General features: G+C 36.8%; 2 protein-coding genes, 3 long non-coding RNA genes and 1 other non-coding gene across 6 annotated transcripts; 4 read left to right on the top strand and 2 right to left on the bottom strand.

Moving 5' to 3' along the window:
- Window positions 1-66,742: 66,742 nt before the first annotated feature.
- Window positions 66,743-70,839, bottom strand: LOC131483660 (uncharacterized; the record flags this gene model as incomplete). The annotated part of the gene is given in 3 exon segments (XM_058682019.1): window positions 66,743-68,383; window positions 68,450-70,381; window positions 70,384-70,839. Coding segments are annotated over 3 exon segments (3,519 nt in total), but the record flags the coding sequence as incomplete, so codon positions are not given.
- A 34,243-nt stretch (window positions 70,840-105,082) lies between these two features.
- On the top strand, window positions 105,083-110,962 carry LOC131483669 (uncharacterized). The gene is made up of 3 exons (XR_009247853.1): window positions 105,083-105,136; window positions 106,947-107,096; window positions 110,867-110,962. It is a non-coding gene; the product is annotated as an uncharacterized LOC131483669 (long non-coding RNA).
- Window positions 110,963-260,791: 149,829 nt separating this feature from the next.
- LOC131495898 (uncharacterized) lies at window positions 260,792-270,517 on the top strand. Its single transcript, XR_009254181.1, has 3 exons — window positions 260,792-260,870; window positions 265,125-265,211; window positions 270,378-270,517. It is a non-coding gene; the product is annotated as an uncharacterized LOC131495898 (long non-coding RNA).
- A 17,311-nt stretch (window positions 270,518-287,828) lies between these two features.
- On the top strand, window positions 287,829-322,977 carry LOC131483652 (uncharacterized). Its single transcript, XR_009247837.1, has 3 exons — window positions 287,829-288,654; window positions 313,231-316,020; window positions 320,019-322,977. It is a non-coding gene; the product is annotated as an uncharacterized LOC131483652 (long non-coding RNA).
- A 14,230-nt stretch (window positions 322,978-337,207) lies between these two features.
- Window positions 337,208-1,015,545, top strand: GPC5 (glypican 5). Its single transcript, XM_058682009.1, has 7 exons — window positions 337,208-337,734; window positions 379,396-379,557; window positions 608,947-609,641; window positions 650,161-650,294; window positions 672,542-672,667; window positions 802,614-802,734; window positions 1,015,351-1,015,545. The coding sequence occupies exons 1-7, from the start codon at window positions 337,269-337,271 to the stop codon at window positions 1,015,543-1,015,545; spliced, it is 1,899 nt and encodes a 632-aa protein (XP_058537992.1). The 5' UTR covers window positions 337,208-337,268.
- LOC131489661 (U6 spliceosomal RNA) lies at window positions 925,153-925,261 on the bottom strand. Its single transcript, XR_009250672.1, has one exon. It is a non-coding gene; the product is annotated as a U6 spliceosomal RNA (small nuclear RNA).
- Window positions 1,015,546-1,153,433: the final 137,888 nt, after the last annotated feature.

The raw sequence follows: 1,153,433 nt of genomic DNA, 5'->3' as shown, positions 1-1,153,433 counted from the left end.
CACAGCCACTATTTATCTGATAACATTGGAGAGAAATGCAGTTCCCAAATGATGTGAGGTTAAATCTACAAAGATGAGGTGAATTGTGAAGGGAAGCACTTAACTGGTGAAACCAATCAGCATAGACAAGCAATCAAGACGGCATTGTCACTTTTTCTTCCTTGAGAAAAAGGTTTATCCTGCTGTGCTTTGGGGACAAAGTATCTTAATTATTACATCAAATGCTTACTTCACTTTGCCTGTCTACAAATCATTAAGTCACCATGTGCCATGAATCCGATTGTTGGTGATTCTAAGCAATGTCAGCTCAAATATCCCTGTGTGTTTACTACCCTGTATTATTTTTTTAAAGAGTTCAGGACACATCAGTTTTCTTTAGCATTTTTAAAAAATGTTTATTTTTGTATTTATTTGGAGAGAAAGAGATAGCCAGCAGGGGAGGAGCAGAGAGAGAAGGAGACAGAGAATCCCAAGCAGGCTCTACAGCTGTCAGTGCAGAGTACAACATAGAGCTCGAACTCATGAACCCTGAAACCATGACCTGAGAATTGGATGCTTAACTGACTGAGCCACTCAGGCCCCCCTACCTGTATTTTTAGTATCTGCTCACTTACCAGCCTCCCTCACCTGTAACTGTGAACTCTTTGAGGACAAGGATAAATCTAACACAGTAGCGTTCAAAGTGTGGTTCCAGGACCAGCAGCATCAGCACCAGCATTACCTAGGAAATGGTTTGAAATGCAAATTCTCGGGCCTGAGTCCAGACCCTGAACCCAAGACTCTGCTTTAAGGAGTCCTCCTGGTGATTCAGATACCTACTAATGGTTTTGAGAACCACTAATGATGAATCACATTCAGGCACCAAGCACAATACCTGGTAGAGTGTAGAATCCAGAAGGGAAAATGAGGTCTATGGGGAAACCTATCCTGTGCTGCTTTCAGCACATTTGTAGCATACAGTGTCCCATTGCCCTAAATCCCATACAAAAAAGTAGGTGACAACCTGTCTACACTATGGAACCATATTACTCCTTTCTAGGATCTTTTCAATATTAAAAAAAAAATACTAGAGGGGTATCTGGGTGGCTTAGTCGGTTAAGCTTCTGACTCTTGACTTTGGCTTAGGTCGTTCAAGCCCCGTTCAAGTTGGGCTGTGCACTGACAGCAGAGCCTGCTTGAGATCCTCCCTCTCTCTGCCCCTCCCCTGCTCGCACTCTCTCTGTCTCTGTCTCTAAATAAATAAACAAACAAGCAAACTAGAAATAGTAATGCCTATTATCTTATGTAGAATTCATTTCAACTTGCTTTTAGAACAGGGGTATCAGGGAAAGCCTCTGATTTAGGTAACAATTCTTTTACTCTGTAACATCCTAAACTGCATTAGGGCGTTTTCTAGATTTTCTCCTTTCTTTCACTATGTGCTCCTTAATGGCAACTACTATGCTCATTTCTTAGACCTCAAGAGCCCAGAACTGTAAGTAGCATGTGGTGGATATCTACTATATATTAAATAAAGGAATGAGTAAATGAACCTTGTAGAAAATCAACTTTCCATTTATAATTACCTAGTCCTGAAATTTATAGATAAATACTTTGGGAATAAGTTCCATCTTCAGAATCCCCTACTCTAATGCAAGCTGAAAAAGTTTTAATCCCATTCACATTGGATAATGCTTATTATCAAACTGTTCAGTCACTCTTTGCTGAGAAAATACAACATGCTGTAGTTCTAGGGATTAAAAGCATTTACGAGCAGGGTTATTCATATTTATGCCCATTCTCTTCAAAACAATAAGCTACTTGAAAGTATTAAGCCAAGAGTTATAAAGCAACACCTATTAACAGAAGTATAACTTTATGAGTGATGTTTTTAAGTCACTGAGAAATAAGACAGGTAAGCTAGAGACACCTAGATGGCCGTGTATTTATTTTAGGTTTAAGTGAAAATGTTCACACCAGGTCCACCAGCTCGTTGTTTAAATGTGGCCAAGGACAACAACCACTATAGTTACTAAAAAGACGCAAAGCTCTAACTCTTCCTATCTTCCCAACAATCCATACTCCAAGGAATGAAAAGGGGCTTCAAAGGCCTGGATACACTCTTTTCAAAACCACACTTCTATATTGCAGAATATAGAAAATATTCACTAGCATAGAAAATTCTTTGATCTACAGAATTTCATTGAGCATCATTTCAGAATACAGTCTCACAAATTTGTAGAACTAATTCTGATTGTTCACTCTCACTCTAAACACCAATTTTACTTTTTTTACTCTCTGGATAGCTTCTTTCTTATTTCACAACACATAAACTAAAACCTATGTAAAACAATGCCTTTTTTTCCCAATTATAAATATTATTCAAATATTCAATATGTTCAAATATTTTCCAGCCTCATATCTATGGCTTTTTCATGTACTATAGAAAATGGTCCCTGCAGGGGCACCTGGGCGGCTCTTTTGGTTAAGCGTCTGACTTTGGCTCGGGTCATGATCTCATGGTTCGTGGGTTCGAGCCCCACATCAGGCTTTGTGCTGACAGCTCAGAGTGTGAAGCCTGCTTTGGATTCTCTCTCTCTCTCTCTCTCTCTCTCTCTCTCTCTCTCTCTCTGTATCTCTGTCCCACCCCTGCTTGTTCTCTCTGTCTCTCTCAAGAATAAATAAATGTTTAAAAAAAGAAGAAAGAAAATGACCCCTGCAAAGGGATCTTTTGCAGCTAAACTATTTCCAAAATCCTACCTCTTCTACTTCTAATTATATTTCAGTCGATCCTGTAATTAAATGACCCTGTAAATAAAATGTAAGAAAAGCCAAATTCCTTTTCTCAAGCCTGATGAAATTCTGCTTATTCTTTAAGTAGCCGAATTGTGAAACTGCCAACCATTTTATTGATACCCTCTTCTGATTAAATCCATAGCTGTAGGTACGTACCACCTAGATGCTGGTGATTCACAAATGTATGCTTCATCTCTCCTGAGCTCCAGGCCCATGAAATCCATTTACCATTGGATATCTCAATGTAGCTTTCAAAATACTTCTATATGCCTACAACTTTACTTATAATCTTCCCTGTCAAAGCCCATTCCTGTTATTCAAGACTTTCCATATATGGTTTGCAATCCAAAATCTGGTCACCTTCTTACCCTTTATAGCCAAACCATTTTCCAAATCTTTCTCATCCCAGCTAAATATATTTCAAATCTATCTACTTGACAGTATCTCTACCACCACCACCCTAGTCCAGGCCACTTTTATCTCTGACCTGGATCACTGCAATCATCACTTAAATGGCCCCACACCCACACTTGAATCTTGCAAGCCAGCAACTTGACTAGATACCTATAACCACAAATCCAATCATGTCACTCCAAAATTGTAACCTGCCCATGGCATCCTATTGCCTTTACAACGAGGTTTGTATATTTTTACCATGATCCATAAGACCTTGCTGAAAGTCTCAACTCTTTACCAAGGTCTAGAAGGCCTTCCCTCTCTGGTTTTACCTCCTGCCTGTCAGCTCTGCACTCTCTGTGACCTAGCCAAACTGGTCCTCATTTTGTCAGTTAAGCCAAATGGGTGCCCCAACTTAGCATCTTAACTCAGACTGCTTCCTCTGACTATAATGCCTTTTCATATCCATTCCCTTTCAATCAGCTTCAAGTTAAATATCACTTTCTCAAAGATATTGTGTCAGGTTATATTTTCTTCCCCAAATGAATAGCAATATTCATAGAATAGCAATACTGTCATCTTATATGTCTTCCCAGAAGCTTGTTTCTTGTCCATCAAGAGTTGAAGTCTATTTCTCCTCCTCTTCAAACTTGGCTGCTTTGTGACTTCTCCAACCAGTGTGGCAACAGTGATGTTATGCGACTTCTGAGGGTAAGCCATTAAAGAGATGCAGCTTCTGCCTAGTACTTTCTTGGGACAGTTACCTTTGGAACTCATTAATACTGTGAGGAAGCCCAAGCATACGTAGAGGCTTTATTTAGGTGTTCTGGCCAGCTGGACCAACTAAGATCTTAGCTAACAGCACTGAGCGCCACACAGGCAAATGAATGTTCTTCAGATAATTCCAGCCTCTATGCTCTGAGTTCTCCAACTGAATCCCCAGATATCAAAGAGGAGAGACTAGTCATCACACTGTACCCTTTTGAATGCTTGACTCACTGAATCTGTAGGCATAATAGTGCTTGTTTGATGCACTAAATGTGAAGTTAGTTTGTTATGCTTCCCTAGTAATTGGAAGCTATAACTCCCCTGGTCCTTCCTTGAAACTAGGTCCTGCTATCATAGACATCTCAGCTTACTTTTCACTGTGTCTTTAATGTCTGTCTTCTCTTTTACCTTAGAAGTTTGATGAGGATATGGGTTTTATCAGCTCTGTTTACTGCTATTTTCACAGTGTAGATATTCAGTAAATATTTGTAAAATTATTGAATAAAATTCTATTAAAATATATAAAGAATGAGGAGTTTAGCATTTGGAAATTGAAAAAGAAGCTACAAGGAGTAGCAGAGAAATTATTTTCAATAAATTCTTTAGAAACAAATGAAGGTAAAAGACTATAATGCCGTATTTTGGAATTACATGTTGGTGGTATTTGTATCTCTGAGATAGGAGGAAGCTAAGTAAACATAAGATGGGTTACAGCATATATTTTGGCATAGAGCCGAGCCAAGACCATAAAGCCCTGGGAATTGGGGAAAAAATGGAAAATATGTTAGTAAGTTAAAAAAAAAAAAAAAAAAAAAAGGCCACCCGAAGCTTTTTAAAAGTCAAATGTCCAAGCGATTGCATTACTAGAAAAATTGGGGAAAAAAGGGACAAAAGGGCATGGAGGAAAAACCAGTATCAGAACCCTGTTGTCAGCAGCTCTAAAAAACAAGATCAAAAAGTATTCACAGTTAGATTGAGGCCAAGACACAGAAACAAGCATCAAAGAGCTTCTCTGCCTGAATGCTGTCTTCAACAAAGGAAACAAATTATAAATATTTCATTGAAATTGACATGGATAGAGACCTTAACACTTTCTTCTATATCAAATTTGGTAAATCAATGATAGAGGTCTCTTTTCTAATAATGTCAGATGTGAAAGTTATACAGGTAAGTTCTCTAATACCATTTTCACTACCAGGTCATCAGGGCTTCAAACCTGATTTTTTCTTTTGTTGAATTTTTCAGGATTCTAATTCTCAAGATAATATTAGATCCATTTGTGTTATGGTATACAATTATGCGTTTATGAAATTGACTTAAGAGAGTGTTTAAAATAAAAGCAAATATGCATATAAAAAAGAAATGGATGGATATTCATACTTTATGTTATTAAGAAAACCTTGATAAAATTATTTTCAAGGATACTTTAAAATCTCAGTGTAATTAAAACCTGGATAAATAAAAAATTATAGTTTAAAATCTATAAAGGGAAATCAGCATTTCTTCTGAAGAAAGAAAGGGGAACAATGAGGTACTACAAGGACTAGTGCTAAAATAGATTTGTTTTAACTGATGTAGAAGAGCAGACAATAAATTCTCTAACATTATTTCAAAACCAAGCACTTTAAGATAATGAAATGCCCAGTGAAATGGGTTGTCCTGAAAGATGTCTACAGTGGATAGAAAAAGCCAGCAAAACTTTACTATAAGCATATGTAAGATAATGTATTAAATAAAAAGTAATCCAAATCCATTTACCATCTAATTGGGTCTCAGTTATCAGCAAAATTCAAGAAACAGTCATAGAGGACTTTGTAGATTGACAATCCCTAAAGGCATCAATGTAATGCTCTTTTAGTTAGCACCTTTAAACAGAAAGTCTTCTAAAACACCACACTGAAAAAGTAGCCAGGCATACAGCCTCTATTCAAAAACTAATTCCTGAACTGCCCAAATCAATCTCTCAGCTCATCCAGTCTTGCTCTAATTTTCCAGCAATGAACCCCAGTATTCATTTCCCCTTATGGGAGTCAGCTCTCAGATTTGACAACCTGAGCTAGCTCCAACTAAAATCCTGCCCATCTGCCCACTGCAAAGCCTCACTAGCAAGCTTCGTCATATCTATTCTGGCTAGATGTGGCTTTTCCCTAAGCACAGCCCCCTACCAAGTGGAGGGGGCCTCACAGGAAGAGCTGGACATAGTGTCCTGCTGAGGCCACAAGGACAAATAAAGCAATGGAGCAATGGGCATTATTTCAACATGTATTATAGGAAATTTTTTTTAGTGGAAATACATTTAACTTTATATAATGAAAACAAAAAGAAAATTAAGTTTTACCTCACTGAAATTTGGTTGTGTATATCCTTTCTAGATAGCATCAATGCCAGGAAAAAAAAGCTGAATTTTGCCTAATTTATGTTGATGTTGCATGAATATAAATGTCACCATCCTTATTTCTGAGCAGTTACAATCACATCACTGCAGAATATTCTTGGTTTAAATTACAGTATTGTCAAATTAGCAAGAACATAAATAGGCAAGAATAGCAACGAAATCGTTAAGCATATATGCTTTCTAAATTACAATATGTGCAATAATATGTACATTCTTTGGGAAATGCTGTTATCGTATAACTGAAAAATGGCAATTGAATATAAATGTCTTATGTCTTTCTGTGTCTTTCAACTCCCATTGCAGAACACCACTATCTAAACAACTGATCTTCATGGTTTATAATTACAAAGTGCCATATGCCTTTCTTTTAATTAAAATAATTTCCATATTATATCCACTCTGTTTTATTAAAATAAAACCAAAAAGAAAAAAGAAAAAAAAAAGCCTGACTGAGTTGACTACGAGATTAACACACAGGCATAACTTAATTCTGCATGAGATCACTCATTTCTATGAACTATATATATATTTTTTAATTCTGTAGAATATCAGCAAAACCTGTCTGAATCAGAGATGTCAATGATGGAATGCTACAATTCCCTTTACATTCATGGTGTCCCAAACACAACAAAGGCAGATTTTTAAAACAGGCTGAGACCATTTGTTCATGCCTTCAATATGCATGTTTTCAAACTTACTTCAGTCTGGTGTATAGTATGCTTTTGCCATCTACTGGAACAATGATATACTGCAGTTGCAATAATTTTTGCAGCGGTAAGAATGGAAACAATGGTGATTAAACCAGGTTAAGCAGACATTTTAAAGATAACTTCTCAGGGCTCTGAGAAGAGTAAACATTCACTTTCAAGAATTCTAGGAAAGAGATCTTCCAAAATTAGAGACAGACCTTCATGGATGCCTAAGACCTTTCCTTTATCAAAAGATTCCTTTCTCTTTCTGAAGGCTCTTTTAAAATGCAAGAATGTCTGTTTTAAAAGTGCAACGCTATAATGAGACAAGAGAAGAAAGTATTGACTCCCAAAAGCTGGATGCTTAGATAATAGAGGGGAAAATCAGACTGAATCATTTTCAGTTAACAGTAATTTTTGCTGAAGATTAATTTTGAACTTTTCCATAAATATGATCGATCTGAAAATTTCATCTTAATTTGACAGGTTTCCCGTGGTCTCCTTACATTTAGAGACCACTGTTAACATTCCACTGTATTTTTAATTTATAATAGCATTTTAATCTTGTAATTCTCTGAAGTTGGTAGATTCAACATTATTACCATCATCTGAATGGTTTGAAAACTGAAGTTGAGAGAATTGTAGCAGGCTGACTCCAGATGGCCTCCAATGATATTCATGCCCTTGGGTAATTTTCTCCTTTTGAGTATAGGCTAGAGCTAGAGAAGTGCCTCTAAAAATAGCATACAATAGAAGAATGGAATGTCACCTGTGAGATTGGGTTATAAAAGACTTGACTTCTTTCTTTCTCTCTCACTCTCTTTCTTCCTCTGGCTCTTCTTATTGGCTCACTCTAATGAAGCAGCCACCATATTGTGAGCTGACCTATGGAGAAGCTACAGGGAATGAAAGAATGCCACTGACCAACAGCCAGTGAGAAACTGAGGCCCCAGGCCAACAACCCATGGGAACCTGAATCCTGCCAAAAGAATGTGAGTAAACTTTATAGGGGATCTTTCCCCATAAAGAATTTTGAGGTAACTCAGCTCTAGAATCATCTTGATTAAAGTACTGTGAGGGACTGTGAGCCAAAGAACCCAGCTAAGTTACACAGATGTTTCATGCATGGAAACCATTTAAATCAAAAATGTGCTTTTACTTCTAAGGTAAAAAGTTTTAGGGAAATTTGGTATGCAGCAATTGATAACTAAAACAAGAATGGTAAGTGATTTCCCATAGATATCAGACTGGCTAATGGTATAAAGGAAATAAACACTGTTAAGTTATTTCAGTAAGTCAACAAAAAGTCTCATCCCAGCAAATTAAAAATTAGTCAAGAACAAAAGAAACAAGTGATGGAATGCAGCAAGAGTTTATTGAGCACCTGATCTTTGAAAGGCCTAGATTAGGTAAATAAGAAAAAAATTTAATATTGAATGGGAACTATTATAGACTGAATGTTTGTATACCTCTAAAATGTATATGTTGAAATCTAATCCCCAGTATGATAGTATTTGGAGGTAGTCCTTTGGGAGGTGGTGAGGTCATAATGGTAGAGCCCTCATAATGCAATTGGTACCCTTATAAAAAAAGACCACAGAGAGCTCCTTTGCCCCTTCCACTATGTGACATTTTAATGAAAAATCAGCTGTCTGTGAACCAGGAAGTGGGACCTTACCAGACACCAAACCTGCCTGGTGCCTTGATCGTGGGCTGTTCATCCTTCAGAACTGTAAGAAAAAACATTGTGTTATTTATAAGCCACCTATTCCACAGTAGTTTTGTTATAGAAGCACAGATAGAGACAGGATATAATATAGGTAAAAATGAATCAATATTAGGATGATTAATGTGAAAGATATAAATAACGATGCTAATGTTAGGAAGGCTCAAAGAAAAATACTCTCCCTGGATAAAGGTTGAAGAGGACATTATTGAGCAGAGAGCTTTTGAAATAGGCCTTGTAAGGAAGGCTAGGATTTCAAAAGGGGAAGAATTGTGTGTAATAGTTCAAACATTAGAAAATACACAGAAGTGAGAAAATGGGGCATATTTAAGTAAGAATGAGTGGTTCATACATGGAAAGATCTGAGGCAATAATCTGCAGCAGTCAAATGTGTGATTGGAGTCCTGAAACCAGGCCTGGGAAGTTTGCACTTAATTAATTCTTCAAGGACCTATTGAAATTGTTTGAGAAGGAGGAGCTTCTAATTTAAGACCAAATTCATATTAGGGTGCCTAGGTGACTCAGGCAGTTAAGCTTCTGAGTCAGTTTCCACTCAGGTCATGAACCCATGTTTCATGAGATCAAGCCCTGAATCAGGCTTTATGCTGGCAGTGCAGAGCCTGCTGGGGATTCTTCTTCTCCCTCTTTCTCTGCCCTTCCCCTCACACTCTGTCTCTCAAAATAAATAAATAAACTTAAAAAAAAGACCAAATTAGTATCTTAAAAGAATTATTTTGCAATAAAATGAAGGATGGGTCCAGCTGCTATCAGAAAAAAAATTGTGAAAGACTTTGGGTTATGAACATTTTTATATTTGTGAAGGGTTATAACATGAAACAAAAAGCAAAACTGGGATGAATAAGTGACAAAGAGTGTGTGTGGCCCATAAAGTCTAATATCTGGTCCTTCACAGAAAAATTTGCCAACCTCTGGTCTAAAGAACATTCATCCTTCCAGCTTCTAAAGCTAAGAGATTGGCATTTTTCATGGTATGTCGAAGTATTTTACAAGTTAGAGATAATTGATAGTACTGCAAATAACTCTTGCCTGTTAGCATGTAAATAAATTCTATCTGATGGAGGGAAATTTTATTTCTCCTCCCTAACCCCATTTCCCCTATCCCTGTAGAAGAGAGTCAATTTTACTATAATGTATAAAATCATCATAATGCCTAAATGTCTATGCTCTCTGAATCATCTTTTGAGCTGGTTGTAACATCTGAGTACATCCTAAATTCATGACTTAAATCTTTTTTTTTTTTTTTTAATTTTTTTTTTAACGTTTATTTATTTTTGAGACAGAGAGAGACAGAGCATGAACGGGGGAGGGTCAGAGAGAGAGGGAGACACAGAATCTGAAACAGGTTCCAGGCTCTGAGCTGTCAGCACAGAGCCCGACACGGGGCTTGAACTCACAAACCGCGGGATCATGACCTGAGCCGAAGTCGGAGGCTCAACCGACTGAGCCACCCAGGCGCCCCCATGACTTAAATCTTTGACATGTGTTCACTCTATGTTTTTTATGAAAGTCAAGATTTGACATTTGTTTTAAGTTTTTATTTATTTATCTTGAGAGAGAGAGAACATGCGAGCAGGAAGGAGGCAAAGAGAGAGTGAGAGAGACAATCCCAATCAGGTTCCATGCTCTCGGCACAGAGCAGGTCTCAAACTCACAAACCATGAGATTATGACCTAAACCAAACCAAGAGTTGGACCCTTAACTGACCAAGTTACCCAGGTGGCCCCAAGATTTGGTTTTTTAAATAAATTTATCCTTTAAACAATCGGAAAAGAAAGAGATAACAAATCAGAGATGAACAAAGCTATCTCTAAGAACCACAAATACCTCAATGTATCATTAAACACTGTTGAGCTCTGAGTGTCTCTGGAGTTGATTAATTTCAGTTACTCCCCACACATATATGGAAATTAGACACTGGGCAGGAAACTCAGCCCTTTCTTGTGTTCTGGGTGTTATGAGATGAAGACCAAACAAAATCCAGTAACGCAGAGTAGCACTACTCCTACTATATAGTTACCCAGTGGCTAGATGAAGGGAGAACCCTATCCAGTAAAAAATACTAGCATAAAACCTGGATAAGGTAAAGAAAGGCTCAGTGGGTGAGGCCAGATCTTTTACCTGGACAGGTCAGCAGTGCCCCTCACAGTCGTCCTCTTCCAAGTCTACTCAACAGGGAAATATGGGTCCTTTCCTTTCTTGAAAATCCTGAGTCTTTTCTTTCTCTTCCCTCATCCTCTAATCTCCTTTTTAGGCCATGACATGACTTCTTCACTCAAATATTTTTCCTTCCTTCTTGCTTCTTCAGACACTTTTTTTCTCCCTTCTAAGTGCTATGCAAAATTCTTTTCCACGAATTATTTCTCAACGGACTCTGATAGTCCATTGAAACCAATATAGTAAATAACTATTTTTGCTCTACAGAAGGAAAAGTTTAATTCTTTTTTTTAAGTTTATTTATTTATTTTGAAAGAGAGAGTGTATGTGCAAGCGGGGAGAGAGAGAGTGAGAGAGAGAGAATCCTAAGCAGGTTCCACGCTGTAGCACAGAGCCTGACTCAGGGTTTGATCTCATGTGAGATCAAGACCTGAGCCAAAATCAAGAGTTAGATGCTTAACTGACTGAGCCACCCATGCACCCCAGTAAAGGTCTAATTCTTAAACTCTGACTGAGTTGATACTTAGGTGTCTGGCATGGTGAAAGTGAGATATTTAAATTTTCAAAGTAAATATTAGTAAAATATGAATTAGTAAAATATGAATTAACTTACCTGCTTCTTAGGGGCAATGGCAATGGTACTAGGGAAAAACAAGGTGGATTAAGAAGGAATTATGAATGTGTAATATTTATAAATTGTCATTTTATGGAAAAGAGAGATAAAACAAAAGAATTGCTATAAGAGATATTCTAGTATATGAAGCCTGGTTCATCTGTTAATAATATTTATAGATATGGGGAATTCAGGTCAAGACACTAGTTTGGGAGGTGTTTGGAGAGATTATGACAGGGATTTTTCTCATTGTAAAGACTAATTCGAGTTATAATCATTCAACAGAAAAATTTTAAATAGTGATTAGGCCTTAGAAAATGAATGGTGTGAAGTTAATTCTCCTCTATACCACAGATAGATCATGTTTTGGGGTACTTATTTTGTCTTTTTCACCTAATTATAGAGTGGGAACTTTTTCCTGCTCTCATAGAACTTTTCTGTTTTATCCCTGTATTTGAAAAACAAAAACTACAATAAAAATTTTATGTTTGGAATATAATTATATATAAATAATATAATTTTATGTTGGAATATAATTATGGGTTATTCCCTATTTTAAAAAAGCTTCTCCATGCTCTGGTTTCTCTTCAAATCGCATAAATCTTTCGCCTTTTACTAAAAAAGCTTCTCCATATAGCAAAATATGATTATGAACTTTTATTAATCTCTGAAAATTTTAATATCATCATTAATCTTTATTAACTGAGTCCATGGATAATGCATCTCTACAAGATCAGTCAGCAACTTAAGACAATTTTTATCAGTAGAAACTAACATTGGGGGCTGAAGAGGTAAGTCATATATCATTTATTTTATCAGACTAAGTTTATATTTTACTGTTGTTATGCAGATATTGAAAAAAGGGAAGACCTCAGGTTTTCTAATTTAGTTTTCTCTGTATGTGTTTTTTTTTAATCTGTGGCAAAAAAAGAAGTTCAGACTCCTAAATTTTCCTATACCTTTTAAAATAAATAAGTTTTAAAAATTAGAAGTATTTAAAAGTCTGATTTTACTTAGTTTAACATAAAAAAAATTGTTTTAAACATCCCCCAATTCTTTTCTCCCCTCATTATTTTATACAAAATACAATTTCATTTATACAAGAAAGGTGTTAAGTTTTTTAAGAAAATGGATTGTATTCTCACCCATGGCAAATCTATGGAAATCAGCACTCAGTCAAATGAATAATATAAATCCTAGTTTCAGGACTTGCTTTAGGCAAAATATGTCAAATAGGCAATCTCTTCTTGCCTCCCTGGAGACCAGGGTGAGAATCTGACAGGGTAGAAACCAGAAAACACATTACCCTCAAACTGAAATATTGTTTAGGCCCCAGCCATTTCCTATTCACTTTAAGAAAACTAAGACCCACACACTGCATGACAGTTAATTCCTTTCAAATAAATTTATTTTGTACAAATCCAGTGGTGAACAAAGATTAATCTTCAAGTAAAATACCAAGAAGAAGCATAAACATGTTTTTTTCTACCTGTTCTAATGAATTAAACATTCTTTTTTGAGGTAAAACAAAGGCTTAGCTGCCTTTGAATGGCCTAGAGCTAATATAGTGACGTACACACAAATTTTTTTTTCATGGAACTGATTTATTACAGTCCTTCAGCATGACCAAGAGCCCACTCCAAACTAAATCATTTCACTGCTGTCAAACATAGAATTTGCCAAACAGTATTTAAAATGCAAAAACAGTAATCAAAATGAATCCTTAATGAGTTATTACATATATACTTTTTTAACAGAAACTTTGCTAAAGCAAAGTACTGAGGATCTCTTAGGGGTGTTGCATGCAATTAATCATAAAGATTTTTTTTTTTGGGAAAATAAATCTATGTAGTTTTTAAAAATATAGTATTAAGGAGCCTTTTTATCATGAGTTGTGGTAATTAAAGTTTAACTTTGTAAGTAGGACACACAAATCTTTTGAATAGTAAATCTATTTCACATGTAGTCACACAGGTCAGTGCTTTCTAAAGTTTTATGCTGGCAAATTTTCACTAACCATGCTAAGCTTCCTCTTCTGTACAAAATAATTTTTTATACTGCAGGGACAACTACTGCAGCATATCAGAGGCATGCCTTACCTCCAAATCAAACTTATATTAAGCATGGGGTTTAAATTATGTATAATAATTTAATATAGTCCAATATTATAAAAAACAGTTTAATGAAAATATTTTTTATCCAAATGTAATTAATATACAGTGTTATATTAGCTTCAGGTGTACAGTATAATGATTCAACAACTCTATACATGCCTCAGTTGTCATCAAGATAATTGCACTCTAGGGGTACCAGGGTGGCTCAGTCAGTTAAGCACCTGATTCTTGATTTCGGCCCAGGTCATGATCTCACAGTTCGAGAGGTGGACCCCCATGTCAGGCCCTATGCTGACAGCATGGAGCCCGCTTGGGATTTTCTCTCACTCTCTCTCTCTCTCTCCCTCCCTCTCTCCCCCACTTCTCAAAATAAATTAATAAAAGCTTAAAAATAACTTTAAAACAAGGTAAATGCACTCTTAATCTCCTTTATCTATTTCACCCTTCCCCCCACCAGCCTCCCCTCTGGCAAGCACCAGTTCTCTGTATTTAAGAGTTTGGTTTTTTGTCGCTCTTTTTCTTTGTTCATTTATTTTATTTCTTCAGTTCCACATATGAGTGAAATCATACGGTATTTGTCTTTCTCTGACTGACTTATTTCACTTAGTCCTGGCCATTGTTGCAAATGGCAAGATCTCATTCTTTTTTATGGCTGAATAATATTTCAGTGTGTGTGTGTGTGTGTGTGTGTAATCTCACATCTTCTTTATCCATTCATCTGTTGGATACTTGGGCTCCTTCCATATCTTAGCTATTGTAAAAATAATGCTGCAATAAACATGGGAATGCATATATCTTTTGGAATTAGTATTTTTGTTTTCTTTGGGTAAATAGTAGTGGAATTACTGGATCATGTGGTAATTCTATTTTTAATTTTTTGAAGAACCTCCATACTATTTTCCACAGTGGCTGTACCAGTTTGCATTCCCATCAATAGTACATGAGGGTTCCTTTTGTCTACATCCTCACCAACACTTCTTGTTTCTTAAAATGTTTCTGATTTGAGCCATTTTGGTAGGTATAAAGTGATATCTTGTGGTTTTGATTTGCATTTCTCTAATGACTAGTGATATTGAGCACCTTTTTCATGTGTCTGTTGGCCATGTGTATGTCTTCTTTGGAAAATATCTATACAAGTCCTCTGCCCATTTTTAAATTGGATTATTTGTGTTTTGGTGTTGAGTTGTATAAATTCTTTATATACTTTAGAAATTAACCTGTATATCATTGCAAATATTTTCTCCCATTCAGTAGGTTGCATTTTTTATTTTGTTAATGATGTCCTTCACTATGCAAAAGCTTTTTATTTTAGTATAGTCTCAACATTTAATTTACTGAACATATTTTAATTCTACAGTCTGTCTCCCTATTTTCTTAAACTCTTTAGGTTACTCAGGCAAATAAAAATATTGCCTTATTTATGTAAGAATTGACTATCTGTTTAGAATAAAATTTGTACAAATACAAATATTTTGAGATTACAAAAATTGTAGACCTTTGTTTTTTGAGAGAGGATTAGTGGGAGAGTAGAAAAAGTATGAACTTTTGTTTGGGAGTACTTTCTTCAAATTTGAGTTCTATCATTATTGGCAGTTGGCAATTAGTCTCTGGGAGCCTCAATTTTCTCATCTGTAAAATCGGGCAATAATATAGATTTTGTAGATTTGACAGGCTTGAAAAAGCTGGTCATGTAAATGAACATGCACATGCAGTTGTTCATTGAATTGTAATTCCTTTTTTTGCTGATTACCTGTACCACAAAAGTTTGACAAGAAATGACTTAGATCAACATACTTTTATTTGAAAGAAATATTTCTTCTAGATTCTGCCTTAGATTCTTGGGACTAGAATACTTTATCAATAAGGCAGGGAACAGGGGCACCTGGGTGGCTCAGTTAGGTATCCAACTCTGGATATTGGTGTAAGTCATGATCTCACAGTTTGTGAGATGAAGCCCTGCTTTGGGCTCTGCTCTAACACCTTGGAGCCTGCTTGGGATTCATTCTCTCTCTCTCTCTCTCTCTCTCTCTCTCTCTCTCCCACTGCCTCTTCCCTGCTTGCACTCTGTCTCTCAAAAATAAATAAACATTAAAAAGTATTCATAAAATAGAGCAGGGAATATTTCAATTTTGTTTCCTTCAGTTTTTGTCTGTTTATTTGTTTAGAACAGATTCCAATTACAGAATCCTGATGCATTCATATCTAGTCATCTTGCATACTGCCTGGCACTGGTCACCATGGACAAGGACGAATCCACTCATCAGATAAATAATTCTAAGCAGAGTACCTGACTATAAGTTAGTAGTTATCAATCAACAACTATGTGATAGCAAAAGGTAGAATTATAAGCTCACTTCTCACACAATTCACTAAAATTGTTGGTAGAAAAAGCAAACAGTATTATGATTTGACATGTCAGAATTATACAAATTACCACATATTCCAAACTTATCTGCCATAATCAGTTATATTATGTTTATTTGAGAGAGGCATGGTGGGTTAGCAGAATACCAAGATTGGATTTTCAGTCCACCCTCCAACTACTAGATTCTGGATATATCATTTAGAATCTTTGATATGCTATTTCTTTATCCATACAATAGCAACAGGGCTACTTACCTTGTCTGTCTTGCACAGTTATTAAGGAGATAAAACACATAAGCTGTTTTGAAATTCCAGAGTATTAAACAGAAATGTAAAGCAGTTGATTTCATTGAACTCAGTATGAAAATTTGCTGTAGAGCATATGTGCCTCTATTTCCATTTTAGAAGAAAGAACAATGCCATATTTGGCCTACATGGCCAAAATAACAAAGTTATATTTTGCCAAAAAACATGTTTATATAGGAAAGAAATTAATATCTCTTTGTATGCATTGCCTTGTTGATTTATAGTTTAGAATTAACATGTTTACCTCACAATGAAAGTTAAGAATAAAGCAAAATGAAACTGGTAGAAAAAAACAGGAGGATTTGATACCAAAAATAAATAAAGTGCAAAAATAACCATGAATAAACTAACTGAGACAGTTTTTGCCTTTTTGCCAAAGACTGACCTTGGTAATTAGCATATCTAACCTGGAAAATATGATTCTTGAGAAGTATTCACCACTGTTTGCATTGCCAGCAGTTGCTAGGTTATAACTATACATCTTCAGGTACAATAACATAGCCCATTTTGCTAGTAGCAAAAAAGAGAGACTTGACACTGATGACAACCACAAAAAAGCCTAAATTCTATAATTTGAGAAGCATTATATCTGAGTGAATTTATAACAATTTGTTCATTCCATAAATGTAGAAATCCTGTAAGTATTTCTCATATTGAAAAATAACACTAATAGTTTTTTGAGAATAAATTTGACTTACAGTAAGGGAATTTTAAAAATACATTTATTTCTACCCATATTTACTTCAAGAAAATTACTTCTTAGTTTCTCATATAGGCTAAACATAATAAAAATAATTTTCCATAATTGAGACTTTATATATAAAGGAACCTAATAATACGGGAAGCATGTCAGTAAAGAGTAATCTTTATAAATAAAACTCAGATCTCAGAGTAAATGTAGGAAATTGAGGGAAGGGAAGAAGCTAACATCTCTTGAGCATTTGCTATGGAGCTAGCTCAGTGCTTTCGATTTTATAAACATTTCATTTCACCCCACAAAAAAGTTTATACCGTATTGTAACTTTTTTTAAAGATGAAGAATCTGAGGTATAGAAAGTTTATTTAATGCTATACAGATAATAATTTATGGTGTACGAATTTACACACTAAAAAGACCATTCATTGTCTTTATTTACTGCATTATCTTGACTAGCTATCCATCTCAATGCTTCATTACTAAATGTGTCTAACTGCTTGACATATCTACTACAGATTCAATCTTCTTTCTTCAGGTTTTTCAGGGGCTATTTATAGTATTAACAAAAACAAAGCAATCAATATAAAATATTTACACAAATATACAATAAATTTAAAATTTTTTAACAAATTAGCAAAGTAACAATTATTCTGACAATTGTCAAACAGTCACACAACTTAAAAGGTTTGAAATATTCAACAAAATTACAAAATCAGTTTGCTCTTCTCAATCCTGTTGAGTCTCTTTTGATTACATAAAACACTCAGCAGCAGTCCTCAGCAGGTCAGATAGCTTACACCACCAACTGCCATAATTGCATAGGAGCAACCTCCAGGCAAAAACAAGCTAAATACCAGGAATCTTCCCTCAGGGACAGTACTTAGAAGAGATCTGATTTCCCTTTATCTAAAATGTCTGTCTGAATTGAACAAGTGAAGGTAGTGCCAAATTCCTAAAACCAAAAGTTTAAGCATTCTCACTACTTCATTCATCATTTCTGTCCCAGTCCTCAGACTTCATATAATTAAGATATGGACTTCTGTCTATCTCTGCATCGGAAGCTTAGATGCTTTAAAACCAATATTGAACACCTTAAGAAACTGGAAAAATATGAGCAAATTAAATTCAAACTAAGTGAAGAGAAAAAACAATAATTAGAGCAGAAATCAATAAAATTGAAAACAGGAAATCAGTAGAAAAAAAATCAATGAAATTAAAAGGTAGTTCTTTGAAAATATCAATAAAATTGACAAAACATTATCCAGGCTAGCTAGAAAAAAAGAACCACAGATTACTAATATGAGATGAAAGAACTGACATCAGTACAGATCCTATGGACACTAAAAAAATAATAAAATAGTATGAGTAACTCTGTGCCCACAAATTTGGTTACTTAGATGAAATGTACCAACTCCTTGAAAAGCACAATCTTCCAAAACTTACACAAAAAATAGACAGTCTGATAGGTCTATATCTATTAAAGAAATTTAATCAATAATTAATAATCTCCCTAAACAGAAAACACCAGGTCCAGAAGGTTCAATAGTGAATTTTATTAAACTTTTAAAAAAGAAAGTATACCAATTTTCTATAATCTCCTTCAAAGGATAGAAGCAGAGGTTATACTCCCTAACTCATTCTATAAGGCCAGCATTACTGTACTACCAAAACCAGATAATGACTCTATGAGAAAAGTAAAGTACAGATCAGTATCTCTCATAAAATCCTCAACAAAATATTAGTGTATCTAATTCAACAATGTGTAAAAAGAATTATACACCAGAGCCACATGGAATTTATCTCAGGTATGCAAGGCTCATTTAACATTCAGTAATCCATTAAGGTAATCCAGTACATTAATAGGCTAAAAAAACAAAACAAAACAAAACAAAACACCTCACATGATTATAGCAATAGGTGAAGAAAAAGCATTTGGCAAAATCCAACACTCATTCATGATTAAAGATTCTCAGAAAACCAGGAATAGAGGGGGAAATTCCTAAGTTTAATAAAGAATATCTATAAAAAACATACAATTAACAAACTTACCAATAAGAAACTCAAAACTTTCCCACTAAGATCAGATACAAAGCAAAGATTTCCCCTTTTATGACTCCTTCTTTACATTGTACTGGAAGTTCTAGCTACTGCAATAAGATAAGAAAAATAAATAAAAGTGGGAAAGGGGAAATAAAACTGGCTTTATTCACAGGTGACATGATTGTCTATGTAGAAAGTCTGAAATAATTAACAGAAACATTCCTGGAACTAATAAGCAATTATAGCAAGTTTGTAGAATACAGGATTAATATACAAAAGTCAATCACTTCCCCAGGTACCAGAAAGGAACAAGTGGAATTTGAAATTGAAAACACAATCACACTGACAGATGGTAATTACACTTATCATTGTGAGCATTTTGTACTGTATGTAATATCAAATCACTATGTCATATACCTGAAACTAATATAATATTGTATGTCTACTACATGCCAATTAATTTTTTAAATACCATTTATATAAAAACCAAAAAAGTGAAATACTTAGATATAAATCTAACAAAATGTGTATAAGGTCTATATGAGTAAAAGTACAAAATGAATGAAATCAATGAAGGACTAAATAAATGAAGAGATATCCCATGTTCATGGATAGGAAGACTCTTCCCAACTTGATCTATAGATTCAATGTAATCCCAATCAGAATTCCAGTAAGTTACTTTGTGAACATCAACAAACTCATTCTAAGTTTATATGTGAGCTATCAAGTCATGAAAAGACATGAAGGAGGCTTAAATGAATACTACTAAGTGAAAAAGCCAATCTGAAAAGGCTACATACTTTACAATTCCAACTATATGACATTCTGGGAAAGGCAAAACTAGGAGACAGTAAAAATATATATATATATATATATATATATATATATATATATATACACACATATATATACTATATAAGAGATATATATACGTATATGTATATGTATATATGTATATATATATGGTTTCCAGGGCTTGGGGTTGGGGAGAGGATGAATAGGCAGAGCACGGAGGATTTTTAGGGCAATGAAAACACCATGTATGATACTATAATGATAGACATATCATTTGTCTCAACTCACAAAATACACAGTAGCAAGGGTGAACCCTAAGGTAAATTATGGAATTTAGGTGATTACATTTATCACTATAGGTTCACCAGGTGTCACAAATATACCAATTCAGTGGTAAATGTTGATAATGAAGGATGCTATGTAAGAGTGGGGGCAAGGGGTATATGGGAAATTTCTGCATCTTCCTCTCAATCTTTTTCTTTTTTTTTGATGTTTATTTATTTTTGAGAGAGAGAGTGAGAGAGAGAGAGAGAGAGAGCATGCACACAAGAAGGAGAGGGGCAGAGAGAGGGGAACAAAGGATCCAAAGAGGGCTCTGTGATGGCAGCAGCAAGCCCGGTGTGGGACTTGAACTCATGAACCATGAGATTGTGACCTGAACCAAAGTCGGGTTCTCAACTGACTGAGCCACACAGGTGCCCCCCTGAATCATTTTCTGAACCAAAAATGCCCTAAAAATAAATCTTTACCCAAAAAAATCGTGCTAAAGATAAATTTAATATTTTAAAAACAATTTTGAGCATCATATTTTAATTAATGGTATCAAATCACTTAGGTTCAGCACTGGCTCAGCAATTTTCTGATGCTTTTGTTGGAAATTAATAGACACAGGGTAGGATTCAAGCTAGCCAGCGATGCAGATCTAAAACTTTTTAGTTGGAGCTGCCATAATAAAATCTAAAATATGTAGTATGTGAGATGAAGTTGGCGACAGAGGCTAGGAAAAGGATGAAGAAACTGTTAGAGGAAGCTGAAACTGTTCTAGATGGCAACCCGTATTCTGTACTGGCAAAACAATTGGTAAAACTGACTCTTGTGGTACCATGGTAACTCTTGTGTACCTAATGAAACTATTGTACTTGGCAAAGTGATCACCAGGTAAAATATTAAGTATTACATTTAGCTAGTTAAATGCTGGTTGCATTTAGCTCTATAGTCTACAGTAGTATAAGAAGAGATTAACTCAGGCGTGGGGTAGAGAGGATGCCAATTACCAATTTGAAAGTGAATTTGGAGTAAATAGAGTGGCATAACTTGAGATGAAGAGAAGTATACTTTGCAGGTGTGAGGAATGTGAATAAATGGCTCTTAGGGCAGATCTTCTGAAATTGATTACACTTATTGGCCTAGTTCTTCAGTCCTCTCTGTGTTCATATTCTTTACCATGTGATGTTGATTATTGTCTCACTAAAAAGAAACTATTTTCACACTCCTTAAATCTGGACTAGCCTATACTTTACTTTGTCCAATAGAATATAGCAGAAGTAACAGCACATTAACTCCAAATCTAAACTGAAAGAAGTCTTGTGCATTTCTTCTTGCTCTCTTTGGTTCCTCTACTAGCAGCATAAAAATATGTTTGGGCTAGCTTGCTGAAAAATGAAACATGTGAAAGAAACATAGCTGAGTTTCCCTAGTCATCCCAACTAAGACTATCCTAGGCTAGCTGAACTGTGAACAGTTGTTCAAATGAATAAGTCCAGACAAAACCAAAATAACTGTTAAGTTAAACTCTCCCCTAGATCACTGACATATTTAATGTTTTAAAACAGTGAATTTTGGGGCTGCCCGAGTGGCTCAGTTGGTTAGCCTCCAACTTTGACTCAGGTCATGATCTCATGGTTTGTGAGTTCAAGCCCTGTGTCAGGTTCTGTGCTGACAGCTCAGAGCCTGGAGCCTACTTCAGATTTTGTATCTCCCTCTCTCTCTCTCTCTCTCTCTCTCTCTCTCTACCCCTCCCCCACTTGTGCTTGGTCTCTCTATCAAAAATAAATAAACATTTAAAAAATTTAAAAAAAAACAATTTTAAAGTGGTTTGTTATGCAGCATTATCATGGCAATGGATGACTAATATAGTACAGAAGTGTTCTAATTTCTACTGTTTTAGGAAGCAATAAATTATTAAAAAAACAGATATATCAATAAAGAAGGGTCTAAAGATAAAATTAAAAGTCATGAAGTTAACTACAAGAAGAACAAAGACCATAAACCTTATATATTGTCAGCATAAAAAGACACATAGGTACACACACACACACACACACATGCACACAGATCTCACGCAAAAAAAAAACTTGAAAAAACCCAGAAGTACATATTAGATTCCAAAGGTACAAGAAAATGCTGTATACAAAGTATACATCTAAAGCAAAGTGATTCAAAAAAGTTAAATGAAAAAGCTAAGATGAGCCAAGAAATACAATGCAATTACAAAGAAACAAAGAATAAAGAAATATTTTTAAAAGACTAATCAACTTCAGGAGTCCCTATTAATATTGAGAAAATTTAATCAAGGTCAAAACGTTACATAAAACAGAAAAAGGCTTTATAGTAATAAAAAAATACAAAATACAATAAAAATCTTCAGTCAACTTCTGTGTACCAAATAATATGTCAATATTCGTAATGCACAACTCCAGTAACTACAATGAGAAGTAATAGAAACACAATATTAAATAGGAGACCATGTCTCAGCTCTCAAAGGCCATAATAAATCAAGTAAATAAAAAAATTACTAAGGATTTAAGGGCACTGATGGCAAAATTAATAAACTTTATCTGATAAATATAAAATGATTTCAACATCAGGAAATTAGAAACCGTATCTTATTTTCATGTGTCTATGAACATTTCATAAAAGCAAACTAAATATTAATTTTCAAAGAAAAGCCTAATAATTTCTAGAAGCAGATATGGTACCAAACAAGCTCATTTAAAATATGATATAGTTACAATAATTTTAAAGTAATAATAAAAAAACCTGAAAATTAAAAGAGAAATATTAACTCTTGGACCAAAGAAGAAATTAAAATCCAAACTAAAGAATTTGAAAAGATATTAAGTATGAAACATATCAACTTATAAGATTCACCAAAACCAATGTTCTTCTCTGAGAAAATTCATAGTCTTAACGAATTGTATTACTAAAACTGAGAAATACTAAATAGATAGTGGAAGTTCAATTTTAATGAAGCTGTGTTTGAAGTTTCACCATTTAAAACATGATGCTGTCTCCTGATTTGGGATACATTTGTTCTGTTTCATTTCCAACTGGATATATTGCAATACAATTCTGACGTTAAACCACCTGTAGTTAACATCACACTCCAAGGCTTAGGGCTTAATCTGCCTCAAGACTGCCCGGGGCGCCTGGGTGGCGCAGTCGGTTAAGCGGCCGACTTCAGCCAGGTCACGATCTCGCGGTCCGTGAGTTTGAGCCCCGCGTCGGGCTCTGGGCTGATGGCTCGGAGCCTGGAGCCTGTTTCCGATTCTGTGTCTCCCTCTCTCTCTGCCCCTCCCCCGTTCATGCTCTGTCTCTCTCTGTCCCAAAAATAAATAAAAAACGTTGAAAAAAAAAAAAAAGACTGCCCTTCTTTCAGATGCCAGCTGTGTTTTGGGGGGACATCAGACAATCTGAACTTCCAACAAACTGACTACAAATTTGAGGGCTCCCATAATCCTTTCACAGAACTCGAGAAAATGCTATAATTAATTATTGCAGTTTTACTATATATATTTTTTTTTAATTTTTTTTCAACGTTTTTTATTTATTTTTGGGACAGAGAGAGACAGAGCATGAATGGGGGAGGGGCAGAGAGAGAGGGAGACACAGAATCGGAAACAGGCTCCAGGCTCCGAGCCATCAGCCCAGAGCCCGACGCGGGGCTCGAACTCACGGACCGCGAGATCGTGACCTGGCTGAAGTCGGACGCTTAACCGACTGTGCCACCCAGGCGCCCCTGCAGTTTTACTATATAAAAGATACACATAGAATGAGTTCTGGAAGGGAACGATGCAGAGCTCCCATGCCATCTTCACATGGAGGAAGGACATGTCACCTTCTAAGCACATCAGTATTTCCCACTAAGCTTCTAATTATGGTTTTATAATTTAGTCACGATTGACTAAATCATTGGCCATGTGCTTAAACTCAATCTCCAGGTCCTCTTTGCTCCCTGGTGGTCAGGTTGACTCAAAGTCCCCAATTCTCTAAACATGTGCTTGATCTTTTGGGGACCAGACCCCATCCTGAAGTTATGTAGGGGCCTACCAAGAGTCTACCTATTAGCATAACAAAGAAAAATTCTAAGTGTTTTTATAGTTCTGTGCCGGGAATCTTGGACAAAAACCAGATAATTCTATTTATATAATTTACTAATGTAACACAATATTTGGACATGCTAAGAAAGCTCCCCATCTGAACCCATAACAGAAGGAAAACAGATGGCTCACTGAAATTAAGATAACTTGGTTTTAACAAGGAGACTATTAAGGTAAGGCTGGAGTATTGAGGAACCTCACAGGGAATTTCCTTAAACCTGGGATGACCCTAAAGATAGAAGGGAGGAGATTGAAGCATTTACCAGAATTCAGAGGGAGAGAATTATGTACAAAGCCACCTTGAGGGAAGCAGTAACTTTTTTTTAAGGGATAGCTAGAAGCAATGCTTCAGAGAGGAAACAGGAACTAAATATTCTGACCTCATTCTCCTCTCTGTGATCTGCTTCTGGAAGGCAGGCATTTTCATTGACTGAGCCCAGCTAGACCCCAGGGGTTATAACAGTCTTTTTATGGAGTCCATACAGAAGAGCTTCCTGGGGGCATAGAGTAGGGTAAAGAATGATCTAGAGGGGCAAATGCAATATATTCAGCACACCATGAGAAATGAGTGTTGAGTTCTATATAAAGCTATCTCAGCATCCATGGGCAATGATCTTTTGAGTTCACATTTGGTCTATAATGGTAAAAGCTGCCTAAAATTGAGCCATTTTTAGATTTCCCCCCAAAAAGTTTACTTGGTAATGATGCATTAATTTTTCATGGGCTGCTGGATGCTAGTGGTTAACTTTGAGGATTTTTACATTGATATGCATAAGAAAGATGGCTCTACATTTTTCTTATTGTTCCTAATATCTTCTATTTGTATAAACAACGACTCATTTAAATTGTTTCCAAAACATGAATACAAAAAAATACCAAACTAAAAAAGTGAAAACCCTAGTGTCCACCTTTAGGAATACAAAGAACCAAATCTTGGAAGCTTTTCAAACCTAGGCTTTCCTTATCTACCAACCTTTGCTTTAAAGGAAATGGTAAGGGGAGAGAGAGATTCTACAGGGGCCACAGCTTTGTTTGTTTTTTGTTTGTTTTTTTGTTTGTTTTTAAGTCCTTCTCCTTACACTTGTATTGTAGGCTTGTTAGAGTAGGTAGTTCTTTGGCCCATGTTAGGGCCAATAAACATTGCCCTTTCTTTTACTCGGTTGTTTTCTCAAAGCATCAACATTAGAAGGACTTATTATCTTAGTAAATAGGAAGCTCAACATTATAATTTAGGAGTTGCTCAGGATTAAATTAGTTGATGTGTAAAAAGCTATCATCACAGCCTCTGGTGCAACCTAAATATCTCCCTTTTTCTTTTATAGAAAAAATTCAGTGGTTAATTCTACAAAGAGAAATTCAGGTAGTTTGTAGCATTGGTCATTCTGGCCTTTCTGTGTATTTATATATACTTGACTAATTCTAGTAACTAAGATCTTAAAGAATAAAAGTGTGTATGAACACACACACACACACACACACACACACACACACACACACCACCCCATCTGCCTAGTAATGATACTATTTTACCATCTCATTTATTTTTTTTTCTTTTTTTCTCTTCAAGAAATGTGCTTAATAAACAATTAGTAGAGATAATAATTGGCCAGTTTCTCTCCTTGTGCAGATGACATTTGAGTCCATAGTAGTGGTGAGACAAATTCAAGGGTGTATTTTACTAGCAAATAGGAAAGATTCTGTGTTCCTCTCCCCAATCCAAAATTTTAATTGGATGGGTCAGATGCCTCCAACGTGAGTAATTTAACATCTGAAGAGCATATTCTTACAAATCAGAAGAGGTTTCTCAGATATTTCAACATAGCAATGCATATTTCAAAATATTTTTTATATTTTTTCAGGGACATTAAATCTTTCTGAAAAATGAAGTAGGTTAGAAATATTCAGGACCATTCAATGAGTAAATGAACAATGACATGTTTGATATAAAACCAAACAGTTAAAATATTACAACCTATTTGTCACTTAAAACCACTGCCATGTACATTTCTTCATCCTCTTTAAATGTATTTGCCCACCCTTTACTTTAGTATATTGGCAGAAATGTTAAAAAATATAACTAGCATATAGATCAATGTCAACTCTCCTGAATGTTCTGAGAGTCTTCTTCAAAAAGATGTGCACACGTTCCAAAAGGCCTGTGTGCTTATAAGTTACTATAGCTCAAATGCCAACTATATATTCTTGGTGCTAGTCAAACACTATGGAAATATTTAATGGTAAAGATAAACCAAGCATTTCTAGCCAGTCACTTTCAACTGAGATCAATACAGTGTAATGATGATTTAGGATGCTTCTTAGTTTAACTTAAGTAATTTTCCCTTCTCTCCTTTGAGACTGTAAATCTGACTAATTGCTTTACGCTCTCTAAAAATGCTTCTTCTTGCTAAGTATAATTGCTACGTCTGGATTCTTCTATGCCCCAAGTAATTTTATGGAGGGCTTACCTACTGATCTCATTATACTTCCAACTCTGATGTATCAGGCTCCATGCTGATATTTACCTACTTCAGTATACTTGATAAATTAAAACCAGACCTTGTTAAATTTACCCATTTGAAGCACAAGTATCACAATCTAATATGGATTAAATTAAACTAATAGACATTTTGGTTCTTCCACCATGGAATATATATTACTTGAATTCAATTTGACTACTGAAATACTAGTACTGAAGGAAAAAAATAATAAGGCTGTTTGTGAAATAGATGTGTTTGGGGAAAGAGTATTCTAGGATAATTTTTGAAGTAGAAAGGTGAAAATACTCTATCATGGCTTATTCAGCTCTGAACTATAAAAGTGGATTTCATGGAAGATAAAAAGGAAAACGAGAATGATAAGAGTAGTAAAAAAGTAAAGAATAATTGATACATGGTGCTAACATCCCATTGTAAAGCTATTATTTTGATAACCACAAAGAACTGCCCTTTTAACTTCAGCTGAACAAAGTTTATTTTTTTCACTTAGACCAGATTATTTCAGTCCCATTAAGAAAACCAATCCAATTTGTTGAACTTTTCTATTGCTTTGCTCCTAGGCTCACAGCTAGGGGGGAGGGACAGTCCACAGGTTGTCAATTGGAGCCCCACTTCTTTGAAGTTTGTTAGGGTTATAGTTCCCTATGAAGATTTAATCTTTTGACTGTTTTCTCTGAGTAAAACCTTTGAGCAAATACATTTGCATCCACAGTGAGGTTTCACTTACCTGAAACAGTCTAAGAACAAGTGCTCTCACCTTTCTTAGTTTATCTTTGGAACATTTCTCTGCAGAAAATGTGTAGTGTATACCATTTAGAATATGGAGTAGATGTTCAAGTCAGCTCTGAGATTTAAATGTTAAGGAAAACACAGCCTTTCCAAGGGAAATTATTCCTCTAATCAAAGCTTTAGGACTTGGCATGGACATGTTTTTCCTTCAGAGAATTCTTAGATGCAAACAAAAATGGACATTTCTAACTTGGATTGGTGCCACTTTAAGGGGAAAAATAAAATAAAAATTTTAAATGATTTTCAAAAATATAAAACACAATCTATTATAAACAGAGTTTCCTGTAACCTACAATAGGGATTTCTTTGATGAATGGGAAGTTCTTTGATGAATGTTAAACCAGACAATAAAGCACTTTGTGTCTATATTATTTATCTATTATTGGGTAACAAATTACCCTCAAACTTAGTAACTTAAAGTGATAAAAATTCATAAATCTTACAGTTTTAGTGGGTCAAGAATTAACGAGTGGCTTAGCTGAGTGATCTGACTCAGCTTTTCTCATGAGGTGATACTGGATGGGGCTGTGGGAAGCTAGTGGTTTGACTGGAATTCAAGAATCCTCCTCTAAATATGCTGACTTATGCAACTATTAGCAGAAGGTCAACACTCACACAGTTGTTGGCAGAAACCCTTGCTGACTTTTGACAGGAGCCCTCAGTTCTTTGCCACAGAGTGCTTTAATGTCCTCCTGACAAGGCAAATGGTTTCCCCCAGAGTGAGTAATCCAGGAAAGAGCAAAAAGATCACAATGCCTTTTGTCTCAGAAGTCATACACCATTACTTCCACCATATTCTATTTGTTAGAAATGAATCACTAAGTCAAGTTTAGTTTCAAGGGGGAGTGGAGATGAAGGGGAAGAATGTAAAAAATTTTATAGACATATTTAAAAACCACTGCAGTGTCCTTCTCACCTACTGATATTTTGACAGGTAACACAATATTGTACTCATGGGGACAGATTTTAAGATGGCCTCCATGAGTTCACTGTCAGGTCTTTATGCCTTTGTTTAATCCTCTTCCCTGAGTGTTGGCAGAAACTGGAATGTGGGAAAGGTGATGGGATATACACAATTAATGTAAGAGTACAACACCTGTCCTGCTAGGGTCTCTGTCTATCTCTGGCTTTGAAGAAGCAAGCTGACTTGAATCCTACTGCCATTAGGAAATGAATTTTGCCATAACCTGAGCGAGCCTGAAAGCAGACTTTTCTCCAGTTGAGCCTCCAGTGGAGAATGCAGCCTTGCAGAGGACCAGCAAAGCCATTCCTGGACTTCTTCCCCCAGACACTTTGAGTTAATGGGTATTGCTTTACACCACCAAGTCTGTGGCAATTTGTTATGCAGCAAAACTAATACAGTATTGAAGCCAGGAAACTCAAGTCTGGTTTATATATATTTTTTTAATTTTTTTTTTTCAACGTTTTTTATTTTATTTTTGGGACAGAGAGAGACAGAGCATGAACGGGGGAGGGGCAGAGAGAGAGGGAGACACAGAATCGGAAACAGGCTCCAGGCTCCGAGCCATCAGCCCAGAGCCTGACGCGGGGCTCGAACTCACGGACCGCGAGATCGTGACCTGGCTGAAGTCGGACGCTTAACCGACTGCGCCACCCAGGCGCCCCTATATATATTTTTTTAAATGTTTTAAGCCATAATACTTTGTAGAAATAAGTCTCTTCACATCTCAGAGCCTCAGTTTCCTCATCTGTTAAAAAAAGGGGGGGAGGGTGATTTTAGTCAGATCAATGATATGCCAACTGTTTTAGGTAATGAAACATTACATGAGAGGTCAAGAGATAAAACAGCTAAAATAAATCTGTTTATTATGTAGGGAGAAGGTTGCTCAAATATCTGTCCCCCTACATTATAATCCAAGAGTTATAAATAGCATAGATTGAATATCTTTGAATTGGATTGTTTTTAAAGAATCTAGATTCTTATAGCTTAAACATTTTGACAGATTCAAAAGAGAAAGAAAAATGAGGAAGTATAATACACACTCATTAATCAAGTAGAAAAGAGAAATTTCAGGATATAGTATAAAATTTCATTTACTACTGGATAGCATAGCTTCTACCTCTGCTCACACTTTCCTGATTTTGCCTGTCTCTATGAGGTATGCAGCAAACAAAAAATAGTAGAGGCGTTCAATGCCATTATCCTTTATGATTTTGATTTAAAAATAAAATATGGGGTGTCTGGCTGGCTTAATTGATAGAGCATATGACTCTTGATCCTGCGGTCATGACTTCAGGCCCCACGTTGGACTTAGAGTTTATCTAAAAAATGTATCTAGGGGCACCTGCGTGGCTCAGTTGGTTGGGCGTCCAACTTCGGCTCAGGTCATGATCTCACAGTCCGTGAGTTCGAGCCCCACGTCGGACTCTGTGCTGACAGCTTGGAGCCTGGAGCCTGCTTCGGATTCTGTGTCTCCCTCTCTCTCTGCCCCTCCCCTGATCTTGCTCTGTTTCTCTCTGTCTCAAAAATAAATAAAAACATTAAAAAAATGTATCTAGATCTAGATCTAAATATATATCTGTTTCAAGGTCATGTGAAGTAACATAAACTTTTAAAAACAAACCAGAAATCCACCCAATCTCAGTGGGAAGACATCAGTCAGCTCTGTGTGTGTGTGTGTGTGTGTGTGTGTGTGTGTGTGTGTGTGTCTGTCTGTCTGTGTGTCTGTGTTTGCACATGCATGCATATTGTTTGGGGAGGAGGATTAATAGTACTGGTAACAGTCTTATGATTGGTCCCAGTTCTTAACTCTTCCCTTTGTTTACACCCTTTGATTAGAGAATTTCCAGTTCCTCTAAAAGTAGATTATATTTACCTACCCCTCACATTGGGGCTTGGCCGTGTGACTTGTTTTGCCTGGTGGCATATGAGCTGACGGGGCAATGTGCCAGTTCCAAGACTAGACCTTAAGATACCTCCCATCTTTTCTTATGTTGTCTTGTGCCTCTGTCATTTCCATGTGGAGGACATGCACTATCAAGCCAGTTGGTCCAAGGAGGATGACAGACACATGACCAGAGCCACCCTAGACAATCTATAGATCTGTGATTAGAAGCAAAATTGCTCAAGCTGGCCCAGCCTGAAGAAGAACTGGTCACCTGAGCCAGTCTAAATCAGTCAGGTCTACTGAACCACAGATCTTTGCAAATAACTGATAGCTGTTTTAAGTCATCAAGCGTTGGGGTAATTTGTTACATGGTGTTATTGGTATATAGCTAATGTATACACTGAGCAAAGGTGTTAGAAAGAAAAATTGTTCTCTCTTGCATTTAGCTTCTCAAAATACACTATATACCTTCCTTCCCTTATGTGTGCTAATAATTTAAAGCTCCTAACAGTTTTATTACTGATAGTTTTTACCTGCCCAACTAGTGACTCTGTCCCAGAGAAGCATTGGTAAAATTGTTCCGTAATGGAAAAATGTCAATATTGAAAACATTAAAAGGCCAAAGAACACATAAAATTGATATAGAGAATTAATGATCATTAGGATATTGTAAATAGCTGTTCTCTTCAATTGTACAAAAAGCATTGCTATCAAACAAGTTTTTAGAGTATGAAGCTTATTGTTTGGTGCGTACACACGTATCATTGCTACACCTTCTTGGTAAATTGATCCTTTTATCCTTATGTAAAGTTCCTTTCTGTCTGGTCATCTTCTTTGCTCTGAAGTCTATTTTATCTGCTATTATCATAACCACTCTTGCTTTCTTTTGATTAATGTTTGCATGATACATATATGTTGAGTCTACCTGTATCATTGTATTTGAAGTGGATTTCTTATCAACAGAATATAGGTTAATAATTTTTATTCATTCTGTCAAACTTTTTTGATTAGTGTATTATACCATTTGTAGTTAGTGAAATTATTGATTTATTAGGGTTAAGCCTACAGTTTTGTTTTCTGTTTATTTACTCTGCTTTCTTTTTCCTGCCTTCTTAAGGCTTCTTTGAACATAGTTTAGAATTCCACTTTATCTGTAGTGTTTTTTAATGTCCCTGCCACATTCTTTTTAACAGCTTCATAGAATTCCATTGTATGGATATACCATAACTTATTTAATCAGCTCCTAGTCCATTCTTTGTTCACAAACATAGCCTCTTTGAATTGATCTAACATCTGCAACTCCATACCTTTTTCAACTGTGATATTTACTATGTTAAGGAATTTTTTTCTAACATAGTATTTACAGTTTATTTTCCCTAGTAAAAGTGGTAATATTATTGAAAAAGTTACAACCTCCTTGGGCCTCATTTGTCATATGCAATATAATGTGTACAAATACACTTGTATTTTCTCAGACCATACTAGTTGTAAAATAAAAAAATCATATTAATAGGAATAAAGATTGTTTTGCCTCTAACAGTAGCCTCTATTATGAAACTCCTGAAATAATCCCTACATATATTTTTCTCAATGGCTCTGCACATGCCTCTTGTATCTAATAATACAGCCCTCTTGTCAGTAATGTGGCGGGGACTATTTTTCTCTCCTTTTCTAGCTTTAGTTTCCTGAAGTGATGTGACAGAATATCTGATGTCCATTGAGTCATTCAAAAGATTCTCAATACCACTAGTGCAATTTCTCCTAAAGAGGATTTTTGTGTGTATCCAATGTTATCACACTGTGTTGGAGATTTTTTTGGTATTAGAAGTAGAATTACTATTTTCTGGTTGGGGAATTGATTTTATGTTTTTAAGGATGTGTCTATGAAGTACCAAATTCAGTGTACAACTTTTTGTTAGCCAGCTAATTTTTAAACTATAGATCTGAAATGGTTTATGCTTAACCAACTAATCAACTTAACTATCATAATTCCTATATCTTAAACTATGTGTTGCATGCTTATAATTAAAATTTCCATACCACTGTTTTTACTGAATATAGCATGACCATGAGTTGTTCATAATCAGATACATAATTTCTCAAATCAATCAATCAGTAATCCTCAAAAAAATATTTCTTGAATATTGGCTCATTCACGTGGCAGTAGTTTCAATGATCCTGCATTACAGCCTTTGACTATATCATGAAAAAGCAGCAGATGCATTATTACATTTCCTTTAAATTGGTGAGAAGTCAGTAGTCAAACTATTAAATAAGGTGTTAACACTCTAATTCAAAGTTCTTCAGCTTTAGGGCATTGAATTGAATCTTCTAACAGTGTAAAAGATTTTTTTCAAGGTAATTTTATATTCCATTACCATATGTGATGCACAAGAGTATAGCTACACGTCATCTTGGTTTTGGGCTGATAGGTTTTTTACTGAGTATTATAGAGCATATTATCCCATGTTGTAAGGCTTAGTGCATCATGCAGGTCTTTTCAAATTTATTATTATGACTTCCTGCAAGAGCCATATCCATTACAAAGATGGAAAAAAACCTGAAAAAACTTTGACCTTTTGATCCAGAGAATTAGCACACAAATGCAGACTTCTTAACCAGGAAGTCCAATTTGACATGCATTTCCCCATAAAGCCTCATCAGGTTGTCCTCACTGCACTAGTCTGAAAGAACAGTAAGTCTCCTGCAAACTTACATTTCATGGGCTACTTGCATTAATATAATGTCTGGCAGGAAGAAATGGGAGCTTTGCAGTAACATGTATAAGTTTTAATAAAAACAGTCATACAATTTGCATGTGACATTTTTGTATAGACATCATTCAAACGAATAGGCTGAAGTCTGGAGTCAGACAGCCTCGATTAAAATCCTGGCTTGGCCACTTAGGAATCTGAATTTAGACAAGTTCCTTATTTATTAGGCCTTATTTTCTTCATCTGTAGAATGGGGCTAGTTTTAATACCAACCCTCATGTATTTGTGAAATCACTAAATAAGATTATTCACATAAAGAACTTAGCAGAATTCCTAACTCTTATGCAAAAAATGTTAAAAATCACAATTATTGTTATATTTATAACAATATATACTGTAAGACTTGATATATACTGTCTGATATTATTGTCTGATATATACTGTAAGACTTACTAGTGCACTATCATAATAATTGTACCAGAAAATGTAGTCAAAGATTATTTGAGGAACAAGAAGAAGAGAAAAATCAAAGTTCTAAATGCCAAAAGTCATGTGAGATCTGTTGTTTTATTTGCTAGGGTATCGATGTTATAAAAATATAATACTCAAGAGCCCACATCATCTATAAAGGAACACAAAACAGGCATTGCATCTTTATAAATAGGTAATTCTGGGGAGTAAACCCATACAATAAACACTAAAGTAAGCTTCAGAGACAAACACTTAAATCATCATTCTCAAGTTAACATTTTCCAAAAGCTCATCTCATGTTAGTCTTTAAATCAGAATGTACCTTACTAAATATGCCTTATTTCTGCCTCTCAAGATGCCATTACATTTGCTTACTGAGCTGCTTCTTGAATGTAAGAAATAAAACGTACCCATTGCCTTCCAGAGTTCAAAATCATATCGGCTCTTTAAATTAACAACCATCTCTCCAGCAGAGGGAGCAAATAAGTTTCTGCATTTTCATTTTCACTGCTACTGAAAAGAACTTCCCTGAATTCCAATGGGCCATTGAATAAACCATTTTGAATAAGAGGCTATATTAAAGAATATATTTGTAATAAAAATGTATTCAAGTAAACTCAATAGCAGATATTAAATGCTGATGAAATATTCATATGTGTAGGTCCTAAGCTTTTTATTTTTCTAGAGGCAATATATTTGTGAAAATTAAATTCAAAATATTAGCCAAAGAAAAAATATTTTTAAGCTCTTGAATACTAAAGTACATATATTTCATTTTCAGCAATAATCTGTTCTGGAATTTTTTAACTTTGTTGTATTTTTACTTGCCTCTTAGACAACAATTAGGATAGAAGCATGTCAGATAAACGGCATCTTCTAAATTATTACATCTTCTGGAATAAGCCATTTATTATATAATATTTAATCTACCTTAAGACATTATAATTTATTTAGGCTTCAAAATCACAATATTTAGGTTTGATTAATATCAAATCATTTAATAATTTTAAAGTGGCTTTAAATTTTGATTTAGTAAAATATAAATAGTTTAGTGAGTTTTTTATATCCTATTTTAGTTTTTCTTTCATAGTCTTAGTAATAATGAATTAATAGTCTTAAGAATTAATGACTGTTTATTCTGAGAGATCCTAATAAGGCTTGAAAATTTATTATAGACTGTAAGTATAAATTTCCATTATTATAGAAAAGATTTTTTATATATACTAATGAATTTAGGTATATAAATTTAGGTATACATAAATTTTTAAATTTTCAGTATGTATCCTGGAACTAGGTCTGATTTGTTGGATTTCTTGAGTCAGCTGATCTATATCTAGCTATATATGTAACATATAAATTTTATATAAATATACACACACACACACACACACACACACACATATTTATAAATATATAGCCAGGTGCAAGCAGCTTCAAACACTGGTAGTACTTCTTCTATTTTAATTACAAATATGGGAGAAAAGAACATATAACTCTAGTTAAATATCCCAGTCTGATGTTATCTTCAACATGACAATGTACTTACTGTAAGAGAAAATTATCACCTTCCCTAAAAAGGCTTACCAGGGCTTATTCACTAGGATTCTAGTTCAAGTCTGTTCTTCAGAGATGACTTCCATTTTCTTGTTCCACTAAATGAGAAAAAGAATGACTCTCTCCAATTCCAAATACCTAAAGGAATTTGGTGATGATTTCAATGATTTTATTAAGTTCCTTGGCTCATAATTGGTATCTCCTCTCTGCTGAAGATAATATACAAGGAAAAATAGTGACCCTTTTCTCAGTGAGTGCCACCTCTCTGCCTGTGGTCGAAGCCAGAAAGCCCCAAACCCTCTCTCTCTTAAACATATCAAACACTTTGCTCCTCCCTCCAAAAGTCTGAATCTGTCTTCTGTTTTCTCTTTTCCTACTGCATTACCCTTTCCCAGGACAGTCTCTCATTTGTAAGCTAACTAGACTCCAGACTAGCCCATTCCAGTTCACTCTACACACTGAAGCCAAACTTATTTCATTAAAATCCAAATCCTATCATGTTCATTTCTTATTTTAATCCTGATTTCTAATTGCCCTAGTATAAAATCTAAACTTCTTCACATGGCTTACATGATCCTGAGCAATTTAGACTTGCTTGACTTTCCAGTTTCCTTTCTGCCATTGCTCTGTGCTCTAGACAAAGTGATCCTTTATGTCAGTCTTTGAACCTCTTAACTTTGTCAAGCCTTTCCCTAAGTCAGGTTCTCTCAAACTCAGCACTGTTGGCATTTTGGGTGTGTTCATTCTTAGCTGTGGGGGCTCTCCTGTGCTTCTACCCACCTGATGACAGTAGCATCCAGTCCCTAGACAAACAAAAATGTCTCCAGATCTTGCCAGATATTCCCAGGGGGTCTACATCATCTCATATTAATAATCATTGACCTAAGTGAACTAACCCAATCCGTGATTTTATATGCCAACTATGACAAGAGTTTTAAAAGATACATTTCTTCTGTTCCTCCTTCCCTCACCCTTCTTTCTCCCTGTCCCTAACCCTTTAGTCTCCCTCTCTAATAACAGTCCAGGGGTGAAATCTTTCAATGTTGACATGTTAAGTCCAAGACCGTTGGGAACCAAGTTTTCTTCTTTGGCTTCATCAAAATAAGAGTCTTTCCTTCATCCACATAGCCTAAGATGTTTACCACCACTGTTTACATTCTAGCCAACAGGAAAATATAAACCCAGAGAAATGAGTGTGTCCTTTCCTCTTAAGAGCACAACCTCAATGCACATGTCACTTCTACTAGCTTTAAAGGAAGCTGGGAAATATAAAAACCAAGTTTCCATTACAAAAATAGTGTTAATAAAAATAAATGAATGAATAAAAAATTGAAGTGGAGAGAATGCATATCCGGGAACAGTTATTACTTTTTGCCACAACTTATTTCTTGATCACCGAAATGCCTTATATGCACCTTACTTAAAAGAAATATATTCACCTCTTGCCCAAAGAAAACAACTACAAAATTCCAACCAGTTACTACACCTAGATCAAAGTCCAGGATCTCTGAGAAATAGTCTTCACTATAAGCTTCAATATGGTTTCTCCTGATCAAGTAACTATGAAGTAAAAGGGATATAATATATACCCCATCACTATTTACACACACATGCTCACAAACTCAACACCAATGATGTCATACGAGCAAAATAACAGTAGTTTTAAAATAAAATAAATAAATAAGAACTTTCCTCCAAAAGAGGTAAGAATAGAAAATGCACAGTTATCTCTGGTCCATAGGAATTATCAACTCCTGCTGGGCAGCAGCTGGGAAGATGTCTAGCCTAACAAGAGTGTAGTGCCTGACCTGGGAAAGCCTATCTGGCAGCCCAATTCCTACACCCTTAATTTTGCTACTAGGATTTTTTTGTTCTTATTCTCTGTGGTCACATCAATAGTGGGAAAGAAAGGGAATTATGCCCTTTCTAGGGGGCTACACTTTTGCAGCATGTTCCCTGCTAGTTGTGGTTTGGATCCCTGAGGAGCTGAAATAATTACAGGTTTTTCTAGGTCAGGATTATGGGATTGTTTTGTTTTGTTTTGATTTGATTTTTGTTTTGCTTATGGTAAATTTCTTTTCTAGTATCCATTAGCAAGATTTCAGTAAGTTTTGAACCTGAAGATTTTTACTTGCTAGACTCTTGCCCTTCTAGTCTCCCTCTTTTCTCAACTTAATTGTTGCTTCCTTTGGAAGTTGAAAGAATGGGTTTACAGAAGAAGGCAGAAATCTGCTCTTTGCTAATTACTGACAGAAATATATAACAGGACAAAATATTGGAGCCTCAGTCTTACCTCCCACTAAAGCGGTCTCCTCAGAGCTGCCCTTTACAACTGCTTTAATTAATTTAGGGTAAGATGTAGTTGGTTTATTCAACTATGTGGAGCCCCGATGACTAGCCTCATTCAACATAGATCATAATATTCTTGTAGATATTTTTTCTATGTTCACCAGCATCTAACACCAACTGTGACTTTTAGCAAGTGTTTAATAACTGGCTTCCAGTGAACTTCAAAAGTAACTATATAGGGCCTGTGAAAAGCACCAAATTGGTGGAAGGCTTGGTGTAAGATGTCTAAAGGAGAGATCACTATGGCTGTGATTGCTACAGAATCCTATGGAATGGTAGGATTTATGGAGAATTTTCCATGTCGTGGACTTTTTTATTTTCTTTTAACTTCGTTATGTCATTAAACCTTCAGATCAATCCCATGAGATAAATGATACATTACCAGTTTACAAATGACAAAACCGAACTTCAAAGCTTCCTTCTTTTTAAAAAATAAAATTCAGGGGCTCCTTGGTGGCTCAGTCGGTTAAGAATAAGACTTCAGCTCAGGTCATGATCTCACAGGTCATGACCTTGTGGGTTTGAGCCCCACGTCGGACTCTGCACTGACAACCCAGAGCCTGTAGCCTGCTTCAAATTCTGTGTCTCCCTCTCTCTCTCTGCCCCTCTCCCACTTGCACACTCTCTCTCAAGAATAAATAAATAAACTTAAAAAGAATAAACTTAAAAAGAATAAACTTAAAAAATAAAATAAATAAAAAATAAAATTCAACTGAGTAAGCTTTAAAGATCTTATTGGCCTTATACAATGATTTATTAATTGGGTAGTATCCAGTCTAACAGATAGAAAGTAGTTCCAAGGAACTATATAAAATTAAAAACTTTTATAGGCAGGCAGGAGCAGAAACAAGGAAGTTATACCTGACAAAAAAAAATGATTTGGTTATTATTGCAAGGTTACTTTCCTTTAGCAGATGGCAGGAATCTCTTAGACAGATGACCTAACTAGTGTGGATCAGGTGATTCCTGAATGACTGACTTAAGACTCCATTTCTGAAATAGTTTAAACTGTAATTTAGTCTCAGTTTGGTGACATGGGGCTTAGTTTACATAAGCAACTCCATTTGGGGTCTGCTGTTTTGTTTTTAATGTTTCTCACTGTTGCACCACTAGTAAGAGGCAGAGGTTGTATTCAAACCCTCTTCTCCCAGATTTCAAAATCTTTGCTCTTCTTATTCGCTAGAACTGTCTCTTGTGATTTAGATAGGCCAATGAGAAGTTGGGGAGACTATTCTAAACAGAGGGTAGAGGGGCGCCTGGGTGGCTCAGTCGGTTAAAGCGTCCGACTTCAGCTCAGGTCACGATCTCGCGGTCCGTGAGTTCGAGCCTCGCATCGGGCTCTGGGCTGATGGCTCAGAGCCTGGAGCCTGCTTCCGATTCTGTGTCTCTCTCTCTCTCTGCCCCTGCCCCGTTCATGCTCTGTCTCTCTCTGTTCCAAAAATAAATAAAAAAAACGTTAAAAAAAATTAAAAAAAATAAAAAATAAAAATAAAAAATAAAAAAAATAAACAGAGGGTAGAGTCATAAGCAAATATTATCAAAGAGAAAACAATGTTTGGAAGATAATTTATGTATATAGATCAGCCTGGATTGGGGGGGAAAGCATGGTTTTGTGTAGAAAAGAAGAAATTAATTAGAGATTAAATGGAGAATAGGGGCACCTGGGTGGCTCAGTCAGTTAAGGGTACGACTTCGGCTCAGGTCATGATCTTGTGGTCCGTGAGTTCGAGCCCCGCATCGGGCTCTGTGCCGATAGCTCAGAGTCTGGAGCCTGCTTCAGATTCTGTCTCTGTCTCTCTCTGCCCCTCCCCCATTCATTCTCTCTTTCTCTTTCTCTCTCTCTCTCTCTCTCTCTCTCTCTCTCTCAAAATAAATAGACATTTAAAAAAATTTAAATGGAGAGTACCCTGACATCAAAAAGTATTTCAAGTAGTTTGTTAACTAATGTTCCTTGAATGGGCCTCCATTTTGCTGAATTCCAATACAGAACAAGTTGTACAATAGCAATCTTTTATTTTATGAACCAATTTTTTAATGTTAATTTATTTATTTTTGAGAGAGAGAGAGAAAGATGGATTGGTCATGAGCAGGGGAGGGGGCAGAGAGAAAGGGAGACAGAGAATCTCAAGCAGGCTCCCCACTGTCAGCTCAGGGCCTAATGTGGGGCTCGAACGCATTAACCATGAGATCATGACCTGAGCCAAAAATCAAGAGTCGGATGCTTAACCAAGTGAGCCACCCAGGTGCCCCTGATAGACTTTTTAATGATTGCCCTCTTACTTTTATGAGGTAATTATTGTTTGATTATCTGGAATAATGGTATATTGTTTTTGCTACATTGAGGAAAAATTGAATTTTTTTTCCTTTACAAATATAATTCATGGGGCACCTGGGTGGCTCAGTGGGTTAAGCAGCCGACTTCGGCTCAGGTCATGATCTCGCAGTCTGTGAGTTCAAGCCCTGTGTCAGGCTCTGTGCTGACAGCTCGGAGCCTGGAGCCTGCTTCTGTTTCTGTGTCTCCCTCTCTCTCTCTGTCCCTCCCCCATTCATGCTCTGTCTCTCTCTGCCTTTCAAAAATAAGTAAATGCTAAAAACAAATGACAAATATAATTCATGTTTAATATTTATTTTCTTCATTTATTGCTACTGCTACAAATAACAATGAAGTAAATTATGTTTTTCATTTTCCTTGAAAAATTTTTAGAAAAAGTTATTTAGTATTGGAACATGGAATTATGGCTCTTTTCTCTGAATGCTTTTATCTAACATAAGAAATACAAAGATGCACAAATGAGTTGATTATCTTGCTACCCATTTTGGCAAGCTGGTTTCATTATTAGTGAATTCATTATCATAGAGGAGTTTCGAAAGAAAAATTAAGGTATTTGAGGGTCACTTAATTAGATAAATGGATCTTGGTAATTAGACTTTTTGGGAAAGATAATGTATTTGTCAGATGTATTTAGGCAACTTTATTTAATAAATATCCCCAGGATATTAGTTCCTCTTGTATTTAATTGTAATGGGTTTCTATACATATCCTGAGGATATTAGGGAATTTCCTGTTCTGTTAATGGGCTGCTCCAAATTTTCTCTTAGTTTCAGACATGACAGAGATCTCATCCCAGTGTTAATGACTATTTAAAGAATATTGACTGGAGTAGGTGATTAGCAACAGGAAATAGGGTTTATGTAATTGAAATTTATCTTGAACCAAAGGAGACAGAGAAGTCGGGGAGAGAGGAAGGGCTGCAAGGTCTAACAGTTTCTTACTTGCCATTGGATATTGAAGACTGGAAAAGAATACCTTTCTCTTTTTTTTTTTTTTTTAAATTAATTAATTAATTTATTTATTTTTTAATATATGAAATTTACTGTCAAATTGGTTTCCATACAACACCCAGTGCTCATCCCAAAAGGTGCCCTCCTCAATACCCATCACCCACCCTGCCCTCCCTCCCACCCCCCATCAACCCTCAGTTTGTTCTCAGTTTTTAACAGTCTCTTATGCTTTGGCTCTCTCCCACTCTAACCTCTTTTTTTTTTTTTTTCCCTTCCCCTCCCCCATGGGTTTCTGTTACGTTTCTCAGGATCCACATAAGAGTGAAACCATATGGTATCTGTCTTTCTCTGTATGGCTTATTTCACTTAGCATCAAACTCTCCAGTTCCATCCACGTTGCTACAAAAGGCCATATTTCATTCTTTCTCATTGCCACGTAGTATTCCATTGTGTATATAAACCACAATTTCTTTATCCATTCATCAGTTGATGGACATTTAGGCTCTTTCCATAATTTGGCGATTGTTGAGAGTGCTGCTATAAACATTGGGGTACAAGTGCCCCTATGCATCAGTACTCCTGTATCCCTTGGATAAATTCCTAGCAGTGCTGTTGCTGGGTCATAGGGTAGGTCTATTTTTAATTTTCTGAGGAACCTCCACACTGCTTTCCAGAGCGGCTGCACCAATTTGCATTCCCACCAACAGTGCAAGTGGGATTCATTCCTGGGATGCAGGGCTGGTTCAACATTCGCAAATCGATCAACGTGATACATCACATTAACAAAAAAAAAAGAGAAGAACCATATGATCCTGTCAATCGATGCAGAAAAGGCCTTTGACAAAATCCAGCACCCTTTCTTAATAAAAACCCTTGAGAAAGTCGGGATAGAAGGAACATACTTAAAGATCATAAAAGCCATTTATGAAAAACCCACAGCTAACATCATCCTCAATGGGGAAAAACTGAGAGCTTTTTCCCTGAGATCAGGAACACGACAGGGATGCCCACTCTCACCGCTGTTGTTTAATATAGTGCTGGAAGTTCTAGCATCAGCAATCAGACAACAAAAGGAAATCAAAGGCATCCAAATTGGCAAAGATGAAGTCAAGCTTTCGCTTTTTGCAGATGACATGATATTATACATGGAAAATCCGATAGACTCCACCAAAAGTCTGCTAGAACTGATACATGAATTCAGCAAAGTTGCCGGATACAAAATCAATGTACAGAAATCAGTTGCATTCTTATACACGAACAATGAAGCAACAGAAAGACAAATAAAGAAACTGATCCCATTCACAATTGCACCAAGAAGCATAAAATACCTAGGAATAAATCTAACCAAATACCTTTCTCTTAAATCAGTGTTACTATCTGGCTCATTTGAATCTCCCTTTTAATCTGCAGAAGGGCTATATCTATGTATATATACACATACACACATATAGTAACTCATGTAGGCAAGACAATTTCACTTTGTATTCAAATGAGCCATTCGCCATAAACCAATAAAAGTCCCGAAATTTATAAAATGGAAAGAAAGAATGTGTTAGTGTTGTCACCAAGCAATCAGTAACACATAATCACGTGTGGCACTTTTTAGAGGAACATCAGTTGTCTAAAAACATGCAAAACAAACATGTTTTGTTTGGTGTTTAAATACACATATTTATAAAGTCAAATTGCAGAACTAAACTTTGACCCATGTAGTGACAATAAAGAATTTACATGATCTAAAAAGGGAAAAGAAGAAAGATGCTAATAAGGTTTATTATTGTAAGTGTGGATGGTTACATGTTGAGAATAAATTTCCACTAGAAGAATCAAGTCAAATCAAATTCAGGATAATACAGTGTATGAAAAATTACCTGGTATACTTTCAAGTCTTCACAAATGTGAATTAAATGTCTCAAATCTTGTTGAGGTTCAAGCTGGCACATATAAACAGGCGAAATAATATATGAGGAACCATCATTACTTTTATTTCTCAAATTTAATCAGACTGATTCTTTAATGATCAATTTGATAAGGCGAGGGTGGGATACAAAATTTCTACAGCAATTGAAGTAATAAAAAGAGCAATTCAAGCGTTTTTCTTATGTGCTGCCATTGATATAATTTGCAGGAATAGTGCAGGCTAAAAGACCTGTAGCAGAATTCTCCCAGCAAAATGCAGCAGTGGGGGTGGCAGATGGCAGGTAACCTGGAGTAACGGGAAAAGTAGAAGCTCAGGCATAGGTCAGACCTGTTTGCATCCACTTCCCCCATTTATAGGGTATGACTCCGGGTAAATCATTTAATTTAGTATAACCTCAGTTTCTTAATCTCTGTAATCTCTGAAGTGATGATGATAATGCACGTCACAGGAAGGATAATGAGACAAAGACCTGAGCATTTGTACAAAAATGATTACACAATTCCTGACACATAATAGACATTTTTTTTTAGAATATGATATTCCTTTTCCAACTAAATGAAACATGAAGGGCTTATTCTTATAATACAATTGGAAAACTACAAAACCAAAGTGACATTGTGGCAAGCAGAGAATATAAATTAGCATTTATTCTTTTGTTAATAATAAAAGTTGAAACATTTTAAACTCCAAGTTTAAACATTTTAAACTCTATATAATGGAGGCATGGTATATTTCTATATAATCATCCACTGATGATAAGGTTAATATTATATATTATCATTCAATTTGGTTAATAAACTAGCCAGAATCCTTGTCCAGGCTCTGTCTCCTGTTTTGATTTAAATGTCAGAATATGAGTTATGTTTTTCAATAATGTGCATTTAAGCCATCTTAAATCACCAAAAATGCAGTTGCTGGAAATTATGCCTTGAAAGACCTGTACTTTCTCACCTTTAATTTATCATATAGTAGCACTCTTTTTCCCCCCATATTTCTGTATGTCTACATGTCTTACCAAGGCTCTGGAAAATGTATTAGGCACAGGCAATATGCTTCCATGTAGATCATGAATTTTTAATATAGGTATCTACAGCTCTAAATTTCCTTCTAAACACTGCTTTACCTATAGCTGCATGCACACATTTTGTATGTGTATCTTCATTTCTACTTATTTCAAAGTATTTTCTAATTTCTCTTTTGATTTCTTCTTTGACCCAAAGGTTATTTAGGAGTGTGTTGTTTAATTTTTACATATTTGTGAACTTTCCTAATCTTCTTATTGGTTTATATCTAACTTCATTTTAATGTAGTCAGAGAACATACACTGTATGATTTAAATCCTTTTAAATTTATTGACATTTATTACATGGCCTACCATGTGTCCTATCCTGGACAATGTTCTACATGTACTCAAGAAGAATGTGGATTCTACCATTGTTGGGTAGAGCATTCTATACACATCTCTGAGATCTAGTTGGTTCATAGTGATGTTCAAGTCCTCTGTTTCCTTGTTGATCTTCTGCCTGGTTGTTCTATTACTTAAAGTTGGGTATTGCAGTCTACAGTCATTACTTTTGACTTTTGGCTTGGCTGCCCATCCATCCATCTTTGACTTTGAACCATCTGTCATACTCCTACACTCCACATGATTATAGCAGTGGGGCTTCAAGTGGCCATGTTTGTACAATGTTCCTAGGTCCCACTCATAACCCACAGATTGAGAGAGGTCAGGAGTGAGCATCCAAACCCAAACTGATTCTATCAATTATTCCCATTTCCTAAGGAAATTAGGAAGTGGACCAGGAACTTGCCTACATTATTTTCCATGGAACAAATAATGGCTTATACAAGGAATGGGAAGCTGACGAAGACTGACTTAAAGCAGATTTTCAAACAGACAAAGGAAAGAAGAAACACATGTACCCAAAAGATTTCCCCAGTCATCTTTTGGCCCTCTATTCACCTCTATCTGTTGTTCTTAAGGCCTGACCATAACTCTGACCTTGAGTCATTGAAACACCTCAGCAACATCAAAATGCGTGTCCCATTTTTTCTTACTCTAGCCTCAAGAAGTTTCTATTTATTTCTACCAGAAAATATCAATAAATATACATTGGAAATATTCCTATTGTAGTAATGAACAGTTTAGTTGATAAAATAAAATTTAGGCTGAATTGAAGATATCACCTAGAACTGGCATTCCCAAAAGAATGCCAGTTGTAGAAAATGGAAGAAATTCCTTTAATAAAACATTTCTAGCAAGAGATTTAAATCTAGAAAGTTAGCATAAGAAAATCAGGGATAAATACAAAAACATATATGTACAAGTAGACCATGGTCACATTATTTTTAGTAGCAAAAAATGTCAAAAAATTAGAAATTACATGTTCAAAATTGTGGAACTCATTAAGTATTATAAATTACTTCACATTCATATAAAAGTATCTATACTATAATAAATTTGTGCAGATCTATCTACCAAAATATGGGAGAGTTTCTGTAAGTTATTAAAGAAAGAATCCAAATAATTTTGTAAATAATCTCACTTTTACAAATAAGTCTATAGTCATGTATGTGCATGTATGTGTGTGTGTGAACTAAAAAATATTGCATGGATGTATGGCAGTGTATTAACAGTTATTAATCCCTGGTTTGTGGGATAAAGGTAAATTTTGCTATATTTTAATTGGTAGTTTACATTACTTATAATAAGCATATATTATGTAATTATAAGAAATAAGGCTATTTTCAATTTAAGGAGAAAAAAGAATGAAATGTACATTACCAGAGAAAATTTTTATGTTGAAGAAAAGGCCAGAGAAACTCAAGCATTAAAAGATAAATATAAAGTAGAGTCAGAGACCAAATCTTGGGACACAGAGAAAAGGCTTAATTTCCAGGTAGTGTGAAAGAACTCCTGAGGATTAGGTTTTGTTTCTCTTTTAATAACTCTAGAAAGGTAAGTAGGTCATTCCAGCAAGGAGTAGAAAGAGAAAATCAAGTTCGATGAATAGATTTTTATCCTAAATATCTTGAAGAAAAGCTTTAGATCATCTTACTGGAATAAAAATTGATAGGAATGCTGGTAATATGGGCTTAGGCAATTTGAGTTTAAATTGCTTTAAATTAATGTAACAACTCATCTTTTACTGTACAGATCTTCCATTTGCCCCTTTGTGTTTCCTCTGCCCCATCTCAACTCTGCTCAGCTCTGTGAGTTCCAGCTGGAACCAAAGCAAGAGCATCTGCTCTGTCTCCTTGTTTGGCTGATGGGAGCCAAGGAAAGGAGCATGGGCAGCAGTGAGACAGAGCACCAGTTCTGTGGGCAGGCCTTCCTGCCCACGAAGGCAGAAGAACAGAGCTTCTCTTTCCACCGCATTTCTGTGTTCTTTCACTTCATGCCTCCAAGCCAAGGGATGGAAATAAACCCTCTGCCAATACTGCCCTCATCTTCAGGGAGTCTATGCTCACTTCCCCCACTTCCATAAATAGTCCCTTTATTAAACTCCTCAAATTACTGGATGTGGTGTGTTGTTTGTTTCCTGCAGGACCCACACTAATACAAACACTTCTCTGTAAAACAGATTAGCAAGCTCTACCCCTTTATTCTTCATAGGAAACTACTTCATTAGATAATGTTTCATCAGCTTTATGGTTGCTTGTGGAATGTAAATGGTCTTACAACAGACCTTCTCAGCTCTCTGTCCCTATCTCCTACATCTTTTTGCTGGCTTCCTTCATTTTCAGTCCCTACACTTGTACCTGTTCCCTCCAGTGGCCAGATGGAAGTGCCTAGAAATTTACATACCTCTACTTCTACCCAGCAGCTACTAACTAATGACTTGTGATGTGCTTGTATAAATACTTCGGCTCCCTCTTTGCAGATAGGGGACAAATCTGTAGTGTGACCTATCCTGTCTCCAGATATACCTTGCTGGATTGAGCCATGGGAATTATCTTGATATTGCAAATTTGCTTGAATTCCTCCCCACCCCTCCCCATTCTCCCCTTCCTTGTTCCCACTCATCTATGTGTTTTTCCTGGATACATTTCCTAATAAACCACTTTCACCTAAATCCTCATCTCAGGGTCTGCTTCAGGGCAATCTAAGTCAGAAAATAAATGTTTAAAAATATAAAATGATAGGGACACCTGGGTGACTCTGTTGGTTGAGCATCCGACTCCTGATTTCGGCTCAGGTCATGATCCCAGGGTGGTGGGATTGAGCCCTGTGTCAGGCTCCACTCTGGGCATGGAGTCTGCCTGAGATTCTCTTTGTCTCTCTCCCTCTGCTCCTGTCCCCTGCTTGTTCAGGGGATTCTCTCTCTAAAATTTAAAAATAAAAGAGAAAGAGAGACAGAGACAGAGAGAGAGAGAGAGAGAGAAAGAGAGAGAGAGAGAGAGAGAGAGAGAGAGAGAGAGAGAAAGAGAAAAAGAGAGGGAAAGAAAGAAAGAAAGAAAGAAAGAAAGAAAGAAAGAAAGAAAGAAAGAAAAAGAAAGAAAGAGAAATCCTTTATAACCATTGAAGGCCAATGGATATGTGTTTGAAAGACATCCATAATCAGGGATGTTTGTTTTTTAATCGGTAGTGATACAAAATAATTATTAGCATTGACAGAATTTTCTAAAAAGCAATACACAGAGAATTGATTCACTTTCTCTGACATCTTTTTAATGTTGAGACATTAAATCCTAAAAGCAGGAGCTTTGATGAGATCATGTTATCCCTTACCTGTGGATGTGTCACTATAAAGAGTAAAGATAAAGCATTTGCTGTCTTTTCATAATTCCACAGGGCTGGGAAGAAAGTCATAGATGCTCAGTGAACTAGTTACTGTTGGAAAGGTCTCCTGGTCCCTTTTTCCCATACCAGGGCCTCCTGACTCATCTTTATCCTCTCCAGGGGAGAATAGGCATCTTTGTAAAACCAGAGTAACAGAGGGAGAAGAGACCAACAAGACACAGTTCATGATTCTCCTATTTCAGCCTTTACTTTGATAAGTAAGGGCATCAAATCCCAAGAGTGAAAGTGGTTTACATGGAACTATTCAGCTGGTTCATGGAAGGGTGGGGACTTAGCCCCATGTCTCCAAAGTTCTAGTTAAGTGCATGTCCATTGCTGATACCATCTATCCACTTTTAAAATTATGTAAAGTATTCTCCAAGATTCTGAGAGAGATACAGATTTTATCTTTCACCACCTTTTGATTTTTTTAATGGATTTTTTTTGTAATTTTATCATAAAGTTAAGTGGTTTGCTTAGTTTAATTACCAAAGTTGATTGAGGTTAATTATTGATAAGTTCACTAGAAAATTTTACCTTTTCATTATCAGCCTGACTTAAAAGTGAGGGATGAAGGAGTGTGGGCCACCCTGTCTTTCCTCCCAGAAGGTTGGTGGTATCATCACCTCCTTCCAGAAAAAGAGCCATGTGTCACCAGCAAACAAACTACTTTGGAGAGACTGTTTGATGTAAAAAGTCATGTTTTATAACCAAAATGTAAAACGTACATTCAAGTCAGTAAAAGTATTAAAATAGTCTTCCCTAATCTTTTTTTATTCGTTGATAGAATCAAAAAGATGATTTTCCCTGCTTTAATTTCTAAGCAGTTTATCAATTGAGAATGAATTAACTGAATGAATAATTGCATTCTTAATACACCTACAGAAGATAGTACTGATGTAAGTAACTTTTTCAAAAAAGGTAGTTTCATAAATCCAGGCACCTAAATTAGTTCTCATTGGTAGATCATTGCTATATTTTTCAAATCTAATAAGCAAACATAAGATCTACAAATGAGTTATCCCTGTGCACTGGCATTGATTACAGTGAATATTGTGTTTGGCTCTAGTTTGTGTTTTGGATTAGGCATGGCTAGTTTTGACATACTTGTAAAAGCCATTCTAAGTTTATATGTACTTCAGTGACTGTAAGTTAAAAGTAAGAATTCATGGTATGTGGTGGTCTCTTTACAAACAAATCTTAATGATAAAGTTTAAAAATACCTTACAAATATGCTTTAAAGGTATTAAATTTTGTTTGTGATTTTAATCAGTTTGAATAGCATACATATTCTAAATACAGGTTTTTAATTATTTTGTAAGTCTTCCTTTCCAAGATATGAAGCCATTGTTAGTAGATTTTTAATCGTTGGCAAATTAAAATGCAGCAATGTTATACTGTCCTATGATAAACCTACACATTCTATTTCTGTAAAACTTGCTTCTACCTACATGCAAACCTAACATTATTTGTCAGAGGAAAATAGGGAGGCATAATTAACATCGCAAAAATAAGAAAACAAACAAAAAAAACCTATACATGTGAGCAAAATAACACCACTTTGAGAGTAACCACCTTGTAAAATTAGAGCCATTTTGCAGAAATTTAGTTCATATGTTTGTTTTTGTTTTATATAGACTCAAAATCATCTTTGAGGTGTAACCTTTATTAATCTCCTCCAACATTAACCCTGACAAGAGAGCCTTGAGCCGAATGTGAGAATTCAAACCCACATTCACTGCTCACCAGAAGTGTGACCTCAGGAAGAATAATTAACATCTCTGAGCCTCAGTTTTCCCATCTATATAATGGGGATGTTAATAATAGTAATTACTTCCCAGCAATGCTATTGATTAAATCAATATATATAAATACTTAGAAGAATGCCTGGCAGTGTTACACTATATATGTTTTTATTATTGTTATTCCCAGTGCATCATATGTGCTTAATAAAAATTTGTTGAATAAATACCCCTTCAAAATAAAATAATACATAGCAGCTCTAAGCAAGTAATATCACACAAAATATTCTTGTATTTGATAAATATTCAAGTTCTAAGACTATAAGAAGTTCAGAAACTGTTCCAGAGTCTGGTATTCACAAAGCAAGATATTATTTATGCAATGTTATCTGAGGGGCTCTGAGAACCCCACATCATTCCTACAAAATCAGCTCTAGTGCCTAAAGCCCACCCAATAAGACTGGATACACCTAGAAAAGTCCTTTTTAGGAGACAGATGTTAAAGAGCAGAAAGAGGTCATGTTACATATTAAAACATGGTTAACCACTTAGAACAAAATGAGGATTAAAATACTATGTACTACAAACTATAGTTTATTAGATTAGGCAACTACTTAGAAACATTCTGGGGGATTATAGCAAAGAACAAGGATGCTAACAGGAGAGTGCTAGAAGGGCTTTGTGATAAGGTGAGAGGAATAAATTGCCTACTTATTGTTTTTCTCAGAGGCTAGTACTCCTCTATCATCTCAGAATGCTATCAATACTATTTTAAAACAAGAATTTTCAACCTCAGGATGTATGTGATAGTGTGTCTAGCTTTTGAAACGACTGACAAAAAGATCTGATAATGCTCCATGTTATGACACTTCCATTATCCCACAAACTAAAGACTTTCTTGCTCTTGAAAAAAAAAAGTGTTTCCATGCTTCAAAGGAAAAGCTTGTCTCCACCTAACACTGACGGTTTCATTTGTACTATGTGCAGAGTACAGATTGTAGTGCAGGAGCTAGTGTGGATCAGTCGGTGACACAGAGAGCCTGACAGTGGGTTACAAGGGCAGACACTGCTGCAATGTAACCCTGACCTGTTACTTTCAAAGGTGGGGAAAGAACTGAGAAACAACTAGTATGCTACGTATGAGAAGCAAATGGCACTAGTTTTTCATAGACACCTACTGTACTAATTCCAGAAAGTTCACAGTGCTATAGTATTACTTTGAGTTTTAGGGTCTGGGTTAATATGCTCAGAGTGTGTCATAACAGAAACTAAAGGTTGGAAGATTTATCGTAACCAATTGATACTTCTATTAATTAACAATTATATAAATTGGGGCAGCTTATCGGTATAAAATACTCCTCTCTTTCCTTACCAAGTCTGATAAGATAGACACAGGAGTCAGACTGATGGAAACTGAAGTGTCAGCTCTCTTCTAAAAGATAACTTGGAGGGCACGAGGCATGTGTGCCCACAGATGCTTGCTAACATGTGTGAATTTGCCTTTCACACTTAACAACCCTGAGATGTGGCCAGAAGCAAAGTCAACTCTGCTATTCATGGAATAGAGCAGACTAGAATATACTTTCGCTACAGATAGGCAGTCCACCCCCAGAAAAGAGAAAAGGTAAGCAAAACACTCAGTGAGTTAAAGAATGCACTTCTCTTCATATGGAGTTTAGGGAAATGTCCAGCATGTGGCTTTCAGCTAGAAATATCCCCTAGGGGACTTTGGGAAAGGCATATGGCTGCTCCCGGCATTTGGCGAGTGAGTGCCAGAGTTGCTGAACATCCTGTAAAGCACACTACAGTCCGAGGCAATGAACAATTATCCTGCCTAAAATCCAACAGCACTCCTGTTGAGAAGCTCTGCTGGGAACCCTTCCACAGGTAAAGGGGAGCAAGGAATGAGTCACCACAGTTTTGTGAGTGGGTGTATGTGTGTGCACAGGCACATCTGTCCCTATGGGAACACAGCTAAATTTATGTGAACTATTTTTTTTAATGAAGGTATAATTTACATTCAGCAATCATCATCTGTTTTTGTGGACTTGACCATCATCAGGATATAGAAGAATGCTATCGCCTCCAAAAATGCCCCCTTGCTTCTTACTGTCAGCCCCTCCCATCTCAGGCTTCTAGCAACTGCGATCTGTTCTCCGTTCCCATTATTTGCCTTTTCCAGAATATCATATAAATGGAAGCACACTTTCAAATCTATCTTCTTGCACTTAGCATACCGCATTTACGATTGATTCATTCATGTTTCTGGGTCATTGGTCCATTCTATTTGTTCTCTATTAATATTCCTTTGTGTGGATGAACCACAATTTGTTTACCTACTCCACAGTTGAAGGGCATTTCATGGGAAACTTGAACCTTTAGAAATTTATGTTGCAAGTAAAATAAATGTCCTTAAAAAGTTGGGTCCAAACATGAACTTGCTGCATCCCTTCTCATATTCTCCACCAACTCCCCCAGAAAGTCATTCTGATTCATTGAACCCAGATTTCTCATATATGCTACTGCCATGTTATTTACTACATTGTAATAGTTTCTCCTATAAACTTCAAGCTCATTGAGGTAGGAATGGTGTCCCATTTAATATTTCTATACAAAGCACAAGTATAATCAGAGCATATAGGGTATTAATGTTTGTTGAATAACAATGTTTGAACAAATGAATGGCAAACTAACATAAGGGTTTTTATATGTGATATGTCATCAAAAAATAACATATCAGTGGGGCACCTGGGTGGCTCAGTCAGTTAAGCATCTGACTTCAGCTCAGGTCACGATCTCATGGTTGGTAGGTTGGAGGCCCACGTCATGCTCTGTGCTGACAGCTCACAGCCTGGAGCCTGCTTGGGATTCTGTGTCTCTCTCCCTCTCTTTCCCTCCCCCTGCTTACACTCTGTCTCTCTCAAAAATAAACCTAAAAAAAATAAATAAATAAAAATAACATTAGCTAACAACTCAAATATTTTGTTGTCTAATTACATTGAAAGCAGAAAGTTTGAAACCACATGATCTTCAAAAGTATTTGTTGCTTAGTGGCTTCTGGGTAATTCAGTCGGTTGAGTGTCCAACTCTTGATTTCAGCTCAGGTCATGATCCCAGGGTCATGGGACAGAGCCCCGCTATAGGCTTCGTGCTGAGCATAGAACCTGCTTTAGGTTCTCTCTCTCCCTCTCTCTCTCTCTCTCCCTCCTCCACTTGTACATGCTTGCATGTGCTTTTCTCTCTCTCAAGATAAACTTTTAAAAAATTCTTAAAAAGTATTTATTGTTTAGACATTAGAATTTAATGTCTTAGTGTCTATACCAGAAAAAGTTTACAGAAACTTAACAAGGGACTATTAATTATGACTGTAATTGTTTTACTTGGGTCCACCTTTTTATCTTTTATCTTTATTTGGAATCCTGTGAGGCTTCCTACTAAATCATCAAACCTAGAAGTGGTCTTGGGGAGCCTCAACACACCTGACATACTCAGAAAGAGTTGGAAAAAATAAAAATATAGTTCATTTCAATATACTTTTCCTAATATAATATTTTTGATAACTTTCATCACATCAATTAAGTATATCTCTATACAAACCTTGAACTGGCATATTGTGATTAGTCTATTTATGGAAAACATCCACAGTATAATCTAATTGGCCAAATGTGACTTGCCTTTATGAGAAATAAGTCACTTTGTAATATTGATTACTAAAGTTTGTCTCATCAAAATTAAGCTAATAGAGATCAAAATATATTCTACCCACATTATAATTTTACAAAATGAAGAGAAAATACAGTTTCTTTTTACTTTGTAATAAGAGTGATATAAATGAATATACTCTATAAGAAGCTAAAATTGGGGCGCCTGGGTGGCGCAGTCGGTTAAGCGTCCGACTTCAGCCAGGTCACGATCTCGCGGTCCGTGAGTTCGAGCCCCGCGTCAGGCTCTGGGCTGATGGCTCGGAGCCTGGAGCCTGTTTCCGATTCTGTGTCTCCCTCTCTCTGCCCCTCCCCCGTTCATGCTCTGTCTCTCTCTGTCCCAAAAATAAATATAAGAAGCTAAAATTAAAAAAAGTTATTTATAGGATAGAGAAGATAAGTTATGGTATTCTTTAAAAAAATGTTCATGTGCAGGTATTGAAGTCCTACATTTAACTTTATAGAATAATTAGATAACAATCAAGTATCAAAATCAGAAATCACTAAATTAACTGTATATTTCATGATCAAACTTTTTTTAAGTAATGAATGAACTAGAAAGACATATACCATCAAAGTAAATCCATCCTTGCGCTAGTATATAATTTTAGATTGTCTATATATGGCAGAAAACAGTCACTATTGTATAAGGTGAAATACGATAAGGGTTAGCTATAACTGTAATAAGTATTTCACAATATGACTTATTTTTAATCTCAAAAAATCATAACAAAATCATAGCCTTAGACTTCTAACCAATTACAAATTAAAATTTTGGTAGCCCTTGAAAATATTTCAGTTAGAGTTCAAAAGTCAGTGTCAATAATCTATTTTGTTTGGTCTTTCCAAGGATGAATATTAAGAATAGTTAAAAAGGAATGGCTTATCTTTATATACATGGCAAAATTTTTATTGCTCATTACTTCTTACCAATATTTACTTAGGGATGCTTTCATGAGAATATCCTTCAAAAGTAGTGCATTTTTCATTACAGGACAGAGGATGAAAAAAAACAAACAAACAAACAAACAAACACATTTTAAATAAAGGTGGCCATTAATCCCTGAGTAGAACTCTACCAAATACTTGAACTCGGAAGATCCCACAAAGATCCCATACAGACCCAAATACCTGCTTTCTAATGCTGTGCTATATGCTAAAGAGAATGTGTACAAGGAGGGAAAGATGGAAAGCCCTAAGGGTTTTTTGTGCTTTGCCAGTCGTTAAAGCTTCCACAGGGATCCAAGGGGGTCTAAAGTTCCATTTAGATTTGGGACATGAAGGGATGCTTTATTTTAATAAAATGGAAGAATTATTATGAAAGCATCACAGACTAATTTTAGGAAAGAGTTTATATGTAGAAGATCTGAAACATGCCCCTGAAAAACACCTGAGCTCTCTTACCCTTTGGAAAATTTTGTCATATTTGCTGATTATATGTGTATCAGTTTGAAGACCACTGGTGACAGGTGCTTCCCTAAATATTCCAAGGACTCTTTATAACCTAACTCTCATATCCAGTTGCAAGTAGGAATATATTGCTGATCCTACCTGTTATGGACAGTACAGGATAAACTTAGAAATTGAGGATTATGCTTACCTTGGTTCCTGGACCTACTTTCTAATGATTTCTGTCATTCTCCATAGGATTCCACACCACTCTACCCCTAATTTGCTGGCCATTTTTAACTGTGTCTTGTCAGCCTAGAGAGCAGCTCTATTAACCTCCTGATGACAGTAATATGATTTACACTGTCTAAGAGAATAGTGTTATCAGATATAAAATCTCTAATGGCAAAAATATATACCCCCCAACATTAATGCAGTGATTTGTTTTTAAATCTTACTGTGAATGGCATTATAACACATGCAAATACATAAATTTCCAATTTTGAATAAAATGAGATTTTTGTTTGAAATTTGGGTTCTTTTATGGAAGAATTCATAGTACTTAAAAGGTTATAAACTGAGAACAACTGGTTTAGGAAATAGAAAATCAATTTGGTGATTACCAGCCCCTGGTTGGTTCCCTTTCATATAATCTCTGGTCAGTGATTGCAGAATTTTGAACCATGACTTCCTATAATTTAGTCAATAGTTTTGACTCTCAAACTAAGTGAAGTGTATTATCTTTAATATATTTCTAATCAATCTTTTTATGTATGTGTAATGTTAAGGTTATCCAGTCATCTGGCATCCAGAATTAGTATCATCACTCTCTGTAAAGTGCTTAAAGTAGTAAAGTGAATAGGAAACTGTGATTACACAAAGATATATATGTAGAAATAAAATCCAAGACAACTTTTGATTCAGTAATCTATTACCCTACCACAGTACATTTTTTTGTAGTTAATAATTATGACTTTCCTCAATTACATTTTGATGCTCTTTGAACCATCAGTCCTTCAAGGGGATAATCTGTAATATATTTCAAAAAGTGGTCTTTACTTTGTTTCATATATGTGATATTTTCAGCACACCCAACACTGGAAGAAGAAAGAAAGAGAAAGAGAGAGAGGAAGGTGAGAGGAAAATAAAAAAGGATGACTGCGAAAATCTGGACACAGAAGAATATCATGTTAAATAAATCATTATATATAAAGTAACCATTCTACCTGTTAAGAGAAAGAAAAATGGAATCATTTCTTTAAACAACCTAATATTAGGTCATCGTTTTTCTGGTATAGAAGGTTTGATATACTAACAAACATATCCACATAAAACAATAGTTAGCACCAACTGACCTAGAATTGAGAGTAAATGAATCTCTGATAGATTCCTTAAAAAGCCTAGAAAAACAACTTTCTATTTAATTTATATTTATAATTTGTTAGTGACTGAATTCACTCTATCCAAAAGAAACATTTCTAATGCATATCTGTATTTCAAATATAAAGCAAAAGAAACAGGTATAAACTATGCAATCTGTTGCCATTTTATTTAATTTCTTTTGCTTTATTAAGCACATCCTTTTCTAGCTCTTTAGAAACCAGTTCTTTATCCAGGATGACAGTTCAGGAATTATGTATAAAGTTTCTGCGTATTTCTTGCTTAAAATTTCAACTGGACCATTTTACAGTTTCTAAAGGATAATTCAGACCAATCTCATACACAATAATGTGCATTTTTTTCAGAAGAACTGATATTTATGTGCTTAGCCAGTTTTTCAGAAACCACAGCTATCCCAGTCTCGATAAATACATAGTAAGAAGTTATATAAACCATCTATATTCTACATATAAGGTCAAATGAAAATATTAGGGAAACCTTGGAGTATATGAAAAAGTTGGGAAATCCACGTGAAGAAAAGTTGGTCAATTTACTTGAACTTCTTCTTCCAAATATACAATACAGTCAACACATTGTGGTTATGCAGACATTAAATAAGCTGAGAAAACCTCCAAACATTTGAAATTCACATTTTTCCTCAGTCTTAAATTCCTCTGAGAATTGTACTCAACTCGGAAATGCTTGGGAATGCAGCTCCTAATTCCCCCAAAGAGAAGTTCTTTCCATTTTGATTTTCTCAGCCACAAGCTAATCAGTCTTAATTGCTCCCAGCTGTGATTTCTTCTCTCAGGGGTTGCTTCCTGCTGGTACCCAAGTAGTACAGAATCATGCAGTTTTGTTAAACTCCAATAAATACATGGGAGCTTTGTAAAATCTAATTTACTATACAACAGTTTAAGCACTGTAACTATCAAGTAAACTTTCACCCAACTTTGAAAGCTGATCCCATAATGAAGAGGACCCTTTTTCAAAGAGGTTACAAGGTATTGAGCAATTGGAAGTTATATTTTTACCATTAGGGATTACAATGAAATATTATTTGTACTTGTATTTGTAATGGGTGTGTGTTTGTAGTGTATATCTATATCTATATCTATATATCTATATATCTATCTATAGATATATCTATATATCTATATATCTATCTATAGATATATAGATATGTTTGTATATATGTACTTGTGTACATAATACATTCATATTAAATTCTTTGTTATATGCAAAACATTTTTCTTGTATATTAGGAATTCTTATTATAGCAAAAAGAGATTTAAAGAATCAAAACTGCATGCTGTCTGGAAACAAAACACTGTGGTAACACCAAGGAAGTAAATTAAAATAGGAAATATTGCCACATTTAAGTCTTCATAAAATTAAATAATTGGGTCTCCCTGACATTTTTTACTATGTCATCTGAAAAACTGGGGGAGAAAGATTATAAAATCTTTTTCAAAAATTATAATCCTTGTTATAAGAAGAGCATTTAAAAATGATATTACCTAAAAAGAATAATGAGATTTTATGTTTTTTAGTTTACTTATGGTATAAACACAACCATCATTTTTAATGAATCATTTTCTATTATTTTCATAAAGAAAAAAAGGAAGAAAAAAGAAAAAGATTAAAGGAAATTAACTACATCTGAAAGTGATTTAAGAAGTGACTGTGGGCTTTTTTATTAAAACCAGTGAATCTGAAGTTTCAATTAATGAACCACAATTCATGGCTATTAGCTTGACTAATAAACTTCGTTATTAGACAAAAAACCGAGGGTAATGAAGACAGAGTATCGAAGCTTGAGAACAGGTTGCCATTGGCAGAAATTGAGCAAGTTTAAAATGCCTAAATGAGAAAGTTTGCAAAACAACCTTAAGGAAACCACAAAAATAATTGTTCTTTTGCATCCATGTTCTTAACTCACTTCATATTAAAATATAGCAAGGTTTGTGCTCGCTTCGGCAGCACATATACTAAAATATAGCAAGGTTTATTTGTGCTCAAAATAGTACATACATGGGATCAACATGCTGTAATACACACACAAAGGTCTATAAGGCACTATAGAATTGTATAATAATGAGAAAAAATTCATACGTTTTCAGAGTTAAACAGAATTTCTTAGTGTTATTTTTACTTCTGAAAGTAATTATATGTAATAATTTATAATTCATGGCTAGACATGTGCCATATTTATACTAACCTCCATGTCAGAAAACCCACTGTTTAGACAGAAATCAAATCTAGAAAGTCTAAACTAAGAGAAGGATTAATTCATGCCATACTAATACTTCCACAAAGAACAACTAAAAAAGGCAGATAAATACAAAAATCCTTTACTTAACGCATCATATTACGTTAAGCAATAAAAACAAGAAACTAAGACGTTGGATATGGGAAGACCATAGAAAAGTGAGCTTATGATAGGCAACCATTCTTTTGGGAGCAGTTTGTCTTCCTGGGGTGCCAGGAAGGGGGAGAATCTGGCTAGTGTAGGCAGGGAGCCGCTATGGGAGACCAAAACCTGTGGAGTGTTCAGTAGTTGTACAGCTCTGGGAAAACACTATTGTAGAGTTGAGTAGCCTCAGACATAAAGCCTGTTTTCTCCAAAGACATGTGGAATAATTCTAAGACTTACAGGAAAGAAACAAAATAGCTAAGCCAATAACTTCTAAATAGTAAAGCAAACTATTCTATAGTACTGTGATGCCAAAGGGAAAAGACCCTACAGATGAAGTGGTTCCAGTGAACACAATTATTTTCAGTTGGCAGTCTTGGAAGGAGTGGTGCATTGTTGATCCACAGCTGTATTTTCAATTTTTTTTTTCTTCTAATGGGGAAAGTAAGGGATTGAGAATTCATTCTTTTTCCTGGCAAAAGAGTGAGGTTCAGAAAAATCAGCAGAAACATTTGTGGTCCCATAGGGTAACTATGACAAAATTGAAGACTGGAGGGTTTCTCCTTTAAGACATTTGCTGAATTCTTAAGAAGGCTGAAGAAGAAAGCTAATGAGTAATATCAAGGAATTTTCCTCATTTACTTATTGCAAAAGAGATAAACATCCTCCAAGGATGATGATCCCAATGAACACTTTTGAAAACCTGTTCCGAATTGGGATGTCTAGAGTCAAAAACAAAGAACAAACCAGGAGTACAGAGAATTTGTACATCAACTCAGCTTAGAAAATGGAAGATTTAGGTGCCAAACCCCCTTTTCTATTCACTAAATAGAGACAGTAGAGATGCTTCTCTCATGGAAGATAACTTCATCTGAGACCCCCTATGGTTTTTCCTTTATAATGTGTGCCATTCAATCAAAACCATTATGTACCAATTAACTAAAACATACCTACTGATGGAATTGTAAATTGGTACAACCATTTTGGAAAACTGTTCAGTACAATGTATATGAACTGTATGTATGCATGTCTTATGACCCTGCAATTTCATTCCTAGTTACACAAAGAACAGAAATTTGTATAAATGCTTATCAAAACACATATGCTAGAATGTTCACAGCAGCAATAGTCCTAGCTGACCCAAGATGGAGAAAAAAAAATCCGTCATCACTAGAATAGATAAATTATGGTGTATTTATGCTATAGATGACCATAGGCCAATAAGAAATTAATAAACTACAACTACATGCAACAGGAATAAGTCTCACATATAAAATGTTGAGTTAAAAAGCCAGATACAAAAAAACTGTCTAGTGTATGATTGCATGCTTATAAAGTTCAAAATCAGGCAAAACTAAGCTTGTCAGTCTTGAGGGTATATGGACTGGAGAGGGAACAAGGCCGCTTCCAGGATACTGGTAATGCTCTCTCTCTTGATCTGGGTTCTTGTGTCACAGATATGTACACTTTGTGGAAATTTTTTGAGTTCTACATTTATAATTAGTCTTCTTCAGTATGTATGTAGGTTTTACTAAAATGTTTACATAAAAGTGAAAAAAAAGAAAGAAAAATTCTTATTCTGTGCTTACTATACCTATCTCTATATATTTAAGTCTGCATAGTCTGAAACTATCTCTGGAAGTTGTTTAAATTGATGGCCTTTGGAAAACATCTTATGCTGATCACTAGATATGGCCCAAAAAAAGAAAATAAAAGCAAGGGAGAAAAAGAGTAGCTTAAAAATACCAGGCAAAGGGGACATCCAGAGTAAGTTTTCTTCTGCTGCTGCCCCACCTGACTGAGCTGAGGTTTTGAATATGGCAGTATTGAATGGAAACATATTTTTTAAAGGTTTTATTTATTTATTTTTGAGAGAGTAAGAGCATGAGCAAGAGAGGGAGAGAGAGAATCCCAAGCCGGCTCTACACTGTCAGTACAGAGCCCAGTGTGGGGATCGAACCCATTAACTGTGAGATCATGACCTGAGCTGAAATAAAAAGTTGGATATTTTAACAACTAAGCCACCCAGTGCCCCAAGAAAGTATTTTAAAGCAATTGTCTATTCAACTTTTGTTTCATGTCAGGCAAATATTGGACTGAAATTTAAGATGAATATTTTATATCAAATTAAGATATATATTTCAGATTTAAGCATCATCCAAAGATAGTTTCAGATATATTCTATGTACCCCAAACTTACCATTTTTACAGCTGCTAGGTATATAGTCTTTCTCCCATTTGAAGTCCTGACATGAGGGATATATCTCACATATGATTATAGTTTCTACCAGTTGTTCTGAAGCCACTTTGTTTTAGAGTCCTCAATCCTTGCTGTCCATAAACTGGTGTAGTTCCTTGTTCTGTATCTATGCTCCTGCTCATCTCCACATTTTTGGTGATTTTTTTTTTTTTGGTCTATCTTGGGAGATAAAGAAGGAATTTCCACATCTTGCTTTCAAGCCTCTAGGGGGTGGAGGCAGTGATTAGTTAAGGAGAACTGTCCCCTCAGTTACATAGTCTTTTATTTTTATCTTGACCATTTTCTTCTTAAAGCCCACAGTATTGCTGACCTTCTGGGTTTGGGAGTATTAAAGCACAGCTTCATTATATACTTGTAGAATGCAGAACCTTTACCACACCTGACATTCATCCCTACTTATTCAGTCTGGCCTCACTTGTCGGACCCCTTTTTCATTCATGGTAACTCTCTGTCAGGAACCCTTCATGTCTATCCTTACCTTCAGATATAGCAGTCTATCAATCTCTTTATATATATGATATATATATGATATATATATATGATATATATGTATATATCATATATATATGAATCCCAATTATATATAGTGTTCAAGTTCTTTCTCAAGGAACTGGTGGATCCTCTATGAATCAAGGACTGTTACTGAATATGTCATGAATTAGGAGACTTCTTTGCCAGATGCCCAAAAAGTTGCTGTCTCTACCCATAAGTATATCAAAGTCTAACTGTGTACTTTCCAAGATACCAAAATGTCAAAAAATCAATTTTGCAGGACAGGCAAAGGGATAAATCAATGCGGAATTGTTGAAAGAACAGCATCTTAAATTTCAATCCAAGACTAGCCTGACTTAAAACAAAAACTGAATGACAACTTTTCCAAAGATTCCTTCCTAATTAATACCTCTGTATTCAAACTTCAGCTCAGTCATGTATGAGTGACAGCAGAATAGGAAAACTTGCTAAGGATTGCCCCTTTGCCTGGCATTTTTATGCCATTCCTTTTCTCTGCTTTTATTTTCTCCTGTTTTGCCATTTACAGTGAACAGCATGAGAGCTCTTCCAAAGGGTATCAATTTTAATTGCAACCAGTAATAAAAGAAAGAACTAAGAAATATTGAAAATCACTTAATTTGCCTACTTCAATCTTTATTTCCTCCATCTATAAGACTACATTGTTTTTGTTCATATAAGATATTAAATTGGCTCTAGTGAATTGCATTCATTATTTAACTTCAGCTTCAGTTTGGGGAAAACACTGTTCATGATAGGTCAAGTTCTGGGGTAACAGAAAATCTCCAAATCTCAGAGGCTTAAAAAAGTTTTATTCCTTATAAGCAAGTAGGCAGTGGGTCTGGCCGATGTTTAAGAGGATCTGTCTCCTATGCAATGGTTCAGTATCACACCTCCATGTCAGTATTTGCTCCTATGACAACTGGCAAAGGGTGAAAGAACTGATGAATCTCAGAATGAAAGGATTCATCCTGGAAAATACGGGTCATTTTGTTCATATTTCATTCAGAACATAGGTCAAAGGCCACTCATAACCTTAAGAGAACAGAAAAGTGTCATCTTTGCAATCCTGTCTTAATAGAAGGCAAATATTAACTATTAGTTAAGTAATTTTTTCTTAAAGTTCAATACTTTATACCAGTCATACAGTTTAGACCAAGTATTAATTTTGAAATAATACAAAGGAGAAAGAAATGATTAAACATGAAGAAAGTGAACGCCAGATAAGGAAAACGGCATTCTGCTTATTACTGCAATTTACCATAGCTTCATAAAACACTGACTTGAGAAGAATTCTGAGGCCAATCTTAGCTCAGTAGGAATGAGTGATTTAACAGGTCAATGATATCTGCTCTGAGCACAAGAATGAGGAGTATTGCTATGTCATAGATTGACTTATTGATCTCAATTCCAACCCTCTTTTTGCATCCATACATTTGTGTGGCCTGAAGGAAGGCAGAGTGGACTTCTCCATCACTTGACTTGGGGTTGGCTTGTAACCCATTTTGGTCAATGGCATGTAAGTAGAAGTATGAAGTTTCTGAGACAAGACTTTAATATCCTCCTGTGTTTCCACTTGCTCTCTCAGATCCCTGCCATTCTCATGAGAACATACCACAGGTAGTGCTCTGGTCCCAGGAGAAAGATAACAGATACAAGAAAGGGAACCATCCTGGTCCCCACAGCCTGTAGCAGAGCTACCCCAGGCATCCCATAGTCCTGCACAGAGTGAGAAGTAAAGCTACAAACTGAACTTCCGCCAACTTTCAGAGAGGCAAAAACAGTTACAAATGATTATTGTTTCAAGCCACGGAATTTTTGGGCAATTTGTTATGCAGGAAGAATTAATCAATCTATGCTACATGTGCCAGCCACTGGCCACTCATAAAGTATAGTGAATGAAAGAAACAAAACAGAATCTGGAAAACAAAAAGGGTGGGATTTGTCACACCAAGGAAAAAATTCTTGAGGATTAGAAAAAAATAAGAATGAATGTATTTAATGTGACTATTTAAACAATTAAGATACATGAACTAAGAATGTATTCTGATTTGTGACTATATTTACATGAACAAAATTTAAAATTACAAAACTTAGCATTTTTATGTAAGAATTTATTTTATTTTAAAATCAGAAAAAAATAAACTGGAATAGTACCCAACAATATATATTAATGACCATTAATAATCAGTCTCTAAAATTATTTTTTTATTAAAAATTTTTTTTCAACGTTTTTTTATTTATTTTTGGGACAGAGAGAGACAGAGCATGAACGGGGGAGGGGCAGAGAGAGAGGGACACACAGAATCGGAAACAGGCTCCAGGCTCCGAGCCATCAGCCCAGAGCCTGACGCGGGGCTCGAACTCACAGACCGCGAGATCGTGACCTGGCTGAAGTCGGACGCTTAACCGACTGCGCCACCCAGGCGCCCCGTCAGTCTCTAAAATTATAAACTGAGCATGATTCCAAAATCCTGTTGTATTAGAATTAAAGGGATGTCTGAGTTTGAAGGAGATGATTGTTGGGAAAACAAACCTAAGCATTATTTCAAACAGTAAAAGTGTATAATTTAGTGACAATAAAATACATACAAATGTAAATAGGTTTTTCATAGTAAATTTCAGAATGGCAGTTTTTCAGATGAGATAAAATATTTAAGAAGGGTAATTTGAAATACCTACTAAAATATCAAGAGAGTAGCTAAGCCCCAGATAATGTATGGGAGCAAATATTGATTTGGTCAGATTATTCATCCAACCCAAACTTTTAATATTTTCATAAATATGCAAGTGCAAAAGCAAATAAAAAGAATAGAGGCTTAGGAGTAAATAGGGATCAATAGTTGAAGTACTCAAAGTGGCCCCACGCTGATTTTCTTTCATTAATGTTACTAAAACTCAAGCTCAAGGATTCCCACATTCACTTTGCATCAGAACCACTTGTGAAGCTTTTTAAAATACAGGTTCCCAGGCCCCACCTCAGATTCCATTGGGCTGATATTGTTTTTTTTTTTTTTTTTTTAAAGATCTCAGTGCCATTTTAAAGTGTAACCAGGGTAAGTAATCATAACTACTTTGACCTATTCCAAGTATACATAAGTCAATTAATGATAAATTACAGTTAACAACTCTCCAATTCCAGGCTGTTCCCAGTCTCATTGCATTCAACCCAGTTTGGTCATATGTTCTATCAAAACCTGGAGAAACTATAATACTATTAAATATCTACAGAGTAATACAGTAATATTTTTAAGCTGTATTTTTAATACAGTAATACAGTAATAATGTTCACAGTAAAGTGAGTTATGTAACAAAGGCAAAAGATTACCAGGTAACCCCCAAAAGTATCTGCTATCTCTATAGAAATGAATTTTGCAAAAAGTACTAGTTTCCAATTATATGAAGCAGAGTACCTGTTTAGTTTCAGCATTATGCTATATAAGGTACTGAACAACAGGAAAGATCTTGAATGTATAGGTTCAACTTATTGAATATTAAATTTACAGGTGATTTATAAAAGTCACAGAAAAAATGTTAACTGAATATTGACTAAAGTCTAGCATTAGGACCTAGGTACATGAAATACAAAAGGGCACAAAACTGACCCTTTTACCAAAAAGAAAGGAAGGAAGGAAGGAAGGAAGGAAGGAAGGAAGGAAGGAAGGAAGGAAGGAAGGAAGGAAGGAAGGGAGAAACAAAGGAAAGAGGTAGAGAGGGAGGAAGAATAAAAAGGAAAATAACTTTTTCCTTTCGATTTTGGAGAAAAGCAAATTAAAAAAATGAAACTGAAACTATTTGCCAACCTTCCTACTTGATTGAAGCAATTACATTAGAAAACTCATTTTGGAGTTTTCTGTAAGTAAATAGATGTGTTTGCAACTATAGAACATTTCTAATACTCTTACAGTTTCATGTAGCCTAAAAACAGAGAGTATAACATAAGTAGTAGACCCTGAGCAGCTTTAGCAAGAAAAAAAAAAAAGTTGAACAGTAAGGACTGTGCTATCCATGTTTCTCTTCCAAAGAGCAAGCTTGATTATAACTCTTCAGATTTGCAAGTTACTCATCTGAGTAAAGGGGGGAGATGTATCAGCCTTCTCTGGCCACAGCTGAGCAGGTGACAGAGCAAACTGGCTGCAGGAAACATTAACAGAAGGAGCCAGAGAGTTTCCTGCCCAGGCCAACAGAGAGAAGAGGGAAGAAGAGGAAAGAGAATGGTAACAGAAATGTTTCTAATGCCAGAAATGTAAGAGTGCCTTTGTTACAAAACACAGGCATCGATTTCCTGTTTCCATAACTTGTGATTGGTGAGTTATTTTTACATTTGTCTTAATGAGGTTACACCCTGCTCTGAGATTTCATAAGCCATTTTCCTGCCTCTGAAACAAACAAAATATTCTTCACTCCAATTCCATTTCTTTGTTGACCTTGGGAAAACTGAACAAGAGAATAGTGTAGGTTACACATTAACCTATGTGTCCAAGATTGTGGGGGGAGAAGGAGCAATCAGGCTTTGTGAAAGCTGAGAAATTATTTGCCTGCAAGACTTGGTTCAGTGTTTTTTTTACAAACTTTTAATTGTACCTTGAAAAGTTACATTTCTTAAATTCTGGAGGAAAAGTTCTCAAAAAAGAGTGTAAATATGTATTTGGCCTTGCACAATGCATTCCAAATCAATTCTGACAAAAATCTTGTGTGGGTGAATAAAAATTAATGGAACATGATTCATTGTGGGCATCAAATATACAAATTAATAAAGAGCATAGCCAAGTAGACACAATTATTTTATTCTTTGGTTATTACCTGCATGCTGCAGTGGACAGAGGAATTTGGAATGTGTCCTTTATTGCTGCTATGCTGCTTCGGGCCCTGGCTTGAGAATTAAGGATTCATGCTTCTACATAATGATATATGATTAGCACTGTGAAAGTAATTGAACTCTTCATTCTAGACAATCCCTTGCAGTGTCAGCAAGAAGCTGGAACAAACTGTGTCATTTAACAGAGTTATGCTGTAAGTGAGAAAAACCTCTGATCCCTGCACAATTAACTTCCTAATAATTTTAGGTTTTCAAGATTAAATGAGGGAATTAATATAATAGACCATGTAAATGTGCATCAGAGAAATAAAGCAAGGCAAAGACACTAAAAGGGATGGAAAATTTAAGGAAATTAACAATTGCTCTCAAATATAATAAGAGACAGGTGTCAGGCTGTTAAAAGGATGATTGTTGTAACTGGAGCAGCTGAGGATGGTAAATGTGCAGCTGTTACAAAGATTAGTTGTGTTGTAACAGAATACTTGTTTTGCTGGTGCACTCTACTAAACTAAATTATATTACAACGAGCTCATAATGTATCCTGGAAAGTGAAGTAATAACGATATTGACACCTATTTTCCATAATAAAATACTATACCTCCAATCATTTATCATAACTATGCATTAAAATCTCAGAAAAATGGCTTTATTATTTATGAAATTTCTCAATTTTCTTCATTAAGTGTATGAAATATCTCAATAACATTTTAAGACAACAATAATACAATTGCATTATGTTCCATTAACTTCAAAATGGTCAAATTTGGTGTTCACTAGTTCTAAACACCCTTTTATTCTGGGAATTTAGTTTTCTCAAAATGTTAAATCAGTGAACAGTGATGAGCTGTATTTCAGGTAATTCTGTAAAATGTGATGAGTGTTCCTCCAGCATAAGGACTAGGTTATATTTGGTTCAGTCTGTTATGCCCAGAATTCGTGATTCCCAAAGACCACTAGGGAGCCGAGTCCAATGCAAAAGCAAAAGAACCTTTATTCGAGCTAGCTCAAGCTCAATCCCCTACCTGCACCGATGCAGCGGTGAGATACCAGGGAGAGAGAGCGAGTTTCAAAAGCACAAAGGTTTTATAGGGCTCTAGGGGCAGTTGGTGAGGTAATGGCTGTGGCCTCAGCCGATTGGCTGGGGAAGGGTCGGAGTCCTGTTATGCAGGTCGCTGGGCGTGTTTTGATCAGGAAGTTTGAACGGGTGAGCGGGAGGTTACTCAAGGGGAGGAGGCGCGGTCTGAGGTTTCTGTGATTTTCCCAGAAAAGGGGTCATGTCGGGGACATAGGCACTCAAGGTGGAGAACACAGAACAAGATGGAGTCGGCCGGCCTAGGCCCGCCCTTTCATTCCCCCCTTGTCATGTAACTTACGGACCCAATCATGGGACCGGGGGCATTTATGGTGACAAGGGGAACAGAGTTTGAAGGTTTATGCTAAGTTCTGGGAAGCATGTGTCCCTGGGGTGGCTCTGGGAGGTCTAATTAAGTATTGTCCCTGAGCTGGTATCTATGATCTGCCAGGTGATGTTTTGGGGGGCGTGGGGACTCCCGGCAGCATGAGCAATGACAAGCAGAGTTAACAGAGTTACCAATATTAGGTGGGTCGAATGCGCTGTAGCTTGAGCTTGAGCGGGTTGTGTTGGTCCCGACTGATGGCCCATCGCGTGACGAAGTCCTTCCGGATCGAGGAGGGGTCCGCTGGCCGAACGTGGGTGTGATGGACCCAGGTCGCGATGCCGTCTACTTTGAGAGCGGTGGGGGTTGTCAGCACTACAATGTAGGGTCCCTTCCAGTGCGGCTCGAGAGTCTCTCGGTGGTGCCTCTTGACATAGACCCAGTCTCCCGGCTTGTACTGATGAGGTGTCGGGGTCGGGCCAGCCTCGTAGATGGCACGGAGGCGCGGCCAAATGTCCTCATGCGCCCTCTGGAGCCCTCTCAAGGAAAGAGAAAGTTCTTGATCTTTAAACTCTGCAAGAAGTTCAGCTCGAAGGCTGGGAATAACAGGGGGTGGCCTGCCAAACATGATCTCGTAGGGAGTAAAACCCAGAGTGTAAGGAGTGTTTCTAACCCGGTAAAGGGTGTACGGTAGGAGAGTCACCCAGTCCCCGCCAGTCTCCATGGTTAATTTGGTAAGGGTCTCTTTTAGGGTTCTATTCATTCTTTCTACCTGTCCTGAACTCTGGGGCCTATAAGCACAATGTAATTTCCAGTTTGCCCCCACCGCCTTGGCTACTGCATGTGTTACCTGCGAGATAAAAGCTGGTCCATTGTCTGATCCTACCATGGCAGGAAAACCATACCTGGGTAAGATGTCTTCTAGTAGCTTCTTTGCCACCATCTGAGCCGTTTCATGCTTGGTTGGGTATGCCTCCACCCAGCCAGAGAAGGTGTCTGTAAATACTAAAAGATATTTATAACCATACTTTCCTGGTTTGACTTCAGTGAAGTCGACTTCCCATTGGGCTCCCGGTCTGGTGCCTCTGAGCCTGGTTCCTTTTTTATTTGATGTGGCTCTCACGTTGGTGAGTTGGCAGGTCTTGCAGGCAGATACAACTTGCTCTATTTTGGTGTCCTGTTGGTGAATCTTGATTCCGGCATGTCGGATTAAGTCTTTTAATTTTCAGGCCCCCATGTGAGTAGACCGATGCATGTGCTCTAATATTGAGACTCCGAGCCGGTCTGGCAGCACGAGCTCCTTGTTAGGTGTATACCACCATCCCTTTATCTCCATGGAGAGTTTCTTGATCCGCTGTAACTCCTCCTGGGAGTATTTGGGCTGGTCTGGTAAAACTGGGTCTCCCGGGTCCGGTAGTTGTATGGTCATGGTGGGGATTGGAGTAAGGGCTACTGCCTTGGCTGCCTGGTCAGCCTTTCAATTACCTCTAGCTACTGGGTTATCAGCTTTTTGGTGCCCTTGGCAGTGGATAATGACTAGCTTGGCAGGAAGCCATAAGGCCGTAAGCAGGTTAAGTATCTCCTGCTTATTTTTTATAGTCCGTCCTTCTGCCGTCAGTAACCCCCTCTCCTGATAAATTGCCCCATGAATATGAGCTGTGGCAAATGCATAACGGCTGTCTGTGTAGATGTTAAGCCGTTTTCCAGCTCCCAGCATCATCGCCTTGGTGAGGGCTATGAGCTCTGCTCGCTGGGCTGACGTTCCGGAGGGTAGAGCCTCCGCCCATACGGTGTCCGTTTCGGTGACCACCGCTGCACCCGCATACCTGTGTCCATCTCGCACAAAGCTGCTGCCATCAGTGAACCAAGTAGCCTCGGCATCGGGGAGGGGCTGGTCGGTCAGGTCCATCCGGAATCCATGTACTTGTTCCAGAATTCCCGCACAGTCATGTAGTGGAGCACCTAGGTCAGGGTCGGGCAGCAGGGTTGCAGGATTGAGGGCTGCACTGGGGTGGAACCACACTCGTGGAGGGTTGAGTAGGAGGCTCTGGTAATGAGTCATACGTGTATTGCTCATCCATCTATCCGGAGGCTGTTTCAGGACCCCTTCAATGGCGTGTGGGGTCGTGATCCAGATCTCCTGTCCTAGGGTCAGTTTGTCTGCATCCTTGACTAGGAGTGCTGTCGCCGCAATAATTCTTAGGCATGGCGGCCAGCCAGCAGCCACTGGGTCTAGTTTCTTAGACAGGTAAGCCACTGGGCGGTTCCAGGGGCCTAAGGCTTGAGTTAGAACCCCTTTTGCTATTCCCTTATGTTCGTCTACAAAGAGGTGGAAGGGTTTCGTAATGTCTGGTAGGCCCAGGGCTGGGGCACTTAGGAGGGCCTTTTTTAACCGATTAAAGGCAATTTCTTCTTTTTCAGTCCATTTAAATGTTTTCCCCTCTTCGGTAGCTTCATATAGGGGCCTGGCGATCTCAGCAAAACCTGGAACCCAGAGGCGGCAGTAGCCGGCTGATCCTAGGAATTCCCTCACTTCTCTTCGGGAGGTGGGAGTAGGGATCTTTAGGACAGTTTCTTTTCTGGCATCTGATAACCACCGCTGTCCACCCTCCAGGATATATCCCAGGTAACTTACCCTCTCCCTGCATATCTGAGCCTTCTTCGCGGATGCCCGGTACCCTAAAGCCCCCAGGGTAGCCAGCAGGTACTGGGTCCCTCGCTCACAGTCTTTGGCCGTGTCGGCAGCAATCAGGATGTCATCTACGTACTGTAGGAGGGTGAGGCCATGGTGCTCCCTTCTGTACTCACCCAGGTCCTCGTGTAGTGCCTCGTCGAAGATGGTGGGTGAATTTTTGAATCCCTGAGGTAGCCGTGTCCAGGTGAGTTGCCCGCTGTAGCCCTCCTCCGGATCATGCCACTCGAAGGCGAACAGGGGTTGGCCTTGGGGTGCCAGCGGCAGACTGAAGAAGGCGTCCTTTAAATCTAGTACAGTATACCAGACCCTGGAGGGCGCCAAGGAGCTCAAGAGAATATATGGGTTGTGAACAGTTGGGTGTATGTCCGCGACCCTCTTATTTACTTCCCGGAGGTCTTGTACCGGTTGATAGTCATTTGTGTGAGGCTTTTTGACCGGCAGTAAGGGGGTGTTCCAGGCAGACTGGCAAGGAACTAGTACCCCTAGGCTTCGTAGTCTCCGGATGTGTGGCTGGATCCCCTTCCGGGCCTCCTGAGACATGGGGTATTGTTTGATCCTTACCGGACTCTCTCCTGGCTTGAGCTCTACCAGGACTGGGGTCCTATGAGCGGCTAGTCCCATTCCCCCCCCCCCCCAGTCTCTGCCCAAACCGAGGGGAATTCTTGTAGCCATCTGTCTATATTATCCTCTCTCGGGAGTGCCTCCTGGTGGAGGAGGTATTCATCCTCCAGTTTCATGGTTAGTACCTGGATGGGGTGGCCCTTGCCATCGGTGACCTGAGGCCCCCCTTGTCTGAAAGTTATCTGAGCTCCAATCTTGGTCAGTAAGTCCCGTCCTAACAGCGGGTAGGGGCATTCTGGTATTACCATAAAGGAGTGGGATACCCGGCCCATTCCCAAATCTACTGTTCTTCGGGTAGTCCATGAATACTGGCTCATACCAGTTGCCCCTTGTACCCAGGACTTCTTGCTGGCTAGTTTTCCTTGTGGGGTGCGGAGGACCGAATGTTGTGCTCCGGTGTCGACAAGGAAGACAACAGGGGTCCCCTCCACTTTAAGAGTTACCCTGGGTTCGGGGAGAGGGTCCGAACCCCGACTCCCCTAATCACTTAGTTCATCTAGCTCTAGGACTTTTACTCGATCAGTCTTGCTTCCTTTCCCACTGGCCCTTTTCAGACAATCTCGGGCCCAATGCCCTATCTCCTTGCAGTATGTGCGCTGATCCTTCTGCAGCCTCTGCTTCCCCCCCTTGGTGGTTCTTTTACCTTTTCTTGTGTCATCTGCCAGCTGCCAGAGACGGCGGTCTCGTTCCTCAGGGGAGTCAGCAGTGGTAGCTAGTAGTATTCTGGCCAGGTCTTGAGTCTGCTTACTGCTGGCAGCCGCCATGGCGCAAGCCTGCTTGTCCTCAGGAGGCTCCCGGTTATTATATACCTTTTCAGCTACCACCAGTAAGTCCTGCAGACTTTTTTCTCCTAGTCTATCTATTTTCTGTAATTTTCTCCTAATGTCTAAGCCGATTGGTTTACAAAGGCCATGATAACAGCTGCCTTGCTTTCCGGAGCCTCTGGATCCATGGGGGTATAGGTACGGAATGCCTCCATGATCCGTTCTAAAAAGGCAGCCGGAGATTCATCTTTTCCCTGTTGTACATTTCCTACCTTGGCCAAATTGGTTGGCTTTCTAGCAGCCATTCAGAGACCCCCCATTAGAGTCTGGCGGTAGACCCTGGAGCCTCCCCTTACCTTCTGCCGTGTTGAAATCCCACTGGGGCCGAGTTAAGGGGAAGGAGGCATCTATCTGAGCCTGGTTGGTGGTGGGACTCCCGTCTGCACCCGGAACTAGTTTTCGGGCCCCATTGAGGAGTCTTTCTCTTTCTTCAGTCGTGAACAGGACCTGCAAAAGCTGCTGGCAATCGTCCCACGTGGGCTGATGGGTAAAAAGAACAGAGTCTAATAAATCAATAAGCCCTGCCGGTTTCTCGGAAAACTTAGGATTCTGAGCTTTCCAATTGTAGAGGTCACTAGTGGCGAAAGGCCAATAGTGATGGGGCTGATTCCCCTCCGCATCTGGGGGTCCGGTGGCTCGCAGGGGCAGAATAGTGGAGTCGGCGGCGGAGGCGGATTGCTCCCTCTGAGCCCTTTGTCTGGTGAAGGGCAGGCTTCCCACTGGAGCCTTTCCGCCTCCCGCTCTCAGAACAGCGTCTGCCTACCCCGGAGGGGGAGGATGGTGTTCTTCCAGCATCCTAGAGGGGTTATACGAGGGAGGAAAAATTAATTCTTCTTCAGTAGCCCCCTGTAAGACAGGGTAGAGGGGTGCTGAAGGCTGGATAAGACTTTTCTTCTTCTTTGTCCCCTGCAAAGCAAGAATGGGTTTTGGCTCTGGAGGGAGCGGGGCTAGGAAGGGCTTAAGCCAAGAGGGTGGGTCTTCTACAAGGTCCTGCCAAGTGATAATGTAAGGGAGCTGATCAAGATGGCCCGTCTTAGGCCGAGAGATGATACTCCTGACTCGGTGGATGGTAGGGAGGTCGAAGGTCCCCTCTGGTGGCCATCCGACATTGAAAGTTGGCCACTTGCTAGAACAAAAAAACTGCCACCAACCCTTTCGGACTTCCACACTGAGGTTGTTAGCTCTTCCCCTCACATCCTTAAAGTGATCAATCATAATACTTAGAGGAGTAGTCTGAGTCTGTCCCATAACATCCGTCCAGTAAGTCCACAGAACAAAACAGAGAAACACAAAAACAGACAAACAGAGGGCCCCTAGAAAATCTTCCAACTCCATGGAAGCAAAACTGAAAGCTAGCTTAGACATTTGAGGGGATTCCACGTCCCTCCAAAACCGATGAGGGGATTCCACGTCCCTCCAAAGACGACGGCCTCACGCCGACCAGCGGGAGCGACCCGCCTTGTCTCAGACCTTTGAGGGGATTCCACGTCCCTCCAGAAGGGAGAATCGGAACGTCTTCTGAAACTCCCGGCCCGTGGTCCTCCAGTGCGTCCACTTAGACCGTGTCGGGCACTACCAGAATTCCAGAAGTGAACTCACACAGAAAAGACAGAACAAACAGACAGACACTAACCGTGGCCAGTCAGGCTCTCCGGGTCGGGGGTCCCTCGGGGGTCTTGGGGATCCCGGACGAGCCCCTAAATGTTATGCCCAGAATTTGTGATCCCCAAAGACCTCTAGGGAGCCGAGTCCGATGCAAAAGCAAAAGAACCTTTATTCGAGCTAGCTCGAGCTCAATCCCCTACCTGCACCGATGCAGCGGTGAGATACCAGGGAGAGAGAGTGAGTTTCAAAAGCACAAAGGTTTTATAGGGCTCTAGGGGCAGTTGGTGAGGTAATGGCTGTGGCCTCAGCCGATTGGCTGGGGAAGGGTCGTGGCCTCGGCCGATTGGCTGGGGAAGGGTCGGAGTCCTGTTATGCAGGTCGCTGGGCGTGTTTTGATCAGGAAGTTTGAACGGGTGAGCGGGAGGTTACTCAAGGGGAGGAGGCGCGGTCTGAGGTTTCTGTGATTTTCCCGGAAAAGGGGGTCATGTCAGGGACATAGTCACTCAAGGTGGAGAACACAGAACAAGATGGAGTCGGCCAGCGTAGGCCCGCCCTTTCAAGTCTAGGACTCACACTGTCCTTTAGGAAAAAAAGGAAAGAAAAGAGATTTATTCTCAATCTCAATCTCAGTTATTCTCAAATGAATTTGTTGCAACGCCATCTGACTAATTAATGTTCTCATGTACAACACAGAACATTGGGCAGAAAGAAAAAAATGTATCAAAATAGAGGTGACTGTATTGATGGCAGTCTATGGTGTTGGTTTTTTAAGAGTCTGAATTTTAGTCAACTCATTCACAACCTTCTGAAAAGAGTGTTATGTTCCTTAGTGGCAGGAAACTGGGTTTATTCAGGGAAGTTTTGTTCATAATATTTTGTTTTGATAAAGTATACAATTTCTCCTTCATGCCTTAGTCAATACCATCCCATATGAGTTCCATTCACATTAGCAAGTGAGTGCTAGTTCTACCAAACACATGAATTGAAAATTAAAATATCAATATATTTAAGCTGATAAATTACTCTGAGAATTGATCACCATTCTTATGCAACTTTGGAAACTCTTCTGTGTGTTTTATGCATACTTGATGGCTGGCTAAATAAACTTGACTCACCTTACCAATGTTAAATTGACCAGACACCAGACACAAAATACTAGCCATTAATTTGTTAGTGATTAGAAAAACTTTCTATCTACCTGAATAGATTTAAACAAAGCATTCATCTTTTACTATTAAAGTGAATCTGATACGGCAAAATTCAAATGCTTACGATTTTATTCTTTCAGCTTTTTCTGCCTTGTTTTTATTTGTGTTTTTAGTTTTTGCTGAAGTGAGGTTGCTATGCAGATAAGCTTCCGTGAGTTTTTAATAACCACTGGCTCATTGAATTTGGATACAAGGTTTGATGGACATGAACACTCTAGCTGGTTTCCTTGCAGATTCGTTTGAATAATCAAAAAGACCAATGTGAAGTGATGATGGATTTTTATATTGCTGAACTACTATCCTTATAAAGAATGAAAAAAAATTATATTGGCTATGATAGTTTTGGTTTAACCTTTTCTAAACATTTCTATAAGTTTGAATAAACTTTTCTATACATTCAAGTGAGCAGTTACCTCACTTGTGAATTCTAAAACCTTAATGAAATTTTACTTATAAGAAAGTGGGTAGGGGGCACCTGGGTGGCTCAGTCAGTTAAGCACCCGAGTTTGGCTTAGGTCATGGTCTCGTGGTTTGCAAGTTCAAGCCCCGCATACAGCTCTGTTCCTAGAGCTTGTAGCCAGTAGCCTGCTTCAGATTCTATGTCTCCCTCTCTCTCGACCCCTCCCCCACTTGTGCCCTGTTTCTCTCTCAAATATAAACATTAAAAAAAAAGAAGAAAGTGAGTAGAATACTTCAATGAAAAGTTACATTGTTGCTGCTGATATGCATGAGTGTCAAAGGTATATCTTCTGGGTAACATCAGCATTTCGAGGTGGTGAATCTGGTTGTGCCATATTTAATAGTATGCTGTAATCAGTTGACTTTTCTGTTATTATAATTATAACACAAGCTACTCTAAACCTTTTGTTTTCATCAAAGTAATTGTGGGTTGAACAAATGCACAGAAATATATAAGTTTATAAATGTATAAAAATGTATGCAAGTAACAAAAAAGTCTATTATATTCAGTTCTAATATCATGACAAATTCCAGAGCATATAAAAAGCATGCTGTTGGGTCTGAAAAGTCAGCAGATTAAGGCTTTGGGCTAAGTAGTACATCAGCAATAAGAAATAATAGTGAGGCATTTTGAAATCCGTGTAATTCTCTATACATGCTTGTGTCTCTTACTTTATTCAAATGTATTTGTCATTTGTTTACTTATCTTTCCTCCCTTTCTCTCTACCTCATACCTATTTCCAAAGATGTGTCAATGGCATAAGAATAGGCTTTTGTTTTCCTTATAGTTCTGTGTCCTGCCATGTCCAACAGATTGCCTTTCATTTAAAGAGCTCACAAATAAGTTTAAATGAATTGATCAGATGGACACCCATGGATTCAAAGCTGGAGAACAAACTCAAGATAATGTACAGAAACCAAAGGGGCAGAAAGTGTTCAGAAAGCAATAGGGAAAATAAGTGAAAACAGCAGAAGCTCTAAAAAAAATACAGAGAGGCAAGCATACTGCCTTCAAGAAGGCTGGGTCAGTTGAAGAAACTGGGCATTCATTCCATTCAATACCCAAATACTAGTCATGATGAACACTGAGTGAGAGCAGTGAAAAGAAAAGCCTCTTCCCTGACCTCCTGCAATTTGTTGCCTAGTAGAAAGATGAAGGAAATAAACGTTATGGTTGGGTAGATAATAATGGATGGACAAAGTGTGCAGTGGTCAGCCAGGACTCCTCTGAATAGACGATATTTATTCTGAGACCTAAAAGGTGAGGGGGGGGGGGGGAAGAACGGCTATTCAAAAGTGGGATGAATTATAGTCTAAACAGAGTGAATGTGTACCAAATTCCTGAGATGAGAGAAAACTTGGAATGTCCAAGGAACTGCAAATAAAAGCCAGGGAGGCTGGAGGAGTGAGTGAGAGATGAGGTTTGGTAGAAGATGAAGATGGAGAAAGAGGCAGTAGCAAAATAATGTAGAATCTTAGAAAACAAGGTAAAGGTTTGATTCTAGGTACAGTGGGAGATGCCATACTGATTCCATGTGCAGCAGAAATCATGACATAATTTAACTTAAAAGGAAAATGAATAAAAATACCCCTCTGGTTGCCATATGAAGAATAGATTTTTAAGTATAGTTGACGTATAATGTTATATTAGTTTCAGGTGTACAACATAGAGATTTGACAAGTTTATACATTATGCTATACTCACCACAAGTATTGCTACCATGTCACCATATACTATTATAGTACCATTGACTATATTCCCTATGCTGTACCTTTTGTTCCCCTTACTTATTCATTCCATAACTGGAAACCTGGGGGGCACTTGGCTGGCTCAGTCAGTAGAAAATGCAACTCTTGATCTCAGGGTCATGAGTTCAGTCCCCACGTTGTGGGTAGAGCTTACTTTAAAAAAAAAAAAAAAAACCTGTATTTCCCACTCTCTTTCACCCATTTTGCCCATCCCCACCATCGCCCTCCACTCGTGGCAGCCATCAGTTTATTCTGTGTATTTATGGATCTGTTTCTGCTCTTTATTTATTCTTTTTTTTTGATTCCACATTTAAGTGAAATCATATAGTTTTTGTCTTTCTCTCTATGCCTTATTTCACAGCATTATACCCTCTGGATCCATCCATGTTGTTATAAATGGCAAGATCTCATCCCTTTTTTGTGGCTGCATGATATTTCTGTATATGTGTGTGTGTGTGTGTGTGTGTGTACACACACACACACCACATCTTCCATATGCATTATTCTATCAGTGGACACTTAAGTTGTTTCTGTATCTTGGCTGTTCTAAATAATGCTTCAGTGAACATAAGGGTGCATTGATTTTTTCAAATCAGTGTTTGGTTTTATTGGGGGGGTGGATACCCAGTAGTACAATTTCTGGATCATATATATTTCTGTTTTTAATTTGTGAGGAACCTCCATACTATTTTATAGAGTGGCTGTACCAATTTACATTCCCACTAACAGTGTTCCACATCTTCACCAACACTTGTTATTTCTTACCATGTGAAAATTAGATTTTAAGGGAAACCAGAGTAGAAGTGGGAAAGCCAGTTGGAAGGCTGTAGAAGCATCTCTGATGTGAAACTATGGCAGCCTCAATTTGGGCAATCACAATGAAACAGTGAAAAGTAGAGCTGTTTGATTAACTAGCACCTGCTGAAGGATTATATAGGAGAGATAGGAATGGAGAAAGTGAATGAACCACCACTGACTTACAGGTGCCAAGTTTGAGATCAATTAGAAACTGTTGAAAATTACTGCATTTACTCAGATGGGGAACCCAACAAAAGGGAGAGAAAACAAAGGTTGGATAGAAGTATGAATCAGTAGTCCACTTTTAGATATATTCATGTGGAGATACTTATTAGAGGACCAAATGGACATGTCTGCCCATGTGAATTTGGAGATCAGATGAGGATGTCTTGGCTGAGACTTTAACTTGGAAATCATCAGCACAATATAGTATTTAAAGGAATGGCCAGGCACCCAGGTGGCTCAGTTGGTTAAGCATCCTACTCTTGGCTTCAGCGCAGGTCATGATCTCACGGTTCATGAGTTTGAGCCCCACATCAGGCTCTGTGCTGACAGTGTGGAGCCTGCTTGGGATTCTCTTTCCCTCCCTCCCCCTCTGCCCCTCCCATGCTTCTCTCTCTCTCAAAATTTATAAACTTATAAAAAAAAACTCATTTATTTAAATAAATGAACACATGGAAATATATGAAATCATCCAGAGTCAAAAGTAGAGAAAAGATCCAAGTACCACCAGCAATTAGAAATGTCATGGAGGGTGGGTGGGTGATGGGTATTGAGGAGGGCATCTTTTGGGATGAGCACTGGGTGTTGTGTGGAAACCAGTTTGACAATAAATTTCATAATTAATCAATAAGAAAGAAAGAAAGAAAGAAAGAAAGAAAGAAAGAAAGAAAGAAAGAAAGAAAGAAAGAAAGAAAAGAAAGAAAGAAATGCCATGACATGACTATTCCTGTAAGTTGTGTTTCTACCATAGGCACACCTCCTTAGACCTTTCCAGCTAGGATCAGCTGCATGGAACAGGACATAGTTTTCATAGGTTCTCCCAGTGGAAATAGGAGATTCATTGCTAACTGAGTAGGGCATATTCATGGCTAGAAAAAAATACCAGGTGTTAATTTTTTAATTTATTTTGTTTAAGTTTATTTGTTTATTTTAAGAGAGAGGGAGAGAGAATTCCAAGCAAGCTCTGCACTGTCAGTGTGAGGAGTCCAATGCAGGGCTCAAACTCACAAACCCCTGAGATCATGACCTGAACTGAAATCAAGAGTTGGATGCTTCACCAGCTGAGCCACCAGGCACCCCAGTATTAATAATCTGAAGTTTCTGTTGTAGTACAACATAGCTTTTGATTGAGAAACATGCTATCTGACACTAAATATGAAGCCTAGTCTACAACCTGGGCAAGGGGAAACCTTTCCTCTGTGTAAACATTCAATCTTCTAAAAGCCTTAAGTTTCCTGGATGCAACTGATTAAATTTACTAATGGAATGTTGGTCTTTTTCATCCCGAGTCACCTACTCTCTTACCCACTCCCCACTGGGCATGGTTTTCTTTTGTTGATCAACATCAATCTTAGAAATGGATCCAAAGTTAATTCTGACATAAGTGAAAATGGTAACTTTTAAAATATTACTTTTCCCTGAAGAATTTCTTTTCAACAAAAATTTGGAAAATTACAGTGACATTGAAAACATTAAAGGTTTTGTAATTAAAGTCTTTACTTGTGGAATTTCAGATATTTGCATTCAGGAGAAATTAACTGGGGTAAAGGAGGGAGAAGAATTTTTATGCTACTATTGGTAGCGTTAACATATTCAATGAAAAACACATTTTGGAAGCAGAGAATACAGATTTTGCTACAATGCATATCTAAGATATTTTATTCCCTTCATTTATTGTAACACATTATACTCAACTGAATTCTGTGTAAAAGTACAAATGAAGTATCAAGATTTTTCTAAAAAATTATTTTTTCTTAAAGAACTGAAAACTATGTTTCTCATAAGGTAAAAATAATAATGATGGTGCCTAAGGTTTGTTTTATATTTATGCATTTTTATTTTTCTTCCTTGTAAAAAACGATTTTGAGATTACTTTAAAAATTGCCTTCAGCACCCTTCCTCTTAGGAGAAACAGAAGCAACACACGCTTGAAAGTACTAGATTTAAAAATAGAGCAGAGGCCCTATTATTTGAAACACAGTTCAAGGCAACACAGACAATAAAGCCATTGGCTGGGGTAAAATTTAACTGACCCTTTCAAGGTTGAAATAGGTCTTCAATCAAAATGTTTCTTTCTCAGTAAAGGAAGAGCTCTGCATTGAACTGATTTAATAGTAAAACCTACTGAAAAAGCTCTCACTGGGGAAAACATAAGCTAAAACAAAAACAACAACAATAAAAACCCACTACAATTGTGGTAACTAGACTTGTTGAGCTGTATTTCTCTACTCCAAAGGATACAACAGAGGAGAGGATTTTTTTTTAAAGTAAAACAAGTCAGATGGACAATGTGTTTGTTTGTTTGTTTGTTTGTTTGTTTGTTTGTTTTTTGGAATTATGTTATTCCTTACTCCTGCTGTGTTTATTCAGTTGTTGTATACTTCTCACGAGATTTTAGACTTCTCATAAGTAATATTTAAATAAAAACGCTCTAGTTTTTTTTTGTTTTTTTTTCAACGTTTTTAATTTATTTTTGGGACAGAGAGAGACAGAGCATGAACGGGGGAGGGGCAGAGAGAGAGGGAGACACAGAACCGGAAACAGGCTCCAGGCTCCGAGCCATCAGCCCAGAGCCTGACGCGGGGCTCGAACTCACGGACCGCGAGATCGTGACCTGGCTGAAGTCGGACGCTTAACCGACTGCGCCACCCAGGCGCCCCAAAACGCTCTAGTTTTTAACACAAAAGGATATATATGGTTTGCTCTAATGCTTTTTTCTATCAATGTACCGACCTGCCTTCAGGTTGAATCTGGTTGTAAGTTTTCACTACAGTAAATGAGTCATAGTAAAGACATTAGCTTGTGCTTCGTGGGAAATGTAAAAAAATTTTCCTTGGAAGTTGAAGATATAAATTTCATCCTAGTGAAGTATCTTTCAGTGGCTCTATTTTGTTTTCCAAGCTCTTGACCACTGTAGTAATAATCACATCAGATGCACAGGCCATCAAGCTGGACATATTAAAATCAATGGGAGGTTTGAAATGATTCAACAAGGTGAGACCAGTGTATCTTCTTGGTTTCAAAATCAAGAACAGCAAAAATTATTTTTTCACTTCTATTGATTCAGGTTGGGGGCAAATCTGATTGGTGCATAAATCCCTGACAAAGAAATGTTAATAGAAGCCATAATTCTGAAACCTCCTCAAGTTGTGGAAAGTGAGTCAGACCACACAACAAACCCAGCTCCATTATTAATTTCATACTTGAGTAAAACCACACAGTTAAGCATTCACCACCTGAATTCAAACTACAGCAAACAGGATTCGGTGACAACCATAAAGAAAAGTTGAGTTTAAAAAAAAAAAAAACTAGAATATAAGGCTTTCTGTCAAAAAAAAGTCATTTTACTAAGATATGTATTTATTGAATTTAATCATAATATATATGTATATAATATGAACCAGCAATAAGGCCAAAGCTTATACCATCCGAATGAATTAAAGCACAAAAGTAATTTTCCAGATAATTCTATAAATGACTATTTCTCTTGCCTGGAATCTGAATTAGGCAGAATTCTGTTAATTAGAATTAACAGCATTCTATTCTCTTTCTTTTCCTATCCCTAATTGTTATAATTATTTTTACATTTTGCCCAGTTCTTCACTTTGACAATGCAGATTTCTTTCAATTATCAAATTGTCTCAAATAATTTTGTGAACCTTAGAAACCCCATGTAAAGTATTGAATATATAGATCAGGAGAGCACCATAAAAACAGTGGTCTGTGTTACAAATAAGTATCACTACAACCACTGATTGCACTGTTAAATACATGGCCGGTAGCAGTTTAGAGTGGTACTGGCTTAGGAAAATGTGTCAAGAAAGGAAGAAAAGGAGAAATTACCAAACACAAATTTGCTTGCCTATTGATGGAAACTGATATACTTTTTGAAGTAATGTCTTATTGAAATGTAAGAGTTTCACCTGACTTTTAGCTCTTTTCAACATAAAACATAATTTGCATGCGCGCGCGCACACACACACACACACACACAAACACAGAGCTTCATGCATTTGTCTTAAGACCTGCATCTGTTTCAGGCCCATAAATGAGATCTTTGGGTAGTGTGAATTTCTAGTCATCAGACATGAGTAATGGACTCATGTTCACTTAGCATTTTACTTTCTTTGTATAAGGAAACATGTATTCTAGTCTAAATCAATGTCCTGTTTCCTAAGCTAATACCTGCAGCTGCACCCTATCATCAGATGATTGGATGCTGTTAACACAGGTATTAATGACAAAAAACAACTACAAAGTGAAAATACTGGTTTTAAAAAAAGGTAGCATACTGGGGTGCCTGGGTGGCTCAGTCGGTTAGGTGTCCGACTTTGGCTCAGGTCATGGTCTCACGGCTCATAAGTTTGAGCCCTACATCAGGCTCTGTGCTGACAGCTCAGAGCCTGGAGCCTGTTTCAGACTCTGTGTCTCTGTCTCTCTCCACCCCCACTCAAGTAAATTAACATAAAAAAAGTCATTAAAAACAAAGAAGCATATCCCTCAAAACTAATTGTTACTGACTTGAGTATTCTGGAAGCCTGTTCCAAGCAAAACCATTTACCAAAATATAATTGGAACCATGATAATTCAAACCCAAACAATGATTTACTGAAAGCAAAGGTGGAAAGCATATGAATTGAGAAAAGCTCAATTTTCTATTTTAAGTTATGTGTATAAATGTGGTCTAGGGTATATAAGTTTTCCCCATTAGAAAATCACCACTTTATTTTTTTATTTACAAAAAAAATTATTTAATATTTATTTATTTTTGAGAGACAGAGAGCATGAGTGGGGGAGTGTCAGAGAGAGAGACAGAGACACAGAATGCAAAGCAGGCTCCCAGGCTCTGAGCTATCAGTACAGCTCGGTATTTATATATATAATATATATATAATAATTATATATAATAATATATATGTGTTTGTATATTATATATAATTATTATATGTATTACATATATTATCATTGTATATAATATTTATATATTATATATATAAACTTATTTGAGATCTAGATAAAGCAAAAGTAAAAAAAAAGTAAAAATTTAAAAAATTAGTAAAACAAATTTGGTAGTGTTTTTTTTTAATTTTTTTTAATGTTTATTTTTGAGACAGAGACAGACAGAGCATGAACGGGGGAGGGTCAGAGAGAGGGAGACACAGAATCTGAAACAGGCTCCAGGCTCCGAGCTGTCAGCACAGAGCCTGACGCGGGGCTCAAACTCACGGACCGCGAGATCATGACCTGAGCTGAAGTCGGCCGCTTAACCAACTGAGCCACCCAGGCGCCCCTGTTAGTGTTTTTGAAATGGCTTTTTGGAAGAGATTTACTAGTAGTGACCCCTTGCCTCTTTGCCTTAAACTGTGAAAAGTTGACTAGCTCATACTAAGTCTCACCTCAGAAAGATATTTTTAAGATTTAGGAATGCATTTGAGCTGTTTTTGCCATTTGATTTATCATTTGTGTAATGAATTTTCTAGTAATATGAAGGGTGGAATCACTCAAAAACAAAGAACATACTATTTTTAAATCTGTTTTCATTAGAATATATAAAGATATGAGGGTGGGGTTGAAATAAGGCTACACTGTTTACCATTTCCTGACCTGTCCCTCCTCCCTTCACTTCCCATATCTCCTCCTGCCGTTTGTCCTGTGTCATAGCCCATTCTATAGGCAGTGTGGTTTTACTACAGCCTGCTGCTGCAAAACCTCTGATCTGTGTCCCCGTTGTGCTTATGTTCCATATATTGTCATGAGAAATCAATGATACTACTTTTTCTAAGGGGATCTAGGAGGCTGGGGCTTAAGGGAAGTTATGGTCCAATATGACAGTATTTACAACTAGAGAAGTTAAAAAATTTACAAGGACTCTTTATATTCTCACTTCTTAAACATAGTTCTAAGTTTATAGAGAAGGCACTTTATTTAATAATTTATATATTCAAAAAAAGGATTGAACAAATAGCACTGATTAATTCCATTCAACATGCATGTACTCGATTATTTTGGCAGTTAAGTCATAGAACCACCACTCTGATATTGTTTAAACAAATAGAAAGTCTCAAATTCTTTTTTGACAGTAGAAGGATCTTTGAAGATTTGGCCAAATAGATAAAACTATGACAGATATTCAAAATTTAATCAGATATTACTATTATATTTGCAAAAGTTATATGGCCCCAAAGAGATACAAAGAATATGAAACAAATCCGGGATCCCCCCAGTTTTGAATATCTTCATAATTGGCAAAGAAGGCCGTTTAAATATTAAGAGCCAAAGAAATGGTAGAGCCTAATCAAATAATGTAGCATCATCGGTGGGAATTTCAGATTTCCATGATTAAAACTGAAAAATAGACTGCTGAGGCTACTAGGGCTATGCCTATAAACAGGACTCAGGGTATCTCATCAGTGTCATGAAAAAGAGTCCAGAGAATATTCTCTCAAATGTCCCTGGTCATTATGCAGTCATAACCAATTGAGAAGCTATCCTCCAAATTGCTTGGGATAATATCATTGTTTATTTAACAAATAAGATTCATTAAAATGAGGAAGGGTATAAAATTAAGCACAGAAAGGCCTAAGAGAATCAAACATATTGTGTTAATATTTTTGTATTAAGATATGTGGGCATTTAGTTTCTATGATGTGTAATGTTCATGGGAATTTGTGCTATTAGAACAGCCTTGTGATTCTAATTTAATATGTGTCACTGAATAATTGATTTCAACTTGTGATTTAAAGCTGAAAAGTGTAAATGAAATGCTAATGAAAAATACTGGTCATTTAATAGAACTTACAAATAGTCATTTCAATAAGTTTAATAAGTAGAAGTATTACTTGAGTACTTGAAAGCTGGTTAGTCAGAAAATCAAATTACTTTAAAAGTATATTTGAATACATGAAATGAGAATTTAATTTAAAATATTTACTAATCTTTAAGTTTTAAATATCATCAACTATTAATTAAAGATCTCTTTAAAGTGGTATTAAATTCTTCTAGTATCACAACTATATAAATTGATTTATAAGCCTAACAAAGAACTAAATTTTAATATGAGTAACTTTAATAAATGTCTTTTTATGTACTCTTTTTTCTAAGTTTTTATTTAAATTCCAGTTAGCATAGTATAATATTAGTTTCAGGCATACAATATAGTAATTCAACACTTCTATATATCACCTGGTGCTCATCCCAACAAGTGCACTCCTTAATTCCCATCACCAGTTTAATCCATTCCCCACCCACCTCCCTACTATTAACCATCAGCTTGTTCTCTATAGTTAAAAGTCTGTTTCTTGGTTTGCCTCTCTTTTTTCTTCCTATTTGCATATTCAGTATGTTTCTTCAGCTACACATATGTGTGAAATCATATGGTATTTGTCTTTCTCTGACTTCTTTCACTTAGCATAATACTCTGTAGCTCCATGCATGTTGTTGCAAACAGCAAGATTTCATCTTTTTTATGTCTGAACAATATTCCTGTGTGTATGTGTGTGTGTGTGTGTGTGTGTGTGTGTATACACACACACACACACACATACACACATCTATCGATGGACACTTGAGCTGTTTCCATAATTTGGTTATTGTAAATAATGCTGCTATAAACATCAAAGTACCGGTATCATGTTGAATTAGTATTTTTGTATTCTTTGGGTAAATACCTAGCAGTGCAATTGCTGGAGCATAGGGTAGTTCTATTTTTTTTTTAAATATTCAATGACATTTTTTAAGTTTATTTTTGAAACAGAGCATGAGAAGAGCAGGGCAGAGAGAGAAGAGACAAAGAATCACAAGCAGGCTCCAGGTTGTTAGCACAGAGCTCTTGCTTGTTGTTGTTGCTTGAGATTTTCTTTTTCTTTTTTTTTATATATAATTTATTGTCAAATTGGTTTCCATATAACAAGCAGTGCTCATCCCAATAGGTGGCCTCCTCAATGCCCATCACCCACTTTGCACTCCCTCCCACCCCCAATCAACTCTCAGTTTATTTTCAGTTTTTTAAGAGTCTCATATGGTTTGCCTCCTTCCCTCTCTGTAACTTTTTTTCCCCTTCCTCTTCCCCATGGTCTTCTGTTAACTTTCTCAGGATCCACATAAGAGTGAAAATATATGGTATCTGTCTTTCTCTGCCTGACCTATTTCACTTAGCATAACACACTCCAGTTCCATCCACATTGTTACAAAAGGCCATATTTCATTCTTTCTCATTGCCAAGTAATATTCCATTGTATATATAAACCACAACTTCTTTATCCATTTGTCAGTTGAGGGACATTTAGGCTCTTCCCATAATTCGGCTATTGTTGAAAGTGCTGCTATAAACATTGGGGTACAAGTGCCCCTATGCATCAGTACTCCTGGGGTACAAGTGCCCCTATGCATCAGTACTCCTGTATCCCTTGGGTACATTCCTAGCAGTGCTATTGCTGGGTCATAGGCTAGATCTATTTTTAATTTTTTGAGGAACCTCCACACTGCTTTCCAGAGTGGCTGTACCAGTTTGCCTTCCCACCAACAGTGCAAGAGGGTTCCCGTTTCTCCACATCCTCTCCAGCATCTATAGTCTCCTGATTTGTTCATTTTAGCCACTCTGACTGGCGTGAGGTGGTATCTCAGTGTGGTTTTGATTTGTATTTCCCTGATGAGGAGTGACATTGAGCATCTTTTCATGTGCCTGTTGGCCATCTGGATGTCTTCTTTAGAGAAGTGTCTATTCATGTTTTCTGCCCATTTCTTCACTGGATTATTTGTTTTTTGGGTGTGGAGTTTGGTGAGCTCTTTATAGATTTTGGATACTAGCCCTTTGTCCAATATGTCATTTCAAATATCTTTTCCCATTCCTTCAGTTGCCTTTTAGTTTTGTTGATTGTTTCCTTTGCAGTGCAGAAGCTTTATATCTTGATGAGACCCCAATAGTTCATTTTTGCTTTTAATTCCCTTGCCTTTGGGGATGTGTCAAGTAAGAAATTGCTGTGGCTGAGTTCAGAGAGGTTTTTTCCTTCTTTCTTCTCTAGGGTTTGGATGGTTTCCTGTCTCATATTCAGGTCCTTCGTTCATTTTCAATTTATTTTTGTGAATGGTGTAAGAAAGTGGTCTAGTTTCATTCTTCTGCATGTTGCTGTCCAGTTGTCCTAGCACCATTTGTTAAAGAGACTGTCTCGGGGCGCCTGGGTGGCTCAGGTCACGATCTCACGGTCTGTGAGTTCGAGCCCCCCGTCTGGCTCTGTGCTGACCGCTCAGAGCCTGGAGCCTGTTTCAGATTCTGTGTCTCCCTCTCTCTCTGACCCTCCCCCATTCATGCTCTGTCTCTCTCTGTCTCACAAATGAATAAACGTTAAAAAAATTTTTTTTTAAAAAGAGACTGTCTTTATTCCATTGGATATTCTTTCCTGCTTTGTCAAAGATTAGTTGGCCATACTTTGTGGGTCCAATTCCAGAGTCTCTATTCTATTCCATTGGTCTATGTGTCTGTTTTTGTGCCAATACATGCTGTCTTGATGATTACAGTTTTGTAGTAGAGGCTAAAGTCTGGGATTGTGATGCCTCCTGCTTTGGTCTTCTTCAATATTACTTTGGCTATTTGGGGTCTTTTGTGGTTCTATACAAATTTTAGGATTGCTTGTTCTAGCTTGGAGAAGAATGCTGGTGCAATTGTGATTGGGATTGCATTGAATGTGTAGATTGCTTTGGGTGGTATTGACATTTTAACAATATTTATTCTTCCAATCCATGAACATGGAATGTTTTTCCATTTATTTGTATCTTCTTCAATTTCCTTCATAAGCTTACTATAGTTTTCAGGATACAGACCTTTTACATCTTTGGTTAGGTTTATTTCTAGGTATTTTATGATTCTTGGTGTGATTGTGAATGGGATCAGTTTCTTTATTTGTCTTTCTGTTGCTTCATCTGTGCCAATTTTGATGCCTTTGTTGTCTGATTGCTGATGCTAGAATTTCTAATATGTTAAACAACAGCAGTGAGAGTGGACATCCCTGTCGTGTTCCTGATCTCAGGGGGAAAGCTCTCAGTTTTTCCCCATGGAGGATGATATTATCTGCGGGCTTTTCATAAATGGCTTTTATAATGTTTAAGTATGTTCTTTCTATCCCAACTTTCTTGAGGGTCTTTATTAAGAAAGGATGCTGAATTTTGTCAAATGATTCTTCTGCATTGATTGACAGGATCATATGGTTCTTATCTTTTCTTTTATTAATGTGATGTATCACATTGATTTGTGAATATTGAACCAGCCCTGCAGCCCAGGAATGAATCCCACTTGATCATAGTGAATAATTCTTTTTATATGCTGTGGAATTCGATTTGCTAGTATCTTGTTGAGAATTTTTGCATCCATATTCATCAGGGATATTGGCCTGTAGTTCTCTTTTTTGCTGGGTCTCTGTCTGGTTTGGGAATCAAAGTAATGCTGGCTTCATAGAATGAGTATGGAAGTTTTCCTTCCCTTTCTATTTTTTGGAACAGCTTGAGCAGGATAGGTGTGATCTCTGCTTTAAATGTCTGGTAGAATTCCCCAGGGAAGCTATCTGGTCCTGGACTCTTATTTGTTGGGAGACTTTTGATAACTGATTCAATTTCTTCACCAGCTATGGGTCTGTTCAAATTTTCTATTTCTTCCCGTTTGAGTTTGGGAAGTGTGTGGGTGTTTAGGAATTTGTCCCTTCTTCCAGGTTGTCCAGTTTGTTGGTATATAATTTTTCATAGTATTCCCTGATAATTGCTTGTATTTCTGAGGGATTGGTTGTAATAATTCCATTTTCATTCCTGATTTTATCTATTTGGGTCCTCTCCCTTTTCTTTTTGAGAAGCCTGGCTAGAGGTTTATCAATTTTATTTTTTCAAAAAACCAACTCTTGGTTTCATTGATCTGCTCTACAGTTTTTTTAGATTTGATATTGTTTATTTCTGCTCTGATCTTTATTATTTCTCTTCTTCTGCTGGGTTTGGGGTGTCTTTGCTGTTCTGCTTCTATTTCCTTTAGGTGTGCTGTTAGATTTTGTATTTGGGATTTTTCTTGTTTCTTGAGATAGGCCTGGATTGCAATATATTTTCCTCTTAGGACTGAGTTCGTTGCATTCCAAGCGTTTGGATTGTTGTATTTTCATTTTTTTCCATATTATTTTTTTAATTTCTTCTCTAATTGCCTGGTTGACCCATTCATTCTTTAGTAGGATGTTCTTTAACCTCCATGCCTCTGGAGGTTTTCCAGACTTTCTCCTGTGGTTAATTTCATGGTGCATGGTATGATCTCCATTCTTTTACATTTATGAAGGGCTGTTTTGTGACCCAGTATGCGATCTATCTTGGAGAATGTTCCATGTGCACTCAAGAAGAAAGTATATGTCATTGCTTTGGGATGCAGAGTTCTAAATATATCTCTCAAGTCCATCTGATCCAATGTATCATTCAGGGCCCTTGTTTCTTTATTGACCATGTGTCTAGATGATCTATCCATTGTTGTAAGTGGAGTATTAAAGTCCCCTGAAATTACCACATTCTTATCAATAAGATTGCTTATGTTTGTGATTATTTTATATATTTGGGTGCTTTCGAATTCAGTGCATAGACATTTATAATTGTTGGCTCTTCCTGATGGATAGACTCTGCAATTATTATATAATGCCCTTCTTCATCTTGTTACAGCCTTTAATTTAAAGTCTAGTTTGTCTGGGGCTTCTGGGTGACTCGGTTGAGTGGCCGACTTCAGTTCAGGTCATGATCTCACAGCTCGTGAGTTTGAGCCCCTCATCGGGCTCTGTGCTGACAGCTCAGAGCCTGGAGACTGCTTCGGATTCTGTGTCTCCCTCTCTCTCTGCCCCTAATCCACTTGCATTCTGTCTCTGTCTCTCTCAAAAATGAAATAAAAAAAAAAAACATTAAAGTAGTTTGTCTGATATAAGTATGGCTACTCCACCTTTCTTTTGACTTCCAGTAGCATGATAGATAGTTCTCCATCCCCTCACTTTCAATGTGAAGGTGTCCTCAGGTGTAAAATGAGTCTCTTGTAGACAGCAAATAAATGGGTCTTGTTTTTTTATCCATTCTTTTTTTTTTTTAACATTTTTTACTTTATTTTTGAGAGAGACAGAGACAGAGTATGAGCTGGGGAGGGGCAGAGAGAGAGGGTGACACAGAATCTGAAGGAGGCTCCAGGCTTTCAGCTCTCAGCAGAGCCCGATGCGGGGCTCGAACCCACAAACCATGAGACTGTGACCTGAGCTGAAGTCGGCCACTTAACCGACTGAGCCACCCAGGCACCTTCCATTCTGATACCCTATGTCTTTTGGTTAGAGCATTTAGTCCATTTACATTCAGTGTTATTACTGAAAGATATGGGTTTAGAGTCATTGTAATATCTGTAGATTTCATGCTTGTAGTGGTGTCTCTGGTACTTTGTGGTCCTTGCAACATTTCACTCAGAGTCCACCTTAGAATCTTGTAGGGCTGTTTAGTGGTGAAGAATTCCTTCAGTTTTTGTTTGTTTGGGAAAACCTTTTTCTCTTCTTCTATTCTGAATGACAGACTTGCTGGGTTAAAGATTCTTGACTGCATATTTTTTTTCTGTTCATCACATTGAAGATTTCCTGCCATTCCTTTCTGGCCTGCCAAGTTGCAGTAGATAGGTCTGCTACTACCCTTATGTATCTACCTTTGTATGTTAGGGCCTATTTATACCTAACTGCTTTCAGAATTCTCTCGTTATCCTTGTATTTTGCCAGTTTCACTATGATATGTTGTGCAGAAGAGCAATTCAAGTTACGTCTGAAGGGAGTTCTCTGTACCTCTTAGATTTCAATGCCTTTTTCCTTTCCTAGATCCAGGAAGTTCTCAGCTATGATTTGTTCAAGTACACCTTCAGCCCCTTTCTCTCTCTTCTTCTGGACTTCCTATGATTCAGATATTGTTCCGTTTGATTTCGTCAGTTAGTTCTCTAATTCTCCCCTCATACTCCTGGATTTTTATTATTTTTCTTTTTCTCAGCTTCCCCTTTTTCCATAATTTTATCCTTTAATTCACCTGTTCTCTCCTCTGCATCTTCAATCCGTGCTATGGCCACCTCCATTTGATTTTACACCTCATTTATAGCATCTTTTAATTCCTCATGACTATTTTTTAGTCCCTTGATCTCTGTAGCAATAGATTCTCTGCTGTCCTCTATGCTTTTTTCAAGCCCAGCAATTAATTTTATGACTATTATTCTAAATTCTTGTTCTGTTGTATTGCTTAAATCAGTTTTGATCAATTTGTTAGCTGTCGCTACTTCCTGGAGTTTCTTTTGAGGAGAATTCTTCCGTTTCGTCATTTTGGGTAGGGTCTGCAGTAGCTCCAAACTACAGGGCACTTCCCCTGTGCTGTCCAAAGAAACTTGTGTTGGTGGGTAGGGCTGCAGTCAGACCCGATGTCTGCCTCCATCCCACTGCTGGGGCCACAGTCAGACTGGTGTGTACCTTATCTTCCCCTCTCCCAGGGGCAGGACTCACTGTGGAGTGGTGTGGCCCCTGTCTGGGCTGCTTGCACACAGCCAGGCTTGTGGTGCTGCTTCGATGGGACCTGGCCAAGGGCATATTAGCTGGGGTGGATCGGTGCACGGGGGCGGGAGGGGCAGGGTTAGCTAGCTTTGCTGTAGGTGGTCCCCTGTGGGAGGGGCCCTACAGCATCTGGAGGGAGGCAGGCCCGTCCGAGGGATGGATCCACAGGAGCACAGGGTTGGGCATTTGTGAGGTACAAGCAAGTTCAGTGATAGGAACTGGTTCCCTTTGGAATTTTGGCTGGGGGATGGGAGAGGGAAATGGCGCTTGCCTTTGTTCCCCCATCGAGCTCTGTCCTTCTGGGGCTCAACAACTCTCCCTCCAGGTGTCCTCTCGCCCTCCCCTTTCTCCGAGAGCAGAGCTGTTGACTTTTAACTTTCCAGATGTTAAGTCCCGCTGGCTGTCAGAAATCATAGAGTCCGGCCCCTCCACTTTTGCAAGCCAGGCTTTGGGGGCTCTGCCTTGCCTGGAGGGCTGCCCCTCCACTGCCCTGGCTCCCTCCTGCCAATCCGTGTAGTGTGCACCTCTCTGCCCTTCCTACCCTCTTCTTTGGGCCTCTTGTCTGTGCTTGGCTTCAGAGAGTCCATTCTGCTAGTCTTCCGGCAGTTTTGGGGTTATTTAGTCTGATGTGTGTGGAATCTAAGCAATCAGCAGGACGAAGTGAGCCCAGAGTCCTCCTACGCTGCCATCTTTTTTCCTCTCTCCAGGTATGTAACTTTTACAAATAGAATTGAGAAAATTCCCACAGGAACATACTGAAATGGACACAAAATTAAATATTGGAAATAACAGTCTCTCTCTTCCTAACTTCAGTAGTCCTGTACCAATCATGGGTGTTTCTCACAAACATACTTTGTTTATCTGCTCAAGACTTTTACTGGACTCTAGACTTTTACTGGGATGAGATAATGGTGGAGAATGGTGCCTACAAAATCTAAATTAGTTTCTTCAAGAAAGAACAGAGCTCCATTTGGTAAAAAGGTAAGAAAAGAAGTGATCTGGAAGAACATGTGGAATGTAGCAGGCTAGAGTTTTGAGAGATAACAGGGAAATAAATTTGAGAAATAACTACCAATATGATTGGGACTTCAGGGAGAGAGAGAGATAAAAGAGATTTTAAAAATTAACAGCAATAATAAACATCTATTATTAATTCTGTAATAGGTGCTGTTCTAAGTGACTTACATGTATGAATTGAACTTGATTGCCCAACAATTGTATAAGATAGTTATACAATTTTAGCGTCCTCTACTTTATAAATGAGAAAACTCTGGAACATTGAAAATAAGTAACTTGCCTAAGGTTAATCAACTAAACGCAGAGTTGTAATTCACACCCAAGCAGTTTGTCCCTTAACTTATTCATTTAACAGTTAGACTATAGATGCTTTACTTACAAAATATGCCTTACAGCCATTTCAAAAATATTTACAGAAAACATCCACAAAGATATTTACTTTCCAGTGCTTTTTGAGTTAAGATCTGTGTTTCTTTTAATCTTGTTAGCACATTTTAACTGACATTAATGGAGTACAGCTTTAGTCAAATTATACAAGTAAAATTAAAAGAATCTCAAAACTAATGTCCTATTTACTATGACATTCAAATAAAATTAAATATAAAATGGATTGTGCTACTTAATGTTCTGTGGCTAAAAGACGAAAGTTCAAAAAAATTCCTTTGGCAGTGTGCAGTTATTGTAACTTATAGGTGTACAATTTTACACATCAAAAACCTTTACAAATGGTCTCATACTCTTAACACAGAGTGACAAAGGAAAAACCTTATAGGCTACATAAGACTCAAGGAATATAAATCCAAAGTTTGTCTTGCATTAGGCAAGACTTAAAGAAATAAAGCCTAACGTTTCTATGCAGATGCTATCACTGGAAAACATCCACTTAATTTGGTTGTGGCCAAAGTCCAGTCTTTGACCTGTATTTGAAGGTTTATTTGCTAGAAATGCTATAAATTAATGAAGTGGATGCTCCATTTAAGCATTAGTAGCAGAGTACCAGAAAAAGGCCAGAGGGAAAGTAAGAGATGAACCTGGGCTCAGAAAAAGAAAAAAAGCCAACTTGAAGAATAATAACCTGAGATTGGAATCTTCACTTTTACATAGTCACCATCCCCACCGCCATGTCCTTTGAGCCTCTGTCTATAAAGGGGAATGGTATTTCATCAAATATAAGACATTAAATAAGATGCACCATTGGTTTATGTAGAGTTAATTTTTAAAAATCAACCAATTAAAATGACACAGTGTTTTCTCATAATTTAGAATTATTTCATATTTGTTGAAAAATGGATTTATATTTGCATATAATAAAAGGAAAATAAAAATTGGTGGAAGAATTACAAATCTTCATAAGATTTTATTTTTTGGGAAAACTTCAAACAAAGTTTTGATACCTCTGTTTTCCCATAAAATATCACCATCTATGCCATAGAGAGCACTGGTGATGCTACTAAAATCTGCCTCAATATTGTCTTTGGGGTCTTATTCCAAGCTTCTGACATTTTGTAAGTTTTGATGCTGCTGCTTTCTTGATATTAACTGATGCTGACAATGGAGGACTTCAGGTAACACTCAAAACCTTCTACTATAGTCTAAATGTTTACATATCTTCAGAATTCATATGTCAAAACCTAATCCCTACTGTGATGGTATTTAGAAGTGGGGCCTTAGGGAGACTATAAGGTTATGAGGATGGAGCCCTTTTGAAAAGAACTGGTGCCCCTATGAAAATACCCCCTAGAGAGCTCCTTTGCCTCTTCCATCATGTGAAGACACAGCTACAAGATAGCCATTCTGTGAACCAGACACTAAATCTACCTATGCCTTGATCTTAGATTTCCCAACCTCCAGAAAGAACTGTGATAAATAAATTTCTGTTATATATAAGTCACCCAGTATATGGTATTTTTGTTTTAGCAGCCTAAATCAACAAAGACATGATCCTATTAAGGTCCTTAGATAGTTTATGATTGAGACACAGAAAGTTTTACCTTTCCCACCATGCAGGCAAAAATAACAGCCAAGGTTGGATATGCTCAAGCAATAACACATCATCATTTCCACCCGGTCAGAGTTCATTTTAAGATTCCATTAATTGTAAGACATATCCCAATTTCAGAAAAGTTAGCAGGTAGAAATTGTGCAGCTTAGAATCAATGAAATTAAGTGTGTGAGCTGCTCCATGTTATGTTAACTCCTGAATAATTAGGAGTTTTGACACCATTTTTTTTTTTTTTTTTTTGGTCATTAGAGTGAAATATCTGTTGTTAACCTGCCTGTGTGACTTTTCCTTGCATAAAAATGCCAGCCTTCCTGCCCTCAAATTCATTATGTTGGAGGCCCCTACATTGCCCTCCATGCTTGAATCTAAGAAATTGTAATGTCAATAGGTTGCTTTCTCAGAGTCTACTTTGTAAACCCTTCTTCTCTCAGAAAAGGATCTAACATTTTTTTAACCAAGTAGTAAAACACATAATAAAGTACTGTCTAGTTTATAGTTTAAGAGTACAAGCTCTATAATCCCTTCTCTAAGACCTTGAGACAGAAATGTTTCAGAATTCTTAATTTTCTTTTAATTTTATATAGTATCACACATGTACCATATCCTATATAACACCAATAGATTCTAGAGTGGGATACTGTAATCAAAGTTGTTAATACTTTTGCAATAAGATGGATGAATTGTAATAGGGATAAGGACTATAAATGGCCTCATGTAAATTCAGGCTGGATTTGGCCACCAAATGAGACAGGGGCAGGTAAATTTTGCCACCAAGAGAATTATACAAATCTTTCAGTTTTCCAAGCTAATGGAACTCAGAATTGCAAATAAGGGTTTGTGGGCATAGGTTAAGCATAAATATTCTAGTTTTTGCATAGAGCTTTAGGCATGGGCTAGAAAGTGAATGTTATTTTAGAAGGATGAGGGAAGTGCCAAGTTTTCTCAGTTTCCAAGTAATCACATCTTATTTGGAGAAAAAGAACACATCCACAGTTGAGGTTGGCCATGTGGCTTTGAAAACTGGCCTCATTGCATAAAATTCTTCCTCCTTATATTTCCTCATCTCAGTAAATGGTATCACAAACTACCCAATTTCTGAAGCCAAAAACCTTACAGTTTTCCTATATTCTGTTCTCATCTCTCATCATATCAAAAAGTCTTACCAATCTACTTTTATATATGCCCTTTTGGAACATACACATTATAGGACATCCAGTCTTTCTATCTCCAGGGCTACCACCTCAATCCAAGCCACATCATGTCTTCTGAATTAAGATAACTTCCTATTCCATGTACTCTTTTGGCTCTCATCTCCCAGCAGCCATTGCTCACACAGCAGCTACAGTGATCTTTAAATCACAAGTCAGATGTCTCCTTTGCCTGCTTAAGAACTCCAAAACTCTTACAATGACCAATGCTTTGCATGACCTGGACCTCTTCTCCCACTTTCCTTTCACTTACTGTACTTTATTAACCCCTGTCAGCTTTCTTTCTGTTCTGCAAATAAGCAAGCTTCTTCCTCCTTTACAGCCTTTGCATTTGCTGCTCGCTTGGGGATGCAGCTAGGGACACTGAGACCTAAGACCTTTGCCTCTCTGGCTTCTTCTTGTACTCTAGTTGTCAGCTCAGATGTCAGTTCCTCATTCTGGATTTTCTTGGCTCCCAATCCAAGCTAGATCTGACCCCTAATCACTCAATGGTTGACCTTTGTTGATTTTCTTTTGGGTATTACCATTTTGAAGTTATCTTGGTGAATTGTTTCTTTACATATTCACTCCAGTGTCTCTGCCTTCTAGACTGTAAGCTTCATACAGGCAAGGACTGTTTACCATTGTTTATCCACTGTCCAGACCATTGGCTGGTATATAGAAGAGGTTTATTAAATATATTTCAAATAAATGTATAAAATCCAAATAATTGATAGTCTAAAATGTTAATTCTATTATTACCATCAATCAGATTATTGGTGTTCTTAGTTCATACAAATTGGAGTAGACTATGGACATTTTAGAGAATGGTGATATGTCCAGAATACCAGAGTATGGGATGTTTTTAGTTAATTTGATATTTTGGCCACTTAAATCATTACTATAGATCTGTAACTTGGGTTACATTTAATGAATGCTTTCTATGGGACATAATGCTGTAGGACTTAAATATATAACATCATTTTATCTTTCTATCAACTGAAAAATCTAAGTGACTTGCCCAATGTCTCATATCTAGAATGCAGCTGCTCTAGGATTAAATCCAGATTCCTCAGAGCACAAACCTGACAAAATGAATGTAATCAATTTATATTGAAAACAATTTAACTTTCTTTTAATGATTCAAATGCAATTATGAAAATATTGCTATTCTATATAGCACAATGAAAACATAGTTATCTGAGTTCTATGAGTTTTAAAGAATGTGAAGATAGAATTTCATGTCTTTATACTGGAACGATGATCTTTTCTTTGGAAAAATCCTGAGTTGGAGCCTCCAGGTTTATTTCCTCTTATGGTTACAGAAGATATAAATAAATTAAAAAATCACTTTTATGAAACTCACCTGGTTTGCAAGGCTATCATTTTAATAAGGAAACCAAAATTCTTTCTTCTACTGTTTTTTTTATTTTAATTTCAGTATAGTTAACATACAGTGTCAAATTAGTTTCGGGTGTACAATATCGTGATTCACTGACTCTATACACTGCCCATTATTCATAATGGTAAGAGTATTCTTTAATTCCCATGACATATTTAACCCATCCCCCTCACCCACCTCTCTTCTGATAACCATCATTATTTTCTCATTAGTTAAGTGTCTGTTTCTTGATTTGTCTCTCTTTTAAGCTTTGTTCATTTTTGTGTTTCTTAAATTATACATATACATGAAATCCTATGGATTGTCTTTCTCTGACTTATTTCACTTAGTCTTATACTATTTACATCCATCCATGTTGTTGCAAATGGGAAGATTTCATTCTTTTTTATGGTTGAATAATATTCCATTCGCATGCACACACACAAACACACACGCACACACCACTTCTTTACCCATTCATCTATGGATGGACACGTGGGCTGTTTCCATAATTTGGCTATTGTAAATAATGCTGCAATAAACATAGCAGTGCATATATCCTTTTGAATTAGTGTTTTCATATTTTGGGGGTAAATACAAAGTAGTGCCATTACTGCATCATATGGAAGTTCTATTTTTAAATTTTAAGGAACCTCTGTCCCATTTTCCAGAGTGTCTGCCCCAGTTTGCATTTCCACCAACAGTGCATAAGGGTTCCTTTTTCTCCACATTCTTGCCAACACCTGTTGTTTCTTGTGTTTTTTATTTTAACCATTCTGAGAGGTTTCAGGTAATAGCTCATTGTAGTTTAGATTTGCATTTCCCTGATGATGAGTGATGTTGAGCATCTTTTCATGTGTCTGTTGGCCATCTGTATGTCTTTTTTGGAAAAATGTCTATTACATTTTTAAATTGGATTACTGGGAGAGGGTTGGTGTTGAATTGTAGCAATTCTTTAGAGGTTTTGTATACTAACCCTTTATCAGATATATCCTTTGCAAATACTTCTCCAATTCAGTAGGATTTCTTTTAGTTTTGTTGATAGTTTCATTCACTGTGCAGAAGCATTTTTTTTATTTAGTCCTAAAAGTTTATTTTTGCTTTTGTTCCCTTTGCCTCAGCAGACATATCTAAAAAAATGCTGTTATGGCCAATGTTGGAGAAATTACTGCCTGTGCTCTCTTCTAGAATTTTTATGGTTTCAGGTCTCACATTTAGGTCCTTAATCCATTTTGAGTTTATTTTTCTGTGTACTGTTAGAAAGTGATCCAGTTTCATTCTTTTGCATGTAGCTGTCTAGTTTTGTCAACATCATTTGTTGAAGAGACTGTCTTTTCCCCACTGCATATCCTTTCTTTCTTTGTCAAAAATTAATTTACCATATAACCATGGGTTTATTTCTGGGCTCTCTATTCTGTTCTCTTGGTTTATGTGTGTGTTTTTGTGCCAATACAATACTGTTTTGTTTTGTTTTAATGTTTATTTGTTTATTTTGAGAGGGAGGAGGGGCAGAGAGAGAGGGAGAAAGAGAATCCTGAGCAGGCTCCATGCTACCAGCACAGAGACCAATGTGGGGCTTGCTCTCATGAGCCATGACATCATGACCTGATCCTAAATCAAGAGTCAGACAACTAATGGACTGAGCCACCCAGGCACCCCATCGTACTGTTTTGATTATTACAGCTATGTAGTATAACTTGAAATCTGGAATTATGCTACCTCCAGGTTTGTTTCTCTTTTTCAAGATTGCTTTGACTGTTCAGGGTCTTTTGTGGTTCCATACAAATTTTAGGATTGTTTGTTCTAGTTCTGTGAAAAATGCTGTTGGTATTTTGATAAAGATTGCATTAAATCTGTAGATTGTTTCGGGTACTATAGACATTTTAACAATATTTGTTCTTCCCCATGAGCATGGAATGTCTTTCCATTTTTTGTGTTTTTTTTTCAATTTTTTTCATAAGTGTTTTATATCACCTTCTTAGTTAAATTTATAAGTAGGTATTATTTTGTTGCAATTATAAAAATGATTGATTTCTTAATTTCTCTTTATGCTGCTTCATTATTGGCATATAGAGATGCAGTATTTTTTTGTATGTTGATTCTGTATCCTGTGACCTTACTGAATTTGTTTATCAATTCTAGTAGTTTTTTGGCAGAATCTTCCAGTTTTCTATATAGAGTATCATCTCATCTGCAAATAATGAAAGTTTTACTTATTCCTTTCTGAATTGGATGTCTTTTGTTTCTTTTTGTTATCTGATTGCTGTGGCTAGGAGTTCCAGTGCTATGGTGAATAAAAGTGGTGAGAGTGGACATCCCTGTCTTTTTCTTGACTGTGTGGAGGAAAAGCTGTCAGTTTTTCCCCATTGAGGATGATGTTAGCTGTGAGTTTTTTGTATATGGCCTTTATTATATGGAGGGGTGTTCCCTCTAAACCTGCTTTGTTGAGGGTTTCTATCATGAATGGATTCTGTACTTTTCAGATACTTTTTCATTTTGTCTATTGAAATGATCTTACAGTTTTTATCCTTTCTCTCATTGATGTGAAGTATCATGTCGGTTGATTTGCAAATACTGAACCACCCTTGCAGCTGAGGAGTAAATCCCACTTGATTGTGGTGAATGATTTTTTTTTCATGCATTGTTGGATTTGGTGTGCTAGTATTTTTATTAAGGCTTTTTGCATCCATGTTCATCAGAGATTTTGGCCTGTAGTTCTCTTGTTTTGTGGTGTCATTATCTGCTTTTGGTATCAGGGTAATGCTGGCCTCATAGAATGAATTTGGAAGCTTTCCTTCCTCTTATTTTTTGGAATATTTTGAGAAAAATAGGTATTAACTTATCTTTAAATGTTTGGTGGGATTCATCTGTGAAGCTGTATGGTCCTGGACTTTTGTTTATTTGGAATTTTTTTGATTACTAATTCAATTTGATTGTTGGTAATCTGTCTTTTCAAATTTTCTATTTCTTATTCACTTTTGGGAGGTTCTGTGTTTCTAGGAATTTGTCCATTTCTTCTAGGTTGTCCAATTTGGTGGCATATAGTTTTCCATAACATTCTCTTTGAATCCTTTGTATTCTGTAGTGTCAGTTTCCCCGCTTTCATTTCTGATTTTGTTTGAGTCCTCTCTCTCTCTCTCATCTCATCTCACTTTCTCTTTTTATGAATCTGGCTAAAGGTTCATCAATTCTGTTGGTCTTCGCAAAGAATCATCTCCTACCCAGTTTAATTAATTTGTTTTATTGGTTTTTTTTTTTAGTTTCTATTTTATTTCTGCTCTATTCTATGATTTTCCTCCATCTATTTGTTTTGAGTTTTCATGGTTCTTCTTTTTTAGCTCCTTTATGTGTCAGGTTAGGTTGTTTATTTGAGATTTTTTTGCTTCTTTAAGTAGGCCAATTTTTAGCTATATACCTTTTCTTAGAACAGCTTTTGTTATATCCCAAATTTTGGACCATTGTGTTTTCATTTTTACTTGTCTCCATGTATTTTTTGAGTTCCTCTTTGATTTTTTGGTTGACTCATGCATTATTTAGTAGCATGTCATTTAACCCCCCTGTATTTTTTCTCTTTCCAGAATTTTTCTTGTGGTTAATTTTTAGTTTCATAGTGTTGTGGGCAGAAAAGATGCATGGTATGACTTCAATCTTTCTGCATTTGTTAAGGCTTGTTTTGTAGCCTAATATGTGATCTATTCTGGAGAATGTTTCATGTACACTTGAAAGGAATGTGTATTATGCTGTTTTAGGATGGAATGTTCTAAATATATCTGTGAAATCCATCTGGTCCAATATGTCATTCAAAGCCACTGTTTCCTTGTTGATTTTCTGTTTGTATGATCTATCCATTGATGTCAGTGGGGGTTAAAATCCCCTACTATTATTGTATTACTATCAATTATTTCCTTTATGCTTATTATTAACTGCTTTGTGTATTTGGGTGCTCCCATGTTGGGTGAATAAATATTCACAGTTGTTATATCGTCTTGTTGAATTGTTCCCTTTATGATTATATAATGTGCTTTGTCTCTTGTTACAGTCTTTGTTTTAAAGTCCTTTTTGTCTGATATAAGTATTGCTACCCTGGCTTTCTTTTCGCATCCATTCATATGACAAATACTTCTCCATCCCTTCAATTTCACTCTGCTTGTGTCTTTGTTTTTTTAATGTCTATTTATTTATTTTGAGAGAATGTGTGTGTGGGTCGGGCAGGGTCAGAGAGAGAGGGAGAGACAGAATCCCATCCAGGCTCTGCACTGTCAATGTGGAATCCGGATGTGGGGCTCAAACTCACAAACTGTGAGATCATAACCTGAGCCAAAATCAAGAGTCAGACGTTTAACGACTGAGCCACCCAGGCGCCCCACTCTGCAGGTGTCTTTAGGTCTGAAATGAATCTCTTGTAGACAGCATATAGATGGATTTTCTTCTTTTATTCTTTCCATCACCCTGTGCCTTTTGGTTGGAGCAATTAGTGCATTTACATTCAAAGTAATTATTGATACATATGCATTTATTGCCTTTTTGTTACTCATTTTATGGTTGTTATAATTCCTCTGTTCCTTTCTCCCTTTGCTCTCTTTTCACAATTAGTTGTCTTTCTTTAGTGATTTACTTGGATTTCTTTCCCTTTATTTTTTTGCATATATATTGCCAGTTTTTGATTTGTGGTTACCATTTCTTTTGTATATAACATCTTCTGAATGTAAAGGTCTATATTAAGTTGGTGGTCACTAAGTCAGAACCCATTCTGTCCCCTACATTTTAGGTATATGGTGTCATTCTTTTTTTTAACGTTTATTCATTTTTGAGAGATGGAGAGAGACAGAATATGAGTGGGGAGGGGCAGAGAGAGGGAGACACAGAATCTGAAGCATGCTCCAGGCTCTGAGCTGTCAGCACAGAGCCTGATGTGGGGCTCAAACCCATGAGCTGTGCGTTCTTGAGCTGAGCTGAAGTCCGGATGCTTAACCAACTGAGCCACCCAGGCGCCCCCATATGGTGTCATTTTGTGAGTCCCTTGACTGATATTTACAGATATACTTATTTTTACTGCTTTTCTGCTTCCTACTTTCTTACCCTTACTTATGGTCTTTTCTTTCCCCTGAAAGAATCCCTTTTAATATTTCTTGTAGGACTGGTTTACAGTATGAATTCCTTTAACTTTTGTTTTTCTGGGAAACTCTTTATCTCTCCTTTTATTCTGAATGATAGCCTTGCTAGATAGAATATTCTTGACTGTAGAATTTTTCGTTTCAGAACTTTCAATATATCATGCCACTGCTTTCTGGCCTGCAAAGATTTGACTGAAAAATCTGCTGATAGCATTATGGGGTTTCCCTTGTATGTAATTCTCTTTTGCCTGCTGCCTTCAAAATTCTCCCTTTATCACTACTTTTTGACATTTCAATTACTATGTGTCTTAGTGTGGCGCTCCTTGGATTGATTTTTTTAGAGGCTCCTTGTGTCTCCTATGTCTGAATGTCTGTTTCCTTCCCCAGATTCCAGAAATGTTCAGCTATTATTTCTTCAAATAAGTTTTCTGCCCCCTTTTCTCCTTCTGGGATCCCTATAATGTGAATGTTATTATGCTTGATGGTGTCACTGAGTTTCCTGTGTCTATTCTCCTTTTGCATAATTTTTTTTTTCTCTCTTACCTGCTCAGCTTGATTACTTTCCATTACTCTGTCCTCCAGGTTGCTGATTTGTTCCTCTGCTTCCCCTAGTGTGCTATTTATTTCATATAGTTTTATTTTCTTAATTTCATTTATCATTTTCTTCATTTTGATTGATTCTTTTTTATCTCTTTGTTGAAGATCTCACTGATGTCCTCCACTTTTTTCTCCAGTCCAGTGAGTATCTTTATGATCACTATTTTAAATTCTCTATCAGGCATATTACTTACTCCATTTTACTTAGATCTCTTGCTGTGATTTTTCCTGTTCTTTCATTTGGGGTATGTTCCTCTGTCTCCTCATTTTGTCTCTTTGTGTCTGCTTCTGTGTTTTAGGAAAGTCAACTATATGCCCTGCTCTTGAAAGTAGTGGCTTTTTGAAGCAGAGGTTCTGTAGTTACTTGCAGTGCAATATCCCCTGTTCAGTAGAACCTGGCGCTTCAGGGTTGTCTCCTATGTGTGTTGATTGCACCTTGCTGTTGTGGCTGAGTCACTTTTTCATTCAGTCCAATTGTCTGGCTCTCTTTGCCTGTTGTGCCAGTGTATGGTCCCTGTGGTATTAGTGGGCCAGTCTGGACCCGCCTGGGCTTAAGTTGAGTCATACCATGCATTTGCAAGATGTAGTAGCACCAAACTTCAGGGCAGTTTCCCTGCGTTGTCCCCTGAGCTTTCATTGGTAGGTGGGTCCTGCAGTACAACCAGATGCCTGCCCCCAGCTCACTGCTGGGACCACAGTCTGACTGGTGTGTGTGCTTATCTTTCCCTCTCCCTGGCACAGAAGTCTCATTGGAGTGGTGCTGGCCCCTCTCTGGGCTGCTTTCACACTGCCAGGCTTATAATACAACTTTGGATGGGCTCTGGCCATGAGCATATTGGGGGGAGTGGATCCACAATGTGCACAGTGTGGGGCACGGTGTTTTTGGCAAGGGTTGTGCCAGTCCTCTAGGAGAGGGGAACTGCAGTAGTGGACTGAGGTTGGCCTGGCTAGAAGGGGTGGATACTCTGAAGCACAAGTAGGAGGGCTGGTGTTGTCAGTAAGTTAGGTAGTGAGTGTGGTGGTGTGCTGATTTGTGCAGGTGACGGTGAGTTTATGTTGGGAGCAGGGTAGGGAAATGGCACCGGCCAGCTCCCCTGCTCCTGAAGAAGTCTCCCAAGTATCTCTTTCCCTTCATGATGTGCTCTGAGATGAGTAAACAAGTCTCCCTCCAGTAAGTACCAGGTGTTTTTCAAACTGCTGCTTCTCTGCTGTATCTCAGAGGGGCTGTTTGTTGTTCTGTCTCTTTTAGGGTGGGGATTCAATTTCCTCTCACCCTCCCACTCTTCCAGAGCATAGCCCACTGGTTTTTAAAATTCCAGGTTTTAAGTCTTGCTGGTTGTAAGCACTCATGAAATCCAGTCCCTTTAGTTTTCAAAGCCAAATGTTATTTGAAACATTTGATTTGTGATTTGAACACATGGATTTGTGTTCTCCATGTGGGCTCCCAGGTATAATAGTCTGCCTCTCTCTCTGTCTACATGTGCAAGCCCCTCCCACATCAGATAGTGCTGTGGGTATTTAGTTCACTACTGGTCTCTGTTCTTCATACTCTCTTTGGGGTTGCTTCTTCTCTACCTTTAGCTTCGGTGTTTGTTCTGCCAGTCTTTGAGTCATTTTCTGGGTTATTTACAATGATGTGAGTGTTACAATGATGTTAGTTGTATCTGTGTAATGAAGTAGCCTAGGGTCCTCCTACTTCACCATCTTTCCAGCCTTTCTCTTCTCTATTTTTGACCTGAAGGTGGACATGTTTCCTGTAAGAAATTAAAATGTTATGGTATAATATTTAGAAGAATATTGACCCTGTTACAGTGAAGAAAATCCAGACTACTTATCAGGACAAAGCAATTTTTATGTAGTTTAATTAAAACTATAGGAAGAAAATGTATTGCAACCAAATTGGTGTCGGACAAGTCTCCTGAATAGACCAACAAGGTAAATAAGATGAAAGCCTTAAACTGTCTCATGCACTATTTATGTGCCTGTTGAAAGACACACTGTCTACTTCTTTGGGCTACCCACCATTTTAAAAATTATTTTCTCATTTCTTTATTATGTGTATTATTATTTCTTTATTATGTTGCAAGAAAGTGTGAGGTTTCCTTCAAATGACATTAACACACACAAAAAAGTAGAATTTTAAATAAAAAGTTGTCTTGAGGTTTTATTTTCAACTCTTCCCATCAACACTTCTGATGCTGACTATATTTAGTGAAACTTCCTTTATAAGTGTGTAACGACCCTTTCCGCTATAACTATCCCTGTTATTATTAACAACTAAAATTTGAGGTGTGACTTTTCACATGCCAAAAGTATTTCATTTTTTTTGAGGTGTCAAATCCTTTTTTTAATTGTTGGCTTTACCCAATGGCTAAAATCATTCCAGAAAGTAATATAAAATGTATTTCAAAAACATTACCAAAGTAATTTTAAAATGTAGATTTTTTAAAATTATAAATACACCAATACATGTTAGATACAGAAAATTTATGTCTGCAGAATAGTTATTTGAAACATTTGAATCTCTTTTCAGATTTCTTGAAGCAATATTATAATGCCAAAAAAAATGGTTAAGTTTCTGAAGGATACAAAAGAAAGAAATCTAAACAATCCATATGTAAGTCCCATGACTACATAAAAATTACTGCATCCATAATAACCATAACTACAGAGAAAAATGTATGCATTTGAAAGTTTTTCTAATGTATGTAGTAATATTATTATACAATGATGTCATCACATACCTTCCAGTGTATATTACTTCAGTTATTTTAAGTAACTTAATTTTACTAGATCTTTGTTTCTGTATTTCTCAACTGCAAAGCCACCACACACTGAAGGGAAAGCTGTCTTTGCATGAGGACATTTTGTGGCTGATATAGAACATGCAGACTAGACTGAATGGGGTTTATGCTGAGTCCTAGCTTATGGACTGAAACAAGGAAGGCTGAAATCTAACCAGCACAGCCTAATCTAGGCTATATCTTTTACCAGCACATCAAGAAACAAGTTTGGAGGCTCAAGTCCTAAAGCTCCTCCAGAGGGAAGGTACTACTGACATTCCTTATTCCATTTAATCCTCCTAATAGCCCTTTCTGTTGGGTTCTGCTATGGTTCTCATGTTACAAATAGAAGATACCGAGGCACAAATAGCCAGTCATAAGCAAGGGTTTGAATTAAAGATTTCTTTGGTTGTAGATGCAGGTTCATTCTACTGATCATACTTTCTTGCCAAACAAAGAACTGAGAGATTTACAGAGGGGTAAAGAGGGTCAAGGCAATGATTCTCAGTCATTTTATAAATAAATAATGGTATGTGTGTGTGTGTATGAATATATATTCATACATACATTGAGAAGGAGAATGTACATATATGTAACGATGTACCCCTGTGGTTTGGTAGAAAATAGAAAGTTTTAAGAGCAAATATGAAAAATGTAAAATATAAAGATTAAAAAACAGGAGGATTAATGCTAAATTGCTTATTTAGTAAGGAAGATTTTTTTTCCTGTACATTTCCATACTTGAAATCACTTCTCCACAAGTATTTAGGTCATCCTTCATTCGCATTAAGAGAAATTAATTGCTTTCCATTTCAATTTATTTTTTCTTCAAGCTAGCTAGTTTTTTTTTCCTTGCTTTTAGAGACTCATGCTTCACAGACATCATGAACTTAAAAAAAAAAAGTTAATGACAAGGAAGGAATGAAAGGATTAGAATTTGAACTTTATCTTCACATTGCCTGGATTCAAATCAACTGTACCTCAGTTTTCTCTCCCGTAAGATGAAAGTTGTGAGGATTAAATCAGAAGATACAAAAAAAGCACTTAAGGCATCTGATAAACATTAAATCATAGCTCTCACATCAAAGTAATGCACAGAAGTGATCATTTGAATGTCTTAGATACTAAAACCACCTCAGTGGTCAATAATTCGTATTAGATCTTCATTGGATTATTGAATCAATTTTCTAACAAATAAAATATTGATTATCATTTGCTCTAAATCTTTAATAATAAGGTTTTCTTTTGAAAATTTTTTTACATTTTTTATTTTAGAGAGAGAGTGGGAGAGAGGTAGAGAGAAAGAATCTTAAGCAGGCTCAGTGCTCAACACAGAACCCCACGTGGGGCTCAATCCCACAACTGTGCAAATTCATCACCAGAACTGAAATCAAAAGTCAGATGCTTAACCAACTAAGCTACCTTAGACACCCCAAAATAAGTAAGGTTTTCTTATAATTGAAAGATACTCTATAGGTACAAATTTCCCATGTCTCTTGATCTTAAAACCACACTCTAAGCCATTCATGAATCACTTCATTTAGGCACTTGGAAGTGTTAAACTAGAAAAATACAGATGAACAATATCCCTAATGTTACACTGTAAAAGATTTACTCATAAGTAAACAAGAGAATCATGATTAGCATCTTCCTGAAGTATGACTATTTTGAAAGTCTGAAAAGAATAATAAGCTCTGTAGGTTAAGCATTTTACCTCTGAAATTCCTGATTTCCTGAGGGTTAGATTAGGAAAGGTATGGTTGAATAATTAATGCCCAGGATTCCAAGAGTAAGACTGTATTGCCCCCAAGTAGCAATAAGTAAACTTTCATTTATAACTAACATATTGTAACATGTGCATGTGCTCATTGCTTTGTGTGATTAAGTCAAACCTGGAGATAATTGGGTTTGTTCTTTGTTCTTGCATTTGTTATTTGTCAGCAATAGAGGAATTACTCTAGGTGCCTACATGAATTTCAGATATCATAGGTATGATGGGATAATATCTATGGTGATAATATAATATCTCTAATATCTATCTAATGCTAAACCATTTTTTGTTTACCAATGCCTAGAATATGGCACAGACAAGTGCTCAGTAAGTTATCTGTTGACTAAGTGAAGAAATGAATAAGGCAAAGCTTTGAAGTTACTGACTTACGAAGGAAAATGGAAAGAAGACTCAAGATAGAGGTGGCAGGAAAAAGAAAGTAGCAATCTATTAGGTGAGAGTAATAACATGGTGCCAAAAGACACAGAAAATTAAATATCCAACAAATTCAACACACATTTTTTTAGTCACATTTTTGTGTTCATTATTTTCCACATTTCAGTCTTTTTTTTTAAGGTCTTTCACCGTTTGCCATATTAGGTAACCCCTATGGGGTATTTTTCTTTAAATGAAGCTTAAATGGACTCACTTTTTAAAAATGTTCCCCATTCTACACAGTATTACCTGTCAGATCATGGGTTTGATTCTTCATCCCTATTTCTCAAAATTTGTTATGTGCACAAGTTACCTGGAGACAAAACTAAGATTAAACATCTGACTCTTGATTTTGGCTCAGGTCATGACCTCACAGTTGTGAGATCAAGCCCCAAGTTTGGCTGAGACCTAAGCATGGAGCCTACTTAAAATTCTCTCTCCCTTTTCCTCTGCCCTTCCCCCATGTGAACACTGTCTGTCTGCATGTCTGTCTGTCTCTCTCTCAAAAAAAAAAAAAAAAAAAAAGATTCTGGTGCACTAAGTCTGGGTGGGGCACACTTCTGCATTTCTCATGAGCTCCCAGTGAGGCTGAGGACACACTTTGAATATCAGGAAGCTACACACACACACACACACACAAACACATAAATATAGACTCAAATCCTAAACTAGCAATGTTTTAAAATTTATCTTAATATCCTGTGAAATCATCTCAGGTACCCCACCAATGGTAAATCTAATGATATAAATAGACATTCTGCTGGGATTGAAAAAAAGTATTTTAAATGTCCTTTGTATTCAGACAACTCACTGTGTCAAGAAGAAAGGTATTTATGTAAGAAACCAAGATAACATATGCTATGGGCTATCCTAGAGCTTGGTACAAAACCCTTCGAGAAAACCCTACAAAATTTGGGGAAGGCCATGGAAGAAGCATGTCTCAGCGGCTGAGGAGAAGCTTTCACAGGATGACCCAGAATACAGGCTGTCTGCTGCCTGCCACTGGGCCCCTGTTGTCAGGCTGTGCCCCATGCAAAAGAAGCCAGCTGAGGCTATATGGGCTCTCTGCTTATCTCTCTCCAAGGTCTTTCACAGGACCGCATCAGCCTGAGTAGGGGTTCTTTTTGAAACCATCTTCCCTTAGATGGGGGTGGGGTAAGCTTTTGGGACTTTATCTGCTTAGAAAAGGCCCCCTTTTCTCTTTCTTTAAGAGGCCCCTTTTCTAATCCTTCTTCCTGAAGAAGCATCTGTATTCTAATTTGTATGGACACCATAGAGCCACACACTGTATATTATGAGCATAATTTCTTGCCAGATGGGGTTCAATTTCCTTCCCCTTTCTTAACTTTCTCTCCCATTATTATGAAGAGGATGGATAGTCTGAGGGGAGCAGGGGTGCAAAGAAGCTCCAGTCCTTGCTGAGTCATAGTGGCCTCTCTTCAGTATTCTTCCTATTTACTCTCTGCTATAGGCAAAATAATGGCTCCCCCAAGGTGTCCGTGTTCTAATTTCCTGAATCTGTGAATTTGTTGTGATACATGACAGAGGGAAATTATGGTTGCAGATGGAATTAATGTTGCTAATTGGCTGACTTTAAAATAAAGTATCCTGGCATATCCAGATGAGTTCCATGTAATCACAAGGTTGTTTTTTTTTTTAAGTGGAAGAAGGAGGGGTGCCTGGGTGGCTCAGGCAGTTGAGGGTTGACTCTTGATTTTGGCTCAGGTCATGATCCTGGGGTCATGGGCTCAAACCCTTTGCTGGGCTCCATGCTGGGTGTGGAGCCTGCTTGGGATTTTCTCTCTCTCTCTCTCTCTCTCTCTCTCACACACACACACACATACACACACACACACACACACACACACACACACAAATAATAAATAAAAAGTTAAAGAGTTTTTTTTAAGTGGAAAAGGGAAGCAGGAGAAGAGGTTAGACTAATGTGAAATAAAAAGGACTGGACACAACATGTCTTTGCTGGAGAAGGGGGCCAAACCAAAGCCAAGGACTGTAAGCAGCTTCTAGAAACTGGAAAGGGTAGGCAGCTGATTCTCACCTAGAGCCTCCAAAAGTGGAACAGCTCTGCCAACAGCTTGATTTTAGCCCACTGAGATCCCCATCAAACTCTGACCCACAGAATTGTAAAATAATAGTTTTGTGTTAAGCCAATAGGCAGTAGCATTTTGTAACAGCAGCAATGGAAATGAATACACCCTCTCTCTGGTTCCAGAGACCCCTCTGTTTTGCCTCTTTTTGTTTCCAGTATGCTACCCTTTCCTGATTTGATATCTTTTACCTCTCCTTCACAATCTCTTTTGTTAAGTTCTCCTTATTATCTCTAAAAATACATTCTTCCCCAGGTTACACAGTTAGTTCCCTTTAGCCACGCTGCAGGAATCACAGATTGGCTGAACATGGCCCAGGGTCAGCTTGCAGATATGTTTTCTTAGGCCTCAGTGTTTTTCACAAGCCAAACTGAACTGCATTTAGGTGAGATATGTATCCTCTTATTTTCCATAATTCTTATTATCCCATACTGCATTTAACCTGACCTACTTCCCCGGTTTGCATGATTTGCTTTGTCCTTAAAGGTTTTGAGTTGAAGATCCCTCTTTTAAGCCATAAATGTGTATTAAGATGTTAAGATGTTACATTAAAAAGGATTATTGGGTCAAATAGGTTTAGGAAATGCCAACTTAGGCAAAGTAAGGTAAGTTGTTAATATGTTGGGAATTGACAGCCTTGATTATGTTAATTATCACATATCTATGTATATGTATCTATGTACAGCTATATATATGGCTGTATAGTTGTATATAGCAGATAGCTGCCTATAGCATGCAGCATCTTCCAAATTTATATCTTCAGGAACTAGTGGAGCACCTTATAGGTAAAATAGTCCAAGTATACACATTGAGGTTTATCATTAAGTATACTCTTTTCATCTCTTCCCATTAACTGCAACCATTGCTTATATCTTGATGAATCCCCCAAGTTATACATATAATAAATCAAACACTTTTAAAGCATGTACCGTGAAAGCAGGTAAGTGCTTTCACACCTACAAGCTGATTCACAATGCTGATACGATAATAGGCATTATTCTCATTTTATTTTATTGTGAAAAAACTGAGATCTAGAGAGCTTGTCATATTCCCAGTGTCACACAACTAGAAAGCTGCAAAGTTGAAATGTGAACTCAACTTGCTCTGGAGTCTGCACTGAACTCACACCTCCATGTGAGGTGCTCTTGAGCTGAACCTGTAGGTCCAATGTAAGAAAACACTTCCTACCCAGAGGTGATTGAAAATCTAGCAAGCTATCTCAGATCAGGTTGAATTCATTGCCTCCAGAGATGTTCAAGAAGAGACTGAGGAAAATTCTTAGAAGGGGATTTTATGGGAAGCATAATGACTGGAGACAACTAATTCATCCATAAGGTCTTTCCAAAGAAGAGATTCTAAAAAGATGAGAGAGTCTGTTCTGTCTGGGAAGGTACCATGAGCAAAGATGAGGACTGTGGTTTGGAAGTAGACCAACCTGGCTATTATGAAAAACTTATGGAGAGAAATAGTTGCAAGTAATGCTACAAAGGTATGTCAGAGAAATAGGGGTTTGATAATCCTTTAACTGATGGGGAGCCAAAAATATCTCATCAGGAAAGTGACAGATAATTTTTATATACTAAGTGATTTGAAGGAAATTAGTCAAATGATAGTCATGATCTACTGAGCGGTGTCTCATCAGGCCTCTATTGCATCTTCTCTTCCTCCTCCTTTCCACTAGGTGGCACCAGAACTCAAAGTCAAGCATCTGGAAAAGGCTATCTGTTCTAAGCCTTTATTGTTGAATGGATGACTTGTATAAAGATATTTGAAGTGATGTGAACATATCAAAAAATACTTTTATTGCCAATTCCTAATATGCCTCTTCATTCACCCTGGGGTATTTTTCCAGTAGGTAACAATTTTCGCCTTAACTGACTGTAACGTTCTGAGGAAGAGCTTCTGGGGACCGTGCCAGTTTAGAGTACTGTTGTAGACCAACATATTAACACTGTCCTGCAGAAATTGCTAACAGCCAGCTGGAAGTTGATACAGTGGAATTTATTCAACTCTTGATGGCTTCAATAAGGGTGGAACTGTTCTAATTCTTAAGACAGGGCAGATTTTCAGGTGGCCGGTTGAATTACCTCCTAGACACTTAACTCTACTTAGAGTTGGAAAGGGTGAAAACCTGAGCTAACTTACTGCCTAATTCTTCAGGAAAGAAATATGAGAGCCCAGCACATTGTCCCCTCTTTGCTTTAGGAACGCCTTTCTCAATATAAACTAGTTTACACGGAAGAAGTTTCCTCCTTTACACATTACTTAATTGAAACTTCTTTCTTAATGGTACAGTTCTGTTTTTGTTTAGTCTTTTGAAAGGATGGTGGGAAAGTAAGCTTTCAATTTGTTGACAAGTTTGTGTTCTCACAAATCTGTATAAAAAAGCAGTCATTTCTGGTCACTTGTAAATATGTGTATAGGGACAAAAGTACCCTAAATTGGGATTCCTATTTTAAATATCTAAGACTAGTTCACATGATTCAAAGAATCAGAAAGCAAATGGCATATCTCCCAAATCACAGGTAAGTGGGCACATGGCATTTTTCCCTAATCCTTCAAACTGAAATTTGAGGAAGAAACACAAAGTTAGTGAACATGTCACAAAGGAGGTATTGTTTAAAGATCAATAGGCTTTTGTCTAAATACCATAGTCTCCATTTTTCCCTGATTCTAAAGAAAAGGAAAAAAAGATATATGTACTCTGCTTAATTTTGTTTATTTGAAATGTTTATGCTTTAGTTTTCCCAGACCTGCTTCTTCCAAAATGGGAAATAAAAGAGGGAGGCTAAAATAGATGATAGAATTATGGACTTAGATAAATAATTAATGGCCTGGAGTAATTAGCTGGAAGATATTTAATCATTAATCTGTCTGAGTCATCACAGGCATTTGAGTCTACCCACAAAATATTGTACTAATTATGAGTGTATATATTTTGTCAAAATGGAAATTAATATATGATGAGAATTAGCACCTTGAAAAATTAAAATATGGAACAAGTCTGTTTAGTCTACTCTTTGTTAAAGATAAACAGAATTTCGCTTTTCTTTATTTTACCTAATAAGAAAAAAACTTATATAAACTCCATCTGTATGTATTATCAAGAATTGACTTCTTGGTTAGGGAGGCAAAGTAGTTGGATAGTTTTGTCTCTCTTGAAGGACTTCTCCCAGGGAAAAAAAATAAAAATAAAGCAAAAAATAATAATAATAAAACAAAAACAAAAACATTTCATTATTAAAGTATCTGGTAAACAATTAGGGTTCTTTCAGAGGACTTGAGGGAAAAAAATGTCCTTTAACATAATGCTACGTTTTGCAATTTATGGCTATGTTCTTCAATGTGGTGTTTTCCAATACAATTTTATTACAGGCTCTAAATTATACTTTCACAGGAAAGGTCTGTCTTTAAACTTTTAGGTCAGAATTGTTCAGATCTTTTCACACTGAATCAATCAGGTTTAAAGCTGGCAAAATCCTTGGCAGCCTTGTAAATCTTTCAAAAGATGTTATCCAATTACCCTTCATGGGCCACAGGATTCTACAGCGTGACTATTTCCTTCTCTATGTGGAATTAAGTGCTCATGAGAGGTTAGAAACCAATGGAGTTGAAAAGTAAGGTTCTGCATTTTTCCTCCAGTTCACATGGTATAGATATAGCTGCAGCCACTAATATATTATGAGATCTGCCAGACACTCTGACCTAAACAGAGGCCCTGACATCATTGATGTTTTGTATTTGTTTTAAATAAAAATGTATATATAATAATGCCAGAATGGTTCCTGTTACAAAACCTTATTTTGGACCTGTATTAAGAACTTAACTCTAAAGATATATCCCCAATAGAAAGCATAAGAGACCACTATTGCTCTTACTTAAGTCTTTCAAGGAAAACAAAATTTTAGGTACATTCAATAAATACACATGGGATTGAAAAAGAAAATAACAAAAAGATAAATATACCTCTTTGGGTTTTGAACTTTTAAAAAATGTGCTTATTTTCCATTTAAAAAAACACATATTAATCTCTGTTAGTTCCTCCTCCTCTAGGTTGCCAGTATAGAATACTAATAAAAAGCTAAGGAGACATTCAATTTATATAAAAGCCTATTTCATGCCACTTGGTTTCAAGGGGAAAAATCATGGGCAGAATCATTTTGAAATAATTTTTCAAGGAAAACTGGGAAGATAGATTCCTTCACAGAAGTTAGGAAAGCATTGCTCTCCTTTGTAATGTAAAAAGCCAGAGTGGAGGTTATGGGATTCCAGTTGCACCTCTGACCTCAAAGCCTCTGGAGTCAGTCACTTGTCATGACCCTTGACCTTTGGCAAATCACGACCCTGACTCTCTGTTTCACTTGATTTTTACTACCTATAACAAAAGGTCTTCCCCCTTCTGGAATACATAAACAGAAGTCATATAAATGTTTGAAAATAATTTATCGGCCAACAATCTGGCAAAGAGAGGATAAGTATCAAAAACAAAAAAACAAGGAAAGCACAAAGCATGAAGGCAAATGCTCTCACATTTAAAATGTCCTCCAGTGGAGTAGATTGATTTCAGGGGCTACAGTTGGCCACATGTTTCCTCTTTTAGGATCTTTGTTTTCTTTGATTTAAAATGTGATGTAGCAAGAGGTAGGAAGGTCAGTGTTTTTATAAATGGTGATTCTGATTCTTTGCAGGACAGTCATTAAATATTGTAGACATCACCCCTGCAGCTGCTTGTTCATCCACACTTTTAGCCACTATCTAGATTGCTTCCATCTCCAAAGAAATGTGGTTCCGCTTATCAGGAGTGTGAGTGAAAGGTGAATATGTGTATACATGGGGAGAACAGTGTAGTATTGGGGCCAATTCAAGTACAAATGAGGAAGCCAGGCAGTTATAGTTTTAAAAATGTATATAGAAGCCCTCTGGATTGAATATTCAGTTACTTAATATGTATAATTCTGAGTCCTAAATGGTAATTAATCTTTATGATATCAACTGTTAAGAATCTATTTAATACACACTGCTAATTGGTAAGAATCAAATTCTTCCAGTTTTCATAAGTTTTCCTTTCTAATACTCTAGCCTGTTTGTTTGCTCACTGATTTGTTTTAAGCAAATAATAGTGGGGTGGGGAAGACTTGAAGGTATAAATTAATAAAAGCATCAAGTGGGCTCAACAGTGCAAAAAGTAATGTATACTTTTTCACCCAGATAAAAACATATAGAATCTCTGGAATTATAATATTCTAGGATTTTCCTACTTAAGAAATACTTTTCATGGTTATTTATTTCCCAGCCAACATCAAGATTCTTATTTTTCCTTTTTGCATGAAGACAGAAGTTTTTTTTTAATATTTCTTTGGATGACAGTTTTATTTTTAGCTACTTTCACTGGCTTTTAGCATTCAATCACAGCCCATCTTTTTTTTTTTTTTTCCTGACAGTTTCTCTTTGTCTAAGGATCAAAGGAAGTGTCTGATAACTTGAAAATACAGTGAGAATTAGTACTTTGATGAAGTTGGGTCTAGGTGGGCCAACATGCCTGGTTCAATCAGAATTTGAAAGGAAAATTAAGTTTGCCAAAAAGAAAAGAGTTTGCCAAATACTCAAGTCTGGTTACAACCTTTGCAATGGTTTTCAGTATTCATAATTTATTTAAAGAGAGTTGAAAACAAAATCTCTTCTAAAAATCTTACCACAAAGCTGGTTATAGAAGTATATCTACAATCTATACTTTTCATGATCTCTGGACAGAAAGGAATGGGGGTTAAAAGGTGTCCGAATGTTAAGATATTATCCTTTCTGAGTTAAAGATAGGGTAAATTGAATGGGCTACAAACTGTACGTTGATATGCTGTGCTGTCTGAATGTCTTGTGACATACTGGGCTGTCTGAATACACTTTTTCCTAATTTTCACATCTATCACTGCAATACCAAAAACTTCCTACAGCAATCAGGATCCTTTCCCCTCAGAGCTCAGCTAAGGGTCCTATGGCTGCAAATTAGAAATCTCAGAATTTAGTCTTCATTACCTTTCCACCATAATATTTATGACTTCCTGTACAGCTAGTCTTTTTTTTTTTTTTTTTTTTTTTCAACGTTTTTTATTCATTTTTTGGGACAGAGAGAGACAGAGCATGAACGGGGGAGGGGCAGAGAGAGAGGGAGACACAGAATCGGAAACAGGCTCCAGGCTCCGAGCCATCAGCCCAGAGCCTGACGCGGGGCTCGAACTCACGGACCGCGAGATCGTGACCTGGCTGAAGTCGGATGCTTAACCGACTGCGCCACCCAGGCGCCCCCCTGTACAGCTAGTCTTAAGTAACACTTAACCATATGGAAATTTGGGGAAATTTGTTGCATACTTACCTGGAAAATTTAAGTCTGAAAGTTGAGTTGATAGAAAACAAATCAATTCCTTAATTTCACAGAAATCAGTCACACATGTCATTTGAATGAGATAACTGAGGGATGAACATTATCCATCTTTTAATTGTTTCCCCCTATGTTAAACCATTTGAATAATGCTATCACTCACTTTCTCCTTCTTCCTGAGGAATGGGGTCCAGAATTTTTTATGGCTATAATTTAAAAATAATAATAATACTATGAAAAATTGTAAACAAATGAATTTCACTTAAGGTTTTACAAGGCTAACAATGACAGCAGTATTTCTTAAGACCCCTTTGATCACAATGTGTGTCTACTATGGACTTTCTCCAGACCAAGATATTTTTGAAATGCAAAAGATCAGTCTCACTGATCTTTCCTCCTACCACCCACCCCAACCCCTGACCCTGGTCCTGCTTAAAATACTTCAATGGCTATCCATTCAGACAGAGCAGGATTTTTCAACCTTGCTACTATTGACAATATAGAAGGGATAATTCTTTGTTGTCGGGGGGCTATGTTTATTCAATTTAGAAGGTTTAGCCTGGTCTCTACTCCCTGGATGCCAATATCAGCTTCCCCAAGTAATGGCAACCAAAAACGTCTCCAGACATTGCTAAGCGTCCCCCAAACTGCCCCCATTTGAGAACCATTGACACAGTGTATTAAATCCTTAAGAAGTAGCCACATGGTGTTTTCCTACCTACCAAAATCTGTATTAGTCAGAATTCTCCAGAGGAATAGAACCATTAGGATATGTGATGTATATATAGAAAGATTTTATTATAAGGAATTGGCTCACTTGATTATGGAGGCTAGTAAGTCCAAATCTGCTGTATGGACCAGTAGGCTGGAGACCCAGAAGAGCCTTTGGCACAGATGAAGTCAAAGGCAGTTAGCTGGAGAATTCATCTCTCTCAGCGATCCCTTCCCATGATCCCTAGGCTTCAGGCACACAGATCTTTCAGTTCCTTGAATATATCTTCTTTCCCATCATAGGGTCTTTGCACAGGATATGCCTGGCACTGCTTTTTGCCCACCACACCCTACCCTTAGGCAACTAACTCCTCCTCTCAGCTAACCCTCAACTGCACTTCTGAGAATTCTGCACAATCTTCCTGAGTAGGTGAAGTCTCCCTATAATTCTCATTCATAGCACTTATGCATCTTCTTCACAGCACTTATCACTGTAAATTCTTTGGGGCTTTTTAATTTTTATCTTGCTCCATATCCCTAGCATCTAGTGTATAATAGATATTTACCAAATATCTGTTGGCTGACTGAATAAATGAATTAACATTTACCCAAAATATGGTCTCCTTTTTCAGATGATTATTGGCTTACTAAGTTGTTGTGATGCTCTAAATCACAAACTTGTATACCATGAATATTAAAAAGTCATTATAGCAATACAGTATGCTTATTTGGCAAACTTCCATTGTCAACTGTCCATGGGAGTGCTGGAGAAATTGCTAGTACCCTAGATCCCACTGCCACTGTTTCTTATCCCAACACTGTAACATGCATCACTTTATGTACTGTAACATAAAATGCATAATGAACATTTGTATATGCATATTACACATTGAAGAATGTAATGACTTAGGGGAAGGTGGGTATGCCAGTTGTCCATTTTTTTGCCTCCAATCTTCAAATTCACCCTTTATTGTCCTGCTTTGTGATACTGGAATTGGAATCAGTGCAGACTTCTTTTCCAGCTGCACCATGTTAAGCTTTGTCAGTGGAAGGTGTCAGAGGAGAGGTAGTACCAGAGGAAGAGACTTCTCTTGACTTGATTGCTTTCTGTCTTCTTGTTCCTAGAGCTCAGCTGCTAGAGGTTATGGGGAGCAGAGGGGTGGGGGTGGGGGAGGGACACACCCTCCACCAAGTTTTGCTGGGACTCCAGTGGAAGGTTTTCTGAATGCCAGTCCCTGCTTGAGTTCCCTGCACACCAGCCCCTGCCAACTGGCTGTGACAAAAGTTGGCCTGGGTGATACAGTGAACTTTTCTGCCAACCAGTATGGCTAGAAATGCAGCTAGATACACCCTCTCCAATGAAGTCTAAATCTAAGCATTGCAGAAAATGCCCCACTCCAAGTGCATTCCTTCACTGGGTACTGTTTCTCAGCCCTCATGTATTCTTTGAGTTCTCTTTTATCCCCTCTTAGTGCTGGCTACCCACTTGCTACCAGTTAATAATTCCTTTTTTTAAAATATTCTCTTTTTAAATTACTGGTGTGGATTCTGTTTCCTTCCTGGACCTTGCCTAGTACAGTAGATCAATGGGCAAAAAGTTTGAATATGTACACACAAACACGCACACATACATATAGTCTTATTTCAAGACTATTCAACCTTTCTAAGATGAAAAATGTTAGTAAGCAGAACTTTTTAAGGACCTACTGTAATGATCAAAATGCAAGAAACAGAATTTAACTTCTGGACAGAGCCCAAGAGGTCACTCAGGCCCTCGTTTTCCAATTGAAGCATCTTGGTCACTAAGAGGTTAAGTGACTTCATTTACTGAGTACTGAGAGGATGCCAGACCCCAGAGGCCTGATAGGAGGCAGCTCCTCCATGAAATGTTCCCACCCGCTATGAGGATACTCTCCAGGAGCTTCACCAGATATAAGTCATTGGCTTTTTTATGAGGATCCAAGGGAGGGAGAAAATTCTCTCAAGTCTAAGTACTGGGAGTAATTATGCTTTTTCTGAATAACTGCACTAGATTTAGCTCATGGGCAATGTGAATTATGTAACCATTTGTTCCCCATTTAGGATGGTGGCCAGAAAGCTTGGGGGCAAGTCCGCAGCCCTCTCCTGGCAAAGGGGCAGCACCTCATAACACTCATACCTTTTGCATTCCCATCCTTGCTCAGGCTTTAATCTCAAGTTATTTTCTCCTCTGCTTTTCCATTTGCCTTGACTGACTCACATATTTATTATTGTTAACCTGTTGTATATCAGATACTTTAATGTATAGGCTTAAGAAGAGGTTGGCTACAAATGAAATACTGGAGTACAAGTCTTCAATTTTCCTTATGCTGACCTCAGCATTCTTTTCTAACAGTTTGCCTGCAATGGAAAAAAAATGTAAATACTTACCTTCTTCCAAGAATAGGCACACACTGGATGCCTATAGGAAATTCATTCAGATATTTCAAAATTTTTCCTGCCACTTGCTTACCTACTAAATACATTTAATAAATTTCCAATGTCATATCCAAATAATAAAAAATGTTGGACTTATCAACTTTCTTAGCAAATCTTTCAATGCAAAGGTATCCAAATTGATAAAACTTGACTATAACAAAGCTGACCATAGGCTCAGAAGAGATAGAATTTTATTTTTTCTTATCTGTTCATTGAATTATAGTGTCCAAATTCAGTTTGTTTCAAGGATGGTCATTTAGCAGTATTCCACAAAATGTAGGAAAAGAAAATCTCTGTCCTTTTTCTTTACCTTTGTGTTCTTCTAATATTTTTTGTGCTGAGTAAACACCTTTCTTTTTGCATGCCTCCCAAGGATGGTGAAAGGTAGATAGTCAAAACCTTACTTACACCTGGATCCCCGTATGTTTTTGTACTTCTACATCCTGACTTCTTCACATTTTATTTATCGGGCAATGACTCAGACTTCATAGGGGCAAAATAAATATTTGCTGAATAATTGGTAGAGCTGCTACCAAAAATGGGAAATGTTGGAAACAAAACAAAAATGGAAATTAAAGTAACTGCAGCTGTAGAAATAGAGGAATTGCATGATAGTCCTGCTCTTCTGCTCATAATTCTTCCAAAGAGAGAAAGATTTTGATTCTCTGTACTGACGCTAAAAAACAATATACTTTTGGCTTTGTGTGGTTTCAAGGAAATAATCTAAACAGTGTTTTTCTTATTTTCCTTTACTTCAGAGAAACCCAGACACTTAATGTCATTGTTAAATATTCATTCTTTTAAGTATCTATGTGAGTATTTGCCAAAGCTTTTGTGCAAATATACCAGGTAATCTTTTGACTCATGTCCCAGAAAACCTTTGGTGAAACAAGGTCAGGCATATTGACCTGCAGGCCAGCCTAATGGGGGGAATTCTGGGAAACAGACCACAGAAACAAACGGGCTGAATAAGAAGTTAGAATGGAGCGATAAGGAACCGATGTCTCTGCTCTCCTCTTGATGTAACCAGTAATTTACTGAGCCTTCCTGCAGTCTCCTATTTAACTGAGTGTGGCTAACAGATAAACAAGCCCTTTTAACTATCAGATTTTCCATTTATTCCAGAAAATATAAGATCACTTTTCCATGTCATTCAGTTGACTTATTGGGTTAATGCCCTTCATGCCCTTAAACATATTCTTGTGCCTTTTTGTGTTACCCACGTATTGATCTTCAAAACTGAAGTCTTTGTTTCTCTTGAGGCTCTTCTGGGATGAAGGAGAACTGATTTAAACCAATGAGGCATGGACCTTTTATTTTGTACACCCTACTTTTGTCACCCTGAACTAACAGAAATCAAAATAGACAAAGGAATCAGAAAAGCACATTTCAGACACCATATGCTTTTGGTTGATATTTATCAGAAGAGGCTATTATATTTTCAAGTATATACTGGTCTTGAAAATTAGTTGTATTTGAAATTATTCATATGATAATGTTTATTTTTTTAGTGTCATCAATCATTTAAAAACTTCCGATGAGTACTTTTAAGACATTTTAACAAAACAGTCTTTGCCGGAAGTTTGTAATCCTTTGCTTCAGGAAAGCATATACATTGTGTGAGTTCTCCTGGCATGGTGATGTAGGATCAGGCAGTGATGTGAAAGGCAGTGCCACAGCAAAAATAGAGCTTTCTGGATTCTGTGCACAAAGAGGAGCCAAGGAAAGCTTAGCTTATGTTGAAATTTGCTGCAGTTATATTTGCTCCTGCTCTGCATGGTCAGCTTACTTCTGATAAGATGTAGAATCCTTAAGTAATTAAATCAGAACCCTAAACTTCTCACCAGAGAGCCTGTCCAAGTTTACAGTGGCACTGGCCATGTAGGCTGGATTACCTGAGCTTCCCCTTGTCAAACACAGAAGTTCCTCAAAGGCTATTTGTAGGATAATGTGAGCAAGTAAACATGAAGAGAAGCCTGGCTTGCACAATACTTAGCAATATAAATATGACAATTCCTGTTGCTATTTTTGATTCTTACAGAATTACAATAGGAATAAGGAAGCATGGAAATTCTGTGGCTTAAGTGTGCTTAGTTTTGGGGGTGAAGGTAGAGATAAGAGTTGGTGTGGTTAAAAATAAATGATTCTGTTGCCATGGTTTCCTTTTTTATAAATTCTTTTCAACATGAATGGCTTTTGTTGTGTTTAATTTTAGATTCATGCAGATTTTTGACAAATAAGAATTCCTATACATCTGAGAAATGGTTTTTCAAAAGCTGTAGGAAAAGGTTTTTGGCAGTCTGGCTTAAACATTTCTGAGCAAAATAACCCGCAGGGTTCTGGCTTTAGACAACTACCAAAGGAAAATGAATAAAGAGAATTAGAAGTTAGAGAACCCTTAAGACTATGTTTAACCTTCTGATTAAAACATGAGTTCATATTATTGCAACATTTAAGGGCACGTTGAGTATTGATGACTGCCTGTCAGAACCATAGGAAGACAGGTATCCCTCCAGTGGGATAGCTCTCTTGACAACCAACTCATAAAGGATTATAGGTACAAAATGTTAATTCAGATAAATATGCATTTATTAATATCAAAGTCTCTAATTGTGTTTTCAGAATCTGTGATATACCTCAAATATGATTCCATTTTCTTGAATAGGGTGCCGAGATTACTTATAATTTATACCTACTTTAAAATAGCTGTGTCTCACTCTTCAAAATTAATAATAGATATTTCAAATACAGAAAACATAAATGAAAATGAAGAGTTGCCTTTACCAAAGGAATTTTTTTCTTTTTTCTTTTAAGTTTATTTATTTTTGACAGAGACAGAGTGCAAGCATGAGCTGGGGAGGTGCAGAGAGAGAGAGGGAGACACAGAATCCGAAGTAGGCTCCAGGCTCCAAGCTGTCAGCACAGAACCTGACATGGGGCTCAAACTCACGAACTGTGGGATCATGACCTGGGCCAAAGTTGGACGCTTAACTGACTGAGCCACCCAGGTGCCCCCAAAGGAATTTTTTTCTTATGCATTTATTACAGGGTTGTTTCAATAATGAAATTCCCTGCAACAATTAGAATAAAATCTTATTTTTAAATTATAATGTATAATACAATTTCTGTGTAAACAGTGAACACTGGAATGTTTTCGAATGTTTGTTTCAAAACATTTGGGTGGCTCAGTCGGTTAAGGATAAGGGACCAACTCTCGATTTCGGCTCAGATCATGATCCCACAGTTCTGAGATCAAGCCCTACATCAGGCTGCATGCTGATAGCATGGAGCCTGCTTAGGATTCTCTCTCTCCCTCTCTTTCTGCCCCTCCCCTGCTCATGTTCTCTCTTTCTCTCTCTCTCAAAATAAATAAACTTTAAAAAAGGATATACTTAATAAATGGTTCACAGTATTTTAAATTTCATTTTTACTGTTTATTGTCTTTTTCTAAGGATTTTGAAGTTAATCCTAAGAATCTAATAAAATTAAAAATTTAGAAGTAATAACACATTAAGATACTAAGGGATAGAATTCATTATAACCAAAAGGAAATGAAGAAACCATATTTGTCGTTAAAAACTTATTTTTTAATTCTGTTACTCTGATTTCTATAGTGACTAACTATTTTGTTAATTGTATAGTTAGTGGTTTAGTCTTACTAATTCCATTCTTGCTTATTTAAAAAAAAACTTTGAAAACTCAGAAAATAAAAAAGTGATTATTGTAGTATTCTATTCCAATTAAAGATGAAACAGTACTTCAGGGTATTTCTCTTGATTTACTCTAAATTTGAATTTCCACATACAGATATTGGAGAGTTTTGGGGAGTAGCAGGGAATTTGTGAAGATATTTCTTTTGTGTGTGTGTGTGTGTGTGTGTGTGTGTGTGTGTGTGTGTGTGAGACAGAGAGAGAGAGAGAGAGAGAGAGAGAGAGAGAGACCTTGCATGGGTGAACGTGGGAGGGGCAGAGGGAGAATCTTAAGCAGACTCTACCCCCAGCACAGAGTCCAATACAGGGCTTGATCTTGCAACCATGAGATCATGACCTGAGCTGAAATCAAGAGTCAGACACTTAACCAAGCCACCCAGGCACCCCCAAGATACTTCATTAATAGCCCAAACAGTGTCCAAGCTGATAAAATAATTATATCATTCTCCACTTCTCTCTGTAGGTATGAAGGAGCTTCTTCATGTTTTGTAATATTTCTATTATATAACAATTGGACAAAAGAATATTATAAAAATTCAGAGGTTTTGACATTTTCATGGATAGTATACAGCTGCTCCTTTCTAGAATTTATCAAGCATCTGCTCTTTCTAGGGAGATGGAATGGTCAAGGACATACTTCTTTGATTTGCTCTGAGCTTTGTTTATTGCTGACTTGGAAAAATAGCTGACCAGGTTTTTCTTGATCTCAGCTTGCCTCTGCCCCAAAGCTAAAAGTCACATGAGCTAAAAGTCATATTGCCCAACCCAGGGGGTTCTGTGGGTACTAAGTTATTTGGCTTTGCCATAAAAATTCAAGGTAAATACCTCTGGCTATGGCAGACTAAGATAGACTGGTTTTCCCACCAAGCTTTTGACAAGCTTGACAAAATGCTTTTTAAGAATCTGCTTAAAGGAGTGCCTGGGTGACTTGGTTGAGCATCCAACTCTTGATTGCGGCTCAGGTCACAATCCCAGGGTCATTGGATTGAGTCCCACATTGGCTCCACAATGAGTGTGGAGCCTACTTGAGATTATTTCTCTTTCTCTCCCTCTGCCTGTTTCTCTTAAAAAAAAAAAAAGTCTGCTTAAAGATTTTATAGAGCTCTCAAGGAAGCCAAATTTAAGAAGCCAAGATCCCAAAGGGAAGAGAAATTCGTTGGAATGAGCCTCACATTTTATGCCACTTTCCCCTTGAGCTATCTGCCTTCCTAATCAACACAGACATAAAGGCTGAGAAATTTAGCAGAATGGGTATATGAAGAGGCAGAGAAGCTGAGAGAGTTTTCTACAGTCTCAAAGGACTGACAACCCAAAACTTGGGAGTCCAGAAACTGAGTTCTGGAGAGAAGGTAAGCACAAAGAAGTGAACCCAGCAATCTGATCAGACCTAAAGAGAAAATAGATGATAAATGCAGATACAATACAAATAATAAAGTTATAAGGCACAGATTTTACAATAACTTGAAAAAATATTAGGCAAAATGAAGATTTTTTTATTAGTGTTATATACCAAATGTGTGTGTCCTCCCAAAACTCCTATGTTGAAACATAACTCCCAATGTGATGGTATTATAAAATAGAGCTTTTGAGAGGTGATTAGGTCATGAGGGTGGAGTGCTCATGAATGGAATTAGTGCCCTTATAAAGGAGCCTCCACAGAGCTGCCTTGCCCCTTCTACCATGTGAAAACACAATGAGAAGATGGCCATTATGAACCAGAAAGTGGCTCTTATACAAAATCTGCCAGCACTTTGATCTTGGACTCCACAGCTTACAAAACTGTAAGATATAAATCAGTGTTGTTTATATATAAGCCTCTTGTCATAGCTGCATAAATAAACTAGAACAATTAAAATATTGAAATCTATTCAAAGAAGGAAGCAAATGACTGACCTCTCTAGAACTAAACATTGTGATAAAATGAAATGGGGAATGCAATAGATATGTGTGATGATAGGTTAGACACAATGGAAGGAAGAAAATGACCTGAAAATTAAGTTCATGGAAAATAATATCCAAATTATAGAGAGAACAAAGTAGAAAAGAGATTAAGAATATGGGACAGATGTAAAAATCGAATATATGTGTAATTAGAGTCCGAAAGGGAAAAATAAGAACAAAAGATAAAGAACCAATATTTAAAGATTTTATAGCCAAGAAGTCTTCAAAACTAATAAAAAATATCAAACTATAGATTCAAAAAGCAATAAGAACCTCAAGTATGATAAATACAACAACAACACACCTAGGTAAATTACCAAATTTTGCTGAAAAAAAAATAGAAAAGATATGACCTTCAAACCAGCTAGAGAAAAATTATAAGCTTTTACTTACAAGGACCAAAATAGCAAATTTCTCAAAGAAAATGAAAATAAAGGAAGGCAAAAAACAATAAAATTACATCTCTTAAGATAAAAAAGAAAAACCTTCCAATCTAGAAATCTATAACCAGTGAAAATATTCTTATAAAATGAAGATAAATAAAAATATTTTTAGACAAACTAAAATTACAACAAATTGTTGCCAACACACATGCACAAAATAAATATTAAAAATAACTTTTTTCAAGCAAAAGTAAAATTGTAATATATGGAAACACAGAAACTCAGGAAAGAGTAAAAGCAATGAAATCTTAAATATGTGGGTAACCTAAATGAATATTGACTACAAATAATGATAATAATTTCACCTTATGTGGCTAAAAAGGTTTCATACAATTTATTTATTTGTTTGTTTATTTATTTTAGAAAATTAACACTATGCCAATATTTTTTATTGTGATAAAACAGTATTATAAAATTTTCCATCTTAACCATTTAGTTTTTATAGAATTTAAATGCATGACAACAATAACTCAAAAGACAAGAGGTGACAGTAAATGGTATTAAAGAATTTTAAGATCTTTATATAGCCTAAAAAGTGATAAAGATTTGATCTATATGTTTTTGTATATATATTTTGATCTATATATATTTGTATATATATTTTGATTTCTCATATAATTAGTTAACTCTATGTAACCAAAATTTAAAGGAATAAGCTGGGATGATTAAAAACATTTTATGAAATCCAAAGGATGCCAAAAACAAAAAACAAAAATGAACAAGACATAGAACAGTCAGAACAAATAGAAAACAAAGAGTAAGATGATAGAGTCAATGTCAAGTGTATCCATGATTTACATCACATGTAAGTGGCTTAGTACAAGTGTAAAGCAGTTCAATGGCTTTGGAAAACTGTTTGATAATTTCTTATAAAGGTAAGTGTACCTTTATCCTATGACCCAGAAATTTCACCCAGTTGTATTTCTCCCAAAAGAAATAGGAATACATGTACATACGAATGTATATAATAACCTTATTCATAATATACAAAAACTGGAAATAACTCAATTGTACCTCAACAGGAAAATAGTCATACGGTGTAAATTTACTCAGCAATAAAAAAAGGATATGCTATTTGTATCATATATGTCATGTGGAGCAAAGGAGACTATATACAAAAGCTCACAGGCTGTAGAATTAATTTATATGAAATACATATCTAATCTATGGCACCAGAGCTTAGAACAATGTCTATGCAAGTGGAGATTGCCTGTAATGTGACCAATAGAACTTTTTGGGATGATGTAAATGCTGTTTATATGGGTGTTTACATTTGTAAAAACTCATCATATTTTATATTTAAGATACAGCTCTGTAAATTTCACTTCAATAAAAAAATTAATAGCAAGCAAACAACAAAACCACACACATAAAGATAAGTGGACTAAATAAACAAAAACAAAAGCCTGTCAGACTGGATATAAAAAATCCCAGATTATTACTGTTTACAAGACACATTATAAAGACACATAAAAGGACAAAGAAAGAATGAAATTAAAAGCATGAAAAAATATATTCTATGCAAATACTAATTCAAAAAAAAACTAGTACATATAAATTAATAACAAAGTAGAATTTAAGGGAAGAAGTATTGCTAAACATAAAAAAAAGATGTTCTTTTACATTCCTCCATGAAGAAGATAAAATTCTAAATTTATATGTGCCTAGTAATATATACCTTCAAAATATGTACTGCAAAAAATTGCCAGAGTATAGAGAAGTAGAATGTCATAGTGAGAAATTTTAAATATATAACCCAGTAATGGGAAAAAAAAGAGACCAAAACTATCATTAAGGTTATAAAAACTTTGAACAATACTTTTAACACACTTGACCTAACTTACCTAATTTGCAGCAAAGCAACAGCTACTGAAGAATGAACATTCTTTTTCAAGTAAACATTGTGTATTTATCAAAACTGGCCATATGCATGTCTATAATCCAAGCTGCAAGAAATTCAAAGGATTTTAATCAGACAATATCTTTTTTGACTATAAAAGAAAGGTAGAAATCAATTTGCATTCCCCCCAACAGTGCAAGAGGGGTTCTTTTTCTCCACATCCTCACCAACACTTGTTGTTTCTTATGTTTTCTATTTTAGCCATTCTGACAAATGTGAGGTGATGTATTGCATTGTAGTTTTGATTTGTATTTCCCTGACGATTAGTAATGTTGAGCATCTTTTCATGTGTCTGTTGGCCATCTGTATATCTTCTTTGGAGAAATGTCTGTTCATGTCTTCTGCCCATTTTTAATTAGATTATTAGATTTCTTGGTGTTGAGTTGTATTAGTTCTTTATATATTTTGGATATTAACCCTTCATCAGATATGTAATTTGCAACTATCTTCTCCCATTCAGTAGGTTGCCTTTTAGTTTTGTTGATTGTTTCCTTCACTGTGCAGAAGTTTTTATTTTGATGTAGTCCCAATAGTTTATTTTTGCTTTTATTTCCCTTGCCTCAGGAATCATATCTAGAAAAATGTTGCTATGGCCAGTGTCAGAGAGATTACTGCCTGTGTTTTCTTCAAGGATTTTTATGGTTTGAGGTCTCACATTTAAGTCTTTAATCCATTTGAATTTATTTTTATTGTATGGTATTAGAAAGTGGTTCATTTCCATTCTTTTGCATGTAGCTGTCCAGGTTTCCTTCCTGTTCTCTTCCTGTTGAAGAGACTGTCTTTTTCCCATTGTATATTCTTTCTTACTGGTGCAACCACTATGGAAAACAGCATGGAGTTTCCTTAAAAACTTAAAAATAGAACTACCCTATTATCCAGTTATCACACTACTAGGTATTTACCACCTGCCCCCTTGAATACAGAAACACTAATTCAAAGGGATATAAACCTCTAGGTTTATAGCAGCATTAATTATAATATCCAGATTATGGAAACAGCCCAAATGTCCATAGGTTGATGAATAGATAAAGAAGATGTAATACACACACACACACACACAAACACACACACACACACACACACACACGCACACACACACGAATGTTATTCAGTCATAAAAAAGCATGAAATCTTGCCATTTGTAATGACATGAATGGAGCTAAGAGTATAATGCTAAGTGAAATAAGTCTGTCAGAGAAAGACAAATACCATATGATTACACTCATATGTGGAATTTAAGAAACAAGACAAGCAAAGGTAAAAGAGAGAGGCAAAGCCAAGAAACAGACTCTTAACTATAGAGAACAGACCGATTGTTACCAGAGAGGAGGTGGGTGGGGGGATGGGTGAAATAGGTGATGGTGTTTAAGGAGGGCACTTGGCATGATGAGCACTGGTGATGTAAGGAAGTGTTGAATCACTATACACCTGAAACCAATATAAAAATGTTAACTATACTGGAATTAAAATTAAAAGTTAATTAAAAATTAAAAAAAATAAAAATGTTGAGAAAAAAGATAAAAATCAGTAACAGTCAGGGGCGCCTGGGTGGCTCAGTTGGTTAAGCGTCCGACTTCAGCTCAGGTCATAATCTCACAGTCTGTGAGTTGGAGCCCCGCATCAGGCTCTGTGCTGACAGCTCAGAGCCTGGAGCCTGTTTCGGATTCTGTGTCTCCCTCTCTCTCTGACCCTCCCCCGTTCATGCTCTGTCTCTCTCTGTCTCAAAAATAAATAAATAAATGTTAAAAAAAAAATTAAAAAAATCAGTAACAGTCAAATCATTATAAAACCACCATATGTTTGGAAATTAAGTAATACAGCATCAAAAAAGAAACTAGAGCTTTTACATATTAATTGTCCAAATTGGTTCCACTGTGTTTGAAAACTGATAGTGTCTAATGAAACTAAAAATATACATGTTCATTGATGCAGCAGTTCTACCCCTAAGAATATACTCAAGAGAAATGCATACATATGTTCATCAAAACACATGTACAAAAATGTTTATTGCAACACTATTTGAAATAGCCCGACACTAGTTAATATTCCTCTCAAATGATCATCAAACCATTATAATGGGTAATAGTGGCATATTCATAATATCCATCCAATATATTGTCATAGGAAATGAGTGAGCTACTGATATCTATAACAACTTGGATAATTATCAGTTTTGAGTAAATAATACAAAAGTATACATTCCTTGCCATCTTGTCTATATCAAGTTCTTCTATATGATTTATATTAATATATCAGGATAGTAGTTACCTTTGGGGAAGAGGGAAATTGTTAATGACTATTAGGAGGGCAGAAAGGGAGCTTTGGGATATCAATAATGTTCTGCTTCCTGCTCTAGATTGTGATAATCAATGTGTTCATTTTGTGAAAATTCATCAAGCTCGACACAGAATTTACACCGCTTTCTGTATATATATGCAGTTGGCTTAAAAGAATGAAGCAAATTCTTTTAAGTAGCCTCAGTAATGGCCAATGTTCCCTTCTTTGAGGTTTTGACTGAATTTTTTTACAAAAACAAAGGTAATTTTGAAGCTGTTTAATGAATAAAGTGGGTGATTAAACCAAGGAAGGATGGTCAGACCAAAAAGGAAATGCAGTAACATAATGAAATTGATTCCTTCATGAGACACAGTAAATGATCATAACATCATTTCAAAACACAATTTCCAAAAGTATTAATGAATGGAAAACTGATAGGAATAAGTGTAACTGTATGAAATCATGCTATGTGTTCACATAGGTATGAATGTGTGTATTTTACCAACTTTTCATATACACCTTCTCATTTTGACCACCCCAACAATCTGGTGATCTAAGGGCAACTATTTTGTGAAGGCAGGTATTTTATTATCCATCATTTTAAGCTTCTTTCCTTCTTTCTTTCTTTCTTTTTCTTTCTTTCCTTTTCTTTCTTTCTTTCTTTCTTTCTTTCTTTCTTTCTTTCTTTCTTTCTTTCTTTCTTTCTTTCTTTCTTTCTTTCTTGTCTTTTTTCTTCCTTCCTTCCTTCCTTTCTTTTTTTTCTTTTTTTGAAGAGAGATGGAAGCAGAGGCAGAATACCCAGGCAGTGAATTAGCCAAGGTTACACACAGTTGGAAAGTGCTAGAGGCTGAATTTGTCTGGGTCTTCTGATTTCTGCCCACTTCCTAGTCTTGTGCATTCTGGAGAGTAATAAAGATATCTGTATCTCTTTTTAGCTTTGAGCTGTTTCCTTGTCTACACTACTCCTTTGTACAATGGTAGCATGTTAAGCCTCTGATCTTATACTTAATTAATACATATTTTTTAGTATTGCAGGGCAGCAGTTTTAATGTTATAAGATCTAGCAATTTTGTACTTAAGTTTGTGTCATCCATGCACAATAAAGTTAATAAAAGCATTACAAAAATCAGTATTTTTCTTGCACCATCACCTCCAATACCTTGTAAAATCCAGCTTTTGTTTTTGTGGGTATTGATCTAATTCAATTATTTTGTCATGGAGTATTGTGTAGCTATTTGAATTCAAGTGCAGAGTTCCTCTTTTAAAGTTTGCTGATACAGTTGCTAGTGTTTGGGGGATATCCCAAGCTACTTCTGATGAATTACTCTGTCCTCAGAGAGTTAACTTAGGGCATAGACATATAACTAGCTTCCTTTCCAATTCATTTTACATATACATGATCAATATTTGTAGGAATGAATGATTGAATGAATGAATGAATGAATGACACTTTGATTAGAGGAGAGGCTCAGAGCATCCCACTCCTTCAGGATCAATTGGACCTTTGATAGGAGGTATTTTCTCTGTCCTTTCTAACAATTTATGCAACTGTGCTGGACAATATCAGATGTGCTCCTGATGCCACACATTCAGATATATGTAGGTGATTCCCATTTTTACTGTTCAAGTTTTATAGTTTTTTGATGCTTTTATTTTATTTTTTATTGTGTAGAATCCACACAACCTATGGAAGACAATAGCCAATACGTATTGTGAGAGCCAAAATAAGCTTTAGCAGATGTATTTCCAAAAATAATGTTATCTTGGATTTCTTATGATAGGTTGGGAAAGATAATTATTATTCTTTATCTTTCTTGCCCTGTGTTTACAGTTGTGGAGTTTAAAGGAAAAATGATAGCATATATTTTTATATGCAAAGAGCTATGGCTAAACAATTTTTACAGAACTTAGACAGTTCTTTTTCCAGCACTTTGTTTTTCTCCAGATTCATTGTATCAGTCTCCAGATTCATTGTATTCATTGTTTTCCTCCAGATTCATTGTGAAGAGAATATTTACAGAGCTATGGGCAAGGTTAACATGGAATGGTCCTACAAAATGAAACATGCACTTAACATAAAACCCAGCAGTTGTATTCTTGGGCATTTTCCCCAGAGAAATAAAAACTTACCGCCACACAGACACCTGTACATGATTGTTCATAGAAGCTGTATTCCTAGAGGGCACAGCAAAGCAGAGAAAGGCAGAGAACTGACCTGGGACCAAGGAGCCAGGGGGCAAATAGAGAAACCTGTGCATCTCCACCATATGTGCAGAATTTCTTCTAGTATTTCCCAGACCTAGACTTTTCTTTTAAAAGCTGTATTTATTTTTCTGAAATTTTCACTATATTTTTCAGCTGTCTGTGTATACTTCCGCCTGACTAGCTCTATTGGTAAATATTTTTCTATTTGATATAAACATCTGTTTATAGTTTGTGTTCAGTAAACAAACACCATGTAAACTGTATACATTTCATGTCTTGAGTTTTAATTACAAGTGCTTATTAATCCCTCATGATGAGCAAAGTATTGTGGTTAAGTCTTGCCAGAGATATAATTAACTGTGGAGCGGGGCAGGGTTCCCTGACCTCAGAGTTATTCATAACCCTGTGCAGAAGATAGAAGTACTTACCAAAAACACCAGCATGTGGAACAGACTTGCAAGGGAGGGGGTGTTGTGTCTTCAATCAGATTAAGATTCTAAATTGCAGTATTGATATCAGGATCCATATAGCTTTAAAATTCCATCACAGTTGTGCAAATGTCTGCATTGGGAGTGCAGTGAGAGATGTGATACTTGCAAATCTCATCCCAGGAATATAGTGAATAGAGCCCTGCCATGGCTTTGCATTTCTGAGGGAAATTAGTTTTGTTCCACTTCCTACCCTCTTCCTACAGAAATGTAAGGTAGCTCTTGCTGTGCTGTCGCTTCACACCCTTCACACACTGCAGCCACAGCTGGACCACATCAGTCCTTTGGCCTTCATCCCTTCTGCTGTTTTCTGCACATCACAACATTTCTAAAGAAACACACTTACTATTTGATTATTGTTTCCAACAAAACAGAAAAGATTATGTATTTTATCTATCAGTTTTGAAATGGAGGCCACATAGCACATCAATGTGACATGAGAGCATACCCTTTCATGTAAATTACAATTTGTTGTATAGAAGGAAAAATTCAACTGGGGTTGTTCTGAAGGCAGTAAATGTACTATAACTAACTTTGCAGTATTTCCATCTGTGAAAATGAAAATAGATCTGCATATCTTCTAAAATATTTATTTAGATTTTTTCTTAAAAACTATGTTTTCTTGAGTTTGATTGTCACTAGCAAATATAAAAAGTGATAGCTTTTTTAAAGGCTGGAACTAAACAAGAATTCCTATTAAATAGCAAAAATCCAATAGTCATTGTTCTTTGTACTCTTTTGCCCTGAACAATGACTTTTAAGATGCCTGTTACTTTTGAAAAGTAAAAGGAAGAATCTGACTTATAATCAACACGATTTGCTCAGTTTAAAAAAAAAGTTTGGCTTAAATAATTTATGCAACACAAAGATGTCAAAAATAGTTCAAATTTTACTTTAAAGTAGATTTGCTTTGCAGTCCAACCTAAACAATACCTATCTTTTGAGCCTATTAGTTTTTAAGAAAATATATTGGATATTTTTATCACAGTGTCTCCACAGAATAATACCACTACTCTCTGCATTTTAAAAACATCTTTATCTTGAAAAAGTTTGCATATCTTTTATCTCATTTTATCCTAGTTCAGAAGCCATAGAAATCTATCCTGCAGATGAAGAATTGTGACAGAGATAAATGATTTGTTGTCCAAAGTGACATCTGCACAAGGGGCTGGCTACGTGTGAACTTAAGACCCTAACATCTAGGACAGCTCACTCAGGGTGGCCACACCACTAAAGTAGCCAACACATCATGAGTAATAGAAATTTAAAAGCTCACGTCTCTCTGTCTCTCTCTGCAATTTTGGCAGCTGGTGGTCATTGCCTTCTGAAGACGGCTGTGACAGGCATGCTTAAAATTAGAAATTCAGGAAGTAGCTAGAAAGGGCTTGGGCTTATTTTCTGGGGTAGGCGGAAGTAGGGAGAATTCTTCCTAGCAGTATGCTACATTTTTCGTTCCAAAATGACAGCCTTCTAAAGGCAATAAATAACCCCTCCACCTGCATGTTGCCAGAGAACCCTGTCCGCAGCCCAGAGGAGTATACCACAGATAGGAAATGCTAGGTAGGACAAGGGATGGAAAGAAGAGAAGGGGCAGTGAGAGACAGCCAGATGGCAGGTGATGAGGAACAGGCTGGATAAGAAAATAGTGCCATTTAAGAAAGATAGGGAACTTACAAAGATTGCTAGGAAGGCTAGAAAAAAGCCCTCACGTTGATACTCCTTGAAGAAAATATTGCAGCAAAAGCCTGTGAGCCTTCTGAAATAAAAAGGGGAAAGATCAAGAAGGGTAGGGTTGAGACAAGACCCGTTTGTTATTAACTCACAGATAAGAATAGAAGATTTACGTTCACTACCTAACAGCATATCTGTAAACACTTCATCTAAAATTTTTAATCAATTCTTCAGTCAATGTCCATTGTACTCCATTGTTCCCTTTTTGTTACAAATCCCAAAGAAGTAACTTCAATCTGTTACCCTTTGCCAAACTGCTGATTCTGGGTGGCCTCTGAACAAAGCAGCAGCAAGCACATTTTCAAGGAAGGAAAGTAAAAAGTAACATCAAGTCCACTGTTTTTTGGCCCTGGACAACTTTGGAGATGACTTGGTTGCCAGCTCCAGCCTCCTTTATCTCTTTAGTTTCAAATTAGGAAGAAAAACCTGTTCTCCCTGACTGCATTCCTTTTCAAAAAATTTTCTTTCTCATACCCAGATGGTGCCCTTTGAACTTAAAAGCTAAAGAACTTTGTTCCCCACTGTAAATCGTCCCCACGGCCATGTTGCTTTTCCATTTAGCTGCCAAGCTGGGGAGAATTGGCGGTTATACCGGACAATTAGCACTTTGAAATATTATACCACCACATATGTAACAGGTTAGCACAGTGCCTGGACATGAGAGCACTCCACAAATGTCAGTGCCTTCCTTCCCTCTGGGCACTCAACCAGGCAAGGTCTATTTGTGCTTCTGCCACTGGGATGCAGGGAAAGGAGAATGGGGAAGTTGGTGTTTGGTGTCCTAATGGGGAATAGATGCATGGAAAAAAAAGAAAGAAAGAGAAGAAAAGAAAAAAATATCAAAGAATGCTGTTGGACCCTTATTTTAAACCTCAGTTTTCATTTATGGGTCACTCAGCAAAGCCTGAAAAAAATCAAAGGGAGAAAAAGGACAATAGGAAATGGAGATATTAATATTGAAACCCCTGAAAGCAATCAATCACCTTTACCTCTGGTTGTAAAACAATCCACGCTCTAAAATCTCACAGCCCCAAGTAACATAGACACTAACCAAAGACCTGTTAGTGAACTGTTTTTATTAATAGTTAGGGATGGTTGGAATTTTTCCCCAGCATTTTATTTGGTATAATCCAAAATGTTTTCACCTAGGAGAAATAAGCAAGACTGTTATTTATATAATCTGTGAAAATAAGCACTAACCCACTCCTCTAGTCCCTGAATAAAACCAGACATATGGTGGGTATTAAAAAACAAATGTAGTCTATCGCAACTTCATAAATTTTCTTTTTTTTTTTCATGGAAACTCTCACTTTAAAAGAATTTCTCTGCTTCAGGCTTCCTTTAAGAGATGAGTTCTCTAAAACACTGCCCGTCCTTTCAAAAATCCTTAATCTAGAGTAAAATGACTTCTAAAGGTATTCAGATTAATTTGGGAGTAAAATGGCAGTTTACTAAGAAGCTATTAGTGGGCCTTGCTAACTATTCCCCATAATGGTTTCCTGACCAAAGGAGACCATAACCTCTAGCCTTGCCCTGAGCTAGTAAGTCAAGAGAAATTTGAGCCAGTGTTTACATAGGACATACATAATCCAGATTGTTATACAGAAAAAAAAAGTTGCATTGGATTTGGTTGAGCTTTCAGTTTAATGAAAAGAAGGCTAGACCAGGAGTTAAAAGTTATATTAGTTCTCTATATTGGACAGTAAGTACCTCTCTGATTCTTACTTTCCTCATGTATGAAATAGGTAAGAGAATCTATCATTATATGAGAAAACTTCACAACTATAACCAGATATGCATTATTATTCACAGTCACGTGGTAGTCATTTAACAAATATACTTTGAGAGTTCCTCCTTCCAAAAAGATGTTATTCCATGTGAATATTTATTATCATTAGGGATAATCAAAATCTCTGATGTTTCTGGAAAGAATAAGAAGGGTTAAATCTCAGGTATTACAAAGCTCTCTTTATTCCTCTGACCTCTAAACCCTTAGCTCTGGAAGTCCTGCCTATCCTCTCCATGCAGACTGCTTGATCTCACTTGGGGTAGGGAGAAAGATGCTTCTAAATTTAGTCTAAGTGGATTTAACATATGGCATTATACCTTCCCAGGTCAAGAGGTCCCAGTGTTTCTGGAAAACTAGAAAACAGGTTTTGCTGGGTGGTAGAAATTGGAGAAGGCAGACCATTCAGCTACAAAACAGTGACTTGGAGATTTGTTTTTTTTAAGCTAAATTTCTAAAAGAAAGCTATGCCTTAATGCTAAAAGGCATCTTGATTTAGGTCTTTGAGATATTTCCCTGATGGCATCTAAGACCTATTAAGTTATTTGGCATCTGGTACATGTGCCAAATGGACTGTACTCCAAGCAAGTTAATCAGGCTTGGACCTGGGAAAGTATCCTTATTGGATTTGAGGATAAAAATAAATAGAAGCACAAGGAGGGTTAGAATAAGGGTTTTATTATCAAAAGCCAAAGGGTCAAAGTCAGTAAAAACACAAAAGAGAAAAGAATAAGGAAGAAAACAGTGAAATTGAATAAGACTTTTAAATTAGGAATAATTTTTAATAAAGCGTGCAAGCCTTATACATTTCTTAATAACAAAGACATGCCTTTACTTTTAAGTGAGCACGGTGGGTTTTGTAGTAGCAAATGACAACAGTGTGTATTTCTGTGAATCTTAAATACCCATGAGTAAGAGACAGGTATGATCTGCCATATTTTCTTATTGCTTAAGTAGACATAAGGATTCAAAAAGACATAGAACATGCTTTTATATCTGTCATGGGATGTCCACAATTACTAACATTCTGGTAAATGTTTTTCTCCTAGTAGAACCAAAGGTATAAAGGGAGTCCAGGAAAAGAGCAGCTTTAGAGACTGGAGTAGTATAAAATCCAAAATGAAGGTGTGTTTTGGGTCTGTGCAATAAAATGATTGCAGTAAGTGCCATTGGAAACTACGTGAACACTGCCATCTAATGCATTGCTTAAAATCAGCAAGTGAGTGAGACCTTGTGCTAGGAAGCAGGAGAAACTGAAAATATCCGCCTAATTAGGAATGCTGCTATCAGGATTTTACTTTAAATTAAATTGAATGTAGTATTTAAATAAATCCTAGCTCTTGTGCCTTATTTTTCAGCATGCTAAGAGTACTGATTTTCTGAATACCTGCCACCCCTAGCTCTTCTCATTTTCCAAAAAAAAAAAAAAAATAGATTTTTTTATTTTACCAGTACTGTATAGCAAGGAGTATTTAAGAAATTTCCTATCTGAGGACTATTTTGTAGCTTGGAGAAAATAGGTAATCAAAACCTATCAATTCAAAACATTCAAAAACCTAGAAAAGAGCAAACAACGTGTCTTTATTCAATGTGGGATGTGATTAAAATGTCGGATGTTATATTGGAAGCTATCAATCCCATATTTGCATTGTTTCAGGACTACTTAGAAAAAAATTGTTGAAAAACCATTTACCATGAAAAAGGTAAAAGAACCATATGAACACCCCCCCCCCACACACACACACAATAACAAAACTATCCTACCCCTTCTAATCTTTACATAGGGATATGTGGGAAATACTTAAAGGTGTATGAACCACTTCTTATATTGGCATTTTGTTCTACTGACTTTACTAAAATTTCAAATGACTCTGGCAAAATCATTTCTATAAAATCTATAGGCAAGTAAGTTGAAGTAATCCTGCATTCTTTGGTTTTGCTGCCAGGAAACAGCTGATGGTTATCTTGCTGCAACAATTTCTACCCTGGAGAAATTGAAAATCACATTTACAAAGAAAGGATGAATAGGAGGCCATGGGCCAAAGGAGAGACAGTGTAGTAAATTTGGTAAGTTTGGGGAAAGTGCACTGCTATAAACTTGACCAGCCTCAGATGAGATCAGTCCTTCAGGTCAGTGGAAGATCTTCGAGGGCCAAGGATTTAAAGGCAGTTGTTTACATTGACAGTGGTAGATTGTTAAGAAAATAATTTCACTTGTACATTTGTTAATTCACACAATTTGCTGAGCTGAGACCAGTGAGGGGTGGAGACATCAAGTGAGATGATGTTCCTATGTATTCAGAAGTAACACCAGTAGGGCAAAGAAGACATCTTCACAAATACATAATGTATGACTGGCTTTGAAAAGGATTTAGTACTTCACAGAACAGGTGCTCAGTAATTTTTTTAATGTTTGCATGTGCAGATAATTATTTAGATAAATAAATAAGTGAATTATGAATTAGTACCATAGAAACGTTATGGAAGTTCAGAGAAAAGACAATTTATTTCTATTAACTTGTCTAAGCTAAGAAGTGGAGGAGAGATACAAGAGTTTAAGAAAGACTAGCATCATCCTGGGTGGCTCAGTCAGTTAAGTGTCCAACTTTGGCTCAGGTCACAATTTCACAACCCGTGAGTTCAAGCCCTGCGTCAGGCTCTGTGCTGATACCTCAGAGCCTGGAGCCTGCTTTGGATTCTGTGTCTCCTTCTCTCTCTGTTACTCCCCCCCTCACACTCTGTCTCTCTCCCTCTCAAAAATAAAGATTAAAAAATTAAATTAAAAAAGAAAGACTAACATCATTATGCATAACTCCCAAAAGAATCCAAATGTCCATCACCAGGTAAATGGATAAACAAGACATAGCATACCCATGCAATGAAACATTAATTGGACGTGAAAAGAAATGAAGTACTGATACATGCTATAACACTGATGAAGCCCATAACCACTGTGCTAAGTGAAAGAAGCTAGACACAAAAGGCCATTTATTAATTTTTTCCAGATATATGTTTACAAGAATTAAACCCATAGAGACAGAAAGTAGACTGATGGTTGCCAAGGGCTAGAAGAAATCAGGGATATGAAGTAACTGCTTAATTGGTATGGAGTGTCCTTTTGGAGTAAAAAAATGTTTTGTTTGGAACTAGAAGAGAAGTGGTTGCACACCATTTTGAGTGTACTAAATGCCACTGAACATTCAGTTTAAAATGGTTAATGCTATGTCATGTGAATTTCACCTCAATAAAAAGTTGATTAAAAAGAAGGAAGGATAAAAAATGTAAAGTAGGTTGGATAATTTTATTTGCTGTCAATGGGATGGGCATGCAGCAAAGAGTCACTTCACTGTAGGTTCTTAGAAGAGCGACATGATCACCTCTATGCCGGGAAGTTTAAAGTAGCTGCAATGTGTGCTGGAGATTGGACCAAGTAACAAGAAGGGATGTTGCCTGTTCAGAAACTATTTCTGTAGGAGTCTGTAAAGTTCCAGACTATGCTGGTAGCCACAACATGTATAAAAATGCCAGATTAGATGTCAGATATTGAGAAATTAGTATGATCTCTTCAAAACCAATTTGTCTAACCCATGTACACTGAGGTATAATTTGCAAAGAATAGTTCCAGTTATTTCTCCTTGCAATTGAGTGCTATTGCCTAAACTGACTAAAGAATACAAGTGCAATAACTCTCACTGAGAGCAGCATAAAAGGCTATTCCATTCATTCATGTGAACAAGGTATTTGAAACAGCAATCACAACTGTAGGCATATTTTAGTATACGTCCCTGAAAGTTTTAATTATTTATACTCAAATTCTTCTCTCAGAGAGAAGAACAAAAGTATTCCCTTAGCAAATATTACTGAGCATATCCAGTGTATCAGGCAGCACAATAGACACTGAGTTCATGAAGGTGAACCAGTTGATCTCACAGTCTAGTTGAAGAGAAGTAAACAGGAAATAGTAATGTAATCAAAGTATGAGAGTAAGTCCAGTCCAAACCCCATATGGGAAAAGTCACCTGAAATGGTATGGGATAATGGGCAGTGGGGTGGGGGTGGGAGTTGGACTTTGGAAATGCATCCTCAGAAGAAGTCACAGCTGCAACCCAGAGGGACAAGACCTTTTAGACTGAGAAGGGCAGGCTTGTGAGCAGAAAAACCACCTAGGTTTCTTGTTCAAGAAACCTGAGAGAGAATCAGTGAGCCTGCCACCAGTGAGGAAGCAAACAACTGCTTTTACCTAAAAACCAACAAACAGGTTTTGTCTTACACATGACAGAAGTTATATTAATGTCAGCTAGAAGTATGGTCCTCCATTTTCAGGCCTTACAGTTGCCTACCTTTCGGTAGCAGGGATGCTAAACTGGGCACCAACTTTGGAAGCCCTCACCTGTAGCTATCCCATTAAAAGGCCTCCTCACAAGACAGTATTATTCAGTGATTAAAAGGGGGGAGGGGTGCCTGGATGGCTCAGGTCATGATCTCTTATTTCGTGAGTTCAAGCCCCACATTGGGCTCTCTGCTGTCAGCACAGAGCCCACTTCAGATCCTCTATCTCCCTCTCTCTCTCTCTACGCCTCCCCTGCTTGTGCTTTCTCTCAAAAATAAATAAACATTAAAAGTGGGGGGGAGGGATCCTTTGCCATTTGCAACAACCTGGATGGACCTGGAGGATATTACACTAAGTGAAATAAGCCAGATGCAGAAAGACAAATACCATATGATCTCACTTATACATGGAATGTAAAAATGTCAAACTCAGAGAGTAGAATGGTGGTTACCAGAGACTTGGGGCTGGAGGAAATGGAAATGCTGGTCAAAGGGTTAGTTATAAGTTACATAACGTACAGGTTGTAAGTTTTAGTTATAAGGTGAATAAGTTCTAGGGATCTAACGTACAACATAGTGACTATAGTTGATGCCATGTTTTACAATTGAAATTGTTGAGAGAGTAGATCTTAAGTGTTCTCCCCCCCACACACACACACAAATGGTAGCTGTGGGAGATGATAGATGTGTTAATTTTATTATAATCATTTCATAGTGTATATGTATATTAAATCATTACACAAATATATACAACATTTGTTTGTCAAGTATACTTCAATAAAGCTGGGTTTGTTTTTTTTAACTCCTAATCCATTCTAGATTCACACTCGCTTCCCATATTGTTCAGTGATGTTAAATTTACAAAAGGATTTTTATCTGGTCCCTTTTGGTGGTTCTATCCAGTTTTATTTCTTTTCATTATATTGACTTACTTTTAATGTTTTAATTAATGAGAAATGTTTGTGTGTATTTTTTGTATTTTTTTTAAACAAGGAACAGGGAGCAAAATGACATGTTGAATGTGATGAACAGTTTTCAGTTCATGCAAATTAATGATTTCATGCCTAAAGTTTATTTTTTTCTTTCACCAAGCTCCCAGTTAGCATGGCAATCTATATTAGGGATAAAATGTTATGTTGATAATATCTAAATGCCCTGTTTTAGAAAGATACACAAGTAACTCTGGGGGAGAGTTTATCAGGCCTCTGCCAACTTTTTCATTCAATATCTAACTCCCCACTTCACTGTTGGCCATGGACATGGCATTTATGGTATTAACTATGTTTTTATTTACTTCCTTACTTACGTACAATTGAAGCTGGTAATAGCACAGTCTCCTACTTATGCTCTCCATGTAGATTGTGGATGGTTTATTTGCTATCATCTTTGATATGTATGGTTTCTCAGAGAAGATGCAGGGGAGACTCAGATTTAAATAGCCACCATTATCCTACAGAAAACTACATTTTCTTATGATGAAAGTCTGTAATCTAAGTTTTAATCCTGAACTAAGTGAGGAATGCTTTATTCTGAATTGCATTATAAACTTCCAATATTCAAATATAGAAACATTCAACCAAAATATTTATTTCAAAACTACAATGAGCTACCTGTTGTTCACCTTCTCTGATGGTGGCAATACATTGTTACTATAGCATAGATTTTTATAATTATTGATAAGCTACTATATAATATAGTGAGTAAGCTTAGAATAAGGTAGCCATTCTTAGTTTCCAAATAGAAATTTTATTTCTTGCACCTCCTAAAGGTGAGAATTCATCTCAACCAAAATAGAAGTTGCAAATAATGTATTATTTCAAACGCTGTAAAAAGTAATTCTTAATTTTTTTCAATAACCTTTTCCTTCTCCCTTACCCCCACCTTACTCTTTACTTTCCTTTATCCTAAATAGCTGTCCTAATTCTCCAAGAGACCCTTACCTCTTCTGTCCCAACCATTATATCTCTCTAGTCTAGATATTAGAAATCCTAGTTGGGGAATTGTTCATTTCCATGGGGTTTAATCACATTTTTTTTAATTTGGAAGTTGTTCTCACTCATAAAGAGATATTCCTAATATATTAGGAATTTATGGCTACAATCATATGAGCCATGTATTTGGAAGCATAAACATGAATGTAAAATAGCAGATTACAGCCTCTTCACCTATCCTTCCATCTATAAGGAAATAATTTCTGTTACACAAACATTCCCGCTAAGAAATTTACATTCTGAAAATATTTAGTTACATTTCTGTTAGATGTTTGAATATTCTTTTATATTTTCTGCTTTTGACTAATGCTCTTAGAGAAAAATACCTTGAACCTGCTCACTCATTTTAGTTGGTGCTAAACAGAGTTCATGCCACTTGGTTACACACTTAAGAGCTATACTTACTGAGTGGTAATAGATGCTGCCACATTTCAGCATTAGGGAAGACGGAGGGAAATAGGAGAAGCTTTAGTTCTTCTTTCTGCTTTTGTTCATCAGGCTGAGCCTATCTCCCCTATAGCTGTTCTAGTGTCTCCTTTTCTGCTTCCTTGGTTCCTCACTTTCTTTCTCCAAAATGTTGGCTGTGTGGCAACAATTACAACCCAAATACTTCCAACCTCTATCCTCCTTCGGAGGGGAAAATGAAGCTTTTCCATGTCACTTACTGATTTATTTCCAGTTGGCACCTATTTCCTCTCTGAGACCTCAAGTCTCTTGGTTGGCAATCACCCATTCATGCTCAGAAAGCCATTAAATCAAGGAAACATGTGGCATCCTTTACTGGAGGTTTGGAACAAAGCACATAAAATTAAATATCCCACCCTTCAAGTCCCTCAACCATCTCTAGAGAGAGTTTACCCTTCTACTTGGGCAACCTTCTACCATATTGCAAAGCTTCATCTGTTGCTTACTTCTTCTGGCAGCTCCCACCATTCAATTTCTCTTCATTTTATTTGCAGACAATCTTCTGTTTTGCTGTCTCCTTCCAAATCATATAAACATTAGCTCCCAAGGTCAGACCATTAAAATATTTTTTTAAACAAAAGTCTCCAGAGAAAAATTATGCCACTTCCTCAGAGGCAAAAGCAGCTAAGTTATTTGTAATTTTAACTAGCATATTTTTTCCTCTCTGTTACTTTGTTTTATTCAAAAACAGCTAATGTAGTCCTTTATATCAGGGTCATAATAACCAAAGACAGTCCATGAATACCCACAAGCTCTAGAAGTGCTGTTGCAGGAGAAAAGATTTATAAAAACCTAACGCGAGGTCATAGAAAAGATACAACAGTGATGAAAGAATTAAAATATTCATTTTCTGTTCTGATAGAAGCCGGGTCAAAGATTAAAAAAAGGCAACACTTCTCCTTTTCTGTTTCCAGGTTGGAACAGTGCAGAAACTTTACGCTGACTGTGACTGTCATTAATTGAACAGTACGCTGAATAAATTAAATAAGCGAGCGCCTTGTAAAAGTACGAGGCAATCATGGTTATGATTAGGGAAGCTGAGGTGTGGAACACCCAGAGAGAAAACTGACGGAAGTATTAAAGACTCCATATGTGGCCCACCTGGCTGGGCAAGAAATCTGGAGAAGCAGTCAAGTGAGTAAATCTGAAAAGTAGATCAAAAAGAAAATTTGAGAGTGAGATCAATGTAAGTGAATTAGAAGGGAGGAAAAACCCTTTTCTATAATGTGACCAAAATTATGAAGGAGCTAAAATATAAGATAATAACAGCTAAGGAAAAATAGCTGTATGTACCAAGAATCTGAATATTTCCTGGGTAAAATTAGTCTGTTTATAAGTCGTTCTGAAGTGTGGCAGTCAACATCAGCATGGGTCCTTGGTAGCAAGCAAAATCTACTCAAATTTAAGCTAACAACAACAACAAAAATACAAGAAAGAAAGAAATTACTAAAGGAGATCCAGCATTTCAAAGACTTAATTTGAGGGAGGTGGTCAGAGGGAGGAAAGAAAGAGAAAGAGTCTCAGAAATGGACAGCACCTAGAAAGGGGAGGTAGCCCAAGTCCCACCACTGAACAGCCTGATTAGGATACTGTCTGGTTAACAGTAATCCGAATAGGCACCCAAGACTCCACTCTTACAATGCTTTCATTGCTACTGTGGAAAATTTCTCACCAGTTGTTTGGCCTCTTAAGATTCAACAGTTCAAAGTCCCAGGCATAAGCATTTCCTTACTGAGCTGTGTCACATGATCACTTCTAGGAAGAGAGAGAGAGAGAGAGAGAGAGAGAGAGAGTAAATTACCAGGTCTGTAACCACAGCTCAGGGAGTGGGGGAGGGGGATTTCCTCAAAGACAGAAGCCTTTTCTCCACCCTTCCACCAAATAAGACACATCAAATGGCCTCCATAAATACTGAATGTTTGACACTGCTATCAATTTAATTTAGTTGGATTAATAAATGAAAATAGCTAGAATTCAGTTTTCTTGATTGATCTGCTCCTCATGATAAAAGAAAGGAGTGGGGAGACAGGAGCCCCAAGGGCAGTGGAGGAGGGGGCAATAATGTGTAGAGGCAAAACATGAAGGCTCTTAAGTCCGGGATTTAAATCCCATTGTAATGTTTACTATCTCTGAACATGGGTAAATTCGTTATATACAGCTTCATATTGGTGGTAGTTAAAGTGGAAATGAGAATGCTATTCATCTCATAAAGTTATTCTGAGGATGGAATTTTAAAATGCATGCTACTTGCTTACTGTGCTGCCTGGAACATGAGCAAGTGCTCATAAAATGCAAACAACCCCCTCCCACTTAGACTTGTGGGGCTGTGCGTGCACTGAAAGCCCAACCACTCTGAACAAATTCTTGATATTTTGATTTCTCTTCCTCCCCAATTCTGAGGAGAACCCTGATAAAAGCCTTTTACATCCAGTGATTTTGACTGCTTTTCTGAGTTGTCTCATCATCTCCCTTTATCCCGATCCTCAATCTCAGGCTGTTACCCTGTAAATATAAGGGTATTCTTGAGTTCCATGTTGGGTTTAAAAAAAGTATCCCTTTGGGGCGCCTGGGTAACTCAGTCAGTTGAGCACCCAACTCTTGATTTCAGCTCAGGTCATGATCCCAGGGTCTTGGCATCAAGCGCTGAGTGTGGAACCTGCTTGGGATTCATTCATTTTCTCTCTCTCTCTCTCTCTCTCTCTCTCTCTCTCTCTCTCTCTCCCTCCCTCCTTCCCTCCCTCTCTCTCTCTCCCCACCTCTCTTCCCTGCTTGCACACTCTCTCTCTAAAATAAAATTAAAAAACAAAAAAACAAAAAAGAAAAGTATTCCCAGAGCCCTTTCTAGGACTAGAGCCCTACTTTTATCTTGCTAGCCACCTTGCCACCAGTATTTAGTTCCCGCTTGGCTGGATGCCACTACCATGAACATGAGCTTGAAAGGCAGGTGATCTTAACTTTGAAACAAGCATTGTCACTCAAAAGGTGTGTGACTTTAGACAAGTTAACTTCTCTGGGCTTCATTGGCATTACCTGTATAACGAGGGTGGTAATGAATATGGCACATAAAAAAATGCCTTTGATTATTATCTCAGTAACTGTTCTCAACTATGAGTAAAGAGAATCTTCTGGCAGGATACTATAATAGAAAAAACTCTACACCTGGCCTTGATTTTCTCAGGAGAGATTGCAGTAAGAAATTAAAGGAAGATGTAACAGAGACTCTGTAAGAAACTAAGATTAAGATCACTCCATTTAAGAACTTTATAAAATCATTGTAAGACTGATGGGGAGAGAATTTCCCTCCAGTCACATCAGCCAGGACTCTGCAGGTCATAATGGAAGGTGCAACCACAAGGTGGCAGTAAACAGGACATTAGTGTATTGAACCCCATCACAGGAGTGTGATTTTATCACAAAATTGCAAGATTGCAGTCTCTGGGATTTGTTCTGTCCAAGGAGTTGTCCCAACCCTGGCTGCACAATGGAATCATTTGCAAAATTTTTCAAAAACACTAATCTCCAGACCCATCTCCAAAAGACTAATGTGTAACTGGATGAAAGGGGGAAAGAAATATAATTTAAAATATACTTTTGCTTTAGCAAGAAAGGGAGAGGCTCAGTGGGTTTAGCATCCAACTTTTGATTTCAGCTCAGGTCATGATCTCGTGGTCATGAGATCAAGCCCCATGTCAGGCTTTGTGTTGACAGCACAGGGGCTGCTTGGGATTCTTTTTCTCTCTCTCTCTGCCCCTCCCCCAAGTGAGTGTGCACTCTCTCTCTCAAAATAAATAAATATTTTTAAAAAGAAGAGAGAGAGAGAGGAAGGAATTACTGTCCTGGGGAGTTACTGTTTGAGGTCATCCACGTCATTTCTCTTCTTCTTAGAAGTGCCCTGAAAATCTGTGCAGGAAAGTTAAAACTCCTAGATACGTTCTTGATAATTTTGATGTTTATGTGCTCTAACAGCTCAAAACCTTTACAATCAAAGAAACGATTCCTAGAGTTTAATCCAAATCCCTCCTGTTGAAAGCTAAACTTCATTCTAGTGTTTAGCTCAGAGGAAACAAGAAGGGCTCACAAGACTCGGATTTTACCCTTCACTATCCTTGAAGTGTCATACCTCAGTTTACATAAGTGAGTTTCTTTTGTGCTTAATGCAATTGATTTGCTGCTTTCTACTGATGTGTAGTGTGACTCAGCTTACAAGCAATTTGGGGCAGTACCTTCTTGTTTCCTAAGCCAAATTTTGTTGTGAGAGCAAGCTTTTCTGACCCGAGGGCTATTATGGGGATGGGATGGCAGGTCCTAGCATTTGACCTCCACTCAGAGCAACCATTACACTGGCCTTGGGCCATAGGCACCTGGTAGTAGCCTGACTTCATCAAACCTTTCTGCCAATCCTGGGAAATGAAAAACGAGTCTTTGGCAATCTTCAGTCTGACTCAATGTACATTTAAGCCAAGGTATAAAATATAATAGTCACTGTTACTGAGAATCTAGTATATGCCAAAGATGTTGTAACAATTAAAGGAGAAATTTATGGACAGAGCACACTGCCAGGAACATAGTAATGTCAATAAATGGTGATGAGTATAGGCATTATTGCTGATCCCAAAAGTGGCCTTGAAAGGATGACATGATTTTTCTCCTTTTACAAGGATGAAATTAAGGTTCAAAAAGGTTCCATAACTTGCCCAGGATTATGCTGTTCATATATGGCTGAGCAGCCATTTGAACAGAGGGAAATGTTTGAACAACACAGCCTTGCCCGGGATTGAGAGAGCAGAATATTTGCAACTGTCTGTGGTAGTCTCCCATGATTAGAAGGGGGCTGAGTGGAGATTACAATGAATTACTTCCTTTTATTTTGCGTAGGATCTCAAACCACTTAAAATTAATCCTCCAGTAGACTACTGGTTCTGTGTTGCACATGTATGTGTGCAAACATATACATGGGTGTGTGTATGTGGATGAATATGATTTACTGGTTTGGTGGTAATAGTAGAGAGAGGCAGGTGATTAATTAAATTATAGCAATAGCACAAACTGATCACATTCAAAGAGATTAATATCATTCATTTCAGTTCTCTAAGTAGTTATTATCAAGGGCATATTATGTGCTTGAAAGTAAGTGGTTAAGTTCCTTAGAGAATATAAAAGAAGAACATGGCAGAATCCCAGCACTCAAAAATCTTTAGTTTAGTTAAAACTCACTGTGAAATAGAGAATCAAAGAATATAAGAATTTGTTCGTTAAAGTGCTAAATTAAACATAAAAGTAAGTCCCAAAATGTCTAATAGGTTTCTTCAGGATGAATTGAGGGCAAGGAAAAATTTTTCAGGAAACACGATGGGGGAAAATCCTGGATGCCCTGAGAGACAGAAATGGGATGGCCCATTGGGAACTGCTCTAAACTCTTAAAGAGGAGAAAGGAAGGTACAACGAAAATGGCATTAGAGAAAAATTCACCAGGGAGCCATGCTCAGTTTCCTTGGTGCCAAGCCAGTAGACATACATATGCACCTGCACCCATGCATTCATATATATTCAGAGAGACACAGAGATAGAGACAGAGATCATTTGCTTACTTACAAAACTCCTATGGCCATGCTAAGTCTTCAAGAATAATTATTGAATATGACAATGGATACTTTCAAAGGCAGGAACAGAGCAACAACCTTCAACTCTGGTTTTCAGTTAGGGTAGACCATGTAACCCTGGCCTAGCCCCTTCTGGGGAATGTACTCTAATCCCATCATTCATAACATAGGTATGATTTTCCATTACCAGCAGAGAATATCAGGAAGTTTTTTGTCCGCACACAGAGATCCATGTGGTTAATTAAAGAGGAGATTTTACCCCCAGAAGCATAAGGCAATGGGGTGAGAAAGCTAAATCTTTTTGATGAAACAAAGAAGTTCAGACAGCTTTGGGGTACCTGGGTGGCTCAGTTGGTTGAGCGCCCAACTTCAGCTTAGGTCATGATCTCACTGTTCATGAGTTCAAGCCCTGCATCGGGCTCGCTGCTGTCAGTGCAGAGCCCACTTCAGATCCTCTGTCCCCCACTCTCTGTCTGCCCCTCCCCCACTCACACTCTGTCTCTCAAAAATAAGTAAAAAAAAAAAAAAAAAAAAAAAAAGTTCAAACAGCTTCATGTGCTCCATAGCTACCAAAAAGGAAGGAGGTCAATCTTCTTTTCCTACTGTCAGACCTAAAGACCTAAAGTCTTCTTTAAGGAATCCATGACACCCTACTTAATTAGAATAAATCTTCCCTAAATTGCAATTGGCTTCATTAAATGAGGAAAAAAAAACCATATTAGAATGACTCTCTGGGGGAGGGGAGGATGTGAAAATTGCCAAAGAATGGTTTTAATTTTAGAATACCAGGAAGAATTTCACACAGCAGCAAACATAATTTCACTAAAGCTGCATGAAAATATTACATACCTAAACAGCTATAAATCTTTGTTTATAAAAATAATAGTAAATGCAGGACTCCTAATGAATAAAAATGAATTTTAAATCTATATTCAGTATTGGCTTGTCTGCTAACAGCTTTGGTCTAAATCTTAATGACCTTCTTGTTCAGCTCCAAACCATGTGGGTTTGCTCTTACCATTTTTGGTTTACCAAATATGAAAGCAACCATCTCAACTGCCATAAACAAAAGGAGATGTGTCACTCTGAACCTCAACATACCTCATGGCAAACTAGAAGCTTTGGCAGACAGTAGTGGTCTGAGACTTCACAATGTAGTTGATGCCCCTGAGATCACTCTACCCTTTGCTACTGCTGCCACAGATCAGTAGGGTCAGCGGTGGACAGGGGATTTCGGCCAAGAAATGGAGTTTAGAAATGCTAGACAGACAAATCCCCTAGAGTCAATCCATTGCCTCCAATGATTTCACTACTTCGGTTTGACAGTTTCTAGAGAAAGAGAAGCTGTCACTTCAAATGACCACTGGCCAATTTTTACTGGTCATCTTGAGCTTCTTTTAAAGTTGCTCTTCTAATTGTTCATATAAGAAGGGAGCAGAAAACTATAGGTTGCAAAACTAAGGGATTGGCTTTGCTCCTTGTAACATGGATAAGAATCATGGGAAGCAGGAAGCTTGGATAATTGGACAGTAGAATGCTATAGAGCAATATTATACCCATATGCTTGTTCTAGTGTAGACATGTTGGCTAGTATTGATTCATTCTGAAATACACAGCCATCCCTCTCCTTGCAGGGGCAGAAAGGATATGCCAACCTAGCCATGTGGAATGAGGATGCCCAGTTTGTCTGCTTATTTGCTTTGGTGTATTAACATATTAGACCTAATCAAACTGAACAAATTACTACTAAATCTACAAAGGAGAAGATATATATCAATTGTCACATCAAATCATTTTACCTAGATCACACTAAGTACCATTTAGTAAGTTTTACATTCCATTGTCCTCAATTAAAGGATGGGGGGGGGGGGTGGGTTGGGCTAACAGTGAGACTATCAGTTCTCTATGCTCAGAAGACAGATGAACAAGAAATAATATGAGGGCATATAATTCACAGCACTAAACTGGGCCTTATCAGGAATAATAAGGAAAAACATAACCTAAGTGTTTGGCTTTTTTTTCCTAACTGAAGAAAACAGAACACAAACCAAATGCAACAGCAAGATCACCAACAGACTCCACTTCCCTCTATTCAGGTTATGTTGCATTTACAAACTATGGTTTGTGCTACAAGGCAATATATACACTCCTAAAAAATAAAACTCACTTCCTGTAAACCATATATGAAAAATAACCAAAGATTATGCCAAAAAATGGGGTTATGGGCAGACCACTCACAATCTATACAATTCATAACAAGAATGCTAACAAAAAAAAACAATATTAATAAAAATGCTAGCTCTGCTAAAAAGACATTGATATTGCTAATAAAGAAATACTAAGTGAAAGTACATTGATAGAGGGAACGTAAGAAGGAGTTAAGGCTGCTGAGTTGTAGAAACAAGATCAAAATGTACAAACATTGGGGGGAATTGCAAGATAGGAACTCCTAGGACAAAGCATGTGGCCACACTTAGTCAAGAGGAAGAATATAGGATGATAAACATCATGTACAGGACTCTATCCTCTACAGCCACTATGTTCATGTATTTTGCATTCAGCTACTATCCTTTCATGTGTGAAACACACTTGACATGTGTCAGTTTTGGTGTAAAACATTAATATGCTGGGGCAAATCATACATGGACCAACCTAGGTGATTGATGCATTATAAAGACATCCTTCCTCCATCTACCCACCATGTATAAGCTAGTTTTCAATACAGAAACAAAAGTTTTAGTAGAACAGACCAAACATTATGATTTATTATATTTTCTTACCCAAACCCTCATTTAACTTCATATCAGTTTCTCCCATTATTACTAAGGGTGTTACCAATATCTGAATGTCCCAAGCTTGAACTGCATTTTTTTACTCCATCTTACTTTTAAATAGCAATTTTCAGGGGTGCCTGGGTCACTTAAGCACCTGACTTTTGATTTCAGTTCAGCTCATGATCTCACAGTTCATGGATTTAAGCCCCATGTCAACTGCTCTGACAGCATAGAGCCTGCTTGGAATTCTCTCTCCCTCTCTCTCTGCCCCTTCCCTGCTCATGCACTCTTTCACTCTCTCAAAAATAAATATACTTTAAATATATATGTACATAGCAATTTGCAGAATATTTCATTTATTATAAATTAATACATCGGCATTCAGGCACCTCTCTCCTGTCGAGGTATGGTTGGAGAAAGAAGAACTAGCCAGAGGGGGACCAAGATGTAGGAGTGGGGTAATTCTTGTCTGCTCTCATAAAAGTGAAACCAGTTAGATCTGGAAGTCATGATGAGTTGGGTGGAGAGGGAGCAGACACAGAGCTCTTTAAGAATAACAAGCGCATGGGACACCTGGTGGCTCAGTCGGTTGAGCATATGATTTCGGCTTGGGCCGTGATCTCTTGGTTTGTGAGTTTGAGCCCCACCTCAGACTCGCTGCTGTCAGCCTGTCAGTACAGAGCCTCTTTTGGACCCTCTGTCCCCCTCTCTCCACCTCTCCCCCACTTGGGCTCCTCCATAATAAATATTAAAAAAAAAAAAGAATAACAAGTGCAAATCTTGCCAGATTATCTAAGGGCTACGTGGAGAGTGGTGACCACCATATAAGAACAATACAAGGCAAAGGCAAAGTACCAGGAAAACAAAGATGAGAATAACAGTAGGCAAAGGGGAAACAGTCTGGTCAGGACTCCTCCATGATTTACATGAAATCCAAGAACAAGTTTGTGTGGGAAGGTGGGTTTTAGAAAGCTCAAAAAGGATGAACAAAAGGCTGTACCTGCCTCTTTCCTTCCTGAATTGACTGCAAGCTGACCATCAAAATCTGATCACTCTCTTCACAGTGTAGAGTTATCCTGAGCGTGTCCCCTCCTAATTACAGACTATATAACCTAGGTTTACTTACAGTTAGGTGTGGATTATGACTACACTGTGGCAAAGAAATACATAGAAGTCATGGATGCTGTTTCAGTCTCACAGTGAAATAAAGCTGTGCCTTAAGACCATGAATGTATTTGTTCCACGCTCCCTCTCCCATTCTTTTTTGCTGCAACCCAGACATGGCAGCAGTCCAGCCTCTTGATTGCTCTGTGGGATCCTGGAACATGAAATTAGCAGAAACCTGGGTAGCAAATAACTTCAAGGAGTAGAATTGCCCTACTGACCTACAAATATTACCTGAGAAAGAAATTATCTGCTGTGTTCTTTAAACCTCCATCCCTTGGAGTTTAGCTTTCTCTCAAATAATACCCCTTCTATCACATTCAAAAGTCTGTTTAGTCATAACTGTCAGTTAATGTTCAACAAATGTATTATTTAAAAGGTAGCTTTAAATATTCAATATCTTCTCATTTCTGACCAAAAGGAAGCAAATCTCTGTGTACCTGTTGTAAACAAGCTTCCATGAGCTGTGCTTTCCAAGTGATATGTTTTGTTCAGAGGTTCTTGAACATCTTCAGCTATTCTAAATTATTGTAATTATAATTTTTGAGGAGGAGGATATGACAAAGCAAGTTCCTATTTCATTTGGAAGACTAAATCAGCTAGAATACTTAGAATTTTTTTTAATAACGAAGTCTTAGAAATATCAAAATGTTCTTTATAAACTACAGTAGTTTTTAAAAGGGAGGTACTGGGGCACCTGGGTGGCTCAGTCAGTGGAGCATCCAATTTCAGCTTAGGTCATGATCTCACTGGTTCGTGAGTTCGAGCCCTGCATTGGGCTCTGTTCTGACAGCTTGGAGCCTGGAGCCTGCTTTGGATTCTGTGTCTCCCTCTCTCTCTCTCTCTCTCTGCCCCTCCCCCACTCATGCTCTGTCTCTCCCAAAAATAAACATTAAAATAATTAAAAATTTTTAAAAAATAAAAGGGAGGTACTGGTCAGGGAAGAGATAGAGACATGAGACATGTGAGACATGTCTCACATGAGACAGAATGTATACACACTTAGGTATAATTATAGGTAAAGATGGCACCTCTAATCAAGAAAAAGAGAAATTATTATACAAATTGCATTGGGGCTAGCTCTCTGGATAAAAAGCAACTAAGTTCATCCTTATCTCTTAGAGCAAAATTATTTCCACACCAACTAGAGGCTTAAATGAAAAATAAATATATAAACTTCATAGTGAGTATTTACCTAAGAGAATATTTATAAGTGAATATTTATCTCAAAAGAATTTTTGAGAATGACAAACAAAATCTCCAGAAGAAAAAATAACAATACATTTGACTGCATACAAATTTTAAAGTTCCCTACCAACATTTTTTCAGTTCAAAGAAAAATGACAAAACTAGGAAAATGTATACAAAAGATATCAAAGTCCTTAAAACACATAAAGTTCTTACAGGTTATAAAGAAAAACATACCAATAGAAAAATGAATAAGGGATTTGAATAATCAAGTCATAGAATAACATCTTACAATTGACTGTGAGCATTATTAGTGGGTTTAGGTTCCCTTAGCAATTCGAACTTTCAAATCAAAACACAAATAAAGAGGCTCTATTTAAACTATCAGAGTGGTAAAGAAGCACATCCCACTAACAGAACTCCCAAACTAGGAGCTGCATGCAAATTAAGGTTTATGAAGCACTCCCCACCCACTTGGACCACCTGTGCCAGGAGCATCTTTTCCACAGACTTACAGGCTTTCTGACTGTCCCGTGTGCTCTGATCCTCAGGGAGTTCATAGATGTGCCTTTATTCACATGTACAGTTACCAGTGACTTTTTCTGTTCATGTCTGAGATTCCAGATCTTTTTGGTGCTCGTATCTTTAAATATGATCATGCACATAAAAATATCACCCATCAAATAATGAGTTCCTTTTTTGTTAGAACTAAAAGACAACTCTGTAAAGGTTTCTTGCTTATTAGGGAAAACAAGGCTGGAGAGGTGGGGGGTGCAGGCAGGATGAATTTCATGTCCACAGGAGAACACTGTTAATGAGGTCACCTCTTCTTGAATGTCCTTCCCCTTGCTTTATCTTCTCTCTGGATCATCTGCCTACAAGACAGACTCTCCTTCTTTCCAGATTATCTCCCCATATGACACTGCATCTAAGCCATTTCCTATTTTCTCAGGATAAGCAAATCAGACATTCCTACTAATGAAGCAGTGGGTGCATTTTCTAACTTTTAGGGGAAAAAATGTCTTAATGTAAACAGATAGCTCTAGTGGAGTTATTTGTCAGCACTGTGACAGGTTTCAGCCCTGGCAGCAAATGGGAATCACCTGAGAATGGCACCAAACATTTTAAAACATCAAAATGGCCAGGTCTCATACAAACCCATGAACTCAGAATATATGGCAGTGGGGCTGGGACATGCATTTGTTGTTGTTGTTTTGTTGCTTTGTGTGTCTTTTAAAGCTCCAGAGGTGATTCTGGTGCTACTGTTCAGTGAGCTCTGAGTATCAGTCCTAGAACAGTGGTTCTCAAAACATGGTCCCCAGAGCAGCATCAAGATCACCTGGGAACCTGTTAGAAAATGCAGATTTGCAGGCTCCACCCCAAACCTACACAATCGGAAATATCAAGGGTGGGACCCAAGGCTGTTAATAATACCCCCAGGTGATTCTGACATGCACATCAAACTTGAGAACCACTGCATTAGGACGTTCGGCGACCTGTGTCCAGACCACTAGGTATATAAAAATGAAATGAAGGTTAAAAAAATATAATTTGGTGTGATAAGAATCATTAAGGAAGATTAACAACGTACAATGAAAGACCAGATGAAGAAACTGTGAAGCCTTATTGTGAGCTTCTCACACAACCTTTTAAGCAGCCTTTAAAATCATAACGTGGTCCTAAGATCCGACCTTGACCATGGATAAGGCCATGTCAGATGAGCCATCAGACCACAGACTGGCAATTTTAAACCCAAATATCTTGTTTACTTTCCATCTTTTGATGAGAGATCAACCACCGCAGTCAAGCACAGTGCTCTCGAGATCAAGAGGAACAGTGGCAAGTTGCATTTTCTTCTGCAGCCACTGTTCTCATCAGCTCTACCCTAACTCCATTCCCAGCATCTTGCCCAGGAGTTGACCATTCAAGTTTTGGCAAATTTAAAAGCTCTGGTTCAGCACTGAGTAAGTGATCAGTGTCTAACCGAAGCCAGATTCCGACAGAACACACACACACACACCCCACACACACTCGACACCCCCCTCCTCCACCCCGTCCCGGGTGTGCGCCGCAGGGACTCTGCGCAGCCCAGCTCCTCCCGCGCAAACCAGAAGCAAGAAAAGGAACAAGCGAGAAACAAGAAGCAAAGGGGCTATCTGCTGCTGCTTTCCTGGAAGAAGCTTCCAGAGGGCCGCGCCACTTCCCCGGTCGCTTGCCGAGGCTCCCTCCGCGACTAGGCGTAAGTCTGTCGCCGCTGCCGCGCGTGTCCTCAGCGAGGGTGCAAGTGCCCAGCCCCAAGCCATGGGGGCCAGGAAACGCGGGGACCTGCCCTCGCACGGGAACAGACGGTCAGCGTTCGGAACTGAGCCCGGGGTGGGGTACGCCCAGTCCCCTGGGGGAGCAGCAGCCGCGCGCTGGCGGCCCCCGCTGGCGAAAACCCGCCTGCTCCAGTTCCACTCGCCGCCGCCCGGACGCACTGCGCAGAGCGCCAGGAAGCAGGGCGGAGGCGCAGCACTGTGGGCACCCCTCCTCCCTGGCTTGCCCCACCCCCTACCCCATTCGTCCGCGTTCTCCACTTCGCTCGTCCCTCCTTTTCTGGACCCTTCTGCAGCTCTCCTCACAGACACTGATTTTTAATAGTGGGAGGGAGGCGCTGCCCTGCTGGACTTTTGACCTTAGGCATTCCAGAAAGCACCTTCTAAGTAGGGTTTTAAAAGAAAAAGCAAAGGCTCATGTTGCTGGAAAGAATCAACGGAAGTTACTTTAGCAGTCTACCACCCCCCCACACGCACATACACACCCCTACAGTCGCACCTGAAAACAGTCCAAGAGCATCACCAGCGCTGAGCAAAATTATCAAGTAGGTAAAATAAATATCCTTTTTCTGAGAACACACAGGCACATCCTCTCACACCCCTAACAGGCACGGGCACGAGGACCTGTATGTTCTGACATTCTTGTGCCACTCGGTGCCCTCAGTAGTGGCATCAAATGCACTGTAGCTTCCTCCGTTTGCCCAGGTTCTGCTAGATTATATAGTCTGGAGTATATAAGACTGTCTTTACTTGGACTAAGCCAGTCCCTGAGGCCTTACTGTGTGTTGGAGGGATAAGGATGAACTCGGGTAGTAAAAGGGAAAATGTATACCTGTGCCTTGAAAGCATGTCTTAGTTCATCAGGTATTACCTGGCTCACAGCATTGGTTTGCTGGGGAAAGGATATTTGGTGTATCTATTGGATAAGGGAGGGGTCCAGCAGGGCCAGAACAATGGCATTTAGGCCTGACTGCATGTAATAATTATCTAGGAGACAAGGAAGTGTGATGCAGGTGTGTGTGTGTGTGTGTGTGTGTGTGTGTGTGTGTGTGTACAAAGTACCAGGATTCGGGCTTGGATATATATCAACCATTTTAAAATGTAAAAACCGTTTTTATACTCTGGAACAGGACTGGACATAATTTGGGTTTTGTTTGTTTTGATGTTTTGTAATTTCTTAGCTGATTCTAAGATGTTGTCGTGATTCAGAACCACTACATTAAAGCAGTTCTCAACGTGTGGCTTCAGGACCAGCAATATCACCATCACATGGGAGCTTGTTGAAAACGCCAGTTCTCTTAAAAAAAAAAAAAAAAGGCAGAGCGGGACTGCGCCTGGGTGGCTTAGTCCACTGAGTGCCAACTTTGGCTCAGGTCATGATCTCATGGTTCCTGAGTTCAAGCCCCACGTAGGGCTTGCTGCTGTCATCACATAGCCCAATTCAGATCCTCTGTTCCCCTGTCTCTCTGCCCCTCCCCCACTCACACTCTCTCTCTCAAAAATAAACATTTTTTTAAAGTGCCAGTTCTCGGGGCACTGGGTGGTTCAGTCAGTTAAGCATCCCACTCCCGATTTCGGCTCAGATCATTATCTCAGGTTCATGAGTTCAGGCCCTACGTCAGGCTCTGCGCTTATAGCACAGAGTCAGCTTGGAATTCTCTCTCTCCCTCTCTCCCTACCTCTCTCTTGCTCTCTCTCTCTCAAAATACGTAAACATAAAAAACAAAAAAAAGACATTAAAAAAATGCCAGTTCTTAGGTCCCACCCCAGATCCACTGAATCTGAAACTCTGGGGCTGTTTCAACAAGCCTCAGTATTCATCCAATATTTGGATGCATGCTAAAGGCTGTGAACCATTAGGGGGATTGGCTGGTCTGTACTGCCCTGAAAGCTAAGAATGATTTGAATATTTTGAAAGGGCTATAAACAAAAAAACAAAGAAGACTATACAACAGACCTAGATGGACCACCAAACTAAAAATATTTACTATAGCACCCCTTCCAGAAAAACACCCCAATCTAGACTAGACATTCACATGGTGAGGGACTCTATACCCACCAGACACTGGTGGTATAAGGGCACTGAGAAATTTTGTGGAAGAGTGAGGTATTGGCCATTGCAGGGAAAAGACAGGATAGGAAGCTATCAAGAGTAGAGGGAGGGAAATCATTTTATTCTAACTCCTATGAAAGACTGGGCTTTGCTTACGGGATGTACCAAGAGGTCAAAGTAGGATTTCCCTCTTTTTGCAGATATGTGTTATTAATTGGCATTAAGCAAAAAGACATGTAGGGTAGCTCTTATATATGGCCAATCTGAGCCACAGCAGCCTTCCAAGTGGAATATTAAGTCAGCCCATTCTAGATTCAGCCCCCACCCAGTTTCCCTGGGTCTATATGAGGGTGTCTGTTTGTGAGTTTGTTTTCCTAAGCTCCTTGGGGACAGAAAATAAATGCTGTATTTATCTTCGTATTTATCACCTGAGCACCATGATAGGCACACAAAATGTACTTAAATGTGTACTTATTTGAGGTGCCTGGGCAGCTCAGCCAGTTAAGTCCAACTCTTGATTTCAGCTCAAGTCATCACCTCATGGTTCATGAGATCAAACCCCATACCGGGCTCCAAGCTGACTGCATGGAGCCTGCTTGCGGTTTTCTCTCCCTTTCTCTCCTCCCCTCCCGCCCCCCCCCCCAAATAAATCATCATTTAAAAAAAAATGTGTACATACTTAATAAATGATTGTTTGTTTAATTCCTACTTGTGGTTTTTCCAAGTTGTAACACCAATTTTCCACAAATGTGCTAGGTTAGGTATTTGGAGAGACTATACCAACTGTTTTAAAGCGAAGAGTCTGAATGACATGAAGGCTCCAGGACATCCAAAATAGTAAGCATTAAATATACATTTTTGGGGGGCGCCTGTGTGGCTTAGTTGGTTGGGCATCTGACTTTGGCTCAGGTCATGATCTGACTGCTTGTGAGTTCAAGCCCCGCATCAGGCTCTGTGCTAACAGCTCAGAGCCTGGAGCCTGCTTCACATTCTGTTTTCCTCTCTCTCTCTCTCTCTCTTCCTCCCCGTCTTGTGCTCTCTCTGTCTCTCAAATATAAAAAATAAATAAATAAAACATAAAAACATATATTGTGTATTTTCTTATATTACATACAATGTGCTATTATATATAATAATATATATAAATTATATAAAATATATATATAATATATAAATAATATATATAAATAAAAATTGTATATTTTATTATATATAATAATATATATTTTATTATATATAATACATTGTGTATGTTATATATTATATATATATTATTTTTAAAGGAAATAATGTCTGTGTTTTGTATAATCATGCATCCCTACATGAAATGGTGTATGTCTTTAACCACTCAAAATAAATATTTCATTGGAGAGGTTTATTGTTGGTTAATGTTGTCAGTGCTATTTTTTTCACCTAATAAGGATCACCTCCCTGTTCACCCTTCTTCATTACATTAGCAAACTAAATGTGTATGCTTAGATTTCAGTTTTAAAGATCCGAATTATAGCACCCATTTCTATTGAATGATGCTATATCTAGGTCCTGGCTGACAGCCATTACTAATACTACTTGGCTGTGGTGAGGCTAAAATGAATTCTATTAAAAGAAAAAATCCTAAATAACAGATATGTTCACAAGTTGTTCTCCACTTAGCATTCAATCTGTTCTGAAATATGTGATTCTTTTAATCCGGAATTAATGTAAAATGATTTCATTTCAGCATGGTATTATGTATTTTTAATTAATTTATTTACTTTTAATTGATCTATATAGTTGACATACAATATTATATGAGATTCAGATGTATAACATAGTGATTTGACACTTATATACGCTACAAAATGCTCACCATGATAAGTGGCATTACCATCTGTCACCATACAATGTTATTACAATATTGTATTCCCTATATCCCTATATTCCCTGTGCTGTATGCCTTGTGATTTATTTATAGCTGGAAGTTTGTACCTCTTAATAAGCTTTTTTTTTTTTTTTTTTTTTTTTTTGGCCAAAATGCCATATTGAAATTTGGGAGAAAAGCAGTCATTTTGAGAGTGGGTAGCTGTTTTGAAGAAGAAAAAAAAATGCCATTGATTCACCGTCAAATGTTTGTTTCCTCAAACTTAATCCTATTGGAATTAATGGTCATGTTTCAAGGTCACTTCCTGCCATCCAGACATCTTGCCCTTAAATTAAGAACAGGTGTAGCAACACCAGCATAATCTACTACAGTGAAACCTTGGTGTTTTAAGATCTACACATTCAGCACTGTCAAGTGTAGAGTACCTAGGTAAATCCAGTTGGGGGCAGCTATCATATAAAGTCTCATTTATGCCTGCAGTAAAAACACAACTCTAACCTGTATTTTCAGCAGAAGTGATTTTTAAAATCTACTGAATGACAATATCCCTTCATGAAAATAATATGTATGATGAAAGTGTAGGTTGAAGGTGCCTAGGAGGTTGATGCTGAAAAACATATTTTGAGCATTGGTAAACAGCAAAAGTCACCAATAAAAGACTTTGAAGACTGTAATTTTATTAAAGGTATGCAAATACCATATCAAATTTTTGCTTCAAACTTTGATTCAGTACTTTTACGTATGAAAACCATGTTGTCTTCCTGCATGATTAGCACCACATTTTTCCAAGCAAGAGGTGAGTTCTAAAAATATATTGCAAAAATAAAATAAAAACAAAAATATATGATAGGAGGAAAGACATACATAAGGAAAAAACAAACAAACAAAAAAACAGAATACGCCTGTGGCCAATTCTCTGTGAGGTATTTCAAGATCCATATATGGGAAATATAGACATTCACAGACAAACAGAAAAATACAAATTATATGCATATTTTATGAGTGGAGTCACTCAGCTTTTATCTATAGTATCTTTGTATAGCAAAGGGCCTTGAAAGGCAGAGGTGATATCTCCCCTTAGGACAGAGGGTTTAGGGTTTTTTGCTGTTTGTTGTTGTTATTGAGGGGTTTTTTTGTTTTTTGTTTTTGTTTTTTTGTGGGGTTTTTTTGCTGTTTGTTATTTTTGTTTACTGCTCAGTATAATAAAGATAAAATTTTACTCTGGGACAAAAGTCGGGTAGCTTTGCATAAAGTCCACCATAAAAGTTCTGGATTCTTTAAGCTTGGGATTCCTGAGCTGTGTTGCAAACCCACTTTGTACACAGCATCCACCTGGGCTGCTTATATCACCAAGCAGACTTGGGTGGCAAGAGGGGCTGACAAGGAATGTGAAACACGCTTCCTCATATGCCATAAGTGATAAAGTCCTTAGTCTTTGACGTAGGAGTCTTGTGTCTCCTACCAGCATCCTTGAAGCTATAGCAGGCTAACTTGTTAGCTTGCAAGTAGGAGAAATCTCAGACCCTTCCCAGTTCTTGACACTAGAGATGGAATGAGGGTAAGAGAGATGCTCTGGGCCTGAACTTTAAGGAGGCTTTCATTCCGGATATTGCTTGGGCCTTATCTGCAGACACCTTTCTTACCTCTAGTCCTGGCCTTGCTTGACATCTTGGGTAATAAGTATCTAAATAAGTATTTTACTCATCTTATAGATAAATTTTATAGATGTTTTTAGCCCCAGTTTTGTCTCCATCCAAATCACATTTTCCAATATGTATTCATGCATGAAGTGTTTGCAGGTATGGGGAGTCTGAAGTGTCAGTGGTACCAAGTGCTATTAAAGAGAAACAGAATTGTATGATAGAAAATATAAAACAAGCTTTCTAACTGTTTGGCAGAGAGCAGACATTGTCATCTGTGATACCATTTTGACTTCGGAGATCAGGATGCACAGCTCCCCTTGTACCACAAACAAATCACAGTCTACTGACCTCTGCTGCCCAGCCATACATAGAAGACACCAGAACTCCCTTTGGAGTTTTCTAAGTTAAAGAGATATCCACACTATAGAAAATTGGTTGCTATGAAAGAATAACTCAGTCTGAGCTAAAATGCTTTGCAGACCATGAAGGAAAGTGGCAGAGCTGTAAACACTAATGGACCTTGTAAACAGTGGTTTCAGACATTATATCTAACCACTGTGGCAGATGAGTCACATTTTTTTTTTGCCTTTAGTGTCAGATGCAACCACTAGGAAAAAACATCCCTGGCAGCTTCATTGAATGCTAATGATAAATTTTATGGAATATGATAGGAAAGGGGATGTTGGGGAGACTTAAAATGATACTTTCATTCAGACTACTGAAAATTTAAAAATCTCTCCTAAATGAGGTGCTTAACTCTCTATTAGAAAGGTTAATTTGGGATGTTTACGTGAAAAACCTGATATCCATTAATAGATACTAACATTAGAATTGGATGTGGTTCCATTTGATAACATAGAAGGATGGGAATAAGGAGGGCAGACAAGGTCAAATTTAAATATTGAAGTAAATGGTTTATCCTAGAAAATTAAAAGATATACTAAGTCATGTCTACGGGTCCTGAAATCCCAGCCTTGGAATGATGAAAATTATCCTATATTTAATTTTAATTAGATGATATAGCAAGCATTAAGAAGGCAAGATCCATATACACGAATGTTGATGTTTACATACATATAAATATAAATTATATATGTGTGTGTGTGTGTGCATGTGTGCACACACACGTGCGTGTGTGTGTCTACAGACACATATACAAGTAGCACAGCCACACCATTGTAAGTCCTATTAAGGCAACATTCTATAAAGAAGGCTACATACTTTGTTTGTTGGTCTTGGAGCCCAGCACCTTTACTGAGATCATTAGGTAAAATCCATTCACTCCCAACTTTGTCTATATCAATCCAAAAGTATTTAAAAAATTACCTAGACCTGAGTGGCTTAGTCTGTTAAGTGTAGGACTCTTGATTTCTGCTCAGGTCATGATCTCTCTGTGAGTTCCAGTCCCACGTCAGGCTCAGCACTGACAGTGTGGAACCTCCTTGGGATTCTCTCTCCCTCTCTCTCTACCCCTCCCCTGCTCATGTTCTCACCTCTCTAAATAAATAAATAAAACTTAAAAAAAATTACCTAGAAGGGTTTTTTAACTTAGAACTTTAGAAAACAATAGAAGACTTCATGAAGAATGATTGATATAGTAAAAGACTTATTTATATTCAATTTTGCTGATCAGTTAACTTTTGCACTGACACTGAATTACCTTAGGCAAGTTACTTAACATCTCTTAGCTTCAGTATTCTCCTGAGGACCATAATAGGAAAGAACACTTTACATTATTGTGGATTAGATGTAGACAAATAAAGTGCTTGGCATGTACCTAGCATTTAAAAATGTTAGCTATTGGGGCTCTTGGGTGGCTTAGTTGATTAAGAGTCCAACTCCTGCTCAGGTCATGATCTCACGGTCTGTGAGTTGGAGCCCCGCATCCGGCTCTGTGCTGACAGCTCAGAGCCTGGAGCCTGCTGCAGATTCTTTGTATCCCTCCCTCTCTGCCCCTCCCTGGCTTGTGGTGTGTGTGTGTGTGTGTGTGTGTGTGTGTGTCTGTCAAAAATAAACAAAAAAATTTTTTTATGTTAGTTATTATTTTTTTATCATGCATATCATGGAAAATACACTTTTTCCTCACTGAGAATTGGTAGAAACCATTAGCTGTGTATGATGCTAAGCATCCGATCTACAATTCTCTTCTGATCCCTGGGCTCTGCTTAGCATCCTCAGAGTCTCTCACAATATTCCTACTCTGCCCTTCATGGGGGTCAGATGCCTCCCAGGACCGGGGACGAGAATTCTCAGATGTTATCCGCAATATCTCAAAAGTTCACATTTCAATATCCAAGTCTTTGTCTAGCCTGGTAAATGATCTTCAAACTCTCCTCCAAAGTGCCCCTCTGAATGCCTGCCAAGGATTACTCATGTCCCCGAAAATGGCTTCTCTCTGGATATGTGCATCCTGCAGCTAGCTGCCTGTTCCTCTCTGAGGACTGCATGCCCAACACCTCTCTCTGCTGCCAAATCTGCGTCCTGTGCTCTGCTCTGCTGCAGGGGTTGGGGGGAACCTAATTCCATGGCTTTTCCAGTAGGAAGAATCACCTCTGCGTTTAGTCTTGTTAAAAAGAATACCCCATTGTGTTGCGTGTAAACCTTGATGACTCCTGTTTGGCTCCATTGAACATCAACCTGCCTGGCAACAGCAGCCTAGAGAGCTTGCTTTTTATGAATTTCATCCCTGATATTTTGTGTACTGTAAAATACTTGAGACAGAAAAAAAAAAGACTGATTTTATAGAAACACACTTTAGGCGGGGGGGGGGGGGGGGGGGGAGGGGTTATGGTTACAGATACAGTGGTATCTCCCAAGTCCTCACAGCAAACACATAGTGCTTCCTATATGCCATGAATTGTCCTAAGTATTTTACATATAAGCATCTACTTAGTCCTCAATGGCAAGACTATGAGATAGAAACTAGCATTATCACCATCTTACAGGTGAGGAATTTTAGGCCCAGAAGGGTTAATAGGTACCCATGGACACAGGTAGTGGAGAGCTGAGAGGGATTCTGCTCAGAAGTGGTGCTCTGCTCCCTTTCAAATGGTACTGTTTAAAGGAGAGATTACACATGACCATTACAAATTGGTCGTTCTCTAACTTTGAAATTTTAATCATTGACATTTATGCAGTTTTATCCACAAGAAGAGAAAAAAACTATTTAAAATTGGCAAAAGAAACATTTTGGGCACTTAACTTCAGAAATAACCAACCAGAAATAAAGTCGATTGTCTTTTAGCAGCTTCCTGAAAACAAAAGTAAATATAAGAGGCAAAAGATTACAAAACCAGACCGGCAGTACATTTTATAGATTCCCTTTGCAGAAGAAAAAAAAATGCAGAATAAATAGCTAGTTCATGAAACGTTCTTGGAGAATTATGAGTATCTTTAGAAGTAGCTGCAACATAAGTCAACTGTGAATGTCTTGATTAATACTGCCATCTAATGCCCGATGGAGAAATCCAAATTTAGTTTGGACTGAATACATCCTACTGCTGTCCTCCAAAATTACTAACAGAAACAGCAGCACAAATTGTATTATCAACCAGGACCTATTAATTTTATCAATCATTTTGAGATAAATTCTAGAAAGCAAGGAGGGCTCAGTCTCTTTAAAATTACAGCCTAGGAGCACCTGGGTGGCTCAGTCAGTTAAGCATCAGACTTCAGCTCAGCTCATGATCTCATGGTTCGTGAGTTTGAGCCCCGCATCAGGCTCCGTGCTGACAGCTCAGAGCCTGGAGCCTGCTTCAGATTCTGTGTCTCCCTTGCTCTCTGCCCCTCCCCCGCTCATACTCGGGAGTTCTCGCGCGCTCTCTCTCTCTCTCAAACACAAATAAAACATCAAAAAATAAAAAATAAAAAAAAAATACAGTCCAGCTTCAGGCACCTTTCATATTCAGGCTCATTGTAAAACTGATTTCATTGTGGCCTCCCATAGTGGATAAGACAAAAGATCACAAAGTAGCAACAGTAAAATCATGTTGATATAATCAGTATCTGTTCTAGTTTTAATTTAAATCTGTTTAGTTTTTCAGATTTTTTCCGCCTCTTCTTTTTGAAAAGTGTATCAATAAAACATTTCTTCCCTTGGATACAACATTTCTTTAGAAATATACCAAAAGAAAATGCAGAAGTTAAGCCAAAAGTATGAAGGTAAAACAAAGTAGTGAATGCATAAAGAGAGGTGCGTGCAGTCTGTGTGCACATTCACAGATATGTATTAACATAAATGTATTTTTTTCCCATTTTTAACTCCCCTGGATGATTTCCCAATACTTGATTGAAAATTATTTCTGGATACAAGTATTGGGTGATCTTGGATTAACAAATGTTAGCTAGGATATTAGAGATAAAAAGGAAAAATTACTCATTGTAATTTATATATTTGTAGTTTAAAGAATCTTGACTCATCCTTAAAAGCTCCTCTAGTTTTTTTACATGTTTATTTCATCTTTACTTAAATTTCAAATATTCTATGTATTACTGCATTTTTATCATCAAAATCTTGGTTCATGATGTTCTCTTAATGAGACTGATGGGTTGATCAGTTTCACATGGACCAGCTCCCACTGAGTAGCCTGAAACATGGCTCCACCAAGAACCCATGGGGCATATGGAAGGATGGCTTGAGTATTTCACTGGGCAGAACTTCAGGGAGAGAAGAAATGGTGCCTCGGTGGGCTGTAAGCATGCCGTGGTTTACCCACCTACCATCTCCCTCCCCTTGCCTTCAGCTCTTCTCCCTTGCTGCCCTGCTAAGGCTAACAAGAAAATTATGGTCACTGCTTGCAAAGGACAGAAAATCTTCCAGGGCTAGAACATTATCTGGATATAGACTAATTCCACCTTACAACATTTACACAAGTATCTGGGGAAAAGAGGAAAATATGGTACCTATGCAGTTCCAAACCAGTTGTTTTGTTTTTTTGTTTTAAAAAGAGGTGGCTTACTGTTAAAAGTGATTCTAAAAAGTAATAAAATATTGTCAAATCTATAACTAAGTAGCTATTTTCAGAATAGCAAGTGGTTTGAGTACAGTCAACCTGTACTGTTCAAATCAGTTTGTGGTTGGCTTGGCTGAAATCGCTTATTGGGGTACTTGGAATTGAGCACAAAGGAAAGGAAATAGCTTGACCTGACATTAATTAATATAATGTTGCTGGGAGCAATTTAGCTTACTAGATGCAAGACCAAAATTCTTTGAGATTTAACCTTCTGGTATGAAGTACTTCTAAGCAATTTTTAGCAGCTCCATGTGGAATTCTCCAAATGCAGAACTAACATTATTAGAATAATGCCTAGGACCAAGAACAGGAGAGAGGCAGACATTCATCCTGACAGAGATAAATAACAGGCAAAGTAAATTATTAGTTGGATACTTGGTATACATGAACTAAACCATCTCTTATATTTGTACACAAAGCATAGTGCAAAAGGAAAAACAACTGCACTGGAATCCACTCAAATGAGGACAATAGTAGTTACTAGGGAAAAATTATTTTGATTGTATCATTAAATTTAAAGCATTCACTTTAGGCACTGAACACAGCCCTCCAGTGGGCCTTTTATCACAGGCTTAATGTGAAGGGTGAAAACAAAACAAAAAACAAAAAAAAACTTGCAAACTTGCAAGCTAATGTTTTTAGCATTTAAGGTTCTCCTCACTTTGTGGTTATAGACCACAAAGAGTGTGAAAATAGACACTCAGGAAAAAAAATCATCATTGCATTCCTCAAAACAGCTTCAAAAATAATATGGAAATGTGAGAAAGAATAAAGGGAGGGGAAACCCACTTGTGCTGATTTTCTGCCTGTTCAGGTTAGTGAATTGTATTGGCATTAGGGACTGTGAAGTCCCATTCTCTCTCTAGACTTCATGAAAAACAAAAAACAAAATAGAGGTCACTTGAAAAGTGTAGGTCATTTACCACAAACTGAAGTGAACATTAAAGTTTTACCAAAGTAATGATTGTCCATGTTTGGGAAAGTTACCTCTTGTTGCCTTGATTTTTCACCCTCAAAAGACAGAGATATCCATCCAGTGATTAAAGTTAACCATTTGTGTAGTGGTCGCTAATCTTCTTAATTCTTGTCGTTACATATACCTTTGATAATCTGAGGTACACCCTGGAAAAATCTACAAATTCGTCCCTTTAGTTCTGTATGTTTCAGTGATAACCAGAGGCTTTCTTCAGTTTAATAATATGATAAAATATAACATAATGACTAAGAGCAATTCTGGAACAAAGTTTGGATGGTTTGGGGCCACTGTACACAGCCCCATATAGATTACAAGATAAATGGCATCCTGGCCCTAAGGGTGTTCAAATCCTGGCACCACGTTTCATAAGCTCCATGACTTTGATCAAGTTCTTGGTCTCAGTTTGCTCATCTTAAACCCAATATCACTGTTTTGAGCATTATCAAGATTAACGCATATAAAATGATTTTTATAAAAAGGAGCCTGATACATAGTAAGCACATAGTAAATTTAAGCTGTAATCATTATGTTCAAATAGAAACTAGTAAAATCTTATAGAATTGACATGTAGAGCTGTTTCTCTAGTCTTTCACTGCCAACCTCTTGGACATTTGTTTCTACCTGGTTGTACAGTGCACATATTATTTCCTGTTCCCTCTCCCTTCGAATATTCTATTTTCCCATAGGTCTTTTCATCCTCATAAGCTCCTACTCAGTGTTTAATACCCAACTCAAATATCTTCTACTGAAATGAATTCTCCAATTCCATTAGAGTTAGCTGTTCCTTTTCTGCATTTATAGCATATATTAATCTTTATGAAGTAGTTCATCACATTATACTGAAATTTTAAATCTACCTTTTTACTTTTTTAGATTGTGACTTATTTATATTTCTGTTCCCAAGAAAAGATTGGCAATAATCAAATGTTTGACAACAGATGGATGGATAGATGGAAATAAGAAAGGGAAGGAGGGAGTAAAGGGGAGAGAAAGAAAAGATGGCAGTCTGATTGCATAGGCTACTTCAAATCAAAACTAGATCAAAGTAAACCCAATATCTTCCCCTCACCTCAGAATCTCCCTTGTAGTTCTCTGAATTTTTTCAATGTTGTCACTATCTCCTACTTCCGGGCTCAAAACGTTAGTCTTCTTTTACTCTTTCCTCCTTAATCCCTTTATAAAGTTAACCAGTTAGAAACCCATCCCATCTTTCTCCACAGAAAGTCTAAATCTGTCCATCTCTTGTTATTCCTTTTGCACTAGTGTTTAGAATTTGCACTGAAACTATTTTCAGACCTTCCTAATTAGTCTCCAATATTCAGTCTCATCTATTCTCTCCCTACTGAAAAATTAATTTTCCTAGAGAAAAACTAATCATATCATTTTCTTGCTAGAAAACCTCCGAGGGCTCCCCAATGCCTGACATTCATCATGGTCCAAAGTGTGACCCCAGATGATTTTTGATCCTATACTCTTGTCACATTTCTTTTACTCCATACCTTTGTCTTCTCACTGCACACCACATCTTTGTTCATGGTCATCCTATTCTTCTCCAATGCTTCTCCTTTTATTAACTCATATAAGTCTTTTGATTAATACCATTTGATTTATCTAAGTTCTAAGACCAATGATTCTTAGTCTGTTGAGTACCAGAAATCATTTCAATGTTTTAAAAACTAAATGTTGAAGATCTCCAGCTCTGTCAGGAATGGTGAAGGGTCTAAGATTTTCACCTACTTACAAGCTAATTCGTTAGCCTGTTACTGCCGCATGGATGCTGTTGGAAGACCAGAGAGTCCTAGACCAGAGACAAAGGACGTTTTCATTTTGGTAGCACAAGAAACAGCATGAGCATCAGCATGTATGTGTTCTTAGCCTTTGTCCCCAGTCTCACCAGGGCAATGTTCCAGGTCCAGATAGATGTTACCTATGCAGTGGGTTTGCTTCACAAGTGAGAATCCCAGGGACAAGGCCCAGCATTATTTTCAAGTAAGCAGCAAACATTGCAGCAAGTAACAAACAGCTAGTCCTCCTTCCTCCAGGGAGCGTGGAGTTATAAGGAAGTCAGGGTGTGATTCTCTTGACCAACTAGTTGCCTGTATAATTAACTACAGAAATAGCTCAGGACTAGAAAATGGTTAAGTCTTGCAGTCTGACACACTCAGCCCTGTGCAGGAATATATTCAGGATCCGTGATGGACTGCCCTTCTTAATGATTCTGAGTAACAAACTTCATGACAAAAAAACAAGTATACATTCATGAATTTTTATTTTGTTAGTCATAAGAGTTATCTCACTACATTTAAAAAATAACTATCCATTGGGGCACCTGGGTGGCTTAGTCAGTTAAGCATCCCACTCTTGATTTCAGCTCAGGTCATGATATACAGGTTCATGAGGTCAGGCCTCATGTCAGACTCTGCTCTAACAGCATGGATTCTTGGGATTCTCTCTCTCAAAATAAATAAATAAACATAAAAAAATAATTATACATTTAATTTCTAAAGTGTGTTACTCAATCTACAAATAATGCAACTTGCATTTCTGTGGTTGTTGGAGGTCTATAATATAAATAACTTGGAAACCATTAATTTTTATTATAAAGCTATTTGAGGGCTCAGACCACATTTTGCTGTCTTTTTGTTTCCCATGGCCTACCACAATGTTTTGTTTATATTAGCTATTTAATAAATATTTTTAAAGGAGAAAATGAAGTAGAATTTGCCAGTAAATTAGAGTTGAAAACTGTAGAGATGAGTTGCTCTAAACAATATCTGTGAAGACTGTTGATTTTGAAAATAATATGGGACCAAGACTAGCTGTGTGCAGATCCAGGATTTGGGGAGGTGGATTCATGTATGAGTTTCTAAGCTAGCAAGAAAAATCCAAAAAGAGGAGAGGAAGGGTTTAAAGCTGCATGCCCACTGACTTCATAGAAATTAGTACAATAGTTAATATTCCACCCCCTGGTTACTGAATTCCAGAGAAGTGTCAAATTTATGATACTGAATTGTATTTACCTCTAATCAAGGTCGATTGTAAGGTCTTGGAAGAGGGTAGGAACATGCCTTATTTGCCTTTGTATTCCCTACATACTCAAGCTTAGGGCATTCACATACTTTCCCTCACTGGTTTGTCCCAACAGCTCCTACCAGCGGGTATCATTATTGCCATTATTCAATCATGGAACTGAGGCCCAGTGAATTACGTGACTTAACCAAAGTCTCAGAACTGGTAAGCGATGTTGTTGGGACCAGACTTTTACTCACTACAGGTAATGGGTTTCAGCTGCCCAGATTCAAATCCTATTACTGTCTGTGTGACTCTTCTAAGTGTCCCAGTTTCATCATCTATAAAATGGAAATAATAATAGTACTTCTGGTGTTTTTTTGAGTTCCTAAAACAACTTCAGACTTTGAACACTGACTAGATATAGTTAAATGTTTAATAAACCTATGAATTATTGTGATGTCTATAAATGCCATGCTCCAGACCTTATATAGTAGCAGTTTCAATCACAAAATGTTTTAAAGATAATGTTTGAGAATTATCCAGGATATCACATACTTTTATTTTTATACCTTTGTCCTGATGACATATCCTAGTAAGATTGATAGTAAATAGCTGGTCTGACAATAAAGTACTTCCGTGTTTAATTTTTCATTTTTATGTTCTTAGTTTGTCTACCAAGTCTTTGGTCAGAGTGTGTGTTTTGTTTTGTTTTGATTTTATTTGTTTTGTTTTGTTTTTGTCATAGCCCTAGATACAACATATAAGTAATAAAGCTCCCAATTTGTTATTTTTACATTATGAATGGTTTAAAATGGAAAAATCAAAATTTGAGTGGATGTTTAAGACTTGACTGTATTTTTCTTTGGTATGTAATAGAATTCATGCCAAACATGTTAAAAGTCCTAAGGAATAACATTCAATAGCCAATGAAAGTTACTTCCAGTGGGTAACTATCTAGTAAAAGCACCATGGCAGAGCTCAAATGGTAGTAGAATATTATTCAAAAGGGACACCTGGCTGGCTCAGTTGATTAAACATCCAACTTCAGCTCAGGTCATGATCTCGCAGCTCTTGATTTCACAAGTCCCACGTCAGGCTCCATGCTGACAGCCCAAAGCCTGGATCCTGCCACAGATTCTGTGTCTCCCTCTCTCTCTGCCCCTCCCTCACTCATGCTCTGCCTCTCTCTCTCTCAAAAGTAAATAAACATAAAAAAATTTTTTTAAAGAGTATTATTCAGAAGACCTAAATTCTAGTTTAAGTCGTTCTCCTAACACATTGTGTGTTATTTAACACACGCTACCTCTCAGCCTCCTCATTTGCAAAAATAAGGGCAGGGCTAACCTCTGTGGTGGATGTCACTGGGGCTTCACTGTGGTAGACAGCAAAAAATGGCCACACGCTCTTTATTTTTTAGTTCCTTCCATCAAGAGGTTGAGTCTATTTCCTAAATTCCTTGAATCTGGACTGGCCCTATGACTTCCTTTGACTAACAGAATTTGTCAGAATGTCTTTGTGCATTTCCCAAGCCTAGGTCTCAAGAGGCTGTGCATCTTCCACTCTTGAACTGAGACCTTTTCCTCCACCATGCAAGCCAGTCTAAGCTATCTTGTTACATCAGGGTTGGCAGACTATTTCTGTAAAGAGCCAAATGGTAAATTTTTTAGACTTTGAGATGATATAGTCTCTGTCAAGACTACTCAGGTCTGCCATTTTAGTAGTAAAGGAGACATAGACAATACATAAACCAATGAGTGTATCTTTACTCCAATAAAGCTTTATTCACAAAAACAAGCAGCAAACTAGATTTGCAGTTGGCAGGTCCATGGGGTAGATAATAAGAAATTATATGAAGAGAGGCCACAGCCACCCCAGCAGTCCCAGCCATACAGGCTGAGGCCCCAGATGTGAGTGAGCCCAACTGAGAACATCTGGGACCTCCTAATACCTAAAAGATTGTCCAGTTGAGCCCCTATCAAATGATCAGCCTAAAGAAATGTGAAACATCACAAATCTCTGCAGTGTCGGGGTGCCTGGGTGGCTCTGTTGGTTAAGTGGCCGACTTCGGCACAGGTCATGATCTACATTTCATGGGTTCAAGCCCCCAATCGGGCTCTGTGCTGACAGCTGAGAGCCTAGAGCCTGCTTCGGATTCTCTATCTCCCTCTCTCTCTGCCCCTCCCCCACTCCTGCTTTGTCTCTCTCTCTCTCTCTCTCTCTCTCTCTCTCAAAATTAAATAAACATTTTAAAAATTTTTTACAAATCTCTGCCGTGTTAAGCCAGTAAGTGCTTTGTTACACCACAAAAACAAAATGATGCACACGTTTTAATTTTCTTTATCAGTCCTGAGTGCCCATTCTCCAGCTGCTTTGAGCTTGCTGACGGCTCAGAGCTGCCCCTACTCTGAAGAATTGCCTTGCTAGGGAGATTCCACCTGCCCCTGGGGCAGCGCACAATAAATTACCGATGGCGAGTACAGCCAACTTCCTGCCTCATGGTGGGGCCAACTCTGTGTTCCAATTCCAGCTTCCACAAGGCTCCCTCTGAGAACAGGCTGAAGCTGGTTTCCATCTGAAATCTTGCTTAGCTTGCTTAAAAGCTCTATCTTCCGTCCCTTACTCCCCTTCTCCTGCAAGAATCCCTGCAATAAACCACTTACAAAAATCACCATCTGACTATGTGCTCTTAGGAAACCTGACTAAGATAACTTCCAGGAATCCCTTTGTTAGCAGTCATAATCAAAATGCAGTCCAGGATAAAAGACTTAAATGCAAATGGTTAGGCCTTTAAGAAATAGCAAAAAGACCCCTTCCTCTTCTTTTCAAGCCAGGCTGAGCCATCTTGATAGATCAGGGTCAGCAACCATTTTCTATAGAGAACCAGAGGGTAAATATTTTAGGCTTTGGAGATCATATTGTCTTTATCACAACTTTGTCAACTCTGCCAAGCTAGTAATAAAGCAGACATAGACAATAGATAAATGATCCAATCACTGGGAGTGTGATCTACTAGCCCTCAGATGCCTTGTCTAAATCTAGAAGTGCAAGTAAGGGAATGGGAACTGAAAGTAGAATTTCTTGAAATAAAATCAATTCTGGTCTTTCTACTCTACTTAATATCATCTTCTTAAAATTAGTGAAGTCAACTAAATTTTAACATAGATATATTGCTCTCCCCAAACCTGTCCTATTGAACATTGTCCCCAACTCCTAGATAACAGTAGTCCCAAATCCTGTTTTCTGTAGTCACTTCCCTTTCACTCACAGAGAAGAAAAACAAACTGATCCACCACATCATGGGAAAATGGAGACTATTAATGAATTTATGCACATAAATTACATTGAGATTACCAGATGAAAGGTAATTTATAAATACAATATACCTATCATCATTATTATGCAGACAGCATTCTGAGTATTTTGAGCCAAAAAAAAAAAAAAAAGAGAGAGAGAAGGAAAGAAAAATGTCCATCAGCAGGTTCCCTGCAAACTGGGAATTGGGTAGCTGGCAAAAGGAGAGATCTGAAGGAAATCTAAAGAAAAAGTAATGACAGCAGCAGGGTTTCCCTTTAAAAGAAGAGAAATAAGGAATTGTCAAAGAGGAAATGTTAATAACTAGCAGAGTGAAGTATGTGGAAAGAATGTGTAAGAGATGTGAGATAGAAACAGAAAGAAAGACTAAATCTAGAGGCTAGAAAAAATAATATATAAGAGAAGGAAACTGCATTTATCGGAACAGATGAAGATGATTCTCCCATGTTTTTATGTCTCCTAGAGATTGAAATACTCAGAGTGTAGTGAAGAATAAAATCGGGGACACCCTGAGAAGCATAGAGTGGAATTTATATGTTCTTGGACATTGCACAATTAAAAAAATAAAAATTTAAAGTAGTATCTTCATTTTAAAATGCCATCATTTCAATTGCTTTTTTTCTTCATCATAATTACCATCCAAACCAAAACAATTCTGTCACACTTGCTTTCCGAAAGGAAAGAAGAAAGAAGGAACAGAGTGTACCTCAAAATACAGACTTCTTTTTGAGACATTGAGTATGTCATCCAAATTTTCTTTTTTTTAAATTTTTTAAATGTTTATTTATTTTGAGAAAGTGTGTGTGTGTGTGTGTGTGTGTGTGTGTGTGTGTGCGCGTGTGTGTGTGTGTGTGTGAACAGGGGAGGGGCAGAGAGAGAGGGAAAGAAAGAATCGCAAGCAGGATCCACGCCATCAGTGCAGAGCCCAACTCAGGGCTTGAAAACATGAACTATGAGATCATGTCCAGAGCCAAAATCAGGAGTTGGATGCTCAACCACTGAGCCACCCAGGCACCCTTATCTCTTGTCATCCAAACTTTCTACATTTCAGTTTCCTCATCTGTAAATGAGAAGATCAGGAAATGTTTTGAAATTCAATACTCTTAGGGAAAAAAATGCAGTTTCTATTACATGAATACTAACTGGAGGAAACATTCTAAATGGCATTTTAAAGTCAAATTGCTATTTGTAACCTTAGAATACAACTTAGAAAAGCAATACTTTCTGCATTCCCTGAAATCATAAACTAAAAGTACTCAAGTAAGCTAATTTAGTACAGCTGGAAAGAGATCTAAGGATGTATGTTAATTTAATGACTGTTTAGTATAAGAAATTATAGCTTAAATAATTTATATGAATTTAGATATTCATTAAGGTTTTACAGCATTTCAAAATGAGTTATTTTAAGATCAAGAACTAGGGGGCGCCTGGGTGGCGCAGTCGGTTAAGCGTCCGACTTCAGCCAGGTCACGATCTCGCGGTCCGTGAGTTCGAGCCCCGCGTCAGGCTCTGGGCTGATGGCTCGGAGCCTGGAGCCTGTTTCCGATTCTGTGTCTCCCTCTCTCTCTGCCCCTCCCCCGTTCATGCTCTGTCTCTCTCTGTCCCAAAATAAATAAAAAAAACGTTGAAAAAAAAAAAATTTAAGATCAAGAACTAAAAATACTGCCATTTTCCTTCACAGAAACCAGAGATAAATATATGGCAAAGCATAAATAATCTAAAGATTACTTCATTTTAGGGCTTATGCAAACCAAGAGTTACAAAAAATAATAAAGCATTTTGAGTTAAGTGTGTGTGAATATTTACAGAGAATGAAAAAATATGCAAGATGGAAAAAAGAAACAACTAGATTCCCTGTGAAATTAGCAGGAAGGCTTAGGGAAGAGTTGCTATGGATAGGCTTGACTTAGTCATAATCAAGAGGAAGGACATAAAAAGGAGAATGGGGGTAAAGATGGCCAAAGAGAAGACGCAGTTAGAAAGCAGTGTCCCAGAAGAGATGGAAGCAGTGAGAATCCTGTACTCACATGGAGAGGGATCATACTGGAAATGCAGAGAAACCGTGTTCCTCAGAGACGGGAGGGAAGAGAGAAGAGGAGGGCAAACGTAATTATTTGCCAAGGCGTTCACTTTTTCATGAACTCCAATTCTGGTCTCTTTGTCTGATTCTAAACCACTCCGTTTTAGCCACCAGCATGTGCTTCTGTTCAACTGCCTTTCTCTGTGCTGCACATTCTATGTTCATTTTGATAACCACCCTCTGGGTACTGGTACTTCACAGATCTAATTGGGTTCCATATTGGATTTCTGACCTGAGTTCCTCAGATTACCCTGAATATTCCCATCTGAGATGTCCTCTATTTTTCATTCTCCCGAAACTATCCATCTACATTCCCACTGTTATGACTATATAGTCGTCACAAAATGTTTAAATTGTCTAATCAAGATATTTGATATATGCTACCATCTAGATTGCTGTGATAAAGAACATACATATATAATCCCCTTCACTTTCAATGTGAACTATTTTCACTTAAATTGCTCACTACTTAGGCATCAATACATTATTTTATATATATTTAATTATGCATAATTATGTATGATTATATAATATACATATATGTGTATAATTGTATTAATAACAATGTTGAAAATTTATAATAAATTAGCATGTTATTAATACCAAAACTAAGCATGTTTAAAATTACTTTAGTGCCTGATTGAGTATCTTGCTCCTAGCTACTCAGAATTTTTCTATTAAATGCAAGATAGCATTCTCAATTTCCTATGATTATTTTGTTGCCAAATATTAACCTTTGTCATTTTAATCAAAGAATGAGAAGTACTTTTCTCATTAATAAAATGAATCACTATCATTTGGGAATCTGTTGAAACCTGTGTAAAAGATTTGGAAGCAAATGGACAGTAAAACATTATTTGGGTTATATGAAGAGTTTGCTTCTTGTTTAATCATCTTCTGAACCAATTTAGTTGTAACTGATGTCCTTATGAAATTAAAGTTTTAGTGGCATCTACATTCTTCCTTAGGGCATCTAGTAATCACTTAAAATTGGAATAATACGGAATGAAGCTTAACTAATGAATAAAGTTGCACTATTTTTCATATGTTTGCATTTAAATACTAGCGGACACTTCAGATGAAAAGTGCCTGGTTTAATTGGACTCTGTCATCTTTCTAATTTTACTGGCAATTTTTAAAAGAAAATGAAACACCTTAAAAGAAAAACAAAAGTCATTTAGTTTCCTTTGCATTGTTCAGTAATCTTTTTTTAATATTTTAATGAGAACATTTATGTCAAAATTTATATCTCCTGCATTTTAATCTCTTTACCTTATTAAATATACTCTCATTACTGATGTTAAACATAAAAATAAACCACAAATGACCTACAAATCAAATTTTAAAATAATATATAACTTCAAATGTTACAAATGCAGAAGAAATCTGTTAAAATCCTTGATTTCTGTGGCAAAAAGTAACATCTCTATGCTATTTTTACAAAGAAATAATGTTGATTCCTATATGTATATGTGCCCAGTGTATTGGGGTATATATGTGAATGCATCAAATGTAATATTATATGCCTATATCCCACTATTTTAATTAAACAATTATAATCATTCACTTATTTAATTACCATATATTAAATGCCTAGGATATACCAGGTACTATGCTGAAGAAAATAATCTGACATTTAAGATAACTAAATTTCTGGCATGACAAAGTCTGTTTTTATATGAAATTCATTGCCTTTGAATGCCTTCTGATGAAGAAAATTAATCTTAACATTTTAAGTTAACATATGCATGGTATAGTAGACCCAGTATAAGTTTTGACTACAGATTGACCTGGTTTCAAATAGTTGCGTCACTTACTGGGTATGTGATTTATGTCAGCTACTGAAACTTTCCAAAGCCTCTGTTTTCTTATGTGCAAAATAAGAAAAATAGCATGTTGGGTTTTTGGGGGGTCATTGTTGCATGATTACACACACACACACACACACACACACACACAAACTCACACACCTTAGCATGATACCTAATACCTCCTAAATCCTACTCAATAGGCAGTTCTTATTAAATATCAATGCTGTGATTTAGGAAAGATCATGTACAGTGACACTGTATTAGTGTCTTGTTGCTGTACTAACAAATTACCATAAACTTAGCAATGTCAACAATACAAATTTATGACTTTACAGTTTTGTAGATAATAAGTCCAACAGGTCTTACCAAGGCTAATATCAAAGGGACTGCATTCCTTTCTGGAGACTCTAGGAAAACATCTGTTTGCTTGCTTTTTCCAGCCCCGAGAGGCCAACTGCATTCCTTGGCTTGTGACCTCTTTAAAACAGGAAGTAACCGTGATTTGAGTCCTCCCTCACATTCAACTCTCTATGCACAGTCAGAAAAGTTTCCCCACTTTCAATACTCATGTGATTGGATTGGACCCACACCAATAACCCAGGATAATCTTCCCCATCTCAAGGTCTGTAATCTTAATTACATTTGCAAAGTCCCTTTTGCCCCATAAGGTAGCATGTTCACGGGTTCTGGGGATTAGAGCATCAACATCTTTAGAGAGTCATTAGTCTGCTGACTACAGGCACAATGGGACCAACTGGAAGGTGCCTGTATTGTGGCACAAATGGCAGGAACTCAAATGTAATTGCTGCTTATCTTGAACATTGCTGGCAATATGTCAGACAGTCCAAAGAAGTTTTCCATTCTTCCCTTACCTAATTGAAAGCATGCTTAGAGAAAAGTCTTTTTTTTTTTTTAACGTTTTATTTATTTTTGAGACAGAGAGAGACAGAGCATGAATGGAGGAGGGGCAGAGAGAGAGGGAGACACAGAATCGGAAGCAGGCTCCAGGCTCTGAGCCATCAGCCCAGAGCCCGACGCGGGGCTCGAACTCACAGACCGCGAGATCGTGACCTGAGCCGAAGTCGGACGTTTAACCGACTGAGCCACCCAGGCGCCCCGAGAAAAGTCTTTTAATTTAGAAGCAGTCATAACACTGACTACCTATAAGGGAATGGTATGCAAGAATGGTATGCAAATTTAAAAATTTAAAATAAGTCCACTTATGCTGAAATCCTTGGGCTCTCTACCTACATATCATAATCATTATATCCTATGGCTGCCAACTGTCTGGACCTTTACTGTTTAACCATTTCATGCTTTCTGGAACTATCGTACTGTATGTTCTTCTGAACAGTCTTAGCAAGGTGACATGATGAGTTTGGCTAGCTTTATCTGTGTGAAGCAAACAGATGATTCCAAGTGGAACTACCTAAGTACTTTAGTAGTGCTGCTATCTCACGTTTTCTGTCTCATGAACAAAGATATAATAAGCAATTCAAGTAAATCATTTGTTCACTACATTTAATTATATAAAGGAAATAATATACTCACCATTTTAATAAGCATCGAAATCAAGTGGAAAATCCATCCGGCCTAGTCTTAAAATCAAAGAATTTAACACGACTTCATTAAAAGTTTACAGATATTTTTGGTGTAAACTACAAACCTCCAAACACTAAGTTAGGCACCAGAGCCTTGGTGGATAAAATCGTTATCTTCACTGCTCTCAGAGGGGGCGGAGCTATAATGAAAGTGGAAAATCTAGAGGCTCTACCATCCCAACCCCTCATTTAGGCATTAAGAGACTGAATTCCAAAAAGATTGATACTTGACTGGTTTCACCTTTGATGCATAATCCACCTTCATATCCACTAAAATAGAATTCATTAGCAAGATTGGATTTTTGAGATTAGAGGGGTCAGGGCTTTCAGCAGAACACGGACTCCAATTATCCTCTAATCCAATAAAGAAAGGTGGTAGGAAAGATACCAAGCATGTTAATATTATTAGAGAAACAGTAATAGAAACATCTAGGGCTCCCTCATCAAATATGCCAGGTTTTTATTCCAGTCCAGCATGTTAGCTTGTGATCTTCAGTGAAATGCTTGACCTTTCTAAACTGCACATACCTCATTTGCAAAGCATGGAGGCAATGTGGCATAGAGGGTAAGAACCCAGCCTTCTGGCTTCAGAATCACATGGGCTTGAATCTTGATTCCACCACCTTCAAACTGGGAGATCCTGGGCATATCACATCCTATAACATTAATCCCATTAATATGGGAATAATAATAATACCTGCTTCAAAGTTTTGTTATAAGAAGTAAATGGAGGATATAGAGCACCCGGGACAGGGTCTGAATAACAGCAGGCAGTCAACAGATGCTAACCAGTGTTATTACACTTAAGAGTTTACAAATATGAAGATGAATGTTTCATGCGAATCACTTTCCCCATGAATGGCAGTGTTATGAATTTCTGCAATTTAATGATAATTCCAAATTTTAAAAGTTTCTATAACCATGAACCCTGGCATCATCTCCCAACAACTATATGGTTAATTTTTTGCCATTTTGCAAAGTGGGAATTTGACTGGAAAGATCCAAATGGTTCAGGATCATATATTAAAGTGGGAATGGAGAAGGAATTCAAACTCAGTGACCCTTAGCTCTCTATTCACTGCTTTACCTGTTAAATTATATCACCTTGGCAGGTTAACAGTACACCAGAAACATTTTCAAGGAAGAATATTTATATACACAACTCTTGGCACCATAAATATTTGTCTGAATTTATCCTGCTCCAGGCCAATCAACACCTTACGAAACTCGTGATTTAAAAGGCTAGGATTTTTATTCATGCAATATTACTGTAACGGAAAACAATTCAGTATCTCTAGCAGGAATGATTTTACAGGCATTAAGCAGGTGGCAGACTACATAAACTTTACCTTTCTTGGCATTTAAAGCAACTAATATAGTTTTAAAGCATGTACATTTTTGTGTCATTTAAATAGTGAAACTATTAATGATAAACAGGGTTTGGAAGAAATGCGAATTTGAGGCATTTGTTTACATCAAGTTAGGTACATATAAACTTTGATAAATGCTAATGGGAGCTACCAACATGCATTCCTGTCATAGCAATGGAAGAACATTCTGTACAATTCCAAATAACCCCTTTAACCTTGTGAAAAATGAATGAAGAACTGGGGTGTGTAAAGCACTAAAGCATAATAAGACCAGAAATAAGTGAGCTTATTCCAGTTCATCTTCAAGCTAAATAGTAAGAAATAATTCCAAACAAGTACATTTCATGAGGTTTATACTTTCATGGCACTTTCCTTCTGAACTAGTCCATAAAGAACACCCTTATTTTTTACTACGTATTTCTCTATAACAACTGTCTGGCTTCCTTCCTTATCTTATGTACTTTCATAATACCATATTGAATTAGAAATATAATTAGGAAGTATCTACTAATCTATTCTCCTAGTATGTATTTAATAGCAGGTGCCATTTGTAATAATAAACAAGACAGCTGTCCCTGCTCTCTAGAAATGTATAGTCCAGCAGAGAAGAGCAGAAAATTAAGTAAGATATGTCAACATACAGTGTGATCAAAGCAAAGGTATACAATGTGATGGCTAAGTCATAGGGGTGTTCTGGAAATACACAGAGGTAAAATATAAATAATTCCAAGGAGTCTAATGCTAAGAAGAGAGCACCTGTCGAACAATACACTGAATTAGGACATTATAAAATATATTTTCAGTCGTTAGTGCCCAGGAACTTCACTATGACTTAGAGGATATTCTCTCTCCTTTTCTCTAGAACAAAACTGCCTCCTAGACTTCTCCACTTGGATTCCCACCATTGCTAACACCTACTATGTGCAATACTGAATTTGCTTTTTCTTTCTGTCCCCAGTTCCGGTCCTCACCTCATGCCTTCTCTATCTCAGCAACTGGCCCTAACCCATTCAATTACTAAATTAAAATCAGGGAAGGGATGCTTAGGGTCTCTTCTTGACTCTCCTCTCACTCTAAAAGCATGGAGCAATGTTTGGGAAGGTGAGTGTTAAGGGGGTGGGACTAGTTCACAAAAGCTTTAAGTGATAGACTCAAAATCATGGACATTATCCTGCAGACAATTGTAAATCATTAAATCATGGTCAGTATTGCCTTGTCATAAGAGTAAATGAAAAACATATTTCTAATATGTGTAATAATTATCATTAAAATTAAATATGCATTGATTTTAATATCTGCTTAGAAAATATTATTATGGAGAACATTTTTTAAATCAGAAAGTGCATTCTAAAGACAAACATTAATGGGAAGAGAGCATCATTTAAATAACCAAATATATGCACATGTGCATACATATACACATATAGCATATTCTAAGGCCAAACATAAAAGGCTATACATTTTTTTAAAAATAATCTTAGCAGATAATACATATCAAATAGTGTTGTCTCTTGAAAGCAGTTATTTCAGTGGGCAATATACATAGGTGTTTAGAAGCAAGGACTCTTGCATCAAATAGGCCTTCATGGACATCCTGCCTGTGTCATTTGCCTACTGTGTGACCTTACGAAATTTACCCTCATGAGTCTCCACTTCCTCAACCCCAAGAATTGTATATAAACCCCTGTCAGTTTTTTTGTGAGCGTTACATGAAATGATGTAATTGGAGCACTGAGTGTATGGTAAGAATTCAACAAATTGTTACTACAACTATACTTGCTTCCAGAGAGAAGCCAAGGAGGAAAATGGCATTTTTACCTAAGAAGAGGTAATTCTGTGATGTTGAGGTATTACCAACAATAGCCAAACTATAGAGAGCCCAAATGTCCATTCAACTGACAAATGGATAAAGGAGATGTGGTGTGTGTGTGTATACACACACACAGTGCAATATTACTCAACCATCAAAAAGAATGAAATCTTGTCATTTACAATGACGTGGGTGGAGCTAGAAAGTATTTCACTAAACAAAATAAGTCAATCAGAGAAAGACAAATATCATATGATTTCATTCATGTGGAATTTAAGAAACAAAACAGAGGAACGTATGGGAAGGGGGTAAAAAAGAGGAGAGAGAGAAACAAAGCACAAGAGACTCTTAACGATAAAGAACAAATGGAGGGTTGATGGAGGGAGGTTGATGAGATATGGGCTAGATGGGTGATGGTCATTAAGGAGGGCATTTGTTGCGCTGTTTCGCAGGGACACATGCACCCTCATGTTTATAGCAGCACTATCAACAATAGCCAAAGTATGGAAAGAGCCCAATGTCCATCGATGGATGAATGGATAAAGAAAATGTGGTATATATATACAATGGAGTATTACTTGGCAATCAAAAAGAATGAAATCTTGCCATCTGCAACTACGTGGATGGAACTGGAGGATATTATGCTAAGTGAAATTAGTCACTCAGAAAAAGACAAAAATCATATGACTTCACTCATATGAGGACTTTAAGAGACAAAACACATGAACATAAGGAAAGAGAAACAAAAATAATATAAAAACAGGGAAGGGGAGAAAACAGGAGAGACTCGTAAGTGTGGAGAACAAACTGAGGGTTACTGGAGGGGTTGTGGGATGGGGGATGGGGTAAATGGGTAAGGGGCGCTAAGGAATCTTCTGAAATCATTGTTGCACTATATGCTAACTAATTTGGATGTAAATTTTAAAAACTAAAAAGTAAAATTAAAAAAAAAAAAAAAAAGGAGGGCACTTGTGATGAGCACCGGGTGTTGTATTTAAGTGATGAATCACAGAATTCTGCTCCTGAAACCAATATTGCACTGTATGTTAACCAACTAAAATTTAAATAAAAATTTAAAAAATAATTCTAAACTTAATTTTGCTTTTGGAGCATTTAAGGAAACCACCATTAATGACTGTATGACATAAGATGACAAGCTAAAAATCATCCAGATGCAAACACCGAGAAACGCTAAATAAAATTCATCTGAATGCATGGTTAAAAGTCCGAGAAAGGGAAATATACAGGAATCAGAAGCAAAAGAGAATTGAAAACAATGCAGTAAATGAAGGGGACAGGCAGCTCTTCTTGATCACAGCTGGTTGATGTGGATGGTCTTTATTAATTTACGACTTGGATTTAAGTATCTGTGAGGGGCAACAAATAAGGTATTGGGCCCATGCAAAGTAAAATTAAAACAAAAACTCCTTAGGGGTGCCTGGGTGGCTCAGTCAGTTAAGCATCCAACTTCAGCTCGGGTCATGATCTCACTGTCGATGAGTTCGAGCCCCGCATCGGGCTCTGTGCTGACAGTTCGGAGCCTGCTTCAGATTCTGTGTCTCCCTCTCTCTGACCCTCCCCCGTTCATGCTCTGTCTCTCTCTGTCTCAAAAATAAATAAACATTTTAAAAAATTTTTAATAAAAATAAAAAAATGAAAATAAAACTCCTGTTTTAATAAATCTGGGACCTCAGAATGTTTCCTTCTCAGTGAAAAGCAGACTAGGAAAAAAATGCACTCACAAATTCAATGTGCTAACAAGAAAACTCTGTCTGTGCCATGGGTTTTGGTGAGGGACAAATCTGAAAACCATGGGCCAGCAGCCTGGATGGGTTTTAGTCTCTTGAATCTAATGTGGACCTCCTCTAAAGTCTGTGTTCTTTTGATGTGGATTAGTCTCATTTTTTTTCACCCATAAACCAAGGAATTGGGGAAATTCATATCCTCCTCTCCACCTTTAAAATAACATGGCTATCATAAATGTCTTAAATGTTAATTCTTCAAACTCAGAATTTAAAAGTGACAGACATAACATATTGTGCAAACATATACCTGAAATATTAACGTTACCTACTGTATAGGACCCTTGTATTTGTAAGATTCTGAAAGTAACAAGTGAAGTAACTACTGAAAACGGGATTTGTTTTTACACCATAACCATCTTTAGGTAAAATGGTTATGATTTCCAAGTCACAGTAAAATAAAACAAGAAAAGTATATCAATTGTAATAACATTCAGGTTTGTGCTACAAAGACCCTCTGCAATTGTGATACATTCATTAACTGCATCACTGAAAAATGTTATTTTATAGTTTTATTAAACTACAATGGGGAAAATAGAAATTCATGTCCAGAATTTTAGGATCATAGATTTAGACCTCAGCAACCACCTTATCCAACACTTATTTTAGAGATGGAGAAAACAGACTTAGGAAAATTAATTGACTTTTCCATGGTTCTTCTATGTTGAAAATACTAGATGTCCTCAGTAGGGTGGTGGGGGTGTCATCCAGACTCTATAGGTCTGAAAACAAACAACAAACAAAAACTGTAACAAATAGCATGAAATCTCTTCTAGGGATGAATATCGTACTTAATTTGTCCTTAAAATAGTATATGAGTAAGACCAGCAGTATGTGCTAGACATCATCAGATCTTTTAGGGCATACTTTTAATTGGTTTAAAAATCAGTAGCAACTAGATTTTGCTCTATTTATTACATTAAAAGGCTGGATTTCATGTATTTCTTACATTCGAGCACCAAAAGTTATGCCAGCTCTGAGTTGTTAGGAAGTGTTGCCCTATTTTAAAAAATGAAAGCTGAAGAACCAATTAAAAACATCTTACTATTAAAATTTTTGAAGTTTTTGATACAAATGGATATTTTTATCTTGCAGCTTGCTGAAATATTCCTACAGGAACTTAACATGAGGTGGATGGCTAGCTGGGAAAAAGGGACTATTTGAAGTGTGTGTGTCTTTGTGGGGGTCTTTCACGTCAAGGAGGAAATGTCTTTGTTTATGGCCTTGTATGACAAGTCTTTTTTCTGTCGATGGGTTCTGACCTGATCAGTTAAATTACTTTCTGTCTTCACTGTAATTTTCACTTTGAAAATGTGATTATCGGGGTGAATGGGTGGCTCAGTTGGTTAAGCATCCAACTCTTGATTTGGGTTTAGGTTATGGTCTTACAGTACATGAGATGAAGTCCCACATGGAGTTCCCCACTGGCAGCATAGAGCCTGCTTGGGATTGGGGTTGTCTTTCTCCCTCTCTCTCTGCCCCACTCCCTGTTTGCAAACATTCTCTCTCTCAAAATAAATAGACAAACATTTTCAAAAAAAGAAAATGTGACCAAAGAAAATTAAAAACATCTTTTCCAAACAAAACAGTTGGGTAAATTTCATGAACACTATAAAATATTTTGAGTTTACATTGCATAAGTGTTTAAACATTTTGTGTACCATTAAAAGATCCCTGAAGGGATGCCTGGGTGGCTCAGTCGGTTAAGCATCCGACTTTGGCTCAGGTCATAATCTCTGTTTTGTGAGCTCTTGAGCCCCGCCTTGGGTGAGCCCACGCCCTACACCAAGTCCTGTTTTAGGTGAGCTTGAGTCCCTCTTTGAGCTCCAGACTTTCTCTCCCTCTCTCTCTCTCTCCCTCTCTCTCTGCCCCTAGTGGGATTCTCTCTCTCTGCCCCTTGCTCACTCACACTCTCTCTCTTTCTCAAAAATAAATAAAAATTATAAAAATAAAAATATTTTTTAAAAAAAGATACTTGAACTGCCTGATAAATATTTGTGTTAACAGTTTCAATAACTGCATTCAGATCATCTTTTAAAAAGTGAACAGAGAGATAACATTAATTTATTTATACTGAGTAAATCTTTATAGATTACCTAACTGTATTGAAGGTATATGCTATATGACCTGTAAGATGCACAAATTAAGAAGCCAGATACATTTATATTATATAATGTCCCATTATTTTTCTTCATAAACTACAGCAGTATCCTGAATTCCATTTGTTCTTAACTCTTACCACAACAAAGAAAGAAAATGAAGTCTTTTTGAAAGAACACAAACAGACTGGGCATTACAATCCAGGAAAAATCTACTCCTCTGTTTGGAACTATAAACAAATACATAAAGCAACCAAAAATTGTCATCCTCATCAGCACCTTCAAGCTGTTACAAGAAGTAAAATGCTGCCAAAGATGTGTTGTTTTGTGAAAAGTGCTATACTAACATGAAACAGTGTGACAGTTACCCTACCAGTTTGAAGACTTTCATTTCAAAAACCACCTTAAATACTAAATTATTAAATGACTAAAACTTGGTTTTTCAACGATGGCATTAAATAAAGTCACAGAAGCTAAGTAAGAAAATACATGGAGAAAAATAATAGTTGTCAAGTGACATGTTCATATCTCTGTGGCAGAGAAATAGAAATTAAGACTGAATTGGGTAAATCATTGGGTGGATAGCCAAGATTTCAGGGAAGAAACACAGACAAAGAAGAGGTACAAAAACTGAGAAAGGAACAAACAAAAGCACCAAAAATCACCAAAAAATGTATCACCAAAAATCCTTCATAATGGAAAATCTAAAGGATGTATTTTAGGCAGCATGAAAATAATCCCAGAGGGAAAAGCTGAGTGCAAGAAGGGAGAACTATAAGTAAAGATAGTATTAAATTTGTGATTAAGTCTAAGCAAGTATTGAATGTATAAATAATAATAATAACATTTAACTTCTGACATTAAAAATGTAGTAGAAATAAAATATCAGTGCTATGTAAATTGGAAAAGAGATACGATCAGAGTTAAAGCATTCTAAGATATTTTTGAATTTTTTTATTTTTCAGGGTGAAAGTAAATATTTTGATAATTCTAAATTTTGTTAAATATACTGGTTAAAATAAATAGAATAACTTCTGGAAGAATAGACACAAAAGCATAACCACTAAACAAGTTGAGAAGTAAAAAGTAAGAAGACAAACAAGAAGACATAACCTCATTCTAAAAGACAGGAAAGATGGAAGTAATACACACACCTACAAAAACAAAGCAAAAGCAAAAAAATGGTTGATACAGTTATAGTGGAATTTAGAGCTTAAAATATACCATGAAATATTTACATTAGAAAAGTAAAAACACCAACATTAGTGAGTTTATCTCAAACATTTTGAAAAAGAATAGAAAAACAAACACAAATGAAGGAGAAGGAAAACAATATCAAAGATGAAATTATAACTTAATGAAAAATTTAAAATACAATGAAAAGAATCAACAGAGCCAAAGTTGAGAAGATTTGAGAAAACTAGTAATACAGAAAAACCCTTGGCTTGATTAATCAAAAGACACAATATAAAATAGATATTTGTAATGGAAAGGGGACATAACTATAAATGCTGCAGAAATTAAATACATACCAATGAATTATTAGGAGCAAAATTCGTGTCAAATGTTTTGAAAATGTAGACAAAATAAATAAATTCCTAAAAAATGAAAATGTCGAAATTGATGCAAAAAGTAAAAAATTGAATAGCCTATAACCATTAAAGAAATTAAATCAATAGTTAAACATCTTTCCCAAAAGAGAACATCAGGCCCAAATGGCTTTATAGCAGATAATTCCCATTATGTACAAGCTTTCAGAGAATAAAAAAAAAAGGGTGTCCTCCTTAATACCTTTTATGGAGCTCTTAACCTGTGATACCAAAGAAAACCAGGAAAAAATGACTCACCAATCTCACTTATGAGCATAAATTCAGAAAATTGAGCACAGCATGCTTTAAAAGAAATAATACATCATGACCCAGCTGGAATGACTCCAAAAACATAGGATCAAATTAATAATAGAAAAATTCTTAATATTATTCACTACTCTAATAGAATAAAAAGAGGAAAATCAAGTTACCACCTCAATGAATACAAAAAGGGGGTTTGATAAAATTCAGTATTTTCATGAGAAAGGCAATAAACAAGAAAACATTAAGAAATAAGAACTTGCTTAACCTAAAAAAAGACATCCACAAAAAGGAAATTAGAACAAATATATATATATTTTTTTATATATGAAATTTATTGTCAAATTGGTTTCCATACAACACCCAGTGCTCATCCCAAAAGGTGCCCTCCTCAATACCCATCACCCACCCTCCCCTCCCTCCCACCCCCCATCAACCCTCAGTTTGTTCTCAGTTTTTAACAGTCTCTTATGCTTTGGCTCTCTCCCACTCTAACCTCTTTTTTTTTTTTTCTTCCCCTCCCCCATGGGTTTCTGTTAAGTCTCTCAGGATCCACATAAGAGTGAAACCATATGGTATCTGTCTTTCTCTGTATGGCTTATTTCACTTAGCATCACACTCTCCAGTTCCATCCACGTTGCTACAAAAGGCAAGATTTCATTCTTTCTCATTGCCACGTAGTATTCCATTGTGTATATAAACCACAATTTCTTTATCCATTCATCAGTTGATGGACATTTAGGCTCTTTCCACAATTTGGCTATTGTTGAGAGTGCTGCTATAAACATTGGGGTACAAGTGCCCCTATGCATCAGTACTCCTGTATCCCTTGGGTAAATTCCTCGCAGTGCTACTGCTGGTTCATAGGGTAGGTCTATTTTTAATTTTCTGAGGAACCTCCACACTGCTTTCCAGAGCGGCTGCACCAATTTGCATTCCCACCAGCAGTGCAAGAGGGTTCCCGTTTCTCCACATCCTCTCCAGCATCTATAGTCTCCTGATTTGCTCATTTTGGCCACTCTGACTGGCGTGAGGTGATATCTGAGTGTGGTTTTGATTTGTATTTCCCTGATAAGGAGCGACGTTGAACATCTTTTCATGTGCCTGTTGGCCATCCGGATGTCTTCTTTAAAGAAGTGTCTATTCATGTTTTCTGCCCATTTCTTCACTGGGTTATTTGTTTTTCAGGTGTGGAGTTTGGTGAGCTCTTTATAGATTTTGGATACCAGCCCTTTGTCTGATATGTCATTTGCAAATATCTTTTCCCATTTCGTTGGTTGCCTTTTAGTTTTGTTGATTGTTTCCTTTGCTGTGCAGAAGCTTTTTATCTTCATAAGGTCCCGGTAATTCACTTTTGCTTTTAATTCACTTGCCTTTGGGGATGTGTCGAGTAAGAGATTGCTACGGCTGAGGTCAGAGAGGTCTTTTCCTGCTTTCTCCTCTAAGGTTTTGATGGTTTCCTGTCTCACATTCAGGTCCTTTATCCATTTTGAGTTTATTTTTGTGAATGGTGTGAGAAAGTGGTCTAGTTTCAACCTTCTGCATGTTGCTGTCCAGTTCTCCCAGCACCATTTGTTAAAGAGACTGTCTTTTTTCCATTGGATGTTCTTTCCTGCTTAGAACAAATATATTTAATGGCAAAATATTGAAAGTATTCTCTTTAAGGTAGAGCAATTTCATGGCAAAAATAACCATTTCCATCACCTCTATTACCAAAAAAGCAATGAAATAAAATAAAATTTCACCTATACCTTACATCAGACACAGAAATAAATTTTAGATGGATTAAAGACTAAAATTTATTCATTTTTGCAGCTGTATGGGATTATATTTTTATGACCAGAGTGGAGAAGAAGTTAACACCTTAAAGCTCAAACTCTAAAAAAAATCTGATAAACTCAACTTCATGATAATTTCAAACTTCTGTTCATTAAAATATATTATAAAATCAATAAAGTAAGAGCCAAAAAGTAGGAAATCATTTGCTGCATATAAAACTGATTCAGGATTTATGTCCATCATATGTAAAGAACTTCTACATATTAATATGGAAAAGAAAATCCTACCAAACCATAGACAAAAAGTCCCCTTCTAAAGTTTCACACTCAATTATTGAAGAGATCACACTTTATTGCGTAACCACAATGTCATCTGGTCTCCTAGCTCCTTAATATCTAAATAAAATGGATTCAAACTCTCATTCTATGGATTGTGGAAATTCGAAACCTTCCCTAAATCTATCCAAATTCCTGAGCATGGAGAACGTGGGGGTATGCCTTAAATTCTCAGCATCCCTTCTTTTTTTTTTTAAATTTTTTTTTCAATGCTTTTTTATTTATTTTTGGGACAGAGAGAGACAGAGCATGAACGGGGGAGGGGCAGAGAGAGAGGGAGACACAGAATCGGAAACAGGCTCCAGGCTCCGAGCCATCAGCCCAGAGCCTGACGCGGGGCTCGAACTCACGGACCGCGAGATCGTGACCTGGCTGAAGTCGGACACTCAACCGACTGCGCCACCCAGGCGCCCCCTCAGCATCCCTTCTGATAGGATTTTCTGGCTCCAGTTAAGTTTTTTCTATGCTTTCAGTCTCATTGCTCTTTTTATTTATTAGTCCTGGTTTATCCCAAATGTAGAACAAAGGTGCCTCTTCTAATCCCTCCCTCAAAAACCACAAGGTTGGGGCGCCTGGGTGGCTTAGTGGGTTAAACGTCCGACTTCAGCTCAGGTCATGATCTCACAGTCTGTGAGTTCGAGCCCCGCGTGGGGCTCTGTGCTGACAGCTCAGAGCCTGGAGCCTGCTTCGGATTCTGTGTCTTGCTCTCTCTCTGCCCCTCCCCTGCTCATGCTCTGTCCCTCTCTGTCTCAAAAGTATATAAAAACACTTAAAAAAATTTAAAAAGCAACAACAAGGTCAAACCTGTTAGCTATAGCAAAACTCTTACCGGAGATCTCAGAGGCTCAAGGAGCCATTTTTAGCCACTTCCCCAACTGACTTTAACTGCCAGATTCACCCCTTGTAGGCCTCCAGCCTCAAGCCAGTCCGGCTTCTCTGAGTCCCCGTTTGACTACCACGTTTTTGCTCCCTCCTGCTCTGCACCACTGGATCACTTAGTGTTAGTCCTGCCAATCCCCTTATCCTCAGGGACACACCTGCCCCAAAGCATATTGCAGAATTCCCTAAAAGGAACTCTGGAGCCAACTGTTAAGATAACATATTTTCACTCTGTTGTATTTAAAAGAAAGAAACAGGATATGTGCCAGGATCTGCAGCAAGTAATGATCCTTACAAAAATATCCCATACTTTGAGGTTTTTGAGAACACTCACAATCTGTTAGAAATTGATTTGTAAAGTGAGCCATATTAGACTATACTCCACATGTTTCTAACCTTTTGACTATATTCTGACAAATTATTATTTGTCCAGACATTTCTTTTTTGTGTGTTTAGTGTTTTATCTATTCCTTCAGTACATTTCATCTTTAGAATAGAAATCTATGTTCCTTTTAAGAATAGCTTAACGTTATTTATTTTTATGTGAACTTCATAAAATATATTTTTCCTGTTGAAGAACATCTGCATTTTAGGGTCAGCTGATCACTATATTTTGCAAGTATTTTTTAAAGTTGGTTTTTTTAATTAAAACACTAGATAGAACACCTATCTTGGATCCATCTCTGTCATCTCCAACCCCAAGCAGTTCTCATTAGTGTGGTATCTAGCTTGGGTGCCACCATCTGCCCTTCCCCAGATAACGGCTAGTAAAGATCGGAAATGGTGACCAAAGTGGTTCCTTAGTCACCACTGTGATTGACAAGTTTCCTAAACGACTTCCTCATCAGGTAATAATGTGCCTCAGTTTTGAGTTCCTCATTTCTCACAGCACTTAAAGTTATTCTCAAAACCAAATGACATTCCACTGATTAAAAAAAAATGACAAATTTTTAACCAAAATTTAAAAGTATTAGCATTACAAATACTGGAAACAAAATTAAAGGCACTTTATTGCAGTGGAACTGAATTTGGTGTGAACGATGATGTTAAAATTAACGTTTCTGTTCCTTTATTTACCCCACCTCTCTTTTCAGTGTTTTCACTGTCTTGCCTTAGGCGTCCACACATAACACTTGGGAATTGACAGCTAGCACGACTCGCACATATAACTGTTTCTTTCCACACTTCCTTAGGACTTCTTCTAAGCAGTTTGTCACTATAATGATGTTTACAAATTGTGACAGGGAAACTTGATTAGCTGCTCAAAAGAACATGGATTTCTTATTATGACATTTTAAGACTTCACATTCTGGGACTTTAACACCATCTGTGTAGTGTAGGAGAGGAGAAACGACCACAACCTAACAAGGTCTATAATAGTTACTCCTGACCAAAAACAAAAACAAAAACAAAAAAACAAGACCTCCCTGTCACCTTATTTCATAGCAGCCAGAGTAATCATGACCAGAAATCACTCAAGGTTTAGTTTGGAAGAACAGGAAGGCTTACCCAAAATAACTAATTAAAAATTCAGCCTGAAGGAACCTGTCGTGAAAATTTCAAGTCTTCTAAATCCCAGTAAGGCAGGAAATCTGTTAAGGGGCTAGGCCCCTGGTAAAATTCAGGATTTCCTTTCTTGACAGAAAAGTAGATGAGAATAGAAAAATGAATCTTAAGATTTTTCAAATATTTCAGCTTTACTTACCTCTTTTCTCAGCAGGTATCTCCTCCAGGAATATAGAAATAGAAAGCAGGGAAACTATGTATACAGAGTCAAGGCAATAAAATGCCTCTCTCAGGACCTAAAAGTGGCCCCTGAAATTGGATGCAACTACCAGGTAAAGAACACAATCTCTATAAAACTTGAAAAACACATAGAGTTCTGTTTTGTATTTTGAATATAAAATTTACCATTGTCACTAATTTTAATATCAAAAATCGTCATCAAATTAGAAATTAATCTCATGATTCACAAATAAATATTTTCTGTTTTAAGAAAGTATAGTTGCTCTGAAAAGGCATGATTCTAACTATATGTCATTTTGGATAAGGCAAAACTATAGAAGCAGTGGAAAGATCAGTGGCTATCAGGGGCTGGGGGAAAGCAGGAATGAATAGGTGGAGCACAGAGGATTTTTAGGGCAGTAATATATGATATTTTAATGTAAATTTATGTCATTATACATTTGTCAAAACCCATTGAATTTACAACAGCTGGTGTGTTTACCTAATGTGAATTATGGACTTAGGGTGATAATGATGTGTCAGTGGAGACTCATCGGTTGTAACAAATATTCCACTCTGGTGTGGGATGTTGATAGTGAGGGAGGCTGTGCATGTGTGGGCACCAAGTATATATGGGGAATCTTTGCACTTTCACCTCAATTTTGCTGTGAACCTAAATCCACTCTAAAACATAATGTTAAAACTTAAAGAAGGATAGTTGGAAGCTGAGTAAATACCAAAATAAAAGATGGCAGGTATTTCTCTACAAAACCTCACATTAAGGAATCATAAGTAATTGCAATAAATATTTTAAGAGGAACTGTATGACACCAGGAAAAAGGTTAGCTTCAAACAGAAATTCTTGTACAAAAACCCATAACCATCTGATTGCATGCAAAACAGAAGCATTATAATGGATCACATGTGATTGTATACACATGTTCTCTCCTAAGAACAAGAGGTTACAAAAAGTAGCCAGCTTGCAAACGGAAACATGCTTTAGCAATAAGACTTCCTCAACTGAAAATAGAACTTCTGAGTTCAAGTTTGATCTATACCTTCTTTCGATGATGTGGAGTCAGTTCCTCTCTTTAATCTTGTTCTGAGAAGCCAGAATTTTGCTGGAATATCGGGTTGTTCAAGCATTTCAGAATGTTCACACTGATGTAACACTCATCCGTGGGAAGGAATAGCCTTGTTTGATTCATTTTCATGGGATAAACTCATAATCTGTGTTCTTTTTTTATTTATTTTATTTTTTTACTCTCCCATCTTTAAATTTATTTTAACAAGGCTCCCTTAATATAGCCATGTTAGGAATTACCTTCTCTACTGTAAGGACCAGAAACGGGAGGTTTAGCAACAAGATTACACCAGCCATCTAATGCCGAAGGAATATGTTGTAGAATAAAAATTCATGGTAAAAGTAACTTTTGATTCCGTATATATAAAACATAGAAGCTCTTTCTTATGTGGTCAACTAAAATTTGGTGTATTCTTTATATGGTAAGTTCCTTCAAAGAAGCTGCCTGCTCCATGAGAATTGTTCGCTCCTGATCATGCTCTCTTCCTTAGTGTTTAACCCACCCCCATAAGCTCTCCAAACAAGTTACTCTAATAAAATTTTTCTAAAACACTCAGGCTACAGATTTTGTATTATGGCTATATCTCTAACTTTTCTTATGTATATAAAGTCAGTGTGGAATGAAAGTAACTTTAGAGAACTTTTGATTTCCAATGAGATAATTTAAAGAGAGAATGAGATAAACATCCCCTAACTTTCTCTTAGATGCAAAGGTATTTGGTGTATAACTATGAATATTTTAAGAGATGTTTAACTGAAGTCAAGTTCTGGAAAACTTGAATGGCTAAAATGGCAAGATTAGGAAAATGCCGTAAGGCTAATGAAGAATGTGATTGAATACAGAAAGAAACTGTATACTGTATGAGGGTAAATCTGAAAACTATTTACAAATGAGAAATAAAAAACAATGCCAGGTTCAAGTTCAATTAAAATTCCCTCCAAAATGTCTAGCTGTATTATGCATAGGCAGAAAAATGCTGAGGATGAAACCTTACTCAATGAAAAAAAAAAAAAAAAAAACCTGTATTCTTAATAGAGGGAGCACTTTAGAAATTATATAATTTTCACAAAAGCTTCATAGTCTCACCATGTGACTTATAAAAGTACAAAAAGATACAATATCCCCTAGTACAGTAGAAAGCAAACAGACCTAAAGGTTATTATACAATATGATATATGTATATATAAAATTTATTCTCTCCAGGCAGCTGGGTGTCTCAGTCAGTTAAGTGACCAACTCTTGATTTTAACACAGGTCATGATCTCATGGTTCTTGGGTTCAAGCCCCACATTGGGCTCTGTGCTGACAGCTCAGAGCCTGGAGCCTGCTTCGGATTCTGTGACTCCCTCTCTCTCTGCCCCTCCCCTGCTCGTGCTCTGTCTCTCTCTGTCTTCAAATATAAATAAACATCAAAAAAAAAATAGAAAAAAAAAAGAATATAAGCATAAAATAAAAGCTTCTATTTTTCAGTTTATTCAAACCTTTTCAGAAAAATAAATAATAGAAACAGATTATGTTTATCTGAGGACACAAGCACTGACAAGAGCAGGAGAACAGATTGATGATCAAAAGTCCCTTTCTCTCTCCAAACATCATGATGGATGGCAAAGCTAAACCACAAATCAAAGAGATATAATGCAATTTACAATGCTTTTAAAGGTTTTTTTTATCCCATTCTTTAAATTCTGAAAATGACAGAACATTTACTATGTCATGAAATTATGTTCATAATGAAAAATTTCGAAGAAAAATAAGAAAGAAATGTTACAGACACAAGTTGGTTTTCCCACGTCCCATTTATGTGCCACCCAGATCCTTCCCTGCCCCAAGCTCTCCTTCTTAGCAAAGCCTACGGCAAACATCGAATGTATTATATCCCATTGTCTCATTGTGTTATAAAAAATAAAACTGAATGATTCGACCCCCTTCAAATCCTAGTTGGCTAGACCCCTTCCAAAGAGGGATGTCAAGGTTGCCACAAGGATGTGAGGACCTCAGGAGATGGCAATTTGCTCTCCTGCCACCATTTCCATGACACCGGCTCTGCTTTTATTTTACGTATTGGGCTTCCAAGCGTCTTTAGACGCTTGTTTAAAGAATGAGTTCATCTGTATCATAGATTTAAAAACCACTCTCCTCAAGAGTTTGATCTCTGTGTTTAAACTCATTTGGTCAGATGCCTTATTTCTGTATCTGTCAATATACTGAGGAAAAGATAGATCAGCAATAGAAAGCAAAAGACAAAGTGAAAGAGTCTGATCAATCTATGTCACCTAACTTCAAGTATTTCATAAAGAAAGTGCAAAAATAGCAGGTGTTAGGGTGCCTGAGTGGCTCAGTCGGTTGAACATCCGAATTAGCTCAGGTCATGATCTCACGGTTCAAGTTCAGGCCCGCATCAGGCTCTGTGCTGTCAGCATGGAGCCTGCTTCAGATTTTCCATTCCCCTCATGCGCTCTCTCTCTCTCTCTCTCTCTCTCTCTCCCTCTCAAAAATAAATAAACATTAAAAAAAAAAAAATAACAACAGGTGTAGATTGGGGAAACTCCAGGCATAATTATTAAAGAAATGTCCTTATTCCCACCTCTGTAGGCCTATTACCCTTCTACTCACATGCTTTTTGAGGCCCAATATCTAATATTTTTCCCTTTTTGTATCCACTTTTGCATCCTTATCCCAATAGCTTACTTTATTTCAATTTAAGTTAGTAAATTGTTATTTGCATTGGTAAAGCCTTATTTGTAATTTCATCATCCTGTTAATTAAAGACATAGGAACATGATTTTGAGATCTGGAAGAGATAAAATACTTCTGAATCGAACTTCTAAGGAAGATTGATTCTGATAAACTTTGCAAAGACTCCCCAAGTACAAAATATATCTGTTTATTTTCCAACAAGTATTTATTGTGTTTTTACTGACCTCCACATAGGCCTTTTAAAAAACGCTCCAAGAAGACTCAAAATCTCAAGGTGGACGAGTAACTGGTGCAGGTGTGGCTTTCAGCCTGAGACACTCAGAATCTCAGTGTTATCCATTTACTCAGAAGCAGGGGGCTCTGTAAACGTTGAGCAAAGATCACAGGATTTGCAATCAAAGATGCAGGTTTGAGTTCTGCCTGCACCTCTTTTTAGCTGTTTGTATTCTTAAGCAAGTGACTTAATCCCCTAAAAAAAAAGAGAGAGAGAGAGAGAGAGAGAGAGAGAGAGAGAAAGAAAGAAAGAAAGATCAAGAAATAATACCTGCCTCACAGGGTTGTTGTGAAGATCAGATGAGCTCGTGCATGTAAAAGAGTTTTATATACTGTCGTGGGCTAAACACGTGTTGGTTTGATTGGCTTATGGCAAGAGAGAGACTCCCTAAAGATAAAGAGGACTCCTACGTGCTGGTAGGCACCCAGCAGGGATTCCCTTCTGGCAGCCTTTGAAGGCTGATAAGTATCTCCAACAGCTGCTTAAGAGAATACAGGGACCCAGAGAGAGGGCAAGGGTCATGATCTTTGCCCTTTTGCTCTCAGCTCAAAGGACATCTGCTAAAGATCCCCTGCAGGGAAATCTAACTCTAAGGAGGGAGGCCCAGGGAATGTTTCAAGGGATCCTGGCTCCAATAGCCTCAAGATCCCTGAGGATGTTAGCTTTGGAATTAAGCTTATTTTACTTCTCTTATTCTATCTATCACTTCTAATTTTTGCCCTCTACTCTGTTAGAATTGAAGAGGTTATATTTAGCATGTATATATGAATGCCTATTAATTTATGCTGCTTGTTCATATTTATATACATATATATTTTTTACAATATATATTTATTATAAATGTGCATATAGGCTATAGACCTGTGTGGTATACATCTTCTATAACATGTGGGTGGTATATACAGAGGGGGGGGAAAAAAACTGGAAGAATATTTACCAAAATGTTAGTGATGCTGAAGATGAAATTATTTGTTTTATCTTCTTATTTTTCTTGTTTTCTCTTTGTTTATCTCAGTTTTTCAAGTGGATTTTTTTTGGTTTTGGTTTTGGTTTTGTTTTCAGCACTGGAGTTTCTTCCTCTTTATTTTGTTTTTTTTTTTTTAATTGTTATTATTTAAATTCAAGTTAGTTAACATAAGTAGAATCCAGTGATTCAAGTGGCTTTTTTCTTTCTTTTTTAATGAATTTCTTTTAGGATGGGAAATTCACAATGCACTTCCCTGGTTAAAATATGTGGCTTGCATTAGTTCAGCCTATTTTAATTTATTCCTTTACATCTATTAAGTGATTTAATGAATCTTAATTGTTTTTGTTTCTTTTTTATTCTGTTTTTGTTATTTCGTTTGTATTTTCTTAAGTTGTTTCTTTTACTTACTTTTCTTACTACTTTCTATGTGGATTTTCTTTTGTTTCCTCTTTTTTATTTTTCCTTGTCATTTAGTTCCCTGTCACCATTTGTTGTATTTTTCATTTTTTATCTTTTACTGAATATGGCAAACACAAAGCCGAGGATTGTATCCTTAAGAATTGCTCATAACTTGACCAAAGAGACTGGACCTTTTCCCTTCCAATTAGCTCTCTGGTCACCTCCTTTCATCCCTAATGTCTTAAAGCAGAACTACTTAGTTTTTCAAATACTAAGCTGGAAAACTAGAGAGGTTAACTAACTAGAATTATCCAGCAAGTAATATTAAACCCATTTTTAGCATCAGTAAAGATGATCTCAAAGCATAAGTATACAGTCAACTAATGTCTGTGCCTCTGGGGCACGTGTCTCTCCAAAGCCCAGAGCCATCAACCTACCTATCTACACCTGCACTCAGAGTCAACATGCCAAAATGGAACCTATCATGCCTTCACCCCTCCAAAAAAACTATTCCTCCTTGTCCTCCTTTCTCCTAAAGAAAGGGAACTCCTGAGGTACCTGAGTAGCTCACTCAGACTGTTAAGTGTCCAACTAATGAAATCGTCTCACGTCATGATCTCAAGGTTTGTGGGACTGAGCCCTGGGTCAGCTCTGCGCTGACAACCTGGGATTCTCTCTCTCCTTCTCTCTCTGCCACTTCCTCTCTCTCCCTCCAAATAAGAAAATAAACATTAAAAATTAAAAAAAAAAAAAAAAAAAAAAAAGAAAGGGAACCCCTCCCATGCCTCTGAGACCCCACAGGGATTACTGACATTGCCATTCAACCAGGTGCCCGAGTCAGAAACTTAGGAATCATCCTACACTCTCCATCCTCCCTAGCTCCCACACCAAATTATGTAATTCTGCCTCTTCAATGCCTGTCCAGTTCTGTGCTTTTCAAACTTGAATATGAGAACATCCATGGACAGTAATGTCATAAGAGGTAATATATATAAAGTACAGAATGAACACAATGAATCTTCCTGGAATGCCCTCCTTCCCCTTGTCATCTTCATAGTAATAAGTAATTTCAAACATCGCATTTCATAAAAATAAGTGAGTATATTATGAGGAATTCAAAGTGAACATGTATTTTAAATATGGTGTGTAACAAAAGAAATGTGGAGCTATAAAGTGGGATGCTTAGGGCTCATGTGCTATAGCCCTAAAGTTTACACAATTATTTCCCTATGTCACTGGGATGCTTTGGCAGAAATATTTTAGAAGAATTATTTATAGTAATTCTTCTGTCCTTAGGATTGGTCCTGTCTTCACCAAGACCTTCCCTCCTCTTTCTGTGCTGCCACAGTGCTTCTTCATTTCCCACTGGGCCACCGGGACGACCTCTACCCTGGTCTGGCTGGAGCCTCACTCAGCTCCAAATCACCCCCATATGCACACTGACCTCAACAGTATGTGCAAAACACTAACCTGATCGTGTCATTTTCATGTATGAGGTCATTTGGTGGCACCTACTTGATGTAGAATAAGGTAAAAACCCCTTCCTATGACATATGGTGCTCTTTAGATCTGGCCCCTGCCCTCTCAATGTTCTCAGCTCTACATCCTTCCTCCCATCCTCAGTTACTTGCAGTCTGCCAAGCACATGCTTTCTCAAAGACCTATGCTTTTGCACACAGTGTACCTCTGCTACATGTTCCACTCACCTACTTCATCTAACATACTATCATACTCAGCTCAAGCATCACTTCTGAAGGTCCAGCTGGATTCTCCAGAATTATTTGGGTTCCTCTCTTTGGTGCCTGCATAGCACCCATTTTTGGTAACCCCCAACCACAATCCCTGCCCCCTTACACATGGTTCCTTAAAACAGGATCGCCTGTTGTTCATCTTAGGTCTCTATTCTACTCTGTAGTTTCTCTGAGGATAATTGCTAAGGACACCCTCCCTTGCATCAGGAAGTCTCAAATGCAGTGCATAACCAAACTGCATGAGGATCAGCTGGAATGTTTTCAATGTAAAGATTCCTTGGTCTCTGCAATTTTGACCCAATAGTTCTAGATGAAAGCCCTAGGGATTATACCAAAATTTCTTTAAAAATGATAACTTTAAAACTCTCCAGGTCATTCTAACACAGCTTATCTGTAGACTGGCACTTGGGCCCACTGCATTCAACAGTTGGGATTATCTTGATAGGATTTAAATATTAAAACAGCAACAACATACTTTTTTATTAAAGCAGTTACAACTACCTTCTTAAAAAGGGGTAACTTAATTATATTCTTTTTTTACTACAAGGTGGTATTTCTGCAGTTGGATAACACAGTATATATTAACTATTAGTATCAATTTCACTAAGGGGGTCTCCTTCTGATTTTGTTTTCAAATTTTTTTTCCTTTTTTCTTTTCAAATTCTTGAGAGCTTCTTACTATAGATTCCAAATCCTTAACTACTGCAGTAATGAGAGTTGTACACCATCCACTTACAAAAATAACCTAGAAATTCAGTTTCAAAATTGCTGCATAGAAGTTAGAGGAAGAGGGGTGGCTTGGTGTCTCAGTTAAGCGTCAGACTTCAGCTCAGGTCATGATCTCAGGATTCGTGAGTTCGAGCCCCACATCAGGCTCTGTGCTAATAGCTCAGAGCCTGAAGACTGCTTCAAATTATGTGTGTGTCTGTCCCTCTCTCTGCCCCTTCCCTGCTCATGCTCTGTTCTCTCTCTTAAAAGTGAATGAACATAAAAAAAATAAATTAATTAAATAAAATAAAAAAGAGGAAGAATATGGGTCTATTTCTCTCAGGAAAGAATCTCATAACAATCACTGACAGCTTTCCTGCCAAGCTTCTGGCACTAGCATCTTCAAAGAAGAGGGAAATGGTTGAACACAAGTGAAAATCTCACAACGATAAACAAGAACACAAACAAAAACTCAGGGAGTTCTTCCAACATCTAAGTTAATTCCCACCAATCACACTGGTTTTGAAAACAGATAGATATATGGGGTGTGACATTTCGTAAAATGATGTTTTAAAAACAAACCGGCCCCATATCATAAAGCCAAATAAGTGTTGTCCCTTTATAACACTTGTTTTTATTAGTCTTTAGACAGTTTCCATTGCTGCCACTATGATGTAAGATCCTAGATCTCTTTTGAAATTAAAAGAAAATGACTTTAAAAATGTAAAGGTGCTAAATTATGTTGAAACAGATTTGAATTTTGAAAACAGCCAGAGGATACATGGTTCCAGCTCCGACAAAAACATTGAAAAATAGGCAAGAAAATGTAATTATATAGTGAAAATAATTTTGGGTCTAGTTTTAATTTAGGTCTAAAGCAAACTGCAAGAGTATGTATCTAAAATGTTTTAGGAAATGATACTATCATTTGAATAATAATAAAAATTCCTATTGTGTATTCTAATATATTTATTTAGATATTTATGTGCTACAAGGTGAATGAAGTGAATCATGTTACTTTATAGTCATACTTCATAAACTTTGGAATAGAAATTATTAATTTAACATTGGGCTTTTAAACTACTTTAATTTCAAAATTAAATCTTTAAAAAAGAAAAAAAAAAAAGCTTTTCCAATTTGCATAAGGATAGCCAAAGCAACAGATGGCTTCTGTCTCTGTTCTTCTCCCAGCTCTGTCCTCTATGTAGATTTTCTGTAATGCTCAAAACAATTCTTCATTGAGAACTAGAATTTAGAAAAAGAAATATTCAAGGTGCTAAGTAAAAGAACTACTTTCATAGAAAGAGGAAAGCACTTGGCTTGATAAAAATAAGTTCTGTAGGAGGCTTGAGAAATACAGCATTGTGTCTGAGGTATATCACTGCTGGATGCAAAAAGTGTACGTAAGATGTGAATAATGGAGAAGTGGAGATGGGAAGGAACCAAGACCCTTTCCATCTTTGGATTTGATCCAAACTTGGGCAAAACAGAGAAGGAGACCATGTTTGCTCTGAAGTTCTTCTCTTCCCCCTTTAATTATTACATCCCTCCTCCTAGTGGTCCTTTTTATTAGCCAATAATTACTTAAGGAATACAAATTAATCAACCCCAGCAAATAAGGCCGTAAGTGAGCTGAAAACAAATGTTTCCCTCATCATGGGGATAATTTCCTATTGCCCTTTAATGGCTGTGGAGCCTCAAGATTGTTATTTCATTACTCACACTGAGTAGTACCCTAAAGGTGTCCTTATACCTTCATACCTTATACCTTATGCTTTCTTTGTAAAGAGAAAACAAAGTCCAAAATTCATGGAGAGAAAGCTCAGTGTCAAATCAGAAGAGATGCCATTGTACAGACAACCTCTGACCTCATTTTTCTGACTCACACCAGGCTGGTGGCCAGCAGTTCTACCTCCTCGTGGTGCTTATTCACCCCACTCCAGACACCCAAGCTGATTTCACTGCACTGCCCTGTGAGAGGCATGGTGGGATTGCTCACCAATTAGGTCAGTGATATCTAAATTTAAAAAAAGAATTCTTTGACGTTGATACTGGATGACTGAGTCAGTTTTCCAGTTTTCTCTGCTCATTTGTAGGAGTAATCAAAACTGACTCTCTCTGCTGAATGGGTACCTTTGTGTCTTGGCATTATTACTATATTGCTGTTATTCCTTCCTCAAGGAAGGAAAGGAAGTCACTCTTGCAATGACTGAGGTGCATTTCATTTGCAAGCTTAAAAGGATGATACCTCATCTGGAAATCAATTTATCACATTTAAGATGTATCCTTGTCAGATGCACAAGGTACACAGAAGGTGTGAATCATGGAACAATAGATGTGAGAAGGACCCATGGCCCATTTAGGCCCTCATTCTGATAGCAGCATTCCTGAACCCTACTATTCTCTAATCAACTTTCAGTTTGAGTTGATTCAGTACTTGTTATACTTCCATAAATAATCTGTGTTCTCCCCCCTACCTCCAAAATAAGAGGAATAGTAGATAAAGCTTGCAATCCAAAGTAAGTGTAGTTATAAAATTGAAGATTTGAGTTGAGAATACCACTGTGACTGTTACCCACATTTTATCTTCCTATGCTCACCCTAGGTTGGTGTTACTTAGTAAATCAGAAGTTAGAGCCATGTTTTAAACACACTCCATATTTAATAATGCAAATGTATATTGTAGACTTAATATATGTTTAGTCAAAGATACACTTCCAAAGTTATCTTTTCTCTCATTTTTTGATAGAAAATTACCAAAAATAATATTGCCTCTGAAGGAAAGCATCCGAATTTATTCTTCAGAGCAAAATAGAAATAAAATGAATTTATGTGACTTTCAACTCAATAAAGTAATAGAATAAGAACATTTCATTCTCTGCTTCCAAGACATATTTTAGTATGACACAATCATAAATATTCATGTAATAAGAATGGTAACAATAATAGCCATAAGGTCTATCCTTTGGATGTAGAGATGAGTCTCCAGCTACATGGAATGGAAACTCTAGGGAAAAAATTATAAAGTCAAATTAAGTATGCTGATGGCAACTATCTTTGTTCCTTTTTAGGTAATCTTGCCTGTTTCTAAGCACAGTCTTCCATTTCCCACCCCTTGGCACCCACATGTATACCTCCCACCCCTCGACTCCTAGGTGTGTATTGTTCTCACAGACAGTAATCTCCAGGAGGGCCTGCCTCCTCTCTGGTCCTGTGACTTTTGCAGCAATTTCCCAGACCCACTGATTGCAGAACACATACTGCCTCCTCCTGGCTCTAAGTCATCAAACCTTCAGATTCAGCCAAATACCAATTCCCTCTAGCAAGAGATAGACAAGATACGTTTAAGCCATCTAGCTACTACAGAGGTAGGTTTCAGTTTTTTTGTCACTGTCTCTATTATGTATCATGAAGTGTTGTCTTTTCTCTGACCCAAATCTCCCTGTTTATAAGCTGAATCACCTTTTTAACCACCCTGATATACAGGTAGCTGATGTAAAGAACCAACTAGAATACCCAAGTGAGGCATATACTGTCTCCAATGCCCAAAGAGTCCATTGAGTTACTTAGCCTCTTTGGTAGAGAAGAGTGAAGAGTCCATAGTGTTTCCTTTACTGCTGGAGAGATTAAATGTTCTGTGAATTCATCCACAAAGTCTCTAAACACTTTACCTAAGTACACCCCTAGCACTCTGCATGTAGGAAGTATTCAATAAACATTTGCTGAGTTTCGAGATCACTATGGAGAGTAAGCCCCAAGTAGTAGCTCTCAGCAACTGAATTAATTATGAATTATATCATCCTATTGGTCTTCACGTTCATCCATCGATAACTACAGATGACATTTCTAACATGTTGGAAGTCCAATATAAGCAGAATGTTCACAAAAAGGCAAAACACGGATAAAAGTTAAACCATCAGTATCTGACAGCAGGGTACATAATGGTAAGTATTGGGATGCGCATACCAAATTTGAAAAGGAGGGAAATTATGACAAGGTTTACCAAAATAAGAATCACATCAGCATTCTAGACAACAAAATATTTGTTTCCCAGATGGTACTCATCATCAAGATCAGCCACACAATCCAGAACAGACAATGCATAGAGACAGAAAGCATATTAGTGGTTGCTAGCATCTGGGGGAAGGAGAGAAGGAATAGGGCATAACTGCCAGGGGGTATGGGCTTTCCTTTTGAGGTGATGGACAAGCTCTGGAACTTATACATTGAATTATACACTTTAAAATTTCTAAAATGATTACTTTTATATTACATGTTTTTACCACAATAATTTACATGTTTTTTACCACATGATTTTTACCGGAATAATTTTAAAAAATGGACACCAAGCCCATTTCAGGTATGGTGTAGGAAAGAGTAATAAATGACAAGGCAAGAAGGAATGATATGTCTAAGAGTATCTAGAAGAGAGGGGGACCACTCCCCCTAAATTAGATGAAATCAAATTTCCTTTAGACCTTTATGTGTTACTGTGTGACCACAATTTCACTATTTTGAAAAATATCCAAACGTATATAGTTCAGTAGAAGTGGTCCACAGGTCTTGCAGCACAGAATTATGTTAGCCATCAGATCAAGACACTGAATAGCACATTTCTCTATCTTTTACATTTTAGTTTACCATGGTAAAGAATAGCAATCTTCTCTTTGAAATCTAGAATTTACATAAGTGCATTTATTGCCTTGAATTCTAAAGCCAAGTTGTGGCATTTAGGAGTTCCTTCTTAGCATTGCCTTCTATACAATAAGATTATAGCCCAGGGGCATAGTAAGTAATGAATTCAAATGATTTCTTCTGATATATAGTTCCACCAATAAATATTTATCCCTGTTGGGTGCTCCAACATGGCTTTTTAAGAACTAAACTCAATGAAATTACATAACTGGTGACTGTGCTAGGAACCCTGTGGCTGTCTGATAAATATTAATAGAATCAAAATGCAAACATCGGGACCAAGAATGCCTAGAAGTAAGAAGTCCTTACTGAATTAGGATAGTCTCCTTCAGTGCTACAATATAAGAAACACTGAAGTCTAAAGAAGCCCCATTTTTATTCAGTTCTATGGAGATATGTGAGAGAAGCAGTCTTGGGATATTTTAGTCTTTGAGACCATCTGTCTCTTTGAATGAGGTTTATTCAAATGAATGAATTTAAGCCAAAGCTATAAAAATTGGTCAGCAGCAACTGATTATTTGGTCAACTAGTTTCTTCCTCCTCTCAGTTTCTAGAGCAATTTTTATGCTTAAATGACTAAATGGAGTCATGATATCATTGGGGCTTTCTCCCTCATTAGACTCATGAGATTGCCTATATCAGGGATGATGTCTTACTTATACTTGTCATCCCAGGATCTAACTTCAGAGTTAGTTGGCATTAATAATTATTTCTTAGGAAAAGACAGGCTGCAAATAAGCAAAACTTTAATCAGCAAGTCTACCATGTACACAGTGGTCAGTTATAGTTTCTAAACCTGATGATAAGAAAAATGAGTATATTCTCTACAGACATATCAGAAAAACAGACCCTACCTAAGCTCCTAAATGGTCCCATGATAATAAAGAGAAGACAGTTTAGGGGAATTTGGCATATTTTATAGACTTTGTGATGGCCTTTCCAGACTACACAGGTGCCGGTTTGCTTGGTTTGCTTGGTATTCTTTAACCAAAATTACAACCAGATCTCCTACCCACAATCTGCTCTGGAGACAGAAAACTATCTGTTGTATAGATAAACTGGTTGAAATATCTTCTCCAACATCTACTCTGTTCCATCATGCTCCTTTACCATAACAGGTCACTCATAATGAACAGTAGACAGAAGGTTTCAGTTAAGTGACCCTCTAGATCCTGTCTTTTTATGACCTCCTCTAATGGGGGAACCAGAAATCAAACCACTCATATCCCAGAGGTTTCTGACCACTTCAGATCTTGCCCCTACCACCATAAGTTAAGTCCAATATTGTGCTTTGAAGATCCCAAATTGCCTAACGTGTATGTGTTAGTTGGGTTAAACAAGAGTGGTTTCTGATCAAGATGGCTATAAAACTCGATTGATAAGAGAAAAATGCAAGCTGGCTTAGAGAGTATTCTGTAGCAATTAGTTGAAAAACAAGAAAATCAAGAAAAGTCTTCACACAGAACACATATGCTCAGTACCTTTTTGTTTGTTCAGATTCCTTGTCAGAACAAAATGATGATGATGATGATGATGATGATGATGATTGATGATGATTGATGATGATAGTGATAAGCTTTGTTGAGGGCCTACTCTGTGCCAGTCCGTATGATAAATATTCTGTGTCTATAAATTTTAATTTTCACTTCAACCTTACTAGGTAGCTAATATTATTATCCCCATTTATGGCTGAGGAAAGCAAGGCAGAGAGAACGGGTTAAATACCTTGTGGAAAGTTTATCCAGGCAGCAAATGGTGGAGGCAAAATGAAACTGAGGAAGCCCACATTCTTAACACCAGACAGCTTCTCCCGGAGCTGTGTAAACCCTGCTCCTCTTCAGCATATTTCATTCCTATTCTGTGTGAATATTATGCATTCACGTGGCTTCATATTAATCAAATATATAAAGTTTCAACTTTGTGAAAAGCAGAAAAAACGTCTACAAAACTGGAACTAAGAGATACTCCAATCTCTATCTCTTCCCTTTTTTATTCCCCCTGAAAAAGGCTGGGCAACCTAGTAGCTGAAAAATACTGATGTCACTTGAAAGAAATTGCATCTTGTCCTGCTCTCTTCTCCTCCAATTTTGGGCCTCAACCAGTTGGAAACTGGTATGAATGTGTGTAGTGATGGCTTCTGAATGATCATCGTGAAATGACTTTCCCCAGTAATGTTAGATTTATCTGATGATTTTAATACCCTTCATTCTAAAATGCTATTATCCCGAGTGCATGCAGGGGACAGTACACTTAGTCATAAGTGATGGATGAATTCATTATCCTCAGCCAATTTTAATGGGTCATCTAGAAAGGAAATCACCAGTCGGTTTTGGCTATTGAGCATTGCTACCTCACGTACCTTATTAAGCCAAATATAAAAATGGGTGGTTTTTCATTTTCCTGTCAGACAACAAAGGTCACCGATCACAAGCTTGAGAGACACTGAGGTTTATTTCTCTTTGGCCTGAAAAAATGGATAAGCGTTGAAGTTTTTATCTTTTTCCATTGTGAACTGAATATTTCAGAACTATGCACCCTGAAGAAGAAAGTGCTTCATGGGAATTTGGAATGAGGAGGTTTCTTTGCAGAGAAATAGAGGTTGACATTAATGTATTCTCCGGGTGACATTGTTAATCTAACGGCACTGTTGAGTTCTAGGACTTCAGCCCCATAATTAAGAGCTGGAAGTAAACACATCAGTGTGGAATATAAGTAGGTATGCCCATGAGTATTACAGGTTCTCTTCTACCCACAGCTACTAGAAACTGAAAATATTTAACACACACAAAAGAACTGCTTTTCATGTTTCAACCTATCTTTTCTGTTCTTGGCTGGGAAATCCTGACTTCTTATCTTTTAAACTGTCATCTTTCATTTGACTCATCAACTTGAACTTTTCCTCTCAGAAACATTTCTGAACATCAGACAATCAACAGCTATTGATTATAGTAATGGAAAAACAGGTATATATTTCAGGATCTGCATTTGCTGTGAGCTAAGCCTTTCCTGCTCTTAATCCCTGGTCATGTACAACTGACTTGGCGCTATTTTAATACATTTGCATATTGAATAATTATTTTGCTCTGTCCTGGAAATGCCATGACTAACAAATTCTGTGTTAGCAAATTGTTGAATTCTACAATGAGAATTTTTAAAGGTAAGAATTAAGGGGAGAAACATGTTATAAATTTTCTAATGCCAATGTGTTATACCAAAATAACCTAGAAAAAATATTGAAACTATACTGCAATTCCTGGGTAGAATTAAAATGGAAATAATGGCCTAAATACTCGGAAAATAATGGCAAAATTATTTGATTATTATTAGGTTACTGTTTTACTTGATTAAAAGTGTTCATTTTATATTATGGCTATTAATTATATTCAGCAGAAAAAATATTATTTCAAAAATAAAACAATCTTGGTAAACCCTCAAATTAAATAGGTAAGGGCCGAGTTGAGCTGTAAAAGAGGGAAGATCAGGGAAGAAGTTTTAGCCCAGGTGTTCCCATCTCCTTCCTTCCTCTGTGGAGGTTCTCATGAGCCTCTCTGGAACACCAGGACTCTACAAGTCTGTTTGAAATCCATGAACTAGCCCAATAATCTCAGGAGATAGACATAATGCAGGGAGCTGTTTTCACTCAATATTCCTTCTTAAAGATTGTCTGTTAGGGACACTTGCCTGAAAATTAAATGTAAACCTCACTAACATTGTTCTGTATGTAACTGTCTCACCTGGAGCTTCTTAGAGGCTTACAGGTTCTAGCTTTTAAATCTAGCTTAAAAAATAATAAATCATGAAATTTATTCTAAAATAATAAAGTAGTAAGCAAATAATCAGAATTTAAAAGTTATGATTATTTCAGAAAGCATACTTCTTCCTGCTGTTTGGTTATACAACCAAAAAAAACTACTAAATGCATAATGACAATAGTTTTCTATAAAAATTAACTGGACTAGTGAATTTCATTAGGTTGGGATTTTTTCTCCGATAATCAGAACCATAACTATACAAATATTAGCCTGTACTTTAATTTAAACTTAATTATTTAAGAATTCCTTGAGACCCTGTGTGCTATTTTCTGCCAGTTTATAGGTGTGGGAATAATATTCAAGGTGTTTCCCTGTGGTCACTTGAAAATTAAATCAGGCAAACTCTTACCAAGTAAGGAGTGGACATGGTTACATTCTTTTCTCAGACAGAATTAACAAAGTTAATGGAGACAGGGTGGCTTGCTTTTTGTTCAGGAGAAAAACATGCTACTTACCAAAACAAGGCGGCCTAAGTAAAGAGTGAAATTAATAGTCCTAAAATGCTTTGGAATTTATAAAAAGCTACAGAAATTATTAACTAGAACAAGAATTTTTCCATGTCTGTCTCCATTTCTTTCATGAATTGAAAATATCATCTACAATCATTTTCTCAGGAATACTCACTAATATGAAAGCTCAAAGGCACATTTTGCCTTTCAAACTTATAGTTATCTAAAAGTATTGAAATATACCTCAGACCTTATTTCTAAAGTTGATAGAATACTGCCCATAATTTAAAAAGCATTGCCATATTATAACTTACTAAAATAAATTCTAACAGAAGTTACCAAGGATTTTAAACAGATGTAAGTTAGTTCTACCATATCCTATGTTTATGAATATGGCCAAAAAAATGCTTAGAGAAGATTTGAAGCAGTAGCAGATAACACAAGTCCATCTGCTTATGTCATCTGCTACTCTTTTTGTGACATGGTAAAGATTATAAAAGGAAAATCAAATTCACATAGCATTTATCTAAGAGGCTTCTATAACTGAATCCCTAATAAGGAGTTTTTTAATTTTTCTTTTTTTTTTGTTTTAACTCTAGCAACTAATTAAAATAGTAAACTGATATTTTTAATATGTTCTTTGCTCAAAACAATATTTTTGTTATTCAGTAACCCAATTTGATATGTTCAAATTAGTGTGTTTTTTTTTCAACTAATTTTTCAGCCTATCACTCTGTGGAAACACATAAGAACACATTTGTTTGAATTAGCCTTCTATGTTTGGTTATTTTTAAGTTGTATGTTAGTGTTCAGCAGTATACACATGATCTAACAATAGAAAGTCAGAGTTCTCACCATGCTAATTTAAATTCTTACTGCCTTGTTCATCCATTGCAACACCTTCCTAACTGCTATCCCAGACTACAGGCCTCGAACTCTAATCTCTCCAGTACAAGCCCACTCCACCCAAAACCTCATTGTAACGGGTATATTTTGACCACTAGGAGGAGCACAACATTCTCTCCCATTCCCCTCAAATCCTCTCTCAAGGAAACCTGAGTCAACTCAGACTCCTTGGGCAACAACAATAGCAGGAGATGGAATCTGAGACATAATCAGGCTGGAAGAGATCAGCAGTTTGGAGACATCATGGAGCCATGCTATCTTTGATGAGTTTTATCTGAGTGCTTCTTACCCATATAGATAATGCATTGAGTGAGTCTGGAGCACCTTCCTGATGGAAAGGAGCCTCCCATCTATTGGGAGCCATGGGGCAACTTTAGTGAAAGAGGAATGAAATAAATACTTTAGCCAAATCAGCTTCAGGCTTTAGGTTGTGCTTTTCTTTGGGATGTCCTTCTTCCTTTCTTCTTCCTCCCTCCTCCCAGTCTGCCCCTTCTTCTCTTCCTCTTCATCTTCCTCCTTCTTCTTCTGTTCATTCATTTATTCATTCATCCATTCACTCATTCATTCGTTTAACAAATATCCATTAGTGAATGCCAGTGCTTTGGCAAGCAGTGTATTAGGTACAAAAATAAAGTGGTTCACAAGATATCTGTGGTCACTTCCCTCACGGAGCTTTTGGTGGATCAAGGAATGTAGACATTAAACAAATAATTTAAACTAGGATTGTATAAGGAAGGAGGGAGATCAGAATGTGATGGAAGCAATAACAGAGGCCCTAACTATAGTCCATAGAAAGAAAAGGTCACTTTGAAGAACTAACATTTAAGCTGAAATTTGAAGGAAAAAAAAAAAAAAACACAAATTAACCGGATGATTTGGCATGAGTGAGAGCAAGGAGGAGAAGGAATGTTGCAGAGAGAGGAAAATGCTGAAAATTCCAAAAGAGGGAGAAGAAAAGGATGAGAGAGAGAAAGAAAAGTTTGATGGATGTTGAGAACTGAAAGAAATTCAACAATTCAAGCATAATAAGTGAGGGAAAGCCAGTAAGGAGAGAGAAGTGTCAAGTACAGAGTAGAAAATAACTAACAGTGCAATATCCTGTTAAGAAACAAGGAGTAGTCTCCAAAACAACAATAGATGGCATGGGCTTATCTAGGAGAGGAACACCTCTGCCAGTGTGACAGGAGGGAAGGAAGAAAGGAAGGTCTGTGGCTTTGGTGGTCGAAAGTTGAGGGAGCACCTCTCTGACGACTTATTATTTTCTATGAAACAGGGGGTGAGCTCATTTGCTGGGAGTGAGGGGGTGGAGATTTGAAATTTGATTAAGAAATATATTAAGATTGCCAGGCAGTGTTGAGGGCCCAGGTGAGGTGATGACTGTAAGTTTATAATGGTATCAATCTTCTCAGTTATGTAATTTTCTCCAGCAAGTCTTATCAAGCAGAATAATGGCAGAGAGAGGGTAAAAGTTGATTCATTCAGGAGTGATGACTGCCAGGATAGTATGATGAAAAAAGGCCAGAGCTATTGACAGGAGACTTATTGAAATGGTAGTCAACACAATTTACCATCAAAACCAAGGAGAGGAAACGAGAAGAGTCTCATGGATGGGAAGTATGCAAAACAATCAATTGACTGAAAAACTAAGGTAATTGAATAAGCAAACAACTCTTATTCCCTGGAAGCTTACACTCTGCCAGAGGAGCTGTAAAGCAAACAAACAAACAGACAGCCATGATAATAAATGTAAATGTTATAAAATGATACAGAGTGACAGGGTGGCTATTTTATTTTGGATAGTCAGCGTGTCTGAGGAGACACTATTTAAATTGAAATCTGGACAAAAAACATCCAGTGTTGATACATGAAGGGAAAGAGCAATCCAGATAGATGAGAGCAAGTGCAGATGAACTTAGGTGGGAATGAGCTTGGAATGGTAAGAAGGCCCACAACACTATGATGAGTGAAATCCAAGTGATACAAACCACACTGTGTACAGCTTAACAGAAAAAGATAAGGAATTTGCTCTTAATTTTCATTCATAAGATTAAAGGACAGGAGTGACCTGCCTTATGCTTTAAAGGTTGATTATTGTTGCTCCATACAGACTATGAACAGAGTCGAGGAGATGACGTTGTTGTCATGTCCACTGACCCAGAGAGAATACTACCATTCCAGGATGTGGAATAGACTAAAGGCTAATAATGAAAATGTTAGAATTAGAATATGTTTTGATGGCTTGGATGTGGGAAACAAGAAAAAGAGAATACAAGCATGGGATTGAAGTAACAGGGTGAAGTGGGGTTATTTTCTGAGGATGGAAGACAAAGAAAGGACAGGTTTAAGGACAGAAATAAATTCAGTTTTGGCAATACACTAAAACCTGGGTTTGTGAGCATAATCCATTCAGGAAACATGCTTGTAATCTAAAGCATTTGTATATCAAAAAGAATTTCCCCATAAGAAATAATGGAAGCTTAGATGATTCATCCCACAACCCAAAAAAATTCATATAAAAATGATTACAATACGGTAATATAATACAAAATAATAAAGAAAATACAGGAGCACCTGGCTGGCTTAGTTGGTTGAGCATCTGACTTCGGCTCAGGTCATGAACTCATAGTTTGTGAGTTCAAGCCCTGCGTCAGGCTCTGGTGCCTGCTGCAGATTATGTCTCTCTCCTCTCTCTCTCTCTCTCTCTCTCTCTCTCTCTGCCCCTCCCCTGCTTGCTCGTGTGTGTGTGTGTGTGTGTGTGTGTGTGTGTGTATGTGTGCGCGCATGCGCACGCGTGCTCTCTCTCATAAATAAATAAACATTTTTTTAATATAAAGAAAAATAAATTAACCTGCACCTGCCTTTGAAAAATTTCATGGCTGGTGTGAGGGAGACAAGAGAGAGGAGGGTTATTGTGTGGTATGGCTTTCACTATCACTAACAGAAGTACTGCTGTCTATTGGCTCAATGGAATCTTTCTTTTCGTGCAACTTTAAACAAGGAACCTATCCAATGACACTTGGTTTTGCCTCCTTTTGAGAATTTTGCAGAAATGTGACATTGCGTTGATAATCACACACAATCCCACAGAGAGAGAGAAAGAGAGAGAGAGAGAGAGAAGAACCATTGGCTTAGTTGCGATCATGTGACATTTGGCATCACGTACTACTTGTATTGTAAGACATCACTCTTGTATTAAGCTAAAATTTATTAGACATGTTTACTCATTTTGAGGAACACTTGCAGAACACGTTACTCGTAATCCAAGGTTTTACTCTGTTAAGTTTGAGTTGTTTGTTAGGTCTCTCAATGGCTGTCAGTTTGCAGTAGGACAAACAGGTGTCAATTCTTGTCAGGGCCGCAGATACAAATTTGGAAATAATGGGCATAGATATGTTAGAGGAGGCAGTAAGGAATAGCAAGAGGGGTGAGTTAACTGAAGTGAAGTTGGATTCTTTGGTCATGGAAAATTCAGTGAGCATGTTCTGTCCATTTGCATAGGCTATTGAGGTAGGCAGGCTCAGGAAAACCAGGCTTTTGTTAAGACCAAAAACCTATGGAGACTCAAGAAGGACAATATTGGTGGAGAGTTTGGTGAGTGAGCTGGGGGGGAAAATGCATAGTTTTCTGGGAACCTGACTGTAGAAATATGGAGAAGCTTCCATTTTAACCACAAGGAAGGAAATCTGGAACATGAAGAATGGTAGTTGGAGTTCTGACACTTCCCTGAATCCCTGGAAAATTTAGCTGTGGCTTGGAGAGTTGTGATAAGCATATCCTTTTCCTTCTGCCCTGTGGCAGGGTCAGCAAACTACACTTGCTGGCCAAATCCTACTCATCACTTATTTTCATAAATAATGTTTTATTGTCACACAGTCACTCCCCTTTGTTTAAATAATGCCAATGGTTGCTTTCACATCCAACTACCAAAGCCAAATTGAATAGTTGTGACAAAGTACTCAAAAATATATATTATTATATATTATATATTAACAGAAAAAGTTTATTGATTCCCACTCTATTATTACTGGAGCTGTACAGTAGGAACAATGACCAAGGAAATCACCTGTGTAACCCTTATCACCTGGGACACAGACAGTGGTTCCTATGGACTTTCAATAAATGCTTTTGGACCTTCAGAGAAAGATTATGCAAGTAATCACATAACCTAACAAAAGCTCATGTAACATGATGATATATTGTAGAGAACTTTCCATTACACATGTCCTCAAATAAGCCCTGATCTTCCTCATCCCCTGTGGAGGAAAACAGGATTTGGGTTAATCTTTCTCATCCCCTGTGGAGGACTTGGGTTATTCCTCGAAGCAAGACTGTGTAACCATTAGTGTCAATGCTAATTGCACAGAAGCTCAGTTGCCGCTGTTGATAATTTAATCCTCTTGGTGCTTGCTAGAAAATGGTACCCTTTGTATGTCTTGATCAGACAAGAAGAATCTCACCAAAAAGTCCCCTGGGATCCAACTCACTTCAGCTGTTTTAATTTATAAACACAGAGCTATTGCCCAAAAGCAAAAACATGCTGCCCATGTGGCTGGGCTGGTATGAGTTTTCAACACCAGTGCAGCAAAGGAAGTTAGGTGTAAATGTAGATGAGGTCACACATTCAAAAGGTTCCAAACACTAGTCAGGACTGTAGATGAACAACATGGACCCAATATGAGGCTGGAGGGTGGAGACGGGATTGTGGCACACTGAAGAACCCTGGCCCTATCTACCCGAAGTCATTGCTACCCAACCTCCAGCTTTGTAGTCATACAGGAATAATAATCTAGCCAAATAAACTAATTATTCAAAAGCAGTCATACATTTGGATTTTGGCATTACATTTCTGGTTTCTTTTCATCGCCATCACTGCCAAACATGCCTCCACTCTGGCCCAAACACTGCTAGTCATAACCCAGTTTCTAGAAGAAAGAAAAGAAGCCAATTAGCTTGTTGTTGGTACAGAACTAAGACCTAAGTCTCAAAAGCAGTCTTTGTTGCATGTGTGTGTGGAATACTTTAGCTCACTAGGAAACTACCAAGGTGTTAGAATCTTAAATCTCAGTCCAGTCCCAGTTCTCTTCAAAGCTTTCCTCTTGGGCTGGCACTGCTGAACTCCACCAGATATTAGTCATGCCTTTTCACTAAGAGCCTGAAAGAGAAAGCACAAGCTAGGGCTCAGCATTTCCAAATCTGTGAATCCCCTCTGCTGTCACATTTTCAGGGGAAGGACTTTGGATGAAAAAGACAAGCCAAATTCTTCAGCATAATATTCAAGGTCTTCTATATTTTGGTTTTAGTAAACCTTTCAAACTTATCTTCAATTCTTCTATACTCCACACAGCTGGAATGCCCACTGTACTCAAACTTACACAGCCTAATTTCCGTAATAGCCTCCCTTTACCTATCTGAGTCAAGTACTTTATGTCTTTGTGTGTGTGTGTGTGACCTCTTCAACTGTATCGTTTGTTGCCTCTTATTTTGTATTTCCTGGTTATGTTGTTTTTAATTTTCCCTGAGTATATTTGATTTCATCATCAGTGTGTTAGGCTAGTCCTCCAAGGGTAAGATGTCAAGATGAGATTAAATATGCATAGATTTTTATTGGGGGAAATGCCTGTGAAAGAAAATAGGGAGCAAGCTGGAGAAGGCAAGTCTGAAGCAGAACAGGAAGAAGGGTTGGGTGGGAGTGTCCTAGATTACCATGCTGTCAGAGGAAGGTCCTGTGACTCTCAGAGGAGAATGGGCCATAAGAGTCCCATGTCTCTCAGGATAGGGCTACCGCTGTGTCTCAGCCATACTCAGCCATTGGCTAGGAACAGCCTCTAGGAAGCATGGACTCAGTGCAGATATGGTGGTGATGAACTTCAGAGCCCAGCGGCAGGGGTCCTTGGTCAGTTATGCTCCCCGTATTTGGAAGATTGAGATGCACATTTTCATGGCTGCCGTTAGAGGGATAATAACTCTTTAAAGGAAGAAATCATTTTTAATATACTTTTTTCTCCTACAGCAGTTAACAAAGTGCCCTGTTCACTGAAAACATACATACATTGCCATAAATACACACACATACACATGCATACATGCATGCATACATACATGCATACATCACTAGATAATAATAAGCATTTAGGTTTAGGTTCAACTTAATTGTGTGCTCATTTCTTAAAATGGAGGAATACTATCAGTATGGCTATTTTCCTTCTATTAATAAAGCTACTTCACTAATCTAATATTATTTCACTTTGTTTCTCTATATTTCTCCATATTTCTTTATGTGTGTTGGAGAAATCCATAAACAAAACAATCAGTAACAAGCACTACTTCTCTACTGGCCAGAAAGCTGCCTCAGTGACTTAAAGGAATTATTCCATATCTCTAACACCCAACATACCATTACATACCCCTAAGGAGCAATGGAACCCAAGAGGAGACTAGCACTAGCACTTATTTGAAGTATTTCAGTAAAACACTCATACATAATATTTTAAGTGCTCCTGCTTTTTAATTTTTTTGTGTGTTCCTTTTTTTGTACTTAATCTCCATGTAGAAGTCATGGCAATATCACTTAGATTCTTACTGCATACTTCCCACACTTTCATTAAACTAATTATCTTGAAATATAATTAGCTAATTACTGAGAAAGGTAGATAATGATAGTGAATGGAATGTAAGATAAGCGTTAATGAACAACAACAGGATCCAAATATTCCAGTCAGGGAGAAGACATTCAGAGTTGGCAGAAAGACAAGGAATATTCAATAACCTTTTGATCAGTTGCACTTGAATCAGAACTAACAATGCTACACTGTGCTATTGCAACTGGGTAGGAATCCAAGTCCTCAATTTTTAAATCCTAACAAAGCTCCTTTACATTTCAGTGATACTGAATGATGTACTGAAGTACCCTAGTGCAGACCAATTGCAATTTGTCAACTGGACTTTTCAATCTTTCTCTTTTTTGCCTTTTTAGAAAGCATTATGTGGAGAAGATTTGTTTTCATTTGTAGCTATTGTCAAGAAGCAGAATTTATTATAATTAAGTTACAACATGTCTTGGAAGGGCCAATATTCTAAACTTTAAAATGCTCACAATAAGGTAAGGGCGTATTTGTTTGAAATGAAAAAAAAAAAAAAGGTTGAAAATAGATTTTTAATTAACTGGCTCTGGATCAGAGCACTTTTCAAATGAAAATACAATAAGGCACCTAATCAGATAAGTTATTTACCCAGAATAATTGGATCCATGCTATAGCAAAGTCCTTTAAAATGTGGCTTGGCTGCAGTGTTTTTCAGTTATTTCAGTGTGTTCAACTGGCTACAGCAGGGAAATGATGTAACATGTATCATAATAAAATCCCTGTATGAACCAACAGCCTCGTAGGAGAAAAACCCTGCCAAGATCAAAACCAACAAAGAGACCTCATCTCCTCTAATCATTGGATTGGTAGTAGGAGAAATATGACACCCAAATTTGCTGCACAATGTATTTATCATATTACCTCAGAGTAGTTTACTTGCCAGTCAGAATGCAAGCTCATTTTAGGACAGTTATATATCACCTTTCATCCCCCCATCTAATACCTAATAAACCCTCGATAAGCGTTAGTCGATTTAAAATGTAAACAGTGCAGAAGAACACCAAGACTAATGTAATTCAATACACTATTTGCACTGAACACGGAGCTGGCTACAGATGGAAGAGAAACCAGAAGTATTTTCTGGGAATGTATAATCTCCTTGGAAAGATAGAACAGCCACCCATGAAACACCTACATCCAAATAAAGTGGTTTGTAAGGTGTAGGTGTTAATGACTGATAAGCACAGTAGATGCTGACAGAGATCAGAGGAAGGAGGCATCTGTGTGAGGTAGAGTGACCAGCAAGCACAAACACCATAATTATGAAAGGCAAAGGGGGAAAGGGAGAGCATCCTCTAGGTGGAATAAGGTGAGTCATACATTCACAGGACAGTTGGGAAATGGGTCTGTCTGGGGTGGATGATTCATGATGAGGAGTAAAGAGGGTAAGGGTAGAGAGGTAAGGTTGGAAATACAAATGAAAAGCCCTGAAGCCATTCTGAGAAGTCTGAAAAGTGTCATGGGAAAAGCACTAAAACTAAATCAGGAGATCTTATTCTACACCTCACTTTGCCCCTTGCTCACTCTGACATTGGGTAAGTCAGCATACCTCTCCAGTGTCAGTTTCCTCGTGCATAAAGTTGAGAGACACCAAAAGACCACTGCAGCTCAAAAAGGTCTTGGCAAGACAGAATCCTGTGAAAAGAAGCTATAGAGCAAGGGAGCAGCATGAAGGAAGAAAGCTTTGGGCAAGATGAGTTTGGAACTAATTCATAGAAGCAGGCTTGGGGATGGCAAAGTAAATGTTTGCAATATCCACCAGGTACTGGAGGATGTAGTGCTGGAATAAGGGACTAGCAAAGGAAATGGAAAGGTAGGGGAAATTTAGAAGGCATTATCTACCAGACTTTGTGACTTGCAAAAGTACTAACTCAAATGTAATGCCATTATTTTGAACCTAGGTGATTTGATATCAATGTCGAATTAGAATAAAACTACATTAAGGGTAAAGCCAATGTGAGACGAAATCAAATAAAAATCTACTTTGGACTCTGTCCATCCTAAATACCTTCCATCCACTGCAAGGACTGCCCTTTAGTTTCATCCTTAGGGTCTACACCAAGGACCCCTCAAGTCTGAACTTGCTAAGGACCCTTAATATTTTTCCCTTTATAACCAACGAAGCATACTGGGTACTTGATCATCACAACAACTTTTGAGGTATTCGTTTTCTCTTGCTGTGTGACAAACTACCACAAACAGAAAAAATAATACCCATGTGTTAGCTCACAGTTCTGTAGGTCAAAAGTCTGGGCAAGGCATGGCTGAGTTCTCTGCTCAGGGTCTCACAGGACTCCCATCAAGGCTTTGACCCCTTGAATTCTTATCTGGAAACTTTGAGGGAAATATCCACTTCCAAGCTCATTCATGATTCTTGGAGAATTTAAGTCCTTGTGATTATAGGAGTGAGGTCCACATTTCCATGCTGGCTGTCAGCAAGGATTGCTCTCAGCTCCTGAAGGCCACCTACGGCTAGTCTCTGTTCCCAGGGACCACACACATTTCAAGCCATGTGGCTTCTTTTGTCTTGATAGCCAGACATGGAGAAACCTCCCTTATATCCACTCGCCCTCCCACTCTGTTCTGACTTTGCCTCTGACCCCTAGACCCAGATTCACATGGCTCATGTGATTAGCTTCTCAAATGAAATCTGAAGTCCTTGTTGGGTTTTACAAGGTCCTTTATTATCTGACACCAGGTTTCCTTTCCAGCCTCATTTCCAATCACATTCTGCTTCTCTCATTCACTCACTCCACTTGTGTTCCTGGAACATGCCAAGCAAATTTCTGATTCATGCTCTTTGCATTAACTGTCCTCTGAAGGAAATGTTCTGCCTCAAAAAGAACACGGAAGTTTCTCCCACTTCACCTCAGTTGTATCACCCCCGAAAGGCCTTCCTGGAACCATCTGAAACATCCTTTATCACTTTTTCCTGCTTCATTTTTATCAATTGTATACTTCTTAACATCTTTGGCTTTTATTTTGTATTCACTTGTTTACTTATGTATTTATTTGTTGACTTGCCTGTCTTCACCTCACTAAAATGGAAACTCCATGAAGGCAGCAGATTTGTTTGTTATGTTCCCTTTCTTGTCTTTAGCATAGTTTTTGATATGTAATAAGTATCTCAATATGTTTGCAAAGTAAATGATGTAAATGTTTCCCTTTCATCCATAAATCATTTATTCAGCTCTTATTCACACAGTTAATACCATGTGGCCATGATGCAACAATCACTGTGCCAGGTGCTAGGTGTGTAAGGTAAATCAGATACACGTGATTCTTGCCCTTTTGAAATTATTTAAAGAATGATATAGACAAAGAAATAAGCAACGAAGATCTAATATGTGTGCCATAATATGGGAAGGGCAGTGTGCTTTAACAGCACAAAAGGATAAAATCTCTCCAAAGATCAAGGAATTGTACCTGTAAGAATTGGCAGATAAGGTGAGATCTGAGGAAAGAGTAAAAGTTAAGCGTTGGAATTAGTTTGGGTGATGATAAAGACTTCTTGTTCATTTGCATGAAGAAAACAGAAAAATTCAAACAAACTGGTTTTTAACGTCCTCAAATTTTACTTAATAACTAATTTAATTCCCAAATTATTGCTCTGATCAAGAAAATTATATCTGTTTTTACTTAGTAATCTCACTTTATTTAAGATCAAAGAAATTTGGATTTCTTTTAAAGAAAAAGGCCAAAAGAGAAACAACCCCCAAATAAGCTACTTTTTTCTTTGAAATCATCGAATCGTGCACTACCCAATCCATTTAATGTAACAGATAGTTACCAAGGATATATCATTTGCATAAAGATAAATAAGTCAGTATACCATCCCCCCAGGATTGTATAATTTTGTACAGAAGGTAAGTTCGTATGCAAATAATTAAAATACAAAACAAGAATAGAGAAAACAGTACCTTGGGAGTGGTTCAAAATGCTTTGAAAGTGGAAAAGACAAGGACTAACAGAGTATTTGGCTGGGTAAATGAGTTTATCACAAATGCAGATAGAGAGAAATATATATATATATTCCAAAGTAAAGTCAAGAATGTAAAAAAGAGAATTAAGGAAAAGATAGTACAAATACCTTTGTCTCATCTCATCTGAGATCAAAAGTAATATTTCAATAATAAGGATAAAACATAAATATGTCATCTTGTGTATATTTTAAGCTAAAATGAAGAGTAGATTATTAATCTTCACCTGTAACTATCAAAGATAAAGTCCCAGGTTATGTGGACATTCTCACATGAGAAACCGTACATGTACCATTTGTTGTTTATACATCCCCCAACAAAACGTATGCAGAACAATCAGAAAACTTAAAATAAATTTCTCTGATGTATCCCTTAATGTTGGCAGGTATGTTTTAGAACTCAATTCCTCTATTATCTTTCCTTATCACACAGTAATATGAAAATTAGAAGCCTATCCATATTTAATAAAATAGAACTTTCATAGTGCTGCATATAATTTCTTGGAAGATTTTAGCAGGAAAATATTTTTTATTTCCAGAAACAATTATATTAAAATTGTAGTAGCAGATCTTAGGTTGATTCCTTATAACATAGTGCCATCTAGAGATTAAAGTTGATGTTGCTACAAACTACATTTACAACTTAGCTTCTAAATTCTAACATCAACATCACATTTTATAGCTAAAAGTCCAGTAGGAGAAACTACAGTATGATACATCTATAGGAGTACATTTGAAATAAAATAATGAGTACATACATGAGAGAACTTACATGTAATATTATCGACATCTAATCATCACATTGTATGGCCTCTCCCTTGGGCAGTATTCTATTCATTCGTGTGCTAAAATGTCTAGTAGTTTCGTGACACACCATAGTATTGAGAGAAGTTAGATGGAGGTACAAGAATATGTATCTGATTAGATTTTGTAAGGAGACTTAACCAAATTTCTACAAAGAAGCAAGGCAGTTCTCATCATAAATATGATGTATTAAGCAGCTGCAATGGGTAAGGCATAGTACTTACCATGTGTATGTTTCCTGAGGTTGCTATAATGAATATGAATATAACTCAAGGGCTTAAAATAGCCGAAGTTTATTCTATCATAGTTGTAAAGACTAGAAGCCTGAAATCTAGGTGTAGGTAGGCTGTACCCTCCTGGAGGCTCTAGGGGAGAATCCTTCCTTGCCTCTAAGCTTCTGGTGGCTGTCGGCATTCCTTGGATTCCTTGGCTTGTGGCCACATCACTCTAAATTCTGCCCTCAACTTCCCATTACCTCCTGTATGCATCTAGCTGTGGCCTCATCACTTCAATCTCTCATTTCCTCCCTTTATTCTGTCTGTGTATGTCTCCTCTATGTATTTCTTCTCTGTGTGTCTAGTATAAGGATATTTCTCACTGGGTTTAGAGCACACCTAGATAATCCAGGGTGATCTCCTCACCTCAAGACTTTTATTACATCTGCAAAAACCCTTTTTCCAAGAAAGGCAACATTCACACATTCCTGAGATTTGATGTGTCTTTTGGGGGCCACTATTCAATCCACTACACCATGTTTTTTTTTTAAGTCAGGGAAATAGGAGTTACCTGGGTGGCTCAGTCAGTTAAGTGTACGACTCTTGGTTTCAACTTAGATCATGATCTCATGGTTCATGAGTTTGAGCCCCACATCGGGCTCTGAGCTGACAATGCAGAGCCTGCTTGGGATTCTCTCTCACTCCCTCTCTCTCTCTGCCTCTCTCTTTGCCTCTCTCTCTCTCTCTCTCCCTCTTCCTCTCTCCCTCCCTCAAAGTAAATAAACTTAGAAAAAAAGTGAGGAAAATAAATGGAAAAGTAAATGGCTTAAGTTTCAATAAGCTTACAGCATAATCGTGGAAAAGGGTTATATGCTTAAATAAGAAATTACCCAGAACAGAGTCTCTCAACCTAGGCAATATTGACATTTGGGCCAGAAAATTCTTTGTTGTGAGGACTGGCCAAAGAATTTTAGATTGTTTAGCATCCCTGATCTCTACCCATTAGATGTCAGTAGCACCCACCTCTTAGTGGCAACGTAGAGCCTGCTAAATTCAGACTGTAGATTCTGAAAGGGCTTGTAACTGGCTCTAGCCTGTCACAGCCATAATCTGTGACCAGTCCTGCTAGCATAGGGACCATGTAGGAGAAACTCCCATGTCCTTGGTCCCAGCTACAGACCTGAAACAAGTCTGTACCACTGAGGACTGAGTCATAGCCCCATTTGGCTTGATCCTGTCACCAGCATCATACACCAAGCAATCTGGGAGCAGTCATGCCCACCCATGCATTAGGTAATAGGCATTCAGAACTTGGTCCCAGCTGTGGACCCCGAAGTGGCCCCGTGAACTAGGCCTAGCCCCTCTCAGCAATGGTCTGAGAGCCCCTGGAGGCAAACCTACCAAACTTGGTGAGACTGTAGATCTGAAAGGGCTCTGTAACTGGGCTCTTATCCCAGCCACGGTATGTGAATGGTTTTGCTGGCACAGGGGCCTTGCAGGTGACATTCTTTGCCCCTAGAGAAACTGAAAGGGCCCTATACATGGCTCAACCCACCTCACAGCCATGATCTGCCAGTAATCCTGAGCATCCATAGTCCCAATGGGAGACATTACCATCTGCACCCTCAGAGATCCTGAAGGACCATCCAACCCCGTCATAACCACACAGTCTACTAACAGACCTGCAAGCCTAGAAACCCAATAGAAGACATTCTTGTTGCATTCCCAGAAATCTTAAAAGGGCCCTGTACTCAGATGTACCCTCTCCAGCTACAATCTAGTCCAACCTACCCAGGGACCTGGCAAAAGACATGAATGGAAATTCATGTCACCAGAGCCAGATCTGCAGATGTCAGTTTTGTTTACTGATTTTTTTAAATTCTTTTTGCAGAAGTAGACAATGTATCACAATGTCACATTTAATTTTTTGAATATGACACCAAAAACACAAGCAACAAGAGCAAAAATAAACAAGTGAGTCTACAGCAAACAAAAAAGCTTCTGTACAACAAAAGAAAAAGTCAACAGAATGGAGCAGCAACCTGCAGAATGGAGGAGATACCTGCAAAGTATATATCAGAAAGGGGCAAATATCCAAAATATATAAGGAATTCATACAATTCTATAGCAAATAATAATAATAATAATTCAATTAAAAATAGGCAGAGGACATGAATAGACATTTTTTCCAGAGAAGTTATACAGCTGGGCAAGTTTGGGTATATACCCGAAGGAAATGAAATTACTATCTGGAAGAGATATCTTCACCCCCATATTCATTAAAGCATTATTCACCATAGTGAAGATATAGAAACAATTTTGGTGTCCATCAGTAGATGAATAAATAAAGAAAATATGGTGTATATATGGAATGGAATATTGTTCAGCCATGAAAAAAATGAAATCCTGCCATTTGCAACAACACGGACAGACCCTGAAGGAATTATGCAGTGAATTAAGTCAGACAGAGAAAGGTAAATCTGTATAATCTCACTTGCATTTGAAATCTTGGGGGGAAAAAATTAGTCAAATTCACAGAAACAGAAAGTAGAATAACAGTTGCCAGGGGAAGGGGTGGGGGAAATGGAGAAATGTTGGTCAAAGAATACAAAGGGTACCCCCATTCATTCATAAGATGAGTAAGTTCTGAGGATCTAATATTCAGCAAGATGACTACAGTTAACAGTAATGTATTATTTACTCGAAAGTTGCAAAGAGAATAGATCTTAAATATTCTCCCACACACATACAAAAAATTGTCATCACATAAGGAGATGTATGTCTTAATTAACTAGCCTTATTGTTATCAACATTATTGAATCATTTTGCATAATATATATATATATATATATATATATATATATATATATATCATATCATCACGTTGTACACCTTAAACCTACATAATGGTATATGTCAGTTAACTCTCAATACAGCTAGGAGAAGGGAAGAACAAGTTGTCCAGATTATTATTCCAAACACTATGAGCTAGAAGTTTAGGGAAGGAAGAAACCAAAATGGACTAGATTATTAAAGAAGGTTTCATGGAAGAAATGAGAAGGGAACTATTCATTGGATAAAGAACGCATGAGTGGCTCAGTTTGTTAAGTGTCCCACTCTTGATTTTGGCTCAGATCATGATCTCACAGTTTGTGGGATCAAGGCCTGTGTTGGACTCTGGGCTGACAGTGTGGAATATGTTTGGGATTCTTTCTCTCTCTCTCTCTCTCTCTCTCTCTCTCTCTCTCTCTCTCTCTCTGCCCCCCCTCAAAATAAATAAACTTTAAAAAAAAAATAGTCCCTGGAATTGTGAAGGGGGTCTGGAAAGCATTACTGGCTAAGGTCCTCCTACCGAGAAGCACTGTGAGCTTGTCAAGACCAAGGGCCTTACCTTACTCATCTTTAAGTGCAGTTCCCAGCACAGTCTCTGGCATAAAGTAACTCTCAAAAATGTCTGTTAAGTCAATGAGGTTAAATTAATAGATCAGGATCAGAAGTGAAGCGTCTTTGATGATACACTAGGGAATTATACATTTATTTTGTTGGTTATGGGGAAATCTTAAAAGATTTCAAGTTAGAAAGATAAACTGAATAAAGAAAGCAGTGGTATATAAAAAAATATTAGAGAGACTAGAAACAAGATCAAGCTAAGAAATTATTAAAATAGTCTTGCTATGAAGTAATGGGTCTGGGGACCAAGATGATGATGGGGGGGGGGGGATTAAAATGAGGTGTCAATAACAAGAAAAAATAATTGTCATTGTTTTATTCCTGGGTTTGGAGAAGATGGAGAAAAAAAGCAAAAAAGAAAATTTCCAAGTCAGGGTGACGAAGAGAATAGATTCTGTTCATCTGAGAAAAGTCGGAAAGTCCAGAGAGGGAGAGAGATGAGGAACCTGAGATGAGAGTGCATATCCAAGAACAGCAGTTCACTGAAATGCAGGAGAGATTATTTTTAATTTTAGGGTAATCTTCAAAAAAGTAATTATACTGGAGAATGGAGCTAAATAAATATGAGGTGAGTTGTGATTAATTTTAAGAATTGCTTGTTAGATATTATTTCCTTAGAAAGTCATTAGATCTTTTGGGCCTCAAAAAAAAAAAAGCATTTTGCAAAGATTTCTGGAGAAGTTAGTCTGAATTCAAAAGCATGAGTTCGGTTTTTCCTCAATGACTCTCCGTTGAGGGTAGGGGATTCCAGATTCCTGTATTATTCACACTCTAACATGCTGGCCACTCTTTCCTCTGGATGCATTGATGTTCAGGACACAGAAAAGTTCAAATCACCAGTTATTTTAGCATGACAGGCAAGCTTGAGAAAAAGTTTCTGTAGAAGAAAAAAATTGAAAAACCATTAAACAATTGGATTTCTTTCATTGTTGCCCATAGTTCACACAAACTGGTTATTAATGACTTGTGAAGATACCTGTATACTTATTTTTTTTTCATTTTCTATTTGTAATGTTTAGCATTTATAAGCATTTTATAAGCATTTTAATGTTTTAAGTTACCATATGTATTTTTGCGAGTGTGGAGCATCCTACTTAATTCAGTGTGTATGTACCCACATATTGACTAGAAGAAGACTTCTAGTCAATATGTGGGTACATACACACTGAATTCTGGTGTTCTGGTTTGGAGAATAACTTTTTTAAAAGTATCAACTAGGGGCGCCTGGGTGGCTCAGTCGGTTGGGTGTTTGACTTCGGTTCAGGTCATGATCTCGCATTTCGTGAGTTTGAGCCGCACATCGGGCTCTGTGCTGACAGCTTAGAGCCTGGAGCCCACTTCAGATTCTGTGTCTCCCTCTGTCTGCCCCTCCCCTGCTCACACTCTGTCTCTCGCATTGTCTCAAAAATAAATAAACATTTAAAAATAAATAAATAAATATTAAAAATAAAAACCAATCAACTCTCAAAATCAGAGCTAAAGCTATTCACTCTGCTGGCTTTTTTGGTTAAAATTATTGTGTTTATTTATGAAAGAAGAAAAATGTATTGTTAAAATCATACCCAAGTAGCATTATGAAATGAGATGAGAATTAAGATTGACTGAAAATAATTTTACATTTAGATGCCCCCCAAGATAACCCTGAATAAATAAAAAGCTTTTTAAAAAAGAGTTCAGTGATTCTTATAAATGCTCTTTAGTTGCATACTCAAGACAATTTCCCTCAGGAGCCATGCATTTGTCCAATAAATGTAATTAGTTAACAAAAAGAAGTGCAATAAAAATTGTCATTATTCTCACCAGCCCTTTCCAGAATTTATCTGAATTTCAGTCATCACAGGTGGACCCCATTTCTAATGCCAGCCTTCACTGGGATCCCAAATATGTACAAAACTGAAAAGGTAGGTGATTCGTGAGGTCTTGCAGTGCTTTGGTTAATCGTTACAGGAGGCTTGCATTTCGTTTGAAGCCCTCTGGGTTTTATGCTTCAGAGCATCACTCCACAGTTAGATTTGGGATGGGAGAAAGCATCCCTTTCTTTTTATATAGTGGAAGAAGGGTAATTGTGAACTCAGGCACATTCTCAGGCAGACTAGTGTTATGGACAGATAACCAAACTTAAAAATGTAGAAAGTGATTCCCTAAAAACCATTCAGCTGAGTACTCCCTGCATGCATCCCCAGGCTCAGAGAAACTGGCATAAATGATAAATTGGGCCATTGATGAGTGCAGATGCAAGGACTGCATGTGGGTGGGAACTCAACTGGAAAGAATCACCAAAGGCCAGATCTAAGGATCACTGAGACTACTGTTGCCTTTGGGATTGGAGGCAGTGTTGACTTATCTTCAAATTTAAGAAAATCCAGCAATCCTAATGTCAGATAACCTGACTTTAAAATATTAACTCAAAAACCTTAAAAAAAAAAAAACATATTGTGAACACCAAACAGAACAGTGTTGCTACTGATTTGGCCCAATTCGTGCTTTCTGTTTTTGATTGCTTTATTTTTGTGGTTACTTTCTGCTTTAAATAAATTCTTTTATTTCAAGGTATGAGAGACAATGATTATAACTCCATATAACAGAAGTTTATGTCACCTCTTGATATAAACAGTACAGTTTTCTACTAATTACTACTAATTTCTACTAATTACAAATGGAATTAATGACAATTGAGAATAAATCTTGGTAGGTGTCTTTTAGAAACTCATTCACTCATTCAGCCAACATTTACTGAATGTTCATTATTTGCAAGTACATCCTAGGTATCCTCAAGATACAAATAAGAAAAATACATGGAATTCTAATTTAATATGAAAAAAGTTTGCAAATAAGTAACAAGGATATAAATTCATATGCCTATGAATTAGGAATTTTTTTTTAATTTTTTTAATGTTCATTTATTTTTGAGAGACAGAGACAGAGCACGAGTGGGGCAGGGGCAGAGAGAGAGAGGGAGAGACAGAATCTGAAGCAGGCTCCAGGCTCCGAACTGTCAGCACAGAGCCTGACACGGGGCTCAAACCCACGGACTGTGAGATAGTGACCTGAGCCGAAGTCGGATGCTCAACCAACTGAGCCACCCAGGGGCCCCTGAATTAGGAAATTTTTAAAGCAGGAATATAGACTCAGAGAGAAGCATATGATTATCCATTAAAAATTTCTTTGTAAAAAGTAATTTCTTCTCTAAATATGGATGTATTTGGTTCTCCAACAATGTTAGATTATGAGCACTAAATTTCTGCACCATGTTTAGACAAAGAACACTAAAACCAAGAAAGAGCAATAGCCACTAGTCTTGAAAACATTTTAAAATATTCTGACATATATTTTATAAGTTATGGGAACAAACGTTTTATATCCAATAGAAAATCTGACATTTCCTACACACTAAAATATGAATACTGTTTTATAAGCATACCCTTTCATAAAAACCATGCTAATAAAGACAATGGCAAGATATGGAAAACTTCCATTGCCTTTCAAGTTGCATGCACTCAAAAATGTTAAGTAACAGCAAATTGAGAAAAAAAGGAAATAATGTCAAACTCCTAATTCTGCAGGGAGAGTGAAAAAAAGTTGACAGAGTTTATCCTTTTATTTTGTGAAGCTATACATAATAATGCTAAAGAGAGAGGAGTTTATAATCAAACAGACTTTTATAACCAGACCGTAGATTAATCTACGCTCTAATTCTCAGGAGTAGAGTCATCTTATGAAAGCCTTAGGTTTTAAAGTCACTGAGTAAGATGAAAACAAGGGACACAAAAATTACCTTTGAAATCCCTTTGAAAATTGAGCCACATTGGAACACAACACACCATCTCTTAATAAGTCATAATCGCCACTTTTCTTTCTGTCTTGTTTCTTTTGTTAAGTACCAGATAAATTAGTGTGTGTTTAAAAATCGCATTGTACAAAATAAATAAACTCTAAATTCCCGTAAGTATTGAGAGTGGAATAACAGGATCATCACAATTTAAAGTGTTATTTTGCTTCCTATCTTCCTCCCTACAAGTTATTAGTGAATTCACAAGACTATGCACGTATAATGTGATACCATTGTAAAGATAGATAAGCTCCTTTATTCATAAATTAACGAAAATAACATCTCTTTCTGAGAGCTATTTGAAAAGATTAAATGATGAATATATATAATTTATATATATAAAGTACTTAAGACAGTGCCTGTCACATGGTAGGCATGTAATACATCATAGCTATCATTCCTTTACTTCAGCAAATAATTTTTCTTATGAATAAATGTTAGCGATGTGAACAAAGTATTACCTTCCAATTTTAAAAATGTTTTTAAGTTTACTTATTTATTTGGAGAGAGAGAGAGAGAGAGAGAGAGAGAGAGGCAGGGAGGGGCAGAGATAGAGGGAAAGAGAGAATCCCAAGCAGGCTCTGCGCTGCCAGCAAGGAGCCCAACACAGGGCTCAAACTCAAGAACTGTGAGATCATGACCTGAGCTGAAATCAAGAGCTGGCAGCTTAACTGACTGAGCCACCCAGGTGCCCCTACCTTCCAATTTTGAAGATAGGGGCAAAGGTCTTCCCCAGCCCCCAACACGCACACAAAGCTATATTCTTAAGATAATAATATGATCAATTTTATGTTTTACAAGGATGTGTGAATATATTTTCTATTTGCCTCTCCAGATCCACCCATTTTCCCCCCCCACTCTTCTCTGTGCTCTAAAAGGCCCACCATTATGGACCACATCCCCTGGGCTCCCTGGCTTTCCGATGGGTTCAACCAATAAAAGTCATGGCAGGAGATTTGAACGGGAAGAGAAATAAAGGTCAGTGTCTATTTCCCCGTTTTCCTCCAGGCCACAGATCAGCAATGCTGGATTCCTCTACCAAGGTCCATAGCTTTGTCATGTGGCTTCCTACAGTTGGCCTACATGTGGCCTCTCTCTCCTGTTTTAGAAAGGTGCTTCTTTCCCTGGCCACTACAGGTAACTGCTCTCCTTTGTTGCATGGAGGATAGATTGGAAAGGAACAAGACTCGACACAGAGAGATGCTTAGAATTACTTGCAGACAGGAAAATAATAAAGATATGACCAAAACAGTGATGATGAGTCAGAGAGAACAGAAATAAGATACATTTAGAATATATCTAGTACAAGAGACAAAATAAATTGTAACTAATAGAATAAAAGACCAAGTGAGAGAAGAAGTCTAGGATCCAGGAAGATGTTAAAGCAAGTATTTTGCTTTAACAAATGAATGAAGTTTGAAGTTTGATGCTACGCACAGACAGAGAGGTGTAACCAATTTGATTTGTGGATTTTTTCCTGGCTTCTATTATCATTCATTTGGAAATTGATCATTTGCTTCTTTGAGGTGGCTCTTGTATTTTATTCATCATTTACCAGGACCTTGTCTAGTCTCCTTTGTGAGACTGTGAAAACTATTTGGATAAAGACTTTATTTTTGAGTAGTCAAAAATTTTAGAGCACAATTAAAAAAAACTTTTTTAAGTTTTATACAGCTCTATTGAAGTAAAATTGCATAAAATAGATTACTTTTATTTGAATTGTACAATGTGACAAGTTTTGGCTTATGTTTCTCTGTGAAACTATCACCACAAGTAAGACCATTAACATCATCATGCAAGACCATTAGCATATGCATGACCATCCAGACTTTCCTGTTGGCCTTTTGTGGTCAGTCCCTTCTTCCTACATGGACAGTGGGGTTGTTTCCAGGAATTTTTTGTCTAGATACATTAGTTTAATGACAGTGATTACATTTCTGCATAAACTCCTACTCCTGCCGTAAAAATTAGCAAATGCTTACACTCTAAAACTCTCCAAAAGATAAGATTAATGGGGTGCCTGGGTGGCTCAGTTGGTTAAACATCCAACTTTGGTTCAGGTCATGATTTCACAGTTTGTGTTCGAGCCCTGTGTAGGACTCTGTGCTGACAGCTCAAAGCCTGGAGCCTGCTTCAGATTCTGTGTCTCCCTCTCTCTCTGCTCCTCCCCCACTTGTGTTCTCTCTCTCTCTCTCTGACTCTCAAAAATAAATAAACGTTAAAAAAGAATTTTTAAAAAAAGATAAGATTAAGTAAAATTGGGCTTCCAATAAAGCTTTCATTACTTACTGTTTTTATGACTGTTTCTGTTTTTAGGTAAACTAAATTTGTGTGCACCCAGAACTAAGGTTCATTTTAAAATAAACCTGAAAAAAAAATCACCCACTTGCTTTAAGGACACAATGAACTAAATAGAAAATATCTTGATGGTGGCCTAACTATTTCAGTTTTATCCCTACATCTAGCATTACATACACACAGAGTACTCTGTTTGATAGAAAAATCATCATATACTTTCAATCCAGTGGAGTGAAAAGAGTAAACAAAAACATAAGGGTATCATGAAAATAGAAAATAACAAAGAAAAATGTGTTGAATCAAATTTAGAGGTTTCTAGGAATGCTTGTGGGCCTGAAAAATTCAACTAATATTGAATTTCAGTGTAATTTTATACTATATTGGACCCCAACATCTGGACTGCTCTTGATTTTTCTGAAGTTTTGCTTAGGTTTCGAACTCCTGTTGTAATAGTTATATGGAAATCATTCTGTAAAGAAGCATACATGTGTAAAAAGTCATATTTGTTTCAAATAAGTATTTTCTTCTGTATGGTTTTTAGAATGATTTTTTTCTGTGCCTGGAGGAGAATGAAAAGCACTTATTCCTCCAACAGGAAGCCTGGAGAAATACCCAGCTCAGCCATGTGGTCACGTGCAGCTTCCTGTTACATTCCAGGAATTGCTCTTGGGTGTAAACAATCATCTTCCAGGGGACAAGCCATGGCCGCATCTGCCTTGGGCATCTCTCTAAACTTGCAGAGCATGTGAAATATCTGGCTATTGCTGTTAAATTAATTCTGAAATAGCAGAAAGTCTCCATTTGTGGAATGTGTCACACTTGTGTCAAGCTCATTCCGGTAAGCACAACTTTTAGGCGAGCAAAATGCATTATTGATTGGCTTCTGTGCATCTTTTACCCCAAATAAAGCATTCTTTGATTGATTGTTTTACCATATTGAAAAGTATGTTTGAAAAGGAAATTTCCACAAATCTCTTTTTAAGCTTTCCAGCATCTGCCAACCGTAAACGTAATTAACAAAAACCTGCTTATAAAAATACCCACAGCATAATAAGAATATAAGAATATTTAATTTGAGGTATTCAAAAATTGAGCCCAACCTTCAAAATAATGTATATTATGCTTGTTAGTCATGCTTTAGGACTCTACTGCACAAAGACATAGAAATCTACATTCAATGACTAGATGAAGATATACATGAGATATGAGGAGTTAATTCCAAAGTTGATTAAGAGTGTAAACTATATTGTCCAATGTGGGAGCTACTAGCCATGTGTGGCTATGTCAGTGTGCATGCAAATTAATTAAAATGAAATAAAATTAATACTTCAGTTCCTCAGTCTCACCAGCCACATTTCAGGTGCTCAATAGCCATGGATGGAGAGTGGCTATCACAGCACACAGCATAGATATAAAACATTTGTATCACAGAAAAGTTCTATTGGACCAAGAGGGTATATAATATATAATACATAAAGAAAAATTAAAGAACTAGGATTATTGCTCTTAGAAAAAAAGGAATGAGTGATTTGACAACATATGAAGAAGCTTCTATACATTTGAAAAAAAATGAGTGACATCTGATTTTTTTAACTAAATTGATTAGAAGTTTTAATTATCGTCATATAGTATAAAGGAGCAAAAGTAGATTTTATGGGGCATGAAGTTTATATAATTTGGAGGACACTTTTGAGGGAAAGGATAATAAAATCAGTCATTTAAGAGAACATTTTTACAAAATGATTTTAAAAATCACGACAAATTACAAATTTAAAAAACTGACAAGTATCACAAACAAAAAATTCAAAAAGCAGCATTTTTATTGACTTTTAACATTCTTTTATATTCCCTACATCTTGTCTCTTCACACAACAATCTTCTGATTGTCTTATAAATTGTTGCTCATTTTTAGAAAGACAGAATAGAGAGGCTTCATTGTGTCTTCTAGTATGGTCAATTAATATATGTGATGCATTCATAATTTTACATGTTACATTTTCAAATATTCCTCATAGAAGACAACTTCTTTTTGACCAACTGGTTTTTTTTCAAGTTTATTTGTTTATTTTGAGAGAGAGAGAGCATGAGCAGGGTAGGGGCAGAAAGAGAGGGAAAATGAGAATCCCAAGCAGGCCCCACACTGACAGCACAGAGCTGGATGTAGGGCTGAATCCCAGGAACTGTGAGATCATAACCTGAACAGAAACCAAGAGCTGTATGCTTAACCAACTGAGCCACCCAGGCACCTCTTGACCAGGTTTTGATGAGAACCATTCCTTGTTTATAATTCACAAATCTGAAAAATTAAAGAATTTGCCAAAGATTAGCTTCAAGCTCCACACACTTTGTCTCCGCTCCCCACATAGGTCCAACAGCAAGTGCCATAGGACAAACTCATATAATTTTATAATGCATAGTCCAAATCTTCATTTCATGACACCAGTTAAGTCACCAGTGGGCAGTACATAGAAATATTCCTGGAAACAATCCCTACCATGGGCTAACTACCAACAACTGAACTACATACAGAAGTGATTATGGGGGTGCCTGGGTGGCTCAGTCAGTTGAGCATCCACCTTGGGCTCAGGTCATGATCTCGCAGTTGGTGGGTTCAAGCCCCACTTCTGGCTCTGTGCTGACAGCTCAGAGCCTGGAGACTGCTTCGGATTCTGTGTCTTCGTCTCTCTTTGCCCCTACCCCCTTGCACTCTGTCTCTCGATCTCTCTTTCAAAAATAAATAAACATTAAATTTTTTTTAAAAAGAAGTGGTTATGAACCACAGAAAAGCATGTTCTACTACACTCAAACTAAGTGCATCCAACACTCAACGTCCCTTCAGCTGGATCCCAAAAATGCTCATGGTGAGTCTACTGCCATCACCAAGGGAATGCATGGCAGAATGTACACACATATAGAAAATCATAGCAGTTTAACTGAGTACAATTAAAATAACTTACTTTTGTAAATTTTACAATATATGACATTGTGACACAATGCTAGGATCCCTCCCAGGGCCTAGGAAGGGATCTATGCAAGTGAGGAGCTATGAGGCTAAACTCCATTACCTTCCTGGTAAATCCATCTCTGATAAAGGATGCATTCTTCACTGACATGCTGAATAATAAAGGTTGAAATATAAGGATTCTGATTAAATATAAGATAGATTCCTTGACACAGTTATTGAACGTTGACATTGTGGCATAATAGTTATAGACTCGCAAGTTCAATATTCAAGAAGCTGTTCATTCCTTTTTAACTCTTTTGCCTGTGTTTAAAATGTACTGCCACAAGGTAAGTGGTAGCTTCTAAAATCATCATGATCTAATATCCACATTTCTGTAACATAAGGTAACTGAGAGAGGGTCAAAGTGATACATGTCTATGTTAAATAATTCTTTATAATATCAGAGACCTACAGCCATTACTGAGTGAAGTCTACTTTAAAGAAGTAATGTTAAAAGAAACTGAAAGTAACACTAGCCATCCATTTCACTTATCTTCAATTATTAGTGATGTTTTACTGAATCCTTGTTTAAGCCGTTGCTAAGAACAGAACAGTTTTTTATATTCTCTGATGTCAGGTTACATACAGAACTCTGGTGCTATGTGGCTACAAAAGCATTTGGTTTTTTTCCTTTCTAAAAAGAGATAACCAATGTTTTCTTACTCCCCCCCCCCAAATCTCATATAATACAAACAAAACCAGCTAGTCTTGGAGAATGCTGGGTGGGTATCAAAGACAAGAGTCTCATCAGCACACCCCTTTCCAACCTTCCCACACTGGGCAATAAAGAGAGACCATAGATCACAAACCCTCAGCAACCATGGACCCTCACATCAAGTTTTCTCTCTTGCAGTTGCTGTTCTATACTTTCATTACATAGACTGTATCACTCTAAATGTCTTCCTTCCACCACTTTAAAATCACCAAGTCAGTAAGTTAACCCCATTCGTTTGTTTCTGGGACAAACATCACATAGTGGAACAGAGACATCTGCTTATTGACAAACTCACCTTGTGAATGAACATACACCATAGCGGCCTCCCTTATTTGTGGGGGATACATTTCAAGACCCTCAGTGGATACCTGAAACTGTGGATAATACCTAATGCTTTATATGGTATGTTTTTCCTATACATACATACCTATGATAAAGTTTAATTTATAAATTAAGCACAATAAGAGATGAATAACCATAATAACAAAATAAGACAATTATAATAATATACTGTAAGAAAAGTTACATGAATGTGATCTCTCTCCTTCTCAAAATATCTTATTGCACTGTACTCACCCTTCTTGTGATGAGGTGAGATAATAAAATGGCCACATGATGAGATGAAGTGAAGCGAGTGAGTAGGCACTGTGATGTAGTGTTAGGCTACTATTTACCTCTGATACTGTATCAAGTGTAAACTGTAGCTTAAAATTCTAGGCTTATATTAGAACAGAACTTTAAACAGATGCATTTGATCAGAGCACAAGTTTCCTAAAAAGTGACATGAAGTACTTTCTCCATAATTAGAAAAAGATTACTAGCCAAGACTAAATTTCTACAAGGTATAATTTATAGAGATGGTTTTAAAATCAACAAATATTTCTTCTGTAACCATAACTATTACACATCAAGTCTGCAAAAGTAACTAGACCCTTCTCCTATAGAAGACTGTAGCCTAGTTGAGGAAAAGGATGTTAAAGTTCCTTTAGGTAATTAAATAACAGCAACTGAAAACAACAACAAAAGTCAGGAAAATTATATGACTGTACACAGATTTAGAAAGATGATCCAAAGGAAAGAGTTTGAGTTACAGTTTTGGGGGTGGATGGTATGAAATGAACAAATGTAAATAGGCAGAAAAGCGTAAGATGTTTGGGGCAGGGATGGGGGGAAGAGTGATCTACATTATTTCTGATCCAAAGCTAACATGGGAAATATCAGAAGAAAAAACTTAAAATAAATATTAAGGGTGAGAATATAATGTGGGGCTCAAATTCAAGTTAAATTTTTTATTCTATAGATAATGCAATTCCAATTGCAAAAAATCTTTACAGATTACGAAGCAATGGGTAATGATATTTTAGCAGAAGTAATCTGGCGATGCTATCAACATCATACCAAATATAGAGGGAGGATCAGAAGCAAAGAAATTTATTCTATTATTAGAATCCCATGCTTAAGCATTTCTAAGTTCTGAGAAAAATCTATTTGGTCATGAGGAAATATTTTTCACTTATTCAATTATATTAAATTAGCATTTTTTGTAAGAATTTTATGTCTCTATACACAGATGAGGTTGATGTAAGGTTTGCTTGATAGTGAAATTCTAATCATTTTACTTATTATATAATTCCATGAGTGATTCTTACATGTACAGAACTATGTCAGTTGTTTTCCATCCATCTGTATGTCATTCCATGCATATAGTAACCCCTTTTTATTTTACAGAAGATGAAGTTTAAGCCTGTAGGTGACTACTTTTGCCCAAAGCTACACAAGTCGTAAGTGGGAGAGCAAGAATTTGAACTCGGTCTGGCTCATTTAGAAGCTGGAACTCTCATCACTGTGTTATGCTGTCTTATATAGTAAGATTTATTATAGAATAAGTGAAGAATTTTATGATATTTCTATTTATTCTAGAACTAAAGCCATATAATGAAAAGTATCAGTTTCTTTAAATGGTACAGAAATCCCCTGGAGAACCCACTGTGTCTAGCTGTGTTCGCATGGTACACAATATTTGGCTATGAACCTTCTTCACATTAATTAATTCAAATGTATCCACAGAGTACCTGTTATATTCTAGAAATCAAATGCCAGAGCTAAAGAAAGGATATGACCACATTCCTCCTTTACAGCTCACATTCTGATGGGAAAATAAGATGGTAAACAAGTATATTAAAATATCTGGAATGAAAAATGTACTAGAGGGGCTCAACAGCCAAACAGGCAGAAAAGAGAATCAGCAAACTTAAATAGAGGCCCATTGAGATTATACAGTCTGAGAAACAGAAAGTAAAAAGAATGTTAAAAATGAACACAGCCTGAGATAACTGATGGACACCATCGAGCATATCAGCATATACATAGTGGAAGCCCCAGAAGGAGAGAGAAATAAATGGGCAGAAAGAATATTTGAAGAAATGGTGGCTGAAAATATTCCAAATTTGAAAAACACTAACTTATAAATACAAGAACCTCAACAAACTCAAAATAGGATAAACTCAGAGATCCACACTTAGACACACCATAATCAAACTGTCAAAAGGCAAAGAGGGGATCTTAAAAGCAGCAACAGAGAAGCAACTCATCTTGTACAAGAATGATTTATCAAGATTAACAGCTGATTTCTCCTCAGAGATCATGAAGCCACAAGGTAATGAGATGATTTATTCAATGTGTTGAATGAAAAGACTATCAAATGAGGATTTTATATCTAGAAAAACAAACCTTCAAAAAGCAAGAGAGAAATTAAGGCTTGTCCACATAAGCAAAACCTAAAGTAATCTGTTGCTAGCAGACTATCCGTGCAAGAAAAATTAGAGCCCTTTAGGCAAAAAAAAAAAAAAAAAAGACATTAGACTAACTCTGATCCACATGAAAAAAGAAAGAGCACTGATAAAACTAATTACATAGGCTAATATAAAAGACAGTATAAATTCATTTGGGTTTTTTTCTCTTACCCTATTGGAAAACAACTACATAAAGTAACAATGATGAAACTGTGTTGATGGATTTATAATGTATATAGATGTAATTGTCATGACAATAATAACACAAAGGAGGGAGAGTGAAATGGAGCTATACTAGAGGAAAGATTTTACATAACATTGAAATTAAATTAGTATTAATATGAACTAAATTGTAAATTAAAATGATAATTACAATCTGCAGGGCTTCATATGTATGAAAGAAATAACAGGAATCAAAATGGTATGTTAGAAAATATCTATTTAACACAAAAGAAGGCAGTAATGGTAGAAGCAAGAAATAAAAAAGGACTTAAGATATATAGAATTGAAGAGATAAATACACAATTCAACTATAATATATGCAGACTTCAATGCCCCACTTTCCATAACAGATGGAACACGTAGAGACAAGAGTTATTCACAATTCATTTTACCAGCCGTTTAAATAATAATTAATGACAATCTGTTACAAACTCATGCAAAAGAATAGAAGGAAACATTTCACAACTCGTTCTGTGAGGCCAAAACCAGATGAATATTTGATGAAAGAATGGTTGAAACATCCAAAATTTGAAAAATATTAATTTACAAATACAAGAATCTCAACAAACTCAAAGTAGGATAAACTCAAAAACCCCGATACCAAAACCTGATGAAGACATCAAAAAAATTTATAGATTGATATCCCTTATGAATGGACACACAAAAATCCTCCACAAAATACAAGCAAACCTAATCCAGCAATATATTAAAAGGATTTTACACCATTACCTGGTGGGATATAACACAGGAATGTGAAGTTTTCAGCATATGAAAATAAATCATCATATTTATAGGATTAAGGACAAATGTCATATAATTATCTGAATAAACACAGTAAAAACATTTGACAAAATTTAATAACATTTCATGGTAAAAACACTAACAAAGTTGAAGTGGAAAAGAATGTCCTTAATCTGGCATATGGTATCTACAAGAAACCCACAGTTAACATCATACTTTATGGTGAAAGACTGAAAGCTTTATCACTAAAATCAGGACAAGCATGTCTGCATTTACCACTTCTATTCAGTGTTACACAGAAGTTCCTAGTCAGGACAATTAGACAATAAAAAGAGGAATCCAGATAGGAAAGGAAAAAATAAAGCTATCCATTCACAGTGATATGATCATGTATATGGAAAACTCGAAGAAATCCACTATAAGTTATTAGTAATAATAAGCAAGTTCAGCAAGGGTTAGGTACAGGATCAATATACAAATATCAATTTTGTTTCTATAAACTAGCAATGAACAATCCTAAAATGAAAATAAGAAAAAAATCCATTTACAGTATAATGAAAAGAATTAAATACTTAGAAATAAATTTAAGAAAATAAATGTGAAACTTATGCAGTGAAAACAACTGACATCATGAGAAAAAAGAAAAGAAGACCTGAATAAATGGGTGAATATACCATATTCATGGATTGGAAAACTTAGTATTATTAGCATTGCAATGCTCCCCCAAATTGCTCTAAAAATTCAATGCAATCCTTATAAAAATCCCAACTAGCTTTTTTGCAGAAATTAAGAAGCGGATTCTAAAATTCATGGAAGTGCAAAGGACCCAGAATAGCCAAAACAGTCTTGAAAAGGAAGGACAAAGTTAAAGGGTGCAGAATAACCAATTTCAAAACTTACTAGAAAGATGCAGTAATCAAGACAACATGGTACTGGCAAAATGATAGACATATATCAATTTTAATGGAATTGAGAGTCCTATAAATAAGTCCTCACACTTATGGTCAATTGATTGCCAGCTAGGGTGGCAAAATAATTCAATAGGGAAAGAATAGTGTTTTCAACGAATGGTGCTGGATATACACATCCAAAGAATGAAGTTGGACCCCTACCTCACAACATGTACAAACATTAACTCAAAATGGATTGAAGATCTAAATGTAGAGCTAAAAGTATAAAAATCGATGACAAAAACCACACTTTGCCAACTGCAGTGGACAATGTCTTAGTCTTCTTGAACTGCCACAACAAAATACCATAGCCAGGGTGGCTTAAAAAATAGAAATTTATTTTCTAATAATTCTAGAGGCTATGAGAAAGGCTATAACTCTGAGACCAATGTGCCAGCAGATACAGTTCCTGGTGAGAGCTCTTTTCCTGGTGTATAGACGGCTGTCTTCTTGCTGAGTCTTCACACAATGGCAGGGAAAGAAAGGAAACGCAAGCTGTCTGGTGTCTCCCTTTTGTGTTTGTTTGGTTTTTTGTTCTGTTTTGTTTTCGAGTATACTTGACACACAGTGTTACGTTAGTTCATTAGTGATTAGACAAGTTTATACTTTGTGCTGTGCTCACCACAAGTGTAGCTGCTACCATGTGTCACCATACAGCACCATTACAATATCACAGACATATTCCTTATGCTGTGGTGTCTCTTCTTAATAAGGACACTAACTCTACTGGATCAGGATCCACTCTTTTGAGCTTATTCAACCTTCATTCCTTCCTTACAGGCCCCATCTCCAAATACAGCCACTCTGGAGATTAGGTTTCAACACATGGATCTGGGAATGACACAAACATTTTTCCATTAGGCAACATCCTCTATTGGATTCCTCTCTTTCTGTTTCACATGCCTCGTTCCTTACTCTTGCTTGTCCTAAGATCGCTTCCCAAATAAACTATCTGTATACAAGTATATCAAGTTCTGCTCTTAGGGGAACCCAAGCTAAGACAGACATTGCTTCCAGGAATTTCCATAGCAACATTGTTCACTATGGAAAAGAAAATACAAATAACAGAAATGTAAATTGACACAAGAATGGAAAAATAAATTGTGGTATATACATAACGGAATTAATCCTGGAGTTAAAATGACATAAGAAGTAAGTTACAAAAGATATACAGTATAATTCTATTCATAGAGAGTTCAAAAACAGACAAAACAGTAATGTGTTATTTTTGTTTAGGGGATATGTTCACATGTGGTAAGACTGTAAAGAAAATCAAAGAAATGATAAACACAGCATTCAGTGGTAACCACCCTGGGGATGAAAAAGGCTTCAAAGTTATTGGAAATGCATTTCATAAGTTGGGTTGTGGGTACATTGGCATTGGTTTTACTACTTTTCTATATCAGACATATATCTTTACATCATACATGTATCACATTTATAATTTTATATAAATGTATGATATATTTTTTAGACATTTTAATAAAAGTAGCCAATTTTTAAAAACAAAAATATTGGCTTGAAGCATGAAGAATGGGTTTTTTTAAATACAAGCTTTATTAAATGATACATTCATTTAATTTAAAATTAGGCAGCATACATTTTGAAATCTACCAATAGAAAAACATCTGCCAAGAATGAATTTCAGGAGGGAATAAATTTCATAATTTACCATCTAGACTGCTGCCAAACTTTAGTGACGGAGGCTCTACACCAAGAAGCAGCAGATTTAAGGTGCTTTTTTTCTTCCCCTTCACGTTCCAGTTTGCTAACTGGATACAAGCCAAGACCTTTAGATGACTCAATTTTTCACTCTATAAGATGAAGACAATACTTGCCATCTCCCAAGTAGAGGTTATGAGGATTAATCTGTCCATAAAGCATTTGAAGGTCCTTGCAATAAAGATTAAAACCATATATAAAATTTGTTGTATTTTATAGGTGTGAGTTTGCAAGACCAGTTACCTTGAAACTGTTTATTCCATAAGAATTAGGCCTGTAGTTTAAGATTCTATGACACCAAATGTGTGGTTCAATCTTAGTTAGAGATTCATGGTCCTGAATAAGTAGGCTTCCCATTGACACGGTTAATTAAGAGAGATGATAGCAATTTTCCACTTACCATTTGTGCATGCATTTATCCTTCCTGAAATATGAATGAAATTATAAACATGGAAGCCAGTTACTACTCACTCCTAGACACCATCCTAGAAGTAGGTTGGGTAGTATAGGTGGTTTAAAATATAGAAATCTGAATGTTACATGAAAGGTAGGCATAAATATTTACCTCAAAAAATGGTCCTCACCTAGCCAAGGATGCTTTTTTTCTTAACTAAAAATCATGTTATTAACATTACAGTTCACCAATTAAATACTGGTTAACATTAATATTTGCATATTATATTAATGTGAGGAAGAAAATACCTCTTAACAATTCACTTCTGCCTCTTCCCTAAATTTGCTGTGATTCTATTCAGCATATTGTTAAGGTATTTTTAGTTTCAAGACATTAGACACTGAAAAATCGCCCCATGCCTGAAGTCACTGCAGCTTCAGGATTGGGAGGTGTCAGTTTAGCTTTTTTTTTTTTTTTAGGTAAAGAATGGTCTTTATTTTTTTTTTCCAATATATGAAATTTATTGTCAAATTGGTTTCCATACAACACCCAGTGCTCATCCCAGTTTAGCTTTTAAAGACATTGAGGTATCATGGTCTTTTCCATTCTGCTTACACTTTCACAACATCTCTGAATACATTTAACAAGCTTACTTTCCCTCCCATAATACTTTCCCTATTTGTCTTCTCATTCATTTATTCTTTCACTCAACAGACATTTATTAAATGCCTACCTACATGTGCAGAAGCTTTGCTAAGACAAAACATCTTCCCTGCTTTCAAAGAAATTCATAATCTAGTAGGTAAGACAGAGAAAGAAATATGATTAGAATTCAGAATTTTTTTTAAATCAAGAGTTCAGAAGAAAAATGCATTTTTGTGGCATCCATGTGTAAACGCTCATGTCACACCTGTACTTAAAACCTCTCCATGGCTTCTGTGGGTTCGAAATAAACTTAAACTTGGTACGCAGGACCATCATGAGCGCCCTTTGCTCAGCACCGCCAGCTCAGCCCTTTCCTGCAGCCACACTGATTTCTCACAGCTCCAGCTATGCCATCTGGCTCTCTCTTCTGGGGCCTGTGCTTGTGCCCTCTGCTTGGTGTGCCTGACTGTAGTTCCTCTTTGTCTAGATAATTCTTATTCTTCAGGTCTCAACTTAGGAATCTCCTTAGAAAGCCATCTCTGACTCCTTCAGTTTTAGTTAGATACCTCTCCTCTTTGCTCCCATGGATTTCTATGCCTATCTTATAGCATTTTTATTTCCCTTTATTTCCCCTGGTGGACTATTCGGTCTTTGAAGGCAGCATTGTTGGGGCACCTGGGTAACTCAGTCAGTTATGTGTCCAACTCTTGCTTTCAGCTCAGGTCATGATCTCATGGTTCATGAGTTCAAGCCCTGCATTGGGCTCTCTGCTGTTGGCTCAGAGCCTGCTTGGATTCTCTCTCTCTCTCTCTCTCTCTCTCTTTCTGTCTCTCTCTGCCCTTCCCCTGCTTGCTTGCTCTCTCTCTCTCTCTCTCTCTCTCAAAATAAACTTTAAAAATATATTAAAAATAAAAGAAAGCAACACTATCTTATTCATCTTTGACCTTGTTAACTATCACAGTGCATTCTTTCATAGTACCTACTCAATACATTTTGCTGACTTAATGCTTTGCAAAGTAAATACATAACTATACCTGTTTATAAAGATACATCTGGGGCACCTGGGTGGCTCAGTCGGTTGAGCATCCGACTTCGGCTCAGGTCATGATCTAGCAGTCTGTGAGTTTGAGCCCCGCCTCAGGCTCTTTGCTGACAGCTCAGAGCCTGGAGCCTGTTTCAGATTCTGTGTCTCCCTCTCTCTATGCCCCTCCCCCACTCATGTCCTGTCTGTCTCTCTCTCTCTCTGTCAAAAATAAATAAACATTCAAAAAAATTAAAAAAAAAGATACATCTAATAGAAGGAAACATAGAAAGCATAAGAGCACAGAGGAAAAGCACATAACTCAAAACATGCATCAATTTGGGAGGTGGGCGAAGGGTTGAGCCCCCTCCCCGTTGGCCCCAGAGAGGTGGTATTCCCTGTGCCAAGCTTGGAAGGTATAAGGCAGGCATGGTGAGGAGGGAGGAGAGCTTTGACATGAACTAGTGTCTTCTTGTGGAGAAGTAACATCGTGTAACATGGTACAGAAGTGGACATGAGTATATCCAAGTCTCCTGGGGGATTTGACCTTTGCTGCTGCTTTACAAATAAGAAAGAACTAAGGGCCCACCCACAGCCAAAAGTGGAGCATCAGGTAGTCACATTTTCCCTTTAGTCCTACCTCCTATGAGGTTATAACTGTCTGACTCAGCCAGATGTTCTGCCCCTCCCTCTCCCCCTCATCTCTTTCCCTCCCTCCCTGGTTCTCCTCGCCTGCCCCTCCTCCTCCTCTTCCTTTTCTTATATTCCTCCTTTCTCTTAAAACAATGGCCAATTACAACCATTTTTTGCCTCACAGGTAAAAACATTTGGGGACTTTAAAGATCACCCCGCCCAGCTCCATTTTACATCAGAGAAACATGGGGATCGAAACAGATACAATTTTCCAACTTCTTAGAGCAGTCATTCTCAGTGTTACAACAACAACAACAACAAAAAGAATTGAGTCTCCCAACTTTTAATGTAGTAGCTTTCAGAATCTGTACTATCAAACTGACACAACCCCACTGAATTTTTAAAAATCTGTGAAAACCCAGGAGAATAGTTTTAAAGCACTGGTTCCTCAGAGCAGGACAATAGTATTTCTCAATATGGACTATGATATTGGCTTCCTGGAGATTGCAATGCTGTGACTGTGGGAAATATTATTTTTATATCGAAGATCATGTATGTGGCAGAGTGGGAAGTTACTCTATTAATGGCTGGTATCGGCCTTCATCTTAGGAATGCTGCATTAAATAGGCTGGCCCAGCTCATGAGAAACGAGGAGTAACAGAGTAGCAAGTGGAGGGAGCTATACCCGAAGAAATCTCAGCTCTTCAGTAAAATTATTAAACATTTGAAATGTTTGGTGTGGAGTGACCTTTGGTGGAAACTGATGAGTGACAAAGCCGTGTGCTCAAATTGGTTTAAATTAGAAGTGGGAAGGCACTCACCGTGGCAGCCATTGCTAACAACTGTTCGATAACCATACCCCCTTCTTTTTGTCTCTATTCTTTATTTATTTTAATTCTAGTATAATTAACATAGTGTTATATTAGTTTCAGGTGTACAATATCCTGAGTCAACAATTCTATACATTACTCAGTGCTCATCATGATAAGTGTCCTCTTAATCCTCTCCTTCTTGATTAACAGAATTTCTTTCTTTTCTTTTTTTTTTAGGGTGAAATGTGTCCAAGTACACAATTCATATTGCTGAAATGTAACTGGAGGACTGCTTGGGATATGGGTTTCTTCATATAGGTGATTCTTCCACAATCCCTTCTTTTTCCTACTGGAAGTGTCATCAGGAGACTGAAGGTGAAGCAGACATCTTGCAACCAAGAGGGTAAAAGCCATGCCCTGGAGGTGCAGGAGCAGAAGGAAGAAAAGGGCCAAAGCAATAATGGTATCATAGACTTAGACTGAAAATAATCCTCTATTTGAGCCATTGCTATTTCATTTCTGCTACACAATGCTAAAAGTAGGTGCAATGGATACATACACAAATGTGGGAGAGGGAGACACAGGATGATGAAGAAGTGGAAAGGGAATTTGTGGAAATCATTGGGAGGGCTTTGAATCCCACAGACCGTGAACTGGGGAGTCCAAACAAATTATACCCCAAATGTGAGGAAAATGGAGGATCCAGTGTACATCTTTGCAGCATGGCATGGCAAGGATTTCAGTTTAAACTGGATATATATCTATCCTAAGAGTTGGCATATCTGGGCAAATCTATAGGTCTTAGTAGGTAGGAATAGCAGGAGTCTATTTACATGGGAGTCCAAGGAACCTTCTGGAGAAGAACTCATTCTTAGGGGAGAAAACATAGACATGTAGGAGATTGTTTCAAGGATAAAGGATTGTCATCACAGGGAAAACATTATGCGCAGTATTTTTATATTAGATTGCTCTCTGGCCAAATGCCCAAGGACTTCTGCCTGAGTCCTAGGACAAGGAGGCTGCAAAAGGAAAGAGTAAAGCTAAAATGAGCTCTCTTCAAATACCCTCCTGTGACAGGCATAATGGTACTGACGATAATCACTGCAGTAGTGGTGAAAATATTGGTGTAAGGGACAGGCATTGCTCTCAAGTGCAGCCATTAGACATCCTGGTACATTTGAGTGTACCATACACATAATACTAGGACAGACAGTATCTGCAGTGAGCAGAATTCTAAAGGTGTCTGCCCCCCAAGATACACATCACCAGATTATCCAACACTAACCTAGTTTCTGTTGTACAGAGATTCTGCAGATGGAATTAAGATTATTAATCAGCTGATTTAAAGATAAGGTTGGCCCAACATGAAATCTTTTAAAGTTTATGTATTTATTTTGAGGGACAGAGAGAGAGAGGGAGAGAGGGAGAGAGAGTACGCAGCAGGGAAGGGGCAGAGAGAAAGAGAGAGAGAGAGAGAGAGAGAGAGAGAGAGAGAGAGAATCCCAACCAGGCTCCACAATGTCATTGCAGAGCCCGACATCGGGCTCAAACTCCCAAACGGTGATATTATGACCTGAGCCGAAATCAAGAGTCAGATGCTTAACCAACTAAGCCACCCAGGTGCCCCTCAACATAAAATCTTAAAAACCAAAGAGAATGGTAGAAAAGTAGACCAGGAGAGATGAAACAAAGAGAAATCTGAAAGATTTAAGGTGTGAGAAGGACCTGGTCTGTCTTTGCTGACTTTAATGATTAATAAAGGAAATGTAGATGGTCTCTAGAAGCTAAGAATCACCTGCACTGCCAGCCAGCAGGGAAAAAGAATCACAGCCCTCTCACCACCTTGAACTGAATATTCCCAAAAAACTGAATCAACATGGAAACAAATTCTTCCCCAGAGCCTCCAGGAAGAAAAGCAGTTTCCCAACACCTTGGTGTTAGCCCAGTGAGTTACACATTAGGCTTCTGACCTATCTATTGTGAAATGATACATTTTGTCTTAAGCTAAGTTGGTGGTAACTTGTTACAGCAACAACAGAATGCAAATTCAGTATCTTCTTGTATTGAAATTATTTCTCTATATCTCTGTCTCCTCTACTGAATCGCTGTCATGAGGGCAAGGACAATGTCTTTGTCATGCTATTATTTTCTTTATTTCTTTACTCCTCCTAACTAAACCTTCTTGTCAATACTTTTTTTTTCTATTTTAATACAGACATTCTAGTGCCTTTCCTTTAAAATATTCACAATCTGTTTTCAAAAACATTTGCAAGAACAATGGTTCAAATACATTTGTAGGAACAAGGGTATTTGATTATTGCTAAAGTCTTTTTGCAGAAGAGACAGTATTAGTCTGCTCAGTCTGCCATAACAAAATGCCAGAGACTGGGTGGTTTAAGCAACAGATGCTTGTTTTCTTACAGTTCTGAAGACTACAAGTCCAAGATCACAGTGCAGTTCGTTTGCAGTGAGACCTCTCTTCCTGGCTTTCAGACGACCACCTTCTTGCTGTGTCCTTAATGTCCTTTTCTGTGCCTCACATGGCACAGAAGCAGAGAGAGATCATTGGGGTCCCTTCCTCTACTTAGAAGAACGTTAGTTCTATCAGATTAGGGCCCCATCCTTATGATCTCTTTTAACCTTAATTATCTCTTTAAAGGCCCTATCTCCAACTGTAGTCACATTTGTAGTTCAGGCTTCAGTGTATGAATTTTGAAGGGACACAATTCAGTCTATAACAAAACAATAAGGTCTAACCTTATTTGCATCTCAGATAATAAAACATGCCAAAATAGACATGTGTATGTTGTGCTCACTTTTTGCTCCGATAGTGTTTGCTATGGATACCTTGGTTGCTCCTCACTATCAAGTTCACTCGGGAGACCTGCAGAGGCAGTGTTATGCCTCTTTCAATCCTCAGTGATTTAAAAACCGGGTGTTTTTTATTATCTGTTGTAATTTTATTGCGTTCACATTTATATTTAATTCATATTCCAGTAGAAAATATATTGAGGGGCGCCTGGGTGGCGCAGTCGGTTAAGCGTCCGACTTCAGCCAGGTCACGATCTCGCAGTCCGTGAGTTCGAGCCCCGCGTCAGGCTCTGGGCTGATGGCTCGGAGCCTGGAGCCTGTTTCCGATTCTGTGTCTCCCTCTCTCTCTGCCCCTCCCCCGTTCATGCTCTGTCTCTCTCTGTCCCAAAAATAAATAAAAAACGTTGAAAAAAAAAATTTAAAAAAAAAAAAAAGAAAGAAAGAAAATATATTGAAAAATCCCTTTATTTCGAAAAATAAGCAAAAAAAAAAAAACCCATGATCTTTAGAAAATCACAAAATTGAACTGTCATTTCTATTTTAAAGGATAATCCACTCCCCTCCCTGCCCCCCAATTTAAAACGTCAGTAGAGTTGAGGTTGAGAAAACTCTGCTCTAGATTAAGTTTCTAGACCTAACTTTTAGTCCCTACTCTACCCCTGTTCCAGTTGGGAAGACCAGTCAGTTGCAGAATCAGAAACATCACCATCTCTTCCAGGATCTGCACCAACCCTACCTGGAGCTCCCTCCCGGCCTCCCTGCCTAAATGATGCAGTTCTAAATCGAAGTCTCACAGAGAACATCCGGTTAGTGCAACCTAAATCACATCAAGCATCCTAACTGGAGGATAGACTGGTGAAGATAGTGTTAATTTTTTGTTCTCTGTATGCTTGAGGAGGGTTGGAAAGGACAACCCTTTCCTTTTAGTTGGAAAGCTAAACCAAACTATCTGGCACAGATGTTTATTAGAGGGACGTCAAAAGGATTAAAAATATTAACGCACATTTTCTGTAAGTTATTTGTAAACTGCATGTTGAATTACGTTACTTCTGAAGTCTTTGATTAACTAAAATGAACAAATTTCAGCCTTTATACTATCTCAATAGTCGCTAAAACCCTATTTTAAGAGAAGTGAAACTTAACCATTTTATTTCAGAAAGAAAATGCTGTGAAAATCTCCATTCTCTCTATGTTCTTGCCAGTTGATACCAGCTAATATTAAACATCTAGATTTCTTAAGTTCATGTGTCTAATAACACAAGTCTGGTCATCAAACTCATTCACCCTTCAAACTGCATTATTTATTCTTTTTTTTTACTGGCATAGTCACACTCTGGAGGTGCGAAAAAGAATTTCTATTTACTTTCCAGTAACACTTTCAGGAACCAGTTTGTTAAATCTTTGAAAGCTGCATATTAAGTAACCCCAGCGCTTTAAGTAAGTAATTCTTATTTTGTATCAAGATTATGTTGAATTAAAAATCACAAAAATAGTTTCAAATGAGAATTTCAGATAGGAACACAGTGATCATTTAAAACAAATGTCAGGGATTGTGTGTGTGTGTGTGTGTGTGTGTGTAAGACAGAGAGAAAGGTCAGATAGTAAATATTTTAGTCTTTGTGGGTCATAAAACCTCTTGTGTCACAACTATGTAATTTTGTCACAGTAGCACAAAAGCAGCCATGGACAATAGTAGTGGGTGTGGCTGTGTTCCAGTAAAGCTTCATTTACAAAAATAAATCCAGGTGGTGGCTGGATCTAGCCCATGGCTTTAGTTTGTGGAGCCCTGATTTAAGTCCATGTTTCTGGTACCAGCATCATCATTATCTTCTGGGAGCTTGTTGGAATCACAAATTCTTAGATCCCACTCAGATTCACTGACTCAGAAACTCTGGGGGAGGTCGAAATATGTGTTGTAATAAGTCCTCCATGTAATTCTGAAGTTTGAGCAATGGTGAGTTAAGCTATTCATAATGTATGTTAATGTAGATTTTCATTAACCGGTGACAGCTTTGCTTATATAATATTAATTATAAACTTTTTTTTTAATTTTTTAACGTTAATTTATTATTGACAGACAGAGAGAGACAGAGCATGAGCAGGGGAGGGGCAGAGGGAGAGGGAGACACAGACTCTGAAGCAGGTTCCAGGCACTGAGCTGGCAGCACAGAGCCCGACGCGGGGCTCGAATTCACAAACTGCGAGATCATGACCTGAGTGGAAGTCAGACACTTAACTTACTGAGCCACCAAGGTGCCCCTTGATTGTAAACTAATAAGGCAGTGATGATTTTCCATTTTGTAAGAACCATATAGAGTTTCTATAGTGTGATTGCACAAATTAAGTCAGGCTGCAGTATTCAGAAATAATGAGCTCTTACATACACAGACTTTAACTTACTCTTCTTTCTTGCTTCTACTGTAAGCAGCACATAGTAGGTGCTCAAGAAAAACTTGTGAAAGAAACAAAACCAAAAATAAGAACAGATGAAAAATAATGTAGCTACTTATTTGCTTCAGAAGTATAGACTGACAAGGAAGCTAATTAACCATGCTTATTGGAGTTCTTTTGCTTTCTAAATATTGAATGAATAAATAAATGAGTGACTTAAACAGGGAGTAGGGAAAACAATCTGATTTTTTGTGAACCTTACAATAATATTTTCCATGCCTAAATAATTGATAAGTGACAAAAATAGGATATGCATAACTGTAGCACCGAAAGAAGCTTATAGAATAAGTCAAGAGTTCACATTCTTCCTTCCAGTTTGGAATCTCTCCTGATTCTAAAATGTGAAAACAAAGTACTCCGAAGTAAGAAAGATTTCCAAAATGTAAGTGCAGTTCTGGGATAAAGTTACTAGGGGAAAGAGTGAATGGTTCCTCAAAAAAGCTGTTGCTTTCTTCATATCCACCCTCACTTCCCACCCCTAAACTGTGTTCTTCCTAAACCTAATCTAGACCTTTACACATGTCCCATGGAAACAGGCTGGACTTGACCCAGACGTGATAAACCAACATCCTCCAGTAGAGGGCATTTTTTAGCTTATTTGGGGCCAGTCTCAATCTGGCAGATGTCAATTGCAGTATGTTTCCAAAAATCATGGTCTCTAGAAATCCGCCATAGAGAAGCTCCTTTCAGCGTTCCAGAATTTACCTGTTGGCTTTCCCTCCTATTTTCCTTACAGTTGAGATATTAGTTTTTAACACTTTAATGTCACATAGTAGGTGTTTGTTTAATCAGTATTCACTGAATGAATGTGTAAAGCCACTACATAGCTATAGATATAGATATGCATAGTGTGTATCAGTGTTTTTCATATACACAATAATTATAATAAACTAGACACTGTAATAAAAATATTTATCTATCTATCTTTGAAACTTTTAGCATGTATCCAGTCGTTATAGCATTACCAAGAGTGACATTAGTAAGATGATGTAGTGGTATATACTAGCCTTCATCCTCCTACCTAAAAACAAAAATTAGACAGCTATCCATGAACAAAAATAGTCCTGAGAGAGCTCAAAAGTCTAATGAAGGACCTACTGCAACACAAAGGAGCCAAAAAAATTGGAGAATAACTGTACAGAGAGGATCACTGGGAAGATCAATCCAAATAGCCAAAGCAATTCTGAGAAAGAACACAACTGTGGGCATCACACTTCCTGATTTCAAACTATACTACAAAGTTATAGTAATCAAAACAGTGTGGTACTGTAAAAAAAAAAAAAAAAAACCAGACACATAGCTCAAAGGGACAGAATAAAAAGCCCAAAAATAAACCCACACATACATAGTCAACTAATATTAAGAAGGATGTGAGAACACACAATGGGGAAAGGATAGTCTCTTCAATAAATGGTGCTGGGAAAACTGGATATGCACATGCAAAGAATGAAATTGGACCCCTATCTTACACCATTCACAAAAATTAACTTAAAGTAAGCTAGAGACTACATTTAAGACTGGAAACCATAAAACTCCTAGAAGGAAATGTAGGGTAAAAGCTCATTGACATTATTCTTGCAACGATTTTTTTAGATAGGACACCAAACGCACAAGCAACAAATTAAAAAATCAGCAACTGGGACTACATCAACTAGAAAGCTGTTGGGGAGCAAAAGAAACAATAAACAAAATGAAAAGACAACCCACAGAATAGAAAAAAAATGTATTTGCAAAACATTAGGGGTCTTTATCTAAAATTTATAAGGAATTCATACAATTCAGTATCAAAAAAACCCCAATCTGATTAAAAAATGAACAGAGGACCTGAATAGACATTTTTCCAAAGAAGGCATACAAATGGCCAAGAGGTGCATGAAAAGATGCTAAAGGTTACTAATCATCAGGGAGCTGTGAATCAAAATCGCAATGAGATATCACCTCATCTATTAGGATGACTGTTACCGAAGTGTCAACAGAACAAATAATGAAGAGGTGAAGAAAAGGAAACCCAAACTTGGTACAGCCACTATGGAAAACAGTATGGAGATGCCTCAAAAATTAAAAATAGAACTTCCATATGCTCTAGCAATCCCACTTCTGGATATACCCCTGAAGGAAACGAAATCAGTATCTCAAGATAGCTGCACTGCCATGGTCATTGCAGAGTTATTCACAAGAGCAATGATAAGGAAACAACCTAAGTCTGTTGACAGATGAATGGATAAAGAAGATTTGAGATAGATAGATAGATAATGGAATACTATTCAGCCATAAAAAAGTAAGAAATCCTGCCATTTGTGATGACATAGATAAAACTAAAAGGTATTAGGTTAAGTGAAAAAATCCAGGCAGAAAAAGACAAATAGTGTCACTTATACATGGAATCTTAAAGGAAAAAAAAGCCGAACTCCTGGAAACAGAGAGTAGCATGGTGGTTCCCTGGGGCTGGAGGGAAAGGAAAATAGGTAGTTGTTGGTCAAAGGGTGCAAACTTTCAGTTATAAGATGTAGAAGTTCTGGAAAGCTAATGTACAGAATGAAATTAAAAATGGTAATTTTAATGGTTATCTGGATATTTATAAATACAGAATCTGGTTGTTTAGAACCAAGCAGATGATAATTTATATACTTGAAGGTTTTTTAAAAATCTGGATTGCATAAAAATAGCCTTAAATTGTAGCTATACAAGGGAGATTTGGTTTCAAGATATATTCAAGGAACTGGTTATTAAACAACTTCAACCATTACTGATTTTTGTATAACCTAACTAAATTCAATCAGTTAGCACTTTTCTACAAAGTTTTATTATGTGTGTGCATAGTGTTAGAGACTTTTCATAAAATAATTTTATAAATTAAAAATGGTTTTGGTTTTATTAACAGACTTGATAGTGATGACAACTGTACATAAATAATACAGCCTTATGAATCCATTATTTTGCCCACCAATTATGCTGGCTGCTGGCTGCCCCTTCAAACGTTAATGTTAGGGATGTGGGCTAACTTCAAATTTAAAGAACTTATCCACTATTGATATAGGTTTTAAAATTTTCACCACCGACAATACTTCAGCTGTCTTGTTGAAAATTAAATGGGAATAGTTCAGAAATGCACATCATTTTTTATATTCTCCAAGGAAGAATAACATCAAGGCTTTCATCTCTGGGTCAGCACAATGTGTCATTTAGCTAAGGCAACTGAAATTTTTTTATGTAAATTATGGAACAGAAACATTTACTTATTAACTGAATATCAATGAACAGAAGAGGTATTTATTGCAACTGATAAGGGAATCTTGTGTCTATGGGAGAAAAAGGTGGTGTTTCAGTATCTTTGCAAACATCAGCCCTGTGTTTGGTTAAAATAAGAGCTGTTAGATTAACTACATTCATCAGAGGCAATAGTAAATAATTTGAAAAAAGTGAAATAAATAGTGAAAAACTGAAATACAAGTGAGGTAAATAAATACAAGTGAGGTAAAAAAAGAAACTTAAGTTTTTATTGATGTTAAGAAATTGTCATTAAAAAATCATTTTATTACTAGTCCTCCAAAGGAAATTATAATTAAATAAAAATCTTTCTATGAATTTCCTGAAAGTTTTAAATTACAATTAATCTATTTGTCCTTAAATCACTGTATTTCATACAATACATAAAAACATTAACAACACATAATCCTCTAAAAATAACATTTTTTAGTGTTTATTTGTTTTTGAGAGAGAGAGAGAGAGAGACCCAGCATGAGTAGGGGAGGGGCAGAGAGAGAGGGAGACACAGAATCGGAAGCAGGCTCCAGGCTCTGAGCCCAACTTGGGCTGGAACTCAAGAACCATGAGATCATGACCCTAGCCAAAGTCAGACACTCAACCAACTGAGCTACCGAGGCACCCCTAAAAATAACATTTTAAGAGAAATAAAATGTAATGTTTCATAAGTAGAATGTTTCATGCTGATTTTTTTAAATTTTGAATTATAAGCTTCATTTTTTTGGAATTTTTTATTGAAGTATAATTAACATACAGTATTATATTAGGCTCATAGTAAGCTTCTTTTTTTAAAGTTTTTATTTAAGTTCTACTTAGTTAATATACAGTGTAATATTATTTTCCGTTGTACAATTTAGGGATTCAACGCTTACATACAATACCTAGTGCTCATCACAAGTGCCCTTCTTAATACCCATCACCTGTTTCACCCTTGCTTCATTTTGTCTCAACTTTTATTTCATTAAAATAATTTTAGCATAGCTACATTTTTTAAATAGTTTTAAGATACACATTTTTATATTTTTTAAATTTTTTATTTGGAAATAACTTCAAACTTACAAAAAAGTTGCAAAATTATAACGTGTAACAGTAAAAACAATTCACCCTTTCACATATTGTTAAAATTTTATCCCATTTACTTCATAATAGATCTGTGTGTGTGTGTGTGTGTGCTGGAACATTTTAGGGTAAGTAATATACTTGATGACACTTTCCCCTAAATATCTCAGTATTTATTTTCTATATTGAATAGGGAATTGTCTTACAAGTACAGTGCAGTTATTAACTTCAATTATTAAAATAGCTAATTTACTTGTATTCAGCCCACCATCATTCTTCCAATTTTGCCAGTTGAGGTTTAACAACTAAGTGGCATATCTGACTCTTGTTTGGCTATGTTTAGTTAAGCCTCATTAGACTTCCTTTAAGAAGACTAGAAATGGAGCATTTCCTTAGCTTTTCTTTGTCTCTCATGACTATGGCACTTTGAAGACCAGAACCCTCCTTTTTTTTCAATAGACCATTTTTCATTTTAGGTTTGTCTGATGTTTCCTCATGATTAGACTCAGTAAGAATACTGCATTGGTTTTGCTGTGTCCTCTCAGAGTGGCATACAATGGCCATCTTCCTCTCATCAGTGATACTTTTGTGGTCACTAGTCAACATGTCTTCTGATTTCTCCACTGTGTAATTCCTTTTTTTTTTTCCAGGTAACTAATGAAGAGTTTGTGAAGAGACTTTAGGACCATACAAATATCCTGATCTTTTAGATTCAGTATCTACTGATGATTCTTTCTTCATCAGATCTCTCCTGTGATGGTTGCAAAGGCTGATCTTCCAATGTCAGCATTCCCTCCACATTTACAAGTCAATCCTTAGCATTCTACCACGAATAAGAGCCTCCCTTCTCCAGCATTTATTCACCCATTCATCTGTCTGTCGCTGATTATCAGGATGCGCTCATGACTTCTACCGTTCTTTCATTGCTTTATCATTACTGAAGCTACTTATTTTTGTGCTCAAGTTCTGCTTTATGATACTCACTGTATTTGTAATTTCTTGAATGATGACTATCATCCCTGTTAGAATGGAAGCTCCTGAGTGCAGAGGTCACCATGTCCCCAGGGCTTATTACACAGCCATACTCAATGAAAGAAGTCAAGGAAAGATTTGTTAACTGGTCAAAAGAACCATGATCCAACACAAAACATGTAAACAGCATTGTTACGAATCTTCTGAGTTGTATATCTCAACTACAAAATGAAGAGCACACTGCTATTTCTTAATTTTTTTAAATATTCATTTTTGAGAGAGAGAGAGAGAGAGAGTGAGAGCAGGAGAGGGGAAGAGACAGAGGGAGACACAGAATCTGAAACAGGCTCCAGGTTCTGAGCTGTCAGCACAGAGTCCAACACGGGGCTCAAACTCAAGAATCGCTAGGTCATGACCTAAGCCGAAGTGGGATGCTCAACCTACTGAGCCACCCAGCGCTATTTCATTGGAGGACTTAGGGGGAAAGAAAATTTTGAGAGGTAAATGAGAAGTTACTTCAGTTTAATCCTTTATAACTTCATGGATTTCCACCATTTTGGCTGGTAAAGCTTTTGGTTTACTCAAATATTCATCCTTATCCCAGAGTCCTTTCTGCTCACAATTAATAGACAATGACTAATCCACATGAAGCACAGGCCTCATCAAACCCACAAACACTTATGGAATGAAGGTAATAACTGGAGATGAGGGTAGATCAAAAATAGATTTAAGTTTTTTGAAATCTAAACTAATAGTGCATTTTTAAAAATTATTAGACAATGACATAGTGTCTAGATGTCAAGATGTTTTGCCCTTCTTGGTGGAATTAGTATGGCCCTGCTAGAAATGCAATGTCAAATTCAGATCACAAATAGCTCTTTCACAGATTTTAGGAGACACTGTATAGACTGATTCTGAATTTTTGGTTTTAAGCAGCATGTTATATTTTCTAATTATTGTTTAAAAGGAGAATTGAACCAGGAGCCAAGGTGGAGAATTAGGACTAATGAATAGAAGTTAAAGAAAAATCAACAATAGAATGTTGTAAAGAAAAACGTTCCGATAATCAACATTATTGCTTTAAAAAAATAATGAGGACTTATCTTTTCCTTTCTTTTCAGAAACTAGGTAAGATAGAAACCAAGAATATGAGATTATATATATACATAGATATAGATGATATAGATATAGATATAGATATAGATAGATATAGATATAGATATAGATAGATATAGATATGGTATATGATATATTTAAAAGGCCAGTTGACCAGAAAGAACAGGTATAGAGAATCCATGATGCATGGTGTAGTTGGATATCAATGTTAAAAATGACTTTATAGGGGTGCCTGGGTGGCTCAGTTGGTTAAACATTGGACTTCAGCTCAGGTCATGATCTCACAGTTTGTGAGTTCGAGCCCTGCGTCAGCTCTCTGCTGACAGCTCAGAGCCTGGAGCCTACCTGAGATTCTGTCTCCCTCTCTCTCTGTCCCTCCCTCCCCCACTCTCTGTCTTTCTCTCCCCTTAAAAATTAAATAAACATTTAAAAATGTTTTAATGACTATATAAAACTAGCTATAATATCTTAGCACGTCACATGCACAATGGTATATATACATCCACACAGTCTTATTTAAATAAAACTTTCAAAATATATTTTCATAATGATCTACAAAAGTAGATATAACTGTTCCCAAGTTATGTAGGAAGGTACTAAGGCGAAGTAAAATTACGAAAGGCAGTATGGAAGGAATCAAATTTAAACTTGTTACTCCAAAAGCAATGAAACTTCTCAATCAATAATGTAGATTCTAAATACATAAGAAATATACAACTTATATTTATAAAATCAAGATTTCCTCCCAGGTTATGCTCTGCATCAAATGCTGGGTATTCTTTTCAAATCAATTCTTTATTGAATATTTACTCAAGCAAGTGAGTGACATCTTCAAAATAATAATAATAATAATAATAATAGTAATAATGGTGAAGAGTTAAATGGTGTTTACAATGTATCAAGCACTGCTCTAATATGTACCCTTAGCCAAATTTCACCATTATCCATAATAAATATAGATTTCAATATTAAAAATATATGTACAAATATCAGGTATCAGTGTAGATTCAGAAATGTTTTTATGTCATTAACTCCATTTCATTAATTAAATAACCTAAGCTAAAAATAAGAAATGACATAAACAAATTTCTTAGAGTCCTATACGATTCACTATTCCCTGCTTATAATAATTTTCCATAGAGAAATTAAGTGGATTTTCTGTTGTGATTTCGTAAGTATTGGGGAAATGTCCTGTTTGCAAACTACTGAATGAGTATTTCTGTTTAGAACTCTTTATACTAATACCCTCTCTATTGAAAAGCATTGCCCTTCTAATATCATGCCCTAACATACATTCCGCATTAAAATATTAGCTGATTATTAGCCAAAAATTGGAGAAAGTTGGGATTCTATTTCTTGTTTTATAGTATATAAACTTTCTAGGGAAAGGAAAGACCACCAGTTTCTTTTAGTCTTTATTTCTTATCATCACAGTGCTGCATCATGTATTTTTCCTTCATAGGATTGTAGAACAAGCATCCAGTAAGCTCCTTAGAACATTCATTCATTCACTCATCCATACATTCCTTTATTTGGTACCTACTATGTGCCATGTGCTATTTCAGAAAGAAGGAATGCACTTAACAAGCAAAAGAGACAAAGTCCCTGCCCTCATAAAACTTAACATTCTGTTGTAGTTGTAAAGACAGTGCACCCATAAAAATATGGAATTTAATGCCACATCTTTAAAAAGTGCATTAATTAAAAAAATAAAGCAGTATAATCATTTTCCTCATAATTCTAATGTAAAGCATAATTGTAACAGTAAAGACAACAGGAAAGCTATGCCATTACTCTACCTGCAAAGTAAAGGTGGTATATGAATATGAATTTCTGGGGACTTCTCTGCAGTGTAACTCTATCATTTGCTGAGAGAAAGGAAATGCTTTGTATGTTTTATGGTTTCATTTGAATTTCAGGAGACCTGCAATATCATTTTTGGGAAAATTCTTATTAATCAAAATATTTTGTAAAGTGGAAGATTAACCTATTCAGCCTGTTATTTCCTATAAATGCCTGGCTTCCAAGGATTCTCCCTTCATACTCAGAGACAGCTTGCCAGAACTTACCTGTATTTCCATGAATACAGGTACATATCTTTTCTTTTAAGTCAGTAGCAAGTATGTTTTCACTGTCAAAGAGTATTATCTTCAGAGAGGCAAAAATGCTGCCATCAGATAGGGCTTGTGCTGCTCCTTTGGGGTTTTGTCAACAGAGGTTTTGTTCATTGAAGAGCTGCCCTCAGTTTTTTCTTCTATGAGACTTCACCAAAGTATTTTAGATTTGCTGTCACAATTAGTCTATTTGACTTTACATTCACTTGACTCTTGTAAATAATCGTACACTATACTTAATCCCAGATTTGAGATTTATTATAGTTCCAGTGCCCTGAAAATCAGCCAAACTCCTCAGCCTAGGCGCTCACACAAGGAGAATACTAAGGACAGTACTAAAGTTGGATGGTCTGAATTTTCATGAAGAAGGACCTTTTGTTCTCCTCCCAGGAACTAAACAAAACGAGTCGCTAGGCCAACTCCCGGAGCCAAAGTTACAGAGTCAAGCAGAGGCCATTTAACTGAGAAATAGGCAGATTTTTAAAGGGAAGAAAATTTTAAAAGAAAAACAACCTGTCCCTCTTACCTATACTCTTGGATCATGCTCACTTTAATGCTATCTGTGTTTTCTATAATAATTTCATTTTTTCTCCTTTAATAATTTATTTTGTGGAAATGTGGTAATGGCACACTACTTCAAGTGTACTATTTATCCAATTCACACATTTCCCAACTTATACACCTTTTGTCCCATAATTGAATTCATTTTATGTCTACCTCTAGGTTATACCCCAGCCCAAGATTCTGAGGATCTGTAGACATCTGTGACAGTGGATATTTATTTGGCCCCAGCCACACTTTCTGAAACTCATCATTATAGGCACTAGTCCAGTGCTAAACAGTGCCCTAGGTCTGATAGAGTAGGACCTGCCTTTGCCTCTGTTTCTGAGTTCTTGTTCAGCCTAATATTCAGTCCACTCTAGAACCGAAGCCTTTCCGAGCTCTTACTAATTCCTATCCCAGCGTCTGGAACTCTTTCCTAAATTTTTTACCAGTGTCCACATCATTACTGCTTACAGAGTAGAATAGTAATACATTAAGGTGGGCATTCAGAGGGCTCAGAAAATTCTAGAAAATTGTATGATTATAACATTATACTTCTAAAATTAGCTTCATTACCAATGTTTGCCTTCTAGAAATCTTGCATTATTTGACTTACAGCAGTACATTATAAAATCAAAACATCTCATAAATTTTTTACTTTCATCATCAAATTCCTAATGACATTTGTTTCTTTAATACCAAAGTGTTTGTTCTTTAAAGAACATAATCAGAAGGGAAAATTGTAATGATAGTCTGAAAAATAAATGCAAACTTTCAACTTTGTTTATATTTATTGAGATAATGCTTTCACTAGCTCAATGCAAAAGCGTTCGAAACCAACTGTTTTGAAATGTAAGCATCTTAAAAACAGTAAAGTAGAAACATTGCCTAATAAAGGATGTTAAGAAACATTCAGATATCTTTAAGAAATATTCCTATTTCTGGGAAATAATGTACTACATAAAAGTGAAAGTATGTCTTCTCATTTGACATGATGGATAGCCAAGATTTTATGCAATGGAAAACATAAAGATATTTCACCATGGCAAGGAACTAGTACCTTATCCCTTCATGTTCTAATATTTCATTGCAAGGTTTATATTATCAACATCAAGCAGAAGAGTCTCACAAGTAGACAAGGAAAAGAATAAATGAAGAAAGAATATTGATGAGTGGTAATATGTAAGCAGGCAAATTTATAGAAGTATTATTTAATGCCATAATATTAAAATAATTCTGACTTTAATTTACCTTTAAGAGTTGAGTACCAGCCATGTATTTTATGTAATTATTTACACCCGGAAAATTCTATTTGTTTCAGTATTGTTTAAATAATAATGAAGACATTTGACAATTCCTAATAATGAGACATGAGAGACATTTTTCCTATGGATACTTGTGAAGAGGACACAATATTATAGCAAGCATCCCTAAAGAATATCCTTAGCATACGTACAGCTATTTCTTTTAACATCCCTCAATGTAAAGCAATAGTTATACCATAAAAACCAAAAAATGCTCCATGAAAGAGGCTCTATGGAGATAGATGGATTTGTAAAACAATGTAGTGCAGGTATACATTTCTGTTGGTCCAGTTTAACCTAGATATAATCTACATTTGGAGCACTTTTCCAAACTTTTTTTTTTTTTTTTGGAAATCAGATACGGATGAGAATTGGGGAGGGGCGCTTGAATAGAACATCTCCAAAGAGAAATTCTCACAAGTACAATCTTTTGCATATAGATACAGCATTTTAACAAATTCCATGATACACAAAATGGACTTGTTAGACTCTTGCTTTTCAAATTGCAGATCTGTACCCATTAGCTGTCCATGGATTAATTTATTGGGCTGGAAATGGCAGTTTAAAACCCTGAAGGATTCAGGTAAGTTTCTCACAGTAGTGATGTAGTTTTGGAATCTTCCTTCATTCCTCTATAAAAACAGACCAGACAGGCAAACAAGAATAGCAAAACCAAAACTGCTGACAGCATCTACAACAAAACTTAATGAATCTCACAATGTGAGCACACAGAGAACCTACAACCACAAAGATCTACAATACCCCGATGGAATCAGCATCTGATTGGCAGCAAGTGGATGAAAGGGAATAGGCTTGATGGCCCTACAACTAGTAAACAGCCGATCGCCATAGGGTACTCACTGGAAATTGTGGCAGGTCAATGTGAGAATGGAAGCCAAAACCATGCAGTGTTTCTGCAATCATGGATAAAGTCAGGGTATTCAAATGTGATATGGTCTGATGATGCCTGAACTGTATACACTATTAAACTGTCGTACAAAACAATCTTCTAATTTTAGAAGTACAATATATATTATAATCATACAAAGCAAATTGCTTTTCTTTTAACTGAAATATTGCTAATTATGGCAGGGCAGCAATATCAAGGCTAGTCAGCCCTGAGAATTACCTAGAGTTGTACTCTACTTCATTGATTCTAGAGGCATTTTTTTTTTCACATTTTAACATCTCTCAATCATCGTGGTCCTTACATTTGACAGTGTCTTAGAATTTTAGCACTTTTCCTCAGATCATAATACATTAAGTAAATAAATTATTTTTCATACAATTGATGGCACCTTAGATATGAAGACATACAGTATTTTCCTATTATCTGCGCAATGGCCATCATAGGCTTTACCCATGTAGGGCCATTATTTTCTGGTCAAAATCAAGAAGTTTGGTACAACAGAACTCAATGCTACTTCAGTACGGAGATGGTAAAAATGATAAGCAATTACTATTGGAGATCAAGAAAAGCTACTTCCTAGTTATGTAACGTTATATAGGAAAATTGAATTGTACTTTTTCATGTTTCCTAAATTTTAAAAGTTCACTAGCTGAGACAGTAACGTTTATAATTATGATTTATTGGTCGTTTTATAATGTTGGTCTTATGGAAGTTATAGCAGAGTAGAAATCTGGACAAAATTGAAAGCAATATCCACAGCACTACAGCTATTTACATCACAAGTGCCCATTGCCATTATATGAATTATTTCTCTGATGCTAGTAAACAGAAGAAAACATAATGACTTAAGTTAATATGTTAAAAATAGTATAAGGGTGCCTGAGTGACTCAGTCAGTTAAGCTTCCAACATCAGCTCAGGTCTGTGAGCTTGAGCCCTGCATCGGGCTCTGTGCTGACTGACAACTTAGAGCCTGGAGCCTGCTTCAGATTCTGTGTCTCCCTCTCTCTCTGCCCCTCTCCCCCACTCGCACTCTGTCTCTCATTCTCTGTCTCTCAAAAATAAATGTTTTTTAAAAAATTTTAATAGTATAAATAGTAATTATAACCTAGGTTACTGTTGTGACTATCATAGATTTTTGACATGATTATTTGATATGTTAGCAGCTAATGGGTTAGTCTGGGTCCAATCAAGAGACAAAAATCACACAGTAATTTCAACAGGGGATGTTTAATATAAAGAATTATTAAGTTATAGTAGGAGAGTAGTTATGAAAAGGATGTAAAGAGAATACTAAAGGATACCCTAAGGTTGAGGAAGTCCTTAAGGAAAGACAAATTTGGGGGGCACCTGGGTGTGTGAGTTAAGCATCCAACTCTTGGTTTCAGCTCAGGTCATGATCTCACCATTCAGGTTCAAACCCTGTGATGGGTTCCACAACTGGCAGCATGGAGCCTGCTTGTGATTCTCCATCTCCCTCTTCAGCCCCTCCCCCACCAATGCAGTCTCTGTCTCTCTGAAAATAAATAAATAAACTTAACAAAAAAAAAAAAAAAAAAGGAAAGACAAACTTGGAAGAAGTTCTCCCTTCCAAGGCTGAGGTTCAGACCTAACGGGAAAAGGCATGATTGTAGCCCACTGGTTGGCAGGGACGTTTGCTGCACTGCTGGGCCAGAAGAGGTCCACATTGCTAGGAAAATAAGAAATTACCCTTCTGGGTGAGGAGAGCCACAGCTATCAGAGATTGTGCAAAGGGGGTAAGAACGCGGCTATAGGAGAGAAGCATGGAGCATGCAGTACCCACACTTGGCGGGCTGCAGAAAGATGGTCACCATGGCCAGCAATGCAAGATTCCCAGGGAACTATGCCCACTGGGTCCAGGCTCTGGCCGAGTGCCACCGCATGTCTTCACACATACAACCACTGACTAACCCTGCAGCAGAAGCAAGAAAAAAGCCACACACACAGGAGCCATGAAAAGCTACTTCCTTCCTGCTGCAATGTTTCTCCCACTCTGCTGGCTAAATTTACATCATGCTCCTTAGAAAGAAAAAACATATTGTTCAGTATGGGCACTCAGAAGTAAAGGGTGAATTTGGAGTTGAGAGGCGATAAATTGATAACTGGCACTGCAAGCGATTAAAGACATCTTTGAAGTGTCTGCTGTAAGTGTAAGCCCTGAGTGAGATACTAGGAAGAACACCATCACTAGGAAGCTGTGTGGCGTAGCAGGAGTGGAATGAGAAGGAGAGGAACGGATGGACAGAAATTATGCTTATGAAGAATATGCCTAGAAACCCAGAGTCCCAGGTAGTTAGGGAAAACACCTTTCATTTGATAGTATTTTAGAATTTTAGGAATGCTACATATCATCTCATTTTTGATGTTCACAAGTATCCTGTGAAATTAGTTGAGTCATTACTATCACTGCGAATTTATAAATGAGGAAACGGTGGCCCAGGGGCATTAATGCACTTAACCAGAGTCTCAAAGCTAGTGAATATCAGAGGATTTGATGTTAAAGTTTTAGAAATGCATGTTTAGGACTGTGGAACTTACTGTGGCTTTGACAATGAAATTAGACTAGAGTTGTCTCAGGGTCCCATTACCCAGAAACATGTTGCATATTACAAAAGAGTCTATCAGCAAACATTTAAAAGTGTGCTCTACAAATCTAGCCATATCTGTAATCGGCTGGGACAGCTGCTACTTTTCTCTCTTCTGCAGTTCTGGATAATCCCCATTTTCTTCCAGAATTCACAATACACACACAAACACACACACCACGAACTGCCTGGGCACAAAGGTGGTGCCTGTCATGGAAACTTTCAAAAGTCTAGCTGTGAATATATTTAAACTTTATAAAAATGATCCCTGGCTGTTTTTTTCTTTAATGCCTAATGTGCATCTATCATAGGAAGAATTAATGAAGCACACAAAAGTAAAATATGACAACTCACAAACACTAATTAGAGTTGCTAGGTATTAACACACCTGCTATATTCCCTGACTCATTGGGTTTTTTCCTTGTTTAAATAATTTTTAATGTCATGTCCTTAAATCCAGACTCAATGCGTATAGCCTTCAAACTTACCTAAATCTTTAGGTCTGCTGAGTACACCCTCTCCATTCTAAGTATTTAAATTGTGCCCGAGGCCAAAAAAACACAAAATTTATTCCAGCCTAAAATATCCAGGTAATAAAAAGGAATACTCTTTTGTTTGAATAACGGATAACCTCCTCTATTTTCCAAGTCATTTTAGGTATTTTCTAAACAATAAATATCAACTGTGGGATTTTTTTTTATATCCTTCTTTGGGTATTAGTGGTACAATTAAATTTCCATTGTTATGGCACTCACTGTCCAGTTTGGGGGTTTTGTACATCCTGTGCCTTCCCTCTCTTCGGCTCCCTACATAAGCATCTCATGATCAATAACGACCACTACCAGAGAGCGTCACGGTAAGTGTGTGTCAGTAAAACTAAAAATCGCCACTGGAGAGGCTGTGGCAAAAATTTTAGAAAGAAGCTGAGACCACTGAATAATTTATAATTATCCTTTGTCTAGTAAACAACATCAGAAATAATTGTAAAATGTGTAGTCTTCAGACTCTTCCTTTGTATGAACAAATGTAATTATATAAGGAAGAGGAAAGAAGAGCATATTTTCTGTCGGTCCCCTTTCTTTCCTTCAGTGTAACTTCCTTTACATCTGGATAAATCTCCTATTTGCAGCAATTTACAATTATAGCAACACTTGATGTAAGACTTGAGTTTTCTAAATTATTTGAAATAAAATATCTTAAAAAATTCTGGGAATCTAAATGTGTGAAGCATTTAATACGAGATTTTCTTAACAGGAATTTTTCTAAATAACGTTTTGTTCCTTTTTTTTTTTTTTTTAAATCATGCTGTTTTAACCTTGAAGGACAATTTCCTGTGGTGTCTCTGTAAAGCTGCAAATGCCATGTCAGGAACAACAGGGAGCCCCAGACTGTGTGACGTGGAGTGAGAGGTACGTGGTATAAACGACGGAACTGAAGTCCTCTGCCAGAGAATAGTAAATATTTTTTAGAACATACATTTAATAGAACAAAGGTTATTACTACTGAGCGGAAGAAAAAAACTCCACGTGTTCATGCTAAAAACAAAGACATTTAGACATTTGAAAATAAAGACTTAGCAAGAGTAATCTGAGGATGCAGGTGGATTTGGTAAAGAGAGCTACCTGTTCAACCATCCTCTGGTCCATGTTCTACAGACGCTTCTCATCCTAGTCTGACAAATGGGGGACTGTGTCCAGCTCCTACCTATAGATTGACAGGTAAAGAAAACGTTAATGCGTTTGTTCATGTTGGATGATACCGCCTTTTTTTCTTTTACCAGTTTTAAATGTTGCAGATTTTCACCATGGCACATTTTGATTTTGTTTAAACAGTTAAGAAAATATTTTCAAATCTTAAATAAATAGATATGTAGGATCTTACTTAATGTTTTTTTCTGTTTGTAGGTAAATACCAATATTTGCAATTGACAAAAAATGACAACAAATACTCAGTATAGTCCCTCAGCTATTTGTATTGTATACAATTTTTTAAGGCATTTAGAATTTTAAAGCTAATGTATTTAGTGTCAGAACCTATGTCTGATGAAAACCACATCTTGAAACAAACATTTTTTCAGTCTTTTAAGCTATCTAGACTTCAGAATTATTATTAATTCTGAATAGGTCAGTTCTGATCGTTCTGGGCAAACAAACTTTCCAACTATCATCTGTTTTTCTTAATATTACTTGAGGAATTTTGGCAGAATTTTTAATGAGAAATCATTGGATTTAATTCCCATACATAGGTATGTAATGATTAAAAAAAAAAATTAGCTTGCTTTCCTGGTGGATAATCTAATTCTCACCTTCTTTTGTATGTGCCTACTACTAATTATTTTAAAGTCAGAAAATTTTAAATAATTATTCAAAGTATATATAGGGGTCATTGTGAAAGATATGAATTAGGAAGCACATGGCAATTAAGATATGAATAGTTATGTTACTACAGATCATGAAGATAAATGCAATTTTTAAAGGCTTTTTCTTGTGCAAATCTATTCAGAAAAAAACACTTAGGTTCGGTTTATATGCACAACGTGCTTCACCCTTTCCTTGACTATTAAAACCACTAATTAGCAGCTGTTTGATTACTTAAAATAGTCAAGTTGTTCATGCTGTAGCTAAGGACAGAATGCACAAGTAAAAGAAAACTCATAGTAAATCCGTTATTTCCCTTGGAAGGACAAGTGTTAAATAGGATCTTATGTCTTGATTCATTGTCACAATGTGAGCCTGGATTCTACTAAGAAACTGTCATTTCACAAGTATTTGTCAAACCAAACATATTTTCTTTATACCATTAGAAATATTAGTAAAGAACAAAACTGACTAACTAAAATAACATTTATTGGCTGATTATATATAAATTTTAAATATTAAAGTATGGTAACAATTTCCCTTTCATTGTTAGCAATGTTCCCCAGGAAAAATATTCTGCATTCTTTACAAAATTCTGCAGCAAAAACATAAATTCATGCTGAATTTCAGATTTATATATACATGAAATATTTGGGTGAAGTGGTTGAATTGGTTAAGTACTCTCTTCATAACTAATAACTAATGAAATATTTGCTTAATATTTTAATTGTAACTTATTGCAGTATTTTTATTGTAGAAACAGCATCATTTAACAATATGTGGTAAAAATGAACAATTATGATATGTTTACAACAGAATACATTTTGTTGATTTCGACTTGGTCATATAAAATATTTTCTTTGTCATTTTCTCATAGGTTCTGTATTTCTTGGAATCATTCATTTTTGCTAGTTGGGAAATTTAGATCAAAAAGTTATAAACCTAAAATGTAGCAGAAATTTGAAATTAGAAGCATTTGATAGGGCAATTAAATCCAGACTCTTCCAAATGAAGTGTCTTTTTCACATTTGGCAAATAAGTAACTTTGCCCCAAAAACTTTAAAAAATATTTAATTAACACAGTTTGGAATAATGAGGAAATAAAACTTGTTTGTGCCTTAAAAATGTAGAACTTGCATATAGTTTCATTTTGCAAAGCACAAAATATCAAAAGCAATTCACAGAATCGAAGGAATGTTATTTCAAGAAACTTTTAAATTAGAAAATGTTTGGCAGTCTTCTGACAGCAAAGAAAAATAGTAATATTTTCTCCAAAACTCTGTAGTCAAATATCACTTTTAAGCTCTTACAGTGCTTATAAAATAGGGACAAAGTAACCTTGAGGTACGTTATCATACATATGGTATACCATATATTCAACAATTCGGCGATTCAACACTCAACCATTAAGTTCAAAGATTTAATTAAGAAGATCGAAAAATGTATTCTTTTCCTTTTTCTCTTTTTCTACTACTTTAATTTCTTTTTATTTAATCACCATGTTAGATTAGCATAAACACAATTTTATGTATTCTCTGGCTCTCCCCTTCCTATGGAGAATATAAGATTTAAAGAAAAAGAACATCAGGCTGCTTTTTTCTTCCAATTGCAGCGATTCCACAGCAATTCAAGATACAGATAAATCTATACATGACTGTCTTGTTTTGAAAAGCTGAATTTAAACATCCACACACAGCTGGCAGGAGTGTAAACTGCTAAATCCAATGGAGAAAAATAATTTTACTTTACTTGGTAAAGTTGAATATATGCATACCGTATGGCCATTCCTGTGTATAATACTCTGGCAAAATTCCTCCTCCTGTGCACTGGGATGCATGCCCAAGTTCATAGCTATATTGTCCACAGTAGCAAAAACAAACAAACAAACAAAACTGTAAATAATTCGAAAACTCCAATGACAATGGATAAAATAAATAAATTGTGGCATACTTAGACACTGGAACATTTTATGGAGTGGAAAATCAATGAACTACAGTTACGGGCATCAACAAGAAAAATTATTTAAAAAAAACAAATATTAAATGAAAATTTAAGTAATGGAAGAATACAATGTGATTCCATTGACTTTAATTTCAAAAACAGGCAACCCACATACACATTGTTTGGGAACACATTCAAATGTGGTAAAATTACAAAGAAAAGCAAGGCAATGATTAGCACCAAATTCAGAGTATAGACCACCTCTAGGAATGAGGGAAAGGAATGCAAGGTTAAGATCATTTGCATTCAGGTGATTTCTAAGATGCCTACCATGTTTTGTTTTTCATTGTGGGTGGTGGATACACAAGTGCTCAGTTTTTTGTCTTTATGTATTTTGTTTGTTTGTTTGTTTTGTTTTTTGTTTGGGGTTTTTTTTTGTTTCGCTTTGGTTTTGGTTTTTGGTTTTTGGTTTGGGTTTTCATAACCGCACTCGGGTTTTGAGATTTACATATGTCACGTATTTCACGATGAAACAAGGGAAAGAAGGGGAAAAGAAATTAAATTTAGTCACATACCTGGTTGGCAAATTGCTACTGACTTTCTGATTGATTTCAAATAGCTTTTTAACTAACTTTTTGTCTTCCCCAAACCAATAAACAAGCAAACATGCAAAAAAGTGTGTATGTTAGGGTGCAGAGTGAACCAAGACAAGTATTAATCTTAATGGACAAGGAATTATATCTGAATTTGTCAGAACTAAATTACAATACAGATGAGAGTTTAGGGCAGTTGTTCTCAACAAAATTACAAGGGATCTCAGCCAAGAAAAGGACAGAAGAAGCTGAGAGCGATGATACTCCCTGAGGACAAGTGTCTGAATGGTTGGGGCGGGGAGAATATGAAAAAGTCACTCCCCTAATTATGTCATCTACTTTAAAGAATAACATTCTCTTCGTGCTCCTTTCCTTCATCCCCGCCAATCTCCCACTGCACCCTCTATAACGGCGTTAATATGTACACATGAACATTTTTTCTTTCAAATTGAAGAGCCCATCATCACATTTATTCACACCTTGAGCAGTTATTTACTGAGCACCTACAGTGTGCCAGGCACCAACTTTCCAAATAAAGCCGTGAACAAAACAAACAGAAAACCAAAATTCAAAAGCATCTAAATAAAGCAGAAGCCATGTATCTGATAGGATTAACACCACTGTTTGGTCTGTTAATGGAAAAACACATTTATTTGTTTTAAATTAAAATATTTAAGGTTTAGACACCCACATAGACACCCACAAATCTTTTGCTATACAGTCTAGTCCTTTGAGTATTTACATAATGAAGTAGGGATAAGAATGAGCTATCAATTATAAACAATAGGAAGGATGCAGCAATACACTCATTACCTGCATGTGATATGATCATGTATCTGGATTGGAAGTACACACGAGCCTTAGGAAACAGGCTCTCTTATCCCAGCCATATTGCAAGAATTGGGTTCCACATCCTTCTCTGACTGAGACCATGGATAGTTACAGGCCAGAGGAAGAGGCACTATTGGGTATACAGGCAAATGTGTGGGTCCACAGATTTTAAAAGTGAGCTGAGTTAAACTACAGTAGTTCCTGGTTTCTCATTATGTTTTGGGAGGAAAAATAAGGAAGAAAGGCTCCTAGTTGTCCCTTTTAGCCAGAATAATCATTTCAAGGGTGTGGCCAAATGCATACATCCACGAAATATTACATTCCTCTTCTGATTCCTCTGGCTTCCCCGGACCTATCATCTAAATGGAGCCAAGATGGCAGCAAGAAAGTGTGGGTCTCAACAGCAGCCATGACAATCATATCCTTTACTAGAGAGGCAGCACCACATAGAGGCTTGGAGCACCGACTCCATACCCACACTGCTCGAATGTGAGTCCTGGCTCCACAGCTTACTGTGTGACTTCAGAAAAGATAGTTAACCTTCCTGTGCCTCAGTTTCCTCATCTGTAAAATGGAAACCATAACAATACTAGAAACTACCTCAGAGAATTTTAATGAGGATTAGATGACTTGATATTTGTGAAGCACCTATAGAAACGTAAGTGGTATGTGAATATTTGATAGTAATTCTTAAAAAGTTATACTTCACGAAAGTCTGTGTAATGATAGTGAACAAAATGTTTAAGCATCCTTCACCTAATTGCCAAGGTTGTTCCTGTTTTGTTTTTTGTTTTCTCTTGTTTTGGTATTAGCATTAGGGTTAGTTCTTTTTTTTTTTTTTTTTCATTCCCAGGAGAACTATAAACAATCTTAAATACTGATTGAACCGGGAGAAAGCCTCAATTATTAATCTAGCCTTATTCAGTCTGATTTTTCCACTGATTTCTAACAAGATCCTTATCTCAGAATGGAAATCACTGGTAAGTGTTATGATGGAGTATAGTTATTTTACATGTGAATGGTGCACATACTCTTTATTAGTAGTGTCCACAACCAACTGTGTGTGGTTCCAGAGAAAGTCTCCTCACCCCCAAAGCTGACTGATGCACATACCGAACATGTAATCACAGTTTGATTCTCTCCCTCCTCCTTACTGTAAGTAGGCCAACAGAGCTTGGGATGAATTGAAAACATACATCTACTGATGGTAACTATACTCAGCCTTTTCTTAAAACAAGCCTGATCATTTCCCTTCCTCCAGGAGCATCCAAAGCTGTTCAAATTCCCCTTCGTGTTTCTATTTTTGTAGACTGTAGAACAATGGCTAATCAAACTTTATCAAGATAAACATGAAAAAGCCCACCTGCTTGAATCACTCCCATGAGCCCATATCCATATTTTTAATAGAAGCCAGTATAAATAAGATAGGTAAAACAGGTCATATATAATTCCAATCCCATTCATGAGGGCCCCCTCATGACCCAATCACCTCCCAAAGGCCCTGCCTCCTAATACCATCTCACTCTCACTGGGGGTTAGAATTTTAAGATATGGGGGCGCCTGGTCGGTTAAGCGTCCGACTTCAGCCAGGTCACGATCTTGCGGTCTGTGAGTTCGAGCCCCGCGTCAGGCTCTGGGCTGATGGCTCAGAGCCTGGAGCCTGTTTCTGATACTGTGTCTCCCTCTCTCTCTGCCCCTCCCCCGTTCATGCTCTGTCTCTCTCTGTCCCAAAAATAAATTTAAAAAGTTGAAAAAAAATTTTTTAAAGAATTTTAAGATATGAATTTGGAGAGACACATTTAGTCCATAACAACTGTTTAAGCACAGGCCCCTTACCATCTGAGCACTCCATTTCATCCCTTCAACCTGACATGTACCAGGTCTCATAAACTGACCTCAATTTTAGGAAATATTGTAAAGAATTGGTCACTGTGTTATAAGCCTAATTCAATCTAACTCCCTTTAAAACATCGCATATTACAAACAAACTTGCTAACTGCTACAGTAATCAGTGTTTCACAGTTGCACCCTTGGAATTAGGCTTCACAAAAATTGTGGCATGTCAATTAGCAACATGATACCAATAGTGTGCATTAATAGAAAAGCAAATGCAAAATGGTTAACTTGCAGTCTAACTGTTTTAACATTACATACTTAGAACAGATTAGCACAGAACACCTAAGAGTGTATTTTACTTTGAAATCTCCAGGCAGTGTTAAGGCATTTTCTTCAAATACAGTTTCACTGATCACAATTTTATTGATTAGATCATGTTCTTCCCATATGAACCATATCCCAATGCATCTTCTGAGATTTCTAATATTGGTTTCTGTAGAAAAGGGGAAAAATCATAAAACATTAGCAAAATAACATGAGAATCTTTATTAGATTTTTGGGTTATTTTCTTCATAATCTTTTATAGTTTTTCACCCACATCTGAGTTAGCAGCGTTTAAAAAAAAAAAAATCATATTGTCTGCAGGGAGTCTTTCTAAAGCATTCAACTTAGTTTTCCTAGAAACAACCATTTTCCCTTCCAATTCTTATTTCATTAGTTTATGTAACATTTAATGCCATTACATAATTACAATAACAACTAGCATAAATTGGTTTGGAAACAAACACAACTGATTTTTGGCAAGCCCCCAACACTGACTGGTGGGAGCAGATATGTAGAACTTAAACTGGAAGGAAGCCTGTTAGCTCTAGTGAATACTCTGTGGCTTTGGGTCAGTGTGTTTTACAGAGGGAAGAGAGAGTTGGGTTAATGCACTGAAATGAGAAAACATGTTCAAGGTAACTGTTCTGTCAACCTCATTAACTACTAGAAAAGTTCATCTCAAATAGAATATTAACATTTTAGCATTGTTACCTTATTAAGTGACACAGAGAAAGTTGTAATAATGGTATTCTTTACAAACATAATTTTTAAAACAAAATTGTATTAGAATGTCTTGGCTTAAAACAAAGAGGTTCAATGGGACGCCTAGATGGCTCCATCAGTTGTGTCCAGCTTCAGCTCAGGTCATGATCTCACGGTGCATGGGTTGGAGCCCAGCATCGGGCTCTGTGCTGACAGCCCAGAGCCTGGAGCCTGATTCTGTGTCTCCCTCTCTCTCTGCACCTCCCCCACTCACGCTCTGTCTCTCTCTCTTTCAAAAGTAAATAACCATCAAAATAACAAACAAACAAACAAACAAAAACAAAGAGGCTCTAGGTCTGGGGCAGCAATATTAGATCTATCCTGTCCCCAACTCAAATTTGCAAGCTGACCATAGGCAAACCATGATACAGACAAATTTTGTTTCATCTGTTTTGCCCTCCAACTGTTCTCTTTCAAAAACCATTATTTTTATCACCCTTATCATTTATTACTTCTTTCAATCCCCTGATCAATATTTTAATATGCTTCCTGGCTGGTCAAATGCCCTTAACTTTTACATCCAAAATTCTCCTCCTCAAAGTTCTCCCACATCAAAGCTTAGCTATTCCGTTTTAGCTCCTCAGATTCTGTCTTTGCCAGGTTAATAGGTTAATGGTTAACAAAGTATATCAGCATGAATACATTAATGTCAATAACATGAAGATGTAGCATGTGCTTGTGAGTCAGTGTACACCCTATGATGATAGCATATGGATTTTAATAGAAATATTATGGAGATAATCTCTCACCCGAAAAGGTGTGATTAATGGTAGGGATCTCTTATCTTTAGAGCTGACTTAGTTCCTTGTGCCCAGGATATATGTAAAATTATCCCTACCAAAGAAGAAGGGTGACTTCACAAGCTGCATCTAAAACTCAAAAGCACCTTTATTTTATTTTGATCTAGAAAGTCAGTCTGTGTATGTGTGTATGTATGTGTGTGTAGGTGTGTGTATTTTTAGCATACTTGTTAAAGTATAAGTTTTCAATGGAAAAGGAGCATGCTATATATAACTTCTAGAGGAGTACTGATCTCATTTTAGGTCCAGCCAAAGAGGTTATTCTTAATAGAATAGTTGGAGACACACCCTTATGAACAGGCACCTAGTCAACTATAACCCACAAGCCACTGACACCATGTTTCCCCCCAAAATTAGAAGCAAATATTGAAGCAAACAAACCCCCCAAAATGAAAAGCTCTCCTGTTCCTGAAATCATTATTATACTATATGTTAACCAACTTGGATTTAAATTAAAAACAAAAATGTAAAGCTCTCTACTCCTACATAGTTTGACTGAAACTCTTCCCCATAAATCAGGGGTAGGAAGACTTTAGCCTCAGGCCATTCCAGTTCATGGCAAGTACAGTTAAATGTTCATCATCCCATTTATTCAGTAATTCTTAAGCATTTCTCAAGCTTCCTATTTTCTTCCTTTTGCTTTTAAGTTACACTAACTGCATTTTTAATCTAAGAAAAAAATAATTCCACAAATTTTGACTGAGGCAATGTCACTTTTACAGGTTTATCATTACCTCCTTAAAGTAGAATTATTTTTTAAAGTTCTTTTCGATCATTCAATTATTTTTAATAAAATTTATTACAGATTTTTATACCATCAATTTTGTTTTTAAAATATTTGTCATTTAACCTTTTCTGTCAGAAAGTTCTAATTTAACTAACATACCAAAAATATGCACATGCCTATTTATATGGGCTTTCTAAATCAAAATAAAATAAAAGTGTTTTTTCCTAGCTTTAAATGTAATTCCTGAATTTTCCCTGGTTCTTTAGTGAGATGGTTTTGTGGTATACCTTCTATGCTAGGAATTAGGAGTCAGCCCTAATGATTGGGTGCCTTCCAAAGTATGCTTCTGAACTTAGTTTCTACAGTTTTGGACTCTTAAAGAAAGATTATATGTTTCTGTCAGTGTAAGCTACTAAAGAGAATTGTAGAGTTGACATTTTCTAAAGCCTCTTTCAAAATGTATTGACACTGTGGTTGATGGCCTGTGTTACCAATGGTTTGTAAGCAAGATTTACAAAGATCACCGATTATATACACAGTTCATTTTAGAAGACTATTTAAAGGTTTTTGAATGGTAAAAGAGGTAGATTTCTAAAAATATTTAATTAGAGGCTCTTCCAATACAAAGAGGCAAGTTAAAGAGTTCCATTGATCCAGATTTCTGCATTCTATCAGGGTCAGCCTTTCTCTGATTGTTTCATTGCGTAAATAAATTAATCCTTGGAAAATCAGAGAATGACAGCTAAAGGGACAATTACGTATAATTACGCCAATTAACTAAGGTGTTGCCATTTTTTTTGCGCCTACCATGAATAACAATACATTCATGTCTCTCAAGATGAGGCTAGAATCTTAGAAATAGTAGTCTTTTTCTTTCATGCACACACCTACACTGTTAAAGTGAATTGGATTTAAGAAGATTTAACTGTAAATAACATTTGGAATTTTTGTTTTCTGTTGTTGTTTTTCTCCAGTGTGCCTCTATGTTTCCATTTTGGCAGAGCAATGGGTGCAAAAGGTGTTGGGGAGACTAGAGTGAAAATGACTTTGAGTAAAACAAAATTGGAATTAAGAAAAAGATCAAAGAACCATAATCTTTGGGTTATGAAGAAACTAAGAAAATATGGCTCCCCTTAGAGATCTTATATTCAAGTAGGGAGACCCAGAAATAAACAATGGACATAATAAGAAAATAAATTAAATTGGGTGTTGTAAGATGATGAGTGCTTAAAAAAAAAGTAGAGCCAGGAAAAGATTAGGGGAATTTGCAGCTTTAAATGCATTCTGCAAAGAACAAGGAAAAACAATACTTAACTTTAATTCTTGGGGTGGAGATAGAAGGGTTCAGAGGTCCTGGCAAAAGAGCCTTAAGAGAATTTTGGGTAAGCCCTTGCTCTTAACTAAATAAGGAGAGAAATAACCATTCATGCCCTCCTCTTGCTTTCCCTTTACCCATCCAGCAAATACTGGCAACTCTCTTAACCTCAGTCCTCTGTACAAACAATACTGAAATGGTACAGGCATATCAGTGAAGATCCACTTTTTGTATATTTATTTTGAAAACGTATAGACACATACAAAGAAACCCTGTATCCAGGATCTTCTCACTGCGAGGCATTGTGCTGGCTATTTTCCCACACAATACTTGTACACATGTCCACTCTAAGGGTAGTTCTTGAAAACAAGCTCTCTGTGTTATACATTTCTGTATCTTACTCAAGAATTATTTGTTGACTGAATAAATGAACTCATTCATTCATTCATTCATTCTTGAACATTGGATTTGGCCCATCAAATATCATGCTCCAAAGGAGACAACATCAAGTTCAATTCAGAGCAAATGTAACAATTTAGAGGCAACTGGCAGTTATTTTCCATTCCCATGAATCTTAAACCAAGGAGAAAAGACTTCGGAAGAAAGTAAGTTTCTCCTCTCCTTTGCACTCTCTTTGCATGGCAAGCAAGGATCATATGTATTCTTGATCTTGCTTTATGAACACACAACCTACCTGGTTTTATATATATATCCTGCACATATAAGGATGTGTGTGGTATGTAGAAGATTCTATGCAGAGAGAATTTCAGATACTTTGATAGTAAAATGGCCACTTTTATGGTTCAAAAATTATCACAGTTTCTTCAATTATAATTTACTCTTATAAAATAGAACATGTTGAGAAGCTAGCTCAATAGATATAATAATATAATTTAGTATCTTTGTGACAATAAGAACTTAGATGTTGGCAAATAATCTTATCATAAATATATTTCAACGTTATTATATTGTTAATAATAACAATAACTAATATTTATTGAGTCCTTGTATGTCATTTATGACCTTCAACCATTTACATATATTATCTCATTTAATTCTTAAAAACAACCTGGTAAGGTCACCTGAGTGGTTCAGTTGATTGCGCTCAGGTCATGATCCTAGAGTCATGGGATCAAGCCCCAATGTGGGCTTTGTGCTGAGCATGGAGCTTGCTTGGGATTCTCTCTCTCTCTCTCTCTCTCTCTCTGTCTCTCTCTCCCCTCTCCTCAACTCATGCTCTCTCTTTTCTCTCTCTGAAATAAAAAATATATATATTTAAAATTTTTTTAAGAACAACCTGGTAAAATAGATATTATTAATATTTTTCTTTTAAAGATGAAGAAATTGGTAGGTAGAAGGGTGTCCATGATTTCAGGCTAGTATACAGGACAGTTGGGACCCCTGAGATGGATTTTTATTGCTCTAAATTCCATTCTTCTTTTTTTTAATTAATTAATTTATGTATTTAGAGGAGGAGAGAGAGAGAGTGTGTGTGTACACATGAGCAGGGGAGGAGCAGAGAGAGAAAGAGAGTGAGAATCCCAATTAGGCTCTGTGCTGTGCCCAACATGGGACTCAATCCCACAAATAGTGAGATCATGACCTGAGCTGAAATCAAGAGTCAGATGCTCAATTGACTGAGCCACTCAGGTACCCCTGTAAATTCCATTCTTTAAACATCAGTATATGTTGTTTGTACTTTAATAAATAGCTATGCAAATGCAAGCTATTTTATAGAGCAGCTGAGAAAGTCGTGATATGCCTTTGAGACTTCAGGAGAACTCGAAAGGGATTACTTAATCTATATTATACTCTCAATTTTCTATTGTCTCGAGCTGGCAATATGAGAATAATTCTTGTCTTTTGTTTCTTCTCCTAGCAATCAGAACAATAGCAACTTTGCATTCATTGAATCTGATGCAACCGAAGAAAGTAAGATTTTTTTAAGTACATTTTTATAATTTATGGGGTGCCTGGCTGGCTCTGTCAGTAGAGTGTGCAACTCTTGATCTTGGAGTTGTGAGTTCTAGTCCCATGTTGGGGGTAGAGATTACTTAAAAAAACTAAAATCTTTAAAGTACCTTTTATTTATTATTTATTACTTTTTACTTATTAATTTATTATTATTTCTTTTAAAGATTTTCCAAAGGAGGATTTGGTGCCTTGGAAATGTTCGGATTTAAATTATTTAATTTTCTTTAATACATTCATGTTGACAAATTCCAAATGACTAGTAATCCCTTATAAAATCAGCAATACTGTTCGACCTAGCTTGGCAGTTTTTAGGTAACAAAGACACAGGATATTCCTAACAAGTCAAAATGAAAATGAAAAATATATGAAGTGTTTTAAAATTCTAAAACTCTGAATCTAGTTTAGCTGATACTGTTTGTACCCTAAAATACATCAAATATGATAGTACACCCATGAAGTTCTGCTGAAATGCAATAGTTCATCTTACTCAAGAAGATTAAAAGACACTGGAGAGGGTTTCTGCCTCCAGGATCAGAGCTGCAGTGCCCACCCAGGGGAGCTCCGTAAAAGCTGGCCCTCAGGGGGGTTTGTCTTAGAATCTACCCACCTTCTGTTTCTTAGGGCACTGTCAGTCTAACCTTTATCTACCAGCTGTCTCCTGTTGATTCAGCACTGCCAGATTACTATACTCCCTGAGAAGGAAATATTGAAGAAACTCTCATTTGGGACAGAATTCTGTCCCTGTATGAGTTTTACCAGGCAGTGTGGTGATTACTGGTGCTTTGCACTGATTTTTTTCTAGCTGTAGTCCTCATTTGCTTTCCAAAGTTCCACAGGGAACCACAGCCTTTTGGGGGGAAAGGGGACCTCTTCTAATCCTAATATCTTATTTGCATATGCCATGACCCCAGTTTGATGAGGTAGAGCGCATATTCACAGATAATGATTGGTGGTCACTTGAATGTTCTTTAAAATTTTTTTTTTTTTAATTTTTTTATTTTTGGGACAGAGAGAGGCAGAGCATGAACGGGAGAGGGGCAGAGAGAGAGGGAGACACAGAATCGGAAACAGGCTCTAGGCTCCGAGCCATCAGCCCAGAGCCTGACGCGGGGCTCGAACTCACGGACCGCGAGATCGTGACCTGGCTGAAGTCGGACGCTTAACCGACTGCGCCACCCAGGCGCCCCTTGAATGTTCTTAAGCAGACAAATCCAAATGTGATTCACCACCACCAATTGCCTCAGCTTCTAGGTTAAAGAAAGGGATCATAAACCCTCACTGGCCCATCCACGTGAATGAATCATCATATTAATGGTCTCTTCAGCTGGTTAATAGTCAAATACCAGATACTATAACCTGTTGAAGCTCTTTCAGAATTCCAGTCAAAACTTGGTCTGCTAGAAACTTATTTCTATTCCACCTCTACTTTGGTTTTATGTCCAGGGTATGTGATACAGCATGGAGTTCCCAGGAAATTGGATCAACCTATCCAGCCCACTGCTGAATTCCCTTACTTGCCCACTTGTAGAGAATTAATTCTGTTATCAGAGAATGATATCAAATAATATCTAAGGATTCCTTGATGGCAGAAGGAAGCAATATCTCATGCTCTAATGCTCTTTAAGACAGAGAACTTTCACCTGGGGGCCACAGGTTCTGTGGGAATCACTGGGCCATCCCAGATAAAATGTGTCTTCCCAAAATCCATTCATGATATCAGTGGCTGATTCAGCACCTCACCTTTGTTTCTCTGATCCTGAGTTAGCTGGTTAATCCTGATCAGCCTCTCCTGTTTATATCTTGCTGCCTGCCCACCGTTTCGACTACAGTCCCTTCACACCCTCCATTATCAATGTTTAATCCCCTGGTCCCAACTCGCATCTGATTTCATAACTTAAAACCCTGATAATCTTGACAGACTCTAGTATCTAGTATCAATGTCTCCATCGTTTCTTAATGCTAGTCCCCTCCCATCTCTAGTATCTCACTGGTTCCTACTAAGGCTTCAACTAAGTCCCTGTTTATAATACTATGTAAGTGTAAATAAAACCAAAATAAGTCTGTCTCCCTTTTCAGATAGAATTACAAGACTTATTTATTAAGTATGTCTCTAAGGATACATTCATAAAACGGAAATTGCATTCATGATTCTGCAGAAAGGACTTTCACATTCATTGATTAATTCAACAAACAATTTTTGAGCACATACTCTATGGCAATTATTTTAGATGAACATACATTAGACTTCAAAATATCTCATTCTTTTTGCCAATATTAGGCATTAATCTTTCTTGAACACTGGGTATTGGAATAACCAGCTGCTACAGCTAATATTAGATGTGGGTCTAAACAATGCCCATTAAAATAGTCAGCTCGGCCAGATAATGTAAGACATTAGTCATCTCTTAAACATTTAATATTGAAAAAGGGAATTCTCTTAGCTAATGCTAGAGGTTAGTATTTTCTTGAATATTTGATATTATAAAAGCCAACTCCTCTGGCTAATGTTAAGCATTAATAGTTTTTTAAATATAACCTATGAGTGATTTATCCATTCTGTCCATTACTCTTTAATTGCAACTGGCACATCCATGTGTAATAATTTAGAGAACACACAAAAGCCAGCAACAGACAATACGCAGGTATTTAACCACACCATCTTTCTATGGGTCTCGTTAATCCCTGCTCTTCTGTTTGCCCTGGGTTCTTAACACTGATTCCTTCCTCCTTGTTGTCATTGCTGTCTGTATTGTTTTTTGATATTGGGAGAAAATCTACATAGAATGAAGAGCATAAAATTCACTAATCTAAGTGTGCAAACAATGACTTTTTTTACACCCAAATAACCACCACCTCTTAGATGAAAAAATAGAATATTTTCAGCGTCAACATTTCTAGGTTATTTTCTATCCCCCATTCTTATCCTTTGAGCCGTCTTCCTCCTTATTTTGATGTCCTGCATGGACTTTTATGGCTCGTAAACTTCAGCTTCCGTCATCCCATCCTATCTTGACTTGCTTTAAATTCTCTCTTGGATTAATTTAACTTGCAGCTCCCCATAACAGCTACCTCCCAGCCAGGAACAATTTGCTCTAAGTATTTTGCAAGCAAATTTCAGCACTGGGAACATCTAAGTATGTATAGCTAATCTAATATCATTTGCTTTTAAGTTTATACCTACATAATTTGGGGAAATTTTTATAAACAAATGTGTCAGTCATAGCTGGTCTTCCTACCACCAACAATGCCATCATGCACATATTCTCAGAAAACAAAGAAAATCATTCACATTCTCAAGGAGGATTTCTAAGCCTCGGGTGGGTACTGATTTCTCTTTGGACGATTGTAATTTACAGCCTATACTCACTCTCTGTAATGTTTTTAATCAGCCCTTACACTTTTATCATTTCAGACAGAAATGTCATCTTTTGTTCCAATTCAGTTTTGGTTTTACCTGGTCAAACTTTGTAATATACCCCCTTGTTTTGAACATTGTTATATGAAAAATAAACTAACACATTGAAATTTACGGAGTGCATATGGAAATAGCTTAGTTAACTGTCATTTAGGAGAACAAAAGTGCATTGGTTTGCAAGATTTTCCAAAAATGTATCCCCGTTAGTGGAAGTCTTACTTAAATAATACTTCTGTGTTTTTGTAACGGTATCAATTTCTCTATTTGTTAGACACTTACAGAAATACAGCAATACAGAAATACAAACCTTCACTCTAAACAGATTCTCATCTATTCACATTAAAGTAACTTCAGAAAGGCAAATTATGTATATATGATTATAATTCACATAACCAATTACAGTTTCCATAACATTAAAATAATTCTTCATAACCTTTATATACATAGAAAGTATTAGGCCTGAATGTTAAGTACTCAAGTGTAATTATGTAAAATAACATGACAATTGTGAAATCTGTGTTATTTTAACCAATCTTAAAGAGATAATTGTATAATCAATATCTTAAGTTGATTATGGAACTATGATGACAATTGTGAAATCTGTGTTATTTTAACCAATCTTAAAGAGGTAATTGTATAATCAATATCTTAAGTTGATTATGGAACTATGAGCTACCCGAACAGACTTAGATGATTGGCTGAATCAACTTGTTTCCTCTGATATAAATTGAAGTTAAAACCTATGTTTGAAAGCAAGAAATATAAAGAAAACCTAAGAAGCTTTTAGGAAATTAAATAAAAATTCATTGAAAGCATTAGCATTCAGTAATTACTCCTACCAGAGATCTGTTTGTTGTCTGTCTTTTATTATTTTTAAGATATTATAGATGACTGAGGGGTTGTGGGAGGGAGGATGGGCTAAATGGGTAAGGGGCAATAAGGAATCTACTCCTGAAATCATTGTTGCACTATATGCTAACTAACGTGGATGTAAATTAAAAAAATAAATTAAATTTTAAAAAAAGATCTTACAGATGACCCAGATGATCTTTGTATATATCCTTTTCTCACTGCTAAATGATTGAGAAAAAAATTCAACTTACATCTGAATGTGTCCACTACAGACAATTTTTCAAACACAATCCATATTTGGAATGATTTTCCATTGTTAAATAGATTTCTTAAATTACATTGCAACCCCAAATAGCAAAAATATAACAGGATGCTAGCTTCCAATGTGCCTTATAAACCAAGGTTGCTACAGTTAAAGTTCATAGGTTTTTCAACATTATTTCTGAAGTTTTTGCTTATTATTGTTTTTTTAACTTTTATGCCCATGACTCTTGGGTGAAGGATTTAAAATACCCTGGGTCAGTTTTGCATAGTTCTCTGTGTGTGTTAATAATGCAAATATGTAATATGGATGGATACCTGCACAAGCACCTATCAAGATTAACCAGCTAAAGGTACTGATTAATCAAACACTTTTATCTAATGCAAACACTAAGTACCAGAGCTTGTCAGTTCTGACTTAGCGTAGGCATGACCTGGAAATTTATTAAAAAATGATGTTCCAGTCCCAGTTCTGACCAATTAAATTAGAATATTTTCAAGTAAGGGCCAGGCATTTGCATGTTTTAAAGACTCTATGGGTAATTGTAAAGTACAGCCAGGTAAAGAACTACTGAATTAAGTTAAAAACAAGAAATTAAACATAAGGCACTTCTAATTTTGATGTTGCATAAATTAAGTGAAAAATGAGTAAAATACTTTACTATAATTATGATACATCACCTTTAACTGTTTAATTAAAAATATATTATCTGTAGGGGTGCCTGGGTGGCTCATTCGGTTAAGCGTCCAACTTCGGCTCAGGTCACTATCTCACAGCTTGTGAGTTGGAGCCCTGCGTCGGGCTCTGTGCTGACAGATCGGAGCCTGGAGCCTGCTTCAGTTCTGTGTCTCCCTCTCTCTCTGCCCCCACCCTGCTTGTGCTCTCTGTCTCTCATAAATGAATAAATGTTTAAAAAAATTTTTTTAATATATATCATCTGTTTCTGAAAGCCATACAATTTACATATATTGATAACCATAAGTGCACACCAAATCTCTTTAAGAGTTGAGACTGTCTCTTTATTGTGACAAATAGTACCTAGTATATTTAGGTTTTTTTTTTAAATTTTTGTAATGTTTTATTTACTTTTTGAGACAGAGACAGAGCATGAGCAGGGGAGGGGCAGAGAGAGAGCAAGACACAGAATCCGAAACAGTCTCCAGGCTCTGAGCTGTCAGCACAGAGCCCGATACAGGGCTCCAACTCACAAACCGCAAGATCATGACCTGAGACAAAGTCGAACGCTTAACCGACTGAGCCACGCAGACGCCCCTAGTTTTCTTAATTAAATAATAATCAATTACTCCCATCTGATTCTACAGAGTACCACAGTGACACTTTCAAGGATACCAATAAATAAATAAATAAATAAATAAAAGGACTTTCTTCAAATTGCTTCTTTATTCAAAACCACACACATTGATCTTTCCCTCTATAATTTGTATTTTCTTAATTTCAAAACCATAAATGGAACTATCAGGTTAAATGATCATGATCTTTGTGTTCACTATAAATCTATTGTCATCAACAGCACCTTGGAATGCCATTTGTAGCAAATAATCCATATATTCATGTTATGTGTGATTATCAAATAACATATATGGAGTACAGATATTCTAAATTCTCAACTAAGGAAATAACCTGACATCAGTGGGATTACTTTATTAGACATTGGAAGGAACAAATAAAAGCCTGAAGACCTAAATCTTTTGGTTTATTTGTGAAATATTAATGATAATCTGTAATATACTATAATTCTTAAACTTTTCATAAGCATAGGCTCTGTCTTATTCCTTATTAAAATGTTGACCAGTACCCAGAGAATAGCAGATACTTAATAGATGATTGTTAACTTGGATTGAATATCTTTAAAATCCTAAATATAAAACATGATTAATGTGGTTAAGACTAGACTATGCATTTTCAAACATTTACAGATACATATTGTAAAAATCCAAAATGTCATCAATAAATTTGTATCATTTATCCCTTTTTGCTACCTTATAAAAGAGTTCAAAATGTTCTTGATTTATAAAACCTGTTAATTTTCCAAAGTCAAAGTGATGTTTAAATATATCTCCTTTTCCCTTAAAATTCGAATACTATAAGAAAATATAAATTACTATAGGAATCTATATTAAAAATGCCAAATTGCCAAAATATGAAATATACTTAATTGCAAGAGCCAAGTTACAGGCAATCTCCAAATTACTATTCAAATTATACAGAGATACAGGTTTAAAATAACAGATAATTGTATTTGTCTTGTATTCCTGCACCATTCTTGAGTTTTCACATCTCTAATGTGAATGGGATTATTGCTTCATTAGTTTCTTAAAATCCTGTAATCGTGCTACAAAACAATATTTAAACTGAATTTCTCTTTCAAAAATTCAATACAATTAAGTCAATTGATACTGATGTAGCCAAATAGCAAAAAATAGGGAATAAAATTCTGAATGTTACAAGATCAGAACTTTTCACATGTTTTCAACTCATAACACCTATAAGACTGAAACATCTGGATGAAAAGTAAAAAATACAAATATTTCTCTACTACTTGTTATATATAATGTACAAAGTTAATGCAAATGTTCTCATGTTGAATTGAGCTTTTCAAATCATCTAAAAAGTTCTGGATTGTGTAAAACAGTATCGTCTGTTTTAGTTAACTTGAGAAGACTGTGTGTCTACGTTGGCATTTCAGATAGCTTTGTTTTTACATTTCTTGGTTGCAGAAGGCATTTGTTAGCAGTTCAGAAATTTTTTCTGATCTTCAAAATCATAACCACAAAATCTTTACTTTAGTGATAAAGTATACCTAGCTGTGGCCCTAGGTGTGGCCCCTAAAATTGAGAAGGATGAGTTTTTAGTTAGTAATGACTTAAAACAATACAAAGTTGGTAATCTTTAAATTCATTGGGATTGAAAAGTTTTCAATTATTCTAATTATACTCATAATTTGTTTCTTAATTTTGAAAGGAAGTGTAAGTGAACCCCTTAAAAATAAAATGCAATCTACTAATTGTGAAACTTTCTGGGATTTCCAAGTAAGTTGGTTTAAATGAATTTACATCTTCCAAAATTCTGATTACCGTAAAAATGTATATACATCAAGAATTAAATCTCGCAAACTGTAATCACAGAAAATAGTTACTTGTATGTTAGATTTCCACAGAAATATTGTTAGATGTCTAAAAAAGAGCTTTTTAAACACAGGAGTATTGCAGTGTTGACTTTAATTGGAAAAAAAATTGAGATAAATAACTCTCTCCTGCTAAGAAACCTGTGTACAGGTGGGATTTCCCATGATTCAGAGAGTGTTATGAACACTCACAGCACTCCTCCTCCCAGCCATTCTAACTTAAAGCAGAAGAAGAAGTTTTAAAGAAAAAGAAATTGATATATCTGTCAATCCTGGCCAAAAGTAATGTAAATACAGACTTTAAATAAAATTAGCAATAAGTTTTCCCCCTTTGAAAGTCTCATAAATGACCATTATAGAAAGACTAAATATTGTAAAATTTCAGATTTGGCCATTTATTTGGATTTGTAAAGCAAAAATATATAGAAAAAAATGTCCTTCGTATAAAAGACTAGCAAAGAGTTAATCCTTTACTTTTTATATCATCTCTAGTCTGACAATTTAAGCAAAGCATGACAACATGAGTCATAAAGATAGTAAATATTAGCAATATCATCAAATTTGAATGCCGAATATTTTAACATTTGGACATTATAGACATCTTCTGGTAATATGGTGTTTCCAGTTGGCTTGTAAAATCACGAAATAGTGGTTATGTGCTTTCCACCAAATACTTACTGGATTATTTAAAACCAATTTAAAATTACTGTATTTGTAGTAAATGTTATGAAACCTCACTTCTTTTGACAATTGTTTCCGAGAATTCTGGAATTTCCTAAACCACAATGTGTAGAAGGACGTGCTCCTGAGTGGGCTCCTTTTCTCAGCTTTATGGTTGTTGATGAGGTTCTTTCCGAGCTCTACTATTTGCACAGGGGAGCCAAGTGTTCTTACTAAGTGCAGCGGGGTATGAGAGGAGGATCAGGTACTGCAGCTGCGAAACCTCTGCTCGGGCATGCGTTTTGGTTTACACACGGCCGGGTTAAGGAAACACTTCAACGATGTGTGCATTCATGAGTCCCGGGTGTAATGCATTTATCTCTGTTCTAAAACGATCTGTGCACGCAGTAATCCGGTTTCAATGTGAGAGTAAGTCACTGGGTTTTATTTATCTTTGGTTCATGTTGGCATGAAGCAGGCCCCTAATTACCACCGAGACCCATCGTGGGCAAGGAAAGTAATAAACAGTAATCACATCGCGTACACGTCGAGTCCCAGGGAGAGCAGAGCTCTCAGGAAGCCGCAGCAAGCGTGCGCTTCCAGGAGGGTGTGCGGCTCGCGGGGGTCTGCACGCGCGCAGAGCTTGTTAACGGAGGGCGTGCCGGAGGCGTGGCGCTAGGTGTCCGGGCGAGGCGCTCCGCGAGGCGGGCGGCGGTGGGCGGGCGGCGGGGAAGCGCGGCCGGGGAGAGGCAGCGCTGCGCCGCGAGCGGCTCCCAGCTCCCGCTCTCCCGGCCGCCGAGCCGAGCCGCCGTGGGCGGGGCCTGCGGTGATTGGCGGGCGGGCGGGGAGGTCGGAAGTACTTTGTTTTTTATGCTAATGAGGGAGTGGGGCTTGTCCGTATTTACGTTGAGGCGGGAGCCGCCGCCCTTCATTCACCCACATGGCCCTTCGAGGTGCTGCCGTCGCCGCCCGACCTGCGCCTTCGCGCCACTTCGCGCCCTCGGGCGAGGCCGAGGGGGTGGGGACGACCCCCGCCGCGTAGTCGCGGCTCGCGCCCCTCGCGAAGCTCCTTGGCGGGGCCGGCCGATCGGCCGGCCGCACCCCCGGCCTGGGGCCTCCGGTCGTAGTAAAGCGGAGGCGGGTGGGGAGGCGGGAGCGAGAGCCCGCGGCGGGCGAGGCGAAGATGGTGGCGGCTACTCCTCCTGGTGAGTCTGCCCGCCCCTCCGCCGAGTGAGTGAAACCTGTTGTGTGCGGCCCCAGTCCGGAGGGAGGGCGGGCGGGCGGGTGGGGCGGAATGGCCCGGGGCAGCGTGGCGGCGGCGGCGTGGCCGGGGGCCGGGGCGGGTCTCGGGCCGTTGGCCACCCCTGCGTGTGGCAGCGGCGACTCGCTGCCCCCTCGCTTGCTTGCGGGCTGGCGGAGGGGCAGGGCAGGGCCGGGGAAGGGAGGGTGGGAGGGGGCGGCGTGCGCGAGGCGGCCGCGCCCGGGACCCGCGCGGACCCTGCCTGGGCCGGCCCCGGCGGGCGGGTGGGCGCGCGGCGCACACAATGGCCCCTCAGGGAGGGTACGCGCGAGGCCCGCGCCCCTTCCAGGGCTCGGGGTGCACGCGGGGCGCGGGGTCCCCGGGAAGGGAAAGTTTCTCCTGGGGGCGAGAGTTAAAGCGCCTCCAGAACAAAGCGGCGGCGGCAGCGGCACATGGGGCAGGCCGCGGGCCGGGAGGGGGCGCGCCCACGAGGTACCTGCGCGCTGGCGGGCGGCGTGGCGTGGGCGGGAGCCCGCGGGCCCCCAAACTTTGTACGCGCGAGGGTGGGCGGAGGGCGCGGGAGCTCGGGGCGGCGCGGCCTGGACGCCACCCCCACTCCGCGTGGGCTTTGTTAACCCGCGTGGGCAGTCCCGGGTGGGGCTCGCAACTTCCCGGGCCGTGGCCCGCGGAGCAGGCCCTGGCCGGCCTCGGTGACGGCGTGGAGCCGCCTTTGCCCGTCCGCTGGCGGGGAGCGCGGCGCGGGAGGGCTGGCCCGGCTCGGCGGGAGCGGCGGCCGCGCCGCCATATTCCTGCGGGGCGGGCTGCGCGGGGGTGAGGGCGGGGGACATGGCGGCGACTGCGCGCCGCCGCCGATTGTTCCCGGCTTAGGCCTCGGGCCGCGTGCGACGGGCACCGCAGTCGCGGAGCCCCCGCCCCTCTGGGCCGGGCTGGGGGGGGGGGGGCGGGGGACACAAAGGAGGGGCGGCGCGCCCGCGTCCCCGCCGCGCTCGGGCCTCGGCGCCGCCGGTCGCCGCGCGGCTGCCGCCGGGAAACGGGGTGGGGGGTTGCCGCGTCCGGCAGGGCCCGACTCTGACCCACCGCCCCCTGGCGGCCGCTCGCGAAACCGCAGGGCCATGCACCCCCTTGTGCGACATGTGCTGCCGGCCCGGGCTCCATGAGCGAGGCGGGCACTTTGCAGTCTCGAGCGTTCCTGCTCCCTTTTCTACTCCTTAGCCGGAGCAAAGGGGACGGGAACTGGAGAAGGCAGACTCGTTCCTGCAGTATCGCCAAAAGAAAAAATTACCAACATGCCATCCGACCACATCACTTGAGGAAACAACTCTTTATCCCGGCTTGCAGCCACGAGGTCTTGGATGGGGGAGGGGTGGTAAAGAATAGTCCCTTTGCTGCTGCTGCTTTTCCCTCTCATTAGAACTGTACAGTAAAGGATTGCTGTGGATCATACTGGAGTATTTCAGGATCTTTTTAAATAAGACATGAATTTAATACCTGTGGGTTTTTCAACTTTATTCTCTTACACGTTTACACTTCTATACATTGTTGGTCTTTTAAACATTGCCAGTGTTGCTTGGCTATGTTATCCTCATTTTGGCAAATGAATGTAACTAATTGATACAAGAGCGTTAGAAATAAGCAAATTTAAATTTAAGTATGGGTTTGGAGGTGATAATAATTTTCAGCAAATATGTTTGTCTTTTATCCCTGTCTCCCCACCCCCCAACCCAGTCATACACGTGGACCTAACTGCACCAAAAGCTTTTCTAAGGATACTTGCAAGAAGAAAGTTTTCCCTAGTGGGTAAGTGTATTCTAATTCTTTTTGGTTAACTTTTTCTTTAAAACAATTTTTTTTAATTTTAATCATTTGAGTAAAATGGGATTGGGTTTTCAAATAGTGAAATAGGTATCTTGTATTTTGTTCACTTACCTTTTCTAAAATATTAACTCTGTGGCCAGCTAATTTTTAAGTTAAAGTACAATGCAAATACCATAAAAATCTTTGGAAACTGGTATGCAGTTTATAAAATGTAATTTTAGAACTGCTTTAAGTTGGGTGATAAAGTAGATCTAATTTGGAGTAAGTTTTCAAGGTTCAAAACAATTTAAACAGGATATTTAAGTTCTATAACAAGCTAATAACACTTGAAATGTAGTCTGAAAGGTAATTTTGTTAATTGATTTGCCAAGTATTTGCTAATTGGAAGCCAGAAGAAAAAAATGTTTTGCCACGTGGATATGAAGATTTCCTCTAAAAAGGTACATGTATGAATCAAATTGCCCTGTTAATTCTCATTCATATGCAGTCTAATCTTGATTTTTTTTTTTTTTTGAGTATGTCTTTGGGAACCTCCAGGTAAAGGAAGAGCCACCAATTTCTTTGACAGTATTAGATGGTTAAGATTGTCTTGTGAAAAAGATTTTTTTTCTACTTTTAAGGTGTAAATGTGCTTGTGAATGAAATTCGCAGGTTTGAGATAAACTCATTTTCTCTTCCCCATTAGGAATTATGCTGAATTTTGTATGTTTTCTAGCCCTTAAAAGTTTGAGGTGTTCTTCTAATTATTTATTTCAAATTTAGCAGGAATAAAGAGAACATCACCTTGTGAGACTGAAGATTGTGACCAGTCAGAATAATGTCAAAGTGCTTACAGTGCAGGTAGTGATATGTGCATCTACTGCAGTGAAGGCACTTGTAGCATTATGGTGACAGCTGCCTCGGGAAGCCAAGGTGGGCTTTAAAGTGCAGGGCCTGCTGGTGTTGAGTGCTTTTTGTTCTAAGGTGCATCTAGTGCAGATAGTGAAGTAGATTAGCATCTACTGCCCTAAGTGCTCCTTCTGGCATAAGAAGTTATGTTTTCATCCAATAATCCAAGCCAAGCAAGTATATAGGTGTTTTAATACTTTTTGTTTGCAGTCCTCTGTTAGTTTTGCATAGTTGCACTACAAGAAGAATGTAGTTGTGCAAATCTATGCAAAACTGATGGTGGCCTGCTATTTCCTTCAAGTGATTTTTACTAATTTTGTGTACTTTTATTGTGTCGATGTAGAATCTGCCTGGTGTATCTGATGTGACAGCTTCTGTAGCACTAAAGTGCTTATAGTGCAGGTAGTGTTTAGTTATCTACTGCATTATGAGCACTTAAAGTACTGCTAGCTGTAGAACTCCAGCCTCGGCCTGTCGCCCAGTCAAACTGTCCAGTTACTGAACACTCTTCTATGGTTAGTTTTGCAGGTTTGCATCCAGCTGTGTGATATTCTGCTGTGCAAATCCATGCAAAACTGACTGTGGTAGTGAAAAGTCTGTAGAAAAGTAAGGGAAAATCAAACCCCTTTCTACACAGGTTGGGATCGGTTGCAATGCTGTGTTTCTGTATGGTATTGCACTTGTCCCGGCCTGTTGAGTTTGGTGGGGATTGTGACCAGAAGATTTTGAAAATTAAATATTACTGAAGATGCGACTTCCACTTTAAACGTTCCAGAAATGTAAAGTATTTTTAAAAACTTTGTAATTTTAATTTTGAAATTCATCTATACAACTTTCTGTTTCTTAAACTGAAGTTTTGTCATAATTTTGTGCTAAAACATTCTGAGGTTGCATGTCAGGATTATAAGTTTTTACTATATTGGAATAGATTTATTAAGTATTTGATTTTAATTGTGTCTGAAGGAAATTTATTTTAATAAACGTATGATAATTTGTGAAGTTGGGAGATGCCTTTTTGCTTTTTTAGAGTTGGTATTTGCGCTGTCTTCATCCAAAAATTAATAATTGCATTGCTTGTGCATTGTTTATTTAAATTTGGTGAAAATACTCTGTTTAAAGCAATGTATTAAGAAAGTTGTGGGGTTTGGTTGCTTTTTAAGCATGTTAATTGACATTTGGGGAGGGGAGGTTGTCTTGTTTCTAGTAATCAAATACTGTTTTACCAGTACTGGTGTTCTTAATGTATAACTGTTAACTGGTTACGTACTAGTTTTCTTAGTAATTATCTATGCTGTATAAACAGTTAGTGGTCCTTAGACTGTTGTTAACTTTCTGGAACTTAAAAAACAGTTAAAAAGAAGACACGCCAATGCTAAGCAGAGTGACAAGTGTGTGTGTGTGGACATGTCTCATGCCAAGAGTGTAGGCTGGGAGTCTGAAGTTAGGTTTTCTCTAATGCTGTAATACTATTAGTACTTCTCCCTTCATAAACCGGACTTTTGCAGCATTGATAGTTGGTCTAGGCATATGTAACTTCAAGTCCACTGGAGTGGAACCTAAGAAGTGGCAGTAACAGTATTTTATTCAACATTTCTGCTTTTTCTTTCATGTGTTTGTGTCTAGCCTGTGTTTTCACCTTGTAGAAGAATGTGGGTTAACTTGAGAATAATCATATTTTAAAGGATCCGTTGTTAAAATTGGATCCAAGCTAAATTTTGAAGGAAAGCTGTAATATGGAGTAAATTTGCCATAACTTACTTATTACACCGTGTTATAAAATAGATTATGTAAAATCTGAACATGGAAAGCTTAACTGCTAATGTATCCCTTTTTAAAGAAACTTAGAGTTTAATCATGGATCCCTGAATAGAAAGGTAAGAGTTTCATAGTTGTGGAGTGATTATTAAAAGGTAACTTTTCAGAGAGAAAATACAAAGAATTGTGCCACGATTAATAAAATGAGGATCTAATTGTCCTTTAGTTTGAGTTCTTAAACCTTTTGAATTGAAAACCTTAAAGTGGTTTTGTTTCGATCATTTAATGACAAATACTGCTTTAAATGTTTTTAAAGCCCCATAAGGTTAGCATGGGTTATAGTAGTCTCCAGAAAGGTGTGCCATGGTGATTAGTGAAAAAAGTGATATTTACTCTACCAAACCATATAATTTCATTTTAAAGCTTTTAGCATTACTATTTAATATAGAATAGTGATAAGACATTTAGAGGATTTCTTTACATGCTAAAATGGAAGTCAGATTTTAAATAAAATATTAAATGGTTAACTTTTCTCCCTAGATGCTGAACCTTTGTAGTATTTGTGTTCAGAACTCAATTGGACTGTAACTAGACTTAACACACACATTTATTAACTTGTTTGGTGGGTGTTTTCTTGTGAGGTTGGCAGTAGGGCTGAGGTTGTCTAGAGTTCACTAGGAATTGCATTTTATTTGTTTCTGGTTTTAAAATGCGTGGCAAAGTTTATGTTCATGATTCTGTTAAGATTTTCTTAAACAATACAACATAGTTTTCAAGTAGCACTAACAAAAAGCCATCTAAATATAATTAGCCATTTTGAGATACAAATAATTTGAACACCTTGATTATAGCTCATAATTGCCTGCCTTCTTTCTAATTGACCGGGGAGGGGGGAAGCTCTAACCTTTTTTTGTATTTTGACCTTGAAATTGTTAAGAATTGAGTATTAGGGTACTATTGCTTGAGTTTTGATAGCTTTAAGATTATTTTCAGGAAAAATAAGTTTTTCTATTTTTTTGCATGTTATACATGTATGATTCTTAGCCTGTGTTTAAAAGGAAAGCACTTACAGCTTTATGAATTTTCAAAACTGCAAAGTAGTGGTGATTTTACTAAAAACTTTGAGATCTTCATTTTACAGGCAGACCTGTCTAAACAGAACAAGCCAGAGTTGGGTTTTTCCCTGTAGTTTGAAGAGCCCTACAGAATGATTCCTGACAAAATGCAACCTGCAATTGCCTGGAGAACAATTCAGTATTATGTTAAAGTTTATTATGTATTTAGTGAAATATTGTTCTGTTAGAAGTTGACAACTATGGTGTAGTTGTCTAGCATTAGAAAACTAGCCTTTGGGCTGAGTAGTAAAGGTAAGGAGAGCACAAGTATACAAAGGCCAGTATTTGGTGTCCAACTAAAAATAAGATCATCATGTCTACTTTAGTCTGCAGATTATCCTTTGCCTTAGAGGTTGTTTAGCCTACATTGTTTTTAAAGTCTGAATTAATATAGTTTTCTGTTTTTGTAAGTTCAGTTCCAGATGTAATATTCCTCAAGAGTTTTAAAGGATAACTCAAATGGATGTATCCCATGAATTTTAAGACAGTAGGAAAACTGTTAAGGCTTAATTCTCTTTCCAGTAATTTCAGCAGGCATAGCATTCAGAGGCCTACTTCTGTATTTGCAATTTAGTCATGCTGTTTGAGTTGTTTGGTGCGTTTAATGTAAACATAAAATTCCATATTTTAAGACTGTTTGTTAAGAAATTGTCCAGAATGAGCATATTAAAATAAAAATTTTAAGGTCATTCTTAGTTGTGGCAGTTTCTCTGGTGTTATTTGTTATTATAAATTGATCCAAACATCTTTGCTTATCAATTTAAGGTAGTTGGGAAGTGGAGACAGGTCCTGAGGTGATTTACTGCCTCTATTAGTTTACTTTACTAAAGCATTTGTAGTATCTATGGCAGCATTTGTGTCTTAGTTTTACAGATGAGGAAGTGAGATCAGCAGTATTTATTTGCAAAGATCTAAGACCAGTGGAGTCTGGATTAAAACCCAGGTCAATTAGTCGATTAAAAAAAAAAAGGTTATCCTCTACTATTTTGAATCTGACAATGCTTAAATCACATTTGAATTTGCTTGATTTGGAGATTTGGGTTCCTAGTATATTAAATTCTGCTTGGGGCTCCCAAGTACAATTTTTTTTTTTTCCAATCACAGATCATAGGCACTTAAAATCCAGCTAGTTAACTTGTTAATTTAAGTAGGAAGCATCTTTATTTTGTACTTAATGGGATCTTGTCCACATGTTAATAGTTTTGTTTTTGTTTTTGTCCTGTTGATACATTGAAATTTAAGAGAGGAAGCCAAAGTGTGTAGTCTTAAACTGCTTTTTAGTAAATATCTAAATATTTGCTGACAGGGTTGAATGTTTTTTAATGGGTTTGTATTATACTTAAACCAAATTAAGATCTTCAGCAGTTTGTCCAAATTGTAGTGTTTTTATAATAAGATGAAATTTAAGATTTTTAAGATATTTTGCTTGTGGCCAGTAAAGCAATTCTAAAAGCAGAAATTCCATCCCTGTGCAGTTTTGAGTACTTGAAAAAGTAACTAAATTGGCAATGTAAATACAGGTTTAGTCATTAATGGGGCAAGTATTTATGGCATAGAGGTAAAAACAAAAAATCCTGGGGTTGATGGCAAGTGGTGCCAAATATATTCAGTGCAATGTTTCCATTATTAATAACTGCATGCCTAAGCTTAAGAGTATGTACGCTTAGTAAAAGAAGATGAGTACATACCTGTTTACATGCCTGTTTATAAGATGTATGTATTCTATGAAATTGTTTCGGGAACTATAATGTTCACCTGAACTTAGACTAAAAGACCTAAAGACATTAAAAGGTTCTTAAGTTCCACTGATAAAACTTTAAAGGAATCATTTTCCTTTACTTGGTTGAGGTGTTATCTGTATGGGAATATAGACATACAGGAAGCTGGGACTGGCAAGAGTAGATGACAATTACTTATAGAACTATTAGGTACCTTAAAAGTCCAGTTAAATTCCTCAACAGATTCAATGCAAGGGCCATGTTCAGTGAACACTACTCGAATCTAGAGTGGTTACATGTTGAGATCAGGTTCTTCACCCCAGGTGGGTTTTCAAAACAAAAACATGAATTCAGGTGTATAACAATCTAGAAAGCAAGTAGGGCTGGATGCTAGGAAGACCAGCATTTTGAGAAACTGGTTGGTTTTGGTCTATGTATTGTAAGAACATAATGAGCCATATGAATGCAGCACATCAAAGCAGTACCTCAGAATTTGGAGGTGAGACTAAATAGGAATAGAGAATGTACATTTTGTGTTTCATACAGGTTTTATGGCTACTTTGCTTGGCATAAACCTTTTAGCTGGTGCCAATCTTACATTTGCTTCTGAATCCATAGGATTTTCCTTCCAACTCTATGTAGTAAATAGTAACCCCTTTCTGCCCCAGTGATAAGCCAACTATGCAGTTGTTTTTGGATCTCCTTGGGGGTTGAAGTTTGTATTCACACTGGTCTACAGATCATTCTTGACAAATGATTTCCTAGCCCTCCAAAGAATTGTCTAATTTGTGCCATCTCATGTTCTTTGATCTATAAAATTCTAGGTTTACATGGAAAAGATGTAGTTTCTGCCATTCATTTTCTGAACATTTCTGAATGAATTATTTTCTTTACTGTTAATGATAACATTGTAGAGGCTACTTTTAAAATATGGAACTTAAGCCCCCAGCTCATTCATTAATCATCTTTGTGCAAAGACCTTAAAGTGCTCTGCCTCCCTTCATCCTTACTCAACTCTCCGAGCATCCTGATGGCTGACTTTCTTCATGGACTTTGCGCTTGCTCTTCCCTTAGCTTGGAAAAACCCTTTCATAGGGCTACATGGTAACTGTTTCCAGTCTGCACAAATAGATGAAACTAGTTCTCAACTACATTTTTTTATGTTTATTTTTGAGAGGGGAGGGGCGGAGAGAGAGGGAGACAGAATCTGAAGCAGGCCCTAGGCTCTCAGCTGTCTGCACAGCCTGATGTGGGGCTCGAGCTTGTGAACCATGGAATCATGACCTGAGCTGAAGTCCTCAAACTGAGCCACCCAGGCACCCCCTTGTAACTACATTGTTGATTTTCACTCGCTGGGTCACTTTTCCTGATAGGGGACTAGTGGCTTCACTTGAGATTTTGTTAGAAATGCAGGATCTGGGGCCCTTTCCCAAACTTGAATTCGTGTCTTCTCTTGAAAATCATTTGCCCACCCACTCCCTTCTAGGATGCTCTGTGAAGGCAGGGATTTGTAAGTGTATTGATGCATAGTCAATGCCTGGAACAGTACTCAGCACATAGAACACCTAATATGTCTTGCATAAGTGAGTGGAAGTGCCCACAGGTGAATATGACTGCTTAAATGAGAGGCTCTGTAGAAGTTCACAGGAAAAACAAGACATTTGTCTGTTAGTCCATAATGAATTTAAAGGTAATCATTGTAAACTACATTAATGATAATCTATCAAATGTCTGTTGGAAAGGATTAGAGTAGTATGAGGTGGGAAATGAAAGCACGAGATTACAGTATCTAGTAATCATCCAGGAACAATGAAGATCTTAAAGTGTCTGAAGCTTTAAGAAAATAGAAAATCTTCCCTTCTGTGTTCCCTTTGTGTGGCAGTGTTTTGGTGATGGAAGTAAATGTTGAACTTCACAATCTCACAAAATGAGCAACTAACTGATGTTCAGGCTACCAGGTTAAAGGAGTGCACTCGCCAAACGTGCCAAGGAAGGTAACCTTGATGAGAGGCTTTTAGTGACAGGTTAGTTCTCAGGATTTTGTTGCCTGAATGAAATAAGGCTCTGTCTTGTAATGGTTTTTTAGTCCCTGTTCTCTGTTCTCCAATTTTAAATCCCCCCCCCCCTTTTTGTTTATCAAACAATTTAGCATTCAGAAAATGTCACCATGCTTACCAAGATACCATATGGTGTTCTAAGTTTCTAAGTCTTAAGTTTCACCACCAGCAGAAGGTGTCAGGAATACAAAGAAGTCTTTATGCTGGTTTACTGGGCTTTGATGAAATTCTGAGTCGTCTTTTTGACACCCTGGGACATAGCATCAGTAAAACCAAAATCTCAGGGATATTTGTGGTGTAAGAAGGGTCATGGTAGAGTTGCTGAAGGAAAACCAGGTACCTTCTCGGGTTAGTTTTAGGAAACAACATACAGAAATTGGTAATGGCAATCGATTTTCTCACACGTCTGTAAGTTCATCTAGTTTGTGCGCCCCAGAAATATGCTGTAGACTCTGGAAGACTTCTAAAGTCACAGGTGGTACTGGCTAACTGGTTGAGAAATTAAGTACCTACTTAAGGAGCCCCAGGGTATATTTAAGAGGGAGACTTCCTGGTTCAAGTACTAGTTTCTCCCATTAGCAATATAGGCAAATTGTCTTTAATTTTCCCACCTTGGTCAGCAAGATAAATACCTGTTCTAATGGTACCAGTCCACGTGAAGCCTGGACCAACTCCGCATCTGCCCCACCCTCAAAGCGGGTTTTTTGTTTAAGCTTTGCTCAGTTTGAACAAATTTTGGTGTGAGACCCACTTTAGGTTGTCTGAGGGATAAAATCATGTTTAGACCTGATCCTTTTGTACCCGATTGGGAACAGGAGTGACAGCTTTCCATCCCAGAAGCACACAGGATACCTAGCAGAAGGGAAAAATAATTGTGAGTACATCCTTGCTGCCTCCAAACAGTGGGATTTCAGTAACGGGAGGGGTGGGAGAAGAAAGGGTGGGAGAATTATCAGGTAGATGACACCTTGAGCACGTGTGCAAGAGGCAGACCTTTAGCAGGCCTACGACGTCCTTCATCTGCATGTGGCTTGGCTGATTGAGTTGCTTCTAGGTCTCAGTTTACATGTTAGTCATTACCCTACTCAGGTCTCCATCTCTACCACTTGTTTCATTTCAAGCACAACACAGATTTATTATAGTTATGTAGGTCAGGGGTCTCAAAGTGGATCTCAGTTAAAATTAAGGTGTTAGCAGGACTGTGTTTTTGGAGGCTGTAGGACAGGATCCATTGCCTTTTCCATCCTCTAGAGCTCAGCTCTCCTTGGTTCTTAGACCCTTTTCCACCTCAGATCCAGCAGTTGTGGGCCAAGTCCACACGTTGCATTATACTGACCTCTGTCATCAGGTCTCCATCTGACCTTCTGCCTCCCTCTTCCACTTTTAAAGACCCTTGTGATTTAAGGACATGGGGCCCACCCAGATATTCCCAAGTAATCTTATTCTAAGGTCAACTGATGAGCAGCCCTAATTCTTTACCATGTATACTATTGGTAGGTTCCAGGAATTAGAGTGGGGATATTTGAGGAGGACCACTCTGCCTACCATGAATCGCCCATGTCACTTTTGGGCATTGTAATAGTCCCAGGCCTGTGTAACTACTTTGGATTTTATTCAGACTGAGCTTAAGTTAATGAATTAAGGAAAATACTTTTAAATTTTTGGTGAGAAAAAATAGACCTCAGACTATCTTAAGAATTTTCCTCTGCAGTATTTAAATGTCAGTTTATAGAGGTTCAAAGAGAACATGATTATTCAGAAATACAATAACTACCCCATTGTCACTCTTGTCTGAGTAAAACAAAGATTTTATCAGATGAAAAGAGTTCATAGTATATTTCTCACAAACCCATTCTGGAAAATGTAGAACTGCGTCAGTCTACTAACCGATTATTTAAAGAAAGACTTCCAGGATGATAAAACCATGAAATAAATATTTATTAGCCAATAAAATATGTACACATTAAAGAACTACTGTAAGAGAAGAGACAGAATATGAAGAGAGCATTGGGCTGTAAAACCTCAAAATTGGCAAAAACTAGGAAATCAGCCACTGGAGACAGGTAGAAGGTAAATAAACAATTTATCCTTCGGTTTAATTAGAGTACAGAAAATGTTTGATTGTTACTTTTATTTCAAAGCATCAACCAGCAGAATAAAAACACTAAACTTTGAAATTACTAGGAAACGTGCTTAAGAAAACAACCCACAAAGCTAAAGACATGAAAGAAGGAAACAGAAGCAAGACGATTTTAACAGAAATTCTCAGAAAACACTTTTAAGTAGTTTGCGTTTTAACTCAAACAGTTAAGTTTTATAAACCTATAAGCTTTGGTTATTTGTAGCCATAGGAAGTGAGGCAGGTGATGGTTTGATCATGCTCAGAGGTAAGTCCTGGCCCTTACCTTACTGCTCCCTGGCCTGGCAATAACATCTGCTAGTATACGTGTGCTCCTTGAAAACAACAAGCAGATCTTATTTTGTATTCCCCAAGATGAGTGCAAAATAGACATTCAGTAAATATCTGTTGAATGAATCAAAGATCACTCCCAAATATAATTTGACAATTAGTGTATTTTCTGATTTACGGCAGTAGATTTCCACACTATCCTAATGTTCTTCATCTAATGCCAAATTTTGTCCAGAGTCAAGATTGTGCTTGCTTTGACATAGAGGATAGAAAAAAGACAGTCTGTAAATGGCAGGGCTAAGGGCCAGGACTTCATATGTGATGTGTCGTGACCTGGTGGCTTCTGAGGGCTTTACTGATGTGTCATAATGTGATAAAAAGGGTTCAGAAGAGATTTCAGACAGAAGTTAACTCACAGTTTTCCTGCTTTGTAATTTAGGAAATGGGTCCATGACGTCAGAACCACGTTTTTGTTTTTTTTGTTTTTTTTTTTTTACTTTCAGTACTGTTCTCCCAGATCACTGGAGTCCTTGGGCAGTAAACTGCTCAATGAACTGACAAGTCTTTATGAAAGTATACATTGATAACTGGTGTGTCTTCAAGAAGACATCAGTGATTCTGGGATAAACTTAACATGTGTAAATTAGAATTAGTCAAATGAAGAAGTAACTGGTACTAAATAAAACCCTGAGCAAGTAAGTGCTCCCTGAGCTTAGGGACAGTGACTGATACCGTGTGTGCATTTGGCACATAGGTATTTATAGCAGTTAGGTAATTAACTCTGTCTAGTTTAGCATGCATAAATACAGTAATCAAGTGTTTCACTGATTTGGTCTTGGTATGTTTCTCCTTGTTTAATATGAAGAATCTAGTATTTTCCAGATTTCTCCAGCCAAAGCTGTGGAATGTGCAGTTTAGTGCCCAGTGAAACCATTTGGTCATGATTGATGCTACTGACAGAGAATAAGTTTCTGATTTTGAATTTGAGACTTTTCACCACTATAGAAGTGGGTTACCCTCTTAAAATGGTGAATTTAGTGAGGTTACATTGCAGAAATTAAATAAGCATGTTATATAAATACTATTGTATTTTAAGTAACTGAGAATAACTTAGTCTTGACCTTTGTCCACTTTTTAAAAATACAATGCTAAAGACAGTATGTGCTACTAAGACTCTGAAGAAAAGCTTGAGACCACTGGTTGATTTTTACACTTTAACCATGATTTAATAATCTATGTCCTCCTGACACAGTTAACTCATTGAATAATTGGGCCAAATTCGAGGTGATCAATTTCTACTAAATAGTTAACCATAAGGTATATTTGTGTTAGCAAACAAAATGCTTTCAAAATGTACCACTTTTGAAACTGTTTGAATTTTTTATGTTGACCCAGTAACTTTGTTTGCAAAGGTAAACTGAAGTGGAGTTAAGCAATTGCCTGGCAAATTTTATCACTGAGATGACCATACAGGATAAAATGAAAAAGCTGAATTTTAGAAAATATACTTGATGACAGCAGACCTTTACTCTTCCTAGATCTTTAGTAGGAGTTTTTGTTCCAGGAATTGTTGGAGCTCTAGTCCTGCATTCTTTTTTCTCCCTCTCTTTCTTCCCTCCCCCTCTCTCTTACTAACTCCCTTTCTCTTTCTCTCTTCCCCTTTCTTTTTTTCTCTTTCCCTCTTTTCCTTTTTTTTCCTCTTTCCCTCCCTTTTCATCTATCATTTTTCCATCATCAATGATACACACATGGTTAAAGGTTTTGTCTAATAATCATTAACCCATCCTTACAAAATTTTAAGTATTTGAGGAACTATCAACGTAAAATACATTTCTAGTTTCAATTGGATGCTTGTCATTCATATGGAAAACTCAGAGACAAAAGTATTATTTTAAAAAATAGTATATTTTGAAACAGATGACTAAGATCAAGATTATTTTCTACCAGATTCATTAACTTACTTCAGAATTAACTGCCTATTTGTTGAACCATCTCCTATTTCCTAGTCATTTCAGCTTCAAAGTTCCTGGACTTAACATGGTGTCTAATATGTCCTGCTGCCATCTTAATCTGAGATTAAATAAAGGCCTTTTAAGTATTTTTTAATCTCATGAACCCATCCCCAAGTAACTGTGTTTAAAAGATTGCATAATGATTTAAAAAATATATATTGCATAATGATGTCAAAGAAAAGCTTCTTGTATTTCAAGACCAGGAAAGATTCCTTGGAATGTGGATAGCTGGGGTTGAAGGGAGCAGAGAATGCAGAAACACCATGGCTTACCCCTGGTTTCATGGGGGCGGGGCCGAGGTAGGAGGTAAACAGAAAGTCCAGACACACTGGGAATGTGACAGCCAGGTTTGCCACCTCACTCAGGTGACAGGCCTGAGAATTCTCACCAGATTTCTCACGACTAACTGTGGCATGAGAGAGCAGCAGAATGATTCCTGTGCATGTAAGGAGGCCTGGAAGTGTCAGAAGGATCCTGCTTGCCTGAGAGTGTCCTGCTTGAAAAGGCCTTCAGTCATGAATAAGAGACAGCCCAGCAGTGGCAAATATGGTCTAATATCCAAAACTCAATGTGGAAAAAGCCCCTCCCTATCCTGGAATTTGTGGCTGAAATTCATTATTGCTACATGTGTCCATGGGATTAGAGGCCGAAGATATTAAGAAAGCATTATTGGAAAAGTTTGGTCTAGAATCATGTAAGAGAGCAAGTAGATTAGAAAAATGTAGGTGGTAGTTACGGAAGTGAGGTGGGAGTTGTGACCACCACAGACACTAACCTGTGAGCCCACAGTACAGAACTGGTGGGATAAAGTGGACACTGCTGAAAAAAGCAAAAGGACCTGCTATGCCTCCTTATTCTCTGAACTTTGGCCTCCACAGCAAGGAAGGGGAGTTATAGCCACTCCATCCCTACTCATTTATTTAGTCTCTTTGCTGAAACGATGTAGTAACGAACAAGCCAAGCTGTTATGCTGCAGAAGTGCATAGGGCAGGATGATGTGCTGCATTGCCTTGTGCAGAACCTTGAGACATTATTTCTTAATAACCTTAAGATTTATGTTGAGTGGCTTGAGTAATTTTGCTTTAGACAATTTATTCAGTTCTTCATCCTTCATAGAGGACTTGTGAATGTCTTTATGTTTAGTTACAGATAGTGGCAACTAACAATTCTCGAGTGTCCAGTCCAGGCACTGGGTATCTATTTAATCCTGACAGTAACACTATGAGATAACTGCTGTAATTACTGTTCCCATTTCATAGATGAAGGAACTGAGGCAGGGAAGATATGCAGTTGACCCCATTCACAAAGCTGATAAAATGGAGGAGCCAGAATTTTAATCGAAAAAGTCTAGTTCTAGAGCCAGTTCCCTTAACTGCTGCACTGCCTTTCAGACCTGTGTATACATTATGATAATTATGCTAACAGGATGTAAGGGAATAGCAGCAAAGTATTAACATTACCTACTGCCAAACAGACAAATCTAGGGCAATTTTAATATCTGAGTTTATACCTTCCCCAAATTTTGTAGAATGACCACATTTTTATTATAATCACAAAAAAAGATAAGTATAATTTCTATGAAAATTATGCAAAGAGTAGTATAAAGGACTCTCACTGGAAAGACTGAGAAATACATGGAAAATGTCCATCACAATGTTATCCAAGTGGTGAGATTTTTTTCAGTGATTTTTCATTTTCCTGCACTTTTATTTTTTTGGTTTGGATTTTAAGCCCCTAGTTTAAGAGAAAAAAATAAAAATTACATGTGGATTTTATGCTAAAAATTGATAACCCTGGTACAATCAATGATTTTCCAAAAAAAAAAAAAAATACTACCAAAAACAATACCAAAAGCACATAAATTGTTAATGGATCAATAACCAAGAAATATTTTAAAATGTAACTGAACTACACCCCTCAAAGACTTTGAGCCTAGAGAATTTGGGGTATTGAGTTATTTTAAATTTCTGAGGCTGAGCCAATTCCAATGCTATTATAAACTCTGAAACAACAGAGGAAAGGTAAAAGTCTTCCTAATGCATTTCTTCAAGTTAGCACTAACATCTGAGAAAAATACTAAATCTAATAGACGGTAATCTCACTTATGACAGATGCAAGATAACTACATAAATATAATGCAAATAACATAACAAATGTAATAGTATATTAAAATGGTTGCTGTCACCACTGTGACTTAGCTCTGTTTTGGTAGTGTTTAATGAACTCAATGAAAAAAATAGAACACAGAAGTAATTGGCCTAACTATTGGAAAAGTGGAAGCAAAATTATCATTATCAGCCTTCAAAATGATTGTCTTCCTGGGAAACCCCAAGAAAATCAGTGGAAAAATTACTAGAACTAAAAAAAAGAAAAATTGGACTAATGAGAGATTTCAATGAGGTTATTTAACACAAAAGTAAGATATAAAAACCAATGGTTTTCCTAGATACTAGCACATTTATGCTACAAAGCAATTTTTAAGGCTAAAAAACAGTACAAACAGTAGAAAACATTTAGAAAAAAATCCTCAGATATGGAGAGTGAAAGGTAGAAAATTTAAACTTCACTGAGATTCATAAAAGAAAAGTTGTATAAACAATGCGAGCCAGGTTTCTATATGAGAAAAACAGCAATAGATCAGTCTTCCCATACTGCATTATTGAGCTAACACTGCTCCAATAAAAACTCAGTGGAATTTACTTTTGGATCTGGCAAATATAATTCCAGTATCCATCTGGAAGAACAAACAGGTGTGAAAATGGAAAAAGGTGAAAAACACGGGAAACATAGGAGGCACTGAATGTTTTATGAAGTTAGACTAATAAAGTGAGACACACTGGCAATAATCAAGACAAATCAGTGGAGCAAAATAAATAGGCCTCCGACAGCCATTATATACAACAACTCAAAAATAGGTAAAAATACAAACCTACACTAAAGAAAATGTCTGAAATAAAAAAAGGAAATAAATAATAACAAAAGAAATAGAAGTACTGTTCTTAATATAAAAAGCAATCATAGGGTTGCCTGGGTAGCTCAGTCGGTTGAGCGTCCGACTTCAGCTCCATGGTCTTGCAGTTCATGGGTTCGAGCCCTGTGTTGGGCTCTGTGCTGACAGCTTGGGGCCTCGGAGCCTGCTTCAGATTCTGTCTTCCTTGCTCTCTGCCCCTCCCTTGCTCTCTGCCCTTCCCCCATTCATGCTCTGTCTCTCTTTCAAAAATAAACGTTAAAGGAATTTTTTTTTAATAAAAAAAAAAAGTCATAACAAAAGACATCACAAAGTTCTCAAAGAAATGAACAGGCAAAAGGTGGATGTTGATAATTTAGGGAAAATGAAAAACAAGTGGCAAATAAATATAGTGTGTGCTGGTTGGGAGAAATGGCAGAACTAGTGCCAGGCATGGGCAGTATTGGTGCTTATTTCTATGCCACAATAATCCCAGAGATTTCTACTTGGTGGTGAAGGGAATATTTTCAGAAGATTCTTAACATACATCACTACATTTTCTATTTTTGTGGCAGACTGTTCATTCCACCTCCAAATCTGTTGTCTCAACCCCCACATCTAGAAACAGGATCAGCAAAGTTTTACCTGGCTGTGGCCCCCAGGAGTTAACCACCCCACTCTTCTGGGTAGTGCATATATACAGGTACTGGCACACAACAGACACATAGATCAATGGAACAGAATAGAAAACCCACCAATGGACCCAGCTAGAGACTATTGGCTCCTTTGCAGTAGGAGTGGCTGAGTAAGTTCTTGCTAATGATAAGTAAACACAGGTGATAGGTGCAGCTTCCAGGTCACTTCCTTTAAAGCAATGTGCTTATCTTCCTCTATCTCTTTTCCCATCCTTGAGAGGAAATACGGACCTGGTGCTGGTGAGTCAACTTTGGCTATGCAGAGAAGTAGAATGGAACTCTAGGGTTGAAAGCAACAGAGTGAAGGAGCTTGGATTTCTAGACATCCTTTTGGAATGGAGCCTTCGACATTAAATGGGGCTGTGCTGAAACAAAGGCTGACAGACAAGTAGTTTATGTTAAAAGTGACTCCCAGAGCGGGGATGAGGGAGAGGGGAGTGAAAACAGGAAAAGAGTTAAGTTGGTCACTACTAAAATTGCCAGGTGTTCCATCCCATGAAACGCTCAGAATACCCTCACAAAATGCATTCCAAAACTGTCTGCCTTGGGAGGAAAAAGGAGGACTCGTTTTTCTTATTGGTTTTCATTTCCTGCTGAAATTGCTTCTGGGTGTTAACCATCCCACTCTTCTGGGTAGCAGATATATATGGGTACAAAAACAGACACATAGATCAATGGAACAGAATAGAAAACCCAGCAATGGACCCACAACTATATGGTCAGCTAATTTTTGACAAAGCAGGGAAGAATGTCCAATGGAAAAAAGATGGGCTCTTCAACAAATGCTGTTGGGAGAACTGGACCACTCTCTTAACACCATACATAAATTCAAAATGGATGAAAGACCCAAATGTGAGACAGGAAACCATCAAAATCCTAGAGGAGAACACAGGCAGTGCTGTAGCAACTTCATACTGGAAGCTGGAGCATGAGGTGTCTTCAAGGAGATTAAAATGGTGCACACGAGATGTCCAACAGCACACACACCCTTTGCCCCACTCAGATCTGCTGGTGTCCTGCATTAATTGCAATCCATTATAGAGTTCCTGTAAAATGATGCCTGGTCATGATCTCAGCACACTTAACATGACAGCATTACTGAAATAAGTGTAGTCCTATTACTGCAGCTAGTCCTGCCTCTGTTTTGATATTCATCATTTCCTTCTTCCACCACGTTTTCTGGATTTCTTGATCTCCTTGTCTCTCAGCTTGCATCTCAGCTGATGTTGGTCACTTGCTTGGTGTGATTATCCAGGCCTTCACCCCTAAAGACTTTGACCCCTTACTTGCCATATCATATTTGGGTTGCAATTGCTGTAATTACCATTCATCATGATCAACAGGCATAGAGGCACAAAGAGACACCCTAGTGAATTCCCTGGGCTCAATATATACTCTTCACTCACCTCATTTTGTACTAGCAACTCTAGCTCATGGTGATCAGGATGAATTACATTCACCATTACAATAACTCCTTTATCTGCCTCCCCCCCTCGCAAACTTGTCACCTGCACTAAGAAGCCCAAAGTTACCAAGGCTAGTTTTTGTAACATTCCAGAGGGGAATATTCCCAACAACTCACTTCAGATATGTCCAATGATCAACTTAATGTCCTTCACCTCCAAATTTACCCATCATTGACTGTTCTACAAAAATGGAGCTCACCTTTTTAAGTATTTTTCCCTGATAACTGGTGTAGTACTAAGCTTTGTCGATAGAAGGTGCTGAGGACAGACTGCAGGAGAAAGAGGTGTTCTTTTCTCATCCTGGTGCTCACTTGGCAGGCTCTTCTCCATTGCCCATCTCCTCCAACTTATAACTGTCTGCACCTCCCAGAAACAACAGTTCCATTGAGCAATTTCACAGTGGAATACCTAGGACAAGACCTAGCCCCATGAATAGCTATCCCTAGCACACCAGGGGGTGGATTTCTGGCAAATTCCACTGAGTCAATCCCACAGTGACTTCTCTACCATTCAGTGAGCCGTGCTGACAATTTTAACAAGGTCTGGATCTCAGTCCTTGGGGGGCTTCTTCCTTGAGGCCCTTATCTAAGCCTATTCCTATATTCTTTGGAGTTCTTGCTCCTAACTAGCCAAATCCTCATTCTTCCAAACCCCTGTTTAGTTAGTGATTCTTGATATATTTTTAAAAGATTTTATTTGTTTATGTTTCAAGTAAACTCTACACCAACATGGGGCTCGAACTCAGGCCCCTGAGATCAAGTGTTGAATGTTCTACCAACTGAGCCAGCCAGGAGCCTCAGTGATTCTTGATATTAAACACTTCTTGTTCAAATTACTGCATGTTTTCTCTCTCCTGATTGGACCCAGGCTTACATAAGCAGACACCACAATAGATAATGAGAAGAATGAATCTTTCAGGAGTGAGGCCAGGGACCATGGGGAGCAAGTGGACAAATGAGTTCATTTCAGAAGTCAGAACCAGAGCCTAACCAAGGAATTTACTTTATTGTCTAGTAAGGAAATCTTTTCAATTCCTGCCAGATAGAATACATCATAGTGATTGCAGTGTCGCCATTCTTTGCTTTTAGAATGGTAATTTTTATTGCAGCTCTTCATCTTCATCATTTTGTATTGAGATGTATGGGAGTGCGAGTAACTTGTCTGTAGATAGTAAATTGTTAGTCCTTGAAGGTCCGCCTCCAAATCAGATGGACAGAAATGAACACCACTAGGAGATCCGAGATTTTGAAATGAGAACAATAACTAGATGAACTTTGAGCTGAATTCCCTGGGGAGGGCCTGTGCTTTCTGTTTGGGAAGGTTGGTGCATGTGGACACTTGGGCACTGGAGGCCAAAGGCAAGACTTCTGTTTTCCGATATTCTTTCTCCATTTTTCCTTTTAATAGTAAAACTCCTCGAGTTTTTGATGAGTATTTGCCCAGCCAGAGACTGTATTTTTCCAATCTCCTTTGTAGATAAGTAAGGTTGGGTTCTTGACAGTGGGATGCAAAGGGAAGAAATACATGTGACTTCCCAGTCTTGCTCTTGACATAATTAGGTGTGTGCTCCTCTCTCTTTTATCCCTTGGTCTTGAGTGAAGACTCAGTCTGGTGAGCCAGTTTTGAATAGGTGGTCCAGGGGAGTCCTCTGCTTGCCTTGCATCGCCTGCTTGCCTCTGGACTAATACTTGAGAGAAAGCTAAAATTATCTTTCTTGTTTTGTTTTTGTGAGCTAATGTATTCTCGGTCTCTTTGTTACATCAGCTTAGCCTGTTCCCTAACACAATCTTCTTTCTCACATTCCTTTCAAATTAAATGTTATTTTTCTTCTATCTGACATGGAAATTTTACAGTATTTCTTTCCCTTGAGTCTACCCTCCCCCCATTTTTTTGCAGAGAGAAGAGTTTGCAGAAATCTTTGGCTTCATCTCATTATTCTTTACTGTCACTGCCTGCAGGCAGAGTCTATAATGTAAATGTAAAATTGTGTTCAGCATAAGTTCCCTTGAGTATGTAATTATAACGCCTTCCAGGGTGCACCTAAATAAGAAGAATCTGTTTCTCCAACCCAAGATTGCTTTTGGTGTCAATCACACAGTGAGATATAGACAGAGGCAATAACTGTAGTAACTAACACCAAATGAGGCAGACCACAATATAAAACATTATGCATTTTCATTGCTGATAATCTTGGGAGGATTCAGAAAATATGGAGGGCCCTAAGCATGGAATGGGAGAATTCTAATTTATTTTGTAGGTGTGCAAAATATCTCATAACCAAATAGTAGTTTTGCTCATCACCAAAAGCACTAAGTGACTTAGTTCTGTTTTATACTAAACACAAGTGATGATTAAAACATATCAGTATTTTCTATTATCAAAACACTGATCAAATACTGATCAAAGTGTAGATATTAATTTCAGTTACTGTGTAATCTATAACAACTAAATACATACACACATGAAAATCCTTTAGTATATAGATATACTAAAATATGTTTTTAAAATATATAAATATATACAAAACCTTTAAAACATACAATATAAGCAATATAAGTAAGCAATGATTGTTGATGGTCACTTATACTAACTAAATAAAAATATACTCATTTCAAAAATTAAACTCTTTTTAAAATGTTTATTTAGAGAGAGAGGGAGAGAGAGAATGAGCGAGGGAGGGGCAGAGAGAGAGGGAGAGAGAGAATTCCTACCAGGCTCCACACTGTTGGCACTGAGGCCAACACAGGGCTCGATTTCATGAACTGTGAGATCACGATCTGAGCTGAAATCAAGAATTTCATGCTTAACCGATTGAGCCACCCAGGTGCCCCCCTAAATGAAACTCCTATATGAAGCAGAGTTTCATGCATACATAAATAAATAATTATGCGATTTATTTACTTCATAAAAAAATAATAGATTTTTCTGATTGGATTTTAAATACATCATAACACTCAGAGAAGTTTGGATCTAGAACCTTTGTGTAGGAGAATGTAGTTTTTGAATCATTTAGTAAAATATTCAAGTAATTAAAAATAAATGCTTTTGGGGCACCTGGGTGACTCAGTCGATTAAACATCCAACTTCAGCTCAGGTCATGATTTCATGGTCAGTGAGTTCAAGCCCCACATCTGGCACTGTGCTGACAGCTCAGAGCCTGGAGCCTGCTTCGAATTCTGTGTGTGTGTGTCTCTCTCTCTGCCTCTCCCCAGCCTATGCTCTGTCTCTCTCTGTCTCTCAAAAAAATGAATAAATGTTAAAAAAAAATTTTAATAAATAAGTGCTTTCAATTTCTTCAAAAAAGTTTAATTGCTGACATTAACTTGATGCCTTTGAAAATATACTTTGAAAGAGTAAAGGAATACAATTAATTTTAGAACTAAAAATCAAAAGAGGTAAAAAGTTTAGAGGCAATGCAGTGTTTCCCAAATTTTAATCATTTTTCAATCCCTCTCAATTTCTGGCATATCTATATAATACTTAAAAAATATTTACCTAATCATTTTATTTTATTCCATTCCATTCCTACTTAAATATGTTTATTTTTTAAAATCAGCATTATGGTTTTACTTGCCGTAAATATTATGCTTAACACATAATATTATTTTCTAACTATCTACTTAAGTAAAAAAATATTCTTAGGTTGCAATCTAAAGTCATCTCACATGACCCACATACCATACTTTGGTTAATAATTGATACAGCATTGCACTATATAAAATTCTTCTAGTATCTGGAGCCTAAGTAAAATAAAGTCTGTTATACTTTAAAATCACATTGTGGCAAAAGTGTGTTCATGACCTGACTGCCCAGTATAGTGGTAATGCTAACTATGTCTCTTTTTTTTTTTTAGGTATTGAGCAAACCGATAAAACTTAGAACCCATTTTATACTGAAGTATGACTTGGAACAATCTGTGGCATATACTGTTATTAATAAGGTTAACTTCACTAACTTCACTATCTAAACAGGCTTCTGTGACCTCACATTTACCATAGTTAAAGAGACAGAGGCAAAAGGCAAGGGCTGGCAACGAATTGCATCTCTAAAATTTACTCTGTTCAATAACAAACATGTTATTTAAAAAAAACATTTTTTGTGTAACTTATCAAGAATGTTTCAGTTTGCTAAAAAAATTAATAATATGCTTTACTATTATCTTTGAAGTAAGAAAGTCATCGTCAGCATAACATTGAGCAATGTTTCAGGTTTGGGGGATTATGTTTTTGCATATCTGTAAACTGCCAATTTGCAAGCAAGAACTCCCAAAAATCCAGATTCTATTTATTGGGTAATAAAGCAATAAGAAAGCTATATCATTCTACAAAATACAATTCACCCTTTTCAATGACTGTGATACATCTTACTATAGAGCAGTGGATTTACATTTGGAGACCAAGTATTTATGACACGATTTTTCTAACATCTAATGTCTGTATTGTTATGAACCAAAATGCTTGCTGGAGTCAAGCTTCGACCTCATCCAAGCCTTGGATCAAAATGTTCTTGATAACTAGGACACTATACATGCTTTTGGACTAAAGCTGAGTAATGAAACCCCCATAGTGCCTAAGCCCACTCCAGTTGTTCAGAGTAGAGTGGAGAGTCCTAGCATGACCATGTGGAGGAAGTGTATGTGCAGAAGTCCCTCCATGTTCCATCCACCCCATGCTTTCCCAGTGTGCTGAAAAGGATCTGTTCGCACCACCTTTGGAGATGTATTCCTTTTCTATTGCTGTGTAACAGATCACCACAAATTTAGCAGTTTATAACAACATCTGTTTATTAGCTCATGCTCCTATAGGTCAGAAGTCCAGGCACAGCGTGGTGGGGTTCTTCTGCTCAGGCTAAAATTCGGGTGTCAGCTGGCCATGTCCTCATGTGGAGTTAAGGTCCTTTTCCTGGCTCATTCTTGTTATTGACAGAATTCATCATTGCTGTAGTAGGACTAATATCCTTGTTTCCTTGCTGGCTGTCCGATGGGACTCAGCTCTAAAGTCTTAGAGGCTGTTCCCAGTTTCTAAGCATGATGTCCTCCCCATTTTAGCAATGTAGAACTGCCCTTCCAATCTCCACTTCCTCTTCTGCTAGCAACCATAGAAAATTCTCTGCTTTTAAAGGGCTCATAAGATTGGGTCAAGCTTTCCAGGATGATCCTCCCCATCTCAAGGTTAATGGTGTCATATGTCATAACCTAATCACAGGAGTAAAACACATTAAATTTGCAGACTTGGGGATTATGTAGGGTGTGTACACCAGAGACAGAATACTGGGGAACATCTTAGAATCCTGCCTGCCACAGAAGCTTTTGTCACTTTCAGCTTGACACATTTCTTTGGCTTATATCCTCACACTCAAGACTTTTTCTTTCTTTCTCTCCCCAAAGAAACTCAGAAAAACTAAAGTTGTCACTAAATTAGTCTACATGAAATAAAATATACATGAAAGATATGTATTCCTGGGCTTTCAAACATGTTTCAAGGTGACACCAAATAAGCTTAGACGCTGTTCATCATTTTCAATGCAAATGTAGCTTCAACTAAACCATCACTTTATGGGGGACCCCTTTTGTGACACTATAGTAACTGATAATATAGTTTATATTAATGAGAACATAATATTAATTCAATATGATTTCTTTCTAACTAATGTCAGACCTACTGTGTAAGCAATTAACCTGTTTATTTCAATACTAATACTAATTTATTCATGATGTTTTTTTCTACAAATTAAATGTATTTTTTAGGCTCTATGAGATTAGTATGAAAATAGTGAAAATTTCAAGTAATTATTGGTGATTTGGTTTTGTCCATTCATCCTGAAATGCCTTAATTCTCCCTCCATGTTTGTTTATTAATTGGATTCCTAGAGTAATTCTCAACCAAAAGCTTTGATTTATCAAAGTATAGATGAAAAGGTACTTATGAAGAATACAAATAGCTCTGATTTGGAGGTACTTACTAAAACATTAAAATTTATTATTAAATAACAAATGGCAATTTTCTTTTTTTTTAAACTTTTTTAATGTTTATTTTTGAGAGAGAAATAAGGAGTATGAATAGGGGAGGGACAGAGAGAGAGAGAGAGAGAGAGAGAGAGAGAATCCGAAGCAGGCTCCAGGCCCCAAGCTGCCAGCACAGAGCCCAACGCAGGGCTCAAACCCATGGACCAGACCGTGAGATCATGACCTGAGCCAAAGTCGGACCCCCAACCGACTGAGCCACCCAATGGCAATTTTCAAAGCATGATTGAGACCAGTGATAAAAAATAAAATAGGCAATGTGTAGTATGGTATAGTGGAAAGAATAATAAAGAATCAGACACTGGGTAAGTTACTTAATTAACTTATCTTTCAGTTTTTTCACTATAAAAGCAGGGTGATCCTCCAATTTTTTTGAATTGTGGGGATTGAATGCTTTATAAAAGCTATAATCTGCAATAAATGTTCAATAAATACTTCCTTTCTCTGAAAGTGAATAAGCTAATTTAATCAGTTTATTTTAATAAACTTCAAAATGGGTTAAGTCACAACTTAGAGAACACTCTACAGACTTATTTTAATTTGCAAAAATTTATAGATTCAGTTGCTATGCCTGAAATAGAGTAACAGTAGCCTAAATAATATTAAGTACTTTTAAGAATTTGAAACAAAGGACATTGAATAGTGGAGTTAGTTAGATGATGGAATCACTGAGAGGAGTCAAATAGATGATATGTCAACCCAGAGATGAGCAAAAAGTAGGGCATTCCATCTGCCTGAATCCAGAGAGCAAAAGAAGGATGAAGTGTTCTTGAAACCCAGAGCACGGAATGATGAAAAATGCAGCCAGAGATGCCACTCAAGGCACCGGGAGAAATTCCTGGTTTCTTCTTTCTAGCAAAACACAGATCACATGGGAATATGGAAAACAGTCCACGAAGTTTGAGAATAGCACGAAGGCAGTGCTGTATCTGAGGGCAAGCAGGCCCCTGGACTAGAATTCTAACTGGTGAAAGTAAGAGACATGTAATTGACCAGCAACTCAGATTTTAGGTAACTCCAGAGAAGCCTGGATCCTGAAAATACTGTGGTGATTAACTCTCTTGTGTTTTCTCAGAGCTTCAGAACACCACTAACAAAAAGAGAGCTGTCAAAGATAGAGACTTATTCCCTAAACCCTTTCAGGTTAAGACTGTGGTGGGCACACAACTGGTGGCCGCCAGACTGGCAGCCTGAAGAACAATCATCAGGAGAGAAGGCCTTGTCTTCCTGGCCACGAGGCCTGGTGTCAGACACGGGACCACTATTTGTTGCTTTACTTTTGCTCTTTTTCCAAATGTGGGAATTCTGTCTGTCTTCATTGTTGTGATTAAGATTTGGGGTATGGAAGAGTGTGTTTTCCGAAGGCGATCACAATGATATATAGCCCATCCTTCAAGCTTTTGATACAGTGTGATGTTGACACATGTTCATTGAGATGTGTAAGGAGTCTGTATTTTCTCTCTTTGAATCTAGGAAATCCTGTGACCATGGAAAAAGTGACACTGCGACTTTTGAGGCTGCACATAAAAAGCATACAACTTCCACCTCATCCACCTGACACTCACCATTGGAACCAAATCACCATTTACTTGGGGCAGCTAAGTGCCCTTAAGAAGAATCTATGTGTCTGTATCCCTGCCACCATCTCAGTTAAGGGTGACTGAGTCTCCAGATGATGCCAGCCATCATCCTTCAAGCCTTTTCAGCTGACTCCAAAGGGCACCGAGATGGCATGCCCCCACCAGACCCTTCCAGAATTATGGACTTATGAACAAAATGTCATTGTTTTCAACCACAAAGTTTTGGAGTGGTTTGATAACTCAACAATAGATAACCAGAACATAGGGTGATTAAACCTACACTTGGGTCAAATGAAATGTTGCCAAACATGACAAATCACATTGGACTAAAAAGAGTGTGCTTCTTAAGAGATCCTGGACATGCCACTTTCCATAGTAGCTGGATTTGATTTTGTGTTCTCTGCCTCTGGGGAAGTATAAGTGCATTTTCAATGTGAGTGGGATAATTGTATTTACTATATTAGGCAGAGGCAATGTGGGAATTTTTGTGCATGTCTAATATGATGTTATAACTGGATCTTTCCTGTCTCCATTTTGACAGAGGCACCAGTGATCAACATCAGATCACTTAAATGACAGTCTCCAATTTCATATTGATTTATTCACCACGCAATGCCTAGCATACATCACTTGTTACTCTGGGTGCTGGGAATGAAGCAGTGAACAAAGCAGTTAAAATTTTCTTCCCACATGAAGCTTACATATGTGGAATTAGAAAGTAACCATCTCTAAAAACCTGTTCCTTAAGGACTATAAAAAGGAGTCAGGATGTAGTAAAGGGGAATTTGGTCAGGACACTTTATTGGAGAGAGTTGTTTGTGTGTGTGTGAGTTAATCAGGAGCGGCTGGGTTATGTTATGATAACAAATACACACGGATGAGCCAGAGATTGGACATGTGTAGGACGTCATGAATATTGTCCAATAAGGGCCAGAAAATCTCAGCAGAAAAAGAATGAAGGTGAACATACATAGTATGAGTGTGGAACAAAATGATAGAAGATCATTAGGGAGTCATCTGCCTGATCAAGGGCAGTGTAGCAGAGAGATCGTGTATTAAGGAGTCTCTGAAGAGAGGAAGGGCAAGAGCAGAGTCCAGAGAGATTCACACTTTGTTCCCTCTGCCTCCCTCCTCCCTTCCCATGGCATGCCTCTAGAGAGAGCAGATCCAAGCTGGGGTAAAAGAACGTTCGATGGTGAATCAAGTTAAAGATTTTGCTTACGAGTTTGTACTGGATGTCCAATTTTTAAATTGAAACTGTGTTTACTACTGATAGTAACTGAACAACTTTTATTTTTTGCAAGGGAGTGATCACAAAAATTATGGACCTGTCCAAATATTCTTTCAAGGTAAGGGGATATTACCAGAACTGAGTAAATCTTGAAGCCAAGGTAAGAGACATAACTTAATTGTCACCGCGATCACAATCCTTATGTCACGCTTGTTCAACACAACCAGGTTACATCTATGGGGTAAAGGGTTTGTTTCTCCTGGGTAAACAATGCATAGATCTCCACTTTTGCTACTGTTTACTGGTAAGAGAATTCCATTTCCTTAGGGGAATAAGTTAACTGGAGATCATTCCACCTATCTGTAATCATAAAGTGGACACCTGAGAATCTCAGGTGAGAATGATGGGTAGGTAGCAGGATCAGCATTTGACCCAAGAGTCCATGTGACTCTTGTTTTCATAACTTCAGGGTAAGAGCTGCAGCTTTCTGTTGGGATTACTGATCTGTGGGTGGCCATTTATTTCCACAATGTGGAAAGAGAGAGAGCACAAGCCTGCTTCAGTATATCACTTTAAACCCAGATCCAGCTTTACCATGAAAAAACCTCACTCATTAAAGCGACTAAACTTCAGTTTTTACTTAAGTAATTTGAGGTGTCTCTTTCAACACAATTTTGACCAACACCTGTAGTATATTTGAAGAGGAACCAATATATGCCTCATCATCTGTAGTATGCCTATCAAACAATACTTCTTAGTCTTTATGGGTCTTGGATCCTTCGAAATATAATGAAATCCAAGGACTTTCCATTAGTTACATATTAGCACAATTAACTCTATATTGGAATTTGGTTTTCTTCACATAGATGACAAAGCAACATTTATAAAGAGCTATATCTTCCTCACATTTCTTCAAATATTGAATATGGATTAAAAAATTATCAAATAAGGTAAAAAGTAAATTCAAGGAGAAGGATGCTCCGCTTGGCCGGGAGGCAAACTTGACACGGTGGAGTGGTTTTTGATTCATTCTGCTATGGCAAGCAATCCTTGCTGCTCTCTACCTCTGACCACACAGAAGACCCCTTCAGTGTGGCTTGCAGTGCTTATAGGTGTTTGTAAGTTTCTGTTTATAGTGAAGTTTTCAGGACTCTGTCATTTTAATCCATAGCCTGAAGAATTTTCTCAGCTCTGGACTATCTCCAGGGTTAACTGCTTTCAGTATCCCTTTCCAGAGTGGCAACTTGTACCTAACAATAAGTTTTTGTTTTTTTTTTTTTTTTCATCAGTATCTTCAATGCCACATCAAGGCCTCCAGTCAAAGGATTTACCTTATTCATGTGGCTGAAAATATCTGTCAAATGACCCTATTCATGAGTCAACTCTTCCCTGTCAAATGGAGCTGGAATTTGGGTTGATTATATCCTCCTAATAGTGAAACTTCTACATAAGGTTCATTTAAGTATATGAAGACTTGTCTTTTGGAAAATCAACGATTACATACTACCTTCCTTGTTATGACAAAATCTCTCGAAAGGTAGCAATTCAAGGCCCCGTTTCAGTTGTCGACTGATCTTAAACGTGCCAGTGTAGAACGTTGTGATCTTGCATCCCAGTGATGTTTGGCTCTTCTTCACTCACCCACAAAGCTAGATGAATTTCAACTACTCACGTGCTTATCTCTGCTTAGAGTAGCAGGAAGTTTCTTCTAATTGAGTTTTCTTTGGCAAAACCATAATCTTGAAGATAATGATGCCAAATTGGTAATTCTTTTTTGGGGATATCTGTGAACGCCTTGAACATAAACCAGGAGCTGCCTGGTTTTATCCTATCTTAAGTTGAAGGAAAAAATAACAACAACTAACATTAATTAAATTTAAATTTATCCAAATAAATACTGGTATTGGAACTTGTTTTGATCATGGTTAAGTACATACATACAAAGTGACTTGACTGAATTCGACAAACCATTTTTTTTTTTTTTAATTTTTTTTTGTCAACATTTTTTATTTATTTTTGGGACAGAGAGAGACAGAGCATGAACGGGGGAGGGGCAGAGAGAGAGGGAGACACAGAATCGGAAACAGGCTCCAGGCTCCGAGCCATCAGCCCAGAGCCTGACGCGGGGCTCGAACTCACGGACCGCGAGCTCGTGACCTGGCTGAAGTCGGACGCTTAACCGACTGCGCCACCCAGGCGCCCCCCTCGACAAACCATTTTGATAACATCTAATAACTGGTCTTAAGAGGACAGTGTTTTTTGTTTTGTTTTATTTATTTTTTTTGTTTTTATAATTTATTGTCAAGTTAGCTAACCTCCAGTGTAAACAGTGTATTCTTGGCTTCAGGAATAGATTCCCATGGTTCATCACTTACGTGTAACACCCAGTGCTCATCCCAACAAGTGCCCTCCTCAAAGACCCTCACCCATTTTCCCTACCCCCCCCAGCCCCTCACCCCCATCAACCTTCAGTTTTTTCTCTGTATTTAAGAGTCTCTTATGGTTTCCCTCCCTCTCTGTTTGTAACTTATTTTTCCTTCCCTTCCCCTATGGTCTTTTGTTAAGTTTCTCAAATTCTACATATAAGTGAAACCATATGATATCTATCTTTCTCTGACTGACTTATTTCACTTAGCATAATACCCTCCAGTTCTATCCACGTTGTCACAAATGGCAAGATTTCATTCTTTTTCATAGCCAAGTAGTATTCCGTTGTATATATAAACCACATTTTCTTTCTCCATTTATCAGTTGATGGACATTTGGGCTCTTTCCATAGTTTGGCTATTGTTGATAGTGCTGCTCTAAACATTAGGGTACATGTGCCCCTATGAATCAGCACTCCTGTATCCTTTGGATAAATTCCTAGTAGTGCTATTGCTGGATTGTAGGGTAGTTCCATTTTTAATTTTTTGAGGAAACTCCACGCTGTTTTCCAGAGTGGCTGTACCAGTTTGCATCCAGGGAATGCAAGAGGGTTCCCTTTCCTCCACATCCTCACCAACATCTGTTGTTGCCTGAGTTGTTACTTTTAACCACTCTGACCAGTGTGAGGTGGTATCTCAATGTGGTTTTGATTTGTATTTCCCTAATGATGAGTGATGTTGAGCATCTTTTCATGTGTCTGTTAGCTATCTGGATGTCTTCTTTGGAAAAGTGTCTATTTATGTCTTCTGCCCATTTCTTAACTGGATTAATTGTTTTTTGGGTGTTGCGTTTGGTTAGCTCCTTATAGGTTTTTGATACTAACCCTTTATCTGATATGTCATTTGCAAATATTTTCTCCCATTCTGTTGGTTGTCTTTTAGTTTTGTTGATTGTTTCCTTTGCTGTGCAGAAGCTTTTCATCTTGATGAAGTCCCAATAGTCCATTTTTGCTTTTATCTCCCTTGCCTTTGGAGACATGGCAAGTAAGAAGTTGTTGCATCTGAGGTCAAAGAGGTTGTTGCCTGTGTTCTCCTCTACGATTTTGATGGTTTCCTGCCTCACATTTAGGTGTTTCATCCATTTTGAACTTATTTTTGTATATGGTGTAAGAAAGTGGTCCAGTTTCATTCTTCTGCATGTTGCTGTCCAGTTCTCCCAGTACCATTTGCTAAAGAGAAAGAGACTATCTTTTTTCCATTGGATATTCTTTCCTGCTTTGTTGAAAATTAGTTGGCCATAGATTTATGGGTCCATTTCTGGGTTCTCTATTCTGTCTCATTGATCTACGTGTCCATTTTTGTGCCAATACCTTATTGTCTTGATGATTACAGCTTTGTAGTACAGGCTAAAGTAAGAGGACAATGGCTTTAAATCAGGTACTTCGGAAGATAAAAACAAAAATGTGTGTGTATGTGTGTGTGTGTGTGTGTGTGTGTGTGTGTGTGTGTTTCTTTTAACCTCTTGTCCTCATTATTTCACAGGAAAATCAAATTACTATTTTTCTATCTTCTTTCATTTTGTTCCCATTTCCTGGAACATCTTTCTCTTTCTCTTGTATTTGTCCAAGCTATATTTATTCTTTAAAGCTCTCACAGGTCCCTTCTCTTCAATGATAACTTTCCTGCTGCATCAAGACTTCTTGGAACCCATTGGCATTCATTACAAAGTTTAACACTCACTCCTACTCTGTAATTTTCATTCCCATGTCACATGTCAGTCCTGCCTCCACAATTAGTGTATAATTTCCATCAGGGTGGAAATCATATCTCTACCACTTCTGTGTAACATGAAACAGAGTGTTTTCTACCTTACCTGCCACATCTACTTTAATACTTTTTTGTTTTTCTGTTTGAAATTGTATCAGTGGTAAATGTTATATGTTACAAAGCTTCACACATGTTGGCTACCCATAAACATCTAGAGTTATTTTTTTCTAAGAATAATTCTTAATGTAAAATCACACCATAAATAAAACATGTTCAAATGAGACAGTTTCAAATAGATGCATTTAAGAGATAATAAATCAGAACAAAGCTTTGAGATGGTGTCTAGTTTCAAACATACTAAATGCATTTGAATATAGATCTTTACCAACAAATTGATAGTTCTAAGAAACTTTCTGAGGGAAGATTTTAGTTATCATATATTTCAGGCCAGTATTAGAATACCTAAAAAACTAAGTTTCTAAAAAGGTTGACTGAGTCCACAAAGGAAAAGAGAAGAGTGTACACTATTCTTAAAATCACAGAAAATTCCTTTAAACATCAGAACTCCTCATGTTGCCTGAAGATATGTGTGCCTCAAAATAAGAAGAGCTTAAGTTTCCAAACACAGTTTTCATGTTTCTTTACTTAAATGATCTATGAAGCCAGGCTCCATCTTCTTTCAATGCATCCTCCTCTAAAGCCATCACCACTATAAACACGCCAGTGTTCATTTTAATGTTCTCCAAGCACAGCAACTAGGAATTCTTTTCTCAGATGTCACCAAATTTCTAAGGTTCATTTTGCTAGTAAAAAATAAGATTGGGGGATGCCTGAGTGGCTCAGTCTGTTGGGCATCCAACTTTGGCTCAGGTCATGATCTTGCGGTTTGCAAGCTCGAGTCCCCTGACAGCTCTGAGCTGTCAACACAGAGCCTGGAGCCTGCTTCAGATTCTGTGTCTCCCTCTCTCTCTGCTCCTCCCCTGCTTATATACTCTGAAAAATAAACAAACATTAAAAAAAAACTAAAAAAAAATAATAATAAGGTTAGTGGTTGGAAGTATTATATTTATATGTGGATGACACCAGAGAGTTTCAGGGTTGTCTTTCGCCACAGGCATCACAGGTAAGAGCCATGGCCTGCCTGTCTTTCCTGGTAGAAGTTTCCCCAGAGCTGTGGTAATATCCTTGTTGGGATTGTTAAACACCCAAGAAAGACTAACTGGATGGATTAACATTCCATGGTTGGACCCGTGCCCTAAGGTTGGGCATCTGAAAGTTTAAGTCTGCTAAATTGACTGTTTTGCCTCTGTTGTTTAGCTTCAGGCACAAGACACGGACCTCCTCATTCATCAGGCCAAGGAAGCCCGGAAATTTTCCCACAAGACCAGCCAGGAGACTCCGAACACTGGTGGGAGCCAAGAGGATACATCAGGGTCCCTGGTCCTGAATGAAGCACCACCAGCACTTGGGAAAGTGCTACCAGCCACAACAGTCATTAGAACACTCCCACATGCAAGAGGGCCCTGTAGAGCCATATTCCAGAGTGACAACTACTTTTTAAAATCACTAAAATCTTCTTAAACTTATAAGCATGTCTTTAAAAATAGGTATAATCTGCTTCACTTATGAAAGATGTATTGTTGTTATTTTCTGATTTCTTCCAATTAAGATTTTCAAACAGCAACATTCTATGTGACCCATTAGTGTTTATTAGAAATCTTTCAGTCAGCATACGGTTTTCCAGATACTTATCAATATTTTTTTTCTCGAACGATTTCCATCTATTTTCCAAATAGAATTTCCTAAAATGTGAGCCACTATATTTTTGTTGGATGAACAAACCACATTAGTTTAAAACAGAAATCATACATATTGTCTACATATTATTTTAAATGTTTTTTTCCTTCATAGACTTGAAGTTTCTCTCAGCTGTTTATTTTTTGTTCTGTGAGGGTTGGAATTAGTCGGGTATTGCCACTTTTGAACAGTTGGTGGCTCCAACGCTTTGCAACTGTCTTACAAGTATGGCACCAAAATAAGATCGCTCTCTTTCACTGTTCCATGCAGAATTTGAAAACAAAAGTGCATTTGAGTAAATGTGGTGCATTTAATCAGAAGCTAAAAGTTATATCAGATACGAATTCAGAAGAAAAGTTTTAATCTTAGCATATGATTCAAACTATGTAATAATGCAAGTAAATACATAGTAGTATATTCACTAAGTGCACTTAAAGCATCACAAGTGTTCCACTAGAAATATAATGTAAGCCATATAGGTAATTTAAAAATTTCTAGCAGCCGCATTTTTAAAAAGAATAAAAATAAATGGGTGAAATTAATATGACTAATTTATTTTATTTAATCTGACATATCCAGGTCATTATTTCAACATGTAATTAATATAAAAGTTACTAATGAGATATTTTACGTGCTTTTTTCCCCTTCCACACCCGATGTATATTTTATACTTACAGCATATCTGAATTTCGACTACCATATTTTAAGAGCTCAGTAGCTGCATATGGCTAGTGGCTACTGTATTGGTGAGTTGAGGTCTAAAGTACCTAAGGGTAGCTCTTCTATTCAGATTAGATGCAATCTATGAATATCAGGTGGCAATTAATTTTTGTAAATGAAATTCTGTAAAGAAATTCTTATTTTTGCATTAATTTGGTCCTAAGATTGGAGGTTTTTTCCTACAGAAAATCATTCAGGAGACTTACCTTACAATTTTGATGAGATAGGAATGAAGCATATGACTTAGCTAGCAGCATATTAGTTTGTGTTACTGACAGTTTTAGAGACTGCATTAGCAAGGATTTTGAGATTTCTCTAGAGCCATTATTGGTCCCTTAATATTTTAGGTAGATTCTAACATTTACCCAATGCTTGACTTTGATTTCTGATTCTCCCCTTCCGTTATTTCTAGAATTTAGCTTGTCGCATTCTTTTATTTGGCCTTTGCAGTCTACTCAGACTACATTGTGTTTCCTTTCTCAGGCTGCTGTTAACATTCAGATTGTATAAGAGCATGGCCTCTGGAGTCAAACCCGCTGATTTGAGTCCAGGCTTCACCACTAACTGGTCATGTGACCTCGGACCAACCAGATACTCCTTGTGCTTCAGTTGACATCTAAAAACTGCAGAAAATTATAATGCCTGGCTCCTGAATTGTGGTGAAGATTAAATAAGACATGTCGGTCCTTGGCATCTACCACACAGTAAACATCAACTTGCACGTGTCTTAGCTCAATCCTTTGGTCCCGTGAAATGTATTGGTGTTGTCTCTTATCAACTCTATCATATTTAACAAAATAAAATAACTTGATGGTAGACCTTTATTTTTTATTGTTGAATGAGGAATTTCATTGGAGATGCTTCCTATTGACACAGATAACTTAATAAAATAAAGTTGTCTGGTCTTCCTCAGATCACCAGATAGGATCTTCTGAATATTTCACAAGGAAAGTGCTGAGGAAGCACAGTGACTGAAGGTCATGGCTCTAGACGTATTCTGGAAAATATGGCTTCAAACAAAATACAAATTTTCTTATTTCTCCCCTGTGCTGTTTATTCTTTATTAAATAGGATCTATTCTGTTGCTAAGGAAGGCAAAAATTCAACTTTTCAAGTGTAATTGTTCTGTACATCTACGCAACATATCTACTGTGTAATTATGGTGTGCTAGGTGTTATGGTTGTTACATTGGTTTTGCTTAGAGAAAATGAAGCATTTAAAAAGTTTGAGAACAGTAAATTGGTTCTGGGTCTTGGTGAATAAACTTGACATACTACTTAAACACACAGAAATTAAACACGCTTTTCAAGGTAGTCAAGAATGTTTATTACTTCCTCAACTGTAAACTGAGGTTTAAAAAAATGTAGAACATTTGAAAAAAAAGTCATCTCTGCCATCTGTTGTAGTCCAATCCGGGAATAATGATCTATGGAGGAAAAGGAAACAAAAGCCAGTAAGTTGGTAACAATTCCAAAAACACCTACTAGAAAAGTATTTGTGTACTGATTAGTATCTTGGATTTTTCAATTGATTAAGTTTTTACCATCTGTGGCCACAGCTGTCAGATCTATTTCTGGACAGTAAGAATGTGGAATAAGTCAGGAACTAGAAATACATTATAAAACATATCATGTGGCATAACTTAAGATGAAATTGTACATTAAGAATATGCTGTATTTGTGTTTTAATCCTCTATCCATTAAAATATTCATGAATAGATTATATCCCTACATTCAATAAATATTTATTTTGTGCCTGATGTGTAGATCTTATAACTAACTTTGTTTTCTTGTACGTTCAGATCTCTTTTGTAGTTAACATGTTCTTTGAAGGGACTGACTTTCACGTTGTAGCTCACAGAAGTCTGTGCAGGATGCATGGGCTATGGAAGCCGCAGCTTGGATTAGGCTGAAGGTGGTAAGAATTATGAAGAGAAAAATCCCAGAAAATTTCCGAATGGAGAATTGATGATGTAATGATTATATGGATGCATATGGATGCTAAAAGAGAAAGGAATCTCAGTGACATAATCCAGTAAGATGATAGTGATTTAGTCTGAAGTGTTGTGATGAAAGGTAGTGAACCTGGGGCCCTTGGATAAAATGGCTTTCTTTTTCTTAATGACAGATTATTATTTGGAGGAGTGGAAAGGTGATGGATTCAGTTCCTGTAGAGGTTTCTAGGGAAGTGAAACAGGCAGGCAGTTAAGGATGAACAGACATACTGTAAGCAGAAAACAGGGCCAAGACATTGTTTGATGGCAAACATTTTGTTAGGAGCCATAAATAGTTGGCCATAGAGCTTTTCACAACAGAACTCTATAGCCTGGGAGGGCAAATTATGTGTGCACATTGAAAGTTTATTTGATCCATGTTTCCTGCTTCTAATTAAAATCTCATAAGAAAAAACCTTTTTTTTTAAGAAAAAACTTTTAATATTAACTGTAAAGGTACAGATGTTTTTACTGTGCAGACACTGCTACAGCTTTTATTTTGACTTTTACAGATTAACCAGAGAGGTAAATAAGAGTGAAAATATTAAAGTGATTTTTCTTTGATGAAATTTTAAAAATTACCAGATTTCATTCTGGGCATCACCAGTCGTGAGAATCGGAAATGTAAAGGAAGGCCTAGAGTTCTATGGCCCAAGTTGATTCTGTTTCTTTATGCTTCAGTGACAATTAGCCAAAACCAACAAATAATCTCAGCTTTCCATATTTCTACTTCTATTTTACTTAATTTCTTTAAGAGTGTGTGTGTGTTGTTGTGTAAATATGTGTGCCCTCTTAAATGTTTCCTTCTTAAGACTAGAGCAGCTCAGGTTTCCAACGCATGTTACCCGGACTTAAAATAAAATATTCATTTTTAAACTTTCTAACTAATATTCTAATCCAATCCCATTCCCTTTGTGCTAAATGCCTTGAAGATACAAAAGTATACTCTTCCTTGATTCTGTGCATAAGAACTCCACTCTAGTGGAGGTGATAAATCCAAACATATGAATTATAATACCCAATAATGAGGTGATAAATGCCATACAAGAGGAGCAAATGATGAGAATTGAGGGCAGGACTCATAGCTTCTCTACAAGGCAAACTGGTTTCACAGTCAATGAGTATAATAGTCTGAGATACGTTTAGGAATTCAGGTTCTTTGACCAAATAGCTTGGTCAAAGACACAAAGGTGGGAAAAAGAAGTGATTCCATTTTGCTTGAATGAAGTACGTACTAAAGGGAAAAGTGGGAAATAATTCTAAAGAGGTAGGCTGGGGGTCAGCTCAAGAAGGACCTCGTATGGTAGGTCAGGTAACGGACAGTGGTGTGTCACTGAGGCATTTGATGAGCAAAGTGAGTGTTAGGGCAATGATAAGAGCACGGGCAGATCAGACAGACCTGTGTCCAGATCTGGTGCTGCTGCTCGCTGGCTTTGTCATCTCATCAGGTTACTCGACCTCTCTGAGCCTTGATTATTTTTCCTGGGATTATAACTGTACCTACAAGCTATAATGTGGACTAAATTAACAATGAGGTTAAACATCACAGACCCTGACAAATGGTGGTAAAAAACTGTTATGCTAATAGAAATGCTAATAACTATAATAATAAGATAGGCTTGGTTTTTGCATTATGTGAAATTATTTTAATTTCTTTTTTAAGAAATTTTTTTTTAATGTTTATTTATTTTTGAGAGAGACAGAGACAGAGCATGAGCAGGGGAGGGGCAGAGAGAGAGGGAAACACAGAATCCGAAGCAGGCTCCAGGCTCTGAGCTGTCAGCACAGAGCCCGACGCGGGGCCCGAACTCACGGACCGCGAGATCATGACCTGAGCCGAAGTCGGACGCTCAACCGAGCCCACCCAGGCACCCCAGAAATTATTTTAATTTCTGAAGTACCCAACTCATGAGGTAAAACCACCCACTGCCATTCTATTGTAGAACTAGACCATATTTTCTGTTTTATTACGAAGATTGCCAATTTTGTTTTGAGTTCTATATATTTTGGTGCTGCTTTTATACAGTTGTAAAATATGAAGGCTAAAAAACTATGTGTATAATTTTTTTTAAATCTACATAAATAGTGGGAATAAGTGTCTTAATTTATTTGAGCAACTAAAATGTTTTCCAGTTTAAATTTTTTTTTGCTTATTGTTTTTCAAGAGGCCTTGTTTAAACCTACTAACACTTAAAAAAATTTTTTTTTAAGTTTATTTATTTATTTAGAGAGAGAGCGAGAGAGAGCACAAGTGGGTGACAGGCAGAAAGAAGGAGAGACAGAATCTTGAGCAGGCTCCACACCATCAATGCAGAACCTGATGTGCGGCTCGAACTCACAAACTGTGAGATCCCGACCTGAGCTGAGATCGGGAGTCAGATGCTTAATGGACTGAGTCACCCAGGAGCCTCTAAACCCAGTAATATTTTTTTTTTAATATGAAATTTATTGTCAAATTGGTTTCCACACAACACCCAGTGCTCATCCCAACAATATTTTTAAAAGTATGTATATACAATTTCATAGCTGACAGAGATATAACAGGCCAATTTAGCTCAGCACCCCCACCACCCCTCTGGAGAAACTGGGACGTTTTAGAGGCTTGGCGACTGTTCCAAGGCAACAATATCAAAGATGAAGGGAAATTTTGATCAGATATAGTAGCTGATTATTCTCCCTCCTAATTATCTTGCTTTGTTTTTAGTAATGTGATTAAAAGTGATTTTCAAAGTTAAGTTTATCACAAAATACTGCAAAGAAACACAAAATACTGCAAAGAAATCTTTCTGAGCATTTTCTGGCCACATAATTAGGGAACGTGGAGACATTTTTTGTACTGAAAGCATTATCCAAATTAGCATACGAACAGCACAAAAAGGTCAGTTACACATTCTTTGGTCCCTTTGGCCCTTTAAAAATAGTTATTGAAATTCACTTCTTGGACTTCCACCATTCGCTGTTGAGATTGACTTGGTTTTGCCTCTGCTCCGCCACCTTTCTGACAAGCTGCTGGAGGGGAGGGGGTGCTGAGGCCACGCATAAGGGGAGGGGGGGTGCAGGGGCGTGGCCGTAGGGGAAGCCACAGGGGGAAGAGCAAACAGAAGGGCTGAGCACATTTTTAATAATATGAAGGGCCTGGTGTGCTTACTTAACTGCTGCCCCAATACTTAGGGGCAGTAAGTTACTGCACATCATTGGGGAGTGCAGTAAGGCACACTAATTAATTTGGATATAAAGATTTACATTTTGTAAAAATTTACTGAGCTGCAAAATGAGCAGTCCTTATAAGCTCCCATGAAATATCTGAGAATCTCTTGTGATGAGGATGTTAGGCAAGTGGTAGCTTTCCTTTCAATGCCTTTTCTTCCACCAACCTTTCTGTGTACTTACTTCTTTTTCTTCCTCAGACGTTGGGGAGTGTAGTTTTCCTTTTTAGGACAGTGTGGAGTTCTATTTATATAAAATATTTATTTTAAGATTACAACAGTAAATTTAGAAAATACTTGATACTCTAAAAAGGAAGTAATAAATTGGAAATAACTAGTTAGTATATTTGTATCATCCCTTTTTGTAGGCAATTTTTAGTACAGCTGCAAACATATTCTTGATGCATTTTCAATCTTAATTTTTTCGTACAACATTCCTCAAGTTATTTGAAACTTTAAGAGTATAATTTTTATTGACTACATGATATACCATCATATTGATGATGTGATATATGGATTGTTTTTGTTAGTGCTGTGAGTTAATGAGAGTAACTGCATGAGTCTATGTTGTCTATGCCCTATGATTCCCAATGTCATTCCCCTAGATACAACAGCTTCTCATGAAAAGATATTTGTACTTTGAAAAGTAAATTGCACTTTGAAATATTCAGAAGGACATTTGTTAAGTAATTACACAATGAAATCAACTTGCTTCTTGAGCCTTGTGCTCTGTGAAGTCATGGAAGCCATTGTGCGCTTTGATCAGGGCGTCCACACCTCTTTATGGTCTTTTTTATGTGCATGTCTATGCTTCGGATTTGTGAATTGTTGGAGGGTAGGGGCTGCATGTGATTCAGCTCTTCCTCCCTAGTTTTATACTTGGAACAGAGCCTGGTGTATAGTTGCTCTGATGTTTGAATGAATCAATGAGATGCTTCGGGCCACACTGAGTGTTGATGAAGAAGTCAGTGGGATTTGGTCTGAGTGAGTGGTTTAGGTAATGCTGTTTGGATTTTGAAGGAACAATCACTGTGTCAAATGTGTGGACAGGGGAAGTACTGGAGATATAGTATGATTGTTTGTCCAGTTTCTCTCTATGTAACATCTGAGAAGTGAGAATAAGGAATGGAGAATGCAGGGAATGTATTTTGAATTCTGAAATTTGTAATGTGAACTCTTCTTCTGGGAAAGGCAAAAGCTAATTAGTGAAAGCCAAGACAGGATTTAAAAACATATGTTATTTTATGATTGTGAACAAATCTTAAAATATTATTGGTGATTATTTATATTTATTTGGATCAAAAGCAGGCTCATTGAACCTCTATATTATTGGTATTTCTCTGCAGAATATTTGTGTTTTCCTCTTCATAAAGACTGACAGAGATCATTCTATGTTCAATTTCCATGGTTAGTGTGCCATGGACCAAGTAATCAGTATTTTGATTGGCATAGTACATGTTATGCTCAATAGATATTTGTCAGCATGAATGGAATGATTTACATTTGAAAGTGAGTAATAAATACTGGTTTAGTTTTAACATTATACTTTTATAAGCATAATTATTTTCCTAGATTCCTAACCAAGTTTTGTAGTCTTAAGACTAATCCAATGGCTATTAGACCAGTAGACAATGTTACTTAAAGTTGGTGGTTTCATTCTAGTGATCTACTCTCAAATTTACAAAGAGCAAATATCAAGCACATTATCATTATTAAATTATCACCAGTCAGGTTTCATAATTGTACTCAAGTGGAAAGAATGGGAATATAAACATCTACTTCCATTAATTTTTCTAATGAGGCAGTATACATCTAAGTCTCCTATTATAACTGGTTAGATTTTTAAGATGCGACACCTAACCTTGCAAACGTTGATTCAGCACACACTTAGATCCTCTGAACAGTGTGGAGAAGCTTAAGATTTTCTTAGGGAAACAAAGCTTAACCACAGGATAGCTTAGATAATGACATGTAACTGATCAGCAAGTAATCATTGGCACAATAATATGCTATAGGAATCCAGAGGTGGCAAAGAATAATTTGAGTGGTGTGGCTGGAAAAGTCTTCACAAAAAATAAGAAATGAGCTTTTAAAGAAAGAGAAAGAGAGGAGGTTAAAAGTGATATTCAGTTTAATGCTTTTGAGTAGAAATAAGCAAGGCATATTTTGGGTGGAGGGAGTGATGGATTTCTTTCCCTCTGGCAGAAACAGAGTAAAGTGTATTCACACTATTGAACTTGCATAAGCATTTTGTGGGAATTACTCTGCATCCCAAACGAAGAGTTCATTTTTGGAAAATGTCCAGAAATCTGCCTTCTAATAGTCCACGTTAACATGATGCAGGTATTCCCTGAATTAGACTTGAAGAAACACAGGGGTACTAATTGCTTTGCCATCAATTAGTAATTTTCCTGAATAGAGTATAGACCTGCTGCAAAGTGATTGATCTGGGCCCAGGATGGAAGATGATTTAGATCAGGAACAGGGTGTAGGTGATGAGTCTTCTCTGGGAAATAATGCAATCAACTGGTAATTTAATGAGAAAAGGTGGGGCAGTTGGAATGAAAAACATGAATATGAGAGATAGGTGGATATATTCGCAAGTCTTGTAATTTATATTACATGGAGGCATTAGAAGAGAAAGAGGATACGAAACACTCTGAGCCAGCAAGATGATCTTTATTAATAAAAAGAACAGACTTCAGAGTCTCGTGTTTGTAAATTTAGTAGGAAAAAATCAGTGCATGAAGAAGAGTGTGAACTGGGGGAGAAGACAAAGTCCTTTTGATAAAATAGAACTTGAGATACTGGTAGGGTATCCAGATGAAAAAGCAGAGAGAGGAGGGGGTAGATGAGAGAACAAGGGCTACACTTAGCTCGCATGCCCGGATCACTTCCCATTGGTGTGAGAACCACCAGATCGTCGGTATTCATTTTCCAAGCACTGCTTTAACCAATTGCCACACTAGCCACAAACTCTGTGGCTTAACACAGCAGGTTTCTTTTTCTTTCTTTTTCTTTTTCTCTCACAGTACAAGAGGCCAGAAGTCTGAAATATGATGTCGGCAGGCTTGGTTTCTTCTAGAGGCTCTGAGGCAGAAACCATCCCATGCCTCTCTGCTAGCTTCAGGGGCTTGTCAGATCCTTGGCGTTCCTTGGGTTGCAAGTGGGTCACTCTAGTCTCTGCCCCCATGTTCACGCTGCCCTTTTCTCTCTGGGTCGTTGTCTCTTATAAGGATGGCACTCACTGGATATAGGGCTCACCCTAACTCCAAGACAAGTTCATCTCAAGAGCCTTCGTTAAGGCTTTTTACATCTGCAAAGACCCTATTTTCAAATAAAGTCACATTCTGAGGTTCTATATAGAATTTTCGAGGACACTTCAACCCAGCGCATCCTCCTAGTGATATGTAGGGAATAAAGAGGGAGCATAAAGGTGGAAGCTTTGGGAGAAACTACGCATTAGGAAGTAGGAGAAAGGGGAGAAACAGGCAAAACAATAGAGAAACAGATACTGGAGAGCCAGGAGGAGGAGGAGGAGGACAGTGCGTTGTCAGGAAAGCTGAAGAAGTTAGAGTCTTCAGAGAGACCGTGTTTGGCAATGTCAGGTTCAGCAGATATATGCATAAAATTGGCCACTAGGTGTTGGATGAGGGTGATTTATGAACATCAGGAGAGCAGTTACAAGATGATTTGAGAATATGGACAGAAAAAGGAGAGTGAGGAAAAACTAGAATGATATATAGGAAACAGCTCAGATGGAGTTTTTCCCCCCCAAGATAGAGAGGATCAGAATACAATTTCTCCTTCAGGAGAGGCTGGCAATTATGTAAAGTGTCCCCAGACACATCCAGAGAGAGAATTGTTCTCTCTCCTCACAAAATCTGGATCAAGTGAATTCAAAAGTGGTCAGAGCAAGGGATTTCTCCTCTCTGCCTGAGAGCATGAACTGCTTGTACCTTTTCATATGCAAATATAAAGAATTAGGCTGAATGCTAATTAAATTGCAAAGACATTTGTAAAGTACTATCACATCTAGGGATAGTTAATAATAGTTAATAGTTAATGCATGGACCTTAGTTATAGATAGCAAAGATCAAACATAAGATAAGAGGAATCTGTAGATGGAAGAATTAAAGATCAGTTACAACAATGGTACACAGCATTGAAAGCTGCTGGAAGAACTTCCTACACGTTAATCAAAGATAATTATCAATTATGAGGCTTTATCATTAGTAGAGTGTCTACACTTTGCATCTTAAAAAGCTGATGATAATTAGTCTCTAGTTCTTGCTCTAAGTGCTCATTATGTTCAGAGAGGATTGACTCTTTCCTTTAAAAATGACTTTTAGCTCCTGACCTTGGACAACTTAGATTCTTCTGTCCCTACACAAGTTGAGATAATGCTCATTTTTTCCATTGTTCAAAAAAAATTGATATTTGCATAAACGCTAAATAATATGAAGAAACCATACAATGAATACAGAGAGGGCAAAAGATTTTAGCTTTGAATCGTTGTTTAATTCAGAGGAGCAGATTTATTATGCTAATTACATCTAAGATGTAACTAATAGATCAGGAATTAATGATGAGTATTTTTCCAATGGAGAATAATAATAATGTCTATTTACTGAGTGATGATATGAACTAAGAATTGTACATAACACTTCACATGTGTTATCTTAGTTAACCCTCTCAATAACATCATAACATAGTTATTATACTTTCCCCGCATTTTACATAATAAGGAAAGAAAGTGTCAGAGTGATTTAACAACTTGCCCAAGATGATACAAATGATGAATAATCATTCTGGAGAATATTTGATACATAGTATTAAAATTCATCTGATCAGGGGGCGCTTGGATGGCTTAATTGGTTGAGCGTCCAACCTCAGCTCAGGGCATCATCTCACCGTTGGTGAGTTTGAGCCCCACATCAGGCTCTGAGCTGGTGGTGCAGAGTCTGCCTGAGATTCTTTCTCTCTCTCTCTCTGCCCCTTTCCCAATTGCGTTCTCTCTCTCTCAAAATAAATAAACTTAAAAACTAATTAAAAAGAAAAGAATTTAAAAAATTCATCTGATCTAAAGATATTAATATTTAAGATATTGTAATATCAAAAGTTGTAGGAAAACAACTAAGAAAATAATTCTTTAACTCTTGATTAAATAATTAATTTGGTGGCAACATTAAAATTTAAAGCTATCCACCTCACATTTTTGTCATAGAAAAGTAAATGATAAGAAGTGAAACAGACGTCAGAGAGTTATTGAAAGTCAAATGCTTGATGATACAATGATCTATACATAATTTTAGTTGGGAAGTTATAACCTGGTTTTCAAAATGTTTGTTGATGCTATTCCATCCTATGGTGATATTTGCCACCTTGAAAATAATATAAAAAATTAGCAATTAAGTTGAAGTTAAAAGGTTGACTGCTGCTTAAAAAATAATCAAAGAATTCTGATCAAATTAATGCAGGACACAGGAGAATGTCACACTTACAGAGGGCAGGTTCATTCACTAAAGGTGCAGGAAACTCAAATGTGTACTCACTCGGTGCCTAGAGGGTGGAGGCAAGCGTGCAGGCTCTGTGACCTCACAAGGCTGCTAACCAGGCAGATAAACACTTGTGGCCACTTCTCACATTAAGCAACCAGCAATAGACGGGTTTAAAGTTGGGGTTTTTGTTTTGCAATTCCCGAAAACATTAAGCAGGAATGTTATATATTCCATACAGGTAACAACTGAATTTAGTTGTTCACGCGATTGCCTTTCCTTAAGTATTGGTTTAATTAATGGTGGGATTGAACTTTGAATGTGAGTTTTGCTCTATTTGGAAACCACAAGTAGTTGGGGCTGTTTTGAATGGTGCAAAATATAAATCTGAAGATGAGAGAAATGTGTACTGTACCTATTTTCATTATAATGTCTTATAATTTACAGATTTACTATATATCACAACTCTGAAGGGCACTGTTTTCATATTCTTGAATATAGACTAGAAGAAAGTTATTTAAAGGAATTTGGTTTAATAAACTCATCGAGTGTTCCTGGCTTCTTAGTGTCTTTGCTAATACTTTCATTCTTGTTTAGAAAGCAACTAATATTTTTATTTCTCACTAAATTCTCTAAAATAAAGAAATAAAATGTCATTCATCAGAAATTGAGACAAAACCTATAACATTAAATACAGTTTAAAATACTTTAGAATTTCCATACAGGAACAATTTATTTGTATAATGCCTTTTGTGAAAGAGGTATGTTGTTTTTGCCTTAAAGCATAATTACTAGGAGATAATGCTGTAAGTGCATCTAATGTATTTCAAAATCATGAACAAATGTGATTAGAAGATGAGAATTTTCAAATTGGAAATATACATTAGCAGTAAATACATATTTTAGAAAGACTTTGCTGGAAAATGTGTTTCTGATTTCCATGTAAATCTCAATGTAGTGTCTGGTTTTGGGTATTTTATGGAATTTCATACTCTGTTATGAGAATCTCTTGCAGGCAGCTTTTTCTCAATCATTGCTCTGAAACGGGGAAGGCATCGGGGAGAATCCTTTAATTTCCTTCTGGTTACTTGGCAGCAGAAATTCCTTACTGACCTCCAATTTGGCTTCCTTTAGCGGGACAGCTAGGGGAATAGGGCCTTCATTTGGGAGAGGTAGAAGGTAGGGCAAGAAAAAAAGTCAGGATTGTTTTGGCAATACCTAAGTGAAAGCACATGTATTGGGGATTTTCATGTTTTTTTTTTTTTAATTTTTTTTTAATGTTTATTCATTTTTGAGACAGAGAGAGACAGAGCATGAATGGGGGAGGGGCAGAGAGAGAGGGAGACACAGAATCGGAAGCAGGCTCCAGGCTCTGAGCCATCATCAGCCCAGAGCCTGATGCGGGGCTCGAACTCACGAACCGCGAGATCGTGACCTGAGGTGAAGTCGACCTGAGGTGAAGTCGGACGCTCAGCCCACTGAGCCACCCAGGCGCCCCATGGGATTTTCTTGTTCTAACCACCTCCTATTGAGCCCGTACTTTGAGATGGTCCAACACGTGACAATGGACAGGTAAGATTCACAGCAGCTTATTAGTCACGTATACTCATAGTCCAGGGGAAGAGAACACCACATACCACTCAGGGCCCCAGAAGTTGTACCTGAGAGCAGAGTGAACCTGTGGGAGGCAGGCTTGACAGACAGGAGGGTGAGGTGACCTTTGGTTCTCCAGGAAGGACAAAGGGAGATCTGTTAGGTTGAAGATAAGGTGGGATGGAGCTGGTCTGGCTGACGGGGGAGTTAGCCAGGGTCAGAGCCTTTCTCGCTGGTGGTGGGTGGGGAGATCATATCTGGCAACAGCAGAACTCATATCTAAGCCTTTGGGACCCTACAAGGCTCAAAGATGTCGAGGCAACACATGGAATTTTAGTCCTGACAATACCATTCTCACGACTGAAAGTTTCATGGAGGAACAAAGGAGGACCAAGTAGTACCTCAGCCATCTACTGAGGAAGACGCTTTTGGGGTCAGTGTCAGAGCCACTTTTGGGTCTCTGGACCTCTATAAAGATGAGATCAAGCTGGCTGTACACAAGGAACAGCATTAAGTACCAGTGCCTTATATGGTAGTTTGAGTCAAGGAGCCAGAAACAGGTACCTGTTTTGTCAGAGGCAATAGAGTGTAATGGCTAAGGGAGTGCAGAACTTGGCATACCTGCCTTACATTTGGGCTCTTATCAGATCTGTGGCTTCTGGAAGGTTATTTAATCTCTTTGTACTTCTGTTTCCCTATTAGTAACATAACGTTACTATCTCATGGGGTGGTTGAAATGTTAAATGAAATAATACCTGTAAGCGCTTAATAAATATTAGCTATTATTATTGATTGGGTATATAAGTCACCCCAACCAGCTTCTGGAGGTGAGCTAACCAGTGGCCAGTCTTAGCCTAAAGCAGTAGTCAGGGCTGAGGGTATTGTGATATTATCACCTAAATCACATCAGAGGTTCTTTATTTCTCTTGACAAGGTCTTGACTTGACACATTTTAAATGGCTACTTAGAAGCTTTGCATTTAGAAGATACAAAGGTGTGTTTTCCATAATGACCATTTAAAGATTCTCCTGTCTAATGGTATTTATTGGTCTTTCAAAAGCAAAACATATGCCTATTAGATAAGAGGCATTCGATAAATGTTTATTGAATAACCTTTGAAAAACGAGACATTATCACTATCAAAATATGGAAATTCCTCCCTAGGTTCATCCGTAATATTTAGAGGTAAATTGAACAAAAGATTAGTTTTAGTACGGTATGTAGAGGTTGTTCTAGAATGTTCATAGAAAAGGCACTTTGGCATTGCATTTTTTTTTTTTTTTTTTTGGCATTGCATTCTAGTCAGAAGAAGGAAACTCATCCTGAAAGCTTCACAGCAGAGCCAGCACATACTGTTTGAGTGCCTGGCATAAGGATACTGCTAGGAAAACCCTTTGAAGCCACTTGGCTTAGCCACTGTGGTGGCAATAGGGAGTAAGAAGTAGAAACAAATATTTATTTTTTTGTAATTGGGCACATTTAATATGGATTAAATATATTTATTTGCTCATTAGCTCCTACTCCATTTCTCTATATCACTTCCCACCTACTTGTTTTGTTGAAATAAATGGTAAAAACACAGAGAACTTGCTTGCATGTCTCTATAATCCCTATTATGCACAGTGGTTTATTTTTTTACATTTAATATGTGTTCAATATTTGTTAGTTGATTAGTTTTCACTGAACCATCAATAATTCTCAGTTGTGTTTGCGATTTTACCCTTGCAAGACAAATTGTTTTAGAAATTCCAAGTGAGTGAATTGGACCAGGTAATCGCTAAGAATTCTTTTAATGCTAATGCTCTATGATGATCAAATCTATCAAGGAGAGACCTTGGTAGGGAAAAAAGAAGTTTTGGAAAAACCTGGGGATTTATTACCCTTATATTGACACAGAAGGAATTCTAGTAGAATAAAACTCCATAGATGAAAATTATATATAATTATTACTGAAAAATCTGATAAATTAGGAAAGTGTCTTTGGTGTTACTGAATGTAACCCAATAAGTTCTTTGGCACTGAGTAGCTGAGAGTCTGAGGTTAATAGCACCTGTTCTGTATTCCCTGTTTGATTCCTGGCTCCACTCCTTAACAGCCATGTTGGCCTAGGACAAGCCACTTCACCTCTCTGTTTCCTCACCTGTAAAACAACAAAAATAGTAACTACTTTACAGGGTTGTCCTAAAGAGTCAATGAATGAATTGGTATCCATAAAAAGCCCTGAGAATATTGTCTGTCACCCACTATACACGTCCTCATGGTCATTCTTCTTGTTCTTCTCGTAGATACATATATAGCTGACTTCCAAGCTTTCCATGCTTGATGTCTAGAGATGAAGGAATTCATGGGGAAGTTCCCCCCCTGCCCCACTCAGGATACATATATAAAGCTTTGCTTGAAGTCCTTGAATTTAAAAGCAGCTATTTTTTTTTTTTCAATTCTCATCTATTTAGAGAGCTTCTCCAAAAAACACAAAAAACTAGTATTCATGCAATTGATGTCAAAAGCCAAGTGAGCACTATTTTACTGAAGAAGTATTTCAGCCATTTCCCTGGAATGGTTTTAAAGCAAGCAATCTACTGCTTGAAAGTGCTGCCTTTGATATCAAATGGTCATTAAAAGTCCCATGACATTTAACTATGGCTTAAAATTATTCATCTCTATCTCTTGGCAAGGGTTCAAATTTGAGATTAAATTCCCTTTAAGTGGCAGAGGCATTCATAGTCCCCCCTGCCTGATGCTTTTAAGTAGTTTTGTTTTACTGGAGGAGTACCACCTTCAGGTGCTTGTAGATGAAGAGACACTTGTCACTCACAGGCTTAGCACTGAGTCAATCACATTCAGAAAATGCACATGACCCATTGGTTTCTGCTTTCTAATGCATTCTTTCTGTAAGTTGTAAATTGACAAAATTCCTTTGTCATTTTTAAATCACTTAAAGTCTTCATTTTTCTATCTTTCTTTTTAGAATCTCCCCTAAGCACTCTTATCTTAGAAGTTCTTTGAAAAATGTTTTAAAACAATTCCAGAAGTGATAAAGCGCAGAGGGCCCATATGGATACAAAGTAATGAAGTAAAATACGATGCTAAAGGTTGATGAGAGAATAAACTGGACTTTACTGTGATGATAAGAACCTGATAAGGTCTGAATGTAATTCTTACGACTTCTAAATTCTTCCAGAGAATCATAGCTAATGTTACAGAAAAATGTTCTAAAGTAGTAACATAAACCAATTCTTATGTACACTCTTAAAACCCTATAAATGGTATCAAGTCTTCAATTGGGATCTCAACTGTAAAGTTTTTGCCTTTTGTATTGTACCTAGATCCCATTTTGAGCAATTTCGATACAAATTCCCATGTACTGAAGACCTTGACTTATAGTCAAATATTTCATCGTACTTCCAGTTGGTGTTCCTTATTTCTTATCTTCTCTGAGCCTCTTCCCACATTCGCTCTTTTTTTCATCAGATCGTTGTTCCATGGAAAGGCCTGGGAGAACGCGGCCCGGGTTTCGTTTTATTTGCTTCCTCGCTCCCGGCAGCGCCGCTCTGAGGTCGGCCCCGCGTGGGCCGGCATTGATAGAGGAAAGGCGGGTGCGGCCTGCGGCCGCGCGCAGGGGGCGGGGCGTGGGGCGGAACCTGGGGCGGGGCGGAACGTGCAGGGGCGGGGCTTGCCCGCAGAGCGCGGCAGGCGAGCGCGTCTCAGGTTGGCTGTTCCTGGCTGAGCCCGCGGCAACCCCGGCGGCGGCCGGAGCCAGATGCTCGCGGGCTCTGTGGGCTTCAGGCGTTTTCCTCAGTGGTGCAGCGCCAACTCTCTCCCGCCGGATAGGGAGACCTGGCGGCGCTCTGCTCGAGAACTCGTATCTCAGCCTCCGAGCTCCTCCGGAGAAAGCCAAGTGCCACCAGGTGAAGCCGGTGTCCCAGAACAGCCCCGGAACCTCTGCCGCCAGATTGCACCTTTTGAGAACCGTGACCGCCGAGCGTTTTCCAGCGCCTGCAACGCAGGGCGCGCGGGGACAGTTGGGTCCACTACGTGGGAAGGGGCGACTAGGACACTGATGATGGATGCACAGACCTGGCGCGCGGGATGTTGCTGTCTCCTCCTTCTGGCTCTGGTTGGGTCTACTCGGAGCGAGGGCGTGCAGAGCTGCGAAGAAGTTCGGAAACTTTTCCAGTGGCGCCTGGTGGGAGCTGTCAAGGGGCTGCCGGATTCGCCGCGGGCAGGTAAGGCGCGGCGGGCAGGCTCTGGGCGGCGCGCCAGCGCTGGGCGGCGCGCCGGGGCGAGGGCCGGGGGCGTCCTGAGCGCAGAGCCCGCGCTCCTCAGCCTCTGGGGGTGGCCCTTCGTGGGAAGACGACCTTTCAGGCACTCCGGCCGGGCAAGGTGAATCCGGGGGAGGCCTCGGGGAGGGGGGAGGGGGTGGTAAGCTCGGCGTGAACATCCCGAGCGCAGCGCAGCGCAGCGCAGCTCCGGGGACACCCAGACTACGCCTGCGGCTAAGCTGGGCTCTGGGCGTTTGCCGCCCGCGCTGGTTCCCGTAGTCTCTGCTGGTGCGTTACGAGAGGTTAGCAAAGCTGGGGCAGCGTGGCCTGCGTTTCTGTTCCGAGTGGGAATTTCACCACTGCCCCGCCGGGGGCCTCGGTTTGCTGCTGTCTCCGGTGGACCAAGTTGGCTTGGTCGCTCCAAGTTTGCTACTAAAAATACAAACCGGTGTTCTTCTCCTTTGCTGGAGTATGGGACATTGAGAAGGGCAACCGTCTCCTCTTTAATTGGGACTCGGACCCTGTACACCTGCACTGGCGTGACCCTTAGCTGCCTCTGTGCCCTGGCGCCGAGCCCTCCTTGGGGGAACCTGCACTAAGTACCCAGTGTGTCTCTCAGACGACTGGGTAGTTTCGACGCCTGAAAGATGTGACGGCAACAGGCGATCAAAACTGAATGTATCGGGAAGTCACTAAACATGGATGAGACACATACCAGAGATTGAAGAGGAAAGAATACCTTGAGTGTAGCCAGTGTAGAGTCTGCTTCTTGTAAGGCTGTTTGCCTGCACCTTTACCCCCTGCTCCCCACCCGTACCGCGCAGATTTCCTTCTGCTGCTGGGATTTCCAGTTTACCTTTGGTTTGGAAGATCAGGTCTTAGCTGTCAAATGCAATAGTAGGTGTCTGAAGCTACGATTTTACTGGAGCAATGCACCCTGCCTATGAAGGCAAGACGCAGACGAGTGCCATGAGTTTATGGGTTGAATAAAGAATTTATGGAGGATGCTTGGTTCTAAAATACGTCCCCTGGCTATGTTTTCAGGGTGAAGCGACTTGCTCTTAGCGCTATGGATGGAACTGTAACTATTTTGCTTTATTGCTTTGCTGTTTGTGAACTCAGTTCTCCCCTCATCCTGCAAGGAAAATCTGGGCATTGAGGAACCCTAAGTCCATTTTAGTTTACATGACCAGTCTTTTATATTTGAAATATTTCAAGTATTTTTTGAATGCCTGTTCAGTACAAGGTGCTTTTTCTATACTACTTGAAACAAAATAGTTGATATTCTCAGCTTAGGGCAGTTCTTTCCTCAAACAATAGTACCCCCTTATAAGCCCATTCTTGTATTTCAGTGCATTCTTTTTATTAAAAAAAAAAAAAAAGCTAAACCTCAGGTATCAGTAGCTAATACTGCTGAAGTGGGTCTTTGTGTTGGTGGAGGGGGATAGGGCGAAGGCATTGAGCTTATGAAACCGTCACCTGCATTATTAGATTTTGCTTCCCAAATGCCTTAATTTTGGCTGATATGTTCAGGAAACGTTGACAGCTCCCCAGTAAAGGCCTTGATTTCACCGCCCTTCTTAATGTCTCAGTATTCCTGGTACCTGCTGAATGCAACACATTGATTAGCTGTTACATTCCTAGAACTTTGTGTATTTCATGTCTTTTGAAGAGGAAGTTTCTAGAGTATCAATCACTGGCATACCTTTTAAAAGGGATGTGAGGGGAAACTGAAGCTGTGCCTTATAGAGAAGGAAATGGTGTCCTTATTTGCATTTGATGCATATGACCCCCCCCCCCCGCCCCCCACACAAAAAAGAGCAGGATGGCAAGCACCTTCTTTTCTGAGCCATTCTGGATTGTTTCCCCATTGCTAGTACATTTCTTCATCTGTGGCTTAATGTGATGGAGGAATCCTAGCAGTACAGATGCCGGGGACTATTCAGGGTTACACTCTTGGGGACATCAGTGTTGCTGGCAGGAAGAAGGGCTAAATTCCTTTCATAATTGCATTAAGAAAAAGTCACATGAAAGTATTATTTTGAATTAGAATCATCTTGATTAAAACCATTCTTTTCTCCAAATTGTTAGCCATTGTTTTATTTGAATAGGTAAATGAAATATTAAACTATTTCTTTTGACATTGCTACTTCTTCCCCGCTATAACAAACTCATTCCCAAACTGAGTAAAGCACACATACTACTTGCTTCATAACTGCTTTTCCTTATTTTTGTATTTATGTATGATCTGTAACATTTAGCGTGATTGAGTATAACAGCTGGGTACCCGATTTTCTAACAGCGTCCTCAAGCTCAAGAGAAAACAATAGTTAATGTAAGTAGTCATTTCCATGTAAGAATACAAATGTCAATATTCCTTGTAATAAATGTATTTATTTGGCACATGGGCTTTCACTAACTAAAGCTGGTACATTTCAATTTGATACTCGTTTTTTTTTGAAAGTTAATCTTTTTTTAGTGCTTTCTTCATTTACTGTCCACAAGTGGTTAATTCCTGAGATGTCTAGCCCAAATGCCATTTTTATAATAATAGCAGGTAGAACAACTTTTTAGTTTCTTCCTATATTTGCGACTTTTACATCTTCTGAAAACTATGTTACCCAATTTGAAATTATTAAAATGGTGAGAACAGCCATTCGAGTTGTTTCTCAGATTCTCCTCACCTTTGTTCTTTACTCTGCTCCAATTCTTTTAAGCCTATTGAGCTCCTAAGGATGTTGGATGAGAAATGTAAAAAAGGAGAGAAGATGTAAATGTGATTAGAATTACAGATTTCCCTGTGTTCTGATTTTATTTCCTAAGTAGTAGTCAAGGTGCCCTTTGCTCTTGTTTATTTTATTCAGGAAAAAACAAAAACAAACCAAACTTAGTGAAAGTGTCTTTTAAAGGTCCTTTGATTTTTATTTTATTTACTGGGGAGGAGGGATAATGCTTTTACATTGAAATTCTCTTCCCACATGCATTGTTCACACTTGCATTATTTCCTTGTTTTAAGAAGGTATTTCAGAAAGGAGAAGCTTATAAAAAAATCCAAGACTACCTTCAGGTAATTTATATACCAACTGGTTTTTGAACAGTGGATGTTCATTGGTACAAGGAGTAGTTTGTGAAAGAACTTTTTCTTGGTAACTTTTGGTTATAAATGGGATAATAAAAATAAACTTGATGTGGCAAAATGAAAATTTAATACTACAGGACACTTTAGTGCTGTGTACTTTTATTTTTTAAACTGCTTTCATCATGATTTAGTCTTATAATTGTTTCAGGCACAGTGTTGATTCCTTTTCACATGCAAGAGAAACAATCTACCTGGTAACCTCAGAGTTTGGAATTATAGACATTGGGTTTCAAAACTTGGATCTCCCACGTATAGTGGTGGGGCCTAGGTTAATTGCTTATCCTTGAACCTCTGTTTTGTCATCTATAAGATGGGAATCTTAGTTTTTTTTTTTTTTTTTTTTAATGTTTATTTATTTTGAGAGAGAGTGAGCGTGAGTAGGGGAGGGGCAGAGAGAGTCCCAAGCAAGCTCAGCACTGTCAGTGCAGAGCCCGACTTGGGGCTTAATCCCATGAACGGTGAGATCATGACCTGAGCCGAAATTATGAGTCTGACGCTTAGCTGACTGAGCCACCCAGGTGCCCTGGGAATCTTAGTTCTTGAAGAGTTGTTGCATACACGGAATGAAATAATGTGTGTGTGTGTAAAATAGCACAACTCCAGGCACATAGGAAGTGCTCACAAAATGTGTTGTTGTCACTACAGTTTTTTAATTTAGTGTCATGATTTTAACTAGACTTGGGCTTTAAGGGTGAAATTTTAGTTTTAGATCTCTATGTAACAGAAGATGTTTTTTATATTAACTAGGTTTTTTTTTTGGCCACAAATGAGTATTTCTAAAATTGGGAAATACCTTTGTTTTTTAAATAAGATTATTCAGCTATTTTATATCTATGCTTATTTTTTTTAAGTTTACTTATTTATTTTGAGAGAGAGAGAGAGAGAGAGAGAGAGAGAGAAAGAGAACACACTAGCACACACGTGGCTGGGGGAGGGGCAGAGAGAGAGAGGGAGAGAGAATCCCAAGCAGCAGGGCTCCATTGGTGAGATCAGGACCAGAGCTGAACTCAAGAGCCAGACACCTAATGGACTGAGCCACCCGGGCACCCTAGGAAATATATTTCTATTCAAAATGGTATTTATTAGATTATAGTGACTCTCTTGTTTCTTCTCATGAGCTAATGGAAGCTCTAAGAAAGAAACCTATCTGAAATGATTTTTATTATGTTATGGAAAACATATCTATATCTATGTATCTATATATCTGTATTTGTATCTATATATTTCCATGAACTAATGGAAAGTCTAGGAAACAAAACCCCACAGCCACGGCCTCCACTACCACGGCCACGGCTCTGCTGTCTGTATTCAGGGAGGTGAAGTAGTGCACACAGGATGGTTTAAGGATTTATATACTAGATGGCTGGTGGCCATAGTCATTCATGGACAGTAATCTGAAATTAAGACTTGTTTCTCATGAATTTAACCTTTTTTGCTGCTTGAACAACATAGTTGTGTTGATAAGATTTCCAAAGCCATAGAAGGAACCCAGGCTCTGATGTTGGGGCAGACTATTAATATCAGGATCGCCCCGTGTTGAAGCCCATTCACCAAAACCCACCAGAAACCACCCTGTACTCAAACAAATTTGGCTCATTTTGCTTGCTGCAGCAAGGACTATCACTCATTGTAGGAATCGTGGGTGTCATGGGTAAAGGGCAGCCAGGAAGGGGCTTTTTCTAAGATTTGAGCTTGTGCTGGGTGATCTCATGGATGGTTTAATGGAGTGGGGCAGTTCAGGAATTGGGTGTCTTGATAACTTGCTTAGGCATTGGGAAGATGAAGGTGGGGGTAGTCGCCATGATTGAAGAAGCAGCAGTCAGTCTTGTTGATCAAAAGAGGGGGATGTTCAGTCATTTGTGAGGCTGCAGAGTGTCCCTGTGTCTCTGCTTCTCCACCACAGGTCTCAGGTGGCCCTGTCTCATCACTGCGGGGTGATTCTGTTCATGTTGTCTGTGTTGGCTTGTAAATATGAACTTAGTTAAAGTGTTAGGGCGGCTTGTCACTTTCTCCTCTGCAAAATCTAGTGTATACTTTGATGGTCATGAGAATCACGTGTTTCATGTTTATCTGGGCCTTTAGTGAAGCATAATGGTAGGACAGTGAGTTTGAGTTTCTACTTTAAGGCCACAGAGAATGACTGTGCATTAGGGGCTTGAATTGTGCTAATCACACCGTTGTTCGTCATAGTCCTCTTACCAGAAAATATAAGTGTTGTGTGTCCCCATCCTTCCTGCCACATTGTAAGTTCCTTTCTGCCAAGTGTCCAACATCCTGTATTTGTATAATTGGCTTTAGGAGGGGCTCAGTTTGGAGAACTTAAGAATAACATTTTATAATTTTTCTCTCCTCCCCCATCCACTTTCCGGCTTGTCAAGACTTTCTGGAATATGGATTTTTATCGTGTGTGTGTGTGTGTGTGTGTGTGTAATTTACTTTCTATGTTTGATAAGAGCACCTTCTAAGTCTATAACATTTTTTTTTTGTTATTAACTGGTATAACACCAAAAGGAAAATTCCAGCAGATGCCTCTCCTAAGCAGAAATGATGCATAAATCAGTGGCCTCTCAGTATAACTGTTGAAGAAACCATAAACCTGTTTTGATAAAAATGGGGTCATGAGAGACTTTGGTCATATCCTTCATTGCAACAGATTGTCTGTGGGTGTGAATTCTGACCTACTTGGTTAAGTAACAATAGCTTTACTTTTAGTAGAGAATAGTCATTTTCCATATCTACCTTTCTCTTGTAAAAACCTGACCTTCAGCTAGAAGAAAAGACAATAGCAATTGTGTCCTCAGTTCTTCTTCTTTTCAGCTTTACAAATTTCAAATTTCACTAATGTCTCTGTTAAAACCATCCTAAATTGATTAGTCATTCTTCTATGAATCACAATAAATAGGACGGCTTTTTTTTTTTTAAAGTTTGTTTGTTTGTTTATTTATTTATTTATCAGAGAGAGTGAGCATGCAAGCAGGGGGAGGGGCAGAGAGAGAGAATCCCAAGCGGACTCTGAAGATAGTGGTTTGAACTCATGAAGTGCAAGATCATGACCTGAGCTAAAATCAAGAGTTGACCACTTTAAAAAAAAAAAAAATTTTTTTTTAACGTTTATTTATTTTTGAGACAGAGAGACACAGAGCATGAACGGAGGAGGGTCAGAGAGAGAGGGAGACACAGAATCTGAAACAGGCTCTAGGTTCTGAGCGGTCAGCACAGAGCCCGATGCGGGGCTTGAACTCACGGACTGTGAGATCATGACCTGAGCCGAAGTCGGATGCCCAACCGACTGAGCCACCCAGGCGCCCCAAGAGTTGAACACTTAACCGACTGAGCCACCCAGGTGCCTGGATAGGACAGCTTTTTAAAAAAGTTATTATATTCTATTCTTTTAAAATTATTTATTTTATTTTAACTCCAATGTAGTTAACATACAGTGTTGTATTAGTTTCAGATGTGCAATGTAGCAATTCAACAATTCCATGTATTACTCAGCGCTCACCAAGATAGTGTTCTCTTAGTCCCCACCTCCCCTTTGGTAACCATCAGTTTGTTCTTTATAGTTAAGAGTCTGGATCTCATGGGTGGCTCAGTTGCTTGAGCATCTGACTCTTGATTTTGGCTCAGGTCATGATCCCAGGGTTGTGGGATCAAGCCCCATGTTCGGCTCTGTGCTGAGTATGGAGCTTGTTGGGATTCTCTCTCTCTCCCTTTGCTCCCTCTCCTGTACCCTGTCTCTCTAAAAAAAAAAAAAAAAACAGTTTGTTTCTTGGTTTCTCTTTTTTTTTCCTTTGCTCCTTTGTTGTTTCTTAAATTTCACATAAGAGGGAAATCATATGGTATTTGTCTTTCTCTGACTTGCTTATTTCACTTAGCATAATACCCTGTAGCTCCATCCATGTTGTTGCAAATGGTAAGATTTCATTCATTTTTTTGGCTGAATAATATTCCATTGTGTGTGTGTGTGTGTGTGTGTGTGTGTGTGTGTAATACACACACACACACACACACACACACGCATTCCCTATATATATATACCACTTCTTATCCATTCATCTGTTGATGAACACTTAGGCTTCCATAGTTTGGCTCTTATAAATAATGCTGTAATAAACATAGGGATAACATATCCCTTTGAATAGTATTTTTGTATTCTTTGGGTAAATACCCAGTAGTGCAATTACTGGATCATAGATAGTTCTATTTTTTATTTTTTGGGGAACCTCCACACTGTTTTCCATTGAGGCTGCACCAGTTTGCATTCCCACCAATAGTGTAGGAGGGCTCCTTTTTCTCCACATCCTTGCCAACACTTATTGTTTCTTTTAAAAATTAATTTAAATATTTACATTTTTTAATTTTAATTTTTTAAAATGTTTATTCATTTTTGAGAGAGAGAGAGAGAAAGACAGAGTGTGAATAGGGGAGGGGCAGAGAGAGAGGGAGACACAGAATCTGAAGCAGGCTCCAGCCTGTCAACACAGAGCCCAACGGGGGGGCTCGTACTCACAAACTGTGAGATCATGACCTGAGCTGAAGTCAGATGCTCAACTGACTGAGCCACCCAGGCACCCCACTTTTTTATTGAACTATAATTGACACACAATATCCTGTTAGTTTCAGGTGTACATCATAGTGATTTGGTATTTTTATATATTATGAAATGATCCCCACAATAAGTCTAGTTACCATCTGTGACCATACAAAATTAATACAGTAGTATTGACTGTATTCCCTATGTTGTACATTACATCCCCATGACTTATTTATTTTATAGCTGAAGAATCTGAATCCCCTTTATCTCTTTCATCCATCCCCCAACTCCTCCCCACTCTTGTAACCAACAGTTTGTTTCCTATATGCATGAGTCTGCATTCTGTTTGTTTTGTCTGTTTGTTTTGTTTTTTAAATTTCACATATATTTGAAATCATGTAGTGTTTGTCTTTCTCTGACTTATTTCACTTAGCATAATCCCCTCTAGGTCTTTGATTAGCCATATCAAGTTCACATATGGCCATTAAGTAAGTTGAATGTATAATGCACTTTTATAGAGAGAGAATGAGATTTTGCACTTTCATGTTTTTATGAAAGAATACACATTCTCTTGAAAATTCAAAATACTGAAAAATACATAGAGAGCAAAATTTGCCTTCCAGAAATAACCACTGATAACCTTTTGTATTACCCTTTTAAACACCCTCATCAGCCATCTGCTCTGGATATAAATATTTTTAAGAGATTTTTGTAAATGTTTATTTATTTGTTTATTTTTGAGAGGGTGCAAGGTGGGGGGAGCAGAGAGGGAAGGGGACAGAGGATCTGAAGCAGGCTCCATGATGACAGCAGTGAGCTCTATGTGGGGCTCAAACTCACAAACCTCGAGATCATGACCTGTACTCCACACTCATCCGAGGTGCCCCATTGTATAAATATTTTTTGAAAGAATGTAGAATCACTTTATTTTTCTTAGTTACCATTGTAAGCATACCAGTATTTCCCATGCCCTTAAACATCTTTCTAAATATGTACTTTTTTTAGTGACAGTATAGTATTGCACTGTACCATAAATCGAATTCTCCCTTGTTGTAAATATAGGTTTCCAATATTCACCACCATAAAGTCACATGGCTAAAGACATGAAAAGTAAATGTGACAAACTCTTACCCCCTTTATGGCTTTGTATATCATCTACATTCATTCTAATTAAGGTTGTTCATTGTCAGCACCACTAACATTTGGGGCTGGATAATTCTTTGTTGTGTGGGGAGTTGGGGACAGTCCTGTATGTTGTGGGTTGTTTAGAAGCTTCCCTGACCTTCACCCTCTAGATGCCAGTAGCAACGTCCTCCCCCTCTCCCCACAAGTTGTGACACTCCAGAATGTTTCTAGACATTGCCAAATGTCCCACGGAAGGCAAAATCATCCTAGTTGAGAACCATTGGAATAAACTGTCCAACCTATGGCTTCTTCACGCACATATGTTATATAGCTGGCCAGTTCAGGTCTCTGCTGAAAAGTCAACTCTTTGGAGAGGTTTTTCTCAAGGTTCACTGAACTGTGTTCCCCCAGTTATTATTGTAGAAATCCTTTTGTTTCTTTCATGGCGCCATATATTTTTTTCTTTATTCTGTACTGTTGCTCTGTCACCGCTAGGTTGAGTGTGTGATGAGAATAGAGAACATGTCTACCAAGGCCAGTTTCATGGGCTTCTGACCTTTGCAGTCACAAGGGGTCCCGCTCTCAGAAGGGCCCCCTGCTTGGTTCAATGTTCTGCTCTTGCCATCTTGAAGTTTGAACAAAGGTTCCTGTATTCTGATTTTGCGGGGGCCCCGTAAATGATGTAGCCATATATAGCCAGTACTGTTGGGTGTCTTATTCAGTGAAGAATATCTGGTGCCTAGAACAGTGCCTGACATGGAACAAGAATTGAAATAGTTGTTGAATAAATCGCTACATCCTTTGAACCTCTCTTATTCTTTTTTCTTCTTTACATTTATTTATTTATTTTGGGGGCGGGAGAGAGAAAAAGAGAGAGAGAGAGAGAGGGAGAATCCCAAGCAGGCTCCATGCTGTGAGCACAGAGTTGGACTTGGGGCTCGATCCCACAACCTGTGAGATCATGACCTGAGCCGAAATCAAGAGTCACACGCTTACTTAACTGAGCCACCCAGGTACCTCAAACCTGTCTGATTCTTGTTAAACTCTAGAAGTCGGTCCACAGATGGATGGTCAGTCCATCCAAGATTCTGCTATCTCTATATAATGATATTTATGAAGTTTTCTGGTGTTGTGTAAATGGGTTAAAGATTGACCCCTGTGTTTTTTACTTCATCACATCAGATTGGAATCATCAGCCCAAGGCCCTCCAGTGCCAAACTCAAAATTTTACATATCCATTTGCTTTAAATAGAGCTCAGATAAGCATATTTTTAGTCCATTAGACTTGCTTGTTTTGCATACTCCACAAAACTGCACCCAACATCTGCTAGCCACAGCTAAAATAAACTCGGGGGCTGTAACAGACCCCAAGCCACTGCTGCCCTTTGAAGCTCTCTGACTCAGAGACTTCCCATTTGCTGCTGTGTAGTATCACAGAGCTATGTGAGCCCCTTCTCCTGTTCCCCTCTCTCCTGGCAGTTCCCTTGCCCCCTTCTGCTTCTGGGTGGTAGCCCTGCTTTGCTGTCTCTGGAAGCCTTGTACTGTGAGGGACATCCCTTCACATGCAGAGATTCAAAGTGCCACTCAGTGTCTACTACTATCATCTGGAGGTCCTGCCTTTGAGTCAATCAGCCCTGAAATCCTCAAACACACCATGTACAGATCAATACTTAGTTATTTCTAATGTAAGAGAGGGATTCAAAGCAGTAATACCAATTTTAAGTATATTCCTCTGCTAGACTAAAATAAGTATATTTTAAGTATATTCCTCTGCTAGACTATAGGCTATTTGAGAGTGAGATCTGTGATTGATGTATCTTAATGTTCTGTGATTAGCCTAAAATTCATAAATAAATTTTGACTTGTAGAATTAATCTCATATGTGTATTTACATACCAGACTCAATGCATTGTGTTTACTTACGTGTTCTATGCTGAATGTTAATAGAATGAGAAATGTAGAAGGTGAAGTTTTTAAAAAATATACTGACCTGGGCTCAGTTGGGTTGTTGATTAAGTTATTTTCGAGGAGTTAATATTTTCTTATGTACTTCTGCCATAACTTTCTATAAAGTGACCCAGCCCTTTTAAATTTAAATTTAAAGGAGTTTTTATTTGCATTATCCAACATTTTTGAAAACAGAGTAAATGATTGCCAAACAAATGTCCAGAAGAAGGTTTCCTCAAATGTCCTGCAAAGAAAGGAAAATTATTTAATATTTAAGGGATTAATTTACGCAGTTTTTATATCATGTAGACAGTGACTGATCTGACTTAGAGCGTTAACTCATCTATTTTTGGGAGAATGGAGAAAAATAAATGTGCCTAAATATAATTTATATTTGACTCTGGATTGGTTGGTTTGTGTTTCTTTTAATTTCTTTTTCTTTCTTTTTTCCGTTTTTTTGTTTGTTTGTTTTCCTTTCTGTGAGGAATTAATAGTAAGGAACTAGAAAATGATTTCAGTTTTTCTATCTCCCACCCTCCCACCCTTGTTAATTCCATGTTGGCAGTAAAGCACATCTCACTTGTCTGTGGAATTATTCCTGAGCTGGGAAGATTGTTTATTAAAAGATCCCAGCTTGGGGTCCAGACTCCATGCAGACCAAGTAGAGAGACCATAGCCTTTCAGAACAAGCAAACGAATAATTGCTGCTAAACCACAAAACCATATATGGTAGCAGGTATAATCTGTCTCCAAAGTATTTCCAACAATTCCTGTTTTAGAAATACCTAGTCGTTAGATCTCTTTTACTATCTTAGAAAAAAAATTTTTTTCTGTATCAAGTGTAGTTCGTTATTTATTTAGGATATGTCACAAGAGGTATTAGGAAATTGTACCTAAATAGAAGGATTATTTAAGCCATTGCTAATGAGACATGCACATTTTGGTATGGTTCAGCTGTGAACTTAAATATGTTTCAAATGCAGTCATATTTAGAACCTAGTAAACATTTCTTGTTTTATAATTTGTTTATTACTCTTATTAGGGTAATGGGTTTGAATTACTAATTTTCTTCTCCTTCTGTGCTGTGATAACCACATTTATTTTAGCTTTTATAAATCTTTATAGGCAATATAATTAATCTTTGCAGCTATCTTTTTAGAGCTCATAGGCTTTTCTTTTCTTTGTCTTACAGTTTCAAGGGACGTTAGTTCACGATTTCTTCAATATTCTTTTTGGGAGAGGGTAAGAACTGAGAAGGAGTCCGATAACACGCACAGACTTTGCCTTCAGTTGATCAAAGGAATGTAAACATTATTTCTGGATGTCCTTGTTCATTACACATATATTCTTTAAATGGAATATTGTCAATATTAAATTACCTGTTCAGATTTATTTACTTTTTGAACAACTCTCTTATTTAGTAAGGTTGTAGCAAGTTACAGTTGGCTCATTTTCTTTTGATCATTGAAAATGTCTGTGTTTAATGAGCTGAAACTGAAGTAGGTCAATAAAATGAAGAGATTAACGGTCTGTTCTCACCAGGCTTAGAATACATTCCACTCTGGGGGGAAAAGTCATTTTTAACAAAGTTGTTTTTTTTTTTTTTTTTTTTTTTTTTTATCAACTTAAAAGGTAAAGGAAATAGGAATAACATTGAAAGAGTGAGGAATTCATGAGCTATTTGTCAGGTAAAAGGTATGAGGATATGTTTTGTATAGTTAAGAGCTTTAGTTACAAAACAAAACTACATTTTACTTAAAAAAGGTGTTTATTTATTTTAGAGAGAGAGAATGTGAGTTTGGGGGAGGGGTGGAGAGAGAGGGAGAGAGAGAATCCCAAGCAGGCTCTGCACCATCAGCACAGATTGTGGGCTCAATCTCCTGAACAGTGAGATCATGACCTGAGCCGAAATTAAAAATTGAACGCTTAACCAACTGAACCACCCAGGCACCTCTTCTTTTTACTTTTATAAGTTTAGGGGCACAAATAAGCTTCAGGTTATTAACTATTTAATATTCTACTCATCTTTGGAGATGTCTTAATGCAAAACAAGGAAAAATAGTTGGTATGACAAAGCATTGAAATGTTGGCATGGGAAAAACAAACAGGAAAAAACAGACGTTTTAACTTATAATTTATCCCATATTACTGTCACATATTTTAGTGAATAACAATGAACTTTCAGTTTTGAAATAAGTTAGTCTTGACTCTATCACTTATTAGCTATGGGACCTTTAGCAAACAACTCAACTTCTCAGAAAATGTTTTTGCTTCCCTTTCAGTGGGTTTTGAGGGCCACATGGTATGGGGAAAAAACTAAACAGTACTATTCTGTACAAAATGCTACATAGTTAATTTTATTACAGATATTCTTTTTTGAGACATTTAAGTAATTCTTTATGCTGGATCAGGGAACAGGCAAAGAAATCATAATAGAAATCCCTTTCTCTTCATGCTAATAAAATGCCAAACTGTCAAATATTTTTCATGCTCATAGTATTAATCCTGTATTCTTGGAGACATAGTTTATGTTTTCCTTCCTTATTTTCGCTAATAAATTAATTTATTATTTATACTTTAATCCTACAGTGAAATCGGGTTATTCCTGTTATGTAGTTTAAGAGCAAAAGACTAGTCTTTTACAAACCATTGTCATTTAAATTAATTGAATTAAGATTAAGAGGAAAGTACTTTTCTTGGATGTATGCTGAGTGAATGTGAACAGGGGTAGTTTCTACCATATATAATTGACTTCAACAAGTAAGTAGGAGTTCATTCTTTGCTGCGTTTTACCACGTTTTTGCTTGTCATAGTTCCAGTGGGTCTTTGTGTGTCCCTGTGTTGGGCGTAAATTTTCTGCCATGTGAAAGACACAAAGGTACAGTGTGCTGGCATGTGTCTGCCCCTTCAGGTAGACACCCCACTCTGCTTTGTGTCTGGACGAATTCTTGCCTCTGGCAGTCCGTGGGAAGGAGTGCCTGGGGAGACACCAGCAGGTGGGCTGTGGCCGTCTCACCTTGCGGAGTCACTGCAGACTGCCTGCATCCCTTTATCTAAGCACACAGCTCATAACTCTCTTGGGATTCTGGTAAATAACGTTATTGTCCTGCCCCCTAAGAGGCAGTACCAGCTTCTCCGCAGTTACTAGCTAGGGAGAACTGCAGCATCTCTTACAGTCTTCCTATACCCTCCCCTTTACAAATATTTTCTTAAATAATCCTATTTGACATTACCAATCTATCTCCTTACAGGATCCTATATGACAAAACTTTATATACTTTAAATATTTAAGCCTAGAGCTTTCAGAGGATATTTGATTTGTAATTAAAAGATGTAGAAACATAAATCTGTTCTGGAGTTAATTTATAAATGTTTTTGGAAGTTCCAATCAGTGATGATTTCTCCGCTCACATTCAGTTGCCTTGTGATCAGGCTTTTACTAATTGTTTCTTTCCCTCCCTTCACCTCTTTTATGAGGAATGTTGGTGGTGCTGAACTCTTTAGGGTTCAGTTAGAAATGTGACTGAATTGATAACACCCCATATTAACACTTAATATTTTAAATTCCAGCCCAGTCCACCAACTCAACCAGTTGCCAGATTCTCTAGATTCTCCTTCACAAACGCCCCTATAATTTCTCTACCCACCCTTGTGGCCACTACCGTGCTTTTATCTAGTGCCTTTTCATGTCTGGATCACCCAGTTGGCTGACATTGGCTCCTGGTTCATAGCAGTCCACTTCCCAATTGCTTTCCAACTGATTTCCCAGTAAAACTCAAATCTGATCTTTAGGGTTTTGTTTGTTTGTTTGCTTTTTTACTTTATTTATTTTGAGAGAGAAAGAGAAAGTGTGTGAGTGAGTGGGGGAGAGGCGGAGAGACAGAAAGAGACAGAGGGAGAGAGAGAATCCCAAGCAGGCTCTGGGCAGAGCCTAATGCAGGGCTCAATCTCACAAACCATGAGATCATGACCAGAGCCAAAATCAAGAATCAGATGCTTAATTGACTGAGTCACCCAGGTGCCCCTCATCTTTATTTCTTGTGTTAAATCCTTCAGTGATTTCCCTTTGCCTTTCTTAAAAAAAAAAAGAAAGAAAGAAAGAAAGAAACATTACATTTGAATATATAACCTGTGTGTGTAATCAAAAAAATAAACATCATAGGGAAATAAATGGGGTAAAAAAAACCCTATGGCATTTCATTTCTAATGCACAGCTACAGAAAGGTTAGCATCCTTAATCACAAATGAGCTCTTATAAATTGGTAACAAAGACACTAATATTTCCAGGGAAATGAAAAAAGAACATAAAGAGGAAATTCAAATGATATAAATGACTAATAAGGATATGGGCGATGCTTGAGCTCAACATTAACAAAGGAAAACTAATTTCTTATGAATATCACATTGTCAAAATTAAAAATAGTGACATCTAATGCTCCTGTGATTGGAGGAAATAGAGTACTCTCATCTACAAATACTGAGCAGGAAGACTGATGAAGACTGGCTGTACATTCAGGGCGAATTCTGCAGTTATCACTCAAAATTTGAATTTTGGTTGCCCTTTGCCTAGCGATTCCAATTTATAGGAAAGTATTCCTACAAACTAATTGGATATATTTAAACATATGTATATATATATATATATATATATATATATATAAAATATATTATATATGTATATTTTCATTGCACAGAAAAAACTTGCAGGTAATGTAAATGTCTGTTAATATCTATTGAATGATAAATTATGGATAACCGTGTGGACACTTAAACCAGGAGAGGAAGGCTATCCAACCAACATTAGGACAAATGACTTACAGCATTTATGAAAGGAAAAAGCAAACTATAGCCTGATGTGCCTGCAGCCTCCAAAATACGTATATTTGAGTATCACTTTATGTATGAATGTACCCCAAAACAAAGTACACGAAGTGCCAGCAATAGTAGATAACCTTGAGTAAAATTAGGGGGAAAACAGAAGTATGGAGGTATGGCTGAGAGGGAACACCAGGTCTGTGCTCAGCTGGGGGCTGGGCAGGTTACCAGGGGGTAAGCGGTCTGAGAGGATTCCCTGCTTGCCAGCTGGCCTGTGACTGTTTCATGGGTGCTGACAGAAGCCAAGAGACTCACAGAGCAGCAAGTAAGCAGCATGAGCGTGACGACGGTCACCCTGCTCCTCCGGGGGTTCGACATGGACGCCCGCACATGTTGCACCACAGGGGAGGACTGTGGGTCATGGAGGGCAAGTGGCTTTCCCACTTCTAGAGCAAGCTGAACCGATCCTGCTCTTTGCCCTGGGAGAAGACTGTCCCTTGAGGCTGTTAGTTGCAAACACAACCCTGAGAAATGGCCCAGGTAAAGGGTAGTCAGGGCCTTGCATTTTTGGCATACTCAGTAAAAACACACAGGACGTCAGGGAAGGTGGATTACCTCTCCCAACAGGGAGGCAAGTCAGGAGAGAGTGGAGATCAAGAGACTGAAACTAGAAAAGCAGGCAGGAATTCTATCACTGAGAAATTTAAATGCAATATGTGGGAGTTTGAGCTTTTGCCGTAAGCATTGGGAAGATGTTCTAAGATGTGTATCAAACACTGCTGGGATTGTGTGTATAAATTGTTTTTTTTTTTTTTTTTTTTTTAAATTTTTTTTTTTCAACGTTTTTTATTTTTGGGACAGAGAGAGACAGAGCATGAACGGGGGAGGGGCAGAGAGAGAGGGAGACACAGAATCGGAAACAGGCTCCAGGCTCTCAGCCATCAGCCCAGAGCCTGGCGCGGGGCTCGAACTCACGGAGCGTGAGATCGTGACCTGGCTGAAGTCGGACGCTTAACCGACTGCGCCACCCAGGCGCCCCATGTGTGTATAAATTGAACAGCTTTCCTAGGACCTTCTTCTTTTCCTTCGCCCATCTAGCTCATCCTTATAATTAGTACAAACACTGCCAATTCTATCAGGTGATCCTCTTCCTGGAGTTTTTTAATTTGGAACCAAGAGAGTTGGGTCAGTTTCTCCCTTTGGAGGGAAGATATATGGCAGTCATATTTTCTGCTATCTGAAGAAGGCTGCTTTGCAGCAGGAAAAAACTAAAGCCACAGAGTAAGAGATTTCTAAACATTCTAGTCTTGATTTTCCTTTCTTTAGCCCATCTTGTTCCCTGCCCTTCCTTTGTCTTCAGTGTCCTTTGGGATGTCTCAATATGCTTCCAATGCATTCCTGTTTCAGTTTAGGACAGTTTTAGTTAGGCTTCTTGAATCTTGAATCTGAACGTGTGAACTAGTTTAGAAGGGTAGTGTTCTCAGATTTCTCTCTAGGAACACTACCTTCCTTGGAAGCAGTATGCAACATGGCTTCCAACAAAGAGAAAACTGGAAACAAGACCAATAGACTGTCACAATAGTTAAGAGAGAAATGATGTTCCATTTGTCCTTACAGACATGGCCGTGATTAGGTCCTCTGATTCAGGGATACCTTTAGAAATAATTCTTGGCTCCGAAGTTAGTTTAGAGCACCTTAGTAGTTCCAGGGATGATCTGTGAGGAACCATTTTACATATGGTAGCTCAGGATCAAAAACTGACCTTTCCAAATGGGGAGAAAGCCTATGACACCAAAGAAGAAGGGGCCAGATTATGAAGTGTTTGATGGGCTACAGGAAAGTCAGGATCATTAGGATAAAGGACAGTGGGATTGCCTGTTTTTATTGCTGCCCTTGGACTCAAGCCCAGGAGCCCTGAAACATTATTACATGGAGAAGGTCACGATAGAAGAGTTGCAAGGGCTTCACCCCAGTGTTCCTGTGTAAATCACATACATAATCACATACTTACCACAGGGTAATTAAAAATTCTAATTCATTAAAAAGTCATCTTTGTCAAGAATTCAAAAGACATAGAAATTTGTGAAGTGTATTTCTCTTATATCTTCCCCCTGTTGGGAGAGGTAATCCACCTTCCCTGACGTCCTGTGTGTTTTTACTGAGTATGCCAAAAATGCAAGGCCCTGACTACCCTTTACCTGGGCCATTTCTCAGGGTTGTGTTTGCAACTAACAGCCTCAAGGGACAGTCTTCTCCCAGGGCAAAGAGCAGGATCGGTTCAGCTTGCTCTAGAAGTGGGAAAGCCACTTGCCCTCCATGACCCACAGTCCTCCCCTGTGGTGCAACATGTGCGGGCGTCCATGTCGAACCCCCGGAGGAGCAGGGTGACCGTCGTCACGCTCATGCTGCTTACTTGCTGCTCTGTGAGTCTCTTGGCTTCTGTCAGCACCCATGAAACAGTCACAGGCCAGCTGGCAAGCAGGGAATCCTCTCAGACCGCTTACCCCCTGGTAACCTGCCCAGCCCCCAGCTGAGCACAGACCTGGTGTTCCCTCTCAGCCATACCTCCATGCTTCTGTTTTCCCCAATGAAACACACCTTTTCATCTTTTCATACTTCTTACCTTCTCTTCCTTCAGTCTTGTCTGACCAGTCTTAGTTCAAGTTTGTTTTGCTACTCATCAGCTTTGTGAACTTAGATAAATTTAACCATAATAAACTCAATTTCTTATTTATAAACTAGTAATATGTTGTATCTTATGTTTTTTTGTTTATTGGTAAAGAGACTATAAACCACCTACTTAAAAGTCTCCTCTGACTCCCTCTCTTATCTCTCCAAGAAAAGGAAATCATTTCTTCTTCCCCTGTGCTCTCACAGAAATTAATACATACTTCTTTCATAGCACTTTGTCACATTAATTAAAGTTTTTACAAATGTGCTTCCCCCTAGACTGAGCCCTGAAGGGACAAAACTACGTTCAGCCCTTCTTGGTATCCTTAATAACTACCATAGTGTCTTGTATGGAACAGGTGTTTAATCAATATTTGATGAATTCATTTGATTTATTAATCAAAATAAAGAGCAGGAAATTACTGTGTAATTTAGCACAGGTGGAAGGAAGACTCAGCGTCTCCTAAATAGTCCTCTGAGAAGGGATGCTCCGAGCCCATTCGCGTGACTGGGCTGCCTACCCTGCCCACAGCATAGAAACTTATACATTTATCGGTCCTTGAGACACTGTTTTTATGAGTTCTACTTAAGTTGACCTCAAATTTAGTAACTGGCAAACCCAAACTGTGTTTTGCTGTGTACTATTTCTAGTAGCTGTCTAATTAGTGTTCTTAGCAAAAGTGCCTGACTAGCTTGGGAGAAATGCTGCATCCCAAGCACGGATCTTGAAGAGGCATAATACGTATTAGCAGATTAAAGCTCTGAGAAACACTACCCTTGAGAGAATCTATTTATTTGATTTTTAAGAAAAAAAATTATTATATTTTCATAGGGAAGAGGGTTTTTTGACTTAGCTCACTTTTTATCATTCCCCTAGGACATTTTTTAACTTAATACCATTTAGAGAAGCCCTTCTTGAAAAAGTGGATGGAGTGGATGGAGAAGACAGATTTGTTGGGGTGCCTGGATGGCTCAGTCGGTTTGGAGCCCGACTTTGGCTCAGGTCATGATCTCACAGTTCATGAGTTTGTGCCCTGTATCGGGCTTTCTGCTGTCAGCTTGGAGCCTGCTTTGGATCCTCTGCCCCCCTCTGTTTGCCCTTCCTCTGCTGGTTCTCTCTCTCTCTCTCTCTCTCTCAATAAATAAATAAATAAATAAATAAATAAATAAACTTAAAAAAAAAGAAGACAGATTTGTTAGATACCCAGTTTTTAAAGTAGCTTTCAGAGTAGACGACACTCTGAAGGAAGGAAGGTGTAACAGTGGGCATGTCAACACGGAGGTGGCTGTGGTTGATCACGGTGGTAACCACCGCACAATAGATGGTCGGCAGCATGGACCCAAATATCACTTGAAAGAGTGGCGCAGATGAAGATTTGGAGATTGTTAGGCGCATAGGTGAATCTCCAGGAGTAGAAGATCACTCAGGGTCAGAACTGAGAGGCAAAACCTGGGGCGACACAAGTAATTAAAAACAAAGAGAAAGAAGCTAATCCAGTGGTGTTCTGAAAGGCAAGGAAAGGGGAGTGTTTTGAGAATTGGGGAGTAAATCATGTCAGATCCCATAAAGAGGTCAAGAGTGATTAGAAATGGATGGCTATCTCTTGGATTTGACAACTTGGACTTCACCAGTTATCCAGATGTTTTCATTTACCAAGAAGGGCTGAGGTCAGAATTGAGACTACAGGATTGATGGGTGGATGAAGTGGAAATAATCAAAGCAGACCACTCTTTCCAGAGGGTTACTTCTGCAGAGAGAAAAAGCTTGAGTATAATTGGTCATTGTTGTGTATATGTTTGTTTTATAGGGTACACGCTTCACGAACATGTCTACCCTTAAGAAAGGGATGGATGAGCCTAGAAGAGGTGACCGATTAAGGCAGGCATTAGTCACATGGACCTTTTTGGCTGTTAAGGACTTTGAACTTCATCCCAAGATCAATAGAAAGCCATGGGAAATTTTACAGCCTAAGTGCTACGATTTGCGTTTTTAAAAGACCCTTCTTGTCTATAGGGTATCCACTTAAAACTTCTATTCTAGGTGCAAGTGGTCGTAGTACAGATGGCAAGAAGTAAATTTAAAATTATTTAAGAGGTAGAATCAATATGATTTTGATTTCTTTGTTTTATTTCTTTTGCAACAAGAATCAATTAAGGTGCTTCCCTTGTATATTTTTAAGTTGTACATCCTGCTGAAATCAGTCCCGAAAGACAAGAAGACCATATTGACCTTGAATTCATGGCTGTTTGAATAACCTTAATTATACTGCGTGTTGTGTGTGGCTATTCATATGACATATGCTTCTTACTGCATCGTTAATGTATTCTTATGCTGTAGGGCCCTTCTAACTGAGTGAGTTATACAACTCCTGGAGGAGCTAATAATTTGAACCAGAAGAGGTCAAGCCATTCAGTGTCTTAATTGTTTTCTGTTACCTATAGGTTTCTATTTTATGTATTTATATCATCACTCTTCCAATACTAGTTTAAATCAATGCACACAGGCCCATATGGTCTGAACATAAGAGTCGGAAAAACCGTATGAATCCAGTATGAAAAATAAGATTATGAAAAATAACATGAAATCAGATACAAGGTTAAGATGTGAAATACATACATTTTAACAAAATGAGGCATCAACACCTGTGAGCTGGGCTGAACAATTTGGCTCTGAGTTTCCTATTAGCCATGATAAAGAATTATGCAATTAGTTGCATGGCTTAGAGCAGTTATTAGAGAGAAAGAACAAGTAATGGGTAAGATGTTTTCCACAGGTCCTCCTAGAATAGATTATGCAATCATATAAATAATTTAGGCCAGTAGGCAAGATGTCTTTAACTGAAGAGAAGACCTATGTGGAATATTTGAACTGTGGTCTTCCTGGGCGGGAAGAGACCATATAGAGGAGACTCTTGCCTTTAATAAGGAATAAAATAGTATCTGACAATAAAGTGTTAGATTGCAATTAAGATAGTGTTAGAATACAAGAAATGATCAGGTCAAATTTTAAAGATGCAAATGGATTTTCCTGGCGATCATTACCTATGGAATGATTTTTTTTTCTTTAGAGAGAGAGAGTGCAAATGGAAAGAGGCAGAGGGGGAGAGAGAAGGAAAGAGAGAGAATCTTAAGCAGGCTCCACACTCAGTCTGGAGCCCGATGTGTGGCTCGATGCCATGACCCTGGGATCATGACCTGAACTGAAATCAAGAGTCAGATGCTCAACTGACAGAGCCACCCAGGGGCCCCACCTATGGAATGATTTTAACAAGATATAGCAAGTCAGTCTAGCATGCTTATGTAAACAAACCTGGAATTTATGAATTTAAGGAGCATGACCCCCAAGAAAATGCCACTGTCAGTTGTGTAATTACAAGACCTTCTTGGGACAAGAAGGACTTCTTTCAGTGGGGTTTATGGCAGGAATAGATCATAAAACACAGTGGGCGAAGACTAGCAGAATACAGTTTTTTCTAGAGACATGAACCAGGTGTTTAGTTACCCCTGCTGGCCATGACTGACACCCCAAGGTTTAGGAGATGCTGGACTTATTGTGGGGGCTGCAGTCTGATAAGCACTGGGGAGAAGAAATTTGTTGAAAGTGGAATAAACACTAGGAATATGCCTTAGTTACTAGAATTTAAGTATGAGAGTAAATCAGGACAAGGAAAGATCTCAAAAGTGTTGAACTGATACAGAATAAATTTTATGGACTTAATTGAACCCTTGACTATGATTCAGTTGATACTAGAATCTGGAGCAAGATGGAGCCTGTGGGTGGAAATAGGGTGTCTCAGTTGAATCAAGAGCAGGCATCTAAATAGATTGCCAATTTTAAAATGCAGTGTTTATTTTTCATTTGAATGGGATGTTCCATTATCATGACTGTGTGAGAAGAGAAAAGCAAATATCATTTATTCATGGCCTGCTGTACGCCAGGTACTTGCTAGGATTTTTAATCCATTATTTGATTAATTTTAATGTATCTGGATACAGTAGAACTTTTCTCTGAGAAATGTAACCAATTTTCAAAATACCATTTATCTATTTAATTTCTCTGGATTTCAATGTTTGGGTTAATACTATTTTAGATATAGAATCTGCTACTCCATAACTTACCCATTTCCTGGGTGAAATTAGTGTGTTTATTTGCTACATTATTTAATCTCTAGGAAGAACTTCCTGTTCCTCACTTTTATTCTCTCTATATTAAAAAAATTCAGAAGCTTTTTCTTTTGTTGTTAATACTAAATTTTAAGTAGTTCTGAAGAAACAAAAGCTTATTTGTATATAAAGCTTTTTAGGCACATTTTTTTCATGTGCTTGACTGATTTTGAGTTTGTTTTAGAAAAAATTCTTATCTATAGTATGTTCAGTAATCACCTAGTTTACGCACATGTATTTTACTCAAAACAATTTTACTCTTCAAGTAGTAGACTACTACAGAATGATGAGTGGTTTTCTTTTCATTCTTTCTTTTCCTGTTTGTCTTAGACAAACACTAATTAGTAGCTGGAGGTACTTGTCCTCAAGTAGCTGACAGTTTAGAAGGAAGATGACATGGAATAAAATTATGATGAAATATTTTACATCCTATAGTAGTGAATTGAACAGGGTTGAATAGAGGTCAAAGCAGGGATTGGCTCATCCTAATAGGGACCCTCAGAGAAACATGAGCTGAATACTGGAAGATGAGAAAGAAGGTTTTTAGTAGAAAGAATAGAGAAAGAGAGGGGTCAAGGGCATTGTAGCCTGATGTAAAGGTGTAAAGGCATGGAAATGATGGAAGAAGAACATTATGTGTTCAGAGGATTCCAAGTAATTTAGTATGACTGGAGTTGATGGTGGGATGATGAAGCAAAGTGGGAGATGAGGCCAAGGTCACTGGCTCTCCCATTGTAGCATGTAGATCAGAACTTGGAATGTCCCTTAGCAATTTGCCTCCTTCCCATTGATGATCTGAATGCAGAGATCTATAGCTCTTTTGTTTTTTGTTTTGTTTTGTTTTGTTTTTTGAGAAATACTGTTTTGAAGAGTAGGGACACATGGAGGAATTTTAGACTGGGATGGGACAATTGTACTTTGTTAGACTGATCATCCTGGCAACACTATGAAAGGTGATATGAAACAATGCAAGATTAGAGGACTACCTTCTTTAGGGATCAGGCTTAAATGCTACAATGGGGATCACAGTATATATAAAAGTAAAGACTTTTATTATTATTATTAATTATTATTATTATTATTATTATTATTATTTATTATTTATGTAACTTTCTGTAGTTGAACAGTCCAGGGCTGCAGGGTGTCTCTGACATGTTAGACAGTGGCTGCTAAGATTCTTCTGGGAATTGTCAGTGGAAAGGAGGAGGACAATGGCGACGAGAGAAGTCTAGCATACATATTTTTAAAGAGATTCTTTGAGAATGTGTTTTTTAAAATAAATTTTTAGTATATGTGCTGCCGAAACGAGCACTAAAATAAATTTTTAATGTTTATTTATTTTTAAGAGAGAGAGAGAGAGAGAGAGACAGACAGAGCATGAGAGGGGGAGGGACAGAGAGAAAGTGAGACCCAGAATCTGAAGCAGGCTCCAAACTCTGAGCTGTCAGCATGGAGCCCGACCTGGGGCTCAACCTCATAAACCGTGAGATCATGACCTGAGCTGAAGTTAGACGCTTAACTGACTGAGTCACCCAGGTGCCCCTGAGATTGTATTTATATACCTTTGGCCTGAATGTAGTCACATGGCCACACCTCAGGCCCAGGCGTAGCCACGCTGATGATCAAGTGTGCCCTTGGGAAGACAGATCAGGCTCCAGGCCTTAATAGTTTACATAGTGCTGTCTGAATGGTGAATTTCAAGGCCATATCTGTTGGGCACATGATCTGGTCTACAGCACATACAGATGGACGCTGGTGACATCTCACTGCATTAGGAGGGGCCCAGCTGGAGGTTCAGGACAGGGACACTGTTGCCTGAATTGAAGAGTAGTACTGTCCCTAAGGAAGTAGCTGGGAGAAAGCCAGAATATGAAACAAAAAGGAATAAAAGGAAATAATGAAATGAGTGGGGAACCTAAAGCTAGGGAAAGTGTGATGGTTGATTTTATTTATTAATTGGACTGGACCACAGGATGTCCAGATAGCTGATTAAACATCATTTGTGGGTGTCTCTGTGATGATGTTTCCAGAAGAGACTAGCATCTAAATTGATGTTCCAGAGCAAAGCAGATGCCTGTCCCTCCTCACCCCCTAGCAAGTGTGGGTGGGCATCATCCAACCCATTGAGGATCCTAATGTAACAAAAATACCTGGAGGGAGTTTGGATTCTCTCTGCCTGACTGCACGAGGGTTCTTGGGCTGGGACTTAACACCACTGATACTCTTGGTTGCCAGGCCTTTGGACTCTGACTGCAATTTATTCCACCAGCTTTCCTGACTCTCCAGCTTGCAGCCAGCAGACTCTGTAACTGCTCAGCCTCCGTATCACATGCTTCAGCTTACACTGCTGTGTCACAGACCGCCCCAAAAGTCAGTGGTATACAACAACCATTGTGCTCACATATTCTATGGGTCAAGGATCTGAGCAGAGAATGGCATGTTTCTGCATGTTATCTGGGACCTTAGCTGGGGACATTTGAAAGAAGGCTGGGGGTGACTCAATGGCTGGGGACTGGAATCATCTGCTGGTGACCTTACATGTCTGGTGGTTAGGCTAGTTGAATGATGGGACCTCAGCTGGGCATTGCCCGGAAATATCTACACATGGGCATTCCATGTGATCCCTACAAGTGGGGTGGTTTGAGGGTCCTCACAGCATGCTGACTGGGTTCTAAGAGTAAGTGTTTTGGGAGTTAGGACATGGAAACTGCCAGTTTCATAAATTCTGGGTCTAGAAACCAGCACAGATTCACTTCATACATATAATCTGGATTCTGTGACTGCTTGACAAACATATATATATGTCAAGCAGATATATATATGTATATGTTTGTTAAGCAAATATATCTATCTATTCATATACATATTCAAATATATTCAGTTATATATTCAAATATATCTATGTATATATACATATATATATATACATACACACACACACATATATATATATATATACGTATATACATATATATATACACATATATATATACGTATATATATTTATTTGTCAAGCAATCACAGAATTCAGACTCAAGCAGTGGGGACATAGATCTTACCTCTTAATGGGAAGAGTGTTAGAGAATTTTGGAGCCATGTTTTAAAACTGCCAGAGAGATACATGGAAACACCTAGAACTCAATTTCCCTGCATAATAAAAATGGAGGAAATATTTTGGTTTGTTGAAAGATAATAAAGAAGGAAGACTAAGTAGGCGGAACCGCATGGCAGGATGGCTGAGGGATAGAGAGATAAGAATGTTTAATATTATATATTTGGTGGTGGTACCTCTGCTCTGAAAACTTCTTAAGTCTTTAGTACATTGTATTACACAGATACGACTGCTTTCTCTGTCTCTGTGTATGTGTGTATTGATGTGATGAAGAGCTAGGGAAATGAAGGAGAGGAATTGATGGGATTGGGTTATTATGGTTTGGTGCAGGAGGGGGAGAGAGAAAGGGCCAGCTTTAGGAGGTAAAATGCAGGCCAGGGGATGTTTTGTGTGTCCACTAATTAGTTTGGACTTCAACAGTGCTGTAGCAATTGGCACTCCCATGCGAAACGAGAAGTCAATTGCTCCTATAGTCATTTGCCATTTTTTGGGTCACTGTTGTCCAGAACTGTACCCTGGTGCGTGTGTGTGTGTGTGTGTGTGTGTGTGTGTGTGTGTGTGTAACTGGGATTGACCCAGTATTGAACTTCTGATTATCTTAAACTAATCAATATAATTCATGTTTGGTCACAGTAATTATTCAGATATGGATACAGCACAGCCAAAGGCAATAAAATATGAATGAAGGTTGCTTGGACTTCTGAGAGAGAGAGAGGCTTATTCTTCTATAAGGACTACCTGAATTTACATTTTCTCTTCTCCTGAGTGATGGAGACTGAATCACAGCAGCCATTCTTTTACTTGAGGCTAAAGTGTCTGGGGGTGTTCCTTATGGGGAAAACTGAGGATGAAGCAAAACCTATGGAGGATAGAGTGGAGAGACAGAGAGGAAGCAAGTCTTCTGTGAAATTGTTTAAGCAGACCTGTTAAAGTTCCCTAAAATTATATTTAATTTATACTTTTAGTCTTTTGTAACAATTGAACCCCTTATGAGTTTTTGCCAATTTGAGTTGGATTTATTTATTTTTATTCACAAATATCTGTGTGACACAGTTCACTTTTTATTTTATTTAAACAATTTTTTTAATGTTTATTTATTTTTGAGAGAGACAGAGTGTGAGCAGAGGAGGGGCAGAGAGAAAGGGAGACACAGAATCCGAAGCAGGCTCCAGGCTCTGAGCTGTCAGCACAGAGCCTGATGTGGGCTGAACCCACAAACTACAAGATCATGACTGAGCCACAGATGCCTCTAAAGTTTATTTATTTTTGGGAGAGAGAGAGAGAACATGTAAGCATGCACTCACATGCGTGTGAGTAGGAGAGGGGCAGAGAGAATGGGAGAGAGAATCCCAAGCAGGCTCTGTGCTGTCAGCACAGGCTCGAACCCACGAACTGCGAGATCATGACCTGAGCTGAAATCAGGAGTCCAACGCTTAACCAGTGAGCCACGCACGCACCCCTAGAGTTTATTTTTAATGCATTGTTTATTTCTAGGCATACAAAAAAGCCCTGGTTAGTGGGTTGCGAGGGTTTTGAGTGTCAGTTACCATTCTGTACCCAAATCCACTCTGCCTGCTCACCCACAATATCTAAGTCTGGCTTATGTCACTAGGGACTTTTCCATGGTAATGTAGTCAGTATTCCTGAGATCTTTCTATTTAACTTATTGATCAAACCATCCGTTCTTACTATCCCCTTTATTAGAGTATTAGTGTGGGCACTTTGGCTGCAAGAAGCACAGACTAATTTGTTCTGTTTCAAAAAATAATTTATTAGCCTTTAGATGTATCTCATGAAATCTCAAATTTATAGGGGATATGATATGATATGATATGATATGATATGATATTATAGGAAGGATTTGGGCCCCAGAAAAGGGCTAAAGCAGGAACTATAGAGAGCTGACAGTTTTCTTTCATTTCTCTACACTGCACGTTCTGCCCTTTTGCCTCCATGGTGAGATAGAATGGGCCCTTCACTCCGAAATTATATATAAACCAGCTCTGTTCGTGAACAGACTAGACTTTTTCTGTGTTCCAATTCTACATTCTCAGATGAAACAATCTAGTTGCTTCTGTTTGAGTCACATACTCACATTCAGTTCAACAGACTCTAATCAGATGTGATGTCCTATGACACACACGTGTTCTCAGGGGCCTCCCTCATGGAGGTATTGATGGAGCAGTTCTCAGAGGAAAGAGATTATTTTGAGGTGGGCTGATCCCACGGGAATCGTATGCTGAGAAGTGATTTTGGCCTGAGCTACATTTATGAATGAGAATTTCTTCTTCCCTGTTCCTAACCCCACCACTGGCAAGGTCTTGAGCCCATATCCATCAGTGGTTGCAAATAGAGAAGTAATGCTTAATTTTTTGGGCCGGGTGATTCTTAATCTCTGCTTCAGCCTGGCCTGGAGGGGCTCTAATGCATGGGGCTGGTTTCCTTGAGAGAAATAGTGCAGATAGTCTTTTTAGGTGAGCTGGTGAAAGAGCAGTAGAAAAAATTGGGGGCTCTTTTAAAACTGAGGGGGTGAGGCTGCAACTCATTTTGTTTCACACTCAAGTAGCAGGCTGTGTATACATGCTAACAATATATAGGCCTTCTGTCTCCTGAGCTGGTTAATGTGTTGCAGAACGTTGACTTCTAATTCATGACTCAAGTGGGAGACAGCATTCTGTTTAGCATACCTTTCTCTGCTTTATAGACATAGAATATATATATCCATATTAGAAATGCTTGTTTTTGGTTACAAAAGTAAAGATTTAAGTGTGTGATTTTGTGTAAATATTGATAAACTATGGCTAGAAACACAGCTCTGAGTGTATCATCTGTTGAAGGATCAACGATGCCATTTATATATATGGGAGACAGCATTACTGTTCTACCTGTGAATATTGTGTTGACCCTATTTGTCTAAATTTGTAGATTGCCAAATGTTACTTATTTTATATTGAATCTAGAACCAAAAAAAAAAAACCCTCATAATAGCCAAAATAATACTCTTGTGATAGCCAAAATACTTAATACTCTTCTGAAAAAATTTTGTTTTTATATTTAAATGAATAATATCAATATATACTTTTATAGGACAGTGCCTGTATTCCATCAAATGGATGAATCTATAAGTTCCAGCGATACATTATTATGAGGAATATTTGTAAAAAGGTACAATAATAACAAATGCCATTTTAAAAGGTTTATTGAACCAGTTTTTAATGTCCTCAGTGATATACTTATCCTGAATCTATATTTAAAACTATCTCATTAATTTTAAGCCGTGAAAGTGCCTTCTTAGGTTTCTTAGAAAATATTTATGTGCAGGTAAGGGGAAAAGGGAGGAGACTAATGCTTTATTGAAGATCTTTTGTTCCAGACACTGTGCTAGTTGTGTACAACACCCTGGGATACGAGGCAAAGGTGGTTGTTATCCCGTTGGGACTTGAAGTCTCTGGAGAAAGAGAGAAATAAAATATAATCAATTAAATGCACAAAAGCGAATGTTTCGGTAAGCACCAGGGTGCAGGCCAATACAAGGGACTGTTAGTGCTTCAGTCATCAACAGGAAATGGACAGGAATGGACAGCAAAACTGTTAAACAAGTCTTAGCACAACAGCTTTCAGTGAGTTTAAATGACCTTGTAACTATTTATCACGAATAGGACCCCAAATGCAATGTGATTGTTCCTGTAGTCACTGTCTAATTAGAGTCAAGAAAACAACCAAAATGGTAGCCCAGATGATTACAGATCTTAGGAAAATACAGACTTTCTGGAATGTGGCCACTTTCCCCAACAGAACTGATCTGTCCCTTCCTGAAAGCAGGATGTGGTGCCATCATCTTTTCCTTTTGCCCCTCCCCCACCTCTTGTCTTTCTACCTCATTGACAGCTCCTTCTCTGTGAAGGTTCTTTTGAAACGCTTCTTTCGGATTTTCCATGTATAATATCATATCATCTGCAAAAAGTGAAAGCTTAATTTCATCTTTGCCAATTTTGATGCCTTTGATTTCCTTTTGTTGTCTGATTGCTGATGCTAGAACTTCCAACACTATGTTAAACAACAGCGGTGAAAGTGGACATCCCTGTCGTGTTCCTGATCTCAGGGAAAAAGTTCTCAGTTTTTCCCCATTGAGGATGATGTTACCTGTGGGCTTTTCATAAATGGCTTTTATGATGTTTAAGTATGTTCCTTCTATCCCGACTTTCTTGAGGTTTTTATTAAGAAACGTTGATGAATTTTGTCAAATGCCTTTTCTGCATCGATTGACAGGATCATATGGTTCTTATCTTTTCTTTTATTAATGAGATGCTAGAACTGATACATGAATTTAGCAAAGTTGCAGGATACAAAATCAATGTACAGAAATCAGTTGCATTCTTATACACTAATAATGGAGCAACAGAAAGACAAATAAAGAAACTGATCCCATTCACAGTTGCACCAAGAGGCATAAAATACCTAGGAATAAATCTAACCAAAGATGTAAAAGATCTGTATGCTGAAAACTATAGAAAGCTTATGGAGGAAATTGAAGAAGATATAAAGAAATGGAAAAACATTCCGTGCTCATGGATTGGAAGAATAAATATTGTCAAAATGTCAATACTACCCAAAGCTATCTACACATTCAATGCAATCCCAATCAAAATTGCAGCAGCATTCTTCTCGAAGCTAGAACAAGCAATCCTAAAATTCATATGGAACCACAAAAGGCCCCAAATAGCCAAAGTAATTTTGAAGAAGACCAAAGCAGGAGGCATCACAATCCCAGACTTTAGCCTCTACTACAAAGCTGTAATCATCAAGACAGCATGGTATTGGCACAAAAACAAACACATAGACCAATGGAATAGAATAGAAACCACAGAACTAGACCCACAAACGTATGGCCAACTAATCTTTGACAAAGCAGGAAAGAACATCCAATGGAAAAAAGACAGTCTCTTTAACACATGGTGCTGGGAGAACTGGACAGCAACATAGAGAAGATTGAAACTAGACCACTTTCTCACACCATTCACAAAAATAAACTCAAAATGGATAAAGGACCTGAAGGTGAGACAGGAAACCATCAAAACCCTAGAGGAGAAATCAGGAAAAGACCTCTCTGATCTCAGTTGTAGCAATTTCTTACTTGACACATCCCCAAAGGCAAGGGAATTAAAAGCAAAAATGAACTACTGGGACCTCATGAAGATAAAAAGCTTCTGCACAGCAAAGGAAACGATCAACAAAACTAAAAGGCAACCAACGGAATGGGAAAAGATATTTGCAAATGACATATCGGACAAAGGGCTGGTATCCAAAATCTATAAAGAGCTCACCAAACTCCACACCCGAAAAACAAATAATCCAGTGAAGAAATGGGCAGAAAACATGAATAGACACTTCTCTAAAGAAGACATCCGGATGGCACATGAAAAGATGCTCAACGTCGCTCCTCATCAGGGAAATACAGATCAAAACCACACTTATTTATTTATTTATTTATTTATTTATTTTTTAATATATGAAATTTACTGTCAAATTGGTTTCCTTACAACACCCAGTGCTCATCCCAAAAGGTGCCCTCCTCAATACCCATCACCCACCCTGCCCTCCCTCCCACCCCCCATCAACCCTCAGTTTGTTCTCAGTTTTTAACAGTCTCTTATGCTTTGGCTCTCTCCCACTCTAACCTCTTTTTTTTTTTTTTTCCCTTCCCCTCCCCCATGGGTTTCTGTTACGTTTCTCAGGATCCACATAAGAGTGAAACCATATGGTATCTGTCTTTCTCTGTATGGCTTATTTCACTTAGCATCACACTCTCCAGTTCCATCCACGTTGCTACAAAAGGCCATATTTCATTCTTTCTCATTGCCACGTAGTATTCCATCAAAACCACACTTAGATATCACCTCACGCCAGTCAGAGTGGCCAAAATGAACAAATCAGGAGACTATAGATGCTGGAGAGGATGTGGAGAAACGGGAACCCTCTTGCACTGTTGGTGGGAATGCAAATTGGTGCAGCCGTTCTGGAAAACAGTGTGGACGTTCCTCAAAAAATTAAAAATAGACCTACCCTATGAACCAGCAGTAGCACTGTGAGGAATTTACCCAAGGGATACAGGAGTACTGATGCATAGGGGCACTTGTACCCCAATGTTTATAGCAGCACTCTCAACAATAACCAAATTGTGGAAAGAGCCTAAATGTCCATCAACTGATGAATGGATAAAGAAATTGTGGTTTATATACACAATGGAGTACTACGTGGCAATGAGAAAGAATGAAATATGGCCCTTTGTAGCAACGTGGATGGAACTGGAGAGTGTGATGCTAAGTGAAATAAGCCATACAGAGAAAGACAGATACCATATGTTTTCACTCTTATGTGGATCCTGAGAAACTTAACAGGAACCCATGAGGGAGGGGAAGGAAAAAAAAAAGAGGTTAGAGTGGGAGAGAGCCAAAGCATAAGAGACTCTTAAAAACAGAACAAACTGAGGGTTGATAGGGGGTGGGAGGGAGGGGAGGGTGGGTGATGGGCATTGAGGAGGGCACCTTTTGGGATGAGCACTGGGTGTTGTATGGAAACCAATTTGACAATATATTTCATATATAGGAAAAAATATGCTTCTTTATCGCCAACATTTGTCTTCGGCCAGTGCTTCTCACCCAGAGACCATTGATTATGCCCAAGGGGTATATTTAGCAATGTCTGGGGTCACAACTGGGGAGGGTGCCTCTGACATCCAGTGGGTGGAATTCAGAAATGCTCCTATCCTACCACACACAGGGCAGCTCTCTCACAAAGAAAACAAAGCAAAACAGAAGAACCCCCCAAAGCAAAAAAACTCCCCAACAACCCCAATGTTCTGGCCTAAGGTTGAGAAACGTTCTAAATTTAATAAACAAAACTCTTCCCTTAGTTGGTCTTATTGAAACCCTCATTATTTAGTACCATTTGTGTGTCAAACTCCCAAACTTACAGTTTCAGTGTGGATCTCTTGCCAAGGCTCCTTGCAAACCTGCACACCCTGTGCGTTCTCCGTTTCTATGACCAGTACCACGGATGCATCCAGGCCCAAATACTAAGGCTTATCTGTAATTCCTGTTTCTTTCTCACCTGTCAGATCCCACCGAAGACATCCAAGTTATCTTCCGCCTTCAATGTATGTCTGATCTAACCACTTCTCATTACTTCTACCCAGTCTTAACTCTCATCTGCAATACAGAAATACTGATGGTCAAAATAGCAATTAGGTGCACTTGTAAGAACAAAATCAAATCATGTTTCCCCCCTACTTCCTTTCTTCATTGTGAAAATCCCTCCTAAGTGTGATCTAGAAGGCATTGTGTGAACCTACCTCATCTCCTATCTTTCTCCCCTTTGTTCACATACAGGGCTTCTTTCCTTTTCTTTTTATATTTGACTTTCAGTAGTTTGACTATAATGTGCTTAGGCATGATTTTCTTTGTATTTATTTTGCTTGGGGTTCAGTGAGCTTTTAAAATCTCTTAATTTGTGGTTCTTACCAATTTGGGAAATTTAAAGTTATTATTTCATGGAGCATTTTATCTTTTTGCCTTCTGGGACTCTAATCTTATATGTTACATTTTCTGATACTCTCCCACAGCTCTCTGAGGCACTATTTATGTCTGTTTGTCTCTCTGTATTTTCAAGTTTTAGCTCTTCTTCACATTGGATACTTTCTATTGGTCTCTTAATGTCCTCTGACTCTCCTCTGTCATCTCTATTTAGCTATCAAGCCCACCCAGTGAAATTTTTATTTCATATGTTGTATTTTTCAGTTACAGAATTTGCATTTTGTTTTTCTTTGCAGTTTCTTTTTCTCTCATAAGATTTCTTATTCTATAATTTTCAGAGCACATGTTCCTTTTACTTCATTGAACAGAGTTATAATAGCTCTTTAGAGCCCTTCCCTGTTTATTCTAACATCTGGATCATCTCATGTTGGTCTGAATTATTGCCTTATCTCTTGACAATGGGTCACCGTAATACAGATTCTTCATATGTCCAGTTATTTTAGATTGTCCCCTGGACACTGTGAATGTTATGCTATTGGTATCTCTGGATTCTATGATACTCCTCCAAAGGATGTTAATGTCTTTGTCTTCAGAGAAGATTACTCTGGTTGGGCTCAAACTGTCAGTTGTATCTCTTGAGAAGCTATTGCAATTTTAGTTTAGTTCCTTTTCTTTATTTTGCCAGTAGCTGGACTACTTACAGTCTGCCTTGGCCACGTGAGGTGTAGTGTCGGGATTAGCCAGAGATTTGGGCAGAGTGTGCATGGAGCAATTGGGGTTCCTTCTCTCTGGCCCCCTCCTTCCTGGTGTTTCTCCCTTCCTCGCTGTTTCTACCAGCAGTGATTTCCTCGATATCTATCATCTTGTGCTTAATTCCTAAAAAGACTGAGTTTTTTTTTAAATTGGTAGTCACTTTATAGATGGGATGCCTTCAGACTAAAAGCCACAGAGATAGGAAACTAACCCTATGGCATTTCCCTTCTTCTAAATATTGACTCCCTTCCAGAATCTTTCTTCTTTTGTTCACTCTCCAGAGCTTTCAGGTCATTGGTTGTTGTATTTTGTCCAGAGTTAATGGCCGTTCTCCATTGGCAGCACTGCCACACTGCAGTGGAATCTTTCTTATTGTTTCTTGTACATAAAAGTTATTACCACAGAGCAGGAAACTGGAACAGGCACTAAACAGGTGTTATTTGACCCTCCATTTAATAGCAAGTCCTTTTGAAGTTCTGGAATAAAGCATAAAAGAGAGTGGCATGTTTAGCCTGCTGTAACCCTGCGCACTATTACTGCTGTTGTATTGGCCGGATCTCGTTATATGGCAGGTGACAGAAGAGGCTGTGGTAGATCCAGGCTTGACTCCGAGCCGGGAAGTGACTGTGGCATCTGCAAGCCCTTCGTCCCTGCGCCATTAAATTCAGTTCCAGCCAAAGCAAGAAAGCTTTGCTTTCCTAGATGCCTCGGCAAATATCTTTTTGCATTTCTTTCTTGTGACTGGCTGTCTATTTCTGAATCAATCACTGTGCTGACAGGATAGGATGCTATGTTTTAACCAGTCTAGACTCATCATTATATATGTGTAGATATGTGTCTATGTGTATCAGTCTCATTTGGATAGCATGTATGTGAGTGAGCAAGAGGTTGAACTGAGAAGAAATTTCCAGGAGAGGGAACAGATGCTGGCCAGTGTTCAGCAGATCCAATGCCATTGTCATGATTCTTGCTGGATTCATGGACCTAAGTATTTTTTATTCTAGCTGGGTGAAGGAATACATTTGACTCAGTCAGAAACCCTCTCACCATATAACATTTTACAAACTCCTATAACTTTCTGAATTTACGGCAAGAAGACAATCTCAGAAAAGATAGGAGGAGCAAGTTTACCAGTGTACTCCTCCTACTCTCAATTCCAAGGTCCTGTTTTCGTGTGGTGAGCATTTGGTATTTTATGACATGTAATATCCACTCTGGTGATCCTGAAATATATCTTGATCTCAGGGTCTTGGTACCAAGGGCTCTTTTCTATGTAAGCCATCAATAAAGCTGGTTTGTGCTACAAGTATAAAAATCCTGTAAGTTGACTGGGGGAGAGTAAATGATTGAAACAAAAAGAGAACGTATGTAATCAACAAGCAGTTCTATCCTAAAACTATTTTTTTTAATTACAAAATAAAGCACAGATAGAGAAAACCCTTGGGTTTAAGCATATTTGATTAATTGTAGCTCATTACAATTATTATTTTTTTATTAAAATAATTTTTTAATCTTTATTTTTGAGAGAGAAAGAGAGAGAGACAGAGTGTGAGCAGGGAGGAACAGAGAGAGAGGGAGACACAGAATCCAAATCAGGCTCCAGGCTCCGAGCTGTCAGCACAGAGCCCGATGCAGGGCTCAAACTCATGAACCGTGAGATCATGACCTGAGCCGAAGTCAGACGCCCAACAGACTGAGCGACCCAGGCACCCTTCATTACAATTATTATTATTATTGAGGCTTAGGTTGTTCCAGGTTTAACCAGTAGAAACCTTTTGAAATTGGCTGCTGTGTTAGACTAAATTATTTCCTACCAGCCCCCCACTTCAAATTTATAAGTTGAAGCCCTAGCACCCAATATGGCTCTATTTAGAGATACGGCAAAGGAAGGAAGGAAGGTTAAATGAGGTCATGAGGATGGGTCCTATCCGATATGAATTGTGTCCTTATAAGAAGAGAGAAAGGTACTGGGGGTACAAATGCACAAAGAGAAGGTCATGCAAGGACATAGGGAGAAGGTGGCTATATGCAAGACAAGGAGATCTCAGGAGATACCTAGCTTGTCAGCACCTTGATCTTGGACTTCCAGTCTTCAGAACTGTGAGCAAATAAATTTCTGTTGTTTAACTGACCCGTCTGTTGTATTTTATGACAGCCCTAGTGCCCTAACCTAGCTCCTGAATCCTTTTGATGAGACCCCGCTAATTATTTGGTAGCTTCTTCACTATGTGGTGGACAGGGTGCTTTGGCTAGTTTGTCATCTTGTTTTTGCCTGCTCTTGACTTAGGATGAGGCATTTCTTTAAGAAGCACTGATTTCTTCTTGTGAAAAGTAGTATTTCAAGATGATAATCTGGGCACAAGGGATGCCCTTTGCCACTCAGTTGGTCATTGTTTCTAGGCCTTTTCAGGGAAGCTAGGAAATATGTACTTTCAGAGGTAAAGTTTTTCATGATTTCATGTTGATACTTCAATTCAAATTCAAGATTACAGACTTACTTTACTTCTTCTTTATGCCTCCACACTAAAAAAAAATTCTCAATTTTGAAAATACAGGGTAGAATTAGACAGTAGAATTTGAATATTCCCTAATTATTTGTTTTATCTGTGCCCTTCACAGTTGTAGCGTAACATGAAATGTAGTTTTTAGCATTTTTCCTGTTTTTTTCTTTGGGAACTGATATTACGAGAGTGTTTGTTATTGCTGTCTTTCAAATCTATCCATTCATTTTGATTTTTGAAAATTTCTTATTTTTCATTTTCTTTCCCGTAGGGCATTACCTTTGTGTGACTGGCTCCCGTGTTCCTTCTGGTTTAGTCTTCATTTCAGAACTTGTTCTTTCATCTTTTGTTCTGTACCGAGTATGGGCACTGCATCTGTCAGGTTTTCTGATACTGCTTTGTGTTATTCTTCCATGTTTTATTTCATTATCTTTTATCTTTTGTTTTTCTTTTTAGGGGCATATCTTTCTAGCATGCTTTCTTTGTCTGTGGGTGATTTTTCTGTTCCTTACTCTCTTTTTTATCATAACAACTCTGTGTGAGATTTGATTGCAGTATTTTTTGTTGCTCATTCTATAGGAAGGGAGTATTGTTTTCCTGGACATTTAGGTTAAGGCTGGCTTCAGAAAAGCTTTTCTAGCTTTACAGAACTTCTTCCGTTTCTGTGTAGCATTTAAAATTATGGGTGCTGCTTTTCTGAAATTCCTTGGCTTTAGTTCCATTCTCACATTGGTCTAGACCTTCTTTATCTGTGCTTCTTGGATCCCTATTCTGTTAAATTTTGATTCCACTTCCAGAACTTTTTCTGTGTGGAGTTCTATCCTGGAAAAGAGGCTGCTTGATCTGTTTTAAGAGTTCACAGGTTCGGATAGCTCCTGATCATTCACTCCCTTCTATCGTAGGTCGTTTGCACACACCTGGTAATCGAGAGGGCAAAAGCGTCCCTGTTTCTGCTGCTGTTCTCAAATTGGCCCACTGTACTTTCTGGCAAATTCTGTTGGCTGTTTGGGGGTTGTCCTGTCCTCAGTGCTTCTCCCCACTGCCCAGACTCTGATAATGGGAAAATCTGTGGCTGTTGCTGATTTCCACCCCCTAACCCCCTGTTTATATTTTGAAATTGTGGGAATTCTCTATCATCTACTTTTGTTATATTTCTTGGATTTATTTTCTAGTTGTTCCATCTGGTTTATGTGGGGATTTGGAGATAGTGAAAACTATGCCTTCACGGCTGCCATCTTTCCAGGATGACTCCCAATGCTCCTATTTTAACACATTTGAAAAAACCATCCAGAAGCAGGGAGATGGCTCTAACAGTTTCTCATTCAGGAAAACAGAAAGGAAGTCATAGTCACCAATCCTGCTGCTTCTGGGTGAGAGATCAGGAAAAGCCCCTGAAATTCTGGTTGAATATCCTTCAGCAAGGAGCCTGCTGTTTTATTTTTAATTTCATTTGCTTTTAGTAATTTAATTCTTGCAGAGCTTGATTTTGCCATTCGGAAACATGACTGCTGCCTCTGAGCCTTGACTGTGCTCTCTTGCTGTTTCATAGCATCCTCAGTTATGCCATGTTCTTTGAAACCAGGCTTTGAAATATGCTAAAAATGAGTCTTGGTACCTACATGGTATCTGCTTGGGTTCCGTCTGGCTTTGCTTTCTTATAATGTTTGTTCTGTTTACAGTGGGAGAACCGCAGCCTCCCATGTTGGGCGTTTTATCAACATACAGCTTATTATGACCTCTGGGCTTATACTGTGAGCAAAATGTAAGGTGTGGTCCTTCCCCTGAGGGTGTTTGGTTCATCTCCTCTGTCTTTTGGGCTGATACAGGAAGCATGGGAACTAGTTTCTTGTGGACTCTTTCCCCCTCCACCGCCACCCCAACTCTGGATACTGAGGAAAATGTTGTGCTGGTTAAACATAACTAGATCTTTGAATTATAGTCCTGCTTTGCATTGGAGTTTAGTGTTATGTTGTTGTCATTATCATCCACCAAGATTCTGAATGAAAGTCTGGATTAATCAGTGCAGATGCTCATCAGCGTGAAGAATGTATTTGCTCTTAAGTGTTCTAAATTGCTGTCCATGCTTATTCAGAGCTGTGAGATAGGAGATAGTCTCTCTCCCTTGTTATGTTTAGGACAACAGTCAAGGCCATTTGCAGTACCTTTCTAACTGTAATTTCCACCATTTAAAATTGGGCGAAAATGCAAATGGCATCTTTATAACTTCATATTTTAGATGACTTTTTTAATGCTCATTTATTTTGAGAGAGAGAGAGAGAGAGAGAGAGAGAATATGTGAGAATGCGAGCAGGGGATGGGCAGAGAGAAAAAAAGAGAGAGAGAGAATCCAAAGATGTGGGGCTGGATGTGGTGCTCAATCCCACAACCCTGAGATCATGACCTGAGCTGAAATCCAGAGTTGCACACCTAATTGACTGAGCCACCTAGGCTCCCCAAGCCTATTTTGTTTTTTGAATAAAATTCCTTGGATGGTTCCTGACCTAAAATTTGGTAACTTACCAAACAGATGACTTCTTTCAAGAAGAAGAATCAAAAATGGCCAGTCATATCTGTTGACAAACCATTTATAGATTTAAGGCTACAGCTTTCCTCTCAGTAGAGTGATGGTGAAGAAGATACTTTGGGAATCACTTTGCCTGTTTTCGATCACCAGCTCCACCGTTTTGTAGTGTGTGACATAGGTATGTGATATCGGGCAGTTTTCAAATCCTCTTCATGTCTCCATTTCCTCATATGTAAAATGTGGTAGTAATGGTCTCTACATCATATGGTTAATGTGAGGATTCAATAAGATGATGTTTATTCACATTAGATCCTCAACTATAGGTTTGGTGAATAAAAATGGAGTCTCTATGCTTTTTTAGGCGCTGTACTGGTCAACTGGGATATAACAATGAGCAAAAATTCCCTCATGTGGAGCTTTACAGTCAGATGAAGGAATTAATTAGTCATCACATGAAGGAATATAACATTGCACCATGATAAGTGCAATGGAGAGGAATGGTACACTTCAAGAGCATATAATAAAGACAAGAGCTGTCTGGGAGGCTAAGGGAGGTTCTTGCGGGAAGGCTGAGTTCACGTGTAAAGAAAAATAGATGGCAATGAATTAGGAGGAGGTGTGTGTTTTCCATATGTGTGGGTGAGCACATGTAGGATGAGAGCATCCCTTCCAGAGAGCTGAGCATGGAGAAAGTGGCCCTGAGGCAAGAGGGCACTTGGTGAACATGAAGGGCTGAAATAGGCCCATGTGTGAAGGGAAGGGTACAGTGGGCAGCGTTACTTGAGATGAGGCTGGAGTGAGAGGGAGGTTGGAGTGGTCACAACTTGGTGCCTTCATAAGCTATGTTTAAGAAGGTGGTCTAGCAAAGGACCTTGGTGTTTGAATTCTGGAGAGACATTTGCAAAGATCTATTATTGTTGTTGTTATTGTTGTTACTATTGTTATTCCCTAGCAGTCCTTACCATACTAAATATGTTTATATACTTTCATGTTTATTTATTTGTTCTTTCCTCCAATCTCTATTCTTCTCTGAACTCTTAATTCCCCAGTCCTTCCATTTAGGAATGAAGCTGGGAAGACAGCTTTTTCTTTCAATTAGTCTTTAAGTAGAATTTGCTTTTGTATACTTTTAGCCAAGAAAAATGAAAAACAGTTGCCAAAATATTACCTACTGTGACACACATCAATATTTTATGCTTTTTTGCCTTTGAGAAATGCTCAAATGTTGTCATTTTTTATTTGTCTAATGTAAACAAACTAAAGCCAAAATTATTACAAATTTTGGTGTCCTGTATTGGCCGATTTCACATGTTTTGATCTTACCCAGAACCAACTTTTGGAGATGTGAGGCCTGAGGTCTACTCTGTGTGAAAAAGGAGGGGTTTGACAGTGTCTGTATGGCGCGCGTATGTGCACACATGGGTATTTTATATTTGCTGATGTAGAGTTGGTCACTGAAGAGCTGACATGTGTGCTGTGAAACTTCCCCGTCACCAATAAGGCCACAACTGTTTTTCCTACCCTAAGATAAGGAAATAATGTATTCTATGAGGCCATGAAAAGAAAATTCTGCTGAGCTTTACATAAAACCTGGCTAGCCTTGGGATGCTCTAGGGCCCAAACCATGATGTCCCATCACTGTTCTCCTCGATAGGCACTATCCATGCCCCTTTACCTCTTTGTTCTCTAGCACGTCTGCTGTGTATAAAGGTGCCTCCCCTGTCTTGTTACATGTTTTGCCTGTTATCATTGTACTGGTAAACTTGGCTATAAAAATACTTTTTTTTTGTATTTGCATATTATTCTGGTATAGAATGAGGTTTTAGCTCACCTGGGATAAGAGTTGTTAATTCTATTGGCATTTTTCTAACTACAACTATTACATCTGTGTAATAACTTCACATTCCATGTAATCTGCATCTTCCTGGAAGTTTTCTGAATATGGTTGTAAAACTAAATGTACTTTTAATGGTAGGAATTGTCTCTAGTAAACTTAGGGAATGAGTAGAAATTTGGATGGTGGGTTTGGGCCATGGAGAATCTCAGTCCCCCATTATACTGTTATTGCTGATAACCACTTCTTCCATAAGAATCGCAAGTGTAATGCTGAGTTGAGAAATCAGGTGAAGGTTTTTCACCTTTATTTGATGTACAAACTTTGATTTTATTTCCTCAGGAAAAAAATAATTGTTTTAGCCCACATCCTTTTTTTTTTTAATGTTTATTTTTATTGTTTATTTTTGAGAGAGAGAGAGAGCAAGCCGGGTTGGGGCAAAGAGAGAGAGACAGAGAATCCAAACCTGTGAACTGTGAGTTCAGACCCACAAACCATGAGATCGTGACCTGAGCCAAAATCAGACGCTTAACCAATTGAGCTACCTAGGCGCCTCTAGCCCATACACTTCTGATTAACGTATTTAGATCAAATACTTTTGGCTGAATTAACAAAATAAGCAAAAATAAAAGTTTCCTGATGTAGCTCTGTACTTACATGTAACAGTTAATTTGTTTCCTGTTATATAATGTATTTGTCAGGTAATAGTAATTAGTTAATTGAATAGACATATTTAATATTTGATCAAAATGTTAATAAAATATTTGAGCCAAGAGTTAATAGTTTACAACATTTTGTTTCATGGTTGGCTTCATGGACAATACATACATTTTTTTTTTTAACAGCAACTGCTCTAGTAAATCAATTTCTCACATAGTACATGAGCCCCTTCTGATCATTAATGCCTGACATGTGACATGTAATGGTAATCAAATAAACAGGTGATTATTCTGAAAAATATTACATCTGTTCCAGGACCTGATCTACAGGTTTGCATATCCAAAAAACCTACCTGTTGCACCAGGAAGATGGAGGAGAGATACCAGACTGCAGCTCGCCAAGATATGCAGGAAGTTCTTCAATCATCCAGCTCCACATTAAAGTTTCTAATATCGCGAAATGCTGCTGCTTTTCAAGGTAAATGTATCTTGATTTCTGAAACTAAGGAGAAGTCTTGTTATGCAATCTTCCTATTACCATTATCCTGGTAAACTTGGGCTAGGTTTTCTTACCTTTGCATACCATCATTCTGGAACAAAATGAAGTTTTAACTTCTTTTAACCCTCAGAAAAAGGTCATTATTTCTGAGGTCAATCAGGACATAAATACTGAGTTGGACTGGGAAAACTGTTATATTAGTGAAATATGTGCCCTTTGTGGGTCCTTCCAGGTCCCTCAGTATTCTGACCTATGGTTTTACTGCAGTATGAATGGACATAATTATTAGATTTTAGTATTCTGTAACATAAAATCTCATTGCTTTTAACTGGGAAATTATAGATTTATTTTTAAAAATATGATTTGAAGAAATATTTGTCTAAGTTTTTCCCCTGGCTACCTCATGTGGTTTTCATAAGAACACCAGTGTGATATGTCAAAGTGCAGACAAGTCTGATAAACAGTAAAATAGGAAATATTAATTGGATATTTAAGGATCAGCTAAGACCAGAACTCAACCTTAATTCAAACAGTATGTTCAGAAATAAAATTAATGGGTTATAAAATTACAAGGCACATTGGAAAATAGATGATCTTTCCCTTATTTTAGTCATCATCTCCATAAAACCCCTTATTACTACAATAAAATAGCTTAATTTATTTTTCCTTTTATAAAACATTAGCTTAACTGTATATGATTAGAATGAAAATATCTAGATTATACTACTTTTCAAACAAATTTATTGCTTTTGTTCAAAGCAAAATAGACTTTTGTTAGTATTCCTTTTCCTTTATGTATATTATTGTCAATTTAAATAATTTGTGCTTTGTTTACATGCATAACTAAATCACAAAGCTGATTAATTTTTAAAACTATGTTCATTAAATAACATAAATACAATGAATCAGGATAAAATTTAAGTGGAGTTAAAATGTAGTTCATGATGAATTAGTGATTTTCTTAGGGAAACTGTGATATGTCAAATTTTAAGATGTTATTCAAGCCCTATGTGTTCAAGCCCTATGTTGGGTGTGGAGATTACTTGAAAAAAAAAAAAAAAAGAGACAGAATATATTAGGTTCAAATGATTGGGAAAAATACAACACCTGAATTGTTTACTTTTAAAATGGGTTCAGGCTGTTGAAAAATTGTGGTGATAATGCTAAAAGTTTGGTGACAAATAAGAAGTAGAAATACATGGGATCGTCTCTATCTACCATAGTGTCAGGTAATTTATCTACATTGAAAAATTTTTCTGTTTAATAAATTTTGTTATATTCAATAGGTTGAGTTTTGCTGGGGAGGGGGAGAGATGGCTACACAGAATCCGAAGGAGGCTCCAGGCTCTGGGCTATCAGCACCAAGCCTGATGTGGGGCTCAAACTCACGAACTGTGAGATCATGACCTGAGCCAAAGTTGGATGCTTAACTGACTGAGCCACCCAGGTGCCCTTGAGTTTTGCTGCTTACTTAAATATTAATTGTAAAAATGAAAATGGTAGGCGCTTTCTTAAATATAACTTGTTATAAGTGGTTGTTTTCGCCCTTTGTGGAATGTCAAGTTTTATTTAAGAATCATGAGAAGGCAAAACAAATTTAGAATAAATTTGCCTAAAGGCTAACTTTACTGGAATACATTCTTTTATAAGAAGAATAACTGCTTTTAATTTAATAAATAGAGTAAGTAGCTTTAGGATTATGTCCATAAAAACAAGCTTAAACATACATACTAAAAGCAGTTTGAGAAATCACATCTACTGTACCATAATCGAGCAGGTGACTTTATCAGTAAGTAAAATGCCTACTATCTAGTTTCTGTGCCATCAGAATATCTGAAAACAATTCAAAGTCTTTATTTTTCTAAGAAGAAAGAAGCCAACACACTTTATTGGGAAAACTGGCTGCTTGAGAGGAATTTAATGGGGAAATCAATTCACTTCTCAAATAATGTAAGTAGATTTGCTGTTTTTGATATTTTGATTTTCAAATATTTCATTTATGTCTCCTACTCCAACAATGTTAACCTGCTTTTTAAGGGGTATTCTGGGTTATAAAAGACTGTAGTATGGTCCCTTCTCTCATAGCTTTTATAGAATCCCATGGAAGCCTGGTATTGAAGCAACCCTTTGGGTGTGACCGATGGGAATGATTGCTTGCGTGTATGGATGTAGTGGGCACCCACATTATTGTGAGATGAAGGAAAATTTTTTTTTTATTTTTATAATTTTTTTTTTAATGTTTATTTATTTTTGAGACAGAGAGAGACAGAACATGAACAGGGGAGGGTCAGAGAGAGAGGGAGACACAGAATCTGAAGCAGGCTCCAGGCTCTGAGCTGTCAGCACAGAGCCTGACGCGGGGCTCAAACTCACAGACCGTGAGATCATGACCTGAGCCGAAGTCGGACGCTTAACCGACTGAGCCACAGAGGCACCCTGAGATGAAGGAACTTTTAAAGGAAGGGAGAAAACAGTGCTGGCAACTGGTGCTGGAAGACAAGTTTATCCTGTACACAGTCTGCATTCAGATCTGGAATTGTGCACAGGACGCTACCTACCAGTGCAGTTGGAATCCGCCTCAGGGATGATTCTTCTATTTTCTTTTATGTAATTTATTTGTGTTGGTTCCAGTCACATTGCCTTAAATTAAACAAACAACGAAATGATAATCTGTTTTTGGAAGGATCCATAATTATGACCAGGGGCTTCACTGTATCCTCAAGTATAGTCTTTCATATGGAATGGAGCATTTCATAAGCTGAAAGGAACAAGCTGTTATCTCTGTGTCTGTTGTTATTTGTAAATAAGTGGTGCTGTTTGCAGAGAGGAACACTGGCTATGTCACGGTGCAGACAGTAACTCTTCTTTATTTTCAAGGGCTTAATAATGATCTTGAATGAAGCAGAACAGCCACAGATAATGCGAAAGAGTTGTTTTTCCTTCCACTCTTTTAAAGTGAGTGTGGGATTGCTGGCTTTAAAAATATTTTGGAAATACTCTTTATAATGTTTTATTTGTTTATACAATAAAGTATGGTGTGACTCATGAAGAAACAGAGGAAGTTGACAGAGAATATGTCATCTACAGTAAAAGAGCAACACTTATGCAGCTTTCAAATTTGGCAGTTTTTAAATCTCCATTCAAATAAGATAATGTAGTTTAGCTTTTTAAATTTAAAACTGAACAAATTTTTCAGCCTCACTTTCAAAAATTAAAAGGAAGGGAAAAAATAAAAGGAAGGAATATTTGGGAGAATGCCATTGGAAACTTGTCAAAATGTTGGGAAGATAAGGTTAAAAAGCTACACCTTTTCTTCGCGTTGTACCTTTCCCTACTTCTCTTATCTTCCAGTTGCTCGTGTATTTCAAAAATACATGGTAGATACCAAGTCTATATTCTGGAGGTTTCCAGTTTTATATACGGCATTTAAAAAGTGTACATTATTACAAAAGACTGAGTGATAAATGATAGTTAGAACAGGAAAGTTTTAGCATTTTTATTTATGTTTGCATTTTCTTGGCTGAGTAAATTTTCATTTCTTGATTGTAAGTACTTGAAAGATTGGCAGGCTTGTCCTCGTGCATTGAAATGTTAGAATTAGGGATTTAATAAAAAAATACATTCTTATTTTTAATGAAATATAGGAATATGTTCAAAATTAAGCATCTTATTTTAAAAAGTAGGTGAATTAAGAGTGAGGACGTAATTAATGGATTTTTCTCCTTTACACTAACTACTGTAAAATGTATAGCTGGTGTATAGCTACTGTAAAACTAATGTAAAGTCAAAGGCACAGACACACACACACATATATATATATATATATGTATATATATATATATATATATAGTCAAAGGCACAAAGATATAGTGAATATTTGAATATATTAATATATGGGAGAGTAAATAGATTTATATAAATATTATTAAGCATGAGGTACATTAATCTTATTTTATTCACTTCAGCTACGCTTCACAAAGGTGGATAATAATTAAAATTATTCCTTGGAAGAGCATTGTGTCGAAGGATAAAGGAATAATACCGTTTTTAACACGGAGAGTTACCTGATCAAAAGTTCAAGTGTAAGAGAACGGGTAGCCTTAGGCTGGCAGTTGTGGGGGGTTGTTTCTCTCAACCTCTAGTAGCTAGTAAATATAATTAACTGAACTACATGAATAAATGAATGAATGAACACTACTTTCAAGAAGATGGCTCTGAAGTAAAATGCTTGAACCCCTCCCTTGCTCCTTTCTTTCTTTTATGTATTCCTCTCTTGATGATTTGCTGTGGCATTGGAGCACCTACTAGGTACCAGCACTGTTGGGTGCTGGGGTTACGGTGTCCAAACCTTTTATTGATTCCTTTAGACTTCTAATATGCCAACATCTGTCTTTTTCATTTATGAACTAGAAAGGGGCACATTATAGTGTCTCCTTCAATGGCATCCTGAATATGATTGCACTGTTTTTCCTTTTCAGTGTGAGGCAGTATGTGGGTTCATGTGTTATCTCATACAGCAGCTATCAACGCAATTGGTCTTTATCCAATTGTCCTTTATCTCAGAAATGTTAAAAAATAGTTTCTGTTGAATCTGTGTCAGCAGGCTTCTGTTAATTCTGCAAATGGGTAATTTTCCTGTATTCTAGATAAAAGTTGCAAGAGCTTAAATTACTTTTCAGCTGGAAGTAAAGCTTGCTTTGCATGAAGCATTGTCGATGGTGGAAATACTATTAACTATTGACCTAAGATCAGGTTTACTTTGCCAGATTTATTTTTTAAACTTGAAAAAGTAAACTTTTTGTTGTTTTAAGTTTGACTGACAGCAGGTTATGATAATATCACCTGGTGCCATGGTAATCTCACCTAGAAAGCAGTCACCTGCTTATAGTCGGCAAAACAATTCTTTCTTGATTTTTATATTAAACACTTTTTCAGTTAAATCTTTTCAGTGTGAGAACTGCACATTTATTTTCTTGAGGATAAGTTAACATTTCATCAGATTCTTTATCGTTTTGTTATCTTCGTATTAGTTTAATCTTACTTTTGCATATGGATCTCAAGGGATGATTCTTGAATGTTTAGTTTTGAAGGAGAGAGAGAGACAGAGTGTGAGCAGGGGAGGAGCAGAGAGAAAGGGAGACACAGAATCCAAAGTGGGCTCCAGGCTCTGAGCTGTCAGCACAGAGCCCGACCCAGGGCTCAAACTCACAAACTGTAAGATGATGACCTGAGTAGAAGTCGGACGCTTAACTGACTGAACCACCCAGGTGCCCCAAGGGATGATTCTTAAAAACTACCTATGTGTGAAGTAAAGAACGGGACATGTGGGAAGTTATAACTAGCTATGTTTTTGAGATTTATCTGTCCCTCTATCTCTTATTCATCCATGTAAAGCGATTTATAACATTACTTTTTCTTTCTTTTTTTTTTAAAGTAGACTTCATGCCCAACGCTGGGCTTCAATTCACGCCTCTGAGATCAAGACCTAAGCTGAGATCAAGAGTCAGATGCTTAACCGACTGAGCCACCCAGGCGCCCCTGTAGAATTTCTTTTTATAGATACGTGACATTTGTTCATCCTCCTTTTGATGGACATCTCAGTAATTTCCAACTGAGTTTTGTACTTCTCCTGCTCTAGTGACCATTCTTGTTCAAGTCCCCACAGGCACCTGGTTTCCTGGGGTTGATACACAGTGAGACTGGGGCTTCTTGACCGGGTGCCTTGTCAGCTTCACTACATGTTGCTTAGTTGCTCTTCTAAGGAGCTGCACCCATTGAAACACCACAGTTTTTGTGCTTTGTGCACTGTTCTACTTCCTTCCCAACAATGAGTATTGTCAGAATTTTGAGAGATTTGTTGAACTGATAGGTATGAAATGGCACCTTGTTTCCAAAATGCACGGTTCCCTGAGTAGGGGCTCTGAATGTCTTTTCACAAACAGTTCTTGATGTGTGTGTTTTTTTTTATTTTCCCTTAGGAATATGTCCTAAGAACCTGTGTACACACTTTGAGGATATATACATTGTTGTTGGTGTTTTGTATGTACTTAAAATTTTTTTTTAGATACCAAAAACAAGATTTTTTTTTAAGGTACTGATATCCATTTGGATCTTAAAGTTTTAGCTAAAATAATTCAGATGTCTTTCCATATTCTGTAGAAGTCCAAGCTCTTCACAAGCTTCCTGCACATTCTCATGGCTTACAGTCACATCCTTGCCCCTGCCTCTGCTCCCCTGCTCTCTTCATTTGCTTTTGCCTCTTTCCTATCATATTAATTCAAAAAAAGTTTTTAAATTACTACTTCCATACTTACACACATGCATGCATACACATTAATACGGTATATATACAAGATCAATTTTATGAGATGGTGATGAAAAAAGATAAAATCTAAAAATTATAAATAATCATAAATTGAATATTAATTTCTATATTTCCAAGTATTTTTTTTTTTTTTAGCTCTGCCTCTACTCTCAATCCACGAAGCTACCAACCTCACATCTTTCTCTCTGGCCTCTCTATCTCCCATTCCTCGTGTGACATTCTCTTCTCTTCTTCAAGTGGTGACATAATGTATCTTCCAGTTCCTTTTATTTATAAGCATGGTAATATTAAATAACCAACACATGGCTCTGAGTGTGAATTTTAACTGAGGACTTTATTTCATTTTATTATATATATTATATTTATTTCATTTATTTATTTAATATATAGATAGATAGAGAGAGAGAAAGAGAGAGCGCATGTGAGCTGGGGAGGGGGGCAGAGAGAGAGAGAAATCTTAAGCAGCCTCCACGCCGATGCAGGGCTCTATCCTACCACCCTGTGATCATGACCTGAGCCAAAATCAAGAGTTGGACCTCAACTGACTGAGCAACCCAGGAGCCCCAAGGATCTATTTTTTAATTAAAAAAAAATTTCATTAATTTTTTTCCCTAGCTTTATTGAGATATAATTGTTGCCCCTCTGCCTTGTTGTTAGTAAGAGCCCCAGTTTTGCAGGGTGATCACCCTCTACTGTGGCGAGCTTAGGGACAGTGAGCGCTGCTGCAGCTCTAGGGCATGGTGCGAAACGGACTAGGAAGTGTGTGTGTATGGTGGTGATGTTCTGAAGTAGCTGCTGTGGGAAACGGGAAAGGAAGTGAACTAAAGTCCAGTTAGAGGGCTGACATTGGAGACAGCTAATTAATAATGAAGCCGGTTTGCATGATGGTACCACTGTTTTCGTTTTTAGCCCTGCCTAATTTTTGCCTCCAGAGAAGGCGTGAGTAGTGGGGATCTGTGGTTGAGGACAGGTAATAGGAGAATCATTCATCCATCCAGCAAACATTCATGGGGCAGCCTCTATGTGCCCGCATTGTTTTAAGTGCTTGGTGTACTTCAGTGAATGAAACAAAAATTCCTGTTCTCACACTGTGTGTTTCAGCCAGAGGAAAGTAGAAAGTAAATGTATACAGGTGTAAATACATTAGGATGGATTAAATGCTTTGGGAAACTGTAGCATAGAACAGAGGGAGGGAGAGTAGTAGTCCTGGAGGATTGCAGTTTTAAACTGGATGATCAGGGAAGAGTTGGCATTGGAGCAAAGGTTTCATCAAAGTGAAGGGGTTGGATATATGGATGTCTGGGAGAAAAGCATTCTAGCAAGAGGGAGTGATCCTAACGTAGGAATGGGCCTCACATGTTAGAGGAATAGCCCCAGTATGGCTAAGGCACCGTGCCATAAACATATTGGAGGAGGCTGATCTGTGACACAGGGTGAAAACAGTAGTGGTCTGGAAGAGCCCGGGGATTTCCAACTGCTTCCTCTGATTTGGTTCTGTAAAGTGGTAGAGATGGTGTTTCTCTAATAATACCATATGTGTAATTATGAAAATAACATTAATTTTGATAAAATACTCATGATTCTACTCAATGAATCTTATTATGAATATTTAGCGTAATTTAAAAGTTGAAGGGCATTATAAAGAAGTAACACAGATAAATAAAATTGCATTGCTTGAAATTTGTCAATAAACTTTGAGCATTGATGGGAGAAAGCTTGTAATAAGACCATGTTGAATAAAGGCACGTAATAGTAATTATGGTCAAAATCATGGGTTTGTACCTGAGAAATTTGTTTTAAACTTATTTTCATTGTACGAGATACAACTTGGTTACATAAAATTGAAAATAAAATTCCTTATTACTCAATAACCCATTTAGCAAATAAGGCTCAGTGATGAATTTAAGGCTTTTGGGACCCAATTTTGAAGTCTTGGTGGTAATTCTCATAATTTAATAGCCCATTGCCATTTACCATTTTTATACGATTCAAAAATAAGTTCGGTTAGCCAACACTATCAATAGTTGTCAATCATTTTGATAATATCTTATTATATCATCTCTTAATTAGAAATATTTGCAGTTCATGTAACTGGCATTATTACCAAATTTAGAATTTTTAAATAGTATAATAATTCATTATAAATTATGAAACATAGTTTATTAGAAATAGGAAAGCATTTTTAATAGTTTTTGTTTCTATGGCCTTGGGGGAAAAGAAGATTAAGATGAAAATATTAAACCATCATCTATAATATTTAATTGGTAAAGTGGTAAAATATAATGGAAAATAAGATACCTCTCTTTCCTCAGACAAATAGAGGACTTAAATTTTATAGCCATTTTTCAATGTAGCTGTTCATGATGGGAAATTATCCATGTATATCTCCATGCTTTTAGCATAAAATATATCTAGCAATAAATGTAATATACATGCTCTATAGCTTTTATGCAGAAGTCCAAGGGCTTCAAATGACATCTCAAGATCCAGAGAGTCATAATAGTAAATAAAGGGTAATTGTTGGATAGCTATGCTGTGCTCCTTTTATTCCAGGGTGATTCTGCCTGGGGGCTAACTTTTGTATAAACAAAGATCATTGAACTTTTGCACCTTAAAGTATACTGTTATCTTGTACCATTTGTTTGACTCCTTCTCCTCTGCGTATAAAGTTGACTTGAATGTTAATTTATGAAACCTATTCATGTTTTTTTTTTTTTCTTTTCTGTAAGTAGGAATAAACTGAAGATACTACATAATAGAACAAACATTGGTCTTTGTTGTGGGAAAACATTTGTTGTGATTGGACAGGGAATATGTTTAAGAGTTCCTGGACAAGGGTTTTAAATTTGGACAGTCTAGGTTTGATTCCTATCTCAAGATTTGCTGGTGGGGCCTCAATTCCTTTGCTTGTAGAATGGTATAATAATAGTACCTTCTTCTAGGCTGCAGTTAATGAAGATTGATTGAGGTAATCCCTATAAAGTAACTAGCACGGTGGCTGGTACATAAGCACTCAGTATATGTTAGCTATTCTTCTTCCTTTATTCATGGTATATATTTTTCCCAATATTTGATAAGCAGCAAAAAATTTCAGGGCAGAAATTGTCTAGTGGTGTTCCTGCACATGTTTTATGGGGAATCGTCTAAAGTTGGTTGTCACATTATCAGAAGTGCTGTAGTGGCCAAGCAGCAGAAGGGCCTTGTGATCCAAACTCCTAGATCACTCCTTGGATTCCCACACCGGATGGGGTTGCCAAGAGTCATGTTGCAAGTGCTTGGGGTTATGGCCAGTCATGCTCTCTACATTGGTAGAGACAAGCAATGAGAACAATTATTTGGTGAATAATAATAATAGTACATTTCAAAGCAGGGTTTTTTTCTGCTGCTCAGCTGGTAGTCCAAGGAATTTTCAAATTTCATTAAATGGTATTAAGTTGTAATGTTTGGACTCTCACTGTAGTAGAATCTAGCGTGAACACAGAAACCTAAGGTTTGACTAACAGAATAAAGCAACGAGACAGAATCTGTGGCACATTATTCAATGACTTAACAAAAGCCTTAATTGTAGTGTCCTTCTCCAAAATGAGACTATCTTCACATACAAAAGGCTTTCGAGTTTTGATATTACTGATTCATTCTGATCATCTTCAGGGATGTTTGCAGTTTATGTTGGCATATCTTTATTTTTTTTTTAAGATTTTATTTTTTTTTAAGTAACCTCTATGCCCAGTGTGGGGCTTGAATTTACAACTCCGAGGTCAAGAGTCACATGCTCTGCTGACTGAGCCAGCCAGGCGCCCCTATGTTGGCATATCTTAACACAACCAAGCCTTTAGATTATGCATTTGTGAGATATTAGATAGAATCACTAACTTCAAATTGGTCCTTTCTCAACAGCATGGAGAAATAAATAAATACATAGCCTTCAGAGCAATGTGAAAGTTTTTGTGGTTGGTCGAATATGATAAAAATTTAATCTAAGATTTAATTGAACTACTTTAAAAGCCTATGTTCATTAAGATAATTTTTATTTTGGTCTAAATGTTGCTAATCATTGTTCCATAAAATCATGTAACTATCTGATAGTTGCATTTCCTCTGCTGAAAATGTGAAATATTATTTTTTGTCTACAAGGCATCTTAGAGGGTTTCCTCTCTACATGAGGAAAGACAGTCTGGAGAACGATGGGCACTTACAGTCTCTGGAAAGTATGATTTGAGAAAAGGGTCAGAGGTGTGGGGCAAAAACATCCACTCCACTGGTTCAAGAAGGAACAATACATGCTGTGTTGATGTTTCGATTTTTAAAATCTGAGTTTAACATACTTACTTTCTAGTGGTAGTCCCAGGGCAATACTTTAGGATGATCGAGGCCAGCTGCTTAATTTGTTTTTATTGCATATCTTCAAAGTAGGTTTAAATTAAATTATCTATGTATTTGGCAACTCTTACTCAATATATTTTGTGTATTTGCTATTTTAATGAGAACATATTTTTGAATGCAAATTAAGAATATATTTAACAATTGCTAGTCTACACTGGTATAGCTATTCTGGAAAGCAATTTGACAATAGTTATTTAAGATATATGTTCTTTCTCTTGTCTTTCTGATCCTTCTAATGGTTGTATATATTGGAAAAGTTTTTTTTTTTTTTTTTTTTTTTATTTATTTTTGGGACAGAGAGAGACAGAGCATGAACGGGGGAGGGGCAGAGAGAGAGGGAGACACAGAATCGGAAACAGGCTCCAGGCTCCGAGCCATCAGCCCAGAGCCTGACGCGGGGCTCGAACTCACGGACCGCGAGATCATGACCTGGCTGAAGTCGGACGCTTAACCGACTGCGCCACCCAGGCGCCCCTGGAAAAGTTTTTAAAGAGACTGTTTAGGCACATGTAGAAGCATGGTAGTGAAAGCATTTATAGTAATAGCTGGGAATTGAGACAGTCTGGGTGTCTGATTGTCGGAAAGCTAAGGACAATGTATAGATAATACATTCTGCATCATTAGGAATGATCAACTGGATACATACATAGTGACATGGATAGACTTTAAAAACATAAGGTAGAGTGAAGGTATATGAGGTATATAGCACAATACCATATATGTATCTTAAAAATACATGTACCAAAGAATTCTATACATTTTGCTAGAACTCATACAAATCAAAGAGTTTAAAGCACATTAGAATGGTTTTTTTTTAAATTTTTTAAAATGTTTATTTAGTTTTGAGAGAGATACAGAACACAAGGAGGGGAGGGCCAGAGAGACAGGGAGACACAGAATCCAAAGCAGGCTCCAGGCTCTGAGCTCTCAGTACAGAACCCATCGTGGGGCTCGAACCCATGAACCACGAGATCATGACCTGAGCCGAAGTAGGATGCTCAACCGACAGAGCCACCCAGGCACTCCCAGAATGATTTTTTAAGGATAATAATTACGTAATTTGCCATCCAACCTCATAAATAGTAGGAGGCATTGGGGGCGACTCCTGGGTTGCTCAGTCAGTTAAGTGTCCAACTCTTGATTTTGACTCAGGTCATGATTTCAGAATTGTGAGATCCAGTCCCATGTTGGGCTTTGCACTGAGTACAGGGCCTGTTTAAGATTCTCTCTCTCCCTGTCTCTATTCTCCCCTCCCCCTCAAAAAAGAGGTGTGGCAGATGTGAAGAATGGCTAGGAAAAAAGAAAGTGAAGTGAAATACTTAGGTATAAATCTACTAAAAAATGTACAAGATTTTTATGCTGAAATGCTGATGAAAGAAGTCAAAGAACCTAAATAAATAGAAAGATATACCATGTTCATGAATTGAGAGACTCAATGTAGTACAGATGACAGTTTTACCTAAATTACTCTATAGTGTTAACCTAATTTATCAAAATACTAGCAAGTTTTATGTAGATTTAGTCAAGCTTTTTCTAAAATTTATACAGAAAGGCACAGAACTAAAATAGCTAAAACAATTTTGAAAAAAGAAGAATAAAGTGAGAGGAGTCCATCTACCTGATAATGAAGCTTACTCTGTAGCTACAGTAATTGAGAGTGTGGTATAGGTGGAAGGATAGACACATAGACTAGATTAGAAAACCCTAAAATAGAACTACACAATTATGCACAACTGATTTTTGATGTGTGCAAATGCCATTCATTGGAGGAAGGATATCCATTCAACAGCTTGTGCTGAGCTATTGGACATCCATAAGTAAAATGTTATTCTGATATTATTATGTTGAAATGCATAAATATTTCAGCCCCTGAATCTTCACAAGTTCTGGGTTTTTCTGCCTTCATTTAGAGAAACTTCCTTTACTTTTTTTTTCATAAGGCAAAATTTATTAAATAAGTCATCCCTGATTTTTTGCCTATTTCATCAAATCCAAATACTGCAAATCATTGACCTCAATTTCAGTGCATTCTAGTGGAGCACATATATTTATTTAAATAAAAATAGTAGCTTTATCAAGAGATTCTTCATACAAGTTGAGTTAATTCAAATAAATTTTAAATCATGAACATTGAGATCCCACTGTTCCATTTATTCAGTTCCTATTGTGGTTTTGTGTGTGTGAGTGTGTGTGTGTGTGTGTGTGTGTGGGTGTGTGTGGGTGTTGTTGTTGTTTTTAGTAGGGACAAATTTCAATGTGTTTTTATTTCAAATATTCTCAGGAATTGAAATATGTTAAAGGTTTTAAAAACTGGGGTGCCTGGGTGGCTCAGTCAGTTAAATGTATGATTTTGGCTCAGGTCATGATCTTATGGTTCATGAGTTTGAGCCCAGCATTGGGCTCTGCGCTGACCGTGTAGAGACTGCGTGGGATTCTCTCTCCCTCTTTCTTTGCCCCTCCCTGATTTGTGCTTTCTCTCTCTTTCTCTCAAAAATAAATAGGTAAACTTAAAAGAATGTTTTAAAAACTGAGGGTTTTTTGTGTGTACATTTGTTAAATATTTTGATTTAAGATTCCAGGTGATATCTTCTGGCTGGATGAGTGAGAGAAAAGACAGAAGAGTGAATTTTGGTAGGAATGATAAAGAGTCAGGGAGGAAGAGATTTTAAGTATATGTAGGAGAAAAATTTAGCAGGACTGGGTAAGTGAATGACTATGGTGTGAGCTTAGGAACAAGAAAGAACCTAAAATCAATGTTGAGTCTTGCAAGACAGTATTCTAGGGACTGATTTACACTGTCACCTTTTTTTTTTTTTTTTTTTTTTTTTTACTTCTTAATTTTTAATGAAATTCTTTTGAAAATTCTCTTCAACTCCAAGTTGGTGGGTAAGCTACTATAGAGAATTAATTCATTTCTTTGTCAATATTTATTTAGTATATATCAGTATATACAGTGGGCACTGTACTATATTCAAGCAGTCCTTGATTTGCAGAATTTTGTGTTAACTGAAAATCAGGCATATGGGGACTGACTGAGTCATTGCTTTACACGGCTCCACTGATCTTAGTTACCAGAAAACTATATAAAATGAAGACTGCTCTTGTTCCTCCAGAGATAGGACTGAAACTTGTGGCTGCTTTCCCCAAAGCTTAAAATGTATTGTGGAAAATAGGCAAATGACCTTTCTGTGTGCAATGCTGGAGTTAGGGTAAGACCTTGTAGAGAAGACATCTGATTGGATTGCTGGGGAAGGAGGTTGGGAAAATAGTTCTGAAAACAGAGGCTTCAGGTGAAGAAAAAAAGGTCAGGTGATTCCTATACTGGGAGAGGAAGCAAGAGTCTGAGCTATAGGGTCCACGAGTCTTCCTTACAGTTACAGCCAAGTGTGGGAGGTGGAAAGTGATGGGAAGTAAACCTGAAGATGTATAATCCCTTCTGATTGTTTTAATTTCCAATCCATCTATGTTATGTTTTCTCTCATTCTAATCTTCTCTTCTCCTACTCTCCTTTCTTACACTTTCTTTTCTCTCAGGTTCTCATTTCTCTCCCATTTTCTCTTTTCTCTGGTTTCTTCTCTTTGTCTCATCATCTCTGTCATAATCAGGGTTTTGTCCATGCTTATGCTATTTTTTAAGAACATTCTTTCATATTTAGTTATCCTTTTTCTTTTTGTTTTTAATAAGGCCTGTTGTGATCTTTTTAAATTCTCTCTTGCTACTTTTTAAAAATTTCATGTTTCTGATTTCTTAAGATAGCTTTTTTTGAATTTTTATGTTTTCTTTTTTGGTAACAAATGTGTTTTAGGGAATAAATTTTCCTTTGGTTATTGCTTTGCTTTATTGCATGATTTTACTATGAAGAGTTCTTTTCATTTTATTTTAGGTAGTCTTTTTTTTTTTTTTTTTGAGGTTATCCAGACAGTTTTTGCTTTGGATTGGCTATGTTTATTATGGTTTCACTGACCCCCAGATGTCAGTGGCTCAAAGAGACTACATGTCCTTTATGTATTGGTGATGGCTCTTCTGGCCCAGATGAAGGAATAGTCCTATCTGAGGTGATACTGCTCAAGGAGCAGAGGCAAAGATGGTTTTGGCTCCAATGTATCTGCTTGGAAGGGGTACATGTTGCTTCCATTCACATTTCATCTTCCAAAGTAAGTCTTAAACAGCCAAGCCTGATATCAAGACCTAATACTCACTAATATTCCCACAGGGAAGGTAGACCATAGTTTGTATGAAAATTTAATCTACCCTAAAGTATGTTGATATGAGTTGAATTGTGTTCTCTCAAAAAAGATGTTGGAACCCTAAGCTCAAATGTGACTTTGTTTGTGACATTTGTAAACAATCTTTACAGAGATAACCAAGTTCAAGCGAGGTCATTAATGTGGGCCCTGATCCTATATGACTGATTTCCTTATAAAAAAGGCCAATTTGGCTAAAGAGACACATACATGGGAGAATACCATCTAAACACCAGGGCATGCTGGAGCCTACCAGAAGCTAGAGGAGATAAATGCATGAAAGATTTTCCCTGTCAGCCCGAAGAAGGAGCCAAACTTGCTAACATTTTAGTCTCAAACTTCTGGTTTTCAGACAATGGGACAGTGAATTTCACCCATTTTGTGGTGCTTTGTTATTATGGCACCAGGAAACCAACACAAATATGTTTCAAAATTTTCAAGATATGCTTGGTCAGATTCTTATTATTTCTAATTTTATTACCTTTTTATTAGAAAATGTAGCCAGTGAAATCTCTGCCTTTCTTTTTTTTTTTTTTTAATTTTTTTTTAACCTTTATTTATTTTTGAGACAGAGAGAGACAGAGCATGAATGGGGGAGGGGCAGAGAGAGAGGGAGACACAGAATCGGAAGCAGGCTCCAGGCTCTGAGCCATCAGCCCAGAGCCCGACGCGGGGCTCGAACTCACGGACCGTGAGATCGTGACCTGAGCTGAAGTTGGCCGCTTAACTGACTGAGCCACCCAGGCACCCTGAAATCTCTGCCTTTCAACACTGAAGTGTTTCCATGGTTAGAATCATGATCAACTTTACAGATTTGTTTCAAGTGGCAAATTCTCTACTCGAAAATTTTCCTCAGGTTTCAAAAATTGTCATATGGATATGCTTTTCTGTTCAGAAGCTTAAATAACAATTTTACCGTCTTCTAATTTACTTCATTCAGGGTTTTGTAAACCTTAATTATAAAAAAATTCAAATTCATCTTTCTAAAAAAATGAATAAATACTCTTGATTTTGAAGTGTACCTTTATGTTGATCTTTTCATTTGTTTTATTACTAAGTTGCAGTGGTAAGAATGATGAAAAGTAGACTAGGCTGATCATGTCTTTGTAAATGTTTTCTTTTAGTGACCCCTGATCATGCCTTCCTTTTTCTATCGTTCCTTCTTTCCTTTTTTTTTTTTATTTTCTTTTTTACTGAAGCAGCACAGTAATTTCCTTCAGAGAGCTATCTGCAAGGCCTATCTATGAGATCCCTCCATTCCTGTCAAACAGTCCTTTAGAAGTTATAAAGAAAATGCTCATTATTACTGAAATCTTCCTTTCCGTTCAGATGGGGCTGAACCTGATAGCAATATTGCAGCTCAGCTGGGAAAGGAAATGGGGAAAAAAGAATTGGACAGGAGAAAGAAGATAGAAGGTAATAGATTACATGCTGTATTGTTCTCAGGAAAAAATTAGATGCCGTTAGATGGCATATTGGATTTAAGTACATGATTTATGATCTGCTGAAATCATCTGTGTTCTTCTGAATTATGCAAATATTATTTTATGACCTGATCTTGAATCAGGTAAGAGAATGGTTCTAACTTATGTGTATTTTGCCCTTTTTTTTTTTAAAAAAAATCCCAAACACTATGATCTTAATGCTATTTTAACTTACACGTTTATACACGTAAAAGTGTCTAAAATAATTAACATAACCAATTTTGTGTCTTCAAGATTAACCGTTTGCAAACAACAAACAAGCTCTGGTGAGAAACTGGAGCAAGTCTTTCCAGTTGGACTATATTAGAATTCCATCTACATTTTAATTTGGTTCCTGCTGTGTGGATATATTAGACTGAATCTATTACCTGGCTCAATGGTCCTCTTAGACAATTTCCCTTTCTCATTCTGATTTTATTGTAAGTGATTGTCAACATACTGTAGAAGTCTGCACATCCAATTTTGATCACTCCCGTGAGGCATTGATATCTATGACCTTACGTTAAAAAACAAAAAAACAAGAACTGAAGGAGTGTAGCGATATTTATAGATTATCTTTTGATGAAAGGCGCTAGTTATGGAGTGTAGGGTGAGGCTTTATATTTGGACTTTGTTTGGATGTTGTGCACGAGAAAATTCTGTAGCACTCATCCCCTTGGGGGCAGGGCCTGGTTTTACATTTAACATTCCTGCTTTATGTTTACTGTTATTTTGGGTTGCCTCTGTTCTAGTGCTCATGAACCACCTGCTGTTTTTTCGTTTGGAGACAGTGTTTCTCTGAGTATTGATTATAATTTCAGCTTTAAATATAGTCCTTTCATGCATTTAATACACTTAATCCTTACTGTGAAACAGATTAATGGACCTTTGGTGTAAAGCTGAGGAACATTAATTTAGTTCACTCTGGTTTATTTAACTGTGTTGCAGTCTTAACTGGGGTTTACTTTTTTAGGACATGTCTAGAAGTTAAGAGAGATGATGTCAGATGGTAATGCAAGGCACTTCATTTTCTCATGCTGCCCACAGTTTGATGAAGGGCCCTCTTAGGGAAAAATAAATAGTAGTTATTCATTCCATATGCAGCTCGATTTTCTCCTCTTCATCTTCAAAACTGTCCTGGCATCACCTTGTGTTTGGTACCTTGTTTTGACCCCTCATCCTGGCTCTCAGATCATTTCTTTCTAACTCTCTTATCTTTCCTCTTCCTGTTTTTGTTTCTTTGAATAGTTCATTCTTAATGTAGCCCCTGTCTCTCAGATGCCTGATGTATAGATTTCTACCTGGATATCCTGCTAACACATTAAATGTTATGTTTGAATATACATTTCTCATCCTTTTCTCAAAAACAACTTTTCATCCTAACTTATCTGTCTTTATGCATGGTATCACCATTTTTTTTCCTGAGTCTTAGGTTCAACTTCAGTGCCATCAGTTACTTAAATCTCTTGTGTATCTTCTGCATGTCAATTAAAGATGAACTTTTCTTCTTATTTACTATTTTTTTCTCTTTCTCTTGACACTTTTATTACTGTGACAGCTTCTTGACTGGACTAACAACTAGTTTTTATCCTCTGCTGATCCCAAGAAACCTAACAGATTAAGATTTTAAATTATAATATTCATATATCATTTTCCAATTTAAAATTCTTCAGTGCTTTGCAGTTTTTTGCTGCTTAAAATGCTATCTAATATTCACAGGTTTAAATGTCTGCTATAATCTCTGTTATATCATTCAAAATTAGTTCTTATTCATTTCACAACATCTTCTTTCCATCAGCAGGTCCTGCTTCCAGAATCCTCTGTTCATTCAATACTACTACTTTCTTGAGAACAGGAGGTATGTCTTATGTGTTGCTATAGACTGAATGTTTGTTTCTCCCTGAAGTTCCAAATTTGTATGTTGAAGCCTAATCTCCAGTGTAATGGGATTAAGAAGTGGGCCTTTGGGAAGTGATTAGATCCTAAGGATGGAGCCCTGATGAATGGAATTAGTGTCCTTATAAAAAAGCCTCCCAAGAACTCCGTCACCCCTCCACCATGTGGGGATGCAGCATGAAGATGGCCTCCTATGAACCAGGAAGCGGGTCCTCACCCAATACCTAATCTGTCCATACCTTGATCCTGGACCTCTTCTTCTCTTCTAGAGCTGTGAAAAATAAATTTCTGCTGTTTATGAGCCACCTAGTCATGGTATCTGTTAGTGTAGTCTGAGGGAACAGGTACATGTGTATATCACTTTTCTCAGCACGGTGTCTAATCTATGGTAGATGTTCAAGTAACATGATTTTGTTATTGTTGTTGATTTTCGCTGTCAGTCAAGGTGATCTTTAGATGGGTAGGATGGTGATATATCTTTTATTTTGCCTTTTAAACTTTAAGGGCAAGATATCTGGGGTCCTATCATGGGTTTAGATGTAACTCTTGTTTTGTGACTTTAAACAATTTACCTATAAACAATATATCTTAGTTTCCTCATCTGTAGAATGGAGATAACAACTATACTAATCTTGTTATGAGTTGTTATGAGGACTAAATAAGAAAAAATACAGATACAGGGTTTTAAAAGAGTGACTGATACACAGTAAGTTCTCAGGTATCAGTAAGATTTTGCCGATGTAATGTATCTTTCTAGGTTGATGTTACTGAGAACATTTCCAGTTACTTGGCAAATTATGTAGAGAGAAAAGTCTTACTGGGAAACTCATTTTTAAAGATTTTATTTCTTGTCATTGTCAATACATGCATTATTTTTATAGTAAGGCTATTTATATGTACATCATTATTTTTGTCTTGTTGAATCAAACTGGTATCTGAAAGTATTGATGAAACATTGATGAAAGTGCTGAGAACTGTAGGAATACTGAATTTACTGAATGTTTGTAGGATGACTAATAGTCTATATTAATGCTGTTTGACTACTCCTACAACCATCATCACTACCATCATTTATTGAACAGTGATCATTTGTCATTTGAATTTTTTTAGTACACTGCAGTTGTTCCGCTAAATACTAGGTAGCATTTTGTCATTAGATATGTATACATAAATTATTACTACAAAAACACTTACGCATCAGTAATCCCCTTTAAATACCCTAAAATTACCCTTTAAAAATTATCTGGTGGGGAAGTTCCCCAGTTTGCATATTATCCATACTCCTTAAGTTTTCTCTGTCTCCCTCTGCACTATTATCTCAATTATTTTTGTCTATTAAATGTAGAATTTGTTTGGAGTCATTCTTTACAACTCTGGAATTTATTCTTCCTTAAACATATGAAAGAGAATATTCACAATAATTAAAATTTTAAGTGGCTTTTTCTAGAACCTGATAATATCTTTTAAAATAGTTGGAGATGTGTTGCAAAAAAGTCACCCCTTCATGATGAGAAGAATTTGACTTTTGCTACTTTTAAAAAAGTAGAGAAAATTTTGGGTAGGTTGACTCTGTGCCTTGGTGATTGATCTCATTAAAGAGTTGATCATGAAGAGTTGGCAGAATAAAGGATATAATATCGCTGTTGAATTCAATTGAAACATATATTTAATATTTTTTCTGGATCTGAGATTCTGTGAGGTGCTGAAAGGCCAGGGAGCATTGAGACTTAGGTCCTTCTTCTGTGACTCTCATATTCTAACAGGGAAGATGGTGAATAATCCCAATAGAGAGGGGTCAACACAATAAGAAAAGTGTGGATCAGACAGGGGAAAGATTAACTGTATTAGAAGGAGAAACATAAACAGGGCTGGTTGGGAATGCTTCCCAGTAGGGTTACAGTACAGTGTTCACCTTTTTTAAAAAAAAATTAATTGCAATTTGGTTGGTTGGCAATTTTTATTTCCATATGTTTGATATTAAGCAAGAATACTTTTTTATTTCTGGCTGCTGTAAAATTATTGTACCAAATCTTCTTAGCCATGACACAGTCATATACCTCACTGTAAACTTGAGTTTTATCTCCTTCACAGGTGATATTTAGAGTTTGGCATCCATCAACAATGCTTCAAAACAGAATATTACTAGCAAAGAAAAGGATCTTAAACAGACAGTTCAAAATTTTATTTATGCTCCTGGAGTAGTAAGGAACCTGTTTATGACAGCTATTTCTCTCCTTTTAGGCTAAGATGCTTCATCTTTTAGCAGTGTTAGTTGAGCAAGAATACCATGGAGAAATAGGTTTTGTTTTTTTTTTCCTAGAGCACTCTAGGCTATCAATTTTATAGACTCTGCATAATTCTCGACAAGAATGTAGTTTGAAGCAAGCTGTTATGATTAATTATTGCTCGTTAACTGGATCTTCACTCTGCATGAAAGAATATTGCAGCTTTTTTTCTCATTCCAGAAATCATGTTGTTTGTATTAAAATGAAATGCATTTGGGGAAGTTGGAAGCTGAGATGCCCATATTGGGCTGGTTTGGGAGGGGGAGGGGGATAGCAGGCATGTGAAAACCTTGCTTAGGTAGTACTGTACCAATGCCTTTGTGATTTTTCAGTAAAACTGAATTAGAGTGCTCAACAGAAAACTTATATAATAAGTTATTTGTGATGGAGACAGTTTGCATATCTTGTACTTTATAAATCTGCCTTCTTCTTAGCAAGAGTCCTTGGTCAATGTGTATATTTGGAAGAACTTAGAAGAATAAAGTACCAAAATTATTCATGTCCTTGAACTCAGAGCAATTTCTTATCTTTAGAGGATATCTCTTTTAAGTTTCTTTATTTATTTTGAGAGACAGAGAGAGGCGGGGAGGGGCAGAGAGAGAGGGAGAGAGAATCCAGGGCAGTCTCTGTGCGATCAGGACAGAGCCTGACTTGGTGGGGCTCGAACCCACAAACTGTGAGATCATGGCCTGAGCTGAGATCAATAGTCAGACACTTAACTGACTGAGCCACCCAGGCACCCCATCTTATCTTTATAGGATATTAACTAAACTACTAACCTGGTTTATCAGTAGCTCTCTGAAGAAAAAAATAGAATTGTAACATGCAATTTTTTCACTCTCTTTATCCTACTTATATGAAGATAGGAAATAAAGATTTCTGCATGTGTTTATATGAATAAATCTTCCTTAATAGTTGAGCTGAAATCTGTCAGTTTCTCAGTCTGTCTCCACATATACCTTTGAGAGTCTGACACATATGATTATGCTCATGTAAACAATGGAAATAGCATAAGAAAGAAAATGCCCTAGTTTCCAACTTACCGGCAAAATTTGTCTATAGCCAATTAGGATGGCCGTTTCTAATAATTCTGATATTTTGTAGGTCCTAAAGAAAAGGACAAAAAAAAAAAAAGAATGACTGCTAACCATTGTTATATTCGTGGGGGCCACAGTTTTCAGAAGCTCCCACACATATAGTTGTTTTTTTTTTTTTTTTTTTAATTAGGAAATTTTTGCAAGGCTAGCAGTAGGAACTAAAGACAGTATAAACTGATTGACAAGGTGTTTTTCACTATTAAAACACTATGGGGGATGACACTACAAAAAACCATAGGAAGGATAAATACCGATCCTCTGGTTAATGTTCTTAATTCCTAACATACAAAAAACAAGACACCAAAAGCCAGAGCAGCAGGACTTAGAGCAAACGGATGTTAAATATAACGATCATTTACCATAACTTAAAATATTCTGATTTGAGTTACTTTATTTTTCCCTGTAAGGAGAAGTTGATCTTAATATACATCTTCTTTCATTGTTTCTTATTCTATCACTCTTTTGTGCTGTTTCTGAATATTTTCTTAGTGCATAGCCAAATTCTGGTCACCTTTTGGATGCTTTTCCAGTGGAAAGAAATCCTTTTATATATAAGCATATAAGCTAGAACATAAACTGAAAAAAAAGCATTCAGTAGGTGATGCTAATGCTATTATTGTGTGTTCCTCTATGAGAGATTCCATTTTGGTGATAAAGATGTCTTGCTGTGAAGTTTTCTTCCTTGTTCCTTAGTGTGGGAAAAAATTGTGTAAAAATGAGGATAAAAAAGCATATGGCTTATCAGTCAATTATTGCTGTTGAACAAGCAACCACAAAATCTCAGAGGGACGCAACCATCGTGTTTATTACTTGCTCATGTGTCTGCAGATCAGTTAGGGTTTGGCTGACCTAGGCTTGGTTTACCTTGGCTTGGCTCCAAACTCCCCGGTTGGGTCCAAGCAGGTCTGTTCCAGGCTTTGGTTTGTGGGGATGTGCTTAGATCTGTTTCCTGTGTGCTCATTTTTGGGGCTCAGATGAAGGAAAAATAACCACTCAGGAGAAATCTGTTCCCTCGATTGTTGGCAGGAGTGTAAGAAAGCAAGTGGAAACATGCAATTCCTCTTAAAGATGAGGCTCAGAGGCCCTCTGTCATCTCTGTCTGTATTCCATTGGTCAAAGCCAGTCAGTGGATGAGGGAGTATGTTTCTTCCTTGAATTTGGAGGATGCAAAGAAAGAATGCTTGCTAAACAATAAGCTAACTTTCCACTGGGAAATGTAATTAATGAAGTAGCACAAATTCAAAGTCTTTAAGAGGTTGGAAATAAATGAATCTCTTGATATTAGCAATCACTACCATTTCCCAGTGCTAAGATGAGCATGTGTGGTGCTGAAAGCCTCCTTCATGCCTCATGTCCTTCTCAGCCATGGCACTACTGACATTTAGAGTCGTGTGTCCCCTTTATTGTGGGGAGACTTCTCGTGAAGTGTAGGATGTTTAGCAGTATCCTTGGCCTCTACCCACTAGATGTCTGTAGGATCTTTGCTGACCTTCCAGTCATAACAGCCAGAAATGTCTCCAGAATTGCCATATGTCACCTGGGAAGCAAAATCACCCTCTGTTGAGAAATGGTGACTTACCTTATACTGGTAATCTTTGATATAGGGATCACTTCATTTCACAGATGGTGAAGGTGAGGTGCAGAAAAGCTACTTTCTCAGGGTTGCATTGGGGTAAATAACAGATTTGGGATTGAAATCCAGATCTCTCTAATTCCAAAACACATGAGTTTAAGCCCTATTGTAAAAGACTAATGCAGAAGGTGCCTTTGCACTGAGTTTTAATAGTGCGAGTAGAAAAGGCAATCATGATATGCAGAAAGTAAGGTCTATAAAAGGCGTGCTCAGGGAATTAGGAGAGGAGGGTGAGAACAGAACAGGATCCTCTGCTCACACTAATTGAAGCAAACAGCTGCAGGATTAGATGAACTACTAACAGAGCAAATGGTAATTAACCAGATGAAGGAAGACAGGATGGGTTGCACCAAGTAGAGACCACAGTATATAGAGAGTCTTATGTACAAAGAAAGCAAGGAAATGGAGATGGTGGAAGCGAAGGATGTAGGGGAGAAAATGGCTGGAAATGAAGGCAGAGGCAAAGCCAACAGTGATTTATGCTGTGCGAGGGATTCAGAACTTTAATCCTGAAGGCAATGTTGGACACACACGGGAATTGTAAATAGGAAAATTACAGAATCATATTTGAATTTTATAACATTGCTGTGTCCATCAGTGAAGGATGGATTAGAAGGGGGATTATAGATGGTAGGAAAATGTGCTATAGAAGCAAGAAAATTATGTGGAAGGATATATATATATATATATATATATATATATATATTATTTTTTTAATGTTTATTAATTTTTGAGAGAGAGAGAGACAGAGCATGAGCAGGGAAGGCAAAGAGAGAGGGAGACACAGAATCTGAAACAGGCTCCAGGCTCTGAGCTGTCAGCCCAGAGCCCGATGCGGGGCTCGAACTCGCAAGCTATGAGCTAATGACCTGAGCTAAAGTCTGCCGCCCAACCAACTGAGCCACCCAGGTGCCCCATGAAGGATATATATTGAAGTACTAAGAGTATCTTTGGATGAAGATTATGGTCTTATTTTCCATTTTTAGTTATTTTGAATTTTTCTGCAGTGAAAAAATATTGCTTTTGTCAAAAGTAATGTGTTTCATTAGAAAAATAGAACATTGTAGCAACTCAGGCAAGAAGGTGGCAGAAGTGATGGAGAAGGAGTGATTTATCTGAAGATGGGGTAGGAGGTGAACTTGTCAGGGCTTAGAGATGCGTGTTTGAGAGCTTTGCTGAGGGTAAGGAAAGGGAAGGGTCCAGGAAGATCCTTGAGTTTTGGGCTTGAGCAGTTCATAGAAAAAGGGGTGGAGAAAGATGGGGTGACAGTTTGGGGGAAAGGATAGATTCTTCTTTGAATGGTGTTTCTGGAGCTTCTATGTGGAGGACATACCAAACTGTCCATAAGAAAGAGGAGTCTAGGAGAGGTTTTGATATCACTACAGATTTTGAAACAACTAAAATATAGAGTTATCTTTTTGGGTACATTTATCCAGGAAGAATGTACAGATGGGGAAAAGAAAGGGCTTATAGATAGATTTGCGATGGTAAAAATCATGTGTAGCCAGGGCAGTGTCAAAGGAAGGAAGAGTGAATTCTCAGAGGATGGTATAGGAAACTCTGAAAGATGGAGAGGCCAAATATGATACCACACATTCTTTTATATTGAGCATTAGGTTTTTAGTATGAGGGCAAAAGCCATTTCAGAGGGATTGGTGGTTACAGTTAGAGGTTAAATAGCTGTGGGTTGTGGTAACAAAATAGAGGCCATGAGACGAAACCATTCGTTTGAGACATCTGCTTTTAAAAGGAAATGAGAAAATAGATGATCTTTTGATGCACAAAAAGACTCTCCATGTTATTCATGTTTCTTTCACATAGAAAAATTTCCTGAGAGGGCTTGGAAGAAAGAGATGATTCATATTTAGTTGACATTATTCAATGCTAACGGAATTTTAATATGAACATTGTCTGTTTTGTGAGTTTTTTTTCATTTTGCTTTAATTTTAATTTTATCTATGTTTTTAAAAATCACTAAACCTCGAGGAAAAAAGTTAATCGTTATACCTGAAACTTAGCATTACTCTTTATTAAAGAAAGGAATCAATCCACTAAAATGAGAAAGGTACCCTTTGAAGGGTTTGTCTTTTGAATTGTGTGTGAATTTATAAATTTATTTTATATCTCCAATCACTTAATATGTTATTAAAATGAAAGATTTTCTATCTATTTCATTTTTATCTTTTTTCTGAGTCATTTTTTCCTTCTGTTTAAAAATTTTTTTAATGCTAAAAAAAGGAGAAATAAATGTAATTATTATTTAAGATATAAATTAGGGCATTTTATATGCCAGTTAGTAAGGGTTTTTGTTATAGTTTTATCATCTATTTCTTTTAAACTATAAGTGTTATTTTTTGATTGTTTGCCACACTATATTTCAAAACCTTTATTTTAAAAGTTTCCTATTCAAAACACTACTTGGATTTTGAATGCTCATAGAAATATCAGTTTATTAAACTATGTCCTTTTTTTTTTTTTTTAGAGAGAGAGAGTCAAGCTAGGGAGCAGGGCAGAGGGGGAGAGAGAGAGAGAGAGAGAGAGAGAGAGAGAGAGAGAGAGAGAGAATCTTAAGCAGGCTTCATGCTCAGCACAGATCCCAACATGGGGCTTGATCCCACAACCCTGGGATCATGACAGGAGGTGAAACTGAGAGTCAGAAGCTCAACTGACTGAGCCACCCAGGCGCCACCCCCTCCTTTTTCCTTTCTTAATGTAATTGATACATATATGATGACAGAATCGTAATAATATAATAGATATCTGCTCTGAATTGTGAGTATTAGGTGTGAGTCATTGGGTTTGCTCATTAACAATGTGATTTCAGTCAAGGCATTTCCACTTCACTTGAATTAATAAGTTTCATTTGTTAGAAAGAAATTCTTGAGACTTTGGCATTATTAGCTATTTACATCTGAAAATGAAATACATCTTATGTCATGAGAGCATCTAAACTTTTATCGAAGAGTAAGTTTTAAAATAGGAAAAGAGGTACATGGCTATAGAAAATGAAATAACATAGGGGAGTAGAGACCTAATCATACACTGTGCTTCTGGGGCTGAGGTGCATTCAGTATCCTTTGACAGTGATTATGAAGGTACTTGGGCTTCTTGGGGTAAAAAGTAAAGAGAAATAGGATCTGGTAACAGATGATCGAAAAAGAGATGGAAGCTTATTAAAGTTTAGAAATTCAATAATATAATTGACTCTAAAGATTTGGTATGGGTAACTTCATATTTAACATTTCAGCCATGCAGTTCAAATAAAATTGCATTGTTAGTTTTGAAGTAGGAAATTAACAGATTCACAGTACAAATTCTTAGGCATAATAGGAAATCAGCAAAGTTGTTGAATTAAACTGAATGTGGCTTCATTTTCTAAATTCAACATACTTACCAAGACTAATTCATGATGTGTTAACCATACTCAAATAAAAACATTTTAAAAAGTAAAAAAAGTAGATTTATAATATATTCTATTGTATTATAACGATGTAGAATAGACTTAAATTGTATAATGACAGAGAGTGGAAGAGAATTTGTTTTTCTGTGGCTCTTATATTCTCACCGGAGGGTAAAATTTAAGGGTAAGAACCCGCTGAAATTATGTGTGACAAAAAAAGAAGTCAATTCACTGTATTGTATACATTTGCAGAATCAGAAATGAGTATAGGATTTATGCTTTAACTATGGTTAACATGGAAATTGTAGCCCTCATATATTCTTCTATGGAACCGGACTTTGTCTTTATGCGTTGGGTGTGTATATCAATGCTTAAGATGTTCTGAATAGGAAGAATAATTAGAAACTTTTTAACAAAGGATGGGGTTTTATTTACTTCAGTTTGGCAGACTTTATACATTTGACATATTTCAGGCCCCAGCTGTGAGATGTATATTGTGTAAACTATAAACATATCTTCATTTATGGAACCACAGATAGCTGTACTATGGGCAGGATATGTCTTCTAAAATAGATGATCACTTTTACAGTATGGAGAGGGAAATAGAACACTAATCAATTAATTTGCTAAATTTCCCCTGCTGCGGGTTTCACTTCAGTGTTAAATCCTTCACCACACGTACATGTCTTTCTATAAAGAGCAATGTGTGGTAAGAGATAGTTGAGCTGCCATTACTTGGATGCGTAGGAAAACCACTTTCTGTAATCCATTACAAATTCAGCATGACTATCCATTACTTACTCCTAAAAGGTTCTTTTGTAAAACTTTCTAAATAATTCACAAGAACTTTAGTAAATAGTGCAGTTAGATTTCTATCAGGACATACTGAACAGGAATTCTCTCAGGCTCTTTCTTGAAAAGACAGACTGAGGATGGAAAACAGTATTTCAGAATTGAAGAATAGCTTGTAAAGAAGCTTTATACATATATCACATAGCCTTTAGTATTGCTACCTGTTAAGTTTTTGGAATTTCTGCTTAGTGTTTTTAGTGTATTATAGGCTACTATTATCATAATAGTTTTCAGAACTATAGTTTCTGTTAGTTGCAGACAACTGTATTTGATTCTGTCATGCTTAAACTAAAAAGGAGATTAGTTGGAAAAAACTTAAAGTGCTCTCAGTTTAGAAGGAAATGTTGAACTGAGCTTAAGAAAGAAAAGAACAAGGCAACAAGAATGTTTAGCTAGTTTGTGGACATTTTCTCTAGAACCTTGTCCTAAACATGACAGCAGCAATCACTTCCAGGTTCTTTGTTTTTCTGTTGAAATTTCAAATTCTGGGAGAGATAATCATATTGACTTAGTTTGAGTCAGGTATCTATTCCACTGGATCAATCAGCTGTAGCCAGTGGCCCAGATCACATTGTATACACTTCACCACTCGGGGAGTTGGATGGCTGCACATTTCGTGCCCAGTGTCCTCTAACTGTTGGCTACCCAAACCTTGTGTATTTACCATACCTTCCCCCTTGGTAACAGTTGAATACGGAACTTCTACCCTGACTCCCAGCTTACAGACTCAGAGCCTTTTGCATCAAGGAGACCAGATATTATTGGGGAAGGACTCAGTTTTACCTTCACTGGATCGTATTATGAATTCTCCTGTAAGACTTACCAAATAAGACTTTGAACTAGAAGGCTGTACCTTGCAAAAAGTGGAGTGCCCAAACTTTGGGGTTACATTGGTTAATAGATCTGTGTTAAAACGAATTCCTGTGGCCCTTGAATCACCGTGCTCCAATTCAGTGATTAAGCTATGGTAAAATATTAACAGTGTTTTTATCTAAACAAAAATTACTACTATGATTATAATAAACACAATTGGATGGTGACCTCAGTTCAGCTACAGTCAATCCTAGATGTGGTCTTGAAGCAAATTCATAGAGCTCCCAATATTTTATATGACAAAATTTGTCTTTATTCTTATACACAGGAATCATGAAAAGCAACTGTCAGTTATCTAAAAGGGGCAGTATTTCTTTGACTTTCTCACAGAGCACCTCCAGATCCACTACATAAATAATGCCATGATGATGAGATCTAAAGAGCAGGAAAGAACACGATAGGGGGTAGAGAGAAGTCCCTGGGAAACAAGGAGGCTCCCACGTCAATGCAGTCCCTGTGGTCAAGTCATCTAGGACAGTGCTTCTCCGATTTCAGTGTGCATACAAATCACCTGAGTATATTATCAAAATACAAATTCTGATTCAGTAAATCTGAGGATCTGCATTTCTAACAAGTTCCTAAGTGATATGTTGCTAGTTCCTAAATTACACTTGAAGACATATAGCTGATCTGTTGGGATATTTCCTCCAAAACGAATTATTCTTGCCGGGAAGTCATAGTGACAGATAAGATTTTGGATCTTGGATAGTCTGATTTTAGCCATTTACTATGTCCTTTAATAGACTGTTACATTTGAGTTGGGTACAAAGCCAAAGAAGGGTCTCTAGCTGGCCCAGGTTCCAGTACCAGTGGTTCTGCCATTCAGGCCTGTATGATGTATGAAGTTTATGGCAAGCTTTCATGGAAAAATCTAGAAGAGACACTTGGGGTATAGGATTAAGGCCAAACATCCTTTAGAAGATGTCATTTTTTTGTTTTTGGCTCCAGTGTTTATGTGAAATTAGGTGACCATTTAATCCAGTCTGCCATCATACGCTAAGGTGCTACAGATAATTTAGCTGTAAAGTCAGGGCTACTCAGCAGCTTCCCATAATAAGTAGAATTGGTTTGTGTGATCAAACCCCAGAGGGCCCCCAAGGACATGAGCAGTTGAGTATTGCTTTGTGGGAAGATCAGAGAAATACTGCTCTTCTTCAGGTAAATGACTATTGCTTTTTGTGATTCCTATGTATAAGAATGAAGACAATTTTTGCCATATAAAATACTGGAAGATCTATAAATTTGCTTCAGTTAGAAGACCACATCTAGGATTGATTGTAGCTGAATTGAAGGAACCCTCCGATTGTGTTTGTTGTAATCATGGTAATACTTTTTATTTAGATAAAAGTATGGTTAATGTTATCGTAGCCTAATTACTGAATTGGAGTTCAGTGATCCAGGATCCACAGGAATTCGTTTTAACACAGATCTATTAACCAATATAACCCCAAAGTTTGGGCATTCCTCTTTTTGCAAGGTATAGCCTTCTAGTTCAAGGTCCGTTTTGGTAAGGCTTAAAGTTAAAGGAGAGTTCATAGTACAGACTAGTGAAGGTAAAACTGAGTCCTTCCTCAATAACATCTGGCTTCCTCTTGATGCAAAAGAGTCTGGGTCTGTGACCTGGGAGTTAGGCTAGAAGCTTTGTCCTCTAGGCTCATCATTCAAGTAAGGCCTTTGTAAGTTAACAATGAAATTGTTTTGTTTTACAATAATTAATTACGACCCTAGGGATGTTAAATTATTTTATTTCTGAAGATCTCTTGATGAATTAATTGTATTCGGGAATCTTTGTGTGTCAAACTCTTCGGTGTACCCTCGGGAATCTTTGTGTGTCAAACTATTCAGTGTACCCTCATGACTACTCCAGCCCTATTGCTTGTTATGATGCGCATGCCCACTTGGCTTCTGGTAATTAAATGCCTCCTCCTGAGCTTGGGCATCCTGGGCTCCTGTGTGATTTCCAGCAGGTTTGGCGTTCACATTAAATTTACCCAGTAACATTTTTGCCCTAGAAGTAATAGTTGGTCAGTCACTATTGAAAATTTGGATTGTCTTAACTTGTCTTAACACTATCCCTTTTAACGAGGGAGTGGAGAACATTGTAGATTGATATTCAATTATATATGTCATACCTTCCCTGAATTTATTGTTCATCATTAATATTATTTTCATATGTATTTTTAGAGACAGCATTGTCAAATTAAAGCTAAGTTTTAGTTTAAAAAGTGGCAGTTCATTTGCTTTTGTAGTACATTTTGTAGAATGCATTTTTTTGTTAAATGAGCTCTCTTCTCTATAATGTTTTGACATTCTTTTTTTTTTTTTTTTTTGGTATTCACCCAGTGATATCTCATTTGCTTCTTAGGTTAATTGCTGATGTATTGAAGAGAGCACTGTGACATATTGGGAAGTGATGTGATAGAAGGGAACACACAGCATCAGAAACAAAGCAGCAGGTCCTGACTCTGTCTCTCACCAGCTCAGTGAGCTTGGAAGGGGTCTCAACTTCTTTGGACCTTAATTTCTTGACACACACACACACACACACACACACACACACACAAGGAGAAGAAAATATTATCTCTATCTGATAGGATTTTTTGCTTTACTTAGGATAATTTAAATCTTACATATGTCAGGAAGTCTTTATAAGCCCACTCTGCAAGCCAAGCTCTGTTCTAGTCGCTCAAAATCCACAAGAAGCAATTAATAATAAGCTGTGTGTTAGGGCTCTAAATTCTGAGAAAACTTAATAACATTTGGCAAAAATCAAAGAAACAAAATTATTTTGAACACAGTTACATATGTGTATACCTGGTTGTGTGCATATATGTGTTCATGTAGACATGTACATTCCTGTTTTGAGAGAGGTTGGAGAAGGTGTAGCAAAGAAGAGGCATATTTTTCTGCTTGTTTTTGCATATTTTATCGGGAAATTAATGATTTTTCGTTTAAAATAGTGGAGCTATCTCTCAGGATAGAGAAGAAGTCCAAGAATGGAAAACAGGGTGCTTTAATTGAGAGACCATTGATTAAATAAACAGGTACTGAAGGCTTGCTGTATTCCTTGATATTTTACAGGTACAGTGACAGTATTTGTACTTTTCTGGCCTCTCAAGTGTAATACTTCCTAGAACAAACAAGGACAATTAAGGGTAATTTGTATGATCTGATGATAAAAGTAGAATTTCTGATTTTTTAAGGCAGAATTAAGTAATATTCTAGTTGTAAAAGGAAATCTCCTTTTTCACCCTCAACTCTCTGCCCACTACAGACCATGCCAACTCAGTGGGAAAATTAATCCCTTAAAAAATGCTTCTCTAAAGTCAGTGAACACTACTGTATTCTATGCTTGCTACTCAAAGTATGGTTTACAGACCGGCAATGTGGGCTCTCCTGAGAGCTTCTAAGAAAAGCAGACTCTCAGGCCCTACCCCAGGACTACTGAATCATTATCCTCATTTTAGCAAGATGACCTGATGCTTATGCACATTAAAGTTTGAGAAGCACCGCTCTGGATCACATAATACAATCTGGGGTTCAGATTTGAAAATTTTCCAAGTAATTTGGCATGTTTGTTCCTCTACCTGTAGTAACTACCCCCCCTCCATCTCTTATATGTTGCTTTTTCAACCTTTCCCATCTCAAAACAGAAAAGATTAAAAACAAGTAAACTAGTAACAGTAATACCAACATACTGTGGTCTTTCTTTTTTTCTTCTTCCAACTAAGATCCTAAAATGTTCAGTTTCCTATCTGTCTATAGTTACCTCGGTAACTAAGATTCTAACGTTAGTAATTTCTCTTTTCTCTTTCTTATTAGACTAACCACTGGGTTCATTCCAATTCCCACCCCTACTCTGCTCCTTCGTGATTAATTGGTCTTTACCAATGAATCACTTTCTTTAACAGAACCCTGCAATTTACAATTTCCCTCTCTATTCAAGCCAAACTGCTTCTCAAATAGACACCGACCTCCTTTTCCCCCTCACTGAACCTTTTAAATATATTTGAATAAAACTTAATGTAGCAAAATAGTTTTAGTTATGTTAAACCCATTGGGTTCTTTTAAATGTCTTTTCAGAAACCCTCAAATAATACTAAATAGTCAGCTTCACGGTTGGTTATTTGTTAGACTAACTTTGATACCAGCTTGCCAGGGCTAGGGAGGGGAAAAAGTAAGAAATAATTAGAAAATTTCTAAGACTAGCTATCTCCTACTCTTGGTGTCTTTGGAGCCAACACAAAACAAAGCCAGATGAACTCTGCTTAGTTAAGGCTATTTTTTGAAAAGTGAAAACAAACAAACCCTGCTCCCCTAATATGGTGTCTTTAAGATAAACCTTAACAGGAAGGATAAGAATGCCTACCATTTAGTTATGAATATGAGAAAGAGGGTGAGCAAACTGGAATGTGACATCAAGTTCTGGACCCAGAGGCTTTATACTGGATGGGTAAAACAAAGGTTATTCTGTTGACTGTAGTGAACAGAGAAGCAATAGAGGGTTGGGTTGGGTTGAAGAATGGTTCATGGGTTCTCTTAACATGCTGCATGGAGTGATTCTCTGTGTTAAGGTTGTATTCCTACAGAACAAAATCTGTGACTGATTTGGGGGCTTAAGAATTGAAAATTGTGTAAGGTGTGTCTGAAAAATAAAAATAAACAAACTGAACTTTGATTCAGGCTTGATATCTTTATAGCACTGTTTCATGGAATAGTTTGTTTTCGAAGAGGTTTAACCTTTAACCATGTCATTGGTAAATCTTACCTCTATTTCTCCTTTGTACATCAGACAATATCCATCAGATAAAGCTCGTCTTTTGTATACCTTCACGGGTCTATTTCTTATCCTTAATTTTTTCCTCATTGCAAGAACCCAGTATGTTAATATTTTCCAATCAAATAATGTCATCAGAAAGTATTTGCCCAGCAACTGCCGTGAGTAACATTTTAACATGGAGCATTTGAAGAGATTTCTCCGGTGATATTTACACTATAGCTAAGGAGATAGTTCTATAGAATAATGTACAAGATAGTGTGTTCAGAGGAATTGCATTATATACATATTTAATTCCACTATAAGTTTTGAGTAGAAGGAGAGAGATTGAGAAAGAAATACATATAACAAATTAAATTGTTCCATTCATAGAAAGAGTATGACCCGGTGAATATATAAGGTGGGATAAATGGACCTGGTATTCTAAGTTTCCATATTCCTATTATGGTATCTCTGGTCTTGATGGTTTTCTTGGTATGAAGCATCTCCTTGATTTGAGTTTGATGTAGAACTGAGATTTTTTTCTTTTATGACTGACTTAAGATGTTTACTTTTTTAAATGTTTGTTTATTTTTGAGAGAGAAACACAGAGTGTGAGTGGGGGAGGGGCAGAGAGAGGGGGAGACCCAGAATCCAAAGCAGGCTCAGAGCTCCCAGCTGTCAGCACAGAGACAGATGCAGGGCTTGAACCCACGAACCATGAGATCAAGAGATCACGACCTGAGCCAAAGTCAGATGCTTAACTGACTGAGCCACTTAACTGACTGATTTAAGATGTTTTAAAGGATTGTTAAGATAATACTATACTTGATTTTCATGATTTTCACTTTATACTCAAACAATATTATAAGATACTCTTTTCTAATGCCAAAATGTGTCATTTGCTAGAGGAGAATAGAAGAATGAAGTATTTTCTCAGGGAAGTTGGAGCAATTTGAGTTGGGTCTTAAAGGAAAGATAGACATAAATGGTACAAGATAAAGTCTGAGCCTGTTGATGAGTAGTGTGCATGAATAAGTGAGTTAATACAAGTGGCTAAGTTAGACTCAACCAAATTCTTTTTTTAAGTTTCTTTATTTATTTTGAGGCAGAGAGAGAAAGAGACAGAGAGACAGAGAGAGGGAGTAAGCAGGGGAAGGGCAGAGAGAGGTCCCAAATAGGTTTTGCACTGTCAGTGCAGAGCCTGATGTGTGGCTCGAACCCACGAACCATGAGATCATGGCCTGCGTCAAAATCAAGAGTCAGATGCTTAACCCACTGAGCTACCCACACATCCCTAGACTCAACTAAGTTCTTTCTGCTTTTAAAAGTTGTTTCAGTTTAAATAAAGAATGCTCACAAAAACCATTGAAATAATTTTCCATGCTACTTCAACTTTTTTGTTTATTCCAAATGAGTACATTTTAAAGTTGTTGTAGTTGCCATCATATATGGCATCCTATAGTCTGGGAAGCTAAGCCCCCCAACCTTCACTTTTTAAATAAGATAAGTGTTTGCGTTAGGAACATTTTAGCAAAATCTAATTGTTCTGGATCAACAGAAATGTGGTTATGGATACAAAAATACTTGCTATTACTGTTAACCAATTTAATTATCTCTGAGTACAGACATAGGAAAATTAAGAGCAGGGATTGTACATTCTTAAGTATTTCTGGAAGTTTGTACCACATGCACATGTAAATTATTTAAAAAGGGGGTTGTCACCAGGGTGCTTGGATGGCTTGGTCAGTTAAGCTTCCGACTTCGGCTCAGATCATGATCTCATGGTTGGTGATTTCAAGCCCCGCATTGAGCTCTGTGCTGACAGCTTGGTACCTGGAGCCTGCTTCAGTTTCTGTGTCTCCCTCCCTCTCTTCCCCTCCCTGGCTAGTGCTCTGTCTCTGTATCTCAAAAATGAATAGAAATGTTTAAACATTTTTTAAAAAATGAAGGGGATTGTCACCGAAGTTGGTTATAATATTGTTTATATACCCATGTACTTTGTATGTTTAGTTAAATGCCAAACGAATAAGATCGACTGCTTCTTTGGTAAAGAGTTATTATTGTGGTGGTAAAGGATGGCACATGTACATCATTTCTGCACAGTTTGCAGAGTTGGCGGAGAGGCACATCGGAGTAAGGAGTTGAGAGGATGCTATGTTGCGATGATGGATGGAAAGAGAGTAAGATGTGTGAATTGGAGAGATATGTGCCAGGATGAGTCACTGGGTACTTTGCCTGGTAGTGGAGAGAAGAAGCTTCAAGCTTTCAGGCCTGGTCACTGGGAAAACGGAGAGTGCAACTGAGAAATAGGACATTTCAGATTTAGTTCCCTGGGAAAGGTCCCGATTTGGGGTTTTAAATAAAATAGGCAGCTGGTGAACTAGGACTTTTAGGTAGCACTCCTTCAGGGTTTTATTTGTTGTTTTTTATTCAATTTCCATCCTTATCAGGACTTTTTAGCTCTTAGATTCAATTATGTAACCTAGGTAGGTACTAGTTAAGCAGTAGGGTAAACTGGTTATGAATAAATATTTGTTGACTGTTGGTATTGTTACTCAACTTGTATTTGAATCAGGTCTTCACTTTTTTAGCACAATAGGAGGGAAATATATATGTTTGAAGAAAAGATAGATAGGTATTAAATGTATGTAACTTATTTTACAGTCTACCTAGGTCCAGTCCAGAGAGAAATCACTAAATGTGCAATCTGTTTTATTTAAGAAAAACAGTCGGAACTTTCTTCTTTGCCTCGTGTCTAGCTGGCCTGAACTTGTCACTTTTCCCAAAACAAGCCGTGTCCCTTCATTACTCCCTCCTTTGCACCTCATGTCTGGAATAATATTTCGCTGCTCACATTAACTTTTTGCCATTTCAAACTTCTATTCTTCTTTCACAATTCAGTTCAAATGTCCCTGTGAGACTTCTCCACACTGTATTTGTTTCAGTGTATTTTATTTCTGTAACAAGTGACCACAAACCCAGTGACTTAAAATGACAAAAATTGATTTTCTCATCACTGTGGAGGCCAGGGGTCCAAAATCAAAGTGCCATGGGGCCGTGCTCCCTGCAGTGGCTCCAGAGAGAGTCCGTTCCTTGCCTCCTCCAGCTCCTGGTGGCTCCAGCTATTTCTCGGCTTGTGACTGACCAACTCCAACCTCTGCCTTCATCTTCACATCTCCTCTGTGTTGGTGTCTTCACTTATTCTGTCTCCTATATGTCATTGCGTTTAGGGCCCATCAAAGTATTTTAAGATGTTCTCGTCTCAAGATCCTTAATTTCATCTTCAAAGATCCCTTTTTTCAAATAACTTCATGGTCAAAGGTTCTAGGGGGACATATTGTTTGCGGGACCACTGTTCAACCCACTGCACTCATCATTTGATGTCTGTTGAGCAGCTGACAGTTCCTCTTGTATCATTTCATGGGGCTTCATTCATATCTCTATTTTAGCACTCTGTATATTACATTTATGTACTTCTTCCTTGCTAGGTTAGAAAGTTCCTTGATGGATGGTTTTTGACTTCTTTTTTCTCATTGCTTGAAAAAGGAAACCTCTGGCACATTGTCATTCTCTCCAAACACTATTGGTGATCATAATTTTTGGTGATTTAAATAACAGCAAAGGGGATCCTTGTAATACTCTTGACATTTTGGCTACTTAATGTCCTTTCTTCCAATGATCTCATCCTCTGTGTTCTCTTAAGCATTCATTCCAGGGACATAACCTGGTTCTTATCATTCAAAATAACTAACTCCTCCAAAATGTCAGTTCGATGCAGAGTACTGTCTTGTGATCACCACCTACTGTTTTTCCCAGATGCTTCTCTTTCTTTTTTTCTTAATTTGAAATTTATTGTCAAATTGGTTTCCATACAACACCCAGTGCTCCTCCCAACAGGTGCCCTCCTCAATACCAATCACCCACCCTCCTCTCACTCCCACCCTCCCATCAACCCTCAGGTTTTTCTCAGTTTTTTTTTTTTTAATTTTTTTTTAACGTTTATTTTATTTTTGAGACAGAGAGAGACAGAGCATGAACAGGGGAGGGTCAGAGAGAGGGAGACACAGAATCTGAAACAGGCTCCAGGCTCTGAGCTGTCAGCACAGAGCCCGACGTGGGGCTCGAACTCACAGACTGCGAGATCATGACCTGAGCTGAAGTTGGCCGCTTAACCGACTGAGCCACCCAGGCGCCCCTGTTCTCAGTTTTTAAGAGTCTCTTATGGTTTGGCTCCCTCCCTCTCTAACTTTTTTTTCCCCCCAGATGCTTCTCTTGAGAACTACTTCTTAATGATTCCTTGACCTCATTGACCTCACCCCCTTTCCACTCTTGTTCTCAGCCCTCATATACTCACGTTTCTCCCTGTCTAAGCGGATTTACTGGCAATCATCATAATTATTCTCTGGCATCCTCCTTTGCTTTGTCATTCTCCCTTTCTTTTTTGCCCCATTTTTGTCTTCTATCAATATAGAAGTTCTGTCAACATACTAATAAGCTCTTATTTCTCCCTTCAGTACAAAATATCTTTTGAGGAGATTTTCTTCCCCTTCTGTGCTCCACTCCCCCCCCCCCCCCCCGCCAACCCATGTAACAGAATGTTTTTAAAACAGTTGTCTACATTTGCTGTCTACAATTTCTCTCATCCCATTCTTTTTTGAATCCATTGTGACAGACTTTCACCTATGCCACTTCAAAGAAACACTTCTGTCAACATCCCCATTGGTCTCCACACTGTGAAATCCATTGTTAAATCCAGGTTTCTGTCTTCATCTTAATTGACTTGTCAGCAGCACATGACAGTGTGACTGCTCCCTTGTCTTTTATTTATTTATTTATTTATTTTTGCTTGCTTTCCAGAATCTCATTTTCTTGGTTTTTCTCCTTTCTTGCTAACTGAATGCCTTTCCTTAGTCTCTTTCACTGATTTTTAAATCTCCTCCAGTGTTATCTTATAATTGCACCAATGTTCCATTCTTAATTCTCTTGTTTTTATCTGTACTTAATTTTTTTTTTAACGTTTTTATTTATTTTTGAGACAGAGAGAGACAGAGCATGAATGGGGGAGGGGCAGAGAGAGAGGGAGACACAGAATCGGACGCAGGCTCCAGGCTCTGAGCCATCAGCCCAGAGCCCGACGTGGGGCTCGAACTCACAGACTGTGACATCGTGACCTGAGCCGAAGTCGGACGCTTAACCGACTGAGCCACCCAGGCGCCCCTGTACTCACTTTTTAAAAATGATCTCACCAAATTTTATGGCTTTAAATATCAAAATTGCTATTTTCATCCTGGACCCCTGTACTGAACTGTTGACTAATACATCCAACCGAATATTTGACATCTCCACTTGAATTTCTAATGGATTTCTCACATTCCAAACTGAGCTCCTAATCTTAATCCCCAAAACTTGCTTAACTGAAAACCTGCCCTTTCTTAATTAATAGATGTTCTGTTCTGGGGTCATCCTTGATTCTGGCCTTTCTCTCATTCCTCCATCCAATCTAAACTTATATTATTGGCTCTAGTCCAAAAAGATTCATAATTTGACTATATCTTTCCCTTTCCCTGGCTACCAGACTGGTCCAAGCCACTGTTATTTTTTAATCTAGATTTTTACACTGTGCTAACTGCTCTTCCTGTTTCTGTCCTTGACCCCTACCTTCTGTTCTTGATACACCAGCCAGAGTAGGGATGGAGTAGGAATGGAGGAGCCTCTTAGCCTGTAATGCTCAAATGCTCACATCCCTTCACTGACTTCCATTTCATTCAGGGTAGTAATAGAGCCCTGTTACAAGGCTCCACTCTAATGTCACCTGCAGCCTCTCTCCCATGTTCTCACCGTTCCAGCAACAGTGGTCTCCTTGCTTTTCCATTAGCAGTTAACTGCTTCAGGGCTTTGCCATTTGCTCCTTCTGCCTGGAATACATTCCCCAGACAAGATTGTAAAATTTGGCATTTGCTTGTTGTGTCTTCTCTGACTACTCTATTTAAAAATCACGTCCCCAATACTCCCTTCCAAAATAAACAAGGAGACACTGGTAAGGAATGAATCTTGTGATCTTTTGTAGCTAAATCTAAGTAAAAAACAAAACAATAATATGGTTGGGAAATGCAGTGTGAAGAAAAAAATTCTTAAAGCAACATTACATTCTGCAAAGGAATAAAACACTTGAAACTAAAATTACAAACTGTATCAGCATATGTGTTCTAGGGATAATTGGTAAATACTTGGCATGGTCTTGATGTGAAGTTGGGTCTTCTGACTCTAAATGTCCTTAACAACCAATTTCCCCCCTTCCCTTACTCTCTCTTTTCTCACATACTTACTGCTGTTTTGCTTATTTTTTCCATATATATATATATACATATATATATATGTATATATATATATACACACACGCATATACACACACACACACACATATATATATATACATATATATGTTAATAAATAATATAATTCTTTCTGTCCTCTAATGGCCCTTTGTGGAACAAACTTGCTATAACTACTTGAAGTATGGCCATTTGTAATTATACTTTATAGTTTTATACGTAGATCTAGCTTTGAGTCATTTTAGTCATCTATCTGTCCAAACAAGCTATTTAACATCTTTCTGTATGTTATTATGTGTCAAATATTTTACTGAAGTCAGCTATAGTTTATGCTTCTGATTTTTTTTTTCAACGAGTGAATTCTCTACCGTAAAGAAAAAAATGTCATCAGATTAGTCTGGCCTGGCAACTGTGTGAGTTTCTGTAATGTTCTATGCCTACTGGCTCATTATTTCTTTGCTTGTTCAAATTTCTTTAGGAGGGATGATACAGTATTTTTTAGCTGTTTTAAATATCCTTTTCTCCCATTCATGCTCTAAATTCATATATTTATTGCATTCAACTTGATTTTTGTAATTGCAGAATATACTCCTTTTCCTAACCATGTATAAACTAATCTGCACAAATTAGTCCATGCAAATCAATGGCCATTCTTGATTAAGTCACATATACTGAGGCACAGTGTTAAGAGTTGAAGGTAACAAACTGGAGCTGTTGCTCTGTGAGGAAAGCAGGGCAACAGTTTTGGGATCATATCTGATGGCCTCAGTGTCAACATTCATAAAGAGATGAATTTCGGGGCGCCTGGGTGGCGCAGTCGGTTAAGCGTCCGACTTCAGCCAGGTCACGATCTCGCGGTCCGTGAGTTCGAGCCCCGCGTCAGGCTCTGGGCTGATGGCTCGGAGCCTGGAGCCTGTTTCCGATTCTGTGTCTCCCTCTCTCTCTGCCCCTCCCCCGTTCATGCTCTGTCTCTCTCTGTCCCAAAAATAAATAAAAAACATTGAAAAAAAAATTAAAAAAAAAAAAAAGAGATGAATTTCATCTGTTTAAAGTAAAAGTGGGAATATATTATTTCTGTTATTTCCCCCAATTTTCATTTTAATATGAAGGTTTATTCCCCTGCCTGATATTCTCCAATGATTTCTAATTGCATATAAACTAATATTCAAACTCCTCACTCTGCCTCTAGGCTCCTTTTCATCTCTAGGCTATTTCCTCTGCCTGATACACGTTCACTCTAGCTGCCCCTCCCCTCCCCGCTTCACTTCTATCTTGGCTACTTCCTTTCATTGTTGAGGTCTTGGCTTTCATAGATTCCCACTGAAAGCCCTCCTTTTTTGTTTATGTTTATCACATTAAAAAATATTGTTTTATCTACTGATCTACCCTTTTTTCCTGTTGCCCCCAGGATTGTAAATTGCATGTCTTATTGATTAACTTACTGACTGAACAAATAAAGAAAAAAGAGCAACCTACCTGCAGGCAGGGGGAAGTGGATGCATGGAGGTTAAGGGGTGTTTTGAGCCATGGTTTGATAGTTTGTATAGAAGCAGAAGTGGGAACTCCACCAAGACTCCAGTGTGAACTGAGGGTAGGGCAGCCTAGTGCATGGGGAGATGAAGGGGCAGAAATGTAGGTTGAGGAATCTGGAGGAACATGTTTTTCCACATAATAGTAAAAGAATCATATTTGTGTTTAAAAAGATAACTCCTAGAAGGGTGGGAGGATGTGTGACTGGTGAACAGTGTAGTAGTAGGGGAGCCAAGTAAGAAGCTCCTTCAGTAACTCAGGCAATTGATGTTAATGGGTGGAACTCAGGGTGTTTTAGAGGAAATGAAGAGAAATGGGACCAAAGATGATTTCTGAGATGTAGAATTGGTGGACATGTTAATCTATGGACTAGAAGGCGGGGTGGTGAGAAAGACAAACGTGGCTCTGGGGTTCTACCTCAGGTAACTGGATGCTTGTTATTATCCAAGGATGAGAAGAGAGGGTTGGCTATGATGAGTTCCAGTTGTATCTGGTCAGATTTGATGGATCAGTGTATTATTGCAAGGAGAGATGTTCAACTGATAATATATGTTTGGGTCTTTGGAGACAAAAATCTGAATCCTGAGCAAGGAAGTGAACACTTGTAATGAGAGGGAAAGAATGTGAAAGGAGGAGAAAGTCAAGGATGAAACTTAGGTAAGAAAAAGAAAAACACCATGGTTTTTCCTAACTCTCTCTCCCAATACTCTTCTTAGTCTCTTTTGCTGTAATTTCCTCATCCAGTGTGTTTTGAAGATTCAGCTATCCTTACCATTTTAGATTCCACGATTAGAGGATTGCCTCATCACTTCTTTTTGCATATGGCTCATGTTTGTTTTCATTTTTTTTTTAATAACTCCTTCCTCATTTCTACTGAACCCTGTAAATTGCAATGGCATGGACATGAGCTTGCTTTCCATTTAGCCCTTTTTGTTTGGTTACCTCTTTCTGCTGTCAGGCTTGTCTTTGTGTCTCTGTGTCAGGCTTAACGTTGTCAGTTACTCTTTCCCCACCTCTCAGAGGCAGCTCTGTTATGGGCAGGCATTTCTGACAGTCTAATCTCAGCTCTTTAGACTGGTCCTCCCTAGTACCATAATCTAAAAGAGACACACTGGGTCACTTTCCATTGCAGTAGGTTGCATTCATTTTCTCTGTAAAAATTACCCTGTCCAACAACCCATGTTGTTTGTATTCATTGTCTGTCTCTATCTCTGGGTAGTGAGCTCTGTGACAGCAGTCAGTTACTCGTATTGTATTATGAGCTCCTTTTTGTGTTTCACTTGTGCCTTAATGTTTTCTCTTAGGAAACTTTCCCCTTATATATCCTCTTGGATCATGCCCTCATTTCAATTATTATTGTTGTTGTTGTTGTTGTTATTATTATTATTATTATTAAACTTCTTCAGTTATTTGCTCACACCAGCTTACCAGATAAGTGTTTTCTCTCTATATCAAATAGACCACACTGCCAATCTGATCACCATTTATAATCCTTTTTTACTTAATAGCATTGACCTATTTTTTAATGTGTTTATTTTCTCTCTCTCTCTCGACATCAGAATGCAAATCCCTAAAGATGGACACATTATTTTCTTTGATATTGTGTCCTTAGAAATTAGAATAGTTCTTGACACATAGAATTTACTCAATTAATATTTGATGACTAAATGACAGAATGTACAGAAATAGAGATGTCTCTTATGCCAGGCAGTAGAATAAGACCATTGGTCAGCCAATCTGGCCATCTGATTCTTCCTGATATCAAATCCTTATTTTTACTTGTGATCTATTTTTGATAACATTGGACACACACGAGATGGGTACTGGGGAGGATTCCCACCAAGGAACAATACCTAAGAATATATAGAAACAGACCTAAGAACATATAGTATAATAATTGGATGACTATTCTTGTCACTGGGATATTTGAATGCAATTGACTTGAACCCAGTTTTACCATTCATGGAAGTTCACAGGCCCTACCCAAATTTCTCTAAACACATAGGATGGTGGGGGCCTCATGTTCCCATGTCCTCTTCTACCTTCTGGACCTTTAACCCCCTGTGTTCTAGCTCTGGACTATAGCACATTAATCCAGATATGAAACTCAACTGTTCAAGTTTCACAAAATAAAAATGAAAATAAACTAGCCCTATTCTAAGTCAGTTACCATTCTTCCTTTCTGTTTCCCTCTCCCAACATTTGGTTAACCATTATTTTATTAAAAACATTTTTTTGAGTGTTTATTTATTTTTGAGAGAAAGAGAGAGGCAGACTGCAATCAGGGGGAGGGGCAAAGAGAGAGAGAGACACACACACACACACAGAATTGGCAGCAGGCTCCAGGCTCTGAGCTGTCAGCACAGAGCCTGATGCGGAGCTCAAACTCATGAGCTGTGAGATCATGACCTGAGCTGAAGTCAGACACTTAACCTATGGAGCCACCCAGGTGCCCCTGGTTAACCATTCTTATCTGCTGTTGTTTCTTTTCTTATTCTTTGTCCCTTGCTCTTTTTTGTTTCCCTCACTGTCATTTTAGTGAGACATTGGGAGGGGAAATCCATAAATGTATGCATTTAGGATGCCATTTTATGTATTTATTTATTTGTTCATTTATTTATTTTTAATATAATTTATTGTTAAGTTGGCTAACATACAGTGTACAGAGTTTGCTTTTGGCTTTGGGGGTAGATATCCATGATTCATTGCTTACATACAACACCAAGTGCTTATCCCAACAAGTGCCCTCCTCAATGCCTATCACCCATTTTCCCCTCTTCCCTGCACCCCCATCAACCCTCAGTTTGTTTTTTGTCTTTAAGCGTCTCTTATGGTTTGCCTCCCTCTCTGTAGGATGCCGTTTTAGTTGGAAACTTCTTTCACCTTTAAGTCATTTTTAAAAGAGATAGTTATTTTTCAGATACTCTTATCTTCTCAAATATGGTCTTTTAATTAACTCAGATAATACAAGGTTTCAAGCAGTGTAAAAGTGCTGATATTTTATTTAGCTTTCTCTTTGTAGAATAGGATTTATTGTGAAAGAAGGAAGAACGCTAACATTTTTGTTACTATTATGTGATACGGGCTTTGCATAGTTTCCCTCATTTAACAGTTCAAAGCGACTCTATTAGGCGTATGTCCTATTACTCTTATTTTATAGAACAGAAAATGAGGATCAGAGAAGCGAATTTCTTTGCCTGAGATTGGAGTAAATAAGTAAATAAGTAGCATATTTAAGCCAAGATCTTCTGATTCCCAAGTCCACACTCCTTCACTACATTCCATTTTTTCTTAGAAATAAACTTGTTACTCTTTAAAGGTGAGTAATTATTTTATCAATTTAAATAGAGACTCATAAAAGTAATTCTAGGCAAAACAGATGTATTTAAGAATGAAAAGAAAATGAAAAATTGTTATCCTTTGTGTTTTACCCTCTTTATTTAATGTGTAAGACCATTAATCTTACTCTCTTGTTTCTATGGGCTTTAGTAATGAGTTTCTCTGTTCTATTGCAGTGTAGTCTGGTTTCCCAATATTTTATTTTGATTGTCTCTTGCTCATCCTATTAACAGAATACTGCAAGATATCACAAAATTGCATAAAGTTCTGAAAGCATGAAAGAGCTATGTGCCAATAAGCTCTTTGAGTTTATGGATAATATAGAAGCAAAGTAGTTAACAAAGAATAAGTCAAATTTACTTCCATATGACAAAGTGAAAAACACTCTGAAACCAGAGTGCTTGAGAAAGGCAAAAGATTTAAATTGAGTGATAGAAAAATTGACTTTGAATAAAATATTTTAAAGCATATTTAAAGTAAAAGCACATTAATGTCAATATAAATTTAAAAATATAATAGATCATCCCTGGGTGACTTTTGTTAGTAACTTAGATTATGAAACATGATGTTCTGAGTTTTTCCTGCTTATTAAATTGACTGATATTTGCTTATTGTAGCTGTTATTCAAGTAAGAGTTTAAATACTATTATATAAGCAAAACTTTCCCACTATAAGAAAAAAATGAGCAGAAGAAATGACAAGACCCTTGTTTCTTAATTCCCACTTCATAGCCCCAAGCTACACGGAGTATTTTGCTCTGTACATTATATATATATAGAATATAGAATATAGCAATATATATGTATGTATATGCAGAATATAGAATATAGCAACTGTGTGTATACTGGTTTTTCATATACATGTATGCTCGTTGAAAGGCACCCATATGTCAAAATGAAATTTTACTGTATATCATTTTCTGAAACTTTTCTCTTGTAGCATATGAAAAAATGTTTAAATCGAGATGCATATTGAAAACATTGAGAATGTACTTTATTAAAAAAGACTATAACTTTCTTTAAAATAATTTTTAGTCTTAAAACTTACTCTGTAAGTCTAGAACAATGTGTATTTAAAGGAAGTAAATTTTGAAAAGATAAATGCACACCTATGTTTATTGCAGCATTACTTACAACATCTAAGATATGGAAGTAAGCTAAGTGCCCACCAATAAGTGAATGTATAAAGAGGATATGATACACACACACACACACACAGGGGTATCACACAGCCATAAGAAAGATGAGATCTTGCTATTTGCAACAGCGTGGATGGAGCTAAAGGGTATTATGCTAAGTGAAATAAGTCAGCTTGAGAAAGACGAATACCATACGATTTCACTCATATGCTCATATGTGGAATCTAAAAAAAAAATGAATAAACAAAAAACAGATTTAGAATGAATACAGAGAAGGAACTGATGGTTATCAGAGGGAAAGGAGATGGGGGCATGGGCAAAATGGGTGGAGGAGAGTGAGAGATAAAGCCTTCTAATTATGGAATGAATAAGTCATGTGAATGAAAGGTCTAGTATAGGGAATTTACTCAATGATATAATAGCATTGTGTGGTGACAGATGGTAGTAACACTTGTGGAGAATATAGCATAACATACAGAGATGCTGAATCACTATGTTTTATACCTGAAACTAATGTAATGTGCAACTATACTCAAAAAGATTAAAAAAATTTTAGACAGTGTCTTGAATTTGAGTGAAAGAGACAGTAAAAATATAAGATATGTGATATGTGACCTTTCTCATTTTTAGATTTTTGGCATTTAAAAAATTATTATCAGATGATCAAAATACCTTGTATTTTCAAAATGGAGAAGATTGGGCTTAAACACAGTCCACACAAGAAAAGAATCATGGCTTTTGCTCATGACAAAACTTATTAGTTCAACATAGTGTGAATTGAATGTGAAAAAATGCTAACACAAAATTAGATTGCATTTCTAGAAGTGAAATGTTGGGATCAAGGGAGGATGCTATTTCCTGATCATCAGCAATTGAGAAAACATGTTTGATAGAAAATGGTCTGTCCAAGAAGCCACCCTGTTAGATGAACACTGGCAATTAAGGCTTATAAAAAGGAGGGAAGCCATGATGGCTTTATAGTGCAAAATTGTGCCTTGTGAAGAATGACTGAAGGAATTGAAGGCATTTTGTTTTGTTAAATAAGTTTTGTTATTTTGGCTGCAGGCAAAATAGGAACAATGGAATTGATACCAAAGCAAGGTTAAGCTCAGTTTAGAAGGAGGGCTAGTAGATGCCTTTGTTAAGTGCCTATCCTTTGTCAGGCAACATAAGAGATGTGGTGTGCATATTTGGTCAAGGTGGAATTTTGAATGAGTTTTGAAAAAGATGGATTAATCGCCAGATGTGCTTCAGATAACTGATTGGAAAAAAATATTTAACTCATTATTTCACATCTCAGTGTAAAAGAAATGTAAAAAAATAAATGTAAAAGATGTCAAAGCAATGACTGTCCTGGTATGTTTCACCAGGTTGCTTCAGTTAGATCTTTAAATGTGCTCAAAAAGAAATCTTAAACATTCATATTTTAAGAGATGGAATAGTGAGATATTCGTATTTTCATAGGCATTTTTATGAAAAATTTCACTGTTTTACAAAATTATGCTATAATATATATTCATAAAAAGTAGATATGATTAATAACCTCATTTTAGAGTCCTAGGCAAGCAATATTTCATTTTGAGACTTTGTTTTTCATGTTACATGAGAATAACATTAATATAACACTAAATGCTCAATATAAAAAAAAAAGCTTTATGTTATGTTTCCAGCTTGGCTTTCTTTTCTTTCCTAAACTAACATTTTCTTCAAAGCGTATGTAATTACTTGGGAATGGTTTAAACCTAGTCATGATCTGTTTTACTATTATATTTGTGTGCTTGCCTTATATCGGGCATATAGCCAAGTAATATTTAATAATTAATGTATAATTTATAAGAATTTCTAGTTCTTATAGTTCAGCTATATCCAAAGAATTTCTAGTTCAACTATATCCAAAGAAGCTTGAGTACACAGTATTAAATCTTTGGAAGTGAAATAAATTAATAATTTGGTCACATGGTTTCTGATCCCAGTTGGTGATAGATGCCTAAGTAAGACAAGATTATGTTTATTATTATCATTTGTAACAACACCATTCCTACATAACTCCTAATGATTTGAAGCATTTATCTCTTATCATTTTCCTCTATTTACATACTCCTTTATGTGGAAAGCCTACTATATATAAGTTGTTTTTTATTTTACTTCTCCATATTATTAAATATTTTTTGGAAAAATTAGAAAAATTGATAATTGGCAAAATTTGGAAAAATTGATAGCTATAGAAGATTATATACATATATTGTTTTATTTCTGTGCTAAAATTCTCTATTTGTTCATGACTCTTACCTACTTTTTTCCTCTGGATCCCTTGACATACTCGTCATAGTTCTTTTAAAATTCCTGGTCTGATAGTTCCAACATCGCTACAGCCATCTCTAGTTACGGTTTTATTGTCTACTTTATGTTTTGACAGTGGGTCATTTTTTTCCTTGTCCCTAGTTTTTCTCATGAATACCAGGTGGAAGTCTCTGGAAAAGAACTGGTGAATGATACAGATTTCTTTTATGTGGAGGACTACCAGAAATTAACGAACAACGTGAGATACATGCACACATATACATGTATATACACATACGTGCACACACACACCCACAAAATGGAATGTCATTAAGCCTTAGAAATGAAGGAAAGCCTGCCATTTGTGACAACAAGGATAAACGTGGAGGACGTTATGCTAAGTGAAATAATTTAGATACAGAAAGGCAAGTATTGTATGATTTCATTTATATGTGGAATCTAAAATAATCGAATACTTAGAAACAGAGAGTGAAATAATGGTCACCAAGGGCGGATGGGGCGGGGGGAGGAGAAATGGGGAGATGTTGGTCAAAGCATATAAACTATCAGATATGCAAAAAAGTTTTGGACATCTGTGCAACAAAGGGTCTATGATTAAGAATTGTATATTTAAAAATTTGCTGAGAGAATATTTCATATGTTAAGTGCTCTTATCGCAAAAGGAACAAGCACAGGTGTTAGAAAGGGACTTTTGAAGGTGATGGGTAAGCTTACAGAATTGATAATGATGATGCTTTCATGGATATAAACCCATCACCAAACACCTCAAATTTTATACATTAAATATCTATAACATTTTGTATGCAAATAATACCTCATTGAAGAAAGTTAAAAAAATAAAAACATGCATTTAAATGTAACTTTTTAAAGTTTATTTATTTATTTTGCGAGAGAGAGTAGGCAGAGAGGGAGGGATAGAGAGACAATCCTAAGTGGGTTCTGCACCATCAGCTCAGAGCCCAATGTGGGGCTTGAACTCATAAGCTGTGAGATCATGATCTGAACTAAAATCAAGAGTCAGATGCTTAACCAACTGAGCCACCCAGGCACCCTATTTAAATGTAACTTTTTAAGAAAAATATATGTTTTAAAATAGAAAACTAAAACAATGGACACTTAAGAGTTACACATTGATTCAGGCAAAATATTATAGTATTTCATTTTAATAAATGGAGAGTTTTGGATTCCTAAGGGACAGGGGCATCTTAGGCCACACAAGAAGCAGATTATAAATCTGTAAATGGTGCTCACACTATCTGAGTTTAGTCCTGGTGCTCTTCACACTGCCATGCTCTCACAACACTTTTATAACTCTCTCACAATCTGGAGATTTAGTTTTTAAGGAGTTTACTAACTTTCATAACTTTTTCAGTAAAGTTGTTACAATGGATTGTTTTATTTTATTTCTTCTGGAAGAGAGTGATTTGTTGAAAATACCTTAGTGACTTCTGATCTGATATCCTGTGTAATAGTGTCTTGTGGAGGATAAGTTATGTTCAGTCATTGTACCTTGTATTTCCAGATGCTCCTTATCCCAGCACCATGGGGAAGTAAAGAAAAGCTGACTCATTCATTTACACATTTTTATCTTAACCACTTATGTTTTTATGATATGGCAATTACAATACCCATCAAAGATAGGGTGATAATAAGGATTCACAGGTGGGGCAAGTTGGTGTTTACCTGTGTAGCTAAAGCCTGAATGATTTTCATAGGAAGGTAATTATTTGAAATTGCAAACTGGTTTTGGATAAAGCTCTAGAATACATTAGGTTGAATAGAGAAAACTTAGTTCCAAGAAAAAGAGAACTTAGAAAAGAGTCACATAAAAATATAAAAATTTAATGAAAAAAGGTTAGGAAAATTTGGGGGTCTGGAAGAACAAGAATAGAAATTGCTAGTGAAGGACAGACAATGTGCATTGACTGGCTGGGGTTGGGTGGGAGATTTTGATCATGAAATCCAGACTTCTTGGAGAGTGGAGTCAGTGAAAAGAACAGCAGCTTATATAATGGGCACTCAACTTACAAAAATCCCTATGTTTACAACTTGTTATAGTATGAAATATAAACTGATTTTAAAAATGTAAAATAAGTTAATGAAACATGAGAAGTCTCACAGTGGTGTGATTACTATATACAGTAGATAGATTGCCTGTATCCATAAATTATTTAATAAGAAAATGTGTGTGTGATGGGTAATTTTATGTGTCAACTTGGCAAGTCTCTGGTGTCCAGATGTTTGGTTCAAAACCAGTATGGTTGTTGCTATGAAAGTATTTTTTAGATGCAATTAACATTTATATCAGCAGACTTTGAATAAATCAGGTTACCTCCGCAATGTGAGTACACCTCACCCAATCAGCTGAAGGCCTCAAGAGAAACACTAAAGTTTCCTGAGGAAGAGGGAATTCTGCCTCCAGAATACCTTAGGATGCATGCCTGTGGCATCAGCTGTTTTCTGGATATCTAGCCTGCAGGCCTGCCCTGAAGATTTTGGAATTGTCAGCCTCCACAATGGCATAAGCTAATTCCTTAAAATAAATCTCTCTCTCTTTATATATACAGTCTATTGGTTGTTTCCTGGAGAACTCTAAGTAATATAATGTGGATAACTTATTTTGAAACATTAATAAGGTAATCCTATCATTGCTTACTACACTAAGGTAGTTTTACAGATATGCAAAAAAATTAGTGATTTCCTATAGAAATAATTTGGGATTTTTGGTAACTATTCAAGTTATAACCAAAAATCATTAAAATTTAATGAGTAGGGATTTGGGAATTTAAGTTAGTTTTCATAATTTAATTTTAAATTCTAATAATTCTATTTATATGTAATAAATTATAATGCTTTCATTGATATTCTTGTGGAGAGTTAAAATAAGCCCCCATACTGAATTATAACAGCGATTAGATTATCTTTTGTCACTTGGAACAAGGCCAAACTGCTTATTTACCTTTGTCATGTGCAGAAGACTTTCCGTTTCTAGAATTGTGAGGCTGGCAGTGTTCCATAAGATGTGAAACGAATTCAGAAAAATTAATGTAAAACAGAGTCTTCACACAATGCAGATCTAGTGGGGTTCCTCTGCTTTTCGTTTAAGTTCCACAGTGTTCATGGTTGTCCTAGGAATTGGAGCTGAAAGCAACTTCTGGAATGTTTGAGAAAGAAATATAAATTCATGCCAAAGAATACTGCCAGTGCCTTTTTATAGGATAGCCTAGTTAAACATGAGAGACATCATAGGGATGGACAGAAATATTGTTTATTTTCCTCTCTTCCTTCTTTGTTAAATTTCATTTCTTGTCAGTGTGTAATGTCTCTTACATACTTTTGTCTGTAACAGTGATGTTTAATATTGATTGATTTAAATTACTGTGTTCATTAGTTTCAGATGTACAATATAATGATTCAGCAATTCTGTACATTACCCAGTGCTCATTACAAGAGCACTCCTTAATCCCCGTCACCTATTTAACACATTCCCTTATTGCCCTCTCCTCTGGTAACCATTAGTTTTTTTTCTCTATAATTAAGAATCTGTTTCTTAATTTATCTCTATTTTTCCCCCCATTGCTCCTTTATTTTGTTTTTTAAATTCTAAATATGAGTGAAATTATATGGTATTTTTCTTTGACTGACTTACTGCACTTAGCGTTATACACTCTAGCTCTATTCATGTCCTTGCAAATGGCAAGATTTCATTCTTTTTGTGACTGAATAATATTCCATGGTGTGTGTGTGTGTCTGTGTGTATAATATACCACCTCTTTTTCCGTGGATAGTTGGGCTGCTTCCACAATTTGGCTATCACAAATAACGCTGCTATAAACATAGGGATGCATCTATCTCTTTGAATTCGTATTTTTGTATACTTTGGTAAATACCTAGTAATGCAATTACTGGATTGTAGGGTAGTTCTATTTTTAACTTTTTGAGGAACCTCCATACTGTTTTCCGGAGTGGCTGCACCAGTTTGCATTCTCACCAACAGTGCACGAGGGTTCTCCGCATCCTCGCCAACACTTGTTTCTTGTGTTGTTGATGTCAGCTATTCTGACAGGTGTGAGGTGATATATCATTGTAGTTTTGATCTGTATTTCCCTAATGATGAGTGATGTTGAGCATCTTTTCATGTGTCCGTTGGCCATCTGTATGTCTTTTTTGGAGAAATGTCTATTCATGTTTTCTGCCCATTTTTTTAATTGGGTGATTTGTTTTTTGAATATTGAGTTGTATAAGTTATTTATTTTGGATAATAACCCTTTACCAGAGATGTCATTGGCAAATATCTCCTCCCATTCCACAGGTGGCCTTTTAGTTTTGTTGATTGTTTTCTTTGCTGTACAGAAGCTTTTTATTTTGATGTAGTCCCAATCGTTTATTTATGCTTGTTTCCCTTGCTTCAGGAGACCTATCTAGAAAGAAGATTTCTTTCTCTTTATTCTTTGCACATATATTTTTGATATATGGTTACTATTAGTTTGTATATATCCTCTTCTGCATATAGCAGTCTGTATTAAATGGATGGTCATCTAAGTTTAACCCATTCTTTACTCCTTCTCCCCACATTTTAGGTATATGTTGTCATATTTTACATCCTTTTATTTTGTGAGTTCCTTGAATGACTTTTACAGAGATATTTGTATTTACTGCATTTGTGTTTCCCACCATCATACTGTCACTTTTCATCTCTGCTTTCCACTCAGAGTCCCTTTTAATATTTTTTGCAGGGTTGGTTTAGTGGTCCTAAACTTCTTTAGTTTTTGTTTGTCTGAGAAACTCTTTGCCTCTCCTTCTATTCTGAAGGACAACCTGCTGTATAGAATATTCTTAGCTACAGATTTTTCTCATTCAGCAATCTGAGTAGATCATGCCACTCCTTTCTGGTTTGGAGAGTTTCTGCTGAAAAATCCCTTGCTAGACTTATGGGTTTTCCCTTGTATGTTAGTGTCTTCTTTTGTCTTGCTGCTTTTAAATTTTTTTCTTCATCACTATATTTTGCCAATTTAATACAGTATGTCCTGGTGTGGATATGCTTTTGATTTTATTTATTTATTTATTTATTTATTTATTTATTTATGAGAAAGGGAGAGAGAGAGAGGAGGGGAGAGAGGGTGTGGAGTCTGAAGTGGGGATTGAACTCATTCGAAGCAGGGCTCAAGCTCACCCAAAGTGGGGTTGAAGCTCACCCAATGTAGGTAGAACTCGAGATCACAAACTGTGAGATCATGACCTGAGCTGAAGTTGGATGTTTAACTGACTGAGCTACTCAGGCATTCCTGCTTTTGTTGATTTTATTTTGCTGGGGGTTCTCTGTGATTCCTAGCTCTGAAAATCTATTTCCTTCCCCAGATTAAGGAGTTTTTCAGCTATTAGTTCTTCAAATAAATTTTCTGTCCCCTTTTCTCTCTCTTCTTCTTCTGGGACTCCTCTAATATGAATGTTATTACATTTGATGGAGTCACTGAGTTCCCTAAGTCTATTCTCGTTTTGCATAATTCTTTTTTCTCTTTTGTTCAGTTTGATTACTTCATTACTATCTCTTCTAGGTAATTAATTCCTTCCTCTGCTTCTTTCAGCCTGCTCTTCATTCCATCAAGTGTGTTTCTCATCTTGTTTATTGAATCATTTATCTCTGCTTAGTTATCTCTGTGTTAAGGTTCTCACTGATGTCTTACATTCTTTTCTCAAGTCCAGTGAATACCCTTATGATCATTGCTTCAAATACTCCATCAGGCATGTTAGTTATATCTGTTTCACTTATATCTCTGGCTGTGGCTTTGTCAGTTTCTTTCATTTGGGATAAATTTCTCTGTTCTCATTTTGTTTAAGTCTCTCTGCCTATTTCTCTGTGTTAGGGAAGTCAGCTGCATCTCCTGTTCTTTAGAAGAAAGGCAAAGAAAAGAGTCCTGTAGTGCCATGAAGTGTGGTGTCCCCTGTTACCTAGGGCCTGGTGCTTTCAGGAGTGTCCCTAGTGTGTGCTGTATGTACTCTGATGTTTTGTCCTGTCTGCTTTATCCTTCAGGCTACTCCTTTGCAAAGTATCTCTTTGCCTGTTGTGGGCATTGTTTGGTCCTTTGCCTGAATATGGTGCATTTTTACTAGGTGTGCTCTGGTATATTTGTGAAATGAGACCTGTAACTACCACTGCAGGAACAAAGCCTCTGCAAAGCTCCCATGTTGGGGCTCACAGTGTTGGCATGGGTTTGGGCTGGTCTTTTGGGAGAGGAGACCTGCTGTGCTGGGTCTGAGGCAAGTGTGACTGGAAAAGGTGGTTTCAGCAGAGTGTGGGGTCAGGGCTTGGTGTAAGCAAGTTAGGTAGTGAATGTCCCTGCTCTGCTGGTTCCTGAGGGTGGTCCTGTGCTCATCCTGAGGGATGGGGGGTGGAGATGATGCAGGCCAGTTCCTTTTTCCCTGAGAGGTCTCTCTGTGAACACTCTCTCTGAGATAAGCTTTAAGATGAGCAAATAACATCGCAACTCTGTCCCAGGCAGTCTTCAGATCACTGTTTCCATGTTGTATGTCTGCAGGCTCTTTGCCTGCCTTTTCTCATAGAATAGTGAAATGCCCTGTGGGCCCTATCCCAAGTTTGCCTCCTGAACCTTTCACTGCTGCTGGTTGCCAGAGTCATGAAATTCAGCCCCTCTTGTTTTCCAAGCCAATTGCTGTGGGGAGTCACTTTTGCTGTGTGTTCCTCCGTGTGTTAGTCTGTCTCTCACTTTTCTCCATGACTGTGGCTCCCTCCTCACAGCAGTGGCCATAATCCACTTCTCTCTCAAACTGTGTCTTAACATTTCTTGTCTTTTTCCATGAGGTTTCTTCTCTACCTTTAGGTATGGAGTTTGTTCTTGTAGTGTTCAGTCAGTTTCTAGGGTATTTAGGATGATTTGATAGTTATCTTGTAGTCATGGGACTAGCTGAGCCTGGGTTCCTCCTCCTCCACCACCATCTTCCAACCTCTGATGTTTAACTTTTTTTTAATGTTTTTATTTAAATTCCAGTTAGTTAACATACAGTGTAATACTAGTTTCAGGTGTACAATTTAGTGATTCAACACTTCCATGACATACCTGGTGCTCATCACAAGTGCACTCCTTAATCTGCATCACCTCTTTCACTCATCCCTCCCCCACCTCCCCTATAGTAACTATCAATTTGTTCTCTATAGTTAAGAGTCTGTTTCTTGGTTTGTCTCTGTGTGATGTTTAACTTTTATATATAGGTTTCCTCTATAGCTGTGCATCCTTTTGCTAATGAGATACCATCTTTTTAATGTAGAATAAAAGAAATGTAAAATAGGGATCACATAATTTAAAAATTCAAGGGAAAATTAAAAATAGGGGCAGTCTTTGAACATTACAAAACCTGTAAAATGAAGAGTAAAAGGAATGAATGATTTCTCAGCTTCTTTGAAATTTACATCCCCTGTCTGATGTCCACCATCTTTCCAGTGAGCAAACTGAGGCCCAAATGTTTTATACCATGTTAGTCATAGAGCTAATTAGTCCACATCTTTGGACTCTTCATTAAATACCTTGTCTCTGATGCCCCAAAGATGAAATTTACCCTAGAAACGTATTGTGGCAGGGTGTGTTTCCTTATGTTACCATTCAGTTTAGTACAATGCCATTTTATGATTGATGTATTGTGGTCACAATTAATACAAAACATTAAACTTTCATTTCAACAAATGAAGATACTTAAAAATGAAATAAAAATAATTCAGATCACTTCAGGCAGATTTTTTAACACAAAATAAATTTCTACTGCCCGCCCCCCCCAAACTGGAATTTTAGAAAGTGCAGACTAATCTATTCTTCAAAGAGAAATGGCATTAATTATCTTCTGCTCAAACACTAACCAAGGGCTTATTTTCTTTAGGTCATTTTTCCTGCTTTCTGCTTTACTTTAACCTGGGCTAGACCAGGTAGGAGTTGGTTCTTTGGGTGTCTACACATCTGGGAATCAACTGCTGTCTTGCCTAGTAAGGCTGAGGGTTACTTTCAGGTTTTCAAGGTGAGAACATGTATTCATCCTTTCTTGCAGGCATTTTCTTACCATGGTATGTTACACTTAGTAAGAGTGAGATACATACATGAATATTTGTTTCATCAAATACTTGTTCCCATTTACTTAAAAAAATGTCAAAGCAATGGAAATTACATACAAGTCCACTGCATTATTTACTTATTAAAAAAATCACTCTTGTATTACTGATGAAAAAATGTTATTCTACCATTGCTGTCAAATTCAGGTATACAAATGTAGATATTGAAGTTTCTGTGGCATGGTACATTGAGTGTCAGAAACATGTTTACTAATTTTTATGTACATAATTAATGTCCTCTTGATTTTGCAGCCTACTTTTCCTCTCCTTGTATGTGTATGGCTTGTTTCTGTATCTGGAGGAACTGGATGTCATCTACTTAACAATAAAACAGTCCATAGATTTAGAGAGTTTTATTTTTTTCCCTCAGAAATATTAATATTCCATCAGTGAAAATTTGTTCTAGAGCAACTTGAAGGGTTTAGTAAAGATAATTGAGCAATCAATAAAAACACTTAAAAATGTTCATACGTTAATATTTTACATCTCTTAATGAATTTTAAATGTTATTTGGTACTGAATATTGAAATCCAGTGATGGTGTATACCATTCTTTAGGTTATATATAGCTTTGGGAACTTATTAAATAATAATTGGCCATATTAAATGCTAGCACCAGCTAAACCCATAATTCTGAAACCAGTTTAATTTCTGCCTTATTTCTTGAAATGTGGTTATTACAGAACTGCAAACTTGAGAAATAACATTATTATTTACCTTTTCTACATTACCCCTTTCTAAAAATCATCTGTGGCATCTTTACTGAGATATAGGATCAAGTGAGTAAGGGGATTGGACCACTGGGGAAAGGACCAATGGGATGCTTGTGCTCAGAAATTCAGTTTTTCAGTTGATACTGTCTCAATTTCTTTTAAATGTATGAACTACTTTGGATTTAATACAAATAAAGCTCTGGGTCCATTTTTCACTTTGTTGCAATTACTGTAGTATTTCTCTAACAAGAGTGTTGCACTTAGAAGTTAACAAAATTGGGCCTTTAATCAGCAATTTAGGTCAGGGAAAGTAAACAATATCAGTATATGGTTTACAGTATTTATTACATAAAAGAGACCTGAATTATTCTGCAGATCAGAAGAGCAACACCAAACATTTGGCCTTTATCCCTCAAGGTGCAAAAAGTGAATTTTATCCAGCCAGAAGTAGGGTCTTCTGCAGGGGAGGTAATTAGCTGAGCAGAGAGATGGGGATGGTGAGATGGGAGGGCGAGGTAGTTTGAAGAAGTATCGTCCTTCCCAAGTTTTTGTTTAAAGCTTCAAAATGCTATCCAGACTCGTTTGGAGGAGGTTCTGGTGTGGGGCCAGAGGAAGAGAAGATTTTTATACGTACGTGAGCTAAAAAATTGTACCTAAAATAGTCATTAGTTATCCCAACACCTGTAACACTCTTACAGGACTCACTCTGCTAGCCATTGGGAAGAGAAAGATGAATTTGATCTGCCCGATTTGAAGACCTTGCTGCTGGCTGAGAAGAACGGTGGCTAGACAAGGGGTGATCCCAGTCTGGCATGATTGTGCTGTAGCATGAATGCTGACTGGTCTGTTGAAACAGAGAAGGCAACATGCTTTTCTTCCAAGATAGGGAAAAAAATGGGAATTGGAAGTGCAATATTGTCTCTGAACCTGGTTAGAGGAAGCTAGATTGAAAGAATTAGAGCCCAGAAAGCCAGATTTAATTTTTGCTTTTAACTTAGCTTTGTGTGATTGACAAGGAGTTTTGCCTTCTAAAGGAGTGTGTCACATGAAGACAAGTCTCTGTCAGGGGCTATGGCTCGCCATTTCCGTAGCTGCTTTCTTTTGCTTGATTCAAGAGTTTTGGGAATAATGAATCCAAGCTGATTTTATTATTACATTTGGGTATGAAATGTCGATGTAATTAGCATACATGGAGTGAAGGTTACTTTTTGGCTTACAGAATGAGACACTTTGTTTTGCTTATCAATACTGAGCTGGCCAGACAGCTTAGACATTAGTATATTTATTTTATTTATACTTCTCCTGCTTTCTTAAACATTGGGTTTCATGTTAGTTAAAATTACTTTTAAGGTTACTTACATTACTTTAAAAAATAACAAAAAATTGTATATATTTGATTTTTCTTAGTTTTATTAAATTTATCTCAAAGGGGGTTATAGAGAAGAGGAAGTAAAATCATGAAAAGCCCAAGTGTTGGAGTGATACCCAGATTTAAGCTGCAGCTGTCTTTTTTTTAAATGTTTATTTATTTTTGAGAGAGAAAGAGAGAGAGAGAGAACGAGAGAGAGAATGAGAGAGAATGAGCAGGGGGAGGGGCAGAGAGAGAAAGAGGGAGAAGCAGAATCCAAAGAAGGCTCTGGGCTATGAGCTGTCAGCACAGAGCCCTATGTGAGGCTTGAACTCATGAACTGAGAGACCATGACCTCACCTGAAGTCGGGCACTTAACTGACTGAGTCACCCAGGTGCCCCACAGCTGCAGCTGTCTTAATTTATACTTTGTGCTTTGAGAAAAATCATATCTCTGTTTCAGGTTTTTGTTTTGTGTGTGTGTGTGTGTGTGTGTGTGTGTGTGTGTGTGTGTGTGTGTTTTTAACACAGAATATTTAAAAGTCTATATCTCATGAGAGAATTAAGGCAAAGTTTGCCATTGTGCCTATCAAAAATAATCATGTAGTAAGTGCTAATTAAATTTTTTTTTTTTTTAACATTTATTTACTTGTGAGAGATGGAGATAGAGCACGAGTGGGGAGGGGCAGAGAGAGAGGGAGACACAGCATCTGAAGCAGGCTCCAGGCTCTGAGCTGTCAGCACAGAACCCAGCACGGGCCTCAAACTCACGAGCCACGAGATCATGACCGGAGCCGAAGTTGGACGCTTAACTGACTGAGCCACCCTGGTGCCCCATAATTTTTAATAACAAAATAATACCAGCATTGTTAGCTTGATAGAGAGAGAGATGAAGTGTTTGAAGATCTGGGAGATGTAGAGGGTAGTTTTCCCTTGTGATAAAAAAATACATACTTTATTCTGATTCCCCCCATTGTAGTTAGTTAATTGAGCTTACAAGTGTCCTGGCGATTTTCCCTCAGGGACTTAGGCTGTGGAATAAGATCCTGGTTGTTTCAGTGCCTTCTCTTATGACCTCATGTATCTGGGTCGCTTCAGCTCCTGGCTCTCCAGTCTTGACCTGGGTCCTCTTCTAAATGCTAAACTTGTTTCCCGTTTTTTCCTAGCTCCAGATAGAGGCACTGATAGGGACCATCAGAGGGTGCTGAGTCCTCAATCCCCAGTAGTCTGAGCTTCACAATAGCATTTCACTGAAAATAGTCTTTGCTTTCTTTTATGACAAGCAAATATTTTAGGGATCACTGTATAGTTGCTGTCATTTTTTGCCAAATTTTTTGCATTATCTTTTCTAATTTTAACATACATGCAGAAGTTTGGCCCCCCTCCCCTTCTTTGGCCTTCTGTGAAAAATCTAATATTCAAACCATTGCTTCTGTCCACTTAAAGAAACAGGGATTATAGTGTACACTCACCTTTAGATTCTGGCTTGCTGGAGGTGATCAAGAATTTTGTAGCAGATTGGTATCACTTGGTGATGTGAAATTGGCCAGAGTAGAAGTACCTACACCAGAATCAACAAATACTACAATCAGCTCTTTTCTTCTCCATCTAGAACTGATTAGTCTAGAGCCTCTGACACTGGTATTCTAACATTTTGGGCTGGGGTAGTAGTAGATGCATGCCTTCTTCATTTGAAAGAAAAGAAAAATCCTATACAAATCCTATACGTTTTCTTTCTGTTGATTTCACCTGTAGCCTTTTCAGCCACTTCCATGGCAAAGAGCTGCTGTCTTCTTTTATATATCAAGGGATAATAGACTGCATGTATGTTGGCATTTGTGAAATCCAATGCATTTAATTCCCTACAATCCAAAGCAGACCACGATTTTCCTTGTTACTACAGGATGTGAGGCACCAAGGGAGGAAGGTATTGGCATATTGGCACTTTTCTTAAGTAAAAGTAAACTTTGCAGCAAAGATTTCATTTAATTTATATGAAATTCCTTAAAGTTAATTAATATAACCCTAAAATAGATCAGGTGCTTATTTCTATTAATTTATTATGTTAGCATAAAATCTTATTTTGAGCATAATGTTAAATAAAACCTCTCTGGTACAGTGCTATGGATAGGTCTCTCAGAGATTCTAGTTTGGTGGATTCTCTCTTTAAAAATTTTTTTTTAACGTTTGTCTATTTTTGAGAGAGGGAAAGCACAAGCAGGGGAGGGGCAGAGAGAGAGGGAGACACAGAATCTGAAGTAGCCTTGGGCTCTGAGCTGTCAGCACAGAGCCCAACATGGGGCTTGAACTCGTAGAGCTGTGAGATCATGACCTGAGCCGAAGTCAGATGCCTAACCAACTGAGCCACGAGGCACCTCGTGGTGGAGTCTCTTCTTGATAGTTGCTCTCGCTTACTGTTGATGGTGAAGTCCTCACATGGTCTACATTTAGGGAGATATTTTAGAACATTTGTCTTCTGTTCCTCCATGAGTATTGGCTCCAGCTGTGGAGAATGCCCCTGGAAGAAGAATGGTCTCACTGAGGTAGGCTACACTATCTATATCTTTGAGTCATGATGATTTAATTTAGAGCTTAAATGTAATTGCAGCACATTGTATTCTAAGTCTCATTTTGTGGTATTGAAGTTTGCACAAAAATGATTTACAAATAATGGTTCCTTGTTTTACTCTAAGACAGCTTGATACCTATTGAATAGCTACAGTCATTCGAGTGATTCTAAAACCTTGAAATGACTTTATAGAAGTCACCTTGAATAAAGCAAAGAACATAGAGGGGTTTTTTTTCCCCTAGAAAAATTCTGTGCTAACCTGGTGGCTTTCTCTGATCTAGTGGGGGCGGGGTGGTGGGAGACTGGCTATTAGAAAAAAATCCTAGCTCTCTCCTTTTAAAATGCACAAAGGCAAGGTACTTGTTAACACAAAATGTTGAAAGCTGTTACCCTAGGCTCCTTTAGGAACTCATCCTTGACTCTTGTGGAAAAAACAGAGGGAGGTGTGTCATTATTAGGCACAATTGCAAAATGTTAGACGACAGATGTCTTTATATTCAGTCCTTATTCAAAGCATCGCTGTGTTTATGTACTTCTCTTTCTCCTTACTCGTTATACAAAAGGAGCGGCTTGAATGGAAACTGCAGAGCATACTTGAAACAGGAGCAGGTTCATGTAATTCAACTTTAGAGGGTAAATACTTTGGATCAGACTTTTCCTTTTTATTCAGTCTCACTATACTTTGTCATTCAACTTGATGCCTTCTGGTACTTTCAGATTGGGGATGATCGCTGAAACACTTTGTTTCATTCTTTCTATGAGTGTCTTAGAAAGACTTTTGCACTAAGACTGAATGTGTTACTTGCAGCAACAGGATTTTGTCACAAAAACACTTTTGTGGGGATCCAGCAAAGGGTGGTTTTCTAATCTATTCAAGCAATTATTGAGCCTTTAATGATTTGGCATGGGAATTAGGCATGAGATTGTGAGAAACTCAACTCCTCACTGGAAAAAGTAGAGAGGGGCAGATTAAGGAAAATGACACTTGAGTGAAGAGTTTACTATGCTTTGGACAAAAATCCTGCATATTTATTTTATATACGCTGTTATTAAAGCTCTGTCTGAGAACAATTAAATTGCAAATGGTCCTGAAAGGGTAATAATTCAGCATTTGTATAATCCAAATGCAGGAAGATGCTCCTAGATCAACCAACCAAATGATTCTAAATGGATTCAAGTACCAAACAGACTTAAGGTCCAAAATAAATGAACTGTGTGGCTAATTGCAGTCTCCATCTAATTTATTCAAGTACATATCTATATTTTTTTTCTCAGAAAAATTTCTAATGACCAGAAACTTTTGAAAGTCTTTATTTTCCATGGAGCTTGGTATACTCATTTACAGTAGTTTTTTGGCCATATGTTTTGATTGCCTTGTGAACCATTTTAGGCTTTGGTGAAGTTAGCAGGTAAGAAAAAAGAAATTATAAAATGGTTCCCATTATTAAAAGATGTATAGTCTAATATAGAACATAACATTACATATATATGTGTTTGTGTGTGTTTACATATATACAATCAAGAAATTACCATATATACATGTGTACACAATTAAGAAATTACTAATGGAGAAAGGAAATTAAAGGCTGTGGATGGTCAGAATAACTCACATATTCTAGAAGACGAGAAATTTGGAGAATCCAGGGTTAGGTGGTTAGTGTAGATGGTGAGAATTTTGGAATTATGATTTGAGGCTTGGGAGATGAGTAGAGAGCCATGCAGGCAGATTCAAAACCTACACAAGGAGGAGCTATACATGAGCTTATTTCAGCCAAATGAGAGTAGCCAGGTGACTTTCCAAAGACACCATCTCCCATGGCCTTCCTGTTCTTTTCCAATTTATTTCTGGTAATTTTCAAAGAAGTGTTTTAATCATTAGCTGGAGAAAACTAGTTGAAGGGCTGGAGTTGTCATCAATAGCTCCATTTTTATTTTCTCATTCGTCAGCTTTTATTTTTGAATAAAATCCTGCATAGTAATGTGTAATTAAAAGCGCCCTTAGTTCCCATCTGTGAGCTAAGATTCAGGGCTGTGCATGGAAACAAAACAGTCTCAGCCTTTGACCTTGTGGAACAGACAGTCGTGGGAAAGACAGATATCGAATGGTTGTGAAGTATGCTCCATGAGACGGCTTGCAGAGGGAATTGGAGTGCCATGAAAGGGTAGCTACCATGGTCAGTAGAGACCTCCCTGAGGAAGCAAAACCTAAATAGGTCTATGAATGCAATTGAGTCACCTCCATAAATCGTTTTCCAAGCACCTGCTCAGTAGAGTAGATATGAATTTAGAGGTAATTAGGGACTTGAATCATGTATGTAATTCTGAAATCAAAGATTTAGAGCCCTCTAAAATGTACCCTTTCCAATTCTGAATCAGAGAGTTGACATCTAGAATAGTGCAGTTAATGAAAATGGGGTTGGGGGGTATTTCAGATGAAATATTCTCTGAGCTTTATTATTTTTAATGAAATAAGAAGGAGCATTTCTTTTCAGCTACTCCCCTCTGAGAATTTGCATTGAAGCACAACAATAAAATTAATTTTTTTTTGTGAAAAAGAATAGTCTGCCCTGCTGAGAAGACATAGCAGCTCTTGTCCTGAAAGACCATTATATATATTATATATCTTGTTCACCTAACGTTGGGATACTTCATGATTATATATTATGATTTAAGTATAAATTAACTTTGGAAGAACAAAAAATAATTTTCTGTTACTGAAGTTGAAAACCCAAAAGTGGACATGTTCCTTCTCTCTCCCATTTTCTCTCTATCCCTCATTATTCATGGAATGCCTCTGTGTGTACACTTTCATACATGTAATATTAAGCTTACAAATTAATTGGACATTTATTTTTTTTATGCATTTTTATCTCTGCGCCTCATTGCCTATGCAAATGTTGACATGTTTAATTAATTTAATAATTTATTCCTCAGTTTTCACATCTCTGAAATGGAGATTAAATTATTTAATTTGAGCAGTGCTGGCACACATCTAGAATTCAGCACATATTAGCTATTGCTATTATGGCAGGCCATGATGAGAGAGAGACAGAGAGTTGATTTTGTTGAAAATCAAATTGCTAAAATCAAGGACTCTTTTTATTGGAATTAACTTTTGTTAGAGGAATAATGGGTCAGTAGAGAATTATTGAGGGGATTTGCAAATGATGTAACTCATTGCAGATTATGGTAACATTGGGAATCTGAAGGATTGTGTCATCCTTAATTCCTTTAACCACCCTCCTTACCCCTATCTAATAAATTACTGAATCCTGAGATTTGAACTTCCTTAATTTCTCAGCAGTCCTGTTTTTCTCCATGCCCTAGTCCAAGCCAGCATCACTACTTGGCTTGACCATTGCTGTATCCTGTAGACTCTTATAGCTGTATCTGGCCCCATTATTCTTTGCAGTGTAGCCAGGATGCTTTGTACAAATGCAATTCTAAGTATGTTAAATGCATGTTTAAAAAAATATTTATTTATTTATTTGGAGAGAGAGAGAGAGAGAGAGAGAGAGAGAATGCAAAAGTTGGGGGGAGGGGCAGAGAGAGAGGAGAGAGAGAATCCCAATTTGGGGCTCGACCTCACAAACTGTGAGATCATGACCTGAGCTGAAACCAAGAGTTGGATGCTCAACTGACTGAGCCACCCAGGCACCCCTGTTAAATCCACTTTTAAACTACTCTATTTATATGCATTCACTGACCTTCCATTACCTTTAAGAACAAATCCAACATTTTTTAAATGGCCTATAAAGATTCTGTGAGATCTTAACAAACCATTTCTTACTTCTTAAACTTCATTTTTTATCTCTAACTTCTGCCGTCCACTCTCAGTATCTCAAGTTTAGCATTTCTCATATCCCAAGAACATTGCCTGTGCTTGCTATCTTCTGTCTGCAACTTTTTCTCATGCTCCTCAGGCATTGGTTATGATCTAGGGCTCAGTTTAAGCATTACCCTTTCATCAGAGAGCCCATTTCTGACATCCTAAACATGATTTATTCACTCTGCATTTTTTACCCTAAAACTTAATTTTTATAAGACATATATGGATCCCTCAAGCAGTCTCTGTTGTTAAGGCTTTAGCCAGAGCACGCCCTGCTATCCTGTGTTGCATTAGGAAGACCAAGAAATATGTCATGCAGATGCCATATGATGCATTATAGATGCATCATAGATGCAACTAATGGTTAGTTGCCATTGCCTTTTCCTTTTGTCTACCAGCAGAATGGGTGTTCATTTAATACAGATCGGGTTATGTTTTCAAACTATAAGAATAATGAGAATATTATATATCCACTAAATCATTTATTTGTTCATATATTTTATATTGCTCATTTAAAATTATTATATTCTGGGGCGCCTGGGTGGCTCAGTCAGTTAAGCATCCGACTTCAACTCAGGTCACGATCTCATAGTCCGTGAGTTCGAGCCCCGCGTCGGGCTCTGGGCTGATGGCTCAGAGCCTGGAGCCTGCTTCCGATTCTGTGTCTCCCTCTCTCTCTGCCCCTCCCCCATTCATGCTCTGTCTCTCTCTGTCTCAAAAATAAATAAACGTAAAAAAATAAATAAATAAAATTATTATATTCTGATTGAGGGCCCAGTCCTTTGGGATGCAGTAATGATCAAGATAGAGACACAGCTTCTCTCTTCAGGAAGCTCATATTTTAATGAGAAGTAAGACAGTAAAACAAATAGTGATGACAAATGGACATACCTGAAATATTAGGAAAATGGAAGGGGGCTCTGGGGCTGCATGGCAAGGTAGTAGGGAGATCCCATCAAGAGGTTTGTGAGTAAGCTGTTCACAGTGAGGCTATTAGAGTCAGAATGTAAGTACTTACTTTCATACTAGTTTCCTTTGTGACTGTCGCAAAACTACTTGTGACTGTCTCTGAGGTTTAGTATCCACGTCTATAAAATGGAGAGGTTGGTATTTTCCTCAAGGCATTGGTGTGGAAATAAAATGAGATAATTCATGTAAATCATCTATCATAGATGAAGCATGTAGAAAGTTCAATAAATGTTAGCTGCTGATACTGTTTTCTTGAATCTTGAATCATGATTCAAATATCATGACTATTTCTATATATGATTAATTACTTTTAAAACATTTTAATGGCTTCATAATGTCATTATATAAGTTGGCTACCATTTATTTTTAAACCTCCCTCTGTTTAAATGTTTCCTCTTTTTTGTACAATTACAAAACATGCTTTGCTAAAATTTTTTGTATAGGATGTCAGTAAAATGTTGCAGTAAGGACATTCAAAAATTTACCCCTCCATCAGAGCAAGAAACTGTTTAGCAAAAGTGTCAGAATCCAAATGTTCACAATTCTGGAAGCTATGCAAAAGGTTGCAGCAACCCGGGGAGTATTTACTCAAGAAAATTTACTTGGTATTGATAACAGTGAGCTCTGAGGCATTTAGCTTTCCTTAGTCTCATCTCTTCCCCTCTAGCTCACTGGTACCCTTGACAAATAACAGCCCGTATTCCTGGTAATGAAGTTCACCAAACCAAGCTAGCGCTCTTTCACAGTCTCATGCCCAAAGAATTGTCATCATGTGGCTTTTTGGTGATTCCCTGGAAGACATTTGAAATGTATGTCTTTGACCTGAAATTTACTGTCACGGTTCTGGAGGTTACAACTCCAAAATCAAGGTATCAACAGAGTTGGTTCCTTTTAAGGGCTGTGAGGGAAGGATCTATTCCAGGCCCCTGTGCTTGGTTTGTATATGACTGTCTTCTCCCTTGAGTTTTCTTTGCATCATTTTCCCTCTATGTGAGTCTGTACCCAAATTTTGCTTCTTGTAAGTACACCAAATAGGATCAGGATTCTCCCGCCAAAGGACCTCATTTTAACTTGACTACCTCTAGCACTAGAAAGAAGGGACCTTATTTGCCATTGAATCTCCAATGTCTTGCTCACCATTCTGGCTTTGGGCTACTTTTTCCTCCCTGAAGCCTCCACTGACAGATTGACCACCCTGGGGTCATGTGTGAGGTCAGCTGACCTAAATGTGTCAACAGAGAGTTGGGAGGGTGTTCCCAGAGGTTAAATGCAGGACAGCAACAACAGACAACAAATAACCAAAAATCTAAGAAATGAAGAGGTATATTCTATAATCATAAAAGATGCAAACCTCAATTAATATCTATTTGTACAGTGTGTCAAATAGTAGCAACATACATGTAGTAATAAATTAAGATGAAAACATAATAGAAATAAAGGTTAAAAAATAAAGAAACAATAGAAATAAAAACCTTCCAAGGTGTAGAACTATTGTGTAATACCAAGAGCATAATGGCATTTCTGGAAGCATTTGCTTTAAAATCAGAAATGTGGCATTCCTGTCATGTATTACATGCTCCAAGTTAATGTTTACATGAAGACACTAAATCATACACTAAGACAACAAAAATTTAAGCATGTATTGTATTTTTTTTCCTGGAAAACAATGTTATATGAAGCTGAATAACTGAAACCAAGATAATTCTCTGTCCCTTGTTAAATACTTAGTCTAAGCAAAAGTAGCTTTGCTGTATGTTCCAGAAATACCTGCTCCTGGAAGAAAGGCCGAAAGAGTTTAACTTATCAAAACTAATAGCCTACCCTAGAAGACCTGCTTCAAGATTTTTTCCTCTGAGGATCACCAACCTGCATAAACGTAGCCCACTCCCAACCCACTTCCCCACCTTGTAAGACCTTATGATCACCCAGACCAGGCCCTAGGATCTTATAAATATCTGTTCTCTAAAGGCCACATATTGTGTGATTCCATTTATATGAATTTTAGAGAAGAGGTGAGTTTATGGTGATAGAAAGTACTTTAATCTTTGAATAGGCCTAGTAAGGTTGGAAGGAAATGGGGTGTGATTGCCAATGGATGCACGCTGAGTTTCTTTTTGGGACAATAAAAATGTTCTAAAATTGTTTGTGGTGTTGGTTATACAATTCCGTGAATATACTAAAAACCATTGAATTATAAATGGATGAATTGCATGGCATTCAGTGAAGCTGTTGTTATACATTAAACATGTAAATAGATGGACTTGGGAGGTTGGGCAAAAATATGATACTTTGGGAAATTAATTTTTATTATTCCTTTCTTTAAGAACTATTTATGGATGCCTGCTCATTTCGTGAACTGTTGTAGATTCTGGGGGTGTAGGGATGAACAGCACAGTGAAATTCCCTGTAGTCATGTGGTACATATGGCAGCAGATTGCATGTGCCTGATATTCATCCTCCAGAGTCTGTGTTAGATGCACAGAAAATAAACAACCCGCTGAAACAATAACCATAATATTACACATTATAGGTTAAGAATCGTAAGCTGATTGAATCCGAATTTATAACTGTATTTCTGATCTGTGCATATATTCTTGGATAGATGGATAAAGATTCAGATTATTGTATAATTTGATATGGTGAATTTTACTGCATGTGAAATCTGTCTCAATTTAAAAAATGTTATAAAATCACAGACACTCACAACACACACAAGCATACATACATGCATAAATCTTGGCCCACATTTTCTCAAGGGTTTTTCATATATAATGGGAAATTTATTTAATTTTTGTATGTGAATACCTATAATCAAATCAGTGTTATTACTGTTAAAGCACATTGCTATTAAAGCTAATTCAAATGATGGAAATTTTATATACCTATTAATGAAACTTATGAATTGTCTATTAATAAACATGAATATTTATGGATTGTTTTTTTTTTGCTATGTATTTTCATCCTTAACCTTTCTATTTATACAGCTTACCCGTTTTATTTCTAACGTATGCCACTGATTTTCTTATTCACCTACTGTTTAGACTGTAAGAAAACTAAATTTGGGAGCTAGAAGTTTCTCTTGGTTATATTCTCTCTGATATTCTTAAATAATTCCTCCCTTTTGCTTGGACTTTCAATTCTTCATTTATTACAAATTTCATTCACAGAACATTTTGTTCTGTGTCAAATCAGTGTATTATAGTCCTAATCAATTATAGTCTACATTCTTTTAATTTATATTGTGTTTTAATGTCTGGTGGGTAAGTATTGCTACATTTCTTCCCCACCTTTTAAAGATGTGTTTTCACCTATTTATTCTTTAACATAAATGTTAGAATTGTATCATCAAGTTCCAAAGGTAAAATAAAAACAATCCTCACAGGTAGTTTGATACACTGATATATAGAGGAATTGAGCTTTGTAGATTTAATAAAATCCCACATCAAAATTAATGGCAAATAATTATATTTGCACATCACTTAAAAATGGCAATTATTCTATTGTTTGTGTTAATATACTGAGTAGAACATTTAAATTAATAATAAAGAATAATGGAAATAAACACCTCTTATTTCTGATTTTAGCAGACAAGAAAGATTCCAGTGTTTTACTCTTTTTTTAGTAAATACTATCAGTTTGAGATAGATTTTCATTATTCTTTATTACCTTAGTTTAGTATGAGATTTTATTAGGAATAGGTGGTGAATATTATCAAATATTTGGATTTTTTTCTTTGAGTTCTAACGGAATGCATTAATATTATTAAATAATATTAAACCCTTCTTCATTTTCCAGGATTGGACTTTATTTCATGTGGGGTATATTTTTTGTAATTTGCTGAAACATTTTCCATCTATATTCTTCCATGAGATTGGGTTTTATTCTCCTTTTTAATGCTATCTCTGTCCACTTTACATATCAGAGTTTCAAATGCTTTGGGCTATAGTGACAATTTCACTCACAGTACTGAAATAAAATAATCCAAGCCTCTCCTATCCCACACAGAACAAAAATGTGAAATCACAAAAAAAGGCTCCCTTTAAGGAAGGAATTAGCTATTTACTAAAAGAAACTGTGAGGCAAATCTTCATCTCTTAGAGTCTCACTGTGAGGCAAATCTTCATCTTTTAGAGTCTCGTCTACTACAATGCCTATTTCTGAAGTGATAATTAGCTATTGTGTCAGTATAATGTCGAAGTCACATTGTTAGATTCACATTTTCTAGTATGTTACTGTTTTTGCACCACAGCTAGTGCATGCACAGGACAGGAACACAATCTGTGGAAGGGTGACAAAGCAACACAGGACCGAAACCGTATCTGTAGTCCTCACATCCTTGCTCGTGGCGTCTGTCTTGGAAGTATTGACTGCACAGTCATCCCTGATTCTGTACACATTTCCTTTGTCTCCATTCTTTACACAACCTTACACCCAGCTCCTTTCACGTCTGATACATTCTCATGTTAAATGAAACATTTAGTTGTTAAGAATGTAACATGCCATTTTAGCTGTGTTTGTATATTGTGTGGTTTATAAATTTTATTTTTGGTCTGTTTACCAGTTGCATATTTTTCTTACAATCTTTCCTAATCTCAGTACATGATTTTGCAGAGTGTCAGGTTTATTGTTATGTGATAATAAAAAATGCCTGTGCTTTGGATACTTACATATGATATGATAAATCTCCTCTGTGTATTGATAAAGGTGTTGAATTTATAACCATAGAGACTAAAGTGGCCTTGGTTAATTATTCAGATTGAAGTGGAGGTCTGAAAAAGTTTAAATTTAGTCATTTAATCTGCAGTAAGTGAAGACTATCTCCTTTGTTGTTGTTTAATTAATCGTAAAGAGATAAAGACTCTTTTCAAGTTATTTTGCTACAGGGTCTGTACTTGCTCTCGAATGCAAACTTCTGTGTTGCTATAGATATCAAAGTTTTTGAAATGGGAGTTAAGTGATTGTGGTAAGTCATAAAACAGCTAACATGGCAGAAAGCCAGAGTCCATAATTTGTATTGTTCTTCACTGAAAATGAATTTGCTGGATATTTGTTTTCAAACATTACTGTAGCCTCAGTATAATTCCTGGTATCTAAAATATCAGTCTTATGTGTTACCTCTTCTTTATGGCAGTTAAAAAGTTTCTGGTAAATTTTTTTTAATTATTAATTTTATTTTAGAGAGAGAGAGAACACGAGTTGGATGGAGGGACAGAGAGAGAGAGAATCTTAAGCAGACCACAAGCTCAGTGCAAAGTGTGACAGAGGGTTCGATTCCATGACCCTGGGATCACGACCTGAGCTGAAATCAAGATTTGGACACTCAACTGATTGAGCCACCCAGACACCCTTCTGGCAAAGTTGAAATAGATTGGTATAATAGGGATAATAGGTTTACGTGTTCTATGCACATTTGAAAATTTTACTTATAAAATCATTGATTCTTTTAGGAATTCTGTCTTTTGTTAATGTTGGTAATTTTATATGTTTAGTATTCTTTTTAATTAAAAGTTTATTTTTATTTATTTTGAGAGAGAGAGAGAGAGAGCAAATGAGTGAGGGAGGGGCAGAGAGAAGGAGGGAGAGAGAGAATCCCACGCAGGCTTCCCACTCAGTGCAGAGCACAATGTGGGGCTCAGTCCCACGACTGCGAGATCAAGACCTGAGCCGATATCAAGAGTCAGACTCTTAACCAACAGAACCACCCAGGTGGCCCTACATTTAATACTCTGAAATTGAAGTTTTTATTTCTTCTTAGACTCAAATTTTTTTCAGTTTTTTTTTTTTTTGTTTCCATCTCCAACTACTTTGATTTTCTTCATGACATTATGGTTATGTTCTAGTTATCTTGTATCACGGTCTGATTTCAGTATTCTTCTTATGTCAGCTGTTGTATCTAGAGAGTTACATCTTTCATTTTCTCCCTGCATTTTGGTTGTTTTTGTTTTAGATGTTTGGATGGTTTCTTTTTCAACACCATACTAGTAATCTATTACTGCCAAACTAGTTACCCTGAAACTTAGAAGCAAAAAACAAAAACCAAAAGTTTATTATCTCACACAATTTCTGAAATGGCTTTTCTAGGTATTTCTGGTGCAGGGTATCTCATGACGTTGCAGTCCAGACATGGGCCTGGGTTACAGTCTTGGTTGGGGCTGGAGAGTCTGCTTCTAAGAAGGCTCACTCATGAGGTTGTTGGCAGCAGGCCCCAGTGTCTGCTTGGCTCAGCAGTCAACACAGGTGGCCTCCGTGCTTCTCCTGGGCCTCACAGTAGGGCTAATGACAACATGATGCTAACTTACCCCAGAGTGAGCCAGGAGGAAACATTAGTGTCTTTTATGACCTAGTCTCCCAAATTGGACACCATCACTGCTGCTTTATTCTGTTCATGAGAAGTGAGTCACAAAGTTCAAAACACACTCAAAGGAGAATTCATTGGGTTCTACCTTTTGAAGGGAGGATATTTCAAAATTTATGGACATACTTTAAAATATGCCACAAGCAACTAAAGTTTCATGTCTATACATCTCTTTATTGTAGACTTAACTTTTATCACTCTAAAATTTATGATTGCAAAATGAACTTCTAGATCCAATGTAATGCTTTTGGAGTTGGACTCTAAACCTACTGCTGATAATTGCTGTGTTTCATTTGATTGGTACGTATTTACAAATCTATTCATTTTTTGTAAGTTAATACATTGAAGATAGCATTACAATTAATTTCAATCTGTGAATCTATGTCTAAATTTGAGTAGGAATAATTTATTTATATTTATTTTCATAAATGCATATCAATAATTACCTTAAGTTGAAAGCAATATAAAGTAAGTGTTTTAATATATGAATATATATGAATGCATAGAATTGATTTATAGATAATTTTTTTTCCTTTTTTGCTTTAAAATGATATGGATCATTTTCTTGGATGTGTTTATTCTGTGTGTTCAGTTATTATTTGGATAATATTTGGGGTTCATACACTCAAAAGGTTTTTTATTTAGCATACTTTGATATTAGCTTGACTGCTAGTATTTGGATAATATTACTCTAGATTATTATACCCTGAAACCCTTTGACTTAGCATACATCTCTATCATCTAGGAGGACGTATTAAAATGGCCATGGCAATGAAACAATCAATTTTTCAATGAATAATGTAAACATTTTTCTCGCAGATCATTTAGGATAATGTCATGATCTCAGTAAGCTGAAAACTAATATATCTATTACATCTTTCTAGCTACAAATCTATAGTGGAAGAAAATAGCTGTTCTGTATTTACTTTTGAAAGCACTATGTAAATAAATGGTCCAACAGAAATGATATATCATAGAAAGCAATATAGAAGCTGAAATTTTGATGCCCTCAAATGGTTCTAAGTCAAATTTATGTCTAATTGAGTGTCAGAAACCAATATAATTGTGCATTATTGAGTAAACAGAAAGCTAGATTAAAATTAACATTAGATATGATGTTTGCAAAAAGGACTGTTGCAAATAATAAGGCAGGCTCTAACTCAATTTCTATTAAGAAACTTAATAATTTTATAATTAGCAATTTTGATAAGACTGAGAAATTCCAAAAAATATATGCTGACTTTAGTCATGTGTTATTTATTTTTTTTTTGTAAAAGTTTTCTTTTCAATGCCAGACTATTGTTTTGCAAATGTTTCGGAGACATTTAAAGAGGCTATTCTTTGATATGTATGCCAAGATGTTTGTGTTTTAGAAATATTTTTGCTTCCTTTCAGTTAAACAAATCAGAGTCAGGCAGTTTGTCTGGATCAGTTGGAAAAAATGTCCAGCAAAGAGACTGAACTAAGAGGACAAATGCTAAGTCAAGAAGGACCTTGTAACCCAGATTAAGTACTTTAGACTTTGACATACAGGTGGTTGAAAAGCACTGGAAGATTTTAATTAAGTGATCCATTTTACATTTAAAAAGATTACCCTGTTTAGAATTAAGAAAGAATTGGAGCGGATAGAGTGGATTCAGGTAGAGAAAGTTTGTAGGCTACTTTAACGATCATGGCAGCCAACGATCTTGGCGAGGACTAAAGTGAGGACAGTAAGAATGGAAAGAAAGTGAAAAATTCCAGTGATAATAGGAAGGTAGGTGGATAAGTTTTGGATGTGTGAAAAGGAGATGAAAGAATAAAATCCCAGGTTTCTACCTTGTGAAACTGGATGAGTTTTTCTAAGAGAGAAAACTCTAGAGAAGTTTGGGAGAGGAGTACAGAGGATGCATTCAACAGTAGAAAAAAAATAGATACATCATGCAACATCCAACTAGAGGTATTTAGGGGTCATTCATGTTGGTCTGAAATTCAGGATGGTATCCTGGAATTGAAATAGGAGAAAATGTTTTGATGATTTATGTATTAAAGGGTTTTCATTATTTCATATGAAGAGAAAATGTGCTTTTTTTTTTTTTTTAATTTAGAAGAAATGGAAGAGGAACAAAGGGAAAGAAAGGAAGAAATAGCAAAAATAGTGACACAGGGTTTAGCATTTAAGCATTTAAGCATTCATTGTGGATGTTCTTGTTGATAGGGAGTATAGTGAAATGGCACACAGCATCGTAGCCATAGTTCTGCCATTAGGGGATAGGGTGGCTTTGGACCAATTTCTTCATTTCTCTGAGATCTGGTTTTCTCATCTGTAAAATGGGGCTAATAATTACATAATGGGTCATGTGAGAAATGAACGAAATACCTGAAACTGAGCATTTTCTATGGTGCTTGGTAAATGCTAAACATCAGGAAATGGTAATTTTTGATGGAAGAGAATGATCTCTAAAATAAGTGGGTTGATATTTAAGTGCCTTTGGGCTCTAAAGTGCTGTGATTCCATGAAGACAGTAAAATCTTTAGTGTAGGAAATCAGTGTAAAATGGAAAATTGCTCGGAGTTGAAAAATTACTATTGTTGTATTTATTATCTAACCACCCATTATATTTTTACAGGAACTATAAAAAGAACAGGGAAAACACCATCCCAATCTCTAACAGCTTCCAGAGTAAGGTACACAAGACAAGGAAAAGTTTCACAGAGCATCCATAAAATAGACTGAGGGAAGTTAAATAGCATATGTCATTAAAGAGACAATAATTATGAAAATACTTGGAATAGTTTAGTTCCATGGTGTTTTAGGAACTGATGTGATAAATGAATCACAGACATACTAATTTTGGTAGGGAGATTAAAAAAATGGGTAATAAAATGGGAATAGCAAACAGTAGCCCCAAGAATTCTAGGTTTATGTATGGTAGAGTGAGAGAGAACTTGATTTATTTTGCTCATTCTGCAAAGACATGAAAAAGTAAAAGTTTTGAATTTTGAATTTGAATTGAATGATTTGGTGAAAATGTATTTGGTTCTTTTTAATGGTATAATGAGAAATGTTGTTCATGAAAAATACATGGTCAAGGTGTGGTGTTTCTTTTAGGTGATATATATATGTTGATATGAAAGCTTTTAACATTGAGACATGTTAGACATAAAATAGTTTATTTTATTTTTTTGGTATCTGTTTTTTAGAATTCTTTTTTCTTTAATTTATATACAAGTTAGTTAACATATAGTGTAATAATGATTTCAGGAATAGGATTTAGTGATTCATCACTTATACAACACCCAGTGCTCATCCCAACAAGTGCCCTCCTTAATGTCCATCGCCTATTTAGCCCATCCCCCCACCGAATACCCCACCAGGATCCCTCAGTTCTCTGTATTTAAGAGTCTCTTATGGTTTGTCTCCCTTTCTGTTTTTATCTTATTTTTGCTTCGTAGGTTCATCTGTTTTGATTCTTAAATTCCACATATGAGTGAAATCATATGATATTTCTCGGACTGATTTATTTTGTTGAGCATAATACGCTCTAGTTCCATCCACATTGCTGCAAATGGTAAGATTTCATTCTTTTTGATTGCCAAGTAATATTCAATTGTGTGTGTGTGTGTGTGTGTGTGTGTGTGTGTACACATTTTCATTATCCATTCAGCAGTCAATGGACATTGGGCTCTTTCCATACTTTGGCTACTGTCAGTAGTGCTGCTATAAACATTAGGGTGCATGTGCCTCTCTGAATCAGCATTTTTGTACCCTTTGGGTAAATACCTAGTAGTGGAATTGCTGGGTTGTAGGCTAGTTCTATTTTCAATTTTTTGAGGAACCTCCATACTGTTTCCCAGAGTGGTTGTACCAGGTTGCCTTCCCACCAGTGGTGCCAAAGGGTTCCTCTTTCTCTGTATCCTCACCAACATCTCTTGTTGCCTGAGTTGTTAATTTTAGCCACTCTGACAGGTGTGAAGTGGTATCTCATTGTGGTTTTGATTTGTATTTCCCTGAGGATGAGCAATGTTGAGCATTTTTTCATATGTCTGTTAGCCGTCTGGATGTCTTCTTTGGAAAAGTATCTATTTGTGTCTTTTGCCAATTTATTCATTGGATTATTTGGTTTTTTTTGGGGGGGTGTTGAGTTTCATAAGTTGTTTATAGATTTTGGATACCAACCTTTTATCTGACATGTCATTTCCAATATCTTCTCCCATTCCATTGGTTGCCTTTTAGTTTTGCTGATTGTTTCCTTTGCTGTGCAGAAGCTTCTTATCCTGATGAGATCCCAACAGTTCAGTTTTGCTTTTGTTTCCCTTGTCTCCGGAGATATGTCTAGTAAGAAATTTCTTGGCTGAGGTCAAAGAGGTTGTTGGCTATATGTTTGTGGGTCCATTTCTGGGTTGTTTTCTCCCCGAAGATTTTGATGGCTTCCTGTCTTATGTTTTGGTCTTTCATTCATTTTGAGTTTATTTTTGTGTATGGTGTAAGAAAGTGGTCCGGGTTTCTTCTGCATCTCTGTCCAGTTTTCCCAGCACCATTTGCTGAGGAGACCGTCTTTTTTCTATTGGATATTCTTTCCCACTTTGTCAAAGGTTAGTTGGCTATATGTTTGTGGATCCATTTCTGGGTTCTCTATTCTCTTCCATTGATCTACGTTTGCTTTTCTTTTTCAACATTATTTTGGCTATTTGGGGTCTTTTCTGGTTCTATACAAATTTTAGGAGTGTTTGTTCTAGTTCTGTGAAGAATGCGGGTGTTATTTTGATAGGGATTGCATTGAATATGTAGCTTGTTTTGGATAGTATTGACACTTGAACAACATTTGTTCTTCCAAGCCATGAGCATGGCGTGTTTTTTCCATTTGTTTGTATTTTCTTCAATTTCTTTCATAAGCTTTGTATAGTTTTCAGTGTATAGATTTTTTACCTGTTTGGTTAGGTTTATTCCTAGGTATTTTATAGTTTTTGGTGCAATTGTAATTGGGATTGATTCCTCGATTTCTCCTTCTCCTGCTTTATTATTGATGTATAGAAATGCAACTGATTTCTGTACATTGATTTTATATCTTGTGACTTTGCTGAATTCACGTATCAGTTCTAGCATTTTTTTTGGTGGAGTCTATGGGTTTTCCACACAGAGTATGATGTCATCTGTGAAAAGTGAAAGCTTGACTTCCTCCCTGCCAGTTTGGGTGTTTTTAATTTCTTTTTGTTGTCTGATTGCTGAGCCTAGGACTTCTAATACTACATTAAATAACAGTGGTGAGAGTGGACATCCTTGTCATGTTCCTGTCTTTAGGGGGAAAGCCCTCAGTTTTTCCTCAGTGGGATGATATTAGCTGTGGGTCTTTTGTATATGGCCTTTATCATCTTGAGGTATGTTCCTTCTATCCCTACTTTCTTGAGGGTTTTTATCAAGAAAGGATGCTATATTTTATCAAATGCTTTTTGTACGTCTATTGAGAGGATCATGTGGTTCTTATGCTTTCTTTTGTTAATGTCATGTATTACATTGATTGATTTGTGGATATTGAACCAGCCCTGCATCCCAGGAATAAATCCCACTTGATCATGGTGAATAATCCCTTTCTTTTATTGTTCGATTCAGTTTGCTAGTATCTTGTTGAGAATTTTTGCACCCATGTTTATCAGGAAAATTGGTCTGTAGTTCTTTTCAGTGGGGTCTTTGGCTGGTTTTGGAATCAAGGTAATGCTGGCCTTGTAGAATGAGCTCAGAAATTTTCCTTCCATTTCTATTTTTTGGAACAGCTTCAAAAGAATAGGTGTTAAATCTTCTTTAAATGTTTGGTAGAATTCCCCTGGAAAGCCACCTGGCCCAGGACTCTTGTTTGTTGGGAGATTTTTGATTACTGATATGATTTCTTGACTGGTTATGGGCCTGTTCAAATTTTCTATTTCTTCCTGTTTAAGTTTTGGTAGTTTATATGTTTCTAGGAATTTGTCCATTTCTTCCAGCTTGCCCAATTTGTTGGCATATAATTGGTCATAATATTCTCTTATTATTGTTTGTATTTCTGGAGTGTTGGTTGTGATCTCTCCTCTTTCATTCGTAATTTTATTTACTTGGGTCCTTTCCTTTTTATTTTTGATAAATCTGGCTAGGGGTTTATCAATTTTGTTAATTATTTCAAGGAACCAGCTCCTGGTTTCTCTGATCAGACATAAAGTAGTTTACATTTGAACACTCATTAATAAATATTAAGTATCTGTTTATATGCTGATAAATGTTTTAGGCTAAGAAACTAAGCATAAAAGATCAAGAAAATATTAACAGACAATAATGCTGGGAACTCAAGTGAATTTAAGAATCTAATTTATTTTGGGGCACCTGGGTGGCTCAGTCAGGTAAGCATCTGACTTTGGTTCAGGTCATGATCTCTTGGTTTGTGAATTTGAGCCCCGCATCGGGCTCTGTGCTGACAGCTCAGAGCCTGGAGCCTCCTTTGGATTCTGTGTCTCCCTCTCTCTTTGCCCCTCCCCAGCTCATGCTGTCTCTCTCTGTCTCTCAAAAATGAATAAAAACGTTAAAAAAATTAAAAAATAATCTAATATATTTTTGCACAAAGTGACTATTATTGCTCTGTTATAATCATTATGAGCATGATTAATTATATTATATTATCTTGCTATTATTTTAATGATCACTATTCCCATCTTAGAGATGAGAAAGGTCTCCAGGAAGGTTGTTAAGTGCCTCAATCTTTTAGGTGAGATTTTACCCATGTCTTTGATTCCATGTTTTTTCCTAAATTGAACAGCATTTAAAGCTTAGTTTGTGGCACAGTTGTGTGGGTGATAAACAGCTTTGTGGGTAAACAGCTCTTTACAGTTCTAAATTGTAAGGACTATTTCATCACTTCTAATACACACATTCCTTAAAATATTTCGCTATCTTACAAATCAGAATACATCTTAAAACTGATGTATTAGATGGTACATCATAGTTTAATTGGCAGAATTTTCCCTTTCTAAATAGAAGACAAAATATGTGAATACTGTAGTTCTAGATTTATGAAATATGGCATCTCATTTGCATATTTAAGAGTAGGTATATTGATTTGGGGAATACACATGAAGGAAATGTGATAGTCTGGGTCAGTCTGGTTAAGTGACTTTGAGATAGATAACATTTTTTCCTGGCATATTTCCTTTTACTCTTCCACAATTATGTTGAAAATTAGTTTACTTCAGTACTGCCATCATTATCTATCTGTTTCGTTTCTATAAAGTATAAGAAGACAGGTGTACACTTTGGTCCTTTGGAAGACAGAAATAGAATACAACCTAGTTAGTTTTACCACAGTTTAACTAACATGTAAAACCCTTTCAGGCAGAAACAATGTATAACATTTATCAACCCATCCCCACTCCTTTAAAAAAATAATGCTTAGTAAGTGCTTCTGGAACTAAACCTAATTCAGCATGCACTGAGGGACACAAATGAGTCTTCAATCATCTAGTTCAAGCTGTGTGTGAGGTAATTGCTGTCAAAACCTCCAGAAAGTTTTCTGATATTTTATGTTTGTCTATGAACTTGAATGATGAATATTTGCATTCTTTACTCTATTTTATATGGCATTATTTTATATAAGACTTTAATACCATTTTAGAAGATTCAGAGTGAAATAAATATTTTGACATTTTCTTTCATTAAGTGAAAGTTATGAATTTGTAATGATGCAGTTTAGCAGTAATTATGTATTCTCATTAAAATAAAACTCTTAGGCAAACTGTAAGAGGAATTAAAAAACTCTCTTAATAGCTGCAGCTGGGACCAGTTTGGTTTTTAAGAATAGTGAAATTAAGGAGTATTTATTTAATATAGGAAAAGAAATTAGGAATGAATGAAATAGTAAATTATGGTGATGTTATCATTTATTATAATAGAGATTTTATTGTTTTGAAACTTCAGATTTAATTGGGGTTTGGAATTTGGGATTTCTTAAATATTCATTAAATTTCCCTCTGAATTCAAATTTAATACAACCTATTTCTTACTCCTGATGATTGGTCTTTTTACCACTACCTTTTGTCTAGTAAATAAATATTTAACTTTAACACTGGGCCTACTGCTTGCACCTAAAACTTAACAAAGAATAAAAAAAGAGAAGAACTTTTTAATTTTTTTGAAGCTGAATTTATTTATTTGCCAGGCAAGGAAACAGTCACATGAGAGTGTGCACGCATGCGCACACACACACATGCACACACACACACACACACACACACACACACACACACCCTCAGTGAAGAAATTCACTAAATAATTTGCTAAAGGGGCAAAGTTAGGGGATTTTATATGGTAAAATGTAGCATTTATGGTGACTATGCTAATTAAAGATTGAGAGTTTATTCTCCAAATAGGATAAATGCATGCGTAAGTCTGAATATAGTTGGTTAAAACACATCCTGTTGTTCAAATTAAATCCATTTATTTTATGGCCAAGAGCAAGTCTTAATTTAGGTCCAGTGAGAGTCTGGTACATTTGGGTCACCCCAAGGTCAGAGTCCATTTACAGCTTCAGCTTTTTGGGACCTGCCATTGTGAAGCACGGCATTCAGTTTTCACATCTAATCTGCACAGTGCTGAATTTACAACAAGCACACATCCATCCTTCTATGTCTAGAAACAAGAAACAAATCAACAACAAAGCTTTAACCCACATAGGCTTCTTTAAATTTGAGGGAATGATGACCAGGGAATGGACTCTATCTTCCTTTCTTCTAGTACTTCCCTGTCTTTTATTATTATTGTTATTATTATTAATGTTTATTTATCTTTGAGAGAGAGAGAGAGAGAGCGAGCATGAGCAGGGGAGGGGCAGAGAGAGAGAGAGAGAGAGGGACAGAGGATCTGAAGCAGGTTCTATGGTGACAGCAGAGAGCCCGATGCGGGGCTTAAACTCATGAGCTGTGAGGTTATGACCTGAGCTGAAGTCAGATGACCTGTCTTTAGTTATTGTTTCTAGTCAAACTTTAAATTTTGAGGTAATTTTAGATTCACACACAGTTGTAAGAAATCATGCAGCCAGATCCCATGACCCTTTACCCACTTTCCCACAGTGGTGATGTTTTACAAAACTGTAGTATAATATCACAACCAGGATTCTGACGTTGATAAAGTCAGGATACAGAATGATTTATTAGCCAATGATTCCTCATGTTGCCATTTTATAACTATACCCACCTGCCTCCCAGTATCCTTGACCTCTGCCCACCCCTACTCTGTTCTCCATTTTTATAATTTTGTCATTCCAAAAATGCCATATAAATGGAATCCTACAGTATATGACTTTTAGGGATTGGCTGTGTTTTTACTTGGCATAATTTCCTTCTGCCAACTAAATGCCAAGATTTATCCAGGTTGTTGTATCATTAGTTTATCTGTCACTATTGCTGAGGAACATTCTATGCTATGCATGTACCTTAGTTTGTTTTGCAGTCATTGAAGAACATCTGGGTTGTTTCTAGTTTTTTCCATTAGGAATAAAGCTGCCATGAACATGTGTACAGATTTTTGGATAAACACAGTTTTCATTACTCTGAGATAAATACCTAGGAGTGCAATTGCTGGATCTTACAGTAATTGCCTGTTTAGTTGTATAAGAAACTACAAAATTGTTTTTCAGAGTGGCTGTACCATTTTACGTTCCCACCAGCAATGTGTGAGTGATTCACTTTCTCTGTGTCCTTGCCAGCATTTGTGTTATTACTACCTTTACTTTAGCTGTTCTGATAGGTGTGTACTGATAACTCATTGTGGTTTCAATTTGCATTTCTTTTATGGCTAATGATGTTGAACATCTTTTTCATGTGCTCATTTCTCTGCCTCTTTAATATACACTAATTTACCTTTTCTGCTTACTCTCCCTTTCATCTATTACCCTGATCAGCAAATTTATAATTCAGCCCCCATCTATTTTGTGTCTACCTCTGCTTCTTGAGAAGCATAAAAGGGCTCACTGTTGCCTCCGGGGATGATGAATTCCCACCCTGAGAGGCTGATGTCTAGCCCAGAGCTCCGTCTGCTATGGGTGTCAGAGCTGTCGGTTGTTGACGCAGTGCAGAGTTTTCCTGAATCCAAAACTCTGCTGAATGCTGCATTTAGGTTATGAAAAAGGGCTGTCTGTACCCAGTATTGCACAGAGTCTTCGCATTGAAACATTCTCCATTTGGTCTCCACAACTGCTTGGACAGGAGTGTGAGAGCAAGTAATCAGCTCAGGAAGAAGCACACCACCACAAGAAAAAGATGTCCTTAGAAGGAAAGCGTAATATTCAAGGAGGCATTTCTGCCTTCAGCTAAACAGCCTGTTACATTACCCCCAAGCAAGTTCTCAGCTCCTTCATTAGATTACGGAACCTTTAGTTGACGCTCAGCTCCTCACCGCAAAACCTAGGATTGGGGCAGGCTGAGTTAATTAGGTTCACTGCAATAGGGGAGAACTATTCTGAAATCTCAGAAGATGACAGTCAGAGGAGCATATTTTTAGGGTTAAAACCTTAAGGATTTTAGGATTAAAGCCTAAAGGCCCTGGACTAATGAGCCATAAGGTGGGCCTTGCAGCATAGGAAAGTGGTTGGAATTGACAGAGTTTTTACTTAGCCATAACTTTCGAATTGGTACGTATCAACAGGTAAGGCTACCCAAATAAGTCCTAATGAGCAAGCTTGTTACTCCTGGTAAGTAACATGTTTGGTTGCTCATAGTCTATCACCCGGGAGTTGGGAATTCCTGGAGCATACAACTAGGTTATGTTGCTTTGTCTCAGTTAACTTACAGATGGGAAACTAAGCTGGTCCCAGCACTGCCATTATAGAGTAAGGGAATCATATTGTTTTAGTTCCCACTACTTTAAATATGCATAAGTAAATTGTACCTGTGCCAGTTAGACATTTTCTTTTTTGTCTTTTTATTGTTGTTGTTATTGCCTCTCAGTCCTATCATTACCTGGCTTGTGACCCTGGAGTTAGATCATGTGAACATTTCTCCTTTGCCTGTAGGCATGATATTGAGCATTGTTAGTTGAAGGTGCTAGAAGGACACTGGAGGAGTTTTTGTTGCTGGTTCTAGTGTGATTGCTCCTGTTAGCATGCAGAATCTCCAGTGACCCTCATCTCCAGCAAGTTCCAGTGACAACAGCATTGCAAAAAGCTTTGTGGAGTGTTTCTCTGGAAACCTGGAGGACAGCTTCCCACTCACACCCCATTCTGCTGGCCCCCTGAAAGGGAGTTTTCTTCTTGCCAGCCCCAGCTTCTAGCACGTCAGCAGACTTTGTCATCATCCAGAAGGCTATCACTGTTCCCTCTCCAGTGGTGTCTGGATCTCAGTCCTGGGAGGAGCATGGGGCTTTTCCCAGATCTGTTCCTTTCTTGAGTGCTCTGCGTCACTTCCGTATGAGCTATCTCTATATCTTTGAGAGCTCTCTTTACCTATTTATAGTCAATCTTTGTCCATACTTTATGTTGAGCTTTTTCTAGTGAAGTTGCTATGTGGTTTTTGCTTTCTGACTGAACCCTGGCTGATATGGAAATGCTACTGTATTGGTCTCAGGAGATACACCCACAAAGATTGGAATTTGGGATTGGTTTGGTCATGGTCTAGGATTTGAACACAATGCTGAGCCTTTTGCTAATGGAAAATGGGATTCCAGGACTGTTGTATGCAGTGGAATCATATTAACCAAGTTATCACCTGTGGGTGATTGCGATGAAGTGCCACATAAAGCAAGTGCCTTGGAAGCTCACACAGCTGCCACATTTGAACATTATGGTAGTAATGATGGCCATGAGGACAGGGATATGGAATGAATTCTATTGAGCACACTAGGGTGCTCACAGAAAGAAAATGATGAGCTCACGGGCCTTGAACTCCCAGTTAAAGTCATGGTCTAAGAACCAGAGAACTGTATGACAGCCTTAATAATCTCTTGTTTATTATAGGAACAGGGCTGATATTTCTAAAATTAAATATAAAATTGCCTCGCATGGGTTGTTAAATTTTAATGCTAATTAATTCACAGTCCTACCATGTTTCTCATTTCAAAGTGAGGGCATTAATTGGTAGAGAGTAGAGTCCTTTGCTTGGAATGGGGACATCTGATGTGACCCACATAAATGGACAGTCTTGAACCCCCACATCACTGTGAGCCTCCCTTACCAGTGACGTAGCTTGTCTGCCTATGTCCGAGGAGACTACCTTATCTTTGCTTGAAAATTTTGTGATAACCTCACCTGGGGCAGATGCTTTAAAAGTGGATGCTCATTTTCTTTAAGACTCACTACCACTGATGCTGGTTTTCTGGACTTATCACAAGGGGGATACGGCAACATGCTCCATGGGGATAGGTACACACTGTGACCCAGGGGTAAATAGTTTACAGACAAAAAATGTGCAAGAATTTGCTCTTACATATCTGCAGAACTCTGGGGAACATGCATAAGAGTGAATCTGAAAGGTGTCAGGCCAAAGAGGATAGAATATAAAAGTAAGGCTGAGTTGTTTGATATAAATGTACTTACTAATGTGTCCAGCTTTAATGTGTTAGCTTGTAAAACCACCAGTGATATATATATACCACTTTAATGCTTAATGCTATCTACTGTGTACCCATTACAAAGCCTTCAAAACAGTCTTGCGGGTAGTAATTAAATACGTATTTACTGAATTGACCCCAAAATCTTAGTTTCTGATTCCTAGAACCAAATATGTTATCAAAAGAGAAAAGGAATAGTAGTAAATAAATAATAGCAAATTTACACTGCAAGCAATAAGGGTAAAAGAGAACAAAGCCAGCCCAAAATATCTGATGTTGGTTTATGGATCACTAAAAATGTAAAAAAGAATAACTATACCATAAAAAGTCATACAACAATGTATACATACTCACCTTCATGATTACATAGGGAAAGTCTTTATCAAACATTTAGAAAAAGAAAACGAGATCATAAGCAGAAATGTATTATCTAGCTAGCATATGTGCTATGTTTGACTATTGCTTCTTACATTTCTTACTAGTTCCTAAGTGAATAAGATGACTAGAAAAGTAAGCAGTTATGCTCCTAGAAATAACCCAGAAACTTAAAAAGCTCCTGTGGATAGGATCATATGTGTAAGATCTCTCTTCCTGGACTCAAACTTGTGTCTTAAACTTCTTATTTTAAAATGAAGGACACAGGGGTGCCTGGGTGGCTCAGTTGGTTGAGCATCCGACTTCGGTTCAGGTCAGATCTCACGGCTCATGAGTTCAAGTACCGCATTGGACTCTGTGCTCATAGCTCGGGGCCTGGAGTCTGCTTCAGATTCTGTGTCTCCCTCTTTCTCTGTTCCTCCCCTGCTTGCGCCCTCTCTCTCTCTCTCTCTCTCTCGCTCTCTCTCTCAAAAATAAATAAACATTAAAAAAATAAAATGAAGGACACAGACTAGAAAAATTTTCTAGGACACATATATTATTCTTCATCATAGAGGAAAAGATGTTTCTCCATTAAAGTAATATCCTATGTTACCCTTTTATCTTAAAATATTATTTATTATAATGAATTATGTTTAGATTTAATGTTTATTGCCACAAGATAGTAATAGCTAACAATAATTTAGTTATCAAGTTTTATCAAATCTTTGTTTCTAATTTTACTCCTGGCTAAAAATTACAACTATTTTGAGTAACTTGCAAGTTTATGGGATTTCTGTTTTTAGGAAACTGTAAATCAACCTGTTAGTCACGGGATGTACAGACTAACATACACAAACAGATGAACATGCACAGATAGAGATTGCCTGCTAACTAATGTCTAAACAAGGAAAAAATAATGTCATGAATTATGCTTTGCTGTTCTTTGAAATAGCATGTTAGCAAAAACACTAATGAAATGATTTTAGATTTCCTTAAGTTTTTTTGATGCTGGCGGATATTCCATACCACAGAGATCTTTCAGTGTTGATAATGTGTAAATCAAGATTGTGTATTTAATTAAATGAAACTGATAACACCTTCACAGAAGTTGAAATAGTACTGTAACTTACAAATGGGACAACTTAATTCCCATACATTTTGTGGGGCACACTTAAATACTTCTAAGAAATTGACATAATAAGGAGTATATGTATAGACACACCCTTTCTGACACATGTCAACAGAGGAGCACCGAACCTTGTAATCCCTATTTCTGTTGGCAATACCAGCAACCATCTTTGCCTCTTTGCCTTCAGCAGGTTGTCTATTCCCTTCCCTCTGACCAATTCCCTCCTCAGCATTGCTGCTTGCCTACTCTGGCCCTCATTAGAGTTTCAGCTGGATTCTCTCATCACGACTAATGCTTAACGCCTTTGCAACTAGAGTTGGAAATGAGTGTTTTGCCTCTGGTTCTCCACAGCCTCCCGACCCCCAACCTCAGCCAACTACTCTTTGGGGTTTCCACAAAATTGCCTTATTATTGGCACCATGCCATCAAGGAATCTGGAAAGAGTTCCAAAAGGGTGGATTTAAAAAGCATGTAGATGACCATACCCAATGGCTCGCTTGAACGTATTTGTTGACAATTAAGACTGTTCTTATATCAAGGGTCTTGCTGTGGTGATTTCTACCTTTGAGTGAATTCTCTGCTCCCCTCCCCCCGGCCTCCCACTCCTATCTACCATTATCTTAGCAGTCAATTTTATTCTTAGGAGAAGTTTCCATCGTTAAGCCACAATATATTGTATTAATTAAATGTCAGGTATGACCTATACCAGACTCCTTAACTGGTGGATCTTGACCCACTGGTATGTCATGTAGAGGTAACAAATGTGTTAACATAATGATGAGTTCAGCCTTTGGGACAACACCGGCAGGGTCTGGTTACATCGGGGCACAAACAGCCTGATCACCTTAATTCTGTATAGAAGGTTAGTACTATATTCCTTAGGAGGCTGATACTTTCTACAATTTCAAGTAGTATCCCTGGGATATAGATAGATATGAATAATGTAGATAAAGATTTAGTGGTCTAAGAAAATAATTGGAAGACATGAATGAGTTTCAGTGTATTTGCGGAGCAATCTCAGGAGCTCGTAACTCAGAATAGCATGTGGCAGAATAAATCATGTGCTGACTGTTTCTTAATCTCTGCCATCTTAATGGAATAGCAAGTTTGCTTATAGGTATCCCTGAGATATAGGTGTAAATGGAGATTAATTATACATTTAAATTTCTTTCCAGGTATCAGATACAGGATTTTGCATTCTAAAATGATCAGGCATAATACTACTTTTTGTTTAGTATTTAAGTGATTTATTGGTCTTCCCAATACGTTGCCTTCAAATTATACTATAATGTAAATAAATTAAAATATTCACTTTTTTAATTAAATGAAATACTGAAAGGGAGTAAACTAAGTGCTGATTTTTTTCTAGGTCATGGTTTTGATTTTTAAGTATTTATATTTTAACGAAAAATTGGAGTTTATTATTCTTAAATAATATGCAGTTGTTAGAGAAAGTTTGAATTGTTGCTTTTATGACAGAACGTGCTTTGGGGTTCAGGTGGTAACAGAGCTGTTAACCAACTAATTGTTAGTGGCCTAAACAGTAGAGATACCTTATTCCATTATTACAGGAGTGTAGTTAAATGGTGCCAGAGTTATCAGAGTATCAGAGAAGTCACTGCTTTTCTCCTTGTTTTTTTTTTTTTTTTTTTTTTTTTTTTTTGTAGTGAGAGAGAGAAAAAGTGTGTGTGGTGGGGGAAGGGACAGAGATCCCAGGACCCTGGGATTATGACCTGAGCTGAAATCCAGGGTCAGAAAGAAGCTCAACTGACAAGAGTCACTCAGGTGCCCGTCTCCCTGTCTTCTGAGCACATGGGCTTTCTGCTTCTGGCCCCCACAGTGGGGCTGTTGCAACATTCTCTTACTGCTTCATTCTCTTACTCCCTCCCACACATAAGGCAGGACGGACAGTTTCTTCCTAAGCACTTCTTTATGAGGGAGGAAAACCTTTCCAAAAAGCCCCTCTCGCAGACATTTCACAATGTTAATTTTCTGAAAACTAATGGTATTTACCCTGTAAGGGCTGAAATCATTAGGGAACGATGATATTAAAATTGCTCTTGGAACCCTTTTTTAGAGTGTGAACAACTAATTTGGCTAATAGGTCAGAGATAGATTTTTATAAATGTAAACCACAATTAACCACCTGACTTTAATCTGGTAACAGTAAAGAAAGGAAGCATAGTGTACTGCTTAAAACTGGAAGCTTTGAATTCAGATCAACTCGAGTTTTAATTTTGTAATTAACTACTAACTGGCTGTGTGTCCTTGGGAAATTTACTGAGCCTTTCTGGTTCTTAATTTTCTCAACTGTAAAAATGCAAATTCTATAAAACCTCACTCATAGAGATGATATGAAGACTAATTTAATTAATTGAAATAACATTATGTTTAAAACAGTACATGCTCAATTAATGGCAGCTATTCCTATACTTTTATTAATGAGTAAGAGAAATTGAATAAAATGTCAATGTTCTCATGCCTAGAAAGTGATACATTTGGATTCATTCTAAATTTAGAGTCCATGCTCCCTGGATTTACTGTGTCTTATTCCTTGTAGTAACTTCACTAACATTTTGGAGATGCAGACATTTAAATATTACAGTTTCATCAATTGGTTATTTAATTAGACAAGAATATGATTCTTAGATTTTATATATATTTTACTTTCTCGTTTAAATTGTGATGTTAATCCTGCTATGGGTGTGTACTTAAAGCATATGTGTGTCATTGAATTTTTTGAAAGGCAACTTTCCAGATGATAATACAAATTTTCTAAAACTACAATGGAAAGTTCCAGGAATATATAATTCGGGAATAAAAACGTTATTCTATATGATATTGAAGAGACTTCTTACAACAGTGTTTTGTATTTCTGAGAATAGAATACAGCTTTGCAAAGGACTTCTAAACTCTATGCCTATGTGTGAAAGTTGGCTGGCTCACTTCTGCTTTAGATACTTGGGCTGGGAAGATAAAGTTCTTAAGCAGAATCGGATAACATTTGTTCAACTTATTACATTAGAGAAAGAGGCACTAAAGAAGTAGGGAAGTGGTTCAGGGAGCCAGTAGTATTGACAAGAATCCTTTGCAAGATCCAGGAGATGTTAAGGTGGAAGAGACTGTGTTAAGATTAATTTAACATCTCCTTACAGGTTTTATTATTTGTCCTAGTCATCAGGCCTGGCATAGAAATAAACAAATATCACGATTATTACTTATATTAGTGGTGAATATCTACATATTTTGAAAGACTGCTCTAACAAATCGCCACACTTTGGGTAGCTTAAAACAACAGAGCTTTATTCTCTCACAGTTCTAGAAGCCAGAAGTCCAAATCAAGGTGTGGGTAGGGGTGGTTCCTTCTGGCAGTTCTAAGGGTGAACCTCTTCCATGCTTCTCTCCTTGCTACGGAGAGCTGTTGGCAGTTCTTGGTGTTCATTGGCTGGCAGATCCATCACACCTTTCTCTGCTTCTTTCTCCATACTGTTTTCTCCTTTGTGTTTGTCTTCTCATTTTATTGTAAGGACATTTGTTATTGAATATAAGGTCCACCCAGTAATCCAAGATGGGCCCACATCAAGATCTTTAGCTTAATTACATCTACAAAGACTGTTTCCCAAAATAGTGTTTCATTCACAGGTTCTATGTGGACATATCTTTGGGAGAGTATCCGACTCAAAAAAAAAAAATGTGTAATGTCAAGTTTTGAATTTCTTAGCAAACTGGGCCTAAACTTTGTATGTGAATAAGAATGACTTGGAACACTTATTGAAAATGCAAATTTCTGTGACTGTAGGGTCACATATCTGTCTGCTCAGGAAGCACCAAGAATGTGTATGATGTAAGTAAGCTTTAGATACATTTTGAGAAACATAGTTAAAGGCAGACTAATTCTAGGAGAGACAAAATAAAATATTTACCTAAAACCTTGCTTTGTTAAAAGGGAAAGCGTATCATAAATACCTATGGCATTATTATATTTTAAACTTCTTTTAAATTATTTTATTTTATTTTTGAGAGAGAGAGAGAGAGAGAGAGAGAGCGAGAGAGCTAGTAGGGGGAGGGCAGAGAGAGAAGGAGACACAGAATCTGAAGCAGGCTCCAGGCTCCGAGCTGTCAGCAGAGAGCCCGATGCGGGGCTCTAACTCACGGATGGTGAGATCATGACCTGAGCCAAAGTTGGACACTCAACCGACTGAGCCACTCAGGCGCCCCTGACGTTATTATATTTTAATATAAATTTGTTAGGGACTTAAGAGGTTTTTAATTTTGCAACCTAATTAGTCAACTAGAACATTAAGTAAATATTCATCAAGATAAACATTTTGGGGAGAATATATTACAAAATCAGTTGAAATATTTTTCTTCCAATTCTTAGCTAGCAAAATAAATGTTCAAAACACGTAGCTGTAATTGGGAAGTGAGAAGCAGATGTATGAGAGCCCAGATTTGAGACTGTCCTTTTAAACTGTCTCCACTAACCTCCTTCTTCACTGTTCTGTTTTAAATTTTTTTTTTAACGTTTATTCATTTTTGAGACAGAGAGAGACAGAGCATGAACAGGGGAGGGGCAGAGAGAGAGGGAGACACAGAATCAGAAGCAGGCTCCAGGCCCTGAGCCATCAGCCCAGAGCCCAATGCGGGGCTCGAACTCATGGACCGCGAGATCGTGACCTGAGCTGAAGTCGGACGCTTAACCGACTGAGCCACCCAGTCACCCCCACTGTTCTGTTTTAGATGCTGTGTTAGGATCTTTCTCAGGGCCAGCCCTATACCATAAGCACACTATGCCACCCTCACAGACTTAAAGTTCAAATTATCATAATTTAAGTCATTTAAAGGAAACTTGGGAATTTCTTTATTTAGTCAGAATAGTTCAAGCTGGTATGTGTAAGGGAGGCTGTGTGTGTGTGTGTGTGTGGTCCTGTGTTTTAAAAGTAAATATTTTTATCTTTTGTTTAAATGCTCTTTACCCTCAGTGAATTTCTGGGTCTCCCATTTAAAATGGGGTGATAGTTTCCAACTAACTTCTTGCTTCTCAATATGTGATCTGTGACCAACAGCCCTGCCATGCCCTGGGAGCTTTTTACAAATTCAGAATCTCGGGCCTCATCCAAAAATGCTGAATCAGAATCTGTATTTTTAAAAATTTATTGAGATATAAATTGACATATAATATTATAATAGTTTCAGGTATACAACATAGTGATTTAGGTAAATATATACATTGTGACTTGGTCACCAAAATAAGTCTAGTTACCATCTGTCACTTTACAAGTTAACATGATGTTATTGAGTATATGCCCTGCGCTGTACATTATATCCACATGACTTGTTTATTTTGTTTTAATTTAAAAAAATTTTAATGTTTATTTCTTTTTGAGAGAGACAGAACGTGAGTGGGGGAGGGGCAGAGAAAGAGGGAGACACAGAATCCGAAGCAGACTCCAGCCTCCCAGCTGTTAGCACAGAGCCTGACATGGGCTCGAACCCACAGACCGCGAGATCATGATCTGAGCCGAGGTTGAATGCTCAACTGACTGAGCCACCCAGGCACCCCTATTTCATAACTAGAAACTTATGCCTCTTAATTCCCTTTATCCATTTTTCACTACCCCAATTCTTCTTTCCTTTTGCAACCACAGGTCTGTTCTCTTTATGAGTCTGGGTTTTGTTTTATTTTGTTTGTTTGTTGATTCCACAAGTCAGTATAATCATGAGTTAGTTGTCTTTTTCTGTCTGCCGTATTTCACTTAACATAATACCCTCAATGTCCATCCGTGTTGTTGAAAGTGGCAAGATTTTATTCTTTTTTATTCTCTCTCTCTCTCTCTCTCTCTCTCTCTCACACACACACACACACACACACACACACACCCCATGTCTTTATCCATTCATTTATGGATGGACACTTAAGTTGTTGCTATATCTTGACTATAGTATATAATAATACTCCAGTGAACAGAGGGTTGCATATATCTCTTTGAATTAGTATTTTTGTTTTCTTCAGATAGATAACAGAAGTGGAATTGCTGGATCAAATGATAGCTCTGTTTTTAACTTGCGGGGGAGAGCCCCTATACTCTTTCCCATAGTGGCTATACCAATTTACATTCCTAGCAACAGTGCACAAGGGTTCCTTTTTTTCCATGTCTTCACCAACACTTGTCTTTTTGATAATAGCCATTCTGATAGGTATATGGTGATATCCCATTGTGGTTTTGATTTTTATTTCCCTGATAATTAGTGTTGTTGAACAATTTTTCATGTGCCTGTTGGCCATCTTTATGTCTCTAGTGCAAAAATGTCTATCTCTATCCTCTTTTTAATCACTTTATTTTGTTTTTGTTATTGATTTGTATAGTTCCTGTACATATTTTGGATATTAATCTTCTATTGGATGAATTGTTTGCAAGTATCTTCCTCCATTTAGTAGGTTGGTTTTTTGTTTTGTTGATGGCTTCCGTCACTGTGCAGAAGTTTTTAGTTTGATGTATTCCCATTTATTTTTGCTTTTGTTTCCCTTGTGTTTGGAGTTGGATCCAAAAACCATTAAGACCAATGTCAAAGAGCTTACTGCCTGTGTTTTCTTCTAGGGTTTAATGGTTTCAGATCTAGCATTCAAGTGTTTAACCAATTTTGAGTTGATTTTTTAAGATCATGGTCCAGTTTCATTCTTTTGCAAGTTACTGTCCAGTCTTTCCAACACCATTTATTGAGATTATCCTTTCCCCATTGTATATTCTTGCCTCCTTTGTCATGAATTAATTGACTATGTATGTACGTAGGTTCATTTTAGGGCTCTTTGTTCTATTCCATCTTTGTGATCCATCTATTCTGATCTTTGTGTCTTTTTTATGCTAGTATCATACAGTTTAGTATAGTTTGAAATCAGGGAGAATGTTACCTCCAGCTTTATTTTTCTTTCTCAGGGTCGTTTTGACTATTGGGGTCTTATGTGGTTCCAAACAAATTTTAGAAGTATTTGTTCTAATTCTATGAAAAATGCCATTGGAATGTTGATAGAGATTGTATTAAATCTGTAGATTGCTTTGGGTAGTATGGTCCTTTTAACAATATTAATTTTTCTAATTCAAATGGAATATTTTTCCATTTGTGTCATCTTCAATCCCTCTCTCAATGTCTATAATTTTCATTGTACAGGTGTTTTAACTACTTGGTTAAATTTATTCTTAGGTATTTTATTCTTTTTGATGTGGTTATAAATTGGATTATTTTCTTGATTTCTCTTTCTGATAGTTTGTTATTAGTGTAGAGAAGAAACAACAAATTTTTGTATATTAATTTTATATCCTGCAACTTTCCTAAATTAATTTATTAGTTCTCACTTTTTTTTTGGTGGAGTCTTAAGGGCTTTTTCTATATAGCATCATGTCATCTGCAAATAGTAACAATGTTACTTCTTCCTTTCCAATTTGGATGCCTTTTATTTATTTTTTTTCCTAATTGCTCTGGCTAGGACTTCCAGTAAAATTTTGTTGTTGTTGTTGTTTTAGTATTTTTATTTTTTTTAATTTTTTTTAAATTTATTGTCAAATTCCTTTCTATACAACACCCAGTGCTCATCCCAAAAGGTGCCCTCCTCGATACCCATCACCCACCCTCCCCTCCCTCCCACCCCCCATCAGCCCTCAGTTTGTTCTCAGTTTTTAAGAGTCTCTTATGCTTTGGCTCTCTCCCACTCTAACCTCTTTTTTTTTTTCCTTCCCCTCCCCCATGGGTTTCTGTTAAGTTTCTCAGGATCCACATAAGAGTGAAAACATAAGGTATCTGTCTTTCTCTGTATGGCTTATTTCACTTAACATCACACTCTCCAGTTCCATCCACGTTGCTATAAAGGGCCATATTTCATTCTTTCTCATTGCCACGTAGTACTCCATTGTGTGTATAAACCACAATTTCTTTATCCATTCATCAGTTGATGGACATTTAGGCTCTTTCCACAATTTGGCTATTGTTGAGAGTGCTGCTGTAAACATTGGGGTACAAGTGCCCCTATGCATCAGTACTCCTGTATCCCATGGGTAAATTCCTAGCAGTGCTACTGCTGGGTCATAGGGTAGGTCTGGGTCATAGGGTAGGTCTGCTCTGATCTTTATTATTTCTCTTCTTCTGCTGGGTTTGGGGTGTCTTTGCTGTTCTGCTTCTATTTCCTTTAGGTGTGCTGTTAGATTTTGTATTTGGGATTTTTCTTGTTTCTTGAGATAGGCCTGGATTGCAATGTATTTTCCTCTCAGGACTGCCTTCGCTGCATCCCAAAGTGTTTGGATTGTTGTATTTTCATTTTTGTTTGTTTCCATATATTTTTTAATTTCTTCTCTAATTGCCTGGTTGACCCATTCATTCTTTAGTAGGGTGTTCTTTAACCTCCATGCTTTTGGAGGTTTTCCAGACTTTTTCCTGTGGTTGATTTCAAGCTTCCTAGCATTGTGGTCTGAAAGTATGCATGGTATGATTTCAATTCTTGTGTACTTATGAAGGGCTGTTTTGTGACCCAGTATGTGATCTATCTTGGAGAGTGTTCCATGTGCACTCGAGAAGAAAGTATATTCTGTTGCTTTGGGATGCAGAGTTCTAAATATATCTGTCAAGTCCATTTGATCCAATGTATCATTCAGGGCCCTTGTTTCTTTATTGACCGTGTGTCTAGATGATCTATCCATTTCTGTAAGTGGAATGTTAAAGTCCCCTGCAATTACCACATTCTTATCAATAAGGTTGCTTATGTTTGTGAGTAATTGCTTTATATATTTGGGGCCTTCCGTATTCGGTACATAGACATTTATAATTGTTAGCTCTTCCTGATGGATAGACCCTATAATTATTATACAATGCCCTTCTTCATCTCTTGTTACAGCCTTTAATTTAAAGTCTAGTTTGTCTGATATAAGTATGGCTACTGCAGCTCTCTTTTGACTTCCAGTGGCATGATAAATAGTTTCCATCCCCTCACTTTCAATCTGAAGGTGTCCTCAGGTCTAAAATGAGTCTCTTGTAGACAGCAAATAGATGGGTCTTGTTTTTGTATTCATTCTGATACCCTGTGTCTTTTGGTTGGCACATTTAGTCCATTTACGTTCAGTGTTATTATAGAAAGATACGGGTTTAGAATCATTGTGATGTCTGTAGGTTTTATGCTTGTAGCGATGTCTCTGGTACTTTGTCTCACAGGATCCCCCTTAGGACCTCTTGTAGGGCTGGTTTAGTGGTGACGAATTCCTTCAGTTTTTGTTTGTTTGGGAAGACCTTTATCTCTCCTTCTATTCTAAATGACAGACTTGCTGGATAAAGGATTCTCGGCTGCATATTTTTTCTGTTCATCACATGGAAGATTTCCTGCCATTCCTTTCTGGCCTGCCAAGTTTCAGTAGAGAGATGGGTCACGAGTCTTATAGGTCTCCCTTTATATGTTAGAGCACGTTTATCCCTAGCTGCTTTCAGAATTTTCTCTTTATCCTTGTATTTTGCCAGTTTCACTATGATATGTCGTGCAGAAGATCGATTCAAGTTACGTCTGAAGGGAGTTCTCTGTGCCTCTTGGATTTTAATGCCTTTTTCCTTTCCTAGATCCGGGAAGTTCTCAGCTATGATTTCTTCAAGTACACCTTCAGCACCTTTCCCTCTCTCTTCCTCCTCTGGAATACCAATTATGCGTAGATTATTTCTCTTTAGTGCATCACTTAGTTCTCTAATTTTCCCCTCATACTCCTGGATTTTTGTATCTCTCTTTTTCTCAGCTTCCTCTTTTTCCATAATTTTATCTTCTAGTTCACCTAGTCTCTCCTCTGCCTCTTCAATCTGAGCCGTGGTCATCTCCATTTTATTTTGCAGTTCATTTGTAGCATTTTTTAGCTCCTTCTGACTGTTCCTTAGTCCCTTGATCTCTGTAGCAATAGATTCTCTGTTTCGTCTATACTGTTTTCAAGTCCAGCGATTAATTTTATGACTATTATTCTAAATTCACTTTCTGTTATATTGTTTAAATCCTTTTTGATCAGTAGCTGTCATTATTTCCTGGAGATTCTTTTGAGGGGAATTCTTCCGTTTGGTCATTTTGGATAGTCCCTGGAGTGGTGCGGAACTGCGGGGCACTTCCCCTGTGCTGTCTTGAATAACTTTGAGTTGGTGGACAGGCCGCAGTCAGACCTGATGTCTGCCCCAGCCCACCGCTGGGGCCACAGTCAGACTGGTGTGTGCCTTCTCTTCCCCTCTCCTAGGGGCGGGATTCACTGTGGGGTGGTGTGGCCTGTCTGGGCTACTTGCACACTTCCAGGCTTGTGGTACTGGGGATTTGGCCTATTAGCTGGGGTGGATCGGGTGAGAGGGGTAGGCTCAGCTCACTTATCCTTCGGTGTTCAGCTTTGGGAGGGGCCCTGCGGCACCAGGAGGGAGTCAGACCTGCCACAGGAGGGATGGATCCGCAGAAGCACAGTGTTGGGTGTTTGCGTGGTGCAAGCAAGTTCCCTGGCAGGAACTGGTTCCCTTTGGGATTTTGGCTGGGGGATGGGCGAGGGAGATGGTGCTGGCGAGTGCCTTTGTTCCCCGCCAAGCTGAGCTCTGTCCTCCGGGGCTCAACAACTCCCTCCCGTTGTCCTCCAGCCCTCCCGCTCTCCGAGCAGAGCTGTTAATTTATAACCTTCCAGATGTTAAGTCCCGCTTGCTGTCAGAACATACTCCGTCCAGCCCCTCCGCTTTTGCAAGCCGGACTCGGGGGCTCTGCTTGGCTGGCGGGCCGCCCCTCCGCCCTGGCTCCCTCCTGCCAGTCCATGGAGCGCACACCGCCTCTCTGCCCTTCCTACTCTCTTCCATGGGCCTCTCGTCTATGCTTGGCTCCAGAGAATCCATTCTGCTAGTCTTCTGGCAGTTTTCTGGGTTATTTAGGCAGGTGTAGGTGGAATCTAAGTGATCAGCAGGATGCGGTGAGCCCAGCGTTCTCCTACGCCCTTCCAGTACTATTTTGAATAAAAATGGGGATTGTGGGCATTGTTACCTTGTTCCTGATCTTAGAGGAAAAGCTTTCAGATTTCACTACTGAATATGATGTTATCTGTGGGTTTGTCATATATAATCTTAATATATTGAGGTATGTTCTCTCTGTACCCCCTTTGTTGAGAGTTCTTGTCATAAATGGATATTGAACTTTGTTAGATGCTTTTTCTGCATTTTTGATATGATCACATGATTTTTAGCTTTTATTTTGTTAATATGGTCATCACACTGATTGATTTGTGGATGTTGCATCATCCTTGCATCCCTGGAATAAATTCCACTTGATTGATCATGGTGTATGACCATGACCTCTAAATGTATTGTTGAATTCAGTTTGCTAATATCTTGTTGAGGATTTTTGCATCTGTCTTCACCAGGAATATTGGCCTATAATTATATTTTTTGTAGTGTCTTTGTCTGGTTTTTGTATCAGGGTAATATTAGTCTCATAAAATGTGTTTGGAAGCTTTTCTTCTTCATTTTTTTTTTTTTTTTATGAAGAGTTTGAGAAAGATAGGTATTAAATCTTTGGATGTTTGGTAGAATTCACCAGTGAAGCCCTTTGGTCCTGGACCAAAGTTTTTGATTACTGACTCAGTCTCCTTACTGGTGATTGGTCTATTCAGATTCTCTATTTCTTCATGATTCAGCCTTAGATGGTAAATTTCTAGGAATTTATCCATTTCTTCTAGGTTGTCTGATTTGTTGGCAAATTATTCATAGTAGTCTTTCAATGATTTATTTGTATTTCTGTGCTGTTATGTCTTCTCTTTAATATGCTTTTATTTATTTGAGCCCTCTCTTTGCTGCCTTGATGAGTCCAGCTAAAAGTCTGTCAATTTTATTTATCTTTACAAAAAATCATCTCTCAGTTTCATTGATCTTTTCTATTGTCTTTTTAGTCTCTATTTCATTTATTTCCACTGTGTTCTTTATTTCCTTCCTTCTACTATCTTTGGGCTTTGTATATTCTTCTCTTTCTAGTTCATTTAGGTGTAAAGTTAAGTTTTTTTATTTGAGATAGGCCTGTAGTGCTTTGAATTTTTCTCTTAAAACTATTTTTGCTGCATTGCATAGATTTTGGTATGTTATTTGTCTGTAGGTTTTTAAAAAAATGTTTTTTCTTAACACTTATTCATTTTTTGAGAGACAGAGACAGCATAGGGGAGGGACAGAGAGAGAGGGAAACATTGAATCTGAAGCAGGCTCTAGGCTCTGAGCTATCAGCACAGAGCCCAATGCAGGGCTAAAACCCACAAACTGCGAGATCATGACCTGAGCCAAATTTGAATGCTTAACCAACTGAGCCACCAGGTGCCCCTGTAGGGTTTTTTTTTTTTTTTTTTTTTAATTTATCCTTTGATTTCTTCTATGACCCAGTAGTTGTTCAGTAACATGTTGTTTAATGTCCACATATTTGTTTTTCCAGTTTTCTTCTTGTACCTGATTTCATGCCGTAATGGTTGGAAAAAGTGCTTGATATGACTTTGATCTTGGATTTGTTGAGACTTGTTTTATAGTGCAAAATGTGACCTCTCCTGGAGAATGTTCTATGGCACTTGAGAAGAATGTGTATTCTGCTGCTTTTGGATGGAATGTTTGTATATATACGGTCCATCTGATCTGATGTGTCATTTAAAGCCAGTGTTTCCATATTGGTTTTCCGTCTGGATGATGTAGTAAGTGGGATGTTAAAATTCCCTACTATATTGTATTGCTGTCAGTTTTTCCCTTTTTTTATGTTAATACTTGCTTTATATATTTTGGTGATTTTATGTTTAGTCCATATATATTTATAAATGTTATATCTTTATTGGATTGACTCTTTTATCATTATGTAGTATCCCTCTTCATCTTTTATTACAGCTTTTGTTTTAAAGTTAATTTTGTATGATACAAGTTTAGCTACGTCAGCTTTCTTTTTGTCTCCATTTGCATGGTATATATTTTTCCATACCTTCACTTTCAGTCTGTGTGTTTCCTTATACCTGAAGCAAGTCTTGGGTAGAAAGTATATAGATTTATGTTGTTTTTTTAATCCATTTAGTCATTCTGTGTCTTTTGATTGGAGAATTTAGTCCATTTATCTTTAAAGTCAACATTGATTAGGTATGTATTTATTGCTATTTTGTCAATTATTTTCTGGCTGTTTCTCTAGTTCCTTTCTGTCCCTTACTTCTTTTCCTGTGGTTTGATGATTTCCTTTAGTGTTATGTTTAGATTCCTTTCTTGTTTTGTGTGTGTGTATTCACTGTAAGTTTTTGCTTTGTGGTTACCATTAGGTTCACACATATCATCCTATGTATATAATAATCTATTTTAAGTTGTTGGAACTTAGATTTGAACACATATAATCTGCATTTTATTTTATTTTAATTAAAATTTTTTTAAAGTTTATTTATTTTGAGAGAGAGAGAGAACATGAGTGGGGGAGGAGCAGAGCGAGTGGGGGAGAGAGAATTCCAAGGAGGCTCTGTGCTGACAGTATCCCAAAACCGTGAGATCATAACCTGAGCCAAAATCAGGAGTGGGGTACTTAACTGACTGAGCCACCCAGGCACCCCAGAATCTGTATTTTAACAAATTTTCCCACAGGATTCCTCTGCTCATTGAAGTTTGAGAAGCTGAACAAACTTAAGCAATGCATCAACAGATCAGCAGTTGCTTTGAATGTAGGAGACATTCCTTGTAGCTGTCTTATGTAACATTTCCCATGAGATCTCCAGAACTCAAACTATTGAAGTAATGTTGAGTTATTCGTCTCTTCAGAGGCTCCTATACTAATCTTGGCTTAAGAAATCTATAAAAACTGAGATAAAATTATATTTCACGGAGGACAAAAACATACATTACAATTTTGGAACTACTTGAAATATCAAGATCTGATCCTTGGTGGTGTGTAGCTAGTCGCCTAGCAAGATTGATATATATATATATATATATATATATATATATATATATATATATATATACACACACATATATATGAAGTCCTGAGTCATATGTCATATTGCTAGGAATAAATTAGAGGTATTATTGAGTGATGGAATGCAGCTGTGGTATTTTACTGCAGTACAAAGATGCATTATTTCTCAGAATTTTCCAAATATTTTCTCTTGAACATTGTGTAGGTTTGTTAAAGATTAGCATAAACCAGAAATGTCACCAGTGCTTATGTTAAAATCAATTTTACCTAGCAAGTCATATACAATATTTTATTTCTTCTTTAATGTAAGGTATATCCATGAATTTTTATAACATAAAATATACACTGTAAAGTCTGTTAAAAATTAATACAAGTGAAACTGAGGCAGAATACAAAGAAAGTTGAGCAACAGACCAAAACATAGTTAAACATTGGGACATAAAAGAGTCATTTTAAATTTGTAGGGGAAGATATTTTGTATAGTAATTGGAATTAGGCCAGTAGGCTAAACATTTATGAAAAACTAGAATTTTTACATCTCATATTATACCCTAAAATGATTTGTCAATCAATATTTCCAAACATTATTTTTATTAGCACCTATAAAGAGCCTTTTAATATATATATATATATTTTTCACCCCTCCTTTCTGAAATTTTGATAACAAAGGCACAATCTGTATATCTCCTGATTAGAATTCATGTTCAAGAATCTAGAAGGAGTAAAGGTTTAAATGTAACAAAATAATGAAAGAATAAAGTAAGACCTTAAGTGAATGTATGTAAGTAGGGTGATTAAGTCCCTTCAGAGGAAAATAATAAAAGACAAAATGCACAAAGCATATATTGATATATTAAACTATGTATTTGAAAACCTTCTGAAGTATAAAAATCATCATAAATAAAATTAAAATTAGGTCTCTCTGTATCCATCTTGACAAATGGAAAGTTAACAGTGGTTACTTACTGAGTTTATTTATGCATTTAAAAATTTTCATCTATACATTTTGTATAGTGAGCATTACTATCATAATCAGAAAACATTTAAAATGTATAGCTTTTAATGGAAAACTCAGGATCATGTTATTTAATCCACTCACCTATGTCATAAGGATCTTACTATAATTTCCACTTGATATTTGAGAATATATGGTTTGAAGCAGTTCCCCAGGCTCCAGCATTTAGTCAGTAAATGTTAGAGCTTGAATTTGAGCCCAGTAATCTCCAACTTTAAAGTGTTTGAAATTCCTATAATGGATAAGTTTTCTCTAAGTTACTTTTTAAAGCTTAGAGACATCATCTGTGATTTCCAAACTCACCAGTCACAGTTCTGAAATTGTTTTGCTTTCATTGTGGGTGTGGTTTGATTGACCATTAGGAGGGATACATGCACTGATAAGCTTGGCATTCAGAATTCTTGATCCCTCTGGAATTGACATTTAGAGAGAATTAAGTCTCTTAGCCATATAACGTGTTAATTAGAAAAGTATATAACTCTCTAATTAGTTTCTATTATACATAAAGCCAATAACCTAATAAAAAAACACACTAATTGCCTTAGTAGTTACTTTTGTTTTTCTAATTGATTCTTCTCTATCTTATCTCACTTGTCTAATCTTTAAGTCTGTATAAAATATCTCAATTTCTCATTGTACTTAGCTTTATTTCTAATGCTTCTGTTCTTTGCACTGCTCACAAGCAACTATTTTATAAAATAGTGGTGATTTTAAGTCAGAGTTTATTTCATATACAGAGTTAATGTCAACTTTTAATTAATGATTAATATACAAACATAACTAATTCCTTTTTTCTATACTTGGATAGAAACATTTCAATTTTAACTCTCTGTAAATTCCTTGAATTGTCTCAAATACAGAAAAAAATTTAGAGGCTTTTTTGTTAAGTCTACTGGCAGAGAAATGGGGAGAAGAAAGGGATCTCACCACTAATAGAGAATGTCCAGCATTCTTTTTGGTTTTCTTTTATTGTACACTTTTTGTCTTGCCAACTAACAAAATAATTATGAAAATTTTATGTGTAAAAATGTATGCTTTACACTATAAAGTAGAATATAATAATCTTGAATTAAAGGACAATTCCCCCAAGAAGTTATGTCTGTGAGAAATTCTTCATAACCTTACACCAACAGAACAGAAATTTTACTTCTCAATATTGTACAACACCAGGTTTAAAGATTCAACTTATTTCAATTCTTATGGTATGCTTGTTTTTCTGATCCATTTGTCAGTCTGAGGACCCACAGTCACTCCCAATTCTTTGTTTTACTACCGTTGTTAAAAATCTGGAGTCACAAAGGTATATTGGTGAAAATTGAAGGACGTCTGTGAAACTTCACTTAATCGAGACATTCTGGCTGGCAGTCATGAGAGAAGTTGAGGAACAATGGACTCCGTTATTTCTTAAATTCTGCTATAATTTCTCTGATGTTCTGGGAAGAAAGTGGGTGCCTGTAAACCAGGTTAACTATCAAGAGGTGGGCCAAACTTTATTCAAGTAAGGTCCAAGGATACACACCTTCGTCCCTGGTTTGCAAGGTAGAGCTATCAGGAGTTCGTCTAATGATGAGGCAAATTCAGAGACAGATTCTTGTTTGTTGGCTCAGTTAGAAAACAGTGGTACAAACACATTTACCTGGGCGAGGTTTAAGATAGCTACTCTTAAAGTGCTTTATTATTACACATTGTATTCATGCAGCTTACTAAGTGTAGATTACTTCTTGTCTCATCATTAGAACAATTCAGGGAAGATGGCTGCCATCATGAGAATTTTTCTAGGTTATTTCCTGGAATCATATATGCTAAGAAGTAATGAAGTGAGTATCTTTAGAGCCATTCACTATTTTCATTCAAAAACACATTTAATGACTCACCACTATATAAAATGCCTTTTAAGAACTCCGAAGATAGCTGAAAGATAGCTGTATATTCAATAAAGACTTGATATTCTTTCCTCTCAAATATTTGGACATGTAAAATTGTATATTGATAATGTTTTCTAGTAACCGCATCAGAATAGTTGCCTAATTATATATTAGAAAAACACATTAAAATAAATCACTTTATATTTTGAACAGTAGTCAAGATGGAAGTTAGACTTGGTTACAGATAACCTCCTCCATAGATAAATGTGGCAAGATTAAGTTGAAATGGACTCAAATGAGAAAGTAAGTATTCTAGTAAGGATGGAAATTTGTCTTTCCTCAAAATTTTAGTGTGTGTGTGTGTGCGCACACACGCGTGCATGTATGTACCTCTGCCTCTACTTATATCTTTCTCCACTTTGTCACTACTTCCTGCTACCTAGTTTGTCATCCTTATAAAGTAGATAAAAGCAGGAAACTGATGAAAGTTGTTTCAAAAACTGCTGCAACAATATGCTATATTCATGTCTAAATATTTATCCTATTCTTTTTTAAGTGCAGAAATTTAAAATTGGTAAATATGATGTAAGAAACATTCAAAATATGTATGCATTTTGAATACAGTCAAAGCTAAATTCTAATTTGTGATTTTGTTTTCTGGGACTCATTGGGAGCTAAGTAGCTCAAGAATGCAAATAGAAAATATGGAGGTTTGACTTCTAGTCTCTAATGAGCTATGTGACATCACAGGAATCGCTTAAACTGTCTGGGCTTTAGTTTCCAAGGTATAAAAATAAGATATTATTTAGTTCTAACATACTTTGTAATTCTGACAGTCTAGGAGGTGGAAGTAAACCAGAGTGATGGCTCAGGCAATGGCAAGTGTCATAATCAGGTGACACATTAATGGAAATACAGGAGACAAAGATAGTTTCCTGGAGTTTGATTCTGTGGGTCAACAATATGGCCAGCAAGGAATCAATTATTCAAACATTGATATTAAAAGTCTCTTTAATCAAGAAGTTAAGAATGGATATGCCATCAGAAAACAGTTTATCAGAAATCAGAGCAAAAATACTAGAAAGCCATAGAGAAGCTGTATCAAGAGGAAGAATGTCATATGTACATGCCTACTACTATGCAGTAAGCATTAATTTTATTTTTGCCTCTGATTTGCCAGGAATGTAAAAGAGTTTCCCCCAATACACACATAAATTATCTGAATTGTGAAGTTTAGGTAATTTGCCCAGTATCACATTAAATCATAACTTGGGCACTGGCCACATTCTAATCCTAATACCGACTACAGCAGTTATCGCCAAGCCTAATTGGACCTTGGACTTACCTAGGTGCAGTTTAAAAATACAGATTTCTAGGCACATCATCGTGGACTACTGGCACCAAAACTCTGGCATGAAGCTGTGGAATTTGTTTTGCTAGAGTTCTCCAAAAAACTTTGCCGCCAGCCTACTTTGAGAAAGATGGTGGTCCAAAGTCCATGCAGAAAAGAAAGAGGACTGAGGAATAGTAGCTACATGTACTGCAGGCTATAATATTAGATGATTTAGGCAGTTTTTGACCACAATTTCTGAAGTTTTACTTTCTATGAATATTCTGGTTCTGTCTCAAACCCTATAGCCCTTCATCCTCTAACTATTTTACTGCATTGAAATTGTTGGTGACTATTCACATCCAAAAATTAAAAAAAAACAAAAACACCCATTTTATTTTCTTCCTTTCTTGGAAAAAATTACCTTAAATTATAGTATGAAATATATGTTTCTAACTGTAATCACATTCATTGAAATACATGAAATATAAACCCCACATGAGTCAGATTCTGTTTGTTCCATGAATTTGAAGCTTACTGCTAATTGACACTTTCAGAAGTCTTAACACCGCCCATTTAAAGATAGAGCACATTGAAAACGCACTTTTAAAAGAGCTATTTGCAACTGGATAATAGGGATGTGGAGAATAACAGACCTATATAAGAAAATACACTTTAGCTAGCTTAGAATTTTTTTCCCTAGGAGAGCACATTTTATATACATGTTAAAACTATACTCACTGGCAGAAAAGTTCTGTTGACTAGCTGTATGATGGTTAATTCAATAGCCTGCAGCTTTTTTGTTCCTCTCTATATGTTAATTGGTCATTCCTTAAAACGTTTTTTTTTTAGTTTTGATGAAATAGAAAATGTGTGATGCCAATTTGGTGGCTACAAAATGAGAATGTAGTGACTTTTTCCATTACTAATATTTTGAGTAATGGGGCTATTTTCTTTAAGAGTATGCTTATAAGTGGCAATACATTTGAAAACCTATTTTTATACTATATCCATTATGGTTCTCATGTTTTCTAGTTGCCACATCACTTTCAGTGCCTAAAACAGTTCTAAGAGAATAGAACTGAATGTAACTGAAGCGGTATTAAATAAGGTTATTTAAATGCCAATAATTCAATAATTGAGGCCACCTTTATTTAGAAGAAAAACTGATAATGTAAAAATATCAATGAAGAAGTAAGGAGATATGTTCTGAATTTTCTCATTCAATAATAATGTAGGCAAAGCCAGAAGCTAAAAATAGGGAAATGTAAAAGAAACAGAAAGAACCAAAACTACTTAAAATAAGCGAATTGGGAGAAAGTACTTTCTGTATCGGTCAGGTTCCCAGCAGGTAACAGCACTAAGTGTCAGGATTTTTGAGGGGAATTCTCAGTTTCCAAAGGTGTGTGCCAAATTCAAGGTACGCTACGGGTTGCTAAGTCACTCGGGGCTTAGCAGCATGAGGAAGACATTACACTGGGTGCCCATGTCGGGGGATGGGGAGTGTTGGAGGGGGACGGGAAGAGATGTCTTACTGGAGCCTGCTGAGAGCGGGCTCGGTGGAAAGGGGCCCCTTCTATCACAAACCACTGCCATAAAGATACATAGCCAGGCTGGAGTCTCGCAGAAACACAGCAGGAAGCAGAATTCTCCTGTCCTTGCCTTCTATGGGCAAGCTCAACTGGAAGCCACCAACTCAAAGTTCTAAATGTCTTGAATTTGCATATAACTTTCCATGTCACCCTTTGCAGATGCACAGTTGATTGCTTACAGCTTTCAGCCTGTGGTCCTCTGTCTGCACTTTTTTTTCATTTGCATATGAAAAAAAATACTTTGTTTTCCTCCTTTATTTGTGTCAGAATCTTTGCATAGATTTTATATTCCACGTCCTCTCCTTGCCCACTCCCCCCTGCGGGGGGTTCTACTACCCAGGCTTCTGTTTCCCAGAAAATAATGTGATCCTTGGTTCTTATCTCCTTTGGCACTATCTGGATTCTACTGTTACTGTTTGCTGTTTCTCTTCCTCTCTTCCTCCATGTGCTGTCCAGAAGCCTTCAGACTGATTGTCCTCTTAGACTCCTTACTGTGACAGGCTTCTGTTATTATTATGAAACTATGTCCGAAAGAAAATGGCATTGGTAGGGTTATGAGATTCCTCTTCCAAATGCTTGTTACCTTGAGCTCCTAACCAACTGTTGATTTCATAGTAGCTCTAACATGAGCACTTTCTGTCTTTTCCATGAACTCCAGACACCCTGAACTCTTATATCAACATAGCGGAGGCTACATGTGATGATTTAAAATATGTCCACAAATTCGTTGATACTTCTTTTGAAAGTTGGAGCCTAATTCTGCTCCCTTTGAGAATGAGCTGGATTTAGTGACTTGTTTCTGATAAATAGAATGAGGCAGAAATGATAGTGTGTGATTTCTGTGTTTAGGTCACTAAAGACATGGTGGCTTCTGTCTTTCTCTCTCTCATCTTGGGTCACTTACTCAGGGATAAGCCAGCTGCCATGTTAGGATATTTAAGCAGGCTTCGGAGAGGTCCTCGTAGCAAGTGACAAGCCTCCTGTCCTAGCAGCGAGGAACTGAGGCCGTCTGCCTACAACCATGTGAGAGAGCCTTCTGGGAAGGACATCTTCCAGTGTGGTCAGGCCTTCAAATGCAGCAGCCTCAGCTGACGTCTTCACTGCAGTCTCTTGAGAGACACAAGCCAGAACCACTTAGCTAAACTACTCACAAATTCTTGATCCACCAAAGTTGTGAGATTATAAATGTCCATTGTTTTCAAACTAGGAAAACTGGGACAGTTCCTTATACAGCACCAGATTAGTAATACACTGCATTTGTTTTTATTTGTTTTGTTTTGTTTTGTTTTCCCAGAATTTACTGTTACCTTTGTCATTTCACTACCCTCTCTCAGCAGAATTTTTGCTCATGTCCCACGACGTTCTTCCTGGAAGGGAAGCTTGGTTCAAATTTCACTATATTCCTCAAAGTGATTTGTGTGAATTTCACAGTTACTATATTTTAGGATGAGGAAAGAATTCCCTTTCTTTTCTTCATTTGTTTCTAGAAGGAAAAATGTACAGTCTCTGATTTTGAGTCTTCTGCCTCTTTATGTCCTATGCAAATGCTTGAGATCTATTTCTAAAATGTTTCCTAAATTAAGTAATGAATTAATTTGCATTTTAAAGTCTTACTCTTGTAAACAAACAAAACAAAAAGTTTCTGTCTCCTTTTACAGTTCTTTTAAGGTCTCAGGTCTGTGACATTTGCCACTCACTCTCATACCTGTGGTTTAACCACGGACACCCACTTGTTTCCCTCAGAGATTGTGGCATTATACGTCCACTCCAGATAGCTCTTTAGCCTGGAAGCTCTTAGCCTTTAGCTCTTAACTTAACCTTAACACTTGATCTTTCAGACCTCAGCTCCAATGTCATCTTCTTTATCTACTCATCTTGTCATTTCCCATCCCCTTACCCTTTTCGACCTCAGCTTTATGCATGCGTGCTTTATGGGAGTGATCTTAGTGTGCTTGTTTGCCCACATGTCTTTCCCTTCTAGTCAGTGCCGTCAGGGGAGTGGATCAGGTGTGATCCACATTTCTGTCCTCAGCTCTGTCATGTATCACATGATCCATGTTAAGTACTTCCTGGCTCTTCACGCATTTTCCTTGTGCATCTTAGTGTTCTTCCTTCTGAGGCCCTTACAGAGTTTGCATCATGCTATCGGTCTGTACTTTTCTTTGCTAACCTGTAAGAGCTTCCTAATTAGAGCCTTACAATGCTTTCAGGGTAATTCTTGGGTGATACGTTTGTATCAAAGAAGCGACATAATATTTCAATTTAGCATAATTAATCTCAATTCTTAAGGTTCACACTATAAAACTTTTTACTGCTCTTAGTTTCAGTTCAGGTCATGATCTTGCAGTTCATGAGTTTGAGCCCTGTGTCAGGCTCTGCACTCATAGTGCAGAGCCTGCTTGGGACTCTCTCTCTCTCCCTCTCTGCCCCTCTCCCACTGTGCATGTGTTCTCTCTCTCTTTCTCTCTCTCAAAATAAATATATTTATATAAGTTTATTAACTTATAAAAAACACTTAAACTTTTCAGTGGAAACTGTATATAACCGAACAGATTAAAGAGTATTTTCTTCCATAACATATTATATGAGTAAAAATAATTACTTTTTCTTGAAGGAAATTTTTAGCAGCCTTTCCTAGACTTTGGGAATTTTTCTTTAGCTTTTTTCCATGAGATCTAGCCACAGGTATCCTGGCTTTTTTCTTATCTCAGATTCCCCCCTTCTATTCTAAGCTCCCAACCTCCCCTCTTTCTGTTCCCTGCCAAGGACTATTCTTACAGTTAGAAGCCTGTGGAGTTCTTTATTATGCTGCCTGTATTCATTAATTATACACGTGAGATGTGTGTGTTCAATTTTTACCGTGTAGTATGTGCAATATTCTATGTACTCTAAAAAAAAGCTTAAGAGATTTTTAGAGAAAATAAGATGTAGATATGTAGAGTGAAACGAATATAACATCATCTTGGTCCCCTCATTGTTGGCTCTGGGAACTTCGATTGTTACTATGGATTCTACATTTTGTTTTCTACTCTGATTTCTGACTTTCTGCCAGGACTGACTCATCTCCCATCCATCTTAGATCTTGATTCATCTCAGATTTTACTGCAGTCTCTCTGACTTAACTTATAATGACAGGACTGGTGTGCTGGTCCCCTTTCTAGCTTTAGCTATTGCTTGTGTCAAAACTCATTTCTGAGAAGGATATATATTCACTCACATATTTTATAATTGCGTATTCATTTGTAGCATTAATCCGCTTCTATTTAAAATATTTATAATTACCATTCTGCACAGTTTCTGAGGCCATTATGCTCTAAAATGATTAAATTATCAGTGTAGAATATTGACAATTGAAACTAAACCTCTCAATAACTAGCTTAATATGAAGAAAAATTTAAAATTTCACACATGTGCTGTGTGCACACACCCCCCCCCCCCCCCCACACACACACATTTCCCAACAAACATACATGAGGGACTGGATAAATTAGAGTAATCTTTTACTGAGAAGAATTAGCAAATCCAAAAACCCTACACAAACATTTGCTTGAAGGCATCAGAGAGCTAGCATGTAAATAATTATAGGGCCAAACTCCAAGAGAAAAATGAAACCCATAATGATAAGCTTGGCTTAGAGAGGCTTTTCCCCTTGTGTGTCCAGATTCTGGAAGAGGCAATTGAGAGGCTAAGATTACTTGCAAAGATTTTGACAGATTCACTGTGCTAGGAGAACAAAAGTTGGAAGTTAGAACTTGCCAAGGCAGGCTTTTGGACTCCAAAGTCTATACTCTAGGAATAAGCTTATAGTAGAAAAAGAACTGTTTCTCCTAAGTGTGTAAACCAAGCATGGTATAACCATAATTTCTGATTATATCAAGGTTATATAGGCTTCCTAATATTCCCAGCAAACTCCAAAAATCAAAAGAAAGTATTCTCGGCAGAGGGATAATGTTATCTTAGGTTGCAAATTATGTCTTTAATTTTCCACATAAAATATCTGGCACTCAAAGAAACAAACAAAAACAGACATATGAGAATACAGGAGAACAGGATAGAAAACCAAAGAAACAGACTTATAGAACTTTCAGATAATGAAAATATCAAGCATAAACTTAGGAAAAAATGTTGTATGATAATTTTTAGGGAAAGCAAAGACAAGATTCAGATTCTAGGTAGAGGCATGGGAAATGTAAAAAAGAAACAAATGGGAAATTTTATTTTATTTTATTATTTTATTTTATTTTATTTTTTATTTTATTTTATTTTATTACAAATGGGAAATTTAGACTGAAAAATAACCACATGAAGACTATGATGGATGAGTTTAACAGCAGACTAGATGAAGCTGAAGGATTGATTAGTAAATTATAATATCCATCAAAACAAAATATTCATAGAGATAAAAGGATGGGAAATATATAAAAGAGTGGTGAGAAAAATTAACATTTCTATTACGAATCTCAAAAGGAGAGAGCAAGAGAAGGGGCAGAAACAGTATGCAGAAGAACAGAGTTGAGGAATTTTGACAAAGGGTGAGAGACATCAGACTATAAATGAACCCTAAATGGACTCAATAAAAAGAAAATCATACCTAACCTATCATAGTAAAACTGGTGAAAACCAAAGACAAAGAAAAGAATTCTTAACATGTAAGGGGCAGTGATAAGATTAGCAGTTAGTCAACAGTCAAAAGAAAAAAATAGAAACCAGTAGACAATGAAATGTTAATGGAATAAGTGAAAATAACTATAAACCTAGAATTCTATACACATCAAAAATATCCTTCAAGATGAAACAAGCCATATTTTTTTTAGACAAATAAGGGACACATTTAAAAATAGGTCTGTTATTTAGGCTGAAAGAAAAATGATCACCTATAGAAACTAAGAAATGTAGGAAGGACTGAGGAGCCGTAAAAAACTAAATATATGGATACATTTAAAATAATACTCTGCAGGAAAATGTTATCATAGCAGGCCTGTTACTACTATCCTTAGAGAAGTCTGCTTGCAAGACTGGCCTTTGGCTGGCCTCTGGGAACTTGGCTGGTAAACAGTTCCTTACACTTACAGAAAACTTTCTGAAGTTGTAACAGTTCACTATTCCTGGGATGTTTATACAAATAACACAATTTATGGTGAATATCTCACTTCCTCATGAGAGATTGGAATTTTGGCACAAGCTTGGCAGAAAATGCCTATGAGACCAGCCTCTAATAAACCAGTCAAACAACCCTGTTATGGGCCTTGGTCACTGAGTCTCTAGTGAGTTTCCGTGAATAGAAACAATGTGCACATGTTGCTGCATTTTCATTGTTGAGGAAAAAGTACACTCTATGCAACCTCTTTGGGAGGGAGAAGAGCACCAGGAGATCTAAGTGTGAATTCCTTCAAACCCTGCCCACTTCTTTACATTACAATCCTGCTCCATGTACTTGCTACAGAGACTTAAGAAATCTTTGCTGTGAGCACAGCTATATGCTGAGTCCCATGAGTACTTTTAGTGAATCCCCATATGTAGGGATGATCCTGGAGACTCTGGACACAAATACCACCTGGTAAAATGATAGTAAAAATACCCTGTAAAACATATATAGTATTAAAATACATCAAGTCATGAGTCAAATGACATATAAGCATTCTGAAGTCCTTTTTCTCTCCAAAAAAATGTAAGGTTATAATTCAGATTAGACTCCTCCAGGTCAAGGATGCCTATTTGAAACCTCTGAAAGAAGAGTAAAAGAATGAATAACTACCAAGAAAATACATGGAAAATGGTATAATAAAAAATTAAAAAAAAAGTCAAGTATGAAAGGAAACAGAACATAAGAAAAGTAGGCACAGTAGCAAATAATAAGTCGACTAAATTAACATATCTCAGTAAGTGAAATATGTTAATATGGTAAGTGCTCAAAGTCAAGGATGTGAGACTGGGAAAAAATAACCTAATCATGTGCTGCTTATAAAAGACAACCTAAAATGAAAGAATTTAGAAAAATTGACAAATAAAAAAGATAGAAAAAAATATATAATACAAACACCTAAAAATAAACAAGTAAACCTAATGAAAATAAAAAGCACATCAAGCCATCATAGTTATGGCAATATTGATACTTGAAAAATTTGTCTCTAAGGCATAAAGCATTATTAAAACCAAAAAGAAACATTTTAGAGTGATTAAAATTTCAATTTATTACGCAGAAGTAACAGTGTTGGATTTGTAGACATCCATTAGCATGTTTTAAAAAATATAAAACAAAAATAACTTATTGAAGAGGAAGATAAAAATAAACTAGTAAGAATACAGTAAACTTAAATTGTGTGATTAAAAATTTGGAAAGACCTACCTAAGACACTGCCCACACTATATAATATGGCACCCATTTAAAGTGCACAAAGGCATTTACAAATGCGACCACATTCTGGGCTATAACAGGAGGATGAACAAAGTTAAAAAGATTGTTTCTGTTCACTAGAGAATTAAATTAGAATAAATAATACAATGATTACATAAAAGTCCCTTATGTCTGGAAATTTAAATATACTTTTAGGTTAGGGAGACACTGGTAAGTATTAGAAAAAAGTTTGAATGGAATAATGAAGGAAAAGAAGAAATGTGAAATATTTGGATGCAGAGGGAAATTTAGAGTGGTAAGTGAATTTCTTACAAGTAAAGAAAAATGGAAAATCAATGATCTTGGTATCCATCTCAAAGAAAGTAGAAGAAAGGAAATAATAATAAGAACAGAAAAAATAAAAAGCAAAATGAAGCTATCAAAATGAAGAGTTATTTGAAAAGTCTAATAAGATAACACCCTACCTTCCCCCAACTAGACTGAGCAGAGAGATGAGAAATTAAACTATTCAGGAGAGAAATAATACACAAAAACTAGGTAGGGTTGTTTTCAGGAATATAAGTTTGATTTACCACCAGAAAATCATGTAATTTAATTTCTCAAGAGACCCAAGAGGGGAAAAAGATCACAGGATCATCTCAATATGGGCAGAAGTGCATTGTATACTATTTGACATCCATTGATGGTAAAAATAGTGTCTACAAATAGAAATGAATTTGATAAAGGTAGCTAGAGAAAACCGATTATGGCAAACATCATACTTAATAAAATCTTGATAATGTTTTTCTTCTCTTTTTTTTAATGTTTTTATTTTTTATTTTTGAGAGAGACAGAGCATGAGTGGGGGAGAGGCAGAAAGAAAGGAAGACACAGAATCTGAAATAGGCTCCAGGCTCTGAGCTGTCAGCACAGAGCCCAACGCGGGGCTCCAACCCACAAACCATGAGATCATGACCTGAGCCGCAGTCGGATGCTTAGCCAACTGAGCCACCCAGGAGCTTCGATAATGTTTTTCTTAACATTGGCAAGGCTACAGCGAAGCCCACAATCATCACCTCTTCTCGGTATTACTGGATAGATTACTACAATAATGCAAACAAAAGAAGTAAAAGTATTGGAAAGGAAAAACCAAAACTGTTATTTACTCACTGATACGGTTTTTTAAATTCCACAATAATTTACATATTTGAACTACAAATTGAATTTTGCCAAAGCTGGGACATAAAGTCAATATTCAAACATCATTTCAATATGCCAACAATAAACTAAGGTTTACCAACAATATAAACTCAAATTGAAGTATACTAACAATAAAATGAAATTGTGAAGAGAGATGCAATTCATAATAGCATCAACAATGTCAAATACCTAAGATGGCTTAAACTGCTACACAAGTTAGTGAGCTATTATAGAGAAAAAAGAGATTTATAAATGCAAATTAATCCTAATCAGAATTTTGTCAGGTTCTCTTTTTTTTTTTTTTTTAGTAGAAATTGAAATGCTGATTTCAAAATTAACATGTAAATGAAAAGGGGTGAGAATAGGGAATACTTTTGAAGAAGGATTTGGGAGGACTTTCTAATATTGAGATTTTTTACAAAGATACAGTCCCTACTATAGGGTACTGTTGGTGTCAAATGGGACAGAAAACGGTGTGCAGAAACATCCATAAACACGTGAAAACTTGATTTAAGATTTTTTTGGTTTGTTTTAGTAATAGTTGCTGATTCATTTGGACAATCCAGAGGGGAAAATGAAACTTGACCCTTATACCATCCACATGAAAAAAAAAAATCAATTTTATGTGAAATACTGATCTGATTTATATGTAAAAGGTAAAATATTCGTGAATATTTTCATAACTTTGGAATAGGGATAATTTCATAACCAAGACAAACCATTAACCATGCAAGAGAAGACTGAAAACTTGGACTACATTAAAACTAAGAACTTGTTAATAAAAACTTCAGTAGAGAATGAAATGTAAGTCACAGATGGAAGAAGATATTTGCAAAACACATATTTAAAAAAGGGCAAGAAAAAAAAAGGGCAAAAAACTTGAGCAGCCAGTCTACAAAGAGGAATATCCAAATGGCCACTAAACATATACAAATTGTTCAACTTCAAAAGACTGACAATAGTAAATGTTGGCAAAGATGGTGAATTCTCATATACTACTGGTGGGAATATAAATTCGCATAATCATTTTGGAAACAAGTTTACTAATATTGAGCATATGTGTACTCTAACCCTGCACTTTAGCCTCTGAGTGTGTGTCCAACAGAAATGCATATACATGAAGCCAAGAGCAATGTGGAAGAATGTTCATAACAACATGTTTGTAATAGTCAAAGTGGAGACAGCTCAGATGCCCATCAATACTAAAATGAATGGATTGTAGTCGAATCATACAATGAAACGTGATGTAGCAATGGATATGAATGAATGCAGTCACTCTTGAAAACATGGATAATCTTACAATTATGTTGAGTGGAAGGAACTTATGAATATAGTATAATTCGATCAATATGAAGCTAAAATATGCAATAATATTAATATATGGTGTTTGAGTCAGAATAATAGTTATATTTGGGGGGAAAATGGGGTTGTAGTAAAAGGGCCACAAATAGCTTCTGGGAGGCAGGTAACACTCTGTGAGTGCTTTTTCTGAGCTGTGCATTATTTGTGTATGTGTTATATTTTTAAAAGCTAAAGAAACTACATACAGAATTTAGAGTTGAGCTCTTTCTATTAATTTCTATCTACATTTTGAGGTTATTTTTTCTTTTAAATATGATTTTTAATATTTTTATTTCAAGATTACTTTGTCATATTAATATGTTAGAACATGGAAATCTGAGGTAAATTTTTAATTTTTTTAAATTTATTTATTTACGTTTATTTATTATTAGGAGACAGAGAGAGAGAGACAGAGCATGAGCGGGGGAGGGGCAGACAGAGGGGGAGACAGAGTCTGAAGCAGGCTCCAGGCTCTGAGCTGTTAGCACACAGCCAGACACAAGGCTCGAACTCACGAACTGCGAGACCATGACCTGAGCCAAAGTCAGGTACTTAACCAACTGAGCCACCCAGGCGCTCTTGAGGTAAATTTTTAGGAAAAACAAAAACAAAAACAAAACAAAACAAAACAAGTTATATTCTTCTTGAAAAATCTTATCTAAGATTGTCTACTTCTATTATCTTTCCTTCGAGCTTAAATTAATTGCATGGTCCTGTTTTAAATATGTTAGACACACTGTTTCCTGGCTTACAATAGAGCGCAGTTTTATTTAGACAGCATTACTTTTGATTAGTTTGATGCTTTTAAATGGAAGTATTTGGTAGATATGTAACGTTACAAATAAAAATGGAAATGAGTTTAGGGAAACAGGCTAGGTATATTAGATATGTAGGAAGAAACTCTGATAGCAACAACCAAAATTAGTGTCTCTAATAGTGACATGCTGAAGTCAGAGAGAGGTCCCAGAAATCTCTAATATGTTTCAATGAATTTGCACAAGAAAATTTATTTCCAAGCTGCTACAATAATATTGAGTACTGTTAACTCATTGTTTTACTAAACAACTCACTTAAATTTCTGGTCTTCCTTGATATTTTAGGATTATCAGTTGATGTGTCAGTAACTAAAAAGTTTGCCAATTAACATGTTAGGGCACGTATAGTGTTATTTGAAAGTGAAATGAGTTACTTACAGATAGACCTTGCTTCAGAGTCATTTCATACACAGAGTATAAATATGTAACTGAAGTGAGGATTATTTTTTTTAATGTCTTCTTATAAGCAGTAAAGTTTCTTAAGCATCTGCTCAAAATGTCTAATTGTGGGTTCTTTCAAGTGCATATTTATGCATAAAATAATACTAGTAAAATAAAACAGTAATAGTAAGGCACATTCGTATTGATATCACTGTATAAAACATCTCCTTATTTAAGAAAAGAAGCAGTGCATTGGAATAGTTTGGCCAAGGAACTATCCTTTTCATTAAACCTTCATACCAACTTCCCTTGCTTCTTACTTCTTTCTTCCTACATTTAGACAATCATTCAGCAGATAGTTTTTGTGTGGCTTCTTCCTGATCTTTCTCTTTTACGCAACATTTTACAGACTCTTACAGCACCCACTGATATTTCTTGGCTTTAGTCATGAATGATATCAGTTTCTTTTTGAAATATCATCATTTTATTATTATTTGCTTTTTAAATGAAGGCTCTTTTCCTAATGAAATTCCCAGTTTCTGAAAACAGGAATGGCCTTTTCTTGTTTTTGCACATATCAATGAACACAGAATGTGCTCGAGACATCCTCATCAAATAGAGTTGTGTGGTTAAAGATTTAAGCTTGTATGAATGAAGTCCAACACTTTTGGGAGATTACTGTTTAAACAATTTCTCCTGCATTGTGTATTATCCTTGCCATATTGCTATTAAAGTAATGAGATTTCTGGTTCAGTACTCATAATGTGGAACCTCACAATAGGAAATTATAAAGAACAGGTTCAAATCAGCTTCAATACTGGTTGCACATTAAAACCATTACCGGTCAACCCTGGTGCCTTCCACAGAGTGTATTCGCAATGCTGAATTACTGGTGGATACTAACAACACGGGTGTAATCCTCCTTTTACTGAGAGTTGGAGAAACATCATCTCATCTAGCGGTGCCTTGCATTTCCCTAGTGGTTAATACTAATCATGCTTCAAAAATCCACTCCTACAGCCATGATAAATATCCTTAAGCTTCAAATATGCATGCGATCTTTAGGATTAACTTTCTCCCTTTCTGGGCATGTCTGCCCAGCTACGTGTAGGAATATAAGATTGTTCTGAAGGACTACTAGTTAAGAACAAGTCTCTGTAGTCACATTGCCCAGTATTGATGGTGCAGCCTTGGGAAAGTTTCTTAACTTCTCTGAGCCTCATTTTCCATACGTAAGTGGAGATCATGATGGTGCCTTTTTTAGTGGGAGAGTTGAGACAAACTGAGGAGATAACCTTAAACAATTCCCTTCTCGGTCCACAGGTGATATGTACTCCCATACCACACAGAAAAAAAAAAGATAGGTGAGAGCATTCCCACTTTTAAAAATTTTATCTCAAAAATTTAAATTTATGATGTGAATCTTCACCTGTTCTTTCTTCCTGCCTTTCATCTCTAAACGTGAGACTGTCTCTTCCTTCACAAGGCAAAAGCTAGACCTGTACTCATAACCTCTTCTCTCTTTGCATTCATCACCTTCCTGTATCCTCTGTCCCTTATTTTGCTGTTTTAATTTCTCTCATTCCAGTTTTTCTTTCTTTTCAGCCTATGCTTTAGGTTGTGTTTGATTCTGACAGCCATTTGAACTGCTGCTTCATGGTTTCCTCCCTTTTCCAGCAAACTTAGAAAAATTTTACACTCTGTTTGGGTTTTATCAGCTTTTCCATTAGTTGATATGTTAATATTAATAACCCAAACTTGTTACAAATAGAATGAATAGACATTTTTCTCATTATCTCTTCAGCTCACCAGTGTGCCTTCTATGCCCTTGTTCCTGAAATGGCTCTATCAAAGATCACTGGTGACTGCTGGGGGATCCCACTTTCCAACTGGCTGACTTCTGTGCAATATGTGGTCCTTGACCATTTCTCCCTACCGTTGATAGCTCCTCTGTGACTTCTTTTTCAAATTTAGTTATAGCACTTTTCTAATCCTCTTGCCTTTTTAAAAATGACTTCTTTTTACTCTTATTTCCCCTCCTTAATTGCGACACATATTTTCAGTTTCATTTACCTTTCCTTTTCCTTTATCTTTATATTCTCTCTCTCCCTGTCTCTCTCAATAGTCTCATTTAATTATAATCTTTTACCACTTACCAGTGTTCCAGTGACTTGACAGTGTATATTTCTAGGTCACGTCATCTATTTGCAACTCCAAATGCAACATGAAAACAGGCCACTGGATGTCCCATAAGTGCCTCAAAGTGAGCATCCCCAAGATGGTAGATCTGTCTTTTTCCCCCCATTCTACTGCTCTAGACCACGCCTTCATCCCCTCTCATTTGGACCACTGCAGTCACCTCTAAGTTAATCTCACCACTTCACGTCATGAGAAGGGTTAGGAAGGAAAGGTCTATAAGTGCATGGCTGAGAATTTCTTTATAATTTCTCCAATGTGCAGAAAGTTGCTGGTTAGTACAAATTGTCAAAGGGACCAGAGTGGAAATTTTAGTCCCTTTCTCTTTGAGTCAGCTTCATTATCTTGGATTTATTCAGGTGTGTGAGCTGCTTCACCCAGATCCATGCATATAGAGGCCGTGTGGCTAGGAACACTGTATTACATACTTTATGTAATTTGAATTTATGTCAGTATTTCATGATTAGATTCCAAGATGTGAAGATCCAAATTATTTACTCAGTGAATATTAGAAATATTTTTATATTTTGCCTTGCTAAGTTTTATGGCAATTAATGGGTGTTGTCTATGGAGAGATTATATTAAATATTCTTCTGTCCTTTAGTGTGTTAGCTTGGGGTCTAATAATTTTGTTATTTTATAATATAAATTACATAAAAATTTAAAAACCTTACTTTTGAGAGTATTATATAATATGCTTTTGAAAATATGTCATTTATTTATATATATTTTACTAATTTCAGTATTTTCCTTAATAAACATGTATATTAAGGGTCAAACGCATATTTGACCCTTAATATCTGAAACCACTATTTATTTATGTGAGTCATGGGTGTACTTGAGAAGGAGAAGGAAAGTACTGATCTGAAGCTTCAATTATCAAATTATCTTGATATCAAATAAATATAAAATATCAAGTAATATTTCCAAAATATTTGAGAATATGTCATTTACCTTTTTTCCTATTACAAAGACGGATTTCTAAAAATATTTATTGATTAAAAAGGCTTTGAACTGTTCCTATCTTAGTCCATGTGGGCTGCAATAACAAAATATGGACTGGGCAACTTAGAAACAACAGGAATTTATTTCTCACAGTTCTTGAGGCTGTGAAGTCCAAGGTTGAGGCATTGGCAGACTCTGTCTCATGTGAGACTGCTTTCTGGCTGTGGATAGTGGCTTATGTCCTCACATGCTGGAAATGACTAGAAATTTCTCTGGGACTTCTTATGTAAGGACACTAATCCTATTCATGAAGGTTCTGCCCTCATGCCCTAATCACCTCCCAAAAGCTCCGCCTCCAGTATCTTTACATTGGAGATTAAGTTTCAACTCTGAATTTTAGGGAGACCCAAATATTCAGACCATAGTAATTTTTCTTAATAACATTTGATTTCTTCACGTGTTTATTAGCTGTTTATAAATCTAACTTGAAAAATGACCCTAGATAGTTACGTTTTTGTATATTTTATCTTAAGGAAATTAATGCTCATAGCTGTACAGTTATATCTGCTTAGTTATGTCACAGCAATAAAAATGTAACATGCTTATTTGGGTTCTTTTTTTTTTTTTTTTTTTTTTTTTTAAATTTTTTTTTCAACGTTTTTTATTTATTTTTGGGACAGAGAGAGACAGAGCATGAACGGGGGAGGGGCAGAGAGAGAGGGAGACACAGAATCGGAAACAGGCTCCAGGCTCCGAGCCATCAGCCCGGAGCCCGACGCAGGGCTCGAACTCACGGACCGCGAGATCGTGACCTGGCTGAAGTCGGACGCTTAACCGACTGCGCCACCCAGGCGCCCCTGGGTTCTATTCACCTACCATTTGTAAGCATAAGAGTTTATTGTACTAAATTAACCTGTCCTATCTATACTATATTCATAAACTTAATAGCAGTCCTCCATAGTAAAATAACTACAAAAATATTTTATTTCTGTGTTATGTGTAACAAGACATACATTTGTCTATAAAATAATTATAATCATTTTACTAGGACCATAAGCATTATTATAATGAATGCAATAATTAATCTCCTTTATTTCAAAAACATCTCCAAGTTCTATTTTAAAGGAATTTAAATAGATACGTTGCTGGATTTGTACTCTAAACCTTTCATTTCTATCTACAAAATGATGTAATTTGATCACATTAGAAACAATAAACTGTAAGTATTTATGCATTTTTGTCCTATGCTAGTTATGAAATCTTCAGAACATTGAAAATAAGTACAGTTATATAGTTTTTCTTCCTTTCGACATGATAATTTAAAAAGGTGTGACATAAAATGTTAATATTTCCTTTCTGTGGGTTCTTTTTAACGATATTTTATTTGATTTTTTGGTATTTTGCAGCATAACCTTTTATAATTCAATGGGAACCAAAATTCTACCTCACAGTGAGCTGCTTTTTGTACTTTTTCTCTCAGTGGTGCCTTTTAAAATATATATCATCTTTTGTTTACCTCTTTTCAGATTCTGAACTGTAATTATAATAAATTTCTGTCTATGCTTTTTAAGGTTCTTGAATTCTGCACTTGCATATGAGTAATACAAAATAGTTGGTAGAACAAACTGATTCTAATGTTTATGTGGAAAGTCAAAAGACACAGAATAGCTAGTACAATATAATTGAAGAACTGATCTAGGACCTGACCTCAACACTTACTATAAAGCTGTAGTAACCAAGACAGTGTGGTTTTGGTGAAATAATAGACAAATAGATCAGTGGAGCCAAATAGAGAGTCCTAGATATAAATTCACAAAAATACAGTCAACTGATTTTCGACAAAGGAGCAAAGACAATCAATGGAGCAAAAATAGGCTTTTCAACAAATCATGCTGCGACAGCTGGATATCTGGGTGCAAAAAAGTGAATGTAGACATAGACATTCTACCTCTCATAAAAATTAACTCAAAATAGATTGTAGACTTAAATGTAAAATGCAAAACTAAAACTCCTAGAAGGTAACATAGGAGAAAACCTACATGATCTGGATATGGGGATGACTTACTAGATACAACACCGAAGGTATGGTCCATGAAGGAAATAATTGATAAGCTGGACTTCATAAAAATGGAAAATTTCTGCTCTGCAGACAATGTCAAGAGAATGAGAAAACAAGCCACAAACTGGGAGAACATATTTGCAAAAGACACATCTGATAAAGGACTGTTATCCAAATTATACAAAGAACTCTTAAAACTCAACAATGAGAAAACAATTTGATTAAAAAATGGACCAATGACCTTAACAGACACCTCAGCAAAGAAGATATACAGATGGCAAATAAGTGTATGAAAAGATTCTCCACATCATACATCATCAGAGAAATGTAAATTAAAAAACCAATAAGATAATATTATACATCTTTTGGAATGGCCAAAATCTGGAACACTGGCAACACCAAATGTTCATGAAGATGTGGAACAGCGGGAGCCCTCATACATCCTCTAGTGGGGATGCAAGCTCATAGCAGCTTAATTTTATTTATGTATTAAAATTTTTTTTCAATGTTTATTTTTGAGAGTGAGACAGAGAGACACAGAGAGACAGAGGCAGAGCGTGAGTGGGGGAGGAACAGAGACAGAGGGAGACACAGAATCAGAGGCAGGCTCCAGGCTCTGAGTTGTCAGCACAGAGCCCGACGCGGGGCTTGAACTCACAAACCGTGAGATCATTGACCTGAGCTGAAGTTGGATGCTTAACCAACTGAGCCACCCAGGTGCCCCTAGCTGACTTTTAATTTTTTAATGTTTATTTATTTTTGAGAGAGAGAGAGAGACAGAGTGTGAGCAGGGGAGGGGCAGAGAGAGAGGGAGACACAGAATCTGAAGCAGGCTCCAGGCTCTGAGCTGTCAGCACAGAGCCCGATGTGGGGCTCGAACTCACAGACCGTGAGATCATGACCTGAGCCAAAGTCGGACTGTCAACAGACTAAGCCACCCAGGCATCCCCCCTAGCTTAATTTTAATTGGCAAAACTTGAAAGCAACCAAAGTGCCCTTCAGTAGGTAAATGGATAAATAAACTGGTACATCCAGACAGTGGGAATATTATTCAGCACTAAAAAAAAATGTGTGCTCAAGCCATGACGAGACATGGAGATATTTTTTTTAAGATTATTTATTTATTTTGAGAGAGAGAGAGAGACAGGGAGAGAGAGAAAGAGTATCCCAAGTAGGCTTTGCACTGTCAGCACAGAGCCTGATGCGGGGCTTAAACTCATGAACCACAAGATCATGACCTGAGTTGAAACCAAGAGTTGGACGCTTAACCGACTGAGCTACTTAGGTGCCCCAAGACATGGAGAGATCTTAAATGCATATTATTAAGTGAATGAAGTCAAACTGAAAAGACTCTATTATTCTAATAATATGATATTCCAGAAAGGGCAAAACTATGGAGATTAAGTAAAGATTACTGGTTACCAGGGATGAGGGCAGGAGAGAGACAAATAGGTGGAGCACAGAGAATATTTTAGGGCAGTGAAAATATGATGAGACTATATGTATGTATGAAAATATGTATGATACTGTAATGATGGATACATGTCAGTATCCCTTTGTCCAAGTGTGTAGAATATATAACACCGAGAGGTAACCTTCAGATGAATTATGTATGTTGGGTGATTATGATGTGTCAATGTGGGTTCATCATTTTAAATAATGTACTAGTCTGGTAAGGGTGTTAATAAGGGGAGGCTTTGTGTGTGGGAGGGGCAGCAGGTCAATGGGAATTCTCTGTACTTTCCTTTTCATTTTGCTGTGAACCTAAAACTGCCCTGAAACAAAAAGTCTTTAAAAGGCAGTTGGGACAGAAAGGGACAAGATTCTAGCAATAACTGAATAAACTTAAAAACATAATCTGGATTCCTAATACTTAAACTACTCCTTTTCCCAAGCATTTAATTTTATATGTTCTTTTTCTCCTCTTGGAAATGTTCACTTCTTTCCCTTTCTACTCATTGTTTCCTTTGCTTCTCCTTCCAACTCTGTATTAATCCCTGGTATGTAATTCTTCATTGTTTTAGAACCTGTTTAAAATGTTTCAGTTAATTTTTACAATTTAATCTCCCTGAAAGTGAGAGGCAGAACTTCCTTGTGGTTTTAAGCAGGAACTCTGGAGTCAGAATGCTCAGAGTCAAATCCTACCTAGTTACTGACTTGTGCAGCTTACCAAACCTCCCTCTGTGTCTTTGTCTTCTCACCTGTAGGGATGTGGTGAGCCTTACCTGTTAATATGGGCAGGGTTCTGAGATCAGGTTCTTCTTGTTTGCCTTCTCTTTGTCCATCCCTTCTAAGTGGAAGGGCTGCTTCTTTTCCTCTCTGGGGTTAAATCTTCAAATTGAACTTGGATTATCAATGCCCCTCACCTTATCAGGGACCTTCCTGGTTTCATGAAATGCCTCTTCAAATTCCTGAACTAGGCTGGACACCATAGTTCAGTGATATGGAATATTTGTAAGATGACATCCATGGGCTTTTATAAATGATTAGCCTTTTGCGTAGAACTGTTTTCCCACCACCTTGTGAGCTTGGCCTCATTTGACACATTGCTCAAATTTGTTCTGATTCTCATATCTTTAACCTTCTCTGCTTCAGAGTCCCAAGTGCACATCACCCTCTTAGACTTCACCTTCCTGACTTATAAGTGTTGCTTTACTTGTCTAGGTCCCAGGCAGAATGCACATTCTTTGAGAGAGATAGAGTGTTCTTCTATCCCAACAGTATCCCAACAGTATGATTGGCCCAAGTTATCTTTTTTTTTTTTAATGAGTGAATAAGTGAGCATTTGAATTTGATAAGAACCTTATTTCTAGTTTATTACCATAGGAATCCAGTTCAATAAAATAACGTGTGACCTTTTAAATAGTAGAGATTCTCTTTCTACCCACATGATTAACCAAGAAATGTGCTCTCACCAAGAAGTTTTAAAAAATCAAAGACTGTTACTTGACAGGCCAAATGACAAGAATAACAGCTTTATTTTTGAACAAGTTCTTATTTAAGAGAGTTTCATGTCCCATTTATCATACAACTAACTATCCTACGTTTTGGAATGACCAGCAATTTACTATATCTCATGCTATTCTCTTCCTTCATATCTTTTTCCTAGGAAGTAATTTTCTCTTAAAGTCAATGCAGCTTATATTTTATAGCCAGATGCAGAAGATTAAAGAATAAACATGTCATCTTATTATAGAAAAAGAGTTTTTAAGGGCTATGATTAATTTCTGCAACTCAGTGCCTGGATATATGTCAATAGTTTGTGGCTAAAGAAGATGTCTTCAAAAGCTTTCGGTAGTTGAGTGTATGTATTTTTGAAGTATGATAGTATGGTTTGGTGATTTCTGTACAAGGAATTTATTGTTCCATTGATCTTGTCTATTTCTCTTTGTCTTTGGTTGAAAACAGAACTGATAGAATTACCAATAGAAGTAAAAACGTAGTTAGATAGTATGTGCCTTCTTGAACTTTGCAGATTTGGATTTTAAGCATTGATCTGTTATTGGATCGGATTGATAAGACTGAATGTCAAGTCCATTCAGTAATGTAGCTTTAGAAGGTCTTACATTTTAAGTTGCCTACATAGTCCCGATACCAAACCTACAGAGGAGTTATTTTCCTTTTCTTTTTTAAAAGATTTTTTTTAAGTTTATTTATTTTTGAGAGAGAGAGAGAGAAAGAGTGCAAGTTGGGGAAGGGCAGAGACAGAGAGAGGAGGACGGAGGATCTGAAGCAGGCTCCGCACTGACAGCAGCAAGCCTGATGTGGGGCTTGAACTCACGAACTGTAAGATCATGACCTGAGGCAAAGTCAGACACTCAACTGACTGAGCCCCCTGGTGCCTCTTTCTTTTTCTGAAATCCTAAGTGGAATCTTTATTCATTACAGTTAGCCTTGTATTCTTTTTAATTAAAAGATAGCCTTTAGGGGCGCCTGGGTGGCGCAGTCGGTTAAGCGTCCAACTTCAGCCAGGTCACGATCTCGCGGTCCGTGAGTTCGAGCCCCGCGTCAGGCTCTGGGCTGATGGCTCGGAGCCTGGAGCCTGTTTCCGATTCTGTGTCTCCCTCTCTCTCTGCCCCTCCCCCGTTCATGCTCTGTCTCTCTCTGTCCCAAAAATAAATAAAAAATGTTGAAAAAAAAAATTAAAAAAAAAAAAAAAAGATAGCCTTTAAATTTTTTTAATATAAAATTTAAATGTCTTAAATATCCCTTTAATACCACTTGAGCTACCTCATCACAAATTTTTATCTCTAGTATTGCTTTGATTTTTATTCAGTTTGAAGTATTTTCTAATTTTTATTATGATTTACTACTTGTGAGTGATTTAGAAGTATGTTTTTAAGGTTCAAGCACATGAAGTCTTTTATGTTTTCTTCTTGTTACTAGCTTCTCTTCCCTCTTCCTTTTCAAAGTAGTCTCCTATAATTATTCCTGTTCTTTTAAGTACAGTACATAATTTTCTGCTGTACCCTCTGGACTTCTCTTTCAGCATATACATTTGTTGGAATTTGTTTTCTATTTCAAAAAAAAAAGACAACTTTGACCCCACGTTACCCTTTGTAAACTCATTTCTTAGCTTCCCTTTACAGCAACATTTTTTTCTTTTTAAGTTTTTTTTTTAATGTTTATTTTTGAGAGAGAGAGAGAGAGAAAGAGAGAGAGAAAGAGCAAGCGAGCACAAGAGGGGGAGGGACAGAAAGAGAAGGAGACAGGCTACAAAACATGCTCTGCAACAGCAGAGAGCCTGATGCTGGACTTGAACTCATGAACCATGAGATCATGACCTGAGCCAAAGTCAAGATGCTTAACCGACTGAGCCACCCAGGTAGATGCCCCTATAGCAACAGTTTTGAAGGAGCCCTTAGAGTTGGTGTTTCACTGTCACCTCCCATTTTCTTAACCCATTTTAGCCACCTTGCTATTGTTACCATCTTTGGGCAATTGCTTTCATGACCTCCATGTTACCAAATCCATCAGTGATGTTTTAGACTGATTTTCTGTCAATTGGCTCTGTCATTTAGTGAGAGCAAGGTGTCTCACTAACTCTCTGACCTCTGACTCTCACTGAAATCTCTGACCTCGCTTGTAGATTTTTCTCCTTTCTCTTTGCAGCTCTTTCATTTTTTTGCTTCAGTATTTTTAATTCTGTTATTGAGTGTATACACATTTGTGATTATTACATTCTCCTGATGAATTGTCACTTCTTTATACTTGATACTACTCTTTCCTTTGAAATCTACTCTGATATTCATATAGCCATTCTAGTTTTCTTTTAATTAGTGTTACTGTGATACATCTTTTCCCATGCTCATGCTTTCAACCTATTGTTGCCTTTGTATTTAAAATGTGTTTCTGGGGCGCCTGGGTGGCTCAGTCAGTTAAGCGTCTGACTTCGGCTCAGGTCATGATCTTGCGATTTGTGAGTTCGAGCCCTGCGTGGGGCTCTGTGCTGACAACTCAGAGCCTGGAGCCTGCTTCTGATTCTGTGTCTCCCCCTCTCTCTGCTCCTCCCCCACTCACACTCTGTCTCTCTCCTTCAAAAATAAATAAACATTAAACAAAAAATAAAAAAAATAGTGTGTTTCTTATAGGCAGCATATAATTGGGTCTTAACTTTTTTATCCAATTTGATAATCTCTGCCTTTAAATTAGTTTATTTAGGTCATTTGGATTTTATGGAATTAGGCATGTGGTTAAGTTTAAATCTATTGTCAGTTTTAATGTCTTTCCTGTTAATTGTATTATATTTGTCAGTTCTGCATTGGTATCAATGTATTGAATTTTCTGATCATGGGTTATATGTTCCTGGTTTTTTATGTGACTGGTAATTTTTGGTTGGATATCAGACATTGTGAAATCAATTTTCTTGGGTACTGAATGTTTTTATATTCCTGTAAATGTTCTTGAGATTTGTTCTAGGATAAAGTTAAGTTGATTTTTCTGAGTCTTCCTTTTCAAATTAAAAAACAATTTTTTAAACCTTAATTTACTTTTTATTTTTGAGAAAGAGAGAGAGAATGTGTGAGTAGAGAAGGAACAGAGACACACACACACACACACACACACACACACACAGAATCCAAAGCAGGCTCCAGGTTCTGAGCTGTCAGCACAGAGACCTATGCAGGGCTCGAACTCATGAATCACAAGTTCATGACCTGAACTGAAGTCGACGCTTAACCAACTGAGCCACCCAGGCACCCCTGAGTCTTTCTTTTGAGATTTGTGGGTAGAACACAAGGGATTTTTAGTTTAGGGTTAATTATTCCCTACCAGGAGGCAAGACCCTTCTGTGTACTCTACCCAGCACCTCATGAATTATGAGGCTTTCCAGTGTGCTGATAGGGACAGACACCATCTGCTGTGTCAGTGTTGTTTATTCCCTCTATTCTTTGGGTGGCTATTTCCCTTGCTTTTGTTAGTGACCTTTTATGCATGGATCAATATTCTGATGAATACTCCAGGGAGACCTGCTGCAGATCTCTGGAGTTCTCTGTGCATCTCTCTCCTTTTTGTTAGTCTGTTTTGCAAATTCTAGATGCTTTGATTTCTCCAAATTCTCAGAGCAGTGTCTCTTTAATTCAACAAATCTTCCTGGCTGTACATATGATCCCCTTCCCAGCACAAAGTCTGGAAAATCTCAAAGCAGTAAACTGGGGCAATTGTAGGACTTTTTTCCACCCCCCGACCCATCCCCAGATTTCAGGGATCACTTTACTTCATTGCCTGGCATCCAGCATCTTGAAAATCATTGGTTCACATATTTTCTCTATTTTTTATATTGTTATTTACTTCTGGTAGGATTGCAATTCCAGTTCCTGTTAATCAATCTTGGCCAGAAACAAAACTCTTTTGTTCTGTTTTTTTAGTTCTCTTTTTTAGTTTTTTAGTTCTCTTTAGTATGACTACTTTCTCAGAATTGATCCTCTGATTGTGGTTGACGGCCTTTCCAGAATCAACCTAACTCATACTTTGCAAATCTTGTTTTGAGCTCATTATCTGAGGGAGATATTCCCTCATATACCCTTACAGTGAGCCAGTTTTGAGTCTACATTGCTCGGTGCACAAACTCGGTTTGTATCAATGCTTTACTCATGGGTTTTGTCCCATGAGACACCTGTCAAACTCCCAAGAAATATAAGCCTATTTCAAGTGTATCCCTCTAAGGTTGTAACTAAATCCTGGCCACATTGGACAGTTTATTTTCATTACATGGGTGAGCAGTGGGCACTTTTTATGCTTCATTCACTGTTCCTGCCCTGAGGTTCAAAATAGCGTATATGTGTAATGGCCTTACCCTTGATGCCCCCGTCCTGTCTTCCCTGTGAGGTGCTGATTTCAGCTCCTGTCTACTCCCCTGAGTTCCCTATTCATTTCTACTTCATGGAGATTTTCTTTCTCTTTTTAATCTTTCAAATATGAAATGTTTTCTATTAACTTTGTGTTTTGGGAACAGGAAGGAGGGAATTCCATTTATGTTAAATCTGTTTCATCTGGAATGAGGAAAAAAAAGTTTTTGAAGAGTTAGCAAAAAGTGGAGACTGTGGGGGGAGGTAGCCTAGTCATTTTAGTAACCCCTGATTGAAATTCTCATCAGTTTATATTTCTTTAATTTTTCAAAAAGATTATATATACATTGCCTTTGTATTTATGTAGGCAAAGATTCCACTTGAGCACTTTAGAAAATGCCAACCCTAATTCAGAGAGATAGTAAAGATTTTGCTGAAACTGTTGCTGTTCTAGAGTTATTCAAAATTCTGGTAATGATTATAAAAAGATAAAAACTTTTTATATTGTATGGCACTTTTTAATGTTGTATGGTATGAGAGAAAACCATCTAGTAAAAATTAAAAAAAACCTTTATATAGATATTTATAAATATGTTGTAGGGAGAACTATTTCACTAATGGAATTTAAGAAATGAGTATCTGATTGGAATATCTGAAAATATGGGGTACCTGGCTGGCTCAGTTGATTGAGTGTCTGACTTGATTTCGGCTCAGGTCATGATCCCAGGGTGGTGGGATGAAACCCCATGTTGGGCTTTGTGCTGAGTGTGGAGCCTGATTAAGATTCTCATTCTCTTCCTCTGCTCCTCTCCCCCACTTGCATGCTTTCTCTCTCTCTCTCAAATAAATAAATAGTATCTGAAAATAATAAAAAAGATTCTGATTGTAGTCAACCTATGTCTGACTTTGTTTTTCAACATTCTTTCTTTCCTAGTCAGACTGGCACTACAGAATGTCCAAAGTCCTGTATCCCTTGGTCTATTTCTACCTTGATGTGTATTGTAGTCCATTGTGTTAAAGAAAGGCAATAACTTCCTATTAAAGATATTTTCCTAAATTTGATGTACTAGTTGAAGAGTTCAGTAATTAAAAAAAGTTTCCTGATTGCTAAGAGTCATTCATAATGCCATGTTTTACCCATTTTTTAATGGCTAATAATGAAAAACTTTCCTATAGAATCCTTGCAGGGGTATTTGTCAGAATTTGAACTTGTTTTCTCATTCTGTTAACTATCAATCTTACATCTTATTATACTTTTAACCTTTTTATATAGTTACTTAAATTTAGCTGCTGTTAACATTTGCATGTTCAGTACACTCAAGTCCCTACCTTTATAAATTAGGTTTCTGTACATTTCCATTTTTATCATAAACCAAGCTTGATAATTGGTTATCATAATTATTTTCATTGAGCATTTGGATACAGGGTCGCCTTAAGTAAGCATCGTCATTAAATACATATATATATATTTACATAATATATATATTATTTAATAAATAAATAATATATAAGTAAATATATATAATATAAATAAATATACATATAAAAATATATTTATAAATATGTAAATATATAAATATAGATATTATAAATATTATAAAATATATAAATATAAATAAATATATAAATAAATACATATTTATATGATATATATATAAATAATTGATTCCTTTAAGAGTCATCACAGACATTAGACAAAAATAATGTATGTATTGAACACTCAATATTTTAATTATAAGGAAAAACAAATAACTAAAAATATTAAATTCAGTCATTGTAGGAACCATTCACTTTAATAAAGTAATGAAATTCATTTACATAAGGTACAAAAGAAAATTCATCTCATTAATTCACAATTACATAGTCTTCCATTTTGAAGTGGAATGTGGATGAGTGGTAATTATGTTTTCATTTATGAAAACACTTTATAAATTAAGCCATATTTAAATATATTGAAGCTGGGATGCCTGGGTGGTTCAGTCTGTTGAGTGTCTGACTCTTGATTTCAGCTCAGTTCATGGTCTCATGGTCCTGAAATCGAGCCCAGCATCATGCTGGGTGTGATGCCTGATTAAGATTCTCTCTCCCCCTGCCCCTCATCTGCTCATGCTTTCTCTCTCTCAAAAAAATAAAAAACAAAAACAAAAATTATTAAATATATTTAGGCTGTCCAGAACCTAAAAGTAAAAGGGTGATGTGCTTTGTTAAAACTAAAAATGTGTTGGGATTCACTTAATTAGTGGAAATGTTCCAAAAATCTACATGGAAAAAAATAAGCAAGATACATAGTGAGACTCAAGGATTTTTTTTTTTTTTTACTTTGCCTTCTTACAACTAATTGACCTATAGACTTATATCTAATTGACCTAGCTAAAGTATAGGAAATTATTTAACTATCAGTTATGTTAGGTTTTTGCCAACAATTTCTATAGCTAACGTATTAAACCAATGTATATATTGCAATAGATTGGAACATAAATTTAAATTTTGGTGTCTGTTTTCAGTATTATAGCATTGATTTGATCTTTAACTTTGATCTCATCATAGGAAGATGTATATACTTTTGGCAGGCCCTAAATTAACTCCAGTCAACTCATTAGGAAATATATTCAAAACATAGGAGAGCCTGGGTGCCTCAGTTGGTTAAGTGTCCAACTCTTGATATCAGCTTAGGTTGTGATCTTGTGGTTTTGAAATTGAGCCCCACATCGGGCTCTGCACTGAAAGTGGGCCCTGCTTGGGATTCTCTCTCTCCTTCTCTCGCTGCCTCTCCCCTGCTTGAGCTCTCTCTCTCTCAAAATAAATAAGTAAATTTTTAAGAAAACATAAAAGAAGGTCTACTTATCTTTATCTTTACCTATACTAATTAAGATATTCATTTATTAATATGCTGATTTAAGCTACATCTGGATGTTCTGGACATCGTGTTAGGTCTTCAAGAAATAACAAATAGAAGTGAGCATGGCCAAGAGGACCATGGGGTTCCATTCTTAACACATCAGCAAGATTTATTAAAGTTCTTTGAACCAAAAATGAGTATCCAGTAGGTAGTTTGACAGTCAATATTTTAAAATAACCAATCAACAACTATAGAAATTTTTGCCTAACTCTGTCTTTGTTACTATAGGGTACCAAAAATAATGACTTTTTGATGCACTGATTGTATGAAGAACCCTGTATCCATGTTTTTCCTGCAAAGTATAGAAATGGATGTTTAAAATACCTTGTATCGGTAGACATGAGGTTGGGGATAGAAGAATAGAAAAAGATGAAAGCTGAAGGTCATCAGTGAGTTAAAGTAAATGGGAAACAGATCTCAACCAATCTCTTTTCATTGGCCAGGCAACAAGCTATATGTTAGTAGTTAAGAGGGAGAAACACTATAGAATTTTGACACTTGTCCCTAGTGTCTCCTTTATCTTTTTCTTCAAGATTTATCTGTGGGAGGATGAAGTACATGTCTTCACAATACTTGTGGTTATGGGGATATTTTATTTATTTAGGACATATTTGTGTGTCCAGCACTGTTATAGGTTATGAAAGCACCTGACTTAGATATTTGCAAGAGTCTATTTGCAAGAGGGTGGTGTATTTGGCTAATTTATTACAGGAATTGTTTCGGATAGAATAAATTATTACCCATACCAAAATCAAATGTAACAATCTAAGTGATTTGACTTGCACTTATCCATCTTTGTGAGATAATAAGCAATTAACCAATGATCGGAATGCAGGATATAATTTGTGATGATGGCTCTAATAATGGAGTTTAATTAACTTCAAATAAATATTTTAGTGAGCATTCATTTGCACACCCAGATGTTTATTTATAATATAATAGCTTGTCTATTTTTGTCATTACCCACTGCACCAGAAATCATGCAGCAAAGTTAAGATCCATTTAAAATGCCATGATCTAAAAAGTCATAGCTTTTTTGTGTGTATAGCATTGGTATCATGATTAGTAAGCAGATCACAAAATGGCTGACAATCTGGTGTGATTGATGATATTGTTTTCCAGTTCCTGAACATATTGTTCTGATTCTGTCAGATAGATTTGTGAGATTGGCTATTTTGTATGATGTTGGATATTTCTTAATTGAGTGAGTATCATCATTTATAAAGCATTGTTCAAGAAGTCATTCTTTTTAATTATGAAAAGAAATAATCTTATTTCTTCAATTGTTATTTGAATTATAACGGTCAAGAGGCTATTGATGGATAGGTTATTATGCTTGTAGCAGGGAACTGCCATACATTTAGAATATGGAGTTCAGTGTGCTTCTTCAACCGCCTTGACCCGTTTTTTTTTTTTTTTTAATTTTAGAGAAAGAGAACATGCATGAATAGGGGTGAGTGGCAGATGGAAAGAGAGAGAGAGAGAATCTTAAGCAGGCTCCACACTGAGTGTGGAGCCCAACACGGGACTTGATCCCTGGGATCATGACCTGAGCTGAAATCAAGAGTTGGACGTTTAATTGACTGAGCCATCCAGATGCCCGGACATCCCATAGTTCTTTCAGTCTACCAATTACATGGGAAATAATGATTCACTCTGAAAAGTAATTTATGTAATATGTGTGTAGAAATATTTAGGCACAACTGCAGTAGTGGGTGGGTAGTACAAAAGAAAGCTTCTGAGAATTTATTATAAGGAGAAAAAAAAGTATGACAGAGGAGCTTGACTTGGCCACATGTGCTGAGAACCAGAGCGCAGTCCTAGTTCAGGGCAGAGTGAAGTTACTCTTGTTTCAAGCAGTTTTTACCCATACCACCTCACAGGGAAGAGACTATGTGTGAAATTTTAGAGTTCTCTCCCATAAATGTTGTAATGCCTCTGATTCAAGCAACTTGGCTATGAAGTTTCCCTAAGAAAGGAGAGCTGTTTCAGTCACGTGTGACAACAGCCTAACCAGCTTGCTTAGTGGAAGTGGGGCGTGAACAGTGGCTCTGAAGTACTTACCTGTGACTGGAAAATCAAGATGCAGTCCGCAGCTGGTGGCAGAAGTGATCATGCCCCATCCTGAATACTTACACAATTCCCAGTGGAACTTTCAGTAGTACTCTGGCTGAGGGTGTACCTTTCAAAGGTTGCTATGGCCAGAATGATGCTAAGTGTTCTTACTGAGCTTGCTAAAATTTGTATGTAAAAGTTAATGTGGGATGCCTGGGTGGCTCAGTCGGTTAACTGTCTGACTTGGGCTCAGGTCATGATCTTATGGTTCGTGGGTTCAAAGTCCACATTAGGCTTTGCTCTGATAACGCAGAGCCTGCTTCAGATTCTCTGTTTCCCTCTCTCTGTGTCCCTCTCCCGCTAGCACTCTCTCTCAAAAATAAACGTGAAAAAGTTTTAAAAACTTTTTCATGTTTATTCATTTTTTGAGAGAGAGAGATAGAGTGCAAGTGGGGGAGGGGCAGAGAGTGAGGGAGACACACAAAACTGAGCTGTCAGCACAGAGCCCAACTTGGGGCTTGAACTCATGAACTGTGGGATCATGACCTGAGTCCAAGTCAGTCACTTAGCCAACTGAGCCACCCAGGTGCCCCAAAATTAATTTTTTTTTTTAAAAATGTAGTGTGACCTAACTAGTAAAGAGGCTGGTTGCATAAATAATTTTTTATTTTGATGTGAAGCTTTGAAGGACATATTTTGTGCAGGCAAAATTGAGACTGAGTATTAGATCATTTTACTTTATAAGTGTCTCTTTAATGAACAAAAATAATCCAGTTATTATAAAGATGAATGAATATACATGTATAGATATCTATTTTGTATTTTTATCATATAGTAAAAGAACAATTAGACTACTAGGCTAAGATTAATTTGAAGCATCTTTTGGCAAAGCATCTTATGTTTTTTTGTACCATTTTCAGATGTAAAAAGATACTGGTACTAAAAATGTTAATCTTACTGATCGCAGCTAAACTTTATATGCATCGTATTTTTTTCACATGCGATATTTGAGGACAGAATTATAGATAACACTGAATATTGCCCCAAACTCTAGACATTTTAATATTTCTGTATTAGTGCTTTTTCTGTGCAACAAATTACCAAAACCTTAACAGCTTAAAAAGCACATTTATCATCTCAAAAATTTTGTGGGTCAGGAATGTAGACATGACCTAAATGGGTCCTCAGCTCAGGGTCTCTAAAGGCTACAGTCTAGATAGAGACTGGGCTATAGTCTCATCTGGAGACTCAAGTGGGGAAGAATCTGCTTCTAACCTCACTCAAGTTGTTGACAGAATTCAGCTCCTGTGGTTGTCAGACTGAGGGCTACAACTTCTTGTTGGCTTTCAGCTAGAAGCCCCTCTCAGATCTCAGAGGCTGCCCTCTGTTCCTGGAGGACACCTTCTCTTTATAAAGAGTGCCCATATTTTCTTGCCTCATGTACTTCCTGAACCTGGCCACTTACTTCATCAAGACAGCAAAGAGACTTTTTAGAGTGAGTCTACCAGGAAGACAGTCTCGTATAATTTAACATAACCATGTAAGTGAGATCCTATTACCTTTACTATATTCTTTTGGTTAGAAGCAAGTCTCAGCTCCTTTCCATACTCAAGGGAAGAAGCTTATATGAGGGTGTGCATCTTAGGGGTTGACAATTGTGAGGGCCATAATTTTTTATGGCTTATATAGAACATATTTATTTTAACAAGCACACTGTTTTCTGAGACATAGCAAATGTGAGTTACTATATCACTAATGCTGCCAAATGTATAGGACTGAAAACTGGAGGCATACCTTGAAGTTTTGGTAGGTGTTGGCTCTGAGAACCATATTGATTTGTGCTTGGGAGGACATTTGCTGAAGCCACCATTTTAGAAGTCCTACCATTCTTATCAGATTTTGGAGTGTGATATCATTATTTTTACCTCAAGTAAACTGAATATTTTACACTTGCCATATATGATTTTACACATGCTGGGAAAAGATCTTCTACCTGCCCAATGTGTTTTGTCTGTCAAAGAAGGAAAGATGGCAGTATAAACGAGACAACCCTCCCTTCTCTCAGATCCAGCAGGACTCCCATGCAGTACAAGGGTGATAACAGCTCACAGAACAGTCTTTTGGGTTAAGGGACAAATGGAATAAACACCTTTTATTTATGTTGTATATCTAAATTTAAGCAAAGGTTCTTAGTAGAAGGCAGAATAATTGCATAAACAAAGTTTCATTTCCTGGCTTATTCCAAGATAGAGTCCTTCACTAATATAAGAGTTGTTTAGTATTCATGGCCACTCTTGTAGACAGTGAAAGGTTTTCCCCCAAAGACAACTACACAGAGAAAATCTGCATTTCATGCTTCCTATCATCTATATCCTAAAACTATGTAATCAACTAAGGGATGAGTCTTTCATTGAATCCCAGGGGAAGAAGCAGAGAGGGACAAGAAAGTAGAGTTGGAAATAATATTTACTATTGCTTTAGAGGGTTTTTTTCCCCCTGACTTTAATGATGATCCTTTGAGGTTCTTTTGAAGAAAGCCATTTTTAGGTCAACAGGCATTATACCCAAATCATATATTTATTTTAGCGATGCTATGTGGGAAAATTTTATATTGTTAACACTATTAAACAAATGGAAGTGTTTTCTATGACTTCTTAAATGATTTTTTTTCACAGAAGTTATGTGTCATTGTAAAACAGCACTTCTCAAGTGACTTGTGCGGGATGGGTGGGAATAAAGTGGTGATGATTTCCAGGAAATTAATTGAGTATTCAACAATTACTTATATAGCATTATGTTCTTACAAGCGCTATGACTGGAATATAACAGGGAACAAGAGGCTACTGCCATTATAGAACACGAAAAAGGAGAGTTTTCTGAGGCCAAAATGCTTTATAGTATCTTAAATCTTTATAAAATTTAATATACCTTTAGGCTATTATGTGATTCTTTGCTTCTTGAATGTATTATATATAGATTGTTGCAGGTAGAGCCATGGTGTACATTCACATGCTTACTTGTTGCTAGTGGATGCTTCCTGACTTCAGCTGCTGAACATGTTACATAGGGGCTTAGACCTAATTTCAGGGGAGGACACAAACACACAATGTAGCTCCTAGCATCTTCAATGCATGCAGTTACTCGGGGCTTCTCAAGGGGATTGGAGGGGTGAACCAAGAAAATGTCATCGAACTGATGTGGGTGAAAGAAAACCAATATTTGTTCATTTGAATCATACTTACTTTTGCTGAATAAGATTTTGAAAGTTCCAAATTGGGACGGGCAGAACTGGTTTCACTGGCATTTGGTATTAATGACTGAACATCAGTCCTGTGTATTTGCTTTCCTCTTTGATCAGAGATATGGATGCAGGAAGTCAAAGGTGTTTATTTAGGATTTATGTCCAAGAAAAGATCTTGTTTGGAATGATCTAATCAGGCTATCAATAAAACATTCAAGTCAGTGTGAAAACTCTGCAGGTGTGTGTCATCCAGATATAAAATTTAGGTTTGACCCACCATCTCTAAGCACAAATGTGTCCTCATCAAGGAAAGATCAATCTTTCAGGCATATTAAGTGCAGTAAATATTTTGTTGAAGAGATTTCTACCACTATGATACCAGCTAATGGAGCCGGGTTTCAGGAATTAGTGGGCCATGTAATTCTGTATCTGATGAGATCCAAACTACTGCATCATCTGAGGCTGCAGAACTCTGAGAGCCGGGAGTGCTAGAGGATGTTAACATGATCAATTAGCTTCTTTCTAACAGCACCTTGGAATAAATCGAAGCCAAAAGCAAACAGGATAGAACTGCGGGATAGGCAAACACACAAGAGGCAGAGATCAGAACAGCTCATTTGGCAACACTGTTAGTTCATCTGCAGGATTTGGGGTTTTATTTATCCCAAACTCTTATAACATCATTTTGTAAATTTTTTTCTTAATTGGAAACTAACCCAACAGAGAATAACATTTTATATATGTATATTGTATGTATATGTAGGAAGAGCATTAGAACAGTCCGATGCTGGTGTTTTCCATGTGACAACGTCTTCAACAGCAGTAGCAGCTGCTCTGTGCGGATCATTTATCATGAGTCTGGCAGTTTTCATACATCATGGCACATGCATTATTCAAACCTGCTTATGATTATGTTGTTATTTAACCCTTTGTCCAGAAGAGGAATCAGACCCATGGAGGTGTGGCAGATTGGAGGAAGTCAGCCTTCTGACCAGAAGAATTAGCTCAATTTCAGCCTTACTCAATGTCAGCTTTTCTTCTCTACCGGACTGTGCCACTTAGGGCTGTAGTGTAGATTGTGGCCCCGTCAGCATGATCTTTCGTCAAAGATTTTTGCCTGTTATTTTGGGCCTTCTTTAGGCCAAAGTCATCTTAGGTTCAAGATGAAAGTGCCATCAGTCAGCACACATTAGTTTTGTTGTTTTAAAATGATCTCCACTTCTGAACCTTATTTCCTCACTCTTCCTGAGGAATGTCACCCAACTCCAACTCTCTGGCTTTGTTTACCATCTGTATGCTGATGATTCTGAAGTGTACGTTCCCAAGACCTCTTTCCCAAGGTGCAGTTTCAGAGACTGTATCAGTTGGGGTCCAGCCAGGAGAATAGAAACTGTGCGAAGTATTTCAAAGAGAGGAAATTTGATACAGAAAATTGGTTCCTCGGGTGTTGAAGGCTAGAAGGGCAGAAATGGGAAGATGTGGCAAACCAGAGATTCAGAAATGCCAGAGCAGTGGCATTTGTCTGGATTCCCCCCGCCCCGCCCCTGGGCACCCCCAGTTGCAAGTGAAAGAAACTCAAATATGCTTAGGCACAGAAGGACTGCACTGAGTCATAGACCTGAGAGGGAATTAATTTGGTTTAAGTCATTGGCATCGAAGGCAGGGGAGCAGGTAGCTAAGGCTTAGGAAGTAGAACTCGGACTTGATTTCTTCAGGATATATTTGTTTATTCTCATTCTCTTTCTCTCCTTCTGCTTCTCCCTCCACCACTTTCTTCCTGCCTTCCTTTCTTCCTTTATTCTTCTCTCCTGCCCCTATGTTTATGTGGCTTTCTGCCACAGACTCAACATCTCTTTACCTGTCAGGAAAGATGGCAGCCACATTGTTGACTTCTTCAAGTTAAACTATCATAGAAATAGCCATTATATTTAGTAACTGTTTTATTAACGTGTGTCAGTATCTTCTTCTACTGTGAAGTCCTTGTTGACAATTGGTACAATTTCTATTGCCAAAGGAATGGTATTCTGTGGCCCAGCCAACCCTGGGTCAATACCCCTTCTTGTGGTGAGGGGATAAGGTGATGGAACTGAGGAAGCCAGATCCCTGGATGAAGGATGGTTGTTTGGTAAAAACGTCACATACACACACAAAGTTGTTGTTGTTGATATTGTCTGCGGAAAAATAAGAAGCTGTCCAATATTATAAATAAGTATCTCAATTCCTGTTATGTGTTGATTAATAACAATAGCTATTGAGCTAAACTAAATATGTCTTTGTTTAAGTATGTGTTTCATGTCTTCCGGAGTCGCCCTTTCTCATCTTCACATCAAATTCAGGAGCTCTGTGTATCCCTCACTTGCAACTCGCCACACTTCAGAAACCACAACCTTGAACTGAGCTGAAATATGTTTCCCAGAACTCCTAATTATACCTTTTCATATAAAACAATCTGTTACTCCATTTTCCTTATCAAAAATAACGCATCAAATAAAAATCATTTATTGAATACAGACTATATGCTGGTTTCTCGATTCTAATTTCAACATGAACTTTTTTGTAATTTTATTAGGAGAGCTTTACTTTTTTTCAAAACTTCTTCAAAGCTGCCTATTTGTAGGCATTCCTTCTGTGGAATTCAATCAGTTAGTCAGTTGGTAACTGTTTATTGAGTACTTTCCATGTAGATCTATGGTCTGCTGATGGGATTATTATGAAATGAACAGATATTTATTACACAGGCATTATTGGCATAATTACCAAGGTATTTACTTTTTATTTAGTACCTAAGGACAGTGTGTATGTTTTGTTTGTGTTAGAATAGTAGGAAGGCAGATTACAAATTGATTATAAAATCTTTACACAAGTAATTGCTGAATCCAAAATTTATTATTATATCCCACAAATATGAACTTTATTAACTTTCTGTCATTCAGGAAAACAATAAGCATAGGGATTTTTCCTTTGCTTGCTTGTTTTTTTATTTTATTAATATTTTTGTCCCTGAATATACTTCGCTTTATTTCTGTACACTTTTCATCCATAATTCATTTTAATCACATTCCTTAAATGTCAGGTTTATTTTAGCCTTATAACTTTCATTTGGAGTAGTGACAAACAAAGGGAGAGTCCCTTAAGAAAAAGGCTTTATCTTTAAAAGCATCACCGCTTCTATAGCCATCTCAGCATCCCATTCATGAGGGGGTATGGTTCTGAGTCTGAAATTCTCATCTCCTGCTTGTTTTCATTTCCCAGATCGTCTTGTGGCAGTGATAGCTTTATCATGTTGATTTCATTTAATTCTTTAGGAAAGTTATTCATCGGTGAATTAAAAACAAAATCTGTTATTACTAGGAGCATCCCAAAGCTGAAGTAAGCATGGCTAATGGTAGGTTTCTCAATTAAAAGAATAAAGGCGCTTTCGTTATTTCTACCCTTTGTGTCCAGTGGTCCAAAACATGGGTAGAGGTTGTTATGTTACATGTGTTCTTGCCAGTGGAGTTTTACATTGGGAGGTAGGGAGAAATGTGGAGTCATCTAAGGTTTTTCCTCAAGTTGGAGAGAGGATTTTGTAAAGGGATGGGAGTCTTAATTCCAGTTTCCAGCGAATAAGATTTCTGAAATGACAGTGTTGATAAGATTTGTTGTTGTTTTTTTCCCCCTCTATCAGCATGTCTGTTAGAAATTACCAGGGAGTCTAGATCCCACTGGGTGGTTATGAAAAATTTGTCAGATTAGTTAGAATGTTCAGTAATATAATGACATTAGTTAGCTAAATTGCTTCCTTAATGAGGGCATATGACATTGGGTTTTTAAATGATAGCCTAAAGATTTTTAGAGATATGTAGATTAGAAGATTCAACAAATGAAAACTAGTAAAAGAATATAAAAATTCCATGCTAAGCAATTTTGGAGCATCTTTGTTATATGAATTTCTTACAAGAACTCTCTGAGCGGTCAAGGCTATTAGGCTTGTATGACAATAAATGTTCTTTGCCCAAGGTTGTGATTCAAAATGATAAAGACAAAATGTGTAGCCTGCTTTTCTCCTAGTCTTCAAAGTCCCTTTTATTGCCATCGCTGGGTTCAGTTCCTTCAGTTCTGTTCCAGAAGTACAACCTTCAGACTCTGCCCACCTTCAGATTTTGGATCTAGTCTTACCTCCAGTTAGAGAAATTTTAGTCATTAGTTCATCAGGAGGTTAGTACTTCTGGCTCTTCTTTAATCTTAAACTCTTGTTAGGATTTTTCACCATTTTTTAGGACTAAGCTCCTGGTTTATATTTCTACTTCAGTTTATGGCCACCCGTATTATTCTCAAGTGCCTACATCTATTGGTCTGGTTCCTTATTGGTTCCTTGAGAACTGTGATCCTGTCACATGAGTCCATACTCTGTGAGACTATAATCCTGATTCATATTTCTTGACCATCCTGTCACCTGTCACCTTGGCCAGGTTATGCACTTACTGTTTTCTGCTCTCCCCTGATGCTCTGGGCTTCCTACCTGATGATGCTACTGGGCTTCTGGGCTGCTGCTGGCTCGCCTGCCCGGACCTCCTTGCCCTTTCTGCAGCAGGAACCATCTCTGCTCACCTCTTACACATTAAAAGTCTCTATGCCATAGCCATATCGAAAAATGCCTGTTTAAATGGCGACAGTTGTATTGACAATAGCCTACCAGTTATTTAGTCATTTTGCCTTTCGCTTTTGCTCTTAGTTGTATTTTTTTTTCAAACTTTGGAAACTTGTTTTATACAAAGGTGGGGAATACTAAAGAAGGGGTAAATGATAGTCTTAATTGACTGGCACAGCCCCATCTCTTAAGAGGTGACAACTTCCCCAGGTGACCGTGATAATAGGAATATAGATTACACTTATGTAGCCCTCACTATGCGCCCAACTCTTTCTAAGTACTTTTCAGGTATTAATGCGCATAGTAAATTATAAAACCCGCCTTCAGCAGAGGCTAGGCAGTGTCACATTTTAAGTGCAGTAGGGCAGTCAAATTCCTTAGCTTTTACTAAGCTGTGCATCAGTTAAGGCTCTTGTCACGTCTCAACATACCAACATTCAGCATCGGGAGAAAAGGCAAATGCCACAATTGTAGATTCTGCAGAGCAAATATGAAGAAGGGGTTGTACATACAGCTCTCCCTAACTATATGGGAAGTACACAAGTGAAAACAAAATGTCCAAATATAAAACGGACTCAAGGGGGTTAATAGGTGGTAATACCCATGGATTAAACAAACCAAGGATACTAGAGAGTTGTAAACACAACCATCTTTCCTGTCACAGTAGAAGGGGAGACATATGTAGCCCTCTATAATGAAACCCTCTATAATGAAACATTTGTAATATCCTAACATGGTCACATTGCATTCTAATTTCTTCATTATTTTCAAAAGCATTTTGAATGAATGTGTACTAGTGGTTTTCCCTAAAATTGATAATGAATATAACAAAGATAATGGAGACATATACAGCAGCCCCACCCTCGTGGAACCTAGAGTCTGTTGGGTGATCTGGACAAAGAGACAAGCAATTGCCATGCAGGGTGGCAAGTGCAGTAGCAGAAATCGGGCTTTGGATTCAGACAATTCTGGACTCAAATTACAGCTCCACCACATACTAACTGGGTTGCTTTGGACAAATTATTTACTCTTTGTCAACCTCAGTTTCTTCATCTATAAAATGGGAATAATAATTGTACCTGCCATAGAGTTGTATGGATTGCATAAGTTCCAGGTGAACTTGACAGTGAAGTTTTATATAAGGTGAGAGCTGAAACAGATATGCTAGAGAGTATGTTAGTATGAGAGTTTCTCATTTCTATGTGAAATAAACATTAAGGTCCACTGCTGAGGGCCAGGGGAAAGGAGAAGAGAAGGTTGACTTGTGCAGGGTAGAGGGACTGGTAAATGTGGTTGGTCATGAAGCCTGGACCAATGTTGATAGTGATATATTATGAATATTTAAGACATTCCCATATTTAAATCTTTTCAACTTGAGCCCAGTATTACTGAAAGACTGAACACAGGGTAGGTCTGAGTCACATTTTTAAAACTGAAACTTATCTCCTTTTCTCCTCAGTGTCCACTTCTTTTTTACATCCCTCCTTCCATCTATTATCCCCTCATTGATCCATTGATCCATCCATCTATTCATCTATCTATCTATCTATCTATCTATCTATCTATCTATCTATATTTCCATCTTAACTTTGTCTAGACATTCTTCCACTAATCAAATATTTATTGATTGGTCCAACAGGAGGCACTGGGAATATGAAAAACAGCAGAGTGATGGTTTCTGTTCCCATAAGATATTTTAACTAAGATACAAGTTCAGCTCCGCCAAGATAGAAGTGTGTTTCTCTCCCTCTTAAGATTATGAGTAAATAGTTCCAGAACTCCATTCTATTTCCATCCCTTTACCAGTGCATATCTCTGGGGGTACTGGCCTTGTGCATTTGGCACAAGAAAGCTGACTTCATGTCCACACGTCCACACACTGACCGGGGTCGGGGGGGTGGGGGCGGTGCTGAGGAAGGTAGGGAAAGGTGTGCTTCTTCTCTTTAAGTCAAAATATGACTTGGAAACTGAACACATCACTTCCACTCATATCCCAATAGCCAGAAACAAAAAATCACATTTTGCCACATCTCGTTTCAAGGGAGATTCAAAATAAAGCCTTTATTTTCTGTGACCATATGACCAACTGAGGAATTGGGATTAAAATGAACAAAATCCAGGATATATTTTGGAAAAGACAGATATTGAAGAAATAACACAGTTTGTCACAAACAGAGTGTCTATTCTAGTTGAAGTTACAGGCAGGTGAGTTGACAATTGCCATAAATTTCAGAGATGCCCCAATGATAGGATGTGGTGGAAGTAATAGGGCTTCTTTGTCTTCAAGATTTCCACTGCTCAGTCCTTTCTGAAGGCTTCTGTCTCCAAATTTAGCACGGAGGAGTTTCCTGTATCTCAATGTTCTTTCTCCTCTACTAAGTATGTTTTTTATTTCCTCAGAATAAATAAGTTTTAGAAGGAAAATCAATGATTAATTCATCGTAACACATTCATTGCTAGTCCCTTCTTTATCTCTAACATCCCTCCTTCTTTATAATTCTAAGATATTTTCCAATGTATTTAATAGGTGGACTTTTAGACTGACCTGGAAAGATATTTTCATACAAAACTGGTTAATCTGATAATTAGGTTTATTATTAAGATTTAAAGCAAAGAGAGTCCAAGAAAGAATTTATTGAAATATTACTAAAAACAATCCAGTAATCACATTGACATGTACTGGTGAAAACAAAAGAGTTTTTAAAAAAAGAATTTGTACTAATTTCTTGGTAGTTAAAAGAATCTTACAGCAAGCGGTCTTAGGTTGCCTAAGAAGAGAGTGGATATAGTCTTTGGGCAAACAACTTACTTCCTCTGACTGTTAATTGCTTATTCCTGATTTATTATAGAGCTAGGCATTTTAACAGTAAATATTTCCTTTAGATTCATTTAATTTTAAAGAACTAGAACTTTTATGAATTACCTAAGATACCTTTCTTCAAACTAAACTGATCAAGCCTTGCTAAAATGACTCTAGAAACAGAATCTATTAGGCCTAGAAACATAGGGGACCCCTTAGTGTTCTCACAGAGGTGTCGCCACCCTTGATGAGCTAAGGGGAAGTCTCAAAGTCTGGGATTAACAGTAACACTGCTAAATGTGGATTATCTCATTAAGAAAGATAATTCAATTTCGGTTTCACTGTTATCTACCTGGATATTTTGTCATCTTATGGATTCATTAAGGTGATTCATTCATTCATTCATCTTATAAATTCATTAAGGATTTTTATGACTTGCAACTTTCCCTGCTGAATTAAATTGTTTACCTCTGCCCATTTTTCTGATTTCAGAGTCATTTCTTAATCATTTATTTATTTATTTATTTTTTTATTTTTATTTTTATTTATTTTTTTTATTTTTGGGACAGAGAGAGACAGAGCATGAACGGGGGAGGGGCAGAGAGAGAGGGAGACACAGAATCGGAAACAGGCTCCAGGCTCCGAGCCATCAGCCCAGAGCCTGACGCGGGGCTCGAACTCACGGACCGCGAGATCGTGACCTGGCTGAAGTCGGAGGCTTAACCGACTGCGCCACCCAGGCGCCCCTCTTAATCATTTAAACTCAGTAATTTTGTCGATCTGTAGGAGTAGGACTATTCTTATCACACTGAAAATAACATCATATATTTAATTGCTAGTAGATAAATTTTTCCCTTTAAATGATATTTTAAAAAATTTTATATAAATTTAGAACATTAGTATTATGATTGGTTTAATTTTGTTAACTTTAGGTAATGTCTCTATATATGATATGGATATCATATCATTGGATCTAATAATCACATCCACACTTTTTCAAGAGGTGAGTAATCTCTTCGCAGTGGTTACCTTGGGAACCTTTTATCCTGATGCTGATGCTATCATTGCACAAAACATTTTTGGAGGGAGAGGTTCCAATTCCCATTCAAAATAATAATGCAATTTAATTTCACCAGATATTTTATTAAAATAGAAAACTATAGTCAAGTCTTATCAACTGGTTGGATCCTTTCAGGGTTAACCCCCCTGGAGTATTGGCTGGTTATTGATTTGTTTACCAAGGAATTATTGAATGCTTGTCATATATCAGAGTTGGGTACACTGATGAATTAAATATCATTATCTTTTGCTTTTGAGGTGCTTATGATTTTGCTAAGAAGCAAAATAGTTAAGCCTAATTATGATATGTTGCAAATATTGACTAAGTGTGGTCATGGATGAGTAAAGAGGAGGAAGCAATTTATTCTGGATAGGCTGGGGAAGACCACGTAGAGAAGATGCTGTTGAATTTGGACTTCAAAGGATAAATAGCATTTCACTAGGCAGAGGCAAAAGTTAGTATCTAGAGGGAGAAAGGATGTGGTTAGGCAATGGGTGGTTGTTAGGTACTACTGGAGTCTATAGATGTTGGGAAGAGGGAGAGGTAAAGAAGTAGTAAAGTCGGTTGCAGAATGGCTTCAAAAGGTTGCTAAGGTATTGTATAAAGAGCTCTTGACAAAGGACCTTAGGTTTAATTTTCATTTGCAGGGTTGGTTTGTTGACAAGTTCTCTCCTCCTTCCCCCCCTTCCTACCTCCTTTCCTTCCTTAGTACATTTATTTGAAGGTCCCTTTCTAGGTGCTAGGGATAAGGAAGTGACAAAAGTAAAAAAGAAAAAGTCTTATCAGCATGGAGCTTATATTCTAGAAGTAGAGCTCATATTATAGACCCTGTAAATGAGAAGATAGTATTTTAGGCTTTCAAAGCTAGTTTCTATTACAGTTATTAAATTCTGCCCTTGTAGTGAGAAAGCAGCCATAGACAATACCTTGAACAAATGTGAATGCCTCATTTCCGGTAAAATTTTATTTACACATTGAAATTTGAAATTCTATAAATTTCATGTGTTGTAAAGTGTTTTCATTTTCTTTTGTTTCTTTCTTCAACTGTTGAAAAATACAAAGGTCGTTCTTAGCTCACAGGCTGTACAAAAACAGATCGCCTAGATTTGGTCCACAGTCTGTAGTTGGTCTAACCCTGTTCTAGAAAGAAGTTCAGGTTAATGGAGACATTAGATACAGCCATTAGCTGGGTGCATCAAATTTGCATTGTTTAAAAGATTTAGAAAATAGTATAACCAGCTTATAAAGCAGAGAGATTCATTAGTTCTGCAGGAGAGGCAGGGAGGTGCAAGTTATTGGGCCATGGGCAGTCTTGGACATTAACGTCTAAGTGAGTGAAGGTTACATCTGATCTTTTCACAATTCAATTGCTTCCTTCCATGTTCAAGCTTGTATTCACGTGACATTTCTGTAAATAAGCTACCCTGGCTATATCCTGAGATCACCTCCTCTGAGCCAGGTCCCTGTTGTGAATCTTGGTAGTCAATGTCCACTCCAGCATGATCGCCATTCATGTTTCAGCCTACCCATGTGAACACAGCCCGGTTCAAGTGTTTTTCTCAAATGAGAATGCAGAATTAGAATGAGTTCTAGTTATCCAGGTGTTTCTGAGAATAAGATATCAGTCTATCAGATGAGCTGCAAGACCTCGCCTACACATTTTAATAACATTTTTCATCTGCTCACAATAGTATTGGGTTTCATTGTTGAAGTTCTGAAGTCATGTTGCTTGAGATCCAAGCCAGCTCCAGCTGGTCTGCTGTGTGACACTAGACAAGTTATTGAGGCTTCTTCAGCTTCATTTTCCACATCTGTAAAATGGGAATAGTACTCATATGTAACTTACAAGTCTCTTGCACTATATGAAGTAGTCCTCATGATCTATATCAAGCACATAGTGAAGTATCTTGTATGTAGTAAAACAAACAAATAAAAATGGACTATTATTATCGTTGTGATTAGAGAAAACAGGATATTTAGTACTTTTTTTTCTTTCCTCATGGGGTTTTAGCTACTTAAGGATCGGATGAATATTAGAAAGAGGAGAGAATTAACTTAGAAAAAAACCTGCTTAACTTAAAATCCTAAAAAATTGGGGTGCCTCGGTGGTTCAGTCGGTTAAGCATGGTCATGCTCAGGTCATGATCTCAGGTTTGTGAGTTCGAGCACTATGTTGGGCTCTGTGACAGCTCAGAGCCTGGAGGCAGCTCTGTGTCTCCCTGTCTCTCTGCCTCTCCCCTGCTCACACTCTGTCTCTCTCTCCTTCAAAAATAAATAAACATGGCTCAGTAGTTAAGCGTCCAACTTCAACTTGGGTCATGATATCATGGTTCATGGTTCATGAGTTCGAGCCCCACATCGGGCTCTGTGCTGACAGTTCAGAGCCTGGAGCCTGCTTAGGATTCTGTGTCCCCCCTCTCTGCTCCTACCCCACTCATGCTGTGTTTCTCTCCCTTTCAAAAATAAATAAACATTAAAAATATATATATTAAAAAATAAATAAATAAACATTTTTAAAAGCCCTAAAAAATCATTTAGATCATTAAAGATAACTTAATAGAAGGGGAAATTAAATATGAGCTGTATCATTTTGAAAGAATGCAATCAACTGTTAACCATTTCAAAAATTTAGCTTAAGAAAGATTAGTTACCTTTCCTATGAGAACTGTATATTTAAACAAAGAGTTTCTAATTCTTTTGAAAGCATGCCCAGAACATATTCATTTTTTAATTTAATGCAGTGTATAGTGGCCCCCCAAACTTCTGTCCAATGAGTACTAGCCACTATAATACATCTTGCCATGAAGTCTCACCACAGCCACTGTTGACTTCAGCTGCTAAAATTAGAGTATGCTCTTTTCAACTTTCTCTCTATTGTATTAGAATTTGCCTTGGTCTGACACCAGTAAGAGGCTTTTTATTTACTTTCTGTTGCTGGGAAGGATTTTAATTGGTTCCATGGCTCTTAGTCAAGTATCACTTTATTTCTCAACGAATGATTCAGACCTGCAGGAGTCATGCCATAATTTAGCTGTAGAATAATGTAGGACCTGGGAATGTCACACACACACAAAAATGTACAATGGGGAGAAGGTTGTGCTGATCTTTATAAGAATGAGTGAAATTCTCATTCATTCTTGTAGGTTTTGTGCCTTGGAGTTTTTCTCCAGCTGAGAGAGAAGTCTAAGCTGATCGCTGTACATGTTCTTGTATAGTCTACTTTATGCCCAGTGGCATGCATTTACATATTTATATAATGTATGCATGCATACATTAACATAAATGTATGCATGTATGTGTACAATTTGGACTTTTTGCCCATGAAATTTCTTTCTTTATTTTTTTTAATTTTTTTTAATGTTTACTTATTCTTGAGAGAGAGACAGACAGAGACAGAGTGTTAGTGGAGGAGGGTCAGAGAGAGAGAGGGAGACAAAGAATCTGAAGCAGGCTCCAGGCTCTGAGCTTTCAGTACAGAGCCTGACGGGGGGCTCAAACTTACAAACTGTGAGATCATGACCTGAGCTGAAGTCAGATGCTTAGCCAACTGAGCCATCCGGGTGCCCCCATGAAATTTATTTCTGTGTTCAACTTGTACTAATTCATTCATGGCCATGATATCTACAACCAACACTTGAGTGAGTTATTTCTCTTGTCTTTACTTCCTCATGGGTGAGATAAAGCTTATATCTTGAAAAGGATTATCAGAAGAGGTAACTGAGATAATAAGTATAAAATGGCTAGTTCAGTGCCTGAATCAGCAGGTGCTTAATAACTGCTTGATTTCTTCCCCTCCCTTCTTTCCTATGGCTTTGCTTCTACCTTCTGGTCCAAATCAGGCTTTAACCACTGTCAGGGTCTGTTCTTTCATTTCTAAAGTCACTATGTAATTTATTCCAACTTTTAATCAAAAGCAGACAAATAAACTAAATATGATAATATTGTTTCAGAGATTTTCCAGTTGTAAATATGATGAGATACCCTAAAGATATGTATTAACATGAACAGAATAATCTAATTATGAAATTACATGGGTCTCCAGGCTTATATTGTGTTTATGATTGAAACTGATAGGTGTAGATTTCATGTCTATTAATGCATGAGAGTTTTGATAAAATGACAAACAACCTCAGATTGTTTTCTCCTTGGGCACCCATGAAGATGGGCTATACAATTTTTATTTACCACCATTATGTAGAGATGCTTCTGTTCTGCTTCCCTCTCTGTAAACTGTCAAATTCACTTATCCCCATTGACATCACACACACACTAAATTTGTCTTAGTTACTCACTGTTCCTGTCTTCTAAAAATATGCTCCTTTATTGCTATGATGTCTCTGACTATGTTGAATGCCTGGCCCTGTAGATTTATCCTTGTCTTCCAAGCCTTTTTGCCAGTGATCCTGTTTTATTACAATGTTTAAAATTATTTGTAGCTAATGCTGATAATGTTGGTCTAGGGGATGAAATCGTTCGCATAGGCTTGGCTACTGGGCATTGCTATCGCTCTGCATAACTAGTTTGCTTTGAGGCTTTTGAAATATTGGATCCCACAGTTGGTCTGCTGAGTTGCCAGAGGACAAGTCATATATGCTTAAAGATTTGTAATAAGAAAATTTTATAGTTGGACATTTCTGGAGAATCTCTAGGCCTATATGAGGTCTGGGACTAAAAGTTTAACATAGCAGAGATGGCCACAGTCAGATTGATCTGTGTCCAACATTGTCATAATTGCTGTAAGTAAATATATATATATATATATATATATATATATATCTCCCTCCCCCATCTCTGGAAAGCATCATTCTGCTCTCTGCTTCTATGAATTTGAATATTTTAGATACTTAATATAAGTAGAATCTTTGTTAAATTACTTAACATTTCACAAGTCTATCAGCTTGTTCAAGCCTTTGTCAGCTTTTGCAACTAAAGAGACCAGCAGGAAAGAAGTTTCTTCCAGATACCTAGTCAGGATATTGATTTTTTAAATGGCAAAGGATGACCCAAGTGGTCAGGGAGCCCTGTGCTCCCACCATTCCAGCTATTGCTGCTGTTTACTTGCCCCAAGGCTCATGACCATGCAAGGAAAAAAAAAAAGAAAACAGGGATCAGTGCAAAAGGGATTCCAGAGTACAGAGAAGAACAAATAGAAGAGCCCAAAGTGACAGCACCTGACAAAACAAATGCTGGAATCAATTCACCTTGTCTGTTTTGTTTCTCTGTATTTCTATCTCTTTCCCTCTGCGTAAGTACTTTAAGTAAAATCAGATCGGCAAAAAACAAAAAGTCTTCCTGAAATTAAAAAAAAAAGTATTTAGTTGATGAAATGAAGAAGATGGCTGGGTTGAATTCATATTTAATGCTTAGGAAGACATAGTAGAAGAAATAATCTATAACAGTGAACAAAAATCTAAGGCTTTGAAAATTATGAAGGTAAAAGAAAGAAACAGGGTGAGTAGATTCAGGAGACCTAGTATGTAAATATTAGGAATCAGAAGAATAAGTTTTAGATGTAAGTGAAGCACTGATTTAAATATATGTAGATAGAAGAGAACTTCCGTGAGCTGAGTTCTTGAGTGTGTAGATTAAAATCCCACCTCTGGGCATATATCCGAAGAAAATGAAATCACTATCCCAAAGAGATACCTGTACTCCCATGTTCATTGCATTTTTCAAAATAGCCAAGATATGGCCATTTTTATATGGGCATACACACAGACAGTAGAATGGTATTCAGCCTTAAAAAAGAAGGAAATCCTGCCATTTGTGACAACAAGTGAACCTGGAGGACATTATACTAAGTGAAATAAGCCAGAGACAAGTGCCATATGAAATAAGTCAGAGAGACAAATGCTGTGTGATCTCACTTGTGTGTGGAATCTAGAACAGTCAACCTCCTAGAAACAGAGAACAGAAGTGTGGTTATCAGAGGACCAGGGGATGGGGGTGGGGTGGAAAAAATGGAGAGATTATGGTTAAAGGCTCCAACGTTTCAGTTATAAGATGCATAAATTCTAGAAACCTAGTGTACAATATGGTGACTATAGTTAATGAAACTGTGTTGTATACTTGAAATTGGCTAGGAGAGCAGATCTTAAGTGTGCTCACCACACACAAGGTAACTGCGTGAGCTGGTGGGCATGTTAGTTTGCTTGGTTGTGGTATTCATTTCACAAGGTGTATGTATATCAAAACATCATGTTACACACCTTAAATATATTCATCAATTATATACCTCAATGAAAGTGGAAAAGAAATGATTGAGGATAAAAGACACATACCTCAGTAAATCCTGGTAAAATTCCTGAACTGTAAAGATTAAGAGAAATTATACAAGCTTGTAGGTTGGAATGATATACTTTCAAAATAAAAAAGGATCCAGAGAGACTGCGATTCTCTTCTAGAACAATGAAGTTTGAAAGACAGTTTGAGTTTACAGAGACACAAGCAACTGTAACACAAGAGTCCAATACTCAGCGAAGACGTAATTCACCTGTTAGGTTAATGGTGATAGGATAAAGTATTGTGTATATTCAGTGATTCAGAGAGTATATCATTTATGTACCTCATGAGAGAGAATTGTTTGAGAATGTACTCTAACAGAATAATGTATCACATAAAAGAATTTGAGAGAAAGGAGATGAGAGGATTCAGTGGCGAGTAATGAATCGACATAACTTTCTTTCTTTCCTTCTTTCTTTCTTTCTCTCTCTCTCGCTACCTACCTACCTACCTACCTACCTATCTATCAATCATCTATCTAAATAGATAATAATAGGAAAAAGGAATGTGTATAATTGAAATGCCAAAAATTGATTAATAAAAAAGAATAGGTATAAAGGAAAGCTATTAATAAGCTAGATTTACTATGTTACTTAAACAAATGTGGGAGCTGTGTAGTGAGTTGCGGCATGATCAAGGAAAATGATATGACCATGAGGTGGCGGTAGCACTCAGCAAGCTTGAGGTGGGTGGCAATTTAACAGATTTACAAGCTAGGGATGTCCCTTCACAGCATGAGACCTTCCCAGAGACCAGGATGCAGGGCACCACCCAGAAGGGGGAAAAGGGCAGGGAAGAGAGGATATGTCCTCTCTGTTATATGTGCGAATGATGTCACTCAGGAAGATGGCAGAGAGTCTCTGAGAGCTCAAGGGTCAAAGAATTCTAAAGTGAAAACAGGCTTGGGCTCTTTTACAGCCCCTGAGGCTCACCTATGGCTAGTTAATGTTGGGTGCAGCTTCCTAGGGTAAACGGCTAAAAATCTCCATGTTTGGGTTACATGTGAAAAATTGGGTGCGTCAAATTTGGGTTCAGTGTTGACAGCCTTTGGAGCTAACAGTACCAGCCTGCTGGAGTCAGATCTGGTAGACAAAATAATTGAGGACATAGAGGATTTGAATGATATCAATAAACATCATATAAAATATGTGTATAGAAATTTACACTTTCAAATATAATTGTGTTATATGTCTATGAAATACTCATAACTGACCATATATTTGACAATGAGGTAAACTTGCAAAAAGAGCAGGACTTCTACAAGCTACATATTATAGTTCATGTTGGGTTAAAATAAAATTAGTAATAAGTAAGGAAACCCCAACCTCCTCAACTACTGGAAATTAAGAACCATACTCTTAAGTTAGTTATAGATCAAACAGAAATTAAAATGAAAATTGTAAGTTAGATTAGAAGCTATTTTGAAAACATTGTAAAGGAGAATATACATAAAACCAGATCTGCTCAGCAAACGCTCTATGTAAGGAAGAGCTCCAGCCAGTGAGCCCAAAAAGGGACTTTATGCGTTCTTTTCTAAAATCACAAGAAAAACAGCAACAAAAAATAGATAAAGGGAAATACTAACTTTAAGTCTTGTAATAAAAATGAAATAGAAAGGATAAATAAAATAAAACTATTATTTTGAGTATTCAAGAAAATCAATAAAACCCTGCTGAACCGGAGAAAAAAGAACAACAGTATATATGCTTAGGAATAAGAAAGGTCACAAATCTACACAGATTGAAGAGATCAAAGGCATAAAGAAACACTATTTCAACATAAAAATAATCAATTAAAATCCTTAAAAAAATGTAGGCTACTATGGATGTATAGGCTCAGAGTTGGAAAGACATGGTGAACTACGACAGGACACTTGGAATATAATAAAGGAAAGAGAAACACAGTTTTCTATAAAAACAATTAGAATTTATGTGGTGAAATATTAGAAATGAAGTCAAAATAAAAATTGAAGTTTGTATAACTTTTCTTTCTTTTTTTTGGTTGGAAGAGTGTGGATAGATAGATGTCCTGGGCCATTACTACACATAGTTTGGGTGGTGGGGATGGAAAAGTTGACAGACAGGGTAAAAGGAAGTGAAGAGACTTAATACATACAGACTGTAGGTATCATTTAAAACCTAAAAACCCAGAATAATAAAGTCCTTGAATCAAGCAAGTACCTTATCCTAACAAAACTGGGGAGAACAAGTGTGAACATGACTTCTAAAGTACCTAAAACTTAACCCAAACTACTCCATTAGCTACACTGTTTAGGGAAGATGAGTTGGAAACCCTTATCACAACCCATTGTATATCCTCATAAAATATATATGACATATAAGTTGTCATTGAAAATAGTAGTGCATTGATCAGCCCCCCAAAAAGTGCCTTGTGGAGCATGAGCACTTAATAAATATTAGTTGTCCTTTCCTTCAAACCCCAGCTTTCCTTTCCGTTGGGTTATTCTCTTATCCAATCTTAAGCAGGTCTTTCTATTCACTCAGGGTGTGTTTCTGAAGTTCTAATGACCTCAGTAACTGCTGAAGAGCCCTACTGATATTAAAGTGAATATATTTTTCTGTGAAATAATAACTGGCTTCCTAAGAAAAGATTGTAGGATTATGGCTATTTTCTTTTCTCATCCAAACTCTTGGGACAGAAGGAACCTTGACTTGTCTTTGTGGGAAGGGATCCCTTCAAATTTTGTATTTCAAGGTTACCAGTACAGAGTGACATTTATTAAAATGAACACAAATCAACACTGTATATCAGTTTGATGTATATAGTCAATAGCACATCTCTAAAACAGAGGCACTATGTCTTAGCAGAAGCACAGGAAACTTGATTTGGAACAGGTTCAGGGATTTACTGATCATGGAGTCTTGGACATGTTACCGAATTTCTCTGAGTCTCCGTTTACACAACAGGATCATCCTCATGTACCTACCTAGAGGGTTTGTTGTGAAGATCAAATAACTACTTTATGGATGAGGGTTTTGTAAGCAAGAACTCTTCCATGCATACATGAAATATCATAGTCAGTACTCCAATACTTATGTGCCTTCAGGCTGATCTTCCTGAGGGGCCCCTATGTACTTCTGGAGGCCTGCCTTCCACTCTGTCCAGTCATTTTGGTGGTCAGCTCTGCCTGAAATTACATTGTAAATTAATGTCTTTAAACAATGTGATTGAATAGATTTTGTTTTTGTTTCTTTTTTGAAGGATTTTCTTTTATTTTTTTCTGTTAGAACTTAGATTTAAGTTGTCATTCTCCAGAAACATCTAGGAAGGAATTTATCTATAGTACAAAATTGGAATCTCTAGAGATGATGTTTGAATAACAATAAATAAGATTATTTTATTCTTATCCTTGGCATGAAAGAAGTACCATATTAGAGAGATCTACAATTGGGTTAAATCTCGAAACAGGTACTTAAAATGCAAAATCAAGTTGGTCTACTTGGAATCATTTAAATTCTGTAAAGTGTGACTTCATAAAATGACTAAGGACATTTTCATGTAGCAATAGATGCCATACAACCTTCTGGAGGAGATGATGTAAAGGTGTAATAAAATATTATGTTCCTCCTCACAGTATTCTTCAACATCAATATATTATGTAATTCTAAGTAATTACTATAAGTCGATGTTTACCAGTCCTATAGAAATTCTGTTTCTGTTGTAAAGCAAACTACCTGCACTCAGCACTCCAACATTGCCTTTTAAGTCTATGGAAGTCACAACTTACAGAGTTTTAATAAATCCAAATAAGATAACTAATTTTTTATATTTTTTCTGTCATCTATGAGAGACTATATTGAAAGGATAATTTTTTCTTTCTTTCTTTCTTTCTTTCTTTCTTTCTTTCTTTCTTTCTTTCTTTCTTTCTTTCTTTCTTTCTTTCTTTCTTTCTTTCTTTCCCCTTCCTTCCTTCCTTCCTTCCTTCCTTCCTTCCTTCCTTCCTTCCTTCCTTCCTTCCTTCCTTCTTTTTTTGTGAGAGAGAGACAGCACCAGCAGAGGAGAGGGGCAGAGGGAGAGAGAGAAAGAGAGAATACCTGAGGCTTGGCTTCTTGCTCAGCTAGGGACTTGATCCCATAACCCTCGGATGGTGACCTGAGCTGAGATGGAGTCAGACTTTTAACCGACTGAGCCACCCAGGTGCCCAAAGGATAATGTCTCTTGATGAAAGAAGATAACTTTATTTTGATGGTTTCTACATATTAATAATATCTCAGCTCTTACAGTGCTGTATTTCCAGCATTCTAAACTTTGCCATAATGTGATCTCATTATAATGTAAATTATTAAAATGTTTTTTAGCCTATTTAATTGCTTGGTCCTAGTTGTGGATTTAATTTTTTCTGTTAGGTCATCACAATAGTTTTCAATAATTATCACTGCTTTATTAACATGAATAAGTGAAAGAATGACACTAATTGTAGCTTTAATTAGTCTCAGATGAAAGGCAGTGTAGACTAGAGTGTCATAATTCACATTTTTTTTACAATTAGCTTGTACATATCATATAGCTGTATCTACCATTTACATCTGTCTATCAGTTGAAGTAAAGTAGGATACATTATAACAATTGGAAAATAACACCGTGTGGGAAGAGCATGGACTTTGAAATCAGACAAGATTAGCTGTCAGCTCTATCACTGATCAGTTTTATAATACCTTTTAAGTTGCTAAATTCCTCTGTCTTGGTTGCTTTATCAATAAGTACCACAGATGGTGGCTAAGTCCATCTCTTTTCATTTCAGAGTGTAGCACTGTCTTCCCTGTGGTTGTCAAACGTTAGCATTGCAGATCCATAGGGATCTTGTTCAGATGTCAATTCTGATTCAGTAGGTGTGAGTTGAGGCCTAAGATTCTGCATTTGTCATGAGCAGATGGTCCATCTGGCACTGTTTGAGTAGCATGGTTGTAATGGACATTGGGATGCACCCAGGTTTGATTATGTGCTCAAATGCTCTTCTAACATCTGAAGTGGAGATAAGAACATAGCCATTGAAGAGGTATTATGGCAATCAGAGGTGATAGATTGTAAAACGTCTACACCGGCTTCTGCTACGTGGTAGGAATTCAGAAAGCATCATCAGTGTGGCCATTTTCTTACTATTATCTATGTGTAAAGAAATCATTTATGTTTGGCTCTAAAGCAGGTCCCAGCTGGGAGTCCTATAGGAATCCTTTTGTCCAGACCCCCTTTTGTTTATAGAGGAGGAAATGAAGACTTCTAGAAGGCAAATTTCCAGAAGACAGAACCCCAGACCTCATAATTGTGAGCCTAACACTCTTCCCATCCTGTCATAATCCCTTGCTTGTCATAAAAGCTTAGTAAGTTTGAGGTCTAAATGATACAATAAGGGATGATCTAAATATAATATCTCAGAGAGGACTAGGATGAGAAGCCATTTAACATACACTAAAGGAAATTCCAACAGAGTTGAAAAGATATCAGTGAGAACCTGGACTTCCTTGTGCGATAGTTGCTTACTGTTTTGAATCACTGTTTTTGGTTCTTCCGGTGGAAAATGGCACATCCGTGCAAAATGACTTTGAAATTTGTCGTGTAATAAGGAAAATCTTAAGCAGCGAACCAGATAAGCTAGGACTGTCCAGTGAATCAAATTGTAAAGTTTGGGATAGACATTTCCAGCACTTCATTTTTACCTTTCTGTGACTTTTCCCGGTGACCACCTATATCGCCAGAAACAGAATTTTCTCTTGCCTACTAGATTTTCCCTCTGTAGGGAGACACTAATCTGATATAATCATTCTAGCTTTAGGGATCAGGTAATGACTCCTTGTGACTGTATTTGCATTAAAAGCAAAAGCGAAACATTACCACACTTCAAAGATTACGAATTATGTTTATGTTAATTTTTTAGGGCCTTCTTGGTTTCTTTCAAATAATAATATAGAAACTCCACCTGTTTCGCTCCTTGGACGACTAGCTTCTATTAAGATTTTATAAGAACAGTGGAGGCAGTCTCTGAAAGATTCTTTTTCAGATAAGATTTCACAGGTTGCTTAGACCTTCCATAGTTGATATAGGTTTGCTTGTTATTTGTAGGTTACTGGAGAACAGAATCGGGGCTGAGGTGCTCAGTAAATAATACTACCTGGTCTTTCTTTACCCATTCTATATGTGTTTAGAAGCATTTTAGAGATAGAAAGCCAGGTGGATAGAGATGGAGATAAATATGTAGACAGATATAAACTCTGTCCTGTTACTGATACAGATGAGTTTAGGAAATCTGGGTCTTCTAGCCAAGTGGGTTTGCTCATACTTTGTCCTTCTGTTGGAGAGAATCAGCACATTTAGAGACCCAGTTACAGTCCAGTCAATGGCTGCTCTGAACAACAATACCAGGTACTACCACCAGAGGGAGCCCCTCTATAAGTTATAGAATGGAAGGGCAGGCTCGCTGTGGGCAGGCTGAGCTGACAAACCAGAGGGAAGAACTGAATTGCCCATGACCAGTCCCTGCTCTGAAACTCCCAGTCTTCAAATTCACATTTCCTCCTCTGAGAGGGATTTGAGAGGAGGGAAGAAAAAGGTCAAGAAGTTGCACAACAAGGAATAGATATGTCCTTCCCTACCGTTTTCACCCCTTTTTTCTCTTAAACCAGTGGCTTAACCAGGGGTCTAATAGCTGTGCTCGAAAGGTTACATATTTTGGCCGCTGCTTACCCGATTCCTCCGTCGGAATTGCTTCTGACCTGGGCAGGGAACAGGGAATCTGTTTATTGGAATAGCTAGAACTCATTACCTTGTGCTTCCAGCTGGAAAATTTGAGAAAGACACAGAGAATGGAGTTTAGGAATAAAAATTGATGCTACGTACATGATGGGTGAGTTAAGGCTTTAGGTGTTAGCAAGGAAGTTCACTTGAGGTTTTGGCTTATATTAGGCACTTTTAAAAAATGGTGTGGTTGATTTTTAACTGGTGGAGCCTGGTCAGGTAGCTTCATGCCTTAGGCTTAATAAACATGAGCTGCTGCATGTCACCTCGATGCTGTACTTTATGGTCTTTGTCCAGATATATGTGACTTTTTATAGCAGCAAGTAAGCAGGATGTGTCTTTAAAAAACACTAGCCATTTAGGAAGCCAGAGAATTTGGTGTCAATGAAATACACTGGCACAGTTAGACCTTGGTGTTGCAGCCAACAAGCAGACAGGCACTAAAACACCACAAAATAAGTGTTTTAGTCTCAAGACAAATAGTGCTTCAGTAAAAAACAAAAACAGAAACAAAAACTACCCTGAAGGTAGCTGAAAACTACATGTGTCCAAAACACACTGTGAGATGCTCGAGGTTGTAACGGCTTGTGGGTAGGAGACACTAAAAGGGAGACCTCAGTTCCTTTCACTAAAATTAGGACAAAACGGATGAACTGGTAATTAGAAACCCTTGAATGCCTGTTTCTAGATATAAGAATTGTTGAGGGACTCAAGGAGGAGCCAGAGAAGTTGAAAAATACTCTTCAGTTTTATGATCAGGACAGAATAGCAAAATAATGAAATGAAAGGGAGGATCAAGCTGTAAGAAGAGAGATTAATTAAGGAAAACTTCAAGAACCAACCCGAGAGACAGGAAGAGGGATTGGGCTGCTGGAGAAGGCAAAGGGAGCAGCAATATCTGACATGCTCATACAGTGGTTCTCCGAAAATAAACATCTGCCAGGTTTTACAAGATCAGAAACACTATACAGACAAAATAAAGCCTGAGAGAGGTAAAATGTCAGAGAGCTAACGGGAACAATCAACCTAAAGGGGTAAAGGAAACTGCTGAGGGTAGCCTTTTAAAGCTGAACCCTGGGGGCGCCTGGGTGGCTCAGTCGGTTGAAGGGCCAACTTCGGCTCAGGTCGTGATCTCGTGGTTCGTGGGTTGGCGGGTTCGCGCCCCACATCCAGCTCTGTGCTGTCAGTGCAGAGCCTGCTTTGATCTTCTGTCCCCCTCTCTCTCTGCTCCTTCCCCGATTGAGCTCTCTCTCTAAAAAATAAACAAATCTTAAAAAAAAAATGCTGGGGGCGCCTGGGTGGCTCAGTCAGTTGAGCATCCAACTTCGGCTCAGGTCATGATCTCACAGTTTGTGGGTTCAAGCATCGCATCAGGCTCTGTGCTAACAGCTCAGAGACTGGAGCCTGCTTCGGATTCTGTCTCCTTCTCTCTCTGCCCCTCCCCCGCTCACGCTTTGTCTCACTCTGTTTCTCAAAAATAAATAAATCTAAAAAAATTAAAAAAAAATTAAAAAAAAGAAGCTGAACGCTGGAAGAGGGTAGAATGTGGTTGTTGGGGCTCGGGGAGAGAGAAGTGGGCAGATATTGGTCGAAGAGTGCAGAGTTTCAGTTTTGCAGGATGAACACATTCTGGACATCTAATGTACAGCAGTGTGACTGTAGTTCATTCTGTATTGTATACTTTCTTTTAAAAAAATTTAATGTTTATTTATTTTTGAGAGAGAGAGAGAGAGAGACAGACTGTAAGTGGGGGAGGGGCAGAGAGAGAGGGAGACACAGAATCTCAAGCAGGCTCCAGGCTCAGAGCTGTCAGCACAGAGCCTGACATGGAGCTTGAACTCACAAAACCATGACATCATGACCTGAACTGAAGTAGGATGCTTAACCGACTGAGCCATGCAGGCACCGCTGTATGCTTTCATAAGAGAAAGTTTTAACTGTTCTCATCACACACACACACACACACACACACACACACACAAAGAGCAAGTGTTAATTATGTAACATGACGGATATGTTAACAAGTTGATTGTGATTATTTCACAGTTATACATCTTAAATATATACATGTTTTATTTGTCAATTATGCTTCAGTAGACCTGGGGAAAAACACATATGTCCTTGGAAGCACAATTCAGATTGTTTATGAAAAAAAGCTATGTGTGATTAATCCCACCCCACCCCCCCTAACTCTAGACTCTGTAACAACAGATTTCTTTTCTTAACAACTTTTCAATTTAACTATAGTGTTTTGGGATTTTAAAGACTTAACCACCAAAGAATTAAGCGCTCAAATATAAAATTAAAAATCTTCACAATATATATAAAAAGAAAGAATGAAAAGCTGAAGCTTGAAAGGTCATAGCTGGGTTCCAGATTGGGTTGGCTATACCAAGTAAGTATGAAAAATCTAGGCATGTTTGAGAACAGAGCATAGTATCATTGTGAAGTGATCAGAGAATTGTTAGCTGATTGGTGTGCAAGGAGACACATTTATTGTTAAATCCTTGCACAGGAAGTGCTTGTGTCTTTAGGGCACACCCCCAAGAGATCTATGGAATAAGGATTCTAAGGAGAGTGGGAAGAATGAAAATCACAGACTTATTAGAGGGACTCCAGGTAAGATAGTGGTAGTTTGAGTCCAAGTTTGGTTTAACTGTTCAAACAATGCTTCTCAGAGTCTCAGTACTTTTTAACTGAATCTTATTATAGGAGATGAAAGCAAGAGAGTTATGTTAGAAAATAACATATCTGGGCCAGGAGACAAAAGGAAATATCATGGAAAGAATGCTCTTGAACACAGCAAGCAGTGCTGTCTTACCTGAGAGAGCAGGGAAGGGGCCAACCTCAAAGCAAAGCAAGTCATTGAAAACATAGCTGAGCCTTCTTGAAGGAAGAAGACAGCAGAGAGAAAGTAAATATTGGAAGTACAGTCCAGACTGCAGAAAAATATGTAGCCAAGGGAAAAAAAAAAGATACTACTTAATGCCTGGAATAATGGAAAGCTATGGGAGTAAAGATTATCCAGGAGTCATGATATGCAGCCTTGACCTCACATAGCCCCAGGGCAACTGATTTTAGAAAGACCATCGGCATCTTCTGCGCATCAATCCTCCAGTTGCTACATGTGTAGGAATAGTCTAAGGGGCAGATTACTTAGGGTTTAGCTGTTTCCTGGGAAAAGGAGGTGATCACAGCCACCCAGGCTTGGGATGGAGCTCCCACTCAGCTAAACCCGAATGTGCTAGAAATATGAAGCTGAAATTAAAAAGAAGTTTCAGAAGTTTCGATTAAGCAGATAGAAAAAGAAAGCCTCTACAAATAAGACCCAGTGACTGGGTTTGCCACCAATGTGTGTTTCTAAACGTTTTAAGAGAAGAATATTGATCTCTGAGAGAAGATAGTGTGCGTAAATCAGTTCTCCCCTCCAGTTACGGTGAATGTGAGAGGTCCATTTTAACCTCTTGGTGCAAATTTACTCTTGATTGGGTTTCAGTTCTGTGTGTGTGTGTGTGTGTGTGTGTGTGTGTGTGTATCCATCTGTGGACATCTGGCATAGACGGATGGCATTCTGCTGAAGCTCACAATCTACTCCTCTTCCCTCAGATGTCAGTGGGTGTTGCTCTAGTCTTGGAAAAATACTGGCTTCTATGAATAGAATATCATTTTTCTTGAAACAGCTGCTCTAATGGCTGGGGATTACCGTGCGCTCCAAGTTTGGTGTGTGGAGCCACTGTCCTGATAGTCTTGTGTGGTCTATTAACTCTTGAGACTCTTTGGTAGTGAGACACGTAGGTGCTTTTGGTATTGAGCTGATTTAACTTTGGGGATGTTTCTAGTGGAAGACAGCTCCAGTTAGTGCCCCTGAAGGAAATTCATTTTAACCCAGGCATCAAGAGCTTCTCTGGTTGAGACTGAGCAGAAGAAATTGCAGGACTTTAACTCGTGTTTGTACTTCCAACTTATCTTAAGTTGAGGATTTCAACGGCAACTCAAAAGAACAAGAGAATGTGACTTTGAACTGTAAATATTTTGGACAATTTCTTTTTCCTGAAGATTTGATAATGGATACTGTTTCCAAATTTGGGGTGTTTATGTTAATTTTGTTATGAAGCCTTTGAGAAGCATTAAATAATATGGCTGGACATCATTTGAGATAGGAATTAGAGTAGGAGGTGAGTTTTCAGCATGATATTGAATGGCGTTATATTTAATTATTTGTGTATATGTGTGTGGCGGTGGGGAGGCAGAATTCATACCCTTTCAGAGCTGAAACTTCACTTGACCACAAGCAGTCTGAAGATCAAACAAACTGCAGTTATTGGCTTGGGGGCAGCATGGCCATGGATTCAGGACCATGACAGCCCTGATGCTGGAATAAATGAAGAAACCTGGGGACTTTCAGGGTGAAGGGAATTCCTTTTTCTTCGATTCATGTGCCCATCTGGAGGGAGATTTCCTGGAGAAACAATCTGAGTCTCTCTGTCTCTCTCCATTCTCTGCCTTATTCCTACCACTCAGGGGAGAGAAGTGACCTCATTGATAGTTTTGGAGACAGAGATGAGCATTCTTAGCTCAGGCTCTTCCTCTTTGCTTGTCTGTGTGGTCTGATGGCCTGCAGAGAACACACATTCTGCTCTTCTCCTACATAGACAAAGATTTCCTGAGGCAGCTCCCCATGGAGAGGCCACTGACTGCACAGCTGTGCCCATGCCCGGCAGGGTATACCACCATGAAATAGGCATATACTTAGTAAGTCCATTTAGCTGAACACCTAAGGTGTATGTGTCAGTATTGCTTTTATCAGTAATAAAACAGGCATTGGTTCTTCATTTGACTCCCATGACCGTATCTCAGTTAGTGTCAAATTGAATAGAGAATGAAAACATCATGTATTGGGTTCCTCAAACCTGAACTTTGAGAATGCTATTTCCTAATGGTATGGATTGTGTGTGTGTGTGTGTGTGTGTGTGTGTGTGTGTGTGTGTGTTGTATAGGTGTACTTTTTTAATATTTATTTTGAGAGAGAGAGAGAGAGTGAGTGGGGGAGGTACAGAGAGAGGGGGGCAAGAGAGAATCCGAAGCAGATTCCACACTCATTCAGCATGGAGCCTGATGTAGGACTGGATCTCACAACCATAAGATCATGACTTGAGCTGAGATCAAGAGTCGGACGCTTAACCGACTGAGCCATCTAGGCAGACACCTGATATTTTGTTTATATTTTTAAAGCAAAATTCTTCTTATTATTCCATTATAACTACTTCTAAAATCCCTAAGGTCGATTAGGCATATGTAAGTATAAAAGAATTTTTGGTGTAGAATGAAAAAAGACAGAAACAGAATCAGGATTTTGAATGCAAGTGATCTTGAAGTTGTCTATGCCAACCCACTGTGTTTTTTCTTTTTTTCTTTTTAATGGTTGCAGAAACTGAAATGAGAGAGGCTGAGTACTAACTTAGGTCACATAGCTGATTTGTGGCAGAACAATTTCCTCTTTTCTTCTGTAACCTTGACGTGAGACAAGTTTATACTTGTAGTTGAATTAGAACAAAAATAAACGGATACCAAAGTCCTATAAATCTAGGAACTGCTTTTAAAACAAATCACCTAATTTAGCTCACTCTTCCAATCAAGTACACTCTGTTGTTTATGGCGCCTTCTTTACACTTTTGAGAGTCATAATTTTTCTCTACCTTTTTTACTTCACTTGATAAATCCTGATGTTTTTCTGTGTTTCTGCTGGAGCTTGAAATTAATATAGTTTTCTATACCAGTATTACCAATTATGGGAGCATAATGACGACTATAGGGCTTTAACTGATGTTGAAGAGTAGCAGAGAAGTAGAGTACATTGTTAAGAGCTCACCATTTACTCCATGCGTGTGATTAGGCTGGAGAGACAGAGAATGATTTAGTTATACTAGCAGTCTTGCCACTTTCCCATTCTGGGGTCACCCACATTTCCCCCACACCTTTACGAGTTTAGTCTTTTTAACTACTGGTCCTCCCTCTTTTGATTATGAGTTGTTGTTGCAGAATGTATAGTTAGTTTTTTGATCCCCCAGTATGCGTATAATGCTGCTTCCTGAAGTGAGAATTTTAGAGTAGCCTAAGACTTTGGGGTAGAATGAAAGATGAAACCCAGGGAAGTGGCTTGCCCAGAGTCGCTTACTCATTAATGTGAGAACCCAGCTGAGGGTCCTGAAATCTTAATTTATATTTTAATATTCTCTTCAACATTTTTATATATGTATTTTCAGAAATAAAGTCCTTTACCTTTGTATATAAGTTTAATATAAACCCATATAGAAATGAATATACAGATTGTATACAGTTTCACAGTTCAGAGGTAACCTGCAGTGGCCTTTGAGGTGTATCTCTCCAGGTGTCTCCCACTGCCTGTTTACACCCATCATGCTAGAAATTTGTCCATGTTCATGTAACTACTCATGCATCAATATTTAACTATCAATATGATAGCACATTTTACAGATACACCATATTGTATTTAAACATCCACTTGTTGCTAGACATCTTTTCACTGCCGATATTTTCCCTTATATTATCTGTTTTTTTTTCTTCTGGAGAATAAAATATTACTAAATATTTCCTTAGCATTTTTATTATTTAACTCTGTTATATTTATATATTTTATTTATCTGGAATGTATTATAGTGAATGCTGTGGGATAGAGTTTCAGCTTGATATTTTCCAGGAGGATGACTAGTTTCCCCACACGAGTTACTGAATTGCCTATCTTTGTCTCCCTACACTGATGCACTGATGCCACGTATTCAGAGGTTTATACTGGCAGGTAAACTTTAGAATTATCGTGTCAATTTCGTATTTTCCACCCCCTTGCGATTGCATTGAATTTATAGATTTCATTTAGGGAGGAAACTGACATCTTTACAATGCACAGTTTTCCTATTCAAGAAGATGATATCTCTACGTTTATGTGAGTCTTCTTTATCTCCCTTAGTAGTTTTATAGTTTTCTCCATTATAGTTTCAGCACATTCTTATTGCTTCTTTCCTTTTTTGGTAGTTACTGTTGAATCTATACAATTCACTTATATTTATATTTAACTGTGTTAGAGATTCTGTACTTTTTTTTTTTTTGGTTAGTGTTTTTGTGTTTTCAAACTATATACTAATATATCTAAAAATAATCATTTTTTCCATCTTACAAATGGTTATCCTTCTTTTTTCTTCTCTTTTTAAAACTGCATTGTTAGTACTTATATTACAAAGTGAGTTATAGTACTAGTTACAAGTATCCTTACCCTCTTTCTGATTTTAATTGAAATGGTACTATTGTTTTATCATTTAGCATGATGACTATGTGAAGCATATGTTCAATCAGGTGAATAACTTGTAACCCTTATAACGTGGAAGTTCTACTTTCATTAAAAGCATAAATGATATATGTTATGTATGTGTACATATGTATTTATGTGTGTATATACTAAATATACTATATACTTATGCACATATGCATACACATATATACCCTTTAAAAATTCAGGTTTCAAGGAAATAATTCTTTCTATTCTGTGATTATAGTAAACACATAGTGGCATTATAATCATGGATGTGACTTGGAGAAATAGGAATGATTTGTGGGTTGTGGTAAGATGATCTTGCCCACTTGACCAGGTGTATCTCCCAATGTTATGTTTTGCTGCTAAAATTATACTGAAAAGATTTCTTCTTTTCATTAATGAAAGTGCCTTTTATCAATGACTCATTCATTAATTTAAATTAATGGAGTGTATTATTCAATTAGGTTTAACACCTTAGTTTACATTAGAAAATCACGTATTGAATTTGTTGTGGACAGATGGCAGATTAAGGGGAGAGTTGTCACATAGGAAATTCTTTTATGTCTTTTTGGGAACTGGGGCATGAAGGAGAATGTTGGAGGTTAAGAAAAGTTTGCTGAAATTGGATTTCGGAATAAGAAAGTTGCACTTTTCATGAAGTGTATTTACATTTTAATCCAGGTACATGTTCAAATCTCTCTTCCCCTAAACGAGTGAGGGATAAATCCATGTTAGAGCTTAGAGACTTACATACTAAGTGTGAATGGGTGGCCTTAAAATATTGAATGTTTTATGAAGAAGAACTCAAGGAAAAGTGGAACTTTCCTTTTATTATGCCTATTCACTGTAGACACGGCATAAATAGTCATGCAGGATGGAAAGATACAGAAACCAAATGAGTTTATGATTCTGGCAAAAGTAAGACTCAGTAGTGGAGTTTAAGAAAAGCTGCCACAAAGGACAGAGGCTAGAAAAAAGCCAGGCAACACACCTGATGCAGATTGGAAGGACAATGGAACACCGTGACCTAAGGCCTCACTGCTAAGATGAACAGAGCATGGAGGTGGTGAGAAACAGTATTTGCCCCAAAAGAAGACCTTTGCTACCTTAGTGGGGGAAACCATTCTGACCCAAAAAGTCCAGTTTAATATGGTCCCTAAGTTGGATTTTTTTACCCCCAAAGACCAAGAAGAAGTGACATACATTGGGACAAGGGCTCAACATATTCTTCAAGAGCTCCTCTGTGAGGAGAACTGGTCACTCACTCCTTCCTCTGTGCTCCTCTGTGCCTGTGATGAGTGGAACCAGTGATGGCTGATAGAATGCAATCACCTCACACCTTAGGAGAGCATAGTCCTCTAACAAATTCAACAGCAGAGAGAGAAGGGAATACCTCATGACAAGGAGAGACTGTAGGAAATACCAGTGCCCAGAAGCACTCTCTCATTTGCCCTTAGACACTGAAGTAACAAGCAATGCGGAGATGGTACAAGCATGGGGAGGGGACTCAGGTAGGGTGCCATGCTGATAGTGGTGTAACCTTAACTAATGGAGTTTTGCCTGTCAAGCCTCAGGGCTGGCCTATCATGTACATGCAGATTGTGAAGCCTCTTCTCAGTTTTAAACCTTTATGTTTTTCCTCACAAATCTATTTCCAACACCTTTTCCTCTTTTTATTGGATTTATGTTGGACAGTTCTAAGTCTGTTAGCTGTTGCTTATATATAGAACTCTAAATTGAGTGGGTTTAAAACATTTTAAAACAAATCTACACTGTTATTTTGAAAGTAAGGAATGTCCTAAGAGTGCAAAAAAAAAAGTCAGTTTCTTATATCTAAGTGTCCTATTTCCATCTTCATTTTTCTGAAAGGTGAGGTATTAACTTTTGGGATTAATTAGCCTACATAAAGACTGAGATTCAGAAAAAAAAAGTCCTGAAAAGTGGGCTTTATTATCATCATTTTACAAATAAGGGAATTGAGTGTAAGAGAGATTAACACCAAAGAAATTTCAAGGTAAGAAATTAAACCTAGGCTTGTCAGATTCCACAGCTTATGCTTTATTCACTATGCCAGGACACTCATGTAGTGATGTATTTTGGTTCATATAATTTTTTCCCCACTGTATTTTGTTAAGAAAAATATAAACAATAGCCATAAAAGTTAACTTTATGTCATTTAAAGCAGGTCCAATAGGTGGCTAGGTTTTTTTCTAAGTATTGATGGTGTATTAGATTTATATTAAAAATTGATAGAGATTACCTTCTGAAATTTTATAGTTAATAGCACATTTTATTTTATTATAGAACACCAATACTTTCTATCTAGTACATGGTATAATATTTAATTTGCTAACAATTACATACGAGTTAGAGAGGTAAGAGGGAAAATTCTGTATCAGGAAGAACATTGAGTGCTTTTCTAAGGAGTCATCTTGGAAGTGATGGGGAACATTTGAAGGATTTTCATTTGGACTTGTTAAACGAAGGGCATCAATCCCATTAACGGGGAGCTACGTAAGAAATGATGAGAGTTTAATTAGGGCTGATACTAAAGATAGATTTTGGAGAGTGAATATAGACAGTAAAGTTTTGGAAACAAGCAACAGATAGATGCAAAGGGACCAATTATACATTTATGGTTTAACTGGGTTGGTAGTATGGCCATTCGAAAATATAGGCAGTTTAATTAGAGGACCAAGTTATGTTTGGAGGGCATCTAGGACTCATCTAGGAGGCAATCTTTGGTGGAAGTTTGAACTGGTGATCTCAAGGGTGGCATAGGTCCAGTGATTTTGAAAGTCATCACTGTAGAGGTTAGACCTTCCTAAAATTCAGGGGATGTAAATTCTTGGGTGTTTATGTATGCATACTCCTTTTTTTTTTTTTTACAAGGGTGCCTACATTTTCATTTGAGTCTCAGAATCAGTGACCTCAAAGTTTAAGAAACATTGAGGGGGTTATTGATTGAAGCTATGGTTCTGATAGTCATTGGGGGAAGGAGGAAAGGAGGCTGTAAATGCAGGGAGGAAACCATTGGCTTGAGGAGGGAAAACTCAACACACATCAGGTTTAGGAATCCAGTGGGAGAAGAGTGACACAGGAAAAGCCAAGAAAGAATAGCTGGAGAGATGAGGAAAGCTGGAGAGGACTGAGGCCACAAAGCCCAGGAAATGAGGTTTCCAAGAAAGATAAAGATAAACACAAAAAGCATCCATGGAAATTGGTGATATGAAGGTGGTTGGTGTTATCAGAGAGAGGACAAATGGAAGTGAAGACAAGTTGGTGGTATGAATGAGAAAGTGGAAAGGGAAGAGGAATAAGAGGGGACATCAGGTTAAAGAAAGAACTTTGCTTTTGTGTTTTTCTTTGTTTTTAGTGACTGAGCCTTGAGCACGTTTTCTACAGATATGGAAGCACTGGAAAGGAAACCATCGATGGGAGATAAAAGCCTGCAGAGGTGATTGCTGAACATGGGTCATGAGAACGTAGGAGGAGATGGGACGTAAACACATGAATGCGTTATTGAATCTGGGCAAAATGAGCAACTCCCAATTCTCTAGAGACAGGAAGGGTATTGGAATGATGGTTGTAGATGAAGATAAGCTCTGGGTTGACCCACAAATAACTGGTGGCCTTGCTATTGAAGGCTGCGTTGAGGTAAAAGATAGACTATTTAGCATTCCAGTTCTTGTGGTGTGTAATTTTTTCCCTGGCAGTGTACTCTGACCTGAGCATGGAGGAGAGCAATGATTGGATGGACTCAGTGACAGAGTTTTTAAGGACAGTATGACAGAAAAGCAAGGGGGCAAGAGAGTTGTGCATGATAGGCTGGAAAGAGAAAAAGGTAAGGACAGATTGGATGAACAGACTGGAGATTTGTAATCAGGAAAATGGTAATTCCAACATCAACTAGAATTTTTATTGCTAGTATAACAGCGTAAGTCCTGTAATGATAAAAGTTATGGGCAAAGATTGGAATTTAAGTTCTCACCTCAGGGCATAGTTGAAGACATTACTGTCCAACCTGCGAGCCATTGGTCATAATTTGTCACTACCACTTGAAATGTGACTAGGGATTGAGATGTGCTTTTGTGTAAAATACACACCAGATCTTGAAGACTTGATATGACAGAAATGTTGTAAATATTTCATTTATAATACTTCATATTGAAGACATGCTAAAATGGTGAGTTTCGTTATATCGGGCTCTCTTAGTTTTCTAGGGCTCTTCTAACAAAATACCACAACCCAGTGGCTTAAACAGAAATATATTGTCTGGGAGGCTAGAAGTCTGGGTTCAAGGTGTCTACTGGGTTGTTTCCTTCAGAGGGCTGTGAGGAGGGATCGGTCCACGTCTCTCCCTAGCTTCTGGTGGCTTGATGGCAGTCTTTAGCATTCCTTGCTTTGTAGAGGCATCACCCCATCTCTTCCTTCATTTCTGCATGACATTCTTCCTGTTTTCATGTCTGTGTCCAAATTCCCCTTTTATAAAGGCACTGGTCATATTGGATTAATGACCCACTGTACTCCTGTATAACTTTATCCTAACTTAACCAATTAGATCTTCAATGACCCTGCTTCCAAGTAAAGTCACATTCTAAACTTTGAGAGTTTAGTAATTAGACATATGATGAGTTAGACATATGATTAATTAGACATATAATGAAAATTTCAGTTTCACCCATAATTTCAACCCGTAAGTTGGGCTATATAGAACATATTAGTAAAATTAATCCCACTTATTTATTTTTGCTTTCTTTATTGCAACTACTAGAAACATGAAGTTATGAATTTGGTCTACATTATATTTCTATTGTACAGTGCTTCTTTATGATACTAGCTAATACTAACGGATATAGGCAGGCACTGTTCTAAGACCTTTATGCATATTAAATCACTTAGCACTTAAAATAGCCCTATTTAGTATGTGTTATTGTTTGCCTTTGTTATTTTTTTGTAGACAATACAGTTAGACTTTTATTTTTTTAATTTTATTATATTAATTAATTAATTAATTTATTTATTTAAACATTTTATTTAAATCCAAGTTAGTTAACATATAGTGTAATAATGATTTCAGGAGTAGAATTTAGTGATTCATCACTTACATCCAGTGCTCATCCCAACAAGTGTCCTTCTTAATGCCCATCACCTGTTCAGCGCATCCCCTTGCCCAACACTCCTCCAGCAACCCTTACTTTGTTCTCTGTGTTTCAGAGTCTCTTGTGGTTTGCCTCCCTCTGTTCTTATTTTTCTTTCCTTTCCTCTGTGTTCATCTGTTTTGTTTCTTAAATTTCACATGTGAGTGAAATCATGTGATCGTTATCTTTCTCTGACTGACTTATTAAGCTTAGCATGATACACTTTAGTTACATTCACGTTGTTGCAAATGGCAAGATTTCGTTCCTTTTCCCTTGTTATTGAGGGGTGAAGGTGTCTGCCCAGGGACACGCAGATGGAGAATAGCAGAGTCAGAAAGTGGACACCCTAGCACCAAAATCAGCACACTGACCCTCTCCAGAATAACACATCTTTATAGAGCAATGGTATGTCTGGTCAGTCTGAAATGTTAACAATATCAGTTCCTCATGTACTAGGCACTGGGTACATCTCCATTTATTTCCCCTTTTCATTTCTACTTTTCGTTGGCCTGAGCGTCAGTTTTTCTTGATAGCTTTTTACCTCTAGCATCCCTTACTAATCAATACCTATGTTTTTTTTCTGTTACTCAATGTATATTTTATTATGTGCGTTATATACTTATGTATTTTTTATAGCAGAGCTATGTATTTTTTCGCTGTTTTAACTTGTCTTTTGATTGAAAACCTTTAGCTATTATTAGGAGACCAATCTTCTGTATTTGTGGAATTCTCTTAAGAAAAAATAATACACCATATACTTTAAAATAGCTTTTATATTGTGGCTATAAAAAGACATCCTTTGAAAAGGTCATGGCAAAGAACAATGGAATGAATTGTGACAAAATTCAAAATAACTGTTTATTAAGGAAATCAGAACATAAAGTCTTTTCACCCAAAGTGAGAGAGACATTTTAAAACAAATTTGGTGGGCATTGGTGGATTTAAGTGATTTAAATTTTATGAAATATCAGGTTGCATTCTCATAAAGCTATGCATGTATATGTTAAAAGATGGGTGAATGGAAGGATTTGATGTTTGCTTTCTTTTTTGGCTTTATCACTTGTTACATGACCTTAGAAAGAAGGAATCAAGGTAGAAAGAAGGAATCAAGACAAATTGAGTAGAAGGCTAGAGAAAGCTCTTTCACCTGGTACTTTAGGGACTTAAGTTCTCTAACATTAGTGCAATATCCTTTTTTTTTTCTTTCTCTAGAGCGTCATCTTTGACCTCAGTATTCTTTGCCTTGACTTTGAAACTTGTACTGTATTTCATCTTTACTTCCTCTAATTTTGCCCTCTGAATTTGACCTCTGCATTTCCCTCTTGAGCATAGTAGTTTGGTCTTGCCTTTCATCATGTTTTTCTTGGTATTTTGTACCCTGACTCCATGATCTGGTCCCTTAAATATAGCTAGAAATCTTTTTAAAAATATACTTATTTATTTTGAGAGAGAGAGAGAGAGAGAGAGAGAGAGAGAGAGAAAGAGAGAAAGGGGTAGAGAGACGGGGAGAGAGAGAATCCCAAGCAGTTTCTGCACCATCAGCACAGAGTCCGATGCAGGGCTCAAATTCAGGAACCTGAGCTGAAATCAATAGTCAGACACTGAACTGACTGAGCCATGCAGTCATCCCTGTAGCTAGAATTCTAATTAACCCTACCAGAGCATCTCAGTAAGAAGACCCAGATGCTTCTCCTCTTCCTGAGAGTGGTACTCCTTAATCACTTTGTTCGTGGCTACATCATGAGAATTTATGACAAAATTGATTTTAGGAATTTTGTAAAATAGTGTGAATCCTTGATGATAAAGGATTTCCTTATTCTATAATAGTATTTCCAATATTACTAAAGTTTTTACATGAGAAATGAAGTCTAGTCAATCATCCAAATTTATGTTTCTGTATCTGTGAAACACCCAGCTGTCATGTGGGACTGTATTTCTCAAACTTTAGCAAAAAAATCACTCATAGAGCTTGTTATAATATAGGCCTTTGGGCTATACCCCCAGAAGTTTTGACTCTGTTGATCTGTGGGGGACCCACAGATTTGCACTTTCATCAAGAGCCCTGGTGATAGTGATGATGTCCTTCTGAGGACCACACTTGGGATAACATTGATGTAGACCAGACTTCCTAATGATCATTTGTCCTAAGTTACCTGGTAACAAACATGTCAGTAGTAGGTAATGTCAACCCTGTTCATTTAAAGAGAATAAAAACAAATCAGAATATTGGTAATTTTTTGGTTTTTAAATGTTGTATTAATACATATATAAAACGAAAGAGGAGTGGTTTTGGTAAAAGGTTTTCAAAGATATAGCCCAGAAATATTATATTAGGGAAAAAGATAGCTTAAGATATTTGAAGCAAAGTACTATAGAAAATTGTCTTTCCCCAAATTATGCAACTAGTTATCTTTGCCAAAGATTCACTATAATACCAATTAAAAATTATTTTTAAAGATTCCTGATATGGAAAATGAGTCCTCATTATGATTGGATGAAAACATTTTTTTAACATTTAGGGAACTGTGCTTTTTACATTTGTTGTTATTTGTAACATTTACACTGAGATAAATTCTATAATTTAACTATTGATGTAATTTCCACTGTCAGAAAACTAAGTAAATATAATGATATTTATATATGGTTATCTACCTTTGGATTATGGTTATTTAAAACCATTATTTGAGCCTGGGTGGCTCAGTTGGTTGAGCATCTGACTCTTGATTTCGGTTCAGGTCTTGATCCCAGGGTCGTGGGATCAAGCCCTGTGTCAGGCTCTGTGGGCTCTGCTTAAGATTCTCTCCCTTAGGAAAATACAAATCAAAACCATGATAAGACATAAGCTCACACCTGTCAAATGACTAAAATTAACAACATAAGAAACAACAGGTGTTGGCAACGATGTGGAGAAAGGGGAACCCTCTTGCACTGTTGGTGGGAAGACAAACTGGTGCAGCCACTCTTATGAACAGTGTGGAAGTTTCTCACAAAACTAAAAATAGAGCTACCCTATGATCCAGCAATTACACTATTAGGTATTTATCCAAAGGTTATGAAAATGCAGATTCAAAGCTGTACATGCACCCCAATGTTTATACCAGCATTGTCAACAATAGCCAAACTATGGAGAGAGCCTAAATATCTATCAACTGATGAATGGTGAAAGAAGTTGGCACACACACACACACACGCACACACACACACACATGACTATTATTCAGCCATTGAAAGCAATGAAATCTTGCATTTGCAACAATCTGGATGGAACTAGAGTGTATTACGCTAAGTGAAATAAGTCAATCAGAGAAAGACAAAAACCATATGATTTCACTCATATGTGGAATTTAAGAAACAAAACAGATGAACACATGGGAAGGGTGGAAGAAGAGAAGAGAGGGAAACTACAAGAGACTCTTAAAGGTAGAGAACAAACTGAGGGTTGATGGAAGGAGATGGATGGGAGATGGGCTAGACGGGTGATGGGTATTACAGAGGGCACTTGTGGTGATGAGCACCGGGTGTTGTATGTAAGTGATGAGTCACTGAATTCTACTTCTGAGACCAATATTGCACTATGTGTTAAGAAAATAAAATTAATGTTCTTAAAAAGATTCTTTCTCTCTTCCCCTCTCCCCTGCTTGCACATGTTCTCTCTCTCTCTCTGTCAAATAAAAAATAAAATAAACAAAATCATTATTTAAATAATATAATGTATTGGGGCACCTGTGTGGCTCAGTTGGTTAAGCATCCAACTCTTGATTTCAGCTCAGGTCATGAGCTCATGGTTGGTTATGCTATTGAGCCCTGTGTCAGCCTCCATGCTGAGTGTGAAAGCTGGTTAAGATTCTCTCTCTCCCTCCCCCTCTACCCCTCCCCCACTGTTGCATGCACATGTGCTCTCTCTCTCAAAAAGAATAAATAAAGGGTTTAAAAAAGATTTAAATAACATAAAGTACAAATCCCATTTTTTAATGATAAAGCAGATAAAGAACTCAAAATTCTCAATCTAACATCTCATAAATAACTGTTTATTTTTCACAATCAATAAAATATTGATTACATACAAAGCACTAGTCTAGCAATCTGTTAGGCAATCTGAGATAAAAATTATAAAAGACATCAATTCTGCCTTCCATCCATGCTCATGGTATAGCATATGCAGGTTCCCAAATCCACTCTATAAGGCAATATGCTTTAGTTGTTTGGAAAAGGAGAGAAATGTCATTTGAAACTAGACTAAAAAGAGGTATAGAATTCATAAAAATATGTGTATGTGTCTGTCAGTGTTGAGTGGGTGAGTGTGAGTAAAAGTGGAGAGGAATTAGGGACATTTGCAATTCAAACTAGTGATCACATCATATATTCTGAAAATACTGTTTATTTTAAATCTTCATAACTTACCCATAAAATTATTATTTGTTAAAATTAAGAGGTTATTAAAACAAAATAAAGAAAAAATATTTATAAGAGAATAGCAAACTAAGGAACAAGGTATAATATATGTGTGGTGTGTACATGTGTGCATGTATGAGTGTGTATCTCAAATTTACTTATGAAATTCATTTATCTGAGTGTTTACTCTGTTCCTGTGCAGGATATACATTCGGCAGACATATCAAGAATAAATATAATATAAACCTCCATATTAATCATCCATGGAAGGTGCTTGTTTCTTTATGGAGAACGTACACCTCTGTAGGTTAACCCTGTCACTGATAGCAGAGTATAACATTCTGCATTTGACCCTTGGATTAAAATTTATGTTTTGTGTCATTATTTAAGGTGAAAGGTTATTTTTAAAGGTATTGTTTGATAGGAACTTTCAGGTTTGCATGAGAATTGGCCTCACAGATCTCCACCTGCAGGGAGCTGAACTGCCTGAGGGCCAAGGCGGTGAACTCTGACATTTATTACTCCATTCCTAAAGAGGCCATGCCTCCATGGGCTGTTCCCCATCAGTCATGAGTGAGTGTGGCAGGGTGATTAAGTCAGGCTTGTTTCTAGGAGACACCAGAGGGACTCCTGTGACTCTTGACTTTGGCTCCTGGCTGCCATGACATCTTCCTTAGACGACAACAGACTGCAACACTTCTCTCCGATCTTCTCTCCTTCACTGGGGGCTGACTCGCATCACAGTTTGAAAGCTCTCCCAGCGTTTCCTGGCTCCCTCCCAATTTTCTCTTACTGGTATATCCCTAGTAAGATCCTTGCAAGTAATTCTGTGTTGGCATCTGCTTTTTAGAGGGCCCTGCCTAACTGTATTGTCAGAGTTCTGCCAGGGAAACAGAACCAGTAGGATATGTGTCTAAAATGAGGAATTGGTTCATGTGATTATGGAAACTAAGTCCCATGATCTGTTCTCTGTACACTAGAGACCCAGAAGAGCTGATGATACAGTTCTGTCCCAGTCCAAAGGTCTGAAAAGCTGAAGGCTGATGGTCTAAGTTCCAGTCCAAAGACAAGAGAAGACTAATGTCCCAGCAGAGCACACAAAGAGAACATTCTCTATTCTTCTGCATTTTTGTTCTGTTCAGGCCCTCAGCAGAGGGGATGATGCCCCCCCACATTGGGGAGAGACATAGTTATTACCCAGTGCATTGATTTAAGTGCTGACCTCTTCCATAGACACCCAAACAGACATACCTAGAAATCATATCCAACCAGATATTTGGGTACCCCTTTACCCAATCAAGTTGACACATAAAACTTACCATCACACCAATACACTGTATCAGGGGACGGTATAACCACGGACCAAAGAGACATACACTGAAACAAATGTGAGACCACTAATGAAGGCTGTAATATCTTCTCTGATCTCAGTGTCAGTTGTCCAATCTGAAAGGTGCTCACCCTCCAGCTCAGTGAGCCATCTCTGTGAACCTTTCCTTCCATTTTTATTCACTTAGTGCTGATCTTCTTCCATTGGAACTTTTGGGTAAGATTTTACACTAGTATGGAAAATTTCCTTAGTGTACACAGTGCTATTTCAATTCCAGGATGCTTCCTTTTAGCCTTTTCATTCATTTATCCAACATTTATTGCAAATCGATTTTATGTCAGGTATGATCCTAGACCCTGGAGCTATGTGTTGGACATAAAGATTTATTACGTGAGTGGCACAATTTTTCTTCCCATTAAAAGCAAAATAATACTGTCTTCAATTGCATTAAGATTGTTTCTGTTTTTTGTTTTTGTTTTTTTTTGTAATGAAACAGGTTAAGTACCATTAAAAAACAAAAGCAAATGTGAAATTGCCATTCTGTTATACATTAAACAATGGGAAAGTCAGTTCTATTACTTGATACATATAATTGGTTTTTCTGGACACAGGTAGTGATTGAGAATGCCTCTTAAGATTCAGGTCACTTTTACTATTTTATTTTATAAGTATAGTATGTTTATTATGAAAAGTAGAAAATACAGACAAGGTAACAGAACAAAAGCATAAGTAAGTTCTCTATAATTCTAGCATCTAGAAATACTCACTGTTAACTTTGTCCTGGGTAGCCTTCTAGATTTTTTTTTTTACCATAAAACATATACACTCACTCATACACACACATGCATGCTCAGATATATTACCATCATTCATTTTCCTGTACATTTACTGAACATCTGTTCTGTGCCAGGCACTGTGTAAGACCTGTGGGGGCAGAGCAGAAGGAAAACATCACTCCCACCATCCTGGAACATGAGTTGCAATAGTGTAGTATCTCTGCAGTGGTCTCTTGGGTCTGTTGAGTGACATCCCTCTCTGTCCTTGAGTGATATCTTTCCACTGTCTATCACTGGACACCCCACAATACATAGCTGAGACTGCTTCCATGTCTTCAAAATGGGGTAATAGCAGTAACAGCCACACAGCTCCTAGTGCATATACAATGAGCTCATATGCAGCACAGTGTGCAGTCCATGGAAAGTGCTGAGCCATCGTTGTTATTATTACATCACTGGTTGTGCCTTCCTGGTATTACTTAGAGATCATTAGCTACCATAACACTGACCAATCCTTAGTTCTACTCACTCTGGATTATGCTCCAAACTGCCCTGTGACTGTGATCAAGACTTATTACTTAGAACCACGGTGAGTTGTTCTGTCCACAGCATGTGTTGTGCAGAACACATCTGTGTTTCTCAATGGCTACAGAGACCTTTTTGTTTACCTGAGTTGTGGCATCTTGAAGCATGGCTGCAGAACTCCCCTATGTGCCCTACTCCGACCCCAGTACTCTCTCAAATGAATTTTAGTGTATTCCACGTGGATTTTGTTTTTCAGAAGTTTTCAGAAGTATCCCAAACATATCATGTACGTTGGGTGGAGTTTTCCAAGCAGTAACAAATCACCAAAAACTTAATTTTATTGCTAATGATGACTATCATCAACTTTATGAGAAGTTCCAAAAATAGTATGGAGAGTGCCTTCAACCCTCTGCCCAGTGGCCTCCAAAGGGGACACCCACCTCCTGTAATGCAACAGCAAAACAAGAAAACAGCATTGGAACAATGCTGATGCTGTTAACTGGGCCTCTATGCAGTGTGGTTCTATGCAGTGTGATCGCATGTTTAGGTTGTATAACCACAACGGTCAAGGTACAGAACTCCATCACCCCAGAGGAACTCCCTATGCCACTCCTTATGGTTCTCTCACCACCACCCCGCCCCTGCCTGAATTCCAGTCCCCAACAACCAGCCTGTTCTCCATCTTCACAGTCCTGTCCTTTTAATAATGTTACATGCAGTCATGTAGTATTGCAATATAGTAGTATTCCAAGTAACCTTGGAAATTGACTTTTTCACAAAATATGCTCTTTTAAAACATACTCTTTTTTTCTTGACTATACGCCACAAACATCTTTCCATTAAACTTCCTTTACCATCTATTTCCATTTGTTCTTTTATGTAGGAAAACAAAACAAAACAAAATTTAGCAAATAAAACACTGCAAGACAAGATGACAGAACTTTGAAAGAAAAATAATATTGCCTGGAGCTTGTCAAAGATAATGAAGGTACATGGTTTTCAACATACCCTTAATTAACACCAGTAAAACCATTTTTTCTTAACCTGAAAGTGAAAGCAGATATTTGGTCCTAGTTGTCTCTATTTCACATTAGACTCCAAGGAAAGCAAATAGAAAACAAAAATGCCAGTTGCAAATAATTCTCATAAGCTTTTTAACATAGAAGGCTGAAAGCCATTTGCTCTACATGGGGGAAAAATCTTAATTTTAGTAAAATAAAATTTCATGATTAAATTGAAAAAAAAATTTATTTAAATGGTTTTCATTTCAGGGGCGCCTGGGTGGCGCAGTCGGTTAAGCGTCCGACTTCAGCCAGGTCACGATCTCGCGGTCTGTGAGTTCGAGCCCCGCGTCAGGCTCTGGGCCGATGGCTCGGAGCCTGGAGCCTGTTTCCGATTCTGTGTCTCCCTCTCTCTCTCTGCCCCTCCCCCGTTCATGCTCTGTCTCTCTCTGTCCCAAAAATAAATAAAAAACGTTGAAAAAAAAAATTAAAAAAAAAAATGGTTTTCATTTCAAAAACTATCCAACAGATTTCAGCAAAGACTTTCTCTTCAAAGTCATTATTAATATTGAGTATATTTCTAACATTGCTGAATATTCAGCAAGTCATTGATATAAATTCAAGTAATTCAAATGTCAGGCTGAGTTCTCAGTAGTGATTTACATTGGCAAGAGTTTTATGAGAGTGCATTATTAGTTTGCTGACTGCCTTAATATATAAAGGTTATAAAAGAATTTTATCCAACAGTTATGAATTTTAGCATACCACCAGGTAAATATAAATAACCGAAAGAATGCATGTGGCTTTCAAACTTCGGCAGAAATGGGCAGAGTGATTCAGGCTCTCAAATTATGGACACCCTTTTTTTCTCATTAAATGGTGTATATAGTCTTCTCACATTCTGAATGAAAATGTCTCTGATAATTTTTTTGGCAGAATTACAGAATCCTGAAATTCACTTTGGTTTATCAGCATTACCTTTCCTTACTGTATCTCTAATATCTCCACCAATACCCTGAGTTTAACTAACTATATGTGTACTCTGGGCACTTCAACTTATAAAACCATTTGTATGTTTTTAAACTATCAAACTAAAAAAGTTGTCCATGTAGGTATTATTGTAATTCAGATGGTGCCCGCAAGAGTCTCACAGGATGATTAAATTTGGGTGTTTCACTGCCTCAGATTTGGTTTTTTAATTTGCATGCTTAAGCACACAACTTTATTAGTTTCCCCAGAATCAATCAGTTGGGTGTCGGATTTAAAAGAAACTGATTTATAAAATGAATGTATTATGTTAATTATGGAATTCTAAACATGTGTTTCTATTTGGCACACTCTTCTGGTGTCTTCAAAGTTGTCTTCTTAGGAGATGAAGTTATGGAGAAGAAGCTTGCTTGTTGGACAATGAATTAAAGTAAAGTGATTTGGCTGTTTCTTGACACTGGTTCTCAAAGTTTTATTTGAGAACTTGGGAATGAGAAAGATAACAGATTCTTTGCTCCTATATCCAGGATTCTGATTTAGGAAGTCTGGCCTCTTGTATCTATTAATGAGCATATTGAGAGTATTCCTATGCCATTAAGCAGAGAAGCATTTCTGTAAGTGTTGTACCCATCCATCTGTGTAGTCCGCTGGTCAACTCAAAGGGTGTTTCTACACAGTACAATTCACGTTAACCAAAGTATCCTTTTCCCGGGAAGTGTTGAAAACACTTTTCTTCTCTCCCCTTCCCTTCCTTCTCCCATTATTTTTATAAAAATTCTCATTAGTTTCCGAAGTTAAAACATCATAGGTAGTTCACAACTAATTAAATTACATCTTCTATTAGTTTTTACTTAAAATTTTTTTTTCTTTTGATTTAACTTTATTTTTTATTTTTTAAAATTTACATCCAAATTAGCTGGTATATAGGGAAGCAATGATTTCAGTAGATTCCTTAATGCCCCTTACGCATTTAGCCCATCCCCTCTCCCACAACGCCTCCAGCAACCCTCAGTTTGTTCTCCATATTTATGAGTGTCTTCTGTTTTGTCCCCCTCCCTGTTTTTATATTATTTTTGTTTCCCTTCCCTTATGTTCATATGTTTGTCTCTTAAAGTCCTCATATAAGCGAAGTCATATGATTTTTGTATTTCTCTGACTAATTTCACTTAGCATAATACCTTCCAGTTCCATCCACGTAGTTGCATATGGCAAGATTTCATTCTCTTTGATTGCCGAGTAATACTCCATTGTGTGTGTGTGTGTGTGTGTGTGTGTGTGTGTATATATATATATATATATATATATATATATATATATATACATACCACATTTTCTTTATCCATTCATCCATCGACGGACATTTGGGCTCTTTCCATACTTTGGCTATTGTTGATAGTGCTGGTATAAATATGGGGGTGCATGTGTCCCTTCGAAACAGCATACCTGTATCCCTTGGATAAATGCCTAGTAGTGCAATTGCTGGGTCAGACGGTAGTACTATTTTTAGTTTTTTGAAGAACCTCCATACTGTTTTCCAGAGTGGCTGCTCCAGGTTGCATTCCCACCAACAATGCAAAAGAGCTCCTCTTTCTCCGCATCCTTGCCAGCATCTGTTGTTGCCTGAGTTGTTAATGTTAGCCATTCTGACAGGTGTAAGGTGGTATCTCATTGTGGTTTTGATTGTATTTCCCTGGTGATGAGTGATGTGGAGCATTTTTTCATGTGTCGGTTGGCCATCTGGATGTCTTCTTTGGAGAAGGGTCTATTCATGTCTTTTGCCCATTTCTTCACTGGATTGTTTTTTGGGTGTTGAGTTTGATAAATTCTTTGTAGATTTTGGATACTAACCCTTTATCTGATATGTCATTTGCAAATATCTTCTCCCATTCTGTCGGTTGCCTTTTAGTTTTGCTGATTGTTTCCTTCGCTGTGCAGAAGCTTTTTATTTTGATGAGGTCCCAGTAGTTCATTTTTGCTTTTGTTTTCCTTGCCTCTGGAGATGTGTTGAGTAAGAAATTGCTGCGGGCAAGATCAAAGAGGTTTTTGCCTATTTCTCCTCAAGGATTTTGATGGCTTCCTGTCTTACATTGAGGTCTTTCATCCACTTTGAGTTTATTTTTGTGTGTGGTGTAAGAAAGTGGTCCAGGTTCATTCTTCTCCAGTTTCCCCAGCACCACTTGCTGAAGAGACTGTCTTTATTCCATGGGATATTCTTTCCTGCTTTGTCAAAGATTAGTTGGCCATACGTTTGTGGGTCCATTTCTGGGTTCTCTATTCTGTTCCATTGATCTGAGTGTCTGTTCTTGTGCCAGTACCATACTGTCTTGATGGTTACAGCTTTGTAGTATAGCTTGAAGTCTGGGATGTGATGCCTCCTGCTTTGGTTTTCTTTTTCAAGATAGCTTTGATCTTTTTCAAGATCAGGGTCTTTTCTGGTTCCATACAAATTTTAGGATTATTTGTTCTAGCTCTGTGAAGAATGCTGGTGTTATTTTCATAGGTATTGCATTGAATATGTAGATTGCTTTGGGTAATATCGACATTTTAACAATATTTGTTCTTCCTATCCAGGAGCATGGAATCTTTTTCCATTTTTTGTGTCTTCTTCAATTTCTTTCATAAGCTTTCTATAGTTTTCAGTGTATAGATTTTTCACCTCCTTGGTTAGATTTATTCCTAGGTATTTTATGTTTTTTGTGCAACTATAAATGGGATCGATTCCTTGATTTCTCTTTCTGTGGCTTCATTGTTGGTGTATAGGAATGCAGCCAATTTCTGTGTGTTGATTTTATATCCTGCAACTTCTGCTGAATCAATTCTAGCAGAATCTTGGTGGAATCTTTTGGGTTTTCCATATAGAGTATCTTGTCATCTGTGAAGAGTGAAAGTTTGACCTCCTCCTGGCTGATTTGGATGCCTTTTATTTCTTTGTGTTGTTTGATTGCAGAGGCTAAGACTTCCAATACTATGTTGAATAACAGTGGTGAGAGTGGACATCCCTGTCTTGTTCCTGACCTTAGGGGGAAAGCTGTCAGTTTTTCCCCAATGAGAATGATATTAGCGTTGGGTTGTTCATATATGACTTATATGATCTCGAGGTGTGCTCCTTAAATCCCTGCTTTTTTGAGGGTTTTTATCAAGAAAGGATGCTGTATTTTGTGAAATGTTTTCTCTGCATCTATTGAGAGGATCATATGGTTCTTGTCATTTCTTTTATTGATGTGACGAATCACGTTAATTGTTTTGCAGATATTAAACCTGCATCCCAGGTATAAATCCCACTTAGTCGTGTTGAATACTTTTTTTAATGTATTGTTGGATCCAGTTGGCTACTATCTTGTGGAGGATTTTTACATCCATGTTCATCAGGAAAATTGGCCTATAGTTCTCTTTTTTAGTGGGGTCTTTGTCTGGTTTTAGAATCAAGGTAATGCTGGCTTCATTGAAAGAGTTTGGAAGCTTTCCTTCCATTTCTATTTTTTGGAACAGCTTCAAGAGAATAGGTGTTAACTCTTCCTTAAATGTTTGGTAGAATTCCCCTGGAAAGCCATCTGGTCCTGGACTCTTGTTTTTTGGAAGATTTTTGATTACTAATTCGATTTCCTTACTGGTTATGGGTCTGTTCAAATTTTCTATTTCTTCCTGTTTCAGCTTTGGTAGTTTATATGTTTCTAGGAATTTGTCCATTTCTTCCAGATTGCCCATTTTGTTGGCATATAATTGCTCATAATATTCTCTTATTATTGTTTTTATTTCTGTTGTGTTGGTTGTGATCTCTCCTCTTTCATTCTTGATTTTACTTATTTGGGGCTTTCCTTTTTCTTTTTTTTTATCAAACTGGCTAGTCGTTTATCAATTTTGTTAATTCTTTCAAAGAACCAGCTTCTGGTTTCATTGATCTGTTCTACTGTTTTTTTGGTTTTGATAGCATTGATTTCTGCTCTAATCTTTATTATTTCCTGTCTTCTGCTGGTTTTGGGTTTTATTTGCTGTTCTTTTTCCAGCTTATTAAGGCATAAGGTTAGGTTGTGTATCTGAGATCGTCCTTCTTTAGGAAGGCCTGGATTGCTATATACTTTCCTCTTATGACTGCCTTTGCTGCATCCCAGAGGTTTTGGGTTGTGGTGTTATCATTTTCATTGACTTCCATATACTTTTTAATTTCCTCTTTAACTGCTTGGTTAGCCCATTCAGTCTTTAGTAGGATGTTCTTCAGTCTCCAAGTATTTTTTACCTTTCCAAATTTTTTCTTGTGGTTTATTTCAAGTTTCATTGCGTTGTGGTCTGAAAATATGCACGGTATGATCTTGATATTTTTGTACTTACTTAGGGCTGATTTGTGTCCCAGTATATGGTCTATTCTGGAGAACGTTCCATGTGCAGTGGAGAAGAATGTATATTCTGCTGCTTTAGGATGAAATGTTCTGAATATATCTGTGAAGTCCATCTGGTCCAGTGTGTCATTCAAAGCCATTGTTTCCTTGTTTATTTTTTGATTAGAGGAATTGTCCATTGCTGTGAGTGGGGTGTTGAAGTCTCCTACTATTATGGTATTACTATTGATGAGTTTCTTTATGTTTGTGATTAATTAATGTATATATTTGGGCGCTACAGCATTTGGCTCATGAATGTTTACAATTGTTAGGTCTTCTTGGTGGATAGACCCTTTGATTATGATATAATGTCCTTCTGCATCTCTTGATACAGTCTTTTAAGTCTAGATTGTCTGATATGAGTATGGCTACTCTGGCTTTATTTTGTTGACCATTAACATGATAGATGGTTCTCCATCCCCTTACTTTCAATCTGAAGGTGTCTTTAGGTCTAAAGTGGGTCTCTTGTAAACAGCATGTAGATGGATCTTGTTTTCTTATCCATTCTGTTACCCTGTGTCTTTTGATTGGAGCATTGAGTCCATTGACATTTAGAATGAGTACTGAAAGATATGAATTCATTGCTATTATGATGCTTGTAGAGTTGGAGTTTCTGGTGGTGTTATCTGGTATTTTCTAATCTTTGTTGCTTTTGGTATTTATTTATTTATTTATTTATTCATTTATTTATTTCTATATATTTTCATCTTTTCTCCCCTCAGAGAGTCCCCCTTAAAATTTATTGCAGGGCTGGTTTAGTGGTCACAAACTCCTTAATTTTTGTTTGTCTGGGAAATTTTTTATCTCTCCTTCTATTTTGAATGACAGCCTTGCTGGATAAAGAATTATTGGCTACATATTTTTCTGATTCAGCACACTGAATATATCCTGGCACTCCTTTCTGGACTGCCAAGTTTTTGTGGATATGTCTGTCTTCCTTTGTTGGTTAGGGACTTTTTTTCCCTTGCTGCTTTCATGATTCTCTCCTTGGCTGAGTATTTTGTGAATTTGACTATGATATGCCTTGTTGATGGTTGGTTCTTGTTGAAACTAATGGGTGTCCTCTGTGCTTCCTGGATTTTGATGTCTTGGTCTTTCCCCAGGTTAGGCCGCTATGATATGCTCACATAACCCTTCTAGCCCTATTTCTCTCTTTTCCTCTTCTGGGACCCCTATGATTCTGATGTTGTTCCTTTTTAATGAGTTAATGATTTCTCTGATTCTTAAATCATGCTCTTCTGCCTTAATCTCCCTCTTTTTTTTCTGCTTCATTATTCTCTACATTTGCTCCCTATATCGCTGTTTCTCTGTTCTGCCTCATTCATTCTTGCTGCCGCTGCATCCATCCATGATTGCAGCTCAGTTATAGCATTTTTAATTTCATTCTGGTTATTTTTTACTTCTTTTATCTCCGCAGGAAGGGGTTCTAAACTATTTTCGACTCCAGCTAGTATTCTTATTATTGTGATTCTAAATTCTGGTTCAGACATCTTGCTTATATCTGTGTTGGTTAAATCCCTGGCTGTCGTTTCTTCATGCTCTTTCTTTTGGGGTGAATTCCTTTGTTTTGTCATTTTGAAGGGAGAAAAGGAATTAATGAGGTAGAAAAATTAAAGTTAAAAAATTAAAATAAAAAATATTAAAATTAAAAAACTACACACACACACACACACACACACACACAAATCAAATAAGTGATGCTAGATCCTAGGTGTATGTTGGTCTGGGTGTTGAAAGTGGTTTCATAGATTAGAGAAAGAAGGGGGGGGGAAGAAAAAAAGAAGCAAATAGTTTGAGAATGTGAAAAAATCAATACACTGAAGTAGACTAAAATGAGACGATGGGAGTAAAATAGAATTTGAAAAAAATATACACAAAGTAAAGAATATAGTAGAAAAAAATTAAAGAAAAATATTTTTAATAAAAATTAAAAATAAATATGTATTTTTTCTTTTTCTACATTCAAGAAAAAGAAAAGAAATGAAAAAGAGAAAAAAGATAAAAAAAGAAAAAAAGGAAATCGTTTGAAAATTTGAAAAGGTGAATACACTGAAGTAGACTAAAATAAAATGATGGAAGTAAAATAGAATTTGAAAAAAATTACACAAAAGAAAAAATATAGTAATAAAAATTAATATTTTTAATAAAAATTGAAAATAAAAGTGATTTTTTTCTTTCTGTATTCAAGAAAAAGAAAAGTGTAAAAGAGAAAAAAAAGAAAGAAAGAAAATTGAATAGATGGACCTGCTAACAGATTGAAGTAGGACTGAAATTACTTTGTTTTCCCCAAGAAGTCAGACTATGTAGTGCTTTATAGTCCATAAACTAAGTAGGCAGTGAGACTTGTGTTCTTGCAGAGTGAAGTTGGCCCAGTTGGGAGGGGCTCAGTGTAAGGGCTCCACTCTCCATTAGATGGCACTGCTAGCCTACTGGGGTGGAGTGTTGTGGCGCTGGTAGGTGTGTATGCGCATGCGCAGGAGCGGTGAAAATGGCACCACCCAGCTACCCCCCAGGATTCACTTAAAAAATTTTTTTTAATGTTTATTTTATTTTTGAGAGAGAGAGAGGAGAGAGAGAGAGAGAGAGCAGGGGAGGAGCAGACAGAGAGACAGAGAGACAGAGAGACAGAGACAGAATCCAAAGCAGGCCCTGGGCTCTGAGCTCTCAACACAGAGCCTGATGTGGGGATTGAACCCATGAACCATAATATCATGACCTGAGCTGAAGTCGGATGCTTAACCGACTGAACCATGTAGGCACCCCCCAGGATTCACTTTTTAAGTTGAATGTTGGTGGATTCCTGGCACGCACAGTGAAAATTACCATCACCTTTTTGTAGGGCAATGTGATATGTGTCTATAATTTTTAAAATTTCCATGTACTTTGTTCCCAAAATTTTACCTTGAAGAACATAGACATTTGCTTAAAGATACTTGTATGAACATGCTCATTAAAGTGATTTTTGCAAGTAAAAATATATTGGAAAATTTACAAATATTTTTAAATAGGGATTGGTTAAGTAAATAATGCAATACCTATAGTAGTGGAATAACACTTAGGTATTAAAATTATTTTGTGAATTATTGTTTATTATTGTAAAAAGATATTTATAATATATCACCCATGAGACTCGATCTTGGGCAGAGTATATTTATATAATATGAACTCTTAAAATATACATATCAGGAAAAATATATTTTAGATTAACAATGTGTCTCTGGTTAAACTGTGAGTTTTTTAACATACTCATTTGTTTATATTTTTCTGATTTTTACATCATGGAATAATGTTTGGAAAGTACTGGTGCAAATTATATTTCATGTAATGAACCTAGTGCAGTTTCCTGGCTGTTCACATTTTTAGATTGATTTTTATTTTCTTTATTCTTTATTGCTTATTGTCTGCTTTTATCCTAATATTAAGGCTTAAGTCCAGTTGCAGCCGAGCCTGTTTTTGACATTCCTTCTCCTCAAATCTGCTCATACAGAGGGAATCAATAGCTTCCCTTCTTGATGGTCTCAAAGTAGGTGCTTATAGGCCTGTCATTGTATCTGGCACACAGTATTGCAGTGATTTCCTTACATATTTCTCTCCTACTATGGAATTGAAATCCAGATGATGGCACTAAATATGTCTTGTTGAATTTTGTTTTCTTCAAGGTACTTAATATATACTTAAGAGCCTGACAGACTGAATGAATGGCCTTCTCCATGTATCAGGTGCAGATGAGAATGTGAGATGAGAATTACCTAATTTCAGACTCAGTTGTATTGAAGGTTACAGCCATTCTTTTTGTTATTTTAAAATCACCATAAAATTAATTAACTTAAAAATAATTCTGAGAATTTTAAACAAGATAGCATATACAGTAACTGATAATTCCTAGACAGAGTCTTAGAAAACATATATAAGCATGTTCTAAAATTTATGAACAATTTTGTTCCTTCAATTTAGAGCACTCTGGAAATATATGGACCTACATGCAAGTAGTGATTAGTGAAATGGTATGTATAATGTCATTAATATACATTTGAAAGGGATTTTCAATTTAATGTATCCCTTTTATAAGAAAAATGAGCTGAACAACTATATAATAAAAGGCACAGATCCCAAAGGACATTTAAAGTTTTGAGAAACATCAAAAACAGTAAATATTTTGTACTAGGTAGATTTCCTATATGTACTTTGCTAAGAAGAGTACAGAATATTTATTGGTTTTCATCTCCATTGCTAAATAGAATACAAAATATTGATGAGAATATCATTAGAGTCCCAAAACAACAATAAATAAATATTCCAGTATGTTTGACTTTAGAAAAAAAAACCTTTTAAAATTCCTGTCAGCTCAAGATAAAATTTTAAAAATATATAGAGTTAATTGCCTGATTGAGAAAACTGCTATTTTGTCTAGAGAGGATATTGTCTGGCATTCAACTCCCAGAGGAGTCTCTATTTTGAGTTAAAAGAAATTATGAAGCCTCTTACCTGCACAGCACAGTAGCATATTATTTAGTAGTTCCCCTAATACATACAAATCATAGCAGAGGTGATCTCTATATACCAGAACGTCCTTTTAGATAGTTATGTCAGTTGACAAATGCCTTCCATAGAATCAGCCTCCATGCATTGTTCTGCCCCTTCAAAATTCACTGTGCTTTGTTTCATCTCACTGTGCTTACTAACTAGTTTGAAAGTCAGTGCAGTCTTTTGTATTCTTTTTCCAAAAATAGCAATAATAGGAACAATGTGCAGTAATTAGGACACTTAAATTGATGGCCAAATTTAAATGTTCTATTATCTTCCTAGCTGCGGATGCTGTCTGTAGATGTGCATGTGATTTTTTGGAATAGCCCTATTGGCATCATGTGTGAGTATCACGTAAAGTTAAATGGCAAACAACAATGCACCAAAATATATTATTGAAGAATATAATCAACCACGGGATGGAAACAGATTACTGAGGTATAGATTTGCTAGTAAGGGTAGGTGTATAATATAGACCATAGCCTGATTTTGCTTCACTGTCATAAAATATATTAGGAAAACTATGTGTTCGATGGGAATGAGATTTTATTCAAAGACATTATTTAAAGACAGATGTTTAGAAAATACATTTAAAAACAAAAATATATATAGCAGAGAAATTCTGTATTATAAAATCATGTCAGTTGTTTGGTAAAGATCTTGACGAAATCTCAAAACCTCATTGCAACATCCATGACTCCTTCACTTATGATCGATCTCTGCTTGGTCCAAAGCAAATTGGACCTTTCCCTTTGTGGTAAGTATTAATTTCTGGATGATCTCCAAAAGTCACAGTCTTTGTCTTTCCTGCCATACCTATGTACTGTGCTTATATATTCAACAAATATTATTGAGTACCTGTTATATTCTAGGAATAGATCTAGGTACTGGGAATACAAAGCTAAATAAGGAGGGCTGGGAAATGTGGTTCAGCATGAAAGGACTTAAGGTTTGTAGTGGAGACCTGGCAACAAATCCAGACTCTACTTCTTACAGAATGTGGGTCATGGGAAAGTGGCTTAATCTCTTTGCCTTGCAGTTTCTTCCCTAGAAAATGGGGAGAAAAGCGTTAGATTCCACACAAGGTTAGAATGAAGAATAAGTGTAAGAATTTATATGTATGTATATACACATTATGTATAAAATGTGTACGTATATGTATGCATGTATATATAAACACATTACATGTATGTATATATATGTAGATACCAAATATTTATATAATATTCTATACGTAATACTCCTATACTCTTTACCACAGATGTTGGGAAACCACTGAATATTTTAAGCAAGGCTGTATTAGTTTTAGATTTGCATTTTTGAAAGATCACATTGGCAGGAGAAAGAAGGTAAATTAAAGAGGTGAGATTGGCTGATGTAATTGATAAGAGATAATAAAGGCTTATACTAGGAGTGTAGCTAGGATGAAAGATCAACTCCTCTAAATGAAGACAGAAGAAGACTACAGAAAAGGTGGGAGGAGTCCAGAATGATATTCAAAACTTTTTGGGGAACTGAATGGATGCTGGTAGTGTTAACCTGAAAGAAAAGGGTTAGCCCAGTGGATCCCAACTGGGGGTGATTTTGCCTTTCAGGGGACATTTGGCAATGCCTGGAAATATTTTTGGTTGTTCTCTGGAGATATTTTGATTGTCACAAGTTGGAATGGGTGGGGAATTCTATTGGCATATATTTAGTCAAGCTTAGTCTTCAATAATGCCTACATCCTTAACAACAAAGAATATCCCGCTCCTATCACTGAGGTTGAGAAACCTGACATTAAGGAAAAGAAGCAGGATTTAGACACTTTGGTAGAGAAGGGAAATGTTAAACTCAGGTTTGGATATTTTGAATTTGAAGTGCCTTTAAACATGGTGCTCATTGTGCTTAAGTTACATGACCAAAAATCAAGTAGTGGGGTGATGGGATAAAGTTGAAAAATTAGTTGCAGCCACAAACCACAGAGAACAGAGTATATATAAACAGTGTAGAAAGATTCAGTTAGGCATATCTGCAGACATTATGGTTATTTCTGAACACAATATATTTATGTATGTGTGTGTGTGTGTGTGTGTGTGTACACACACACACACACACACATAATGCATACATATATATTATACACACACACACACACACACATATATAATGTTTATATAAAAGAGAATAACAATGTGGGCTCTTTCTTCTTTGGGTGTTTTCAAATAAGTTATTTAGCTATTTTATGGAATTGAGTAATGCACCATGTTTTTATGTCCTAAGAAACAACATAGGATACATACTGTCTTCAAGAACTTTCTCTCTTTATAAAATATTTCAGAGGTTTAAATAGTCACTATACATTTAAATTCATGATGGGCTGGACCAGAGAATGCAAACTGAAAGAGGTGGGAAAAGATCAGATTTGAAAGCAAAGCTTGTTTTGCTCCTCACTCATCACAAGGTTGTACCACCTCATATTTTACTTAACTTCTTCCTAAAGGGTGGACATCATGTAGATGATGTAATATTGATGAATTTCAGCTGAATTCTAATAGTAAACAGGAACATAATATTGGTGTGATGATTTTATCTATAGCATATTTCTTGTTTTCACATTGCTTTGTTTTATATTTTAGGAACACTTTTTGGTGGTGGGGGAAGCTCCATGTATTCTTCTCATGGATCTGTTAGTTCCCAAGATTTAATTAATAAGGCCAACTAATTCAGATAATTGATTCCATGGTTGAAAATTTTGAGCCAATTATCCACCCAAATTGACCTTTCTGATGTAATACTATTTAAATTACTATCCTCAGCTTATGTTTAATTATTGTATCTGAATAATGTTTAATGAGTTCCCATGTTTAATTACTGTTTCTGACTAATGTAAATGCTCTTAAGTAATCTCTGTCATCAGCTAAGCAACTTAAGCTCTGTGGGGTCTGTCCTCAGCTGATTTCCAGGTTCATCTTGCACTATGGGCCCCTCTTGTATATTATGTGCTAGCCCCTGGCATTCTCTTAGTTCCCATAATGCACAGAGGTGTTTCATATCTTCGGGCATCACAGCTGCAATTTCCCCTTACTTCTGCTCTGGTCTTTAGATATCAGCCTATGACAGTAACTGAAGAACACTTTCTTTTCTGGTTTTCCAGAATACTTTTTTCATGGACTGACTTCATTTTAGCATTACATGTCATTGTGCAATTTACCTTTATATCAGGTACTACAATCGTTGTTGTTTTTGTTTTGTGATCTGTGTTTATTGGATTTTGTGTCACAAGCTGTAAAGTACTTGTAACTCACCATTGAATACTCTACAGTATTTGTTAGTTAAAAGTAACTGAATGAATAAGAATCAATGAATGACTCAGTCAACCACAAAAATTGATAGGCTTTTAATTGCCAATATTATACATATATGGGTTTCTAAAGCTGTGGCATTAGCACAGTGACTGAAAAATACAAATGTAAACAAAAATCAGAAAGTAAAAAATAAAGACATGAGTGAAATGACAGCCACAAGCCAGTAGGGAGCTTGGAGAAGACTTCAGGACAATTGTGAAGTGGATAACCCATGCCGTTGGCATTCAGATGCAGTATTTTTAACACTATGGATGCCAATGAATAATAAGTTAAGCTTGTGCATCTAGCATGTTAGTTCTCAATTGCTGGGGGCAGTGGGAGCTTGGGAACACTAATGTCAGGCAGATGGTTGGTTTATGGTCACACAGCAGAGTTCTGCTTAGATACACCAAGCCAAAGACCCAAATGTACCTTTGCATATTTTCAAGAATATACATTCAATTAGGCTCTTTCTAACATGCGCCATTCATTCAAAGTGTTACATTAAAATATTTATGAATATAGAACAAGTCTAGGAGTAGTCTTATTCAAAGAATCTCAATAGAAATTTGTTTTTAAGATCCAAAATAAACTTTCATTCACAAACTAAGAAATATTTGTCAAAAGTTAGGTGGGACTATGTGTAGGCAGCATCTAATATGGCCACCAATGGTCCCTGCCTCCTGGATTCACAGCCTTGTGTAAGGTTTTCTACTTGAGTGTAGGCTGGACTTTTTTTAAAATTTTACTTTAAGTAGGCTTCATACCCCATGTGGAGCCTGTGTTCATGACCCTGAGATCAAGACCTGAGTTGAGATCAAGAATCAGACACTTAACTGACTGACCCACCCAGGCACGCCAAGTGTAGGCTAGACTTATTGACTCAGTTATAATAAAAAGAATATGATAGAAAAGATGAGCCGACACTTTAGAGATTTGGTTATAAAAAGACTGTGTCTTCAGTCACGGGTACTCTTCCTTGTTGTCTCTCACATCACTTCCTCTCTGGAAAGCCAGCTACCATGTTACAAGTGTGGCAATAGATGAAGACTACCCAGTGAGTACAAGCAAAGATTATTTATTCAGAGCTGGTCATATAGCAAGAGAGTCTGTCACTGTCACTTAAATGTGGCAGAGACTCAAAGGCAGGCAGAAGTGTGGGCAAGCTTGACAGAGGGCAAAAAAGGGAGGGCTTCAGGTATGCACTTATTGGGGGCTGTTATAGGAGAGCTGAAGGTGGACTAGAGAACATTCTACTGGTTAGGGGAGCAATTTTGCTTTCTCTGGTTGGTCTTCAGTTGAATCCAGGGGGCAGAATGTAGGGAAGCTGACAGTCTTGACCATTTGTGCCCAGTTGCTACGGAGGTCATGGTTTTACCTCCTAAGCAGGTTGCTGCAGAGGTTACAATCTGGTTTTCTGGACTGGTTGCTGCAGGTTGTGGGTCAGAGTTGTGTTTCTATAGATGGTCTCATCATTGTCCTTTTGTGTATTCTGCCTCTTGAGAGGCAGTCTTGTGGAGAGGCTTACATAAATGAGACTGGATGCAGATTTTCAGAGCCCACCATGACCTATGTGACTGACCTTGGAAGCAGATGTTCGTGCAATGGAGCTTTGAGATGACCGCATTTCTGGAAGACCCCTACATTGCAGCCTATGGGAGCCCTCAGCTGAGATAACCTAGCTTAGATGCTGATTTATGACCAAAAAATATTTTGCAATAATAAATGTTTATGGAGTCAGGCACTAAATTATGGCCATTTTGTTATGCAGCAATAACTAACTAATACAGATGGGAAGGATATAGTGTTTGGTCAGTCAGATTGCCAAGAAATTTAGCTCAGAAAGTTCAAGTGGTTTTGTCTGGGATGCACAGGCAATTGTAATATTTCTCAGAAGGCACCATTTCTCTCTAAGAATATAAAAACTAAGAAAGAGTTAAGTCATTCTTTACACCTTCTCTTCCTCTTCTACATTCTATTTTGTTTAATGACAGCATCATCTACCTTGCCCAGTAGCCAAGAATATCTTGAGTTATCCTTGATTCTTGAAACAAATATTTATGGAGTCTCTACTGTGTACAAGATAGTGTTCTGTCAATTAGAATACAATAGGGAGCTCACATTCCAATGAGAAAAAGAGGGTAATTCTTGTGTGGGGAGTCAGGGCAAATTTTGTATCATCACACAGTATGTGATAAAGAATATGCTTTGTTGAGACAACCTATAATCCAAACATGGGTCCCTTACTTCTTCTGTAATCCAATGGGGACTACTTCTGAACATGAAATTGGTCTGTGGTCCAAGGAAGAACCATCACTCTGTTTCCTTTCCTTCTTACTGTGAGAGCATGTGAACAACTGTTTGCTATTGGAGGGACTACTTGAGTACCCAGGTCATCTGGGCGGTAGTTTAGAGTTGTTGTCTAGGAAATGCAGCTGCTCAACCCATGGAAACCTGAGAAAAGCTTAGGCTGACATTGTTACCTCATTCCATCCATGTACCAATATATGGTCATCTACGTTATGAATATATCTATATTCTTTTTCTACAAACATATGTGTATATTATGCTCCCATTTCTCACATTTGTTTTCTTTCTCCTGATTTTGCAACTGATTTTATTTTGTTTTAAATAATATAAAATCATCAAATTTGTTGACACCAGGATATTGCTGTTGCAATAACAACGTTAACTATTACTGATGCCAGGTAGATTTGTGTGCATTCACTGTGAACCAGAAACTGATTGTACAGTTGGATGAAAAATATATTTTATTTTTTGTAGGGAATCTAATGCCTTATGATCAGAGGTGACTTAATGCACTAATATTGCACCTTATTAAACAGTGTTCCGCAATATAGCATAACTATGGATTTTTATAAAATTTGGTGACATTTTAAAACATTGTAACATACCTTGGTCAGGTTAATCATTCTAGGAAAGATCAGATGTCTGTAGTCATATGCTGATTGCTCAGCTCCTGTTTTAGCCAGAGGGAAATTACTCAGAAGCTTCCTGTAAAATCATGCCATTGACCTCTGTGAAGGGTCTGTGTGGTTATTCTATTTATTATTCTTTTGTTAAATCCATATACAGTAAAACCTTGGTTTGTGAGCATAATCTGCTCCAGAAATATGCTTTTAATCCAAAACACTTGCATATCAAAGTAAATTTCAAGAACCATTGTCTCAGTTGTGATCCTGTGACATTCGGCATCACGTACTACTTGTATTGCAAGATATCCTCATTTATCAAGTAAAAATTTATTAGAAATGTTTGCTCATCTTGCAGAACACTTAACAGAACAATTTCCTCACAATCCAAGGTCTTATTGTATTTATTTATTGTGAATATTTAAAAATTATTTAGTACTAACCTTAGTATTATACCATAATTACATTTTCTTTCTCATACAACTTTTTATTTTATCTGGAGTTAATATTTGCTTTCCTTTTCAACTTGCTTAATTTTCCTAGAACTAATGATTAAGCGTTCTCATGTCTGCAACAGGAATGTGAAAGCATTTATCCTTTAATGATGGATTTTCCCTTGTGTTTCATGCTACACATATTACCTCCATGACTACCTATTTAAAATGTTTTATTTTTGTTTTGAGTTTCCTTGCCACTCTCAGAGGTAAAGTTATTGTCCAGTTTTCCTTTTCCAAATTGTAAGTGGCAGTGTGTTTCTCAATTTATACCTCCTCTCTAAACAGATTCACTTATTTTATGTATACATGGTTGGCATCAGTAAACATTTCATTTAAGTTTTTGCAAAAATGAGGGCCTTACTCACCATGTTCTACATTGAGGTTAGTATCTGTATTTTGCTTAGATTTTATGATGACTGAGACATATACTCTTGGTGTTTTTCATTTTTCCAACTGTTCCAACTATCCAGAGATGATACTAAACCAGCACAGTAACCACAGGCTTTGCTTATCATCCTTCACCTGTGGATCCTTTAAGATACCAATCACATGCTTTCTGCAATTGATGCACATTTTCTGAAACTGAGCTGCAAGGTCCTCAGTTCGTTCTCATATTATGCCTGTAGTTAATTGGTATTTTGATTGAACCAGCAGAAGTATAAAAATGCCTATGAATCAAAGGAAATTATTCTCATTAGATATGAAACAAAGAAAGCAGTGGTTTCAAGAACAAATATTATTCAAAAATATTCTCATTAAAAGAAATTGCTCTCTCTGGTATAATAAAATTCTTCTAAAGAGAAGCATCTGGCAGAATCATATAACTTGCTGTAGCATAACATTTGGGATGAATTAAGTTGCTTCATGTCACAAAATGCTTTTCAAGGCTTCTCAGTATTTTGTCTTCATTTCAACTTATCTATGTCTCACAGTTCTCCAATTAGATCATTTTTTACTTTGTATTTCTTTAAAGGCATCACATTATGAATATTGTAGGGAAGTTACAGTCCCTTGAAGGTTAGAAATATTGCCAAGTGGCATTAGTTCAGGCCTGTGTGGGGAATGTGCAAGTTTTTCTGTGCTGGATTCACCTGTACCTGTTTTCTATATGAATGGGTGGGAAGGGTGAACTATAAATACTTAGACAAATGAGCTGTAGAAATGGACACTGGGAAAAGACAGTGATTTCAGCCCATGGGTTCACTTGCCACCTGTGTTTCACCCAACATTTGAGCACCATTGAGTTAATTCCTAGAAGAAACATTAGAATTATGCTTGTCAATGGGTCTTAAAGTTGGAAGGAATTTTAGAGGTCATTTCATCCTCTAGACTCTTCACCCTCCAGATAAATTGTTTAAGTGACTCCTCTCATAGGGCACTGGCTACTTTTCAAGGAAACCTGTTCCATTGTCCCAAAGCTTTTATTAAAGATAGGCTTTTTGTTTCCATTATTTTCTTTCTGGGTCTAGCAAATTCTTTGAACCCAACTTCAATAAGGGCCTTTAAATTTCTGAAGGCAATTTCTACATATCCCCTAAATATTTTTCCAGTGATACGTGCATAGCACCATAAAAGAACTTGGGCGGGGTGGTGGTGAAAGGATAACATTATTGCCTCTCAGGAGAATGTGTTGGAATGAATGGATATAGTATGAGGGTTTTTTTTTTTAATTTTAATTTTTTTTCAAAATTTTATTTAAATTCAGTTAGTTAACATATAGTGTAATATTGGTTTCAGGAGTAGAATTTAGTGACTCATCACTTACATACAACACCCAGTGCTCATCACAACAAATACCCTCCTTAATACCCATCACCCATCTAGCCTATCCCCCACCCACCTTGCTCTATCAACCCTCAGTTTGTTCTCAATATTTAAGAGTTTATCTTTTCTCTTTCCCTTTCCCATATGTTCATCTGTTTTGCTTCTTAAATTCTACATGTAAGTGAAATCATGGTATTTGTCTTTCTCTGACTGACTTATTTCACCTAACACAGTACACTCTAGTTCCATTCATGTCATCGCAAATGTCAAGATTTCATTATTTTTGATGGCTGACTAATATTCCATTGTATCAAATGCCTTTTTTGCATCTATTGGTGTGATCATGTGACTTTCTTCAATGTTGACATCATTGATTATGATTTTAAATTTCTTTTTTTTAAGTTTATTTATTTATGTTTGAGAGAGACAGAGATAGCATGGGTGGGGGAGGGGCAGAGAGAGAGGAGACTGAGAATTCCAACCAGGCTCCCTGCTGTCAGTGTGGAGCCCGATGGGGGGGGGGGGGGCTCGAACTCATGAAACCATGATATCATGACCTGAGCGGAAAACCAAGAGTTGGGTACTTAATCGACTGAGCCACCCAGGCACCCCTGAATTTATTTTCATTTAACCATCCTTGCTCCCCCTGGAATAAATATTTGCTCTTACGTATTTTGTATTATGCTTATTCTAGTTATGAAATAACTACATGAACTACAAGTACCTGCTTACTAATGTAAGTATATTTGTCTGCTCTTTCATTCTGTCTCATATTTTCCCCCATGTTAATGATTCCTTTTAATTAAATAACTTTTTTAAGTTTATTTATTTTGAGAGAGCCAGAGAGCACAGGCAGGGGAGGGGCAGAGAGAAAGGGAGAGAGAGAATCTCAAACAGGCTCCAGTGGTGTCAGTGCAGAGCCCCGGCATGGGGATCCATCCTATGAATGGTGAATTCATGACCTGAGCCCAAATCAAGAGTCAGATGCTTAACGAACTGAGCCACCAAGGCGCCCCTCCTCTTAATTTAAAGTAAAACTGAAGTAGGTTTGTGCAATGGGGCTATCGCAGATGAGTGGAAGCAGCTTGGTCTTGACCAGTGACCAGAGATGTGGCTTGGAGCTGCAGTTGCCAGATGCATAGGTGGGACTTGAAGTGGTACAGGTGGTGGATGATGTGGGGTGATTCTCCAGGTCCACCTGGGGTCCACAGACAAAGTCTCATTCTTCATACTTTTCTAACATTGAATCAATGCTGCTACTGTGGAGGGTTAAGTGTATAAGGACCCCGGAACACAACATCTCAGCCCACTGCTGGGTCAACTCCTCCACATCTAGGCCGGCTCCAGTAGGGACGGCATGTCTGGGATTGCAGACAGTGCAGCGCATGTGCAGTGACCGTGGTGACGTACGCTTCTTGGGGGGCTGGGGGCAGTAGTCTGAATCTGATCCACAGAAGCTGCTTTATTTACTGCAGCAAGCCTAGAGAATTTAGGAGATCCCAGCACACCTCCCCTAAGCTCCTCATCTTTCTCTGTGGGATGAGGACCTGGGGTTGAGGGGAGGGTCTGAAGACTGCTGCAGCTACAACAAGCACCAAGTACTCAGAAAATTTCTTTTTTTTTCTTTGTTCTTTTGTTTTCTCTTTTATGACACTGTCTCTATCGGGCTTTGTTGTTACTATTTGATGGCTTTATTAAGTGAACTGTGAAGGCTTCCAACTGCAGTGGAGAAAGAAATATCTGCTATTTCGATAGTAAATGGAACTCGTGTGGTCAACTGATTCTGGATTTTCTGGCTTCCTTTTTCTTTTCCACATGAACCCATGTCTGAATGCAGACTCTGCGGTTATGAACTCATGTAGTTCACTGCGTATGGCCGTGCAGCCTGAGCATTGCACAAAGGTGTCTGGCCTGGGGGCCAGTGGATGCTGCATTCAGCAGGGCTTAGCTCTGTAAGATTAAGGCTCTGTTATAGATCAGAATGGACTTTTTTCTGTTTCACACAAAGCTACAGTACCAGCCAGCAGCACAGAGCAGGAGCTAAATGCAATTATGCAAGCTGTTTCATCTCCCTGAGCCTGTTTCCTTATCTGTTAAATGAATTGTTTTGTGCCCCTTACTTCTCTCTCCAGATTCTTAAATACATGTGTAACGATTATGGAAACATTTAACATTATTTTAATTTATTTGTCACTTAATGATTTTTTTTTGTTATTCACATCTTAGAAGAATTTTAGAATATATCCAAATATTTCTTGTTACTTCTATCTCTTTTGATTTTTTTTTTTAAAGTAAAAGACATTGGAATGTCAGGGGAATGGATTACCCTTGTCAAAAATATAAATGATTCCTGCTCATAATAACAATTTAAAAGTCCACTTGCATCTTGTTAATCATTAACTTATTTATGGAAAAACCTTTGGCATCCAGATAACTTTTTATGTAAGCGACAAGATAGGAAATGTTTAAGAAATATAACTTAATCATTGTTCTCTATCTTTGTAAATGAATGCAGTAATTGCAGTGGCATTTTCTAACAAGGAGAATTCAACCAATTCATTTTTATAAAGGGAAAATAGGCTTCAGGGTAAATAGCGCACATTGATTAACTACTTAATACACCATTGGCTTAACAGAGGAGTACTTTCAAATGATAGTTTCTCAATTAAAAAAAAAAAAAAAGTACCACATAATCCCGTGTAGTAATTACAAATGCATCAGGAAACTTGACAGTTGTGCTTGGAATATGGACCAGTAGAGATTGTGATGTGTGGCCCAGTATTGCCATTAGAATGTATGTGAATTGGCAGGGGGGAGGGGGCCTGACTTGTTTAACTGTGGCCCCCAGTGGCCACTCACAGTCTTGTTTTAATGGTATAAAAAATGTGTGTTGCGACCACATTGCAAGCACCAGCCAGACTAAATATGGTTCTTTCAGAGGACTATGATACAATCTGAATGATAACAGCGATTGCAGGGAATGATGTTAAGTGAGTCAGAATGTGATTTCAATTCCTAGACAAATGAGATGATAGAGTTGTGAACGAATGTTTAAGGTGCGGTGCGATCTGGTGACAGTGAACAGAGACACTAATTTAAAATAGGAACTTTGTCCAGAATAAGGATTTCAACAGCCCTGCTTGCTAATTAACATGCATTCTACTGACGGTCTAAGAAAAACCTCACTGTACACACTACAGAAAGAGGTAGAGAAGGAATTAGTAGTACTTTACTGAGTAGTACTTTCAGATGTTTATTCTGCCAATGAAATGGCAGAATAAAACTAGGATAGAGGTTCATCAAAACTGAAAAGAAGGTGAGGTGCCTGGGTGGCTCTTTCTGTTAAGCTTTCTACTGGCTCAAGTCATGATCTCTTTTTGTGAGTTCGAGCCCCACATCGGGTTCTGCACTGATAGCACGGAGTCTGCTTGGGATTCTCTCTCCCCTCCTTTCTTTCTGCCCCGCCCCCACACTCCCTCAAAATAAATAAACTTTAATAAAACAAAACTGAAAAGAAAATGATTTTTCTAGGGATATGGTAAGTCAAAGAAGGGGATTATTCATTACATATGGAATCTCTAGTAAGTGTCTATAAAAGTAACATTTCCATCAAAACTACAACTAAAGTTTTCTTTTAAGGCCAGCCAATGTAACTGAAGGATCAACAATCCACTGAAACCCTGAGCCTATTTGATAGGAAGAAATGTATCTGCTTGTATATATATTTGAAGGTGAGAGTCTCTTATGGGACTTGATGACTAATACATACTTTAAAAATCTGAATTCAGTTTTCATCAGTAATTTGTATTAAGCCCACCTTGCTAAGATCTTCAAAATATCACTTATGCCCATGGTTTTATTAGGCACTGAATTAATCCAGAGTAAAGGAAGTACCACTACAGGGGAGATACACTAGAATGAGTTTCTTGCAAGAATTGGGACATGAGCTAGTTTTTTAAGGACTGCAAAGAAAGATCCATCCGGGGATGTAGAATCACCTGGTGACACTTTGATGTATGGGAAATCAAATAGCTATGTCCTGGTTAAGGTGACTATAGGGAAGCATTACACTGCTTTCTGGCCCTGCTGAAAAAGCTGACCAATAGCTAGTTAATGTGTATTTAGGGGTTGGGTACTGCCTGTGCTCATGCATTCTTTAGACCATGTTATCTATGGAATATCTTGTTCTCCACCCTTCTTTCAGCATTGGCTGGTTTGTAGTCTTGAGAATGCCTTGTTTTTTTGCACACTTTCTACACATTCTTACTGGCACTTAGCCACTGACATTGCACAATGTTTTCCCTATAATGTATGCCTAATAAATGCAGGAGCTTGAGAGCAGCTTGGGGGTGGGGGTGGGGGGGCTTCCCTTAGTCTCCCTCTCGTGTCTCTTGACTTGCATGGAGTCTTGAGTAATCCTTTCTGCCGTCCTCGTCTTCACTGAACAAAGCCAAAAGCTAAACACGCAACTGGTGACTTGATGCGATAAGCCAAAGTCGCATTGATGAAGCATACAGTGGGGATCCTAGATACAAAGCTTTCAGTGGCAGATCACTTTGATCTGACAATAGACATCCTGTATTTTGAGGAGTGAATGTGCATCACAGTGTTTGGTGATTATTAATCTATTAGTATTCTGAGTAGATTGAAATTAGGTGTGAGTTCAGTGTTGAGTCTATTGTCAAGATTGAGGAGTTGGATATGTAGACACGGATGGTGGTCATAATACAAGATTTTAAAAATTGACAAAATGGTATTAACCAGGAGAAAGACTGTGCTGATGTCAATGTGGGATAGTCAGGAGTAGGGGGTAAGAATCAGAGAGCTCATTTCCCAAGATTAAAGCAAAACAAAATCTTGCTGAAAAAAGAGCACAATATATTCTATCTAATAAAAAATATATGAGTGATTATCAACTAGAAACATGGGTGGCTGCAACACTGCCAGCTACCTCCTGTCAATCTCTGTGTCTTCTCCTGTGACCAGCTTCAGTCAATAATTTTAAATGCTCAGAACCTCATTTTTTGTTGATTTCTGAGGTGATGCTCACTTGAGGGTGTGTGTTCAACTGTGGAATATGATATAATTTCTGGGACTATTCTTCAGTCCCAAGAGAAGCTTCAGTGTGATTATCTCTCCCAGACTGCAGGCAGTTCTGAAAAATGAACTAGCTTGACATGAAATTGCCAAAATAACTCCTTCTGTGATAAAACTGATAGAATTAAAAAACAACTATAGCCCTCCTTTTCTCTCCTACAGCAAAAGCATACAAAGACTCACTGCTTGTGACAGCTAGTGTTCATATCATTTGGAATTACTTATTTAAATTTGACATTGGTAAACAATTAAGCAAATCCCAAGAGGTGATCACAAAGGAGAGTTAGATTTAATTTAGGTATCTTAATGAGCTTTGCTTTTGATATGTAGGCATAATTAGTGCATTGAGCACAAGTTAACCCTAATTAAATTGATTAACTTGGGCAATATTTGCTCTGTTTGATATAATGAAAATAAGCCTAAAGATTTTTTTAAATTAGCTTATTTTTAGTGTCTACTAGTTTCATATCTATATGTTTACAGTCAGTTTAAGTAATATGTTATGATAGATGATGGAAATTATCTTAAGACTTGTATGGTCAGTCCTATGTTTAGAGATTTATAATATTTGAACAAAAGGGAGTCTATATATTCCACCACACACACACACACACAAAGGATATTTATAACATTTTGTAAAATAGTTTTGGTGAATCAAGTGAATAAATATTATTTGTAACTGATTATATGTTCTTAACTTCTACTCTAGCCAACTGATCAAATAACTAGTCGTTTACTTTGTACACTCTAGCCTATTCCTCGTAAGAAAGATCTATGAAAAACCTCTCAGAGGAAGTAGAATAACTCACCCATTTTTATGAAAAGATGGAGAAAGTAGCTGCCTGTGGGCATGATCTGTGAGCTTAGGTGATGATGGGAGAAGACACGTCTCTACTCCCATTCTAGCTCAAAAATACCACCAGAGAGAAGAGTTGCCATTACTGGGTTTTGATTTTTGTTCTTATTGCGTTAGTTTTTTTTTTATTATTATTATTACCATGTGTCTCTACGAGACTTCTTTTTTTTAATTAATTCATTTTAATAGTTTATTGAGGTCTAGTTGACATATGATGAACTGCACATATTTGAAAAGTACAATTTGATAAAATTTGATATATAGTACACCAATAAGACCAGCGCAATCAAGATGATGAATACATGCTTTACCCTTAAAAGTTTCCTCATATACCTTTGTAATCTCCTGCTGGCAGACATTGCCTCTCAGAGTCCCTGTCCGCAGGCAACCCTTGACCTACTCTTATTTACTGTTAAGTTTATATAAGTGGAGTCATACTCTCTTTTGCCTGGCTTCTTTCATTTTGTATAATTATATTGATATTTATTCATATTATTATGTGCAGCAATGTATTTTAATTACTGACCGGTATTTCATCTCATATGTATGCCACAATTTTGTATTTGTTTTCATTTTGGCAGTTAGACACTTAGGGCATTTGAATTGTTCCCACTTTTGAATATTTAAAAGTAATGATACTATGAACATTCATGTACAAGTGTTTTTATGGACATATGTGTGTTTTTTAAAGTTTTTTTAATGTTTATTTATTCTTTGAGAGAGAGAGAGAGACAGAGCATGAGTGGGAGACAGGCAGAGAGAAAGGGAGACACAGAATCTGAAGGCTCCAGGCTTGGAGCTGTCAGCACAGAGCCCAACACAATGCTTGAACTCACAGACCGTGAGATCATTACCTGAGCCGAAGTCAGTCACTCAACCAACTGAGCCACCCAGGCGCCCTGACATACATATGTTTTAATTTGACTTGGGTATATAGCAGGAATGGAATGACTAGGTCATTTCCCAAAGTAGTTGTAGCATTTAACATTCCCACATGCAGTATATGAGCATTTCAGTTGTTTTATTTTGATAAGGTCACGTGATTTAAATTTTAACCACTTAGATGTGTGTAGTTTTTTTTTAGATTAATTTATTTTAATAGACTTCTTGATTAAGAGGATTTAGCACCTCCTCATAGTAGGTACTCAGTTATTATTTGTTATTTGAGTAAAGACAGAAGTGGGTGTTGATATTCTCATGATAAAAAAAAGTCTAAAATGTCTCGAAAGAAGCCCTGAGCTCATCCTTGTAATAACATTTATTTGCATTGTTGTCTTTCCCATTCTTGCGTTAACTTAGAAACAACAAAATAAAATCCATTCATCTACTAGACAGGTGTCCCAGACTAATATTTCTTTGCTTACAGCACAAGCCAGAGAATGACATTTTAAATTAGTTATAGCAGACATTGTACTTTTAACTTTGTGACTGAACCATTATAAATATCACTGAACTTTATCTGTATGGAAAGCAGATCTTAATATCATGCATGGTTTCAGATCATGAAGTTATATGCAGAAGTAAAAACAAGTGGAAGAGTTAAACTCAGGAATTTTGTTTTTGCTCATTTGATCTGGATATTTTAGTATTGTCAGTCTTTACAAACTGATCAAGTGAGTTGACATTTTTCAACATTTGACTGAAACAAAGTAATAAATTAGTAAGGCAAGTGTTAGAGGTTCTTGGGTATTTACTCTTGGTTTATACTTTGGTGGCAATTTTAATTGTGTATTCACATATATATGAATGCCTTGCACTTTCAAGTTATGGAAAATAATAAACAAATTTACATTGAAGAACTGAAGATTTATACATCATTCTTCCTACTTGCTCATTTTTAAAATTTTTCCTTTCCCTGTCTGCTGCCTTTAGATCCTTCCTTTTGTCCTTCTATATGATTTTTAGTATAACATGATGGTCACAATAGAATGATCCTATAGTATGTAAGAGTCAGTAATCCTCTAAAATGTGCCCCAATTTTTCCCTACAGTTACCAAAAATATATAAATGCTCATTTAAATAAGTAATATGGTAAGCCAGCTTCTTGAAAAAGTTGTAGGGTAGATAGCAAAATAAGTGATTGCATTTTCCTTAAAGAACAACAACAACAAAATCTTTACTTGGTTTAAGTTGTTAAAAAATCTTTTTCCTGAGAATATTCTTGAATCAAACTGTTGGATGTTTCAGATGAATAAGACCCAGTACTTGCTTTCTGAGTGCTCTTAATTTGGGGTTGGAGGAAGGGAAGAAGGAGAGAGAGGGATAAATAAAATGAGGAATACTGAAATCAGTGCTAGGAAATATCAAGGTAGCACAGAGGTGAAGTATCGACTCAAGAGGGCTTTTGGAAGACTCAAAGGACTAGAGGAGAGAGGATAGATGAAGATCAGGGGTGTACCAAAAGGGAAGATAACATAAGAGCAAAGTTGTGTTTGTCCACCAGAGACAGAGGGAGAGCATCAAGAAGGATTTCGAGTTTTAGACACTCTAATCAAGGAAATGATTACCTTCCCATAGACAATAAAAAAACAATAATGTGCCAAACTGAAATAAGTCTAAGGAGGTTAAATAATTTTCTTATTTTCTTTCCTTTGTTATTTTGATCATCTTTTGGGGGGGAATAACATAAAATATCAAAAGCTCTCTTTTTTAAAATATATTTTTAAAGTTTTTATTTATTTGAGAGAGAGAGAATGTGAACGATGGAGGAGCAGAGAGGGAGGGAGAGAGAGAATCCCAAGCAGGCTCCATGCCTTCAGTACAGGACTTGAACGCAGGACTTGAACTCATGAACCGTGAGATCATGACCTGAGCCAAAACCAAGAGTCAGACGCTTGAACTATTGAGCCACCATGTGCCCCCCAAAACTTTCTACAATCATCATTCTCATTGTGGTTCCTTTCCTTAGCAGGATATACTGAATCAGTCCCTGTGCTTCCAATGGGCTAAGTTAGCACTGGCATTAGTAGGAACGGAGATCTAGGACAGAGGAGATCCGCTTATCAAATCCACATAGTGCTATGTGCTAGCACTATGGTACTTGCTGGGGACACCATCATTCCTGCCCCCAGGAAGCTCACAGCTGGGTGGGGAAGACTGAGAAATGAACAAAGGCTAATGATGCAATTGGAAAGGTGCTCCACGTATTGCCTCAAGTGTGCACAATTTCAAGTGGGGAAGGCTTTCTAGGTGAAGTGACAGTTCTACCCGTCTTCACCTCCCTTTTCAGGTCCCAAAGAGACAAGTTTGACTTTTTCCTGTACTGGAGTTTATGATCTGATTTTTACATTTTTCTTCCTTCCAACCATGAGATTGAGTATTAGGACTATTTTATGAAGAAATAAAAGCACTTCATATTAAGTAATACAATCATAACATTTTATTCCACATATTTTATATGTAAATCTCTAAAGAATAACTTCATTAGCCTGTGATCACTTTATTATACAAGTGTAAATATGATTTATGTACATGATACAGGGAAGAAAATCTAATAGCAGATGAGAGCTTTATTCTCTTTATATTTCTTCTTTTATTTATGAAGAGAAATTAGTATACTATCTGATAGGTACTGTTGAAGGTCTTTTAATAAGATTAACTGATATCCTAATGTTGACTCTGTGAAGTAGGCACTGTTACTATTTCTGTTTTATAAAAAGGGAAATAGGGACACATACAAGTTAAATAACTTGCCCAGAGTCTGGGTGGCAGGCAGCAGAGCCAGAATTGGAAACAAGGTAATGGCTGTAGAGTGTAGAATGGTGGTTTTATGCAACTACACCAATAGGTAATTTTGATATTACTGGTTCTTCAGTCTTCTGGGCTTACACTTGCTTTTAATATCCAAATAGAATGTATCAAATTACTATACAATTTCCTATAATAAACTCAGGACCCAACCCACTATTTTTAAGGGTTCCCCTAGAGTATGCTTTTGTATTACCCCTGCTGGCCCCAGGTCCTGGGTCCTTCTGTCATCCTGGCACTTGCCTGCTTTCTCCTTTCCTGCAGATGCTGGCCACTCTTCACTCCCATATGCCACTGGGGCCGAGAAGTCAAGACTGTCTCCTTCCAATCTCCCAGCACGTCATTAGCCCACAATTGCCCAAACCAGTCTATGGCAGGTTTACTGAAAGTGTGAGGGTGGTGTGGTAAATAGTAGCCCGAGGCAGAAACTTCTGTGTCTGGACATTTAAAAATCATCCCTGTTAGTGGAAATTTTGTACCAGGTCCTTTTATAAAAACCCTTTCAACTTCCTGCTGTTTTGCCAGAGCCACTTCTATTCTACAAACTCTTTCAAACCATAGCAGGCACAGACTACCCAAAACTCCTATCCCCCTCTTTATGTAGAAAATTTTCTAATCTTTATTTCACTTTTTTTACCATCTAGACTAGTCCAGGGAAACTTGCCCTTCACAATGAGAAAGAGCATAAGGGTATTTTCATTAACAAAGACCTCTGAACATGAGTGGTGAATCAAAGCAGTCATTCACTATCACCTTTTTTCCCCAAGGCCTATTTTTATTACATTAAAAATAATTGTAGGTAGAAGAAAAAAACTATTAGGCATGTGGGAGTATTGGTCTGTAAACCCCTCCCCCCCCCACCTTACAGGGAGGATAAAGAGAGATTAAAGAAAGAAGCAGCCATTCCAGATTGGTAGGCGGCAGGTATGAGCAGCCACGGAACTTACGAGGCTTGTCTTGTGCAGCTGAAAGATGAGTATATCTCCACACCCACTCACCAGAATCCTCACAGTTTATATAGAAACCTTGTCTGGGTTCAGTCATATATACAGTCCAGATGGCCTCAGACACACCTTACTCTGTCAAGGGTGTGTTCTTGGGGCAGCTTCTAGCATCAGGAAGGCAAGTGGAATGAACACTCCAAGGGCAGAGGAGAGGGTAAGGAGCCTCCAGTGGTAGCCTGGGTCCAGCTCAGGGTCCAGCCAACAGTCACATCCTGCTGATTACCTTCTCCAACAGGGAGAGCAAAATGGAGTAAAACATAAGGTGTCTCTTTAAACAAGTTAAAAGCAATTAAATTTGCAGTAAGTACAATTATTAAAAAAAATTTTTTATACATTTATGTTTTGAGAGACATAGAGAGAGCACAAATTGGGGAGGGGCAGAGAGAGAAAGAGACACAGAATCCGAAGCAGGCTCCAGGCTCTGAGCTGTCAGCACTGAGCCTGACGCGGGGTTCGAACTCACAAACTGTGAGATCATGACCTGAGCCCCTGCAGTAAGTATAATTATTTAACAAAGAAGCCATTATATACATATATATGCATATATATGTGTGTGTGTGTGTGTGTGTATATATATATATATATATATAGTATATGTATATATATATGGGAGAGGATAAAATATATATATATACACACATCTTTGACAGATTGAATTCACAATGCTCCATGATTCTGACTTATGATATATGATTTTAAATATGTATTGATAGGAATTAAGAGTTTAGAGTGTTTGGATTGGTTGGAAGAAAGACTGCCATAGTAATGTTTTATCTTTTGCTTAATAAACAATTATTATATATCTATTATGTTTCAGTCCTAGTGCTTAGAAGGAAAACTACATGATGAGTAAATTATGGTCCTTGACCTCACGAACTGTAGGCATGGTGGGTCATAGAGAGACTTTAGCACGTAACTAGAAAATAGTGCAGTATGAACAAAGTGACCTGGATAATGGCATAGAATAGTAGAATATCCAATTAGCAACCTGATTGGGTCAGGGAAGTTTGTGTATAAGATGCCATTTGCATTAAGGATGAGTATAAGGAGTCCAGGTAGACAAGGAGAGAAGGAGGAAGGAGATGTGTGAAGGCTTGGGAGACCAAAACAGCATCACGTTTCTGTGTTGAGCATCAGCTGTCTTTGTGTTGGAAGCAGAAGAGAGGGTGAGTGTAGGAGTAGGAGAAAAAGAAATGGAGGAGTGGCCAAAATGAGCGCAGAAAATAGATTAGATTCCGCACAAGAAAGAGCATGTTATATCTCACTTCGGGGTGTTTAGACTTTTAGAAACACCAGGGACAGGTTTGAAATACCTCAACCCGTTCTAGTGAATCTGAATGTCTTAATTAAATCAGAAACCTGAAGTAACGTTTATTCATATTAGGGTTTAGGAAATGCTGTTATAGGCAATGGGAGCATTTGGCTTTTTTAATATTTCATAATGCGAGGTCATATCATTGGCACTACAGACCAATGTACTGTTGTGTATATTATATGTATATTTAGAACAATAATGAACAAGATTAGTCTTTATACAGCTTGAATGCTGTATGGTACCCTGGGTAGCAACTTAGCATAGTTTAAGTAGATGAAATTATATAAAGTGTCTACTAAAATACCATTGGTGAAACTTTACCAAGTGTTATTAGTTTTTTTTTTTTTTCTTTTATCCCCTTCCTCATGCACAGTAAATCCTGTCTGAATAATTTACTCATTCTGGAACATTAAAACAGTCTTGGGCTTTAAGGATAACTAAAGAGTTTCTGAACTATAATGAGGCTCTTGAAAATGCTGTGCCACAAATTATATGTGGGGGAGAATGTGGCTTTATTTAAACTTCCAAGCTCGCTTTCATTTTCATCCAGAGAATGGTTTTGATAAGACGCTGTTATTTGGTATGACTGGAGTAGCAAGTGAGTTCCCCTTAGCCTCATGAGGGTAGGAGGGAGGCAGAGGGAGCACTAATCTTTAGGTCTATGGATGGAATTAAGTTTGTCTAAAGCCCTTCACTGTGTTTGGACAGGGAATGGCTTGCATATGTGGAAATGGAATCTGAATTAAAATTGAAAATAGTCATATAAAATGAAGTGTAGTAATGACCAGTGTGGACCACAACGCCAAGTGGGGGAACCTACTGAAATAAAAATGCTGATTATTGTATTGGAATTCATTGTAGAAAATATGAAGAAACATCTTGGATAATAGTTTCAAAATGAAAGAAAACAGACTGGGATTCATCAGTACAAGTGCAAGACAGTGGAAATGACTCAGCCATTCCAAGACTGAACTTTGATTAGTATCTTCCTAAATGATGGGTTCTACTTTTTAATTATTTTCAAATGTATAGCCACAAGTCCACATAGAAGGCAAGATCAATTTCCTATAAAACAATTTAAAAAATAGATTTTTAACTCTAGCTTTATGGCATTTGGTGCATCAGCTCAAAGGCTACTATGTTTTAACTGAATTGGCAGTAGGACATGAGAAATGTCCTAGAACTTCTCTATCTAAAGGACTTATTTGTATTTGCTTATTTTTAATAGAACATAGTCTATAGTCCCTGATCTGCGGTTGGAGCATTTGGGAGATTATGGTACACTTATCTTTTTTTTTTTTTTTTTTTTTTTACATTTTCAATACACTGATATTCCAAATGCTTTGATCTTGCTCTGCAAAATTGTAGTAATGAGTTTTTCCACTTTTATTTAACAACCATTTTGAAAAAGGGCAGCAGATATTTGAATAGGGGATATGTGGATTTGGTCAATTTTTATAAGGAAAATCTACATTATTTCTAAAGTCATATCTTTGAAATTATAATATATAATTATAATGTATAACTTAAAACTTGGATTTTAAAAAGATATCTTTGGAAGCACAGTTTTTACAAAAGTTTAGATTTCCAACAAATTTATAGAGGGCTTCTAGCATACCATAGCTGAATCACATAATTGTTATACCCTGTGCTTTCTGCTTTTGACTATGTTACTGTTGCAATATTTTCTGATAACGTCTGTGAAAGCAGGAATGGATGTTGTAGTAAAACAGAGCCTTCTTGGTCTGATTGATTTTGTGCTTTACAACCCATTTCAGTTATCAGAAAGTATTTACATTTTTCCTCTTGCTATTTGGAAAGAATGTAATGATCTAAAAAAATTGCCTATTGTCTGAGGGGGTTTCTCTCTTGTCAAGGCAGAAACAGTATATTTACTAAACTGCCTGTAACTTTGGAGTGAATACTGCAATTCATTTCTTTTTCTGTTTGCTGGCCTGTAACTATAGGAAGCACCCAAACATGACACGTGGCAGTATAATCTAGCAGATCTGTAGACCATGGTGAGGATGTTCTAAAATAGGAGATTCCGGAATGAAATTAAAACCATTTTTAAGTGGTTATATCTCACCAGTATTTTAATTTAGTATGAATTTGTGTAATGATTATTCTTGTATTGCCCAATATCTTAGCCATTACTATAAAGCTAACAGAACAAACAAAAGTATTTTTAAAACTATCCTGTAGGCAAATATCCCAGGAACCATGAGATGGGGGAGAGATGTAAGATGCTGAGACACATATTTGTATTCACTATTTGGGGAAAGATGCTAAGACACATATTTGTATTCACTATTTGGGGAAAAATGCCCACCAAAATTTTCTAGAAGAGGGTGTAAATTAAACACATTTCTTAGACCAATAAATATGGTCAATGGCTTATCGTGATTTGACATAATGAGAGAAATAAATATAATTAACTATGATGACAAAGTCAGTTGAACCACTATAGCTATTTAGAGATACTTGCCATTTTAGCTGGAGGTCATTTGCTTTTTTGTACACTAATGAATTATACAGAGCTAGCTTTAAAAGGAAAGATGTATAATTTGTATAATTATAATTTGTGTAATTGTGTAGTTAGAGGGACTGTAGGTCCAATTAACTCATTTTAATTTAGAATGCCATGTGCTACTTGATAAAATGGCTTTTCTAGCACCTGGATATCCTTTTAGGCATGCCTTGGAGACCCTGTATGTAAAGAAAATTGTGTTGATTTTCTCAGATCTATGGGATTTGGACTTGGTCCTGGAGTGAATATTGTATTTAAATACATAGGTAAAAGACAGGGAGAAAGCATTTAGAATGCTCACAGTTGGGTGAGGAAAGAAAAGTCCAAGGAACCCTTGGGAACTTTTTTTAGTAATCCAGGTTGGATAAGATAGTTTTTTGGGCAATATATGGTAACAAGGAAGTTTTTTGTTTGTTTGTTTGTTTTCCAAAAGAAAGGAAAAATAGTTATTGATGACTAACTAGACATAGGAAATAAAAGTCTCAGCACCTTGAATCTGGATGCTTACAAGGCTGATTCTAATATATGAAATACGGAAGTCAGAAAGCTGCTGAGCAAAGCAGAAGAGAATAGTAGACCAAAAGAGTCGAGGTTGATGTTAGGCATTGAAAAATAATTAGATCTCCAGGTAAGACAATTTTGCTTCCTCAACAGTTCTCATAGTGTAATCTGGGGTCCTTAAGATCTTTTCAGAATGTGTGGGAGATCAAAACAATATTCATAATACTATTAAGACATGATTTTTCTTTTTCTCTGCATTGGCATTTCTGTCGGTAGTGCAAATGCAGTGGTGAGCAAAACTGTTGGAATTTTAGCAATAAGTTAGTGGCACCAACTTGTACTCACAGTCATTGTATTGTTCACATCTACAAACTTGCAGGGGAAAAACTCCAGTTTCATTTAAAAATGTCCTGATGGAGTAGTAAAAAATTATTAATTTTTGCTAAACATCAGCCCTGAATTATATATATTTTTCACATACTGTGTGATGACATAATATGTAAAGAACATCTTCTGCATACTAAATTATAATGGCTCTCTTGACAAAAGGCACTTGTGTGATTGTTTTAATTGCAACCTCAACTAGCCACTCTTTTTCTTGAACATGCTTTATTTTAATGTGAAAAAATGATTGACAAATTATGATGACTCAGACTTGGGTATTAGGTAGATATTTTCTTAAAGTGAACCAAAATGAGCCTGCTGTTTCAAGAAACACAACTTCCAATGTTTGTTGCCAGGGATAACATTTCAGATTTCAAGAGAAAATTGGAATTTTAGGAAACTTAGATCACCATAAACTTGAAAAGTTCCTAATACATACAGAAAAGATTTACTGTGTCAGCATTGAGGAAATGTGCATAATGTGTCCATCAACATTTTTCAAATATTAATGTAGTGACAAAATCATGCATGGGTAATAGAGCCATTCCTAGTGAAACATAAACCAATGGGGCTTTGCAACTGACAATGAAGAAAAATTACTTGTCAAGTTTTGGTGTAATAGCAAAGAAGAATATTAACAATTATGGGAAAAGATGTTTAAATATACCTTCTTTTGCCAACTGCATATCTTTGGGAGGCTGGATTTTTTTTTCCTGTGTGCGTTGACAGAGACAACATATTGTAGTAAATTAAATCCAGAAACAGATATGAAAATCTAGCTGTCTTTGATTAAGCCAGATATTAATGAAATTTATAATAATGTAAAATCATGCCAATTTTCACACTATTTATTTTAGAAAATAGTTGTTTTTCACAAAGTGTGTAATCTATTCTAACGTAATAAATTTGTTGTGGTTATGTTTTAACTGGACTGAATAAAATTTTTAAATAGTTACTAGTTTTTATTTTAAAATAATATATATCTATAAATGTAACCCTCCAAGACAAAAGCTCTACAGGTTAGTCAATAACTTTTCAGAATGTAAAGGATCCTGAGACCAAAAACTTTGGGAATCAGTGAGTAATATATGTAAATTTGGGGGTCATTGGCTTGGAGGTTTCATTTGATATTGTAGAAGTGGTATTGTATTTTGAGTAAGATAATATGGAACAAAAACTGGGGCTTCAAAAAAGAAAAGTGGCCTAGGATTTACAGGAATGAGTGAAAGAAGAAAAAAGTCATCCATAGAGGATGTAAGGGAATCAATGCCATCAGTTTTAGGGGCTGAAGTATGCAGGAGAGTGTGAGCCTTGGAAGGAAGCCACTGCATTTGGTTAGGGTAGAGGTCTATAAAGACCTTGAGCCATTTCAGTGGACCAGTACAACCTTTAATTTGAACCATTCAGTTATCTCTCTCTGCCCACCTGAATCTTCCTCTATTCCCTGATGGAATTTGCAGACCATCACCAGCACAAATCCCTCTATCCTCACCCTTTATCTCTGAGTGGAACTTGACATTCTTGTTCTAAGTAAACCTTAGTACATCTTCCCTTCGATCTCTTCAAATACAGATTGTGGTTTTGGTAAGTTGGAGGTGAAGGGCAAGAGTGTTTATTTTCTTCTCCACGTGTACTTGATAATAAAGATCTTACATGGTACGCTTTTTCCCGCAGAGATTAGGATGAATTTTCCAGTTAATAATTATAAATATTGGAAAATCCTCAGCTGTTTGGACTCCAACAAACCATGTGTAGAGATTTCTCTTCATTTTTTTGTGCTATGGTAATAATATTTATTAATTTCCCAAAAAAGAATAATTATAATGGTTAATTTGGATTATACCACATGTAATGGCCCAATGTACTAAATTAACAGTGAAATGTCCGCATTTAATTGGATATGTAAAGTTTTGTTTTATTTTTGGATGAAATATATACAAAACGGCCCCTTTTCAACTTATTTAAACAGACTTTCAGCCTTTTTAAAGAGACCACCTATTCTAATAGTTTAGAACCTAGACTCTGGAGCCAGATAACTTGCATTTAGATTTAGGCTTTGCCACTTTGTATGTTAATACAGAAAATCACTTACTTGAGCAAACTTTAGGAAATCACTTACATTTTCAGTGCTTAAGCTTGATTACATTTAAGATGAGAATGTTAATAAGAATTTTTAAATTATTTTAAATAATACTATTATTATATTCAGTATATAATAATATGTACCAGACTCAGTACCTGCTAGTATTCCATACTGTCATTTATCAGCCTCCTGACATTTATTATAACCTTAGATGTTTATCATTATTTGTTATTACAGTGAGATTACCCACACCATGAATGTGAATTAATTTACCAGCAGAATTTAATAAAGTATCTAGCTTATGGCAAGTACATGGCAGAAGTAAGAGATTATTAGTATTAGTATTCTTTGATGTATTTTGAGCACTTTCCACCTGCAGGTGCAGGGACAGTGTGTGTATGTACAAATTCATTTAATTATCACAGCCACTACAGAAGATAGAAAGTATTCTACCTGTTTTCTGATGAGAATAAACATGGTATGGGGAAGTTAGAAAATTTATAGTCACATAAATAACATTTCACTGGAGTGGATTTAAACCTAATCGTATCAGGATATATTGAGGCTTCCAATGAGCCAAGGGTTGAGAGATATAAAGATGAACAGGACATGATCCGTGTCTCAGACGACCTCTGATTCCTCAGGAAAGGGAGTAAGTTACAAGCATTCTTAAAATATCTTTCTAGTGCAGGATGTAAATGTAGGGGGAAAGATCACTGGGCATCATCCTGTACTTTATTTCATGTGATTTCACAGATATTCTGTCCCACTGTCCGAACAGACACTATGATATCTATTTTATTAAAGATAAAATTGTGTTTGGGGAAGTTAAATGGCTCATATGATTTGTTTATGGAAGAGACTACACTAGAACCTTTGTCTCCTGAGTTTCCAAGTCAAAGAGTAGATATTTTTTGTGTTCTGTGATCAGTATTGCAGTAGGATGAATATTGGCCTCTGGAGGTATCAGGGACTGATCCCTGCATCTGTAAATGTTACTTATATGGAAGTAGAGGTCTTTGCAGATGTGATTAAATTAATGATCCTGAGGTTGGGAGATTATCCTAGATTATCTGGCTGAACCTTAAAACTCCCATATGTATCCTTTTTTTTTAATATGAAATTTATTGTCAAATTGGTTTCCATACAACACCCAGTGCTCATCCCAAAAGGTGCCCTCCTCAATACCCATCACCCACCCTCCCCTCCTTCCCACCCCCCATCAACCCTCAGTTTGTTCTCAGTTTTTAAGAGTCTCTTATGCTTTGGCTCTCTTCCACTCTAACCTCGTTTTTTTTTCTTCCCCTCCCCCATAGACTTCTGTTAAGTTTCTCAGGATCCACATAAGAGTGAAAACATATATCATCTGTCTTTCTCTGTATGGCTTATTTCACTTAACATAACACTTTCCAGTTCCATCCACGTTTCTACAAAGGGCCATATTTCATTCTTTCTCATTGCCACATAGTATTCCACTGTGTATATAAACCACAATTTCTTTATTCATTCATCAGTTGATGGACATTTAGGCTCTTTCCATAATTTGGCTATTGTTGAAAGTGCTGCTGTAAACATTGGGTTGCGAGTGCCCCTATGCATCAGCACTCCTGTATCCCTTGGGTAAATTCCTAGCAGTGCTATTGCTGGGTCATAGGGTAGGTCTATTTTTAATTTTTTGAGGAACCTCCACACTGTTTTCCAGAGCAGCTGCACCAGTTTGCATTCCCACCAACAGTGCAAGAGGGTTCCCGTTTCTCCACATCCTCTCCAGCATCTATAGTCTCCTGATTTGTTCATTTTGGCCACTCTGACTGGCGTGAAGTGATGTCCGAGTGTGGTTTTGATTTGTATTTCCCTGATGAGGAGCGACGTTGAGCATCTTTTCATGTGCCTGTTGGCCATCCGGATGTCTTCTTTAGAGAAGTGTCTATTCATGTTTTCTGCCCATTTCTTCACTGGGTTATTTGTTTTTCGGGTGTGGAGTTTGGTGAGCTCTTTATAGATTTTGGATACTGGCCCTTTGTCTGTTATTTCATTTGCAAATATCTTTTCCCATTCCGTTGGTTGCCTTTTAGTTTTGTTGATTGTTTCCTTTGCTGTGCAGAGCATTTTTTTATTCATGAGGTCCCAGTAGTTCATTTTTGCTTTTAATTCCCTTGCCCTTGGGGATGTGTCAAGTAAGAAATTGCTGCGACTGAAGTCAAAGAGGTCTTTTCCTGCTTTCTCCTCTAGTGTTTTGATGGTTTCATGTCTAACATTCAGGTCCTTTATCCATTTTGAGTTTGTTTTTGTGAATAGTGTAAGAAAGTGGTCTAGTTTCATTCTTCTGCACGTTGCTATCCAGTTGTCCCAGCACCATTTGTTAAAGAGACTGTCTTTTTTCCATTGGATATTCTTTCCTGCTTCGTCAAAGATTAGTTGGCCATACGTTTGTGGGTCTAGTTCTGGGGTTTCTATTCTATTCCATTGGTCTATGTGTCTGTTTTTGTGCCAATACCATGCTGTCTTGATGATTACAGCTTTGTAGTAGAGGCTAAAGTCTGAGATTGTGATGCCTCCTGCTTTGGTCTTCTTCAAAATTACTTTGGCCATTTGGGGCCTTTTGTGGTTCCATGTGAATTTTAGGATTGCTTGTTCTAGTTTCGAGAAGAATGCTGGTGCAATTGTGATTGGGATTGCATTGAATGTGTAGATAGCTTTGGGTAGTATTGACATTTTGACAATACTTATTCTTCCAACCCATGAGCATGGAATGTTTTTCCATTTCTTTATATCTTCTTCAATTTCCTTCATAAGCTTTCTATAGTTTTCAGTATACAGATCTTTTACATCTTTGGTTAGGTTTATTCCTAGGTATTTTATGCCTCTTGGTGCAATTGCGAATGGGATCAGTTTCTTTATTTGTCTTTCTGTTGCTTCATTATTAGTGCATAAGAATGCAACTGATTTCTGTACATTAATTTTGTATCCTGCGACTTTGCTGAATTCATGTATCAGTTCTAGCAGACTTTTGGTGGAGTCTATCGGATTTTCCATGTATAATATCATGTCATCTGCAAAAAGTGACAGCTTAACTTCATCTTTGCCAATTTTGATGCCTTTGATTTCCTTTTGTTGTCTGATTGCTGATGCTAGAACTTCCAACACTATGTTAAACAACAACGATGAGAGTGGACATCCCTGTCATGTTCCTGATCTCAGGGGGAAAGCTCTCAGTTTTTCCCCATTGAGGATGATGTTAGCTGTGGGCTTTTCATAAATGGCTTTTATGATCTTTAAGTATGTTCCTTCTTTCCCGAGTTTCTCGAGGGCTTTTATTAAGAAAGGATGGTGAATTTTGTCAAATGCTTTTTCTGCATCGATTGACAGAATCATATGGTTCTTATCTTTTCTTTTATTAATGTGATGTATCACATTGATTGATTTGCAAATGTTGAACCAGCCCTGCATCCTAGGAATAAATCCCACTTGATCATGGTGAATAATTCTTTTTATATGCTGTTGAATTCAATTTGCTAGTATCTTGTTGAGAATTTTTGCATCCATATTCATCAGGGATATTGGCCTGTAGTTCTCTTTTTTTACTGGGTCTCTGTCTGGTTTAGGAATCAAAGTAATGCTGGCTTCATAGAATGAGACTGGAAGTTTTCCTTCCCTTTCTATTTTTTGGAATAGCTTGAGAAAGATAGGTATTATTTCTGCTTTAAATGTCTGGTAGAATTCCCCTGGGAAGCCATCTGGTCCTGGACTCTTATTTGTTGGGAGATTTTTGATAACTGTTTCAATTTCTTCGCTGGTTATGGGTCTGTTCAAGCTTTCTATTTCTTCCTGTTTGAGTTTTGGGAGCGTGTGGGTGTTTTGGAATTTGTCCATTGCTTCCAGGTTGTCCAGTTTGTTGGCATATAATTTTTCATAGTATTCCCTGGTAATTGCTTGTATTTCTGAGGGATTGGTTGTAATAATTCCATTTTCATTCATGATTTTATCTATTTGGGTCTTCTCCCTTTTCTTTTTGAGAAGCCTGGCAAGAGGTTTATCAATTTTGTTTATTTTTTCAAAAAATCAACTCTTGGTTTCACTGACCTGCTCTACAGTGTTTTTAGATTCTATTTTGTTTATTTCTGCTCTAATCTATATTATTTCTCTTCTTCTTCTGGGGTGTCTTTGCTGTTCTGCTTCTATTTCCTTTGGGTGTGCTGTTAGATTTTGTATTTAGGATTTTTCTTGTTTCTTGAGATAGGCCTGGACTGCAATGTATTTTCTTCTCAGGACTGCCTTTGCTGCATCCCAAAGCATTTGGATTGTTGTATTTTCATTTTCATTTGTTTCCATATATTTTTTAATATCTTCTCTAATTGCCTGGTTCACCCATTCATTCTTTAGTAGGATATTCTTTAACCTCCATGCTTTTGGAGGTTTTCCAGACTTTTTCCTGTGGTTGGTTTCAAGCTTCCTAGCATTGTGGTCTGAAAGTATGCATGGTATGATCTCATTTCTTGTATACTTATGGAGGGCTGTTTTGTGACCCAGTATGTGATCTATCTTGGAGAATGTTCCATGTGCACTCGAGAAGAAAGTATATTCTGTTGCTTTGGGATGCAGAGTTCTAAATATATCTGTCAAGTCCATCTGATCCAATGTATCATTCAGGGCCCTTGTTTCTTTATTGGTCTTGTGTCTAGATGATCTATCCATTGTTGTCAGTGGCGTATTAAAGTCCCCTGCAATTACCACATTCTTATCAATAAGGTTGCTTATGTTTGTGATTAATTGTTTTATCTATTTGGGGGCTTCCGTATTCGGCGCATAGACATTTATAATTGTTAGCTCTTCCTGATGGATAGACCCTATAATTATTATATAATGCCCTTCTTCATCTCTTGTTACAGCCTTTAATTTAAAGTCTAGTTTGTCTGATGTAAGTATGGCTACTCCAGCTTTCTTTTGACTTCCAGTAGCATGATAGATAGTTCTCCATCCCCTCACTTTCAATCTGAAGGTGTCCTCAGGTGTAAAATGAGTCTCTTGTAGACAGCAAATAGATGGTTCTTATTTTTTTATCCATTCTGATACCCTATGTCTTTTGGTTGGACCATTTAGTCCATTTACATTTGGTGTTATTATAGAAAGATATGGGTTTAGAGTCATTGTGATGTCTGTAGGTTTCATGCTTGTAGTGATGTCTCACAGATTCCCCTTAGGATATCTTGTAGGGCTAGTTTAGTGGTGATGAATTCCTTCAGTTTTTGTTTGTTTTGGAAGACCTTTATCTCTTCTTCTATTCTAAATGACAGACTTGCTGGATAAAGGATTCTTGGCTGCATATTTTTTCTGTTCATCACATAGAAGATTTCCTGCCATTCCTTTCTGGCCTGACAAGTTTCAGTTTATAAATCTGTCACTAGTCTTATTGGTCTCCCTTTATATGTTAGAGCATCTTTATCCCTAGCTGCTTTCAGAATTTTCTCTTTATCCTTGTATTTTGCCAGTTTGACTATGATAATGTCATGCAGAAGATTGATTCAAGTTACATCTAAAGGATTGGATTTCAATGCCTGTTCCCTTCCCCAGATCAGGGAAGTTCTCAGCTATGATTTCTTCAAGTATGCCTTCAGCACCTTTCCCTCTCTCTTCCTCCTCTGGAATCCCAATTATGCATATGTTATTATGTTTAATTGTGTCACTTAGTTCTCTAATTCTCCCCTCATACTCCTGGATTTTTTTATCTCTCTTTTTCTCAGCTTCCTCTTTTTCCATAATTTTATCTTCTAATTCACCTATTCTCTCCTCCGCCTCTTCAGTCCGAGCTGTGGTCACCTCCATTTTATTTTGCAGCTCATATATAGCATTTTTTAGCTCCTCCTGACTGTTTCTTAGTCCCTTGATCTCTGTAGTAATAGATTCTCTGCTATCCTCTATGCTTTTTTCAAGCCCAGCGATTAATTTTATGACTATTATATTAAATTCATTTTCTGTTACATTGCTTAAATTGTTTTTGATCAGTTCATTAGTTGTTGCTACTTCCTGGAGTTTCTTTTGAGGGGAATTCTTCCGTTTGGTGTTTTGGATAGTCCCTGGAGTGGTGCGGAACTGCAGGGCTCTTCCTCTGTGCTGTCTGGAGTAACTTGCATTGGTGGCTGGGGCCACAGTCAGACCTGAAGTCTGCCCCAGCCCACCGCTGGGGCCACAGTCAGACTGGTGTGTACCTTATCTTCCCCTCTCCCAGGGGCAGGACTCACTGTGGAGTGGTGTGGCCTCTGTCTGGGCTACTTGCACACTGCCAGGCTTGTGGTGTTGCTCTGAAGGGATCTGGTGTATTAGCTGGGGTGGATCCACAAGGTGCACAGGGGTAGGAGGGGCAGGCTCAGCTTGCTTTGCCTTCGGTGGTCTGGTTGGGGGGGGTGTGGCACTGAGAGGGAGGCAGACCCGTCGGTGGGATGGACCCACAGAAGCACAGCGTTGGGTGTTTGCGATGTGCAAGCAAGTTCCGTGAGGGGAACTGGTTCCCTTTGGGACTTTGGCTGGGGGATGGGCGAGGGAGATGGCGCTGGCGAGCACCTTTGTTCCCCGCCAAGCTGAGCTCTGTCCTCTGGGACTCAACAACTCTCCCTCTTGTTGTTCTCTCGCCCTCCCACTCTCGGAGCAGAGCTGTTGACTTATAGCATTCCAGATGTTAAGTCCTGCTGGCTGTCAGAACACACTCTGTCCAGCCCCTCAGCTTTGCAAGCCAGACTCAGGGGCTCTGCCTTGCCGGGTGGGCTGGCTGCCCCTCCACCGCCCCGGCTCCCTCCCGCCAGTCCGTGTAGTGCGCACCACCTCTCCGCCCTTCCTACCCTCTTCCGTAGGCCTCTCGTCTACGCTTGGCTCCTGAGAGTCCGTTCTGCTAGTCTTCTGGCAGTTTTCTGGGTTATTTAGGCAGATGTGGGGAGAGTCTAAGTGGTCAGCAGGACGCGGTGAGCCCAGTGTCCTCCTACACAGCCATCTTGCTCTAAGCAATCTCCCATATGTATCCTTAAAAGAGGGAGACAGAGAGAGATTTGCCACACACATACAAAAGACAGTGTGACTACGAGGCAGAGATTGATTGGATTTACACACCCACAAGCCAAAAAATTATAGGAGCCATAAGAAGCTGGAAGAGGGAAGGAATAGATTCTCTCCTAGAGCTTTTGGAGGGAGCTCAGCCTGCCCTGTCATCGTTTCAGCCTGATGGTTCTGATTTTGGCATCTGTCACAGTGAGAGAATAGATTTCAACTGTTTCAAGCCACTAACTTTGTGGTGATTTGCTTCAACAGTAATAGGAAACTACTAAAAGCATCTTCTGTGGTTGGGGGAAGTGTGCTCCTTGATCCACATTGTTGCTCCCTTCTCCTCAAGAAAAGCCCCTTGGACATGCCTGCCAGAAGACTCACTACACACTAGTATTCCAGACTGTCATTCATCAAAGTTTTGGTTATCCTCCCTTATCAACTCAAGATTTTATTGCCTGGCACACTCACTTTCTCTTCACTTCTCTTGTTATCATCCTTGGCAGGTTTAACATCCACTGTCTAGCCAGTGTTCTTGTATCCACATGTGCCCTACATTAGATTCTTTTGCTTATTCAAAGAATTACCTCCAACAATTCCTATCCCCCTGCTCAGTCATTGAAATATTTATTTGTTGATCAAATGGCTCCTGTCAGCATATGAACATCCAGTAAATTCTCCCTCCTCATAAAACAAATAGCTTTGACCTCTTGTTTCTGTCCTGTGCCTGCCTTGGTTCTCTACTTCCATTATAGCAAGCATTTTCAAGACAGTTATCTATATATTGCCTCAATTCCTTTTCTCCTTTTTGCTCTTCTTCTGCTGAGGCAGCTCTTGTCAAGGTCAGTAAGAGCCTCTCTCTTGTTAGTTCCCATGGTCAGTTGTTATTCATCATCTCTGTTGATCTCTTAATAGCATTTGACATGATAGATTAATTCCTTCTACTTGAATCATTTTCTTCTCTTGGTTTCTGGCACACTCCACTTTTCTGATTTTCCTTTTATTTCACTGGTTTTTTTATTCTCATTCTTCTTGCTGGCTCCTCTTACTTTCCTGCATCTCTGCACTCTTTTCCTATCTTTTTGCTTTAGGTTATTTCATCCAGTACCATGGTTTTATTCCCCATGCCCATCAATCTCCAGTCTATATCACCAAGCTCAACTTTACTCCTGAGACAGAAATTAGTTTATCTAACTCTATACTGATAAAAGTTTATTTGGACTTCTAATTGGCATTTGAATCTTAACGTGTCCAAAATGCAACTTTTAATTTCCAGCTCCCACCACACACAAATATGGTGCCTCCATAGACTTGCCTATCTCAGTAAATGGCACCTGTGTGGATTCAGCAGCTGAGGCTGAGGCATCAGAGGTATGTATCAGCGATCCTACATTTACCCATTTTCTCTGCACCTCCCTCCATACAACAGCAAGACCCTTTGGATATAATTTAATACATGTGGCCAGTGTGATCACTTTTTGTAAATTATTTCACTACCATCACAGCCCAGTCCACCAATGTCTACCATAGCTTATTAACTGGACTCCCTGTTTTCTCTCTTTTCCTTGTCCCAATAGTCCATTCTCCACACAGCAGCCACTGTGATCCTTTAATATACAAACCACATCATGCTCTTCATGTTTTATATTCCCCAGTAGTTTCTCATTCCACAATAAAATCCAAATCCTTTACCATGGTCTGTGAGGCTGTTCTGATTTCTCTGACCTTTCATCCCTTCTCTCACTCACTGGTCTACAATCACATTGACTTTCCTCCTTTTTGCCAGTCAACAAGCTTCTTCACACCTCAGGTCGTTGCATTCTAGTTCCTGTGAACCCGCTAACCACACCCCATCTGCTCATGGCTGGTTTATTTACATCACTGAGGCGTCTACTCAAATGTTCCTCATTGGAGGCTTTCCTACTCACCTTATCTCAAATGGTCAATCCAGAGAAAATGAATTTGCCCAAACCAATTAACTAAAACATTTTTTTTAATGTGCCAAATAACCGAGTATTACAGTTTTATACAACAATCCTGTATTTGTAGACTATGTTTCTGGGTTTGTTTTAAAGATTATTAGATTTGACTTAAAGTCTTCATCCTATAACAACTTATGAAACAATCTACAGTGAGTTGTTTGACATTGATTTTAACTGTTACGTAAAGTGTTTAATTGAGCTTAAATTCTTGCTAAAATCATAAATTGATTTTCAAACATAAATGATTTTAAAATGATACTAGTAATAAATGTGAAGCACCATGATAACCAAATTAGTGGGGAGGGAAATGAGGGAGAAAAGTTGAGAAAGCATTTTTCCATGCAGTGCTTGTCTGAGGAAACCAGATTAATTACTGATATGTTAATTTTTGGTGATACAGATCAATATTCTATTTACTATTTATTTGTATAGCTGACTAATTTCTGAAGAATGATATTATAAATCATACCGCATAACATTTAAAAATGTCATTAAATTAATATTGTAGAAAGCTTTTATTACACATTTTATTTTATGGAAAAGTGGAGGAAATATGCAAATATCAAAGGGATGAATTCAGTATAAACAATTCCAGACTGGAGAAATTGGTAAGACCATATTAAAATTATTGGAAGGCATTTTGTTAAAAAAAAAAAGGCAGAAGGAGTTACAGTTCAGTGTAATGTGTATGTGATAAAAACTGGTTGAGAAATTGCTCTTAAAATGATCACTACCTATCTACTCATATACCTACAATTCATTCCAGAGGAAAAGATAGTTTTTGGCACAGACTACCTCTGAAGTTTCAGGGTAGTAAGGAATTATCTATGATAGTAACAAAATTTGTGACTTGAGAACTGTAATGCACAAATATGTAAATTTGCTCTGAGAATTTCTCTTTGACCCAGGTACATATTGTAAAATCGTCTGATTATCCACAGTTGATATGATTTAATCTTTCTTCATCTATTTCATTGCTATGTTTGAGAATATCTGGGGTCTTAAATTATAATAGACACTTCAGACTTTGTATCTTAAAATGTTCATGTATCAAAAATAAAATAATAAAAATATGAAAAGGGTCATAAAATGTCTGTTCCTGTCATGCAGGGGAGGTTAGTATAACAGTAATTTCGCGATCATTACATTTTGAAATCCTCTTTATCATTAAAGCAATAAAAGCCCTATAAATATTGTTTCTTCCATTGTAAAAATCTACCTACATATAAGTCTTCACTGATTTTGCAATTTGTCAAGTTTAATTTTAAATCGATATCACCTTGTTTTATCTCCACTAGTTGTATTTAAGTTTAAACCCTTGGTTTAAGTGTCAGTAATCATTTGTATGTACTATAAAATGTCTCTAAAGGGTATGTGGGCTGAAGAAAGTTGATGTAAGTTTCTTCTCATAGGTGTTTTGTTATTAAATTTTCACAGAATGTTAATGTTGAAAATTGAAGTGGATTCACATAAACTTCATGTATTCCAACATCGCTTTCTACTTAATGAGATGATGCATAAATTAATTCTCTCATAAAGCCGGGAGAAATTACATTTTTTATTCAATCACTAATTAGATTGCATTTTCTTATTGAACCTACCACACTTAGGCATGGAAAGGAAAGCTGGAAGTTTTATGCCTTGGTAGACTTGATGTGATACCACTGAGAGGAAGAGCTTATTGAAATTCTCAATGAAAAACAACAAAAAGATTTTTTTTTTCTAGTCTGTTTCCTAAATTCCTTAAGGAAGGCCTAGCAAATGTTTAATTATTTTCAACATGTGTTATAATTTTTGGCATATCAAAAGAAAACTGTTATTTGTATAGCTTAGGTGAGGGCTATGTTTTACTTATTAAAACTTTGTAATGAAAGGAACTGTATAGTTTCCCTTTAATAATGAAGTAGAGATGATGAATTATTTAGCACCTAACCTCCCTTGGATTTGTAAACACCGATTTTATATGTGGATTATTATTTTGCAGAACCACAAAATATTTGGGTTATTTGACAATTCTTTTGACAAGTTTAAATTCTTGTTAAAATCATAATACCGATTCCATAAAATGGAAACACTCAACTCTGTGATAAACACAGTAAGACAACAAAGTGATGGGTTTGTAAATTCAGAGTTAATACAAACAACTAATTTTCATAAATTCAACTTCTGATTTTACCAACTTTTTAAAAAAAAGATTAACACAGTCATCCAGTGGATTGGCTTCTAGATTATTCAGTTTCTGATATAATTGTTTAAATATTAACATTTTATATTAGGATAAAAAACTCACAAAAGTATGTTTATCTCTAATTCAAATGTATACAGAACAATTGTTTACATTTTCATCATTGATTGGATTTAAAAAATATTTAGGATCACAAATGTATACATTGAAAAATACTAACATATGGGGACACCTGGGTGGCTCAGTCAGTTAAGCATCAAACTCTTGATCTTGGCTCGGATCACGGTCTCATGGTTCTTCGGATAGAGCCGTGCTTTGGGCTCTGCACTGCCAGTGCAGGGTCTCTGGGGTTTTCTCTTTCTCGGTCTCTCTGCCCACCCCCCCCACCCCCCGCTGGCTCTCTCTTTCTCAAAATAAATAAATAAACTTAAAAAAAATACTAACACATGTTTAGGGTTCAGCTAACTGGAATGTGTCAATATGAGATTTAACACAGAGTGAAAGTAAAATCTTTAATCGTGATGAGTTAGTAGCATACCAAAAAAATATTACAGGGGCGCCTGGGTGGCTCAGTCAGTTGAGCGTCCGACTTTGGCTCAGGTCATGATCTCACAGTCCATGAGTTTGAGCCCTGCATCGGGCTCTGTGTTGACAGCTCAGAGCCTGGAGCCTGCCTCAGATTCTGTGTCTCCCTCTCTCTCTGCCCCTTCCCTGCTCATGCTCTCTCTCTGTCTCAAAAATAAATAAAACATTTAAAAAATATTACAGAATAAGTTCATTTAAAAAAGCTATTTTGTGTTTAGATATTCAGGAAATAATCAGAATGTTGATATTTGAGCACATGTCTTCTCTTATTCAAAGATCAGCAAAAACAATACGTAGTTATGAAAACTAAAATTTTAATTTTTACAACATAAAGTTTTAAAATGTTATCATGATAGGATTCCTAACATTTTAATACATTCCATTATATTTTGTTTTAAAAATCTAGATCAGGGGTGCCTGGTTGGCTCAGTCAATTAAACCTCTGACTTTGGCTCAGGTCATGATCTCATGATTCATGAGCTCGAGCCCCACATTGGGCTCTGTGCTGTCAGGTCAGAGTCTGGAGCCTGCTTTGGATTTTGTGTCTCCCTCTCTCTCTACCTGTCCCCCACTCGCAGTCTGTCTGTCTCTCTCTCAAGAATAAATAAACATTAAAAAAATTACAAAAAATAAAAAAATAAAAATCTAGATCAGAGAAAAACTATTCTGAAATAAAATAAAAAAAGAAACTATAAATATTAAATATATTATTTTTAATATTGTTTTCACAGAATAAATTAATTTGCAAAACCTATTTGTTATAGCAGCTGCAAAGACAAATTTCATATACCCCTGAATCATAGTAAGTTATAGATTACTGGGGCTCAAATTTTTAAAGAAACCTTTTATTTTTTACTTTAAAAAATTGTGTGTTTGTACACCACTTAGAGTTGGCAGAAATCAGATGGAACATTTGTATTTCCTGGGGTAGCTTTCAACCTTTATTGCACTGAGAATTGTGTGGCAAGTATCAGCTGCACAAACAGGTCTATAGCATGCACCTGAGAAAAACTGGTGGAAAGTATGTAATCGTGCCTGTGGTTTTGGTCTCTTTAAATTTACACTTATCTTTAAAAAATGGCAAACATTGCTATTTAACCATTATTGGCAAATAAACTCATTTTCAATCTACCTCATAATTTTTGGCCACACATAATTTGCTGAGAGATGTGAGCCTATATTATTGAGAAAAATATAAACTTAGCAGTTTTATTTTATTTCAGCCACAGGTTTAACTCACTTTCCACACGCACTCTTGAGGGTCTGTGAAAGCAGAGTGCAGTGGCTGACATCGCAGCTGTGGGGTGAGACTGTTTCGATGGAATGCTTGCTGAACCACTCTATCAAAGCAGAGCAAACATTTTATAGATTATCTGTGAGGGCAGTTTTTCCAAAACTGGTTAGGTTGACAGAATCATGGGGGCTGATTGTTAAAGGGAGATTCCCAAACCCAAACGGACCTACTGGGTTGTAAACCCTAGTGCAGAGACTTGGCAATCTGTATTTTCCTCACCCAGCCTAGGTGATCAGGCGATCTCACTTGGTAAAGCAGCTAATCTCACTTGAAGCCTTCAATTACTCACATTTTTGTTGAATACATAGTATGCAGCCTACATTCTAGAGAGCACCGGGGATGCCATGGTAACACAGGAGACCTTCTCCTTTACAGACTAACGTCTGTAATCCTCTATGTTGCAACAGAGTGACAGCCACCTTTAAAAACTGCTGCCTTTCATGGTAGGGCACATGCTGTTTTATTTTAGTTCAGGCTGCTGTCACAGAATACCATAGACTGGGTGCCTTATAAACCACATTTATTTCTCGTAGTTTTGGAGACTAGGAAGTCCCAGATCATAGTGCTGGCAGATTCATTGTCTGGTGAGAACCTACTTCCTGGTTCGTGGATGGTCATCTTCTGTGTCCTCACATAGCAGAAGGAGCAAAGGAGCTCTCTGGAGTCTCTTTTATAGAGGCACCAATCCCATTCATGAGGGCTTCACGATTCATGAACCTAATCACCTCCTGAAAGCCTCACTTCCAAATGTCATCCACGTTGGAGATTAGATTTCAACATATTAATTTGGGGGAGGGGTGAACAAACATTCAGTCCATAGCAGGCATCTTGATATATCCCACTAAAGTTTGAGACCCAACATTAATTGGTCTCAGAACAGAATCAGAAAACATGGGGCTGTATTTTACCTCTCGGTGCTTTTCGTAAAGGTGTTTGGTTTGGTTTGTTGTTGTTTATTTGTTTTTAGGAAATGATGGCATATTCATGACACAGTTCCACTTCATTAGTGGCTCTCACTGCACTTCTGCTTTTTATTATTTCATTTTCATTCTACTGTCGTTCCATCTCCTTTTATAATATATTCAATGGTCTGATTACTGAATCATTGTGTGGTCTTTTACAACCTAATTAAAAATAACGATGAGATTGGGGTTATGGGAGGTAATTTTATTGATGTATTTTACAATTAATTATGTATTGATAACAGTCCAGCATCATTATTTATTATAATTAGGCTAATTATAAAATGTAATTACTAGAATAGCCAAGGTGTTCAACTGCTGCCTAAAGCTATCATTTTGAAATATAACTCTTGCTTACCGATTACTACAACCTTCCTTAATTTGTAGATAAATTATTCTCTATTTCTGTGGAGAAATTGATTTGGGAGCATCAGTTACTTAAGTGAGAAAATAAAATGTCCCACAGTTAAGTCTTTGGAGATCAGATGATGAGAACAACAAAACAGTGTTCAGAAGATGGTCACACGATTATTTTCGTCAACTAATAGAACTCAAGACTCGCCTACTACTTAACAAGGTTTGCCAGTTAGGGCATTGTTTAATCATGAAATATTTTGCTTTCTTTTTCATTTGAACCTGGTAGGAATTCTAATGCAGTAACTAGTGTATAATCTACTAGCTTTCATTCTGGAAAAAAAAAAAAATTGAAAAAGCGTAGAAGTACAGTAGGTGGTGAATCAAGCATCTACCGTCAGTCTTTTATAAACAATGAACCCATGGTTGGAAATAATCTCTCATCGACGCTTTTCTTCTGCCATTGGTGGGTGGTGGATGACCATGAAATAAAGTAAGTGGGAAACCACCATATCGTAACTTCTTTTTCATTTCAACACTTTTTGATTTCTATACATTTGACTTTAGGAAATACATCTCATAAAACTTGCAGGGTGTGTGTGATGCCCACTGCTGACCAACCTTTATCCTTGGAGCACTAAATTGGGTTCAGTAGGCTGAGCATTTTCCCATTTGGGTCCTTAAGTTGGTTAGGATGCCACTGTCTGGAGCAGACGGATGGACAGTTTCAGCATGGATACTAAGCCTTTCCATGTTTTACCTCTGCTCTTGTTACAGAAACCCTCGAAAATCTCATCAGACAAGCAGAGAATTACACCAGTATCTTCTTCTGCAACAGCTACAGAAATATGGCCTTAGAGGCTACAGCTTCAGTTCAGGAGTTCTTCACTGATGTGGGGCTCTATTTGTTTGGCGCAGATGTTCATCCTGAAGAATTTGTAAACAGATTCTTTGACGGTCTTTTCCCTCTGGTCTACAATCACCTCATTAGCCCTGGTGTGACGGACAGTTCCCTGGAATACTCAGAATGCATCCGGATGGCTCGCCGGGATGTTAGTCCCTTTGGTAATATTCCCCAAAGAGTGATGGGGCAGATGGGGAGATCGCTGCTGCCTAGCCGCACATTTCTGCAGGCACTGAATCTGGGCATTGAAGTCATCAATACCACAGACCATTTACACTTCTCCAGAGAGTGCAGCAGAGCCGTCCTGAGGATGCAGTACTGCCCTCACTGCCAGGGCCTGACTCTCAGCAAGCCTTGCATGGGGTACTGCCTCAACGTCATGAGAGGCTGCTTGGCACACATGGCAGAGCTGAATCCACACTGGCATGCCTACATCCGGTCATTGGGAGAGCTGTCGGATGCCATGCATGGAACATACGACATTGAACATGTGCTCCTGAACTTCCACTTGCTTGTTAATGATGCCGTGATGCAGGCTCACCTCGATGCACAAAAGTTATCGGAGCAGGTAAGCAACCACTCCACACTCCCTGACTGATTTCTTAGAACTCGAGGGTTGACCATATACATAAAATTAAGTGACTATAAGCACATTATTATGTACTTTAAAATTATGGCAACTTGGGCGCCTGGGTGGCTCAGTCAGTGAGCGTCTGACTTTGGCTCAGGTCATGATCTCACAGCTTGTGAGTTCGAGCCCCATGTCAGGCTCTGTGCTGACAGCTCGGAGCCTAGAGCCTGCTTTGGATTCTGTGCCTCCCTCTCTCTCTGCCCCAACCCATTCACATTCTGTCTCTGTCTCTCTCAAAAATAAACATTAATTTTTTTTTAATTATGGCAACTTAATGAGTTAATACATTAGGAAATAGTAGGAAATTGTGTGGGTTTCCATATTTGATTCAAGATTCATTTTGTATTGGGGCACCTGGGTGGCTCAGTTGATTGTTAAACTCTTCATTTCAGCTCAGGTCATGATCTCCAGTTCATGGTTTCAAGCCTTGCACTGGGCTCTGTGCTGACAGTACAGAGCCTGCTTGGGATTCTCTCTCTCCCTCTCTCTCTCTGCCCCTCCTCTTTTGTTCTTTCTTTCTCTCTCTCTTTCTCAAAATATATATATTTTTTATATCTTACAGTAAAATATTGGTTAGCTACTTTCCCCTTTCTCTCTAAGTAGAAGCCTTCTCATAGGATTAGTTCAGTGAGGTAGAGAGGACTCAGGTTTAAAATGGGGACCCACATGGATTTGAATCTGAATTCTGCCAGTAATTCTCAGATGCCTTAGACTCTTTGAGCCTGTTTCCTCATTGATAAAAAGAGAATAGTAACACATAACTTTTAGAGCATTCTTTTTTGGGAAGATAGGCAATATGTATGCAAACTACCTAGAATGGTGCCTTTTACTAAAAAAAAAAATGGGTAGTTACTGTTAGCATTTCAAAGGTTTTCAACACTAAAATAGACATGCCAATTATATTTTCATTAAATGAAAACTTGACAGCTTAACGTTCAGAAGTGTTTCTTCATAGACTCTTCAGAATCTGTCACAGTGATGGTGTAATGATTTTTGAAAATGTGGTATATGCAACATCATGGTGTTTTATTCCAAGAAGATTTTAGGAAGTTTTTGAAATAAAATCATCAAGTAAAAAGGACACAAGAGTTTTCTATTTTTCCCACCTTCTGTAGAGCCATTTTCTTACATATTCACAGGCTCTTTAGTAACATTCTCATATCCCATACAGTGAAGTAGGACATGTTGCTGATGTTTATCCTAAATCATTTCTCCTGAAACAAAATTATACTCCTCGGTGCTGAAAGAAGACCTCTCCCCATTGTGGCACTAATTTATCAAGTTAATAAACATCCCAATCATTAGCCTTGGAAGTTGGTTTTCTTAATCAATTTCTGATAGACATTGGATCTGAAAATCTTTGTGCCCAATCACCTCCTCCCCCTTTCTTCTTAACTTTGTGCCCAATCACGTAACTCCCCCTTTCTTTGCAGGGCCTGTGTGAGCCTGTAAGGTCCCCTTTTGCAGATTAGACATGGTGCCCTCTTTAGGTGGATGCCACACCATTGTATGGCTTGGCGGGTAGAAAGTGAGCTGGACTTCAACTCCTGCTTCCTGATTTATTCAGCTGGATGTTTTTATATAGTGAACAAGGTTCCCAACCATATGCACTGGTCCAGATCTTTCTTCAATCTGTCCCTTTCTGGAGATCAGATAAGTACTAGAACTTTTGGAAGGGATATAATAAACCAACTCAAAGTGAGACTTCTAAGGTTTCAAGTATTTCATAATTATGGGAAATAAACCTTCAGATCCAGGAAACAAATATTAGTATTATGATATTGAGTATCTCCAGAAGGGAAAACATGCACAAGAGCTCTGAAATCAAGTCCAGATTTGATATTAATTTGAGGGCATGCCATGTAATCTCAAAGGGCCAGAGTTTTCTAATATACATAAGTAATTAGGTTTCTAAGATTCCTTTTACTATCTGTTTTGAAAACTGGAGGGCCTTTCTGTATCCTTAAAATCTATCACATAGAAAATTATCTATTTTTCCTATTTCAAACACTAAACTAACACAGGCTCATACTTGGATAAACCTGTTTTTAAGTCCTGACTTTGCTATTCACTGGTCATGTGGCCTGGGACAGCTACTAAAACCCTTTGATTCTGTTTTGTCCTGTGTGGAGAAGGTAGAAATGGTTCAAGTGGGAAAATGTCGGTAAGGCTCTGACATTGGTAGACACCAGTACCCGAGATGCTTGCTTTTTTTCTTTGCTTATTCTAAGTCCAGCCTTGAGCCAACCTCGGGGAAGCAGGTTACTTTAGAATCTCAAAGAGTGAGAATCATCATTGTACTTGTGTTTTATAAAGAAGTTTTAAACAAAACTTTTGTCATATGAAACTCTGTGGTGAATTTCTAAAGAACATTCTTTTCTTTTAGGCAAATCGTTTGATTTGATATAATCAGTAGTCCTAGGACTATCTTGAGAAACATCAATCATTACTAATAAGTTGTTAGATCCTTTTCTAAATAAAACAACTGAGATTCTCTTTTTTAACTTATGGCAACAGAAAAAGGAGATACTACTGACTTTAAATTCCTTGAAAATTGACTCATTAATATTTATTTCTGCCAACTTCAAAGTGATTTATAAGCTGTTTATCAAGCTTCGATAACCAGTTCACACATCAATGAATTTAACAAATTCAAAATAAATTACTGGAGAGCCAGCAAATAATGACTTTCTCACATTCCCAAAGCAATCTCTGAGATCTAGGACTTCCAAGTCTAGTCCTCAATAAATACATATTTTCACTTTAAGAAATCCATAGAGGTATCAGCTGTATCATATTTCTGTTGGATGAATTTCAACTGGAAAAAAAATGTTACCAGTTTCCTGAGGAAAATCATGAGTCTCTCCTGTTTAATAAGCCGTTAGGGAAACAAAATTTAATTTACAATAGGGTATTTTCATTTTATAATTATTCTGGGGATTAAGACAATACTTAATTTAATAAAGCATTAACAGAGAGCCAGCAAAGTGTAGATATTAAAAGCGCTGGCTCTACTGTCAGACTGGATTTCACAGGTGCTCTGCCACTTACTGGCTATGAGTTTGGGCATTTGATTATTTAATCTCTCCTTTCCTTAGTCTCCTCTGTGGTGAAATGGGGCAATAATACCTACATCGTAGAGTTCTCACCATAAAATGAGCTTTCACACTTCGATTAGTGTCTTATACATGTTAAATGTTTAAATCCTACTAATTATTACCACTACTATAATCACTACTAATTATTTATCACAATAAATAATTATTATTTATGAATGCTTTGTTGATTTCTGTGGTGTTTTAAATGCTCCTAAAGCAAACATACCTTTCCTAATGGGGAATAGAGTTGAAAAAAATATTATAAATTGTCATTTAATGTAAGCAAATAATTGTAAAGATTTTCCTTGAATGAGGAGAAAACCTGGAATTTTCATAAAACTTTATACAACACTATAATGTGCTTTTAATATTAGTTAATTGATATTAATTAATAATATATAAAAATCATTTCATAATCATTCCTAATGTTCAGAAATCATTTAATGATCAAATGATTTCTTGTGAGGAAATCATTTGTTTATTTTATAAAATAACACTTTATTTTTTGCTATTAATTACACACAGCATATTATTTATTAATATAACTTAATATTTTAACTTATTAAAAGAACCCAGAACCTGTGTTAATTTCAGTGGTTCAACATATTCTAAATGGAGCAAATATTACTAAGAAACTCCACTGCACATTGATTCTATACAATTTTAGAAACGAAATGGTTTTTTTTTAACTTTATTGACATATAAATGACAAAATCTCATTTTTATTTAAATATTTGATAGAATTCATCAGTGAAAAAATTTAGTCCTGGGCTTTTTGTTTTTCTTTCTTAATTTTTAAATTACCGATTCAGTCTCCTTACTTAATACTGGTCTGTTCAGATTTTCTATTTTTTTCATAATTTAGTTTTGATAGGTTCTATGTTTCTAGGAATTTACCTGTTTATTTTAGGTTATCCTGTTTGTTTGCATATAATTGTTCATAGCCGTCTCTATGACCCTTAGTATTTCTATGGTGTCAGTTGTAATGTCTCCTCTTTGACTTATAATTTTATTTATTTGAGTCTATATTTTTTTCTTAGTCTAGCTAAAGATTTGTACATTTTTTTATCTTTTCAAAAGTCAGCTCTTAACATCATTGATATTTTCTATTGTTTGTTTGGTTTCCATTTCATTTATTTCTGCTTTGATCTCTGTTATTTCTTCTGGTAACTTTGGGCTTAGTTTATTCTCTTTTCCCTCTAGTTTCTTGAGGTGTAAAATGAGGTTGTTTATTTATGACTCCCCCTCCCACCCCACTGCCCTTAATATAGGTACTTATCACTATAAACTTACTAGCTAGCACTGCTTTTGCTGGATCTCATAAATTTTGGTATGCTTTGTTTTCACAGCTGGGAGTTGGGGTTTCTCTCTGGATTGTATGGCGCTTTGCTGAAGGTGGGATTTATGATAAGTGTGTGTCTCAGCCTTTCCTGTTTCAGTGTAGGTATTTTCTCATTCACCCAATGTGCTCAGCTAGTTTCTGGATTTCTTTCAGAGGAAATTTCTCTATGGGTAGTTGTACATTTGGTGCATCTGCGGGAGAAGGGAAATTTAAGAGCCTCCTACGTTGCCATCTTAGGAATTACTACCACAAAAAGCTTTTTTTTTTTTTTTTTAAGTCTGTAAGGGTTTAGAAACATAATTTCCAACAGTGAAAGTCCTAATTTGTATTTTTAAATAGATAATCAGTTTTTCACATCTCTTACCTATGCACTATTAGTAGAGATTCAGCTGGTTGCATTCAAATTACTTTAGAATAGCTATTCAATTCAATTTTAATACCTATCAAAATTGAGTTTAAGGTGAATTGTACACACTAGTGCACTCTAATTAAAGTATGTTATTGAGATAACTAATACCTCATCACTTCCTCTATACACATTCACATTTATCTGCATCTGTAGAATTAAAGCATAATAAATTAATCATATGTTTTTAGGTATCTCAATGATATTCTTTCACATGAATTGAAAGGCAAATTAAAATAGTAGCCTGCATTATTTCTGGTAAGGCACTAATTTTGTTCTTTTTTATACAGTTTCCTAAAAATCACTGTTATATGATTTTGTATAATAGAGATTGTAAGGCAAGTAGGGTTGAGGCAACACATTACTCTCTCAAGGCTGCATCCTTGATATGGTTCCTAGTGTGGGGATAATGGAGAAAATGTACATTCCAAGGACAGGGGAGAGCGTTAGGATGCTCCAAATGTCTGGGTCCAGCTCACATGTCAGCCTACAGTCATGTCCTCTCAATGACCACCTCCAACGTTCCCCAAGATGGTGTTATCTCTGAGGCAAACTTTTTTTTTATGAGCTTTCATTCATGTGTATTTTTGCATTTGACTGCCACAGAATAAAAGACTGTGACTCAAGGTTATAAATCAACCACCTATGGACACATTTTATGGGTAGTCATTGAAAGTACATCCATAATATATTTAAAGATACCATTTTAACCTTTGCCTAATTTTTATTTAACTTATGTAGAGAGATAGTGTTTAACTTGGGATTAGTATGTTATTCAAATGGACTCATTCTTCTGAGAAGTAAAACCGAAGTTCCACATGAGAAAATGGAAAGGCGTAAGAATTAAATTAGTAATAATTGAAGGGGAAAGATACAAGTTTCTAGGGTAAAAGACATCTCAGAAAAATATCCAATCATAGTGGGCCAACCGGAAGTAGAAAAACCTATAAGCTAATAAAGAAGGAAAGAAAGATTTCATGAGATCACGAGAGGCCATCCAATCCAAGTCATCATCGTATGCAAAGATCACTTCAGAACATTTTACCTGCTTAATTCTGCATGCTAGGTAGTGATAGGGAAGTTGCTGTGACAGAATGGTGGCAGTAGTATGTAGCCGTAATTAGTGGGTTCTCCTCCCAGTACTAGGCCCATTGAGTTCTTTTCAGATGTGGAAAGAGGCAAACGTTTTTTGGCCAGAGAGGTAAGCCAAAGGTTCTATTGTCCAGTGATTTTCTACTCAAATACATGCTATAGTATATAGAGATAGTTCTATAACATGGTTGGCCTCTGCTGGTAAGAATTTTCTTCACATGCTTGATTAGATCTGAATCCTTTATCTTTTGGAGATTTGCCCCCTGCACTTGTGGATCATGGGGGGAGGGGAGGTCCAGTTTGGCCCTTTGATAATGTTTCTGGAGCTTGAAATGATTTCCAGTGGTGAGGGTCAGTCATGACCCAGGTACCTCATATGAGGTAAGCCTAAATATTTTTAAGAAACACATTAGACAACAAGCTTGTATAATTTAAAGATAAATATTTCCTAAGGCTTTGGTATTGCATCCAGTGTTGCATGATTAATTTGTGCTTTTATCTTTGTGAGAAAGATTATAGTCTGATTTTCTTGTGAATAAGTACTGTTAACCATGATGGTTTACTTCTACCTAATTTCCTAAGAGAGGAATAATTATTAAATGTCTTGTGAAGATCTGAAGGCCTATAAAGGGAAATCTGGACAAAGATCTCCTGGAACAGTGGTGCATCATGCTTGTGGATAGTTCTAGGTGTTTGAAAATTCATGGTACCATAGATTGTAATGTTCTGAAGATAGGGACTAAGTCTTGGCCATCTTAAATTTCAGATATTTGAAGGCTATTATTATTATTTTTTGCCTGTTTTCCTGACATCTTCTTTCCAGACTATTCATTCCTGTTTTATTCAGTTCTTTATAGGCTTTCCTGTTAGGATCACTATTTTAATTACACAACTCTGTCTGGCTCTTCTGGAGAACTTGCTGCCTCAAGATGGAGTTAGCCAGATGGGAGGAAGCTTGGGGGTATTGGTGGTGGATACTGGGCATGGATCTTTTCATTTTCTCACCGTCTCAGTCACATGCTCCTCCTTCTTCAGGGATCTGGCATCTGGAAGATTCCTGCCTGTGGCCTCAGGCCTCTGCCAAATGCACTTTTTCTGGAAAACAAGTAATGGAAGGGCAGGTTTCCAAACCTTTAATTTCTTCCTCATTCAGTTCTTGTGTCATGTGTGCATTTGCTTTGTTAAGTTATTGATGTTTCTCTGAGCGAACAGAGCTTTTCTATCAATAACATGAGCTTTTGTCTCCTGGGAATACGAGGGTTTTAATAATACCCAGTGATTTTTAAAAAAATGTTCTGAAGCATTTTTGATTGAATTTTGAAGTATGTAACTGTTCATATGCATCACTGATGTTTTTGGGTGGTTTGGAATAATTCTCCTCCACCTGAAATGGAATAAATTCTCTCTAAATTGGACACTGTATAAAACTTTACTTCCTTTTATTGATTAAGTTCAAGAAGTATATGATATATTTTTTTAATTTTTTAATGTTTTTATTTATTCTAGAGAGAGAGAGAGAGAGAGAGAGAGAGAGAGAGAGAGCACAAGCAGGGGAGGGGCAGAGAGAGAGGGAGACACAGAATTCCAAGCAGGCTCCAGGCTCTGAGCGGTCAGCGGAGCTCGAACTCACGAGCCATGAGATCGTGATCTGAGCTGACTCAGACGCTCAACCAACTGAGCCACCCAGGTGCCCCAATATTTCTGCAGGAATTTTTGCCTCTCCCTTTCTGAGTGTTTTCTGACTATAGCAAAGCTTTCTTGGTTGGAAATTTTTCAAATGGTTTTTAAGTGCATGGATTATCTTAGCCTCTGCAGTTAATTTTGTGTACACTTATGTTCCTCAAGAGTTTGTAAACCGGTACTAAACTCAGTCCCCGTAAATCAACAATCCTTTGGCCTCACCAATTAAAAAGTCTCCATTTTCTGATGTGTCCATTATATCCAATTTCATGATTGCACAATCCATGCTGTCTTCCTCAAGAACAGCAGCCCAATTGCTCATCTCTAGCCAACTGTTCACCTAGAGGCTTGATCTGACTCTCTTTATTATTAAGGACTCACTCCATGGGCAGACTTTTATATTATTTTTTCTCTTTAGTAAATTTCCCCACTCTCTGCTTCTGTTTTTGAGATTCACATGAAAGCAATTTTACGCTTTTCCGAAGACTAGAATTTACCTCCAAAGGTTTCGTTAGTGCTGTCTGAAGCTTTTCTCCATTCTTTGGCTGGATTTTGAAGGCTGTTTTGGTTGCTACTTTGCTGAGTTAGCTTTGATGCTCCTTCGAAGGAGTTAGTCTTGCTTATAATGTCAACCATCATCCGAACTTGTAACCATTTATATTTTTCTCTTTCCCAATGCTTCCTAGAAGTACCTGGTTTAAGTTCAAGTAAAGAATGGTAGCTTCCTAGCTCTTTATTCGTGGTCTTCATGTTTACTATGTCCTATAGAAAGTTTTAAAGTTTGCTTCCAAAATAGTTGATTTAAGGTCTTCAAACTCTTTTACAAAGTGACAAATATTCTCAACTTGATATTTTTACTCCAGAGGGACAGACATTCCAGTGGCCAGTACTTTGTTTCACCTTGCATAAAAACAAAAGTTTTTTTTTTTTAAGTTTATTTATTTTTGAGACAGAGAGCACAAGCAGGGGAGGGGCAGAGAGAGAGGAGGGCAGAGGATCTGAAGTGGGCTCCACGCTGACAGCAGCGAGTCCGATGCGGGGCTTGAACTCACAAATCATGAGATAATGACCTGAGCCGAAGTCAGTCGCTTAACCAACTGAGCCATGCAGGCACCCCATAACAAAAAGTTTTAACCACGAAAACCCCCATCCTGACTGTAACAACCACCACGTGTCACAGTGTTCCGTGGGCTGCTGCACCTGGCACAACCCCCACTGCTGGGCCTGGAGCCTCCAGGATCAACATTGCACCAAGCACTGTGGCCATCAGTGGAACTTCTGTGGACCCAAAGGCCACTAATGGCACACCTCAGGTTGCCATGACTCTGTGGCCACAACATAGCACACAGCCCTGAATTGAGAGTTCTGCCCAGAATGTCTTGAGTGCCTAAAACCCAGGGCAGAGCTCAATGGAGGTGGTGGAAGGGACAAACAAGTGTCTACCACACTTTGCCACATCTTAACCCACAAAGACAATGGTCATATCACATGGCCCTGGTGGTATAGACTAGGGTCTGTAGGCTGGGGCAATTGCTTAGCAGCTCTGGGCATCTGAGACCTTCCCTGGCTGCCCTAAGAACTAAACAGGGAAATGTCTCTCCATACCTGTAATTATTCTTATTTGGGAGGCTGCACAGTGGAGGGTTGCATGTCCCCATGGCCACTTCTATAAACTTTTCATTTTGTGTCTTTGAATACCTAATCCAGCTGATGATCAGAAAAGAGTCTCTCAGGGCTCCCCTTGGAATGTTTCTAGGTAGCCTTGAATGTGTGTGGGGAAGCATGTGAGATGTATTAGGAGAGGTTCTGGGTAGGGTCTCTACTCACTTTTCCGTTTTCACATTTAACAACTAAGGAAAAAATAAGAGGACTTTTCAAAGTCTTCCATCTCAGGAATGTTCAGTCTAACCATGGGATGTTTTGCTCCTCTCCCATTTTTCTCCTGGGACTGTGCCCTTAGGGCCTGCATGGACCAGGATGGCTGGAGGCTGATGTCTGACTCTTCAACAGCTGTCATTTGAGAAAGGTAGAACCTCCCACTTTAAAAACTGAAGCTTCTGGCTTCTTTCTCCTATTTTCAGGCATGCTTTGTGTTCATTTGGAGACTAGAATAAGCAGATGAGACACTGTTGCAATTACTATTGCAACTGTTGTAAAACCACTAAGGCAAATGAAAACAGGGATAGAAATAGAAAGCCTGATCAGGTGCATGGTGGGTATAAGAGGGTCAGTGTTAGGCTGTGTCCTAAATTCTTCAATGACCTTTGAGCTGTCTCTGTCTGTACTATATGGACAGTCTGATTTGAAGAAGATCTCACCTTACTCCATCAATCAGCAGTCGACGTGATACTGGGTACCACACCGGGCAAGGCCCTGTGATTGTCAAGGTGACCTCCAGGTTTGATCTAGGGGTAGGAAACCTTTACCATCCAAGTGGATAGAGAAGGATTGTAACTGGATTCTCCCATATTGCCAAACGCTATGTAGTTATAATTCCCCTCAATAAAGTAGTATGTCTAAAAAATATATCCAAAAAATTAAAAGAAGGCAAAACATTACCCTGTACTGTTTTGATAGTTTAATAGGACAAACCACCTGAGTCATCACTAGGTATAAGTAAGTTTCTCTTTTTTACTTACTGTTTTTCTCACTATAAAGGCCATACTGTTCTCTGTAAAGTTAGATATCAATTTGTAGAAGATTAATACATTGTAAATAATTTTTGCCCTATTGAATTACAAGTTATTTTTTTTTCTGATTGAGAAAAACCCCAAAAAGCCATTATTTTATTTACCTGAAAAGTATTAACCTTATCTTTTATTATTATAACATTAGAATAATATTCTACTGTTCTTTTTTTCAGTGACCATAATGCTAATCTCTTTCCAGCAGCTTTATTGCTGTGTTTATTCCCTCATTAAGGAATTGAACAAGCCTTTCACAATAGCTCTTTATATATTAGTTTTAGAGGCATATTTTTTATCTTTTTGAAAATTATACTTTAATGCATCGAGAAAAAAAGACACTGAAAACATTATTGCTTATAATGGGCAATTTTTTTTTTTTTTTTTTTTTTGGTGGGAAGTGACAGAACCTCAAATTCATTTAAAACTTCCTAAGGGAAGGAGTGGATGTTAGACCATATAACTAAATGGTCAAATGGTACAGATAACTGAAGTTCTGATTTGATCTAGTTCCTCGTGAGTGTTATCAGGTTCTTGCCCACTTGCCAATGAAGCTTTCGTCTACCTTAGTTTGGTCCTCAGTCAGGCTGTCCCCAGGTGGTAACAACGTAGGCCACAAAATGTCTAGGGTCATCACCTTCTAGTTTAACTAGCAAGAAAAAATAGTACTTATTTCTCATTGATCAAAATCCCTATCCTCCTGCTCATCACTATGATTTTGGGCCTTTTCTTCTTCTGGAGGCATCTGTTGGCCCCCTGACTAGCCACCTTTGGGTCATTTTCCCACCCTGGAGCCATAAATGGGATGAGCTCACCTAAACATGTCAAGGAAGAGTTGGAGAGAGTATTTCCAGAGGATGAGTATAGGACAGCAATAAAAGCAGGAAGAAAAAAAAGAAATGAAACGAAGAGGTATACCTTATATTAATAAAAGTTGTCATATATGTTAGGAATGTGCTAAGGAGCATCAACATACATGTAAATAAATTAAGATCTGAGCAAAATAGAAAAAATATACAAATTAAAGATAAAACAGAGATAGAGAAAATGTTAGAACTATTACATAATTCCAAAATTACGATGGAGTTACTAGAAGGATTTGCTTTAAATTCACAAATAGACATCTCTATCATGTGTTACACCTTCCGAGGTAATGTTTACATAAAGGCACTAATTAATACAATTAGGCAACACATCAATAAAAAATAACCGAATAAAAATAGGCAAAGAGTTCAGGCATTCTCCAAAGAAGGCATGGCTAATAGAACATATCACAAGATGTTCTACATACTTAGTAATTAGGGACATGTAAATCAAACCACAGTGAGACAATGAGATAGCACTTCACACACCTCTACGATGGTTATAGTATAAACAGTCAACAGTAACAGTGTGGTGAGGCCATGGAGAAATTTGGACACTCATGCATTGCTAGAGGGACTGTCAAATGGTGCAGCCACTTGAGACAAGTTAGGCAATTCTGTATAGAGTTAAACATAGATTACTGCATGACCTAGCCATTCCAGGCTAAGGTATATACCCAAAAGCACTCAAAACATATATTTATAAAAAACATACATAGATATTCATGGCAGCTTTATTTATAGTAGCCAAAAAGTGAAAATGACCTGAATGTTCATCAGTTGCTGAATGGATAAATAAAATGTCATATAGCCATACAATGGGATATTTTTTATAACAAAATAGGAATGAAGTATTGTTACATGCTACAGTATGATTGAACTTTGAAAACATTATGCTATGTGAAAGAAGTCACAAAAGACCACATTTCATAAGACTCTGATCATGTTAAATGTCCAGAATAGCAAATCCATTGACCCAGAAAGTAAATTAGTGGTTATCAGGGGTTGGGGGCGGGGAGCAGAGGGAATGAAGAATTACTGCTAATGTGTACAGGATTGTTCTTGGAAGGGAAAGTGATAAAAATATTGTAAAATTACATAATGATGATGGCTGCGCATCTCTGTCAACATGGTGAAATTCACCGAACTGCACATTTCAAAAGGGTGAATTTTATGGAACATCAATTGTATAACAATAAAGCTGTTATAAAAAAGTTATAATGTATCATTTTGAAAATTGACTCCTACAAAAGGAAACCCAGCATATTCCAGGGAATAATTTTCATTTATAGATTTGTCCTTTTTGTTGGCATATGCTTCTTGAGGCTTTGGGAACTTGTAGGGACAATGTGTCTTTTCATTTGTCATGTACATGACCCGCTAAAAGTTTTTTGGAGATATTTTATCATTAATGCTTCAAGGTCCTTCACAAAAAAAAAAAAAAATCCCCACATTAAAGGTGCTGTTTGCTCCACAGATAGTAATCTTTATGACTTTGAAAGACTGCCTTTCTCATTGGAGAAATTTTGAGGTCAGATAAAAATGAAAAGTTAGCTAATCTCATTCATTTATCCAAACCTCCACCAAAAACACTTTGTGAGAGTTTTCAGTGCACGAGGGCACTGCTAGACATTGGGTGTAGACATCCAGCTACACGGTTGGAACTGACAGTAGACTGACTTTTCCAAACCATCATAGTGTCTATTCTCCAAACAGAAGTCAGAATAATCTTAACAAAGCATAAAATAGATTATGCTTGAAATCCTTCATTGGCTTCCTGTTGACCTTAGAATAAAATCTAAAGCCTTTATACTGATCTTTAGTGCTTTGCACATCTGCCCTTTGGTGTCACTATACTCTCATCTCACACCACTCTTAAAAATTCTTTGCTCTAGGGGCACCTGGGTGCTCAGTCGGTTGAGCATCTGACTCTTGATTTCAGCTCAGGTCATGATCCCAGGGTCTTGAGATCAAGCCCTGTATTAGGCTCCACACTGGGTATGTAAGCCTGCTTAAGGTTCTCTCTCTCTGTCTCTGTCTCTCTCTCTCTATCTCTATCTCTATCTCCTCTGCCTCTTCCCTCCTTGTGCTCTCTATCTCAGATTCTTTGCTCTAGTCATTCTAGAGTTCTCTTGTTTCCTTTAGCATACAATCCTCTTTCTTGACTCTTGTCAGTTAGATTTTTCTGAAAGTAGGCTCTTTTCTAACCATGCCTCCCAACACCTGCATCTAGTGAACGCTGATGCTGCTTCTCATTTGGTCTTATATTGGATGCTACTAAACCTGGGAAGCTTCCCCTAGCCTCTGTAGAAAAGGTTGGGTAACTTTGTAGTATATACTAGTACACCAAAATTTTTCCTTTATAGCATTTTGTGGATATTCTGTTATTTGATTATTCATTTATATTTTATATCGATTGTATGTGCCAAGAGGACAGAGACTGTCGGTTGTGTTCATCACAGTATCTCTAGAGTCTAAGTCTCGATGGGCATGTGTTCCCTGATGAATACCTGTTAATCAACAGTGAGTCTTTCTCCTGCATTGCCTGGACTATTAGAATTGTTTCCATATCGATCTCTCTGCTCCACCTTTGCTTTCCCTGTGTCTCTCTGAAAAAAAAAAAAGCAAGCTTCTCAGCATGGTGTAGAAGGCCCTCTGTGTAGTGATACCACCCCCTCCCACTCACCAGTCTTGTTTCCCTTCTCCTCACCTGCCCTCCCTTGCATTAACGTTCCAGATTGAAAAATGGCACCCATTCCCCTCAACCCTATGGGGCCTTGAATATTCTACTATTTGCATGTAATCAACAAACCCGGAAGCTTAACCAGAGAATTCCCTGGGTCTTTTTCATCTCTTTATCCCTTATGCCTTTTAAACCGTCTGGCAATATTTGTTGAACTGAAATGACCTCCGCGCTCCACAGTAGAAACTTCTTGATTAATGCACTGAATTACATTTAATTTCAGGCATTTACAATTTTTCATTGAATCTTAAATTACTAGCATTTCATATCTCCCATGAGAGCACAGCAAGACAATTGTAATAATCTATGATTCTTTTAATGAATGCACAAAACGCTTCCATTTAAATTTTTATGTAGATAAATACACTGGCATTATTAATATTATATCTGCATTTATCTTAAGCCCAGTCAAAAATCCCATTTATCAAATTAGATTACTGGAAATAAGGACAAAGCAAAAATGATAAACATTCAAGACAAATCTTTATAGAAGTGTATATAATCTACTCGACGTAATTCTGGGAGTGGCCCTATGCCATGCTGTCCACCTTCCAGTTCTCATTCAGGAAGGCAAACCTCAGGTGTTTGGGCTTCCTGTTTTGCATACTATTTGGTACCAGGGCAGCCTGAACTGCTTGGGGGTTGGGGTAGGACTGAGGCCGACCGCCCACCCAGATGCCCTGTAGATTCCACACACCAATCTCTAGTTTACAAAATCCTCATGATTCATCTAAGAAGTTTTAAAAACTGCTTTCTGCTCTTCACTAGTATTCTTTTTAGATGTTAGCAGTAGGCGTTTTTTTTTTGTTTTTTGTTTTGTTTTTTTTTTTTTTATAAAATGTTGCATGATCCTAAGTTTGGGGAAAAACTACACATAATATTCATCTCCTAGAGAGTATTGCAGGTTATTTCTATGCAGATTAGTGTGTCAAAGGCTCTGATAAATCCTGCTACTTAAAAATATCTGTCAACTACTTTAAGAAAAGCATTTTCAATATATATTTAACCAAGACCCCATATTTGCCTGAATATGTTTACGGATTTCTGCTAAAAACACTTTGGAAAATGCTGCTCAGAGGTATGTTTCATGATTTATTGGTGGCTTCAGCCACAAGGAAATTACTTTTGGGGAAAGTTGAAGGCAACGTAGGCTGGTATCTGGCCAGGCAGCTTCAAGTTTAGAGCTGGACTTTTGGCAGCCACGATCCTCAGATGGATCACCTCACATCAGGAAAGGGTCAGTCACCCTAAAATTTACCATGGGCTCTGAGAACACAACCCAGGAACTGAATTCCTTTGAAACTCCATGTGAGCTTGATTGAATTGTATTTTCCCAGGTTTAGCAATGTGGAAAAAGAAGACTAAACATTCTGTTGACCTTCTGAAAGTGGTCTCTGTCCATAGAGAGATCAGAGTAAGCATATCTAAGATAAATATCTTTTCCTTATGTTATTCTTCTAACTTCACACTAACCATTTTTATTCAATTTCTTAGCGATATAAACTGGGAATTATAATATTCACAAGGACCGGACCATTAGGATGAAATCTCTAGATTGGATCACACAGCAAAAGCAATGTAAAACTACCAGTTTAACACTATGTATTGTTTGGACAGGTTGTGTTCCCCCACTAACTTGGATGAAGATATAAATGCTTCGTAAATGTATTACAAATTCATAATATGTAATACTGATTAGAATGTGATATTTTCATCACTTCTTGATCAAAACATAATATAATTTATTAAAATGCACATCACAATCATCAGTGCCCTTGACAGAGGGTCCCTATTTCCACACTGGAATATTAGAAAGTCCAGCTATGGTGTCCCAGCCCAGAAGATAATACATAGAATCTTTTCACCCTACTTTCCTGTTGGTTTTTCCTCACACTGTCCATCAGCCAATGGGTTTTAGAAAAAAAGAATAGCAGGTATTTCCTAATGTACTTTATACAGAACAAGTCTTTCCCTGTTCAGAGATAGCAAGGGACATACCTACTTTCAATTTTACTAAACTGCCATGTTGGGAATATTAAGATTGGTGAAAAGAAGAGACTGAATTAAGATTCAGAGCTAGAAAAATGCAAGTAAATGAAACACATGCACTTAGTTTAATCTACAAGCAAAAGGGATATTTTGAAATAAAACAACTACAAGTAGTTTTACATCTATGAAACTTGAAATAAGGAAGGAAACATTCCGTCCTTTAATGTCTTGGTAACCAGAAGTGGTATGATGATGGTAATACCTGTAACTTCTTCTCAGCTTTCCCTCTTTTCATATTTCTCACAGTTCCTAGCATAAAAATGAGTGGGGGTAACATCAATGTCTTTTCTCCTTTCCTTTAATCACACCTTCTACCAATGAATTCAGATTTCTGGAAAAATAAAAAGTGCTTTCCTAGAGTTACTTTCGGGACACTTGTCACATCAGCATGCTAGAAATTGATTTTTTAGATTAAATTACCGCCTTATTTATATATATCCAAGACAATGTCTGAGCACCAGACCTATATATACAGTTTACTACTTTCACGTTTTCTCAGAATGTCTCAAAGTCTCTTCAAAACCCACAAATCCAGAACTGATCTTAACCATCTTGTCTCCCAAACCCAATTACTCTCTGGTTTCTTCTGGCTCAGTACATCCACCTAGAGACCTAGAAACTACCCTTGACATCTTTGCCTTCACAAATTTTTCAGTCCTGATTCCTATTGATTGCACATCCTAATTGTATTTCAAATATGTCCTAGTGTCTTGTTTATAGCACCAGCCATTATCTGGCTTGAATGATTACATGCAGGTGTGTCCTTGTTAAACTGATTTTACTCAGTTTCCCCCCACTGTCCATCCCATCTTTCGGCTCACTGGAATAGCATTTGAAAAACTCAGTTGTAACCTCATTTTTTTCAGGATTTAAAGCCCTTCATTGGTAGACTTGGTGGATCTCTTTAATACGACGATCAAGGACTCTGTATCTCTGACTGCCAAACATCTCCTAATTCTATTCCTCCACCAGCAATTTCCTTCCATTCTCAGCAGTCCTGGAGTTCTTTTACAGATGTTGATAGACAGTCCAGTTTCTTGAGATTCTATTGTACTGAAATAAAACCAGTAGTAGTGTTAAAAGACACTGTACCAATACGTTTGCATGTGTAGCACTGTTGTAACCATAGCACTGTAAACAAATATCCAACAGCAGGGGGAATGCTGAACAAATTAGAACGCAAATGCACCAAGGACGAGTGTACAAGCATCGTAGATCATGAATTTAAGCTACATCAGTTGATGTGAAAGGATTTTCATGTGATATTATGGAATTGAGAAGGTGAAATGACTAGAAGCTTATAAAATATGATCCTACTTTTATAAAGCATGTGGTTTTTATGGGGGCTCTTTTTATTTTTTAGAATTTTTACTTTTTAATTTTTTTTAATATTTATTTTTGAGAGAGAGTGTGTGTGTGTTGGGGGGGAAGGGTCAGAGAGAGGGAGACACAGAATCTGAAGCAGGCTCCAGGCTCCAAGCACTGTCAGCACAAAGCCTGACGCGGGGCTCAAACTGACGAACCATGAAATCATGACCTGAGCTGAAATCTGACACTTAACCAACCAAGTACCACAGGAGCCCCTATTATATTTTTAAATTTTATTCTAGCTTTTAAAAAAAATATTCATTTTGGGAGAGAGCAAATGCACACACACGAATGGGGGAGGGGCAGGGGGAGAGAGAGAGAGAGAGAGAGAGAGAGAGAGAGAGACTGAGTCTGAGTCCCAAGCAGGCTCCACGCTGTCAGCAGAGTCCGATGTTGGGCTGGAACTCAAGAACCACGATTTCATGATCTGAGCCAAGATCAAGAGTCAGATGCTTAACCAACTCAGCCACCCAGGAGACCCTGGGGGCTTTCTTTATTTTTATAAATACATATGTATATGTGTATATATGTGTATGAGTTTATGTGCAAAGAGCATGAGCACATAAACATGGGGAAACAATAGAAATGGATGCATAATGATTTGCTGCACTTAATTATCTAGGAAGGAAAAGATGCGAGTGGCCATGGTAGGGAGAGTTGGACTTAGAGAAACAAGAAAAATAATAGAAAAATATCTATGGCCTTAAAAAAATAGAATCCAGCATTATGATATGATTGCATTTGTGGCATATTATGTAAATGTGTGTGTGTGTGTGTGTGTGTATCTCTATGTACACATACATAAATTAGAAACATAAAACTGACATTTGTATATATCTAGTGACTTCTGGCTATGTTCCTGAAATAGGTGACATTTTAGTGACAAAACGTTTTGCAGAGTTGTATAGAATATAATTACAACTTAATATAATCAGATGATATATTTAGTAAAATCAGACGTATATCTGCTTATACAGGTTAGTAAACCTGAGAAGAATGCTATAGAAGGTTAGGCCTCAGCCAATTTGCCTGTGGGAGGTACCCACAGTTAGGAATTGGTATGTGTTCTTCCAGACCTTTAAAACTCATTTATATGCATAAATAAATGTGATAATAGAAATATGTGATATTTTAATTTGAATACCATAAATGATATTTTACTCTCATTTTTCAATTTTTTATGTCTAGATATTTTCCTCATAACTCTTACATAGTATTTCAAATTATAATATACTATGACTATGCAGTCGTTAAAAAATTATGGACTTTCGTTTCTAATTTTTCATTATTCAAAATAAATGATTTATTGAGCATCTTTGTACATGCCTCCTTGTTCTGCACTGTAGTTGTGTCTTTAGCTAAGATACTGTTAAGTAGAATTGCTGGCTGGTAGAGAGAATATACTTTAAAAATTGATTAAAAAAACCCAGCCAGACCGCCCCCTGCCAAGAGCAGATATACCCATTTAGACTTAGGCTAACAATGGAAGAGGTCATGTCCTTTTCAGCACCTTTGCCAATATTTGATACTGTCAGCCTTTGAAATGTCTTCTAGTTGGGTGGATGAAAATTGTTTATAATTTCACAGGTACATATTGATTGGTTTTCATATGTTTTTTTCTTTCTTTTTGTTGTTGTTAATTCTCAAGTTAGCTAACATACAGTGTAGTCTTGGCTTCAGGAGTAAATTCCCATGACTCATCATTTACATACAACACCCAGTGCTCCTCCCATCAAGTACCCTCCTCAATGTCCATCACCCATTCCCCTCCCCTGACCCCACCCTCATCAACCCTCAGTTTGTTCTCTGTAGTTAAGAGTCTCTTATGGTTTCCTTCCCTCTCTGTTTTCATATTATTTTTCCTTCCCTTCCCCTATGGTCATCTGTTAAGTTTCTCAAATTCCACATATGAATGAAATCATATGATATCTGTCTTTATCTGGCTGACTTATTTCGCTTAGCATAATGCCCTCCAGTTCCATGCACATTGTTGCAAATGGCAAGATTTCATTCTTTTTCATTGCTGAGTAGTATTCCATCACACACACACACACACACACACACACACACACACACGATCTTCTTTATCCATTCATCAGCTGATGGACATTTGGACTCTTTTCCATAATTTGGCTATTGTCAATAGTGCTACTATAAACACTGGTGTACTTGTGCCCCTTTGTATCAGCGCTCCTGTGTCCTTTGGATAAATTCCTAGTAGTGCAACTGGTGAGTGGTGGGGTATTTTTAAATTTTTATTAAATTCTATTTTTACTTTTTGAGGGAACTCCACACTCGTTTCCAGATTGGCTGCACCAGTTTGCATTCCCACCAAAGGTGCAAGAGGGTTCCCCTTTCTCCACACCCTCGCCAACATCTGTTGTTGCCTGGGTTAATTTTAACCACTCTGATCGGTGTGACGGTATCTCAATGTGGATTTGATTTCTATTTCCCTGATGTTGAGCAATGTTGGATATCTTTTCATGTGTCTGTTGGCCATCTGGATGTCTTTGTTGGAAAAGTGTCTATGTATGTCTTCTGCCCATTTCATCACTGGATTATTTATTTTTTGGCTGTTGAATTTGATAAGTTCGTTATAGATTTTGAAACTAACCCTTTACCTGATATGTCATTTGTAAATATCTTCTCCCATTCCATTGGTTTCCTTTTAGTTTTGTTGATCGCTTCCTTTGTTCTGCGTAAGCTTTTTATCTTGATGAGTTCCCAATAATTCATCCTTGCTTTTATTTCCCTTGCCTTCAGAGACATGTCAAGTAAGAAGTTGCGTTGGCTGAGGTCAAAGAGGTTTCTGCCTCTTTCTCTTGTAGGATTTTGACGGTTTCCTGTCTCAAATTTAGGTTTTTCATCATTTTGAATTTATTTTTGTGTATGGTATAAGGAAGTGGTCCAGTTTTATTCTTCTGCATGTTGCTGTCCAGTTCTCCCAGCAACCATTTGCTAAAGAGACTGTCTTTTTTTCCATTGGATACTCTTTCCTGCATTGTCGAAGATTGGTTGGCCATATATTTGTGAGTCCGTGAGTCCATTTCTGGGTTCTCTATTCTGTCCCATTGATCTATGTGTCTGTTTTTGTGCCAATACCACACTGTCTTAATGACTATAGCTTTGTAATACAGGCTAAAGTCTGGGACTGTGATGCCTCCTGCTTTGGTTTTCTTTCTCAACATTATTTTGGTTGCTCGGGGTCTTGGGTGGATCCATACAAATTTTAGGATTGTTTGTTCTAGATCTGTGAAGAATGCTGGTGCTATTTTGATTGATTTTCCACTGAATGTGTACATCGCTTTGGGTAGTATCAACATTTTAACAATATTTGTTCTCCCAATCCATGAGCATGGAATGTTTTTCCATTTCTTTGTGTCTTCTTCAATTTCTTTCATAAGCTTTCTATAGTTCTTTTACCACTTTGGTTAGATTTATTCCTAGGTATTTTATGGAGTTTGATGCAGTTGTAAATGGGATCAATTCCTTGATATCTCCTTCTGTTGCTTCATTATTGGTATATACAAATGCAACCAATTTCTGTACATTGATTTTATATCCTGCGACTTTGTGGAATTCATGTATCAGCTCTAGCAGTTTTTTGGTGGAGTCTTTGAGTTTTCGATGTAGATGATCATGTCATCTGTGAAAAGTGAAAGTTTGACTTCTTCTTTGCCTTTTATTTTGTTTTGTTGTTGATTGCTGAGGCTAGGACTTCCAACACTGTTAAACAACAGTGGTGAGAGTGGATATCCGTGTTGTGTTCCTGATTTCAGGGAGGAAGCTCTCAGTTTTTTTCCATTGAGGATGATATTAGCTGTGGGCCTTTAATATATGGCTTTTATGATATTAAGGTATGTACCTTCTATCCTGACTTTCTTGAGGGTTATGCTGTATATTGTCAAATGATTGTTCTGCATCTGTTGACAGGACCATGTGGTACTTATCCTTTCTTCTTTTAATGTGATCTATCATGTTGATTGATTTGCAAATACTGAACCAGCCATGCAGCCCAGGAATGAATCCCACTTGATCATGGTGAATAATTCTTTTAATATACTGTTGAATTTAATTTGCTGGTATCTTGTTGAGAATTTTTATATCTGTGTTCATCAGGGATATTGGCCTGTAATTCTCCTTTTCAGTGGGGTCTTTGGTTTTGGAATCAAGATAACACTGGCTTCATAGAATGAGTTTGGAAGTTTTCCTTCCATTTCTATTTTTTGGAACAGCTTGAGAAGAATAGGTATTAACTCTGCTTTATTTTTTTTTTATTTATTTATTTTTTAATATATGAAATTTACTGTCAAATTGGTTTCCATACAACACCCAGTGCTCATCCCAAAAGGTGCCCTCCTCTCTGCTTTAAATGTCTGGTAGAATTGCCTTGGGAAGCCATCTGGCCCAAGACTCTTATTTGTTGTGAGATTTTTGATAACTGATTCAATTTCTTCACTGGTTATGGGTCTAATCAAATTTTCTATTTCTTCCCCTTTGAGTTTTGGTAGTGTGTGAGTATCTATGAATTTGTCCATTTTTTCCAGACTGTCCAATTTGTTGGCATATAATTTTTCATAGTGTTCTTTGATAACTGTATTTCTGTGGTGTTGGTTGTGATCTCTCCTCTTTCATTTGTGATTTTATCTATTTGGGTCCTCTTTCAAAAAATCAGTTCTTATATTCATTGAGCTGTTGTAGTGTTTTGTTTTGTTTTGTTTTTGGATTATATATTGTTTATTTCTGCTCTAATCATTTTTATTATTTTTCTTCTTCTGCTGGCTTTGGGCTTTCTTTGCTGCTGCCTTTCTAGTTTCTTTAGGTGTGAGGTTAGGTTATATATTTGAGGGCTTTCTTGCTTTTTGAAATGAGCCTAGCTTGCAATGTATTTTCCTCTTAGGACTGCCTTTGCTGCATCTTAATGGGTTTGGACTGTTGTGTTTTCATTTCATTTGCTTCCATATATTTTTTAATTTCTTCTTTAATTTCCTGGTTGACTCATTCATTCTTTAGTGGGACATTCTTTAACCTCCATGTATTTGGGGGCTTTTCAAATATTTTCTTGTGGTTGATTTCAAGTTTCATGGAGTTGTGATCTGAAAATATGCATGGTATGATCTCAATCTTTTTATGATTATTAAGGGCTGTTTTGTGACCTAGTATGTGATCTATTTTGGAGAATGTTCCATATGAACTCAAGAAGAATGTTTATGTATTTTTCTGCTTTTGGTTGAAAAGTCTGAATATATCTGTTAAGTCCATCTGGTCTAATGTGTCATTCAGAGCCCTTATCTCCTTATTGATTTTCTGCCTAGATGACCTGTCCATTGTTGTAAGTGGAATATTAAACTTCCCTACAATCACAGTATATTATCTATACATTTCTTTATGTTTGTAATTAATTTATTTATACATTTGGGTATCTTCACATTGGGTACATAAACATTTATAATTGTTAGCTCTTCTTGACGGATAGACCCCTTAATTATGATATAATGCCCTTCTTCATCTCTTATTACAGTCTGTTTTCAAATCTAGTTTGTGCTATAAGTATGGCTACTCTGGCTTTCTTTTGACATCCAGTAGCATGATAGGTGGTTCTCCATCCCCTCACTTTCAATCTCCAAGTGTCCTCAGGTCTAAAATGAGTTTCTTGTAGGCAGCATATAGATGGATCTTGTTTTATATCCATTCTGATACCCTATATCTTTTTATTGGGGCAGTCAGTCCATTTATATTCAGAGTAATTATTGAAAGATATGATTTAGTGTCATTGTTTTATCTGTTGATTTCATGTCTGTGGTGATGTCTGTGGTCCTTTGTAGTCTTTGCTGCTTTCCACTCACAGAGTTCCCCTTAGGATCTCCTGCAGGGCTGGTTTAGTGGTCATGAATGCCTTTAGTTTTTCTTTGTCTGGGAAAGCTTTTATCTCTCCTATTCTGAATGACAGCCTTGCTGGATAAAGGATTCTTGGCTGCATATTTTCCTATTCAGCACATTGAATATTTCCTGCCACTCCTTTCTGGCCTGCCAAGTTTCAGTAGATAGGTCTGCTACTACCCTTATGTGTCTGCCCTTGTAGGTTAAGGCCCGTTTGTCCCTAGCTGCTTTCAGAATTCTCTCTTTATCTTTGTATTTTGCCAGTTTCACTATGATCGGCCATGGTGTTAACCTGTTTTTGTTAATTTTGAAGGGAGTTCTCTGTGCCTCTTGGACTTGGATGCCTGTTTCCTTCTCCAGATTAGGGAAGCTATAATGTGTTCAAATAAACCTTCTGCCCCTTTCTCTCTCTTCTTCCTCTTCTTCTGGAACTCCTATGATATGGATATTATTTTGTTTCATTGAATCACTTAGGTCTCTAATTCTCCCTTGTGGTCTACTAATTTCCTTTCACTCTTTTATTCAGCTTCATCAGTTAACATAATTTTATCTTCTATTACCTATTCTCTCCTCTGCTTCTTCCATCTTTGCTGTCACTGTATCTAGTTTATTTTGCATCTCCTTTATAGCATTTCTTTCTTCTTTTGTGTTTATTTATTTTTAAGAGAGAGACAGAGCACAAGCAGGGGATTGGAAGAGAAAGAGGGAGACACAGAATCTGAAGCAGGCTCCAGGCTCTGAGCCCTCAGCACAGAGCCCAATGCGGGCCTTGAACTCACCACGAGATCATGACCTGAGCCGAAGTCAGATGCTTAACCGACTGAGCCACCCAGGTGCCCCTCATTATAGCATTTCTTCATTCATTGTGACTATTTCTTAGGTCTTTTATCTCTATAGCAATAGATTCTCTACTGTCTTTTATGCTTTTTTTCAAGCCTAGCTATTAGTCTTACGATTTTTATTCTAGATTCTTGTTCAGATATACTGTTTATATCTCTTTTGAGCAATTCTCTGGCTGTAATTTCTTCTAGATTTTCTTTTGAGGAGATTTCATCCATTTCATCATTTTGGCTAGGTTTCTGTCTTTTGCGTGATTTAATAGCTTGTGTTATGTCCTATACCTGTGGGTACTACTATATTAAAAAGAGGTCGTACACTGTCCAAGGCCTGGCACTTCAGGAAGTGTTTTTGGAATGTGTTATGTACACTCTGTTGTTGCATATTTGGCTGCTCTATCCCACTGGTCAATTCTCTACAAAGCTTCTTCTTGCTCCTAATGGAGGATTGTTTGGACCTTCCACCAGATGTGCTTTGATTTGTTTGTTGAAATAACCCTGGAAAAAAGGAAAGGGCAGGGAGCATGATCCTATACAAAGAGAAAAATGAAAGGGGTGAAAAAAAAAAAAGACCAAGTAGAGAATGAAAGAAACTATAAGGCTTAACTCAGAGAGAGAATAAGTAAAATAAAGAAAAAGGAGATATAGAAAAGGTATAAAAAGAATAGAGTAAAAATGGGGCAAGCAGTAAACAAACAAAACAGAGAAAGGACAAATATATATATATATATATATATATATATATATATATATATATATGAATTGACCCAAAATCAAATCAGAAGCTATGAGCCTGTTTCCAAAGGAAAAAAAAAATGAGAAGAAGGTAGAAAGAAAAAGAAGAGAAAATAGAGGAGAAGAAAAGAAAAGAGAGAAACAGACTAACATACCAAACCACAGGACAGTTGTCTGTTGGTACCCAGGACCGGTGGCTGTGCCAGAGGAGAGGCCTCTGGTTTGGTCAATGTCAATCTCACTGGGGTAGATAAGCAGTTACCAGGCATGGAGGCACAGGGTTAGGTATAAGCAGGTCCTGCCTCCACTGGGGGCCACTGTGCTCCTCCCTGAAGCCCCACCCTGTTGGTGATGGGGAGAAAAATGGCAACACCCCAGTCTGTCCTCCGTGGACCAGATGTCTCAAACCAGGCTGCTCAGGCGGCCTCACAGAGCAGTGCTGGGGTGGTCTGCTTGCCCTGCTCCACAGTCTCAGGAGGCTTCTAGCTGCTGGGCTGGGATTCAAAACCCGATGTCTTAAAGGGGCCTGCACTGCACAGATTCTGTTCCAGTGTAGTGCCACTCAGCCCTGTGGACAAAGGGCCTCTGGCTAGCACCTGCAGGGTCTTTTGTCCTTGGGGAGGCAATAAATCCTTTTCCTTCAGCAGTCAAGGGAGGGGACAGTTGTCTCCCAGTGCACCTCCGAGGTTTCTACTGCACCCTGGGGCGAGCTCCCTCTCCACCTGGCACGTGCACATGGTCTTCTCTTTCTGGAGAAAGACTCGAATTTTTGAAAACTCCGATCTTCAGGTCTGAAGCTGTTTGCAAAGTAGAAACTGGTACTTTCCGAATTTTTTATTCCTCAGACCATGGTCCAGAGAGGTTTTTCTCTTGTGCTAACACAACACTGCAATTCTACAGCCTCTCTGTCTTTCTCTCCCTTTGGTCTGTCCACATAAGTGGTGCCCTCCCCTCTGTGCCTACACTGTTTTATCTCCCCCAATTTCCATACATGTACCCCTGTCCCACCAAGATGTCTCCCTCCACCTGTGGAGATCTGTCCCTCCACAGATCGGTTTCCTGGGTGTTCCAAGTGTTCTGACCTTAATACAGCTGTGTTTGAGGGATGAGAAAAATCCTGGTCCCCCTACTCTCCTCCATCTTAACTCCTCCCTGTGTTTGTTTGTTTGCTTGTTTGTTTGTTTTTTTGCCATTTGTGTCTGTGTGGGTGCGTGTGTGTATGACTTATGTGACCTTAGCCTTTGTCCATCCACTTTTTTTCATTTGGGTTGTTTATGGTTTTCAACTATTCTGAATAATACGAATTTGTCTATTAAATGTGTTTAAATTATTTTCCCAGGTAACAGTGCCTCTTTTTAAGTACTTTTCTAACAATTTCCTGACAATGGAATTTTCTGATGCATGAATGTTACATGGAATGTTCATTATAGGTCAGTGGTTATGAAAAATAAGAAAGGCAAAAATCTTCACAACTTCTCAGTAAACAGGAAGGCACAATGGTAGACTTTGAGTACTCTATGGAAGGGAGTAAATTGTCCCCGGGATTGTCATTTGACTATATCCAACAAATCAGAGAGTTGAGAAGAAATATATGAATTCATTTGAATAAATGGATTTTAGCTTTACCCTGGGGGGCAGAAGGAGGCATTGACAGCTATTAGGAACAAAAACAACAACAACAACAACAACAACAAAAAACAAACAAGAAATCAAAATACTTCCTCTGCCGTACTCTAAACTGCTTCAGGACAAATCTTATTGAGATGTACAAACCAAATGTTTGCTAGGTTGGCAAATAACCTCAAATTGAGAGATCAAGGGTGATTAAATTTCACAGGTGATATTTTCAGTGACCCTTGAAAGATGGTAACATTTAGAAAGCTGAAATAAGGAAAGTACAGATTGAAAAGTACAGGGTAACTGGGGACAGTGAGTAATACTGTTCAGCTGAAGCACATAGTGTTTAAAGAGAGGTGCTCAGAAATTTTGAGGTTCGCACTGTAAATTCACATGATATACTTTAGTTTCTACTCAGTAGGAAATGGGAGGAAGCACAGAAGGTTTGGGATCAGAGAAGGAGTCTGACTGGAACCGTGCTTTAGGAAGATTAATCTGGAAGCATGGAGGGTAGGATCAAATCAGGGAGGATGCTCAAAAGAAAGGCAGCAAGGATGTCCTGCATCTATCCAAGGAAAAGTTAATGAAAGCCCATTGTGGGGTGATGGAAATCCCAGTGCCAAGGGAGAAGCAAAACGTAGGAGACCTGATGAAAGCAGAATAGCCTTTGTTTGAACATTTTAAGCCTCTAGCTGATGCCATTTCTAAAGCAGCTTCAAACATTTTCAGCTTTGGAAAAGTGGAAGAATATATGGTCATACTGCTTTATTCTTCTTTCTTATTTTTATCTAATTATTACATCTAGAATATGCATTTGGATGGCTTAGGATTCTTATTACTCCCTTTGATAAAGGAAATGGTTAAGTTTTGATTTTATGGCTCTGAGATATTTCCATGCCTTAAACTTGATGTCAAGGTGTTTTTCTGTCCTTCCCTGTGGTTTCTTACTGCCCCAATATGGAGGTTGCACTGGCTGTCTGGCACTCTTCTCTTTGTTGGGAGAGCTTAGTAGTTGGTATGCTATCAGACTGTCTAACTCAAAAGGTTTAAAATGTCATACAGCCCAGTGCTCATAGAAGGCAAAAAAAAAAAAAAAAAAAAAATCCCCCTTAGATTGTATTGCAAAAGGTAATTGAATCAAGCTTTACTTAGGATAACCAAGTTAGTATCCCATGTAGAATTCTGTCCCATTCTTATCCTCTCAGGGTAGGATTGCTCTCATTTTTTTTCTCTCCACCAATGCTTCAAGGTCTGTGTACCAGGTTCCCTGCTGCCCCTGCTTCCTGGTGATTTTCTCTGGGCTCCTGTACAACTTACTGCTTATCGTATTCTTTTGAAACATTACTTATACTCTATTGAGACATTGTTTGTATTGTATTGAAGTTAACTTCATATATTTATCAATTTGTTTCATCATTGGAAATTCTACCTCCCTAACTAGATTATAAACTCCTAAAAGGCAAGACTTTAGAGGATTGGCAAACTATGTTCTAGTTCTAGTTTTTATTGCCCTTAATGATCCTTCAGACTTAAAAGAGAAAGATAGCCCACATTTGGAGACCTTTACAAAATCCCCTTAGTTGAATTAAGTGTGTCCATTTGGCCGATGTCACAATATGGACAGAGCTTAAAGTGATTTGCTTAAAGTCAGATTATACATTTTCTCCTAAAACTTGAAACTGGCAATTGCTTTAGTAAATCAGCATTCTTCTAACTGCCACCAGTGATGTGGCCAGCCTCTGCAGATGCTCTCAGATTCCACAACACTCCACACACTCCTATGTTATTAAATATGTGTTCTGATTGCCTGGATCAATCCCGTTATGCTTTGTTCCCCCATTGGCATCAGTGACCATCAGGAATCCCAAACTCCAGTTATCCAAGATCATTATACCAACCTGTATATCTGATAATATGATTCTAATTTTTTAAGTTTGTTTATTTATTTTGAGAGAGAGAGAGAGAAAGAGAGAGAGAGAACATGTGCAAGTGGGGGAGGGAGGGAGAGAATTCCAAGCAGGCTGCACACCGTCAGCACAGAGCCCAATGCAGGGCTTGAACTCACAAATCATGAAATCATGACCTGAGAGGAAATCAGGAGTCAGATGCTTAACCAACTGAGCCACCCAGGAGCCCCTGATTCTACTTCTAATCATTCTGTCCTCCCATACTCATCACCAATGTTTGTACCATCTCTGAAATCTGCAATTCACTTACATCACATGGTCTTCATTTTCTGCCATTCCAGCTCCCTTACTCTTGTATTTCTAATCCAAAAAATTATTTTATGTTATGGAAATATTCATAATATTTACTCTCCCCATCCATTTCTTTTGCCCTTATTTCTCTCCTTACCCAATCCATAGTCTATGATCCAGCATCTCCAATGCATCAGCCGTGGATTTGTGCAGAAGTAAAGGCACTCTGACTTCAGATTGTAGGTTTAAACTACGTGTCTCCCTGGTAGTCAGACACTTTGAGAAACGTCTCACTTGTTTTGCAATTGAAGTATTTTGGGATCAAATGATCTGAAACAGAGTCTGTACTATTAAACATGCAATCAAATTGTAATAGCTACTGTCCTAAAACAGAACAGAGCAGAACAAAACAAAACAAAACAGAAACTGACTTGACTCTGTGTCCTTTTGAGGCTCTGTCCCATAAATCTGTGCTCCTTGACTATAAAACTCCATGAAAGGTTTGTGTATTTTCACAGTCAACGTTTATTTTTTTTTTATTGAGGTATAACTGACATATAACACGGTATTAGTTTCAGGTGTACAATGTAATAATTTGATATATATATTGTGAATATATAATTCTAATTAACATCCATCACTGCACATAATTACAAATTTTTTTTCTTGGGATAAGAACCTTTTAAGATCTACTCTCTCGGTAACTTTCAAATATGCAATATGGTATTTTAACTGTAGTCCCAGGCTGTACATTATATCTCCATGACTTACTTATAACTGGAAATTTGTACCTTTTGACAGTCTTGCTTTCTGATTTCCTTTTATCTCTTGTACCCGAGTTACTGTGCTTTCTGCCACACTTCTCCACAAAAACTACACTTTTCACAAGTGACCAGTGGTCTTTTTCTCATAAGATATATGGTCCATTTTCATCCTCATTTTATGTGAGCTGTCAGTCACTTTGCACACATTTGATCATTTCCTCTTAAAAAGGAAAAAAAAAAAACCCACAAACCTTCATTTGTATTTTGCGATGGCCCAGTCTCTACTCTCAATGGATTCCTTTTACTTCTCTGAAAATTTCTTTCCAGAATCTTTTTTAACTTTTCTTTGTCTCCACCTGTGAATGTTGGAATGCCCCAGGTATTGGTCTTCTGTGCTCTCCTCCATCTGTACTCATCCCAAGGACAATGCAGTCAACAACCACATTCATATACTTTGCCTGGCCTTACCCTTGAACTTTCATTTCAGCTCATATAACTAACAGCTTATTGGATAGTTCCTCTTGGATGAATAATAGTCACAGAAACAAGAATAGTCACAGAAACACACAAATCTGTCCAAAAGAGAATTTTATTTTTCTCCCCAAATTCATCCTTCTCTAGCTCATGTGACACTTCCATTTGCCTAGTTACTTTGGCCAAAAAACATCAGAAGTCATTCTTGAATCTGCTGGTTCCTTCACTTGTAGTATTTAATCCACCCTCAAGCCCTCCTATTCCCACCTTCAAAATATATGTGTCCTCAAGCGAGATCTCAGTCCTTGAAGACCATCCTTGGCAAAGCCATCATGCCCTTTTCCTTGAATCGCCAGACTGCTTCGTATCTGGATTCGTGGTTTCCATCTTGTCTATCACTCTGTTGTGACTTGCCCAGACTTCTCTCCAAACAATAGACAGATAGACAGTGTGATATTTTTAAAACATAAAACAGATAATGTTATTGCTCTGTTCAGAATTCTGCAGTGACTTCAGACAAACTCATTCTTTGGCAGAACATACATGAAGTCACGTAATCCGGCCAATTTACCTCTGATCCCCAGCCCCCACCCCATACTCTGTGGTGTTTTTCCATTGCAGCAGCCTTTTTTTTCTCCTTCCCAGGACTATTTTAATTCCTGTTCTCTCTGTATATAAGCACCCTGTGATCTTCCCATGGCTGCTTCTGTATTCATTCAGAATGTAACTCAAATACCACTTTGAAGAAGTTTTTCTTGGCCAACTAGTTGAAGCAGTCCATTGTCCCCCAACTCATCAGTCTATGACTTACTCATTTAATTTTTTTTTTTTTTTGCTTTTTAGTTTAAATTCCAACTAGTTAACATACAGTATAATATTAGTTTCAGGTGCACAACATAGTGATTCAATAGTTCCATAAAACACCCGATCCTTATCACAGCAAGTACCCACCTCCCCTCTGGTAACCATCAGTTTGTTCTCTATAATTGAGTTTGTTTCCTGGTTTACCTCTCTCTGTCTCTCTCTTTTTTTTCCCTTTTGCATGTGTTTGGTTTCTTAAATTCCATTATGAATGAAATCATATGGTATTTGTCTTTGACTGACTTATTTGGCTTAGCGTAATACTCTCTAGCTCCATCTGTGTCATTACAAATGGCAAGATTTCATTTTTTTGATGGCTGACCAATATTCCATTGCATATTTATACCACTTCTACTTTCTCCATTCAGGAGTCCGTCCTCTGTCCAACCCATTAGTCTATCTCTTACCCATTTTTGACTGAATGGCATTCACTAAGGCATAAAGGTAATATATTTAATGTTCTATTTTCAGTTTCCTCTGCTAGAATATAAGCATTTTTAAAAAGTTTCATCATCTCTCAGAATGTATTCCCATCTTTTAGAATAACACCCTACAAATAATAGGTGCTCCACATATTGAGCGATGCTGCTATCTGTAGCTAAACAAGGACTAAAATGCATAAATTTGACTTCCAGTCCTGGGAACTTGCAAAAATAATGTGCTCATATAATTGTAAGGGAGGAAGAAAGATAGGTATGAATGAAAAGGAAAGAGAGATTGGAATGAAGGAAGGAAAGTAAAAGGGAAGAAGGGAAGGAACGAGGAAAAGAAGGAAAGACAGAAGAAAGGGAAGGAGGAAAGAAAGGCAAGAGGGTTCAAGAGGGGAAAATAATTGGTTGTCTTAGTTTTCAGTCTCTCCCCATTTCTGACAACAACATAGCTCAGTTTGGAGGAATTAGTCCTCAATTCTGGGTTGGTTTTCCTTTTCTCATTTGATTACATTGGCACTCAGCCCCATTCTTCCATTTTACATGGAAGACTGGCTTTTTATGCAGATTTCATGTATCTAAATATTTGTCAGTTTGGCCTACAAGTTGCATTTTTTTTCTAAGAGTCCTGAGTTAAATGATTTTTTTTTAACATTTTATTTATTTTTGGTGGACAGAGAGAGAGAGAGAAGGAGAGCAGGGGAGGGGCAGAGAGAGAAGGAGACACAGAATCTGAAGCAGGCTCCTGGCTCTGAGCTATCAGCACAGAGCCCAATGCGGGCCTCAAACTCACGAACCTCAAGGTAATGATCGGAGACGAAGTCAGATACTGAGCCACCCAGGCGCCCCGTGAGTTAAATGATTTTAAATGGCCACATGCAGTAAATTTAATTAGTGATTAGGCATCAGATTGAAATGCAGAAGCTCCCTCTGCTGGTTTAATTTGCAGGTGCTCAAAACTAGCAATGCAGAATTAGGATCCCACTTAGAATATCTAGAAATGTTATTCTGCTTCACAGTGTCCTGCCCCTCCTCCCCTTCCTCTTCTTTCTTCTCTTTTAATTTGAACTATAAAATGAGTTCAGTGTGGCAACCTTTATGATGATAGCTACTGAAATCTATGCAGGGAGGCAACTTCTGGAAAACTAAAAGGAAAGACAAGGAAAAGCCAGCCATCCAAGGACAAACATTCTTTGGTTCCAAGTAGACACTTGTAAAAGGGCCTTATTTACTCTTTGCAGGCTCTAGAGTTAACATATCTCTACCCTTGCGAACTGGAGACAGGTGTTTTCTTCCTTATTCAGCGTTAACACTGTTTTATTTGCTTTTTCCCAGGAACTGGGCACCTTGTACAAACTTAGAATTCTCCTTATGGATAACTTATATTTAAAAGTACTGCTTTTTAGAGTCTTAATAATTTATAACTTACTATAAATATTCCTTGTTGCAATACCAGAATGTACTAGTGTTTTAAAAGTGGTATTATAGCTATAACTTTATATTTTTTCCACAGCTGACTTCTGGAATTATTTATACCTTGAACTTCAAAGTAGCATGCATATTATATAGATGGTGATTGCTCCATAGTTATAGGTATGATATTCTGTAATCACTTATTTTTTCACTTCCATTAATACAAACTTAGCGAAATCTTTTGTAATAATGTATTATCACCATACCATAATACTAGTCCTCATGAAGTTAATATTTCTCACCAAAAGTAACTTTGGCTGGGAAGACATCTAGCATACTAATGGAAATTGTCAGAAAAATAGACTATATTTTACAAATGGCTCCATTAAGTTCAATTTTGCTGAAATTCATCTCTGATCATATGATTTTACTATGTTATCATTCTTGCATAATTAATATTGTTTACTTATTGTTTGCTTAATTAAATTCATCTAAAAGTTTATCAATATTCGGGCACCTAGATGGCTCAGTCCGTTAAGTATCTGACTTCAGCTTAGGTCATGATCTAACATCTGTGAGTTCAAGCCCCACACCAGGCTCTGTGGTGACAGCTCAGAGCCTAGAGCCTCCTTTGGATTCTCTTTGGATTCTATCTTTGCCCCTCCCCCAACTCGTGCTCTCTGTCTCTCTCTCTCTCTCTCTCTCTCTCCAAAAATAAATAAACATTAAAAAATTTTTAAATAAACATAAATTTGAAGTTTAAAAAAAGTTTATCATCACTAATTCAGTGTATTTTTATGCTTTCATTGAAGTATATGTTGCATTATATTGAAAAATAAACTAGGAAGATATTTTGGAATCTACCTGATTCAAAGATTGAGTTAATAAACTATATTTTGATGTATGGGGACACTATCGTATGTATCAATGTGATGAAATGATATATACTTCTTTTTAAGTTTTTCATGTTTATTTATTTTTGATAGAAAGAGATAGAGCACAAGCGGGGGAGGGACAGAGAGAGAGGGAGACACAAAATCTGAAACAGGCTCCAGGCTCTGAGCTGTCAGCGCAGAGCTTAGAGCGGGGCTTGAACTCACAAACCTCGAGATCGTGACCTGAGCCGAAGTCAGACGCTTAACCGACTGAGCTACCCAGGCGCCCCTCTGACTACTTCTGTCAAAATATGACACATGAAGGAAATGAACTGATAATTTAAGGAAAATTAAGCAAGATTTTTGTGTTTTAAGAGTTTTATGTATCCACATGCTCCTTTTATTAATTGCATGTAATTATCATCATTTCATTATGTGTTCAAAGCAGATGTAAGCTACAATAAAGACTAGTTCAAAACAATTTATTTGTGTGGTTGTAAAAAGATATGTTACTTCATCAAGCCTGATTTTGGCATTATATTATTTACAGTTCTCCAGAGAAATATATATGTGGAGAGATTTATTTTGAGGAATTAGCACATGTGATTATGGACGCGGAGAAATTCCATGACTTGCTGTTTGCAGGTGGAGACCCAGGAAAGCCAGTGGCATATGATTTAGTTTGAGTCTAAAGGCCGGAGAGCCGGGGAAGCTGATGGTGTGAATCCCAGTCTGAAGGCAGGAGAAGATGAGATGACAGTTCACTCTATGAGGCAGGGAAAAAGAGAGAAATTCCTTCTTCATCTGTTTTTTGTTCTCTGCGGGCCCTCAGTAAATTGTGTGATGCCCACTCACATTGGGGAAGGCAATCTTCTTTACAGAGTCCGCTGACTCAAATGCTAATTTCATCTGGAAATAGTGTCACAGACATGCCCAGAAATAATGTGTAACCTTGTCACCCTATGGCCAGTCAAGGTGACACACACAATTTACCATCATAGGCATTCAATGCGCAGTAATATCATGATTAAAACCAATATTAGTCAGTTGCATCCAACATGGAAAACACAGGTGATATCAACATTTTGATAACTTTTAAAAGTTATTTGCAATACCAAAATAACACTTATTTACTAAAATATTTTAATGTGCAATTAAAAAATAAATGTGGATTAGAGAGTTTTTTATTTCCACCATGATTTTAAGAGCAACTACAGATCACTAGCAATATGAAAATCCTTTTTATATTGAAAAAAATTGATTTTTTAGAGAAAATGTTGAGTATTCATAAATCCAAGAACATTTAATATATGTCAATTGTGACATCTTTAATGAAATCTGACAGAACTTTGCTTTTCCAATTCTGTTAATCAGGTATTTGATCAAACCAAAACTATTTTGCTGTGGTAGTTTGTAGATCAGGAAGTTACTGACTATTCTTTGCAATGTTATCTGAACTTTCGTGGAAGAGAGGAAAATCTTATGTTACTATCTCACTAAGTTGGAACTTGGGGAGTGTATCAAGAGAGAGTGCCTTCTTTGGGGCACTTGGATGACTCAGTTGGTTGAGCATCTGACTTCGGCTCAGGTCATGATCTTACAGTTTGTGGCTTTGAGCCCCGTGTCGGGCTCTGTGCTGACAGCTCAGAGCCAGGAGCCTGCTTCAGATTCTGGGTCTCCCTCTCTCTCTGCCCCTTCCCTGCTCATGCTCTGTCTCTCTCTCTCTCAGAAATGAATAAACATTAAGAAAAAGAAAAAGAGGACTTCTTTTTCATAAATTCAGTTATTCTAGTTTGCCTCCTAAAATCCATCAGAAATCAAATTGTCTAACATCCTTACATTTCTCCCCACCTCCATTAGTTTGTGGGAATCTTAAAGGAAATAACTGCCATGTTTCCCTTCATCTATTTCCACATACAAAGGAAAAATGGCCTTCTCTGGTTTATTCTTATATCTAGATCATTTTCAACCCAAATTATTTCATTCATGTAGGACACTTAGGACCCAGGTCTTATATGATGCTGGGAGTCCCTCCCAATGGATAAGAATATGTGACTAACAAGACCACTAATAAGTATAAAGAAAAGACTGTTGATTGGATAGTAGTAGATAGACTCATCCAATAGCTAGATACAGACTTAGCAAAGTTATATTCCTGCCTTGGGCTTCTGTCTCCTCACCTATAGATTAAGGTTGGATACCTTCTGTTTTTCTTTTTTAAGTTTATTTATTTTGAGAGACAGAGAGCATGAGTAGGGTAGGGTAGGGTAGTGGCAGAGGGAGAGGAGAGAGAGAATCCCAAGCAGGCTCCACCCTGTCCCCGCAGAGCCCAATGCGGGGCTTGAACTCATAAACTGCAAGATCATGGCCTGAGCCGACACCAAGTGTTGGATGCTTAACTGACTGAACCACCCAGGAGCCTCAAGGTTGGAGACTGTCTAAAAGACTGCTAGCTCTGTTAGTCTGGAGTCCTCCCTCCCGCCCACCCTCTCCTCCTCTCTTCTTTCCTTCCCTCCTTCCTCTTAATCCTTTTATCTCTTTCTCTTTTCCAGTCCCTCTTCCTTCTCCTCTTCCCCTCCCCACCCAACACCTTATTTTCAGAGTTGTTTTTCTCCTGCCAGAAGATTTTCTCTCCGACCTTCTTGGCATTCTATATACATTTTGTCACTTCATCCATTTTCATGGTTTTAACTATTGACTCTATGTAGGTGATTCTATTCATTAACTTTCCTTTTATCTCCAATGCATCATTTAGAGCTACCTTTTAGAATTACTCCAAATCAGTTTTAAATGAGAATTTATCTCCTGCTCTAAGGAACAGAGAAGCCAAAACAATACACTTGTTCTACCTTCTAACTTGTACACGTGGGTTATTGGATCTTTGTTCACCATGATTAACAGATTCAAAACTGCTAACAGCTTTGATTTTCCTTCCATCTTTTTGCCTCTGATAGTGGTGGAGCATCCATCCACCTCTGTTTCATCCTATGAACAGATCGCTTAGTAAATACAGTACCTCCACATTCATTGCTTTTCAACTAGTGATGATCTATACAGTTTTCTCTTCAATTATTATAATTATTATTAAACATTTTAAAAGACCATTGCAAAAGAAATAGAGGCTCCGCTTATGGGTGTCAACTGAAAATGAACAATGTAAATTGTTCTTTAAAAAGATTTCTGAGGAGCGCCTGGGTGGCTCAGTCGCTTGATCATCTGACTCTTGATTTTGGATCAGGTCATGATCCCAGGGTTATGGGATCGAGCCCCACATAAGGCTTTGCACTGAGCATGGAGCCTGCTTAAGATCCTCTCTCTCTTTCCCCACCCTACCCCTCTTCCTCACTCACACACTCACTCTCTCTAAAATAAATAAATAGATAGATAGAAAAATAAATAAACAAATAGCTTTTCTAGACTATTAACTAAAAGTTTTGGCAATTTGATGACTTGAGTAAGACTGAAAACAAAAAGGGAGGCTCTAGGAGAAGTTGTCCTTCTGCAAGAACATAGTGAGAATGGGAAGGTTTGCATGGTGATAAGTACTAAAACAAGTACTCGCTCAGGATGGGAGAAGTGACCTGGGTTAGGGGCAACTAAAAGGGGCCCTTCAAGGTGAGATGGGAACTTGAAGATCAGTGGGAAGCCAGAGAATGAACTTAAAGCAAGAGTAGGTAAGCCTTAAGAAGGGAAACAATTCTTTCAGAGACACTTCAGACTGATTGCAGGGGAGGACAGTACAGAGCAAGGAGGGGGATAAGGAGGAAATGGCAGTGTAAGTCAAAGATGAAAAATAGTCCAAGTAAGTGTGAAGGACTTTTCTATAGCAAGAAGGTATTGAAATGGGCCACCCAAATCGGCTCACCCCAGCAGGGCCAAGGTGACAGGCTAATGTGCTAGTAACAGATGGCTTTCCATTCCCTTTCAATAAGGTGTGAAGTAGAGCTCCCCGGGTAGCAGGTAGCAAGTCAACAAGTAGAAGGCTTTGAAATTTATTTGTATTTGTTGGAATCTGGTATATATGCCTGGACCTTTGGATACAATCAAAGATAACATAAGTCTATGGCTTGTACATTTTCTTTTGTATTTGTAGCAAAATACAAAAAAGAATTGTAAAGATGATGAGAATAAAGATCTTGTGAGGCTAGTGTTTTCAGCTTTCTATCTACCTGTCTAGGAAATATGTTCAGTAGCCAATATGGTTTTAAGTCCAACATGGGAAGGGCAGGGTGAAATAAGATTTCCCTTAACTTATAACTACAAAGTGTTTTTATTTTCTCAAGTTTTAAGGACAGGATGAGAGCCGAGATTCCTAGACGTTTCCTAGAGCTCTATCGCTAGTCACATTGGATCATGATAGCAGTCTATTTCTTTTTTACTATGTTCCTTTATTTCAAATATTCTGCAGTTTCATTAAACAATCTCACTCAATATTTCCGCCATCAACTTACATTGTCTTCCCTTGGTTCTTGTGACTAAGAATTGTTGACAATGAAGATACTTTTTTTTTCCATTAAGAAAATATTTTCACACTTAAATATATTTACACTGCACTATCACTATTTTTCAGCTTCTTGGAAATTCACTTTGAGCCTTTTAACACCTTGGTCTTACACTTCCCTAACTTCTCACTTTTGGTCATTTGCCAAGCCCTGTTGATTTTTTAAAAAATAGGTTGCATTTTTTAGAGCAGTTTTAAGTTCACATCAAAACTGAGCAAGAAGGTACAGATTCCCCATATATCTACCCTCTGTCCCCACTCACGCATAGCCTACCCCATTGTCAACATCCTTGTCAGAGTCAGACATTTTTTGGAATTGATGAACCTCAACTGACACATCATTATCACCCAGTCTATAGGTTATATTAGGATTCACTCTTGGTGTTGTATATTCATTCCATTTGTTTGGACAAATTTATAATGACATGTATCCACCCTAGCATCATACACAGTAGTTGTACCATCCCAAACATCCTCTGTTCTCAACCTGCTTATCCCTATATTCTCTTTGATCTCTGACAACCACTAAGAATTTTAGTGCTAACAGTTTTGCCTTTTCTAGAATATCATATAGTTGGAATCATACAGTTTATAGCCTTGTCAGATGGCTTATTTTACTTCGTAGTATGCATTTGAATTTCTTCCATGTCTTTTCTAATAGCTCATTTGTTTTTAGTGTTGAGTAATATTGCGCTATCTGGATGCACCACAGTTTTACCCAGTCACCTACTGAAGGACATCTCAGCTGCATCCAAGTTTTGGCAATTATGAATAAAGCTTCTGTAAACATCCATGTGCAGGTCTTTGTATGGACATCAGTTTTCAATTCCCATGGATAATTTTCATTTTGTAAGAAACCACGAAACTGTCTTTCAAACTGTCTATACCATTCTTCGTTCCCACCAACAATGGATAACAGTTCTTCCTGCTCTCCGTCTTCCATAACTTTTGGTGTTGTCTGTGTTCTGGATTTGGCCTCGTTGATTTTACTTCTCTCTATAATTCATGAATCTTTCTCTTCATGAACATAGCCACTACTACAGTTCAAAATAACTTTTTTCCCCCTCAGGACTACTTTAGGAGTCTGTTCACAATTTACCTGCTCTGAGGCACTTGGGTGACTCAGTCAGTTGAGCGTTTGACTCTTGGCTTCAGCTCAGGTCATGATCTTATGGTTCGTGGGTTTGAGCCCTGTGCTGGGCTCTGTGGTGACAATGAGGAGCCTGCATGGGATGCTGCCGAGAGCTCAGAGCCTGCTCAGTTTTCTCTTTTAGGAGAAAATTCAGTGTTTTGCCTTTTTTCTCTTCTAACCTCTAATACATTTTCTTTGCAAATATAAGAAACAAGATAAATATGGGTTAAATAAACAAATTAGTGCATAATTCCTTTAATGCTCATTGCATGGAAAATTAAAGAAATTGATAAATTTAATGGAACTTGGGAATAACTTACTCTAATTTCTTCATCTTACATATAAGAGAATCAAATTCAAAGAAGTTCTGCTACTGTTTTCAAGACTTCAGTGCTTAAGATGGAAAAATTAGGACAAGAACCAAAGTCTCCTGATTCCTAGGCAATGTTTTTATGTATTTGCAATTATACCACTCTACTTCTTTAAGTACTCCACCTCTTTAAGGTATTGTGTGAGTCTTTTTTATGCTCTACATGGTAATATGTCCAATTAATTAGTTACTTTCTCAATGATAATTATGTAAATTATATAAAGATCTTGACTAGATTAGTTTTTTACTCTTTCATTTGATTTTAGAAAAACGATTTTAGATTTTAGAAAAACAGCTATACTAACACTCTCAAAATACAGGAAGAAGATATAGAACAATTACCAAATGAAATGTCTATACAAATGTATTCATTATTATTTTAAGAGAGGATCTTAAGGGGTACCTGGGTGGCTCAGTTGATTGAATGATTGACTCTTGATTTTGGCTCACATCATGATCCCAGGGTCATGGGATTGAGCCCCACATTGGGCTCTGCACTGAGAATACAGCCTGCTTAGGATTCTCAATCTCTCTCTCCCTCTCCCCCTCTCTACCACTTGCACTCTCTCTCTCTCTCTAATATAAAAAAAAAGACCTTAAGAAGAAAACTACCTTTAGAACTCATTTAGAAAACAGACTGCATATTTAATAGCAAATTATTTCATTTAAAATTTCAGTACAATTATGTAATTGTAATAAATTGAATATAAACCAGAAAATACCTATTTTGGTTAAGTAGTCTTATTTATACAAGCAGGCAAGTTTATTAATATACTTCTCTTATTCTGCATATGTTTGCTTCATGTACTTTGCATATATATACATGCAAAACATATATATGTACATAGCATCAATTAATCATGGTTGCCATTTTATGCAGGTAATTTGATTCCCCCTTTGGAAAATTAACAAACATTTTATGTCTTAAAAGTTAATATTGAAGTGTAAGTAAGAACATTACATTGTTTTGGACTCTAGCAAATATTACATTCTCAGGTAGGATGGAGGAAGGTTTCTAACTGCCTTTTAATATTTTCTCTTTGAAAGATCAATAAGATTTGTGGCCGTCCAATCAGAACACCTACACAAAGCCCCCGTTGTTCTTTTGATGGAAGCAAAGAGAAGCATGGGATGAAGATCTCTCCAAGAAATGGTGAAGAGACACTTGCCAACAGAAGAAAGTAAGACATTTGTTTTACAACCAGAAAGAGAAAAGAAAGTAAGCCATTAATTTTCAACAGAATAGAATGTATTCAATTAAGTAGAACCAAATACACTATTGAAGAAAAAAAGATCACCATTAATTACTTTTAAAACTCAGCAGTTGCTCCTATTCAGTTAATTAGGAAGATAAGTACAACCTGTGAGACCAATAAAACTTTCTGTGATAAGGGACATTTGCTATAATACACTATGGCGGGCAATAGGCACGTATGGTCATTGTGCTCTTAAAATGTGGCTAGCGTACAGTATTGTACAGCAGACATCTAGGACTTACTCATCTAGCTCAACTGAAACTTTATGCCATTAGTTAATACTTCCCCAATTCCCTCTCCCTGTAGTCAACAATACTATATTGTACCCTTCAAATTTTGTTACGAAAGTAGATCTTACCATAAAAAAAAAGTTTAAAATATGGCTAGTGTGACTGATGATTCCATTTTTAATTTTAATTGATTTTAGCCTAAATTCCACATATAGTTAGTGTCTACTGTATTGGGTGATGCAAGAGAGAAAAAGCATTCACATAAATGATGAAATCTGTGTTACTATTAAGCAAGTATTTAACAAATGCTTAGATAAGAAGTTTCTATACCTTTAATCTGGAATGCTGAAAATGGCTATACATTGATTCAAAATGATAAGCATTGAGTGGCTTGCTTCTATAACTCACATTTCTACCACTGCCCCTGTCACTGTTTCACATGTTAAATTAAAGCCTTCATCTATATCTCTTTGCTTGATAATTGGCAGTCAAACTGAAAAACTCTTAAAATTAAAGGAAACTGTTATTTTATTTATTTTTGCATTCTGTTGCCCACTGTATGCCCTGACAAATACTAGCTTGTTGGTGGGTGTTTTTGAAATGAATTGAAACTGAGAATTCTATATTCATTTATTAATCCAAATAGTTATTTCTTTTTTTTTAATGTTTATTTATTTTTGAGGGAGAGAGAGACAGAGGGAGACACAGAATCTGAAGCAGGCTCCAGGCTCTGAGCTGTCAGCACAGAGTCTGACAAGGGGCTCGAACCCACAGACCATGAGATCATGACCTGAGCTGAAGTCGGATGCTCAAGCCACCCAGGTGCCCCCTCAAATAGTTATTTCTAATAATATCTTATGGCAGCCTGAGTATTTTACATCGCTTTACTCTTTAGAATGTAAACTCTGTTTCTTTCCTTTTGGGATAGTGCTCTTAATTGCCTCATTCTCTTCTCAGATGGACTATAATTTGGAATAAAGATTTGGGCTATTGCTCGCTATTTGCTGCAGCTCAAAAGAAGTAGCACTTTGTTTGCATGTAAACTAGCTGTTCTTTTTTCTTCTAAACATCTATAGTGATCAGCAGTCTTTTCTTGTATTTGAGAAATTAATGTGCTTTAGCTAGTGTATATAGCATGTAGTGGCTAGGTATAGTGTAGAGTGATTCTTCTAATAAAACCTAGCTAAGGAAGATCTTAAGGTTTTAAAGGTCATGTCTGTTTCACCATCAAAACAATTCAGTTGTTGGAAAGACAAAACAAAACCCAATACAAGTGAAATATCTCAGGAGTAATGAGGGGCACATGTGAATAGAAAGTTCTATAAGTATCTATCCAGGCCATTGAATAGACTTCTTGTCACCAACCTTGCAGACTCTTGTATTTCTGTATCCCTAAACAACCAGCCACCTTTAGCTATTACCCATGAACCAGAGTAGGTCCATCATAGACAAGTATCATGCCACACAAAGTAAACAACCAGAGGTATTGTACATGATCTCACTTAAGCAATTCATTTTTCAAAAAAATGTTCCTTTATTTTTTAAAGAGAGAGCACGCACATGTGCAGAGGAGGGGCAGAGAGAGAGAGGGAGAGAGAATCCCAAGCAGCTCCACGCTGTGAGGACAGACTCCCAACACGGGGCTCTATCTCACGAACCATGAGATCATAACTTCCCAGGGTTTCTGTAGAGCATCTTCATTTGCTACTTGTACTCTAAGGCACCTTTGAATGGATGAGCTGGGTCATCTGGACTGAACATCAGAACAGTTTGCAAAATTCCAAGCTACAGACTTTTCTTTCTCATACAAAAGCTCCTTGGGGCTACTCTATATTTGGGTTAGAGCAACACTCAAGTGTATATTATGTTTTGTCTAATATTCAAAGGGACCCAAAAAGCATCGTGCCTCTTCCTGAGTGCTAGGTTATCATAAGGCAGAAATTTGCCTTTTATGTTAGAATAACCCATTAAGATCCAGACAACTAGACATTTAGAACCCCTGCTGAATTGTCAAGCACTTGAAATGTCAGTATTTTTCCCCACCAGAGGCATGAACATGTCTACTAAGGCAACTAGGATGATGTGATCAATATTTTATTATCAGCATGGCGTCCTGTAGGATATCCAAATGATCAGGGCTCCTGTCTGTCATGGAGTGGGAGAATTGCCCTGAGGTCTAACAGTGAAGATATTCTTACCAGCTGAAAGTGAAATATTTCTAATTGTCCTTACTAATTGATAAAGGACAATCAATTGTTAGCTAGATAGCAGGTAGCAGTACATGTTTGGATTTGCTCTGGCAGATACCACATACAAAGCTGGATGTAATTGGAGTCACCCTCTGACTCAGGTTATGATAATCCAAGCATTCTCCAAGCCCATCTCAGTGTGCATAGAATAGCCAAACAAGTGACGTGAATATCGAATAGACTGATTTGGACAAAGATGTGTTTAAAATGCTATATATGGGTACTTTTCTGAACTCCATTCTAATGGTTGACCAGTTGATAGGATTCGATTTTCTATGTGAGTGATCACATGGTACACCGGTACAGCCATTCTAGCAAGAAGCTTGCTGTACCTTATAAAACTCGTATACTCTATGTACTTGTCTACCTTACCTTAGCCTGTATCCCAAGAAACTCTTGCTTATATTCACAAGGAGAATTCTTGCATATCTGTGGTAGCTGAGAGTTAGAGGCAAGTTATATATCCATAACAAGAAAAATAAAATATATTAGTTTGGAATATTATGAGTCAGAAGGATAGAATGCATTTTCATGCATCAAAAAATATCATTGTGATTAAAGAGAAAAATATATTAAATAGAATGAGAATAACAGTGCAATACCATTTTTATAAATTAGTAGCAAATATATAAAAAATTAGTATATATTTTTCAAGGAGAGGATATGGCAAAGTACTTATATTAAATATATTAGAATGGATATTTATAGAAAAACAGGAAAGAGGCTGAAGGATGAAAAAATAAATAAATATTCTATTTCAAGTATAAGTTATGACAGTATGCCAGGGACAGAGGAGTATTCTTTAACTCTCTGTATCTGAGAAAATATGTGTGTGTTTGTGTGTATATACATATAAATATACATATATACATTATTTTAAAGTTTAGGTGAAAAGTGTTTTTTTAATTATATTTTCCTAATAAAAACATAGTTAATACTCTTTCAGTCAAAATTTTCGTGAGAACTAATGATACTCAATTTTTAAATAACTTTTTTTTGCTATTTCATATGCTAAGCATAGATGATTTTTCATTATGGTGTATTGTAGATATAGTGATTATCCAGATAGAGATAAAATATAATTTGCTGAAAAGACTTATTGACTTGGGACTTTCTGCTATAACTTAGTTATTAATTAGAACAAAATGAAAGTTTATTGTAAAAAAAAAAGTAGATAAGGGAAAAATGAGTTCTCAGTCAGCCCATCCAGATCATTAACAAACACTGTTTTGTGCGATTCATAAAAAAGTAAAGTTAAAAAAATATTTTCTGAGTTAGTTTTTATAAGTTACCATTGTATCCATGACAGTATTTTTTAGGTTTTCTTAGTTACCTTGGGTAATTCCCATGAGAATATCTATAACAGTAACTACTATCTATAAATTTAAAGCAATTTAAAACTAAAACAAACAAAAAACACACACAAGAGTTTCTGTAAGTTAATATAATTGCTCTGGTAGCTGAAAAATAGAAAATTGTAAAATGCATCTGTTGTTTTGTCAATGTAAATGAAGATAAACACTATTCTATGGTTAACAATTTAAAATACATTTTTACTTATAAAGAAGTCATAGTCTTTAAATTATATTGTTATAGTTTACTTTAGACTTAGTATCTTTAGTGGTACATCTTGTAAAATATTGTTGTCCAAAGCTTGCTATTTATTTATTTATTTATTTATTTATTTATTTATTTATTTTAGTATTCTCTATACCCAGTGTGGGACTCGATTTGAACTCACAACACCGAGATCAAGAGTCTCATGCTTTTCCAACTGAGCCAGCCAGGTGCCCCAAAATTTGTTGTTTAAAATTATGTTAGATTTATGGCATCCTAACAAAAATATTTCCAGGCTTTAAAACAGAGTTTAATTTACATAGTTTTCCATTATCCAATCAATTCTTTTCAGGTTGTGTTAATATAACTATTGTTGACTTATATATAATTTGACCGGTTAGCTTTTTTTTTAACTACCCAACAGTATTTATTAAGTGATCATTAATTACTTTTTTGTTTTTCAGTTGGGATGTGTAGTCAATTTTTTGCAGGGGTATATAGTATCCTGAAGTGGTTTAAGGCTGCCATCTTGTTCTTTGTTTTCTCTTTACCCCATGTTCTTTATTCTTTATTCCTCCTCTCTTGCCTTCTTTTGACTTTAACAGGTTTTTAATATTTTTTGAGATCTTCATGGCTTTTTTTACTTGCATTTTTTATTATTCTTCTAATGGTTACCATAGAGATAACAATATGCATTTTTAATTTTTACTATCTGCCTTAAAGTAGAACTTTTACTACTTCATTGAACGATATAAGAACTTTAAAATAGTTTCACTCCATTACCCTCTTCCTATCTTCCATTACCCTATTCCTAACAAATAACTTTTAACAATGTTTTAACATCTTCCAAGATATTATTGTTATCATTTTTAAATAGTCAATATTGTAATAACTCATATTTTATTCTTTGTGGTGCTTTTTTTTTATTCCATGTGTCCATCTAGAATCATTTTGCCTTAGCCTTTTGTATATTTTTCATTGCTTATTACTGGTGATGAATTCTCTCAACTTTTGTTTGAAAATATCTTCATTTTGTTTTTTTTTTGTTTTTTGTTTTTAATTTTTTTAATCTTTATTTATTCTTGAGAGAGAGACAGCATGTGAGCAGGGGAAGAGCAGAGAGAGGGAGACAGAACCCGAAGCAGGCTCCAGACTCTGAGTGGTCAGCACAGAGCCTGATGTGGGGCTCAAACTCACAAACTATGAGATCAAGACCTGAGCCAAAGTCGGACACACAACCAACTGAGCCACCCAGGTGCCCTATGAACACATCTTCATTTTTGAAGAATATTTTACTAGGTCTAGAATTATAGGTTGTTGCCAGCTACCATTTTTAAAAATATAAATGTCCATAATTGAGTTCATGACATGACACCGTAAGTCGTATGGGAGGCTTAATGGAAACGTTTCATAGGAGAGGTAATTACGGTAGTGGATGCTGCTGATGCCCTACTCACATCCCTTTACCTGGCCATTTTATCTGCTTTCTGGCTGCTCTCTCCTGGTTGCTGATAATGCACAGCTGCCTTATTCTCTGGGGAATTGCACTTAACAAATTGGAGCCATCTATATTCATTATCTCTTGCTACTTAACAAGTCATTCCAAAACAAAGTGGCTTAAAGCAACAACAACTATTTATTAACCAATTTTCTGTAGGTCAGGAATTTGGGAGCAGCTCATCTATGGGGTTTTGGCTCAGGGTTTCTTTTGGCTATGGTCTCTTAGGGTGATTGCTACCAAGGCCAGGTGAGGCTGCAATCCTATGAAGCCTTGAGTGGAACTGGCTATTATCTTCCAAGATGGCGACTCACAGGGCTGTTGGCAGGAGGCCTCACTTTCTCGTCACAATGACTTCGTGAGTTTTCTCACTCTGTAGCTGGCTTTCCTCAGGGGCAAATAATCCAAGAGAGAGAAAGGCAGAAGCTGCAGTGTTTTTATGATCTAGCCTTGGAGTCCCACACTGTCATTTCTGTAGTATCCTACAGGTTACATAGGTCAGTTCTAGTCTGTGTGGAGGAGGACTACACACCATCTCATCCATCTGAAAGAGGGGGCTAACTTCCCACCTGCCTCACCCCCTTGGCGGAGGCTCGTAAGCAGGGCATGACACAGGGGGATAAAAGGCTTGCCCTTACTCAACGTGACGTGGCCAGATAAGTGATGCAATCCATGCTTCCACACTCCCTGTACAATCTGGTTGAAGCTGGGACTGCATCCTGACTTACCTTCTTCCTGCCCACTCTATCCTATTTCTCTCACTACCTTTCTCTTAAGAGTGCTACCTTGATGAATCCTCTGCATCCAAATTCCTCCCTCTGGTATTGCTTCTAAGGAATCTGACCTGAAAAATTACCTAAAACAGATGCAGAATAGGTGTAAACTTAGGCAAAATTATAGTATCTTATCCTAAATACAGGTATTTCTCTCTGAATTCCCAAATCTGTAACCCTTTTGTCTGTTTTCTTTCTCCCCCTTCCTCCTCTGTATTCATTTTAAAAGAGAACCCTTCCATTTAATACCCTTTTCCTTGCTCGATTTCTAACATTTGATGAAGGACATTCATGTCTGTCCTTGGCTCTACCAGCTGTGCTAAGCTTGAAGTATAGAGTATGTCAGTCTTTTGGCTTGGAAGGAAGGAAGCTAAACCATAGCTTTGGATTCCTTTGATTATATTTGGGTGATGTGATTGTACTTGTTCAACCTGCCCTGTTTTGTTTTGTTTTGTTTTGTTTTCTGTTTATGTAGAATCCTAATAATGAGCTCATTGGAGACTTGGAGTTATTGATACACACCAGTTACAAAGGTCTCTGAAAGTTGAGAAAGTCAAGGAAGAGCTACCATTCCTTTAAATGTCTAGAAAAACATTACTATTTAGTCTTGTGGGGCAGAAACCAAATCAGCACAGCTGTAAAGGACACTGCACTTATGTAACTGTCTAAACCAGCCCAGGCAGAGTGATTTCCCTGTGGCAGTTCCTGCTCTCTGCTTGATTTCTTGAAGTTAGCTGGTAAGAATAAGCTATTAGCAAGCTTAAATCGGTGATAATTAGCGGTACATTATTATTTCAAAGTGGTGTGGCTGTGCCAATTAAGCGGGTAATTAGGAAAACCCCAGGACAATAAATTAAGAGAGAGTCTCAACACCAGTGCCCCATCTGTTCTACAGCAAGCATTCCAATTAGCCAAACCTCTCATTTAAGAATGCGCCAATTAAGGGGATTGGCTATATGCATGGCTGTGCATTGGGGTAATAACGACTGTCCTAGATGCTTAGTAAAAATAAAATATTTTTGATGTAAGAGATTTTGATGTGAAGGTGGGGAAAGGAGAATTTTTGGAAATACTGGATGTTTAATGTTTAAGACAAATATAATTTGAATTGTTTTATGAGCTTTTGTTTTTCTCAATTTTCTCTTCAGAACTTAATGGAATCTTGTTTTATCAGGCAGCTCCATTTTATTCTAATGTGTTTATGAAATCTTGACTTGCATAGGAATTTTACCACTTGAACATTAACAATTTTTTGTTTTTTGTTTTTAAATGGAGAATAGGAACTCAAAAGGATGCTTGAAATTGCTTAGTTGAAAGAGGGGAATGAGTCAGGGAACATTCTGTTTCAGGATGTGTCTATCCATGAAAGCCAATTAATTGTTACCCTGTACATTGCAAAAGAACACAGTGAAGTGACTGAAATAGTTAATTATGCATAGGAAAAACTTTTAAACATAATCTGAATGGAGAACACTTAATATTACTTAGGATTAATGCCAAGATAGGATCAGTACATATCACATAGGATCAGTTAGCTTAAAACACATGAATTTATAGCTACATGGTCAAACCTTACTTAGCACAATATTTTATTAGTGAAACCAAAATTAATTAATGTTTAAAATTCTTGATGTGTGTGTCTGGGTGTATTTGTTTATATGGTTAAATCAGTATTGACATACTGGGCTTGATGATGAATTGTATATATATAAACTCGGTGGATGAAAATATCCATAGGTCAGGAAAAAGTCAACTCTGAGAAAAAAGTTAATATCGTTTATAGGACCGGGGAAAGCAATTTCCAACCTATTTCCTAAAAGGAAGTTAGTGCTTCTTTGAGGTGCCATTATTATTTATTACCTGTAAGTTTAATTTACTAAAATAAAAGTCATGTTCCCTTCAATGAGAGCATTTCTGGCTAATTTAAAACAGTGCTTAGTGAGTGGTGGGTGTGAAGGTACCCAGGGCAGGCCAGGCCAAGGCAGGGCTTTGGGGAGGGAGCAAGAGGCCAGGCCAGAGCAGTACTGAGGAAATGTGAGCTCTGAGGCAGGCAGGCCACCATCAAGATCTACATGAATAATGAAAAGCAGGACCCTAGGGGGTCAAAAACCAGGCACACAGGAAGAAGGAATGCCAGAAGGCAGAACAAACATGTGGCAAAAGTTTAGGCTAGTGGTGCTTAACCTTTGCGGGTCACGTATCCCACTGAGAATCTGATAAAAACTTCCCAGAAAAGGAAAGTTCATAAACAAATACATGCAAAATTTTGTGTATTGAAAAGCCATTTTCTCCAGTTAAGACTAATATTAAAAATAAAGCCTTTAAAAATGAGGTTTGCTCTTACCTTTTTAGATGTTCATGGAAAAATGAGTGACCATTTCCTGATGTATCTGAAACCAAATTCAAACAACTAAACTAACATTAAGCAGTATTTGTACTGAAAGGTATGGACTAGAAGTTGAAATGGTGGTTTGTCTTAGATGTGGCTATGCGGGCATGGTATCCAACAGATACTCTTTTTGTTTTGATGGCAGAATTTATTGAAAATTCTAGAAAGCAGATTTGTATAGTTATCACTGACTGCAATTAGAATTCTTATAACTTGCTTGCTTAGATGAAGGTAGGTTTATATCAGGGAGAGTGAGATTTATTCTAAACTCTTCAAAGTTACATCAATGGTCCATAATGCTTTGATCCTCAAGTTAATTTGTGACATCTGTCATATTGAGGCTCTCAACTTTAAGTTAATGTGAGTAGAAATAAATCTCCTCAAATTTCTCATTACACAAAGAATAAAAAAAAATACACGTTTTTTCCTTAGCCATAGGAAGAAGGATCTTTAAATCGGACAGTTTTCAAACTGATTCTCCAAAAATCTTCTATTTCCCAGTAGCAGCTTTGTTAAATGAGCTAGGAGCTTCTCAGTAGTGTTTATAATTGAGACTGTAGGGTTATCCCATTTATATGGCTCAAAATATCCCTCAACCAAGAAAATCAAACTGTGGATGAAATTCTCCCTAATATACCCGAGAATGTTTTCTGTCTTTTCTTTCCCCTTACAAAAAGTGAATCTTCTATCCTCTGGAAGGCCAGTAAACGTATGCAGAGTTGAAAAGAATTGCAAATTCAGCTCCCACTTTTTTCCACTCAATTTTTGAAGAGGTGAAGAAGATTGAAAGTCATGTCATACTGAAATTGATCATTTTTATAGGAGTGTATAAAAACTATCTCAGAATTTTTAGCAGAATCTATGGGGTCTAAATCAGGATGACGAGTGAGGCTCATTTCTTTTATTAAACTAGCAAAATTAATTGTATGTAGAAGCATCATGGGTGCTCAGTATATAGCAAGAGTACTAAGCACTTTCTTCCACTTGGTTTTGTGTAGATAGCAAAAAACATTTCCATCAGTTTAAACCTTTCAGTGCATTGGAAGTGTCTTAATTAGATGCATATAGCTAATAGGGGAAAATGAGGAACAGGATATTTACATTTTTATCCCTTTGCATATTTAAGGAAATGACAAAGCTGCCAATTCCTCCACAATTATCCTCAAAATAGGAGAAATGTGTTTCTAGGGTAGATTATATCCTTTGATGGGCATACTGTTTTTTTGTACTTTTTTGTTTTTGTTTTCCATCTTTACTATAAGACACACCATTTCCAGGGCCCATCATGGTCTCTAGAATCATATTTGGAACCTCTTCCTTGGAAGTACAACTGAAGAAAGTTCAGGGGTAGTTTCAGGATGATTCTTTTTATTTAGGCCCATATTTTAGAGTTAAAGACTTTCACATCAAGGTTTCTTCTCAAAAATATGCTTCATTCTGTTTAATGACTTTGAAGATCATCAGGTTTAAGGTTCTCCTTTTGCTGGGTCGGTTTCAGCCTCCTTCAGCAAGAATCTTGTTAGACATGGGCACTGCGACTTTGGGGTCCCACAAATTGAGTAAACTCCAAGGATTTCTAATCTTCATTGTATTTGGTTTATCTACATTGTCCAATGTAAGCTAAGCTTTATATAAACAAACCGATGTATGAATAATCATGATGGAAGGATGTATTATTATAATTCTCATCACATGGATAATATTTTAGATGTTATACTTAAGCAAAGGTAATTATACATTACTCAGCTCTGATCAGTAATATTCTGTGCCACCCAAAATAATACCTGGGTTACATGTAACCTTCAAGAGCCATTTTTTTCTAAAATGAGAATTACTAGAATAATAATAAAATCAAAGATGAAAATATCTCATTTTCTCTGAACCCTTTTATTTTTATTTATTTATTTTTTTAAATTTTTTTTTTCCAACGTTTTTTATTTATTTTTGGGACAGAGAGAGACAGAGCATGAACGGGGGAGGAGCAGAGAGAGAGGGAGACACAGAATCGGAAACAGGCTCCAGGCTCCGAGCCATCAGCCCAGAGCCCGACGCGGGGCTCGAACTCACGGACCGTGAGATCGTGACCTGGCTGAAGTCGGACGCTTAACCGACTGCGCCACCCAGGCGCCCCTCTCTGAACCCTTTTAATTATAGATTTTCTGAACCTAAAGCACATACTTATACCAGAGTTCAGGAACACAAGTACTCGCAGTAAGAGTTATACAGTAACCGAAGATGCCAGCAAGAACAGTTTATACCAGAAATATATTGTCCATCGGGTAAGTTGGTGGGTGGCAATGACAAAGAATAGATGATAGAAATCACAAATGAAAAAAAAAGACAAAAAGGAATGAGGAAGAAATCCATTTATTGGCAGACTATTAAAGGGAAAGTTTTTTTTTTTAATTAGTTTTCTGCTAATGCTGAGAGAGGAAAATATTATACAAAATATGTTCATATCCTCTCAGTCATGGAATTTATAGTTAAAATGTCAGTAACCACAGAAAATACTTTACTGCAAAAGACAGTAATATTCAAGGTTTGACCTAAAATGCTGAATCTCAAAATATAGTTACTCAAATAATGAATCTTAGTATTAATGAAGTTTGCTAGAATCATTAGATTTGCAAATATTTGACTGAATATTCTTGTTGATCTTGACCCAGTCATGTCCTAGACATTTTTTTCCTGTTGAAAAACTAATAACATGCTTTCTGAAACCAGCATAACTGAATAAATAATTGCATATTTAATTAAAAACTATGAGGCAGGACAAAACTATGAGGCAGGAAAAGTTATGTCTCTTCTCTTTTGGGCTGGATGGTCAATTTCCTCAATACTGTCTGATTTGTTTAAATATTGGACATGTGGTCCTGTGTTTACTTTCATAAATGAGTTAAGATCTTTGTTTAAAGTGCTTTTTAATGGAGAACAGCCAGTGCTTTCTGAGGTACATTTTTACAACATGGGAAATTGAGATGAGAGTTAGTTTTGAAAACTGAGTTTTGACATCAGGTTTAAATCACTCTTTTTAAAGGAGGATGCTTTCAGAAAGGGTGCTTTTTACTGGGACATTAAATGGCAATGTGTTGGGTTTGGAGAGTTACTGAGAAGTGAGGAATAGAGGTGTCTGTCCTAATTGTATAGATGGCTATGAATGTTCAGCTCAGCGCTAGTATAAAATCACCACCATGGAGTGTGAAACATACAGCACAGGTCAAAAAGAATCCTCTGCAGAGGATATCTGAGGATATTAGCATGTCTCCAAGGTCCTTTACTGTTTCTCCTTCCCATCCCTCTCCCCTCACTGACCTCGTGCTCTGCAGCCTGCTGCCCATCTTAACCCCTTCAGCTTTATTGAGAAAGCATAATAAATCTTCTAAGGAAGGGAAATCGTGTCGCGTGAACAAGACTTCCTATGAGGGGGAAGGAACCTGGAATCATTTAGTCAGAAAAAAACAAAAAAATTCTTCTCTTTTGAGAATGGTGGGGATTGTTTGGTCCCAGCTTCCATAACGACCAGTAGGTTCAAGTGGGGTTCAGAGAATACACTTTATGAGTTACTCTTTTAGGAAAAATACTTTTTATCTTTTTAATCAAATATGAGTGCAATGTGGTTGTAACACATTTACATTTATGATGATTGGTGCCTCATACTGCATAGCTTTTTAAGGTCTTTTGATCCTCTCCACAATCTCTACATGCATTGCAAAGTCTAAGGAAAGGGACCAGGTAACTAGATTTCAATTCTCCCTCTAGCTAATTTGACTGTATACATTTAATGACTTTCAAGCATTTGCACAAGAACTGTTACTGCCATAGAATAGAAATTTAAATATTTTTTTTATTTTGAAGATTTTAAAAATATTTTGTCAAATGGAATGACTTTGTTGAGAATAAGATAAATTTATTAAATATAGATTCAGAATATGTAAGAAAAAATAGTTCTTATCTGGAAACATGTAATTATATACTTCCTCTGCTGAGCTGGAGACTGACATTTTAAATGTCTACTGTTTGACAACTGTGGTCAGACATCTCTACAGGGTTGAGCCTGCTCATTAGTGCCACATTAACCTTAACTTTGCCTCAGGCCATTAACCAGCAAACTGCACATTTGACCTTTGTTCTACAGATATTTTCAAACAGTATGGGAGGCACTGCTTTTAATTTGGGTTCTGTATTATTTGTGGACTGACTTTAGGGGTAAAAAAAATCAATACATGTCATTAAATAAAGAAGCGTGTAGTCTGAAACATTCCACAGAGAGAAGTTCCATTTGAAAACAAGATTCTTCTCCAATACCTTTCCAGATAATTAGTTTTGGTCAAAATTAGAAATAGTCCCTTTTATATTGTGTTCAATGGCAAAAAAGGAGAGGAAGTACAATATGTGACAGTTTATAAATGTTCTATAATTGCAACAAATTCTTGCTATATGAAGCCATAAGATTGAGAGGTAATGCCTTTTGAATATAGCTCTGTGTTCAGCAACATCTAACGAAATGAAATACAAAATTGAATGTAAAATCAGAGCCATATGCTTAAGTGAAAAAGGCTCCTGAGAGGAAATCAGCAAAGTCTGAAACACATGGTTGCCACTCTTTAAGCCATACATATGAGGACGATATCAGCCTTATTATTAAAATGTAAATTAGTTTAGTGGAATATTTTCGTAGATTGTGGTAGAGTTGCTACATTCAGATTATGGAATATTATACAGCTATCGAAAAATAAGCAAGATCTAGACTTATTAATCTCATATGGGTTCATTATATGTTGTCAAGTGAGAAAAGCCTATTGCATGCACATGTATATAGCTTGGTCCCAGTTTTGTAAAACCAGACCATCACTATGTCTCTCTTTCTCTCTGTCTGTCTGTTTTGGGTTGCTAGATATGGTGCACATAGAGGAGCTGAAGAAAGCATACCAGGCTGCAAACACTGGCTACCTCAGGAGGGAGGGATAGACACACTATGGAGAGACATACTAACTTGTTCTTCGTGTGCCTTTTGATCACTGTACCATTTATGCAAAGATATGTTACTTTTATCGTTAAAAATGACTCAAGTCAACACTGATGACACAGCCAATCAGAAGTGTTGCTCAATTTTATAGTAGGAACTGGGCATTCCTGTGTCACCCAAAGTATAAATGACACTTCAGGGTGAGTTGCATTTCCTTTCATAGTTTTTTTCTTTACCACGTGACACATCAGGAGACCTTTCTGGCACTGCTGGCCTCAAGGGCATGGGAAGCAATGAAGCAATAACTATGCTGGTCCATGTTTCTCCCTCGCCTTTAGTAAGCTTAGGGCAAACAAGGCTGCAAGCTATGAATGATCAATTGTGCTGCGGCCCTTTCCGTCTTTTCTGTGCTAGCACAGTGGACAGAGCCGCTCATTAGCCAGGAAGCAGAATTTGCCCCGCTCACTGCGTTCTGCATCAGACCTTTCACACTGGTAGAAATATACAGATAAATCCTGCTTAAACAAATTGCCTTCTAAGTGCAGATTTTGGCTGAAATAAGTGTTGTATCTGTGTCTTCTATTCCAACAATCGACTAATTGTGTTCTATTAACAGCATGAGAATTTCTGTAAAATTTTTGAAACAGGTGGAAATATTCTTCTGTATAAAGGTTCATTCAAGTCTGATTTATCAGATATTCAGTATCAGCCCAACATTGCTAAGCAATGGCATTTTAATTAATTAATTATTTAATTAATGAAACCAAGATAGTGAGGCCTGCTATAATCAAATTCCTGAGTAAGTAAGTTAGTCATTTTCACTTGTTTTTCTTTCTTCTCTGATTTTCACTTTCCTTAGTTTCCAAATGAAAGAATAGGTCTAAATCACAAGTGCTCAACTCCAGCCATACATTTGGATCCTATAGGAACATTTCGGAAACACTCATGTGCCCAGGTCCAACTCCAGACCAACACATCTGAGTGAGGGAGAAATGTAGGTGTGCAGTTGACACATTTTCTTGACGATGACAGTGTACAATTAGGACAAAGAGCCATGGGAACAGATGATCTATGGCTCTTTCTGGTTTTGTAACACGGTATATCTGTGAGGTGATAATTATGATAGCTATCTTACAGAGCTATATGACTAAATATTATTGTGTCCCTACATATTAATTTCAGCAGCACATATATATATACAATCTGTCTTGAGCCTGTGTAGTCTGGCACAGTTTGCAGTCTTCCTCTGTAGATTTCTTCCATTTTCTTTTTTTTTTTTCTAAGTTTATTTTTTATTTTGAGAGGGAGAGAGAATACAAGTGGGGGAGGAACAGAGAGAGAGAGGGAGAGAGAGAATCCCAAGCAGGCTCTGCCCTGTCAGTGCAGAGCCCGATGCGGGGCTTGAACTCATGAACCATGAGATCATGACCTGAGCCAGAATCAAGAGTTGGACGTGTAACTGACTGAGCCACTCAGGCGCCCCAGATTTCTTCCATTTTCTAATGCAACACACGAGGAAGGCCTCTCTGATATTTCTCCACAGTCTGGGAATGGGCCCCCTAACTTAGTTTCCAGGTCAACTGTATCCTTTAAAGACTTTCAATTATTGTTATCATTTTAAAAATGTATTTTTTTTAGAAATTTCTAATTCTGAAAGCTCTTAAAAACTGCATCTGGGACCAAACCAGCAAGAATTTGCTGAGGGCCTGTTAGATACCAAACTGTGATCCAAAATGTAGGGATGTGAAGAAGACATTACTCTTGCCTTTATCAAATGTCTCCTCTAATCAGGGAGGCAGATGTGCAAACAAAGGGGTTATAATATCAGATAGCCAGGCCTGAAAAACAGATGCCTGGTGCTGTGCAAGAAACAAGGATGAACAAATAAAACTGCACAGGCTGGTCAGGCAAGGAGGTGGAGGGGAGATGAGTTTTAAGCTGAATCTTGAAGGACAGGCAGAAGGTTGGGAGAATGATGGAGGAGAAGGTGATCCAGGGTAGAGGAAACTGCATGTGCTAACCTGGAATCTTATCCCGTAAATATTGAAATATCTTATGCCTTGTGAGTATATGTGTGCGGTGTTGGCTGGTATGTGTGAGTGGAGGGAAGGGGGGGCTGTCATGGGAAGTTAAGGGGTGGAGAGTGGGTAGATTATGTGCCATGGGAAGACATTTTATCTGAATAGTTAGGGTTTTAATATTTATTTATTTTTGACAGAATGAGAGAGCGCAAGCAGGGGAGAGGCAGAGAGAGAGGGAGACACAGAATTGGAAGCAGGCTCCAGGCTCTGAGCTGTCAGCACAGAGCTCGACATGGGGCTCAAACCCAGGAGATGTGAGATCATGACCTCAACTGAAAGTGGAAGCTTAAATGACTGAGCCACCCAGGTGCCAATGAATCCTTAGGGTTTTAAAGCAGTAAAGTGTTGGACTGATTTCTAAAGCCAATTCTGGTTACAACATGGGACATGCATCGAAAGGAAGACGGGAGAGCAAAGCTAGATGGGGATATCATTTGTTAAATGGTCACAGGCCCAAATGAGAAATTATTAATTTGTGTATGGCCTTGACATACAGGCTTTGACTAAATATTCTGACAAGCAATGTTTTCCTATTTTTAAAAAAATATTTAAATATTTAAAAAATATTTTCTGTTACTCTTAAGACTAAGTAAGATGTCTGAAGACTAAGGCAAGCAACCGACATATATAACATAACCCCTCAATGATAATTAGCTGGAACTTTTACCATCTCCCTGCATTTATTATGCTCCTGGTTCTAACTGGAAATACTCTCATAACTGTAGAAAAATAATTGTGTGGATATAGTCACCCTTCCAGCAAGTTAATTTTGAATCATCCAAAGAACAGAATATTTTATTTATTGAGACATTTCATATAAAACTTGAAAAGGAGGCATGATGGTGTAGAGTAGGCCAAGCATTGACCTGGGAACTGAAATATGGATTCTTGTAATAGGACCAACATTAATTGGCTCTGTGGCAGTAGATAAATCTTTTTGTTTTCTTTTTTTTTAACCTCATTATAGCTACTGGTGCTTTATCGCCTGCACTTCCCAATTCAATTTTTTCTGTATCCGATGTAGCACCCCCTCTCGCCCCCCACCGGCCCTTCTTGCAATCACTTTTTTGCCACACCACTCTTACTCTCTGTGACCTAAGAATCTCCAAACACAGAATATAAAGTTCTGAAGTAGGATCTCTCCTCACATTTCTATCCTTATAAACGAAAACTCATCTCAGCATTCAGTCTTTCTTCCGTTATTTCAGTCTCAGAGATTTGCTCCAAAGCGAATCACTCAATTTTTGATAATTTTTACTCTCTCTTCTTTTTAGAATGTGAGATCTATCAATTTTTAATTTTCTTTTTCTATTTTTTATGCGTTAAGAAAGACTGAATTATGATATGGTAGCAAACAACCCCAACCTATCATTGGTTTAGGACAAAAAAAAGTGCTTTTTTTCACAACCTATGCACATCTTATTTTTTTTTATGCTTATTTTTGAGAGAGGGAGGGAGAGAGAGAGAAAGAGAAAGAGATGGAGGGAGCAGGGCAGTGGCAGAGAGAGAAAGAGAGAAAGAATCTCAAGCATGCTCCACACTGTCAGTGCAGAGCCTGATATGGGACTCAAACTCACAAACTGTGAGATCATAACCTGAGCTGAAATCAAAAGTCAGAGTCTTAACCCACTGAGCCATGCAGGTGACCCCACAACCTATGAATATCTTAGACCAGCAGAGACACTGCTCAAGTTTACCGGCTTTATGCCTCAGAATGACGAAGCAGTCTCTCTGTGAAACATTGCCAGTCTTTGGGAAGAGGGAAACAGAAGCTGGCCAAACCACATTGGTTCTTAAAGCTTAAGCTTAGAAGGAACATACATCACTTCTGCCTACATTTACTAGAACCCAGAGCTAGTCACATACTAAAGTCACATACTAAAGCTTCAGAGTGACTTTAAGCCTGGAATGTTGAGAATTGGGATATTTGGGAACAAGCTAATGACTACAAACCCTTGTTATCTCCTTCCCTTTCATACACAAATATTTTCAACTCTCCTGCATATTCAAACAGACAAACATATGCTCAACCAAAACTCTCTTCATGTTCGTCTTTGGGACTTTTAGTTTCTCACTCTCTCTTTAATACTCCTCATACTGCAAATCTGAAGTCCATTACTCTGTTTCAGATGCTTTAATTACTGTATTAGCTTGCTAGGGCTGCCATAACAAAATGCCACAGACCAGGTGGCTCAAACAACGGACATCAGTTCTGGAAGCTAGAAGTCCAAGGGCAAGACATTGGCAGGTTTAGGTTCTCCTGAGGGTTTTCTCTCTTGCAGATGGCCACCTTCTCCCTGTGTCCTCACATGGCCTCTCCTCTGCTCATATGCGCCCCTAGCATCTCTTCTTGTTATTAGGACACTGGTCATATTGGATTAGAACCTATGTGTATGACCCATTTGAGCCTTTTTGCCTTTTAAAGGCCTTGTCTCAACGTATGAATTTTTGAGTGACCACATAGAGAGGACATTTTCATTATTTTAAGTAACCTCTCATAATAGCATTTGACCCTGTGGAGAATCTCTCTAGGTTCAAATTTGCTTATTCTTTAATGTTCAAAGCTCTTATCATTGACGCTTTTCTTCCTTTGCTCTTTCTACTTCTGAGTCCATTTGACTTTTTCTTACTATGTGCTATTCACCTGAGAGATTTCATCCACATTCATGACTTTGGTCACCACCTCTGTAGATAATGACTCTCATGTCACATGTCCAATCCCCTGGTTCCAAGGTTACATATCCAACAGCAAACATCCATGGTACTCATGGCTCTTGTACCAGTAGCCTTAGCATCATCTGAGTGCTTCTTTGAAATGTAGAATCTTGGGCTGCACCTCAGAACTACTTAACTGAACCTGCATTTTGGCAAGATCCCCAGATGATGTTACACATAGTAAGTCTGAAAGTAGCATTCTACTTGATTTCTCTTTCCATATGTTCCAAAGAAATTGCAAACCGAACATGTTGGGAATAGAATTATTAATTAATTAGTTTTAACCTGTTCATTAATTTAATTACTCATTGTTGACCTTACTATATGCCTTCACAATTGTTTTAAGATCTATACTGGTAAACAAAACAAACCAAAAAAAAAATCCTTGCCTGCCTGAATCTTTTATTCTGGAGTGGGAGACAGATGAGAAACAATAAAGCATAGTAAATAAGTACATGACATGCTAGAATAGAAAGTGATATGCACCATAGAGAGATAAAAATATTGAGCAGGAAAATAGCAATCTTAAGTATAGTGTGGGACATTGAAAAGAGTTGTATCACTCTTCCTTTACTTCTTATTGCAGTGAATAACACTGAGATAATAATCATCCACTCAGTCACTTGGGGGGAGGTGTTGAAAAAGACAATTAGGAATTATAACTTTTACATTAACTGTCAATTCTAGATTCCTAATGTCTTTCAACTCTATCACTTCCCATGATGCTCACTGACAGATGTTTTTTCCACACCCTCATATTTTCTCCCCCTGAGTCTTCGTTATAGCCCCCTGAGTGACCTCACTGACTTTCTACCTATTTCCATGATCCTGTCATGATGCCATCACTTGCTTGCTGGAAAACTTTTAATGGCTCCCTCTGCCTTCTGAACAAGATGGAAACACTTTTTGATGATAAATAAGGCTGATTACAAACTGGCCTCTTCCTACCTTTTTACATAATTCCCATAAGCCCGTTTCCCACGAGCTAAACTGCATATGAGTGTCAGTATTCTCTTTCCTCTTTACCTTTCTTATTGTTTTTGTTGTTGTTGTTGTTGTTTCCTTTTTTTTCCTGTTTTTCCTTTTTTTTTTTTTGCATGAAACACTGAGATGAAAGTATTATCTTCTTTGTACATTTTTCCCGATTCCTTCTCTGTCTTCACATGTGCACTATAAACATTGTGTTATTATTGTGCATTTTCACCAGAAAGTGCATTCTTAGCAGGTAGGGACTGTCTTGTTTAGCTATGGTGCCAACACAGAGCTTGGTACTCAATAGTGTTCAGTAGTTTGTGACAAATAACTGATAGCTGCTGGTTTATAGAATGAGTGGAAATCTATGATATGTTGCTTTCAGAGGGAACACATGCAAAGGCATGAAGGTGTGTTTGGGGAACAGCAGGTATCTCACTTTTGTGGAATCCTAAAGTATGGTTTGACTTGCTGCCGAAATAGAGGTGAGAGAGTGCCTATTGTGCCTTTCCAAGATGCTATAGAGAATAGAGAACCATTGATGGCTTTAAGCAAGTGAGTGACATAGTCTGGGGGTTATCAGATTTGAATTTGAAGAGGTAGCTCTTAGAGGATGAGACGTGATTGTTGAGGAGATTAGAGGTATGCCATTCTAGTGCAGTCATTCCAGAGAGATTATAGGGGCTTCAGCTAAGGCTGTGAGAGTAGCATTGGGAAAGAGGACTAGAAAAGAAAGATGAAAGCTTTTCCCAGGATGATCTATTGGTTGTGAAGGCACCATTCACTGAGATTAGGACTAGGTTTGGGGCTGATAAGAAATATCTATTCAGTTTTATACCGTCAGTTTGGAGATCTCAACATTCTAGCTGTTTTGACAGGCCTCTTCATTTCTAGAAGACTCTTTGATTCCAAACAGGTGGTTATTTATAGTGAACAGAATTCAGGACAGGAGTCACACACCTTTCTATTTATTAAACCCCATCACTCTAGGAAAGAATCAGTTGGCTTCATCAATTATGTTTTAGTAGCAACATGAGACTTGGTATTTGTTCATGCATTCCAGTTAATAGGAATATGGCCCTCATGGGGGAACTTATTTTCTAGGAGAGGAAACCAACTTAAAGCATCAGTAAGTATAAATAAGTGGTTACTGTGCTAGTTTGAAAATACAGCATACTTTTTTTTTTCTTTGGATTGAGCATAAGTTGGAAGTGAGTCAGATTTATGCATCCTACGGTCATTTTGTTATCACTTTCCTGATGAAGCTTTGCTAAAAATTTGGTTAAATACTCACCAAACACTTGCTGTGGAAACTTCTGATCTCTGTGATAATCAGAATGTTACATATTTGAAAATGACATTTATCCTACCTATGGATAAGTAGTTACTTAAAACTCCAGCCACTTCCACAAATAGTTCTTTGAAAACAAGGAAGAAAGAGAATTATAAAATTAATACAGTTGAGCATCAAGGGCGCTTGGGTGGCTCAGTCAGTTAACCGTCCAACTCTTGATTTCGCCTCAGGTTATCTCACAGTTCCTGAGTTCTCTAGCCCTGTGTTGTGCAGAGCCTGTTTGGGATTCTTCCTCTACTTCTCCCTTTGCCCGTCCCCAGCTCACACGTTCACTCTCTCGTGCACATACTGTCTCTCAAAATAAATACATAAGCATTAAAGAAATATAGCTGAGCATCAGTGCTGTCAAAATCAGATTTGATTTTTAAAAACCTGGTCATTTCAGCTGTAATTTAGAGCAACCCCTCCTCTTTGATCTCATTTTTAAAGAAATTATTTTACAAATATCAGTGGGGGGTGCAATTTCATAATCACTACGTTTTAATTATTCAACCTATAGATTTCTGTTTGCTTTTCTTCTGCCCCTGTCTTCTAGCCCAGGGGACATCTCCTCTTTATTAAACTAGTGGCTTTTCATTTCGTTGTCACCAAAGCAATGGTTTATGTAAAAAAGTTCAAAAAGGTAGTTTTTAGGACTTAGTTTTTGAAATGCTAAAACTGAGGTTCCTGGGACATCAAAGCTTTGATTTTAAAAGTTGGAAATTTTTAAGTTAAAAAGCAAGCTACTTTTTTGTTGAATTTTCCCTTCCCATAATTGATGGGGGAAAGAGATGTACTTCCTGTGAGAGAAAAAAAACTTAATGTATTAAATACTATATCTTCCAACAACTTTTATTTTCATGCTTTTGCAATATATTAAATATCTGTTTTTTCATCTTAGTAAAGATATATTATTTTATGTTTTTATACACCAAAGAGAAGACCCAGATAGGAAAATCACCCAAGTTTAATAAACTTTTAATTAATAAGCAATCAAGTAACTTGTTAAGAGCCTCTGACATTTCTATATGGGTAAGAAAGTAGTTAGTGTCACTGTGGTTCAGATGCCACAGCGAGTAAGAGCTTTTAGGGATACTATATAAAGTGGGACATGTGTGTGTGTGTGTGTGTGTGTGTGTGTACTCCTCACAACTCTTGGACTAGAGTTATATAACACTCATCCCCTGTGAAAACTTTGATTCAAAAGAGGAAATTTTAATACATCCTTTTTTAAAAAAGTATAGTATTTATCTTGATTGTTAGAAAAGTATTGCGAATATATAACAAATAAGCAGTGAAGATTTAAAAAAAGTTACATTCTAAATTTCACACACAACAAATTATGCCATTTATACTGGCATTTGTTATGGGTTTTTGGTTTTGATTGTTTTTGTTATTTTCCCATTCAGGGAATTTATCAACAGCCTTAGACTGTACAGGACGTTCTATGGAGGCCTGGCTGATGAGCTCTGCGTTAATGAATTAGCTGCTGCCGATGGACTACCATGCTGGGACGGGGAGCATATAGTAAAAAGGTATTTGATACGCAATGGTTGTGAAAGCATAATGGCCTCTTTCATCCTTGCTTTCTTTTCCCAGGTCTTGAATGGACTACTTCAGTTTTAACGTTGCCACAGAGGTTAGAGTATACGACAGTTTTATCTCTTTAGTTTGTTAGAAATAAATTTGATCCTTTTTGATGTTTTAGAAATGTGATAGCATTCTCTGGTGTTTGACCATTCTTTATTCCTTTCTGCTTTACTTGGGCTTACCAACAATTAAGTGTTATTTACCTTCTATCCAATATGTCTTGTTTGTCAAGTATCCTATTTTTTTTCATTTAATTTTATTAGTTTTACAAAGTGAAGAAATTCAGTAAAATGTGAATGCCTACACAAAGATTCATTGAAACATGAATTTAATGTATTAAATACTATACCTCAGCAACGTTAATATGTCCACCCTTCAAGTGTCTCATGTGTGTGTGTGTGTGTGTGTGTGTGTGTGTGTGTGTATGTAAGAATGGGGTACTTCCATATGTGTCTGTTGGAGGCACTGTTTATTTGTGTGTTGTCAGGGTGGGGGAAATTCAGGGGGAAAATTTTTTTTGCCTTTTTTTTCACATTGTCTAGAATTTCTTTGACATTTTCTTTTCCTTTGCTTCCTATAAATGACTGTACTCTGAAGTAATCTCCCAGGCTTAAAAAAGAAAAAGAAAAATCTCCCTTCGTAGTATATAACAGTAGTCAGTATAACTGGCTGGGAATTGGTCCTTTGATTTTCCAGCGCTGGTGATTGTTTTAGAAACTAGGCTTGGGTTGCATTTGGAATTGAATGTTTTAGTGTATTTTATTTTCAACAATCTGCAAAAAGAAAGATAGGGTGTTACGCTTTGTGATTTACAAATATGCCTACTCCACATGAAAATAGGTGGTTTAGTTACCACAAGAGTGATAAGTTCATTTAAAATATTATTAGCGGGGCACCTGGGTGGCTCAGCCAGTTAAGTATCTGACTTTGGCTCAGGTCATGATCTCACGATTTGTGAGTTTGAGCCCTGTCGGTCTCTGTACTGACCCTGCGGAGACTGCTTGGGATTCTGTCTCTCCCCCTCTTTCTCTGCCCCTCCCCAACTTGCACTGTTTTTCCCTCTCAAAATAAATAAATAACCTTAAAAATTTTTTTAATTTAAAATATTATTAGCAAATTAAGCTTAACCATAACACGTACATACTGTAATTAAATAAATTTAAATAATGGAAACTGTTTTCATATTTCTGTGTGATCATATTTATTATAACGCTTGTATTCCTTATACATTAAATGATTATTTTGTAGTTTATATCTGAATATCTCATAGAGATTCTTAGATTGCACAGAAAAAAATTTATTGAAGGGAGGAATGTAATTTAGTCAATTGTTTTTGGGGGTATAATTAAATTTGAATAAAGTATTTGACATGGATAGTGTTCTTTTTTTAATTATGTTCTTTGGATGTTAGAATGTATTTTTTAAAAAAAAATTTTTTTTTTCAACTTTTTTTATTTATTTTTGGGACAGAGAGAGACAGAGCATGAACAGGGAAGGGGCAGAGAGAGAGGGAGACACAGAATCGGAAACAGGCTCCAGGCTCCGAGCCATCAGCCCAGAGCCTGACGCGGGGCTCGAACTCACGGACCGCGAGATCGTGACCTGGCTGAAGTCGGACGCTTAACCGACTGCGCCACCCAGGTGCCCCAAGAATGTATTTTTTTTTAATTTTATATTTTATTTTTTAAAATTTACATCCAAATTAGCATATAGTGAAACAATGATTTCAGCAGTAGATGTCTTAATTCCCCTTACCCATTTAGCCCATTACCCCCTCCCACAACCCCTCTAGCAACCCTCAGTTTGTTCTCCATGTTTATGAGTCTCTTCTGTTTTGTCTCCCTCCCTGTTTTTATATGATTTTTATTTCCCTTCCCTTATGTTCATCTGTTTTGTCTCTTAAAGTCCTCATATGAGGAAGTCATATGATTTTTGTATTTCTCTGACTAATTTCACTTAGCATAATACCCTCCAGTTCCATCTACGTAGTTGCAAATGACAAGATTTCATTCTTTTTGACTGCCGAGTAATATTCCATTGTGTATATATATATATATATATATATATATGTGTGTGTGTGTGTGTGTATACATATATATATATATATATGTGTGTGTATACACATATATATATATACATATGTATATGTATGTATACATGTATGTATATGTATGTATGTATACATACATATATATATACACCACATCCTCTTTATCCATTCATCCATCGATGGACATTTGGGCTCTTTCCATACTTTGGCTATTGTTGATAGTGCTGCTATAAACATGGGGGGTGCATGTGTCCTTTTGAAACAGCACACCTGTATCCCTTGGATAAATGCCTAGTAGTGCAATTGCTGGGTCGTAGGGTAGTTCTATTTTTAGTTTTTTGAGGAACCTCCATAATGTTTTCTAGAGTGGCTGCACTAGCTTGCATTGCCACCAACAATGCAAAAGAGCTCCTCTTTCTCTGCATCCTCGCCAACATCTGTTTTTGCCTGAGTTGTAAATGTTAGCCATTCTGACAGGTGTAAGGTGGTATCTCATTGTGGTTTTGATTTGTATTTCCCTGATGATAAGTGACGTGGAACATTTTTTCTTGAGAATGTATTTTTTAAAATTTGTATTTCTTGCCTTTACTGAGAGCACTTACAGTATGTAGAACTTTGAGTTCTTACAGTCTTCATGCCAGTGAAAGTTCTGTCACTTAGGTCTAGTAATTAAATTATACTTTGACTTGTGCTATCTCTTTTTACCTTGTGCAAACTGGAAGGGAGGTTTTTTGTGTGTATTAACACTTTTTCTACAAAGAGTAATGAGAATCCCATGGGGATTAATGAAAGATTTAGTATATTATGTAAGTGCATATAATATATTACATTACATTATATCATCTCATTCCAGAGCCACAAGAACCTTAGTTTCAGTTTGTTCCACTCTTCTCCACTATTTGGGCTGGGATTTGTATAATAAGAAATACTGTTGGGGAAATCAGTGATTTTGGAAAAACTTTTTAGAGGGATAGTATTTTCAACTCAAAGAATGTATTTTCTTCTATGTCGTATATTTCTTAAGACTTCATTCATGGCTTACGAATTTTTAAAAAAGCTCATATTTGGCAAGAATTCTCTATAGAAAGTGTCCGCATTTCTGATAAAGGAAGTGATTCTCATTACTCTCATTTGTTTCCAGCTCATTCTCCCCTTCCCTGCATCACCCAGCCTCTTGTCTGTCAGCTACTTCCAAGTGCACTGTTCCGCTTCACTCTCCTGAGAACAGCTTGCACTTTGCTTTAATCTTTTCTCAAACACCCCTTCTACCTCATGACCGTAACTGCCATTTTCCTCTCCTTGAGAATATTTCCTCTGGTCCATCCCAATCTCATAGGTCCCCAATCTACTTCCACTCCTCTTGGCTCCCTGGCATCAGGCAAGCCTCCCACAGTGGCTCTCTACCACCATCTCCAGGCTGCTTCCAAATATTCTTAAGCCCTGATTATTTTCTAGCAGACAAGGTTTTATAAGCATTATCTCATTTAATTCTCCTAAAACTTTACTCCATAGTGCTCCAAAATAAGCTGACTGGGTGGCATCTCTTTTCTGTTTGGTTTTGAGAAAACTCTCATGCGTACTTGAATTTTTTTTTTTTAAATATATCATTTAAATTGTATTTTTATTTGTGGCTCAGCCAATTCTTGATATAAATATTCAACAGGATTATTTTGTCTTCAATACAAAGTCAATGCTAAAATCTAGTATCTTTGTATCTAGTTGACTAATTATGATATCTTCACCATGGAATACTATGTGTTAGTCAAGAAATATGCATATTTATATCTGCTAATGTGGAACGATTTCAAAAAATTATTAAATTAAGGTAGTTAAAACTAGGATATTACATATTTTAGCAGCAGATATGAATAAATAAAAAATAGCAATATTGGTTCTGCATTGAATATTTCTGGACAGTTACATGAAATACACTTAAAAAGTACTCGGGAGCTTTTCTTTTTTATTTGCCTTGTATTTATTTATGTTTAATGAGAAAAGAGGTTATAGTGATGTTAGAATTATAGGCTGTTATTGTTTTCTCTTTTTATAATTATTTTTTAAAGTGAAAGTGCTATTTTTACATTCAATTTCTAACTAATTTGGCTTTTCGTAGTAATTTTGTGATACAGTTTTGTCAAAGCATTAATGGATATAGCTAAATACTGAACTAGTGAATTTATCTAAAAAGTCTTCAGTATAAAGTTAAATCCTGATGAATGTTGCAATCTTGAATTATTAGGTACTTTCTCCTTAAGACAAAAGGAAGTATAATAGTGATCACCGTGTGAAAACACTAAGATCCTCAAATAAAATACTCATTTTGGAGATGTGCACTTGATGGAGATAAATAATGCCGTTGAATTTTGAAGAAATGAATTATCAAGTAAATGTATACCGCATTTAGGGATGATAGCGGTTTTTCCTTTTTTATGGTGGATTATAAAATTTATCAGATTCATTCTAGAGAAATTATGCCAAACACATCAATAGGATAAATTGGTGGCCAAGACTGAGTCTATCATTCATTATAAGAGCAAAGTGACTATTTTGGCAAGACTTCTTCTCCTGAAGGCATTTTTTAGGAGATGATTGATAAGATTATTTATGTGCACAGATGTGCTGTCTCAAAAAATAGGAGAGCCATACTGATTGTTTCAATATTATGACAGTCCTATAAAATGGAGCAAAATCAGGTTTGCACTCATCAAAAGAAGTGGAATCCTTTGTGACTGTAGATGGCAATATCGCAACTATCTGTAGGATACGAGGAGTGTTTAATTTGTGAAGCAAAATCTATTTTAATTCAAATGATTTTAAGGACTGCATGGACACCATACACTACACTGCAATAGTGAGGTCAACAGCTCACAGAATTTCTGGTTTAAGATGAAAATATGTTGCTGAATTCCATTCAGTCTTTTTCTCTTGAAATCCCTCTTATCTCCCCCTCCTGTCTCTTTATCATGAAACAAAATTGTTCTCTGAAAGGCGTGTCAGTCCTTCTGTTCTCAGAGCTCTGTTCTCAGTTCTGTGTGATTACAAATTGATTGTTTGATGGTTTGCACTACTCTTTCGGGGTATTGAAGTGCATGTGACAGCTACTTAATTACCAGGGCTCCCTTTTCCCTTCTGATTAATAGATGGATAATTCAGTTATTCTCCCTCAGTCTCTAGGAATTTATGACCTGTACAACAACTCTCAAACTAGCCAGGAGCTGTGAGGTATCCTAGAAAAATGAATAATGCACATGATTTCTACTTCATCTTGAATTATTGTTTCTTAATGCTTCTTTCCTAATTCAGTGTTTTCCTTTCAAACTCTCATTATAAGGTGGCCCTTCTGAACATAATATAATTGAATTTTTAAAAATCAGATAAAAATATAAAACCTTGGAAGTCTCTGAGACTTTATACTTATCCATTATCAGATTCCCAGACAATAATATATTTCCTTATATTTATTTATTTTATTTATGTATATAGATGTATATATATATATACACATATATATATCCAAATGTATCTGTGTATTTATTTTATGATACAAAGCTGCTAGCTGATCCCTGTATGCACCTCTTTGATTCATACATTCCTTTAAAAAAGTAAAAAATTTTTTAATTGCGTGTGAATATAATATTTTTTAACTTCATTTTTTCCCTTACATTATCTATCTGAAAAGCTACTTTATATTTGATCTTCCTTCTTCTTCCTGACCTTGCTGCATTCAACTATATTTTATTTATTTATTTATTTATTTATTTATCTATTTATTTATTTAAACACCTGGCCTAATTCCCAAATGTTATGGACAACAAAGCAGTCAGGTCTCTGGATTGTTCTGATTTTCATTAATGTAACAACTAGTTGCTTTTCCTGGGTGGCTTATGCAAAGGCAGTATGTTCTTCCTGACTTAAACAATCTGTTTAGTAGTTCTTTTTTTCCCCTTGCAATTTCTGTCTATTCAGTAAGGTTTCTAGTATTGTTGAAGTATACCTTCATGATGATCATCATTGTTATCATACCTATGGCCCATCTAATTTGCTTCAGAGTTTGAAGTGGCATAAGAGATGTGATTAGAAGATGTCCCCACTCCTACCCCACCATGGCAATCTGCTGTGGGCCCTGAATTTCCCACTGTTAATGGAATGATCTTCAACTAAATCATTTTCTCCATGCAACTGTACATACAGCTTTGCCAAACTCCCACTTTTATCTTGAGTCCTCATGGAATGAATCCCCTCACTTATGTTTTGTCGTAACCTCTAACTCCCCCATGACACCTATATTTTTTGCATTTACATGTCATATATCTTCTTTCTTCTTATCTACTGCAGTGTCTTTTATTATAGAACTCTGTGTTACCTGACAGGTTAAGAATGTTTAATATCATTGAACACCTATCAGTAATATTTTTAAAGATAAGAGGACTCTGAGGAATAAGAAGTTTTGTAAGTGTTACCGAGAACTAAGCAATTTGGAGATTTGGGAGGTGGCTTGGTGATAACCCTTTGGTGGGTAATACGTGGGTAGAAAATGAAACTGAGTGCTGAAAGATGAGAATAAAGATGAATCATAAGAGTTTCTTCCTGTGGCTGACTCTGCATGCTGGTTTGTTTTCTGACTTACTCTTAAAATCATGCATGTCTCATGGTGTGCACTTCCATAGATATTTTTGGGAACTCAGACTCTAAAGAACTCTAAGAAGCTCAAGTGTTCTGGGTTAGAGACATGTGATTGTCTTTATCACAGATGAGGCATCTGGGTATGAAGTGGATAAAAGTGCCTGAGGTCAAAAGCCTGAGTTTACAATCCTCAGTGAGGGATGAACTGAAACACTTCTGCTCTTTTGTGAGAGAAATAAAAATAAAGTATGGGCGTAGATACCTTTTAAGGGACTGTCAAATCAATCGCATAATGTATGTCCAGGAGGACGAATACAGGTGTGTGTATTGGATTCAGAATAAACAGGTATGTGTTGGGTTCAGATTAAACCTAGACTTTGCAGAGTTCTTGGTGGTGTACTGTCTTTTTCTGCCTTACTCTAGTCTGTCTGCTTGGCAAATAAATTGTATGTAAATGGTGCCTGAAGTAGTTTGGAAAATGACATAGAGAGTGGCAAGGGGATACACTTTTTATCTACTTTGTTACAAATCTTCACATTCCTAACTAGTGTTAAAACCTAGGAAGATACCCATTTGTCGCAGGCCAGTATACACATTTTGGTCTTTTCTAAAAATGCTACAACAGTTGGGTAATAGTTGCACATTATCCCATCTTCTGAACTGAGATGTTTCTTCTGAATCCCTCTTCACTGGCTTACTACCTTAGCAGTCAGTTGTCTCCTGTTAAGTGTGTAATCATTACATTCAGGTAGTTGTAATGTAATCAACTACATTCAGGTAGTTGGATTCAGGTGAGAGTGGGAACTACTTCTTTAAACCTACTCACAAGGCTACTTTCTATCTTGGCAATAGGATGACACCCTGGCCAATTGTCAGAACCCTTTGGTCACTCTCAGTGTGTAAAGGACGTTATATTGTCATTAGTCCCATAACTAGTGTAAATTTAGTAATTAAATTCAGTCCCATAAAAAGTCTAAATTCTGCAAGGAAAAGGTCTAGTCCAACTTCATAGTCAAAACTCAGGTGGTCATTTCTCCCCATTCCCCGGTTGCATACCAAATCAGTCTAGGGGGGGCCCCAAGCGAGGAGTGAACAACCTCAGGTCCATGTGCCAACCGTGTGTTCTCATCCTCCAGCCACTGTTTCGACTCTGGCTTAGCAGATATTAGGAATTGATATTCTAGGGCTTTGTGTGCTCAAGGCTCATTTCTCCCTCTGATGGTAAACCTCTGGTTTCTTTCTGTTGAGATCTACTGGGGTCTTTTTCTACAACATGGACTGCTGTAGACCATAGAAACTTTGCTTCTCTCTCTGGCCTGTACCCAGTGTAACTGCCTCTCTTTCCACTGCTGCTATGCCAGGAACTTCCTCCACAAGCACAGGCTGCCATTCATAGACATAGGGATCTACTACCAGTTGTTTCAATCTTGCAAACTTAAGGGTCTCTAAAGCCTTTCTAACTTAGGGTGAATGAATGGGGGAATGCCACAGCCATCCCACAAGTTTCTTCAAAGAAATTCTCTCCTTCTGCCTCTTCAACATCATTTTTTATGCAATTAAGGTGAATATGACCGTGAAGAACTGAAAACGGTTTTTAGTCATGTGCTTTTTGTATCTGGCACCTGAGTTTCGAATCCCATCTATTGTTTGTTCTTAGCTGAAATGGAAACATCAAGAGGGCTGTTTTAGCATTCCTTTACATGCTTTTGGAAGTGGTATGTAGGAGAGAGAAAACTAGATTCCATGTTCAAGATACTGCAATAGCCCTTGAATGGTATGCAAAAGTAAGGCATTGTCCTCACCTCTGCGGGACTTAGAAACTGAAAACAAGTAGAGAGGGACGCCTGGGTGGCATCCGACTTCAGCTCAGGTCATGATCTCACAATCTGTGGGTTCAAGCTCTGTGCTGACAGCTCGGAGCCTGGGGCCTGCTGCGGATTCTGTCTCTCTCTCTCTCTCTCTCTTTCTGCCCCTTCTCTGTTTATAGTCTGTCTCTTTCTCTCTCAAAAAAAATTAAAATAAAAAAATTAAAAATAAAAACAAGTAAAGAAATGTTCACGATATGTACACGGGCTTTTAACTTCAGGCACTTATCCACTTCCAACCAAAACAGGTGCTGTGAAGTAAGAGAGACGAAAAAATCCCACAGACTTTCAAATAAATGGTTGAATATCAAATAAGGGGTTCAAAAAGTATTTAATAAAAGAGGTAATATGTGATATGTGTCTCCATTCATTCATTTTCCCCAGTTGATTCACTTAAAATAATTTCTCTTGGGGCACCTGGGTGGCTTAGTTGGTTGGGTGTCTGACTTCGGCTTAGGTCATGATCTCATTGTTCATGGCAGTGATCCCAATGTGCTGACGACAGCTCAGAGCCTGGAGCCTGCTTGAGTCTGTGTCTCCCTCTTGTCTTTGCCACTCTCCAGGTCTCTCTCTCTCTCAAAAATAAATAAACATTAAAAAATTTTTAAATAACTTCTCTAAAATATTTATGGATGAGATTAGATGGTGTCTGGGATTTGCTTATGACATAATTCAGTGAATAGAGGGAAGAGGGTCATACTGTATGTAAAACAAGTGTTTCTGTGTGTGGATAATCATTGAAGCTGTTTTTTGGGTACAGGGCTGCTTATTCTCTGTATTTGTGTATGTTCAAAAGTTCTATAATAAACCATAGAAGTACAAAAATGATAAGGCATAAAAAATTACACTTAAGCAGCTACTCTGTCACATTGTTCTAGATACTGGGGATACAGTGACATGAGCCATCTCTCATTAGATTAGGATATAGAGGAGATGAACACAGAACAAATAATTACATGTGTGAAGAGTCTGCAAAATCTTTAAGGTTGGATGGAATTTTAATCAGCAGACTTGGAAGCAAGAAAGACTGGGAACAAATGTAGTCTTGAAAGAAATGCTTCAAGTTTGGTGGCCTATTAATTGCATTATTTCTGTTTGTGTATAACCTTTCAGATTATCTTTTCTCCTTCTCAACATTCTCTTTCATTTGAACTTCATGGCTGTGTCCTATTTAGTATTAACCCTTCCTTTGTTCATTATACCAGCCATTCATTCAGAAAGTTCTTAAAGCCCAGAGGTTACAAATGTTAGGCTCAAGAACCAGGCTACCAAGGTTCCTAATAAAGATTAGGCACTTATTAGTAATGTGAATTCAGGAACCTTCATTAACCACTAAGTGTATCAGTTATCTTTAAAACATGGCTGCCAATAATATCTGTCTCATATTTGGTAATTAAATGTTATTCACAGAAATAATTTAGAGTAGTAGCAATCATATAATTAACATCACACAACTGTTAAATCTTCTTGTTATTAAACAGTGTACACTTATTGACTTCAGTAGGAATGAAATTCTACTGAACTTCTCCTTTGGATGAGTTTTATCATGGAACAGAAGACTTTCATTTGGAAAATAAAGATATGTGTGGAGGTTAGTGTATGAGTCAATAAAAATTAATATTAGGGATTTTGGTCTTGGAATAGGAGATAGTCCCTTATTAATTTTTTAATCATATTCTTTGATATTTTAGATAATAATTTCATTAAGGTTGTAAGGAAAATAGACCTTAATAGGCAGTTTATCGACTACCCTAACTGTAGAGAATTTTTGTCTGACTTGTACCCATGCAACGTTTCAGTTTTCTTAAGGGATCACTAAAAGTTAAGATACAAAGAAAAAGCACTATGAAGATAAAATAAAAATATTTTACTCTTAAGCTGTAGTTTGGGAATATTCAGTCACTGGCTGTGGCATCTTAGGGTTGCTCGTAACGAACTACCAGTTGACTGGAAACAAAGCTCTGAAGCCACACTAAATTTCAGTACATCACACACCAGATTGTCTTGGTGACGTGACAATTTTAAGGCTGCTACACTTACAGTCATCACTCTCCATCCGCTGAGTTCCCAAAGGAAATACATATTGTGAACAGAATCCCTCGAACAAAATGAGATTGAACATCAGCCATCACCATGTCTCTAAGTACTCAGGTTCTTGCCAGACCTCCACAGTACACATAAACTGTTTTTAACTTGCTACTTGTTTCCATCAGGGATTGTGTGTAGAGGAAGATTTAAAAAAAATAAAATAAAAAAGATAGCAAGATAAAAGTTTACTGAAGTGGAAACCTAAAAGACCTTTCCCCATCTGTTTGGCACAGAAGTTGTTATCTCTTTGGGGTTATGGATTTCATCACAGTTCCATAGACTTGTGACTTCCAGATTGTGTTATTGCAAAACAGTGGCAATCTGAAAGGCCTCCAGGATGCCTATCCCTATGTTAGCCAGAACAGTTCCTTAGTTATCCTTCATTTTCATATTGAGCTTACAGGTGAAAAACTATTCCCTCTTCAGTAAAATAGGCATAAGTTTGCTAAACTACAAAGAGGGAACATAGTTTTTCTTAGTCTAGTCCTATTTCCACAACATAGTATATAAATTCATCAGTGAATGATTTATTATATTTTAAAATAAAACGCCAGAGGAGAGATGAAAGAGACCAGTCACTTATTCTTAATACTTTCTTTTCCAAATAGACTCCAGGATAGTCTCATAAATTTTATTAGGGCATCTCATCAGTTATCAGAACATTTTATTGCCCAGCCAACAAAATCCTTATTTTCTGATGCATTCTTCAAGACAAATATATAAGTTTTGTTAGATATTATTGAAATGGGTTTCCAAAATCTAATTTGAACTTACTTACACCTTAATGAATGTAACATTTGAAGAATATTGACCTTTATATTTTGACTTGCCTGAATATTTATTTCATTGTTCTGAAGATTTCTTTTTCTCATAACTATACTGAAATGAGCAAATGTTTTAATATTTTTGTTGTTGTTTAGTTCTCCTAGGGAAATAGATGAATGCAAATTTTTTGAGTGTTTGTATAACCTAGGCAAAGTTTATTTTTAATCAGTTTTATATACAGGGGCAGCCACAACGAGGTCAAGTTATAAATCTTTTAGATATTGAATAGACACCGAAGACTCTCACAATAATGAAGGAAATGAATCTCAAGTTTAGAAAGTAGCATCAAAATCAGTCCATCCTATATAGAACAAAACTCTAAAAAATGATTGGGCGAAGGGGAAATACAAATAAGAAAATTTTGTTTTCTATACACTTCAAGGTAGTGCTTAAATTTTTTATGATGCCGATATTATTATAATATGAAAAATGATATTGACGTGTTAAGAAATACAATATATTTCTTGAGTTTCCTCTGTTAGTATCAGCCAAACTTTAACCTGAACTGGTGAGTTACTACACGTTTCTTTTCCCCATTCTATGCAGTTCTGACAGCAAGAAAGCCTTCCTTTTCTGTAAATTGAAGACTGTTCATTAGTTGGTAAGGTTTTAATACATGATGTGTGATGATATAAATACATTTTCCTATAAATTTTGTACAGATTAAATATGAAATGCCAATTATGTCCATAGATGTAATATGAGTTCCTTTATGGATTATTATAGACAAAATCTAGGCATTTTTAGGTATATTGGATCATTAAATCAACAGCATTTCAGGTGATATATTTAAATTATTTTGCATCAAGCAAAATTAATATCTTTTAGTTAGCATGGACTATTTAAATATAATGCAAAGTAGTAAAAACATGTATGCTGCTATTGGTTCGGAATTGAGTCACTGCCATCTAATTTGAAGTCACACTTCTCATTTGGGATACATATTTGTTTAGAGGTAAAATGTGATACTCTGTGGGATAGAAGGAGCCACAGAATAAACATGAAACCTGCAGTGATTGGGCTTTTTATGTGATGGGCATATGGTAACTTATTGGATGTAATAGGGTTCTCCAGAGAAATAGAACGAATGGTATCAGTAGTTTCTTTCTTTCTTTTCTTTTCTTTCTTTCTTTCTTTCTTTCTTTCTTTCTTTCTTTCTTTCTTTCTTTCTTTCTTTCTTTCTTTCTTTCTTTCTTTCTTTCTTTCTCTCTCTCTCTCTCTCTCTCTCTTTCTTTCTTTCTTTCTTTCTTTCTACCTATCATTTGTCTATTGTCTATCATCTACATAAAGGGATTTTAAGGAATTGGCTCATGCAATTGTGGAGACTAGTGACTCTTATATCTGTAAGGCAGGCCGGTGGGCTGGCAATTCTGGCAGAAGTTGATATCTTGGTCTTGAGTCCAGAAGCTATCTGGAAGTAGAATTCCTTCCTCTTCTGGAAACCTCAGTTTTTCTCTTAAGCCTTTCAGCTGATTGGACAGGCCCACCCACACCATGGAGTTGATTTGCTTTACTTAAAATCTAGAACACCTGTAGAACAGGTGGCTGTGAAGGACACTGTGTTCCATTAAATTTCTAGAGAAAACTTCTCTGGAGAACATATTTGAGCTGAGAATGTAGGAAGATCTTGTGTTTCCAAGTAGAGAGAATATTATGTCCATGTGTCTGAGGAACAGAAGGAAAATCAGCATGTGTGGAACAAAGAGACAGGAAAGATATGTAAGGATTTTCTGTAAGGAGACTGTAGATGGGGCAGGTGTTTGATCACATAGGCCAGGGGAGAAGCTTGAGTCTTATTCTAGGTGTTCTGAGAAGTCATTGCAGATAATCAAGCCAAGGCAGCTACAATTTGGATGCTTCATAGAGAGTAATTTTGTATATAAAGCTGAGAGAAAACCAACACAATCCTACTGGTTTATATTGGCCAATCTGTGCATGGTTATATGTGAGAGAAGAAAAATGAAAAAGAGGAATAACACATGCACCTCTAAGGAATAAGAAGTTATCCACAGTGAATGAAAATCTTTCACATTTGTGTTATCGGGGAAACGTAAGTCTTGTTTGCAGAGCAATATTATACTACAAGGAAACTACAAGTATATAATCACACTGGGGATACAACGTACACAACATATATCACAGAGAGACTCCCCCTGCCCCCTGAAATGAAGTGCTTCCTCAAATGAATTAAAACAGCACAAAAAAATCTAATAGAAGAGTGGACAAAGTACATGAACAGATAGATCATAGAAACTCATCAGGGACTCTTAAACATATGAAAAAAAACCACCCTCAACCTACAAATTAAATTAAAGAATTTCCAACACTAAATAAAAGCAAATTAAATTAAAAAATTTGTTTTTTCATTTATGATAATAAAGATAACTAAATTTGATAATTCACTGCAATGACCAAAGTGTGGAGAAACGGGTATGTCAGTCCCCCAATAGGAGGGGCGATTATTTCTACATCTTTGAAGGGCAATTGGACAACATCTGTCAATATTTCAAATGCACATGACCTTTGAATCACCTGTTTAACATTTAGGAATTTATCCTGAGATTTACTAATATATGTAAACAAAAGAGCATGCATTGCACATAGTTTATGGTAGCATAAGGTATGGATAACCAACATGTCTGTTGATAGGGAAATAATTAATGGTATATACAAAAATGGAATATAACTTAGATTTTTTTTAAAAGAAAGAGGTAGCCATACAGTGATATGGAAATAGAGAAGAAGATGAATGAAGGATATGTATAGGAAAAAAAAATGATTGCTCATAATTCCATGTGTTTTTATAATTTATTTACCTTGTACTTTCAGTCCTGTTCCAAAAATAAACCAATTAAAAAGTAAAATTATCCATGTAAATATTAAAGGAAAATTATCTGTCTTTCTGAAATACAGAAAGATGTCTTAAGACAATATCTTGAAAAGCCCATGCATCAAATAAAATAAAAGTAAATTGGCAAATAAAATAAAAGCAAATAAAATTTTCTAAATGTTTTTTCAATGTAAGGCTTAGAATTATTTGAGAAACAAATTGCATGAAACAGGGAGAAACTGGTAACTACTTCACTAAAGGTCAAACCAGTGGTTTGGAGATTAAAAAGAGTTGGGGGCAGATTAGGATTGCCTGAACACTGCTCTCCCGACTAACTGAATAGAACCCAAACTCAACCTAGTTCTCACATCTCACACCCTGGATAGGAAGGTGTGTTATGGACTGAATGTGTCCCTCCCAAATTCATATGTTGAAACCTAACCTCCAGTGCCATGGTATTAGGAAGTAAGGATTTGGGGAGGATTAGTCCCGGGGCTCCTGGGTGGCTCAGTCTGTGAAGCCTCTGACTCTTGATTTTGGCTCAGGTCATGATCTCATGGTTCTTGGAATCGAGCCCTGTGTCTGTCAGTGCAAAGCCTGCTTGGGATTCTCTGTTCCACTCTTCCCCTCCCTGCTCACTCTCTATCAAAATAAATAAATAAACTTAAAAAAAATATTTATAAAAAATAATGGGATTAACGCTTTGATCAGAGACCCCAGAGAGATCCCTCACTCCTTCCCCTGTGAGGACACCGTGAAAAGATGACTGTGAATCAGGACTTGGCCTCTCAGCAGACACTGCATTTGTTGGCACCTTGATCTTGGACTTCCCAGCCAACAGAACTGTGAGAAATAAATGTGTGTTGTTTATAAGCCCCCCAGTCAATACTACTTCTGTTGAGCAGCCCTGTTGGAGTAAGATCGGTTGCATAGAGATAAGGAGAGAACATTGTGATTGGTAGTGAGGGCTTATCTTGCCTGTTTGGTTATTTTATTACAGTTCCTGCAATTTCAAACCGGAGCAAATAAATTTATCAAGTGTATGGTTTATGATAGTTTAAAGTAAAATGGAAGAGAGATGTGGCATAATCTTCACACTGGAAATTGATATATGGGGAGCATGTAAGTGAAATGATAAAAAAATTAAGTTAATCCCAGATATGGAAAAGGCATGTGATGACATTTGGCAATTGGAAAGAATTATACATTTTTATCTAAGTTTCTTTATACAAAACTATATATTCAGCAATGCTATTTTACAATACATAATTGATTATACATTTGCTTTTATTTTCTGAAATTTATATATTGGCTTGCCTTATTATTTTTATCTAAGCACTTTCCTTTTCCCTAAAGAAATTGTTTTTTTTAAAAATTTCATCTAATTAATTTCTCAAGAAGAAAGTGTTCTTTTCCTTCCTGTTACCCAATGCATTAGTAAGGAAGAGAGATGTTTATTTAAGAGAGACACTAATTATATTATAAGACCTCACCTTGAAGAAGATGTAGGAGATATATATACACACATATATATGTGTGTGTGTATACATATATATGTGTATACATATATATATATGTATATACGTATATATATATACATATATATGTATATATATATATGCATATATATATATTTAAATTTTTTAACGTTTATTCACTTTTGGGAGATGGAGAGAGACAGAGTGTGAGTGGGGGAGGGACAGAAAGAGAGGGAGACACAGAATCCGAAGCAGGCTCCAGGCTCTGAGCTGTCAGCACAGAGCCCCTCAAACTCATGAACCGTGAGATCATGACCTGAGCCAAAGTCATACGCCTAACCAAATGAGCCACCCAGGAACCCCAGATATATATATTTTTTAATGTCCTGAGTATTTAGTGCATTTAACTCTCCAATTTTTTGGCCCCCGCCCCAGACCTTATTAAATCAGAAACACTGGGTTGGGGCCCAGGAATCTGAGCTTTCCAGATGATTCTGATGACCAATCAAGTGTGAGAACTGTTGTGTTAGGGCATCATAAATTTTTTTTTTAATAATTATCTTTTTGTCCTATGATTTTAGACTTGTAACATAGGAAAGAACCTATTTACCTCCTAAGGAAGTTTAGATATCAGGAAGTGATAAATCTTACTGTAGAAATGATGTCATTCTTGTTTGGATAAAGATTTTAGAGCAGACTTGGTATCTGATAGAATTCAATTTTGATATACAGTCCGCCTTCTGCATAATGAATTTTGCATATCAGATGGCTGAAGACTTTACACAGCCAGAATTTTAAGTATTGCATATTCTGGAAGAAAAGCATTGATCGAATCCTTCTTAGATATTTAGTATCACCGATGGAAATTAATTATTTAAGCCACATTTGGATCTGTAGCAGTGCTCAGGAGGAAAGGCTTTGAAAATCACTGCTCTTTCATGCAAATATACAAAATACAATATATAGAGTTTTGCATTATAATGGGTATTTTGGGGTTTCTCAATACTGACCATAATAGACTGCTGAGTAACTGCAAAAAAATATAAGGTTGATATCAATCACACTTGTTCTTAGTATTATATGTCCAGAAACAAAATGTCTGGAAGGGAAACTCATGATTTATTAATGATGGTATTATTTAATTTAAAAGAAATGTTAGGAATGAAACAGATCATCTCTACACAAGGTTGAATATTTATATATAATTTTTAAAAATTTTTTAAACGTTTATTTATTTTTGAGACATAGAGAGACAGAGCATGAACAGGGGAGGGTCAGAGAGAGGGAGACACAGAATCTGAAACAGGCTCCAGGCTCTGAGCTGTCAGCACAGAACCCGACGCGGGGCTTGAACTCACGGACCGCGAAATCATGACCTGAGCCGAAGTTGGCCGCTTAAATGACTGAGCCACCCAGGTGCCCTGATATATATAATTTTTAATGTATGTATTTTGGATGAAGATTTCTGTCTGGAACATGATGTTTTCAATATCAACTGGTTCTACAATTTTTAAATATTCTCTGGCCACAATTTCTATCCCTCGCCCAGACCCTCAGATTAAACTATCTCTAGATTGTAAAAGCTTCAGGACTGGGCAGCTAATTAGAAATTTATTCATGCAAGATGTAAGTCAGCTTCTCTTTGGGACTCAATCCAAATCCATATAGCCCGCCTCAAGAGGCACGCACAAACCTGATCCATTAGTGCGTATATCGACATAATTTATCATGCTTTTTAATGCGTGTCTTTTGGGAACTATTCACCAACAAACTTTATTACTATTTTTATTATTTACTTATCTTTAAAAAATTTTTAATGCCGTTCCTGGGAAAACACATGGTTGTTTTGGGATGCCTAATTAGCAGTTTCCTGTTCATTTTACTTGCAAATGTATTGCTTTCCTCTCTAGAAGTTTTGTAACAGCCCAGATGACAAATTGTTTCAGCTTCATAAAGATTTCACCAACTAAACAAACTGTTTAGTTTTAATTCAAAAGAAATTAAAGAGCAGCTTATGGGTGGTACAGTATGGAGAGAAATCCCACCTGTCCAGAGCGTTCTCAGAGGATGTGGAAGTCAAGAATCTGTCTCTTGTCTATTTTGATGAGGCAGGTGATTTCTAACTGCATACAAATGAGTATAAGTAACTTGACTTGGTGACCAGTGTAAGCTGCTTCGAAAGAAGTTCCCTATTTAAAAATTTCTGTTAGGGGATTTTAGCTTTCTCTCTACTGAATCGTATCTGACAAATACTTATACAGTGCCTACTGTGTGTGAGGCTCTGCTGAAGGTTGTTTGACAAATATTTATGTGGTATCTACTGTGTGTCCATTAAAAATGCACAGAAGTGATCCCTGCTTTCTTGAGAGTGGCGGCACTTGTGGAAGCCTTAGTGAGTGTTGGGAGAGTGACCCTCAGGGTGCTGGGGGAGTACGCTGACAAGGCACCCACAAGTCAGGCAGAAAGGGATCTAGATGTTTCTGCCGGTTCCTCTATACCCCACCCTCTTCTTGACCTGCCTCACGCTCATTTTTCTAGTTCTGGAAGTGTTTGTCAACAACCCCAGCTGGCACCTTCTCCACAGGATTGCCACCTGGCTCAGAGTGCATGTGCTGCTCTCAGACCCCCTCCCCAGGCCCCAGTCATGAGGTCCAAGGAGCAGCATCATTGCCTCCAGGTGGAATCAACTTCCTGCTGCAATCTGTGCCCCACTGCTTCCTGGTGGGTTCAGAGGAAGTTAACCCCACATGGAGACCCCATTCTTGCATAACATTTATCTTGGCTCCGTCCTGGATCCCTCACTCCCCTCTACCTGACGGCACCTTCTCCAGTAGATCTCTTCAACAAGAATCTCCTCCTGAGGAGCCTGATTGATTTTCACGGAGACCTGCAGGGTAAGTAGGAGCCAGCTAGATGAAAAGGTAAGAGAAGAGAATTTTATGCAGAGAAACCCCTAGCTCTGAAGGCACAGGGGGGAAAGGGCTTCTGGATAAAGAGCAGCGTGATGAGTGTGGGAGTGAGTTAGAAGGTGGGAAGGAGATGGCAGAAAGGGGGTGGTAATGAGAGACGAAGCTGAAGAGTTAAACATCTTTGTAAGCCAAATTACATCTACCTCAAATTAATGCCAAAAACTGTGAAAAATTCAGATTATCACCTCTATTTTAGTCTACATAAAATATGTGATATTTGAAATAATTTATTTATTTGAGATATTTTGAAATAGCATTCTAAGATTAATTCCTTTGCATATACCGCCGGGAAAAAGGCCTGCTATTGTGGTACTACTCGTAAACTGCCCTCTGTGTTCAACCCTGGATCACAGCCCACAATTATAAGGAAGTAGCAAGCAGACAGTAGGCGGTGTTGCCAACCTGCAGAACTTCTCATTCTCATTCTGCTTTCCAAAGGAAGTTCTTTAAAATGCAGTATAAACAACATGCTATAAATCTATAAAGCATAATTTTTGTAATTGCCAGGTTTTTTTTTAATATTGAATATAGATGACACCAGTGTTACATTAGTTTCAGGTGTCCAACTTAGGAATTTGACAAGTTTATACAGTTTGCTATGTTCATCACAAGTATGGCTACTGTCTGTCCCATTACATCACTATTACAGTATCATTGACTATTCCTTATGCGCTACTTTTTATTCCCGTGACTTACTCGTTCCATAACTGGAGGCCTGTATCTCCCTCCTTATGTAAACATAAGGGTGCCTATATCTTTTTGACTTAGTGTTTTTGTTTTCCCTAGGTAAATACCCAATAGTGAAATTATTGGATCATAAAGTATTTTTGTTTTTTCTTAACTTTTGACGACCCTGTATACTGTTTTCCACAGTGACTGTACCAATTTATATTCCCACCAACAGTGCACAAGGGTTCCTGTCTCTTCACATCCTCACCAACACTTGTTTCTTGTCTTCATTTTAGCCATTCTGACAGGTGTGAGATGATATCTCCTTGTGGTTTTGATTTGTATTTTCCTGATGATTAATGATGTTGAGCGTCTTTTCATGTGTCTTTGGCCATCTGTATGTCTTCTTTGGAAAAATGTTTATTCAGGTCCTCTGCCCATTTTAAAATCAGATTATTTGTTTTTTTTTTTTGATGTTGAGTTGTATGAGTTCTTTATATATTTTGGATATTAACCTCTTAACAGATATATCATTTGTAGATATCTTCTCCTGTTCAGTTCGTTGACTTTTTGTTTCGTTGACAGTTTCCTTTGCTGTGCAAAAGCTTTTTATGTTGATGTAGTCCCAATAGTTTATCAGGTGGAAAACAGGTATTTAGTATATCATTTTCTATCATAGATCTTATTGTAACCCAAGTTTTAAACATGTCTATTCTGATACATTCCATAACCTGGCAGTAACCTATGAAGGTGATTCTTGAAAAGCTTTGGGTTTCATTACTGTGTATATCACTAAGCATGGGTGTATATTATAGTTCCAGTGAAACAAATTTTAAAAATCTATTTAAAATATGGAAAAATTACTTCTGCCTTACATCTTACTGCCAGACGTGGGACTAAATTAAGGGTTATTTTCTTAAGCTGAATACTTCTCTAGCATTTGAGTTGTAAGTAATGTTACATTTCTCTTTGTTTGGACTTTAAATTGTCATAATGTGTGACTTTCCACAAATACACTGATCAGGAAATATATACAGAAATATAGTACTGAGTGGGAGTTTAACATGCAGTTGTATTCCTCCTATAATTCTTGGATTGGTATCTCCATTCTACCAGCATTCCCGTTGCACTCAGACCCCCCATCCCCCAACCAGATTTAGGTAATAGACTCCTAGTCCATCCACCCGCTACTTCTTCATGAATCCATAAATCAACAATGCAATTCCTTGCCTATAAACCCTTTCACAGTGTGAATTTTCTCTCTGCCTGTAGACTTATCTCTTTCTACTCTGTCCACCACTTCTCCAATCCAGGCATATCAAATCAACTCTTTCACATCAATGTGGTTTGGGGCAAGCCTTTCATTCTTGGAATTTCCCCAACCCTTCAAAATAAAGAGGTAATTTTATGTTTTTATAAGGCCTGATCAATCAGTCATTTTATTTTCTAGGGCTCCTTATGCTTCCTATATGTCGCTGTGATAGCGTTTGCCTGAGACGTACATTAATCACTTGCTTAGATGTCTACTTCATTCATTAGACTGTTCCATGAGCAAGAGCCCCAGGTTTCATCTAAGTGAGATTCAGGTATATCTGGCAAAGTGAAACTGGGAGCATGGGTGGCTGGGACTCTATTTATAGGAAGAATCATCTAGATCTAAGAAGGAACATGCACAACGAGCCCTGTAGAAAGAGAAGTGGTTCAAGTTCAGGGGCACCCTGGTGTCTGCCCCTCAAATTTATTTCCCAGCTTATTCACCATTGTGTATGGAAATATGGGAGTGAGGGACACTTCCACAAAACACCTCAGACCACCTGACAGTTTTCGGGCTGCTGAGCATTCATATATCCATGATAACACTTAAAAAACACCTAAAAGATCAGTGGTGGACCTGAGGAAGCTGAGATTATGTTTCCCGGTGGGGACCATGATGCTGGGACCATGATGCAGCAGTATTGCTGGTATAGTGGCTTTGTTGCCTGTGTGACCAGGGGCAGTCTTCTGGGACACCTTTTGGGGATTCTCAGAAACATCTGATTTCAAGAGCTCTTTAGGAAGTTCAGATCCACCTTTCTTCAGGCAGTGGTCATTAGGGTGGAGATTAAGTTTATGTGACCTTGTTTGTTTGTACAACCTTGTAATATCTGAGGAGACAGTTTCCACATCAATATTAAAGAGCAATGCTCCTTACTCGAAGCCAGGGTATAACTAAGGATTTTGTATTATCTCCTATTAATACCTATTAAGGAGATGTTATGATGATCTCTGGTTTTCATTGAGAGCAAGTAAGAATTGGAGACATTAAGTCACAGATGCAAGATGCTGTCTGCAGTAAGTAGGAGAGCTAAAACTGGAAGTGATGCCAGATCTCATGCTATTTCCACTGTTATGCTGTGGGGCCAGTTCCTAATAAAGTGCATGCGTCAGTGATGAGCAACTGAATGAATAGATATGAGGCTAACTGGTGTATTTTTTCATTCAAGAAACAGCACAGTAGATGTCTGCACTGAAAGTCTGAATATTTTTCAAGTGCTTGTGAGTAATAAGTGAGTAATAAGGTGGTGTTGAAGTCTAGGTTACTGGTCAAATCTCAGTGCAGTGTTAAAAATACGCCTCATGCAACCATCAGAAAATAATTAAACCTCTCTCCATAATCCTTCAAAGCTCTTTTTAGTTCCTGCCAACACACACCTACTTTGACATTATAATGTGTAACTGCCCAATAAAATTGCTTTTAAAGGCCTTCCTGGTAACCTTTAACCATGAGGACTATGGATAATTTATTATCCTATAAACAAATCTTTTACTTTCTCATTTTTGGGGCATTTCCTTTCTTCCTCCTTCACCAGCCCTGTGTCTTTACTGGATAATACTGAATTAAGACACTTTTATTATTTGTCATTTTCATTTAAGAGGCATGTTCCCTGTTCTTAATTATCATTTAATGAGAGTATGTTATCTACAGCAAAATTGTTGTTTATATATTTTTTTCTTCTTGTACCCTTTGTTGATTTCTCTTCCTTGAACTAGTATCCACTGTTAGAAAAAGAAGTTTGCTGCTTCTGTTCTTAGTTATACTATTACGTTCGGGGAATGTTATGATCTGAAGCAAACTACAGTGAACCCTTTCATCTTGTTGTATGGGTAGAGTAGAGCCATTTAATGTGAAGTCACATAGAAACGTGAATCCACATTATGTGGAAATGACAGAAGATCATGAAATATCAACGGCCAAGCCCAGAATTAATTTTTTAACTCATTACTTAAATGTGTAGGTACAATTCTGTTCTGTGATGGCTTTGTAAAGTTGTTGGCATATTTCTTAAATTTCAGGCTTTATACAAACTTTATTTTATATGTAATAAGAAATTACCTTGATGCATCTGGATCTTGAGCCCATTCAGGTCTTAGGCAGAAACCTGAAAATTCTATTTGCTTGCTATTCTATCCGTGGAACTGCACTTATGCTTCTTGCCTTTTGTTTTCCTCAGCATCCTCATTCTGCATCACTTATCTAAAAGAACTTACTGAAATTCCCTTCCCTCAAGACAGTTTCAAGGTTTGGTCAGGTGACTTCCTCTTCACAGTAACATCTTGCAGTGGTACATGTTTAACTCTTAGGAGTTCAGGGACTCCACCTGTGTCCACCCCACAGTAGACTGTCTTTGTGGAGCTCCCCAGAAAGTCTGGTAAATAGCCCTGCCCCCAGCGGAGTTTCAGGAACCTCCCCTCCTAGAGATGCCCCAAGTGCTCTTCAAATTGTAAGGACAGCTAAAAGCATCATCTCAGATACCCACCTCTCTCCGTCATAGTCCCCAACAAGATTTTCTTGGAAGATTTCAAGGATTATTAGTAAACAAAATGTGCCTTGGCTATGAAACACCTCACTAGGTGACCAAATTAGTATTTCCTTTCTTTTCACAATGTCTTACAGGACAAAACAGAGCAAAATCTCCAGGAATACAGATAGTGTTAATATTACTAAAATGTGGCTGAGTGGCCAATTTAATAAAGTATGTAAACCAAAAGGCCCTCCAAGATCTAGTGTCTACTTATATTTGTCTCAAACCTCACGCCATGCTCTTTTCATCTGCCACACGAACTTTATACTCAATCACTGCATAACTAATTATAATTTCCCACATACACCATTTGGTTTCGTGCCCCATGACTTTGAGTGTGCTCCTCCTCTGTCAGACATGTCCTTTCCCCCCTTGCCTTTCTTAAAAAATCCTATTTCTCCTTCAGCACCTGCGTTACAAGATGATTCCTCAGAGAATCTTTTCTAGATCTTTCTTCCTTCTTGTACTAATTCTGTACCTTATATGTTCTTCTACTTTTGCACTTTTCATTATATTTTGAAATTTGTTACTTTTTATGTTTTTCTTACCTCTGTTCTTTCTTAAGCTTCTTGTTTCAGAAACTCTGTAGTATACATCATTGTTTACCCAATACTAGTCTGGGGACTTGAAGTCAGTACATGTTGTCGAGATTTGTTAAAATATCAAAGTTACTATTTAGGGGTGTTTGTAGTAAAATTTAGCTCTGGAGTTGAGCAAGAGTAAATAGATCAAATTACATATATTACATTTTTTCTAGCAAAATTTTTACTTGATTAGTTACATACAATTTCATTGTTTAATTTCATCTTAAATTTTAGTAAGTTTATAATGAAACATTGCTTTTGTTCCCAGGTCAATGCCACAAATAGAATAAATGTTAGAAAAATCGAATCCTTGGGGCACCTGGGTGGCTCAGTCAGTTAAGCGTCCGACTTCGGCTCGGGTCATGATCTCACGGTCCGTGAGTTCGAGCCCCGCGTCGGGCTCTGTGCAGACAGCTCAGAGCCTGGAGCCTGCTTCAGATTCTGTGTCTCCCTCTCTCTCTGACCCTCCCCGTTCATGCTCTCTCTCTCTCTGTCTCAAATAAACATTAAAAAAAAAAAAAAAAAAGAAAAATCGAATCCTTTTTGTTTGTTTGTTTTGAATGAGAGAAACATACAAGTCTTCTTATTCTTGGTCAACATATAGCTCTTTCCCCACCCCATGCCCCTAATCTTCTGTCAGTCCCAGTTGAAGAGCAAGAATCGTTAAAAAAAAAAAAAACAAACAAAAAAAAAACAAAAAAAAACTGGAAGCGAAGAGTATAGAAAGAAAGTAAAGTATGGCATTACTTTAAGGGGGAGAGGAATTTCCCTAATATTTGAAGGTATAAAACTTTTTAATTTTGTTCTTCTAGTTGTGCTATAGCCTGTAATTGTGGTGCCTGTGCATGATTTAATGACGGCAGCATGGTGACTCTATTTCCATAGTCATTTGTTGGCATGACCCTGGTTGTCATTCAGGCTGATCTGCCACTGGTTCTTATGGGAAAGCATGCTTGTCACAACAGGCTGGCTAATTGTCACTTTGAAGCTGGATTTGCTTGTCCAACACTACCTCAAGTTTAAAGGAACTATACCTAAAGAGGTCAGCAAAGCAACATGCTGTACCCAAGACCATGCATATGCTATATGGAGGATGTTTTGGTGCAGTCACCATTCTATAGGAAAGACACAGAACTGATTTAGTTTAATACTCACTACACAAGTCTAACTTAAAAAAATTTTTTTAATGTTTATTTATTTATTTATTTATTTATTTATTTTTCAACGTTTTTAATTTATTTTTGGGACAGAGAGAGACAGAGCATGAACGGGGGAGGGGCAGAGAGAGAGGGAGACACAGAATCAGAAACAGGCTCCAGGCTCCGAGCCGAGCCGAGCCATCAGCCCAGAGCCTGACGCGGGGCTCGAACTCACGGACCGCGAGATCGTGACCTGGCTGAAGTCGGACGCTTAACCGACTGCGCCACCCAGGCGCCCCTAATGTTTATTTATTTTTGAGAGAGAAAGAGAGAGAGAGAGAGAGAGAGAGAGAGAGAGAGAGAGAGAGAGAGAGGAAGACACAGAATCCAAAGAAGCAGGCTCCAGGCTCCGAGCTGTCAGCACAGAACCCAATGCAGGCTCAAACCACCAAACCATAAGATCATGACCTGAGTCGAAGTCGGATGCTTAACCGACTGAGCCACACAGGCATCCCAAGTCTAACATTTTATTTTAAGGAATTCTTTAGGATAGCATAACACAGGTAGAATAAATGAAAAGTATTATGTGGATCAATTTGCTTGTGATGGAGTTAAATATAAACAAAACTCATCCATTTGTATCATAGAATAAGTAATTGCTATCATTCGTTTTGTGTCTGCTGTATGCCAGACACAATAATAGACACCTTTGCCTAAATTAGTTTATTTTTTCCCCTTTTACCAACCTTATGAAGTAGGTATATTTTCCTCATTTTATATATGAGGAAGCACAGATAGGAAGAAGAATCCACTCCAGTTCACGTAATCATTACGTTTCAGGACTATGGGTCAAAACCAATTCTGCCCATTTCCAAAGCTTGTGATTTCTCAGCTTGACAACCTCACATTCAATAATCTGCTGTAAACAATACCTCCTTATTGCTCTTCATTTCTCTTTCCCTTAAATGAAGGTGCCATCAAAGGAGCACCTTGGAAGCCAAACTTTTAAAAGTTTATTAGACTCTGAGATAGTCCAGATAAATAAGAATGAGATCACTAACTTCAAAAATTTTTCAAACTATATTAAAATATGATTTATTGGAAGAATATATTTTAGATTATACAGTCATAAAATCTGTTATATGTGTTTATTTTCTTGCTAATATATTTTATTTAGTAAGATCTTCTTATATTCCATCCAAAATGCTAAGGCTCCTTATGATGTGTTTGTGGAGCATTCCTAGTGTTTCTGTATCTTTGGTTGCCATCCAGTGGTGGCAGTCATATACTTCTATTTTGTAACAGAGAAAGAAGAAAAACCCTCTACTTTCTAATCATACTGACCTTATCATTCAAAAGCAAATGGCGTATGTTAATTTTACGTACCTAATTCATCAGTGTTAGCCATGGCTACCACTGAGTCCCCCAAAGATAAAAATCTATCGAGATGTTTAGATATTGTCAAAAACAACTAGTTTTCAATAAGAAAAGAAATAATTTTTAAAAAAATTTTTCCCTGGAAATTTATAACCAACATTTCTTGCTTCAGAAAATAACTAGAAATAAAGTATCTGTGTTAAAATTCCTGTCAAAGTCAGTAAGTAGCAAATCCATACTTAGTGATTAATGCAGTCAAATAAAAGACTAGATTTCTTATATTTTCCTTAAATCTGATGTCTCACCAATGGGAAAAAGCACTAGTATATTACTCTGAATAAAGAATTTAGGATAATATATCTCAATCATTTCTTCACAGATGGACAAGTTGTAGTCCGTGGCGCGGATATAATTTATAGGAAGTACTTTAAATAGCTTCCAGAGACATCATAGAAACTCTGTGAACAGAGGTGAAGAACATTTCCTGCCATGAAATCAAATGGGATTTATTTAAGTCACTCAATATGAGGGAATAAAAAGGCCACTCCTGGTAGCTGGAAAGTAGAGCATTCGTCCGTTCAAACTGTGGGGAAATTTTATTTGAGATTGTCTTGTTTTTGTTTGTTTGAAGATTGAAAGTTGGATGTCAAAATAATTATTAGACAAAAAATCTTCATCTGAGTGAAAAGTTGTGTGTTTGGGTAGATAATTTTATTCTCTTTTAACAAGTGTTGTTTGGAAAATGGGATGGATTAGGCAGAAAAAAGTCATCCCATTTAAAATTAGTTATTTAATCTCTAAAAATATATCAATCTAAGTAGCAATGATATAATTGTTTTCCTATAATTCTTTTGTTTAAAAATTTCAAACTTAAAAGGGTACCTGGGTGGCTCAGTCGGTTAAGCATCCCACTTCAGCTCAGGTCATGGTCTCACAGTTGGTGGGTTCGATCCCCATGTTGGGCTCTGTGCTGACAGCTCCGAGCCTGGAGCCTGCTTTGGATTCTGTGCTTCCCTCTCTCTCTGCCCCTCCCCTGCTCACACTCTGTCTGTCTTTCTCTCTCTCTCTCAAAAATAAACAGTAAAAAAATTTAAAAATTTCAAACTTACAGAAGTACAATGGCTATTAAATCTCCTTTGTCTGGATTAACCAACTGCTGTCATTTTTGCTACATTTGTATTTTCCCTCTCTTTCTCTCTGTACACTATATATATATAATATATATATATATATAATATATATATATATATATATTATATATATTATAAATATAATACACATATATTTTCTCTTCCTCATATCCGTGTGTGTATATAATCCATGTATATACTTATTTATACACTCATATACTTATATACATAAAGCATATACATACACGTATATATGAATTGTATACACACACACACATCCTCTTAGTCTTCAGAAACATTTGAAAGTAAATTGCTAACTTTTAATAGTTTACTCTGAACATTTTATTACCTAAAAACTTTGATATCTGTATCACGTAAGAACAAGAAGACAAATGTAACAACCAGATGATTATATACTAAATACAATGTTTATAATAATATTTGCTCTACAGTTCATATTCCAGTTTTTCCCATCTATCACAAAGGTCCTATATAGATTTTTCAAAAAATATCTAGGATCTGGTCATTATTAATGCATTCCATTTGGATATAATTTATCCTCTGTCTCCATTTATATAGAACATTCTCTCATATGTCAAATTTTTTAGTTAATGTAGATATTTTTATTGTGTGTAGTTGTCCTTCTAGTATATACTCCAACATAGATTGCATAACCATTTCCTCGTGATTAGATTCAGGTCGAACATACCTGACAAGCATCCTGCCTAGATGATCTGTGTTACTCACTGTATCACACCAGCACCGTTATGCCAATTTGTTATATTACTGACAGCGTGCTATTCATGATACACACAAACAGGTTTGGTATCTTTGAGGTCTTTACATTTTAATGGTACTTTCTTCTTCATTAGTAAACTGTAATCTATGGAATAATACTTTCAAATTATGAATATCTCATTTTAAGACAATGTTCCACCCAATTATTTTTAACTATAATATAATGTTTTTCAGTAGACAGAGGATATTTTGGTGATGCTGAAACTCAGAGAAATATATACCATGAAAAAAAATGTGCAGGAGCACCTGGGTGGCCCAGTTGGTTGAACGCCTGACTTCGGCTCAGGTCATGATCTCACAGCTCGTGAGTTCAAGCCCCCTGTCAGGCTCTGTGCTGACAGCTCGGAGCCTGGAGACTACTTCGGATTCTGTGTCTTTCTCCCTCTCTCTGCCCCTCCCCACTCACACTTTGATTCTGTCTAAAAAATAAATGTTAAAAGAATTTTTTTTAATGTGTAGGAGTCTCAAATGAGGAGTCTCAAATGCCACAGGTACTTCGACTTTGTACAGTAAAAGGCATCTGAATATTATAATGGAGTCATCTGGATTGTCTATATTGTATAGACATATGGGAGAGCTGACCTTTTGCCTTTAAATTTTATTTTTTTATTTTTTAAAATTGAGATATAGTAGACACACAATGTTTCATTAGTTTCAAGAGTATATATAGTGATTCAACAACTCTATAAGTTATGCTATATTCAAAACAAGTGTAACTACCATTTGTTACCATACACTATTATAATACCATATTCCCGAGGTGCCTTTTATCACTGTGACTTACTCATACTTTAACTGGAAGTCTGAATCACCCACTCTGTACCCATTTTGCCCATCTCCCCACTCTTCTCCCCCCTCTGGTAATCACCAGTGCTCTGTATTTATGTGTTGGTTTCTATTTTTTTAATTAAATTTTTTTTTTTAATGTTTATTTATCTTTGAGAGAGAGAGACAGTGAGAGCAGGGGAGGGGCAGAGAGAGAGAAGGAGACACAGAATACAAAGCAGGCTCCAGGATCACAGCTGTCAGCACAGAGCCTGAGGCACAGCTCAAAGTCATGGACCACGAGATCACGACCTGACCCTAAGTCGGATACTCACCTGACTGAGCCACCCAGGCTCCCCATTTCTATTTTTTCTTAATAGATTCCACATATAAGTAAAATCATGTAGTATTTTTCCTTTTCAATGTGAGTTTATCCATTTTTCTGTTGGTGGACTCTTCAGTTGCTTCCATATTTTGGCTATTTTAAAGAATTTTAAAGAATGTTTAAAAATGTTTATTTTTCAGAGACAGAGAGAGATCACGAGTTGAGGAGGGGCAGAGAGAGAGGGAGATACAGAATCCAAAGCAGGCTCCAGGCTCTGAGCTGTCAGCACAGAGCCGATGCAAGGCTTGAACTCACAGACCGTAAGTTCATGACCTGAACTGAAGTTGGACACTTAACCAACCCAGGAGCCCCCATATCTTAACTATTTTAAGTAATGCTGCAATAAACATGGGTTGCATATATCTTTTTTGCATTGATGTTTTTCTATTCCTTGTGTAACTGCCCAGTAGAATTACTGCATTTTATGGTATTTTGATTTTTAATTTTTTGAGGAACCTCATACTGTTTTCCATGGTGGTTTCCCAAATTTACATTCCCAGAACAGTGCATAAGACTTCCCTCTTCTCCACATCCCCACTTGTTATTTCTTGTCTTTTTTATATTACTTATTCTAACCAGTGTGAGGTGATATCTCATTGTGGTTTTGACTTTCATTCCCCTGATGATTAGTGATGTTGACCATCTTTTCAGGTGTCTGTTGCCCATCTGTATGTTCTTTGGAAAAATATCTATGGGCAGGAGATGCTTTTAATTGTAATTTTTAAAATGTATTTTTACCTGTCTAACTTACCTGTCACTATTTATTAGTAGAACGCGGTTATGCCAAGATTAATTAAGCAGCAATGTCATTAAAACAGTGAGGAATATTGACATACCAAGAATATTAATCAGCATCTTGGTTATGTGTCTAGTAAATTATTAGTTGGAGCAAAGCACTGAAATTTATTTAGCAACCATTGTAATTAGTTTAGCACAATTTTCACCACAGGACCAAAACTAAAGGCAGATTTTAATGTATCTGGATTTACTGAATTGTTGTTTCTAAGAAGTTTTCCAATAATTTTATAATTATTCTCCTATAGGATAATGGTAAGCATTATAGTGAGGAGATTTTACTTAAAAGAGCATGGGTCAAATTTAGAAAAATTGGAAAAAAAAAAACCTATATTGCTTTACAAACCCTGGGTTGAAATGCATTGTGTGTTTATCCCTAAAAAAGAAATGAGTACATAATCATTAAACAGTTAATAGACAGATGTTAGCTTTAGCTGGTATGGTTCAGTATGCTGTATTTTACAGTGGAAAGCAGATAGGCAATAGAGCAAAGGAATTTAAGAAAAGGGGAAATATATCCAACAAACATTTTTTTCAGTGTCATCATTTCCTTCACAGATGCAACAGTCATTTTTGGCAAGTACCTTTTCAAAACAAAAGACAGAGCTTAATGCAATGCTGGAAAGCCAACATATCTAGAATTTATGGCACTTGGAATAAATGTAGTTATGTATTTATTTAAAAATTTTTAAGTTTATTTATTTTGAGAGAGAGAGAGGAGAGAGCATGATCACGAGTGGGGTAGGGGCAGAGAGAAGGGGAGAGAGAATTCGAAGCAGGCTCTGGGCTGTCAGCTCAGGGCCCAATGCTGGGGTGTGAACTCTCCAACTGTGATATCATGACCTGAGAGAAGATTAAGAGTTGGGCACTCCACCAACTAAACCACCCAGGTGCCCCTAGATGTAGTCATTTAGAAGGGTGAATTAATTACATCAGAAATATGTCAGAAGTTATGTCAGTTGTGTAAACCAGAAACTCACTGAAAAATTGCAGAGAGGATAACTCAGCTTTGTGAAGATTACCTATTACCATAGAACGGAGAGAGTAAACCATGGGCTGGATAGAGTGTAATCCGGTGTAGAACAGAGGAGGAAGAATTCAGATTCCAAAGTAAAACAGATATAAAATGTCGGAGCCAGCTCTTGGAAAGAGCTGGTTGGTAAATTTTCCCAAGTTTTGAGAGCTAGTTTACTTTATATTTTTAGCTAAAAGTTGCCACGAAGAGAGTTGTTACACCACCATGATTAGTACTTGTTGCAATTTGAGGCTCCTCTCCATAGTCTTAGCTGATTGCTAAACGTTTACCAGCTTATCTGGATAATAAGTTAGTTTTATTACGCAAAATAAGCTGGTTTACCAAATGACATATAATTCATATATATATTCTATATAATATGATATTTATAAATAATAATATTTGGATAATAACAGTAGTAACATAATAGCTTATTTGGCAAAGGAGGTCAGAGGACAGTCAGTCAATTAACCATAGTGGGGTTATAACCATATATGAGTTTTTGTTTAAGTTTATATTGACTGATCAGCAATAAGTAGATTAGAAAATGAGTCAAATTTTGCTGATCATTGAGAAGCAGTTTCTGCCTTCCACCACTACCAACCAAACTGCTTTCTTTCATGTCACCAGTGACCTCCATATAGCCAAATTCAACAGTCATTCCTCAGGCATCGTCCTGACTGACCTATCAGCATTTAGCACTTTTCATTTCTCTCTGCTTCTTGGTACCCTTCTTCATGTGGCTCTACAGCTACGACCTACTCCTCACTGTCATCCTGCCTTGCTTGTTGCCTGGTCACCATCTCCTTTGTTGTTTCTCTCTGCCCTCTTCATATTGAAGCACCAGAGGGCTCAGGCCTCGGTTCTTTTCTCTTCCCTGTTTGCACCAGGGTTTGTCAGCCATGATGCTACTGACAATTGAGTTCAGATCATTTTTTTTTATTTTGTGGGGTTGTCCTGTGCATTTTATGATGTTTAGCAGTGTCCCTGGCTTCTATCTATTAGATGCTACCAGCACCTTATGCCTCAACTTTGACATTTACCATGTCTCCAGACACTGTCCAGTGTCCTCTGGGGGGCTAATTGGCCTTTGGCTGAAAACCAGTGACTCACACTCTTTGCAGTCTTGGTGATTTCATTCAGCCTTACACCTTCAAGTATGTCAATATGCTGTTGAACATAATTGCTTTGTTATCTGTCTTTTTTTTTTTTTTTTTACAAATCCCACACTTGTGTATTCAGCCGCCTACTTGATGTGTTCAGTTTGGTGTCTGTACATATTGAAACCTAAGACATTCAAAACTGAACTGATCTTCCCTTCTAAACTTTCAACCTTCTAAACCTCAGCCTTCTCCCTCTTTTCATATTAATTCCAACCTTCAGCACACCACAGACTAGTGCTAATGGTGGCTTAAACAACAAGCATTTATTTTTCAAAGTTCTGGAGGCTGAGAAGCCCAAGATTAAAGTGCCATAAGATTCAATAGCTGGTGAAGGTTCTCTTCCTGGGTTGCAGGGGACCACCTTGTCACTGTGTCCTCATATGGCTAAACAAGAGAGAGAGAGAGAACTCTTGTTTCTTCTTCTTTTTAAGGGGGATTAATCCTATCAGAAGTGTCCAACCTTTAGGACCTAATCTAATTTAATTCCCTCCCGAATGTGTCAAGAAGAAGAAGAAAATGAGAATAGTTTTTCCAGATAAATTGGACTAAAAGTACACAGTAACATAATTCCTTCCATTGTGAAAATTTTGGAAGGACAGAAAATCTTTGTCTCAGAGCAGTATTTTAAATATAAGTTAGTGATACTCCTTTGGTATATTCAACTTATTCATTCGTTTACTTTCTCTTAACTTTTGCTTAGAGACATTCATTCACATAAATATATTTATGTTCCTAGTATGTGTCAGGTCCTCTTCTGGTTGCTGAGGGTGCAGATTTGAACCAAACAAACAAAGCTCCTACCTACCCTCATGAGCTACATTCTAGCTCATGTTAATGATATGAGGTAATTTCTCTGTTGTAAAATCAGGACTATAAAAGGGAAAGAGTGATGTGCAAGTGGCATATTATTTTAGATAGGCTTTTTTACAGATTATTTAAAAGGGAGAATCAACTTTTCTCAACATGTTCAGAACACTTAGTATTTCCTCAAATATTCAAGTGAAAAGCATCTGATACAGCATGATACAACTTGTAATTACCTCTCCTCATTCTAAATATTTGATATATATTATTAACACAGTATATTATTGATGCTTCTTTTTGGTGCAAACTAGTTTTTGGATGCTTGATATACAAATATATGTTAATGTATTCTAAGTGGCTATTCATTTCTTCTTAACACATTTCCTGTAATGAATGGTTGTACTAATGATGAAATTTGAGACAACTTTATCTGAAATTCTGTGTTCTACATACAGGTGTTTATCCCCATTATTTTGGTACTTAGGTGACCTCATGTAAACTTTGTGTGAAGTGTCTTTGACAAATTCTAGAAAAGGGTGATGATCTCTTAACCAGACTTTATTTCTTTTTAATGCTTATTTATTTATTTTGAGAGAGAGAGAGAGAGAAAGAGGGCGTGCGTGCATGTACTCACAAGTGGGGGAAGGGTAAAGAGAGAGGGAGAGAGAGAATACCAAGCAGGATCAGCACTGTCAGCACAGAGCCCGAGGTGGGGCTTAATCTCACCAACCATGAACTCTTGACCTGAGCGGAAATCAAGAGGCAGATGCTTAACTGACTGAGCCACCCAGGCGCCCCTCTAACTGGAAGTTTTCAAACTTTTTCTAATCAGACATCTCAGTCCATGAACATAATACATACATACATAATACATACATACATACATACATAATACAGTTTAACAAATTTGTTGTAATTATTAGTTTGAGAGGCGTGATTTTGCCATTATCCAGGGAGATAGCTGCAGGCAATGGTTTGCATTTTACACATCTTTGTGTTCTAGAATCCAATATAGAGGGCAGCTACTGAATACAGAGTTAATGAATCACTGAATACAGGCAAGCCTGATGGAAGGAAGGACGGAAGGACAAAGGAAAACTGGTTTAGTTTTCTGAAGAAATTTGGCAAGATCGAAAATCACTCTCTTTGTGGATGAACCACAGATGGGTGCTTGGAATAAGTAGGGTATGAATGATTTTATGGACCATTCTGCCACCATATATCTATATTTTTTTACTCTCATACCACTGTGAACACTTATTGATTGGCAATTTGGCTCAGGCATTAACTGTTGATAAACCTGGACATTTATAGAACTGATTTTATTTCTTTTTAAAACATATATGGGTCGATAATTTTTATTATCTTGTTATTCTCAGTAACCCATACACTTAATAGTGAAAGTATCTTTTTCTCATGAAGGGCAATGGTTTCCCCGCTCTAACTCAGTCTAATCCCAACAACAAACTGTAGCTTTCTGTTTGGGGATCCTTTTGTTATATCATCATATCACTAATGCTTTTCTTAGATACTTCTATTTCTACTTCTTGGGATGGCTATTCTAGGCATGATTTGTTGATGACTCTTTTGATAGACGCCTCTGAAGAACACTTCCCCTCACTTCCCCTTCCTGTTGCTCAACTTCTAGCTATATTGATATGCTCAGTTCTTCCAGGTCATCTTAGTCACTTTTCCCCAAATGCTCACACCTTTCATTTCTGGCTTGCCACATCTCGTGTGTATACCTGGTAAATGAGGTCCTTACCCTGGCATCCCACCCCTCCCGTCTGCATCCTGTGTGTTCACCCTCTCCTTGACTACAGCCCCTTCTGTGCTCAGCCCAGCCTTTCTCTGGACTTCCTCGGGCGCTACTTTTGCACATGCTGTCTTTCAGAAATGTGGCAAAATCCTCTTTGCTATTGGCACATTCCTGATCTCTGTATTTGTGGGTTTAAATCACTGCTTCTTTATGTCCATTCTAATAAGGCATCAGAAGGAGAAGGAATAAATGTCTTCATGTGACTATGTTAAGTCAGAGCAGCTTCTCTCTCTCTCTCTCTCTTTTGATTCAATATTTGATTGGTTTGGTTTAGGTTTTAGTCTTGAGTCTGCACTTCTTCTCTCTGTGTTTTTTTTCAGTGGCACATCTTGACTTGATTTTTATCTTCTTCCAAGGATAAGAAACTTAACTCTTAATGTTTTTCCCATGGCATATCAAGCTTTAAAATTAGCATTTAAAATTAAAATTACCTGTGCTTAATAAACTTCAGTTTTACCTCCTGTACCATGGAATCACTCGACTTTAATAAGTTGAGCTGTACTCTTAGCAATAACTATCATTTCTCCACTTTATATAATAGATTAGTATAAAAACACAGCACAGGCTCACATAAATGATCTCACTTTTAAAAAGACAGTTTTGATGTTTGCCTAAAGAAAAAATCCATATGCATCTTTCTCTTGCAAAATTCAGTTTTGATGTAGAAATATAATTAACTTCCTGAATCCTCACTTCTAGACTACTTTCTTCTTCCTGGTGTTTTCTCATTTATTATGTCATTTAGAGAGCACTTTGAGTCCAGTGTTGTGTCTAATACTGTGTTAAAGTTAAAATGGACATTATCGTTATTAAAAATGGTGGCATTATTTTTTTAAGTTTATTTATTTATTTTGAGAGAGAGTGAGCAGTGGAGGGGCAGAGAGAGAGGAAGAATGAGAGAATCCCAAGCAGGCTGCACACTGTCAGTGCAGAGACCTATGCAGGGCTCAAACGCACGAACCATGAAATCATGACCTGAGCTGAAGTTAGACGCTTAACCGACTGAGCCACCTAGGCACCCTAAAACAGTGGCATTTTTAGAGGTAGGACTCTAATCTGGGAGTTTTGACTCAGTGACCAGTGGACCTTTCTGATTTCCTCTAGGATATTTCTGAGTATATGGGGGGCAAAGTCAGCCTCGCTGGGAGCCACCACTTTACTCAAAAATAACTACGGCCAAGGGGCAACTGGGTGGCTCAGTAGGTTTAGTGCCCGACTCTTGATTTTGACTCAGGTCATGATCTCATGGTTCATGAGTTCAAGCCCTGCATCAGTCTCTGTGCTGACAGTGTGGAGCCTGCTTGGAATTCTCTCTCTCTCTCCCTTTCTCTACCCTCCCGTGCTCGTGTCTTCCTGTCTCTTTCAAAAAAAGTAACTACTGCCCAAACTGTATTCAATATTAGCAAGTAACACATAAAGAACTGAGGAATATTTCAGCTATGTCCACACCATGGAGTTTAGTCTACTATAAAAGTACTTTGCTCACCAAATACAATAAATTCTGTCTAGTTAAAAAAAAATGGTGGCATTCTTATTGATATCAAATGATTTGTTTTTATCAGTTGAAAGAAGAAGAAAAATAGAGAAGCATTAATATTGAGAATACATTCTCTCCTCCATATTCTTTATTAGTAAACAAATAAAAGCAGCATTCCCCATTTTTTATTTTTCCTCATGTGAATCATCTCAGATCATGTCAACAGAGTTTTGCCGTTTAGGAATTCCTAACTAAGGCAGATGACCATGCTCAGTCAAGATGTTTAGAAGAAAGGTACTTAGCATCCAACTTAGACATCAGAAAACAAATTCTTGAAAGGCAAAATTAAGAGCTCTACATCAGCCCCTAAAATGAGAGCCAACAATTGGAATGTGTTCTGTTGGCAGCTGATGTTGACAGAGTGCTTTTTCTGCTAGGTGAACCGCACAAGACACCAGGAAAACAAAGTCACAACCCTGTGGAAAGCAGGTGGTGTGCTGACAGCTGAGCTGCTCGTGATACCTCAGCGGGCCCTGTGGTCCTGTTGTGTGGTTGTGTTCCCATCAAAAGAGCACCCGTGAGAGCCACCGGATTGACAGCTTGGCTGACACATAGCTGGGGCTTCTGCAAATATTTACATTAGGCGTCAGAGAGAAGGATAAGCACGGATAATGGGGCGCAGTGTAAATAGGAAAGTATGTGTTAGGGGGATGATCTTTCCCTTCTGAATAACCAGGGGAGGATTTTTGTAAAAAGTGATTTCAAAAGTGTAGGATAATTTGAAAAGCAAAACGAGCAAATCTTCCCAGGAATGGAAAGATGTCCTTTTGATCGCTTAAAATGTCATTTACCTATGTTTTTCTTTGAAAATTTTCCAAATTTATTTACCTCTTGATGCATATAGTTATTGTGTGCTCATTCCCGCCCTTCCCCCCAGGTTATAAAATGTATTATGGCAGAATCTATAATAATCAAGGCCTGGGTATATCCTAGATCTATCTTGATTACAGTACATTCTGTATTCAGTATATGTACAACATAGGATTTGCTATAGTTCTTTGAATATTGTAGGTCCCCCAAAAGTATTTGTTGATAGATTTCCTGAAGATATTAGTTATTTTGCAAGAATGGCAACATAATTGCCATGTAAGAACAAATTTAATTATTTCATGTTTCTGATAGTGTTTTATTGAATATCAAGTTAAAAAACGAACACACTGTTAGCAAAAAGCTTGGTATCTTTTACTGATATTTAAGGGCTTATTTTAAAGACTTCAAAGAAAAGAAATAGAAGAAAATGTTAATATTGGGAATACAACTCCCCCACCCATATTCTATTAATGATAAAATGAAAGCAGCAGCCCTAACTTTTTATTTCTTCAACATCTTAATAGTCAAAGTCCTTTTATACTTTTCTGAACTTTATCCATTATATAACAAAATCACATGTCTTTGAAACAAAAAGAAATTGACATTTTCATTTATAATTTATAAATGCCTCAGAGGTGATACTAGTAACCTGATTATTTTTATATTGATAAAAAAATCATGGACTTAAATTTTTTAAAAAAATCACCAAAAAACAAAACAAAATGTTTCAATGAAAAAATCATTCATACATATGCAACTCAACATTATTTGCAGAAAAATAAAGATACAACATTTGTAAATTTATGCACCTAAAAGAGAATGATACGTGTTTGGGGTTTACAAGAGATGGAATTAGCACATGTAAGTAGCTATTTAAGCGTCTCACTTATCTTGCTTTCCCATTGTGTATTCCTTCCACGTAAGGAAGCCGGCACTGAAATGTTAAGGATCAGAAGTTTAAAATAGTAAACATATGTCACTCAAATTCATGATACACTAGTGAGACTACGAGCAAGGAATTCAGAGAAGCCATATAGATCATCCCCTTTCAACCTTCTTTATTATCTCATAGCAGTCAGATTTCCTCTCACAGTATCTTTCTTGATTTTATTTCCTATCATTTAATCGCTAATGTGGCTATTTTTGTGCCGAGTTCAGGTTACGCTCAATGTCTTTTGTTCATAAAGATAAAAATTAAACCACTGTGTCTCACACTTAGGGGTAAGAATCTAAGTCAGTCAAATGGCAAGCATTCTAAGAGAATTTTTAGAGATAGGATGGATTTTTAAAAGGAGATTATGAAATTTCTTTTCCCTACATGTTTTGAAATACAATCTTGTTTGTTTCTAATGGTCTGGATGCAATGGAGCAGATTTTTAGATCTGCAAGTCTAGAGCTCTATTTTTATTCAGTCTTTTTATCTTTATGTGTAATATATACAATTAATACATTTCAAAGTTATTACCTCATTTGTTTCCACAGTATCTTTACAAGATAAAGCAGACTGGAATATCTTGAGTTCTTAGCTATAATGTTAAAATTTTCTCCTTTAAATTTTTAAAAGATCACATTAGCTTTTTATATTATTATATATTTATTATTTGAGTCTGGGACAGTCTATATGCCTGTTAGGTTTTAGAGGCCAATCTTAATGCTGTTTTCTCTTATCTTTGAAATTCTCTTAAGTTGGAATAATGTGGGAAGATTTTGATAGCCAAGGCATTGAATACAAATGTCAGGACCATTACTAGTAAGACAGCAATTTTTTATGGTTTTATCTAAATCCAAACCAGATGTTGAGTGGAGATAATTGCCTATGACATCTAGGCCTGTGTTTTTGTTTTGTTTTGTTTTGTTTTGTTTTGTTTTGTTTCCTCAGAAATAGAGTATTGGGATTGTTTCTTTGATTTTGCTTTGGATACCTCAGCCATCTGATATTGTGCACACATTTTCGAGTTTAAAATGGTTTGTTGGCTTGAATTAGCTTAAATTTTACACAGCTTTCACAATGTTCCCTGACACAATTCTTTCTTGAGTTCCTTATGTTGTTCCGCACCCAACCAACAACTTCTCTGGCATCCCAAGAGAGCACGTCTCTGAGAGTATGGATTGTACCATGTAGCTGATGACCTCAAATCAAACTGATAGTTCACAAACTATAGAAGCAGAAGTAAAGTGAGTCGGTTGTCTATTTTTATGTCATAATTTGGTAATGCCACAAGACTACATGTCAGCAGAGGAACTGCTTCTACTAACACTTATCAACCGCCTGCTACGTAGTGGGCAGCATGTAACATTTTGTTGTGAGGACGATTATTACTGTCACCGTTTGCACACTGCAGAGCCGACTTGTACAAAGCCACACGCCCAGTCATTTGTTGCACCAGGATTTGAATCCAAGCAGCTTCATTCACTCCAGTGTCCACATTCCAAATCACTGCAGACCTCTGTGCCACCAACAGGGAGGCCGTGGTTCTCTGTGGTTGGGCATGTCCACATACCACATTCCTCAGTAAGTTTTCCTCCTTGGAGGCATTTTCTGCTTGACTCTGTGGGCATGGATTAAGCAGATGACTTTATGAACTAAGAGTATAAATATTCAAACACAGTCCTATTTGTGTATTCACATGTCAGATCTGATAGAGCAATTTGTAAATTATTGGAACCATAGCAGGTAGCACTTAGTATTAGCATGATTTAAGAAAAGAGCCCTGGACTTAGAATCAGATAAGCTGGATTCGTATTCTGTCTTCTACTTGATAAATAAATGATTTGGGCAGATTAGGTGAGCTTGGTGAGTCTAGTCACTCATGTATAAGAGGAGGCAGTAAGGCTTTTTCCATGACCAGATTGTTGTGGAGATTAAGCAAACTAATGCAAAGTAAGAGTAAACAAAATGAGGGGTGCCTAGGTGGCTCAGTTGGTTAAGCTTCAGTCAGTCTTGTGTTCGGCTTAGGTCATGGTTTCATGGCTTCCTGGTTTCGAACCCCATGTCGGGCTCTGTGTTGTTGGCGTGGAGCCTGCTTGGGATTTTCACTCTCCCTCACTCTCTACACCTCCCCTGCTCGCTCATGTGCTCTCTCTCTCTCACACACACAAACAATAACGAATAAATAAACAAAATATAAATAAATAAAACAATAAATTAAAAAGTCATTTAAAAAAAGTACACAAATTGAAATATAGCAAGAAATAAATATATATGATCATGTCCTTTGCTTTCTTCCAAGGTTGATGGTTTAAAAATAGTTAAATTGGGGCACCTGGGTGGCTCAGTCGGTCAAGTGTCCGACTTGATTTTGGCTCAGGTCGTGATCCCAGCATCAGGAGACTGAGCTCTGCATCGGTCTCTTCTCTGAGCACGGAACCTGCTTGGGATTCTCTGTCTCTTCCTCTCTGTCCCTTGCCCCTGCTTGCACACACACCCTCCCTCTCCCCCTCTCCCTCAAATAAAATACATTTTAAAAAATAGTTAAAATTATCTGTTAAAAGTATTCAGAGACTCAGGGTATATAGCAATGGGTTATTTCATTTTTGACAACTGTAATTGAAACCGGAAATAATTACCAATTCTTTAAACCTTTGTTATAAGAATTATTGTTGACAAATAGTTTTTTTTTTAGATTTTTTTAAATGTTTATTTTTCAGAGAGAGAATGGCAGAGTGCAAGCAGGGGAGGGGCAGGGAGAGACGGAGACACAGAATCTGAAGCAGGCTCCAGGCTCTGAGCTGTCAGCACACAGCCCGAAGTGGGGCTCGAACTCACCAACTGCAAAATCATGATCTGAGCCTAAGTCAGATGCTTAACTGACTGAGCCACACAGGCACCACATTAATAAATCATCTTAATTTAAGTATTAAGAGGTTAGGTTGAATGATTCATTATTTAATACAGTCAATAAATAAAGATAGTTTTTAAAATATTTTTGGAATCTGAGGTATCTGGGTGGCTCCATTAAGCATCCCACTTCAGCTCAGGTCATGATCTCATGGTTATTGAGTTTGAGCCCCATGTTGGGCTCTGTGCTGACAGCTCAGAGCCTGGAGCTTGCTTCAGATTCTTTTCTCTCTCTCTCTCTTCTCTCTCTCTCTCTCTCTCTCTCTCCCCCTGCCCCTCCCCCACTCACGCTCTGTCTTTCTCAAAAATAAACATTTAAAAAATTCTTAAAAAAATTAAAAAAATATTTTTGGAATCTGACCCCCCATGGAGACTTTATAAAATCAATTTAAAATTTATCTGTAGGGGCACTTGAGAGGCTCAGTCAGTTAAATGTCCAACTCGGTTTCAGCTCGGGTCATGATCTCATGACTCATGAGTTGGAGCCCTGCATCAGGCTCTGCACAGACAGGCGTGGAGCCTGCTTTGGACTCTGTCTCCCTCTCTCTGTGTCTCAAACATAAATAAATAAACATTAGAAAAATAAAATAAAATTAATCTTTATTTTTAAAATTAATGAAAAAAAGAACAGAATAAAGCAGAGTATACCACTCCTAGTAAACCTAAGTATTTTTTTGTGTGAAACTTTTCATTTGGTTTTACACACATGCGTGTGCACACATGCAAAGACACACATACAGACTCACTTGCCTGGTCATATATATGTATATACTGGTTTGTGATATAAATATTGAGGGGTGCCTGGGTGGCTCAGTCGGCTAAGCATCCAACTTCTGCCCAGATCATGATCTCACGGTTCGTGGGTTCGAGCCCCGCATCAGGCTCTGTGCTGACAGCTTAGAGCCTGGAGCCTGCTTCAGATTCTGTGTCTCCCCCTCTCTCTGCCCATCCCATGCTCATGCTCTGTATCTCTCAATAATATTTATAAAAAATTTAAATATTGCTGCTTACCATGGATTTCAGCATCTAAAGTGTCACTGTTTCATGGCGCAATTAGTCTCCAAATAGTATGTTTGTTGCTTGTGTTCATTAGAAGGGTGACCGTGTATTGCTGCTGGTATTGTTTGTACTCAATCATGATTTTTCTCTCTTGTCCCATTACCACACCCTTGTGCCAACACATCCTTTACAGGTATGACGTTGAGTTTTACCTCAGTGCTCACCAACCATCGTGCCAAGTAATTTAGAAGAATCTCCTGACGTCTCTTGCTTAAGGCTAATGATTTATTTAACTGATACATGCTCTTTGCTAGCAGTTGTTAGCCATCAAAAGGCAGCTTGGTGAATTGAAAAAAAAAGATGAATTCTTCTTTTTCTTGTTTGCACTTTGTCCGATTATTCTTGCTAATTCTAATGGTTTTTGGTGTGCTAAAATTATCTCAGGAGAACAGTTCAGTAACTGCATAGCACATTTGGATCACAAGTCATTGTGCCATCTTGAATTCCTAAGACAGGGAGTTTTAGCAGAGCAAAAGTACAAGAAAGACCTGCCTGTTAGGTTGAAATTTTGCTGGAGAGGTTTGCATGTGAACCTTCACTCGGGCTGAGGCAGCTGGAGGAAAGGAGATGAAATCTCCGTACCAGACCTGGCAGGCCAGGTTGAAGTGCAGGCCACACAGATCCTCTCACAGATGTCAGGAAGTGGAGTGAGCAGAGAGTGAAAGCACCCTGATGAGTCCTGTTTCATTGTGGACTGCTTCAGAGCTGGGGGGAAGCATCCCTTCTCTGAACCACATGGCGAGGCATAGCCTTTATCCGTCCCTCCTTCCCTGTCTCTGTCCCTCCGCACCCCCCTTAGAAAAGTGGTCAAAAAATAACTGGCTCAAAAAATGTTAGGGCTAAGAGAGAGAGTATGGCATAGTTGACATTGTACTTTTCAAAATATTTTAATAATCCAGCTTTCTATACTCCTTCACCGCCAACCTCTGAGTTTTACCCGCACCTCCATGCAAAACTGAGCTGAAAATATTTAAAGCTTAAAATGAGAAGTGGGGGGTACTGTGCATATAAAAATATGGTTAAAGAGTCTTTGCAATTTTTTAATCCCTTGATACTTATTTCATGCATATGCTTAAGAGCTATTGGAAAGGAAATTTTAATATTTTATTTTCCCAATTAAAGAGTTGTATTTTGCTCCCATTAAGATACTGTAGGCTTTGCTTTATTGGATCATTAATTAGCACTTTGAAAGGTTGAAGGGACTTATTCAGTGCGCATGTATCTTGCAGCACACAAGAGGTGTATATTAATGAAAGACTAAAACATACCCAGGAGTCCCTTATTGCCGTATTAAAACATTTATAAATGGGACTTTAATTTAAAGTGCTGCTAAAATGAAATGAAATGCTATATTGATTCTCAGGCCAGATGCTTTTTAGAAAATGCAGTGTTTTATTCCCACTCCAAATTATAACTTCATAGCTGACCTGGACACATGCAAAGATAACTCTGATGGCTGAATGCAAACATGTGAGCATCCCTGGAATGCTTTTTGTACACTAGGTGGCAGAGGGTTTCCGGGAATATCTCTCTGTATCAAGTATCATCAATTTGTTTAGCTTTGCAACTGAAGAGAAAAATTATTAAAGTTTTGGTTTTTTTGGTAGTGGGCTAAGTTTCTCCCTACTCTTAAATGGGGAAGTAGTTAATGAAATTTAAACTTCATGTTTTCTTTTGTCGAATCATTAACAAATGCAATAGATTTTCTCCGTAGTGAATTAATTTTTTTCCGTGCACAATAGCAGAAATAGGGTTTTATTGCTTTTAGCTTTTATTTAATTTTATTTTACTTAGCTTAATTTCACTTTATCTTTATTTTAAATGTTACTCTAAAACAACCACATATTTGGGTGTCTGGGTGGCCCAGTTGGTTAAGTGTTGGACTTTGGCTCAGATCATGATATTGCAGCAGCTTGTGAGTTCGAGCCTGCATCTGACAGTGCGGAGCCTGCTTGGGATTCTCTTTCTCTCCCTCTCTCTCTGCCCCTCCCCCGTGTGTGTGTGTGTGTGTGTGTGTGTGCGTGTGTGTGCGTGTGTGTGCGCGCGCGCGCGCGCGCTCTCAAAATGAATGAGCTTTAAAAATAAATAAATAAATGAAACAACCTAATATCCGTTCTTCAATAGCATGATTATAATGAGTGTATGACAGGGGATAATGCTTCTCATTCTTACTACACTTCTTTATTTTTTAAGGACCTTTCACACAAATTATCCTCTTGGATCCTTACAATAACCCTGAGATATATTATCCTTTTACAAAACAGGAAATAAAGTTTAGACAAGTTCTCTGAGATTTAGTAGTAAATTGGAAAAGTAGACCTAAAATACTGGTGTATTTTTTCCCATTCTTAGTTTCGACTTGGGCACAAGGAAATTCAATTAGAAAATTTGACTAAAAATGAGCTAGAAGCTGTAAGTATATTAGTAGAAATGGGAAATGGAAATATACTTTTTTTTTAAGGCTGGCATATATACACTATTTAGCGAAGAAAGGAGAGAGAAAGAAACCAAATCAACTGACTTATTTAAAAATATTACCGGGGGCGCCTGGGTGGCGCAGTCGGTTAAGCGTCCGACTTCAGCCAGGTCACGATCTCGCGGTCCGTGAGTTCGAGCCCCGCGTCAGGCTCTGGGCTGATGGCTCGGAGCCTGGAGCCTGTTTCCGATTCTGTGTCTCCCTCTCTCTCTGCCCCTCCCCCGTTCATGCTCTGTCTCTCTCTGTCCCAAAAATAAATAAAAAAAAAAAAAAAAAAAAAAAAAAAAATATTACCAGCAATACCCCAGATTATCAGCATTTCATATTATATCACAATGTTTATTTGCACTATTATTTTGGGTGTATTTGTAATAGAGTTTCAATGCATTCGATGCATGTTCCTTTTTTGGGTATTGGAAGAGAATAGTTCTTTTTGTAACAGATCAGTGCTTCCTCAAGCCTGCTTCTCAGACCAACTAATATCAGATTCACCCAGAATTTATTAAAGATGCAGACTTCTAGGTCCTACTCTAATCCTAATTAATCATACTCATTGGGAATTAACGCAAATATTTCCATTTTCAACAAGCATCTGAAATTTGGTCACCAGCTTTTAAGAAACAATAGATTTTACTTTTTTATATATAATATAGATACAAGAAGAGGTTATCTAAATAGGGTTATGATTATTCCAAATATCCTTTTCAGATATCAGAAATTATCACATAAATTTTATTCCATGTGAAAAAAAGATTGTGTAATAAATTAGTAAGTTAATTAGACCTATAAATAAAGGAAATTGGCACACACACTCATACACAGTCATATACGTAGAGAAGGCACACTACAATGGAAGGTTTTCTTTTCTAGGTAAACGGTCATAAATGTCCTCAGTCAAAATTAGTTAATGAGGCAACATTATCCTTTGGAAAATAATTTGAGAAGTACCAACAGTTTTGTTTGTGCTACTGATTTTTATTTCTGATTCCTAAGTGATCTAAGAACTTTTTTACTTCCCTTTACTTGTGTTTTTACTTAGCCATACTTGTTTTAGTATAAATTTGGCAGATTTAAGTACTGGTGATAATAATATTTTTGAGGGGTAACAATTTGTTATGCATGTCAGTGAATAATTGTAAATGCACACGTGTCAAATGAATTGAGCAGCTAAACAGTATAATAACACATGTAAGAGAAAGCAATATAATGGAAGATCAGTCGTACAATGAAGTATTTTCCAGCATTTGATTTGGGAGATATTCAGAGGAGCAACAAGGAAAATTAAAATTTCAACTAATTTTGGAGATATATTGTTAACAATATTAAGTACATTTTGTTTGTTTTTTTACTGTAAGATTTTTTCAAAACATTAGGCCAATGTACAATAAATTTCTTGGAGGCAATTGTATACTTTACAGTTTCCTGAAAATTTTGGAATATTTTGGCAACAAAATATTTTTCACTTAAGTATCTTGTAGGATTAGTATAGTATGGAAAAAGTTTAGAAAATCTGAATTCAAGGGGTACCTGCGTGGTCAGGTAAGCATCCAACTCTTGATTTCAGCTTCGGGTCATGATCTTAAGGTTTGTGAGTTTGGGCCCTGCATGGGACTCCACACTGATAGCACGAAGCCTGTTTGGGATTCTCTGTCTCCCTCTCTGTTCCTCCCTGTCCTCCCTTTCTCTCTCTCTGTCTCTCTTTCTCTCTCTCCATCTCTCCCTCTCCCTCTCCCATAAATAAATATTCTTTTAAAAAGAAAATTTGAATTTAAGATTACAAAAGCAGTGATGAAGCACATAAACTACCCTTCTTAGTCTACTTAAGATAGTTTTTTTTTTTCTTTTTTTTTCTGGCAGAAAACGATTGTGGATGATTTCAGTATGTCTTATTGTAAAAGTTTTAACAGCTCCTCCTATCTTCCTTCATCCAAAAGGCATAACTATCTCTTTTCCTAGTGATGAATTCTGCTTTTTCATGACTTCACACATGACAAAATAGCCTAGGAGGACCCAAATACAATAGGAAAGAAAGAAGAGTGTACCAAATTCATGGGTTATTGATTATAGGTCTGCTGGCTCTGATTTTGTGCCTTCCTATCCTTGTCATTATTATGGATTCTGATACATCCCATCTATTAGGAATTCACCTCTCTGTCTTCACCTTTGAACTGGCACTGATCACATGGAATTAAATTCAAGTCCAACTACAAAGACTGTTATTTTTATAAACTTTACAATTTTATAGTTACAATAATCATTCAGTTGCATCTGTTTTAATTTTCTAACCACTGTTAAGCATACAGCAACTGTATATTTACAGCATTTTTGAGAGATTACTTCTTTTAAAAAATTGGATAGGAGGTCATCTATTTCTGTGTTACAAATTGCCTTGAATATAATGCTGCTATAGGCAAAACAAAATCATTGCTAGTATCCACTGCAGTATGGATTTGTTATACAATAATACTCCAGATAGGAAACTCCAGAATGTTGGTCTCTGCATATGAATCTGTGTGAAAGTCACATATGGAAAACGTCTTTCCTCAACGATACAATAACATCGCAGCAAATGTCTAAGTACACGTTGCCATACTTCGGCTCTCAGGACGTTTTCTCGGTGTAACCACAATGGGGCGCTGCAGTGTCAGTGAGCCCCTCCGATGTTCCAGGACGGTGCGGAGTCCAGTGATCAGAAACCTATCAGACAGTGTGCGAACGAAGGGAAAGTGCAGCACCTGAAAGCTTGCTTTATGGGCTGAGCTGGAAAGATCTGCACCTGCAATAAAGACAATATTTATAAATGCATTACCTCAGGGGGAGTTAACTAGCATGGACTCAGAGTAATGCTTGTATTAGTCCAGGTTATAAATATAAGAATGTCTTTTTAGAGTCTATTAAATCTTCCTGCGCTATTTCCTAGAACCGTGAGATCTTGTCTGTCCCTCTATATTGAAATGCTTGTCTAATGCATGCATTCCTGTTGTTGTGCAACTACGGAATAAAGGAACACTGCCACGATTATGAAAAAATAGGAGAACCCTAAATACAGCTTATGAGAAAAATATTGTTGAAGCACTTTAACGCTAGCTAATCTGTACCCTATAGCAAACTTGTGAAACAGTTGGAACCTGTATTGTGACTCATGTTCTCCAAGCGGGGAAGCAAAATCCCAGAAAGCTTTAAAACATTGCCCAAATTTAAATCTAGTTGTAGAATCAACATTAGGGTCTGCTTCGTCCTCTTCTATTCCATAATTTCTTGCATTTTTGTTTGGTATATTGTCCATTATTCCTGGACTTGCTGTATCGTTTGTTTGTCTCTGTACTTACCCATCCCTCCCCACCGCCCCAGCACTCCTGTTCTCACTCACCAGCAGACAGAGGGGGTCACTTCCTCAGTTTCTGTTTCTCCTGTGTGCCCACTTACTTGTTGGAATAAGGAAACATAGTCAATAGCAGAAATGAAGGTGGGGATTGAAAGAAGGAGAGCTCTTGTTTGATTCTTTCTGTCCCAGTTCTCAAGAGTATATTGGTAGAAATATCCTGACCTCTGAATTACCATCAAGAAGTACAGAGCTCAAATGAAATCTGTATTCATCATCTCCCACATATGTTTTGCTTGTTAAAAAAATAATTTTGTGCAGTGTAAGACCAAAGTGTGATATAGCCACCACCTTTCTGTGGTTTGAAGCAGAAATTCCAAAGTGGGGCACTTCAATCTGCAGATACCTATGTTTGTTCTTTAAAGCTGGAAAAATTCTGATACTTATGAGCCCTTATAGTTTGTGCTGGTCTGTTTGGATCCTCTTGCAGTTATATGCTGAATATCAAGAGGAGCTCTTTGACGCATAAAACAGGGTTTATAATGTGCGTGTTTATCTTTCTAATTTTATTTTTTTTCTAGACCCAAGAAGACTTTTGGTTTTTTCTTTTGGATTACTTTGATGCACCTGTTACGATCCTGCTGAAAGCTCTATTGCTTCTCTGGAGCTCTGAGAAGAGCTTTGTACCTTTGAAATTTTCATTAGCTTTTGACTAACTGCCAAGACTGGGGCTGCTGTGGTGTGGTACAGAAGGACCCATGCACTGGGTTGCCAAATCCCAAACTCTTGTTTAGCGTGACTGCAAGAACCTCTCCAGCCCTCAGTACAGTAAAGAGCATTTGTGGAACAGAATCCTATTCCTTGCTAGGTGGTTGGTGCAAAGGCAGAGTTAGTGCCGGGCAATCCAGAAGCCAATAGGGACAGCACCAGAACACGTTTTTCAGGTGAGGGGTGGAAAGGTTCAAGGAAGCGGCAGATGAGGTTTGCCAAATATTGAATATAAAGGAAGATATTTTTTTTAAACGTTTATTTATTATTTTTGAGAAAGAGAGAGACAGAGCATGAACGGGGAGGGTCAGAGAGAGAAGGAGACACAGAATCTGAAACAGGCTCCAGGCTCTGAGCAGTCAGCACAGAGCCCGACGCGGGGCTCGAACTCACATACCGTGAGATCGTGACCTGAGCCAAAGTCGGACGCCCAACCGACTGAGCCACCCAGGCGCCCCAAGGAAGATATTTTTAAAAGGTGCCAAGCACTGACCTTATTCAAATTTCTTCCACCTTGTGTAGACACAAGATGCAAGACGTTTTGGATTAGAAATAATAGAGTTAATTTAGAATATCAAGTTAATTTTTAGAAAGTAGAGTGTTACCATTTTTTTTTTTGAGATTTAACTGAATGATACTAGCACTTAAAACACCTCCTCCCCCAAGAGTTAAATCCTATCAGTGTATATACTGATTTTGATAAGAATATCAATATTTAGGCTAAGATTTTTAGATTATTTTAAATGAAAGGTTTAATGTAACATTCAGGAATACCTAAAAGTACTCTTCAAATTCTGTCACATAAACATGTGTATTTATATCTATGTCTCTTTATGTCTCTCTCTGTGTATATAGATCCACATCCATTATATCTGTCTCCTGTTGGCAGGCTTCGTAAATTCAGTTTTAGCACGGTATGTGAGGGAAAGGCTCCTGCCCCATAATATTCTGTATTTTTACAGATGTAACATTGAAATTCATTCTCAACTTCTTGGTGGAATGCAGTAGCTTTTGATTGCTGATGTTCTACCATCACTTTGTTTGTGGACTGAATGCTATTTTACGTGAGGACGGCAGACACCTGAGGTCTGCTTTTTATGTACACATGCATTTGGAAGATTTCAAGGACGTTACAGACATCACTGCATTCCAGTTGTCTTCAGTGCTAACTTGAGAGGGCTGGCACCAGTGACTGGAGAGGCTGCTGTCTTCACTAAAGAGCAAGCCCAGAGCAGCCCAGAGCACGCGATGCTCTTGGTGTAGAGTGAGGGAAAGCAGTGTAACTCTGTTTACACCCCTGCTTTCCTTGAATCTTTTAAAAAATCTTTTTCTAAGTTTACTTATTTATTTCGAGAGAGAGAGAGAGAGAGAGAGAGAGAGAGAGAGAGAGCTAGCTAGCAGAGGAGGGACACAGAGCGAACAAGAGAGAGAGGATCCCAAGCAGGCTCCGCACTGTCAGCGCAGAACCCAACGTGGGGCTCAAACCCTCCAACCATTAGATTATGACCTGAGCCGACAACTCTGCCACCCAGGTGTCCATTTCCTTGAATTCTTCTAATACTTGATTTTTTATAATATTGTTTCCTCAGAAAAGTTGATGGAGGTGGTGTATTAGGCAATGTGCTGGCCCCACGGACACAGATCATCTGACTTAAGGTGATGAAAATCTGGACCTGATTCTACCCCATCACATATGTCACAACGTAACCTATATTCCTGCTCCTATTGACCTTCAGGTTCTGGCCCCAGCAGTGCCTCCCCACCCTACATGGGACCCGATTTCTCACCCAAGACAAATAGAGTTCTGCCTCTGCCTCGGTTTGTGTTTTCCTATTTAGTTTCCACTTAAAAAAATAGATTTATTCACAAGTAAGAAATATTTTATTTTTCCTAAAGCAAAAAATAATTTCAGTGAAATTCCCCCCTTTCTTCCCCTTCTTTTCTTCCTTCTTCTCCTCCACTTCTTCCTCCTCTTATCCCACTCCTTCCCACGTCTACTACACAAGCACATCGTGAGGTACTTGAAGAGCACTTACCTGGATTATGTCTGGATGGCAAAGGAATATCACTCGTTGCCCCATTATTCCAGAAGCTTACCTAGCTAAATAATGTTACACAATCTAAGTACTTGGTCCTCAGAGGGATCAATAAGGGCTAAGTTAGCCCAAAAGGGCTTCATTTAATAAATATTTAACTATGACTTACTGTGTGTAATTTATTTGTGTTTGACTGTACTGCCTCCCACATTCACCCTTCTGCCATTGTAAGCTCTTCATGGGCAGGGATTGTGTTTGTCTTGTGCAAATTTGTGTGTCCTCTGCCTGTGACACACAAGGCAGGCATTGGAGAGTATTTGTTGAATGCATGCATGCGTATGCAGTGAATGTGTAAATGAATGTCTATGGAAGAATTGTAGGAGGTACTTTTTTTTTTTCCTTTTCAAGGAGATTCTTTTTTTCTTCCCTTGATAGAGAAGCTATTCCCAGACAAATAGCATGGGTTAGAGGACTATGAAGGGCAAGATGGATTTAGTTTCAGAGAGGGAAAAGATGCTGTCAGTGGGGTTACTCATTGCTCGTTCCTATTCAGTGTAGTTTAAGGAAGGGTGAATTCATGCAGCATTGAAATCAAGGGGAAGATAATTAACTGCTTACTCATTTATATGCCTTCATCCTAGGAACCAGCTGTTTCCTGGATCATATTTTATTACAATTTTTATTTATAGTAGGTCTTTGTAAGAAAAACATCCGGTGCAGCAGAGCTCAGCAGTTGGTGTATAGTAATGCATATTTTAAAGCCCATAGAAAACACTCTGTGAGCTACCCTGGAAAAGCAAGGGTGCCAGTTCCTCTCACCCTTTTTAAAGCTGTGAAGGATTTCTCCTGGGGTTTTGGCAAGTGGTAGAATGGAAAGATGAGTAGGCTGGCGGTTAGCCATGATGGATCTGAATCCTGACCCTTCCGCTTGGCAGCTGTGTGGCCAAGGTGAATTAACCTGGGTGTGGCTCAGTGAAAACTTGCCTCCCAGGGCAAAGAGGTGTGAGGAGAGAAAGATGTCAAGTATGTGAACTCAGAACTCCTCTTTTCCTGTTTCCCCGTATGCATTTTTTCTTGTTCTGAAAGCCTACGCACACAATTTAGGAATTAATCCCATTGGAATTATTTTACTTGTGCTTGTTGTGAATTTTAACTTATTCTTAAGCACTTTGTGGGAAAGCCCATATCATATACCTGTTCCATTTTACTTTGTAATATACCTCAAAATACCAAAATACAATGTCATCTCTAGATATATTTTTTCTATTCTTAGGAATAGGGATCGAACTCCCTTGGATTATGAATGCACGGATTTCATATTGCATTTTCACCGTGTTTAACTGAAATGAATTGCTTTTATAATACAGTCTAAAAAAACAGATGTTATACAACTTAAAGAATCAGGGTGAGAACAGCAGCTGACCCTTGAAAAGCATGGGGGTTATGGGAACTGACTCCCCCAACACACACACAATTGAAAATCAGTGCATACCTTCAACTCCCCAAAAACACAACTACCAATAGCCTACTGTTGACTGAAGCCTCATTGATGACATAAACACCCAATTAACATATTTTGTATGTTATGTATATTATATACAACATTCTTATAGCAAAGAAAATGCTATTAAGAAAATCATAAGGAAAAGATCATACACTGATAGTACTGTATTGTATTCATCAAAACCAAAATCCACGTATAAATGGGCCTGTGCAGATCAAACCCGTGTTGTTAAAAGGTCAGTTGTACATCTTTTGGAGCCCTTCATTGTAGCAATTGTTATGAATCGTTTCAGAGAAGCTTGTGGAAATATGCAGTCATGTCTGTAGATGGCACCATTGCACCAGATGGAATGAAACCATAATTAGGTATGTGAGTTCTTTCCCAGAACAGTCCACCTGTTTAGTGTCAAGTGTATGCTTAAGAATCCCCGACACCAGTTTTTGGAATTGGGAAATGATGTCTGGGAAGAAGATACGCATTTTTGGGGAGGGGGGGGGAATGTGAAAAATCAAGGACAACCTGATGAGTTCTGTAATAATTGTTTCCATTTTTTAAAAGTATTTTAGAGGAGAAAAGACAGTTGATGAAACATCCAGATGGGAGGCTTCACTTTTTTTCAAGTGTTTATTTAAATTCCAGTTAGTTAACGGGAGTGTAATATTAGTTTCAGGTGTATAATTTAGTGATTCAACACTTCCATAAAACACCTGGTGCTCATCACAAGTGCACTCCTTAATACCAACACCTATTTAACCCATTCTCCCACCCACCTCCCCTCTGGAAACCATCAGTTGGTTCCCTGTAGTTAAGAGCCTCTGGGGTGCCTGGATGGCTCAGTTGGTTGAGTATCTGACTTTGGTTCAGGTTTGTGATCTCACCATTCGTAAGTTCTAGCCCCGAATTGGGCTCTGTGCTGACAGCTCATAATAAGTAAATAACCATCAAAAATTTTTTTTAAAAAAGTCTACTTCTTGGATTGGGGAGGATTCACTTTTATTTTCTGGAAACATTTAATTAAACTACAGAGGACCACAAGTAACTGGACTTATACACTGATTAATGTCAGTCCTAGAACACCCAAAATAAAATTTTGCAATCTTCCCTATTCCTCCAACATACTTTATGTGATAAAGAAATTTTTATTCATTTTTTTCATTTTCTTATGACTAGTTTTCTTATGACTAGTTTTCTGTCTCATTTATGTAAGCTGTTCACTTTTTTTTTTTTTAACATTTATTTACTTTTGAGATTAAGAGACAGAGTGTGAGGGGGAGAAGGACAGCAAGAGAGTGAGACACAGAATCAGAAGCAGGCTCCAGGCTCTGCGCTGTCAGCACAGAGCCCAAAGCGGGGCTCAAACTCCCGAGCCGTGAGATCATGACCTGAGCTGAAGTCGGACACTTAACCGACTGAGCCACCCAGGTGCCCCGTCTTTTTTCTTTATTAAAAAGATCTGTGATTAGATTTATGTCTTTATTTATTGTATTAGATTTATGTGTTTATGTGGTCAGGGTAATAACATTTCATTCTTTACATACACTTTTGTGGTTTATGAATCATTAAGGGAAATTTCACCTAAAAGGGTGTTTTTGTAAACTCATTATTAGGATACATTATTGAAATAAATTGTGCAGTCTTGTAATAGAAATTAGCATCTGAGGAATGCTGTTACCAAATGCAATTGATATATAACATGGGGAAGTTGTTTATATTCTATTCTAGATTGCAGTTGATTGAGAGAAATGATAAGCACCATATTGTTTGCTGCTGATATATGTAAATTCTTTATTTTTTAATTATTGTGTATCAGATTGTCCAGTGGCCTGCATACAGCAACTACTGGGCCTCTCTACTTTCAACAAATTGCACTGGGACAAATATTGCATCAGACCTCATTGATACAAATAGCAAACAACACTCAACTTTTCATGTTTCTTTTTATTATAAATAGTGGGACTTCTATGTAATTGATATTGTTAAAATGATCCTAATAAATTAAGTTTTACATAAATGATCATAGCTATGATTATGTAAATATTATAGTTCTAAGATTATTTATATTTATCCTTAAATATGACACATAGCATAAAACATAAATGTGCAATTTAATGAATGCATATAAAGTGAACCTCACATAAACACCATCAAATCAGAAGATATAATTTTGCCAGCATAGGGTCTCTTGCCAGATTGTAAACTGTTTCCCCAGATGTAACCGATATTCCTGACTTTACTGAGAATCATTCCCTTGCACTTTATTTTATTTTATATTTATTACTTTTTAGAATATTTATTTACTTTGGGGAGAACACAAATGGGGGAAGGGCAGAGAGAAAGGAGGACAGAGGATCCAAAAGTGGCTCTGTGCTGACAAGCTGACAGCAGTGAGCCTGATGTGGGGCTCCAACTCATGAACCATGAGATCATGACCTGAGCCAAAGTTAGACGCTCAACCCACTGAGCCACCCAGTTGCCCCTCCCTTGCATTTTAATATATATCATCTATATATACATTCTCAAGTAACAGTTTTGCTTTTTTTTAACATGTGTCTTACTGTATATATTATTTTGTGGCTGACCTCTAATGCTTAGTATTTGTGAGATCCATCTATTTTAATATGTGCACCTGTAATTTATTCATTTTAATTGCTGAATATTTTATGACTATCACACAATTTATTGATCTGTTTGCCTGGTGGTGGACACTGGGCGTTTCCATGTTGGGGCTCTGAAGAACAATGCTGTCAGTGGCTGTCTTATATATATATACTGTTGTACGTGTGCATGTTTCTCTACAGTATATACTGAGAAGTGAAATTGCTGGTCGTAAGTTCTTTTGCACTCTGAAATTTGCAAGGTAATTCTATATGGTGTTACAATATTGTTGTACCAACTTCTGCTCCAACCAGCAGAAAATGAGACTCCTGTTGCCACACCTTTACCAATACATAGTGTTGTCAGACTTTAAAATTTTCTGCTCTCTCAGTGAGTTAGTGATATCTTGTTTTAATTTACATTTCCCTCATTTCTAATGGTCATTGACTATTTGAGTGTCCTCTTTGTAAGTGCCCATTTATTAAGATTTTGTCTTTTTATTAATGCTTGTAGGAGTTTTGTTGTTTTTGTTTTTCTAGCCTCTCTTTAATTATACTTTAAAAAATATTTTCTTCTATACTTTGGTTTGTATTTACCATTGTCTTCATGGTGAACTTTGATGCACAGAAGTTCTTGATTTTCGTATCATAGAATTTACTCCTGGAAATAAAGATCGGCTCTTATGAAATTTTCTCAAAGTATAGTGGATATGTATTTCCCATATAAATGCACCTAGACCCAAGTTTTATACAGAGGGCGGTATAAGTCCTGTTTGTTTTATTTTCTACTTAAATGTATGCCACCACTCGACTCCAAACTATTTTCTGTTTAGCTTGCTTTCCTCCATTACTCTACAGTGTTAAAGATCTCATTTATCAAACATCCATAAAAAATGGGTCTGTTTCTGAGGTGTTTTATTCCATTCCATTGGTCCAAGTGCCTATCCTTGTGTGAATATCGTAGTTTGTTAATTATTAGATCATTATAATAAGTTCTGTATGTCTGGTTGAAACTAGTTCTTTTTCAACAGTGTTTCAGAGCTTATAATTTTGTATATATTTTAGAAGTAGCTTGTCAAATACTGCCAAATTTAATGGGATTGTGAGTGGGTTTACACTGCATTAAATTCTCTACAATATTTCAACTTCCAAGCAGTGAACATGGTGTATGTCTTGATTAGTTAACCCCTTTTAATTTCTTTAATGTTGCACAATAAATTTTCATAATTTTCTTGGATGATGTCTTTCACATTTGTTTACAGTTATTCCTAGAATATCTAAATTAATACTGATAGATGCTATTGTAATTTATTAAAAATTTGTTTTCCTACTGTTGCTAGTGAATAGGAATGTAATATATCTTGTATGCCAATTTTCTATCCAGTAACTTTGTAGTACTACTTAATTAATTCTAGAAATTGTCTAAAGTTCTTTTGTATATAATACTATTAGTTGGGAAAAGATAGGGTGTTTTTTTTTCACTTCCTTTCCATCCTTATACATTCTATTTATTGTTCTTGTCTTGTCACATTGTCTAAAATGTCCCCCAATGTTGAAAAAATTAGAGATAATGGTTTTTCTTGTCTTGATTCCAAAATTACAGTGATAGTTTGGTTATTCACCAATGAACTTTTTTGTAACTTTTGTAAATCTTAAGTCAGATAAGGAAAGTTACCTTCAATTCTTATTTTGCTAAGAATTTTTATAAAGAATGGGTATTAAATTTGATTAAATGGATTTTCCTTTTCAAATAGAAGTACAGTTGACATGCAATGTTATATTCATTTCAAAAGTACAACTTAATGCTTTGACAATTCCATACAATGAGCTCTACTCACCAGAATAATAGTTACCATGTATCACCTTACAATACTATTAGAGTATTATTGACTATGTTTCCCGTGCTGTGCTTGTCATCCTGTGACTTATTTATTTTATAATTGGAAGTTTATACCTCTTAATCACCTTCACCTATTTTGCCCATCCCTTCAACCTTGTCCCCTCCAGCAACCACCAGTTTATTCTCTGTGTAAATGGATTTTCTTTTTAAACTATTTTTAATTTTTAACATTTTCATTGCAGTCAACATACAGTGTTATATTAGTTTTAGATGTACAACGGATGTAGTGATTCAACACTTCCATACATCACCAGGTGCTCATCACAACAAGTGCCCTCCTTAATTCTCCTTACCTATTCAACCCATCCCTCCCACACATCCCCTCTGGTAACCATCAGTTTGTTCTCTGTAGTTAAGAGTCTGTTTCTTGGTTTGTGTCTCTCTCCCTTTTTTTTTTTTCTCTTTGCTCATTGGTTTTGTTTCTTAAATTCCACATATGAGGGAAATCATATGGTATTTGTCTTTCTCTTACTTATTTTGCATAGCATTATACTCTCTAGCCCCATCCATGTGGTTGCAAATGGCAAGGTTTTGTTCTTTTTTTATGGCTGAGTAATATTCCTGGGTGCACCCACACACAATCTCTTCTTTTTATTTTTTTTATTTTTTTTAATTTAATTTAATTTAATTTAATTTTTTTCAATATATGAAATTTATTGTCAAAATGGTTTCCATACAACACCCAGTGCTCATCCCAAAAGGTGCCCTCCTCAATACCCATCACCCACCCTCCCCTCCCTCCCACCCCCCATCAACCCTCAGTTTGTTCTCAGTTTTTAAGAGTCTCTTATGCTTTGGCTCTCTCCCACTCTAACCTCTTTTTTTTTTTTTTTCCTTCCCCTCCCCCATGGTCTTCTGTTAAGTTTTTCAGGATCCACATAAGAGTGAAAACATACGGTATCTGTCTTTCTCTGTATGGCTTATTTCACTTAGCATCACACTCTCCAGTTCCATCCACGTTGCTACAAAGGGCCATATTTCATTCTTTCTCATTGCCCTGTAGTACTCCATTGCACACACAATCTCTTCTTTATCCATTCATCAATCAGTGGATACTTGGGCTGCTTCCATATTTCGGATATTGTAAATAATGCTGCTCTAAACATAGGGTGCATGTATCCCCTTGAATTAGTGTTTTTGTATTCTTTGGGTAAATACTCAGTAGTGTGGTTGCTGGGTCATAGGGTACTTCTATTTTTAACTTTTTGAAGAACCTGCATACTGTTTTCCACAGTGGCTGCACCAGTTTGTGTTCCTACCAACAGTGCCTGAGGGTTCTTTTTTCTTCACATCCTTTCCAACACCTGTTGTTTCTTGTGTTATTGATATTTGCCATTCTGACAGATGTGGGGTGTTGTCACATTTGTAGTTTTGATTTGCATTTCCTTGATGATAAGTGATGATGAGCATCTTTTCATTTGTCTGTTGGCCATTTGGAGAAATATCTGTCCATGTTTTCTGCACATTTTTTAAATACAATTATTTGTTTTTTGAGTATAAAGTTGTAGAAAAATAGTTTATTTTTGGTTTGGTGTACCTTGCCTCAGGTGGCAAACATATCTAGAAAGAAGTTGCTATGGCCAATGTCGGGGAAGTCTCCACCTGTGCTCTCTTCTAAGATTCTTACAGTTTCATGTCTCACATTTAGGTCATTAATCCATTTTGAATTTATTTTTGTGTATGGTATAAGAAAGTGGTCCAGTTTCATTCTTTTGTATGTTGCTGTCCAGTTTTCCCAATATCCTTTGTAGAAGAGACTGTCCTTTTCCCTTTGGTTACTCTTGCCTACTTTGTCAAAGATTTGTTAATGGTATAGTTGTGGGTTCATTTCTGGGTTTTCTATTCTGTTCTATCAATCTATGTGTCTTTTTTTGTGCCATGCAATACTGTTTTATTACTGCAGCTTTGTAATATAACTTGAAGTCTGGAATTGTGATGCCTCCAGCTTTGCTTTTCTTTTTCAAGATTGCTTTAGCTATTTAGGGTGTATTGTGGTTCCATACAAATTTTAGGACTCTGTGAAATATACTGTTAATATTTTGATAGGGATTGTATTGAATGTGTGGATTGTTTTGGGTAGTAATGACATTTTAACAATATTTGTTCTTCCAATCCATGAGCATGGAATGTTTTTCCATTCTTTGTGTCTTCAGTTTCTTTTATCCGTGTTTATAGTTTTTAGAGTACAGGTCTCTCACCTCTTTGGTTAGGGTTATTCCTAGCTATTTTACTATTTTTGGTGTAATTGTGTATGGGATTGTTTTCTTAGTTACTCTTTTTGCTGCTTCATTATTAGTGTGGAAGTGCAATAGATTTCTGTGCATTGATTTTGTATCCTGTGAATTACTATAAAAGGATTTTCTTCATGTATTATGATCATGTGATTTCTTCTAATCCGTCAATATAATTAATTATACTAATTGGTTAATGCTAGCTACTTTTTATTCCTAGAATAAACCTAACTTAGGCATTACATATAATCCCTTTTGAACATTGCTGAAATCAATTTGTTAATATGTTTATGGAACTTTTGCATTTGTGGCTATGAATGGGACTGCCTTGAGGTTTTTAAATATGCCAAAAATTGGAATTAAAGTAGAAACAAGTTGCAATGTGTTATATACATGCAAAATAGAAAATGTTTCTTTAATTGTGAAATTCTCTATTTTTCCTAGTAAAAAAAAATTGTTTTATGTGAAATTTTAATACTACCTTGTAATTCTAAAGATTTATTGCACCTGCCTCACTAACAGTGGTCACAAAGTATGGTAAAGCTTAATACTTTCTTTCTTAACTCATACAGAACTTACCTGTTTTCTATATGTAGGGCTTCAGAGGACAGTGAAGCCGATTAAATTCCATTCTCCTCTACGTTTCCAAAAACAAAGATTCAGTTAAAATTCATTGGCATCTAAATTTATTGTCTTTCCATCTTCTCCTGACAAATGAATCAGGGACTCCAGTGTTACAAAATGGCTCAAGTTGATGACTGACGGCTTGCAGTTGACTTTGGCATGAGTGACTTCTAATGCTGGGATGTCTGAGACTACACACTTGGTCTTCACTCTTGGTCTGAGAAAGACATGTTTGAAATCCCACTCTGTTCTACCAATTCAGTTACACTTGTACTCGGCAGTGTGGACATAGCTCTGACAGAGAACTGATTTTTCCCAAGAAAGTCTAAAAGCACAAAAGCAATGTAAGATAAAACCTTTCCTCTTAAGAATACTGAAGATGTACTGGAGATAAATGATACCTATGTGAAACATTTTTAACGTGATGTAAAATAGTATGTGATCTCTTTCCAAAACAGATGAGATAGCAAACAAATATTTTAGAGTTCAGAAAAATGAAAGATTAGGTATAAGTGGTGGGATGTGAACTAGGATTTGTTGGATTTGTCTGAGAAGATAGATAAAAGAAGACAGTAGAGGTTGGATGGTTTGCTATAAATAACATTCCCTGTTATCCTCTCATTGTAAATTTTCTGAATCTTCAAAGGCAGACTATATTCAATAACTGATATGTTAAATGATTGCTATTATCTCAGCCCTGTTCCAGCCTTTACATGTGTTATCTCATTTAATCTTTGGAGAAACCCTGCAAAATAGCACTTACAGATGAAGAAGCTGAGGAACAGAGATCTCAAGGAAACTTGACAAAGGTCAGGCAAGTGCTGAGGGATAACAGAGAGTTGACCCAGGCATTTACTGAAATTCTGATGCTTTAAACTGTCATTATATTCCTGCTATGTGGTGATTATGAAAAAGAGAAGTGTGTTGTTGAAGGAGAATGAAAATGATAATCACAGATACCTCAAACCTAGAATGTTTCCACACTCACTCTATCAAAATCACCTGATAATGACCTTAAGACTTATATATATATATATATATATATATATATATATATATATATATGTGTGTGTGTGTGTGCGTGTGTATTAATTGAAGTATATTTTTCAACTTAATATTTTTCTGTGCCCATGAAGTTTGCTTAGAGTCCTTAACAGTTATCTAAATGTTTAGATTCTGATATCTGCTTAACCTATGTAGAGATTGGAGTCTGTTTGTAAGGAGATAAATGGGATAAAGCTAAGAAGGAAAAGGATAAAATGGCAAACTATGTGTTAATGGAAGTAGCACTTAATCCAGGTTTTGAACTGCTGAAGGATGAAGAAGTGAGAACTAAAGGAATGCATCCTATCACTCAGTCCTTCCCATGTGTGTTGTGAGAAGTTTAACATATTATGCCACTAACCCTCAAACTACCATTACATGAGAAAGAGCTACCACGTAGACCCCAGCAATCTAGATGTTCACTCACCATAGCCCTTACGTGTGTGTAAAAATCATATCATTAACAAAATGTGTCCTTTTTGCTTAATGTTCCATAGATACAAATTACAACTCAGTAGACCTTCATGGCCAATCCTAAATTAGAGTACAGTAACCAAAAGGAATTAAGAAATTACATGGATACCCCCATTTAAACTTAGTCAAATAATTAAGTTTTATCCTCAGATGTTAGATGCAGAGCTGAGACCAGAACTAGCTTCTTCTCACTCCAGATCCATGATGTATCTTTTTTCATATCTGTTTTTTTCTACTTTCTGCAAGTTGAGATGGATGGTTCATTTTGATCCGTAATCTTTTATTAAATTCTTAGGAATTACGACCAAAACTGTACAAAGTATCATAAGTTGCATAAAACCAATCTGCAGTGTAAGAGTCCTCCTGAGTAGAATCCAGTGTCCTAACACTCTTTGCCCATTATCAATATTTATAACTGTCAGTATCCCCCTTATTTGATTGCTGTTTCATTTCCATTTGATCAATCTTTCAATATTTCCAGAACCAATGTTTACAATCTTACATATAATATCTGGCATTCAACCTTCTATTTCTAAGACCATTTTTCCTAGTGGCTGAACCACTTTGAAAGAATCAATACGATGTAGTATGTTCTAGTGTTCTAACTGAGACTATTCTTTGGGACCACCTGGAATCATGGGCTAGGACAGAGTGCATTGGCTAGGTAAAACAGTAAGTGTTCAGCTATTATTTAATAAAATCAATGCAGTTAAAATCTTCAGGGAAGGGGTAAGACCGTATAAGTCTAATTCACTCTTCTCCATGCCTAAAACAGTATAATGCATGGTTATGTGCCATGAGAAAGGTTTCTGAAGAACATAAAATTAGGTTTGGAACCAATCCAATACAAATGAAATAAATGGATACAAAGAAAGAAAGATCAAGTTTTAATTGAATTGTGTTGTCGTGAAATATTGAAGGAAGGAAATTAGGACATTACGTTGAAGGAGGGACAAGGAGAAAGGACTGACAGGAACTTTCAGAAAGCATTTAAACACCAGACAGCATTTTAATTATAAGAGTATTATGAGACTCAGTACTTGTCATAGATTCATAGCAGTCTAATTTTGTCATGTGGGAAAGAGAAATGTGTTAGACTAAGTTTCTAATAGTATCTGAGGTACTTAGTAGTTTGTGTTGTTACATAAGTTACTTCAAGTCTTCTAAATTTTAGTTTCATTATCTCTAAAAATAGAGGACCTATTTACTGTACAGAGTGCTGTGAAAATAAAATACAGAAACACATTTTATTTTAAAAATTTTTTTTTAATGTTTATTTATTTTTGAGACAGAGAGAGACAGAGCATGAATGGGGGAAGGACAGAGAGAGAGGGAGACACAGAATCGGAAGCAGGCTCCAGGCTCTGAGCCATCAGCCCAGAGCCCGACGCGGGGCTCCAACTCACGGACTGCGAGATCGTGACCTGAGCTGAAGTCGGACGCTTAACCGACTGAGCCACCCAGGCGCCCCCAGAAACACATTTTAAAATGCCTTGCTCAGTGTTAAAGATATAGTCCATCTCCAATAAATGTTCATTTCTTTTCTCCTTCCCATTGTGTATTATTGAGATTATTTATCCAGCTGTGGCAGATCAAGTCTGGTATAAATATACCATGACCATACGTTTTTAAAATTCTTTTGCAAAAGAGGGGCACCTGGGTAGTTCAGTCAGTTAAGTGTCCAACTCTTGATTTTGACTCAGGTCATGATCTCATGGTTCATGAGTTTTAGCCCTGCACCGGACTCTGTGCTGACAGTGCGGAGCCTGCTTGGGATTCTCTCCCTCTGTCTGTGCCCCTTCCCCACTTGCTCACTCTCAGAATAAATAAATACACTTAAAATTATTTTAAATTATTTTGCAAGAAGGTTAGCTCCTTAGTATCTGGTAATAAAACTATATTTAATAGTTATTTTAAAATCTAATATCTATTAAGCTCTTTCTGTGTATATCAGATAGTCTGCACAACACATGTAATTCTCACAATGTTACTTTATGTTACCTGCTTTTGTAGATTTGATCATTACGTATAGGGAATTGGTGAAGAGGAGGGACTAAAAATAAAGTTTGTCTGATTCTGAAGCCCATGACCTTAACCACTGAATCATACTGCTCAATTGGTACTCGTCAATGGTGTTACATTTTCAAATTGTAGTTGTCAGATGTATTTGTTTGAAGGGACTGGGGGGCGGGGAGAATGAGTAGCAAGAGAGTGTGACATAGCTGGTGATTTATTTCACTCTGTTTCTAACTGTTTGAACTTGCCTAAACAATATTTTCAGTCTTATTTTCTGCAATATAAAATGGGATAAATATGCTTATTTCCAATGTTATTTTAGGACTAAATGAAATTAGATGTTTGTGCATTGTGTCAAAACACTTGTGCATGTATAGTGTATAGCATAACACTACTCCTGACAGAGTAAGAAAGAGAGAAAAAGAGTTGCTAGTTTTTATAGAGTGAAAATATTTGAATCATGATGCCTTATGATGACTGAAATAAAAACTGAAGCACTTGGTTTCAATTCCAGTAATAGCAAAGCTGAGGCTAAAACTTATGAACTCTGGGGAAAATATAAAAATAGCTATTTGAAGGCACAGGAAAATGATCAAAAGAAAGCAGAGACTAGAAGGGATTTTCCCCTTAAAGGAAGAGAATTGTGTGGGGGTGAGATTCATATATATAAGGCTTTTGTCAGAAAGCACTACCAGTTCACAGGGCATCAGGAGGCTAGAACTCAAACCAAAAGCCAGACTTAGTGGCTTGAAGAGTCAGATGACAGAGTTTTATTCTGGACATGCCTGGAACTGAGAGGGGAGTCAAACAAGGGAGGGAACCACAGAGGGAGCAAACCTCAAATCTGCATATAAACTCTTCTCAAATCTTTGGCTCTCTCTTGAACTGTGCTTACATGAGGGAGGCTACAAGCATCCCAGTGCAACAACAGCTGAAGGTTTGAAGAACTGAGTAGTGAGCTTAGCTGCTGTCCACCACAAGGGACACGGAGCTTAAAATCAGTCCAGCCAAGCTGACCGCTTGCCATAACGAAAAACAATGTTCTTCAGGGGAATATAACAGAATCCAGAGTTTATAATATATTTATAAAGTTTAGTTAAAATAACAAATACTTATTTATGTGCAAAGAAATATGAAAAATAATACCTAGAGTCAAGAGAAAAGACAGGTCATATTAAGCAAACCATAAAGTCTAGATGTCCACATGTGGCATGTGGCAGATAAGGACTTTAAGGTAGCTATAGTACATATGTTCAAGCACTTAGAGGAAAATATGTTTATATTGAGAGAGCTGATGTGAAACTGATATATGTGTGTGTGTATATATATGTACATATATATCTATAGATACATGTATGTATAGATATATATGTACACATATGCATATATGTAAATACATATACATACATATATCTATAGATATAGATATACATATATATATGTACATATATATATACACATATACATCACTAACTTGTTTTATAAAAATGAGAAATTGCTTCAAATCAAAAATTTAAATGGAAATATGAATGACATAGAATAACAAAAACAGTATTAAGAGTGATGCCTATGATTGAAGGACTTATACAGCCTGATATCAAAATTGAAATTAAAGCTAAAATATTCATGAAACAATGGAATTGGCATGAAAATGGATAAATAGGTTGCTGAAACAGAAGAGTAAGATCAAATAATTTTTAACAAAGTTGCCAAAGCAGCTCAGTTGGTAAAGGAAAGCATGGTCAACAAAGAGTTTTAAAACACTGTTCAACTGAATGTATTATTTGTGTGTGCATGTGTCTGTGTCACACAATACACAAAAATCAATTCATGATGGATCACACTTAAACATAAAGACCTACAATTCATGGCTTTTAAAAATATGCATATGTATAGATGAGGACGGATAGACACATACACATATTTTCTAGCTCTGTTGAGAATACCTAAGGACAATATCATATCAATAGCAATTGCTGTATCTGTTGCCCAGATTCTAGTTTTTAAATTATCATTCTCCAATAAAAGTAACCAGGATTCCTTGGAGAAATGGACACTTCCAGAATTGGGGCAGAAAAATTACAAAATGAGTCTAGAATGTCTTGTACTAGACACTCGATCTTAGCCAAAAGGCCAAGAAGGAATTGTCTTGTACTAGAAAGTAAAGAATTGCTGAAGAATGACAGAAACAGACATGGTAAAAGTACTTGAGATCCAGATGGAAGAACCTCCAAATAGTCAAATCTAGGGGCGCCTGGGTGGCGCAGTCGGTTAAGCGTCCGACTTCAGCCAGGTCACGATCTCGCGGTCCGTGAGTTCGAGCCCCGCGTCAGGCTCTGGGCTGATGGCTCGGAGCCTGGAGCCTGTTTCCGGTTCTGTGTCTCCCTCTCTCTCTGCCCCTCCCCCGTTCATGCTATGTCTCTCTCTGTCCCAAAAATAAATAAAAAACGTTGAAAAAAAAAATTAAAAAAAAAAAAAACAAATAGTCAAATCTAGTGCAGTCTGAGTATCAGAAACAAATAGGAATGGTAAAAGATCAAATCCATTTGAGGAGTGCGTGGGTGGCTCAGTTGGTTAAGCGGCTGACTTTGGCTCCGGTCATGATCTCACAGTTGTTGAGTTTGAGCCCTGTGTTGGGCTCAGTGCTGACAGCTGAGGGTCTGGAGTCTGCTTCAGATTCTGTGTCTCCCTCTCTGTCTGCTCTTCCTCTGCTCATGCTTTGTCTCTCTTTCTCAAAATTGAATAAACGTTAAAAAAAATGTTAAAACATCCATTTGATAAAATGGAAATCCATGAGTCCAAACTGATATAAATGAATAAATGAATGAATAAATTTATGAATAAATGGAAGAGAAGGAATAGTTCTTATTTTGCAATAGAATATCAACAAATAAATGTAGAGGAAATGAAGAGATTAAAACATCACTGTATTGTAGTTATCACACTAATAATTGATTCAGCCAAGAATTATCAATTTGTGCTACAACTAGCAGGTTAAATTTGATGAGGAGCATCATATCGGCATAGTATTAAAGCATTTATTAATAACAAAAAGAACAAAATAATCTTACAGTGGATAAATCCAGTGCAGCATCTCAGTCCAATCATAAATATTATCATCAGTCTTGTAATAAACTGATTTTATGTGCTTGCTGATTTGATACCTAGAAGAACACATATTACTTCTCTGGTGTTCTTACCAAAAGGATGTAAATTTACTCTACTCATGAAAAACAATAGTTGATCTCAACCTGAGGGGGCTTCTACCAAAGAAGTGGGAGGTATGCCTTTCCATTTTTTTTTCTTTTTCATTTGAGTATAGTTGGCACACAATATTACATGAGCTTCAGCTGTACAACATATGGTGATTCAACAATTCTATATGTGATGCTATGCTCACCCCAACTGTATCTGTCATCATGCAATGGTATTACAATACCATTGACTATATTCCCTATGCTGTACCTCTCTTTAAAAATTTTCAGGGGGAAAAAGACAAAGAAAATCTTGAGAAACTCTTAGTTTCCAGATTAAAGTAGACAATAGAGATACATCAAATAACACAGGATCCTGGATGAGGGAAAAAGAAAAGATATGGAAAAAGAAGGACATTATTGGGATATAATTATATTAATATTAAATTGTCTGATTTTGATCATTGTTGTATGGTTAACTAAGAGAATTCCTTTGTTCTTAGGAAATACACACAACAGGGTGTATGAGTGAGAGGGAAAGAATGAGAATGAGAAATCAAATGGAGAAAAATGGAAAGAATTCGTGAATCTTAAAATTATCTTAAAAGTCTTCAGATCATTTTTTTTGCAAATTTTCCATAAATTTGACATAACAATAGTTTGAAAATACAACTGCACCTCTAACTTTTTCTGTTACTGTTTACATCTTACTGGTTCGTTTGCGCTGAAGAATCCTATTAATCCCCATATTTAAAAATATATAAACTTACCTATTTAGAAAATCAAAGTTATTTTATATCCATTAAATAGAGGAAATTAGCTAAACTGCATTATGTCAGAAGGAATAAAAAGACTTTGATCATAAATGTTTTAGATCTACGACTTCCCAGTGCCTCAAGCACATCATGTACTAATGTCTTAACCTACTGTGATTATACAGCTTTGTAGTTTCTTTAAAGATTAAAACACATGCATTTGAACTGGTGGTGGAGTGATGGGGGAGGAAGCCAAATGGGAGAAAATACTAATTACTAAGAATGTACTTAAATATTGAATGTTACTATGTGCTCATGAGAAAAATATTGATAGCAAACATTATTTTAATGTAGTTAGAAAATATTGAATAGTGAGCAATATCATTATATAGGAAGTTCACGTTATTATTGACATTGGTATATTGTGTAGGAAATTGATACTATTATACCACCATCCAAGTAGTTGTTTCCCAGGAAATCACAACATTTTATACAGTTGACCTCCATCCCTTTTCCTTTAAACTTCCCAGTTTAAAACTACTGCTTTACATTAAATTTATGAACACTTTCTTCATCAGTAGTATAGCATATTTTCTTGCTTTCTGAAACAGGGACATATATTTAGTTTTGGTGCCACTACGGATTTACTTCAGGCCATATATATAAAAATACCTATTCTCCCCCAAATAAAGCCTTTCATGTTACTATTAACTGGTTTCAATTATAAATAAATACTGAGCAATTGACAGCCTATTTCCTTTTTTTACAGCAAATACATTTATAAAAACATGGCTCATCTTTAATCCTTAATTTATTTTGTAACACAAATGCTAATTTAATCTTAAGATAAATTTTAATGCTCTTTTAAATAGCATCCAAGATGTATCTTGAGGTTTGTTTTATGTTTTAAACAAAGAATCTTTTTTGTTGGTAGTTGCCACAATATTTACATTCACATTCTTTAGAATCCTTAGTTTGATGCAAGTGACAGATTTTTACTGACTGGGAAAAATACTCATATTCAGACCATGTTATTTACCCAAATATTTTCATTATGCTCAAAATAAAGAAATTTGCCAGTTAGATTGCTTGGTTTTCTGGAATAATTTGGCAAATATTTTGCCAAATTGAATAGTTTGCAGGTTTTAAACAATTGAAGGTTTTAAAAATTCTTATATCAGAAATTAAAACAGTACAATTTGACATTTGAAATAAAATGCACGTATTTCTCTTACTCCTGGGGTAAACGGAAACTTTTGTAAATTGTTTGCACCTGCCACAAATTTCTGAGAAATAGAATGAATGTCTAACTTACTATTTACTGGGAATCCCTATTTTAAGAGAACCTTGTCAAGATCCCATTCTATGGAAAGCAAAATTAACCAAAAACTTTTGATCTGATTGCCTTTCATGTGCAAGGCTCAATTATGGTTCTGTTATTGGGAATTAGGAAAGTTATTCCCTGAATGACAATAAGGGTCAAGATCACCTTTATGCTTGTTAGAGAAGATGCTCATCCAGAGACCTTTAGCTTAATGACCCAGCTTCTTTCTGTGTAAGTTACAGTCTGGGACCACGGCAGGAACTTTTGAAGCTTCATTAGCCTTTTAGGCCACAGGGGAAACATTAAATTGACAAAAAAAGGAAAGAAAGAAACAAAATTCTAAGTCAGTGGTCCCAAAGAGACCTGAATCAACAAACTCTTTTGGCTTTCCAGCATACCTCAGCCGTGGAATTCTACACTGAGGTGTGTTTGGTACATTCTGTGCAACTTCTGCTGTCATTTAATTTTTGCACCTGTCTAAAATCTGCTAAACAGTATTCCATGTTAATAACTTTTGTGTTGTTAGACGATTATTATGCCACACTCATTGCACTCTGAAGTAGAATCACCTTTGCTGCAAAGTGGAAGCTGGCTCTAAATAAGATGAGCAGGCAGTCAGGGATTATGAGTCTGAATCTCAAGAGAGAAATGAGAGACAAAACTATGAATTTGGATGTCATGATGGTAAGTGAAAAAATGACATGGATGAGGTCACCCTGGGAGAGTGTTTAGAGTCAGAAATCTAGAGAGCTGAAGATGTGACCTCTGAATCACCAAAGCAGAGCAGCAGGAGATGTGGTAGATGAACCTGGGTGAATAATGTGTGGAAACTAATACAGGACACATTCAACAGTGAAGTGACAATGGAGCAGAGCGGCCAATTATCAGACATATTTAAGAGTGTAGTTTAGTCTTGGCAAATTAGAAGATCAGTGGAGGCTCCAGAAGAGAAGCATCTCAGTGAACTGTGGATTAAACTGGATAGTCATGAAATGATGGATAGATATGCTTTCTCTTTTTTTAGGACATTTCATTAAAGAGCAATTTTAGGTTCACAACAAAATTAAGAGCAAGGTAGAGAGATTTCCCATGTAATCCCCCACTGTACACATACAGAACCTCCCCCATCATCAATATCCCCCCCACCAAAGTGGTGCATTTATATATTGATGAACCTACACTGACACATAATCACTTAAAGTCTGCAGGTTACCATAGGCTCATTCTTGGTGTTGTACATTCTCTGAATTCAGACAAGTGTATAATGACATCAATCTGCCACAATAGGATCATATGCAAGAGTTTCACTGCCCTAAAAATTCTGTGCTTTGCCTACTCATCCCTTCAACTCCCAAGCCCCAATCTCTGGCAACCACTGATCTTTTCACTGTGTCCATGCTTTTTGTTTTTTAACCTTTTCTGAAATATCCTGTAGCTATAATCATACAGTATGTAGTCTTCAGATTCTTTCACTTAGTAGTGTGCATTTAAGTTTGCTCCATGTCTTTTCATGGCTAGATAGTTCATTTTTCTTCAGCACTGAATGATATTCCATTGTTGGTATGCACCACAGTTTATTTTCTAGTTATCCATTCACCTACTGAATGATATCTTGATTACTTCCAAGTTTTGGCAGTTATGAATGAAGCTGGTATCCACATTCTCATACAGGTTTTTGTGTGGACATGTTTCCAACTTCTTGAGGTAAATACCAAGGAGTACAATTGCTAGATCATATGATGAGTCTGTTTAGTCTTGTCAGAAACTGCCAAACTGTCTACCAATGTGGTTGTACCATTTTGCATTCCCACCAGCAATGTGAGTGTTTCTGTTGTTGCCCATCCTACCCAGCATTTATCAGTGTTCTATACTTGGGCCATTCTCTCGGTATGTAGTGGTGATAAATAGGAGTTTAACAAATAGTTGTAATTATAGTCTGGTGGACTTTTATTTTAAGGATTTTTCTCTGAGAGAAAAGAGAAGGAAAGGTAAAGAGGGTTGGATTCATCTAGTATCCAATGGAATACCTGTCCTTGTCAAAACTTTGAAATTTTAACTTTCAAATTTGAGGATTAATAACAATTGAAAATGTGGTAGATAGCCACTACCCATATTTCCTGATGTCCCCTGCCATCCCACCTAGCCTGGACACTCCACAAGAATTCAGTGACTGACCCAGGATCCAATAACAAAAAGGAACTCTTAGTTCAGTGGGGACCTCAGGACCTGATGTAGGCTCTTGTATGATTGATGGCATACTATTGGCTTGCAGCCTCCTTGGGGAGCTTCCTGGGCTTAATTTGAAGCTAGCCTCTGTACACAGAGGTTAGAGACCAAAGAGGCAGACCACTCCAGAGTGGTCGGTGGCTGCTTAATAAGCAGCAAACTTATTTATGAAGCTTGTCTTGAGCACTCGCAGGGAGATTTCCTCATCCACCCACCAGAATCTTACATGTTGTATAGAGGCCTTAACTGGGTTTAGTCATGTACTGAATTCACATAGTCTCACCAACACATTTATATATCATGGCTGTGTCTGTGGAGCAGCTTTTGGGAGTAGGGAAGTCAAGCAGAACATACACTGCAAGAATGAGGAGGGGGTTGAGAGTCTCCAATATCCTAGGTCCATCTGGATGACCTCTTCCAGATAAATAATTTTAATAACATGCCACAGGAGTAAATTAGGTCAAAGGAGGCTGTGGGAGGGGCGCCTGGGTGGCTCAGTCGGTTAAGCGTCTGACTTCGGCTCAGGTCATGATCTCACGGTCCGAACCCCGCGTCGGGCTCTGTGCTGACAGCTCAGAGCCTGGAGCCCGTTTCAGATTCTGTCTCCCTTTCTCTCTGCCCCTCTCCCGTTCATGCTCTGTCTCTCTCTGTCTCAAAAATAAATAAACGTTAAAAAAAAAAAAAGGAGGCTGTGGGTTTTTGTTTCTTTGACTTATTTTTAAGGAAACAGAGGTTTATTTTTGTTTATAGATAGAAGAGAAGGATTGGGTAGAGATGTAAATGTTGAAATCAGGAAGAAATGGAGTGGGAGAAGAATCCAGGGTACATAGACGTAGATATTAGCGTAGGGTGGGGAGAAGACAGTCCTCTGGAACGGAAGAAAAGCCTGGGAATGAATATGGACAGTTGTTACATTGGTAGGTAGGAAGATGAAGAATTTCCTAGTCGAGACAGCAATTTTTCTATAAATGAGGAGACATTATCATCACTGTGAGTCAAGAAGCTTGAGGAGAATGGTAAATATTTTCTGTCCGTAATATGGGCTACTTGCTCTTTCCACAGGCCTCTTATTGAATAGAATTCAAGCTAGGGAGAGAGTGCTGGTATGTGTTTTATTCACTTAATTTTTAAAAAGGTATTTCAAGAGCAACCATGCTAATAGCAAGACATATAATACTTCACCATTTTTTCCATGCCTCTGTATATATATATACTCATAAAGTTATGAGTATATATGTATATTAAAGTATATAAAATATATAAAGTATATAAATATATATATTTATATATATAATATATAAAGTATATAAAATATATAAAGTATATTATTATGAAATATGCAAAACATCTCAACTTGTAATTTTAGTTATTGCATAATATTCAATAATATGCTTTTGCCAAATTGATTCAGTCATTCCCCTCTAAATGGATATAAACTTAAGTTAATTTTTTCCCCTACAAACAATATGCAATAAATAACAGTATACATCATTGTATACATATACTGGAATTTTTATAGAAATTGCTCAGATTTTATATTTACATTTATATTGCTTAGACTTTTGATATTTTAATACATGATTTTCCAAAAGATTCTAGCAATTTTCTCCCCCACTGACAATCCATGAAAACCCATTTTTTTTACGTCCAGATCAGCACCAAACATTATTACTTTCTGGCTCTTAGGGGTCGAGGGGACAGAAATGCTGGGAGATTGCTCCCTTTTTGTTTACATATGATTGAAAGTTAATAGACATTTCTTAAATATTATCAAGTGACTTTTTTTTGGAAAGGGTTTCCTGACTAAAGAGGAAATAGGCTGGTTCAAGCAACCCTTCAGCCTTCATGTACTGCTTTGGGAGGATAGTCTGGTTTTTCTGTTTAGAAAATAAGGCATATAAATTAGTCTAGGGCTGAAATTAGAGCTTTAGAAATGTGTGGCTACACAGTTATTTCCACCCATAGTTTGGGAATCTGTACCAAAATTGTGTATGTTTTGTTCCCTAGAGACTTAAAAATTCTGCCAGTTTATTAACCCTGCCTGTTATGATGGGTTAGGAGAGAGGAGGAGAAGCATAAGTCATCAGAAAAGGGTTGGCAATGATTTCTTTTGAAATGGTATGCGTTTAGTTTCATCAGGAGGAGAATTTACTGAAACAAGTTAAACACAATTCAGTGATAGTGAATAAAGTCTAATTTAGAGGTGATGGTAACTAAGTCCCTCTCTCATGGTCTGGAACTTGTTTTCCAATGTCTCTCCTTCTACATATTTCTTTCCCTATGAGCTAGCAATAGTGAATTATTCATGATTCCTGAAATCTGCCATACACATACGTGTCTTTCTGCAGTAGTTCAAGCCATTGAATTAGGAATGCCACAGGAAATCATATTCAACTGACAGGACTCTGCTCAATGGCAACTCTTTCCTGAAGTGTCTCTCAAGTTTTTGTAATTTATTCTCACTTTTATCAATTAGATACTGTATTTTGTATTATCACTATAGTTACACATCGCTGTCTCTCTTAGTAGATTTTAGGAGTGTTGAGATCAGAGTATTCGTCTTACTCATCTTTGTATTTGGCAGCCATTTGTATTATCTGACATCTAACTCAATGCATTGCACACAGAAGATTCTCAGTAACAGTTGAATGAGTGAAAGTGCGTGTGGATGATGGAGCAGGCTAGCTAAACCAGGTTAGGAAAGGTGGTGCTGTCAATGTCCACTGCTGGTTATAAATCCTGGGAACACTGTATTAAGGTCTTCAGGATATAATGAAGCTTGCAGTGGGGCAGAACACCCTTTCCAAAAACCTTCTGAGAATAAAATAGATAAGTAGATGATACAAACAAACTGTGAGACAAAATTGGGAAACCAACCTCATTTGTTTTCCTCCCCTGAAGTTCCTCACATTAGACCATGTGATTTCATATTTAAAGTATGTTTTCAATTCACAACATCCCATATATGCAGGTGGAAGAAGTTTACTTAATTTTTGTAATTTCTAATGCTAGTCACATAATGATTTATAGGTTCTTATTTTCATGCCTTTTAAAAGCATATTTAGATGCATTTTTAAATTTCGACCAATATCAACTATCAATTTAATTGTTAATTAACTGTAAAGTATTAATTTTAAACAACTGGTGCATATTTCTGAATTAAGAGTAAATACCATATTGGTTGGAAAAATTTCCACTGGAAACAGCATAATGTGAGTCCAGAGAAATGTGCCTCATTTTTAATGCTCTGGTAGTACACTCTCTTTTATAAATTCTTTCATGTCATAACTATAGATAAATCCCTGAGAACCAGAAAAAATGTGATCATAATATTTTGAATTGATTATTATCTACTACTTCTGGAATTGTAAAATATATGTATTTTTTATTTTTAAAGAAGTGTGAAAGCTAGTCTCTCCACAGATGTTAATACATACAGAACAATCCATATATGAATTCTGAAGGAGCCTGGAGGGAAGAGCTTTTTCACATAGACAGATGAATTAGGATACTTAGCTGACAGGGTCATCACTACATTTCTTATCGGAAAAATGGATTTCTACTGCAGGGCTGGAAAATATTAAAAAATCCTCAAGTAGGCTGTAGCATTCAATGAATCATGTCATAAATTGAATGGGAAGAGAATCTGAGCATGTCTTGCAGAATATGGAGTGAGAAGGTAGCCCACAACATCAGGCATGCTAGATAAAGAAAAATACCTTATGCCAGCAAAGAGAGCTTTTGGGCTTGAGGTAGAAAATTGAATGGTTACATTTAAGTGAGTACTTCAGTAGCATTTTACATAAAAAAATTCATCTGTTTTTTCAAAGTAATATACTATGCTAAATGCTGTGTATATCATCTAAATTATTTTGCCCCACTTAAAGGTTATGGATAGAAATTCTATCACTGTAGAAGGAGTCAGCTTTAACCAGGTAGCCAATGCATAATACTAATGATATTTACTCTTGGCAGAAATAACCAAAAAAAGCATTGAATTTATACTAGTAATTTAGAGTAGCTTAGAAAACCAAATGGAGGATGGAAGGAAGGAAGGAAGGAAGGAAGGAAGGAAGGAAGGAAGGACAGACAGTGGATTGTCTCAAGTAGAGCAAACATAAATACAATGGACAATTGATTTCAATGACTTTTTGAACACACGGGCAGACTGAGGTTCTATTCAGTTTGTCAAGATCTACTCTCTTTTGGGGATATTCTGGTGCCCATTGGATTTAGTGATTCATTGTCTTTAAGGCACAAAGAAGTTTCAGTTTGCTAGGGAAGATGAACCATTTTGAAGGAACAGTTTGAACTTTGATTCCATCCTTTCATTCTGTGTGAACATTCTCTTAGATATAGTGCAAGAATTTTCCCACACTCTGATTTTTGTGCATGCTGTATATCTTCAAGCCTTTAAGAATCAGATCACATTCCAATATTCTAAAAGGGTTTCTTCTCTAGTTTAGAAATATTTGAGTTTAGAGCAAAGGAATGTGAATATATTTAGAAATAAGGAATTCATTTTACATTTGTCTGGTTGGTGGTATAAAGGAAATAAAGAGGAAGTAAAGATTGTAAACATAGAAACATTTTATTTCAAAATGCTCTTATTTAAACATTTTATTTTTGACTGAACTGTTTAAAAATTCCATGATTTACATTATATCACTGCCAATAGCGAATGCTGTTTTGTTTAAAGGAAACTCATGAGGCAACTATGATTCATAAGAATGATATTTATTTTATATTCTCAGTGACAACCTTTATTTTAATTTTATTCATATTGCTCAAAATTTTCAAAGTATCTGAGCTGAGGTTGATATGAAAGTTGATGACATATTGATGAACTTTAAAATTCTACTTATCTTTCAGGATGCATTTTGATTCATTTTATTATCTGGATAAATGGACTCCATCAATGACTTTTACATGAAAGTAGATTAACATAATGTGAATTGTATCATCTTGTGTCAATTAATACTTTTGTATTAGTAGCCATGTTATTTTGTTTGGCAGTATTTCTTTTTTTAAAAAAAATTTTTAAATAATTTTTTAATAAAAAATTTTTTTTTAATGTTCATTTATTTCTGAGACAGAGACAGAGCATGAATGGGGGAAGGACAGAGAGAGAGGGAGACACAGAATCAGAAGCAGGCTTCAGGCTCTGAGCTGTCAGCACAGAGCCCGATGCGGGGCCTGAACCCACAAACCGCGAGATCATGATCTGAGCCGAAGTCAGCTGCTCAACCAACTGAGCCACCCAGACACCCCTTTTTAAAACATTTTTTAAAACGTTTTTATTACTTAATTGAGAGAGAGAGAGAGTAAGTGGGGGAGGGACAGAGAGAGAGGAAGATACAGAATCCAAAGCAGGCTTCAGGCTCTGAGCTGTCAGCACAGAGCCCAACACGGGACTCAGACTCACAAACCACGAGATCATGACCTGAGCCAAAGCTGGACACTTGACCAACTGAGCCACCCGGGCGCCCCTGTTTGGCAGTATTTCAATGACTGTTTTACTTTGTGATCTATTTCTTTTGATATTTTTAAGGTTTTATTTGAATAGGAAACATAAATCTACTGTAGTCATTATTGTTGATTGGCTGTGTAGTTCATAATTTTAGTATTAAATTCCAATATGTATTGAACAACTGTTTTGTGTAAAGCTCTATGCTCTACACCAGAAGAAACATAAAAAGTGATTATTAGTCATCTTGATCCTTCTGGGTATTTATAGTCAACATGTTGGAAGGACAAATATATACACAAAACTGTAAATATGCCAAAATATCCAAGTGTGATAATATATAAGAATTTATGATAGGTTCATGAGGAAGGGAGAATGCATTGGCTGAAATGATACGTAAAAGATGAGTCATTGCAAGTTGGCCATGGAAGGAGTCACACAGGACATTATGTGAAGGGGAAAGTCACATAGGACATCTGCTTTAGAATTACAGGAAGAGAGAGGAATATGAAAACCTGCCCTGGAATGTGCAGGTACGTCATGTGTTTTGGGAATGGCAAACAGACTGATATTAGAGGACCATAGGTTTTCTGATGAAAGTTAGCGGAGAATGGGACAAACTGATTTTTTTCCTTAACTTGTAATGGTCTTTGGATATTGTTTTAAAGCAAATGGGGAAATTACTTCTAAAAACAAACTGTGGAGCTCTGCAAAGTTCTTACACAGAGAAATGATGATCATAACACATTTTTAGATAAACAGCTGTAGTGCCTCTGTGGAGCATAGTGTTGTGGCTAAGTGGCTGGCCCGGAGAGATACATCTGATGTTATCAGGAAATCGTGACTGGGGAGGTGTGGGGGGGGGGAACACACTCAGGTGGAGTCTAGCTTCAGCCTGATGCCAGAAGGAACTGTAGAATATGAATGGTGTCAGACTCTTGAGGCAAATGGCCTGGGCTGTTTTAGCCCTACATCAGTCAGTCACTGGCTATGGGTAAACCCTGAAGTAGCCAGTCACTGTAAACATAAACCTCCAGGAAGGAAGTTTCCTTCAACCAGGGGCATTCACCCAGTAAAGGGCATCCATGGGAACCCTCAGCAGCCAACAACCTTGCAGCTGGCAGAGTACTTTGGCTCACTGGCCTGATCGATGGCATTTGGTGTCGTGTATACAGTGTCTTTATGATCTTTAAGAGAGCTATCTCATTTGAATTGTGGATACAGACGCTAGACCGTAGTGGTCTGAGGAGTGAAATCAAGGGGACACATAGCCGAAGAGGAAATTTTGGAGATTTAAGATTTGGTAACTTCTGCGAGACACGGAGTAAAATAGGGAGAAAAGGAACATGGTTTTTATAAGAGCAAAAATGAATTGTAACCAAAGTTGGCATGAAGTGTTTAGTCTTGGAAAGTCAAGGTTCCTTTAATAGGTAGTTAACTTTTTATCAGTAGAGGGTACTGGTAACATCAAAATGTTGTGGTGGTTGTTGTTATTTGTATCATGTTTTCTTAATAGAAAAGGTGGGTTTAAAACTGTGGTGTGCTGGTAAATTTTTAATAACTCTCTGGGGAAAAAATTTAAAAGCCCTGATGTGTAGTATTTTCCAGTTTCTGTAATAAATGGTGTAAATACTCTTACTATGGCTGATTTCAAGCTACCGATGTGACCTCAACTGGCTTGCAAAAGTCCTGAAAATGTAACAATCGCTTCTGCTTTGGGATAACCTTTGATTGCTGTGTGGATTTTCAAATTAACTTTAGTGAGAAAAAAAAATCAATGATACTTTTCTGGAAGCCTCTGCCTCTGATATTGGAAAAAGGTTGTAATCATCTTCGGGGAGAAGATCTGAAGAACACAGGACTTACTCATAAAGTCAAACGTGTTATAATGTTATTATTTCAGGGTGGCTCTGACAATATACAGTGATCATCTACACAAAAGAATGTTAGTAATAAATTCATGGACACAATTTTTATGATACACTAATTAATATCTCTCATGTTTGGCTGTTGAGATTTTTTCATGTTTGTTGGCTTTTTTTTTTTTAATTTATCCCCTCGCTTCTGAACACCGTACTCTGTGGCCTTACTTCACACGAGGGCCAAGCCCTCAGGGCCTCTGTGTTGTAGCTCCTAACACCTCAGGCACTGCCGAGGGCTTGAGTTGACCAGATCCTCCTAGACGTCCAGAACCAGCCTCACTGCATACCCTCGGAGAGGGCCTGTGTGCTGGCTGGCTGTGAGTGCCTGCGTCATCACCAGGAAGTGATGTTTACTGGTGCAGCATCAGGGTGTTTCCGTCTTCATCCTATGGGACTCCCCCGCCCCCGCCCCCGCCCCCACCCCCCACACACAAACGCAGGCAAAGCCGCAGTGTGCCTTCCTCATACCATCCCCAGAACCTGGCCACAGCAGGGCTCCACCAGATATCGTTGATGAATGGATGGCCAGTGTGCCTAAGGGTCGGAGCCTGGGCTCCTGGAGATACTTGCTCTGCGACCCACGCTTATCTTAAAATTCCAACACCCAGGTTGTCTCCACGGACTTTATAAGTGATACCCGTTGTCCACCTTCAACACTAACACCGGCGTCACGCTCAGTGACAACTTCGTGAAGCTCATTTCAGCTGCGCCTCTGTCCCTGGGCCAGTCACAACCTATGTTTGTTAATTTGTTTTATTTATTTTTTTAATTTTATTTTTTATTTTTTAAAATTTACGTCCAAATTAGTTAGCATAAAGTGAAACAATGATTTCAGGATTATATTCCTTTATGCCCCTTACCCATTAGCCCATACCCCTCCCTCACTCCCTCCAGCAACCCTCAGTTTGTTCTCCATATTTATGAGTCTCTTCTGTTTTGTCCCCCTCCCTGTTTTTATATTATTTTTGTTTCCCTCCCCTTATGTTCATCTGTTTTTTCTCTTAAAGTCCTCATATCAGTGAGGTCATATGATAGATATTTGTCTTTCCCTGACTAATTTCACCTATCATAATACACTCCAGTTTCATCCACGTAGTTGCAAATGGCAAGATTTCATTCTTTTTGATTGCCGAGTAATACTCCACTGTGTGTGTGTGTGTGTGTGTGTGTATATATATATATACACACACACACACACATATATGTGTATATACACACATATGTATATATACATATATATATACACACACACATATATGTGTATATACACACATATGTGTATATGTATATATATATATATATATATATATATATATATATACACCACATCTTCTTTATCCATTCATCCATAGATGGACATTTGGGCTCTTTCCATACTTTGGCTATTGTTGATAGTGCTGCTGTAAACATGGGGCTGCATGTGTCCCTTCAAATAAGCACACTTATATGCCATGGATAAATGCCTAGTAGTGCAATTGCTAGGTCATGGGGTAGTTCTATTTTTAGTTTTTTGAGGAACCTCCATACTGTTTTTCCAGAGTGGCTGCACCAGCTTGCATTCCCACCAACAATGCAAAAGAAGTCCTCTTTCTCCACATCCTTGACAAGATCTGTCGTTGCCTGAGTTGTTAATGTTAGCCATTCTGACAGGTGTAAGGTGGTATCTCATTGTAGTTTTGATTTGGATTTCCCTGATGATGAGTGATGTTGAGCATTTTTTCATGTGTCAGTTGGCCGTCTGGATATCTTCCTTGGAAAAGTGTCTATAAGAACTTATCAAACTCAACAAACAAATAATCTAGTGAAGAAATGTTTGTTTTAAATAGAGTGAAGTTTAAATAGAGGGGTGCCTGGGTGGCTCAGTCGGTTGAGCATTGGTCTTCCGCTCAGGTCATGATCTCCAGTTCCTTGGTTCCTGAGTTCTATCCTTGTGTGGGGCTCTGTGCTGACAGCTCAGAGCCTGAAGCCTGATTTGGATTCTGTTCTCCCTCTCTCTCTGTCCTTCCCCTGCTCTGTCTATCCCTCTTTCTCTCTCTCTCTCAAAAATGAATAAACATTAAAAAAATTTTTAAGTAGAGTGAAGTTCATTTATTTTTGACTTCTATCTCAATGTAGAATTTATCTATTGAGTTCACATCTCAACATAGAATTTGTAGATATTTTTAAACTATAAAAATTGGTGAGAGTTTGATTTTTTTAGTCATTAATCTTAATGAGCAAATACAATTTTCCCTTAATGAAAGGAGGGTTTCTTATTCTTTTCCTGTAATCCTGTTCTACCTGTAAGACTTTATTGAAGAATCACTCCCTCAACAGACTACAAAGTATTAGTATAAAATAATATTATTAACATGTTTGAGTGCTTTTCCTGAATTTTCTAACTTAATTTTATAACAACCCTTTATGAGTGTATTGTTATTATTCTCCCTTAAGAGATAAAACTTGGTTAAAATTCAAGATTTTCCACTTAGTAGATGCATGATTTAAAAAGAGCTATTTAAATTCTCTAAGCTTCTGTTTTTTGACAATAAAATGGAAATAATACTTACTTCATAGGGATTTATTGGATGGTGGTTAAAATCAGATCATGGTAAATAAGACCCAAAGTGGAGTTTTAATCTTCACCTTTTTTACCAATTCCCATTATGGTTTCTCTATTGGCTTAAAGAGGCATAATGAAGTGGAAAATCCATGCAAAATAAATGGGCATGTGGGAAACTGTTTCTTCCTTCCACACAGAAGGACATGTAGGGTTCCCCATCCATTACATGAAAATACACATATGGCTGCAAGAAACATTTCACATCCTCTTGCCTCGCCTCTGACATGCACATGTAATTTACTAAATCATATAAGTAAATCAGATTCTAGTCTTCATCAGATTCATTTCACAACCTCTCAAATTAACTTATAATCCTAAATTTCATGTTTTATGTTGTAAAATGAAAGACTATTATACCACCCTTGTAATGTACTAAAGGCCAGTTTCACCTCAGTCTCCCAGTGCAACAATTTTGAGTTATATCTAAAAGTTTTATGGAAAGTTTCACTCTTTCATAAGGCATAGGTTTAGTAAATTAGTATCTCCTTGGGATAGATGCAAACATGTAAACTGAATGTGGTGCTCAAATAACTTTGGAGTAAGTGAAGCAGCTTGAGGACTGTAGAACTTTTGTGAAATATAAATTCACAGAGAGAAGTGAGGATTTGTACGCTTAGTTTTCCCCAACCATTGACTTTTGAATGGCTCTTTACCAAAGACAAAATAGAGGAGGGCCATAAGCGTACTTTCTAAACACGTGTGTACCATTGCAAATGTAGTCAACTCTTCTTTGTCCTGCAAGCCCTCTCCCATTTTGTTTCATCAGATTGGCTAATCTAATCTCAACTGCTCTAAAGAAAGTTTCAGAAGTAGTCTAGATAAAGGTTCTCCATGTTCATGGGAATTAAGGAGGCTTTTGAAAATTGGGTGCTATTAATGGGAAAATGTATATATCCTGAAATTAGAAAAATTGTTGGAAGACTAAGTTCAAAGAAGAGGGTATATTCTTCATTATAATTTTGTACAGTTGAAATAAATATGAAAGTATGGTTCACAATTAGAAATGCAATCATTGTAGGTAGTGGCTCTAAAAACAGACTCCAGGGACACCTGGGTGGCTCAGTAGGTTAAGCGTCTGACTCTTGGTTGTGGCTCAGGTCATGATCTCATGGTTCATGGGTTTGAGCCCTGCGTTGGGTTCCACATTAGCAGTACAGAGCCTTCTTGGGATTTTCTGTCTCCCATTCTCTCTGCCCTTCTGCTGCTTGATCTCTCTCTCTCTCTCTCTCTCTCTCTCTTTTAAAATAGGTAAATAGGTTAGAAGTCCCATACTTCTCTTTGGGCCTGTATGGGACTTTTAACCTATAGAACTGTAAGATCATAAGTCTTTGTGATTTTTTTAGCCACCAAGCCACAAGTGACTATTTGTGATACAATTCTTGAGTGTGATTTTATTTTGTCTAGGAAAACAAAGTTTATGATGCTTCAGATTATACATTCAAAATTAGTGAACATAAAGTTCCCTTAAATAAAGACACTTTAAAAAAAATAGATAAATAAACATTTTTAAAATTGAAAAATAAATAATAAACAAAAACAGACTGCATTTCTGGTGCCAGTTAAACAGGGTCTGATGTGCATTTATTATGTGTATATGCTTAGATTAGAACAGATTATTGACTTTACTGCAAGTGTATCATAGCTCAACTGAAAAAATAAAAACTCTATTCAAAGAGAAACTGCATACCAATAGACAGGATCTCCCTTCAGGTGTTGAGAATTATTAGCTTATTATTTAGAGGGAAAAAATAATCATTTTCATAATATTTGAAGTACCTGTGCTTTGGTTCCAAATTTCAAAGTGAAGACAAAATTAGTAGTATCAAAATGTAATGAAAAAAAAAATCCCTGGTTAAATATATATTTTATTAAATATAATAGGAAGAAGATAAGGGAGTATTTAGCAATAGTTTCATAATTTAAAAAACTTTCTGTTAATCTTGTTGGTAGTATAATTGGAAGTTAGATCTCCTGGTTCAGCCATCTTTGAGATTATTTTTTTAAAGAAAAATATGTGTTGGCAAAAAAGTTTCACTTATTTTATTTTCAAAATAAATGTCTTTTAGTGGCCATAAATCTGATTTTTTTAAATAAAACAGTTATTCTTTATAGAATAAGCATAGTAATAGACAATGGAGTCCTTGGTGCTATATTCTTTGCATGACTTTGGAGATGACATCCTAGTTGAACAAGATACTTTTCATACTCAGGTATTGAAGTCGTCTTCTACAGTAGGGGCAGTAACAACAGTAGTCCTGTAGCATAGTAGTAGTAACAGTTGCTGTTGCTTCATGTAATTGTTGTCAAGTATTTGAGTTCCAGTTCTTACTTGAATGTCAGTTTTATCTCGCATTTACTATCACCTTGAAAATGTAATGAATTTTATCTCATTAAGGAGGAAGCACAAGACTTGCATGTGGCCCCTCTGTTTGTTGGATGAACCCAGTGCAAAGACATTTAATGTTTTAGTTGAAAGAATATTTATTGGATGTTCTTCTGTGTCACGAACAATGGTAGACACTAGGAATGAAAGCCATGGGTGGCCTCTTATTCCTGTTTTCAGGAGCCTATAAAAAGGGGGAAGGGTTGAAGTAGATGCAGTGAGAAAGAAGTGCACTTAGGAATATGCTGCAGGTGCCTTGCCTACAAGGAAGGCTTCCTGGAGGAGGCTGTGCCTAAAAAGAGTGGGATAAGAAGTGGAAATGAAGGAGAAAGAGAATGTAGAAGGGGAAGGAAGAGGATAGAGGAGAGGGTGTGTTGGAGTAGTCCTACTTGGGTCATACATGAAGTATATCTGCTGATGACCAGTTTGGAAAATACAGTATTTAAACTAATCTCTTAAACCATAGTAGTAGAGATTTCCAATACATATCTTCTACAGAGATTTCCAAAGACTGATCCGTTAAGAATTATTTAAGTTTGTTTGTTTGTTTGTTTAGAGAGCACAAGCAGGGGAGGGGCAGAGAGAGAGGGAGAGAGAGAGAATCCCAAGCAGGCTCCACACTGTTCTCACAGAGTCTGGTGCAGGACTCGAACCCACAAACTGTGAGATCAGGATCTGAGCTGAAATCAAGAGTCAGATCCTTAACTGACTGAGCCACCCAGGCACCCCTAAGAATTCTTATACTTGAGTCATGTACTTGGAAGTAAATTGTTATGCAAATAATTTATAAGATATTGTAACAGTAGCTTAAAAAAATCATTCTAGATATTCCTAAAAATATATTTTTATGCAGTATGACTATTTTCAAAGCTTAATCATATTCGTTATAGATATTTATTATCTTAAATCCAGTAATGTTTAAATGTGACGCTGTTTTTTTAGAGATGGTTTGTAAAAAATGAGCTTTTGGTTTATTAAAAGAAAGAGGTCACCTCCTCTTAGTTTTTCCTACTCACTGTGAAACTCTTACATCTCTCCCTTCCACCCATGTGCTGCAGGCCAATAGATCTTTTCTTGGTGTGATAATGCACACATTTGCTCCTGTTGGGTTTCCACATACATGCCTGTTTCAGAAACACACAACTTTCAACACAGCGCCTGCCACCTGCCCTTTCAGTAGGATGACATGGCATATATTCCTGCACTCAGTGTTTTTGTATCTGACTTTGCAAATCACTTCCCCCAAACACTGCTGTATGGGGGCACTGTCTCCCTGATGAGACTGTTTTAAAAAGGGGACTGAATGAATTTATAATCCATTGTCCATGAACAACAGCACATGGTTTAATAGCTCTAGAGACACTTGCAAGTGTGTGTGTGTGTGTATATATATATATATATATATATACACACACACATATATATGTATATATATATATATATATATATATATATACACACACACATACACACACACACCCCTATATATACCTATATATAGGTGTGTGTGTATATATATATATGTTTGTATTTATGTATATATATACACAGATATAAACTATATGTGAATGCTATACATAGGTATATATACATAAAAGGATAAATGGCATATGATAGGTATTCTTTCCAGTGTTTTCACATCTATACCAAATTCTGTGTGCAAACGATTTTTTTGTTGAGCCTTAATGAATAAAATGATGAAAGCTTCTGTATTCTGTTTGAATCATTGGAGGGGGATCTAAAGTATTACCTGCTTACCTGCTTAGCTGCGCTCTAACATATACTTCTGAGTACCTATAGCACAGTTTGAAAATTATTGCCTTAAGTCAAAGAAACAAAATACCATTTCCTAATAGAATTTCAGGCATCTTCAACAGGCTTTTGAAACTAATACCTTTTGACGAAAAGCAAACTCCAAAAATCACACAATGCTGTATAAATCTTTTGTGTTCACTATCAGCTGTGGTACATTATGATGCATGTATCAAGAAGAGAGGGGTTGTTTTTATTTGTTTCTGAAATATACATGAAATGGTGTCATATATTCATGGTATATTAGAGCTAAAAGGAACTGAGAAATCAAATAATCATACCTTCGATTTAAAGATGAAGAAAGTAAGGGACACGATTTAAAATGTCCGAGTTAAGGGTAAAGGAGAGTCAGGCATTTAGATCTCTTGATTCTCTCTTCCATCTATTCCATCTGTACCAAGATGGATGCTTAATCATATATTGTTATTGCTGGAACTTGTATCTTACAACAGAGTTTGTTCAGATCAATATTTGTTTGAAAGTTACAACACTTATATTTAGTTTGGATATCATATTTAAAGGTTAAAATATCATCTGAATATCATTAGTGTCTTTAAACTGCCAAACCATGACTAAATCTCTTAACTTCTATGCTCTTAGCTGAATCTGCTGTAACACTACAGAACAACCAGGGACAACTTTACCTCTCAGGTGACAATCTTCAATGTCTGGAGCCATCTTTGGTTGTCAAAGCAAAAATTAGTCCGAAATGTCAATAGTATCAAGGTGAATAAGCCCCCTCTAGAGGATTTAATGTTATCCTCTGTAAGACATAAATGTAATGAATGACAGGTTTCCTGTACTAGTTGAAATGAAGCCTGATCTTCCCTCTCATATTGGATTTAAACCTTTAGGGTTATCCCTAGATTGCAGTATTTCATATTTTGGTGGAGAGTTCCAAATGTTTTCATCTTTATTTTATAGAATTTGATCCTCTTTCCTTTTGTTCTAAGGTTTTTGGTATTTTTTTTTTTTTTACCTAACCTCATAAGAATAGCATATCGTTCCTTTTTGACTTTTCAAGTTCTATTTGTCAGCTGTATCTCTAGATATATAGAATATCTGGCTGATGCAGTTTAGATGGGTTTCCATCATAGATTTACACTAGAAGAAAGTTTTATTGTCTGTTTTTTGTATCTTCTGGTATTTATTTGCTGATTCTTATTAATGATTTATAATCTCATGTAATGATTAATAATTATGTTTTATACATTGAATATTTTTTACTGAGTCCAGGGAATATCAGCTAGATACCTACCTACCCTTTTGGAACTTAGTCTTGTAGGGGATAAACATAAATAAGCTTATAAACAAAATATAATGATAATGAATGTGGAAGATGCTTTAAATGTACATAATACATTTAATCCAGGCATCAGTGGTCAGGGAAATTATATTTGTTCTGAGACCTGATGAATGAAGTGGGAGGAAACTATTGCCTTTACAAAAAGAATAATGTGTTTAAACACGTAAGACATGGGACACAATAAGTGCCCCACAGGATTTAAAGACATAATGTAAAGCTTGAAAGAGCTTCATTTCATATATATTCATTCATTAACAAACATTTACTGAAAGACAACTCTTGGACTGACACTGAACAAAACAACTGAAGCCTCTGGCCTCAGGTAGCTTACATTCTAGTGTGCTGGTTTACTTATATATTAAATATATAAATGAAATATAAATATATCATATAAATATTTATTTTTATTTATATATTATTTATTTACATAGGTTGCTTTTCATTAACACGTTTTCCTCTTGTGTGTAGTCAAAGAGGCGAGGCGAAAGAATTGTTAGACTGAGCAATGTATTGAATGGCAAGTTAATTTAATATATTTATAAAATCATAAAGATGATGTTAATTTGAGAAACATTACACATTTATCCAAGATATTTTGATATCCAGTTCCTAATTCCTCAAGCTATCCTTTGGGGCTGCTTGTTATAGATGAGACCTTTCCTCTTAGAGAGGTTTTCTTCCTTTTTTCAGTTAAAGTGTCATAGTTGATTGGGCAGATATGTCTATCAGCAGCACATGCAGAAGAATCATTTTCTGAAGCAGCATAGAAATGAAGGCACTTCTTAGAAAAGTGATTCCCTGACCCGACACTAAGACCCATTAATCCTGCAAGTGCCCGTGCAGCAATGGAGAGATTTACAGTAGCTTCCGTTGGGCTGGATGTGGAAAAAAAATAAACAAAGGATTAGTTAGTAGTGCCCTGAAAACTGCATTCATAGGAAATTTGAGGAAATTTCTAGAAATACAATCAAGCAATTGTCTGCATTATTTTTTTACAACACTTCTAAATGGTGAATGCTTTCCAACAACAACATTCGTGAAGTCAACTTTGAAATATTTAACTTAAAAAGAGTTTATAATTCTTTGAAATTTCAAATGTTTTGATTTCAGCTTAGTCATGTTAGAATAAAAAATAAAGTCATTCAAGAAACTAATACTAGAGATAGCTGTTTCGAGGTCATAACATTTTATTGGATACAATCAGAAAATGTGGTGTGGTTGGCCAACCCTACATTGAGTTTTGAAATTACTCTGCTACCAGTATGTTCCAATCAATGAGAACCTTTCAGCCATGAACTTTTATTGATTTGTATTCCTCAGAGTAACATAAATAGCTTTCCTTAAGTCTTCCAATTTCACTATCATTACTTTATTTCTGAAATCTCTGCTGTTAGAAAGTTTATTTATGCACTTACTCTTTTGCTTTCCAACTTCTTCATGGTTTGAGCTGAGAGTGGGTACCAGGGTTCTGTATCAAGTATTGTGTGTGTGGGGGGATGCTACAGTGTGATGAATTATTCTATGAACAGCTAAGTTATACTATGAATAGTTTAATCAGAATGATACACTTAGATTTTGAAGAAATTACTGAAAATTTCTAACAAAAAAAGCAAAAAATATCAATTGATACTAAGAATTAAATTTAGTCTAATAAAGAACTGGAATGTTTGAACTGTTTCTTTTCACTTTTAAAAATATATGTGAAATCTAACCCTTAAACCTATACTGTTAATAGATGTACTTTTAAATTTTGTTGAAAAAAATAGGAGTTCAGTTTCTAGACTTACCATTTAATAGAGCAAGAATTCAGTACCTGTGGGGGTGCCTGGGTGGCTCAGTTGGTTAAACATCTGACTCTAGATTTTGGTTCAGGTTATGATCTCACTGTTCATGAGATTGAGCCCCACATTGGGCTCTGTACTGACAGTGCAGAGACTGCTTGGGATTATCTCTGTCTTTGTCTCTTAAAAGTAAATAAATAAACATTAGAAATAAAAAGAATTCAGTACTTGCCAAGGCACACTTGATTCTTCTCTACGCTAATATGTTAACTATTTTACGTTGCCTAGAAGTATGAATAGATATATTAAATACTAGATTCACATTGTACATTGAAAGAATATATTGAAATAATTATGTTGTTATTCTTAAAAATCCATTTAATTTTATTATCTTGTTTTCAAACTTGAAAGTCTAAATTTCAGAAAATATGACAGTTTGATAAGGAAGACATAATAGATGTGTGACAGTCTTTATCTTCTGTAAGGTGAAGTTTAACATGCATTTCTAACTGGCTTCTAGTAACCATGGAAGAAAGCCAAAAAAAAAAAAATGCAGTGTCAAACTTCATTAACTTTTCAGTTCTTAGCATTATAGTCTTGTATCTAAGCAATGAAATCTTGCTTAATCTTCCTTAAAAATATCTGTAAAATGTGTACTTTTCCACTAGCCATTACAACCATGGCAATCTATAGCCAAACATGCATATAAAATCAGTCACTCTTTCCTGATATAATACAGTTAAGGAAAATTGCTCCTAATGGAAGGACAGCTTACTTTGTACTAATCACAGTATTTTCTACTGTGAAATAATAGCAGCATCCTAAATTAGACATATGAATAAGAATCAAAGTTGATAATTATTCCTAATGATTTAAAATTAACGTATAGAGGGGTGCCTGGGTGGCTCAGTCGGTTGAGCGTCCGACTTCGGCTCAGGTCATGATCTCACAGTCTGTGGGTTCGAGCCCTGCATCGGGTTCTGTGCTGACAGCTCAGAGCCTGGAGCCTGTTTCAGATTCTGTGTCTCCCTCTTTCTCTGACCCTCCCCTGTTCATGCTCTCTCTCTCTGTCTCAAAAATAAATAAATGTTAAAAAAAAATTAAAAGAAAAATTAACGTATAGAATCAAATCCTTCATTAGTACCACCAAAGCAGCTTGCTTCTAAATCTTGCTTCTCTTGCTTCTAAATCTCTGACACATGTGCGAACTACTCTTTAGATGTGCTTTCCTTGATGATTAGTTTAGCTACTGCATTTTCAATCTTAATTTTTCATCCTTATTTGAACATTTAAAAAATATTTTGAGGGAAAATTTACATATATTGAAATGTATAGATGTTAAATATACAATTAAAGGAGTTTTAAGAAATATGTACCTCCACATAACTAAAACTTAATCAAAATACAGAATGTTTCTATACCCTAGAAAGTTCCCTATGTCCCATTTTTGAAATTTATCTCCATGTATCAGCTTGGTCTTTGCTTGGACTGACATTTTGTGTCCAGCTGTTTTTGTTCCTTATGTATTATTGATGTCCATTTATGGTGGTGTATGTATATTGCTGAATATTATTCCATTACATGAATATTCTGCTCTATTGACCTACTTATCCTCACTTATATCAATACCACACTGTCTCAACTAGGGTAGCTTTTGATAAGTCTTGAGCTAGGAATAATCAGTTGTCTAACTCTGCTTTTTTATCATTATTTTTATTTTTCTATTCTAGGTCCTGTTCATTTCCATACAAATTTTAAAATCAACTTGTCAATTTCTTTAAAATCCCATCAGGTATTTTGACTGGGATTAAACTGAATAACCAAATTAGGTAGAATGGCACCTTAATATTACTTTTAATTTACAAACATGGATTTGGGTCTTATTTAACTTCTCACAGAAATGGTTAGTAATTTTCTGGGCAGAATTTTTTTTTTTTTTAATTTTTTTTTTCAACGTTTTTTATTTATTTTTGGGACAGAGAGAGACAGAGCATGAACGGGGGAGGGGCACAGAGAGAGGGAGACACAGAATCGGAAACAGGCTCCAGGCTCCGAGCCATCAGCCCAGAGCCTGACGCGGGGCTCGAACTCACGGACCGCAAGATCGTGACCTGGCTGAAGTCGGACGCTTAACCGACTGCGCCACCCAGGCGCCCCTGGGCAGAATTTTTTATATATCATTTGTTAAATTATTTTTTGGTTTCTAGTACATAAAATTGCATATGGGTCTTGTGTTCTGTTTTACACATTTTGTATGATTTTCTACATAAATTATTGTGTTGTTTGTAAATAAAGACAGTTTTTTGGCTTCCTTTGCAAATTTTGTATTTCATTCATTTTTCTTGTTTTATTGTACTGGCTCAGATTTCCTGTACAGTTGTAAGTAGAAGTTGCAAAGACATACATACCTGCCTTGTTTCCAATCTTAGAGAAAACTCATTCACTATGTAATTAAGTATTATATTTGCTGTACAATTATGTAGATGATGCCCCTCTATAAGACTGAGGCACTTTGCTTCTATTATCAATCTGAAGTGATATTTTATTTTATTTTTTTTTAATTTTTTTTTTCAATGTTTTTTATTTATTTTTTGGGGACAGAGAGAGACAGAGCATGAACGGGGGAGGGGCAGAGAGAGAGGGAGACACAGAATCGGAAACAGGCTCCAGGCTCCGAGCCATCGGCCCAGAGCCTGACGCGGGGCTCGAACTCACGGACCGCGAGATCGTGACCTGGCTGAAGTCGGACGCTTAACCGACTGCGCCACCCAGGCGCCCCTGAAGTGATATTTTATCATAAATACTTACTCAATTTTGTCAAAAGTATTTTCTTCATTGAGATTATCATATGGGTGTGGTTTTTTTGTTCTGTTATTAAATTTAAAAATATTGATTAATTTTTTGGATGCTAAAATAACCTTTTATTACTATAGTAAGTCTCACTTATTTTTGATATTCATTATTTTTTTATATTTTGCTGAATTTGATTTTCTAATATTTTTATAGAACATTTGCATCTATGTTCATGAGTGACAGATTCTTGTAATTGTTTGTGGTAATGTCTGTACCATATTTTAGTATTAGAGTACTGCTGAAATCATGAAAGAAGTTGGTATGGTTATCCCTTTGTCTACTTTCTGAAGGAGTTCATATACAGTTGACGTTATTTATTCTTTACATATTTGAGAGAATTCATCAATCTATGATTGAAATTCACACTATGTTTTATTTTATTTAATAGATACAGAAAATTTCAGATTATCTGTTTCTTCTTCACTAAGCTTTGGTAATTTGTTGTTTTGAAGAATTTTAATCTGTTAAATTTGTGACTGTCAAGTTATTTGTATAGTTAGTTATCATTTGAATATCTGCAGGATCTGTAATGATATTACCCTTTCATCCTTTTTTTTCTTAATTAGTCTTGCTAAGTTTTAACAATTGTATGAATCTTTTCAAAAGAACAGCTTTTCATTTTGTGAGTATTTTCTAGTATTTGTTTTCAATTTCATTTATTTCTTCCATTATCTTTATTACTTGATTTTTTCACTTTTTACTTAATTTTCTTACAATTCTCTTGTTCTTTAGTTGCATGTTTTTTTTTCAGTGTAAGCACTTAAAATGATCAAGCTATCTCTCAACCCAAATTTAACTCCACCCCACAAATGATAATATTTTATGACATTTTCATCATTTTGTATTATCTTTTAAATTTTCTTTTATGAACTAGGAGACTTCTGAAAAAGTGTTTTTGTCGAATTTACAAGTATTGGGGGGAGGGTTAGGTATCTTTTATGACATTGATTTCAAATTGCTTTCTATGCTGGTCAAAGAATATACTATATAAGTTCTAAAACTTGAGATTTATTGAAACTTACTATTTGGCCCAGCGAGTGGCCTGTCATGGTTAATGTTTTTAAGATTGTGGTAAAATACACATAACATGAGACTTACTACCTCAACCATTTTTAAGTGTGTGTTTCAATGGTATTTAGTACATTCGCAGTGTTATGCAAACATCACCACCATCTATCCCCAGACTCTTCATCTTGCAAAACTGAAGCCTTCTAACCATTAAACAATAACTTTTCATTACCCCCTCCACTCAGTCAATGGCAACCACCAATTTTTTTTTCTAATTTCCCTTTTTCTCCCCGTGTCCTGATATGCCCCGATTCGAGAGACCCCCCAAAAACAAACCACCAGAGTCCAGAGTCAAAGCCAAGCGGCAAGGGTCGTTTATTGCAGGTTCAAACCGGGTCCTCCGCGCACTCGTTGCCGGTGACGCTAAGAGGCCCCGAGCAAGGATCTTACAGCTTCTTTTATAGACAGGCACAAACAAGTTAGGGATTTTTTTTAGAGGTTACAGAGCTGTTGTTGGTTGACATTTAAATTTGAACGCTCAGCAGAATTTGATTGGCTCCCACCTTTATTTCAAACCACTCAGCAGAACTTGATTGGTTCCCACCTTTATGTCAGACTACAACCGGGCACGCCCTGGCTGTTTCGGGAATGGCGGGGGGGGGGGGGGGGGTCTTTTCTTTGCAGTTGTGAGTACACCTGGTAATTTTTCTCTTAGTCTCTCAGTCCCAGCCTTTGGTAACCATTCTACACTGTTACTATGAGTTCAGTTTGTGTGTGTGTGTGTGTGTGTGTGTGTGTGTATGTGTGTGTATGTGTGTGATGTAAGTGACATCATGCAATGTTTGTCTTTCTGTGTCTGGCTTATTTCACTTGTGTTGTGTTGTCACAAATTTCAGGATTTCTTCATTGTGTGTATATATCACATTTCTTTAACCATTTATCCATCGGCAGACATTTAGGTGTTTTCATATTGGCTAATGTGAATAATGAATGCTTCAATGTACATGGGTGTGTAGATATCTTTTCAAGATCCTGATTTCAATTCCTTTGATTATGTATTCAGAAATGGGATTGTTGGATCACATTATAGTTCTGTTTTAAATTTTTTGTTTGTTTATTTTGAGAGAGATCATGTGCAAGAGAGAGCTTGAGTGGGACAGGGGCAGAGAGAGAGGGAGAGAGAGAATCCACACTGTCAGTGCTGTCAGTGCAGAACCCAACATGGGCTCAGACTCATGAACTGTGAGATCATGACCTGAACTGAAATCAAGAGTTGAATGCTAACCAACCTAGCCACCTAGGGACCCCCTGTTTTAAATTTTTTGAGGAAAATCCATTCTGTTTTTTATAATGGCTGTAACGATTTACATTCTCAGCAATAGCATATAAGTTCCATTTCCTCCACATCCTTGCCAATACTTTTTTTCTTCTTGCTTCCTCCCTCCTCTTTTTTCTCTTCTCTTCTCTTCTCTTCTCTTCTCTTCTCTTCTCTTCTCTTCTCTTCCTTGCTTCCTTCCTTCCTTCCTTCCTTTTCCTTTTTTTAAAAAACAATAGCCATTCTAACAGGTGTGAAGTGATATCTCAATGTGGTTTTGATTTGCACTTCTCTGATGATTAGTAAGTTTGGGCACTTTTTCATAAATCCATTGGCCATTTTTATATGCCTTCTTTGGAAAAAAATCAGTTGAGTCTTTTGCCCAATTTTTAATTGTGTTATTTGGGTTTTTTTTTTTTTGTGTGTGTGTGTGTGTGTGTGTGTGTTTTGCTATTGAGTTGTAAGTTTTCCTTATATATATATTGGATATAACTTTTTTTAAGTTTATTTATTTATTTTGAGAGAGAGGGAGAGACAGAGACAGAGGGAGTGGGAGAGAATCCCAAGAAGCCTTCACACTGTCGGTGCAGAGCCTGATGTGGGCCTTGAACTCATGGAACTATGAGATCATGACCTGAGTTGAAATCAAGAGTTGGACGCGTAACTGACTGAGCCACCGAGGTGCCCCTTGGATATAACTTCTTATGAGATATATGGCTTTGGATGTATTTTCTCCCATTTAGTAGACTAGTTTTTAATTTTGTTGATGGTTTCCTTTGCTGTACAGAAACCTTTTAGTTTAGTATAGTTCCACTTGTTTTTGCAATGATTTTTTCTTTTGTTGTCTATGCTTTTGGTGTCATGTCAACAAGTCATTGCCAAGACCTATGCAAAGCTTTTTATGATTTTTCTTCTAGGAGTTTTATGATTCCCAGTCTTATGTTTAAATATTTAACCCATTTTGAACTGGTTGTTGTGTATGATGTGAGAGAAGCATCCAATTTCATTCTTTTGCATGTGCAGGTCCAGTTTTCCCAGTAACATTTATTGAAGAAACTATCTTTTTCCCATTGTGAATATTTTAATTGCACAAGAAAACACTGTGAATTTTGCCCTTATTTGATGTAGTTTATGAATGCCAATAAGGTTAAGGTGACTTATAATGTGGTTTCACGTGTTTAAGGAGACTCACAGGATCCTGGGTGTCAGGATTATGTTAAGCCAAATTTCCCTTTTGCCCCTAGCAAAGTGTCATCATCAAGACAGCTGAGCTCCTAGAGGAAAGCCTGTTTCAAGGACTTGTCAATGGGCTGTAGGCAGTAAGGGAATTTAATTTTTCATTTGCCTTTTTTTCCCACATCACCATGGCAAGTACTTAAAACCCCTTTACATCTTTTTTTTTTTAATTTTTTTTTTAATATTTATTTATTTTTGAGACACAGAGAGACAGAGCATGAACAGGGGAGGGTCAGAGAGAGGGAGACACAGAATCTGAAACAGGCTCCAGGCTCTGAGCTGTCAGCACAGAGCCCGACGCGGGGCTCGAACTCACAGCCCTCACAGACCGCGAGATCATGACCTGAGCTGAAGTCGGCCGCTTAACCAACTGAGCCACCCAGGCGCCCCAAACCCCTTACATCTTGATGAGGGTGATATTAGGGCTCCAGGAAATGGAATCTATAGGTTGCTATGGATAAGACTGCCTTTTTCTTGCAGTTTACTAAGTTATCCATAAACTGAAGGAGACTCCTGTCCTGCAAGTCTGTGAGCTCTATCAGTCAACCATTTGTTTCCTTTCCTTTCCTTTGCTCTTGGGCAGACAGGAGTGTCTGAGGTATATCACACATATCCGACCTGGGGGCAGGGGGTTGCTGTTAGCCTGTACTTTGCCCTCAGCTTGTCTTATGCTCCCTCATCATTTTCCCCTCTCTTTTCTTTCCTTCCTTCCTTTTTTTTTTTCCTTTTAGAGAATACCTCAATTTAGATTTTCTGATATTTCCTTGTGATTAGATTCAAGTACTACATTTTGACAAGAATATTACAGAACTAATGCTGCATTTTTTCATTGCATTCTGTCAGGTCAGACATGATTTCAGTTTATCTCATTAGTAATGATGCATATTTTGACAGGTTGATCAAGGTGGTATCTGCTTGGTTTCCACTCTGTTAGTCTCTATCACCAGACTGTCTTCTTTTATCTTATGTCAATTCTCTTAAAAGACAATAGAATTTTATCTGTTTCTTTACCTATTTTTATCTATCATCTCAAGCAGATGGTTTCATTCCTTGCTGTACTTATAGTTATGGTACCTAGTGCAAAACTCAAACATGTTTGTTGTTCACAACTGAATCTGTGTTTCTGATACAAAGTTGTCTTCCATTACTGTTTTTCTCTGTAGTGATACCACCAACTACCAATTTGTTCATGCTGAGGCTTCCCAGTGGGACTGACTAAAGCCCTTTCATTCCCTCCTATTGTATAGCCTATCATATTGGTGAACTAGAGATATAACAAGAGGTTAACAAGCTTTTCTGGTTAGGATATGAGAAAGAATCACCATGAGGGATCAAAGCAGGAATCTTTTTTGGCATAAACTCAGCCTGGATCCATCTCTCTCTTTTTTTTAAATAAGTGAATAGAAAAATTCCATCATTGGAGAGAGTTAGTTTCTATTACATAAAAAATGAAAATGCCTATAGCTCACAATCATAGAAGAGAAAGCATCACGCTTTGTAAAAATAATTACAGGAAGCAGAAATAAAGTATAGAGAGCATTGACTTTGTGGTATCTTTTTTTTTTTTTTTTTTTTTTTTTGGCTAAGGAAAAATAAGCGAAGAAGGGATGAGAAGAGAACAGCATGGGGTGTTGTATGGAATCCAGTTTGACAATAAATTATATTAAAAAAGAAAAGAAAAGACAACAGTATAAGATGTTTAGAATAGAACATTGTAAGCAAGGAACATTAAGAAGACAAATGAATGACAGAATTTTCAAATATGCAAAGCCTAGGATACTAAACCGCTTTTGTTACTGTTCCTGAAAGATTCATGTAAAGTCATTTTTTAGGCAATTAAACACATGAATCAAAAACTAAACTTGTGGGAAATAGAAATGTAAATGTCAACAAAACACAGGAATAATTGTAAATCAAGACTTAATTCTAATTATTTCTCTAATCATATACTATAAATATGAATCAGAATGTGATTGCCATAGGAAAAGATGTATGATCTAAAAGTAATAATTTAACTCCACAATCCAGCAGTTGACACGAGGAACCATGGGTGAAATTAAAATTTTTAAAATTCTTACAAAAAGTATGTGATATATTTGTTTATTCATCATGCTGACAGGCAATTTGCATTTAAGTATATCTAAAGCTTTAAGGTATTTTAAGTGAGGACAGGTATGCTCTAGATTGTAATGAGAAATGACGTAGACTTTATTCAGCAAAATATGGCAAAGATATAAAAGCAAAAATATTAAAATGACAAAAGTGAAGCTAAATATATCATTTAGGAGAGTAATTTTAATGGATACTTAATCTCAATTGGGTAAAAAAAATTAAAAATCAAATATATACTGTTATGTGAAAAACCTAAAATAAAGAGATTTAGAGAAGTTTTAAAAAGGAAATGGGAAAAAAAAAGATGCACCAGGTAAGTGGAAGCAAAATGAGACCAGTGATCAGATTATTAAAATTAATATAACGTATTCTTAGAAGCATTAAAAAACAATGTGTCACTCTTTATTGATGTAGCATGCAACTAGTAATAAAAGCATACCCGCACTCAAGCCCTTATATGTGCCAAATAATATGTGATTTAATGTCATATACCATTAAAACAAAACAAAACAAAACAAAACAAATCTAACAATGTAAAGGGGGACAACATTTATTTTTTTTTGTTAAAAATTCTTTTAATGCTTATTTATTTTTGAGAGAGAGAGTGTGAATGGGGAGGGCAGAGAGAGGGGGAGACACAGAATTTAAAGCAGGCTCTAGGCTCTGAGCTGTCAGCACAGAATCCCACAGGGAGCTTGAACTCACAAATAGCAAGATCATGACCTGAGCTGAAGTCAGAAGCTTAGCTTAACTGACTGAGCCACCCAGGTGCTCCATGGGACAACATTTAATAGTAATGAGAGTTGTAAACTCACCACTCAGGTTTTCCTATGCCAAGAAGATAAAATATATAATTGGATGCAAAGAAACTAAATGAGATAATAGTACTGATTGAAAACAGTAAACTTAGTACCCTCCAAACATTTATTCTAACCTGGAGTGCCCCTGATATATATAAAATATGATTGCCTATTAAACCTTTGCCCTAACATTAGTAGGAAATATAGAAGTCATGTGTCTAATCACACCCCAATATAAAATAAAATAAATTTATAAAAAAATGAACAATTTAACGTTCTAAAGAAAGAAACAGAGATGAGAACAAAGATTTTGATATATGAATATCAATCACTGTCTTATTTATAATACCAAAAGTAAATAACCAAAATGATTGATTAAAAAACAGTCAGATGTTACTGCTATTACAATTTGTCATCTAGAAGTTATTGAGTATTATTTATGCAAGCACTGTTGTAGCTGTCTAAAGGTTATGTCTTAACACACACACTTAAATCAAGGATTATACTAATTTTATTTTTATTGAGTTTGATTCTAATTCTTAATAAAGTTGGTGGTTGTTAGAATGAATGAAAAAAGGGAATTTTGTCTCTTACTGAAGTGTTTGTGTGCTCATGTAGTTATGTCTGTATGCCAAAGTTTTGAAAATGAAGAGAAGGGTTGAATTTAAATAATTTTATTTGCAATCTTAACACTTGCTCTTTGTTTTTGTTGTCGTTTGTTTGTTTTTTAAGTAGGCTTCACACCCAGTGTGGGTCTTGGACTCAAGACCCTGAGACCAAGAGTTGCAGGCTTTATTGACTGAGCCAGCCAGGCATACCCCTGCAGTCTTAACACTTGGGTTTAAGATGTTACCTTTCTTTGTAAAATCTGGAGAATTTCATAATGACTTCTACTTTTATTAGTCGTTGATATTTCATATATAATATATATATATATATTTCATATATTTTCATTTACTTATTTACAGATGGAATAGAAATTTGTGAGGTATTTAATGCAGGTGGCTCATGTTGTATACTGTATAGACTGAACCCATGGCAAGCAACTCTTGCCATACTGTTTATAAATAACAGTAATATAGGTTATCTTTAGTAAAGTAAATGTAGGAACTATATGCTATGACTAAAAATGAGTAAAAATTTGTTTAAATTTTACTCAAGTAATTTTAAGTAACATTAAAATGTTAGTTCATTTAAATTAACCACTTGCAAAATTTGGATTAAAGAATAAAACATATCTAGAGTTTTCAAGTTAAACAGTTAGTATATTCTGGAAAGTATATTTAGAACCACTAATTTGAACATTTGATTCTGGCATTCTGAAATTGAAGCTGTCAACACAAATTATAACACACATATCTCTATAGTTAATTTTTGTTTTAATTTTTGAGTAAAATGTCAATGGATTATTTGGGTATTACTTTGTTTGACAAACATGGAAGGTACCCAAACAAATTTTTAAGTTTTCTTCTGTTCATCTTTTCTATATTCTCTTAAGTAATCATGTAATCCTCTTACAAACACTATGAATTTAAACAAACAAATAAAGACTTTCTTTGGTGAAGATCAACTGACATAGACTTTGCTTTATCTAATGAACCAACATTTTGGTACAAAAATCTGTAACAAGAAAGAAGTGGAGAAAAAAATTGAAAAAAGAAAAAGAAAAGTAAAAAAAAAGAAGAAGGCAGCACCTTTAAGAAGGTTCTCTTAGAAAGATACCTCTTGTTCCTCTTAGAAGTTGTAATCTCACTCTGCTAAAATCACATTTTCTTTAAATTTCTGAATCTTCTAAAATTTCAAATGCTTTAAGATCTCATGGCAAAAAAAACCATCAGATAACATTTGCTGCTTATTCAGATATTTGTTGCTTTCCTCTCTTTGTTTTTCTTATCTCATTTTGATGCTGATAGGCTGGGTCCAGTTGGGGGGGAGGGGATTTCCACAGGACTAACCAAGAGGGTCCCTGACTACAAGCAGAATAGAAATCAAATGCAAGCCAGTAGGAGATGAAAGCCAAGTTTATTGGTCGTATAGAGAGAGTGCAGGTACAGACAGAGTATCCCAGAAAAAAAAAGGAGGGAGTCTCCTCTTTGGGGTGAGTTTTTATGTTTTAATTTTTTTAATGTTTATTTTTGAGAGAGAGAGAGAGAGAGACCGAGACTGAGACAGAACATGAGGGGGGAGGGGCAGAGAGAGAGGGAGACACAGCATCTGAAGAGGGCTCCAGGCTCTGAGCTGTCAGCACAGAGCCTGGCTGGAACTACCTCAGGAACAGTGAGATCATGACCCGAGCCAAAGTCTGACGCTCAGCTGACTGAGCCACCCAGACGCCCCGGGGTGAGTTTTATTGAGGATCATGGTCTGATGCATGTGTCTGCTCAGGCGTCCAGGAAGCAGTTCGAAGAAAGATAAGTGCGCAGCTGTTATTCCTTGTGGCCAGAGGGTCTGGGTGCCAAGATACGTAGCTCTGGTGGACTGGAATAGCATGTGATGGCTTCTTCTGGTCATCCTCATGTGGTCCTTCCTTAGATGTTATCTATTGTAAGCAAATCATTAATTCCCTGTCCCCTACAAGGAAGACATACACTATTTGCATTTTGAGGCATGTGGAAAGTGGGGGTGCAGGTACTAGCAAGAATAGAAGCAGGCAAAGGAGCAAAAAGCAAAGGAGCAAAAATCTATTTTTGGAGTCCTTCAGTTTCCTTACCTCAATTTCTTCCCTTCCCCTTCTCCTTCCCCTTTTCGCTTGCTCCTTCTTTCTCTGTCTCCTGAGATTTTCTAGCTCATTCCTATACCTCCATACCACATAATTTTAACCAACCTCATATTTATGCTGATACTCTTAAACTCACCTATAACAATCATTTAAAGAATTAAGATACTTAAGTATCACAAATAATAACTTTGTTGAAGAATAAAATGGATGCTCTTTTCAAAAAGAACAAGAAACTAAATTTAAATAAATTTCTGCTCATTTTGACAGTATACATCTTTCAAATCAAAATGTAATTTCTAAATTCCCCTATTTTGAGGGGTTTACCTTCTACATTTCCCCTGACTAATAATGAATTCTAAACCTGGCTTTAAATGTGCTTTAAAATTTTATCTTAGCTATATTTCTAGGAACTGCCAGCTTCCATTGTTGACGTAAATGTGTCATCCAGGAAACTTTCCTGCTGGGGTAGCTGTTCTCTGATTCTCTTTCAAATCTACCACTGCCCCAGGGGAAATAGGGGATTCTCACCTTGCAATACATATTTGTTTGAGCTTTGATTTCCCAGGCTTACTATAGAAAAGAGGAAAGAAGTAGCTGTCCGGGGTAGGTTACTAATTGTAGAAATGATGTCAGTTCAGCATTTCCCACTATATCGCAACACTAAATAAATAGGTAAAAAAATAAGAGTGAAGTTTAAAAAGAGATATTAAACATAATATTTTAATTCAAATAAAGATTTGAGGACATGTGTCTCCTCAAATGTTATCTAAAGTATCATTTTATGGGGCGCCTGGGTGGCTCAGTGGGTTAAGTGTTTGACTTCGGCTCAGGTCATGATCTCGCGGTCCGTGAGTTCGAACCCCGCGTCAGGCTCTGTGCTGACTGCTCAGGGCCTGGAGCCTGTTTCAGATTCTGTGTCTCCCTCTCTCTCTGACCCTCCCTCTGTCTCTCTCTGTCTCAAAAATAAATAAACGTTAAATAAATAAATAAATAAATAAATAAAATAAAGTATCATTTTCTGTGTTCTTATTCATATCACAAAAGGCAATTATTTCAGTTTTATTGTGACGTCAGGGATCAAGAATTCTTGTCCTCTTCAAGGTCCTTTTATCTGGACTAAGAATCAAATTGACATGAGACAGATTATCAGGAAAAAATAAAATTTAATAGTCACATGTGTTCGAGGAATCCATGCATACCTGGAAATCCAAAGACAGGCAAAATAAAGTATATGTGTCTTTCTGAATTAAGGAGAAGGGAAGAATGAAAAAGAGTGAATGTTTGGTACACAAGGGCCATTCAGAAACTCTGGGACAAAGAGAGAGCTTTGATCCAATAGGGCTTGCTAAATTGCTCCCTATCTATTGATGTGGGAAACAAAGGCAGAAGGAAATGATACAATTAAATTTCCTTTTAATCTACAGCCCATTGACAAATACTTGAGGCAGGCAAAGTACCACATTCCTCCTGGAACTCCCAATTGTCTTAATGTTATGCTTTGCTAGAATGAAAAACAACCTTAGCTTGACACTAGCTAGGCCTCTGGGATCCTGTCTTCTTGAGCTTCTTTAGCATTTGAAAATCCTTTTGGAAAATTACTCTTGCCCTTATTTCCCCCAACTCCCAAGTATGTAATCAGTCACTCCTCATGATTCCAGGGCAGCTCTTTCTGCCCATGGGTCCTGTGGAAACATTTAGGAAGATATCCACAGTGAACAAGAAATGATAAATAAGTATTTTTTTTCTTTTTTTAATGAGCACAAAAAATATATAGAAAAACCTTGGATTACAAGTAACTTGTTCTGCAAGTGTTCAGCAAGATGAGCAAACATTTCTAATAAATTTTAACTTGATAAACAAGTGATGTCTTGCAGGGAGTATTACGTGATGCCGAATATCACATGATCACAACTGAGCCAATGGTTCTTGAAATTCACTTTGATATAAAAGTGCTTTGGATTACAAGCATGTTTCTGGAATGAATTATGCTTGCAAATCAAGTTTTTACTGTATTTATGTTTTCTTAACATAAGTAAACATGTTTACTTATCAGAAATATGGGTATAGAACTTGTAAAATTCTCCTCAGAATATCATGACCAAGAGAATGAGAAAGTTAATGTGTGTGTATATCTATCAGCAGATATGTATGCATACATATATTGTATGCATACACATTACCTTATTAAAGTTGACTTATTTCTCACAATAACCATATAGCATATGTAGTGTAGCTTCCTTAGTGTCCATCCAGATTAAAAGTTATAGAAAAATAAAACATAGATATTGATCACCTGTTCTATAGTCTATTTTTTATTATGATGATTTGTTGATATGGTTAACATATATTCAATACAGAAAAATAAGTCAATAATAAGCCTGGTAAATAGTATTTGATGATATTTAGTGGTATTTAATAAAAAAGTCCCATGTAATTAGGAAGTGTAATGCCTTCAGCTAAAGATTCATACTTTCTGATTCCATAGTATGGTATAATTCTGTAATAATCAAAGCAGTATGGTAGTGGCATAAAAGCAGACAGAGCAATGAGTGTATTAGAGAGCCCAGAAATAAACTCATACATGTATGATCAACTGATCTTTGACAAGAATACAAAATGGAGAAAGGATAGGCTCCAAAAAATGATACTGGAAAAATTGGTTATACACATGTGAAAGAATGAAATTGGACCCATACCTTACCACATATGAAAATCAATTCAAAATGGACGAAAGATTTATTTTTTTTTTATTTTTATTTTCTAACGTTTATTTATTTTTGAGACAGAGAGAGACACAGCATGAACGGGGGAGGGGCAGAGAGAGAGGGAGACACAAAATCGGAAGCAAGCTCCAGGCTCTGAGCCATCAGCCCAGAGCCTGACGCGGGGCTCGAACTCGCGGAACGCTAGATCGTGACCTGAGCTGAAGTCGGACGCTTAACCGACTGAGCCACCCAGGTGCCCCTCAAAATGGATGAAAGATTTAAATGTAGGCCTGAAACCTTAAAATTCCTAAGAAAGATATAAGGAAAGACTCCTTGATGTGAGTCTTGGCAATGATGTTTTTGGATATGACACCAAAAGTGCAGACAACAAAAGCAAGAATAAACACGTGAGACTGCATCAAACTAAAAAGCTTCCGCACAGCAAAGGAAACTGTCAACCAAAAGAAAAGGCAACTTACAGAATGGGGGGAACATATCGCAAATCATGTATCTGTTAAAGAGTTAATATCCAAAATATGTAAGAAACGCCTAAAACTCAATAGCAGAAAACAAATGACCTGATTAAATACTGGGCAAAGCACCTGAATAGACATTTTTCTAAAGAAGACATACAAATGGCTAGGAGGTACATGAAAGTTGCTCAACATCACTAATAATCAGGGAAATGCAGATTAAAACCAAAATGAGATACTACCTCATACCAATTAAGATGGCTATTATTTAAAGGTAGAAAAAAAAGAAAAGAAAAGAGCTGAGGTTGTGGAGGAATAGGAATACTGATATGCTCTTGGTGGGAATGTAAATTTGTTCAGCCATTATGGAAAACAGCACAGAGTTTCCTCAAAAAATTAAAAATAGAGGGGCGCCTGGGTGGCGCAGTCGGTTAAGCGTCCCACTTCAGCCAGGTCATGATCTCGCGGTCTGTGAGTTCGAGCCCCGCGTCAGGCTCTGGGCTGATGGCTGGGAGCCTGGAGCCTGTTTCCGATTCTGTGTCTCCCTCTCTCTCTGCCCCTCCCCCGTTCATGCTCTGTCTCTCTCTGTCCCAAAAATAAATAAAAAACGTTGAAAAAAAAATTAAAAATAGAACTACCATATGGTTCAGCAATCACACTTGTGGGTATTTATCCAAAGAAATTGAATTCAGGATTTCAGAGTTCTCTGTACTCCCATGTTCATCACAGCATTACTCACATTAGGCAAAATATGGAAACAACCTAAATGTCCACGAGTGGATGAATATATAAAGAAAATATGTTATATACATACAATGAAATATTATTCAGCCTTAAAAAAAAGAAAATCCTGCCATTTGCAACAATATGGATGAACCTGCAGTACATTATGCTAAGTGAAATAGCCAATCACACAAAGATAAATACTGTATGACATCATTTACATGTGGAATCTAAAGTGATCAAACTCATAGAAGCAGAGAGTAGAATGGTGGTTTTCAGGGGTTGGGCAGAGGGGAAAATGGGACAGTCATGGTCAAAAGATGCAATGTTTTAGTTATACAAGATAAATAAGTTCTGGAGATCTATGATTCATGATAGTGCCTATGACTAACAATATTGTATTGTATACGTAAAAGTTTCTAAGTAGGTAGGTCTTATGTTAGTGTTCTTACTACATACACACTAATAATAATAATGGGAAGAGGAGGAAACTTTTCAAGGTCATGGTGTATCTATGGCCTTGATGGTGCTGATGGTTTCATGGGTGTCTGTTTATCCTCAAACTCATCAAGTTGTAAACATTAAATATGCACTTTGTTTATATGTCATTAATACTTTAATAAAGTGGTTGGGAAAAAAAAATGACTGAACCCTTGCTTCCCTCCCCTGCCCCCGGCCCCCAGCTAAAAAAGGCCCATGGAAGAAAGATGTTTGGAAATTCATTTTTGTTTTATGGTTTGTGTGTGTGTGTGTGTGTGTGTGTGTGTGGGTGAAAACATGCCTAGCTAGATATTATTAATTCTAGAGTATCCATTCACTGGTAAAGTGAGACATGAAAGAAAACTCATGTTCACTGTACTTATAAAACCAGGAAATAATTAAGAAAGTAACATGACAATATTGATTTATTAATTTAAAATTACTGTTATTTTATAGTTTATTTTATACCAAAAGTAGAAAAAATAGATGCAGTATTTTTCTTTTATATCTCTGATGTATTTACAATATTGTTCCTCTTGAAAATGATATTCAGTTAGCATGGACATGAAAATTTTGAATCATTTAAAAAAGCATAAAAATTTATCCCAAACTAGTCTCCACTCTGTAGTAGTTTGATGTGTTTCCTTCCAGTGTTTCCAGTAAGCATTTTGTATAGTGGTTAAGAGCATGAACTCTAGCCAGACTCTCTCCCCTTAAATTCAAACTCACCAAATTAGGGCAAGTTACTGGCTATTTGTGTACCTCAGTTTCTTCATCTGTAAAATGCATATCCCAGTGTTGTCCATATTCCAGTGTGCTGACGTGGATTAAATGAGTTTAAATATACAAACTACTCAAAGACCTTCCTGTCTTAAACATAGTACGCACAACCCAAGTAGCGGGACACGTGTTCTGTGTCTCCAGGAGATTCCCAACTTAGACCTCTTGTCCTAAAGTATTTTATTATTACTCCCTCCTTTACTGTCAGTTATGGCCTGGTATGGAGAAATAACTTTATGGTCACCATATATTTGAAAATGTGTTATTATTGGTTTTCTGAGCATGTACATAATTTTCATACGTTAGAGGTAATACTATGTAAGCAGTTTTAACATTGCTTTTGTCACCTAACATAGTATAGCCAGCATTTCCCTATATGATATATAATTCCCTAGAAGGAATATACCGTAATTCACTTATGTATATTTCCATTGTTTTTAATTTTGCCCACCAAAATGATAACTGTGATCAATTTCTTTGCATTCATTAATTTCACTACTCTTCTATTATTTTGCTTGTTATAATAAAATTTACATTGTTGAGTTAAAGGTAATGAATATATGTTAGGATTTTGATAATGGCATATATCTTCAGCGATTGAGAATTTCAAAGTATAGCTCAGGCAAGAAAAAAAGGCAACCAAACTATCTTTGCCCAGACTTTTGCTGAAACTGCATTTCAGAGTTGACATTATGAGAAACTTAGGCTGATTCTTTCATTTGACCTTTATTTGCTGACTGCCCTTCTTATCTTGTGTTGGTAATAATATTCAACTTTCTCATCTGCTTGGTATTCGTACACCATATCGTAGCTGTCATTTTGTGCTAATTTTCCATAAATTACCTAGCAAAAAACAAACCACTCAATAACAAAGAATGAATTGAGTGTATGCTCTTTGACTTATGATTTCTGGAGCTGGAGATCTCCTGTGGCTAAAGAAAAATATTCAACATGTCAGTGTTATGTCAAACATCAGTTCTGAAATTATCAGGTAATCTCAAATCTCCAAGGGTGGTGCTGTGGGTTCCAAGAGATTTTCAGTGTTGTTTTAAAGGAAATAAGAAATGTCAGACTTGTGTCTCCAAGGTTTGGTCTCCTGAGTAATAGATTGTATGTGTCCTTTATTGGATGCCCTTTTGTCTGCATAAAGTGGAAATACTCAGTCTCTTTTTGGAATCTTTACTCTTCTATTTGATTCTAATTAGCCTTGGCAATATCATGTCATCCCTTGGTTTGCATTTTTCCAAGAATAGCAACCTTTGTTTTTCTAGATGCCTGAGTACACAATAAGGTACTTTGTAATGTTAATACTTCACAGTACCACTAATTGGGTATGTTAAAGAGGATACCTTATTTTTAAAAAGAGCTGAGATTTCAAGAAACTACAGATGCAGTGGATTGCTGCTGCTCAATTTGTCCTCAGGCAAAATTTTATCTTTTATTTAATCATGTTTAATTTGGTTTTCCTCACATAAGGTTTCCCTTTGTCCTCCATTTTTACATTTTGAAGGATTAAATTCACGATTTCGAACACAGTCCCGTCTTTATTTGTCTTGCAATTTTTGTCTTTCTCCTTGAATCATGTTCAGTTTGCATTATATCTTTAACTTCTTATTTCGAAATAATTATAGAGTCACAAGAAGTTGCAAACAAAATGTAGAGAGACCTTATGTATCCATAACTCACTTTCCCCAATGATGACATTTTATATAACTGTGATGCATTATCAAAACCAAGGAATTGATATTGGCATAATATAATTAACTAAACTAGTGAAATACTTGGGGTTTTGGATTATTTAAACATTTTTTAATGTTTATTTATTATTGAGAGAGCGAGACAGAGCATGAGCATGGGAGGGGCAGAGAGAGGAGGAGACAGAATTTGAAGCAGGCTTCAGGCTCTGAGCTATCAGCACAGAGCGACTGGAAACCACCAATTGCGAGATCATGACCTAAGCCAAAGTCAGATGCCCAACCAACCGAGCCACCCAGGCGCCCCGGTTTTGGATTATTTTAAAACAATGTATGTAGTAATATGAGCTCTTTGCCGATAGTGTCCTTATAAGGAGTAACTAATTTTACTTCAAAAGTATTATCCTTAATAGTTTTTAGTTTTGTTTATCTCCTTTATAGCTATGACCGGAGAAAAATAAAGTATAGCAAAATCAATATTTTGTATTTCTTCTTTAGATTAAAGTAATGGTAACTAATATTTGTTAAAATGCCTTGTTATTGGCAACACACATGGATGATTTCACTTACATTGACTGAAAAAAAAAAGCCAGCCTCAAAGTAAATTAGTAAATGCTTTCTTGCTTGTCTTACTGAGGACTGTAGCATGTAGTACTGGAGACAGTACTTGGATTGTGAGTAACTTGTTCTGCAAGTTTTTCACAGGAGGAGCAAACATTACGAATAAATTTTAACTTGATAAACAAATGATATCTTGCAACCAAGTAGTATGTGATGCCAAATGTCCCGTGATCACAACTAAGCCAGTGGTTCTCTCTCTCTCTCTCTTGCTGTGGGATTGTGGGTGATTGTCTCCCATGCTCAGATGCTTGGTTTCAGGCCATGGTGTTTGGCAGAAATCAGTGGTTTTTCAACATTGGAAAGTGCCCACAACTGGCACAAGGGTATTTTTTGTCAATTCAAAGCACCTGTGGAAAGTCCTTTGCTTTTCCATACGAGAGTAAGCTTAGAAAGGCTTTGCTTCATTCTAGGTCAGGCTGCCTGCAGGTAGAGACCCTTTCCTTTGGTGGTTTCTTGCCGGAAATCCTCAAAAAAAGGCAAAAGAAAGTGTCATTGGATAGGTTCCTTGTTAACGTTGCACAAAAAGAAAAAGATTCCATTGAACCAATAGATAGCAGTGATTCCATTAGCAATAATGAAAGTGGTCCTAGACAATAACCCACTTCTCTCTTCCTCACACCAGCTACGAAGATTTTCAAAGGTAAGTGCAGGTTAATTTGTTTATTTTTCTTTTTTTTTCTTTATTACTTTGTATTATATTACAGTATTGTAATCATTTTGATGTGAATATTTTGGAGTTGTGGAATGAATTATCTACGTTTCCATGATTTCTTATGGGGAAATTCGCTTTGATATACAAGTGCTTTGGGTTATAAGCATGTTTCTGGAACGAATTATGCTCACAAACCAAGGCTTTACTGTATTTCAGATTGTTCTGAAAAAACTGCTCTGAAGCTTGTTAGTTTACAGAGGATTGCATGCAGAAAGGGGGATGGGTATATATAAGTGTTGTAAGCAGTGCACAAAGCTGCAGTTGTGTGTCACCAGGTATAACTTGTTTGGTTTTAAGAATTAAGGTTTAATGATTTCCACATAAACACATGAAAGACCGACCCTAGGTCATCTCTATACATTATGTTTCTATCATATCTGATTGTTCAAAAACATTGCCTGAATGCCTTTGCTTAACTGGCCTTCTGGTTCTTCTTGTTTTGGGTTTCTCCTTGAAGTTACTTGAGAAGGTCACAGAAGGCTGGCATCAGTCACCTGTTTTAATGCAGCACCGTTTCAGTGCACACTTAATATCACAGCCGCCCTGAATATTAGAACGCAGCACTGATATTCTAAACATAAGGTAATTGAAGCTCAGGGAGAGTTAATGAGTGACCAAATCCACATTGTGAATGTTGGCAGGAAAAATGTTCCTCTCCCCTTTAAGTTCTTTTGTCTGGTTACAGAATTAAACAGAGACAGATTGATAGAAGAGAATCAAACAAAAGTTTAACAATATGTATACCTTCTTTATATATGGGAGAGACCCAGGAAAATTGAGTAACTCCCCCAAATGGCAGAAGCCATCACCTTAAATACTATCTTCAGCTAAACATAAAAGATGTTGGAGGTGGGAAGTCAGGTGGGAGGTTACCAAGAAACACACAGTAAAGGTTGTTACACAGATTTAAGTCTGTGCTTTCTTCATTGCTAAAAGTTTTACAGATTGAATCACCTGCCTCTTCTTAATACAAAGGAGATTACACTTAGAATTTTCCCTTATACATGTAAATGTCTCTTACAAAAGGGTAACTTCTACTTGATTTTCAATTTTTCTCTTGTGTTTGCAGTTTCTTAAGAATGAACGGCTTAAGGGGTGCCTGGGTGGCTCAGTCAGTTGAGTGTCCAACTCTTGATATCGGCTCAGGTCACGATCCCAGGATTGTGGGATCAAGCCCCAAGTCGGGCTCTGCCAGGAGCATGGAACCTGCTTAATATTCTCTCTCTCTCCCTCCACCCTTCTCCCCCATTCCTGTGCTCTCATTCTCTCTCTCTCTCTCTAATTAAAAAAAAAAAAAAGAATAACCAGCTTAAAATTATCAATATGCCAAAGAGGCGTATTTTGGGGTGGCAAAATTTGCTCCTGTGTATGAGAGAAAGGCCAACATAGGACTTAGGTTCAATGTTTGTAATGAAGTCTAAAATTTTCCTATACAATTATATTGTTTCATGTGAAGATAGAGATTTATCTTTTGGGTTGATTGCACAAACTTACTTTGTGTTTTTCTTGTGGCATATGTGATCACACAGAACTCATCATGATTAAATGATTATTTATTAAACCTATTACTGATCATTTATTCTCTCCTTTCTAATATACATACTTATTTGTTTTTTTCATGTTATGGTGTTGGATAGACCTAAATAATAATAAAAGTGCCTGTTAGTTTAAGATAGTTATTTTAATCAGGGTAAGGAAATATCCTTTAACTATTTTTAATTAAATTGGTCATGTGTATTATATTATTAAGTAAATGTGCAATATAAAGTAAATGAAGAGGTTTATTGTTATGTTGTGTTACATGAATAGGCATTTCTTAGTATTAAACCATGTTTGTATCCTGAGTTTGAATCCCAAATTATTGGCATGGGTGATTTCTTAGTAGGGTACAGTTCAGTTTGTTGTCATTTTAGTTAGGAATATTTTTTAAAAAAAATTTTAATGTTTATTTATTTTTGAGAGACAGAGACACTGAGTGTGAGTGGGGGAGGTGGAGAGAGAGAGGGAGACACAGAATCTGAAGCAGGCTCCAGGCTCTGAGTTATCAGCACATAGCCCGATGTGGGGCTCGAACTCACGAACCACAAAATCATGACCTGAGCCAAAGTCAAAGGCTTAACCGACTGAGCCACCCAGGTTCCCCTAGTTAGGGATATTTTAACTGTGTTCATGGGAGATACTGTTTAAATATTTCATTCTAACTTTTTCAAGAATTAGTATCAGAGTTATATTTGCTTTGTATAATTACTGGAATAGAAGCTACTTGTTTTTCTATGCTTTTATATATATTTTATTGCTTCAACTCAGATTTTAATTTTAATTTAACTTTATTTTTAAAATGTATTTATTTTGAGAGAGACAGAGACAGCTCAAGTGAGGGAGGGAAGCAGAGAGAGGGAGACAGAGAATCTCAAGCAGGCTCCACACTGTCAGCAAGGAGTCCAGTGTGGGACTTGAACTCACCAAACAGTGAGATCATAACCTGAGCCGAAACCAAGAGTCAGACACTTAACCAACTGAGCCACCCAGGTGCCTCCAACTCAGATTTTTAAAAAAGATACTAATAAAACTGTTTGGTTATTGAAGCTTTAATAGAAATTTCATTTTCAATAATACTTTTGAGTTTCTTGCAAAGAAATTGGTATGTTTACCAGATTTACCATTTTTAAGTTAATACAAGATTCATTTACCCAGTTCATCTAAATGAAACATGTAATCCATTTTCTAGAGTCATATTCTCTGTATTTAAAATGATTTCTTCATTTCTTATATTTATTGTTCCACTTCAAATTTTTAATTTTTAATTTTTTTATTATAATCTTGTATTTTTTTGTATATTTTGTCATATTTTTGTGTATTATGGGATTCTTGTTAAAGGATGAATTCATATCTTTATCAGTTCTACTTGTTAAATTTATAATTCATTGCATTTTAATATTTAATTTAATATACCCTAAATTGACTTATATATGTTTTGTTTTACCATTAAAAATTTTTGAGTTAAATACTAAATTATTTAAAATTTTTAAACATAAATGAGAATATTTATAGCTATGCATTTTGAATTAAATGTGGGATTATCTCTGTAGTAATTGGCTGGGTTTCTTTCTGTTAAAAAAGGACTAATCTCGAGGTGTCTATTTTTAAATATTATAAGAACAGGATTGGTGGTTGTTGTCTTGTTTCAGCTTTCCCTTAATTTTTAGTTTTTTTGAGTTCCATGCAGATAATGTAAATCACATAATTTGCACTTTAAAAAATTTTTTTAACATTTATTTATTTTTGAGAGAGACAGAGCATGAGTGGGGGAGGGGCAGAGAGAGGGAGACACAGAATCTGAAGCAGGCTCCAGCCTCTGAGCTGTCAGCACAGAGCCTGACGCTGGGCTCAAACTTACAAATCGTGAGATCATGACCTGAGCTGAAATAGGATGCTTAACCAACTGAGCCACCCAGGTGCCCGACATAATTTTTACTTTTAAAAACATATTGTAACTTTTTTGGTAGTCCTAGATAGAATCCATTTTTCATTTTCAAAGGAGACATGAAAGAAAAATACTTTTGTGGTCCACAGATTATAATATGCATGTGTTAAAAATGTACATTATAGTGACAAAAATATATCCTTTAAACTTTTTATGTAATCAATCATAACTGAGAGCCATACTAATTCTAGCATCATTAAATCTCTTCTAAATATAGTTTTATCTTTAATTATGTATTCATTGTTGTGAATATATTTTGCTTTGTAAAGGTTTGCTATGTAACTTGTTGAATAAAGATTACTGTTGCTATATATTCATTGACTATTTTGCCTTTTACCATTAAGTTGCTTTCTTATTTTCCATGTAAAATCTTTCCCCTTAAATTCCACTTTGTCTGAAGTCAATGTTGCTACTCAAAAACTTTTGATTTTTATATTCCATAGTAATCTCTATATTAATCTAGGTATTCTAGATTGTTAAACTTCCAGGAATGATTTTTACATTTCCTGGAAATCGAATAGAGTTTTATTCATTCATTTATTTTTATAAATTCAACCTGAGAATCTGTTTTCAATAGTAAGTGATATAATTTATCTCAGTTTACCATACCTGATTATTTGGATTTACTTCAGTGAACTCATTTATCCTTTGTAAACAGCATTCTGTGTTTATTTCCTCCTGCATGGAATGTGTTTTTTTTACTTTGTATTTTTTTAATGTTAAAAACTTACATATGTAAACTTTATTACCATTTCATATTAGTCATTCAGCATTCAACATATATTTATAGAATAATAACTATTTATAGGTAGGTTTTTATGTATCTGTGAATAAAACATACAGAAATCTCTCTGTAACAGAGGTTATCACAAAATAGGATAATTCCTTGATTTGTTTTAAAATGTTACATACCAACCAAAAAATAAATCAAGAAAAGAGGATAGAGGGGCGCCTGGGTGGCTCAGTCTGTTGAGCATATGACTTTGGCTCAGGTCTTGATCTCATGGTTTATGAATTCAGGCCCCACATCAGGCTCTCTGCTGACAGCTTGGAGCCTGGAGCATGCTTTGGATTCTCTCTCTGCCCCTCTCCTGCTCATGATCTGTTTCTCTCTATCTCAAAAGTAAATAAATGTTAAAAAAATTTTAAAAACAAATGAAAAAGAAAAGAGGGTAACTGATGCCTGTAGAGATAGGGTGGTGTTATAGTTACTATTGCTGCTTAAGAAACTATCCCCACGATTTAATAACTTAAAACAACAAACATTTTATTATATTTCGTGGATACATAGGTCAGGAATATTCCAGCAGGGTTCACCTGTATGATTCTTCTGCTTTTGTGTGATTAAAGTGACTCAGTACTACTCTACTGTCAAATAAGTCGGTCTGGAGTGTCCAAGGGGCTTTTTCCTATGTCTTATAAATCAGTGAGGGTGGCTAGAAGGATGGGGTCAGTTGGGAGGCACTCTTCATTGGAGAGCCTACACATGACTTTGCCACCCTGGAGGTATCAGGGTAGTTGAACTTCTTATATGGTAACTGGGTTCCCATGGATTGAGAATTCTGAGGGAACCAGGGAGAAGTTTTGTGGGTTTTTACTGTCTAGCCTTAGAAGTCACACAAAATTATTTGCCATAATCTATTGGTTGTAGCAGTCACAAGCATGCTCCGGTTCAAGGTAAGGGGACATAGACCCATCACTTGGTGTCAACCTATTTTGAGGCCATTTTTAAAACTGCCAGACATAGCGATTGTATATCAGGTGCAAGGCATTTAAGGAGAGACTTGAAAGAGATGGGGAGGGATCATGCTCTTCTGAGGAAAGAGCATTCTGGGGAGAAGGTAGCTTGTACCAAGACCCTGAATCAGAAGCATGTGGACTTGGCTGAGAGTACCATCTTTGAAACCAGTGTGGTTGGAGCCTAATGAGGGAAGAGTATCAATAGCTGATAGAAAAATAAAGGAGACGAGGCAGATTATGGAGAAAGGGTCTCGTAGACCATTGTAAAGACTGTCTTTTCTTATAACTGAGATGGCCTCCATTGAAAGGTTTTAAGCAGAGGAGTAACATGATATGAATTATGTTTAATAATATCTTTCTGGCCTTGTGTTAGGAATAGCTGAAGGGGGTTAATGGCAGAAGCTGGGAGACTGGTTAAGAGTTTTTTGTAATCATCAGATGAGGGAATAGGCATGGACCAGACTACAGTGATCAGGTTGGAAGAGGTTATCTGTGGTGTGAGTCTGGACACTGATTAGAGCCTAAAAGAATTTTTAGTGGTCTCTCTTGAGCTCACAGTGTTAGGTGAGGGGTATAGAAAGCTTTTCCTTCTCTTTGACCCTAAAATTCTTAATATCTACTATTGGAATGTGAAATATAATTGCATTTATAAAATATTTTATGTTCTCTTCCAGTTTTACTTTAAGAATATTAAGGTGGCAAACAATTATAAGATATGTAAAATTAACTTTAAATATATATTTTAAGTTTATTTTATTTATTTTGAGAGAGAGAGGGTGAACAGGGGAGGAGCAGAGAGAGATGAAGAGAGAGAATCCCAAGCAGGCTACACACTGACTTTGCAGAGCCTGATTCAGCGCTTGATCCCATGTACCATGAGATCATGACCTGAGCCAACATCAATAGTCAGATGCTTAATGGACTGAGCCACCAACACACCCTAGATTTATAATTAATTGAGTCAATTGTCTCAGGATTTTGGATTTACAATTTCCTGGCTCTTAAAACTTTAATTTTTATTGTTTTTCCCCAGTATATACCCATATGCCCTTGAGTAATTATTAGAAAGATAAATCAGTAGAATATGTATAGAATATCTCTCAGTCAGCCTGGAGAAAGACAACCTAATAGGTATATTCTTGGTAGTCTTATCCTCTTAAAAGTGCCATGTGTTTGAATATGTTAATGCAGCAAAAGAAAGGTCCAAAGCAAGCCTGACATAATTATTTTTAAAGGACTCTTTGTTGCTGTTGTTGTTGCTGTGGCTAATGTTGTTGTTTTCTGTCTATATATAAGATGGACATTTTTTAAATTTTTATGTATTTTTTAAATTTTTTTTAATGTTTATTTATTTTTGAGAGCCAGAGAGAGGCAGAGAGAGAGAGAAAGACAGAATCTGAAGAGGCTCCAGGCTCTGAGCTGTCAGCACAGAGCCCGATGTGGGGCTCGAACTCACAAACTGTGAGATCATGACCTGAGCCAAAGTCAGATGCTTAACTGACTGAGCCACCCAGACGCCCCTGGACATTTTTTTTTTTTTTAATTTCTGGAGTTTGGCTAGTTTCTATCTAAATATGGGTCACAATTCATTGTTTTCCTACCACTGCCTCTACTAACTGATTAGTCATTTTAGTCTTCATGTTTCAGTTATAGTTTTGATTATTGTTTCAGAATGAGTTGGTCTTGTTTCTCAGGTACACAAATTGTTTTTGAGTTCAAACTCCAGTCTCTGGCATTCCCATCTACCATTTCTCTGTCATTGTTTTATCTTTCTCTTTTTCCCCCAGGGCTGTGATTCATTACCACTTGAACTTTTCACTGTATCAGTTTTCTTGCCCATGTATTTCTTTGTGGTTGGAAATTCTGCTACTGCATGTTAGTTTTCCTATAAACCTCCTAATCTCAGGCATCTCCCATTTTGCCATTTTGTCATTTTAACTTTGTTCTATTTCATAAATGACTTGCCTTTCTACACATTCTTCATAGTTAAGTACTTCAAAGCAATTTTCTAAATATTCCTTCTGGTTCCACAGTTAAATCTTTTTAAGGGATATTCCTTCTCCCTGAGTCTTTATTATGAGAACATGATGTTCCCTTTCCCTTTTCTACAGCATGATTTTCAATTGTGTGTGTGTGTGTGTGTGTGTGTGTGTGCTTTCTGTTTTATTTTCCCCACTCTCTTTATCTAGAAGGTAGTGATGTTTATCCAAAATCAGGGTCTAACATCAAAAAATAATAACCATTTTTCCATTAATTTGTTTACCTTTGAGATGAGCTACTTTTTGATGTAAACTGGAGAGCAAGTTGATAGACATAACTCCTCCCAGTGGCCAGCAAGCATTTATTGGAACAGCTCAACTAGGCTAAGTTGAAACCTGTTTAATCTGTCTGCTTCAAGGTACCAAACATGTTATCGTACTCAGCATGGACATATAGTGGGGACTGGGGTACTCATATAAAAATGAGTACTTATTACAGGTTATACATGTTACTGCTTTCTGATGAGGAATTCTAAAGGAGGGCTGTATTTATTTGGATATTAATTTTTTTATTTCAGTTTTTTATATAAATCCTAGTTAGTTAACATTCAGTGCAATATTGGCTTCAGGAGTAGAATTCAGTGACTCATCACTTATATTCAACAGCCAGAACTCATTACAACAAGTGCCCATCACCCATCCAGCCCATTCCCTATCCACCTCCCTCCATCAACTCTCAGTTTGTTCTCTCTCATTAAGAGTCTCTTAGGTTTGCTTCCCTCTCTTTTTTTTTCCCCTTCTCCTATGTTCATCTGTTTAGTTTCTTAAATTCCACATATGAGTGAAATCATATGCTATTTGTCTTTCTCTGGCTTATTTCACTTAGCATAATACACTCAAGTTCCATACATGTTGTTGCAAATGGCACAATTTCATTCTTTTTGATGGCTGAGTAATATTCCATTATATATTATATATATTTACATATATCACATTTTATATGTATATACACATTATATATGTACATACACATTATATATGTATATATACCATCTGTGTATATATATCATATATCCATACATATACACATATATAACATATTTATATATTCCGTTATATATTATATGTATACACCACACTATATATATACGTGTGTGTGTATATATATGTGTGTGTATGTGTATATATACATATATATACACATACACACACAAATTATATATACACCATCTCTTTTTATCCATTCATCAGTTGATGTACATTTGGCTCTCTCCTAATTTACATATTGTTGATAATGCTGCTACAACAGTCAGGGTGCATGTACCCCTTTGAATCTGTATTTTTGTATCCTTTGGGTAAATACCTAGTAGTACAATTGCTAGATCATAGGGTCGTTCTATTTTTAACCTTGTGAGGAACTTTCATAATGTTCTCCAGGATAGCTGCACCAGTTTGCATTCCCATCAATAGTGTAAGAGGGTTCCCCTTTCTCCATACACTAGTCAACACCTGTTGTTTCTTGTGTTAATGTTAGCCATTCTGACAGGTGTGGGGTGGTATTTCATCATGGTTTTGATTTGTATTTCCCTGATGATGATTGATTGATATTGAGCATTTTTCATGTGTCTATTAGCCATCTGGATGTCTTCTTCGGAAAACTGTTTATCCATGTCTTTTGCCCATTTCTTAGCTGGATTATTTGGTTTTGGGGTGTTGGGTTTGATAAGTTCTTTATAGATTTTGGATACTAACCCTTTATCAGAATGGGCATTAATTTTAAATAGCCTATTGGTATAGTGCAGGCCACTTGTTTATCAGTAGTTCCCTGTTTTGCTTTATAATCTCTCTCCATTTTTCCCTAAACTTCATTCAAATTCCATTGTACTAATAAATAGCAATTTGTAACATGTGGAAGAGAAGGGAAAAGAAAAAGAGGCTGATTTCATGCTAGGGTAGTGGGGGGAAGCAGCAGAGGGAGAGAAGGATTCTGGGAAACTTATGTGATTAAGCTCTCATCACTCAGGTAATGATTTGCTTCTAGCACCTGTGTCATACTGCCTCCCCCCCCAGCAAGGCTTTCTTGAGGGAACAAGGCCCAGCAGGCCCCTAATGCATCATGTTCTTTTATTATAGCTACTGTCTCCTAAGGAGGCTTCACATTATGAATTATGTGGGAGTGGCTAGTCTCTGGCCCCTCAAGAAACAGGACTGGGACAATAGAGGAACATTCTCTGGGATGCTGCAAGAGTGACTCAGAGAATAGGCTATGGAGAGCCAACTACCATCTTATATGGTTTTTATAAGGAGGAAATTCTTCTGTCTTATGAAATAAAATATGGATAGGATGACTTAATTGTTCTTATAATCCATATATTGAGTATCAGTTTTAACGTTTGGTGTTGTTCATGTTGTTTGTTCTGTTTTCCTAATTTCTTTCTTTCTCTTTACTAATAGGGTCTTGGGTCAGACTCCATTATAGACTATCAGAAGCTATTTAAAGCTTGATCAAATCAGCATTAAAATGAACTTCATATTCCTAGAATTTGTTACCAAATTCAGGAATGTTTAGAAATGACTCATCACTTTTATAAGGAACAATTCTGGGAAAGATAAACTACTGCCTGAAAATGATTTTTTAGTTTACTTTTGTATCTGTCCTATGTTCACTCTGATACAGATATGAGCTCTCATATTACAAACATGTTGCCAAGCCCTGGAACTAGAGGATGATTAAGACAGACATGCTAGTTGACCTTAAGAATTTACAGTCTAGAAGGGAGTTACAGACATTAAACACATCCTTGTGAATTAATTACTTAATTACAGTGATGATACATGCATCCCAGAAAATGAGGTATTAGCAAGCAATAGCTGAAGTGAGAGCAAATAACACAGGAGATACCCAAGCTGGTGGTTGTATTAGTTTCCTGTGGCTGCTGTAACAGATTACCACTGAGAAACTTAAAACCACAAAAACGTATTCTCTAATAGTTCAGAAGTCTGAAATTCATATCACTGGGCCAAAATCAAATTATTGGCCAGACCAAACTCCCTCTAATGGCTCTAGGGAGAATCCATCCCTTGCCTCTTCCAACTTCTGGAGTTTCTAGGCTTGTGGCTGTGTCACTGTGACCCCTGACTTGTGATCCCACTGTCATCTTCTCTTCCTTCCTTTAGAAAGAAATCTCCCTCTGTCTGCCATTTAAGGAGATATAGGTGATTGCATCTGGGGCTCACCCAGATAATTCAGGGTAATCTCAAAATCCTTAAATGAATCATTACTGCAAAAATCTTTTTGATGTTTAGTGCAGCTGACTGAGGAAAGGGTCTAAAGGTACAGAACTTTCCAGGCAGGGAGGATGGAGTGTGTAAACCCTGAGAGATGTGGCAGAAATCATTTAAGTGACTGAGAAAAGATAGGAGGAAGGGAAGTAAAGAGAGTGAGGGAGAGATTGGCCACATTTTCCCAAAGGTGTGGAATCTCTAAGTCATCTGGGCCAGACATACCCCTTCTATTTGGACTCTGGAGGCTATCAGAAATGTCCTGTATTCTGTGTATGCATATTTTTCATATAGTGAGTCAGCCAAATGTGTTTCTGGGGTATATGCAGTTGTTGGGGATCTAAAAGTCCCTGGGCATGTATAGTTCTGTCTGTGGAACTAAGTCCAGCTGTTTTCTGCACAGCACAACTGAGTTTGCCAAAAAATAGCTGGAGGAGAAATTTTCTCATATATGCAAGTGGACACATTAAATTCTGTTATGCAAGTGGACTGTTTTCTCAGGACTGTGTGATAACAGAAAGTTGGCTATGGTCTAGTTAAGATGAAGTATGGACAAAAAGCTTAGTTATTTCCCCACCTTCACCTCCTCCTTGCTCTTCATAATAACTATGATTTGAAACCTATCGATTTGTATTTTGAGATTCAACAGACCACAAAATAGAATTGTTGGACAGAACTTCAAGTTGGCATCAGTGACAAGATTGAAACTGGAGATTAAAACTGACGTGTTAGGCTCCAATTCTAATTGCTTTCTAAATACTAATTATTGCTGGGTTATTTTTGTTAAGAATGGCTATTTACAAATCTTCAAAACTTGAAATCTCTTCCATGGGCCCAGAACTCCAAGTGCTTGCTATTGAAAATACAAATAAAGTATATATAAACATTTTTATCCATTTAGTTCTTGTGATTATGCCTGGCTTTTATTAATTCCTAACTAATTTGTGCGATTATGCCTAAGATAAGAGCAGACGAGAAGTGTTCATAATAAGAGCTACAAAATGCAGACTTTTTGACCTCCTTGACAGGCTCCCATCCCTATCCAAAAATATATGAACAGTCCAATACATTCAAGACCATCAAAACATCAAGACCATCCAATTCATAGAACATTGATGATGGGCCTGTTTTAAACTTTGGAAATTGAATCTACCAAATAATTTCCTCTACAAAGCAACAAGCTACCTGTTTTGAAAAGTGATGGAAGGGAAAAGAAAATGATCCCATTAAATATAGGATGTATAAATCTATTAGAAAACATTTAACTGTCAGTTAAAATGTGTCGTGCCATTACACCCACTCTTCCCCTCTCATTGGTGTTTATTTATTGGTAAATTGCTTGTCGTGTTCCTATTTGCCGTGTAGTACAGTAGAGACCATGCATGCAGCTCTTCAGACCAGACCTCTGCTTTCTGATCTATCTCAAGTCCCTTTGACCTTGACAGTCTTTGTTTATGGTGCTTCAATACATTATCCAGAGAATATATTCCTTGTGAGTGGTGAAATGAAATATCAATTAAAAACAAAAGTAAATTCGGGGAAATATTAACCATCTGCTCTTCTAAGTTCTCCAAGGCTACATTTTTCACCAAGTCAGATAACCAAGTCCCAGGAGAAATGCTTGTTCAGAACTAAAATCTAATATCACACAGACAGCTCTTAACAAAGATTCATTTAAAAAAGGATCTTGTGTACCTATCTCTTTGGAAACTTTGAAATTGCTATTGAAGATAATTTTGGTTGTATTGTTCATTGTCTGTTACTTAAGGACTCAAGTGCTGTGCTTGAGAGTTTAGGGATACCAAAAGCAAAGCAAAACAAAACAAAACAAAACAAAACAAAAGTGGCTGTTGACATTTGCAAATACCACTTTCATTAACTAATAAGAGCTATTTGAATTCTGGGTTTCCTTTTAGCCTTTACCATCAAGAGGCTTAGGGCTAAGTTTTAGGCTGAAGTGTAGTGTCTCTTTACTAGGTCTTCTTTTATAATTGTCATCTGCCTCTCTTCATTATTCTGTCATTGTGCCCTTGTTTTATAGTGTCTATGCCTTTTATTTTAAGCTGTCTCAAAGGCTTTTCTGGAAATATACAGTACATAGGTGCAAAATGATGAAATAAACATACCTCTTCATTTGTTTTAAAACATGGTTCAGTTGGACTAGATGACCTCTAAGGTCCTCTCCAGCTTTAAATTTATGTGACTGTCACTAAAGACAGACAACAGATCTATTAGGCTATAGGCCAAGAGCTGAATGCCAAGTACTATATTCCTGGAATAGGTGTATTTCTTTTTGAAAGCAGAGTGCTGTCTTCAGCAACCTGCTAAGTACCCACACAGTCTTTGGTGATAAAACAGGAGAACTGATTGCTAAATAAAAACAAAAACCAAGCAGACAAAAGATCTCGGTTAAAATCTTTTCACTCTTAAGCATCAACAAAAAAATAAATAGAAAGGAGATGAGCTTAATTATTTCTTTTGAGGCATTTATGTAGATTTAAGCAATGAAGTTTAGCTTACTGGGTACAGCTAATTCAATGAAATTAGTCACATTTGAATATTGTCACAGCCTTGCTACCACATTAGCATTAAGTATGATTAAAATTTATTCTGTGTGCTTATATGGGTCCCCAAAGAATCAACCGTCAACACCTTCATGATAAACTAGCCCTTCATAGCTTTCAGGGAAAGTTTACATTCAGGACAGGTGGTTGGGCTGCTGCTTAAGAGGAGAACAAATCATATTTTAAGATTCTATTTCCTGTTTGTATGAATTTGGAACACAGGAAATTATCAATAGCATTGTTTACTTTTGCTAGTAAGATGAAAATCATTTAGATTACAGGAAATGCTAGATACTAGGTACTAAAAATTTCCAAAGGTGATTATTTTCCTTAAGGATGACTGACTTGTAATGAAAAAACCCAAGCTATAATTTGAGAAATATAAATATTATTTTGTAGCAAATAAAATTTCCCTAGAATAAAATAGATTATGACTGCAAGGATAGAGGTTTAAATGTAAAGTCTATTGATTAATTAAAGTTCAAGGGGAAATTTGTTTTCATGCAGGTAGCTTCCAGTTTCTTTCGAATACTCTGTGTAGTGGGGTGAATACAGTGGCCCTAGGAGCCTAGTGGTGGTACTAGTAACCTAGTATAGTCTGAGATTCAGAGGTTCTTTCTCTCTGATTTTATTATGGTATCTATTAGTAAGAAGTACCTAAGTGTTTCATTTGGATGATACGTTGGTAGTCTTAGATTATTGTATCTTGCGCCTAATTTTAAAGTATTTATGATGCAGTTGATAGTTTTATATCTGAAATTTAATTAATGTTGGAGTCAATTACATTTAAAAAATACCAAAACAGGCTGTATAAGATTCTGGGAACTTTTAGGATTTAGTGATGTCTAATACAAGTTTGGTTAAATGAAATTTATACCCTAAACAATTTCACGTCATTTTTTTTTGGCTCTAATAGTATTTAATTTATTAGTACTCAGATAATAACATTTTACTTTCATATATTGATAGCAAACAGCGAAGGGAGACAGAAAATCAGTACAAAATGATGATTATCAGCTATCATAAATCCATGAAAGATAGCTTGTCTCTTACTAAGAAGAATTTAATTTTGAAATGTGTGCCTGGGAAACAGAAGTTAGTATAACATTTCATAATTCATATAACAGTATGTGCAATTGATGGTAGTTAGAAGTGATCATTTTAAATTTGACAGTTACCTTGAAGAAAATGAGGATAATTAATTAAACAAACCAAAGGTTTATTAATACTTGCTTTGAATTTTTAAGTCAAAAATTTTAAACCATAAAAACAGAGCTTTTGCTATAATTAAGATATTGATCTTTTCTTGGTAAGATTAGGGAGAGGTTAGGAGAAAAGAAATCATGTAAGGAATGTACTATTTTTTTTACATGGGGGGAAGTTTACTTTTAATACAATTTTTATCAGGTAGTCAACATTTGTCGAAGTGATAGCCTTCAGAACACCACTGGTTTTGCATGTATAGTCACTGGTTTCTCATGTGCAAATATTTTGCAAGTTCACACAGCTGCTTATCTTATAAAATATCTTGAAACCTGTGATTACCTGGCTAAACTGACAAGCACAAATACATGCCTTGCCGACTGAAGTTAGGCAGAAGATTGATTGATATCCATTCTTTAATGAGTTCTTGCTTTCTTGCTTTTTCTAAACACGTTCGTATTTTATTTATGGCAGGGATCTGATAAACATTCTTCGTTGGCTACCATACAAAGCATGACGTTGCCTTATTAAAATAATGTTAACGATTGTTATCCATAAGGTATCAGAAATACAATATCTGCATCAGGAAATTAATTACCTATAAGTAATGATAACACAATAAGGTCTCTAAGATATATATTTATTTTGACTTCATTATTTAGGTTCAGAAACATAGATCTCAAATTTAGACATTATCTATAATTATAAAGCCAAATAAATGGTAGAGATTAATTTATAAATAGTTTGTGGCTCAGCAATTGAAATGAGATAGTGCAATCACAAAAGGTTTAATCATTTTGAATTGATTCTACAGATGTCTCTATTTTCTAAATCCCCTGTAAGCCTCTTACCTACCATGAAAGGTTAGCCCCATAAACCTGGCACATAAAATCAATCATATGACTTCTTTTCGTTCTAAGATTTCAAAGATTAAGACCTTCACTGTAGAAGAAAAATGCTATACAGAAGCTGCCTGTACATAAAGCAGCAGTCAGCAGTGGTATTCAGTGTCACCCAAATATTTGACGAAAATTTACACACAAAAATACCAGTGCTACTTACTTTCACATTTGCTGCCAGAATCAGGAAGGGAGGCCCAGAAATGATTTGAAAGGACAATTTGTTGTCAAAGAAGAGGTTCATTGATGAATACATGTAATGTTCTTCCCAGACTTTTTTACCCAGGATGGCAACATAGTTACCAGAGCCAAAGACACACAGTGCTTTGCCTCCTAGATTTTAGGAGACTCAAAACTCTGGAAATTGAAGGAATTTTAATATACAATCACCTAACCAGGTCATACAAAAAAAGTAGCAAAGCAAACAAACAAAACACCTATTACTACTGTTATTGCTAAACCACCACCACCAACATGGTCCCCATTCTCAGTCTTAAAACTCTAACAAAGATGGTGACATGTTAAAAAGAGAAAGTCCCTGATCAAGTGTTTTTCTCATTTCGTATAAATTTTGAAGTTCTTATGTCCTGACCCAGTGAAGTTATCAAAGACTTCTCAGACCACTTGAAGTGATTTGTAATGCATTCCAGGGTCAGATTCCAAATATTTGTCCCCCAGAAATTATGTGAGCACACATCAAAATACCATACTTTTGATGTGCATCTGAAACAAATTCTGTGTTCTAAATAAAGTAAAATTAATACCAACTAGTAGGGCATGACATGAATTTCAAATAAGAAATGTTGGTAGAGTCTGGAGAAATGATTTCTTAATGACATACTGTGTGTAGATTTAATAACACTTCTTTTTAATATTTCATATGTTGAACACATAGAGAATTGGAATCTTGTTAATCATCATTTTAAAACATCTTTATAGAATGTAAATAACGTCAGTGCTTGCCTTTTTTCCATTTTAATGAAAAGCAAGTTTTACTTGGGGAGTGAGTATCCCTATTAAGTTGCTGTCATCCATTACCAGACCTGCTTAGAAGAAATCAGCACAGATGGTGGGTCTGCTACTTCTCTAACAAAAAATTGGCCTTTTTGGTGGGTGTGTGTTTTACTCCCTTTTTCTAGTTGAAATGCAAGCAATTTTTCAAGTTGAGAAACCTCTATAGGGATCCTTGAAATGTTTTATCCATTACTTGTACATTAGAAGGAAAATGTGATTAATGATTTATTAAAATTTCATAATAAAAAACTCAAACTCTTTTAGAAAAATATTTATTTATTTAGAAACCATATTTTTGCATACAAAGGCAAGGCTGCAGGGAGTAAGTTTTTATATCAATCTAGGCTCCTAAATTACTAATTTAGTGATGACACCACCATTTAGACCATGTTAAAAATACCTGCGTGGATCTTTTATTTATACATGGTTCAGAGACAATTTGTCTATTGTATACATATTAAGGAAAAAAGAGCAAGGAGGTTTTTGATGTGTTTTATTTAGGTTGAAAATACACGCATTTAGTAAAATATTCAAACCTTAACTCTACAATTTGGTGTTTTTTGTTTTTGTTTTTTTTATTTATACAAAATGAGCATTGTTATGTAACCAGGTCCCAAATCAAGAAACATATTACTAGAACTCCAGGGAGCCCCTTCAGCTTTCTAGACCGTATCTTCTAGAGTAGCAGTTACGGTGGTTTAGAACATTATTGACTCATTTTTAAACTTTTATAGATGGGGTAATAGAATATGTTCCATATCTTGCTTTTTTCATTCCACATTTAGCTTATATAAGATTTTGAGTATAGTTGTCACTCATTCATTCTCATTGCTGTATCATATATCATTATATAAATATATATATTTATATATTTATATTTATATATATTTATAAATATATATAAATATATATAAATATATAAATATATGACCATTTATTTTCCCATGTTAATGTTTATGAACATTGAGATTGTGTCCAGTTTGGGGCTATTTTGAGTAGTACTTCCCTGAGTGTTCTTATACCTGTCTTTTGGTAAACATTGTTGAGTATATCCCCTGGGCCACGGGATATGTTAGCTTTAAAATACATGTCAAGTAGTGGTTTACATTGGTTTATACTCTCACCCACCAGAAGAGGCTCCAGTTCCCCCTGGTATCATCTGTCTTTTTCATTTAAACCATTCTGGTATGTATGAACAGCTATTGCATTGTGGTTCTCCTTAACCTTACAAAAACAGAAAAGAAGAACTTATTTTTAAAACTTATATTTCACTTGAAGTATCTTAAATGGCCTGCTGCAGACTTTTTCTTTATTTAAATAATAAATAAGAATAGTGATCCTGAACTATTCTATAAGACACTAGTTTGGAATGAGATTCTTGATCGATTGTATTTGTGATAACATTTATCTCTGTTATCAACAGTGACGGTTAAGAATAAAAAATGAGATATTCTTCAGATTAAAGTAACATGACATTCCTACATCTTTTTTTAAATGTTTATTTTTGAGAGAGAGACAGAGCATAAGTGGGAGAGGGGCAGAGAGAGAGGGAGACACAGAATGTAAAACAAGCTCCAGGCTCCAAGCCATCAGTCCAGAGCCTGATGCAGGGCTCGAACCCACGAACCATAAACCAAGTAACAGTTTACAGTTGATCATTGAAGAATGTGGGGGTTATGAGCATAATCAAAAATCAACATATGACTTTTGACTTCCCCCAAACTACAAATAGCCTACTGTCGACCAGAAGCCTTACCAATAACGTAAGCAGTCAATTAACACATATTTTGTATATTATATGTATTACATACTAACTATACTTACAGTAAAGTAAGCTAGAGAAAAGAAAATAAAAATGTTATTAAGAAAATAATTAGGAAGCAAAAATATATTTATAATATTGTATTTATTGAAAAACAAAATTTATGTATTAGTGGACTGAGGGAAGTCCAAACGTGTGTTGTTCAAGAATTTACTGTATTTAAAATTAAGATACAAGACTAACTTTCCATTACTCACTTTGTGTTTCTAGAGAAATAGGAAAATATTAAAAAAAAATTTTTTTTTTAAATTTTTGAGAGAGAGAGAGACAGATACAGCATGAGCAGAGGAAAGGTAAAGAGAGAGAGGAGACAGAGATCCTGAAGCAGGCTCCAGGCTCCAAGCTGTTAACACAGAGCCCGATGCAGGGCTCGAACTCACAAACTGTGAGATCATGACCTGAGCCGAAGTCAGATGCTTAACTGTCTGAGCCAGCCAGGTGCCCCCAAACAGGAAAATCTTAGAGCACACTTGAAGTCTATTAGTTTCTTTTCACCCCACCAGCTGGTAATATACAACTGTTCTTTGGGATCTTTGAGGAAAATAGTACATTCTTTCCTAATTATAAATAGTAAAACTTTTGAAAATGCTGTAGTTACAGAAAAAAAAAAGAAAGGATTAAAACAAACAAACAAGCACTTTGCACCAAGCTAATTGTATCCCAATTTATCTTAGTTGATTTCAGGAGTTTTCATTAATAATTTTTGAGTGATTGTATTTTGGACCTCATGTTCCCTGGATTCAAACCCTTGCTGCGCACTTAAAATGTTGCCTTTGGGAAAGTTACTTAACCTATTCAGATCCTAGATCCTCAACCTATAGAGTAGGAATACTTACAGTATAAAAATTATATGATGTATTAATCTGGGTTCTCCAAGAAGCAGATGCCAAAAAGGGATTAAACACAAGAGGATTTATTAAGGGAAATACCTATCGGAGTAAATGGGGTGGACACTGAGTAAAGCTGGAAAAGCTGTTAGTCATGAAGCACGTATGACCCAGAGTGAAGGGGATGGTAAAAAGGTTGAGTGAAAGCATTCTACCATGTAATGCAGCCTAAGCAAGGTTAACAAGGGTTTCAGGGAATCCTGAGACAAGCTTGGTCACCAGAGGAGCCCTGTGTCTTCTAGTGATGGCCCTGCTTATTAGCTCTGCTGCACTCAGTCACTGGTTGGGGGCAGATGCAGAAATAGATTTCAGAGCAAAGCCCATGTACCTTTAAGCAATTAAACTTCCAGTACTTTGAGGTCTATAGGCACATTCTCATGACCACAACAAATGATTATCATGTGAATAAAGTGACAGACTACAAAGGAAGTATTTAAAAACAATGCCTGAATGATAAACATGAATTTGTCTATTTATGTGTTCATGTTACTCATTATTGTTAATAGTACATTAATAAAGGAGCCACATGTGCAATCTGCTTGAAATATTTTGAAGAAAAATATAATAGTGCTATAGAGGAGTTAAGAAAAGCTTAATAGTTATATTTTACTCAATTCCTCCTAAGTAAAAAATATTATTACACATTAATAGACTTGTGGGCTTGGTTTCCTTCTACCACTGGTTATTGGCACATATTGACAGTGTCTAATATATACTGGAATGCATAACTCTGTACCTTCTATTTCTGCCTGAAGAAGTGGGTTCAAGGTTGTTTTAAAATAAAAAACATTTATTAATATCATTATTTTTGTCATGTCCAATTGATATTATCAATATGAAAAAGTTCCATCATTTCTGTTTACATTTTTTTTTAAATTTTTTTTTAACGTTTATTTATTTTTGAGACAGAGAGGGACACAGAATGAACGGGGGAGGGGCAGAGAGAGAGGGAAACACAGAATCAGAAGCAGGCTCCAGGCTCTGAGCCATCAGCCCAGAGCCCGACGCGGGGCTCGAACCCGCGGACCGCAAGATTATGACCTGAACCGAAGTCGGACGCTTAACCGACTGAGCCACCCAGGCGCCCCTGTTTACATTTTTTTTAAAGTTTATTTATTTATTTTGAAAGAGAGAGCAAGAGCGAGCATGTGTACAGCAGGGTAGGGGCAGACAGGAAGAGAGACAGAATCCCAAGCAGGTTCTGCACCATCAATGCACACCATCTCCTGAGCAGAGATCAAGAGTCGGACACTCAACTGACTGTACCACCCAGGTGCCCCCCACAATTCCATCATTTAATTGGAAGGATCTAGTTAAGAACTGTTTGATCCACTTTTATGAACTGGTCATTGTGTATGCAAAATTTGGGGTGAAGCTGGATATTCCTTGAAAATTCTTTTGTGTCGCCATATTGTCAACAGTGGAATCTCCTTTCATCTTTTCAAAGAGATTCCATTGCTGTAGAAAATTACAGACGGTTCATATGGATAGTTGTGATAGTCTGCTCAAATAGAGGGAAGAAAAATTATATTAAACATATGAAAATGTTTGTTGAAAAGTCTCTGAGACCACTTTATTATGACTTTTATTTAAACAAACAAATTGCTCAGAGGAAAGTCTTAAGTGGAGAGAGTATGGAATGTTCAGGGTGTGACCTCCTATCTCCTACTTTTCCCCATTTGTGCTCTTTGCAAATAGAAACCTAGTTATTCTTCCCTGTGTGTGTCATTCATATGCCTTTGCCATTTCTCCTGCTGGGATGTCATCCTTTGCTCTGGAGTTTGCGTTAACTACGTCATCTAGGACCTATTCTTTCCGTAATACTTCAAGGGCTAACACAAGCTCTAACTTCTTTAGTGTTTCCCCAAGTGTCTTAGTCAAGATGGACTTCTCTGAATGCTCAGTGTTTACTACCTGTGTTATTCCTACCTCTCACTTGACATACACAGTTCCTTCTAGCTATCCCCATAGCATGCTAAACCTCTCCTTCATTCCTAGGATCGTGACTGATGAATCTAAACAAGTGTATGCTTACTAAGTTGATACTGTGTGATTATCATTTTGGGAAGATAGTAATTTGCAATGACTTTAACCACCTATACAATCACCCCATTACATACAACACAATTTACTAGACCCTTGTTTAGGTATACGTTGGTGAAAGCTGATTGTGTTTTGTCTACTTGCAAAATATTTTGTCAGTTTAGTTGTTTATAATGTTTGTAATTTTGACTTGTGTGGTTAAAATATATGTATATGTGTTTTATATAAATATATTTGTATATGAATACATATTTAATGTAAATACATATTTATATATACATATATATGTTTTATGTAAATACATATTTAATTACATTTAATTATATATATAATTTCCTGATCCAATATGTAAAAGATACTGTTGGGACTCATTTGCATATTATATAAAATGAAGTAAGTTGACTCAGATAATATGGATGCAGACATATGTGTCATTCAGCAAGACTTGGTAACAAAGTGAAATGTGTATTAGCTTTCTTTAGTATATTGATAAGTGATGTTAAAACACAATCTTTGGTTGGGTCTCTTGAAAGAAAAAACATTAGAGTAGTCTATATTTACATGCTAAGCATTTACCAAAAAAAATACTGTAGCTGTGCCAGGGTATATTGTCATGTACCCTTAAAGGAACAATATTCTGAACTCAAACATGGTCAAATAGTTATGGCAGATCATATTGTGACCAGGTTACTAACTCATATATCTTCCACTTTTCATTTTGTTAGCTATACTCAGCGTGTGGTTGGAAATGGAATCAAAGCCCAATCTGGAAATCCCGAAGTCAAAGTCAGAGGAACTGATCCTGTGATAAATCAAATTATTGATAAACTAAAGCACGTTATTCAGGTAAGTGACCGAAACTCTATTTATTGGTATAATCAATAGTAAATAATAAGTGGTCACTTTCCATTACATGTGATAAATCTGTTAATCCTAATAGTCTTATCTATGAGTGAGTATTGGAATAAATTATTTGTATCTAGAGTTTTAGAAATATTCGAGCAATTTTCATACAGAATCAATGTACAGTAGTATTTCAATGGAGGGCAGTCTGTATCTGTGAAAAGGAGACATAGCCTCAGCATTTTAATATGTGATGAAAATCTCAGGACAAGCTTCATCCCAGTGAATAAGCTTTAGACATGGAGTCTACTGTGATAATTAGAGGAAACAAAGAACAAGTAAGTCATTTGCAGGCAACTCTCTGAGACTTGCTGTGAAGATTTTTGTTCCATTTTCTATAAAAGTTATCATAAATGAATAATATGCATTTTTTGTATTTATTTTCTGTATCACGTTTTACATGTTACCTTATAATCTACTTTATAATCTGGTTGTTTATGAAATACTTCTGTTTTATCTTTAACAATATGTCATCAAGTGAGTATATACTGCTGTTTTTAACATATAGCATATGAAGCATGAGAATTTCTATCAAAAGAACACTTCACTGAACTAATCTTTTAGTTAGAATCAAATATTATGTTACATGCTGTGAAGGCCACCCTCCATTCTTCATTTGTTGGAGTTTGGGGTAAGAAGGACTATTTTCTAGTTATTAGTCTTTTTATAACAATCTGTACATATATTTTCATTTTTCCTAAGTAGAACCTTGGATGGATAGTTGATTCTTATTTCTAATAACTAACATAACAAACTTAAAGTACTGACTCTATTAATATTCAAATATTCTAGAGTCACTGGTATGCTTTTCATAGTTGCTCTGCAAAACCCAAGTTTATGTAGGGTCTGTTCTTAGGATTCCATTTTTATCAAAGTCTGTATCTTCATCAAAGGAAATTCAAGGAGGATATCAGGGTCTGTGTCCAACATTTATCCCGTCCAGGAGGCAATAATGGTATTTTGCTTATTCTATGACTGGTGCGTTGGGGAAACAGAGCTCTCAGCCTGGATGGCAGAACTGAAAGTTAAGTTCCATTGAGAAAAGTGTAAGAGAAAAGTGGTGTCACATCTACTAGTGAGTTAAACCTCACAGCCTTCCCTCAGAGAGACACTTTCCAGATAAAGTAAGTCCTTTATGCTGTTATTATGCCAAGTGTTCAGACATTTCTTGGACCTCAGTGGTCGTGGGATTGTGTCAGGAGCTAAAGTGACACTGAAGGAGGTATTGTAGTGAGCAGTATGAACTAGACCATAGCCTGAGGCAGAATGGCTGAGATCAAGATGGACAAACCCTGTTGTCCTCAGAAGCAGTGATATTAAGCCCAATAGTAAATGTCCTCAGGCATTCAAAAGGAGGAATTTTTGGAAGCTTGATTTTTCATAAAAAAAAACAAAGAAGACCTCCAGGTGAAATTAGTCCTGACTCAGTGAGAACCAAATGGGGATTCAGGAAAATTTAGGGTATTATTTTAATTCTTGAATTTCCAGTGGCTCCGTAAACAATTTATTGGGAACTCGACACATAATTGTTGAGGTTTCCCAGGAAAGAGACGCTGGGACAGAGATATCTGTGCAGGAGATTTCTGGCAGCGTGACGTTATAATCAGTAAAAAGACCGGAAGAAGTGGTGCCTTAAAGAGAGAGCAGTTGAACTTTATTGTGGTTGTAATGGAAGCCTCATTTGAATCCAGTAGGAATTCTGGAGGCTTTCAGCCTTTCAGTTTGGCCTGCGTTGGATGAGGAATTGGATCATTGGACCAGTAATTGGATGAAGGCTGCGAGGGTGGAGGTGGGTGGTATGTTAACTCAGCTCTGGATCACGAGCAGCCAACAATATAACCTGTGGCTGAAGGAACGAATGCCTTGGTCTAGCCAGCACTTCCTAGCATCATGAACCGTAATAAGGTGTGCAGATCTAGATTATTCAGAAATTCGAGTGTTCACTGGTCATAAAATCAAAAGAGCTTTAAGATGAGTTGGTTTCTCTCCTTGGGATATGGCAAAATTTTAGCGGGGTAAGCAAAGTGGGGTAAGCAGTCTCCAGAGAGTGTACAGGCTACGCCACTGGGGGGCAGGAAGGAAAAATAAAACTTCAGTGTATATTTATTCTGTCTCATTATGTTAATTTATTTGGTTGTAGGAAGGTGGGTAACATATGTAAGAGGGCAATGGCACATGGCTATAGTGTAGAAGTATGTAGATATATATGTCAAGTAGGTGTGCATTCAATACATACATGATGAAAACCTGTTATAAGTAAAAGGGATGGAGCGGCTATATAGGAAAGAGTATACAGATATAAGTAACCATATTCTCGAGGAAATAAGTAGATATTCAAAATATAAAGGTTTATAAAACCTCTTAGGAAACCAGTTCACGGATATGTTGTCCATTCAGCCTAACATCACCATCTTCTTGTTTCATAGGTTTAAAGCCATATCCTTTTCAAGATGGCAGAGGGAAATAATCCCACTTTTTTTTTTATCTCCTGTGTTAAATTGAGTCCCATTCTTTCCATCTTTACATTTGTGAAGATCTCCAGTTATTCGTACTTAAGTTTTGTTCTAGAACTACAAGAGAATATCATATAAAATGCTATTTTTGAGGTCTGTCTTTTTAAAGTCTACTAGGATGATGATTGAAATTTAGATTTTTATTGAAGATAGCAGAAAGTCATATTTTGTACAGGTGGCATGAAAATATTCACACTTAATGTCTTAGAACACATTCTTTCCTAAGGCAGCTCTCCTGGAGATGAAGGAACATTTTTGTTTTCGCTAGACTTATGACTATTGATAATATGTGTGTGCCCTGGCAAGTATCAAGGGACAGTTATAAAGACCTGACAAAGTGTCAGGTCTGAAGAGTTTCAGAACATTGTCTTCTATAAGTGATAACGTCTTAATTTTGGAATAGTGTGAGACAAAGGGAGGAAGTAGAAGTAGGAATATATTTCAAAATCTAATCTATGGATTTAGATCATCATTTATTTCTGTTTGGCTAGAACTCAATCTATTTGTTATTGCGATGGATATTAAGTGCATTTAACAGTTAAAATGACATCTCTCATCATATGGATAAGTAAATGTTCCTCTTGCCCTTGTCCTTCTATGCAGATATGTGGAAATAAACCAACCATATTTATTAGTAAATTGGCTCCATACAATTAGCCTCCAAATACCTTTCTTTTGGCCTGTCATTGAACTGTACCGCCTTTCCTACCCTGTAACCTCTATAATTAGAGTCACTAACTAGACAAGTGGGTAGGAATTTTACTTTAAGAAATGGTACTTTTTAAACGTCTTAATAGCAAGTACAATAACTATAGCTGACAAATGTTATAAAGAAAACAAAACAGGATGAGTTAGGAAAAGGTACTTAAGAAGCATGTGTTTTTGGAGGCCATTAAATGGAGGATATTTGGGTTGGTGTTAAGGAAAAGAAAAGAATCAGGAAAATCTGAGGAACTGTGTTTGGTGCAAAAGGAATAGCACATACAAAGGACCTGTGGCAGAAATAGGTTTATTGTATTCAAAGAACAAACAGAAGCCCATGTGGCCAGAACAGAGTGAGTGAACGGGTAAGAGAGAGAGATTCTGAATTAAGATTTGATAGTTCCAGCAGGGAGTTCAGATTTTATCCTAAGTGGGATGGGAAGCCAAAGACTGTAGGCAGAGGATGATATAATATAATTAATGTTTTATAAGGGTAGTTTTGGCTTCACTTTGGAAATGGACCAAAAGTAGAAGAAGAACAAACATAGAGGAAGAAAGTAACAAAACAAAAGATTGTGGTGATTGGGACTAGAATAGGAAGAATGGCTAATATGAGAAGCAGGGAGATTTAGATACATAGGAGAAGGAGAGTTACTCAGGATTTGTTGATGGATTGGAAATGGGATTGAGAGGGAGAGAGCAAGGATGAAAACTATGTTGGGTGGGATGATAGTGTCATTAAGTGAAACAAGGAATTCTGGAAGTGGAACAATCTGGGGTTTAGTTGTTGGAGTTAATTGGAAGTTATGGCTCTGTTACATTTGAAATACATCAGACTCTCAAGGGGAACATCCAGGATTCAGTGGCAACCACACAGCAAGAGGTGCCCGTTGGGACATCAGCGTTAGATAATATGTAAGTCGTGGGACCGCGAGGTGGCCACCTTCTTGTTAGAGAATAAATTCTCAACAAAAACTGTTAGAGGATAGTATAAAATAGCAGAATCATATGAGAGATGTATATTCTGAAAGTCTAGGAAAGGAGAAAGCATTTATTAAATGTATGTGATACCACGTAGATAGAGAGTTGATCTAGGACAGACAAGGTATTTAGTAACATTAACTTTTCTTTCACTGAAGGATAATTAATGTCCATTATAAGAAATTGAAATGGGTTATTTTAGAAAATTTTCAAAACGAGTGGAAAATAAACAACTTATAACATACTTGTAAAACAATAAGCAGGATCAGGAAATAAGCAAGCCTTCTAGGCTCTTGCTAGACTTAATTATACATACAATTAGATCAATACTTTTACATTTTTAGTATAACCGAATGAGATTCAAGAGTACATTTATTTGGTTTTGTATCACAAAGTACTCACCTAATAACACGTAACGTATTTGTTTCCATAAAATAAAATGCTCTGCAATGTGGTTGCTGGTGCCTGTATAATATTCTATCATATGGAAGGACTATAATTTTATTTAATCTAAAACTGAAGTTGGATATTTAGGTTGTTACCAATTTTTCACCGTAATAAATACTGCTAATAGGAATGTTCCAGATGTAAATTGTTTTATAACTGTTTCCCCTTGTGATATATTTCTAGATGCTATAACCAAGAATCTATTCATTCATAATTTTAAGTATTTTAATAAATATTGCTAAATTTTTATTCAGGAAAATTGTAAGAATTTATACATGAAGTGAAGCACAGGATATATGTCAACTTTCTCAGCATGTTGAAGGTATAATTGGGAATTTGGCAGTGATTACACATGGGTGGTAGGAAAATCACATGGAGTTCTAGAGACCAAAGTAGCAATCCTTTAGAAATGTTGGCTTGAACTGGTGTCACCTGTGGGTACTCCAAGTATGGCCAAAATAAATATTTTAACTAGAAAATAGTTTAGAGGCACCTGGATAGCTCAGTTAAGCATCCAGTTTGGCTCAGGTCATGATCTCACGGTTTGTGGGTTTGAGCCCATGTCCTGCTCTGTGCTGACAGCTCAGAGCCTGGAGCCTGTCTCACATTCTGTGTCTCCCTCTCTCTCTGCTCCTCCCCCATTCATGCCCTGTCTCTTTCTCTCTCTCTCAAAAATAAATAACATTAAAAATTTTTTAGAAAATAGTTTATAAAAAGTTTCAAGGCTTCCTAGAGAAAGATCCTAGCAGACACAACTTTAATTTTATTTTGTTTAGGACAAGCCCTCTATTTTTAAAACCTAGAAGACAAAAAATAAGTTGCTCACAAGATCTGATATACATGGAGACTTACAGATTGTAGGTTGGACCTCAGGGATCTCAGACACTTCAAAGTCCCCTCCTCCTCTGTAAATCCTTCTGAATTGGGAACAAGAACCTTGGAGAAAAGAGGACAATCATGCCTGGCCTTCTGCCAACTGTGATTCTGACCCCTTCCTTTCTCTGGAGAAGCCATTGTGCTAACATGCTTCCCAGGGGTTTCCTACATTTTAAAGCCTGTGCTGCTTGAGGTAGACAAGCTTATACCTTTGAAAATTACCTGTGATGAGTATGGTGAGGAATTTTATAAAAGGAGAAGTTCTAAAGGGTTAACATGAACTTTCTTAGATGCTTGCATCAGACGAAATTGCCCTTTGATAATAGATTGTAAACAATACTTGATTCCTCTTATCGTGGCTGAGGAAATGTATGAAAAATTTATTTCAGATTTCTTCTCTTAACAAATTTATTTTAAAACTTCTTGTTGTTCATATTGACTAAGCTTGTTTAGGGCAGAGTTGTCAGCCAAAAAATCACAGTTTTGCAGCAATTTATCTTTAAATATTAAATAATATCTATCATTTTTCCAAAAAAGAAAAAAAAGTGATGTCAGCAGTTAAAAACCTAACTGTTGAGCATGGTTAGTTATAAACGATAATGACCCATAGCTTAGAAATTACTTTACCTACTTTCAATGTGAAACATAAAAAGTAATATAACAATAATTTTCTATAATTCTTTTATTGCAAAACCAATAAATGCTATAGTGTTGTTAAAAGTAGTGGATTTAAGTAACATTTTACTTCTTCAAACCTCCTAATTCCAATACATAAGAGAATATTATCAGTTTCTATTAAATATTCATTTTTATAGAGAGACTAAAACTTCCTTGGAAATATGTCTTCATGTGTAAAATAAATTTGATTTTTAAATGTGAGAAAAAGCAATAATCATAACCATTTGCTTAAAACTACAAAATATATAGACATTTTATAATATGTTTTTCAATACTCATAGCATACTGGGTTCAAGCAGAGATGAAGTCTTTTTTATTTCATGTAGGAAAAGACTGTGCTAAATTGCCTTTTTTTCTTTTTTCCCATTCTGTTCCTAGAATACCAATATGATAAATGGTAACTTTAGAGCTGTAATAGAGTGAGAAATTCTAACTTAAAACTTAGTGGAAGTTATGAGGTTAGTGTTTATATATACAAAAAATATATACGAGATTTTTAAAAACATTAATATGTCGAAGTTTCTGAATTCTGAAAACTGCCTAAGGTTTTTTCATTAAAACACTCACTCTAATACACATTTTAGAAACTTATTCTTACTGATAATAGCTTATAATAGTGATGCAGAACCAGTTAATCACCACTGACTGGTCAGTGGTATCAGGTGATTCTGTGAATTTCTTTCACTTCTACAAACTTCTTTCCTTGCTCTGAGAATTCACCACAGCACTTTGACTTATCTGTATTACACACCAGTGTCAGGCTTAATCATACTGATATTCCAGAAAGATAGACACCTTTTTATTTTACTTAGCTGTGCAGTAGTAACCAAAACACATTTAGTTATCTTTTGGTTCAGATGAAAGTATTTGAAATGTACTCAATAACTTGGAATGGTCATCTAATTTAGCAATTAGCTGGTCTGAATAAATTCAATGGAAGGTTGCTTTTCTAGAGTGTGTGGTATAATGCGCTAACTTTACTATTCGCCATTTCATTAAAAAAAATCAACTGTCAGCATAAAACCAACCATTTCAATTAGTGTACAATCAACTGGAAATGAAAGGATTTGGGTTGGCCATTGATTTTTTTTTTTTTTTTACTTAAAGTGTATGTAATAGTTTTATGTTGGATAAAATTTTACTTTATATTTGCTTGGATGCTGCTGATTCAATACATAAGAGAATATGTATTGGATATTATTATTACCTATTAAAATTTGAGCCATTTATCTACCAGGTTTTCCATTTCTCAAACATATTGCGAGAATTTTGAACACTAGAACTTTTGTACTTTATATTTTGGTGATTAGCTAAAACTAGAACCATTTATAGGCTAAGATCTTTAATCTTTCTGTTTGAAATATAACATGAAATATAATTTCACAAAATGAGATTCCAAATTTAACCATCTCCCATAAAAATTTATATTTATTGCAAAAATTGAAATTACCAGAATTTGAATTTTTTCAGGAACTACAAAATGTCAAAGAACCAAAATAATAATAATAATAATAATAATAATAATAATAAAAATAATAATAAATAAATAAATAAATAGCAAAGTCCCTTTTATTTCAATAAAATTCACTGGCCACAATATTACAGTATGCTAAAGAGCATGACTTTTGAGTTGCCACAAGGCATATGACTAGATTCCAGCTCTTGTAGATACTAGCTGTATGTCTATAGTCACCTTAATTAACATATTTTGTTATATAATCAAAAAAATAAAAAAAATCACAAGTGTGGTAGGATGTAGAGAAAGTGAAACTCAAACACCACTGGTCAAATGTAAAATCATGCAACTACTTTGAGAATTAGATAGTTCTATTAAAGGTTAAACATAGAGTTACCATATGAGCCAGAAATATTACTCTTAGCTGTATACCTAAGAGGAAAGAAAACATGTGTTTACACAAAAACCTGTACATGAATGTTGATAGCAGTGTACATAATATACATAATATATCATAATATACAGAATATATGATATATATGATATATATGATATATGATATATATATACATATATACATAATATACAGAATATATGATATATATGATATTAATAGATGATATATATGATATATATATGATATATGATATATCTGTATATATATATATACAGATATATGTATATCATAATATACAGAAAGTGGAAACAATTCAAATGTTCATCAACTGATGAATGGATAAATAGAATATTATATATCTATAAAATGAAACTTTGTTCCGCAGTTAAAAGGGATTACTATGAATAAATGCTACAACATAGAAGAACCTTGAAAACATGATAAGTAAAAGAAGACAGTCACAAAAGATCACATATTGTATGAATCCATTTACATAATAAATATTAATAAGTATATTCAATATTTTGACATCAATTTTCATTTCTATATAGAACATTATTTTATACTGGCAATAATTGTATAGTATACTGAAGGCTTATCCTACGTAATCCTAACAGTTTTGCAAATACTGTGCTAAATAAAATACGTAATTCCTTTTTAATTTTAATATCTGAATGTCTGTAAAGTTTTATCAATTTTCCTCTTTTACTTCCTGATCCACTCAGTCTGATTGCTGCCTCCATCACTCCACTGAAATTCTCTTGCTAAGGTCACTGATTATCTTTTGTTGTTGTTGTTCAGAATCTAATAGCCTTTTATAGGTTGTTATCTCTCTTGAACATTTAATATCACTTATCTGTGCTATTGACTATATTTTCTTTGTTCTCACTCCTTTGATTTCCTTTCAAGCTTTCTGATCACTCTATCCCAGAATCTTTGTGCCTTTCTTTAATTTCTTTAAATTGAATTCAATGGAAGGGTTTTATAGATAAAGTTAAGGAAATATAAAAAAAAAAATAACACACAAAAGAGAAGGAAATAGAAAAATGATGAGAATGACATTAGAATTTCACTCCAGAAGATCCAAGTAATAAGAATTTCAGAGAAAATAACCAAACTAATAGAAGAAATTTATCAAATACCATTTTTTTTTCAAAAGTAAGGAATCATGACTCCAAATGGAACCCACCAAGGATCCATCACAATCAATGAAACATACACCACACACAAATAATTGTGAAACTTCTGAATATTGAAGAGAAGATATCAAAATCTTCCAGTAAAAGAAATAAATATATGTGTGTGTGTGTGTGTGTGTGTATACATATATGTATATATATATTTATATATGTGTGTGTAATGCATACAAAGATAGGGTTAGATTTATAGTTGCTTCTCAACAGGAATCCTAGACAAAAATGAAAAAGCAATACTTTCTAATTAAAAAGCAACTGATTTCGGACCTGAAATTCTATACCCAGCTAAACTAGCAGTCAACCATGAAGATAAAAAGATTTTCAGATAGGTAAGGATGCACATTTACATATTTTATTATGCTTTTTGTAGAAAGCTCTAGGCAATGGGAGTAATTAAAAAAAAAAGAATATATGGGGTTTAGGAAACTAAACATCAGATTGAAAACATCAGAACAGGGGAAAAGGTGGCTATGGAAGGGAATTTTATAAGCTAAAAAGGAAAAAAATAGTAACTTTTAAAGTGATATGTTGGGGTCACCTGGGTGGCTCAGTCGGTTGTGTCCAACTTTGGCTCAGGTCATGATCTCGTGGTTTGTGAGTTCGAGCTGCATGTCGGGCTCTGTGCTGACAGCTCAGAGCCTGGAGTCTGCTTCAGATTCTGTGTCTCCTTCTCTCTCTGCCCCTCCCCAACTTGTGCTCTGTCTCTCTCTGTCTACCAAAAATAAATAAATGTAAAAAGGTGAGATGTTGGAATGTATGGAAAAGATATTACTAAGTGTTTGACAGATCTGCTAAAGCATTTGAGAAAAAAACAGGGTAGATACATAGAAAGATGTGATAGATTCAAGGCAATTGATAGATACCATGACAATTATAGATTATAGGGGAAAAATTTTACAGAAAAAATATAATCATAATAAGATATTGCTCCGAAGTAAATAGTAGATTTGTAGATACAACTATTACATTAATAAAAACCTTGCTAAAACTATATTAGTTGGATGGGAAAAAGAAGTGGGGAGTTGGTGGTATAACATAGAAAATCGATAAATATTGCCAAGAATTGACATTCAAGAAACAGAAAAACTGCCTATTTACTACAAGTTATGTAGATATGTAAGGTTAATACCAGAAAAATCCATCAGGTTGATTACTACTGCTTACAGGAGCAGGAAACATGGCATATAAAGTGCTTGGGCTTAGGAATGCTATTTTTTCTTAACATAGACCTTTTGGTACTACTCAGTCTTCTATTAGATATGTTTATTACTCTGATAAATATAAACATGATTTTTCAAATGAAAGAGAAACCCTACATCAGAATTTATATGGACCTGCTTGATCTCATCTTCCATGTCTCAAGCCTCATTAGCTAGTTACTCCCCTTTTCTACACAAACCTGACATCTAATCTCCCCACAGATGTACTCCTTAATGTTTCAGTTTTTTTCAACTGTTACTTCTAGGTGTTTCATCCTCTCTTAAAAACAAGAGAAAACAAAACAAATTGTTGTAGTTTTTAATTGCAACAAAACAGTTGTACCTATTTTTTTCTTTGTAACTCCTGGTTATCCATCATGTGTCAGTTTTTTTCTGACAAAGAACCTGTGTGCTCCTGTGTTCTCCTTGGCACTCTCTGACTTACGAGAATACTTGCTTAGAAAAGAAAAATCAAGGAATTAAAAAACTGGGGTATTGGATGGTATTGACTGTGGCCTCTTTCTCTGTATCCAAATATCTTGGTTAGTTTGCTATTTTTTATTATTTCTGACCCTAACCTTTGTCTTCCTATTCTGACTCTAGTGTTTTGGGCTTATCACACAAACATTGCTAATTTTTTAGCTTAAACTAGGCTGATCTTCGTGCTGGTAAAATGAGAAACCTTTCCTCTACCTTTTCTGCATGTTAATTCAAGTACATAGTTCAAACACCCTCACTGAACTCTGAATTCCTAGGGTCATAATAGTTTATAAGGCTTCCCAAACAGCCCAGATTTTCTCCTCTTATTATTCACAGTTTTCTGGGCCATGTACAGTCCTCTCCTGGCAATGGCCAGAAATTGACTCCAAATACCCCAAAGTTTAGCATGCAGAAAATAATTCACCTGATTTTCTGAAGCACTCTTTGGCCATGCATAAATTTTAACTGGCTTATGTGTACTCTCAGCTTTCTGCAGGTATGTTAAGAGTCTGTAGTGGCAGACTCCATAACTGTACTCTGTAATTACTTAACTATCATTTTATGAATGTGGTTTGAAGATGTAATCCGTCAGTGCAGAGGAGTTTCAGGATATATTTCTTGTAGTTCAGAAGCACTTAACCAGATGGCCCCCTATAGTTTTGGAGCAGTTAATGCACCTTGAAAGTAGGCTGACAGTAGCAGAATATGGTCATGGGGGATTGACGGGAAAGTCTCTTAGGCACAGGATATTGCAGTAGTGAAATAAATACTCCAAAGAGATTTATTAACAACCAAACTAAGTAAAAGTCCTATTTGTAAAATTAAAATATGAATTATAATAACCTTAAGAACTATGATAACTCTTATGAATATAAGTTCTGCATTTATTATGTATTTCACATTGCTATAATGGAAGCTTAATCAGTTTCATTAGAAATAAAACAAATCATGAGTTTTATAGGAATGAGTGTGAATAGGCATTTATATACCTTTTACAAGTCAGGTCAGTTACTCTTTCTGAAAATGATCATTTTGAAATTTTATATTTGGAAATATATTATCAAACAAGGCCTGAAACTCATTAAACAGATGGTGAAATCTAATTTAAGTTCCTTTAACATTGCTTTTCTTTCTATCTTATAAAAGCAAATGAGCTTGTCGTCTGTTAATTATAAAAGTCAAATCTGAATCTATTAGATATATATGTAACAAAACAAGATAGTTGCTAAATTTACTCGATCCTAGTGGCTTTCTATTGTACACATTCATTTTTAAGTTAATGATAAGAAGATCTTTTCAAGGTTTTTGTAAAAGAATCACATTATCAGAAAAGTTTACATTTCTAGAAAATAAATATGTTCTTAAGGCCCTTAATAAAGCTTGAAGACCTAATTTTTAGAAATTTTTAAATATTTGATTTGCACCTATTAAAATGTATAGAGTTTAAATTTCATAATTCTGCATCTTAGAAAATGTGGAAACATGCCTCAAGCCTATCAAAGTGAGTTATTTATATACCTAAATTCTGATGTAAGCAACAATATTGTGTTTTTTATTTTAATTGATAAATATTGAGTAGCAAAATTATCATATTTCATCCAAGGACACAGTAGTCTTATTACAAAACTCATTTTCCATGTCTGTTTCACAAATATACTCATAACTAGAGTATTTGTCATGTTTCTATGCTAATTAATTCAAGTGTCATGTTTCACCCATTCTTAAAATACCTTTTTATCTGACACTTTAAAATGTATTGCAAACCTATAAATGCATTTCTTGGGTTTGTAATAACAAAAATATTGAGAATATTATCCATTTAAAACAACCCTTTATGTAGATCATCATTTATGATGCCTTTGACTATAATCTCCATCATGTCATGGGATATACCTGTTATTTTCTCATTGTGACTAGCAGAGTGCAGGGAAAGATAAGAAACGTTTAATATATATCTACTGAATAAATAAATGAAATTTATAATTAAGTCGATCACTATGTGTAAAATTTAAATGGAACAGGAAAATGCATCTTCCTAATTATCAAGTTTTAATAGAGACTATTTAAAATCAATCTAATTACAAATACTATGCTTTCAATCTTAAATTATAACTTTAAAATTCTTCTTCTATTTTATTCATCCATATATTCATTCATTCACTGAACAAACACCAATTTCCTCACTAGGTTCCAGGTATGTTAATAATACAGGGAGTAAAAAATATGATTAAATGAGGGCATTGATGAGAGTGAATATATTATAGAAACAATACCTATAACAATTATGATGTGGTATGCTTCTGAGTAAGTAGGTGAGAGAAAGCTGACAGAAGACTGATACTATCTCTTTACTTTATTCAACTAATGTTATTGAAGTTTTATTATGGATCAGGAAATTTCCGAAATAGTAGGTTCACAAAATTGAGTAAGACCACATTTGCTTATAGTAAAACATTTATTTCCATAATAAAAAAGATAAAGGGATTCACTGTAGATTTTATACTAAGATTTCTGATCTAGCTTCGCAGAATTAGTCACAATTTTAAGAACCTAGAAGGCATTTAATTGAGAGTGAATATAAAGCAAATTACCAGAGGACATTTAATGAAATACTGTGGTACAACTTTCTTCAATTAGAACATAGTTCTAGTTTATTTTAAAGATATTATAACTTGCACATAGTGGATGTAATGACTGAATAACAGAAATGCTCAACAACACCTTCGTAGCAGTTAGGCTATTGTCACAATAATTTTGTGTTATGAAACCATGCAAAATTTACTGAGATATACCAATAAGCATTTTTTTTTTCTTGTTCATGCACCTGTGGTCAGCTACAAGTCACCTGATACAGGCCATGCTTGGTTGGGATTTGCTTAAAGTCCAGATCTGATGTACATGTTGGTCATCCTGCTGAGATCACAGAACCGAAAGCATGTTGTTATGGTAGAAGTCAAAAGCACAAGCCCATCTGTGCAAAAACATGCCACCTTTTTCTGTGTTTGTTCCTCTAAGATATCCGTTTGGCCAAAGCAAAGTCAGACAGGAAATACTAAAGCCAAGCAATGGAAACGTATATCCTCCTCCAGGGATACAGATGGGGAGAGAGTAAACAATTGCTCAAAAATGATCTTATCTACCAAAATCTTCTTGAAGAGTTAAAAATAATAATATCATGACATTGTTTTCATTTGTGTGAATAAGGCTTTGCATAAGCACAGTGCAATATAAAAATACTATTTAAACTCTTCCTCTATATTCATAACATTGCTACATATTTTCCACTTTGAGTATATTTTTATAAGCCTTCTTTGCACCAATCTGAAAACTTTGTATTTCAATTTGATCAGGAAAGGCACATCAACTTAAATCATCATATAAAATATTTCTCCGTATTTTGAATGTTTTGTGCTATTGTTAATGTTTTGTAGAGAAAACTTGAACTGATAGAATTTATTGCTAAGTTAGATACTGATTTATTTTGATGAACTACAAAAATCAGAATAAATTTCTAACAGAGAAATTACACTTGAAATACTAGTCTTAGCTCCAAAGGAGATTGGATTTTTATGTTAAACATTTGGATTGTAATTGTTTTGTTGGGATTGGTTTATTAAAGTATAATTAGTAACATTATCAGCAGAAAAACATGCTGTGCTATAATTAAATCATTTAACTAATCATTTCTTGATGACTTAATATTCTAGATTTCTCAATTCATTCAAGTAGATAAGAGTTCTCTGTAAATGCAATTTATTATCGATAGTTTGCTTTTCTAGAAATGCTTGAAAACTTAGAATTCTGCCTTAACATTGTTAACAAGATGCCATTCTGATATTGATGCATTGTTTATCTATAAAATGTGAAACAGGACAGAAATATAGAATGATCAGAACATTTGCAACCTGTTTGCCTTTGCAATTATCAGTAGTAGAATTCCTTTTCTGTCTTTTGTAAAATAGAGAGGATTTTGGAAATGTAAAAGTTCCAGGTTCAATCTAGGAAGAACTACTTTTATACTGCTGTTATATTACAGGATACCAGTGCTTTCAAACATAATTTTTGTTTCTTGCATTCCATGCTTAGAATTTGTTCAACCAAGCCAGCTATTAAAACTAATAATATAGGGCACTGAGTAATGCATAGAATTGTGGAATCATTATATTGTACACTTGAAACTAGTATAACACTGTATGTTAGTTATAGTACAATTAAAAAGCCTTAAAAATAAATACATACATAAACTAGTAGTATAGAGAAGCAGTTGGGATCTCCTCGTTCCTCCCAACCCATGAAATCTGTCACTGGAATGAGGAGATGGAAATATAGCCAGTTGGACTATGGATTCTTTGCTAATGATTATATATCTTCTTTTAAGAAGATTACTCAATGGGCAAGAATATGAAAGCATACAGAGAAATACTTGAGTTATCTTGAGTTATCTAAAGCATATCTACAACATATCCCTAGCAAACTCAATAGGTAGATCCATTTAAGTGAGACAAGCTCAAACTGATTTTGCACATAAGTGCGTATATAAGTTATGTGTACACACACACATATCTGTATACTCTCAATCAGCTTTCAGTTACTAAACTGTTAAGCTGAACTGAATGATCATTCTAATGTTTTTTAAGAAACATGTTAACCTGGCACACAGACTGTCTTAATAAGAAGAATAACAAATGACTTGCTTGTTTTTAATACTTCCTTACATAGCGTGTCACCTACTTTCTTCCCCATGATGTCCCCCACTAAACTGGTCTCTAAACATCTGTCCCACTCAGAGACACTAGTTGATATTATTGTTGTAAAGGACTTCAATAAGCATTTATTTTACCTATTTTTATCCTAATGTAATTTTCATATCATAGTCCCATTGGATCAAGCAGTAGGAGTTACATGGAATATCTCTATATGACATCATAGAGTAAAGAAAGGAAAGTTGTATTTGGAAAGTGATCAAGTTGATAGTGTCCCTCAACTGACCAAGGGCCATGAATTATGTTTCAGTATAGGAGGGCTGGAGTGAGGAGTTCTAAAAGTTTGTTTGCTTGTTTGTTCGTTTTGGCAGCCAACAAATGGTCACATCGCATGTTTCAGGGTTCCAAAGGATCCTCAGTGTGGTGCAAATGCAGGACAAGAGGAGACACTTAATTGTGCTCTAGGCCTTAAAAGGAGGCCAGAGCAGGAGTTCCAGAAGTTAAGGATATCAGGAAGGCAACCTGTGGAAGTAGGCACCCAGGGAATCCAGAAATCTCTCCTCAGTCCCCATATCCCTGAACTTCCAGGAATCTACATCCTATTCCCCTTTAGTAAAATATCACTCATGGTCACAGCAATATAAAAAAAGAATTTGGAAAGACAGTCAACATTGGCTAAATGGAAGGACTCATAGTCATAGCATGCTTGAAATCTGAGGAGCAAGGAGGGAGAGATACAAAGAGGAAACATAGTGAAAGCTAGAATGAAGGACAAGGGGCATAATGCTAACTAATTTCTTAAATTTTACTACAAAGAAATAGTAATATTTCACAGATTGTCTTCTCAACACCAATTTCACAAATGTAAATACTTGAAATTTTTCTTCTCAGTCCTTTTCCACTACAGCTAAATCCAGAGAAGGGCAGCTGGAATTCAGTTTCCACTATCATGCTCATTCAGTCCTTTTCTTTTCCAAAGGGTCCAGAAATCCTTCTTGAGTTCAGTAGGCTTCAGAGTTTTTCTTATGGCTCTGGCAATCTCAACTTAGATCTGATTCCCTCCAACCTTACTTTTCCATACTCACCTTGACTTTTTTGGTGTTAGTGGACTGCATGTGCTATTATTTTAGTAACAATGATATAGTGAGTAATTTCAACTTTTAGTGTTAAATAATTATGAGTTTTATTTCCTTATCTAAAATATTTATAAGAATATAAGAATTTCAAGTCAAATGGTCTCTAAAGTAGGGGAAAAAACCCGTATTATGCATATGTCTTTCAAAGAACAGAACTGTACTATTTGTTTTTAAAAATGAATTTACTTTGTGTCCTTCTAGAGTTTCAGCTGGATTGTCTGCTATAGTAGAAAGAGTCTATCAGCAATAATCTTAATTTTCTTTCTTTTTTTTTGAGGATTTCAAAATTAAAATTGGCACTAATCCACCAATTCATTCTTTTCTCGTTATTGGATGAGTGCACATAGATTGCTTTATCTATATCTTAATTTTCGACATAAACTTTCATCAGAATCTTTCATGCTTCATCGCTGTGTAAGCAGATGTGATTTTTATTTTTTTTCCTTTTCATTGAACAGTTACTTCATTTGAAATTTATCGCTTGATTTAATTTAACTTTTTTCAATGGTGGATACATCTGTTGCTACCTCTGTTTGGTTGTCATTTTAATGGGTTGCTAGAAGCTGTGACCAAAATAGTTATGCATTTCCCTGCCTTCCTGCTATCCCTTTATTCTTTGTTTCATGTCTATTTATTTTCAGGAAGTGGAATTGGCATATTGTCATAGATTTGCTTTTTGCCTCTCCAAAAGTCTTATCCATAATTATTTTTATTTATACCTTTGGAAACATTTTATGATTTAATTTTACATAAAACACCAAAATTCCATTAGAACTTCTTCAGTTTCCAAAGCATGCTGGCATACGTTATTTAATAGTTATTACAAAATGATCTTTTGGGGCAATAAATTTTGATATGTAAGGACAATTCCCAAATGTAATTTAAAGGTGATAAACTAGTCTTTAATGACCTAGAATTAATGTGCATTTATCATTTTAATCTGCATAAAAGTTTAAGAAGACTATGTATTCAGGATTAGTTACATAATATTCAAGCCTCAGTGTGAAATGAAAATGTAGGAAATTGAAATCTCTTATTTCAAAAGTTACTAAGGATTCCGAAGAGATCCTACAATAGCAGGTGCACAGGCTTTAATAAGCAGGTCACATGCCCATGAAGCCAGCCCTGAGTGTGTTTTTTTAGGCTCAACATTTGGTTTGCAAGCAAATCTTTAAATTGAGAAAACCAACACTGAAGAACATTTTTACAAGAATGTTTTAAAAGTTATGTAATAATATTAGAACTGTAGAAATGAAAGACATCAAGATCACATATCCAACCTAAATTCAAAGCATGGAATTCTTACATGAATTCTCTGATATTACTTGCCTTTTGGACCTAATATTCCATTCATGGGTCCACTTTGGAATGATTCTAGATAAAATTTCTATCTTATTTTAGCCTAAAATCTAACTTTTGTAAAGTCTAAATACTGTCCCCAGTTCTTCCCTAATAAACAATTCAGATAACTATATTTTCTATTCCATTAGGTAGAACCATATGAAATTGTCAATATTGAGCCTTTTTTGGCCTCTAAAAAAGGTAGTTTTATGTGTTTTCACCTAAGACATAGCAGCTCACTAAATATATGAAAGCAAGGACAGTACGGCCACCATCCCCCGTTACCAAACCCATATACATACCCTTTTCAAAAACCCTAGCAAGTCCTCTCTGCCTCAGACTAATCACTCTTTGACTCTTCACTATTATTCATATGAGAAAATTTCTAGACCCTTTAACATGTTGGTTGAGTGACTCTAACAATTAGGTTTATTAATTTTCCTCTTACAGTTTGACATTCTTTATTGAAAGGAATGCATCAAATGTGACTAAGGAATCCTTCTGATAATGTCCTATCTTCCATTTTCTAACGTGTTCTCTCCCATTAATTTTTGAATTAAAAATATAGAAGTTTCTGTGGAGAATTCTAGTTCTTCCCACTTCTGAGATCTGAGAGACATTCTTTAAATGGGCTCTCATAAACCTATTTGACATGGTGGGCAATAAACTCAATATTATCAGTATAATGATTACAGTGTTGAGTTCTATTGAGTTCTCTTAACTTCTGTTAAGTTCGTGTATACCATCAAAAAGCAAATCAGTAAAAAAAATTCTATTACAGACCGTGGTCTAAATATGTAATTTTCTGATGATTTCAACTGAGACAAAAATAACATTGATGTGATGTAGAGCATTAGATCTGCTAAAGATTTCTACCAGTAAGTTTTATTTGGAAGTCCAACACGAAAAAACTCTAGCTGACATGGAGCTGTTCTCTTCATTTGAGCTCTGTATTAATCCCACTGTGTTGCCCCCAATACCCCTTCCCACATCTCCCCCCCCCAAAAAAAACCCCAAAACTAAAAAAACAAAACAAAATGCATTAAATCTGAATTCTCAGTGGCTTAAATGAATCATTGTTTATTTGTTGCTCATATAAAGTTCAACATTGGTCAGGATACCCTCTTCCATCTGTAAACTCTAGCACTCATGACACAAAACTTTGAGGCAGAAGAAGAGAGAGTATAGAAATGAGGTAGGGATTTTTTCCAGCCTCAGTCCCAATGGGGTACATGTCACTTTAATGCATAGTCTGTTTGTCAGATATTTTCACATGATCCCAACGTAACTGGAAGTCCTTGAAATATGTGGAAGTGCACGAATATTTGGTGAGCATGAAATGCCTGTCATGGACTCTCTTGTGCTTTCTCAGATGCCCCCTGACTCTTCTCCACAGGAACTCTGAATGCTGTACACAGCTTGATATAAAAACACTGATCTCAAGGGATGGTGTCCCTATGCTGCAAGCAGTTCTCAAGGAAATATTATTCCCTAATACCAAACTTTCCTTAAGATATTGGCTGTAAAGAATCCAGTGTTTTATTTTTTTGAAAGAGAGTGTAATGCAAAAATTTTGTGTAACAACAAAATGAGAGAGTTGTGTGCTTTGACACATTGCCTAGTGTGAGGGAGGGATGATGTTCTCTTTTTGAAAGTTGGGTCTTTCAAGGATATGAATGAATGGATGGCAGACTCAGGAGAAGCATGAGCATGTCCAAGATTTCCTCTGAAAGATTTCTGGGTCTTCTCTAATGAAGGAGTGTGTCCAGAAAAGTTGAGACCTCAAGAGCAGAGATAGTGCCCTATTCAGCTTTGACTCTTTCACATGTTGTCCTGAATCTGACACCTCCTGTGTTTTAAACTAAGTTTGGTTCACTTGAAACAAAATCTTCAGCTGCCTGGTTGAAAGTTTCAGAGAAGGCCCCAAAACTCAACACTTCCAGAATTTGTCCCTTTTCTCTGAACCTCGTTCTTCCTTCGGCATTTCCGGTTTTTATTACAGATGACACAATCATTTGGGCTTAACATTTTGGAGTCTCTGTTGGGTTGTGCATATTCTTTTGTCTTTCAGTAATCATATGGCAAGGATTGTTGCTTCTGATTTATGCCTTTCTCTCAATTTTATATCTGCAAACTAAGCCATTCACATACTAACTCACAACTCACCTTTTATAATGGTCTCCTAGCCTCCAAACTCTTCTCTTCCAACTGATAGGTCGGCTAGAACTGTGTCTTCTTAAAGCAGACTTTAGACCACATTTCTCTAAGTAAGTTCCTGTAATACCCAAAATAAAAGTTTTTAGTAGATGCTGCCCATGGGGAAACAGAGATGGAAATTTGGTTAGTAAATAACTTTTTAAAATTTAGGTTAAATACAGTTGGATAGAGTTTGCTTTTTTGCATTGCTATGTTAATATATACTAGAAATCTCTAAAAATGCTTTGCATATGCAGAACTTCTATAATATATTTAACAAAAGAATCCATTTTCTTAGAAGTATTCTTTCAGGGTTACATTGACCAAACTTTCAGAGATTCCTCATTATCAATAGAATCACATCCAGGCTTAGAGGCCTTTTCTATTCTGTTCTCTCATCATTTCTTCACAGGTCCTTTTTGCTCAGACCTGTTTGCTGCATTCAACTTGTGTATCTTCTATTCTATGTTTTGGTTCTTACTGTTGGTTTTATGTGGAATCCCCTGCAACCCACTTCACAGTTTGTCTTTTGAAAATCTGAAACTTGGGGCTCCTGGGTGGCTCAGTTGGTTAAGTGTCCAACTTTTGGTTTCTGCTCACATCATGATCTCACAGTTTGGGAGTTCAAGCCCCACATTGGGCTTTGCACTGATAGCTAGGAACCTGCTTGAGATTCTTTCTCTCTTCCTCTCCCTCTGCCTCTCCCCTGCTTGCTCTCTCTCTCTCTTTCAAAATAAATAAACAAAAAATCCAAAATTCATTTATCATGAATAAATCATCCCCTTCTCTGCTGAGATTTATTGAAACTTCCCTGTCCTTACATATCCTAGTCAGAAGTAATATCTACAAAGAGTGTTTCCATGTAAGAGTTCTACTTTAATGGAATATTTACCATGTATGCAATAAATTACTAGGTATTTACATGTGCCATTTTAATCATCTCATTCATTTATATAAGAAATATGAATCAACCCATTGTATGGATTGAAAAATACTGAGACATACACAGTTAATGCCATGTATGCAGGTTTTCTCAGCTATTAGCTAGGGAAGCTGCAATTTAAAGGATATAGAAATACCGCCTAAACTTCCTTGAGTTGTTTACACTATATTCCATATCACTTTGTGTTTATTTCTTTTGTAGCTCCTAATGTGTTCTACCATGTATCACAGGAATTTATAGCTAGAGGCCATTCCCATTAGAATGCAAGCTATATGAAGACAGATACTATGTCTCATTAGATGTATAACTATAATTGTTGTTACATAGCTGAATACATAGTAATTTGAATTTGGTTAATTCTGTTATATTAACTGCCATTGTGATGTTTTATTTGCTTCTGTATGATGTACCACTTTTTTCATGTTAAAATATCTCTGGGAACAAGGTTATATTATGTCACTAGTTGTATCTATGGCCTCCCAAATGCCTGTATTGGGCTTCCCATGGACTCTCTTCTTGACACTCTTGCTCTAGGGATAAGCTTTAGGATTTCAAGTTTATGAAGGAATTTATTTTAAAAACTAACACAAATCACCTCCCAGCCTATGTCAGTTTACCAACAAGTAGGAGATTTTCTAGGTCTGTACCAAAGTGAACAAAATCAGACAGAGGTTATAGGAGACGTCAGCAGTAATCCAGAGGCAGAACTTTAAAAATAGTTAATTGAAGGCATTTTTACATGTGCCTTGCTCTGGGAGCAGAAGTTAGTACTATAAAGAATGGGTTAGGTATCAAGAAAGGCTCAAAAGTACTTTTCTTTTGTAGGCTCAGGCATGACCCTGAGCTGTTATGCATTGCAGATTGCTCTCTCAATTATCATCTTGAGAGTAATATTTGCTTTTAAATACATATTTTAATGTAACTGTATTCTGTGACTGATGTTCACTGTCTGAGAGTCACTGAAAATAGGAGTGCTTCATTTTTATCTTAAAAACTGGGTGTCTTCCAAGGTCAAACTTGGGATTTAAGTTTTATTTCAAAACAGACTAGATGGCAGCTGAGGAATTTACACAGACTCCTGGGCAAGCACTATCCCCTTTTTGGTCCATAAACACTAGGGGTGTCCAAGAAATGATTTAGGTTCTTAAATGATGTGCTTGATCCTCCTCACTCACTAGGAACAATAAGGATCGAATGTTGAGAGGCCCCATATTCTTTGTAGAAGAATACACTATCCCTCAACTCCTTAAAGTTTCAGGGATCACACGTCACTTCAAGCTGCCATCAGGGGCACTATTCCAGAAGCCACCACTGTTGACCAGAGGTCTATAAGGTTCTTGTCTCCAGACAATTTATGGAAATTCTTGAGAAATGTATCAGTGGATTAAATTCTGTTCTTCTTACTGCTTTTAACTCATCACAGTGATCTTGGCAATAGAAGAGTACTTCATTCTGTAGGGCAACTTTTGTCATCTCCGATCAGACTTTTCTAGAATAATGTCACTCTGTGTTTGTGCCTTTGTCCCAAGTAAAAACACAGGCTTTTCTCTTAGTTCCTCAAAGCAGATTTAATGCCATGCTCTAATATTGGTATTATATTCTCCAGGGTTTAACTACACCCATGGGAATACTTTAGATGATGTCTTCCAATTCCCATTCCAAAGAATAAAGGTATTAAGGTCATCCTCTTCTATAGTTACAATAACCTGTACAAAAGCAACTTTAAGCACTAAAATAATAGTTACCTTTTCTGTTATTAGCCAGAGAGGATTATCACCTCCCTGTCTCAAATCTTTTCATTTTAGGATGAGATGGTCATTTACCCTTCTTCATTCAAAAGTCTCACTGATGTGTGTTTTTCCCAAAGAAACAAATTGTCACCTCTTACCATCAGATTAATTCATTTTATCAAGAACACAATATATTTTACTCTTCTTTGACAAGGATTGTTGAAAATTCAGTGTCGGAGGAGTGATGGATAGGAATCAAGTGATAACACATATGATTACAACTAGGTTGTGTATTATGATGAAAGGGGACATGGTATTATAAGGTGCTAGCACTCACTGAGGAAGTCATCTGGCCTGAAAAATAAGTAGTGGTTTATTAGGCAAAAAATAAAGTGGCACAGAATGAAAGCACCAAGAAAAAAAGGGAGAGAAGGAGAGGGAGAAGGAGAGAGAGAGACAGTAAGTGCATGTAGTGTGTGGTAAATGTGGGGCAATGATGACTGAGGGCAAAGCAGTGTGAAATGAGCTCAGAGCACATGGCGAGGAATGGGCAGGGTGGGAGTGGAAGCAGGCGGGAGTGGAGCCACACAGGGCCTGGTAGTAGATGACAAATGGCTTATGTTTATCAAAGAATAAAAGCCATACGAGGGTTTTTGTTTGTTTGTTTTTTCAATATCTGAAGTTTATTGTCTCATACGAGGTTTTCAGTTGAGGCGTATGTTAACTAGATTTGAATTGGAAAAAAAAAACCCAGCAGGCAGTAGGTAGAGTAGATTACATGGAAGCTAAGGAAACCTGAGAATTTAGTGGATTCTGGCAGCCATTTGTAACAGTATGATGGACTGGCAGCCATTCATAACAGCATTGTGGAGTAGGATAGTGGGGGGGGGGTTGCGGACAGAGATAGGTGGTCATGAAAGCCATGTCAGAGATAAACTTGTCTAAATTGATCATTTGGTCCTGAGAAGGGTGGGATGGTGTGACAGGTGCAGCTCCTAGGTATTTGGCCTACACAACGAGAATGATGGTGGTAGAGTTTTCCAAAATACAAATCAATGGAACAAAACTAATACATGAAAAGGAACATTCGTTTACTTAAAAAAAAATTTTTTTTAACGTTTCTTTATTTTTGAGAGACAGAGCGTGAGTGCGTGAGGGGCAGAGAGAGAGGGAGACACAGAATCCAAAGCAGGCTCCAGGCTCTGAGCTGTCAGCAAAGAGCCTGACACGGGGCTCAAATCCATGAACTGTGAGATTGTGACCTGAGCCGAAGTCAGATGCTTAACCGACTGAGCCACCCATGTGCCCCATGTTTACTGTTGACTATGTGAAGTTTGGAAAGGTTTTTAGAGTTGCCGTCAAGTAGAAAATTGATTTTGCTTGTTTAAGTTTCAAAGGATACATCTGAGTTAGAGATACAGACTATGTCATTATCAACCTATGCAGATACTAGATTTCATAGTTGTGGATAAAATTTCCAAAGAAATAACATGAAGTGATAAGATAATTGGGTGTAGGACTGAGTGCTGAGGAAGAAACCCAACGTGTAACATGGCTAACTAGAGAAGGATGAGCCTCCTCAGAGAAGCAGAAACATCAACCAAAGATTCAAGGTGAATTTAGAATTTCTCTGCCAGAAAAAAAGAAAGAACAAAAAACGGTCTGACTCATCTATCTGTCTACTTATCAATCTATCTAAACAAATATTCATGTCATGACCACAGTGTTCCATGTACTGTTCTAAATACTTGGCAAACATTATGTTACTTCATTTGAAGTAACATTCTCCCTATTTCCTACCCCTGTCTCTCCCTCCCTATGCCAACAGATTTTAGTCATCTAGGTATAAAAGTTTTAAATGTAATGGAAATTATATTAACTAAGATTTTCAGACCAGTATAATAAACAATATTCACATCTCTGTGGCTTATCATTATGTTTATGTCTCACTATAATATTCATTAAAGGTAGCTCATAGGGGTTTGCACTGAAGAGCCATGCAGGATGTAGGCTTCTTCTCTCCATGGCACATGGCTCCCTCTTCTCTATGTTGATGGAATTCTTTCCATTCAGATATTGGGTAGGGAATGGGCAAGCTTTTTTAAAAAATTTTTTCATGTTTATTTATTTTTGAGAGAAACAGAGAGACAGAGCACGAGTAGGGGAGGGGCAGAGAGAGAAGGTGACATAGAATCTGAAGCAGGCTCTAGGCTCTGAGCTATCAGCACAGAGCCCAATGTGGGGCTCAAACCCATGAACCACAAGATGATGGCCTGAGCCAAAGTCACACGCTAAACCAATTGAGACACCCAAGTGCCCCTGGAATAGGCAAGCTTACTCACACAGAAGGTTTTAGTGGGATCAGTTTGGAAGTTACCTTCAGCAATTCTCCCCATTTCCCATTAACTAAAAATCAACAACATGGTTACTTAACTTCAAAGGAGGCTGGGAAAAGTGGTCTGACTATGTGTCTAGGAGGGAAAAATAGGTTTTAAAGTCCACAAAACATTATTTTTTTGCCACAGAAATCTAGCCAAAGTTGAAAAACCCTGTAACAAAAGTATGTTTACTTATTTTTATTTTTCTTAAACCATGCAGTCTTATTACAGAAATCAGTTCATCACATAAGGGGATGCACCCAGCATGTTCCATTGTCTATAGAAAATAGAAAACAAATATTCATCTCATTACTCTAGGACTTTCTTGGATCCAGGATCTCAAATAATACCATAGATGTCTCTCCTCTAATTGGCCCAGGTTTCTTAGAAATGAGACAGAAGGAAGAGAAACACATTTAAGTCATGGAAGTCAATTTATTTGGAAATCTGCATGCTGTCCTTATGGGGCCTTGGGAGCCATCTACTCAGCAGCCTGGGGATGAATCCATTGCACCTCTGACATTTTCCAAGCCAATAGTCCATTCTACCCTGCCTACCACCAGGACTCTCAAAATTATGCAAATTCAACCACTAGAAGCAAGAGCATCTTCTCTACTGCTGATAACTTATGTGCTAAGCACAGTAGTAGAAAACCGCACCACACAGTGTTTCATTAAGCAGATGTGAATGCATTCTGGCTTATCCGTTGCTCATGTATCCACAACAAAACCAACACAATACATCTTATCTTCCCTTAACTAAATTACAAACTTTGGTTATCACTGCTTCTCCATGATTATGACCCTTACCAAACTTGGACAGTTGGGTCAACAATCATGTGACAACCCCATCAACTAAAGGTGATCCATTGGTTTGGGAGTCCCTCTTTCTCCTAAATTATTTTCATTCAAATATCTTTACTTTGATTTAACATCATACATTTTGTTTGATGAGAGTGAAAAAGCAGTGCAAGTAAATTTTTTCAAAATGTTAAAATATTTTGAAAAATAAAGATCTATCTTTATGTGAAGTTTATTATTAGATTTAGCTCTGTTTCTACAGAAGATCAAGTTCAGAAAGGGGCAAGCAAGTCAAAATCTATGGCACAATGTTGAAATCCTCACAGGTAAATGCCTTAATATTGATTTTTTGTTTGGGTTTGAAGATCTGTCATGAAGATCTATTGACTTCTGTGGCTTGTGATGAAGATTACAGATACTTTTTCTAGATTGTATTTCTCCACACAAGGTTTTACAAAAATATTGCTGGCCTTGTTTTGAAAGATACATTAGGAGACAGAAAGTATATTTTCTAAGACTTGATATACAGAAACAGGTTCAGTTACTGACTTTGTTTTTAAATTGTATGTAGGTTTATTTAGACTCAACAAGAGAAACAAATGTAAGTGGAAGTTAGAAAGATAAATCTGGGGGCAAGGGTGGGTAGCTGTTACTCGGAAGACCTAGGGCATTGTGTTGTCCAGGCAACCCCAGAGTCTAAGCACCTTCCTCTCTTATACAGTATGAGTGGATGAAGACACATCAGTACTTAGCCATAATCCAACTCCATTACATTAGCTATATATATGACACTTATTTGGGGTTATTTTATGAACTGAGAATCCTTGAGACCACTTTGAAATACAGTGAGAATCTTTGGAAACATCTGGAGCAAGTTCAGTCTGGATTTCGCAGCAGCCCAGGGCTTAGGATCTATACTAAGTGCCTTCCAGCTAAGGGTTCTAGTGATATGGTGCCAGTTTACAGAATAGGGGTCATGGCCATTGCCTTCTGGTCAATGTTAAAGGAGTATCATGTACATAGAAGGTTCAGGTTTGGAAAGAAAATACATAAGCATTTCAGTTCTTTTTTTTTTTTTTTAAAGAAGGCACTTAATCTTTCCAGAGTATATTTTGTCTGTTTATGTAATACTTGCCTCTTAATCCTTCAGTTTGCTATAAAAAAATTGACTATTGTAAACATGTAAAATGTTCGAATAACATTTAAATAATTTAATATTGCTATGCATTGCATTGACCAAAAAATGAAAGATGCTTAAAAATTACACAAGGTACCTTTGCAATGCAAGTTTCCAGTGTTCCGATCAATGATTAAAAAGAATATTACTCTACTCAGTTTTCAATTTGTTATAAACACACAAAAATGTAGTGCCTGTAGTAATTGAACTCTGAATTTTATGTAAATGTTTACTTATTTATTTCAAGAGAGAGAAAGAAGCGAGCAGGGAGGGGCATAGAGAGAAACGCTCCATGCTCACTGTGGAGCCTGACAGGGAGCTTGATCTCACAACCATGAGATCGTAACCTGAGCCAAAATCAAGAGTTGGACGCTTAACTGACTGAGCCACACAGGTGCCCCTGAACTCTGAACTTTTTAAATGACTGTCGCCATTAGATGTTACATTTTAGGAATTAAGTAAAAGTGTAACTAGGTTACATTTTAAAAAGACATTGACTGTAATCTAGTTACATTTTTACTTAGGTTAGAAAAACCCCTTATTTTTGTCCTTGCCCTGCTGGTAATGTTTACCAATAAATATCTCTATGATTATTCATGATAGAAACTTAGAAAGTTGCTTCAAACAATAAAAATGTAAAAATAGTATCTTAGTGAAGAAACCTGGTAGACACCACTGTAATTAAGTGATCAATGTTAGTATCATTAGTGTAAGTCATGTTGATACCCTGTACCTTTTGATATGATGCAATGATATTGTTATTATGTGTTATTCTTACCCTGAACCCATAATTCTAGTCTAATCATGCAATCAATTACACAAACTCAAATTGCAGAAAATTCTACAAAATCTGGATCATTTCCATTACTCACCAAAACTGTCAAAATCATAAAACAAAAAAGATATAAGGACTAAATGCAATGCATTATCCTGACTTTGCATTAAATCCTAGATAAATAAAGGACTGTAGTGGAAAAAATGGTGAAATTTGAGTGAAGTCTGTAGGTTGGTCAATAGTATGACACTAATATTAAATTCTCAGTTTGGTCAAATATACTGTAGTTATATAAAATGTTAATATTGACATATGGGATGTATGGGATCTTGTACATCTTTGCAATTTTTAAATTAAGTTTTTTATTTTAATTCCAAATACAGTTAACATACAGTGTTATGTTTCAGGTGTACAATACAGTGATTTACTAATTCTGTATATCATTATTATTCCAATACAAAAAAAAAAAAGAAATTCTATTAAGGAATGCTTCTATCTCATAGAGAAGAAATTTGCCCATGTTCATCTTTTATGCAGACTACCTTGCTAGGGGATTTTTTCTACATATATCTGGCTATGATTCTAACAGTGAATTAAGAAACCACAGTGTTTATGGACTAGAGACTACTTGAGAGGTAACTTATTTTAACTCTCTACATACAAAGAAGCCAAGACTCAGAAAAGATGTTTCACTTATTCTGAGTGTATTGGTCAGTTCACGAGATGGTCAAAGCCAGAGGTCAGACCTCTGGGTTGAATTCTCTTTCTGTCGTATATAATACCAATGAGTGAATCTGTGTGCCAGAGACCACTGCATAACTTACCAATATTAATTCTTTTCATTCCCTAAACAAACCTTTGAGTTAGTTATTTTTCATTGTTCCTGGCATAGGGTCATTCATATTCATTTTTTAAATTTTTTTAATGTTGATTTATTTTTGAGAGAGACAGAGACAGAATGTGAGTGGGTTAGGGGCAGAGAGAGAGGGAGACACAGAATCTGAAGCAGGTTCCAGGCTTTGAGCAGTCAGCACAGAGCCCAACATGGGGCTCGGGCTCATGAGCTGTGAGATCATGACCTGAGCTGAAGTCGGATGCTCAACTGACTGAGCCACTCAGGTGACCCCATGTTTGTTATTTTTAACATGAGTTTAGGCAAGCAAATGACCTTATTGGATTTCCACTTAAAAATTTTTTCTCTGAGATTTTAAAGGGTCCATTGGTTTGAGGGGGAAGTGAGATTAGAGACAGAGGCTCTTTCAAAGACTCCAGCCAAAGAAACCCATGGTGTGTGAGGGCATTAAGCAGGGCTTTGTCACTGGAGCTGAAAAGGGGGTTGATGGATATACAGATGACAGAAATTAGTGATTTATGGGACACATAAGGTAAGGAAGCCAGAAATGCTCCACCTATGAAATCAGAAATTCTCAACCTCTCTTTTCTCATTATAGCCTTTCACCCTACTTGTTCTGCTACATCTGATTTTTGGTCCTATTTATACCTCCCATTGCTGAATGCTCATACGGCCTCATATTGTTTCTTTATCCATTCAGTCTAGATGCCATTGTCTGTCACTCATCAATTGTTGGCAACATTTTCAGTTCCACTATCCTGTTGGTTCCCACCTGACAAACCCTTCTGGATTAATACAACCATCTATACCTGGGCTGCTGAGAAGTCCTGGAGATAATCATGAAGCGATGCAAATTGGAGCTGATATAAATGTTTGCATCCCATGTCTTTTTCTCTCTTCTTCGTGTAAGAACACTAAATGGGCCCCTCTTCTCTGGGGCCAATTCATCCATGTCCACATGGACTCACCTTATGCATTAACTGTTACTTGCCGTCAACATTTTTCTATACTGGACTTTTGTTTTATTTTTTTCTTTTTGGACTCATTACAGTCTCTCATGCCCTAATGCAGTCTTCCCTCAGCTCTTTATTTCCCTTCAGTTACAAGCCTGCCTCCGTCTTCCCCCTCCAGCCAAGCTGTTGAATCACCTTGGTTATGATATTTTCTTTCAAGATTATGTCCTAGGTCCTCTCTCTTCTCAGTCTATTTGGCATTTCTGGATAACATTCTCCTCCCTGTGGCCTCCCAGATGGATTGAGAACTTTACATGTCTACACTGGTGCCTCAGAAGGATGAGTGTAGCCACTATAGAATTCTCACATTCCCTTCAATATCAGTGTGTGGGGAGGGTTTATGTTTATCCAGGTTTCTGTCTAGTGTCCAGTGCCTGGCTCAGAGTGGGAACTTGATATATGTTTCCTGAATCACTTGAGTAAAGAAAATAAATAAATTTCAGTGCTAAAGCCCAAGAGTCGTATTCATTTGCAATTTGATTGACAACAGACGTAATTTGCATGCATATATTCTAGAACATCTACTTGGTAAAGCAAGGCAAAGTTATATTCTTAATCTCATTTAGGTGTGTTTTCAACTTCCTCTTTCCTATGAAGATTGATTTCATTATGTACCTGACTTTTCAAAACACCCTTCTACTCAGAATACTGTCACTATTCTAAAATTTGGTCTCTACCTTTAATTTCAAAACAGACTTAATTCTTATATATCTTTACTTGCTCCCTCTCTTGCCATAGTCATTTTATCATTTAACTTGGTGCAAACAGTCCATCAGGTTTCTAACAAGAGAACAATGACACAAAAAAATGGAAATCTATACCAAGAACGGGTCCTATATCAACCCTTTCTGATTAATTCTCCCTTTCTTCTCAACGTCTAACTCATCCTGACTGAATCAATCAAAAAGCTATTACTTTCATACTTGGAAGTGTTGCTTTCAAAATCAATAAAAACACAGTTCATTTTTAATATGCAATATATTACAAAAGTGAAAATTCCCATTTACTTGAGGTGGAAATTTATGAAAAAAATGTATGGTTGTTGGAAATCTTGTTGGCTGTATGTATATGTGTATATATTTTTCTTCATCACAGGCTGTGTATTTCATTTCACTTAAGATTTTCATCACTATTAACTTTTTGTATGTATGTATGTGTGTACATGACATGATTTAAAAGAAACTGTGGTTTGCTTTATGGTGAATTGTTGCTCACAACTTATGCATCTGAATCATAGGCACAGAATGAATCAGCATCTTTAAAGCTGTGGCCACAATAGATAATTCTATATTTAAAACTTACATGACCCATCCACAGAGACCTCTGCCAGAAAGTGTGTGAAATTCTTCATGGGGACATTGAAAACAGCTGCATAATTGATAAATAATCATATCATTCACTAATAAGGAACAAGAATCTTTGGCTTCTATTTGAGAACAATTGGATTGCACATCTGTATTTAGGAATATTTATTTTCTTTTTTAAGTATCTATTTTGAGAGAGACTGAGAGCAGGGGAGGGAGGGAGGGGGAGAGAGAGAGAGAGAGAGAGAGAGAGAGAGAGAGAATCCCAAACAGCCTCCACGCTGTCAATGCAGAGCCCAATGTGGGCCTTGATCCCACTAACCATGAGCTTGCAATCAAGAGTAGGATGCTTAACAGACTGAGCCACCCAAGCACCCCTAGGAATATCTATTTTCTGATATGCATCACTAACCATTCATCTGTACTTCATTAGTAATTATGTATGTTTATAATAAAGACCATGATTGAAGTCAATTTACATGTAAGATTCTTTTATCCCTTGTTATTTATTTCACTTGAAAATGTGTAATCTGGCATGAGATTATACAATCATTTTTATAACAGATTACTTGCTTAACAGAAAACCTTAATATCAGATAATGTCAGTATCATGAGCGTTATATTATGTGATATAATTTATTAATTTGATATATAGTATATTTATTATTGTATTACTGTAACTTTTTTTTATTGGCTATCCATGAGCTTTCTGTATTCTTTCTGTGAATATGATCACATAGTCATGGAAGAAAACTTTTTAGATCATAAGCTGACAGTTTTCAATGTAGTATGTGTGCTCAGTATAAGATAGAATTGGATTTGGTATAAGGGTGATGGATGAAGTTTTACTGAGTGATGGATAAGTGCTCATTCTGTTAATGGCATTCCATCTATCAGCTACTTTTAATATGGTTGATCACAAGATGTTGCTGACTCAATTTTTGTGGATTAACTGAGGTGAAAGTGATACCTGTTTGAAGTTTCACTAACACAAAATTTCTCCTCTTGGGAGTAGGATGGATTATATTATCTGTCGAGATGCTTGTCCATGTGAGTTCTTTACTGTCAACTTTCTTGTTCTCTCAACCATATCTCTTCTGTATTAGCTGAAATAGAGCTTTATGTTGTGAAATGATTTTTCCCATGTCATGGAAAATTTATGTCTCCAAATCTGCATTTCTTCCCACAAGTTACAAGTGGGAAATAACTTAAAAAAAAAAAAGGTGTTTTCTGGCTCTCTATGTAGAGTAAGCTCCCTATAGCCCGTCCTTCACATTGATTTCAACTACAACACACAACTAACTGAGGTCTCTGAAAAGTAAACAAAAGTGGGAGAATTATGAAATGTAGTCAGAAATTGGAGAGGCAGCCTTTACTGGTGTTTCTTGTTGTTTTTTTCTCAATCAAAAGACAGAACAGAACAAAACAGCAAAGAAACACTCAAGGAAAATAGATGTTATGAGGGAAAGAGCAAAATAACAAGAAACAGATTAGAATTAGCAGGAAAAGAATAACAAACAATTAAATTTAAATAACCAAATTTTATTTTATTTTATTTTATTTATTTATTTTTTTTTTATTTTTGGGACAGAGAGAGACAGAGCATGAACGGGGGAGGGGCAGAGAGAGAGGGAGACACAGCATCGGAAACAGGCTCCAGGCTCCGAGCCATCGGCCCAGAGCCTGACGCGGGGCTCGAACTCACGGACCGCGAGATCGTGACCTGGCTGAAGTCGGACGCTTAACCGACTGCGCCACCCAGGCGCCCCTAAATAACCAAATTTTAAAAAGGAATAAAAACACAAGCAAGGAACAGAATATAAACAGACTATAAAAATAGTCTGATAATTCATTTGTTTGCATTTGCTGTGTTTATATCTATTGACTCTTCCTCAAAATTTTTTGATCTCTTTTTTGGCATATTTTTTGGCATACTATTAAATTGAGTATTGTTTTATAATATTATTAGAAAGTATTTTTAAAAATAAATGATCATTTATTTTTGTTGATAGTGCAGATACATTTTTCTAGTCATTACTTTTACAATTTTACTGTTATCTAAAATTTCCACCATTTCTTTTTTTAGAATTTATTTGTTTAATTATTTTGAGAGGGAGAGAGAGCAAGCATGAGCGAGAGAGGGGCAGAGGGAGAGCGAGAGAGAGAATCCTAAGCAGGCTCTGCTCGGTCACCGCAGAATCTGACACAGGGCTGGAACTCATGAACCCTGAGATCGTGACCTGAGATGAAATCAAGAGTTGGATGCTTAGCAGACTGGGCCAGCCAGGCGTCCTTCCCCATTTCTTTAGACAATATCTAACGGCTCCTCACTATGAGTGGCAAAAAAATTAGGCTAGGTACTATTTCTTAATTTCTCTATGACTCTTGCTGTGTTCAGTTTTTGTAATTGAACATTTATTAATACTTTCTTTTGTACAGTTTAATATGTTTATATCATTAGGGGTGAATCGTGTGTTTTAAAAATACTCTATTACTCTCAGCTATAATATATGAGACAACCAGGGAGCTCATTTCACTTCCTACATTCTTGTGTGAGTATGTGCTCTCTCTCTTTCTCTTTCCTTCCCTCCCTCCCCCTTTCTCTCTCTCTCCCTAATGCTTAAAGTTGGATCATTTGTACATTGTCTGAACTGTCAATAAGTGGTTTTATGTTTTCCACACCGTTTCCCCCCCCCCCTTTTTTTAACGTTTGTTCATTTTTGAGAGACAGAGACAGAGAGAGACAGAGCATGAGTGGGGAAGGGGCAGAGAGAGAGGGAGACACAGAATCGGAAGCAGGGTCCAGGCTCTGAGCCGTCAGCATAGAGCCCAACGCGGGACTCGAACTCATGAACTGTGAGATGATGACCTGAGCCTAAGTCGGACGCTCAACTGACTGAGCCACCCAGGCGCCCCTCCATTTCCCCCTTAAATCTACAGATGAATGCATTCCACACTCACTTCTATTCTTCAAGACAGTATTTCTCCTAATCAGCATTAAGTTGGCTGAGTGTCTTCTCCAGAAGATTCCTCAAGAAGATTGTTGGGGAGTGGAAATTTTTAATTTATCCTTCAGCATTCTTCTGGCTTGTCTAAAAATTAACTTGACACGAGACAGATTAACAGGAGAAAATCACATTTAATTAGATATGTATGGGGAATCTGCATAAACCTAAGAGATTTCCAAGACAGGCAAAATGAGGTATATATGTCATCCTCAACTAAGGAGCAGGGGATAGAGGTCTGCATCTTTAAAGGGAAGAAAGGCAGTTCACAAGAAGAATGGAAGGAATAAATGCTTGGCAAACAAGTATTTGCTGGGCAATGCAGAAATGTTGGGGCATAGAAAGGACTTTGATCGAATAGGGCTTGCTAATAAATTCCTTCCTGTCAACCACACCTAATTCACTGTAGTTATGTATGGTGATCATTCCCTCTCCAGAAAAGGTCCTGTATCTAAATGCTTTTTGATAATTAGCAGAGAGAACAAAAAGAAAAACTGGAGTCTTATGTGTCTTAAAAAGAATCAGATGGAAATAATCAACATGCCAAAGAGATACATTTGGGGTGGCATATTTTATTCCTCTATAAGGTCTTACTATAAACAATATACCCTGAATTTATGGGTGATCATAACTGTAAGCTTTATTTGTTGGTGGATATCTTGGGAGGATAAAGAAAAAGACATCAACTTTCTTCTCTTATTAATTTGGAGATAGTTCCTCCTATATTCTGGTATCATCTTTTGCTGTGGAAAATTCTAATATTCCACTGATTTTCTTTTCTTGTAAGTGTCTTGATCTTTGTATTGAACCTCCCAAACAATGCTTTCTTAATCATGAAAGTCCAATTATCATACAAGGATTTATCTTGGAGTTGAATATTCTCATAAAATGTGTAATATATAATATTTAACACAATATTTTAATATATTTAACATTTAATATAATATGATATATATTAAATATAATGTATTTAATACCATACATAAAATTTATTATATACTTTGGCCCAACATACACGGTTTTTTTCCTAATTCTAATTTCCATGTTTCTGCTTCTTCAGAGGGATAAAGAAGATTCATTTTATTTTCTTCTTTCACTATTTATTTATGACTTTTACTCTCTTTGGGGTCCAATCTTTCTTGTTTTCTTTGTAATTTAGTTTTTTCTAAAATGATTTCATCTTTAATCCCATTTCTTCCATGAGTCCTCCTAGTTTCAGTTTCACTCACTGGCTATCTCTTCCCCAAGGTCTTGTATTTTACTTCATAGTCTCTTTGTATGTTTTACACTGTTAAAATTTATGTTGGCACGTATGACTGTTCATTAGATTTTTTCATCTGTCTTATAGCAACATGTTTCTGATGATTAAGGGAGTTGACATGTTCCTTTCTTGGTTCTCAGAGTATTTTTCATGGATGCTAAGCAAATTCCTTTATTGTTCCTCATATAGGAATGTTGAATTTCCTTGACTAGCTAATAGCAAAAGTTTCTTGTAGAAAGGGGGAAACAAGTTACAGAATTTGTGCAAGCATTGTAGCTCAAGGGTTCTCTCATTGTTAGCTACAATGATAAACTATTGCCTCATGTTTGGGGATATGATAGAGCCACTGCTGTTCTAATTCCTGGAACTCAAACTGGTTTGGAACAGTTTCCATTTCCAGCTTTATTCTCTTCTGTTACCTGCTTCCCTGCCACAGGCGATACAGACTTTGTTCCTCCCCCCCCCCCCCCCCCGCCCCAAGAATGACTCACTCCATGTTAGAAGTTACATTTTTATTTGTTTTCTGAGATTTACCATTGAGCGTTTTGTTCGTTATTCTGTCTCCACTTCCCGGAGGACTCCTATCCTGTTAGCTCTTAACTCCGCTCAGCATTTTTGACACTGATTGGGACCTTCTCCTCTGGGTTCACAGATTTGCTTGTGGATTTCTAGTGATCTACCACTGCTGGATCCCTCATCCTCTCAATTATTTCTTCTACCAAAGCCTGACTTCCCTAGGGTGCTTCTTACTCACCTCAGAACTGTTTGTGACAGCATGCTATGTGATTTGTTGGAGCTAGGGGTCTTTCTTTGTCTCATGCTCTTGCTGAAAATACTGTGTATAGTTTATATTTTTGTTTTTTCCCTTCTTGTTTCTAAGAGAAGTAAGATGATTTAGAACTAAGGTGCTACTGTGGAAATGTACAAATCTTTTGCACGTTTAGATGATAGAAATATTTAAATTTACTCCATATGCTTGCAACTCTACCTCTTTTCAGAAAATATAGCTTCTTTTCAGTTTTATTCTTTAACATGATTGTATATGAAATGCAATTTCAAGAACTAATAAATTAAAAATAATCTACATTCTTTTGCAAGGAAGTACTGAAGCCCGACATCATCAGAAGATTTCTGGGGAATGTTTCATCATTTCTGAGTACTCCCCTGTATTATATACTTGACTCAATTACCTGCATACATGCAAAATTATCCCTAACCCCTCAGATATCACATGTTTACATGGGAAGCTCGGTAAATCTAGTGAATGGACAGCAGATGTCACTGTTGAATGAAATGAGCCATTGATTCTACGAATCCCATCCTTTCTGTTCTGAAAGTATCTTTCCAGGGTCCAAATCCTGGGGTTTACTGATAAAGAGGAAAAATAAAATTAAACTCAGAACCCTGAGTCAGTTTCATAACTTGGCTTGGCACCTTAGGGCATGTGATGTGAGCCAGCTTTGCAATTAACTGAACTTCTTCATTTAAAATTAAAGCACACTTTTTCAGAGTTTACTCTTGCATGGTGGAAAATGATCTGTGATATTAGAATTCTGAATTCTTGTGTCTTACTTTGTGCAATTCTTCCCCCGCCCCCCCCTTTTTTTTAACATGTACCTGCAGGTTTAACTGCAGTATTCCATCTGTTCACTTAGTGGTTTTCAAACTGATGTGACATTGGGAATCATGGCACACGGAAGAGCCATTTAGTATTAAAATGTAGAATTGAGCAAAGGCAGAGTATTTTATTCTAGTCTATCCATCCCTTAAAATTCTCCTCCTCCTACGTTGTACTCTATAATCTTGCATATTGCAAGTGCCTATATTTCAATCCTTATTCATACTGAAGATTCAAATCTGGATATTTTCAGTTTCCAGATAGAGTATTTATTCTTTGTAAGAAAAAAGAAAATAACAACATTGCCTGGATGTTTCTAAGGTATTTTGTCTCGTTGCTATGTCCACCTGCTGATCTTTGAGTAATTTCTTACTTTTGGGAACAGAAATTCATATGGACTACACCTTATGTCCAGCTAGTATACTGTCGCTAATTAATTAAGTTGGGTTTCTCCATTCAACTATTTTAATTTTGTTTTGCCATCCCTTCATAGAAGAAACAACAATGGAAGCATGACATTGTCATCTTTTCTTGTCACTTCTTGAGTGGTACGCTTACATAATTCTCGCTGCCTAATGTGCCTATATAGTGAGTGGTTGAGAGAGTGATCAAGAAAAAGTGATTATGCAAGACACAGTCTGTCATTGGGGACTGCTGCAGTTAAAATTATTGAATGGATTTCTATCACTATTTATTTTGACCCGAATTCTGCATTTACATTTTGCTCATTGGGAATGGGTTAGGGAGGAGTATAATCTTCTTTGTCCCCCCATAGCACTGAGCACGATGCTTGGCCAAGAGTAGAAACTCAACAGTTATGGAACTAATGAAAGAATGATTGGGGTGATATTAAATACTTGAGTTGCTTGTTCCTGACATCACTACTTTGAGGCTCATAATATGAAACAAACAAAAGGAAAATTTTAAAAAGAAAGTGATATTGATTAATTGAGATATTAAGGTACAGATTTACTCATTCATTGAATGAATTTTCGTTGCACATCTACTATTTGCTAAGCACTGTTCAGGGTTGAGGATACATCAATGATTCCCTCTCTTGTGGAGCTCACAATCTGATTTGGGAAATAATCTGGTGACTATGTTTATGGTTTTGGTCTTTTTTGAAAATATAAAAAGCAATCAACTAAAGTCGTTCTCCAAAATAGATCACATTTTTAGTATTAAAAATACTCCAGAAATTCATAAAATTTATTTTAGGGGACAAAAATCCATATAATTTGGTTAATATTACCATTACTCGCTTTATAATTTCTCCCTGGTGGTTAGGTGTGGGCAGACGTGATGTGATAGGTATTCCATGTGGATCCGTACTGCAACAAACTGGGTTATAAATGGAGATCTAACATATTTCACTACCAGCAAACTGAACTGCGGCACAGTCAAAGTGCATTATCTATGCTATGGCACAAATGTAATTTTAGTATGTCTTGTTAGTATACATGTCGACTAGGTTTTGGTTTTTCCTCTTTATACAGTTATTACTATCCAGGAGAGACATATGGTATGTCAATAGTACAGCTTATTAAGGTGTTTGAGGAGGAAATATTAAGAATGTTCACCAGATGGTGTTTAGCTCCATAAGAGCACAAATTATTATCAGGTAGTTGCTACTGTCCCCTCTCCTTGATATTCATATATAACTTATAGTCCTTGTAGAAGCAACATTTAAAAAATACCAATGTTTATATTTGAAGAGTTCTTTGTATATTACTGTACATTTGTTTGGTGTTAACTGACTACTATTATCTCTAACATAAAACAACCCATTTAAAGTATAAAGAAAAGGCATCTATCTCCATGTGTCTCTAGAATTCTAATTAAGGAAAAAAAATCTGATGACACCTTCCAGTTTAACCTTGGGCTCCCATTCACATGTGTGCACTCAAAAATGAATGTTACAAATACTATACTATTATTATAAAAATGGTTAATTCATAGCTTTATAAAAATCAACGATAAAGGAAGAAAAAGGAAAGCAAAAAATCTAAAAAAATCTACTTCAAAAAGTTACATATAGGAACGCTCAGTAAATGAGTTGTAAAAGAAAAAACAAAAACAATAGGGCTATGCTGTACAGTTTAAGAGGCAGCTTCGTATAAAGCAAACAACCTGAAATTATACTGAGACTAGTAGCCTGCCATAGTGTGTGGTAGGAGAAATTAATGTGGAAATAATCAATAATACCTCCATTATGTGACGGTGGACAAAGAATAATAGAAAACAAAAAAAATGTTTAACACAACCACTTAAGCTATTAAGTTACATTTGTGAAAACAGAAAAGCCAGAAAAACCTTATAGCTAACTGCAAGTAGAAAAGTAACAAATCAGAGGTCAACCTAATGATATTCTTTTTTTAAATTAATTAATTAATTAATTTTTTAAAAAGTTTTTTATTTTTGTTTTGAGAGAGACAGAGACAGTGAAAGTCGGGGAAGAGTGGAGAGAAGGAGAGAGAATCCCAAGCAGGCTCTGCACTGCCAGCACAGAGCCCGATGAGGGGCTCAAACCCACAACACCAGGAGATCATGATCTGGAATGAAACCAAAAGTCTGATGCTTAAACAACTGAGCCACTTAGGCGACCCTATTTTATTTATTTTGAGAAAAAAAGAGAGCACACACACGATCAGTGGACGGACAGAGAGAGAGGGAAGGAGAGAAGTGGGGGAGGAGCAGAGAGGAGAGCGAATCCCAAGCAGGCTCCCTGCGCTGCCAGCCCAGAGCCCAATGGGGCTCAGTCTCGTGAACCCTGAGATCATGACCTGAGCTGAAATCAAGTCAGGTGCTCAACCGACTGAGCCACCCAGGAGCCCCAGAGGTCAACCTAATGACATTCTTAATATAAAATTAGTGTAACTGCATTGCAGGCAGTATATGTTCTTTTGGTGTAGGAAAGAAAAAGTTCATGAATTATTGTGTGATGTACATGTGCATTCTTTGCTGTACTAGATTCTCATTATAAAAATTTGACCTTGCCTTCAGATAACAGTAACCCTTTGGTTTGCCCTTTGGAGAATCTGATACCATGTGAAATGGACAGAGCTGAGGGAAGAGCCTTTGTTTAAATTTTTTTTTTTTAACGTTTATTTATTTTTGAGACAGAGACAGAGCATGAACAGGGGAGGGTCAGAGAGAAGGAGACACAGAATCTGAAACAGGCTCCAGGCTCTGAGCTGTCAGCACAGAGCCCGACGCGGGGCTCGAGCTCATGGACTGCGAGATCATGACCTGAGCCGAAGTCGGCCGCTTAACCGACTGAGCCACCCAGGTGCCCCGAAGAGCCTTTGTTTAAATCACATGCTTACATGCATAACCACTCAGTAGTAGAGTCACTTTGATTGAAAATATACAAATGCTTAATCTGTCAGTATTAGCATGAGCAGCCTATCTAGAGAGAAGCTCAAAAATTGGTCACAACAGGTTCAGAGTTGGGCCCCATTAATTTCATAGAAGTTGGGATTAACCAAGTCTGTAGGTTTTCACTGAAACTCGTTTATGATCTGCCACTGTGACTTTCATGCTCCATTTCCCCTCACACCAGTGACACAGAACTTTTCCGTCTTTACTGAAACTGCCAAGCTTTTCCATGGATTAATGTCCTTACCATGCTATGCCTTGAGCCTGGGATGAAATTCTCTGCTTTAATTATGCCAGCTCATGCGTATTTGTGCTTCATTTTCCAAACTAAATGACCCACCTCCAATACGTCGCTTGCAAACACCAAGGAAAACATCTGTTGCTCCATCTTCTGTGCTGTCAGAGCACTTGGTTCAGGATATGAGTAACTGGCAGAATTTGGATTGGATTCCAATTCTCCAAATTACTCGATTGTATGACCTTGAACAAGTCACTAATATATTTGAGCATGAATTTCTTCCTCTATTGAATTAGAATAAGAGTACTAAACTCGCAGGGTTACCAGGGTAAAATGAGATAATGTTTATAAAGTATCCAGTGAAGTATCTGAACCCATAAAGTGCTACGCAGTGTTTCGTGGTACTGATGCTAACGAATACTTTCAGTGCTTGCTGTATGTCAAACATTCTTCCTAGTGAACTTTGTGTGTAACAACTCGTTTAATAGTTACTGTTATCGTCTCTATTGTAAAAAATGTACACCGGAGCATAGACACTTGAAAACTTGCCTGAGGTCCCACGCCAGAAAATGGCAGAGATAGAATTTGATCCAAGGGATGTGTCTCCAAAGGCCACACTTCCCTTGCTCCCTCTCATGACTATTACCTGCCATACCATTACTCCTACTACTACTAATAAGACTACTCACACCTGCTTCAGTAGGGTATCACATTGCTTTATACTTTATTACTTTATATGTATTGCAATACAACTAGTTTAAGAGCTCCTTGAGGGTGATTTATTTATCTTTTTCTGGCCTTCTAGCCTGCCTGGCCCATACTAAACCTCATTAAATATTTACTGAAGAGTGAATTAATGAAGTCCGATAAAAAGTAGAACATTTTAAGGTTATAAATGATCTAGAAGACTCTGTACTGATTTCTACTTTATAGACCTGTTTTATGTTGTGAATCTATAAATTACAAGCATCGCTAAAATGGACACATTTTGTATATGTGTGGATATATGTATATGTGTATATTATACACATTATATACATAAAGGCATATGTAGGTATATATATACAGAGAGAGAGAGAGAGAGAGAGAGAAAGAGAGAGAAGCCCTATTAGTTCTGTCTTTTGATGATGAATTCTAAATAGAAAATGCTAATGAGTCTTCACTGTTGAAGGATACTCATCAGTACTCATGGTCTCATTTCTTTAAGCTCAGTGAAGTTACATGGTTTTGGCATGTCTGAAAGTTGTGTCAGACAAAACAAGCCTTCTGACTACCTAAATGGGGTCTTGGTGGTATATCTAAAGCATTAATAACAGACAAGCAGATGATTCTTTCAGGTATTAATTTTCTTCCAACTAACCACATGTTTACAAACATTAAGGCTATTTTTCATATGGTTGCCGTACAGTTGACTAACTAGAAGTAAGAGGCAAAATTGGAGGCTGAATTTTAAGCTTCTTCTCTTATCATTTTCAGATGCTATGATGAGAGTTGCACTAGCCCAGTAAACAATTGGGAATTTTCCTAGTTCGTGTGGAATGTTCCCTAGCATAGGACCAAAGTAAAGAAAAGGAAAATATTAAAAATAGTTGTAATGGTGAAGAATAAATAGTTTGGTCTAAAAATATATTTTGCTCAGTGAATTGCTACACATCTCATCAATACTACATTTCATTTTTATACCTAGAAATCTTTGTTAACATGTTTACTACTTCTCCTGTGGAAGATTTATGAAACGGAGTGCTTGAAGGTGAGCGAGGAAAGGTTTTCTTGAAGAAGAGAGCTTCTCCTCATTAAAAGCTAAAGCTAAATGGATTGTTTGATATGAATAACTTTAGGTATAACTTGGCAATTATGCAATGGAAAATAATAAACACTTTCAAATATCTACTCTATGGTATGTACTCTACTAGATATTACCAATATAACAGCTAGTCTTTTTTTTTTTTAATTTTGTTTTTTATTTTTTAAAATTTGCATCCAAATTAGTTAGCATATAGTGAAACAATGATTTCAGGAGTAGATTCCTTAATGTCCCTTACCCATTTAGCCCATCTCCCCTCCCACAAACCCCTCAGTTTGTTCTCCATATTTGAGTGTTTTCTACAGCTAATCTTATTATTATGATTATTTACTTTTAATTATAGCTACCATTTTGTGATCATCAAGTGGCATAGGCAAATAAATGATGCAATATTCATAAATATTATACAACAATGAGAAAAGATAACTATTAATCCACATATCATAGAGGATCTTACTAGCATAATTTTGTGCCAAAGAAGTCAGACACAGGGGCACTATTTGTGGTTCCTTAAAGTTGAAGGAAGACAAAATTAAGAGAAGTCAGGACAGTGCTTTTGTCTGTGGAGGAAGGCTGTTAATGGTGAGAAGAGAGTCTGGAAATGAGCTTAAGATTTGCTGGTGATGTTCTATTTTTTTTTTTATCTAATGAAAGTGTATTCCACTGTGCAACAAAGTTCCCCTGGGCTCAGGTGTGTTCACTTTGTAAAAATCTATTAAGCTCTAACTTTCTGTGAGTATACAAGTCAATAAATTTTTACATCAAAGACAAGTTAAAGTAAGAAGTGAATAAGAAGAGAGATGACCTTAGCAAACTATGGAGAATGTAACTAATGTGGTAAAATTCAGTTGAGAATTAAGTTTAGATTAGCGTTAAGAAACAGTTATTAAATTTCATAAGTAGAAGGTCATTGGTGAATACTAAACTTATAAGAGCCTTTTCATATGTGCATTTGCTATGGAATGGTGGGTGTGGAAATCAGATTGCTGTCTGCTAAAGAATGGATGTATCAGATGGCAATGTTAGGGTATATCTTCCTTTTGAAATTTTAGGATCTTTCTTCAAGGCATAAACAATTATATTGGGGAGACCCCTGAGTTTTTCTAAATGCCTTGTTCTCTTCTAAAACTAACATCTTGTTTAAATCATTAGAGAAATAGGTAACTTTTTCCTGACAATAATCACAACAAATGATTATTTCTACCTGGTACAGGTTGTGTGAGCTCTGGAGTAGACTGACCAGCAAACTATAGAATGCTTTTATACATTTTTGGCATTATCTAGTAGACTTAATTATTAAATGTTTGGGGGAAAATTTTTGTGTAGTCTTAGTAGTAGTTTAATGTATCTGTCTATTCTCACCCATGACTTGAAACATACATTTGAAAATGTCCATGATGATTCAGCCAGGGCAAATAAAATGTGCTCTCAGTGGCTATAGCTGTAACTGATGCTAAATAGACATTTTTCATTGTGAAAAAAAAATAAGGTGGACTCTAACATCTCAATGGGATCTGTTATTAACCATTGGCTAGAGCTACTGAAAGCCAGTTTAGGAATGATTCTGCTGATAATGAAATCATTACGTAGAGGACAGATTATATAATGGTAGCTTTTGAGTCAATTCAGCACGCTGATGAATTTCATTTGTCACACTCCTAGTTATGTTTGTGGTTATTATATTTAAATGTCATAAAGTCATAAGGCAGTACCTATGCTCTCTAGATTGCCACAATTCCTGGTGCTTTATTATTTCTCCCCTCTAGGGTGGAAGTACAGAATAGTGACTGCAAGTGTGGGCTTTGGAACCAGTCCGCTTGGTTTGACCTTGGGCCATTACTTAATATATTTGTACCTCTGGTTTCTCATCTTCAAACTGATGAGGCACAGAGTTTTGTGCCTTTTAGGTAGAAGTGATCCAATCTAGAAAGCAACGCAAGCAGAACATAATCTAGTTATACACATGTACATGCTTTGAACTCAGTCTTATGCCTGTGTGTGTGTGTGTGTGTCTGTGTATATAGGGCACATGTAAGTGTATGTATGCGTGTGTGTGTGTGTGTGTGTGTGTATCCCAAAGAAATTTTCACACAGGCACATAACATAAGGGAACATGCAGAAGGACATTTACTAGAACGTTTGTAACAAAGGAAGAAATGGAGCAAATACTGAAATGTTAGTTTTGCTGGTAGAAATAGGAGGCATCCTAAATGTTGCTTGAACAGTGAATAGGTAAAATGCATCAGGTACACATCACAGTGTACTCTGAACAGTTAGACACAGTAAATCCGGGCACCCATAGCAACATGGGCAGAATTTAAAGGTCTAGTGTTCACTGATAAAACTTAGAAACAATGAATTCTAGAGCATAACTTTGATAAGAATGAATAATACATGTACAAAAATACACCTTTTTCAAGTTTTCTCCCCAAAATATAGATTAAACACATTAGAATCTTAACTCTTAGTGGGGGGGCTGGGTATAAGAATAAATAAGAATAAATAAATAAAACATGATAACAGTGTTGTTGATATGTCATAATTTGATAATTCTGAGCTCATTCTTTTGCACCTGAGGAATGACATTAAGTGAAATTCAATGGAATATGAATCAGATAGTAATTCCTCATAAAAGACGTGATAAGGATTCCATGAATTCATACTTAAAAACACACTTCCCTATTCCCTGGCTCAGAAATACTCAATAATGTTTGCTATTGACTCATGTATGTAACTTGCTTAGCTCCAAAGGGAATTTTAGTTGTGAAGCCGGGTATAAAAGAGTGCTCATTTGGAAACATATTTTAACCTTAAATTGCTTGTTTATCTGTTTTACCACGATGTCAATAAAAAGTTAATGATTAAATATTTATAACTTTCCTATTTCTTTTTACATCTTCATTTAACCAGTTTTTCTCTCCTTATAGCTATAAGAATTTCAGATACTTACACGTAATTGTATGTACCTTCAGATGCATTGAAAGAAGAAAAAGACACATTTGCTTAGAGCATAAGGGATTTTGGCCAATGTAAATGAATGAGAGGGTTTTAATTCACAAGGGTGAAAATTCATTTAGGCCTGTCAGATCCTACAAAGGAAAATCATCAACCAGTGAGGGGGCAGTGAGGCATGATATTAAACAGCTGAATGTGTCAAAATAATCACTCTGTGGTTATAGAGTCCCATTCAGTACCTCTGAGCTTGAGCTGTTGCTATTGTTTGGGATTTTCACCCTTCTTGATAAATTGACCTGCTTTTTTCCCCCCTGATATAATTATCATGAACTTTTCTCTGAAATGCAAATTTAAGTTGAATATATCTACTGAGTTACAATTCTTGTAATATTTCATTTAAATATTAAATAAATTTCATTTATATGGTAGATTTCCATATAGGAGGAATGCAGTTTTTTTGGGATTTTTGTTTGTTTGGTTGGTTGGTTTTTGGTTTTTGGGTTTCTTTTTTCTTTTCCTTCTTCTTCTTCTTTTTTTTTTTTTTTTTTTTTTTTTTTTTGCTATTTATTGGTACAAGGTAGAATTGGATTAATGAAGAATACAAGTTTTCTTCCTAATTGCCTGAACATCTAAATAGAAATAATTAGACAACTAAAGGTGCATTCCTCATGGAGATATGTGAAAGCCTTCTTATGCAGTATGCTTCTAGAAAGGTTCATTTTCGGGTCACTCAGCTGCCTGACATCAGTGAACTGAAAAATTCACTGAATTATTAATAAAGAACAGCTTACTTTAACATTTCCCTTTAGAGTTAGTGAGGAAAAGCAGAGAAAAAAGTAATAAACTTCTATTAATGTAATCAAAAACATACATTTGGAGTAGTATATGATCAGAAAAGAGATTCATTGTCAGTTTTCACAGGACAGAGTTTCATCAAGAGGGTTGATGAAATATTTTGTTTTATTTCAGTAAATTAAGAGGGAGACAGACTATAATACATTGCTCCTTTGTGAAGTCTTATAGTCTGCTAAAGAAAAGATTTGTAGACAGTCATGAGACAGGTGTATGTATTCACTTTTGAATTATATCTATCTGTAGAGTATACTTTCTCTAAAATATTTCCTTGCAACTTGGTTATGTTTATTATTTGTTGTTTATGCTGTTAACCTTAACAACAAAATTGCTAGTTATTTTACTGGAAAAAAATGGTTTATTTGGGACCCGTAGAGAATTGTAATCTAGGACAAGCAAGCTAAGGCAAAACCATAGCAAGTCCTGAGAACAAAGGAGAGGGGGAAGTTGGGAGGGGTGTAATACACAAAAAATCCATTAGAGGAAACAGACTTTAAAGTACCGTGCCTTTCATTGGCTGAGTAGGGACAGTCACTGGCTGGGCTGTTGCTGGTGGAGGAGGAAACCATTCTTCCACCTGGTGGTGCATCCAAAGTAGTTATGCAAAGTGCCTCAATTCTTGTTGAGTATGCAATGGACGAGTGGTATGGGGTGAGCACTCCCCTTACCAGCCTCTCACCACCATTTTAAATAAAGTTTCATTTTATTACTTTTCACAATATTGATGAATCAAAAATGATCAACAACCTAATATCCCAGGAACTCTAGCAGCCACAAATTTAGTTTACACAGTGTACTCATTTGTCATTACCCAAACTATTATGGGAGTCACAAAAGGCTTAATGCATTTAAAAACTGATACCAATATTTAAAAAAATAATAATAAAAAACAAAGAATGCATTTCTGTAGAAATTCACTGTTTGCTATGAGAGTGTAGATAAGAACAAAATACTGCAACAAAATGAATAGCTTTGTAGCATGTTATAAAAGCTTGAAATTACATCTTTAGAAAGGAACACTATTTCTGGTATGTTAAATTAACACATTTACTTTTCATGTTTATCTTGGTTATTTTTACCTTTTAAAAACATTTGTATTTTTCATATTATAAAAGTGAAATATGCTCATTTAGGAAAAAAGTTGCAGTGGTTAGAATTATCAAGGAAAATACTAAAATAACCCATTATTTAAAAAAATGATTTCACATTTATTTTTTCAGTCTTTCCTCCCTTGTTTGTCTATATTTTTAAAATTTAAGTTAGAATTATACTCTATAAACTCACTTGCTATTTCCAAAAAAATCATGAGAGATTTCTAAAAGTATAATACTCTTTTGTGTGAGAATTCTATATTTTCACCATTAACAGTGCATTATCTGTATTGTTTTCAGTTTTGTAAACATTTGCATATGAAACGTTCCAATGGAAATTTCTAGAATAAATGACATACCTTTTTAGGTTTCCTAAATCTATTAGCACAGGGTTTCAAAAGTTGATAAATTTGCAAGTCCATACTGAGCATCTGTTTGCATACTTGCCAACATTATTTTAATTTTTTATTGTTTTCATTTGTATTTCTCTAATTTCTGTTGAAATTCAATATTTTGGCCAAATTTTCACTAGTTATAATTATTCCTTTTCTAAATTTTCTCTTACCATAGCTTTGGACTGTATTCTTCGAAGCCTTTATATTTTTATTCTAATTAATCTGAATGAATACCCTATATTAATGATGTTAACATTTTTGTTGTTACCTTTGTAGAATCTATGTCTTTAACCTTTTTGCCTTTTATTTTAATGATGTATTTTACCTTTATGAATTTGTCCTTTACTTAATTATATAACATGATCTTTTAGTTCATATTTTTTAAAAATTATTTTAATATTTATTTATTTTTGAGAAAGAGAGATAGAGTGCGAGCAGGGGAGGGGCAGAGAGAGAGGGAGACGCAGAATCCAAAGTAGGCTCCAGGCTCTGAGCTGTCAGCACAGAGCCTGATGAGGGACTGGAACTCCTGGACCTCGAGATCATGACCTGAGCTGAAGTCAGACACTTAACTGAATGAGACACCCAGGCTCTTTTAGTTCATCTGGATTGCTCATACACTTAGAAAATCTTTCCAAAATCGGAATTACATTCACTTATTTTTTTTCCAGTTTTAAAGTTTTCATATATATGTGCATACCCATACATGTGTGTATATATATGCATATATATATTTATATGTAAATATATATGCATATATATGTATATATACTTATATATATACACACACATACATAATCCTTCAGGTTTTATAGATATAATTGTGGTATATAATATGAGATACAACATCTAAGATTTCCCTCCAAATATTTATTGTATTATCTGAGTATTTTTTTTTTACCAACAGATTTAAATTTTAAGACAAATATAATGTTTTTGAAACAATATGAATATAGGCTCGTTTATTAAAATAATCTTGCAAATGTTCTTTTAGCAGTACTTTATGTTTGTACTAACGTAAGCCTTGGAGTATGTGTTACCATCTTGTTGAGCCAGCTCCACGGTCTCACCACTACTATACCACTAGCACTTCTTTTCCTGATTTTCCTTTTCTCCTGCTCTCTGCCCTCTCCTGTTTCTCTCTTCCTGATCCACATTGGTCCTTTCCCCCTTCTCTTTATCTTCCTGTTTCCTTTTATGTTCTTCTTTCTCTTATTCTTCTCCTTTTCCTACTTTAAGTTTTTAACTTTTTGTTAGTTTTTAACCTATTAGCTGGCCTGCAGTGCTGACATTATTTCCTTAAATATATATTTGTGTGTGTGTGTGTGTAAATAGATATTCCATGATTCTGAACAGAATAAAAGCATATGTGATATTTATGTGGAACATCCCACATATTACACTGTTTTTGTAATTCATCACTTCATGCACACATAAATATACATGCATGTGTGTTTAGTAATAAACATTGTACATGGTACTAAATATTTCTTCAACTTGGAAAGAAGGATAAAAAGTAGTCTATTATAATTGAGCAATTGACAAATGCTCTTTTTGGGTAGATACCTCTTTTTCTTAATCTCTGTTTTGAGGTGCAAAATATATGAGTTAAAAAAAACCCATCTACAATAACAGCACATCAGCATGTTCTGACAATTTTTTCCAATCCCATTACCATATGGTAACTGTGCTCTGAACTTTCATTTGATTACTGACTAATTCACTCATAGTACAAATTTTACTGACTGCCTCTCAGGCACCGAGGATATAGGTTCCATTTTCCTTGGACAGTATCTGGGTAGGGGTGGGATGAGGTAGGGATAGCACAGCCACATATTACCAGGTACATGTGTCAGATCAACACTAGCTATAGTGGACCTTGTGCTAGAAATACTAGAGGCAAATATGTATAATAGAGAAAGTCACTGGGACAAGGCTACTTAAGCTAAGGTAATAAGGAAATACATTGCTAGTTGACATTTGATTTGTGACCATTCGACTTTTAGGGAGACGTCAGATCTCCTCAAAGCAAAGATGGAGTCTAGTGAGCTAACGACTGTGCAACCAAGCCTTGTGGGTCTTGGAAAGGAGTTTGATTTGATTAAAATAGGGACCGGAATCAAACCTTGATACATTACGTTACAGTACTTGTCTTTCAACTCTCATAGAGTATTTTTCCAGCTTTATTGAGATATAATTGATATATAACATTGTGTAAGTTTAAACTGTACAATGTAATGATTTTATATGGGTTAATAATGTGAAATGACTGCCACAATATTAGTTAACACATCCATCAAACTTTTGAGGTAAGAACTTTTAAAATCTACCCTCTTAGCAACTTTCAAATCTGCAGTACAGCATTGTTAACTATAGTCACCATGCTATGCGTTACATCCCCAGGACATCTCCATCTTGTAACTAGAAGTTTATACCTTCTGACCTTCTTCAGCTACTTCCCCCCCAGTCCCCTCCCCAACTCCTGTTATTGGCAACCATCCATCTGTTCTCTGTTTCTAAGAGTTTGTTTTGTTTTTGTTTTTGTTTTTAGATTCCACATTCAACTTCTATTTCAGGTTTATTTTAAAGCATGTTTTCCCACCTGTCAAATAGTTGTCAAATAGTTGATAATTTAGCAATTTTTGATGAAGACTCTCTTCTGTGAACACTATGGGTATACTGTTTACTGGTATTGGATAAATTGTGACAAACCTCCCCAAACTCTATGATGAACTTACATATCTCAACCATTGAGAAATGTAGACATGATCAGAATTGTGCAGCTCTTTGATTTGAACTTGCTGAAAATATATATTAGCCAAACCCCTGTTTCTTTGTCACAGGTTCTTTATGGAAATTCCTGTAGGCACACATGTAATATGATTATAGTAGCAGTGATTTTTATCTCTGGAATCAGCAGAGCCCAGATGCTTGTTTGTGTGATCACAAACATTCTTGCATGAAGGAATTAGCGAATATGATTATGTAAGGCAATGTTCACCACAAATTACTTGTATAATGCTCCCCACATTCAGGACACACCCCTGCAGTTTCTTTTAACCTTCACGATAAAGCAGTCAGGCAGGTGAAGCAGAGATATTATAGCCAAGGTAACTGAAGCTAAATGAACTTAGTGCAGGCACTGGCTTTGCTATTTATTAAAGAGCAGAGCTATAACTGGAGGGGGGAGAAAACACCCTCCAAAGTTTAGTCCAAATTCTATTTGAAATAAAACACTGTGAAACAGAAAGCAAAATGCAATTATTTAAAGTTGCAGCATACTTACTAGAAAGAGTTCTAAAATAAAAATTAGTATATATGACATCTAGGCCTGGTTCTGCCACTTAGATTAGGTATATGTCACTGGGAAAGACACATTACATCCATGGGCCTCAGAAGTTTTCTTCTGTAAATGAAGAAGAAATGGACCTCATTCTATCATTTATTTATTCACCTGACACTTGATTTCGTGCTAGGTACAGTCTTCATCACCATAAAACTAGTATGGAAGACAGGCTGATTAAAATGAAATGTTATCAGTGCATTGAAAGAGATGTGCACACCAAGATGCTATAATAATTTGTGGGTGGGATGTAATCCTGACTCATTCATTCATTCATTCAAAAATATTAGACTGTTTTTTATGTTCTGAGAATTGTTCAGATGCTGAAAACGCACACATGAATATTGAAGGATTGGAAAAGGTAAAAGTTGGTGAAGAGGGAGTGCTGAGGGACTGGAACAGGACGTATCAGGCAGAAAAAGAAGCAAGTGCAAAAGCAAGCTGGCAGGAAGTGAGATTGGAAAGGAGGTAGGAGTCCTTCCACGTAGGCCCTTTCTTGCTTTGGTGAGTAGTAGACAATCTAAAATCCATGAGAAACTGAAAGATGGCATGGTCAGATGTACACGTTAAATAGTCACCTGCAGCATTGTGAATGTTGGATTAGAGGAACCAGTACTGGACGCAGAGAGATAACCTAGGAGACTGGTGTAAGGGACTCCTGACCTCATTTCTTTGCAAGATAGTGTGGCAATATCCACAAAGATGGAAAATCCTTATCCCCTTAAACCAGTTGATTCTACTTCCAGGGAATGATCTGCCCCATATATTCAAGAGGGCTCAGGAGATTTAGGGCTCTTTGAAATAGCAAAACATTATTTAAAAAGTGCTTTGAATGCTATACTTATGGCTATTTAAATAATGAAATATCCATGCTCTTTAGGGGTGAAACTAATATTGCAGATACAGATACATGGAAATGTAATCATCAAAAGGCTATATTGTTGGGTGAAAAAAAGCAAGGAGCAGCATCGACGGTATTTATAATGAGATGATGCACAGTTAGCTGCATTATGCCAGCGTACAAAGAGTGAACAGAAGGAGAAAAATCTAGGCGAGGAGACTTAAAATAGGTAAGTAGAAAAATGGAAAAATGTCAAAATGTCAAAAGAAAGTTTGAAGCAAACATAAAAGTGAGTTTTTTGAATGGGAGAATTGATAGATGATCTTAGAGTCTATAGAGATGCTAATCAAGATACAACTGGAAAGTATTTTGTGAGGTTTAGTAATCAGGACGTCATAGGTAGTTTTGGTAATTGTTCAAATAATTTAGGCATGCAGAATTCCCGCTTTTTCATTCTTTCAGCAACTTAAAGAAGAGGTGAACTTCTGGTTAATATTTCCTTTAAGTACAAGAATATCCACCACTAGCACAATATGATATGAATATAAAATAAACATTATTGAGGGAAAATTTCAAGCATAGAGCACATCATCCTCTGGGCTGTCTTCCCACAGACTACCATATTTAGATTGGTACAACTGAAATAGCCAAATTATAGAAAGGGCCCAAACCTCCATCGACCAATAAATGAGTAAAGAAGATGTGAAATACACACACACATGCACGCACATACACACACACACGCACACACACACACACACACACACACTAGAATATTACTCACCACTCACAAAGAATGAAACCTTGACATTTGCAACAACATGATTGGAACTGGAGAGTATTATGCTAAGCAAAATAAGTCAGTCTGAGAAAGACAAATATCATACAATTTCCTTCATATGTGGAATTTAAGAAATAATACAGGTGAACATAAGGGAAGGAAATAGTAATAATAAACAAAAAGACGGGGAGGCAAACCATGAGAGACTCTTAACTATAGAGAACAAAATGAGGGTTGCTGGAGAGGAGGTGGGTGGAGGTTGGGGAAGGAGGTGATGGGCATTAAGGAGGGCACTTGTTGGGGTGAGTACTGGGTGTTGTAAGTGATGAATCACTGAATTCTCCTGAAACCAATATTGCACTATACGTTAACTAACTAGAATTTAAATAAAAACTTGAAACATAAAAAAAAGGTAAGCTTGGTACAGTTGACTTAGAGCACCACAGAGAGAAAAAGGGTGGCAGGCAACATCTAGTAACTATGTTATAAAAGAGCTCCCTAGTCAATGAAACATCTCAGAAAGGAGAGGCTGAAGCCCTGAAGCTGGTATCAGCCTGTTTTTCCAGCTAGCTAACTCAGATAAGCAGAGCCTGCAACTTGCTAACTTCCTGAAAAAGGAAGGAAAGAAAACTCCAGGACATCCAGAATTGACTCTCCAGCTTCACCTCCTATTCTTTAGAAGCTCATTAAATATGATTCTTTCCAAAGGCTTAATTTGTTGTCAGATTGTAGCATTTTCTAAAATGTAGAATGGAATTTGAATTCTATTCTGTGAAGAATTTGAAGAGACCGTTTGTAGCTCAAACAGGGGGAGGCTTATCCAACCTTGGAGGAAGTTCATCCTGCTACCTTCTGTCTCAGGGTATTATGGATATTACATGGGGCTAGTGTGATTTAGACTAAGAGATGTGTATTTGGATTTTGTCCAGTTGCTGGCACAGAGCTGCTAACACGCTTGGGTTTTCCTAAGGGATGAGAGCAACAAAGGTGTCTCTTGCTATGTTAATTAGGTGACTTTTTAACTCCACCTAAGTTTAGGAGCAGGTTGCCAACCTGCCACAGGTGAACCAACTATGTGATTAGAGGGTTGGAACTTTGAGTACCTCTGGAACGAGGAGAGGCCTGGCAGTTGAACCAATCATCAATGGTCAGTGACTTCATCAATCATGACTAGGTTGAAACCTTCATAAAACCCCCAGAGGACCTCCCCCAGGTTGAGGAGCATGTGGCGATTGGGGTGAGTGGTGCACTGGAGAGGCCATGGAAACTCTGAGCCCTTTCCCTTGACTTGCCCTATGCATCTCACTGTTTGGCTGTTCCTGAGTTATTTCCTTATAAGAAACATAATCTAGGGGTTTACTAAGTTCTGTGAGCCACTCTAGCAAATTAATCAAACCTGAGGAAAGGGTCTTGGGGACCTTTGGTTTATAGCCAGTCTTTCAAAAGTAAGAAAACAAGCTGGACCTGATGTGGGCACCCTGAGTTGGAAGGGGCCATTGGAACCTGTAGTTTGTAGCTGTTTAGGTCAGAAGCACAAATAACAGCCTGGGCTTGTGACTGGCATCTGAAGTGGGGTGAATGGGGAAGTTTTGTAGGACTGAACCCTTATCCTTGGAATCTGATGCTTTGTCTGAGTAGATAGTGTCAGAATTGAGTTGCATATATCCACACTCAGTCAAGCAAAAGTTGTCATCCCCCCTTTCTGAATGAGCCAGGCACTGTGCTATCTGGATCTGTGAGTTCTACAAGACTTCAGAAGATTGTCACTTTGTCATCATAGTCAGTCTCTGTGGCTGTGTGAGGGTTGCCAAAGCAGCATCTAAGTGAAAGTAACTGTCCAAATTCATGTTTATAAAGTTGTACTCCAGCTGAGCAACATGTTTGTCAAAATAATTTCTCTTGGGTCAATTTTACGTCCCTTTTGGTAGCAAGACCATGGTGTAATGAGTTAAACATTGTTGCAGAAGCTATAGGAGAGAGATGGTTGCACTTGTTTGATTGGCTTTTTCACTTCAGATATATAGTTAGATTTTGTTATTCTATATGGACATCTATATGGACAACTTAAAGATTGAGTTTGTGACTAAACTGTTGTATCAGTTTCCATGAAGTGTAATTCAATCATGGTTCAATAATAAAAGAACGTGCTGTGAAGATCAGTGAATCTGATACAATTCTGTAGCTATCCACTATCATGATGTTAACTTGCTGAGCGCCAATGACATGGGGTTGAACTGCAGGTGATACTTTGGCTTTAGAGCACACAAATCCTAAGGACCAATTGAGGCTGTATTACTAAGGGCACACACATGTGGGCACCGCCCCCCTCCCCCCCCCCCCCCCCCCCCGCAACCCCTAACATGAAGATCAAGTCTGTGATTATGTCATTGTTTCTATGGAAGGGCTGCCTGTGAGTTTTAGCTCTTCTTGAGGCATGTGGTCATATCGAGCTATGGTTTTAATTAGCATTTCCCTGATAACAGGTGTGCATATTAGTTATTTGGATATCCTCTTTTGTAAAGTTCTGGTTGAAAATTTTCTAATCTTTGTTTTTCTTAAAAGTTTATAAATTATTTAACATTGGCCATTTTCCAATTACCTTTGCATTATTGACGTCAAGTTTAATTCTTTTATGTTCAGAGACCATGTTCTCTATGGTTTTAGTAAGTCTATGTTTTTGAGATTTAACTGTATAGTGCAGAATTTACTTTAGCAAATGTTCAAATGTGCACTTAAAATAATGTCTATTTTGCACTCATTTGCACAGTTCAAAATGTGGCAAATTAGGGTGCCTGGGTGGCTCAGTCAGTTGAGCATCCAACTTCAGCTCAGGTCATGATCCTGCAGTTCATGAGTTCAAGCCTCACATCGGGCTTGCTGCTGTCAACACAGAGAGCCTGCTTCTGTCCTCTGCCCCCTGTCTGCATCTCCCCTAATGTGCTGTCTCAAAAATAAATAAACATTAAAAAATGTGGCAAATTAAGCAAAGTTGGCAAATTATGCATCTCATAGATCATCTCTCTATACTGATTTTTGTCTGTTAAAGTTTTCAACTATGATTTTATATTTGTTCTTCCATTTACTTTCATCAGTGTTTGCTTTCTGTGTTATATAGTTAAATTATTTCTTACATACACATTTAAAATTGCTATGTGTTGAATTGTGTCTTTTGTCACAAAAAAATATAAGCCAGTTGATCTCTTGCAATATTCTTTTCTTAAATTCTACTTCAGTGTTGATACAGCAACTCTCTTTTATTTAATGTTTACATAGTATATCTTTCTGCATCATTTACTTTCATGCTCTTTGTGATCTTATATGTAATGCTCATCTGCTAGAATATAAGCAACATATGTATTTTTTTAAACCAGTGTGACCATCTTTGTTTTTTGAGTTAAGTATTTGGTTCACTGACATTTAAAGAAATTTTTGTGTTTAGGTTTATGTCTGGCATCTTGCTCTTTATTTTCTATTTGTTCCATCTCTTCTTTCATTCTTTACTCATTTCCTGACTTCTGCTGAATTGAGTAGTTTTAGAATTCATTTTGTTTTTCTTAATTGGCTTCTTGGTTACTGATTTTATTATTATTTTCATAGTTATACTTGATAGCAACACACATTCTTGATTTATTATAGTCTATTTTAAAATAGCACATTTACTGCTTCACAAACAATTCAAGATACTTTCTACTATTTAACTTCATTTCTCTATTCCTTTTAGCCTGTTGTGCTACTTTGTCATATATTGTATTTCTACATATGGTTTAAGCCCTACAGGGGAAGCACAGCTTGCGATGACTTAAAAAAGAACATTGTATATTCCTCCTTAAAGATAAATTAGTAAAGTTGCATTCTGAAAATTCTTAGAAGACACAGCTGAAAAGATGGGAGTAAAACCTCCACAAATAACAACATCAGGGGCGCCTGGGTGGCGCAGTCGGTTAAGCGTCCGACTTCAGCCAGGTCACGATCTCGCGGTCGGTGAGTTCGAGCCCCGCGTCAGGCTCTGGGCCGATGGCTCGGAGCCTGGAGCCTGTTTCCGATTCTGTGTCTCCCTCTCTCTCTGCCCCTCCCTCGTTCATGCTCTGTCTCTCTCTGTCCCAAAAATAAATAAAAAATGTTGAAAAAAAAATTAAAAAAAAAAAAAAATAACAACATCAAAAAAAAAAAAAAAAACCTCACAGTGTTACATTTCATTGTAGTCCTAGGCATACAGAACTCTGATTCTGGCAGTTGTCACAGTTGTAAAGCTGAAATTTATCACCCTGGTAGTCAAGACGTTTACAAATGTATTCTTCTAATTTATTCTTAGCCCAAAGATCCCATTTATTTTCCACTTTTTTACATTTTAATATCTTAAAGAAGCTCAATTGTAATTATCCTTTTAGATGCATCACACTTATCTGTTTTGCTGCTTTTGTTTCCTCTTCCCAGCTTTATATCTTCATATATTTGAACCATATGTTTGCTTCAAGTTCCCAATCTTATTCTACTGCCTCTAGCAAGTCTTACCTGACTTTTCCTCTGGGCATCTCTCTCTTGTCTGAAATTTAAGAATAACTCTCCTAGGAGCACCAGGATGGCTCATTTGGTTAGGCATCAGACTCTTGATTTCGGCTCAGGTCATGATCTCACAGTTTGTGAAATAGAGTCCTTAGTCGGGCTCTGCACTGACAGTGTAGAGCCTGCTTGGGATTCTCTCTCTCTCTCTCTCTCTCTCTCTCTCTCTGCCTCTTACCCCCTTGCGTGTCCACTCTCTCTCTCTTTCTCTCTCAAAAAATAAACATTTAAAAAAGAGTAATTCTCTTACATTATTTTTGATCATTACTTTGTATAATAGTTATTTATGCATATTATTTCTTTCTATATTTTCACTATTATCTGTCACATTGCCTTATAAAGAATAATCAGTTATACAGCTGATGTTGCCTCCGTGGTATACATTAGAAAAACCAATGGTGTTGCTGCAGCATTTTTAAACCAAAGCTAATTTTCAAACTGCTTTGTCAATGGATTCTCGTATAGATACAAGGTGACTGTAGCTGAATGCTTCAGTAAGCAATGGGGGTTTTGTGCTAGGGGCAATATATCAGAGATTAATTGTCACTTGGGAAATAAATTAGATAACAATCAAGGTTACACAAAAATTACACTGTCTTAAGAATAAATGTTAGCTGGGAAGGCATAAATGAACTGATAATCAGGTGGGAAGACATTATGGCAAAGGAATGGGTTTCCTTAAACAACTTTTATAACTAACAGAATTTTAATAAGATATTATCCCCAGCCAATAAAAATCCACTGAAAAATAATGAAACCTACAAGGGTGATTGCCGCAGTGGCTCAGACACCCACAGAGGCTCCGCCGGCGGTCAGCTCAGGCTTCTTGCCTGCCTCTCCCACTATTTACAAACATAATTAAATTGAAAATGAATATGCTGCTTGACTGCTACTGTAACAAAGACTGTGAGAAAAATATTGTGTTACTTTGTCGGGGGTGACCTTTGCGAATTTCACTGTTGATAGAAAACTCAAGTAGGTTGGACAACATTCTCATTTCTTCAAGAGAGATTTGAAAGTGTTAACATGGGCTCCTTTTCAAATTACTTCTCAGAGAAGTGCTGCTTTTGCATTTGTATTTGGCTTTGTTTTGTTATTTAATTAAAACCTATGATTAATTTATATTTATGAAAAGTGAAGATGAATAAGAGAGTTCAGGTATAATTTTCCAACCATTGTTGACTAAACTTCAGGAGCTGTCAGTCCATTTCTTATGGTTGCTCATTGTATTATGGAATCAATAGGAATCACCAGCTTTCTAGTTGTTCTTCACAATACTATAAACCAGGTCAAAAGGACTTTTAGGTACATATTTCCAATTCCCCTGCTATGATAACATTTGAAAGAGAGGCAGAAGCCTTCACACGTCAACCCATGATCATTGTTTTTTTCTTTTAAAATAAACATGTCAGAGGCACCATGTTTTCTAACACCTATAACTAAACATGTGGTTTGGAATGTTACGAATGTTCTTGTATATGAGAAAGCCAGAAGGTCAGGGAAACACAGAAGGAAAACTCAGAATTACTGATATTAATCCGTCAGCAATGTTTATTCCAGGTTAGAATTCTGGCTTTTTCTAAAGATTGCTGCATATGGAACTCAGGAAACCCCTCAGCATGAAATCTTTGTTTTGACTTTACAGAAAGGTCTTCAGACACTTTCTTAAAATTTATTGGTTACACAAGACTCCAAATTGCCAGGTTATCTGATTTCTTAAACAACAGCTGAGTAAAAGAAGCAAATTGGGAAAGGGGGGCTGCCAGAGGCCAGCTTGAGGTGGCACACCAGCCATGTGAAGTCCTGATATCCAGAAAGCCAAATCAAAGTTCCCGTGTTCCAGTCTAACAATTACTGATGGTTACGCTTTTGATTTTTGTTGTCGAGAAATTAAGGTAGGTTCAGTATGCCAGAAAAGCAAAAACACGTGGACCAGCCCACAGTAGTTCGTTTTAGAGACACATTTCCTTCCAAGGCTTAAGCTCCGTTATCTAGAGTGTCCATTCATGGGAGATACTCTGATGATATTGAGATGGTTGTTTCCTTGCCTCATTAGTATTTGGTCCAAGCCTCAGTGCTGGCATTGTTTACAAGATTTGAAGTAGTCTCATATCTCAGTTGAGATCTGCAGTAATCCTAGGAAATAGACAAGGCAAGTATTATCATGCTCATTGTGTAAATAGGACATTTGAAGTTCACAATAATCAGAGACTTTATTCATGTCACAAAACAGTAAGAAGAAAACAAAAGAGGAAGTGAAGTCTGCCCTTTATTGCTTTTCTCTCTACTCTTTGCTGCTCTGTGACTTCCACTGGGAACTTGTTACGTTAGAACCACAAAGGCCATGCCCCTTCCTGTCCAGGTAGTTTTAGAAAATTGTTTTTTCAGTGGATTTTCTCAGCATTACCAGGGGTAAAGAACTTAGGATTTGTTAGTGAAACGTTATATAAGTTAACTTAAATTAACTTATTCTTAGACTTCTGTTTCTGTATCTCATGCCTGATTCCCACTGCTCTAGGTATGTAAAACGAACAAGATTGCCTTTGTCTTGTAATGCAATGCTGTTAACAAATGAAAAAACTGAATCGACACTACCTACATAAGGACAGTATCAATTTTTATATCAAATATTCTTATACTTAAAAGAAAATGGTGATTTTAAACTGTAGAATCACAAGCTAAAGTACTGAGATGCATTTTTTAATTTTTTTAATGTTTATTTATTATTGAGAGACAGAGAGAGACAGAGCATGAACATGGGAGAGGCAGAGAGAGGAGGAGACGCAAAATCCAAAGCTGGCTCCAGGTTCTGAGCCGTCAGCACAGAGCCCAATGCACGGCTCAAACTCACAAACCGTGAGATCATGACCTGAGCCAAAGTGGGACACTTAACCAACTGAGCCACCCAGGCACCCCAAGTACTGAGATGCATTTTTAACAAATGCATTGTTATAGCTTTTGTGGAAATTCTTGCATTCAAGGATTATTTACAAATTTACAAGTCTTTGAGTGCCTGGCATATGCTAAATGGTGGGACTATTTGTGAAATATAAAAGGTAGCTGTCTGTTCTCTTACAGCTTTAAAGGTATTGTCCTGGTTCCAAAAGCAAATGTTTTTGCAAATATTAATATATGATAGCATGCAGTGATCACTCTGCAAGAATATCAGTAATTATTACCAATATATAATCATTGCCATAAATGTTATATATAATTATAGTTGTGTAGTCATTAATATAAACTTAGCATTATTGTTAAATAGATAAGTATTATTAATATCATTTAATAGCATATGTATTGAATTGCGTTGACAATAGGCATGAGAGAAAACGCAAGATAAGCAGAGAAAAAAAATAACTCCACTTTCTTTGCTTTATTTGTGTAACAAAGGTTTAAACCATGTAATTCACATATCTATCATATAATATATATATAACTGTAGTAATTAAAATTACTTCAGATGTAAATAGCATCTCTTTTCTCAAAGGGATATGAAGAACACATTAATTTCCATCTATGTTGTGAATGCACAAATAGTAGTATTTGGGTGTTGTGTTTTTGGTGGTTCAGATCTAAGGAAATAAAGCCCACTTGTTTGTTTTTTAATGTTTATTTATTTTGAGAGAGAGAGAAAGGGAGGGGCACAAAGAAGAAGACAGAGAATCCCAAGCCATCCCCATGCTGTCAGCACAGAGCCTGACGTGGGGCTTGAACTCACAAACTGCAAGATCATGACCTGAGTTGAAGTCGGACACTTACCCGACTGAGCCACCCAGGCACCCCTAAGCCCACTTCTTTATAGATATGTATGCAATATATATATAGTATACATAGTATATACATATGTATATATGTATATGTAGAGCTACAGGTTAAACTGTTTGGTTGCAAAAATATTCACCATTGTTAAACTTGAGTAAAAGTGAACAAAATGCCAAGAGAGGCAGTACTGTATCTTTAAAATGCCACAGGTGTGGATTTGAAACTCAGCCTTAAGATTTCGAGGGACATGTAACAAAGGGCAATTGGATTTTACTCTCTGAGCCTCAGTTATCTCATTGGTAAAATGGGTAGCTGTGAGAATTAAGAGTGGTAGTGTAGTGCCTGGCACATAGTAAGTGCTTAATAAGTGGCAACAACATAACAATGTATATAAAGTAGGGGATAGATTGCTCTTATTTCTCTTTAAGATGTATATTACCTAGTGGTATTTACTTGTAACTAAGTTTTAATATGTTTAGTACCTTTTTTGATATGTTTTTCTCTTATTTTATACTGAGCTTCCGAAAATTATCATTATCTAGAAACTGTTATGCACAGTGCATTGTGCCACATGCTGTGCAAAGATGAAGGGGAATGTAAAATACTCCCACATACACAGAGCTATAACAGTGAGACATTTCCCTTAACTGATCAGTATCTCAGATGTTTCCATGAGAGTCAAATGTTCACCAAAAATAAAAGATGGAAATATATAAGTCTGCCGCAAATGAATGCATGCTTTAAATTTCAAATTTCCCACTTACTGAATTGTACTCATGAATTAATAAGATCTTTCCAAGTATAGCTTATTTAATAAGGTTTGTGTCCGCCAGAATTACAGTGTTCTCTCTTTTTAAAGCTATGGTCATTAAAAATGGTGCCACAAAGTGTGGTGTTTGTGAATGAAAATTTCAGGGCACCTAAGTTGTGTTTAGCATTCATAGTAAAAGCAGTGGAACCAGACAGACATATTAGTCAACGGCAGTGCAACCTAATTGGACACACCTGTTGAATGGCAAAAACTTAAATTGGATTCTGTGATACATGTAGCTCGTATGAATTGTCTCACTCTTGGTTCCATAGTTTTTGAGTATGTCGGTCAGGTACCTCAGTTGTTCTGTTCTATTTTGTTGTATATGGACTGACATCTAGAGAGGGTATCGGTTGTTTATTTTACTTGACTTTTCTGAAAGCAGCAATATTGAGGTCATATTCTATAATGAAAGGATATTACTTTTTGCTGGTATGGCGTGAGGAAACCCAAGACTACCCATGCAAGCGTCACAGAACTGAGCATATCCCAGGCTGCCCATTCAAAAGGCCCCATCCATTGAAGCACAGTGATGGTTTCAAGGATAGGTACATGACCCATGTCATGGAAGTAGGGTCAACAGATTTTCTCCTGAATCTTTTCTACTGGAGCTAGAAAGAACTTCAATAAAAGACACAGTCCTAGTCCAATATGAGCTTCAAGTTCTAATTCTGGCAATATTTAATTCTTTCTCTTTAACCTAGACTTTATATCCTTACCTCTGTAATAGTTTGTCCTTGTATTGGCTCCATGAAATGAGTTATTATCTTTGATTGGAGACAAATTTAATTCTCTTTCCTGAAGATTCTCATTTTTCTCAAGTACATCAAAATAACATTTATTGGTAATATAGCCAACCAGTCAATCTTAATTCAGGAAATTACTATTTAATTTTATAGTGCCTAATATCACATGATCTACAGACATATTCAGATTCACAAAGTGAGAACATAAAAATTACCTTTAAAAAGATACACTTAGGGGCATCTGGGTGGCCAAGTTGGTTAAGCATCTACCTTTTGCTCAGGTCATGTTCTCTTGGTTTGTGAGATTGAGCCCCATGTTGGGATTGTGCTGACAGGTCAGAGCCTGGAGCCTGATTTGGATTCTGTGTCTCCCTCTCTCTCTGCCCCTCTCCCACTTGCGTGTGCATGCTCTTTCTCTCTCTCTCTCAAGAATAAACAAACATTTAAATAGAATAAAAAATGTAAAAAAAAGATATTTTTAATATAAATTTTTGTCAAGTTAGCTAACATACAGTGTATGCAGTGTGCTCTTGGCTTCGTGGGTAGATTCCCATGATTCATCGCTTATATACAACACCCAGTGCTCATCTCAGCAAACGCCCTCCTCAATGCACATCACCCATTTTCTCCTCTCCCCTGTCCCCCCATCAATCCTCAGTTTGTTCTCTGTAGTTTAAGAGTCTCATGCTTTGCCTTCCTCTCTGTTTGAAACTATTTTTCCCTTTCCCCTCCCCCATGATCTTCTGTTAAGTTTCTCAGGTTCCACATATGAGTGAAAACAATGATACCTTTCTCTGACTGACTTATTTCACTTAACATGATACCCTCCAGTTCCATCCACATGGTTGCAAATGGCAGGATTTCATTCTTTCTCATTGCCAAGTAGTATTCCATTGTATACATAAACCACATCTTTATCCATTCATCATTTGATGGACATTTGGGCTTTTTCCATAATTTGGCTATTGTTGAAAGCACTGCTATAAACAATGGGGTACATGTACCTCTATGAATCAGCACTGTGTACCCTTTGGATAAATTCCTGGTAGTGCTATTGCTGGGTTGTAGGGTAATTCTGTTTTTAGTTTTTTGAGGAACCTCCACACTTCCAGAGTAGCTGCACAGTTTGCATTCCCACCAACAGTGTAGGATGGCTCCTGTTTCTCCACATCCTTGCCAACATCTGTTGTTTCCTGAGTTGTTAATTTCAGCCACTCTGACTGGGGTGAGGTGGTATCTCAGTGCGGTTTTGATTTGTATTTCCCTGCTGATGAATGACGTTGAGCATGTTTTCACGTGTCTGTTGGCCATCTGCATGTCTTCTTTAGAGAAGTGTCGATTCATGTCTTCTGCCCATTTCTTCACTGGATTATTTGTTTTTTGGGTGTTGAGTTTAGTAAGTTCTTTATAGATTTTGGATACTAAACCTGTATCCAATATGTCATTTGCAAATATCTTCTCTGATTCTGTCGGTTACCTTTTAGTTGTGTTGATTGTTTCCTTTGCGGTGCAGAAGATTTTTATCTTGATGAGGTCCCAATAGTTCATTTTTGCCTTTATTTCCCTTGTGTTTGGAGACACGTTGAGCAAGAAATTGCTGCGGCCGAGGTCAAAGAGGTTGCCTGTTTTCTCCTCTAGGGTTTTGTTGGTTTCCTGTCTCACATTTAGGCCTGTCATTCATTTTAAGCTTATTTTTGTGTATGGTGTAAAAAGTGGGCCAGTTTCATTCTTCTGCATGTTGCTGTCCAGTTCTCCCAGCACCATTTGCTGAAGAGATTATCTTTTTTTCCATTGAATACTCTTTCCTTCTTTGTCAAAGACTAGTTGGCCATACATTCGTAGGTCTAATTCTGTGTTCTCTCTTCTATTCTGTTGGTCTAATTGTCTGTTTTTGTGCCAATACTATAATGTCTTGATGATTACAGCTTTGTAGTAGAGGCTAAAGTCCAGGATTGTGATGCCTCCCACTTTGGTTTTCTTTTTCAACATTACTTTGACTATTTGGGGTCTTTTGTGGTTTCATACAAATTTTAGGATTGTTTGTTCTAGCTCTGAGAAGAATGCTGGTGCAATGTTGATTGGGATTGCATTGAATGGGTAGATTGCTTTGGGTAGTATTGACATTTCAATGATATTTTTTTCTTCCAATCCATGAGCATGGAATATTTTTCCATTTCTTTGTTTCTTCCTCAATTTCTTTCATAAATTTTCCGTAGTTCTCAGCATACAGGTATTTTACATCTTTGGTTAGGTTTATTCATAGGTATTTTATGGTTCTGGGTGTAATTGTAAATGAGATTGATTTCTTGATTTCTCTGTTGCTTCATTATCGGTGACTAGAAATGCAACCGATTTCTGTACACTGACTTTCATTCCTGCGACTTTGCTGAATTGTTGTATCAGTTCTAGCAGCTTTTTGTTGGAGTCTTTAGGGTTTTCCATGTAGCGTATCGTGTCATCTTCGAAAAGTAAAAGTTTGACTTCTTCTTTGCCAATTTGGTTGCCTTTTATTTCATGTTGTTGTCTGATTGCTGAGGCTAGGATTTCCAACACTATGTTAAACAACAGCAGTGAAAGTGGACATCCCTGTTGTGTTCCTGATCTCACGGGGAAAGTTCTCAGTTGTTCCCTATTGAGGATGATATTAGCTGTGGGCTTTTCATATATGGCTTTTATGATGTTAAGATATGCTCCTTCTATCCCAACTTGCTTGAGACTTTTTATTAAGAAAGGATGCTGTATTTTGTCAATGCTTTTTCTGCATCTATTGACAGGATCATATGGTTTTTATCCTTTATTTTATTAATGTGATGTATCACATTGATTTATTTGTGAATGTTGAACAAGCCCTGCAGCCCAGGAATGAATCCAACTCTTAATCATGGTGAGTAATTCTTTTAATATACTTTTGAATTCAATTTGCTATTATGGTGTTGAGAATTTTTGTATCTATGTTCATCAGGGATATTAGCCTGTAGTTCTCCTTTTTAGTGGGGTATCTGTCTGGTTGGGGAATCGAGGTAATGCTGGCTTCATAGAACGGGTCGTGAAGCTTTCCTTCCATTTCTGTTTTTTGGAATAGCTGGAGAAAGATGGGTATTAACTCTCCTTTAAATGTCTGGTAGAATTCCCTGGGGAAGCCCTGGCCCAGGACTCTAATTTGTTGGGAGATTTTTGATAACGGATTCAATTTCTTCGCTGGTTATGGGTCTGCTCAAATTTTCTATTTCTTCCCATGTGAGTTTTTGTCATGTGTGGGTGTCTAGAAATTTGTCCATTTCTTCCAGGTTGTCCAGTTTGTTGACATATAATTTTTCATAGTATTCTCTAATAAGTATTTATATTTCTGTGGTGTTGGTTGTGATCTCTTCTTCCATTCATGGTTTTATCTATTTGGGTTCTCTCTCTTTTCTTCTTGAGAAGTCTGGCTAGGGATTTATTGATTTTGTTTATTTTTGAAAAAAAAAACCCAGCTGTTAGATTCATTGATCTATTCTCCTGTTATTTTGGATTCTATATTATTTCTGCTCTGGTGTTTATTATTTCTCTTATTTTGGCTTCGGGGTTTCTTTGCTGTTCTGCTTCTTGTTTCTTTAGGTGTGCAGTTAGGTTTTGCATTTGAGATTTTTCTTTGTTTCTTGAGATAGGTGTGGATTGCAATGTATTTTCCTCTTAGGACTACCTTTGCCGCATTCCAAAGCATTTGGACTGTCATATTTTCACTTTCATTTACTTCCATATATTTCTTAATTTTTTCTGTAATTTTCTGGTTGACCCATTCATTCTTTAGTAGGATGTTCTTTAACCTCCATGCATTTGGAGGCTTTCCAAATTTTTTCTTGTGGTTGATTTAAAGTTTCATAGCATTGTGATCTGAAAATATGCATGGTATGATCTCAATTCATCAAATTTATTAAAGGTTATTTTGCGACCCAGTATGTGATCTATCTTGGAGACTGTTCCATGTGCACTCGAGAAGAATGTGTATTCTGCTGCTTTTGAATGAAAAGTTCTGAATATATCTGTCAAGTCCATCTGATCCAGTGTATAATTCAAGGCCATTGTTTCTTTATTGTTTTTCTGCCTATATGATCTTTCCATTGCTGTAAGGAGTGTCCCTGCAATTACTGTATTCTTATCAATAAGGTTGCTTATTTTTGTGATTAATTGATTTACATATTTGGGTTCTTTCAAGTTGGAGGCATGAATACTTATAATTGTTAGCCCTTCTTGATGGATAGACCCAGTAATTATGATATAATGCTCTTCTTCATCTCTTGTTACAGCTTTTAATTTAAAGTCTATTTTGTCTAAGTACGGGTACTCCAGCTTTCTTTTGACTTTCACTAGCACAATAGATGGTTTTCTATCCCCCCACTTTCAATATGAAGGTGTCCTCAGGCCTAAAATGAGTCTCTTGTAGACAGCATATAGATGGATCTTGTGTGTGTGTGTGTTTTTTTTTTTTTTTAATCCATTCTGATACCCTATGTCTTTTGATTGGAGCATTTAGTCCATTTACATTCAGAGTTATTATTGACAGATATGGATTTAGTGTCATTGTGTTATCTGTAGGTTTCATGCTTGTAGTTAGTGGTGTCTCTGGTACTTGGTGGCCCTTGCAACATTTCACTCACAGAGTCCCCCTGGGGATCTCCTGCAGTGCTGGTTTAGTGGTCATGAACTCCTTCAGTTTTACTTTGTCTGGGAAAGGCTTTATCTCTCCTTCTATTCTGAATGACAGCCTTGCTGGATAAAGGATTCTTGGCTGCATATTTTTCCTATGCAGCACATTGAATATTTCCTGCCACTCCTTTCTGGCCTGCCAAGTTTCAGTGCACAGGTCTGCTACTACCCTTATGTGTCTACCCTTGTCTGTTAAGGCCCATTTGTCCCTAGCTGCTTTCAGAATTCTCTCTTTATCTTTGAATTTTGCCAGTTTTACTGTGATATGCTGTGGTGAAGACCTATTGTTAAATCAGAAGGGAGTTCTCTGTGCCTTCTGCATTTGGAAGTTTGCTTCCTTCCCCAGATTAAGAAAGTTCTCAGCTATCATTTGTTCAAGTAAACTTTCTGCCCCTTTCTCTCTCTCCTTCTTCTGGAACGCCTATGAAACAGATATTGTTACATTTCATTGAATCACTTAGTTCTCTAATTTTCCCCTCATGGTGTAGTATTTTTTTTTTTTATCTCTCTTCTTCTCGGCTTCATCATTTTCCATAATTTTATCTTCTATTTCACTTATTCTCCCCTCTGCTTCCTCCATCCTTGCTGTCACTGCATCTAGTTTATTTTGCACTTCATTTACATTTCTTTTAAAAAAAATTTTTTTTAATGTTTACTTATTTTTGAGACAGAGAGAGACAGAGCATGAATGGGAGAGGGTCAGAGAGAGGGAGACAGAATCTGAAACAGGCTCCAGACTCTGAGCTGTCAGCACAGAGCCCAACACGGGGCTCGAACTCACCAACTATGAGATCATGACCTGAGCTGAAGTTGGATGCTTAACCGAATGAGCCACCCAGGCGCCCCTACAACATTTCTTAATTCATTGTGACTACTTCTTAGTTCCTTGATCTCCATAGCAATAGATTCTCTGCTGTCATCTATACTTTTTTCAAGCCTAACTATTAATCTTATGACTATTACTCTACATTCTTGATCAGATATATTGTTTATATCTATTTTGAGCAATTTTCTAGCTGTCATTTCTTCCTGGAACTTCTTTTGAGGAGAATTCTTCCATTTTGTCATTTTGGATAGGTTTCTGTCTTTTACATGATTTAATAGCTTGTTATGTGTCCTGCACTTGTGAGCACTACTATATTATAAAGGAGTCATGCACTGTCAAGGGCCTGGCCCTTCAAGAGTTGTTTGTGGAGTGTGTTGCATGCTCTCTGTTGTTGTGACTCTGGTTGCTTTATCTCCCTACTCGTGGTGGTGGTTTGGACCTTCCACTAGGTGTCCTTTGGTTTGTTCATTGAAGTAACCCAGGAAAAAAAATTTTTTTAATGGGATGATAGTGGAAGAAGCCTTATCCCATATAAAAGAGAAATGACAGAGGCAGGGAAAAAGGAAAGAAAAAGAATTGATCAGGCAGAGAATCTGAGAAACTATGCAGTTTAATCCAGAGGGAGAGAGAGAGGGAAATACAGAAGAAGGAGGTAAAGAAGAGGTGTGGAAAAACAATACATTAAAAATGTCTGCTTAAACAAACCAACAACCAGAATAACCAGAATAGAGAAGGGAAGAAGTAAGAAATAAGAGGAAGAAAATGAAGGAAAAAAAAAATATATATATAATAAGAGTTGACCAAGAATCAAACTTTTGCAGAAAATGTAAAAACACTGCACTGATATTTTATGGTGCCTTGGAACTGATGGCTGTGCAGGTCTGGAAGAGGGGCCATCTGGTTGGTCATTGTCAATCTTGTTCCTGTAGATACACAGTTACCGGGCCCGGAGGGGTGTGGTTTGGTGTAGGCAGGTCCTGCCTCCACTTTGGGCCCACTGTCCTGTTCCCTGAATCCCCACCATATTGAGGATGGGGAGAAAAATAGCGATGCTCCAGGCTCTCCTCCCTCGACCAAGTGATCCAAACCACTCTGTTCAGGCTATCCTCACGGTGCCATGTGGGTGCAAGCAGGCCAGTCTGTCCCAATCCACAGTCTCCTGTGCCTCCCAGGCGCTGGGCTCAGATTCAAACCCCCAATGTCTTTGTGTGCCCCCTCGCTTTGTGTGCCCCAGTTCCAGGGTAGAGTCACTTTGCCAGCCAGCTGACAAAAGACCTCTAGCTGGCAGGTGCCTGGAGGGGGTTTTGTCCTTGGAGTGCTATATGCCTTCTTCCCACAGCACTCAAAGGAGGGGACTCCCCTCTCTGACTGTGCCTTGACCAAGCCTGGGGATGGCTCCCCTCCTCCCCAGGCACACAAACAGAATGGCCAGCCCCAGTCTGGAGAAAGTCCTGCAACCCTGAATCATTACTCTTAAGGTTGTTTGAAAGTGAGAAATTGGTTCTTTCTCCATTTTTCCATTTCCTGGTCTGTGATGTGGGAGGTTTTTCTCTTGTCCAAACACAATCCTACACTTCCACAGCCTCTCTCTCTTCCTTTTGTCTCTCCACAAAAGGGGATGCCTCCCCTCTGTGCCTATGCTGCCCATTTTATCTCTCCCAATTCACAGTCACGCACCTATGACTTTCCAAATTGGCCCACGGGCCCCTGGAGATGTTTCTGTCACTCTGTAGCCTGGATTCCTGGAATTCTGAGTCTCCTGGCCTCAGTACTGCTGTGTTTGAGGAATGAGGGAACTTGGGTCCCCCTACTTCTCTGCCATGTTGACTCCTCCAAAAAGATATTTTAAAAAATCTATTAAATTCAGTAATATGAATACACTTGCATTATCAACTTTTACCTCAAGCAAGAAGTACAGGATCATTTTGTTCTGAGGGTCTTGATTCATTGCCTTGGTTTCTTCAAAAAGTTACTTCATAATTATATTTTCCTTAATTGGCTTGCTCACATCTTTCCCTTTCCCTTGGGTTCAAAGCTATTATTTGCTTGGAGATCTGTGATGTTTTCCCATTACAAATAGATTATATGTAGACTGAAACCTTCACCAAGAAAAAGAGAGAGAGAGAGAGAGAGAGAGAGAGAGAATACCTAGAGAGCATAATCAATAGATAATATGTTCCTGTTTTATCCATTTACTGTGAAAATACATCCTAGCCCCTTTATTCAGGTAGCCATTAACAGATGTCCCTAGATTCCCAATGTCATCATGTTTGCCAGATTTCACTCCTAACATTTTAATTATGTTTTATGTTTGTGTATAAATGAATGACATGATTGTAGCACCAAAATATGTAGATTAAAGCCCTGATTTTTATTCAACTGGGGCAACATTGGACAAATTATAGCTTTTCTAAATACCACTTTCTGCATCTGCAAAGTAGGAAAATTCAAAGAGTGATTTTGAAAATGAAATAAGGGCCATGCATGTATATCTAATGTAAGTTATTTTTAATGAACTGAAAACTGGCCAGTGATCTTTATAAAACAGGCTGAATTCTCAAGGAACTGATATTCTTGAAAATGAAATTGGACCTAACATTTTCAAGAATGTAATCCATAAATAAAAAGTTTTGGAGACAATAATAACTACCATCTGTTCCATTCTAGTGGGAACACACGTAGGTATGCCGTTGCTATTCCTGGGGAGTCATTTTTATTTCTCTTACTCTCAAAAGAAAATTCTCAAAAGCATGTGCTTACATGAAAGGTGTGGTTTTTCTGAGGCTCTGAGTGCAAGCACTGATGTGCATATTTGAGTTTTTAAAATCTCGTACTATATCTGGGTAGAAAAAAAGTCATTGAAAGATATAACTACTGTCTTCATATTTTTGAGATTAAACTATCTTCAGAAAGAAATACATTATTCTTTAAGCCTTTAGGTTAGACTCACATTTTCTTGAGTCTTCTCCAAATTGGCATGTTCTTATAATATTTGTATTGCTTGATATACTTAAAATTGCAGTCACTGTTTGAAAAATTATAAGAATTTCTGGTATTTTTTGTGGCATTGTGCTTGCCTAGATCTTAAATGACTTCAAATATCTATTATTTCCCTAATGGCATGCACCATAATTCATCTAGGAAACACAGAGAAATGTGTCATCTAAGTGTTCTGCTGGTTGCCTGCAATCCTCTGTGGAGTCCATTGACCGTAACCAAAGCAGGATGTTTAGCACACTCTCAGACACAAGTAAGTAGCAGGAATATGAAGCAGCATGATTTCCTGGTATTTAGAATGCCACTAAAACTTAAGAAGAACCACAAATTTTACAATTTTAGATCGATATAGAACAAGGTGTCTAATGCTAATAAGTGTAATGGTGTTACACTACACCATTTTGGAATGTTCTCATGTTAGCCGTATCATTTGCAGGTCATTGAGAAAGCTGTGTTTGAGGTATGGGCGAGAATCCATACAGTGTGAAGACAAAATATATGAATAGTCTACCTTAGCTCTGTAAGGGTTCACTGCTCCCAGAATAGTGCCTTCCACATACCATGCTTTTAGCACACATGTCTTCCTTGGATACCAAATATAATTTCTGTTAGATCGTGTTCAGCTTTGCAATTCCAGGATTAAAGGCAATATCATAGCTTGCTTATTTTAATCAAAGACATTAGAAATGAGGTTGTCAATATCATTATATGATTCACATTTATCCTCCTTGAAAGCATTTTTTGACTACACACAGTTGAGTCGCTTGGAAAAGCAATATTCTTGAGAAAATTAACTACTTATATATGTGTATTACTAGAAAAAAAAATTTGTTTTACTCTGTATATTGTTTGCTATGGCTTTATGCTTAAATAATATCTAGTGTCAAGAGTTATTTGAAGGCCAATGGTGATAACTCAATATGGGACTGCAGTTAATATGTCAGAATTCTATTATTAGTTAAGTAGTTTTCTTCACTATTATTATTCTCATGTTCTTTTCTAAATTCCTGTGTTTCAGTTTTTTCAAAGACATGTCAGAATCCACTAAGAAATATGAATAAAGGAAGTATGGTGATATTAATAATGAAATGCTGAGATTGATTTACACTAAATTTTCAGAAAAAAAAAAGCCAGTGTGGTCATTGAAAGTAAAAGCATTTACTTATTTTTACTTTATTTTTATTTTATTTTTTAAACATTTTTAATGTTTATTTATTTTTGAGAGACAGAGTGCAGTTGGGGTAGGGGCAGAGACAGAGGGAGACACAGAATCAGAAGCATGCTCTGAGCTGTCAGCACAGACCCTGATGTGGGGCTCAAACTCATGGATCGTGAGATCATGACCAGAGCCAAAGTCAGACGCTCAACTGACTGAGCCATCCAGGTGCCCCAAAAGTAAAAGCATTTTACTTGATATAAATACTTGATATAAATAAAAACGAAACTAAATTTTGAAAGTATTATTAAAAAATCCACTTAATTTAGATGTGATTATATTTTATTTTTATGCCTGTAATATGAATATTTTGATGAAGTCTATGGTCATTTAAAACAATCCGTTTTTATTTATTACAGTTGAAATAATGAGCAGTTGAAAGTAAAATTCATTTATAGAGATATTTAGACATTGGATTCTAATGATACCGACTTTCCTACCAAAGGCATTTTAGCAAAGTTGTTCAAATGATGATCACATTGAATTATGATGATCACAAAGTCACATCGTCTGTCTGATCGAAATATCAAAAATATGAAAATATACATACTCAAGTTATATATAATATACATATATTTATTCTCTGAAAACATTTTCAACCTTTAATCTAGGTGATTTGAATTATCTTTGCCTTTCTAGTTTTGATATCCATTTTATACTGTTGTGGCCTTTGGAATGTAGGTCTTAAATTTTTGTGTAACTGAAGACATGGTATAGCATTCCAAAATTAATTGTGGACAAAAAAGAATAAGCTGTTCTGTGTCCCTGCATCTGCTCTCCTCCCTAAGATCTCAGTATGGATATCAAGGTGATCATTTCTCTTTTTTCTTTTCTCCTTCTGTCTCTCTGAATGCTTTCTGAAAACTCTTGAGCAAGTGACAAAACACTGATGTGCTGCTCTGAGGGACTCAGAGATAGGCGACACCTGTGTATTCCCTCAGATACACTGGCAGGAAGGGCTAAAAAGGAATGTTTCTGTATCACAAGACTCAAGAGGTCTCAGAAATTGTCTGGTATTGTCATTCCCATCAGAATTCTGCTTCTGTGAAAGTAATTCATCTTCACCTTGACTCCCAGTCAGAAATTTTGCCGCCATCACCAAAAGGAATTAAAATACCCTCTTTTTATGCCAAAACTCGGATCAGAACACAAAATCCCCAGAACTGGTCAGGAATCAGTAAGCCACATTGTCCTACCCGGGGATAAAGATGCCGCTGTGGAATGATAGAGAAGTAGACCCCAGCAACATTTTGTTGAGTGTTTTGGAGGGAAGGAAATTGTCACAGTAACATGTGATAAAGACTGGAAATAGATAAATCTAAATAAGCACATAAAAAGAGAATAAAAATGTATTCAAAGAATAATAAAAGTACCAATCCTATGAGCAATGTTGTATTTAAGGTAAACCAGAAAAAAGATGGCAATGGATCACATGAAAGAGAACCAAAAACTTTTGGAAAGGATCAAAACAGAGACAATTCTGTTGGCTGAAGCTTCTTGCAATTTCTACAAAAGTTAAGATGGACCATTTCTCTAATGAGTTTATATGAGTTGAGACTTCCTTGTACCTGCACCTTGAGCCATCCAACTGGAGAATCTACCTGCTGGGTGTAAGGGTCAGTCCCAGGCAACCAGAGATGTCTGCTATGTTGCTACTTGGTAACAAAGAGTACAGCATTTAAGTACATTGGAATGGAACAGTGGGAATCCCTGAGGTGCTTATCACACTTTACAAGTGGCAGAAAAAATTTGCAAAGTTTGACATTGTGGATACACATCTAGTTTTTCTCTAATCTGTAGAACATGGGACACTTACAAACTGATTCAGATATGTTTTTCAGTGTAAGGATGTTTGTTTTCTTCAATGAAACAATCAGAGGGTCCAACTGTCTATGCAGAAGTTTGTATATAAACATGACATTTACAAATTATAGGTTGTCAGTATCTCAAATCCAATAAACTAAATTGTACATTAAATGGATGCATAAAAAAGTTTGTTTCATTTGGTTTAAGTATTTAGTCTTGATCTCAGTAGTGTACATCAATTGTATTTTGTTACTATTTTTGCTATAATTAAATTCTCTCCTTTCCCTGGCTATTAAACAAGTAGGAGGAAAAAAAAGAACTAACAGCTATCTTTCACATTTATTGTGAACAACAAAGTAATGTCACGGTCGGTCTTGATCCATATTGATGAAATGTTACACCTCAGAATTCAGGCAATACAACTACAGAATGAAAGAAAATTAAAATCATTAAATCTGATCTGGGAGAAGATTAAAAACAAGCCTCCTATAATCTCTTACTGCTGCCAGAAGTGGATTAAAAAATTAAAAGCCTCTCCTAACACCTCACTAAGAGTTTAATGAAGTACACCATAAACATCATTAGAATTTTGAACAACAAACTAATAATTTAGCTGACCCATTTTTCTTGTAGAACACATCTCAGAATTCCCCCAATGTAAAAGCAGTTTTGACTTTATTTTCTCAGATATTTGAATATTCTTATGTACTTGGTAATGACAGTATAGCTTATCATGCAACTCTTATTACTTATCTACAAAGTTATGTCTCTGTTCATATAATCATAGAGTCATGGTTTAAAGCAAAGTTCATATTAGCAAGAACAGAGTCACAATTTTCACATAAGTTTCTTTATGTAAAAATCTTTCAAAGGAAAAAGAGCCTCCAGTAGTCTAAGATTCCTCCTCACTGGCTTCCATGCTTCCACCAAGAGGAACGAAGAGAGAACCCCAGAAACTTCTTGTATTTAACAAAATAGTGGCAACCTCATACCACCATCAGCTTTGAGACCATCAAGACTAATCTGATTTTTCCCTCTATTTGTGTGTACATCTGTTATGTCTAGAAGCTGAAAACTTGCTCTTGTTAAAACCAATTTTCTGCCTGTCCAGTTTTCTTCCACCATAGGGTCTTCTTTGCCTTGCTTGTTCCTTCCATTTGTCTAGAAGCCTCTTGGTTCTAGATCTCCTAAGCTTGTACCCTCAAGCTCTGCAGTTCTTAGACCAGCGTCATATTCTCAGTGGTGTCTCACATAACCACAGTTTAAAAAATGTAATCCCCCCTCCTCATATTGTTCCTTATCCTCCTCCCATCCCTTATGTCTATCTCTGGTATATATCACTCTTTACATGTAACTGTATGTGTGTGTGTGTGTGTGTGTGTGTGTGTGTGTGTGTGTAATTTAATTGTTATTAATGAATTACACATATGTAACTTATTTCATTATTTATATTTCCTTGCTAGAATAGAAGCTCCAAGAAAGTAGGAACATTGCCTATTGTGTATCTCCTACACATAAAATGGTGGCTAGACTATAATTTGTAATCAACAAATATTTGTTGAATGAATGAATGAATGAATGAATGACAATGGAATATTTCCTGAGTTTACATCACTCTTGGGACAGATTTTTTAAATGCCAGTAAATTAATTACTTGTAGGTAGTAGAAAAGCAAAATCACCCTCAAATGATGAACACATTTGTCTTCTCAAAGAAACTGGAAATAGTAATAATCTTAAGTGTTTCTTATAACTACAAAAGACCCACAAAAGTCTATAAGGAGCTCCTATATTATACCTGAAGGAAAGGGATTTTCCTTTCTAATTTTGTCACTTGGAGAAATGCCTAGTCCATTTATACCCTTATAAAAGGCAAATTGTAGCCCACGGAATCTGTGTATTAGAACTTTGAATGTTTATGGCTCATCATGAAAAAAATGTGCAAATATAGAGTAGTATTTTGTCTTCTTTATGTTCAAAATTAGGACATACTCTGAAACAATTATCAGTACTAAAATTGGAAAAATACACCAAAATATTTTAAGTGGACAAATGATAACTAAATATATAGGAATTGTGGAAGGTATAGTCTTACCTTGTTTTATTGTGCTCCTCTTTATTGCGCTTCGTAGATATTACGTTTTTTTACAAATTGGAGGTTCAAAACGTTAGTAGAGGCAGTAACTGCACATGTGACAAAAATAACAAGAGAACTAGAATTGGAAGTGAAGCCTGAAGATGTGATTGAATTGTTGCAATATTGTGACAAAATGTTAATGGGTGAGGAGTTGGTTCTTATAGGTGAACAAATAAAATGGCTTCTTAAGATGGAATCTACTCCTGATGATGGTGTTTAGGAAGACTGTTGAAATGACAAAAGAAGATTTTGAATATTATGTAAACTTAGTTGATAAAATAATGGTAGGATTTGAAAGGACCGACTCCAAGTTTGAAAGAAGTTCTGCTGTGGGTAAAATGGTATCGAACAGCATCGCATGTTGCAGAGAACTTTTGTTTTTTAATGTTTTTTTTTTTTTTTATTTTTGAGAGAGAGAGGAGAGAACGAATGGGGGAGGGGCAGAGAGAGAGTGGGACAGAGGATCTGAAGCAGGGTCCATCCTGACACCTGATACGGGGCTCGAATCCACAGAACCCCAAGATCATGACCTGAGCCAAAGTCGGTAACTCAACCAACTGAGCCACCCAGGTGACCCAACTACAGAGAACTTCTTTGTGAAAGGAAGAATCAGTAGATGTGACAAGTGTCCTTGTTGTCTTATTTTAAGAAATTACCACAGCCACCCCAGCCTTCAATAACCACCGCTGTGATCAGTCAGCAAGCCGTCAACATCACTTTGAATCAAGACCCTCCACCAACGAAAAGATCACAACTCACTGAAAGCTCTGATGATGGTTAGCATTTTTGAGCAATAGTATTTTTTAATTAGGTCATGTACATTGTTTTGTTAGACATAATGCTGTTGCACATTTAATTGACTACAATATAGTGTAAATATGATTTGTATGCACTGGGAAACTAAAAAAATTCATTTGACCCCCTTTATTGCAATATTTGCTTTATTTCTGTGGTCTGGAACTGAACCTGCAGTCTCTCTGTGAGGTATGCCTGTGTACATTTTCAACAGTCTTTGGCTCTTAAACACATTTCTGTGAAATGTGAGATTGTTTCCTAAGCAAACTCTTTAGTTGGTTTATCCGGAAAAGTTGTACCTCCGTGATAAGCAATTAGCACTTTCTAAGGTTAAGAAATTGTGTGTTTTTAAAAAGTAAATACGTATTGATTTCCATTTGGCTTGAGAGTGTTTGGAACTCTTTGTGTCTGGCACTAAAGTTTCTCACTCCTACCTTGTCTTACACCAGGCTATGGTTTCTCTCCTACTGTGGATCCATATCGAAGTAAACCTTGGATCTTGTGTCAAATGTAGTGGAAAGTGTTATCCTCTAAGTTTCTTCCAAAGAGAACTTCCTTAATCTGGAAAGGTCTTTACTGTCAAAGATTCCTGCATTTTACAGTGGGTTTTTCACCATTTCCCATTATGAAAATGAAGAGTGAGACACACACACACACACACACACACACACACACACAGATGTAGTGGACTGTGTTCATTCATTCATTTATGAGTGTCATAGCGTATAGGCTTGGGGAATGATTCAGTGGGCTGACTGCATGATCTGCTTATGTGTTAATTAATTTTGTTTTCTTACACGGTGTTTTTATATTGTAACATGCATAGTTTTGAATGATAGAATTCTATTTTAATAAAATGAATTTAATCTCATTGCATAACCAAGTATTAACATGTGAGTTCTTCTTTTTAAGCACTTTCTTCTGACAAATTTAATGAGATAGAGTAAATTTATATTTATGCTACTGTGCAGTTTTATGCATATATGTCTGTTAAAGCATAAATGTTCATTCTGCAGCATGTGAACATTGCATACCAGAAAAAAATATCCTTAGCAGTTTCACAGTCCTCTTTATATCAGTCTGTGATAGATTTTCTGTTTATTTGCACACCACATAATGGCCAGGCTAGCATGTATATTTTAAGGGGAAAAGCTAAATGTTCATTGACACCACACTATATATCTGGCACAGGTCTTTCCTTGCCTTCTAACTAATAATAATAGAAACTTTGAAATTGTGTAGAAAAAAATGAATTAATTTGTTTATAATCAGTATTTTCATTGGTCTTTTCAAAATAATATACACGTGGTTTAAAATTCAAATGATACTAACATGCTGGTAAAAAAAAAAAAAAAGTAGTCTTCGGGTCGCCTGGGTGGCTCAGTTGGGTAAGTGTCCAACTTCTACTCAAGTCATGATCTCACAGTTCATGGGTTCGAGCCCTGTGTTGGGCTCTGCACTGATAGCACAGAGCTTGGAGACTGCTTTGAGTTCTAGGTCTCCCTCTCTCTCTCTGCCCCTCTCCCAACTCACTTTCTTTCTCTCTCTCTCAAAAATAAATAAACATTTAAAAAAGCTTAATTTTAAAAACAATTTAAAAAAGCCTTCGTTTTAAACAGTTTTAGCTGTTTTCATATACATATATCTATCTTTCACATACACATATGAAAAACAGCTAAAAGGTATTAATTTTAGTAAACTCTTTACCTTGATGTATCCATTTTAGAAACTATCAACTATCTCTGTATTGGGCAATGAACAGTCAGCTATCACATTCTACCTTCTCTTCTAATAAAATAATGTGATCCTATTAATTTCCTCCTAAGCAATGCTTTGGCTCCACTCTGCGTATTTTGATGGTTTTGCCTATTGACTCATTTCAAAATGGTTTCTATTCTCCCTATAACTCCTCTTTACTCATAATTTATTAGAAGAGTGTTGTTTGTTTTCATATACTTGAGGATATTCTAGTAATTTCTTTGGAATGATTTTCTATCAATCTTGTGTCCTTGTGCCACATATTCTATGTGATATCAATCCCTCAGTTGACCCTATGGCCCTATGTATGGTTGATTTCAATGAATGCTCCATGTGATCCTGAAAATAACATGTATTCTGCTGTCTTTGAAGAGAGAGTTCTATAAAATATCTACAAGACCATGGAGGTTGATAGTGTCATTCATGTTTTTTGAATCATGTCTTATTCACATCTGTATACACATGGATTCACAAGCGCATAGTGGATCCTAATAATTGTGTGTTTAATAAATGAAAGCCACCAGAAAAATATTTGAATAAATTCTTTGAAATCAACAATTTAAAAATAGAATGTTAGGACCTGTAGTTTTTCTAGAAAATAAAACAATGGTAAATTTGTATCTTTTTTATTTCTACCACTTTTTAAAATTTTTTTTAATTTTTTTTTCAATATATGAAATGTATTGTCAAATTGGTTTCCATACAACACCCAGTGCTCATCCCAAAAGGTGCCCTCCTCAATACTCATCACCCACCCTCCCCTCCCTCCCACCCCCCATCAACCCTCAGTTTGTTCTCAGTTTTTAAGAGTCTCTTATGCTTTGGCTCTCTTCCACTCTAACCTCTTTTTTTTTTTTCCTTCCCCTCCCCCATGGGTTTCTGTTAAGTTTCTCAGGATCCACGTAAGAGTGAAAACATATGGTATCTGTCTTTCTCTGTATGGCTTATTTCACTTAGCATCACACTCTCCAGTTCCATCCACGTTGCTACAAAAGGCCATATTTCATTCTTTCTCATTGCCACGTAGTATTCCATTGTGTATATAAACCACAATTTCTTTTTTTTTCAACGTTTTTTTTTTTTTTTTTTTTTTTATTTATTTTTGGGACAGAGAGAGACAAAGCATGAACGGGGCAGGGGCAGAGAGAGAGGGAGACACAGAATCGGAAACAGGCTCCAGGCTCCGAGCCATCAGCCCAGAGCCTGACGCGGGGCTCGAACTCACGGACCGCGAGATCGTGACCTGGCTGAAGTCGGACGCTTAACCGACTGCGCCACCCAGGCGCCCCAGACCACAATTTCTTTATCCATTCATCAGTTGATGGACATTTAGGCTCTTTCCACAATTTGGCTATTGTTGAGAGTGCTGCTATAAACATTGGGGTACAAGTGCCCCTATGCATCAGTACTCCTGTATCCCTTGGGTAAATTCCTAGCAGTGCTATTGCTGGGTCATAGGGTAGGTCTATTTTTAATTTTCTGAGGAACCTCCACACTGTTTTCCAGAGTGGCTGCACCATTTTGCATTCCCACTAACAGTGCAAGAGGGTTCCCGTTTCTCTACATCCTCTCCAACATCTATAGTCTCCTGATTTCTTCATGTTGGCCACTCTGACTGGCGTGAGGTGATATCTGAGTGTGGTTTTGATCTGTATTTCCCTGATGAAGAGCGACGTTGAGCATCTTTTCATGTGCCTGTTGGCCATCCAGATGTCTTCTTTAGAGAAGTGTCTATTCATGTTTTCTGCCCATTTCTTCACTGGGTTATTTGTTTTTCGGGTGTGGAGTTTGGTGAGCTCTTTATAGATTTTGGATACTAGCCCTTTGTCCAATATGTCATTTGCAAATATCTTTTCCCATTCCGTTGGTTGCCTTTTAGTTTTGTTGGTTGTTTCCTTTGCTGTGCAAAAGCTTTCCATCTTCATAAGGTCTCAGTAATTCATTTTTTTTAATTTATTTTTTATTTTTTAATATATGAAATTTACTGTCAAATTGGTTTCCATACAACACCCAGTGCTCATCCCAAAAGGTGCCCTCCTCAATACCCATCACCCACCCTGCCCTCCCTCCCACCCCCCATCAACCCTCAGTTTGTTCTCAGTTTTTAACAGTCTCTTATGCTTTGGCTCTCTCCCACTCTAACCTTTTTTTTTTTTTTCCCTTCCCCTCCCCCATGGGTTTCTGTTACGTTTCTCAGGATCCACATAAGAGTGAAACCATATGGTATCTGTCTTTCTCTGTATGGCTTATTTCACTTAGCATCACACTCTCCAGTTCCATCCACGCTGCTACAAAACGCCATATTTCATTTTTTCTCATTGCCACGTAGTATTCCATTGTGTATATAAACCACAATTTCTTTATCCATTCATCAGTTGATGGACATTTAGGCTCTTTCCATAATTTGGCTATTGTTGAGAGTGCTGCTATAAACATTGGGGTACAAGTGCCCCTATGCATCAGTACTCCTGTATCCCTTGGATAAATTCCTAGCAGTGCTATTGCTGGGTCATAGGGTAGGTCTATTTTTAATTTTCTGAGGAACCTCCACACTGCTTTCCAGAGCGGCTGCACCAATTTGCATTCCCACCAACAGTGCAAGAGGGTTCCCGTCTCTCCACATCCTCTCCAGCATCTATAGTCTCCTGATTTCTTCATTTTGGCCACTCTGACTGGCGTGAGGTGGTATCTGAGTGTGGTTTTGATTTGTATTTCCCTGATGAGGAGCGACGTTGAACATCTTTTCATGTGCCTGTTGGCCATCCGGATGTCTTCTTTAGAGAAGTGTCTATTCATGTTTTCTGCCCATTTCTTCACTGGGTTATTTGTTTTTCGGGTGTGGAGTTTGATGAGCTCTTTATAGATTTTGGATACTAGCCCTTTGTCCGATGTGTCATTTGCAAATATCTTTTCCCATTCTGTTGGTTGCCTTTTAGTTTTGTTTGTTGTTTCCTTTGCTGTGCAGAAGCTTTTTATCTTCATAAGGTCCCAGTAATTCACTTTTGCTTTTAATTCCCTTGCCTTTGGGGATGTGCCGAGTAAGAGATTGCTACGGCTGAGGTCAGAGAGGTCTTTTCCTGCTTTCTCCCCTAAGGTTTTGATGGTTTCCTGTCTCACATTCAGGTCCTTTATCCATTTTGAGTTTATTTTTGTGAATGGTGTGAGAAAGTGGTCTAGTTTCAACCTTCTGCATGTTGCTGTCCAGTTCTCCCAGCACCATTTGTTAAAGAGACTGTCTTTTTTCCATTGGATATTCTTTCCTGCTTTGTCAAAGATGAGTTGGCCATACGTTTGTGGGTCTAGTTCTGGGGTTTCTATTCTATTCCATTGGTCTATGTGTCTGTTTTTGTGCCAATACCATGCTGTCTTGATGATGACAGCTTTGCAGTAGAGGCTAAAGTCTGGGATTGTGATACCTCCTGCTTTGGTCTTCTTCTTCAAAATTACTTTGGCTATTCGGGGCCTTTTGTGTTTCCATATAAATTTTACAGTTGCTTGTTCTAGCTTCGAGAAGAATGCTGGTGCAATTTTGATTGGGATTGCATTGAATGTGTAGATAGCTTTGGGTAGTATTGACATTTTGACAATATTTATTCTTCGAATCCATGAGCAGGGAATGTCTTTCCATTTCTTTAAATCTTCTTCAATTACCTTCATAAGCTTTCTATAGTTTTCAGCATACAGATCTTTTACATCTTTGGTTAGATTTATTCCTAGGTATTTTATGCTTCTTGGTGCAATTGTGAATGGGATCAGTTTCTTTATTTGTCTTTCTGTTGCTTCATTGTTAGTGTATAAGAATGCAACTGATTTCTGTACATTGATTTTGTATCCTGCAACTTTGCTGAATTCATGTATCAGTTCTAGCAGACTTTTGGTGGAGTCTATCGGATTTTCCATGTATAATATCATGTCATCTGCAAAAAGCGAAAGCTTGACTTCATCTTTGCCAATTTGGATGCCTTTGATTTCCTTTTGTTGTCTGATTGCTGATGCTAGAACTTCCAACACTATGTTAAACAACAGTGGTGAGAGTGGGCATCCCTGTCGTGTTCCTGATCTCAGGGAAAAAGCTCTCAGTTTTTCCCCATTGAGGATGATGTTAGCTGTGGGCTTTTCATAAATGGCTTTCATGATCTTTAAGTATGTTCCTTCTATCCCGACTTTCTCAAGGGTTTTTATTAAGAAAGGGTGCTGGATTTTGTCAACGGCCTTTTCTGCATTGATTGACAGGATCATATGGTTCTTATCTTTTCTTTTATTAATGTGATGTATCACGTTGAGTGATTTGCAAATGTTGAACCAGCCCTGCATCCCAGGAATGAATCCCACTTGATCATGGTGAATAATTCTTTTTATATGCTGTTGAATTCGATTTGCTAGTATCTTACTGAGAATTTTTGCATCCATATTCATCAGGGATATTGGCCTGTAGTTCTCTTTTTTTTACTGGGTCTCTGTCTGGTTTAGGAATCAAAGTAATACTGGCTTCATAAAATGAGTCTGGAAGTTTTCCTTCCCTTTCTATTTCTTGGAATAGCTTGAGAAGGATAGGTATTATCTCTGCTTTAAACGTCTGGTAGAACTCCCCTGGGAAGCCATCTGGTCCTGGACTCTTATTTGTTGGGAGATTTTTGATAACCGATTCAATTTCTTCGCTTGTTTTTGGTCTGTTCAAGCTTTCTATTTCCTCCTGATTGAGTTTTAGAAGAGTGTGGGTGTTTAGGAATTTGTCCATTTCTTCCAGGTTGTCCAATTTGTTGGCATATAATTTTTCATAGTATTCCCTGATAATTGTTTGTATCTCTGAGGGATTGGTTGTAATAATTCCATTTTCATTCATGATTTTATCTATTTGGGTCATCTCCCTTTTCTTTTTGAGAAGCCTGGCTAGAGGTTTGTCAATTTTGTTTATTTTTTCAAAAAAACCAATGCTTGGTTTCGTTGATCTGCTCTACAGTTTTTTTAGATTCTATATTGTTTATTTCTGCTCTGATCTTTATTATTTCTCTTCTTCTGCTGGGTTTAGGCTGCCTTTGCTGTTCTGATTCTATTTCCTTTAGGTGTGCTGTTAGATTTTGTATTTGGGATTTTTCTTGTTTCTTGAGATAGGCCTGGATTGCAATGTATTTTCCTCTCAGGACTGCCTTCGCTGCGTCCTAAAGCGTTTAGATTGTTGTATTTTCATTTTCGTTTGTTTCCATATATTTTTTAATTTCTTCTCTAATTGCCTGGTTGACCCACTCATTCTTTAGTAGGGTGTTCTTTAACCTCCATGTTTTTGGAGGTTTTCCAGACTTTTTCCTGTGGTTGATTTCAAGCTTCATGGCATTGTGATCTGAAAGTATGCATGGTATGATTTCAATTCTTGTATACTTATGAAGGGCTGTTTTGTGACCCAGTATATGATCTATCTTGGAGAATGTTCCATGTGCACTCGAGAAGAAAGTATATTCTGTTGCTTTGGGATGCAGAGTTCTAAATATATCTGTCAAGTCCATCTGATCCAATGTGTCATTCAGGTCCCTTGTTTCTTTATTGACCATGTGTCTAGATGATCTATCCATTTCTGTAAGTGGAGTGTTAAAGTCCCCTGCAATTACCACATTCTTATCAATAAGGTTGCTTATGTTTGTGAGTAATTGTTTTATATATTTGGGGGCTCCTCTACCACTTTTTTTAATGCAACTGGTAGAATTTTCAAAACCAGAAAGTTGCAAATATTAAAAAATGAAATTAAAATAACAGTGAATTCCTGTGAGTACAAGACAATCATTTAATTTTTACTTTATGTTCATTTTTAGAATGTTGCAGAATATGCCCTTTATATAAATAAGGGCAAATGAGGTCTTAAAAACAAGTGAATGACAATAGTGAGTACTCACACTCACTGTTTTTTTTTTAATGTTACAAATTAAATAAAGGAAGAGGAATGCTCTTCTGTTTGTTTCAGTTAATTTTTAATTTAGTGCCTATTTTTGCCAAGAATAGCAGTAGACTTCCATAAGATACTATTCTGTGAATTCATAGAATATTAATATGTGCTGAGTAAAATATTTAACTTGTATTTTATTTGAGACCATCCTAGTACCTGACATTGTACCTAGCAAACAACAGTGTCTCAGAATTGTTTCTGAATGAGCATAGGGATGATGGTGTTAAATTTTCCAGGTGCTTGACATGGGAAGGAAAAGTTATATGCCCACATTCCTTTTTCAATTTACTCTATTTGCTTAGAGACCTCTGGTACGGATCTAAGACTATTTTTTCATGTTGCCTCAAATCAAATTATATCCTGAATGTTCACAAGAAGCTATACAACAAATAGAAGATAAACAAAGGATCCCAAAAATATTTTTCCAGATAGAAATTTTATTCATTCTCTATATAAATTTCTTCATCTATCAACGAAAAATAATGCTACCCACACAAAATTATTGTAATGAAAAACAGTGGCAAAATGTGTGTTCACTAGGAGTACATGAAATACTTAATCAAAAATATGAGTGCATTATACAGACTTGTACATTTTATACCAGAAAGTTGCCTTGCTTTTATTCCTCAGCAAATGAGAATTGAATGTATTTTAATATGATTTTTGGTTATTCAGCCAGTATTGGGTTTTCATGCTTGATGTGTCTATGACATCTTGATTGAACCGTAGATCGTGTGTGTGTGTGTGTGTGTGTGTGTGTGTAACAGTGTTCCTTTGTTGGGAGTACACACACATGAACATACACATATATGCATGCACACAGAGAGAATTACAAATATATTTCAGTTGAGGATAGAAGGAAGCACAGTTCCCAGAAGCACGTTGGTCGTCCAGACTAGGAGCAAAGGCAGCACTTCCCCAGTTTCTCTGGTTTCTGGAGTATCTACCCAGAGGTGAGAGGGTAGCACAGCTGATGGTGAGCACTGGCAGGTTAGGGTCTTGACCAAAGTGGAAAAGCTACTTTTGTGTATGTTGCATCCTTTTTCACTTGGGCCTTCCATTTCTCCTAAGGAGTAGGCTTCACAGATACCTACAAAGTAAAAAGCAAATGCTTTTAACTTCACATACAAAAGGCATAATTTTGTATAGGAATGCCCTTAATGGAAGCATTGAGTGGATTAGGAGTTAGTAGTAAATTCCTGCATTTACATGTTAAAACCAGGTTTTAATCTGACAATCTCAAATGAATCCTTTCAGTTTGTTTCCAGTTGCTGTGCTACTTAGGCTAACTTTTTGCTATTTAATGTAATTTATAACATTCTGAAATTGTTCCGCATTTATTGCTAAATGGTTGCAGACCTGGCTTACTGCTCCCTACTTCAAAAAGCGCTGTATCTATCAAATCCTCGAACCATTTTAGTCGATCTTGGATTCATAGCTCTCAGTTTACATAAAATCAATGGAAAAATTTCCCAAGATTTATGTATATAGTATTTGCCCAGAAAGTCAACTTCAATCACTTACCGACACTAAGTGCCAGACACTTTGTGAAGTGTTCTTAAAATTTAATTGATGTAATTCCTAGTCATTCTGCGAGGTGACATAATTATACTCATTTCACAGATGAAAAAACAGTAGCTTAAGAAAGTGAAATGATTTACCCAAGATCATATAATGGTAGAGCCAGAGTTTAAGTCTATGTAAGTCTGACTCCAAACCTCATACTCATAAGCATCAAGTTATAGTGCCTAATAAATTAATGAATCAAGAATTTTAGTTTTAGAAAGAAGGTTATGTTTCTTATTCTTCCTTGATTTGCTTGCAGGATCCTGTGAACCTACCCATTTCTACTCATATTAATCCTGAGACGTCCAGTAGATGATCTCATTTTCATTTCATAGGTGTTTTTTTTTTTAACATGTTTTTGGTTTTTAAACATCAGTATTGTCACTGCTGTTCCTCCTGGATCCGTAAATATACCTTAATCCTTTTGGTTGCTCTGTGTTGTGATTATATGCCTCCAATCAGAATGCAGCATTCTCAGTACCTTGCAACCTGTCCAGATTTCTGTCCATCTCACAACGTACTTTCCCACATTAAGGTTCTATATGAAAGAATAATGGAATAGGATGCTTCTCTCCTTCCTCTCTCAGTTAAGTCTTCAAAAAGCTTTTTAAAATATCACTGTGATCTAAAATAAACCTGCTTAAAATAAACTTGAAACTGTTTCCATTCTTAACATTGTTTAAAACTTCAGTAACATGTAATAGGGTCATGACACTTCCTGTCTTTTTATAGTGGTATTTATTATAATTCTTGCTGCAGGTGCAACATTCCTTTTATTCTCACTTCCTAATAGGTGTTTATCTACTTAAGTACTTTCTAGGCATATTTCAAATGGCCAAATGCATACTTACCAGTGGGGTTTTCCCTCTTACCTCAAATTATTTAATCTGCTGTAATATACATAAATTACACATCTATTGCATTAGAAAAGAACCTAATACCTTTATGTACTTTATGGCTATGGGTATAAAAATTATAATTGTGAACATTAGCATTTCATTTTCACAAAGCATCTGCCAGTTTACGATCTCTTAGGATTTTATTAAATCTGTGAGTAGAGTTGAAAGTCATCATGCTTACTCAGATCTATTCCCTGTCATCATACATCAGAAATATTCTTTCTAAAATGGTACCTTCAGTGATAAAGGTATTTAGGAACTAATCTGTAGCCTTTCTTTGGTACTGTCCTCACTTATATTTTGCCTCCCTTTTTTTGGTTCCTTTTGTTCCATAAGCCCTCTTGTGGCCAGCATATGACTTCTACACTACAGTATTTATTATTTGCTGTTTGTGTTATATTTGATTTTAAAATAAATTATAACAGAGATCCTTTTTTAAATGTTTATTTATTTTGAGGGGGCAGGGTGGGCACAGAGAGAAGGAGGGAGAGAGAATCCCAGGGCGCCTCCACCCTGAGCATGGACTGGGCTTGATCTCACAACCCTGAGATGACCTGAGCTGAAATCAAGAGTCAGATGCTTAACCGACTGAGGTGTCTCAGGATTCTTAACAATTTATTTTTTGATAAATTTTCCCCAAGACTACATAGGGCTCAAAAACAAGAGACAGAGTAAAGGCTTCCAAAGTTGATTTTTTTCTTGTTGTTGTTCTCTTTCCTCTACCCCCGTCCCACATTCAAAAGAAAAAAAGAAAAAAAGTAAGCTTGTTTACCCAGAGAAAGATAACAAAGTTCAAGAGGAGGCAAAGAACTGCTTACAAATTTTGTCGGTTTCCTTCCTTTCTCTGGCTCATGGCCAGCTGATGGAGAAAAGTCCACACCATTGTCCCCAGCTCACAAGCAGGTGAGGCAGCATTGGCCCAGAATTCCACATAGGCAGTGAGTGGTCAAGGAAGCTCATCTGGGGGCTGGCTTGCTTCATGTCACACAAATTTACAAAGTGGAAATCAGGAGCTTGAAACATTGGACCAGTTGTATCAGCACACGCCCAGCGTGTGTGCAGAAAGTGTCTTGTACCTTTTATCTGTGAGCCACTTCCCACCCTCTTTTGGGAGTATGTACATGCCCAGCATATTGTTTGACTTTTATTTATTATTACAGATAACCTCTTTATATACAACCAAAGTTCCATTTAATGCTAAGTTCCATTTGAGGTATCGCTAAGCCATTCTTTTTTTATTACCTCAGGCAGTTTGTAAAGGGAACTAATACTATCTGTAGCTACCTAGTCTATCTATCTATCCGTCTATCTATTGGTATCTTTGCACACATACACACAAAATTATATGTGCACAGGTACATTTGTACATGTAGCATGGAAAAAGTTACACCGGAGTCAGGTTGGATTTTTTTTTTGACTCTTGGGTTGGTTGGAATCAAAATTGGGGCCAAAAATTTTTAAAATAAATACTGCAGTAAAATTCCTGGTTCCTGGATAGGTTTGGCTGATCCCAAATTTAAACAGTATTCCCACAGCACTTCTGAGAAGGATGTGGAATTGTAACAAAAATTGTTGTTTTTTGAGAAAGGCAAGAGGACCAAGGAACCGAGAAGGAACTGAGAATATTTTCCCAATGCACCTGTCTTTCCCACTTGAGATGCTCTAAATCCTTGTTTTTCTAAAAAAGGTAGTGCATATTATCATAGAAACAAAATTTTCATTGTTATTTCATTTGTAATATGCATGCAAGTTATTTATTAATAATGTTGTTTCCCTTTTCTTTACATACATTTTTCTATATGTGCACATGTGACAATACATGTGTGAGATGGTAAAATCCTGTCTAGAACCAGAATGATTAAAAAATAGTCTTTGAGCAAAACAGTTCTCACTATTTTTACTAAAATAAGCAGAGACATTGTCTTAAAACTGTGTTGTGAGATTATTTCCTTTTGTTTGCATGGGTTTTTTGTTTTGTTTTGTTTTTGTTTTTGACTTAGGCAATCATTAAGCCAAGTGGATATTTAGTTGATTAAATAATCATAGATGCTATGGGCTCTAAGTGCTATAGGGCCATACAGATAATGAGGTCCAACTATCTCATAAAAATAGAATTATTTTTACAATTAAATTACATTGATGCTTCATTTCTTATAAAGTAGTTCTGCTCTGAGGGTAGTCAAGGCCAATCTCAGGATCTAAGGAGAAGATATTGTCTCAAAAAGTCTTCACTTTTATCGGGATTAATGAAAAATTATTCTTGGTGAAAACCCATGTAAGTAGCAGATGTTATATGGATGACTAAGTTTGTAAGTTGCTGTATTTTTAGAGCTAATGTAGTAGAACTCTCTCTCCATTCCTAACAAAGATTCCCTCTATTAACATGCTTCAGAACTCTGGTTGAAAGGTTCAAATGGCTGGGTGTTAAGGGATTTGTTTTTGTTTCCACAGTATGCAGCACTTTTAAGACACCATTCTAAGGATTTAAAATCTTTTAAGTATTTATTTGACTATCTGCATATAGCCTGCCAGTCTTCACAGCTGGCTCCTAGCATTTCAGTAACTCGAGCAGAATTACTAGGATTTTACAAATCATCAAGTGAATTAAGTTGTAGAATAGTTCTTTGTTGAAATCATGAAAGTTTCTCATGAAAAGGATTGAGAGTCATATCTGGTATTTTATCTTTAATGCTAACAAACATATAATTTCCCTTTTGGTGGGAAGTGAAATCAAAGGGTTATAGAGTTATAAATGACAGAGGAAACTTTTTGATGGTTTTAATATCTGTATATGCTATTTTTTACATAGAGGGCAAACTGTATATTCCTTCAGAAATTGATTGTGGCATATTAAAGCCACACATTGTACAGTGCTTCAAAGTGCAATGATTTCATAAACATTTGATCATATTATTTAATTGCATTCTCTGCAAGATTTGTGGCTATAGATTATTATAGCTATTTAATAGTTTAAAGGACTGAATCTCATTATATGTAACTTATTTTATCTTGAAACATGTCCCATAACTAGAGACTCTTCTCCAAGGAATATCCACAACTTGTCACGACATAGACACTAATAACAGCAGTGAATGGGCTTGCCTGACTTCACCAGGAAGGGATAGATAGAAGACCCAGCCCCGGACACAACAAGGGTCACTGTTCAAAGAAATACTTAACATTCCTTTCTCCTTAGATAACATTATCCATTATCCCCTCTCACCAAAAACACAAATATACAAAATATTTGACATCAAAATAGCCACAACTAAGAACAAATGAAACTGTAGTTAAAGTAATTCTCCAAATTACTATTGAAATACCAATTTTAGTAAAAAAATAGCAAATGTCAATAATGATAGATGCCAACGTTTAAGGAAAACAACTACTCACTGTTGGCAGATTCTTAATAATAATCAGAGATGCTTAGCGGGCTTTCTCTTATAAGCCATGTTTCAAAACCAAACACTATATCATGATCAATATTTTAAAAATATGCTAAGCGAAATTAGAGAAAGACAAATATCATATGACTTCACTCATATGAGGACTTTAAGATACAAAACAGATGAACATAAGGGAAGGGAAGCAAAAATCATATAAAAAACCAGAAGGGGACAAAACATAAGAGACTCTTAAGTATGGAGAACAGCAGAGGGTTACTGGAGAGGTTGTGGGGGGGGGGAGCTAAATGGGTAAGGGGCCTTAAGAAATCTATTCCCGAAATCATTGTTGCACTATATGCTAAGCAACTTGAATGTAAATTTAAAAAAATAAATTAAATAAAAAAATATCTTATACCTGTTTGTATTTGGGGGAAAAAAATCTCACTAGGGGGAAAAATGAACTTCTTATGACTCATTAAATCAACAGCACTACTATAAATCATAAACCTGTTATAAGGAAATAGTTTAATATAGAAACAGCAGGTCCAGCTGTTTAAATATCATATAGCATATGGGGCTCAGTAATTGGACTCAAATGCTATCTGCTAAATCATTTACACTTGTGTTACACTGTTGTACTTCTATGGGAAGGACAAAGTAGTTCTTGAATTGCTGAATTCAACTTCAGGTAAATACCTCCCAAATTAATGCCTACTTACTTGTTGAATCGAGTGGGTTTCCTTTGAAGTAGAATCTAAGATGTATCTATTCTGAGATCTTTCACTGTACCATTTATTATGTGCTTTATTTGGTTCGGGGTTTCAGCCTAATATTTGCTTCCTATTCTTTGTTTATTTGTTTTGTAATACCCAGGATTTCTACCTTGAAACATTGTTCACATAGGATATAATCTTGTCACTTTAGTAACCCCCACGAGTATCTGGAGAGAGCAGGATGGTAGGAAAAGGGAAAAGAAAGCCAAATGATTTAGCTTTCAAACTGCTAAAAAACAAAACAAACAAACAAACAAAAAACAACAGCAACAACAGAAGAAACAGCAAGTCCTCCAATAAGAGCTGAGTTGTCGTGTCCCAGGATTTAGGATGTGAGAAAGCCACCAGCAGAGCCAGAAAGAAGTCCAGAGGCACATCCCATGATGTTGCTGGCGAGCAATTGATATACAGTAGAATGTGTCCCAATATGATTCTATCTGTTCCTGCATGTGGATTCACTAATAGAGCTCTTCATCAGAATGACCTTTTTTTTGTTGTTGTTTTGTTTTATTTTAATTCAGTCTTCTGAGCCTCACAGCAAACTTATGATCCAGAAATCTACATATTTATCTGATTTCCCCAGTAAATTTTTACTTAGCCAGATCAGCATCAGCACTTGAAAATCATCACATGGGGCCATGGGGAGGAAGACAGGAGGAGATCCCATTGCTTTAGCCTCTACACTATGATAATCATATGCTAGGTAAGGAGTTTTTCCCTTAGCAATTCACCCAGATCTCAAAACTGATGTTCATTGAAATTAAAGGGCATGTACAAGGTTATAGAATACAAACAGCCTGTTAGTGATGTTTTGGCCTATCCTGTCAGGTTCCTTCCTGACCTTCTACCCTGCTCTGTGTCATGAAATAGAAGGGGGCAGTCATCTGCAGGTTTCATAATCCAGGCTTCTGCTGGAAGGAGGAAGGGAGAAGGCAAGCTATTTCGCTTCTAATTCTTTGGGTAGCTTCTCTGACTGTATCTGCAACCTAATCACCTCCAGCCTTCCCAATTCTTCTGCATGGACCTAGTGTTTTCAGCTTTTGATAGGTGACCCAGCCCCTAAACTTTGGTAATCCTGTCTCCTCCATTTGTTTCTTTTTTCCTTTTTTTTTTCAATGTTTATTTATTTTTGAGACAGAGACAGAGCATGAATGGGGAGGGTCAGAGAGAGGGAGACACAGAATCTGAAACAGGCTCCAGGCTCTGAGCTGTCAGCACAGAGCCCGACACGGGGCTCAAACTCACAGACCGCGAGATCATGACCTGAGCCAAAGTCGGACGCTTAACCGACTGAGCCACCCAGGTGCCCCTCCTCCATTTGTTTCTTATGCTGTTCATCTGGAGGCTGACTCACCATCATCCATTTGGTTCCTCAGCTTTTCTTCACCTGTGTAACCAATTCTCTGGAATAAATTCCTTTCACTTTAAACACTTAGAGCATTTTGTAGTCTGTAATTTCTGGATGGGTCCTGATTGATGCAATCTCAAACATCAACTTGCAGTTTCCACAGGGATCTAGTAAAACAGATGAGGCATGCCAGTCTCCCTCACATTAAATATCAAATGTGACAGCTTCAAACACCCTTGTACAGTGTATAGAAAATTAACCATGAATCTATTGTTTACTGAAGGAAATTGAAAGAAAAAGTACTAGAAAATTGGAAGGTAGAGGTTATAGACCATATCTCAGAGCAGAAAATGCACCATACCTCCTGAGAAACTTTACAAAGACTAGAACTACATCCAGTTTAAACATTGTAATAGCAAGCATACAATATTGTTTGCTAACTGAACGGGAAGAAGGACAACAGCAAGGATATCGAACAGAAAGAAAACAAGTGTCTTAGTTGAGGCTGTTTCTCAAGATTTTACTAGAATAAAAAATATAGTTTTAGCATAAGACTAGATAAATGAAGCCACGTGGTGGGGACTTCATCCAAGTCCTCCACTACCCTCTCCTCTTCCCTTCTGTTGTAGTAGTTGAGGTAAGTAAGACCTTACTGTTTCTGAATCCCTCATCTCTACTTGTTTTAGATCCTACCCTTTTCTTGGGAATTTTAAACTCTTTTCCAAATTACAAACAAACAAACAAACGAATATATCTCCCTTCCTACCTCTCTTGCTCACCCATCTAGGTTCAGCTACTGCCATCTCATTGTTCCCCAAAGTTCCTGAAAGTGTCATCAACCGTGTCTGTCTTCTCTCCTACTTCCCTTACTCCATAATCCTCTGCAGGCAGCTTTCTGCCCCATCCCACCAAAACCTTTCTCACTGAAGTCACCAGTGACCTCTCTGCTGCTAAATGGAGTAGATATGTCAGCATTCCATTTCCATGGCCTCACAACAGCTTTTGACCCCTTTGTTGACTTTTGGTACATTTTCTTCTCTTATCATCTGTGACACCATAGTCTGCGGCTGCTTTCCTTCTTACTTCCCTGGCCACTTCTTATCCATTCGCATTGCAGGCCCACGCACCTTACCCAGCCCTTCCATGGTGTGCTTCCTCAGGCTTAGCTTTCACAGCTCTCTCTCTCTCTCTCTCTTTTAATGTTTAGTTATTTGGGGGGAGGGGACAAAGCGAATGGGGGAGAGAGTGGGGGAGGGGCAGAAAGAGAGGGGGACAGAGGATCTGAAGTGGGCTCTGCACCGACAGCAGACAGCCCGATGCGAGGCTCAAACTCATGAACCTGTGAGACCAGGACCCAAGCCAAAGTCAGACGCTTAACCGACTGAGCCACCCCGGCACTCCAAACCTCGTTCTCTTTTAACCAGGCATTCTCTTCCTGAGGAATCTGGGTTTCATCACCATCTGCATGTCTTTGATTCCTCAGTACTTAACTCCAACTCTGCTTTTGCCTTTGTGTTCCAGAACATCTGAGGAGGAAAGATAGCTGCTGAATATTATGATTTTCTTAATTGGAGGTTGAAAAAGTTTGTATATGATGCATTCAGTCTCATTTTCAGACAGTATTTAAAGCTTCTACACGTTTGGTACTCTGGCTTCTCTCCCCTTCCCCCTACATTTCTCAGTGGCAATATAAATAAAACAAGATTTTGCATAGTACATTTAATAAGGTTATATAGCAAATAGCTACCTGATGTTTAAAGTGGAGTGGATTCGCTACCTCAGTTTGAATGATGAGCTTGATGATATAGAGCCGAATCCACATTCACTTCAGCAGAAATTGCCAATGACACAAACTGAGCAGTGGAGACAGCAGCAACTTTACAAAACATGAAAAAGGGAAGTGTGCCGCAGTCTGCCACTAATTGTGGTGACTGTGGCCTTAGTTTCTTCATTTAAAAAAGAGGATTGTTTTGTAATAACTAAAAATTCAAAACAACCCAAGTATCCATTGGCATATAAATGAACAAATAAATTATGGTATTTTCTTTTTTTTTTAATGTTTATTTATTTTTGAGACAGAGAGAGACAGAGCATGAACAGGGGAGTGTCAGAGAGAGGGAGACACAGAATCTGAAACAGGCTCCAGGCTCTGAGCTGTCAGCACAGAGCCCGACGCGGGGCTCGAACTCACGGACCGCGAGATCATGACCTGAGCCGAAGTCGGCTGCATAACCAACTGAGCCACCCAGGTGCCCCAAATTATGGTATTTTCATAAATGGAATATTACATAGCAAAGAAGATGAGGAATTTATACCCTCCTCACCCGAAAACAAACAAACAAACAAACAAACAAACAAACCACTTACCATGGATACTTCTAGTACATGTAATGCTGAGCTAATGAAAAAGAAGTCAATGATATATACATTACAACCTCATTTATATAAATGTATTGATATTTATATGGCAAAACTAAGTTATATTAAGGATGAATGCATCTCCAGCAAAATAGAAAGCAAATTGGGAAATTTTTATTAAAATAATGATAATGTTAAGAAAATTGTTTTTATTAGTGTAAGAACAGGGTTTTTATAGGGAATGGAGGAGAAGAGAGGCTTCCACGGTACAAACAAATATTCTATTTCTTGGGCTGAGTTATGTTCACTTTATAATCATTATGTTAAATTATACACTTTATTTTGTTCACTCTCCTGTTAGCACATTTTGTTTATGATAAAATGTTGAGTTTTTTAAAGAAACGTACTCTTTTAAAGAAAAATTCACGGGGCGCCTGGGTGGCTCAGTCGGTTAAGCGGCCAACTTTGGCTCAGGTCATGATCTCGCGGTCGGTGAGTTTGAGCCCCGTGTCGGGCTCTGTGCTGACAGCTCAGAGCCTGGAGCCTGTTTCAGATTCTGTGTCTCCCTCTCTCTGACCCTCCCCTGTTCATGCTCTGTCTCTCTCTGTCTCAAAAAAATAAATAAACGTTAAAAAAATTTAAAAAATAAAAAAAAATAAAGAAAAATTCACATAATATTAAACCTTCAGTTCTATTAAATTTAAGATCTATTGAAGGCCTAACATTTTATGAATCTATAAGTGCTTTGGTAATTATTAGTTGCTTTGGTCAGTTTTATATATCAGATCATACAATACAAGCAAAAGCCTGTGAATACTATCTCTGTAGACATGCATATGTAATAGTTTTCATATTCTGCTATGGTAAATTTTCCCTCCTATACCTGTGGTTAAAAAAAAAAAAAAACCCCATTCAGCTGAATTCAGTCAAGAAATACAGTTTATCTGACACACAAAATAGTGGCTTATGCAGTATTTAAATACTTTTTAATTTGTGACCAACATTCAAAGAATTGGGAAATCTCATGTAAAAAGATCCAGGTGGCTCTTGGGTTAAAACATTTTAGAGATGAGTCCAAATGAGAATCTTCTTCCCAGATGACAAGAAACTGCTCCCCTTTCAGCTGGGGGGACTTTCACCTCTCCAAATCTCTTGTCACTTGTCACTACGAGTGTCGGTTTCCATTCAACATTGTGGTAGAGTGTTGGTATAAATACCATTTTGTTTTTTGTTGTTTTTGTTTTGTTTTCATACACAGGTATTTGATCATTTGTTAACTTTGTCTCCCTAGACATTTTAGTTGGGATCACTACCCCAACTTATGCTTGTGCCAATTCTGCCTGCTTTCATTAAATCATGGTTCTTACTGCTCTGCCTTTGGAGGAAAACCACCTATTTGTACATTTTGGATAAATCATCTCATTTGTACATTTTGGCTAAATGAGATTAGTGATTCTTCAACTGAAAAATAATCCATTTATTTAGAAACCTATCTTTTCAATGTGCTGTAGAATATAGGAGAATTAAGAAGTTTAAGCCTTCTTCAAAATTTTTTCTTAAAATATATCCTTACCATGGCAGATGTTTCTTTTTGAAAAACCATTAAAAAACAATGTTCTCCAAAGCTACCTGATTTAGTGAGAAGCTTTTGTGTTCCCTGCAGAGAGCTGAGCTCAAGTCTTCTATTCAGTTCTTAATCTTACAGCATTTATTCTCTTTCAAGACTTTCCAATTTGCCAATTCATTGGATTTTGTTTATCACCTTTTCTACAAAAGCCCATTTGTTCATTGACAGTTTTATTCTAAGTTAAATCCAAAGTAGGGCTGATTAATGAATATTCAAACTGGCCCCAAGGGCTCTTGTTAGCTTGATAGTTCTATCGCATCAACCATATGTAAAATCTATCTTCCAGTTAAATGTGACTGCTTTTGCTATGTCAGAGATTATTTATTACTCTCTCCTCTATTAGTCTTGATTAACAGGAAGTTTTTGATTAAGCAAGGCCTTCTCATCTCTGACTGCTTTTACATCAAACATTCTTTTGCTTTGGATTTGACATATTAATGGTCTTACAGAAGTGCTATTTATTTGTTTCATGTTCCTTGTAAATTTGGTGCAAAATAAATGAAACTTACTAAGCTGGACCAAGATCTTATGTTATAGTATAGTATGACAAAAGAAAAATTCTTCATTTACAAAAGGTACTTTGATGTCTCCTTGTTGGCCAAACTAAATAGCATGCTCTTGTTCAAATTATAGCAAATATAAAATCGGCTATTCTTAAAGGACTTTCATGGTACCTCTTCTGTGTCCACTGTAAAGGTCATTCATGATAAAAACAGTAGCTGATTTCATGCTATGTGAATCAAGATGCAAGAAGAAAACTAAAATAAGCCTCAGTCTTAGTGTACAACAGATTTTACTTTCAACTTTATTTGTTCTCCATGCTTATTATTTACCAACCTTTCCCCTGAGCTTCTGCCTACTCCTCTCTCAATGTAGATGTCCAAGTGGAAAGTCAAATTTAACGTGTCTCAGACCCAGCTCTTAATTGCCTCCAAAACTTGCTTCTACACAGTCTTAAACGTCTCCATTTATGGCACGAGTATTTATACAGTTGCTCAGACCAAAGCTTTGTTACACAAAGATCTGTTGGACTCCTTTCTTTTGATTAGTTCATTAAAAAGTACTTTCAGTATATTTTACAACATTAACAATTCTCCCCAACTTTTCTGTTGTGCACTGAATGTTTGCATTTCTCCCACCTTCAAATTCGGATGATGAAGCCCTAACCCTTAATATGATGCTATTGACAGAGGAGGCTGTTAGGAGATCATTAGGGTTACATTAAGTTATAAGGGCAGGGATCTCATGATGGCCTTAAGAAGAAGAGATCTCTTTCTTTCTCTGCCAAGTGAGGACACAGTGAAAAGTCATCCTTCTAGATGCAACCCAGGAAGAGAGCTCACTGGAACCTGACCAACCAGCACCCTGATCTCAGACTTCTACAGTAGAACTGCAAGGAAATTGACGTCTGTTGTTTAAATAAGTCCTATCTATGCTGTATTATGGCAACCCAAGCAGAGAGATTTCTTCTCATAATCCTTTAATCTATTTCTCTGTCATCTCTCATGTAGAACGCTGCAGCAGCCTACTAAATTACTTTCCTGCTTCCCTTTTTTACCTTTTTGCAGTCATAATGGTATTTTCTAATATGTAACTCAATTCATGCTATTTCTCAGCTCTGTTGTCCTAGTGACTTCCCATTATGCTCAGCAGATAACCAAACTCACTTTTCTATAAGGACTTTTATGTTCTGGCTGTTCCTTCTCTGACCTCATCTTCTACCTCTGTCATGGTGCGTGTGTGGGCACACAAAGTTGTACAGACATATGCATGAACACACATCTTGCTCACTTACAATATCACTGGATTTCTTGCTGGCCCTCCAATTTACCAAGTTTATTTCTACCGGGGGCCTTTGCACTTGCTGCTTCCTCTACTGTTAAAACTATTTCCCTGGAATATTCATGAAACAGAATTTCTCCCTTTATTCCAGTACCTATTTAAAAGTTGCCTCTCTAAGAAGTCTTCCCTGACTACTTTATTAGAAATGACCCCATGTAGGCCCCACCCTTATTTTTTCCATACATGAATGCTGATTTAATTTCTTCAAAGCTTGTATTATTTCCTGGCATTATGGTATATGTATTTGCTTACTGTAAACTTGTTAAAGTATGAGATTTAGATTCTTTACTGAATTGCTAGGGCCTAGAGCAGTGCTTTACTGACACAGAAAGCACCATTAATGAATTTATTTTTAATAAAAGATTACATGGATCTTGGCAATCTATAAACCAATTATTAAAGTGCTCATAGTATGAACCAAGACCTTAAATGAAAATTAGATGGAAAATATAAACCTTCTTGCAATAGTGGTTTTAAAAACCCTCATTTGCTAATATACAGGATATTAAAACTCAGGTCTTTTATCCCAGATATGTACAATCTGACATTTTGTTTTTCAAGAGAGAAATTGATTTAAAATCCAACTTATTCTGTTTCTTGTATATTGTAGGTATGATGATAGCTGACATGTAATAAACACTCAGCATTTTCTGGCACTTTTAATAATTTACATGTATTTATATGTTAAATTGGGCTGTTGTGAATATTTACCTATATAATCTCATTTAATTCTCCTAAAGGTGCTAGGAGATTGGTATTATGTTTGTCACCATTTTTGAGGGGGAAAAAATTGAGGCATGTTGTATTAAATAATTTGACCTGGGACATACACACTCAGTGATAAAATAAAGAACTAATTCAATATATGCAATCTGACTCCAGTGTCCATAAGGTTAAACATTATGCCTACCTAGTAATCAACTAGAATAATTTACCAAAAGCAGTGTGAGATCCATAATCTTATTATCTTTCACTGGCTATTTGTTACTAGAATTTTTAGTAGCCTCATAACTACCATCTTTCTGTTATTAAACAGAATCAGATGAATATATTTCTACAACCTAAATTCACTTATTTCAATTACTATTTTGATGAAATAACAGTCAAAGCAATATAATCACAAATCTTTAGACCAAGTAATAATATAATGGATTGATTGTTAGATTGTTAGACAATATAATTAAAAAGGGAAGGTGCATACAGAGAAAACTTTTGACATTCAGCCAGCGAGCATTGCTTAAAACACCCACCATGTTTTAGTCTCTGGAGATACCATACTTTCTTCTGTGGATGAATTCCCATTTAGTAAAGACACAAGCTACATTGATAGGTAACCTCAATAAATTCAGTCTAACTAGAATCCCAGTGAAGACCCCAAACAGGGAGTACCCTCTAAATTATGCTAAAAACATTAAAGTACAAAAAGGAAGTATTAGAATTATTGTTGACATTTACTTTGACAATATCATTTTACATCTGGGAGGGAAATATTAGAAATGCCATTTATTTTAATTTCTAATATGATTTAAAATTTTCTATTTTTGACATCTGTTGTATGATTACATGTGATACACTATATTAGAAGGTACTTATGTAAACATTTTTAATGATATCGATGCACATTAAAAAAAATTTAAGTACTGTATTCGCTCTGGAGAAACATACCGTTTTAAACAATAGAGCTCCAGAGGAATATTGAAGTTTTAGATAGATTACCCCAGAGTGAATGTGATGTCAAGGGCACTGCTGGAAGCTATTGTATCATTGTAGCAGAGAGATAATGAACACCTTAACCAGGAAACTGGTAAGGAAAGGATTTGACAATTATATTATATGTAAATTGGCAAGATTTGGGGACTTGTTAAATATAATACAGTGATGAGGATGGAAGATTCAAGAATGAATCTGGAATGAAATTCCAGATTTCAAATTTACAAAATTGGGGAGAAATCAGAAATATGAAGCAAATAGGGAGTACAAAGAAAAATTCTAGGAAGGAAGGGTTATAAGCTCATTTTAGGCACAATGATTTTGAGCGTCCTTTGGACTCTTCAGTTTTAGGATGTGTGAAATTTAGGGACAAAGTCTATTTTGCAAATGTGTATTTGGTAGTCATTAGCACAGATAGAGAGTAGATGGAATCGCCTAGGCGGAACAGTGGTTCAAGCTACGTTTCTTAGAAGCATCTGTATTAAGGACAAAGGAAGAAGGAAATAGCCTTGGAGAAAGTGAAAGAACAAGGAGTCAAATAGTGTGAGTAGAATAATTGTGCTTGTAAGTTCTTTCCATGGAGCAGAGAGTTCTACTTAACATCCTTTGAGTACTCTGCCCCTGGTGTCAGGCTATTCCTATAATGGAAATGCAGTCATCGGGCTCTCTTTTTCTGGCACCATTAAACATTCAACATACAAACCCATGTTGCCCACTACTATATAGAAAGGAAAGGTCAGGTTTCCTCCAGTGCTAGGGGTTTATGGCTCATAAGGAAATAGATAAGATTAGGAAACCATGTCAGCATCCTTCAGAGAAGATTGAAAGATAGCTCATAGGCATATGGCAGTGTTTAAATATTGCTCATGCAACTCCTAAAATAATTTTGAAAATGTATGTATCCTCTCCTCTCATTTGAAATTGACACTTTAAAATTTATTACAAGTCTAAATATTTGCAAAGAATATACTATCTGGATATTTTCATTGCATACGTGATCTACATCTAAACATTAGAGCGGCAGTGTAGCTCTTTCAGTCTGCAAACAATATCAGGGCATGCAGCACTCATTGTCAAACTCAACAGCAAATTAGATGACCTTATATCAGAAAAGGTCAAATTTCTTTTGTTGTTGTTGTTCAAATGAATAAGTTAATAAATCTCCTTGTATTAACCAGTAGGTCTTCTGAATTCTAATTCTAAGGTAGAGTATTCAAAGCATCTCTAGATAAAGTATGAATGTTTCCCTGATGTTTTGCTCCCATGGGTCTCACTCTTAGCAGCTTTATACTGCAGGGCAATGAATTGTGGAAGATGGTGACAGGTTTGCCTTTCTTTTGTAAAGATGGGAAAATGATATTTTAAAAGGGGAGTTGGAAAAAATTCTGAAAACGCAGACACATTCTTAGCCAAGTTAATCTTTGGAAAGCATGCATTCAGAGAAATTGAGGATCTGGGAACCAGTTGCCCTAAATGTATCCATGCCTGTATAGCACCTGTTCAGTCTTGTTTCTCTGCATGGTACCCCACTCCAGGGAACTCAGCTATAGTCATCCAAGAGAAACAGCAGTGGCCAGTATCCTGCTTTGTTCCCCCATCTCCACATTCTTTCTGTCTGCTACTTTTTCCTCTGCTACTGCACAACCGATCTTCTCCTCTGGATCATCTTCACTCTAATCAGTATGATGGGGTTGAGTTATGAGGTAGGCTATTGCCGAATTTGGTCTGCCCCCCACCCCACAAATTCATCCCATTGAAGCCCTAACCTCCAATGTAGCTCTTTGGAGATAGAACCTGTGAGGAGGTAGCAACAGCTAAATGGGGTTATAACAGTTAGGTCCCACTCTGACAGAGCTAGTGCTTTAAGGGAGAAGAAGAGACACCAGAACTCTCTATCTATCCCTCTGTCATGTGAGGACAGGGCAAACAAGCAGACAGAGAAAGCTCTCACCAGGATCCGATCATGTTAATTGCCTCAATCTCAGACTTTTAACCTCGAGAACTGTGAGGAAATAATTTTCTGTTGTTCAAGCCTACTCTCTAGTATTGTGTCATGGCAGCCTGAGAAGCATAATACAGATTTTGGTACCAAGAATTGGGTTGCTGCTGTAACAAATACCTAAAAATGTAGAAGCAGCTTTGTGACTGGATAATGGGTAGAGGTTGGGGGAGTTTTGAGGTGTACGTTAGAAATAGTGAAATTAAGGCTGATTCTGGCAAGGAGCAGAGAGAAAAGAGGAGAGCTAGAGAGAAAGCCTCCATATTCTTGGAGAATACGTAAATAACCACAAATAGAATGTTGGTAGAAATATGAAAGTAAAATTTCATTATGGTGAGGTTGCAGATGGCAATGAGGAACATGTTATTAGAAATGAGATGAAAGGTAATCTTATAAAATGGCAAAGAAATTGCCTATACTGTGTTCTAGTGTTTTGTGAGAATAGAAATTGGGAGTGATGAAATTATATATTTAGCTCAGAAGACTTTTAAGCCAAGTGTTGAAGGAATGCCTTGGTTTCTCCTGATGGCTTATGGCAAAATGTAAGATGGGAGAGATGAATTGAAGAAGGAATCCTTAGGAGGAACCAGAACTTGAAGACTTGGAAAATTGTCAACCTATCGATGTTGCAAAAAGTAAGGAAGCTTCTTCTGGAGAGAACATCAATGTTGCTGTTGGAGAATCGCTTCATTATGAGGGTTACGCATGATGTCAAGCAGACACCTCAATAGAATTGGGAAATTGAGATGGGATTATACCAGCAAAGACACTGCCAGCTTGAACTGTGAAGGGGACAGAGAAAGTGGGATGAAATGAGGGAAGGCTGGTGGACTTCTTGGATTCTACAAGTGTGGACTATAAAACCATTAGGTTGCAAATGTGAGTTATTCTTGTCAAAAAGAGAATAACCTCAAAGGCAATTTAGAGATCACCAGGGCCTCAGTGTCACAGCTCCGTCTGCTGGAGCCTTGAGGATGGGCGCCCACCCAGCAGAGTCTTGAGGGTGGAAAATTAACTTTGGGTTTTAAGAGACTCCGTCTACAGGATTGTGTTATGGCAGCCTGAGAAGATGAATTCAGCCATGTAATGTGCAGGCCAGGGTCAGGGACATTATCTGAAATGCCTCATTAAGACTATTATACCCATCTCCCCTTAAAAATTCCTTTTTTACTATCAGGCATGCTATTTAGTACCTTTGTCACAGCTAAGTAGGCCAGACTGTCCCCCTCCCCTGCAGGGATTGCCTTGGCTAAAGATAGCCATCCTGCTGAAGACTCCTTCCTAGGGTAGCCCCCACGTGGTGACGGATTTATTGGGTGGTACGGGGTTCAGGGCAATTCTGAATGGTCATCTGAGCTTCAGAACTGATCATTAGTTGATACCTGTATTGAGATTACATTGCAGCTTGACCTCCCCTTCTACTTCCTCATCTGCCCTGCCATTTGATAATACTGGAGCACTGTCCTCAGAAACATGCCTTATGATGATCTCCACCTCCGAGTTTGCTTCCTGGATATCATAAATTCAGTGCACCGGCATCCAAATACTTTTTCCAAAAAAAAAAAAAAAAAAAAAAAAAAAAAACTTTTTTTAATGTGTATGCACGATAGGAGGCACCCAACCTGAGAAAAGACATACTACATTTCATTATAATTTTTTTTCAATTTGTGTATGTCTTTCTATATTTCATGATGAGATTCTAGAGCACAAGAAGCATCCATAACTCACATATCTGTCTACAGCATTTAGGACTTTGTCAAGCCATGATAGTTCCTGGAAAATGTTTTTTGAATCAACTCTGCAGGCATTTCATCATTTATCCAAACACAAGATTAACTCTAAGATAAAAATTAATAAAAAATTTTGCATAGTTGACCAAGGGCTTTAAGATGTATAACCTTTGCTTGAATTCTCTGAGTGCTATTTTATTTTTAATCTTTAATAAAAAGTTTTTGTAAAAGTACAAACAGAATTACACTGCAGATACGTTTGTGAAGTTGAGAGGGTATGTCAGCCCTAATATTCCCTACTTGAGGCAAGTGGTGTTTTGAATATATACATACTTAAACAGTATTAATAGCTGCATAATGTGACAGAATATGTATCTGTGGTACACATGTAGCATAATTGCATAAATCAAAGTTATATAAATTAAGATACAAAACAAATAAGAAATAATACTTTAATCTTTTCCTGAGAAGAAAAATTTGCAAAAGCATTTCCTAATTGGTCCAATTTGGAAATCTGAAATTCTTGAAGATTTGCTTTCTGCTTATGTAGGAAAGCAGACAGCATATCAAGTCAGGACTTGCAGCCTTGTTTTGCTAAGTGTAAGCAAGTGAACCATGAAATGTGATTAAATGCTATGTAAACACTTTTTCTACCTGAAAATTCTATTCTGTTATCTCAAATGAACCACTTCTAATCTCATGCCTGTGTGTTGAAATAAGACAGACAATCAAACTAAAGTGTAGATGATAATAAAGATACTGACTAGTGTCTCTATTTGTGGTGGAATATTATTAATATTTTCCAAATAGAAGCTGAACTGAAGTTATCCTCATTTACACCCAGATTCACAGTCCTACGTAAGATTTATTCTTTTTTTCATTTATTCAGCAAATATTTATTGCGCACCTATGTTAAATCAGGCACTTTTTAGGTGTTTAGTGGTATATCTATGAACAAAACAAGTATCTCTGCTTTCATGGAGATTGCGTTCTTTGGTGATACGGTGAGCACAGTAAATATATAAAATATATTGCAGGTGACAAGGACTATGGATTTGAAAGGCATGGAACAAGGAAAGAAGATACTGAGATTGTCAGGAGTAGAAATTGTGGCAAGTTGCAATATTAAATAGGGTGATCGGAGTAGTCTTCATTAAGAAGCTGAGATATGAGCAGTGTTTAAAGAAATGAAGAAGTTAGCCATGCTGGTGTGTGGGAAAGAGAACCGGGAGCAGAAGCAACATTTAGAGCAAAGTTGGAAAGGCTGGGATGTGTTTTGAAGGTTTAACGAAGTGTTAGGGCACCTGACTGGTTCAGTTGGAAGAGCATCCAACTCTTGAACTTGGGGTTGTGAGTTCAAGCCCCACATGGGGTGTAGGAGATTACTTCAATAAGTAAATCTTTTAAAAAAAATGAATAAAAAATAAAGTGTAAGGATGCAGTGTGGCTGAAGCAGGGTGACTAAGGAGAGAAGTTAAAAATCAAATGTGGGATGGTTGGTGATGAAACAGATCCTCTGTGGCTTTATGGGCCTTTGAAGAACTTTGAATTTTCCTCTGAATGAAATTGGAAGCCACTGGAAGACTGTGAGCAGGTTTTAGGAGAGCAACAGGGTCCTCCTTGACTCTTCTAACAATCACCCTGGCTGCTGTGATATGAAGAGCCTACAAGTGTGAGTGGCAGGGGTAGAAGATTAAGGGATTAAGAGATAATTGGTGCTCAGAGATAATTGCTGGCAGGTGGCACTAGGTATTAGCAGGGGGAATGCATAGGAGTGATTGGCTTCGGGATATGCTGAAAAGATAGTGGCACAAGAGATTTCTGTTGGATTGGATATAGAATATGAGAGAAAATGAGGAATGTTGGCTCAGTCCAGATTTTGGGGTTTGAACAACAGGAAAGATGGAGTTGGTGCCAAGTTGGGATGCAGTGGTGGAACAGGTTGTGGGTTGGCAGACTGGTTCATGATAAAACCTAAAGTGTTTAAGGTACATCTAAAGAGAAATGCCAAGTAGGCGCTTGGTATATAAGACTGGGGCTCATGAATGTTGATGTAAGCTGGATATATATGTGTGATATGTTTGGGGGCATATATGTATTATTCAAAATCTTGAAAAAGAATAGATTACTAGGGGAGGGAGTGTAAGTAGAGCAGTGAAGAGAACACGGACGGCACAGCTAGGGGCTTTAACATTCAAAGGAAGGTGAAAAGTAGAGAAGCAAGTGCATTAAGCTGAGAAGGAAAAACTAATGAGGTGGGAGGAAAACCAAGGGAGTGTGTTTTCCTTGAAGTCAAACGAAGACAGGGTATCTGAGGAAAACATGATTAGTTATGTAAAATCTTGCTAGCAAATCACTTAAGAAGGTGTCTGAAATTGACTATTTAATTTAGCAACAAGGAAATAATTGGTAACTTGCTCAAAGCAGGTTAGTAGGTGTGGTGGGAGTGAAGCCACAGGGAAGTGGGTTTAGGGCAGACACACAAGCATTGGAAACCTTAAGTCTGGTCAAATTTTCAGACTATTTTGCCAATAGGGAGCAAGAAATTGGATGGAAGCTGATAGAAGAAGTGGATCAAGACAATTTTTTGTGGGGTGCCTGGCTGGCTCAGTCGGTTGAGTGTGTGGCTCTTGAGCTCTGCTCAGGTCATGAGCTCGGGTCATGATCTCACAGTTCATGGGATCGAGCCCCACATCAGGCTGTCAGTGTGGAGCCTGCTTGGGGTCTCTCCCACTTTCTCTGTCTCTCCCCTGCTCATGCATGCATGCTCTCCTACTCTCTCTTTCTCTCTCTCAAAATAAATAAACTTTGGGAAAAAGACAAGTGTTTGTTGTTTTTGTTTTAAGTCTTTTGTTTTGCTCTGCTTTTGTGTATGTGTTTCAGAGAGGGAAAGTGATAGCATGTTTCTGTGGCAGTGGGAGTTATCAGTAGAGTTATCAGTAGAGAATAATGGCAGAGAGTGTAGGGGGGGCATCTGTGCTCCTTTGGTAGAGTGAGTTCAGAAATCCTTCTCCTCAGTAAAAGAGCAACATAACTGTTGAAAATTATAAAATTTTAATAAAAGGACCAATGATCATTTAAAGTCTCTGTACATTGTTCTGGAAGACAGCTGTTGCGGAGCAAGAATTCCTGTCCCCTTCAAGGACCTTGTAGCCAGACCAAGAATCAAATTGACATGAGACAAGTTAACAGGACAAAATCATATTTAATAGTGTGTGTACAGGGAATCCACACAAACATGGAAATTCCAAAGACAGTCAGGCCAAATGATGTATATAGACCTTTCTGAATGAAGGAGAAGAGGATAGGGAGACTGGGTCTTCAAAGGGAAGGGGTGCATTCACAGGAAGAGTGAATAAGAATAAATGTTTGGCAAACACATGTTTGCAGGGCCACTCAGAAACAATGAGACATAGAAGACTTTGATCAAACAGGTCTTGCTAGGTTCCTCCCCATCTACTGTACCTAGTTCACAGTATAATATACATCTATGGTGACAGCTCTCTTCCTGGAGCAGGTCTTCTATCTGTTATTTTAGGTAGTTGTGGAGGAGGCAAAGAGTTTTTCTGGAATCTGCTAGGTTTTTATTGCTTTTTAGCTCAAAAGACTCTTCATGCCAATGTGGCCTGTCTTGGGGCTGTCTGCCCTTGGCCCTCAACAGAACGCAAACAGTACAGAAATGTTAATTCAAAAAACTCTACTAAATTTCAAAAAGAGCAGTCAGAGTTGATGCCTATATTATACTGTGCTCGGGCTGCCATAACAAAATACCACAGTCAGGGCGTTTTATTTATTTTTTTTATTTTTAAAAAATTTTTTAAATGTTTTATTTGTTTTTGAGACAGAGAGAGACAGAGCATGAACAGGGGAGGGGCAGAGAGAGAGAGGGAGACACAGAATCCAAAACAGGCTCTAGGCTCTGAGCTGTCAGCACAGAGCCTGATGCAGGGCTTGAACTCACAGACCACGAGATCATGACCTGAGCCGAAGTCGGACGCTCAACTGACTGAGCCACCCAGGCACCCCAGTCAGGGCGTTTTAAACAGGAGGGGGTATTTCCCTGGGTGCCATTAAGATGAGGCCTTTACCTCCATCATACAAGGCAAATGACAGAAAACCAGAAGAGCCCTCTTTAGATCACAGTTCATTCTGGAGGTCAGGAAGATGTCAAGGTTGCACTAGGCTGCAATGCCTCAGGAATAAGCAGAACATGACAGGAGGGGACTTTAAAACACTTCCCAAGCCTCACATAGACGCATCAACAAAAAGCAGGAGTCTCAAGGCTTAAAAACAACTTCTGACAAAGCACTGAACAATTAACAACTGGCCCAGGGGTGTCTTCTAAGAAGCGAGGCTTAAAAATTAAGTCATGCTCATCTTTGGAAAATTCTGGAAAACTGTGCATGCCCAGTGCTGCATACGCTCAGAAATGATGCCATGAACTGAGCTGCCAGGTGTTGACGTAGTTGGTTAAGACAAGTCAAAATGAAAATAATGATGAAGGCTTTATTCACTTATTACAATAGTATAAACAAGAGGCCAGAAGGAAGATGCCAGCTCCAGAATGTTTTGTTGTTCCCCATGGAATAAACAGATATGTTAGCACAAAGGAGGGGAATCATCTCACCACCAAGAGACCTCAAACAAAAAGTTCCTACCCTTTCATGAACCCTAAGGCAGGAGGGCAGGGAGGGAGGATGCATAGGAGTAGAAAAGTGCTGAGTTCTGAGTCAGAGTAGAACAAGGTAGCTTCAAGGTTTCTCCTCCTCCCCCTGATAAGGAGGTCTGGGCAGGGACTCTGGGGAAGGGAACCCCATAAAGAGTCCGAATGGAGGCACCTGGAGTAGGAATGAAGTTATGCATGAAAGCATGCTAGCCAGGGGTCCGGAGTCCCTGACTACAACTCGCCTTCCAAACTGGCCTACACTGGCTCCTCCAAATTTGGTCTGGAGAGGGCAACTTTCCTCCATGAGGCTTGCTAGGTGAAGTCTTTTAGTTGCTTATCCTTGGCCTTAAGGATCACACATAGGTTTTTGGCCAAGAGCCAAACTCCTTGGCAATCAATAAAGGGGATTATCAATCTACCAGCCACTGGTCCCTTACTGAAAGAAGAGGAAAAAAATGTAAATGCTGTGACTGATGAGAGCCACCTTCAAGACATCCATCTGTACATCCATCTCTTCATCCATCTATCCAGTAAAGATCCAGAATCTAACTTGCTAAGGAGGTGTTGAGCACCACCTTTCACACATTAGTGGCTTATGATAACCCAAGGGTAGCCCCTAAATAGACTAAAAGAGAAAAAAAAATGGAAAAATATATAAGCAGGAACATCTTTGGGAGTCTACACATGCTGGGAAAATAGATTTGCAAAATTAGCTTAGCCAGATCAGTAATTAACATCCCTCCCCCAAAAAATACAACAACAAAAAACCAAGTGCCCGAACAGAAAACAATAAGAGACTCTGTGCTGAGAGGGAGGAGTAACTATATTTGCTGTATTATTTTAAATGTCTAGGTTTTTAAGAAATGAAATATTCAAGGAAACAGCAAAGTGTGGCCCACATGTAAGAACAAAAGCAGGTGACAGAAACTACCATGGAAAGGGAACACTTGGTGGACTTAACAGACAAAGATTTCAAGGCAACTATTATAAATACATTCTACATATGTTCAAAGAAATAAAAGAGACATGCTTAAAGACGGGGCTCCTGGGTAGCTCAGTCAGTTTTGTGTCCAACTCTTGATTTCGCCTCAGGTCATGAACTCATGGTTCGTGGGTTCAGGCTCCATGTCCAGCTCTGCACTGACAGCACAGAGCCTGCTTGGGATTCTCTCTCTCTCTCTCTCTCTCTCTCTCTCTCTCTGCCCCTCCTCTACTGGCAATTTCTCCCGTGTGATGACAATGTTTCATTGTATCAATAAAGAAACAGAAATTATTTGAATACATAAAAAATAGAGAACAAAATTAATAAAAAGAACAAGATGGAAAAGGAGTTGAAAAATATAATAACAATGACACCTGGGTGGCTCAGTCAGTTGAGCGTCTGACTTCGGCTCAGATCATGATCTCACGGTTTGTGAATTCAAGCTCCGAGTCAGGCTCTGTACTGACAGCTCAGAGTCTGGAGCCTGCTTCAGATTCTCTGTCTCCCTCTTTCTCTGCCCCTCCCCCACTCATACTCGTTCTCTCTCTCTCTCTCAAAAATAAATAAGCATTTTAAAAAATTAAAAATATAATAACACATGAAAAATTCAGTAAAAGTGTCTAGCTCTAAATTTCATTACAAGAAAGAGCCTGCAAACTTGAAAATCAATCCATTGAGATAATGCAGTCTGAAAAAGGAAGGGGGAAAAGTGTGAGGAAAAATGAACAGTATCAGATAAATGTTAGGGACCCTTAAACATGCCAACATAATGGAAATTCCATAAGAAGTGGGTAGAGAGAAAAAGAAAAAAAATATTAGAAGAAATAATGACCAAAGAGAGGGGAGTACAGGATAATTCCCCTAAGGTCCCTTGAGAATTGTGAGTTTAAAGTGGACGTGGTCAGTATGGTTGTGTGTTATTTTCCAGCCATATTTAGTTATGTGATCTGGTTGTGGAATGGGGAAAGAGCTGGGCTGAACCTGAGATGCAGCTGTGCCAAGCAAGCAGGAAAAAGAGAGGGGGATAAAGGAGGTAAGGACGGTATACAAGAGTGATTGTGACAGACCATGGAATTCAAACTGGGTAAGGAGAGAAGGAAGTATATCAAGAGACAGACAAAAATAATTGCACCAATGACTTGGAGGTCATGCACCAGATGGATCCGAGGTATCCATCAGTGGAAGGTACTCATTATGTTGTGATTATGTATATCACATAATCACAGTTCCATGCATAGGTTCCAGTGAGTGGTAATGACACGGTCTAAGATTTGACATTGGAAGGAATAATGGAGGGAGATATCCTTGGAATGGAAGCATTTATGAAATTAAAAATACAGGGTATTGGAAAAGATTATGTGCATGTATATACTACAAGTCAGGCATTTCTAATGGACAGAGTAGGAGTAAACCAGGAACTAAAATTTTTGAGAAACACATAGGAATGATTCTGTGGGTAAGTAGCTGACAGCAATGATGTATTTTTTTTTTCCAGCAGGTGACTCCTGAGTCCTATTAGGACCATTTAAGTCAGATCATGTTAATGTTCCTTTTTCCTTCAGGCTGTGTGCTTAAAATGTAACTTCTTCAACTGGAATGGTAATTCTCACTGCCTAGCATAATGTGGTTCCTTTGGCTTCAACCATGTAGAGTTGACCTCTAATTCCCTTTGGCTTGAACGTCCCCATGACTCTTGGCATATTTTTGTTAGTTCTACAATATTTCCTGTGCAAGGTTAATCTATATTTTTTAATCTATTCTTTACCTTAAATTCTTATTTCCATCTTGAATTGTTTTACTGATATATTAGCCCAGTTCTTAACTACATGCTTCATTCCATTTAAAAATAACTGTTTTAGGGGTGCCTGGGTGGTTCAGTAGGTTAAGCCTCCGACTTTGGCTCAGGTCATGATTTCACGGTTTGTGGTTTCAAGCCCTGCATTGGGCTCTTGTGCTGACAGCTCAGAGCCTGGAGCCTGCTTCAGATTCTGTGTCTCCCTCTCTCTCTGTTTCTCCCTAGCTAGCTTGCACTCTGTCTCTCTCTCTGTCTCTCTCTATATATCAAAAAATAAATAAACATTAAAAAATTATATATATATATAAAAGTATACATATATACATATACAAAATATACATATATATGTATATATATAACAGAATAACCTGTTTTATTGAAGGGATTAAGCTATCTCACAGATAAATTAATAGGCTTACAAAACCAAGACCCTAAACTAAGCTTCTGGGACAGCCCCATGCTGGGTAGAGCTGGTCTGCATGCATACAACTGCCTCTACATGGCTGGAGAGCTACAGAAGCAGAAGCATCATCACAGATGATGTCTCAAAAAGTAGTCAGGAAACTGATTAATCTGCATGCTGCTTCTGCCAGCCCAAAGATCATCGTTTACTTTATCAAATGATTCAGCTCTGATTGGAGATCTTCCACAAGGATATCTAATTGATGAAATTCTATCTGATTCCCTTGCTGCAAGGGATTCTGGGAATTGTGGTTTTTGCTTCCTATCCCCTGCAAGCTGGACTATTGTTAAGGTAGATATTGAGAGTGTTAAAATCCAGTATCCAGTGTCAGCCAGATGTACAGTTTTGGCTTTTAATGAAATTTGAAATACAGTATGAGGATTAAATACACTAACCAAATTTGATCATGATAAAGACTTTATGCATATAATTCACCCAAATCACCTCACATCTTTTAAAGAGAGTTTTAGAAAGAAAACCTTTAAAGATGTCTGCTTCTAGCAGAAATGAAAACTCTAGGCTTGCTCAACTTCAAAGGGCTAGTGAGAGTAATTTTATCATGATTCACTATCATCACTTACAGTATTTGATTTGGTTAATTAACCATCCCATTTCATTCTTTCATGATTTGGATCCTATCTGAAATAAATAAAAGGAGTTAGAAAGAGAGGGAAATTGTCTGCTTTATTATAGGTACAGAACTGGATTAGAAAATATAGCTTGGGCTTCAAACCAAATCTTTTTCCTTTTTCTTTTTCCCCTCCATAGAATTTGTACAAAAATATTACCTTTAGAGCAGCTGAATAACTAAAAATTTTACTGCATAAGGCATAGCTTGTTCTTTTTGGTTTATTGCATGGAAAATGCAAGATTGGTGAGCAGAATGCATAGGGCTCACAGGCAGGTGGTTTCTAAAACCGAGATCCAAGAGTGGCAGATTGACAAAGACAGAGAAACAACACATGAGCATGTAAGTTCAGGACATTAACCTTCTCAATTCAAGATCACGAGGAAATAGATAGCAGACTCTTACCATCTCACCAATCAGATCTCTCCTACCAAAGGAAGAAGCTAATGAGTGGTAGGGAGGAGTGAAAAACTCCAGCCTTGAAATTTATGGAGTCCTTCCAATTTATTCTACTGATTAGTCACACGGTTGTGCATTATATTAGAAAATCCTTCAAATATAAAGATGTTCTGCTCCCCAAGTATTTGCAAAAAACCCCAGAGATTTAATGGAGATAGTATTTTTCATCTTTGCAAAAGAAAGGAAAAATGCGTGTTAGTCTTACCTTTGAGCAGCAAATAACAACAAATAGACTGCTGTCATTTTAATAACTGTGTATTTTTGCAGATTTCATTAAATGCCTATAATGTGACTATTTAATGTATTAAATCTCTAATGTTTTTATAAAACAATGAGGAGTGATTTTCAAAGATGCTTATGAGGTCTATTCTTAACCTCATTAAAACAATGGAGTTAAGTGACTTTACAGTTTTCTCCTTAGTGCAAAGGGAATTTAATTTTCAAGTGAGAACCCACAGTGATACCAGAGATCCTTTTTCCCTTTCTTGCTTCCATTTAGTTTGGCTTGATATGAATCCAGAACGAAGGAAAAGAAAACAAACCTATGCTAACAACTACATAGTTACAGAACAATTAGTTTACATAATCCCAATATATCAGAAGAGTATATCACAAAAACAATACTGATTAAATCATCTCAGATTCAGTAGGGCAGCATAAAAATGCAGACCATCCCAACAGGCACATGAAAAGATGTTCAACGTCGCTCCTCATCAGGGAAATACAAATCAAAACCACACTCAGATACCACCTCACGCCAGTCAGAGTGGCCAAAATGAAGAAATCAGGAGACTATAGATGCTGGAGAGGATGTGGAGAGACGGGAACCCTCTTACACTGTTGGTGGGAATGCAAATTGGTGCAGCCGCTCTGGAAAGCAGTGTGGAGGTTCCTCAGAAAATTAAAAATAGACCTACCCTATGACCCAGCAATAGCACTGCTAGGAATTTATCCAAGGGATACAGGAGTACTGATGCATAGGGGCACTTGTACCCCAATGTTTATAGCAGCACTCTCAACAATAGCCAAATTATGGAAAGAGCCTAAATGTCCATCAACTGATGAATGGATAAAGAAATTGTGGTTTATATACAAAATGGAATACTACGTGGCAATGAGAAAAAATGAAATATGGCCTTTTGTAGCAACGTGGATGGAACTGGAGAGTGTGATGCTAAGTGAAATAAGCCATACAGAGAAAGACAGATACCATATGGTTTCACTCTTATGTGGATCCTGAGAAACGTAACAGAAACCCATGGGGGAGGGGAAGGGAAAAAAAAAAAAAAAAAAAGAGGTTAGAGTGGGAGAGAGCCAAAGCATAAGAGACTGTTAAAAACTGAGAACAAACTGAGGGTTGATGGGGGGTGGGAGGGAGGGCAGGGTGGGTGATGGGTATTGAGGAGGGCACCTTTTGGGATGAGCACTGGGTGTTGTATGGAAACCAATTTGACAGTAAATTTCATATATTAAAAAATAAATAAATAAATAAATAAATAAATAAATAAAAAAAATGCAGACCATCATCGGGGAAATGGTTGTTGATCATGAAAATGCACCTAGAATCTTAAAATGATGACAAATTTCTTTCGTGATTTGTCAGACACTCAAGAGGAATTAAAACACAAATAGGCTGAAAGACAGGGTTTCAGTATGACAATATTAAAAGTCAGCCAAGGGGGCAAAAGGTTCCTCGCATGTTTGAATTGTCTACATGAAATCTCTCAAGAAGGTCCATACATCCATTGCTAGTACATTTTGTGTAAGTTTTGAAAACAAATAGTGATTTTTACTTAGCAGAATTTCTGTTTTATACACTGACTTTTCTGATGTTTACAACAATATTTCATGATATTTCCTATGTTGGCTTTTTAAAAAAATTGATTTTATCAATATGATATTTGTTTGAATAAGTGATTAACATTTTTAAATGCAGTTAAATCAGGTATTTTTCCTATATGATATCAAGCAACTCATAAAGATTTTTTTTCTCAATTTCACTGTTTAGTTGACCAATGGTTTGGTGATAACATTGACAAAATAAATGACAGAAAGAATCCCACTATGTATTTCTGGGTCTTTAATTTTTTTTCCTTAAAAAGCAAACACAAAACAACACCATAATAATTGTTACCATAATCTATACTTTCAATAGAAATAGTTAAGTTGAATAGATTTTTTCTATATGACTAAGATAAAGTTTATTTTTTCTTCTCTTATGTCATATGAAAATAGCTATGCAAATGTTCAGCAAATTTCAAGAGAAGTTTTGGTATGGTCTGAAATATATAGGCCACACAAAAAATTCATGGATGAGTGCCTCATCGATAATCATTTTGAGAACAGCTAAAACAGAGCAATGATTCTTACCTAAACTGAAGTGTAATTGGGATAATCTGATAAAATATATATATAGCTAATTATAGCTGATCAAATATATCTATATATAACTATTTATCTATATCTATATATCTACATATTTTTTTCTATTATTTTTCATGGTCCAGGAAGACAACCCCTCGCTCCCCTACCCAAGTCATTTTCTGTTTGTTCAAATGGCTTTAATTTTCCTTTTAGCACTTGCATTACCTGACCTTATAATGTATGTTTATTTTTAAAAATTTTTCTTAAATCCCCATAGTCTGGAACAGACATTACCATTTAATATGCATTAAATGAATATTTGTTGAATAAATAAAGACGGGGAGAGAGTAAATCAGCATTGCTTTAAAATCTGAGCTCCAAATAAAAAACCACGAGGGAAGCAGGAATTACAGGTGTTTATGTACCATTGAGCTTCTTTGTATACTCTCAATTCTGCTTAGTTGTTTTCTTGGGCAATTAAGTTTAATGATGAGTAATGGTTCCTTTATGAAATCCGGGGGGGGGGGGGGTGGTGTAGGGGGAGATAGTCCAAAATGAGTTAAACTACTGATATTATGTAAAATAATATTTTGTAATGTTTTAACCATTAATTGCCTCTGAAGGCAATATTGAATATAATGGAATAATTACAAGTTTTGATGCCAGATAAAACTCGATTGAAATCTTAATTAACTTTATTTTGTTATCACAAAAAATGTATAAAAAGAGCAGCCAGCTTGCATTTTTATGATAGAAGTGAAGAGAAAAAGGAGTCTAAAAATGAGATTTTTTTTTTTTAGCCAGAAAAAATATTATGTCTGGAAGAATTTGAAAACAAATTCAGTGGTAGCTTGAATTTTTTAAATGCTAATTGTCCCTGATAAGCTCTAAGGGGAAAGGGGAGAAAGCTGGCTGTGAAATTCTTCATGTCTGTAAAACTTGTCTTCCTGGAACATGGAAAATGATAGAAAAAATTAAAAGGGCTTTTAAATAATGAAATGAGTGAGAAAGAAACATGGGACCTTGTTGAAAATAAGATTATAATAGGAAATGGGAAGCATGTGCTAATGTGTTTATATTTGCAAGTTTAGTATTTTCTTAGTACATGACTATTGTGAATTCCAGCTCTCCACCAGAGTTCCTGTGCAGGATATTCCCAGAGATGGTTCAAGTACAGAATATTTGAATTATAACAACAGATGTAACTTTTTGTTTTGGTACTGGGAAAAGGCAATTTAGACTTTTTTTTTTTTGCCAATGTTTATTTTTGAGAGACAGAGCATGAGCAGGGAGGGGCAGAGAGAGAGGGAGGCAGAATCTGAAACAGGCTGCAGGTTTTGAGCTGTCAGCACAGAACCCGACGTGGGGCTCAAGCTCATGACCTGTGAGATCATGACCTGAGCTGAAGTCGTGTGCTTAACCAACTGAGCCACCCAGGTGTCCTGGTAAAAGACCTAGACTTTAAATTGCCTTTTACCAGGACACCTGGGTGGCTCAGTTGGTTAAGCACACGACTTCAGCTCAGGTCATGATCTCACAGGTCATGAGCTTGAGCCCCACGTCGGGTTCTGTGCTGACAGCTCAAAACCTGCAGCCTGTTTCAGATTCTGCCTCCCTCTCTCTCTGCCCCTCCCCGCTCATGCTCTGTCTCTCTCTGTCCCAAAAATAAATAAAAAATGTTGAAAAAAAAAAAAATTTAAAGTCTAGGTCTTCTCTATTTAAAAAAAAAAAAAAAGACTAGCATACTTAAGCAACTTCAGATATTTCTTATTGGAGGATGGCTTTAACAAATTGTTTTTATGGTAGTATCTACCTTAGGAGGAGCATAATGAAGACTCTTACTTAAAAATTTTTTTTTTGTTTATTTATTTTGAGAGAAAGAGAGAGAGAAAAAGCGGGGGAGGGGCAGAAAGAGAGGAGAGCAAGAATCCCAAGTAGGTTCTGCACTGTCAGCATGTAGCCTGACGTGGGGCTTGAACTCAGAAGCTGTGAGATCATGACCCCAGCGGAAATCAAGAGTAGGGTGCTTAACCAACAAAGCCACCCAGGTGCCTCAAGACTCTTATTTTGATAAGGTGCAAGAGGAGACTGAACATAGGACAAAATACTACACATGATGGAGTATAACAGAGGCTCCAAGACGACCCCCAAGAGGAAATTTGCTTAACTTTATTTAGTTGCATAATTTAAAAATATATTTGATTATAGAACTCATTTTCGTAGAAAACATTTTGGAAGATACTAATTTTTTAAGGAGCACAGCTTGGGAATTGAAACTATCATTATTAATAGCCCTTTATTGCAGTGCTTCTCAAACTTAAATATCCATATGAATCTCCTCAAAAACTTGTTAGAATGCAGATTCTGCTTCAGCATTTGTTGGAGGAGGGAATGAAATTCTCCTTTTCTAACCGGGTCCCTAGTGATGCCCAGGCTGCCCATCTGGAGTCTACATTTTGAGCAGCATGGGTCTGATGCATCGTGGTTCTTTAGTTTCCACAGAGATTATCGAGACACGGAAAGAGGTACACTTTTACATTAGTGGCTTCAGCCTCTTATGCTAATGAGGTAAAACAAATCGTTAGGATGGGAATCTTTTAATTTCAGCCTTGATTAGCATCAGGATAACAGAGAGAAGGTAAGACAGAAGATAGAGCCCCTCTCATACAGAAATTAACAAAAAGAGTAAGTAAAAAAAGACTCTTCCACAGCTCCGAGACCCCTCTCCTCCAGACCAGACATATGAAAAGGGAGATGTGGAAAGAGAAGGTTCCTGATAGGGCTGGTTTAAGATTGCTGCCGTACCTGTTCTATTCTTTCAATCTGTCTGTGTCTCTCTCTTTTTCTCTTTTTTCTTGTTTGGTCCCTTCTTTCTTTTTCTTTGTTTTTTGAGGTGTTATTCATATTGTTATAATCTTATTGGTATAAAAAAACTTCATACAGGCATATCTGGAAATATGTTCATATTATATTGCTATCCATTAATCTGTATCAATAACAAAATTATATATTACTTTGATATTTGTTCATTGTGTTACGGAATTTTTTTAAGTTGTAGATATTACTTATACAGGAGGAGTGAAGACAACAATACATATCTTAAAAACAAGAAGTTATTTTGGATGGCTGTTTGTGTATGTGTGTTTTCTCATTCAAGTGCTGAATAGATCCTGATTTTGTGCATTAAGCACAAACAAAAAATACAGAGACATAAGACCAAGACTTACTTTTGTCTTCCAAATGGCAGAGCTTTTCTGCCTCTGGAGCTATCAGCTCTTCATGAGCTGATACTATTATGTCTGTTCTGTCTGATTGCCCTTGGTGTTGGCACTAATTGATTGAGCATTTCCTGTGAACGGGAAATCATGCTGGTATTTTATGTATATTAATTTACATAGGCCTCACCCCTCCCCAGTTTTTGCTGCAGGCATTTTTATCCCTATTGAGATGAGTAAAACGAGGCTGGCCTTATGTTAGCAAGTCCAAGCCATACCTGGGTCATGTAGAGTAGTGAAACCAGACTTTGAACCCTGTGAGCGAACAAGCCTTGTACTTATAGCAGCTATGACAAAGGAGAATATAAACATTTGATATCTGCAAGGAGTCTGCTTCATCCTGCAAGTGAAATGTAAATTTGGTGGGGATTTCTTCTCTATTTACAATGCTATTGCAAACATTATACCATAGTTCTTCCTTTGCCCATTATTTACAATAACTGCAATTTAATATCATCTCAAGAGGTAACATTAAACTATACAGAATCCCCAAGATTAAAGAAAAATATGCTTTGATTTTATTTCTAATTCTTTTTGGGGGATGAGAAGTTGGACTATTCTGAGTTTTATGGGTATCCTATATATGTTCATGGACATAAAATTAATTCCCTGTGTCTCAAGGGTAACACAGACATAAAAAGGCCAATTACAATTTTATGAATAGGAAATATAAGATCTGGGGCTTCGATTTTCTCTATTGTTGCATTCTAAATAACAGCACTATTTCTAGGGAATACTTACATCCTTTCTGACACAGAACAACTAGGAACTTTCATTAGAGAAAAATCAAAGCAGATGCAATGTGAGTCCCCATATAGTGCAAGTAATGTTAAAATAGATTCCAAACTGGTGTCTTGTTTTGATGAAAACTCAGAAGACAATTTGGAGACTGTTTGTCAGACTCTAGAGACGGAGGCACAGATGGAGTTCTGAATTAAGTGACTTTGTATTCTGAGATTTGAAATGAACTCCAGTCCCAACTGTATATTTCAATGATTGTGAACTAATTGGATGTGGTAATTGATTATTAAAGGATTTACATTTTTAAAATTATAAGGTTCATAAATAGTAATTTAAACATTTATAACAAAAGTCAAGATGTAAACTTCATCTTCATATTAATGTATGTAGACAGAATTGCATGAACCATATTTGGGTTTAGAAAATATTCTGGGTTAGTGAATTTTCCATAAAGCTGAAGAAAATTCCTTGAGATACCAAAAATTGAAATATTTTAACTAGTTAATATGTAAAAATAACAAAATTTAGTGCTGATTTCCCTGTTGCACCAAGAAGTTTTGAATTGAATGTTATTTAGACTTTTTTGCTTGACCAAAATACATCCTGAATGCTAATTCATTCAACAAATGTTCATTTAATAACTACGTAATGCATACCTACAATGTGCCTGACTCTGTTCTTGTTATATCGGCACAAAACACATGTCTCTGCCTTTGGAGAGAGACAAACCTACATAATAAATTTATGTATATGCGAAAGTGTTCTGTATTGTAGGCCAAAAATATGAAGGGTCAAGGAGGCTAGAGGTCCCACCATAGGGTGGTCAGGAGAGGCCTTACTAAGCAGATAGTATTCAAAGGAGTTAGCCATCTCAAGCAGAAGGAATTGCAAAGGCTCTGAGGCAGGAGCAGATCAGGCTTGACCATGGCAAGCACACCAATGTGGCTGCAGAGGGGACATTGTTAGGAGAGAGGTAGGATCTCTCCTGGTTATGATCCAGCATTTGTGAAAAGTCCTCACCCACTTGCTGCAGAAGATGGAGGGAGACATTGCATTTTGCTAAAATGTGAATGTCTGTTTGCTTTAAACTCACTTCTCTTGTGTTCTCATGAATACTGTAATTATGTGCAAGAATATTTACTCACAATTGGGCACCCAAAAGGCTCAGATCTGGTAGGGACTAAGGACGGAGAGGGTCAGTAAGAGAGCAGAGCAAGACCACCAGGCTGTGCTTCATCAAGGGTGTGCTGACACAAGGGCCACAAGTGAAGAGCAGCCACACCCAGGTTACACCTTCCTCTGGAGAACCAAACGACATTTTCTCCTTTCTCATGTGGCCTAACTCATCAGAGCATCATGCACTTTGTCCTTTATCACTCATTCAGTTTCTGCTTGTACAAATCACTGTGATTGTCAAACTTCCAGAATGCAGGCTGAAGACCTACTCTATGGCTGCAGTAGAGTAGGCATCTCCATTTCCTTCCCACTTCTTTTTTTTCATAAATGAACATGTGTCAAATATTTTATCCAACTCATTAATTAATGAGACATCTAGTAGATGGTACAACCAATTCAAAGAGTCTCGAGTACCACACATTGACAGTCAGATAGGGAATGCTGTAATTAATTTATCCTTCTCGCTTTTGATTCTTGTGGGTTATCAGGTGCATCTAAAACCAAAGAGAAACTTAACTTCTTTCCTATGCTAAAACAACTTGACATAAATAAACTATGTTTTCTTAGATTTCTACTTCGACTGCTAATATACCTCTTTTGTATTTTAGAAGAACAAAGACCCTCTTACATTTTCTTTGTGATTATAGTTCCCTTTTTACAAACCATTCTCTTCTAAATTACTGTAGGAATGGCTGACATTTAAGTACCTTCATGTTCGAAGACTGTGTCAGGCACTGTACAAACACTGTGTCCCTTCACCTACACAGTGTCCCCATGGGGTGAATGTTGCCAACACTCTCCTACTTTTATATATTAGGAAAACAAGACCCCACAGTGCCCATATGTTGCCCTAAGTCTTGGCAGGTAAGTGTCACATCTACAAATGGAGTCCACATTGCCAACTTTCTAAGGCTTTTTTCTACATCCCCAGAAACACCATCCTAAGCAGTTAACATGGGGTCTGGGGAGCTTCCGATATCCTCTGAACACTTTACCAAATGTGGATGAGGTGGGCCAGGCTAGGGGAAGTAGAGGAATGCTAAGAACATGGCTCCAGGCTGTGTCTTCTGCTTTTAACAAAAATATTTGGAGAATTGGAAATATAAGGTAAGGTAGGCAGGAACTTATAAAGATGAGTTAACGAGTTTGACTTGATTCTGTAAACTGTAGAGAATTAAAAAGGCTTTCAGGAGGAAAGTGACCTTGTTCATTAGCATAAATTTAAAATAAATAATATTGGAGCTCTTGTTCTAATTAAGATGGGAAACAGAACAGTGGCAAGCTGATGCCATTGTGCACACTAGGCATTCATTTTATCATGTGTAGTAATAGGCCCACTGGTGGCCACTTTGTCTATGATTGAAACTGATTAGGTTGCACATTTCTTGGCTATGCATATTTGTTCTTTCTCCATTTCATTGTAATGTTGAAGTGTATTTAGATTTCCCATAAATGAAGATGAAAAAATGTTGACATGTTCAATTCTCATTTTTCTTTCTTTTTTCTTTTCTTTTCTTTTCTTTTCTTTTCTTTTCTTTTCTTATCCTTTCCTTTCCATTCCTTTCCTTTCCTTTCCTTTCCTTTCCTTTCCTTTCCTTTCCTTTCCTTTCCTTTCCTTTCCCTTCCCTTCCCTTCCCTTCCCTTCCCTTCCCTTCCCTTCCCTTCCCTTCCCTTCTCTTCTCTTCTCTTCTCTTCTCTTCTCTTCTCAATATGGAATGCCTCCTGAATTTGTGTGTCATCCTTGCACTGGGGCCATGCTGATCTTCCTTCCTTGTATCTTTTCAAATTTAGTGTAGTGCTGTGGAAGTGAGCACACACATTTTTTTCTTTCAATGGTAAGTTAATTCTATAGATCTACAAAGAAATGCTTGTTTTTCTCCTCAATCCTTCCCCAGGTTCTCTTGTGCATACCAGTTAAGTTATTTAGGAGAATAGAGGGAGTATGCATGCACACACATCCCGCCTCACCCTGATAAACTAGAAATTGCCAACTATCACATGGAGAGAGAACCCTGAACTCACAAATTAAAAATTTCTTTCATCTCTTTGGGCATGTGGGTGGCTCAGTCAGTTAAGCGTCTGACTATTGATTTTGGCTCATGTCATGATCTCAGTTTGTGGGATGGAACCCTGCATCAGGCTCTGCACTGAACAGTACAGAGCCTGATTGAGATTCTTTTTCTCCCTTTCTCTCTGCCCCTCCCTAGTTTGCACTGTCTTGATCTCTAAATAAATAAATAAATAAATGTTAAAAAAATCTTCCATATCTTAGTGTACAGGTTAGAATAAAATATTATTTTATTTATATTTATTTATATATAGATTAATTTATACATAAGTATATTTATACATAGGTTATATTTAACTTATCATTGAATGTCTCTGTGTGTTTCTAAAATATTAAAGTTGATTGAATAACATGCCCCAGAAGAGAATTATATATTTTTGACACATGTTTTTCAAATCATATTTTACATGCTTTCAACCACCTTTATTACTTAAAAACCGTGGTTTCTAAATCCTAGATGACTCCATTGGATAACATCAATGTAGTTAACTAATTTACCATACAAATTAGTTTTAAAATTTCTCTAGTGATTCATTGGTTGTGAGCTGTCATTTTAGGGAAATAATTATAACTTACATTTTTAAATTTTGATAATTTACTAGCTTTTGATTGCCACTGTAACAAATTACTGCAGATGTAGTGGTTTAATGTACCATTACAGTTCCAGAGACCAGAAATCTGCACTAGGTCTTCTGAGGCTAACATTAAAGGTTATGTTCCTTATGCAGTCTCTAAGGAAGATTCTGTTCCAGACTTTTCCAGCTTCTAGAGACTGCCTGTATTCTATCATCACAACTCCTCTGACTCTACTTTTTTTCCCCACACTTATAAAGACCCATGGGATTACAATGAGCTCACCAGATAATCCAGATTAATCTTCTCATTTCAAAATTCTTTTCTTTTAAGTTTATTATTTATTTTGAGAGAGAGAGAAAGAGGGAGCATGAGGAGGGGAGGGACAGAGAGGGGGGGGGAAGAGAGAGAGAGAATCTCAATGAGGGGCTTCATCTCACGAACTCTGAGATCATGACCTGAGCCGAAATCAAGAGTTGGATGTCCAACTGACTGAGCCACCCAGATTCCCCTCATTTCAGAATTTTTAATGTAATCACATCTGCACACTCCCTTTTACCACATAAGGTAACATACTCACCAGTTTTGAGGATTGGAGTATGGAAATCTGTAGAGAGAGGGAAGCTTTATTCTCTTTACCACAGTAGTGTTCTCTTTTTTATTTTTATCATTTGAGGCACAAAACTTTATCTGTAATTTTAGAAAGAAATATCCTGCACCAAATATAATAAGGATTAATTTTCCTCCAATATATTTTTATGTAACTCTATAACAATATTTTTAATTAAAAAAAGCTCATGATTCCATGCCATGCAAATTAAATTTGAATGATGCATGAATTTTGAGTTGCTAATTTTAATTTGCTTGTTTCTTTATTCTATTACCATAGTTTATGTAGTTTTTAAGACATAAAATGTAGCAATTTAGCTACTTTACTTTTCTAAAATGATGACAATGTTCTTGAGTTCATACCCTCTCCAACTCAGACAAGGAGGTATAATACTAGGTCACATCTAATAACACAGTTCCTAATTAACCTGATTAACCTGATTAACCTCAATTACCTAATATAAATTGATGCTTTTGCCAAGTGCCCTCTTGAGATCTCTTCCCAAGATTGATTAAAATTGACCACCAATTTTTTCTCATTCTTCCTACTGAGGTGGGCAGGCCATTGCCTCTTTCTTTGAACCTAAGTTGGCTCTGTGACTGCCTTTTTCAAATTGAATGGAATAGAAGTGATGCCAAGGGATTTTATGTCTAGGCATCAAGAGATTCATGGTTTCCATTACCCCCTTGGACCACTCCCTCCACGTGACAATTGAATCTTGGTTAGGGTCCTTTGGGATGGCCAGAAGACATTGACCACATTGCTTTCAGCAGTTAGCATAGGATCTTTAATTTTTTATCTATAAACTTTATCATTTAGAGCTGTTTTAGGTTCACAGAAAAATTGAACAGGACGTGCAGAAAGTTTTCATACACCCTCTGTCCCCCAACATGCACAACCTCCGCTACACTCAACATGTAACACCAGATATCACAGTTGTTACAATTGATGAATCTACACAGAAATGTCATTATCACCAAAATGCCGTAGGGTTACTTGAGCTTGAGTTTTTAGGTTTTTATTCTCTCTTCACTGCAGGGATGGAAACAAATGTTGAGGTCTTCTGTTATCCCTATTAGAAAACCCTTGACTCTGATAACATTGCAATTTCTTGTGCTGTATCATGTTTTTCTAATTACCTTGCCTCTCTTCTTTTTTGTTCATCATGAACCTTTTTTTTTTATTCCCTTCTCCTAAAATCTAGTATTTTATGTAAGAACACTTGACCTTTGTTTTATGTGTTTTTTACTGAACTGCATTCTACTCCTTAGTATTCAGATTTAAGGAGCAACCATGCAAGGATTACTTATTATTTGGCTATAACTTCTAAGAATATGTTCATAGTTATATCAACTTAAAATGCCTCAGATGAGAAGACCAAAAAATAGTCTCAATAAGGAGGTACATCTGGAGGGTACATAAGAAGATTCACAGTCATTGCAGAAAGATCATCAATGCTATTACCACTCTGGATAAAAAGAAGAACATAGATATCAGTACAAATCAAGCTGCCCAAAGGCGACAGATGTTTATAAGCTAAAGACATATGTATAGACATCTCTCTCTGAATGCATATGCTCTAATATTATTTTATATAAAAGGATATATGCTACATATGTTTTTGCTTCTAACTTTCTTTATTCACACAATAGTATAGCGTTGAGATTTTTCCACGTTAGTGTTTAATATCTTTTATAATGACTGTGTAGTTTTCATTTATAAAGGTGTACCATCATTTACATAGCCATGATGGATTGTTAAGGTATTTTCGTATTTTCATCGTTATAAGTATATTTAGATGAGCATCTTTTTAACTATAAATTTGTTTACTACTGAAGCATATGTGAAATATATTATCTTAGCTGTTAGACTCACTTTTGCTAGAGATATAAAGATTTATTTAAGTAAAGTTGATATAAGTTGCCCACTTTACAGATAGGATTTCTTTGTATTCACCTTGGATTTCATCATTTTTTTGGATTTCATTATTTTTATATTATAAATACATTTGATATAGGTCTAGAGTGAATAGACAGATCAATAGATTGTAGGTCAATTGACTGATAGAAGAAAATAATTTTCATATGATTTTCCAGGTCTAATTCATATTCCTCAAGTCTATCATATACCGCCCCCTTATAAGAATCAAAGATGCCTGCAATGGTAAAACAAGAAAGAACTGATAGATTTTATGCAAATGTAAATACATGAATTATGGATTCAAAGGTAGTTATTGTAGTAATAGTAGATGCTCTTTGTGCTGAATCCAATTTATTCTATCTTTAAAATTTGAAGTAACTATTAAAATAATTTTAGTTATCCTAAAATTATTTCATTTCTTTATTCTCACATGGAGTATAGAGAATGATAGTTTTCTTTAACCTGATTCTCCATTGCTTTACTTTTTGCCACTTAAGAGAAAACTCAGAGAAAAAACTAACATGATATTTTTCTTTTTTTTTTTTTTTAAATTTTTTTTTTCAACATTTTTTATTTATTTTTGGGACAGAGAGAGACAGAGCATGAACGGGGGAGGGGCAGAGAGAGAGGGAGACACAGAATCAGAAACAGGCTCCAGGCTCCGAGCCATCAGCCCAGAGCCTGACGCGGGGCTCGAACTCACGGACCGCGAGATCGTGACCTGACTGAAGTCGGACGCCTAACCGACTGCGCCACCCAGGCGCCCCAAACATGATATTTTTCTAAAACCTCTTTAACCATAACTTAATTTGGGTTCTCATCAATAAAAGAAAGGATACAGAATTCTCAAAGCTCTTTTTGTTACTTTATAATACAGAAAAAGAAATGCATACATGAAAATAACTTTCTCATATGGCTATGAAGGAGCCATCTAGAATGGCAGCTTTTTATAATTTTGTTGTGACAGAAGTCACCACTGAACTTTGGATTAAAAAAAAAGCATAATTACAAACAATGCTTGTCAAGTTGCCATTGTCAATTTTAAAACAAAGAGTTACAATTTGAGAATGGAAATTATTAAAGAAATAAGAAAAGTCATTACCTCCATATACCTTAAATTGTCACCAACCCTACTTAATTATTTGGCAGCTTTTAAAAGTATTTAGGAAGTCAATCATGTGTAACCTATTGATTGCAGCTATTCATAAGCAGTAGAAGCAAACTGCAAACTCTAGGTTAATTGTATTTGAATCGTAAGACATTGACCAGACCTACTGCAAAGAATACAAGACATATCAGTTTCTCCCCAGGACATACGCCAGGGCTTGAAATAGGATGGGTTTGTATAGGTCTCTCTCGGTAACAGGGCTATTCTTCAGATAACGCAGAGCACTTTAGTCAATAGGAAAGGCAGAACCTATTGCTTTGGAGACGTGATTTCTCTTGGAAATGGCTGATAAATCACAATTACATAAACTGAGGGAAGACATAACAGGTCTATCAGCTGCATAATAATTATCATGGCAGAAGAACCTATTGCATTCTCCAGGTTAGAACTAACAAGTTTTTCAGAGTGTGCAATAAATCAGTTTTGAAAATGCCAAGTCACATCAGGTGTACTAAGCTATTAAGTAGTATTGGTTTACAACAAAACCAGAAATTGAGTATAGAATTTGCTTTAGACACTTCATTTGCAAAGTATATAAGAAATGCTAACAGGTATGGCATATTTGCATATGCAACAATTTCATAAGCTCACTGGAAAAAAATTCAAAGTGCAATGCAAAGTGGTATGATTTCCATTTTAAGGAAATAAAATCAGTTCATGAAATTAGTTTTAAAAGTTAATAATCACTCCTGTAATGGATCATAGTTTTAATATAATATAGAAATTATATTTTTCTATATAATTAGATAAAAACATTCAATTTAAGCAAAGCCATTCAATTTACTGTGCTATAAACTAACTCCGCGACCAAAGAAGATTCCCATCTTCTTGAGGAATGGGACATTTTTGTTGTGTCAGTGAGAATTTCATTTTTTTCTGGTCTCAGTTTTCTACAGCTATCCCTCAGGATCCATTACTAAAAGTGAAAACTGAGCCGGCAGGTAAGACTATGGACATTCATCCACTTTTACTTCTTTTAATTTATTTATGTGATACGTTGCATTCTGTTTCATTAAGGAGAAAACTTCTTTCTAAACAAACAAGCAAACAAACAATACTGTAGACTACAAGGTCTTTTTTTATTCCTAGCCTCTATTCCATGTTGCTAAGAACAGCAAGAATTTATTTATCATTATTTCTTAACATGTTTTCAAGTTTTAATATCCGTGAAACTATGCTTCTGTCTTCATGTTTTAATTTTTTTCACTTTATATGCTTTCTTACCTCTTAAAGATCAAGTAATGACATCAAAGAAACAAGGATAAGATGATTAGGAAAGGAACAGTTATGTATATATTTTTTTTATTTATTGATTGGGGTTTATATACTCTGACCATTCTATAGGGCATTTTTTTTTAGTTAATTATAACTGCTGTCTAGATAACTGATGATAAAATTGTAGATTTTTACTTGTAAGTAATGTACTTATATATCTTTTAGGACCTGTTTAGGGTACTAGATTATTAAACAATGTTGCAGCCCATTTGCATTAGTTTAGTCCATACCCAGTTTTTGGTTACTTATACATAACTCTGTAAAAATTTTCAAACATTTGTAAAAGTAAATCAGAGTGTATCTTTTATGCAAAGTCTGACTATAAAGGGATGTTGATATGTTTTAGTGGAGTAACAACCAAATATGCCTAATCCCACAAAATAATTACTACACAAAACTTCAATTTTATTTCAATGAAGTTGTTAGTATTTAAGACATCTTCCTTGAATTTGACATGTGTGTTTGCACATTATTTGAATATCCATATTGGTGGCAAATTTGTGGATGAGTTTGATTTTGTAAAATAGTAAACTCTCTAGTCCAGAGAACAACGTGGATTATTAAAATGCCTATTAACCTACTTGTGAAGGAGTAACTCTCCCATTCCATAATGGTTTGTCATCTGATTCTCAAAGCATGTTCCAAGGGGAATGAAAACATTTATTTTGTTCTTTGTTGTCGAAGTACAGTAAAATGCACAGATCTTAGACATGCAATTTGATGCTTTACAACAAATGCTAAATCTGTGTACTCCACATCCTTCATCATTCATTCAGCAAACATTTATTGAATACCAAGTGTGAACCCCTAGTTGCTAGAGATACAGTTATGAATCAGATCAAATTATTACCCAGACGAATGGGTTTGCCATTAAGTGATATAGAGCCTCTTTAATATAAATATTTACAGGAAGGAGAAATAGCCAGAGAGTGAATCACTTCTACTTGGGGAAGCAGATTTGGAAAGACTGCCTATCAGATTGATATTTTTGCCCTGCCTCCCTGTTACCACTTTATGAACTGGCATGGAAAATGAGGCTTACTTAAAAAGAAGACACCAAATTTGCATGGTAATTCAGGTCCCAGCAACCTGGGACCAAAGGCTCTTTCTTGAAATATATTTTCTCAGTTGGTTCATGGGTAAATGTCATGGAACTTGTTCAATATCATCAGAATCACTATAATCCCCCAAACAGTTGGGTTTACATCATTGTTTTTTTTTTAATGTTTATTTTATTTTTGAGAGAGAGAGCTCACACACACAGGAGTGGTGGGGGGAAGGCCAGAAAGAGAGGGGACAGAAGATCTGAAACAAGCTCTGTGCTGACAGTAGAGAGCCTGATGGGGGCTCAAATCTCCAGCTGTGAGATCATGACTGAGCTGAAGTCAGAGGCTTAACCAGCCGAGCCACACAGGAGCCCCTATATCAGTGTTAATAATAACCTTCTCATAAATTTTATTCCATAGTAACTTAAATTTCCATATTGACGTTTTCTTTTCCTTTTTATTTCAAATGTCAAAGTTTGCTAGGTCTCATTAAGGAAATTGACAAAATGGTTGTCCAAATCAAATAAACTTGAAACTTGCCTAATGAAAGGGCTGCGGTAAGGATACAATTTAGAGTGAAACCTTCTAAGAAAAGATTTCCTTATTATTGATGAATGAAGGGTGTCTTATTATTCCTAACATGTTTAGATCTGAGAGTAACATTGTTGAGAAATAAATCCAGAGTTTTGAAAATTAACTATGCAGCAAATTTAAAATAAATAAGTTAGAAGAGCTTGGAGCTGAAATTTAAAGGTGGGTTCAAAACAAAAAACACGAGTGTGATGGGTATTGAGGAGGCCACCTTTTGGGAAGAGTACTGGGCATTGTATGGAAACCAGTTTGACAATAAATTTCATATTTATGGAAACCAAAAACAAAACAAAACAAAAAAACATGATTTTCTTTTGAGCTATTAGAATGAGCAATTAAAAGAGTTTTTCTTGACTAGGAAGCTAAAAATGTTAATGATATAACATTAAGGTGTTTCAGATAACGAAAATGTTAGCACAGTGAGTTTAATACATAAGAATTCATGTAAATAAGTTATTAATGAGAGTGATGCTCCTAGGAATTCTATGCATTAACAAATTGATCTAAATAAATGGTATCTACAGCTTATTATTTACCTGAAACTTATTAAAATTTTAATCATTTGAGAGTGATACTTTTGTTCAAAATTGATTTTTTAGGTACATAATTAAATGGCCAAATTTTACTGAAAGCTGCCATTTTTAAATCAGGAAAATCATGCTTTAACTCTGCTCTAAATTTAGCAAAGATTCTTTATCAGAATTTGATGGCTCAAACTTCAAATTACAGGGACACAGACATAGAGGTTTTACAAAAATACTTCAGCAGAACTGGAACAAAACAGCTCTATTTTACAACCATAAATGTTCACTGATGCCATTTTGCCACTTGTAATATGTTAAGCTATTAATAGAAAAGTCGTGGGATAGCCGGAGGTCATTTCTCACTCTAAATCGTGTGTTTCAACCATGACTGCACATTGGAACCACCTGGGAGTTTTAAAAATTACCGATGTCAGGGTTCCACCCTTGAAATTTTTTATGAAATTGGTCTGAGACGCAGCTGGACATCAGGACTGCCAGCCACGGTTGAGAAACATTGCTCTAGAGAAACTTGAAATGTGAGAAGCTTGGAGATTTTAAAGGAGACCTCAGAGACAACTATGCCACAGAAATTATGGCAAAATAAGTGTTGTACATTGCTGGAAGATAGAACACAGTGTCAGCTAGGGAAGTTACCCAGAGAGGGGTTTCTTCAAATATGTTACAGTGTTTATCATGGATTTAAACCGTTCTGTTTAGAGAACATCTGAGAACAAAGAAATTCTCAATAAAACCAATTATGTTAATATTTTTGGTTCATAAAACTTTGATAATACGGGGAATGTAGAGCCTCTCCAATCAGTGATGTTGTTAAATATCAAAATAACACTTTTTGAGAACACCTGAATGTCAGTTAAATTATAACAAGGTATTTCTGTTATGCGGTGGGATCATTGCTTTACTTTTGCTCTATTTTTCTGTTAACGTTTTAACCAAATAGTTATGAGTTCATATTCTTTTATAACCAATCTATAATTTCCACAAAATAAATGGGACCACAAAAAGTTTACCCCAGTTTCTGTGGAGTCCATAAATAATTGCTTTCAGGGGATGTTTAAATGAAATTATTTCCCTGACTGCAGGGATTGGGGATTGGTAAAGATTTGTCCTTTGTGAGTAATAAGAAGAGTGTACTTGGATATAAAAATAGTAAAGAAATAATTAGCTCTTTTTTTTAGAAAAAAAAAAAAGCTAAATTCCATGTTTAACAAAGTTAATGAGTCCCTAAATTCCTAAAGCTGAATATTGGTGTGTAAAAGAGCGCTCCAAACCAATAGAGAATAACCCTAATATTCATGGATATTTAGCTACAACCTAATTTCTTCATATCATTTAGTATCTCCTAGGTTTAAATCAAACAGATATGTTACTTACTAAAAGGCCCAAAATAAGTTTTACTTTTCTGACAATGTCCTTTATTAATGGGTTATTTAAATTTTTTTTAAATATTTATTTATTTTTGAGAGAGACAGAGCATGAGCAGAGGAGGAGCAGAGAGAGGGAGACACAGAATCTGAAGCAGGCTCCAGGCTCTGAGCTGTCAGTATAGAGCCTGACGCGGGGCTCGAACTCTCGGACTGCAGGGTCAGACCTGAGCTGAAGTTGGACACTTAACTGACTGAGCCACCCAGGTGCCCCATTAATGGGTTATTTTTGAGAAGTCATTTATCAGGAACAAATTAAACTTACATTTTCAAAATTGTACGTTGGGTCAGTTGACCAGATCTTTAATCTCTTTTATGTTTCCAGCTAAGTTTGGTTACTGAGACACATGTGTTTAGAAATACTTGTTTGGAGCACACATGTTATTAATTGCTTTTTGAAGGGACTAGTGTAAGCTAGTTACTTTTTAAGGTGCTTGGCATTTTGCATATTCACACTATCATTTATAGTGAATATTTTGCAAGACTGTAGCTATATAATCATTTTGTATAACAGTAACTGAATATGAAAGAGTTGAAAAGACAAGATTGTAAGTATGGGTTGAAGAGTCTGAACTTTAAGTAACTAGCAGATAATGTCAAAAAAAAAAAACCCAGTCTTCGTGGAAGATTAATTTTTCTTTTGGGGGATAATTTTTGTAGAACAGATATGAATTGAAAAAGGGAGGCAGAAGCTTAAGGGAAAAGATGGCTAGGTAAACTTGTAAAGTTTTGGACCTTGAAAGGACAGAATATTTTCAAGGACTTGAAAATAGGAAACATTACTCTGTGATGTTAGAGGATAAGGGCGGCTATATGCTAATCTAACCATATACTATGCTAATTGCTCTATCTCCAATCAGCTCCTTTAAAGTGGTTTGATACAAATCACCTTGAATGTTTACTAAATGAATGTTAGATGGTGGATTGGGGTGCAGGTATGACTGAATATTGGAGTAGTGAAAATGGGGAAAATAGAAAGGATGTTGAAGATTTACTCCGATTTTGTTACATTAGGTTTCTTATTTTTATTTATTTATTTATTTATTTATTTATTTATTTTAATTTAATTTAATTTAATTTAATTTAATTTAATTTTATTTTATTTTATTTTATTTTAAAGAGAGAGAAGGGACATGAGCAGAAGGAAAGGGACAGAGGGAGAGAGAATGAGTCTTAATCAGGCTTTATGCTTAGGGCAGAGCCCGGCCTGGGGCACGATCCTACGCTCCTGAGATCATGACCTGAGCCAAAATCAAGAGTTGGACGTTCAGCCAACTGAGCCACCTAGGCAACCCAGTATTAGGTTTTGATAGAACAAACCTGGAAAGACAAAACCAAAGAAACAAAGAAAAAATGGAGCCCAGAGGAGCCAAAACTCCCTACAAAGTGTTACTCAGGCATCCGTTGACTTCCTTGCACCGTGCACAAGCAGCTTGTCCAGAGTAGAGTTTTCCAGAGTTAATGGGGCCAGCTCTTCATTTTCCATTTCCCTAGTTCACAGTCCTAAGGCCTCAGAGGAGAATTAGGTACTCTTAGGAGAGAGGGTGGGCCAACTCTATGTCATTTTTAGTTTCATCTTTCAAATTACTCTTATTCACAGATGTTGAGTAATCAGGCTGGGAAAATAAAATAAAAGCAAGCAGACTTGGTTTGAGGGGCATGTGATTGGCTTCAGGATAGTGCTTCTTTAGCAGCAAGTGAATCCTGGTGGACAATGCATGAGCTTCCTCCTAATCCAAAATAAACAGCATTTGTTTCACTAGAAAATTGCAAATACAGGGGCGCCTGGGTGGTTCAGTTGGTTAAGCGTCCAACTTCAGCTCGGGTCATGATCTCACGGTTTGTGAGTTCGAGCCCCATGTTGGGCTCTGTGCTGACAGCTCAGAGCCTGGAGCCTGCTTCAGATTCTGTGTCTCCTCTTCTGTCTGCCCGGCTCATGCTCTGTCTCTCTCTGTCTCTTATAATAAATGAATGTTAAAAAATTAAAAAAAAAAAAGAAAATTGCAGATACATCAAAGGGTAACTTGACATCAAATATACAGATTACTATAAAAATATTCCCCCCCCTTTTATTTTATACATGCATGTGTAATTCCTGCCTCATTGGAAGAGGGCTGAATAAAAGCTTTATGTAATATGTTTTGTGTCACATCTGTATAAGGTTTTTGTTGTTGTTGTTGTTGTTGTTGTTGTTGTTGTTTGGGTAAGAGGAGTAGAAAGAGGAGAACATTAATTCCAGATGGCTTTAAGCAAATGTTAGAAAGGTGAATATGCCTAGACTTCCAAATATCTGTTGGCTACTTGACACTTACAAACACTGTACTAGAGAAGCTTTCTACCTTCACAGTATTAGGGTTCTGGCAGCAAGCAAAGGATGTGTGGAATGAAATATGCTGCTCAAATATAGTAAAGGAAGAGAAGACTATTTTTTTAAATATGAAATTTATTGTCAAATTGGTTTCCATACAACACTCAGTGCTCATCCCAACAGGTGCCCTCCTCAATGACCGTCACCCACCCCCACTCCCTCCCACCCCAATCAACCCTCAGTTTATTTTCAGTTTTTAAGTCTCTTGTGGTTTCGCTCTCTCCCTCTCTTCTTTTTCCTCCCCCTCCCCCATGGTCTTCTGTTAAGTTTCTCAGGATCCACGTAAGAGTGAAAACATATGGTATCTGTCTTAAGACTATTTGTAACCACCATTGAGGAAAATAACGAGTACCAAATCTTTCTGTTGTTTTAAATGACCAACAAAAGCACTGCACAAAGTTATAGTCTGTTATTTAATGTTTATTTATTTCTGAGAGAGACAGAGAGAGAGAGAGACAGAGTACAAGCAGGGGAGGAACAGAGAGAGAGGGAGACACAGAATCTGAAGCAGGCTCCAGGCTCTGAGCTGTGGGCATGGAGCCCGATGTGGGGCTCAAACTCACAAACTGTGAGATCATGACCTGATCAGACTCTTAACTGACTGAGCCACTCAGGTGCCACTATAGTCTGTTATTTAAAATATTTGGAACTCTTAGCTCCATTTCTAACATCAGACTTTAAGGTCTACACAGTTTTTGAGTGGCAGATTATCTATTTAAATGAGGAAGCACTATGGTTTAAATTCCTGAGTGTGCCCTATTGAAACTGAGAACAGAAGGCCATGCTAATAAGAAAGGTAGTATTTATAAGGATTGCTTCAGGATGCAAGCTGGGGACCTACTAGCTGTAATTCTTTAATTCTAGTATATGTGCACCATCCAGTTGCAGGAAAACAAAATGTGTATTTCCAAGCTGTAGGTTTTAGCAACAGAAGAAATCCAACATAACAAATATTAAATTCCCAAATAGTATGCAAACTCATGTCAATCATTACTTTAATCTAACATGGCAGCTGGAGGAAAGAACTCTGAGCAGCATGTGTAGTTGATTGTGATGAATGTTTATGTGTACACAGATGTCATTTCAGAAATTTGGAAATATGGAAATAACTCTAGGGTTTCTAGTTACTATGTTTATTAAGTTCTATAAGTTGTCTAAATTCAAAAATAAAAATAGTTTGCAAAATATAATGCATGCTATATTTGACATCTATCTCTCTGTTTCTATTTACCTATGTATTTCTCCCCCACCCACACATGCAAGTACTCTTACTTATGTGTATGTGTGTATATATATATATATATATATATATATATGTATATGTGTATGTGTATATATGTGTATATACATGTAGCTGTATATACACACACACGTGTGTACATATATGTATATATACATATATACACACATGTGCACATATATGTATATATACATATATATACATATATGTATACATGTGTGTATATATATACATGTGTATATATATGTGTGTGTATACATGTAGCTGTATATATATACATATACATATACATATATATGTACACATACATATATAAGGGTATATACCAAAATAGTATACATGGTTATTGTCCTTTTAAAGCTTATTTATTAAGTTTGTGAGAGACACAGAGAGACAGAGAGAAGCAGAGAGAGAATCCGAAGCAGACTCTGTGCTGTCAGTACAGAGCCTGACACAGGGCTTGATCTCACAAACCATGAGATCACAACATGAGCCAAAATCAAGAGTTGGATGCTTAACTGACTGAGCCACTCAGGTGCCCCTATGAATGGTTATTGTTAATATTAGTATGTAGATTACCTTCATTTTCTACTTTTTACATGTCTGCATTAATTGCAAATTTAAAAATAAGCCTGTGTTACTTTTTAAAAAATGAGAGATAAAAAATTTCTCAATGTTGGTAAATAAAAAAAGAATACTTAGGTCAAAACATTCTTAGGAGTCCCTAATTTATATCTAAAAAGGGTTTTCAATAAAGAGATATTCCTAATACCATTAAGAATATCCACAATCATATGCAACTTGAATATTTTTTGCTGTTGTTATTGGAGAGATATATTTAACATTATTTAAATGACTTGAAAATTTGTTCAGATTTTCCAGAACATATAAAAAAGGAAAACTTTCCAATTTATTTCATGAAATTAACAAAACTTTGATCATAAATGGTATATTTTTATTATTTTCTAATTGGTTATTGCTAGTTTAAGGAAATAAATTTCCTTAAATTTTTATATGCAGATATTGTATCCAGTTATATTTACTTATTAATTCTAACATTTAAAATTTTCTGCATATCCAATGCAGTTTGCAAATAATTTTGACCAGTGTATTTCTTTTTTGCCAATACTTAGGGACTTTTTAAAATTTTCTTTTATTGAACTGGCTGGGGAATCTTGTCTTGTTTCTGATCTCAGAAGGAAAGCTTTCAATATCCCCTTATTAATTATGATATTTGCATAGGTTTTTATGTCTCTCTCTAATCAGGTTAAAGAAATTTGTTGTATTCTTCATTTATACATTTAAAAAATCCAATTTTGTGCATCCTCTGAGATTAGATTTTCTCTTTCAAACAGTTAATGTTGAAAATTACACTGATTGATTTTGTGATATTAAAACAATCTTGTATTATTGGAATAAACCTGTTGTTTTGCATTTATCATAGTTTTTACTGAACTGTAATTCACATACCAAAAAGTTTACCTGTTAAGAATGTACAATTCAGTGAATAGTGTATTCATAAGTTATGCAATGATTGCCACAAATTCCAGAAGAGTTTTATCACTGAAAGACACCAAATTCTTATTTGAAAGATCTCTTATTTGAAAGGTCATATTAACTCCCCTCCCCAGCCCCTGGAAATGACTGATTTACCTTCTTCTGTCTCTGTAGATTGCTGTTTCTGGACATCCCATAAAAGTAGAATCATGCAATACCTTCTGTGTCAGGTTTTATTCACTTCACAATGTTTTCAAGGTCCATTTATGTTGCAGATGTATTTCATGCCTTATTATGGTTGATAAAAAGTGGAGATGCCACTTGTTTATCCATTCATCAATTGATGGGCATTTGGGCTGTTTCTGCTTTTTGGCTATTATGGATAAAGGTGCTATAAACATTTATGTACACGTTTTGGGTAAACACATGTTTTCAATTCTCTTAGATATATACATAGGAGTAAAATTTCTGGGGCATTTGGTAGCACCATGTTTAACTTTGGTGGGGAAATGCAAAACTGCTTTCCAAAGTGGCTGTACCATTTTACATTCCCACTAGCAAAGGATGAGGGATTGTCTCTACCTCCTCACCCTCACTTTTTATTTTCTATCTTTTGACCTTAACCTTCCTAGTGAGTATAAAATGGTATCCCATTGTAATTTTGATTTGCATTTCCCTCATGACTATTAATGTTGAGCATCTTTTTATGTGTTTTTTGTGTTTTTGTATATCATCTTTGGAGAACTATCTATTCAAACCATTCTCCCATTTTTAATTGTTGAGCTGTAAGAGTTCTATATATATTCTGAATACAAGTCCCTTATGAGATGTATGATTTGTAAACATTTTCAACCATTCTGTGTGCAGTCTTTTCACTTTCTTGATGATCTATTTTACACACAAAACATTGAATGTTGATTAACTACGATGTATTACTTTCTTTTGATGCTTATAATCTGGTGTCACCTATAAGAAGCCCTGTTCTAATCCAAGGTCATGAAGATTTGTATTTATCTTTTCTTATAAGAGTTTTATACTTTTAGCTCTTACACTTAGGTTTTTGATCCACTTTGGGTTACCGCTTGTATATGATGTAAGGTCAGAATCTAATTTCACCCTTTTGCATGTGTGTATACAATTTTCTCGGCACTATTTGTTGAAAAGACTATTATTTCCCTGTTGAATTACCTTGCCACCGCTGTCAAGAATCAGTTGACTATAAATATCTTTAAGCCAGTCCCACACTGATATAATTACTCTAGCTTTGTAGAAAGTTTGGAAGTCAGGAAGGGTGAGCCTTTCAATTTTGTTGGTCTTTTTCAAGCTTGTTTAGACTATTCTGGGACCTTGGCTATGTTAGTTTCCTTTTGCTGAAATAACAGCTTGCCATAAATTTATTATTTTACAGTGCTGCAGATAATGGCCTTACATCAAGGTGTCAGCAGCAAGGCTGTGTCTCTTCTGGAGTCTCTGGAGAAGAATCTGTTTCTTTGCTTTTTCCAGCTCCTAGAGGCCATCTGCACTCTGTAGCCTGTGGTCCCTCCCTTGCGTTTGTCCAACATTGTCCATTATCCCGTCTGTTTCTCTGATGCTACTACTCACACCTCCCTCTTTCATTAGTAAGGATTGCATTGGGCCAACCCAGATCATCCATGATAATTTGTCCAGCTGAAATTTGTTAATGTAATCATGTCTAAGTCTCTTTAATCATGTAAACTAAAATATTCCTAGGTTCTGGGACATGGACATCTTTTGGGAGCCGTGTTCTGTTTTCACACTTGCATTTCCGTATGAATATTAGGAGCAACCTGTCCATTTCTGCAAAAACAGTCAACTACAATTTTGATAAAGATTGTGGTGAATCTGAAGAACAATTTGAGGTATATTGCCGCCTTCATAACATGAAGCCCTCAGATCCATATGAACATGGCATGTTTTTCCATTTAATTTCTTTCAGTGATACTTTGTAGTTTTCATTGTACAGGTTTTATACTTTAAGTTACTCATTTCTCATTCTTGAGATGCTATTTTATATGCAATTATTTTCTTTATTTTAGTTCCTGTAATCAATCACTCATACTTACAACATATAATCCTTTTTATATGTTACTGTGTTCAATTTGATAGCATTTTATTATGGATTTTTGTTTCTATAGTCGTAATGGATAATGGTGTGTGGGTTTTCTTTCTTTTAATCTTTGTCACAGTTTTTGCTATCAGACTTCCTAGGATGAACTGGAATGCATTCTTTCCCAGTCGATTTTTTTGGAGGAGTTTGTGAAGGACAAAGGTGATCACATTTCTTTTAACATTTGGTAAAATTCACCAGGAAAGCCGTCTGGCTTTTGGGCCATTTGGACTTTTTCTTTGCAGAAAGTATGTTGATTACTAATTCAACCTCTTTACTTATTACAGATCCATTCAGGTTTTATGTTTCTCCTTAAGTCAGTTTTGGTAGTTTGGGTCTTTGTAGGAAGTTGTTCATTTTATGTATATTACCTAATTTTTTGGCATATAATTATTCACAGTATTCTCTTATATTCCTTTTTATGTCTGGGAGGTCAGTAGTGATGGCTCCCATTTCATTCCTTGCTTTAGTCGTTTGAGTCTTGTCTCTCGTATTTTTTGTCAGTATAGCTAAAGGTTTTGTTTGTTTTTGTTTTTTTTATCATAAGACCAACTTAGGCTTCATTGATTTTTCTCTTCTGTTTTCTTATTATCTAATTCATTTATTTACACTATAATCATGATCATTTCCTTTCTTTTGCTTGTTTTAGATTTAGTTTTTTCTCTTTCTGTTTTTTAAAATGGAACATTGGGCTATTTCTATTATTTTTTCCTTATTCTTTTTATTTTCTATTCTTCAAAATGGGTAATCTCGATTTCTTATCTTCAGGTTTTCTGATTCTTTCTTCTGTCAATTGAAATTGGCTATTGAGCCCCTCTTGTGAAATTTTAAACTTTTGTCTAGTAAAGTCAACATCTCAGCCTCCTCAGGAACAGTTCTATTGACTGTTCATTGCCATGTGTATGGACAGTGCTTTCTTCTTTCTTTGCACGTACTGTATTGTTTTATTGAAAACTGGACATGTTAGAGAATATAATGGGACAACTCAAAGTCAGATTTGCCCTTCCCTAGGGCTTTTTCCCTCATGTTGATGTTTGTTGTTCGTGTTGCTGCTTACTTAATGACTTTTTGAAACTAATTCTATTCATTTTCATTAGTGGCCACTAAAGTTTCCATTCAGTTGCATTTGTGTTTAATGATTTTATGGAGATTTTCCTAAATTTCTTGAACCAAAGAAAGTCCTGTGTTTACTGAGGAACTCTATATGTGTGTGTGTGTGTGTGTACTGAAGGATACACCTTCAGCATCCTATAGGCAGTTGATACTATGCCTTAGACTTCACTTCTTGCTTGTGCAGTTCCTCAGGTTCATGGAGGAGTCTGATGGGAGGAGGGCCTTCTCAGGCCTTCATGGGCATATGTGCAACCCTGAACATGGCTACAGCTTTCAGATCCATACATATATCAATCACAAATATCACCATAAAACTCACTATTCTTACTGAGATTCCATTGTTTTTCTTGAAAAAAAAAAAACAACACGTTGCACATTGCTGTAAGAAATTAGTTCATTTCCAAAGCTCTGAAAATTAGATTTTGACAATTTTGCCATTCTCTCATTGCTTTAATGGGAGAGGAAATTTTCACAAATCTTTATTCCACCATATCTACTGATGTTATTCCCATTGATGATACTTTTGATGTACCACTGGAGTCAATTTTCTAATATTTTATCTAGGGTCTTAACATCTACATTTTTGATGAAGATTGTAGCTTTCCTTCTTGCAATGTCTTAGGTTTTACATACAGAGGTGATGTGGGCCTGAGGCCAAATTATGAATTATTTTCTCCTTTTTTGTAATTCTCTGGAAGGGTTTGTATAAAACTGGTGTTGCATCATCCTTAAATATTTGACATAATCATGGTGAAGACACATGAGCCAGAAATTTTCTTGATGAGAAGATTTTTAAGTGTGGATTTGATTTACTTAATACACATGAGACTATTCAAACTTTCTCTTTTGTTTGAGTTATATTTTATTTTGAAACACACTGCTGTTATTAATTGTTATTAATATTCCCTTAACCATTCTTGGTGTCTGTGAGATCTATAATGATATATAATCTTATCCCTTTTACATTCCTTACATTAATTATTGAAATGAATCTCTACTTATTTGTAGATTATAAAATGATTTGTAGAGATTATAAAATGAATCTCTCTACTTATTTATAATTATTATTTTCCAGATACTCTCCAATTGTGTTGAGAATACCTATCAGAATATAATTACTTCAGAATATTTTAATGTATTTTTAAAAAGATTAGATAATTCATGATGGCCAAATCTTAGAACCAACCAATATGTCTTTCAATAGGTGAATGGATGAATAAACTGTGGCACATCAAATAGAATATTATTCAGCACTGTAAAGAAATGAGCTATCCATCCATGCAAAGACATGGAGGAACCCTGAATTCATATTGCTAAGTGAAAGAGGCCAACCTAAAAAGTCTGCATACTGTATAATTTCAACTATATGGCATTCTGGCAACAGCAAAATTATGGAAAGAGTAGAAAGATCACTGTTTGCCAAGGGTTAGGGGAGGGCGAGGGATGAATAGGCAGAGCACAGAGGATTTTCAGTGCAGTGAAAATACCCTGTATTGTATTGTAATAACGGCTACATGTCATTATACATTTGTCTAAAATTTCAGAAAGTGCGACACTAACAGTGAGCACTTATGCAAACTATGGACTTTGGGCAATTATGATGTGTCAATGTTGATTTATCAGTTGTATCACTCTGGTGGAGGATGTGGATAATGGAGGGAGCTAGGCATGGGTATGGATGGGGGGTGGGAGAGGAGAGGTATATGAGAAATCTCTGGGCCTTCCTGTTAATTTTGTTTTAAACCAGAAATTGCCCTAAAAAATTGTTTTTGGGAAAAAGACAAAAAGACTTTAAAAAAGGTGAAACTTAATCCATTTACTGGAAAGCAAGTAAAACATCAGCATATAAAAATATTGTCACTGGTGTGTATTTTTTACATACTATTGGTAAAAACAAAAATACTATTAGGTGTTTTCTCCTTGATGCATTCAAGAAGAGAAGGATATAGATGAGTGGTCTCTCTAATGAAACAAGTAGTTTTTGTTCAGGTGTCTGAATGGACTAACTAAATTAAAATAACATTACAAGAGGTGTTTATGTGTGTGTGCTATTGTGCACACATCCTGGTAGTTTAGAAATTTAGAAGAACATGTTTTGAATAAGTTATGCACAGTTTACTTACTATTATCTTAAGAGTGAATGAAATAGTAGGAATTCATTGTTGCAGTGCTTTCTCTATTGAATAATACTTTTTAAAATCTAAGAGTGCCTTCTAACTGCTTTATTTATAAAAAATGCTTTAATTTAGTCTGAATTAAAGTGTTCCTCCAATGAACATATTTTCTGTTTTTATAGTAAGTGTTTTTAAAAACTTTGAGCCATATCAAACACACACACACACACACACACACATCTATAAACAAGATAGAGTCCTAAAGGACAAGTGTCTATAGTTTTCATTCATTCATTCACTCATTCATTTATTCATTCAACAAATATAAGAATTTGATCCCAGGCTAATACCAAATGAATAAAACATGATCCTACTATTGAGAGCACCACAGTATATTAACTTCGTAAACTGATTTGAAATCTCCCCGGGCAAAATGCTAAACCTCTCATATATAATAATGGCTTCATTTACAATTTATAAGATGATGACTGCCAAATTATACAATCAGCCTGACTTTTATACAGAACTGCCAAATCTGTATATAAAACTGCTTTCAAAACATATCCACCCAGAATTCCCAAAGGCACTTCAAGCTCAGCATGTTCAAAATAGAACTCATTCTTTTCCCCATAAAATCCTCCCGTGCTCCTCTATTTTTATTCTTGATTAATGTGATAGCAGAGTAGAGGCCCCCAAAATGTCCACGTCCTAATACTTGAAACCTTTGGGTATGCTGCATTTGGTGACAAAAGAGACTGTGCCGTTATAATCACTTTGAAACATCTTAAAAATAAGCACATTTCTTGGATTATTTTGATTAGCTCAATATAATCACATGAGTTCTTAAATGCAGAGAACTTTCTCCAGCTGATGTCTGAGAGATGGGGCAGAAGGGAAAGTCCCAGAGATCAGTAGTATAAAATGTTGCTGGATAGTCCGCAGGGAAACCATGACAAGAACGTAGGCAGTCTCTAGGAGCAAAGCTGGCCCCCAGCGGAAAGACGATAAAGAAGTGGGGAATGCAATACTACAGACACGAGGAGCTGAATCTGGCCAACAACCTGAATGAGCTTCGAAGTAGATGCCTCTTCAGAACCTCTAGTAAAAAAATACAGGAATATTGGAGTACTTGTATTATTACCTGAATACAACATACTTTTTAAACCACATAAACTTCATGCTTTTCTGATTTCATAAAAGTCATTTTCTCTACCTTGGAAACTCTCTTCAGTGTTATTTATCCTCCTGTGTCTTCATCTCAGGTGTCAGCTCACATGCTCTACTGAATGCAAAGTCTTTCTCCTTGCTCCCACATGAATACAGTATCATTTCATTGTTCCCCGCTAGTTTGTAAGTACTTGCATTACTGTAATCACCTCTTAGAGGAGTTTTTTGTTTACATGTCAGTCTCCCCATTAAACTGCTAGCATATTTTTTTTCATTTTCCAGTCCCTATCAATTATTGAACATATATCATATAGAATATGTTAAATACATGTATCACCTCACACATTAGAATGGCTATCATCAAGAAGATCAGAGATAACAAGTGTTGGCAAGGATGTGGACAAAAGAGAATCCTTGTGCATTGTTGATGGGAATGCAAATGGGTTCAGCCACTATGAAAAATGGTATGGAGGTTTCTCAAAGATTTTAAAAATAGAACTACCATATGATTCAGCAATTTCACTCCTGAGTATATTTCCAAAGGAAATGAAAACAAGATATCAAAGAGATATCTGCACTTTCACGTTCATTGCAGCACTATTTACAATAGCCAAGATATAGAATCAACCTGTGTCTATAGACAGATGAACGGATGAAGATGTGATATGTATTTATATACAACAGAATATTATTCAACCATGAGAGTGAAGGAAATTCTGCCATTTACAACAACATAGATGGACTTTGAGGGCAGTTATCCTATGTGAGATGAGTCAGAGAAAGACAAATATTTTATGATCTGTCTAATATGTGGAATCAACACCAATTTTGTAAAAACTGAATGGTGAGTGGTGGTTATCAGGGGCTGGAGGGTAGGAGAATTAGGGAGATGTTGTTTAAGGGTACAATCTTGCACCCAGTAGACAGAGAAGTCCTGGACACCTTATGCACAGTATAGTGATGATAAGCAATACTGTTGTTTTATAAACTTCAGAGTTGCTAAGAGACTAGATCTTAGTTATTCCCCCCGCCACAATAAAACCTGATAATTATGTGACATGATAGAGGTGTCAGCTAACCCTACCGTGGTATCATATTGCAGTATATAAATGAGTCAAACCAACATGTACACTTGAAACTTAATGTTATATATCAATTATATCTCAAAGAAGGTGAATTAAAAAAAAATGTATATGAACTAGCCAAGTAAGAAAAACATAATCTCATATAACTTATCCTAAAACAACTACTTTATTCTTTCAATCTATAAAATCTCTCTGCTCTAGTATTTTATACTTTCCTTGCTATTTCATGGCTTTCCTTGCCATTTAAAGATATTTTCTTACTGATATGCACAATTTTTCTGTATATTTTTTTGCTTTATCATCTACCTTGCAAAGTTTTATCTGATTTTGAGTATATCTTTTAATTTTATCGTGAATGATATTCTAGAACTTTACAATTTGTATGAAATCAACTTGATCAGTATTTTCCTCTGTGACTTCTTCTTGGATTTTAGTCTTTGAATGCCTTCTCTACCTCAAGGTCAGATAAATATCCATCTATATTTTCTTCTGGATGTTTTCTTAAGCAACAAATCCCTTGTTCTAAATGAGATTATTTTGATGTGTAGAACTATGACTTTATTTTTCCAGCTAATTAACCAGTTACCCTACCTCTAGCATTATCTGTTGCATAACAGATAATTTCTTTCTCCATTTTCTTACTCCATTGACCTGAAATCCTAAAAGTTATCTTGAAAAAATTCATTGGTTTGTCTCTTCTTATGCTTGTATGGCACTATTTAATTTTACTGTCATTACAAAACTACCTCATCTTCCTGCAAAACTTTTTAGATAATTTTCAATATTCTTCCAGATGAAATTCAACTTTTTAAATAAAAAGCTAAAAAAATTCTCTATTAAGGGCATCTGGGTAGCTTAGTAGGTTAAGTGTCCAACTTCAGCTCAGGTCATGATCTCACCATTTGTGAGTTTGAGCCCTGCCTCAGGCTCTATGCTGACAACTCAGAGCCTGGAGCCTGCTTTGGATTCTGTGTCTCCCTCTCTCTCTGCCTCTCCCCCACTCATGTCTCTCTCTCTCTCTAAAATAAATAAACATTAAAAAAATTTTTTTGAAAAATACTCTATTAAATTTGTACTTTTTTGGAGAGAATTGACGAATAATAATTTTTTATTTCATTAAGTCTTTTAAATCCCTAAGGAAATTAATATTTTCTTCAATTATATTTTATATACTTATTTTTGATTCTTTAAAAACTTTTTGCTAATTTTATTAATTTAAATCATTGTTATTTTTTCAGATGAAATCATAGGCAAAAATAATCAGGCATAAAAAGACAAAGGAATAGTAATTGCACTTTTAAACATAGTAGAATTCCAGGAAATACCCTATTTTATTTTGGGTTTTGGATTTCCTTGTGTTCTAGTCTTATTTCAGTCTGCTCTCTTCTCATGCCAGCCTCTCTCAAAACCACCTTTCTCTCTTTGCTGTGCTCTTCTACTATAGCTGTGTATATTTTTGTGGATAAAAAGGAGATTTTTCCTAGTTTTCTTCTCTCTCATGTATTAAACACTTTTTAAAAATTTGTCAGTTTTGAATGCTGAATATTTTGATGTTAGATGTTTTGGGAAATCAGTTTGTTTGTTTGTAACTACAGAGATCTAGATTTAAACCATACTTTTTCCAGTAGAAAACACAGATGGCCCCTCACCCTTTTGAGTTCCTATGTGAACCTTATAAGCTTTTCCCCTCTCAACTGTATTCCGAAAGGGCAATTTTATGGACAGATCCCTAATCCCGTCTCCAGGCATTAATCAAGCATGGCTTTACTGGACTAATGTAGGGCCATCTGTGTTTTCACTCTGGACTCTGCTAGAGAGTCAGTGCCTTGGCTCTGGTTCCTACCTGGCTCATAGAAAATTCCCTGCTGTAGGGTGATGATTTTCCTCAGTGAAGGTGCCTTAATTCTGGTACTAAAGGCATACTGTGTAGATGAGTCAAAGCTTTCTTAAATCCTCTTGAGGTCTTTCTATGTTTTTTTGGTTTAGGTAAAATATACTATAAGCTCATTTACAGTGAAGTCAGTAGAACACTTGTCATTATACTGTTTATAACATTGCATCATAATTTGTTAATAAATGACTCTCCTATTACTGAGCGCTGAGCATCTTAGAGGTAGGACACAATATCTTATTTCTACTTTTATCCTTAAATTTTTGGTCTGGTTCTACACCAATTACTCAATAAATCTTAATTGCTAGAGCATTTAATGCATTTGTCTTTTCCTCTTCGTTTGAATTTTAATCTCAAAATAATATTAAATACATATTTTCTTTACTTGATGCTAGCTTTATCTACAAGTCCTAGTAGAGCGCTATCTGTGTTTTGCTTAGTAAACACTGAATAAATCATGGAGCATTCTGGAGAATTAGTGCAGGCATTTATTTGAGCTTTATTTAGAACACTGTTATTACAGGTGGTCAAGTTGTACTGGATTGCAGAGGAAGGTATTCCTAAACATTCTTGCAACAGCTTCCAATTCCCACACTGACACTAGAAATAGGTCACTGTGCTGAGGTATGGAGGATGTGAGAGTTTCCACCAGACTGTCCAGGGCTTCTAAAGTAAAAATAGCATACTGCTCTGCAAACAGAGAAGTTAAACAAACAAACAAAACAAAACTTTTGTCCTCCGTGTCTAAAGAGATCGTAAAACTGAACACCTTCTTGTGTTGGACTACTGAGTTCGCAACTGCCAGAACTGCTTCCCGCCCCTTGGTGTTTTGTATTTGTGCCCTGTCCCCTCCCCCCACCTCTTCCAGTGTAGTTCAGTTCATGGCAGAGCATGTGAACAGCGGGAGAGTGCCCAGGCCAGAACATAGCAAGTGGAGGCCTTGAGGAGAGAAGCTGTGTGAACAGTGGAGAGAAGCCAGATTGCTGGAGACAGCGAATGGAGGGCTTTCAGGAAGTTGAACCAAGAAGCCACTGGGGCAAGAATGCTGAGAGTGTGATGAAAGAGTTAAGTGATGTGCCTTAGATTTTTTGGGATAGGCACAGGTGAAAAAAATAAGGTCAAGACAGGTGACATAATACCTGCGTAGAGACATAGAAGAGATTTATGGAGATCTTTGAAGAGTATGCAGATTGACAGAGATGACAGGAAAAGTGTATTCTCAGTAGAGGCAACGTCATGCACTTAGGAAACTAAAAACAAAACAATGGGAAAATGTGAATATGCAAACTTTGACTAGATCTCATAGTAGGCCAGTAATAAAAAGGAATCTAGAAAGGTAGGTTTGTTTCACAGTGTGGTGAGGAGTCTGTAACTCATTGGTTTATCCCAATCCCAGTTCTTGGATCCCCTGGTTATTGGACATCAGGGGGCAATGGCCTTCCTTAAGAACCTCAGGCATATATGCAGGCAGATATTTGTAACCCTAGCAACTCATTGGAAGTACATTACTAAATTTATGGGGTGGTAAAAACTGAGCCCAAAACCTAAATGACACATCCCCAAGTCAACCCTTAGCCTCTTTAATTTTATTTAAACTGAATAGTCAGCTCATGTGGGGCTGACTTTTCCTAATAGCATCTGCTCACATCTGAGTATCAACATAGTTTCCATATTATATATATAGAATACATTTTCCTATTTGTATTTTATTTTTGCTAGTTTTGTATTGTGTTTTGGTTGGTCAGTTTGCTTTTTCAATTTAATTTATGTTTTAAGCTTTTGAATTTATTTTGAGGGAGAGAAGAGAGTGAACAAGCAGGGGAGGGGCAGAGAGAGAGACTCTCATGGGCATTAAACCCACGAAACTTGAGATCATGACTTGAGCCAAAGTCAAGAGTTAGACGCTTAACTGACTGAGCCACCCAGGCACCCCAGTTTTCTTTAAAAAAATCTAGATCATAATCCTGCTAGATTATAAAAAATTTTGTGCATATGCCTCTTTTTTTGTTTGTTTTTAATTATTTTCTCTGGTGGAACTTCCACACCATCCTTGAAAGATTCCTTTGCCTAATGCCAAGAAAATCTACTTAATATATTCTGTTAACACCTCCATTCATATTACTAGCTGTTACTTTTCAGTGGGAATACTCCACCAGGTGACTTGCAATTTGTGGATACCAAAAAAAAAAAAAAAAAGTAAAATGTTCTTAGGAAGAATTCTCAAGCAAGTTTCTTACTGGAAATACTGTCAGCAATATTAAGGACTCCTTTATCTGCAATGTCAAAGTTCACTGAAAGGATAGAGAGGTATGCTAACGTTAGCAACACGATGATATTTAAAGTCCCATGACTCTTTTCAATGGAGACTCTATTTCTTCGTTTCTACTGCCATTTTATAAAATTTACTAAACTTTCAGAGGGTATGAGACATTTGACCTAATTCCAAAAATGAACATAATTAACAATTATGTTTTAAGGTATTTTTCAAGTTTCAAGCCAAATTCTAAATAAAAATATTCAGTGTAAGATTGCTAGTGTTTTCATCATTAAATTCTAAATACAAGATTACTTAAATGTGATATATTGAAACATATTTTAAATGACAACACGAGGTTTTTCTATTGCCATCTCTTTTATTTCATTGATTTAAAACTAGATCTAGTCGATGAATTTAAAAGCCTGCATTCTTTGATTTTATTAAATTAAGAGAGGTGTTGTATTTTAAAATCAGTTTAGAATATATACTTTGTCTTAATTTATAAATACATCACATTCCAATAAACTTCTTTTAGCCAATCAGTAAAACTAAGCTTTAAATTATAGGTAGCTGAGTCTAATTAATGATCATGTTTCTTGATTATACTTTAAGCGAAAAGCAGAAAATGCCTCACTTCAAGATTGTAGTATTCCAAGATGAGAACATTAAATTCTAAAGAGAAAATTTCATGTTACATATCTGTGTGAGACCATACAAACCATGTGGGTTAGAGAAGGAAAAGTTTGAAATTACAATTTTCATAGTTCCTCATTCATCTATATTTTCTTATATACTTTGATGAATTATATTAAATATCTTTTACATTCAAATTGTTAAATATATGAATTCTTGAGCCACCTATTGAATACTATCAAAGGGGGGAGAAAAGAAATTGGTAGCTCATTATTTTTCAACAACTTGTTTCACTGAACAAACTGTATTTCCTTTTGTTAATATAACCCAAATGTAAAGAGCAGTGAGGTAAAAGACTCTTCATCAGTCTTATTAAAATGCGGCTGCCCCTGGGATTGTGGCCCTATTTCCTGATAAGAAATGCTTTAGGGGGCGCCTGGGTGGCGCAGTCGGTTAAGCGTCCGACTTCAGCCAGGTCACGATCTCGCGGTCCGTGAGTTCGAGCCCCGCGTCAGGCTCTGGGCTGATGGCTCGGAGCCTGGAGCCTGTTTCCGGTTCTGTGTCTCCCTCTCTCTCTGCCCCTCCCCCGTTCATGCTATGTCTCTCTCTGTCCCAAAAATAAAAAAAAAAAAAAAAAAAAAACGTTGAAAAAAAAAAGAAATGCTTTAGAATGAATACATCAAGAGGTACCATGTACTGGAAGTTTGTATCATTTTATGGTAGAACTTTCCCAGAACACAGGGCTTCGAAATGAAGAGATTTTCTGGATGATAGATTGAAAGTCTCAGTCATAAGGGTAAGAGACCAAAAATTCACCACTTGCTATTTCCCTCTTTATCTGTGATCCAGCATCTGCTATAACATAGAGCTGACAAGTTATTCAGCCTTCAAAAGTGATGTTCTGCATGAGATTTAAAAAACCCTGCAGAAGTGTGGGTAAGACAGTAAGATGAGGAAGTTCTAGAACTGTCCAGAATAGTTTCATGACATGAAAAGGAGGAAGAACACAGAAGAGTGAAAAGGATTTGATAAAGAAATGCAGACTCACATTTTGCATACAAACCCACTCCTACAAACCCCACAGATGTTAGAGGAAAGCAAGGCATTGCTGAACTTGACAGAGATATAGATAGATGTGTAGCTGGATGATAGGTAAACAGAGATGACAGATACAGAGATAGATAGAATTATACACACATGAGAGGTGTTAAATTATAATCAGCCAAAGAATATTTACAATGCCCTACACAAAGAGGAATTTCTAAAATGTTTTGCATTAATTAATTGCATAGTTTTTAGCAATTTCTGTCCAATTTCCCTCTAGCAGAGATTCAGGTCGAAAACATTTTGAGACATGCTACTCTGCATCTCAGAAAGCAGTAAATACCTTTATCTTGAGCTCTCTTGTGAACTTTTCAGCAAACTGATGCCACTGTGTCACATCAGTGACTCATTCCTGTCACCAAAGCAGCAATTTGGTGCACATGTTAATATTTCAGACTGTGGAATCATAGTTTCTGCTTCAGTGCTGATTCCATACTTAGTATCAATATGAACTTGGTTAAGTTTCTCCAACTTTCTGTGAAATGGTAGGATTGACTTCTTGGGATTCTTGTGAGAATTAAATTAGGTAATATACATAAAGTACCAAGAGCGACACTATGCAAGCGTTAAGCTGTGAGTAGCCGTCATCAACCATCAGACGATTTCATCAGTCAAAAATGTATCTTCTCACACTCTTTCTTTCCCAAAGTGCTCTGTCCTTTCCCTTTCCTTAATCACACTTGCTACTCTCCCTCCAATATTTTCTTTCCCTTATATCTCTTGTTTTGTATACTTCCCATAACTTCCTACCGAAACCCAAAGTCTGCCTCTCACCTCTGAGAGTGCCCTTTTGTAGCCCCTAAGAACATGCTCTCTAGACTCAATTTACCACGATGCTGGGGTGGGTTTATCATTCAACTGTTTTCATTTTGCCATTCTCGCACCCACACTAGTTCAGTCTCCTTGCATTGAGGATAATGCCATGAAGGTAGGTATACCATCATCAGCCACTTCTCAGTTGGGCCTCGTAGTCACTCTTTGATATTTATCAACACTTGGCCATCAGGTTCATAATCTTTGTGGACACACAAACACTATCACAGTCCTTGGGTCCTCAGTGCCTTGGGTAGCTGTTATCCACTTCCCTGGCATCACCTTTCCCAACCTCCTGTGATTCAGTGACTATTGCTTCCACTTTAAGATCTTTCTTCTTGAGTTGGCTCCCACACCCACTCATAACCTACAGCTCTCACTTCTAAAGTCTTTTCTTCCGGCATACCACTTTAATTATAGTGCTCTGGCATTTCTTCACATTAATTGAGTATCTTGGAATGTGGCTCACAGTATTTGTAATAATACATACATCTGCTGTCATTTTGTGACTTAAACGCTCAGAAATGATTCATCCCCACCTTTTTCATGCCAGACTGCTTACTTCCTTAATTCAATAATACCTGTTCTTGAATCTGATCCATATCCATGACTGTAATATCATATAAACCCTCCCTGGTAACCATCCTTTGCTCTTTTCCACCTCAGTTCTTTCCAAGTTTAGATTTTAGTGTATAACACTTAATTAGCAAGTATCTTGTGGGGCCCCTGGGTGGCTCAGTCCGTTAAGCGTCTGACTTCAACTCAGGTCATGATCTCACAGTTTCTGGGTTTGAGCCCCGTGTCGGGCTCTGTGCTGACAGCTCAGAGCCTGAAGCCTGCTTCGGATTCTGTGTCTCCCTCTCTCTGACCCTCCCCCGTTCATGCTTTGTCTGTCTCTGTCTCTCAAAAATAAGTAATAAAAAAACTTTAAAAAAACTTAAAAAAATTAGCAAGTATCTTGTGCTTAACCCCTTTGTAGTCACTACTGTTCTTACATTCTCTTGGACAAGCCCCAGACATAAAAGCATTGTCTACATTCTTTGTCTGCTTACCTTGCTACCTCATTAGAAAGCTGTTCTTCAAAGACAGCAGTTCATCTCTTTAAATGATATTTGAAGCTTTCCTGCTCTCCTCCATACCTATAAGATCTTTCTGTAAACTTCTTTCCCTAATCATATTAACAAGCTGAAAATTCTCCAACACTCCCTGTCAATTCTACATATCTTTCATATCTTTCTGTTGTGTGTTCTCCTCCCCACCCCCCCACCCCCCAGAGCCAGTTGTCTCCAAGAGGTGGTTAGTGTTTATTGTATCCACTTCTTCATATTATACATACGCCCACTGTAATCCTTCCACTTCTGTGACTCCTCTGTAATTGTGTTTAGTAGGCCACCAATGGGTCTTTAAATCCATTGGGGGTTTTCCAGTGTAATTTTGGCTGATCTGACTTCAGAATTTGACACTATCAACGAAACCTTTTTTGTTTTTTTTTTCAGATTTATTTATTTATTATTTATTTATTTATTTATTTATTTTTTAATATATGAAATTTACTGTCAAATTGGTTTCCATACAACACCCAGTGCTCATCCCAAAAGGTGCCCTCCTCAATACCCATCACCCACCCTGCCCTCCCTCCCACCCCCCATCAACCCTCAGTTTGTTCTCAGTTTTTAAGAGTCTCTTATGCTTTGGCTCTCTCCCACTCTAACCTCTTTTTTTTTTTTTTTTCCCTTCCCCTCCCCCATGGGTTTCTGTTACTCAACGAAACCTTTTTTGAAAACCCTTTTCTAACTTTCTACGATACAACGCTCCCTTAACTTTCTTTCTACCTCTCAGACAAGTATTTATCAAGTTCTGAAATTTTCTCTTTCTGTCATTCTAGTGCATAGGATTCTGTTCTCAATTCCATTTTCTCTCTTGGCTACATATGCTCTTTGGGTGATCACATTCACATTCATGGCAACTGTTCCCAGTTAAATGCTAATGACTTTGAAGCCTGCGCCTTGAGCACCTCTTTGCTCAGCTTTAGGCCTGTGTATATACTTGTTTGTAAAAGCTTGACTTGGGGATATTACTTATTCCTTAAAATCAAACAACCCCAAAATGAAATCTTTTACTCCTCCAAAGCTTCTCCCTTTTTAAATTTCTTATCTCAATGAATCACTGAATAATCCAACCCTTATTATTCTTTCTACATTATTTCATTCAAATCCAAGCAATTCTTTTTCTTCTTTCTTCTTGTATGATCTTTGCTTTTCGTGTGTACTGCCACAGCAGCGATTGGGAATATAATTCTCCTCATCATTAATCTTCCTGGTCCCACTCCTCCAATTTCAATCTCTTTTTCACCTTATAGAGTAATGTTCTTAAAATACAATTCTGATTGATACTCCCTTGGTAAAAATTGTTTATTTCTCCCCTGTCCCTGATATGAGTTCTGACCTTTGTAGTACGAAATACAAAGAAGTCCTGAACCCTTCTCCTGGCTCATCCATCGAATGGTACCCATCTTGTGCACATGCTTCTAACCATATCAAACTCCTCACAGGTTTCCATAGCCCGTGCTGCCTCACACCGCAGCACCATGTCCATGTTGTCTTTGCAGTAAGCTCTCTTTTCTGCCCTTGACTTTGGAGTGGTAGGATGAATACTCATTTTAACATTCTTCTGGATTACTGTGTCGTTCATTTTCGTAGAACCCCATGGATGCCCTACTCTTAATGTAGTTGTCTGTGTGACCCACTGGATAGTGTCTTTCATCTTATTCACAGAATATTATGAAGGGTAACACATAATACCTACTGAATAATTATGAATAAGTAGTTCTTAAAGGGTCAGTTAGGAATGTCTGAAGTTCTTTTTATTCCTACAAAAAGTGTATGTATGAATATATGTGAATTTGGGTATACTCTAAGGACCCCAGAGAGGACAAACTGTCCAACTGATTTCTACCTCTACTTCTATATTCTCAGGTGTAGGGGTGAGAGATTAAAAATTAAATACTCCCTTGTATTCTAAGTAAGATGTTGATATTTTATGATATTAATTTTGTATTTTATACCAAAACATAAATAAAGCATGACTCAATGTGAAGCATATGGAAAAAGCCTATGAAAGTTGATTTCAACTCATCCACGTGTTTGCTAACTAAATTAAACAATTCTGATCAAACTAATTTGAGTGCGTAGACAAAGCTTAAATGTTTCATCAATTTTATAACATCTATATTGTTTTATAAAGCATAGGAGGCTACAAAACCAACGTGGTGCAAAACCAAAAGTAAATGAAATTAAACATATAAATACTAGTACAGGGAAGTTATAAATAGACAGAAAACCAAGGATAAGATAAAGAAAAATGTAAATATTCAGTCCAAAAGAAAATGGATACTAATTATAGTTTTGTGTTTAGTTTCCTAGTAGCCATGTTGAAATAAAGATAGCATCAGTTAAACATTTCTGACCTTAATTAAAGGAGAAGCTTGCCTCTGAAGGAGAAAAACTTCCCCAGTGCTGAATTGTGATATCAATGCCTTTCCTATGGTATTCTGTATGGGCCACTGAGTGATGATATTTTTCAACAATATTGTTGTATTAAGCGACAAAATGGATTTTGTATGATTATTTGCTGTATTGTCCTTTCACAAAAAAATTAGGGCATGACCTCAAAATTTACTCCAGAGTAGGTAATTCTGTTAAGGACAAAGGCAATATAGTTCAAGTTTGTATACTTATGATGAGATGATTTGACCAAGGCTAAAATTTACAATACCCAGAGGAGTGACAGCCTTCAAGTTATTTTCTGTAACTGTTACAGTTGGACTATAAATATATATATATATGTATGTGTATATATATATATTTACAAATATATATAAATATACATATATATTTACAAATATATATACATATACACATATATGTGTATATGTATATATATTTATTTTTCTTTTTTTTTTTTTAAAAATTTTTTTTTCAACGTTTTTTATTTATTTTTGGGACAGAGAGAGACAGAGCATGAACGGGGTAGGGGCAGAGAGAGAGGGAGACACAGAATCGGAAACAGGCTCCGAGCCATCAGCCCAGAGCCTGACGCGGGGCTCGAACTCACGGACCGCGAGATCGTGACCTGGCTGAAGTCGGACGCTTAACCGACTGCGCCACCCAGGCGCCCCTATATATTTATTTTTCTTTTTGAGAGAGAGAGAGAGCTGGAGGAGGAGCAGAGAGAGAGGGAGAGAAAGAGAATCTTAAGCAGGCTCCATGCTTGGTGTGGAGCCCCATGCAGGGCTTGATCTCACACTGAGATCATGACCTGAGCCAAAATCAAGAGTCAGAGGCTTCACTGACTGAGCCACCCAGGGGTCCCACAGCTAGGCTGCTTATTAAATCTACACTTCTGTTTGGTGACACTTTAAGGATTTCTGTATGTTTTAAAGCATAAATTTATAAAAATAATTCTTAGTAAAGAGGAGTTTACCTAATATACTGTATATAATTTTTAATGCCTCAGTGTTCAACTAACAAGGAAAGGGTGTTATCTTTCCTAAAGTATTGATAATTGACAAACAAGAGTTTAGTTTTACTCCTACTTACAACATTTTATAAATGAGTCATTATTTTGTTATGAGAAAAGAGGAAAGCAAAACATCTGCCAAATATGTAGCATATACTACATACTCGTGCCAGGTTATTTCACATAGTTGATACTAGTAAATGTTAGAATTAAACTTGTTAAAATCAAAGCTGGCTAAAAGTAGATATTTAAGTTTTGTGGATACGTTGAAATCCAATATGGAGCTATGTCTACATGGGTTTATGAAAGCAAATATTAGGAAGAACTATATTTTTCAGCAGCATTCTGAAATCAATCACTGGCTAAAACCATAAGACATGAGTGAAAAGAGCTTATAAATATTGATTCATTAAGTTCATTCCGTTAGGTTCATATCATGGGTAAGTTTAGAATACTTCAGCTGGAGTTATATTTTAAGTACTGTCATATACAAGTGTAATACAATTTCTTTTGTAGCGAGTTTCCCTTTGGGGAATAAAAATTATTAATGTGTGTGGCTACCGGGAGTTCCTTCTCTCTGCTTGCTAACAGGGATGCTGGCTTGCCTGCTCACTTTGCTCTCCTCTCCTAATTTCTGCTCTCTGAAAAGGTCCTGCTGGTGGCCAACTGACAGGTGAATTGCTCTTTGATGTTGTCACATCAGCACAGTGATAAGAAGGAATCAGGACTTGGGGCACCTGGGTGGCTCAGTGGGTTAAGCGTCCGACTTCAGCTCAGGCCATTGATCTCATCGTTTGTGAGTTCAAGCCCCACGTCAGGCTCTGTGCTGACAGCTCAGAGCCTGGAGTCTGCCTTGGATTCTGTGTCTCTTTCTCTCTCTGCCCCTCCCCCACTTGTGCTCTGTCTCTCTATCTCTCAAAAATAAATAAATGTAAAAAAAAATTAAAAAGGAAAAAAAGAAGGAATCAGGACTTGAAATGTAGGAGAGAAGGTGATATGGACTGAGGGATGCATTTAGGTTTGGGTCTACAGGAGGTTTTTCTGGCAAAGGAAAATATATGCAAAGTTGATGGGTGGTTATGATGTTAACTGAAGGGATTTATTTATTTATTTATTTATTTATAACTGAAGGGATTTAAAGATGGAAAATGCATGAAAAAAGAGGAAGGTAAATTGTGTGCTCGCATTATACTCTTCTTCAGATGTTACTCAAATACAAGGAGAACCTTGAGCTCTTTTAAAAATTATTTACAACATTTTTGTAAAAACCAGAGTACTATAACATGTGGGTGACATCTCTGTATGGGTATGTATTTTAATAATATGACAAGAGAGAACATGTTTAAATTGCTTAGACTGAAGGTAATGGGGGAGAGTCGTGGGGTGTGTAGGCCTTGGCTGGGAGGCAAGTCTGGGCTCTGACCATAACTGGCTGTATGTCTGTGGATATGTTTCATACAGAGAGAGAGAGAGAGACAGAGAGATTTATTAAAGGATACATATGTAAGCACCAAACCAGTGAGATATATACATACATATATATACATATACATATATATATGTGCACATATACATATATGTGTATATGTATATGTGTATATATGTATGTATATAAATATATACTCAGGGAGGAAATATGGAAAGGGGGTTAGGGCCAGTAAAACATAAGGTGGATATTATGAAAGACTTCTTGAAACCTTATTGGAAATTCAAGGTTATTAAAAGCGTATTTTGCTTGTTTCCACTGTCTGAAACATTTTTGTCCTTGTAGACCATGTGAAGAAGAAACCTCTAAGTAGTGCAGAGAAATTGCTAATACGCAATGAGCTTTTCAAGTGAGTAGGTTATTTTTATTCTATTTTAGCATCTGGAATATAAAAGGTAAATAGTCCCTCAGGAGTACATACTGTGCTAGCTCCTCTAAGGAAAGTGCATTAAAGGGATCATCTAAATTATCTGAAGCTCTGTGTACCTGTGCCAGATGTGGCTGGCATTCTCCTACCTCTGCATGGCTGCTTCCGACTCAATGCTTCAACACCTCTGTGAGATTCATGTCAGGAGGCCCTAAGTTCCTCCATTTCCCAGGAAGGCACATATGCATTTTAAGGAAAACTCTAGCCAGAAGCTATCAGGTTTTCTTCCCCCTGCCATTATTCTTGGTGACTTTAGTGTCTTTGTGAAAAATACATTCAACAGCCTTATAGTTTATTGATCTCCTTATCTTTTAATAACATGCATCTGCATTCTCATTTAGCCACCCACATTCATTGCCCTGTTGGGAACCATGACATCTGTAGCTAATTCATATCAGATTTTTAAATTCTGGTATTCCTTACTCCTGACTTCAGTTTCTTATCTTTTTAGTTCTCTGAAATATTTATTTTCTCTACACATGTTATCTGACCTCACACAGAGAAATATTTTCAAGTCAATTTGTATTTTGTGGAAACCTCACATTTCTTTTCAAACTGTCTCTTAAGCACCTCAAATCTTTTGCAACATGGAATGTCAGAATCCAATTGGAAATATACCAAGTCAAAGACAAATCCGTCTTCCATCCCTGCTCCTACACCAGTGAAACTCACATTAAAAAATGCAGCCATTCAAACATATGCCTTCAAGTAGCACTTCTTTTTCAGTGCTAAGTGCCATCTTGATGCTTTGTTAATTTGGGATCAAGAGCTCGAATGGGGAGATTCAGACAGAGTGTTATACTTTCATAGATGCCCTAAAACCTGAGATAGACGTCCTAGTGATGTGTTCTAGAATTCCTTCTAAACCTCCCTTCCCTGCGTCTACCACCTGTATTGCAATTGATTTTTTTACTTGGTTTCCCTATTAAACTATAAACTTCCTGGTTATAAAATCAAACTCTGGTTTTTATTGTTGCATTTATATCATAGTGAAGTGTCTGGTACGTAGTTCATATTTACTAAGTAGTTATGGAATGAATGGATTAATTGCCTTCAGTAACTTTTGCCAACCCTCCATTCAGACCCAACTCTTCTTTTCAGCAAGTGACATATTCTCTTTCCTGGACACAAATATATAAGGCATCACCTGCCTATAAATCCACCATGTCCACCCTTCTATAAACTCATCTACAACTGGATGGTTCTTCGTCTCTTTCCAATAGAAATTTTTCAATTGTAGAATGGATCTCACACCTTTCACATTGTCTTCTCTCTCCTCATTCATTACTGTGTCTCATACCTCTGTTTTCAGGCTTTCTCACTTCTCTGATCTCTTATTTTACTTATAGACATCATTCACTTTCCTATTCTAAAAGTACCCACTTTTGCTGTGTCACTCTGGCTTCCGACTATTACCTTTAAGTCCCCTTTCTAATAATCTTCTTTTGAAAGAAGTTTTCCCTTTCTTGCTTTACTAACATCCCCTTATATGTCAATATGATGAAGAGTCGCTTCTATTCTTTTTTTTTTTTTTTTTTTTTTCAACATTTTTTAATTTATTTTTGGGACAGAGAGAGACAGAGCATGAACGGGGGAGGGGCAGAGAGAGAGGGAGACACAGAATCAGAAACAGGCTCCAGGCTCCGAGCCATCAGCCCAGAGCCTGACGCGGGGCTCGAACTCACGGACCGCGAGATCGTGACCTGGCTGAAGTCGGACGCCTAACCGACTGCGCCACCCAGGCGCCCCTGAGTCGCTTCTATTCTAACCAATCTGCCAAAACGACTCTTCCTACCATAAATGCTTCTGTGCAATCCACATGGCATAGTGCAATGATGCCATAAAACATTAAAAAAAAGTATTTAAAGAGAGAACCTGCAGTCATTCACATAAATGCCACAATCAGGTTAATTAGGTTAAGCCTTTTACTTTATCTAGAGCAATCATTGGCCAAGAAACTAACATTAATAGAGGAATTTAGAGATTTGCATTGAAATTAAAGTTCCTAAGAAACAAGGAAAAATAAGAAGCAGGTAAATTATTGTTCTCAGTTTGGAAAAAAAAAATCCAGAAGCTAGTTAGTTTTATGAAATATTTATAGTATTTAACAGAATTGTTTTACACATTTAAAAATCACTAATAAAACTTTTCAATTAAAGAGAGCATATTTCAATGCCTTATCTTGAAGTCATGAGATATATTTATTCAATTAATTGTTAAGGTAATATAGTCTACAGGTCAATTCTACAGCATGATAAAAATGCACACCATTGGATGTTCACCTTTCAGAAACCTGAATACTTTTGCTATTTATTATTCCTTTAAATATTTAGTACTAAATACATTGAGAAAGAACATTTCCTTGAGAGATCTTCCATTAATTATTTGGTTCTGAAACTTTGTGTCCTTCTTTATAAAATTCCGAATTCTCCAGTGAGAAAATTGGCCTGGCTTAATCATGTTACAGAATAGGTTGTGAATCAACTCAGTCTCTTTAATGCTCTATGGTTTAGAAGACAATGTTTCATGTTTCACCAATATCCTGCATGTGTTTGTTTAATTGAGTCATTCAGGAAACAGTTATTGAGTCCATACCATATCCCAGGCACTGTTCAAGACATTGGTATGATCTAGTGAACAAGACTGACTGGGTTCCTATCCAGGCTTTTATAAGCAAACTACTGATGTTTATTCCAAAATGTCAAAATATGGTCTTTGATTTGCCTATCTAAACAGTAAAAGATAAAAAAATATTCAATTTTATTTTTACTTTTCAGCAGTTCAATTTGTATTGTTGCCTGGCATGTACATATATTTTTTTGTTGGAAATTAATCTAAAAATTTAAACAATATGACAATTTTTAAAATTAGAGACTAGAGATTTCCTGGATGGACAACATTTGAATATTATAATTCAGAGGTGGAGTTTCTCTCCATCAGACCACTTATAATGTCATGTAATTAGTAAGTCATGCTTTTGTGTAGCTTTCTTTGATTTTAAATTATCTGCCTTAATTAATGATAAGCTACGTTAATGTTATGCCTGAGTTTAATAGATGAAATTTGTTTGATTCGATATGATGAAGTAATTTTTCGTTTCAAAATATGCAAAAAGTTTTAGTTGAGGAATATATATTTAGTGAGAGTGTGACTTTCTATATTTTTACTCTAAAATTAATGTTAAAATTTTAGGGAATTAGGTTGGATACTATATTATAATTGTATTTTTTAAGGAATGAACAAAGATTTTAAATACAGAAAAAAGAAAAAAACAGTCAATAGAAACCAAACAAAACAGTAGACAGTTTGGGGAAAGTGGCATTGGGGAAGGGGAAGAGATTTACATTTAGGCGCATCTTGGTCTGTTCTTGACCACAGAAGCACCAGCACTCCTCCTGCCACCACCATCAATCTGTGTGCACACACACTCACTCTCACACACACACACACACACACACACACACGTTTTCACTCTGAGGAGCAGTACAATACGAAAGTTAACAAAGTCCTGCCAATTCCCATTCATTACTCACCATCTGTAGACTACCTTGTTATAGTAGTATGTAGCAGACCTGTATGAAAAAAAGAGTAGACAAAGCTCCAGACTCATATGGGATCTCAGCAGAAGCACACAAATCTCCCCATTTTCCAGAACCCTATGTTGAGTTTGGGTAGATGTTCCAAAGCCTGAGGCATTGCCTCCACTGCAGGTAGGATGCATCCTGGTCCACATGTTGCCTCTGTGCCCCCGGAGAGGCTACCCAGACTATGCTTGTGCCCACCCCTTCATGGTCACCTTGGACGCTAAAGGCTTTCCAGTTAGGGAATGAATAAGTCATGGGGATGAAAGACACAGCACAGGGAATACAGTCAATGGTATTGTAATGCTGTTGTGTGGTGACAGCTTGTAGCCACACTTGTAGAGAGCACAGCATAATGTATAGAGTTGTTCAGTCACCGTGGTGTACACCTGAACCTAATGTAACATTCTGTCAATTCTACTTCAATTAAAAATAAATTCAAAAACTAATAAAAGCAAAACCCAGACTGCTAAGCTGTATTGTATTAGGTGGCAAGGAAGGGTGTAAGACACCATCTTCCTGTTCACCTGGGGCGCTAGCAAAATAAATGGAGAAGTTTTCAACTCTACAAACCTATTACAACACACACACACAAAGTGAGAACGATATATACGTAAAACTCAGATAAAGAGTGTAACCTGGGAAGGGAAAGAATAAAAAAAAATTCTCATGTCACTTATCTAATAGGAAAGCTTGGTAAATTCAGGAAAAAAACTATAAACTCAGGAAAAATGTGATCAAACAATAGAATATGGTTTTTTTAAAGGTAAGTTTGTAGAGCCAATTAAATACCATTTAACCATATTAGAAAAATAATAAATGACAAGAAATTCAATATGTATAGTATTCAGATTGCTTTTATAGGTGACAAGCTTGAAAACTTACAGTAAACACAAAATGTAATTAGAATATTTAGATAAATAATAGGTTCTGAGCAAAAATATAAGCCCAGTTAAGATAAATGACTCTAAAAAGACAAAAAATAAATGTTACTAGAAAGAGTAAGAAGGTATTCAGAGGTAAAACGTAGCCAAATTTGTATCAAGTGAGGAAAAGACTGGGGTTATAGATACAAGGCGACAAAGAGTTCCTGAGTGTGTGGGTGGCAAGGACAGGGCACAGGGAAAATCCAACAGTTAGGTACACACTGCTTAAGTGATTGAATTTCACTAGAAAAAGAAATAAAATCGTATACTACCAAGAAAGAGCAAATCTTTTGAAAAGGGGACATCCAGTGTTAGGCTTATCAACACTCACCAGCACACTAAATGCTGGAGGATGATAGCACAGGTAACCTGGAGATCTTATGCCCAACCAGGCTGTCATTTGCAGACAAAATCACAGGCAGACATTTCTAACAGTATGTCTCTTTTGGGGGGGGGGGGGAGAGGGAGAGAGAGAGAGAGAGAGAGAGAGAGAGAGAATGAGCAGGGGAGGGGCAGACAGAGACGGAGACACAGAATCAGAAGCAGGCTCCAGGCTCTGAGCTGTCAGCGCAGAGCCCGATGCAGGGCTCAAACCCACGAACTGTGGATCATGACCTGAGGCGAAATGAGATGCCCAACTGACTGAGCCACCCAGGCACCCCATACACTTGTAGTATATATGTTTAAAACTATTAGATTTATGGTTACATAAGAAATTGTAATTATTGGAAACTATGAATTAAGGACTGAATGTTTGTGTCCCCCCAAATTCATATGTCTAACCCTTACCCCAGTGTCCTGGTATTTGGAGGTAGTAACTTTGGAAGAGAATTAGGTTATGAAAATGCAGCTCATTGATGGTATTAGTTCCTTTATAAGAAGAGGAAGAAAGACAAGAGCTGGGTTTCTCTGTCTCCACCAAGTGAGAACACAAGAAGACAGTGGTGTGGAAGCCAGGCAGATAGCTCTCATCAGGAATTGAATCTTTCAGCACCTTGATCTTGGACTTCTCAGCCTCCAGAACTCTGAGAAATAAATGTCTTTTATTTAAGCCACCCAGTTTGTGGTATTTTGTGTGGCAGCCTGAGCTAAGACATGATAATATAAAAATAGTAACTAAAACGTTTAGAATATTTAAGTGACTCGGGCCACCCAGGTGACTCATTCAGTTAAGCATCCAACTCTTGATTTCAGCTCAGATCATGATCTCACAGTACATGAGTTTGAGCTTCACGTCGAGCCTGCTTGGGATTCTGTCTCCCCCTCTCTCTCTGCCCCTATCCCGCTAATTCTCTCTCTCTTAAAAGTAAATAGAAGAAAATATTAAGTGACAACTTTCTCATTATTTATACAACCAGGTACTTTGAAATATGTAATTAAAAAAATTATGACCTCCATTCCAAAACAGTTTTCTTATTTGTCCTTAAACTTCCATCATTTTGAGGATAAAAATTTCTTCATGCATCTATGCATACAGATATACATGCATTCATATAAATGGTCATAGAGCCTCATTTCATCAGTTTCTTGTTTTCTTTGATTTAGATAATTACATCTATTTTATATTAACAATACATATATTGTGTCATTTAAATACATTATGCTAACTAGTCAATTAACTATACACTTAAATATATGTATATAATAGTGTCTAAAATGCTGTCACCTAATATTTAGCAGGTTTTCTTCTTATTTTTTTAAGATTTTTTAAAAAAGTAATCTCCACACCAATGTGGGGCTTGAACTCAACAGGCCTTATTATTTTTAAGCAGAATTTACAGTGATTTTTTATTACTTTTGATTCTGGAATGTGACGTGTGGCTTTAATAAATAAATGTCCTTATTTTTTAAAAGATCAATGATATCATCCTAATAATATTATATTCATATTTTTGTGTATTGTTAGAATGTGGTGATGATATTCAATAGTGAAAAAGTTTCCACTTACTAAATGTTTCTCATTAAATATTCCAGACCAATTTTTCTACATTTAGTAATGAAGATTTTTTATTTTAATTTTATATGAAAGGAGAATATAAAGACACTTATTTTAAGTTTTTATCCCTAGAAACAACTTTAACCAGAAGATCAAATAAGCATTGAAAATATGAAATAAAACACTAGCTTTCAAATCCAAATATTGCTTTGGAAATGCACTATCTCTTTAAGCAGTGTCTGAACTTTATTGCTAGACCGACCAAGGTGTAGAAGAAATGTCTGACTCGTATACTTTTAAACTAAAACTATAAAAATTACTTATGGAATTCTGTGGTGCACATTGGGCATGTAAAACATTCCACCTGGTACATTCTTCATGTTGATAGTAGCAGTGGCAAGAGTTTGTAGATAGTTACACTGGCTTTTAAAGCTGCTTAGTTTAAACGTAATGTACCAGTTCCTGTTGGCTCATACTTGGAGTTTTAAGTACTGTCTGTACTAACAGACAGGCAAAGTGACAGATGTGTATGGATAACACAAAATCTTTTCTGTAGTGTCACACAAGGAGTCATCTATTTTGCCAACTTCCTTAGTTAATTTAAAAGTTCCCAGCGCATGAATCAGTCAAATATTCAACCCCCCACAGTGAATATAAACATTGTGGACAGTCAGCTTCTACTCACCGTAAATCACAATCGCTCCCCGTCCAGAGAAATGTATTTACATTCTTCTTATCAAAATATATGCAGAAGGATATGGCTTTAGACTTTTTCAGTCTTTTAAAATATCAGCTGATTGGCTCCTTCACTTTCACTTATACTTAATAGTCTTCATGATTACATGGGTCTAAATAAATACATTTGAGGTATGTGCCAAAGTCATACTATACTATCTATCTAAATAAATATATACTTATGAGTATCGAACATCAGTAGCTATTGTTTACACATTAGTGACCCTCTTTTATGAGAATTTGCCAATATTGTTGCTATCTAGCTCTTAAATGGCATCAATTGACTACATTTTTTTCCCTACAAAACAACTGTGAAGCAGATAATGCAAATGCCCTCTACATACCTTTTTAGACACTTGGACTGATGATATATGAATGCATAGTACTATGCCCCTGGAACAAAATAAATCATGAGTTATTTCTAGATAAATTTCATAAAGTTTTTTATTTGATTACAAATTAAAATCATGCCACCAGATGTCTGTACTTTGACTTATAAACTTACTATGTTCATCACAGGTAAGAAAGTGTAGAAACCTAATGGCTATCTAGTAAAATTGCCTGACTCTATAGTGCTATTAGACAGTACTGAACTGGAAATTTAAACAAGTGAAAGAAATCAAGTAGTTGAAATCACTGATAAAATATTTGGGATCTTACATCATCCTCAGATTAATGTATACAATGTACATGAAATACTATGGCTAGGGTGTTGGGGACTGTAAAACGTAAGGTTAAGCTTTTTATATAAAATTGAATGTTTTTCCTAGAAATGACCTTGAGAAACCTGACATTTAATGTTTCTTGCATGTCTTAAGAAAATGTCAACACAATGTCAAAGCATAATTACAAAATGTAAAAAAAGAGAAAAATCATGACTCATGCAAATGTAAAATGAACATCTGTTAATGATTACATTTAACTTCTTGATTAAGAAGAGAACCAGTAAGATATTTCAACTGGTTCAAAGGAGAATCCAAGAGCAGACACATATATAGGCAGTCAAGAATGCTGAAATGAATATGCTTAATCAATGCAAAATTGGTCATTATTTTTAGGGCAAGGATCAAATACATCTCCACTGGATAATTTTCTTTTCTTAGACAAGAATTATTTGTAGATTACAGAGTTGTAAAAAAGCTAAAATGAAAACAAAAGCAAAAACCAATGAAGGAAAGAGACTCCATAGAATTAGGTAAACCAATAATGTTGAGTTTTCCTTTGAAAGTAGTTAGTAATTTTTTTGGATCATTTCAAAAATCTCAACTTCCATACTAAGATAATGTTTATAAATTATTCCTAGAGAATATTAATGAAAATTTTCTTTGTTGAATTGGCTTGAAAAATTTATGGAAGGAGATAGAATGTAAAGAAATCAAGCTTATTAAGTAGATAGTATTACAAAAAAAAAAACTTACTGAGAATAATTAAGTAATTTAATTTATTAATTCTCTCTGTAAAAGAAAAATAAATAGCCAATGTCCATAACCTTGCTACTACATATATATGGATGTGTAAGTGTATGAATGTGTACACAAATCCACATAGTTATCCATTGCAGAGAATTACTTATGCAAATTGCATTGCTTTTTATTATGAAACCAGGTTACCAAGCAGTTGTTATTTTATTTTATTTTTTTATGTAACAAAACAACTCTCAAACTCTCTAAGATATTTAGGCCGTTTATATGTTCTTTTCCCGACATCCAGTGTACTGTATTGGAGGTAATGACATACAAGATCTACCAGCACAGTCCTACTTTGTTAATTAATTTTCCTTAAACACAAATTTTTAAGACTCAGTGTATGTCAACAGCTATGAAAGGCACCAACATATATGAAGATGAATGGAACCTGGGCTTTAGCTGTGAATCACAAAAACATGAATCAGTCAGAGTAAAACTTGCAAAAAGAAGTGAATAACAATAAATGGTTTGAAATTAGTTTCAGCAATTGGCTACCAAGGGCTATAGAAAGAATAATAAAAAAGAGATGAATGGATTTTTTTCCCCCTTCATCCTGGTAAATATGTAATAAGAAAAATAAAGCAATCAACTTTAAAAACTTGTGTTAAAGTTGAATGTCTTAAAAAGGTTAAATCATATTTCATGGAAATCAATATTTAACTAATAATATTATTACTTAATTTTTTATTAATATTTGGGCCAAAAAAGTATTGATATTCAGCTGCCCAGCTAGCTCAGTCAGTAGAACCTGAAACTCTTAAAGTATTGATATTCATTAGGCAATTTTTTAGTGAGTAATTTTCACACAAACCATTTATATTGTTTGGGGGCTTCTATTTAATATTTCATAGCCCTTTGACTTTTAGGCATTATTAACATCTCCTAAAAATATAATTTGGCATTAAATACCCTACAATTGTCAGTATTTAGGAAAATATTTAAAATATACATTTTATTTAAAATATACATTTTAAAATCCTGTAAGCAAAAGAAAAATTAGTTTAAAATATATTACTGTCAAAGAATAAAATTTAAATTGCTGTTGGTTTGCAAACTAGCCCAAGTACATGAATGGCAAGGAAAAAGAAAAAAGAGGCAGATAGCTCTAGATTGGTAGGTGGCTGATTTAATAAGCAGAGGAACTTATGAAGTTTGTCTTGGGTGGCAAATCTCTGCAGCTGCCCCCACCAGAATCTTAATAGTTTATGTAAAAGTCTTAACTGGATTCATCACATGTTCAGTCTAGATAGTCTCAACAACACATTCCTCTCCCAACATTGCATCCTTGAAATCGTTCCCCTTTGGGAACAGTGGGCAGAATGCACATTCTAAAGAAGAGGGGGCAGCCTCTAAATGATCAACCCCAACAATTGCTTCTTGAGCTTACAAATATAACGTAACAAACTCTAAACATTGCTTGTCTTCCATACGTGTTTCAAAGTCACCTTTTCTTCTGATACATGTTATATTCTAATATGAAGAACATTAGTGTAAATTTTCTTTAGGATATTTTCAGCAGATTGTACTGTTTCAAATTCTGTTATTTTACCACAGCTAATTGGCTTACATATCCTTTTTGGCTAGTTTTTCATGTGTTTAAAAATGTTAGTTTATTCTATACGGTAATATTGTGTTTTCATGTTCTTTAATGTCTTTTATAACCTTTAGCTTGATTTCTTTATTTAATATTCCCTTTTGTAGATGTAGTTTTCAAAGATGCTTTTCTTATTTACCCAAAAACAAGACTTTTGAACCAAGATATTCTGAATGCAATCAGAGTCAAAGCTCAAGAATTTCTTGAAAATGAAATTTTTCGGAGTTGGGAATCAGAGCCATCTACTGCCTGATGTGATTTGAAAACAGAACTTGTCACAATTCTCTATGCATTAATAGTAGAGAGAAAAAATGGAATAAAATTGAGGCAAATAATATATATTCACAGAGCAAAAAGAAACACAGAGGGACTGACGTGAATAGGTTTTTTGGTAAAATAAACTTACTAGGTTTGGTAAAATAAACCAATACTGCTCTTTCATTCAGTTTATAAGAGTTCATATTGCTTACCAGTTATTTTTCTTTACAATAGTTTTTCACATCTTTATTTTGTAAACCCACATATGCAATCATTATTTGCAGAGATCTCCCACAAGCTACATTACTGGATTCTCACAATTCCATATGCTAACCATAGACATCTTATCGATGTGAAAAATGACATCCCCGAGAGACAGTGACTTTCCCAAAGTCACAAGGCTTGTGGTTTGCAGTATCAGGATTAGATCATAGCAGTTCAGACTTTTTTTTTTTTTTTTTTCTAATTCCTGTATCTCAATACCACACTATCTCTGAAGGCCTTCTGCTCAGGCACTGCATGTCAAATAGGCAATGACTTTCTTTACAAAAGCAACATTTTCTTATCTCCTAACATTTTGTATCTGTGACATACAAAGCTCTGAAGCACTTGATTTTTTGCTGTTGTTGTTTGTTTTTTTTTTTCCAGTCAGCAGCCCGAGTCCCTGACTACAATAACCCTCTTCCCCAGAGTTATCGTCCAGGTAACTATTTCCACCATTTTATCACACATATGCAATCTCTAGTAATATGATCAAACTCTTTTGCTAAGTATCATCAAAGTACCACCTGTATTGAAATGACCTGGAATGACTGCTAAATGCATATTCTTGAACATATTACCCCCTCATAATGAGTGTCTTATAGTGGAGTTTGAAAATACACATTTTAAATAAGTTCTCAGAAAACCACTGCATTAAAGATATAAAATCCGTATTTTATGCATGCCTTCTTGCCAAATATTCAGACTCGTTTATCAGCTGCCACCTGGACTCATGCATTTGGAAGTCTGGATGCAACTCTTGCTCAATATGTCCTAAGGAAACTCATCGACTTTCTCCCAAGTTATTTATGGTAGGCAGAATTATCCTCCCCACTCCCAAATGCCTACATATTAATCTCTGGAGCCTGTGAGTAAATTATTATCAGGCAAAAGGGAATTAAAGTTGCACGTGTAATTTGATTCTTAATCAGTTAATCTTAGAATAGGAAGGTTAACCTGGGTTATCCAGGTGGACCCAACGTAATCACGAACGTCTTTAAAAATGGAATACGAGGGGCGCCTGGGTGGCTCAGTCGGTTAAGCGTCCGACTTCGGCTCAGGTCATGATCTCGCGGTCCGTGAGTTTGAGCCCCGCGTCGGGCTCTGTGCTGACAGCTCAGAGCCTGGAGCCTGTTTCAGATTCTGTGTCTCCCTCTCTCTGACCCTCCCCCGTTCATGCTTTGTCTCTCTCTGTCTCAAAAATAAACGTTAAAAAAAAAATTTAAAGAAAAAGAAAAAAAATGGAATACGAGACAGAAGATGGGAGTTAGAGGCAGGTGTGACTGTGTAAAAATGCTTAGCAACACTCAAAATTACTGGATATGAAGGTATATGAAAAGGATCATGGACCAAAGAACACATGTGGCCTCTAGAAGCTAGAAAAGGAAAAGAGACTGATTCTCCCCTAGGTCCTCTAGAAAGGAACGTTTCCTTGCTGACATCTTGGTTTTCCCCAGTGTTACCCAGGTTGGACTTCTGACCTACAGAAATATAAGGTAATAACTGTGTTTTTTTAAGACCCCAAGTTTGTGGTATGCTGTGGCAACTATAAAACTAATACAGTTTTGATACTTGGAAGTAGGCTGCTGTGGAGATTACCTAAAATATGTGAAAGGGCACTGGATGGTGGGTAGAGGCTGGGAAAATGTTGTGTATAACAGAATAAACGCAGATTATCTTGAATAGATTTTTGGTAGAGATATGGATCCTGGTGACTGTGCTAGTGAGAACTAGCGCGTGAAAAGCATGATGGAGAAAAACTATGACCTTAGAAGATACCAACATTGTCATGAGCAGACTGTCATTGGAAGTATGAACATGAAAGAATCTGATGGTGAGGAAGGAAATAAGGAGCATGTCTTTTGAAACAGGAGGGAAGAGGATCCTTGTTACCTAGCGGCAGAAAACTTACTGGAATTACAGTTATGTGGAAAGGACAGCACTTTATGTCCACGTACATTGGGCATTTAGCTGAGATTTCATAGCAAAGTTTTGAAGGGTCAGTCTGGTTTTTACTTGCTGCTTCTAGTAAAATGCAAGAAAAAGAGATGAATCAAGGCAATAATTGTTAAAAAAAAAAAAAAAAAAGGAATCAGAACTTGATGATTTGTGAAATTCCCATAATGTAAAAGGCATTAAAGTTAAGAGATTTGCTGTCAGGAAAATGTAGACTAAAAAAGCTAAGGCTAAGGCTGAACAGTCTTTTGCTAATGCCTCAGGAAGATCAAAAGGTCAGAGTATTTTATTACACAGAAGACTATTTGAAGAGATGCAGTGACTCAGACGTTAGCAGAAGCTGAACGTAGAGATGGGATTATTTAGGAGACGTCTATGGATATCCGTCTTGTCTAGTTGAGTGAGCGCTATGAAATGCAGAGAATGCACACAAAAGTCTTGAGAATGTTACACCAACAGAGACACTGCCAGTTTGGACAGAAAGGAACAGAATGCAAAATGAAAGCAGGCCTTCAGAATTCCAAAATTCTACAGAGAGGAAATAGGCTGTTTAAACTACTCAGCTATAAATACACGCCTTACCCCATGAAGGAGGAATGATCCAGAGCGCCTAGCCTCAAGCTCAGAGTGTGGAACCAAAACACACACACAGGACCATACCCAGGCCTTGATACCTAATGGAGTTGGCCTCTCTGGATTGTGAAAGTGTTTGGCACCTGTGACTCCCCCACCTCCCCCACATTGTCACCTCTCTTGATCCAGAATATCTATAGCTATTATCGAATACCTGTACTAATGTGTTTGGGGAGTAATTTGGGATTTCTGTGCTGATGGGATTTAGATGAAATTTTGTACTTTGAGTTCATGCTGTAATGTGATGAGAACCTTAAGGAAATTGGAATCGAGCTAAGGTATTTCATATGTGGGTGTCCTGAGGAGTGTGGGTGTCCTCATATTGCTGGAGTCCTGAGACCAGAGTGTTCAAGGCAGAATAATGCCCCTTCTTTAGGGGCAAGATATCCTTGTTCTAAACCCTGGAACCTGTGGATATGTCATAACATGTCAAAGGAGAAATAAGTTTGCAGATAATAGTAAATAGCTGGTCGTAATGTGGAACAATTACCCTGGATTATCCAGATGCATCCAATGCCCTCACAAGAGGCCTTAAAAATGGAAAACAGAAAGATCTAGGATTCTTTCCTAGAGCCTCCAAAAAGGAATACAGTGTGGCCTGTACATACATGGCTGCTTATACCTTAGCCCTGTGAGACAGATGTTGGGCTTCTAAACTTCAAAAGTGTAGGATAACAGATTTATATTCGGCCTTTAAGTTGTGGTAATTTGTTACAGCAGTGATGAAAAGCTCATAATTTATTCTTGCCCCTTTGTTATCTCAATGTACCATATTATCATTTATCTATTCCCTTCCCTAAAATTCAGAATATCGTTTGCTTTCCCTCTCTCTGCTAGATGCTACAGCCAATCAGTTACAGTGTATTGTTGCCTGAGCGTTCAAATTTTCCTGAAATAAGCCCTCTTGTCTCCATATCTATCATCGCTTCCCTAGATAAGTGTCCTAATTTTTAACCAGTGTCTCAATATGCTTAAAATTCCCTCTATATCACCACCCAGAATCTTTTTTGATGTTCTTCAAGGTTTTCCCATCACTTGTCATAGAAAATAATGCCCAGGTCCTTAAAAATGACTGTAAAGCTTCCCCTGGGTCTCCGGTTACCTACTCTAGCATCACCTACCCTATAGTTAATGCTAAACAAATACTGAGCTCCTCTTGGTGCTCTTGACATACCACGATCTTTTTGTGCCTTTCTACCATAGCTCTGGCTGTTCTTTCTTTCCTTTTTTTTTCCTGCAATTTTCTTACTCCCTCTCAACAACTTTTGAAAGACTTTTACACTCTTAATATCCCTTCTTCTCCTGGAATCTGTCCTTTGATGGCCAGATGGAGCTTAGTGATCTTGCTTTGTGCTCTTTTCTTTTCCTGAACACATCTTTATCTGGACATTTAAGAAAATAAACTGATGATTTATTGGTTAGTATAAGTCTGAGCGGCTGGAGCATAGTAGGTAATCAATAACTGGTGACTTCATATCAATAACTGGTGACTTCATTAAGTGGAGTTAAATTGCTCCACATTGTGGTGGGCTCAGCCTAAGGTGATCTCCTCTCCCCATGATGTCCTGCCTTTGTATAATCCCCTCCCCTAGGACTGGGCAGAACCTGTGACTCACGTCTAGCTAATATGCTAGGTCAAGGTAAAGGGATTTTGCAGGCATAATAAAGACCCCAAGTCAGTTTATCAAAAGGGAAATTAACCTGGATGGGCCTGACTTAGCCAAATGAAGTCCCTGAAACAGAGACAGGAATCCTTTCTGGAGAAATAGATTCTCGTGCTGACCTTAAAGAAGTGAGCAGCAAAGTTGTGAATTGCCTATGGGGACAGCCATGTGGCAGGGAACCAGAGGCAGCCTGTAGGAGCTGAGGGTGAACTCTGGCCAACAGTCGGCAAAAAGCCAGATCTTTCAGTCACACAGTGGCAAGGGCATAAATTCTGCCCACAATGTCCATGAACTTGGAAGTGGAATCATTTCCAGTCAAGCTTCCAGATGAGAACACAGCCAGGTCAATACCTTGTGGCCTTGAGAGACCAAGAGCAAAGGGCTCAGATAATTAGTGCCTGAATTCCTGATCTATAGTAACAGTGAAATAAATGTGTGTTATTTTAAGCTTCTAAGTTGGTGGTAATTTGTTACTCAGCAATGCAACACTAATACACTCCTATAGACCCACACCTTCAGGCAGTCATGATACTATTTTATAGTTACTATAACCTCTGCAATATATAGTCACTGCTTCTATTACATTAGTTCATTCATTCATTCACTCTAGCATTTGTTCATGCATTAATGCATGCCATTAATATTTTTAAATCTAAGACATTAATCATGTGGATGCAGAAATCAGTAATAGAAATTTTCTGCACTCAAAGGCTACTGATAATCTGGCAGCACCCTACGAAGTGTAGGGAGAAGCAACTCTCTCCAGCTAGCTGGGCTGATGATCTAACCCATGTTTTCCATGGCCTGAATACTTCTCCCCGCCAACCCCAAACCGCAGCCTCCTTCAGGTCTCTTCACCTGAGACCTGAGCCGACCTTCACCAGAGCCGACCTCTGCCATCAAGCCCTCTGCAAAACTGTTACGTATAATCACATTTCAAACAAGATTCGCTTGTAACACGATTTAACTTTTTTATTGTTCTGCATCTTTGCATCCTGTTTTCATAACTGTATTTCATGAGGTTTTTGGTTTGGTGTTTTGGTGAAGAAACAGATCTTCCTTTGTATTTCTCCCTGTCGAGCACAACACATAAGGTTATAGACTCAGTTCTGGAGTCTCTGTCTCTCTCTCATCTGCTGGAAACTTCCACAAGGTAACATAGTTTTAAAGTATAATAGGTGCTGAAGTATTTCCTATCCTCCAATGTGCCTGAAATGCATTGATGAAGCCATTTGGGGGGAAACCATAATGTGTCTCAAAAGTTATGTTAACATTCGAATAATTATAAGGGAAGCTATAGGACTACGTATTTGGATTTATGAGTGAAGTCTAATAGTAAACATTTTGAAAATCAATATTGATCCTGAGGAACTACATGGCTAGATACAGACTCTGTTTGCTGTAAAATGGTGGGGGTGAATTGAGAACTTGCTCAAATCTACTTGCAGGACCATATAGAAGTTTTTGATAAATTTATTACATTTATCAATTTAGATTACAAGTAGACTACAAAAGCTAATTAGCTGGCACTTTAGTAGGTGAAAACAATGGGGTTGCCTAGATACCTGTTATACTAATCTGCTCTGGGTGACCATAATAAAATAACAAACTGAGTGGCTTAAACAACAGAAATTTATTTCCTCTCAGTTCTGGAGTCTGGGAAGTCCTAGATCAAGGTACTGGCAGATTCGGTTTCTGGTAATGTATCTCTTCCTAGCTTCCTTCTTGTCTTTTTGCTGTGCACACCCATGGGGGAATTGGGGTGGGGAAGGAGAGGGAGAGAGTGAGCTCTGGTGTCTCTCCCTGTTCTTTTTTTTTTTAATGTTTATTTATTTTTGAAAGAGAGAAAGAGTGAGTGAGCATGGGAGAGGGGCAGAGAGAGATGGGGACAGAGGGTCCAGAGCAGGCTCTTGCACTGACAGCAGAGAGCCCGATGAGGACTCAAGCTCAAGAACGGCAAGATCATGACCTGAGCTGACACTGGATGCTTACCTGACTGACACACCCAGGTGCCCTCTCCCTGTTTTCATAAGTTCTGTCAGAGGATTAGGACTCCATTGCTATTATCTCATTTTACCAGAATCAAGTCCTTAAAAGCCCTGTCTTTATTCAGTCACAAAGTGGGTTAGGGCTTCAACATAGGAATTTGGGGAGGGACACAATTCAGTTCATAGCACCCATCTCCTACAAGTTCTTCAAAAGCAATACAGAACAGTAAGAAAAGAAAAATAAAGCAACACAAACACCACACCTTCAGCATAGCCTCCAAAATAAGTAAAAAAGCAAATGCCTGCCAGAGAGTTTCACTCTCTTGCCTCAATGCACCCTCATGTAGGTTGTGACAAGCAGAGGCAAGTGGCTAGTAGCTACAGGGCAGAGAGATGAAGGAAGGTAGAAATAGGGCCCACGGTTTATATATAGTCCATACCAGAAAGATTATGATTCATAAGTCTGAAAATATAGAAATAGTGCCCAAGTAGAGCTGAACATGGAATCCCAGGAAGAGATTTACAAGTGAGCTATCTGAAGGGCAGTCTTCAAAATGCATGACTCCCGGGGAAGAGAAAGGGGGTTGAAAGGTAAGATTTGCCCTTTAGCAATTGCTTGATGAAAGAAAACAGAAGAAAATAGGGGGTTGTGAAAGAGAAAAGAGAAGCAAAGGATTAGAGGGATACACAACCCAGAGTAATTTCAACTAAATCATATTATAAAAGTTAAATAAAATATTAGGAGACTAAGGCCATTAAAAAGGTTTAAGAACAGAGGTAAACACCGAAACAATAGATAATGTTTTGGAAAATATATATGTGTATGTTGCATATGTTGAAGAACAATGATTATGAATTTCTAGTGAAAGGAAAATGGTGAATATATCCGAATATAAATAATCATAAAATATTATGACTGAGCTGAGACCAAACACAGCAGTTATAGATATAAATGTGAACACACCTACCATTCCTACCAAAGTATAAAAGATTTTCACCTTAATTCAAAATGCAAGATACATCTATATACTTTGTACAAAAGATAAAACAAAGTGATTCAGAATAGGGCAAAAAGGATAAACAAAAATATACTAGGCAGATGGAAAAAAAGTAAAAACCACAAGGAAGCAGGGGCAGCAATCTTGATATCAGATAAAATAGAATTCAAGAGCAAAAGCATTAAACAAGATAGAGAAGTGTGCTTTTTAATGGTGAAGGCCACAATTCACAATGAAAAAATAATCTGTATGAGTATTTATGCCCCATGTAATACAGCCATCACTTTATCAAGGAAAAACTATCAGCACATTCAAGGAGGTATGAGGAGAATTGCAATAGTAGTGAGAGATTGTAACCTAACACTTGCAGTACAAGACACATAAAATGGACAAAATAGAAGTGGGAAGGTAGGAGACCTCATCAAGTCAATGATGTAGATACTATGAATAGATGTTGAAATGTATACTCTGATAACAAAGAATGCACCTTCTCTCCAGCACCCTAGTAGCCTTCACAAAAAGAGACAAGTGACCATACATTAGCTCCATGGAAAATATCCATTAGGCCCATAGAGTACAAATATGACAAGTAAAACTCCACGAATACACTGAAAATGCATATTCGTATTTGCAGGGCTGTTAAAACAAGTTACCACAAAATGGGTGGCTTAACACAGCAGAAATCTATACTCTGACAGTTCAGGAGGCACTGAGTCCAAAATCAAGGAAGATTGTCAAGAGGATTGGTTGCTTCTGGAGGCAAAATTCTGTAAGATTTGTTGATAAGTGAATATTAATTTATCCGTGTTAATTTTCTTGCTTGAATAATTTCACTGTGTCTGTGTAGGAATCTATCTATAGAAAGTACTAAAATTATTTCAAAATAATTTTTTTTTAAAAAAAGCTAACAAATCAACCACACACTAAGGTGCTTATCATCTAAACTGTGTTTCCTTTATTCATTTTGCCAAGAAAGTTTCTATACTGCAAAATTCTTTGGACATTCCATTACTCCATGTGATATGTCATGTTGTAAAATCCACTGTTGTTTGTCTGAGTGTATAAGATTGTGCATTAGTCAGATGAAAAACTGCAATCATGGTATCAGATTTAATCCAATGGATGCTTCTGTCCTAGAATCCCACAGACATAAAAACTTGTGCACACAGAATAATCACCAGGATAGCTTACCAGTCATTTCCAGTGTCACTGTGGCTCCTTAAGATGGATGTGGCATTTTCATGTCTATTTTGAAGACACATCGTTCTTTCTTAAGCTTTATTCCCTGCCCCCCCTTCACACTATGTTATGTTCCTGTCAAGAAGAGGAGGAGAAAGAGAACAAAATGCAAGTAGCATGTATTTCCTTACAAAATAAAAAGGGGAAAAAAGTTAAATTTAGAGGAGGTAAAAAGAAGAGTCAAATATTCTACTGGGTGCTTCACAAGGATTATGTTAATTAATTATAACAGCAATTGAGAAGATTGATATAGTTCCCTATTTCTCACATATAAAAATAAAGACTGAACAGTATAGGAACTATTAAATATTGTAGTTGAATTGAAATTTTAGATTCCCAGAAGTCGAAATATTATTATATATATATGTTGTATAATACAAAATACATCATTTAATTCTTATTAAAGTGAAGTAGAAAATGCTTCAAATCTTTAAGCATGTTTTGTAAATACTATATTTAAATAAAGGTCATTTTATAAAGTAATAGAAAAAATACTACTACTTTAATGAGTTTGGTTTTACTTCACTATCAATTTGCTTGATTTTATTAAAATGGAAATAAGAAAACTTAGGAGACTGTTTTGATGCTTGCATTGACTTATTTTAAAATTCAAAGTTAAATATGTATTAACTAACTGGGAAAACTCACAAGACTCATTTAGCGAGCGTAAGGATTTTTCATATATTGTCCAGTTGTGCTTAATTTCCTGTGAATTGACTGCATATATCCTTATGTCTTAGGTGATGTATATTTTCGGATTACACTGATTGCTATTTTGTCTATCATCTTATATTTGAGATACAAAGGTAGTTGCAATCCACTATTATATCTTTGGGGAAGAATATTGAGGAGGGAATTAACCAAGGCCAAGACTGAGGTGCCTGAGACTATAATTGAAAGCAAGGTTATACTTTACTGTTAAAGTTGATTCTCCAAAAACATAGGACACATTTGTCCCTAGAGCATCTTCCTTACTATGACATGGCCAACTTTAGCCATGGGTAAGTAATGGGTAACTTTGGCCACAGTCACATTTGTCATATGCCATAATCAAATTTCCAAAGTAGAAGTTAGTAGGGTATGGCAAAATAATGCAATTTCTTGATGTATATTTACATACTTATCCCCTAGTTACAACTGGTACTAAAATATTTATCAAGTTCTTTGGGAATTAAAAGCTTCTATGAACATTAATAGTAGTATGCAGCCCATAGCAGTATGCAGTACATGCCTGCTACGGGAAGGGAAAGAAATTGACCATCTCATTAAAACATCAAATGAGAAACACATGAATTGCTAGTTAATGAATTCTGAAAAATGAAAGCATTAAGATATTATCTTGCTACATTGATTTTTAAATTAAAAAAAAATTTGACTGGGGAGGGAACTTAAGATTTTACTACTTGATATGCAAATTTATCATCAAACTGCTCACCTTCAAACAGATACTTTATTTTATTTTTCAGTTAAAGGTGACTGCTATAGGGCTTAGCAACCCCACTCCTTGGGGATATAATTAGCTAGCTTGTTTACACGTACCCTGTTGAGCTTGAAAGCGTCAGTACACAGATTATGTTGGTTACCATGGACTGGCCACGTCCATAGTGGATTCCCAATGTATTTTTATGCATATGTTCACTATTTCCTGAGCTCTCCCTGGCTATCATTTAATTAGGATGCAAACAAACTAGAGGAAATTAATTTAAATTTGAATTTCTTTTGCAATTAGGATGAAAGAGCTTAAATATGGGTGACTCACAGTTTATAGCATCAAATTAATGTATGCATACTATCTCAAGTCATTTCTAACAGGAATATTTAAAATCAATAATTACAGCCTCAGATTATGCCCTTGCTTCTAGGGAATAAAATGCTCTGTTTTGAAAAGTCAGTCTGTTTAATAGTTTTCCTTTCAGGATTTAATAGCAATGACATACCTGAGAATAAATTCTGGATAGCTTTAGTTGTGTCTCTGGCAGGTGTGATGAAGTTAGGAGTATATGATTTTAGAGGGAAAGATAAACCTAACTCAAAACCTTTAAAATATTCAAGGTAATATTCTAATGCTAAACTGAAATTCATTTGAGCTCTCTGGATACTGTCAACAGTCGGTGATTTTGTGGTACCTATGGGACATCCAGAAGGCAGAATTTAGAAACTGAATATTGAAGGGTCTGGGGAAAGATTCAGGTAGCATTTATAGATTTGGCATTCATAAACATATATTCAGTTATTGGTATTATTTAAATAATTGAGATTTCCCTAAAAAAAGCAAACAGCATAGAAGTCTGAGAAGGAAATGGACCAAGCTCAGAGAAATTGCAATTTTTAAGAACAGGCAGGGAGGAATACCAGAAGTGAGATGGATGGAAAAAGAATAGGAAATTCAGGAGGAAATATAGTCAGAAAAACAAAGGTATCGAGTTTTAAGGAGAGCCCACGAGACCCTGTCAAAGGCTATAGGGCCGTCAAAGAGATAGCCTGAAACATAATCCTAGTCCTTGATAATGAGCAAGAACAAGTCTTTCTCAGAGCTGGATTAGAGGGAGGGCTAGAGTGTTTCACCTCCTGCTTTCACAGAGCTTCAAGGTCAGTCAGCAAGGAGAGTTTAGAGCCTTCTCAGGTTTCTCTGGGAAGGCACACATAGCACTGGACATGTGTGTGTGTTCTTTTACATTCCCAGCTGTATGTTGGAGCTCTTCAAAGTCCCATATGAACATCTCACTCCTCTTTCCCCAGGATTTCTCTTAAGATTGTTGGTCAACTACTGGTTTGCCTCCACCTTTATCACCACATTAGAAAACTGAAATGTTGGGGCGCCTGGGTGGCTCGGTCGGTTACGCGTCCGACTTCGGCTCAGGTCACGATCTCACGGTCCGTGAGTTCGAGCCCCGCGTCGGGCTCTGGGCTGATGGCTCGGAGCCTGGAGCCTGCTTCCGATTCTGTGTCTCCCTCTCTCTCTGCCCCTCCCCCGTTCATGCTCTGTCTCTCTCTGTCTCAAAAATAAATAAACGTTAAAAAAAAAAAAAAAGAAAAAAAGCAAACCGAAATGTTAAACCATTGTCACTGAATGTTTCTGGCAAATACCCATGGGAAAAGGCTATTTTTACTGAGAGAGCTAGGATACAGGTAAAATAAAGACAAGACCTGTGAGTGGGGGTTTTGAGGAAACTGCCAGGCCAAACAATGGTAATATTCAGAGATTGAGGCTTCTAGGGAGCTCCAAACACATTGTGCCCCATCCAAGGAACCCCATCAATGAGTACTATGCTCTTGGTTTTTCACTATAATTTGAGGCTATTCATTTTTTTTTAATGTTTATTTGTTTTTGAGAGAGACAGAAAGAGAGAGACAGAGTATGAGTAGGGGAAGGGCAGAGACAGAAGGAGACACAGAATCCAAAGCAGGCTCCAGGGTCAGAGCTGTCAGCACAGAGCCTGATGCAGGGCTTGAACCTATGAACCATGAGATCATGACCTGAGCTGAAGTCAGACACTTTACTGACTGAACCACCCAGGTGCCCCAAGGCTATTCATTTTTAAGGCTACCACAGAGCTGGAGCTAGGAGTATGTGAATAGGGCAAATTAAATGTCACAAAGTTCACTGAGATTCAGCATCTTTCCTCAATGGCAAATTGTTGAAATTCTTTAATTCCCAGAGTTCTGAAGAAGTTGATATTTTGACAGCTCTCGGTGTTTTCATTGGTTTTATGGGAGAGTAGATTTTCAGAAGTCTTTACCATTCTGGAAGCCAGAACTACCTTATGTAAATTCTTAAATTATGTTAAATTATAATCTCACAGGTATTCAAAGTAGGTCAGCTACATCCTCCATCTATTAGAGAAGAATCCTGAGAGATGATGGGTGGAACAATTATAACCTATTTTATAGTAGATGGCAACTTGAGGAGGTAGCCTTAGCCTTCCTTTTGCAAAGAGTGATGGTAGAATGCTGAAAGAGAAAGGCGCAAGTTTTGTAATTGAATCTGAAGAGCAAGAGGACAGAAGTTGACTAGGCATTTGTAGATGAATCTCTGTGTCTCACAGAGGTCTCTGCTGAAATTTTCAATCCAAATAGTTTGGTAAATTTGGGGTGACAGTTATAAAATGGATTATGTGAAGCTTAGAGTATTTTGGACCCATCACATCTTTGGCAGTGACCTTGTAGATGACAACCCCACCATCCTATAAAATGTGGACTTGTCAAAAAATATTGAATCAGTTCAGTTATTGATCTGACCCAACCTTTTGTATTAAATTTTTATAGAAATTATGAACATAATTTTATAGAAAGTATTTTTATAGAAATCAAGATATAGAGAAGCATCAGAGAGAAGTTTTGTTTTAATTGCAAAGGGATTAGGATATTCTTAGCTTTTCAATTTTTTTCTGTGCAGGCATGATCATTAAAATAATTCACGATGATGTGAGAAAGAGCTTCTTGTCTTGGGGCACTGATGAGGTGAATTCACAATTATGGATCGTTTTAATTGAATTATATCCTTAGAGCTTTAGTTTGGAGCTCGGAATCCACAATGTGTAATTTGCAAGTAATCAATGATATTTGTTTAAATGCTCCTGGGTAAAGATAATGTGAATACAGAAACTTGCTTATTTCTACCATAAAATTGTTTGTTAAGGAAAATAATGGAGCATTGTAAATTAACTGTTAAAAATGTAACCTTGGTTTAATTTTAACACCTTCATTTGATATTTACTGAGTATTTTTCGGAATAACATAGGTAATTTAGTTCAACTATTTGTGAAAATGTGAAAGTAACTTTGGAAGCAAGCATTCTTATCTTTTGTATATTTTACAGTGCCACACATTTTTCATCTGTCATTGAAAAATGTTTTCTATATTTTTGGAATTAATATTTGTTTCTAATTGGCTTCCAACCAAGGAAATGCCTAAATCCGGAACTTTTCCAAGTAACTGCATATTATATGCAATAGCTTACTATGTCAAAAAAAAATGAATAGAATTGTGCTGAAGTATATAAAATTTATACATAGTAATATTAAGTGTTCATTATAATAAATTCATAAATGTGTATTTGTAAGATCTAGCATACTTTTAGAGTTCCAAAAAGAATCTCTTTCACCCCCGTCTCAATCAATGGTGTCCAAAGTAGCCACTATTCTGATTTCTGTTACCACAGATTAATATTGCCTATTTTGGTCCTCATATAAAAGGAGTCTAGTAGTTACTATTTTGGTTCTGTCTTTACCTCACTCACACTTATATCTGTATAATCCCTCTATGTAATTTATATACCAGTGGTTTTGTTCTTTTCCCTGTTGTGTAGCATTGTATTGAAAAAATATGGAAATTTTTAATTCATTCTATTACTGATGGACATACAGGTGTTTCTGTTGGAGTTGCTGGTCATAAGTTATATATGCATTTAACTTTACAAAACAATGTTACCATTTTTTTCCACAGTGGTTATACCAATTTAAGGTTCCAGATCCAAATACATGAAGACCTCCTAAGAGTAAATGAAAAAAGATGGACACCCAGTTTGGGAAACTAAGAAAGTAAAAAAATCTCGACAGGCATTCACAGTAGATACAAGATTTGAAAACCAAGGATTAAATTAAATTTTGAAAAATACAAGAAAGAATCTCATTTGAGCCATATGTGTGAAAATAAATGGTTCTTTCACATTATCAGATAAAAAATAGATGTGGGGTATGATGAATGCTTAAATGAGGCTCTTCACTTGACACATGTTCCAAATTAGAATTTTTTTTACTCAGAACAAATGCTTGCAGCAATTTTATATGTGGGTAGAATTGGAAAAAAATGTCCTAGGGGTATTGAATAGATTGTCTAAAGTACTTTATAAGATGAGGAGAAAATGAATGTGAACAGATATAAGCTATAGAGACGAAGAACATTGCAAACATAAACAAACAAGAAGGTGACATCATCTGTAATTCTTTAGGTAATTGTGTGTTTGCTATTTTTCATGTTTAGAAGAACATTAGGTTTGACCTAGAGATCTCACTCCTGTTATAGGTATGCCAAAATATTCCTAAGTAGGCTCTTCTAGTCTTAAAGCCTCAGAATAAAGAAATTTATCATGAAACACTTTGGATCCTACTATCAAAAACCTGCATAAAAATTGCCCATCACTATCCAACAAAGTGGTTGCTTGCACCCTTTTTTGACTAACCACCCCTCACTATCAGGTGGGTTACAATAACCCCTCCTAATAATACAGGCTATGTACAAACTTTACTTTCTTTCTGAGTGCTATTACCTGTAATAATGAATTTATATCATCACTTGATATATTTTTCTGTCTGTGAAATCTGTTTGGATACGTTGAATTTGGGTTGAACACATAATTTTTCCCATTCTGATGTTGAAAGCATTTTGCTTTCATTTAATAGTTTCTGCTGGGTGACAATTTCAGAAATTAATTGAAATTGTTAAGTGAAAAATAGGTAAACAAGCAGGATGCACCATATCTTAGCTACTCAGCATATTTGGTTTGCTTATTTATTTCCCAAGCTCAACCTCAGACCCCTCCTTCCCTTTTCAGGGAAGCTGATTCCTAGACATATTTGAGTATATGACTTAAGCCCTTCTTTTATGATTTCTGTCAAAACAGAGCTCAGATCTTTTTTACCCAAATTGGCAATATACCTGGAAAATACATGAGGCAAATTATTTCTGTGTTCATTTATATTTTCTTAGCACAGTTTCTTGTGGTATGTGTACTTTTATCCCATTTTTAAAAATCAGAAAGAGTTCTTAACCTTGCAGTCTTACTTTCAAAATAATGTGAGGGCAATTTTTTTTTACTACATTACTCTGAAAAGTTCATATACTATTTTGGGGGGTTTATAGTTTGGTCTTATAGTTGATAGTTAAAATTGCCAAGGATTGAAGATGTAATATTCCAGAAAATATTATTATTTTATCTTTCATTGGAAAGTTTCTGTTCCTCCTTTTATAGATTCTTTTATAGATTGAAAAAAACAAAGATATATTGCAGAGCCCACAGTGTACCTACATGTGAGTATAGAAGTTTACAGATTAAGGCAAGATAGAGAGTAAGATGTAACACACAGACCAAATAGTTGAATTACTTCCATGGCTCAATATCTACTTTATTACTCAGCATCCTGGTTAAACCATCTTCCCTCTTCTCAACTCCAGTTATCACTAAAGTCTAGTCATACTACGCATGATGAGATTTCTTCCCTGAGATGACTGTTTCCATCCAACATGAATTCTTTCCATTTTTTTTCCATTCGAAAGTTTCAACCTACTTACCTATCCTGTGCTTTGTCATCCAATTTCAGAGTAAGACAGTACTTCCTCTTTCCGAGGCTAATTCCTGCATCTGACCTGCTTATTCCAATCCAGTAACTTTGCTCCATTGGTTATCCCTCTTGGGGTTATAGTTGTCACCTCTTATGTTTCCTCCTTCACCTATTTTATTGAAATTCTTCCATTCTAAACTTTCCAATAAAGAACACTATTGATTATATCTACCATATGCTGGACAATATGGTTATAGTAACATAAAAATAATAATAGCATATCCTTATTGATTATTCATGATTTCCAGATACTTCTTGCTTCTACATGTATCAACAGTCATTTCATCCTGACAGTAACACTTCAAGGACAGCAGTATGCCTATCCTTGTTGGGCACTGAGAAAAGTGATGCTCAGCAAAACCAAGAGATTCAGTTCCACGCACAGAGGAGGCTGCAATGCTGAGAGTTGACCATGAGCTCTATAGCCCATTCATTACTTTTACCATGACCTTATCTCCTTCTCACATCTGCCCTTCTGTGCAATGAAAAACAGCGTATTCTATACTCACATCTTTGCTCTGCGATCACATAAAACTTCCTAATAAAGTACACAATATGGTATGAATTTTCAGCATTCTAATGGAATTTGTTCCCCACATGTGGTCATAGACTGTCATGTTGACCCTTCTCAGACTTATTCTAGACAAATTTCTGTAGTGTCAATTACTTAACTAAATCTATCTGCAGAAACATCTTTCTCCTTTGCATCTGCTGTCCAAACCTCTGGATCTCCTCTTGCCTGTCGAACTTTCGTCTCTCATTCCTCTGCTGTCATCTCTCTTTCTGTTGTCTTTTTTTATTAAAAAAATTTTTTTAAATGTTTATTTTATTTTTGAGACAGACAGAGACAGAATACAAGTGGGTTAGGGGCAGAGAGAGAGGGAGACACAGAATCCGAAGCAGGCTCCAGGCTCTGAGCTGTCAGCACAGAGCCTGATGCAGGGCTTGAACTCACGAGCTGTGAGATCATGACCTAAGCCGAAGTTGGACGCTCAACTTACTGAGCCACCTAGGTGCCCCAATCTTTCTGTTGTCTTTTAATATCATTGTTACTTAAGTCTCTATCCCAAGATCACTTATTTTCTAGACATACAAATATTTCCTGATCAACTTTAACACTCAAAAGTCTGACAGCCATATCTGTGCAGATTAATTCTGTTGTACATCTGCAGTATGAAATATATATTAAAAAATCGTTCTAAGGTTATCATTTCCACATGGAGCTCTAACAGATGCTCATAATCACAGTCATCAAATTCTCTTGATCTTGCCTTTTCATTGTTTTCTTTCTAGAACCTACTTTCCAGTACCATAGGCACTTCTATCACATGATCTTCATAATCTCTCACCAATACTGTTTTAAGCACCTCCTTGGTAAACTCTATCCAAGGCCAGGCTTGCAATTGTACCTCTGTTTAAATCCTTTTATTAATGATTCCTTCTTTTGGACTTTGATTGACTCTCTAAAAATACATGCATATGCAGTGTGTGTGTGTGTGTGTGAGAGAGAGAGAGAGTGCAAGATCATGAGACCTGAAAGGCAAATGGGTCAGGTAATATTGGAATTGAAGACATGCATATTTTACAAGTGTTAAATAACAATTGTAAAGGACAAAACAAGAGAAAATGGTACACCTGAAGCCAAAACAAATGTTGTCATACAAAGATTTAGTTAAAGGGTTGGCATGAAATGAGAGTGAGAAGGCAAGGGGGGGGCGCTAATCTTTTTTTTTTTTTTAAGTTTATTTATTTTGAGAGAGAGAGAAAGCATGGGGAAGGGACAGAGAGAGAGAGAGAGAGAGGAAAAGAGACATAATCCCAAGCAGGCTTCAGAGAGAGAGAGAGAGAGAGAGAGCATGGGGAAGGGACAGAGAGAGAGAGAGAGAGAGAGAGAGAAAGAGACATAATCCCAAGCAGGCTTCACACTGCCAGCACAGAGACTGATGCGAGGCTCAAACTCATGAATCGTGAGATCATGACCTGAGCTGGGATCAAATGCTCTCAACTGACTGAGCCACTCAGGTGCTCCCTTTAAAAAAAAAGTTTATTTTGAGCAAGAGAGAAAAAGAGCAATGTGCAAACAGGGGAGGGGCAGAGAGAAAGGGAGAGAGAATCAGGAGTGGGCTAATCTTACACATACTATGAATAATAATACCTTTGGACTATATCTATAGAGAGGTTGGGAGCTATTTATATGCTTTAGGTTATGAGTAGTGTTATATTTGCACCAGCTATAGATCACACTGGCTGTAGTGAACTGATTTGGCAAAATTACTTAAGCAGTGGCTTGGGATTTGTGTTGAAAGTGGGTCCAAGGACACCAATCAGAACGCTATTGTTAGAGTCTAGTTGAAAAATCAAGGTACCTGAAAGAGAGAAGCCATTGGAGAATTGGAAAAACATATAGGTAATTTATTTAGGAGGTAGAAACCATATAACAAGGCGATCAGCAAAAAAAGAGGACATTCCACTTATATGGACTAGCTAAGCTATAGACTGACAGCTTTTAAAGTGTAAAATATGAGATTTGAAGAAAAGAGAAATAATGCAGGATTAATTTTGTCTTAAATTTTAGGCATGTAAACTATGACCACTCCCAAACATATGTAAATAATGACAGACTAAACACCAGGTAATAGAAATTGTGTTCCTTTTAGTCCTAAGCATTTCTGTTTACCCACGGTGAGACTTCTTGAATTTGAATGTAGGTTCTTATTAACTGCATGACAAGAAAGGTCTACTCAAAAATGAGACTTGTCATGTTTTGCTAAAATCCTGAACTGGCCTTTCTGCATCTTCCATGAATTGTTTTGTCTCTCAGACTCTAACTTAGGGATAGTAAGTCATTGATAGTTGGACAGGCTTTCCTTTCCAGTAATAATAGGTAAGTAAAATTTGCTCTGAATAAAAAAGAAGTCCCCCAAATATCTTTCAAACAGTCAGAATTTAAAGAGGAAAATTGGTGTTTGCCGTTTAATAGTTTGTAATTTAAATGACAAGGGTCAACAATTTAGCTGAGTTAATTGGAACTGAGCAACAGTTGTGTCATGTTGTTTTTCTCAGGCTAAAGGATGATTGTAGGATAAGAAAACTGTAGACTTGACCTCAGTATTCTAACTAATAATTCATTATGCCCTCCTATTTATAAAATGCATTTTATCTACATAAGGAGATGGAAGTTTCTGAGACTGGATAAATAACATTTTGCTGTTAGATGTCTATTTATATTCAGAGTTGGACATTTTCTTCCAGTGCCCTGATTTTAGGAGAAAGAGATCTTATTTGTTTTGGTTTATTCATTTATTCCTTCCATTAAAAAATTGTATATATCATCTATGGTGTGTCTGGTATTGGGCTAGCTATTGAAATACGGAACTGAATATGATAAAGTCCCTGACTTCAAAGGGTCCTTCTTCCAGCTAGCAAAGTGTGTCACGTAGAAATGTATTTGGCTGCGACCTGTGACAGAAACCTGGCTATGGTGGCTTCAGTAATGAAGAGGTCAGAGTTGGCAAACCAAGTCTAGTATAGTGACTTCATGATAGCATCACAGAACAAGTATTTTCTTCCTTCTATTCTTTTTTCTTTCATATATGTCTCTTTCTGATAGTTAAAGATGGTAATTTCATCTACCCACATTGTTTCTATGATTCAGTGGAGACAGGAAAAAGAGTGCCCAAAGGCATGCAATTGCTAAGATTTCTCTTTCCCTATAATCATGCCCAGCAGACTTCTGATCACATCTCACTGGCACAGTCCATCAGGTTATTTGAAACTCTTTGCATACCAAATCCTGGGATATCAATATTTTTAGCACATTGCTGCTATGTAATGTAACAAGATTTTGTAAATTAGGAGATAAGAAACAGTAAATATCTATTGGCAACTAGCCGTTTTTACCATAATAGATTTACTCCCAAAACAGCAACAACAACAACAACAATTACAGTGCCATGAAATAAGTGATACAGAGAGGTGGTACACAAATTATGGAAATTCAGAGAGAAATATTGATGGCAATTACTTCAAATAAGTCTTCCAAAAAGCTTGTGATGAATTAGATCATTTAGCAGTTTTTTAGGTAGACAATAGTGAAGAATATCAATCCATGAAGGGGATTCAAAATAAAAGAATCAAGGTAACAAAGAACCTTATCCAATCAACAAAACCCAAGAATATTGGTGTAGTTAAAGGAAAAGCTAATCAAGGGATGATAATAGGAGATAAGTATCTATGGACACAATGCTAAATACTGTGAAATTTATTTTAAGGACAGTGGGAAATATTTGATGTCTTGTATCAAAGATAAGATCTATCCATGATCAGATTGATTAGATCAATTGGAGAGAATAAGACTCAAGATTGTAGCAATAATCCAAGAAGAGAAATTAGATCTGAAAAAGTTATTTCCAAGGGAGAAACAGCTAGGTGTTACCCAAACAGAGTTTGGGTGAAACACTGCCATTATGTTTAAAGAAGCAGAATTCATGTTGTCTGAACAGTGTGTATTCAACAGATTAGAAGACTTAGAAATGACAAGAGTAATTTGAGCTAGGAATTTGATTGTGGAGACATCAGCCTATTAGACATGATAGACTTACGGTTATGGGTAATGTCACTCAGGACAAATCACGACAAAATAAAAAGGGATAAGCCAGATTATTGAAAGTAATATTAATGAGTGAAGAATGCAATACTATATAAGATGGATTAAGATGTGATGGTCAAAGGAATAGATGAAGATCTAAGTACAAATAATCTTTTCAGGGGGGCCTGGGTGGCTCAGTCATTAAGTGTCTCACTCTTGATTTTGGCTCAGATCATGAGCCCATGGTTCCTGAGTTCGAGCCCCACACTGGGCTCTGGGCTCACAGCATGGAGCCTGCTTGGAATTTTCTCTCCCTCTCTCTATGCCCCTCCTTTTCTTGCACGCTCTCTCTCTCTCAAAATTAAATAAACTTTAAAAAGTAGTTTTCTGAATATTAATAGAAAAGAGAATTCTTTGAGAACAAGAAGGATGTGTTCAGGAGTGCCAGATGCTAAGTTGAATAAGACCTGGATAGAAACTGTTCATTTAATTTGAATATTATATAATCATTAGTGATCCATGGGGGAACTGATTTAGTAAAGCTAAGCAGGAAATAGGCATATAAAGAAAAAGAGATATAAAGAATGAACAGATAAGAAAGTGGATATCACATATTGTAGAAACTTGGAAGGAACAGTTAAGAGGAAGAAGAACACATTTGATAAGTAGAAGTTGATCATAGAATTGTAACAGGGTTATTTGTGTGTGTGGTATATGTACATATGCACATGTATGTATGTGTGTATGTAGTGTTGTGACAAATTTGAGAATATTGTATGCTGAGGAGATTGCCAGTGGAGAAAATGATGTACCTTCAGGTAGGGCAGGTATAATTTGCAAAAGACTATCCCTGATAATTAGAGGGGTGGGAGGCGGTGGTTTTACATATGAGCATTCACACCTATTTCCATTATAGGTATCACAAAAGTCATTTTTGAATCACTGATTATGAATTTGCTAATTTGAACTGCCTATCATCAAAATATTTGGTCTATAACCACCATTTCATATATCCATAACTAAATGGATAAAGCACTTACTGGTAAATGCGTAATTAACAAAACTTTACCATTGGGAAATGGCTATGTGGCAGTATTTAAATTTTATGTCAAATATTGTATTGATATTATCTTTTCTTTATGGATATCTTCACTCTCTTCAGGAAGTAATGATGAATACATGAAGGATAAGAAGATTTTATATTTCAGTTTTAAATAATGACATTTATTTAAGTGTCCATGGCTTATTTTACCATATTCTGGTTTATTTTTTATATATATTTTTTATTATCATAAAGTTTTGCTTGATTTTTATCACCAATGTTTGCTCAAAGTTTAACTTGCATCTCTGTTTTGAACTGGTATTTAAAGGGGATATCAGTCTCTACGTATATTCCTTATAACTATTGTGACAGTTTTATTTATACATATTTAAATGATACATATTTATTTGTTATTAAATATTTTTATAAGTAGTACTCAAGAAAATGTCTATTTGTGAGTCAGCTTACTTCAAACACAGCTTTATCAGTCAATTGATATGACTTCCCTTCCACATGTTAAGCCTAGTCATTAGTCTTGATACAACACATACAATTTAATACAGAGCAAGGGAGTTGTGAGTGGAGTAAAGAACTTATTTTTATCTTATGACCTGAACATGCCTTTTTTAAACAAACAAAAACTTATTTATTTATTTTGAGAGAGAGAGAGAGCAGGCAGGGGAGGGGCAGCGAGAGAGCGAGACAGAACTCACAAACCTTGAGATCGTGACCTGAGCGAAACGCTTAACTGACTGAGCTACCCAGGTGCCCTGACCTGAGCATGCCTTTAAAGTCAATTATTTCAGTGTGAAATATTAGGGAAATGTGAAGAGATTCTCTGGGAATACAATGTAAAAGTAATCCTAAATGAAATCTCTGCATTGGTGGTAAACCTCTAAAATACAATTCTTGGACATGAAATTATTTTCATTACTACGTTTGGACAGAGAAATAGAAGTCATTGTTAAGATCGATGCTAAACATGCTTTAATAAATGATCAGTATAAGGCAGTATTAAGAAAAAACATTTGTCTAAAGAAGTATGGAACAACCAAGAAAGCAATATAGGGCTTCCTTTTAAGAGGCCAATTAGTATAATATTTGTTTCACTCTTCTGATAAAAACTAAAGGTAATGTAAAAAACAGCTCTTCTCTCAAATGTTTAGTATTTGGCTCTGGAGTGATTGTTTATAATTATATCGGATCCCATGGAAAAGCCGGAACACGATGAGGTATTTGTGTTTGTTTGTTTTATTTTTGGCAACATAAATCATCAGTCTCCGCCTTTTTCTCAAGTAGTCCTTGACCCAGAAAATGAGGAGGTGGAAATAATAATAAGATTTAGTTATTTCCTAATGTGAAAATGAATGACTGGAGGAAGTGGGGCGTCCCCCATCTTCCTCCTTTCCCTGCTCTGACACATCGACAGATATACTGAGGAACTCTCCACATCAGGGCCTAATTTCCTGCTTCACCATGAGGTTCGCTAGGGCCAGGGCATCGGCCCTTGTGTAAGTGCGCATGCGTGTAAACACACGCAGGTGCACACGTGCGCTCACACAGAACCTGTAGATCTTCACTGGACATGCTCTTTCTTTTTCCAGCTTGGACTTCCGTGCGACTCTTATGCACAAAATCACTATTGTGTACAAAAATATATGTTCTAGGGGCGCCTGGGTGGTTCAGTTGGTTAAGGGTCCGACTTTGGCTCAGGTCATGATCTCACAGTTTGTGAGTTCCAGCCCCATATCCGGCTCTGTGCTGACAGCTCGGAGCCTAGAGCGTGCTTCGAATTCTGTGTCTCATTCTCTCTCTGGCCCTCCCCCACTGTCTCTCTCTGTCTCTCAAAAATAGATAAATGTAAAAAGAAATTTTTTAAAATATATGTTCTAATGTTTACCTTATTATGTCTTAAATACTATATTTTCTTTCTATGTTAAGTAATACATGTTTATGTATGTGTACATATAGATGTATTTGTAATCTTGTTAAAATTACAGTTTAAATGACTTTACTAAACAAGAAAACATAGGAGAACATGGAGATTTGAAATTTATCTAGTTGACTTAGGCATCTTTTCCTTATGATATCCAGCTCTGGGTTTATGTTAACAATGCCTTTGCCTCATCCAAGATGATGTGAGTATCAACTTGTATTTTAATGCATTTTGATTGTATTTTTAACATTCAGCTTTTCAATTCATGTGGAAATTACTGTGGCAAGAGTTCCCCCATGGATCACTAATGATTATATAATATTCAAATTAAATGAACAGTTTCTATCCAGGTCTTATTCAACTTAGCATCTGGCACTCCTGAACACATCCTTCTTGTTCTCAAAGAATTCTCTTTTCTATTAATATTCAGAAAACTACTTTTTTTATTTTTTTTTATTTTTTAATATATGAAATTTACTGTCAAATTGGTTTCCATACAACACCCAGTGCTCATCCCAAAAGGTGCCCTCCCACCCCCCATCAACCCTCAGTTTGTTCTCAGTTTTTAACAGTCTCTTATGCTTTGGCTCTCTCCCACTCTAACCTCTTTTTTTCCTCAGAAAATTAAAAATAAACCTACCCTATGACCCAGCAATAGCACTGCTAGGAATTTATCCAAGGGATACAGGAGTACTGATGCATAGGGGCACTTGTACCCCAATGTTTATAGCAGCACTCTCAACAATAGCCAAATTATGGAAAGAGCCTAAATGTCCATCAACTGATGAATGGATAAAGAAATTGTGGTTTATATACACAATGGAATACTACGTGGCAATGAGAAAAAATGAAATATGGCCTTTTGTAGCAACGTGGATGGAACTGGAGAGTGTGATGCTAAGTGAAATAAGCCATACAGAGAAAGACAGATACCATATGGTTTCACTCTTATGTGGATCCTGAGAAACGTAACAGAAACCCATGGGGGAGGGGAAGGAAAAAAACAAACAAACAGAAAACTACTTTTTAAAGTTTATTTAATTTTGAGAGAGAGAGCGTGCAAGAAAAGGAGGGGCATAGAGAGAGGGAGAGAAAATTCCAAGCAGGCTCCATGCTGTGAGCCCAGAGCCCAGTGTGGGGCTCGAACTCAGGAACCATGGGCTCATGATCTGAGCCAAAATCAAGAGTGAGACACTTAACTGACTGAGCCACCCAGGCCCCCCTGAAAAGATTATTTGTACTTAGATCTTCATCTATTCCTTTGACCATCACATCTTAATCCATTTTATATAGTATTGCATTCTTCACTCATTAACGTTACTTTCAATAATCTGGCTATCCCTTTTTGTTTTCTCGTGATTTGTCCTGAGTGACATTACCCATAACCGTAAGTCTATCATGTCTAATAGGCTGATATTAGATATTTGTAAGATTGTTACAGTTTATGGCATCCATAACATTATTTGTTTCATGTCCTTTCTGTACTTACTAGAATTTTGGAGACTAAATTTAAAATATGAAAATAAAAATGAAAAGCCAGGGAGCTGGACTTTCTTCTCATCTTTATTACAAGTTTTACCAGGAGCCCGGGTCTCATTTATGTCACCATGGATTTATTTTACAAGTTTGGACTTGCAAAAATGTGCCAGAATTTGAATGCCTTACACATGTTTTGAAAAGCAACTATATTATATGCAATGCACTGACCTTTTAGTGTTCATTTTGATTGGTTAATGGTTATACCTTTATAGCTCAGTAAGATTGTAAACAAGGGAAAAAACCGGAATTGATAAAGGTCAGGGAAGTTTAGTGGCAAAATTTATGAAACCCTACACTTTTCCTATGAATAAAAATGATTAAAATTTATATATTTGCCTCCTAAACATATATTTAGAAATAGAGATTATATAAAATTAATTCAAAACAAACTACCAAATATTATTTTCTTAATTTTGTTTTAAATAAGTCTTCCTTTGTGTCTACCTTTGCAAGAAAGTTTCTCTTCCTTCACTGCACATCTTTCAAGTTCTTATTTTTAAAAATGAATGCATTGATTTTGCATATAGCTATGATAATAATACTAGAGAAGTTTAGGTTTTTCTTTTTGGTTAAACATTCTTTCTCTAGTTCCTAGAACACAGTGGCTTAATAAACACTATTTACTTATCAAAATTGAAATCTTAAAATATAAGCAATATAAGTAAGCATCAAAAGGATGATAGAAACTATTCAATAAAATCTTAGCAATTCTTTATTTTTAAATTTTTTAATGTCTGTTTATTTTTGAGAGAGAGACAGAGCACGAGCAGGCAGAGAGAGAGGGAGATGCAGAATCTGAAGCAGGCTCCAAGCTGTCAGCACAGAGCCTAACACGGGGCCCAAACTCACGAACTGTGAGATCATTACCTGAGCCACAGTCGGACACTCAACCGACTGGGCCACCCAGGCGCCCCAAAATCTTAGCAATTCTTACAACGGTCTTCCAGAATTATCTGCCATTCCATCTTATTCCTCTTTGGTGTAGAATCATTTGTGAGCTCAACTAAGAAGAAGAGAAGAACTGAAAAAAGCTGGAAATCGTAACTGATGTAAGTAGTCAGGTCACACTGTGCAGGAGCATGCATTGCTAGAAAATGTTTAGAAAAAGTCTCTTTGCTTAAAATTGCATGAAGACGGAGAAAAAGACATTGCAAAAAGAAGAAAGAAAATGTAGTCAGGGGTATTGTTGCTGCGGAAGCCCAGGTGACAAGGAGGAGAAGAGATTAGTTGTAAAAAGCAATCAACACTCTTGAGAGTTGAGAATGGGGAATGTGGAAAATTGATCGGCTTTCTAGAATGGGTAAAAATAGTCACTGGCATGTCAATAACATATAGATTCTGACGAATCTGGCTTAGGCAAACACATAGAGGGTCTCTGCTGTGTGGGTGAATCATGCTGGAGTCTGGTGGTAAAGAAGAGAAACAACTGCTACATTTATATATAACTCTGGGGGTATGGAGCAGGATACAGAGCTGTAGAGACCATTATTTTAATTTAATTTAATCCTAGACTGTTATTCTAGAGTTTTATTTAAGTATATTTCTGAAGACAAATAATATACTAGTGGTAATTACCTGGATGGCGTCATAGGCAGTTTCTGATATAGCTCTCGATGATCCCACTTCCTCGTGTTCATGCCTTTGAGTGATCCCCTCTCCTTGAGTGCAGGCTGGACCTAATGTCTTGTTTCTGAAACACACAATGTAGCAAAAGTAAAGGGATGTTACTTCTGGGATTAGGTTACAAAACAGACGTGCATCTTGCTGGCCCTCTCCCCACCTTGCTGTTACCCTCTCCTGCTCTCTTGCTTTCTTGCTAAGATAAAGAGAGCTGCCATGTTGTAAGATGCTTTACAGGGAGGCCCATGTTGCGAGAAATCAAAGGAGTCCTCAGTCCAACAACTGTCAAGGAACTAAATCCTGCCAGCTATCGTGCTTGTGTGCTTGGAAATGAATCCTTCCCTGTCAGGCCTTGAGATGACTGCATTCAAGTGGCTGCCTTCACACACACACACACACACACACACTTACACTTCCTCTTTCCATTTCTATCGTCAGTACCCTTCTGGCTTAGATCTATAACTGACAATAAGGGAGAAGAATCCGTGATGGTGCCTGCATAGCTCTGAATTGACAATCTCCTCCCTTTATATTTCAGTGCAGTTTTGGAGGGATATGTCTTCTTTCCACCCAGCCCATAAGTAAAGTGTTCTAATCAGCTGGTCATTTTTCCCCCTAATACTCACATTGAATCAACTGCAAGGGAATAGCAATATTGTTTAAGAAAGTATTATGATCAAAGGAAGGGGAAATTGCATCTTCCAGGAAAGCCTGTATAAAGAGCTAAAAAATGATATGACACTGAATACATGGAAGAGAGAGGGAACACTCAGGACATGAGAGCAGTTATCAAAAGGAAGCCAGTTTGTGCCAAAAATAAATAGCTCTTGTGCTGCCTCTGGCATATCTATCAAAAGATACTAATACTTAATTTTTAAATGAAAATATTACCTTTTATAGTATGAAATTGTTACGTGGAATAAATATATATGTATAAATGTATACATATCTAAGTATATATATGTATACATTTATTTCAATTATTTAAGGGCACTCACTGGTATAGGGACATGGGGAAAATGCCAAGTAGAGACTGGTAAAGCACTGTATTGGATATTTAAAATTTGAATGTATAAATGTTTTATTGAACTTCATAAGATTTTCTGTATTGCCTAAAAGATTATAATGTGAATGAATTATATAATAAGAAGGTACTTTTGTAATTTTAAAGTAAGGAAAATACAAAGATCCCCCCCCCCCGCCCCGCCAAGAACTTATTATCTTGGCAAAATTCATCAGGCCAGAAAGTTATTTGGACTAATTTGAGGTTCAACAACATTTTCACTCTTTGATGGAACAAAACTGAATTTTGAGGTACTAAGGTTGTCATTTGCCCATGCCCTACCTGATGGATGCTTTACTACTGCAGGTGAAGGGCTGTTCCTCAGATCAACCTTCCTTTCTTCTAATATTTACCTTCTTTAAAAATTTACAGAATATTGAGTCAGTTCTACCCTAGTCTTCCCTATTTTCTCTGGGTCTTTGGATAATAGATGCTGACATTTCTCTCTGTCACTCATTCCAACATGTTCTCAGGGTTTATTTGTTTGTTATTTCTCCCTCCTTTAACTTGAGGCTTACAGACCAAAGTAAATTTCTTACTCAGCACCACAGAGGATGGTTCATGATAGTATTCCTGATAATTCCCCTAGTGGCATCTACATCATTACAGAGCTCTCTTCAGGGACACAAAGGATTTATGCATAACATATTTGAATTACATTTGGCCAGCTGACTTAAAAACAAGATACACTGTCACATTCTAAACTACTTCCTCAGAACATGTTGGTTGAGGGGCACCTGGTGGCTCAGTCCATTGAGCATCCAACTCTTGATTTGGGCTCAGGTCATGATCCCAGGGTTATGGGATCAAGCCCCACCTCAGGTTCTGCACTGAGCCTGGAGCCTACTTGAGTTCTCTCTTTCCCTTTACCCCTCCCCTGCTCATTCTCTCTCTCAAAAAAAATTTTTTTTTAATTTAAAAAATTAGAACATGCTGGTTTAAATCTTCTATCTCTCCATTGTTCTGGGGATATTTCTATGTACCTGTAGGTCAGCCCCTCAAGATGAAGCAGTAAGAATATCAATAAATATACCTGAATGGTCATCATAATAACAAGACATTTCTATTTTTACTTCTGTCAGAGAGTTCAGAGTCCCACTAGCAAGACCTCTTTCTAGAAAAGCCATCTTAAATCCTTTTTGGACAATTTCCAGATATATTTTTAATTTGAGAAGCAATTGGGGTGGTCCATTGATTCCTAAGATGAGCATGTAAAAAAGATAACATGAGTTGAAAGTCTATGTTTATTTTTGGAATATTCAGTTCTGCAAAAATTTCATGACATAAACTTTTATGAATTTTAAGACGCTTTCAGAAAAAAATTAAAAGACTGTATTAACAAATAAAGTACTAAAAGTAAAGGGAATGCAAGTTTGGTATATAGGTCAGACTTGGCCAAAGAATTGTTGCAACAATTAGAATGTAGATAAATTATATAATTAAAATTTTAAGGACAACTGGGACAACCATAAGAACTAAAGAACTAAAATTTATAGACTGGAGAGTCCTGCCAACATGGGCTATTTGTCAATGTTTATTTCTCTGGAAGCTTTTTCTGACTGTGGGTAGAGGCTGAGGAGTGGGCCTGGCCTGGATGAATCTTGGGGTAAAGTAGACAGTGGTACACAAGACTTCTTTTCTGGAGAGCTATCTGCCGAGTTCTTGGGTATATGTGAGGCTGAGGAACTATGCCAAGGGATTCTAGAAGGCAGAATGAAATCTTCCAGGATCTCACAGTGCTTGGGAGATAAAATTGTTGAAAGGGAGGGGTCTGCCATAAACGTATGGCCAACCCCCAGAACCTCACCCCAGACATTTCTCAGGTTTTGAGGTTGCAGTGGAGAAACAAAGCAAAGAGCTAATCTCGATATCCCTGAAAGCTGGTTGATACTCATATGGTAATAAAATTAAACAGAATGAAAAGGTGGACATTTTCACAAAGAACTTGAATCTATGTAAAAACTCAGGTAGGTATTTTAAAACTGAAAAGCCCACTAATTGAACTTAAATCACTGAATAGGTGTAAATCACAGTAAATATAATAAAACCCAAATAAGTGAACGTGAAGAGAGATCCAGATCCACAGAAACAATCTAAACTGAAGAACAGAAATTAGATAAAGCAGAACAAAGCATAAGAGGCCTGGGCCACCATCAAAATGTCTAATATACCTGCAACTGGAGACCAAGAAAGACACGTGAGAGGGAGTAGGAAAGACAAATATTTGAAGACCAATTGGTCAAGAATGTTGTACAACTGATAAAGGAAAAACGTCCGTTCTTAAGAAACTCAACAAAACCTAAGCAACATAATACAAAGAAAACCATAACTAGGTAGATCTTAGTCAAACTGTTGAACCAAGACAAAATGAAAGTCTTAAAACCAAGTAAAAGAGCAAAACTAAGATTTTCAACAAAAACTAAAGACAGTAGAATAGCATCTTTCTTTAACATGCTGAGGGGAAAATTATGCCAATCCAGAATTCTATGACCAGTGAAAATATACATGTAAATGAGGCGTAATAAAATCTATTTTGTCACATAAATGTTGAGTGAATGCTTACCTAGCAGACCTGAACTACAAGAAATACTTCAGTTCTTCAGGCTAAGGAAAAATAATTCCTAAAAGAAGCATGAAACTGCAGGAAGCAATGAAGTTCACTGAAAACAAATCTTAAAATATTGGCACAAGAAGAAAATTTGACAATCAGAATGAGCTCTGTATCAATTATAGAAAACATATCTATAATTAACACATTTTACACACACACACACACCCACTCACACACACTCATACACACACACAGAAATTTCAAGCACAGACAGATTATCTGGTAAATTCTTCTAAAAATATAAGGAATGAATAGATTTAATCTTATACAAGCACTTTCAGGAAATACATACAAAAGAGAGAATATTTCCTAATTTGCTGTGGGAAGCATATATTGACATTAAAATCTGACAAGGGTATTAAAAGGAATTGGGGGGGGATATTTACCATGAAATACACATGAGAAGGAGGGGTAAATATAAGAATTGGCCTCTGGAATTTATAATATATATTGAAATAAAATGTGATAATGAGAGTGGCTAAATAGTGTTTAACTTTTCTAAGGTTCTTATATTGTTGCCGAAGTGGTAATACTATTGAAAGTAGTATTGAATACTTATATTCAATAAGTATACTTATTGAAAGTAATAAGTCTAGAATAAATATTATACTATACATAAATATTACAATTATAATATCTAAGATATTCAAAAAGGTGTAACAAGAGGCTAACAAGCAATAAAAAATGATCCATCTACAAATGGCAAGGAAAGACAAAAATAATAAAAATATTACATAAACATGAAAATAAATGTCATATCTAGAATTTATAAAGAACTCTTAGAAATCCATTAGAAAATGTAGATAACCTGTTTTTTCCTATGGGTAAATGACTTGAAAAGTCACCTTATATTAGAGGATGAAAAAAAAATCAAAATCAGGGGCACCTGGGTGGTTCAGTCGGTTTGGCATCCCACTTCGGCTCAGGTCATGATCTCATGGTTCTCAGGCCCCCCGTCAGGCTCTGTGATGACAGCTCAGAGCCTGGAACCTGCTTTGGATTCTGTGTCTCCCTCTTTCTCTGCCCCTCCCCTACTTATGTTCTCTCTCTCTCTCTCTCTCTCTTTCTTTCTCTCTCAAAAATAAATAAACATCAAAAAAATTTAAAGAAAAAATCAAAATCATCTAAAAATAAATCATCTTTTTTTAGGTTTTATTTATATTTGAGAGAGACAGTGGGAATGGGGGAGGGGCAGAGAGAGGGGGACAGAGGATCTGAAGCAGGCTCTGCGCTGCCCCTAGAGAGCCTGCTAGGGGCTTGAACTCACAATTGGTGAGATCATGACCTGAGCTGAATGAAGTCAGACGCTCAACTAACTGAGCCACCCAGGTACCCCTAGAAATAAATCACTAAAACTATCACTACATGCCCACAAAACAACTAAAATTAAAACAGCCAATATTACCAAGTCTTGAAGAAAGCATGGGATAACTGGAAGTGTCGTGTATTGTTGGTGGAAATTTAAACCTGAAGAACCATATTGGAAATCTATTCTGGCAATGTCTATTAAAGATAAATATTAATATACCCTTTGTCTCAGCAATTCCACTCCTGGATATACACTCAAGATCAATGAATGCTTAAGTCATTCAAAAAATATGCACAACAATATGCAATTAGCATTATTTATCGTAGCCTAAAACTGAGAACAGATGAATAGTGCAATGCTAAATAAGTTGCTGTCTATGCATAAAATGGAACGCCTATATTGCAATTGACAGGGTTCAGGAAAGGCAACGTCAAAATATGACATCATGGCGAATTGAATATTTTGAGCTGAAGAAATTTGAGAAAGGGCAGGTGCAGGAAGGATTTCCCCACCTTCCCCTGAAGCAGGTTTTAAGACCCTAATATGAAAGGTGCTCTCACTATAAACAGGGTAGGGAGTATCCTTATCTCCAAAGACTAGGGACTCAGCTCAGGAGAATCTGAACAACAAGCTTTTTCCCCACTTAGCTCATAGCCTTTTTTGTCGTATCACATTTTCCCATGATTTTCTGCTCTTCATCAAACCTAACATAAGAATGCTCAGCTTTAACTGCTTCTTCCTAATGAAGGTTCCTGTGTCATATAAAATTCCTATTAAATAAATTTGTATGCTTTTCTCTTGTTAATCTGTCTTTTGTTGCCGAGATTGTAGTTGAGAACTTAAAAGGGTAGAAAGAAAAGATACTTTTTCTCCCCTACACAATAATAATGAACAACTGATACATACAATAATATGATAAATGTTTAAAACATAATGTTGAATATAAACAGCCATATACAAGAGGATATATACTACATGATACTATCTTTATTAAATTCATTAACAGGTAAATGAATCTATGTAAGTAGAGATCAGAATAGCAGTTATCTTCTGATTCTTGTTATAGACTGAGATGATAGATTTCTGGGATGCTTGTACTATATTCTAACTTGAGTTGTATTTTTGCATGTATACCTATGCAAAAACTCACTGAACTGTATATTTAAGATCTGTAGACTATATTGATAAATTATACATCAATATTAAGGAGGAAATAAAGCTAGTTTCACTACACAGATACCGACCTCCATGACCTCACAATTTCATATGTAGGTATACACCCAACATATATGACCATTTTTTTTACACTGAAAGACATTTACAAGATTTTCACAGCAACAGTATTTTTACATCCAGACGTTCAAAATGGTACAATTGTCTACCAACACAATGGGAAATTAAGTTATGGTTCATTGATACTATAGAATAAAATACAGTAATTAAAAAGAATGAATTTCTGCTACATTTGGAATGTCACAGACATGCTTGCATTCATATAAAGTTCCTCAGGAAAAATGAATCTGTGGTAGAAGTCAAAATTGTGTTATATTTGGGAGAAGAAAATGAGGCGTAAAAGAGGCTTCCGAAATGCTGGTAATGTTCTGTATCATGCTAATGGTGGTCACATGGCTGAGTTCATGTCGAATTCTTGAGGTTACACACTTATGACTTTTGCACTATTTAGCATGTATCTTTGTATTCAACCGTAAGGGTTATTGTAACGATAGACCACAAATAGTGGCTTAACACAGTGGATTTATTGCATCACAGTTCTGGAGTCTGGAAGTTGGAAATCAAAGAGTCAGCAAGGGTGGGTCCTTCTGAGGGCTGTGAATCTGCTCCATGCCTCTTTCCTAGCTTCTGCTGGTTTTCTGGCAGCATTTGGCCTCCTTGGCTTGTAGGTGTGTCAGCCAACCCTACACCGTCACATACATTTTCCTGCTATCTCCTTGTATAGTGTTCACTCTGTTCATGTCTGGCCCTGTGTTCACATTTCCCCTTTTTATAAGGACAGTAATCATATTGCGTTAGGGCCCACCCTAATGATCTCATTTTCACTTTATTACCTCTGTAAAAACCCTATTTTCAAAGAATGTCATGTTTGGGGTACCTGGGTGACTCAGCCGGTTGAGTGTCCGACTTCAGCTCAGGTCATGATCTCGTGGTCAGTGAGTTCGAGCCCTGCATAGGGCTCTGTCTGACAGCTCAGAACCTGGAGCCTGCTTCGGATTCTGTGTCTCCCTCTCTCTCTGCCCCTCCCCCACTCATGCCGGCTCCCCCCCCAAAAGTAAATAAATAAAGATTAAAAATTTAAAAAAAAAAAGAAGGTCATGTTTGGTGGTCCTGGAGTTTGGGACTTCAAAATATATTTTTGCAGAAACATGATTCAGCCTATAAGAAACATATATTGTACATTTTAAAACTCCAAAAATTAGGGGTGCCTGGATGGCTCAGTTGGTTGAGCGTCTGACTTTGGCTCAGGTCATGATCTCACAGTTTGTTTGAGTTCGAGCCCCGTGTTGGGCTCTGTGCTGACAGCTCAGAGCCTGGAGTTTGCTTCAGATTCTGTGTCTGCCCCTCCTATGCTCATGCTCTCTCTCTCTCTCTCAATAATAAATAAATGTTAAAAAAATTTAAAACAAAACTCCAAAAATTAAAGCTAACAGAAAAAGGAATAGAATTAAAATGTAGGTCAAGGAGGGCTGCAATAACCCTTGATGATAGAATACCTATTTCTTTTTAAAAAAAAAAATTAAAGTTTTTATTTTGAGACAGAAAGAGAGACAGCATGTGTCAGGGAGGGGCAGTGAGAGACAGAGAGAGAGAATCCCATGCAGACTCTGCACTGTCAGCACAGAGCCTGATGAGGGGCATGAGCCCAGGAAGCAGTGAGATCATGACCTGAGCCAAAACCAAGACCTGGATGCTTACCCGACGGAGCCATCCAAGCTCCCCTAGAATGCCAGTTTCTAAACCAAATGTTAGAATGGCTTGAAACATGTTAGAATTGAAAATTTTAGAGCCAGAAGGCACACTTGGGGACTTTCAACCTCCTCCTTTTCTTTTCAGCTAAAACATTTAGGCTCAGCAAAATTAGAGTTTGTTTAGGCACACATTTAAATCGTTAATGGAAGAATCTAGCCTAGAATCCCAAACACCCACCTACCCTTTCCCCAAGGCAACCACAGCCTCAAATTTTACTAATTTTTCTCAAATTATTTCTAGAATATTTACCAAGATCACAATTCCTTAATCCTGGCTTAGCATATCTTTGTCCATATTTTTTTTGGTTTATGTAAAGAAAGCTAGATTAAGGGACTTTCACTGCAAAGGTGAAAATCAGAATGACATGTGTGAAGCTATAACTCTTGTTACCATCTGGCATACACAAGGGTGTCGTACTAAATGAGATCAGAACGAGCTCCTTGGAAGTAAACCTTTAATAGACTGGGGAACTTTAAGGGCATCTCTCCTAGAATGTTTTAATAGAGCATCTGAGGATGAGTTCTGCACAGCTGGCCAGTGAAGGCAATCTAGATTAGTTGCCAAAACTAGGTTTTAAATGAATTTGCAATCCGTCACAGTTCTTTCTAAAAGATAATAGAACTTTTGACGAATTAGCAAATAAAAATCTTTTCTAATCTGGAACCCTTACATCGACAATGTATCATGATTAAAGGTTTCCTTTCTCCCTCCCTCCTTTCCTTCCTTCCTTTTATTTTTTTCCCTTGTCTGTTTCTCATGACATCAGGCTTATACAGATCAATCATTCAAGGACAGTGATTCCAACATGTATCAGTTGGATGACATAAATCCTGTAGTCCTGTTAGAAATATATTAAGATAATAAAAAGAAATGGCAAGGGAAAATCTAAATAATGGAAATGCTAATTCCTGTATTCCATGTAAAAATTTCATGGTCTTTCTGTCAGTAGAGATAACTGAATTGCTAACATTGCCAATCCTTTTCTTTTTGACTGAGCCAAGATAAAGCAACATTTAGCAGATGAACTGAGCAAAGAAAACCACTCCCTTAGTAACACAAGCAAAATTAATTATTATACCATTAACTAGCAAATGCATGTAAAGTTAAAATTACCTGTCTGATATGGGTCCCGATTCACTTCTGTAGAGTGTGCTTAATGGAAACCTGATTCACTAGCTGATAATCAGTTATCTAGAATTCATCTTCAGTCAATCCATCCATGTTTTGGAATACTTTCACTTGTTTGCTCAGAGGGAGCAGATGTTCAGTTCTATCTTTGATTTTGGAAATTTGGTCGTTGTGCCTTATAGTGTCAGGAAGATGCTACAAGATAATGAGGCAAATTGTTAGGCATGTTCTTAGCAGTAAATTACTAGTACCTTGAGTTGCTGTAGCATCCAAACCAGGGAGAGGCCGTTTCCTGAGGTAATCTGTGTTTTTAGGGCAAATATGCATGTTAGTCTGTATTACATGGTGGTTATTTAAGTATTCTCATGCATATGAAGACCTAGGAACAGAGATATAGGCTTTCAGCATGTTAAAAAATGACTCCTCGATGATAAACCACACCATGAATAATACAAATTCACGCTTCACCCAAGAAATGTAAAATAATGAGATTATTTAATACCTGATTTTTCTGGTTTAGGATGTTCTTTAATTTTAATCATAGACTCACCTGGAACAGCTAGAAACCTGGATGGTATCTGTCCTATAATTGTGCGTGACAATATGCAATGTGATTTGTGTGTGTGTCTATGTAGATATACAATATCTAGTGTGGAATATGCAGTAATGATTTGGAAAATTAATAAACTACTTGGGAAGTAAGATAGCAGCATCAAGAAAACAATTCTCACCTTTTTGGGGGGTGGGGGGTGGGGCAATTATAAATGTCATGCCTCATGTCCTACGTAATGAAATGTCTGACTTCAAGAAATTTGCATTACACATCCACTTAGTCCATTGAACATCTTACATGTTTGCAATATAAATAGGCTCCATTCTCCTCCTCCCCTCATCTCCCATGCTCCTGCTTCAGGGTCCTTATACATTGCTTGTCACAAAGTGGCCTTGTTCCTTCCCTGTTGTAGCCGTTGATCTTCTATATCTGTCCAGCTAACTCAGCATGGATGTTTTGATTGAAGGCTCCAAAATTAACTCTGGGGTTGTCTTGTAAGAAATGTTGTGTGTGCATGTGTGTGTGAGTGTGTGTGTGTGTTGTTATTGTTGTTGTTGTTGTTGTTGTTGTTGTTTTCTTCTGTTTTTCTTTTTTAGCAATTCTTTCCGGGTCTTCAGAGTGTTTTCACACAGACGTTTCACAAAAGCCACTTGAGAATTGCTAACATTTGGCATGGGCACTTCCTCTTTTGAAAAAAAAGAAAAAGTCTCTCAATTTTTCTGAGTTCTTTTTGAGGCTGTGTTTGTAACTCTACTTCCATTTTATTTCTGCACTTACTCATTAGCTTTTAGTTTAAACTCTCCTGTGAGGTCAAACATAGGGGTTGGACTGGAACACACATTAATTATAGACGTATCTGGTCACTTTTGGCATGGCAGCTCAGAAGACAGAACCGGCCACATTCTGAGTTGAAGATAAGTTTTAGCACAGTGAAAGGAGACATACAGAATTTTCTTAAGGGGACTAGAAATAAATGATTTCTTGAAGCATTAGAGGCCAGATAGTGAATGTGGTAAGCCTTTTTTAAGTTCAGTATTCTATTTACAAAATCACAAGACTTTTATAAATTGCCAGACTGCCTTGCATAAACTAAATGCCAACAGAACAGTGACCTTTCAAATCACTGGGTAACAGAAGCCGAGATCAGAAAGCTCAAACTTAAAGCAAACACTGACAAGAAATCCTACAGAAATGACTTCTGTGTCTGGTCAACGTAACATAACATGACACACTGTAAAATGTGTTTGGCTTTTTAGGTAGAATGGTCTATTGTGGCTTAACTGCTTTTGAAAATATGAATTTGGAGATCTATGGTTAGGTTAGCTTAACATAAATTATTTTTATTTTTTTTAATTTGAAAGAGAAAGAGTGGGAAAATTTGCTAGAAAAAGATCTGTAAAATATGGTTGTAATTGTGTTCATAAGGGAGGTGAAAAAAGGATGGACCGGGTTGGGGTCTAGATGGGGTCAGAGTTAGAGGTTTGGGGGAAGGGAAGTTAAATTGCAAAAAAAGATGAGGGCATATTATATAAGAAGTTTTTTTTAAAGGTCTCATTTGAAATATGTAACGGAGATAACTTTAAAAATACATCACGAGGAATTTTGAATCAGAGTTCCAATTTTAAAATGTTATGAGCTTCCGTTGTTTTCCTATTTCCCATACATTTCTTTTTAAGTTTCACTTAAACTGTATGAAAGTGCAGATACCAAGTGCTTTATAACAAAATTAAATTCATATATATGTATATATTTGCGTGTATATATTCAAAGAGATTTTTTATTCTATACTTAAAATATATCTTTAGAGATGCCTTATAACTGATGAAGTGAAAGTATAATTTTTTTCTGTATCTTTAATTTTTTAGTTTGAAGTTTTTCTGTCAACATTTAATTTCAACAACATGTTCTCATCAATAGCATAAACTCAGAAAACAGGTTTCACCATGTCTGCACTTGAATAGATGAGTAGAGGCTCGTGTCTGATGACTAATATTTTCCAAATACATATGTACTTCTTGTATATCCGTGTAAATGATTGTAAGGGGACGGAGGAGGAAATATTTTAGAGATGCATTACTATGTATAGGATTTTGAGGCATGTTCAATTGCTTTCACATTTGGAAATTTTGGATGAATATGTTTCTCTTTCACAGCAAACATGTTGTGTATGTGAGCCATCTCTAGCCAGATTTTATTGTAAGTGTTTGAAAGGATATTGCAACTATGGGATATTGCCAGACCGTTAGTAAAAAGCAAATTGAGTCTACTGAGAGATTAATTCACCAGCTGAAAGAAATACATTTGCCTTAGAGTCATCAGATATTCTACCCACCGAACTCATCCTCCAAGATAGCATAACTAATGAGTTTCCTAAACCAATTAAACATAAGCAGGAAGCATCAGTCATCAGAACTGACTATTTTCAGCTAATCAGCTGACTGCACAAACTGCATGGCATTGAGGAAAGGAGGAACACCCTAAAAGTTGTGGGTTTTTTCACTGTCCTCACTCTGCTTCTCAATTTTATGGATGCGGCGTCTTGCACAGGACACTGTAAATGAGTATGGTGCCTTCTACTACATAAAGTGCTTCCCCTTGCATTATTATTCAGTAGAATAAAATAAGTTTTAATGGGCTTAAGTGAGTTGGTTAGAGGCACACAATTAATGTATGTCTGGGACTCAAAATCATGCCCTTCCTCTGTTGTAGTTGTTCTATAAATATGTATGTATTGATTGACTTTCTACCTTTCATGACTTGGGAATAGGTTCAAGTGTTCAAAATACTGCCATCTTTACAACCGGGCAGACTCAGATCAAGTCAAGGCAGGGTGAGGATGATCATGGCATGGGTTCCCTTTTTGAAAGACAGAATCAGGGTAACCGGTATCAGTTCCTACCGGTTATAATGATAACTGTGATACAAATAACTAACCATTACTGAGCACTCACAATATGGTAGCACTTTGTATAATTAAACCAATTAATAGTCTCAAAACCTTCCAAACAGATACTGTTCTCTTAATTTACAGATGCAGAGAATGTAGGCCCAGAGAGTAATGTTAAAATTTTAAGGCTTTACATTTCGAAAAATTCTAATATGTTCTATATTTTATGAGTATATGGAACAGCTATCCATGTATGTGATAAAAAGAAGCGATGTTTGATACAGTATGTGGCATGAGTATATGTACTGTGATATGACTGATTTTCATATGTCATTTATAAAAATTGGCTTCTTTATCATTCTACAGGGTCATTTTATTTGTATATATTGCTTTTTTTAAGTGTATTTATTTCTTTTGAGAGAGAGAGAGCTGAACAGGGGAGAGGCAGAGAGAGAGAGAGAGAGAGAAGGAGAGAGAGAGAATCCTAAGCAGGCTCCATGCTGTTTGCATAGAGCCCAGTGAGGGGCTCAGTCTCATGAATGGTGAGATCATGACCTGAGCTGAAATCAAGAGTCAGATGCTTAACCAACTGAGTCACCCAGGTGCCCCTGTGTATGTTGCTTTAAATGTGCACATGTGGAACTTGTTTCGTTTTACCTAAAGACATGGGGCAAAAGCTTGTCTTTGATGGAAGCTGTGTATATTTCTCCAAAATGACTTAAGAATAGTAAGTGAAATAACACTTGCCCATGAAGGTGGAGCCAACAGAAAGATGGCGGAGTGATCTGCATGCTGCTCCCAGGCTTTGGAGGAGGAGAGGACGGTAAAGAGCTGATGTCCTGTGAAAGAACAAGAGGCTATTTCATCACCTGGTGACCCAATCATAAAGCTAAAGTTCCCTTCCTACTCTAGAAAAAAATGAATATTTTATATAAATAAGTTTTTGACCCTATCTAGATTCCTGTTCCTAGGTATTCATTTAAAAAGGTAATTTGAATACCCCTTTTCTCTTGAGTTAATAGGGTAGCAAACACAAATATTTTGGGGAAGTATTTCTTGGTATAATCCTTCAGTGTTAAATTTTTATTTCCACAATATTTTAGATGCTTCCTGGAGCACAGGAATGAGATGAACTTCTTACTAAGATCAAAAAGAAAAATAATTTGGCAAGATGACAAAGCTAAATCATCAGTCTGCTTCCCCCACTCCACCCCCGATTTTCACATCATTTCTTTTATTTTGATTGTACTTTGTTGCGTATTCATGTAGACCAATTTGAAAGAAGGAATATAGGGGCACCAGGGTGGCTCAGTCGGTTGGGTGTCCGACTTTGGCTCAGGTCATGATCTCACAGTTTGTGGGTTCGAGCCCTGCATCAGGCTCTACGCTGACAGCTCAGAGCCTGGAGCCTGCTTTGGATTCTGTGTCTCCCTCTCTCTCTGTCCACCCCACATTCACACTCTGCCTCTCTATCAAAAGTAAATAAACATTAAAAACTTTTTTGAAATAAGGAATATAGGGCCACCTGAGTGGCTCAGTAAGTTAAGTGTCTGACTCTCAGTTTTTGCTCAAGTCATGATCTCATGGTTTCATGAGTTTGAGCCCAGCGTTGGGGTCTGCACTGATGGTGTGGAGCCTGCTTGGGATTCTCTCTCTCTCCCTCTGTCTCTGCCCCTCCCCGACTCATGCTTCCTCTCTTTCTCAAAATAAATAAACTTTAAAAATTTTAAAAAGGAATATATACTGAGTACTTTTTAAGAACTAAGGCTATGTCTTCTCCTTTGATGTGAATTATATTCTTCAACATATGTATGAGTTGCATAATATATACTCAATGTCATTGAATAAATAAGTGAATTCATCTACCAGTCAATAAGCATGAATTCAAAAGCTGTTCTAGAATATCATGGCCTCTGAAGATTTGAGTAAAAGTGAAAGCACTTTCCTAAATTAGATGTAAAGGGCGTGGAAGACAGGGTAAATTTAATAAATTATTTTCAAATTGCAAATGAATTAAAACTTATTTATTCAGCATCTATAATGTGGAAATATCCCTCTGGTAATGATTGGGAGCATAAAAATGAGAATATCATGGTCTCATCTTTGAGAAACTTACCATTAGTCAGAAAGACACGGCATATGCTCAAGAAAGTTAAGTGCCTGTGAATGGTTCACATAGATTGAAAAGATCCAAGAAATATGTATGGGGTGGGAAAAGAGGTATTTGAGGTTGCACTTGAGATTTAGGATATGATGAATTGTGAAAGAAGAAAGGGGGTATTCTATTCTATGTGGAGGAAAAACAAGAGTTGGAAGTGAGAAAAATATGAAACAAGCACAAACAAAATTATAGACATATAAATTCACACAGTTTCAGAGTGACAAACTGATTGCTCCGAGGCAGAATTTGGGTGCTGGGGGATTGTGCTTAGACATAAGTAACAAAAACAAAGTTTTTAACTGTATTTGAACGGTATTTTGTAGGCCCCATTTCCAAATGTATGTCAGTGGGTGTTGAGTGAGTGGAAGGGGTAATTTGCTTATGTAAATTTGGAAAATGGGAAGTGAGTCTCATCTGTTAAACAAGATTGCTTACTGTGAGGTTTCTCATGAGCCTTTAGTTCATGGGTATCAAGAAGGGGCCATCATAGGAATTTCACAACCATTTTGCCACAGGATCTCTTTCTGTGATTTGTCTATCTCTAGTGATATTTCTCCTCTAGACACATGTTGGGAACTAGCAGTTTTTGACAGTTAAGGGTCACAAAGAGCAGTAAGGCAGAGAGAAATGACATGGTGAAAGTACTGATTTGGGGAAAATAATTTGGTGGTAGTAGATGGAGAGACTGATGTCCCCTGCAATCAGGGGTTGGGAAGAGAAGTTGTAATGATACATGAATAGTGGAGATGGAAGTTTTATTTTAAGATACAAAGCAGTAGAGTACATTTTTATATCCAATCACTGCTTAGAGATGAAGTATTGTAGCAAGAGCTGCAGATAAGGACTTGTGTGTAATTTGTATACAGGTGAGAGCACAATCTGTCGGGATGGATTCCCAGAAAGAGACTGCAAAGAAAGAACAGAGATTTCTGCTATTAACTGAAACATTTATCTTTATTTTCCTGGAAGTTTGAGGAGAGAGACGATCAAACTAAGAAGAAATTGGAGTAGTTTAGTCCAAAAGATGTGGGGTTTGAATAAGGATCTTACTGTGAAAGCTTGTTCTTGTTGATTAGAAATGTATAGGGAATTTTGGCAAGATAAATTTTATCATAGTTGTGAGAACGAAAATGAACATTTGTGGATGTGTAATGATTGAGAAGGAAGAAAATGAACATAGTAAGATGAAACTTTCATGCAGAGGATGCAGAGTTATTGACCCCATCAGAGGGAGATAGGATTATTGGGAACCTGGAAGTGTGGGTCAGATAGAATTGTGGATATTTTTTGATGAGTTTGTCTTAGGAAGCAGTGATTATGTCTCATATTCAGGGACTTGGAAACAGTGAGAGGGATTGTGAAGAGGATGAGAAACTGAAACGTGGAGAAAAAGTAAGATATGATGGCTTGTTTCCCGGGGTATGATCTTCTCAGTAAGGGAATGTCTTATGGAATATTAACCTCTTGTTTGGAGGAATATGCAAGAGAATCAGGGGAGACATCTTTTTGAATTTAACACCTATTAACACATTTAGGAAATGCTAATAAATAGAAATTAATTCTGGCCAGAATTTTTAAATTATTGTCAAATTGTATTACTGTTTCGTTCTTGTTAGGGAAAAATTAATTTTAAAGAATTGCAATATTTCACAATTTGTGACCTCATTTTATTTTTAATTTTGAAAGCTTATAAAAAAGTCCAGCTTCTTTGATGTAAGTGTTCCTTAAATGCTAAACATATTCATCTTAGTTGTACTGCGGATATTTTACCCTTTGTTTTCCAATATGAAATATTGTCGTTGGGCTGCATGTTTACTTATTGTCTGCCAGTCGATACTATTATCTAGAAAATCTCCTAGAAGTAACAACCCTGATACTTTCATGAAGCACCCTAAAAATTTAAGTGCCCATTAAGTGTTCAGCAGTGGTACATTTTGTTCATAATATAACAATACCCTCTTGTGCTCATGCTTGGTCATATGTTCTATACTGCCTTACAGGGGTGTGTGCCACATACTCAATCATTTCTCTCATCTTAGCTTTAAGTGAAATATTCTATTATTCATGATATCATCTTCTTGAAAAGGAGTTCAGGCATTACCAATATTATTCAAAAATATTACCAGCACTCCCATGCTGTAGGGGGAAATGGCTATTCCATCCATTTTGCTCGTATTAGTAAATAAAATACTTGAGAACCAAGAACCAAGAAGTTGGTTAAATTTCCTAAGTAATTTGTAGAAATGGAAGTGGGATCTAAGTCTTTTGTTCCCAGGTTCAGTTCTGTGCCATATGCATTGGACTATGCATCTGATCCAAGAAAGTTTAAAGCTATATACACATATATGTGCAAAATTCGACATTCTTTTAACGGAATCTTTTCTTGAAGAATATTACTCTATGTTTTGAGAAATTTTGGATTTTTGGCTTACAGCACAGCACAGTAGTATCAATCAATATACTGCAAAGGGAGTTGTGTCGTCCTGGAGTTTGACTGATGGAGTTTGATTGACCAAGCTTAAACATGTTAATTCAGAGACAAAAGATTCTCCAGCCAAACTATCCATGAGCAAGAAAGCCTGGTTTATTGGCTTTCCAAAGCCTAAAGCAAAGCTTGATTATTGAGCCGATATGCAGATTGTAGATCTTTGTAGCTGTAACACCTTGCCCATTATTTATTATTATTTCAGTAGTTTTAATTTTTCTTACAGACTCAATTTGGTAAAGTATTCTCACCAAAATAGTAGAGCCCCATAAGAAAATCATTCTAATTTAGACACGTTTCTGAATCACTTCCTTAGATGACTTGAGTCTTCCATTAATAAGTGTTTTTGTATCCATATTTAGTTGTTGCAGGGTAGGTCACCCAAGCCCAACAAGTGGGAACTGCAGATGGGCAGTGGCGGTGGCATGGCTGAACAGGTCAGCGGGGAGTGTGATGATGAAGACGGTTGTGGGGGATCGGGAAGTGGAGAAGTCAAGAGGACGCTGAAAATCACGGACTGTAAGTACATGATTCTAACACCACTTCTAAAGAATTAATTTTGAAATATAATTGAAGATAATTATTATTGTGAATGTAAAGTAATAATGATAGTGAATTCAGAAGCATGCAAAAGGAATTGGAAATGAAAATGACCCCATTTTTAAGTTATTCAGGACATGTATTCTTGGGGGTTTTGTTATCTTTAACTCATGGCTTTGAATGGAAATGGCATTTTTATTTTTTCTGAGAAAGACTAGTGAATGACCAGTTCTGAGAATTAAAGGCTTTAAAGGCAGATAGTCCTCAGGGCATGAAATGACTATTAGGGTACCTATTAAATGCATATTGGTAAATAATGTCAAACCAGGATGGGTAAACTCTACTAAATAATCAAATTCTGCAACTTCATTATGTTGTGCCATTACATAAAAGATACTTTACCAGGTTTGCATCAGAGTCGAATTGCAAAGAAATTGGTTAAATATATGGTTAGTGATAGTGGAAACTGCTCAGATTTAACTCTTAGGAATTTGTTCTCCCAAAAATACTCTCACCGGTCATTCTCCTTGTTGCGGTTGTATGAGTTTGAAAACCGTTTCCGGTATGGCTGGACTGATCACCACGGCAAAAGATGGAGCTTCCAAATGACAACAGCCACAACAAATCACCAGATGAAGTTTGTTTTCTTTTCTTCACTTTCAAAGATGAGGCATATTGGCTCTTCCTTGTTAGGTATATGCAGATGTTCAGGTGGGCAAGACAACCAAAGTTATCAACTGAGAAAGAAGGATGAAAGTTAATGTACTCAGGGCAGCTACCTTCCAGCTCTTTATTTATCTCAGGTCATACCAAAGGTGACTACTTTATAAGTAATTTTCTGGACCTGTGCAGCCCTATCTGGAGGCTAGTCTGATAGTTTCTCTCTAAATCACAAAGGGCTGCTTTGGAACTGTTAGACATGTCCTTTCATGACTTTGGTGGGAGAAGAATTCATTTGCTTTTCACTTCTTGTAATAAATTTAGAACACTACACATGCTTCAAGCATCAATACTGCATTCTTTCTAGGCTCTTGTTTTATAAGGCAGATATATTGGTTAAAAAAATGGAAGCCACAGAGGTGCAAAATACAAAGGACAATTAATATGAAGAAACATGTTTTCTTGTTAGAAATAGAAATAAATTTAATATAGAAAGTAAATAGATGGTGCAGGGTGGGGGGGTTGCCTGGGTGACTCAGTTGGTTAAGCGACTAAATTCAGTTCAGGTCATGATCTCATGACTCATGAGTTCGAGCCCCACCTCGGGCTGTGTGCTGATAGCTCAGAGCCTGGAGCCTGCTTCGGATTCTGTGTCTCCCTCTCTGTCTCTGCCTCTACCCCGCTCACGCTTGGTCTCGCTCTCTCTCTCTTTCAAAAATAAATAAACATAAAGAAATTAAGAAAAAAGAAAGTAAATAGATGGGATTTAGTACATTGGAGCAGGAATTGAACCAATGGCCACAAAATGTCTTGATACATTAAGGCAATTTCTTTGTGAAAATTAAATATCTTCTACTCTTGTAGGGGCAGGTTAGGATACATGTTTTTGTTATTGGTATTAACATAGTTTATCAGGCTGATTCTTCTGTTTTACTCTATATTTTGTTGGTTAGGCCAAAACAACAAGAAAAGGAGGAAGTAGAAAATGAAAATGAAAGGGTTTTCACTAGAAAAAAAATAATTTTTCTAACAGTTAAAATGTCCTCCATTGTATTTTGGAATTATGATACTTATCTATTAGGATAATATTAGTTAGTCTTTCATTTTCATTTTATCTTCAGTATTTCCATGTACCATAATTTTATTGCAATTTGACTATTAGTAGGGCTTTAAGGCATAAATATTATTATAAAGAATAGTTGAAGTTGAAACTTCATCTATAAATTATATGCATGTATGTGTGTGTGTAGAATTAGCATTTTTATAGGAATTTTTTTCACTCTGGGAGTTATTTATAAGCTCAAGAACTCATTATGTATTAATAGATTACTCTCTCCCTCTCTTTTTTTTTGTTTATTTCACAAGAGAAGTAGAGATAGTGGAGGATATTCAACCACTAATAATTTTCTCACAAACCACACTTCTCAAGGTGGCAAGAATGAATTTTTACCTCAAAACCTTGTTTTCAATTATTACTGATATGAACACGTATGGTGCAAGCAACTATCCATCAGAATTGGAGAGATTTAAGATTTAGATGGTTTTCAGCAACTCCAGGCAAACATTTTTTTTTTTAAATCCACATCTGCTATAAGTGGGTTGCCTATCGTGTTTCTCAGAGTTTATAGCTGTTGCCTTTCAATTTTTAATAAGTGGTTAGGAAACCACTGTGGATAGTATGCTGAAATAAATAGGGGCAGGGAAAGTAGCAATGCATAGGTCACATTTCTATTTTTATACAGCACGATCATATTTTCCTTGTGTTTGTCTCATTTGATATATTGCTAAAGCAAGTTGAGACCTAGTTTTAGATGGCTATAATGACTTAAAACTCAAGTGCTCTAGAAAGTTTGCCAGGTTTGAATTTGAATAAAGAACTTGAAATGCACCATTGTCTCTTCTTTACACGGATGTGTATTCTTTATAAAATACAACTTACTACAATACAGTTCATTTGTCACCTCAAAAATGTCTGATTAGAAAGAGTTATACCAAAATGTATTTATGTAATTATAGCCATGTAGGATTACATGGAATAACACTAATATTGTGTTCTGCAAATTTGATTTTGCTTCATTTATGACAATTTTCAAAGCTGGTGAATATTTTACTAATTATTCCTTAACCTGATCTTCCATCTGTTCTTGTTCATGTTTATTTCAGACAAGAGAGGGTTCTACACACTTTAACGGGCAAAGTTTTACCATCAAAATATTTATATACCTTTTAGGTATCATTTTGTTTTCATCACCAATGGTATCAAATAATTTAACAACTTTTTAGCTTTCAAAACTACCTGGTGGCTATTATGAAATGATAACTGATATGTTTCTTATAAAAAGCAGCCATCTGTACTCTGCAGTGTTTACTCTTAGGAAACTGAAAATATTTTCCTATTTCAGTAAAATGATTTAAAAATTCCAATCTTATGGGAACTTACTCTGTGCTTTTTTTTAGGTATTGAATCTGGCTCATTTGTATAGGTGTGGTTATTTCACTAGTAACCTGGAAGTGTAGGGTCAAAATGGCTTTGAACCTTCATTTTGCCTCACTCGACACTTGGCACCCTTTCAAAGTAGCTGATTGATGCAGTTTCTAAACACCAGTGGGAAAAAACAAGTTCTGTTCTTTTAGCCATGCAGAGCAAACATATGGACACAATCATCAATACTTTTTCAACTACTTGACTATTCTTCTAATACCCGAAATTCTGATAGTTTCAAATGTTGAAAAACAAACCAGAATGGCACTAAAATACGAGCTGCAGCAAAACTATTCCATGTATCGTTTTGGAATCTGTAGTAGCATTGCTTGCAATTCATATGTGATATTGTAATTTAAATTTCAATTTTAAAGAAAAACACAGACTGTGTAACCTAGAACCAGATTCATTTTGATAAGGTGGTTCACAGTGATAACTCAGATGCATTGAATTTGACCCCAGTTTGATTCAGCTATAATACATTCAAGAATAGTAGGGTGATTTTCAGTTTTCAAATTGTGATAATTTCTATTGTCATATTCATCATTGTTCATACAATGTTATACAGTGTGTTTAGCAGTTTTTAGAAATAATTTTATTTTCGCCTAGCAACTGTAAATGGCAACAAAGATCGTTTGGTGTGTGTTCAGATGACTTTTTTCCTAGTGGTCATGTCTCCTTTTTCCTCAACATGTCTCTGCAGAAGGATCATCGTTATGGGTTCATAAAGACTGGTGCATTCAGAGTACCAGTGCAGCAATCTGGTCCCTCGGCTTCCTATTCAGCCACCCAAAGTCTTTCTTCAAAAGGACTGTTAGCCTTTAGGTTCTTATTTCATTAGCTGCTCTTCTTCTTCTTTTTGTTTGGGTTTTCATCATCATCCCAAATTCTAAATATTTCTAGAATGCAGGACTCAGTTCTCCAACCTTTCATCATCTCTGTTCTCAATGATTCCCTGTTCCGCAAACTGCTTACTGCGTCATAAGAACAGTGGTGATAACAGTACCCGGCCCCTGATAGCACCATCTAGTTTATGAAGCATTCCCTTGTGTTTTATCTCAGGAGGTAAGTTTATGAATACCAAAGGTGTTCAACTTAATGGAGATTAATTTGGAAGTAGAAGGGAAATACATCAGAATATAAAGTTACTAGATATGGAAAGAAACTTTGGTTCACCTTCAATAGCCTAAAATAAATAGAACTATTATTTATATTGGGTTTGGACTTGTCACTTAGTAACTAACCTTAGAGCAGCATCTGACAAATGCATCTACAGCATGGTACTAACAATGACCTTGGAAAAGAATAGTATATTCCATGTGCATAGTAAAATGAAGATAATAAATAATACTTTGTTAACCACCGAAGAATAGAGGTTGCTGATTTATTTAGTAATGCATGATTGTAGAGTGAGTGAAAATTCTTGGCTTCCTCAAACTTGTTTTTGCCACAAATCACCTTTATTTCAGAATCTCAGGCATAGAGGTCAAGGAGAACTCAAAAAAATTACAAGTGGCATTTTCTTTAAAAAATGCAGTCTTTATTTTTCTTTCCAGAATTACTAAAACTATGTAATTATTCATTTTGTAGAAATCATTTTATATTATCTATTGATGATTTTTTCCAATATAAATTATGTCAAACAGATAATACAAGTATGCATTTGTTTATATTAATCATAGTTTCCTTGAAAAATAATAGTTCCAAATAAGCATATTAAAAGTATGTGTATTCTTTCTAAATTAAAGTTTCACCAAATTCAATTAAAACAAAATGTATTTAGTTTACTTTGCAAAGTGTTGATAAATGGCCCTTTAATAAATTATCCTCAATATAAGAACGTTTACTAAAAATAACTAGCTATGTGTTTATTCAGTGATGCTAAAAATAAATCATCTTGTATAAGGTTACTTAGATTCAAATCTTTGTGACACAGAGAAAGTAATCTTGAATAATGACTATATATACTTTAATGTACATTTTATAATGCCTAATACTGAAGGATCATGATAAAGCCAAAAAGATTTTCACAAAGAAACACTTCCTGATTCTGTTCAATGTTGAAAAATATAAACAGTTTGAAACTGTCATCTACTATAGTCTTTACACTACTGGTGAATATTATACTAAAGAGAAATGAAGTACATCTCTAAGGTAAATATATTTTAATTAAGATGTGATAACTATGAATATTATTCTGATTATACACTTCCATTTCGGTGTCTAAATAATTGAGACTCATCCTGGCTGCTATTTTATTAACAAGATTGTGTAGTGGTATCTGGATACCTAATTAAACATCTAAAATCATCATTCATTCTCTTGAAACATTATATATCACATTCGTGGATTTAAATAATAGAATTGTAATAAGAGGGTTTGTCCTTGAATGCCTATGGAATGATTTTCATTGCTTTGGCTTAGACACAGAACTGATGTTCAATCACTCAGGTGAAGAGGGAAGACTTATTAATTAAAGCTTACGAAGCCTCCTAGCATGCATCCCAGATCAAGCAGGTATTCTGCAGATCTCGTGACTAAATCTGTACCATGCCAGAGGACATAAAATGAAGAAGCTATGGTCTCTCTGAACTAGCACAATGCTCAGTATGACTGTGTGACCAATAGAGGAAGTAAAAACTGAAATTTTTAAGAAACTATTATCAGATACATTTTATCATGGCTTGCCTAGAGTCATGTGACTGTCAGTGAAACCAGAAACAAATCATATTTCTACCCAGGTCTATTTTTATAGCCTTTGGTTGCAAATAAACCGAATGGTTATTGAAATTGTCTCTCAGGAGGAATTGATAAAGTGGATCATGTAGAAACAAGTCAGGTATACTTTCAGCTCCTTAATGACTTCCATATCTCTAACTAAGTACAAAGAGTATTTCATATAGGATTTTGACCAATTAAGTGCTCATCTAACTATAAATAATTAATATAAACAACAGAGCATGTGATCTGGGCCCAGAGCTTGTCAAAATTGCTTGTGTATACAAAACACTTGGGATCCTTGTTAAAAAGCTGAGTCTGATACAGGAGGTCTGAAGGGGGGCATTGCTTGTATGCTTCTATATGATGCTCTTGCTGCTGGTCTAAGAACCATTTCTTCCATGAGGAACAAACATGTGTACCCTTGTTTATTATATCCCTTATTTATTAGTATACCTAAAGCTTTATTAAAGTAGCATGAACTCTTAAAACACCATCTACATGTATATGTTAGCATACCAAAAGAACATCATATACACGAAGGCATTAGGGACTATAACAATTAGACTGGGAGTGTGGCTTACCCTATGTGATTTTTGGTATCAGTCTGTTTGACTGTTTTAAGCCACGGGTTTTCTTCCTAACACCAAAGGAGATCCACTTCCATCTTTTTGTGGGGTCTGAAGCCTTCGGGTAACACTTGCTTCAAGCCGCCTTCCATTTTGGAACAGTGCTTCTTGTATGTGAGCAGAAATGTCTCACTTTCATCTCTACCAGTTTGTGATGAACACTGAAGAAATAGTTTGCACAAGCTCCTGACTCATGTTACATTCCAACAGAGATAAATCAAACTTTCAAGTGAACTAAGAGGAGGGAGAGAGACTATCTAAATGGGCAATCAGAAAATACTGCATAGGGGAGACAGGGAAAGGGCCATCTGAAAAAACAAATTAATGGCGATGTTTATGAGAAAGTGGCATTTGAGAAGGTGGGTGCATGACTTAGTTTCAGCTATTGACAACAGGAAGGAAGAAGATATCTTGTGAAGAGCGAGCATGGTGAACGGAGATTGGGGAGCTGTGAGGAAAGAGGGGAGGACCAACATTATTCAAATGTGGCTTGAAAATGTCATAATGGGTTCCAAATTCAAGAGTGAAGAGTTTGCATTTTATTCGTTAGGCAAAGAACTATTACAAGTTTTTCCATGTGGTCGTTTTGTTTGAATGTGCAGTGTTATTTTTACTAGCAATACAGTGAACTGGTTAAAAAAACAAACGTGTAAATGAAGTATAGCTTGCACAAGTAATTTACCAATTACCTTGCACACATAATTGTGCTGTGCCTGAATTTCCTTAAGATGGGGATAATGATAGTACTTTCCAAGAACATCCTGCGAGGGTTAAATAACCTAATCCATACATAGCATTACAGGAGTGCCCCATCCATCCCCACACTGAACCAGAAAAAGTTGTTGAGTAAGATATGTAAAAGGATTTTCCTAAATGCTTCTACCGTGAACTGGCAAGAAAGAAAGGAATATTCCATACAACCAGGTGAAGTCATAACAATAATATAGAGATAGAAACAGAGACGAATATAGATGTATAGAAATAGAGAAAAATCTATAATTACACACACATACACATGCACAGTTTAAGGAAAATGACAAAATGAATTTGTATCTACTTCTCTACCCAGTCAAATAAACAGAATATTTCCATGTCTCTGTGTGCCTCTCCCTGAACACATTTCACTCTAAGAATTTACTATGATCATAAATTATATATAAATCATTCCCTTTTCCTCTTGTTAAGAGTTTTCACCATCAATCTATGCATTTGCAAACATATATTGCTGGAGTTTGCATTCTATGTAAGTGGAATCATGTCATTTTTGTTGTTATGTGGTATGTTCCTTTCACTTAAATGTCATATTTTTGAAGTTCATCCATGATGATGGCTGTAGATGTACTCATTTATTTTACCAAGGAATAGTGTTCTCATTTATGGGCACACACACCCACTTATTTATTCTCTTGTTTATGGATACTGGAGTTGATTTCAGTTTTTGGATATAGTGAATTATGTTGCCATAAACCATCTTGAACGTATCTCTTGATACACATGTATAAGAGCCTCTGCAGTATATACCTAGAAGTATCATGACAGTATCTCAAAGCAAAGCATGCATATGTTAAGCTTTACTAGGAAATGTCAAACTGCTTTACAGGGTGATTGAGTCAAATTTATATGGTTAACAGCAATAAATAAGAGTTAATTATTATTTATTGCTCCCCATTGTTGCAAACATTTTCCCCCATTGTCACTACTTTTGTGTATCTGTCCAAAGAATTGAAGTGGAAGAGTATTTTATTCTATATTAATTTCTGTTACCATGATAATTCATTGAATGGTTCTTTTTCATAGGTATATGAAATTCCTCATATACTTACTCATCTGAAATGTCTTATATGTCATTTTCCCTTCTCTATAGCATTACTTATTTTCTTTGACAGATGCACTCAGGATAAAAGTCAACTTCAGTGATGCAGTTATCTATTTTACTTATCATCTTCAGGAAAGTCAGGATAGATTCTTGAATATTTCTTTTTATTTAACTAGTTTTAAGATAATGAATTGGTACCCTCCCTTTCTCAGAAGGTGACCAATTCTTTTTTTTAACATCATCAAAAAATCAGGTTTTTAAGTGTTTATTTTTTTATTTTGATAGAAAGAGAGAGTAGGGGAGGGGCAGAGAGAGGAATAGACAGAGAATCCCAAGCAGGCTCCACACTGTCCACACAGAGGCTGTGGGCTTAATCCCATAAACGTGGAGGTCATGGCCTGAGCCAAAATCAAGTGTTGGACACTTAACCAACTGAGCCACCCAGGCACCCTAAAAGATTGTACAATTAAGGTCATCATAAAAGTAGCTTTAAGAATGTTTGTGATTCTTATCCTTATTGAAGTCCAGATTGTCCCACATGATGCAAATTGACCCTTCTCTGATTTGGCCTTTGAGTTCTTTTGACATGATCCTTAAAGTTTTCGCTAGTTTCATTGTCATACAATTTAAGAAAATATTCCAAACTGAGCTTGTTCATTATCTGTCACACACATGGAATCAGTCATTTTTACATGACCCTTGGTTTGTTTTCTTAAGAAATAGTATTCTTATGGCCACAATCTAGGCATAAGACATGGTTCTTAAAGACACAGGTGATAAAAGATAAAATAATCTCCTTATTCATTTGCTTTACTCCATTTTAGATATATCACATTATCAATGTGATTATTAATATTAATAATACTAAAACTACCCTACCAATTATGATTACTAAAGTCAGTTATATTTTGGAATATTTTATCCATATTCTAATTAAATTTTATTCACTTACTACATCTGCACACTTCATTTATTTTTTCAGTAACTATATATGCAATGCTTACTAACTAGTTCTGTCAAAAGTCTTTAATACATTTCTTACGCAGGACTTATAAAGACAATATTTCATAAATTCTTACTTGGTGATAAGAGTTTGTGACCCTCTTACATGAAAGTCATTTCTGCTGGATAGAAGAATATTGGGGTTTTCTTTCCTTGCATCTCTTTAATATGCACTGATTTCTGGGAGAAAGCAATGCTGGCAAATATTGACAGTCTAATTTTCTACTGTTTATAAATAACATATTATATTTTTACTCTCTCAGTGCCCAACGTCTTGTTTTCTTTAAGGTGCAGTAATGTTACTAGAATATAGCTTATAGCTTTGTGTTGGCAGTTCTGAGTTGACGTTCTCAGTAACATAATATACCTTTTAATATCAAATTTTTAGCAGATTATAATGAGTTATAGTCTTTTTTTAAATATTTAAATGTTTTTATTGATTTTTGAAAGACAGAGAGAGACAGAGCATGAGCAGGGAAGGGGCAGAGAGAGAGAGGGAGACACAGAATCCAAAGCAGGCTCCAGGCTTTGAGCTGTCAGCACAAAGTCTGACTTGGGGCTTGAATCCACGAACCGTGAGATCATGACCTGAGCAGAAGTCAGATGCTTACCCGACTGAGCCACCCAAGCGACCCAGTGAGTTATAGTTTTAAGTAATTGTTCTCTCCCCTTGTTTTGATTTGTTTTTCCTCAAGGACACCTATTATATACATTTGTTGACTTGTACTTGCTTCTTTTCAGTACATTCTTCAATACTTTTGATCTGTTGTTAAATTTATTTTTAATTTTAGATATCTACCTTTTTCCACTTTCTACTTCCCTTACGGTATTACTAGTGGTGTTTCTTTTACGCTCCTTCAAGATTTTATTTTTAAATGTTTTTTTCTTCTCTTCTTTTTCAAAATCTCTAACCTTATTTCTGAATTTCTCTAATTCTGGTTTATGTTATTATTTGGTATCTTATTTTTCTTTTTTTAAATGTCTTTCAGGTTTTTTTTTGAAAATTATATGTTAAATGTTTGGTCTGATTTCTGCACGTCATTCTGGTGCGCTTTCATTGCAAAGATAGCAGCAAAATAATATTGTTATAATAACTTCTTATAGGATTTGATCTCAATCATTTTCTGATGCTTATTTGTATGTGAATTTAAATTTTCTCAATTTTTATTTATTTATTTATTTATTTTTCAACATTTTTTAATTTATTTTTGGGACAGAGAGAGACAGAGCATGAACGGGGGAGGGGCAGAGAGAGAGGGAGACACAGAATCGGAAACAGGCTCCAGGCTCCGAGCCATCAGCCCAGAGCCTGACGCGGGGCTCGAACTCACGGACCGCAAGATCATGACCTGGCTGAAGTCGGACGCTTAACCGACTGCGCCACCCAGGCGCCCCTTAAAATTTTTTTTTTTTTTTAAATTTTCTCAATTTTTAGAAGGAGGCTTGGTTCAGATAGATTTTCTAAATTTACTAACTTCCCAGTCCTGTTGTTTTCACATAGTTGTAAAGTATGGTGGCTTCTTTTCTGAGATATTCTGGTTCCATCTCCTCCCTTACATTTACTCAGATCTTCTCTTTCCACTGACCTTGTGCCACTAATGCTTGATTCCACTTCCAGCAGTTTCTCTTCTTTGTGGACTCCCAAATAGTAAGAAAGACTTGGTGGATTAGTTTCGAGTCAGAGGCTCCAGCCCCTGCAGCCTTGTATCAGGGTGTTTACACTCTCCCCCTGCTAGAGTGGGAAAAACTTCTGATTCTCCGCTGTTTGCAGATTGATTTCCAGTGAATACTAGTTGGCTTTTTTGCAGTCTTTGGTTTTCAGGCTCATAACATGCTTTGTTGCTTCCCACTGCTTTCTTCGACAGACACGCTGACGGCATTGGGTTTAGCGACTATTGCTAGTATGTCTCCATGCATTTGTATTTTGAGGTTTGTGAGGATAAGTCATGAGTTGGGCTGTAAAATCATATCATATGATTTTGATTTTACTATCTGATTGTTCTGTCTGGTTATTGTGTGGATCCTGAAGTTTCCAAAGCCTGTGCTGCAACAGTACTGCAAAGGTATCTTCCCTGAATCTCCCAGATCATTTAAAATTTTAAGGAAATGATAATGCCCTTCTTTATCTTTGGTTGTATACCTTGACACACTGTATATGCCTGCCTGTATGCGTACATACAAACATACATGCATACAAACGTATGTATGTTTTTCACAACTGTGTTTCTCAAATTTATACATCATTACTAGTCTTTCTGCTAATGAAATAGACTTTATTCACTTAGGGATACAAATATACCATAATGTATTGTCTGTTGTTTTCAAATTTAATGAGTCTAAGCAATGCTACAAGCAAGCTCTTTATGCATTTGAGTATAAGTTACTTGGGGTAGTAAAATTGATCTTCAAAACCATTGTATCAGTTTATGTTTACACAAAAACCAAAGAAAAACTTTTTTTTAATTTTTTGCCAAAATTACATATCCTCAGACTTTTTAATTTTGCAAACTTTTAGATATAAATGTAAAAACTATACTTAGGTGTGCCAAATAAAAATGGCACCAGACAGAATTAAACAGGAAAGGGAGACTATTTAAAAACATTTGAAATAAGAGTCAAGGCTATTGCAATAAAGGAGAGAGATTGAATTCAACTCTGCTGAAACAAAAGGTGGGAGAGTTTTTAAGCACTGGGGTGAACTAGATGAAACGTACTGGAGTTGATTAGGGAAGTGGTTGGTCAATGGGATTAGGCTATCAATGTTTGCTAACTGGCACTTGTCCAAGTTAGATTCCTACAGAGACCAGGGGATACTGGCTCTACCTTTTAAAAAAGTTACATTTCAAAGGGATGGCTCCCAGGTCCTTGACAAAAACAGTCCTGGGTTGTAAAACTGTTAAGAGGCCGGAGAACTTTTACATCTCCAAAGGGCAGAGGCAAGAGTTACAATAGCAAGTTTTCTAAAGTAAGGGCTCTAGGAGAGGGAGGTCAGGAACTTTGAGTCTGGAAGAAACCTGTCTCAAGTTTACATAAACTGAGGGGATCTTTTTTGGCCATGTGCATTTCACTGATTGCTGAAGTTGAGCATCACATTTTTGTTTATTGGTCATTTTGTGATTCCTTTTTGCAAATTGCCTCCCTTCCCTTTTCTCATTTTATTACTAGGTTGATTTGAGGTATCTCATTACATGCCTAACTGATAATATTTTGTCAGTGTATGAGTTTTAAGAAATCTCTTTGCTGTTTCTAGTTGTGTATGTTTTTAAAATATATGTATGTTGCTTTATACACTTAAGGTGATCAAAGTCTAGAATGGAGACAGATATGTAAGTAAATAAATAAACTACACCATTAAAATATTTTAAAAAATGAAACAATATGAAGCATTCATTAATATGAGAATAATAAATTTTATATTTACTTATTTAGCCAGGAATAACATCCTAAAAGTTACATCTGTACTGGTGTCCACAGGAGATCAAAAATAGTCAGATGGGGTGTGGGATAAATTCATTCCAGACACAGCATTTACAAAAGCACAAATGTTTCAGATATCAGAATGTATTCACGATGTATTTGATCTTCCTGAAACACTGTTTTTGAAGGGGGATGAGTCAAGAGTTTAGCAAAATAATTAGCGGTGTCTATAATTTAGGACAATATATAGTGCCTCTGTTAGTAGTTGGGGTTGTTTTCTATAAGAAATGACTTACTCAACTGAGAAGGACTCTGAAGGAAAATCCACATATTCAAGGCCCAATGCCCAAACAATATACCAAATTCCAGTGATGTTCAGGCAGCAGTTAGATGTAGATTGTGTAATCAATGAGCCCCAAACTAAACTTGTCAAATTTTCTCCTAAATCTGTGTTTTAATTTTCTGTATTTGGTAGACATGCTACCATTTATGATCCTATCTAGCCAGAAAGTCAGGAGTTATCCAAGGTTGCTCTGCCTCCTTCACTCCCCACATTTAGAAAGGCCCATTGTCTTTACGTGCTCAATTTCTCTGGAATACATTCTGTCTTTCCTATTCCCATTTCTGCTTTCTTAACTTAGGTCCTCACCATCTCTTGCCTGCACTGTTTGTGTAATGCCATAATGGTCTCTTTGCTTCTATTTTCCCCATCTCTGCCCTGCTGTTAATGTAATATTTTTAAACTGACAGTCTGGTTCTTTGCTGAGATACGGTGCCCCAGCCACCACAAAGTCATATTAGGCAGAGCATCTGTCTTCTAAGAAAGGAGGCTATTTCAGCATGGAGAGCTTATGAATAGGTGAACAATAGCTTTTAGTTATTTGTCATTTCAGACAGCCAATTTCATTTTTTTCTGAGGAAACCCTGTTGCTTTTTACCAAATTAAACACTTTCATCGTCTCTCATATCCCAGTGAAATGAGTGGTGGTGCCAATTGTTCTGTCTTTCTTAAGACACAGGCCTCAAAAATGTAAAAAGATTGTTATAGCTGCCATGCTGGTTATTTACCTGTTGTGTCTCAGCTCTAGGACGTCCTTCTAAAAATTGTTCTGTGATTATGCAAACTACATTTTCTAAACTCTCAACCAAATTCCCAAATTACATGAGGTCTATATATTATGTTTCCCAAATTATCTTGCCAGCCAGTGTCCTGTTGCTTTTCTGCCAATGAGAGATACTAAAAGGAGATCATAAGAAGGGAGAAGGGGTAAAATACTTCCTTCCTGTTTCTAATTCTTGTCAGGATTATATCCACAGAAGAGTATCATTCCCTTGCCTCCAGACACATTTAACACTTATGGCGGCAGCTGTCTTGTAGCCCTTGGAGGAACCTGTGTCACCTCCCTTCAATTGCACTGAGAGTCTGATACCAGCATTGTGGTACCCACAGAGGTCTGAACATGATTCGGGAATGGCTACACCCTCATTGTCCATTCTGAGAAGTAAACTCCTGTCTTTTTTTTTCTTAATTGTTTAATGTTTTTATTTATTTTAGAGAGAGAAAGGGAGCTAATAGGGGAGGAGCAGAGAGAGAGAGGGAGAGAGAAGGAATCCCAAGCAAGCTTCACACTGTCAGCACAGAGCCTGATGCTTGGCTCAAACCCACAAACAACAAGATCCTGACCTGAGTCAAAAACTAGTCACTTAACCCACAGAGCCACCCAGGCACCCTTAAACTCCTCTCTCAAGTTTCTCTGTTCTGGATATCCTATCTCTTTCTTTCCCTCAACCCTAAAAGTGGGAGCTACTCCTTATAGTAATTACTATGTATGGTCTTCAACATCTTTCTATTCCACTAATCTTTAAATATATAATATAATATATATGTGATATAGAAATATATATATAAATTTTTGTAATATATATACACATATATAGTACATATATATTTATATTTATATACTTATATTTATATTTATATAAATATATATACATGTATATAATACATATATACTTATATATATATACATATATATTTATATTTTTATATATATGTACATATATACATATATATATAAATTTCTTGTAATATCTCTAAAATATCTAGCTGGCTGGCATAATTCCTTGTTTGTTTTTTGAACCAGACCCTGAATGATACAGCTGGTGTTCATTGTATAAAGTTAGAATAAGAATAATATAATTATTATCTGAGAACCAAAAAGACCTTCCTGTAGTTTTCAAAGGGATAAAACCATCACAATGTACTGTGCTGGCTAACACCTGTTTTACATTTCCTCCCAAATTCTAGAGGAAAATAATCAGGTAGGAAATGAAAAGAAATAATCCATGCTTGGACATGTTGAGGAGAAAATAAGAGGAAATAGATGTCTTCTGGGTGACAAATACCCTGGGGGAATCAGCCCTGAAACCCCAAAGCCTTTGTTTTAAGGTGGCAGTGTGCCTGATCACCCTGAGTTGATTTGAAGCTCTGTCAGTGAAACCACTATGTGAAACTGTCTTTGAGGACAGTTCTAAGGAACTTCCACGGAACTCATTGTTCAGGGCTGGGAAAGGTTGACGCTGGGCAGTTAAAACATACATACACACATAATAACTAGCAAACGGGACTGGCAGTTCCAAGGTACCAAATTTTGTTGGTTCTTGAAAACAAATTCTAAGTCTCTTTCTTTTACTATTATTAGTTGCAGGGCTTCCGAGATTTGGAATAGTTGAATTAACTCTCTAAGATACAGTCAAACACTTCTTCAACACCCTGTATATTTACCAGATATATATTTCTGAAGTAGGATTCCATTCCTGCACCCAGCACCAAAACTTTTATTAGTTCCTGTGGCCCACCCAATAATATAGTTTTATATATGAGTTACATTAACTATAATAGGTTGTAAGATCTTGAGGGTAAGTTAGGCAGCACCCATTAAAAGGTGCTCTTTACAGGCATCTTTCCACACATCACAGCACTCTTTTTGATCATGGAGTATGCAATTTCCATCAGAATGATCCCTGTGCTTGTTTAAAATGCAGATTGTAGAATTCCACCCCAGAATATTGAAGCAACATTTCCATGGTAGAACCCAGAAATTTATATTTAGCGAGCATAATAAATAATAATTATTCCCAATAAAGCTTGAGAACAACTGCCTCACAGTCCTTACAACAATGCCTCCAAACATAACGACATTTAATGAATGTGCTCTGAATTGCATGAATGGGTATGAGTATAAGCTATGTGTCTCTGAGACACATCTTAATTAACATTAAAACTTGGGTTTTTTAATGACTTGAAAATATTGACATTAATTTTAGTCAAGAATATTAACTGGAAACCAAAATGAATATAAATATGTTCATACGTAAAAGCCCATAGCTGTTAAATATAGAATGCATTTGATCAGCATAGTTTTCTTCCACAGCTATCAGTATTTGTGAATTATATGAATAACTTTCATATCTTCGCACAGTAGAGACCTGACATAGGAATTTTTGCGTTAGGTTAATATGATATTTGGAGTGAAAATTAATAAGTCAAAGGTAATTATTTGAGTGCTAATTGTTAAATTGGATTGCAAAGCACTGAACTTAAGAGTGTAATTTTCTAGATTAATGTGTAATGTCTCAATTTTGGAAGATATATTAACACAGTTTGTATTGCTTGGGGGTATTTTTTGGTCTATTATGGTTGGCCTCCTCTAATTTCAAAATATAAATAACTACACTTATTTATTAAATAGTATACATAATTATTTCCAGCTCTTGGTATATTTTTGCAAAATAATATAGATTTTGTATCATAGCATTTCTCAGGGAAATTATTATTAGTGTTACCTTTATGATACAACTACATTTGGTGGAATCTTATTTATTTATTTTTCCTGAAATTTAAATTACATTATTGAGCTCAAAGGGGAATAGCATAACACTAATTTAATACAAATTTTAAACTCCAAATTAAATTTGAGTCACTAATTGCTTTTTCTTTATACTCCCAACCCATAAAACCAGTCTTTTCTTTGATATTAACCCTTTACCTCTCAATCCATCTATCCACTCATTTATTCACTGAACAAATACTTACTTGGTACTTATTCTGTACTAGTCAGTGTGCAAATTTCTGCCTCTGGGGAATACAGATCAGTAATCAGGAAATTACGGTGCAGTAGGAAGAACTTTATTTGTGGGAAAACAGATCTTATGGGAACATAAAGGAAAGCTATCTTACACTGTCTTAGGGATCATGGTAAGTTTTCTCAAAGGAATTGAAATATAATCTGCTGCTGGAGAAACAGTTATTAATAGGCTTATAAATAGCCAGGAGGATAATCACGACAGGATGAGGAAGCAAGAGCAGAAACCTGATAACTCAAAAAAGCTGAGCATCATTAGAAAACTGCATGGAATCCCAGAATGTTGTAATATACGATGTAGCCTAGGGATTGGCATAAACTAACTCATGAATCACTTACCCATAACATGCTACACCAAAAATTAGTTCACTGATCAATTTGTACTCTGGCAAGAGCTCTGTAATTGCAGGGTTAAAAATACATCTGGAGAGAGTTGGTACTGCCGTAATACAGGCATGAAATGTTGATGACATAAATGAAAATCAAATATTTTTTTTCTTGCGGTGATTTCTCCACCTCTTCAAGTGAACTTGGTCACTCTCTTCTAACTTAACATTATGCGTGTTTATATTATTACACTGTAGTTTACTTATTTATGTTTTATTTCTTCTGGGACCATGAGTTTCTAAAAATGGTACCCATGTCTTATTCATCTTTATATCCTTGGAATCAAATATGGTGCATGAGCCAAGACATTCAGAAAATCTTTGTTGAGTTAGTGTATGGATACGTGAAAGAGTGAAGAAAAGTATTTTGAAGTCTTTATGGAAAATATAGGAATATAAAGTCACACTAGAATAAAATTGGAGTAGAAAAAAACAAGAGTTATGGGTATAAGTGGCAAAGTTATGATGTTTATGAAACAAATTAATGGAATTTTTCTATTGAATATTTCTACTGACTGTTTCCTCAACATGCAGATGATCAACGCTCCTATCATATACTTTGTAGGGCTTTTGTATTTTGGGAGCTGTTGGTGTCTTTGAAGATACCTGTCATCACCACACAATGTTCCTATATGTAGGCTCAGCAAAACATGCTCAAGGTCAGTGAACAATGGCAAGAATAGTAAACATTTTCTATTTTAAAGGTGAAGTTTACATACACAACTAACTATATACTATGTGATCAAGGAATTACACTTCTTCATGGTTGCTCAAAAGAATTGGAAACGTGCATCCACACAAAAACCTGTACATGTTCTTAACAGCTTTATTAATACTAGCCAGAACTTGGGGGCAGCCAAGATGTCCTTCAGTGGGGGAATGGATAAACTGTGGTACATCAGGAAAATGGAATATAATTCAGCATTAAAGATAAATGAGCTATCAAGAAATGCAAAGACGTGGAGGCACCCTAAATTCATATTACTAAGTGAAAGAAGCAAATCTTACAAGGCTGCACACTGTGTGATTCCAACCATGTGACATGAGCAATAAGCAAAATTATAGAGACAATAAAAAGACCAATAGTAGCCAGGGTTTAGGGGAAAGAAGGGAAAAATAGATGGAGCACAGAGGGATTTTAGGGCAGAGAAAATACTGTGCATCGTAGTATAATGATGGAAACATGTCATTATACATTTTTCTAAAACCATAGAATGTGTAATACTAAGAGTAAACACTAATATAGCCTATGGACTTGGGGTGATAATGATGTGTCAATCAATGGAGGTTCACCAAACATAGCAAGTGTCCCTCTCTGGTGGGGGATGTTGATAATGGGGGAGATTGTGTGGGGGACAAGGGACATGTGTAAAATATCTATATTCCCTGCTCAATTTTGCTGTGAAAGTAAAACTGCTCCAAAAATATCTGTTGATTATAAAAAGATCAGATTTGTTGTTTGTAAAATGCAAATATAAAATATGAAAATGGATTTTTAAAATTCTAATAATAATAATAATTCTTAATAGCTAACCAACATCATAAAAACAAAAGCTAATATTTATTTAGTGATACTCAATTACAGAGCCCAGCTCTATTTTGGGGATTTTCTATGTATTAACTTATTTCACCTTAAAACTCTCTGTGATACCTATTATTGTTTTCCTGTTTGGCACAAATACTTGAGTTCTTTGCCCAAGGTCACAATAGTTTCAGTTAGCATGCTGCACTGCCAGAATCAGAGCCAGGCAATAGGACTTCAAACAAGAATAATAGAATAGTCTCAGCAAATTGTGCATGAGTAACTCCATGCCACATTTTTAAATGTTTTGAAAATCCTTTTGCTTATGTGGGAGAAATTGAAAATCACCAAAAAGACAAGAAGTATCTTTGGAAAGGGCATTTCCAACTATTGGTCTAAATACCTGAAGAAGCAAGTAAAAAAAAATAGCATTCATTTATATGCTTCATGTAAAGCAAACTTTATTCTATTGTAAAACAGAATAAAGTCCTTTTGAAAGGAATACCGATATATGGAATTTTACAGTAAAGTGATAGGCTTTATGGAGGAGGTATGCTGGACAATATATAAAGTAACATTGTTTCTAATTATAGTTGTGTCACCAATGTCTAGGGGCCTTAAGGACATCTTGGATCTCATTTTCCTACCATATAAAACCATGGGATTTGGATAAGATGTTCCCAAATTCCATTTTATCTTTCAAATACTATGTTTCAGGGGAGGGCATATTTTTAAATAATGGCCATTACTTAGAAAATGTCTTAGGTATAATTGATTTCATTGAAAGCTCTTCTTACTTGGATAAAACCATCGGATAAAGACCACCAGAGAAGCTTTCATTGTCAGAGTTAGGTTTATTCATTTGCTGAACTGAGCAAGACAGAGAGTATTGTAATGGCTTATTTATAGCTTTGCACAGGTTTCTCTAAAGAGGAACTTGAAAGAACAGATCAGCCTTAGATTGGCTGTGGTCATGAGGAAGGGCTGTTTACCATTTGGGTATCACAATAATTTTTGTTGAGAAGGTGAGAGAAATCAAGCAAGGCTTGAAAATCATTGGTTGACAAAAAAAAAAAAAAGCAAGAATCACTTGTGTGATGTTGGCCATGTTCCATTAGAAATATCATTATTTTAGGTTCTATTAGGAACATCACAGTTTTCCCTATACTCAAAATGATACAAATAAGACAAATTAACTGAGACACACACACACACACACACACACACACACACACACGCCTGAACAGTAAAATTTCTTTCTACAATAATTAACAGAAGTTTTGATAGGGAGAATAATGTATATATAGTTGGTTTTTCCCCATCATTAAGTATGTGGTTTGTGTTACATGAAAACATCTTATATCTAGGACTCTACAGTATTGACTATTTTATTAAAGAGGTTTGAAAAATTAATTGAAGATATACCACTGAGAAATAGTAACAATTTGTTGTAACTCAGTAGATGCTAACAAGTGATACTCTATGATCAGTACTTGCATTACTTAAATATTCATCATTGTCCAGGCATTGAAGTGCAGAGAGAAGTTTTTTTTATGACAAAAAATTCTATATGGTTTTTAAAATTGGGGAGAAAAAGACCCAAATTGCAAATGATATAAAAATTCAGTTAAGTTTCTCAGGATCTACATAAGAGTGAAAACATATGGTATCTGTCTTTCTCTGTATGACTTATTTCACTTAGTATAACACTCTCCAGTTCCATCCACGTTGCTACAAAAGGCCATATTTCATTCTTTCTCATTCCCAAGTAGTATATTCCATTGTGTATATAAACCACAATTTCTTTATCCATTCATCAGTTGATGGACATTTAGGCTCTTTTCATAATTTGGCTATTGTTGAAAGTGCTGCTGTAAACATTGGGGTACAAGTGTCCCTATGCATCAGCACTCCTGTATCCCTGGGGTAAATTCCTAGCAGTGCTATTGCTGGGTCATAGGGTAGATCTATTTTTAATTTTTTGAGGAACTTCCACACTGTTTTCCTATGTGGATCCTGAGAAACTTAACAGAAGACCATGGGGGAGGGGAAGGAAAAAAAAAGTTAGAGAGGGAGAGAGCCAAACCATAAGAGACTCTTAAAAACTGAGAATAAACTGAGGGTTGATGCGGAGTGGGAGGTCGGGGAGGGTGGGTGACGGGCATTGAGGAGGGCACCTGTTGGAAGGAGCACTGGGTGTTTTATGGAAACCAATTTGACAATAAATTTCATATTAAAAAAATTCAAATACCACAGCATTCTCAAATGAAATGAGTAAAAGCAATGCAAATGACTAAAAGTAGCGAGAAATAGCCTTGAGAGAAAGAGATCTAGAAAAGGGGACAGTAGTAGCAATGTATGAAGATAGTTGTGTAAATGATGTTTTCTGTTTTTCCCTTCCTTTGAATAAAGTAAATGGTGTTAAAAGAAGCAGCAGGAATTAGGGCTAAGAACAAAGCAAAATAAATTTTGATTTTAAAGTCTCTGACCTATGGAGATAGATTTGGAGGGCGAATGAAGCATCCCTTTCCTTGGATTGAGTGGAAGACTGAACCAGACAGCTGATAACCTGTATTTGATGGATTCAGCCCTGCCTCTGGACACAAGGGCTTTCAGATCCCATGCTGCTGTCATCTGAATCATGTGGATTACCAGAGCCCCAAGCCTTTCGGAAAAGGTCAACTGTTGTTTCAAATTGACTTCTTAGCTCAATTTAATTTTATTCATTTTAGTTCAACGTCAGCTTTCACTGTCAATTAGGGCCAAGGTATAACAGCTAGCAGGCGACAAAAACACATGCAAAAAAAGGAAAAGAAGACACTGTTTTGTCTCAGACTGGAAGGTCTGTACATGAAAGTGCCACACCATTAGGTAAAGCCAAGAAAGAGCTCCAATACTTGGGTGACTCTATAATCTCTCAGTATGTGATGAAGGCAAACTAAGTGTGATAATTGTCACCTGGTAGTGGTCAAGTCTGATTTAATGGATTTGCATTTCCAGGGTGGCTCTGTTTTCTTCTCTCCAGTCATGGTCCTGATAAGGAACTGCTAGTTCCAACCATGTAAGAATCCATTTCTAGATGGGGACTTTCTCCTGGGCCAAGGGTATAACAAATAACCAAGTCCCCTAGAAGAATTTCCAAAAGATCTTCCCCCTTAAGTGTCTTTAGTATCTATTTTTAAAGAATCTATGTGACTTCTAAAACCATGTTCAAATATCTTTGAGGTTCAGAAATCCACATTCCTCGATGATGCATTTCCTTTATGCAGAAAATCTTTCATTTAGGCATAGACTTTTATGTCAAAAATAGTGTTAGAAGAAACTACTAAAAGAGAACAGAAAAGGAAATCATTAAGATCAAACACTGGTACTTTGAAGATGAACTTTGAAAACTATACACCCTTAAATATGGAATAAACTTTGAATTTCTTACCTTTTATTCTGTATTAGCCTGAAGTTTTTGTCTGCATCTTTTTTTTTTTCCTTGTGGGGTGTCAAGAGACACATAAGATTCACAATCTGCCTTCTAGGGGTATTTTTGCCCAGGAAGCAGTTAAATATAAGACTTAGACTGAGTCATCCAGTAATAGTTCTAAAGAAAAGGAGCATATTTATTTCATAATTTGAAATAGTATACTTGTCATTAGTGGAAAAAAATCAAAAGCTTCTTCTTATTAAGAAGTACATTATGTTTACTTACTTGATTTAGGCTATGGACATATGGCAGTCTGTTATTTGAGTACATTTTTCAGCATTTTGGAAGGCTGGCTTATGAACATGATTGGAGATATTTTTTCTTAATAGAAGATATTCATTTTTAAATGTAACTTTTAGTAATATGTTTCTCTGGCACTTATTCTTGTGTTAGAGTCAACATCATGAAATATTACAATGGAGATAACATCAAGAGAAAATTTTCAAATAAATCTTCCACCATAGGAAGATGACTGAATGTGCATATTTAAAGTAATTTTTAAAATGACTTCTGTTTTGAATTTCTAATGCCCTCCAAAAAAATGCATGCATAAATGGTGGGGCTGAGTATTAATTTATGAATATCATCAAAGATTTGTATTCTGATGATGTTAATTGTATTTCTTTTAAGACTTTACTTCCTATATCCACAAAGCAAGATTTTCTATTAATATAGAATACTTGATTACCAAACTTCCCATAGCTTCACATGTCACAGTTTCTATCAGAAGCAATTGTTTTCCAAAACCAGAGTTAGCAGTGTCTGTGGTGAATTTTTTTTTTCTATTTTCTTTGGATGCAGAATGAGAAAAAATGAGATACACATGTAGCAGGAGGGACAATATTAAAAACTTTAAAATTCTAAAACTTAAGAAATATTTTAAAGTCAAGAATTGTAATTTTGGAGCCATATTACAGTCTGGCAAATTGCTTTTATGATCCCCCCTAAGTCAGTAGCCCCTCATGTACTGACTATGTGAAAGCTACTGTAGACAGTGTTATTCTTCTCAAATCTGCTACCATGATACGAACTCTCTAACTACTATCCCATCAGATGGGAACTTCCTCAGATTTGTTCCACAAGATATTCCGACTCCATTCCTACTCTTTCTCTTCCTCTTTCCCTTTTGCTAAACAACAAAAGTGCCCTATCTCCTATCTAGGGCCACTTCTGTGTGCTGTATGCTCTCCCCAATTGCATTCTCAGACAGCTTGCTATTATAGGTTATGTCTATTTTTTCTCTTCTATTCTAATAAAGCCTACCTTTAAAAATGTTTTTTCAAGTTTCTTCTATTAAAAAAAAATCAGTAAATGTAATGCTTATGTACGTATATGCCCCATGTATACACATGTACCGGCATTTGTGTTCCTAAACCCATAATCTCCTTTACTGCCCTTTATAGCTCTCTTCTGTCACAACCAGACTTCCTGAAATAGTTGTCTATATTCAGAGTTACTGTTCCTCACATAGGTTGCTCCTCAATCCATTTTCCCTTCTCAACTGAATATAGATTACCAAAGTCACCCATTTCCCTGTAGTCTGCTTTCATTTTTGTTTCATTTGTCCACTCCCCAGAATTGGCAAAGTCAACCTTCACTTTTTTGAAATACATTCTGTGTTTTTCCTGAGCAATATTATTCTCTTCAGTGGGTAATTGACACCTATACATTCTCAATTCTATGATTTCTTCTGAAACTCAAACATGTATAATTCACCACATCCATAGCTGAGCTGTTTCTCTATTACCCCCATCCTGAAACCTGCCTTCTATCTTAATGGCTATTACCATCATTCACTCAATCTTACAAGGGAACATTTTTGAGCCACCAGTTTTGGGTGTCCACTCCCGTCTGCTCCCAAATCTTCCCAACCCCATAGCACCTATTAGCAAAATTTAAAATGGCAGCTCACATATTTGTACTTATAATAGGTAATAAAATCTGTGTATTTCTTGTTACCATGTAGTATTGCCGGCTCTTAGATACATGACTGTACTTAAAATTGTTCCTCAATGAATGGAGGAATGGATACATGGGTAGATGGCTGGGTGGCTGGGTGGCTGGGTGGCTGGGTCACTAGGTGGCTGGATGTCTGGGTAGCTAGACAGAAGGATGAGAAGGGAAGTGCTTGTGTATGAATTGGGAAAAAGAACACAATTTCTAGTTTAAAGTAGTGAGATCCAGTTGAGTTGTATTATCACCCTAATGTACATGGAGAAAATGGCCCTAAAGGAGAATGTAGAAAACACAGCCATATAGGAATCGTTAGGGTATGAGTTCTGAAATGAATTTAAAAAGGTTTGTAAAACCGTAGGATTGTTCACAGGACTGAAAATAGCAAACAAAACATAACCTTTGAGTTGACTCTTAGCTGAAACTTTAAATTCAGTTTTGGGAGATCTGAGAAGTAGAATCAATTTTGACTAGGGGGGAAAATAAGGTGGTTAAAAAAAAGGAGGATGTCTCTTAGTAGATGTGAAATTTTTCATATGCTTTATAGTCATAATAAATTTTATGTCTCCCTTGTTCATCTCATGCTTCTTTCATTTAACTGACATGTCACCTTGAAAATATTTTCTGAGAAAGAAGGAGCTTTTACAAAAAGATGGCTCTTCTCATTACTTAAAAGAGATACTATCCTACATGTTGTTTGAAAAGGTTTGCTCACTGCTATTTTAGTTCCACTGAAACCTAAAATGTGCAACATGATATCTAAAGCTAATTTTTCCACTTCTGGCAGTGTAATGCTAGGTTATTAAACAACACTAAAGCAATTAAGATCCATTTTTGCCCTTTTTCTCTCTATATTAAAAAAAAAACTAAGAGTTTTCTTTTCTAAAAAGGGAAAATTTTAAGCAATTATTTACATTTAACTATACCTATTCATAAAAATGGAAACACATTTGTGGTTGAAGCAGCAAAACTTTGGTTCTAATTACCTGTAATCGGTATCACCACCAAGACTTATTTTGATTAAAATTAATTTCTTGGTTATTGATGGAACTGGTATGTAAAGCTTACGCGAAAGGAAAATCCTGTGTTGCCTACGTGCTGTGGTCTGTGCACCGAATGTGAGTTCAATTAAACCCCTGTTTAATTTGAGAATTAGTAGATATTTTCAAAATAGGATTATTTATGTTAGAAATATAGATCTGCCTCTTTCACCAGGGTTATTATTACATTTGTTTGGTTGCCTACTTTTCTTTTTTGCTTAGATCCATTGATTCTGTGATTTTGTTGGAAGTGAAGCCCTTCAGGCTGGAATATGGCTCTTGGCACAATATTGGTGCTGCTTTGACCTCACTTCCTTTTCAGGCTGTATTGCCATGTTGCTTCTGTTCATGTGCAATGTGCCAAGAGCACACTGGGAAGTGTGGCTAACTTCTAAACAAACCCTTTACCCAAGTTCTTCCTTTTTAAAAAAAAATGTTTGTTTATTTTGAGAGAGAGAGAGAAAGAGAGAGAGAGAGCAAGTAGGCGCACATGAGCGAGGGAGGGACATAAAGAGAGGGAGAGAGAGAATCCCAAGCAGCATCCAAGCTTAGTGTGGAGCCCACTATGGGGTTCGATCTCATGACCAGTAAATCATGAGTCGGATGCTTAACTGACAGAGCCACCCAGGCACTGCCCAAGTTCTTCCTTTTAATGGAATACCCTTCCATCCTAATTTCTTATCGAACTGTTCTGATCTTTTTTTTTTTCAAGAATCTGTTTAGTAAAGTCTTCCTTGATGCCTTCAACTAGAAGTCATTTCTTCCACTAAAACGCAAAGAGCAAAAAGTCATGTCTTGTATGTCACTTTTTATATTCTATATTACATCATAATTATTTATGTAAATATTCCTTTTCCCTTACTAAGATTCTTAATGAAACAGTAATTACCTTTATTTTGAGTCAATAAATATTTGGAGAATGTGGCACACAATATCTTTGGATACTCCCATACTTGCTGATAAGATTCAGTTTCACTGTTAAGAAGGTAATGTATATTTATGTGTATATGTATGTGTATAAAACATGAAATATAAAAGCAAATATTTAAATAACTCATCTATTACTTAATTCATATATTTGTCCATTCATGCATTTACTTACTTATTTACCAACTATTGACTACTCTATTGAGCACTGTGCTTGGTGCCAGGAATAAACAACAGCATAGTAAAAAAAAAAAGTGTTTCTCTTCCTCAAAGAGCTTAAAATACTAGGTCAAAACAAAACAAAAAATAGAAATGTCATAGAATGAAGAATGCCATACAGAGTTAAGCACAGAGTATGATGGGAATACCACACTGAATAACTTTGAAAAAGGTCTCCCTCTGAGTTTTATTTTGTTTGTTTGTTTTTCATTGAAGTATTCTGGAAGCATAGACCATTTTATTTTATTATATGTTGTAATATTAGTAAAATATTAATGTTCCCTTGTTTCCAGATTTAATGTTTACCTTATATGTCTATGTCTATATCTGTACATATATCTGTCATCTATATCTATACCATATCTTGTATCTATAAATATATAAAACCAGCTAACAGAAGGCTTGGCACATAATTGGAACTCAATGTTTCTCTTCCTTTTCTGATTCTAGATAGTTTTGAAATTTAGGAGTGATTCTAAAAAACTTGAAGAATGTTTGCATAAGAGTATGTGAGATAATTATGATGCTTACGTGCTGTAGTCCACATATCTAAGAGTTAAATTGCTTGTATCTTTCTCCTTCAATAATTGTCCTGCACCCTTTTAGAAACCTTCACTGAACTCTTGACAGAAAGGCCACTAGATGGGGCTTGTGTGCTTAGTACTTTAGCAAAATATACTTTTAGTTAGTTAGTTTTTTTTTTTTAATTCAGAAAAACTTCTCTTTAACCTATCCTATTCTTTATTAAATGTAATGCTGTAAGGAATTCTCATTAGAAATCTTTTCATGTTATCAAGTGTGCAACATAACTGTGCACTTGCAAACGTGTAATATTCCTCAAAGCAAAGAAAACAAGTCTCTTTTCCACCAGGCACATTTCTCTTTTTAGAGGTTCTTTAGATTTATCTCTTTAGATCCCATTACTAATATAATAGTTCCTCCTAAAACTGTGCCTCTTCATGTTATAGAATCCCAGATAGTGTACTTTGGAAGCACTAGTTCCTACTTTTTAGGGCCAGACAAAGGCTTTACCATAAATTACAAAGTTTGTCCCTTATCTATCATTAATGCTAGTTTCCTGCAAAACAGTGGTTCTCAGACTTTAACATCTTTAACATGTGTCAGCATCACCTGGAGGTCTAGAAAAATTCAGATTGCTGGGCTATACTCCCAGAATTTCTGAAACAGTAAGTCTGGAGTGGAACCAATGACTCTGTGTTTTTCAACTGGTACCCAGATATGTTAATACCATTGGTCTCAAGACACCTTTGTGCCACCCTGAAATATTCATCTCTCTGGACACCAAGACCTGGATAAAGACAGAAATAAGGGGTGTTCTTTTCATTGAATTCATGCTCCTAAACACTAGGCAGCCGCATCTCTAACTTAGATAAGACTCAACTTCATCACCAGCCTAGGGGGTACTGCTCTATATCTTTTAGCGACCAACAGCTAATACTCATTTTTTTTTAATGGAAAGTTTTACCCAAGACACTAAGACTGTGGATTCTGATTTTCCCTTAGCTCATTGACTTTTGGATTTCTGAGTCTTTCCTTTTTCCATTTTTCTCTATCTTACCTCCCAGCTGCAAGTTTCCCCCATCCAGCCCCCATCTTTCTAACCTTCTTCCCAAATGTCCGGATGAAGGCGAGTCCCTCTCTCTACAGCCTTACCTCAGGCCCTAGTTTAATGATTGCTGACCTACCACCTACCACACACGATTGTATCTTCACTTTACCCTTCCTGGAGACCTAGTTATGCACTAGTTCTTTATGTTCTATATCTTGGAGCAGGTCGCTCAGTTCCACACCCATTTATTTCTGATTACCCATCCCTTCATCAGTTGGTAACTACAGATGATTCCAGATACCTCCTCATTGAGCCATTTTGGCTACAGTGGTAAACAAGTAAGGCACGACCTCCATCTTTTGAGATTTCCATCACTGTTTTGATTGCTCTGTCTCTTTTAGATTTTGAACATCTCTTGTCACCACCTTGTTTTCTATCCCAGTGAATGTCTTGGCTTACAGGCTCCCTGCTTCTGAAAACACAAACGCCCTGGCTTTTGTGTGGCATCTCAAACTTCTGTCTTTACTTGTTGTTTCTAGACTTTTAAGTCCACATTGCCTCTGGCAACCTGAGCACCCTGTTCTTACCTGATTTTCATCCTCCCTGCTGAGCTTTGACACCTTCTTTGTTAATATCATGATAATGCCTTAAAATAAATGGTTTGTATCTTCAGTGGTATTTTAGCATACCCCATTTCATTTGGTTTACCATTTCAAATGATTAGCCTATCTTTATGGAAAACCAACTGTCAAGCACTTTACCTTTATATAATGTTTATATTCTTGTAATTTCATGAATTCCTTAAATCTTAGCTTATTTTCTTTAAGTTTACTGATTTATTTTGAGAGAGACAGAGACAGTGTGAATGGAGGATGGGCAGAGAGAGAGGGAGACAGAGAATCCCAAGCAAGTTCCCCATCATCAGCACATAGCCTGACTCCGGGCTCAAACTCACAAAACCATGAGATCATGACCTAAGCCGAAACCAAGAGTCAGACGCTTAACCAACTCAGCCACCCAGGCGCCCCAAATCTTACCTTATTAAAGCTATTTTTTTTTACCCTTTTTATATTGTCATCTTGCAAAACCTCTACTCTGGTGCTAATGAATGAATGAGCTGCTAGCATGTTGTGGTCTCCACCATTACCACCATTTTATGGAAACACTCAAATTACCGTTAATTTATTTAGATCAGATATGCACAATCTTTGATCAAAATGACCTCTTGCAGTGCAGAAGCTTCCACATTTTGCCAGCAAAATCACTTTTACTTCACACTCTCTGTCTGATATTTTTTCATGATCTCCACATGACAACTCTGAATACATGCCTGAACTCAGCCTCCTATTTTATACCTTACTACCTTGAAAAGACTAGTCACAAAATCTGTATCCACAGCACCATTTACTTCCAGTGAATTGCAGCAAGCTCAACAAAAATTTGCTTCAATAATTCCCCCTCCCCATTTTTCTTTCGATACAAACATTATGATTCCATCACGGTTTACCATAATTAAACACACCCCATTATTCTACATGCCGAAGTCATTTGCTAACGAGGGGGCAAGGGTTGGGAATGGTGCGCAACATTTCAAGCCACCAGTAAACTTTTTTGGAGGCTTGGAGCTGAGAGGGTTACACTATTCTGGCACATAGAATTTTTACCAAGATCATAACCTAATTATATTTGTGATACAAGTTAGGCTCAATTTTTTTTCAGTAGGAATGCTGCAAAGTGAAGCATGTCATAAGTTCTAAGGGTAATAGAAACAATTGCTTCAGTGAGCCTAAAACTGTCGTAACAGCCGCGTTGGAGCAGATGGCTCTGCATTTATTCCAGTCTAGGGACCCAAATTGGCAGTAGTCAAACAAAAATCCTGAAAAGCATGTCAGCAGTTGTGGAAAGAGTTTTCTTTATTTAAAAAGTTGTTCATACCATACCATTAAGATTGCAAATTAAACTGGAGATTTCATTTACCTATTAAAGTATTGAACTCGTGGCCTACAATTTATTTACATATATATGTTTATTTGTCATATATATAAATTGTGGGTCACAAGTTCGGAACATTATTTACATATATACACACATACACACACACATACACACATGTGTCCATAATATATGAATATAGATAATAACAATGCAGTAATTTGTGATCTATACAGTTAATAATTTATAGTTAATGTATAGTAACCTGTTATCTTATGCATTGTAGGTGCAGTATATATATGCAAGTAGTCTTTGAAAGGGGTTAATGCTATATGTCAATAGTTGCTAATTCCTGAATTAATATGAGCTAATTTGCATTTTGAATCTATACTACCAGTAGCACAAGGATTTTAAGGTTTCTTTTTAAACAAACTCGCTTATTCTGTCTTAAGAGTGTTCTACCACAGACTACTTGAACTTTACATTAAGCCCAAAATGTGTTCTAGTCAAATGGCTACACTTGTTGATTAACATCTTTGTATCCTTACTAGTGAGTAATTAATAGTTTCTCCTGAAGCAAAATGAAACAAATTTGGCATTTCAGGGCCAAGATTCCTAATCTAGCTCTGGAGAAAAAGAAAAGCATCTACATGTTCTCCACCATTTAAAAAAAGTTAATAAAAAAAGAAAGAAAGGATACTACCTTTTCTATAATACCATAGAAATAGAACTGTTCTCAAACGAGTTTGGCTCCTTTGCTCTCTTTTCCAGAGGACACAGCTAAAGGCAGATGCCTAAAGAGAAGGATTTTCTCATGATTTTGCCTTTTCAGGGTATTTACTTGAGTGTGAGCTTATCCATTAAATGTGTCCAAATGTTGAGTCTAGAAGCTAGTCTCCAACCTGACTGATCCATCATGATCTGCCTATCCACATTATTAGATCACTTAAAAAACATCTATAATTCTCTTTTACCACAGTATTTACTCATAGTTTTGTAGAATATTTATTACTAGCTAAAGAATAGATTTTTCCTACTATAGTGTAATGTTGATAAATCTAGTATCCAAGAAATATTCAGAGCCTAGTATTTATTTCTTCAGATTGATTATATGCTCTTAAACATTTTACTCTGATGATTTACATGACCATAGTACTTTTTCTTCTGGCCCATGGGAAGATTGAATTTTTATAGCAAATTAATATGTATACAGATTAAACAAATAAATGTTAAAGTTTGAAACCTTAAAGGGAAAATGAAAAATTATAAGTGAATTATCTAAATTTTAGGTGCAGAAAGATATTACAAGACTAAATTTAAACAAAATATAATAAATATATTTTATTACAGTTTTAAAAAATATTTATTATTTTTTATTTTTTAATGTTTATTTTTGAGAGAGACAGATAGAGTGTGAAGGGAGGTGCAGAGAGAGAAGGAGACAGAATCTGAAGCAGACTCCAGGCTCTAAGCTGTCAGCACAGAGCCTGATGTGGCGCTTGAACCCACGAGCCGTGAGATCATGACCTGAGCTGAAGTCAGACACTCAACCGAGTCACCCAGGTGCCCCGTAAAATATTTATTTATTTTAAGAGAAAGAGAAAGAGAGCACACAAGCAGGGGAGGGGCAGAGAGAGAGGGAGAGAGAGAATCCCAAGCAGGCTCCACACTGTCAGCAACAGCTTGAACTCACTGACCGTTAGATCATGACCTGAACTAAAGTCAAGAGCTGGACACTGAACTGATTGAACACCCAGGCGCCCCTTATTACAGTTTTTATATAGGCAAACAAATATAAATATGGCCTTAGATTTGAATCAAAAGCCATGTTTTTACTGATTCCATATTCTCTGAATTGAGGTCACCTAAACTTCTCTAACGAATATGTCCAAATGTGCATCATGTCTCAGATACATTAGAAGCTTATTTTTCAGCATCCAAGGCAGATCTTTGTAGTTGGCAGTTGGCTTTTCTCCATGTGGTAATTCAGGACACCTTGCTTATGCATGAAGACAAGAGGTTTGGTTGAGAAAGAAAGCCCCGTCCTTAACCTGATCTTTGCAGCAAGGTTAAATCCCTTTTGATTAATACTAAAATCTAAAATGGCTTATTTTTTTTTTTTTTGTCTCATCTTCAACTGTTAGCTTGTAGCACAGGAAATTATGTAACCTATAAAATTCTATCAGAAGTTATGGGAAAATAGGAATTAGTAAAACTAAAAAGCAAGTAAAATCACTGCATCAATAATTTGACTCTAATTTTCTCTTTATGTATGTGTGTGTACTTATACGAATAAAGAGAAGTAAATTCACTAAATATTACCAGTGGTTATCTTTTAGGTATTATGATTTCAAATGATTTTATTTTTTCTTATCTCTATTTTCTAATAGTTCACAATGAACACGTAGGTATTCCTTTTATAATGAGAACAAAAGTGCATGTAAAATACTATCTTCCTTCAGCTATTAACACTATATGTGAATTATCTTAAACTCATGACCTGACAGAATATCACTTGTCAAACACATCAGTTCATCCCTGCTTTACCACAGATAGCCTCGCTGTGTGTTTTTACTCTTTGCTAATCATTCACAGTAACTAATTAGCTTTTAAAGTTTTCTTAAGTGTCCTGGTCAGAGGGGAAAAAAATTAAAAATATCGACAAGCTACTGCTGAGATGAACTTTAAAAAAAATGTTAGTAATAAGACCCACAGCACACACTTTGTTGTCACTGTATTAAGCTAAATTTAGACCAAGTACCACAACTTTTAATTTATTCTTAGAAAGTATTTTGCGTTTGGGGAAAGTCTGGCTAATGAATGAATTCAGTCAAGCAAACAAAAAATAAATACAATTTCCCTCTTGATGTGCTAGATAATTAATGTTTTTGAATACACGGATCATTGCTATGTACTATGCTGAGTACCACAAAAGATTTTTTGCTTAATGTAGTACAATTTTGCCAAAGTAATTTTTTAAGTATCAATGTATAAAATTTATATATGTATATGTGTAAGCAATGAGGAAATGTGTATCACCAAGATTTTAAAGGTAGAATTTTTCTTTTTTATATAAAGCCCTAAAAATTACTTACTCAGGAAATTGCAATTAGAAGACTTACTAGAGGTGGGAGGTCAGATCCCCTGATCCATTCCAAAGCTTGATACCTGTTTATTTGTATCCCATTGTTTCTCCAAACTATGAACTTGTTTTATGTGTGTATAGAGGAAGGCAAAATGGTGAAAATGAATTCAATATGGTTCTTATCTAGTCAAGGGATCAAATTAAAATAGAAAGATGTTATCCCACATTAAACACAATGTGCAATAATGACGTAGATGGAACACTTGGGGAATAGGGAATATTTGGGGTAGATTTGTACTGAGAATCAGAGGGTAGACCTGAAGTTATCAAGATAAGTTTGTGCTTGTGAGGGATGGGAGTTTTGAGAACTGGGTTGAGAAATAGCTAGTAGGTATTTTCACAAAGCTAGTAGGTAAGTCATTTAACATTTCGGGTATTTTGCTACAGACTCGGGGGCTAAATAATCCAAAAGAAGTATATATAATTAGTTTGGAAATAGGTTTACCTCCTTAAGTATAACTTCCTTATATCTATATTGTAATGGTTCTATTCAAACTTTGAGAGCAATGGAAGAATGTAACCCAATCGGGAATGTACTTGTTGCCTAGACATAGCCAAATTGAAAAACTTCCTATATTCATCTAAAAATCAGATCAGTGATTTTCAAAAGAATGTTCAAAATAGAATCCATTGTTTTCAAATAATAATTAAAGAGCAACCCCATTTTAAAATTGATAAATCAATGTTTTGTTAATATCAATTGAATTGCTAAATTCAAAATTTTAATATTTACTTGTAAAGTCATCTGAGGAGCATGAGTTGATTAAGTGAATGAAAATGTTTACAATTATAAGTAGTGCCAATGTTCTACTTAATATATGTTTTAATTAATAAAATAATCATATAGTTTTGGGGGTTTCCCACTATTAAGAAAATCCTGATTACCATGCATAATAGCAAAGGTAGACATTTTGACATTTACTTTTGTGCCCTTAGGGTACTCATCATTGAAACAAAGATGGCAGAAGAAAATACGGTTTCAAGCTATAGTGTGCATTAGTGGGGAAAGTAGTTAATGTGTTAATGTTTATTTTATGGTACATATAAGTGTACTTTGTTTTTATTACAATTTTAATGTAGACAGAATTGGTTTATTGAACAGAGTAGAACTGGTGGAGTGTAAGCAAATATCAACTTTGTTTGTTCTTACCGCTTGACGTAAGCAGTTCTTTTCTGCAGGCTACATATGGCTGTCTTAGCTTCTGATCAGATATCGTATACTCTTCAAGTACAAGCAAGATCTCTTGCGTGGAACCCTTGTAGGAAGACCCCAAAACCCCTCTCTGCAGGGTCCACATCTCATTTTGGAAGACATGTTTTTGCCCATCATTGTTGGAAGTGTACTCAGTTTCCAATTAACCCATTTTACCTTTTCCAGGAAGACTGAAGAATCTTCTATTTACCCTGGCCTTCTATGATACTGGCCACATCCTACTGAGCACCTCAAATGTGTCCAGTCCAAACTGAGATAAAGTCTACAGGTGTAAAATACACATCAGATTGTATAAACTTACAATGGAAAAATAATGTAAAATACCGTACCTCGTTAATAATTATTATGTGTTAAAATGGCAATGTTTTTAATACAGTGGGTAAAATGAAATGTATTTTAAAACATTCACCTGTTCTTTAATTTTTTTTTTAAGAATTTGACTACATTTGACTACAGAAAATTTTAAATTACATAGTACTTTGCATTATATTTCCATTGTACACTGCTCTACTCTTTAGACTTCTGGGGGTCTGGCAGTTCTCTATTTGAAACTTGAAGACAGAAAATATGCAACACCAAAGATAGCATTCCATTCTTTGAAAACATTTGGGTCACTTTTCCTTGGCTGGGTTCTGGTTCTAACCTGTCCTCTATCTTCCTATAAAATTAGGTGTATCCCTTTCTCTAGACATCATTTACTTCTCTATAAAATGAGAAGTTTGTTTTAAGAAACTCTTTTGCTTTCTTTTTTTTTAATGTTTAAAATATAAACTATGAAATATTTCAAATACACACAAAAAACACGGAAAATAATTTAATACCCTGATTGAGGTAAATAGGGCTTTTTTTTCTTTCAATGTTGCTTTCTTTTTCTGTGGCTTTTTAAGAAGTAAAATCAGTAAAGACAGCTAAAGATCTACTTCTTACCACTCACATCCTTATTCTCATAGAAGTAGCCTCTAACCTTGTGGGGTTGTACATCATCCCCATGATGTTGATGTTTTCCGCAACATATAACAAGTTTTACTGAATCATACCAAATATCTAAACTTAATTTTGTTTCAGTATTTACATATTGTTATCAATAGTTATATATATATATTTTTTCAGCACTATGTTTTTGTTACTTATTCACATCAGTATATATAGAATCATTTATTTCAGCTTCCCTGTAGTATTAAAGTGTTCAAATAAACTAGAATGTTCCCCATTCTTCCCATATTGTTCCTTTTATAAATAACTCATGGAATTTCCTTGAACATATTCCTTTTTGGATATATGTCATAGTAAGTTGAAGGTAGATGATAGAGGGTGTAATTTTCTTTACTATGTATTTCTTAATTACCCTCTGGGGTGCCTATGCTGATTTACACTTCTACCAGGAGCAGATCTTTGCATATCTTTGCTCTTATTTAATATAATATAATATAATATAATATAATATAATATAATAAATTGTTGCTAAAATGGACTAAAATGTGTTTTAGAAATGTCTTATTTTAATTTGCATCTTTCAAAGTAATATTGAAGTTGAGCACCTTCTCATAAGTTTATTCATGTTTTTGTCCTGTTTTCCATGTATTCTTCATCGTTTCTATGAATTTTTATAACTTACTATATATTGTGGATACTATTTCTTGATGAATTATATGGTTTGACTCTACTTGCCATCAGAGGCATATCTTTTTATCTTTTTTAGAGAAAAAGTGGGATTTTTAGGCACAAATTTTTAGTTTGAGTTTAAATGTATTAATCATTTCTTCCATGGCATGCATATATATATATATATATATATATGGAATATTTCAAATACACACTTCTATATGATAAGCCTGTGTGTGTGTGTGTGTGTGTGTGTATATATATATACGCATATGTATATATATATATATATATATATATATAGGCCATTAATAGACAGAGTTTCAATATTTTTCCTTTTCCATACAGATATTCATAGTCTTGGCACCATCCATAAATCAATCTGTTATTTTCTTTCAGACTTCTAGTGTGTCATTTATTATATGTTAGGCTCATATAAGTGAATGTTTTTCTTTAGTCTGACCATTTAACTTTGTACCAATGTCACTGATTGAATGATTATAGTGCTTTAGAATGATATATAATAGGGTTCATCCCCTATTCTTATTTTTTAAATATTATCCACAATTTTGAATAATATATATGAATTTTAAGATTAAAATCTCTGAAAATGCTCTCAGAAATGTTATTTATAGGGCACCTGGGTGGCTCTGTAGATTAAGCCTCTGACTCTCGGTTTCAGCTCAAGTCACGATCTCACAGTTTGTGAGTTCCAGCACATGACAATGTGAAGCCTGCTTGAGATTCTATCTCCCTCTCTCTGTCCCTCCCCTGCTCACTCCAAATAAATACATAAACAACAAAAAAAATAAACTTTATTTGTATTGCAATAAATTTGCAGATTGAGGAGTGATACACTGCTTTTAATATTAATTCAACATAAATTATGATATATCTCTCCACTTAACTTAGATCTAATGGTATGGTTTTCTTTTTTTTTTTTAATTTTTTTTCAATGTTTATTTATTTTTGAGAGACAAGGAGAGACAATGTGAGTAGGGAAGGGGCAGAGAGAGAGAGGGAGACACAGAATTCAAAGCAGGCTCCAGGCTCTGAGCTGTCAGCACAGAGCCTGACACAGGGCTCGAACCCACGAACCATGAGATCATGACCTGGGCCGAAGTCAGACGCCCAATTGACTGAGCCACCCAGGCACCCCTAATGGTACGGTTTTCAATGGAGTTTATGATATCCTTTATAAATGTCAGGGTTGTACTTTGCTATTTGTTTATAAGTACCTTAGGATTTTAGTCATTACGGTAACTGTCAGTTTTTAAAAAATCACACGATACATCCTAGGCAATTTCCTTATATATATCACTCAGTTCACTAATTTTCTCTTTCACCCTATCTAATATGATGTTTTAATCCAACCACTGACACTATTAATTTAAATTATATATTTTTAACATCATTTGTAAAAGTTCAATCTTATTCACTGCAAACAAAACTATTTTTTTTTCACATTTCCATTCTGTCTTCTCAAATTTGTGTAGCTCTAATCTTGTTTTTTATTTTGTGTACTGTTTGTATTTTGGTGTATTATTTTTATTACAAACTTTGTTTTGTTTTGTTTTATTGAGAATGTTTTTAGTATGAGACCATGCATGATGATTATATTAGCTCATTTCAGAACTCCATAGGAAACTTCTCATTTTGTTACATCTATACATGTAACATAAAATTGAACATCAAAACTGCATTAGCTGAAGACTTAAGCTCCTTTGCCATGTCAGGAAAAAATTACTTTTTCCAGACCCTAGGAGAATATAATTTTTTTTTTTTAAGTTTTCATGGGCCATTGGGTGGATTTTTTAAGACCAGTCTTTGCAAATGCAGCCCCCTGAGGGTCCTAACTTTGTGGGATACTCTTATTTTCCAAATTTTGCTTTCTCCTCAGCTCCTCAGACAGCTTTAGCATCTGTCTTTGCATTAAAATTGAGCCGTTAAATAACTAAGAGCAATCCTCTACCCTTGTCCTCACCACCCAAGGCATTCCCCAATGATAGACTGAACATTTGTTATCCCAGATTTAAATTCCTCCTTTTAGGAAAACTAAGGATTCTTTCTTGTTGATGTTGTTGTTGTTGTTGTTGCTGTTGTTGTTGAAAATTCAGTGAGGCATTAAAAATAATTTTATTTGTGGGGCGCCTTAGTGGCTCAGTTGGTTAAGCATCCTATTTCAGCTCAGGTCGTGATCTCACGGTTAATGAGTTCAAGCCCTGCGTCAGGCTCTGTGCTGACTGCTCAGAGCCTGGAGCCTGCTTCGGATTCTGTCTCCCTCTCTCTCTGCCCCTCCCCCACTCATGCTCTGTCTCTGTCTCAAAAATACATATAAACATTAAAAAAATTTAAAGATTTTCATTTGTTTTATTTTTACTTAACATATTTAGGTGTGTCTAGTAGGAGAGCTTTTAAATCACTTTAGTGCATTGTATTATTATAAGAGGGTGTCTGTGATTTATAAGGTGCCTTCAAATTCTGAAGTTGATGTCTTCATTTATTCTTTTCCTAGTAATTAATGTGAAACTTGAATCACAATGATTTTAATGCAGTAAAACAATGACCACCAGAGCTAAACAAAATTTTACAAAGCCAAGTCTCTTAATGTGTCAGGCAAGGAACACACCAATGAAGAAATTCACTAAGTAAATTGCTAATGGGGGAAAAGTCAGGGATTTTTTTTTTAATTTATTTATTTTTTTAGATTTTTTAGATTTATTTATTTTTGAGACAGAGAGAGACAGAGCATGAATGGGGGAGGGTCAGAGAGAGAGAGGGAGACACAGAATCTGAAACAGGCTCCAGGCTCTGAGCGGTCAGTACAGAGCCCGACGTGGGGCTCGTACTCACGAACCGCCAGATCATGACCTGAGCCTAAGTCAGACACTTAACCGACTGAGCCACCCAGGCGTTTTTTTGACATTTTTAAATGTCAAAAAAAAAAACCCACACACACACACACACACACACAAAAAAGAGTTCATGGTAATTTTGTAAATTGAGTATTAGAAACTTGTGATAGGATAGATGAGTTCATAGATCTACACACAGTTGGTTATATCAAGTCCCAATGTTCATTGGCTAGAAAACAGTCCTTAGTCTGATATAGCAGGTGTCTGACTGGATAGGTTCACTCAATGTTCAGGAAACTTTATTAGCTTCAGTTGGCCCCAGCTCTGGTGGGATAAAACACAATATTCAATTTTGTTATCCATGTAGTGTGTTGAAATTTTTTCTTTCAAGTTGGTAATGTGTGTGAAAGTGAACACAATGATTTTTATCCCCAACATTGTATAGGAATAGGTATCACCTACCAGATCTGTAGCTCAAAATAATTAGTATCAATTCTCTTAAATTTAGTAAGATGTATTTTCACAGTCTTGTGAACAAGTAGGGGCAATGCCTCCGTACTGCAGTGAAAGAAACAAAATGGTTACCTTATTGTTTATAAAAAGTATATTTAGGGAGTCTTCAAAAATAAATGCCACTTCTCACCCCAGTAATAAGAAATGTTTTTTTTTTTTAATGTTTATTTTTGAGAGAGGGAGAGAGAGACAGAGTGTGAGCAGGGGAGGAGCAGAAAGAGAGGGAGACACAGACTCTTAGGCAGGCTCCAGGCTCTAAGCTGTCAGCACAGAGCCCAACATGGAGCTCCAACCCATGAACCGCAAGATCATGACATGAGCCGAAGTCAGACACTTCACTGACTGAGCCACCCACGTGCCCCAGAAATGTGTTATTTTTCACCTTCACAGAGCTAGGTCTCTTTAGACCTAGGTGAGTTTATCAAATTGGCAAATGATCTGATGATTTTGGTTTAATTAAATAAATTAAACTCAAATTAAAAAATAAAACAAAACATAAAATAGTATAGTTCTAAGTTAACCCAACATTTTTAAGGTTGAGAAATTGTTCTGTATCATTGCCAATTAGCTTATGCTACTATGTTGTAGCCAAATTAGGCTATGCTGGTTGATTACCAAAGTAAATGGTTTAATACAAATGATAAGACACAAATATGACTAGGTCCTCAATGAACTTTGGAAAGGAATAAATAAAGCAAGCGTTGTATTATTTTTACAGTGATATTTTTCAGTTAAAAAATATATGAAAACTGTATGCTAGTAGTGATTCAATTAATGAAAAATATTCAAAGAGAAAATATAATAACAGAACTCTGAACAGTAATGAAATATTAACGTAAGGTTAAATGTAAGCATAGTATAATCAGATACTACTGAAAAAGGGTCTCAAAGGAAACTGTGTTTCAAAAACCCAGATCCTAAGAGAGTTCCTTCTGAAGACAATATAGCCAAAAAACTGACCTTTTAAAGAAAATCATTCTGGTGGCAATTATCTTCTGAATGTTTTATAGATCTTTTGTAGTTTGTAATCATTTTAAATCAAGACATTGTGAATGTGGATCCCTAATAAGTGTTTTGATATTTTTGGCACCTAAGCTGTGAAATTTGGTAAAGAACCTTAATAGTATCTGTATATTCAAAGAATTATTGTCACTACCATTCCATGTAGTATAATACCCTGGGACTGCAAGGAAAATCTGAGTTAGGATTCATGTGAAAATTTTATCAATCTATCTATCTAAACCTTTTAGTAGCAATTGTAGATACCTATATAATATCTTATACATAATATATATGTAAAATGAGTAAATGTTATGGAAATGTACATTATATAATATCCAGGTTTCTATAATCACATACAGTATATTTGCTAATAGTTAATTGGTTGACTATTTTTGGCATGAGGAAGTGAACATGAATGCTTGGGAAAAAAGCAAATTAAACCTTTTGTCTCTTATGTAGAACGATGTTTAGATATTCAGGGAATTGAGGGAAGTGCTTGTAGAAAACTCATAATTGGAATTGTCCTGCATTTGAATTCTGCATCACTGCTCCCTGCATCGTCTAGGACAGGAAACTTGCCTAGTTTGCCTCTCAATTCCCTCATCTAGAATCGAGTTCTTCATTGGTTATTATGAGAATGAAATGAAGTAATGTCTATATAAGCATGTTTTAGTGGAAAATCATTATGCACCTGTTGTATAAACTTGAACTTCTGAAACTGTTCTCTCCATATGCATGAAAATTCTCCATGTAATCCATATTAACATGCAGAAATCAACCCCCTCCCATTTAAAGTAACACATGCAACTTTAAAATATAATGCAGTAGACGCCAATGTTTGTCTGGGGAGTTATATTTCTTTGCCCTGTACATGTTTTAAAATTTTCAATAAATGTTTATTTATCTATTTCTGAGAGAGATAGAGAGTGCATGAGCAGGGGAGGGCCAGAGAGAGAGAATCCCAAGTAGGCTCCATCTATACTGTCAGCATGGAGCCCAATTCAAGGCTTCAACTCACAAACCATGAGATCATGACTTGAGCCAAAATCAAGAGCTGGAGGCTTAACTGACCAAGCCATCCAGGCACCCCTGCCCCGTGCATTTTTAAAAATAAATTATTGGGGCGCCTGGGTGGCGCAGTCGGTTAAGCGTCCGACTTCAGCCAGGTCACGATCTCGCGGTCCGTGAGTTCGAGCCCCGCGTCAGGCTCTGGGCTGATGGCTCGGAGCCTGGAGCCTGTTTCCGATTCTGTGTCTCCCTCTCTCTCTGACCCTCCCCCGTTCATGCTCTGTCTCTCTCTGTCCCAAAAATAAATTAAAAATGTTGAAAAAAAAAAATTAAAAAAAAAATAAAAAATAAAAATAAATTATTCATGGGGCACCTGGGTGGCTTGGTCGGTTAACTGACTGCCTTTAGTTCCGGTCAGGTCATAATCTCCCAGTTTGTGAGTTCGAGCCCCACATTGGGCTCTGTGCTGACAGCTCAGAGCTTGGAGCCTGCTCTGGATTCTGTGTCTCCCTTTCTCTCTGCTCTTCCCCCACTCACACTTTGCCTCTCAAAAAATAAATAAATATTTAAAAAAATTTTTTAAATAAATTACTCCTTTGCTGTCTTAACCTATGAAGTTGCTAAGGCTTGTTGAGTTTGCCATAGTGATTGCTTCCTACTGAAAGAAAACTCCGAAATACTTTTAAGTAAACCATACATCAAACCATGTTCTCAGTGGACTCAATTCCAACACTTTGCACCATTATAATAAAGTAAATGAAGCACATGCTTAATACCGTTTATTTTTCTTACTACATACATGTCCACAATTGGATTCCAATGTTCCAGGTTAACTCTCTAGACAAAGAAAAGCGATCCCCCTACCTACCAGACGGTGGCACTGCACTCCTCATTGACGAGATTCTGAGGCTGATGCAGTGAAGAGATTTCTCCATTTAAGAAGTTAGGTTTTAGACCATTTTATTTGAAATAATGAGACGCATGTGATTAATTTCCTAAAGAATAATTTTACTTTTGTCTTTTTGGGGGAAAGATGTGCACACTAAGTAAAAATGAACAGCTGTTGAGAATAAAAGGAAAATGCTTCATTTAGAATCTATTAATTTCTATCATCATTGTTCAGTACAATATCCTCAGACTTAATTACTCATATAAAGAACATTATGGCTAAATGTGAAATAAAGTCTTCTTTACTCCCCTCAAGATTTTTTCCCCTTCTTCTACCACAAATTGTGTCACTGACTTTTTATTTATTAAATTTTTAACATAAAAATCCCACTATGGTAACTAGCTGCATTCTAAAACCCATTTAATCAAATTGTGATATGCATGACAGTACCTACTTTAGCATTATTTTGCTCCTTTCTCCCGTTTCAGTCTCAAGCAAAGAGATATATTGTCAGTTGTGACTGCTGGCATCTCTATTTTGAGGTAGCAGGGCTCTTAAAAATTACTAGTAGCATATATAATATCAAGCTTACTTTTTTTTCCTCGGGGACAATTTAGATTGGCTCCCATGTAGCTCTAAATGTATCACTTGCTGATGACAGGAGGAAAGAAAGGAGGCTGTGAAGACTTATTGACAGCTAAAAGAGGCTCCAATTGATTATCTTCAAAGAAATACAATAGGAGGAAGCTACTTTGCTAAAAGCACAGCTTTGAACAAGCCCTCTATTAATTAATTGTCAGAGTTGAGAGTAAAAATGGCACCTAACGGGAGAAAAACTAAAGGGAAAGGATGAGACAGAGAAAAGAGGCCTTTATTTAATGAGTGTATTTATTTTATGCCTTTGGTTTTCACTAAGCTGTTTCATTCATATCCACTAAGTGCGTGACAATAAATGGTGATATAAAATAAAAGCAAAATAAGACACAGCACAACAAACTAAAAAGACAGATGGAGCTCATTGTTTAACGGAATTATTCGATATTTCACAGAGTGGATTTAATAAGTAAATACAGCAGTGCGTAATAACAGTGGTCATTCCTTTTTCACATTTCTTTTTCCTAATGATCTTGAAATAATATATCATTCAGTAATATGAGTTGAGTTTATTTTAGTTTTGAATGTGGGGAAAAAAGTGTTGTTTAGTTGAAGCATTTGGTAATTGCGAAATTAGATGCCTATAGGTGAGAACAGGGTTCATTAATTTTAGATGGCCTGGGAATAATAAAAAAAAAAAGAACATTTTCATTTTGGAATGATTTTGTTTCTATGTCCAGGAATGGGTTTGCAGATTACTGAAATGTAGACCATACATTACAACAAATAACTTTATGTTTACTTGACAAATATAACATAGTCCATTATAACTTTTCTAAACCTGGAATAAGTTTATCTGACACAATAATCATGAAATTTTATTGCAAGCTTATTAAAAATATATTGCACATTATACTCCTACAGAAATTTAAAGGATACTATTAATGTGATAACTACTTACTAAGATATAAGGAAACAAGATAAATGTTTCCTTTTTCTATTAAAAATAAAGTTTACTGTTTCATAATTTAAGATGGAATCAAACCATATTTACATTTATATTAATAAGATATAAATTCTGGACTCAATATTTAGAGTACCATGACATAATAACTAGTATTCATTTTATTATGTTTATGCAACTAACAGTGAAAGTTGATCTATATTGGATGCAGTTTCCTATATTGAATAACAGGTAAGAGAGAGTTCTTCAACTATGGATTTGCTTGATATGATTAAGTCCATCTTGAGAATGATTGTATTTAAATTCTGAAATGGAATTTTATACTCATTTAAACTCTGAAATGGAGTTTTATTATCATTGTATGTAAATTAACTCAGCCACTGAGAAGTTGGCTATGCTCTGTGAGCTGGTCTGGAGGGCCATCCTTGTTCAGCTCTACCCCACTGGTCTTTCATTCTTTCCAATACTTCTCTTATAAATAAGTGGTACCTCCCCTACTTTCTGTTTTGAGAGCTTTTCACGGGCCAGGGGGATTAACCACTCCATTTTTTGTGCTCCCATTGTAGACTGTACAACTTTTTTATTCCACAGGTAACAATGTATTACTCTATTGTGACTTATCTATTTCTTCTTAGCAGACTCTATGCATTTTAAAAGTAAGAGAAATACCTTTTTTCTTTTTTCTTTCTCTTTCTTTCTTTCTTTCTTTCTTTCTTTCTTTCTTTCTTTCTTTCTTCCTTCTTCCCTCTTTCTTTCTTTCTTTCTTTCTTTCTTTCTTTCCTTCTTTCTTTCTTTCTTTCAGAGAGAGAGAAAGAGTACAAGCAGGGGAGAGGGGCAGATGGAGAAAGAAAGAACCATAAGCAGGCTCCACACTCAAGAGCAGAGCCTGACACAGGGCTTAATCTCATGGCCTGAGATCATGACCTGAGATCATGACCTGAGCTGAAATCAGGAGCCAGAGGCCTAACAGACAGCCATGCTCTCACGGTTTGTGAGATTGAGCCCCACATCAGGCTCTGTGTTGACAGCATGGAGCCTGCATGGGGTTCTCTCTCTCCCGCTCTTTCTGCCCCTCCCCTGCTTGCATGTGTTCTCTCTCTCTCTCTCTCTCAAAACAAATAAATAAACTTTAAAAACAATCCACCCAGTGGCCCATGTAAAACAAAGGTTTTAGTCTTCACATTAGGAAAAACTTACATTTTAAAAAAAGCATAGTCTTTAGCAACCTTTGTTTAATGCTCTACTAGTTGCTGACCACCTGCTTTTGGGGGGGGGGCATCCCAGGAACCTAGCCCTACGGTCCTGTCTGTAACCACCTTGCTCCATGCTCTCTTGCTGTCTCCCAGCCCACCAGTGGCTGTCAGGGATAGGAACAGTCACTTCCTATTTGGGTAGCACCATGATACACTCTCTTTAACTAAGACGTATTACTTCAGGAAGCAGCCATGCAGGCACATTATGTCTAATCTAATTATAAATATTTGCTAAGGCTATGAAAAACATGTGAAGCATTTTAATATTTATGACTCTATAGTTTTATTAAGATATTAATTCTTCAAATTAAAAAAATTCATATTCAGCAGGATATACTTTAGAATGGGTAAATTATAAGCTGAATATAATTTAAAAACCTGGCTATTTGCATAATGGTTTTTAGTATCAAGGTTTAATTGGGCTGAAAACCTTTCCACTCTAAGTTGCTCACCCTCTCCCTGTTTCCCTAACTTTGCATTCCATATTTTGCTATAGGTAACTCTAGTTTATTGAGTCTATCTAAGTACCATTACTTCTTTATGGCCATTTATTTTCAGAAACCCTATAGAGATAATTATCCTCATTTTACAACTGGAAAAACAAACCCGATGCTCAGAGAGTTTAAGCACCTTGCCTGATTTCACAACTCATCACGTGTGGTTGAGGCAGAAATCACAAATATCTCTATCTGACTCCAGAGCTGTGTTCAGTGCACTGCAGGCTCAGGCAAGTGTACAATGTGTGTGGTAGGCTTTGCCATGTAGAAACCCACTGAATCCTGATACTGCCACCATGGTCTAGGTATGCTGATTCATTATTTGCAGGTGAGGAAAAAGAAAAGTTGAAACAAGTCTCCAAAGTCCCTGAGCAAATTAAGAGAGACCGGGATACAAAGAGAAATCCCATCATTCCAAGTTCAACGCTCATTCCACTGCTTCAAACCTGCCTGACAATGCTTTTGCACATGTCGTTACAGAAAAACAGTATCCTCATTCAGAAATTGCAAAGTGGTCATGGTTGGATCTGTGTCCTATGAATTTAGAAATCAGTTTCAGTTGGCCGTAGCCTGAAGGTACACATTATGGTATGGTAATTCAGGTATTCATTAGGGAAGAGAATAGAAAAAAATAAAACTCAAGTGTAAAAGGGATTAGCAGAGGGCATATACTAGGCTCTTTCTGACCTGCCATTAGCTTCCCTGACAGATCTCACTTTTAATGGTCTTTCTCCAACAACGTGGTCTTCAAGGACATTTCCTCAAAATCTGAAGTAGGATCATGATTGAACAGCTAAAGGGGCACAGATTCAAAGACATGTATTAGCAGAAAAAAATAAGGTTATTTTATGATAATTATCACTGAAAATTCTAAAGCTTCAATCAGAGAAACATTAGAGTCTAACAAAGATCTCTGGTATAGATGTGTGGAGATGGTTTGCATTAAGGATAATTTAGGAAGGCACAGATTAAAAACAAGGATAAGGATTGAAAATGCATCTAAAAGTCAAGTCATAAGATTGCACGGCCCTACAATATAAATGAGTATTACAATATAATTTGATATTAAGCTCTATGTATTTTCTTGTACAGTAAATATTTTTGAGCTATAATCTATATATGGACATAAAATATGTGTTTTCTAAATTTAGTATTGGGCATGCACAGCTCCTAAAATTAAATAGCAAGGTGGGACCTAAACTATCTAGAATTGTAAATTTACCAAAGAAGATTAGAACAACATAACTCAGGCACTATGAAAAGTATATTGTATGTATTGGGTTTATATTCATTAGTGAATTTAATCTTTAAGATAATCATTGGAGTATATTGGCCCCCATTTATTTTTAATGTTTATTTATTTTTGATGAGAGAGAGAGAAAGAGGAAGCAGGGGAGAAGCAGAGAGAGAGAGATGAAGACACAGAATCCAAACCAGGCTCCAGGTTCTGAACCGTCAGCCCAGAGCCCCACACAAGGCTGGAACTCATGAGCTATGAGATCGTGACCTGAGCCGAAGTCAGACGCTCAACTGACTGAGCCACCCAAGCGCCTCTCGGGCCCCTAATTTTTATTTTATTTTATTTATTTATTTTGAGAGTCAGAGAGAGCATGAGTCGGGGGGAGGGGGGGCAAAGAGAAGAAGAGAGAGAATCCCAAGCCGGCTCCACACCATCAGCACAGAGCCAGATGTAGGACTCAAACCCACAAACCACGAGATCATGACCTGAGCCAAAGTGGGACGCTTAACCGACTGAGCCATGCACGCATTCCCACCACAAATTAAAAAAATAATAATAATAATAAAAAAATAACATTAATTTGCTCCTGTTGCCAGACAAGTGTTCAAATGTAGGGTTGAAATCCAAATCTGTTTGAGGACAAACCCACTGCCTTTAATAACCACACTGTATTCCTATTTAATATGTTCATTCTGCCACTGTATACATGTGTCAATGGTCACAGTGAAGAAAGGAAGGATATAAGAATAAAAAACTAATTTAAAACCAGACACGAGGTGAGATGACAGGACATAAACAGAAAACACTATAACTCTAGAAAATAGGTTTCAATGAGCAACTTAGAGTAACAAACTACCCAATTGTACTTCATTTAGAATAGAGTATTATAATATTTAATAAAATAATTATTTTATAAAAAAATTAATTTGTTTTATGTTCTGAAGCTTTTTTATTAAACTGTAATTGATAAATAAAATTATATTAGTTTCAGGTGCATGACACTGATTCAGTATTTGTATGTATTGCTAAATAATCACCCCACTGGGGCGCCTGGGTGACTCAGTCAGTTAAGCATCGACTTGGGCTCAAGTCATGATCTTACCACTCATGGGTTCGAGCCCCACGTTGGGCTCTGTCCTGACAGCTCAGAGGCTGTAGCCTGCTTCAGATTCTGTGTCTCCCCCTCTCTCTGCCCCTCCCATGCTCAGGCTCTGTCTCTGTGTGTGTCTCTCTCAGAAATAAATAAAACATTAAAAAAAACTTTAAAATAAATAAACAAATAAATAACCACCCTGTTAAGTCTTCAAAATCAACCAAATTTACCTTTTCCTTATGATGAGAATTTTAAGATTTACTCTTAGCAACTTCCAAATGTGCAATACACCATTATTGACTATAGTCACAGTGCTGTTCATTACATCTCTATCACTTATTTATTTTATAACTGGAAGTGTGTACCTCTTGATCCCTTTCTCCCATTTTACAACCTCCCAACCCCCTCTCTTCTGCCAACCACCAACTTGTTCTCTGTATCTATGAGTTACATTTTGTTTGTTTGTTTTGATTTTGAGATTTCATGTACAAGTGACATCACATGGTCTTTGTCTTTCTCTGTCTGACTTATTTCACTTAGCATAATCCTCTAGGTCCATCCACATCATTGCAAATGGTGAGTTTTCATTCTTTTTTGTGGCTGGATGGCATTACACTGAACAAGTATACCACAGTTTATCCATTTATCCATTGATGTACACTTGTTTGCATATGTTGGCTAATTGTAAACAATGCTGCAATGAACATAGGGGTGCATATATCTTTTTGGTTGTTTTCATTTTCTTTGAATAAATACCCAGAAGTGGAATTCCGGGATCATATGGTATTTCTATTCTTAATTTTTTAAATTTAAAACTTCTGAACTGTTTACCATAGTGTTGAACCAAATTACATTCCCACCAACAGAGTACAAGTGTTCTCTTTCCTCCACATCCTTGCTAACACTTGTTGCTTCTGTCTTTTTGATAATAGTCATTGTGACAGGGGTAAGGTGCTATACCCTTGTGGTTTTGATTTGCTTTTTCCTGATTATTAGTGATGTTGAGCATCTTTAATGTGCCTCTTGGTCATCTGTAGATCTTTTATGGATGGATGTCAGCACATAGTTTCAGGCTGATTGGAAGCTAGATCCTTAGGCAGTAGAGTTTAAGGTAAGCAAATACATATAGTCCTGTGGGACAATTGTAAATCCTGCTGGCTTTCAGACCAGGTGACCTGGAGGTGTCCTCTTGGTGACGGTTGCAAATATTGGGGCTTCAGATGAATAGATGAACTCTTTTGTGCATGTGCTGGCAAGCTATTATGTGGCCAAGGGAGAGCAAAAAGATGACATTGTCTGGCCTATGTTCCTTGAGAACCCTTCTGTAGCCCCTGGATGTGTGATAAGCATATGGCCTTCCCCTAGGAAGACTGGGGATATGTTTCAGTCTCATGTCTGTGTGGTACCCTGGGGGTGATAGCCTGCCAAGAACTGTCACTCTGTTTGTTCCAGATCTGTGGGACCCTGAAACACTATCCCCCTGGCCACTAGAGCAAGATGCTCAGGGGCATTCCCTGTGTGGGCTATATGCATGGCTTTGGTGGGGCTATAGGAGCCATACTCTGGTGGACCTTCAGTTATCAGCTTTGGTGGGAGTGTGGGAGCAGGGGTGAGGTGCTCAGGCTTTAGCAGGATTGTGGGAGTAGTAGGTGGTAGAGTATGCCCCATGGTGCTGGCAGGTCAGAGGGGAGTGCATAAATGGTGCCCATCAGTGCCTCAGGTCCAGGAGTGGGTTCTAACAGGCTTCTGCACCTCTGGCAGATGCTTTAAGATTAGCAAATGAATCTCCTTTTCATGTGCTCTAGGTGCTTTGTAAACTGCTCCTTTTTGGCTGTGTCCTGGGGCAAGTGAGTCTGTGCACCAGCCCCTTAAGAGCTGAATTTTCATTCCCTATTGTCCTCTGTTTCTCCTAGATATATCCTCCCTGGTTTTCAGAGCCATATATTTGGGGGGTTCATCTCTCCTATGCACATTCCAAGGGTTGGGGTGCCTGGTGTGGAGCATAAACACTTCACTCCTCAGGGAGAAGCTCTGTATTTGTGAGATCCCTCCCAATCATGGGTCACCACACCAGGGGTTGGGTTTTTGGTGAGACCATGTCTCTGCCGCTCCTACCGCTCTCAGTGTGGTTCTTTCATTCTGTATTGTGGAGAAGATGTTCAGCTAGTTTTTCAGAGAGAATTGTTGCAGACATAGATATAAATTTGTTGTGTTGGTGGGAGGAGGTGAGTTCAGAATCTTCCATATTGAACATCTCCAATAAAAATAATTTGTATTTGCCTTTGGGAAGTTTTCCTGGCCATTAAGTTTAGCTCAGGATTTCATTGATTCATTGATTCATTCACTCAGCATAGGTTTATTATGTACTCATGGTGTGCCTAGATTCAGAGGCGATTCAGTGTGATTAAACAATCACATTTAAGGAGAGTATGAACATTTGATGAGCAGGACAGAGTCTGTGCACAGACCCTTTGGCAGGAACTTGCTAAGCCTTCCAGAGACTAAGAGAGCCAGTAGGGCAAGAGCCAAAGGAGCTAGGAAAGCATAATGAAGAACTAATTACAGAAGAATTAATTTTGCTTTTCATTAATAATATCTTCAAAATTTATTCCTCTCTGCATAAAATTTATTGGAAAAAAAGATGTATTCCATCTCATAAAAGTAATAATACATAATATACCATCAATAAAGTATTAAATATCTATTATTAAATAGTTTGTCTAAAATTTTTGAAATATTACCATCACTTTTACAACCACTTATGCTGATAGCTCCTGATATTTTTACAAGATTTAATTAGAGAGGTAATGTTTTATTTGAAAGGCATATACTTACTTTTACATAGCAATAAGAATGGAAATGAAGATTTCTATCCACAAAGCACTTAACATACAGATATATATGCTTAATATGTATTTTAAAATTTAATATAAATGATTTTTAAGAGGGAGAAGTAGAGGCTTGATTAGTTTTTTATTGTTCTATATTTAATCAGTCCTAAAATATAATTACAATCCTAAAAGAAAATTAGTCTCCAACTGAAAACTTTATTGAAAACTAAGTGGCCTCACTAAAGATTTTAGTCATGAAATCTTGGAGAAATTTCACTTTTATTTATAAAACTTTTGCCTTGGTCCTTCTGTTCATGATCCAAAGGCAACATTTCTCTAGCTGCTAAGCTATTCTGTTTTCTGCTTTCTAACATGCCAACATCAAAGCTGTAACTCTGCCCTTTCCTCTCCTCATCCACGTCAGACCCAGGGTAACTGGGAGAACTTTCAACATCAACAGCAGCTCCTCTTACTGATAAACAAAGCACAAAGACAGAGGCATGCGGTTGCCAGACATAGAAAGCAGTGGGTGAAAGCGGCATATTCCCTTTTCTATCCTCAGATAGTAGAAAGACTGCTATCGTGCGTGGCATGATCCTAAGTTAAAATAATGTTTATTTGGGTGGGCCTGCTATACAGGAAACGTTAAGATACTGAAAACTGCCATGGAAACAATATGAACTGTACAACTAAAGGTGAGTGAGCTCAGAAGAGGGGGGAGGTGAGTGGTACTGAAGACAGGGGTAAGGAGACAGCTCTGATACAGTCTCTGCTCACACAAAGACTTCATGAAACACCTCCACTCACAGACTCCCAATATGCTTTATCAGCATCTTTTGCACTCACAATTCTCTTTGCTGAGGTTCCAAGGATATAAAACAATAATAAAATATCCACCCCTCAAAGCCTGCCATTTTCTTATAGACTTCATACTTGTTAAGTTGAAATTTGGAAGTACCAAGAATACATTTGAAATATCATAGTATTCAGAAAAGGAAATGTCACATGCATAATATGACATATGTATGTATGCATCGTGTCCTTAGTAGGACGATATGTGGTGCGACCACTGGCTGTGACACTGCCTGTCCTCATCAGCCTGGGTAAGCCCTGCTTTTTGATACGTTATACTTGGACACCGTGCATCATTTTTCATAACAGGTATGTTTCATTTCAGCAATATGTACTGCTTTTTCAGATTTATAGTAAATTTTATTGTCAGCATTAGTCATTTAACATCCTGTGTAAAATCATAACCTGCTGTAGCAGTTTTGTATGTTTTTGATTCTGTAATTCCACTTTATTCTTAATTCCTGTGGGGCATATGTGCACCCCACCCCCAATATCTTTGGGGACATGCAGAATAAGTTGCGTTTGCTGCCTGCTTTTAATTTCATAGAAGTTTTTGTGTTTTTCTCAGAAAAAAATATATGTATATATGTATATATAAAAGTATATAAATAATATATAATATATACTTATACATGCATGTATATGTGTATATATACACATATGTATACATATATGTATACACATACACGTATATGTATATATACATATACATGTATGTAGAACATGATATATAGGACATATATATGATGACATATTGCATACTAAGGCACTACATTATAGCCACATGGCTACATGGCCTCCTTTTGATCTTCAACGTGAGAAACAGATTCTTGCCTCAAAATCCTTGCACTTGCTAGTTTCCTCTTCCTGCGATTCTGGTGCTGGCTTTTCTGACTTAAGGCTCCTTCTTATTTCTTTGGTCTATGGTCAAATATCATCTTCTCTAAGAAGTCATTTCTGATTTCTCTAAAGCGGTCAACCATCCCCTCAGTATCATAGCACTCTATTATGTATTTATGTATTGTGTGTCTCTCTTTACTTACATGCTATCTCCATGATAGCCAGAAACGTACTCGTGCTGTATTCCACTATATTTTGGGCACCTAAAACTGATTCTGTTACTAGCTGTGTCTGATTAAAAATGTTTCCCATTGACAGGTTTGTTTGTGGGTCATTGATATGCTCCTTATTAATTAGTAACACTTCTTTATTGATAGATAATGATTTCCCCAGAGGATTCTGAGGTCCAAATTTATAACCTACAGTTGAAAAATTTGTATGATATAATTAGCTCAGATGTTATTCTTGCTTCCATCGTGAGTGAAATGCAGATATGGATGGTTGAGTAAATGAGTAAATAAATTAATAAAATAATGAGTAAAGTCAGGCCTTAGGAAGATCACTGCACCTTTCAACAATGATGTCTAGAAAGAAAACCAGCACCTTTATAGCCCTTGATGCCAATGACAAAGATGACTAAGTGGCCTGATAAATTTTAATTTCTGATTCAGGCTGGCTATTGGTATTATCTTCACTAGCAAATCACTTTTAAAGAAAGGATACACATAAGTTATTTCTGAAAAATTGGAGTCACATCTCTATCTTAGAAATAGAGAAATGACCATGTACTCAAAATGAGATGGAAAACAGTGAGTCCAAACCAAGTCCTAATGCATTAATTCCATACTAAAATTGAGACATCATGGAGGTACCTGACTTACAGATGACGAGTAATTTTGGTAGGCAATACACACTTTTTATTTCATCTAGAAAAGTTTTTAACATCTAAAGGGAAGTCAACAAATACTGTCTGACTCTTTTCCATGGTAACTGTCATGTCAAAGTTACATCAAAGGAAATTAAAGAGAGCTCAATACTGCCAGATAGTTGTAAAGCTAGGAAGTAAGGTTCTTTTAGAATTAGACTCTCTGTTAAAAAAAAATAAATAAGTACATGACCATTACTTAGTCAAGTACCGAGAAATATTTCGTTGTTCTTTTCACTGCAGAGGTCTGTGTATTCCAGTCTCCAAAATCAGCAGCCTCTAGCCTATGGTCCACTTACCATAAAAGTTATATGAAATATCTGAGAACTTAATTCATTAGTTGAATGCCACCTTTCCCTTAGTGTGAAAGCAGAAGTAACATCACTAAATTAATCAATAGAATTCTCAATTTCCAAATATAAATGTCCCTGGTGTCAGAAAATGGTCAATTCTCTATATTGGAAATAAAAACTCAATAGTGAAAACAAATATTTTCTTTCATAAAAATTTAAAGTTGGCTTCATATGGTTTGAAATACAATATTGTCTATTTTCAATTAGGGGACTATAATTTCCAAAGAGAACACTGATCATTATTATTTTTATAATTTATGTTTGGATATGCTGTAAGTCAAATTAAAGGCTCAAGATTTTCAACACTACTAAGGAAATATTAGTGTTGTATCTGCTTTGGGAGTCTTCATACAGTCAAGAGATTTGCCCATTTGTACTAAAGGGACAGATTTCATCAGTCATAGAACCACTGAAGTTTTATTTTATTTTATTTTATTTTTTATTTTTTTAAAAAAATTTTTTTTTCAACGTTTTTTATTTATTTTTGGGACAGAGAGAGACAGAGCATGAACGGGGGAGGGGCAGAGAGAGAGGGAGACACAGAATCGGAAACAGGCTCCAGGCTCCGAGCCATCAGCCCAGAGCCTGACGCGGGGCTCGAACTCACGGACCGCGAGATCGTGACCTGGCTGAAGTCGGACGCTTAACCGACTGCGCCACCCAGGCGCCCCTGAAGTTTTATTTTAAAATTCAGACAGAAGTGTTGATACTGACTACATCAGTTCAAACACAATTTTTTTATTTTAAAAAAGCTATGATATTCCCTTTAGACTAGTGTATATAGCTTTGTGTCTCAGGAATCCTTTAAGAAAAATAGGCATAGGTAAAAGCCTGCAATATATAGGCAGGCTTTTACCTATGACTATATATAGATATATTATATATATTATGCCTATATATATATATATATATATATACACACACACACATATTAAAATTCAGAGCATGCCGAGAATTACTTAGATCTGTCAGTATGTCAAACTGAAAAACTCCTGCTGATGTCTAATTCTTTGTTCAATATATTCTCATTGAGTGTATGAAGCACAGTCATTGTGATTATAATTATGGACAAACCTTATTTTGATTATATAATAATGTATCAAAGAAGGAATGAAAGGCTGCATTTTTCAATATGTTGAGAGATGAGTATGTTACTTTGAATCCCTTTTATTTTATTTTTTTTTTGCATTTAACTTTTCCCAAGTTCCAAGTAATATTTTGTTCACACATTTCTTCTTAAAACATGAGATCAAAAGAAAACTAAAGAAAAAAGAAACAACTCAGTGAAAACTTTATTCATTTCTATAAACCTTAAAATATTATGTTTTTACTTTCTGTGATTAAGCGACACTTGCTATCACAGAAAATAATTATAATTATATTATCCTTAATCATAAACATGTGCTAAGTGCATATTAGCCAGAGGTAATGCAGTTTTGGTTGTAAATGTAAGAAATCCAATGCAAACATACTTAAGCAAAATGGAGGATTATTTGGCTCATGTAAATTGTAGAAGACTCTAAATAAGAGGAACTGGAGAATTATAACCATTGGGATTCTCTTTGTACCTCTCATTTTTTGCTGTGTGCCAGGCAAATTATCTCAGACCGTGTTTCTTCAGGGCTAAAATGATGATTTCTGACATCATCAATGCTTGTATCTTCATTGCTTTCCAAACAGAAAAAATACGTGTGTGTGTGTGTGTGTGTGTGTGTGTGTGTGTGTGTATATATATATATATATATATATATATATATATATATATACATAGTCCTTTTCAGCTTCATTTTGAAAAATCCCGAGGGAAAGTTTCTAACTGGCCTATATTGGGTCACATACCTACAACCAGACTAATCATTATGGGTTGAGGAATGTGTTCCTATGTTTGGCCCAGTCTTGCTCAGGTGGTATCTTTAAACCAAAATCTATAACTATGGAGCTGAGGATTGTGTAAGAATTTGCTGGTTCCCATTCTGACCTCATGGTTAGAGAAGAAAATAATGCCAAGATGAAGAATACCTTTTCCAGAAGAAATGAGAGGAGTACAGGGAGGGCAACACACAGTGACAGGGTTCAGCATTCTCTCATTTCCATTCTTGCACCTTCCTTATCATCTAGCATGTACTGAACATCATCTGTGGACTCCGGTGAAATCTAATGCTAATGAATTGGCATACTTTGGGTTATTCATGATCTTTGTTCTTCAGAAATTTTGAGTTGCCATTATTTATGCCTTTTACTGTTAATGAGAGGAAGACATATAATAAAGTGTAACAGTTAATAATTTCAAAGGATGAATCAGATGGCTGAGAGTGGTATTTCATCAGTTCTAAGTCACATTTCTGAAACCTGGTTAAATCTTATAATTTATAGAAGTCTTAAGTTGCTGCTGGCCAGGTGGCATCCATGGCACATGGCACTTCAATTAAATGATCTACTTGGTTGATACAGCATGTATTGAGTTCAATGGTCACATAAGACATCTTCAAAAAAATTAGACAATGACTCAGAATTGAAACAAAAATATATTGTCCTTGAGGAAAGTCACAAACAGCAGTGAGCCATGCATTTGGTATTTTTGAAACAAATATTCAGAAGTAGAAGCATGAACTCAATTCAGTTTCCTATTTTTTTTTTTTTTTTTTACAGCAAAAACCAAATACCTTAGGGGACCTAAGAATGGAACATTCCCACAAGTAGATGAAGCTATGCTTTGCTTTATTACTGATTCAGGTGCAATGCAACTGAAGTTAGTAGAGATTGCTAGATGCCTTGAAAGAAATGAAAGAAATTTAAGAACAAGAGTCTTGAAAGACAAAATTATGTAGAATTGTCATTGTGGTATATCATAATAGATTTTACTTAGCAAGAATTTTCCTTTCTTTATAATATATGAAATAGTATATCTTATAATTGATGATTCTTTGATCTCAATAAAATACTATAATAAAAGAAATTGATTTTACTTCATGGAAGTCATTTTGGCAACATTATGGAGTAGGAGGATTATTATATTAGTAATCAGATTTTTGAAATAATGGACAAATTCACAGTCCTGATGGGAGAGATTCTTATAACTTGTTCAATGACACACATACACACAAAACAGATAAAAGGCAGTAAGGATGTAGAAGACATTAACAACATAATTTACAGATCTGCTCTGATTAATATAGTGTATTCAATAATAGAACATTGAAAAAAATAATAGAACATTGAGCTCAACAATACCAGAAACCATGTTCTTTTCACATAGGATGTTCACCAAATTGATAATATGCTGGGCCATAAAAAAAATCACTCACAGTATATTCCCACAATACTGGCAACCATCCAAAAATCTGAGAAGAATTTTCAGGCCAAATTATGAGTAGGAAGATAACATCACATCTCATTGAAACAATAGAACAGTCATTAAAACCGTTTGGGTGAAGTTCGAGTGTTTTCCCTGCTCCATAATATTAGGTGAAAGATTTAAACACAATGAACTTCAATCTTCTGTGTAAAATGGTTGTAATCAATTGTTGTCTATTGACTGTGTGAGAAAATAAGGAATTGGAACTAACATCTGATGAGCACCTAATAACTACTGGTAATAAGCTTGATCCTGAATCCCTGAGTGTTTAATAACAGTTAATACTCCTAAAAACCTTTTGAAACAGTAGGTATATAAATAAAGTGTGCTTGAGAATTCTGCATTAACTGTAAAAGTTAATGTCTCATTATTTATTATCTCATGTGAACAAAAATACGTGTGCATTTTTATCTGCCATATGTTAGATTTTTAACATGTTATCAACATCACAGTAATGAGAATATATATTTTTTTATTTATGTACCATAAAGATTCAAAGTTTCAGTATGCATCTTGGTAATTATTAAGCTTTATTTCTTACAGGGAGGATTTCCTACTGATTTTGATTTCCTACTGAATAAGTCAAATATTTAGGGTTCCTCAATAGGCATTTTAAACATTGTTTTAGGAAATGTTTGCAAATTCTTCACTGATATTTGGGGCTCAGTTCCCTTATTTTCCTTCTTAGCATTGCTAAAAAGGATTGGTTCTTCCTTACAACTAAAATCTGATGGAAAAAGTTTTCACTAGACTTCCTTTTCTCCACAGCTATCTGTTATTTTCAGGCAAATTAATGGACTTCCCCAATTTCTAATAATAGCCATAATAATCACTGACAACCTTGTTCATAATCTTTTAAAAATATATTGACCATGACATAAAAAGTTAATGTGGTATTTATAAAAAGTAAGATCTGTTAGAATAATATATAAGATAGGAAAGAGAATGTTCTCATTACATAGTAGGTCCTTAGTCTCAAAAATAAGGCAAATAGATGGGAGCAGCATATGAGTCACCTTAAAACAAGCCTGAATTGTTCCTCCTGATATAGCAACTGTGGTTTTTCTAAAGGTAGATGTTGTGTTAGCATGGCTTGGAGAAGAGGCCAATGAAGTAAAGAAATCAGGCAGACCTCACATAAATCAAGACTTTCTATTAGACTTTGAAGCATTTTACCTTGTATTATAGACTCTTGGTTTTTGTTTTGTTTTTTAAAAAAATGTTTATTTATTTATTTTGAGAGAGAGAGAGAGAAAGTGTGCACATGAGCAGGGGTAGGCCCAGAGAGAGAGGAAGAGAGAGAAACCCAAGCAGACTTCTCACTATCAGTACAGAGCCTAACACAGTGCTCATTCTCACAAAGCATGAGATCATGACTTCAGTCAAAATCCAGAGACAGGAACTTAACTGATTGAGCCACCCAGGCGCCCTGACTTTTGTATTTTAAAGGTATTCCAGGGACACCTGGGTGGCTCAGTTGGTTAAGTGTCCATCTCTTGATTTCAACTCAGGTCATGATCTTACAGTTTATTGGTTCATGCCCCAGTCAATACCACGGAGCCTGCTTGGGATTCTCTCCTCTCTCTCTGCCTCTCTGCCCGCCCCCTCTCTTTATCTCAAAATAAATAAACATTAAAAAATAAATTCACTCCAAGACATTAGCTCCATTGCCTCCCCAGTAACTGAGTTTTAAATGACCACTCCTTAAATTTAGAGCTATTTTATTTTCAACGTTTTTTTTTTTTTTTTTTTTTTTTTTTTTTTTTTTTATTTATTTTTGGGACAGAGAGAGACAGAGCACGAACGGGGAAGGGGCAGAGAGAGAGGGAGACACAGAATCGGAAACAGGCTCCAGGCTCTGAGCCATCAACCCAGAGCCTGACGCGGGGCTCGAACTCACGGACCGCGAGATCGTGACCTGGTTGAAGTCGGACGCTTAACCGACTGCGCCACCCAGGCGCCCCATAGAGCTATTTTATTTTCTATTGATTATCCCAGAGCAGTGTTTAGGGCCTTGGAGAAGCAGACCCTCAGATATGGACTAAATAGATGAATGAAATAAACGATAGTGGAAAGCAGCTGACTCAGTATATGCAAAGTAGGAGGGCACTGGAAGGAAAAGAAATCCACTGAACACTGATAATTGAATCTTAGTCATGAGAACTCCTTGTTACATTAAAGTAACAACAAGTAACTCCTTGTTACATTAAAAGGGTTATTTAGCTGCCAGTTTTCCTATCAAGAATCCATCCATTCTGCTTCTCCTTCTTCCTGCCATCTTCCCTATTGTATCCCATGAAGGTCTGGGGAAGCTGATCCTGCCCTCAGCAATAGGAATGGCCTCTGAAATCCAACCCAGCCTTGGTCCTCCCATCCCTCTTACCACTGATTGATTCAGGGATCCAGGCCTCAGCTAGGTGGCTTCTGGCCTTTCCTCAAAGATGCATAGCAGTTCAGGCAAAGGTTCTCCAAGTATGGTTCGGCAGCATTAGCATCCCCGGGGGACTTGTCAGAAATGCAAATTATTAGGCTCCAACTGAGACCTACTGGATCATAAACTAGAGGAGGGGACCCCAGCAATCTATGTTTTAACAAACTCTCCAGGTGAGTCTGATACATGCTCAAGTTTGGGAACAAATGAGATGAGCTCATGAATTTCAATCTGATCCAGGGAAATGGCTTTTACCCCATGGATACAAAAGAGGTTTTCTCTACCTCCCTTTGATTTAAATAGGAAACTAAATTCCCCCAGCTGTTGCTGGCAGACTTTTGACAGCATGAGAAAATTCAGTTTGTTGACAAAAAAGTGAAGAGGAAGCAGAATAAAACACTTAAAGACAGGGCTTCAACTTGGATAGTGCAGGACTTCCAGTCTGGTAAGCACACCACATTTCCTTAGTATTTAAACCACTTTAACTCAGGGTTTCTGTTACGGCAACAGAGAACATCCTAATAGATACAAAAGATCCAGAACATTTACAATATCAATTTATTAGTTTTTTCAACAGATGAATATAGATCAACTACTATGTGCTAACCACACATCTAGGCACTGGAGATATAAAAGCAAATGGTGAGCCCAACGCAGTGCTCATTCTCACAATCCCTGAGATCATATCTCACGTATATATGACAACCTTTCCATCCTCCTGGATGGAAACACAAATCAGTTTTTTTTTTTTTAAGCCAAAACACAAATCCTGGAGTACCTGGGTGGCTCAGTCAGTTAAGGGTCAGACTCTTGATTTTGGCTCAGGTCACCATCTCATGGTTCATGGGATCAAGCCCTGTGTCATGCTCTGTGCTGACTGTGCAGAGTCTACTTGGGATTCTCCCTCTCTCTCAGTCCCTCCTATAAACAAACAAACAAACAAACAAACAAACTTTAAAAAAAAGACAAATCTCACGGAACTCATGTTGTAGGTGGGGGAAAGAGTCAAGAAATCGGAAACAAAGTTTGGCATGTTTAGCAGGTGGCAAGTGCTACAGACTGCTCAATCCAGAAGTGGGAACAGTTGTGCAGTAGGTACCCTTGACCTTACCTGTAGCTATGCCAGCTAAAGCACACAGGGATGAAGCAACTTGCCCAGGATTGCAGAGGTGATAAATGGTAGGACCATGATCTTGACTGAGGGCTGCTAGCCCTCAAGTCTGAGCATTTTCCATCATACTATATTATTCCCTGCAGACATACGTTAAATGTTCAAAAAACAATCTCTTATTACTAGTAAAAATGAGCTAATATAGCAAGATCCATGAGTAGTTTTATTGAGTTTCTGTGGGACCCTTTCATTCCTTAAAACAGTTCTTTTAAGTGCACAATATCTTAAAGATGGAGAATTTTACATCTTGCGACTGAAATGCCTGCCACACAGATCTACTGTTTCTGGGGCGGTCAAACCCAATGCAGTGATGAAATTTCCTTTGCTTATACTAGAGCTTATATTCAGTTTGTTTGGACCAGTTGTTAAAACATTGGAATACTTCAGATCAATAAGTCGCTGCTGTCTTAAGTTCCATTGATGTCCTCAGGGTGTGCCAACAGCCCTACTACCTCCCTTAGGACCTTATTCTTGGCCTGGACTTAAAGACTGCATGGCTTAGCAGGGGACTTCAGTACACTATTTCCAGGACCCATCCTAATTGGGTATTACCTTCACAGGCCTAGTTGTTAAACATTTCGTATATCAGACCTGTACTATATCACTCCTGGGCTCCACCACCCAAATCACTTGGCAGTGTATCCAACAAATCAGTGATGGATGGGAGGGTAGTGAAAGAGGTTTCTTTCAGCTATAGTCAAGCCACCACCAAGGGGAATAATCTTGACAAGAATCCAATTGATACAAACCACAATCCTGCTCTCCTCTGCACCAGCCCAAAGGAGAGGGAGAGATTTCTCTCTGAACTCAGAGCTCAGGTTTCTCAGACAAATGATCACATAGTTATGTTAATGATTGCCTTGAATAATAAATGTGTCCCTTAGTTAACAGATGTTCACAGCAGTTGCTAAATATAAATTGTACTTTTTCAATGTGTTTTCCTTTGTATCAAACATATATATGACAACCTTCCCATCCTCCTGGAGCACACAAATCAGTTTTTTAATGGAAAACTTGGGAAGACAGATTTTATTTCATATAATAAGTTTCAGTGAGTAGAAGGACAGCCCCGGCAATAGGGGGAAAGAAAGAATGCCTCGGAACAGAAGATTTTTATGTTTGCTATCTATGGAACACTTACCTCTGAGAATCTGTCAGGAAATGGGGTCTTATCTTGTCGATAATGATTGTTATCATTATCTGGTGAATAATTCCTTTTGAGGCATTAAAACTTCTGTTGTTGCCCCTGAAATAACTCTATAATCTGGCAGAGCCATTATGTAAACTAACATTTAAAGAGCAGGTGGTGTTATAACTCCTTCCATCAAAAAGTTAATAATCTGTGGCATTCCAAAATCACAACAGAAATGTTCATCGGTTCTTCCAATACTGATAATAAAGAGCTCCTTTACAGTCTTCAGAGTAAAGAAACCAAACTCTCAAACAGCTCAGGTCAGGTGAATTCAGGCTGATAGTCTTCTTCTACAGTCCTGCTTCCATTAGATAAATCTAAATGTATCTCAGAAGTTAAAACCAGAAGATTCAAGTGTTTTACAAAGGAAACTGCTGTGAAGACTGTCATGGAGACAGCTTTCTATCCCTCCATTGTGGTGGGAACTTTCCACGACAGATATAAGAAATGTTGCTTCCATCATACAGAACATTTTATTGATATGTCTACTTGTAATCTGCTGTTTATTCTCTTTATAAAAGCCTCCAATGGGTTCTGTATTGCTACAATCACAAATTTAAAAAAAAATTACGCATGATTACAGTGTAACTACCCATTGGTTGCAGTAGTTCCGAGAGATACTGAAACTTCTCAGCTGCTTTCTATCATGTGGAAATCAAGGGCTGTTCAAGCATTAATTCTTTTTATACTGCCTTGTTTTCTGTTTTTAGGGCTTATTCAATGTATCTCATTTATTCATTTTTGGTGGTTTGTTGCAAATTACTTCAAAGTCAAAAATGTACATGGGACTCATCCGTATTTTGCATAGCACTATAGAAAACCAGTAACACCTTTGTTTTTAAACATCATTTGCTCATCTTATAAACACCACTGAAGTATCCATTTAAGAGGCTTATTCTGTTAAAAGCCAATTTCACCCTTCTGAGCACTAGACTCTCAGCCCCTAGAACTTGCCTTGATTAAGGTTGGTGGTGGGCTATTATTAAGTCTCTTAAGCCTTCAGCTGCTTCAGTCCTCGATGTTGTGTATCGTTCTGATAATAATGGCGCTTAGAATTCAGGCAACGCAGTGGTTCTGCTGGAGGCTGAGCCTGGAAGGCTCTTATTCCTCTGCCGTGTTTCTTTTCTAACCACTCTTGTGTAAGCAGAATAATGGCTATCCACAGATGTCTTACATCTTAATCACTGGAACCCATGAACATTCTAGGACACACAGCAAAGAGGCTTTAAGGTTGCTGGTGGAACTAATGTTATTAATTAGCTGACCTGGAGATGGGGACCATAGCCTGGACTGTCCAGGTGGGCCCAATGGAATCACAAGGGTCTTTATAAAATGAGAGAGAGTGGAAGAGAGACATGACAGGAGTTAGTGATGTGGTAAGGGCTGGATCCGCTGTTACTGGCTTTCAAGATGGAGGAACCAAAGAATGTTAGGAACCTCTAGAAGCTGGAAAAGGCAAAGAAATGGATTCTCCTCTAGAGCTTCCAGAAGGAACAGAGTCCTGTCTCCATTTTGATCTCCCTAGATCACAAGTGAGACCATTTCAGACTTCTGACCTCTAGAATTAGACGGTAAGAAATACGTATTGTTTCATGTTGTTTTTTAAACCGTAGAAGGGGGTTTGCTCAACTAATATCGTCTTAGCAGAAATGATTATATTCATGTGGAAAACAATTTGTGGAGTCTACAAAGTTAATATATTAAAAAGGAAAACAATTTCTTGTGAAGGAGCGTTGTGATTTAAGCGTGTCAAACAGGTCTCTTCCTATCAAGGGTTAGAACTTTTTTCCCATCTTTTTACAGCTTGAACAAGTTTATTTCCATTAAAAGTCCTACGTTTTTTTAATTAATTTGAGAGAATGTAATTGCTAGAACGACTCAATGGAATAATTAAGGCAATTTTAATACATCAACATTTGCTATTTGGCAAAGGAATCAGGGAGAAAGGAAAATAATTCATGTGGTTTCTCTGTCATGAATTTGGGGTTTTTTTGCTATCTGAAATTCGAGAAAGGATTGTGAACTGGTGACTCTGTAGAAGTTCTGTGTCTGTCAGTGGAGTGGCACGCTTGTGCTCACCAAACACAAAGGTCGTGGTTGTTTCTGGAAGAAGCACCTAGAGGCATTGAGCTCTTTGAGCTGTTTGGAAGCCTACCTCAAGGAGGCCTCTGCCCTTTGCTGTTTCGTGGCCCTTCTGGGGCCCTAGAGCATTGCCCAGGAATCATTACGGTGTCCTAGTTTGCGTTAAGTTGTGTAAGGGAAGGAGGGCTGCACTACCCATGAGGTCTCATGCGTGATAGTGGTATGTTTCTTCTCTCATGGTGGACCCTGAGGGTAGCAATGGACTCAGTTTAAGGGAACTTCGGTCACTCCTCCTCAGTCCAGGCTTTGGTGTGAGGACTTCCAGGACCCGGTGTGGGCAGAGTGCCTGGGTCTGGAGTGCCAGCGCTTTGAGCCTCAGGGAGGAACAGCATTCAAGCCATCTAATCCTAGGCTCAAACTTCCTGAGGTTGTGGCTTCGAGTAATCTCTGAGGGGAACATCATTATTGAGAGGCAGCCCAGATCAATGTCCTGTGGCCTAGTTTGTTACAATTACTATCTCCTCTAACCGTTTGAAATTGGTTTCTTTCCCTCCCAGAGTCTAGCATTTCTAACGTGTTAAATTGCCAAGCAAGTATTAATGCGGTAACGATAGTGAAAAGAATACTAATGATAGCTAATACATACAGAGCAGCTATTTTACTCCAGGCCCTGGGTACAGTTATTATTACTCTCTCATAAGCAAGGAGGCTGTAGCTCAGGTTGTCTGTCTCACCCACAGTCCCACAGCTTGTGTGTGGGGGCGCGGGGGGTGGATCCAGTCACACAGTCTGGGGTTTTCACCACAACACACAGTACCTTTCCTAAAGTGACAATGGTTTATTGCCTCAGGTAATTGAGATCACCTTAACAGTCTCCTCAGCCTAACTAAATTTTAGATCGATCTCTTCCTGCCTATACTTCCCTGACCCGTTTTTCTTAGAGCTTTTATTTGAAAAAACTTGCTATTGTAAATTTCCTCTGCCCCTGTGCGATGGAAAAGTTCTCCAGCCCCTTGACAGTTTGACAACACAGGACTAGCTTTTTCAAGGACTAGGAACCATACCTTTGAAAGGTAATGATCAAGAAAGAGAAGACCCCTGTCGCCCAGTTTCTGTGGGAGAGGAGGACGCAGATTTAAGGTAAGTGCCAATTAGCAAACACCCGTAGTCTGTGCACATTGATTACCCTCACTCTTTGTGACTCCATTGCCGGTTCTCCTTCTCGTTCACCTCAGTGCTTGAAAACTCTATGGCCTCGTGTTACAGTGGAGTTGAGTTCAATATCTGTTCCCTTTTGTAAGTCTCGATCCTTATTGTGATAGTCCTGAATGGTGTCTTCCTTGCCTGTTTAACTCTGTCAGGTGCAATTTTCCTTTGACACAGGTTATTCTAATTTTTCCCTCTGTCAGGCATGAAAAGTGTTCAAATTTTACCTCCTGGGTTGTGCCATTTAGAGTCAAAAGAAAGCGTGCTTCTAGTGGTTTGATTGCAACTTTGATGAATCATTTCCCTTGAGGTAGGTTATGGACTAGCTTGCATATGGCATCCTTCATTCAGCATGCCAGAAAACTCCATTGTCCTTCTCCTAATCACATAGGTGAAATATAGTAATACAAGACATAAAACAGTGTTTTATCCCTCAACAATTGCATGACATTGGTGATATTATTACCCTGTTCTTAGCAAACAAACTCCAGTGTCTGGAGCTTAAAAATCCTAAGTTGGAGGGGCACCTGGGTGGCTCAGTTGGTTAAGCTTCCTACTCTTGATTTTTGTCCTAGGTCATGATCTCAGGGGTGTAGAATCAATCCCTGTGTCTGGCTTTGCACGGACAGTGGGGAGACTGCTTGGGATTCTCTCTGCCTCTCCCCACCTCCACCACTTTGTGTGCACTCTGTCTGTCTTTCAAAATAAACATTAAAAAAGTCCCAAGTTGGAAGGCTGTGCAGAAGTGAAACTAGTACTGGGTTTGTCTTTAAGAAAATTGCAGGGGACCTCAGATGCAACCCATTCTTAAGATTGGGGTCCCTTTTGCTAATTGGTTTCTCCACCTCCTTCTGGGTTTGGGGCAGACCGTGAATATGGTCAAGTGATGATAGTTGACATTGCGTTTCCAGAAGTCTCAATATATTGAAGTTTAGGTTTTGTCCTTTCACTCGCTGATGAGATCTTTAAGGTGGAGATCCACAAACGTGCTCCAGAGAACTTCCACTTCGTGGTCCACTCACTTCATCGCCCTTGTCCCTCCCCAGCGTCAGTGCTGATATCCTTTTATCCTCTTCTCTGTTGGCCAGTCCATAAAACTCTGGTTAACTACACTGAAAAATAATTTGGTGCTATAAAACTCAAGTTTCTTTAATGAAAGCTGGCAAAAATTTTCAATCCAGCTTTTCGGAAATTGTAGATCAAGCCCCATTGTGTGTGATGCACAGATTACAGCTGAAACCACTTCATCTACAAGTTAATGGATAAAATTAGCATGTTAAAGAGTTGGAGGGCTTAATTAGAAAGGCAATCCTTAGGCAAAAAGCCTCTCAGGAACACTAAAGCAGTTTGTTGATTTTTGTCTGTAAAAGGTTTGGGGGCAGAAACTGGAAATAGGTTTGCAAAGTGAGAACCAGTTTCTGAATCCACAGAGAAATTATATCCTCCTCAGTCTTTAAAGGATGTATGTTTATAATAAATGTATGGTCTTTGACCTTATGTGACCATTTGTTCATCTTAATGGTTCTGTTAGAAGTGGCCCATTGATTTCTGTGCACTTTCCTCATGTTTTCTCATGTTGAGGATGGGTTTTGGGCCTCTAAAGGAACCATCCAGAAGGAACCGGTTACTCCATTTTTGCCAGCAGCTCCTGCCCCTCTCCCAGCCATGATACTCAATATGCCAAAGGCAAGGATTCTCTGTCTTCTGAGAGATTTTGTTTCTTACTACCTTCACCTCCAATTTTTTTAAACATGCTTAAAAATACCACTGTTTCTGGATATTTCAATTAAATATGCATTTCTTCTGTTGTCTTCCTACTATAAGGATTTAGGTCTGTCACCTGATGAACTTTTGCATATAACTTGCCTCCATATCACAACCCTATCATTATAGAACACTTTTAGTGAAATTGATGTTGATACTTCTATAACAATATAAATATTCTGCTCAGTGTGGGTAGACTTCTGTGTAAATACTGGCTTTTTTGTTTTCCTCTTTCATACAACAAATATGTACCAAGTACCTCACCTTCTTGTGTAGTCTTTCCTCTGGGTACTGGAGATTTAACAGTTGAGATGGGGGTGTCTCTACCCTGAGGAGCTAATATGTTAAAGAGGAGGCAGCCCAGCAATGTGCTTAAGAACAGGAAATCTGAAAGCTGTTGACCTAGGCTAAAATATAACTTGATAGGAAGCAACACTGTGACCCTAGCGTGTTACCCAGCTTCTCTGTGACTTAGTTTCCTTGTCTAAGTTGAGAATAAAATCTGATGGAGTTGTGATATTAAATATACGACTTTGGACAGGCAAAGACTATATATAAACTTTTTAGGAAAGATGTGGATGCTGTGATGGCAAGAATCAAACCATTATAGAGCTAAGAAATAAATTTGGAAGAGATTTTAAATAGGCTGAAAAATACATTTTTTTCTATACCGCTGATACATTCAAGCTTACATATCTATTAATATGTTCAATTTGAGGGTGGTTTATTCCATTCCATGTTTTTCATTTCTAATTCCTTTCTAGAAAATATTTTACTCCATATGGATTTCTGTTTGTTTGTTTTTTGTTGTTGTTGTTGTTTTGTTTTTTAACGTTTATTTATTTTTGGGACAGAGACAGAGCATGAACGGGGGAGGGGCAGAGAGAACGGGAGATACAGTATCGGAAGCAGGCTCCAGGCTCTGAGCCATCAGCCCAGAGCCCGACGCGGGGCTCGAACTCACGGACTCACAGACCTTGAGATCGTGACCTGAGCTGAAGTCGGACGCCTAACCGACTGAGCCACCCAGGCGCCCCTGGATTTCTGTTTTTAACGTTAGTGATGTGCTTCCATGTCTGATAACACACTGAGTCCTGTTTAACAATGGGACACTACAAACCTGATGTGAATCTGTCTACTTGGGTAGGGTTTAATTGCTGATCATCTGACACTTGTTAGAAAATCTTTAATGTCACTTTTGTAGGCCTATTCTAGGGCCTTGTCAGAACTTCACTGGAGAGAAATACTTCTATTGCCTCTGGTTGACAAAGGGTGTGCCTCACTTTGGAGCCTTTCTCATTCTACCTATCTGTGCAGGAAAGGGTCAGTCTTTGCTCAAGTGGAAAGATGGCCACTTGGCTAACAGCTTGAGGGAGGGAATGGAGTGGTCTCACCACAGAACAAACTCTCACTGAATTTGCCTGCTTTCTTCAGATCTAATTTGACTTCTCAAAAAGATCCCTAGTGAAGCCAATTTTTGAACACTTTGGAGATTCTGCAGTGTAAATAAACTGGCTTCTCTTTGTAGCCTTTATTTTTCTTGAATTTGTAGATGTGGTAACAGAGGTTCAGAAACATGAAGTATCTGAACTGTTGTTCCATGACCCATAAATGATAAGACTGGTACTGTTTTTTAGGACTATTTCGGCATAAAAGCCACACCATAACCATTCACTACTGTGCTTGATAGTCTACTGGAGTGGGGCTGGCAGGCTAATGTAATAGGAATGCTAGCTAACAACATCTAGTAGTACTTATAGGTTAGAGAGTATGCTATATTCTTCATATGTTAATTAATTCTCAAAGCAAGCATGTGGTATTAATATTAGTATTAACATAAACTGACTGTGAAAACCAAAGCAGCGAGAGCAGAGGTAACATTTAACAAGTATCACTGGTTGTTGGTTGTATATGATGAAGCAGGGAATTTAGCTCTGGTAATCTTAGAGAACTTGCTAGCTAAGAAACTAGTACTCTATTAGCTTAATCATAGCTGAGAAACAGCTAACTTTATGACTGTCCCAGGGTAGAATGCTAATTAATTTGTCAGAGCTATTCTATTTTGGCTGATTACAACCTGAGCTATTTCTGAGAATCAACAGTACTTCCATGTACCTTATTTTGTCCTATTATGTACAATATAAGGAATCCCTGCTAAGATACATGGATGTAAAGGACATCATAGATACATGATGTCAAAGATCAATAAAGCGAGAAGATTGTCTTGTCAGAAATCACAGTATTAAGTTCACAGGCTTTGGCTCAAATAGATGCTCTAGAGTAGACTTGTGGAATTACCGAAATGGAGGGCAGGGATTTATTGGACCTCATCCCGTGTGTGTTCCTCTTTGACTGTGGTCCCAATCTACTTTCTGCTCTCCTGTGATTCCCACATCCTTACCACTGAAATGTACACTTGGCGATGATCTCGGGGCCAGTGGAATGCCGTAGTTAGACATGCACGTGGTAGCCGCAATCAAACCTCTTCTCATCATTTTTACAGCACAGTATGTGTACTTTGTTGCCATTGTTGCTATTACTGTCCATGTTCTCTGTATTCCTAATCCTTTCCATTAAGTATGGGGAGACTTTCCTTCCATTGTAAACCTCAGCTACAACCTAGCTCCCTCTCCATCTCTGGATACCACTCAGGAACACTGGCACTCATGCTAATAAGATCTAGCTCCTTAAGTTCACTGGAAAATATTACACCTTTAAATTACAATCCTGTACAATATAATAGACTCTTTATTTTTTTATTAGCATTCTCCAGTTATAATAGAGCTTAAACAGTAGTTAAGCAGAAGCATTCTATGAATTGCTTGGTATTTGAGTGTTGCCAGTAAGTGTGTGTGATTCTTGACATTTAGCTGGTGGGAACTTTCTTATCTCGTTTTGTTTTCCGCAAGCTAATCTGTGCAGTGAAGCAGCACTTTCTTTGTGTTGTGGTAAAGTGGTTATCTTCCTGTGGTATCTCCGATCAATTTTGTAATCTCTAGGCACCACGTGCCACTGTGTAAGAGTAAGAAAAGGACTGAGAACACCAGAGGACTGAACTATTGTCCTCTGTGATCTCCCCTGGTTAGTAAGAAAGGAAGGGAGGGGAAAACAGCACCACATGACTGGTTATAAAGTATGCCTTCAAATCCTTCTCATAGTTGAACGATTGTACTATTTGACACATTTGAAATTGTTTAAATACAGCGATGCACATGAACTGAGACTTGGTAGAAATAGAGAAGTAGTTTAATTACAGTAAATGAAGAGAAGAAAACACTGAAGCAGAAACAACAGATGGTCAAAGAAGAAAATGCTAATTCAAAACTGTTAGAAACATTGAGGAAACTAAGAAATGAAGCTGGTTTTCCCAGACACAAAACCATTTCTTCCACTGTTGTTGTTGTTGTTGTTGTTGTTTTGTGTGTGTGTGTGTGTGTGTGTGTGTGTGTGTGTGTGTGTTTGACATCCTTAAGATTTGTCAGGAATGTTTTTATGGCCCTTCCTTATTTTTAATGTCCACCCATATTATCTTATATGGTCTAACTTAATTTAGAGGGTATTTGCCATCCTAAGAATATTTCATAGTAGGTACTTATGAGTTTCAAAGATTAGAATTATTGAACTATACTATAATGGAACTATTATAGCTAAGAGTATAAAATTATTTTTCAAATACTATACACTTAGTATATTTATTGCAAAATTAACATGTGTTCATTTAATATGAACAAACAATAACTTTAGGCCAACTATCAGTATGTACCAGGTGGTCAATAGAACCTGTTTTCCTATTTTATGCAAAATTGTTTTAGGCTTATTGAAAAATATTTTGAGCTAGTGTTAAAAATTTTTTATGATGACCATAAATCCTCAAGAGGACTCTCTTCTTCCATGTTCTCTCCTTGTTTGTATAAATTACTCTTACAGGAAAAGTGGCAATTAGAACCTGTCACTAAAGCTAAAAGGAAAAAAAAAAAAACAATTTCATGTTCAGATGAAGATTAATAGCACAAAAGAGATTTCACACCTGACCTCAAGGCCATTTTGTTCTATGAAAGTTGGACCCAATAAACTTGAAAGACTTCTTTCTCTGGTATTTGACACATGGAAATAATCATCATGTTCGTTACACCCTAGTAATTTTAGCCAAACTTATTCCCACCCTAGTCTGGAGATAAAATAAATCTTATATAACATCAGGGGTCAGCTTTTCCTTCATGACTGTACTTTTTTATTAGCGACAGCAGAACGTTATCCTTATCATGGGTCTTCTATCAGAACAATTTATAATTAGCTGGTTTTTATATACTACTGAAGTTTACTTTATTTGCCATTTATCTGTAAAAATGACACACTGTTTCTGTAGGTAGATATCTTATTTCTTCAGTCACACTGGTAGAAAGTATAAATTGTGCGTTGTTAATATAGGACATAAAAGTCATATTTTTCCATAACCTGTGTACACTTTGTATAACTATGGCTCTGGATGGATGATGGCAACAGTTGGGTTGAAAGAGTTTGGAAAACTAGCTTTCTTCCATTTAACGGAGGCTAGCTCTGTGGGCAGTACACTTATAATTCGTGACAGATCAAAATTTAAAATAGAAAGTTGACATGTTTTTTTTAATTTCTTTTGGTCAATGAAATGTTTGAAGGCATTCAAGTCTCAGCCTGGTTATTGCTGTGAAAAAAAACTAGTACACACATCCAATTTTTTTTTTTTATCAAACACTGTTTTCATAACATGAAAATCTTGTTCATATTTTAACCTGAACACAAGGGATAAAATAGGTTATGATCGCTTGCAACTATTTAAAGATAATCTAAACTCAAAAAGAACTTTGCGCATGATTAGAGGAAAAACGAATGAGTGAAAACTTGAGGTAATGTTTAGTCATGTCACCAGAACATTTCTGTCAGTAATCTGATTGTTGACTAAGACCTTTTATCTTCTGTTCTCTCTTAACAATGAAGAGTAACAAATAAACCATTAGGAAGTTCCTCTGTGGCAGAGTATCAAATGTTCTCATTAATTTTACAAAGCATTATCAAAATTAATGACAAGATTGAATGCTTCAGGAAACTTTTTTAGATTTTTTTAATTCTCAAGACATTCCATAAACTGTGTTCTGTAGTTATAATAATCCTGCAAAGAGAACAAACTTGGCAAGTCCAGGACTGCTCTTGTTAAAAAGACGTGCTTGCAAGGTTGGCCCTTGGTTGGCTTATGGTAACGTGGTTTCAAGAGGATTCCCACCATTCCCAGAACTTAAAAAAGGGACTCACTTGCCTAAATTGGCACAAACATTGTTTTCTAATGAAGACTTGCTTTCCTTTTGGAGGTCTAGAATTTAAATATGTATTAGGCAGAAGGTGCCTATATGACCACCCCCCCTCCCCCAAACCTTGGATTCCTAGGTACAGGTGAGTATCCTTTGGATATAAAATTTCATGTGTTGTTGCAATTCTGTCACTCCTTGGAGGATCGGAGTATGTTGTGTATGGCTCTATTAAGAGAGGACTTTTGAATATCATATCTGTTAGTGTGTATTTTGCCCCATGTGCCTTTCCCCCTTGCTGATTTTGCTTTTTATCTATTAGCTGAGTCCTAACCAAAACAAACACATGCTGAGTTCTGTGAGTTGTTCCAGGAAATCACCAAATCTAGAGGTGGTCTTGGGCACCCCTGACATTGTAATAATCATAGAAACCATTTTTTGTCACTTGTATTTTCCAACTTATGTACCTTTTCCCCAGCCCTCGACCACCTCTTACCCTCTCAACTACTGAGTGGCTTGTTAGTGCTGAGCATGGATGGTACCCCTCTGTGAGATTATTCCTGACTTTCACACTATTCCTCAAATGGAAAGAACTCTGGAGGATTCTGACTGTAATTATCCATATTACTTTGATTCTTCTATGTCATGAATCTGTGTACTTCATGATGTATCTATGTATCCTCCCCTACCTGATTTTAAGTTACTTGAATGGGGAGACTTGTTGTTGTTGTTGTTGTTGTTGTTGTTGTTGTTGTGCCACGCTTAGTGGCTTACGCTCTGTGTGAATCCTGTCTTTGACTTCAGTGAATGAATTTGTATATTTAAGTTGTTCTTCTTTTGATAAAAGAAAGTCATTGAATTAAATAACGTTGTACAACCTCAATCTTATCTCAGTATCTATACTAAAACTGGGATTTAGGGTTTCTGAGGGGCAGTCTTAAAGTATAATGCAGCTGTTGTTGAATTTTAAGGAATTTAGTGTTCTGTAAATAATCAGTAGAGTCTAATAACTTTGATTAATTGACCTGAAATACAAATGTGTGAACTATTGCCAGCTGATTTCTGGATACATATAAAAGGGAACAAAAATGACTCAAGAGAATTGAATTTACTTTTGAAATGTATATGTATATGCAAGCAAAATAATATAAACTAGTCATAAGTTAGAGCAATTGCTGAGGGGGGGAAAAACAAAACAAACAAAAAAATCTGATTTCAAATTCTTCCCCAAGATGTCTTAAAGAATCCTTTCCCAAAGGCTCAATGTCATTTTTGCTGTTAAGGTTTTTTAAAAAAATTCAGATAGCTTTCATCTGTTGCCTCATATTTAGCAAAGAATCTACTGGATAGAATTTTGAAAGTAGAAATTTGAAAGCCACTATTGTATCTTAAGTACAGGTTTTAAAACTTTTGATATAATTGTAAAGGGAGTTTAAGAGAAAAACCGTTAATATTCTGGATCTGTCATTTTTACATGTAAAAATTTCCTCAAATTCCTGGGTACTTGGATGGCTCAGTCTGTTAAGCCTCTGACTCATGATTTCAGTTGAGGTCATGAACCGAAGTTCATGAAATCAGGCTCTGTACTGACAGTCCAAAGCCTGCCTGGAATTCTCTCTCTCCCTCTCTCAATAAGTAAATAAACATTAAAAAAATTTCCTCAGATTCTTATGTTTCTTTGAATTGATTATAAACTAAAACCTTTGAGATGATTATCTCTTAAAGTATTTTCTTAAGTTCATTTATTTACTTTGAGAGAGAGCAGGTGAGGAGCAGAAAGGGAGAGGGAGAGCGAGAATTCCAACCAGGCTCCACACTGTTGGTGCAGAGACTGATATGGGGCTCAAACTCAAGAACCTTGAGACCATGACCTGAGCTGAAATCTAGAGTCAGACACTTAATCACCCCAAATCCTTGAGATTATTTTGACATTTCTGAATAACTATGGCAGATTAATGAAAAACCATCTCCTGGCTACAATTTTTATATGCTTTCAAAAAGGAAAAGTGTCAATCAAGGTATAAACTCAGATAATGGGAGAAAAGAGCACATGAAGTGCTAAGCATAGTGATAAAGCATTAAAAGGAATCTCTTACTGCCTCCAGTTGTGTGTGTAGCTCTTCAGGACTTCAAGAAAGACCCTGACCATGGACCAGTTAAATCTGGAAGCAATGGAAATTCTTGAAGTAAATGCATGGAGACATGAGAGACCCAGGTCCCTTGCTCAGCCTTGAGTAACCCAGCAAATATCAGAGTCCAGTTTTCTTCATGGCCCTTGTTAAAACTGAGTAGGGGTGAGTTTAGCATGAAGGCAAAAATTTCAGTAATTGATTCTGAACATGGAAACACCAGGCTAAGGAGAAGAACAAAGTAAATCCAACAAGTTGGTATGGTGAGTTAATACATATGAACTGAACATTGTTCTCCAGGCTCTTTTTTTTTTTTTTTTTTTTATTGTTTCCTAGTCACCTGAAGCCAACCTCAAAAAAGTCCCCCTAGACATAAGATAAGGGAATGATTCTCCCAGAGAACCTAGATGGCCCCCCACAATAGGTCTTCAAAGAGGGACATGGATAATTGTCCAAAGAAAACTTTGCCTTACCCAGTGACTCCTCAGTGAGGCCTATTAAGCTATTTTCATAAAGGGCTTCTCATCAACTTTTATGGCCCCCTTTTTGAAATAGTGCCAAAGATCACCAGATAATTGAAGGAAGGCCTTCATTGTGAAAGACAGAAATCAAAATAAATTTGGAGAAAATCTACAATAGAGGAAGTATAATGTTAAAAGGAAAAAAAAAAAAGCTAAAGGTCATATGTTCTGAGATTGATCCAAAGAGACATACATGACACAAAATAAAATACAAAATAAAACAGATTTTGAAACTATTGTGGTATTTAAAGACTAGGTCAAACAGGCAAGGGTAGGATAAGAAAGTCAAATCATATAAAAAGAAAAAAGAAAATGAAGCTCTTCAAGGATAAGTTAAAGGGGTTCTATGTACATTCAATAGGGGTTCTAACATTAATTAGTAAATGAAATTAGAGCACAAAGAGAAATTGCAAAGAAAGCAACTAACTAGAAAATGATACAAAGCTCCCTAAATAAAGTATCTGAGAATTTATTTTGAGGAGCCTGTCCTGTATCCACTCAACAAATACGTTCACAAGTTTAGAGAAAAATGAACAACTAGAAATCTATACCCCCTTGATTAACAATAAAGAAGGGAACATGATACACATCGTGGACATAAAAAAAATAAATTATCTTTTATGTACCGTTTATTTGGAAGTTAGAGGATTTTCATCAGAAAAATAATTAAATGAAGAGAAGGGATTTGTGAGGATCCCTCCTTGGAAAACAATCAGGCTGAATAGCAAGGTGATGGCAGTTGGAGTGTCCCTCAGGGGAGCAATGAGGATGGAGTAGAAAGCTCGAACCCTGGGAGATGGTAGTCAGGGAGAAGATGAAAGATTTACCTATACACCTAATGATTATTTGGAAGAGCTTGATACATCTGGAAGATTTGCTTAAACATCTGGGGGAAAAAATAGTGACTCTGTGTGTGTGTGTGTGTGTGTGTGTGTGTGTGTGTGTGTGTCACAAGAATGATGCATAAAGCAAACAAAAATACTAGGCAAACATAAACTTGCACGAGAAAGCAAAAGTAATAAAAAATACCATGTGGCCCAGTGGTATTTACATAGTTAAGAAAATGTAAACTCTGACCACTGATTTAACCAAAACTGGAATAACCCTGTACATGGTTTTAGAGGGAGTGGAAATGTTAAATATGACAGCCCAAGAAAATAACTTCATACCTGCCATGGCAGGAAGTCATGGGCCCATATCTGAAATTGATAATACAAATAACAGCCATGTAACTATATTTATTTGGGTAAGGAAATGAGTTCCTAATGAAAGAACTGACCTGGTCCTTTCCTTTGGAAAGCAGCGGTGAGGAAGTACCACCCAGAGAATGGGAATGGGGATTGATTTTTTACAAAATACTAAGTATTGGTGATTCCTTACATTATATGAACCAGAATCATAAACATTTTAAAAGTAAAATTCTGTATTGATGAGAGAAGGGAATGTTTTGTTTGCTTTTTATCCTAGAAAAATATATGGGCATATTTTTATTTGGGTTGTGAATTGAGAAATCAAGCAAAACTATTCTTCTCTTACTTGCATTATTTTCTATGATTGGATTTAGATTTATGCTGTCAGTATTTATATTTTCTACTTTTTAAAAAATGTTTCTTTTTTGAGAGAGACTGAGCGAAGGCCGGTGAGCTCAGCGGGGGAGGGGCAGAGACAGAGAGGGAGACACAGAATCTGAAGCAGGCTCTAGACTCTGAGCTGCTAGCACGGCCTACACAGGGCTGGAAGCCACGAACCGTGAGATTATGACCTGAGCTGAAGTCAGACGCTTAATCGACTGAGACATCCAGGTGCCCCTATATATTGTACTCTTAATAAAGTCTCCATTGTGAATAAGGTACATATTGAACATCTGAAAAAGAAAATCTAAAACGAAGGTCATTGTTAAAGCAACTTCCGCATTATGGTGAAACCAACGTGGCCTATCTTAAATCTTTCAAGAGGCTATTGGTTACTATTCATTTATAGCTCTGTTGTGGTGTCAGCTTGTGAATTTGGTCATGTATTTAGTTTCTTATGTGTAATTCAGCAACCGCCATGCTTGATTTTACCTTCTTGAGCTTCCTATACCTTCAAAAGCCTCCAAAAGTTACTTTTAACTTTTCAGAGACTTACAGTCAACATGACAAAATACTTTGCCATAAGTGTTACATATTGCAAAGAATTGTCAGTGGCAATGAACTCTTGGCAGCTGGGTATAGGTGCAGTGCAACATTGTTTTATAGTCTCAATCTCTCCCACCACCTCCAACCTACCCTAAGCATTTAGAATATAAAATTGTATTAAGGTGGAGTTTATTACTTACCCTTATTTATTAGCTTTTCATAGACTGCTTCCTCTTAGGACTGAGAATTATTAAAGAAAATAAGTTTTTCTAAAGTAAATTATTTTTAGTATTTGATTAAGGAAAAAAAAAGTAGAAATCTTGTCGCTATTCTGTAGATGATGAGATCCAGAACAGATATGGTCTAATGTGAAAAATCTAGACCAAAAAGAAGACAGCTTTGAAAATGATGTGTTGGATTAATATTTGCCTAACTCCTATCTCCAAAGTAAAGAGTATATAAAATATGTCCTCATATAGTTGGACTTCTTAAAATATTATAATCTAAAATCACATATTTTCAGCCTGATTATGGAGCTATAATGCAATTGGGGGCTTAAAAAAATTAAAGATAAGGTTGTCAAATGGTATGATGGTGATGAGAGAATATCAATGTAATGAACAAATAGGTATTTAAGTGTCTAATAACATTGAAACAATTCAGTTATTTTATGTAATATTTCTTCTTTTGATATCAGCATGTTTATTTCTTGACTCCAAGTTTTAATTTTGAGATTTCTGCTATCTGGCTATCTCATTCCCAATATGTTAAGACCGGAAGTAACTTAAATAACGATTGTGCTTATTAATGACCCACTAAGTCAATTGCCTTTGCATTACTGTAGGAAACTCAACAGAGAACTTGATAATGGGTATAAATAATCAGAATACACTCAAAACTATATTAAAACATACTGCCCATTATCCCTTTAGGGCAAGGATTATTTTAATTACTCTGTTTTTTCTGGGTCTGGTACAATGATTGGCACATAGTAGATTGTTAAAATTACACTGATTAATGAAAAGAAATATGAAGAGAATTTTCTGTGCAACTAGAAAGTAGAAATCCTAGTTAGTGACTATATCATTATGCAATTCCACTTTTAAAATAAAAATCCTTAATAAATGGGATGCCTTTAGGGAAAAACTGGATGAAGAGGTGGCAAGGTGTCTTTGAAAAGCAAAGGTCCTTTATAATGGGATAGCCAAAAATTGGACTTATTTCTATAATTTTGGATAAGTTAAACATCTACTTGAAATATCCGTTTCCTAAAAAATAAATCTGGTGGTATTAGCCCCTAACTTGTAAGGCTTCTGAAGCTAAGAGGCAAATTATGTAAAGGATTCAACATAGTGTATGGTAGCTGTTGTATATAGGAATCTAATTTGAATTATACACGATTTAACGTTGTTTTCCTTCTTTACAGGAAGCTAACTCATGGTAATAATCATGGAGTAAAGCAACTTTTCCTTTTCCATACTTCTCCACAGTACAGTTTTTCTCTTTGCTGGCAAAGAAAATTCCAAGGGTGAGATAATTACTTATATGGCCATTAAGTGTTTCTTCCAGTGCTCCCTATTCAATCTAGTCAACAAAAATGCTAATTAGTCCTAATTGTTTAGAGAACACCTGTCGGTCCATTAATAGATAGAGAAATCCCTAAAGCATCCTTCAGAAAATAGGATATTTTAATTCCCCCTGAGATGAATTTAACTCTATCATTAAGAGGTAAAAAGGTTTAGAATTAAGCCAGCCTTAATCTACCATTTTAACAACCTATAGAAATATATAGACCCAGACCTATATTCTTCCAGAGGTTGCTTAATCTGAAAAACAAATGCTAAGTAGAAATTTCTTAAGTGAACTCCTGGCACATATGTGTTCTCAATGGGATGAAAACATGGTGTGAATATTTTATGATCATAAACTGTTCTGATCAAATATGATATGGCAGTTATTCTTGGTTTACCTTTGATAATTTTCTGAATTGTAGAAGGAAAAAAATGATTTTTGTCAGTCTGATCTGTTTCAGTGGGTTCTATTGGCCTGTCCATATAGTCAAATTATTCAAAAATTCATCTTAGAAGTAGCAGGCAGTGGATACGTGGTTGGGTTGTAGTGGTGATGAAGGTTTATGCAGTAAGTCAAATTCAAATAATTTCATCTTAGAGATCGTAATATCGCAAGGTTATTTTCATTGACCATTTCTTCTATAAATTACATAGCATCTCTACATCCTTAAAGTTGGAGTAGAGGAATGTCGTAAGTGTCCAACTTATGAAAGCTGGCTAGGGTCAGCAATATTTCTCATGTGTCTGGCAGATACAGTCGATCCCCATTCACTAATGGAAATTCATGGATATAGCAGACCCATTTTGCTCTCTCACCTGACACAAGTTCTTGTTTTTTCTTTTTTCTTTTTCTTTTGAGAGAGAGTGCATGAGTAGGGGAGAGTGAGAGAGGGAGAGAAAGAGAATCTTAAGCAGGCTCCCTGCTTAGCACAGAGCCTGACATGGGGGCGCTATCCTATGACCATGGGATCACAACCTGAGCCAAAATCAAAATTCAATGTTCAACCAACTGAGCCACCCAGGTGCCCCACAAATTCTCATTTTAAGTGCTATTATCTATATCTTCAAAAGAAGGACTTAAAATGGAGAACTTAAAATGGATAGGAAGATATCAAATACATAGAAATTTATCATGAATTTATAGCCTGAAATACAGTGAAAAAAAATTTTTTTCCAGAGGTAGAAGTTTCTCATAGTGGCTTTAAGCTTCCCTCCTATCACAAATCACAATATTGTAGGATGTTCCCTCTCTAATCTAAAGAGACCATATTAAATCTGTAATTGAAGCAGTTATCAAAACTTCCACATTTTTTTCAACCATTCATGCAAGAGTATTGAATTTGTTTTCAAGAGAATCCTCAACTTGACCTGAAGAACTTCTTAGTGTATATGAATGATACTCTTTCAGAAATTGCTTGAACTAAATTGAGCATTTCAATCATATCTAAATGTCAGCCACTTTCTGTAGCTGCCATGTAATCTTTTGGGCTGTCTATCTTTAGATTACTGCTTTATTGCCACTATGGCTACAAAATGCTTTTATACTTGGTCATCATCTTATTTCTGTGTAATGGAAGAACAATGCCTATGACACCACATCAGAAAGGGATTTTTAAATGGTGAATCTGCCTTACAGCAACCAACTTAAGTATGAAATCAGATGCAGAGGAGAGGAAAGTCACTGCTGTTACCAAGTACCATGTTCTACTGTATAAAGCAAAATTTGTAGCAATAAAAAGGCATAGCTCTTTTATTACAGTTTTCAGTAATTCACACTGAGTAAGCTATTGAATCACTGGTTTGTTGAGACCTAACAATCCAAACACTTACTCATCTGATGGGACTGACTTTGGCAGAGAATCTAGTCTACATTTTTAGAGCAGGACATATGTAGACAAAATAGCAACAATTTGGGGCCATACTAATCATTAGAAAGATAAAAACAATTAAAATCGAAGTGAAGTCAGGGAAATATTGAGAAATACTTAGGGAAGCTTTTAAATGTACTTTATGATTTTAGAACAGGTAAACTATCTGCATAAACTCAACCAAAAAAGTTGGTCAGGGGCAAAAAGAAATGTTAAAGTCATTTATCTTTTTAGGCTTCATATCCTTTAGGTCACCATTTTATTCATCCCATGTCTATCTTGATGTTATAGTTTCTTCACTGGGAAATGTTTTTGATAATTAAAATAGAGGGGCGCTTGGGTGGCTCAGTCAGTTAAGGGTCTGACTTCAGATTTAGGTTCAGGTCATGATCTCAAGGTTTGTTAGTTTGATCCCCATATCAGCTCTGCGCTGACAGTGCAGAGCCTGCTTGAGATTCTCTCAAGCAAGTTGAGTTTTTTTATAATTAAATACAATGCTGTTTGTTTCAGTGCAGTGTCACAAATCTCTATTTTTCTGTTAAAAATAGGATGGGATAATTAACCTAGTAGGTTGAGACGAACATCTTCCATAATAAGGAAAATTTCCTTTATTAGCAGTTTGAACTGAAATTCCAAGTCAATCCAATTAAGATGATGTCCTTTAATTATTAGTAGTGACTTTTCCTATGTTGCTACTACTCAAAATTTACTGTTTTTTTTCTCACTTTTCTCCTTGCTTTATTTTTTTCTTGAACTTATCTTAAATGCTCTCTCCCTTTTTTTCCGTATTACAATTGATACAACAGAATAGCCAACTAGTATTTTTAGTTATCCTCAAAGCTAAGCATATTTCTGATGTTGCTTTAAAACATGAAAACACTTGAAAAATTTAAGTTAGCCCTCCCTTTTCCTAAGGATTCAGATGGAATATCATTCCTTCTTCCTATGTAGAGGTTTTACCCTGACTTCTGAAATAAGGCAATGTTGATTGAACTTCAATATTATAAAAAGCACTAATTCAATGGAATCTACTTAAAATTATCTTAAATATGTTCCATTTTTTGACTAGGATATTTAATGGGTATTAATAATGTTTGTACTAAAGCTTTAAATATAATCAACTTATTTTTTGTTAGAAATTTCAAAAAAATCACATTCTCCATGTTGAAAGGGCTCTGTAGATCCAGTCTAAAATGAGATGAAGAGAGGAAGTATTTATTTATTTATTTATTTATTTATTTATTTATTTATTTATTTATTTATTTTGTACTTGATTCTTCTTTACTCCAGATTCAGGCTTATACTCACTCTGATAACCATCTTTCTAATCAACAAACTTCTTCCATTATTAGGCAACTAAAATGAGTATATATATCTTTTTCCACTGTACATATGTTTTTTTTTTTTTCGTTGTTGAGTGGTTTATTTCATTTCATTTCATTTCAGGAATAGAATTTAGTGATTCATCAGTTACATATAACACTCAGTGCTCATCCACCAGTGTCCTCCTTAATACCCATCACCCACTTAGCCCATCCTCCCACCTACCTCCCTTCCAGCAATCCCATTTGTTCTCTGTATTTAAGAGTCTCTCATGGTTTGTCTCCCTCTGTTTTTATTCTTCTCACTTCCCTTATGTTCATCTGTTTCTTAAATTCCACATATGAATGAAATCATATTTTTTTCTCTGAATTATTTCATTTAGCATAATACACTCTAGTTCCATCCATGTTGTTGTAAATAGCAAGACTTCATTCTTTTTGATTACTGAGTAATATTCAATTGTATATATGTAGCACATCTTCTTTATCCATCAGTTGCTGGATGGTCTTTTTCCGTACTTTGTCTATTGTCAATAGTGCTATAAGCTTAGGGGTGCATATGACCTTTTGAATCAGCATTTTTGTATCCTTTGGATAAACACCTAGTAGTGCAATTACTGGATCATAGAGTAGTTCTATTTTTAATTTTTTGAGAAACCTCCACACTGTTTTCCAGAGTGGCTGCACCAGTTCTCATTCCCACCAGCAATGCAAAAGGGGTCCCCTTTCTCCATATCCTCACCAATATCTGTTGTTGGCTGAGTTAATTTTAGCCATTCTGCGAGGTGTGAAATGGTATCTCCTTGGGATTTTGATTTATATTTCTCTGATGATGAGTGATGTTGAGCATCTTTTCATGTGTCTGTTAGCCATAAGGATGTCTCCTTTGGAAATGTCTATTCATGTCTTTTGTCTATTTCTTCACTGGATTATTTTTTGGGTTTTTTTTGGGGGGGATGTTGAGTTTGATAAGTTATTTTTTTTTTAATTTTTTTAAATTTAATTTTATTTTCTTAATTTACATCCAAGTTAGCATATGGTGCAACAATGATTTCAGGAGTAGATTCCTTAATGCCCCTTACCATTTAACCCATCCTCCTCCCACAACCCCTCCAGTAACCCTCTGTTTGTTCTCCATATTTAAGAATCTCTTAGGTTTTCCCCTTCCCTGTTTTTATATTATTTTTATATTGTTTTTATATTGTTTTATACTATTTTTCATGTGTCAGTTGGCCATCTGGATGTCTTTGGAGAAGTGTCTATTCATGTCTTTTGCCCATTTCTTCACTGGATGATTTGTTTTTTGGGTGTTGAGTTTGATAGTTCTTTATAGATTTTGGATACTAACCCTTTATCTGATAGGTCATTTGCAAATATCTTCTCTGATTCTGTCGGTTGTCTTTTAGTTTTGCTGATTGTTTCCTTTGCTGTGCAGAAGCTTATTATTTTGATGAGGTTCCACTAGTTCATTTTTTATTTTGTTTCCCTTGCCTCTGGAGACATGTTGAGTAAGAAGTTGCTGCTGCCAAGATCAAAGAGGTTTTTGCCTGCTTTCTTAAGGATTTTGATGGCTTCCTGTCTTACATTTAGGTCTTCCATCCATTTTGAGTTTGTTTTTGTGTATGGTGTAAGAAAGTGGTCCAGGTTCATTCTTCTGCATGTCACTGTCCAGTTTTCCCAGCACACCTTGCTGAAGAGACTGTCTTTATTCCTTTGGATATTCTTTCCTGCTTTGTCAACGATTAGTTGGCCATATGTTTGTGGGTCCATTTCTGGGTTCTCTATTCCATTGATCTGAGTGTCTGTTCTTGTGCCAGTACCATACCGTCTTGATGATTACAGCTTTATAGTATAGCTTGAAGTCTGGGATTGTGATGCCTACTGCTTTGGTTTTCTTTTTCAAGATTGCTTTGGCTATTTGGGTTCTTTTCTGGTTCCATACATTTTTTAGGATTGCTTGTTCTAGCTCTGTGAAAAATGCTGGTGTTATTTTGATAGGGATTGCATTGAATATGTAGATTACTTTGGGTAGTATCGACATTTTAACAATATTTGTTCTTCGATCCAGGAGCATGGAATCATTTTCCATTTTTTTGTGTCTTCTTCAATTTCTTTCATAAGGTTTCCATAGTTTTCAGTGTATAGATTTTTTACCTCTTTGGTTAGATTTATTCCTCCATGTTTTATGGTTTTTGGTGAAATTGCAGATGGGATTTATTTCTTGATTTCTCTTTCTGCTGCTTCATTCTTGGCATAAAGAAATGAAACTGATTTTTGTACTTTAATGTTATATCCTACAACTTTGCTAAATTCATGGATCAATTCTAGCAGTTTGAGTTTTCCATGGAGGATCCTGTTATCTGCAAAGAGTGAAAGTTTGACTTCCTCCTTGCCGATTTGGATACGTTTTATTTCTTTGTGTTGTCTGATTGCTGAGGCTAGGACTTCCAACACCATATTGAATAACAATGGTGAGAGTGGACCTCCTTGTCGTGTTCTGATATTAGGGGGAAAGCTCTCACTTTTTTCCCATTGAGAATGATATCAGTGGTCGGTCTATTCTATATAGCCTGTACAATCTTGAGGGATGATCCTTCTATCACAACTTCTTGAGGATTTTTATCAAGAAAGGATGCTTTATTTTGTCAAATGCTTTTTCTCTATTGAGAAGTTCTTGTAGTTCTTAACCTTTCTTTTATTAATGTAATGTATCAATTTGATGGATTTGTGGATATCGAACCAGCACCACATCCCAGGAATAAATCCCATGTGTTTGTGGCGAATAATTCTTCCTTCATGTATTGTTGAATCTGGTTGGCTAATATCTTTTTGAGAATTTTCGCATCTGTGTTCATCAGGGAAATTGGTCTATAGTTCTCCTTTTTAGTGGGGTCTTTGTCTGAATCAAGGTAATACTGGCTTCATAGAATAGTTGGGAAGTTTTCCTTCCATTTCTATTTTTTGGAACAGCTTCAAAAGAACAAGTGTTAACTCTTCTTTAAATGTTTCATAGAATTCCTCTGGAAAGCCATCCAGCCCTGGACTCTGGTTTGTTGGGAGCTTTTTGATTACTGATTCAAGTTCTTTACTGGTTATGAGTCTGTTCAAGTGTTCTATTTCTTCTTATTTCAGTTTTTGGTAGTTTATATGTTTCTAGGAATTGGTCCATTTCTTCCATATTGTCCAATTTTTTGGCATATAATTGCTCATAATATTCTTATTATTGTTTGTTTTTCCGCAGTGTTGGTTGTAATCTCTCCTTTTTAACCATGATTTTATTTACTTGGTCCTTTTTGATCAAGCTGGCTAGGGGTTCATCAGTTTTATTAATTCTTTCAAAGAACCATCTCCTGGTTTCATTGATCTGTTCTGGTTTGTTTGTTTTTTAATTTTGATAACATTGATTTCTGCTTTAATCTTTATCATTTCCATTCTTCTGCTATGTTTGGGCTTTATTTGCTGTTCTTTTTCTAGATCTTTTAGGGTAAGGTTAGATTGTTTACTTGAGACCTTCCTTTCTTAGGAAGGCCTGAATTGCTATATACTTCCTTCTTAAGACCACCTTTGCTGCATCCCAGAGGTTTTGTTCTGTTGTGTTTTCATTTGTATTGGCTTCTGTGTTTTTAATTTCCCCTTTAATTGAGGTCAACCCATTCATTTTTTAGTAGGATGTTCTTGAATCTCCATGTATTCATGGCCTTTCCAAATTTTTTTTCTTGTGGTTGATTTTTGAGTTTCATAGTGTCGTGGTCCAAAAATATGCATATGGTCTTGATTTTTTTTTTTTTTTTTTTGTACTTGCTGAGGGCTGACTTTTGTGACCCAGTATGTGAACTCTCCTGGAGAATGTTCCATGTGCACTCAAGAAGAATGTGTATTCTGCTGCTTTAGGATGAAATGCTCTGAAGACATCCGTTAAGTCCATCTGGTTTAGAGTGTCAGTCAATGCCATGGTTTCCTTGTTAATTTTATGCTTAGGTGGTCTCTCCATTGCTGTAGGTGGGATATTGAAGTCCCCCAGTACTATGACATTATTATCAATGAATTTCTTTGTTTGTGACTGATTTATTTCTATATTTGGGTTCTTGCACATTAGGGGCATGAATATAGTTGTTAGATCTTCTTGGTGGATAGACCTCTTAATTATGACATAACATCCTTCTTCATCTCTTGTTATAGTATTTATTTTAAAATCTAGTTTGTCTGATATAGGTATGGCTACTCCAGCTATCTTTTGATGACCATTAGCATGATACATGGTTCTCCATCCCCTTACTTTCAATCTGCAGGTGTCTTCAAGTCTAATGTGAATCTCTTGTAAGCAGCATATAGATAAGTTTTGTTTTCTTATCCATTGTCATACCCTATGACTTTTGACTGGAGCGTTTAGTCCATTGAAATTAAAGTGAATACTGTAAGATAAGCATTTAGTGCCATTGTGTTGCCTGTAGAGTTGGTGTTTATGGTGATGTTCTCGGATTCTTTCTAGTCGTTGTTGCTTTTGGTCTTCTTGTTTTGTCTTTTCTCCACTCAAACAATCCCCCTTAAAATTTTTTGCAGGACTAGTTTAGTGTTCACGAACGCCTTTAGTTTTTGTTTTTCTGGGAAACTCTTTATCTCTCTATATTTAATGACAGTCTTGATGGATAAAGAATTATTGCCCTGTATATTTTTCCATTTCAGCACATTGAATATATCCTGCCTCTCCTTTCTACCCTGCTAAGTTTCTGTGGATAGATCTGCAAACCTGATCTGTCTTCCCTTATAGGTTAATGACTTTTTTCCTTTGTTGCTTTCATGATTTTTTCTTTGTGAATTTTTTTGAATTTAACTGTGATATGGCTTTGTGATGGCCAGTTTTTGTTAAATCTAATGGTATTTCTGTGCTTCTTGGATTTTGATGTCTGTGCCTTTCCCAGATTAGGTAAATTTTCTGCTATAATTTGCTTGCATAAACCTTCTGCCCCTTTTACTCTCTCTTCATCTTCTCAGACTCCTATGGTTCAGATGGTCCTCCTTTCTAATAAGTCACTGGGTTCTTTAAGTCTTGTATTGTCATCTTTGCCTTTGCTTCCCTCCTTTTTTCTGCTTCATTATCTTCCATAGTTTTATCTTCTATATCACTGATTCGCTGCTCTGCTTCATCCATCCTTGCCATTGTGGCAATCTTTCAAGATTGCATCTCGGTTATATCATTTTTAATTTTGTCCTGTCTAGATATTACTTCTTTTATCTTTGTAGGGATTCTATCCTTTCTTCAACTGCAGCTAGTATTCTTATTATCGTGGTTCTAAATTTTAGTTCAGACACATTGCTAATATACGTGTTGATTAAGCCCCTGGCTGTTATTTCTTCCTGTTATTTCTTTTGGGGTAAATTGCTTTGTTTTGTCATTTAGGAAGAATAAAAAAATCAATAAAATAAAAATTAAAAATTAGAAATTGAAAACGAGACAAAAAGCAACTAAAGGAAGCTAGATCCTAAGTGTGTTTTGGTCTGCTTGTTGAAAGAATCGTGATTTAATAGAGAAAAAAGAGAAAGAAAAGGGTAGAAACAATTTAAAAATTAATATATATATACATATATGCATACATATAAATGTGTATAACACACACAGATATGTATATATATACACATACATATATATAAATTAAATAGTATAAAATAAAATAGAATACAAAATTTAAAAAATAAAAATTATCTGTGTCCAAGAAAGAAGAAGAAAAGAAAAAAAGAATGATTTCAGCAAAAACAAACAAAAGCAAAGAAAATGAACAAATAAATGAACCAACAAACAGAATGAAACCCAAATGAGGTTACTTCCAGTTTCCTCTAGAATTGAAACTATGATACCCTCTATAGTCCATACACTAAGCTGGTATAATGACTTGTGCTGGTCTTCTAGGGGATGTGCTTGGAAGGCACAGTTGGGCGGGACTTTGTGTAATGGCTCTGTTCTTCACTAAGTAATGCTGCTTAGCTTACTGGGTGGATCAGTGTGGTGCACATGCACATGCCCCAGAGAGGTGGAAATGGCCTCATGCAGCTTCCTAGTCTCTGACACAGGAACCTGCACTCTCACTGAGTTGCGATCAAGCACCCCGCCTTAGTCTCAGGCCTCCGTCCACTCCCCACCTCTACCCTGACCATATCCAAGCTGTCCACCTGCCAGGCAGCACCTCCCTCCAGAGTTTTATATCAAGTGGGGTTGTGTTTCAAAACCCCAAACTCAGAGACCCTTGGAACTTGGATTTGGGCCAACTCTCTAAGGAACTGTCTCACTGCACAATGGCTGGGTACTGGCTTGTCCCAGAAAATGTTTGTATGACTGCATAGCAGCAGAGATTGAGATTATGGCAAATCACAACACATAGCTGGTGCCAGTTTTGCCACACTCTGGCTTGTCTGTCTCAATATCAGCAAACATGGCTGGTCTCTGTGCTCCGTTGGGACCTTTGCCTGTGGGAAGGCTATATGACTTCTATCAAATGCACTCCAAGCAGGAAAACTGCTTCTTCCCATGTGGTACATGGATCCCTCAGACCCCTCTGCTTGCCTCTGGGGATTCGACCTACTTCCTCACCAGAGCACAACCAGGCAGTGAGCCTGGAATTTCAGACTCTGTGCTCCACTGTTTATAGAAACCTGGTAATATTGAAACCCTCTCCTTTATTCCCCTCAATGGTTTTGGGGAATGGATTTCTTGTTCATTGCCCTGCAAGTGTTTTCACTCTTTTTCTCTTTCTCTCCAACTACTTTCAGGGGAGTGCTTTTCTTGTACAATCCTAATGCACTGCATTCTCCCCCTTTGTCTTTCTCTGTCCTCTCTGTCCCTACCTTCTGTGGCTTTCCTTTCCCACAGTTCACCTCTCCACACCATGTACTTGGTGAATTCTGTGGCTCAAGTTATGCAGACAGATTGTCGTGCTAATCCACAGATGAATTTCCTACGTGTTCAAAATGGTTTGGTACTGACCTAGCTGTGTTTCAGGGATAAGATAAGCTCAGGGTCTCCATGCTGCTCTGCCATCTTAACTCCTCTCCAGGAGAGGAAGTATTAAGGCATAGTTTTATAGTAATACAGTATAATTTCATAAAAAATGGCATAAATATATATAATTTGTATATATTCTCTCTACAGAGGACAATGTCATGAATTAGGTACTCTGTGTGTCAATAGAAATGTGTTTGGAATATGTGTCTGATAGAGATGCAATTGTAGAATTGAAATTGAATTCACCTTACTTTGAGTAAATGTTTCAATATTGCTTGAGTAATTATTTAATGCTATTTTAATGTGAATACTTATTTTCATGGATTTTAAATGAATTGTTCCTATATATATTTTTAAATCATTATTTTAATTTTCTTTGAGGATTAGACATTTTCTATTTTCACAAAGTGTATATCATTAAACTGTAAGTATGTATCTTGATGCAACATTAAGTTAGTGAAATCAAGTGTTTATGATAATATAACACAAATTCCCCACTGGTAAAAAACCAAATTACATATGATAGTCAAAAGGTCTAATATTCTTCACATGGAAGTATTTTCCTGTCTTTACTTCATACTATCTCCAGTTGCTGACCTTCTACTCTGCAGTTGTCCTCTCCTACATTTTCTTATATCCTTGTAGTTATGTAAATAGCTATCCTTGATTTAAGTAAAATTTCAATGTGTTTCCTCTTTTGATTGTTCATTATAGTATTCAAGAAAACACTCCATACCTAGTATCTTGAAGGATGGAATTGATATGTGCTGAGGACTCTCATCATGAGCTTTTAATGAGCTCAGGTGACACTGCAGCACACTTTAGTTTGTGCCTGGTCTTTTTGTTAACAATTGTATGCAAATCAAGAGCTTTGTTTCTTCTACTTTATTAGTGTCAATAAATCCTCCTATGGCTGTCTCATATATATTTTTAAACACTATTAATTTTTATAACATTATTGAGATGTAGCTGACATACTGTACAGTATATTTAAAGTATAAAATTCAGCGGTTTTTAATATAGTCAAAAAGTTGTATAACTATTAATTTTAGAACATTGTTATCACCCACCCCCACCCCCCGACCTCCAAAAAACACATACCCACTAGCTGTCTCTCCCTAGCCCTAAGCAACCACCACTACTACTTTCCTGTCACTATAGATTTGTCTATTCTGGCCATCTCTATAAATGGAATCATATATGTGGTCTTTATAATTGGCCCTTCTAAATTAACATAATTTTTTTCTGTCTTTTTGGTTATAGCTACCTTTGTGGATGTGAAGAAATAACTCATGGTGGGTTTAATTTGCATTTCCCTGAAGCTAATGATGTTGAACATCTTTTCATGTATTGGCCATTTGTATATCTTTGAAGAAAAGTCTCCTGAGATACTTAGCCCATTTAAAATTAGATTTTCAGTGTTTCTTATTGAGTTGCAAGAGTTCTGTTTTTTAAATACAAGTCTGCTACAAGATACAGGATTAACAAAAGTTTTCTCCCATTGTGTAGTTTCTTTCCTTAATGGCATTCTTTGAAGCACGTTTCTGATTTTGATGTCCGTTTATCTATTTTTGCTTCTGTTGCTTGTGTTTGCAATGTCCTACTAAAAAACAACTAAGATTGATATACAAGTTTTCTAATTTTTGCATATGGTATGAGGTAGGAACCCACTTTCATTATCTTGCATATGGGTATCCAGTTGTCACAGCACCATTTGTTGAAAAGATTCTTTTTGAAGTATGTTAGCAAAAGTTGAATACTCAGCTGATCACAAATGTGAGATTTTATGTATAGACTCACAGTTCTAGTCCATTGATCTTTTATGTCCACTACCACACTGTCTGGATTAACGTAGCTTTTCAGTAAAACTTGAAATTGGGAAGTAGGAGTCCTCCAACTTTGTTCTTTTCCTTCAAGATTGTTTTGGCTTTTCTGGGTTCCTTGAATGTGCATATGATTTTTAGGATCACCTTGTCAATTTTTGCAAGGAAACTAACTGACATTTTGATAAGGATTTGTTAAATCCGTAGTTCAATTTGAGAAGTATTGCCATCTTACCAAAATTGTCTTCAGATTCATGAATGTGAATATCTTTCTATTTGTTTAGGTCCATAATTTCATTAAATCTCTGTAGTAAAACAAAACTTCTTGATACAAGATAATTCGTTGAATTTCAACACCATTATTACAATCTAGTTCTTATCATTAACAAACATTCCATAGTATTGTAAGGTCTTCTGGTGTCACAATACACAACTAAACAATTGTTTGTTAGTATGTATCCCTATTTCCAAAGAAATACGAATTGTTTCTTGAGATTAAGTACTAAATACTACAGAATTTATATTCATTATTTAAAAAGATACAATCAAGTAGAAGAGAAAATAGATCAAATATCCAGAGATATATTAGATGTAATCTCTATCTTAAATAATAGTTTAGGGAATTATAATATGAGTTCCATTATATTTGAGCAACAGTCCAGACTGGGTTTCCATACATTTCAAGGTTGATTGTATCAATTTGCATTTTGTTTAATATCTTTTTAAACTTTATTGTACTAGATTTTTCTAAAAACAGCATTTCTGTATTTTAATATTTTTATCTATGTAAGATAAATATCTTTTTGGTTTTTTTGTATATCCTATGATTTTTTTTTAATTTGTGTTAATGAATTTTATTTTAGCTTTTTTATATTAAAAATCATTGTCACAATGACAGGGCACCTGCCTGACATAATGCCTCTGTGATATAGCAAAATTCTACCTACAAAAATGTCTGGAAATACTATGCTACTGATAGTATACATGGTAATTAGTTGCTAACAAATTCATAAGATATGATATAAAAAGCAGTCTTAAAAGACTAAAGAATCTGAACTCTTTATCTCAGTTTTGGAAATACAAGATCTTTGGACATTAGCAAATAGTGTCCTGTTTTTGTTTGTTTTTCCCCTTGAAAAACTATTTGTAGTTATACAAACACATTCTTTGGTGTATTTGTAATTGTCCCTGGTTTCAAGTACATTGACTCTGAAGCCAGAAGCCAACCTTTAAGAGTATCATTGACCCTGGGAATACAATTCATTCCTACTCATCAGTTAAAAGAAGCTTGAGTTCCTGAAGTTACTTTATCATCTTACTCTGATAGATCATGATTTTTCTCCCTGTTTTCCAAACACCAATATTCATAAGTTGTACTTAGCATATATTTATATTCCAGGGCCACCGTAAGAAAATATGCCATGCTGGACAGCTTAAAACAGAAATTGACTTTCTCATAGCTGAATACTAGAAGTTCAAGGTCAAGGTATTAACAAGGGCAGATACTTGTAGGGTTTCTTTGACTCAAAGACTACAGCTTTCTCACTGAATCCTAACATGGATTTTTCTCTGTGCGCATACTTCCCTGGTGTATCTCTTCTTGTAAAAAAACACCAGTCATAATGACCTATGACCTCACTTAATCTTCATATTGCGTTGAAAGCACGATCTCCAAGTGCACTCACCTTTGGGGTTTGGGCTTCAACATAAATTTGGGGGAACATGATTCACTCCACAACACATGATATATTAGGAATCAAAAGTTTTGTCACTGTCCAGAAAATTTTCTCCCCTTATCTGACAAAAGCTTTCAAATTTTGGTTTAGGAACCACCTTCTCTCTGTCTCTGTCACTCTCTCTGTCACTCTCTCTGTCACTCTCTCTGTCACTCTCTCTGTCACTCTCTCTGTCACTCTCTCTGTCACTCTCTCTCTGTCACTCTCTCTCTGTCACTCTCTCTCTGTCACTCTCTCTCTGTCACTCTCTCTCTGTCACTCTCTCTCTGTCACTCTGTCTCTCTGTCTCTGTCTCTCTCTCTGTCTCTGTCACTCTCTCTGTCTCTGTCACTCTCTCTGTCTCTGTCACTCTCTCTGTCTCTGTCACTCTCTCTGTCTCTGTCTCTCTCAACTCCTGCATTATAGATCTGAAGGATCTTAATCTGATCTCATAAGATGGGAACAGGACACATTCAAACCATTTCTCTCTCTAGCTGAAGTGATTGCTTTAGAGGCAGATTAGTGACCCAAGCCAGACAAATATCTGGGGATATGGCTAGAATAACAGGAAAGAGGAGTTCTTGTCTTTCTACTTTACTAGGCTTATGATTTATAAGCCTGGAGCCATTCTTAACTGTGCTGCCCTTGTGTGGAATGATCCTGCCTAGAATAAAGCCAACAAGGAAAATAGCAGTGTTCTGATATAAGAAAACTCCTGATGATAGTATCTGAGCATCTGGATCCAGCCAAACTGAAATCTCAACTATTCCTGGACTTCTCAGCTGCCTGAGTCAACCAATTACATTTTGCATTAGCCAGTTTAAATTTGATTCCTACTGTTGTGACCAAAGTAATCCTGGAAGAGCATTTTAGCTCCTTAAAACTGTAAAAGGTGAATTCTAGAGACAGGAGTAGAAATTCAAAAAGCTTAGAACTAGTGTTCATGAATACTAACTAGGCATGAGGATTAGATGGAATACCTATAGCTACAGGGAAAAACTAATTGTTGTCTTATTTAAAGGAAATATATATTTAAATACATAAAGTTACTACATCTTTGCCAAGAACCAAGTGGATTACATTAGTCTTTGGAGAAATATTCACTCCCTATAATTCAAGCATAACCCCAAGTACAATAAGTATCTTGTATGAGAACTCATCTTTAAGAGTTCTTCTGTCAAATTTGATTCCACTCCAAAATGATTGGTATTAGAACCAATAAGAGGAGATGAACACAAGTTTGGGAGACAAGAAATCTGTGCCTGATAAGCGGTGAATTACTTAAGCATAGTTTTCCCATGAAAAATGATTATGGAAAGAAATTGTAGGGAAGCGTAAAAAGATGACAATGGAGCTCCTCAGAGAGTTGGAGGTTTCAACAAAATTGGGGTACAGTGTTCTTGGTGTTAAAAAGCTTAAGACAATAGGATTTCCTAATCAGAAATTAGACAGTTAGTTTCAGATTTCAGAGTTTAATAGTCCATGGCAATGATAGTTCAGGGAATGGGATAGTAAATTGTTGAAGTGCATGATGGGTAAAAAATGGAATCTCTCAGTTCTTTGGAACATTGCTTGAAAATACTGCACTAAGTTGTTTTTTGGAATGTCTAGGACTACAGCGCATTAAGTGAAAGCCTTGCAATATGTCTTTTTACATTCTGAAAACCAAAAATAATTTACCAGTGAGTTTTGAAGTTGACTCTTCCACATAGATAATGTACATATGTCTTGGAGTTTCCTGTGCTGTTTTCATACAAAAAAAGAGCAGTATTTATTACACCAGGAAAAAAAATTCTGAAGTACTCTTGAATCTTATCATAAATTTTTTTGAGACTTATTTACTAGTTCTTGAGGGACAATTTCATCTTGACCACTAATAATTCTCAACTCAAATACTTGAATGATAGAAACTATTCTAGCCAAGGCAAGAGTAGAAGAATCAGAAGTCCGTTCTCATTAAGCCTTCCCACTACACCTGATATTAAATCTAGCTTTCCTCAAGACCACATCTGACATCAAATGACCATGGTATTAGCCTTAACTTTACCTTTCAGACCATCTCTAACGTGTGTCCCTTTCTGAATGGACATGCACAGAACAGAACCGGATTCTCAAGTTAATGGACTTAAGTTTTCTGTCTTGTTCTGTTCTAGCTTTTTAATAGTACTTTTCTAACATCTACAGCATAATTTCCTTAATTTTTCCCCCTGAGGCACTCTTTAAATAAGTAATCTCAGGTTAGAAATATACTTCAAGGAATATTTTCACATTAGAGAAAGTTATTTAAAACCTGTATTTAGTCCCACTTAAACTGTTACTGTTATCTTTAAAGGGCATATCAAACTATTCAGAGAATTTATTAGTACTTATGTTGATACCTTTGAGATAGATAAACAAGGCAGCATATGCAGGATTATGAAGTATAAGCTTTTGATTCAGAGAGTAAACCAAACAATAAGCATTTATTAAAGTTATCTTTGCCTGATAACCTGCTACCTCCATGTTTTTATATTCAAAACTGTAAAAGATACATCAAGTCTTTAGGATTCTGTGTTTAATTTCTAACTGGTTTTATTTAATATTTACCCCAAATTTAATCAACTGTTTAGTATTATTCTGAGTCTTGTTCTCAGTGCAGATTTTCCTGATTTTCTCAATAAAATCTTTTTTACAGTTAAATCAAACTTAGAAATTTCCTTATCTCTGCTTTTTAGCCTTAAATTAGGAGTGATCCTTTCCACAGTTTATATTCATCTTAGCCTTAATCTGACCTGCTATTGATAGTAATTTCACCTTAATTTCTGTTGCAACTCTCAAAATACATTCTTCACAGACATTGCATATCCATATACTTTGAGCCAAGGTTGTACTTTGTACTTTATGTTTGGATCATTTTAGGGCTTGATAATTCTGTTAGATGAGCCACCTCCCTAACATCTAGCTGTGAATTCATCTTTGAGAGGAAATCTTCACACTGAAATTTAAATGATCTGTAGGAAATCTTCTATTTCAAATCTGTGGATTAAAGAGAAACCAAAGTAAAAACAGACCAGTATAGGAAAGAGATGAGGGTCACTTGGGCCAGGTTGTTGTCAGTGCAAATGGGGAAACAAATCAAAGCCTCTAAGATACAATATTAGAGGTTGATAGTATAGAATAAGTAGGATAGATACAGCAGGGAAGGTAAGAAACATTGATGTTGACTCCACATTTTTAATCTGACTCATTTTATGGGGGATAATCTGATTTGTTGAGGTATGGAAAAGCTTGGCAGATACATAGATTTATGTTATGGGAAAAAAAATTACAGATTTATTTATTTTTTTTTTAATTTTTTTTCAACGTTTTTTATTTATTTTTGGGACAGAGAGAGACAGAGCATGAACGGGGGAGGGGCAGAGAGAGAGGGAGACACAGAATCGGAAACAGGCTCCAGGCTCCGAGCCATCAGCCCAGAGCCCGACGCGGGGCTCGAACTCACGGACCGCGAGATCGTGACCTGGCTGAAGTCGGACGCTTAACCGACGGCGCCACCCAGGCGCCCCCAGATTTATTTTGACTAAGATGAATTTTAGTCATCCTGATAGAGTAGAAAGTAAGATTCAATGATAGGGGCAATGGAAGTCAGGATTGGAGGTATAAACTAGACAATCTGTAGATAGTTTCAAAGCCTTGGGAGGAAATATTTGCTTAGAAAAATAGTGTAAAGAGATGGTGTCCAACTCCTAGCTTTATTAGTCCCTAAAATTTGGGGTAGGCCACTGAGAAGAATCTAGCAAAGGGAGCTGAAAAACGATGGGAGGTATAAGGAAATCCATGAATCGGGCAATGTTGGGCAAATGGTAGTTCTTGGTAGGAGTTATTAACTTTCATAAGGGCTGACTGGTAAAGTTTATAGTTCTTTATTCAAACTTTAGGATCTAGTATAACTTTACACTCACTGGCACTCATTGACCAAAAGGTTGGTGAAGGGAATAATTAGTGAAGATATCCATCCAACATATGCACGGTACATTCTTTTTCAGTACCCCAACACTGGTTTTAATCAGACGATCAGAAGGTAAAATGGAAATTATGACTCCCATAACAGTGAATCTTGCTAAATTTCATTTTGGTATTATGACATTTGGCCTGCTTTAGGAAATATTCAGAGAGAGAGAGAGAACGAGAGAGCGCGAGCGCACTCAATAAAATGTCATAAATGTTACCCAGTTATTAACTGATGTGGACCAATTATTTGATGTTTAAATAAAATACACTAGACTCTATATTCTACATTCTGTGAACTTAATAAATTTTCTAAAAATTCCAACAAGTCTTCAATGACTTAAATTTTATAGTCCAGCTCCAAGATCTTTTTCCTATTTGCTTGCATTTCACCTTCCTTAGAGTTTTACTAAAATAGGGAACACTAGAATTCAATTTTCTCCTTGTTTTCAGTTTTTTCATTCCTAAAGCACTCACATAATGCATTTATACATGTAAAATATTTTCTGGTAAAACTGGAATGTCCTTGTATAACATTGTAAAAACATCATGTATTGTATATTGTCATTCTGTTTAAGTCTGCTCAGCTTCTCTCTTGGGTGCTTCTTGGACATTTCTCTCTCTAAAAGCCATAATTCTTAAAGAATTCTGAGCCAGTAAAACCTATGGGTCTTGGAAGTTACTGTCTTCTTTTTTCGGAATGTAATCTCTCCAGATAGATGCATGGTTCAACTTCCTTTCACAGAGGGCTCTGCTAAAAGAACATGTTCCTGACCACCCCATATGAATTAGCTTCCTTATCTTACCTGATTTCTTTTTATTTGTAGTGTTTATCCCCACTTGATATATGTGTCTCTTTTCCTACTCCTATCCTCTCTCAAGAACAAGGCTCAGAGTAGAAACTTAATTTGTGCCATTCACTAATAAATTCCTAATACCCAGGGTATTACCTAATCTATGGTAGGTACTAAGTAATAGGGGTGATGGAATGAATGAGAGAATGAATAAACATGTCTGAATTTGTATCTTCATTAGGTGGGGATAATATCTGCTTACTTAAAGCATATGAATATTTTCAGTCAAATGATGTAAATGATGTTATATTTCAGTAACTATAAAGTTTGATATAGAGATCCATATCTAGTATCTTAATATTGCATACATATAGCCAAAAATATATTTGATGCTATTCACTTGATATAAAAATAATTTAATACGACATAACAGATCCATAAAGCCTGTGTATCCTAGCCTCACTAAAGTTGCTTTGGGGGTGTGTAGTCAGGATCTCGGTTTCACTTTTATTATTATTTGTTTTAACATTTGTGTGGAATATATCCCTTTTTTTTTTTTTGCTTGAGTTCTGATATATTTTTGGTGAATGTTTTAAGTGGGCATTTGTGTTTGAAAATCCTTATAAAAATAATAGGCCTTCCATTGTGCAATTTATTTTCTTTAGAACAAAGGTGAGAAATAGGTCGGATTTATAGTAAAAGTATAGTAAGTTAGTCATAAAATAATTGAATCAATCATGATCACCCCACTGATTCTGCAATACTAAGATGGGTGTACAGGTAAGAGTTACTAATAAATTAACTTTTGAGATGTAAAGACTATTTTATACTATGTTACTTTACACGTCCTAAATACTAGGAAAGGTTAGGTTTAAAAGGTATTTTAAACTCGAGGTCTTTGTATTTGATTTGCATTTCCATTGGCTTGTTGTTTAGAGAGCTTTGATATACTGTGATCTATAACAACATAAATAATGAAGATAAATTTATTGAATTCATTCTTTAGGGTAATGTGTTTACTTATGTCAGTGAGAGATGTGGTGGTGGGATGGAGAATCTCAGTTGCTTATCCTTGTCTGTTCCTGTTGGAAGGTCAGGTATAAAGATGGATTGCTGCATTATTTGCCTATAAGCCACATCACTCATCTTGACCAACTATCCTGCCAACTCTGTTTCCACATTGGAGACTTGGACGGAGGTGAGGGAATGCATCACAGGTTGTTCTTTTTTCAATACTTTGTGGAAAAGCAACTATAACTTAGGCTCGAGTTGGAGGATTAGATCTTCATATTAAAAAAAAAAAACACTTAACTAAAAATCCAGAGATAAACCTAGAATTGAGGTAGACTTCAGTTTTTGAATTCTGCTCTCTGGCTATACAAACATCATATTTATCTTTGGAATGTATCAAATTTTCTGTTAGAGTTTTATGTTTTAGACATAATGTCAGGTTTTTCAACTTTTTATAAGTGGTTTTCAACACTGATTTTTAAATTGGTTCATCTTAATTATAGGAAATTTGGTATACTAATTTTTTCATTAAACACTTAGACAAAATTCTCCAAATGTCTGTGGTACATTCTCAGTGATGTTGGTGTGATACAAATATTTCTTTCAACTTTTTTGCCATGCTGGATCATAATTCTCCCATAAGGATGGTTTTTCCCCTGGGTGGAATTATTAAAGACCAGCAGTGTGCTTAGACTCATGCATGATATCATGCAAAACAAAACTATTACAACATATCATCTAAGCCATATATTGTGACTTAATTTGGCTTTATCTTAAAACCTAATACTGTAATTCTGAAAAGGAAGACCACTCTTTTTGAGAGTTGTTGTTAGTTAACATGTTGAATATTTGTAGCTTACAAACCATTTGCGTGAGTGTGTATGGGTGTGTATAAAATCTCATTTGTTCCTCATGAGAAACTGTGAAGAAGGTATTATTTGGATATTATGAGTAAATTAAGATTTAGATGTTCTAAGTCATTAGTAAGTCTTAGATTTTGGTATATTTAACAATTGAACTGTAATTCATACATAATCAACAGATACGTTTGTTGACACTAATAGATAAATAGTTCTTTAATAGTAGTTGTATTGCTCTTTTACATATTTTACATATTTTAAGCAAGTATACATTGACTATTTCATAGTAAATAGGGATACTTTAATAGTATTTAGTATAATCTGTAAAATATTTACCACTCTTTATAGGTATCTTGCAATATTGTGTAATACATAGGAGGCAATCATAAATACATAAGATAAAGTAAGCCATGTAAGTTAAATTATCTGGTGAGTGATTATTCATGACATAGACTGTTACTCAGAAAGACATTTGTTTTACCCTTTTATATGTAATTACAATGCAATAGAATATAAGCCTTTTTGTGAAGACCACTTAGCACCCATTTGAACAGTTTCTATTTATCAATGCTCTGGCTTTTCCCCACATAATAATTTGAAAGCCGCATTTATCCATGTTGTGTGTGTGTGTGTGTGTGTGTGTGTGTGTGTGTGTGTGTTTGTGCGTGCTTTCATCTGAATTGTTTGATATATTCATTAACCTTTGATAGGTACTATGAGGATGCAGATGTGTAATATGAACAGATTTATAATCTAAATGGACAGGTGGTACACATAAACATGTTAAATAATAAAGAGAAGAGGTGAGTTATCAGGATGTTCAGGACTCCGATAATAGGCAAACTGCCTGGCTGATTCCTATCTCTTAGACAACCTAAACAATTCCTCAAGGCATGATACTGAAGGGGAGTGGGAATGTATGGGTAAGTTGTGTAGGATGCCTTAATAGGTTGGTGGGACATGAAATAGAGGAGTAGCAGTGGGAAGACAATAAATGTTCATTTTTTTAGGCTCTTGGCTTGAGGGATTTGGGAGGGCTGGCTAGATATATTTTGGGAAAGCAGGATGGTGTGCCAGCAGGTTAAGCTCAGTGTTTTGATTATCTGCTAGCAGACAAGGTATGAAAGTTCAGACACATGAAAGAAATCTGATAGTAATAGATAAAGATGATGTGCTCTCTGTGTGTGTATGCATATGTATATATATACATATATATGTATATACATATATATATATGCATACATACACAGCATATCTTCTTTATGTATATACATATATATGTATATATGCATACACACACAATGGGATATTACTCAGCCACAAAAAAGAATGAAATCTTGCCATTTGCAATGATGTGGATGGAGTTAGAGAGTATTAAGTGAAGTGAAACAAGTCAGAGAAAGACCAATCCAACATGATTTATTTCACTCATATGTGGAATTTAAGAAACTAAACAAATGAACACATGGCGGGAGACAGGGGGATGAGAGGCAAACCAAAAACCACACTCTTAATTGCAGATAACAAACTGAGGGTTGCTGGAGGGGAGGTGGGCAGGAAGATGTGTTAAATGCGTGATGGGCATTAAGGAGGACACTTGTTGTGATGAGCACTGGGTGTTGTACATAAGTGATGAATCACTGAATTCTACATCTGAAGCCAATATTATACTAAATGTTAACTAACTGGAATTCAAATAAAAACCTGGAGGAAAAAAATCTGATAGTTATGTGTAAGAACCTAATTATAGGAGTTAAAGCTTGGGGTTCTGGAGTCATACAGGCTGTGCTCCCAATCTGCTTTCACCACATTTTCCAATAAAATGAACTTGAGCAAGTTACTTAACCTCCCCAGTCTGTTTTCACTTCTCTAAAATGGTGATACTACCTCCTACCAAGGGTTGTGGTGGGATTAAATAAGAAAATCTATGTAACGAGTTCAGTAGAAACTCAATAAAAAAATTATTTCTGAATTCACCAGGATGTTAAAGAGAAGGCTAGGACTCCAGCCTGCAAAGGTCACAAAGCAGTGGCTGAACACAGGATGATGAGATAAGGATTCTGTCAGGAAAACTCCTGTTTTCTTGCTGCTGAAGGTGCTGTCACTTGAAACAATGGAAGGCTGCTTGATCAAACTTTGCCCCGATTAGAGAACTATGGCAGAGTTGCTAATGTTCTTAAGTTTCATGAGATGATAAAATCTGGTAAATAGGATGCCTGCTTTAAACTCATGTTATGGAAGCCGATACAAAGGGTGTGAGTAACTTGACGTTACCTTCATGCAGCATCTCTTAAGCCACAATTCAAAGACATGCTCCTTAGATTTATTCTGTGTGTTGGTTCTCAGTGCAATGCCCACCTTGGTCCATGCAAACAGAAGACAGAGCTGGCCGTAAGAATCTCTTTATGTTTATCCTGATATTTTCCTGTTGTTACTTTCCTTTTCCTATAGATTAGTATTGAGGAATGGCCAGATGGGAGCTTGTCTGAATGCATTGGAGACTATTAAAAAATTTTAGGAGGGGGGTACTGATAGGACAAATGAAATCTTTAAAGACATTTAAGGTAGTGGCAGAATAAAGTCATTCAGGAATCTGTTTTGGTTATTTTAATTCTATTTTTTTCAGAATCTTATTCAACCTGAACAAAATATGAGTTAAGAACTATAGAAATCAAAGGCGTGCATACTGGAAACTAGCATAGTGGAAGCATTACCCATTTATCTCCCTGAGGTTGTACTACAATAACTCTCCTGATATCTGTCAAACATGATAAATACAGTTTAGTTAAGGCAATCATATATTATGTAATTGCATATTTTAAACAAGAAATCAATAACAAACACATAATACTAAGGGTCAATGGATAACAAATATTTCTGCATTTATAGCAGTATATCTATATTTTTCTTATGAAAAATGGTAATTCAATTATAAATTGTAGGATAGCCTCACAAACAATTTATAGGAATTCTCTGATACATGTCAGCCAATGAAATTGAGAGCTAAAGCTAACAATTTAAAGCATGTATATGTGTGTCATACAGCAGATGTATTACTTTATGTGTAGATCTGTGTGCTTGTGTTCATAGGTATTATTTCAGGCAGGGTTTTACTCCTAATACAGGCAACTACCATATGCCCATTTTAATATTAGCCTTCAAATAAATGAAGATGGGTTTGAAAGAAACTCCCATTAATGAAACTTATAATTGTGCTTACAGCTGACAACTGTCACTGAATGTGTATGAAAGTCCTCGAGAGAGCAATGCTCTTCATACCATGTGTCTTGAGCAGAATTCACTTCCACTTAGTCCTTCTTTACGTCCATAAAGAGGCTGTACATTTAAAGATCCTGGCATAGAACTCTTGCAAGTTGTAGACAGTGCAGTAGAACGGCTCATCAGAAATAGCTTGCGTGACCTTCACTGCTTTTGTTCTACTTCAAGATGATCAGTTTTGACAAATAAAAATGACTATAACTTATTGTTGTCAAAAAATAACTGTAGATGAAAGTTACAAAATAATGCACGTTAAAATGAGATTTGGCCAACTGATAATCGGATTTTCAGACTTTTCCAGATCCTGCTAAATGAGGATGCAATGTAAACTAATAAGGATAAAGCCTGACCAGCTTTATGATGGCATATGGCAAGTCATTTTCATTGTTTGGGGGAAAAAATGTTTATACAGCATGTATGAAAATCTGTTAAAAAAAAAAAAAGGGGGGGGGTTGGGTTAGAAATCCAAGTTAAAGTAATTTAAATCCATAAATGTGGTAATGTTTCAAAGTATGAAAACTATATTTAGGATTCTCTTTAGTACCATATTTTCTTTGTAATTCATGTGTTGTATACTTAAATATTGTGATAATGTCACATAGCATCAAATTGCAATCCCTCATAAAGTTCCAGAAAAACCTAGCAAATGGGCAGTGAATGTGGGAACACAGTTAAGGGTGGTATTGATGAACTGACAATACTAAAGTCATTAACTGGATGTATAGGAGGTAGTGGATTTCTGGATAAAAGGTAACTTTTATAGTATACAATATCATAGCAGAGGGAAGAATAAGTGCTTATAATATTGTGCTTAAATTGTTGGATTTTGGTATATCAGGCATTTTTAAAGTAGGGAACATTTAAAGCACACATATATATGTGTTGTAGATATTAGAGATATTAGATAACGAGCTAATGAATTCAGCAAATCCATAATATCTATAAATTCAAATGAAATGAGGAAGATGATAGGCAGATTGAGTTAATGGATATTTAACACAAATGTTTCCTTTTTTCTTGGAATACATTCAGTTCAATGACCAATTTCATTATAATTTTGAAATAAATTGCCTTAATCATGTCAGTGACCATTACATTATAAGGCATTTATGAAAGCCTGGAAAAATATAGTCATGATTAGAAACTTTAATGATTCATTTATTTTAAAAAACACCAATAATTATATCTAGTTTTGCAATAAATAATACCAGTAATTCCAATCTATATTTTATTTATTTATTTATTTTTTTTATTTTTTTTAAAAATTTTTTTTTTTTTTCAACGTTTTTTATTTATTTTTGGGACAGAGAAAGACAAAGCATGAACGGGGCAGGGGCAGAGAGAGAGGGAGACACAGAATCGGAAACAGGCTCCAGGCTCCGAGCCATCAGCCCAGAGCCTGACGCGGGGCTCGAACTCACGGACCGCGAGATCGTGACCTGGCTGAAGTCGGACGCTTAACCGACTGCGCCACCCAGGCGCCCCATCCAATCTATATTTTAAAAGAAACACTAGAAAAAACGACCAAGCCAGAGCTGCATTTGAGTATCTGTGATTTGTCTATCATCATCAGTATTTAAAACAATTGAGTTTTCAGGTTCCTCCTAGTGATATATCCCTCTTTTTTTTTTTTTTTCCTCCTGAAATGGTATCATAATCTTTATAAGTCTCAAATGACTAGGAATGACTAGGTACAGTAGAAATTGAGAAATAAACTGAATTTTCTGTCAATTAAGTTTAGATTCCTGGGCATACAACAGAAAGCACCAGATAACAGATTAAGACCGAGTTTTTTCTCTTACATGAAAGAAGTAAAAGGTAAACTCATGGTCGTGAAGGACCACAACTGCTTCATTTTTTTTCTTTTCCTCCATTCTTTGCATATGGCTAAATTTGCAGGTTCTAAGATATCTTGAGGATCTCCTGCAGTATGATAAGTAGTAGGAAGGTGGAAGGTGAGGGAGAATAAGTTAAAATGGTCACTCCTTCCAACACAGTATGTTTTCCTTAAGCTGACGTTGAGCTCCCACACAACACTTCTACCCAAATCTAATTGGCCTGAACAATCACATGGCCAAACTTGGCTGTATGGAGAGATGCTCAGTATAGTCACAGATGGAATGAATTTTCCATGACCAAGGAATAAAATGTCATGGGTGGTAACTAGTAGTCTCTACCACTAAGTCTTATTATAGATAATTTACCTCCTTCCTGTGGGAAGTCTGTGTAATAAATTCTAGAAATCAAAGTTTAAAAGTGACCTATGATATTTAAGAATCAAAAAAGCATATAAGAGGAATATTTTAAGGAAGTAGAAATACCCTAAAGAAGAGAAATTCAAGAGGGATAGCATAGCTGGATTCACTTATTTCATAAGTAAAATAGATAACAAATTATCCTATGTGTCCCAAGGTGGAGAAGGAGAACCATTGGGTAGAAATTACAGTCACGAATTCACTCACTACTTAATGAGTGCCTACTATGTTTCAGGCAGTGTTTTGTGTACCGTAGACATAACTGTGAATAAGCCAGACAAGTTCCTAGCACTCTTAGCCCTTGTATTCTAGTGAAAGTAGATAGACACCAAACAAGTACACAAAAAAATTTCAGGTAATGCTATGGTGAAAATAAGGTAGGCCTCTGGGAGAGATCATTTCATGGAGGAAGGTGAACTGCTATCATAGCGAGTAGCAAAAGTCTTCTGATACCATGACATACTGGCTGAACCAGAGTGTGTCCTCTTTCTCTCTAAAGCATGCTCATCACCTTTCCACTGATCTTCATGTCTTTTTCTACACCATATGGTGTAGATGGTCCATGGCACCATCACCTGTCATGAGGGCTGCAGCAGTACTCAAGATGAATTCTTTTTGTTTATTTTTTACTTTAAGAGAAAGAGAGCATGTGATCAGGGGAGGGCCAGAAAGAGAAGGAGAGAGAGAACCCCAAGAACACTCCGTGCTGTCAGCATGGAGCCTGACCTGGGGCTTGATCCCATGAACCATGAGATCATGACCTGAGCTGAAATTAAGAGTTAAGTGATCGAGCCATCCAGGTGCCCCTCAGGTGATCTTTAAAAAAACAAACAAAAAACATGAGATTGTGTCCCTTCTCTCCTGTGACTCCATTTTAGAATTATAATTAACTGTAAAATTATTTACCAATGCCCATAAAGCTGTTCCTATTGAATTTCTGCACAACTTTCTAACTTTATCTGGTACTAAAATTCATTATCTTGTCTCTGCGTAGGCTACATGAACCTTTTTTCTGTTTCTAGAATACATTAAGCTCATTCTTCTCTCAGAGCCCTTGGATCTTCCTTTTCCTCGGACAGTAATGTTTTGTTCTAATCCTGCCTTAGTCATGAAAGGAAGGAGTTTCAAGTCCCTGGAAATTTGAAGCAGAGACAGGAATTATTGATGCTATTGGATGTACTGGGAGGTAGTGTTTTCAGAGATCTCTTCCAGTCTACATCTTTAGGACTGTTTTGCTGACCACTTTGGTCCAAGTTTTCAAGTTGTCACTTAGTCCCTCTGTCACACTACCCTTTCCCGTTGTTTTAAGAGTATACGTCAGTAACTGAAATTACTAGTATCTTAATTCATGTTTGTTTTTCTCCTCTGTTAGAATATGAATTGCTTAAAATGAAGGAAAATAACTAACTTGGAAAAAAACAGTTTGCCTATTTCTAGAATACTGCTTGCCTATAGTAGGCACTCAAATAATTTTAGATGGGTCAAGTGACTTTTAAGTTTCCACAGTATAACTTATAAAACATATTGAGGAACTAGATATGTTATAATAAAGTAGCTTTCTATCATCTGTGCTTTTAAAAATATTAGATTGGGCTTTGGAAAATTGATTTTTTAAAGGTATAATGAAACATAGTATTTTCTTATGTAGTTAATTTCTCTCTCCTCAATGGAATGTAAGACTGTGTGGCAAGAAATTGTAATCTGGGACACCTGGGTGGCTTAGTTGGTTAAGCATCCAGCTTCAGCTCAGGTCATGATCTCACAGTTCACGAGTTCAGGCCCCATGTTGGGCTCTGTGCTGACCATTCAGAGCCTGGAGCCTGCTTTGGATTCTGTGTCTCCCTCTCTCTCTGCCCCTTCCCTGCTTGGGATCTCTTTCTCACTCTCAAAAATAAAAAATTTAAAAAAAAAAGTAATTGTAATCTATGTTGGTTAGTGATAAGTCTAGGGGATCTAGGACAATGTCACATGGGAGTTGAGCAATTATTTATGGATGAAGAAAATATTCTGTGACTATCCATACCTATGAATGCTGATTTATGTACAAAACCAAAATTGGAAGAAAACACCAAATTTGACTTTTTAACACATCTAAACACATGCTGTATCCTCTATTCTTATCTTATCCTCCTCTTGTGTGAAGTATCTTTGCCTCCTTGATGTAATCTCTGACAGCTTGGTACAGCTTTCTGGTGGACATACAATTTTGCAATAAGAATGGAGTATTCCACTCCCAAATGGCTCAGTTTTGATGTCTGTAATTGCTTTAAAAAAAAAAAAAGCCACGTTTGACTTAATGGCCAGGTAGTGTCTGGGCAGAAGATGCCATGTCTGCTTCACACCTACTTTTCAACACTCACCAGTTGGATGGTAGACAATATTTGCATTTAGATTTCCTCAATGGCATACTTTCTTCTCCTTTGGAATAGCCAATGGCTGTAGGAGCCGGGTCTTACCAGGGACAAGAACCAACTATGCAGCCTTTTGCCCAAGTCTGCATTCAGTGACCTCATGTAGGAAATTAGTCATGGTGGGAATAGTGAAACTATGACCTCTCCAAATGTGACCGATCTAAGTTCATTTGGTCTTACTTGCTCACAACTGTACATATCTGAGTAGGGCTGTATTTCATGATAGTTGCCTTTACTCCCAGTTCCTCCGGACCATTCTCAGGATGCAGCATGGGACATGGAAAAGATTGTAGATCTCAGAATCTCATCCCACTGATTTCCTCTCTAATGAGCACTGGGTCAAGGTAGCTTCCCTGGACCTCATTTGTAAAAAGCACTTTTGCAAAGGGACTAGAAGAAAGTAAGATGTGTAATATCCAAATACAGTGCCTGGCACATTGAAGATCCTGAAAGACAATATCTATTACCTTTTAAATGGTGTGGTACCAGGAGAGGTAGAATAAAGCCAGACTTGCATAAAATTTCTCTATTAAGAGTTTAGCAAACCACGCTTAACTACAGCCTGTTAAATGACCATTTATTGCCCCAATTAGGTGTACTTATTCTGGCTCATTTTTCAATCATGTGTGATGCAAAGGAAGCTGGTCCCCATCTATAGCACAATGTTATTCAATAATGCAGAGCAAGGGTAAATGTAGTTAGAAGCAAAGAGAACATCAAACACTCTAATGATCTCAAACTGAGTTTATACAGTTAAAAGGTAAAATAATCTCCCCAATGTGGTTATATCCTTTAATGTTATGTCTTATCTGAAGAGATAAATTATCTGAGAAAGGATGGAATTGAAGTAACTTAGAACATTAAGCAACCGTTGATTTGAGGTAGCACTCAAGTCTAGAAAAGCATTAATGATATGGCTGAACTCTCTGATGATAAGGTTTATAAATTTTTTGAAGAATAGAAAGGGGATAAGAAGACCTGTGCTTTTGAAGATTACATTGTAATTTGTAAGGAGAGGAAGGTTGATCTTTGAATAAGGAACAAATATTTCTGGTTAACCGAGAATAATCAAGATGTTGTAATAAATGCAAATACATGTGAGAAAGAAGCTCCCTGTGCGGTTGTAATGAGAGTTTTATTATATCTCTAACCAAGTATTTTGCAGCACTAATATAAAACTATATAAAACCTTTAGTCTTGTTTTTCCTGCTTTTTTTACTTAAAATACTTTTGAGACTGTAAAATGATGGGTCCATTCTAGGTATTAGAATGTAATGAAGAAAAAATACACATGGCCATATAGTTGCATATACAGACTTATAAAAACATATGTATATACATCTCTACAGTTTCTTACAGGAAAATTACCATTGTATAAAAAGTTTTTCTGGATTATATTTTCGCTACTAGAGGTTACCATAAAGTTAAACGATCTACCTGAGATTTTATTAAAAGATGGAAAGTAGATAACTTGGTAATATACAGTTAATAGCAATCAAAAAATTTTAAACATTTCTTTAATACACTACTGAGTTGATACTAAAAAAAATACAAATGTCATCAATTAAGTTTCAGTGACCTCAAGTACTGCAAACAGGAATAAGATGCATTCCTTTAGCTAAAGGGTCTAAAATAGATGATGGATATCATACAAAATACTTATGTAAAAGCTAAAATAGAAGTGCGATGTGATAAGAATGGAAGAATGTGACAGTGCTGTGGAAGTTTAGAGAACAAAATGATTGTCAACTGGCAGAGGAAACTTACAGTGGAATTTTCCTTGGACCTTAATTTGGAGAGTATTTTATCAGTTTCTAAGAAAGGGTGAATTTTTCCAGTATAGGAGAATATGTAGGCAAGGCATCGAAGTAGGGAAGATCAGGTCCAATCATGTTCATTTATTTGGACTGAAATTGAGGAAGTAATGAGGGGGATAGTGGGAGACCAGTCTCAAGGGGTTATTAAAGCCTAGAAAATTGTGAACTATGAAAATTATGAGGGTCGGTGAAAAGTCACTGAAGGATTTAGAACTTCTACATAACACAAAAGCTCTAAGAACAGTTCTGCTACTGCTGATAGACTGGAGTAAGTGAGGATGTTAGAAATCTATTTAGGGCTCTATTTAAATAGTGAACACCTCAAAATAATGGTACACAAAAAATAGACAGATAGAATGTAAATAAGTAGCTAGTAATGTAGGGAAGAAAAGAAGTCACCTGTGTTCAATGGATTCCAAATGCCTCAAGCAAAGATAGCATTCTGGATGACCACATGCATGATGTTGCAAAGGAGTATCATGTATAGTAGAAGCAATGATGCATAAATTGTGAGAGTAAATGAAAGGATGTACATGAAATGGACTTGTTAATAATGCTTTAAGCAAATGAAGATTATTATTGGTTTTATTATGAAATTTCATGGTAATATGCCTAGAAAAATGGTAATATTTTATTTATGACTTATTCTGAGAGAGAGAGAGAATCCTAAACAGGCTCCACACTGTCAGCCTGGAGTCCAACACAGGGCTCAAACTCACAATCTGTGAGATCATGACCTGAGCCTAAATCAAGGGGTCAGCTGCTTAACTGAACGGGCCACCCAGGTGCCCCTAGAAAAATGGTAATATTAACAGAATTTTGGAAACCAAATAGTTTTGGGGGGATGAAAGAGCTTAGTTTTAGAAAGATAAAGCTATTGTGTCAGGGTCCTAACAGGAAAAAATTAGGATGGTTCAAGGAGGACTTGCTTATAAAACAATTAATTATAAGGCCATTAATAGGATGTAAAGGAACTACAAAAGATACTATAGGAACCCCAAATGAGTAGTAGCCCAGTGGATTCCACCCCTGAGCATGAATGGATGAGGAGAGAAAGAGATGAAAGAGGAGACTTCTGCATAGTTAAGTGGCCTTGAAAATAGTCAAGGGCCAAGAACAGATGAAGGCAACATCACAAGGGAGTGAACCAGGGCTGAGCATGGGGGTCATGGAAACTAGATAACACTCTTCTTCGTTCTTTGGGTATTCACTGGGATTCCTTGTTGGCAGAACTAATTGGAAGCCAAAGAGCATGAGCACCAATTAAGGTATCCATACATGTCAGCCTCCTGGGACAGAGAACAGGATGGAGAATGCATCTGGACAGATGCCAATAGGAAGATCTCACAGGTGGGTGGAAATGAGTCTTCAGTCAGAATTTAAGAATTTGTGTGTTGGTAGCACCAACAACTGAATGAGATTGTATTGCCTAGTTAATATGTCAGGCATGCTCAAAAAATAATGAAACCTTTTTTGAAGAACCTTTGGGTAATGACAGGTGTTTTGCATTTCATGAAGTTGATAGAGATTCACATTAAAGTAACTTTGGAGCTAGCTCCTCACTCTTACTCATTTGACTAGAAAATGGAACAACTTGTGCTGGATAAAATGGGAAAAAACTGACTTATATATATTACATCCTGGCATACCTCTTGAGGAAAAGAACATATTGGCAAAACAGCTGTGAGCAAACAAAATTCTATACTTAATTAGGATGGAGCATCGAAGACCTAACCATACTTTCTGTCTGAACATCAAACAATAAAGTTGTGATCCTTCTTCATTTAGAAGCCATGGTTGTTTGAATCGGTGAACTTTCATGGAAGGACGTCTAATCTAAAGACATAGAAATTCCTTTACGTTCTAGATGGAAATCTGTGCATCTAGGCACATGAGCTTGATAAATAAAATGAATGTTATTTTAATGTCTTATACTATTCAATATTAAAAAAAAAACTTAAACTTTTAATAAGCATATGTGAACTTAAAATATCGTAATATCCAGGCTCTTGTCTTAAGAAACAAAAACAGTTGCTTGGGCAAATGTTTTCTTTATGCAATCACTAGTAGTCTGGATTTCTCTGTTAGATCTCTTAGTAGATTTTGCAATATTAGCATAGGGATAAATTTCCGCAGTAACACAGCTGAGCCTCTTGGCATCCAGGCACTTGGAGCTCACAGAGTATTTGGTTTCTTTCAGTATTATCATTCTTTGCCTTATCCGTTTATTACTTTGTTTATGTTGTCTGTAACTCTGTTCCAAGAATTTTCATAGTCTTGTTAACCTCAAAGTATGGGTACAGGTTTAGAAAGAAGGGAAGAATTGGATATAATTTTCTTTGCATGTTCTTATCAGGTCACTTTAAAATCATTTAGGAGGAGAATCACTAGGACTTAATATTAGAATCAATAATTTTCTTAGGTAAGTCACATAGCATTGGTGAAATGAAGGCATAGTTTATTTTTTCTAAGGTGCCATAATTTCCCTACCAATAATTCTTGATGTAATTGTAGAAAAGGCTTAACTTGTTGGCAGAACCTGTTGATTTGGAATATAGATCTAGATCTGTTTTTCTAGTATTATTCCTGGTATCTGGTAGTTACCCAGAGATGGTGTGTTCTGTTGAATGGTATATGTCCATATATGTGTGACTATGTAGTTGATTATATGTATCACATTATCTCAAGCATTCATAAACTCTCTGCAGAATTGGCATACGGAAAGGAGGAAAATGAAAATCAAGTGAGTGAAATTACATAGCCAAATCCCACAATGGTTTACATATTTTTAAATCCAGAGTATTGTCAGAGGTTATCTAGAGTTAGCAATATTTGAGAGTGAGTCTGTAGTCCTGGCTATAGGTATGGGTGAAAGGCAATTCCACCATCTATGTTATAGCATTTACTTTATATTTTTCCGTCTGCCATTGTTTTACTGTGTATTTTCACAGTGTAACATGTTTTAATTGTTGTACATTGACAAAAAGTTGCACTGCTAAAACACCTCCCTGATTATGAATTCCTGAGAATTAAAGTAGTCCTTTAATTGATAGTTCCTGGGGTAAAATTATTTATATCTTATTTTCTATAAAAAGATATACCCCTGCATGTTTACCCTCATCATTTTGAAAATGTAGGATTAAATTTGACTTATCCAACCTTTTTTTTTTTGTATTACTAACTTTTTATGTAAAAATCATCTTAGAAAGAAAATAGCTGCTGACTATCCTTAAAAAAGTAAAAACACATAGCAGTAAATAAATTTGCTCAGGTGGGATCAGATATTTAACTTTAGGTAAGTACTTGGAAAGATTCAATACAAAACCAAAAAGAATTATTTTAAGTGAAAAATCTGCAAGGCTTATCAGGTAATAGTTTTAAATTTTGACTAAATTAAAATTTGATTTTATATCCAAGCAAAGTACATTCCTCAAATGCTGTGAATACACACCACTATTTGTGGGGAAAAGATGGGAGCTGCCTAAAGTTTTCATATTTATGCAATTTGAAGCTGTTGGGCTGCTCATAGAATCAGAATATGTATGATTACCCTAATTTATGTTACTTATGATATGAAAAAAATGAGAGATTTTGAATATTTTCACCTATCACCTCTAAATTTAAGCATCAAAAATTTTATGAAGTTTCATGTATATGATTTGAGATAAATACCAGCACCCAGTGTATAGTCATATAGTTCTAACCTTTAAGCTGATAGGGAAAACTTCTAATACAAGGATGTTTTTGATGGGTTATTTTAATTGTGGAGTGTATGAGCTAAGTGAATTTGCCTTTTAATAATAATTATCCAGGAATACTTTTTTTTTAAGGTATAATAAAAGGCTATCAGTTTGAGGGTTGTTTTTTATGACACCAATTTATTATGATTTCCTTGCTAAGCTATAAATTGCTTATCAAATCTGAATGAAAATGTAGAAAGAATTATAGATCTAGAAGAAAAAATAATGGTGAACAAGTTAATTTCTGATACTTAAATGCCTGAGCTTCTTTTCATAACTTTTAGTTAGAAGATAAAATTGCATTCATTTACAGGGAAATTCTAATGCAAATCCATTAAAAAACAGGGCTATAATCCTTAATGGTGCCAAAACATGCTAATTCTAGTGTTGCTTAAATCAAGGCTATCAGACATTTTCTAACCTGTGCGGAAATGCATCCTAAAACTTGGCCCAAGATCCAATTCCTCTGTGGGCTTGTGAATATCACAACACAATAATTGGTATAATTACCGTTATTTGGGGTACACTTTGGATCCGTTATTTGCATGCTTTATCAGCATCGATGCATTCCAATGGTGAAACTTGTGAAAGTATGTATAAATATTTTCTGATCAATACATAAAATATCCATCAAAAGTTTTTTTCAGTTTTATCTGGCATGAAGATAACACATTTGGTGTTTTTTAAATAACATCCAAATATATTGGATTGGGAAACAAAAAGAATTAATATTTCAGATTTGATCTTAAACCTTGTTAATGGTTATTGGTAAACTCTAAAATTTCATATTAAACATACATAGACACACACAAATCAGTTCTGTGGCTTCCTGGTCATTAAGACTTTATTTTTGCCCATTAAATTGGTAAAGATTTCAAGAACCTTGAGAGAGAGAATGAGGTTGGCATTTTCTTATACCACTCATGATGGGATAACTTAACAATCCTGTTTAAGATTATTTTGGTATTATGTGCCTAGCATTTGCATTTACAGAATACATCTTGGATATACAGAAGACTTGATATTTCTTTCTAAATCTGAATTCAATTTGTTTTCTATCTCTCATTTCTGCTCTTGGTAGGAACCATTTGTAATTGTCACTTCAAGCTCCCTCATTTACTTCAGCTTTACAAGTTACTTTCTTTGGAGTAAACACTTAATCATTCAGTTTTTTTCCCCACCCTTCCCCTTTGCGTTCTTATGTCTGTCTGTGTGGCCTCCAAAGACAAGTAGAAATTTCATGGAATATTTTGAACAGGCAGGATGCTGGGGATATAATAAAAGAGGCTAATTTTTTATTTCCATTGTCCATTTGTGGAAGAAGTTTTCCCCATACCCCTGGCTTGAAAACTCCAGTAGTCCTATTTTCTACTCATTCTTGGATAATGAAACTCTTTCAGTGGAGTTGATTGGAAAGCAGACCCAATTCAGTACTGAGAACAGTCCACCCCATCTTTCCCTTCCTACCTTGCGTTAGTCTTTGATTCCGGTTTCTCATCTTACTAATCACCAGCATCTGATACAAGATTGAAGAGAGAAGAAGAAGGGGAGGGAGAGGGAGGGGAGAAGGGGGGACAGGGAGAGGAGAGAGGGGGGCAAAAGAGGGAGGGAGGGAGAGGGAGAGATGTAGGGGATTGTTCTTACCTGACTTATTCTAAAATGACTGGGCCTGGCAAGTACTTAGAGCTTGAGTTTTTTTTCCTCTCAAAAGGAATCTGTGCTCTCATCAGATTTTATTGGTTTTGGAGGCTTGGGCAAAGCATTTCTCACTGGCTTGGTGATTCACTGCGTGTGCAGCTCTACAGGTCAGAAATGTACCTGTAGCTTCCAGTTTCTTAGGTTCTGTCACCTTTCTCAGTGGCCCATCTGGGAAGGCTCCTAGGCAATCCTCATCTGGCTCTTTCACATATGGGACACACATCTTTTGAGTGGGAGGTAATCAAGTATTCTTGACTCAACAAACTGGAAAACAGGTCAAGCCCAGCCCAACAACAACTCCCCTCTGGGATGTAGCCAGAAAGACTAAACTGCTCTTCTTCCTCTAGCTTTCTATACATGAGTCAGTCTGCTGTAAGCACTGGGATTCATGTCAAGTGTTTTGCATTATCCAGCTGCAGTCTAACTGAACACTGGAGTTAAGAGATGGGATCTCGGCCACTCCTCTACCTTTGGGGGCAAGGAGAATGCTAAAAACATACCAGCTCTCTGCAGAAACTCTACTCAGAGACTCTCAAATCTCTAACAATCAATGTAGAAGAGTTTCCTAAATACTTGTAAGCCCCTTCTTGGAAACTGTGCAGTGTGGCTTCACTAACTCTTTAGAATGCTGCAGCTATCATTCTCATTCCTCAGTTGAAAGCAAGGGCAGAAGGATCCTATTTGAACACCCTGTAACCATAACGTACTGTTATGGCAGAACTGTGTTCTTTCATCTGTTCTGTGTGCTGTTCTTAAGTCCCCAGCAGGCCCTGCTCATCTCAGAAAGTTGACGCTTAGGTCTGTGTTCCCTGCCTTCCATGTTCTGTCTTTTCCTTCCATACTCTGAACCAAGGCCTCTGTTACTTCACATTCTTCTTGCCAGCTCTATGACTCTCTGCTGATTTCTTAAAAATTCCAAAACTCTGCACACTAGCCATAGGAAATCAGTGGGATGGGGTTGGCCACTGTAGAAAACCATGATCTCGTACCTTTTGTTTTTTTCTTCTTTTCATGTGCACATAGCATTCTTAAATTTTCTTGATAGAAAATCTATTGTATAACATCCATCTTTATTTGTATTTCATTACTTGATTTAATTAACATGGGAATTCAAATCCAGCTCTCTTGGGATTAGATGTTCTCTGTTTAAAGACATTTATATTTTGGGGGGTTAAAAGCTGGATGTTTAATCTCAGATTCCAGCTGTTAGAGTAGTTGAAATAACAGGAACTACTGGGAACTATGTGTCATAACTTGTCCAAAACTTTTATCTGTGTTCTTACATAATAACATTTTTGTACCAAAAATACCATCAGAATGTTACATCAACATTATAGGCACCTTCATATTTAAAATTTTAAAGTCACTAAATGAATTTGTTAAAATAATAGGAAAACAATTCTATGACATAATAAATGAAAAACATAGGCAAATAGATAATGCATACTGGTTATCTCCTTGTCAAAGAATTGGTTTATTTTTCCTGTTTAGTCTTACTTTCTAGTGTTATTAACATAACCTTATGAGATATGAAAATCAAAAATGACAGAATCACAATTTTCCTATCACTGTCTTACATAGTACATAGGTCATTGAAAGCTTAACAATGCCTTAGTGGTCAGACATGGCAAAAGGGATTTTTCTACACTGTATTAAGGAGTTTAGTGTTGTATAGTAATTATTGTCATTGGTTAGTCATTAGTAGAGCAAATGGAACATTCTCTAACAAGAATATATTTTTCCCCTAAATGCGACAAAATCTCTGCAGAGTGTACATTACTCATCTAAATGGGAAGGATGTAGAATTGATGATTCCTGCCAGCTTTAAAGAGTTGATTAAGAGAGATAATGTTTTATTACCACTAATTATACCAGTGAGCAGAATGATGTACAGGTCAATAGAAAAACTTCACTACTTTCATATTAAAAAGACATTAACTCATGACACATGAAACATTTGATAATAAAGTGCCTTATGTAAATACTGAAAAAAGCCTCATTTGTTAAGTTTTAATAAAACCTTGGACAATGGAAGGGAGCTCACATTTAAATTTTACCCCTTTGTAGGACTTTATTCCCCCAAATTAATGAAAAATGATTCATCAGATAAAGCAGTAAATTCCCCAGTGTTCCTCAGAAAAGTTGTCATATGTTCCTTTGAAAAATAGAACTTGGCTATTCATTTGATTTAGCAAGTAAAATAACATTATTTGAACATAAAACTGAGTCCTCTGGCTTCTAATTGGAGAATATTAATGCCTAATATTTTTATGCATTAAACCACTATGCAAAAGGAAGCTTTGGAAGTTCAAACACCCATATTTATGCAAGACTAAAAATATTTTTAGAAAGGAAAACCCCAAACTGTTGAAATATAGCATTTTTTTTCAGCACAGAAATTATCCAAATATTGGCTTCTTTCTGAAGCTATTTAATGGACTATCTTCTAACAAATTTCTGTAAACAGAAATTTTAATGAAAGTTTAAAATGGCCAATTTTAAATACCTGGAAAGTGTGAAAAAAGGATGGAAGAAGAATTTTCAATGAAAGAATTGATGTATCATTAATGAAATGATTGTTGATAAGGAAACCATAGGGTAAGCTCCAGGTTTTTGAGATATGGTTTCAATACTTTACAATATTTTTTATATATCTACTTTTAATCAAAATAGAAAACTTAATTAAAAATAGAAAACATTCATAGGTAAAGGAAGATCAAGGGGGTGGGGCAAATCAAAGATCCTTTTTCTTTTTTTTTTTAATTTTTTTTAATGTTTATTTTTGAGACAGAGAGAGACAGAGCATGAATGGGGGAGGGGCAGAGAGAGGGAGACACAGAATCAGGAGCAGGCTCCAGGCTCTGAGCCATCAGCCCAGAGCCTGACGCGCAGCTCGAACTCACGAACCGTGAGATCGTGACCTGAGCTGAAGTCGGACGCTCAACTGACTGAGCCACCCAGGCGCCCCAAAGATCCTTTTTCTTACCACTTTTGTAGACCATAGTAATATTAATAGTACTGATTCAGATGGGGAATTTGGAAGGAAAATTATAATGGTTACATGGAAAATTTCTCTAAACTGTTCAATGCAATGTTGAAAACTACTTTAAAAATGGAAAACTGCATGCAAATACTTAAGATGCTTATACCATTTTATCAAAATTGCACATAATCAAATAGTTAATAAAACATAAGATGAACTGGTATATGCATCTTAAGTACAATTATGTATGTGTGTGCAAATGTGCACTGTCAGGTAACCTTTATTGTACAATACATACAAGAAACATAAAAAGGAGAAAGGAAAGAAACATGCTTGCCCTCTTTGAGGCAAAGAGAAGTAAACTTGCCTGCCCTTTTCTTCCACTTCTTCCTCTGCAGGTTCTTAGGCTGTCATGGAGTGTGGGGCTGCTTTACAACATCTGATTTATATTTGGTTTCTGGTGTTTCACAAGTGCATTATAACTAGAAATGGAGTCAGAATCTTATTAGTGGAGATACTATGCAGTGAAATGTCAACACGGGGCATTTGTGTTTTACTTTTATTGCTTTAACAGATAGTACATTTTGTGACAACATAGTCTATTTGAATAATGTGACATTTGGGGGGAGTTTTAAAATTGATTTTATTCAATTGATATTAATGTCGGGTTGAGATCTGATATAATAAAGAAAATAGATGTGTCATTTTCTATCTGTCTTTCAGAGTGAAGGAGCTGGGGGCCAGGCAGCCAGCAAAGTCAAAGTATATGTAGCATCAATGCCATATGTTTTAGCCCATCTGTTTTCAGAGTATACTTAATATGTTCATTTGAACAGAATGATTGGCAGATACCAATCAAATAAAGTTTAGGCAGTAGCAAGTCATGGATGCAGATGAAAGCGTGCTAGTGGAAAGGAACTGCGATCTTTTACCTTACAAATTATCATAAAAGACACTGTTTTATTCAAACATATTTCCCACAGTATACAATTCCAGGTTTACAGAATGATATATTTCCTGTAAAGCTTGAGAGGAAAAACACATTAAAGAATTAAGAATTAGTCCCAATTACCACTGTCTCATTGTGTGCTTAATTAGTATATCCTACTGAGTATCCTAAACCCTGAATAAATCTATTCTTATCCCAGTATTCGTCTCTGTCTCCCCATTGCCATGCTATTCAGCTATCAGTGGGGGAAACAATATGTCATACCCTACCAGAAGGATGTCATAGTTTGGTTTACTTACTATGGAAGAATTCTAGGTCTCTATTATGGAGAAAAATGAAAACCAGAGACACTATTAGAGAAATAAAACAATAAAAGAAAACAAACTTACAATAAGTCATGTAAAATAAGTTGTCACTCGGATAAAGCAAACTTCCAACGCAAGTCCTGTAAAATACCTTATCACTTGGATTTTGCTTAAAATATTTACATGCTAGAGTAGAGAAAGAGGCTATTTGCACGATAGAGATTGTGGCCTCCAGTTGTACCAACATGCTTAATACCCGCAATGTAGCCTTGTTTCCCATTCAGCTGCAAAGCTCAACATCATTGGATGTATGTTTTATTTCCTTTCTCCTCTCCAAGACAATATTTCTTTGTATCTTTTGCCACTTATTTTTTGAGAAAAAAGGTTTTGCTTTCCAAGGGCTATTCCTTTCTTAGATCATTTGTTTCCTGTCTTCCATGAAGTATAACGCTTTTGGGATAGAGTGGAAGGAATTGATCTTTCAAGTCAGATAATACTTCAAATTCGAACTGTGTAATTTGGGGTATATTCTGGAATCTCCTTGCTGGCTTCACGAAGGGAGTGATTGCACTGGCCAGAAATTGCACATGGCCTCTAGGCTGAGGTCCCTCTGGTGCCCTTTAGCCTTCCTTTGTTTCTCCCATACAGATAAAGATAATTCACAGCTGGGTGATCACTGTTGTTTTGCCCTGTCCTCTTCTAGTTTGTTCTGTGTGTGTGTGTGTGTGGGGGGGGGGGTGCTGGGGGGAGACCTTCATACCTAATTTTATTGTAAATGTTTTCATGGTTCTTTGGGTTTGATATTGATGTGCTATAGACACTCACATTGAACCCAAGTGTACAACACCATAAAGTCATTTCAATAAATTCTAAAGGATAGAGAATCATATGAACATAGTGTAATTAATCTAAAAATCAGTAACACAAACTAAGTAGGAAAATCAAGATCATTGGGAATTAACCTGTATGTTTCTAAATAACCTGTGTGTCAAAGAAATTAGGAAAAAAACATCACTCAGTATTTGGAATTGAAGGACAGTGATAACATAGCATAAATTTATGGGATGCAACTATAGCTGGGCTCAGGGGAAAATGTGTAGCTTTAAATGCACACGCTAACACAGAAATGGCTAAAAACCAATCTGTATCTAAAGAAAAATGTAAAAATAGCTGCAAATTAAACTCAAAGAAGCAGGTAAATAATGACAAAAGCAGAAACTTATAGAATAAGCATTGTTGAATTGAAAGAAACAATTCTTTGTGGGTAAAACTGAGAAGCCCCCAGTGAGAACTAATGAGGGAGAGAGAAAAGGTGCAAATTACTAATATCAGGAACCAAAAAGGAGACATGATTATATGAAAGTGTTAAATTGCTCACTACAGAATATATAAACTGATTTTTTTGGACAATAAATTTGAAAATTCTGATGAAATGAACAAACCCCTAGAAAAATTCAGAAGAGCTAACTTAGAATACTATATTTAAATCATATTCTATTATTAAAATTGAATCTTCAATTAAAAACAAAAAACTTTTCACAGAAGAGACGCCAGGCTCAATGGCTTCAACAGATAATTCTTCCAAATACTTGGTGAAGAAATAACATCAACCTAAGACAAATTCTTCAAGGAGACAGAACCAAAAAAAAAAAAAAAGGAAAACTTCCAAGTTAAAAAAAATAAATAAATAAAGCCAGCATACACTTAACACCAATAGTTCACATCCTATATAATGGTTAAAATTTTGAAAGTTTTCTACCAAAATCTGGAACAAACCAAGGCAGCCTGCCATGTTGTGCTTGATGTCACTCAGTGTGGGTTATACAAAATTCATTAATTTTCTTGAATATACATTATACTGCAATTTTAAAAGTTAAAGTATAACTCACATCTCATTTTGTATTCTGTGTTCCAGCAAAATTCCCAACCTTAAGACTAAATTAGAGACAAATTAGGTACATGAGAAAGTCAAATGCTTTTTCTCTTTTTAAATTATATTTTGGGCACAACATTAAAGTCGCTTTAACTCTTATAAGCAACTGGTGTTAAATAGATTAATAAAAGATAACTTGCCCTGAAAGATTTGGGGACTACCTTGCACCAAATATATTTGGGAATGTATCTTTTTCCAATCTTGCTAGTAGAAAACAATATGTTTTGAACATTACTCTATGAATATTTAAAATATGTGTAAAGACTGTCATAAAATTATTTTTCTCTAACCACTATACTTCTGGTTCATGATAGCATATCTATTGCTGATAGTAATGACACAAACATACCAACTCCATCGTTCATCTAAGGCCACTGAGAAGGTCTTAGATCACTCTGCCAATATAATTTGTCATGATCTTATGGCTAACCTAACTTTGTTTTAAACTATAGGGCCCTGGTGAGAGTGGGGTGGAGAACAAAGGAATATTTTGATTAAATGAATGTTGCCTCAATTCTACCTCATGAGACAATTCAGTCACCTGATAATCTATGGGAAAACCTTTTTCAGTGTACTCTATATGATGGATGCTTGAATGATAATAGAACTTCTATATCTAGCAAATGATTTTTCTTTTTCTTTGGCTGTGAACCAATCTATTTATATTTCTTAATTCTAATTCTTCAGAAAATATATAAAATTCCTTACATACTTATTATAACTCCTTAAATACAAAGCCAACATTTCCACTTGATCCAGATCTATTTGTTTTTCAGCGATTACTGAATATTTTCTGTTCACTTCTTATTTGATTTTATTCCTTAGTTTCAAAACCTTCCTATATGTTCTGGTAACATGCTTACATGCACACACACAAACCAGACCAAAAACACCTAATTCTGTAGAAATTATTTGGATGACTATTTTGAAGCAATTATACCTTGATAGGGGACTTGTCCCTCTTATATAGGGCTATATTTTAATAGTTTGCTGAATATTTTGCCTGTAGCTGTCAACATTACACTTCTCCTCACTTAACCATCTAGGAATTGATCATCTTTTATACATTGCTTTCAGATAAATAGCAAAAATAAGAGAAATTGATTCTAAAAACCGTTTTAAGTCTATTGCAGTTAGAGGAAATAGGTTTTAGCAATAAAAACAAGAAATACTAGAAAATTTTAATATATATTCAGTGACTTTTTTATTGCTTTTAGTAATCAACATATGTTAATGAGCAGCATTATGAAGAGAAGATTGTTTTTCACATCTCTCCATTTTCAGTCTAGATATTAGTGCTATATAATAGAGTAGTATTAAACGTCACACTTGACCAAAAGGACCATGAACACAAAAGAAGGCACAAAAGAATTCTTTAAAAACACATTGTTTCAACATAAACTTTTAGAAATGGTTATGATAAATTGGACAACTAAAGTTATGGGAAACAATGTACTTGGACAATTATTCTAAATAGAGCTTGAAATTGATTGTTACTGCATATTTGAAAATTTAAGGTTAATTCTTCCAATACCTTATATTTTAAAGAAAGATATGTTTTTCCTATTATATTTACAAAGTGGCATTCTTTTCATCATTGATTTAAATTTCTTAATACATTTTTGCCAAAATACAATTTATTATGTATGAATTTACTACATTGATTTATATATCCTGTCATGATTACCACACTCTTGATTACTACAGTTTTATAAAAAGTCTGAAATTAGGAAGTATGAGTCTACCAACTCCTCATTCCCACCAAGACTTTTGGTGTGGTTAGGTCCTTTGCATTTTCATGTAAATCTTAAAAATAATCTCAATTTCTACAAAAAAAGCTTGTAGAGATGTGGATTGCATTAACTCTGTAGACCAGTTTTGGGAGAATAGAAATCTTAATATTGAATCTTATATTCCATGAACATGGTGTCCCTTTTCTTTTAGTTTTATTATCTATTATTTTATATTCTCTGTTTTTTGCTTTTGAATTTTTCAGTTTTTTTTGTAGTTTTCAAATCAAAAGTATACCTCAGAAATACTGTCATTTTGATTCCAGACTGTTGTAATAAAGCACATATTGCAATAAAGCAAGTCAAATGAATTTACTTCCCAGGGCATACAGAAGTTATATTTACACTAAACTGTAGTCTATTGAATGTGAAATTGCATTACTTCTAAACAGAAAATCAATGTACATACCTTAATTACCTTATTACTAAAAAATGCTAACCATCTGAGCTTTCTTTTATTTTATTTTATTTAAAAAAAATTTTTTTAACGTTTTTATTTTTGAGACAGAGACAAAGCATGAACGGGGGAGGGTCAGAGAGAGGGAGACACAGAATCCGAAACAGGATCCAGGCTCTGAGCTGTCAGCACAGAGCCCGACGCGGGGCTTGAACTCACGGACCGCGAGATGATGACCTGAGCCGAAGTCGGCCGCTTAACCGACTGAGCCACCCAGGGGCCCCCCCATCCGAGCTTTCAACAAGTCAAATTTTTTTGCTGGTAGTGTCTTGCCTAGATGTTGGTGGTTGCTGACTGATCAGGGTAGTGGTTGTTGAAGGTTGGGGTGGCTGTGGCAATTTCTTAAAATACAACAACAAGGAAGTTTGCCACATTGGTTTGTTCTTCCTTCCATGGATGACTTCCCTGTAGCATGAGATACTGTTTGATAGTATTTTATCCATAGTTGAATTTCTTTCAAAATTGGAGTCAATTCTCTCAAACCCTGCTGCTATTTATCAACTAAGCCTATATGATACTCAAAATCCTTTGTTGTCATTTCAAGAATCTTCACAGCATCATCACCAGGAGTAGATTCCACCTCAAGAAACTACTTTCTTTGCTCATTTATAGGCAACTCCTCATCTATTAGTTTTACAGTGAGGTTGCAAGAACTCACTCACATCTTCAGGTTCTACTGTTAATTCTAGTTTTCTTGCTGTTTCTACCACCTCTGCAGTGACTTCCTCCGCTGAAGTCTTGGGCACTTCTAAGTCATCCCTGAGAATTGGAATCAACTTCTTCCAATCGCTTGTCAGTGTTGATATTTTGACCTCTTCCCATGAATCACAGATGTTCTTGATGGCACCTAGAATGATGAATTCTTTCCAGAAGATTCTCAACTTACATTACCCAGATCCATCAGAGGGATCACAATCTATGGCGGCTCTAGCCTTATGAAATGTATTTCTTAAATAATTCTTGGAAGTCAAAATAACTGTGCTATCTGTGAGCTACAGAATGCATGTTGTGTTAGGCATTAAAACATTAATCTCCTTGTACATCTCAGAGTTCTTGAGCAGGTGTGTTGTCAGTGAGCAGTAATATTTTAAAAGTAACATTTTTCTGGGGCACCTGCATGGCTCAGTCGGTTAGGTATCTGACTTCGGCTCAGGTCATGATCTGGCAGTTTGTGGGTTTGAGCCCCGCATCGGGCTCTGTGCTAACAGCTCAGAACCTGGAGCCTGTTTCAGATTCTGTGTCTCCTCTTTCTGCCTGTCCCTCATGCTCATGCTCTGTCTCTCTCAGTCTCTTAATAATAAATAAAAGTTAAAAAAATTAAAATAACAATTTTCTGAGCAGTTGATCTCAACATGGGGTTTAAAAGTTTCAGTAAACCATGATATGAACAGATGTGATGTCATCTAGGTTTTGTTCATCTAGTTTTAGAGCACAGGCAGAGTAGATCCAGAATAATTCATAAAGACCCTCAAATTTCAGAATTTGGGCTTTGGCTTCAACTTAGTCACTGACTTCATTAGCCCCTAACAAGAGACTCAGGTTTGAAGGTTCAAACCATTGAAGGTTTGAAGCCAGGCATTAACTTTTCATCTGCAGCTATGGCATTTTATTCTAGTAGAAGGCTGTTTTATCTACACTGATTATCTATTGTTTAGTATAATCAGCTTCATTAATTATCTTAGATCTTCTGGATAACTTGTTGCAGCTTCTACATCAGCATTTGCTGCTTTCACCTTCTACTTTGATCTTACAGAGATGGCTTCTCTGGCTTGTGAACCAGCCTCTACTGGTTTCAGACCCTTACCTGCATCTTCCTCACCTCTGTCAGCCTACATAGAATTGAAGAGTGTCAGGGCTTTGCTATGGATTAGATTTTGCCTTAGGGGAATGTTGTGGCTGGTTTGATCTTCCACTAAAACTTTTTCCTTATCACCAGTACAGTTGCTTCTTAAAATTTGTGTGTTCACTGGAATAGCACTTTTCATTTCCTTCAAGAACTTTTCCCCTGCAGTCACTGCTTGGCTAACTTTGGTGCAAGAGGCTTAGCTTTTGACCTTTCTCAGCTTTTGATATCCTTGCTCACTAACCCTAATAATTTCTACCTTTGGTTTTAAAGTAAGAGATGTACAACTCTTTACTGGCACACTTAGAAGCCATTGTAGGGTTATTAATTATCCTAATTTCGATATTGTTGTGTCTCAGGAAGCAGGAAGGTCTGAGGAGGAGAAAGGTAAAAGAACAGTTGGTCGTTGGAACAGTCAGAATAGACACAGCATTTATGAATTCTGTCTTATGTGGGCTTGGTTCGTAGTGCTCCAAAACAATAACAATAGTAACATACAAGATTACTGACAGGTCACCATAACGAAAACGATAATAATGGAAAAGCTTGAGATATTGAAAGAATTACCATACTGTGGCACAGAAACAAGAAGTAAATAAATGCTGTTGGAAGAATGGTGCCAACAGACTCCCTGATGCAGGGTTGTCACAAGCCTTCAAGTTACTAAAAAAGAGCACAATACCTGCAAATTGCAATAATGCTAAATGCCATAAAATGAAGTATGCCTCTATAACACTTATTTGCTTTTCATTCATACTTTTGTCATTTAAAATGGCCTCAGGTGGGGTGCCTGGGTGGCTCAGTAGGTTAAGCGTCCGACTTCAGCTCAGGTCATGATCTCGCGGTCTGTGGGTTTGAGCCCTGCGTCGGGCTCTGTGCTGACAGCTCAGAGCCTGGAGCCTGTTTCAGATTCTGTCTCCCTCTTCCTCTGACCCTCCCCTGTTCATACTCTCTCTCTGTCTCAAAAATAAATAAATGTTAAAAAAAAATTTTTAAATGGCCTCAGGTGTAATGCTGAAGTGCTGTCTTGTGTTCTTAGGTGCAGAAAGACTCTAGTATGCCTCAGGTGCTTGTGTTAGGTAAGTGCTTGTGTTAGATAACCTTTATGCTGTTGGCTATGAGTTCAATGTTGATGAATCAATAGTAGATACTGAATACAATGTTTGTAATCAGAAACACATATAAAACAAGGCTTATACGTTGAGTATTTGACGAAATTGTTTTGACCAGAGGCTTATAGGAACCTTATTTTGTATTCTATGCTAGAGGCAGGGGTTCAGTGTTTGCTATGACTTTATAGACCACAACCATTGTGAGTAACAAGAGTCAACTATATACTAATATATGTGAAGAATATTTTTACCTGTATTTATTCAAGTGTTGAAGAAATAGTTAGGAAGAACTTACTAAATGCCAGCAATTATTCTGACAACCAGTTGAGAAGGAAGCATAGGGATAGCAGGGCTGTATCCTCTGTATCCAATTCAGATGTTGTCTAGAAAAATTAAAAAGGCCTCAATTTTACAATATAATAAATAACTTATGTGCTTATATAACAATAATATGAAAAAATTATTTCACTTAAAGTTAGGGTCATCTGCAGACAAGGTAACCAAAAAAACTCCTTCAAGATCCATGGATGAAGATCTGTGCCATGACAATGTAATGTTCATGACAATAATGTTCAATGTAATAGTCCTTACAGAACTGGGTTGCTGATACTTCATTACAATAGAAATTGTTTTGTATACCCCGAGTACCTCTATTTTAAGAACACTTGCATAATTGAGATAATAAAAACTTATCTATGATTTTGTGAACTATTTTTTATGGTTGAGATAAAATATTTTTTGTCAAATTGCTTCATGGGAACATAGTGCCCTAGTGGTTAAAAACAAACTCATAAATTCTGTATTCGGCCATAATTTACTCTGAATATGACCATATAGCCATTAAATATTAACTTGGTTCCATTTCAAAATTAAAGATGTAATTTTATGTTCACTGAGAAAGAAGCTAAACAATAGCTGCATTTTCTTTGGCTCAGCTGGAACTATACACTTGATTCTTTGTCAACTTTAAGAGATATATAAGAATGCAACACCCTTGTGAAACAATTTATGTTCTTAAAAGCAGTTAATTCAACAAAATCTTTATTATTTTTTGTTATCTGTATAATAAATGATTACTCTCATTAAGAAGTATAGTTACAGTGAACTGGAATGTACTGCAATTTACTGCCCTCTTGCATTCAAATGACCTGGTTTCCTTGCTCCTCTGCCAGCCAGGTTGTGTTTGTTTCATTGAGTTGTGTGTTAGCTTTTACTGGGACTGTTAATACATGACACAAACCTGTCCTTTCTGTCAATAGTCATATAGACTTTGCATGCTCTTTGAACATGGGGAAATTTTGCTTGCTATTTAGAACATTAATATGTTAAAGCTCTGATTTACATCAAACTTAGAATTAATAACATTGCCCTTAGGATCAGGTTCAAAATTTTAACAAGACTTTTGAGACGTTGTATGCCAAGATCCTTCTCGACATTCTGGCCTCTTACCTTAGAGTTTCCTGTTTTCTGTGATGATAATCCTGACACAATGAATATCCTTCTGTTATTCTGTTTTACAACTATGCTATCTTCATGTACAGAGTTTTCCTTCTCTTCTCTTATATCCATATCTAGTATACCCTGGTATCAGCCTAGAGAATATTCTTGGACATCAAGAGGTAGAATAGTTTTTTTCTCTGTGCTCTTCTAACACTCATATATTGACCACTGCAACACTCCATTCTACTACATTTGACAACTCATTTATTTTTCTGCCCCATTAACTAGTCATTTTGTGAGGTCAGACACCCCTTTTTGGCCTTTTTTTTTTTTTAACTCGGTAGAGTGCCTAAGATCTATTCAATATATGTTCTATTTTTTAAGTGATAGAGTAAAAAAAAATATCTAATACGTAAATATTGGGTGTCATGTTGCATGATTTAGAACCATAATTGAGAAGCTGGTGGAAAAAGGAGGTAGTACACTCAGCAGTTTTGCTCAGTTCAGTTATCCTAGGTCTAGTGGCAGTTCACCTGTTTCCTTTATTTTAATACATACAATTGTATTGTGATTATTGTTGAAGCTAAAGCAGTGAAGTGTTAGATTCTCTTGTCACATATATTCATAAAAGAATAACATTGCACACATGTTCACAATTTGCTGTTAGTAATAAGCTCTGAATAAAAATGTATCTGGGGGCACCTGGATGGCTCAGTCTGTTGAGTGACTAGCTCAATTTCAGCTCAGGTCATCATCCCAGGGTCGTGGGATCAAGCCCTGTGTCAGACTCTGTGCTAAACACGGAGCCTGCTTAAGATTTTCTTTATCTCTCTCTCTCTCTCTCTCCCTCTGTTCCTCTTCCCTGCTCCTGCACACTTGCTCTCTCTCTAAAAAAAAAAAAAAAAAAAAAAAAAAAAAAAAAAAAAAAAAAAATCTAAAGTTCCAATTTATCCCCAAACCCAGAAGAAGGATAGGACAAGGGGAGAATTAAATGTGCACTAAAGAAGGTGTGGGGCATGGGGCGCCTGGGTGGCGCAGTCGGTTAAGCGTCCGACTTCAGCCAGGTCACGATCTTGCGGTCCGTGAGTTCGAGCCCCGCGTCAGGCTCTGGGCTGATGGCTCGGAGCCTGGAGCCTGTTTCCGATTCTGTGTCTCCCTCTCTCTCTGCCCCTCCCCCGTTCATGCTCTGTCTCTCTCTGTCCCAAAAATAAATAAAAAAACGTTGAAAAAAAAATTAAAAAAAAAAAAAGAATGTGTGGGGCTTACTTATATTGATTATTTAAAAATGCATTTAAATGTTTTATAGTTTGAAAATAGCTAATAGAATAAAAATACATATGGAACTTAAATGTTAATTATGAGAGGGAAGGAAGGCAAGTGTAAACTTTATCAATAGAGTGAGGAAAAACAACAAAATTGGAAAGGCAACAAAGGGACATTAATAGACTATAGGTAAGAACATAAAACTTTACTAATACGACTGAATTATATGAATCAGTGGAATTGGATTCAACTAATTCATTAACATACAAGAATCTTAAAATGAGTTAAAGAACAATATTAGTCCTGATGTTATTAATAGATCATGCAAACATGAAAGACACAAAGAGATTGAACACAGAGCTAACAGTGACATGTTACAAAAGTGAGAAAGTGAAAATCTGGTAAAGAGCACTTCTAAGCTGATATTACATGGGAAAAATGTTGTTTTGTAACAACATTGGTTGCAGTATCTAAAAATAGAGTACGCAGAAAGATCTAATAATCCAAAAAATGTAAAAACAAAATAAGTAGCAAACAAATGTAGAAATAAAAGGAAACCGTAAACCAGAATCATAGTAAAAATGTACATTTGTCAGATTTCAAGGGAAAACAAATAATATAAATGATTGCAGTAAAATAGCCAACATAATCTGATAATAAAATTTATAAAGTGGTTAGAAAATACAGTTATAAGAAAAGTGCTAACATTTGGTAAATACTTTTGAGATAATTTGTACTTTAGAAGACAAGATCTAAAAAGAACATAACTAAAGCATAAAGATGAAAAGTGGTAGAATAGACTAATATTAGATTATATAAAGATAAAAATTTAGCCAAATATTTCACAAAGTTAAAAACAGAACAAAATCCCATTGGATGAAAATAACACAAGCACATGAGAGAATGATAACTACATACATAAATAGCTTCTATTAACCAAGTGGAGAAAAAGAAAATATCCACACGTAAATAGGTTATAGTGGTTTTATTTTATTTTGTGGTTTCTAGGGATTATATTAACAAACTTTATACAATCTAGTTAGAATTAATATTTTCCCACTTCAAGTAAAATGGAATGATCTTACCGTCATAACCTTTCATTACCTGTACTTCCTATGTGAGGCAGTTGCCAAAAGTACTACATCTAACTGCCCTAAAAATCACATCTGTTATGTTTGCTTTCACCAGTCATGCATAATTTAATGTATTTAAAGACAAAAAGGTCTTTTATTTACCAAAATGTTTTTCTTTATCCTCCTTCATGTTTGACCTTCCGCATGTCCTCGTGTCCCTGTCCTTCTGTTATCATTTCCCTTCCACTGGAGAACTTGCTTTAGCATTTCTTTTAAAGCAGACATAGTATTGACAAATTCCTTAGTTTTACTCCTGCTGAAATTCTTTATTTTGCCTTCATCTGGGAAGATTGTTTTCCCTAGATGGAGGATTCTGGATTGGTAGGTCATTTGTTTTCAGTACTATTTTTTTTTTTGTTTGTTTATTTTTGAGAGAGAGCACAAGTAGGGGAGGAGCAGATAGAGAGGGAGACAAAGGATCCAAAGCAAAGGTGGCTCTCTGCTGAGCAGAGTCTGACCTGGGCTGGAACTCACAAACCTGGAGATCATGACCTGAGCCAGGTCAAAAGCTTAACCCACGGAGCCACCCAGGTGCCTCTGTTTTCAGTACTTCGAGGATAATGTTCCGCTCTCTTCTGCCATTCTTGGTTTCTCACGAGAAATCTGTAGTCCTTTAACTCCCAGTTTTCTCATACATAATTTTTTTTTTTATTTTGCCTGCTTTAAAAAAGTTTCTTTATGGGGGCACCTGGGTGGCTCAGTCGGTTAAGCGTCTGACATCAGCTGGGTCAAGATCTCACAGCTGGTGAGTTTGAGCCCCACGTTGAGCCCTGTGCTGACAGCTCAGAGCTGGAGCCTGCTTCACATTCTGTGTCTCCTTCTCTCTCTTCTCCTCTCCCGCTCACACTCTGTCTGCCTCTGTCTCTCAAAAATAAATAAATGTTAAAGTTTATTTATTTTTGGTTTTCAGCAGTCTGATGCTAATGTATCTGTGTGTGAATAACTTTATCCTGATTATGGTTTGTTTAGCTTCTTAGAACTTCTCATTTATGTCTTTGACCAACATGGGGGAGGATCCAGCATTATTTCTTTAAATGTTTTTTTCTGTTCCAACCTTTCTCCTCTTCTGCAGGGTCTTTTATGTCACAGATACTAGACCTTTGGTATCTGTTCATTCTTCTACATATTTTTTTGTTTTGATAATTTCTTTTTTTTTTCAACGTTTTTTTTTTTTTATTTATTTTTGGGACAGAGAGAGACAGAGCATGAACGGGGGAGGGGCAGAGAGAGAGGGAGACACAGAATCGGAAACAGGCTCCAGGCTCCGAGCCATCAGCCCAGAGCCCGACGCGGGGCTCGAACTCACGGACTGCGAGATCGTGACCTGGCTGAAGTCGGACGCTTAACCGACTGCGCCACCCAGGCGCCCCTGTTTTGATAATTTCTATTGTTCTATCTTAATGTACACTTTTTGCTTTAACATCGCAGTTCCAGCTGTGAGAAACTCCAGTAAAATTTTTTGCCTATTTTTTAGCTTTTTTTTTTTTCTTAACTTGTATTTCTTTGAGACTTCTATCTTTCCATTTCATGAGTATTCACCCTTTTTTTCATGGGTCATTTTGATAACAGTTGTTTAAAAAATCTTTAACATTTGTGTCCTCTCCAAGTTGGTATCTGTTGATCATGCTTTCCCCCTGATAATTGTTTTCTTGCTTCTTTGTATTTTTAATAATTTAAATTTTTTACCATTTATTTTTGAGAGACAGAGCACGAGTGGGAGAGGGGCAGAGAGAGAGGGAGACACAGAATCTGAATCAGCCGCCAGCCTCTGAGCTGTCAGCACAGAGCACTACATGGGGCTCAAACCCACTAACCATGAGATCATGACCTGAGTCGAAGTTGGACGCTTCACCGACAGCCACCCAGGCACCCCTATATTTTTAATAATTTAGATCCTATCCTGGACCTCTCATTGTCTGGCCTATGCATATGCTAGTATACTTCAGTCTTGAATTTAGCCTCAGTCTTTACATGGTCTGGAAGTATTTGCTGTCTGGATTCAATTCGTTTCATCTTTGCAATTCAAGAGTGAACCCGGGCTTCATACGCAGGTGCAGAGAGTCCCTTCTAATTCCTCCTCTCCAGGATCTTATCCCCAAGTCTCTATGCCCCCAGTATTCTTATGTTCAGTGTTCAGTTTTAAAAGTTGGGACTTTAATCTTCCCACACTATTGCATCGTACCTACAAACTGGCCCAACAGATGGCAAAGTGGTGACAGAAAACAGCCTGTAGGGCTGCTTCCATCATCCCCACCATTGCTGCTGCTGCATCAGGGGTATGGTGTCAATATTGCATCTCAGTTGCAGGGCGCAGGGGGTGTTAAAATGGGACTCAGCCCTGTTATTAAAGACAGGGAGGGGAGCCACTTGATGGCTGTGGCTCAACTGGTACATGACAGGTGGGGAGTGTTGAAAGCCTCTTTTGCTGGTCCTAAATGCCATGTCTGCCTGGGGAAGGGAGAATTGGGGAAGGCTGCCCCTTCAGTGTAGCTCTGTACCTGGGGTTAGTGGGGAAATTCCCTGAAACATCTGTGGTACAGGAAGATCTCTCCTAATTCTCTCTGTAGTAGGAATGCTTTTCTTCTTTGAGCTTTTTCTGTTTTTTTTTTTTTTTTTTAAACGTTTTTTATTTATTTTTGGGACAGAGAGAGACAGAGCATGAACGGGGGAGGGGCAGAGAGAGAGGGAGACACAGAATCGGAAACAGGCTCCAGGCTCCGAGCCATCAGCCCAGAGCCTGACGCGGGGCTCGAACTCACGGACCGCGAGATCGTGACCTGGCTGAAGTCGGACGCTTAACCGACTGCGCCACCCAGGCGCCCCTTCTTTGAGCTTTTTCTGACTGTACTCATTCAGCATTCAAGAACTGAGGATTTGGACTTACCTAGAACCCCAGATAGGATAGGTAGGAGATAAAGAGGGAACTTGGAGCCCAGTTACCCCACAAATCTATTTGCTCTTCTCTACCTTGCGTGTAGAGTCTTCTGATAGGTGCTTTAAACTTTTTTCCCCTTAATTTTATATAGGAGACCAAAAATTTAAAAAAAGAAAAAGAAAAAAAGACTTGTTCTCTAGTCACCCCTCAAGTCCTGAATCTCTCCAATAATTATTATTCCCGTGTGTGTACACATGCTGTCCAGACCGCTCTTTTATTATCGTATGTATCGCACTATTTATCTGCCTGGTTTCATTCATTGTGTTTGTTTGTTTGAAATAAAAGGATAAAAAAGGAAGTAAAAGTTTCTGCAATATTGCCATTGTCATTCTGAAGTGTGTGAAGTACCAATTGATCTTCCCTTCCAGCCCTTCAGATGTGTCCGATCCCTTCCTCCAGACAGCACGACTGCTATTAGTTCCGTGTGTATCTCTTTCAGTATGTGTTTATGCTCACGGAAGAATTTTGATACAGATAAACACAGATCTATTACAAAATAGAATGACTTTTTCCCCCCGCAAGTTAAAAAAGATCTACTCTTTGTTTACTGTTCTCAACCTTAGTATATATAGAAGTCCTTTCTTGGTAAAATAGCTGCTTTGTATTTCCTGGTGTGGATGTATACTAGAAATTATTTGATCTGTTCCACATGATGGACCTTTACATAGTTTCTTTTATGTTTTTATATTTTTTCTTCTTTCCCTTCCCTTTCTTTCCCTTCCCTGCCCCCCCCCTTTTTTTTTTTTTTTGGCTCTTACACACTACCGTAAACAAACTTGTTCATTTATCTATATCCGTTTCTGCTAGTATGTTGGTAACAGCATTTTTTTGAAGTAGAACTCCAAAACGATTCTCTAAGATTTATTGTCTTACACTGCCGTGCAGCACTTTCAGTGCTATGACACAAATATGTGAACCTTCCCCTTTGTGTCTGAACAGCATTAGGGCAACTTTCAGTCCCAAGTAAAATGCATGTTTCTGAGTACCTGTTTCTTATGTCATTGTCGACAGTGGATAGAACTCACTTTTCAAAGTTGATCATTGTACTCCTCATGTTGTCAAACTTTTTTGGTATATTTAAAAGACCTTTGTATACATATGTCCATTAAATGTAAGTTTGTATTATCCATTTTTTTAAGTCCTGTTCATATTTATGCATGGGAGTACTTAGCAGAGAAAGTTTCATTTGGCCTGTCTATATTCTTCCTTATTTTGCCCCAAGTCCATATTTTATCTTTAAATGTGGACTGATTCCTATTAGTTTTTATGTAATCAACCCTCCCAATTATCCTCTTTGGGGATGTTGTATTACTTGATTGCTTTTTCAAAGTATCTACTCAAAGATAAAAGCAATTATTCTAATTTTCTGAAATAAATTTGTATTAATACTTTGATCCCTTGTTTGGAATTTGTTTTTGGGTACACTTGGCTGTAGGAATATTTTTTCAAATTATATAGTAAATTATCCAATACTATCCATTAAATTATTGTTTCATCTCAGAATTTAATTTCATTTCTGTAATTAATTCATTTGTGATTTTTCTATTTGTCAACCATGTCCCCATATCAAACTGTTTTAATTAAAGCAGCTTTATTTACACATCTGTTTTTAGATTTCATTTCTTTCTAGATTCAGAATTAAATTCCTATGAGATTTAAATTCTTCAAAGGAAAGGCTCATTTTACTCAACTCTTTGGTCTTAGTTTACCACAGTGCTGACAGATATATTTACTAAAGTACTGTCCAACTTTATTAACTTGAAACTCTGTTGTTTGGTGAAACTTCTGTTCCATGTTTGCTAAACACTTCAAAAGTATATGCAACACCATAACCATTTATTGAACACACAAGACTCTGTATTGAGAACTGTGGAAAATTAAAAAAAGAACCTGTCCTTAAAGAATGTCTGTGCTAGGATGGTGAGCATAAATCCGTGTAAGAGTAATAAGTGTGATATAAGACAATATGAAAAGCAGTTTGAAAGTAGAATAACATGTGTCCAAAGGGAAGAACAATAGCAAAGTTACTGTTACTTTCAATCACTGAAAAATGTTTTTTGTGTTTTTTTTTTTTAAGTCTATTTATTTATTTAGAGAGAAAGCATGCATGCAGGGGAGGGTCAGAGAGAGAGAGAGAGAGAGAGAGAGAGAGAGAATCCCAAGCAGGCTCCACACTGACAGCACAGAGCCTGACACAGGCCTTGATCCCACAAACCATGAGATCATAGCCTGAGCTGAAATCAAGAGTGAATGCTTAACTGACTGAGCCACCCTGGCACCCCTGAAAAAAGGTTCTTAACATAAGGTATAGTTTGTTGCTGTCTTGACCGACCAGCTACATAAGTGGATATAAAATGAAATAATGTAGATATATCCTCTGTGAAGAATTCTTTGGACTAAAACCCTAATCCCTACAGAATTTCTGAGTCCTTGTGTGTTTTGGTACACAGGAGTATGCCAGGGTTAAGGCAGAATTTTGGATTTTGTTTTGTTTTCCCTTTTTTTCCTTTCTAAGAGAGTTCATGGTTTGGATTGGTGGGGGGTGATTTGAGCATTTCTCATTTATCTTGCTAATTAGGACGTGTTCCTGCCATAACCTAGTTTAACTCAAGTTACCTATATTCACATCCTCTGAATGAGTCTGTTCACCATTTAGAGACCTCTGTAATTTTCTGATTGTATACAAGGCCCCGTGGTTAATAGTGGTTCAGATAATGGTCAGGGGAGGGTAGGAGGCGGCTCTTCTATGTTTGTTACATGTCACAGCAATAACAAGCATAGGGACCATGATGGGAATGTGAAACCTACCCATATAGTGATGCGATTATGTTGGCATACTGTAAAAGATATTTAATACTTGGTAAAACGTCTAGATATTCCCGTTATATATCCAGGAAACAGAAATGTCAACTACTTCTCGTCACATAGTAACAGATAATGTACATTTCGCATAATAAGACAATGTGAAAATATCTTATGTGTTGATCTGTCTTAATAGAAAATCATCATATGGAAATTCTGAACTCTGTTCATTTAAATCCCATTCTGGATCCTAAAACTAAACTTCTTTAAAAAATTCAATACTTTTTTCTAAAATGTTGGAACGCTGACTTAACCCTGGATCTATACTAAGCATATATAATTCATAATCTTTATATTTGATAATGAAAGGGCTGTTTTAGCTCCATTGGCTTATATATGGTTTCTATGTAACACTGCTACATGCTTAATCATACTGCCTTTAAAAAAATAATACATTTTTTGCCTTCAAAAGGCAAACATAGTCTCCAAGGTCTAGCCTGGGAACTTAGAAACTGACCTATTATTTGATGTCGATAGTAGTTTCCATTGCACCCAGAGGAAAAAATTTACACCCAATTCCCTGGAGCCCCTATGCTGTGAAACAAATGTGTCACCCATGCGTTGTGTCTGAGCACTGTCGAAGTATCTTTCTGTACAGAGCAGGACCAGGGTGGGTGCACCTACTGTGCTTTGCCAAAGGTGACATTCTGGGGAGAAAGAAAACATGCTGGAGAGGCCTGTTTGGCTGCACGTTTACACTAAGTAGAGAATGAGAGCAATTTGTCACTTCCAGCAAAAATATTTTCCCAGGAATCATGATAGATGGGCAGTCTGTTTCTAACCTTACTCTTTTACAACTTGCACCTTGCTTGTTAACTCTCTTGGAACATGTTTTCCATGAATCAAAGGAAACAATCCTAAATAGTATATAGCTTGATGACATAGATTGTTTTTATAGAGTTAGCTGCTGAAACCATATTTTTCAGAAAGGGAGAGAAACTGAATGCTATAGGAATATTATGCAACAAGCCTTAAATGAAATTTAAAAAGAACATTTAGAAGAACATTATGTTTAGAAGAACATTTGGAAGTCATAATCTTCTAAAAACATTTAGTAAGAATATAAAGTATGGTGATATTCTCCAGAGATTGGGGGTTGGGGGAGTAGAGCAGAGAGATAGAAGACAGAGACCTAGAGATAAATGCCAACACTGAGCAGGAGTTGAGCAAATCTTACCATATGTGACTAGGTAAATAAACAAATAAATGACAGTGAAGAGATGGTTTCTTCTTTTCCAGTACAGACACATGCGGTCTGGGTAATGTTCCTTTGGTAGAAATGTAATGACCAAAAGTAAACTGCAAATAAATATGTAAGACTAGATTATGCATAAATAGGGCATCAAATTAGCAAATGCTAAGCCTGATGGTATACAGGAGACCATCATTTGACTGCACAGGTACTTCCTGGTCTTATTTGACAAACCTTCTCTCTGTTCTGGTTGTTCACTCTATTCACTGTTAAGCCAGTGAAGGCAGGGATGGGGCACATGAATCCTGGATCTCTAAATGCAGCTGAATCACCAAATTAAGAAGGGAAGTTTAAAGACTGGTTAGAGTTAACATTCCAATAAGGGACTTTCTGTGTAAAATGCTGTTATAGTATATAATCCTGATACACCCTTCTCAAATATTTTACCAAAATATTTATGAGCATCCAGGAAAGAAAGCGATGAAGAAAGATAGGAACACAGGAAGGAAAGAAGGGGAATTCACAACACCATAGGGCACAAAGTTCGAAAGCCAGTCCTGAGAGGAATATCTACCAGCTAGGAGGCACTTGGGGCACATTGGAAACCCTGCCTAACACCTAACCAACTAATAGTGTTTCGATTTATGAGGTAGCACTGATCTGCCTATTTGAAGTACAGTAGAAAGATTGTGATTCTCTACCCTCCCAGCCACTGGGTATCCTGCTAACCTGTCAGAAGAGCAGACTGGGGCAGAAGTTCTCATCCTTGCCCAGGTGAGGCTTTCTGGAAGGAGAGGGCATTGGCGAGTGCAGTCTGCTGTTCTGCTGTGCTGTGAGAACAGGATTAGCCTGTGTCTGGAATCTGCATGGCCATGGATCACAGCCAAGGGCAGATGCCAATGTTGCATAGTTCCCTCCTTGTTGAGGATGAGAAAGGTAATACAATTTGATTCCATAGAGCTTAGAAGAGTGTATTGAAGAGAAAATTGGAGGGAATGGAACCTGTGAGACTCAGAGGGAAACACACTTCTTTTCTCCAGAAGCCATAGAACATTTTAGAAAGCAATTTGACATTCTTGATAGGATGCTGGAGACAGCATGGCACCAAATTGAGAAAAGCAGAAAGCCAGACTGTGGCAAAAATACAGATAGGAGACAAAAAAGATGAGCAAGTAAAGCAATGTTCACATTGTGAACTGGACTGATAGGGATCCTGGAACAGAGGACACTGCTCCCTGGGATATTGCCGAGAATTGGAGATTCACCTGACAGCAAACAGAGGTTTGTCTTATTGCTTAGATTTAATTTTAATCAATGCTGCTTTAATTTAAAATTAAAATAACATTTAAAAAGTAAAGTAACATTTAAAAACATCTTTCCTATTGGATGTATTTGTTTAGCACAGTGGTCTCCTTGCTCTGCACCAGGCCTAGATACTGTAGGTATCTTCTCACCATTTGTTGACTTAATCAGTGGGTGGTGATTTCACACTAATCAAAGTGGGACTCTCAGCCTGAAGCCACCTCTACTCCCAGTACTTAGTAGCTATTTGATCTTGATCAATGACCTTATGCAGCTTTCTCATTTGTAAAATAGGAATGAGAACAATATCCACTAAAGTGTGTTAGGAGGCTCTTACAGGGATACGGCATGTAAGGTATTTATCCTAATGCCTAGTACAGATAAGTAAACAATAAACGCTAGCTACTGTCCTATTAAAACAACAACAGAAAGTTATGTATAGAAATAAAGAT

This window comes from Neofelis nebulosa, chromosome 1 (genome assembly GCF_028018385.1).
Source record: "Neofelis nebulosa isolate mNeoNeb1 chromosome 1, mNeoNeb1.pri, whole genome shotgun sequence".
Taxonomy (NCBI): Eukaryota; Metazoa; Chordata; class Mammalia; order Carnivora; family Felidae; genus Neofelis; species Neofelis nebulosa.
This window is presented reverse-complemented; position numbering and strand designations above follow the sequence as displayed.

Bases quoted from the DNA above. Each gene is read 5' to 3' on its own strand.
- GPC5 (XM_058682009.1), top strand. From the start codon at position 337,269: ATGCTCGCGGGCTCTGTGGGCTTCAGGCGTTTTCCTCAGTGGTGCAGC. The intron at 379,558-608,946 runs GTAAATGTATCT...CTCTTGTTACAG, and splicing joins AAATGCTGCTGCTTTTCAAG to AAACCCTCGAAAATCTCATC. The intron at 672,668-802,613 runs GTATTTGATACG...TCATTTTGTTAG, and splicing joins GGGGAGCATATAGTAAAAAG to CTATACTCAGCGTGTGGTTG.